This window comes from Sus scrofa, chromosome 8, assembly GCF_054392235.1.
Source record: "Sus scrofa isolate SSC_HxYL_T2T_F1_AM1 chromosome 8, Sscrofa_HxYL_maternal_Yorkshire_Landrace_v2.0, whole genome shotgun sequence".
In the NCBI taxonomy this organism is placed as follows: Eukaryota; Metazoa; Chordata; class Mammalia; order Artiodactyla; family Suidae; genus Sus; species Sus scrofa.
In genome coordinates, this window is record NC_139390.1 from 89675604 (window position 1) to 90714770 (window position 1039167).

Below are 1039167 nucleotides of genomic sequence, written 5' to 3' on the forward strand. Positions count from 1 at the left end.
GCAAAATCACCCATCCTACCTCTTGATGTGGCCTCCTCTTTTTCTTCTGGAGTAGGGTATCTTTTTTAAGATTTCCAGTCCATTTTGGTGAAGTGTGCTCAGTCTTTAGTTGTGAATTTTGTTGTTTTTAGGAGAGAAGTTGAGCTACAGTCCTTCTATTCCACCATCTTAATCCCGTCTCCTATCTGGGCTTTCTATCCTGTTCCATTGGTCTATATTTCTGTTTTTGTGCCATTACCATATTGTTTTGATGACTGTAGCTTTGTAGTATTGTCTAAAGTCAGGAAGCTTGATTCCTCCATTTTCATTTTTCTTTTTCAATATTGCTTTGGCTATTCTGGGTCTCTTGTGTTTCCATACAAATTTTAAAACATTCTGTTCTAGTTCTGTGAAGAATGTCTGGTAATTTGATAGGAATTGCATTTAATCTGTAGATTTCCTTGAGTAGTATAGTCATTTTGACAATATTGATTCTTCCAATCCAAGAGCATAGTATATCCTTCCATCTGTTTGTGTTGTCTTTGATTTCTTTCATCAACATTTTATAGTTTTCAGAGTATAGGTCTTTTGTCTCTTTACGTAGGTTTATTTGTTTCTGTTTTTTAAATAAGTTCTTTTGTATCATTTTACTAGAGTCCACATATTAGTATTATCATATGATATTTGTCTTTTTCTGTCTTACTTCACTCAATTTGATAATCTCTAGGTCCATCCAAGTGTCTGAAAATGGCATTATTTCATTCTTTTTTATGGCTGAGTAATATTCCATTGTATATATGTGCCACATCTTCATTATCTATTCCTCAGTTAATGGACATTTAGGTTGCTTCCATGTCTTGGCTATTGTAAAAATGTTACAATGAACATTGGGGTGCATGTACCTTTTTGAACTAGAGTTTTCTCTGGATATATCCAGGAGTGGGATTGCTGGATCATATGGTAGTTCTATATTTAGTTTTTAAGGAACCTCCATACTGTCCTCCATAGTGGTTTTACCAATTCACATTCACACCCACAGTGTAGGAGTGTTCATTTATTATTTGTAAACTTTTTGGGAATGGCCTTTCTGACTGGTGTAAGGTGAAACATCATTGTAGTTTTTACTTTCATTTCCCTAATAATTAGAGATGTTGAACTAATTATTTTTCATGTGTTTGTCAGCCATCTGTGTCTTCTGTAGAGAAATGTCTATTTAGGTCTTCTGTCCATTTTTTGATTGGTAAATGCATTTTACCAATGCATTTACCAATCAAAAATGCTCATTTGCCACTGTACATTTATATGGTTCAAATTTCAAATTTCAGAAGGTACTAAAAGGTGTACAGTGAAAGGACTCCCTCCCATCCCTGTACTCCAGTTGCTGGTTTCCACTCCTCATGAGGAAATAAATCTTAGCACTTTCTGGTAAATCCATCCAAAGATATGTTGTACATATACATACAACAAATATGAATGTTACCCCTCCCTTGCACACAAATAATAGTGTACTATACACTGTACTTGCTACTTTTGCTTTACAGTACAGCTTGTTTATCATTCCATATGAATGTGGTTGCATAGTATTCCATACTTTATTTTAACCAGTGCCCTATTAATAGAAATATACTGTTTCCAGCTATTTACAGATAATGTTACTATAAATAACCTCATGTATGCATTATTTAGCATATATGTATGTGCTATACATATCTGTAGGATAAATTCCCAGAAGAAGACTTGCTGGGTCAAAGAGTATGTGTACTTAAAATTTTGATGATGATTTACAAATTGTTCCCATAGATGCTATACCATTTTATAGTCTACTAACAATGTATCTGGACTTTTAAAAATCTATTTTTCTTATAAACCAATGTTACTTGAATAAATAAAATAAATTTCGTTAAATTTATTAAAGTAACATTGATTTTTGCTGTCGTGGCTCAGCAGAAAATGAATCTGACTAGCATCCATGAGGATGCAGGCTCGATCCCTAGCCTTGTCCAGTGAGTTAAGGATCCGGAGTTGCCGTGAGCTGTGGGGTAGGCTGCTGATGCAGCTTGGATCTGGCATTGCTGTGGCTGTGGTGTAGGCCGGCAGCTCTGATTCAACCTCTAGCCTGGGAACCTCTGTATGCCATGGGTACAGCCCTAAAAAGACAAAAAATAAAACAAATAAAATTGAAAAATAAATAAAAATTTTAAAACACATTTTCAGGGCTAGTAACTGACCAAAGGCTCACCTAGCTCCACAGTTCACAAATCCTTTTTTAGTGATAAGCTCCAGGCAAAAGCATATCTGGGAGATATTTCTTTTTGTCTCCATGGTGACACTTATATTCTTAGAAACTTCAAATTATTGTTCCTAGGTTACAACAGTGAAAACTCTGGATTAAAACATTCTGCCCACTCCACGTTTTAAATAGGAAAGAGATAAGAAAAATGCACATAGGGAAACGGGGTTATACACACAGCTTCGTGGGCCTGGGGATTGTTGAACGTAGGCATTTTCTTAGTGTCTTATTGGGAGGTGCAGTTTTCTGCTCTCTGAGGTGCTCTTCCATACTGCCCTCTAGCTTTTGAGAGACTAGTTTGTCTTTCTTACTGGCAGAACATGGAGAGAGGGTAGGATGGGAGGGGGGAAAGTTACGGATTGGCCCTTAATTTTCAGCCCCTGTGAGCAGAAAAGTTTTCTATTTTCTGGTGTGGCCCTTGATGACTTAAATGCATTTGAACTTCTTTCTTGCTTTTGGTGGTTAAAATTGTAATAAGGAGTATTTTCCAAAGACAAAAGTGTGTCTGCTTGTCTGAATTTCTTTTTCATTTCAGTAGCAATCAGAAAAAGAAGAATTCGGAGTTCTCATTGTGGTACAGTGGAAACGAATCCAACTAGCATCCATGAGGATGGAAGTTGGATCCCTGGCCTCACGCAGTGGATGAAGGATCTGGCGTTGCTGTGAGCTGTGGTGTAGGTTGCAGTTGTGCGCTCCGATCCATGTTGCTGTGACTGTGGTGTAGGCTGGCAGCTGCAGCTCTGATTGGACACCTAGCCTGGGAACTTCCTTATGCTGTGAGTGCAGCCCTGAAAAGCAAAAAAAAAAAAAAAAGAAAAGAAAAAAAAAGAACTCAACTGAGCTACTGAAAAATTTCGCAGGGCAGAAGTAAACACGTGTGCAATTCCTTGGTGTTATTAGGCACAGGAAAAAAAGTCCCTCTAAGATGTCCCTCAAAAACATCAGCGAAGTATGTAAGCGTATGCTCCTGCCACTTGGGGTCCATATGTGAAAATATGCCCATTTGCATAAAGATTTTGATTGAATGTGTTTGTTTGCAAGCCTGAGTAGCGAATGTGTGTCCGTCTTCTGCCTGTGGGCCAAACCATAGGAATATATTTAAAACAAAGGCTTCTAAGGGTTCACGCTTTCACGAGAATTTCCTTTCACAGTGTTGATTCTAAACTCAGATTCAACATTAAGGGAGGCCTGATTTAATCAGTCCAGCTTTCTGATGCTTTTCAGGGTGAAATTTTTATCCTTGCTGCTTCTTTATTGGTACAAAATTAGCCTTTGAATTCTACATGACTTGTAATTTCAGTTTAAAGAGAAGGAAAAAGAAAAGCAAAACACAATAGAAGTCTATTGTGTGATAATAACACAAAATCAGTTATTTGCCATGCTTGAGAACAAAAATATGACTGATATAATAAATGTTTTGCTTTGCTTCTCTCTGTTTTGACATAATAGAGCTGCCGAAACATTTTCTGACTGCATGTAGTCAATACAGCTCCACCAATCTTTTCGAGCTTCCCTCCAGTAACAGATGTAGAGCTGAAATATGAACTATAACAAATGAATTGCAATTATTTTATTTACATCAACTATAGTCATTTTTTAAAAACTAGCAATAAAAAAATGCTAGCAATCACTTTTGTATGGCTAATTGCTCCAAGTAGCTTAGGAAAAAGAGAGTTAGTTGGGTCAACTAACTAAAAATGCCCTTTTAAATTAAAAGTAATTTTGACTTACAAACAACTCTAATAACCTCGTATCCAAATATCTGGTGATTATTGAGAAAATGCTGTTCTGGGTATTTTTCTTAATCAATGCATAAACTCAATTTGATATAAAAATTGAAATGGCCTCCTATATCTCAAGGAAATTTTAAACAAAAATTAGAGAAGGCAATTTGATGAGGGGACATTCAGACTAGGCCAATGACAGGCCTATTTGTACATATCTATTTTATATTTTTCTCAGAAGAATAAAACTAGCTTTAAATGGTCACTAGTTTTATTTCAAGACTGTGATCAGGGCTTCTCTTTATAGCAAAACAGAGCTACATCCAAGGCAAATTGGGCTAATGAGCTCACATTCCTGACACTGCCCTGTTCCACAGTGTACACACCATCAAATAGGTGGGTAAAGAGGATCCTCGTCTTGAGTAGATTCAGATTCTTCCCATATTCTTCCTAAACCATTTCTTATAGCTTAAAGTAGAGATATATGCAATACACCTTCAGAGGAATTTCTTTTAAAATATAGTATATATACATTACAGGTGAAGCAGCATCTCAGAGTGGATGAAATTTGGAATCAGTTAAGCTTGGGTTCGAATTCTGTGCAGTTTACAATGGAATACTACTCAGCCATAAAAAAGAACAAAATAATGCCATTTGCAGCAACATGGATGGAACTAGAGACTCTCATACTGAGTGAAGTAAGTCAGAAGGAGAAAGACAAATACCATATGATATCATTTATATCTGGAATCTAATATATGGCACAAATGAACCTTTCCCAGAAAAGAAAATCATGGACATGGAGAGCAGACTTATGGTTGCCAAGGGAGAGGGGGAGGGAGTGGGATGGACTGGGAATTTGGTCTTAATAGATGCAAACTATTGCCTTTGGAATGGATAAGCAATTAGATCCTGCTGTGTGGCACTGGGAACTATATCTAGTCACTTATTGTGGAGCATGATAATGTGAGAAAAAAGATTGTATACGTGTATGTGTGACTCGGTCACCTTGCTGTACAGTAGAAAATTGACAGAACACTGTAAACCAGCTATAATGGAAAAAATAAAAATCATTGTTAAAAAAAAATCTGTGCAGTTTAATTTACCTTCAGGATTCTCAGAGTTAAAATGGAAATAATAATACTTCCTAGTGTTACAACTATACCAGATAATGTAACAAAATACAGTTTCTTAAACACAGCAGAGCCTTAATAGAGGCTAACATAATGCATTTGTCTTTCTCTGACTTATTTCACTAGGCATGATACCTTCTAGGTCTATCCATGTTGTTGTAAATGGAAAAATTTCATTTTCTGATGAATCCAAAAATAAAAGAAACTAGGCAATATAACAGGAAAGAAGCAGATTCACAAATATAGATAACAGATTAATGGTTACCAGTAGGGAGGAGGGTGGGGGAAGGAGCAAGATAGGGGTAGGGGATGAAGAGGTACAAACTATTATATATAAAATAGGTATGCTACAATGATAAACTGTACAGCACAGGGAATATAGCCAATGTTTTATAATTTGAAATGGAGTATATAAAAATTTTGCATCACTATGTTGTACACCTGAAACTAATAAATCAACTATATTTCAATAATGTAAATCTATAAATAGGAGTTCCCATTGTGGCTCAGAGGAAACAAACCCGACTAGTGTTCATGAGGACACAAGTTCAATTCCTGGCCTCGCTCAGTGGGTTAAGGATCTGGTGTTGCCATGAGCTGTGGTGTGGGTCACAGACGAGGCTTGAATCTGGCGTTGCTGTGGCTATGGCATAGGCCAGCGGCTACGACTCCAATTCGACCCCTAGCCTGGAAACCTCCATACGCCACAGGTGTGGCCCTAAAAAAAAAGTATGTACACACACACACACACAAATTTTAAAAATAGATACATAGAGGCTATTGTATTTTCTTTTTCAGCCACACTCAAGACATATGGAAGTTCCTGGGCCAGGGATCAAATCCGAGCTGGAGCTGTGACCTACACCACAGCTGCATCAACGCAGGATCCTTAACCCACTTTGTCACAGCAGGAACTCCTAGAGGCTATTGTTATCTATTTAAATATTTCCTAGGCACCATTTACTATAATAGGTAGTTAAATAAGATTCCAGAAGGGAAACAAATAACCACAGTCATAGCTGCAGGAAATTCCCATCCAGCTAATCAGCAGACCATGTGCAGAGCACTGTAGAAGGGGTGAAGATGACCTTCCCACTGGTAAGAGCAAAATGTGCAAACAGAAATATGGCTTTACGTACTATTAATGAAATGTTAAATTGTACCGTAGGCGCAGCTGGGGAAAAGGCACGTATAAAGTAGCAAACAGTACAGATAAAATGAGCTGAAGGAATTATGAATGGAAGTAAAACTGTAGTCAGGGATCTTCAGGGAAGATAGCATTTTAGAATTCTGAATTATAAGTGAGGAGACCCCAACTCAAAGTAGTTTAGTTCAAAAATGAATTGGTGGAGTTCCTATTGTGGCTCAGCAGAAACAAATCGACTAGTACCCATGAGGATGTGGGGTCAATCCCTAGCCATGCTCAGTGGGCTAAGGATCTGGCATTGCCATGAGCTGTGGTGTAGGTCGCAGATGTAGCTCAGATCTGGCGTTGTTGCGGCTGTGGTATAGGCTGGCAGCTGTAGCTCTGATTCAGACCCTAGCCTGGGAACTTCCATATGCTGCAAGTGCAGCCCTAAAAAGACAAAAAAAAAAAATTGTTTGTGTTTAGGTCAACTAATTAAACTGTGGGAAGGGAATGGGCACATTTGTGCCTCTGATAATACAAAAAACAAGTATTCTAACTCCAACATTTTTTTTTTCTCTTTCCTCCTATTGTTGCTTTCTTTCTACGTATCAACTTCATTTTCTCAGATTGAGTTTTTCCTCAAGGCTGGAACCATGGTTACCACATCTTCCCAGCTTGGCCAGAGAGGAAATGACTTGCTTCTTTAACTTCTAATTCAGAAAAACCTTAAGCAAAGTCTCTGACTTGTGTGCTGTGCCCAATCCTATAACAGTGTGATACTGGCAGCCTCCAGCGGAATCGCATTTTTAGAAGAGTGGGTGAGAATGGGAGAGGAGCTGGCCCGTCACAGAAATGACTGCGTTTTCCAAAATGAGAGGGCAGCCGCACAGGACAGACAGAACAATTGATGTGCAACACTAAAGCTGAGCTTTAAACGCTGGATAAGTCTATAATTGTCTAGCCCAAGCAGGAATAGGATAGGACAAGGGCTAAAAGATCTACACAGACATGAATCAAGCCTTGGAAAAACTTCGCTTCCCCCTCTAATACATATTTATGCTCGAATTCCTGAGTATCACTCATTGTGGGAGATTTGATATTTGCTTCATTTTGTATTGGTAACAAATGGAGTGAGGCAAAATACAGCAAATGAGTATGTGTCATCAGGGTCCATTCAGGAGAGAGATGAACCACTTAGTCATCTGAGCAGGGAAAGTTCAATAGAAAGAGTTATTCGCTATAACAGAATTGGAGAAATAAGGGATTGATGAGCATGAGGTAAAGAGAACGCGGAAGATACATGAGGAGCAGATTTAGGGAGCTCTCACTCTGCAAGACTGAAACAGAGCACCCAGCAAGGGGCGCTCATATCCAGACCTCTCAGAAATAGCCTTTGCTCGTGGGATGGCAAAGTTCTCGGAGGTGCCACATTGGTGAGAGTTACTGCAAATCTACCTCCAGGATGGCTGGGAGAACTTGGTCTTGGGGAAACACCTTGCCTCCATCATTCTGCTGTGAAGTCACCCAAGAGGTGCCACAAGAAGCTGCTCATATCAGAGGTGTCATAAGCTGATGGCCGTGGGTGCTGCTGGCCAGCACAGGAGCCTGGGGAGAAGAGCAACCAAGAAGAGGAGCTCCTTTCTCCTCCAAGGTTCTCCCAACCTCTACTGACAAAGCTTAGCACCAGGCCAGCTGACAAAGGAGGAAGGCCTGCCTCACTATCATCGAGTAGGCAAAGAAAGGGATTTGGAGCTGTGAGGTAAGAAGTCAGTAACCGGCACAGGGTATTTATGGGGCTTTCTTATATACTTGAGGAAATACCATCCACCAGCCTTACTCTGTATACTCAAATACACCTTAGCCAGACAAGGAGGAGGGCATATAGGGTCTCAGTGATAGGGATGGAGTAGGCACAGGTGGTTGTAGAAGTCCCATTAGGGGATCATAGATAAAGAGGGAAACCTGGGGGTGTTGGGAGACCACTGTAAGTTCGAGAAAGCCATCAGAACAAGGCAGCCTTGCTTGATTAGTAGAGGTTCAAGAACTACCTCAGGTCATAGGGTGGGGGATGGGATGAGGTCTGCATTCAGATTCAGACCAAGGGCAAGAGTTTGAAGACCGCCCTTCAGCTGATTTGAATATACACCAGATACTAAGGAGGAGCTACTACTCCCAGAAAGGAAGAGGCAGGCCTTTCCCACCCCCACTCCCCTTGGATGATAAAACTCTGGCTCACCAGATCCTTGGGCAGAGCTTCCTTGTCTGCCTGCTTGCATCTCTCACAAGCGTGCTATCCTAACAGATCTGTCTCTTTCCTATCACTTTGTCTCTTGCTGCATTCCTTCCACATGGAGGCATAAAGAACCTGAACCTCAGTGAGTCCAGACACAGGGTGAGTAATTCTAATTTAAAACCGTGGGTTTAAGTCCCAATCTGGCTTTAGGCTGGGTTCGAGTCCCGGCACGGGGGTTCAAGTCTGGGAATTTGCCAATTATCTGGGCTCGGCAAATTCTCCAGGTGAAAGGGGACTACTTAAAAATGTAAAAGGAAGAGTTAAAAGTCTTGCCTCAAGAAGAGCTTTTTTGGTTCAGAATAGATGACTGATGAAGGGAATTTGGTAGTCTCTTACTCTGATCTGAGGAATGACATGGAAATATATTACTAAGGGACTTTTAGCTCTGCAGAGGCAATGGAAATTATATACAGCTAAAGTAAATTTTATTTCTATGAAAATGTGTGATGTACTCTAAGGAAAAGGAACTCAAACGTTTACTTTACGTGGGAATCCATTCACTGGTGGAGGAAGCTGTAAAGGTGGTGTTTAGGCATGTGGAAAAACAAATATGACCTGTTCCAACTGAGATGCATTCAAATTTTAATTAGGAAAACGACATGGGTTGAGCTAAGTGGCAAAATTTACCAACTTTTCTTTTTCAGTTCCGTCTCTCCTTATCTTTACAAAGTAAGGGTTTGGTGTTCTGACATGTTACAGCTGGCAGAGCTTCGTATTGTATTAGTTCAGTCAGGGAAGGAAAAGACACAGGAGGAGTTCTCTTGTGACACAGCAGGTTAAGGATCCAGTGTTGTCACTGCAGTGGCTCAGGTCACTGCTGTGGTGCAGGTTCCCTCTTTGGCCCAGGAACTTCCACATGTCATGGGCACACTAAAACAAAACCAAAAACAACAACAAACCCCACCTCCCGCCAACTAGGTATTGCTACAGCGAAAGACCCAGAGCAGGCAGCAGAAGCAACAGCCACCTCGTGGTAAATGGAAGGGAGGTTATTGGGATTGTCGTTCACCTCCGAGGAGGAAGGGCCCCTCTGGAGCTGGGGACCCAGCATCTGAGACCTGTGAGAGGGAAGTAAAGGTGGGGGTGCTGAAACAAACTGGGTGGATACAGCTGGGAACAGGAAAAAAGTCAGGAAAGAATCCCTCACTCTTTCTCACATCTTCCAGTCTCCCTCTCGTGCCCCCTCATGGCAAAATTTGACGGCCAGCGGGCAAAAGGATCTGGGAAACGTGACTTGCAGAGTCCTAGTCCTGGCATCCATACTGGAAGCTATAAAAGGGTCAATTGGGGGTTGAGAGACTATAGGTAAATAATCAATTCAGTAAGCTAGCTAAATGCGTCATTTAAGACTTTTCTTCTTTGTTTTCTCTTTTCATGTTTTAGGAAGGGACATCATTGCATATCACAGTGGTACAGGGAATATGGCTTTTTCTTGGCTTAGCACCCTTGTCCCTCTGGTAGGTGCCTAAGGCCCTACTGGGACCTTGACAAGACTTAAGCCATTGGATGAAACCTCTGTACTCAGCTGAAGTCAGCTGTCAAGCTGGAGGCCTGCCAGCACGGCAGCCAAGAGAGCAGGCGTGTGCAGAGGCCTGGAGTTTACCTTTGTGAAGGCTGTGGCTACTGGCTGGCCAGTAAGCCCTCCCAGTAATCCTGGGAGCCCACTCATTGGGTGCTTCTTGGGCACTACGCTCCTACTTTCTACGACATTTTATTCCTATGTTGATATCCCATGCACCAGCCCCTATCTCACCTCTCCCTACATGGCTTCAGCTATTTTTTTTATTTAGTCACACAAATCAAATGTCCTTTTCTTAAATTTCTTTCATAGCATAACTCAATGGCCCATTAAAACCTATACTTACATCAATAGCCTATGGGCTAGTGATGCATCTTTACACAAGTTAGGGAAATAGCTTGTTCATTCTGTTCTCAAGAGAATGAGAAGGGCTTTCTTCCCTCGAATGTGTTTAATGCAAAGAAAGAAAACATATTAAAATAAATTGAGGAGTTCCTGCCATGGTGCATTGGGTTAAGAATCTGACTGCAGTGGCTCAGGTCACTGTGGCGGCATGGGTTCAATCCTTGGCCTGGTGGCACAGTGGGTTAAAAGGATCCAGCATTGCTGCAGCTGCCATTTAGGCCACAACTGCAGCTCAGATTCATAGACTGTGGGTGTGGCCATAAAATAAAATTAAATTAAAAAAAAAAACCCAAGTAGAAAGTTCATACCCTCGTATATTTTTCTCACTCTACTGGCGTTATGTTTTACTTTTCCCTGGCACTCTACATTTTCCACTTTTGTATCTTAGATTAACTATGGATAAGATCTTTATAAAGGTGGATAGTTAGAAGACTGAGTTATTAGAAAAATTACAGATATTTTTCCTAGAAGAATAATACCCAATAAGCTTATTCTATTACCAAATCAGTCTAAATATTTTAAATTTTGCTAATTGAGGAAACGGAGAGCAACACTGATTGTGTTGATTGAAAACATAGTAGATTATTTTTTTTTTCTTTTTTAATCTTTTTAGGGCAGCACCCGTGGCATATGGAGGCTCCCAGGCTAGAGGTCCAATTAGAGCTGTAGCTGCCAGTCTACACCACAGCCACAGCAATGCTAGATCCTTAACCCACTGAGCGAGGCCAGGGATCGAACCCACAACCTCATAGTTCCTAGTCAGATTCATTTTCGCTGAGCCACGATGGGAACTCCAAAAACTAGTAGATTTTGAACACAAGAAAATGTTAGTCACTTTATGAAACCAAACCTTGTAGTAGATTTGAAGGCAAGTTGTGAAATACATTCAATTTTAGCTTTTTGAGTTTATTTCAAATAATTAAACATTATTTTATTTATTATAACAACTCTATTGAAGTGTAATTCACATGCCATAAAATTCACCCTTTTAAAGTGCACAATTTCGGAGTTCCCGTCTTGGCTCAGTGGTTAACGAATCCAACTAGGAACCATGAGGTTGAAGGTTCGATCCCTGGCCTCACTCACTGGGTTAAGGATCCAGCATTGCCATGAGCTGTGGTGTAGGTTGCAGATGAGACTCGGATCTGGCATTGCTGTGGCAGTGGCGTAGGCCAGTGTCTATAGCTCTGATTAAACCCCTAGCCTGGGAACCTCCATATGCCGAGGGTGCGGCCCTAGAAAAGACAAAAATAAATAAATAATTAAAAAATTAATAAAGTGCACAATTTCATGGTTTTTAGTATAGTCAGAGAGTAGTGCAACCATTACCATGATCTAATTTTAGAACATCTCCATCTGCTCTCAAAAATTGTACCTATTAGCAGTTAGTCCCCATTTTCCTCACCTCTCAGCCTGTGGCAACCATAAATCTGCTTTCTGTCTCTATGGATTTTCTTGTTCTGGACATTTCATATAAATGGAATTATACCTGTGGACTTTTGTGATGGGCTTTCTTTTTTTTTTTTTTTTTTTTTTGTCTTTTTTGCTATTTCTTGGGCTGCTCCCGCAGCATATGGAGGTTCCCAGGCTAGGGGTCTAATCAGAGCTGTAGCCACTGGCCTACGCCAGAGCCACAGCAACGCGGGATCCGAGCCGCGTCTGCAACCTACACCACAGCTCACGGCAACGCCGGATCGTTAACCCACTGAGCAAGGGCGGGGACTGAACCCGCAACCTCATGGTTCCTAGTCGGATTCGTTAACCACTGCGCCACGACGGGAACTCCGTGATGGGCTTTCTTCATTTAGCATAGTTTTCAAGGTTCATTCATTTTGTAATATATATCAGTACTACTATTTTTATTGCTAAATGACATTCCATTAAAGGAATATACCATATTTTGTTTACCCATGCATCATTTGATGGACATTTGGGTTGTTTCTGCTTTTGGGCTTTTAGGAGTAATGTTGCTGTGAACATTAATATACACGTTTTTTGTGTGGACGTGTATTTTTAATTTTCTTGAACATATACCTTAGAGTAGAATTGCTAGATCACATGGTAACTGGAAAACTTTTTCTACAGGGGCTGCACCATTTTACAATCCCTTCAGCAATGTGTGAGTGTCCCAATTTCTTTGCATCCTTGTTATCTGTCTTGTTACATCTTTTTGATTGTAGCTGTCCTGGTGGGTTTGCAGTGGAATTGCACTGTAATTCATACTTTCGTTTTACATACTCGTGATTAATAAAGAGCATTTTTTCATGTGCTCATTGGTCATTTGTATATCTTTTTGGAGAAACAAATAGGGATTATGTTAAATCTGTAGCTCAGCTTGAGAAGTATGCTCATCTTAACAGTATTTAATCTTCTGATCCGTGAACATGTGATGCCTTTCCATGTATTTATGTCTTCTTTAATTTCTTTCAACAATGTTAGTTCTGCACAAGTTCTTGAACTTCTTCAGTTAATTCCTTACTAAGATTTTATTCTTTTTGATTCCATTGTAAGTAGAGATCTTTTCTTAATGTCATTTTCAATTTTCTTAATTTTTATCTTTTTCTTTGTTGGCTGCCCCATGGAATATGGAGTTTCTGGGCCAGGGATAGGATCTGAGCTGCAATTGCAACCTACGCCACAGCTTAGCCATGGCATAGGTCACCAGATGCTTAACGCACTGTGCCAGGCCAGGGATTGAACCTTCAACCCAGTGCTCCAGAGATGCTGCCAATTCCATTGTGTTACAGCTAGAACTCCTCTTAATGTCATTTTTAGACTGTCTATTGCTAGTATGTAGAAATACAATTGACTTTTTTTTATTGATCTTGTATCTTGCAACCTGGCTGAACTTGTTTATTAACTCTTAAAAAGTTTTCTGGTGAACTCAATTTTATTTTTTCAGTGAGAAAATACATCTTTCATATGCATCTCACATATGGACCTCCTTTACTTTTAGAAAAAATTTTTTTCTCCATTTACAATTCTGTGGTCAACTTTTGTTTAAACTCTTGCTCCTCTGATAGTACTGCCATATTGTGTAACTCCTAAATGTGTGCACTGCAAAAGTTTGCTGAACAAATCTTCAGATAACAGTATATTCACACAAGCAGGTGGACATAGATCAGTATATAAAAGTAATGTAACAAACTGTTTTCTCAAAATTAGAATGTTTATGAAGAATCATCTTCGTATGCCTTGATTTGTGGTTGTCCATTGCCCTACGGTGGGAAGAAGGTACAGGGCATTTTCTAAAAGATAGACTGAGTTCTCAACAAGACATGGGAGGTAAAGAATCAGAGGTGAGTGGGAGCAGAGACTCTCCAGTAGGAGTCAGAATAGTGCAGCCCTCTTGGAGTCAAAATCAGGGAGACCTGGACTTATTGCTATGGCCTTAATTAAAAAATATTTGTGTTGTTCTGTATTTGTTTTCAAATTGTTACTTTAGACTTCTGTTGTTCCAGTCAAAATGGAATAACTGGGAGTTTATTGACCTTCCCTCCTGAAATAACCAAACATTCAGGTGAAAGACATGAATCAATGATTTTCAAGACAATGGATATTAGAAAACAAAGGAGAGAGATCGCTGATAGAAGGGAAACAGGTGTGGTGAGTTCTTCGTGTACCCCAACTTAATGCCTGGACAGAGATTGTAGGCCGTGATACAGAGAGGGAATCCAGGCAAAGTCTGGCAAAGGGCAAGGTATGGGGAAAGGGGCATAGAACGTCCATGCCCTCTGAGAGCTCCACGCTCCACCAATCTCCATGCGTTAACCAATCCCGAAGCTCTCTAAACCTTGTCTTTTTGGAATTGTAGTCAGGCTTTGTCACATAGGCGTGGTTGATTAAATCACTGGCCCCCTGTGATTGAACTCAACCTTCAGCCCCTCTGTCCTCCCAGGAAGTTGGAGTAGGACTGAAAGTTCGACCTGTTATTCATCATTGGTTCCCCAGGCAACTAGCCTATCCTTAAGTTACCCAGGGGTTTTCCAAAAAAGTCACCTGTTAACAAAGGCACCTCTATCATTCTCTTCACTTAGGAAATTCCAAGAGTTTAGGAGCTCTGTGCCAGCAACTGAGAGGAACAAAGACCAAATACGTATTTCTGATTCTAAGTCCCAATATCCCAAGTAGTTTCTTGTAAAGTTATACACACGCCTACTAAATGACCCAGCCACTACACTCCTAGGAAATTTGCCTGAGAGAAATAGAGAGTTCACATCAGCTTTATTTTTAATAGACTCACACTAGGAATAACCCAAATGTCCATGAACAGGTGAACGGATGAACAATGTGTAGTGTGTCCAGAACAATGAAATATTACTCAGGAATGAAAGAAATGAACTATTGATACATGAATGGATCCATCTCTAAATATGCCAAGTGAATCAAGTCCAACAAAAAGGAGTTGATTTTGAAGGGGGTCCGTTCTTGTAAAACTCTGGAAAATGCAAACTCATCCATAGTTTCAGTTATGAACTGAATTGTATCCTCCCCTAATTATTTCCTAGCCATGAGAACCTCAGAATGTAACTGTTATGGGGACAGTGTTTTAAAAGGGTAATTAAGTCAAAATGAGGTCATTAGGGTGAACTCTAATGCAGTCAATCCTTTTAAAAGAACATTTCTGGGAGTTCCTGTCATTGCTCAGCAGAAACGAATCTGACTAGTATCCATGAGGATGCAGGTTCAATCCCCGGCCTTGCTCAGTGGGTTAAGGATCCGGCGTTGCCATGAGCCGTGGTGTGGGTCGCAGATGCAGCTCAGATCCTGCCTTGCTGTGGCTGTGTTGTGGGCTGGTAGCTTTAGCTCCAATTGGACCCCTAAACCGGGAACCTCCATATGCCACAGGTGTGGCCCTAAAAAAATAAAAGAACATTTCTGGAGTTCCTGTTGTGGCTCAGTGGGTTAAGGTCCAATATTGTCTCTGTGAGGATTCGGGTTCGATCCCTGGCCTCGAACAGTGGGTTAAGGAGACAGTGTTGCCGTGAGCTGTGATGTAGGTCGCAGATGCAGCTCGGATCCTATGCTGCTGTGGCTATGGCTCCAATTTGACCTCCAGCCTGGGAACTTCCATATGCCCCAGGTGTGGCCCTAAAAAAAAAAAAAAAAGAAAAGAAAAGAAAAGAATATTTCTACTCAGATGGCTACAGAGAGACTATGTGAAGTCATAGGGGAAAGATACCCATCTACAAACCAAGGAAAGAGGCCTCAAAAAAACAGCTCTCAGGACACCTTGATCTCAAACTTTTACCCTTTGGAATTGTGATAAAACACATTTCTGTTGGTTAAGCCCCCTGGTCTGTGGTATTTTGTTATAGCAGCCCCAGCAAACTAATACAGTGACAGAAAACAAATAAGTAGTTCCTTGGAGGGTCAGGGAGGTCTGGGTTAAAGAGATTACAAAGGAAAGCAGGAAACTCAGTACATGCTCATTACCTTGATTGTAGTAATGGGTTCATAGATACATAGGTCAAGACCTACCAAATTGTACACTTTAAACATGTGTATTTTATTGTGTGTCAATTGCATTCTCAATACAGCTATCAAAATTATTTCTCGTTTACACTGCTCTTCACAGAAGTATGTTCCATATCTACATTTTTTTGTTCTTATTAATTATCATAATAATTAACTGCAAGACTATTGGGATTTTATGTTGCAATTGTCTTAAGGAACAAAATTTCATCTTTGTCTTTGCCTAAAGGTATTTCAGGCACAACTTGTTTTTTGTTTTCTGCTTTTTGGGTTTGGGGTTTTTTTGCTGCACCCATGACATACGGAAGTTCCCAGGCCAAGGATCAAATCTGAGTTGCCACAGCTGTGACCTATGCCACAGCTGTGGCAATGCCAGATCCTTAACCTGATGCACCACAAGGGGAACTCCAATTTACTAAGCTTCTTTTTTTTGGGGGGAGGGTGCATCCCCAGTGTTGTTTTTGTATGTGTATGCTTTGCTTTATTGCGCTTCTCAGAAACTGTGCTTTTTATAAATTGAAAAATTTTGGCCACCCTACATTGAGCACATTTTTTGGCACCATTTTTCCAAGAGTATTTGCTCACTTCATGTCTCTGTGTCACATTTTCATAATTCTCACAATATTTCAGACATTTTTGAGGCATGACCCCCCACACACCAGCAAAAAAATTACAACTGGCTGAAGGCTCAGATGATGGTTAGCATTTTTTTAGCAATAAGTTGTTTTTTTGTTTGTTTTTTTAATGGCCACACCCATAGCACATGGAAGTTCCCAGGCTAGGGGTTGAATCCAAGCCACACCTGCGATATATGTTGCAGCTTGTGCAACACCGGATCCTTAACCCACCTAGTGAGGCCAGAGATCATGTTCGCATCCTCACAGACACTATGTTGGGCTCTTACCCTGCTGAGCCACAACAGGAACTCTGAAAGTATTATTATTTTTTTTACTAAGGAATGGACATTGCTTTTTTAGACATAATGCAATTGCACACTTGTTAAACTACAGTGTAGTGTCAACATAACGTTTATATGCACTGGGGAATCAAAAAGTTCCTGTGACTTGCTTTATGGCAATGGTCTGGAATGGAACACACAATTTCTTCCAGGTATGCCTATGTATATAAAACAATGAGTAGAGCATAAAGATTGGAATCTTTAAGAATTTTTCATGATGATCCAAAACAGGGATTATGGACTTGGGATACAAGTGAGCTGTCTGTTTCCACCTCTCACATTAATTTAAAAACCCACAATTTCCTTTTCTTGGCTGGTATGCACTGTCCCCCTGCTGCCATCCCAGTTTTCAGATGCTCCTAGATATGATGGTTGAGAAAACACAGATTTCTCTGCCTTATCCCTTGTTACTCTGATTCAAGAAACCTAGAGTGGGATTCAGAAATCTAACTTTTTTGGAGTTCCCGATGTGGCTCAGTGGTTAACGAATCCGACTAGGAATCATGAGGTTTGGGGTTCGATCCCTGGCCTTGCTCAGTGGGTTAAGGATCCGGCATTGCCGTGAGCTGTGGTATAGGTTGCAGATGCGGCTCGGATCCTGTGTTGCTGTGGCTCTGGCAAAGGCCAGGAGCTACAGCTCCGAATCAACCCCTGGCCTGGGAACCTCCATATGCTGAGGCTGCGGCCCTAGAAAATGCAAAAAAAAAAAAAAAAAAAAAAAAAAAAAATAGACGGAAATCTAACTTTTTCATTACAGAACATTTCAAATATGTACAAAGTAGAAGGAATAGTATAATAACACCCATATACACGTCACCTAATTTCAACAATAATTATCTCATGGCCCAATCTTTGATACCTCTGTCCCCATCCTTGTAGTTTTCAGAAGTTCTCTGGGTGGCTGTGATAAACACACTCACAAACACAGACATCATTAAGAAGCTCAATAGTGTTCAAATTGTATGTGCATATTAAAATGTATTAAATTTCTATTGTTGAACATTTAGATTATCTTCAATTCTTTGTTTATAAAGAAAAATATGTATAACCTCACCCACAGCCCTGGTCAAATATTTGGGCCTCAACTACTGTTTCCATAGTTATAAATTTTCATTCTAAATATTTATGTCATTGAGAGATTTATTGGAAATACGTGAAAATGTTTAGTGAGTCTTGATTGATTTGTTCATCTGAGTGAGCAAAAACAAATACAGTCTTGGACACTTGGGAAATTCAAAATAATCTTAAATTGTACAAGCTTACAAAGAGGTTACAATTCCACACTGTAGATCTAAAATAATTCCTTTTGGAGTTCCTGTTGTGGCTTAGCAGGTAACAAACCTGACTAGTATCCATGAGGACAAGGGCTCAATCCCTGACCTCGCTCAGTGGGCTAAGGATCCAGTGTTGCCATGAGCTGCTGCGTAGGTTGCAGACAAGCCTCGGATCCCGTGTTGCTGTGGCTGTGGTGGAGGCCAGCAGCTATAGCTCCGATTTGACCCCTAGCCTGGGAACTTCCATATGCCTTGGGTGCCGCCCTAAAAAGACAAACAAACAAACATCAGAAAAGCTTTTTGGAAGTCCTTTAATATTTGAGATTTGCAAATTTTCAACAAAAAAAAAATTTTCTTGAACGTTCCAGAAAAAAATATGTTCCGTGATACTCAGGAATTAACTTCTGTAAATTAATTTGGCCCCAAACACCACTACGTATTTAATACTGGAAGAAAGATATGCTATAATGCAGAGACTGAGTAGCTGTAATAAGAACAAACAACAAAAATGGTTGGTTATGTAAGTTTATTTTTCCTCTCACAAAAGGGGCTGGAGATGAGTGATTTAAGCCTTCAGGCTATAAAGCATTCAGGGACCGCAATTCCTTCATCTCCTTGCTCTATCAACTCTTAGGGTGTTGTCTTTGTAATCAATGCTGGCTTTGTTCCAACCATGTTTTCAAATGAGCCCAGGGGAGGCTCCTCTTCAAAGAGATGACCTGGAAGTTAAACTCAGCAATTCTGCTCATAAATCATTGGCCTAAAAGAGTCACATGGTCACATTTAGTTCCAGTGTAAGCTGGGAAATGTGTGCATGGTCACCCAGCTAATATTTAGGAGAAATAAAATGCAGAGAGGACAGTTAGTAGTCTCTAGCACACAGGATCTGAAAAAAATAGGTCTTTCTTCATAAAAATAGATTTTTTGGTAGGATTTAATTACTTGAATTTTTACAGAAAATAAATCAAAATGCTATGTAGCAATAAAGCCCAGATGTTCTTATGTTTTTCTATTTTTGTAAAGGATTTTATAAATTAAAGCAAATTCCACTTACTGGCAACTTTACTAGAGAACTAGTAAGACCAGTAGGAGCATTAAATTAGTGATTTATTTTCATGAATTATTGACATACATTCTATGTCTACTTAGTAAAGAGAAACAATGGAGTGTTATATCTGTATTATTGATTGATTGCTGTGTAACAACTTATTCCCAAATTTAGGAGCTTAATACAACAAACATTTATTATCTCAGTTTCTGAGGTACAAGAATCTCAGAATTAAGAATCTCAGAGCTTGAACTGTAATTAAAAAAATTTAAAAAACAAAACAACAAAAGCAGAAATTGGCAGACTATTGTAAATCGACTATATTTTAAAAATTAAAATCAAACAAACAAACAAAAGAATCTCAGAGCTTGGCTGGATAGTTCTGGCTCGGGGTTCCTCATGAAGTCGCAGTGAAAATTTCAGCCAGGGCTGCAGTCATCTAAAGCTTGAATGAGAGTGGAGACCGACTTCAAAGCTGACTCACAGGCTGAGGCTCCAGTTCCCTACCAAGAGAACCGCTCTGTAAGTCTGCCCAGGACCCATAGCAACCAACGTCTACTGCAGTCATGCACAAGAGTGTAAAAGGGCAATTAAAATGGCAAAAATGTCTCTTAGAACCTAATCTCAGGAGTGACATACCATCAGTTTTGCTTTTTCTGATCGATCATATAGACCAAGCTTGCTATAAGGTGGAGGCAGTTACACAGGAGTGTGAATACCAGGAGCCAGGGATCTTTGGGGACCATCTTAGAGGCTGGCTACCAATACACCTAACCTTTTATTGGGAAAAACTGCAGAAAACCTATCATTTTTTTAAAAAAACAAAATCACATCCAACGCAACGATTAGCTCCAAACTTTGTCAGAAAAAATAAATGGACTTGAGGTCTTAACTATGCACAAGAGGAAGAAGTTGACACATTTGCATGGGATGACTTTGATTAATTGCATTAGATTCTCAGGAGCATTTGAATCCTTCAGGATTTATTTGATTAAAACGTCTGTTCACTTTTGCTAGTCACAAATTGCTTCCCAGAGCGAACATTTTCCATCAGATGTGGTTTCTGGGAAAGTTTCAGAGGTTAATGTTAACAAGTGAAGGTCCTTTGAAAGCAAGTGAGTTCCTTTAAGTATTGGTCCCATTTACAGTCATAGGATCCTTTAACTTTGAGCTATGAACAGTGAGCTATATTTGGGGATTTGGCATACAGAGGGTCTGTCTTGGATTAGGTCTCAAAATACCTAAAGGATTTCCTTAAACAGACCCAGGGGCAGATACAACAGGTGTTCTACTTCTAATTTGGGAACCAGAAGCAGCCAATTTAGGTTGAGGCTACTCTGCACTCATTCAGCAGGAGTGTGGATAATACTTTTGCCGACACAGGAAGTGTAGAAAAGACTGAAATGCGTTATTCTTCTAATGCTTCCAATAACAAACTACATTTTTACAAGATAACATAAATTTGTGATGAATTCTGATAAAGGCCTCTGTATTCTTAGTATTTAATAATTCATTTAAGAAAATACCGAAAGTCAACACTAATGTCAAGTTCTATACTAGAATACTTGTTTCAGTGACTGTGTCCACTCTTATTTTGATCATACTATTGTCAGTGAATTAGATTTTTGCAATGGGAAATAAAGACGTTGTAGCATTAGTGATGTATTTGGTTTCCTTTTTAAAGTACTTCAAAGGAATTTGGGGGTTTTAGAAAATGGTGATATTATGGTATTAAAAATATGGAGTTCCTTTGTGGTGCAGCAGAAACAAATCTGACTAGCACCCATGAGGATGCAGGTGCGATCCCTGGCCTCGCTCAGTGGGTTAAGGATCTGGCGTTGCCATGAGCTGTGGTGTACGTCGAAGACGCGGCTCTGATCTGGTGTTGCTGTGGCTGTGGTGTAGGTGGGCAGCTGTAGCTGCCGTGGGTGTGGCCCTAAAAAAAAAAGGCAAAAAAAAAAACCAAAAAGCTTTGATAACTTTTTATATGTTTCATTTTGAGTAGCTAATAGTCTTTCAAGCATATTTTCTATTTTAAGCCTTATCCGTATTTTAATCTTATTTAAATGTGCTTATATATATATATATATAATCTTTTTAGGGCTGCACCTGTGGCATATGGAGGTTCCCATGCTAGGGGTCAAATCAGAGCTGTAGCCTCCAGCCTATACCACAGCTCACAGCAACGCCGGATCTTTAACCCACTGATCAAGGCCAGGGATCGAACCCCAAACCTCATGGTTCCTAGTCAGTTTCATTTCCACTGTGCCACAATGGGAACTCCCAAAATCAATCAAAGCGTTTTGAATGACTTCTAAAAAGAGAATTGAAGCAATGTAATCATGAATATTTCAATTACAAAATAAGGTTTTATAAATTTTCAAATGTAAAGCCCCTGAAAATGTTTGTAATATATCTTTAAGATAATTAGCAATGCAATCTTACCATGCTAGACACAGTAGATTTCCCATAAATACATATTGAACATGAGAATTTTTATTGAAGGGATATGAACATAAATGTTAGAAAGGGCGTGGTTTTCTTTTGGCATATCAGCAAGTCTGTTGCTTTTTAAATTAATGCTACCAAATCTACTCATTTTAAGGATTCAATATTTAGGAGTTCCTGCTGTGGTGTGGCAGGTTAAGATCTAGCATTGTCTCTGGTAGCTTGGGCATGGATTTAATCCCTGACCTTGAACAGTGTTAAGGATCCAGTATTGCCACAGGTGTGGTGTGGGTTGCAGCTGTAGCTCTGGTTTGATCCCATGGCCCAGAAACTTCCATATGTCAAAAAAAAAAGAAAAAAAAAAGAAAGAAAGAAAGAAAGAAAACAAAAAGAAAAAGAAAGAAAAAAAGAATTCAATATGTAAATATTTAAGCTCTAGAGTTTACGTATTACTTTCTTTTCAGTTCCTCTGTGGGTTTAAAAGGCAAGCCATGTTTGGAGTTCCCTGGTGGCCTAGTGGTTAAGGATCCAGCATTTGTTACTGCTGTGGTTTGGGCTATGGCCATGGTGTGGGTTCAAACTCTGGCCCAGAGAACTTCTGCATGCCCACATGGGTGTAAAAAAAAGAAAAGCAAGCCATGTTTTAAAAGAAGAAAAGCCAGACACTGTAAATAGTGACAACACTGGGTAGTTATTTTTGAGTGGAATGAGAAGTATAGGCAATGTATACATATTTTTAAGGAAAGAACACATTTGGCTTAAATCTAGATTTTTCTAAAAGTGATTCTGAGTGTTTATTTCTCTACAGAATGTACAAAATTAAATATTGGAAAAAAATTCATTTAGGTCAGAATACTTTTTTGTATTCTCTAAAAACGCAATTGGATATTGAATCTTTGAAACTTAACATTTAAAAATGTGAATACACAAATCATTAATTGCACCCAGTACTGAAAACAAATTTCTCAAATAGAGTTTTTAGTAATTTGCACTGGCTTCTCACCATCTGGCCTGCTTTGCCCCCATTGCAAAGAGTGTGACCACGTCTAAACCTACAATAATCCTTTAGTTCCTCCAGCCCCGCCCGGCTGCATCGTGGCTTTACCGCTGGTGTGGATTTTATGATTAACCACGTGCTTAAATGATTAGGACACCAGATGCTCTTCAGTAAATGAAATTCTGGTGTCACAAAAACATGCTGGATAAATTCTGGGTTCTAAAGCATAAATAGTCATTCAATTTCGGAGGGTAGGAAGTTGAGCGGGAAGATCCAACAAGCTTAAAACTTCCCCTGGGTTCCAGCAAGCACTGGAATCCAGGGCAGGTCCAGCACTTTATTAAACAATTACAAGATGAATTTTTAATAGAAAATCTCTTTTTCCGACCAGCGACATATCTTTGTGCTGGAGGGGGAGGGGGAACCACAAGGTCTGTGGCAAAGGCATCATTCTGCCACGGTGCTTGAGCAGTACTTCTACCCTCTAAGAGGAATCAGCAGTCTACGGTTGATTTATGGACAGTCTGTGTCGCCCCGCAAGGTGTCGGTTCCAGGAGCCTTCGCCAATTAGCTCTATTTTCTGCTTAAGCCCTTAAAGCCACCTCCATGGAAACGCCAGGAGCCGAGGCCAGGGGGAGGGGAGCAGACAGGTGCGCCCTCTGTTTGCAAATACACAAAGGGCCGACCCAGCGGCCTCGGTGTCCCAGGCAACTCCACGCACGCAGGGCGCGCGCACTTCCCGCGGCCCCGCGGCGCAGTGGGTGGATGGCGGGCGGGGCAGCGCGCGCAGGTCGCGGCGCGTCTGCTAGCTGAGACCCTCGGCCTGCTCGCGGACGCTGTGCGGGGAAAGCGCGAAGCCGGCTCCGGGCGGCGGCGGCTTGGGCCCCGCGCTGTAGGGACTTGTAGTCCGCGTGCCTCGCGGGCGCCTCCCAGGGGTAGGCCGGCCACGCGTCCCCGCCCGCCGCAGGCCGACTTCCTGCAGCCGCGTAAACTACACCTCCCACCGTCCTCTCCGCTGTCGGGCCGAAAGCGAAAACAAATTCTGGGCTGCGAGGGTGCTGCCCTCCACCCGGCGCCCCCGCCCGCTCCCCGCCCCTCCGGCGCCCTCCTGCGAGGTGGGGAGACGAAAGGCCGCGTCTTTCTCTTTCGGCTTCCTGGGCTCCTGGTGTGGGGGCTGTGCGGGGACCGCGGGCCTTGCTTCACCTGATCCGGCCCGCGCGCTCGGGGGGCGGAGGTTTCCTCCCGGAGGCCGGGCTGCGACCCCCGGCCCAGTAGCTGAATCGGGCGGCGAGGCCGCAGGGAAGTGACTCCTCGCTCTCGGGTGTTGGTGAATTCCCCCCGCTGGCCCCTGGGCGCGTGGTCGCTCGGGAGGCGGCCGCGTGCGCCCGGCCGTGCATTAGGCAGGGCTCCCTATGAGCGCGGACCGCAGCCCCCGGCCGCCGTCTGCCGCCGCCGCCCGACCAGCCGGAACCCGAGCCCGAGCCGGAGTGCGAGCCCGAGCCGCCGCCCGTCCCCGGCCCGGGCGTCGAGGAGCCGGCGGCGCTGCCATGTGGGGCTAGCCCGCGCCGCGCCGGGCCTGCAGCGCGACCGGCAACATGGAGGCGGCCGTCGGCGCCCCGGACGGCGGCGACCAGGGCGGCGCGGGGCCCCGCGAGGACGCGACGCCCATGGACGCCTATCTTCGGAAACTGGGCTTGTATCGGAAACTGGTCGCCAAGGACGGGTCGTGCCTGTTCCGGGCCGTGGCGGAGCAGGTAATGTGGCGGCCGCCGGGCGGGGAGGAGGAAGGCGGCGGGGCCGGGTGGGAGGCGGCAGGCCGGCCGGGCCCGGCTGCGCGTGGCCCAGCTGTCGTCATAGTGGCCCATTGTCACGCCGGAACGAGGCGCTGCCCTGGGTCTGGAACCTTTAAATCGAAACTTAAAAACCTGATTGTCGTCCTTCCTGGCGAAAGGATAATTAGTTGAGGCTAGCCGGTGAGGCCTGCTGAGAGCCCGTGTACTTGATTGATGGCTGGGGACTTGGCGAAATGCTGTTTCCCCCGTCGGTTCCGCATTCATCCGCTCTGGTTTTATATGCAGTGTTCACGCCAGTAAACCTAATGTTGACTAGAGGAGGTGGTGCACTAGCCTTGACTCCGGGAACGTGATTTTTTCCTGTTATTGGACTTTGGAACGCGGGGTAGCCAAGCCCGCCGAGGTCCATCCGAATCAGGAGGAGGAAATGTGCGGTTTGGGAAAAGCCTGACTTTGGAAAATAGAGAATGTTGGAAGAGAATTGTCTTTGAGTAGATTCCATACTTTATTATCCTTTGTAAGGCAATGTAGGTATACGAAAAATGACTGACTTAAGTGTTTCGCTCTTGGTGGTAGGAAGGTTGTATATACCTGTGGTTCTTTTAGGCCCTTAAACCGAATTTCTCCCCGTTGATGGTCGAAATCTCTTTCTAACACCGTTCTTGGGAGGGTATTTCTGATTTTTTGTGTTTCTGGAAAAGGGCTTATTCCGTGTTACATAACACTGTGTACTTGGTAGGTATGCAGTCACCAAAACCCATCCTATATTAAAAAAATAGCTGCTGAAATAGTTGGACAAAAGTTTCACATTACTGCCCTGGTTTGTATTTCCTCTCTCACAGTTTGCTTTTCTTTGGCTTAAGATCCACGCCTCCCTTCCCCTCTCCTCCCACCTTCGGAGTCTTTACAGTTCTCTTTCTCTCACCTTTTTTGAATGCTAAATAGTTTTCCAAATTTCTGTTCGTGAGCAAATGTTTTCCTTAACATCTGTAGACCACTCTATTCTCATTTTTTTCTACCTCCAAAGGCCAGTCATTTATTTTCCAAAGGCCCTTGTTTTCACATAGTAGCAAGAAATCTTTTTTTTAAAACAAGAAATTGATTTAACTGGTCCATACCTTTGCATTTGTTGCAGGCCTTATCATTCAGACATTCTGAACCAAGCTCCCCAAGTCGCACTCTGTCTTTTTCAGTTCAATAGTATTTTTAGAGTTTGAGGATGTTCTTACATTGCTTTGGGATGAGTTCCCACCAACACACCCCAGTCTTTACTTTGGGTAGATAAACTGTCCCATTCATGAATTTTCCTGATCTCCATCTGTTCTCTACCTCAGCCTTCCTGGATTCCTCAGCACCTCCAGAAGCAGAAGGAGGAGGTGAAAGTAAACTGTCTATTGACACATGTTGTTAACTCTAGCTAGAGTTGGCTAAGGAAGGAGGTGACAACCAATAGAAGTAAAGGAAGTGTGGTGCTTATTTGGAGTTGAAATATCCCACATCCTAGCTTATAACGTGAAAGTGTTTCTGGTTTCAGTACTACATGCCATAGATAATTGGCTAACTTGATTATACAGAATCTGTTTTTAAGTAGAAAGGAACAAGAGCTAGCTGGTTACACCAAGAACTCAGCTAAGCCATTTTACTGTGTCTTATTCGATGGGATTTAGGTTAGGTTTAAGAGAATAACCCTTCCAATTATGTGACTCTGGCTTTTAATGTACTGAGCTTTTAGAAAGTTGAATACCGTGAATCTTGGGGCAAAGCTCAGTTTTTCGGTAGTCAGGGACTAAAGGTGTAGCCTTGATGGCCAGAGGCAGTGTGTGTTGTAGGGGGCAGGGGAAGAAAGTAATAGCAACCTCAGGCTGCCCTTTAAAATATGTGCAAAGGATTTACTTTTTGTGCCAATGATTTCTCCAGTAAATTCAAAATAATTGTCATTTCTAAAAAGAAGTCCCTGTAAGTAATCTAAACGGCCGCCCGTGGGGGTGGAGGTTGGGGGGAAGACTTGAATTAGCAGGAGTCTTTCCCTCCAAATTACCTGATTTAGACTGGCCCTTCCCTTTTTACACTACTGGACTTGGGCCTGCAGGAGGCCTGACCTGAATCTTCTCTGTGGCCCTGGAGCTAAAAATAGGGTGCTCTTAGAGGACTTGGTGAAGCAGCGCATCTCTGCCTTTCTCGGTGTTTATCATTATCTATCCTCAGTAAAGATCGGAAAGCCTCCTGTTTCTAGCTTATTTTCATGTGTATGATAATGTGGCAAAAATATTTGTCACACAATTTGAATTTTTCCTGAGTGTCCTCGAACTTGCACAACTTTATGCTTTTTAAACAGTGGTCGTTGAATAACCTTGCTTCTGTTAACGGTACTTGGCTTTGTAAAGCCCCAGCATCCCACACTGGATGGACACTGTCAAGAGTTTTGCTTCTGATTAAAATGTTCAGATTTCATGTGCTAATAAAGCCTTTATTAAAACAGGAGAAAAAACAAGCGATGTGCCTGTCACTGTTTTTGATGGAAATTAAGTTCCTCACTATGTCTGCCACCTGTTGCTAGGTAAACTGTTTGAAGACTAGATTCGCTTTGCTAATGACAGGAAAGCCCTATCAGATGACACTGTGGTTTACTCAAACTAACACCTAGATTCATAATAGTGTCTAACACAGCTCCTGGAAAGAAGTGTTGCTGAATAATTTTGTTGAATTGGCTGAGAAATTGTATGGTGGTTATTTTTCTGCTTGGGTAGTCCTGGTAGTGCTTTTTATTCTTTTCTTTTATTTTATTTTATTGTCTTTTTGCCATTTTCTTGGGCTGCTCCTGCGGCATATGGAGGTTCCCAAGCTAGGGGTTGAATTGGAGCTGTAGCCACCAGCCTACGCCAGAGCCACAGCAACGCAGAATCCCCAACCCACCTGCAAGGCCAGGGATCCAACCTGCAACCTCATGATTCCTAGTCGGATTCGTTAACCACTAAACCATGACGGGAACTCCCTGGTAGTGCTTTTTAGTGGTTCTGGGCCAGCAATGTGGGCATACTCCACCAAGCTGAAAACTAGCTAGTGTTCCGAAGACAAACTCATGGCAGACCTCAGCTAGTGCATCTTCAGGGTAAAGGGACATGCTAGCTGTCCAGACAGTTTTGCCTCTGGATCTGTATGTGTACCTGAGCCTTGGCTGTTACCCACAGAGACCTGTAAATGTGCATCTGGAGCTTCCCTTTTCCTCAGTTCTTTCCTCACTCTGAACATAAGGGAGAATCACTCAGTTGGAGCTCTAACTTCTTAAAAGCTCCTTTCTAATGTTAGAAATTCTGAAGAGGCCTTGATAGTTGTTTGAAATGTGGTTATTTATTTATTTATTTTGTCTTTTGTCTTTTTAGGGCCCCACCCGCGGCATATGGAGGTTTCCAGGCTAGGGGTCCAGTCCGAGCTGCAGCTGCCAGGCTACACCAAGACCCGAGCCGCACGTCTGCGACCTACACCATGGCTTATGGCAACGCTAGATCCTTAACCCACTGAGCAAGGCCAAGAATCGAACCAGCAACCTCATGGTTCCCAGTCGGATTCTTTTCCACTGTGCCAAGATGGGAACTCCGCAATGTGGTTATTTTAAATGTCATTTTTTTCCCCTTATAGGAACACCTGTTGTGACACTTAGTAATAGGAAAAATTTTCAATCTCTTTTTAACATGGTGGTTAAAGTAATGGAGACTAGCCAAAGAGTTCCTAACTATTTGATAGTATTAGTTTGTTTCAAACCAGAGTTATAGAATTTTAGTAAGAGACAGAATGCCACTGAGTTATTTTGTTGAACTAGGTGTTGAACAGAAGAAAACACAGGCTGCAAAGTGAGAGGATTTGGATTATCTTTATGGGGTGGCTTATTTCAGGTGGTGCTTTTAGATTCTGGGCATAAGCAGGTTTCAAGGCTGTTGAAATGACAGCATGGGGGCACGTGTGCATTCTGTGTGCTGCTCACTGGGTATTTGAGAATCATGTAAGCCTGACAACCTAAGGATATAAGAATGAGTACCTTAGTTTTTCTGAAACCACGGTGGACTTAAACTTGTCAAAATTACTGGGAAAAAGAAGTTTATCTCTTATGGGCTTAACACCTCAAGAAGGGTTTTGTTGAAGTTGCCTGTTTGTTCGATTTTCCAGCAAGCATAGGAGGAAGCTAAGTACTGTGTAGCAGGAATTCTGTTAGCCCTGCTTTGTGAAGAGCAAAGTTATAGCTGAGGACCAGCCAGGAGAAGAAAGTATCTTAATTTGCAGACATCTGGCTTCAGAAGTACTGCTCTTTGAAATGTGTTGTGTCATCGGTTTGGTTTGTGGAAGAGGTAGGAATGAATAAAAAGCTAGACATTTTAGAAAGGGAAATGGAGACTGATGCCCATGGGCTGTGAGGTTATATTGGATGTGAAAGAGAACATTCTAGGTCATAATGTGGAGCATCTCTTGGCATAGTGCTTGATGGTGTGTTGCTCTTCCCTTGGCAGGTGCTGCACTCTCAGTCTCGCCATGTTGAAGTCAGAATGGCCTGTATTCATTATCTTCGAGAGAACCGAGAGAAATTTGAAGCGGTAACTTGTCATTTTAAACTCGTAATGCTATCTTGACTTAATATTTACATTTCAGCCTTTAGAATGGTCTAGTGGGAATTTCACAGGTTGGATCTTTTTTTCTTTTCTTTTTATGGCTGCACCCATGGCATGTTGGAAGTTCCCAGGCGAGGGGTTGAATCAGAGCTGCATCTGCAGGCCTATACCATAGCCACAGCAACACCTGATATGAGCTGCAGCTGCTGCGTACACCACAGCCACAGCAACAGTGGATCCTTAACCCACTGCGGGAGGCCAGGGATCGAACCCACATCCTCATGGACACTCTGTTGGGTTCTTAACCCGCTGAGCCACAATGGGAATTACACAGGTTAGATCTCAATACAGGTTATGAAAATAACCCTTATTAAAAACTACTTTATTGAATTCAAATCCAGTTATGGCCATCTGTGATTTTTTTTTTTTAAGACTATTTTGTGGTATTTATTCAGACATTTAGAAAGCTTCTGTGACAGGTCACTGAACTGTAGTGGCTGGAAGGATGCCTGGGGCAGGATCCTTGCATATTACCTGTGAGCTTTGTGGGATATAATGGGGAAATAGGATGTTGTGGTTAACAGTTTTCTGTGATTAGTAACCCCCCAGGAATTGTAAAAACTGCAGACTTGGAGGATAAGAAATATGTTGAGCATAGCTAATGTTGAGCTTTTGATTTTATCAAAAGGCATGTATAGATTTTTAATTTTCAGGGTTCGTTACTGTGAATCACATATCAGAACATTGTAATTATGTAAATAATGACGAGTCGTTAATAGATTGTAGCAGTTAACTAGTAGTTCCCGGAATATCAATTTACTGTAATTTTCTCCATAATTTGTAGTAGGCTGTGAAGTAAGATGCCACAGTGACCCATTTTCATTTTACACTGAAAGACTTATAAGAGTTTCTAGTTCTTGGTTTTATGATTTAGGATTATGACATCTGACAGCTTTAAATGGTATTTTCCCTCATGGACTGCCAAAGGATCATCAACAGTTTGTACAGAACTCAGTTCTAAGACTTAATGGGTAAATAGTTCTTAGTTTAGATGTACTCTTGGATTGGAGTTCCTGTAGTCAAGCAAAATATTATTTACTGGCAACATCTTTCTGGGTGCCGTGTCATAAGATGGATAGTAATATATTTCAGGAAGGAGAGTTACCTGCTTGATCAGGAGGTTTGAAAACTAGTCTTAATGTGGGAGTTAGCGAAGGGAGTTATTACATGGTGTGATGGAAACTAGTTTGGGGAAGTGGATTGGTCTTTAAGTATTTGAAGAAATTACAGGTGAATTAGTTATTATTGGCCATAGTGGGTAAAGCTTTGTTGATAATAATGGAAGTTGCTAGCTTTGGTTTAGCGTTTTCTGTGAGCCAGCAGGTATTGTTTTAAGTGCTTTCCATGTATTTATTGAGCTCTTAATAGTCTTGAGAAGGTATTATCAGAGGTTGAAAGTTCCAAGGGGGAAGGTTTCACTTTCCTTAAAATGAATACCTCCCAACAGTTTCTATTGGCTGGAATTGAAAAAGACTGTCATGGGAAGAGAGGGTGTGCCTTGTAACTGACAGTGTTTAGTTGGTGCCTAGCTGAATATTCTGTGATTAGAAAGGAGAATCTCAGATGAGATGCAGGCTTGTGTCAGAGTACCTCTGTTTCTCTTCCAACTTTGGTTTTGTGTGTTTTGGGTTTTTTTTTTAAGTCTATATAAATAATCACCTAATACAGAGTAGCCTCTTCTTGGTGGGATATTTAAAATATGTTGCTATTTTATTACAAGTATCTGTTAAACTTAGAATACTTTTTGAAAATTTGACAGTATACGATTTATAAAAGAATGAATCTCCATCCTAACAAAAACATCTACGGGTATTTGAAGGATTTTTTATAGACTGAGGAGTATACTTTAATGTTTTTAAGTGTATCACTTTGCTAAATTAACTGGGACTGTAATTTAAATAGAATTGATTTGAACACAGACAAATGTGTTTTAGAGCTTTCTCAAATAAATTAGTGCAATTACTTTTTTTTTTTTTTTGGTCTTTTTTTTTTTTTTTTTTTTTTTTTTTTTGTCTTTTTGTCTTTTTGTCTTTTCTAGGGCTCCCCCCACAGCATATGGAGCTTCCCAGGCTAGGGGTCTAATCCGAGCTGTAGCCACCAGCCTACGCCAGAGCCACAGCAGCATGGGATCGGAGCCAAGTCTGCAAACTATACCACAGCTCACGGCAATGCCAGATCCTTAACCCCTGAGCAAGGCCAGGGATTGAACCTGCAACTTCATGGTTCCTAGTTGGATTCCTTAACCACTGAACCACGATGGGAACTCCTTGTTTTGTTTTGTTTGTTTGTTTTTGTCTTTTTGCCATTTCTTGGGCCGCTCTCTCGGCATATGGAGGTTCCCAGGCTAGGGTTCTAATCAGAGCTGTAGCCGCTGTCCTACACCAGAGCCACAGCAACGCAGGATCCAAGCCACGTCTGCCACCTACACCGCAGCTCACAGCAACGCCAGATCCTTAATCCACTGAGCATCCTCAGGGATGCTAGTAAGGTTCGTTTCCATTGATAGAAAGTCCTAAATTAGTGCAACTGCTATGAAAAGCAAAAAAGTTATTATGTAGCCTGAATAAACTCAATTTTCTTTTTATGTTAAAGTAACAATGAAGCTAGCTGTATTAGAAAAACCTTGTTGATTCTTCAAAATATCTTTAGCGTTATTAATCCTTGTCCTTGTTTTAGTATAATGACCTAAAAGACAATGCATGTTCATACCCATTAGTAAACTAATATTTCTTTGCCAGTTCATCTGTCTTTAATTCGTTGGCCATTACTAAGGTAGTTTCTGAGTACCTGCTGTGACCTTGAATGGCCTTCTCCCTCTGATCAGCATGCCTGGGCTCAAGGCCCTCTGCAGACAGGTGTACAGTGGGGTTCCTCTCTGTGCCCTCCCCACCAGTGGCCCTGCTCCTGCTGGCCAGGGTACTCTTGTCTGCCCAGTAGAGTGCTCTCTGCTGCCCCTCAGGCTGCCTTGCCCCTGTGCCCATCTAGGTCCTGTCTAGGAAATGTTTTCTGATGGTTTTCCTTCTTTAAATTCTTTTGTGTGTTTACCATGTTTTCTTCATGATTTGTATATATTTTCATAATGAGATGTTTTCTGCATATATATGTATATATATTTACGATTACTGATGTATCCAAGGTTTGTATAAAAATTTAGCAATTTACAGTGAAGAGGTTAACTGTTGTTTTGATGTATTCATAATGGACCTTCTTTTTTTTTCCCCCCACAGTTTATAGAAGGGTCATTTGAAGAATATTTAAAACGTTTAGAAAATCCACAGGTATGCAGTAATCATCTAATGTATTCCTGTCTTTTATGTATTCGGGTAATGTATTCAAAAGTCATTAAACCATGAGATTATTACATTGTGTGGAGGGGTTTCCTTATAAACATTTCCTGTCTTAGGTACACATTTTCTTAAGCATTTAATTGGAAGGCAGTTGGATCTGTGTACTTGTACTGAGTGTGCCTGAGAATAGTTGTGCTTTTTATGTCTGTCGTAATGGCATGTGCATGTAGCATAGGGTAACACTGCTGATGATTTTCAGGGTGCTGTGCTGGTATGTATATGGGGCTCCTCAGGGCAGTATTTGACTGCTTCATCAAACAACTGAAAAGACAGCATTTTTTTTTTTTTTTTTTTTCTTTTTGCCTTTTCTAGGGCCACTCCTGCTGCATATGGAGGTTCCCAGGCTGGGGGTCGAATCAGAGCTGTAGCCGCCAGCCTATGCCAGAGCCACAGCAACGCAGGATCCACGCCACATCTGTGATCTACACCACAGCTCATGGCAATGCCGGATCCTTAACCCACTGAGCAAGGCCAGGGATCCAACCTGCAACCCCGTGGTTCCTAGTTGGATTCGTTTCCACTGCGCCACAATGGGAACTCCAAGACAGCATTTTTGTTTGTTTTCTTTTTTTCCTTTTTTTAAATTTATTTATTTATTGCTTTTTAGGGCCACACGTGCAGCATGTGGAATGTTCCCAGGCTAGGGGTTGAATTGAAGCTAAAGCCCTGGCCTATACCACAGCCACAGCAACCCAGGATCTGAACCATGACTGAGACCTACACCACAGCTCACGGCCATGCCAGATCCTTAACCCCTTGAGCGAGGCCAGGGATCAAACCTGTATCCTCATGGGTTCTAGCAGAGTTTGTTAACTGCTGAGCCACAAAGGGAACTCCCTTTTTTTTTTTTTTTTTTTTTTTAATGGAGGTTCTATTCCCTTTGGTCAGCGTGAGAAGTAGGAAAAGACTGTTAGAGTAAAAAGGACAGCACTTCTCTACCGAGTCCCACTGCCAGCACTTTCTCAGTCTCTTTGAAGTTAAAAGAAATTTTTTTTCCTGCTTACAAAACTAATGTTCCTTCTGTAAAAATTCAGATGTTAATGGAATGTCAAGTATAATGTTCCATCATCTGCAGAAGTAATCACTGTTAAGGTTTTTTTCTTTTTAGGGCTATACCTGCGGCATATGGAAGTTCCCAGGCTAGGGGTTGAATCAGAGCTACACCTGCCAGCCTATGCCACAGCAACAGCAATGCGGAATCCGAGTCATGTCGTTCACCTGTACCACAGCTTATGGCAACGACGGATCCTTAACCCACTGCGCAGGGCCAGGGATTGAACCTGCGTCCTCATGGATACTAGTCAGGTCCAATACTGCTGGGCCACAATGGAAACTCTCACGGTTGAGTTTAAAATGACATTAGCAAAGGAAAAAGCTAAGAGAAGGAGTAAGATAGAGAGGCAAGGGTATGATAACATAGGAATAGGGTGTCTGATTGATGTTTGCTGTCTCCATTCAATTCCCTAGCTCTAATGTGAGTGCTTGTTGTGGGCCAAGGGTGACCAGGCACCCAGGATGCAGAGGTAACTGGGATTTGGACACTGTTCTCAGGAGTTTCCCTGTAGTAGGGAAGACTCTCTTGATACAAGTGAGAAAGTACACGTGTAATAAGTCTAGGCATTAGGCTATAGGCACTCAGTTTTATTTCTATCTGGGAAGGCAAAGCAAGGGTTTGAGTTGTGAGTGGGCATTTGATATCAGAATAAATTCTGAATTAGAAATGCCTAGGATGAAGGGCATTTGTAGCTGGTGAAAATTGTGAGCAAGACAGGTTCAGAAAGCATTTGGGTTTGCTTTACGTGGAGCATGGAGCACACGAAGGTGGGAGGTAGTGAGAAATGTCAGAGGGCAGGCTGTGGTGAGCTCACGGGAGAGCTTCAGTGCCAGGCTCAGTAGTCGGGAACTTATGCTTTAGGTCAGCATTTCTCCAAGTGTGACCTGCAGGCTGTGTGTATCTGGAAAAGCGCAGATCCTTGTCCTATGTTCCATACTCAAATCAAAACCGCTCTGCCTGGAGTTCCTGTCGTGGCGCAGCGGAAATGAATCCGACTAGGAACCATGAAATGGTGGGTTCAATCCCTGGCCTCGCTTAGTGGGTTAAGGATCAGGCGTTGCTGTGGGCTATGGTAAAGGTTTTCCCAGAGAAGGCATCTTTATCCTTTTATTTAAAAATATCAGTGGAGCATTTTGAAAAGTGTCTCAAACTTTTTGCAAGATACTTTTTTGTCAGCTTTAAGGAGGTAAAATTGACATACAGTAAATTAAGTTTATAATTGAATGAAATTTGACAGATATATATACCGTTGCATAACCACCACCGATAAAAATCATAGGACATCCCCGTCACTCCAAAAAGTTCCTCATGCCCCTTTGCACTTAATTCCCCCTCTCTGCTCACCCCTGCTCTTTGTATCCACTGACATGCTGAGTTTGCCTTTTCTAGACGCATATAAATGGAATGATTTAGTTTGTAGTCTTAATGTGTCTGGCTTCTTTCACTTAGCCTAATGGAAACATTTTGAGGTTCATCCATGTTGTTGTGTGTATCTGTATTTCCTTTTTATTGCTGAGTGGCCATTCATTGTATGGATGTACTGCAATTTGTTTAGCCATATTCCAGTTGATGGATATTTGGGTTCTTTCCAGTTTGGGACTGTTATGATTAAAGCTGCTAAGAACATTTGCTTTTAAGTCTTTGTGTGGACATATGTTTTCTTTTCTCTTGGATTAATACTGCTGGGAGTGGAATTTCTAGGTCATATGGTAAATGTATATTTAACTTAATAAGAAATTGCCAATCTGTTTTCCAAAGTGGCTCTGCCATTTTGCTTTCTCATGAGCAGCGTATGAGATTCCAATTGCTCTGCTTCTTTGTCAACACTTAATATCTTCAGCCTTTTAAATTGTGGCTGGGTTAGAACATGTGTAGTGTCATCTCACTGTGATTTTAACTTGGATTGCTCTAGTAATGTTGAGCATCTTTTCATATCTTTATTTGTCATCCATACATCTTTGTTGGTGAAATATCTAGTCATAGATTTTGTCCTTTTTTTTTTATCGTATTGGTTTTGTTGAATTGTAAGATTATTTTATACTGAGTGTAAACTCCTGATCTATATTTTCTAGTATTTTTTTCCAATTTGTATCTTTAGTGTTCTTAATAGGATCTTTTGAAGAATAAAAGTTTGCTTTTAATGATTATTTAAGAACATTTAAGGCAGGTTTTTGATATGGTGTAGTTCTTTAAGTAAAATAGGTTTTGCAGAAATGCTATACTCTTGGCTCCAATAAGGAAGTAGATCAGACAGAGTGCTGAGTAAATAAAATTATAGCCTTAAGGTAGAAGACAATGATAGAACATAGATTTTTTTTCTTTAAAAAGTAATTTAAAATTGACCCCGATTAGAGAAGACAGGAAGATAATTATAATGGCCATTATGTACTTAGACTACAGTAGAATTTATTCTGAAGATTAAGTATATTTAGTGGTACATTATTTGAGAGGTAGTATTTTGTTGCCACTATGTTCAAGAAAAGTTGAATACTTTGCTGTTTTCTAATGTGATCCAGTGCATTCTGCATAAGGTGCATGTAGCTTGTGTTTGTGATTTAAGCAGACTGCAGACTGATTTCAGAGAAGGATTTCCTCTGTACCAGAGGGTGTCACTTATAGCAGTTTATGAGAAGCTGTGATTGTTAGGCAGAGGCCTATTTTAAGAAATCTATTTTAATTTATGGTACCCATTTCATTTTGAAAAATGGAGCCAACTTTTAAGAATTCTTACAGCGCAGAGTCTGGGGGAAAGAGTGTCCTTTTAGAGCAATCAAAACATAGTCTAAAATCTTTATCTCAGTTTCTGTAAAGGAAAAAGTGGTAGCCTTCATTCACTGTAGCTCTTTTTTTTTTTTATTTTATTTTTTTTTTTTTTAAGTCGTTTTAAGGCTGCATCCATGGCATATGGAAGTTCCCTGGCTTGGGGTCGTATCAGAGCTGCATCTGTAGACCTACACCACAGCCACAGCAACAAGGGATCCGAGCCACATCTGCAACCTACACCACAGCTCATGACAACACCGGATCCCGACCTACTGAGCAAGGCCAGGGGTTGAACCCAAATCCTCATGGATACTAGTGGGATTCATTACTGCTGATCCAGAATGGGAACTCCTATAGTTCTTTTGTGTGTGTGTGTGTGTGTGTGTGTGTGTGTGTGTGTGTGTGTGTGTGTGTGTGTGTGTGTTTGCTATTTTTTTGGGCCACTCCCGTGACATATGGAGGTTCCCAGGCTAGGGGTCTAATCAGAGCTGTAGCTGCCGGCCTACGCCAGGGCCATAGCAATGCGCCAGAGCCCCAGCAACTCGGAATCCAAGCCGCGTCTGCAACCTACACCACAGCTCACGGCAACGCCGGATCGTTAACCCACTGAGCAGGGGCAGGGATCGAACCCGCAACCTCATGGTTCCTAGTCGGATTCGTTAACCGCTGCGCGATTAAGTCTTTACTAATTTCACAAGTAGCTTAGGACTACATTCTCATGATAAAAGGTTTAATACACTGGGTCAGAGTGAAAATCTTTCATTTCCTGTCACCTTGAATTCCCTGTCTACATTGTCGATTTAGGATGTTTCTTTCCAGTCCTCTTTCTGTGCATATAGATCAATATTTATATCTGTGTATCTATATATTTTGTTTGTTTTCCATGATACTATTAGTTTACTATGACTTGCACACAATAGTCGGATCTTTCCAAGTCAGTTCACATGGGTTTACCTCATTCTTTTTGATCCTTGCCATGGTGTGCATACATAGTTTGGATGAACCATAAGTTATTTAATTATTTCTTATCTATTAGTGAAATCTTAGGGCTATTTAAAAAAAAATTTTTTAAACTACTGCAAATAGCTACAGTGAACAGTCCTTGCTGATATACTCTTGTAGACATATGAAGTATTTCTTTAGGATAGATTTGTAGAAGTTTCATTGCTAGGTCAAAGAGTATATGGATATTTTAGATTTTGATACATACTGGCCATTTCCTTCGAAAAAGCTTAAGGGCTTAAAGTGACCCTTGAGAACTCCTGCCACATATTAATATGATTGCTGGGTCAGGGTTTTCTTTGTACCTTTAGTCATCCTGAAGAGAAGAGACCTGTCCTTTTGCATCCTTTCTCATTCCTGAGTTCTCCTTCTACCCAGCATCCCATCTTGTGAGCACCTGTCATGTGCTAGGCTTAGTCTGGGAGCTAGATTGGTGGCAGAGTCTTTGCCATCAACAAGTTCTCAAGCTAGAGATACTACTCGGTTATCTTGCAATGTCAATGGGAACTCTACTCCAGCCTTGTCACTAAGGATTTCTGTAACAGTCTTGGGTTGTTTTTTTACTATGTATTATGGCCTGGCCTGTTTTATAGAAGCGTTTTTTAAAACATTCACAATACTAACAATATTAATGAGCTGTTCTGTCTCATTAGGTGTACTGTATAAAGATATTAATATGTAAAAAAGTGAGACACTTAATATACCAACTTTTTTTCTTCAATACAGGAATGGGTTGGACAAGTGGAAATAAGTGCCCTTTCTCTTATGTACAGGTAAACACTGTTAGAACATAGGTCAACAAAAAAAAAGTCAGTGGGAAATGAACATGTTCCATTACACTGAAATTTTAAAATAGCAAAGCAGCTTTATGCCTTGGTTGTGAAGCATCTTTTCTAACATTTGCTTTTTAAATTGCATCAGTTAGATTGGCATTTAAATATCAGTGTTTAGACATTTTAATTCTCAATATTTTTGGAGTGAAATCCAAAAATTTTCCAGGCTTATAAAGTATATCACTTATCAGACTTCTAGAGAAATGATTTTCTACTTTCTCAAGGCTGGTAGCATTAGATGGCTACTAGAACAGAAGCGCAATACCGTATTACCCGTTTTACTACTTTGCCCATTAACAGAGCAGGCAAATGCTTTACTTTTTCAAAATGTCTTTATAAATTTCATCTTCACAATTTCTGTAGTTTTGAAGTCCACCTTTAGAATTATATCTAGAGATAAATACGCAAGTTATATTTAATATTTTATTTTTTAAAAAAGACATTTTTATATAGGTATGTTAACAACTTCGTTATTCCATTACTGTCTTTGTTTACTGTTAGATTGGGGGCAGAATCCTTGTTAGATTGGGGGCAGAATCCTTGCTGTCAACAAGTTCTCAACTTTGAGATACTCCTCTCGTCTTGCTTTATCAGTAGTAACTCTACTACTCCAGCCCTGTTACTAAGGATTTTTGTAACAGAGTCTCCAGTGCCTAGAATATTGCTTGGTGCATACTTGGCTCTTGAGTGAATGAATGATTAAATTTCAGTTCACGAAACATTTCATCAGAGGTAATTTCTAAATATTTATTTTCAGGAAAGATTTTATAATTTACCGGGAACCAAATGTTTCTCCATCACAAGTAACTGAAAATAATTTTCCTGAAAAGGTAAGAATTTTTTTCTAAGTGTTTCTAAAGGATTTAAGTAAAAGAACCATTCACTTGCTGTCTTAACTGCCTAAGCTATAATTTTTAAATGACTTTTTTTTAATGATGTTTATATTTTTTCCATCATAGCTGGTTTACAGTGGTCTGTCAGTTTTCTACTGTATACAAGGTGACCCAGTCACACATACATATACACATTATTTTTCTCACATTATCATGCTCCATCATAAGTGAGTAGATATAGTTCCCAGTGCTATACTGCAGGATTAAATGACTTTCATAACATTTTACTAGAGCTAAAAATTTGAGATACTAGCGCATAATGTTTATATGAATGTACAACTAATATAAACATTAAATAGAATAATAACTGATGAGGAGTTTCCATTGTAGCTCAGTGGTAACAAACCTGACTAGTATCCATGAGGATGTGGGTTCCATCCCTGGCCTTGCTCAATGGGTTAAGGATCCAGTGTTGCTGTGTAGGTTGCAGATGCAGCTTGGATCCCATGTGGCTGTGGCTGTGGTGTAGGCCGGCAGTTGCAGCTCTGATTCAACTCCTAGGCTGGGACCTTCCACATGCGGCAGGTGCAGCCCTAAAAGGACCAAAAAAAAAAAAAAAAAAAAAAGGCTCTGCCATTGCATCAAAAAATATTTCAGTAATTGTCATACATTTCCCATTATAAAGATAATATACTAGCTAAGGTGTTATCTAGTCACAAAGCAGAAACTACTGAAAAGTGATATGAAGCCTAGACAAGGAAAAAAGAAACCTAATTCATTATTAGAGAACTTTGCTTTAATGAGCTGTTTTGGAATTGTCACTGTGATGATGGCACTAAGGGGGAGGGGAATTGAGTGAAATATGCCTTTGTGAGGACCTGTGGGTTTCCAGGGTGCCTGGTTCTGGATCTGACTTTTCCAGTGTAATTTTTAGAATATGACACAATCTAAGTAAAATCAGTGTGCATTTCTCTGCATAAGTAATTGACTATTTAAAGGGTACTTAAAATTGTAAAGCGGAAAAGATTTACCTTTAATTCTACTTAGAAGTGAGCATTATTAAGGTTTTAGAATATTTTTTACAGTCTTTTTACCCTCTTTAAATAGCTGAGATCATGTTGTTTTCATATATTGTGTGTGATTTTTGTGATCCCATAAGCATTTCCCCAAGTCATTGGGACTTTTTGATTCAGTGGCTGTGTAACATTTCAGCTTGTGAATGGATGTACTATGGTTGACCACATTGGAGCTTTAGGTTACGTCTAAAATTTCACTTTCTACTTGGAAAGTATTTACTAGTAACTCAGAGATATTATAGATGTAAGCTGTTGAGTAAATGTCATGTGTCATGGGCTGAAAGATGTACTTTGTTTTTCCCTTTCAGGTGTTACTGTGTTTTTCCAATGGAAATCATTATGATATTGTCTATCCCATAAAGTATAAAGAGAGCTCTGCTATGTGTCAATGTAAGTAGCAGCCTTGTGTTTGTATAGGGAATTTTTTTCCTCAGTAGCATGTCTTAATGCAAACAGTCAAGGCAGATATACTGTTTTGTTTTATAAAAATGTATTTCTGAGCACCTTAGTTTACCGAAAATGTTGATACTGTAATAAAAACTTGTTTCAGGAGGAAAAAAACACACTAGAAGATTAGCGTTTGGCTTGTAAATATAAAGTTATTTTTTTCTGGCAGTAATTTAATTTCAGTAAAATAAGAATTTGTGTGTTTTTAAAGCTGTTACTATTTAGCTTGATTTTTTTTTTTTTTTGTCTTTTTGCCATTTCTTGGGCCGCTTCCATGGCATATGGAGGTTCCCAGGCTAGGGGTCTAATCGGAACTGTAGCTGCCAGCTTAGGCCAGAGCCACAGCAACGCGGAATCCAAGCCGCGTCTGCAACCTATACCACAGCTCACGGCAACGCCGAATTGTTAACCCACTGAGCAGGGGCAGGGATCGAACCCGCAACCTCATGGTTCCTGGTCGGATTCATTAACCACTGCACCACAATGGGAACTCCTGTCTCTCATTTTGGTGATGGCCAAGACTGTCTCTAGATTTTGCCAAGTATTTCCTGGGAGGATAATCTCCCCTTCCTCCCCAGTTGAGAATTAACTGCTGTGGTAGCTGCTTCCTACCTTCTTACTTTATCTTCTTTCTCAACTATTCTGACAATATGCACATCATTCATACAAAGCGTACTGGGTGTGTGATTGCTTTTTCCTCTGTTCTTTAGCTGGGACTGACCAGTGAAGGTATATGTAATGTAAGATTTTTAAACTGATCTTTTTTGAGATAGGAAAGTCTACCTCTCTGCATCCTGGGCTGTGTCCTGCTCCTCTCCCAGCTTTGGGAAGGACAGCCCTGTACTTGTCAGTTCCTGTGTGTGCCTTAGATGATATTGGGATGGTCTGTGAGAGAGGGGGTCTCTTGGGGACTCGCCTAGGGGGTGGGCACCATTGTTGATAAATTCTTACTGCACTTGTGTTTGTAAAGATTACTGTGATTAAAACAAATGAGAATCCTAAATCCCATACATAGTGTATTTTTGAGTACTTGGTAATACATATTTCTTTGTTTTCTGGAGTTTGGTTTTTTTCTCTTTTACATAAAAAGTTGTCTAAATATGCCTCTGTGGTTGCTGAGAATACATTTTATAAGTTTCTTTTTAGTCCATTATGAAAATTTATCTTTTTTCTAGCAGTCTTAATGTTCCTAAAGTTTTCCAACCAGGCCTCTTAAGCACACTGCACTGTGCTGGGATTAGGTATGCAGGTGATGTGTAAAGGCTTAGCACAGTGTGTGGAGTGTTGTCATTGCTCAATGTGCCTGTTTAATTTTATCATACTTGTTTCACAGTTGTGGTACCTTTATGTGTTATTGAATGTCAGTGTCTTAGGTAATGATTTTGAAGTAATTAACTGCAAAGACAGAAGTTCTCATTGCTCTCTATCTAGGTAACTTGCTGATTGATTTGTATTGTAGACCAGAAGGTGTTGCAGGTATCTAGTTGGGATCTTAGAAGCCTGGGCAATCTCAATTTTACGGTAGAATGTAAAATGAGTTAATGTTGCCTAACATTTCTTGTTTGTTAATTACAGCTCTCCTTTATGAATTACTGTATGAGAAGGTGTTTAAAACTGATGTTAGTAAAATCTTGATGGGACTAGACACCTCTGAAGTAGCTGACGAAAACAACAGTGAAATCTCCGATTCAGAGGATGATAGTTGCAAGTAAGAATAAAATTCGGTCTTAAAATATCTTTGTAGTGCCATACAAAGAAACAGTTCAGTAAATGTTTCTGCACAGAGTTGCCTCACAAATTGAGGTATTTTGGTATTCCTAAAATACAGCAATCTGGGGCAGGAGTTTCTTTTTCCCTGCCATTAATTTTACCTCATTTCTATTACAGGACTGTTTCTTTTGAAAGTTGGGGTTTGGTTTGGTTTGGTTTGGTTTTTTGCTTAGCATCTATTTTTATCTATCATGATGTACCTATCTCTGGAATAGATTTGGTCCTACTTATCTGTGTGTGTATTACAAAATGTTAAGGGTAGTCTGTCAACTGCTTATATATCCAGAGATGAAAAAGTGGTCATTTTGATTTCCCTGACTTTTTCTTCTTTTCTTTCTTAGATAATACCTCCTTTTTATATGTATATAATAAAAATCCAAAGTTGGGGTATAGTGTATCAGCAGCTCTGGTTGATGCCCTTGTTTACGTTGTTTGTATTATCTTTGAGTCTGAAGCTTATTTTCTTTTCCGCCTAAGAGTATAGGGTAGTGTTTAAGAACGTGGGCTGCGGACATCACAACCTGGTTCAGTCCTGGCTTCCTGCCAGCTAACTGTACTTGGGGCAGGTTATTTAAATTCACTAAGAAGCCTCAATTCTCGAGCTATATAATGAGCATATATTAGTATTTCTCTTTATTTTATTTTTTTAGGGCTGCACCCGAGGCATATGGAAGTTCCTCAGCTAGGGGTTGAATTGGAGCTGTAGCCTCTGGCCTATGCCACAGCCACAGCAACACGGGGTCCAAGCCTTATCTGTAAGCTACACCACAGCTCAAGGCAATGCCAGATCTTTAACCCACTGAACGAGGCCAGGGATCAAACCTGTGTCCTCATGGATGCTAGTCATATTCATTTCCACTGAGCCATGATGGGAACTCCCATTAGTATTTATTTAAAATGGGGAATGTATAAGATTTAAATGAGGCAACATGTACAGTGCATAGCCTAGTTCCTAGAGAGCGTCTCCAGTGTATATTAGTTTTTATCAGTCTTGGTGCATATTAGTTTTTATCAGTGGTGTTAAGTTTACTGTATATTTTATAAGAATCAACCTGTTTCATTCTCTGTGAAGCTAAAAGTATATTATTCCTTTCTTTGAGAGCATGCAAGTATTCTTGGTGTTACATACTGTGAAACTAGAGAAGTATGAAAGGAAGCCTCAGTATATCTTAATTCTTTATTACCTACTTGGATATATCTCCTTATATCTGCAATTCCAGCCATCTGTTGAATTAAATTTTTCTGATCCTGACTGAAATTTTGATTGACTCCTATTTCTATGTAAGAAAGAAATGAGGCAGATTAAAATCTAGGTTTGCTGCTATAAATTTAATACTAGAGTAGACTAACTTTGCATAGGTAGAAATTCTGCTGCTTGTTTTTTTCCGAGTACCTAGTAAGATTAAGGCAAGTCCTTGAGTGTAGGGGAAGTTGGGAGAAAGAATGAATGATGAGCTCCTTAAAATTTTTTCCTTTAGTTGATATGGGGGGACTTCCGTTTGGTTGCTGCTGCTAGTGGTTTTAGCAACAGCTGGGGCTGGAATGTCAGCTGGTAGGTGCAGTGTTGGAGCAAAGGCTAGTGAGCTGGAGATGTTTACCGGGGATGGTGGGCTCATTGTAACGCTTAATTTTCCTTTTTTTTCTCCCTGGCCTTAACATGGGGAAGTTCCTGGGCCAGGTATTAAACCTGAACCACAGCAGTGACAATGAGAGATCCTTTAACTGCTAGGCCACAGGAAATTCCTCACATTTTCTTTTAATACTATATTATTGTAGTCCTTGGAATATGAAGCCTTTTTAATTAACTTTGGGTTGTGTTATTGAGATTTCTTTTTACTTATGTCATGTCTAGCTTAGGGAGGACAAAGCTTCACGTGGGGAACAATGCTGCATAATTGTGGCAAGATAGACAGCATGATAGTAATAAGGAAGAAAGACCAAGGATGTCTTGGATTCTTTTCACACTCATAATGATGAGCCCCTGAAGTCTTGGAAATTAGGGTGCTTTTTTAGTCCAGACACTAGATGCTTGGGGGTCTCTTAAATACTGCTGCATTTAAAGGTTTAGATTTAGAGATTGTCCTGAAGTCTGGAGATTGATTTATTAAGGAGAAGGAATTGGATGACAGAGTGCAGGTTGCCTCTCATCTCTTCACTCACTCAACCCGCCATCATTCTGTCCAGCCCACCAGCCTGTTGGCTACCCCAGAGTCTTTACTTGCTGCCCCGTCTGCTTACACTACTGAGTAGCCATATGGTTTGCTGTTTCATCATCTTTAATTTTTTATTCAGGAAGACAGCAAGTCCTTACCTTATGTCACTTTTATTATTTGAGTCTAGGTCTCAACACTCATTTTTTTACTATCCTTTTTCTCCCCAAAGGACTTATCAGCATTTAACATATTACTTACTTAGTTTGTATCTACTCTCAGTGGAATATATCATGTTGGAGTGGAATAATTTATTTAATGGAGGCTTGTCTGTATTTTGAAATGAAATTTTTAAATTAAACGTTACTCTACCAACCCAAATTTCAGTTTATTTCCTTTGTGTCTTGATTGAGTCAGTAAGAATTACTGATAAAGATCTTTCACATATGTGTACATCAACACATGCATACATGTACATATATATGCACACAACTAAAATTTGAGCTCATTGGAATATAGGTTTGGCTTTTTGGAATATAACTGAGATTTAAATGAGGTTAGAATAAGTTAAGTTAATTACATGCAAACATTTTTGTACTCCTCATGATGGCTCTGTTTCTTTCTTCGTAGGAGTAAAACCACCGCTGTTAATGATGTGTATGGATTTAAAGCTTTGTCAAGTGATCAGGTATTTTTTTTTTTTTTTTTAATGGTTTTAAACTAATTCTCCCATACCAGAAAGCATCTGAATTTATAGTCTTATTTTTTTTTCCCTTTTCTGGTACATTTTCAATAGAGTCAGGATCATCTATTAGTAAGACATTTTTGGTGACTTCCTAATTTTTAAAGTTTTCTTCTTTTAATTTTACTCTTATGCATATCTCAAACATGTTTTAAAAGCGTTTCTGTGTTGATTGGACTTCCTGACTTTGTTTATTTAGCACCCGAAAAGCAATGGGAACTCTCCCAGCCTTCCTTTGTCTAGAAAGGTTCTTAAGTCACTCAATCCAGCAGTCTATAGAAATGTGGAATATGAAATATGGCTGAAGTCTAAACAAGGTGAGTTTCAAAATCTGTGCATTTTCTGTAAATTTGTTTTGTGGCGTTTGAAAGTGAGTTAACTTGATATTTTATTGATACCGTTTACAGCTCAACAAAAACATGATTATTCCATTGCTGCTGGCTTACAGTATGAAGTTGGAGATAAATGCCAGGTAAGTGATTATCTAGAGGAAGAAAAGATTGTACTTGAAATGTATTTATTCTAATAGGAACCAAGAAAACAGCTGAAGTTTGGATATATTAATTTAGGATTTCAGAATATCTTTTATTGGATGTACTTTTTAAGAGTTACAGCAGCTATGTAGCTTTTCAGTACATGACCAAAATCATGTATCTAAATCATGGCATCCTATCACATGATCTTTAACTTAATTCAGCCTTTGATATTACTTGCTTCAAAGAAGTAACAGTAACATCTTAGATTTTCACATATTTTCATTACAGTTGACAAATTTACTGAAATTGATTCAAGCTTGACATTATAGGTCAGTTTGGTTTATGAAAGTCATCTGTAAGATTTTGATAGATCACATAATTTTGTGGTTGTTGGAATGAGAGAGGAAAATGAACAATAAGTTTTGCCACTTACTTTGAGTAAGCTACATCTCTGGGCTTAAACGGGTGGGTTTAGATCAGTGTTCTTTTTTTTTTTTTTTTTTTTTTTTTTTTTTTTTTTGTCTTTTTTTGCTATTTCTTGGGCCGCTCCCGCGGCATATGGAGGTTCCCAGGCTAGGGGTCCAATCGGAGCTGTAGCCACCGGCCTACGCCAGAGCCACAGCAACGCGGGATCCGAGCCACGTCTGCAACCTACACCACAGCTCACGGCAACGCCGGACCATTAACCCACTGAGCAAGGGCAGGGACCGAACCCGCAACCTCATGGTTCCTAGTCGGATTCGTTAACCACTGCGCCACGACGGGAACTCCAGATCAGTGTTCTTATTTGGAGTGATTTTGCACCCCTAACTCCCATGTAGCAGTGTCTGCAGACATGTTAGAGCTGTGAAGGTACTACTGGTATCTGGAAGGTAGAGCCCAGGCACAGTGCCAGACATCCTAGAACACACAGCACAGCTCTCCCTTCCAGCCAAAGTGTTAAAATGATAAGACTAGAGAAACTTTTATGAAAAAATTACTCTTTCTAAAACAAAAACAGCCCACACACTATAAAATAGTTGTATTTGGAAGATAAATTTCATCAAAAGTGATCTCCATCAAAAAGTGTTTCCTTTTAAAAACTAAAATAGCCATTGACAAATATTTCTTCTCGACTCATGGAAGAGACCCCATTTCCTTTGTGAAAAAGTGGTTTGTGAAAAGTATCTGGGGAATGGGATTGTATTTGGCTGTCAGTGACAGACTTGACCTTAGGAACTTAGCATAGTGTTCTGATTTAGGGTATTTGAAAGGAGCGAAGGAAGACGGTATGATTCATTTAGTTTTCCTTATAGGATTGTCAGAAATGTGTGCTAATTACAGAACAGAATTGGAGAATCTTTTACTGCAGTGATTGGGAAAACTTGGAAGAGACTAAAAGAGTAAATCCAGGTGCTCCCTCCCTCCTCGCCCCCACTTAGTGGAGGAGAGGAGATTGTTTATTTATTGCTACATCACTAAAATTGTGTTGTTAGTTTAAGTCAAGCATATTTCCTTTGAGGTTTCAGTTGCTTTTGTAAAGTCAATGGCTGTTGATAAGGTCAGTGGTAAAGCAGATACTTGTTTTAATGTTTTTCTTTTTAAGAGTATTCCGTTGCTGTTTATACCACTTGGCTATTTCACTTGGCTAAAATGTAATTGAAATTTTATTATGGAAAGTGCTATGACCCAAAGATGACTTTTATTTACTCAGATCAGCATAGTGTAAACATAGTTTAAACTTTTACTAAAAACTAACTTCAGAAAAATTCTTTTTTATTGTACACACTTGAAGAAAGGACAGCAGTGTTCTGCTGTGATTGAAGAATGAAGCCTCAGCTTGAGGACTTTGACTTGCTGTCAGGCCGTCCCTCTGCTCTGTGGCCATGGACTGTGCCCTCTGCACTGTGCCATTTTACGTAAGGGACTTGAGCATCTGAGGGAGATACTGGAACCAGTGCCGAGGGACACCTTTGCTGATAGGAGGAGGAGGTTGCTTGAAGCAGGGTGTGTACCTCCGGCTCCCGGGGCAGTGCCGGGCAGTGCCCTGTGCAGTGTGTACCGCTTGGCTGCAGGAGGGAGCCTAAAGGCTTACTCTTCTGTCACAATTTGCTCTTGTGTAATAACCACTAGTATATTAGAGAAGACATGATGGATCTATTTTCAGGGAGAAAAAAGGTCACATTTACATATTTTAATATTTTAAATATTGCAAGAGTGAGGAGATAATAGTAATTCTAATAATAGTTGCTCTTCTTTGTTGAGTGGTTGCTGTGTGCAAGCTGGTGCCTTTATATATATATCATAGGTGCCTTATTCCATCTCCGTGGGTCCTGTGATGGAGGTCCTGTAATTAGCCCCGTTGTGCATACAGGACACTGAAGCAAGAGATAAGTCACTTGCCCAGGGTCCTATTGCTGTTGAGTAGAAAAGCCGGACCTGGAATCCCACCCAGTGTGTGGTGCCATAGCCCTGTCTTCAGAACCAGGACAATTGAAAAACTTTGAGGACAAAGAAGAGTGTTTTATCTTGGATAGAGCAGTACAGAGGTCTTGGGCGGTCAGAGACAATACTGTGCACTCTTTTGAACTCATAGCATATGTTCATTTTCTCTTCACTCAGAAATGAAATAACGGTTTAAAAACTGATAATTAATGTGGGAGATTCAGGTGACTGATTTTTCTTTGTGGACTGTTTAACAGGTTAGGCTGGAGCACAACGGAAGATTTTCTAATGCCGACTTTCAAGGGGTTCACTCTCAGAACGGGCCGGTTTTGGTCGAGGAACTTGGAAAGAAGTATGTATTGCTCTTCCACTGGGGCATTCACTGTCTGTTCCATTCAGCCGAGTATAAACACCGAGCATTTCTGAATGGACCTGTGCATTTGCAAATTCAGTTAAATGCATTAATATCTTGGTTTAGATCTTTCAAAGAATAGTTTGAGTCCAAATTTAGTGTTTAATACTTATTTTGTTGCTTACTGTTTAAAATATGCCATTCTTCACTAAGGCAGCTCAGAAAACTGACGGTATTGTAACTCTACAGTGGGAGCTTCAGAGGACAGGGACCGTGTTCATTTCTAATGTCATTCATTGCTGCCGTGTCTGCAGTTTTCAGTAAATGTTGTGTGATGGAGGAGTGAAATACTTGTCATACAGTAGAGCAATTTTTGTTTGAGTTGCTGTCGCCTTTATTAGAGGAAAAGGTAGTAAATCACACCTAAACTTTACTGAGGAAAATTTCAAACATTCACAAATGTGAGGAGTATAGTACAGTGAACCCCAATATAACTGTCACCCTACTTTAGCAATCAACAGTGGTTTGGCATTCTTTCCTCATCTCTTGTTATCCTTTTAAGAAAAGATAGGAGTGGAATTGAAATATTTGAAAGCAGATCCCCAAATGTCACACCGTTTGTCTTAGACACACAGCTGCCTGTGTCACTAGTGCAGTAAGGGATCCTCCCTTCCTCCACATCAGCTGCAGTGTTACCACAGCCAACAGAAGAGTTGTCTTTCCCTCTTTTCCTCATATTTGCTTACATTGTAATTAAGGCCTTTTAGTCTTCTGTTCTTTGAGGATAGAAAAGAGGCTTTTTTAAGAAAATCAGCTTTATTGGAGTTTAGTTTACTTTAAAAGTTGTGTTTCAGGTGCGTAGCAAAGTAAATCAGTTATGCATATAGGTATATCCATTCCTTTTTCAGATTCTTTTCCATGTGGGTTAGTGATCTTGTTTGTCTTTCCCTGTCTGTCTTACTTCACGCCATGTGGCAATTTCTGGATCCATCCGTATTGCTGCAAATAGCATAGTTTTTTTTTTTTATGGCCAAGTAATAGTCCACTGTGTATATATATACCACATCTTTATTCAATCCTCTGTTGACGAATGTTTAGGTTGCTTCCATGTCTTGGCTATTGTAAATGGTGCTGCAGTGAACATTGGAGTGCATGTATCTTTTTGAATTAGAGTTTTCTTTGGGTAGATGCCCAGGAGTGGGATTGCTGGATCCTATGGTGGGTCTATATTTAGGGTGTTTTTTTAATGTGGTTTTTGTTTGCTTGTTTGTTTGCTTGCTTTTTAGGGCTGCACCCGAGGCATATGGAGGTTCCCAGGCTAGGGGTCTAATCGGAGCTATGGCTGCCGGCCTATACCACAGCCACAGCAACGCAAGGTCTGAGCCACATCTGTGACCTACACACAGCTCACAGCAACACTGGATCATCAACCCACTGAGTGAGGCCAGGGATCGAACCCGAAACCTCATGGTTCCTAGTCGGATTCGTTTCTTCTGTGCCACAATGGGAACACCTGTATTTAGTTTTATGCAACCTCCATAGTGGTTGCATCAATTTACATTGCTAGCAACATTGGAAAGGAGTTCCCTTTTCTCTGCACCATCTCTAGCGTTTATTGTTTGTAGACTTTTGGATGATGGCCGTTCTGACTGGTGTGAGGTAATACCTCATTGTAGTTTTGATTTGCATTTCTCTACTAATTAGTGATACTGAGCATCTTTTCATGTGCTCTTGGGCCATCTTGCCTCTCTTTGGAGAAATGTCTGTTTAGTTCTGAGCACTTTTTAATTGGGTTGTTTGTTTCTTTGGTATAAATCTGTATGAGATGTTTGTATATTTTGGAGAGTAATCCTTTGTTGATTGCTTCCTTTGCAAAGATTTTGCTCTGTTCTGCAGGTTATCTTTTTGCTTTGTTTATGATTTCCTTTGCTGTGCAAAAGCTTTTAAACTTAACTAGGTCCCATGTGTTTATTTTTGTTTTTATTTTCATTTATTTGTGGAGGTGGGTCAAAAATAATATTGCTACATTTTATATCACAGAGTGTTCTGCCTATGTTTTCCTTTAAGAATTTCATAGTATTCAGTCTTACGTTTAGGTCTTAAAGCCATTTTGAGTTTATCTTTGTGTATGGTGTTAGAAAGTGTTCTGATTTCATTCTTTTGCATGTAGCTATTGAGTTTTCCCAGCACCACTCAATTGAAGAGACTGTCTTTTCTCCCTTGTATGTTCTTGTCTCCTTTATCATAGGTGCATGGGTTTATTTCTGGGTTTTCTATGCTTTTCCAGTGATCCATATTTCTGTTTTTGTGCCAGTATTGTGCTGTTTTGATGACTGTAGCTTTGTAGTACAGTCTGAAGTTGGGGAACCTGATTTCTCCAGCTCTGTTCTTTCTCAGATTTGTTTTGGCTATTCAAGGGGAGATATGCTTTTGATTTATGGCATGTTATTTGATTTAATTGCATCCAGCTTGCTGAATGTTTTATACTTTAATGTGTTTTTAAGATAAGAACTGAAAATGGGATTTTTGTTGTTGTTGTTGCTGTCTCTTTAGGGCCGCACCCATGGCATATGGAGGTTCCTAGGCTAGGGGTCATATTGGAGCGGCAGCTGCTAGCCTCCATCATAGCCACGGCAATTTGGGATCCAAGCCACATCTGCCACCTTTACCACAGGTCACAGCAATGCTGGATCCTTAACCCACTGAGTGAAGCCAGGGATTGAACCTGAATCCTTATGGATACTAGTCAGATTCATTTCCGCTGAGCCACGACAGGCACTCCTGGGAATTCTTATGTAAATTGAAAATAAGATATTTCTATAGAATACATAAGTGGATATTCTTCCTGGGGTACTTTAAGTTACTACAAGTCTTTTTCTTCCTTTTAAAGACACTCACCGAAGAACCTCAAACCACCTCCCTCAGAAAGCTGGAACACAGTGTCAGGGAAGAAGATGAAAAAACCTCCTTCTGGGCAGAATTTCCATTCTGGTAAAAGCATGTCAATTTAGTCTTTCTTTGGTGGGAGGGTTAATGGGATGGTACTTGGGATTGCGTATAATAGGGAAATTACGAGAAATTTTTGGCTTCTTGTCACAGACGTGGATTTCAGAGGGCCAAAGAATCCAAGCAAGCCAATAAAAGCCCCGTCAGCACTACCTCCTCGATTCCAGCACCCTTCGGGAGTGAGACAGCATGCATTCTCCAGTCATTATGCAGGGTTGCAGTCTCAGAAACCCTCCAGTGAGCACAAAAATCTTAGCAGGACACCCTCACAGATGATAAGGTAACCTTCCTGAATGCAGGAGAAGTAGCAATCAAGGGAGAAGCACTTCTTTTACTTGCCATGTTATGTGAATTTAAATAGTTAACAGTTTTTTGTTCATCAGTAGCATTAATATCAAAAGTTTTACATTGCTCATAAAAAAAAGTGATTTCAGTTCTTTATAGTGCTCTTTAAACAATTCAAAGTTACTTTGTAGGATAAGTCATCTTTGTTTTTGAATCACTTTTTTTCAGATAATTTAGGAGATCTTATCTTAGAGAAGTCTTATCCTGGCATTTAATGATTTTCTGGTAGTTTGTAATGTGTTAAATATTGGATTCTACATTGCATTCCTAATTCTTTGCAGGATGGAGATGTTCCTTCTTTATATAGGAACTTAACCCAAAATGTCAGTTTATTTCGTTCTGATAAGTTGGGATTTTTTTTTTGTGGTAATGTGTCCAATACTAAATGGGTTGACGTAATCATGAATTATCAGCATTCTGACCAAATATCCAGAGAAGAGAACTTCAGAGCCAAGTTTCCTGTGTTATGGATTTTATTTTTTCCTTTATCTGCCTTTCCTTGGAGTGGATTATAGAGCTGTGGAGTAGTTTATATTCTTTGGAGAAACTTAATTTGAGAAGAGGTATCCTAAGTCAAGGCTGTTCTCTTTCTGGAAACTTGGCCATGTCTCCTGTGGGATCTGAGGCATATCTGTGACCTGCGCCGCAGCTTGTGGCAACGCCAGATTCTTAACCTCCTGAGCCAGGCCAGGGATCAAACCCGCATCCTCACAGATGTCAGGTGCTTAACTCCACTGAGCCACAATGAGAATGCTGAGGTTTTTTCCTTTAATAAAATTCTCAGAGTTCCTGTCATGGCTCAGTGGTTAACGAATCTGACTAGGAACCGTGAGGTTGCAGGTTCGATCCCTGGCCTTACTCAGTGGGTTAAGGATCCGATGCTGCTGTGAGCTGTGGTGTAGGTCACAGACTCGGCTTGGATCTGGCGTTGTTGTGGCTCTGGTGTAGGCTGGTGGCTACAGCTTTGATTAGACACTTAGCCTGGGGCTCCACATGCCATGGGTGTAGCCCTAGAAAAGACAAAGACAAAAAAAAAAACAAAAAACAAAAAAAACCTCATTTTTTAGTAGACTAGACAAGCATTTTTTTTCTCTTGAACACGCAAAGATACTCTTTTGTGTCTTAAAGGTTTAACAAAGAAAATACACAGACAAATCAGTGGCTAATTTAAATACATTTAGTTTACCACAAGCTGAAACAGTGTGATTCTAGTGTTCTGTCCAGAAGAATGATCAGACAGATGAATGAGAGGTCCTTTTCTGGTTTCCCTGTTGGCTCTGTATTACTTGGCATATAAAACAATGGACGACAGAAGGCAGTGGGTACATACACAGGGAGCGTTGGAGAATTTTTGACGTTGTGATTGATTACATAGGAACCTAGCTGTATTTGCAGTTAGCCTTTAGTGCTGTGGGTGTGAGAATGAATTTTACCAGTGTGTTAAAATGTATTTAGAGGAGTTCTTGTCGTGGCTCAGTGGTTAACGAATCCAACTAGGAACCATGGGGTTGCAGGTTCGATCCCTGGCCTCACTCAGTGGGTTAAGGATCCGGCATTGCCATGAGCTGTGGTATAAGTCGCAGACGCAGCTTGGATCCCGTGTTGCTGTGGCTCTGGCGTAGGCCGGTGGCTACAGCTCCGATTAAACTGCTAGCCTGGGAACCTCCATGTGCCTGGAGAGAGGCCCTAGAAAAGGCAAAAAGACCAAAAAAAAAGTTATTTAGAGACCGCTGCTGCTGATAGAATATTTAGAGTAAGCTTTTTAAAAAACTCTCATCAAAATTTAGAAATTTAGGAGTTCCCTTCTTGGCTCAGTGGAAACGAATCTAACTAGCATCCATGAGGACAAAGGTTCAATCCTTGGCCTTGCTTGGTGGGTTAAGGATCCGGTGTTGCTGTGGGCTGTGGTGTAGGCTGATTCAACCCCTAGTTTGGGAACCTCTCTATGCCATGGGTGCAGCCCTAAAAAAATTTTTTTTTAGAAATTTGTAGCTAAAATAGCTAACACTATTGATTTAATAAGCCCATTTGAATTTATCTTGACTTTATTTCTAATATTTAATACAGCAATTGACTTCTCGTAGAATATGAGAGCAGTAATGTTGAGCATGACCTCTCACGTTATTCTTTCTCCTTGATGTTGTTTTTTCCTTTGGAGAATACAAAAAAATATATATATATAACAAAACCCAGCTCGATTGTCATGTTTGTTTTCATTATGCAGGTGCTGAAAATGAGAGTAACACCTGTGCTGGGCATTTTCCTTCCAGCTAGGCATAGCCGAAGGCCTCAATGCCCTGTGCGGGTGAGGGGATGCGGCTGGCTGTGGGTGATAGGGCAGTGGTGAGGTAGCACTGGCTTTCCAGAGACTCCTTTGGAGTCTTTCACTACTGGGCTTTGAGAAGGACTGGTCTGAGATTGAGGGTCCAGATTTGCTCCATTGTTTTTTCCTAATACTCTGGGATTGACATCTGCCCTGTTGGCATTAGGATGTGACTTTAAGTGGTACTGAGGATGTGAAAAGGCTGTTCTTTGTTTCAGAGGTAAAAGAATCAGGTTATCAGTTGTGTCCTTTACACTCTTTTTAGCAAGATTATATCTCTTCATATTGTGACAGTATATTTTTCCTGTAGGTTATGAATTTTCTTTTCCCACTGTTGTGAAATTGTTAGACATGGTAGGAACGGTATTTATATTACCTGTAATAGTTTTTGTATGTGTCCCTAGAAGTGAAGTGGGTCTCTTGAAGACAGCATATATATGGGTCTTGTTTTTGTATCCATTCAGCCAGTCTGTGTCTTTTGGTTGGGGCGTTTAGTCCATTAACATTTAAGGTGATTATTGATATGTATGTTCTTATTGCCATTTTATTACTTGCTTTCGATTTGCTTTTGCTGCTCTTTTTTCTTTCCTTCTCTTTTTCTTTTATGCCTATAGAAGTTCCTTTAGTATTTGTTGTACGGCTGGTTTAGTGTTGCTGAATTCTCTCAGCTTTTGCTTATCTGTGAAGGTTTTGATTTCTCCTTCAGATCTAAATGAGATCCTTGCTAGGTAGAGTAATCTTGGTTGGAGGTTTTTTCCTTTCATCATGTTAAGTATATCATGCCACTCCCTTCTGGCCTGCAGAGTTTCTGCTGAAAAATTTGCGATAACCTTATTGGGGTTCCCTTGTATGTGATTTGTTTCTTTTCCCTAGCTGCTTTCAAGATTTTCTCTTTGTCTTTAATTTTGGTCAGTTTGATTAGTATGTGTCTCTAGGTGTTCCTCCTTGGGTTTATTTTGTATGGTACTCATTGTGCTTTCTGGATTTGAGTGAGTGGTTCCTTCCCCATGTGAGGGAAGTTTTTGGCTATTATCTCTTGGAATATTTTTTCTGTCTCCTTCTCTCTCTCTTCTCCTTCTGACACCCCTATAATATGGATGTTGGTGCGTTTCACGTTGTCCCAGAGTTCTCTGAGACTCTCTTCATTTGTTTTCAATCTTTTTTCTCTTTTCTGTTCCGCATCCATAATTTCCACTAATCTGTCCTCCACCTCACTTATTCGTTCTTCTGCCTCCGGTATTCTGCTGTTAGCTGCTTCTAGTGAATTTTTTATTTCAGTTATTGTATGTTGCATCTCTTCTTGTTTGCGTTTTATATCTTGTATCTCTTTGGTCAGTGTTTCCTGTAAGTTATCCATCTTTGCCTCCAGTTTATTTCCAATGTCTTGCATCATCTTCAGCATCAACAGTCTAAAGTCTTTTTCCTGGAGGCTGAGAATCTCCTCATGGCTTAGCTGATTTTCTGGGGTTTTTTCTTTCTCCCTTATCTGAGTTATAGTTCTCTGTCTTTTCATTTTTATAGGTTTTTGGTGTGGTGACCTTCTTACAGATAATAGAGTTGTAGCCTCTCTTACTTCTGATGTCTGCCCCCCTTGTGGCTGAAGTCAGTATGGGGGGCTTGCTGTAGGCTTCCTGATGGGAGGGACTGATGCCTGCCCACTGGGAGGAACTGATTCCTATCCTTCTGGTGGGTGGGGCTTAGTCTCTGGGTGGGATTAGAGGCAGTTGTGTGCCTGAGAGGTCTTTGGGTAGCCTGTTTACTGAGGGGCGGGGCTGTGATCCCACCTGGATTGGTGTTTGCTCTGCGGCTTCTCAGCAGCTGACTGACAGGTGGGGCCAGATTTTCCCCAAATGGCCACCTCCAGAAAAAGGCACACTGCTGAATATTCCCGGGAGCTTTGCCTTCAATGTCCTTCCCTCACAACAAGCCACGTTCACTCCTGTTTTCCCAGGATGTCCTCCAAGAACTGCAGTCAGGTTTGCCCTGGGACCCAGTGCACATGAAAGTCTGCATGTGCCTTTTAAGAATGGGGTCTCCGTTTCCCCCAGTCCCATGGAGCTCTGCGCACAAGCCCCACTGGCCTTCAATGCCAGATGCTCCGGGGCTCTTTCTCCCTCCCCCTGCCAGGTCCCCACACGTGGAGTTTGATGTGGGGCTCGGAACTCTCACTCCTGTAGGTGAGTCTCTGTGAACCAGTTAGTTTCCAGTCTGTGGGGCTTCCCACCCAGGAGGTATGGGGTTGTTTATATCACAAAATTGCTCCTCCTACCTCTTGAAGTGTCCTCTTCTTTTTCTTCTGGAGTAGTATGTCTTTTTTAAGGTTTCCAGTCCATTTGGGTGTAGAATGCTCGGTCTTTAGTTGTGAATTTTGTTGTTTTTAGAAGAGAAGTTGAGTTCCAGTCCTTCTATCCCAGCCATCTTAATCCCTTATTGCCTGTAATAGTTTTAACTCATGTGAAAATATCAGGGTTATGTTACAGGCTACTAAACACTATTCATGTACTTTTTGTCTCCTTCTGTGACCAAAATTATGTTGAAACAACAGCAGCTTTTCTGTGCAGTTAGTATGTAGCCTAGTGCAGTATAGCTTCTTTTCAGCTTTCCCCTTTCCTTGGCTGTGCCACTAAGGAACAGCAAGTTGGGGGCAGTGAGTTAAAGATCTGGCATTGCTGCCACTGGGGTGTGAGTCACAGCTGCATCTCGGATTTGATCCCTGGCCCAGTAGCTTCCATATGTCCATATGCCTCGGGCAGCTGGGGGGTAAAAGGGCAGGAAGGTGATCCTGGTGTCTCTTTAAACATTATCTTTTACTTAAAAAATTAGAAAGCTTTTGAGGCCTAGAAGCTAGTAACTTTCCTTTTTAAGATAATTCTTAGGATAATTAATAATTTGTCTACTTTTTGTTAGCATGGTTATATTAGATGTTATCACTATACCGTGTGAAGTGGACATTGGAAAAAATAAAATTTTAAAAAAGATAATTTTGAGAAAATATTGGAATATGGCATAAAGCATTGAAAAAAACACTGATTTTTGTGTCACTTGGCAGTAAGTTATATTTTTCTTTTCTTTTTTCTCCTCCCTCTTGTAAGCTTGTCTTCTTAACTCTGAAATGTAGCCCAATGCTCCAGGTACTTCCATTTGCTAAATGTTTACTAATCAGGCAGCCAGAAGTTCTCTACTGTCAGAGTGTAGCTAAACTAATCAAATATTTGTATTGCAGACAAGTTATTTTATACTGTTAGGTACTCAGTCACTCAGTACATTTTGTCGTTTTAGATGCTTACTTCATTTCTGGGTTGGTCTTTTTGTGTGTGTGTGACAAGAATGTTTTGTTTGACAGAAAACCTGATCGTGAGAGAGCTGAAGAGTTTGATCCCACGACTCGAGAATCTAACTATTTTGGCCTCTCTCCAGAAGAGCGCCGAGAGAAGCAAGCTATAGAAGAATCTCGTTTACTCTATGAGATTCAGAACAGAGATGAACAGGCTTTCCCAGCCCTTTCCGTATGTATATAAGAAAGGATTTTCAGATTTATCATTTAGAAGTCTCTCCTTGATATAAATTTTATATTAAATCGTAGTTTTTAATGATAGACTAGTAATTTTTAAACTGAAAGATACCTTGACAAGTATATAGCTCTCCCTTCTTTTCAACTTCATGAGGAAGATGAGGTCTAAAGATATTACTAGTTGGTGGCGGAGTTGAGATAAGTAAACTTTAGTTGGTGTTTTAAGCTGAAACTCATTTAATTTTGCTAGCAAAATAGCAAGCAGTAGAGGTCCATGATTCAGTTAACAAGATACATCTGTAAAATCAGGTAATTGCTGTCAGTGTTCCTTATTAAACATACCGGGACCTAAGAAGAATAGCCTAGTACATGTAGGTAAGAGCAGTCGTTCAGAATGGCACTGCTGGAGGTGGCAGCACAGGCAGGCCTGTGGCTGTGCTCCTGCTCCCTGGGCCTAACTCTGGCCTGTGATGGATACTTCTCTGATGAGACAAGTGGTCTCTGCCTTGAAGTTTGTTAATTTTGGAGAGGATGGTAGTCAGAAGAGAAAAGAGTTCTTGTGTAGAGAGAAGTGGTCTGTGAAGAGGGGGTCCTTGGGCACACGGGACAGGGGGTAGCCAGGTCAGTCTGGGGGTACTGGACTCCTGTGTCTGGAATATTGGTAAGTGGTACCAGGTGATCTGTGATGCAGAGTGGTGATTGGAACACTTTTCTCACAGTGAATTAAACAAACTGAAATGTTAAGGAGGCCACCCAGTATTCCACTATTAAAGCCCTGTCCTCTGGCCTCCATGGAATCCTTCAGAGGTACTTGGTGCTTGGTTGAAAACAGCTGACCTGGAATAGTGTAGTTCAGTCTGGCATGGGGCTTGGAACTTATTACTGGAAGAACCCAAATCCATATGTGAATTAGGCATGGTCTGTATTCCCAGTATATTTATCTCAGTGATGTGTTATTTATCTGTAAGATTTAGATAATAAAAAACTACAAATCTTTAAGCTTTTTGTCCTTTTTTCAGTTAGTTAATGGTGAGAAACAGCTACTGTAATGTGGGAATAGATTGTGAAAGTTTTTGATTGTCAGTGAGAATGGGGTCTTCATACTCAACAGGGATTTGAGCCAGTCGTAAGACATGATAGCGAACAGGTGTGTTTTCTAGAAGACACTTGCCACAGAGGGCTGAAATCGCCTCTCAGCCATGTGTAGCATTTACCCACAGGGTGCTAAGAGATGGAGAGGACCTTCAGTGATGACTTAGCTGAAGAGCTAGGCTTCCTCTAGTCCCTGTGTTTCACCAGCTAGAAGTTGGAACTTGCAGAGCTTGGGTGATTTGCTAACAGTCTGCATTTCAGTGATGGGAGTCCAAGTGCACGGTGCCTGCTAGTTGGTACTTGGGTGTTTTTCCCTGGTTGGGCTCTACCTTGGCTGCTTTTGAAGGCTGGTATGAAGGGTGCTATTCTTTGTGCAAAGAATGGAAGTGTAGGTAGCAAGGTGAAGGTTTGGTCAGGAGCTTCCTGAAGTGATGGGCATATGAAGAAGTCTTGTAGTCATTTAGGCCAAGTGTCTGGTTTGACTTATCCATAAGGCGACCACTATGGTGTATATAATATGAACCCTATGTCCTATTTTTTGTAGTTTGGAATCTAGGGATATGAATTTTGAGGTTCCCCCCCCCTTCACTGTACAGCATGGGGATCAAGTTATTCTTACATGTATACATTTTTGACCCCCACCCTTTGTTCTGTTGCAGTATGAGTATCTAGACATAGTTCTCAGTGCTATTCAGCAGGATCTCCTTGTAAATCTATTCTAAGTTGTGTCTGATAACTCCAAGCTCCTGATCCCTCCCACTCCCTCCCTCTCCCATCGGGCAGCCATAGTCTATTCTCCAAGTCCATGCTTTTCTTTTCTGTGGAGTTGTTCATTTGTGCTGGATATTAGATTCCAGTTATAAGTGATATCATATGGTATTTGTCTTTCTGGCTCATTTCACTCAGTATGAGAGTCTCTAGTTCCATCCATGTTGCTGCAAATGGCATTATGTCATTTTTTTTTTATGGCCGAGTAGTATTCCATTGTGTATATATACCACATTTTCCTAATCCAATCATCTGTTGATGGACATTTGGGTTGTTTCCATGTCCTGGCTATTGTGAATAGTGCTGCAGTGAACATGCAGGTGCATGTGTCTCTTTTAAGTAGAGTTTTGTCTGGATATATGCCCAAGAGTGGGATTGTGGGGTCATATGGAAGTTCTATGTTTAGATTTCTCAGATATCTCCAAACTGTTCTCCATAGTGGCTGTACCAGTTTACATTCCGACTAACAGTGCAGGAGGGTTTCCTTTTCTCCACAACCCCTCTAGCACTTATTTGTGGACTTATTAATGATGGCCATTCTGACTGGTGTGAGGTGGTATCTCGTGGTAGTTTTGATTTGCATTTCTCTTATAATCAGCGATGTTGAGCATTTTTTCATGTGTTTGCTGTCCATCTGTATATCTTCCTTGGAAAACAGTCTATTCAGGTCTTTTGCCCATTTTTCCATTGATTGATTGGCTTTTTTGCTGTTGAGTTGTACAAGTTGCTTATATATTCTAGAGATTAAGCCCTTGTCCATTGCATCATTTGAAACTATTTCCCAAATTTTGAGATTTTTTTAGTCAGATGTGTGAAGAATAAGATAGACAAAGACAACACACAAAAAAGAGGAGCTCCTGTCACAGCTGAGTGGAAACGAACCCGACTAGTATCCTTGGCCTTGATCAGTGGGTTAAGGATCTGGCACTGCTGTGAGCTGCAGTGTAGGTCGCAGATGCAGCTCGGATCCTGCATTGCTGTGGCTGTGGTGTAGAGCTGCAACTGCAGCTCCGATTCGACCACTAGTTTGGGAACCTCCCTATGCTACAGGTGCAGCCCTAAAAAGACAGAAGACCAAAAAAAAGAATAAGATTAATTAGAAGACTTATGTTCATATATTTATGGCCAGATCTTTAACACAAGTGTTCGGTTTTGTTCATTTTAAGAGCTCATCAGTCAGCCACTCAGCTTCTCAGAGTAGTAACCCAGGCGTCCAGAGAAAATCATCCCATGTAAGCGATAGAAAAGGAAGTAGGCGGAGAATGGATACTGAAGAACGGAAAGATAAAGGTATGTTATTTCATCATTTGAAAGCAGATGCTAGAGATCTGTTTCTGGTTTAAAGTCATAAATGGGGAAAAAAACTTTTTAAAATGCTTAAGCAATTTATTGTCACATCTCACTGTCACAGAGAACTGTGGACTCAAAGTATGTTGTGTTATTCTGAAGACAGTATTATTCACTGATTAAGAATGACTCAAATGATACTTTTGGCTTTCCCTGTGGTCACATTTTGTTCTGTCTTTACACCTGATTGGTGGCTGATGTTTTTGTTTTTTAAATTTTATTCTGTTGTAGACTCTGTCCATGGACATATTCCCTTGGATAAAAAATCTGAGCCAGGCACATTGGAGGTAAATGTTTTAAATACTTGTTGTGTCTTTTTCCTTAACACTGTGATGGTGTGGAAGAAGATGGAGATGATTTCATCATTTTATAATAAAGTGTTAGGAAAATAGAAAAGCAGAAAACAATTTGGAAAAAATTATAGTACTTAAGGATAAATCACTCACAAATTATAACCATTTCTTCTCGGGCACATCATGATGACCTATCTGAAATGGGTGGAAAGCAACTCTTACTTCATGTTGCTCTATAGTAGATTGAGATTTTTAAAGGAAAAGTGCTGTTTTTGTTTTTTTTTCTTATTCTCTTTACTTTTCAAGGATGCACCTGTGGCATATTGGAAGTTTCCAGGCTAGGGCTGCCGGCCTATGCCACAGCCATGGTAATGCCAGATCCAAGCTGTGTCTGTGACCTGCACCACAGCTTGCTGCAATGCCAGATCCTTAACCCACTGAGTGAGGCCAGGGATCAAACTCACATCCTCATGGAACACTATGTCAGGTTCTTAACCTGATGAGCCACAACAGGAACTCTGGAAGTGCTGTTTTGAAACGATGTCCCCAGTAAAAACTGCCCAGTAGTTTGGTGTGATAAAGATGTGGATGCAAAATTGCCTATGTGTTGAAGACCAGGTACAATCGAAAAGAATACTCAGTTGTGAGAGAGTTCAGTTAGGTTGCAGGTAGGGGAAACTATAAAAGCAACCATGGTTACCCAGGATATGGGTTTTTGAAATACAACATTAAACCATTAAACTTTTTTTTTTTTTTTTTTGCTTCTAAAGAATATTAACAATGAGAAATGTACAAGAATTTCATCACCATCAAAGTCAAAGAAATTAGAGTGCCCACCTCCTGCAGAACAAGTAAGTACATTCTTGCATTTGACATTGAATGCTCCATTGTTTGGATTTCTGAACTCTTACTGTGATCATTTAAAAACAAAATATGGGGAATTCCAGTCGTGGCTCAATGGTTAACGAATCCGACTAGGAACCATGAGGTTGTGGGTTCGATCCCTGGCCTTGCTCAGCGGGTTAAGGATCCCGCATTGCTGTGAGCTGTGGTGTAGGTCACAGATGCGGCTTGGACCCTGTGTTGCTGTGACTCTTGTGTAGACTGGCTACAGCTCTGACTAGACCCCTGTCCTGGGAATTCCATATGCCTAGGGTTGTGGCGTTAGAGAAGGCGAAAGGACAAAAAGAAAAAAAAAATATATATATATATAGGAAATAGAATTTATTCTATCATCATAATTTGGATGCAATTAGGATTTTTCTCTAATTCTGTGGGTTAGTCTAGAATATTTTCAAGTTTTAATGGAATGTTAATTTTGTGATCACCATTTTCTGGACACAGAAGCCATTCATCTGGATTGATTTATGTCTGATAACTTGTGTTACCTTTTTGGTGAGTTGGCTTGAAAATGAGATTTTTTTTTTAAAGGGAAATTAGGAATTTCTACTTTACTTTCAAAACTTTAAAAAAAGAGACAACTCTGTACATGTAACAATGTCATAGAAGGGTGGGAATGTAATGATTGAAGAGATTAGAAAAAGATACATCAAAAATGCAGTATTGTCAATTTACAGATTAAATGATGAACACCTGAATTCTAGCGGATTCATTTGGTTCTTGGTCTAATACAGGAGTAGAGGAAGTTCTTATTCCTTGTCTTTCATTTAACTTTCTTCATGTCAAGTAGAAAGCAGCAGTTTTATGTTAGCTCTTTGTGTGAGGAGCTATTCTAAAATCATGATTTTCAAGGTGATTTCAGTGATTTTTTTTTTTCCTTGCCTTAAAAGCATTGTGTTCATGGTGCATTATGATTTGCTTCTAACTCTGCCAGTGACTTCTGTGGCTTTTAGAAGGCATTTACTGGTTAGGATTAAATTAGTTTGTATGGAATTTTTAGCTACTATGTTTTTTCTTTCATTTCTAAGACTAGAAAGACCATTTATATAGAAACTACATTCGTGTATAAAGCCGGCAACTCAAGATACATCCGGTGGTTTAATTAGTGTTAAGCAAAATGAACTCTTGTCTTTTTCACCCCTTCTTCTTGAAGAAGCCAGCAGAACATGTGTCTTTGTCAAATCCAGCTCCTCTTCTAGTTTCTCCAGAGGTACATCTAACTCCTGCGGTGCCTTCTCTACCAGCCACTGTGCCAGCCTGGCCAAGTGAACCTACAACTTTTGGACCAACAGGTTAGATAAAAGTTTTTAAAGTTCAGTAGCAAGATTAGGAGTGGGGAGCTACACAGAGCTGTCAGTGGTGGAGGGCCAGGTTTATTTGCTATGTTCATTTGCAACATGCCCTTGCCATCTCAGAGCAAGATAGGTGTGTGTGAGCTGTGGTTGCTCAGCCCTGGCAGCACAGTTTTTGCCTGCTGACCCACAGCCAGCTCCTTATGGCCCCCTGAGCTCTTTTCCAGGCTCTGTGTCTTACACGCATTTGTATGAACTGTTTCTATTAGAAGATGTTGACTCAAAGCTTGTTTTCTGGGCTCATTGCCACCTGTGTCCAGGGGGGGATCCTTGGTTGATATAAGTACTTTAGATTGTTTTAAGTGTACTCACTTTTACCAGCTATGTAATTGTATACCATTCTTTACTTTTGAGCTTAATGTAAACTTGCAGAGGAGAAATATTTTTACTTCAGCAGTTTTTGATTCCTTTCCCTTTCTTTTGTAGGTGTCCCTGCTCAAATCCCTGTTTTGTCAGTGACACAGACTCTGACCACTGGACCTGATTCTGCTGTGTCCCAAGCTCATTTAACACCCTCTCCAGTTCCTGTGTCCATACAGGCCGTTAACCAGCCCTTGATGCCTTTGCCTCAGACATTGAGCCTTTACCAAGACCCACTCTATCCTGGGTTTCCTTGCAATGAAAAGGGAGATCGAGCCATCGCCCCACCTTACTCACTGTGTCACACTGGGGAGGACCTGCCTAAAGGTGAGAGCCTTCTCCAGGGTCAGGTTGATCTCATTTATCAAGAACTGATACAGGTTCAGGGAGAAATGTAAGCACAGGTCAGGTCATGCTGCTGAGTTAGCCAAAGGACTTCCTTGGAGAGGACAGCAGAGGTCTGGCTGGTAGTCCTTCACTCTCTCCTGTTCCAGCTTGGGTCTGTTTGGAGTGTGATTTTTATGTTTAATACCCCCCATGCTGCCCTGTGAAAAGATTTTGAATTAAATCTTAGTAGTGCTACTAACCAGGTAACTAAACATAACTGAGTTTTCACATCAGTGGTCTGGTTTTTGGAACTACTCATACTACTTCATCCATGAAGAAGTTAATTTAGTACTGCATGCAATAATATACATTTGTTTTTTTAAGGCATCCTTTTAAAATTTGTCTTTTTTTTTAACGAAATTTTAGTTTACGAGATTTCCTATCTAAGAAACTGAAAGAGTAATGCTGTCTTTGTGCTCTTTACTTATATTTTTATGGATCACTTTGTTTTATTAGTGGTTTGATGTTTGAGTCTGTGGATGACTGACTAATGTCACATGACTACCTGAGCTAGTATTATCCTGCTCATCTTAATAGTGAGTTAGGCTTATGTTGATTTTTACTCCTTCCCTTAATATTTTTATTTCATAATGTTTTAAACCCCACAGAGAAGTTGAAAAAGAAATAACAATGAAACACCTGAGTATCTGTCACACAGATTTAATCATATAAATAATCTCAATTGAAGCCATTTTGGGACTTGAATCTTAGTGTAGACAAAGCATATTGAACCTGGAATTACCCTATAGTAATGTTGCCTGATTTTGGTTATATTACAGCTTTCAATCTATATTATGTTTATTTACTTATTTATGTGGCTGCACCTGTGGCATATGGAAGCTTCCAGGCCAGGGATCAAACTCAAGGCACAGCAGTGACAGTGCCAGATCCTTAACCACTAAGTCACCAGGGAACTCCTATGTGACTGTTTAAATCACAGGCTAGAGAAAATAATTCAAGTAGGCAAGATTGTCTTTAGAACTGTGTATTATTTGAGGATAATGAGAAAAGGCTGTTTCCGAATGTATGTATAATTTTAGTGAGTGGTTGTTACTTATTTTCAGATAAGAACATTCTTCGATTCTTCTTCAATCTTGGTGTAAAGGTATTTACGTTTTTATCATTTTAAAGTTATTTTAAGTTATTTAAGTGAACACTTTTTAATTATTAGTATTTGAATACCCTTAACTCTTAAATCCTTGTTGGTCAGTAACCGAAGGCTTAGTAAATCTCCTTATTTTAAGAAATAGCATTTCCAGTGCCATACAGTTTAGTTGTGGTGAGTGAGGCTCCAGTTTTGCTTGCTTTTCCTTTTAATTGGTAGTAGTATTAACCCTGTGAATATATCTGATAAATAGCCTAGTGGGAACACCTCTGTGAGGAATTAAGTGAAAGGTCTGGGTTTCAAGTTTTGCCCCTGCACTTTTTTAGCTGTATGATCCTGGGCACGTCACTGAGTGTGTCTGAGCCTAGCTGTTTTCCTTTGTGGGTGGAGATGATGCCCTCCTGCCTGCCTCAGTTGCTGAAAGCCTGAGGGGAGGCCACTTGTGCACCTGCTCCTAGGGAAGGTGGGGCTCGCAGGCAGAGCACAGGCACCTCTGGGAGGTGGCCAGCCTAGTCTTTTTGTTTTGTTTTGTTTTTGCTTTTTAGGACCACACCTGCAGCATATGGAAGTTCCCAGGCTAGGGGTCCAATTGGAGCTGCAGCTGCTAACCTACACCACAGCCACAGCAATGCAGGATCTGAGCTGCATCTTGACCTATATATACCACAGTTCACGGCAGTGCCAGATTTTAACCCACTGAATGAGGCTGGGGATCGAACCTGTGTCCTCATGGATACTAGTTGGGTTTGTTACCGCTCAGCCATGACAGGAACTCTGGGTCAGTCTAATCTTAGAAAGAGCTGTCAGTGCTGTGTGGTCTCCTTTCTTGGATTCATTTCTGTGGGTTCTGGGCTGTTAAGTGAGGAAACAAATTGCCCTGCCTTCATTGGCCTTTTGACCAGTTCATAAAAGGAGACTTGATTATTTTCTCCATCTTCTGCATTCATTGCCTAGTTCCTGTTTATCTAGGTAGTACTGGCTGTAGCTTATTGGTTAATTAGCCAATTAGCTAGTACATTTTTCTTGGTGTTTTGTTGTTTAGCTGAACTTTTTGCCAGGGAGGGGTTTGGAGTATTTCATTTTTGGTGTTGATCCTTCTCTGACCAGAGGTCTAACTGTAAGCCTTACAGTTGGAGTGCTCTGGGGATCCTCCAGCTGCAGTCCAAATTCTGAGGCTCAGCTGTCTGTGTGGCAGTGTTTTTATGGTAGAACGCATCCAGACTGGGTAACTGGTTGGCATGGGGTCACAGTGGTAGAGCCAGGACATGAATGGAGCTCAAGCTGAGCAGCTGATGTTTGAGAGAGTGGAAGCTTGATTGCTGGTGGTGGTTTTGAGATAATGTATCAGCCCCCGTTATTTCTGTGCACTTCTATCTAAAGGACGGAATTAATCATCCTGATAAGCTGGGGGTGGGTTCCTTTCTTTGCATGCTGCGAAACCTCTCTATCAGGACTTGATCGGTTTTAGGAAAGGAACAGGCAGTGCAGTCCTAACAACGGTGACTTAATTTTGTAGTTCTTTTTCATGTTGTGTATTTTGGTGAGCTAGTATTTGGACTGGAGTTGATGGTCTTTGAGGCATGAGAAGCTTATCTGAGAGCCCACTCTAAGCTTCTTCCCCCTCCCATTTTGTTTATCTTCCTGTTTTTTGTCTCTTCTAGGCATACAGCTGTCCTATGTGGGCCCCCCATTCTTACCTGTACCCTTTGCATCAGGCCTACCTGGCAGCCTGCAGGATGTACCCAAAGGTCCCTGTCCCCATGTATCCTCAGAACCCCTGGTTCCCAGAAGCTCCTTCTGCTCAGAGTGAAAGCGATTGTACCTGTCCGGATGCACACTTTCCCATGCAGACTGAGGCCAGTGTTAACGGTCAGATGCCCCAGGCAGAGATTGGACCGCCGGCATTTTCTTCACCTTTGGTCATCTCTCCATCTCAGGTGTCTGAAAGTCACGGACAGTTGTCTTATCAGGCGGCAGACCTAGAATCTGAGAGCTCTGGGCAGCTTCTTCATGCAGAATATGAAGAGTCCCTGAGTGGCAAGAACATGTTCCCACAGCCATCCTTTGGCCCGAACCCATTCTTAGGCCCGGTTCCCATTGCACCTCCTTTCTTTCCTCACGTCTGGTATGGGTACCCTTTCCAGGGGTTCATAGAGAATCCAGTCATGAGGCAGAATATTGTTCTGCCTGCTGATGAGAAAGGAGACTTGGATCTGCCCCTGGAAAATCTGGATCTGTCTAAAGAATGCGCTCCAGTTTCAGCAGCAGATGAGTTTCCGGAGGCCAGAGGTGAAGACACACATTCTCTCCCTGAAGCGAGCGTGAGCGAGCACGAGGGCCGGGCGGAGCGGTCGTCCCAGACACCTACGGCGGATGTGGCATTGGCTCCCACCCCTCCCGAGGCAGAGGGAATGGCTCGTCTTCCCACTCCAGTTCTAAACAGAGAAAGGGAAACCCTGCCTGGTGAACTTGAGCCAAAGAGGACCATTCTAAGTCTGAAAGAAAAACCAGAAAAAGTGAAAGATGCTAAGACTGCTGCTGAAGTGGTCAGTGGGGCCAACTCTGTGGACAGCAGAGTGCAGAGACCAAAAGAAGAGAGTTCAGAGGACGAGAACGAAGTGTCTAACATTCTGAGGAGTGGTAGATCCAAGCAGTTCTATAACCAGACGTACGGAGGCAGGAAGTACAAAAGTGATTGGGGCTATGCCAGCAGGGGAGGCTATCAGCACGCCAGAGGGGAGGAGTCCTGGAAAGGGCAGCCCAGCAGGAGCCGAGACGAAGGCTTTCAGTACCACCGCAATGTCAGAGGCCGGCCCTACAGGGGGGACAGGAGGAGATCAGGGATGGGAGACGGCCACCGTGGACAACACACTTGATGGGATTTTAGAGCAGAAACACTTTCTGAGGTGGAGTGTTTCTGAAGGCTTTAAAAAATACATTACAAATAAAAACCCAAATCGGAACGCTCTCCTCTCCTCCCCCTTTACCCTTACTCTCATTCTGGACAAGAGATTTTGGATATGCGTTCAAGGGGGCAGGTGTTGGCATTTTTTCTTTGTTCAAATCTGTCTATTTATCGGGTGACTGTCCCCATAAAAAGTAGAGAATAAGTTTGTTAAAGTATTTTTTATAAACAGCTTAATATAAAACATTATAGATTTAGTGTTTGTTTTTTTCCTTATATAAGTTTAATTTCAAATGTTGGAAATGTGTGCTTTATAGTGTTTACTGAAGTGACAGAATATACCATTTGACACACTATAGATTCCAAAACATAACATTGCACCAAATAGAAATGTATATTTTATTATGCAATGCCTTAGTCATAAACTGGGCTCAAACAATTCTTAGCCTAAAACACTGTTGTCTTTTGAAATGCTTCCAACCCAAAGGCCTTTCATCTCAATATCTGTCAAACTTGAATAATGTCTTCTCTTTAATATTACACATAAGGCAGCCTATTAACCTGTGTCTTAGATATGTTGTATATAGTTCTTTTAATATTCATAGGGTATATTTTTGAATTTTGGTGAGTATTTGTTGGACTTGAGATTGCATACAAGAACAGGTGTTTAAGAAATAATAGAAAAATTAATGAAATGGCTGTTCCCACCAAGAATTCTTAGCACTGGTGTAAATATCATGGTGCCTACTCGAAAGAAATGTAGATGCTATGCATTTTGAAAATAATCTGCATCTGTTAAAACTGCAGAAGTTTTTTAATGCCACTTTAACACTAATGCACTGACAGATTTAAATATTTTGTGAGAAGAAATGTTAAAAATTTTTAAGCTTGACAGGTTTCTATGGAGTTACTTTGTTTTGTTTTTGCACCATTGGTTATGTGTACCACTTTACATTTGCATGTTCAGTTTGTCACAGCTGGAACTATTGTATGAAAAAGGATGATTGTGACTTGGAGTTCTTTTCTAGAGGATGCTGCTAGACAATGGATTTGCTTTGCATTTGATAGCTTGTTATCCCTTCAGTGACGTCTCTAATCCTGCTTCCTTCCAGTCTCTGCAGTATTCACTAGACTCTCCCTTTGCATGTTGCACTCTGTTCCTATTTGGAGATTTTTATCTCTGAATTAGCACAGTATTCATTCATCTGTGTTACTATGTAAAAATAACTGTAGCTTATATTTCTTATTTGTAAATACCAGTGTGAAAGTCTACCTTTTTTTTTTTTTTTATGTTCTCTTTCAATCAGGAAGTTTGAGTGCTATGCAAATAATGTAATTTCTCGTTGCATGCCATGTGTAATATACTTAGCCAAAAGTAAATTTTTTTTTAAGCAAATTACTTTAAAAGCAAATACAATTCACTTGAATTTGACAAACTGAAGCAGATGAGTTTTCTGGGTTCTCTGATAACCTGCAGGAATGTTTGGATGCCAGCTAGGCTTAGTGAATCTCCACTGTACTGTAATATTGGTTATTTACCTCTGTGTTGTTTTAATTACCTAATGTCTGTGTAACTGCTGATTTGAGTAGTGATTAGCATTTAGATGTCTTTGTAACAGGATTTTGGAGAGCACTTTGAAAGATAGCATTTTATTATGATGGTGCTAGGTAAAAATTTGTAAAGACTGGGATAGTTGCGTGGAAAAGAAAACTCTTGAGAGAGCCTGTTGAAAGGAATTTCTGTTGTCATCCTCAAAGCTAGAACAACTGGGGAAGATGCTGTTTAAGTGATTTTTTTTTTTTTTTTTTTTTGTAGTTAACAGTTGTTACGGAATGAGAAGATGAGAGGGTCCTATACTTTCAGCTCATGCTTTTTCATGTAGGATTAGCTTACTTGATAATTTATGAGAATTACAGTTAGATATAATGACCAGATTTGAAAGTTCAGTGTAAGTTTGATCTCAGGAGTCCAAAAGAAATTGCTCTTTCTTGTGTCCTTTGTTTTATTGGCTGGGATTTGATCTCCTTAGTTTCTTCTGGAAATGCTAAAAATTGGATAGGAAAGAGTGCTGTTTATTTCTTCACTGTCACTCTGTCTTACCTCAATTGAGTAACAGAATACTCGAGAACTCTATAGTTCCTGAAGGAAGTGCTGATTTGCTTCCTGTTTCCCATACTTGCCTCCCTGACAAGATGGAAACAGTGCTGAAAGAGAACTTCAGAAAAGTTGGTACTTTACTCAGTGACCTCTAGAATAAGAATAAAAGAACTCTGTCCTTGGCAATTGGTTTTAAAATTATCAGTCTTTGCATGAAGGTCAGTTTGTGTTTGTTGTTGTTGTTTTTTTTTTCCCTTTAGATTTGTTTTGAATATATTAGTCCAGGAGTTTTTGCCTTATGCAGAAGTCAAACTAGGGCCAAGCAACCTTTTCTCCCCCCCTTTATTTTTAACTGAGTCATCCATCATATGTAGTACATGAGATAAAATGTTTTAAGGAAAAGCAGAAACTTAGAAGTGAGAATCACTTGTATTTTGAGTTGGAAATTATGGAACTCCTATATTATGATCATACGCATTTTGAAGAACAGATGTTTAGAATGACCAAAGCTCACCTGTTCTTTTTGTTTCAGTTGCTTTGGCAAAACTTGATTCCAGCCCCTTTTCTTTCAGTATTGTGTCTATTTTTCTTCATTTCCTCTCACATAAATCTTTGATTCTGCCTCCACTAAATCTTTGATTCTTGTTCCACGTACCTGTTGGTAGCAGGATGCTAGTAGCATCTGTGTGGTCCTCGTTCTGTTTCCTCATAACGTCTATGTTCATTTTCATGGCTGACCTAAGCTCAAACCCTGCCTCGGCCTGGCAGGAGTGGGTGTTCCCTACTGATAACATCGTCGTATTTGATGCGAACTCTATTCTTGCAGTGTGTTTCCTTTGTGACTCAAGGTTGAATAATGCCTGTGAACTGCAAACTTGGCTTATGATTAACTTGGTGCAATAAAGTTCCTTTCTAGCCATTTCTGGTTTAGAAAACATTCAGCCATCCTAGAAACTAGCAATATTTATTTATGCCTCATTTATTTTACCTTTAGTTTTAGATGAGGTAACCATAGTCTTTCACTTATGGGTACTAAGCAAGGTCCATTGTAGTGTAGCTGAAGAGAATGCATATTTGGCTACACTATTTCTGTTTACTGTATTTTGCTTCCTATTTAATGTCTAAATGCTATTGTGTTTTTGTTTAAAATCTTAATAATGGTTCCGTTCCATGTCAATTTCAAAGAACTAAGGTTTTGCTACTAGTGTCAGCCACTTATTCTCCCACTAATTGGGATTTCCCACTAATTTTGTTTTGTTTTGTTTTTCCCCTGAAATACAAGTTTTTAGGAAATCCTAGAAGAGGGGTGGGTGCATGTCTTAATGCTGGGAAACAGCAACTCTGGGGTTGAATTTACTTGAATGGATTAAGAATTGCATTGTTACAGAGCTAGAAAAAATTTATGTATGAAAAATGATAATAGCCTTACACTGAGTACAAATAATACTTAAAAGCATGTGAAGATGTGATCATTTGTGATGTTACTTGTAAAAAAAGTATATATACATCTTTTGAAGTGTTGAAAGGAAAATAGTACTTTATATTCTTTATCATATCACTTTTTGTAAGTGTTGAATATATTCCTGTTTATTTTTCTATGTTCTGTTTTGTAGCCTTAAGAAGTGTTTCAAACATATCTGAATGTATAAAATAAGAGTAAATGCCCTACATGGTGTGATGCTGCATTATATATAAAACTGTGTGCATATATTAAATTTTGTCTCTTGATTCTGCTTGTGATTCTTTGGTTCTAGGGTTTTAACCAAGTAATAGAGCCTATAAATCTTAAGAGGAATTTAAGTAAACCTCTGAAATGAAGGGTTGGTTTCCATAGTTTTTATCCAGTCAGCAAATAATCTGGTTTGTGCCGTTAAATGCCACATGGGATTTATAGTCTATGGGATAGGAACTATTCTTGTACCTACTTACTTGAAACTAGTAAGTGGTAGAATTTGGATTTGAGCCTATCTCTCAGTGGTTTCAGAATTAGTCCTATCATTTTTCTCAGTGGTCATTAAATGAAATGGGAATGTGTAGAATATTCTAAGAATAATATCTAGATTACATGGCACTTTTATTTTTTTAAGCTAGATAAATTCTTTTTTTTTTTTTTTTTTTTTTGTCTTTTTAGGGCCACACCCATGGCATATGGAGGTTCCCAGGCTAGGGGTCTAACTGGAACAACAGCTGCCGGCATGCACCAGAGCCACAGCCACATCAAATCCAAGCCTCCTCTGCAACCTACATCACATCTCATGGCAATGCTGGATCGTTGACCCACTGAGCGAGGCCAGGGATTGAACCAGCGTCCTCATGGATGCTAGTCAGGTTTGTTAACCACTGAGCCACGACGGGAACTCCAATTTTAAAGTTTTATTTGAAAACAAAGGGTAGCAACTATTAACGTTTAAATACTCTGAACACCCAAGTTTCTCAAGACTATTTCTTCATTAAACCAAGTCACCTAAGAATATTGCTAGTCAAAACTCATTTACGTACTATTTGGACTTTATCATTTTAGAATGGCTTCCTCAGGAAGAGGAGCCCGAAACGAAGGCTTCGTTCAGTGCAGGGTTGATAGGTGACAAAAGTGTGCAGAGGCAGCATCCTGGGAAGGAAGATGTAAGTCATACAGCCCAGTGATTGGGGGCTGCCTGAGGAGGTGAGTAAATTATCACAGAATCTTGGAGGAATATGAGGGGTCAGAGGGAGAAAGGAAGCGGGGAGCATTTGTTAGCTGTCTGAGTGCCAGTGCCTCTTTCAAGGAGTCCATAGGGAGGAAAGCAAGAGAGGTGTCTGTTGGTGCTGGCTGAAGCCATTGCAGAATTCACTGGTCATTTGAAATGGATGAATAAAAAGACTTAGCAGTAGCCCACAAGAAGTGCCCTATTCAGGGTTTCTCTAATAAAAATTTTCTTTAATCAGAAGGGCCTGCCTTCCACTCTGTTTCACTTAATTTTTGTTCTTAAGTGCAGGCTTAGGGAATGATCTGAGAATGTAAATAAATGACAAAAGAGGAAGAAAACCAACTGCCTTTCACAGACCTAACTTCATTCATAAGCACCTCCCAAATGTGAATCATGTACTTATTCAGAATAGTGAAGCTACAGATGTTGGTATGAACATCAAGTTAAAGTTTTTTACCTTAATTTTGAATTCATTAGGGAAACCAGAGTTTAAAATTCGGCTTAAAAAAAAAAATTGGGAGTTCCGTCATGGCGCAGTGGAAACAAATCCGGCCAGGAACCATGAGGTTGCAGGTTCGATCCCTGGCCTTGCTCAGTGGGTTAAGGATCCTGCGTTACTGTGAGCTATGGTGTAGGCCGGCAGCTGTAGCTCTGATTCAACTCCTAGCCTGGGAACCTCCATATGTTGCAAGTGGAGCCCTAAAAAGAAAAAGAAAAAAAAAATTGATTTACAATATTATGTTTGCTTCATGTGTGTAGCAAAGTGATTAAGTTTATATACACACACATTCCTTTTATTTATTTTTTTGAGATTCTGTGCCCATGTAGGTTATTATTTTGAGTATAGTTTCCTGTGTTATACAGTAGGTCCTTGTTTATTTTATATATAGTAGTGTGTATATGTTAATCCCAAATTTCTAATTTGTTCTTCTCCCCAACTTTTCCCCTTTAGTAACCATAAATTTGTTTTCTCTCTGTAAGTCCACAAAGAGACTCTGTAAATGTCTGTCAGTGGATACTGTCTGTCAATGTTTCCAGGTCTTGGCTATTGTAAATAGTGCTGCAATGAACACTGAGGTGCATATATCTTTTCAAGTTAGGTTTTTGTCCAGATATATGCTCAGGAGTGGGGTTGCAAGATCATATGGTGGCTCTGTTTTTAGATTTTAGGGAACCTCCATGTTGTTCTTTATAGTGGCTGTACCAATTCGCATTCCCACCAACATGTAGGAAGTTTGCCTTCACACTCTCTTTAGCATTTATTTTATTTTATTTTTTTTCAGGGCTGCACCTGCAGCATACGGAGGTTCCCAGACTAGGGGTCAAATTGGAGCTGTAGCTGCTGATCTACACCACAGCCACAGCATTGTGGAATCTGAGCCACATTTGTGACCTACATCACAGCCCAGAGCAACCCTGGATCCTTAACCCACTGAGTGAGGCCAGGGATCAAACCTGCGTCCTCATGGATGCTAGTCAGATTCGTTTCCGCTGAGCCATGACAGGAAATCCTGTAGAATTTTTGATGATGGCCATTCTGACTGGTACCTCATTGTAGTTTTGATTTATATTTCTCTAATAGCAATATTGAACATCTTTTTTCATGTGCTTTGTTTTGCCCATCTGTATGTCTGGTGAAATAGATATTTAGTTCTGCACACTTTGTTGTTGAAAGCTGTACAAACTTTTTGTGTATTTTGGGGATTAATCCCCTCTTGGTTGCCTTGCTTGCAAATATTTTTTCCCATTCTGTAAGATGTCTTTTTGTTTTGTTTATGGTTTTCTTTGCAAAAGCTTTTAAGTATTAAACTTAGGTCCCATTTATTTTTGTTTTTATTTCCATTACTCTGGAGACAGACCAAAAATATATTACCGCGATTTATGTCAAAGATACCTACATACTCTTCTAGGAAGTTTATAGTATCTGGTCTTACATTTACGTCCTTAATCTGTTTTGGGTTTATTTTTGTGTATGGTGTTAGAGAATGTTCTAATTTCATTCTCTTACATGTAGCTGTCAGTTTATTTCTATTTTGTTCAGTTTATGCATGGGTTTATTTCTGGGCTTTCTATCCTGTTCCACTGGTGTGTGTTTCTGGTGTGTATTTTGGCCATAAGTATTATACAGCTTTGTAGTATAGTCTGAAGCCAGGGACACTGATTCTTCTGGCTCCATTTTTCTTTCTCAGGATTGCTGTTGTTCTTCAGGGTCTTTTGGGTTTCCATTACAAATTAAAAATTTTTTTGTTACAGTTCTGTGAAAAATGCCATTGATAATTTGATCAGGATTACACTGAATCTGTAGATTGCTTTGGGTGATATAGTCATTTTGACAATATTGATTCATCGAATCCAAGAACATAGTTTTCCATCTGTTTGTATCATGTTTGACTTCTTTTATCAGTGTCATAGTTTTCAGACTATGGGTCTTTTGTCTCCTGAGGGAGGTTTACTCAAGTATTTTATTGTTTATGACCCAGTGGTAAATAGGCTTATTTCCTTAATTTTTCTTTCTGATCTTTGGTTGTTAGCATATAGGAGTGAAAGAGATTTCTGTGTATTTATTTTTTATCCTGCAACTTTACCAAATTAATTGATGAGCTCTAGTAGTTTTCTGGTAGCATCTTTAGGATTTTCTATGTATACTGCAATGCCATATGCAAACAGTGACAGCTTTACTTTTTCTTTTCCAATTTGGATCCTCTTTATTACTTCTCTGATTCCAAAACTATGATGAATAAAAGGAGTGAAAGTGGACATCCTTCTTCCTGATTTTAGAGGAAATTATTTCAACTTTTCAGCTCATCAGACTCAATGGTGAAAAGTCTGACAGCAGGTTTGTCATATATGGCCTTTATGATGTTGGGGTAGGTTTCTCTATGCCCACCTTCTGGAGAGTTTGTTTTACCTTAAATGGATGTTGAATTTTGTCAGAAGCTTTTTCTGCAGCTACAGAGATTATCACATGGTTTTTATTCTTCAACTTGTTAATGTGGTATATATATCACACTGATTTGCAGATATTGATATATCCTTACATCCCTGGTATAGATCCCACTTGATTATGGTGTATAATCCTTCTAATGTATTGCTGGATTCAGTTTTCTAGTATTTTGTTAAGGATATTTTGTCTATGTGATATTGGCCTGTAGTGGTTTTTTTTGTTTGTTTGTTTTTGTTTTTGTTTTTGTGGTATCTTTGGTTTTGGTATCAGGGTGATATTGGCGTCATAGAATGAGTTTGGAAATGGTCCTTCCTCTGCAAGTATTTTATTCACAGATTCAATTTCAGTACCTGAATTGGTCTGTTTATATTTTATATATTTTCCTGGTTCAGTCTTGGGAAATTGTACCTAAGTATTTGTCCTTTTCTTCTATGTTGTCCATTTTATTGGCATATAGTAGTCCTTTGTATTTCCCTGGTGTCCCTTGTAACCTTTCCTTTTGCTTTTTTTTTTTTTTTTTTTTTTTTTTTTTTTTTGTCTTTTCTAGGGCCGCCCCTGTGGCATATGGAGGTTCCCAGACTAGGGGTCTAATCAGAGCTGCTGCTGCCGGCCTACACCACAGCCACAGCCACATCAGATCCGAGCTGAGTCTGCAACCCACACCACAGCTCATGGCAACACTGGATCCTTAACCCACTGAGTGAGGCCAGGGATCCAACCCCCAACCTCATGGTTCCTAGTCAGATTCAATAACCACTGTACCACAACAGGAACTCCTCCTTTTGCATTTCCAATTTTATTGATTTGGGCCATCTCTCTTCCTTGATGAATCTTGCTAGAGATTTACAATTTTTTTTTCTTTAGGGCTGCATCCGAGGCATCTGGAAGTTCCCAGGCGAGGGTCAAATTGGAGCTACAGCTGCTGGCCTACACCACAGCCACAGCAATGTGGGATCTGAGTCACATTTGTGACTTACACCGTAGCTCATGGCAACGCCAGATCCTTAACCCACTGAGTGAGGCCAGGGATCAAACCAGCATCCTAATGGATAATAACCTGGATTAGTTTCTGCTGCACCACAACAGAAGCTCCTCAATTTTGTTTTTTCAAAACAGCTTTTAGTTTCATTTCTCTTTTCTATTGTTTCCTTAGTATATTTTTGCTCTTGTCATTGTGATTTCTTCTACTAACTTTGGGCTTTATTTGTTCATATTTCTCTAGTTACTTTAGGTGTAAGTTTAGGTTGTTTGAAATTTTTCTTGTTTTCTGATGTGTGACTCTATCACTATAAACTTATTAGAACTGCTTTTACTACATCCCATAAATTTCCTCATTGATACATTCATTGTTTAGTAGCCTATTGCTTAGCTTCTGCATGTATGTGTTCTTTCCAATCTTGTAGGTGATTTCTAATCTTACAGTGTTTCTACTCTCACAGGTGTTTTGGTCAGACAAGATGCTTGATATAATTTCAGTTTTCTTAAATTTACTAAGACTTGCTTTGTGGCCCAGCTTGTGATCTATCCTGAAGAATGTTCCATGTGTACTTGAAAAGAATATGTATTCTGCTACTTTTGGATGGAATGCTCTATAGGTGTCAAGTCCATCTGGTCTAATATGTCATTTAAGGCATGTCTTAAGGATTTTCTGTCAGCATGATCTTTCCACTGATGTAAGTGGGGTGTTAAAATCCCCCATTATGGAGTTCCCGTCGTGGCGCAGTGGTTAACGAATCCGACTAGGAACCATGAGGTTGCGGGTTCGGTCCCTGCCCTTGCTCAGTGGGTTAACGATCCAGCATTGCCGTGAGCTGTGGTGTAGGTTGCAGACGTGGCTTGGATCCTGCATGGCTGTGGCTTTGGCATAGGCTGGCGGCTACAGTTCTTTTTTTTTTTTTTTTTGTTTTTTGTTTTTTGTTGTTGTTGTTGTTGTTGCTATTTCTTGGGCCGCTCCCGCGGCATATGGAGGTTCCCAGGCTAGGGGTTGAATCGGAGCTGTAGCCACCGGCCTACTCCAGAGCCACAGCAACGCGGGATCCGAGCCACGTCTGCAACCTACACCACAGCTCACGGCAACGCCGGATCGTTAACCCACTGAGCAAGGGCAGGGACCGAACCCGCAACCTCATGGTTCCTAGTCGGATTCGTTAACCACTGCGCCATGACGGGAACTCCCGGCTACAGTTCTGATTCGACCCCTAGCCTGGGAATCTCCACATGCCGCAGGAGCAGCCCAAAGAAATGGCAAAAAGACCAAAAAAAAAAAATCCCCCATTATTATTGTGTTACTGTAAATTTCTCCTTTTATATGTGTTAACATTTGCCTTACATATTGAGGTGCACTTGTGTTGGGTGCATATATATTTATAATTGTTATAGATTCTTGGATCAATCCCTTGATCATGATGCACTGTCCTTTGTCTCTTGTGTTTATTTATTTATTTATTTATTTTTTTAGGGCTGCTCCTACGGCATATGGAGGGAGGCTCCCAGGCCAGGGGTCCAATTGGAGCTACAGCTGCCCACCTGCACCACAGCCACAGCAATGCCAGATTTGAGCTGCGTCTGCAACTTACACCACAGCTCATGGCATCAACTGGATCGTTAACCCACTAAGTGAGGCTAGGATCATTAACCTCATGGCTCCTACTCGGATTCGTTTCTGCTGCCCCATGACAGGAACTCCTAAAAAATGTTTTTTATTATAGTTGATTTACAATGTTCTGTCAATTTCTGCAGTACAGCAAAGTGAGCCAGTTATGCATTTATATACATTCTTTTTTTCACATTATCCTCCATCATGTTCCATTACAAGTGATTTGATATGGTTCCCTGTACTATAAAGCTTGTGTTTATTTTAAAGTCTATTTTGTCTGATACAAATAGTGATGCTCCAACTTTCTTTTACATGGAATTTTTCTATTCGCATGGAAAATGCATGAAATACCTTTTTCCTTCCCCTCACTTTGAATCTGTATGAGTCTCAAGATCTTAAGTGGGTCTCTTGTAAATAGCATATATACAGGTCTTGTTTTTGTATCCAGTCTTTGTCTTTTGGTGGTAGCACTTAATCTGGTTACATTTAAGGTGATTATCAATATGTATGATCTTACTGCCATTTTGTTAATTTTTTTGGGTTTGTTTTTGTAGGTCTTTTTTTTATATTCTCTTTTGTTCTCTTATGATTTGCTAGCTATTATAGAGTTGTGTTTGGATTACTTTTTCTTTTTTGTGTATGTATCTATGATAGATTTTTTTGGTTTGCAGTTACAATGAGGCTTAAATATAGTAGTCTCTCTCTAGATGTAAAGTAGCTGATCTTTTAATTTCAAATACCTTTCATTTGTACTCACCTTGTAGGTTTTCCCCTTTCATCACTAAATATATTGTGCCACTCCCTGCTAGCCTGTAGTGTTTGCTGCAAAATCAGCTGATAACCTTATGGAGATTCCCTTGTATGTTATTTGTTGCCTTGCCCCTGTTGCTTTGAATATTTTGTCTTTGTCTTTAATATTTGTGAGTTTTATTACTGTGTGTCTCAGCATGTTCCTCCTTGGGTTTTCCCTGTGTGGGACCTTGGGCTTCTTTGACTTGGATGGCTGTTTCATTTCCCATGTTAGGTAAGTTTTCAGCTATTCTCTCTTCAAATATTTTCTCAGGCCCTTTCTGTTGTCTCCTGGGATCCCAGTAATGCAAATGTTAGTGTGTTTAATGTTGTCCCAGAGGTCTCTTAGATTGTCATTTCGTTCTTTTAAAATTTTGTTCCATGGAGGCCATTTCTAGCTATCTTTCCTGTCATCCACATCATTTATCCATTCTTCTTCCTCATTTACTCTGCTATTGATTCCTTCTAGTGTATATTTCATTTCAGTTATTGTTCTTCAATTCTGGTTGTTCTTTATATTTTCTAATTATTTGTTAAAATTTTCTTGTAACTTATCACATATCCATTCTTTTTCTGATATATTTTATTTTATTTTATTTTTTTTTTTTTATTTTTTTTTTTTTTGTCTTTTTGCCATTTCTTGGGCCGCTCCCGCGGCATATGGAGGTTCCCAGGCTAGGGGTCAAATCGGAGCTGTAGCTGCCAGCCTACGCCAGAGCCACAGCAACGCAGGATCCGAGCCGCGTCTGCGACCTACACCACAGCTCACGGCAACGCCGGAACCTTGACCCACTGAGCAAGGGCAGGGATCGAACCCGCAACCTCATGGTTCCTAGTCGGATTCGTTAACCACTGCGCCACGAAGGGAACTCCTCTGATATATTTTATTATCTTTCTGATCATTACTCTGAAGTCTCTCTTGCAGATTGTCTATCTCCACTTCATTTAGTTTTTCTTTTGGGGTTTTATCCTGTTCCTTCCTTTGGAATGTAATCCTGTTTCCTTTTGTCTAAAACTTGTTTGCAGACTCAGTTCCCCAGGCTGCAGGTATTTTTCTTGCTTCTGGTGTCTGTCCCCTGTTGAGTGAGGCTGGTCTAGAGGCTTGCGCAGGCTTCCTGGTGTGAGGGGATGTTGCCTACCCACTACTGGTGGATTGATCTGGGCCTGCTGGTGGCCAGGGCCATATCTAGAGATGGCTGTGGGCTTAGAAAGTCTTCAGCCTGTCTACTTATGGATAGGGATGTATTCTACCATTTTGGTTCTTTGGTCTGAAGTGTCCCAGCACTTAAGCCTACACTCTGTTGGGTGGGGCCAGGTCTTGGTGTTGTTAAATTCTTGCTGAACTCCTCCTCACTGAAATCTCTACCACCAGAGTCCATGTCCCCAGGAAGAGCAGCAGCTACCCCTCACCTCCCTCGGAGACTCTTTAAGACCAACAGGTAGGTCTGGCCCAGGCTCCTATTAAGTCACTGCCTTTGCCTTGGGTCCTAGTACACAGGACACATTTTGTGTACTCTGTAAGAGTGGAGTCTCCTTTTTTCTCAATCCTGCGGAGCTGCAATCAAACTTAGCTGGCCTTCAAAGCAAGATCTTTGGGGCTCCTTCCCCTGATGTCAGACCCTGAGGCTGAGGAATATGATGGGCTCAGAACTCTCACGACTGTGGGAGAGCTTCCTTGATATAATTATTCTCCAGTTTGTGCATCTTCCCCCTAGGGTGTGTAGGATTTGATTATACTGCACATGCACCCTTCATACTATCTTTTTCTTTTTTTTTGCTTTTTGGCTGTATATACACCATCTTACAGTTTCTTCTTCTTCTTTTTTTGCTTTTTAGGGCCACACCCTCGGCATATGGAGGTTCCCAGGCTAGTGGTCTAATTGGAGCTGCAGCTGCTGCCCTACATCACAGCTGTAGCAACACCAGATCCGACCTGCATCTGAGAACTACACTACAGCTCACAGCAACACCAAATCCTTAACCCACTGTGTGAGGCCAGGGATTGAACCCACAATTTAATCGTTCCTAGTTGGATTCATTTCCGCTGTGCCATGACAGGAATTCCCTGGTTTCTTCTTTATATCTCTGGATGTAGAGTACATGGATTATCCCTTTGGCAGGTTCCAGCCTTTTTTTCTGGTGGTTGTTCAGCAGTTAGTTATGATTTTGGTGTTCTCATGGGAGGTGATTGAAAATTTTTTTTTTTGTCTTTTTCCAGGGCCACACCTGTGACATATGGAGGTTCCCAGGCCAGGGGTCCAATTGGAGCTGTAGCCACCAGCCTACACCAGAGCCACAATGCCAGATCCTCAACACTTTGAGTGAGGCCAGGGATGGAACTCACAACCCCATGGTTCCTAGTCAGATTTGTTAACCGCTGAGCCATGACGGGAACTCCAGGAGATGAGTGAACTTAAGTTCTACTCTGCCATCTTCAAATGTCAACTCTTCTTAAATACATACCATTGCTGTGATTATCTTTTTCACAATTAGGAAAGAAAATCTTAGATGAGGGGGTAAATATATTAGGTGAACAGTGTGGGTCTTAGGGCCTTCTCTCTCTTTGAATATTATACTTAAATGTCAAATTATTAACTGATTTTTTTTTTTGTCTTTTGTCTTTTTTGTTGTTGTTGCTATTTCTTGGGCTGCTCCCTCGGCATATGGAGGTTCCCAGGCTAGGGGTTGAATCGGAGCTGTAGCCACCGGCCTACGCCAGAGCCACAGCAACGTGGGATCCGAGCCGCGTCTGCAACCTACACCACAGCTCACGGCAACGCCGGATCGTTAACCCACTGAGCAAGGGCAGGGACCGAACCCGCAACCTCATGGTTCCTAGTCGGATTCGTTAACCACTGCACCACGACGGGAACTCCTATTAACTGATTTTAACAAAAAATTCTGTGCAGTAAACTAGTTTCCTTTAAATGAAAACCTTTGCTTTGGACTGATCACCTCACATAGATTAAGAAACAAAGTAATGCTATACACCTATCTAGGGATATACCTGTTGCTGTTTAACTTATAGTCCTTTTCAATTTTACAAGATAACATAAATCAGGCACAGAAATCAGATCATACCAGAAACCAGAGGCACTAGGGCTGTGTTCCACGAGATGGGACAGATGGACACGGCTGTCTGTCTCAGTAGCTGAAAATGTGTAAATATGGGAGACAGACTTGGGCACAAGCAAAGTTGGGAGCTGGAATTAATACACTTGCATTAATGCTAGGAGCACCCCAGTAAAGGAGGCTGTAGGGATAAGAGTAAAAATTTTCCTATAGAGGAGTCTCTCCTGGCCTGGGTTCCAGAATCTTGAAGGAAAAAACAAACAAGGTCACTGAGAAAGTTCTCATAGCTGTTTAGGTTTGAGGTCCAGGAATCAGCAAGCTAAGATGAAAAGTGGTACCAGCTGGTCATATACTTGATCACCTGACAGAGGGAAATGGAAAGGCTTTAAGGAGACAGACCTTGCAGCAAAGGAGCCAAGGTCACCTCAGAAATCCAGTGGGTTTTTTTGTCTTGTCTTTTTGCCTTTTCTAGGGCTGCTCCTGCGGCATATGGAGGTTCCCAGGCTAGGGGTCTAATCGGAGCTGTAGCCGCTGGCCTACGCCAGAGCCACAGTAACAATAGATCTGAGCTGTATCTGTGACCTACAGCACAGTTCACGGCAATGCTGGTTCCTTAACCCACTGAGCAAGGCCAGGGATTGAACCCACAACCTCATGGTTTCTAGTCAGATTCGTTAACCACCGAGCCACGACGGGAACTCTGAAATCCAGTGTTTTATATCTAAATAAACAAATAGGGATTTATTTTCCTTTCACAGAAATCTGGAGGGCAAGTGACTGCTGGATATTAGGACTAACACCCTTATGGCTTTTCTTGGAATTTCCTTTAAAGAAATTTTTTTTTAAACTATAGTTGATTTACAATGTTCTGTCATTTTCTGCTGTACATCAAAGTGACCCAGTTATACATACATATTTTTTCTCACATTATCCTTTATCACGTTCCATGATTATAGTTCCCCTATACAGCAGGATTTCATTGCTTATCCACTCCAAATGCAAAAGTTTGCATCTACTAACTGCAAATTCCCACTCCATCTCACTCCCTCCACCCTCTCCCCTTGGCAACCACAAGTCTGTTCTCCATGTCCATGAGTTTCTTTTCTGTAGATAGGTTCATTTGTGCCATATATTAGATTCCAGATAAGTGATCATATGGTATTTGTCTTTCTTACTTCACTTAGTATGAGTCTCTAGTTCCATCCATGTTGCTTCAAATGGCATTATTTTGTTCTTTTTGTGGCTGATATTCTATTATGTACATACACATCTTAATCTAGTTATCTCTTGATATACATTTAGGTTGTTTCCATGTCTTGGCTGCTATGAATAGTGCTACAATGAACAAATGCAGGGGTGCATGTATCTTTTTCAGTGAAAATTTTGTCTGGATATATGCCTAGGAGTGGGATTGCTGAATCATATGGTAGTTCTATATTTAGTTTTCCAAATACAGTAACAGTATGGTAGCTCCATACTGTTTTCCATAGTGGTTGTACCAATTTACATTCCTACCAACAAATCAAGGAGGGTACCCTTTCCTTCACACCTCCCTAGAATTTATTTGTTGACTTGTTAATGATGACCCCTCTGACCTGTGAGAAGTGGTAACTCATTGTAGTTGATGTTGAACATTTTTTCATGTGTCTGTTGCCCATCTAATATGTCTTCTCTGGAGAAATGTTTACTTAGGTATTCTGCCCACTTTTCAGTTGGGTTTTTTTTTCTTTTGCTGTTGAGTTGTATGAGTTGTTTGTGTATTTTAGAGATTAAGCCCTTGTTGGTTTCATTGATTGAAATTATTCTCTCCCATTCTGCAGTTGTCTTTTCCGTTTCTTTTGCTATGCAAAAGCTTGTAAGTTTAATTAGGTCCCATTGGTTTATTTTTGTTTTTGTTTCTATTGCTATGGAAGACTGACCTAATGAAACAATTATACATTAATGCCAGAGAATGTCTTGCCTATGTTCTCTTCTAGTTTTATGGTGTCTTAGTTTAAGTCTTTTATCCATTTGTTTACTTTTGTGCATTGATTTACATGCAGCTCTCCAGTTTTCTCTTGCTGAAGAGAATCTTTTTCCCATTTTATATTCTTGCCTCCTTTGTCAAATATTGACCATAGATATTTGTTTTTTTCTGGGTTCTCTAGTCTGTTCCATTGGTCTGTATGTATTTTTGTACCATTACCACATTGTCTTGATTACCAATCCAGGAGCATGGAATATCTTTACATTTCTTTGAATCCTCTTTAATTTCCTTGATTAATGTTTTATAGTTCTCAGCATATGTCTTTCACTTCCTTGGTCAGGTTTATTCCTAGGTATTTAATTATTTTGGGGTGTGATTTTAAAAGGCACTGTATTTTTATATTCCTTTTCTAATATTTCACTGTTAGTATACAGAAATGCAACCAATTTCTAAATTTTTGGCATCTTCCTTTTGTCACCTCATAGGCACAAAACATCCACAGAAAGCAGTACCAGTTCCTTTTACTAGGAAAGCAAAAGGGCTTTCATAAACACCAAAAGACTTCTTTCAGCTTATTGTCTAGAACTCGGTCAACATGGCAAGCCAGGCTGCAAGAGAGACCAGGAAAACATGAAAATAAATGACATCATGGCCTTAGCCCAATTACGATCTGCCATCTAGAGGTGGGCACTCAGTCTACACCCTATCAAACTGGAAAGGAAGGAGGTGCTGGTGAGTAATAATGAACGATAAAAATATATAAGCTGCAGAGTGCTGCTACACTGATACTTGTTTCACTACCTTGTTTTACTGTCTTGTCAATCCCTACTTGGAGCATGTAAAAAACTCTACTTTAAATCTTGTCCACTACACTCTGCCTATAGTCAACCTTTCCTCTCACTAATCTCTCCAGTGCCCATGCTGACTTGTCTCTAACCCAGGATGTATTCTCAATTACGTGGATTATCTTACCATTTTTACTACAGTAGGTACTATTTTCCCCTGGACCTACCTCCTTCAGGTATCCCTTTGTGACTTCAACCCAGAACGATTATTTATTGAGCCCTTTGGTGCTCATCCTACACCAGGCACATGGTTAAGTTAAGGGCCTGACATACAAGTATCTAAAATGCTAATGAATATGAATGAAATTACAGAACCGAGTAGTTAGCCAGTCTTCCTACAGGAACACAAAACCTCATTCATTTGAATACAGTAGGCAAACCACATGTCAGACACTGAACTACACACTGAATTGTAAGCAAGAGAAAGAAAGTAATGGCTTTCAAGATGCTAAAGTATGAAACTAGGTTAACTTAAACTGCACAGATACACTACACTATACTGCTGTACACTAGGTTGTCTATAAACAGCTGATATGTTAAATACAAAATTCAAAAGATAATGGGTGTATGTCTCTTTTCTGCCCTCTTAACCATTAAGTTGTGCTTCCTAAAAACATTGTTTCTTGAATATCCTTTTATTTTATATTTTCATATAGGCAGTGGTGTATTATATCTCATTCTTTTTTAACAGCTAAATCTGCACTAATGTATTTGAGCTGGTAACAGATTTCATGTAAAAAACACTTTGATATGTGTGAAAAATACAGTTGACATATATTTTACCATCAATGTAAGCAGAACTACGCTCTTTATCACAAATATTTTTGAAGAACATAGGAATCAGAAAATAAAAGTTTTTGTCTTATTTTATTCAATATATTTGAAATAATCATTCACAAATTTAACCTATCATTAAAAATAGGCACTACTTACTTTAGTATAATCCCAATTATGTACAAAACAAACCCTTTACATATTCACACTTATTTAAGTGCACAGAAAAAAAGCATGAAAGAATATATATTATTAAACATAAACACCAGTAACCTTTGGGAGGGTAAAATGATGGGAGATCATAACTATTCCATATATTTCTATTATCTGAATTTTTCTGTACAATATGTATTTATGGATTACTCATATAAATTAATTTTTAAAAGGCCTAATGGGGTCCATTAAACCATATTTCCTATCCACTGTCTGCATATTAAAGCTTCTACTGTTTCAAGGAGCTCTAAAAGTCTGTTCAATTCTAATTTTCCTAAACTCTTTTCCTCTTTGTACTGTAAGTTCCAGTTCAGTGCATTAGTCAGATGTATAACTGAAAGTGGTTTGACACCATAGGTCTCCCACTGTTCAAACTTAGGAACTCAAAAAATTTGGATGACTTTTTAGAACTCCTGCTACAACACTATTTAAAACTAAAAATTTAGATAATATCCTCTATATCTAAACTTAGAAATGAACATATTTGGTACCAAGGGTTACTTTGTATTGCTATCTGGAAACACTACATTAATGTTGCCTTTAAAAGTGGCTCACAGTCCTTGGTTGCTCATCAGAAATCTGTGGAAGTTTACAAAGACAGAGATGCTTAGGGACCAACTCTGCAGATTTTGAGCTTGTACTGTACTGTAATTTTAAGGGAAACAAATCATCTTTAAAATGCTTTTTCCTAAATCTTGATAAGTGATTATGTAAAGGCATGTTTATAGAAAGACATTACCTTGAGGATAATTACAGAATATTACTTTAGGGAATTTATGGAGTAAAGTTAAGTTTTTTGGGAGGAGGGGAGAGAGGAGGGTGGGATAAAATGTTTTGATAAAGATATTCAAAAGCACCGAAAACACTGTAAACAATGCCTAAGATGGTTAATAAATAGTCTTTTTCCAAAAGTGGTGTTTTGGTAGATCATATTCCTTTGAAAGCCTAAACACACTAATAATTTAATGCAAAGAATAAAACAAATATATGTAATCCTGATGTTTATTTATCAAATTTCACCAGGGGAATCACCGACTGGCTTTTAAAATAAGGGCAGTTTCATTATACTGGCATATTTGGCAAACAAGGTAAGTACAGAAACCTCTTGCAAGATTTTTAAAAGGGGGCAACACTGGTCAGCATTTGGTACATGAATATATAATACACCTACTGAAAATCTTCTCATACATCATGAAAACTTGGAGGTAATTTGTATAGCCTGAAATGTCTTCATTTTAGAACGTTATGCACAAAAAGGGCCTTATCATCAAGAACAGAAAAGTGGCATTTTCTGTATTCAGAGTATAATTTACTGCACAACTGGTTTTTGATGTTACAATAAGTAATTATACTTCAAGCTCCAGAGCATGTGAGGCATAAAACCTGATTTAAGTTTTATATGACAAAAATCCCCCAAAATGTTTTTTTAATAAATGGCTTATTGATATCCTTAGATTCACTCTAATCATCCAAGAAAAAGTAGTTTCCACTCTTCTTTTGTTCTACATCCTAAAAAATAAAACAGAAGCAACAAAAATCAACACCATCCTCCTATATGTAGGGGTAGATTTTCGCCCACAGTATTATTTAGCTGTTTACACTGTCTGTTCAGTTTCCTCTGTACTCACTTGCTGTTTCTGGATATTCCTGGTTCCACTACTTAAAGGTAAGATAACTACCTCTGCTACCTGCTCCCTACAATCCCAACACCTTCCTTGGTCCATCTCACACAAAATTCCTTTACATAAAATAATACTACCCCCCAGAAAAACTATTAAATTCCATCATTTTAACTTTAGGCTCCTGATAAAAAAGTATCACTGTCAGCTTCTGCCTATTACACAAAAATGTATATGAAAATATTTTTTCCCCATACTGTTTATGGACTGGCTGGTAATGAATGATACATCTACCTACTGACCTAGCCTGCTCCCTTACTAGAATTAAAGTATGCCTGTCTAGGATCAGTGGTTATAGAGAAAATGATGAAAAGGTATACCTGGGGACTGAACAATGAGTCTCTACACAAGAAAACTACAACACAAAGTATTTGTAATGCTTCAGAAGAAATTCTTATGAAAAGTAAGCTGTGCGTACTAAGTGTTCTAGATCTCAGTCCTCTCTTCTGCTTCATATGCTTTTTCAAAACTGAGAAAACTCTTCAGTTTTAACACTTGCCATCTCATTATCCTGGCCAGAGAGTAACGTAAATCATTTATAAACAAAAGATATACTGATGACTCAGGGCATCCAGACATCGTGTTAGGTGCTTAAGAATACATGATGTCCACCATGACCTTGTCTCTGCCTTCCAAGAGCTCACAGTTTAGTAGCAAAGCTAGAGGAGTACAAATATGAAAACAATAAAATCTAGGAAATACTACAGGAATGTGTATACTTCCAAAGATTCTGAGTATTAAGGATGCTGGCCAGAGGGCCATGAAATATAAAGAGCATTTCGAAGCATCACAGGAATACTAGAAACGCAGAAATTTTTTTTAGGAGTTCATTTTTCTTCTTGTTTTGAGCAATGAAGAAATGAATGACTTCTAAAAACCGTACTTTACAGACTACATTAAGTGTTGGGTGCACAATTATTTTATATATCACAAAGAGTACATTATCAATTTAACTGACAAAACGTTTTTTCATTGTTCAGATTTTAATGCTCATTGAAGAAGCTTGTTTACTCTTAAGATAAACATTTTAATCAAGTGTTATTACTTTTGTTCATTCACAAAAAGAAAAATGTTTAAGGTGTGTATAATGAGTAAATGTGTAAGAAAAATCAGTTAAGGCATCTGTAAAAAATTGTTTCAGTGGCCAATCTTTCTAAAGACATTTTAAATGGCAATTAAACTCAACACAAGTAGTACAACAGTGGGTGCAAATCAAACAATGCAGTACAGCAGTTGCATCACAACTGCTGCCTACAAGACTGACATCAGATTCTAAAATGTGAATTAAATCTATGAATTAATGAAACGATCTAGATTTTAACAAAATGGCTTTCAATTTGAAACATGCTTTTCAGTTATTTACAGTAAGAAGTTATCCATGATTTAAGATAAAATTTTCTACATACCTTAATTGAATTGAGTTTGTTTATTCTTGGCCTATAGTTGTTTGGATCTCTTCTGAATGTAATTTCAAGCTGAGACAGAAATTTATTCATGCCAGCCAAAAGGGTTTGAGGACTAGGGGAAAAGTAAAACTTATTAATTGTGACTGAATTTTACCCCCACCTCCCAATTTACTACTTTTTGTGGGATGAAGAGTATTAAGAATCACTGCTCTGGAGTTCCTATTGTGGCTCAGCAGAAAAAACCCAACTAGTATCCATGAAGATGCAGGTTCGATCCCTGGCCCCACTCAGTGATATAAGGATCCAGCACTGCTGCAACTGCGGTGTAGATGGCAGCTACAGGTCTAATTTAACTGTATCCTGGGAACTTCCATGTGCCTCACCTGTGGCCCTTAAAAAAACAAACAACAAAAAAACACTGTTCCCTTAATTGCCCAATCATAAGTCATCAGGATACTAGTATAACACAGTATATTGTAAATTCTATTTTCAGAAATGTTTTTGCTTGGATTTTATAGTTTGGCTCAAATATTTTTGTGCAAAACACACACAGCTCAAAGTAAGTTTCTGATCTGGAAAAAGAAACATTTAGATGGAAGTACTACCTTATTTTTTATTTTATTTTTTGGCCACCCCTGCAGCACATGCAAGTTCCCAGGTCAAGGATCAAATCAGAGCCAGAACTGAGACCTATGCCACAGTTGTGGCACCTTATTATCACTGCCCAGGGCTGGGGATCAAACTGGTGCCTTCAACAGAGACAAGCCCAATCATTACTGCACCACACCACAGTGGGAACTCATTAAGTACTACTTTAGAAAAACAAATTATTGATTACAGAATGTCAAATCTAAGATTTCTAGGAGAAAAGAGAATTTAAAAGGTAATATTTATATTTGAAATCTGGCACTGAAGGGAATAGTTACAACTTTTTAGTAATAACTCCTTAAATCTGTATACTTTATTCATCTTTTCTCATTCAAATTAAGTTATCATGCTAAATCATATCATGTGGAACATTTTAGGCATTTTGTAAACATAAAGAGAGGATCATTATTTTAAAAAATAGCTTTATATATCCCTTTATATATCTGAGAAATTTCCCTCTCACAGAAGTATATTTTCAATAATTGATACAACAAATTTTAAATGGGGGGAGGGGATTCTGAGCTTAGTACTTTTATTTCTTGGATGAATTATTCATATACCTCCATTCCTTCCTGAGTCATGAGACATTATGTTTGAATCACATCAAACTGACTGAATATCAGTAATTTTATATGGTTTAACTCAATAAAGTTTTAGCACTAAAAGTATAAGAAATTTCTCATAAATAAACCTAGAAGTTAGGCTTCTTTATATTTTGAGTGTTCTCAATCAAGCCATAAGGAAATATAAGAAAAAAAAAGGGAGGGGAGAGATAAAATCATTTTTAACTCTGCTATATGTTAATATGAGATTATCTGGGGGTGTAGTAAGCTTTAATACTAGAACTATAAGTTGGGCAAATCATTTAACCTAATCCAAATAAAGCAGATAAAACCTAATCTGAAAGAAAAGGTGATGGGTGCAAAGCCCTGCATGCTTATTCCCCTGGATTAGGAGTTCTATATTATAGTCTAAAAACTGCTATTCTCCCCAGCGCCATCTGGTATTAGATACAAAGAATCTTGGGAGTTGTAAAATCATTTCTAAAATTTGGGGTTATCTCTTACTAAAAATCAAAATGGTATGACTAATGTTTATAGCTTATTGGAAAGTTTAAGATAATTTTCTAATTGCTGGAATTTATAATTAGGTTTGAATAAGCTTAGAATGTCGTTTTACCTGTTTGCAACTGTATTCTTGGATGGAATACCATCAAAAACAATGACTCGATCTGCTAGATAGGTGGCCATGATGAAGTCATGTTCTACAACAAAGGCTGTCTTCTTAGCATGGAGTATAAAACTAAAACACATAATTTTGAAATCTTTTAGTTTTGTATCATCAAATACTCAAATGCTATTATTAAACACAGATGTTTGCCAATATACACCACCAAAAGTAATACTTTTATATGTGGGTCATTACCGTTTGACAACTCGAGCAGCCATTAATCTCTGTTCAGAATCCAAATATGCAGATGGTTCATCAATTAAATAGACATCAGCAGGTTTGCCCAAACAGAGAGCTAAAGCTACTCGCTGCAGTTCACCACCAGATAATGTCTGTACCTATTTGAAGAAATTTAGTAAATCATGTATAGAAATATAAAGTTTAAAACAATAAAATGATAAAAATTTATTTTAGAGTACCTCTTGATCAATAATGTTTTCAATTTGCAGAGGCTTCATTACATCAGTCACAAATTGTGGATGAGTGTAAGCATCTCTTATCTTTTCATGTAGTAGCTGTCGAACACTGCCCTGTTTTTAATGGAAAAGTACTAAAATTTTACTTTGGTACAGAACTCTATGAATCCTGACCAAGTTAAGCTTCTATAGCAAAAGTATATCAATTTGCTATCAACAGATATTAAAATTAACACAAAATGCACAATAATGCAACAGGGATGAATTTAAGATGCCCTTGTTATTTGAGGAGGACTGAATTTGAGAATTGCCAGGCCATCTCTAATATTCCTAATATCATGAGTACCGAGTATAGATACTGTAGTGCATTATGACAGTTGCAGAAACTAAATGAGGTTAATCTCATGTTTTGTTTTTCTTTTAAATTTCCTTTAGGGCCACATCCACAACATGTGATGGTTCCCAGGCAAGGGGATGAATCAAAGCTATAGCTGCTGGCCTCCGCCACAGCCACAGCAATGCCAGATCCGAGCTGCGTCTGTGACCTACACCACAGCTCATGGCAATGCCAGATCTGTAACCCACTGAGTGAGGCTGGGGATCGAACCTGTGTCTTCATGGATATCACTTAGATTTGTTTCCATTGAGCAATGACAGGAACTCCTCTTTGTCCATTTTTAAATTAAGGTGTAAGAATTCTTTACATATTCTGAATATAAGTATGTTATTAGATACATGATTTGCAAGCAGTTTCTCCAATCCTGTGAGTAGCCTTTCATTTACTGGCAGCACCAAAACACATTAGTGTTTTTGAAGATTTATTTTGGAAAAGATGTCAAAGAGACCTTAAAAGAGTTTTCCTAGAGTGGAAATGAATTAATAAAGACTGTCATAATCTTAATATCCTCCTTAGCCATTTCATTACACCTGTACAGAGACTAATTTGGCAAAGAATTCTGATACAGCACAAGATTAATGCTCTAGGTATATATATGTATAAACTTTTCTTTAATAACAAAATAACAAAGTAATAACTCACAGTTGATTTGGGACTGATTTTCTGTGGCTTATAACTGACATTTAGAACTGGTACTTCCCCTGCAAAATAATGCAAATAAAAAAAGACACTGAAAACTGAGTTTACTATGTGGAACAGAGTAAAAACACTCAATATTAACAATAGTACCTCCTTCATCGGGTTTAAGTCTTCCAGCAAGCATTCTGATAAACGTCGTTTTACCAGTACCTGGCAACACAACATACAACAAATTTCCTTGTAAGATGCTTTACATTTATAGTAAATCACTATGTACTACTGGGTTTTAACTGAGAAATCAGTTTTAAAGATAAACACTAACATTACTGAATTCTGAAGGTTATACAGAAAAATACTTCAACTTCAGGACTCACCTCTCCAGTATTACTCTAAACTAATAGACTATTTAAAGCTTATACTGGCCATTTTAATAAATGATGGGTCTATAAAGTTTAAGGCTTGGGTTACTTCTTGAAAGGCTTACTTAGCTAAAATATCAATGCAAACAATTTATTGTTAAGACAATACAATACTGTTATGATTGATATCATCCTAAAAAATCCATTTTCATGAAACATTTAATTGCAACCCAGCTCAAAGTTCCAGTTAACTAAAAACTGATACTTGCAACAATTGTTATAAAACTTTTTTCTTTTATAATTTTGTTAAGCTAGAAGTACACAATTCAAATCTTCTAAAAATCATGAAAACACACCAGATATTTGATACTCAAATTCACTTCCTATCTATATTTATGACAAAAATCTAGTATTAAAAAATGCTGGTAATACAATTTTTTTTTGTCTTTTTTGTTGTTGTTGCTATTTCTTGGGCCGCTCCCACGGCATATCGAGGTTCCCAGGCTAGGGGTCGAATCGGAGCTGTAGCCACCGGCCTACGCCAAAGCCACAGCAACGCGGGATCCGAGCCGCGTCTGCAACCTACACCACAGCTCACGGCAACGCCAGATCGTTAACCCACTGAGCAAGGGCAGGGACCGAACCCGCAACCTCATGGTTCCTAGTCGGGTTCGTTAACCACTGCGCCACGACGGGAACTCCTTGGTAATACAATTTAATTACAAAGTAAGATTAGCCTGAATTTAAAATAAAAGCTCCAAGTGGAGGAATCCAAGAAAAACATTTTAAACTATTGCTTTAGAATTACCAATTTATCCTTTCCTTCCTATTCAGTTTCCAAGATGAATAAACGCCATTTGAAAAACAAGCTTAGGAAAAACATCTTGGAGTTCTGGTTGTGGCGCAGGGGAAATGAATCCAACTAGGAACCATGAGGCTGCAGGTTGGATCCCTGGCCTCGCTCAGTGGGTTAAGGATCTGGCGTTGCCATGAGCTGTGGTGTAGGCTGCAGACTCAGCTTGGATCTGGTGTTGCTGTGGCTGTGGCTGTAGTGTAGGCCAGTGGCTACAGCTCTGATTAGACCCCTAGCCTGGGAACTTCCATATGCCTTGGGTGCCGCCCTAAAAAAGCAAAAAGCAAAAAAAAAAAAAAAAAGCAAAAAAGAAAAAACATCTTATTTTCACTGACGGTTATAAAACATAAGAAATGTGATCCTGGAGTTCCCGTCATGGCTTAGTGGTTAATGAATCCGACTAGGAACCATGAAGTTGCGGGTTTGATCCCTGGCTTTGCTCAGTGGGTTAAGGATCTGGCGTTGCCATGAGCTGTGGTGTAGGATGCCGAGTTGCTGTGGTTCTGGCGTAGGCCAGTGGCTACAGCTCTGAATAGATCCCTAGCCTGGGAACCTCCATATGCCTCAGGAGCTGTCCTAGAAAAGGCAAAAAAAAAAAAAAAAAAAAAAAAAAAAAAAGGTGACCTTGATTGAATGACAGTGAGATTAAATCACATATTGTCCCAACATGTGACCTACACCGAAAATGTAGGAATTCAATCCAGCTCCTAGACTCAGTTTTTTACAGTAATTAAAACCCAGTAACTGGATAAATAGCACAGATTTTCAAATACCACAAAATAAGGGAAACTTACCATTTTCTCCCAACATGACCATGATTTCAGAATCTGTAAACTCTCCAGCTACAATGGCTAGCTCAAACTCTCCCATCTTTTTCTTCATTCCGGGATATTTATACATACACATCTTTTTAACTTCTTCTTCATTTGCTGTCTCAGCCACTTTAAAAACAAGTGATGCATCTCTGAATCTCAAGTTTTCTGTTGGAACGTAGCCATCCAAAAAAATGTTTATGCCTGTTTGAAAGTCATTAACAATAGATTAGTAAAGGTTAATTAAAGACTAAATTTGCTTTTTTTTTTCTTTTTTCTTTTTGCAGCATGTGGAAGTTTCCCAGCCAGGGAATGAACCTGTGCTACCACAGCAACCCAAGCCTCTGCAGTGTCAACACTGGATCATTAACCTGCTGTGCCACAAGGGAACTCCAACACTAAAAAGAAATTACATAAAAGCCAAAACTCTAGGCTCTCTTGGGAGCAATCTATGCATAGATTTAAATTTTTGTGCATTTATAGCATGCAGTGTGACAACATGGTGTTTCATGTACCTAATGCAAGTTTAAATAATTCATGCATACATACATGCCTTTATAAACATATATATACAAAGCACATCTTTTCATTATGTTTTTATAGAATTTTTCCATCAGATTTTATGTAAAAGCCTTTGACATCATTTCTTCTGTATTTTAAAATCAAAAACTGTAATTTTTCTCTAAAAAATGAAAAGTAGGTAAAATGGAATATTCCCATAGACTGATATTAAATAGAATAGTGTGGGGAATGATTTTTCATATGGATAATATGTTATGAGTATTCATTTTTATGTGAGATAGCACCATATGCTGAAGTTAGGATTTACTGCCTTTGTTTTCAGATTAATTTTGCAGGTTTTTAAGAAATTTATAATAACAAAACTACATTAAACTTTTTTGGCTTCACTGTACAAACACCATTCTCTAAGCGGATCTTAGTAACTGAAAGAAAAACTAACATATTTACACAAAAGTCCCTCCAAACTAGAGTTGTTAGATCCACAATGGCAGATGCACAGAAAAGGAAAAGAGGATTCCTTGGGAAACAACGAAAAGATCTGTTTTTCAGTGTTTACAATATATAAAAGAAGTAAGAGAAGGACAGTAACTAAAGTTTTGGCAGGTCTTGAAAGTCAGTCTAAGGATTTTTCATTTCATTTATAATGAAGAAGCACATCTAGGACTTCTCAGCCTAGAACATACATGCTCAATAAATATTTGCTGACAGGATAAACTGATGCATTTATTCTGCCCAAGTTCGCATGTTTTTAAATCCTGAACTACTTAAAAATTATGAGGTTAAAAAAAGTAAAACCAAAAATAACTGCCTTAATAGTTCATAAAGAGCTTTTATATACACTGTGTTAATTTCTGTATGTTAAAAGAAAGTAGAAATGAAGATAATTTGTTACTTACTTGAACTGTTTAACAGATGGGGTACATTAGAAAGCTTACCAGGAACCGTTTTTTGAACAGCATAGCCTTTAGACATGGCAGTTATAACTGGAACTGTGAAAAGCGATTGCTACGTACCCATGTCATTTTCAGTGTGATTCTAGAACTACTAAAGGCACAGAGTAGGTACTCAATAAATATTTGCTAAATGTGGAGAATGAAACATTAAGAACTCCTTCTGATAGCACTTCTTAAGACTAATGGAAAGAAAATTGGGCAGTCGTACAAAATTTTCCTTAAAATATGTATATATTTATCTGAAATGTACAAGTAATTCCTTCCCCACATCATAAACTTATATGCTTAGAAATTAAAAAAGCTACCACTGCCTTTTTATGCAGAATATGATGCAATATAATTTCTTTTTTCAAAAGTTTCTTAGGTAACTCAAAAATGATCACTTTGCAAAAACATCTTAAAAAAAAAAAAAAAAAAAAAAAAAAAGCCTGTCCAAACTATGGAGCTACAAGGCTACATGAAGTTTTTCTTCAATAATACCATTTTTTTTTTCAAGACATGGACTAAGTAGTCCTTTTAGGTGCTCTAGATTGTCAGCTTTAAGGCACAGCTGGAGAAAAGAAATATAAGAAGTAAAAGTAGGAGTAAGAAAGCAGTAGAAGGAAGCAGGAAAGAAATTAAAAGGAAGAAGGCATACCAGGTAGGGAGTGCACTGATTTTGTTTCAGGAGCCACTTAGTGGTAGGCTAGTTTTTACTTTTGTCTAACTTGCTTAGATAGGGAAGAGACATGGATGGAAAAGAGAGGCCAGAGAGTCCCTCTTTCCTGAAAGTAGAAGGAATAAATGAAAATACACTTACTAGGCTATTTTACTAGAATTTTAGTCACTTACTAGATAGACTACACAATACTTCTTGTAAGACTTTTAGATAGTCTTAACTCCCCAACTTAGGATACAGATTATAGGTTATTTGAAACATGAGAACAAGATAAGCACTAAATGAATTTTAAGAATTTTCCTACTGATATGGCAAAGATAAAACTGAAGACGACAAATATACAGTGATGCTGCAGAAGCCAAAATATAAAAGAAAATTTTAAAATAGTAAATAGTGAAATTGATAAAGCATTTTACCCACAAGAAAAACTTCTCCAAAACGAAATAGGTAATCTTTAAAAACTGGTATTTATAACCATACGTGTACATATATATATACACACACACATATTCTACTGCAAGATTAAATTCCATGAGGCCAGAGGTTTGGATATATATTACAGCAATACCTAACTACTTAGTACCAATAATAATACATTTTCTAAGCATTAGAGTGAAAGAGAATATAGCATTGTGAAAATAGTTTTTCAAGTTACCTTCTCTTACACTAAAAGGCATAGTGACAACACCATAAGCACTTGGTACGCCATATAAACAGCAGATGAAGTCAGAGAGATAGTCTAAAACACTTAGATCATGCTCCACCACAATGATATATCTGAAAATCAATATAGATTTTTATTTTAAAATGTAACATAATTATATATTTAAATTAAAATTTAATTATAATTACAACTTTTACATAACTTTTTTTAGTACAGTGAAAATTTCAGGAAAATACACTAAAAAGTTAACTATAAAGACCATGTTAAGAAAGTTATAAAACATCTTCTTTAAATAACTCATTATTAAAATACACATTTCTTAAATTGTTTTCCTTAATAAACTACAAGAAAAAAAGTTGACATGAAATAGTTTATGGGTATATGAAATAAATGTTTTGCTAATGAAAACATATAACAGAATTAAATCAGGCCTACTCTAAACTGTTTATTATGCTGTTCAACGTATGTCTTAAACTCTTCTACTTGTCCTGCCCCATATGCTAACTATAATAGGGGATATGTACAGAGTACAACAGAACCTTTTTAGCTGGGGAGACAGGAATAGATATGAAACAATACCACAACAGACTACAGAGCAAAAGATGTTCTACAGATTAATAAAATCCAGTGAAGGTCAGAAAAGAAGATGAGTGTGTGTATCTGAGCATTTTATAAATGGGATGGATGGAATATGACATTTCAAGTGGTAAGAAAAAAGTATTGTTAATGTAGAAACTATTAGACAGTCATAAAACTTTCACGAAACATATTATTCTTATCTGACTTAGTTCAAGATGTTCAAAAAACAATGTCCTGCAGATGGCTCAAATTCCAGGTAATTTATCAGCTTTCTGTATAGATGAAAACTCACCAACCATATTTTTACTGAAGGAATCATCACTCCCATAAAAAAACCCTCAATTTTCTTTGTAAATGATCTATCATTTAAATTGTCAAGTGTGTCTAATTTATTCTTTTCTTTCTCTATCTAGATTCTAATCCAGGCTGTCATTGTATTTTTTTCAGTATTACTATAGGTTTTTAACATATCTCATTTTCTCAGGTCCCCAGATGGGGCTCTTAGTTCCAAATGAAACAAATAACATCCTCAGACTTTAAGACCTTCCAAAACTTAAGCTACTACCGTTATCTTCCTCCATTAATGATGAGGTTATGTCCTGATAAACCATCGTAATTGGAAAATGCATTTAATGTGTCTAGTCTGCCTCAAATGTGCTCAGAACATTTATATTAGCCTACAGTTGGGCAAAATCAACTAACATAAAAGCCTATTTTATAATCACGTGTTGCATATCTCATGTAATGTATTGAAAGCAGTATGAAAGTGAAAAACAATAGCTGTAAAGGTATTGGTTGTCTACCCTCATGATCATGTAGCCAGCGTGGAACTGTGGCTTGCTATCACTAAAGAATATCATACTGGCTATCACTAGACCAGGAAAATATCAAAAATTCAAAATCTGAAATACGGTTTTTACTGAATATGTATTTCTTTCATAACATTGTAAAGCCCCCAAATCATTAAGTTGACCCATGGTAAACTGAGGCCATCTGTACTTCTCTTACTTCACTTATATATATATATAGGATATACTGACAAATGGACCTTGTTTCCCGAAAAATCTACTTTTCCATACCTGTGTTATCTAAGGGCTGGTCTATCATCTAAATGATCTCCTGCCTAAAATCCTCACCTGCTGAAACCCTTTCAAGTTCACATCAAATCCTACCTCCAGTAGTAACACCTTTCTTAATATGCTAGTAAACTTCATTTTCCCCCATTCCTGAACCCTCTGAACTGAGACTTTTATTATTTTTGAGTACTCCTACAACTTGCTGGGCACCAATTATTTAATAAAGTTGTTGAATGACAAGACAAAGAATTTGAACTTAAGCTAACTGGCAATGGAGAAAATGACAGGTTCTTAAAAGCACTATCCAGCAGAAATTTCTATCATTATGGAAATGTACTATCTCTACACTGTCCCAAAGGGTAACAAGTAGCTACTTGGAATGTGGAACACTTAAAATATGACTAGTTTGACTAAAGAAATGAATTTTTAATTTCAATTACAATTAAAGTAGCAACATATGGCTAGAGCTACAGCACAGTTCTAGAACAGGAGAATGACATGAATAAGCATCATTTTGGAAAGACTGATTCAGCAAAAACCAGATTTTTTTTTTTTTTTTTAAAGGACGCTATCATAGTAATCCAGATCTCAGGTAGTTAAAGGAATTAAAAAAAAAAAAGGGAGAACAAGTATAACATAAAAAGCTAATATTAAGAAGAAATATTTCTACTATGACAGTGGCATTGCATCAATAAAGATGGTGAAATCACCCAAGTGAGCCAATACTCATCCTGCCTTGATGTCTTTTGTTGGCAATGTTTCATTATTTGGAATAATTCTTTTTTTTACTATTAATATCTTCAAAGTGCGTTATGAGGTATCATAGTATTTTTAATGTGCTTTGAAAAGAAGAAAAAAATCAGTCATGCCTCCTGCCTTTCCTACTTTCTAATGGAGCTTTATAGAAGTCTGAATACAAGATTTAGGAGAGCCACTCAGTATTTTGAGGGTCTGGGGAGTTCCCATCGTGGCGCAAACAAACCTGGCTAGAAACCATGAGGTCGATCCCTGGCCTTGCTCAGTGGGCTTGAGATCCAGCACTGCTGTGAGCTGTGGTATAGGCCGCAGACGTGGCTCAGATCTGGCGTTGCTGTGGCTGTGGTGTAGGCGGCAGCTACAGCTCCGATTAGACCCCTAGCCTGGGAACCTCCATATGCTGCAGGTGTGGCCCTAAAAAGACAAAAAAATAAATAAATAAATTTTTTTTTTTGAGGATTTGGGAACAAACAGTATCTGCTGCAAAACGAAAAATCTATGCTGTAAAAATGTATACCCTACACTCTATTTTGGGTTACGTGTTGGTTTTTAATCTTACTGAAGATGTTCTCTGAGGTCAAATTCTAGAAAACCTCTTGCATTACTGTTCCTCCCTCCAATGTTTCTTGTTTATTCAAGGATATAATCCTCAAAATCTTTTACAGCACTAAAGACTCAATGTGTGCCTTAACGTGTCACAGGATTTCAGGATATAGACATACTTCCAATAACCTTTTATTATCAGCCTATTACTACAAAGAGATTATTTTGACCCTATACCTATAAAAGACCCAGCACATCTGAGAAAATGTCTAACTTAATCTTATCTTCACTTTGGTCAAACTAACTTGTTTTGGCATGTTTTCCCTTTTACAGTTAGTTACTGCCTTCTCACACTAGAGGACTATAGTGATTTGGCTGAATATTTATACAATGAGACATATGCTACCTGGTTGTAAACTATTATCCTTTCAGTTTTCCTTTTTATTATGTTTAGAAAATTACTTGGTATTAAAAATTATGTGTGAAGGTTGATTTTATCTACATATTCAATTCAATAAAATAATATAAAAATGTTTTATAAAGAGGAACTAGGGTTGAGAAGCTATTGACTTGACTGCTTGTGTAGTCTTTAACCAGACTGTGAAGTCCCTAATACTAGAACCACATTTTATACTCTTAAATTCTCCAAAGAGCCTATCACAATGCCTTGGCCTATGTATGAAGTAAAAATTAAGGCTACTACTTGGCTCAACTAAGACTGTCTCTCTATCACTGATACTCTGTTTCACTTCAAAGCACATACATGGATCATTTACTTCTTGAATCTAAGGAGTCAAGCTTTTCTTTTTTTATTACTCAATGAATTTAAAGTTTTTCAATTATGAAAAATTCTCTGCCATAATCTTTTTATGGCATTATTTTTCAGACTTCTATTAAGATATATAGATATATATATAGATATACATAAATAGCCTCTCCATGTGTCTGAACCTCCCTTCTATATTTCAATCCCATTCCTTCTCTGCTATATTCTGGTTACTTACTCAGATCTTTTCAAGCTTCTAATGTTCTTTTCTACAGTCCCTAACCTGTCTAATTTATTCAGTGAGTTTTTTTTTTTAAAATACTCTGTCAATTTCTGCTGTACAGCAAAGTGACCCAGTCTGTACAGTGCATTTTTAATGTCATGACAACACTTCTAATTTCTAAGTTTGTTTGGGTTTTAAAAACTTACCTCTTGATTTTTTGTAGTATCACATTCTTAGAGTTTTAAATATTTCATTTATGCTTTAAATTATTTTAAATATTATTATTTTATAGTCTCTGAGAATATCACTTGAAGTTATTGAAGGTCTAAATCCTGCAGTTTGTTTTGTCTACTGACTCATTTGTAGACAGTTTCCTCCTCTCATTTATAACCCTGGTTTAAAGCTAATCTGCCTTTACCTGTAAAAATCCTGTGTGACCAGTGTTAAGGCCATATGCCTCTATAGCAGTTTTGTATTTGTTTCTTCTAGGTACCATGATTCTAGGGCCCTCTTTTTATATTACTTTCTTACCATGGAGGGTCCTTAGATTCCCCTGATTACCTAAATTTCAATTTCACATCCATGTGAGCTGCCGGTCCCTAAATAGATCTGAAAGGGAGCCATCCCTCCATTCCCAATGGGCTTATTAGTGAGTGACAGGTATATGCTTCCTGGACATCTTCATGGGTTTGCTCTTTTGCTGAGAAGGCAGTTCTTTGAGAGCTCTGGCATTTTTATGTGATAATTCAATACAAGGCCGTGCTTCTTGCCCACAAGCGGTTGTTAAGACTTTTTATAGAGATGAGCAACATCCCTTAGGAAAAGCCATCCTTGTTTTCCCCCTTTAGAGTTCTTTCTTTGGTTTTTGATTCATAACGTTCTTTTTTTTTTTTTTTTTTTGGTCTTTTTGCCATCTCTTGGGCCGCTCCCGTGGCATATGGAGGTTCCTGGGCTAGGGGTCTAATCGAAGCTGTAGTTGCCAGCCTAAGCCAGAGTCACAGCAATGCAAGATCTGAGCCGCGTCTGCAACCTACACCACAGCTCACGACAACGCCGGATTGTCAACCCACTGAGCAAGGCCAGGGATTGAACCCGCAACCTCATGGTTCCTAGTCGGATTCGTTAACCACTGCGCCACAATGGGAACTCCCTGATTCATAATTTTCTTTTGCTCTCTTTTAAGATCAGCTATGAATTAAATCATTCATTAAGGAGAGAAACAGAAAATGCTTATACAAAAACTCCCTAGATTCTAGTCATAACTTTGCCATATGATAAATTTGAAACCTAGATCAAATAATTAGCTTTTCTGACCTTAAACTTCCTCATCTGCAAATCAGGGATACCACCTAAAGATTCTAACTTGCAAGATTACCGAGGCTCAAATGAGATAATGGGTTTAAAAACTCTGCAAACTACAAAAGCACCCTATAGACACAGGATGTTCTGCTTGCTTAATAGAAGTTATTAAGAGTATTCTTAGGATCCCTGGAAACAGCCATGGTAGTAAAGGAATTCTGCATCTAGATAGAGGAAGGTAAATTCAAGCAATAACCAAGACAGAAAACACACACATGTATATCACATTGATGGCCCAGAGTTTAATTTTTAGAAATCTATAAAACTCCTAAACAAAATAACACAGGCATATACCAAATCTGTACTTACCTATCTGGATTTATTAGAGATCGTATAGTAATAGCAGCCTTTAAACGCTGCTTGACATCTAGGTAACTAGAAGGTTCATCAAACATAAAACTATAAAAAATAAAAGCAAACATAGTAATTTAAAAGACAAAGATGATAAATCCTATCTTGCATGTCACTTTAAAACACTGAAAAATAGTTTCTGATTTAACAACAATAAAAATCCCCTTATAATAACAAGAAGCCCACCCCATAATAGTAAAAACTTTTATAATCTGTTCAGAAATACAAGAAAAGAAATCATGACAAGCAGGACTGCATATCAAATCTGGGAAGAGACTCTCAGATTGGGCTAACTTACAAATTGTTACCTCATGAAAATATTCTGATAATATCCCAAAGTAATTCAGAGTGCTTTCCCACTAGTGGCTAAAGTCAGCTGCATTAAAACAAGTAAGAGTGTTTGGAAAGGAGGGCACTACACAGAATTAGAGAATACTTTGTGGAGAACTGCTAGCCTGCACTGGATGCCAGAGAAGTGCGGGAAAAAATGAGAACAGGAAATATCTGGGAGAAGAGAGGCACTAGAAGGTAGTAACTCATCTTCTTCACTTCCTTCTTCTCTCTCACATGACAGCCACACTGACTAGGATAACCTAAAAAACCTCATGCGCCACTGAGCTATTAAAAACCTTGCTAGGCTGGTTGGAGAGCTTATATCTTAAAAACTGTCCTTCTTATGTATAGTAAGAATTTAAATAATAACTAACTTTGCATTAAAAAGCTCTGGAACCCATAAGTTGTACCTACCTAAATAACTCAATTTTTCCTCCTAAGAGACTAGTAGGGGAAACGGGGAATGGATGCACAATTTCTTCAACATCTTACCTCAAAGTAGACCTTAGATGCTTTATTAATTTCTCTAAAAACCACTGCTTTATTAGCAGTATTATAAATAAAAATTCTAAAGTAAGGATAAAATATACAAAAAGTGTAAATAACCTACATATCAGCTTTCTGTATGCAAACGACAGCACAAGCAAATCTCTGCAACTCTCCTCCTGAAAGATCTTCAACATTGCGTTCTTTTAGATGAGTTAAATCTACAAAAACAGAGGCATTGCATTCAATGTTATTTTACTTACCTCTTCAGGGTAAAATGTATGTTGCACATCATTCTGTGATTCAGTTGAATTTTGTGTAACATAAAAATAACTATGACAATTACTAGAGATTTTTTCCATTTATTTCAGTAATCCATATAAAGGCATCTGAGCTAAGTACAGGGCCTATTAAAACCCATACACAAAATAAATACTTACCAAGCTGTTGACATACAATTGCTTGTGTCTTTGTTTCATCTTTTCGGTCCAAAATAGACCCCACTGTCCCCTGCCAAAATATATCAGAAATAGTTACTACCGGTCTCCTTCAATATTAAAATCCCTCCAATATCAAAGAGTCACAAAATAAAACAAGTTTACTCTTTTACATCTCCACTGATATTTGTAATGATTAAATCTCTCTTAAAAAGCAACTGATGGAATCCCCATGTGACATGGTGGGTTAAGGATGTGGCACTGCTTGAGGCACTGCCTTGGTGCAGGTTCAATGCTAAGCCCAGGAATGTCTGCATGATGCAAGTGTGGCAAACAACAACATCTAAAAGAGCAACTGACCTTTGCAGCCTTGGGAATCTGGTCTACATACTGAGGTTTGATAATGGCTTTTAGGTCATCTTCTAAAATCTTGGTAAAGTAATTTTGCAATTCAGATCCACGAAAGTAAGTCAAAATTTCTTGCCAATCAGGTGGATCCTAGAAATATATGTATAATGATCCAAACTTAATAATCCAATTACAAAGAGAATGAATGTTATACAAAATAGAACTTAATACTTCTGGCTTCTAAATTAGTATCAGTGGTGAATTTAATTTCAAATCAAGGAACACTAATTCCTAACACTTTATGAAAGCTCAGAATTATCAATTAAGTAACATTAACAGATTTAAATACAATGGAAGGAGTTTGATTTACAGTTTCTCAGCATTAATCCCATGCATAATCTTGAAAACAAGATCATTAAAAAATTAAATCACACATATACTCCCCTTTACAGCCTCATAAAACTGACCCAAGATATTCATTTTTATTAGGTGGTAATACATACATCATACTTTCCAAGGTTTGGTTTTTGCTTTCCTGCTAAAATTTTTAAAGCAGTTGACTTTCCAATACCATTAGTTCCAACTAATCCCAAAACTTCACCTGGACGAGGAATAGGCAACCTGTCATAATTGTACAAAAACAATAAAACAACTAAGACTTAGGTAGAAAAAGCTACATAATGCCAGAATGATATATTTTAATGCACCTGCACTCCCCACATATCCATTAATAAGTCAAAAGCTATATGCCAGATATCACTGGCTGTAAGGAAAAAAAACCACAATAGCAGCTAAGATTAACAAATAATTGTTAGAAATGCATTCATGATTGATACTTTTCTAAATTTTATTTATTCAATTTTCATTCAAAATCTATTCTAAACTAACAATTTCTCTTTACATATAAGGCTTAGTTTTAATGTATAATAAAATGCTTCGCTACAAAATTACAAAGCAGGTGACATCACACTTTTTTTTTTTTGGCCTGACATTTACTTAAAAGGAGAGAAGTGCCACATCAACAAGAAACAATTTCACTTCATTCTCCCTGCTGCAGCAGGCCCCTTAAAGCTGAAAGGTTAGGAAATACCTTATTAGTTACATTTAGATTCCAAGATGCAAAACATTAGTGTTCATCAGATTAAAAACCACAAAAAGAACTTGTGAGACAATGCCCTGGTTCAGAGTAATGTTTTCTGTAGACCATGAGACCAATAGATAAATAAAATCAAGAAAGTTCCCTTAAAAGTTATTTTGGGGTAAGAATATTAACAGAAATGACTTTCACCCCCAGTTGTTTATCAGAATTACCCGGAAGCCTTTTAAACTTACTAAGGTCCAAACTGTACATCCAGAGAAAGGATATAATTCAATGGGGTTGAAACCTGGGTACTAGTAGTTTTACAAAGACCCTCGGATAATTTTAATATCAGCTAGATGAACCACTGATAATATGATTCTGCATGATGTTATAATATTTAATTACAACATCTGCTTGATGCAAAAGTTAATACAGTTTTTTTTTTCCTATTTTTGTATTTCTCAAAAAATTCCAAGTGTATTTTACACTGACTGAAGTAAAAATTTCATTGGAATTTAACTTGGAGATATACCTGTGAAGTTTGAAGGCATTGGCACAATATCGATGTGTCGTTTCTTTTTCCAAGTTGCTTGGTAAATTGACAATTGATAAGGCGCCAAAGGGGCATTTCTGTTATTTAAAGTAAAGAGTTTTGTGTTAATTTTTAGAAATGTACAAATGACTAAAGTGAACAGATTAAGAAACTTTTACATGTAATCTTCCAAATGTGAAAGTTTCACAAAGATGTAAAGTACTGTTCCTTTCCTTTCCTTAAAAAACACAAGTTCCTTGAAGGCAACAATCATTTCTAATAATTTTGTACTCTCCTTACTGACTGGCATAATCTTGGACATTCAATGTGTTTAATACTTACTGAAAAACCCTGAAGAACTGTAGAGGTTTTTTTTTTAAAGAATATTAGATAATTTTTTGGGGGGTTGTCTTTTTGTCTTTTCTACGGCTGCACTATGGGATACGGAGGTTCCCAGGCTATGGGTCCAAGTGGAGCTGTAGCTGCTGGCCCACACCACAGCCACAGACTCAGGATCCGAGCCATGTCTGTGACCTACACCACAGCTCAAGGCAATGCCTGATCCTTAACCCACTGAGCAAGGCCTGGGATTGAACCCGCAACCTCATGGTTTCTAGTCGGATTCGTTAACCACTGAGCCACAACAGAAACTCCTGGATACGAGAATGTTAAAAGGAAGATAAAATCTGGTTACGGAGCATACAATTCTATATTCAATGAATGAGAAATGCCTTCCCTTTATTTTCTTCTTCATGTCTTTGTATGTTTCCTTTTCTACCTCATAAAGTCCTTTAATGTTATGGATTATATCTTTCTTGGTCTAGTAATGTCCCAACAACAACTAACATAATATTTGCATAGAGCAAGGACTAATGTCCTTCTGTGGTGACTTTTATCTATCCCATACGAAAAAAATGCTTTATATTCCAAATGAATAAATTAAAACAAAATTTATTTACAGAAAAACTTAAAAATAATAGATAACTGTCAATCAGATAAATGTCTAAGCAACAAGAATGGCAAGAACTGGAAGGTCTTTTAAAAGTGGTAACGTGGGTAGAAAAACTTCTCAGAAGTATAACTATAAAGGTACAACCAAAGACAATAACCTCAAATTAGAGATCTGTTTGGAAGAACTGTTCAATGAGCTCAGAAAACTAATTCCACAGTCACTGTATATAGGGTAACCCCAAATCAAAAACACAAAACAGGAGTTCCCGTCGTGGCGCAGTGGTTAACGAATCCAACTAGGAACCATGAGGTTGCGGGTTTGGTCCCTGCCCTTGCTCAGTGGGTTAATGATCTGGTGTTGCCGTGAACTGTGGTGTAGGTTGCAGACGCGGCTCGGATCCCTCGTTGCTGTGGCTGTGGTATAGGCTGGTGGCTACAGCTCTGATTCGACCCCTCGCCTGGGAACCTCCATATGCCATGGGAGTGGCCCAAAGACAAAAAAAAACCAAAACAAAACACAAAACATTCACTAAAACCAAAAAGAAAACACAAACATAAAATAAAAAGAAATCATCAAATCACAACACACACACACACACACAAGCAACAAAGAAGAAACAGAATTAACTGGAAAAAATTGTTAAAATGGCAATAAATGCATATCTATTAATAATTACCTTAAATGTTAATGGAATAAATGCTCTAATGAGAGGACACAGAATGGCAGACTGGATTTAAAAACAAGAGCCTACAATATGATGACTACAAGAGACACACTTTAGGGCAAAGGACACACAGATTGAAAATGAGGGGATGGAAAAAGATATTTCATGCAAATGCAAACAGAAAGCAGTAATTGCAACATTCCTATCAGACAAAATAGACTTTAAATCAAAGGCCATAAAGGAAGATAAAGAAGGACATTGTTTAATGATAAAAGGATTGATTTAGGAAGAGAATATTACACTTGTCAACATACATGCACCTAATATAGGAGCACCCAAATACATACAACAAATACTAATAGACATAAAACGAGAAATTGATGGGAATAAGAGTAGGAGACATTAACACAATGGACAAATCCTCTAGACAAAAAACAAAAAGGCTACAAAGATTCTAAATGTAAAAAAAATAGAACAGTTAGACTTAAGTAGCATTTTCATGATGTTACATACAAAACCACCAGAATATACGTTTCTTTTCAAGCGCACATGGAACATTCTCCATGACTGACCACATTTCTTTTCAAGTACACATGGAACATTCCCCATGACTGACCACATACTAGGGCATAAAACAGCCTAAACACATTAATCTTTCTTAATTTTTTAATTTTTAGGGCCATAACTGCAGAACTTACAAGGCTAGGGGTTGAATTTGAGGTATAGCCACAGCCAGGCCAGATCCAAGCCATGTCTGTGACCTATGCCACAGCCCACAGCAACACCAGATCCTTAACCTACTGAGTGAGGCCAGGGACTGAACACGCATCCTCATGGACACTAGTCAGATTCGTTTCCACTGAGCCATGACGGCAACTCTCCTACACACATTTAATAGCATAGAAAACATCTCAAGATCTTTTTTGACCACAATGGCATTAAATGAGAAATCGACCATAAAAAACATTAGAAAAAAAAACGATAGAGACTGAACAATATGCTACTTAAAAAAGTCAATGATTAAATCAAGGAGGAAATTAAAAACTACATTGAGACAAATGATAATGGAAATATACAAAATCTATGGGATGCTGTGAAAGCAGTTCTTAGAGGGACGTTTATAGTGATACAGGCCTTCCTCACACAAAACAAAACAAAAAACACCAAGGAAAATCTCAAACACTTTAACTAGAGTTTCTATTGTGGCTCAGGGGTAATGAACCCGACTAGTATCCATGAGGATGCAGGTTTGGTCCCTGGCTTTGCTCAGCGGGTTAAGGATCTGCATTACCATGAGCTGTGGTGTAGGCTGGCAGCTACAGCTCTGATTTTGACCCATAGCCTCGGAACTTCCATGTGCTGCAGATTCTGCCCTAAAAAGTCAAAAACGAAAACAAAATAATCTAACCTACCACCTAAAAGAATTAGAATAAACAAGACCTAAAGTCAGCAGAAGGAAATAATAAAGAAAGGAAATAATTAAAATAGAGATTTGTATAACAATAGAAAAATTCAATAAAACCAAGAACTGGTTCTTTAAGAGGGTACACAACATTAACAAACCTCACCAAGACTTAAAGAGAGAAAACCCAAATAAATAAGAAATGAAGTGAGTCCTGGCTTGTTCCACTGGTCAAGTGCCAGCTCTCCCAGGGGCCTGTTCCAGAGGTCAAGGTTTTGACAGCAGGAGTATGAACAAAGACAGAGAGACATGGAGTTTAAGGAATGTTACTGATGGCCTACAACTTACATGACAGTCTCCTATCTTGAAAACAGAATTCTACCTGGAAAGAGCATTCTATTTGGAGGCAGCATTCTAGGATGCTACTTCACACCCATCTGTGGAAAGTTATATATTGTAAAGAAACTGTGTCATGAACTTTTACATCTAAAACATTACCTAAATTCTCAAATATATCTGGGCCCAAGATTTCAGTAAGACCTATACTAGCTACTTGTCAGCCCTGAAGCTTTGTTAAAGAAAACCTCAAAGAAGAAATGATATAAAAAGGTGGAGTAGGAATTCCTGCTGTGGCATAGCAGGAAAGAATCCGACTAATATCTATGACGATTTGGGTTTGATCCCTTGCCTTGCTCAGCTGGTTGGGTACCCGTATTGCCATGAGCTGTGGTGTGGGTCGCAGACGCAGCCTGGATGCTACGTTGCTGTGACTGTAGTATATAGGCCTGTAGCTGTAGCTCCAATATGACCCCCAGCCTGGGAACTTCCATATGTTGTGGGTGTGTCACCCTCCCGCCTCAAAAAACTGGCAAAAAAATGCAGAGTAAAAGGACTTGAGCTCAACCTCTTCACGAAAACACCAAAATCACAATTAACTCCTGAATAATCATTGACAAAAAAGACTGGAACTGGAGTTCCTATTGTGCCTTAGAGGTAATGAACCCAACTAGTATCCATGAGGATGCAGGTTTGATCCCTGGCCTCGCTCAGTGGGTTAAATATCCTGTGTTGCCATGAGCTGTGGTGTTAAGTTGCAGATGTGGCTCAGATCCTATGTTGCTTTGGAACCAAGACCTAGCCCCACCCAATAGGCTGCAGGCTCCAGAGCTGGAATGCCTCAGGCCAAACAATCAAGATGGTAGGAACATAGCTCCATTCTTCAGGAGACAGGCTGCCTAAAGTTGTCATAGGCTTGAAGCTGCCTCTAAACCCCTGTCCACAAAATAGACAAGTGCTAGCTGCACCCACCAGTTGTCGGGCAACAGTCCCTCCCACCAGGAGGCCTGCAAAAGCCCCTACACCAACATTACCCACCAAGGGGCAGACATTAGAACCAAGAAGGACTACAATCCTATAGCTTATGGAATGGAGACCACAAACACAGAAAGTTAGGCAAAATAAGAGGGCAGGGAAATATGGTCCCAATGAAGGAACAAGATAAAACCCCAAAAGAACTAACTGAAGCAGAAACAGGCAATCTGCTTAAAAAACAATTCAGAGAAATGATAATGAATGAAGATAACCCAAGATCTTGAGAAATGAATGGAGGCACAGAGCAAGAAGATATATAAACAATGTTTCATAAAGAGTTAGATCTAGGGAGTTCCCATCGTGGTGCAGCAGAAACGAATTCGACTAGGAACCATGAAGTTGCAGGTTCAATCCTTGGCCTCACTCAGGATTGGGTTAAGGATCCGGCGTTGCCTTGAGCTGTGGTATAGGTCACATATGTGACTCAGATCTGGCATGGCTGTGGCTGGCAGCTGTAGCTTCGATTAGATCCCTATCCTAGGAACCTCCATGTGCTGCAGGTGGCCCTAAAAAGCAAAAACAAACAAACAAACAAAACCCTTTAAATATAAAATCCTTCAATCAAAAGACAAAGACTGACTGAATGGATACAAAAATAAGACTTGTATATATATACACAGTCTACTTCAGATCTAGGGACATATTCAGAATGAAAGTGAGGGGAGTATTCCATGCAAATGGAAACCAATAAAAAGAAACCAGAATACCAATACTTGCATTAGATAAAACAGACTTTAGCAGCCATAGAAGGAGAAATTGACAGTAACACAGTAATAGTGAGGGACTTTTAACACCCCACTTACATCAATGGACAGATCATCCAGACAGAAAATAATAAGGAAACAAAAGCCTAAAATGACAACATTACACTAAATGGACCTAATTGATATTTATAGATTATTCCAGCGGAAAGCAGCAGAATACACATTCTTTTCAAGTGTACATGGAACATTCTCCAGGATATATCATGTGCTGGGCTACAAAGCAAGGCTCAGTAAATTTAAAAAAATTGAAATCATTATCAGGCATCTTTTCTGCCCACAACATTTTGAGATGAAGAATCCAAAAAACTGTAAAAAACACAACGTGGAAGCTAAAATATGTTACTGAACAACAAATGGATCCCTGAAGAATTAAAGAGGAAATAAAATCACCTAGAGACAAATGAAAACAAAAATATAACGAACCAAAACTTATGGGATGCAACAAAAGCAGTTTCTAAGAGTGAAGTTTATAGCAATACAATCTTACCTCAGAAACAAGAAAAATCTCAAACAAACAACCTAACTTCATACCTAAAGCAACCAGAGAGAAAAGAAAACAAAATCCAAAGATCGATGAAGGAAGGAAATCATAAAGATCAGAATACAGGGAGTTCCCGTTGTGGCGCAATGGTTAACAAATCCGGCTAGGAACCATGAGGTTGCGGGTTCGGTCCCTGGCCTTGCTCAGTGAATTAAGGATCTGGCATTGCTGTGACCTGTGGTGTAGGTCGCAGATGTGGCTCGGATCCTGCATTGCTGTGGCTGTGGCGGAGGCCAGCGGCTACAGCTCTGATTCGACTTCTAGCCTGGGAACCTCCATATGCTGAGGGAGCGGCCCTAAAAAAGGCAAAAAGACAAAAGATCAGAATACAAATATATGAAATATTTGAGACAAAGATCTATGAAACTAAAAGCTGTTACTTTTTTAACTTTTTCATATAATTTTTATTTTATATGTAGTAGGTTTTTAAAAAATCATAGTTTATTTACAATGTTCTGTCAATTTCTGCTGTACAGCAAAGTGACCCAGTTATGGAAACATATTTTTTCTCACATTATCTTCCATCATGTTCCATCATAAGCAATTAGATAAATTTCCCTGTGTAAAAAGCTGTTTCTTTGAAAAGATAAACAAAATTTAATAAATCTTTATTGAGACTCATCAAGAAAAGGGAGAGGAGTTCCCGTCGTGGCGCAGTGGTTAACGAACCCGACTAGGAACCATGAGGTTGCGGGTTCGGTCCCTGCCCTTGCGTAGTGGGTTAACGATCCGGCGTTGCCGTGGCTCTGGCGTAGGCCAGTGGCTACAGCTCTGATTCGACCCCTAGCCTGGGAACCTCCATATGCTGCGGGAGCGGCCCAAAGAAATAGCAAAAAGACAAAAAAAAAAAAAAAGAAAAGGGAGAAGACTCAAACCAATGAATGAAAAAGGAGATGTTAAAACTGATGCCACAAAAATACAAAGGATCATAAGAAACTACCACAAGCAATTATATGCCAATAAAAAGGTACAGCCTAGAAGAAACGGACAAATTCTTAGAAAGCTAACAATCTCCTAAGATTGAATCAGGAACAAAAAAAAAATACAAACAGACCAATCATAAGTGATGAAACAAACTGTGATTATAAACATCCTGCAAATTAGGTTGCAGATGTGGCTCGGATCTGGTGTTGCTGTGGTTCTGGCGTAGGCCGGCAGCAACAGCCTCTCTTAGACCCCTAGCCTGGGAACCTCCATATACCGCAGGTGCGGCCCTAAAAAGACAGAAGACAACCCCCTCCCCCCCAAAAAAACAAAAACAAAACCATCCTACAAATAAATGTTCAGGATCAGACGGTTTCACAGACAAAGTATGTCAAAGAATTAGAGAAGAGACAACATTCGTTTTTCTAAAACTATTCAAAAAAACTGCAGAGGGAGGAACACTGCCACACTCATTCTGAGGCCACCATCACCCTGATACCAAAACAAGAGAGATACCACACACAAAAAAAAGAAAATTACAGGCCAGTATCACTAATGATCATAGATGCAAAGTTTCTCAAAAAATACTAGCAAACTGAATCCAACAATACACCATGATCAAGTGGGATTTATATCAGGGTTGCAAGGATTCTTCAATATCTGCAAATAAGTGGGAGACACCACATTAATGAGTTAAAGAATAAAAACAATATGATCATCTCAGTAGCTAGAGAAAACACTTCTGACAAATTCAACACCCATTTATGATAAAACTCTCCAGAAAGTGGGCACAGAGGGAACCTACCTCAACATAATAAAGGCCATATATGAAAAACCTACAGTTAACATCAATCATACTCAAATCACGAAAGCTGAAAGCATTTTCTATAAGATCAGGATAAAATAAGGTGTCCATTCCTGTCACTTTTATTCAACACAGTTTTGGAAGTCCTAGCCACAGCAATCAAAGAAAAAGAAATAAAAGGGATCCAAATTGGAAAAGAAAAAATAAAACTGTCGCTCTTTGTATATATCACGACAGTATATGGAAAATCCTAAAGATACTACCAGAAAATTACTGAGCTCATCAATAAATCCAATTAAGCTGCAGAATAAAAAATTAATACACAGAAATCTCTTGAATTCCTATACACTAATAACAAAAGATCAAAGTAATTTCATCACATTAAAAGCAATAAAATACCTAAGGATAAACATTCCTAAGGAGGCAAAAAGACCTGTACTCTGAAAACTGTAGGCAGATGATGAAAGAAATCAAACACGACACAAACAGAGAGAAAGATATGGATTGGAAAAATCAAGATTGTAAAAATGACTATCACCCAAGGCAATCTACAGATTCAATGCAATCTTGATAAAATTACAATGGTATTTTTCACAGAACTGAAACAAAATATTTTAAACTTGTATGGAAACCTAAAAGACTGAAAAGCCAAAGCAATTACGAGGAAAAAAACCAGAGATGGAGGAGTCAGGCTCCCTGACTTCAGGCTATACTACAAAGCTACAGTCATCAAAACAGTATGGTACCGGCACAAAAACAGAAGTATATATATATATATATATATATATCAATGGAACAGGATAGAAAGCCCAGAAATAAAGCCACACACTTATGGTTCATGAATCTATGACAAAGGAGACAAGAATACAAAACAGAGAAAAGACAGTCTCTTTGATAGGTGGTGGTGGGAAAACTGGATAGCTACATGCATAAGAATGAAATCAGAACATTCTCTAACATCATACACAAAAATAAACTCAAAATGGATTAAGGGCCTAAATACTATAAAACACCTAGAAGAAAAAATACACAGGAGACTCTGACCTAAATTGCAGCAATATTTTTTTGGATCCATCTCCTAGATTAATGAAAATAAAAGCAAAAATAAACAAATGGGACACTTAAAAGCTTTTGCATAGCAAAGGAAACCGTAATAAAAAAAGAAAAGCCACATAATGGGAGAAAATATTTGCATATGATGCAACTGACAAGGAATTCATCTTCAAAGAAGACATACAAATGGCTAAAAAGCACATGAAAAGCTGCTCAACACTGCCACTTACCAGAAAATTGCAAATCAAAACTAATGAGTTATCACCTTGCACTGGTGAAAACGACCATCATCAAAAAGTCTACAAACAGGGAATTCCCATCATGGCTCAGATGAAACGAATCTGACTAGTATCCAGGAGGACAAAGGTCTGATCCCTGGCCTTGCTCAGTGGGTTAAGGATGTGGCATTGCCGTGAGCTGTGGTGTAGGTTGAAGACGTGGCTTGGATCTGGTGTTGCTGTTGCTGTGGCCAGCAGCTGCAGCTCCTATTCAACACCTAGCCAGGGAACTTCCACATGCTATAGGTGGAGCCATAAAAAAAGGACCAAAAAACCCCACAAAAAGTCTACGAAACAATAAATGCTGGAGAGAGTGTGGAGAAAAGGGAATGAAGTCTCATATACTTCTCATGGAAATAGAAGTTAGTGCAACATTTATGAGAAATATTATGAAGGCTGGTTAAAAAACTAAAAATAGAACTACCATATGATCCTGCAATCCCACTCCTGGGCACATATCCAGAAAAAAACCATAATTACAAAAGATATATGCACCCTAATGTCCACTGCAGCACCATTTAGAGCCAAGACATGGAAACAACCTAAATGACCATTGACAGATGAATGGATAAAGATGTGGTATACATATAAAGTGGAATATTACTCAGCAATAATAAAGAATGAAATAATGCCATCTGTAGCAACATAGATGGACCTAGAGATTATCACACTAAGTGAAATTTGTCAAACAGTGAAAGACAATATGTTATCACATATACGGAATTTCATGAAATGACACATACGAACTAATTTACAAAACAGAAACAGACCTACTGACTTTGAAAACAGAAAGTCTTTTTTTTTTTTTTTTGTCTTTTTGTCTTTTTGCTATTTCTTGGGCCGCTCACGCGGCATATGGAGGTTCCCAGGCTAGGGGTCGAATCAGAGCTGTAGCCACCGGCCTACACAAGAGCCACAGCAACGCAGGATCCGAGCTGCATCTGTGACCTACACCACAGCTCACGGCAACGCCGGATCCTTAACCCACTGAGCAAGGGCAGGGACTGAACCCGCAACCTCATGGTTCCCAGTCGGATTCGTTAACCACTGCGCCACGACAGGAACTCCTGAAAACAGAAAGTCTTGGTACTGGTACTGGGTACCAGTTTGGTACTTATGGTTACCAAAGGGGAAAGTTGGGGGAAGGGATTAACATATACACACTACTATATACAAAATAGTTAATTAGCAAGGACCCACTCTATAGCACAGAAACTCTACTCAGTACTTTGCAATAACCTATTTGGGAAAAGAATCTGAAAAAGAATAGATATGTGTATATGTATAATGGAGTCACTTTGCTGTATACCTCAAACAAAACACTTAAATCAACTATACTCCAATATAAAACAAAAATTAATTTTAAAATATAAAAAGAAGAGAAAACAACCATTACCAGAGAAATACAACAACTGTAAGGGAATACTATGAATAGTTCTGTCTCAACAAATTCAACAATACAGAAAAAAAATGGGAGACAGGATTAAGATGGTGGAATAGAAGGACTGGAGCTCAACTTCTCTTATAAAAAGCAACAAAATTATAACCAACTGCTGAACAACCTTCAACCAAATAGATTGCAAACTATCAAAAAAGACATCCTACTCCAAAAAACAAAGAGGAGGCCACATCAAGATGGTATGAGGGGCGATTATGTGACATAAGCAACACCATACCCACTGTGTGGGCATCCCAAAGACTGGAACGTAACTGTATCATAGAGACTGCCTACAGGAGTGGTAGCTCTGAGCCCCATGTCAGGTCCCCACACCTGGGGATCTTGCATTGGAAGAAGTTCCTGTGGCATTTGGCAATGAAGACCAGTAGGGCTCATGTGCAGGAACTCCATGGGACTGGGGGAAACGGAGACCCCATTCTTGAAAGAAGCACAAAGGCTTTCATGTGCACTGGGTCCCAGGGCAAAGCAGAAACTCCATAGGAATTTGGGTTGGACCTAACTGCAGTTCTTGGAGGATCTCTTGGGAAAACAGTGACAGTGACTTGTTATGGAGGAAAGACACTGGAGACAAAGGTCTTTGGAATAATCATCAGCATGTGTTCCCCTAGAGGTGGCCATTTTGGGAAAATCTGGCCCCACCTATCAGCTTTGAGAAGCCCCAGTGCAAATAATAATCCAGGTGGGATGACCCAGCAGCAAACAGGCTGCCTAAAGACTCCTCAGGCACACAGCTGCCTCAAATCTCACCCAGACAAAGCCCCGCCCACCAGAGGGATAAGAATCAGTTCCACCTGGAGTTCCCATTGTGATGCAGTGCAAATGAATCTACTATTAACCCTATGTTTGCAGGTTCAATCCTTGGCCTCACTCAGTGGGTTAAGGATCTGGCGTTCCGATGAGCTGTGGGGTGGGCTGGTAGCTGTAGTTCCGATTCAACCTCTAGCCTGGAAACCTCTACATGCAGTGGGTGTAGGCCTCAAAAAAAAAAAAAAAAAAAAAAAAAAAAAAAAAAAAAAAAAAAAAAAAAGGAATCTGCTCCACCTACCAATGGGTAGGCACCAGTCTCACCAATCAGGAAGCCTACAGCAAATCCCCACACCAACTTCAGCCACAAGGGGGGAGTACACCAGAAGCAACAGAAGCTACAATTCCATTGTCTGCAAAAAGGAGACCACACCAAAAATCTATACAAAATGAAAAGGCAGAGAATTATGACTCAGATAAGGGAGCAAGAAAAATCCCCAGAAAAAAAACAGCTAAGTGATCTGGAGATTACTGGCCTCCACGAAAAAGACTTTAGACTGATGATAGTGAAGATGATTCAAGACATTGGAAATAAACTGGAGCCAAAGATTGATAAATTACAAGAAACAGTGAGCAAAGAAATACAAAAGTTAAGGATTAAGCAAGCAGAGATGTAAAATACAGTAACTGGGAGTTCCTGTCAAGGCACCATGGAAACAAATCCAACTAGGAACCACAAGGTTGCAGGTTTGATCCCTGGCCTCGTTCAGTGGGTTAAGGATCCCGTGTTGATCTGAGCTGTGCTGTAGGTTGCAGATGTGGCTCAGATCCCGAGTTGCTGTGGCTGTGGTGTAGGCTGTCAGCTGTAGCTCTGATTAGACTGCTAGCCTGGGAACCTCCATATGCCATGGGTGTGGCCCTAAAAAGCCACACAAAAAAGTCAAAAAATATTACAATAACTGAAATAGAAAATTTATTAAAAGCAACCAACAGCAGAATACAGGAGGCAGAACAAATAAGCGAAGTGGAGGACAGACTATCAGAAATCACTGATGTGGAACAGAAATGAGAGAATTGAAAAGAATGAAGACTAAGAGAACTCTGGCACAATGTTAAACACACCAACATCCCTATTATAAGGGTGCCAGAAAGAGAAGAGAGAGAAAGGGCCAGAAAAAATATTTGAAGAGATAATAGCCAAAAACTTCCCTAACATGGGAAAGGAATCACTTGCTCAAATCCAGGAAGCACAAGTACCATATAAAATAAATCCAAGGAAGACCACCCTGAGATACATCAATCAAACTGACCAAAATTAAAGACAAAGAGAAAATATGTAAAGTGGCTACGGAAAAGAACCAAATAACATCAAGGGAACCCTGATAAGGTTATCAGCAGATTTTTCAACAGAAACGCTGCATGATATACTCAAAATGATGAAAAGAAAAAACCTCAACCAAGATTACTCTATCTACCAAGGCTCTCATTCAGATTTAAAGGAGAAAGCAAAAGCTTTAAAGACAAGCAAAAGCTAAGAGAATTCAGCACCATTTAACCAGCTTTACGACAAATACTAAAGGAACTTCTCCAGGCACAAAAGAAAAGGCCACAACCAGAAACGAAAATATTACAAATGACAAGGCTCACAAGTAAAGGCAGAAATATAGCAAAGGTAGGAAATCGTCCATACACAAACATGCCACCAAAATCACAAACTGTGAGAAGAGGAAGGTACAAATGCAGGACACTGAAGATGAACTTGCAATAAGAGACCAACAACTTCAAACAATCTTGTATGTATATAGACTCCTTTAGCAAAACTTCAGGGTAACTGCAAACCAAAAATCTACAAATGATACACACACAAATAAGAAGAATCAACTTAAATACAACACTAAAGGTAGTCATCAAACAAGAGAAGAAAACAAAGGGAAGAAGAAAAAGCAACAAAAACAAACCCAAAACAGTTAATAAAATGGCAATGAGAACATACATATCAATAATTACCTTCAATGTAAATGGACTAAATGCCCCAACCAAAAAACATAGACTGGCTGAATGGATACAAAAACAAGACCCATATATATCCTGTTTTCAAGAGACCCACTTCACTTCTAGGGACACATACAAAGTGAAAGGACAGAAGAAAATATTCCATGCACACGGGAATCGAAAGCTGGAGTAGCAATACCCCTATCAGACAAAACAGACTTTAAAATGAATATTTTAAGGGACAAGGAAGGTCACTACATAATGATCAAAAGATCAATCCAAGAAGATGTTATAACAATTTTAAATATCTACGCACCCAACATAGGCTCACCACAATATATAAGGCAACTGCTAACAACCTTAAAAGGAGAAATCGACAATAACACAATAATAGTGGGGGACTTTAACACCCCACTCACAGCAATGGACAGATCATCCAGACAGAAAATCAATAAGGAAACACAGGCCCTAAATGAAGCATTAGAACAGATGTACTTAATAGATATGCATTTCATCCAAAAGCAGCAGAATACACATTCTTCTCAAGTGCACACAGACCATTCTCTAGGACTGACCACATTCTGGGCCACAAATCAAGCCTTGGTAACTTTAAGAAAACTGAAATCATTTATCTTCTCTGACCATAAGGCTATACGACTGGAAATCAATAACAAGAAAAAAACCGCAAAAAACACAAACACGTGGAGACTAAACAACATGCTACTAAACAACCAATGGATCACTGAAGAAATCAAAGAGGAAACTAAAAAATACCTAGAGGCAAATGACAATAAAGATATGACACTCCAAAACCTATGGGATGCAGCAAAAGCTGTTCTAAGAGGGAAGTTTATAGCAATACAAGCCTACCTCAGGAAACCAAAAAAAAAAAAAAAAAGCTCAAATAAATGACTTAACTCTACATCTAAAGCAACTAGAGAGAAGAAGAGACAAGATCTAAAGTCAGCAGAAGGAAAGAAATTATAAAAAATCAGAGCAGAAATAAATGAAATAGAAATGAAGAAAACCATAGAAAAGATCGATGAAACGAAAAGCTGGTTCTTTGAAAAGATCAACAAAATTGATAAATCCTTAGCCAGACTTAACAAGAAAAAAAGAGAGGACTCAAATCAATAAAATTAGAAATAAAAAAGGAGAATTCCAAAGGATCGTAAGAGACTACTACATGCCAATAAAACGGAAAACCTAGAAGAAATGGACACGTTCTTAGAATAGTACAATCTTCCAAGACTAAACCAAGATGAAATAGAAAAAATGAACAGACCAATCACAAGTACTGAAATTGAAACTGTGATTAAAAAACTTCCAACAAACAAAAAAGTCCAGGACCAGATGGCTTCACAGGCGAATTCTATCAAACATTTAGAGAAGAGCTAACACCTTCCCTCTGAAACTATTCCAAAAAAAACTGCAGAAAAAGGAACACTGCCAAACTCATTCTATGGGGCCACCATGCCCCGATACCAAAATCAGATGAAGATACCACAAGAAAAAAATTTACAGGTCAATTTCACCGATGAACACAGATGCATAAATCCTCAACAAAATACTAGCAAACTGAATGCAACAATACATTAAAAAGACTGTACATCACGATCAAGTGGGATTTATCCCAGAGATGTAAGGATTCTTCAATATTTGTAAATCAATCAGTGTGATACACCACATTAACAAACTGAAGAATAAAAACCATATGATTGGTGTTCCCATTGTGGCGCAGTGGAAACAAATCTGACTAGGAACCATGAGGTTTTGGGTTCAATCCTTGGCCTCGCTCAGTGGGTTAAGGATGCAGCATTTCCATGACCTGCAGTGTAGGTTGCTGACATGGCTCGGATCCTGCACTGCTGTGGCTGTGGCGTAGTCCAGTGGTTGCCACTCTGATTAGACACCTAGCCTAGGAACCTCCACATGCCGTGGGTGTGGCCCTAAAAAGACAAAAAGACAAAAAACAAAACCAAAAAACCATGATTCTCTCAATAGATGCAGGAAAAGCCTGTGACAAAACCCAACACCCACTTCTGATAAAAACCCTTCAGAAAGTGGGCAGAGAGGGAACCTACCTCAACATAATAAAGGCCATATATGAGAAACCCAAAGCTAACATCATTCTCAATGGTAAAAAAAGCTGAAAGAATTCCCACTGAGATCAGGAACAAGACAAGTAGTTGAAAACTACTATTCAACATAGTTTTGGAAGTCCTAGCCATAGCAATCAGAGAAGTAAAAGAAATAAAAGGAATCCAAATTGGAAAGGAGGAAGTAAAACTATCACTGTTTGCAGATGACATGATACTACACCTAGAGAATCCTAAAGACTTTACCAGAAAACTGTTAAGAGCTCATCCATGAATTTGGCAAAGTTGTAGGACACAAAATCATTACAAAGAAATTGACGGCATTTCTATATACTAACAACGAAAGATCAGAAAGACAAATTAGGAAAACAATCCCATTTGCCATCACATCAAAAGAATAAAATATTTAGGAATAAACCTGCTTAAAGAGACAAAAGACCTGCACTCTGAAAAGTATAAGATGCTATGAAAGAAATCAAAGATGACATAAACAAATGGAAAGACATACTATGCTCTTGGATTAGAAGGCTCAATATTGGAGTTCCCGTCGTGGCGCAGTGGTTAACGAATCTGACTAGGAACCATGAGGTTGCGGGTTCGGTCCCTGCCCTTGCTCAGTGGGTTAATGATCCGGCGTTGCCGTGAGCTGTGGTGTAGGTTGCAGACACGGCTTGGATCCCGCGTTGCTGTGGCTCTGGTGTAGGCCAGTGGCTACAGCTCCGATTCAACCCCTAGCCTGGGGACCTCCATATGCCACGGGAGCGGCCCAAAGAAATAGCAAAAAGACAAAAAGAAAAAAAAAAAAAAAAAAGGCTCAATATTATCAAAATGACTATACTACCCAAGGCAATCCACACATCCAATGCAATCTATATCAAAATACCAAGGACATTTTTCATACAACTAGAACAAAATATCTTAAAAGTTTGTTTAGAAGCACAAAAGACCCAGAATAGCCAAAGACATTCTGAGAAAAAAAAAGGAGCTGGAGGAATCAGACTCTCTGACTTCAGACTATACTACAAAGCTACAGTCATCAAAACTGTATGGTACTGGCTCAAAAACAGAAATATAGATCAGTGGAACAGAATAGACAGCCCAGACTTAAACCTACACACCCACAGTCAACTAATCTATGACAAAGGAGGCAAGGATACACAATGGAGAAAAGACAGTCCCTTCAATAACTGGTGCTGGGAAAACTGGAGAGCTACATGCAAAAGAATGAAATTAGAATACTTCCTAACACCATTCACAAAAATAAACTCAAAATGGATTAAAGACCTAAATATAAGACTGGATACTATAAAACTCTTAGAGGAAAACATAGGCCAAATACGCTCAGCCATAAACCACAGCATTATCTTCTCAGATCCACCACCTAATGACAATAAAAACAAAAATAAACAAATGGGACCTAATTGAACTTAAAAGTTTCCACACAGTAAAGGAAACCCTAAACAAAATGAAAAGACAGCCCACAGAATGGGAGAAAATATTTGCAAATGAAACGACTGACAAGGGATTAATCTCCAAAATTTATAAACATCCCCTGCAGCTCCATACGGGGGGGGGGGGGGGGGGAAACACCCAAACAACCCCATCAAAAAATGGCCAGATCTAAACAGACAATTCTCCAAAGATGGCGAACAAACACATGAAAAGATGTTCGACATCACTAATTATTAGAGAAATGCAAATCAATACTACCATGAGGTATCACCTTACACAGGCCAGAATGGCCATCATCAGAAAGTCTACAAGCAATACATCCTGAAGTGTGTGTGGAGAAAAGGGAACCCTATTACACTGTTGTTGGGAATGTAAACTGGTGCAACCACTGTTCAAAATAGTATGGAGATTCCTCAGAAAACTAAAAACAGAATTACCATTTGATCCAGCAATCCCACTCCTGGGCATCTATCCAGAGAAAACGATGTTCACTGCAGCACTACATACAATAGATAAGACACGGAAAGAACCTAGGTGCCCACGGACAGAGGAGTGGATAAAGAAGATGTGGTACATATGTACAACAGAATATTACTCAGCCATTAAATGTAAAGAAATAACAGCATTTGCAGCAACATGGATGGACTTAGAAATTATCATGTTAAGTTAATCAGTGAGATACCAACGTCATATGCTATCACCGACATTTGGAATAGAAAAAAAAGATACAATGAACTTCTTTGCAGAATAGACACTGACTCAGACTTTGAAAAACTTATGTTTTCCAAAGGAGACAGGGTAGGGGTGAGGGATGGGCCCTGGGTTTGGGATGGAAATGCTACAGAATTAGATTGTGATGATCATACAACTATAAATGTAATAAAATTCACTGAGTTAAAAAAAAAGAAAAATGGACAAGCTTCTAGAAGCATACAGCCTACTGAAAGTGAATCAAGAAGAAATAAATCAAACATTCACTAGAAGTGCAAAAGAATCTGTAATTTAAAAACTCCCTACCAAAAAACTCCAGCACCAGATGTTTAGTAAATTCTACCAAATACAGAGCTTACACAGATCCTTCTCAAACTCAAGCTCTTCTCAAACAGTCTGAGAAGAGCTAACACTCTCGAAGACATTCTATGAAGTTACCATCACTGTAACCAGACAAAGACACCACAAAAAAGAAAATTACTGGCAAATATCTTCGATGTCTATAGACGCAAACATTCTCAACAGAACCTTAGCAAATCAAATCCAACAACACAGAGGATTATATACCAAGATCAAGTGGGATTCATCCCATGTCCACAAGGGTAGTTCAATATACACAAAGCAGCCAATGTGACACACTGTATAAACAAACCAAAAAAAGGGACAAAAAACACATGATCATCTCAGTAGATGTAAGAAAAGCATTTGACAAAAACCCACATCCATTCATGGTAACAGCTTTTACCAAAGTGGTCACAGAGAGAACATATCTCAATAACTCTTTATGACAAATACACAGCCAACATCATACTCAATGGTGAAAAGCTGAAAGCCTTCCTGCTAAAATCTGGAACAAGACAAGGATGCCCACTCTCACTTTTATTCAACAGTACTGCAAGTTCTAGCCACAGCAATCAGATAAGACAAAGAATAAGAGGTATCTAAATTGGACAAGGGAAAGTTGTCATTATATATAGAATACTATACATAACCCTAAAGACTCCACACAAAAACTACTAGAACTGATAAACTAACTCAGCAAGGTAGCAGGAAGCAATAAAAATTATCAAAAAAGGGAATGTAAAAAAAAACAATACCTTTTAAAATTGCACCTCCCAAAATACTTTGGAATAAAACTGTCCAAAGAGGTCAGACTTATATGCTGAGAACTATAAAACATTAATAAAGGAAAATGAAGACTATTCAAAGAAATGGGACGATAGCTCATGCTCTTGGATTGGAAGATTTATATTGTTAAAATGGCCATACTACCCAAAGCAATCTACAGATTTAATGTGATCACAATCAAATTGTCCATGACATTTTCCACAGAATTAAAACAAATAATACTATTGATATGGCACCATAAAATCCCAGAATTGCCAAAGCAATCTTAAAACTAAAAAGCTACAGTAATGAAAATGGTACAGTACTGGCACAAGAACAGACATATGGATCAATGGAATAAAACAGAATGCCCAGAAGTAAACCCACACATTTAGGGTCAATTAATCTATGATAAAGTGGACAAGAATATATGATGGGAAAAAACTGTCTTCAGTAAGTGGTGTTGGGAAAGTTGAATAGTAGCATGTAAATCAGAAAGTTAGAATACACCCTCACATCATACACAAAAATAAACTTAAAATGGCTTAATGACTTAAACATGACACCATAATACCCCTAGAAGAGATGAAAGGCAAAATATTTGCTGACATAACTGTACCAATGTTTTTGTAGGTCAGCCTCCCAAGGTGATAGAAATGAAAATAAATGGGACCTAATCAAACTTGTGAATTTCTGCACAGCAAAGGAAACCCTCGACAAAACAAAAGACAACCTACAGAACAGGAGAAAATATTTGCAAACAATTAGATCAACAAGTGCTTAATTTCCAAAATACACTGACAACTCATACAACTCAACACCAAAAAAAAAAAAAAAAAAAAAAAAAAAAAGAAATCCCACAAAAGATGGACAGAAAACCTAAATAGACATTTCCTCAAAGAAGAAATACAGATGGCCAACTGGCACATGAAAAGATGTCCCACATCACTAATTATTAGTGAAATGAAAATCAAAACTACAATGACATATCACTTCACACTGGACAGAATGATCATCAAGTCTACAAATAAAAAATGCTGGAGAGGGTGAGGAGAAAAGGGAACCTACTAACACTGTCAGTGGGAATGTAAAATTAGTACAACTACTATGGAAAACAGCATGGAGGTTCCTCAGAAAATTAAAAATAGAATTACCATATGACCTAGCAATCCCACTCCTGGGCATATATCCAGACAAAACTATCATTCAAAAAGACTCCAATGTTCATTGCAGCACTATTTACAATAGCCAAGACATGGAAACAACCTAAATGTCCATCGACAGAGGATGGATCCAGAAGATGTGGTACATAGACACAATGGAATATTACTCAGCCATTAAAAAGAACGAAATAGCAGCATTTTTAGCAACATGGATGGACCTAGAAATTATCATGCTAAGTGAAGTCAGCCATACAATGAGACACTAACATCAAATGCTTTCACTGACATGTGGAATCTGAAAAAAGGACAGACGGAACTTCTTTGCAGAACAGATGCTGACGCACAGACATTGAAAAACTTATGGTCTCCAGAGGAGACAGTTTGGGGGGTGGGGGGATGTGCCTGGGTTGTGGGATGGAAATCCTGTGAAATCAGATTGTTATGATCATTATACAACTACAGATGTGATAAATTAATTTGAGTAATAAAAAAAAAAAAAGACATATGCAAAAAGACAAAAAAAAAAAGGGTGGGGGGTGGGGGGGAGGGAGTTCCCGTCGTGGCACACGGGAAACGAATCTCACTAAGAACCATGAGGTTGTGGGTTCGATTCCTGGCCTTGCTCCGTGGGTTAGGGATCTGGCGTTGCTGTGAGCTGTGGCGTAGGTCACAGACGAGGCTCTGATCTCACGTTGCTGTGTCTGTGGCATAGGTTGGCAGCTATAGCTCCGATTAGACCTCTAGAATGGGAACCTCCATATGCTGTGGGTATGGCCCTAAAAAGACAAAAAAAAAAAAAAAGACATACACACCCATTCCTATGTTCAAAGCAGCACTATTCACAATAGCTAAGACATGAAAACAACCTAAATGTCCATCAACAGATGAAAGGATGAAGAAAATATAGTACATATATACATTAGAATACTACTCAGCCATAAAAAAGAACAAGACAATGCCATCTGCAGCAACCTGGATGTAACTAGAGCTAAGTGAAATAAGTTAGAGAAAGAAAACCATATCATATCACTTTTATGTGGAATCTAAAACACGGCACAAATTAACCTATGTATAAAACAGAAGCAGACTCATAGACATGGAAAACAAATTTGTGGTAGCCAAGAGAAAGGATGTTGGAGAGGGATGAGCTGGGGGTTAGTATAAGTAAGTTATTACATATAGAATGGATAAACAAGGTCCCCCTGTATAGCACAGAGGAACTATATTCAGTATCCTATGATAAACTATAATGGAAAAGAATATTAAGGAATGTGTGTGTGTAACTAAATTACTTTGCTCTGCAGCAGAAATCGACACATAAATTAACTATATACTCCAATAAGAAAAGTCTCTGCATATAAAGAATTTCATTTTTCCGTTATAAGAACATAACAAAAACAAAAGACGTTTTCTTAAATAATTATCATCCTCTAACAAAAACCATTAATTCTTTATACAGGGTGATTTTCTGCCAAAAGTTACCTTCATTTACAGAATTCTTTATTATTCTACCAATGTACATAAAATGCTTACAGGTTGTGAGCAATTTAAACTTCTCTACGTAAACAAAGAAAAAAAATTTTCTTTGTTCATACATGTGGTCCACTATAAGTATCTTAGTGTTCAGATGGTATATACCATCCCTACCTTCAAATAGATTCATCACATTAGTATCTTTTCAGCCCCTGAAGTGCATACCTCAAATTTTGGAATCTCATTTTTCTTTTTGTCTTTTTGCCTTTTCTAGGGCCACTCCCGCGGCATATGGAGGTTCCCAGGCTAGGGGTTGAATCGGAGCTGTAGGCACTGGCCTATGCCAGAGCCACAGCAATGCCAGATCCGAGCTGCGTCTACGACCTACACCACAGCTCACAGCAGCGCCGGATCCTTTACCCACTGAGCAAGGCAGGGACCGAACCTGCAACCTCACGGTTCCTAGTTGGATTCGTTAACCACTGCACGATGACGGGAACTCCCTGGAATCTCATTTTTCTAATGCAGTGAAAAAAGAAAATAAAGTAGAGGATAATATATTGTTCAAAATAAGATTTCCAGCACCCAAAACACTGGCAGGTGCATAATTAAAATCTGGTAAATATTTGCTGGAAAAACTGTCTCCTGCTTTTATTTTCAAAACACTGAAAAAAACACTTTCAGGCATCAAGCTTGGTACTTCTCAATACGTAACTGAGGATTCAGAAACCAATGCAAAATACACATGAGTGGTATTAGAAAAAATTAACAGGTGGTATCCATATTCTGGTAAAGCTTTCTAAAACATGTCATCTGTAAATAAAAATAATTTAAGAACTTTATATACTGGCTTTAAATACCTTTTATGAACTCAAGTTAGATATACATCATTCTTGAGTCAAAAGCCCTAATGAGGAGTTCCCGTCATGGCTCAGTGGTTAACAAATCTGACTAGGAACCATGAGGTTGTGGGTTCGATCCCTGGCCTTGCTCAGTGGGTTAAGGATCCGGCGTTGTCGTGAGCTATGGTGTAGGTCACAGATGCAGCTCGGATCCCACGTTGCTGTGGCGCTGGTATAGACTGGTGGCTACAGCTCTGATTAGACCCCTAGCCTGGGAACCTTCATATGCCACAGGAGTGGCCCAAGAAATGGCAAAAAGACAAAAAAAAATGTAAAATCAAAAGCCCTAATGAAACTATTCAATACAACAAAACCTGACTGAGGTATTTTGAAAAATTACGTTATTGGGATAAATCCAACAATAGAGAGAATGCGTAATATAGCAAAAGCATCACTTGAGGATTAGGTTTAGCTAATTTTTTGGCTCTGTCCATTTTTATTTAAAACAAACTTGAAAAATATATATGATATGACTCATTTTTTTGTATTTATATTTTGACAAGGTCTGGTAAAGACATGGGAAATGTCCTCATAAGAGGGTGAAAAAGAAATTCTGGTTGGAAATGGCTTTACAAAGTTGCATACAGCCAGTATAACTTTTAAAGGGGGTGGTTTATGAAACTAGAATACACCCTTACACCATGCAGAAAAATAAGCTCAAAATGGCTTACAGACTTAAACATAAAACAAGACATCATCAAACTCCTGGAAGAAATTAAAAACAAAAATAAACCAATGGGACCTAATCAAACTTACAAGCTTTTGCACAGCAAAGGAAACCATTAAAAAAAAAAAAAAAAAAGACAACCTATGGAATGGGAGAAGAGTTTCAAATGATGCAACCAACAAGGGCTTAATCTCTAAAATATACAAACTTACACATCTCAACAGCAAAAAAACCAACCCAACTGAAAAATGGGCAGAAGACCTAAATGGATCTTTACATAGAAGACAAACAGATGACCAATAGGCACATGAAAAAATGCTCAACATCACTAATTGTTAGAGAAATGCAAATCAAAACTACAATGAGGTACCACCTCACACCAGTCAGAATGACCATCATTAACAAATCAACAAATAAATACTGGAGAGGGTGTGGAGAAAAAGGTATCCTCCTTCACTGTTGGTGGGAATGTAAATTGGTACAACCACTAAAGAAAACAGTATGGAGGTAACTCAGAAAACTAAACAGAGAACTACCATATGACTCAGCAATCCCACTCCTAGGCATATATCCACACAAAACTTTCATTCAAAAAGATACATGCCCACCCATTCCCATCCTGTAGAAAAGAAAAAAAAAAAAAAAAAAAAAGATACATGCACCCTTATGTTCACTGCAGCACTATTCACAATAGCCAAGACATGGAAACAATCTAAATGTCCATCCACAGATGAATGGATTAAGAAGAAGTGGTACACATCAACAATGGAATACTACTCAGCCATAAAAAAGAACAAAATAATGCCATCTGTAGCAACATGGATGGAACTAGAGACTCTCACACTAAGTGAGGTCAGAAGTAGAAAGACAAATACCATATGATATCACTTTTATCTGGAATCTAATAAACGGCACAAATGAAGAAAAGAAACAAAACTCATGGCTTGAAGAACAGATGTGTGGTTGTCAAGGGGGAGGGGGAAGTAGTAGGATGGACTGGGAGTTTGGAGTTAGTAGATGCGAACTATTGCATTTGGAGTGGATAAGCAATGAGATCTGCTGTATAACACAGGGAACAATATTTAATCACTTATGAGAGAACATGTTGGAAGGTAATAAGAGAAAAAGAATGTGTGTGTGTGTATGTTTGACTGGGTCACTTTGCTGTACAGCAGAAATTGACAGGACAATGTAAATCAACTATAACAGCAAAAATAAAAATCTTACCAAAAAAAGGGGTGGTTTAATTACTTGAAAAAGCAACACTAGATTGTTGATATAAGAATACTATTTTCCTAAATTTCCTTATTCAATGTTTTACATTTTTCCTTTTAAAAAGTTATAATGTTATAATGTATTCAGAATTATTAGATTTCATTTTTAGATTATGAATTTTATCCAAAAAATAAAATATCACTTACCTTAATACAGATACCACAACCAATACAAAGAGTTTCAGAAATCCACGCTATTTTGCTCTGGGGGGTAACCTCTATGCATAATTTTCCTGGCAAAGGAAAAAATAAAGTCATTTCTCCCCATATTCCAATTTTCTGAAAGTTTCTATTTTGATTCTGATTCCAAATTTCCATAAAGAATCAAATTTTCAAAGACAAAGGCCACACAAAGAAATACATTTGATATAATGTCTTAAATCCGTGCTTTGTGGGGTATATTTCTGAACTTAATTACCTGTATAAATGCTCTTGTTAGGCAAGATGAAGATGACTCTAATATGCTTATTTTGCTTAATTTACTGTGAGAAGAAAACATGCTAGTAAAAATATGGCAGATCCTAAAACAGCTTTATTTTTAAACCAACTGATCTCAATATTTAAACATGCCTTGAAAATGGTGATGTGCACCAGAGAAGAGAATGAATTATGTTAGCTACATCAGGGAAGCTCCTGGAAAGTATCAGAGATTTAATACACATACAAAATTAATGTGGCATTAGGGATATTTAATAATGAAATTTCTGAATAGCATGATAGATTGTAACAGATGACATCCAAAGTTTAAGATTCAGTAAGCTTGTATCTCAGTAGTTTATTTACAGTAAAAATTACTGGCGTTCCCGTCATGGTGCAGCGGAAACGAATCTGACCAGGAACCATGAGATTATGAGCTAGATCCCTGGCCTGATTTAGTGGTTTAAGGATCCGGCGTTGCTGTGGCTGGCAGGTGTAGCTCTGATTTGACCCCTAGCCTGGGAACTTCCATATGCCTCGAGAGTGGCCATAAAAAGCCAAAAAAAAAAAAAAAAAATTAATATAGCCCTTAAAGACTACCAACAATTCAATTCTAAATGGTTGTAAATTTATTTGATCTGAAAATATAGCAAAACCTCATGAATATTGATTCATATGAAGCTTTTTTAAAAAAGGAGAATATTAATATGAATATTTTGGCAGTCCTTTCATGACTTTAACTATAGAATTTTGTAGTACAGTAAGAATCTCAGTATTTGAACTCTGGTTTGACTTTGTATTAAATGGACTTAAAACACGATCATTTAGTGACAAAGCAATAAAAGAAATTTAGGACAAAATCTGGTCTTATTTTCATATTTTAAAGAAACTAATGGGGGAAAAAGTATATACTAAAGCCTAGAAACCTATGAAGTCAATGTATTTCTTTTAAAATCTTCTCTTATTCTTAACCCACAGAATATCTTACCCATTCGAACCACAGGGCAACTCTTTTTGCACTCCTGCCGACATTTCTTAGGTTTACACTTGTCATGGTTGACAATAGCAATTCTTGTTAATTTATCCGCCATAATTCTAAGGAAGTAAGACTATCCAGATTCTCTATTAAAGAAAAATTAACAACATTATGGCCTGGTCAAGGCAATCAGTTAAGAGAAATAAGTCACAGGCAAAAAACGTTAGAAGTAGGACATAAATTATCACTACATTCAGATATCACCTGGCTAGTAAAAAACAGTAAAGGCAATAAAATAATTTAGTAAGGTTGAAAAAACAATTTTATATACACACACTCACACCATTAATCAGAAGACTTGTATAAAGAAAAAATACCACTTTCAAATAAAGAAAAGATCTAGATCAACTTAATATGATGTATACACACGTGAGGTAACTTTTAAAATACCAAACATAAAAGACCTGAACTAGAATGACATGTTGTCTCAGTTTTCACAATGGAAAACATCAACATCAGAGATTTCAACCATGCCTGAATTTATACATGCAATCCAACCTCAAGGGGGAAAAAACCTAAATTAGACAAATTAGACAAATCTAAAGCTCTTATGCAAAAAGAAAAGTAGTAATAGCTAGAAAATGGGAAAAGAGTAAGGAGGGTGGGGAAACCTATACTTTTTACATATGGAAAATAATTACATACAGCCTCAGTAATTAATGCTGATACTAGTGTATGAATACAGACCAATAACACAGAATCCAGAATAAGATCTGAGGTGAAAACATACATATGATAAAGATGTTTACTTCTTCCCTCAAACTAATCACCACTTTATGTCTTATCCATCTGACTATAATGACACTACTGATGGAAATGGCAAATAATTACTAAAGGTGTAACCAATCATGTTGTTCAACTGGAAAAAGTAAAACCTGGTTTCCCTGGGAATTTATAATATGGCCAAGATGAATTTTATACAAACAACATTGAAACAAAAATGATGTGGTAAACTATATGTATATGTATAGACCACTCATTTTTAAAGCTTTTGAAGTCTTGATAATAACAGTGCCATCAATTATGTAGCTGAGGTCAAAGTTAAAATATCCATTATAATGTTGAGCTTAATAATTTTCTTAGAAATGTGATTAAATAAGTCCAAAAAGTGCTTTACTACTCTAGCTTATTCCAATATGTAATGAAAGAATCTGGAGTTCCCGTCATGGTTCAGTGGAAACAAACCCAACTATGAACTATGAGGTTGTAGGTTCGACCCCTGGCCTCGCTCAGTGGGTTAAGGATCCGGCACTGCTGTGAGCTGTGGCATATATCATAGATGTGGCTCGGATCTAACGTTTCTGTGGTTCTGGCGTAGGCTGGCAGTAACAGCTCTGATTCGACCCATAGTCTGGGAACCTCCAGACGCCAAAGGTGCAGCCCTAAAAGACAAAAAAAAAGAATTTAAAGCCAAAAGACTATCAATAAACAAAGACATTCTGTTGGCTTTTTCTATCAATGACTGGGATCCTCTATCCCTCTATCTGGATTTTTTTTTCCCTTTTCTTTTTTCTTTTTTTGGTCTTAGGGCCACACCTGCAGCATATGGAAGTTCCCAAGCTAGAGGTCCAACTGAAGCTGGAGCTGCCAGCCTACACCACAGCACACAGCAATGCCAGATCTTGAACCTCATAAGCAAGGCCAGGGATCGAGCCCACCTCCTCATGGCAACTAGTCAGGTTCGTTACTGCTGGGCCACAACGGGAACTCCCTATCCAGATTTTTCCTGACAGACTGCTTCTTCTAACAGAGCTTCAAGTCTTTCTCACACCCTTCAATATCATTAGGCTTAGTGGGGATAAGGGATCTTGCTCCTCAGTGCTGCTCCCAGACTATTATTTCTCCGTCCTCACTAAAAACAGCCAGTTTTTGCCTCTCTTATCACTCAAATGACTGCTGCTGTAGTCATTTCACTAACAATCATTATCACTTCCTCTCATTTTTTTAAGATTTTGTTCACACTCCTACAACTTCGCTATTGTTCACACTCCTACAACTCCTGCCATAATTCTTGGTGATTTCAGTATGTTCCTAGATGATCCTATTAATAGCCTGTTCTCTTAGTTCATTAACTCTCCTCCAGTGATCTTGCTTTACCCTAGCTACTCATTCCTTTGGCGAAATCCTTGACCGTGTCATTATAAATAACTGTAATCTTTCCATAACCTACATTTTTTTTTTTTTGTCTTTTTTTTGTTGTTGTTGTTGTTGCTATTTCTTGGGCCGCTCCCGCGGCATATGGAGGTTCCCAGGCTAGGGGTCGAATCCAGCTGTAGCCACCGGCCTACGCCAGAGCCACAGCAACTCGGGATCCGAGCCGCGTCTGCAACCTACACCACAGCTCACGGCAACGCCGGATCGTTAACCCACTGAGCAAGGGCAGGGACCGAACCCGCAACCTCATGGTTCCTAGTCGGATTCGTTAACCACTGCGCCACGACGGGAACTCCATAACCTACATTTTAAACACCTATTCTCCAACCACCTATCTTTTCAGCTCAACTTCCACACACAACAATCCAACAATCCTCTAACTCCCTCATTCCTCATACCTATAAGTATTCTTTGATTCTACCATACTTCCACTGTCCCTCAGTCCTCTGTATTTACACTTCCCTCCAAAACCTACCAAAGGGAGTTCCCATTGTAGCTCAGTGGTAACGAACCCAACTAGCATCTATGACAATGCCAGTTCCATCCCTGGCCTTGTTCAGTGGATTAAGGATCTGGTGTTGCCATGAGCTGTAGTGTAGGTCATAGACTTAGCCTGGATCCCACACTGCTGTGGCTGCGGCAAAGGCCGGCAGTTATAGCTCTGATTGGACCCCCAGCTTGGGAACTTCCATATGCCACAAGTGCGGCCCTAAAAAAGCAAAACAAACAAACCAAAACCCACCTAAAATTTCACTGTCACTCACTCACACCCTTAACTATACTCTAGGTTAAATACAACTCTTCACATGTACATATGCAACAGAAAATGTGAAGAGAAAAAAACAAAGCCATGTTGACTAGTATCACCTCAAGCGAACCCTTATGCCAACCAGTAATCACACTACATATATTTTCATAGCTAAGTCCATTTGCAAACTGAAAGACATCTACTAAGGACAATATTCCAATAATTCTCTCTCCTGTCTTTCACATCATCAATTAATCTTTCCACTGGCTTATTCCCATCAGTATTCAAACACTATTATCTGACCCCATCTTCCTCCACTGCTCCATTTCTCTTTCCCTTTATAGCAAGACTACTTTGAGACTGCCTGTAGACAGTGTTTCAAATTTCTATGTATTCTCTCTGGAGTCCATTCTAAACTTTAGTGCCCATCATTCCATCAAAACAGCTTGTCAGATCATTACCATTTTTCACATGGATAAAGTTAAATATAGTTAAAAATAGTTAATTGCCAGTCATCAGGGTCTTGGCATTTTCTGCTCCCTGCGCCTATTACTCCTAGTGAATCATCACATGGCTCACTACTTCAAGTCTTTAATGTCTGTTCTCAGTGAGCCTTTTCTAGCTATACTATCGAAAAATAGTTTTTTGTCTTCTCCTTAGCTCTTTGTACTATATGACATATGTGCATACACGGTATATGCAGAAGTGTATATATATATGTATATATTTTCTCTTGCTCCACACACGATATTTTTCCTTCTCCAAGGAGAATGTACACCATCATAAGCACGGGAATTTTTGTCTGTTCATTACAGTGGATGGATCAGTGCCTACCACATAGTAGTTCAAACATTTCTGTTGAAGGAAATGAAGAAAATGAATTCAGATACAGTAAATAACTTTCCTACAGGTTATAACAACTTCAGAAATCTTGCAAGTTACCAATATGTTACAGTGACAGTTATTCACTAAAGCATGTATTGCTTGGGGGGGGGGGTGCAAGGGGGTGGGGGGAGTCTAATCCAAAACCAACTAAATTTTAAGTTTTATGTAACAGAGTTATCTGATAGGTTCACTCTACCCCTTTAAAACTTTTCCAAACTGGTCTAGGCCTCCTAAGGATTACAGGAAGAAACTAAATGACTTTCGAGTTGCTACAAAGAAGTTATCATTCTGGGAGTTCCCATCATGGCTCAGTGATAACGAATGGGACTAGGATCCATGAGGATGCGGCTTTGATCCCTGCCCTCACTCAGTGGGTTAAGGAGCTGATGTTGCCATGAGCTGTGGTGTAGGTCAGCAGTTGCAGCTCCAATTTGACCCCCTAGCCTGGGAACTTCCAAATGCGGCAGGTGTGGCCCTAAAAAGCAAAGAAAAAAAAAAAAAAAAAGCAACTATCATTCCGGAAGCGATAATTACCTAGAAACTGAAGATTCTTTAGTTAGCTATTAAAATCAAACTGGACTCCATACAAATTATGGTGAATCAGCACAATGAATTCTCCAGGAGGGGATAAATCATCATTGATTTAGCAATGAAACTGCTTAAAGTTTATTTTTGCCAAACTACATAATGTTTCATTGACTATTCCAAACCATTAAAAAAAAACAAGACTGTAGGAGATGATTTTTATAAAATAAAAGCATAGCAGAGATGGCTAATAACCTGACTTACATCAAAAAGTGATAAATTATAATGTATTTAAGTGGACAGATTCTTTGAAGAACTGTTAATTAACTGTGTCAACACTATTAATTAAATTTCCACGTCAGTTTAAAGAAATGGGCAGGATTCCCTCCTTTCTTTTTCAATGAGAAAGATACAGCACAGGAAGGATTGCAGGGAAAAACTCTATAATAAGAGACTCCTGGGAACAAACAGGGCTCTGAAGATATTCAAATCTCAAAGTACACTCTCTTCAAAGTAAGTATTTTCAGTAAAGACATCACCGGTAATCTCAAGGAGTTTAAGATCTAAAGAGGAAAACGGAACGTGCAGAGTACCATAAAAGCGCACCCAAAATGCTAATGGCGTTCACCTGGGAGATTACTTGGAACAACCTCGGTTACAGCTGAGAACACGCTGCTTTGAAAAAAGTGCTGACGTTTGGACATCATTTCTCTAAAGACTGGGAGTGGACAAGAAATATTCGACTTCATGGCGGCAAGATGCCATGACTCATTGCCAAATCTCCAAACAGTGGGGAAAAAAGGCGACGACGTCCCATAATCAAATACGCACGTGACATTACATCCCCTTCACCGGGCCGGGGGAGTGGGGGGAGTAGGGGATGCGGCTTTCTAAAAGATTCAGCTCCAGAGTAGGAGCGCGGTAAAGCGGGGAGTGGAGGCGGTGGAGACTGGAACGCTGAGGGGACAGCGGGCAACAGAGGCGGAAAGCCAGGTCAGCCTGGAGGCGCCCTCAGCACTCGGCTGCGCCCGCGCTCCGGCGTTACCAGCTGTCTCCCTCAAGCCGGCTGCTACGCGCCGCTGCCGTCTCCACCGCCGCCACCTGAGGCCTAACCAAAAGCTCTCCGAGAATGCCACTACCTGCGTTTAGACCATGCCAAACCGAAGCTAACGGCAAAACCCCTCCGGGCTATTCACGTACCTGGAGAAACAGATTCCCCTTGGGGAGGGGAACGCAGAAGCCAAATCTGCTCTTGCTTTCACTTTTCAGTCACACAGCGTGTTCCTACACACACCGGCCAAGATGGCGGTGCCCAGCCACCGCCTCGCGCATGCCACAGGGGCGATGTACGCGTGCGCGGCAGAGCACGCCGGGCAGAGCCCTGGAGGGAGGAGGGCGGGACGATGGGATGACATCATCGGACTGCGACCCCAATTGACGTCGTTGGGGAAGCTAGGCGGTTCTGGGAAGGCGAGGGGGAGTGGCGCGGAGCAGCAGTGGATTCCGAAAACCTGAGTGGAGGCAATCCGGGTCTGCAAGCTGTAAGTGCATGGGCTTTCCCCGACGTGGAGAATGATTCTAGCTTAAACAGATGCGATCTCTTCTCCACTGTCAGTCTCCTTTTACGCTTCCTATTTCAAGGCCGATGGGTCAGGAATGGATCCTTAGCGGTTGCCCATTCTAGCGCTTCTGGAAGGGATGTCAAACGGAACCAAGAGAGTCTGGTCCAGGCACTGCTTACTGTGGCGTTCTCTCCTTGGCCTCACCTTATGAATGATGTGGCCAGGAACCCATTCTTCTTCGAGCTCCGTGTTTTATCCTCTTGGTGGAGTCCAGTACCAAGTTCAGCAGCTGAATTCTCCGCAATGTAGAGATAGCTCTTCCCTTTTTGGACATTTTTGGACATTTGACAGTGTGGCCACAGGTTTTATTGTCTCAACCTAGACCTTACTTAGACCAACCTAGACCTTGAGAAATACTTTAGTTTATGATGGAACTTATTTATTTATTTATTTATTCATTCAGTAAATTGCTAATGGAGCATTTAAGCCTCAGGCCTTTCCGAAGTTTACAGTCCAGTGTGTACTATTATTTAAGCGGTATCAAGTGCTTGTGTAGAGATTAGGGAACAGCTGAGATGTCAAGGAGACGGTAAACAGACCTTTTAGGCCAAGTTTATAATATCATGTACGTGTAACCGCGTTCAGCAGCTGTAACTTTGCACTACTGAAGCAGTTTTACGTGTTGTTCACTAGACAAGAGGATAAACTAGTGATTTAGAATAGACCAGTTCTTCACTTCTATACCTTAAAGGCATTTTTCTGACTTTATATTCTACAGTAAAAGCACGTATAAATGGAACTTTTGACGACCAGTGAGAAGATGTGATTTTTCTCTGCATCACTTAATGGATTTTTTAAAATGTTGACCAATATTTACATATTTCTGGATTAAAGGTTTTTAAGTCTGACTTTTCGAGGGAGAAAACTTCATTAGGAATTTTTACTCACAGATGTATAGAACTTCATAGCATTACAGTTATAGATCCAGTCAACCCCTTTGACAGACAGGAAAGGAAGTAAAGCCCAGACCTGGCCAAATTCTAGGCTAAAGGAGTGACTAAATCTGACCCCTTGACCCTATACCCTTTGACTACTATATGCTGTTGCTTTGCACATCTCGTAAGTCATAATATGTTGTATTTTAGAAACAAAAACTGAATTCTCAAGAGTTTTTAATTACAGTGATTGAGTTATGTCGCCTTTTAAGAAATAGATGATTGATATTCAGGGCATATTTGTGATCCATTTGGCTATTTCATTTTATTTTTATTTTTTGTCTTTTTAGGGCCATACTCTGGGTATATGGAGGTTCCCAGGCTAGGGGGCAAATCAGAGCTATAGCTGCTGGCCTACACCACAGCAACATCAGATCCTAGCCGAGTCTTCGACCTACACGGCAGCTCATGGCAACACCGGATCCTCAACCCACTGAGCAAGGCCAGGAATCAAACTTGCGTCCTCATGGATGCTAGTCAGATTTGTTTCCTCTGAGCCATGATGGGAACTCCATTTGGCTATTTCATTTTAATTTTCACCCTTTTATAAAAGGTGCTGAGCCTTCCCCCCCCCCCCAGTATAATGTGGATATTCTTTTTCTCTACATAGAATATTTTAAATATGACCACACCAAACAAGACACCTCCTGGCGCTGACCCTAAGCAGTTGGAGAGGACTGGAACAGTACGGGAAATCGGTTCACAAGCTGTTTGGTCACTCTCATCTTGCAAACCAGGTATAGTGAGCTGTTTATAATAACTATTTATAGTTTCCTTGTACACTGGACTGACTTGAATGTTCTTAGTGTTTAGATGCTTTATTTTAATTCTAAAGCAGATTTAATTGGATTTTCACTTATGTCTCTTCTCAGTTGCTTTACTAGTATTCACTTCAGTTTAACTGCACATGTCATGAGGTCTCTCTTTTTTTTTTTTTTTTTGGCCTTTCTTAGGGCTGCACCTTCGGCATATGGAGGTTTCCCAGGCTAGGGGTCTAATTGGAGCTGTAGCTGCTGGCCTACACCATAGCCATAGCAACACGGGATTCCTAACTCACTGAGCAAGGCCAGGGATCAAACCCGAAACCTCATGGTTCCTAGTCGGATTCGTCAACCACTGCACTACGACGGGAACTCCAAGGTCTCTTTATCCAACCCTCTCTCTGCTATGATTCAGTTATTTGGTTAGCATTTTCTTTTTTTTTTTTTTTTTAGGCAAGAAATAGATTTATTAAGATAGGACTCTTGTGAGAGATGCAAGCGGGCAGGCATGGAAGCTCTGACCCCAGCATTTTTAAAAAGTTGAGCTATAGTTGATTTACAGTGTTGTCTTAGTTTCTGGTGAATAGCAAAGTGATTCAGTTATACATGCATATGTATCTATATATTACTTTTCAGATTTTTTTCATTATATTTTATTGTAAGATATTGAATATAGTTCTCTGTGCTATACAGCACAACCTTGTTATTTAGTTTATATATAGTAGTTTGTACAGCTTTTTGTTGCAGGGGTGCTATTTCTCTAGATGGGATAAGTGGGTGACAAATTTTTGAAGTGATTACATATCCCCAAATAATTTTATTTTACTTTTGGTTGGGATTGAATTCTTGGGAGGCAGTCTTATTCTCTCAAACATTTGTGGATACTACTTCACCATTTTCTTTTCTGTCATGTTGCAAGAAAGTCTATCACTATGCCTGTTTTTATGTGTATGGTGCTATGAATTTTAACAAACACATACAGTCATGAAAGTACTATCACAATCAAATATAGGATATTTCTAACATCCAAAGAAATTTCCTCATGCCCCTTTTTAATCGGTCTTCTGCCCACTCCCAAACCTCTGACAACCTCTGATCTGTTTTGTGTCCCTTTGGGTTCACCTTTCCCAGAATGCCGTATAAATGTAATCATACTGTATGTAGCCTTTGGGGTCTGGCTGCTTTCACTTAGCATGATGCATTTGTGATTTTTTCCATCAATAGTTTGTTCCTTTTTATTAATGATTACTATTCCAATGTATGAATATATCACAGTTTACCTATTCACTAGTTAATGGACATTTAAGTTTGTGGTAGTCAGCTTCCCAAATGGTCCCAGTGATCCTATTTCCTGATATTCACGCCCTTCTGATGGCCACAACCACGTTTGTCAAGGTTGGTCTCTGGGACCAGTAGAATATGGCAGAAGTGATGGTATTTGACTTCTGTGACTAGATCATAAAAGATAATTGTAGCTTTGCCTTGTTCTGGTTTGAATCACTCACTCTGGAGGAGCCAGCTGCTGTTTCGTGAGGCAGGACCTGGCCACAAGCGGACCTATGGAGAGGTTGGTATGGCAAGGAATTATGGCCTTCTGACAATAGCCAATGAGGAACTGAAGCCTCTTGTCAGCAGCCAGATAAGTAAGGCACCTTAGAACACATCCTCTAGCTCCAGTTAAGCTTTCAGAGAATTGCTTCAGCTTCAGATAATACGAGAACAAACTCATGAGAGGCCTGGGCCAAACTGCCCAATCAAGCTGGTCCCAAATTCCTATCATATAGAAAATTGTGAAATGATGCATGTTTGGTGTTTTAAGCTGCTAAGTTTTGGGGTAGTTTTTTATGCAGCAATAGTTAAATAGTTAAATATTGCTTCTAGTATTTGGTGACTGTAGATAAATCTGCTGTAAACATTCATGTACAGGTTTTTGTGTGGACATAGGTTTTCATTTTTTGGGGGGTAAATACTTAGGAGTGGACTTGCTGGTTTCTATCGTTTTGATTTTTCCTTTCCAGTGTATGTCTTTTATTTCCTTTTCTTGTTTTATTGCATTAGCTAAGGCTTCCAGTATGATGGTGCATGAGAGTGGTAAGAAAGGACATCCTTGCCTTATTCTTCGACTTAGAAGACTTGTAGTTTCTCACCATTAAATATGTTAATTGTTGTTTGTTTGTAAATATATAAATTTGAGAAAGTGCCCCTATATTCCTAGTTTGCTGATAGATTTTATCTTGAGTGAGTGTAGGATTTTGTCAATACTTTCTCTATAGCTATTGATATAATCATATGGTTTCCCTCCTTTAGTCTGTTTTTGTGATGGATTACAATAGTTAATTTAAGAATGGTGAAGCAGCTTTGCATACCTGGAATAAATCCCAGTTGATTGTCATGTATAATTATTTTTATAGATGAATTTTATTTGTGGGTATTTTTTTGAGGATTTTTGTATTTGTATTCATGAGAGATACTGTTCTTTAATTTTCCTTTCTTGTAATGTCTTTACTTGCTTTTGTTATTAGGGGAATGCTGCCCTTATAGAATCCATTAGGACATATTCCTTCTGCTTCTATTTTCTGGAAGAGATTGTAGAGAATTGTTATTATTTCTTTCTTGAATGTTTGACAGAAGTCACCAATGAAACCATCTAGGCCTGTTGGTGTCTTTTGGAAGGTTATTAATTTTTTATTCAACTTCTATAATAGATAGAGGCCTATTCAGATTATGTATTTCTCCATGTGTGAGTTTTGGTAGATTGTGTCTTTCAGTTGGTCTATTTTATTTAAGTTAGCAAATTTGTGGACAGGGAGTTGTTTATAATACTCCTTGTTTACCCTTTTTATTATTCATGGATCATTAATGATGGCCTCTCTTTCATCTCTGATATTAATAATTTGTGTCTTCTTCCTTTTTTTCTTGGTTAGCCTGGTTAGAGGTGTATTGATTTTATTGACCTTTTCAAAGAACCATCTTGTGGTCTTGGTGATTTTTCTTTATTAATTTCCTGACTTCAGTTTCATTGATTTCTTCTCTGATTTTTATTATTTCTTCCTTCTGCTTATTTATTTTGGATTTAATTTGCTCTTCTTTTTCTAGTTTTCTAAGATGAAAGCTTAGATTATAGATTTTAGATCTTTCTTCTTTTCTAATATCTACCATGCCAAAATTTCTCCCTAAGCACTGCTGCATTCTACCCTATATTATTTGATAATTTTTATTTTCATTTTCATTCAGTTCCCAATATTGAAAATTTTCTTTTAATACTTCTTGATTCATATGTTGTTTTATATCCAAATATTTTGGAATTTTACAGTTATCTTTCTGATAATGATTCCTAGTTTAATTCTGTTATGGTCTGAGAGCATAGTTTGTATGATTTCTCTTCCTTAAAAATTTTTTTGGAATTCCTGTCATGGTGTGGTAGAAATGAATCCAACTAGGAACTATGAGGACACAGGTTTGATCCCTGGCCTCACTCAGTGGGTTAAGGATCTGGCATTGCTGTGACTGTGGTGTAGGCTGGCAGCTGTAGCTCTGATTTGACCCCTAGCCTGGGAACCTCCATATGCTGCAGGTGCAGCCCTAAAAAGACAAAAAAAAAAAAAAAAAAAAAAAGTATATATATATATATATATATATATATATATATATATATATATATATTGGGCTGAAGTTACTACAGGTTAAGTTGCTGCTTCAACAGCATCAGAGTTGTAACACCCAGCACAGTAAATAAGAACCATCAGTGAACCATGAGAAGTCAAAGTTACCTAAAGGAATTACCTGTAGAGCATCACAAGGAGTCAGTGGGTGGTCCATCAGCAGTAAGTAGTTGTGAAGGACTTCATCAGTGGCTGGGGAGCAAAGAGTAGCTAGATTTAGGCTATTATAGTGTAAAAGAGTTCCATGAGGAATACTTAACAAAGGGCTTCATAGGAGATGAAGCAGCTGACTGAGAAATATTCAGTATGGTGAGAATTCAGGAGAATTCTACTGCATGAGGTACAAAAGTGGTTAAAGGGCATTCCACAATGATTTTTATGGTGACCTTAACCAAAAGGGTAGTGGCTGTAATGGCTCTAAGGCAAGGGGGACATCCCTGTGCAACAGGGTGCAGTTGCTGGCTGTAATACTCTAGGGGTCAGTGGTGGTCCCCAAGTTTGGGGGTGAGTAGCTAAAGAGCATTCTCCTCCCCTTTTCATGTACAAAATGGAAAAAGGGAATCAGGTAATTGGGATGCCGAAGGGCAGATGGGTTCATCAAATTCTCCCTGTAGGCCTTAGTGGTTGTGTTATCAAATTCTTCTTATAAATTTGAGGCAGGGCTGTTATTAATTGAGTAAAACATATAGAGGCTTTGTCCATAACAGGGAAATTTGGAATCTAGTTTCAGCAATAACCAACTAGCCTGAGAAAACTTTACAGTTGGCACTTAAGAGTTTTAGGAAACTGGGAGTTCCCGTCGTGGCTCAGTGGTTAACGAATCTGACTAGGAACCATGAGGTTGTGGGTTCGATCTCTGGCCTCGCTCAGTGGGTTAAGGATCCAGTGTTGCTGTGAGCTGTGGTGTAGGTCGCAGACATGGCTTGGATCCCGCGTTGCTGTGGCTGTGGCGTAGGCCAACAGCTATAGCTCCGATTGGACCCCTAGCCTGGGAACCTCCATATGCTGTGGTTGTGGCCCTAAAGAAAGAAAGAAAAAAAAGTTTTGGGAAACTTAGGTCACCATGGAGTCTTTTGAGATCTAGGTGTAACCCTTGTTCTGATATGCTCTAAATAGATGTCCTGGGTTTGGGCTAGCTGCAGCCTTTCTATGGCAATCTTATGTCCCTTTAAGGCTAAAAGCTTTAGTAAGGGGATGCTGTTTTCCGGTGAGGAGGCTTGAGAAGGAGAGCAAAGAAGTAAATCATTCACGTGTTACAACAAAACAGAGCTCCCGTGGAACTCTGTCATCCAGATCAGCCTTTAGGGTTTGCGAGAAAAAAGGATTCTCAGTAAAATACTGAGGCATTACTGTCTAGGTAAGTTAGCTGTATTTCAGTGAAGGCAAAGAGGTATTGGCTAGCTTCGACAACTAGAATACTAAAGAATACACTGTGTAAGTCAACTATAGTAAATAATTTACTCATAGTGGGAATGTACATTAACAGCATAAACGGGTTAGGAACAACAGGGTGTCCAGGGATAACAATGTTGTTTATTGCTGATAGGTCCTGGACAAACCTCCACCCTTAGGTTTTTTCACTAGTAGAATGAGGGTGTTACAGGGACTGGTACGAGGGATAATGAGGCCTTGACCCTTGTAATCTTAGATTATGGGCTTTGTGCCTAAGACTTTTTTATTAGGTATGGATTAATTCAGGGAAGAGGTTTTTTTGTTTGTTTGTTTGTTTGTTTTGTTTTTTTTTCATTACATTCACTTTTATTCATACAGTTTTTTGTTTTTTGTTTTTTTTCCATTACATTCACTTTTATTCATACAGTTTTTTGGTTTTTTTTTTTTTTGTTTTTTTTTTTTTTTCAGGGAAGAGGTTTTGAGGGGGTCATTTGAGTCTTGATGGGAGGTGCACTGTGAATTTTGTCAATGTCAGCAGAGATTTTACCCGTAAGGAAGGTGGTAGCTGATTTAATGGGGACAAATGATCACTGTTCCTGAATTCTGCTCCAGTACCACCAAGGATGGAACAGATAAATGTCAAAGCGTCATTTAATTTACCTAGTGGGATACTTTGATGATTCCTGTCAATTTCTAAGATTATTTCCCCCTTTGGGGAGAAAAAAATACTGGCATGATAATTTGCTACAAGTCTCAGCCTAACATATGGCTAGGGGTAGAGGACTCTAAGGAAAAAAATGTGTCTCGAAGGACCTAAACAAAAGGTACCAAATTCAGAGATAGGAACCTCTGGAGGATCAGTAGAGATCCCCACTATGTGAACCGTTTCAGACTGTTCTCTGAGACTGTTTTATAGTGTTGGGATATAGAGTATGGCTCCAGTGTCAGTTAGGACTGGAAGGGATTCATCACCAATCTGGAGAAATGTTTCTCCAGACTAGTTAAGGGAGAGGTTTGGGAAGAGCCTCTGCAGTTCCTCAGAGCCCTGTCATTGAGACTTGGGAGGATGTTGGGAGGGCTAGTGATAGGGCTGAAGACACCTAAAGTGCTTAAATTTGTAACAATCGCTTTTCAGTTGTCATGATTCTTTGCAGTAAGAGTAGAAACTAGGAGGGTTTTGATTCCATTTACAAGCCTTCATTTGCTGGAGTTGAAAGTTCAGGATTTTGGTGTTCTTCCTTTGAGGTGATTCATCTAGAGTGTAAGAGAACTGATTTACCAGATTAACTAAATCTGGAGTGGACATAGTTTTCCATTCAATCCTGGAAATTCCTCTTTGCTATAATGGAAAAGTCCCAGTTTAGCCCATTAATAAGGTTAAAAGCTACCTGGGTGGAGCCAACATCTGAAAAAAGACCAGAATTTTTTTCAAAACAGGTTGATTGTAATAATCACCAACAGGTTCATCAGATTTTTGTTTCCAAGTCTGAATTTCATTTCTATTAACAGGCCTTGGAAAAGCCCCAGGAATTGCTCGATGAAGTTTCCTAGCAATTGCTCTGAGCCTGGTTATGTAATAAATTGGTGGCTGTTCTCCCAGTTGTAATTCTAGAGACGTTTTGGCATTTTCCCAGTTAGTGGTTTTTATCCAATGCTGGGCCTAGCCTTCACTGACAAGCATATAAACTAGTTGATAGGAGTCAGAGAAACCAGGTTGATAAGTTTTAATAACTGTATTAAATTCCTCAGCAAATATGTGAGGATCTTCAGTTACTTTGGGATAATCTTTGACTATGGTTCGCAGTTCAGTTTTGGTCCAGGGAATACAAGAAATTAAGGGTTTAGCCTCTGGATGCTCAGAAGGCTTAATTTTTTTTCCTTTTCCATGCCTAGAGCATGCGGAAATTCCCTGGCCAGGGCTCAAACGCATACCATAGCAGTGACCTGAGCTACAGCAGTGACAGTGCCGTGGTTCTTAACCTGCTAGGCCACCAGGGAACTCCCCGAAGGCTTAATTTTCAAGAGAGGTTCTGACTAGTTCAGAGAAAAGGGGAGTTGAGAGAGTTTAAGAGAAAAGAAGGAAGTTGGTATGGGGGAGTTGAAAGAATGGAAGAGGTTTAGGAGGCGCAGAAGGGAAGGAGGAAGATGGCGCCAGAGGTGGGAGAGTCTGGCCACAAGGAACTGAGGGAGGGAGACAAGATGATGCTTGAGGTGGCAGCTAAGACAAGCCAGGAAAGAAGAGCCTGAAGCTTCAGGATCCATTGTATATTTCTTTAATCATTTATTTGCCTCAGTTAATCTTAAAATTTTATTTTGCAGAAAGGCAATTTTAGACTCTGATAATGTTGAGATTCTTCAAAATACCAATCAAAATAAGCATTAGACTCAATTCTGGAAATTTTTGAGCTAGTGTAATCCATTTCAGGACTTTAAGTTAGGGCTTATGTTAGGGATTTCAAAAGTTCTCTGTAAAGGCTGTTGATATTCTAAATTGCCTTTGGTCAGGTTGGTCCATTTAGTTAGAAATGTGCATGAGGAAGGACTTTGGCTTTTAAACATAAAATCATGTAGAGTTTAGGGGGTGAGCACACTCAAAATGTTTAGATAACTAAGATCTCATTTATCAGAGGTCTTTCTTTGGAGGAAAAGAACAATTTTCCAAACAGTTTACAACACAAACAGCTCAATTCAAACAGCTTGCAGGCTAATCCCAGCTGGTTTTAAGGAAGACAGCTTGCTCCTGGAGAAGCCGGGGCAAAGACTTTTTCAGCCAGTTTCCAGAGGACAGCCTCTTCCAGAGGAGTAGGATGAAGAAAACTGGAACATTTTCAGAGAAACAACCCTTAATCCCAAATGATTGTGCTAAAGGTGTTTTCAGCTTTGGTTGAAACAGTGTGATCTCTAAATCAGACTGACATGCTACATGAGTACTCACTTACAGAACAAGGCCTTAACCAAAAGGATGAAACTTTAAAGTAGATCCCAAATAAAGCCTGAAGAACTTCACATACAAAGAAGGTGTGTGCTTAGATCCAGGAGAAAGACTTACCTTCAAATTCTAGAGTCAGCAAGAAAGCGTTGAGTGATGGGGTGGGTACTGCACCTGTTTGCTCACCAGCCCCGGAACCATTGGAGATCTTCTCTGGTCCCTGTACAGGCTACCAGCATGTTAATCTGAAATAATCTCTCAGGTATTCCTCCAGCAAAGATGGGTTTACTTGGGATCAGCAGAGAATTGCAGTTTGGGGTCTGCAACTATGGCAAGTCATGTTCAAGTTCCTGCACTGAAGGGACGTGGCGCCCATTTATTGAGGGGATAAAGAAGTTGAGTGGGTTGCAGTAAACAAAGAGGCCACAGCGTTTCATTGTCTGAGGACTTGCCGGGAAAGAAGAGTCATTCTTCTTCCTCTTGGGCTCTGGTATGAGGGTGTGAGAGCTGCCCCTTCTGGTCTCCTAACACTATTTAATAGACATTTCTCTTCATTAACTTTTTATGCCCCTGAGAACTGAGGTCTGGTTAAAAGGATAGAAGAGTTTTGGTTAATTAAAAAATTTCGCAGTACTGACCATCTACTTTATCAAGCTTTCTGGACAAATATATATGGTAATTGAATATTTTGAATATTTGGCTCTTTTTTTTTTTTAATGCGAATTTATTACCACTTGTGTTTTTAGGATTTGGAGTGGATCAATTACGAGACGACAATCTGGAAACGTATTGGCAATCAGATGGCTCCCAGCCTCATTTAGTGAACATCCAATTCAGGTAATACCTTTTTGAATTTTTCAATTGGTATAGGTTATAATTGGGAAAGAAATCAATTTTATTTATGTAAGACTTGAAGAAATATAGAAAATATAGTGAAGTGCACTTAACTCTTTTTTTCTTTTTGTCTTTTTGCCTTTTTCTTGAGCTGCTCCCTTGGCATATGGAGGTTCCCAGGCTACGGGTCTAATTGGAGCTATAGCCACTGGCATACGCCAGAGCCACAGCAACGCCGGATCCGAGCCACATCTGCGACCTACACCACAGCTCACAGCAATTCCGGATCCTTAATCCTCTGAGCGAGGCTAGGGATTGAACCTGTGTCCTCATGGATACTAGTCAGATTTGTTTCCGCTGAGCCAATATGGGAACTCCTCAGATATGTGTGTGTGTGTGTATATACATGTGTATATATATATATATATATATGTATATATATATATATTTTTTTTTTGGTCTTTTTGCCATTTCTAGGGCCATTCTTGCAGCATATGGAGATTCCCAGGCTAGGGGTCTAGTCGGAGCTGTAGCTGCCGGCCTACACCAGAGCCACAGCAATGAGGGATCCAAGCCTTGTCTGTGACCTACACCACAGCTCAGGGCAACGCCGGATCCTTAACCCACTGAGCAAGGCCAGGGATTGAACCCGCAACCTCTTGGTTCCTAGTCGGATTCGTTAACCACTGAGCCACAACAGGAGCTCCTTCAGATATATTTTTCAGTGATTTATTTCAGAAAAATATGCTTTGCTTGTGACCCAACGCAATGCCTTAATGCATTAAGTATACCAAGGGTGATGACAGTAAGTTCTTTAGATATAGACCATTCATATAACTTCTCATGTTTGTACTTTCATTTGGGAAAAAAATGTCTATTCTAACTTATTACCTCTAAAGACATTTTCAGTTTTGAAATACTTTTGGGGGTAAATGGGAAACATCCACGTTTATCAATTGCTTTGTTGAATTTATCGACAGATGAAAGAACCCAATTAACAGATAGAAACCAATTAACTTGCTTATCTCACTTCATTTATACCATTTATTTTAATATTCTATAGCATTGTATTTTTAGTTTGTTTTTTATTGTTTTTCACATTTCTTGTGAAAAAGTCCAATAATAAATATTTTAGGCCTTGTGTGCTATCTGGCCTCTGTTACAACTACTCATTAATGCCATTATAGCATGAAAGCAGCTGTAGGTAATGCGTAAAGGTTGAATTTATCTGTTCTGATTAAAGTTTATCTTTATTAAATCAGGTACAGGTAGGTGGTAGGCTGTGAGCTGTAGTATGCTAACTCCTGTCCTAGGACATTAAATATGTATACAGCTAATATATTTTTAAGACTTTAAATACCAGATATTTTGCTAATGCCTTATTTATTTCATTTAAGCTTTACAGCTGTCTTAATCTGTATTTGCAGTCTTAGAAGCAGAAACATAAATTAAGTAACTTTCTCTAGGATTCTCATAGAAGAGGAATTATATAGTATTTGTCCTTTCCTGTCCTGCTTAACTTAGCATAATGGTTTCATTGCCCAGCCATGTTGTAGCATGTATCAGAATTTCATTCCTTTTTAAGCCTGAATAATATTCCATTGTATATACCACATTTTGTTTATTGATGGACATTTGGTTTCTTTCCACCATAATATGACTATTATGAATAATGCTGCAGTGAACATCAAGGACAAATGTCTATTTGAGTCATGGCTTTCAGCTCTTTTGTGTATGTTCCCAGAAGTGGAATTGCTAGATCAAATGGTGATTCTATGTTTAATTTTTTGAGTTACTGCCATATTATTTCCCATAGCGACTATACTTCATTTTACATTCCCCAGCAATATACAAAAGTTCTGATTTCTCCATATCCATACCAATATCTGTATACTATTTGTTTGATAATAGCCATTCTAATGGTGTGAACTGTTATCTCTTTAAGGTTTTGATTTGCATTTCTCTGATGATTAGTGATATTGAGCTTCTTTTCACGTGTTTATTGGTCATTTGATATATTTTTTGGAGAAATGTCTATTCAAGTCCTTTGCCTATTTTTGAATTGGGCTTTTGATTTTTTTGTTGTTGATTTTTAGGAGTTCTATATATATTTTGGATATTAGTCACTTCTCAGATATATGATTTCCAAATATTTTTTCCCATGCTATGGGTGCTTGTTTGTAAAAGTTTTTAATTTTGATGAAGTCCTTTTTTAATTTATTTAAAGATAATTTTTTTTTTTGTCTTTTAGATCCTCACCTATGGCATATGGAAGTTCCCAGGCACTGCTCCACAATGGGAATTCCTTTTTTTTTTTTTTTTTTACTGAGTCTGCCACTCTATGTTTTTTGATCAGAGCATTTAGTCCAATGATGTTTAAGGTAATTATCGGTACATATATATTTATTGTCATTTTATACCTTGTTTTCCAGTTTGTTTGTTTGTTTGTTTATTTATTTATTTGCTTTTTAGAGTCCACCCATGGCATATGGAGTTTCCCAGTCTAGGGGGCGAATCAAAGCTACAGCTGTTGGCCTACACCAGAGCCACAGCAACGCAGGATCTGAGCCACATCTGCGACCTGTACCACAGCTCATGGCAATGCCGGATTCTTAATTTACTTAATGAGGCCAGGGATCGAACTTGCAACGTCCTGGTTCCTAGTCATATTCATTTCCGATGTGCCATGACGGGAACTCCATGTTTTCCGATCTATTCTGTTTCTTTGTTCCTTTTTCTTTTTGCAGTTTGATGATTTCCGTTTATGCTTGTGTCCTCTTCATTTTGGTTTTTGTGAGTGTATTGTTTGGTTTTGATTTATGGTTGCCCTGTTTTTCAAATATGTTAATCCCTTCCTTTATCTGCTTGTCTTAGCCTGCTAGTCATATAGGCTCAAACACATTCTAAAGAATAGTCTCAATTTTCTAACTCTCCTTCCCCAAATTTTATGGCTTTGATATCCTTTTTTTCATCTTCATGTTTATCTTTTTGCTATTCCTGTGTTTCTCAATGCTTTCACAAATAGGTTTTTTTTTTTTTCTTTTTGATCTGTACACTGGTTTATTTTGGTAATTTCTTTCCAATTGTGATTTCCTCCATCCTGTATCTTATTTCTTTCCTATTTAGAGGAGACCTTTCAATATTTGTTTAAGAATGGTCTAGTATTGCTGAATTCTTTTCATTTTTGCCTTTTTAAGATATTATTTATTTCTCCTTCTATTTTAAATAATATTCTTGCTGAGTAGAGTATTCTAGATTGCAGATTTTTCCCCTTTTAGAACTTTGAACCTTTGCCACTGTCTTCTGGCCTGCAGCATTTCTGTAGAGAAATCAGCTGATAGCCTTGGGGGGGGTTCCCTTGTAATTAACTCTGTTTTTCTCTTGTTGCCTTTAGAATCCTCTCCTTATCTTTAACTGTTGCCATTGTATTATAAAATGTCTAGGTGTGGGTCTGTTTGGGTTCAACTTGCTTAGGGCCTTCTGTGCTTCCTGTATCTTGATATTTGTTTGCTTTAGATTTGGAAGGTTTTCAGCCATATTTCTTCAAATATACTTTCAATCCCCCCCCCCTTTTTTTTTCTTCTCCTTTGGAATCCCTATTATGTGTAGATTGGCCTGCTTTACATTATCCCATAGACCTCTTACATTGCTTTCATTTTTTTTTTTTTTTTTTCATTTGGCTTTCTGTCTGCTGTCCTGTTTGGGTGATTTCCACTACTCTGTCTTCCAAGTCATTTATTTATGCCTCTGCATTATTCATTCTGTTATTTATTGCCTTTAGCTCAGCTTTTTTTTTTTTTTTTTTTTTTTTTTTTTGGGCAAAGGAATTTCTGATTTTTCTTGGCTCCTCCTTATGGTTTCTAGTTCCTTTTTACAGTAATTTGTATTACTCTTGATAGCCATTCTTAATTCCTATTATTCTTATCTTTGTTTCTCTATGTATAATGTATTTCCCTTCATCACCCTGCCACTGCTATTTTTTTGGGCTATGCCACAGCGTGTGGAAGTTCCTGAGCCAGGGATCAGTGGGATTGAATCCATTGTGCCATAAGGAAACTCCCAACTCACCACTGCCTTTTTTTTTTTCTTTTTTGTCTTTACCTTTTCTAGGGCTGCTTCCCGGGGCATATGGAGGTTCCCAGGCTAGGGGTTTAATCAGCGCTGTAGCCACCGGCCTATGCCAGAGCCACAGCAACGCAGGATCTGAGCCGCGTCTGCAACCTACACCACAGCTCACGGCAATGCCGGATCCCAAATCCACTGAGCAAGGGCAGGGACCGAACCCACAACCTCATGGTTCCTAGTCGGATTCGTTAACCACTGCGCCACGACGGGAACTCCGACACTTTTTTTTTTAAGAAGCTTAATTATGATCTATCTTGGTGTGAATTTCTTTGTTCCCATCTTTCTTGTAGTTCATTGACCTTTTTGAATCTGTGGGTATATAATTTTTTTTGACCATGTTATTTCAGATGCTTTCTATCTACTACCCCCTTTTACCCTGGGACTCCAATTATATATTAGGTCTGCTTTATACTGTCTCACAGACTACTGATACTCCATTTATTTTAGTGAGGAATGAAAGCCTTTTCTTTTCTATACTCTGTTGTAGAGAGTTTCTATAGCTGTATCATTATGTTCACTGTCTTCTGCCATGTTTAAACTACTGTTCATCCCATACAGTAAATTTATTTCAGATTTCTTTTTAATGTCCAAAAATTTCATTTAAAATATCTTTTATTTCTCTTCATTGTGTTCATAATTTCTTTTCATTCGTTCAATACATTTATGACAAACTATTTTTTCTAGTATGTTTACATTGTTTCCTGTTGCATATGCTCTTCTTCAACTTTGTTACTACCTTATCAAGAGATGGAATCTACGTGTCCCTCTTGAAACCGGTCAGGCCTTTGTGGATTTCTTGTCTAATAGAGAAATGGATGTTACGATACTGTTATTTCTAAGGCTTGATTATGAAACGTGATTTCTGCCTTGTTGTCACTCTTTTATGTGATTGACTCCCTCAGTACCCATCTACCATGCTTATGAGAAAACCCACATCAAATGGAGAAACCTATTAAAAAATGAATCAAAAACAAAGTCCTTAGCTAGGCTCCCAGCTGACAACCAGCACCAAGTTGCCAGTTGTATTAGTGAGCCATCTTGGAAGCAGATCCTTCAGATCCTAGGTCAAATCATCACACCTGATGCTTCGTGGAGCCATCACTTTTGAGCTCTGTCCAAATTCCAGATTCATAAAATAATGATTATTTTTTAACCCAGTAAGTTTTGAGATGATTTGTTAAACATTATAGGTATATATTTATATTTTCTCTTTTGAAGTTATTATTTTTAATGCTATCATCTCTGTCTTTTCCATATCTGTTTTAATTGACTGATTTTTTTCCTCGTTTTGGGTCATGTTTTTCTGATTCTTTGTAGTAGTTTTTGATTAGATGCTGGCTGTAATAAATTTTACCATGTGGAGTATTAATTTTCATTGTTGTTAGAGGATTAGATTTTGTTCTGGTAGGCAGTTAAATTACTTAAGAATCAAGCTGATCTTTTTGAGGCTTTATTTTGAGGTTCTTTACTGTAGGTCTTGAGTATATTTTACTCGAGGGTGAAAGTCAACAAATTCTGAGTAATGGGGTAGATAGTAAACATTTCAGGCCTTATAAACTATGTTTTAGGCTGTTGCAACTGCTCAGCGTTGTTGTAGTACAAAAGCAGCTGTGGACAATATATAAGTGAATTGGTGTTGCTTTGTTTTTATATTACTTTTTGTACAAAAATTGGTGTTGCTTTGTTTTTATATTGCTTTTTGTACAAAAATAAGTGGTAGGTCGCATTTGGCCTTTGAGCTGTGGTTTGCTGATCCCTGCTCTAGGGTAGTACTTCTCCTAGTTTTTGGTTTTAGTACAACTTTGAAATTTTATTGAAGTCTGTAAAGACCTTTTGGGTTTTTTTTTTTATATCCTTTCAGTATTTGTGTGTATGTGTGTGTGTGTGTGTGTGTGTGTGTGTGTGGTGTGTGTGTGTGTGTCTTTTTGCCATTTCTTGGGCTGCTCCCACGGCATATGGAGGTTCTCAGGGTAGGGGTCGAATTGGAGCTGTAGCTGCCAACCTACGCCAGAGCCACAGCAATGTGGGATCCAAGCCGCGTCTGCAACCTACACCATAGCTCACAGCAATGCTGGATCCTTAACCACTGAGCAAGGCCAGGGATCGAACCCGCAATCTCATGGTTCCTAGTTGGATTCGTTAACCACTGAGCCATGACGGGAACTCCTATATCCTTTCAGTATTTATCATATTAGAAATTATAGCTGAGGAATTCAAAGTATCAATTTGTTCATCTAGAATTAAATAATAATTAACCTATTTTAATATAAATGACAATTTTAAATGAAAAATAACTCTTTCTTCCAAAACAAAAAAAATAGTAAGAAGGGTGTTACTGTTTTACTTTTTTTGTGAATCTCTTTAGTGTCTGGCTTATGGGAAAACAGCTGGGAGTTCCCTGGTGGCTCAGTGGGTTAAGGATCTGGCATTGTCACTGCAGCAGCTTGGGTCACTGACGTGGCATGGGTTTGATCCTTGGCCCACAGGAACTTCCACATGCCGTGGGAGTGGCCAAAAAAAATAAATTTAAGAAAATAAAGGAAAAGAGAAGATAGCCGGTCTCAATTATGGTTCTTCATTAAATCTTTTATAATATCCCATGTCAGATTGCAGCTGGAAAATGCCACTGTATACTCATAAGATAATGATGCTGAAAAAAGGTAAATAACAGCTTTACATTATTAGGAAAATAGTTGTAATGTTGCTGATCCCCTGAAAGAATCTTGAGATCGCCGCCCCCCCCCCCGCCCCCACTCCCAGATCCCCAGATCACTGTTCTCTTGGACAAGATTAGCCTCATGGAATACTAAGGCTTGATCCTTTGGGGATCTCAAATGAATGTCCTAGACATTTGAGGAGATATTTGGACTCTCCTCTTTGGTTTTTGGAAGCTCTAATGATTGCCTACTCTGTGTGACCTCTGGCAATTGTTTGGCTTACTGCTTCTCAGTAATTGCTTCTTCCCCCAGCAGCTGTTTTTTGCATGTCTTTGTGGAGTTTCACCCTGTGCCTGTGCAGAGTGGTATTCAAAGACTCAAGAAGACTGAGTCTGCAGATTGCTGTAGTTTTTTTCTCAGTATAACTCCTTCTTCAGTTCAGTGAGACTTTGAGATTCTGTTAAGCTCTTCCTTCCCTGCATTGCAGTGCAGAAATGGCCATCAGTTAGAAAGCCCAGTTGTTCATAGGACTCACCTCATTCATTTCCTTTCTCACAGGGGTAATAGATAAGGTTGTCCTGCCTGTAGTTCAGTGTCTGCAGTCAGATGTTTCATGTGTGTTGTTTGATACTCTAGTTTTTTCATTTTTGTTTTTTGTCTTTTTAGGGCTGCGCCTGTGGTGTTTAGAGATTCCCAGGCTAGGAGTCGAATTGGAGCTGTAGCTGCCCACCTATACAACAGCCACAGCAATTCCAGATCCGAGCCACATCTGTGATCTACACAATAGCTCACAGCAACGATGGATCCTTAACCCACTAAGTGAGGCCAGGGATTGAACCTCTGTCCTCATGGATACTAGTTGGGTTCGTTAACCACTGAGCCATGATGGGAACTCCATGTCTTCCTTTTAAAGAGGTTCTTTACAGGAGTTCCCATTGTGGCTTAGTGGGTTAAGAACCTGACGTTGTCTCTGTGAGGATGCGGGTTCGCTATCTGGCCTTGCTCAGTGGCTAAAGATTCAGTGTTGCCACAAGCTATGGTCTAGGTCACAGATGTGGCTCAGATCAGGCCTTGCTATGGCTGAGGTGTAGGTCTGCAACTGTGGCTTTGATTCAACCTCTAGCCCTGGAACTTCCATGTGCCTCAGGTGCAGCCAAGAAAAGGGAAAAAAAAAAAAAAATCTTACCATATCTTAGTCACATGTCATACCTAGCTTTAAGGGAAGCCAGAGGATACAGTCTTTTAGCTGGATGTTATGAAGAAAGAAGGGAAAAGAGGCTGTTAGGTTGGCAACTAGAATATTTGTCACTAATGTCTTCTATTGCAGTTTCATGAGTTACAAATCAGTTGAGAAATTATTTGAGTCAGCAGGAGGAGACCAAAATATCACTCCTATGAAATGGACAAAGCTGATGTTTTAGACATTGATCTATATCTGCAGTCAAGAGTGTCTTCTAATAGTAAACCCTAAAATTAAACAGACTTTCCCATCCAGTTATGAAAGTGCTAAACCTATTAAATGTGTGGCATGAAGGAACAAAGCAAATGTTTGCTTCCTGCCAGCAGTTCTTTCTCAACAGAAGAGTAGTGGATGAGGGATAGAAGAAGTCTGGGAGTGTTACTTATGTCATCAGAAATGGAAGTACCACCTTCCTCCTTCTCCCCTTCTCACAGTACTTTGTCTTAAGAGGTTAGCATGATGCCTGGCGTATGGTAAGTAGTCAGGTGTGGTGAGTACTATTATAATGATGATTTGACAATTTAAGTAGCTGCCATTATGTCTCATGACCCATGCCTGTACTCTTCCCATGTGCATTGCCATTTGACAGTGTGATTATCTATGCAATATTATTTTTTTATCTACCATGAGATAAATTGATAAATAATTTCTAAAGGCTTTATGGGTACCTTTTAGAGCAAGTTTTTAATTTCTGGTAAGGTCACAGTTTCTTTTGCTAATCTAATGAAACTGTGTATATAGCATAAATTATACATGTGATTCCTGAGGCTTTATAGGACTGAGGGTAAGAACCCATGATGTAGAACAAATTTGAAGAATTGCAAACATCTGCATATTACAGTAAAATGGTGTCATTGACAGTGTTGAATAAGCTTAGTAAGTAAGTAATAGGAAGATGATAGCAGTTAATGAGATCATGAGACCACAGACACATGAACTCTGACTGTGCCCACCTCCTAGTTTTGTGACCTTAAGCCAGTTATTAACCTGAGTGTCCCCCCCCCCTTTTTTTTTTAAATCACTAAACTGGAGGTGATAATAGTTCCTATACTACAAGACTGAGGACTAAATGAGATAAAACAGATAAAGCATTGCTTCTGGGCTAGACACAGAGAATTCACTTATTCACTTGCTACTTGCTGCTGTTGCTCTTGTGTTTGTAATCATTAGTGTTATTATTCTTTGCCTTTCCAACCTAACCTTGATTATCTTTTAGGTTCTAGTGACAAAGTTATCCTGAATTTAATTATTCAGAGAGAAAACGATTCTGAGCAAAAGGCTTGGTCCTTTAGATCTGCTTTTGGTTAAAAAAAAGAGAAAAAGTCCTTAAGAGTAATCTTTGTGATCTTTGATCTCTCCATGATAAGAAAGACCTTTCACTGCCAGTTTGTGGCTGGTGCATCAGGGAAAAGTCTTTTGTACACCCTTCAAAATTTCTCCTTCTTCCTGTACTTCCTCTGCTGTCTCCTTCCAGGCCCAGCAGAAAGAAAATGATGTCGGTTTGATACTGTTGACCTCTCTTGAAAACGTGGTAATGGTATTTATCCTGTCAGCAGTTCCTGAGTATTTAGCGTTTTACATCTTCATCTGTCTTTATTATTTGAGGGAAAAGTCTTTAACTTTCCCCATTCCTTTCTGATGAAAAGCTTGGGCTACAGAACTTTGGTTCCTTCACTAAGAACTACAGATCCCCTGCTGTTTTTATAGGCTGACTTTTGACACAGGCTACTTGTGTTCAGGGAGCTCATTGTTATTAAGTTAGTGCCAGTTTTTACCAGATCTTAACTTTTAAAGCGAGTTTAAATAGACTTCTTAATGGTTTTTTAGTTTGATGTTAAAATTTTCTAAATTCTTTCCCTGATGACCAAAGTAATACATGCTTATTTTAAAACATTAATTAGAAAATGTAGGAATCTTTATGAATAAGGATCTCAGGATCTCTCAGAGTCCCACTCCGTCACAATACTGTTTTAACATGATTCTATCTAGGTCTTTTTCTATACATATATATAGGTTTATATGACTTAAAAAAATTTTTGTTTTTCTCAAAATGTGATCTTTTTTATACTGTTTTATAATGTGTCCCCCCCCCCCACTACTGTAACTATAAATCTATGTGTATCTTAAGTAGTTGCATAGTGTCTCATTGAATGGGTATATTGTAATTTGTCTCACTGATTTCCTCACTGAGGTGGATATTTAGGTTGTTTATAATTTAACTGCAGGACAATAAACATTTTTCTTCATCTGGTTTTGGAGTGGTTTTGTTATTATTGTCTTTTAATGAATTCTTAGAAGTTGAATTTGAAAGTCAAAGGCTTTGTATCTACTAAATGGCTATGACAGTATCTTTTTGTAATCAAATTTGGGTATTAGCAGTTTTTTCATCATGTCCCAATAATGATAAGAAACTAATGTCTATGTGTTTTAATCCGTATTTTTTTGATTATTAGAAATTGAGCATATTTTCATGTATTTTCCCACTTGTTTTCTGAGATTAATTTTGGTTATGTAGGCTTTGCTTATTTTTCCAAGATAGGTGTATTTTAAAATATACATATTGCATTAAGTAATAAAATTATACTTTCTATTTTTTTAAAGCATTTTCCCTTTATTATATGTAATTTCTCACTTAGCTAGTTATTTTCAAGTATTAACATAGGAAATTAAGTAATTGGCTATTAACTAGTAAAGGAAACCAAGCTTGTTAGAATACTTAGTTTGTCTAAAATACAAATGAGGAGAAGTGAAACCCTTAATGTTTATACTCTAAGGTACCTGTTTTGGCTTAACTGTTCCTTCTTTGCTCATGTCTGGTTCTTGACCATGTTCTAGATAAGAGATGTCTGTAGTCGTATGTATATCTATTTTTCTCATATGTCCTTCATTTTCATTGTTAAAATGAAAGGAAATGGCAATTATTGATTCAAATAGTCATTGTAGCAAACTATGATTTTAAAATCAGAAGATAATATATTTTGGATACAATCTTTCCATATGATAAAAGGCATGTTGTTTTTACTTTATTGCTTTTAGAAGAAAAACAACAGTGAAGACATTGTGTATTTATGCGGACTACAAATCTGATGAAAGCTACACTCCAAGCAAGATCTCGGTCAGAGTAGGAAATAATTTTCACAATCTTCAAGAAATTCGGGTATGTCTTTAAAATTTTTTTAAGTGTTTGTCCATAGTGCTTGCTCTTTAGAAGATGGCCACTTTTGATACTAAGCAGATTAAAATGTTAATATATAAAAGGAAAATTATTAATATTTAAGAAACATTTTACATTTTTTATATTTTTAATTTTCTTTTGAATTCTGATTGTAATCTTTTATATTTTCCCAACATTTTATTATGGACATTTTTTAGACATATAGAAAAGCTGGAAGATTTGAGTAGTGAACCCCAGCATACTCACATCCTGGATCCTACAGTTATTAATGTTTTGCCCTATTTGCTGTGTTATAATCTGTCCATTTCAAAACAAGTTGCAGATATTTGTATATATCACCCCAAATTCTTTAGCATGGTCAATGATACTAGAGTTATTAATATTTGCTTAAGGTTCATTTTTTAAGGTAATATTTATATATATTTTGCACAAATCTTAAGTATATTTTTGGTGAGTTTTGACAAATGCATACATTTGTATAGCCCCAGCTCCGGTTGAGATATAGAACATTTCTGTTGCCCCAGAAAATTCTCTCAGACCCAGTCCCAATTTCCGTCTCTATCCTAGCCTTGGAGATAACAGTTATTGTGATTTTGTTTATTTATTCATTCATTCCATAGATCAGTTTTGCCTATTCTAGAATGGCATAAAAATGGAATCATACAGCATATACTTTTATGAAGGGCTTCTTTCACTTAGCCAGTTTTTTTGAGAATCATCTATGTTGATACATATGTCAGTACCACATTCTTTTTGATTTTGGAGTTGTAACCCATTGTCTGAATATGTCACAATTTGTTTATCCTCTCTAACTTTTTGAAGCCAATAGAACAGTGCTTTTGTGACTTGAATTTTATTAATTCCCAAATATTTGCATTTCCGAAATATCTTAAACGATTTTGAAATGTGTACTTGGAAAGTTCTGGCCCTTAGCGTTTTTTCTTTTCAGAAAATCATTACACTCGAATAGTCATTAAAAACTTTTAAATTAGGTGGTTCTGAGAGCTCTGGAAAGGACCTTTAATTTTTGAAAGACTTCCAATTACTTTGTGGCCTGGACTCTTCCTTGACTTAGTGTTTATATTTAGATCCCATATCTGTGTTTATATTTCTTCCATGAAATAGTAATAAAATACTTAATAAAAATCACACATACTTTCATCATTTACTCAATAAGTGCAGTGTTCTCATATGAAATTTGCTTATGTATTAACAAATAATAAGTAAGGAGATTGTCCACAGGTATTTCTTGTTGTTTGCTTGCTTTTTTGTCCTTCCAGTTAATTAAGTTTGTCACTTTTTGAGATGATTACCTGGTCTGCCTCCAGGCAATTATCTTTACTTTTAAAGAATAATGCTATAAATTTTCTTGATAAATAATTTAGTTTTGAAAAATTATCATAAATCACATGATCTTCTTTTAGTTTAAAAACATTTCTTATTATGTCTGACAGACCATACTGGTTAATATCTATTTTTTATATTTGAATAAATTTGAAAATAGATCAGCTCTTAATTTTCTTCATTTAATTTTTTTTCATTTTCCTCTTCTTTTATTCAGAATTTTTAAAGTTATTTTTATTATCATAATAATATTGGACTACTTGCTAGATCTTTTAGTCATTTATTTGATATATCTAATTAGTGCTTAGTGCTTTAAAGACTTGAGAGATTTATTTCTTATACTTTATTTGTTAAAAATTGTATATTTATCACATGATTGGGTCACTAATATTGAGAAGTCTTTTGGGAGCAGAATCATCTTGTTTTGATTTAAAACTAAAAATTTTCATATAATTCTTCAGACAGGTTGAAATATGTGACACACTAGAAATGAAATCTCTATCCAAGATATGTGTGTGGCATACATTTGTAATGTCCACCAGATGTCACTATTGTCCTTTAATTGCTGGTCTCATAGCCTGGTGATAAGTTGAAGACCTCAAGGAGTCTTAGTTGTATTAGTTTTAACTGGAGTAGTCAAAAATTTTTTAATGCATTTTGGGAACTGTGTATCTTCATACCTGATTTCTAGATTTATGTATTAAATATGCTTGTATTTTGTAAATATACAAACTTTACAAATGATATTTGGACCATTGTGGAATATTTTTAATCTAGTCTTTGCTTCTACTATATCATCTCAGTCCTGAAACATTAGCCATAGCATAAGGGCGCTTTTAAATAGTCTCTTAATTTTATTCTAAGTGTGTTTATATTTCTCTGTAGTGACCACATAGCCTCATGAGACCAGTAATACTAAATGTTACCAGGTGATAATGTGAGTTGTTTTCCTGAAAAACTTAATGAACATACTGCTTTTCTGCCACAGTTCTCACTAAGGAACCATAATTTTTAGATTTTGCTTTAAAATATTAGTGCTGCCTTTGCAGTTCATAGTATAAAGGATACTTTATCTTTAATTATGCATCTTTATATGTGATTTATTCTGTTTACTTTTTTCTTTTATAAGTTAAAGAAATTAAGAATCTGATGGCACATTGTTTTTTAAGGAAAGATGAGCAGATCATGAGTTTGTTTTCTTACATTACTCCTCTATAATATCTACATTATTAAAAAAAAAACTTTGCTGCTTCTAACTCAGATACTAAGATAAGTGATTAAAATAGTGTGAACTTTTATAAGGTTTTTAGAACCATCATTTCATTAGTTGTAGGACCGATTTAACTGAGTGGAAAATCCAACTAAATCTTTTTATATTCTTACATGGCTGCTTGCCCACTGGAGGGTGTAGTGTGTATTGAGTGTTTTTAATAGGTTTTCCTTTTTTACTAGAAATTATGGATTTGTTTACTTGAGACATTCTAAAACCTATTTTCTGTAACTTTATTATTGATTTGAAATAACAACTTTAAAAAAATTATAGTTCAAGGTGAGAAAAGCTAATAGGTTACCCTGTTTATCCCAAAATTATTGTTTTCCTATTGTATGTTTTCCTTCATCTCAGTTATGAAGCATGATATTATATATAGATTTTTGTTACCTCTGTCGAAAAATCTCTACAAAGAGATCAGGCCCTTCCTTTACTATTCTGGAAGGCGTATTTTAACCTTTATACCTGAGGAGGGACTTACAATTAAAATGGAAGTGAAGTTCAGACTTTCTGTATAATGGATGCGAGATTCTATCACTTGGTTTGACCGATTAAAACATTTTTGGTGCCACAGTTGAATTTATTTATGCTGCTTGTTCCACTTTCTTGTTTTCAAAATTATCTATCCTATACAAATCGGAAACCAATAAACTGAGACTATTTTATAAGATGTTTATAATTTAGCTCTTCTGCACAAAAGACTGTTTCTATATAGAAGTGAGAATTTAGCATTTCAGAGTTTTGTGTCATTATATTTTCAGAATATTTCATTTCTGTTGTGTTACTTTTACGCAGGAAATCATGTTTGTGTTGTTCAGGACGCTTTATTCCGGAGACATTTTCAAATAAAGACATAGTTTCTTTTTAAATGTTTAAATCCTTTGTATTTTAGCATCATGTTTTGGTTTAATGTTTTTTCTTTACCTTTGCTCTCAGAAAGGAAAATATGTGTGAAGGAAATTTTTTGTCATTTAGCATGAGGAACCAAAAGAATCCCATATATTAAGTGTGCCCATTTTAACATTTTAGACATCTCCAGATAAAACCCAAGACAACTTATAGTCTTTTTCAATTTTCTAACTAGTTATTTCTCTTTTAAAAAAAACTATTGTAGAAATTTTTGTTCTTAAATATAAAGTCATTTATTAGACATACAGTGACACTGTCAAAATTATTTCTATATAGGTTGTGAAAAAAACTTAAGATTAATAGATTTTTTCCTTCTAGCTTTTTTCTTTATTATTATTATTATTTAAATTTTATAATGATTTTTATTTTTTCCATTATAGCTGGTTTACATATTTTCATCATATGTGCAAGTTGTCCTTTGGTTTATTGTTAGCATTTTGCTTCTGAAATTTGTAGCCACAAAAGGATGAAATAATAGTAGAGCACAAGATTGAGCACTTAATTTTAAGCCTTGTTTTTATTTTCAGATAATAAAGCTGTTACCAAGTGATTTTTTTTTTTTTTAAGAGGAGGCTTGAAACAAGTCTTCAGTGTTAGCAGAGCTGTAATGATATTTTCCTTTTCTTCCATGTGGGCCAGCATTTTGGCTCTCTACTTTGTGTCTTAAATCAGTAGGATGACAATGGGAGTCCATATGTGGTACTTTGACAGAAGTGGTTAATAAGTCAGCTCTTCTGTTAAAATAACATTTACTATTATAATTTGAGTTCCATTAATGTGTGTGGTAAAGGATATGCAGACAAAGGCTCTGACTCTCTCCATTGATCTTAAAATCGACTTATATTTACTTTCTTATGAGGGGCCTATTTTAAACAACTTGATATAAAGTAGAACGATTTAGGCAGTATCTATAAACATAAATTGGTTTGATAAGACAGAGTGTTTAATTTATTTAGCCTTTGGAAAAATAGTTTTTTATTAAATTTAGCTATTTTAAAAGAAAATATTTTTAAAAATTAGTTTTTATAAGTAACTTTAGGACATCATTGAAATGAGCATAGAATGTTTTGGTGTGGTACACATGATTTTTAAACTAGAAATGTTGTCTTTTATCCCTCTCTAAAAGTAACATATGCAATTAAAAATACTCAATTATATACATTACTTATTTCTAGAATGGAGTTGAGGTTAGTATGCAAAAAATACGTTTCCTTTTGAAAATAAAATATATTACACAGTAGAATATCATAGATAGTTTTAAGGAGAAACATTATTTTATTTCTTGTTTTTTTGCTTGGTCACAAACTTAGACTATGGATTTTTTGAGTAGTCTGGCATTCCCATACACGACAGATTCATGCTTTCTTCAGTAAATATTTATTTAGGGCCTGGTGCATGGCAACACGTGGTAGGTCCTGGGGATACAGCAGAGATAGTCACTGTTCCTGCCTTTAAGCACTTCATAGCTGATGGAAGAGACAGGCAAATAAATCAAGTTACAATATAGTCCAGTAAAAACATAAATGGAGTATGGGAACACAATAGAATATTAGGAGCATAATAGTTTAAAATTCTTTTCTAAAAGAGATGATGGTTCAACTGAATCTGAAGGATAGATGTAAAGCTGACTCAGGTGGAAAATAAAGTGGAGGCATTCTAGAAGGGAGCATGGCATGGCATATGGAAAGGCATGGAAGTGTGCAGCTATGGCATAATGGCAGAACTGCTGATAATTTAGTGTGCCTGGAAACTGGGTAGGTGTGAGGAAGCAGCAAGAAATACTGGAGAAGTGCTTATTCATTCAGCACTGTACATAAGGAGTTGCATTCTTACAATAAATAAGTATGTAATTGTTCCAGTGAAAATAATAGGCAAAGAAAGTCAGATTGTGCTTGCTGTCAGACTTTGGGGGAGTTTAAGCTTTAAATAAAGAAACATTCATAAAGTTAAATCTTGGGAATGATGGTGAAGACCAGATGTGTAGTATCTGAGTAAAAATTATGAGGATTTAACTAAGGCTGTGGCAGTTGGGTTCAAGAAGAAAGGTTGTATTTGAAGTAGACTCAAAGGGACTTGTGACTGATTGCTACTTGGGGTTTACTGGGAGTGTGGACAGGGGTTCACGTAGGTAGAAGGGGGCATCTAGAATTCTTTTCATGTCTGGCAAATGATTGAATGTTGCGATGAATCAGAAATAGAATTCAGAGTTAAGGAACATTGGGGGTGGGGGTGGAGAGACAGCTTAAGCTCATGAGGTTGATTTCTGGTATCTTTTCAGGTGGAGGACTTTCCAGTGGGTAGTCAGGTGCGTGGATCTGAGCCTGAGGAAAGACATCTAGGTTAGGGGTTGAGATTTGGAAATCATTCATGTGTAAGTAGAAGCTTAGGTGTGAGTTTTGATTTCATTTAAGGGAGTATGTATAGTTGAAGTGTACCGGGGCAGCAACTGTGGAAATACCAGTATTCAAGGATTGGTTAGGAAAAGACCAGCCAATGAAAAAAGCTGAGAGGAACTGCCAGAGATGGGAAGAAAATCAGGAGAACGTGGTGTCGCAGAAGTTGGTAATGGTCAGGAATCCAGTTAGATAGGGACTGGAAAGTTTCCTTCCTAAGCCCGTGTTACATGTTGTAATAGGCAGTTTATTTAATGCAGTTCTGAACTGAGATAGTTCTTGCAAGCAATTTAGTCACTCTTTGGAGTGATAATTTCTAATTTATGGATTTGAGACTAATGAAGTTATTGGCTTTAATAGGAATTCCAACTTTTCCTATCATAGTATTTATATCAAGTTAGAAGATTCTGATGGATATTCTTATTTTGTCTCATAATGCTTGGAATTAGAAGGTCGTGTATTGCTGATGTATTCTTCAAGGAAACAGTGGAGTTAATGAGGTTTCTTTCAGGAGCTTGTGCTGTATGGTTGCTTTTTTCTTTTATTTTCTTTTGCTTTTTAGGGCTGCATCTGCAGCATATGGAGGTTCCCAGGCTAGGAGTCTAATCGAAGCTGTAGCTGCTGGCCTATGCCACAGCCATAGCAACTCAGGATCCAAGCCTCGTCTTCAACCTACACCACAGCTCACAGCAATGTCAGATCCTTAACCCACTGAGCAAGGCCAGGGATTTAATCCGCAACCTCATGGTTTCTAGTCAGATGCGTTTCCGCTGAACCATGACAGGAACTCCTAAGGTTCCTTTTTTTTTCAAGTGCTCTTTCACAGAGGTTATGGAAAAACTCTATTCTTTTTTTTTTTTTTTTTTTTTTTAGGCAGAGTGACTGAAGTAACAGCAAAGAATAAAAAGCAAAATTAGAAAAAGCCTTTATTTAGCACTATAGCAGGATGTAATACAATAGAAATACGCATTTACAAATGTGAAAATTTAGGTTATCAACCCCTGTTTTATAAGGAAAGCCCACCTAGCATGACTAGCCAAACAGGCCAGGAGTGGGCACCTGGCTGAGAACCTAGCACAGTGTTGGAAACAGTAGGCATTTAATAAAAAGTTGTCGAATAAATACACCAGCAATCAGTCCATAGGCTTGCCATTGACCTATACTTCTGTAGTTTGCTTCCAAAAGATTATCTGAACAAACAAAATTTCTTCTCTTAGAAAAAAAATTAATTGTGATTTTAAAAAGAACATAAAGTTTGCTATCTTAACATTTTTAAGTGTGGAGTTTAGTAGTGTTAAACATATTCACATTGTTGTATAATAGATCTCCAGAACATTTTCATCTTTCAAAACTGAAAATCTATGTCCATGAAACAACTCCTCGTTTCTCTCCCCACCAGCCTTGGTAACCACCGGTCTGCCTTCTCTCTCTGAATTTGACACCTTCAATACCTCATATAAGAGAACTCATACAGTATTCATCTTTTTGTGAGTAGCACATTTCATGCATCACAATGTCTTCAAGGTTCATCCAGGTCATAGCAGGTGACAGGATTTCCTTCCTGTCAGGATCTCTTTCCTTAAAAAGGCTAAATCATATTCCATTGTATGTGTATACCACATTATGTTCATCCATCCATCTGGCAGTGGACACTCAGGTTGCTTCTACCTCTCAACTATTGCAATGATGCTGCTATGAGCATGGTGGGCAGGTATCTCTCTGAGACCCTGCTTTTAGTTCTTTGGGGTATAAACCCAGAAGTAGGATTTTGGGATCACACAGTAGTTCTATTTTTAGTTTTTTTGCCTTTCACAGTAATATGACTCACAAGAAACAGGCAAGTTAGCAGCAAGACTTGATATAGAAGGGAAGCGATTTGGGGTGGGGGCTAAGGAGAAGGGCCATAGGCCAACCGAAGCTTTAAAGTTAGAAGAATATGAATTATGAGGCATGGGAGGAGGTAGGATGGGTAGAATGAGTGGAATGTATACAAGGACAGAGACAGACAACCAGTCTGGAACAAGTGTCTGGTGAACCAGCATGCTTCATTTCCTGGCCGCCCTGATACCTGGTTGTTTGCTTTCTCCTGGGGTCCCATGGATTATTAAACTTTTTGGTAAGCCGCCTCTTCTATATAAACTTAGAGTGAATTTTTATTCTTGGCAACTAAAATGACCCTAATTAGCATGGCAGTAGCCACAGAAAGAGCTGCAGCATAGCAAATCTTACTGGGAAATACCTGCTGGAAATTTTTATCATAATTTAAAAATGTATCTAATTGAGGTGCGCCCACTCAGGGACCTTCATTTTTTATCCTCAGTCTTATTTTACATGTGGCAAATGAAGAATTATTAATCTCCAGAAATTAGAGGCAAATAGTTGATTTTTTTGATGGGACCGATATTGCATTTGGAAGAGAAGAATTAGTATATCAATTAAAAAAAAAATACTGGAGTAGAGTTGACTTAAAATGTGGCATTCATTTCAGGTGTACAGCAAAGTGAATCCATTAGACATACAGCATGTCAATTTTGATTTAGATTGTATTGACCATCATAAAATCATTTTTGAGTCATGTGTTCACCATTATTTGTGCTTATTTAACAATAAATACTGCTATCTACTGCTGCTGTTTATTAAGTACTTTCCACATACATGTCACTGTGCCAGGCAGTCACCACTCACTATTTCATTTTGTCTCTCCAAATCTCACTTGGTAATCAGATGTTATTATCACCCCCATAATCAAATCAAGTTGAGACTTGGAGAGGTGAAATGGATCTTTTGCTATATGGCTCACTCTAAATGTGAGAATGTTAGAGCCGCAAGAAACTTTAGAGGCAATTTAATTCATCAGAAACTCAGATGCTGAGCATTCAGGCAGGTAATACAACAGCAAAAGGCCATGTCTTATCCAAAGGGGTGGTAGCTGCTATTCAACTGCAGTCTTACCTGCCACAGGTGATATAAGCCCAGTGTTGCCAATCATAATTTTTAAAGAGAAACCAGAAACCTGCATTTGAGTATGAAATCTCCCAATTTTTAAAACATGCAGGGTAAATAGGGTATTTGCATAGGCTGAATGTGGCTGAAGGGCGACCAGTTAGCAACTTCTGATCAAGTAAGATGCCAGCCAGTATTTTATAAATGAAGTGAAACTAGCTGTCCAGTGGCACACAGCAAGTCAGTGCTTTAGCTGGAAGTCGACATGCAATACGTATTCCTTCCACTTTTTCCAAAAAAAAAAAAAAGAAAGAAAAGAAAACAAAGAAACACATTAAATTACAAGTTACCAAAACATTTCTTCAGGTTTTTTAGAAAAATTGAAATTGTAGTTGAAATGAGGTAGAGACAGGTTAACTATTGATTTTTGAAATTATTTAAAAATTGTTTACTTCCTTGATATATCCTATTAAAAACTGATACTTGTAATGCTAGTCCTGATGGCATATGGGGTTTTTTTGTTTGTTTGTTTTTGTTTTGTCTTTTTGCCTTTTCTAGGGCCACTCCTGCGGCATATGGAGGTTCCTAGGCTAGGGGTCAAATTGGAGCTGTAGCTGCCGGCCTATGCCAAAGCCACAGCAACACGGGCTCCGAGCTGTGTTTGTGACTTATACCACAGCTCACGGCAACACCGGATACTTAACCCACTGAGCAAGGCCGGGGACTGAACCCACAACCTCATGGTTCCTAGTCGGATTCATTAACCACTGTGCCACGACTGGAACTCTGGCGTATGTTTTTTATAATTATTTGCTTTTCTTTCTGCTGATTGCTTTTGCTTAATTATTTTATAAGGAGCTTTAAACAGGGTAATTTGAAGAGTAAAATTTCTAAGCAAAGAAATAAAACCTCCAAGTTTCAGAATGAAAGATTGAGAATATTGGAGTAGATACTCTGGGAACAGAAGCCAGTTGATACTTTCTTCTGTGGCCACTTTATCTTTATAATGAAATTAAGAAAAATCACCATACAAAGGTGTGTAGGTTTTTGGGAGGAGGGCTTCCACTTGATGGGAATACAATAATAGTGGGAAATTTTAACACTCCACTCACATCATGGACAGATCCTTAGACAGAAAATCAGTAAGGCAACAGAGACCCTATATGACACAATAGAACAGTTAGACTTAATTGATATTTTTAGGACATTACATCCAAAAAAACCCAGAATATATATTCTTTTCAAGTGCACATGGAATGTTTCCAAGGATCGACCCCATAGTGGGGCATAAAACTAACCTCAGCAAATTTAAGAGTATAGAAATTGTAAGAATCTTCTGACCACAATAGCATGAAACTAGAAATCAATCACAGGTAAAGAAATGAGAAAAAACTGACTACGTGGAGACTAAACAACATGCTACTAAAAAACCAATGGGTCAGCGAGGAAATTAAAAAATACCTTGACAAATGATAATGAAAACACAACTGTTCAAAATCTATGAAATGCCACAAAAGCAGTTCTTGAAAGTTCATAGAGATACAGGCCTTCCTCAAAAAAGAAAAATCTCACATCAACAACTTAACCTACCACCTAAAAGAATTAGAAAAAAGAAGAAACAAAACCTAAAGTCAGCAAAAGAAAGAAAATCTTAAAGAGAGGAAATCTATAAAATAGTTTAAAAAAAATAGAAAAAAATCAATAAAACCAAGAGCTGTTTCTTTGAAAGGGTAAACAAAACTGACAAACCTCTGGCCAGACTCACCAAGAAGAAGAGAGGAAGAACCCAAATCAACAAAATAAGAAATGAAAAAAGACATTTTAGTGGATACTGCAAAAATACAAAAAACCGTAAGAGAATACAATGAATAATTATATGCCAAACAAATTTGACAACTTAGAAGAAATGGACAGCTTTTTAGAGACATAGCTTATCAAAACTGGTCAAGCAGAAATAGATCAGTTGAACAGACCAATCACTAGAAATGAAATTGAATGTGTAATAAAAACACTCTACAAACAAAAGTCCAGGACCAGATGGCTTCACAGGTGAATTATACCAAACACACAAAGAAGTTATACCCATCCTTCTTCAACTTTTCCAAAAGTTTGAAGAAGAAGGAATGCTCCCAAAGACACTCTCTGAAGCCACCATCACCCTAAAACCAAAACCAGATAGAGATACTCTAAAAAAGATAATTATGTAGGCCAATATCCTTGATAAATATAAACTGAAATTCTCAACAAAATTTTAGCCAACCAAATTCACCAACATATCGAAAAGATCATACACCATGACCAAGTGGAATTCATCTCAAGTTCACAAGGATGGTTCAACATACGCAAATTAATCGTTGTCATATACCACATTAAAAAAAAAAAGTAAAAAAACCACACGATCATCTCAATAGATGCAGACAAAGCATTTGACAAAATCCAACGTCCATTCATGTTAAAAACTTTTACCAAATTGGGTATAGAGGGAACATACTTTAATATAATCAAAGCCATTTATTACAAAGCCACACCCAATATAATACTCAACAGAGAAAAGCTGAAAGCCTTCCTGCTAAAATCTGGAGTAAGACAAGGATGCCCACTCTCACTGCTTTTATTCAACATAGTATTGGAAGTCCTAGCCATAGCAATCAAACAAAAGAAATAAAAGGTATCCAAATTGGAAGAGAGAGGTAAAATTGTCACTATATGCAAATGACATGATACTACATATAGAAGACCCTAAGGACTCCAAAAAAACTACTCGAACTGATCAATAAGTTCGGAATGTTAATCTTTCCACTATGGAAAACAGTATGGAGGTACTTCAGAAAACTAAATATAAAAATGCCATATGATCCAGCAATCCCACAACTGGGCCTATATGCAGACAAAACTTTCATGCAAAAAGATACATGCACCATTATGTTCATTGCAGCAGTATTCACAATAGCCAAGACATAGAAACAACCTAAATGTCCATTGACAGGTGACTGAATTAAGAAGATGTGGTACATATACACTCTGCCATAAAAATGAACAAAATAATGCCATTTGCAGCAACAGAGATACAACTAGAGATTGTCATACTAAGTGAAGTAAGTCAGAAAGAGAAAGACAAATACCGTATGTTATCACTTATATGTGGAATCTAAAATATGGCACAAATGAACCTATCTATAGAAAAGAAACAAACTCTTGGACTTGGAGAACAGACTTTGGTTGTCAAGCAGGTGGGGGAGTGAGTGGGATGGCCTGGGAGTTTGGGGTTGGTAGGTGCAAACTATTGGTATATGAAAACTATGAGATAAGATGAGATCCTGCTTATCCACTCCAAATCTATATTTAATCTCTTGAGATAGAACATGATGGAAGATACGAGAAAAAGAATGTGTATATATGTATAATTGGATCTCTTTACTGTATAGCAGAAATTGACAGAACATTGTAAATTAACTATAATAAAAATTAAAAGAACAAATTGTCTACTTTGTAATTAGCTTAACAATGATAATTAGCTAATTAAATGGCCCATAGATGGTTTTGATGTCTGGTGCTTCATTAAGTAGGACAGAGGCATTAGGCAGAGGAGACCATTAAGGTACTTCTGAGGAGAAAAGGAGATCTAGAATCAGACTGAGCGAAACTGTAACTTTGAGACAGTAGTAAGTAAATTGTTTAGATAATATGTTAGCTATCTAACAATTTTATTGTCTAAAGTCTTTTGTCTTATTCTAAATTAATATGGTGTTTCCTAAGTAGCTGTGTAAATTTACTGTTGTTCATTTTTGATAATGAAGATTGTTAAGTTCTTGTTCTGGGTCATCTGTAATCCATAGGTTCCCATTCTTTGCCACCAAATGAACAAAATTATCACCTAGTTACAGACATCTCTGATTGAAATAAGTAATATAAAGAGAATGAGAAGACAAGCCACAGACTGAGAGAAAATATTTGTGAAAGACACATCTCATAAAGGACTGTTATCCAGAATACACAAAGAACTTTTGAAACTTAATAAGAAAACAAACAACGCTATTTTAAAAAATAGACCAAAGACCTAACCAGACACCTCACCAAAGAAGATATACAGATGGCACATAAGTGTATGAAAAGATTTTCAACATTACATATCATAAGGGAAATGCAAACTAAAAGGAGATACCACTATACACCTTATTAAAATGGCCAAAATCCAGAATACTTATAGTTTCCAATGCTGTTGAGGAACCCTTATGGAGCAGAAGGAATCCTCGTTTATTGCTAGTGGGAATACAAAATAGTACAGCCACTTCGGAAGACAGTGTGGTGTTTTCTTACAAAACTGAGCATGTTCTTACCTTATGACCCAATAGCCATGTACTTTGATATTTACTCAAAGGAGTTTAAAACTTATATCCACACAAAATCTTGCACACTAATGGGTACTGCAGTTTTTTTCACAATTGCCAAAACTTGGAAGCAACTTAAAGACCTTGGTAGGTGAAAGGATGGCTAAATTGTGGTACGTCCAAAAAATGCAATTTATTCAGTGTTAAAGGAACTCTCAAGCCATGAAAAGACCTGGAAGAATTTAAATGCGTACTCCTAAGTGAAAGAAGTCAAATTGAAAAGGCTGAATAATTTTAACTATGTGACATTCTGGAAAAGGCAAAACTAAGGAGGCAATAAGAAGATTAGGGATTGCCAGGAGTTGAGGGTGGTAGGAATGGAGGAAAGAAGATTTTTAGGGCAGCGAAATTACTCTGTATGATACTGTGATGATGGGTACATGTCACCATACATTAGGTCAAATCCATAGAATGTACAGCATTAACAGTGAACCCTAATGTAAACTTTGGACCTCAGGTGATAACAGTGTGTCAAGGTAGGTTCACCCTTGGTAGCAAATGGAACAGTCTGGTGGAGGATGCTGATAATGGAGGAGGCCATGCATGGGTGGGGCAGAAGGCATGTGGGAAATCTCTATACCTACCTTCTTCATTTTGCTATGAGTCTAAAACTACTTTGAAAAATAAAGCTTTACAGAGTTCCCATCATGGCATAGCGGAAACAAATCTGACTAGGAACCATGAGATAGCAGGTCCTGGCTTTGCCCAGTGGGTTAAGGATTGGGCATTGCTGTTAGCTGTGGTGTAGGTCACAGACACAGCTTGGATCCTGCTTTGCTGTGGTTGTGGCATAGGCCAGCAGCTGTAGCTCCAATTTGATCCCTAGCCTGGGAATCTCCCATATGCCATGGGAATGGCCCTAAAAAGACAATAAAATAAAATAGCCTTAAAAAAGGAAAATATGTAATATACTACCTCCCCTCTACTCAGAGTGAGCAGTTTTCTTAGGGTTTAGCTGGCACATTGAGCTCATATAAAATAATAATTATAACACATTGACAGATTCTTTTTTTCCCAGTTAAAATACTTGTGTTTACTGAATTTCAGTTTAGTACCCGTTAAGCTAAGTATTCAGATTTGGTATATTCTGAAGTTGAGGAAAAGGTAATCTGTGATTATTTAATAGTAGATAGCATCCTGAAGTGTAAAGTAAGTTTTTCAGGCATAGCATATCGAGATCCTATTTTTGCTTTTTCTCTCATTTCACTTAATTGTAGTGAGTCTGGCCAATCAATATACGTTGTTTACTTAGTGTCTCTTTTTACACTAACCAAATACAATAAGTGTGGCCTTTGACTTATTTCTGTAATTGTACTTTCTTTGAGATTCTTGTAATTGTGCTTTCTTCTTAGATAATTGCTAAACCATCAAAGCTTAATCTGAAAGCTTTCTTTTTCTATATTTTAGAAATCATAGCAAAGAGGTGTTACCCAGAAAACTTGTATAAGAAATGACTGTGATGCCAGTAGTCTCAAAAGCTTATATTTAGGTCTTCAGACTAATCTTCCAAGAGTTGAATTTCCTTTTTTTTTTTTTTTTAATTGGGAATTACTTGCGGGTACACATGTTCTTTAGCTATTATAAATATTACTTTGGTTGTATCATTTTATAAAATTGTTTTTTAATAGAATTTGGTTGTATTATTTTAGAAAATTGTTTTTTTATAGAATTTCCCTTTAGTATTAATCCATAGGTATACTTTGAGACACATTAGAAATTATGAAATTTGTTGTAATTCTGTTAGGAATATTGTCGAGGATATAGTTTACTGTATCTCAAAGTGTCCTTTTTGTATAGATCCAGTGTAAAATTTGCCTTCAGATCTGAATTCAGGAAAAGCATTTTGGTTTTTATTATGCACACACACACACACACACACAATACACAAGTTCCTCTGCTCAAGAACTTTCCATTTAAGGACTTTAATACGTAATGAAAACCTACCTATTGTAAGGCGGCAGAAGGAGAAGCGTGCTAGCTCTTTGAGTTACCAAGAGGTGATATTAGCATCTGTAGTTAACTGTTTGCACATGTGGTTAAATGGACTTAATGATAGCTCTTTGGAATCTAACCTACTTCTAAATAGAAGAACCTCTGCTAAGTGTCAGAACCAGTAATGATACCTGCTTTGCTTTGACTGCTAGAAACTCTGGAGCCAAATTTGTGACTACTTAAGAATGATTCTGTGTATATATATATATGGGCCCTAATTTTACCCTTCTACCACTTATTTAATAATTTTATGCTGTATTTCTCATCAGCTCCACATATCTTCAAATTCCACTAGTATGGGAACAGTGTTTGTCTTAATCACCCTCACTCCCAAGTACCTGGCACATAGGTGCTCAGTTAATATTTGTGCAATTTTTTTTCTGTAATGGCCACTTTATTTATTTTAAAGATAATACAGGGGCATCTGTTTTAGCTTTATTTAAGAGTTCAAGGCAGGAGTTCCCGTTGTGGCTCAGTGGTTAACGAATCCGACTAGGAACCATGAGGTTGCTGGTTCGATCCCTGGCCTTGCCCAGTGGGTTGGGGATCTGGTGTTGCCGTGAGCTGTGGTGTAGGTCGCAGATGCAGCTCGGCTCCCGCGTCACTGTGGCTGTGGTGTAGGCCGGCGGCTATATCTCCGATTAGACTCCTAGCCTGGGAACCTCCATATGCCGCTAGTGCAGCCCTGAAAAGACAGGGAAAAAAAAAAAAAAAAAAGAGAAAGCAGATGAGTTCTTATATTGATTCTACCCTCACAGCCCCACTTCCTGCCCTAAGCAGGTGATGTTAGAGAAGACAATGCCCTAGGAGTGTAATTTACCTTGGGAGAATCTAGGAGACTCATCACTTGCCTCTTCTTCCTGGCCACAGGTGATAAGATCAGGTTAAGTATGATAAAGAAGGCACTTTAGGGAATAAAAACATGATGAATGAAAAGAAATCACTGCCTGCCTTCATTCTTCAGCCTTAGTATTTAGGTAGCTGTGCCATATGTAAGATAATAAAAAGCTAAAAATCAAGTCAAAATTATTCTTAGCTAGTTTGTAAAATCTAGTTGTTAAACATTAGCTTTATCCATTTCAAAATTTTTATCATGTCTCTGTGGAAGTATAGTGAAAGGCGTTGAGAGGTGTCCCTGGCTTTAAAATACTTATTTTGTATGAAGATTTACCTTATGTTGAGTGAGAATTGTTGAAGGCAAATATGGAATTCAAATTTGAAAATTTTCCGTTGACTCAGATTGAGATTATCAGTGGCAAGGAATTACCATGGCTCACTGAACTCCATTTAACCTGAAGTTGTAGTCATTTGAAACTTGCTGTTATTCTCCCAGAGTCATATTGTACTTGCCATTGAACGCAGAGTTCTCTAACCTTGGCTTACGGGGGCAAAAACCCAGTCTGTTTCATAATCTGCAGTCTGGGTTTTAAATATTGTATCTAAAGTGGGACAGAAGGATGATACTTAAGCCAGAGGAAGGAACATGTTTTCTAGATTGTCCTTGCCACATGCTGTTTTAGTCGTAGGTTTTGGAGTCTGTGAGATCAGAGTCGGAATCTTGGTACTATTACCTCTTTATTTTGTAATACAGGGCAATTTCTGTGTCCTTTTGGAGGCTCTGTTTATTTACTTAAAAAGATGAGAATCACAATACTTATCTTGTTTGGGTGGTTGTGAAGATTAAATGAGATAAGCTGTGTAAAAACATCTGCAGTATATCAAGCACTTAGTAAGTTTCTCAGTCAATATAAGTTTGTCCTTCCATACTTCTTCTTTTCCTTTAGGATCGCAAAAGGTTGGAAAGTGCTCGATAAATGTGTCTTTTCTTTATTAGGCATGCTCTAGTAATAGAGAGTAGATAGATTGTCTTAAATTCAGTTCCTCACTGCAAGATCTAAGCATGACAAATTTTTTTTAATTTAATGTTGATATTTGGCATTTCACTATCAATTGTCCAAAGTTGGATAGAGCAGTATATCCCATGCAGGTTTTCTAGTTGTTGTTTTAATCTTAATGAAATTTCCATTGACATTGGATTAAATGTATAGATTTAATCCTTTGAAACTACTGCATCAGTGGCATTATTTTGTGGCATTTCTAAAGGAATAGTTTAGCATTTTTAATCCTTCTGTTGGATCACATATTGACCCATTGTGTCAAAATATTGGATCTTTCATTACTAACCAAGGTAATAGCGTACTAATGTGGATTCTTCCTTTGATTTTGTACTCAGTAAATTTTTTGTGCTTGTGAGATTCATTTTGACTTATTTAAAAAATAAGCAAAGTTGACTTAATATTGATGACTGAATTCTGCTTCTAATCCTTATACTTTCTCTGGAAGATGTATTCTTTTAAATTAATACATTATTTATAGTAACACATTTATAAAATAGGAGGTTGTTAAAAAAATTAAGTGCATCTTAACAGCCATGACTTTTAGCTAGACCCATATTTTCAAAAAAGCTCTGTCTATCCTGATTGCACAAATATTTTTGTCTTTTTTTTTTTTTTTTTTTTTGCTGTTTCTTGGACCGCTCCTGCGGCATATGGAGGTTCCCAGGCTAGGGGTCTAATCGGAGCTGGAGTTGCCTGCCTACGCCAGAGCCACAGCAATGCTGGATCCGAGCCATGTCTGCAAGCTACACCACAGCTCACAGCAACGCCGGATCGTTAACCCACTGAGCAAGGCCAGGGATCAAACCCTCAACCTCATGGTTCCTAGTCAGATTCGTTAACCACTGGGCCACGACGGGAACTCCCTGCACAAATATTTTTTACAGACATTTCCATTAAGTAGTGAATGAATCCCTGAGAGTCACACTCTAGCCAGTCTGAAGGTTCCCATAGTAGAGAAGTCGACAGTAGTATTTGAGTTTTGGAAATGCACAGGGTATGCTCCTATTGGTAGGCTTTTTCTTTTAGTATAGTTTGGCCTAACAATTGAATAAATTGTTTCTATTTGAAATTTCAAACAGAAGCAATTTGTTCAATATAAGCAAAAACAAAGATACTCACAATACATTTTTTGTTGGAATATAAGTTGACTCACGAAATCAGGATAGTTTAAAAACTACTCTGTGAGGAGGTCCTGTTGTGGCCAGCAGTAACGAACCCGTCTAGTATCCAATGAAGACGTGGATTCAGTCCCGGCCTTGCTCAGTGGATTAAGGATTCAGTGCTGCTGCAAGCTTTGGTGTAGATCGTAGATGCAGCTCGGATTCTGTGTTGCTGTGGCTGTGGTGTAGGCCAGCAGCTATCGCTCCCATTTGATCCCTAGACTGGGAACTTCCATATGCTATAGCTGTGGCCCTAAAAAGACAAAAAAATAAAAATTAAAAAATTAAAAAAATTACTCTGAAAAAGTTACTTATTTTAAAAATCTTCTTTGCAAAGAAATGGATACCTTGATACCACAGGTATTAAGATAGCTTTTCACTTCTTTATGGCCTGACATAATAAACAAAATGGGAGTAGTGGGTGTGACAATTTGGTTGAGTTTGTGTATGTGAGCAGGTGATGTGTGGGTACAGGCCTGTGTGTGAAAGATCTCATATATGTGAGAGTGCATTTGGTTTGGAAGTAAAATGAACAAAGCTAGAGTATTGTCTTATTTTTTAGTAAGACGTTAGTGTTGATATAATCATATGGTTATCAAACACCTTCATTCATTCATTTTTTAAAATTGTTGCTCAGTAGTAATTGGGCATCATTCTTTCACAGAATAGTTTTGAAGCTTGGCAACATTTTATGGTCCAGTTATTACAGGATGATACTGTGAGATGTTGGGGAATTCACTCATATTTTTTAGGCCAAGTGGTGCTGAAAGACCACAGTTTAGCAAACTAGACATATCTGGTTTCACATCTCTATTTTGTCACTTATTACGTTTATGCGTAGGATGGGGTAATGGTGCTTTTTCATTGGATTCTTGGGACAATTAAATAAGACAAAATTTGCAAAGTAGTTATTCATATTGCCTGTCACATAGAAAACAATGCAAATTCTCTTTTGTGATTTTAGAAAATAAATAATGTTTGACAGCTTAAAGATTTTTTGAATATTTGAAGTAAAAGAGAAATTAATTTCTGTATAGCCTCTGGGGGAGTAGTAGCGCTTTCTGCACCTTGAGAGAAATCTTGACAAGAGTACTGGGTATTGCACATTAAGGGTTCTCATATTCTTTATTTAGTTGGATAAACCATTTAAGCAAATGTAGGCGTAATAGCTTATTATTATTTTAAAAATCTTCAATATTTTAATAATGAACCTCTACAAAATAGAAAAAAATTGCTCTATATAATTGCTATGTCATAACTTATAAATCAGTTCAATTTGGAGAAAATGTAAATTTTCTATCAGATAATATAGTACCAGTTTTGGGAAAATGACATCACTATAGCATGTTATTAAGATAGACTTAAAATCACATTAGATACCAGTATTGTCATGTTTCTGAGGTTAATTGGCTGCATTCAGTTTTAGGTTATGAACGGTCCCTCTTGAATAATACACCAAGCTATTAGGCAGAAAGAGCAATAGCTCACAGGACTAATTGACCTTGTCAGTATAATAGAAACACTTACAAATAAAGTTCTCTTTTCAACAACATCGCAAATGAAAACCCCAGAAGAAACTGTTATGTCCTGTAACTGTCCTGGAATGCTGTGATTCATTTAGCAGTCTGTGGGTGGAGGTGGGTCATGGTGGGCGGGAATTGGGGAGAGAAATGTAAAGGATAGGAGAAAGAATTGGGGAGGAAAATTAATCAGGCAAAAATGTTAGAGAGAAACACACAATTTTAGAAATGATTTTATCCGTCTTGAATTTCCAAAAGGAATGTCTTTGAATCTCTGTAAAAGTAGTGTCTTTGTTTTTTTTAACCCTTCTTGTTCTGTATCTCCAACCTTTTTTTTTTTTTTAAACAAATTTGGTAGTCATTATTGCAGTGAGTTCCTTTCTGAACAGTAAAAACACATCTTTGACAGCAGTGCTGTAATGAGGAGGAAACATGTTTGTCATCCTGCAGTCTTGGATTTATTTACATGTTTTACCAATAGAAGACAGATATAGTCTAGGACACCCATATATTGATTCTAGTATTCTAATATTGAAGCTAAAATAGCTTTTTCAGTTTTTCTTTTGTTTTTTGATACAGGTTTGGATTTGTGCCAGAATGGGGGAAGGGAGGAGTGTTGAGATGAGACACAGAACAAGAGAGAACACTCAGTCCATGACAAGTTTACAAGTTTTTACGATTTGGTGTTCTCTCTCACTCATTCTCTGTCTCTTTCTCTCATTCATTCTGTCTCTTTCTCTCTGTCTCGCTCTCTTTCTTGGAGGAGGGTGGTTAATGATGAAGACCATGTATTTTATTAAAGGACCCCTGAAGCAATGTATCAGTCTTTCTTAAAGAATGCAAGTGTTTTTAGATGCTTTAAGAAACTTAGTGAATTAATTGGCCTGGGTCTTTAAAGAAAGAAAAAAAAAAAAAAGAACTATAGATTAAAACTCATTTTGAGGAGTATGGATATCCAAAATCACTTCTGAGAAATTGTGCTGCAGATATCAGCCTTCATTGTAATACTGTAGGAGGGTGATAACATTCCCATTTCATTTTCTTTTTTAAAAAGACATCTTTCTCATTGTAAGAAAAAGACAGTGAAATTGGCAAAAGGGCTTTAAAAACAGTAATAAAAAAAGATTTATAATGGAAAGAATTGATGGTATATTTCACCTAGAGTAAGAAAGACAATGTGTAATAAGGGATTTTGTGGTTTTACAGCTCAGTGCATGTGTTTGAAAGCTGTTCTCTCAGCAACGTGGGTGGCAGGTTATGCTACCATATAATGTATTGTAGTTGGCTCTCCACACTTGTCAGGGTTAGTGTTCAACCACTCGGAAAATTTTCCCATTGTTCTATCATGTGAACCAAGACTAGTGTTGAATTCCCAATAACTTACAAAAAAAAAGGGTTTAATTAGAAAGTTTGAAATTTGATTACATTTTATTGTTTTAATACAGTGCTATGTATTTTAGTATTTTATCTGCTGTTTTTCAGGTAGCAAATACCAAAATCAAAACTTCATCTGATTATTGTTTAAAATAGATTTTACAGAAATTTGTATACTGAATCTTGCCCTTTTTTTCTGTATTAACACTCTGTTTCCATCTTAAGCATTTTGCTTCAGATGGACCATGGCTCTTGGCAGCCAGTGCATTTTTAGCAAATAATACTGTTTCTAGTAAGAGTTGCAGAGAAAAAAAAAACTTAGTGTGAGGTCCTTGTAAACTGAACCTTTGGAACATTACTTTATTTCTCTTTTTCCCCCCCTTTTGTACTTCTTCTCCATTTGTGTAATGGTTATAAATTACATCTCTTGAAAAGAATTAAAAACATTTTGTTTTGTTATTTTTGTAGTTGATTTTTTTTCTTTACCTGTTATTTTAAAGATAACCAGAGAAATAAGCAATTATGGTATTGAAATTCCATTGTGCCAGCACCTCCAGAGCGTAATCCAAAAAAAACAGAAAACCGCCTGCTGGGTTGTCTGCAGTATGCTTGTGTGAACATCAGTGTCTGCTGTTCACACATCATTTTTTTACTGAAAGTTCCTCTCGGAATAAAGACTCTGTGTTTTCTGAGTGTAGTGAAGCATTTGTTGGTCCTTACATTTAAATTTGTGAGGAATTCTGTTTATAGGATAAGTTGTCATAGATGTATATTACATGATTGTTACTGGCACATCAAGAAGTGGAGAAAAGGCTTGTATGTTTATGCACTACAAAATAATGAGGACCTTTAAATGAAATTACAAAGTATTAAAGGTGGGGAAATAATGAGCTTTTTTGTTGAAGATATATATGAAAGATTGATTTAAATATTGACTTTTGCCCTTTAAAATCTATTTTATTTATAAAGTGTGTATCTTGGCTAGATGAATATAAAAATATCATAAATTTACCCTATATTTCAGGACAGATTCAGATATTTGAAATTCAGATTCTTAAATATGGTGACTTCTAGACAGTATTGAATAAGTAAAATTTTTCAACTGACCTTATGTAATTAATCAAGCAGTGTATTAGAAAGTATATTTATGGATTCTTAGACTCATTTTTTCATTTTTAATCTTATTCACTTCGTTTTTATTTTTAATATGCTGCTGGGTATCTTAGTAGAGATAGCAAACTTGCAAAATGTAATCCAGTGTGTTGGCAGCCTCAGCCTTTCACTCAAACTCATAAAATACCAAAAAGAGAAGGCATTTGCTAGATAAAAGGGAACTTCAGGTTTAAATTTGGTGAAGTGGAAGTTGATGCCCACAGTCTCACTTAAGCTTTATCTGACTCATTCCATGTCATTTGTTGTTCTCTTAGGAACTTTCCATGTTAAAGTTCATAAAGGAGTAAATGTATACATGTTTTTGGTGAAACTGGATTTTTATTCACTTCAGCTATTTTTCAATGAGAGAGAATTTCAGGTTAGTTTGCCTCTGAATCTCACTCTGAGTTTCATCAATTAAAATGCACTTTTACATTTTATAGTTATTGTATGAACCTTTAGTTATTGTTTCTTCCGATTATTAGAATGAGATCACTATCTGAGACCAGTTCTTACATCTAGTCAATAGGTCCAGTAGACAGTGATGCCTGCTAATCTCTCAGATGCTCTCAATTTGCTTCTTATTAGTTGTCTTAACCTTTCTTTCAGTCCTGTAGATGGAAGAGATTGTCATCTAAACAAGATACATCTCACATATGCCTCTAGCAAAGGGGAGTAAAAGCACCAGGTCCTTAACATGCTCCTTTCTAAGGGCCTAAGATGCCCGAGTCTCCTGATTGCCACGAAGCCTAATTGCTCACAGGGCAGCCTGGCACACTGCCATTTCCCCACTGTGCTGTTTGTTGGTGCTGTGAATAGAACAGAAACGGCTTTGCTTTTTCTACTCAGTTGTCACTGATTGCAGTTTTAGGAAATAAGTTAACATTTTTCTTAAAATGATAGTAATTCTAGGTGAAGTCAAACTTCATAATATCTAAGCAATAAGCAGTGCTTTTAAAATTCATGTAAAATAAAATTCATTACTTCTTACTCCATACTATTCATTTTGTGTAATTCACCTTAACTAGACTAGACAGATGTTCCAGATTTGGATCAACACTTTTGAAAGTAAATTATAAGGTGGTTCTTTTTTGTACTTGTTGTACTGTTATAAACAGAATCTGTTATATACATGAATTATGGGACCAATGGAAATCACAGATCTTGCAAGCAATGTGTGTGGGGACTTTCTTCAGCTGTTTCGAAAACCTGTTATTGAGAACACTAGAGATGTTTGCATTTTAATTTTCAGTATAACTAGAGGTGTGTATTGAGTTTTCACCTCTGCATGGACCTATAACAAGAACTTCATTTGTTCTCATTGTCACTCTTCTAGGCACCATAACTAATAGGAAACAATGAGTATTGTGGGACTTTCACACACTTGAGTTACTTTTTTCTTTTCTTCTCAATCTCCTTCAGAGTTTTACATCTCTGTAAAACGCATATTGGGTTATACTTGAATTGCAAATATTCACTTGTACTCATCTCAAAATATATTCTTGTCTTATTTTCATTCCAGAGAGATATACCTTTTTTTTTTTTCTTTTCATTTTTGGCTGCCCCACGGCATATGGAGTCCGTGAGCCAGAAATCAGATCCAAGCCACAGTCATGACCTAAGCTGCAGCTGCAGCAATGCCGGATCCCCAACGCACTGTGCTGGGCAGGGGATTGAACCTGCTGTGACCCAGCACTCCCAAGATGCCACCAATCCCATTGTTCCACAGCGGGAACTTTCTTGTGTATAAAATGAAGATGAAAATAGTGTACCTCATGGGGCTATTGCAAGACTGGAATGACTCAGTACCTGTAAAACTCTTAAAATAATGCCTGGCTAAGAGTAAGTACACCAAAAATGTTAGTTGCTGTTAACTACTGTTATCGAAGAGGAAAAATCGTAAAGCCAGAAAATGTGAATGGAGTTGGCCTTAATTAATGGACGTCTTTTTCATCCACTCCTAAATAATTCCCGTTACCTTGCTTTCCAGTCCCCTTCAGAGAAATACACATCCCCTGAAAGTGTATTTAGGATTATATCACAGTCACAATTCCCCTTTTCATTCCTTACCTCCATAGAATTGTGATACTCTTGCAGTAAAAATCTTTACATGTCTCTTGGTCAAAAAGTATTTCTTGAGTTTGTCATCTGCTTCTTATGGGTCTTGACTTAGCTTTTGAACAGTCCTTTTGAAGGCAGCTTTGTTGTGAAAAGACCTTTAGAAGGCTTCATTGAAATGCTGAACATCTTTTTTCTTATTTATTTATGTATCTGTTACTTATTTCCAGCCTGATTGAGATAGTATTGACATATATGTAAGTTTAAGGTGTACAATGTGATGATTTGATATCCATATATATTGTGAAATGATTACCACAGTAATGTTGGTTCCTACTTCTACCTCCTCACATAATTACCATTTTGTGCATTGGTGATAACATTTCAGATCTATTCTCTTAACTTTCAAGTATATAATACAGTATTATTAATTATAGTCACCATGCTGTACTTTAGATTTCCAGAACATACTTGTTTGATAACTGAAAGTTTGTTCCTTTTAGCCAACGATTCCCTAGTTCCCCCACACTCAGCCCCTGGAAGGCCCCATTGTACTCCCTGTATTTATGAGTTTGGCATTTTTAGATTCCACATGAGAACATACCATATTTGTATTATTCTAAACTCTTTTTGAAAAGGTAATTGGGTCTTAAAAAGTATTTTTATTGTGATTCTTCTTTTTTTTTTTTAAAGAGTGATTACATTTTATTTTATTTTATTTATTTTTTTATTTTTTATTTTTTTGGTCTTTTTGTCTTTTCCAGGGCCGCACCCGTGAAATATGGAGGTTCCTGGGGTAGGGGTCCAATCGGAACTGTAGCCACCAACCTATGCCAGAGCCATAGCAACGTGGGATCCGAGCCTCGTCTGTGACCTACACCACGGCTCACGGCAATGCCGGATCCTTAACTCACTGAGCAAGAGCAGGGATCGAACCCACAACCTCATGGTTCCTAGTTGGATTTGTTAACCACTGAGCCATAATGGGAACTCCTATTGTGATTTTTTGTTTTCTTAAATTCCTGATTCCCCCATCTCTTTTCCAGTGGTTTGCAATCCAGTAGTAGGCCTTCAAACAGACTGTTTCCTTAGATGTAGTATTGCCAAGTGTGCTTAAAAGGCTATCTTTAACCTTTTCCTATTTTGAGTATTTATTTACTGTTAAGGTTTATGGTGATAGAGGAGTTCCCGTCTTGGCTCAGTGGTTAATGAACCCGACTACTGTACATGAGGATGCAGGTTCGATCTCTGGCCTTGCTTAGTGGGTTAAAGATCCGGCGTTGCCATGAGCTGTGGTGTAGGTTGCAGAGGCAGCTTGGATCCTGCATTACGCGTAGGTTGGCGGCTACAGCTCTGATTGAACCCCTAGCCTGGGAACCTCCATATGCTATGGGTGCGCCCATAAAGAGACAAAAAAAAAAAAAAGAGTGACCGTATATGTTTTAGCTTTGCTGTGTGTTAAAAATTACTCATATATTACCCATGTATGTCTAAATTTATATATATTTACATAAGGTTTTATCATATCTAACATACATACAAATTCTGTTTCATTTTTGTTCTAGGATAAAAGATAAGTTAGTGTAAAATGTAAATGAAATATGCATTCATTTATTTTAGAGCACATTTAGCAGCAAATCGTAATTTACCTGATACCTTAAAAGACTGGGAAAAAGCTAAGCCTCATGTGGCATGAGGAATTCTGCAAGTATGTGCTGGAGTTTCTGCAATTGTTTCTGTTGTATGCTTAGCATTCCCTCCTTTCCAAAGTCCATAAAACACAATATAGTTTATGTGTATATATAAACTATTTAATATAAGAAATAGAACTTTATGAGCATCCCAAAGCTGGAAGCATACCTCTTCCCTTCCCTATCACAGTCCTTTCTGGGGTTTTTTTTGTTGTTGTTGTTGTTTTTCTAATTAATTAATTTATTAATTTATTTATTTTTTGTCTTTTTGCCATTTCTTGGGCCGCTCCTGCGGCATATGGAGGTTCCCAGGCTAGGGGTCGAACTGGAGCTGTAGCCACCGGCCTACGTCAGAGCCACAGCAACTTGGGATCCGAGCCGCATCTGCGACCTACACCACAGCTCACGGCAACGCCGGATCGTTAACCCACTGAGCAAGGGCAGGGACCAAACCCGAAACCTCATGGTTCCTAGTCGGATTCGTTAACCACTGCGCCACGACGGGAACTCCTCTGTTTGTTTTTTTATGTATTGCTTTTTAGGGCCACACCTGTGGCATATGGAAGTTCTCAGGCTAAGGTCAAATTGGAGCTACAGCTGCCAGCCTATGCTACAGCCACAGCAACATCAGATCCGAGCTGCATCTGCAACCTACACCACAGCTCAAGGCAATGCTGAATCCTTAACCCACTGAGTGAGGCCAGGGATTGAACCTGCATCCGCATGGATACTAGTCGGGTTTGTTTCTGCTGTGCCACAGGTTGAACTCCAAGTATCTTTTAGAGGTAACCACTCTCCTAACCTTTTATGATAATTTCCTTAGTTTTATTTTTTATAGTTTTACCACCTTTATGCATCCCTAAGCAGTAGTTTAGTACCTCTTTTGAACTCTCACTGGTTTAGTCTTGGTATTGTCAGATTGCTCCCTTTCTCCTTTTTTTTTTTTTTTTGCCAACTTTAATTTTCAGTTATACTAACTTTAAATTTTGAGTTTAATTTTTAAAGTCGAAGTGTATTTTTGCTGCGGTAAATATTTGCATAGGTTAAAAGTCTGAAAGGACTGCAATATCACTTAAAACAACAACACTTCCCTCTCTATCCTGCGTCCCCATCCCACTCCTTGGGACCATTTCTCTTACTCTTAGTCAGTTTAGGCCTTATTTTGGGGGGTGGGGGGGTATTAGCGTTCATATTTCTAAATGACACATGCATGGATAACTGTAATAGATACGTGCGATTCTAAACAATGTGGGCTTATCTATTTAAAGACATGATCTTATGATGTCTTACTATGAAATAGCAGGATTTAGTCCTATAATCTATTTTTTCTCTCATATACTTCCCTTTTTATCTTCATAGTATAGTTTTTCACAGTATTTGCTATCATTGTACACATTTTCGCTGTCATGACCATGTAAGTATTGTTTTTATCCTAGAATTAGTGAGTGCCTCATTTTTTCCCTGAATTTTTAAAATGTTATCAGTTATTGATATATCCCCAAATTCTCTATAAAATACCTCAGGAAACAGTCATACATACTCTCCTGGTTTCACATTTTTTTCATGAAAAGATCCCTCCCAGACCTTCAGTCCAGCCACTGTGTCTGTGTGTCAGTGGAATTTCATTGACTGGAGAAGCAGACCACTAGTGTGCGGGGCGGGGGGGGGGGGGGAGAAGAGGTATATAATAAGAGGTTCTTTTTGGGTGTTTTATCTTACACAAATAGGAGTTGAATAAGTAAATTCTATAGGGCTCTTTTCACATCTGATGTGAAGCTTGAGGTCCACAGGGCAGAAAGTGAGAAGTGAAGATGGATGTGAAATGGTGAAGAGCAAAGACAACCTGGAATCCAGGAGCACCAACTTGAGGAATTGGTACCCATGTTAGTTTTACTTCCCCCGACCTAGTGTCCTGCAGAAGCAGCTGACATCCTTCGTCACAGGGCAGACACAAGCCTGGCCTGGGGGTCAGAGAAGCTACAGGAGGATCAGGGGAAGGTAGAGCAGTTGTTGGCCTGGCTGCTGCCCCATGACAATGGGGTTTGCCAGCAGATAGTGACAACATGTGTCATCACTACAAAACTTGTAGAATCACCTACCTCAACTTAAGTGTGAAAAACAAGAGTGGCTGCTATTTCACTTCCACCTTCTAAATCTTGCACAAAGATATCTCTTCTGGGAGTTTCCATCGTGGCTCAGCAGTAACGAACCCGACTAGTATCCATGAGGATGAGGGTTCAATCCCTGGCCTTGCTCAGTGGGTTAAGGATCCGGTGTTGCTGTGAGCTGTGGTGTAGGTCACAGCCGTGGCTCAGATCCCAGGTTGCTGTGGCTGTGATGTAGGCTGGCAGCTACAGCTCTATTTCAACCCCTAGCCTGGGAACTTCCATATGTCGTGGGTGCGGCTCTAAAAAGCAAAAAGAAAAAAAGAAAAAAAAGAAAGAAAACATCTCTTCTCTCCCACCTGACCAGAAACATGCCAGGAAGGAAATTCTGGGAAATGTAGTTTAGCCAAGTTGGCACATTACAGAAGCACCATAGGTGGCCTTGAGAATGTTCCTCTCAGATCTCTGAAGGCAGGGAGTAACTGACTGATGGCCCCAGCCGCTGCTCTCTGATATCCATCACACAGTCTGCCCCCAGCCAATGAGTGAGCACAGCAGGGGTACTAACCGAAGCCCATTCCTCGGGACTCTGGAGTCCTCTGACAGGCAGCTGGAGCTTAAGGACCCCTTGCCAGACCTTTATTAGAACTGTGCTGCAGTCTAACAGGCATCCACCCCACCCTTCTTCCTTCCCTGTCTCCTTCCCTGGGGCCAGACCTGCATTGCTGTCTGACAACTCTTCCAGCTCCCTCCCCATTTTCCTCTCACAGATGCTTCCCCTGATACATTCATTGTATATCTGTGATTTGGTGTCTGTTTGGAAGACTTGGACTGACAGCTGTCTTCTTAAGACATCCCTTCAATAGCATCTTGGGAATTTCCTTCACCTTTTTTTTTGGTTATTAGATTCCTTGTTTCCTGGATCCCACATCTTCATCTTTTTGATTTACTTCCTCCTTTGGTGAAATGCATCCTCCACATGGGAGGTAAAACTGTTGAAACCTTGCATGACTGAAGGCTTTATTTTAATCTCACCCTTGAGGGATGATTTGGCTGGGCAGGGAATCCTTGTTTGGAAATAATTCTTCATCAGAGTTTTAAGCACATCCTCCATTGCCTCATACATAGTTTTCTGTGTAAATGTTGAGGAATACAATGCCACTTGTGATGTCTGTTCCTTTGCATGTGACCTATTTTTCTCTGTAGAGGGTTTTAAAATCTCCTTGCCTTTGATGTTCAGAAATTTTATGATGGCTATGCCACGGCACACGTGCGTGTGTTTCTTCATTTTATTGAGTGCTCAGTGATTCCCACCATTGTGGAGACAGCTGTCGTTTAGTTCTAGGAGGTGCGTTTATGTTCTGTAGTATTTTTCCTCTCTATTTCTCCACTCTCTCTTTCTAAATTCTCATTTGTTAGCTGTGATACTTCCTGCATGAAGCCACTGATTTTCTCGGTTTTTAGCTCTTTGTTTTCTCATATCCCAATCAATTCATTTAAATTTGTATAATTTTATTTTATTTATTTATTTTTTTGTCTTTTGTCTTTTTTTGTTGTTGTTGTTGTTGTTGTTGCTGTTGTTGTTGTTGCTATTTCTTGGGCCGCTCCCGCGGCATATGGAGGTTCCCAGGCTAGGGGTCGAATTGGAGCTGTAGCCACCGGCCTACGCCAGAGCCACAGCAACTTGGGATCCGAGCCGCGTCTGCAACCTACACCACAGCTCACGGCAACGCCCGATCGTTAACCCACTGAGCAAGGGCAGGGATCGAACCCGCAACCTCATGGTTCCTAGTCAGATTCGTTAACCACTGCGCCACGACGGGAACTCCTAAATTTGTATAATTTTAAAATTTCTGCATATATATATATTTTTTTTCTAAGACCTCTTTTTATTCCTTGGTTTTTAAAACAATAGCATCCTGTTCTTGTTTTAAGGATACATTCTATTATGTCACAGATAATATTAATAATGCTTTGTTTTGTTTTTAAATTTCTTGTATTTCCTTCACTGTTTCTCTTGAGAGTTCCTTTTTTGTTTCTGCTTATTGGCCTGCTTGTTTCAATTTCTGTTTTTTGTTCTTCTCTGTTTCTTTTCTTTTCTTTTCTTTCTTTCTTTTACATTCCCAGAGATCCTTGGCTATTTTCTCATAGACTAGGAGTGAGGCATGGACAGAGTTTGATGCTTATTGGGTGTTACAGTAATGTGGTCAGTCTAGTACCCTCACCTCTTTGCACACATGTCACCTTCTCAATGAGGCCTATTTTGACCACTTTATTTAAAACTGCACACACCCGTCCCTTCTCTGCTCTGTTTTTTCCCCCATAGCTCTTTTTTTCCCTCATGGCAGTTTTATTACCTAACGTATTATGTAATACCTTTTTAATAATGTTTGTTGTTAATTTTCTGTCTTCCCCCAGTAGAATGTCAGCCCCACAAGAGCAGAGATTTGTTATTATTTTTATTTTCATTGATATGTTCCAACCCTCTGGAATAGCGCCCAGCACAAAGCAGGCATTCAATAAATATTTGTTAAATTGGGAACACTCACAAACTGTCTATAACTATTCTCTCATGGACTTACTCTCTTTCAGCTATTCTTTTTCTTATGGTCTTATTTTTTCCAGAAAATAGTAATTAATTCTCCAGCCTGGAGAAAGATGGCAGGGAACAGGAGGTGCGATGTGGAAGGAGCTTCAGGGTCATGTCCCTGGGAGTCAGTGTTCTTGCAGATGAGCAGGATGAAGGGAGGTTCACTGCTAAGTTTGCAGATGTTCACTTACCTTTTTTTTTAAAGTAAGGTGCTTCCATTTGGTCTTGTTTTGCCTGAATCTAGAGCCTCCCTTCTTTAACCTGTATAAATAATATAAGCTTTTAGTTCTCTCTATGAGTAGGAAAGGGAAGGTCACCTGCCTACTTAAACTGGGAGTGGGTGAGAATCTTGACATCAAACTAGTCCTTGCATGGACTTCAGCAATTTTCTTGATTGCTTTTTTGTTTATTTTTAGCCTAACTTGGCACTCCTACTTTTAGAACTACCTGGTGATTTCAATTTCAGAAATATTAGGATACAGTGTACCTTGCTTCTTCTTGACCTTTCCCATTGCCTTTGTGTTTGTGGATTTATACATTTTTCAAATTCTCCAGCTGTCATTTCAGTTGAACTTTAGGAGTCCATTATCTCCTAAACTATTTTTCACATCATTTTAAAATTCATCAAAATGGAATTTGCCTAAGAATTAATGGGTAATTAGATATATTCGCTGGACATAAAATACATTAATTTCCAATAACTCGATGATTTTCTCTTATTATACATGCCATGGTTTCTGGTATCCGGTACATAGTAAGTGCACAGTTTGTTAATGGATGAACAGATTTTACTACTGAATTCAAGCTGTAGGGTGATGGCATTTTAATATATTGCTTGGAAAGTTTGAGGGCAAAATTACTTTGTATGTGTTTATATACTTGTGTGTATTCTGGTGTCAAGACAGATTTGTATAAAGGTGTAAACCTGGGAGTTCTCTTGTGGTGCAGTGGGTTAAGGATCTGGTGTTGTCACTGCAGAGGCTTGGGTCAGTGGCTGCTGTGGTGTGGGTTTGATCCTGGCTTGGAAACTTCCACATGCTGTGGGCATGGCCAAAAAAAAAAAAAAAAAAAAAAAAAAAGAGGAAAAGAAAGAAAAAAAGGTAGAAACCTAATCGAAATCTGCAGTTAACATGTAAGGAGTAGGGTGTGGGGATTAGAAAGTGGGGGCAAAGGAATTGAGGCCAGTTGTTCTCATTAACTATGAGTAGTAGGTTTCTGAAAATGAAACGAACAAAATCTTGGTGAAAGAATGGGTAGTTCCTGAACTTTAGACTTAAAAAAAAATGAAAGTTAGGGGGACTGAGATCTTGTGTGACCAGAAGTTCTCTTAATATTCTTATATTTACAAATATGAAAATAATTCACTAAACTAGAGCATATCCAAGATACTCAACCCATTCTAAATGATATACAATAAGTATCTCTCTGCCTTCTCTTGATGTTTGGAATAATTTCAGAGTCAGTTTCCTGCCCAATGTAAATTTGCTTTTGCCTTACTGCCGATTATCTGGCTGGAATGTAGGTACATGACCATTTAGCACAAGGATGAGAATATTAAGCAGAGATTCTATTGTGCAGGGCCTTGTCAACCATGTTAGGGATCATAGATTTATTCTTACTATAATGAGAAACTAATGAAAGGCTTTTCAAATTAGCATTTTTGTCAAATGGCCCTGCCGCTAATCTTAGCTTAGTTTGGAGGAAGACAAAAGTGTCTACTGACAAGGTTAGTTAAGGGGTCTCTAATAATCATCCTGGACAGCAGATATTGTTGACTACCTGTGTCATATTCCTCCATCTCTCTTCCTTGCCCACAGAGACCATGCGTTCCACAGTAAAAACAAAAAATGCCTCTACTCCAGCTTCCCTTTCAGTTAGTGCAGAGGCATGTGACCCAGAAATGGCCAATAAGAAATCTGATAGCTTCTGGCAAATATTTTCCCCCATAATTAAAAGAGGAGAAAGCCCTTTTGGACATTTGTCATATGAGAACATGATGCTTGCAGCTGCTGCAGACATCACAGACACAACAGGGCATGACAGAGGAGAAAGGTCTGGGACTTCTTTTTCTTTCTTTTTTTATTTTTATGTTGATACAAAACGTCCACATAACGTAAGTGAACAACAGCTCACTGAATTTTCACAAACTAAACACACCCATATAATCAGCAACCAGTAAATGGTCCAGAATCTCTTGTTATGCTGCCTTATGTTCCCTCAAGGCTAACCAGTATTTTAACAGTATAGACTACTCTTACCTGGGTCTTGTGTATGTGTGTGTGTGTGTGATGTTTGAGTTTTGTTTTTATTTGTGATTTTTTACTTTAGGAGATGGCATCATATTTTGTACATACTCTTTTGTGTCTGGCTGTTTTAACTTACTATATTTATGAGAGTTATCTGTTTGGGTAGTTGTAGATTGTTCATTTTCATTACTGTGCAACATTACATTTTGTGAATATACTTCAATTTATTCATTTTCTGTGGGGTATATACCTCTTTGATTTGTGATAGTTCTTTAAATAGTCAAGATAGGTGTCTTTTGCTATAATATATGTATAATACTTCCCCATCTGTGACTTGGTTTCTCCACTCTTTTAATGGTATCTTTATGTATTTATTTTTGCTGTACCACCACACATGGAAGTTCCCAGGCTCAGGGTCGAATTGGAGCTACAGCTACCAGCCTATGCCACAGCCACAGCCACACCAGATCCAAGCCACGTCCCACATCTGAGACCTACACCACAACTCACGGCAATGCCAGATCCCTGACCACATGAGTGAGGCCAGAGATCGAACTTGCATCCTCATGAATACTAGTTGGATTTGTTTCCACTAAACCACAATGGGAACTCCCTTAATGGTATCTTTAGGTGAACAAAAGTTCTTAATTCTGAGTATTTGTTAATTGGTGCTTTTTGTGTTGTGTGTAAGAAAAACTTATCTACTCCAGAGTTCAAAGATGTTTTATTTTCTTCTAGAAGCTTTTTATTATTTTACCTTTGACATTTAGATCCAAAAACATCTGGAACTGATTTTTGTTTATGGTGAGAAGTGAAGAAATCAAGATTATTATTTTTCCTTCCAAATGGAAATTCAGATCATCCAGCATTATTACTCAAAGAGACCATCCTTTCCCTATTACACCAATGTTATCTGTGGTAAAAAAAAATCAGGGAGTTCCTTTTGTGGCTCAGTGGTAACGAACCCAACTAGTATCCACGAGGATGCAGGTTTGATCCCTGGCCTCACTCAGTGGCTTAAGGATCTGGCATTGCTGTGGCTGTAGTGTAGGCTAGCAGCTATAGCTCTGATTCGATCCCTAGCCTGGGAACTTCCATATGCCGTGGGTGTGGCCCTAAAAAGACAAACAAACAAACAAACAAACAAACCCCTCCCTTTTCAATTCTCTTAAGCGTTTCTGCAGAATTTATATCGTTTCTTCTTAAATACTTGGGAGAATTGACTGGTGATATCATCTGACCTGGAATTTTTATGATGGATTTTAAATTATAAAGCAGTTTTCTTAATAGCTATAGTTCTATGCAGATTTTGTTTCTTCTTTCTGTAGCTTTGATAAATTGTATTTTTCAAGGAACTTGTCCACATTGTCTTCTTTTTTTTAATTAAAGTATAGTTGATTTATAATTACAACAGTGTTGTGGCAATTTCTGCTGTACAGCATAGTGACCTAATCATACACAAATATATACACTCCTTGTCTTTTATTACCTTCCATCATGGTCTATCCCAAGAGACTGGATATAGTTCTCTGTGCCATGTGTAGGGCCTCATTGCTTATCCATTCTAAATGTAATAGTTTGCATCTACTAACCCCAAACTTCCCGTCCACCCCACTCCCTCCCCGCTCCCCCTTGAAAACCACAAGTCTATTCTCTATGTCTGTGAGTCTGTCTCTGTTTTATAGTTAGGATCATTTGTGCCATATTTTAGATTCCACGTGTAAGTGATATCATACGGCATTTGTCTTTCCCTTTCAGACTTACATCACTTAGTAGGATAATCTTTAGTTGCATCTGGGTTGCTGTGAATGGCATTATTTCATTCTTTTTTTTTTAATAGCTGAGTAGTATTCCATTGTGTGTGTGTGTGTGTGTGTGTGTGTGTGTGTGTCTTAATCCATTAATTTCCCAGTGAACATTTAGGTTGCTTCCATATCTTGGCTATTGTGAATAGTGCTGTTGTGAACATAAGGGTACATGAAGTTTTTGGATTATAGCTTTGTCTGGTTATATGCCCAGGAGTGGGATTGCTGGATCATATGGTAATTCTATATTTAGTTTTCTGAGGATTTTCCCTGCTGTTTTCCATAGTGATTGTACCAGTTTATATTCCCAACAGTGTTGGAGGGTTCCCTTTTCTCCACACCCTCTCCAGCATTTGTTATTTATAGACTTATTAATGATGGTCATTTTGACCATTGTAAGGTGGTACCTTATTATAGTTTTGATTTGCATTTCTCTAACAATTAGTGATGTTGAGCATCTTTTCATTTGCCTGTTGGCCATCCATATGTCTTCTTTGGAGAAATGTCTCTTAGGTCTTTGGCCCATTTTTTGATTGGGTGTTTTTTTTTTTTTTTTTTTTTTTTGTCTTTTTGCTATTTCTTGGTCTTGGGCCGCTCCTGCGGCATATGGAGATTCCCAGGCTAGGGGTTGAATCGGAGCTGTAGCCACCGGCCTACGCCAGAGCCACAGCAACGCGGGATCCGAGCCGCGTCTGCAACCTACACCACAGCTCACGGCAACGCCGGATCGTTAACCCACTGAGCAAGGGCAGGGACCGAACCCGCAACCTCATGGTTCCTAGTTGGATTTGTTAACCACTGCACCACGATGGGAACTCCGGGTTTTTTTTTTTTTTTTTTAATGTTGAGTTTATGAGATGTTTATATTTTGGAGATTAAGACCTTGTTGGTTGCATCATTTGCAACTGTTTTCTCCCATTCTGTAAATTGTCTTTTTTTTTTTTTTTTTTTTTTGTCGTTTCTTTTGCTACTGAAAAGCTTGTAAATTTGATTAGGTCCCATTTGTTTGTTTTGGTTTGTGTTTCACATTGTTTTCTGATATATATTAATTGTTGAGACAGTATGATAAATTCTTATTTGCAGATATTTTATTTTTTGCTCTACCATTTCTGTTAAAAAATATGTTCCAATTCTCAGATGAAATTATCACTTCTTTTATTTATCTTTCCCTTTTATTTCTTAACTATGTTAATAATTTTTGACCGATTGATAGACTAGATTCTAGATCTGTGCTATTCAGTAGTGTATCCACTGCAGATGGCTTTTGGCTAATCTTAAATGAGATGTGCTATAAGTGTAAAGTGTTGGATTTTGGAGATTTGGTTAAAAAATGCTCAGTAACTTTTTATGTTGATCACATATTGAGGTGATACTCTCAGTATACTAAATACAAAATTAATTTACCTTTTTCTTTTGACTTTAAAAAGTATAGCTATTAGGGACTTCCCCTTGTGGCTCAGCAGTAATGAACCCAGCTATTATCCAAGAGAATGCGGGTTCATTCCCTGGCCTCACTCAGTGGGTTAAGAATCCAATGTCGCTGTGAGCTGTGGTGTAGGTTGCAGACGCGGCTTGGATCCCAAGTTGCTGTGGCTGTGGTGCAGGCCAGCAGCTACACCTCAATTTGAACCCTAGCCTGCGAACTTCTATATGCCATGGGTGCAGCCCTAAAAAGAAAAAAAAAATAATATATAGCTGTTTGAAAATTTAAACCCATGTATATGACCCATACACTTTTTCTATAGGACAGTGCCACTCTAGACACTGTTTTCTTTCTCTAGAGAGTTCACTTTGTCTTGACCTGGGCAGATAAGTTGAGAAGCTTTACTGCTCTCAGTCTCTTAGTTGAGTTGAGTTGAGTTGATGCTGTATTCCAGCTTTGGTAAAGTTCCATCTATTTCTGTTCTTTAATGCTCCCCTATCATAGCCATTCAAGGCTGTCATTGAGGGGCCTGGTGTGTTCACTGGGTAAGTTCTAGACTCAGATTTGTTTCCCCAGCCTGAGAAATTGCCAGAAACTTATTCTTCAGAGAGACCCCTTACTTATCCTTTTAGCCTCCCATTCCAGACAGCTTCACCATGTGGCAATTATTTTGTGGGGGAAAAAGGCTGTGTGCTTAACGCTATTGAAGTCTCTAATTATGTCTTTTCTAAAAGACTGCCAGTCACATCTCTGTGTGTTTCTCTGACTTGAAGAAGCAATTTTATATCTGGGAAAAGCTACAATTTGCAGCATCTTACCCCATTCTAGAATCAGCTAATGCCCCCATGCTTAAAATGGGTACAGAAAGACCAGTAACCTCTCCGAGGTTCTCTCCTCCCCGAACCTGGCCTTCTCTAGTCCTCTTTGTTTTAGCTACTTTCTGATAACTCTAAAATAATGGTTTTAAAAAATGTAGTTATTCTCAGTAGAAACACTGCCTCAAATACTATATTATTTTGAATTTAAAAGAGATTTATTTAAAGTCTAGACCTCTCTGGTCTGTCTTCTATCATGGAATTGTTCTCTCTTGCTTTGCCTGCTATAGATAACCTTGTCCCTTGCTAGCACATTTAGAAGTTACCTCTTTAGAAAGAGAAATAAAATTTTGAATCATCAGCTTACAGCCATTTAAGTTTCCTGAAGTCATGGATCTGGATATCATCATATAGAATAGCTGTATAGAGTAAACTATATTGTGAGACTAGTCTTAGGACAGATTGTGAGGAATTCAACACTTAAGGAGTTGTGATGAATTTCAGGAGAGACAAAGAAGAGATGAAAAGGGTAGGAGGAGTATCTGACGAAGATGAATTCACGGAGGCCACAATAAGAGAACATTTCAATAAAGAGGGTGCATCAAATTATATAGAAAGGATAAGATGGTTTGAAGTGAAAAAGATTTGGTGATGATGAGATTTATGTTATCTTAATACCGTACAATATTTCTTTGAGGAAAGTGTAAAAACTATATGGAAATAAAATTATCATAATTTTATTTTTTATCTACAAAAATGATGATTTCATATGACTCACCCTAATAGATGGAGAAGTAAGGGTTTAGCAACAAGAAGTAATTTGCCTAAATTCAAGAATGGATGTGAAGGAGTTCCCTTGATGGCTCAGTGGTTAACGAATCTGACTAGGAACCATGAGGTTGCGGGTTCGATCCCTGGCCTTGCTCAGTGAGTTAAGGATCCATCGTTGCCGTGAGCTGTGGTCTAGGTCAAAGACGCAGCTCAGATCCTGAGTTGCTCTGGCTCTGGCGTAGGCTGGTGGCTACAGCTCCGATTAGACCCCTAGCCTGGGAACCTCCATGTGCCTGGAGAGAGGCCCTAGAAAAAGGCAAAAAGACAAAAAACAAACAAACAAACAAAACAGAATGGATGTGAAATTCACATCTTGGTCTTCTTTTGATATTTGGTTTGATGTCCTTTCCACTAAACTACAAATTTTTAGCTATTTCTTTCATTTCTTGATTATTCATTAGTTAGATAAGACTTTTCTCTCTCTTTTTACAAAACTAAAGCTTAATTTTATTATGTGTGTATGGGTTTGCTTATATTTACTGTTTTTATTTTTTTGTCTTAAAAGAACAGTATTTTTTCCAGTTTTGTTGAGAAATAATTGACATACATCACTGTATAAGTTTAAGGTGTACAGCATGATGGCTTGATTTACTTATATGCTGTGAAATGATTACTACAGTAGGTTTAGTTAACACCCATCATCTCCTGTAATACAGTAAAAGCGGAAAAAATTCTCCTTGTGATGAGAACGCTTAGATTCTACTCTGTTAACAACTTTCCTAGGTATCAGCCAGCAGTGTTAGCTGTGGTCATCAAGTTGTACATTACATCCTAGTACTTATTCATCTTATCTGGTTTTCTTTTTTAATGATACTTATACCTGGTTAACTTGGGAAGTAGTAATAGTAGTGGTCGTCGTCGTTGTCCTCGTCCTCGTCATTGTCTTCATCATCCAAAGATTTTCTGCAGTTTCTTCTTGACATTTCTTTACCTTTTTGGGCTTTTGATGAAATTGTTATTTTTAATTGGCACTGACTTCCAATTTATTCAGAATCGTTCATTAGATTAGTAGAAGACTCATTCTAATTCTTTTTTTTTTAAACAGGTAACTTTAAGACCAAACTATGTACTCTTAACTCTCCAGGCACTCTTTCTGGAGTAGATTTCTCTGTATAAAAACTTTTTCAGCCTTACAAGTCAGAATTAATGTCCTGACCCTCTAAAGCAAGGTGACTGATTTTGACCTCAAAGTGACCTTAGGTGGTCACCTTCTTCACTAGGGTAAAAGACCTTGCTTTCCATAGTGAGCTCTTTGAGTTGGATTTTTGTCCTTCTTGTTAAGCTGCCTTTGTGGTATCCTTACTTTTAATACTTTTGGAATTTCTAAGGTTTCTTTTGGATCATATTAGACTTTTCTCTACAAGTCGATCATCATTGCTGTTAACTGGTTCTGTTCCTTTCTAAATGAGAGGATGGTTAAAATGCCAGAATCTACTGCTTCATGTGTTAGAAGTGCTCATATTGAGCTTCTATAGAGTCGTCAGTCACAGCTCTGGCTAATGAAGGAGTAGAAGGCAGTGAGAGTGGCAGCTTTCTTGAATCAGCTATCCAGTAGCTGTTTCTTCTATTTATTTTCCAGGGACATGTGATTGGCAATAGGAAAGAATATGTAAACAGCATTGTATTTAATATTTGATGTGATTTTTGTTAACAAATGACTTCTTCTTTTTTTTTTTTTTTTTTTTTTTTGCTTTTTAGGGCTGCCCCCATGGCACGTGGAGTCCCAGACTAGGGATCTAATCAGAGCCGCAGCTACTGGCCTATGCCAAAGCCACAGCAACACCAGATCCATAACCCACTGAGGGAAGCCAGGAATCAAACCTGCAACCTCATGGTTCCTCATCAGATTCGTTACTGCTGCACCATGACGGGAACCCCAGTTTTTTTTGTTTTTTAGGGCTGCACCCATGGCATATGTAAGTTCCCAGGCCAAGGGTCCAATTGGAACTGCAGCTGCCAGCCTATGCCACAGCCACAGCAACGCCAGATCTGAGCCATGTCTGCAACCTACACCATAGCTCATGGCAACACCAGATCATTAACCCACTGAGCAGGGCCAGGGATTGAACCTGCATCCTCATGGATACCAGTTGGGTTCATTACTGCTGAGCCACAATAGGAGCTCCAGGTAGATGTATTTTTTAAGTACATAATTTCAACTATCCTATTTAGCTTAACATTAATAGTCTTTACCTTATCATCTTTAAATGTATCTATCTTTTTTTTTTTTTTGGTCTTTTGTCTTTTTAGGGCTGCACCTGCAGCATATGGAAGTTCCCAGGCTAGGAACTGAATCAGAGCCACAGTTGCCAGCCTATACCACAGCCACAGTAACGTGGGATCCAAGCCACATCTGCGACCTACACCACAGCTCACAACAATGCGGGATCCTTAACCCACTGAGCAAGGCCGGGGATCAAACCCATGGATACTAGTCAGGTTCGTTAACCACTGAGCCATGATGGGAACTCCTAAATGTATCTATCTTTACTGAACTACCAGTTATTTACTGAACTGCCAGGTGAATTTTAGAATACAATAATGAGCTATCAAAGAACTGTTCTGAGAGAGAATAGATTTGGCAAGGTGGGAGTCACTGGTGACTTTGACGATATTGGGTTCAGTGGTGGGGACAAAATTCAGATTGGAGTGGAGTAAAGATAACTAGTAGGTGAAAAAAAAAATTAAAAACTTTTCTCTTCTTCTTCTTTTTTTTTTAGTCTTTTTAGGGCCACACCCACAGCATATGGAGGTTCCTGGGCTAGGGGGTCGAATTGGAGCTACAGCTGCCAGCCTGCACCATAGCCACAGCAGCACCAGATCCAAGCAAGGTCTGCGACCTACGCCACAGCTTACAGCAACACCAGATCCTTAACCCATTCAGCGAGGCCAGGGATTGAACCTGCGTCCTCATGGATGCTAGTCAGATTCATTTCCACTGAGCCACGATGGGAACTCCAAAATTAAAAAACTTTTTAAGGAGTTTTGCTGTGAAAAGAAACAGAGCATTGGGCATGGCAGTGTAAATCACCCAAAAGAGAACATAAGCAAATATTCTCTGACATAATTGTAGCAATGTCAGTCTCCTAAGACAATAGAAATAAACACAAAAATAAATAAATGGGACCTAATCAAACTTACAAGCTTTTGCACAACAAAGGAAACCATAAACAAAATGAAAAGATAAAATATACAAATAGCTCATAACACTCAATAACAAAAACAAACAACTTAATCGAAAATGTCAGAAGACCTCAGTAGACATTTCTCCAAAGAAAACATCAGATGGCCAATAGGCACTTGAAAAGTCAACATTGCTGATTATTAGAAAAATGCAAATCTAAACTAAAATGAGGTACTACCTTATATCAGTCTGAATTGCCATCATTAAAAAGTTTATAGATAATAAATACTGGAGAGGGTGTGGGGAAAAGGGAATCTTCCAACAATGGTGGTGGGAATGTACATTGGTGCAGCCACTGTAGAAAGCAGTGTGGAATTTCCTTAAAAAACTGTAAGTATCAACCATATGATCCAGCAGTTCTACTCCTGGGCATATATCTGGAGAAAGCTATAATTCAAAAAGATGCACATACCCCAATGTTCATAGCAGCACTGTTTACAATAGCCATGACATAGGAACAACCTAAATGTCCATTGACAGATGAATGGATAAAGAAGATGTGGTGCATATGCACAATGGAATATTACTCAGCCATAAAAAAGAATGAAATAGCAACATGGATCGAGATTATCACACTAAATGAAGTAAGTCATACGAAGACAAATATCATATGATATATGTGGAATCTAAAATATGATACAAATGAACTTATTTACAAAACAGAAACAGACTTACAGACATAGAAAACAAATATGGTTACCAAAGGGGAAAAGGGTAGGGGAGTAATTACTTGGGAGTTTGAAATTAGTAGATACAAACTACTATATATAGAATAATCAGCAAGGACCTACTGTATAGCATAAGGAATTATATTTAATATCTTGTAATAAACCACAATGGGAAAGAATATGAAAAAGAATATATATATGTATATATACATCTGAATCATTTTTCTGTATACTTGAAACTAATGCAACATTGTAAATCAACTATACTTCAGTTAAAAATAAATAAAAATATAATTCCCATCGAGATACCTTAAAAAAAAAAAAAAGAAACAGAGAATTAGGGCAGTACATGAAAGGAGACATACGGTTGGAGAAAGGATTTTATTTTTATTTTTTAAGATGACAGATATGGTGTGTTTGTAATGATGATGACATTGATCCAGTGGAGAAGAGAAAATGATTGGCTAGATAATAATTATAGCGGGAGCAAAATCTTGGGCTGGCATGGAAAGGCTGGGATCTGCTGAGCAAATGGAAGAAGCCCCTCACAGTGGTTCAGGGGCAGTTTAACTGCAATATAACAGCTGATGGGATGATTGTAGTTTTTTCCTCTAATTGCTTCTGTTTTTTTAGTGAAATCAGATATCTCTCAGAGAGAAGTTAGAGCAGGTGTTAGAATTTGAGAAGCTCAAAAACAGCTATCCCGGAGACAGTGAAAGCAAATTTTCTAAAGGAGTGTAGTGAGAATTTTGCCTGGTGTTAAATATATATACTTGAATATATACTTTTTGTCCTGAATTTAAAATGAGAACCAGTTAGCATGTTGATTATTTTTCTTCAGTAGGTGTTGAATAGGAGGAGAGTTGGGTTTAACCAGGATTGTTGCTTTTTCCTCAGAAAAATATGAAACAGTGAGAGTGGAACATTGGATTTCAGTGTATAAAGGGATTGATTATCATAATGAATTATGAGAGATCCTTGAGGTAAAGTGGGAATGGAATATATCGAATGGGTTTTTGAACAGTAAAAAGGAGATGGAATCAATCATCTAGCTGTTTGGGTAGGCTTGACGCTAGCACAGTGGAGTCACTAGAGGAAGCTGGTGACCTAGGAGGCTATGAGATGGGGATGCTTAAAGTCAAGATTTCAGTGATCTTGCAGCTACTGCTCATAATCAAATATAAACATGATGCTGGGGGAGGGGTAACTGAAATGGGTTGGAGATAAATGTTGGAAGTGAAGAAGTTTGAAGAAAGGAGAATCCAGATCATTGAATGGATCGTCTCTGAGGAAGTTGAAATCACCAAGAAGGATGATTCTATCAATGGAGGAAAGGAATACAATCAATGAAATGTTAAAATCAGGTACTGAAACTTTTCCTGTTTTGAGTTCTTCGCCTAATCACCACCAAGTTAAAAATAGATTTTTTAATAAGAAAAATACGTGTTTATTGAGAAAAGCATAGATAATAATAAACATAACAAAATGAGAATGATCTATATATTCTCACCATTATTGATATTTCCTGTTTATATTTTCATGAGTATCCTTTCAGACTTTTGTGTACATAGAAATAATCTTAAAATATGTATATTTTATATATATAAGATCACACAACACATGTTATTTAATACTTTGCTTTTTAAAACTAACCAGAGGTGCTGCAAATAACTGCAGATGTATGTAGAGGCACATAATTTTGAATTGCTATAGGATATTCTAGGGTATGGACAGACCATAATTAGGTATTGTTTTACTGTTGCTGCATAACAGATCACACTAAAACTTAGTGGTATTAAACAGTGGTAATCACTTATTATCTCATGGTTTTTGTTCAGAAATATGGAAGAAGCTTGGCTGGCCATTTCTCTCTTGGAGTCTCTCATGCTTTTGCAGTCGTATGTCAGCTAGGCTGACTGGGACTGGAGGATCCACTTCTAAAGTGGTTCACTTTTCTGGCTGGCACATTGGTGCTAATGATTGTCTGGAGTCTTGGTTTCTTTCTACATGGCCCTCTCCGTGGGGCTTCTTCATGTCACAGTAGCTGGCTTCCACAGAAAGAATGATCTAACAGATGCAGGCAGAAACTGCAATGCCTTTTATGACCTATCTGCAGATGGTCACTTCTGACATATTTCTGTTTCTTGCCCAAAGCCAGCCCTAATTCATTGTAGGAAGGGACTACACAAGAGCATGAATTACCAAGGCTCATCTTGTGGCTGGTCACCACATTATCCTTCTCTTCATGTTCTTTTCATGTATTTCCAGTCAGGAATATTATTACACATAGAACCTATGTATGCATGTCTTAAGTATTGCCCAACGTCCCAGAAGTGGAGTTGCTTTGTTAGATTTTGTATTGTCTTGGCTGCATGTGGAAGTTCCCAGGCCAGGGATCAGACCCACGCCACAGCAGTGACAACGCCATATCCTTAACCTGCTGAGCCACCAGGGAACTCTGAGTTGCTCTGTTAAAGAATAGGTACATCGAAAAATTTAATAGGTATTACCAAATTACTTTTCAAATAGGCTACTATACCTATTTAATTCCCTTATCGGTCTTTGAGTGCATACATTCCCCTCACCTCACATAATTATTGTTTCTAATTATTTAATCTTTGTCAGTCTGATAGATGTTTTATTTCTGTATAAATATTTTTTGGTATCTGTTTTATTATTAGTGAGATTGAATAATTTCTTTATGTTTGTTGGTCAGTTACATTTTTCTTTTTGTGAATGGCCTGTGCGTGGTCAATGTTCACTTCTTTATTAGTGTTGATTTTTTTTCTTATGATTATTACTAAGATATTTGTCCTTCACTGTGAAACTTATAAATATTTTTTCTCCATTTGCTGTTTGTATTTTTATTTTGTTTTAGTCTTAAAGAAATTTTTGATGTTCATGTGGTTAAGTCTGTTCTGTTTTTTTTTTTCTTTTGTTGTATTTGGGTTTGTGAATTTCTTTGAAAGGTGATCCCTGCCAAAAGATTATAAATATGTTCCTGTATTTTTATAATACTCTTAGAGTTTTGCTATTGTGATTATTAATTTATTTATATTTAATTATTTAAGAATTTACTTTTGTGTTTGGAATGAAGTTAATATCTAAACTTTTTCTTTAGTCAGCCAGTGTTGCAGTGCTGTTTTTTGATCAATCCATCCTTTCTTCACTGTAGATGTTAGTTTTCTACTCAATAACAATTCTCCTCAACTGTCTTGATAGAACTCCAATTTTATTCACTTCCCTACCCCCCAGAAAGTAGCCATGTGCTGTCACCATCCCCAGCCTTAGGGATTGAGTCCTTATTGAACCACTTCCAATCATGGTGGTTCTACTCCTCTGCTGCTTGATTTATAGATAGGTATTTAATAAGAGCTTCTGGGAAACTGTGTTTGTTCTTAAAAAAGATATCCAAAAAGGAAACAGTACTCAATTTCTGTCTCTGGAAGACTACTGCAGCCAGCTAAGCTTGGGGACAGTGCTCATCCACCCACACTGCAAAGAATGATAGAACCTGAGTTTGTGACAGCATTTTTGAGCTTCTAAATTAACCTCTTCTGTGACTCTGTTAACTCAGGCACTCTTACTGTGTGAAGTGATGGATTTCCTCATCGTTTAAGTGTCATTGAGTTGGATTTTATGTTACTTGCAGCCAAATGCATTTTGATACACCTAAGCTATGAAATGTGGTACCATGCCATTTATTTAATATAGCTTTATACTAGGTTTTACTATCTAGGATTACCAGCCCTATACCTCCCCCTCATTTTTATTTTTCACATTTTAACTCTTCCTACCCCACCCTTTTTTTTCCAGAAAAACTTAAAACCTAATATTTCTGTCTCTGCTTTCTTTTTGGTTTCATCTGTCAAATGTATTTTTACCATCTACTTGTATTTAAGGTATTTCTTAATCACTGTGTTAAAACACAGATTTATCTCTCTCTCTCTCTTTTTTTTTTTTTTTTTTTTTTGCTCTTTTTGTCTTTTTCTAGAGCCGCACCTGTAGCATATGGAGGTTCCCAGGCTAGCGGTCTAATCGGAGCTGTAGCCACCGGCCTGAGCCAGAGCCACAGCAACGCGGGATCCAAGCTGCATCTGCAACCTGCGCCACAGCTCCGGCAATGCCGGATTCCCCAGCCCACCAGGCGAGGGCCAGGGATCAAACCCACAACCTATGGTTCCTAGTCAGAGTCATTAACCACTGAGCCATGACGAGAACTCCTAGATTTGTCTTTTTTAGATAATATATAGTTAGACGTTGAGTTTTAATGAGATAGAATTCACATACTGTACAATTCACTGATTTAAGATGACTACATTTCGGGGAGTTCCTGTCGTGGTGCAGTGGTTAACGAATCCGACTAGGAACCATGAGGTTGCGAATTCGATCCCTGGCCTTGCTCAGTGGGTTAAAGATCCTGCGTTGCCGTGAGCTGTGGTGTAGGTTGCAGATGCGGCTCGGATCCTGCATTGCTGTGGCTCTGGCGTAGGCCAGGAGCAACAGCTCCGATTAGACCCCTAGCCTGGGAATCTCCATGTGCCGCGGGTGCAGCCCTCAAAAGGCAAAAAAAGCCGGAAAAAAAAAAAAAGATGTATACATTTTATCACCCTCAAAAGAAACCCTGTGCTAATTAATAGTCACTGTCCATCCTACCCCCCAGTACCCAGCTCTAAGCAGCTTCTAATCTACTTTCTGTCTCTCTGAATTTGTTTACTCTAGGTGCCTCATGTGAGTGGAATCATACTGTATTTGTTCTTTTGCAGCTAGCTTATTTCACTAGCATGATATCCTCAAGAGAATCCGAGTTTTTTAGGTGATATTTGACATCTACATTTGTACCATCTTATTTTATACTGTCTACCATCCTACCATATCCTTATACAATCTTGTTTATTCTTTTTCTTGCTAGAGCTTTTGAAATCAATATCCCACTTTTAATTTTGTTATTATTCCCTTCTGTGTTCCGTTTATGTTATATGTGTAAATATATAGTTATAAACATGACACAAAGGGAGCTGTGCTATGGTGAAGAGATTAGAGGCCAATTTTCTCTTGCCTATATTTCTTTTACTTCATTTTTTGGTTATAATATAGGATCTTGGATATAATTATTATTACTAAATTATCATCTTTATATTATATAAACATTACATTATGTGTTTAAAAGCCTAGACTCCGGGGAGTTCCCATTGTGGCGCAGTGGAAACGAATCCCACTAGTAACCATGAGGTTGTGGATTTGATCCCTGATCTTGCTCAGTGAGTTGGAGATCCGCCATTGCCATGAGCTGTGGTGTAGGTCACAGACCTGGCTCGGATCCCAAGTTGCTGTGCTGTGGCACAGGCTGGCAGCGGTAGCTCCTATTCAGCCCCTAGCCTGGGAACCTCCATATGCTTGCTGCAGGTGTGGACCTAAAAAGCAAAAAGCAAAAAAAAACCCTAGACTCTGGAATCACACTGCTTGTTTGAATCACAGCTCTGCCACATACCAGTTGTGTGATCTTGGTAAAGTTATTTAAACTTTCTGTGTCTCAGTTGTTCTGTTTGTAACATCAGGATAATAATATTACCTGCTTCATTGTTAGGATTAAATAGATTAATTTACTTATTGTACCTAGAGCAATGTCTGGCACATAATACGTGCTATATGAGAGTTTGCTGTTATTATTATCATTAGCATTCTTTTTGAGGAATTATTATTGACATTTATGTTTTATTTTGTAAAAATTAATTTATTGTTTTTGGTTAACTGTGTGTAAGTTTTTTGGTTTGATTGGTTTTTGGTTTTTGATTTCTTCCTTACTGCTAGTATTTTTTATGTCATCTCTCTTGAAGTCTTATTGTTATGTTTATACCTCTTCAAATAGTTTTCCCAGATGTGATCTGCTGTCTTGTTCACTACAGTTGGTACCATTTTTCCAAGGTCTTTATACCAGCCCCACAGGGCTCTTCCTTCAGAGACACCACACCACCCAAACAGCTCCCTCTTCAGATATCTGAGTTTCAACCACTCTTATGAGCGTCTCTTAATAATTTCAGTCTCTTTCCTTTGTTCTATAGCCTTACAATTGCACTTCTGGTACTTGTTCTCTCTATGATACCTTAGGATTCTCCTTGGCCTCTTAATTTCTCTAGTTAAGAACTCAATTCCTACCTAGGGAATTCTCTCTTAAACAAGAAAAAGCAACAAAAAACACTGTGTGTTTCCTGACTTTACCCTGACGGAGACAGCTTATCTGTCTTTCTGAATCTCCATCAGTAACTATTCTCTATGTCAGTGATCAGCAGCTGCAGCCTGTGGGCCAAAATCTAAGCCTGTGTCCTGCTTTTGTAAATAAAGCTTTAGTGGAACATAGTCACAGCTATTCTCTTTCATATTGCCTTTAACTTACAATTTTCAAAGGCAGAGTTGAGTAATCATGATAGAAATCACATGGCCCACTTCGCCTATAATGTTTACTATCTGGTCCTTTATAGAAAAAGTTTGCCACCCCCTGCCCTACATCTATAATTAGCAGAATTTTTGGTATTTAGTAGACATGCCAATAAAAAATTTTAAGTAAGTGAATATCTGGAGAAAAGAGCCAAAAAGAGATATGGTAGAAAAAAAGAACAAGGAGGAATATAGAAAAATTTACATTTTAATGCTGATAAAATTTTCATTTATTGAGGCCCAAATCAGAAATGGGGGGAAAAAAGAAAATTAAATTGGCAAAAATTTCCCTTTTATTAATTTTCTACTTAAAAATATATAAAATAATGTTTTGTGAGTCACAGGAGAAGTCCAATATCACTAATTCTTAGAGAAATGCAAATCAAAACTACAATGAGGTGCCACCTGACACCAGTCACAATGACTGTCATTAACAAGTCAACAAATAACAAATGCTAGAGGGGGTGAGGAGAAAAGGGAACCCTCCTACACTGTTGGTGGCAATGTAAATTGGTACAACCACTATAGAAAACAGTATGGAGGTACTTCAGAAAACTAAATGTAGAACTACCATGTAGTCCAGCAGTCCCACTCCTGGGCATATATCCAGACAAAACATTCATTCACAAAGATACACACACCCCTATGTTCATTGCATTACTATTCACAATAGCTAAGACATGAAAACAACCTAAATACCCAGCAACAGATGAATGGATTAAGAAAATGTGGTGCATACATATATGGTGGAATACTACTCAGCCATAAAAAGGACAAAATAATGCCATGTACAGCAAAATGGATGCAACTAGAGATTCTCATACTAATTGAAGTAAGTCAGAAAGACAAACACCATATGAGATCACTTATTTGTAGAATCTAATATATGGCACAAATGATTCTATCTACAAAACAGAAATAGACGCACAGACATCCAGAGCAGACTTGTGGTTGCCAGGCAGTAGAGGGGAAGGAGTGGAATGGACAGACAGTTTAGGGTTAGTAGATGCAAACTGTTACAATTAGAATGGCTAAGCAATGAGGTCTTCCTCTATAGCATAGGAAACAGTGTCCAGTCTCTTGGGTTAGAACATGATGGAAGATAGTATGAAAAAGAGAATGTATATATGTGTGTGACTGGGTCACTTTGCTGTACAGCAGAAATTGAAGAAACATTGTAAATCAAGTATAATTTAAATATTTAAAAAATCAAGGTGTCAGCAAGGTGCATTCTTTTCTAGAGATTCTAAGGGAGAACTGTTCCTTGCCTTTTCCAGCTTTTAGAGGCTGTCCACATTCCTTGGCTTGTGGTTGCATCACTCAACCTTTGCTTCTATCACCACATCTTTTCTGTCTTACCCACTTTCCTCTTATGATGACTCTTGTGATTACATTGGGCCCACCCAGGTATCCAGGATAACTTCCCATCCCCAAATCTTTAAATTAATCACATCTGCAAAATCCCTTTGCCATTAAGTTAACATATTCAGAGGATTTGGGGAACGATGTGGACCTCTTTGGGGGCCCATTATTCTGCCTACCACGTCTTTCTTTAATTTAGAATCATTGACTGTCAGAGCTGAAAGGGACATTGGATGAAAACTTGTCCAATCACTTTACTTTATACACGAGGAACTGAATGAAACCAGAGAGGTTGTTTGTCTCCCTCCAAGCTTTTTTGAAGATTTGGAACAAGGCTTTATTTATGTTTTGTATGCTTAACTAAACTTACAATAATACCTTGAACATTTTAAGTACTCAGTAACTATTTATTGCCTGAATGATTAAAAGGTTTGTGATAGAAACCAGATATATCTGCTCTCTGACTCACTTATTTTAAGTTAGTGCTAATGGCAGTTTATGAAAAGCTACTGGCTGAAAATACTATGAGGAATAGAGATTCATTTATACTTACATTTTGTAATTTAAAGGAGGAAATTATTCTATCTTAAAAATAACTACCTTTTTAAAGATTCCAGTTCTCTGTCTTTCGCCCATCTCAACTTTTTTCTACCTGCCCTCCTTCCTCATTAAAAAAGAAAGAAAAAAAATAAAGAATAATGAAGGAAAGAAAAAAAAAAGAAGAAAGAGGAGTTCCCATCGTGGCGCAGTGGTTAACGAATCCGACTAGGAACCATGAGGTTGCGGGTTCGGTCCCTGCCCTTGCTCAGTGGGTTATCGATCCGGCGTTGCCGTGAGCTGTGGTGTAGGTTGCAGACGCGGCTCGGATCCTGCGTTGCTGTGGCTCTGGTGTAGGCCGGCGGCTACAGCTCCGATTCGACCCCTCGTCTGGGAACCTCCATATGCCGCGGAAGCGGTCCAAGAAATAGCAAAAAAAAAAAAGAAGAAGAAAGAAGGGAGAAAAGAAAGAAAAGAGAAAGAGGGCAGGTAAAGAAGAAACTGTGGTGTTCACTTGTTTTTCTAGAGTAACTTCTGGAATCCAGATTTATATTTAATACTCATTGCCGTTGGGCTCAGTTGATAAGATAAACCTGTATTTTCTGTAATTCATATCTTTCATATGTGTTCAATAATTGAGATAGTTTAAAAATTAGTATTTCTCTTTTAAAAACTGCTTCATAACCTCAGGAAAATGTTTAGAAATTTAGGTTTATTTCTTGACTTATGATTTTCCTTCCCTTGTTAAACAAAAGATAGTTTGGACTCTTGGTTAAAATAAAATGAAAAAATTTAAAAAATCTATCTGGCATTTCTTATAGGAAAACATTAAAATCTAGTTTTTAGGTTTTGATTATCATTCAGACTCAATAAGTCAGTTTCTATTTTTATTTAAAAAAAGATTTGATGCTTGTGCAATGACTGATTTTGTTTTGTTAATATTCTTATAATTTATATAGAATCTGATTTATTATGTGAGTTTGGCATTATGTTCTAAACATATCTAGTCTTTTCTTACTTGTATCAATGTAGTTTTCCATTGGCCCTATATATTTATTCATGTCTGAATCTAAACTTTTATTGGGTAAAAATGGGCAATAACTGGTAACGTTTATTATAGTGTCATGCTTGCAGTGAGCAAAATGTTAATTATAAGTCAACTTTAGAATGCATTCATTATAATAAATTATATTCATCTGGTGAAAACATAATCTGACTTTTCTTTTCTTGGCAGCAACTTGAATTGGTGGAACCAAGTGGCTGGATTCACGTTCCCTTAACTGATAATCATAAGAAGCCAACTCGCACATTCATGATACAGATCGCTGTTCTAGCCAATCACCAAAATGGAAGAGACACCCACATGAGACAAATTAAAATATATACACCAGTGGAAGAGAGCTCCATTGGTAAATTTCCTAGATGTACAACTATTGATTTCATGATGTATCGCTCGATAAGGTGACCTTGAAACAGAAGTCATTAAACATATCTTTATCTTGTGAATAAATATTAAATCTGGTGTCTTTATTGAAAAAAGCATCAATTATTTTGCAATTTTGTATGCATTGAAAAGTATTTTATTGTAACTTTAATAAACAAATTTGGGATTGTACTGTATTTTCTTTAATGTGTAATAAATCTCATGTATTTTATAAGTATTAGAAATGAATTTAAGCCAGTTATTAATTTTTTCCTTATATCAAAAGGAAACCAGTTGATCTGAAAATTTTTGAGATAGACACAATTTTTTACTAACCAGGTAATTATTGTAAATCGTGATCATCCATTAGAGTAATGATTTACCAAATGTTTGAGAACAGAATTATGTTTCATCAACATATATTATCTTTAATAGGCCAAAATTATCATCATTTTTCTCCTTTCCAGAGGGAGTGTCTTTTATGTCAAGCCTTTTTTTGTGTCAAAGTAAGCTTAGGTATCTGATGAAAACCATTCTGATTTGTGGAATATAATTAATTGTGTCATAGTTATTTCCATGAAATATTTTAGACCTAGGGTTGTCTGTATCCTGAAATTATGTCAGAGATTGCCATATAATCTGCTGTTTTTCCTAGTTCTAATACTGCTTTTAGAGTAGTTATTTTCACATTTGTGTCTGACACTGAAGCATTCCCTGAGGGATAATGTACATCATGAAAGTTTTAAGAATATATCAAATTGGGAGTTCCCATCGTGGCTCAGTGGTTAACAAATCCGACTAGGAACCATGAGGTTGCAGGTTCGATCCCTGCCCTTGCTCAGTGGGTTAAGGATCCGGCGTTGCCATGAGCTGTGGTGTGGGTCTCAGACGCGGCTCGGATCCCGAGTTGCTATGGCTCTGGCGTAGGCCGGCGGCTACAGCTCTGATTTGATCCCTAATCTGGGAACCTCCATATGCCACGGGAGCGGCCCTAGAAGTGGCGAAAAGACAAAATATATTGTTTTTTATGTATAAAAATACTTTAAAGGCACTTAAATGAGTTTTCTTTCCATGGTTTAAGACGAAGAGATCTGATTCTTCCTACTCCCACCTCACTGCCCACTGCCCCATATCTGACACTTTAGAGGAGGATGAATAATTTGCTACAGAACTCCCCCATATTGGCTCTTGTTTGGGAAAGATTCCTCAGAGGTTCTTGCATTACTGATTAGACTGAAGTCTTAAATTAACAGAAAATTTACAAAATAGTTATGTTTGCTTTATTCTGGCAGAATACTAATTTACATGGATACTGTAAAAAATGAAGGTTTCATTTTATCACTCAGCAGAATCTTAGCTCTTCTTTCTATGAGTTCCACAAAAAGTTTATTTTCATTTTGTTGTCTTTAAAGTAAGAAGCATGGTAGGTGACTATATGGTTACCAAAAAGCCTGTAACCAAAACTCATTGAGATCACATTATTTGTGGGGTGTCGGGAAGGGTGCTTGAAGAGAGGAGTGAAGAAAAGCACATGGACAGGAATTCAAAGAAAAGGAGAGAATTAAGGAATTAAGAAGAGCAATATATGCTTGGCACTGTATTAGATGTTCTGCCTTAGTCCGATAAGGAAAACATTCATGTAAACACCAGGGCCTTGGTCTAAGAGAAATCTAATAAAGAGTACAGGAGGTTTGATTAGTAATAATGTTACTACTTGCTAACTGCTTTTTAAAAATTTGCTTAAGAGAAAAGAGGAGGACTGATGATCGTTTGTATGATCCAGTCTATTATTTCTTACTAGTAATGATCTGCTAAGAAACTCCTAAAATTAGGAGTTTTTCCCAACATTAAGAAGAATGTTGGGAAAATCAGTATGTTTTGTACTTCTACTCCCTTTCCCTATTTTTCGTAAGCCAGGTGGCTGACCACCTCGTTAGGCATGGGAAAATTTAGTACCTGAGGATTATGGAGACAATGCTTCCCCTTATTTTGAAGATTATTTGAAGTACAGATAGACCATATATTACATTAACAAAGCATAGTTATCTGCGACAGTTTCATTTTCCTTTTGAAAGTGCAAAAAGACAAAAAAAAAAAAATGAAAGTGTAAATTATTTATCCAACAAAGGATTTGTATCTAGAATGCTTACTACTTAATAGGAAAAAGACAAACAATCCAATTAAAGTGAGCAAAGATTTAACCAATCACCTCACCAAAGAAGATGAGTGATTGGCAAATAAGAATATGAAAATATGCACAACTTCATGGGATGTTAGTGAAATGCAAGTTGAAATCACAACGAGATACCATTTTACAGCCACTGGAATAACTATGCTTTAAAAGACAATTGCTTCGGGTGTTAGCAAATCTGTGGAGGAACTGGATCTTATGTTAAACTGCTGATTAGAATATGATTGATGTAAACTACTTTGGAAAACAGTTTGATAATTTCTTAAAAGGTTAGGAGTTCCCATTTTGGCTCAGCAGGTTAAAGACCCAATGTTGTCTTTGTGAGTATTTGGGTTCGATCCCTGGCCTCACTCGTGTTGAGGATCAAGCATTGCTGTAAGCTGTGGTGTACGTCTGGCTTGGGTCTGGTGTTGCAGTGGCTGTGGCATAGGCTGCAGCTGCAGCTGCATTTCTACTCCTGGCCTGGGAACTTCCATATGCTGCATGTGTTTCTGTAAAAAGAAAAAAATAAAAATACACCTATTATGTGACCCAGCCATTCCACTTAACAGGTGTTTACCCAAGAGAGAATAAAGCATATGTCCATATAAAGACTTGGACAGGAATGCTCACAGCAGCTTTTTTTATAGTATCTAAAAATAGGACATAGTGTAAATGTTGATATGCAAATGTTGCAAAACAATCCAAATATTGATCCATGTCGTAGAGTCCTGCTCAGCAATAAAAATAAATGGTTAATGGATACATGCAACAATATGGATAAATTTCCAATACAATTATGCTGAAAGAAAGAAGCCACAAAAAAACAGTAAATACTGTATATCTTTTTAAATTAAATTTTAATTGAAATATAGTTGATGTACAATGTGCCAGTTTCTTCAAAGTGACTCAGTCTTATATATGTATGTAAGTATATATAACATTTTTAATATATCCTTTTAAATGTCCTTTTCCATTATGGTTTATCACAGAACAGTGAATATAGTTTCCTTTGCTATACCATAGGACCTTGTGGTTTATCCATTCATATAAATAGTTTGCATCCCTCTACCACTGCTTAGCAACCACAAGTCAAACTCCCATTACATCCCTCTACCACTGCTTAGCAACCACAAGTCAATTCTTTATTTCTGTGAGTCTGTTTCTGTTTCATAGGTAGGTTCATTTGTGTCATATTTTAGATTCCACATATGTGATATCATACGATATTCGTCTGACTTACTTCATTTAGTATGAGAATCTCTAGTTTCATCCATGTTGATGCAAATGGCATTATTTCATTCTTTGTTATGGCTGAGTGATATTCCATTGTGTATATGTAACACGTCTTTACCCACGCATCTGTTGATGGATAATTAGGTTGTTTCTATGTCCTGGCTGTTGTAAATAGTGCTGCTATGAACACGGGTACATGTGTCTTTTTGAATTGTAGTTTAATTCGTATATATGCCCAGGAGTAGGATTGCTGGATCATACGGCAACTCCATTTTTTTCTGAGGAAACTCCATACTGTTTTCGATAGTGGCTGCACCAACTTACAGCCCCACCAACAGTGTAGGAGGGTTCCCTTTTCTCCATATCCTCTCCAGCATTCGTTATTTGTAAACTTCTTAATGATGGCCATTCTGATTGGTGTGAGGTGGTAACTCATTGTAACTTTGATTTGCATTTCTCTAATGATTAGTAATGTTGGGCATCTTTTCATATGCCTGTTGGCCATCTGTATGTCATATGATTTTTTAATTCTAGAAAGTACAGACTCATCAAGTAATAGAAAGCATATCAGTGATTGCATAGGATGGGGAATAGAGAGAAGAAAAAAGGGATGGACTGTTTGGAAAGATGACAAAAATATTAATTATTCTGATTGTGTTACTGATTTCACAGATATATATATATAGATATATATATATATGCCAAAGTTTACCAAATTATACATTTTAAATACATGCAGTTTATTGCATCTCAATCATACCTTGATAAAGCTGATTTAAAAAGAGCTTATTCTACCTGTTTCACATAGGAATTATCCAAAGATACTAGATTTGACATACTTACATTTCTTACTTTGTCGGATCTGAGAATAAAAAATTAACATTGAAAAACCATTTTAACAGTTAATAGAACAATGAGCAAATTCATTGATTAATCTGTAATCAGTATATATTTTTGAGTATTGATCAAACCTTGCAGGTTATAAGATTTAAATTTTTTAATTTGACAAGTATTAAAAGTGTTAGAAAAAATCAGTTTATTACCTGAGGAAATGTTGTCAAAAGAAAGTCTGTATAAAACAATGGAATTGAAAATACAGCAGTTCATTGAAGACGAATAATATTCAACTCTAAAAGGACTAATAGATATTGAATGTTGAATTAGGAATGTAATAAGGAAATCAAGGTCAATTTGATGCAGACCTCGCTTTCCAACTATTTATAGTCTGGGAGGGGAAATAATAGGTCTCTGATAACCAAATCAGAAATTAGAGTGATGAGATGTCAAGCTGGTGGCTGGAAGTGAAGAAAAGAGAGAAATGACTTCCTGTTCAGGAAGTTGTAGGTGAAGCTAAAAGAAGGCATTGTGGAGGAGGTGGAATTTTGGGAGCGGGGGGTGGGGGGGAGACTATTTGTAATATCAACTAGTTAGTCACTTTTCAAGCCTATTCTTGAATCCAAATTATCATTGTTCTTATATGAATAACAACAATTTGAAAGATGATTTGTGTTAGGAATCCAGTAATGTTTTCTACATTTGCTCTTCTTTGAAAGGTGCCAGCAATTAAAACACAGACCAATCTTGAAAAGTAATTTTAGATACACGTGCCTTCTCTTCTTTGAGCCATTATAACTACTAGTTTGGGTTAACGCAGTGTAAGTTTTTATGAGTGTAAAAAATTTTATGAATCAAATAGAAATATTTGAATGTTTCCAGTGTTCTAGCAAATTTCACTGCTCTAAATTCTTAATAAAATCTTGGCTTATTATGTTTTTAATTGAATTCTTGCTTACTACCTTATTTCATCAATTACCTTTTAAAAATGATAAAATTTGCAAAATATGTTCAAGCATTAAGGAAAATAATACCTTGTGGTTATTTGGAGATGCTTTAGCTTTGTGGATCTTTTAAACCAATATTATCTTCTTTTGCCCACATTGTTCTATCTTTCCCTACTTCTTCTGTGACTCTCTGGAGGAGGTGTTTGCAAGTGTTTGCTGTAGAAAGCTGTTTACCAGCCATCTACAGGAAGCTCTCTATGCTTCATGCTCTGCTGTTTAGTTGGTCCTGCTTCTGTGCAATGGCATCTAGAATGTGTTAGAGAAAGGAAAATGACAAAGAAAAAAGCCGTGGGAATTAGTTTATTAATTATCCATAATAGTGATTTATTCCATTAACAGGATAAATCTTAAGGATAATTAATTAGAGCCGCCCCCCCCACTATAAATCTAAGAAAGTGCCTATGGCAATTTTATATGAAAAGTTAAAATTATTTTTAGTAATATTAACCAATCTATTTTTCAGTGTTATGTGAAAGTACCCTCCCCTTTTTTCTGTGACTGATCCTACCATTATTTTTTTGTCTTCTCTTGTCCTTTTTGATTAATGGAACCAATTTACTGTTTTGTCAACATAAGCAAAATTACAATTATGCCAATTTAGAAGTAGTCTACCTATTTATGCAGTCTTTTTCTGAGTGAACTGTTATTTCAGGTAATGGTATTTCACATCATGTATAATTGAAGCGCTAGTATTTACCATCTCAGTTGTTTTGTTTACTGCATTTGTGGCCGTAAGCATTCCGCTGATGCAGGTCCACAATCTCCATAAGATGTTTTTCCTCTGTGCATTTGTTTTTCCAGTGTTGAAGCAAATTATAGTTCTCTCCCTGTGGTCCTAGAAATGACTCCCCAACTGTGTTTATAGACTTTACTCTGAGACTAGCTCTCCTCTTTACCCTGGCATTCATTTATAGCTGGAGATCCAGATTTTAACAGATCATTTCCTGTTATTATTACAACAATATCAAAATACTGATCACTTACCAAGACTCAAAGTATCCAAAAGACTGAAGTAGAGAGTTCAGCCAGCTGTTTGTTTTTCAACTGTTAAAATTTATAAGAATCACATGTTAAATGGATATGGATATAAAATGAAATAGAGAGTAGGATCGGTAAGAGGAGAGTGATAACAAGCCATCCAGCTCTTAAGGTGGACATCCTCAGGTGTTTACCAAAGAGGAGATCTGAGCCGCATCTGCAACCTACACCACAACTCACAGCAATGCTGGATCCTTGACCCACTGAGTGAGGCCAGGGATCCAACCTGCATCCTCATGGATACTAGTCGGGTTCATTTCCACTGAGCCACAACGGGAACTCTTTATATTTTCTTAAATATTAAAAAGTCTGTAGGTGCACTGGTTCAGCAACTTAATGACAGTGGCTTTCTGAGAATTTTTTGGTCATTGGACAAAGTAAAGTTGCTGTAGTCCTAGGTCTTATGTTGGCATTTGAGATAGGAAATGAGTATCACGCCGCCCTCTTGCCCTGCTAACTAGTTCTACACCAGTCTTCTAGACCCACTCTTACTCCTGATTCTAGTTCGGAATCCCTTAGCTGCTGGTAGCTACTTTTTGTTTCTGTTCTTTCTTGGCCCTTGGAATTTCATGATGAGAACTGTTTTTCTAGCTCCAAACTTGTCTCCCCTCAATGTTGTTCTCTTAAGCCACTTTGGGTAGGTTTCTCTATTTTGACTGACTAAATGGTAGCCCCTCTGCTAGACTACTTTTTTTTCTTTTTTCTTTTCTTTTTTTTTTTTTTTTTTTTTTTTTTGTCTTTTTGCTATTTCTTGGGCTGCTTCCGCGGCATATGGAGTTTCCCAGGCTAGGGGTCTAATCGGAGCTGTAGCTGCCAGCCTACGCCAGAGCCACAGCAACGCAGGATCTGAGCCACGTCTGCGACCTACACCACAGCTCACGGCAACGCCGGATTGTTAATCCACTGAGCAAGGGCAGGGATCGAACCTGCAACCTCATGGTTCCTAGTCGGATTCGTTAACCACTGCGCCACAACGGGAACTCCTAGACTACTTCTAATAACATAATTGATCATGTTAGTAACACTGTGCCAATGAAGAAAGATAAATACAGTTTGGCATATGACTTTCACTGAGGCTAGAAAGCATGCAATACATTTTATAAAGATTACTTAGAGGGGAATAATCCACAATGTCATTTTTTTATTATTAAAGATACTTGATTGTTTGTCTCTATCAAACAATAAAGACGCTGACTTTACAATGATGTGATCAATTGTACCACACAGAGTTTTCAGGAGAAAAATATCGCATTTTTTCAAACAATCAATATTATGATTGATTGCCTTATATCCTGCATAGAATACAAATAAGTAGAAAACATGTTTCTTATATAGAAAGAATTTACAGTCTAGCTGATGATGGCTAGGGCCACACAGACACTCACACATACTTAATGAAAGGTAGTATTGAGTGAAACAGATAAGTACTATTTTGATAAGGACAAATACCACCGATGGCCAGGGTAGTCAGTAAGGTTCTCACAGAAAAGAGAGAAATTCACATACATAGGGGTATCTGAAGAGGCCCTCTTCCTAGGTTCCGTACGAGTTGAGAAATAATGAAGATGAAGGTCAAAGTATCACCTTCCTGATGGACAACCAATTGACAAATGTGTTTTTAAGGCTTAGCTGATTTGGGTTTTTCTAATAACAAATCCCTAAGGTTCAGGTCCTAGCTGGTTGCATTGAATGGGTCAAGAAGCTCCCTAGAAGGAGGATGGAACTGAGCCATGCATATAGCCTCTATTACTCTTCCTGTATTTACAAACAAATGTTTACCTTCTCAGAGATGGAGTAAAGGGGGGGAGAGTGGCTCAGAGAAAAGAACTGTTTCCTTTTTGTTGGGAATCATCGAGAGTGGGAAAGAATTGTTCCTAAATTTACACTCTGATTCCAGAACACTGTGTAGATTTACTTGGAGAGAGATGGAATGGAAGGGCATTTTAGGCATGGAAAACTGTATGAGTTTGTGGAGGAATGACTTAAGTTCTATTCAGACCACAGTAAGCAAGGTGTTAACTTTAATAACATATAACCTCATTAACTTACAAAATGCAAGAAAGGTAGGGCAGAGTGGGGTGAAAGTTTAATATATGTATAGGGTACTGTTATGTATACAGTAACTGCAGTTTTATACCCATGTTCTTATGCACTTCTTGTATTTAATGCTGTATTCAAACTTTGAAGGAGAAAAAATGCAATATGGGTATCCTAACACCTGCCACTATTGTAAGCTGTGAAGGAGACTATGGAATTAAAAACTATTTTTTGAAACTAATTTTATGTAATCAAAATATTTAGTTAATATTTGCCTTACATAATTTAAATTGGACCTTGGAGAAGGCTATCACAAGTTTGCCTGGGATAAACAGTTGGGTGGAAATCTGTGCTTTTCCAAAAGGCATTCCTCAGAGGATGATGCTTGTGGGATCATAGAAATGTCCACCCAGTTTGGATCCCTTGCTCCAGATTGTCTCCTTCCGTTCCAGAGATTTAGATAATAAAGGGAATTCTTAGAAAAATCCACTTGTAAGCAAGACTATCAGAAATCATACATGACTCCAAATAAGGGTCTCAAGTGGCCATTATAAAAATATTTGAGTTCTTGGAATGTGGCATGTTGTGTGTTTAGACAAAAATCATCATTAGTAGAAATACAACTTGATTCCTTTGGGTCCAATTTGTGTTTGTCTTACATCTAATTACTTTTGGATTCAAAATAAAACTTCCTTTTAGAAACAAAGAAGTCTTTAGAATGGTATTATTCATACTATAATCCCTTTTAAAGATATGTCAATTTAGGCATGAAATATACTAGTGATATGAAAAAACCACATAGTGTAAGCCCAGTTTCTTGTTTTAAGTAATAGTAACCATTTTGCAAATACTTTTTGTGAAGCTAGTGAATATAATAAGAGGAAATGTTTAAATAGATCCCGTGAGATTTTCTACCTATTATTTACAAGGTAAAAGAAAGAAACTTAGCAGTATAAGGATGACATGAGCTCATGAATCCTATCTATGTAATGTTTGGCCGATTTTGGCGGCCTTTTTCCTTTATAATTGTATTTATATGGGGAGGGCATAATGTACATACAGTGAAGTGCACCAAACACTAGCTCAATGAATTAGGTCAAAGTGGACACCCCTGTATGTGCCTAAGACAAGAATACCTCTCTCTTCATGTTCCTTCTCAACCACTATCCCCTTCCTCCTCTCCAAGATTAGCCTCCACCCCTAGTTAAATGATATAGCTAAGATTTGCCTGTGTTTAATATAATCTGCATTATATCCACATGTATATACAAATGTACAATATATTTTCTTTTGTGTTGGTTTTCTTTTACTCAGCATGATTTTTGTAATATGTATCCATGTTATTGCAGCATATCCTATAGTCTGTTCCTTTTTACTTCTATAGATCTAGTATTCCATTGGTGGAATACACCATAATTTATTTATTCATTCTATTGTTGTAGGTTATTGTAATTTCCAGTTTGAAGCCGTTGCAAATAATGCTGTTATGAAATTCTAGTTTCTGCCTTTTGACTTATATTGCATGTATGTTTCCATTAAATATGTATATAGGAGCCAAATACCTCATACAAAGGAAATAAATTGATTTCTGTATCTTGCCTTTATAGCTAACAACTTTCTAATTTATCTTTTTTTTTTTCCCTATGCCAGTGGCATATAAAAGTTCTTGGGCCAGGAATTGAACCTATGCCACAGCAGTGACCCAAGCCTTACAGTGACAACACTGGATCCTTTAACCTGCTGTGTCACAAGAGAACTCCTAATTTATCTCTTAATTAGAATTTCTGTAGATTCTTTTGGCTTTTCTTTGCATTTCTATGTGATGACTCTTTTATTTCTTTTTCTTTCCTTATACCTTTTATTTATTTTATTTCCTTATTGTATTAGCTACATCCCATGTAATGTCTGAATCTGTGATGTTAAATTGAAAATATTGAGTGCAATCATTATTTTCTTATTTCTAATCTTATCCCAATGGGAAAGCCTTCAAGATTTCATTGTTTTGCATGACGTTTGCTCAAGTTTTTTTTCTTTTCTTTTCTTTTCTTTTTTTTTTTTTTTGAGGAACTCTTAATAAAATTAATGCTGGTCCATTTTATTTCTAGTTTACCAATTTTTGTTTGTTTCTAAATCATGAATGAGTATTGAGTATATAAAATGCTTTTCTTACATCTGTTGAAATAACCACAAGTTTTTTTTTTTTATTTTATACTATGTTGAATTATATCAGGTGATTTTTGAATGTTAAATCAACCATCTTTCATGGAATAAATTCAACTTCAGTAGAGACATTATACTTTTTTGTATAAATCACTGGATTGGCTAAAAATTAGTTTAGGACTTTTTCATCATGAGTGAAATTGACCCGTGATATTCTTTTTTTGTGCTGCCCTTGTCATATATTTGTATTGAAATTATTTTGGCTTCATAAAATGAATGGGAAAGTTTTTAAAATTTTTCTATTTTTCCAAAAGAGTTTATGTGAGATTAGAATAACTCCTTAAATGATTTATAAATTTCATGGTGAAGACATATTATAGGTTTGATTTCTAGCTCTAAATAGATGAACTATTCAGATTTTTGTACTTCCTCCTGTGTAAGTTTTGGTAATTTGTATTTTCTTGGGAGTTTATCCATTTCATCTACATTTTCAAATTTTTTGGCATAAAGTTATTCATGGTGTGATCTTTATAATATCTGTAGGACCTGTAGTGCTAGATCCCTTGTCATTCTTGACTTTGGCTGTTTGTGATGTCTCATTTTTCTTCTTTGTCAGTCTCAGTAGAAACTTATCAATTCTGTTAGTCTTTTCTAATTAACTTTGGTTTTATTTATTCTTTCTATTGCATATATTCATTCAATTTTGTTCATTTCTGCTCTTTATTATTTTCTTCCATTTTCTTAATTTGCCTTTCTAAGTTTTTAAGGTATATACTTAATGATTTGCAGCTTTCTTCTCTAAAATATGCATTTATTTTTTTCTTTGTTTTATTGGGATATAATTGACATATAACATTGTGTAAGTTTAAGGCATACAATGCATTGGTTTGACACATTTATATATTGTAATATGATTACTTCAATAGCATTAGCTAACATCTTTATCAAGACATATATTTTTCCTTTCTTTTCTGTGTTAAGAGTTTAGTTTTAGTCTCTTGGCAACTTTAAAATTTCTGATACCATATTGCTGACTATAATCACTATGTTGTGCATTAGATCTCCAGAACTTCTGTATCAACTAGTCATAAGTTTTTACCCTTAAGTAACATCTCCCCAATCCTCCCAACCCCCAGACCCTAGTAACTACCATTCTATTTTGTTTTTACAAATTCAGATTTTTTAGATTCCACATATAAGTGAAATCATACAACATTTGTCTGTCTCTGCCTGATTTATCTCACTTAGCATAGTGCCTTCAAGGTGTATTCATGTTGTGGCAAATGGCAGGACTTCCTTCTTTCTCTTGGTTGCCTAGTCTTCCATTGTATATAAAATAAGCACTTAGAGCTGTAAGTTTCCCTCCAGGCTCAGCTCTGATTGGTTTAATACGTCTTAACACTTATTTATCGATGGTCATTCAGTTAGATATTTTCTAATTTCTCTGAGGAAGTTTCTCTTTGACCCATTAGTTTATTTAGAAGTACATTTCTTGGGGGAGTTCCTGTTGTGAGTGGCTTAGTGGTTAATGAATCCGACTGGGAACCATGAGGTTTCGGGTTTGGTCCCTGGCCTCGCTCAGTGGGTTAAAGGATCCGGTGTTGTTGTGAGCTGTGGTGTAGGTTGCAGATGCAGCTCAGATCTGGCATTACTGTGGCTGTGATGCAGGCCAGCAGCTGCAGCTCTGATTCGACCCCTAGCCTGGGAACCTCCATGTGCCGAGGGTGTGGCCCTCAAAAGACAAAATAATAAGTTAAAAAAAAAAAAAAGTACATTTCTTAATTTTCTATTTAAATATATGGGGATTTTCAAAGTATTCTTTTATCATTGATTTCTAGCACAATTACACTGTGGAAGGAGAACATTTGAAATTTGTTGAAACTTGCTTTTAATAGCCCAGCATGTACTTGGTTTTTATTAATGTTTCATTCAAATCATTTTTATTCTTTAATTTTTGGGTGTAGTGCTCCATATATGTCAGTTAGGTCAGGTCTACTAATTGTGTGGTCCTGCATTTTATGGTCTACTGGTTATTTTGTCTGCTTATTCTATCCATTAATAAGAAAGTTTTATGAAAGAGTTCCTGTTGTGGCTCAGCAGATTACAAACACTACTAGTATCCATGAGGATGCCTGTTCCATCCCTGACCCCACTCAGTGGATTAAGGATCTGGCACTGCCATGAGCTGTGGTGTAGGTTGCAGAGGCAGCTCCAATCTGGCATTGCTGTGGCTATGGCGTAGGCCAGCAGCTACAGTTCCTATTTGACCCCTAGTCTGGGAACTTCCATATGCGCAGGTGTGCCCTAAAAATAAAAAACAAAGTTGTATGAAAATCTTCCACATGACTGTGGATTTGTCTACTTTTTCTTATAATTCAATTTTTTCTTTATATATTTCGAGACTGTGTTATTAAGTACATATGTACTTAGAATTATTATATATTTCCATCAACCAACCCATTTATTATCAAATGTACCTCTTTGTCTCTAGTAATGTTTTTTTTTTTGGCATAAAATCTACTTGTCTGATTTAATAAAGCTATGCTACTTTTTTTTTCTTTTATTTGCTCTTTCATGCCACACTTGCAGTGTATGGAAGTTCCCAGGCTAGGGGTCAAATTGGAGCTACAGCTGCTAGCCTACACCACAGTAACAGCAATGCAGGATCCAAGCCGCATCTGTAACCTCCACCACAGCTCACGGCAATGCCAGATCCTTAACCCACTGAGCAAGGCCAGGGATTGAACCTGCAACCTTGTGTTTACTAGTCAGATTCCTTTCCGCTGTGCCACAATGGGAACTTCCTTTTTTTTTTTTTTTTTTAAGCTATGCTACTTTTGATTAGTATTTGAATGTTATGTCTTTTCCCATTCTTTTACTTTCCATCATGTCATATCCTTATATTTCTTATATGTTTTCCATAAACATAATTTTTTCCCACTCAGTTTGACTCTGCAAAGAAGAAATGTATATGGCTTATTTGGAAGATACTGCCCTCCCAAACTCATGCAAGTGAATATCTAGGAGAGAGATGAGAGAAAACTTTAGAAAAGTAGTTTAGGGCCAGCTTTTGGAGGGCTTTTTTTTTTTTTTTTTTTTTTTTTTTTGGTCCACCCATAACATGCAGAAGACCCTGGGCCAGGGATCGAACCTGCACCTCAGCAGCAACCCAAACCATTGCAGTGACAACGCCAGAACCTTAACCTGCTGCACTACAGGAGAACTCCCTTGGAGGGCTTTTTTTATATCAAGAAAAAAGTTTGGCATTTATCTTCCTTCAGGGAAACATGGATGGATTTTGAACAGATAGATGAGTAATATGTGTTTTAAGAAGAAGGAATTCCCGTGTTGGCACAGTGGAAAAGAGAACTTCCATATGCCATGGGTGTGGCCCCCCCACAAAAAAAAGGAAAAAAAAGGAAGATTAAATCAGTATGATTCAGCTGGAAGAGGAAACACTGGAGGCAATAAAGATAGATTGTGAAAACTTTAATCATGTAGCATCTAGCACAACAATACTTGATACATGGTAAGCTTGCAGTCAAATATTTGATGATTAACTGATAAACTCAGGTGTGATGTGATGAGGGGCAGATAGGAATGTGGAAGTGGCAAGAAATGGCTGGAAATACAGACAAGATTCATTGTCTGTTTACATAGGCAGAAAGTTTAAGTTTAGGTTAAATATAATCAAGAAATAGATATTGGTATCATACTGAGATATTTATATAGGTGTCTATTATGTGGGGGCCTCAGGAAAATAAATTAGGTAAGGAGACCATGGTGAATATATTAATCATTAATTTTTAAAGCATTATAAATAGCTATATACAGGAAAACATTTAAAGATGAGTATAACATTTTCATCACCACCACCTCTCCTGACTTTCAAATTGCCATGCTAGCTTTGATGTGTAGACTAACATCCTCTAAATCCTATATAGATAATTGCTTGTTTTACATCAGTGTTTTTTACAGGTACTTTGGAGGAGAGAGCCTCAATTTATGCATTTCCAAGAGAAAGCCATTTTTCCCTACAGTAGCTAACTGTTAAGTGGATTCACAACTTTCCATTATTACATTGTTTCAAAATAATTCAGTGGCAAATATTTTTTAATTAAAATTATAAAATTTTTAAAAATTTAATAATTATAAAATTACAAACTATTTAAAAATTAAAATTATAAATTTTTTAAAATTATAAAATTATAAATGATTTTAAAATTAAAATTGTATATATATTTTTTGGTATTTTTCTAGGGCTACATCCACGGCATATGGAGGTTCCCAGGCTAGGGATCTAATCAGAGCTGTAGCTGCCGGCCTACACCACAGCTTACGGTAACACGGAATCCTTAACCCACTGAGCAAGGCCAGGGATCAAACCTGCAACTTCATGGTTCCTAGTCTTATTGGTTAACCACTGAGCCATGACGGAAACTCCAAAGTTATAAAATTTTAAAAATTATAAAATTACAAACTTTTAAAATTAAAGTTATGCAATTTTAAAAATTATAAAATTATAAACTTTTAAAATTAAAATTGTAACATTTTTTAAATTATAAATTATAAACTTTTTAAATTAAAATTATAGAATTTTTAAAATTATAAATTATAAAATTCAGTGTTTTATATTTCTGGATTTGCTCTGATCTTTCCTCCAAATGTAGTTATTAATCTTTCTCTTAACAGCTGCTCACCCATTTTTCATGTACGTTAAGGAATGCAGAAGTTGTAGTAGTTGTCAGAGTTCTGGAGAATTTTAATCTAATTATTTATATGATATTTTCTTAATCATAATTATTTAGTGGTCTCAATCAGATATTTCTCTTGTGTTGATTTCTTAGGTTTTAATCTACTATTTTTTTGGCTACTGAATCTACCCAGAGTAAATATGCAGATTGTTTTCCCTTATTTTTAAATCTTGGATTGTGAGCTTATCTTCCCTTAAAAATTCCCATGCAGCCTGTGTTGAAAAGGTTATTCCAGCATAGTTTGGGGTTTACTTCTGTGTAGTTAAGGTATCTCTGGCTTAGGACTTGGTTTTGTAGTTTCTTGACTTATAGCTTCCTAGATGATGTGAGAAATTCAATCCTCTGTGTTGTGCAGGTGCATGTTACGAATTCTCAAGCAATTTATCTTCCCCATTCAGAACCCAAGCACAGATAAACTAGTTTCCCTATTTCATTATATTATTATGTTATTATATAGTAAATTATTATATATTATATTATTCCATATCTAATTTATTATTCATTTCCTTATCTATTTCATTCTTTTGCTAGTGGGAAGATATGTTCCCCCAACTGAGAGTTTAGCCTTTCCAATTTTGTGTGGGGATCTTAGTTTCAGTTTCAGTTCTCCATCATAACAAAGGCCATCCTTTGCTTTCCCTTGAAAACCAAAGTCCTAGATTGCCGCCGCTCCTCACCATCCACCACCAAGGCAAGACTACTCATTTGCCAGTTCAGTTTTTACTTGCTTCATTATTTCTGGCACCTCAATATTTTTTCTTTCTTTTTTTTTTAATTTGAAATACAAATTTATTCTGAGCCTAAAAGAAAAGGAATGGGAAAGACAGTAACAAACAAGATTTCACCACTGAATGTTGAGATGTGACTGTAGCAATCATATGTTTGAAACTCAAGAAGGAAATAACTGTGTTCCAAAACAATTAAGTGTGCAGGTCCAAAAAATGAAGATTTTTTTTTTCTTAAACTACCATATTCCCTCTGAGGTCCATTCATCTCCTTCAGCATCCCAAAGATTAAGCACATGTTCTGCTTGGTATGTAATAAACTGGCAAACACACTGCACCACTAATGTCACAGGACTGTTGCCTATAAAACTAGGTTCCTGACACCGGGCTCCAGCTTCATTTTCTCACAGGTCATCATCTTAATTGGGGATAGCAGGTGTCTGAGTAACCTTGAGATCATGCTCATACTGCGCTGCCAAGGCTGGGTCCATGACCACCTGGGGCGAGGGGACAGGCACAAGCAGGCATGACAACACGCTCCAAGTTAGGTCTCCTATCGGTTTCCTAGCAAGCCAGAGGAAGTGCTTTGCAAAGTTGTAGTTACATTTGGCAAGAAATGTCATAGTACTGAAGATACTTTTTTCACTATGAGGCAATTGACTTTGCTTTAACCTTTCTGTCCTTAAAATCCACTTTGTTGCCACACCACATAGTGGGGATCTTTTCACACACTCATCCCAGATCTCACTGCCAGTTGGGCACATTCTTATAAGTTACTCTTGATCTTGGATCAAACATTATAATGGCACACTGACCTTGTATAATATCTATCTCTTAGTTCACCAAATTTATCCTGACCAGCTATATCCCTCACATTGAACTTAACATTTACAAACTATTTTGAACTTAACAGGTCCTCTGTGGGTATGGACCCCAAGGAGATGGACCTCAACAGCCAAGATAGCTCAGACTCATCAGTCAGAAAATGTTTCATGAAGGTAGTTTTTCCAGGACCACCATCGCCAACCAGTACAAGGTTGAACTGAACTTGGGATTCTCCTTGGGCGGCCATCATGATGTTAATGTGGCTCGGGTCCTGTGGCTGGGGCTGGATATTTTTCTTTTATATGAGCTCAGCTCTGCATTTAAAAATTTTGTGTGTGTGTGTGTAATTTTCCACAGCATTTCCAGTTGATCTAGCAGGAGGGTTTTTAATGTATAATCTGCCATATTGCGGACTCAGATCCCGAATTCTTTCCGCACCTATAAAGTTTTTTCTAAATATCATTGACTTGACTTTTCCCAGTTGGAGTGGCCTCACAATGGCATATTTTACCTCTTTTGATTTAGTTAAAAAAATAGTACCTAATTCTGATATTATAGACCTTGCCACATCATAAATTATACTCATAAGCACAAAGGGAATAATTAACTGGATAATTAATGGATAGATGGATGGAAGATGGATGGATAGAAGACTAACCCTTTTATTTTGGCCAGAGAAAGTAACCTTAAGAATGCATCCCATGTGAATAAATAACACCAAATTCAGTGTGGTGATTACCTTGAGGACCACAGGAAAGAGGAATTGAGAAATGAGATTATTAAGGAGGCTGTAATTACATTTGTAATGCTTTATTTCTTAAGCTGAGTAGTGTGTACCCAGGGGTTTATGATATTCTTTCTGTTTTTAGAAGTACATATCTGAAATATTGCATAGTAAAAATGATTGTAAAAGGAATTATTTCCATGATGAAATTATACTGTATATTTAATTTCACTTAATGGAAGATGCACTAGGCATTTGTCATTGTCACGTGGATTTGTCAAGTGAAAAGATACTTTTTCATCCTAATGAGGTAAAGGAGTGAGTCATTTCAACTGCTGTTAGGATTTAGTTATTTCCATATTAGACTCTGTTTTCCCATGCCTGTTAAAAATGTCATACGACTGACCATAAATTTTAACTTATTCAGTAATCATGCTGTTTCCAACTTGGGGAGTAATTCTAGCATTATCCAGAATAGCAACAGGATGAATTTGAATCAGCTTCTGCGTGAAGAAGGTTTTTTAAAGTGTTTCTGCAGCGAAGTTCTCTGCGGATTTTCTTTGTTCATGTTGATTGCAAGTGTAATCTACCTAAGCGTACTGATTAGTGATTTCATTCACTCACATCTCTTAACCCTGAAATATGAAAGAGGAATGAAGGGTTGGCATATAGAGGGACCCAGTTTCTTTCAAGTGTTTACTTAGGCCAGATGCTCTACTTGATACCTTGTATAGACTCCCTCTTGTGCTCACAACAACATTAAAAAATCTTAACTTTACTGAGCACTTTCTTTGTGATAGTTGTTATGATAAAGCATTCTTTATGTGTCATCATTTTTAATCCTTACAATATTCCTAATAATTATCATAATCCCCTTTTTAGAATGAGGGAAACAGTTTGATTAATTTGACTAAATTGCACTGTTACTAAAACTAAGTTGACTATCTTCTAAGTAATTGTGAAATAGCTTTCTTCTTTCTGTTATATATATATGGAACTCACACACAGACATAGCGACCCTCTATTCTTCTACATTGCATAATCTAGTTTGAATATAACATAGCAATAACTTAGTATTACTTGTAGCTATTATGAAATGTAGGACTTAGCTGATTTCTATTTGCAACAATAGATGAGGAAAATACACAGAAAGGATGAGCAGGCAAAGCAAGCTGGTTCATCAGGATATAGGAGTGGTTGGAGGGCAGAATACTTGTGAGAATAAACTGCCTCCGGCTGTCGTGGAATATCCACTGATGCTGATGGTATGTGTGGATAAGATAGGTATGTGGCCTCTGGTTTTATGTTTTCTGTCATACCAGAGACTATTAAAAGGACATTATTGTTCTGGGATTCTCACCTTTGACCTAATCAAATAAAACCCTCCCCATGTCACTACCTTTAGGGGAAAGTGGGTGGTGCAGGATGGGGACACAAAGATAAAGAAGTGTAAAAAATCGCCCAGGCTATAGGAAACATCCTGTTTCTTTACAGGTTAAGCTCATTGCTTTTCAGAAAAAGAAAGAGGAAGGAGGAAGATTGGAGAGAGGGATGGAGGGACAGAGAGATGGAGAGGAGAAAAGACTGAGATGATCATTCACTTCTGTTGCTCTCTGCGACTTAGAGAGAAGAGGCCTGTATGACTATTTTGTAATGTTACAACTTCGAAAAGAAATCAACTGCTTTAATTTTAATGGAGCCTTGTAAAGAGCAAAGGATCTCTTCCCCTCAATCTTTCTTAGAGAAACTCATGCTTGAACTATTGTTTCTACTTCATATTGAGGCTCGTGTTTCATTATTTTGGCCTTGTTAAAGTAATGCTGGGCCCAGGGCACTTAGACTTTTAGGGACCTTTCATTGGATTAGCAATAAACCATAAACGAGTTAGTATAATCTCAATTAAATTAATACTTCCTCTATTCAGTTTACCACTGACATCTATGTGATCTAATCTAAATCTACTATGGTAGTAATATAATAATTATTAATAAACTAATAATAACATTGGCTCATAGGACCTAGAGGCATGAGTAGGGGTATGAACAGATGTTTTCCTTTGCCTTCAGAATTGCACAGGTGTCCAACAACATTGTAAAGATACAAGAAGGGGCCAGTTTAAGGACAAGTGCCCTGGGGTGACCAATAAATAGCTCTGCTTGCATAAATATTTTGCTGTTTTGTAGTTTTTTTAAAAAAATCAGTAATTGAAATTAGGTCTCGTGGAAAATTGTGCATCTTTTTTCTCCAGACTTTCTTAGAAAGACTCAAGTGTTTTCAGTGCTCTCCCCAAAGCCAGATTTTGAGCTCTCTCTTTTGAGTTGCTGCCTCACTACTCCCTTACCTAATGTTTCTAATAAGAACAGTGGAATATTGTATTAGGATTCTTTTGTAGTCCTTTTGAAGCTCTTTAATAAAAATTTCTTTTAAAAAGTATTCCATTTTCAGTACACATAACAAGATGAAGTATTCAGTATTTCATAAAGTACTTTATGATATGCAAAGAACATTCATGGCCATTGCCTCATTTAAATACTTAAAGCAAATTTGTCAGATAGACAAAGCAGGTCACCCCATAAGACAGATGAAGCTGAAACCACAGGTGGTAAATGACCCAGGTCTTCTGACTCCTAATCTAGTACTCTTTCCTTACTTCAACTTGCTCCTTGACCAAATGTCAATGAAAGGGTTCCATTTAAATATGAATTCTTGGGTTTTCGTATTTGATATTAACCATGTGAAACTTTGTAGGTCATTAGAACTTTCAGGGCTAATCAGGGGGACAGTCAGTAATTGATAACAGTCTACCTCCGGTAATTGACTTTACTTTCTCTTCCTGTGTATGTTCTGGGTCTCACAAGTACAAGATCAAGTGTAAATGAAGTAAGGGGAGGCTTTGTCACTAAACAAACACTTAACTGATTGCTGCTGGATGATAAGCATATGATAAGTGGCAGCTTCAAAGAACATTTCAACACGATATGAAAGGAGATTCTTGATTCAAGATTAGAAGATTTTGGAGTTCCCTGGTGGCTCAGTGGATTAAGGATCCAGCATTATCACTGCTGTGGCTTGGGTCACTGACAAGGCACAGGTTTGCTCTCTGGCCTGGGAACTTCCCCATGTTGTGGGAGTGGCCAAAAAAAAAAAAGGTTGTAGGATTTAAACACCTTCATTAATGGGAACTTCGTGGGACTACACACACTTGAGGTCACTTCTTCCTAGGACTTTGGTGCTCTGATGTTCATGTGTCATCCCACAAGAGCAGTGTTAGCTCCATATATTCCATGTATGCAACCGTGTTGCCCAAAGTTGTGAACTCTAACACCATTGTGTTTATTTTTATGAGAATTAGGTCAAGATTAGCCTAAGCAGAGGCAACAAATAACTTCAGATCACAAGCGAAATGGGAAATGAAATGTGTTTTATACTGAATCTTTACAGATGGATTTTGCAAAGAACAGTTCATTAACTGTATGCCCAACTGGGAATACATTTTTAATGATTTGCAGGTAGTCTAGAGAAAAGCTAAATTAAAAAATTGCAGCCCCAACTGCTCCTCTAAAATGGGCTAAGAACTATAGCTATGAATTAAAATAACTTGTGAATTTTTCTAACCAAAATAAAAATACCAGTTATGAAATATTTCTTTTACTCATTGCCAATTCTTTAATAGTCCATTAGGTATTTCTAGGAGGTGGAGCAGTTGAAATGAAAATTGGAGCTCAGAAATCTGAAAAGCCAAAATTTTGGATAAACTGGCTGAGGAGAGATAGAACTGGGTTGAAAGGAGGCTTTTTCTGTGGTAGATTTGCCTTCAAACTGGGCATATGTTTCATTTGGATAAGTCTTTGAAAGTTCCAGGAATCACTGAAAAAAAGAGACTTGAAGGAACTTAGAACTAGTTTAATTCTACTGCAGCCTAAGAGTAGGCCACTTAATGGGGAAGGCATTCAGTTGCTTCTATATGACTTAGCTAACTCCACTGTCCTTTGCAGATTAAAAGCTGAGCAGCTCAACTTGATTAAAGAATCTGCTCTTTTAACCCACTCCTCCACTTGAGACCCTTGTTACTTGAAACTGGGTTTCTTATATGCTACTTCTCTTTTTCCTAACCCAGAAGTTATTGATTGAATGTGTTGTTCTTTATGTCATTGTTTATAGGGAAAGCTAGTCTTTATCCTGTTTCATTTCCACTTCCTAGGCCAACATTTAAGAACATTTAAATCTTTCTGTTGCTTATGCTGGACATGCTGGTAATAACATGGTAAGTAGTTATATGATGAGTAATTGTGTGTCCAGCAGTAAAGCTGAATATAGTTTTATTTGTATATATTTTCCTCTAGGTGTTTCATAGGAGTGATTTTCAGTTCCCAGGTCCTTTTCAGAACTGGCCTTAAAAAAAAACCTCCAAAAACAAAACAATACAAAAATACCAAAAAACCCTTAACTACAATGAAAGCAGTTCATTTACAGGGACCCCTTCTTCTATGACTCCACTTATAACACAGATGCTGGCATGGTATTTATACCTACCTAAAAAGAAGATGCACTCATATGTGGCGTTACTTCATTAAGAACAACTCCCCCCAAATTATAACTTTTATTTTTTTATGACTGTTTCTTTAAATAGCAGCCATTCTTGGTTTCATTTTTTAAATATCAAAGGAGTAAACCTAAAACAGGCACCTTCAGCTTTTTTGTACCTAGAGATTTTATTTTAGGAAAAAGTAAAAAAGAAATCAAATTTCCTTGAGGCAAAAATTGGAAATTTGACTTTAATCAGGGTTCTTCAAACTACTAATTACCTGAAGAAAAAAATGAGATAGAATCATGGAATGTTAGTGCTAAACACTATTTAGTTTGGTCTCTTTACTCAAGAGTCAGAGAAACTTGGGGCCCTATTGGCCAGCCAGTTCTCTAGTAGGTTATACAGATGGGTAGCGGGAAGTCTGTGGGGATTTCTCTCAATTCAGAGTGATTCTGTTGAACCCTGTGTGTTTGGTTGGATTTGGCTTAGGAAGTGGTGAAAGAAGGGAGGCTAAGGAAAAACAACCCATGACAGGTTTATGGCCAGCTCGTTAAATTAAATCCTTTGCTTGACACTGTATTGCTTTCTTTGCTGGGTGTGGATTGACAGGTATTGATGAAATGCCTTAGGTTCTAATTCAAAATGCTGGGTGACAAAAATTGTAACTTTGACAGGTTGAGGTTATCAACAAGCCGCAGGGTGAGTGTAGGGACTCCAGGCTGTAGCAGCCATTATACTGTCTGTAGCGAGCCTCTGTGCTTTAATGGGGATGCACTTGATCTCTTCACCCCCAAAGAGTAGATTAAGTGCTTCAGTAAATATGCCATTAAGATACTTCATTGTACTAAGCCATTAATACACACCTCAGATAGGCCTTCAGCCACCCAAGAAGCATTTGAACGGCCTAGAAAAACACCTAATGCTGTATCTACTTTGACATTTCATTATTAAATACAATTTCAAAATTTTGGGAAGTAATTTTTCTACTGCTTTGAATAAAGTCAGAGTGGGGAAAATAGCAAATTCCTTTCCAATCTACTCTAAATGACTTCCTCTGCCACCACATCACTTTGTGGTGGTCCTAACTACATTAATTCCTTGACCATGGGCCTGAGTCAGGCTTAAGGTTTCAGAGTATCTTTTTAGAACCAGCTAAGCTTCTGTAACATTTCATTTTCTTATTGAAGAAGCTAAATGAGAAGCATTTTAGAGATGTTTGCTATGGTGTACTATTTGTGTTTGTTCTCTGCTATTTTATTTCTTATGTTTCTGGACATAATTCTTAACAATAGTAGAATAACATGGTAATAGAATTAATTTTAAACCACATTGGACCCGGGAGATCATTTAACTCTTCATTTTATTTGTTTTTTATTTTATTTTATTTTGTTTTTTGTTTTTTCTAGGACCGCACCTGTGGCATATGGAGGTTCCCAGACTAGGGGTTTAATCGGAGCTGTAGCCACCGGCCTATGACAGAGCCACAGTAATGCAGGATCTGAGCCACGTCTGCGACCTACACCACGGCTCACGGCAACGCTGAATCCTTAACCCACTGAGCAAGGCTAGGGATTGAACCCGAAACCTCATGGTTCCTAGTTGGATTTGTTAACCACTGAGCCATGATGGGAGCTCCCTAACTCTTTATTTTAGAGGTGAAGAAATTGTAGGTAAAAAATGTGAAGGTACTGTTATTTGTGTTGCCTTTGTGGTCTTAAAGAAATTTGGTAGCTACAGCTTAATTCTTTTCTTAAAACTATAAACTTATTTATCCTCTCTAATCCCTCGTCATGATTTGGTTTTCATCACCTCTTAGTGATTGATATGACATTTTGGTTAAGAAAACTTAGGTACAAAAAAATTATTTTCACAAAGTCAGAGATCAAGATTAGGTAGAGGAAAAACCTGGTGTTGAATTCTGGGGTGCTAGTCCTGAGGAAAAGCCCTTTAAAAAAAAAAAAAAAAGACTTGCATGCATTTCTTTTGATATTAAACAAAATAAAAAAATCTGCTTTTTCACATTGATCTTTACTGTTTTGTGTGGTTCAAGAAAGACTTCTGATATACCCTGAAAATTTTGTAAGACAGTCCTTCAAATGTTTTACGTGGAGTGATAACATTGACTTACTAAATTCAGATAATTTTGTAACTCCTTTGTCTTTTTTGGGGGGAAGAGGTGGTTATGACTGATTTCAGTGAAAGACTGACATTAGGCTGAATTGACAGGCAATCATGTATATCACGCATATCAGTATAGGAAAAGCGTTGTCCATGGAAGACTTCTTTGAAAGGGGCCTTGTGGTACCAGTCTCCAATAGTATAAGAAGTTGTCTACCTCAGCTCTAGAACCATGAGATGATCTTGTTGTATCCTATAGATTTGTCACTTACTAAGCTGGGATTTAGTAACTTTTTTTTATCATCACTTATAGCTTAAACAAAACAAATGCCCCTGCTCTTAGACAAACAAATCCTTTCTTCCTAATTAGCTTTCAGGATATACTTTACCTGAAGAATGAGCAGGTATTAGGTATTATTATTCAGAACAAAAATAGTTATGCACCAAGAAATCATGAGACTGTAGATGATTTTTTACAGTAAACAAAGTGTTACTTTTCAATTTTAAAAATATCAGACATAAAAACAAACAAAAAAGACTTCTTGTGGTGATTTTATTTTCTGATCAGATCCCTTTTTAGTGCTCGCATAAGACCATGTATCTTAATACTACCACTGAATTTCATTTCTCTTCAAGCTTATAAAATTTCAGGAATCCGAGACACCAGGATAGACAGCCACATCAACCTTTTGAAAACGTTGTAATACTTATTTTCCCTGTCTTTTCCACTATATCTTAAGTTCTCCCAGGTCAGAGACCATGTCTCCTTCATCATTGTATCTCTAGTTCCTAGAACAGTGGTGTACTCAGTATCTTTTGGATGAATCTGTGAATTAAATTCTGTAATCCTGTGTACCTTCTGAGTTTCTTCTGGGTAGGATAAAATTCCAGTTCTAAGTGTATACAACAGGGTAGTGTCCTAAAATGGCATCAAGCTTAGTCACATATAACTTGATCCAGCTGTTAAATAAACAGGCAGGAGGCTGTGAGGTATAGTAAACAGCAGAGTACGTGCCTTCTCCATGCTGATGACATGGTTTTATTAACACAAACCAGGATTTTCCTTTAGAAGCTGCAGAACCTGTTGCCTACTTACTGTCAGAACAGTTTAACATCAACTGTGCTACAACGAAAACCATTGTATTTGACAGACATTCTCCAGTATTTAAATGAACAATACTAAGTAACCCCATACAACAGGTCAACTCATTCAGCTATTGGAATGTATATTTTGCAGCCAACCTACCCGGGTGGGTCCATGGGGATACAATTCTACTTAAAAAAAAAAAAAAAAAAAAAAAAAATTCAGACATTCAGCAAAGGCTAGGCTGAACTGCTTTTATGGTCCCGGCAGCCAATTGGTGGTTTTTAAGAGTGCCTGGCCCAGCTGGAACCACCCCTCCTCCCCACTTAGCCAAGGGGAACTTAATCCCTCCTCCCAGCCTGCTGCCTACTCAAGATTACCAGAGTCTTTAGATGCTGAATAAAACTGCCAGCTGTCTTGACAGGAAAAATAGATAAGAGAAACATTCCTGTGAAGAGGGAGTGGCCTGGGGTAGCAGGGACCAAGTGGAGCTCCAGGAGGGGATAAAACCTAAAGAAGAGATACGGCCATAGAACAAGGTCAGATAACTGAACAAAGGCTGCTCAGCGCCTGCATGGAGATAGGATCACAGGGGGAGACCACCAGGGCGGTGCAGGAGGAGGATGGCCAAGGGGTGAGGTCAGTCACTGCGTGTGTCAGGGCAGGGGCACTTAGAGGGGGAAGCACTCAGCTACCTAAGCCGCTTCTCTGCCTCTGGATCAAGGTCTAACTCACAGGGGTAAACACTGCTTCTCCCAATTGGGCAACTCAAGGAGCTTCCATACCACTGAGACTGGCTCTAAAGCTATGGAAACACCAAACTCACATCAGGAAGATGCTGCTTCTGAAAGAATTACTGCAAAGTATGATCCTGGTAACAGGGAACACTGGCCTTCAGAACTTCTTAGGCCCAAGTTATCTTTCTTATTCATGGCACAGAACCCTACGGTCTCAACTAAATCCACACTGAGTATTTAAGCAGAGTCAACATTACTTTTTGAAAAGTAATTTGGCCTTGTCTCTAAGGAAAACCCCCGTGTCCCATTCCTGCACCAGGGTAGAGAATGTCTAGTACAGAATGTCAGGTTCTGAAGAATTTTTAAAACATAAGTTCAGCTCTGTCACACAGGGATCCCTGATGTCAAAAACATGGCTCTTTTTTAATGAGTGCTGTGAAATATCTCTGATACCAGCAGAGAATTCAGTGATGAAATGACAGCCCTTTACCTCCCAAAGCATGGCCGGAACATCTGTTAGGTTCAAGAGATCTCTTAGGGCCAAGGGTCAAGTAAATGCTGTAGAAAAAAAAATTGTGTGTTTAATGGGAAATTGTCTCATTTATAGCATACCCTTCCAGATAATCAGGTTCTAGTCTGGTTTCTTGTCATTGAGCTATTTTGCGACTCTCTGTAAGTTCTAGGTAACTGATAGATATCCATGTGATGTCTGATCTACTAGTAATTTTAATTTACTTCCTCTCCCACATGGAAAAACTAGTTTGGTCCCTGTAGTTTACTCCTCACAAATTTGTGCTTTGACTTTTCCTTTGAACTGTTATAATATATGCCCGGTTTCTTCATGTCATAAGAATTTTTTTAAAGTGTTTATTTATTTATTTATGTCGTTTTAGGGCCGTACCTGTGGTAAATGGAGGTTCCCAGGTTGGGGGTTGAATTGGAGCTGCAGCATATACCATAGCCACAGCAATGCAAAATCCAATCTTCATCTATGACTTACACCATAGCTCATTGCAATGCCAGATTCTTAGCCCACTAAGAGGCGCCAGGGATCGAACCCGCGTCCTCATGGATACTAGTCAGGGTTTTCACTGCTGAGCCACAACAGGAACTCCACAAAGTGTTTATTTTTATAGCTCTATGGTGTGTGTGGGGGATCATGATTTTACTCTTTTCTGAAAATTATCTTTTTTTTTTTTTTTTTTTGTCTTTGTTGTTGTTGTTATTGTTGTTGTTGTTTTGTTGTTGCTATTTCTTGGGCCGCTCCCACGGCATATGGAGGTTCCCAGGCTAGGGGTCTAATCAGAGCTGTAGCCACCGGCCTACGCCAGAACCACAGCAACGCGGGATCCGAGCTGCGTCTGCAACCTACACCACAGCTCACGGCAACGCCGGATCCTTAACCCGCTGAGCAAGGCCAGGGACAGAACCCGCAACCTCATGGTTCCTAGTTGGATTCGTTAACCACTGCGCCACGACGGGAACTCCCTGAAAATTATCTTTTAACAACTGTCTCTCCTGCTATACTCTCAAAGCACTGTTTCTCCACTAGGGATAATGAGGGACACTAACAGTTCATACTTTATAAAATGTTCAAGTGACCCAAGGAATCTCTGAAGCAAATTTGTCAGGAAGAAAATGACTCCAGCCTAGGTCAAGCTCCACCACTAGCCTGACACTTCTATTGGTTACCTGGATGTTCTGGTGCCTCTTTTCTTTCCTTATCTTGTGTGCTGTTCTCTCTGGAGACGTAGCTTCTGGGCTTCTGAACATCAATAAGGCAAAGCTTGCCAGTTCCTGCCTCTTATGGCACATTGTAAACTGCCCTAAGTCCTTTTTGAAGAAGGTGGATTATATTAATCCATAAAATAATTGCTTCCCCTACCCCCTCTCCATTTTCCAACTATCAAATAGCCAAAAGAACTGAAGGTTCTCCTGATGAAGTTGAACGTGACTAATTTTATCTACAAATGACATGTTCCGGATGTAAGAAACTGTTAAGAACTATAAAGAAAACGTATTTTGCAAATTTTGCTCAAGTGCGGAAGATCTGGGGTGTTGTGTAGTGACTTAGCCATTGATGTTTGCAGTTCAGTCGATGTTTACTGCAGCCCACTGTGAGCTATCCGTGCAAGAAACTCAGCCTCCAAGACCAAGTAAAACAAAATCTTTGTCTTCAAGAAACTTACAGGAGAAAAACACACATGTACAACTAACTGTAGAAACCATAAAATAACCATAAAACTGTAAAAAACCATGAGATCGCTGTCATACTTAGCATTATGAACACTGCAGGAGAAACAGAACGGGTCCAAACAGTGAATATAATTGCTTGATAAAGAAATGTATGTAGAATTCTAATTGAAGGGTTGTCCAATCACTTTACAGATGAGAAAACCAAGTCCCAAAGATGTGATAGGATCACATAATGTAAGCATAGATAAATATTAAAGTGTGTGATCGCACTGTGATTGCCTAGCAAGTGCATTTCACCTCTTAAGCTATAGCTGCTATTTGGTCAGTACAGTGAATTAAGCTGCAAATGTTGCCGTGTTTCTAGCCTACTTGTGAATGTAAAGGAGTCGTTTGTAAAAGGCTTTTGGCAGGCTAATATCTCAGGCCTGGGGGAGAAATTGCTGTTATCTGAGCTGTTATCTGAGCTGCAGTCTTGGGAGGTCTCCCTGGGCTAATTCGGACAATCTAGCAGCTGGGGAAGTCGGGATGGTAGTGGTGGTGGTACCCCTAGCAGTGTCTGTCTCCTGGGCTGGCAAGAATTAAGTGGAGTCAGGGCTACAGCTTTTTTGGCTGAGGTTCAGGGCTGGGCTCCTATCCCAGCAGGGAGCTAGGGTGAAAACCAGAAGCTGGGCAGAAGGCCAGTCAGATCAAATGGTAACTCATTCCCAGGAGTCTCAGTTCACCTCCAGGAACGCTGGACAAACTGCTTCCAGATTCTGCTCACTCATGAGAAGGAAGCTTGTAACATATGGACTGATCGAGCCATTTCCAGCTCAGGGCTGAGGTGGGGAGCAGCTGGGTAGGGTTGGGACACTGAGATAGGCAAGGATGAGCACTATCTGTCCAAGACATGGACTTGGGGTTTCTTATAAAATATATACCTATTGATAGGAGAAAATACAGAAAAGGATAAAGAGGAAAATTTAGAATTAACAATGAATTCAAACGCTTCTGGGCTTTTCTACGTGTGTGTGTGTGTGTGTGTGTGTGTGTGTGTGTGTGTGTGTATGTACATATAGGTATACATACACATACACGTATATAAATTAAAACAATATTGTAGGAGTTACCGTTGTGGCTCAGCGGTAACAAACCCGACTAGTATCCATGAGGATGCAGGTTCCAACCCTGGCCTTGCTCAGTGGGTTAAGGATCCAGCGTCGCCATGAGCTGTGGTATAGGCTCGGATCCCACATTATTGTGGCTGTGGCTCAGGCTGGCAGCTACAGCTCCAATTTGACCCCTAGCCTGGGAAACTCCAGGTGCCTTGGGTGCTACCTAAAAAGACTAAAAAAAAAAAAAAAATATATATATATATATATATATATATATATATATATATAGTAGATACTATTTTATTAAGCTGTTTTTTTCCCACCCAATATTTTGTGTACATTTTTAAAATTCTTCTTTTTTATTTGAAATGATTAAATGTATATTTTTTTTTATTAGAAATAACTTTCTTGGGAGTTCTCGTTGTGGCTCAGTGAGAACGAACCCAGCTAGTATCCATGAAGATGTGGGTTTGATCCCTGGCCTTGCTCAGTGGTTAAGGATCTGGAGTTGCCCTGAGCTGTGGTGTAGGTTGCAGACGTGGCTTGGAGCTGATGTTGCTGTGGCCGTGACATGGGCTGGCTGCTTCAGCTCCAATTTGACCCCTAGCCTGGGAATTTCCATATGCTGTAGGTGTGGCCCTAAAAGGCAAAAAAAAAAAAAAAAAAAAAAGAGAGAGAGAGAGAGAGAAAGAACTTTTTTCTTACGACACACATGTAATGGACTGTTGTCTAAGTTAATGTTCCTCCCTGTTTGTATAATTAATTTTAACCCTGATAATGGACAGAATTTAAGAGCTAAGAGGGACATGATAGTCAGCCTGTCACTCTTGTCTACAGATGCAAAAACTGAGGTCCCTTTAGATTTAGTGATTTGCAAGTTTAAACACAGCAGGTTTAAACAGAACCAAGGCTGAAGCCACTCCAGGGTGCTTTCTGCTGTATAGTGATACCCTGAATTATTTATTTCATGTGAGTATGGCTTGTCTGCCTTGTCAGACTACGAGTTCCTTGAGGACCGAGTTAGTGCTGCTCCATGCCTTGCATCTCCCGGTGTGTCTGCAGACTGGCCTAAGTGGCGTCACCTGGGAGCTGGTCAAGAATGCAAAATCCTGGGCTCCACTCCAGGCCTTATGAACCTCCATTTAACAAGATGCCCAGGCAATTCATAGCCACACTAATGCTTGAGTAGCACTGAGAGAACCGTCTTTAATATTTGTGGTTGTTGTGGTATTTATGTCCCCACCAAATTCACGTTGAAACCGAATCCCCAGTGGGACAGTGTTTGGAGGAGGGCCTCTGGGAGCCAGCTAGGTTGTCAGGGCCAAGCCTTCCATCTGTGAACCAGGAAGTGGGTCTTCACCAGACAGAGAATCTGCTGGCACCTTGATCTTACCCTTGCCAACCTCTAGCTCCATGAGAAATACACTTCTGTTGTTTATAAGCTACCCTGTCTCTGTATTTTGTTCTAGCATCCTGAACAGACTAAGACAGTGATATTATTTGAGTCCTTTTTTCACACAGTGGAAACTGATTCTAAGTACTTTAAAGCAGAAGCAGGAATGAAGGCATCTGGAAAGAGGCTGATGAATTGTGGAGATCGAAAGCCAAACCTTTAGGGATTAAGCTTCAGCAACCTTAGAAATGGAACTCGGCTCTACCATAAATGTGATGCCCAGTTGCTAACGTCTTTCCATTTGAAGTTTTAAATGTGCATATGTGAGAGAAAGGGGGGCCAGGAAGAGAGCGACATGGAGAGAAAGAGAATATTTTTGGTTGCTAAATGATCAAGGTCCAGAGTCATGTACCAGCATGGCCCCTGGACCCATCCGTATAGCTGTCAGACATCCTCAGAGAGAGAAGATCATTGAGGGGCAGGTACTGTTACCAATGTTGCCTGATGTAATTTTTAAACTAAACTGATCACATTCTCCACTAATAACTGGGCCTAGAAGTATGAGAAGCGTCTATGGCTAGTTTTTTCCCCTCTGAAGCCCCTGTTTCTCTGATTTTCATTGTTGCAATTTCACCATAGAAGGGAGAATACATTCTACTGATTTCAGCAAATAACATTTTGCTGATGACACCCAAATGTTCTTCCAGCTTGAATCTCTTTTCTGAGTTCCAGGCTCCTATCTCCAACTGTTCTGTCACTGCTTAAAGTTCAACATGGCCAAAATTGGGTTCATCATATGTCCCTCCCAATTTCTTTATTTTTATCAAGATGTGACTGTTTTCTATGATAACTAGCATCTGCGGCTCCTTCCTTGTTTTTCAAATGCCAAAGCCTGAACTTTAAAATGTGAACTTTTTTAATATCTCTCTTCTATCCATGCTGCCAACCACAGTTCGAAACCCCATCTCCTCTCATTTAGGTCATGGCCTCTTCCTTTACCCTAACCCTCCTCCTTTCCAATCTTTCTGACTCACCATTACTGTGTTAGATTTTCCTTAGACCCCACTTGTATCATCCCACTGCCCACCTCAGAAAACATCTAATATTTTTATATCTAGGTCTGAGGTTGTCACCACCAGATAAGGTCAGTAACTCAAAGATCCCCATTGTCAGTGATCTACTTAAAAATTATTTGAAAAACATATTTTCTAGAAATAGTCTGTGAGATAGATAGCCAACTGTATTAGAAATGAATGGAAGTGTTGACATAAAGAACCATGTTAGCATAACCATTAAACTTAACTAAAGGAAAAATTATTTCCTTTGCTCATACAGACACTCTGACACCAAATCTGTGGGTTTTCCACACCAAGCAATTCTCCAGCTCTCTGGACCCCCACCTGGGTGTCCTGTAACTCAGTTATGCCATTAACTAATTGGAGTTAATGCAGACCCCACAACTCTGGCCCACAAGACTGCCCCTTGCTTCAGATACCAGTCACAAGTCCAGGTTATTAGCCTGTGCCTCTGGCTGAATGGCAATGTCGACTTAAAGAAAAACACACAACGTAAGAGTTGTGAGTTTAACTTTTATTCAGGGTCTTTCTGAGGACTAGTAGCCAAGGAGATAGCCTCTCAGTAGCTCTGAGGAAACTGCTCCAAAAACATAGGGGGAAAACCAGCTTATATCTGATCTTTGGCTAGAAAATACTCAAAGTCAAACATACATCCCAGTAAAAGGTTACTGCTGGTCACAAGGAACAGACATCTCAATTAATGATTTTAGTGCTTTTCTATGTATGAGAAGATGCAGGAATCTGATTCCGTTAAAATTCTTCCTGGGATGTACATTGACCTATCAAAGGGGCCTGTTTTTCCAAAGCAGAGTGCCTGATCCTGTTTTTCATCTTTAATTCCTTCAGGAATTCCTGTCAGTCTGTGACTGCAGGGGCTAATGACTTAGAACTCAGTGGTGAGCAATGCCCTTTGTTTTACCTGGTTTTACAGCTATAAATGTAATGTTACCATGACTCCTTGCTCAGGTTTGATGATTTGCTGGAGCGGCTCACAGAATTCAGGAAAGTGCTTAATTTACTAGATTACCAGTTTATTATAAAAGGGTACAACTCAGGAACAGCCAGATGGAAGAGATGCACAAGGCAAAGTATGGAGAAGGGCACAGAGCTTCCTTGTCCTCTCCAGGTGCCCCACCCTCATTGCACCTACAGGTGTTCACCAAACTGAAGTTCTCTGAAACTCTATGGGTAGGGTTTTTAATGGAGGCTTTATTATGGAGGCATGGCTCTTAGTAGTTACATCATTGGCTATTAGTAGTTAACACAGGGAGTTCCTATCTTGGCACAGTGGAAACAATCTGACTAGGAACTGTGAGGTTGTGGGTTCGATCCCTGGCCTTGATTAGTGGGTTAAGGATCCAGCATTGCTGTGAGCTGTGGCGTAGGAGGTAGAGGTGGCTCGGATCTGGCATTGCTGTGGCTGTGGCTGTGGCCAGTAGCAACAGCTCTGATTAGACCCCTAGCCTGGGAACCTCCATATGCTGCAGTGTGGCCCTAAAAAGACAAAAGACAAAAGACAAAAAAAAAAAAAAAAGTAGTTAACACAACCTCCAGTCCTTCTCTCCCCCTAAGAGGTCTGGGGGGTGTGGCTAAAAGTTCCAAGCCTCTAGTTCCCTAGTCAACCAACCCATATACTGAGCCATCCAGGAGCTCCCAGCACAAAGACCCTTATTATTTTGGATACTCGAAAGGTTTTAGGAGCTGTCAGTTGGGATATAGGGGCAAAACCCCCAAAATACATATCCTTTTGTATCACAAGATCACACCTATTAATTTTTAAAACTTTTAATTCTGAAATAATTTCAGATTTTCAAAAGAGTTACAAAAGCAGTAGAGTTTCCTTATGCCCTGTCCTCAGCTTCTCTAATGTTATAACCATAGGACAATAATCAAAATGAGGAAACTAACAGTGAAACTGTATTATAAACTAATATACAGATTTCATTCAAATTTTGCCATTGGTCCCATGAAAGGGCTTTTTATGGTCAGGAATCCAGTCCAGGATTAAAGTGACCGCATTTAATTGATGTGTCACTTTCGTTTCCACTAATCTGGGACAGTTCTTCAGATTTTCTTTGTTGTCCACAGCCTTGACACTTTTGAAGAGTTCTGGCCAGTTATTTTTGTAGACCTTCAATTTGAAATAGTCTGATGTTTCCTCATGTTGAAACATGCATGTTGAATTGTGCATTTATGGCAAGAATACCGCCAAAGTGATATTAAATATCCTTTTCAGATAAGGAGGTACATGATGTGAATTCATCTAGTTACAGGTGATGCTAATTTTGATCACTTGGTTAAGAAAGTATCTGTAAGATTTCTATGCTTAAAGGTACCATTCTCCTTTATGATCAGTATTATTTTGTGGAGAGGTATGTTGAGACCATGGAACATGCTATTTCTTATCATATTTTTGCTCACTAATTTTTCAATCCATTGATGATTCTAGCCTCTAAGAGTTATTAACTCAGCTATTTGCCAAATGGTAATGTTATTTTTTCCATTATTCCTTCTATATTTATTAATTGTAATTCTGCTTTAAGAAAAAGCTGTCTCCTCTTCCTTATTTATTTCTTTATTTATATCAGTATGGACTCATGAATGTTTATTCTGTGGTTATAATCTATTGCTATCATTATTTCTTTTCTTTTTCAAATTTACCCATATTGGATTGTCCCCATATTTGGCCATTAGGTGGTACTTCAGGTTGGCTTCTGTGTCCTTCCAACTTCACTACATCATTGTTGCCGCTGTTGTTGTTGTTTTGTTGTTGTTAGCACTTCCTTATTTTTTGGCAGGAAAGCTCATCCAGCTCTAGCCCTGGAATCAGCCATTTCTTCCCCAAAGGACTGATTATTTCTATTGCCATAGGACTGTGGCATTTGTAAACCAAGTTCTGGGTACCCGGTGCATTCATTACTACTGTAGTGTCATTGCTTCAAGGACTTTCAGTGGACAGAGTAGGGAATATACATATATGTGTATACATACATATTCAGATACATATGTGGCTAACCTGCAACATTAAGTTCTAATATGCTCTCTGTGTCCTCAGCAAGGAATCACAAATAGGTGACTTGTAGACTAGATATAGACCACAGATTTTTTTTTTTTTTTTTTTTTTTTGTCTTTTTGCCTTTTCTAGGGCCGCTCCCATGGCATACGGAGGTTCCCAGGCTAGGGGTCGAATAAGAGCTGTAGCCACCAGTCTACACCACAGCCACAGCAACGTGGGATCTGAGCCGCATCTGCGACCTACACCACGGTTCATGGCAATGCTGGATCCTTAACCCACTGAGCAAGGCCAGGGATCGAACCCACAACCTCATGGTTCCTAGTCGGGTTCGTTAACCATTGAGCCACGAGGGGAACTCCCAACAGATATTTTTTTATTGGTCCACTTGGTGTTTAAACAGAAAATATGAAATAAATAGTTAAAGTTGGTTTAGCTGTATAAAACAAATGCTCCTCCCCTAAGCGATATATGAAACAAGGCCAAGGTTAAGTTTAAAATTTTTCTATTATCTAAAAGAAGTTTGGAAGTAGGCAGTCTGGGTGGTATGGAAGTGCCGTCGTCATCAAGGACCTAGGTACAAGGCATGTCTGTGCTCAACCATCTCTAACTCATAGCTCCCATCTTCAGAGTCATGCTGTGACCTCAGGTCATGGTCCAGTACATCTGCTAGAGCTCCTGTGGTTGGGTCCACATTCCAGGCTAGAAGAAGGTGAAAAGGGAGAAGGGCGATAGGAACATTCCTTCTAACTGACTCAGTCTTCTAGAAGTCACCTAACAGCTCTGCTGACATCTCATTGGCCACCCCACCTACAGATGAGCCTAGGAAATGTCATCTTTTAATTGGGACATTGTAGCAAGAATAAAATTGGAATTTTATTAGTTAAGAAAGGAGGGGAGAAATGGATGGTGAGGTGGCAATACACAGTCTCTTTCATAGCACCAATATTTAAAAACCAGAAGTCTGCACATAAAGTCTGGATTTATTACTTTTCTTGAGAAGTTGCAAAAGCACGCAATGCTGCACCCACACTGAGGTTGCGCACCTGTTAGCTGAAGCTGCCCTCTTTGAATAGAATGTACCATCTCATAGAGTAACAATTGTTTACCAACTCTTGAGCCTTTTTTGTTGTTGTTATTTCCAGTAATACTAAATACTTTATTATTATTTTTTTAATTTTTGTCTTTTTCTAGGGCCGCACCTGCGGCATATGGAAATTTCCAGGCTAGGGGTCTGATTGGAGCTATAGCTGCTGGCCTACGCCAGGGCTACAGCAATGCCAGATCTGAGCTGCTTCTGTGACCTACACCACAGCTCATGGCAACTCCAGATCCTTAACCCACTGAGAAAGGCCAGGGATCGAACCTGCAACTCATGGTTTATAGTTGGATTCGTTAACCACTGAGCCACGAGGGGAACTCCAAATACTTTACTTTTAAACATATAGATTGTAGCAAAGCATTTTTTAAAAATTGAGAAGCTTAATTTTCTTATAGGCTTCAGTTATTTTATATTCCTTAGAGAAATCCTCCAGATCAGACATTCTTGACTTGTGCTTTCATAATATTACTTACAATATTGTTGTGAACATATATGGTGGCATGTTTAATGTGTGTACATTTTCCTAGAGAGAGGAGTCATAATTTTATTCAGATCCTCAAAAGAGTTTTTGTTTTTTTTCCCCGCTTTTAAGGCCATACCCCTGGCATATGGAGGTTCCTAGGCTAGGGGTCCAATCGGAGCTATAGCTGCTAGCCTACACCACAGCCACAGCAATGCTGGATCCTTAACCCACTGAGCGAGGCCAGGGATCAAACCGGCAACCTCATGGTTTCTAGTTGGATTCATTTCTGCTGTGCCACGAAGGGAACTCCAGATCCTCAAAAGAGTTTTTGACTAAGAAAGGGATGCTTTTTTCACGTCTAGGTTCCCAGCATCTAGGCACAGAGCCTATTCCCATAATAGGTATGCAATAAAAATTTCTTAGATAAATAAAGTTGATTTGTTTGTTTCTGAATTCCATTACATGTAAATCCAAACCACATGAGATACCACTTTATATCCACTAGGATGGCTATAATCAAAATGTCATGTAATAACAGTTGTTGATGAGGATGTGGGGAAATTGGAACACTCATACACTGCTGATAGGAATGCAAAATAATTCTGCTGCTGTGGAAAACCATATAGTCTTTCTTCAAAAAGTTAAGAGTTAAGCTACAGAGTTAACATATGAATTGCAATTTTATGCCTAGATAGAAACTAAAAACAGGTATTCAAACAAGTGCATGTACAAGTACGTTGATAGGAGCATTATTCACAACATCCAAAAGATGGAAATAGCCCAGATGTCCATCAACAAATGAAGAGACAAATAAATCGTGGTGTAGACGTACAGTAAAATATTATTCAGTCACAAAAAAGGAGTGAAGAACTGATTCTTGCTACCACATGAACGATCCCCTAAAACATTATGTTAAATGAGAGAAGCTGGACACGAAAGGCCACATATTGTATGGTTCATTTACTTGAAGTGTATAGAATATGAAAGTCCACAGAGAGAGAGAGCAGTCTGTTGGATGCTGGGACCTGAGAAGATGGGGGAAGAGGGAGAAACTGCTTACTGGGGAAAGAGTTTTCCTTTGGAATGATGGAAATGTCTTAGAACAATATAGAGATAGGGGCTGTACAACACTGTGAATGTACTAACTGCCACTAAATTGTTCACTTTAAAACGGTTAATTTTATTCTATGTGGAATTTCACCTCAATGAATTACATAAAAAATTCTGTATCAGTAGTCTGTAAAGTCTAGAGCAGTAGAAATAGTCTGTGTGAAAACAGAAAGGGAGTTTGAAGAATTGAAATAAGATAATTATAGCCAAAACGCAATAAACTCAATAGAAGCACTAAAAAGTAGGCTGGAAGGGTAGGTGGAGACCAATATTGAGGTGTTAATAATAAGGAATTTGTTGAGGGGGTACTAAGGGGAAGAAATGATACAAATCATTTCTTTTAAAAGATTACTCTGCTGTGTAGAGAGTGGATTTTAGGGGGTCATGGAGCACTCAGGAAATCTGTTTAAGAGCTTATTTTAAAGATCTAAGCAAGAGACAATGGTGGTCAGGTCTAGAATGAACACAGTGGGAAATAAAGGAACATGAAAAGATTTGAGCTTGATGTTTGATTAAATGTAGGGCTGGGATTGCCAAATAAAATAGAGTTACATTTCAATATTTGGGAAGTATTAATATACGAAGTTATTCATTTTTGTTGAACTTAAAATTTAATTGAGGGTCCTGTATTTTTAATTGCTAAATCTGGTAATCCAGCATGGTGGGTAGAGGAAAGAGAGAATTTGGACATCCAGGTTTCTTGCGCCAGCACCTGGTAGGTGATCTTTGTCCTTACTGAGACTAGGAACACTGGAGGAGAAACAAATTTTTTTTGGAGGAGGGGGACATCACATATTCAATTTGAATTGTAACCATATAGTCAGTAGACAGAAACTGATAGAATCACTCAGGGAGTGTTTTCAGAGTGAAAAGAGAAGAATGTCCAGGATGTTATAGGATCATTGGTAATTAAAAGATGCTCAGAGAAAAAAAAACCAGAGGAGGAGACTGAGAAGGGGCTCTAAGGCTGTAAGTTGGTCTCCAGGATGGTAATGGTATGGAAACCCAAGTTAGAGAGGGTTTCGTGGAAGAAGAAGTGCTCTATAAGGTAGAAGTTACAGAGCAGTCAAATCAACTGGGACAGAAAAGAGATTAGCAAATTGGGCAATTAGGAGATTTTGGGGGGGAGTTACTGCTGTGGTTCAATGGGATAAGCAGCATCTCTGCAGCATCAGGACACAGGTTTGATCACCAAACTGGCACAGTGGGTTAAAGGATCTGGCGTTGCTGCAGCTGCATCATAGGCTGCAATTGCAGCTCAAATCTGATCCCTGGCGCAGGAACGCCGTATGCCACAGGTTGGCCAAAAAAGAAAGAAAGAAAGAAAAAAAAAAGGAGATTTATGAGAACTTAAATAAGAACTCCTGCAGTGTGGGCCCCAGAACTTCCACATGCTGCAGGTGCAGCCTAACAACAACAGCAAAAATGGAAACTTTGGGAGTTCCCACTGTGGCACTGTGGGTTAAGGATGTGGCATTGCTCCAGCTGTGGCATAGGTCACAGCTCCAGCTTGAATTTAATCCCTGGCCTGGGGACTTCCATATGCCCTAGGAGCAGCTGGAAAAGAAAACAAACAGAAAGGAAAAAAAAAAAAAAAGAACTCCTTCACAAGATGCAGGGGCAGGAGTGCAGATTTAAATTTAATGGGTTATGGAATACCAGGTAAGGAAATAGAAGAAGCCACAAATTGGTAATTAAGGGAGTTATGCTGGAATATCTAGTCAGACAATGTTGGCAGTAAAGAATATCAATTCTAAATTCTGTATACTGTCTTCATATTTCCCCTTCCCCCTCCCCCGTGGAGCACTGAGGCAAAACATTAAGAATCCACTTTCTAGACTAGACAAATATAACATGAAGGAGTTTAGTTTTTCAAGATGTTTTCTTTTGTTCTGTAGAGGAATACCACAACTTTTTGTATCTGAATCAACTTTGATATAAATAGTAGCACTACAGCTAGACTCTAGACAAATACAAAATGAAACTTCTCCCCCTTTATTTTTTCTTTTTCTTTTTTTTGGGGGAGGGTCTTTTGGCATTTCTTGGGCCGCTCCCGTGGCATATGGAAGTTCCCAGGCTAGGGGTCTAATCGGAGCCGCCCCTTTTCTTAAAAGAAAAGATTTGTTTGCTTTTCAGCTCCAGTGATTTAAAAAACTTTTTATTTAAAAATTTTTTATTGACATTTTTCCCCCAATGATTTTTATAGTCATTCTTTTGACTCTCTGGAGGGTTGATTAACTGTATTTATCTCTTTATAATAGGCAGGCAAGTGTGTCTGTGTGTGAATGAGCTAGAGATAGGAGAGTGTGTCTATATGCTAAATCAGTTAACATTGACTTGGTACATACCATGTTATAAGAAAAATAAATATAACTTAAAGGCGAAGAAACACTAAACACCCAGTTAATTTATGGTGAAGCATACTTAATTTATGATTTTGGTTAATACATACTTTAACTAGAACAGTGTTCTGCGCTCATTTTTATTAAATACTGTAGGTGTTTGCTGGAGCATGAGGTAATAACCCAAATACAATTAAAATGACCATAAAATTAGGGTCTCCATATAGGCTCCCAAGGATGGGCCTGTTTGAGGCTTCTCGTCATCAGCATTGGGTGGTCCGCTATTCGTGCATTATACTTAAATAGAGCTTTTTCCCCCTTAGGTCTGTAAGGTGTTAAGGTGTTTTTATAAAACCCCATAAACCCTCGTTAAACACTTTTTTTTTTAATAAAGAAAACTTAAATCTTTATTTGACGTGTTTTCTGTGGCGCTGTTTTGGCATTTTAACAACTCTTTAAAGAATCGCTCTAATAATTGCGTACACCTCTGGGGTGGGGGTGAAGGGGTATTTATTCAGGTTTTTGTACATCGCACTGCCTGACCCACTAAGCAACAAGCACAGCATTTTGGTACACTTTAATTTAATAAGGAAAAAAGATCAAAAGAATCTCCAGGTGGAGAAAGTTAGGCTAATTTGGGTATTGCATGTTAACTGACTGAAAGGAAGGTTTGACTTCTGACTGAATTAACTGTGATTCAAATATATTAGATTATTTACTACAGTGAGAGCTTCCCTAAAAACTACCAAATAAATAGCAGCCTTTCCCCCATCCTGACACTCTTCATTCCCTTTTCCTGCTTTATATTTTCTCTAGAGCACTGCCTTTGAAAATAGTGTATAATTGATTTGTTGTGTGTACAGTTTTTGTGTCTGTCAGAATGTAAAATCTATGAGAAAGAGAGTTTGGTTTTTTCATTCACTGTTGTATATGTAATGTCTAGGACAGTGATTGAGACATGGTGGTACACAATAAATATTTGTTGAATGAATGAATAAAGGAGTGAATGAATAAATTACACTCCATTTGTGTTCCAAGATATAGCATGAACTTTAGTGTCTCAGAGTCCAGATTTCACAAGCATGTAAGTTTCTCTTAAAGATCTCATTTCTCTCCCCTTTCGCTCCACATTCTGAATCAAAAAAACATTGGCATCATTAGGAATAATATTTGTATGTTTATAGGAATCATGTGAAGTCAGGCCACGGTTTTTTGATGATGTCATGAAGCAGTATTCCATATAAATGCATTTGCACTCTAGAATTTCTTCCAAGTAAAAACAGGTGGTCATGTTAGCTTTCTTTCTTTTTCCTCTTTTTTTTACTTTAAAAGAAAGAAAACACCTTAGTTCACAACAATGTTGATATTTGCAAATTCTGTACTTCTTAAAAATATTTAACTGGGCTGTTCCCTTGTGGCACAGCAGGTTAAGGATCCAGCATTGTCACTGCTGTGGCATGGGTGCAATTCCTGGCTCAGGAACTTTTATGTGCCGTGGGTGTGCCCAAAAAATTTAACTGGAGAGGAGGGACTTGGGAAGGTGGCAGAGTGGGAAGCATGAGAAATCTGTCCTCTCACCCAGACAACAAATTGCCCTGGCAGATGTAACTATTTTGGAATCTGGAGTCTATTGAAGGCTTGTAGCTTCCAGGAAATGCTTGATGGTAAAGGCTGATTGGTAATTTTAATCAGTTTCAATTCTTAGCACAGTTACAGCTCCCCCCATCTCCCACTCCCCAGGCAAGGCAGACTGCTGTGCACTTGTTCTTGGAGCAGCTTGCATGTAGTTTGCAGAAGCCAGAGTATGCATTAAGGACTCTGGCCTCTAAATATTGAAATCTATCTTCTGATTTTGGAAGTGCAGACACAGAGGTGGCCAGCTATTATTTGCATTGCCCACCTCCTCCATTGTTGCAAGCCTGTTCCCTTCTTGTTCAAGTGACTTCCAGGGGATATAATGAGTTGGCGCCCCTCCCCACCTTTTTCTATCCTCCTTCATTTTTCTCTTTTTCCCCTTTTGGAAGTCAGACATTGAACATTAGAATATTCAAAAGCAGCTGCATATCCAGAGGAAATTAGAAAGTTATTTCACATGCACAAAAGAAAAGGCACAGACTCAGAAAAGACCCCCTTAAATTTATACCTTAAGCAGATTCGCAGCAAGTAGATAACCTATAACAATCAAAACAAAAACAAAAATCAGGAAACCCTTAAAAAAAAGGAGAATCTGATTTCAAGAGATACTATATTATTACATTGAAACATCCAGTTTTTCAACAGAAGAATATGTCAAGGAATACCAAGAAATAGGAAGTATTGCCCACTCAAAGGAAAGAAATAAACAAACAGAATCTATCCTTGAGAAACACAAGAAGGCAGACCTACTAGATAAAGATTTTAAAACAACCGTTGTAAAAATGCTCAAAGAACTAAAGGAAAATGTGAAACAATCATAAAAACTATATAAACATAATGTAAATGTCAAGAGAGAGTAGAAATTTTTAAAAGATGCCAAAAAGAAATTCTAGGAGTGAAAGTTACAATAACTGAAATGAAAACTTCATTGGAGGGATTCAAAGGCATATTTGAACAGGCAGAGAAAGAGTCAGCAAACTTGAAGATAGGACAATTGAAATGACGATGTCTGAAGAAGAGAAAAAAAATAAGATTGAAGAAAAGTGGACAGAACTTAAAGGACTGAACAAATACAATAAACCAACTAGATCTAATAGATCTGATATGTGACCTCGAACAACAAAACCCGTATTCTTCTCAAGTGAACGTGGAATTAATATTTTCTAGGACAGATGTATGTTAGGTCACAAATGAAATTTCAATAGATCTAAAGATATAGATATCATACAAAGTATCCTCTCTAGGAGTTCCCGTCATGGCGCAGTGGTTAACGAATTTGACTAGGAACCACGAGGTTGCGGGTTTGATCCCTGGCCTTGCTCAGTGGGTTAAGGATCCGGCGTTGCCGTGAGCTGTGGTGTAGGTTGCAGATGTGGCTCGGATCCCGCTTTGCTGTGGCTCTGGCGTAGGCTGGCGGCTACAGCTCCGATTCGACCCCTAGCCTGGGAACCTCCATATGCCACGGGAGCGGCCCAAGAAATGGCAAAAGGACAAAAAACAAAAACAAAAACAAAAAAACAAAAAAAACAATCTTCTCTAGCCACAGCAGATTGAAGTTAGAAATCAATAACAGAAGAAAAAGTGGAAATTTCACAAAGTTGTGGAAATTAAACAACTAATGGATGAAAGAAAAATATCACAGGAGAAATTAGAAAGTACAGAGATTATTATAGACTGAATATTTTTGCCCCTGTCGAATTCATATGTTAAAAATCTAACCCTCACCTGCCTGTATTTGGAGATGAGACCCTTAGGAAGTAATTAAATTTAAATGAGTTAGGAAGTGTAGGGCCTTGATCTGATGGGATCAATGTCTTTTTTTTTTTTTTTTTTTTTTTTTTTTAGGGCCACACCTGTGGCATTTAGAAGTTTCCAGGCCAGGGGTACCAGAGCCACAACAACGGCGGATCTGATGTCTGCAGCCTAAACCACAGCTCTGAGCAACACCAGATCCTTAATCCTGAGGAGCCCAGGGATGGAACCTGCATCCTCATGGATACTAGTTGGGTTAATTACTACTATGCTATGACGGGAGCTCTGGGAATTAGTGTTCTTAAAATAAGAGACAGCAGAGAGTTTTCTCCCCACCCCATCCCTCTCACCAAGGAAAGGCTATTTGAAGACACTCCAAGAAGGTGACCTTCTGCAAGCCAGGAAGAGAGCTCTTATCTGATCTTCCCAGCCTCCAGAACTGTGAGAAAATAAACTTATGTTTTTGAACTGCACAGTCTGTAGTATTTTTTTGTTTTGTTTTTTAGGGTATAGTTATTTTACGGTGTTGCGTCAATTTCTGCCTGTACAGCATAGTGACCCAGTCATATGTGTATATATATAGATATATATATATTTATATCTATATATATACATTCTTTTTCTCATACCATCTTTCATCATGTTCTAACCCAAGATATTGGATCTAGTTCCCTGGGCTGAGCAGTAGGACCCCATTGTTTATCCATTCCAAATGTAACAGTTTGCATCTATCAACCCCAAGCTCCTGGTCCATCCCACTTCCTCTCTCCTCCCCCCTGACAACCACAAGTCTTCTCTCCCTGTTTGTGATCTGTCTTTGTTTTATAGATAGGATCATTTGTGCCATGTTTTAGATTCCACATGTAAGTGATATCATATCATGTTTGTCTTTCTCTTTCTGACTCGTCTGTGCTATTTTGTTACAGCAGCCCTAGCAGATAGATTTTGGTACTGTGAAGTAGGTTGCTGCTATAACTAATACCTAAAAATGTGGAAATGACATTGGAACTGGACAATGGGTAGAGGCTAAAGGATTTGGGGAGTACATGCTAAAAAAAAAGCCTCAGTTGCCAAGAAAGGACTATGAGAAATATGGATGTTAAAGGTGATTCTGGTGAGGTTATCTTAAAAACAAAGAGGAGCCCTAGAGAGAAAACCTCCATCTTCTTAGGGAGTACATAAATAATCACAAAGAGAATGTTGGTAGAAATATAGATGCTAAAGGCTATTCTGGTGAGGTCTCAGATGGAAATCAATAACAGGTTATTGGAAACGGAAAGAAAGGCAATCCTAGTTATAAGGTGGGAGAGAAGTTGGCTGACTTGTGCTCTGGTATTTTGTGGAAGATCAAAGTTGTGAACAGTGAAATTGGATATTTAGCTGAGGAGATTTCTAAGCATAATGTTGAAGGTGAAACCAGAGCCTCTTGACTGCTTACAATAAAATGCAAGAAGAGAGATATGAATTAAAGAAGGAATTGTTAAATAAAAAGGAACCAGAACTTAAAGATTTGGAAAATTCTCAGGCTCTTAATATTGCAAAAAATGAGAAAGCATGTTATAAGAATGTGGTTGGACTATGACTCAATGGAAAGATTATGGGATTATAGGAGCAGAAATACTACCAGTTTGAACTGAAGGGGACAGAGGTGGACTAAATGTAGGAAGGCCATTGGGCTTCTTGGATTCTATAGGAAAGGACAATAGGGCTATTTGGCTGTGAACATGTGCTATTCTTCAAGAAAACAGAAGAATGATCCCGAAGACAATTCAGAGATCATCAGGGTTAGGGCCTGAGTTTTCATAGGCCAGATATCCTCTGGCCAGTAGAACTGTGGGGACAAGATTCCGCCTGGGAGAACTGCAGGGGCATGCCCCTTGCCCAATGGAACTGTGGAGGTGGGGCCACTTCCCCAATGAGCACAGAAGGTGGGACAGCCATCACAGTGGGTCCAGAAGGCAGAGCATCAAACAAGATAGGATCCCACTTGGGCCTTAAAATCTAATGGAATTTGTCTTGCTAGATTTTGGACTTGATTGGGACCCATCATCCTTTTCTTTCTTTTCTTTCTTTCTTTCTTTCTTTCTTTCTTTCTTTCTTTCTTTCTTTCTTTCTTTCTTTCTTTCTTTCTTCTTCTTTTTTAAATTTTTTTCTAATTTCTCTCTTTTGGAGTGGGAATGTCTATTCTATGCCTATCTCACCGTTATATTTTGGAAGCACATAACTTGTCTGGCTTACAGGAAAGGAACTTTGCCTCAGTATGAATCATACGTTGAGTCTCACCCATATATTATTTAGATAATTTTTAGATGAGGCTTTGGACTTTAGACTTTGGAGTTAAGACTTTTGAGGCTGTTGAAATGTGATGAATGTATCTTGCATGTGAGAATGAATTTTAGGGGCCAGACAGCAGAATGTTATGGGACTGAATGTTTGTGTCCCCTCAAAATTCATACATTGAAGCCCTAACCCCGGTGTGGCTGCATTGGGAGGTGGAGCCTCTAAAGAAGCAACTTAGGTTAAATGAAGTAATAAGGGTAGGGCCATGATCCATAGGATTAGTGTCCTTATAAGAAAAGACATCAGAGAGCTCTGCCTGCACCACCTGCTGCCACGCCCCCAAACCCTGCCCCCATGTATGCAAGAAGAGTTCATGTGAGTACCCAGTAAGAAAGCAACAGTGTGCAACTCAGGGGGAGAGTTCTTAGATACCAACTCTGCTGGCACTTGATCTTTGACTTCTAGTCTTCAAAACTGAGAAAAATAAATTCTTGTTGTTTAAGCCACCCAATCCATGATATTCTGTTACAGCATCCCAAGCAGACTAAGACAGAGATAAATGTCTTACCAATATTTATAGGATACGAAAAATTGTAAGGGTTCCTACTGTGGCTCAATGACTTAAGAACCTGACACTGTCTATGAAGATGCAGGTTCAGTCCCTGGCCTCACTCAGTGGGTTAAGGATCCAGCATTGCCACAAGCTGTGGTATAGATTGCAGATATGGCTTGGATCTTGTGTTGCTGTGGCTGTGGCATAGGCTTGCAGCTGCAGCTCTGATTCAACTCCTAGGCTGGGAACTTACATATGCTGCAGGTGCAGCCATTAAAAAAAAAACCATGTAGACCAATATCTTAGGAACATTGATACAAAAATTGTTAACAAAATACTAATAATCTGAATTCAACAGTATTTTTTTTTTGGTCTTTTTTGCCATTTCTTGGGCTGCTGCCATGGCATATGGAGGTTCCCAGGCTAGGGGTCTAACAGGAGCTGTAGCCACCAGCCTATGCCAGAGCCACAGCAACACGGGATCCGAGCCGCATCTGCGACCTAGACCACAGCTCACGGCAACGCCAGATCCTTAACCCACTGAGCAAGGGCAGGGATCGAACCTGCAACCTCACGGTTCCTAGTCGGATTTGTTAATCACTGTGCCGCAACGGGAACTCCTGAATTCAACAGTATATTAAAAAAATTAATATATTATTAAAAAATAATTCCATCACCAAGTGGGATTATTTCTGTGATGCAAAGATGATTTAACATATGAAAGGCAATCAACATAATATGCCACATTAACAGAGTGAAGGAAAAAAATCCATATGATTATCTCAGTGCAGAAGAAGAATTTCACAGGATCCAACACCCTTTTAAACCACTCGACAAACTAGGAACATAAGGAAACTACCCCAGAACAAAATAAAAATAATATATGAAAAACCCACAGCAAACATCATTCTCAGCAGTGGAAGATCAAGAAAAAATCAAGTATGCTTGGTTTGCCACTTCTCTTTAACATAGTAATGAAAGTTCTAGCCAGAGCAATTAGTCAAGAAAAAGAAATAAAATGCATCCAAATATGACAGGAAGAATTAAGATTATCTCTGTTCATAGATGATAAGATCTTATACCTAGACTCTTTTTCTGCCCAGGGCTCTAGGAAGATATGCTTTTTAATTTCTCTAGCTAAGTAGAATTTCTCTAGTCTTTATTTACTTAAAAGGAACACTCTCGGATCCCTGACCTTATGCATGTAGCTCAGTTTTATCTCCCTGCATAAAGGTCTATCTTTGAATTTCCTTTCTTTCCCCGGCTTGAAACTCCAGGTAGTAGACAGGAAGGCCCATCACTGGTCCTAATTACCCAGTGAGCTCCATGTTTTTGGCTTCAGCTTACCACTTGTATTAGTTTGATAGGACTGCTATAACAAGGTGCCACAGGCTGAGTGGCTTAAACAACAAACATTTATTGTCTCACAGTTCTGGAAGTTAGGAGCCTGAGATCAAGTTGTCAGCAGAGCTGGTTGCTCTGATAGCTAGATAGAAAAATTTATTTCATGCCTCTCACCCAGCTTCTGGTGCTGCTAACAGTCTTTAGTGTTCGTTCGTGTGTAGAGTATCACCCCAGTCTGTGCCTTCTTCTTCACATGATGTTTCTCTACATATATGTGTCTGTGTCCAAACTTCTTCTTATAACAATGACAGTCATATTACATTAGGGACTTACTCTACTCCAGTTACAACATTATCACAACTTAAACCATTACATTTTTAATGAAACTATTTCCAAATAAAATCTCATTCTAAGGTACTATGGGTTAGGACTTCAATGTATGCATTTGGGGGAGGACACAATTCAACCCATAACACCACTCTTCAAGTGCTTCTTCATTTCTAGCACTTGTGTCTTTTTCTTTTTTAAATTTATAACTCTGCTATTTAATTTTGTTTGATTGTACTATTTTATTCAACATAGGTTTGTATTTGAAGCAAGGGAACAATGTCCCACATCAGTACAATCCATCCATTGTCTAGAATTTTGTTCTTCCATGATTTAAATGCTAGGGAAATTCAAAAAGAATCATCAATTAATATTTTTTTAAAAATTAAATAATTAAGGACATAAAAGAAGGAATTTAAAAGTTTTAAAAAATAACATCAATAAAGAAAGGGTAGATTTGAAAAATAATTGAAGAGCTAGAAGTGAAAAATATAGTCATTGGAAATACAAAAAGCAATGGACAGGTTAAACTCTATGTTAGACACAACGGAAGAAAGAACTGGTGAACTAAAAGATTGATCTGAGAAGGTAACAATAATGTAGCACAGATGGGGAAAAGGAGGGAAAAGATAAGGAAAGAGTAAGAAAGAGAATTTAAAACATTAATTTAACTTAAAATTTAATTTAAAAGTTAAAATGAGGAGATTTAACATTTGCTTCATGAGGGACTCCAGAAGATAACAGAGGGATAGAGAGAACTAGCAATTCCCATATATGAAGAGATGAAAACAGAGAATTTTTCAGAATTGAGAAAGGCATTGATTTAGAAAATGCTGACTGTGGTTAATTCCAAATTATTCAAGAGCTGACACTTGCTCCATGCCTAGGTAAAGAAGCTCTAAGGAAGATTCTTAATTTTGTGCTGGTATTTCTGGTAAAAGATTTTGTTGGGAAAGAAGTTGAAACTACTGGCTATGAGGCAAAAAGACTTACCTAAAGCCTTTCATTTTTCTCCATTTCCAACTTGCATTACATTACAATAACACAAGTTATTCCCTTTTAGTTGTTGAAATAGTATCAAAGTAGAATTTAGTGCATTTGTGACGATGGAGCAGGTTAATGAGTTAAATACTATTATAAATTCAACTTTCTCCTTCAAAGAAAATTTAGAAAATGTTTAGACTGAAGCTATAGCCATACATTCTTAAGGTGTTTTATAATGCTTAACTAGTGTGTGGTTCTTATTCTGAATGTAATACTTGTTTTGGAATTTAAATAATAAACAATATTTTATACATATTTTTGCTTAAAGTCACATTTTGTCATATTTGGCTGCAAAGCATATGGTAGAATCAGCACAGTGCCTATCCAACGGAAATATGAACAGGACCACACAAAACGGTTCCACTGTGTCATTTTATTCAATGTGGCTTCACGAAAATAAACTCTTCTCACCACAAAAACTTGCTTGTCATTTCCCACTTTTTAAAATGATCACTTTTAACTTCATTTCCAGCACCTTATCCCTTTTCTAACCGTTGTCTACTCTAAAGTGATCCGAAAATGTGTTTATTTTGCTTTGGAATCCCTTCTTCTTCATTTTTACCACATTTCTAACTATAAAATGCATATTATTAAAACATGTTAAGCCTTTGGGATAGTTTGATGTTGGTAATGTAAGATTTTTGGCTCCTCCATTTCAACTTTTGTGGTATTTGTATTTTCAGTATATTTGATATTTTTCTATGTGTTTTCTTTTAGCACATAATTGAGAACTGGCTTAATTCTCCAGAACATTCAACTTAAACTTTTTTCAGCTTTCTTTTTCAGTGTGTTTATCAGACAGTGTATTTATGGGCATTTTAAAATCCAGGAATCTTAGATTTTCTTGATGCTAACCCAAGACACAAAACTCAGCTTCAAAAAACAGGCATGAATTATTTCCAGATACTCTAATAGGTAGGAGACAAGAATAGTAGCATAATGTTTCTTCCATAAGCAGAAGAGCAAGGCTTGGGCAATTCTAATACTGTTCATTTCCCATCATTCAAAACCTATACTTTCTAAAGGATAATTTTCTAAATAGAACTCAACATTCTAATAAGGATTTTTTACAGAATATTGTTGAGGGGAAAATTTAAATGCCTATTGTTATTCATTTGAATACATTGTTGTATCACACAATTTTGTCATTTGTTTGTTTTTCAGTTGCAGCACCACTGAAAATTTGGAGCAGTTAATTCTTTGCTATAGGGAGCTTCTGCTATGCATAGGCTGTAGAGTAGTATACCTGGCTTCTATCCACTAGATGCCAGTAGCACTCTCCCCAGTCCTGACAATCAAAAATGTCCTCACACAAATTACCAAATGTGCCATGTGTGGTAAAATCACCCCTGGTTGAGAACAACGGGCTCATGGCATTATATTGCCAACTCATTCCACCCACACTCAAATCTAGTTTTGACCCTTATCTCTCAGTTGCGTTTTTTTTTTTTTGTCTTTTTTTTGTACTTAGGGTTTACCTGTCAGCTGTACTTTATTCTGCATATGAATGATTCATTTTGCTTTCTATGTATACACATTTTTGTCTTCATTTTTACCTCATTTTATAAGAAATTTACCCATTTCATCAAAGCCATTTGAAATTTATTTTTAACAGAACACAGACAACTGCATGTTTTCAATCCCTTTATTCTGAATGCTAGTAAAGATAAGAAATGTAGGGCAAATTCCTGTGAAACACAACTTGGAGGTATTCTCCAAATTGATAATATGTCACTAGTAATTGCCCTTTGAATGCAACCCCAGTCAGTCATTCACTTCTTTAATATACACATGGCCCCAAACCTACTTTTCTAAATGTCTTTAACTTTGCCTTATGATACAATCAAAATGCCTTATCAAAATCAGGAGAGATTACATCTCTACTTACTCCATACCTCTCCTTACTCCCTATCTATTTACTCCATGTCTCTTTTGTTCCAGACGCCTTACCATTTTTCCTTCATTTATGTATTGTCCATTGACCTGTTTAGTTAACTAACAATTCTTGATTACTCACTATGTGTCAAACCTTAAGAACATAGTGATGAAAACAGTAGGGACCTTGCCTTCAAATAGGAGAAAGGCTGATTTGGGGAGTGAGGTGGAGGAAGACAAGTTAATAGTTATTTATACTATAATGTTTCAGATATAGTCGTAGAAGGGAGCACAGCATTATAGGAGAGATGGTGCCAGGGAGTGCTTCTCGGATAGAATGATGTCTAAATTCAGAATTAAAAGTGAGGTAGGAATTATTCTGGGGAAAAAGTGGGAAAGATATTCCATGTTAAGGAGTAGAATGAAAGAAGGTGTAATTGGGGAAACTCAAATGATTCAGTCTACTTGGAAAGTTCTCTTTGATCAGGACTAAATTGAGGAGGAGATACTGAATAGAAACCACCCATGATTTATATAAACATAGTTAGTGCCCACAGCTCATGACTATTTGTTTTTTTCCTCCCAAGTTTCTACTGGTAATGGGAATATCTAAAAATTAACACATCATTTTTCAGTGAACTTTTCTTAATGGAGACATAGATAATTTTTCTAATGGAATATCAGCAAAAACACTGTTGCCTGAACTAATGACCTTACTTTCAAGTTGGCTTAAATTTATTCTATTTCCCTACAAGAATAATACCATAATGCCATATTAGGGTATTTTATACCAATATTTTAAATTAAGTCACACCTAGTGAAAAAAATAGTACTATATAACCTTTGCTTAAATCCCAAGGAAATTAATGTTCTCTCTTGTTTATGCATAACAGCTATGCTCTCTTTTCTTCCTATGTCTTTTTTCTTTTCTCATTTCTTATTTTCTGATTCGTTCTTTATCTCTGGCTTTAGAACACCTGCCTTTATCATACCACATCTTGTTAAATACTGGATTAGGCCATGCTTGCTGTTCTCTAAGAGGCTAAAGGATTAGATCACAGATGATAACTAATCTTCATGTTTGCTTGCAGATTGGACAGAATTACTTTTGTACCACTTTATTATGTGTTGAGAGAAAAGAAAAATCTTGCCATATTTATTTAGTAATTTGAAAAAATTAAACCAAGACATTGATCACTACTTCAAAATAGGCAGCAATTGTTATCTTGCACTTTGCAGATAAGGAAAGGCATCAAAAACAAGTGGCGGACCTGCAAAGGGTTTGTAGTAAATTGAGGTATCTATCAGTAATCAAGCATGATGCAAGTGACTTGACTCTGGGTACAATTTATCAATAATATGTAACATGTTCCAACTATATTCTTTCAAATAACACTTCTTAAAGTGGAAAAACCACGGTATCTTTTGCCTTTCAATGATGATTGATATTTCAGTGATAGTTGGCATTTCTAGAATTCTCATTGGGAAGATGCAATTTGCTGTCATAAAGAAACTCTCTTTAGATTCCTTGTTGGCTCAGTGGGCTAAGGATCTGGTGTTGTCACTGCTACAGCTCAGGTTGCTGCTGTGATGTGGGTTTGATCCTTGCCTTAGGAACTTCTGAATGCTGTAGGTGTGGCTAAAACTAAACAAAACCAAACCTCTCCTTGAAATCAAAACATGTGCTGCAAAGCTTCTCTCGGGAAAAGCTGGCTCATACGATTAGGCATTAGTATCTAAGGCAGTCTGAGAAAAAAGTAGGATAGCCTTGGTTGCATGGTAGGCAGAATTATGGCCCCCAAATATGTCCATACCCTAATGTCTAGAACCTGTGAATATGTTATGTTACATGGCAGAGAGGAATTGAGGTAGAAGAGAGATTCAAGTTTCCTATTAAGCTGATAAAATAGGTGGTTTTGATATAATCCCAAGGGTTCTTAAGGGTGCAAGTGAGAGGTAGAAGTCAGAGTAGTGGGATATGAGAAAAACTCAAACAGCCTTTGCTGGATTTGAAGATGGAAGGAGGCCACAAACCAAGGAATGTAGGCAGCTTCTAGAAGCTCAAAAAGGCAAGGAAATCTCGCTTGGAACCTCCAGAAAGAATTGGAGCCTGTCAGCATCCAGGGAGACTCATTTCAGATGTCTGACCTTTAGAACTGTAAAATAGTACATCTGTGTTGTTTTAAACCACTACATTTGTGGTAATTTGTTCCTATAGCAGCAGGAAACTGATAAATATTTATAGAGAGGGAGTTGGAATTAGATTGAAGATTCATCCAAGTGGATTCTGCCATAATACCAATTCTCTTATAATTTAGAAAAAAAATGTAAGAAGAATTAGAGCACTGGAGTATCAAAGAAGAGCTTTTCTAAGTAGGTATACATAGTCTTTGGTAATGGCAAAGTCTGATGTAAATTAAATGCATCTGAATAAAGGGCTTACGTTTTGCTAAATTCAATCAATTATTGCCATTTATATACTGGATTTCCTATAGTCAGTTATTTATTTATTTATTTTTTTATTGCTCTTCTTTTCAGAGAATAGGAATATGATCACACTCAACATATTGGCAGCTGATTTTTGATGATGCTACAGAAATCACTGGATCAATAATCACACAGAGTACATTATGAGTTCAGTATTTCTTGTTTGGAATTTTCATTGCCCTAAAGTTTTTCTGTGCTTTATGGAAATTCTGCTTTCAAGGATTCTGGTTTAGTGGTAAAGGATATTGTTATTTACCATAGGATCCCCAAGAAAGGACACCCATGGAAAAACATGAATTCTTAGACCACTTCAGTAGAACTGAGTATAAAAACTGACACAGACATTGTCATATCCAATGTCACTTTCCTCATCTAATCCATTAATATTGCTAACATTCACCTCACTAAATATATGTGAAATCCATGGTAGTCTGTTGTAATACCAAAGTGAAAACTTTAAGCTATGTGGAACACATTTATTTTCTTTCTTTCTTTTTCTTTTTTTTTTTTTTTTTTTTTTTTTTAGGGCCACACCTGTGGCATATGGAGGTTCCCAGGCTAGGGGTTGAATTGGAGCTGTAGCCGCAGGCGTACATCATGGCCACAGCAATGCTGGATCCGAGCCTCGTCTGCAAGCTACACCACAGCTCACAGCAACGCCAGATCCTTAACCCACTGAGCAAAGCCAGGAATTGAACCCACAACCTTATGGTTTCTAGTTGGGTTTGTTGACTGCTGAGCCACAATGGGAAGTCCCTATGTTCTAACATAATATCTTTCAGAAAAGAAAAGCATTGATGGTTTCTTGCTTGCCACTAAGAGAAAAGATATTCTCTTGGCTCTGTATTTCACATGAGGTCACTTTCTGGAATGTCCAATAGTTATTACTTTCTACCCTGTGTATCATAGTAAAAATAAGCTCCTGCTTTTTCTTTTAACCCCTATTACTTCATTTTTTGCTGCAGAAAATTAGTAACCTACATTCATGATAGGTATGGTAAATTGGTTGAAAAATTGGTCCCACTTCTCTATCTGTATAATTAAACACTTTGCAATGTGATTTTATAACATCTTACATCAAAAGATAGAGTCAATTTCCCAGCCCCTTGAATCTGGGCTGACCCGTTGACTTACTTTGGTCCAAAGAATGAACCAGTAGCACCGATTATGAAATGAACCTTTAAGAGGCATTTCAGCTCTCTCATGGACACCTGTCACTATGAGAATAAGTCCAGGCAACTCGCTTGAGGATGATAAACCACATGGATCTGTGCCCTTGCCTCTAGGAACCAGCACCTGGAAGCATAAGCAAAACCCATAATTGACCTAAGACCTGCCAGAGAGGCAGGGAGGGAATCTAGATAGGACCAGAAGAACCACTCAGCTGAGTCCAGCCTAAATCACTGTCAAAGAATTTTCAAGTGAATTGTGTTGTTTTAAGCTATCGCATTTGGGTTGGTTTACTACACCGTCAAAAATAGCTAAATGATGCTATGTTTTATGGAAGTCTATGAACTCTGAATTTTTTTATAACATTTGGTGTGTATTTATGCCTTTTTGGGAAGAACTTCTAGGGTTTAGCAGTTTTCAGACAGTTGTGGTCCAGAGAAGTTTTATAAGTTCTTGTCTTCCTTATTGGTTCAGTGATAGGCTTAATTACATGCCAGATGTCAGACACATTCACTTGTTGTTTGAAACTACTTGGATTCTGATGAAGACAACTTTTTGTTAGAATGGGAATAAAAACAAACAAAACCAAAAAACGATTTCATGGGTATATGTGTGCTTGCCCGTGCACACTTTTTTGTATTTGTACTGGAAATCTGGGAATCTCTTTTCTACGAATATGCTTAACATATCTTGATATCATTGATTATGTAGTACTTAGATCTTTTATGCATTGCTTATAATTAAATGCTAGAGTATTTGATTAAAAGGTGAATTTCAAATGCTAATACCCTACCTAATCAGGTTGCCACTACAGATAATATATACATTCCTCTTTGAAGAATTTGCTGTTAAAATACCTTTATGATCCACAGTTTAGGGTAATCTCTTTCAACCCTTGCCACTTCCATCCTCACTCTGAGTTGATTGCCTCCCCTCCTAGTTCATGGGAAAAAGACAAACCATCAGAGGGAATCTTTATCAACTCTTGCATAGGACAGCAATTTTGTGAACCCAGTAAAACCAATAACATGACCTATTGCTTAGTTAATAAAGCTAATGGAGGCTCTAGAAATTGTTTAACATTGAAAAGCTTTTTTTTTTTTTTTTTACTGGATTCTTGTCCCTAAGATTGTGGGACAAGAATCCTTTTCCATCTGGTGTCTGTGTTGCCCTTGGTGAACTGATGAGGACAACACAGAAGGCTCTGCTAGAACGCACTTATCTACCAAGTGCCAAGCCTTGAGAGCCGTGCATTTTCCCCAAACTTACATCTTCTGGCTCATTGTCAGTCCAGTCATGCCAGAGCTGCTAGCCAACAAAAGCATATAGGGAAAATAAATTTGTCATAGGAAAAGTACAGAAAAGTGATCACTTTTGGGCAGGACTACAGTAAGAACACTGTTAGGCTGCATTGCACTAATGTTAAAAACAAAATGCCTTGCCAAGTAGCTTAAATTTTTTTTTTTTTTTTTTTTTTTGGTGTGTGTCAATTAAAGCACAAATGTTTGGATACTTTTACCATATAGTTAGACCCAAATTCAATTATACACAGAAAACCATAGACACTGGAAGAAATTATTTACCCAGGAACCCAGATGGTTCTCTTTTAACCCTTCCTCCACCCCCAACCCAATCCTGTTTTCACTAGCCAGCTCCCAGATGTGAGGGCTGGAGAGGTGGGGGTGGGATGGGTGAGGGTGGTTTGAATTTCAGTAAAGCATAGCAGGTGTAATGGTGGTCTCAGAGAAACACCTCCTTTCTTTTTACAGAATAACAGGTAATTTCACTAAGAAAAGAGCTGGGTTTTCTCCAGTGCCTGCACCTTGTAGCTTCAAATACATGCCACACGGAGAGGATTTCCAGAAGACTACAGAAGGGCTGTTATAAATACCTAGTGGCTGGGAATGGCGGTTACTATCAGTACTTTTTCTTTCCTCTAAGGTAGAGCACAGTAGTAATAATATTCCCTTCTTTTGACTCTGAATACTTGGAAGTGCATTTAAAAGGATAAAAAGAAGGTAAAGCAATCTACAAAGGGTTATTATTCTAGTTATTTAAATACTCTTTTTTCAAAGACAACGTTGTCTACTCCATGTGCATCTGTCAGATTCTAATAGATTTTGTCACTCAAAGATGTAAGAATGGAATAGGAAGAGAAACCTGAGGGGTCCTTCCCATGCCATATTTGTCACAAAAATAGTTTCTGCTGTTGCTATTATAGGTACTTGGTATTTGGTGGATTCATAGACTGATGCTGTGAGGACTAGGCACCAGAATTTTCTCAGTAAGCTAATGATAGTGGACAAAGGAGGTGGTACTTATCACCCAGTGAAAAAGAGAAGGAGCCACACATAAAGTCTACAGTTTGCAGGCAGTTGTAGAGGGTCCCTTTACTCCTTCCACATTTCCTAAGCCACATGTTCCTTGGTTACATCTGCATCCTTTCTTTCCCCTGGCAAGGTGGCTGTCAGTGCTCATTTCCACCAGATATTATCTGTATAAACATTCTGGATCTGCAGGATGGGAGATACACACTGTGTTTTGCCCTGACCCACATGTCTCCTTAAGGAAAGCTATGTTTATTACATATTATCCCCCAAAGATGAACATGATTTAGAGATTGCTGTTGTGCTTGTCCTGGGAGGTACGTGTTGGAATGAAAAAGTCCCACACAAAGAGATTAGGCACAAGTTGAGCCCTGAAGTTGCATGCTCTGCTTCCTTTTATTTTTTTCTTTTTTAAGAAAGTATTATCCCAAGTTTCCTCTTGCATTGACCCAAAATAGTCTTTTGAGCAACTTTTTAAAGTTTTCATCTGCCTCCACCTTCCGTTTGGGGATTGCTTTTGTTTTCTAACTCCTCTCGCTACTTAGTTATTTACTAAGAGTTGAAGAAGTGTCAAAAAGCAGCAACATTACTTGCTAGATATGTAATATATACACACATCCACTCACATGTAAATTTATCTCTGAATGGATTCTAAGGTGACAGGAAGAGAATCTGCAATTGGTCTAATGGAGCTAAACTTATTTTGACAATTTTTTTCTTGCAGCAAAAAGAACTTTAAAGAATTTAGTAGGTGAACTTAAATTTTTTTTTCCTTAAGGAGTTTTGTACTATATAGTCAACATTTTAAATACGGTCAACTATTTTAAAAATTTACCTGATCTCTAGTTCATCTCAGGATTTTCCAAAACTTTAGGGCTCAACTTCTTCCCCAGTTTGAATGATAATTATTTACAACTTAGAAGCAAGTATGCTGGCAAAGCCTGAGCCCCAGGACAAACTTAGATCTCTGAATTGTCATCACTGACTTTCTAAACTTGATTTGAAATCCAGAGATATAAAAATCTTAGTATTTAGGAAAAGCTGGAGGATCATATGGTTATGATTTGAGCTGTATTTTATTTTATATTTTTGATCACTCCCACGGCATGCTGACTTTGCAGGGCCAGGGATCAAACCCATGCCACAGCAGCAACCTGAGCTGCTGCAATGTCAACACAGGCTTCCTAACCCACTATGTCACAAGGGAACTCCTTGAGCTGTATTTTAAATGCCCTAGAATTTGATATTTAAAATAATTCTATGGTGAATTTTTTTTTGGGGGGTGGGGTGTAAAGAATTGTCTCAGCATCTATTCTGGATATAGATTCAGACCTTCCTATCTCAATGGCTTAGGTGATGCCTCCCTTCCCCAGCCCCTTTCTGCACACCCCCTGCTTCCCAGCTAGTATTATCTGTATTGTGAGCTCCATTTTATTACTCACAATACACGTAATCTTCTAACATGACTCCTGAAAAATTTACACTGAAGTACGCTTAATAGTCGGGAACATGAACTCTAAATTCGTCTGCCCTAGGGAACTCTAGCCCAAAGTGATCTAAATCATATTCAAACTTTCTTTAAACACTTTCCCTTCAATATCAATGCATCATTTATACTACGATTCATAACAAGCCCTTGTTTACTTTAAAATGTTTTAAATGACTTACCAGTGTGTAAATTTGGTGTGATAGAAAGAGGTTCCATGTTCCTTCTGTTCCAGTCTGGCACACAGCATGGCTTTAAGGCAACAAAGAGGATTCATGTTTTTATCCACTCATTCGTTAACATAATTAGCAAGAGTTTTTTTGAGTGCTTCCTCTGTGTTCAACACTGTGCAACGTATTGCAAAAAGACAGGTTCTTTCTTTAATTTTCTAGCGGGGGTGGGGGTGGTAAACATGGAAGCTCATAAATATAATAAAGACTACCAATGCTATGATTGAATTGTGCACAGTACACAGTCAAGGCCCTAACACATGGGGGAAAGGGGGTCAAGAAAACTTCACAGAGGAGGTCACACTTGCAGAATTTCCTGAAGCTGAGTGAAATGTTCACCAGGAAGAGAAAGGGAGTTCTGGACAGAGGAAGCAGCACAAGGAAAGATGTGGAGGTGTGAAAGGACTTGGGTGTTTGGAGATGTTTCAAGACGGCCTTTGGGGGTGCAGTGGGAGCAGAGAGAGATAAGGTTAGAGATATAGGTGAAGGCAGATTGTGTTGGGCTTTGTATACTATTTTTCAGCACAGAGTTTATCTTGTAGACAGTCAGGACCTCCCCAAAGAGTTTTTGGCAGGGGACTGATGCAAACGGTTTAGCAGCAGGGCAGATAATGAATTGAAGAAAGCCAGACTTGAGGCAGAGAGAGAGGTTAGGTGACTATAACAAGAGTCCTGGTATGAAGTGATGACAGCATGAACTAAAGCCATAGATGGAGGATGGAGATGAAGGGACATAAATGAGAAGTGTTAGAGAGAGAGCATTAACAGGACTCGGTCAATCAATGTGACGCTGGAGGTGAGGAGAGAAGATAAAAGGAAGAGAAGGGTTTTAATTGGTTCTGGGGTTTTGATGGGAGATGGCAAATAGTGCCTTCCTTACCTTAGTGCAAGAAGAAGTTCATTTTTGTCTATTAGTTGGTTGACCCTGTGCCCAACACAAGTGATACCCCTTGTTGGATAAATGAAAGCCTCCACTGTGGCAGCAGGAAGTCAGTCTGATGCATGTGAGTCAGGCCTTTGTGGTTCACAGACTTCTGCTGTGCCTTTTGAGATGGAGAAGTAGTGCCTTCCTCAGTGATTGAAGTACCCAAAGATCTGTAGGCTCTGCCACCCTTGCTCTCAGCCAGTCTCCAACTGATGACCTTAGACCCCAAACATTTCCAGCTCCAGCCTCTACTAACCCACTGCCAAACTTTATTCATTATCTTGGCCATTTCCTCTCCTCCTCCCTGCCTAGGAATATAGCTATCCTGTGGCCAAGTGGTCTCTAGGTGATGGTGACTATGGGCTAGCCAGAAATAAGCTGGCTGGCTGCACTTCCATAAATGCAGTCGCTATATATACAAAGGAAGCCCCCAATCTTTTTTTTTAAATTACTCAATGAATTTTATTACATTTATAGATGTACAAAAATCATCACAACCAAATTTTACAGCATGTCCAATCTGGAAGGTGCTGCTAGTGAAGCTGCATAATCTTTGCCCAAGTCTTCCCTGTTTGGGAAGCCTAGCTGCCCTCTGACCCAGATAGAGACACTGCCTTTATCTTCTAAGGTTACTTGCTATACTAATACTCTTGAAAAGATATTCCGAGATATGTAGCTAAAAATGCTGTGGAGAATTGCCTCCCAACAATAACTTATATTTCTACCAATTTCTGATAGTGGAATCAAGGAGTTTAATTTGGGGAATATTAAATTTGAGGTGTTAATGGGCTGTTAAGATAGATACCCCAACACAAAGCCAGTAAGCAGTTGCCTATATGTTCTTTGAGCTCCAGGAAAGGAACTGTATTGAAGAAATTGGTTAAATGTTCATCCCTATGGGTGTCAGTTGCAACTATAGGAGAAGACAAGGTTATCCAGAGAGCATATAAATGAGAAGATGGCCATGAGTTGAAAGCACTCTGGGAATTAGCAATGTTTACATGTTAGGAAAACAGGAGCAGCAGAGAAGTTTAAGAAGGAATGGTCAGATGAGAGAAAGAGAATTAAGAGAGAGCTACACCTTTTAATTCTTAATATCAAGAAGGGAGGAGGCAGTGGTATCAAATACAACAAGAAGGTCAAGTATGAAGAAAGTGGGAAAGAGTCCATTGGCTTGAGAATTTTCAGGACACAGGTTATTTTTGCAAGAACATTTCAGTGGAGTGGTAGGTAGAGAAATTTGATTGTAGCAGCATGAAATGTGAGAGGAAGCTGATGGAGAGGGAACAAAGCAATGCAGACTATTTTTTGAAGTGCTTACCTGAAAAGAAAAGAGAAAGGGGTACAGAGTAAAACATAAATTGAAAAAAAAAAAAAGGTTATTTAAGATGGAGGAAAATTGCAAGGATATATGACTAAGAAGGGGAAAGAAGCAGTGGAAGGATTGAAAGTGTAGGAGATGGAAGAGCTAATTGGTACAGCAAGATCTTCCTCTGGCAAAGAAAGTACACTAGGTTCCTATGGTTGTTATAATAGATTACTAACAGCTTCGTGGCTGAAAACAACAGAAATGTATTCTTTCATAGTTCTGGAGGCCGGGAGTTTGGAATTAAGGTGTCGGCAGGCCCGCCTCTCTCTGGAGCCTGGGGAGAGCCCTGCCCCCTGGCTTCTAGCTTTTGGTGGTTCCTGGCTTTCCTTGGCATTCCTTGACTGTGGCATCATCACTCCAGTCTTTGCCACCACTTTCACATCGCTTTCTCCTCTATGCCTTTGTGTCTTCTCCTCTTCTGTTTGTTTCGCATCTCCCTCTGCCTTTCTCTACAGTCGTTATTGAATTTGGGACCCACCTGGACAATCCAGGATGATCCCCTTGTCTCAAGAACCTTAACTTAATCATATATTTGAAGACTGTTTTTCCAAATAAGATAACAGTCACATCTCCAGAAGTTAGGACATGGACATATCTTTTCAGGGACTATCATTCCACCTACTGCAGAAGTGATCAAGGGTAGAGGTAAAAGGATGAGTCTGAATATGAGATATGAATAGCTTGGAGAAAGGAAGTTAAGATAGGGATGTACAAAAATTGGAGTTGGTGGGTCAGAGCCAAAAGAATTCTTACCTGGAAGCCTCAAATACCTCTATGAAGCAGGAGACAGAGTCGTCTGTTCAGAAGAGAGGCAGGAATAGGACAGAGGGTAGGAGAACAATGAAATATCACAAAAAGCTGTGGGTGTTGGGGGAAAAGTTGACAAAGAACAGGTAAAGGGCAAAGTGAGGGAGGTAAGGAGTTGGGGGCTGTATGTTTATAGATCTTACACTTGTGGATTTAACCATTCCTTAATGCTTCTTTGGTTACATTTTTTTGTTTTTTTTGTCAGGAGAAAGCAGTAAAATGAAAATAACTACAACAACAAACAAAGAAAAGCAAAACAAATGCCCATGAGATGAAGCAGCAGCCTATTAACTTAGTCTAGACTAGCCCAGCAAATTCACTGCTTTCTCACCATGAAACCTGGGGAAACACTGATGGTGGCTAACACACAGCCGGGATTAATGTGGGAGAGAAGGGAATGAAAGCCTTCAGTCATTGGGAACTCCATGGGGAGCAGGGCAAATTGAGCTGAATTTTCTTTGGCTTCTGATCTAAAGTTTCTCCAGAAAAGGCTTTTCGAGGAAATGAAAGAAATGCCAAGAAGGGGAGTGTGCTAACTGTGGGGTAGATAAGCCTCTGAACATACTGTACTTGTCCAAGTGATCAAACCATAGGAACAAACTTCAGTCTGTAACCTTAGCCTTATTATCTCTTAAAAAAATTAACACGGGGGTATTTATTGGATACCAGCCATGTGTTGGCCTCCATAGTGCCCTGCATCCATATTTGGTGGAAATGGTGCCAGCATTTATAGAAAGGACTCCAGGCAAGTTCTGCTCTTTAGTTTTCCCACTGTGTATCATTAAATCCATGTCCAAATGTCCAGACTTTTATGTGATCAGACATTTTTCTGGCAACTTCATGTATAAGTCAGTGAGTTTAAATGGAATCTTGATACTTGGATTAATGGAACAAAGATAAGAGATAAGCAAGAATTTTGTTTTCTGAGTCCATGCTATTCATTTCTTGGTTCCTCAAGCTCAAAGCTAACATGATATGGGTTATAGTACACTGTGGTTGCTAGATTTCATATTTTATATATATGTGTCCTCTAGACACAAGGAGCCAAGGGAGTAGTCACTTATAAAGTATGTATTATATACTTTATAAGTAGGGCTTCTCAAACTTTAATGTGTCTATAAATCTTCTGGGAATTTTGTTATAATGTAGATTCTGTAGATTTGAGAGGACCCTGAGATTGTACATTTCAGACAATCTCCCAGATGACACTGATGCTGCTGGTCCAAGGAAGATGTTTGAGCAGCAAAACATTAGACTATTTAAAAAACTTGTAGAATAATTACATGGGATCCAAACATATGCGGGTCAGTAGATGTAACATTAGAAAAAAAATCGTAGATGACAGAAGCTTACCTTATCTTTGTGGAAGATCCATCATTTTTTAGACTCTCAGTTAAGTCTTCATATTGACCATAAATCCACTTAGCTTTCTCTGTGGTGAGTATCCAGCATTTCCAAGGAGCCAAAATATCTACTCTAAAGATAGTGAGGGAAAAATTTCTTAGGATTGAGGTTGAATGGGCTCAATGAGTACATCCCTAGGAATATATAAGGATTCTCTTTTTTATTTTAATATTAAACCTCAGGAAAAAAATAGGACAATCTCTTGAGAAGAAAGAGCTTTTTGTTTTTATAATCAAGATGTCCATAGAAGTTTTGGAGGTATTTTTTACTAAGATTAATTAAGCTACTGGCAGATTTAGCTATCATAGAGGATTGTATAGGTTCCTCATTTAGTCTCTATTTTCTTCCGTCTTTTCTATCAGAACCAAATTTTGTGAAAATATTGCCCCTGACTCCACCGAGCCATGAGGCAAGGGGTAACTGATGCTGCCCCAGCTCCAACGGTGCATCTGATCTCTTAAAAGGTAATCCCATTTTTTTTTGCCAGTAGGGGCTTTGAAATGCGATGTAGGAACTGGGGGGCCTTGAGGACACATTCTCTCTCTCTCTCTTTTTTTTTTTTTTTTTTTTTGCCTTTTTTTTTCTCTTTTTAGGGCAGCACCTGCAGCATATGGAGAGTCCCAGGCTAGGGGTCCAATCAGAGCTGTAGACGCAGGCCTATGCCAGAGCCACAGCATCGCCAGATCCAGCTGCGTCTGCGACCTACACCACAGCTCACGGCAACGCTGGATCTTTAACCCACTGAGCAATGCCAGGGACCAAACCCGCATCCTCATGGATACTGGTTGGGATCATTTCCCCTGAGCCACAGCTGGAACTCCTGAGGACACATTTTCTTGCTCCTAAGAAAGATACACAGAAGAGAAAAATCCATTATCTGCATTTTGCGAGGACTCAAGCTCTGGAACTGGTGAAGTCATCTTCTAACCAGCCTGAGAATAAAAGCAGTAACAGTGGAGATAAGGAGAGAAATGATAATGTCAGTAGTCACTGACTTAGCCAATCATATAGCCCTCCTGACTTCTGGACGTTTAAAAAATTTTTTTAATTGAAATATTGTTGACTTAACAATGTTGTATTACTTTCAGGTGTACAGAAAAATGATTCTCATATATATATATATATGAAAAGTGAAACATATAAAAATATGTTTGTATGTATATATTCTTTCTAGGATTCTTTTCCATTATAGATTATTACAAGATACTGAGTATAGTCCCTGTGCTATACAGTAGGTCCTTGTTGGTTATCTAGTCTATATAAAATGGTATGTATATTTTACTCTCTGTTACTTGTAACTGAGAACATCCTTCTTGTTATCTCCACACTAAATAAAGTTGAGAAGGAGGACACCTGGAGGATGCTCATCCCTGCCTGAGGTGCTCTTAGAATCCTCAAGAGGATTACAGTGCAGTGGGAATTTATAACCCTCTTATTAAAGCCATATAAACTCAACTGGGTTACACTGAAATAACCAACCACATTGATTCCCATCTGCTAGATGAATAGATGAATTTCTTTCATTGTAACAAAGTTTCACCCCCCTCAAAAGTATTATTTAAAGCCAAATTTTCACATGATACTGATAATTTGAGAACTGAGCAGGTTTTTCAAACATTGATTTATTTATTTTTATTTTCCATTTTACGTACTTTGTGTGGCTTCTGATGAGTGACCCTAGATTACCCATGACTGCTTCTACTGTGCAGAGGTATATTTTAAGAAAAACAAGTCACCAGCCACTCTTTCTGCACTTTGAACACACACGTCGCCAGAGTGGATACTGTTCAAATGTGAAAAATTAGAACTCACATTGCAGTCCAGGCTGCTGCTATGCTTTGACACTGGCTTCTCCCAAAAGTAAATAGTCTGAGTTTGTTGATCATTTTTTGTTAAAACTCCATTTGTGAGTGTTGCGAAACATGAAATAATCTGTACATTTGCACCACTGAGTATGATGCTGTGTGAAGCAAAGGGGTTGAAGAATGACTTCTTTATAATAGCATGTGGCAAATCTCCCTAATGAGAGGTGGTTTACTGCGTAAGTCTCCTACACATGGTCCTTGACAGCAGGTGTCTGGAGAAAATCCTGTGAACATTTTCAAGTACACTGTTACTGGCAATTGGCAAGAAAGGGTAAAGGTCTGAATGTGGAGGATGGAACCAGAAAGGAGAAGAAAATGCAAAAATGATAATAAAAGAGAGAGAGTGAGTAGAACCCTAAACCCCCCAGCTCACCAGCTTATTTCTGCATTAAGGACGTGTATAAATAACTCCATTAGAGGGCACTAAACATGACATATTACCTCCACGGAAGAGAAAGGTCTTATTGTGCTCACACCACTGAGTTACCTAAGGCTCCTTTCTCAATAGAGAATGGATACAAGTGACCAGCTCATGTCAGTGGGGAGTTTAATTAAACCACTCAACGCTGGTCTGCAGAAGCTGAGAATGAAATTTATTGGGGAAAAATATTCATTTGGACAAGTTTTACATGAGATTTTTGCATCCCATGCTTAATGTCAAATGCAGGGCTGTCACTCATAATTGTGTTTTGGTGCACTGAACAAAGGCGCCTGGTCCAGAAGGTGAGTGGGGGGTGCAATCAAAGCCACGTTGCACTTGCCAAGCTGGAACCCTGGCTGTGGCTGCATTTGCTGGGAGCCAGGGGTGCATTTTTTTCATCCCACAAAGGTACTTTCTTCAGCTAAGCCATGTGCTCTCCCAAAGGGACATCTATTTCACCAAATGGAAAGTAGTGGCATTTTTTTTAATGGTGCTTTTTCTAATTTGTCCACCTTGAGAAGACACCTTTTTTCCCCTCTTTGGCACAAAGGTGCATATAAGCTAACAGCTGCCCTGTTATGAAGATTGAGTCTGCACGCAACATTGAATCATAGGAAAAGACTCACATAGAGGGCAATTGGGTATTTAACTACTCATCTGTAGGCAGACTATGCTTCTGCTTTGAGAACTTTTGTTATTGAAAAGTAGACATGGCCTTATTGTTTGCACGCTATTCCAGGAAATTACGTGGTCTGCTGGGGAAAATTAGTAAGTTGTAGGAGGAAGGAACAGACTTATGTCCCTGAAATGTGGACTCTATAATCTTCTACTGCCACCCAATGCCCCCCTCAACCCCATATTGGTGCTTTTAGGAATGCAACGTGAACAGAGTCAATGGGGAGCATGTTTTCTTTTATTCCAAATGACATAGTATACTTTTTTTTCCATTTTTAAAAATTTTGTTGAAGTGTGGTTGATATACAAGGTTGTGATAATCTTTGCTGTACAACAAAGTGATTCAGTGATACATATACACATATCCATTCTTCTTCAGATTCTTTTCCCATGCAGGTTATCATAGAATAATGAGCAGAGTTCCCTGTGCTATACAGAAGGTCCCCACTGACCACCCATTCCATGACATATTACATTTTATGTCTGAAAGCAATCAAGAGCAAAAGGAAATCACAGTCTGTTTTATTCCCTTCTTCTCCTTATCAAAGTTTTAGTGGTGATTTATTGTTTATTTTTGCTTTATTTTTAAATTAAAAAATGTTTTATTTTAAATAAATTTTTTTTTTTTTTTTTGCTTTTTAGGGCCACGCCCATGGCATATGGAGTTTCCTAGGCCAGGGGTCGAATCGGAGCTGTAGCTGCACCACAGCCACAGAAATGCGGGATCCAAGCTGCATCTGTGACCTACGCCATAGCTCACAGCAACGCTAGATCCTTAACCCACCGAGCAAGGCCAAGGTTTGAACCCTCAACCTCATGGTTCCTAGTTGGGTTCGTTTCTGCTGTGCCACAACAGGAACTCCTTAGTGGTGATTTTTAACTTTATTAATTGCTTTGTCAATTAAGCGAGAAAAACACTATTTCTCAAAAATTCTATTCTTTACCAAGGTGGTCATTTATTATTTCCTCAATTATTTGCTCTCCTTTTCTTGCGTTAAAACAGAATATCACTGAAGTGCCACGGTTGCCATTAGATGCATTTGAAGAGAAACTGTAAAAAAGAAATGAGCTCAGGAAAGAATTAGCCAAGCAGGGATGAGAGGAAAAAGAGGATTTAGAAGTGTTGAGACTTGCAGGATTGGAATATGTAGCCATTTCTTCCATCTACCAGTAAAAGAAAAAATTTAGAAATTCTTTGAGCAACCGTGTCCAATTAAAACTTAGTCTTGGGTCAAAGAATAAATCAAGGGGCATGGCTACCATACCACTTGTTAAAACCTCTGAACCTATCACAGTGTTCCCTCTTGGCTGGACAGAATGGTTCAGAGAAAAGAGATGAGGACATGTCTATCCTATTAGAAACCAATAAACTCAAACTTCTTGTGATGGGAGATGGGTGGGGCCTTGAAAACTATAGGTGTGGCTACTGGCACATGGATCTACCTGGAATCAAATGGATACAAAGCCAGCGGTATTTTGTGTATGTGCGTATGAGAGACAGAGAAAAAGAGAGATTGTCAAAAGAGCTGTCAGCTTAAATTGAAAAAAAAAAAAAAAAAGTCCCCATTGTGGCTCAGTGAGTTAAGAACGCAACTTTATCTCTGTGAGATTGTGGGTTTGATCCCTGGCCTGGCTCAATGGGTTAAGGATCTGGCATTGCTGCAGATGTTGCTCATATGTTGGTTGCTGTGACTGTGGTGTAGCCTGGCAGCTGCAGCTCTGATTTGACCCCTGGCCACAGGTTCGGCGATAAAAAGATATAAAAGCAAACCTTTGGGCCCCTAAACATCTACAGGCAGAAAGCAGTTTGAGAAGGATGCTGGCAAAGACCCTTAGGAACTCTCTTTTTAAGTAGTTTCCTTACTCACCCGCCCAATTCTAACAAGGATCCATCCCATGCTTGATATTTGGTCACCCTCAGTATCTAGATCAAATAATTCCTCATCTCCCACTCTTGATATCTGGCCACCATGGCTTGCCTTCAGCAAGAATCCTGTTAAGTCAGTTTAACAAGAATCACCCCACCCTTGGTGTCTTTCTCTTGTAATTTGTCACCCACTGATCCCTTCATTCTGCTCATTGACTATAAATCCCTACTTGTCCTTGCCGTAGTCAAGCTGAGCCCAATTTCTCTCCTATTCCAATAGTCCTGAATAAAGTCTTCCTCCTCATTTTCACAAGTGTCAGAATAATTTTTTCTTTAACTATGCTCAGCTGCAGATGTAGTCAAGGAGAATAATGACAAAGGAAGCGCCTCTTATGGAGCAGAGGCAAGACCCATGGAGAAAATGGACTGGAGAATAACATCCAGGAAGTAGAACTAGAGTCAAATCCAGGAGCACTTCCTCATCACAGAGTAAGAGACCTTTGCAGCATTTGGCCCGGGATGTCAGCTTTGCTGTTGGTAAGTGGCTGCTGTGTATCTCTCTTTCTGAAGAAGGCTTCTTACTGTGATCTTATTTCCAAGCTACTACTAGGTCTTGTGTATATAACTTGTATTTTAGTCCATACATTTCTCAACAAAGACAAGATATACCTAGAGTGGGATAGAGAGTATTAAGTGATCCTGGACTTCAAGTGTGCTTCATAGTTGGATGGAACTGTACATGTGGAGGGGAGGAAAGCAACTCTCTGTGATCCCAAGGGTAAACTGCAGCAGACTGTGCCATTGTCCCCCTGCTATTTAGTCTCCCTTTTCCTCAAAGAAGATGATTCATTCCTCCTCATTCATTGCCATGTGATTTTCGGGAACCCTCCCCACCCTACTCTGCCATCCTAGGAGGAGTGTATTTTGTGGAAATAAGCAAAGGCCACCCAAATGAGAACAAACAGAGGCTATTTATTTGGCGTTTGCTACATAGCAAAGCAGTCAGCCTTCATCACTTGCATTTGGCAGAGAGTCAAAGACAAGTGGGGGGAGTAGGAGAGCCTTTTCTAGTGAAGAAAGGGGAGGCTTCAGGTGGGCTGATTGAGATTGTTGGCATGGAGAAGGTGGAAGCAAGCTCACTGCAAATGGGGAATGTTATGTGAGTGGTTTGGGAGTATATTTGGCTTCTCTGGTTAAACCTGAGATGGAAGCAGGGGCAAAAAAAGGGCAAAAAATATCTGACAGTCATTGACCAAATGTTGACCATTTGGAACCCATTGCTACAGATGTTGTGGTTTGGCTTCCCAGGCTGGTTGTTGCTGAGTTTGTAGGTCAGAATTTTATTGCATTGTCTGGCAACTGTGCACTTGTGTATTCAGTCTCTCCACTTTGTCTCAATGACATTGAACTTAGCAATGGGACTTCTTAAGTCAGTAGGATGTGAGTAGGCACCATATATGTCATGTTCAAGCAGAACACTTGAGAGCCATTGCGTATCACTTTGAACTTCTTTCCCCTCTGCTGAGAGATTGGCGTGTCCAACATAGGGGTTTTTCTTTAGCCTGAGTTCCAGAACGTGAAGACTCACAGAGCAGAGCCACAGCCCAACCCCTGCCAAAAATACAGCTGCAACGGTCCTGGAATGCCTGTGAAATGTCAATGAAAAAATAAACCTTTGTTTTTTTAAGCCATTATCAATGGAGGTTCCTTGTTTGGGCAACAAAGCTAAGGCAGTCATTCTCTCGTTTGGACCAGAGAGACTCTGGTAAGACGATAGTTCCAAAACCTAAATAAAGAGTTAAAGGCATGTTTTTCTATGTATTAAGAAACAACATCTGCACCAATGAATAATAATAATACTGATAATAATAGCTACTCTCTATAGTGAATGATTTTGAAATTTTCATGTAGTGGAATGCAAAAAATAGAATTCACCAGAATTTCTCTTAAAAATCTGTCTTTCTGGAAAAATAGTTCAGTGACTAGTCAGGTGAGATAGTTAGAGATATAGGTGAGGCATAACTACCCTTAGTAAGTGGAGGGAGGGTTTTTTGGTCGCCATTATTGAGCCAGAGAGAAAGGGGGACTAGGAAAAGAAGGAGATGGGAGGTGGATCTGGTGAGATGGTGGGACACCATGGGGCTCTGGTGAGCCCTTCCTCCAAACCTCAAGTACATTTGTGAAGTTTATAAAACGTCTGGATCAGGAAACTTGATTCACCTGCAAAGGGGCTGAGCTTCCCTCCAGACTGATATGCTGAGGTTGTCTGGTGGGTGCAGAAATATCAATGTAGAGATAATTATGGCCATGAGACACTGGATGTTACAAGTTGTGGGAAGCGCTTTTAGCAGTCACAGGCTGAAGGGTTGGGCCAAATTCAACCAGATTTCTAAGTCTTAGAGGGTTCCCATTGGTAGAAAAATTGTATTAACCAAAGCCCAACAAGTAAATATTATTCCCATTTGACTGATGAGGAAATTGAGGCTCATAGCAATGGCCCAACTTGCTTTGAATCATATGGTGAGTGAGTTGAACAGCTGGGTTGAAAGTCTGATATGAATTCTCCTAAGGCTTTGCTCTTTAGTCTCTGTTATTGTGGTTCCATGGAAGTTTAAAATTTGATGATAAATTTAGAGCTTCTCAGAAAAATTTTAATAAAGGCAATTACTTAGAGAAATCTTTACTAAACATTTTCCTTTATTAATTTCATTTTAGCATCGTTCCTTCTTTAATGTATTTAGTACACCTTTTTAAAACCGCAAATTGTTCCTGTTGCTTTTGACCTAAAAGCCCATGGGGATGAAGGATCAAATCCAAGTTCCTTGCCAGGGCTCCCATGCCCACCACCAGGCCCACCACTCCCACCACTCCAACCTCAGCTCACACCACAGTCTGATTCTGTCTGAGTTCTAGATGCACTGGCTTCCTTAAAGGCACCATAGTAGCCTTGCATTTACCCTTTTCCTAGAAGCTTCTTTTCACTATCCCCACACTCTTGTCAAAAACAAATGAACAAAAAATCTTTCATGGAACTAAATCCTCCTCACCTTTCAGATTTTAATTTGCATATTTCTCTCTCTAAAATGTTTTTAAAATTTTTATTTTTTTATTCTTTTGTCTTTTTAGGGCCGCACCTGTGACATATGGAAGTTCCCAGGCTAGGGGTCAAATTGGTACTGCAGCTGCCGACTTATGTCACAGCCACAGCAACCCCAGATCTGAGTCTCCTTTTTTTTTTTTTTTTTTAAATTTTGAGTCAATTCTCTCTCTCTCTCTCTCTCTTTTTTTCTTTTTTTTTCTTTTTTTTTTTTTTTTGGCATTTCTTGGGCCGCTCTCACAGCATATAGAGGTTCCCAGGCTAGGGGTCTAATCGGAGCTGTGGTCACCAGCCTATGCCAGAGCCACAGCAACGCAGGATCCGAGCTGCGTCTGCAACCTGCACCACAGCTCACGGCAACGCCGGATCCTTAACCCAATGAGCAAGGCCAGGGATTGAACCCACAACCTCATGGTTCCTAGTCGGATTCGTTAACCACTGCACCACGATGGGAACTCCTGAGCCTCATTCTTGACCTACACCACAGCTCCTGGCAACTGCCGGATTCTTAACCCACTGAGTGAGGCCAGGGAGTGAACCTCATCGTCATGGATACTAGTTGGGTTCATTACCACTGAGCCTCATTGGAAACTCCCAGGTTATATATTCCTCTTTAGTGCAACCTTCCCTATCTGACCACTCCCTTCAGATTAGATCAAGTCCTCTTCTTTTTTTTGTTTGTTTTTCAGCTGAAACTATGTCCTCTTGTTACATAGTCTTAAGAGCTCTTTTTTCTTCTCCTTCATAAGTATTTGTCTTCAGTTGTAACTCTAAACCCCTGCGATCATTCGTTTAATGAGAGACAAAAGGAGTTACAGTGGTTACAAGGGAAGTGAACCCACATTGCCTGGGTTCAAGCCTTGTTTCTGTTACTTATTAACAGGGAAGACCTTTGCCCTGATACTTAAGATCTGTGTCTTCTTTTCCTCTTCTATATAATGGGCATGAAATACTAGTACCTATTTCTGGAAAATCACTGTTTCTCTACCCTCTCACACAGATCACTTCTGGTGCTAGATGTGTGGAGTTTTTTTCCTGCCATAACAATGCAGCTTAGTTCTCTGGTGGACGTGTACTTAATGTCCTAAAAGTTAACTTGGTTATGATACGAACAGCCTGGAGTTTGCACAGACTACACAGGTTAAAAGGTCAGTCCCTGAAAACCACCCCCCACTTCAGATACCAATCACTAATGGTGGATCTCCAAGTTACCCACAACTTCTGTCTGATTTGGCTATAAATCGGGGGTTCCCACAATCCCCTCCTCAGGTTTGATAATATACTAAAATGGCTCCCAAAACTCTAGTAAACATTTACTTATGTTTCCCAGTTTATTATAAAGGAAACAAAGGAATGGCCCAATGAAGGGGTCCATAGGTGAGCTCTGGAAGTGTCCTGAGTGCAGGAGCTTCTATCCCTATGGAATTGAGCTCGCTATCCTGGAAGCTCATCACAGCTCTTCATTTAAGAATTTTTACAGGGCCTTAACTTCCAGCCCCACCTCACCCCCAACCCCCTGACCCTGCTTCCAAAAGATTCATGGCAGGGGCTGACAGCTATCACTTTATGGTGGCCCAGCCCCAACCTGACGCTTTGTAGCATAAGCTCAGGTGTGATCAAAAGACTTGTTATGAACAACAAAGATACTCCAATCACTTAGGAAATACCAAGAGTTTTAGGAACTCTGTACAAAGCGTAAATATTATAACAAAAGATGCTCTTATCACTCAGGAAATTACAAAGGTTTTAAGAGCTCTGTAACGGGAACCAAGGATAAAAACCAAATCTATATACACCTATTTCATATGGATATTACAAGCATTAAATGAGTCAGTTCTATGAAGGGCTTTGTGTAAAGGTGGAATCACTCTTAAATTTAAATGAAAAACAGACTTTCTCTTAAAATTGTTTCCTCAGAGCTAAAGTGAATTGAAAGATGAACTGGATATGCATAGGTCCATACATGTACACTTTTTGGGACTGAAGGAAATTAGTAAACTCAGAGAGAAACAGACTGAAAATGTCACTTTGTAATATGGTTTCTTCTTTGTGCTGGAATGGTATGGTCATGAAAACATGAGTTTAAAAAATTCATCTCCTTGATGAGTTATGTGTCATTACTTGTTAACCAGTATGAATGAAAAGTTATTTAAGTTGAAAGTCAAACACTTAAAATAAAAAGTTTAGTCAAAGGAGAACATATTGACAGAATCTAGAAGGTAGTATTTTATTTGTTTAATAGTGAGTCATGTGATACCTTCTAACCTGTCCCATTTTCTGTAGTCTGCAATTATAGCCTCTTTCATGCCTAGAATAGCCAAGAAAATTTTTGAGAATAATGTTGTGACTTACCCTACCAAATATCAAAACATAAAAACTGAGACCGTTTGATACTGCTGCAAGTATAGAAAATAAGGAATCAAAGATTAGGGAACCCAGAAAAAGACCTGTGAGTATGTAGAACCCTGGAAGAGGACAGAAGTAGCATTAAAATTAGTTGAGATAAGGACAAACTATTTACAAACACTAATGAAATAATAGGTTATTCATATGCAAAACATAAAATCACATTTCTGTCTCATAGATCTCCAGAAATAAATTCCAGATTTATTAGAGACAAAAATGAAAAAGTTCAAGACTTTTAAAACAGGAAAATATCTTTATGACATTTAAAAAGGATTTCTTAGCTAAGACACAAAAAGCATGAACAGTGAAGGAAAGCTTGATAAATTTAATGTGAACATTTTTTTGTATAGCAAATATAATATTAGTAAAATGAAAATGCATGCCACTAAATAGAAGATATTTGCCATAGCCAAGATTTAGTAACCATAATATATAAAGAGTTCACATTGATCAATAAAGAAATAAGCAGTTCAACAGAAAATGAACAAATTATATTACCAGGCAATTTACTAAAAAAGGAAACTGAAGAAGCAATCAACATATGAAAAACTGGTTATCAGGGAATTGCAAATTAAAACAAGATCCTTTTTTGTACCCATCAATTTAACAAAAATTAAAAGTGTTGCAATGACAAATATTGGTGAAATGCAAATTGGCACAACAGTTTGGAGTACATTTTGGTAATATCTAGTAAAGTTTAAAATGTATACAGTTCTGGGGAAGATTGATTCCAAGACCTCAGCAGATACCCTAAACCATAGACACTCAAGTGTCACATAAAATGGCTTAGTATTAGCATGTAACCTATGCATATCCTCCTGTATTCTTTAAATCATCTCTAGATTCCTTATAGTACCTGACACAATGTGAATAATTGTTAAGAGAATATAAAAGCTTTGTAAATAGTTGATGGTGTGTGACAAATTCAAGTTTTGCTTTTTGGAACTTTCTGGAATTGGGTGTTTTTTTGATCTAGGCTTAGTTGAATCCACAGATGTGGAACCCATGGATACAGAGGGCCAACTGTCTCTACCATGACCCAACAGTTACACTCCTAGAGAAACTTTCATGCATGTTCTGCATATCAATCAGGGTTCATTTTGAATATTAGAATCTTTTCTGACCATGAAGCAGATAGGCATTTATCAGAAGTTTTTTAGTGGCTTTAGAGTTATTGAGAAGGCTGAAAACTCTAGGTTGTGCTTTCAGAAATGACTCCCCCAGGTCACAAAACTGGGCCAGCAGAGAAGCTGCTGCCACCTTTATGATCAGGAAGCTGCTGGCTCCAGAATCATAAGGCTGCTGCCAGAGTCAGTAAGTTGTCACAGCAGGTAACTGTCATAATCAGGAAACTGCCATGATTAGAAAGCTACTGCTGTTGCTGCTGGATCCAGATCAATGCCATGTCTGCTATGATCCACACCAACAAAACAGATACCTTGCTCTGGCTCTTAACACCTGCAAAGCTCATGACTGGTCACTGGGTCTCAGCCAGCACACTCTCCATGATCACTCTTGTCAGCAGAGAGTAGAAAGGAGCACAGAAATGCAGGCTCTGCTTCACTTCTGCCTTCCAAATCTTGTTGAGTTCTTCTGATGGGCAGAATATAAATTACTAATATGTAATCACTAATACATAATCACTAATCTCTGTGATCCCTCTCAGAAATGTGGTATACCTTTGGTTTGCTAATATAGAAAGGACTGGTAGTTCCAGAAACTTCCTTTTGGCTTCTTACCATATGTAACAGCCATCATTCAGGAAGCTATGTGAGGATTCTTCTAGTTGTCTCTTTGTTTGTTTGTTTTTTCAAACCTGCATGCAGGAATAGGGAAATAACCACACGATGTGTTCAAGATTACACTCTATCCATTGTGAGATGGACTTGGATCAAAATTCCATTTATCACTTGACCACAGTAGGTCTCCCTTCTTAATAGTTGACCACGGTGGCAATATAGGACCCCAGGGATTAGTATTTACTCAGACCCAGATGCAGTAATTCTTTAGATAAAGATCTGAGTAATTCCCTTTTCTCAGGGCACAATTATACTAGTAAATACCAACAGATCCCTAGGTGGAATATTTATATTGAGGTCTTGTGGCAGTGTCTCAGCTTTCTCCTTCAGGTGATCCTGGCTTCCACATTCATGGGACTCTGGTACTCAGATCTGAAGATTGGGCCAGTACCCTCGGTTCCCTATTATTTTGACTAAAGTCAGGCCTCCATTTGTCAGGCAAAGAGGTATTTTGGTCCTTGTGGGATATGGAGAACTTATGAAACTGTTCTGTCACTGAAGCCTTACTTTCTACTTAGAGGGTCTACTCCTTTATCTCTAGCTGTTACTTGCTTCTGCATGATCTTTGATACTCTGGGATGGCCTCATCCTTATTTAACTCAGGAGTCTATTTCTGGGGAAACATCTACTGTCTTGATCCCTAGCCTGCAAAACAGTGATGCTGCAGTGATTTATTTATCTGATAGAAGTGGGAGGGGCTACACTTGCTAGAATGGAAAGCTCAGTGGACTTGGATCTTCAAGTACTCAGAGTCATCTAAAACCATTCAGATATCCTTATTCCAACTTGTAGTGTCCCTTTCTTTCCTAATTAATGTGCTTTCATATAAGAGGCCAAGTGAGGCTGTGAATTTAATTTAGGTTGTATTTAGGCAACTTGTTGCATCTGATAAGAATGTGGAATAGATATTGCTCACCTAGGTCATGAATGCAAAACAAGATGTGCAATAATAGCTAACATTTATTGAATACTTACCATGCTCTCATCCAAAGAAGTAGAAAGAAGAAAAACTCTAAGTGTTCCTTAAAAGGAGAATGTCTAAATAAGTAAACTAGTTTATTTATTAATCATACTAGTTTATTTATTTAATCTTACTATTCAAACGTTAAAATGAATGAACTGGAACCATAGAGATCAATAGGAAGATATCTTAGAAGGATAATGTTGAGCTCATAAAAAGCAAGTTGCAGAAGGATTCATAAAGAATGAGCATTTCATATAAAGTATAAAAGAGAGGAAATCTATACTAATAGATACATAGGTAATAAAAGTAGAAAAAATGGGTTTATGAAGAATCAACAGCAGATTCAAGACAGTGGCTTCTGAGTGATATAAGGAAAGTGGTTACTGGAGTTCTTTGATTGTGTCCAGGTGTGCTGCTGCATCGCCCAGTCCTAGGGAAGGCCCTTCACAGAGATTATAATGTGTTACCATCCAAGGGAGTCAGTCACATTCCATGCTTAGAAGAACAATACCTCCTGCAGTTGCTCAACATGCCGGCCCTGAGTGTGCTCAGATGCATTTTTTTTTTAAGCTGGATGAGATGGGTATACCAGTGTTCATTATAATATTTTCTACGAATTTCTATAGGTAAGAAAGGTTTTATAACAAAATATTCTATGAATCATAATACAAGTTCAGTTTTACCTGTGAAATTCTCTGTATCCTGATCTGGGAAACATCATCTTTCAATCCTCTAAGTTTGATAGCCATGCTCCATTTTGTAGCTCTTGTTCCTAGGACTTCAGACCAGAAGATGAGGCACACTTTTTTTTCAGTGATAGTCCTCATTTGAGCAGTTCTTTGGCATTGATTGGTCAAAAGAGGCCGAGGGAGCAAACCATAAGTGTGTGATAAATGATCCAGCGGCTAATGAAAATTTTTAAGAACTGACTCATGGCACATTTCCTAAGCACTTTGAGGTCATTAATTTTCACTGGCATTACTGCTTAGACTCAGGATTCTCATAGTTGAACAATGATTTTTTTAGTTGACTTTTTTTTCACCTTGGTCTGAAATACAACCACAATAATCATTACGAACATTTATTGAGTTACAATATGCTTTATATATAGTAATTCATTTAAATCTCAGCAATTTTAGGAGGTAGATACTACTATTACCTCCATGTTTCAGATGAGAACATTGAGTAATAAAGATCAAAGAACTTGTTCTAGGTCACATGGCCTAAAACATGGTAGAGCTAAATCTGGGTATAGCTGTCCCTAAAGCTTGTCTAAATGTTTCATCTCTAAGACACACTTTTCTAAGTTCTCTTTGAAAGCTTTTCACTCAGATGCTGTAGAAGTAGAGTCCCCGCTGCCCTTTAGCCCCCACCTTCCAGATTTATGCACCTTAAACTTTTAATACTGTAAGAGATATAACTTCCATCCAGGGAAGAAAGTCCTTCTAGAATATCAAGTTGAAGATTAGTCAGTAGACAGAAAGAGGAAATTCTAATGTTACTAGGGAATTTAGTAAAATTTACACACACCACACCCACACATATATTAAGTTCTCTTTAAAGTGAGGGATTTCTGAGTATTCATTTCATGTTCTTCACACAGTCCAGTGCATATAGCCTTTTTAGAATTCCAAACCTATCTCTCATTCCATTTTGTGGTTTGTATAACTGATTGTTTGACCAACTTCTGCAATTACTCTCCCAAGCTACATGAACGAGCCCACCTCAAAACTTCCCATCTAGTGCATTTATGAGGGAGAAAAACGTCTGACAAGTTGCAGAGTGTATTCATGGAAATATTATGTTTTCAAAAAACAAACAAATACAAGCAGTGAAATCTTGGGTCCTGGGTCAAAGATTTGGGGCATCTTGTACATCATTTTCATGGGTGTGAGTCAAAGGCTTTCTATGTTAATAGTTCATTTTAGAAAGAGTAAAAATGATTTCTTTGAATGTTGACAGAGAAAGAAAACTCACAGAGGCCCTTTACACTCAACCTTGGCCTAGCAGCAGTAGCCGGGGGCGGGGGGAGGGCGGGGAGGGTTAGAGGTTGCTGAAGCAATGACCTGTATTACATAATGCCTCCCATCTGCCCACAGATGTGTGAGTTTGCTCACATGTTTTATTAGACTTTTATTACACTTTCAAACAGCTCTAGCCCATCTGCATTTGCCAGCCTGGATGCAATTTCTAAAATACCTAATCCATGAGCTAGCTATTCAGTAGAGGCAAATATATATTGAAATTTATTCTTTGATCAAGTCCCTGGTGCTGTTTGGATGATACTAACACATTTCATGGATATAAGAAATAAAATTGATAGGGCAGGCATGGCAGGCTTTCTGGTGATGATAATGATCTGAAGATGATCACGACAGCAATGTCCTTGTCTGGATCAGCTTGGAGCCAAAGGCTCTAAATGAGAGTTAGTGTTCTGTGGTTAACATCAACTCTGCTCCCATCCATTCATAATTTGATCTACATGGAGAGAAGTCAAGAAAAACAATAACAAAACAAAGCAAAAGCTGTTCACATCAACTCTGCCATAGGCTGCCATCACAAAAATATCACAGACTAGATGGCTTATCCATGGTGGACATTTATCTCTCTGTTCTGGAGATAACTGCTCTCCAGACAGTCCTGGAGGCTAGAAGTCCAAGATCGAGGTGCCCAAATGGGTGGGTTCTGGTGAGAGCCCTCTTCAGGGTTAGTGACTGATGACTTCTTCTTGTCCTCACATGGTGAAGAGCACAGAGAGGGAGAAAGCTCTCTTGAGACTCTTTTAAGGGCACTGGTCTATTCACAAAGGACTCACCTAATGAACTCATATAAGCCTAATTATCTGTTGACAGCTTCACTTCCTAATACAATCACATTGGGAGGTAAGTTGTTTGTTTGTTTTTTTTTAATATCCACCATTGTGGTTTATTCATTTAGTAGAACACTTTACAGTGTGAAAATAAACTATAGCATTATGCATAAACATGAATGGATTTTTTCAAATACAGTACTGTGCAAAAAAGAAAGTTGTAGAAAAATACGTATAGTATCCTACTTGAAAACATTGCATCACAATACCTTTTTTAACTTGTACAGTTGATTTGTTTCAGGGGTACAGCAAAGTGACTCAGATCAGATATATATCCGAACATGAATATGTATTATTTTTCAGATTCTTTTCCATGATAGATTATTATAAGATATTGAGTATAATTCCCTCTGCTATCTAGTAGGTCTTTGTTGTTTACCTATTTTATATATAGTAGTTTGTATCTGTTACTCTCAAACTCCTAATTTATGCCCCCTCCTTTTCCCTTTGGTAACCCTAAATTTATTTTCTATGTCTGTGAGTCTATTTCTGTTTTGTAAATAAGTTCATTTGTATCATTTTTTAAGATTCTACATATAAGTGATATCATATGATATTTGTTTCTATCTGACTTAGTTCACTTAGTATGATAATCTCTAGGTCCATTCATGTTGCTGCAGGAGGCATTATTGCATTCTTTGTCATGGCTGAGTATTATTCCATTTCATACAGATACACCACATCTTCTTTATGGGAGGTGGAGTTTTAACATATACATTTGGTGTGGAAAAGGGGGACACAAACATTCAGTCTATAGCAAACTCATTGTAAATTTTTTTTTTTACTAATAAAAATGATTTGAGCAAATTTTTTCTCTTTAGCCCATCAATCGTTTGGCCTTGAGTTAGTCATAACCACCATTTGTCATAAAAAGTGCAATCTTGGAACTCCTCTGAGAGCCTAAGAAAACTTTCAATGGCATATTAGAGATTCCATGCCTGGATAATAGCGGCTTTCTTAGGCTGAATTATTCATATGGTTAGTTGGAAAGGTCTGCAGAGTAAAGCTGGATGATTTTCATCTTTTGATTTAGGGGTAGGATTTGTAGGAGACTAATTTTATTCCTTAACTTAAACTGAGAAAGCTTTTGAGTTTTTTAATATCCATTTCTGGCAGCCCTCTATCAACGGATGGAATTTCTCTTTTCACAGTCGCATAAGCAACTGTTCCATTCAGATGCCATTTGTGAATGTAATACATTTTCAAATTGTTTGTTCCAGTTCAAAATGTGTTTCACATATACTAGGAAGTTAAGAAACAATGTTCTCTCTTTTATATTTTAGCATGTGCAAAATTTATTGTGATGTTACCATGTGATTCATTATTTCATTTTTATTTCAAAGGAATACATCCTGAAGTAGCATTCATTTAGCAGATAGGTCCCTGGCTTCCTAGTTCTGTTTTGCTGTGCTACATCCAGTCCAAAGAGGAGGAATATTTGCAGGTGCCATGGAATTCCTGCATTTCACTTCCATTGGGTAACCCTAGAAAGGAGAATTTCTGTACACGAAGCCAATGTAGATTTGTCCAAAGAAAGCATCCTTGAGTCTCAGGCTGAAAATAAGGTATTGGGTTGTGTGAGGGGATGAGGCCAGCAATTGGTAACCCAGTGAGATTCTTCCCTGACAAATTGTAATTATTTTCACATGCAAGCAAAGAGACAAATGAATATCACTTTCAAGCCTCTCTCTGACTAAACACACCAACCAGAAATGCCTCTACCTACATCATTTTAAAAGAAATCCAGAGGGGCTTTGACAGCATGTGAGCTATTTCCACTGACCTTCGTTCACTGAATGTTTCTCACACTTATTTGCTCTTTATTTTCATGTTTATAAAATGTGTTCCCAAGCCCTTTAGGATAAAATCAACAATAGTACCCAGAGCTCCAGCTAAAGATTCCCAGTGGGAGGGTCTGGGCCTTTTGTTCCGGAGGATCTAATAGAGTGTGAAGCTGACACAGAAATGGGAGGACTATTCAGCTAAAATTAAAGTCTTTGTCCCTTCATTAGTTGAACTTGAACCTCACGTTTCTGAAGTTCTTCTAGGTTACTTTTCCCTATAATTCTGATTTAATCAAGATGAACAGGGAAGCTTGTTAAAATCTCTCTCTCTTTTAAAAAGAACGCAAAAGATCCCGTTTGTTTGGGGCAGCTAACATTCTTGATTTTTTTAAAAACGAGATTCTGGAGAAATTGGCTTGAATCTCAAGAATACATTATTCTTAATCATTGAGGAAGATTTTGGTTTTTTTTAAAATTCCGACAGAGACATTGTTTTATCTTATTAGTTTATTGACTTTCTCAGCCCTATTGGGAAAGGTGAAGGGTCAACAGCCAGGCCTTCATGTGATTAATGAGCTAATGTGATTAAATACAATTTATTTTTATTATTTTTTGGTTTGAGGGAAACTGCTGAAAGTGAGAGAAAACTTTCGACTGTAACTTTTATTATTGATCTTCTAATTTCCATATCAGACTTGCCGTATCATTTCTAATGTGAGCTCATTTCTTGCTTTCTTCAGTTAATAGGAAAAAAGGCGAGAAAATTAAAAGACATGGTTGAGGATGTGCAGATAAGTGGCTGTGGCATTTCTGTGATCGCCATTATACAATTCTTTTGTATTTCCAAATTGCAACAAGAACTTATTGCCAAAGCCAGTTAAATTGTCAGGTTCTGATACAATAGATTCTATGAGGTAGCAGTTTTCTTCCTCTTTGAGAATGAAAATTTCTCCTCTTTCTACTCGCTGCTCTATTCATCAAAACATTCCCTATTATCTTTCCAAGAAGGGGATGGTAGGGAAAATGAAAGAAAAGCCCAACCAACTGAAAAGGAAATTTCTTTACATGTTTTTTGAGGTTTTATTATATTCTTTGCTTGACACTAAACTCCCTATATTACTTAACTCTGGGAATGTAAATTCTTGCTACTCACAGCAGGAGGTAATAAAGATTCCATAAGACCTTCCGATTTTAAGTAAATTAGACATGTAAGAGGCCATTACTGTTTTATTACTCTGCTCAGAGCAGATGTTTAAGGTGATGACAGTGAATAGGAGGAATGAGCTATGAATGTGCTATTGGGTAATTTAACATCAAATTCAGGTTTTAAAAACTGCAATTATATGCAAGCGCTAACTTAAATGAAGCAAAAAAACAAACACCCAAACCCAAACAAACAAGCAGAAAACTTCAGAAAATGCTTAGGGAATACCCATTATGGACAGAACCCAGGGACACAGAGTATACTGTGGGAATGAAAAGATGAGTAAAGCTTTAATCCGTGGGGAAATGATACTGGCCTTGTAAGCAGCTGTAGTAGGAGACAAATTCTTCGGTTTCCTAGACCCCATCTCTGAATCTACCCAGAGGGTCATAAATTCAGATGCCTATAGGGAGCAGGTAGGTAAATAAAACTGGCGAAACCAGTAAAAGGTGAGAGCAGTGGCTGATAGAAGGACCTGTAGTTATTGGAAAGGTAGCCATTGCTAATCAGTTCCCTCTCATTACTGCCAAGTGGTGACTTGAGTCCAGAGTTGTGATATCTTCTAATTTTTCAAGAGGAGCTGGAACTTGATTTTGTTGGATGGAGTCTCCCAAGGTTTAAATGTTGTTATATAACATTGTTTTAAAAACTGCTGTACATGGCAAACAAAATTCATTTATTGGCTCAGCCAAAAACGGGCTGCTGTTTGTGATCTCTGCTTTTCTCCCTGCTGTCAGATTGACCTCATCCATTCCTATGGGCTGTAGCTTATATGCCTATAACTTTAGCTTATATACCTATAGCTTACAAATTAGATATGCCTTAAGAGCCATTGGTACTAGCTGATCCTGCTTGGGTAGCTTTTGAGAGTATCTCTTGGGCTTTCCACTGTTTCCTTTCTGCTTTGGAGGAGGTGTTGATTCAAGTAGCATTGACCTATTCAGAGCTGGTGTACAAGAAGCGTGTGCAGGATGTCGATGGCATGGAACAGAGACTCCCCTGTATCTCCCCTGTAGTTCTGGTGGCAGAGTACTGACCTCAACTCCAGCTTGGGCTCACAGAACTTGGCTGGCAAGGACACCACTCTTGCTCCAAGTACTGAGCAAGGGATGACGATTTTTCAAGCATTCTTTGGCCAAGGTATGAATTCTTAAGATAACCCCTGCATTTTACGGTTAGAACATATATATACACATACATAAAACCCTCAATTTTCTCTTAAATGCTGCACTCCCCCCGCCCCCAGACTTCTCAAATTCCTCATAAGTTATAGTCACTAAATTCCAAGTCTTCACCACTTTTGTGAGCTCTAGGCTCCCTAAATTTCTCAAAATGTTTACACCTTGTTGCCAGATTGTTATACATATGTTATTTTGGTCTAATGTTATTGCACCCCAGCCTCCCTGAACTGAGGCAGCCCTTGACACACCCTCAGTCCTGTTGAACCCTCAGACATCCCTCAGGAAGACTCAGAGCTCATGGGTGATGTGAGGCCATTTGTCTATATCTGCATCGAGTGATGGTGCCTGGTGTCATTCTAATTTTAAATATTAGAGGGGCTTACTTTCTTATTGTTTAGTTAAAAAGTCAGTAGAGATAGAAGTTCTAAAACTTCTTCCTGCATCCTGAGATATGTTGCATTTCACTTAGCAAACTATTCCATGAAGAAACTTGACTCTGTGGGTTTCACGTTTCTTCGCTGGATCAATGTTGTAATTGCTATAAAATGACAATGTAAGTAAGAGTTTGGCATTGTCAGGAATGCATTATTCTGTAAGAGGAGGGAAAGAGATCTGATTCTCACTCTGTTGTCCTGGCAGTAGACAGAAAAGCAGCATGAAATATGACTTTCATTTGTTTTTCATCGTTTATATGCCCTATATGGGATTTTGTGACTGACCCTCCTAATTCCATAGGGCCATCAGTTGTCAGTTTGCCATGTGCAGAGAGTTTCAATGTTGCGACCATTTTATGTCTGTTTTGCCCTTTTTTTAAAGCAAGTGATGGGAAATAGAACTATGCTTGAGTTCCAATCCCACTTGGTGTGAGACTGGGCAACCTGATCCAACCCAGATCTGACTCTCTCTCACTGGGGTTAGTTTTTATTCTTCAGTGAGCCCTATCCCCTGCCCTCCCACCTATTTGTGGAATAAATCACAAATGCAGAAGAGAGCTGCAATCCAGTTGATACCCTGCCACTAAATAGCTTCATCCTATTTTCCTGGCCCCTTCCCTACCTGCCCATCTTCATTTTATATGAATTGATATTAAGCAAATCTATAACCACCCAAAGTAGACGGCACTTTTAAAAATGTGTAGGGCAGGCTGAGTCTCTACGTTCTGGTTGACAGAATTAAACCTGATGAGAAAGTAAAACATTACTTCAAATGTTTGCTTAAGGATGGGGAAGTTGGGCTCAACCCCTTTGTATTGCCAAATGTTACATGGAGCATCGTAAAATCAAATTCTCACATCTTGTTGTCCTCCCATTAGATCACATTAAACTCTGGCGGCAAGGCCAGCCCGCCTTGGTGGTTTTCTGATTTGTGGTTTGCCCTTGGCTCTCCTCACAGGCTTTAAAAATGATTTTATTTTGTGAGCAGTCAGTGATAGTCAGACTCTAGAGTAAACTTGCCTGGGCCAACATTTGCAGTAATAACATTTCACATTATCAAGAGTTTCCTGAAGGACTGCAAAGAATGAAAACAAAGAAGAGCTTTTCTGGTAGTGGTTGTTTTTCTTCAGATGCTGGTAACCTCCCGCGTGGAGAGGCTGTGAATTTAGGCTTTGAAGGGCTCTTCACAGGCATCTACAGTTCTGCGCCTTTAAGGTGAAACTGGAGAACTGGAACAGATTTGCATTTTCTTGTTCCCTTCCTGGATGAATATGTAACTGATTCTCCCTTCTTCTTTTCTTGGGTGGTTTTTCTGAGGATCTCCTGCGGTCATCTTCTGGCTGAAAGGTGGAGGGTGCTGGGCTGGGGAGAAGTTTTCCCCAGGGGCAAGGGAGGGTTGTTTAGGTAAGCCCATGTAAGGATCCCCATAAGGACTTTCTCAATGGTCTTCTAGTGTTTTTCACCAAAAATTATGTCTGCTGCTTGAATGATGCAATGAAACCATCTTTAGAGTAGAGCATACAACTGGTTTCATATATGATGATAGTGATGATGAAAATGATGATTATGATTATAATAATGCATTAATTAAAAATAAATGTGGTTAAGAAATTAAAAATGAATTTTAGATAGGTATACACTACCTTGGAATGTTTGGAGATTGAATTTCTTTTATGTTTGGGTTTTTTTATTGTTTATTTAGAAAATTGTGGTAAAATATACATGGCATAAAATTTTCCATTTTACCATTTTTAAGTATATGGTTTAGTAGGATTAAGTACATTCACTAAACAATAACTCTTTTTTATTTTTATTTTTTGCTGCAGCATATGGAAGTTCTTGGTCCAGGGATTGAATCCAAGAAGCAGCTGCGACGTACACAACATTCGTGGCAGTGCCAGATCCTTAACCCATTGTTTTGGGCCAGGGATGGAACCCTCACCTCAGCAGCAGCTGCAGCCACTGCAGAGACAATGCTGGATCCTTAACCCATGGTGCCACAGCAGGAACTCAAAAAATACCTCTTCATTTACCCCTTTCCTCAGTCCCTTCTGTTCCTATGAATTTGACTGCTCTAAGTACCTTCTTTTTTTTTTTTTTTGTCTTTTGTCTTTTGTCTTTTTTTGTTGTTGTTGCTATTTCTTGGGCCGCTCCCGCGACATATGGAGGTTCCCAGGCTAGGGGTTGAATCGGAGCTGTAGCCACCGGCCTATGCCAGAGCCACAGCAACGCGGGATCCGAGCCGCGTCTGCAACCTACACCACAGCTCACGGCAACGCCGGATCGTTAACCCACTGAGCAAGGGCAGGGACCGAACCCGCAACCTCATGGTTCCTAGTCGGATTCGTTAACCACTGCGCCACGACGGGAACTCCTCTAAGTACCTTCTGTGAGTAGAATCATACAGTATTTTGTCCTTTTCTGACAGGCTTATTTCACTTAAAGTGTCTTCAAGGCTCATCCATGTCATAGTATGTGTCGAATTTCCTTCTTTGTAAAGGCTGAATAATACTTGATTGTATAGAAATACCATATGTTGTTTATCTATTCAACCATAAATAGACACATAGGTTTGCAGACTCAAATCTTTAACTGGGTTTAAATTCAAGGACTGACATTTTGGAGAGAACTGAATAGCCATCCTAATTATCTTGGTTTGAAATTCTTGTAAGCCAAGCCATGTGGATAAAACTATATAAATCAGTGTATCAACATGTATTTACCAAATGTCATAAGTGACCTTTTTCTCTCTTAAAAATAGTTCTAATATTTTATTATTACAAAGATATGTCAAAATATTAGATATACAGAAAAGTATGAAGACAAATATAAAGGACATTTGTAAATTGTAGCCTGTTAGCACTGTATTCACAGTCGTGTATATTATATCAAAAATGACATAGACCTTAAATACGTACTGTAGATGTGAATATAGATAAGGATTTTTGTATTTTTACAGAACTAGGAACATGTTCCAATGCTTGAAAACTGGCTTCCTCAATTAACAATATATTGAGGACATAAATAAATATAGTTTCATTTTGGTAGCTTTTAAGTATTTTAAAGTAGTGGACCCTTCCTTCCTAGGAACTCTTAGAATACGTATTTATAAAAAATGGAAAATTTCCAGTTGAAGTGGGCAAGAGAATTCCAGAACCCACAGCATCAGGACCAACAGTTCTTCCGTAGGGGTCTTTGAGGCACTCCTCGGAAACCCTAAGATTCTGTTGTGGATTGATTGTATTCCCCCAAAGATGCTGGAGTCCTAATCCCCAGCACCTGGTGACGTGACCTTATTTGGAAATAGACTTTACATATGATCCAGTTAAGATGAAGTCATTAAGGGGGTTCCCGTTGTGGCATAGTGGAAGTGGATCTAACTAGGAACCAAGAAGTTTCAGGTTCGATCCCTGGCCTTGCTCAGTGGGTTAAGGATCTGGCATTGCTGTGAGCTGTGGTGTAGATCACAGACGTGGCTTGGATCTGGTGTGGCTGTGGCTGTGGTGTAGGCCGGCAGCTGTAGCTCCAATTAGACCCCTAGCCTGGGAACCTCCATATGCTTCGGTTGCGGCCCTAAAAAGACAAAAAGACACCCTCCCCCCAAAAAAAGGTGAGGTCATTAGGGAGTTCCCTTCATGGATCAGTAGTTAACGAACCCAACTAGGATCCATGAGATTGTAGGTTCAATCCCTGGCCTTGCTCAGTGGGTTAAAGATCTGGCATTGCCGTGAGGTGTAGTGGGGGTCCCAGACGTGGTTCAGATCACACATTGATGTGGCTATGGTGTAGGCCAGCAGCTGTAGCTCCAATTCAATGCCTAGCCTGGAAACGTCCATATGTTTTGGGCGCAGACCTAAAAAGCAAGAAAAGAAAAAAAAATGAGTTCATTAGAGAGGGCTCTAATCCAATGTGACAAGTGTCCTTATAAAAGAGGAAAGTTTGGACACAGACACAGACAGACAGTTTGGACGCAGAGATAGAAAGACAGACATACACATAAACATCACATGAAGATGAGGGCAGGTATCAGGGTGATGCATCTACAAGCCAAGGAACTCTAAAGATTGCCAGCAACACAGGAAGCTAGGAGAGAAACATGGAGAAGATTCTCCCCCACAATCCTCAGAAGGAATGAACCCTGCAAACACCTTGATCTAAGATGTCTAGTCTACAGAGCTGTGAGACAATACATCTTTGTTGTTCTAAGCCACCCAGTTTTCAGTACTTTGCTGTGGCAGCCCTGGAAAACTAATGCAGACTCTCCAAAGCATGATTTGAAAGCTACTACTTTATTCTGTTATTTTAAAACAGAATAACACTGACACTGTGAACATAATTTTAGGTAAATCTTTGCATATCTGCCCTGTTGTTTTGGTCAAAATAATTTTCCAGAGGATGAATTGTTGGGCTAAGTGTTGGGAGCATTTGAAATGTTGGCATTTACTGTCAATATGCTCTCTAGAAAGCTCATAATAATTTATTCTCTCCTTGTAGTGTAAGCGTATACACTGACAGACTGTACACAGTACACATTTCTCCACATCCTTACTGGGTATTGTCATTCTTCCTTTTTAAAGATCTGAATTTAATGTTAATTTTTAAAATCAAAATAATACATGCAGGTATTTAAATAAGTGAATGAGTTTTACAAGACTTAGAACAAAACCTTGTAGTCCTGGCCACATCCCTATCCACTCCTGTCAAGCCGAGTGGCACCGCTATCAATCCTTAGAGTGTCCTCTGGTTTTCACATTTATATTTGTAAATATGAACCTTTCTAAATAACATGCTTATGCTACTATTTTTTTTTCAATTTTAGATATTATCTACTAACTTCCTATTATGGAAGATAAGGAATTAATAGCCCTATCCCATTCTCCCAAACAAGTTATATCACAATTTTGGTTAAATCAATATTCAGGATTACATTATTGTGGCTATACATAGTATTTGCAGCTGAGTCATATAGTGTACTATGATTCAATTATTTTTCTTAAATAACTCTCTCTCCAGAGTTAATAGTTAACTAATTTTCCCTTTGTTTAATTTTCTAGATAACTATTACTAATTCACATGAAAACTCTGCCTTAAGTTTATGTCTCTTCTTGATACATTCTAACACTGTTATATCAGTTTCTTTCTTTCTTTTTTTTTTTTTTCTCTTAGAATTATCCTTCCTGTCTCCATTCAGCCTCCTGAACATCTGTCAGCCTGGATTTTTTTTTTTTTTCACCATATATCTGGGGCACTTGAGCCATAAGAAAGAGTTAATAAAAGAGTCACAAGTTTGCTTTACTTTTAGCCAGCCCTAGCTTAAAGATGGTGAAAAATATGCTTTTTGGCTATATTAGTTATGATAGGACCGGATACACTCTGTCTTCTCGGTTTCTGCAGTACATGCAACTTCCTGGCGTGTGTTATTCTCAAGTTCCACAAGTAACTGGTGACATCCCCCCCACCCCCACCCCGCCAGCTCCCCTTCCTCCTTCTGATGGTGGAGACTCTTGATTGATTTTGACTCCACTTGGGCCATCTTCAGTTGAGTTAGCTGTTGACTTGACAGTCACAGGGTTTTTCTTCTGCCATGTTCTATTAAGAAGGGATAATGGGTGGAGAAGAAACCTCTAGTGCCACATTCTATTCAGCTCCTGGTTATGCTTTGGGAAATGGAAGAAGCCAAGAAGGAAAGGGAGAGGTACAGACTTTGAATTCATCAGACTGTGGGTTTATAAATTTCTCCAGTCTCTGCCTGAGTGAGACTGATGTTTTGCAGGCACACCGAAGATGATCTTCTGTATATGAAATCATGGATGTCAAGTGTTATATTCAGACATGAGAGATGGCTGCCCTCTGTTGTTCCTGAACTGGGAAAATGGGTACCAGTGGAAAAATTAACGAGTAGAGCTGTCACTGAGGAAAGCAGTTCAGCAAGATTTTGTTCTACCCTTTGCCAACCTCAACTCACCAATGTGCAAGCTACAAAGATTTAGAATTAGCAAGTAATGTTTTATCCTTCATTTCCCCATTTCCTATCCTCTGCTCTTGAGTTTGCTGGTCCAAAATGAAGCTAAGCTTCCAGGCTCCTTAGAGGTCACACATCTCTTAATACAGGTGCAGTGGAAACAGTTCCCCCTCTCCCCCAGTTTAGCTCTTCCAATGGACTGCCTTGCTTACTGGGCTCTCGTTAGGTCCAGAGCTGTTTTATTTTCATAGCTCTCTGGAGGTTTAAAGAGCTTTCAAGAAACACCTGCAGCATGTCCAGATTCTACACAGCCACCTAAGTTTTCAGAGAATGTTTTCAAGAGTACAGTGTGTGTATGCATGGCAGGAGTAGTGGGGGGTAGAATTCCTTGCCCAGATAAATGGAATCACAACTATGAGAGAAGTTAATCCAATATCCACATTCATTTTTTTTTAAATTGATATACCCAAGCTCTAATGCCTTCATTTCCCCTTCATTTGTAACAGCAAAATCTCCTTAACCAGAAAAATAAATGTGCAGTTGGCAAGAGCTGCATAGGGGTCTGCTTAAATGGTTTTTAATTTACGTTAAAATGCTAAGAGCAGAGTTTTCCAGGTCTCCATTGAATACCTCACAAAATGAAGTTTTTCAAAGCCTACCTTTAAGAAAGAAACTAAAAGATTTAAAAACATTCCCTTTAATTTTAGCTGCCCCAACTCTTTTATTCTTGCCATACTGGGATCCAGCAGCCAGGTTAGGACTTTATACTTAGTTGGTCCTAGAGCCCTGGTCTGGAAGTCAGAGACCTGGCTTCTAGTCTTGCCTCCAAAACAAAAAATGGTGTTAGTTTGAGCTTATCAAACTGCACCTTTGCTTGTCTTCTTATAAACTGGACAGTGACTTAAAGTATGTAAAGAATCATAATCAGGAGTTCCCATTGTGGAGCAGTGGTTAACAAATCCGATTAGGCACCATGAGGTTGTGGGTTCAATCCCTGCCCTTGCTCAGTCGGTTGGTGATCCGGCGTTGCCGTGAGCTGTGGTGTAGGTTGCAGACGCGGCTCGGATCCCGAGTTGCTGTGGCTCTGGCATAGGCTGGCAGCTACAGCTCCGATTCGACCCCTAGCCTGGGAAACTTCCATATGCCGCGGGAGTGGCCCTAGAGAAGGCAAAAAAGACAAAAAAAAAAAAAAAAAAAAAAAAAAAAAAAAAAAAAAAAGAATCATAATCATGTCATTGGAAAATGGATAGCATTTCTTAGTGTTTTTACATCTGTAACATGTATTCTTGTTTTGTTTTGTTTTTTGATATGTGTCTTCTTGGAAAGAAGCCATGAAATAATTGACCATCTAAATGGCGAACTCTTTACACCCTGGATTGTTATAGCGTAATTTTCAAACCAGGTTGACTTTTGTCAGCCACTTGACGTACATCTAGCTTAAGAATTTTTAAAAAAATTATTTTATTGGCATGTTGTTGCTTTACAATGTTCTGTTAGTTTCAGGTGTACAGCAGAGTGTTTCAGTTATAAATATATATATAATCATTCTTTTCACCTTCTTTTCCCATATAAGTTATTATAGAACATTGAATAGGGCTCCCTGTGCTATACAATAGGTTTTATTGGTTATCTATTTTATAAATAGTGGTGTGTATATGTTAACCCAAATTCCTACTTTATTTCTTTCCCCTACAATTCCCCTTTGGTAACTATATGTCTGTTTTCAAAGTCTGTTTCTGTTTTGTAGATAAGTTCATTTGTATCATTTTTTTTTAAGATTCCACATATAAGTGACATCATATGATGTTTGTCTAATTTACTCCACTGATTACGATAATCTCTACATCCATCTATGATGCCTCAAATGGCATTATTTCATTCTTTTTATGGCTGAGTAATATTCCATTGTATCTATGTACCACATCTTCTTTATCCATTCCTCTGTCAATGGACATTTAGGTTGCTTCCATGCCTCAGCTATTGTAAATAGTACTGTAATGAACATTAGGGTGCATATATCTTTTCAAATTATGATTTTCTCTGGATATATGCACAGGAGTGGGACTACTGGATAGTTCTATTTTTAGTTTTTTTGAATAACCTTCATACTCTTCACCATAGTGATTTTTACCAATTTACATTCCTACCAACAGTGTAGGAGGGTTCCTTTTTCTCTACACCCTCTCTATCATTTCTCTAATAATTAGTGATGTTGAGTATCTTTTCATGTATCTACTGGTCATCTGTATGTCTTCTTTGGAGAAACATCTCTTTAGATCTTCTGCCTGCTTTTTGATTGGGTTATTTGTTGTTTGTTATGATATAGAACTACATGGGCTGTTTGTATATTTGGGAGATTAATCCCTTGTCGGTCACTTCCTTTGCAAATATCTTCTCCCATTCGGTGGCTTGTCTTTTTGTTTTGTTTATGGTTTCCTTTGTTGCGCAAAATCTTTTAAGTTTAATTAGGTCCCATTTGTTATTTTTATTTTCATTACTCTAGGAGGTGGATCCAAAAGGATATTGCTGCAGTTTATGTCAAAGAATGTTCTGCCTATGTTTTCCTCTAAGAGTTTTGTAGTATCTGGTCTTACATTTAGGACTTTAATTGATTTTGAGTTTATTTTTGTGTATAGTGTTAGGGAGAATGTTCTAATTTCATTCTTTTACATGTAACTGTCCAGTTTTCCCAGCACCACTTATTGAAAAAACTGTCTTTTCTCCATTGTATATTCTTGCCTCCTTTATTATAGATTAACTGACCATAGATGTGTGAATTTATTTCTGGTCTTTCTACCCTGTTCCACTGATACATATTTTTAGTTTTGTGCCAGTACAATACTTTTTTGATGACTATAACTTTGTAGTATAGTCTGAAGTCAGGGATCCTGATTCCTCTAGCTCCATTTTTCTTTCTCATGATTGCTTTGGCTATTTGGGAGTCTTTGTGTTTCCATTCAAATTTAAAAATTTTTTGTTCTAGTTGTGTGAAAAATGCCATTGGCAAATTGATAGGGATCATTGGGTAATATGGTCATTTTGACAATATTGTTTGTTCCAATCCAAGAACATGGTATATCTTTCCATCTGTTTGTGTCATGTTTGATTTCTTTCATCAGCATATTACGCTTTTCAGAGTACAGGTCTTTTGCCTCCTGAGGTAGGTTTATTCCTAGGTCTATTATTCTTTTTGATGCAATGGTAAATGGGATTGTTTCCTTAAATTGTCTTTCTGAACTTTTGTTGCTGGTATACAGGAATGCCAGCAATTTGTGTGTATTAATTTTGTATTCTGAAACTTTACTGAAGTTATTGATGAACTCTAGTAGTTTTCCGGTAACATCTTCAGGATTTTCTATGTGTAGTACCATATCAGCTGCTTCTTCTTTTCCAATTTGGATCCCTTTTACTTCTTTTTCTTCTCTTATTTCCATGGCTAAGACTTCTAAAACTATGTTAAATAAAAGTAGTGAGAGTAGATATCCTTGTCTTGTTCCTGATCTTAGAGGAAATGCTTTCAGCTTTTCACCATTGTGAATGTTAGCTGTGGGCATCTAGTTTAAAATTTTAATGGTGTTTTTTGAGTAAAGATATAGTCATGGTGATATACACAAGAAGACAAGTGCTTAAAAAATAAGAATTATCTTAAATGTTGAAACTGATAAGGCAAATATATAAGAGATGCTCTCCAAATAAATAGAAATATCTTTTAAATGATCTTTACAATGATGCCACTTCATTACTTGGGATAATAGTCATTAACTATTATTATTCACTGAGGTGATTAATCATCCAATGTATTTTAAAAATCATTTTAAATGTCTAAAATTTAGGATTTTGCCTATTGGTATTGGTTTGCAATATTCACATTGCCATATGAGACTATGCTAAGTTTCATAGGCAATATTAAAGACATATAAGATCTTGTCCTCACGCAATTTATAGTTAGTATAGGGTGGGAGAGTAATGATGTGTGTGTGTGTGTGTGTGGCAGGGTATAACAAATTATTAGTGTTAAATGAGGCATGCTGATTCTAAATGCAAGCGGCTCGGAGAAGAAAGACAACATGAAATTGTAAATGATCATAAGAATATAAGACTTAAACTAGGTAAGAGAGAAGAGATGGAGCAGTTTTGGATGTGAAAACAATATAAAAGGCAAAAGGGAGGCACTCTATATTTGATATTCAATTCTCTGCTAGGTCTGTCCACCTAGATGGCTCCAATCTAAAAGACAAACCAAACTGAACTTGTTTTCTTCTGTCTAAAACTCCCTCTCCTTTTGTATTGAGAGTCCAACAGATGACATCAGTATCCACTCAGTTTCTTAGACTAGAAAACCAGGAAGGATCCTAAATTCTCCCCTCCCCCTTTCCTCCTACTTCAACTCTGTTTTTATCTGTCTATTCTGGGGCTGCCTTTGGAGGAGACTCATCACCACAGACCTGCGATCAGCTCCACGTGATCACTGACCTCACACCTTCCCCTTCATTTCAATTCTTTTCCCTTTGAGAGATTTGTCCTTGAATTTCTAATATTAGCCAAATGTTTTCAAGTCAGTGAATTGATTTAGATTGACTACCCAACTCTATCAGGCCCTTCCTTGAGTTAAAGCTTCTGGTTTAGTTTCCTAGTGTCCTCAGATGGCAGTCCATCTCTGCCCAGCCCAGCCAGCTGGGACACCAGACTCCAGCTGTAGTCCCAGCTTTCCTGATCCTCTCTTGTCTATTCCTACTCTGTCTACCTTGGTTTGGATGTTCATTGTCTTTAGCCTGGTGTGGTAGATTGAGTTAATATGTTCAAGAAATATTTACTCTTCCCTTCCTCACCCCGTGGGTGGAGAATTCTACTGTGCTCTACAGACTTTTTTTTTTTTTTTTAATATGCTCTACAGACACTGAGCTTGGCCATCAACTGTGGCCAATGTGTTGTTGGCAGACAGGATAATGTGCTAGCTTTGAGCTTCAGGAGACATTGCGTTTTTCTGCCTACCTGCCCTGCACTCCTGCCATCCACCAATAGGAGAGTGTGGCACAGAAAAGCCATTGCACCTTCATCCTAGGTCCTGAAATGAAAGACCCACAGAGCACATATGAATCTGCCTAAAGGCTGGAGCTGAGCCCAGCTGAGTTAAAAACCAACCCACAGCTGACCCACAGACCCATGAATAAAAAATAAATGTTTGTTGTTATAAGACACCAAGGTTTTGGAGGAAATGAATGTTTGTTGTTGTAAGCCACTAAGATTTTGGATTGTTTATTGCTGTGGCAAAACCTGACAAATATATCTGAATTTCTGCAAAACCTCCTACCTAGTTTTACAGTCTCTGGACATACTTTTCTCCCATTGATCCTTCACACTGAATTAAATAAAAATCCTTCAAAAGCCCCCATGTCCCACAGTATAAAAGTCCAAGATTGAATAAAAGACTTGCCTGCCCAGCCTCACCTCCCACTCTTCTCTATCTTGCATTTTAAAGTCTAGCCATACCTAGCTACCTAATGTTTCTATGAGTCACAGTATTTGAATTATATTTCCCTCTGTGTGTTCTCTTTCACAAATGCTGTCACTTCTGAGCCAAATACCTCCCTGACCCCCTCTTTCTACTATCCTCCAACCCCAAATCCAGCTCTTTCACCTGCAAAACCCTTATAACATTTCAGTGTTGTCACTTTTGGAAATCTTCCCTGGTTTTTCCCTAATCTCTCAAAAACAATTTGTTAATTCCACGATAGCACTGTTTGTTTTGAAATAGATTATTGTGATACCTCCCTTTTGGTTAGATTGTATACAATTTGCTGATAGGGAGTTTCTCTTTTCATCTTTTTACTCTCATGACTTAGCATTGTCCTGGGCATATTTTGATATTAAATGAAGCAATGCTTGTTTAGTTGATTTTAAAGTTGATTCTGCAGCATATCTCTCATTTAGTCAAACCACTTACATTTAATCTATAACATGAATTTGAATTATCCCATCTCTCTCACCAAACTAGGCTTGAAACATCAAATGAACACTCATGTACCCCATGGGTCAGGTTAAGAAATAAAGTTTTCCTAACACCCTCCTTCTTCTCTTACCAGTCACTACAACCTCTTGACAGAGATAAGTACTTTACTGACTTCTAATACCATAGATTCGTTTTGACTATTTTGGAACAATATGATGAATGGAATCACGTGTGTACTTTTACGTTGGCTTCTTTTGCTCAATGTTATAGTTTGTGAGATCTATTTATGCTATTGTGAACAGCAAATAGTTCGTTTTCACTGCTGTATAGCACTCCATGGCATAAATATGGCATAGTTTTTTATTCATTCCACCATTAATAGATATTTAGGTTATTTCTAGTTTTTGACTCTTATGCATAAAGGTATTATGAATATGTTTATTTGTGTCTTTTTAGTGTGCACATGTGAATTTCTGTTGCATATAAACCTAAGAGTGGGAGTTCCCGTCGTGGCGCAGTGGTTAACAAATCCAACTAGGAACCATGAGGTTGTGGGTTCGATCCCTGCCCTTGCTCAGTGGGTTAAGGATCCGGCATTGTGGTGAGCTGTGGTGTAGGTCGCAGACGAGGCTCGGATCTGACGTTGCTGTGGCTCTGACGTAGGCCGGCAGCTACAGCTCCGATTCAACCCCTAGCCTGGGAACCTCCATATGCCACAGAAGCAGCCCAAGAAATGGCAAAAAGACAAAAAGACCAAAAAAACAAAAACCAAAAAAAAAGCTAAGAGTGGAATTTCAGGGCCCACAGAGTTCACTTTTGGCAGATAATTTTAGACTCTTCTTCAAAGCAATGTTACCAATTTATATCCTCATCAGTGGTGAATGAGAGTTCTTTTTACTGTACATCCTCACCACTCCTGATATTGTCACTCTTTAATTTTAGTAATTCTGGTGAACATGCTATGGCTTTAATTTGCCTTTCCCTGATGACTAATGACATTGAACACTTAAAAATATGTTTATTTACCATTTGAATATCTTTTATGAAATTCCCTTTTTTTTATCAGATCATCAGATCACTTTTTTTCTTTCCTTTTTTTTTTTTTTTTTTTCAGCTGCCCCCTCAGTGTATGAAAGTTCCTGGGCCAGGGATTGAATCCAAGCTGGAGCTGTAACCTAAGCCAAGCTGTGGCAATACTAGATCCTTAACCCTCTGTGCTCAGCCAGGGATCAAACAGGTGCCGCCACAGAGACAAACCGGATCGTTAACCCACTGCACCACAGCAGGAACTCCAGATTGTCTTTTTATTATCTATTTATAATGATTCTTTTAAATCAATTTGCTAATATATTTTTAATTCAATTTTTATTTTATATTGGAGTATACTTGATTTACAGTGATTTGTTTCAGATAGACAGCAAAATGATTCAGTTCTACATATACATACGTCCATTCTTTTTCAGATTCTTTTCCTATATATTGAATAGAATATTGAGTTCCTTGTGCTCTACAGTGGGTCCTTGTTGAATATATTTTATATCATCAGTTTACTTATATTTTGTATACTGTGTTTTCCTTATATCTTCCCAAGAAAGACTGGCTTATAATTTTCTTTTCTGTTGTTATGTCTTTGTCAGGTTTTGAGTAAAGGTTATTCTGGTTTTATAAAATTAGTTGAAAAATGTCTTTTTGTGGGATGAAATCCATATTTTATGGAAAGACAAGAAAACTTTAAACAAAAAATCTTTTCTGCCCCTTGGCCTCTTCTCTCCTCTCACTCTGTAATGTGTATCTGCAATATGCATTGACCAAACTTTCCCCATGGATAGAAATAGCTGCTCAACCAAAAAGAGTAACATTTTCCCATCATCACCAAGACCACTCCTTAAAAGATAATATTCCTTCTTGATCTTATAAGGGGTCACATGACCTACCAGTATGATGCTTAGATCTGGATTACCTAAATTGTCAATAATATTATCATTTCATGTACAGCCCTCTGTCTCAAAAAAATTTATATGACAGTGCCTTGATTTCTAATGGGTGGAACAGTTCTCAGCTTTCTGAGATGCTCTTCCCAGGATATAACTCTCAACATTGGCTCAAATAAAATTTTCCATTTCTTTCTTAGATTGACTGACTAATTTTTTGTCAATATTTCTCTATTCTCTGGAAAAGTTTAATGTAAGAGTGGTGTTTTTTTTCTAATTTCTTCTCTAATAGTCAGTATAAATAATGCTTAAGCTTATGGGCCCTGGAATTAGACTGCTGAGATTGAATCTTAACTTTGCCACTTTCTTTTCTTTAAAATTTTTTTTTGTCTTTTTAGGGCCACACCCACAGCATATGGAGGTTTCCAAGCTAGGGGTCTAATCTGAGCTGTAGCTGCTGGCCTACACCACAGCCACAGCAACAGCAACACCAGATCCTTAACCCACTGAGCGAGGGCAGGGATCGAACCCTCATCCTCATGGGCCCTAGTCAGATTCATTTCCGCTGTGCCAAGATGGGAACTCCGGCTTTGCCACTTTCTTACCATGTTAATCTTGGGGAAGTTCCTTGTTCCTTGAGGTAGTTCTTTGTTCCTCAGCGTTCTCATCTATAAAATGGGAATAATAAAATTTTATAAAATTATTGTCAGGACCTTAGGAGTTTTACATGCAAAATTCTTAATACTATGCTTGGCATATAGAAGGAATTTAATAATTATTAGCTATTATTATTACTCACCCATCAAATCAATGATTTTGCTTATGGTGTAGCCTTTTATAGACACTGAATCTGTATTCTCTTTATGGTGTTGGTTCAACAATCAGCCTTACATGGGTTGAGCATATAAGTAGAACCTTCTAAATGGGATGCCAAAAATCAAATTCTTTTTCACACTTGGTTTTTTCTCTGGCTTTTTTTTTTTTTTTTTCCTCTATTTTGTGAAATGTCAGGGAAGAGACATCAGAAGCTTTCCATTGAAATAGTAGCTAGAGAAAGATGTGAATCTTTGTCATGGTACTTTTGGCCATGTTGTAGGTGGGTGTGGATCAACATGGCAAATAATCCAGTGATTGGATTTCTGACTTTCACTGCTTGGGTAACTGACCTCAGAGATGCTCAGTTTTTCTTTTTAACAAAAGGAAGCCCAGCCTTCCCAGGGTGTAGTTTGAATTCCTGATTTGGAGGTTGTTAGGGGCTCTGAAAATACCGTGGGGCTTTAAAGCAGTGATAGAGTCGTTACTATGCAAATCTTTTTTTTTCCCCTCCTTTCAGTCTTTGTGCCACTAAAACACCACTTAAGTGGGATGTCTGTTTTTATCTGGCTTAGAGCTGTGATTTAAGACATGGCTCTCTGATTAACTCTGAAACCATTAACACCACGTCTTCATCAGAAGAAAACCATAGGAATTAGGGTTAAATGGGTCCCCCTGTGATTTTTCTCTTATCTTTTCCCAGCTTTACTGTTTTTTTCTGCTTCCACTATGTCTTCTCTCTGTCTGCCTTTTACTTAGGAATAAATTATCTATCCCTACCCACAGTCTTCCTTTGCTACAGTTCCTGAGTACTTCACATAGGCAGTCTTCGTCTCATTTCCTTCTGAGCAATGAAGAAACAGAAAGAGAATAACAGAAACCACAGATTCCTGTTGTTTACAAGTGTCTAGTCTCCCGAAGCAAATCTCTCCCCTCTGTACACTTAATGCAGCTGCAGAAACCTCTGCCATTTCAAAAAATAATTTTTATAATTTTGTGCATTCACTTAACCTTTAATTGTCTGAGATTCTACTTGTCTTTTATATTTTATAGCACAGATCAAATATCATCTCATTTGTGATGTGATTCTGATATCAGAATGAGATGATAGATTTCCTTTGTAGTTTGTGTTATTTCCCGAGTGTAATATTTCTAATTGTTGCAGATATGAATCTCAATTCAAAATCCTAGTTGTGCAAGCAATGTGATATTATTTTTATCACTAATTTTTATCTTCTTGCAATCAAATCATGTTTTTCTTCTCTTTCTTCCAGGGTTTTGTCTAAGTTTGGCCTTGATGGAGACAGAATTGGTGGCCCTTATTCTCCTTTCCCTTGCCATGTAACTTTGTGTTGCTGCCCCCACTGTGGACAGGGTTGTTCCCAGCCCTCAACTCTGGGACTTGCTTGATGTGATCAATAGCTTGAAATATGTATGTGGAGTGGGGTTTACCCACCCTTGGATCTTACCTGTCCCCATGAGGAGAAAAAGCCTGAACTAGCCCATTGTCCCAGGAAAAGGATAAGAGACATATAAAGCAGAATTTACCTTCAGTCACACCAGCCTAGATCAGCAAACTCCCAGCTGACTTGTAAACACATAAGCTAAACACATAACCAGTGGTTACTGGTTTAAGCTGCCAGCCTACACCACAGCCATAGCAACATGGGATCTGAGCTATATCTGCAGCCTATGCTGCAGCTTGAAGCAATACCAGATCCTTTAACCCACTGAGCAAGGACAGGGATGGAACCTCATTCTCATGGATACTAGTCAGGCTCTTAACCTGCTGAGCCACAATGGGAACTCTCCATTTCTGTGGCTCTCAGGATGGAATTCAAAACTCTTCATATGACCTAGAATGCCCTGCCTGATCTGGACTCTGTCTACTTCTCCAGCTGCACTTCTTGCCTCTTCTGCCATAGGTCTCTTTGCTCCCATAAGTCTTCTCTTGGTATTTGAATGAGCTGTGTTCTTTCATGCTTCCAGGCTTCTACTCAGATTTTTCCTTCCTTGGAGCAGTCTCCTCATTTTCACCCTCCTCTTTCACATCACACACATTCTTCCCTGAATAATTCCTATAGTTCAGTTTCAGTATTATGTCTTTGAAAACTTGCTCTGACTTCATCTATTCCCCATGATGTACTTGTGTGTCATCATCAGACTTCCAAATACTTTTTATTTAAGTAAACTTTTTTTTTTTTTTGTCATACCCATGGCATATGGACGTTCCCAAGCTAGGAATCTAATCTGAGCCACAGCTGTGACCTACACTGCAGCTGTGGCAATATTCCTTAACTCATTGCACCAGGCAGGGAATCGAACCCATGACTCAGTAGTGACCCAAGCTGCTGTAGATACAATGCTGGATCCTTAACCCATTGCACCACAATGGGAGCTCATTTTTTGTTGTTGTTGTTTTTTTAGGGCTGCACTTGTGGCATAGGTGGTTCCCAGGCTTGGGGTTAAATTGGAGCTCTAGTCACAGGCCTACACCACAGCCACAGCAATGCCAGATCCACGTGGCTTCTTCGACCTACACTATAGCTCATGGCAATACCGGATCCTTAACCCACTGAGTGAGGCCAGGGATGGAACCTGCGTCCTCATGATGCTAGTCTGATTTCGTTTCTGCTGACCCACGATGGGAACTCCCCCGGAGCTCCCTATTTATAAACTTTTACTTGAAGTATGTCGTTACAGAAAAATGTATACAAATCACAGATATATATCTTGATGACTTTTTACAAAATGAACATGCTCATCCAGATCAAGAAATAACACATTATCAGCACTCCAGAAACTCACTTGTGTCCCCTTCTAATAAGAACCCCCTTCATGGTAACCATTATCTTAACTTCTGTTATTGGAGATTAATTTTGTACTTTCTTGACCCTCACATAAATAGTCCATATTCTTTTTTTATTACTTAATGAATTTTATTGCATTAATAGGTGTACAACAATCATCAAAACAAAATTCTTTTGGGTCTTCTTTTGTTCAATATTATGTTTTCGAAGTTCATGGTGAATATAGGCAAGAATCTTTCCCATTCCTTTAAATGAATACACCACAATTTGTCTATACATTCTCTGGTTGATTGGTATTTGAGTGTTTCCAATGTTTGCTAATTACGAACACTGCTTCTATGATGAGCATTCTTGTTTCCTTGTATCTGTTTTTTTATCCCCCCAGAAGCATTTATGCATTTCTCTTCTGTATATATGTAGGAGAAGATTGATTGCAGGGTCATGGGGTAACATACGTTCAGCTTTAGTTGATACCATGAAACAGTTTTCCAAAGAGGTTGTCTCAATTTAAACTCTCAAGAGAAATGTGGTTTACAGTCTTGCTGACATTTGGTATGGTCAGGTTTTCTTGTTTAGCCATTCTGGTAGGTGCATAGTGGTATCTTTATTGTATTTTACGATTTGCATCCTTCTGATGATAACTAGTGAAGTTCAATATCCTTTTTATTGGCCATTTGTATATCCTCTTTTGTGAAATCCTTGTCCTTTTCCACTTTACCACTTTGTCACTGAGCTTTTTTTTTTTTTCTCATTAATATGTTAACATTTTTGTGTGTTTTGGGTAATGCATTCTGCATACTTCTCTGTTGTTGGTTATATATGTATTGCAAATACCTTCTTATAATCTTTGGCTTGTCTTTTACATTTTTGAGAGTGTCTTCTGAAAAACATAAGTTCTTTAATGGAGTCTAACTTATCAATATTGTTCTTTGTGTCTTTTTGTATCTTATTAAGAAATTGTTGCCTACATCCTCAAAGTCATGACTATATGCAACTGTTTTTCTCATCCTAGCAGAGTATTGTTTTGCATTCAGGTCCACAATGTAAAAGTGATTTTTTTTTTTTGGTGTGATGTGAAACATATATTTCATATCCAGTTTATTGAAAAGACCATCTTTGCCATTTGTTAATTGTAAAATAAATCAAGTGTGGGTTTGTTTCTGAGCTTTCTCTTCTTTTCCATTTATCTGTGTGCCCAATGACTACATTAAAAGTTCCTTCTTCTGACTTGGACTACAAATTCCATGAAGGCAAGAGCTGTGTGTATTTCTTAGTAAATACTAGGTTTCTATTTCTTATCATATTGTCTGGTACTTTGGCTGGTGCTCACTACAGATTTGCCTAATAATGAATGGCCATCCTTCATAAACTGTAAATGATAGAATATATTCACAAACTCATAACAATTTGTGGAATAATATATAAATGCTAGTTACTGGAGTTCCCGTCGTGGCTCAGTGATTAACAGATCTGACTAGTATCCATGAAGAAGTGGGTCGATCTCTTGTCTTGCTCATTGGGTGAAGGATCCAGCATTGCTGTAGCTATGATGTAGGCCAGCAGCTGCAGCTCCAATTCGACCCCTAGCCTGGGACCCTCCATATGCTGTGGGACCCTCCATATGCTGTGGGTATGCTAAAAAGACAAAAAAAAGACAAAAAAAGAAAGAAAATACTAGTTACTGTTATCTGTTCTTTGCTCTAGATTTATTTATAAGAACAGTAGTCTCTTCCAAAATTCTCCTCCTAGGTGACACATACAAAATATTTTCATTATTCGTACATGATTATGTGTACTTAAAATAGATAAGATCATCCCTTTTGGCTACTGTTACCAAGCTAATAATTTGTCATGAATACCAATCTTTTTCTTATATTATGTTCTTTCTATATGTGTACTCTAGTACATTTTAAAAATATTTTAACTACATAAGCATTACATGAGTACATTCTCCTTTTAAAAACTTTAAGCCAGGAGTTCCCATCGTGGCTCAGTGTAAATGAATCTGACTAGCATCCATGAGGATGCAGGTTCGATCCCTGGCCTTGCTCAGTGGGTTAAGGATCTCGTGTTGCCATGAGCTGTGGTGTAGGTTACAGATGCAGGTCTGATATGATGTTGCTGTGGCCTGTGGTATAGGCCAGTGGCTACAGCTCTGATTAGATCCCTAGACTTGGAACCTCCAAATGCCATGGGGGTGGCCCTAAAAAGCAAAACGAACAAACAAAAACAAATAAAATCCTTTAAGCCATTATAGAAAAAACTAAGATCCCCTTTGATCAGCACTTTCAATTTAGAAAGGATCTTTTTCAGATTTTTAAACTTATTTTTTATAAATGTGTATGCCCTTGTGAAATTCATAATACTGTTTTGTATGATTGTATGTATTTTAATTATAAATGGTATCATATGTATCTTTCTGTAACCTGATAGTTTTACTCAACATATGAATTCAATTTCCATTCATATTAATACATGAAGATCATGTTTATTTCAAGTAGCCTGTAATATTTCATTATGTATATATTTGATATTTTATTTATTGCGTAATGTAGAGACCAAACATGCACGTTCAAATACAAAGCTCTACCACTTTTATGACCTTGGGAAAAGTACTTAACCACTGTGTGCTTCAGTTTCCTCAGCTAGATAATGGACATAATATTTCCTGTATCATTGTTACCATATGTAAGCAGTCAATGATCTCTTAAAGAAGTGAAACATCAAGAAGGTACATTTCATATTCACCTACATATTTACTACTTTTTTTTTTTTTGGCCACACCTGCAGTGTGTGGAAATTTCTGGGCCAGGGGTCAAACTAGAACCACAGTTACAAACTGCGCCACGGCTGCAGCAATGCCAGATTCTTAACCCATGGTGCTGGACCAGGGATCAAACACTGCTGCAGAGACATCACTGGATCCTTAACCCACTGGCCCAGGAACTCCTAGAATACTACTTCTGATGCTGATTACTCCTTTGTTTTGTTACAACTTTTTATTAGGAATCACTTTCTTCCCATTTGAAGAACATCTTTTTTTCTAGTGCAAGTGTCTTGGTGAAGTATTTTCTAAGCTGTTGTTTGCTTGAAAAGTCTTTATCTTGCCTTCATTTTTGAAATATATTTTTGGTAAGTATAGAAATCTAGATTGACCTTTTTTTTACATATATATATATTTTATATATGTCATTTCTCTGTTTTCCAACTTTGTATTTTCCGGCCAAAGTCTGTTAAAATTCTTATCTTTGTACCTTTGTCTATAATATTTTTTTTTCTGGCTTCATTTCAAATTTTCTTTTTTTTAAAAAAAATTTATTGTCAGATTTTATCACTGTTTTTCAATAATACTATTATGATGTGCTTTGGTATGGTTTTCTTCATGCTTATTTTGTTTGATGTTTGTGGAGCTTCTAGGATTTTTGCATTTATAATTGTCATCAAATTTGGAAAATATTCATCCAATAGTTCTTCAAATATTTTCTCTGACTTTTGATGCCTTCACATCCACTCCTACTAGGACTACAGTGATTGTATGTTGGTCTGCTTGATAGTGTCCTACTGGTCACAGAAGCTCTGTTCATTAAAATTTGTTTTCTCTTTGTGAATTATTTTGAGTAGTTTCTCTTTTTTTGTTCACTAATATTTTTTTTCTGTTAATCTCATCCTTTATGTTTTTTTACCTTCTTCTCTAACAGTTCCATTTGGATTACTTTTATATCTTTTACTCTTCTCATTATGTTTATTTTTCCTTTAAATCTTTGAGTATGTTTGTAATATTAATATTGGTGTTTAAAAGTCAGAGTATGGTAATTATGTCATATTCATCATCTCTTGTTCTATTTTTATCTATGGGCTTTTCTCCTGGATATATAGTGACATCTGCATGCTTCACTGCATGCCTGATCATTTCTTTATTGGATTCCACACTGGATTTTACAGTGTTGAGCTGATTTTTTGTCTTCTTTTAAAGTGTTGTGCTTTTTTCTGACAAGCAGTGATATTATGCTGTTTAGATTGTTCTTTTTGATTCTTTGAGTTTTGCTAGGGTGAGTTTAGAACAGTCTTTACGGTAGTTCTAGTTTAGCCCCAGTGTAAAGTCTGATTTTTCTGAGGTGTCTAATGAATGCCCTTCATATTATGAAGTTTCTCAGCTCTGACAGTTGGGCTGTTCCTAGCCTCATTCTGGGAATGCTTCAGCCTACTGCTTTTCTACTTCCAGGCTCAAGGAGTTTTATTCCATGGATGTGATTACTGGTACTTTCCCAAACACTCCAGAGGACTCTCTGCAGATCTTTAGAACTGTCTCTTTACAGTTTCCTCATCTCTGGTACTCTGCTCCATAAATTCTAGTCACCTTGACCTTCCAGAACTCTAATACCTGTCCTCTTAACTCTGTTAAGATACTGAAGATGCTTCAGTGTATATAATCTCCTCCTTGAGCTGCCTAGAAACTGCCACCTGGCAGAAAGCCAAAAAAACCATAGGACTTATTTTGTTTGCTCCCCTCTTCCCAAGGGTGACAGGCCAATGGTGCCTGTAGCCCAATGTCTGAAAAGAGTTGTTTTATATATTGTCCAGTTTTCTTGTTATTTTCAGTGGGAGGGTAATTTTCATAGCCCTTCCATGATATTTTTGTTTTCTGTTAACCACATTTAAAATTTATTTTATTCTTTTCTTCTTTTAGAGCAATTAAGTTTTCTTTGCTCCAAAATGTTATTATATTCATTTAGAAAATCTTCTATTCTTCTAGTGGTTACTCTTGAATTTAAGGTTCTTTCAACAAGGATCTTGGATCAGGGTTACCATATACACTGCACAGGCTGGACACTGAATGACTCTAGGGAAAACTATTTACATGTACTTGGAGTTGTGCAACATTAGAGCTGGTATACATTGAAATCTTTATATATCTGATTATATTTTTATTTTTTCCTTACTGTTGAATGATAGTGTGTCTGGGTATAGAATTTTATGTTCAAAGTTATTTCACTTTAGATTTTTTGTGTGTGTGTTTTTGTCTTTTTTTTTAGGGCCGTGCCTGTGGCATATGGAGGTTCCCAGGCTAGGGGTCTAATCGGAGCTATTGCTGCCGGCCTACACCACAGCCACAGCAATGCCATATCCGAACCACGTCTGTGACCTACACCACAGCTCATGGCAATGCCGGATCCTTAACCCACTGAGCGAAGCCAGGGATTGAACCCCACAGCCTCATGGTTCCTAGTTGGATCCGTTTCCGCTGAGCCAAGATGGGAACTCCTCACTTTAGATATTTAAAGATACCACTCCATTAAGAAAATAGTCACCTATGTTACCTTTAAGATGTTGGATATAAATCTGATTCTCCTTCCTTTTGAGATGATCTTTCTAGTATCTTTTACGATTTTCTATTTATCCTTGCTGTTCTAGAACCTCAGTGCCAATAGTCAAAGGACAGATTTTTTTAAAAATTAAAGTACAGGAGTTCCCGTCGTGGCGCAGTGGTTAACGAATCCGACTAGAAACCATGAGGTTGCGGGTTCGGTCCCTGCCCTTGCTCAGTGGGTTAACGATCTGGCGTTGCCGTGAGCTGTGGTGTAGGTTGCAGACGTGGCTCGGATCCCGCATTGCTGTGGCTCTGGCGTAGGCTGGTGGCTACAGCTCCGATTCGACCCCTAGCCTGGGAACCTCCATATGCCGTGGGAGCGGCCCAAAGAAATAGCAAAAAGACCAAAAAAAAAAAAAAAATTAAAGTACAATGTTGTGCTGATTTCTGCTGTACAGCAAAGTGATTCAGTTATATACCTACATGCTTTCTTTTTTATGTTCTTTTCCATTATGGTTTATCCCAGGAGATTGGATATAATTTCCTGAGCTATACAGTAGAACCTTGTTATTTGTCCATTCCAAATGTGTAATAATTTGCATCCACTGACCCCAAACTCCAAGTCCATCCCTCTCCCTCCCCCCTCCTCCTTGGCAACTACAAGTCTATTCTCTATATCTGTGAGTCTGTCTGTTTTGTAGATAGGTTCATTCTTGCCATATTTTAGATTCCACATATAAGTGACATCATATGGTATTTGTCTCTTGCTTTCTGACTTATCAAAATATAGATTCTAAAACATTTGTTTCTACTTAACAATCTGCTGTTTTTTTCTATTTGAGGACTCATGATGTTCCTAAGTTCTGAGAAAAAAAAATATTACTTTAGTTATTGCCGCTCCTACAACATCTCTATTGTCTCCTTTTAAAAGTACTACTAAACAAATTTTGGTACTTTTATAATCTATTCTTGTCATTCAACTTCTTTCTCATTTAAGAAAAAGTTTTGTTTTTTTTTTTGGTGGTTGTTGTGTGCTAGAATTCTTCATTCACACTTTCCAGTTCAGTAGTTTTTAAACTTGGTCTTGTTTGGAGTTAGCCCATCTAAAGATTTTTTAAACAAATATTCTTATTTTGAAATAATTTTAGGTTTATATAAATGTAAAAATGGAGTTCCCATACACTTTCACCCAGCTTCCCTTAATGTTAACATCTTACATAATAGTACAATCACCAAACTAAGAAATTAACATTGGTACAACAGTTTTAATTAAATATAGTCTTTATGTGTATATTACCAGTTTTTCCACCGATGTCCTTATTTGTGTTGTGTTTCAGGGTCCAGTCAGGATCTCACCTTGCATTTGGTTATCATGTCTCCTTATTCTCTTCAAAACTGTGACAGTTCTTCAGTTTCTCCTTATCTTTCTTGACTTTGACACTAAAAAATAGCTTTGTTGAGGTATAATTCACCTACAGTAAATTACACATATTTTTCCTCTTTTATTTTATTTATTTGTTTATTTTGTCTTTTTAAGGCTGCACCTGAGGTATATGGAGGTGCCCAGGCTAGGGGTCAAATTGGAGCTATAGCTGCTGGCCTATGCCACAGCCACAGCAATGCCATATCTGAGCCACATCTGTGACCTACACCACAACTCATGGCAATGCTGGATCCTTAATCCACTGAGCAAGGCCAGGGATCAAATCTATGTCCTCATGTATACTAGATTCATTTCCACTGAGCCATGATGAGAACTCCAAATTACACCTATTTAAAATGTATCCGTGATCATTTTATTTTTTGCACGATATTTTTGCATATATATGCTCTTGTGAAACCATCACCACAATCAAAATAATGAACCCATTCATTATTTTTGAATTCTAAAACTTCCTTATGCCTATTAGAATCTCTCCCTATTGCCTCCCTTTACCTGCTGTGACCTAGCAACCACTGATCAGCTTTCTATCACTTTAAATTAACTTAAAATTTTTTTATTTAAAATTTTTATACAATTTGTAAAGGTTGTACTCCATTTACAGTTATAACAAAATATTGGCTATACTCCTCCTGTTGTACAATATATCCTTGAGCCTATCTTATACCCAATAGTACTTCTCACTCCTCCACCCCTATATTGCCCCCTCCCCCCTTCCTTCTCCCCACTGGTAACCACTAGTTTGTTTTCTATATCTGTGAGTCTGCTTCTTTTTTGTTACATTTTTCAGATCCCACATATAAGCAATATCATATGGTATTGTTGACTTATTTAGCGTAATGCCCTCCAAGCCCATCCATGTTGCTGTAAATGGCAAAACTTCATTCTTTTTTATGTCTGAGTAGTATTCCACTGTGTGTGTATATACATATATTCATATATATCTCCTTCATTCATCTGTTGATGGATACTTTAGGTTTCTTCCATATCTTGGCAATTGTAAATAATGTTGCTGTGATCATTGGGGTGCATTTATCTTTTCAAATTAGTGGGGTTTTTTTTTTCTTTTTGAGATATATACCCAGGATTGGATTATGTGGTAGTTCTATTTTTAGCTTTTTGAGAAACCTCCATACACAATTTTCCATTGTGCTGCACCAATTCACATTCCCACCAACAGTGTGGAGGATTCCCTTCTCTCCACATCCTTGCCAACATTTGTTATTTGTGTTCTTTTTAATGATAACCATTCTGACAGATGTGAAGGTGATAGCTCATTGTGACTATTTGTTCTTTTGGCCACACCTGCAGCATGCAGAAGTTCCTGAGCCAGGGATTGAATCTGAGCCACAGTAGCGACCTGAGCCACCACAGTGACAATGCTGGATTCTTAAAACCCACTGAGCCACGGAACTCCCTCATTGTGACTTTGATTTGCATTTCCCTGATGATTAGCAATGTTGAGTATCTTTTCATATGCCCATTGGCCTTCTGCATTTCCTCTTTGGAATAATATGTATTTAATTCTGCCCATTTTTAATTGAGTTATTTGGGGAGGGGTTGATGTTGAGTTGTATAAGCTGTTTATATATATTAGACATAAATTCCTTATTGATCATATCGCTTGAAAGTATTTTCTCCCATTAGTAGGTTGTCTTTTCATTTTGTTGATTGTTTTATTTACTGTGTAAAATCTCTTTTAAGTTTAGTTAGGCCCTCTTTGCTTATTTTTGCTTTTATTTCCTTTACTTTAGCAGATAGATCTAAAAAATATTGCTCTGATTTATGTCAAAGAGTGTTTGGCCTTTATTTTCCTCTAGGATTTTTATAGTATCTAGTCTTACATTTAGATCTTTAATACATTTTGAATTTATTTTTGTGTATAGTGTTAAAGAATGTTCTAATTTCATGTAGCTGTCCAGTTTTCCCAGCACCACTTATTAAACAGACTGTGTTTTCTCCAATGTATATTCTTGCCTCCTTTGTTATAGATTAATTGACCAGATTAACTAATAATTAATTGAGCAAATTAAAATTAGTTTTAATTTTATAGAAATTTATATAAATGGAATAATACAGTATGGTATATATTCTTTTTTTCTTTTGTCTAGCTTCTTTCTCTTAGCATTATTATTTTGAAGTTCATCTATGTTGTACTATGTATCAATAGTTCATTCCTTTTCATAACTAAAGAACATTTCACTGTATTGATACATCATAGCTATATATTTACCTGTAGATGAATATTTGGGAATGTTTTCCATTTTTGGTTATTAAAAACAAATTTGCTATGGACATTCCAGTAAAAATTTTTGTACTAGTGTATGTTTACATTTCTATTTCATCATGGAACATCTTGATTTTATGACAGATGTGTGTTTATCTATTTAAGAAAACTGCCAAATTATTTTCAAAGTGGTTTACCATTTTAGATTCTCTCCAGCAGTTTATGAGATTTTCCCTTTTACCACATCTTCACCAACAAGTGGTATGAACAACCTTTCTAATTTTAGTCCTTGTTATAGATGCACAGTGGTTTTAATTTACATTTTCCATATGACTAATGACGTTGAGCATCTTTTAAGGTGTTTATTGGCCATCTGCATATCTTCTTTAGTGAAATGTCTATTTAAATATTCTGTCCATATGTTGTGTTTGTTTTTCTATTATTGAGTTTTGAGAGTTCATTATTTATTCTGTATTCAAGACTATTCTTAGTTATTATTTTGTAAATATTTTATCCCAGTTTCAGACTTGTTTTTTCTTTTTTTCATTCTCTTAACAGTGTCTTTCAAAGGGCAGAAATTTTAAACTGTGATGAAATCCAACTTATCAATTTTTTTTTTTTTTGTCTTTTTGCCATTTCTTGGGCTGCTCCTGCAGCATATGGAGGTTCCCAGGCTAGTGGTCTAATCGGAGCTGTAGCTGCCAGCCTAGCCAGAGCCACAGCAACGCGGGATCCGAGCCTCATCCGCAACCTACGCCACAGCTCACAGCAATGCCGGATCCTTAACCCCCTGAGCAAGGGTAGGGATCGAACCCGCAGGCTCATGGTTCCTAGTCGGGTTTGTTAACCACTGCACCACGACGGGAACTCCCCCGACCTATCAATTTATTTATTTATGAATTGTGCTTTTGATGTCATGTATTAAAAAAAAACTTTACCTAACCCGAGGTTATAGAATTTCATCAAGAAGTTTTATAGTGTTAGGTTTTATTTTGGGGGTCAGTGATCCATTTGGGCTTAATTTTTGCCTGTGGTGCAAGGCATAGATCAAAGTTTAATTTGTTTTTCATCTGAATGTCCAGTTGTTGTACCAGCACTTATCAAGAAGTCTAACTTTTCTCCAGTCAATGGCTTTTGTACTTTTGTTGAAAATTAGTTGTCCGTCTATGTGGGGACATTTATAGAGTTTTTTATTTTAATAATTATATATTTGATTTCCAAGATTTCTAATTTTTTTATGCCTACCTCATATTCTGTATCTGCCCAGTACTTTTTCAAATCTTTTTACCACTTTTTAAAAACATTTCCATCAAAATTATACATTTAGGTAGTTTAAAGAATCAAATAATTCCACAAAGACGGTTATGGACACAGTAGTAGATCTTGCCTTCTGGTTCACATTCCTCCTACCCAAAGGAAATTAATTTCTTCTGGCTATTTGTCTTGTTTAATTTTTTACCAGTCTAAATAACATGCTGTATTGCTACTGCTTGATCCCCAATTGTAGGGATTACTATTCTCCTTCCTTAACTGAAGATGAGGCTTTGACTATCTTTTCCCTGTATCAAACATACATGCAGACTTTCTTTTTTTTTGTTTGTTTTTGTTTCATTTTTATTTTTTTGTCTTTTGTCATTTCAGGCCCACACCCGCAGCATATGGAGGTTCCCAAGCCAGGGGTCGAATCGGAGCTGTAGCCGCCGGCGTACACAACAGCCACAGCAACAGCAACACCAGATCCGAGCTGCGTCTGCGACCCACACCACAGCTCACGGCAATGCCGGATCCTTAACCCACTGAGCGAGGCCAGGGATCGAACCTGCAACCTCATGGTTCCTCGTCGGATTTGTTTCCACTGCGCCACCATGGGAACTCCCATGCAGACTTTCTATCCTCAGCATAATATCTCAGAATGGCTTTATAGTTATTTGTTGACAACATATTTATTGCTTTTGTCTTTTTTTTTTTTTTTTTGCCACACCCACAGCATGTGGAAGTTCATGGGCCAGGGATTGAACTCATGCCACAGCAGTGACCCTAGCTAGTCACAGCAGTGACAATGCAGGATCCTTAACCCCTAGGCTACAAGGGAACTCCTATTGCTTTTGTCTTTATGAATTCATAAAGTCTACGAAATAACCTATGACAGATAATGACTTTTGTCTTATGTTTCCTGGAGTTAGTCATTTATTTTTTTAGGAGGTGGGGGTCATTTGCTTAATTTTCTAGGTATATTTCCAGCTCCAAACACTGCCAACTGAACGTCTCCTGATGTTCAGACATAACAGGCACTTATGGTACAATTTCACCTTTTTGAAAGAATTTCTCTCAATCCTTTTACAGGTTCTGATGTGGACAGATTGTCCTCTGTTACTACTGAAGAGTGGTCATTCTAGGATCACAAGCACCATCAGTTCAAAATTCCCTTCGGCTCTGAATTTCCTATTTTCAGAATCCTATGTATTACTCTTTCTTCATGTAATTCTTCAGTTTGGTGGAATTTAGCCTCTGATAACTTCCTGAGAAAGGATCTGTGGGAGAGAGATTTATGAGATCTTGCTTGTCTAAAATATTTTTTCTTCCACCTTCACACTTTATTGATAATCTCTTTAGGCATATATGCCTAGGTTGTAAATCCTTCTCTTAATAATTAAAAAAAAAATTCTCAATTGTCCTCTAAGTTCCAGTGCCACTTATAGGAACTCGAGGGCATTCTGATTCCTTCCTCTTTGGCATCTGTCCGTTGACCTTCCTTCGTTTAGCACCATTCCCCTGCCTTTGTTTTCAGTAGTAACTTCTGCATTAATTCATGAGCTTCTTGGAGATTCTGTGGTATAAACTTGGTTGCTGTTGGCTTTTTCTACTGGTAGCTTAGGATTTAGTCTTCTCAGGACGGTTACTGAATTCTTGTTCAGCGGCTTTCCAGCTTCAGATAGTTTATAGTGTCCTTTCCTATTCCCCCAGTCCTATGGATCATTGCCTTAAAAAAAGTTGTTCCTTTAACTACATTTCAAAATTAACTCCAGAAATGTACATGCTCAGTGTACATGCCATGCTCAATGTACTTTGCCATGTTTACCCATCAGTGTCGTGTTTTAATTTTTTTTCATGGATGTATAATATATATAAAGTGAGTAAAACACACTAATGTTAAATTTACAGCTTGATGAATTTTTACATCTATATATCCATCCATCCATCCATCCATCTGATCTTTCTCTCTATGTTATCCATCCATCCATCCACCTATTTACCTTCCTACCTGCCTATCTACTTACCTCGTTATCTGTCTATACATCTATCTAATTACTAGAAAAATCAAGGTATAGAATATTTCTAGCACCTCAGAAAGTATTTTTGTGTTCCTTCCCTGTCAATACCAATTCCCTACAGTTATTCATTTTCTGACTTCATCATCATCAAATGATTTTGCTTGTTCTTTTGATTAATAGAAATATAATTATTATTTACTCTTTTGTTTCTGGCTTATTTCACTCAGTATAACCTCTGAGGGCTTCATCCTCTTTGTTATGTGTATCAGTAAAGCAGTGGTGTGCTGAAGCTGGCTCAAACCAACTTGCAATTGTGTGCCTTTCTTTACAATTCTGTATTCTGTGACTTCATGCTTATAACTCAAACTTGTATATGTACTGCAAAAATCAGAAAACACTACCAATCAGGACTTTTTTCCTCCAGCCAGTTGTTAAATTTTTTTTTAATGAGGCTAACACAACATTTTAAGTCAACCATACTCCAATAAAATTTAAAAAAATAAATATTTTTGAGCATATCACTGTGGTAAGTTTGCTCCTTTTTATTGTTGTGTAGTATTCCATTATATGACTATACCATAAGTTTCTTATTCACTAACTTGTTAATGGACATTTTTGTTATTTCCAGTTTTTAACTATTATTAATAAAGCTCCTGTGAGCATTCTTGTACATGTCTTTTTAATAACATATTTATTTCTTTTGGGCATGTACTTGGAAATGTAGTCGCTGGGTCATGGGGTAGGTAGATATTTTGCTTAGGAGGTACTTCCAAACAGTTTTCCAAAGGGATTTTACCAGTTTATTCTTCCACAAGCAATGCAGTTGTCCCACATTCTTGTTAACTCTTGGTTTGCCAATCTTTTCAATTTTGCCATTTTGCTGGATGTGTGATGCTCTCTTTTGGTGGTTTAAGTTTGTTTGCTCTGATGAGTAATGAATTTGGGCCCTGTTTCATATATTAATTGGCCATTTGTATGTCTTCTTTTATAACCTATCTGGTAACTTCTTTTTTTTTTAATTTAATTTAATTTTATTTTCCCACTGTACAGCAAGGGGATCAAATTATCCTTACGTGTATACATTTCCCCCCCACCCTTTGTTCTGTTGCAACATGAGTTTCTAGACATAGTTCTCAATGCTACTCAGCAGGATCTCCTTGTAAATCTATTCTAAGTTGTGTCTGATGACCCCAAGCTTCCGATCCCTCCCGCTCCCTCCCTCTCCCATCAGACAGCCACAAGTCTATTTTCCAAGTCCATGATTTTCTTTTCTGAGGAGATGTTCATTTGTGCTGGATGTTAGATTCCAGTTATAAGTGTATCATATGGTATTTGTCTTTGTCTTTCTGGCTCATTTCACTCAATATGAGATTCTCTAGTTCCATCCCTATCTGGTAACTTCTTTTGCTCAATTTTAAATTGCTTCTTAAAAGTACATCCTGTATAAAAGTCCACTGTTGAATGTTTGTATTGTAGAACTCCTCCCCCTCTCTGTGATCTGTCTTTTTCACTCTCTTATTAATGTCTTTTGATGAACACAAATGCTTAAGATTAATTAAATATGGTTTAACAATTTTTTCTTTGATGGTTAGTGCGTTTTGCATCTTGCTTAGTAAATCTTTGCTTGCTCCAAAGTCATGAAGATTTCCTCCTGTCTTCAAAAATCTTCAAAATATTTTTTGTATTTTTACCTTTTATATATTTGTCTATGATAAACTCTAATTAATTTTTGTATATAGTATGAAATAGCCATCAGGGTTGATTTTTTTTTTCCCATATGAATGTCTAATTGCTCCAGCACTATTTACTGAAAATTTCATCTTTTCCTTACAGAATTTCAGTGCCACTTTGGGGGTAAATCATTTGATTGTATAGAGTAGATTTAAATACAATTTTGTTTTTTGTTCTGTTAGTCCAGTGTTACACAGTCTCATTTACTATAGCTTTATAATACCCAAATTTGCTCTATTTCGAGATTCTCTAAGTCCTTTTTAAATTTCCATACAAATTTTAGATTCACTCATCAATTAAAAAAAAAAGACCCTCCTGGGATTTGGCTTTGTATTTCATTGAATTTATAGATAAATCTGGGGGGAATTGAAATGTCAGTGATCTTGAATTCTTCCGATCTATTGACATGTTGTATCTCTCAATTTATTTAGGTCTTTAATTTCTCTTTAATATTTTGTAGTTCTCAGTGTAGTGGTCATACACATTTTTTTTGGTGGATACATTTCTAATTATTTCATTTTTGAATATTGTATGGAGTACTTTAAAAAATTCATTTATCAGTTGTTTTTTGTTAGGTCGCAGAGATACAATTAATTTGTATATCGATACCGTTTTTAGTGACTTATAAATTCACTTATTAATTCTCGCAGTTTGCAGATTATTTTGGCTTTTCCATGTATATAGTCATGTTTTCTGCAAATAAAAACAGAGGGTCCCCCCCTTCTTTTCCAATCCTTATACATTTTCCTTCCTTTCCTTTCCCATTGCACTTGACTAGGGCCTCCAGAACAATGTTGAAAATACTTGATGATGATGCTTATTTTTGTCCTTAAGACATTATTGGTTTATATCACTGAGGGAGGTGGGGCAATTGGCATCTAGAGGCCAGTGCCACTGGCCAGAGATGCTGCTAAACACCCTACAATGTACGCGCCATATTCCCACAACAAAGGATTTTCCTCCTCCAAAAGTCAACAATGCTGCGTTGAGAAACCCTGGTATGAGGGAAAGTAGATTAACATCTCATAAACCTTAGGGCATGGGTGCTGATCTTCATAACCTGACCTTGAATCATTAGGAAAACATTAGATTATCACCCTCACACTCTAAAATATAATGCATTCTTGAAAGATTTATGTAAAAATGGTTAACATTTGCTATGACTTGGGGCTTAAAAGCATGTTTCAATTGTCTAAAAATTAATTTATGTGGAAGATCTCATTTCCAAATAGTGCCAAATGCAAGAAATATTACAGAAAGGCAGGACCTCTTTACAATTTTTATATTGTTCAACAATAATTTTAAAAACATTTCTGGCTTACTGGTTTGATATTTGCACAGAGAGAGTATTTTTTTAAAAAAGTTCTAAAACAAACTGTGGTTTGGACTTCAGAGCCCCAGTGAACATTCTTCCTCTCTATAGAGACTTTTACACAGTCGTGGGCCTGGACCTCAGCAGCATCTGGCTGTCAGCTGGGAGCTCATTCAGAAGAGGCTTGTACTGCAGACCTGTCATCCCTGTCACCTTCAGGGCTGGGGCACTCTCAGTGGAGGCGTGGAAGAGCCATCTAAACTTGGTGTAATTGGAGCAGGTTTCTAGCATTCATTTTGATGGGGTGGAGTCAGGGAGGGAAGGTGATAAGGAAGGAAATTATGCAGAAGTTCAGGAAAGGATAAATTATGCTGAAAATCAAATGAATACGTGACAACATCTGGAAATTGACTGAAAAAAGGCAACCACTAAAAGTGCATCTGGGGAAGAGAAAACAGGACCCAGATTGCCATGGACCTGGAAAGGTCAAGAGACCAGAGAGAAAGTTCTATTTTAAAAAAAGACCCTGTGGTCATGCACCAGGAAGCAAACAAACTTGGCTTGGTTTCCTGACCAAGAAATCTCTCTTTGTGTTTCAGTATGTTTTCTGGGTTATGAAATATGTACAGGAAGGAAGCCCCAAAGAGCCAGAAATTCCAGTGGTAAGGAAAGATGGCACTGCTGTGGCAGGATCCAGAAGGTGCAGAGTTGAGTGGCGATCATCTCTGTAGCTAACATCTGTTAGGCAGAAATAAGCAACCATCTGTTAGGCAGAAATATGCAAATTTCATTGCTTCTTTGATCACTGCATTCCATTCATCTCCTCGATGAAATATTTTCTAGAATCCTGGATCGTAATATCACCAAATGGCCAATGACACTGGCTTGTGATGTGGCATGTGTTTATTCCTCTGTGTGTTTATAACATAACACTGTATGATAGCCGCATCAGCATCACTGGTTATATAAATCACACTATCATCACTGTCTCCAATCAGCAGAGCCAATTATAGTTCTCCCTGTCCCTCTGAAGAATGAAGTCTCTTAACATTATTCTTGGACCTCAGTATCCTCATCTAAGTCAGGGAGGAATGAATATGTAAGTCAATCTTAAGATCCAAAGTGAGCCTATCATGTCCCATCTCCAGGGGCGAAGGAGTGAAGGCCATCAGAGTTGTTGGCTGGAGTTGCTTGTGGAGACTCAAAAAGAGGACAGAAGGCCCTTCTCTGTTAGGACCATGGTAGGACTATTTGTCCAGAACCTGACCATGTTCCTCAGGAAGGTCACAGATTTCTTCCTCTTAAAATATTTTCGTTCTTCTTTGTTTGCCATCGCTTTCCTTTAGTTATTTTGGGAGAGGAAGCTTGACCCACTCTAGAATGCTGAGCCTTGAAGTTTAAAGAAAGGATGCTATTTTGTAGTCCTTATTATACTCTTCGGGCAGCAGGGGGAACATTTTGCCTCTAAAGACCAAAAAAAAAAAAAAAAAAAAAGAAGACACAGCATACAAACACCCACTGTTATCGGCTGAATCCCTCCACCCCAAATTCCTAACCCCCAGTATAGCAGAGTGTGGTTGTATTTGGAGTAAGACCTTTAAAGAAGTAAGTAAATTAAAATGGGCCATTAAGGTGGGCCCTAATATAACACGATGTCCTCGTAAGAAGAGAAAATTAGGACACCAAGGGGCAAACCTGTGAAGGTGCACAGAGATGGCCACCTGCAAGCCCAGGAGCCAGACCTCAGAAGAAACCAATGCTGCGACACTTTGATCTCAGACTTCCAGATGCCAAAACTGTGAGATAATACCTTTCTGTTGTTTAAGCCACTGCAGTTGGTGGTACTTTGTTATGGCAGCCTTAGCAAACAAATACATCCATATAGACTGATGTGTTTTTCTGGATAAATTATTTTCACCAAGTTTAAAAGGAGTATTTACAAGCACTGAGTATTATAAAGAAAACATGGAGATAATACCAAATATCCCCCACAAACCTCCTTCCTCTTAAAAATGGACAGACTAACAGTGTGAATTCGCCCACCATGATACATTGTGCTGTTTTGAGTTCCCATAAAATCAGACCCACAGACGGATCATGTAGGTTATTCGGGAAGGTGGGGGAGTAGAGAAGTGATAAGAAGTGATAACTCTGGGGGAGAGGACAAGATGGCGGAGGAGTAGGGGGACACGCTCACCCTCTCCCACAAACACAACAAAAAAAGCACATCTACAGAATAAATGACTCGCACAGAACAGCAACCAATCGCTGGCAGAGGAACCTAAACTCCAATAATGGCAAGAAGTTCGTGACATTACTGGGCAGAACGGGAGAAAAGAGGAGAGTGAGAGAAGGTGAATCCGAGCGGGATGGGCGCTCCCGAAAGGGAACTGCGGAGGAGAAAGGGATCCTGCACCCTGGAAAGTCACCTACCGGGGGAAAGATCAAACAAACCGGAGGAATCTCCAGATGCAGAGAAGAGTGTAGCAGTAAGTTGGAGTACGGAAAAGCCGATCAAGAACCCAACGGACCATCTGAACTACTGACACAGTCACCCAAAATTGAGACGCCTGGGTGGGGGCTGGGCACCGAATCCTCGGCTCCAGAGGTTAGTCCCCAGGAAAGGGCCGGGGGACGCCTGGGTGGGGGCTGGGCACCGAGACCTCGCCTCCGATGGTTGGTCCCTGAGAAAGGGCCGAGCGACGCCTGGGTGGGGGCTGGGCACCGAGACCTCGCCTCCGAAGGTTAGTACCCGAGAAAGGGCCGGGTGATGCCTGGATGGGGGCTGGGCCCTGAGATCTCGGCTCCAGAGGTTAGACCCTGAGAACGGGCTGGGGGGGCGGGGCGGAGCGGAAACTGCTTGGGAGGTCTAGAAACCATTTGACGGGGCAGAGACTGCCTGGGAGACTAGAAAACAAAGCTGTCGCAGAGGAAGGGAACAATACTCTAGGGGTGGGGAAGTGGAAAGCCGCACCAGAGGGAACCTGGGAGAAGAGCCTGGTCTGCGCCCATGCTGGGGAGGGGAGAGAAGAAGGGGTGGGTCCCCATAGAATACCCCCCACGCCACAGCAAGCTTACAGGCCCGCTAGCTAGCAGAAAGCTGTGCTTCCCAGTGCATCCCCTCCCCCCACCCCTGCCACCCTCTACGCTCTCACCGGACCTGGGGCTGCCTGCCATCCAGGAGGGCTGGCCTCAACAATTGCCTGAAGCCTACCACTTCAGGGGCTGTCCCTGCACAGGCCTGCTTGCCCTTTGGAGGGGCTACACTTCCGCAGAGCAGCACCAAACACCACCAGCCCCCGAGAAAAGGCCTGCAGCCCAGAAAAGCTAGAACAAGCCTAGCCAGGCCGTGAATAGATCGGCCTAATTCTCGGACGGTTCTTCTGAGTCGGGCTGCCCCGGGGAGGAGCCTCTTGGGTTTCCAATGGCCCTGCTACCCGCCCAAGCCCCCAGGGGGTGCCCTAGTGGATCAGCTGCATAGGACTGCCAGCTCCAGGCAGGACCCCCTGCAGCCCAGAAAACCTGCAACAAGCCTGGCCGAGTCGGGAAAAGATCTCAGACGGTTTTTCTGAGTCAGGCTGCCCTGGGGAGGAGCCTCTTGGGTCTCCAACGGCCCTGCTACCCGGCCAAGCCCCCAGGGGGTGCCCTAGTGGATCAGCTGCATAGGACTGCCAGCTCCAGGCAGGACCCCCTGCAGCCCAGAAAACCTGCAACAAGCCTGGCCGAGTCGGGAAAAGATCTCGGATGGTCTTTTTGAGTCAGGCTGCCCTGGGGAGGAGCCTCTTGGGTTTCCAGTGGCCCTGCTACCCTCCAAAGCCCCCAGGGGGTGCCCCACTCCTGCGGAATAGCTGCTCAGCACCACCAGCCCCCTGGAAGAGCCCCTGAAGCCCAGAAAAGCTGCAACAAGCTCGGCCAGACTGTGAAAAGATCCGCCTACATTCTCAGGCTGTCCTTCTGAGTTGGGCTGCCCTAGGGAAGAGCCTCTTAGGTTCTTAGTGACCCAGATAGCTGCTCCAGCCCCCAGGGGGTGCTGCACTCCTGAGGAACAGTTGCCCAACACCGCCAACTCCCTGCAAGAACCCCACAGCCTAAAAACACCAGAGCAAGCTCTGCATGACCAAGTGAAATCTGCTACCATCGTGGTGTGGACCTCCCAGTCCTGTCTGCCCTCAGGAAGCCCTCCTTCGCTTCAAAGAAACACTGTTAGCCCCATCAACACTCCAGAAAAGCCACACTGCCTCAAAAAAGATTGACCAACAACGCCAGCCCTCAGGAAATATTCAAGGCAGTGACAAGGCAAACGGAGAGTACAACTGCCCTCAGGAGAAAGAAAACAACAAGCAAGATGAAGAAGCTGAGAAACCACCCCCACTCAAACCAACAGGAGAACTCACCTAAAACAGTCAGCAATGAAACAGATCTCTGCAGTCAGACAGACCTGGAGTTCAAAAGAGAAATAGTGAAAATACTGAAGGAATTAAGAGAAGATATGTACAGTAATGCAGATACCCTCAGAAAGGAACTAGAAAATATAAGGAGGAGCCAAGAAAAACTAGAACATTCATTTGCAGAGATGCAAACTGAACTAAGGGCAGTAAAAACCAGAATGAATAATGCAGAAGAACGAATCAGTGATATGGAAGATAGAATAATGGAAATCACTCAATCCAGTCAACAGACAGAAAACCGAATCAAAAAACTGGAAAGCAATATAAGAGACCTATGGGATAATATAAAGCGGGCCAATCTACGCATAATAGGAATTCCAGAAGGAGTAGAAAAAGATAAGGGGATGGAAAATATATTTGAAGAAATTATCGATGGAAACTTCCCAAATCTAAAGGATACTGGGTTCAAGATACAAGAAGCACAGAGGGCCCCAAACAAACTGAACCCAAACAGACCCACACCAAGACACATCATAATAAAAATGGCAAAAGTTAGTGATAAAGAGAGGATCCTAAAGGCAGCAAGAAAAAAACAGAATGTTACCTACAAGGGAACCCCCATAAGAATATCAGCTGATTTCTCTACAGAAACACTACAGGCCAGGAGGGAATGGCAAGAGATATTTAAAGTGCTCAAAGGAAAAAAATATGCAACCTAGAATACTCTATCCAGCAAGAATATCATTTAAAATAGAAGGGGAAATAAAAATTTTTCCCAACAAACAAAAACTTAAAGAATACAGCAACACAAAACCCAGGTTAAAGGAAATATTGAAAGGGCTTCTCTAAACCAAAAAGAAAGGAAGGAAAGGGAAGAAAAAAGAAAAGAAAAAAAAAAAAAAGAAGAAGAAGAGGAAGAACTAGGACTGAGGAAACCGCAATCAGAGAGCAGTCACTCAAATAAGCCAGCATACAGATTTAATCATGAACATGCTTCAAACAAAATAAAATTAAAAAGAAAAAAATAAAAAAGAGTCATCAAAACCATAAAATGTGGGCAAGGGATGTTAGGAAGTAAATAACCCTTCTTGTTTGTTTGTATGTTTCTCCTCTTAATTTTAATATAGTAATGAAGTGTTTAAACTTACAGGACCATCAGGCTAAAACACACAATTATGGGAAGGGGTTAGCATACTTAAAAAACAGGGCAACCACAAGCCAAAACCAAATATTGCAGTTGCAAAAAATGTAAAAAAAAATACACTCAAGCAGATAACAACAGACCATCCAACCAAAAAAAAAAAAAAAAAAAAAAAAAGAAAGGAAGAATGGAGAACCATAGAATCAACTGGAACACGAGGTTCAAATGGCAATAAATAATCATCTATCAATTATCACCTTAAATGTCAATGGACTGAATGCCCCAATCAAAAGACACAGAGTGGCTGAGTGGATAAAAAGGCAAAAACCTTCAATATGCTGCCTACAAGAAACTCACCTTAGGACAAAAGATACATATAGATTGAAAGCGAAAGGGTGGGGAAAAATATTTCACGCCAATAGACATGACAGAAAAGCAGGAGTCGCAACACTCATATCAGACAAAATAGACTTTAAAACAAAAGACATAAAGAAAGACAAAGAAGGACACTACTTAATGATTAAGGGATCCATCCAAGAAGAGGATGTTACTATCATCAACATATATGCCCCAAATATAGGAGCACCCAGATACATACGACAAATATTAACAGACATAAAGGGAGATATTGATGAGAATACAATCATAGTAGGAGACCTTAATACCCCCCTCACATCAATGGACAGATCCTCTAGACAGAAAACCAATAAAGCAACAGAGATCCTAAAGGAAACAATAGAAAAGTTAGACTTCATTGATATCTTCAGGACACTACATCCAAAAAAAGCAGAATACACATTCTTCTCAAATGCTCATGGAACATTCTCAAGAATCGACCACATATTGGGACACAAAGTAAATCTCAATAAATTTAGGAGCATAGAAATTATCTCAAGCATCTTCTCTGACCACAATGCCATGAAATTAGAAATCAACCATGGGAAAAGGAAAGAGAAAAAACCTACTCCATGGAGACTAAACAACATGCTACTAAAAAACCAATGGGTCAATGAGGAAATCAAGAAGGAAATTAAAAACTACCTTGAAACAAATGATAATGAAGACACAACCTCTCAAAATCTATGGGATGCTGCGAAAGCAGTGCTCAGAGCGAAATTTATAGCAATCCAGGCCTTTCTCCAAAAAGAAGAAAGATCCCAAATTGACAACTTAACCCTCCACCTAAACGAATTAGAAAAAGAAGAACAAAAAAGTCCTAAAGTCAGCAGAAGGAAGGAAATTATAAAGATCAAAGAAGAAATCAATAAAATAGAGACTCAAAAAACAATAGAGAAAATTAATAAAACCAAGAGCTGGTTCTTCGAAAAGGTGAACAAAATTGACAAACCCCTGGCCAGACTCACTAAAAAGAGGAGAGAAAGAACCCAAATAACCAAAATTAGAAATGAAAAAGGAGAAATCACAACAGATACAGCAGAAATACAAAAAACCATAAGAGAATACTATGAACAACTATACGGCAACAAGTTTGACAATCTGGAAGAAATGGACAATTTTCTAGAATCTTACAGCCTGCCAAAACTGAATCAAGTAGAGACAGACCAACTGAACAGACCAATCACTAGAAATGAAATTGAAGAGGTCATAAAATCACTCCCTACAAATAAAAGTCCAGGACCAGATGGCTTCACAGGTGAATTCTATCAAACATATAAAGAGGAATTGGTGCCCATCCTCCTTAAACTCTTTCAAAAGGCTGAAGAAGAAGGAATACTCCCAAAGACATTCTATGATGCCACCATCACCCTCATTCCAAAACCAGGCAGAGATACCACCAAAAAAGAAAACTATCGGCCAATATCATTGATGAATATAGATGCAAAAATTCTCAACAAAATCTTAGCCAACCGAATCCAACAACATACCAAAAAAATTATACACCATGACCAGGTTGAGTTCATCCCAGGTTCACAAGGATGGTTCTAGCTACCTCACATAAGTAGAATCATACAATATTTGTCCTTTGGCATGTGGCTTATTTCACTTGGTGTAGTGTTTTCAAAGTCATCTGTGTGGTAGCATGTGTCAGAATTGTATCCTTTTATCAGACTGAGTAATATTCCATTGCATGTATATACCCCATTTTGTTTATCCAGGTAAATGTTTCCACATTTTGGTTATTGTGAATGATGCTGCTGTGGACATTGATGTACATGTATACTAACTCTTAATCTAACTAATAGAAACATGCTGCCCACAGGAGCTCAGATTTGTCCTGAGGCTTCATTTAGCAGTTTGAGGCTCCAGGCTCTGTAGATAGGGCCTGGTTTCCAGAGCTTCAACATTGGCCAATAACCCTACTGTCTCACCCTCCCTTATTCCCATGCACTGCCACCTTCAAAGTGAATTATATAAATCAATCCTGAAGCCAGAGTGCTGTGTATGATTCCTACCTTTGCCACTGTCTTTTGACCTCTGGCTAGTTAATTTAACAATCGTAGTTATACCTATTAACAATAATTATAATGCCTAGTGCTATGATGGCCATGAATAGGACTCCTCATTGTGAGAATAAAGCATTTGAGCCGTGTATATATTCCATGCAGTGTTATTATATTAAAGGGTGATGTGCCAATTAGGATTTTTGCAAGCATCAAAATCCACCTGTCACTAAGGTAAATGAAACAAGATAAAAGAACATTTATTTGAATGCTGTCCACACTGGTTGGGGAAACCAGTTTGGAAAAAGAAATACACAACCATTAGAGAGCAGCTCCTGGAATGACAGAACCCCAACTGTATCATCTCTCCTTGAGTCGTTCCACTCGAGAGTCCTCATTTCAGGAGGGTGGGTCCGACAGTCAGAGCTGATCCTGTACTGACCCATCCCTTGGCTGGAGGGAGGATGAGGGCAGTTGGGGAAAGGACTGGGCACGGAGGAGGGGGGGGCCAGCAGTCAGGGAAAGGATGTTCTAGAATCCCTTTTGACTTCTGGGGGCCAATCCACGGCATCTGAGGTTACCATCCCACTAAGATGGCCATGGAGGGTGTGGTCCCCCAGTGGCAATTAAAGTGTTGTTAGGAAGGTGGCCCATGGACTCACTACTTCATTTTCCCTGCATATACCCTGAAATGGAAGAATGACAACTCTTGCATTAGACCAGTGTGTTTCAAATTCTAATGTGCGCATGAATCACCTGAGGGAATCTTATGAAAACACAGAGTCTGATTCAGTGGATCTGGGGCAAGTCTGAGATTTTGCATTTAACAAACTCATGGGCAATACCTTTGCTGCTAACCTGTGAACCCTGTGGTGAACAAGGCATTAGAAAATTGTGTGTGGAGTTCCCACTGTGGCTCAACAGTTAACAAATCTGACAAGTATCCATGAGGACGCAGGTTCGATCCCTGGCCTTGCTCAGTGGGTTAAGGATCTGGCATTGCCGTGAACTCTGGGGTAGAACACAGCTGTGGCTCAGATCCATTTGCTGTGGCTGTGGTGTAGGACAGCAGCTATAGCTCCGATTCAACCCCTAGGCTGGGAACCTCCATATGCCATAGATGTGGCCTTAAAAAGACAAATAATAATAATAATAATAAATAAAAGTCCCCTTCTGTTTAAAAAAAAAAGAATTGTGTGTGAGCAGTGGTTTGATGCTCATCATGATCATCTTTTCATTTTTTTAATGTTAAAGGTGATTTAAATTGTAAAATTTCTTTTATTGATATGACTTACTGTGCTCACTTCAGCAGCACATATATTAAAAAATTGGAATGAGATATGACTCGCATAGTATAAAAATAACCTGTTTAAAGTATATGGTTCAGTGGCTTAGAGTATTTTCACAAGGTTGAGAAAGCATTACCACCCTCTTATTTCAGAACAGTTTTCATCATCCTGAAAAGAATTCCCACATCCGTTAGTCATTCATTGTTTCTTCTTTCTTCAGCCCCTGGCATCCACCAAACTAGTCTCCGTCTCTGTAAAATTGCCTGTTTTTGGTATTTCTTATAAATGAAATCAAAATATGATAATGAGGATATGGAGTGTTAAAACCTTCAAACATTTGCAAGTAGGTGTTTAAAATGATGCACCCTCTGTAGAAAACAATTTGGCACTTCCTGAAAAATCTGGCTGCTTTAACTGAGCATATTGTTTTCAGGGTTCATACATTTGCTACAGGTCTGAGACTTCATGTCTTTTTATGGCTGAATTGTGTGGATGCACCACATTCTGTTTATCCTTTCCTCAGTCCATGGGCATTTGGGGTTATTTCCATTTTTTTCAGCTATTATGAATAGTAGTACTATTAACATTTGTGTTTTTGCATGAATATATTTCAAATATCTTAGATATATATATGTATATCTATACATAGGTATATATAGATATAGATATATACACACACATATATATAAAATGCTGGGTCACGTGTTAACTCTTTAACATTTTGAGGACGTGCCAAACTATTTTCCATAGAGGCTGTGTCATTTTAAACACCCACTTGAAATGTTTATGGATTTTAATACTTTACATCCTGGTCAATATTTGCTACTATCAGTGTCTTGTTATAGTCATCCTAGTGGTTGTAAAGTGGTATCTTGTGCTGTTTATTTACATTTCTCTGAAGACTAACGATGTTGAACACATTTCCATGTGCTTATTGGCCATTTATATATTTTCTTTGGAGAAATATCTATTCAAATCCTTTGTTAATTTTTAATGGGCTTATTTGTCTTTTTTGTTTAACTGTAAGAATTATTTAAGTATTCTGGATACCATTTGTTGAAAAGACTATTCTTTTCCCTGTAGAATGTTCTTGATACCCTTGTCTAAATCAACTGACCATAGATGTGTGGGCTTACTTCTAGACTCTCAATTCTATACCATCGATCCATATGTCTATCCTTATGCAAGCACCACATAGTCTTGATTATTGTAGCTATCTAGTAAGTTTGAAATTGGGAAATGTGAGTCTTCCAACTTTGTTCTTTTAAGATTATTTTGGCTATTTCCAGTTCCTTGAATTTTCATGTGAATTTTAGGATCAACATGTTAATTTCAACTAAAGGAAAACTTTCTTTGCATTTTAGTTTGTTCCTCTAAAGGTGGAAGGATAGGTTATTGATTTAAGATCTTTATTTTTTCTTAATATAGACATTTATGGCTATCCATTTTCCTCTAACAACTGCCTTGACTACATCCATAAGTGTAGGTATGCTGAGTTTTAGGTTCATTCAACTCAAAGCATTTTCTAATTTCCCTGTGATTTCTTCTCTGCAACATTGTTTTTTAAAGAATACATTGTTTAGTTTCCACATGTTTGTGACTTTTTCTAATTTTCTTCTGTTATTGATTTCTTATTTCATTCTGTTGTGATAAGAGAACATATTTTGTATGATTTCAATCCTTTTAAATTTATCAGTATTTATTTTGTGTCCTAACATATGGTCTCACTTGGAGAATGAGAATGTTTTGTGTACAATTAAGAAGAATGTGCATTGTCTTGTTTTTCAGTGGAATGTTCAGTAGATCTCTATTTGGTGCAGTTGGTTTATAATGCTATTCAAGTCTTCGGTTTACTTGTGTATCTTTAATTGTTCTATCTTATTGTAAGTGGAGTGTTGAAATTTGTAACTGTCGTTGAGTTGTCTATCTCCCTTCAATCTTGCTTTTTGTTGCTTCATGTAGTTTGGTGTGCTGTTTTTTAGGTGCAGTTTTCTTTTAAGTCAGATAGGAGGAAAGAATGAGTTATAAACAAATTTTTATTTATTCTGCCCTTTATTTTTACCTATGTTACCTTTACCAGCACTTATTTTTTTTCATATTGATTTGAGTTACTGTCTGGTGTCCTTTAATTTCACTTTGGTATACTCCCTTTAGTATTATTGTAGGGTAAGTCTCAAGTTCACTTATTGGTCTCATTTACTTCTCTCAGAAAGAAGACCATGTAACCATATGAATGGCTATGAAAATCATTAGAAATCACTGATAAAATGATAAAACAATAATGAGTCTTCATTACAAAAATATTTTATGTTCTTTGGAAATACCGTAGTTCTTTTATTTTAAGCTAGTTAAAAAAGTTATCTTGTTTTTAAATCAGAAAAAAACTTTTCTTTAAGAATGATGAAAAAATCCTTCCTGAATGTAGCAATACTAATAATTAAATTATTAAAAGCACTTCAATTTAAATTATGAAATAAACTCTTTGTGAAATAAAATCTGGATTTATAAAAAATGTTGTTTGTTTTAAAAATGAATAAATAATGGAAAGTTTAGATAAAGGCACAGAACATAATTCTTGAATGTTGAGTGGTAGGATTGTCTTCTTTTTTTTTGTCTTTTTGTCTTTTTGGGCCACACCCCTTGGGATATGGAAGTTCCCAGGCTAGGGGTTAAATCAGAGGTGCAGCTGCCAGCCTTAAACACAGCTGCAGCTGTGCCAGATCCGAGCCACATCTGTGCCCTACACCACAGCTCACAGCAATGCCAGATCCTTAACCCAATGATCAAGGCCAGGGATTGAACCTGTGTCCTCATGGATACTAGTCAGGTTTGTTACCACTGAGCTACCACAGGAACTCCCAGGATTGTCTTTTATATCTCCTTTCAAAGTGCTTTATACATATTAATTTAAACCCCACAAGTGTTCAGTGATAGATCATTTTTCCATAAGTGTTTCCACAAGTAGATTATTTATCCCAGAGATAGGAGATGGAATTGAAGATACAACTCATGGAGCTTGGAGTCATAATTTCTTACTGGAAGCAAATGCTGCTTCCCTCTGAGTAGCCCTGGACTTTTAGAAAGAACTAGGAGGCATTTTCCTAATAGCATTTGCATTTAATCACAGACAAAGTAGAATCTATAATAGGCGTTGGCATATGGAGAATGTGGTTAGTGGCCTTACATCATAGAAACACGTCCATTTGTTAGTAGGCAGTAATCACACACTGTTTCTGATCTTGTCTGTCACAAACCCTGTTTCCTCAGCCAGGTAGGCAGAGGCCAAGTTCACTTCTTCAAGTCACTGAGGAATTGATTGCTGTCCTAACACATCTGTTGCTATCACTTGGACCAAGCATGCATTGTAGATCTTACTCAAGAATAGTGCTTTGCTCAAAGCCTTTCTGGAGAGTTCCTTCTCAGCATGACTCATCAGGAAGTTTTCTCAGAAACTTAGGGGCTATCTGGGAGGTCTGGCCACTAATGACCTACCTTCCTGTTCAGACAGGATATTTTCCCTTAGCCAACTAAAGAAATCCCTTTTATAAAGAGTCCTCCTGCTGAGCTTTTGCAGGATTAAGTGCCTAGTTGAGTGCCCTCTACCAGGGAAAGCTGGAATGGATTTGGTTTATTTCTTAGCTCTGTGGAATCCATTTTGAAAACTGTCAACCAAAGCAGATTAACAGAGTGATTACCATAAGCTAATTTGTGGATTTCACCCATAGCTCTGAGGGCTTGAACTCAAGTCTTTCTTATCTTGAATGTCATGCATTTGAACAGGGAGGAGTAAAACAACCCATTTTGGTCAATCTTGATCTTTATTAAAATCCAGGTCTAAGGCTAACTGAGTATGATTTCCCCCCACCAAGGGAAGTCTTATTCACAGAGGAGGTTTTTGTTTTTTTGTTTTTGTTTTTTTTCCCTTCCCCCCAGGGTCTCTCCATTTAGCAGGTTGCTTGAGGTCTAGTTTCTGCCAACTTCTTCCACTAAGTGGCAGGACTTTTTAGCAATATTGCAAAGGTGTCCCAGAAAGTTCTCTTGGAAGAGAGAAATTAGAATCGTCAACATATGATGCAGGTCGAAGAGTTTAACTGGTTTATGCCTCTGGGCTTCTGTGATTACTTTGTTTTACATTTCTCCCTGTAATGCAAACAGCTTATTTTTCCAGGCGAAAAATGCATTAAGAATGTGTTTTTGCTTTTGGCATCACGTCTCAATTGCAGAAATGATTTTAGTCACAGATCATTGACTGAAACATCTGTGATTTCGTGTTTGGGGGAAGAGAGGGGAGTGCACTTTGAACTTGTTGAAGTGATAAAAGATAGAATCTTCCGTTTCCATCTAAAATGGCAAGGGAGGTGGATGGAATGCTAGGCTGGTGGAAGAAGTTTGGTGTTTGAATCTGAATAGAACAAAAATTCATTAAAAAGAAGTAAGAATGATACTGGGATGTGGCAAACACTATAATTGTAAGCAAAAGTCCATTGCTTCTATGAATTAAGATCTTGTGGAATATCAGGTTCAAATTATGTTTTGCTTCAAAAATTTTATCACTGATTAAGGGCCTTTTGGGCCCATGATTCAATGTAAGTGGCATTTGGGGTGATCTTGGCTAATTGAGAAATTAGTCAAGATGATTTAGAAATCATGTCATCAAATAGAAGTGGAAAATATTTTCCCAGCTATCTGAAAAATAAACTGGTAAAAAAATGAAAAGGTCAAATTGCTTTAAACCCTTTGGCTTTTGTTATGGGGAGTTGCGAATAGCATCACTCACTCTCAGATAACTGGAGCTTGAATTACATGAAATAAGCTTTTGGAATTAAGTTGATGGGTGGTCTTTACTTAAGTTTGTTACTCTGGCACTTGGGTACCAATACTTAATATTCATGATTAAATCCAAGGAGAAAAATTCTTGAAATTACAACCTCCTTTTGTGTTTGGAGAAGAATCTAGTTTCAGCCAAACTTCATAAATGAACATGTTTTAACCTTCCTTAACAGAGAAGGGGTAGAGTTCCAAGTACTATTAAATGTTTACCTTTGGTTCACTTGCTGTAGAATGTGACAAGTTTGCAGATGTGTTTCCAGTAAAAAGATAAGGAACTGGTTTCTCTCTCCTGCAACACAAAAACCTATGTAGTGCAGATCTAGAAGTTAGGAAAGTTCAGGCAGAAACTCCCCAAACATGTCATCTGTTGTCTCCTTGGTGCTCCGATGAATGTCAGGCTTTCACAGACAGGTGCCCTTATTTATAAACACCTCTCATGAAGACAGACAAAGGTGTGAGATGTGCCTGTCCACGTGAGTGATGGGTGCAGTGTGGAGGAGAAAATGGGTGGGATGGTCCTGAAACCTGAGCTCTTCTAATCCCTTGGGGCAGGACACCTGGAAGCTCCTCCTGCCAGGTTTCCAGAACTGCCTCTGGTTTTGTCAGATACAGAAGGCAGTGAGAAGTAAATACATAGAGTGTGGATGTGGATGTGGAGCGGGAATGGGATGAAGGCTGTTCGGGGGAGTTTAATCCCAGCCAGTGAACTTCAAAATGCCTCTCATGACTCAGAACAAAGCTCTCAGGGCTGGTTCTTTGATTTTCACTCTGATGGCCCTTCCTTGCTACAAGGCGTGCCTTTAGACCCACCCCCACCCCCACCCTACCAATCATACTCTCCTTCCTGCTTCTTTTGCCTCTTGAAACTCTCTGGGTTAAAGCCAGAGTGAGGCAGGGAAATACTTGAAGAGAATGACCAGTGTGAAGTCTCCTCAGTCTGCTGGGTAATCCCTTTGGTGGCTTTTGAAACACTGGTTGGATCTTTCACAAGGTTCATGATCATACATTGGTTTTCACACTTGTAAAATACAAAATATTCTTCTCTCCTTTATTTTGAATTTATGTTAATACTCATCAAATCCAAGAGTTGGTGCCTGATAGTTTAAATAAAGCATTATAATAACATGACTCTGAAATGCAGGTTGTCTTAAGAAAGGAAACTTAACTTAGGTACCCTGAATAAGGTAGTCTTTAAAAATTTTTTTTTACTTAAAAAAATTTTTTATTGAAGTATAGTGATTTACAATGTTCAGGTTTACAGCAAAGTGATTGAATTTTACATATATACATATACTTATATATTTATTCTTTTTTGGGGGGCAGGGGCTACAGCTGCTGCATACAGAAGTTCCCAAGCCAGGGAGAGAACCCACGCCACAGCAACGACCCAAGACATTGCAGTGATAATGCCACTGTAGGAAACTCCTATATTTATATTTTTCATATTCTTTTCCATTATAGGTTATTACAAGATACTGAATATAGTTCCCTGTGCTATACAGTAGGACGTTGCAAGCTAATCTTTTCTACGTAGCAAAGCACTGTATAAACAAGCATATGTTGTAGAGGAAAGGTTTTGTAATTAGACACATTTGGTTTAAATTTCTCTTCTAGCATCTATTACATATAAATAACCTGGACAAGTTATTATACTCCTTTGTGCCTTGGTTTCCCGCCTCTGTAAGGTGGGGTATTGCTCTCTCTCTTTCCGTGCTGTGACTGATGAGTCAGTAGCTGTTTCCTGTGGGCACTCATTCTGATGCAGTGTGCCTCAGTGCATGCTAGCTTCTCCCTCTAACAATTCCCCTGATAGAAACTGTTTTAAAACAAGGATTAACCATGAAGCAATGACTCCAAAATATTATCCTCTTGGTTGATTTTTAATCACTGTAGAAAAAATTTCCCTGGATGCATCTGAGTTTTCTACTGTGTCCACTCTCTTTGTAGAAGAAATACTGGGTGCAGAAAGCAACAGCTCAACAAAATGTTTGTTGGATGAGAAATGGATAGAAACATGAGAGGTCCTGATCAAGAAGACTTTTTTTTCTATTCTTAGAATTTTGGTTTTCCCTCGTTAATACCCACCACTAGAGATAAAAGCATGGCCTTTCTCCACCCATGTGACAGAACATTTTGAATATAATGATTCCTGCTTGATAGAAATACAATTTCAGGAATAATAATGGGTATATAAGAGCTAGAAGAAATTATCTCTGTTATTAGAACAAAATATTGGGGACACAGAAATAATTTGAGAACCTGGAGATACCACATGGTGACTTCATGGCAGAGAAAGTATTAAAATTATTGGATTTTAATCCACAACCCTATAGTTCAGAATGGGTGTTTCATCAGAAGTTGTTGTTGTTTTCCTCAGTTGCTTTTCTTGGTTAACTGGAAAGAAGCAAGCCAACATTAAGAAGGTGGCCTTTTTTATTCACCTTCAAATGATCCTTGAGGTGATTTGAAAGAGAAGAGGCAGGTGGGCTCAAGTTGGGAAAAAAATGAAAGAATCAAAAATGGCATTTCTGTGTTGCAATCTCCATGGCAGTTCCAGTTTGGGGCAAATATTGGAATGTGCAACCTTGAGTTTATTATTTATTCTACCCATTAATGATCAGCACATACTTATTGATTCAAGGAGTGATTAATTCATATGACTTGTGGGAAATCAAAAAGAATATTTCTTAAAGCTCTGTAAGGAATGATCTCATACAGATTTGTTTTGATTATTATATGAAACTAAATCATAGTGAGATTTCTCAGGCTTTACAACTATGAATTAAAAATTAACAGCCAGTCTCTGGCCAAAGTCTTCTCCCTAACCTGTGTTCCGCATCTTGTTCCAAGAGCAGCACGCCCCGCCAAGCATACCGGATGGGGCAGCTGCAACGAGAATTGGAAAGGAGAAATTTGCCCTGAGTCTGAAGGTGTTATTTTTCCCATGGTTTGATTTGCCTGGCATTCTTTGCCTGGCATTTTTTCCCCTTTTCCTTTGCAAGGAAAGGGAGAAATGAGCATTCGTTGCTGACGAAGTTGAGAGGGCGCTGAGGCTGCTGAGTTTATTGCTGTTGGCAGATGACTTGTGTGATGTGGTTTGACTTCCTATTTGCAATGCCTTTCTAGAAACCTGGGCTCTGTTCTCTGATGAGTCCTACTTGTCGGCTTGTATATAGTGAAAAAGAGAGAATGAAAATCCAAAAGGAGGAATTTTGAAAAGCAGGTTCTTAAAGAGAACAAAGGAGCCGATGAGCAAGCCGTGGCATCTGAAGGAAGCAGACCGTTGTCAGTGTGTAAAAACTGCCTTTCTTTCCAGCACGGAATATATAGAACAGGCGTGTGTCCAGCATTGTGTATAGCTGCTTGTAGATGATGATGATAATGACAGTAACAACAGCATCAATTACAAAGGACACGTGTGGTATATCCCAGCTTATAAATGACCTTTTGTACATATTATTTCATTTTTTAAAAAGTATGGAATACAGAGCAAACTTTTTGCAGATTCCTAGTAAAGTGCCCAGAGCCTATGCCCCAAGATGATAGGCCAGCAAGGCGCAGAGGAGGAGATGGTGGGCTTGGCATCTGGTGGATGGTTTTGGCTTAACTCAGTCATTAAAGCCTTGGATAAGGGACAAGCCCCCAGGCCTATTTTTCTCCTCTTTAATACAGTAAAATTATATTAGATGATCTCTAGAAATACTCCCAGTATTAATATTCTCATTCTATGATCCATTTTTCTGGATGGGGAGAAATTTTCATCTTCAGCAAGGCACCATGGGAGTGTTGCAAGGCTCAGTCTATTCCTTGAGGAAGTCCCTTACGAAGCCAACAGAGGTTTATACTTGGTTTACAAACCATTATCTTTTCAAGAAAGTAGCTAGCTAAAAAAAAAAAAGGTTTTCAATACCTCCATTTCTATCCTGAAATGAAAAATTCTTCCTGAAAAGATGTAAATGGGAGTGTGTCCTGCACTTACTTATGTAACTACCCCACAGTGTCACGAGTCTAACAAAAACAAGAATCCCTGTGGGAGGCCATAAGCCAATTCTTCTTGAATGTAATTCTAAGCTGGGAAGATCTTCAATCTGCACACATAACATCTTTGTTGTGTTACTTAAGAAATGTTTGGAGTTCTGTTGTGGCACAGTGGGTTAAGGATGCAGTGTGGTCACTGCAGCAACTTGGGTCACTGCTGTGGCACAGCTTCAGTCCCTGGCCTGGGAACTTCCACATGCTCTGGGTGTGGCCGAAAAAGAAGTATCTACACAGCCAGGCAAATATAGGAAAATGAAGGGTAAGTGTGCAGATGAGGAAAGGAAAGGACAAGCTAGCTGTATTTCATCAGTGATCTTGAGTATGTGTGTGTATGTGTGTATGTGAATTAGGGAAGGTGGCAATGATGAAAGAATGAGTGTTGTAAATTCAGAGACATAAATAAAATTATAGGAATATTGCCTCTATAACTTGGAACACATGATTCTTCTTAACACTTTACATATACATGAAAAGGAGATCTTAAAATCAGTGAGAGCACACTCACTATAGCAGAAGAGAAAGAAAAAACCCTTTAATGAGAATATTGTCTTCAGGAGAATACCAGTTTCTGGGTTTGGGGTTTCTAGATCTATATCTCCTTAGTTTGAAGAAAAATTTGTAGCTTGTCATTGGGAGCTGTATCTTTTTTTCTATACCTATTATGTTCTTTTTCAAAAGTAGCTTTTTATGTTCATTTTTTAAAAATATACATTCCTTTTCTTATATTATCTTCCATCATGGTCTATCCCAAGAGACTGGATATAGTTCCCTGAGCTATACAGCAGGACCTCATTGCTTATCCATTCTAAATGTAATAGTTTACATATACTAAATCCCAGTCCATCCTACTCTTTCCCTCTCCCCGTTGGCAACAACTCTGTTCTCTATGTCTGTGAGTCTGACTCTGTTTTGTAGATAGGTTCATTTGTGCCATATTTTAGACTCCACATATAAGTGTGCCATATGGTATTTGCTTTTCTATTTCTGACTTTCTTCACTTGGTATGAGAATCTCTAGTTCATCCATGTTACTGCAAGTGGCATTATTTCATTCTTTTTAGTGGGTAAATAGTATTCCAATGTGTACCACATCTTCTTAATCCATTCATCTGTCAATGGACATTTAGGTTGTTACCATGTGTTGACTCTTATCAGCAGTGCTGCAATGAGCATATGGATGCATGTATCTTTTTGAATAATAGTTTTTGTCTGGATATATGCCCAGGAGTGGGATTGCTGAATCCTATGGTAGTTCTATTTTTAGTTTTCTGAGGAACTTCCATACTGTTTTCCATAGTGGTTTTACAAATTTACATTCCACCAACAGTGTAGGAAGGTTCCCTTTTTTTCACACCCTCTCCAGCACTTGTTATTTGTAGACTTATTAATGATGGCCATTCTGACTGGTGTGAGATGGTACCTCATTGTAGTTTTGATTTCCATTTCTCTAATTATTAGTAATGTTGAGCATCTTTTCATGTGCCTACTGGCCATGTGTATGTCTTCTTTGGAGAATGTCTATTTAGGTCTTCTGTCCATTTTCTGATTGCATTGCTTTTTTTTGTTCTTGTTGAGTTGTATGTGTTGTTTGTATGTTTGGACATTAAGACCTTGTTGGTTGCATCACTTGAAATGATTTTCTCCCATTCTATAGGTTGTCTTTTTTAAAATGGTTCATTTTAAGGATTCCATTTCGTAAGCAAACATTTTTTAAGTAAGTAAATATTTTTCAGGTAAACTTTTTATTTTGGAGTAGTTTTAGCATTATAGAAAAGTTGCTCAAATAGGACAAACAGTTCCTAAATATCCCTCACTCTGTTTCCATAGTGTTAACGTCTACATGGACACGGCATATCACACAAAACGAAGAAGTCAATGTTGATATATTTCTATTAACCAAACCTGTTTTTCCTCTCATGTCCTTTTTGTTTGTTTGTTTCAGAATGCAATCCAAAATCCCACATGGCATTTATCCTGCCATGTTTTACAGAGGCAAATATAAGGGTCTGGGGAAGACCCACAATAACTTTTTAATTTTTAAAAAAATTTAATTTGATTGTACAGTGCCTTTAAGAGGTACTGTATCTGGATTTCTCCCTATTGTTCTAGAGGTAGTATTGCATGGTGATTAGCTAGACTCTGCTTTTTTTTTTAAATTTATTTTGTTGAAGTATAGTTGATTTACATTGTTGTGTTAATTTCTGCTGCACAGCAAAGAGATCTAGTCATACACAACACACACACACTTTGTTTTATATGTTCTTTTCCATTATGGTTTATTACAGATTATTTAATGTAGTTCTCTGTGCTATATAGAACCTTGTTGTTGATCCATTCTATATATAATAATTTGCACCTGCTAATTCCAAATTCCAATTCCATCCCTTGCCCACCCCCTGCCCCCACTAACCCCTTCTCCCCTCTGCAAGCACGTCTCTTTATATCTACCTAGACTCTGCTTTTCTGACCAAGCACTGCTTGCCCCCAGGGTGGCTTTGGTGTTCCTCTTTGACAGTGTCATTTGCAAACCTCTGTTACACCACTCATCAGGCTGGACTGCATTCTCACTTACAGATAATGAGATTACTTAGCATCGAAGTTACACCTGGAACTCAGAAAAAAATGCTGCCCCTTCAGGCACTGTAGTTTGTTCCACATGACTGTGTGGCATTGAGTAAAGGAGTCTTGAGGCCCTCACCTATGGCTAGATCCTCAAACTATAAGCTCCATGAAGCGAGGGATTGTTTCTGTTTTGGTTACTACAGGCTTTCCAGGTCCAGCTGGTGCCTGACCCAAAGCATGCTCTTAATAAATATGTATTGAATGAACAAATGCATGAGAAGGTGAGAAGCTGCAGAGCTGTAGGAACACCAGCAGAGACAAGGAACACCGCAGCTGGCAAAGGAAAGACATTTGGCCCTCTCGGTCCCCACCCAGGCAGCCTTGGCAGAGAGGAGGAAGGAATCCTCCCAGCGGGGGGCAGCTCAGATCTCTTCAGCTGTTCTGAGCTGGAAGGCTCACTTCACGACATCACACCTGGCTGTATTTCAAAGATTAATGAACAGCATCTTGTCAGGTTTAATATATTGCACTTGGGGAGTTTACTTTGACGATGTAATCATAAATTCCCTGAGCTGCGAATTACACCTTAAGGACTTAAATGAAGTTCTAGTGGAGAACCAAAGAAACAGGAATCACCATAAAAATGTAAAAAGTGCCAGTTTTGAGAGAAAACTGTAAATTTTCTAGGACATTAGGTTTCAAAAGAAGGATTACACACAGACTAAACAAAGTAGAAGTCATAAAAATTTAAAGACACCACAAAACATAACAAAAATAAGATCCTTTTTAGTTATGACAGAATTCTAAAAGGAAACTTACACCAAATTATGCCACCCAAGCAGAGCCATTAATTAACCTAATGAGAAAATATGTTCCATTTCCATGGCCAAAGCATGTCAGGAAGCCTTTGACATTTTAAAATAGGAAAAAAGGAAGAGAGGAAGAAAGAAAAAAGAAAGAGAAAGAAAGGAATAAAGAAAGCGAGAAAAAGAGAGAAAGAGAGAAAGGCAATCGTACCATTCTAAAAAGTTTTAAATATTCCACTTATCAGTTCAGGAAATCTGAGGTATTTTTGATAATATCCTCAAAGACCCCTCAGGGAAAATTTTGCAATTGTTGCATAAATAAAATGTGGGTTACAGAAACAGTATTGGGGAAAAGAAGTTGGGAGTCAAGGGAACAATCAGGAAGCTAAGGATCAGCATCTTAAGCGGAAGCTTAGCCACTGACCTTTGGCCGAAACTTCAGAAGGTGAACTTGAGCAATGTGGAGAGATAAAGCAATGACCTCCCTTCAACCCTATCCCCCCAAACTGACACTGACCCGAAGAAAGACTCAAGCAAAGCATGGAGATATAAAAGTATGTATTCTAAAACAAAACAATGACAGCAAAAATTCCCAAAGCCAACCACCCCCCCTTTCTGTTTCTTAGTAATTCTATTGGTTCTGTGATTAATGTTGCTTTGGATGACAACCAAAGTTGCTTTCTCTTGGATTACCATATTCTATCTTCCTTCTCGAGCTCCTCAATACCCCAAATCTCTCAGCCCAGTTATGTGCTCAGAGTGAGACCTGAGTAATTCAGTGATGCTCTCTTTTTTCCCGCCTGAAAATTAAAGATAGTAATATTTCCCATCTACTTCTCAGAAGTTGTTTTAAGGATTAGCAAAGCCATATGGTTAGTGCTCTGAGGTGTTCAGATGAAAAGGGCTATAGGAGGCTCACGTATTATTAGTCAGCGTTATTCAATTGCTGAACAGTTTTGTACTAGCATAGTTATAGTTGAGAAGGTCTTAGTCAGGGGTTTATGTATTTCTCCCCAAGATTACTCTTAAAACTGAAATTGCAAAGTGGTCCCAGTTGTGAAAGTTGAAACCAGAGTAGGTAATGAAGGCTCTAGGCCTGGTTCACAGGCATCCCGGGCAGTGTAATGTGGCCTGGACAGGCTCCAGATTCTACCTTCTCTGGTAACCTGGGGAGAAACTTACCCTCTTGCCCTTTCAGAGGTGATAGACAGTTAACAGAGTCCTGGCAGCCCTGGAAATTTTGCCTCAAGGTCTGAGGTCAGAGGTGTTTTTCCAGCCCATGCTGGGAAGGTATTCTCCTTCTTACTAGCCTATTGATGCCGCCAATCATTTTAGGAGGTGTTCCATTTGAATAGAAGAAATGACACTTGAGTCCACCCTTTTCCAGGCTGAGGTATCTCTGAGTTATCCAGCCACCTCCCTTCAGGGGTAACTGAAAGGCCACTGGAAATGTTCAAAGATGTGTCTAGACTTCAGAAACTCTGATGCTCCTTGGCCTGGTGTCCATACCAGGGTATTAAGAGCCTGGCTTTCAGGATTTTGAACTTGGCTAGAAATTATCTTATTGAACCATAAGATCTTTCCTTTTTCTTTTTTTCTTTTTTTTCCTTTTTATGGCTGCACCTGTGGCATATGGAAGTTCCCAGGCTAGGGGTCAAATCAGAGCTGCAGCTGCTGGCCTGCACCACAGCCATGGCAACAATGGATCTGAGCCACATCTGTGACCTATGCCACAGTTCACAGCAATGCCAGACCCTTAATCCACTGAGTGAGGCCAGGGATCAAACCAGCATCCTCAAGGACAAAATGTCGGGTTCTTAACCTGCTGAGCCACAATGGGAACTCCAAACCAGAAGATATTTCAGTGAATGTTGAAAGGATTAATCTTTTGAAGTATGAAAAAATGCTGAAGATTTTTATATGGTAGTTGCAACTCGATGAGAGTGAAACATTTTTGAAGTGAATATAAACTGTAAACTCTAGATTTGTGGCAAATATATCAAACTCCTTGATCCTTAAGTTGCTGCTTATTAGATTGAAGTTTGAAGACAGTAGTTGAAATCCTTTAGCTCCCCAGAGTCAATCTTGAGAATGCTTTCCTTCTCAAACTTCAGGATGCATCAGAATTTCCTGGAGGGCCCATGAAGACATCGAGCACTGAGCACGACTGCAGAAATTTCTGATCCAGTAGGTCTAAAACTGAAAATTTGCATTATTCATGAGTTCCCAGTTGATGCTGGATGCTGCTGGTCTGGAGACCATGCTTTGGGAACCACTGTGCTAAGGGCATGGGCTGTAGAATCTGGAGTCTATATTAGACTTTTACTATACTACTCATGGTTCTGGACCAGGGTGTTGACATCACACAGAAGCTTTTTAGAAATGCAGAGTCTCTGGCCTCACTCCGGACCTATTGTTTTTGGATCTGCATTTGATAAGATGTCCAGATAATTAGTATGGACAGGAAATATTGAGAAGGGCCACTGTCGAGCTCTCTATGTATGTTTGTCATTATTCAGTAACCTGTGAATTATCCTGGATTCACAGGACAGAAAGCTCTCTGAGTCATGCCTAACTTTCCATTTGAATCCAGCTCTGACTGAATAAAGACCAAGGACTTCTGGAGAATCAGCCTAGCACAATATGGTATAGAGTTTTACTCATCTCTCATGCATGTCTCATCAAAGAGTGGACTGGGACCTATAAAAATGGCCAGCGAACAGATTGAAATGGCTTCAGCACACAAATAAGCTTGCTTTTGTCACAGGAAGCAAAAGCCCAAGGAGAGACTCTTGTTTTTCTGAAATCATCCATGTGGTGATTCCTTTTGGGCCAGAATCTCATGAACCAGGCGGGAGCACCTGGGTGTCTACCTTTTAGCTCCGGCGAACAATTCTATGGAGCAGGACTGTCAAGGCTTCTCTTGGCAGGGCTAGCCGCTGCTCTCCCTGTGTGGAGGCAGGTGTTCAACATCAAATAACACTGCCCCGGACCTGAGCAACCCCGAGAAAAATGTAAATGAAACTAAACAGTTATGATAAGACCCAGTGGACCACCCGGTCCTCCCTGCCCCAATTCATCCGCCCCCCTCCACCTCCCTTCTTTGCTCACAGAGCTGAAAGCCTGGAAGTGTCTTTAGAATTTCAAATGCTGTTTAAAAAACCAGACTCCACAAACTTCAGAAATCAGGTCAGGGACTTCCCATTGTGGCTCAGCAGTAACGAATCTGACTAGTATCCATGAGGATGTGGGTTCAATCCCTGGCCTTGCTCAGTGCATTAAGGATCCAGCATTGCCATGAGCTGTGGTACAGGTCACAGACGTGGCTTGGATCCGGCATTACTGTGGCTGCGGCCGGCAGCTACAGCTCCGATTCTACCCCTATCCTGGGAACTTCCATGTGCTGCAGGTGTGGCCCTAAAAAGAAAAAAAGAAAAAAAAAAAAAAAGAAAGAGAAAAGAAAAGAAAGAAATCAGGACAAATTTATCAAAGGCCCTGGGCACAAAGGACTTTGCCCAGAAGAACCCATCAGGAGATCTAGTGAAGGAACCAGGTGGCAGATTACAGTTGACTAAATGTGCAGATTTGGTTACTGAGTCCAACACTTAGTGCTTCTTTCACAGGTTTGCATTGTTCTAGCAAAGCATCCATTCAACAAGTATATACTCAGTGGTAAGATCTATGGGAAAATATGAAAATGAAGCCTCTTGTAGGGGAAATAAATATGAAGATAAAAAATAGCACGCAGGGTCGAGAGTGTTCAGGACCAGATGGCTGGGTCACCCAGGAAACCTTGCAGAGATAAGGGTGCAGATCTCTGAGATAAAGGGCCGTGGCAGTGTAAGCAGAAACTGGGAACTGGGGTTGTTGTGGATGTACTATCTCTCAGTGTCCCTTGATTTTGATTTCCAGCCATCACATAAGCAGTTGGACTACCCTGAGGCCACCAAGCTAAAACTAATCTACCTGGAGAGACCATGAGACTACATGAAGGGGGCTGCTGCCTAGCCAGGCCTGCTGTGACAGCTCCAGTCACCTCCTGACTGCTATTGCAGGAGAGCCTCTGAGCAGATGTCACCCAGCCAAGCCTTTCCTCAATTCCTGTCCTAAAGAAACTTCGAGATATAATCAAATGATTGCTCTTGCTTTAAACCACTAAGTTTTGGAGTGACTCGTTACACAGTCATTGATCAATAGAACAGTTAAGAAAGGAATGAACAGGTCGATGGCATAGAGATCTAGGATCTAGGGCTACTTTAAACAGGGAGACCGCAGAAATCCCATCTCAGGAGGAAGATGTGAAGAGTTTGGAAATGGGCATCCCAGACAAAAGAAAGAAGCCAAGACCTGAAGGGGGGAAAGGACTAGTCACGGTCATGGAAGCCAGCCTGACTGGAATATTGGAAGTAAAGGGAAGAATGAGGGTGGAGATGTAGGCAGGAGACAGCTTTGCAAGGCCTTAGAGACACTGATAGGGGTTTGGGTTTTAGTTAAAGCGTATTAGAAAGTCCTTGGGTGACTTAAAGCTCCTAGCTAACCTTAGTCCATACCTATTATTCCAGCTGCCTTGGTTCCAAAGCTGTCCCTTCACAGGCCACAACTCCCTTAATGCATAAGCATTAATGCAAATAATAGGCTTCCACGTTCACTGGAAACCAAAATCAAGTGACATCAAGAGACAGGACATCTACAACCCAATCACCACTTTCTCTTTATCCTGCCATGGCCCACATCTCCTTCATTCCAGAGACTGGCACCCTCTTTATAAATCCTATACCACTGCCCCAAAGCGGGTGTGCATTCATTGTTTAGCTGACTGTTGAATGAATGCCCAAATGTCAGGATAAATGGATGCCTCAACTCAATTCTTCCATGGAAACTAAAACACATCCTTTGCAAAATGGTCTTCCCCCTTTGACAGCTCCCCCACCACCCCACTTTCTAAAGGATGGAGCCATGACTACCTAGCAGCAGGAAGAAGTCTCCCCTACCCTCTTCTTCCTTTTAAGCAGACATTCCTCCAATGCTGTTTAGTTCTCATTCGAAACATACAGACGTCCTGAGCTCTGCCTGTGTTCCCAATAGGGCCTGGCTAGTCTTCAACAATTATTTATCAATGGATTGGTGGATTGTTGTAAGTGTTCTTAATACTATATCCCTGATGAGTCAGGACTTCCTGGTCCTAATGTCAGGCTTTAGTGTGTAAATGAAAAGAAAGTGTATAGGAAGGAACCCTCTCCCACCCCTTCATCTTCATTCTTTGATTATAGAAATTATGATTCATTAATTATAGAAATTAATGAGAATTCTCTCATAGAAATGTAGGGCTGGGTTTATTTTGGTTTTGTTGTTTCTCAAACTCTGGTACTCAAACTTCCCTTTTAAGTCGATATCTCTTTACATTTGTGTTTAGTGTAGTACATGGATATGAATCTTTTTTTGAAATCTATCGTAGGGGAATCAATTCGGGAAGCACTTTACCGTGGTCTCCTAAAGCAAAACAAGCAGAGGTATAGAGTTCCCTTGTGCCTCTGTGGATTAAGGATCCAGTGTTGTCACTGCAGTCACTCAGGTTGCTGCTGTGGTACAGGTTCGATCTGGGGCCAGGGAGTTTTCATGTGCCCCAGGTGCGGCCAAAAATAAAAGAAAAAACAAACAAAAAAACCAAGCAGAGGTTAAATATTGTTTTAAAACAGACTTCTAAGAGACAAAGCAAGTCCTTCTGCGCAGTGAAACAAGGGAGTACAGAGGCCAGTGTTCACATATATCCATGGAGGGATGGGGTAGAAAGTAGGTAAAAAATGTGAGTTCCCATTTAGGATGATATCACAATGCTTTATGAGATAAATGCACAGACCTTCCAGGGTCTCTGTGTTTGATATTCAGCATGCCTTTGAAAAACCCCATGGACTTTGTTTTTACCAAAGTTGGTAACATGGTGAGTGCAGATAGATAACGAGCAAACTTACCAACAAAGCATGATTGCATTGTCGTGTATTAAACTCATCATCAGAAATAAATGTTTGAAAACAAAATGAAAATAAATATTATCATGAACTTGGTTGTCACGTTGTGGGAGGCAACCCAAATACCTAGAAATTCAGAGTGATTAAGTCATTGTAATTTTAATCAGTTTTTTTTTTTTTTAAAAAAAAGAATAGACAAATTGCAGTGAACTCCAAGTTCTCCTTCTTCTTTTCCCTTGACCAGAAACAACCAATATGGTCTATTATGCCCCAGAGAGCCTGGGCCAGTTTGGGTTGTTAGACTGCTAACGAATGGTATTTCCATCCATGAAACACCATTTTCAAAGCACTTTCAGTACCTCCTTTCATCTGACGTTTGAAAAATGTGGCAATTATCCGTATGTCCATTTCCTCAAACATGAAATGTGTGTGGAGGATGAGTTCTTCCAAATATTAGTCCTCCAGTGTCTGTTGAATGTGACATTGGAAAGACCACTGGGCAGGGACTGCTGAGATTCTGACTCAGTTTTCACTGTTGGCCCAGCAACTCCATCTCCATGTCATTTTCCAGTCCCAGTTTATCTTGGGCCTCGACTTACGAACACAGATTAATTTACATAGTCATCAATTTATAGTTGTCTAGTTGGAATAGCACATGCCCTTGAGTTACATTCTGAGGTCAAACAGATATAAGAATGGACTTATCGGCCCATCTACCACATACTCTCTGGCTGAGTCACTTTTTTTTTTTAGGCTGAGTCACTCTTCCTAGAAGAATGCTGTTGCTCGCTTTTCGGCTATCCTTCAAATTCAGGTGTATTTCAGCTTCAGTATCTATTTAGGGCTTTTCCTCTTGCTCATGTCCACAAAAGAAGACAGCATTTAGCTGAATCCTGTAATTCCTTATTCTAACAATTTGGAAGTTACCTTTGAAGGAGTTGGAATGTTGCTACTCAAAGGGGGGTCTGTGGGCAGCAACATGGAATGACCTGGGACCTAATTAGAAATGCAGGCTCGCAGGCTCCACTTCATACTTAGGGTATCAAAATTGATGTACCCAAGGTTCCTCAGGTAAGTGGTAAGAAAGGACATTCAGGTTTAAGAAGCACTGGCCTAAAAGACAGGGTACTACTTAATAGGGCTGAAAGTTGGCAATCTGGGTCAGGCACAGGATCTGAAGTTGAAGAAATGAACAGCCTTTTAGAGGTTTGGTGATGCCCGCTGTTCAAGGTTTTGGGCACTAGGGGGTGACCTTGGGTTGCACAGCTAAGTGAGCATAGATGGCCCCCACCCACTCTCCAGGAACCAAATGGGCATCTTGAAATGGTGTAGAATTAAACTTTTTTGGGGGGTGGGACTCTTGTATTAAGTTTAGTCCAGTTATCACATAATGACTGACATTTATTTAGCATGAACTATGTGCCAAGCATTGTGCTAAGCCTTTTACATGAATGGCTTCATTTAATCCTCAGAGGTACAATTATTGCCCTACTTTAAAGATGAAGAAATTGGGGTCTGGGGAGGTTGGGAAATACATTTACGGTCACACAGCTTCTCCTTCCCTCTATCAACAACCCTCCAGGGCAGGCCTAATAGAGCAACCAACTGTAGTCCCTTTAAACAATTAGAATAGAAGAACAGAGAATTACATTAAAATTTGGTGCATTTTTGATGTGCTTTCTTTGTGAGGCAGGAAAGCAGAGAGGTCATTGCACGGGCTCTAAAATTATTCTGTCCAGCACAGGAGCCATTGCTAAGGATGATTATTGAGCATTTGAAATGTGGCTGCTGTGACTGAAGACACAAGTGTTTAATTTGCTTAATTCTAATTAGTTTACCTTTAAAATCTGCCACTTGGTTGTGTTACTGAAAAGCTTTTAAGTATGTTTGGAACAGCTTAGGTACATGAATCTACTTTTTCAACTATCAAGTATTTTTGATAAAATTTTGTGTCTCAGATAAATGAGGAGTTTGGGATTAACAGATACACACTACTGTATATAAAATAGATAGACAGCAAGAACCTACTGTATAGTGTAGGGAGCCGTATTCAATATCCTGTAATGAACCATAATGGAAAATTATGAAAAAGAATCCGAAAAATATACATACAATGTAGAATCACTGAATAACTTCGCTCTATACCTGAAACCAACACAACATGGTAAATTAACCATACTTTAATTTAAAAATGGTTTAAAAAAATTTTATGTCTGAATGAAGTTACAAGTGTAGCATACACACTGGTGTTCAAAGATTCAGTATAAAAAAGAATGTATGATATTTCCTGAATAATTTATATATTGATTACACATTGAAATGATCATATTCTGGGTACCTGGAGTTATTGAAAATGTACTATGAAAATTAGTTTCACCTGTTTCTTTTTACTTTTCAAATGTGGGCTGCTAGAAAACTGAGCGATGCATGTGGTTCACCTAATGTTTGTGTTGGACACTGCTGCTCCAGAGCCAGATGGTTGGGTTCAAATCCTCACTGTACCGCTTAATAGTTGTGGGAACTCTGTGGGCTTCCATTTCATTTGCAAAATGGCATAAAAGTACCTCCCTCACACAGTTGTTGAGAAGGTTAATGAGTTAACATACATAAAGTACTCATTGGGTGACAGTTGCCTGTAGGCCTTTTGTGTCTCTGCAAGACTGGCAAGCAGAAGCACCGAATCCCTTTGTTCTAAACTGTCTTATCAGGGGTGCTTGCATAGCAGACAGCCTTGGAAAAATAGTTGTAGCTTGTGTCTCTAATGCAAAGATCAGGTGGGTTTGCCTACTGTCTATTATAAAATATATGGTCACCCTAAGCTCAAACTTCCTCTTCTGAAACTCAACCCACTACATGTGCGAGTATGATTTGGCCTTTTTTGCATCACCCTATGGGATCTGGGGCTCAGAGAACCAGCTACTGATCATGGCATTGCTGTGAGTAGTAAGCAGTCCTTTGTCTCTGACCCAGGCATCTGGTGTCTTCTGCCAGCATCCATGAAATTGTGGCCGGCTAACCTGTCTGCTTCACTAAGTAGTGTGGAATCTCAGCCTCTTCACAGTTTTTGATGGTTCTTAGAATAGGTGCCTGGCACATAGCACTGTGTGTTAGCTATTATTACTACTGCCTCCTGACTTCCATTTAATTTAGCTGAATCACTACTGTCTTGTGCCTTTTATGTCCACTTCCACTTAGAGCGAGAGCTTTTTCTTATTGTCTCTTGGGTTTTTTTTTTTATTATTAATTTTTTTAAAAAAATTGAATTGTAGTTGATTTACATTGTGCTAGTTTCAGAAGTACAGCAAGTTGATTCAGTTATATGTATTACATATATATCTTTTCTTTGTCAGATTCTTTTCCCTTATAGGTTTTACAAGATATTGAGTATAGTTCCCTGTGCTACACAGCAGGGCCTTGTTGTTTATGTATTTTATATGTAATGGTGTGTGTATGTTAGTCCCAGTCTCCTAATTTCCCCCTCCTCCCTTTCTCCATTAGCAACCATGTTTGTTCTCTGTCTTCAGTATGCTCTCTTTGGACCTCTGGCATTCCCACTGGCTGTGCCTTATTGCTTACCTATCATGGTGGCTTCAGGTTGCATGAAGTGAAATTGTTAGAGCTGAATCTTATGGCTCAGGCTAATGGATTTTGTTTTCTCTCTCTAAATATTGTTTCGTACTGCACCGAAATTCTTCACCTCCAGGAGAATTTTCTGGAACTAAATACTGAGTCACATCATGCACTTTACGCCCCTAGTTCCTCTGACTATACTTTCTCTAATACAGATGACAGTTTGACACAAGACAAGTGTCAGCCATCCACCTTCTCTCCACCAACAATTCTGTGCATCTAATGCTACTTCTTCACCTGTGTACACTCAGAGATGAGCTTACACATGATCACTGTACATATGCATAATAGATTGTGACTTTACTATAAAACGATACCCAGAGTTAAGCATTTTATTGGTTTTGGTCAAAGGCCAATGTAAAATATTTTAGAGCAAAGAGTATGTACAATTACTACGTGGAATAAGCTACAGGATCAAAACAGAACAAAGTTGAAGGGAATGTGAAACATTTCATTGTGAATGAAAGGGATAATCACACAAACACATCATCAGAATGTTTTAACTGAATTCTCTGAGTTGCCTTTAGCTCTGGTTTTAAAAGTAGCCAATATAAAAAGATATCTTATTTTTATTTATTTATTTTATTTTTTGTCTTTTCAGGGCCATACCTATGGCATATGAAGGTTCCCAGGCTAGGGTTGAATCGGAGCTGTAGCTGTTAGCTTGCACCAGAGCCACAGCAACACAGGATCCAAGCTGCATCCGCGACCTACACCACAGCTCACTGCAACGCCAGATTCTTAACCTACTGAGTGAGGCCAGGGATCAAACCCTCATCCTCATGGAAACTAGTTGAGTTCATTACTGCTGAGCCACAATGGGAACTCCAGACACCTTATTTTTATATTGGCAACTTAAACTTAATTAAAATTAAGTAAAATTAAACATTCGGTTCCTCCAGCTGCTCCAGCCACAGTTCAAGTGCTTGATGGCCTATGGGGCTCATGGCTACCATATTGGACTGTGCATATATAGTACATTTCCATCATCACAGAAAATTCCATTGAAGAGCCCTGTTCTCACATTGCATAGATGTTTGAATCAGAGAGTAAGTATTGTTCTCTAGCAAACAGCACTGAAATTTGCTTCCAAGGTATTTTGGACATAATTCTAAATATGTTTACAATTCTGAGGAATCTGATTATACCTTGGTTTTAAGATAAAGATATAAAACTTTATCTCTAAAAGTTCAGCACAACACAGAACTCATTTTCTATTTTGTAAAGGGTTGTATCTTCAGTTAAATCTATTTGCTCATTGTGGGAGTTCCTGTAGTAGTTCAGTGGTTAACAAATCTGCCTAGCATCCACTAGAAGACAGGTTCTATCCCTGACATTGCTCAGTGGGTTAAAGATCTGGCGTTGCCATGAGGTGTGGTGTAGGTTGTAGACACGGCTTGGATCTTGCATTGCTGTGACTATGGTGCCAGCCAACAGCTACAACTCCGAGTCAACCCCTAGCCTGGGAACCAACATATGCCATGGGTGCAGCCCTAAAAGAAAAAAAAAAAAAGAAAAAGAAAAATTCTATCAGCTTGTTGTGATATTTTCCTTTTTAAATATCTTCTCTTGATAGAAATCCAGTTTATTGTTGCATACATATATTTTTTTATGGTGCCTATTGCTTTAACAACCCAGTTGAAGTTTATTTTGAACAGATAGAGGAACTGCAACATACGTAAAAATATTGTATTTGTTTGTGTGATTATGATGCTCTTGCAGCTGTAGTAACAACAGCAAGCAGGTCCAGTATCATAAGGGTAAGTGACTGCCAGGTACAAATATTTACTGTGCTGTTCTGCATTCTACTCAACTGAATGCAAGCCTGGAAGGAAGATATAGGACATACCATTGTTTCCTTTTTGGTGACAGAAAGCCCTGTTCCCATCAATAGTCTTTTCCAGTATGACTGTCCTGTCCTCGAAATGAGAACAGTCTATAAACTGTCCTTTAGATCTTTGCTCTTCAAACTGTGGCCCAGGAACCAGCATTAGCATCACTTGGGAATTTGCACAGAGACACTGAATCTCAGGCAGCCCCACCCCCAACATACTGAATTAGATTCTGTATTTTGACAAAGTCCCCAGGTGACTGGGAGCACACTGAAGTTTGAGAAACCCTTCTTTAGACACTGAAAATGAGACCTCAGTGTGTCTGATGTCATTTCCGGGGCACGATGTTTGTGGGTTGAATTGTATCTCCCCTCAAAGTGCCTGTGTTGGGGTTCTAACCCTCAGTACCTCAGCATGTGTTCTTACTTAAAGACAAAGTCTTTACAAAGGTAATTGAGCTAAAAGGAGATAATTAGGGTGAGTCCTCATCCACTGTGACTGGTGTTCTTATAAAAAGAGGAAACCTGGACACAGAACCGTGTATGAAAGGAAGAATAAGTGAAGACACAAGGAGAAGATGCCGTCTACAAGCCAAGGAGAGGAGCCTGGACCGGATCCTTCCCTCGTAGCCCTCAGAAGAAACCAATTCTGCCAATACCCTGATTTGAGACTTCCAGCCTCCACAATTATGACGCAAAACATTTCTGTTGTTTAAGCCACCCAGCCTGAGGTAATTTGTTAGGGCAACCCCAGGACATGTGGTTATGCTTCTGTCTGTATTAGGACTTGTCTGCCTTTTAGATGGTGTCTACCGCCAAGCATTTATGCCTTTGAATCTCCCCAGAATGTGGTGTCTGTCAGTCAGGTGGGGTGCCTGTAGCACCCCTCTTGGGACCACAGCTCATGGAAAAGACAATTATGTTTCTAACAGTTAGGAAACTAGATATTAAGGATCCTGGAGAGAGGGGCAGCCTCCTTGTTACAGTGAGAGTCTTCAGAGAGTTCCCATTTTGGCTCAGTAGGTTTCAGTAATATCCATGAGGATGCAGGTTGAATCCCCAGCCTCGCTCATTGGGTTAAGGATCCAGCATTGCCACAAGCTGTGGGTAGGTCATAGGCTCGGATCTGGCATTCTTATGGCTGTGGTGTAGGCCAGCAGCTGTAGCCCTGATTCAACCCCTAGCCTGGGAACTTCCATATGCCTCGGGTGCAGCCCTAGAAAGCAAACGAAAACAAAAACAAAACAAGCAAACAAACAAAACAGTGAGCTTCTTCAGCACAGAGAAAATCATGGCCATAGATCAGAGAATGGTTTAGAAATTTAAAGCGAGAACTGCAAGAGACACCAAAAGATTTGAGAATGAACCAGACTGAGGTGGGAGGAACAGAAGAAGGAAGTTCAGAGGGACACATTCAAGAAAGCAACAAAGAACCACAGGGTGGGAGGGGAGGAGGCTGGGCAAGTGGAGAAAAATGAGTAAGAGTCTTTTCGAATTATTTTGCCATCACAGATGAATGATACAGAGCAGTTAATGGACTCCTTCTTATCCCAGAGGTGCAATTTCTAATCTGTAGTTCCCACAGATCCTGGGATTCAGGATAGCTAACAAGACCTGTCAGAGCTGGAAGGAACCTAAGCCTCTTGTTTTACACATCGGGAAACTGAGTTTCCAGTGCACTGAGCGCCTAGCGCAGAATCACCCTGCTCAGCAGTTGGAGAAACAAGCCCAGGGCCCACATCTCGCAGCCCTAGCCCAGGGCTCCTGCCAGCGCACCTGGCACACATGACTTTGGGTAGCTGTCGATCACAGAACAGAGTGTCTGTGATTATCTAACTTGCTTTACATGAAGCACATGGATTTTGCACCAAGTAGTTGTAAGGCTATAAATATGTCAGAGGGATCTGATGACATCTTATTAAATTACAAGAGTGAGCTCAAGTAGTTTCTGATGTGGGCATAGTCCCAAGAGGAATGAGTTTTATAGTCAAGTTCCACCCAGGCTTCTCCCTCCCTCTCCTGGCCCCCTCCTTTCCCCTTTTAAATTGTTTGTTTTAATCAGAGAAAATGTAAATTATGAAAATACAGAAGAAATATTGCATTCAAATTCCTTTTTCCCCCCTTTGATGCTTTTGTTTCTTTGACTGATGGTAGAATTTAATCTTCAGAGAGACCTTTTTAGGTCTGTTCTCCAAATAGAAAAAAAAACAAGACGTATTCTTTTCTGAGGAGATAATCAGCATGACTGCTATTGTATGTTGTACACTCAGTGGAGACACTTCATTAGTCTATAAAATTCTGAAACAAAAATGAGTGTAAAAAAGTAACTTCATAGAACTTGCTCTCACATTAGCTGTCAGACTCCTGAACTCACTGGAGACTGACAGGTTTAATAGTACAAATGTGAGCTATGAAAATTCTTAGTGACAACTGTGGGAATGGCCTTTTCCATTGGCAGCTGCCTGAGTAGTTGAAGGGTTCTGTATCGGGTTTGGAGGTAAGAGCCCTCTGACCACATCTTGCTGTGATCACATTGGGATTCCAGGTGATGGTTTTTTAAGGCGACCTCCTAAAGGAGACCTCATCCTGTCCCTTTGTAAATGCCATCCTGCACTCTCTCTTCTCGCCTGAGTCTGTCACTCTCATTAATATATGATCAATTAGGATCTTAAAGAGGGAAACAGAAAGTACTTCCAGTGTTTACCTCAAAGGGAATTTAATTTGGGAGATTGATTGCATTGGTGACAGAAGAGCTGAGAAGCCAATCAAGGGACAGTGAAGGTACCCAGAGAGATTACTACTATCAGGAAAAAAAAATTTCCATCTCTAGGCTGTCATATACATATTATTATTTTTTACTTTTTAGGGATGCACCTGTGGCATATGGAAGTTCCCAGGCTAGGGGTCGAATGGGAGCTGTATCTGTGACCTACACCACAGCTCGTGGCAATGCCAGATCCTTAATCCACTGAGCTAGGCCAGAGATCAGACACGCATCCACATGGATACTAGTTGGGTTCCTAGCCTGCTGAGCCACAGTGGGAACTCCTATATACTTATTATTATTATTTTCCTTATGGCAGATATGCAGGAGCTGCTCTACGTATGTCAGGGATTCTAGAAGTAGAAGGCAGACTTAGTCTGGATGGAGAGACCAGGCATGCATAGGAAACAGATTGTGATTAAGGGCTAAGCTGTTAGGACAGATTCTGGAAGGGCTGTCCTTGAGGGAGAGAGACCTCTAGTGCTTTCTGGACCATTGAGAAGTGAGCCAAGGGACACTTTTCATGGTGTCACTTTCCCTAATTTAAAACCTCTCTAGAGTTTAGGATTCAGTCTGTGAATAAGCACCTGTAACATTTTTTATACTCTTGGCAACAATCACCTCTTAGAGAGAAAGAGCATCTCCTTTCAATGAGTCAGAGATATGTTTGTTCAGGAAGAAAGAAGATAGAGATGAAAGCATTTTGCTCTTCTTAAGAATGTTGGCAGATTTAAAATTCGTGTTCAAAATATCATGGCTGACCTTACACAAATAACCTTGATGGGGGTAACTGAAAGCAAAATGGCAAGATCAACCAAGTTATAAGGTATCTGCAGTCACCTTTTTCTTGTCTCTCTCTTTCCACATGCTTCTTCCCTTCAATTTGGACACTCATTACTCTTAATTGCTCTTTTACATTCTTCACTTATTAATTCTTACTTGGAAGGATCAGATTTAAGTCATTTGCAGCTAGAATAAATTGAAGCCAGTATAACATCTTATGGCTGCCTACTATTTGTATGTGATGAAACTGCCTTATGCCTTAACATTGGCATATATTTGGGGGAGTAAAATTTTAAAATTAGAATGTGAAAAATGACAAAAGGCAAGAATATTTTGAACACATAGTTTGGGTATAGAATATTTAAAAATAGTGTTTATATGGCCAGTATAGATACTTAGGAAGAACTTTTTAAAATGCTAAAATAAAAAAAGAATTTTAAAATAGCACATGTACATCGGGTCATAAGATAAAGTTTAATACATTTGATCATGTTAAAGGACACAAAACACAGCCAATCTAACCAAATTTCAGGCATGCATTTACATAAATATATTAAATTAAGAAAAGAAATTATACACTTAAACATCCTTTTCACCTAAAATCAGTAAATCCACAGATCAACAATAAAAACCAATTCTCTCCATTTATCACTTCAAGATACAATTGTTCTATTTTAAAGATAACACAAATACACTTGTTAGAATTTATATGCATTATACATATATTATATATTACATAGATAGTGTGTATACATATGTCGTGTTTGTACAGATAGATAAATATATATACATGGGTGTGTGCACACATACAGATACACACAGATGTACTTTAGGCCATCTGTACTAGTATTGCTGGATTTTGATATTGAGCTGAATTGGAGCTAGTTGGATGTGATTATTGTCTTTTGCTTCAAACACGTTCATCATATCCATTGGGCTCACAATCCCCCATTGTAAACATCCTTGCCTTTTCCATAGCACATAATCACGCTGGGCACTTCAATAAATATTTGTTGAATTAATGGATGGATGGATGGTTGAATAATAGAAGACCAATCAAAGAGACCTGAATATTATAGTAACTTGGTTAAGTAAATCAGATTAATTCAAATTTAGAAGGATTATCTGAGCCAGCGACTTTGCATGTTACTTTTCCAGAAGAACACTTATAGAGATTCCAACTAGTACATATATTAACTCTGCTCCCTCAAATGTGTACCCACTTTCATTAATTGTTCCCACAGCCTTCTGCCTCTTATTAACAGAAATTCCAGCAAAGTATCTTCTGTGAGTAAAGTTATGGACAAATTACCCTAATTGTCAACAATCGAAAGGAAAACGAACAACTAGGAAAACCAAAATGTGTTAGAAGAATGATGAAGTTAACCATTCTTTAAAACTGGACAAAATTACTCACGAATAAAGGCAGGAAAGATAAGGGGTGTTCTTTACAGATTTATTTTATGCTTATTAATTATAATGACTTGCTGTTGTTTCATTTTAGAGGGGTTTCTTTTAAATAAATAGTCTTCTTTAGCATGTCCTAGGGAATCAAGCTCCAAAAATTCCACGGTACCTCAGTATCATTTATCTCGTTACTACATTGTTCTTGGTAAATTGCATGTCCAAAAAGTGTCCTATGAATATAATGATATATGGGAAATACCTGATATCTTATAAGGTTGTCAATTTGATTTCTCAGTAATAGTATTATGAAGAGAACGCATTAATAATGTGTTAATAGATTAGGTTCTACTATACATAAACTCTTAATTTACTCTATGAAAGTCATTGTTTCTGGTTTTAAGAATGTAAGGTAAAGAAATATCCAGCATATCTTTTGGGCATAGACTGCACCAATCTGATCCCATGTTGTTCTATGTGAATGAAAACTCTTGGCTAGTTATTTTTAAGTGCAAAGGGAAATGTACAAGAATTAGTTTCTAACTGTGAAGACAGAGCTTATTTTCTATTTAGCCATTATGACTTTTCTGTTGCTGTTAATGTTCTGTTCTTTCTATCCTGTGTGCTAAAATTTTTTTTTTTACTTGAAAGATTATAGTCAGTTGAGATAACTCACCAAACATGTGTTTTAATTTGCTTGTATATGTATACACATATTTTGGTTTTAGGTAATACATGATCTATATATGTGAAAAAACATGCTGACTGAAATGTGATGTCTGACTTTGTGACATACATAAGGTGTAACTTTAGAATTCATGTTGAATTGATATCTTTTCTTTTTTATATCTCTGTGTATTCTGGCTTTAAAAAAGCAGTGACAAATTTTATGCCTGAAGTTTTATGTCAATACAAGGGATCATTATTTTTTACTTCTTTCAACCAACTTAGAGATGACCTATAAAAAAGAAAGCAAGGTAAATAATAGGCATATCTTGGGCTCACATTTAAGGGAGAATTTAGGAAAAGAGCTAATCTGATAAATGAGTAAATCCCTTCATAGCCACTAGGAAACAACGACAATGATCAAGAAGAAAATGGCACATTTTTTCATGCTCTCATGAGGACACTGTACTCTCCTAATCAGTTATTTTAAGGTAGTTTTCAAAACTCAGGAGTAGTAGAGAGAGAAGTAATGGAAATGCTTCTATTCTTAGGTTTCCCACCTTCTTTGCTACCATACTGATAACTGGAGGCAAGACTGATTTGTGTTGATGTGATGAAGAGAAAGAAAGGTAAGAGAACAAACCTATGTTTCTTTAGGATATTCTAAAGAGGCGCTTTCTAAAGGTATTGCCAGTAGTCACAGTAACAGGCCCACTAACTTCCTAAGGGTAATAAAGAAATAGGTACATTTTCTGGGCATGGAACTTCGGTATGAGTTCTCTGTAAGTTCAAGTCTCATCCCAGGAGTGGTGAAAAAATATTCTGAAATCTCCATTGAGAAACTGCTTATTTTTCCCTCAGATATTTGGAATAATTGTCTTTAAAATAGACTCTGTAGAGATGGTTGTTGCTTGAATAGGAGATGGCAACTAATTTTCCCTGCTGTTCGCTTGTGTTCTTGACTGGGATAGTCTTTGCTGTAGCCAAGATGAAACCCCAGCAGAACTGGAACAACCAGGCTGGTTGTCTTTTATGGTTTTTGTTATTTCTGATTGAAATAAGTCAGTCTAGTATGTTCACATTTGTCTACTGTTCTTTATGATATAGAATTTGAGCAATTGTGGTACTAGGAGGGGATCTTTTTCAAGAGAATAAAGAAAAGATCATAGCCAGCAAAATCAATAGCAGCCTGCCCCCAGACATCTTTATTATGGGTGTACTGAGGACATATCTGTTTAGTCAAACCAATGGAAATATAGGAGGAGAGAGGTTAAGAGGAAGAAGGAGATATGGGGTCAGTGGGGAGGGGAGAAGAAAAGAGATAGTATTAAAGACAAAGAGACAAAGATAGATAATACTATCGTGGATAATATTCTATAGAGACACTCAGAAACTTTAATTTATTAATCAAATGCCTATGATATACCTCATTTTTCCTCTTAAAAATGTATGTTTAGGTCCTCTTTTGTGTTACAAACCCCCAAAGTTAGACTAATAAAAGTTTAAAGCCTACTTCAAAGATGCTAGATATAGCATCTAACCATAGCTCCTACACCTCATGTAGTTTGTTTAGTTTATGATTTGGAGATAAAAACAATATCCAAAAAATGTTAAAAATTGTTAGTACATTATCATGTAATTATTTTCAAAGAAATAAGTAGTGAAGAAGTACCTGCTCTGAAGTATGTAAATGAAAAAGAGAATGGTTTTCTATTTAGGTTGTATGTCCACATTGTATGAAATAGTCCATTAATTAGAAAACTTCTGAGTGTTCTTTGTGATAAAATAAAAGATATTTTTTACAACAGCCACATTGAAACAAAATTCCAAAAAGAAAAGGTATGGATGGAAGTACTTTTTACTATCACTCAAGTTTCTTAAGTCTTCCTTTCTTTCCACTTTTATGGTGTGCCAATTCAGTTTTCTTCTTATTACCTTAAATAATTGGCAAGAAAAATGAAGTTCTACTAACGAGAACAAGAGTTTGACAAAAGTGGTGGCAGAAAGTTTTTTTCTCAACTCTATATAAACCACCATAACGGCATTTCACATTAAATTGACACCCAAAACTTAAGCTCTAGAATGGACAAAGGGTAATAACCCACATTTTTCTGTTTACTTTATCTCATACATCAGCATTCTTAGCAAGGACATTTTTCTTCCATTCTGATTGTGTGCTTTTTGAACCCAGTAGATGTTGCCATTCATGTGATAAAACAAAATTTCCCTAGCTCATACTTTTTAACCAATTCCTACTTGCCTCTCAGTATAAATCATTTAAGATAATTCTCCAGTCATATATTTTAAAAATCTGCTTGAAAAGAAAGGTCAAAAAAATTTTTTTTGAAATGAGTACTGAGTTTAGAATATGCAGCTATTAATTAGCCATTGCTATTTACTTCTCTCCTAAGAATAGAAAGAAATGACTCTAATGACTTTCTTTGCTGGGGTTTAATATTCTGGATCTTGTTATTTTAGTGACTCACACAAGAAAGGCAATGATACCTGGGGTACATATGTTTTTCTAAGTAGTCTGAAACTCTTTCACTTGGGAAAGAATTGTATAAAAAATTGTGTCTGGTTAATTTAATATGGATATTTTTAAGTAGAAGAACAAATGGCAATAGAACACCTTTTCTTTTGGAAAGATTCTTTTGGGAAAGATGGAAAGATTAAAGATGTAAGAAGAAACGCTGTGTCTTTCAGATTTTGCTGATTATATAGCAGTATCCTTATTGTTTTCAGTGAAACTATGAACAGGAGAATGTGTAATAAAACTGCACAATTTGACAGATTTAGACAGCTGGCTCCCTCACAAGAAGTTCACATTTTGTTAATGTCACCCACGTTGAATAAGAGACGATTAGATGGTAAGGTCCATTTACAAAAATGGTTGTCAGGACATTTTTTTTTTTTAATTGTAAAACTTTCTGTGATGGAATTCAGTAAAAGGGCTATGAAGAGAAAGCAACGGGAACAAAAGACCGCTATTAACCTACAGATGCAGGCTACTGCAGGGTTCACTGCAAGATTTGTCACTCTGTTGGGCCAATGAAGTGTTAGTGTGACTAGAAGGGACCACCCCTTTTCTGGGGTAAGAGGGCAATTTGGTCTCCATGCTCATTTAATCCTGAGACTTCTTTGAATAGACTGTCAATTGAATCTAAATTGTGCAAAATTATGCATGCACTTTTTAATGCAGGCTATTGTTCACTAAGCACTGCACCAAGATTTGTCAACCCATTTCCATTTGGCATGAGGTCACTTGAAACTTAAGTAATCATATATGGAAGACAAGAGCAGTGTACTTAACCAACCTTGCCACATTGTGGTTTCTCACTGTGCTTCAATTGCAAAAGCTTTAAAACAATAGAGAAACACTAGCTACAAGATTTTATTTTAGCCTTTTAATTGAGGCTCCTATTCCCAAAGGTAAGGAGCACGTTTGGGAAGTCAGTGTGTGTGCATAATGTGGCCTGCGCTCAACTATTTAGATTCCGGAGGAACAGATGTTTAGAGAACGACAACCTATAGTGGGTGCCCACGTGTCATGAGCCGATGTTTTTTCAGTAGTGCAAAGAGGCCTTATAATTTTGTTATAGTCCAAATGTGGCAGACTGGCCTCAAAAACCAGGAAGAAAAACATCTACCAGACTTTTTGCAGTTTTAAGTTAGAACATGACATTTCTTGAAAAACCTGAACAGAGCATTTACAGAAAATTTATTCATACATGAACCAAAGAGGATTTTCATTGAGTTCCAAAGGAACGTATACATTAAAAGTCATATCTGGCAAGAATGATCATATGAAAAATTTGTACAAGTGACAGCTTACATAGCCAAGGTTTGTTAAAAACGAGTGAACTCTTCTCCAGTGAGGTTCGATTCAGTGTGAAACCTGAAACATTTGAATCACAGATACTCTGACAGTCTTGCTATGGTGAAAAGCACTTTACAAATGTTTAATGCTGGAATTTTATAAAGATTGGTTGTTTTCTTGCTTTTTCATCCGTCATTAATGATTACATGTTGGCACAAGGATGCATTGCTAGATTAGATCCACAGCACATTAAAGACTGTTTGCTTTCTCACTCCCCTTCTTTCCAATTAGGTTGGTGAAAAAGGTAACTTTAGTATTTTACAGGACAGGGTAAAGGTGTTTCATCTAGGTGATGTCTATATTATAAAAATAAAATAAAAAATATAAATACGTAACACAAACCCAGTGCCTACTGTTAAATAATTATACAATAAAAGCAGACTTTTTAGGAAGACTGGTTTTAGAATATGCTGTTATGATTTAATTATAAAACACTTGAAAACAATCTTGAAGTTAAGCTAGAGTAACCAGATTGCTCCACCAATAAAAAAGGCAAGTGGGTAACATTCTGCAATTGAATACATTGGTAAGAATGAAGATTACAATTTTACATCAAGTTGCCCACTGAGAAATTCATCAGGGAGTTCTGAAATATTCTCTCATATTATAATTCTTTAATATAAAAATATGGCCTTTTTAATTAAATTCATCAGATTGCACAGTAATGTTTTAAAACTCCATTGAAGTTGACTTTAGTGACTACAGACAGAAAATTCCTGGGACGTCAAATAACATCTTCTGGTGACATAAAAATTCCGTTATCAATTTACAATGGAATTTCCGGGGAAATTACTCTGCACAAGGAAATGTATATTTTAAAAACCCATCTGTTATGCAACCACACGCATAGGGGTTGTGAGTATGTGTGTGTGTGTACGTGCATATGTGAACAAACGTGCCAATATACACACACAGGACCTGTACAACTTGGGAAATGACTTTCAAATTAATCAAAGAAAATGAAATCACAGGAGTGTGTAGCAGGATAACAGTCGTTCTTTTTAATGACGGGATAAAAAATAAATGCCCATTGGAAAAGAATAGTCAAACAGTCCCAGAAACTATACAATGTAACTTGTTAGATCCAGCAAATAAGATGTCATGTCAATGATCTGATCAAGAATACCTGCCCTGGTCACTCTGCGGAGGTTTCTATCCACTTGTTCACATTGAGGACCAAGATATCCTTTCTTACAGAGGCACTTGTTGGGTCTAACACAGACACCGCCATGGCGACATGCTGGCTCACATTTTGCTGGGAGGAAAAAGAGCAGTAAAATCACACTCCATTCAGTAAGTCAGAATCACTGAATATGAGGCTGCTGAGTAAGCGAAGGGAGAGGAAGAAGGAGGAAGCCAGTCCCACCATGATCCAAAAGACAACATACACAAGGAAAGAAGGTTTTCAGACTTCCAGCTCTCTGGGGTCCAGAACACAGCAGACAATGGGAAGCATTTCTAGAGAAGCAGGTCAACCAGAGATGCAGAAAGCATGGGAAACAACCTCAATCCCTTGCACAACTATTTGAAATAAGGATGTCAGTTCTTTTAAACCTCTGCTTCCCTAGGGCATCCCCAACAGAGGGCCTTCTGGGTAGCTCTGTTTCCATCCCTCCAGAGCAGGACCTCATGGTGGGTAGGGCGTGGCCAGAGAGAAAAGTCAGTGTTCCAGCATCACCAGAGCAACATTAGGAAATGGTCAGTTCTTGATTTTGGTTGGAGGGAGGATCCACCACGTGGATTCCCTTGGATTCTGCCCCTTCTCTGCCACAAGGGGTGCATGGCATATGCCTCACCTCTGATCACTCCCTGAATGAAGCCCCTTCTTGGGGGTCCAGGCGGTTGGCCAGCAAAAAATGTTCTGAGTGATCCTTTTCAGGGCTATTCTACAGCACAGCGTCTTTTCATTAAAGAATGTGTAACACTACAATAGAGGTAGGGAATGTGAAGATTTATAGCTAAAATGAGATGAAGACATAAAATTGGGTATATAACTTAATTGTATCTTACTGACAGGATGAATCTAGGGTGTGCAGCCACTTAGACTCAAATTCCTTGAATATATGTCCTTATACTTTTAGAGGACAGGGTTATTTTAATTTTAACCTTTTCCTACACATTATTCAAAATCGAGGGGTCTGTGGTTCATATATGGGAAAGAAAGAACAAGGAGGAAGAAAATATACTAAAATAGTTTTTTAAATCTATGGGAGATGAGTAAACTTTGTGAGTATATGAATAAAGTTCTTGCTTGAGTCAAAAATACCACAAATATGTTACTTTTATAAAATGGTCCTTGTTTGTCTTATATATCCAAAGTATTTAAATTGATTTAGTGGAAAGATTGAAGTACTTTATTGAAATATAACTTCATATGAATTGGAAGAATGTCTATTTTCATCTATAGCACATATTAATGTCTATTATGGTATGTATCATGCCACCTAAATTCAAAATTATCTGCTTATCCTCAATTTAACATACTGCTACTAGAAAGCACTCAATAAATACTTATCTGATGAGGTGACTTAAGAGATTAGGCAAAATATAAGTAAGGAATAAAATAGAATGGACACTATATAAAAGAAGCAGAGAGAATAGATATTGTCAGGCATCAAAGGAGGCAGAGGGAAGATATATCATCTGGAATTAGAATATTACTGCATTTAAACACTGATTTTCATTTTTTGGCCAACTAATGAAAAGGGAGACAGACTAGGTCAACAGAATGTAAGCATTTTTTTTTTTTCTTTTTACGGCTGCACCTGTGGCATATGGAAGTTCTCAGGCCAGGGGTCGAATTGAAGCTCCAGCTGCAGGCTTACACTACAGCCACAGCAATGCCAGATCCAAGCTGTATCTGTGACCTATAGGTTAGGGATCAAACATGCACCCTCATGGAAATGGACACTATGTCAGTTGGGTTCTTAACCTCCAAGCCACAAGGGGAACTCCAGCATTGTTTTAAATACTGTAATTAATTTCTGTTGAATTTTAATTATGATGGTGCTTTCCTAGACATGTAACTACAGTATCAATCATGTAATATTATTAGTGTTGAAGCAATTTAAACTTAAAATGTATACTGTTTGTATGACTTTAAATGTTGTCTACTTTTTGTTAGACAATATATAAAGTAGACAAGTTATGGCTATAATTTTTGGAAATAAATACATGTTCAGAATAATGAAAGATGGGCTTTATGAATTAAGGATATCATTAAATATTATTACAGGACTTTAATTTTCATTGGCAAGAGATACTTTAATATTTGAAATGGCAGAGATCCAAATCTTTTTGTAAGTAATACGTATATGCTGGTTGTTGAAAATGTACTTTCAATATGCACGTCTTCAACTCTAGGTATCTAAATTTATGTAGTTTTCTTATGTCACACCCAATAGAATTTAAACGGGATTGCAGTAATTGCCGGAAGTCTCAAGTTAAAGGATGGAATAGCCCTGGAATAAATCTCCTTTGCCCTCACTGAACAGCTGCACACCTAGTTGATGATTCATAAGGGAGTGGCAAAAAGAATTTAAAAATATCATAACATGCCTCTAGATAACTGCATTTTCCCCTTTTCTATTAAAAAAAAAAAACCACTGAAAACTCCTGTTTTTAGTGCACTGCAGCAAGAAAGCAAGCAGTAAATTTAGGGAGGGCATTTATGGAGTGTCTGGAACACGCTGGCACTTGGAAGGGGGCTTTGCAAACACCAGGTCATGGGCTGGTGTGCAGTCTCAAACCCAAGCCTGAGAGCCCACAGCGATGATCTGGGTGGGCTGTTTTCATTTTTGATTTTGAGAAAGAACTCAATTATGTTTATGATTCACTTAGATAAATGAATTGTTTACATCAGGAAGAGGGGAAAGATTTTATGTCCAAGTTCAGAAACAGACTAAGCATTACTGTAAATGGCTACAAATTTGAATACTAGATCATTCTAGAAGAAATAACTGGTGTTACATTCTTGAGCTCCTAGGGGTTATCCTATGTCTAATCTTTCTCAAGGACAACAGAAATACTAACCGATTCGACAGAAGTTCCCTTCCCATCCTGGGCTGCAGCAGCATTTGCCCGTGGGGGTACAGTAGCCATTCCGACAGAGGCGGGAGCACTCCGACGTCAGCGTCTGGGCAGGGTGGACTGTGGCCCTACATTCCTCAGGCATCAGAGGTCTGCATCAGAAGACAGCGATTGAGAGGGCATTTGGCTTCAATGTCAATACTGGAAAGACATCTAGTGATTTTGTGCTTACAAAGTATGCTTACAAAGCATGTCTCTTGCTTTCTAAAGAGACCTTTCTGTTTTATTTTCGGCCATACCCACAACAGGCAGAAGTTCCCACCCAGGCCAGAGATGAACCCACACCATAGCAGTGACAACTGCTGAGTCCTTAACCCACTGAGCCACCAGGGAACTCCCAGAGACCTTTAAGTGACATAGTCAGAAAGGCTGACTGCTTTCTCAGAAGAGAAAACAGACACCCATGAGGAAACAGACTAACCAGATATGAACCAAAGGGAACAAATTCAACATGGTGAGAAACTTTATCATGATTACAATTCATTGATTAAAAATGTATATGTAACATTGATATTTTGGTTGCTAAGTATTCCTAGCAATTACAATAAAAAAGATGTATAGATATTAAAATTTTTTTTCCAGAACGCCAACAAAAATTTTTAGGAATAGTCTCTGAGCTATGTGTCACTTGTTATTGGCATATTTGGCACAGGGCTGAAGTCAATCATCAAAATGAACACTTGCAGCTTAAAAAGCTTGGGGATCAATTTTTAATTCATTTTTACATTTCTTTTGAGATACTTTTCCCAGAATGATTGTTTTTGAAAGGACGTGATAATATGTTATGTTTTTACTATCGAGTCAAAGTTTAAACTCTTTGTGCAAAGAATGGTCTATAGAGAGAGATTTTTATATACATACACATATATATCTCATAATTTGATTTTGTCCCACTACAAAGGAAAAGAATGCTAATAGTAGCAAACAATACATCTCATCTGTCACATAAAAAGTCACAGAGTTTGTTTTAATTGTTTTAAAATGGCATCTTGGTCCTTGGGAAGGACCAAGATGCCTTCAGGAGATTTTTTTTTTTTAATATCTTATTGTTTCTGAGTAGGAGGCTGTCTTTCAAGTTGGTTCAGGCTGGAGTCATGATCACAACTGCTCATTACCTAATCTTCGGGAAAAAATGTGGTTTTCTATCAGTCACTGCTACCTGTGCCACAATGTGGTTGAGAAAGCCCTTTTCAGTGAAGGAATGTAAACAAATGTTTCACCTCCAGTCAAATCCCCACCATCAGGGATGGCCAAAGTGGTTGGAGTTCTTAAGCACCATAACAAAGAAGGCGATAATTATAGGTCAGAACCACCACAGAGGTAAATGATATAGCTTTCTAAGAGGAGCAAATAATTAAGCCCTGCAGACTCCGATTTCTTGAGACAGGTTATCTTGTTAGGCCCCTGCGGCAATATGAACAGTGATGATAATTTGAGGCCTGACCTCAGGCTGTTTCTTCAATGACTCAAAACCGTATTTAAAATGTATAATGACTTCTTTAGCTCCTCTCGCCAATAAAACCCCACTCTCTGTTGAAATGTTGTGTTTTGCAACTAATGTGATTGTTCAGGAAACTTCCTTCAATCTATTCAACCTCTTGTCTAAATCTAGAAATGGTCAATGTATGTGAAAGGCATTCATTATGTGATGTTATTATGTAATAATGCATTCCATATATTCACTCAGAATGCACTATCAAATATTTCCCATGTGTCCCCAAGAGCAAGGGCAGAGTGTGACTCGGTGGAGAAACTGTGAAATGTTGATGCAAGGAAAGTGAGGGTATTGCCCTGAATTATTCAGTCTCCTTATTGCTGAATAGCCCAAATCTGCTTTGTTTCTTCCTCATATAAAATTCTGACTTTGCTTATGTGATGGTGGTGGCATTTTTGACCATCAGAAGAGCAGTTTTTCTGTAGCTGGTTCTTCTGGGTCACGGGCCACCATCATTCACCGAGTCGTATTAGGTAAACGGATATTGTTCACATTTTACTGGTAACTGAGAGTCTGTTTATCCAGATTCTCTTTGTTACTCAAAGAGAATTAGACTCTCTTTCTGATTCATTCAAGAAAAGAGACCCAGAAGTAGAGCGTGTCAGGAGTATGTTACATATTATATGTGATGCAAAACATGCAGGCACATAGCTCACATGCTGTTTAATGATCTCGTTCATGCCTGAGCAGATGAATCTAAAGAGAAGAAGACACTACATACATCAGGAAGATAGGTGACTCGGATTAAACAACAACCAGAAGATGTTGCTTGTTTGAGGCAAAGCATCCACACATGGACTCATGTGTGCTGGGAAGAGATAAGGGGATGTGACAAATAGGGATTCCTCTCTAAAGTGTGGTTCCTCAGGGCAGGGTTGTTTCCTGGCTGATCCTCTAATTAGACACTGACTGTTTTTCACCAAACATTCAAAAGCATGGAAACTCAGATTATGGACAGAATTCTAAACTGTATTTTGCTCAAGATTGAGCAAGTGCTTATCTATCTGTGGATGTGATTGCTTCTTATTTGGGCCTGTTTAGCTTATATGACTGTGGCTGTCATATATAAACATGATTCCTCAAATTTTTATTTGATTACTCAGGCAAGCAATTTTTTTTCTTTTATGAAGTTGGCGACTAACATCTCTCACTTACTAGCATGTTAAATAAATCCTCTTCTCTCTTTTGAACTGTTATTCTGTGGGAGAATCCTTTAACATGAAAAGATACCTAAAACATAACCCTTCACTTATAGGACTTCACTTCTTTTAAGGAATGAGTTACCCTGTTTCCCTTTTCTCTTCCCCATAGGGATGAAAATGTTCTGAGCACATGGCCACTCCAAACAGCACTGACTGGCTTTAACATGGCAGTTTGGGATTGAGTGTGTGTTAAACTCAGAGAGGACCGAGGCAGTGGCAATTTAGCAGAGATGTGGGTTAGGCTGCCTAGTGCTCATAAGATTCTGACAACTTTAACAAATACCGGCTCAGTTTTGTCCTATGGTTAAAGATACAACCATAATGAAAGCAAATGAGAAAGCCACTCCAATTTTCCAGTAATTTCTCAGTCAATTTTATCCTCTTAAGACAGGGCCAATCTTGTTATTCCCAAATTTAGAAGATTAGAACATGGTAGAAGAGATTGCATAGCTTGTACGCAGCTAATTACAGATAATCTGGAACACTTTCCTAGCACAGCTTTCAGAAACAGGGAACCTCTTTAGGAAACAGGGGACCAGGCACCTGTGCTTCAGGCCCTGTTAATCTCCCTATCCAAACACCACCACCATGATAGACAAGAATCTAAAAGGGTGTGTGGATTACCTTCATTCAACTTTATCAGCTTAACTCAATGTATATATTTCCAAGGGAAAATTAGGAAATGAAAAGTTATGTATTTCCTTAAAAGGAAAACCTAGGAGAAATGACTAATGAAACTAGATGATAAGGTCACCTGCTTTTAGGGGAAAAAAGAGACAAAGTCCAATTTTATTAAATTGCCTTAGGTATTGTGTTTGCAATGTCCTAAATTCAGAAACTGGTCTACTATAATTATTTCTGCTGAATACAGAAAAACAGGCACTTCAGTAATTCAGTAGATTTGTTGCAGGAAAATCTTGTTGTTGACAAAATTGAATACTACAAATAAGGCTGGTGGGAAAAACAGAGTTGGGGCAGACTCCTCAAGATCTATGCAACTTGGCAACTCAAGCACTAACAAAAAACAAAGGTTGGTACCTTGGGAGAGGGCAGCCCAGGAAGCAGGTGAGCAGTGGGTGGAGGACAGATTTGCTTAGGGGAGATTAGAAACACACAAACCAAAATGGCACTAGAAGTGAGGCTGTGAACTCAGGAGGAAGTGAAACCTGCGGGGAGCTCTGCAAAGCTGTAGGAATGAATGCCGGCTGGGGGAGGAAAACCCACTGCAGGCAATTGTTTCTCATGTTAATGCCTCACTGAGACGGTTCCTTCTGCAAGTGCAACAACCAGGCTGAGGCCCCACTCTTGTCAGTCTGGCTCTACTTGCTTGAAAACCTACATAATGTCCATGTTCTGCAGTCATTATTCTCTTTTACAGGTGACCTAATTAGTGTGCAGAACAGACTGGACCAGGAAGCCAAATCATGGTGAGTTTGACCCAACTCAGTACCCATCGCCTTCTGGACCATGAATTTGCCAATCTATAACATACAATGTTTTGGCATAATTGTGTTGTCCTGAGGTGTCCATTTTTATCTCCGATAATATTATTTATATCCTAGATAATGGGTGGAAGTCTCCAAATTTAAGGTAAAAATAAGCTTCCTCAGAGGAAGGAACTAAATTCTCATTTATATTCTCGCTCCATAGCACGCAATAAAGTATCTTGAACACAGGAGGCCAGCAAAAGATACCTGCACATTGATTAAATCTCTTGATTTAATCTTAGAATTATACTCTGATATGATTTTTAAAAACCAAAAATTAGGGTACAATAAAAAGTCAATGACTTTGCTTCCTAATATAAAGGAACCATATTCTCTTTAGAACTTTACATCAAAATCAATTTTTTTCTACTTCAAAACTTATTTCATAAGCCATAAATTGATAAAAATGTTAAACACTAAATGAGAAATATCTGTATTGGGAAAACAGACATTATTTCTTTTCTATTCTATTCTATTCTGTTCTATTCTATTCTATTCTGTTCTATTCTATTCTATTCTGTTCTATTCTATTTCCAGTCCAGTCCAGTCCACTCCACTCCACTCTATTGTCTTTTTAGGGCTGCACCCACAGCATATGGAGGTTTCCAGGCTAGGGGTCGAATCAGAGCTGTAGCCGCTGGCCTATACCACAGCCACAGCAATGTCAGATTCAAGCTGTATCTGTGACCTGCACCATAGCTCACGGCAGTGCCGGATCCTTAACCCACTGAGCGAGGCCAGGGATTGAACCTGTGTCCTCATGGATACTAGTCAGAATCGTTTCTGCTGAGCCACGACGGGAACTCCAACAAAACAGACATTTTAAATAACACTTTGATTACAATATAATTTAAAAGCCTTGAACCCTATAGTATTTTTCTTTTAGAAATCATCTAAAAAACAAGTATTTTCCCACTTTAAAAGCTGTAGATGTGTTAGTGTTTTAATTTTATATTATATGAAGGCAGAAATTTTAAATATCACTAAATGCTTTAAACAGGAAGTGAACATTAGAAACAGAGTTTCTGTCCATTAAAATAGCACAAAAATGTCAGCTTAAAATCTTTTTGAAGAGTATTAGGATGACAGATTCCCAAATTTTGATGTTATATGTTTTGATTCATTGACATTGACAAAAACTAAGCTATTTAAGCAGCAGATTTTTTTAAGCGCAACTAAAATAAGTTAGATTAAAAAAAAATAAGGCTGAGGTACAATTTTTTCTTTAAAAAGTTCATCTTCCTCTAGAAAATCTTTTTACAAATTTATGCTGCTGTTTTATGCAAGATTAAAGCTGCCTTTATCTCAAATACTGCAATATATGATGCTACCTTGTCTTACAATAAAAGTATAAGATATTCAGAAGGTCTAATAATACCAGTTCCCACCATTGTTCCAGGTGGGGAAGAAACATGGGTAATAAAAAGAAATGCTGTTAAGAGTTTTTTTACTTTTAACAAATGAATCTCTTTTTTGAAGAATATATTTTATTTTGTTTTATTTTATTTTTTGTCTTTTTGCCTTTTCTAGGGCTGCTCCCGAGGCATATGGAGGTTCCCAGGCTAGGGGTCGAATCGGAGCTGTAGCCACTGGCCTACGCCAGAACCACAGCAACGCAGGATCCGAGCCACGTCTGCAACCTACACCACAGCTCACGGCAACGCCGGATCGTTAACCCACTGAGCAAGGCCAGTTATCGAACCTGCAACCTCATGGTTTCTAGTCGGATTCGTTAACCACTGCGCCACGGCGGGAACCCCTGAAGAATATATTTTAATTATTGATATTCTCTATTTCATGTGTTAACAAATGCCATTTATAAGTGGGAATTCAACCATGTTTTCATAGCAATCTGTACAAATACTCTAGTAACTGATATTCCAGCATTCAGAATTAATAGTTTAAGAAAGAAAGACTATACTTAGTAGAAAGCAGAAAATTCCCTTGAATGCTGTGGTCATGTCCTTATCTCCAGAAAAGAGGACAGACATATAAGAAGCATTATATCAGCATTTTAAAATATCATGGTCATTTAAATAAAAATGTTTCCATAAATTATTGCATAATATTTTCTATATATTTTGAAATAGGGGGTGGTTCGACATAGCATTATATGGATTACCTGGGTATGTTTAAGTGTATTTGTGTGCATATATACACATAGACAAATCTTAGTAGACTATAAATAAAATTCAATTCCAGTTACACTAAGGTCATTACCATATATGAGGTTTGCATGCTCATCCCTTCATTAGAAGTTTTGACTTGGATCTTATCCTGTTCTTTTGTGATACATCTTTGAAATTTCAGATGCTCTGTGGCAGCGTAGGAAGGATTTGTTAGCTAAAAGTATTGTGCCCCACAATTTAAACTATAGCACATTGAGTATAAAACATAAGCCAGCACGTAAGTGCATACCATTTTTCATTATTGGAAATGTAGAAAAGTCATAATAGCAACAATGTGGGCCACGCTCGTCTTTTAGGCTTCAAATCCACCATGCTGAATGGATTTTTATAGGGCATATACTTGTTCATGACCTCTAGTGTTAAGAAATTCTGTCATGTTTGAAAACTAGTCCCTTGTCGAGCCTGTGTCCCTGTTAATAGCTGAAAGGTCAATGGAGCTGCTAAACAGTTTGTATTACTGTCAGGGTGGCCATGAAAACACCGCCTGCAGCAAGAGGACTTGGCAGCTGGGTCAACAGGCACTGTGGGGATTTTATCAACCTAGGGAGGCCACTTGCATAAAACTTTGACTGATGAATTGGGACTAGACTGGCTTATTGGGCTAAACCCTCTCCATTATGCATGGCTTTCTTTAGGATGGCAGAGCAGCCTGCTGGCTCCCTGAGACACATGTGAAGGATAAACAGACCGATTTCCCCTCATGCAGTGATTTTTGTGAAGAAAGCACACTTCAGCATCCAGTATAATAAGGAGTAGGATGAAGATATTAAGAACAAAATAAACAAAAAGCAGTAAGTGGGACCATTGTGGGGAAGGAGGCAGGAGGAGCAGTTTTTGGTATTGGTCACCCAGGAGTCCGATATGAAATTTCTGGAAAATGGTCTCCAAAGCTGGGAATTTGCATCGCTAATTTATAGACCTCTTGAGGGAATGGGCTGTGTGACTTGGGTGAGTAACAGATAAGCAACATGTTAAAACATAGCAAGAAGACTGGGTCCACAGTCATTAAATCAGCATGTTTAAGAATAATTTTTGTTTTACAAATTCCTGGAGAAAGAACCCTGGCAACGTTTCCAAGTCAAAAAAGGTCATTTAGCTGAAGCTCAACTGAAAGAAAAAAATTAAAGCATCTTTATCAGTAGTGTGAAAAAATGTGTGCTCGATGAAAATAAAGCTTGGGAAGTTCATAACTCTGTTAGAATTCTTTCATTTCCATCCCCCTGGAGCATTTGTTCAATTCTGAAAAGATTTAACAGAGGGCAAGCATCCAAGATGTGACTTGGACATTTGAAAACTAGATAGTCAGAGCTCTTTAAAACTCCATGGACACCTTGGACCCAGTTTTGGAACTAAGACCACCTCAAAAGTTGAGAGATCACCTGAAGATCATTCTTGAATGCACGGAGTGAACTCCAACGGTGCTAAAGAATTGGATATGCCCTAAACATACTATTTAATTACCTTCCCAGCACTCTGCAGAAAGGATGCCGGAGCAGAATGCTCTTCCAAACTTTACTGAGAGGCCAAGGAACACAACATGGTGACATAACTTAATGCCGTGTCCCACACTGCTGTCCTGCCAGGATATACTTCCCCTGTCTTTCTAGTCTCGAATGGCTCTACTAAGTGAAACTAGTGCTCCGTGCATGGACTTCTGCTGGCAGGAGGAGTTTTCCAGACCAGGCCAAACCTGGTACTTTGGGGGACCCTGTAAAGAGGCCTCACCAGCTGGGTGATCAAATGGTATTGACGTGACCCTGCTTCCACTCTGCCCTGAGATGTGACTCTTCTACCCCTGAAAGTTTCCTTATTCTCACATGGATGCAACATTCACCCCTTTTCTGCTTCTTCCTCAATAACTCCTGAGTTCTAGTTAAGCCTCAGTGAAAGCTGGTGTATTCTCACTGACTTTTTTTTTCATTAAAAACAATGACATTTGTTTATAACAGGTAATACCGCCTTCTGAGAAGGATGAGCATCTGAGAAAGATGCTCACTGAAAATGATCTTAAACTTGTGTAAGTGATTATGTAACATACATCTTTAGACCAAATTGTCCTTACAGATGAGGTGGTGATGCTGGAAACTCGTCTGTTTTTGCCAAAGTGACTCAAGAACACTGTATATGATTTCTAAACTCCCTCATCTTTATTCTGTGTGTGTGTGCATGTGTGCATATATGTGTGTATAGGGGAAAGAGAAAAATATATATAAATCCTATGGTGAGTAAGAATGTTTCCATGACACATAATACAGAATACAAAAGTTTTATAATTTGTAGTTAATCCCTTCGAGAGCCATGAGTCAATTGATGTTTGAAATTTATTCTGAAAACATTATTCTATCAAGTCTGAGTCTTTTCCATAAGAATACAGTTAATCTCAGATTTCAATTTTAGTTAGATTTTTGATGTAACAAGAACTGTCTATGTATTTTTTTTTCCCCCAGTTGATGAGGCTCTTTCTTTAAATTCTCCCTCAAAGGTTTTAGAAAAACTGTTTTGCTCTGAAGCAGACATCCTGAACCCTGCTAGGCTAGTAATGAGCTCGTGTTTCCAAAATAATCCTGTTCACATACACTAAAGTGTCTGCTTATATAGAACTTCAACTCATCTAGGGAGAACTACTAGAATAACAAACGTTGGCATCCAAATCGAAACAGCATGAGGCTCCCAACAAATGTTTATGAAAACATTTGATTTCTTATAGTCAGTTTAATTTTGAAATGTATGCCCATGCCTGTATCCAAGGACGGTGTCCCTGGGACTCTGTTACTCCCCCCACTTTCTGAAAACCAAACACACATCTTAACCCTGGCCCCACACATGACACGACTCACCAGAAACAGGCACCATAATGAGAAGTCAGGTATGTCACTCTGAGACCACCCTACGAGAGGGGGCCCAAAGATCACGAAGCCAAGGTCCCTCACGGCAACCCTGGTAATTAGACACTAATAATGGACTGAAGGTGTAAAATTCACCTCAATTCACCACCAACAGACTAAACAATCCAGATGAGGAGAGAAGTGTTTTTGTGAGGCACAGAGAGAATTAATACCACCACCAGAAAGCTTGCAAAAGCCTATCAACTTTGACCAATGTAATGGAATAATAACGACTATTTTGAAACAAATGGCATTAGATCAGAAGGAAATCCTGAGACCTCCTTTGGAATCATTAGAATGCTGATATTTTATGAATGAACATCAGTTGGACGTTTGTTCTTAATATTAGCAACTTCAACAATCACTAATGTGTCTGCTTTTTTTTTTTTTTTAATTCACTACTCTGCTTCTCACAGGACACTGGTTTCATGGAAGAAAAGAACCCCTATGGCATGTGAATGGTCCTTCTCTTATTGTGAAAGAAAATATATACTGTTAAATAGAGAAGGAAAACTATCATTTTCATCGTGTGATGGATGGGTATATGTGATGTTCTCTGACACAGAGAAACCATTTGACATTGATTTTTTTCTTTTCATTCCGCAGTACCCATGTCAGCCTATATTCTTCTCAGGAAAGATTGTGTTTTATGGTATGGAAAAAGGACAGGAATCTCCACTACTAGTGATTTTTTTCAGAAAAAACACGACTTACAACTTACAAATATTTTTAAAGGGGAATTAAATGAAGGCTTTTAGTAAACTTTTCAGATTATTGGAATTTATTCTTCCTAAAAGGGATTTAAAATTTATTCATTTATTTATTTATTTGTTTGTTTTTATTATTATTTTTGGCCATGCCCACGGCATGCAGATGTTCCTGGGCCAGAGATCGAACCTGAGGTATAGCAGTGACAACTCCTTAACCACTAGGCCACCAGGGAACTCTGACATTTGGGAAGTTAAAGGTTAGCAGATGGACAGGGGAGAAATGCTCACCTTTGCTGATTGCTAATAGCAATTCCATTACTAATCAATGCACTCTAATAACTTGGAGAAAAATATTACTTAAAGGACTATTAAAAAAAACTTACCTTTTGGGATCTACGATTTTGTAGAGTTTTCCATTGTGAGTCTGGGTCATACTTTTACTACTTGATAGAATGTAAACTTCACCTAGGAAGAGAGAAATATAGGAAGTCAATTCACAGTATTATAAAGCCTTACTTTCTATTGCCTAGCAGGTTATATATATATATATATATATATATAGAGAGAGAGAGAGACACACACACATATATATACACATACACACATATATATGTTTGTATATACATATATGATACATTCCTAAATCCTCAGGAAGATGTTGCCTGAAGATCATGAGAGTTTCACAGGTCCACCTTGACATCCAGATTCTGATCACTGCTTCTCAAGTGCAAGCAGATATTAATCTGTCTCCCAAGTGATGGGAACAGCCTCCTAACTGATCTCCCTGATACTACTCTCAACATAAGAGCCACAGAGATTCCTTAAGAGGCAGGTGAGATTACAGAAACGGAGTCACACTCCTCTGGTTCAGTACACTCCAACGGTTTCTAATCTCTCTCTGAGCAAAGATGGGTCCTGATGTGACCTAGGATGTTCCCTCCTTACTGCTCTGACTCCATCTGCACTGTTTTGCCCCCTTGTTCACTCCTTTCAAGCCTCACTGGCCTCCTGACTTTGGACATAAGCTCCTATCCCAGGCTCCTCCAGTCTCAGCATCTGTCGTGTCCTAGGTGCTTTTTTCTGTCTCTCAAATCTGTGCTTAAATATTACCTCTCTTGATTGTACTATTCAAAAGTACACCTGTCCAAACCCCTAGCAATCTCTATCCCTCTTTACAATCCAATTTTCCTCTTAAGCACTTATGACCAACTAACATTCCATGTACATTTATTTACTTATGTATATATGTATTTCCTTTTTAGGGCCGCGCCCACACATATGGAAGTTCCCAGGCTAGAGGTCAAATCAGAGCTGCAGCTGCCAGCCTACGTCACAGCCATTGCAACACTGGATCCGAGCTGCGTCTGTGAGCCACACCACAGCTCAAGGCAACGCCAGACCCTTAACCCACTAAGTGAGGCCAGGGGTCAAACCCACATCCTCATGGAAACTAGTTGGGTTCATTTCTGCAGAGCTACAACAGGAACTCCAAATGCATTTTAAAACAGTTATTGTACTGTCCTCCTTTAGCATATATATTTCATGACAACAGTTTTGATTGTTGGCTCTTTATCTGCTCCTGTACCACCAACTCCTAGAACAGAATTTTGTACTGAATAGGTGCTCAATAAATATTTGTAGAATGCATATAGAACAGCGAGTTTTATCTTGGTTGATCCTTCCCAAGACTGAAAAGTTTGGTTACCAAGTTGTTACTGTACATTGATAATTTGAGGCCAGTTGGAATTGGGTACTCCTGTTTAATTTTTAACAATTTTTTTTGTTTGTTTAAAAAGTTTTTTTAAAAAAATATTAAAATAAAAATATTTTATTTTTTCACTCCCAACTCCACATCTCTAGTTTTGGGAGTTAGGCTCTGTGCCCAATGATGACGTACAACAGACAAGTGCCCTCCTGGGAAAGAACCTCTCTCATTTATTACCAATTCTTTGACATCCATATAATTCAAGACATAAAACGGATCACATGCATAGGGAATTAGAAGCTGTATTTATGATTCTATGTTGTGAAGGCTTTCAAATTTATATTTGGTTGTCATTCATGAACTACTCTCTGATTTAGTCTATATTTCTCTATTCTCCTCTATTACCATGCTATTGTTATGTATTAAGCACACTCTATTGCTTTCTTACTTCTGTAAAGGATGTTACAGAATTTACATTAAAAAATAAAAATGAACAGAATAGGAAAAATAAAAATGAAGTTAAAAAGCCAAGGAATGTAAGAAAAAAAGTCTCATTATTCATCAAGTACTTTATGTAGTTTACCGCATTTAATCCTTACAATGAACCCATCCTGATTCCACATTAAAAACAAACACACACATACGTAGCAAAAAGAGTGTCAACACTTTATTTCAAAAAACGAAAAATCAGGAGTTCCCATCATGGCTCAGCAGAAATGAATCTCACTAGTATCCATGAGGACGCAGGTTCAATCCCTGGCCTTGCTCAGTAGGTTAAGGATCCAGTGTTGTGATGTGCTGTGGCATAGGTCTCAGATGTGGCTCAGATCTGAACAGTGCTATGGCTGTGGTGTAGGCCAGCGGCTACAGCTCCAATTCGACCCCTAGCTTGGGAACCTCCATGTGCTGCCAGCGTGGCCCTAAAAAGACAAAAAACAAAAACAAACCAAAAAATAAAAAATCGAACTCATTTTCTTATATGGTTCTTAATTAAAGCCCAAGAGTTTTCCATTAAAAAATAAGCCAGTGAAAGTATGTTTATTTATTTTTGTTTTGGTTTTTTGTCTTTTTGCCTTTTCTAGGACCGCTTCCCGTGGCATATGGAGGTTCCCAGCCTAGGGGTCGAATCGGAGCTGTAGCCGCCGGCCTACGCCAGAGCCACAGCAACGCGGGATCCAAGCCGCATCTGCAACCCACACCACAGCTCATGGCAATGCCAGATCCTTAACCCACTGAGCAAGGGCAGGGATCGAACCCACAACCTCATGGTTCCTAGTCGGATTCATTAACCTCTGTACCACGACGGGAACTCCTATTTTTAATTATGCAATACACATGATGTTGCTTTGCGGCAGTAAGGACTGTGTATGCTTCATTTCTTGGGTTCTCTTCCCCATATTGTTTTAAATTCGGATAGATATTTGGATATTTGCACCAATGCAGGTGACGCTAACAGGATGAATGGTGGAGTCATTTGTAGTAAGGGCTGGGGAAATCAAAATTATTCAGTCCCAACAGCTAAATACTCATCTCTGACTCTGCCACAAACAATCTGATCCTCTTTTATAGTTTAAAATCAGTTTGCCAATGACATTACAGTGGTTTTAAGTGAAAATGGCTCTCTTTCTGGTTCTTTTGAATGGGATAGGAGAATTTCAAGGGGAAATTAATTGTAAGATGCTTTCAATGCTAGAACAAGAAAAAAAAGACAGATTGGATTTCTTTCATTCATTATATTCCTGTGGTTCTGAAGTCTGTTTTGTGTTTCAGGAATTTTGTCTGAATCCCTTGATAACCTACATAATTGGCATGGAGCTATTTCTGATGAATTCTCTATTTGATGTAGGAAAACCAAATCTACACGTTGACAGAAAGTATTCTGATTTAGTGGAAAACACAAATTTTCTTTCTTAATACCTAGAAATTCATTTCTGAGGCTAAAGGAACATGGTAGCCATAGTTTGTTTGGATATTGTTCTCTAAAGGGAATCATTATGAAAGCTAAATTTATCAAATTGAAAATTGGTGGCATTTCACTCTTTGACTGATATCATTCCAATATCAACTCCTTTTTTGCTGGTTAAGCTACATACGTTTTGATAACATACTGATAAATAAATTGTATGTTATCCAGTGGATCATCAATGAGAAGATAATTTCTATTCTGTTGGAAAGCAGATCTACAAACTCAGATAATCTTGCACAAATTTCATGCCCCGATGGGCAAAAAAAAAAAAAAAAAAGAAAGAAAAGAAAATTAGGAAATAAAGGATTAAGTGCAATTCGGGTTGCAACAAATTTTCTATTTATTCCAAGAGACATGGATAAGTGCAAAAGTTTTCAGATAGAGAATATAAACAAGTGGCTCAATGGCATCAAAAAATATCAGTAGACATTTAAGATTTTCTCTTTTCAGGACTTAGAAATTCTCCTTTATTCCTGCCTCCCATTGTCCTGCTTTGTAACTCATATTGCTTGAGGTGAAACAAGATTAAAGACCCCCCCCCAGAGAAAGTTCATTGGAAGAGAACACTGAACTGGACCATCTCGAATCTCTACAGGAGATCATATTTGCTAGAGGTTACATTTCCAGCAAATGAAGGATGAGACTGTTATACTATTTTTCAGAGCAGAACAAAGTCTCTTGGGCAAGGGTTGGGAATGGAACTTGACAGAAATAGTTTGTACAGTACCTAATTCGTCTTCTCCAAATCCCAATATGTGACCTGAAAAGTAACCTCTACAGGAACCACCGTTGCCGAGACAGAGTGGTTTTTCTTGCCATTGCTTGCTCACAGGACTTTGCTGGAGAGTTAAGAAATTCCTATGACAAAAACATACCGGAAACCTATGATGAAAATATGCTTTTGCCTAAAAGACAGAATAAGGTGTTTAAAATAAAACTCATTAATACATAATTGTTGTTGTCATAGGCATAGCTTCTAAAGGGAAAAATAATATAGCCCATAATGTGTGTAACTACTCTGAAGATCCCACGTGAGGAAAAAGTACTTAAAAATAATGTTTTGTTTGGGGAGGGGTGGTACTAAAAGTATCTGAATGTGGGAAAAACCCTCCCCTTCATCTAGAGAATGATACTTCCCGTCTAGGACCAGACTTCCTTTTCTAGTGCCTTTTAGCAACCAATCGTATCAGCTCTGCCATATGCCTGAATGCCAGCAACTTGGGAAATAAGATTCTTAACTTGGATTTCATCACAGTTTTTTATAATTTTTCTCAATGTGAGTTCTCAACTGTAGGCTAAAATCTAATTGTGTAGTATTTCTATCAGTAGAGACAAATGAAGGTCTGTTGCCAAAAGTCCTGAAAATCTGGCAAAAAAGAAATTCTTAGCCTTCCAAGATAATTTTTAAAATATCTACACAGCTCAGGTAAAACCGTGGTTTTCAAATTCCTCACGATCATGGTAAATGTACGAGAAGGATGAAGGAAAGAACTTAAATAACACAAACCCTTCATCTGAAGACTTCGCTGCTCTTAATTATTTTATGAATTTTATCAAGTCTGTTTAAAAAGCATCTTGTAGGAAGTTCTTTAATTACACCACCCTACATGGTGAAACTAAAAGCGAATACTAATATTCATGTGTGCCCAACACCTGACTTCCGAAAGGAGGCAATCGTTTGAGTATTTTACCAATATTTTATGATTTGCTCCATAATCAATGGATATGTCATTTGCTCTATCAAATTGTAGTATCAGGAAACCTACCCATTACGGTCTCCAAACACGTAGCTTCCATAGAGTCTTTCAGACTGGCAGCCTCGGTAAACAAATCCTCCAACCAAAGGACCATTACTGAAAGGCTTGAATTCTAAAAGTGATGGCTCACTTTCTGGAAATAAATAAACATAACATTAGATGAAATCAAACACATTTTCATAAAGGAAACGTAATGCAGGCCACGCCACAATTATTATACAGTAATTTACTTTAACTCTGAAATGTGTTCCGTGATGCATAAACTGGACCCTTGCTATAAACAGTGAAAATAAACACTCCTTTTGCTTAAATATTATAAAATGTAAAGGGCTTCCATGTATAGTATGTATAGTGGAATAAATAGGAATGCTCTGCAAATGCTTGTTCTAATGGCCAAGACTTCAAATTTTCAATGAAACCAGAATCTGGAGATTTTGGAAATCATGGACTTTAGAACCAAAATACTTAAAAAATAAAACTTTTTATTATTTTTTTTTTTTTTGGCACCCCATGGCATATGGAGTTCCTGGGCGAGGGATCAGAGTTGCTACCTAAACCACACCTGCAGCAACACCAGATCCCTAACCCACTGTACCGGGATCAAACCTGTATCCCAGAGCTCCCAAGATGCTGCAGATTCCACTGTGACACAGTGGGAACTCCAAAACCTAATTTTTCTTTTTTCTTTTTCTTTTTAGGGCCACACGTGTGGCATATGGAAGTTCCCAGACTAGGGGTCAAATTGAAGCTGCAGCTGCCAGCCTCCACCACAGCCAAAACAATGTGGGATCCGAGCTGTGTGTCTGTGACCTACACCATAGCTCATGGCAATGCTGGATCCTTAACCCATTGAACGAGGCCAGGGATTGAACCCACTTCCTCATGGATACTAGTCAGATTCATTTCCACTGAGCAGCAAAGGGAACTCCCCAAAACTTAATTTTTTAATACTGAATTTTTTTTATAGAAATGCTTCTGCATATATCTAGTAACCTGAGCCAGACCTCTGTCAAGTTATATAAAATGTTTAAAAGTTCACACTTTCATGAAAGTGAAGGTACGATACATAAAAGGTCTTCAAGACCACACTTGATGCATATTTTAGAACACTAGCACTTAGTCAAGAAATGTCTTCATTTGAAATGTTTTAAGAGTTTTGTTTACAGAGTCATGTGGTGAACAAAGTCTATTTCGGTCATTCCTTCTGAATTACATGTGTAGAGTCACGGCTCTCAATCTTTCCATGCACATCATTATGAATTATGCCAATCGCAATGGAAAAGATGTAAAACCAGCTGCAAGTTAATCAGTAAATTATTCATTATATACTTTAATAAGTCACTATCAATAGGAAGTACTTTAGGCAAAAGCTTTTGTGGAAAGACAGTAATTCTGAAGTCTTTCCCCATCTCCATGTGATCATGAGGCATATGATATAATAAAAAGTAGAAAAGGTAGGTTTTAAATAACCAGGACACTGAGAGGCAGCATAAGGTCATGAACTCTGGAGTCAGGCTGTCGGGGTTCAAATCCGAGTCCTGTCATTTATGTTGTGTGACAACATTTCTGTGTCTCAATTTCCTTATCGGTACAGTGGGGCCAAGAAGTATCACATAGGGTTTTTCTGCAAATGAAATGAGTGAAGTTTATAAAGTGCTTATTTCAGGGGCTGGCATGTAGTAAGCGCTGTGGATGTGGTTATTTGGGGTTTTTTTTTCAGATGTATTGAGGTATAATTAACAAAATTGTACATCATGGCAATTTGATATATGTATACATTGTAAAAGGATTCTGTGGCTGTGTTTTTAATACATAAATGTCGGGCTATCAGTAAGTAACCAGTTTCAGCTGAACCCCAATTAATGTGATTGTAGAATTTAGTTTCATCTACAAATAGAGCCAAACTTCCCACAAGGTAGTGACTCATTAGATTTTTTTCCCTAACCACATTATTCCTTGGTTTGGCTTTAATAAGACGCACACACACATACACGAATACCTGAAAAAAAAAAATAACTGAATACCACATGAACTAACACAGCTGCTTCATTCCCGGTACTAAGTAAATACCTGTATTGAATGAATAAATAGAAGAAGCAATCAATTTTATAATCTTAATCTACTATGTTCCCTGAATCATAATAATATTTGATATATTGTTTCCTCCAAAAGGAGTAAATACGAAAACACTGAAAAATATTAGCCTTATAGTTTTATATGTATCTCCAAATAGAGTAATCATGTTATTAAAAATAAGGTCTAAACATTCCATCTTCATGACTTGGGTAAATGACATGTTTTTACAAGTCTACTACTTTGTTTTCTCTAAAATAAACACCTTTTAAAAATTACATTCTTATTTGAAACACTTGTAATTTTCCTAATTGCTGAGATGAGCTTGTTGGATATTGAGAAACTTACCTTTAATACTCGTTTTTTCCTCTGTGTATAAGATGTTAAGACAAGTTCTCCCTTATATCTTAAATACATAGAAGGTATTCATCTCGATTCTCAGATGAGCAAAATATAAACTGCTAACTTTTGAAGGTCCATTAAATTTTTTGGACCTACAGAGCACCATTCAATCCAGGGGAAAGGTAATTACCCAAATGGAACCCCTAGGGCTTGTAAGAGTCACTGGACCTTTAAGACGTGAGCAGCTGACTGCCTTACCACTCTTGGGCCGGTGTTTTGATGCTTTCCTAATTGCTCGTTCTGCAGAAATCCTCTTCCCTTCAATGAATATACTAAAATAAAACAAAGTCCAGGCTAAAGCCAAATCAATAAATTAGGCTCTACTTACCATAATCTTTCCCCTTTATTATCTGTAGGATTCTGGCTGATGATCTGTTCTTTCCATTGGAGTCTGAACAAAGAATTGTTAAATTGATGTTGATATCAGTGGGGTGTCGATCCACAGCACATCTGCAACAAAAGGGGAGACACTCATGAACTCCCATCAGGGTATCTTCCAAGCTCAGACTAGAGATTCCTGACATAGGAGCCCTTTGTGGGCTGGTGAGGATCCTTGGGCCACTTGGTTTAGAACTTCTAGAAACCACCAAAGGAAACAGCCTGATATATTTGGTTACTCTGCTGAAGTTTTATGATCTCTGGACTGTATTTCTGAATTTCTCTTGGTATCTCCCTCCATGATGAATGTACACACTGCCTTGACACATTTCTCAGTCTGTTGTGAAGGAATAGCAGGTGTGTAATACACTGGCAAAGAGCAACAACAGTGGTATCATCAACTCATATCACCTGTAGGACATGCGGTCCCCAACTTAAGATGATTGATTCAACTTTACAATGGCGTGAAAGTATTACGCATTCAGATGTACTTCCCACTTTGAATTTTGATCTTTTCCTGGGCTGGTGACATGCGGTACATTAGTCTCTTGAGATGCTGGGCAGCAGAAGCAGAGCACCCAGTCAGCGTGTGATCACACAGGTGAGCATACACTGACACCATCCTGTATCCCTACAACCACTCTGTTTTCCACTTCTGGTGCAGTACTCAATACATGACAGGAGATGTTCAGCCTCAGACAGGCCCTGTGTTAGAAGCTTTGCCCAAATGGTAGGCTCACATACGTGATTTTATTTTATTGTCTCTTTAGGGCCACACCCATGGCATATGGATGTTCCCAGGCTAAGGGCTGAATCTGAGCTGCAGCTGCCGGCCTACACCACAGCCACAGCACTGGGTGGGGGTGGGGGGGGGAATCCGAGCAATGTTTGCAACCTACACTGCTGCTGACGGCAACACTGGATCCTTAACCCACTGATCAAGGCCAGGAATACGAACCCGCATCCTCTTGGATACTAGTTGGTTTCTGAATCCTCTAAGCCACAACAGGAATTCCTTACCTAAGAGTTCTGAGCATGTTTAAGGTGGGCGAGGCTGGGCGATGGTGTTTGGTAGGTGAGGACCATTAGGTGCCTTCTCCATTTATGGTAGTTTCACGGGGCCTTAACCCCAACCCCATTGCGGGTCAAGGAAGATCTGTATTAGCTATAGCATTAGCTTTGTGTTTCTTACACAGAATCACTACATTCTAAAGCCTGGGTTGCTCTAACAAGGGAAAGCATGCACTCCAATTTAAGGAATAAAATACGGCTGGTCCCTTCAGCCACTGAGGTTTTTCTTGTGAACTCTGACTTCGTGCTCACCCCTACTCTGGGACCAGATTATTTCTGTGACTTAAGCCACTGACTGTAAACTCTATGAGGACAGGAACCACTTCCAATCTCTTTATCACTGTATTTCTGTTCCCTAGTTCAAATCCAGGAATATAAGAGGGGCCCAATATTTGTTGAATGTTTAAATCATTGAGGAACTAGGCATGGGGGCTTGGGGTTGAGGGAAGAATGAAGTTGAATAATATTTTTAAAGCTCTCTGTGATCACACAGGTGAACATACACTGACATCATCCCATATCCCTACAACCACTCTGTTTTCCACTTCCGGTGCAGTACTCAATACATGACAGGAGATGTTCAGCTTCAGCTCTCACAAATGTGGAAAACTGACTTGCCTTGTTTTTAGGTTTCTAAAATTTGGCATTCCTGACACTTGGGGCCAGATATTTCTTTGTTTGGGGGTAGAATGGGGTGTTCTGAGAATTGTACCATGTTTGGCAGCTTCTCCGGCCTCCGCCCACTAGATCGGTGCCGTGACCTCCTCCTTCCAACCCGTGAAACCAAAAAATGCTTCTACTCATTGCCAAATGTCCTCTGGGGGCAAAATCATCCCCCCTGAGAATCACTGCTTTAGGCCAACAAAATACATCAGTGACAAAAACAAAATTGTGGGTGTTATTAATAAATTAAAAAAATTAAAATCTGAGAGTAGGTTCTGGGGCTTAAGCAACATGACTCACCTGCAGCAATTATTTCAACAACGATTACAACAAAACAAAGCCTATCGGCGCCAGGTGATTCCACTCATCTTAAAGAAACTCTAAGCCTGATCTTCGAAACGTGGGTTAGCTGTTCTGGGGCCACAGTCCCCTTCTTGTCCTCATTAATTCAATGATTCTCAGCACGCAATGTCTGGCAGGGATCATGCCACAGACCTGCTGTGACTTAAGGTGGATCTAAGTCCATACAGAGTGGGAAAATTTTCCTGTGTTGCCTTTTATTTTTTTTGCTTTTTTGCTTTTTAAGGGCTGCAGGCAGCATATGGACATTCCCAGGCTAGGGGTCAAATCAGAGCTACAGCCACAGCAATGCTGGATCTAAGCCGCACCTGCGACCTGCACCACAGCTCACAGCAATGCCGGATCCTTAAGCCACTGAGTGAGGTCAGTTATCAAACCCACATCCTCATGGATACCAGTTGGATTTGTTTCCACTGCACCACAACGGGAACTCCCCTGTATTGCCTTCCTTTTGAAGATGGAGAAACTATGACCGAAAAAAAAAAAAAAAGAAAAAAAAAAAAAAAGATGTGACCTCTTTCTAACAAGAAAGAGCAAATCTGGAAGAAAAGGCCAGGTCTCCCAAAGGTGTTGGAGGCCACGAGGTCTAGCTCTGGCTGAACAGCACATCCATTAAGAAGCACTTGGGCCTTTTAAGCTCTAGTTTTTTTTATACAAAAAAGAGCCCAGACAGGGAAACTTCTCTGTATGATACTGTAAGCATCCATGTAATGGTAATGGTAGGTCTGCGTCACGGGGCCACGGTCCCCTTCTTGTCCTCATTAATTCAGTGGTAATGGTAGATCCATGTCATGCACATGTGTCCAAACCCTGAGGCTGTACAACCCTAAGAGTGAACATAAGGTAAACGATGGTCTTTGGTGGGAGTAAATGAACTATGGGTACATAATGTAATGAGGTGTTCGTGTAGGGTCACTGATTATAACAAATCTCTCCCTGAGGTGGGGGATGTTGATAGTGGGGGAGGCTATGCATGTGTGGTGGCAGGGGTCTACAGGAAATGTCTGTACTTTCTGCTCAATTTTGCTGTCAACTTAAAAGTGATCTAAAAATTAAAGTCTTTTTCAAAAAGGAGGCGGTGCACTATGCCTGCTTCCTTGGAGTGCCAGCTGAGAGTTATCATTAAGATGATGGGCACAAGAGACTCGGTTTGCTGCTCTGCACCAAGGTGCTTAATAAAAGCCAGCTTTACTTTTTAGCCAATAATGATTTTCGTTTCCTTTCTGCTTTATTAAATCCTCGTTCGCCTGCAACACTCTCGGAGGGAGGCAGACTGTTCCGTCAGTCCTCTACCGCCGGAGGAGCTAAGACTCCACAGCTCAGGCATTCTGCCACACGTAAGGTCTGGAAAGCACCTCGCCCTGTGTTTTTACACTGAGGGTCCGGGACCCCCCGGGAAGGTTGCATGAAGGCTCCAGTGGGATTGTGGTGACTCAGGCTGCTCGACTTCAAAGTGTGCTGCTTTGTGGTGGTGTCTGCGCGTTCTGAGCTATAGGAATGGAATGTGACAGTTTCCTCCACATCCTGAACCCACCTTAAGTATTCCCTGTCGCACAGATTTTAAGATCTGCTGAGATGCCAGAAAGGAAATGAACTGTACACTTGGACTTTGATGGAGGGGAGATGAAGGGCAGCAGGGATTATAAAAATAAAAAGTTTGAGAAATACTCACCTTGCACATAGTGAACACTCAATAAACATTAAATGGCAATAATAACTTAACTAGTAAATGAATAAATGTGGCCAGATACCCCTCAGTATGAATAACAGACCACAGATCGGATGAAGTTTTCATGAAAGAATTGCTCTAGTATGCTTCCTAGCACCTTCAAGGACACCCCAATTTCTCACTCTACATACGTCTTCATGGTCCTTTCCTTATGGTTCAGTGTAGTAAACAGTCAATCTGAATTTATTTAGAATATGTGATTTTTAAGTCCAAAAATGTTGACATTTAGCTCAACTCCTTCCACATGATGCTGCGTCATCGCATGTTCAATGAAGCTATGATAAGAACCATAATTTATTTAAAACCTATCAGGTGTGTCAGACACTCTGGCGCTCCATTTATAGATTGGTATGTAACCATTACAGCCTCCTTGCAAGGTGGCCGGTACCATCCTCTTTTCATGTATAAGGAAGTTAGGATTTTGAGGAGGTATAGGGAGACAATGAAAGGCTAAAAGTCTTATTGTCTCTCTGAATTGTTCAGATTGAAGTTTCTTTTATTTATTTATTTATTTTTAAGGGCCACACCTGCAGCATATAGAAATTCCCAGGCCAGGGGTGGATCAGAGCTGCAGGTGCTGGCCTTCACCACAGCCACACTGGATCCGATGTGACCTGCACCACAGTTCACGGCAACATTTAACCCACCAAGTGAGCAAGGCCAGGGATCGAACCCACATCCTCACAGACACTATGTCGGGTTCTTAACCCACTGAGCCACAATGGGAACTCCCAGACTGAAGTCTTAATTGTGTCGCTCGTCCAACAGTGTGTAATGATTACTCTCCAAAATGTTAAGGTGATTTTTCTCTGTGAAGGTTCCTGTGCCTTGTCTGATTTGTCTTTTCCATCTCTGCTTCACACATTAGAAGAAAGAGGACAAAATACTGGGTGAGATAATGAACTGGTGAGGCTTTAGAGGCACACACTGGATACCACTTATGACAGCTCTGTGCCCGGAAACACTCTCCTTCCCCACTTTCCAAATCCTGACCTGACTGTAAGACAGAAGAGAGGACAGGCTTGTGTTCTCACCTGCCTGGATCATGCAGGCCATGGGCAAACACCTCCGGGGGCTGGTTGGTGCTGTTGAAGTGCGGGTTGCTCCTGGGTATGGAATACGGCACCTGACACATGTCAGTGTCCACGTCCAGCCGGAGCACCGAACCTGTGAAGTCGCTGAGGGATCGGAGGACAGCATAAATGCCTTTTCTTTTTGTATTTCACCTAACCACATGGGGGCAGGTTGCTCTACAGATAAAAGAATGGGGCCCATAACTGAAACAATATTATAAAATTCCAAATTCCATATCAGGGGGCAGGTTGGTTTCAGACAAGTGGCAGCACCAAGACACAGCTTGATGGTGGCCAAAGGCTGCAGCATCGGGGGGTGGGGGGCGCTGCTTTTTGCATCTGCCCTCTAAAATTTTTTTGCCAATCTTAATGTCCCCCAAGAAGCTCCCCTGGATGACGTTAGTCCATTCCACAGAGTGATGTCAGGGCAGCCAAACAGTAGCTGGGGCACAAACCACACAGCGGGAACTGGTTTTAGGACATCTCAGTATAGAGACTTTCAAAAATGTTACATCAGCATATTTATTCAATTCCTCTTCATTTTATAAATACAGGCACATAATAAAAGTTGGATATTTAACCAAAGTGATGGAATTCAAAGACCGTTCTTAACTCACTGAAAACATTCTAACATCTTGGGGAACCTGTATTTGTGTGTGTGTGTGTTTACCTTAACCCGTCCATTTCTTCCATATCATCCAGTGTGATCATCCCGTCACCGAGGATGATGTACAAAAAGCCATCAGGACCAAAGAGCAGCTGTCCCCCCAGATGTTTTCTGTGGAGTTCTGCGACTTCTAGGAATACTCTGGCTGTTCTCAAATCAACTTGATGGGGATTTTTTCTGCATGGTGGGGAGGAAACAAACCAGGCTTGTGAAAGACATGCAGTGACTCCCCAAAGTAAGTACTAGACACAGAGTGAAGCAAACACGTGGCATATAAATAAGCATGTAGCTAATACAAATTACTGCTAAATGATGTTATTTTCCGGGTTGCAGAGACGGCATTTAAGTCGGAAGATGAGTGCGGAAAAGGGCCAAAGCTACCATTTTTCGCAGTTTTCTTGAAAGGCACGGGTGGGATTTTAAGCAAGACAGAGACTGTGGGTTAATTCTTGCCCCCTCCTGGTGAATCTAACTTCTCAACAAAAAATTATGAAGCGACAATGAGAAAAATATGAAATGTCTTGGTGATACCTGGAGACTGTGTATTCCACAACCCTGAGAATATGGTCATGAGGCCCCATGGCCCACCGTTCCTGGTTGGTGGTATAAGACACATACAGCTTTCCATTTTTCTTATAATTGGGATGGAATGCAAGGCTTAGCAGTCCCCTTTCATCTCCTCCCTGCAGTCAAATGAAAAACACAAAGAATTGTGAAGTTAATTATGTTCTTTATTGTGTTTCAACTGGAGCCCCCCAAAAGAGTCTCTTTCTTTCTCCTGGATAATCTTTGCCCAAACTCTTTTCTTTGCTTCCTTGCCTCCTGCACAAAAAGGATTATAAAACATTTCACTTTGCAGACCTCTTTAAGGGTTAGAACAAGACAATTGTCTTGGGGGGTTATCTATGCGCGAGACCCTCGCGCCACTTTTGTCAAGTGATTTGTGTGTGTAATCTGGGAGAGCTAGGAAGACAAGTTTAAGGGCTGAGAAGAATTCTTTGCTGGGTTACTAGGTTGCTTGTAGTTCGCTGAAGACAAATAAAAAGGTTCATAATCAGGAGTCACTTCTAATCCAAGTCTCCAAAACCTAAAACACAGTGTGGGCTGCCAGCTCCCACTGTCTTGGCAATCTGTTTAGAAAACAGTTAAATTGCTTGTGTAATACGTAAACCTTTGTTTCACCCTGGAGGCATCTACATCAGTTGTCACAAGCATGGTGGTCTGTTGTCATCGCTAGGTAATAAGCAGCCTTGGCCTATCTGCAGAGAAATGAGGTATTTTTACATGTATCCTTTCCCCGCATGAGTTTTTTTCTTTATAGAAAGATGGAGAAATGAGAGGAGAGCTAAAAGCCGGGGCTGGGATTGGAGGGGGCAGGGAGAGAAACCCTAGAGAGGAAAGGGGACACTAGGAAATAAAAGAAAAATCCCAAACAACTTTCTTCTGTTATTATATGAATGTCAAGAATTGTATACGTTAGGCATGCCAAATGCTGTAACAATTAAAACATCATCGTGTTCTTAAATAGAAAGGCATTTTATCTTTATTTTCTGCTAATTCAGCTCGAGGAAACTCAATATGGTCTTAGCATTTGTTGTAGCCCACAAGTAGTCAAGGAATTTCTATAATGAAGTTAAGGTATCTAAAATTATCTAGATCAGAGACGTCAAGTTCATATTCTGGGAAGCCGGCGAACACTTCCCCTGTAGTCTGAGTTATATACAAAGATGAAAAATGTGAGGGAAACGGAATGTTTGCAAGTGCTGCTAGGACGTGACCTTTTCTATTTTTTTAATAATTTTTTATTATAATCGATTTACATTGTTCTGTCAAATCCTGCTGTAGAGCAAAGTGACTCAGATATATCTATCTATCTATATATATATATATAGATATATATACATATTCTTTTTCTCATATTATCTTCTATCACGTTCTGTCACAAGTGATTGGATCTGGTTCCCTGTGCTGTACAGCAGGACCCCATTGCTTACCCATTCTAAATGGGACAGTTTGCGTCTACTAAGCCCAAACTCCCCATCCATCCCACTCTCTCCCTGCCTCCTGGCATTACCTTATATACACTATTTTATCAAACAGCACACCATCTCCCATGGAGAAAAGCTGTAAATTACTCCTTAGAAGTGTTAGAGGAGGGAAAAGAATCTCTCATTCTGCAATTTCTTCACAAGGCTATGCTCCATCTTGGAAGCACTCTCCTGCTTTTGTCCCAGGGAATAGCATGGGTTACTAGCAAAGCCTAGAACAGTTTGTAGTTTGTATGCTACATGGATTTGTGAATATAAAGTTTCATGCATAAAATTTCACTTTTAATAAGCATTGTTTCTTTTATCTCCTGGATTAGAGAAAAGCTACTTTCAGATATAGGCCATCCAAAGAGGAAACATCCAAAGTTCGTGCAGACATAATACGGTGGCTGCAAATAGCCCACAAGGATCCATTGCTCAAATGTCAAAAAAGCCAACCTCTTCATTTGCATACCGCATTATGCTTAATTTCAATGTTAAGCCAAAGAATAATCTCACTGACAAGTAAGGTTCCCTGACTATGATTTATGAATGAGTTTCCGTTTTTTGGATTATCTTGTTACGACGATTTTACTATTGTTGCTGTTTTTCTTTCTATATCTTCATTAAACAAATATCTCTTGCCTTTCTTATGAGATCTTGAAAGCGGGCATGCGTAACTAAGATTCGATTGTAGAAAAGCCACTGTGCATCTAAACCTCCTTGATGGATGTATAAGGAAGGAAGCCTAGGGGGTGGGATTTAGTTTGCAAGAAATTCCTCTTCTGCATGTGTTTCCCTCTAAAGCTGTGAATGCAGTATGAATATTGCATGCCCACTTCACAAATGTTTGTGTTCCACTATAAGAAGCTTTTGTTGAAAGCAGCTCTTTTGTAGTTTTTAATCAAATCATCTGAAAGACAATTTGAGCTGGAGAGCAACATGGTTTAAAACTGCGTAGGCTGCTTTTTGGGAATTAGGAATGTGAAATTTCTGCACTGTCGGAAGACAGAAGGGAAAAGAGATTTAAACCAAACCACAAGTGAGAGAAGGCGGCCGTTTATCTGGAAGATTCACCTATTGCAGGATCGCATTTGAGGGGGCATCACTGGCTTTTATTAAAGTGCCAAATATGGAAATAGAACGAGACATTTGAATGGCAAGAAACACATTTGAAAAGCGCCCTGAATTTTTCAGGTTATAGGATTTACATTTGTTTAATCATTACATACGATTTCATTTTTTAAAGTCAATTTCCAGGTGCAAAGTAGTGTTCTGGGTGACCTAGAGACATGACTAATTACTCAAGTCATTTCAGAGAAATACTCACTTTCATAACTATATTGATGAAAAATGCTGCATACTATGTGACCACCCCAGAATCTCTCTTGAAACTAGCTTTTTAAATTATATGATATAACTTGACTCCTAAATGTTCAGAGATTGGGAGGGAGGGTGCTATGACTGCTGTCAGGAGACTGAAGTATTGGTAGGCTCACACTGAGCTTGAATTGGCCTTCAGAGTTATGCTGTCCATTTAAAGTACGTTCCTGACCAATCTTAAGGATGGAGAAGTCTGTTGATGGCGCATTGCAGGTTTAGTTTTGGACCAAGGTCAGAGGCCATGATGCCAGAACCACCACTGGACATTTGGGGCTTCCAGACCTTCTGTGGTTGCCTCAATCACAGTCTTCCCCAGCACCCTGGCCCAGCCCGAGAACGTGAGTGCCGGCCCCAGGTCTCCCAAGCTGAGCGGAAAGCCCTTGTGTCAGTGTTCCTGACACTCTTGATACTCCTTCCCGTCCTTTCCCCTCATTACGTGTAGCTTTACAGAATTAAATCCATGCACTCCTTCCAGAAATGTCAAATTATTGAACTGTTTATTGAGCAGCTGGGGAGAAGGAACCTCTAGTGATTAATCAGTACAGCCAAGCTGTCTGAAAAGGGAGAAAGACACATTTATAGAACAGCAAATGGAAGATCCCTGGTGTGGGGAGCCACACCCTGCAAAAAAGCACTGACTTCCACCATCAGCCTTTTGAAAACTCGTAACCCAACGCCTAAAAGGTTTTCCTTGGCCATGTGAAATGCAGCAATGCGTCAGATGTTCACCTTATACCTAGTACTTCATTACTAACACCGATGGCTGTGTGTGGACGTTGAGCTTCTGGGAGTGCACATCACGGGCTAGAACCAAACCAGCAACATATAATTTATGAACAGTACAGTAGGGTGTCCTTTGTTTGGGTAGTACTTTTTTTTTTCCAAGCTCACTGACGGAGCCTCAACCAGGCATCATCGCGGGCTGCCACAAGCCCCTCCCTTCCCCTTGCTCAGCCCTCCCAATACCACATCATCTTCTGGGCAGCCCGGCACCAAGCATCAGTGACTCCTCCAAGTCAGAGAGTTGAATGATTTGAAAATGATGTGCCCATACACTCTGCAAGCTGGCTGTTAACCCAGCTGTGTTTCAGAGCGAATCAAAAAATCCTCCTTAGGGACTTTTCATGAACAGTTAACTGCCATTCTAGTGATCATTCAGCTCTCAGGAACAATTTCAAAGGGTCAGCAGAAAAGAGACAGGGACCCCCCCCCTCCAAATAGAGAGTATTGATGACTTTTCATGTCAATACAAGATCAGATCTAGCCCTAGGGTTTTAAGATAAATTCTTTTCTGATGAACACGTCAAAGTTCCAACTAATTGGCTAAGAATAGTCTTCCTAGAAGAAAATGAAGCATCTATGAAAAAGATGGGTAATCATAAACTGATTATAACAAGAAGAGTTTGTTCCCTTTTAAAGAGAAATTGTGGGGTGTGGCCTTTCATTGCGAATATTTTATTTTATTTATTTATTTTTTGTCTTTTTGCTATTTCTTGGGCCGCTCCTGCGGCATATGGAGGTTCCCAGGCTGGGGTCAAATCAGAGCCGTAGCCACTGGCCTACACCAGAGCCACAGCAACACGGGATCCGAGCCGCTTCTGCAACCTACACCACAGCTCACGGCAACGCCGGATCGTTAACCCACTGAGCAAGGCCATGGATCGAACCCGCAACCTCATGGTTCCTAGTCGGATTCGTTAACCACTGCGCCACGACAGGAACTCCGATTGCGAATATTTTAAAGAAAACATTCCCTTCATTCTTTCAATGTGGCTACAGTTAATTTTTTCTGATTTCCAACTTCTTTAAAATTTGCCTTTATATTTGGCAGGTAACTTGTGCATTTTAGGGAACAGGACTGGGCTTCATTGAACTGCAAATACCGGTTCTCATTTTGGCATAGCTTCTTTAGCGACACTCTGGCAAATGATTAGCTTCAAGTTCAGTGGTCTATACAGCAGACTATATGGTATTGAGAAAGGAAGGAGAGAGAGATTAAAATAAATAATGCACTGCTAAGTTCAAGATATTCCTTGCTACCACCTTGTCAAAAAAATTACATTTAGTGTCCATTTAACAAATATTTATTGAATACCTACTATGTGTTAGGTACTTGGCACCAGGAATAAGATAATCAAGAACCAACTCCTGGGAGTTCCCATCATGGCTCAGCAGTAACAAACCCAACTAGCATCCATGAGGATGAAGGTTCGATCCCTAACTTCACTCAGTGGGTTAAGGATCTGACATTGACAAGAGCTGTCATTGCTGTGGCTGTGGTATAGGCTGGCAGCGAAAGCTCCCATTTGACCCCTGGCCTGGGAACCTCCATATGCCACAGGTGCGGCCCTAAAAAGACAAAAAACAAAAACAAAAAACAAACAAACAAAAAAACCAATTCCTGCACTCCAGGAGCTTATCTGTGGAAACAGATAACGAAATAAGATTTCAGTTGTTTCCCCCCTCCCCCATACTTCCTTATGCTGTTGATGGGGCAGGGGCAGTCGAACAGTGCTACACTGGTAGAAATATGCCTGGCCCCAAAAACACATATTAAAGAGAGTAAATATCTTTTCTGGGTACTCAGAAAATTAACCTTTTCTGACACAAAGGTTAATCAGTATATTAGCACTGAGGTTTCTCATCTCTAAAACTGGATAAGAAAAAAGGAAAAAAGCTTGGTTTTTTTCCCTTCAAGTTAATTACATGAAGATTTCAGTGTCTGCTAACAGTGAAAGCCATCTTCTAACTTATCTTACTCATGTGACCGAAGCACATAGGTAGGAAGGAAGACCTCTGGTAGAACTCTTGTTTTCTAAATGATGGAGTTGCTAGGGATTAACATAGTAATGGAGTGGTGGTATATTTAATTCTCTATAAAATATATACTTTAGCATAAGGTAGGTCTTCACATTTCCTGCATTAATTGTCATTAGAATGGCTGTGTTCTGCTGGCACGTATCAGGAAAAAACCAAGGGGACTTGGAGACCAACCTGGGCCCCTTGTGCAAACCTGTGTTTCTTAGATTGGAACCTCTGGCTGTTCAGAAATGAGAAATAGGTTTGTTTGAAGAATTATTAGCTCAAACACAATACAAGTGTATTGGTGTTCTGCTGCTGTAAAAATCCCTGCAAATTTAAGTGGCTTGAAACAATACAAATCTATGATCTTAAAATCTGTAGGTTAGAGTCTCACTGGTCTAAAATAAGTGTGTTTGCGGGGCTGTGTTCCGTTTCTGGAGGCTCTAGGGTATAATCCATTTCCTGTCCCTTCTAGCTTCTAGAAGCCATCTGGCATTTTCTGGTTCATGCCCTAGAATCAACACAGCGGGGTGAATTCTTCTCATATTTCATCATCTGACCCACTCTGCTCCCCCTTCCACTTTTAAGAATGTGTGATGACACTGAACCCACCCAGATAATTCAGTGTAAGTTTAATTCTATTGCCACCTCAACTCCTCTTTACCCTGTAAAGTAACATATTCACAGACTCTGGAGATTAGGACGAGGACATCTTTCAGGGAGGGGCATTGTCTGCCTACCTGCATGGCTATTTTAATCTGTTTTTTAAAAAAAGATCCAAAGCCCCGATGACTTGAGCCATCCTGGCCATGAACTGCTGTGAGTGACCTGAGAGGAGACCTGGGGAGTTCCCCTATAAATCCACCAGGAGACACCTAAGGAAAGTGCTTTCAGGGCAGGCACTCCCTCAGCTGTCAGTATTTCGAGAAAAGCAACAGCCTCCGGAGTGAGGTGAAAGTAGTTTTCAGAATTGAGGAGGAGAAGGGAGAGAACATGTGGGCATCTATGAATTCAGTCAAGCGCAAAACTACATTAATCACAGGATGCAAGGAAGGTAAAATTCAGTGTGGGCAAATCATTTTTACAAATTGGAGGATTTTAGTCTCCCTGAAACTGTATTATTTTGCTTTGTTCTTAAGTTTCAAAATACACTGTAGCATATTAATTTCTTCACAACTTCTGGGAAAGGGGGGGAAGATTGCTTTTTCAATAGTTCCAAAAGTCTCATTTGGTCTCAGAAGGGAATCAATCCCGGAGGACCCTATGAGAGGGGCTGCATGATGTGGTTATGTGCTCTAATGAAAACTACATTTGGTCTTTGTCCCAGGTTTCTGGCACGGAGCTCCTAAAACCATTGGAATTTCCTGAGTGATAAGGGTGTCTTTTGTTCTTCAAAAGGAGCCCTGTCAACCTTACCTGAGTTTAAGCTAAGAAGGGACTCTTGGTGGGCCCCCAGACAACTTCAGGATGGGGGGTGGCAGCCAGAGGAACCAAAAATGTAATTCAAAGATTGGAACTTTCAGTCGCATATTCCAAGTTCCAGAGGGGGGAGAAGGACTGGAGGTTGGGTTCAATCACCAACGGCCATGATTTACTCAATCATGCCTCTTTAAAACCTTAAGCAGTGGGGTCTGGAGAGCCTCCAGGATGGTCAATACATTGAGGTGCTGGAGGGTGGCAGGCCCAGAGACGGCCTGGAGGCTCTATGACCCGCAGCCCCTAGTACCTTGCCCTGTCCATCTCCTCCATCTGACTGCTCCCGAATTACAGCTTTTATAGGAAACCTGTAATAGTAAGTAAAGCAGTTTCCTGAGTTCTCTGAGTCATTCTATCCGTTATTGAACCTGAGGGGAATCGTGTGGGAAGCCCTGAATTTGTAATCAGCGGGGCAGAAATGTGGGTCACTTAGGCACCCCAGTTGTAGCTGGTGCCTGTAGGGGAGACAGCCTCGTGGGACTGGGCGGTTAATTTGTGGGGTCTGGGCTAACTCCAGATACAGTCAGAATTGAACTGGATGGTTGGACATCCAGCTGATGTTGGAGAAGTGGTTGATGTGAAAAAAACAAAAAAACAAACCCCAAACCTTTGTCCTTTGGTGTCAGAAAACACTCCAGAAGAAATGTGGGAGTTTCTTTAGCCCGTCCTTCTTTCTAGGGAGGAGGTCATGATCAAGTCTATCAAATTAACATTATACTTGGAATAATTTGGTAGTCTTCCTGTCACACAAATTTTACTTTGGAAATTAACATTTTTAGAAAATATCATGTGCCATTTTATTACCTCATCTCTTATCTCACCTTCTCTGTTCTTGAAGCAGGAAACCAGCCACAATACGCTGTCAACCTATCATTTAGAGTACTAATTCTCCCTCTTTCTTTAAAATTTCCTCTATTTTTCCAGATTTGGCTTTTCTTTATTTTTTTATTTTTTTATTTTTTTGCTTTTTAGGGCTGGCCCTGTGGCATATGGAGGTTCCCAGGAAAGGGGTTGAATCAGAGCTGTAGCTGTAGCTGCCAGCCTATATCACAGCCATGGCAACACAGTATCTGAGCTGCCTCTGCAACCTACACCACAGCCACAGCAACTCCGGATCCGAGCAGTGTCTCCTACCTACACCGAAGCTCACTGCAACACTGGATCCTTAATCCACTGAGCCAGGCCAGGGATTGAACCCGCATCCTCATGGATACTAGTCAGGTTCGCTACCACTGAGCCAGGCCAGGGATTAAACCCGCATCCTCATGGATACTAGTCAGGTTCGCTACCACTGAGCCACAATGGGAACTCCCTTTTTTTGATAACAGTGCTCTTCATGGCATTGTCTTGTCTCTTCAAGGCCTCTTCACTTTACCTACTGCTCTGGTTCACTAAGTATTTACAGTTTCCACATGCTGTCAGGACCCATGCTTATCTCTACCACACTCCCCTGACAAAGAAGTATGTCCTGCTTCAAAGGAAGGTGGAGAGTTGCTAGAAGATACCTAGCAATTCAGAGCTTTTAGGAGGTGTCTTATGGCGTATAATCATTTTTGGTAGGCAGCAATTGGTCCCTGTCAATTCTGCCTTTAGGAGTGTACATTTTACCTTCTGAAGGTAGCAAACACAAAAACAACTAGAAAAGTACAAATGAGAGGATAAAAGACATTCTAGATGGAGCCCGGCTATCTCATAGTCACAGAACCCTCTTCGACAATTCTCTTCCCCACTCTTTTCAAGCATAAACAAAATAAATCAGTCACACTGGGTTTAAGTTCCAACCTACACAGAAGGAAGATACCAGAAGTGGTTATGTTCTAGGATTTACAGCTTCCCAGCTGCTTCTCAGTCCATGTACTGATGTTCTTTTGACACCCCATGCCTACGGGGAAAAGAGAATAGACGTATTCGGATATATACATAAGAACGGTTATGGTCACATTATTTTATGGATGGATGTACATGATTTATTTTATTCGAGCTTTATATTTGTCAAACGGAATCAACTCTCGTATTTCCATTTTCCCCTTGGCTTTTTTACCTATTTGAACTGTGGTATTTGATACAGCATGCCTATTAGGTAGTGGATTGACTCTGTCCCAAGTTTATCACAAGTTGCCCAAGAAATCCAATATGGCATCAGGGAATGGCTTGAACACTAGGGACGATGTGGTTCACTCTGTGTCAAGTGTTAATGATGTCTGTGGTATTCTAAAATTCAGGTCTCCAAAACTATCTTCTCTAAAAGAAAACAGTTTCAATAAAATTAAACTGTGTGAAACATCTATTTGAAATAATAACAAAATACTCAAGCTACGGAAAGTGTAAACTCTTCTTAGAAACAAAATCCTAGCACCAAACACTTTTCCAAAGAAGGAACTATATAGAAATGCTGGCAACACTTAAAGAAAGCAAAGCTCTTATGCTGTATGTTTAAGGTACCTGAAAATAAATTAACAAAAGTTTGACCCAAACTGCAAGAATATTTTTGGAATTTAAAATGAATACAAATAATAATTTAAAAAGACTCTAACTACACTAAACTCTTCTGTTACAGCCTATAGGTTTAATACTTGTTGGACCTTAGATTTTTTTTTTTCTTTTTGTCTTTTTAGGGCCACACATGAGGCATATGGAAGTTCCTAGGTTAGGGATTGAAACGGAGCTGCAGCTGCTGGCCTACACCACAGCCACAGCAATGCTAGATCTGAGCCAAGTATGCGACCTACACCACAGCTCATGGCAATGCCGGATCCTTAACCCACTTAGTGAAGCCAGGGATAGAACCCACAACTTCATGGCTACTAGTCGGGTTCATTACTGCTGAGCTATGACAGGAACTCTGGGCCTTAGATATTCACAGGATATTCAAGGGAGTTCCTGTTGTTAGACACAGCAAAATGTAAGATATGTAAATTAGGACCTAGACCAATTCTCCACTAGACTAAAAGCACCTTAAAGGCAAGGACCTCATTTTGGTATTTCCAGGGTCTTACAAATTATCTCCTCTCCAGCGGAAGCTTTGTCATAAAAGATGATCATGTACTGAGCTCTTACTATGTGCCAGAGACCATGCTATGTAATCTGCAAGCATTAAACTTTATAGCAGCTCTAAAGTTTAATACTATCTCATTGTTATCCTTATTTTCTGGATAGGGACACAGAGGCATAGACGATTTGAGTAACTTGCCCAGAATATAAAGCTAGAAGTGGCAACGCCGAGATGATCTGATTGCAGGAGAAACAATGTAAGCTATTATGTTCCACCACCCCACCAAATATTTCCTAAAAGAAGACCTGAACAAACAAAATAGATTGTATTCCCTCATCAGCACCCATTGTTCATGGGCTGAGGTCGTATTGAAACAGTCTTCCTTAAATTTACAAAGCTCTGCAGGAGAATAAAATGAAGCTTATACACCAGTTATTTTAATACAAAGGTTAATTAAGGCTTTAGGGCAATGTGCTGATAAACTGACAATCTGGGAGGGAAAAAAAAAAATCCTGATTTGCATGTATTTCCGTGGTGTAAATATCTCACCATGGCCAATTCAAACTGGCAACTTGATGTCTCTGTTTTGTGTGACAAGGTGAGCACAACTAGCTCTGGCAAACCCCGGACCACCATTGTAGGACAGTTCTACTCTCCCTTCACACCTCTTTCATTCTTTCCCGCCGCTAGTATTGTGCCTTATCTTTTATCTCCTGCTTTATAATTTTATCAGATCTGTTCCTTTCAAGGCGAAGTACCCAAGTCTTTTTGTGAATTAAACAGGGGTTCAAAATAATTAAATACATCATCCATTAAACATGAGAGGATGAGGTGGTTTTTTGTTTGTTTTGTTTTGTTTGTTTTGTTTCTTTACTGGATTTTAGACGAAGCAATGCAGGACAACAAGTATTACACCAAATAACACAGAAGTAGAATGCTCAACAATCCTTTCCAGGAGTTTATCTGGTTATTTAATGGAGAGAAAGGCAAATGCGATTTCCTTGGGAAAGCTCTCTCCACTCTCATAAAAAGGCTCAGATAATCAAAGAAGACAATGAATGTAAAATCATTTTATAAATGTCAACTTTGCCATCTGAATGGAAGGGCCATTCTTAAACACAACTGATCTATAACACAAATTTTGGAAGGGCGTGTGATTTTGAGGTAAAGAATGTGTAGCCATATATTTGAATCCGACAGGAATGCATTTAAATTATGGAGAGGAAGTATTATCTTGCCGGCTACCATCCAAAGAACTTTTGGACTTCAGAAAATTGCAAGCATGGAAAGGCACATTTATACTTATATTTAGCACTAGTCTTACCACATAGTTTTGATAAAGATCTGTCTATATCTCTTCAGAAGATTTAGATGGTATGTGTTCCCAGTGGCTTATTAATGAATGATTTGTAAGACTTGAGGTAATCTGAATTTTTATTCTAGGGTTGAAACATACCTACTTGGCTACTTGTAGGAATCTTTTTTTTTTTTTTTGGTAAAATATATGTATACGTATATAGTGTTTGTATACTCTAAAGTTAAATGTAAATGATTTCTTTTGTAATCAAAGGAAAGGAATAGGAGAAACGAATTAACCCCAACATTTGTGTGTTCTCTAATAATACCGATGGCAAATCACAATATTTTCTCCCCTCCAAAAACAAGCTCTATGTAAAAATGCACTCTCAAGATTTATGATAAAAAAAATACCCATTTTGATATTGGCAAACAGCTGTGAAAATTACTTCAGAGCAATATTGACTGATAAAACAGGTATTTATATAAAATTTAAAAAGACAGTGAATTTAGATTTCAATTTGAATATCCAATTATGAGCTAAGGAAGAATATTAGATTATCCAAAAAGGGTGTGAGACTATGTTCATCCATTAAAAAAACACACATATAAAAATATTAAAAGTATACATATCCCCAAAGATTAGATAATGCTACAGAATAAAGGAAATACTTGCTTATGTGTACTACACACGCTCTCAAGAACTTCCTTCTTAGAATCATTCTTCAAGTATAAATAGTTTTAAAAAAAATATTAAACTGACAAATATCAGCAAACTTTGTTAGAAAAGCAACTAATTCCTCTGGAACAAGGAAGACAATTTAGACGATGCCCTCACCCCTCAACCCCCCCAAAATGTATTTTACTTAAAGGGTAAGAAGAAGGATCCTTTTTACCATCTTGCAGCTTGGAAATATCTTTCTTAGAAAGCCTTGGTCCGTCCTAAAAATTTTTCTTTCATAGTCTGTTAATAAAAGCCTAACAGAGTTAAGGACGATTAACTTTTATAAGAATAAAAGTTAAAAATGTTAACGAAATTATTAGAAATATTAAACTTTCATGTTAAAACTAAAGAAATAAAATGGACTCATATGATTTCAGTTACCATCTTTAAAGCTAAAATCTTTGAGGCAGAGAGTCTGACCATTTTATTTTAAACATTTAACCCAGGGAAATAAAGTATGTTTGCCTGATAGTTTCATCTGATTTATACCTTTGTAGTCTGAAGCATCTTTTTTCTCCTGTCAGAAAATGGAAGATTCAGAGTCCTTTCATAGAAAGAAAAATCACAATATTAAGGATTAATGCTTAACTGTAGCTAAGGGTAAAAATCATTTTAAATGAATTTGACCTCTTGCTATTATAAAGTTTGTTTTTTATGACATGTGATCATGCAGCTAAAAGCATTATCTTCACATCATTATATAGAAATACAACACTAGGATACTTGAGTTTCTTCATCATGTTTTATTGCTCTTTGTCATTATATATTTCCTATTGTTACTCTAAAGAAGAACTCAAATTGACTTATATGAGAACAAACATTAAACAATTAAGTAAGATTATTGCTTTGAAAAGAAACCTTGAAAAAAACCCCAACGGTTTGGACCACCAAGGAGCACTAATAAATTTGAGAAAATATGAGGTTTCCTCTATGTGACTTCTCTTGAAAAGTTATGCAATAGATTGCTTGAACTTCAAGGTCATGTAAAAATTATGGTACTTTTGAAATTATTTTCTGAGTAGAGTTTGTATTTACATGATTTAAATGCCAATTAAACTTGCAATTTTTCAAGATAGGAGAATCAAATTCTTTGAATCTCTGATATTTTCATCAGTCACTATTTTAAAAAATGATCAAATGCAGAATTCTGGCAACACAGCAGCACTAAAAAAAGATCAGTCTAAAAAATTCATTTTTACATTAAAAATCATTCTTATTCTAAAATATCATTAGTTATAAATCAACAATTAGCAAACAAACATTTGCTATGCCCCAGATAACCCAAATTAAGCAACTTTTTTTGAAATTTGATATATATTTATACGAGTTCTGAATAAAAGCAATTAATATATATTTCTGGAAAATGCATCTTGGAATATTAAATTATTTAACAGGAGTTCCCATCGTGGCTCAGTGGTTAACGAATCCAACTGGGAACCATGAGGTTGCAGGTTCAATCCATGGCCTTGCTCAGTGGGTCAAGGATCTGGTGTTGCCCTGAGCTGTGGCGTAAGTTGCAGATGCAGCTCGGATATGGCGTAGGCTGGCGGCTACAGCTCTGATTGGACCCCTAGCCTGGGAACCCCCATATGTTGTTGAGTATGGCCCTAAAAAGACAAAAATTTAACAATTTAAGCTATAAGTTTTTGCTGTTCTATGTTTTCTATAATCATGCAATTATGACATTAAGATAGAGTAAGTGTGGAAACTATACATATATTACAGATATCTGAAAAAATCTGAAGTCCAGATTAAAGATATGAAAATAATTATAAAATAAAAATAGGATTTATGAAGAAAGATTAAAGGGAGGACTTGGATTTCTTAAGTTCAAAAAAGAAAAAAAAATCTAAGCTTACATAACTTGCTTCAAATACATGAAGATTTATTTTAAGGACAATGTCTGCCTGTTCACCTTTTCCATGAAAGTTTCACCAGTAGGTCCATTTTCAGGGCAAAGGAAGCTCTGTTCCCTATAATTCTTAATATAATGGAAAAAATACTTTATATATTTAGGGATAATATAATTTGGGACTAAAAGGCAGAATTTGAGGAAACTTCTAATATTCAAATCTCCTGAGATTGTGTTCTTAGTTAACTGAGGGACAAGCCAAACAGGGCAAGACAGAGTCGAGTTTTCTAATGTTTATAATTTAATATTTGTAGCAACGTGGGCAAAAGTGATGGCACATTAATTGTCCCATTTTCATTCACAGAATTACCAGGCAGAGACAAACTCCTGATTCTAAACCATAGGGCAAAAGAAGTGTTTCTACAATTGCACTTTCCCCACTGCCAGCACCCACTCTTCTCATCACCTCTACCCTTTATCCTCACTCATTGCACAGCTCTGCTCTCAGATGACAGTGCTCCACTCAACCATCAGGGGGCAAACAGGGTGAGCCCATTGCTCCCAGGTCATGAAGCATCGTATTTCTCTTGGTTTGCGTCAAGAAGATGGGCTCAGGGATTGTGACTTTAGATGGTTTGCAACTTGGCTCCTCTACTTGTTAGCTTTTTGACAGAAGGTACGTAGCTTGTCTCAGTTTAATCACCTTCAAAACAGGGACATTTTCTACCTCAAAGGTTGTCGGGGAGAGGGCAGTTAATGGAAAGAGTGTAGAGTGAGCTCTGACCCACAACAGATGCCCAGCAAAAGTTAGCCACTGTTACTACACGACACGGCCAGACCATTGTATTCGACTTGGAGAGAGGCTTTAGACAAGTAAGCCTGCAAACAAACATATAATTCAATTTTGGAGAGGACTAAAAAGAAAAGAATAGGGTGTTATGGAACACACATCAGGGGGAATCTAATTTAGATGAAGGGGTCAGGGAAGGCCTCTCTGAAGACGTACATTCAAGCCAAGACTTTGGGGGCCAGACAATTAAGGAAGAAAATTCCAAGGAAGAAAGCATAGTATCTCCCAGAGAGACACTTTATTAACATTGGTATGATTCTTCAGGAAAGGAGAAAAGGAAAGAGTGAAAAGCCCACACACTCTCCCATTCTTATCTTTTTTTTTTTTTTTTTTTTTTTTGGCCGCATCCACATCACATGGAAGTTCCCAGGTCAGGGATCAAACCCTGTTGCAATGACTACACTGGATCCTTAACCCGCTGAGCCACAAGGGAACTCTCCCACTCTCCCATGCTTGTTCTTTGCTCTCTCTGTGGAGAGTTTTGAGGATCTGAGGGCACAGGTTAGTAAGCAGTCTTTAATAGGGTGGGTCTTTAATGCAAGAGCTGGGTTTGAATCAGTACCTGGTGACTTACAGGCTGTTTGACTTTGGGGAAGTAATTTAACGCACTTGAACTTCAGTTGCTATTTTTACCTTTTTCTTTTCTATTGTATATGAATTATAACGTCTACTTCATAATTTCTTTTTAAATGAAAAATACACAAAATAAAAATTTTAAGTTACTGACACTCAGCTGGTCCATATTAGCTACTCACTAATCAGCTTTTGTCCTCCTCATGGTGCTGGGGCGGGGAAGGATGGGTTTGTCGTTCATGTACCTGAGAGTAGGTAACAGAGGTGCTCTCCTTAAATGTATGGCAGGATGGAGAGTTTAGTATTATACCCAGGAGTGAATAATCATTTATTCATTCATCAATTATTCTAACAGAGCTATAATCTCCAACCAAAATGTCACTCTTGAAATGTAGGTCAGCTTTAAAAGAAGTGGTATTTGATTATTCTTCCAAAGCACTTATCATTTTTTCACTTTGACAGGGAAAACTATTTTTTTCGGTTTTGATGGTTTCAAGTGGAAAACTATAGTTGGATAAAGTGTTTGATTTGTTTCTCATTTAATGGCTTGTGTGACAAAGTGACTTCCAGGGTGAGGGCCTTGGAAGGGGCACTGTCGATGGCATTTGGTTTTCTCATGTGCGGCATTTGCAGTAAAGCTGTTTGTTGTACTGTATATTTGTAATTATTTGAAATCAAATAAAGTGACCAATTTGAAAAGGTCATCTTACATAGGAAATGTAAATCTACATACCTATTTAGTTACATAAAGATACTTATCTTTGTATTTATATATAATGTGTAACTAAAAAAAATTAAACACAAACACATTAGCAAAAATTACACAGATAACTTTACGAATCATCATATGGTTAAAAATCAAAGCTCTAGAAAGCAGCAGTTCATTAGCCAAAGTATGGACACAAATATCAATGATATTAACAAACTGCTCTGTTCTGCTCTTCCTTAAATATATCCAGACACAAAATATATTGCCTTTTACATTAACACCTATAAACCTGGATAATGGGAATCAAGAAATGTGAAATTACCTATTGAAATTAACATGTATAATATAAAAACTTCTTAAGGATTTTTTTTCTTACACTTATAGCCAAAATGTAAGAACATGTTGATGTGAATATTAGAAATCTGGATATCTGGAAACCCACATTTTATCACTGTAAAACAAGTGGTAAAGGAAGTCATTTCTTGTATTGGAAAATGAGTATTCATTGTGTGATAAAGAGCAGATCATACAGACACAGGTGAGACTGTCTGGAGAACTCTCAAATATACAAGGAACACTACTTTATGTAATACCACACATCATCCTAGAACAGTCTAGTAGCAAGAAATGGCCCAAGACATTAGAGCTCTTACTGATGTGTAAGTGACTCTGGCACCCCATCCCTTGCTGTTCAGCTGGCTGAAACATGGATAAAGCTAAGTTTTCATTGAATCAAATAATTTCCTGATAGAAATCTAAATGGAGGCAAGAAAACCATGGACAAGATAAAGGACAGCTTGTTTTTCTTCTTTGGGTTTTTCTTCTTGTGTTTCTATTGGCCATGTCTGATGAGAAGACCACTTCATGCCTGACGCCACTTCCTTCACACAGGTTTGTAAAAAAAACCCAAATCTCATCATTTTACTTTGCCTCCTTAAAACAAAAACAAAACAAAACTTTCTGACTCTCATTACTCTCAACAAGTTCAAGTGATTTAACAGGGGACACAAGATCCTTCACAAGATAGCCCTAAACTCTGTCTCCAGTCTCACCCTCTGCCTTGTTAGCTCACGTTCTTGTAGTTTCAGCCAGTCAACTTCGAGGCTCCCTAGGTTTTCACATCCTGATGCCCTGGCAGTTGGTTATTTCCTCTGCTTGGAAGATCACTCCCCATCTAGTTTCTGTGTAAGAACTGACTGATTGTTTAAGCCCCAGCTCTGGTTCTTCTGTAGTCTTCTCTAACCCCAGAGCATGCCTCTTTCTCTCTCTTTTTTTTTCCCTAGCGCTTTTGACACGTTGCCAGGACATCATACTCCTATCCTATCATTTTGTTTTTTATTTTTATTTTTTGTCTTTTTAGGGCTGTACCCGTGGCATGTGGAGGTTCCCAGGCTAGGGGTTGAATCACAGCTATAGCTGCTGGCCTACACCACAGCCACAGCAACATCAGATCCGAGCTACATATGTAACCTGCACCACAGCTCAAGGCAATGCCAGATCCTTAACCCACTAAGTAAGGCCAGGGATCGAACTGCATCCTCATGGATACCAATCAGATTCATTTCCACTAAGCCACGATGGGAACTCCTATCCTATCATTCTGTATTGACTGTATCTACCAGCCTCCCTATCCCATAAAGAAGAAATCTTGAAGGCAAATCAAGTCTAATTATTCTTTGACTCTACACCAGCACTCAGCCCAATGGCTGACACCTAATAGGCAGTCAAATATTTGAGTGTATAAATAAATGGCCAGAAGACTTATAGCTCCATTTCATGCATCATATATAGCTTTACCCCATGATCTTCTAAGGCTCAATTTTACCAAGTCATTTGAAAGGATTTATCTAGAAAAGGTACTAAAGCCTCCGTAAAAATAAAAAACGAACAACTTTCATTTGGTATAGAACAAAGGAGCATATTGCTAAAATATACATTGAACAGTTGTGAAAAGCCTTTCTCAGATTGCAACAATTAATGGTCTGTAAAATGTTCCTCTAAAATTGATCTTTGAGTTTAGACTAATCCGAGCAGTAACTCAAACAAAAATACAAGGTCCTTATTTCCTATTCTGAGTTTTAAGAAAGTGTATGCTTTACTATCATGTTTTTCAGGATGCATATGTAAAGGCGAACTAATGATAATAGAGTGGTCCTAGAATTGCTTCCTAGGATTAATGTCACTAGAAAACATCAGGTAAGGTATTAAGGGAGAACACTAGACAATTTGTTTTTCTTTCTAACTATTGGTCTAGAGCTTCAGAGCCAAAACACTAATAAAAGTCAGTCATCATTATGATGTCATCCTCATAATTTCCTTAGAAATAAACCAGCAAGTACAAAAAATATTTATAATGTACGACATCATCTATGTGCCTTTCCATTGCTTAAACTTTGGGTTATATTTAGTAAGGTTTCCTGTTTGTTATAAAGAACACCTTCTGGATGAAAGAAAATACCTTAATAAAAGCCTCCTGAAGTCAAACTATGCGAACCACATGCATGCCGGAGTAGCTTCAAGGCTACAGAGACAATTGTGTGACCTAAACCAACAATTTATGAAAAGATTTTTTTTTTTCAGTTTAGAGCCCCAAACTCTTTGGAAGGTACTTATATGTCACTGAAATGGTTTCAGTATCAAAAGCTGCTCCCAAATGACAGCTGCCTTCTGGTATGGCATGGCCCTAGATGACAATCCTAATATACCAAACTTGGTGGAGAAACGAGTGCTCCAATGGCATTTACCGTTGGAGGTTTTGGTGCCTTTACTTGAAACTCATAATAAAATGTCTATGGCTTTTATCCACATCCAGTTTACACGTAACAACGACTTATACAGAATAGGACACACAGGAGAATTGAGAAATTTCATGTATATGAGAAAGAATTCTCAACTCTCCCACTCTTGCATATAACCTCCTAGATGATGTATTTCCTCGTTATCCCATTCTACAACTGTTTCATCTGGCAGAGTTAATTAATGTCTATTACTGGACACCGTCTCTGACATTTCACATGCTCCCCATGGCATGTGTCTTTTGGAGTATGAAACGGACTTGAGAAAACAAAAGAACAAAAGAGCCTTAGGTTTCTTCAAAGGCATCAGAAGGGCATACCCTTATTCCATGAGTTCTAATATTTAGATTCCCAATTTTTTTTTTGGCAGAAAAATCAAACTTCCCATTCATTTGAGATAGGGAAAGCCTTATCTCACCACAGGTGAGCCTTTTCCCCAAGACTTGTATCAATAATGCGTTGTCACCTGTTGGCTGCTTGGGACTTGAAAAAAAGCATCTCCAATTAATTCTGCAGAAGGACATTCTGTCAACCAACATCAAACTGGGGCTCTTTTAGCAAGCCACACTTAACTTCCTTTACAATCATATTGCTCCAGGCCAAATCAAGCTTAGCCTTTTTTTTTTTTTTTTTTTTTTTTTTCTGCTTCAACAAGCTGTTCCAAAGTTGACCCATACTTGGGAACCACAGCTGATGGGAGCAGGAACACGATCTGAGTCTAGCTTGTGTTAGTTTATTATGGAACACTCATGAGAGCGAAGCCAAATTTCTTCAGATATTTACAGGTTAGTTTTTGGATGGTTACTATACAATTACTAGGGTCAGATAGACAGGAATTTGAATCCCAGTTCTGCCAGTTCTTAAATATATGTATAGGGAAGATGACATAACTTTCCTGAAAATGTGTTTTCTTATCCATAAAATGGGACTAAAAACGCCCAGATTATAGGATTATTAGTAATGACACCCAGAATTAAAGGGGGTGTATCTTAAAACATCTCTGAAATAGAGTGAAACTTCAAGTTTAAAGAAGTGTAAAGAGAGTGTAAGCTATCAAATTTAACTTTGATAATACTGAAATGGCCTCTAGGCCAATAACAAAAAGATTCCAAAACGTTTTTAGGCTCCCGGAACACCTAAAACACTCACTAGATCAAATGACTTTTATAGCTTTGTGGTGGAGGATGATACAATGGATTGTGTGAGGAAGTAAGACACCAGAGCATCAGTTTAATCTAGGGTGACTCCACAAAGAACCAAAGAACTGGAAGATGCTGGGCACATATCCTTTACTGCATAAGGATATGTGATTCTTGAGCATATCTAAAAAATTTTTCCTGGTTCCTACATGCAGGAGACTCAAATATCCTCCTTGGGGTTGGTTGAAATTAAGCATTAAGTTTATTTTATTTTACTTTACTATTTTATTTTATTTTATTTGCTTTTTAGGGCCACACCTGCAGCATATGGAAGTTCCCAGACTAGGGGCTGAATTGGAGCCGCAGCTTCCAGCCTATGCCACAGCAACAGCAGCACAGGGTCCTGATCTGAGCCGTGTCTTTGATCTACATCACGGCTCCTGGCAACACTGGATCCTAAACCCACTAAGCGAGGCTAAGGATCAAACCCGCATCCTCACAGATACTAGTTGGATTCGTTACCGCTGAGCCACAATGGGAACTCCTAAGAATTAAGTTTATACAGTCAAGGCATTAACGTCTACTCTAAACCAAAGCTAGTAGAAGACTGAGTGTTTAAAAGATGGATCTGCCAGACACTACAGTCAGCCCTTTGATTTGTTTGACCGGCACCATCTGTTGGGTCATACTTTTGGGTGAATGGTAGCCCTTCTCCTCCACCCTAACACACTCTACGTATATGAAAGCAATGTTTATTGCACAGTAGCTTTCCTGGGCAGGACACATCCTATATTATTAGGATATCCAAGGAGTGACCACACCGATGGCAGATGCCTCCACAGACAGACCTAAGCAGGATTACTCCCTATGGTATTCAGTCAGAACCGATGAATGGGAAGAGGACTGGCTGAATGTGACAAGCCACAGAGTGACAAAGCTGTGGTATATTACCAAAGAATAAATCACCCTTGCCCTGAAGACTTGATCGTTTATCTTAAGCCAATCTGTCATGGAGCCTAAGAGATAAAGAGTGACGCCTTGAACAGGAATGATTTGCAAAGAAATCCAGGCTAAGCATCTCTCTTTTCAGTGTTTATGCTTTCATGCGTATGCTGAGAAACTTTTTGTCCCTGTGACTGTTGAGGCTAGACTAAAGTCTCACTGGAAAGCTCTGGCAACTACACAAGCTGCTGTGGCCTTAGGGCGAGCCAGCAAATAGCTCCATGTTCTCATTTCTCTGTCCCCTTCTTTCTACTCAGAGTCACTCACATCTTAAGTAACCTTTAAATACTCTATAATAAGTCTATACCTTAATAGTCTAAGTTGTGATTAAAAATTTTATTTCTAAGTACAAGTGAATATGGATAAGCAGAGAGCATACATTTTCCTGATAATTCTTTTTAGGAACATTTCCTATTCTCCTGATGTTTTCAATATTTCAAACACTTCTTTAATCCTCCATTTCTCCCCCCATTCTAACTTCAAGAGTCTCTTCACTACTCTTTGAAAGATAACGACTTCATATACTCAGGATCACAAGGTACGAAATATTGTATTTTAAGCAGCCCTTTTCCTTGAATCACTTTTCTGCTGTTTCTACTGATTCTTTTTCTTTTCTTTCTTTTTTTTTTTTTTTTTTTTTTTTGACTTCGCAACATTTCCCCAAAGACTGCTACTCACTAATTTCTTGGCTCTGAAAAAATTCCTTTTCTTTAAGCTTGGTGTCATAATAATACTTCTCAGAGCCTCCAGGGAGGATACGGAGCTTAATTATATTATGGCCACTGTAATTTGGTGGGTCAGCCACACTTACTTCCTTAACCAATTCATATGCTACTGAAGGCGAAACCAAGAGTAACCTCTCTTTATGCTTCAGCAACAAGCTGTTCCAAGAAAGCCGTTGTTTATAGTATTGAGAAACTGTTCCTCCAAGCCACATCCCAGTGTAATGTTCAGTTGGCAAAAAGAAGGTTGTATGTGGTCCAACAGGGAAATCTGCCTCATTCGACCACCCAAGAGGGCAGCAAAAATAAGTCACCTAGTAAAGGTGGTCTTTTATACAAAGGTCAAACAGAACTTTACTGGAAACTTTGGGTGGACTGGAAAGTCCTGGCTTAATATAGTGAACTGCATAATTTACCATGTGCTCGAATTTTACTGTATAAGTAAAGCTTATTGTAAGATCAATGCATGCTCCACCACACGTTTTCTTCAACAACACCGACAGTGATTAAGAAGGAATCAAAGGAAACAAGATGTCTCATACAAGACCTTACTTCCTAATCCTGGACACAACCCTTGATCAGGCCCCTTCTTACTCCTGGTTTGTTTGTTTTTCCTTCTTCTTTTATTGGCCATTGTCTATCACGACAGCGACCTACTTTTCTTAATGACTGAAGGAGGAGAAGATCCAATGGAAATAGGAGAGAAAAAGGAGGCTTGGTCATCCTGCTGTTTATATCAGACACAAAATACCAAGTTCAGATTAACCGATAGTCTCTCAATTTTTTTAATATGTTTTATTTATTTTTATTTTTTTTGTCTTTTGTCTTTTTGGGGCCGCACTTGCAGCATATGGAGGTTCCCAGGCTAGGGGTCGAATTGGAGCTACAGCTGCCAGCCTACACCAGAGTCACACAGGGTCAGAGCTGCATCTGTAGCAACGCCAGGTCCTTAACCCACTGAGCAAGGCCAGGGATTGAACTCGCATCCTCATGGATACTAGTCAGGTTTGTTAACCACCGAGCCATAACGGGAACTCCGAAATTCCCTCAATTTTTAAAACATTTTTGTTTTTAGTCATTTTTTCCCATTGTCAAGGTCATTCTTCTATTTTATGATAAACAGGTAGTTAATGACCAGATGTGGTATAAGTCAATTTTGTGATTTTAAAAAATTTATAAAACTTAGGGTGACTCTATGTTCCAGTTTGCTTGGACATGGCTTTGGTCTACATTCTAATAAAACTCTCTTACTTGCAAAGGTATCCCAGTTGGATGATAAATCAAATGGTCACTTTTAATTTAATACATACTTCAACTCCTGAGCATGAGCAGAAGAAGAAAATTTTGAAAGTATACTTTTAGATGGAAATATCAGTTCTATACTGCAAATGGTGCTCAAGTCTGGCATGTGGGAAGATGACATCAGCTTGGTCTCTGTCTGGCAGGAGCTTTTGGACCATATGGAGAGACAATGTCAGTGGAAGGTAGTTAGTGCTCCAGGAAAGGATGTAGCTTAGGAAGACTGTCCTTGGGCTGCCCTTCTGTACGCTGCAGAAGGCAGACCTTGGAGATTTGGTTCCAGAACACCAGAATAAAGCAAAAAACAACAATAAAGTGAGTTACACAAACTTTTTGGTTTCCCAGTACATATAAAAGTTATGCTGTAGTCTATTAAGTGTGCAGCAATATTCTGTCTAAAATAGACATATCTTAATTTAAAACGATTTTATTGCTTAAGGGCCTACTGTACAGCACAGGGAACTATATCCAATCTCTTGGGATAGACTGTGATGGAAGATAATACAAGAAAAGGAATGTGTATACATTGTACACATTATATTGCTACAATGTGTACAGCAGAAATGGGCACAATATTGTAAGTCAACTAAACTTTAATAAAAATAATAAAAAAGATTTTATTGCTAAAAAATGCTAACCATCATCGGAGGCTTCAGCAAGTTGTAGTAGTAACATCAAAGATCACGGATCACAGGAGTTCTTGTTGTGGCTCAGTGGTTAACGAATCTGACTAGGAACCATGAGGTTGCTGGTTAGATCCCTGGCCTTGCTCAGTGGGTTAAGGATCCGGCGTTGCCGTGAGCTGTGGTGTAGGTTGCAGACACGGCTTGGATCCTGTATTGCTGTGGCTCTGGCATAGGCTGGCGGCTACAGCTCCGATTAGACACCTACCCTGGGAACCTCCATATGCCGCGGGAGCGGCCCTAGAAATGGCAGAAAGAAAAAAAAAATTCACAGATCACAGACCCCCATAACAAATATGATCATAACGAAAAATATGGAAATATTTCAAGATGAGCAAAAGGTGACAAAGAGACACAAAGTGAGCAGGGCTGCAACAACCTCCAATCTGTAAAAACTCGCGGGTATCTGGGAAACGCAGTAATAAGTGAAGTGTAGTGAGGTCTGCCTGTGCAGCAAGGGTAATGGGAGAAAGCGGAAGTCTATCCAGGGAGTCAAGACCACAGGTTGGGATTTGAGATACGTACACAAGCCCCAGGTGTGCCAGTGACTAATGGAAATCATACATAAGTCATTCAGAGTAGGTCACAGAACACATGCAGAAGCACCTGTACCACTTTCTTTTCACTAGTTCCAAATACAGAACTCTCAAAAATAGTTCTTTGTAATGATGTCCTAAAAAATTCAAAGCCCTAGAACTATAAACCACCAAATAATTAAGACTAAAATATGCATCTTAGAGAAATACGCTAACTTTTTCAAGCTATCACTAATTTTGTTAAAATATCATTGTGGAAATGATAGTCTAGTGTCCTCAGAGAGGACTGTATTGAGAACAATGAACTGACCACCTAAGTCTGGAGTCAGCCAACTTTTTCCTAAAGGTGCTATTTCCAGATAGTAAATATTTAAGGCCTTGAGGGCCATATAGTCTGTCTATTGACAATTACTCCAGTCCCCTGTTGTAGCACAAAGGTAGCCATGGGTGACATGTAAAGAAATGGTGTAGCTTTGTTCCATAAAACTTTATTTAGAAAAACAGGCTGTGGGCCAGATTCGGTCTGCAGTTCGCCAACCCCAATCTAAGTCATTACCGCACAGTGTGTCTAAAGTATACTTTACTCTGGCCCACCAGCTAGATAACGTCTGCATAAGTAGAAAGAGTTGGTTTAATTTATTGCATGCTTTAAATTTAATTATGCAGCTATAATCTTAAATTTCATTTCCAAGAACCAAACATTATAACCACAGTGATCTTTTGTTAATTCTTGAACATTACTAAAACAAGAAGAAAATGATGCAATTAGCTCCTGTTTTTTAACCATGGATCAACTTTTATACTCAAACTCTTAAATCTATCCTACTTGCTCTTTATTTCTTCTATAGAAATGAAGAATAAAGTAAATGGAACTTGCTCTGGTCTTTACACTAAGTGAGCAGAGATTGAGAAAATATTTTATCTCTGTTTTATCTGATCCAAGGTTCTTTATTTTAAAAAGAAAGCAAGGAACATCAGATTGCCTTGCAGTAGTCTGAGCAAACTAATAGGTTTGAAAAGTCGTGGACGAGAACACAAAATCCTGCAATCTGACAATGGAGTTTGACTCTGGAAGTTACTACATTGACGTGGGCCAAATGATAAACCCAGAGATTTCGCTGCCTAAACTCTCTTAGGTTCTGCCTTTTATTTTCTGTCTAAAACTATTTCTTCTTTTCTGAACCCAAAGATTCTCAAACATTCTCACTACCAAAATCTGCGTTCAAGGAAAGAGCCAAAATTTGTTCCCAGTAAACCAAAAAGACAGATAAGGATAAAAGTCAGCTTTCTCAGGGACGTGGGAATTTTAACAGAAATCAAGCTACTAAAAATGTGACTGATAATCTTTAAAAAATATATATTTTATACATCCTTTTGTAAATACAATTTTAATTCTCTCTTTCTTCCTTTCTTTCTTCCTTCCTTTGTTTCTTACTTCTTTCCTTTCTTTCTTTCTCTTTCCTTCCTTCTTTTTTAACCTGCACCTGTGGCATATGGAAGTTCCCAGGCTAGGGGCCAAATCGGAGCTGCAGCTGCTGGCCTACACCACAGGCCACAGCAACACCATATCCTTAACCCACTGAGCGAGGCCAGGGATCTAACCTGCATCCTCACAGAGAATACGATCTGGTCCTTAACCTGCTGAGCCACAATGGGAACTCCCAATTTTAACTTTTTCTTATTGCCTTAGGGTTCTCCTTTATAACAATGACCTCATCTATATTTTGTTTTCACATTGTTTTTCTGAAGATCAACCCTTATCATCAATTAATACTAACACTGCCATTTCATGTCTCTTTCCTTACAAAATTCCATTTAATTGGAATATCATTGAGATATTCCAAAGTATGTTTTTATACCTTGATACTGGGGGGACGTTTTGAAAGAAGTAAACGTAACCTAAGGTGAATAGGTTGGAAACAAGTAGTAGCATGTAGAATTTCATTTGTGTTCATGGAAAAGCATTGCATTTCCTTGGATTAATAGTACCTGAACAAGCGACAGGTATTGTCACCCAGCCATGAATCCGATAGTCGTGCTATCTAGCCTTTAGGGAATGTATGAAGTTCTTCCTGCCCCGCAGATCTGCTGCTTTCCACCCTGCTGTCAGTTTCCACTTCTTGGTAAATCAATCTCTGGAGAACCCTCTGTGTCCTCCATATTTCTAATCCACTGTTCACTGTCACTAAGAAACTTGGAACATGCTGGGAAAACTAACAGCAAAACATCAGACTTTTTAAATACCGAAGATTAATTTTGTATATAATTCAGTGTCCGCCTGGCTCTGTGTGACTAACCAACCTCGAACAAATGATTTCGTTTCTCCAGGCTCTAGTTTCCTCAACTGCAGAATGGAAGCGAGAGGTTGAATGACTCCAAGGGTTCCTTCAACTTCTACAAGTTTGTGATTTTATGATGAAAGCACATGGCACTCGGTGACAGCTATTTTCTTAAAGGAAGCTCAGAAGGCATTTTTGCTTAATTTTGCTTTCCTAGCTCTGTCCCTAAAAGTTCATGATGAACTCACTGCCAGACAAATGAGATGCTAAATCACACTGCTGTGCTCTGAGAGGTCCATAATTTCTTCTAGGCGATTTTGAAATCCAAAAAAATTTTAAAGAGCAAAAGCTTTCTTTTTCTTTCTTTTTTTTTTTTTTTTGTCTTTTTTCGGCCTTTTTTCTTTTAGGGCACACCTGAGGCATATGAATTGGTCAGTGAATGGAATGCAGACCTACAGCCATCTCCCCCATGTGAAGCAGAGCCATATTTTTGCAGATCCATAAAACACAGGGAAATCATTCAGTAAGCTCCTACACAGAGACCTTCAGAAAACAGACAACTGCTCTGAGCTCGATTCCACAGTTCTGTTGTCTTTAGGATCAAACTGAAAGTAGCTTCATTACCATCTCTGGTTCATAGTCTTGTGGCTGGATCTCACCTGAACCTGCCATGGGTGAAAAGCCAGTTTCTAAGCAAAAATACCATTCCATCATTTGACATAATCAAGTGGCAGAATGAAAAAGTCTGACAAGGGGCCAGGGTGGTAAAATCAAGCAGAAGAATCAAGTTATTGCTTTCTAAAGCAAATTAAACACCACCTTTAGAAAGAAAGAATGGATGTGATAGACAATGGTGTAATATATGCTAAGGAAAACAAGCTAATTTTTTTTAGTGAGGTATAATGAGTACATAGCATGTCTTTAGGCAGAGAGAACAAAAAAGAAAGTTTGTCATATATTTATGTAATATTATCCCTATTTAAAACTAGACACATAAGACATAAACTAGCTTTTTTCATCAAAAAATTAACTTTTTTTTTTGGTCTTTTTTCCTTTTCTAGGGCCGCACCTGTGGCATACTGGAGGTTCCCAGGCTAGGGGTCCAATCAGAGCAGTAGCCGCTGGCCTACGTCAGAGCCACATCAACGTGGGATCCGAGCCACAGCCACATCTGCGACTTACACCATAGCTCACGGCAACACCGGATCCTTAACCCACCGAGCGAGGTCAGGGATGGAACTCACAACCTCATGGTTCTTAGTCGGATTCATTATCCACTGAGCCACGACGGGAACTCCGAAATTAACTTATTTTTGAATGCTTATTGCATTCACTTAGCATTAATTTGAAGACCATGTTTAAATGTGACAAAGGCTTTCAATAAGAAAACAAATAACTAATTGGTAGATTTTCCTAATGTTAGAGATGAAAGTACACACATTCTTGGGTAGAGTCAGGATTTGTGCTTTTCAAACTTTCCCTTGCTTTCATTTAAGTGGATAAACAAGAACAGAGTTTAATGTGTTTATTAAACACCTAGCAAAGACTCATGAGGATATTCAAAGCATAAAAAAGAATGACAATATTACTCTTTTGGTAGTCTATAGCGCATTAATCACACCACTACAACTAAAGACAAATTAAAACATGTCTTACTTGTTTACCAAAGTTAATTAGATTTTGTACAAAATGAGCTCAACATCATTGGAAAGAAATGTGAACTTTAGAGCCACAGGGTGCAAAATATCCCAAAATTATATGTTACAAAAATATAAAACTTTACCATCAAATATTTCATATTCTCAATTTTAGCATTTTGAAGGCAGTTTCCTACACGCTTCTGGGATTCTTGCAGTGCAGGCTTGGATGCAAACCCTACAGTGGCTCACTAAAGAATATGATAATGGATGGAACTGAAATAGAAATTTCACCAAAGCCTTTCAAATTAGGACAGGACCGTGGGTTGTGCAGATGTGTTTCTTATAGAGCCTCAGCTATCCTGTTGTGGAGACAGGTCATTTTCTGTGATTTAAAAGTGGGGGGGCTTGGGATGGACTGGGAGTTTGGGGTTAGTAGATGTGAACGGCTACATTTGTAATGAATAAGCAATGAGGTCCTACTATACAGAACAGGGAACTATGCCCAATCTCTTGGGTTAGAACATGATGAAAGATAGTATTAAAAAAAAAAGAATGTACATTTATGTGCGACTGGATCACTCTTCTGTACAATAGAAATTGAAGGAACATTATAAATCAACCATACTTTAATAAAACATTAAAAAGCTATTGAGTCAGTCTTTTTGGCCCCATTGTTTCTGGGAACTTAGCAATGCTTCCTGATGCATAATTTATTGGAATATCAAATCAAGGTAGCTTGTTCTACATGTCTTAAAAATAAACGTAGACATAAGCAAGGAACTAGTGCTATGTGAACATTCAGAAAACACCACCTAATTAGGTATATTTTGCCAACAGAAAGCTTTAGTTGGGTTGCTTTACAACACTTGAATGTCCTTGAAATATGACCCAGAGGAAAGCCCAGTAATAAGAAGCATGGGGAGGAAGGAAGGTAAGATTGAATATGAAGAGCCTTGGATTCTGATTCAAAGTAGCCTTCTTTGGCCAGAGAGGAGCAGATGTCTGTTTTTTGATAGCCCAGAATCCACTCCCTACTCCTCTAGTGACAACACTATTTCCCTTGGGGGATTGCTCCCTCCACACTTGGAGTTTAATAGTTGGACTATGCCCCTGGCTCCAGAGAAGGGCACCTGGCTCAGGCCAACCAACCACGGGAGCACATGACTGGCCCCAATGTGGTTGTGGGGCCCAAAACGGGAGCCTCAGTTAGAAGACACCTGCTGGAAGTCCTACAGAAAAGCAGCACTGTGCCCTGGATCTGCTGAACTGGTAGGACACGCGTCTGGAACTGCTCCAATCTCTGCCACAAGAAGAAAGAAAGCCTGGGAGTTCCCATCGTGGCTCAGTGGCTAATGAATCCATCTGGGAGCCATGAGGTTGCAGGTTCCATCCCTGGCCTCGCTCATCAGGTTAAGGATCCAGCGTTGCCGTGAGCTGTGGAGTGGATCGCAGATGTGGCTTGGGTCCTGAGTTACTGTGGCTGTGGTGTAGGCTGGTGGCTATAGCTCTGATTCGACCTCTAGCCTGGGAACCTCCATATGCTGCAGGTCAGGCCATAGAAAAGACAAAAAGACAAAGAAAAAAAAAAAAAAGAAGAAGAAAGCCTGGCTAAGAATGAAGCCAACACAGGGGAAAGCCAAGCTGGGGGTTGTTACCTTTTGTTTTTTGAAGCCCATTTGAATTGCGTTTCTGTTTTCCCTAGGATCTTCTCCCTTTGCAATAATTTTTCAGTTCTTTCTAGATCCAGTTCTTAAGCTGCCTTGCCCTCCAGTTAAGAGGAAACTTCCAGATCCCCTGTAAGGGGAAGTAGGGCCATCACAGCTGCCTGAAGAAGTAGGTGGTTACATGGGAGCGGAGTACATCCCTGGGGGCTGGCCAGGACTGTCCTCAATGCCTACTAGAGAAAGGGACTCAGAGTCCCCAACTAAGAACAGAGACCCTTTAATGGAGCTGCCTCTTGCCTCAGTGTATATGTCTAGCCGCATGTCAATTCTTTCATGATGTTTCCTGCCTGAAAGGCTCTTCCCTCTTTCCTGCCCACAGCCTTTAAGAGAAAATCCCTACGTCAGGTGCTACCATCCTCACAGGGTGCTAGTTTGCTGCTCTTTCCTCCGGGCTCTCCCAGACTTGGTTCGTACTTTGATTATAGCCTGTACTGCATCATTCATTCTGCTTCCTCTCCCTCATTAACTTGAGTTTCTTGGATCTCTGCTGCTTTTCCTGCCCACCTTCCATTCCTTTCCCTCAGAGCACTCTGATTTTCCTTTGGGGAACTAGCTTTCACACTCCAGGTCCTGTGTTTTTTTGGTTAGGTTCCAGAGATGGCTCCAGGAATGGGCCCTGTTCAGTAACTAAATCATGTGACTGTGTCTCCTAGTCCACGTTCAATGGTAATTGCACAGCAAGCCTCCAGGCAATAATAAAGTAGAAGAGAATGTAATGGTTAAAACCACCAAGACACTTGCATGCAGAATGTGTGACAAAACAAACACACGCACACACACACAAGAAAATACCTAGCCATATTGCCATGGAAGCACATGTGATGACCAACGAATGCTTTTGGTAGGATTAAAACAAGCAGCCTAAGATAGGTTGAATATTAATGTCTTAATGTGGTATTTCTTGTATGTTAATGATTGCTTCCAAATTCATTTCAAAATTGTGAATTCGATGGCTATTTTCTCTAGTAAACTCTTCTTCGGGTTATCAGTGAGTTACGTCTCTATCCTGTTTTACTGTTACTACACATCCCACATCCAAAGCTAAACAGTGGGATAGGGTGGGGGGAGAGGACCTTCTGGGCTAAAGTTTCTGGGCGCACATGTTTGTGTATTCATAACGTTACTGTCCCCAGTTTAATATTTTCTTCATCATTTAAAGATTGCTCCCTGTCTGTTGACAACTTCTTTACCATTGAGTTTTTCTCCTGGGTGGCATTTAAACTCTATTTAAAACTTACATCTTGTTTATATAGCTCTTGAGCCAGAACCTTTGGTTTATAGGAAAGAATTTGCTGATCTCTTTCCTTCCCCACTAAAAAATTACTGAATTTACACTAATTGCTTCTATGACTGCATATTGTTGAACTCTTCAAAGGGTTGGTATCACATGCAAAGCTTAGACTGCTTGGCTTTGCTTACGTTACAATCTGACATATAAATCAGAGAGATTATAGAAATATTCTACATTTAGTCTATGTATTTACATATCTAAACACTGTCTGATTACAAATTAGGTGTGTAATCTGGGAGGGGAAAGCTTATCTTTAGTAATATTTCACTCAGCCATACAATGTTTTATTATATAACATGTATATATATGTACATGTATTTACATGTATATATAATACATTTATAAACAATAAAACTGAGCAATGAAATACTTTTCTTTAGGAAAAAATTAAACATCCTAGCCCTTCCTCTGTCATCCAAAATGGATGGGAAAAGAAGGAAAATTAGAAATATATGGAACTAAAATGTATACATCTGGGTCTACCTGTTATCCCCTGATCATTAACAAGAAATTACTTTGTATTTTATATCCTGTAAAAAGAGCACTATTTCCCAATGTTTTCAGTATAAGACAGCCGAATAAAAGTATATTCTTTCCATCCCAAACTGAATCTAAATTCCTGCATTCAATAATTTCAATGCAATTATCCCCCCAAAGCACATTAAAAGCTTTCTCATAATGAAGACAGCACAAAAGTCGACAAGACGTGTGTTCTCAGTAACTATTTTGTAAAAAAATAAATAAATAAATAAATAAAGTACTCTGATGCAATATCTTCATTTATTTTTAATGGCTCTTAAAAATTTTCAAATGCCACAGTAAATTCAAATCGGCAAAACTACAGGGATTACATTTTCTCTAGTGTTCCCCAAATGTCACCCAAGGCAGTCATAACTGAACTATGAATCTGTTTTGAACTCACTTATATTGCAACTCATTAACCGTTTGGTATTTAAAAGTAAACCATAGAAATAAAAAACCTTCCTGGCATGCCTCACTGAGAAGTTTAGCCACAAATGTGCGCTTAATACTATCTTATGGGCACAGGAGAGGTCTCCCTTTTTTTGATGATATCCAACAATGTGACTAAATGCCTCCCAGAAATTTAGAATTAGAAATGCAAAGGTTAGATAAAGTTAAAGGTCATCCCCCTACAGGCAAGAGGGGGTCAGCTCCCTACCAAGTTTCTAGCAGACTTACTTCCCTAGGGCACATCATAAAAGTAATTTACTGACAACTCACCTTACCAGGGGTCATTTGGGGCCTCAAGTCTTCTGGAATTCACTTTTAAGAAGCATGATTAAGTGGGGACAACTATTGGCCCTAAAGTATTTATGCTGAGAACAAATGTCTGTCAGAATTAAATCCTTTGTGTGTGGTGGTTTCAGCCTTAAAAAAGATGTGTGCCCTGATGAAAAGCACATATATTCTATTCACCAAATTACATCTTAGAATGAATATTGGTTAAATGATTTATTGGGTTTTAAAAAAATAGACTCCAGAAACCCAGAGAGAGGACACAGCCTAATAAAATGGAGAATGCATTCCCCAAGTTAGGGAAACCTTTCAGTCCTCTCTAGTCCCATTTTGCCTCACACTGGAGGACAAATAACATCGTCACATTATTGCAAAGAAAAATGAAGATGCTATTTCAACCCAGCCAGGAAAGTGGACTTCTTTTAAAATTTCTTGCAAGAAAAGCGATTTCTTGATTAAAGCACATCTCCTGCTTTTAGTGTTTTTGATAATTCTGACGTGAAATATTTGGTTTCACATTAGGCAGAGATGGCTTGTCCACATTCAAAAAAAAAAAATCTTCCTGAAAGTTCAAATATGTGAGCGCTGGACAAAATTAAAACAGGTTATCTGACACTGTGTGTGGGATGCAGCTCTAATCTATAGAGTGCGTGGAAACGAGGCTGGTACTTTGAATTGCATAGCACACATCTCAGTAATAACAGGGGATGAGGCATACGATTTCAAGGAACACCCACAATGAAAATTATTCTTTCCAAACAGAGAATTGTTTTGGAATACGTTCGGTTAATTGGCACTGTGGGATTTCTCTCAAGGAAACACAGCTCTGGAATCCTTACATGTGCAAGTCAAATGATCAAGCACACCCTCTCTCGCTTTTTAAGTCTCACATCTTGTTTCCTCTTGCCACCGTCAGATTAACTTTTGTAGATTCACAGGCAGGTAGAAAGGAGACAGGATTTTTTTCTTTTTTCTTTTCCTCTGCCAGCTTCATGTAAAGCCTGAAAAACTAATTAAATGCCGTTCCACTGGCAGAAACAAGGAACAAACTCACTGAGGCTATCTGGGAATATTCTACTTGGAGAATGAATTATGGGCACTTGAGAAGTAAGGTCATTATTTTATAATTTAAATAGTGAGGAATTCCCTATGACACCATTTGCATATCTTCCTTATTTGGGGTCCTTACCTTTGTATTTTGTCGTTATTTTAAGCCTCTCTGACTTAAGGATACTTGGATTTTGGTCTCTTATATACTAAATTCAACTGTAATTATCCTTTTAAAAAATAATCACCTGGCTTCCTTCCTCCCAAGGAAAAAGTGTGTGTGTGTGTGTGTGTGTGTGTGTGTGTGTGTGTGCGCGCGCACGCACAGTCTTTTGTTGTGGTTACCGTTTTCATGAATTATCATTTACAGCTGGAATAGGGTGAGCCCCCTTTTATTACCACAATTTATATTTTCCTGTAATTTATAACCTTTCTCCAGAGCCAATGAAACATCCTATGTTGCTAATGTACTGAGTTTCAAAATCTGCATTTTAAAACCACAGGAAAGAATGTAAATACCATGTGTGAAACTGCTTATATTTAAAAGGAGAAATTTCTAAATATCCCTCCAAGTACTGAGGCCTTGAAAATTGGAAATGAAAGGAACCTCAGCTATTATCGTCCTCTTGTTTCACAGGAGAAAAACGGAGGCTGGGGTGGTCAATGCCAGGCCGATGGGCATCAAGCACTTAAGAGAGCCAGGATTCAGCCCTATGTGCCTGCTTCTGCTCCTGCCCTGCCCAGCCTGCTAGCTCTATGTGGCTGCTATTGATCTTGTTTAAAAAGAAGAAATTGTTGGGGAGTTCCCATCGTGGCGCAGTGGTTAACAAATCCGACTAGGAACCATGAGGTTGCGGGTTAGATTCCTGGCCTTGCTCAGTGGGTTAAGGATCTGGCGTTGCCATGAGCTGTGGTGTAGGTCGCAGATGTGGCTCGGATCCCGAGTTGCTGTGGCTCTGGCATAGGCTGGCAGCTACAGCTCGGATTAGACCCCTAGCCTGGGAACCTCCCATATGCCGCGGGAGCGGCCCAAGAAATGGCAAAAAGACCAAAAAAAAAAAAGAATAAGAAATTGTCACAACATTGTAAATCAACTACACCCCCAATAAAGCCTTAAAAAGATGAAGACAAATAATTAAATTAAAAATGTAAAAATATGAAAAAATAGAAAACTCAAGTCAGACCATGTCACTCTTCTGTTCAAAATCCTCCAACAATTCTCCATTTCATTCATAGTAAAAGCCAAAGTCCCTCAGAGAGCATGGATGCCCCTCCCTTAGCCAATGCACACCTCCCACCCTGCCAACACCACATAGACGCTCTGAAAGCTGCTCTCTTATGATGACTCTCCTTCACCACCACCCAGCTCCACACCACTTCCCAGCACACCAGTCCCTACCCATTTCAAGGTCATGGGATAGCTTTACCTTCAAACCCAGGTATGAAAATATAACCACTGAGTTATTCCTACACCTTAAAGACATGATGCCCCCATTAACTGAAACCCCAAGTCCCATGTCGAGTTACGCAGCTTTGAAAACTTTGACTGGTGCGATGCTGTCCTTACTTAGCGGTGAGCATCCCTTATAGAAAGGTCAGTGTGGCAGGATGCCCCATGGGCTCTGCATTGGGAGACACTGCCTGTGTTTCTGCATCAGCACAAAGGGTAAAAAAAAAAAAAATCAGAATACAGCCAAGTAAGCCCCAAACTCTCTGAGCTGGGCCAGCACGGAGTCAACTGCCAACGCCTGAGTCAAACTGACCGCTTCTCTTTACCACATCTTTCTTGGAAAGTGGTGGAGACTTGCACTGCTTTCTAGTTCACAGAATTTTGGAGCTAGACAAGACCTAAGGTATCAATTAGTCTGGTCCTCTGATTTCAAAGATGAGGAGGCAAAGACCCCAGAAGGTTAAGCACCAAATCACACAACCGCTGGGCAAACTCAGTGGATGAGTGCCTTAGCCACTCAGAGAATAGTTCTCACATATACCCGACTGAGCTGGGACATTACAGTAAAGTGACACAGGAGGGATCAAAGGCGTTGACAGTTGATGTGGTTGTCAAAAGTTTTAATAATTATTCACAAGGGAAGAAGTTCACCTAGTTAGTTGTGCCCATAAGACTTTTATTTTATTTAAAAAATTTTGTCTTTTTAGGGGTGCACCCACCGCATATGGAGGTTCCCAGGCTAGGAGTTTAATTGAAGCTGTAGCCACCGGCCTACACCACAGCCACAGCAACACCAGATCCAAACCACGTCTACACCACAGCTCATGGCAACTCAGATCCTTAACCCACTGAGCGAGGCCAGGGATCAAACCTGCCACCTCATGGTTCCTAGTCAGATTCGTTTCCATTGTGCCATAATAGGAACTCCCCATAAGACTTTTAAAATTGTTTTTCTTTCTTTGTTTCATTTGCTTTTATGCAAATGCTTTATATGTGCTTATATTTGATCGAAACCAAAATCTTAAAACACACACACACACACTCAAACCTTCCTTGGGAAAGGAAGCTTTGTCTTTATGTTACAATCAAGGAACTTATACAATTAAGGAACTATGCCAATTACTGGGTAGATCTTTTTGGAGCTAGCTGCATTACTGCAAGTTGCAAAATCCTAACTAAGATCAGCCCCAGGGTGGTGCGTATGGAAACCCTGGACGTAAATACGTTTTTAATGTCACGGGGTCAATCTGATCTTCCAAACCCCTGGAGATTTAAACAGAAGCTTTAATGGTGGTACAGGGCAAAACCACAGACTGGGTGAGAGACAGAATGAGCTATGCGGCTTTTTCAACCTCAGGTCACAGCCTTGGGTCCAGGCTAGGCTAGTAATTGATAACTTATGACAGATGTTTGGTGACCTGTGTGTGGAGGGAAGTCAGTTCAAGTTTTGTTTCACTTTTCCTGAACAGGTGTGTTCACATCCACCCACAAAGATGTTTGCACTGAGGGAATCTCATTATCAATTCTTTCATAGAAAGGCTGATAATTTAATGGGAATTAAACACAGTTCTCTTTTTATCCTCTTAAGGGTTAGTGCTCTCAATTTTTTTCCAACCTCTAGCATCTTCCCTTTTCACTGTGTACACAGTACTTTCTTTTCTTTCTTTTTTTTCTTTAAAAGGAATTCTTCTGAACAGTTTCCAACCATTGGCTAAGGGTTCTTAGAACAGATGTGTTTTCTCTATCTAGAAATGGCCTGAGGACAGATGTCATTTTATTCAAGTGTGTGATCCATTTGGATCAAAGGTGCTTTAGGATAAGAGCCTGGTTTAGAAATAGCTTATTGGAATTTTTTTTAAAGAAGAAGTAAAGAATTTAGGTATTCTCAGAGAGAAAGCCAGAATATTCAATATTGAATATTTGTAAGGAATATTCTTCTCTCAAGAATTTTGAGGCAATAATATCAACCTTTAAGATCCTTTGTCACCATGTTTTATTTTTATATAATAGCTCCAGTTTATTGGCTTCAGTTTTGCAATCAGATTAAATAATCTTAATTGCCTCAATGATGATGTTACTTTATATCAAATTCATTGATGTTCTCTTTTTCTGTTCTTATTCTACTATGATTATGTATGATAGAGTAATTAGCACATATTTTATCTTAAACAAATAGTTTTTTTGTATAGAGTTTCTGTGACTTGAAGTTTATGCCTGTGGAATTGCACATTTTAAAATGAGCAAATGAATTAATTTAAAATTAATTTATAAGGCATGCTCAGAATAAAACAGAATAAAATTTTGAATAAAATTTTATCTCCTTTTTGATAGTAATTCCTGAAAGTCACTGTGACCATACTTACTGTTACCTAGTATTACAAAGTCAAGCTGGGATAGAAAATGACATGATTTGGAAAAAGACTTTATTTATTTATTTTGTCTTTTTAGGGCCCTACCTGAGGCATATGGAGATTCCCAGGCTAGGGGTCAAACCAGAGCTGTAGCCATGGCAATGCCAGATCTGAGCCTTATCTGCTACCTACACCACAGCTCACAGCAGTGCCAGATTAAGCCACTGAATGAGACCAGGGATGGAACCTGCATCCTCATGGATGCTAGTTAGATTCGTTTCCACTGAGCCACTACAGGAACTCTGAAAAAGACTTTGTCAAGCTTTTCTCATTATAACACATTACGGTCTCAATAAAGAGCCTCTCTGAAGATGGTTTTAATTTCTGGGCAGTGACCCAGTTTTTTAAAATGTCCTCAGTTCTGGCCACTATGACAGTTCAACATAATCACAGACGTTCAGACTTTAAAAGAGTCAAAACTAAATGTCAATTGATGAATACTACCAAAGAATATATTAAAATATATTATAGTAAATGGTAATTTATTTATTGCACATAAAGTTATATATTTTATAAGTAAATCTCTCTATATTTAGTATATAAATGCAAAGATGAAAGAAATCTGTTAGAAGCAAAATGCTACATAAATAAATCCCCAAACTGGTCTTAGATAGGAAGACACAAACCAAGGAGCAAACATGCTTACAGATTTAGGAAGCTTTCTATAAAATATTCAATTAATGAGATGGGAAAAGCATCCACTGTAACCTGGGGTCTGAGAGGGAGGTATTTGTGGTCATTCCATTTATATATTCTTGCACCTAAACTCCAGCACATTTCATGATAAATTAACTGATGTGTGATGTGTTGTTTACCTTTGAAACCTTCCTTTAAACTTCTCTCTTCCCTGACTTTATAGTACATTTTACTGATCTACTTTTGTGTGTGTGTGTGTGTGTGTGTGTGTGTGTGTGTGTGTGTGTTTTTAGCACAGTACTGAGGCATATGGAGGTTTCCAAGCTAGGGGTTGAATTGGAGCTGTAGCCACTGGCCTACACCAGCCACAGCCACAGCAACTCAGAATTGGACCTCGTCTGTCTGCAACCTACACCACAGGTCACAGCAACCCTGGATCCTTAACCCACTGAATGAGGCCAGGGATGGAACCTGCATCCTCATGGATACTAGTCAGATTTCGTTTCTGCTGAGCTACAACAGAACTCCCCGATCTACTTTTTTTTTTTTTTTTTAATTATGTTGAGTAATACTCTTCGAATCATGACATTACATGTTAATTTCACAGTAACTTTGCCCAACTGCTCCACTCCCAAATCCTGAGATTCTAAATCTGTGCTTTGAGCAATAGCTGCTAGTGGGCAAAAATATGAGCCTTCTTAGTTTTCAGCCTCAGTATATTTCCTTTGCAAATCCTACAATTTATTAACTCTATGGCAGAGTGACACAAACCATGTTCCAAAATAAACACACAAAAAGACCTACATTACTATAATATCCAGGTTGAGAAAAACTACTCTGAAAGCAAGGAAATGCTGATGAAAGCTTGTTGCCATGCTCCTGTGTTAGCTGCTTTGTGCTTAATTGCTGTTAGGCATGTGCCCTGAGAAACTCAGAACTGGGGGGTTCTGCTTGATGAGGTAGGGAGCAAGGCCATATGCCTAAATGCCAAAAGGTGATGGTGTAAAAATGAAGACGTTTTCTTCCTCTAGTTTTACATTTAAATAAAAATATATTCGGGGTTTATCTTTGCCAATGGAAGAAAACCCACACACATTCACCAATAACTTTGTTTCCATAGAACTGCCATGTAATTTTGGTGCAAATGCTAATACCATCATAGAGTTTCCAGCAATTATCAACCAATCCCAGATAAAGGGGGGGGGGAACTGTTCAATCCCGGGGAGAATAGTTAACAGTGGTCGCTGGAGCTTGTGAGTCATTCTGAGGGCTGGGCACTTTTTCCTTTCCTTCCAATTCTTTTCATGTTCATATGATAGATGATGAACAGCTAATGCTTCATTAGTACTTCAAAGTACTTCAGATTCATATGAGATTGTGCATGTAAAGTGGTAGGTACAACCTTGTACTATCTCCATTCTGCAGATGAAGAACCAAGCCTACAGTTTTAAACAACAAGCCTGGAGTCAAACAGCCAGCACAGGGTCTGAACGCAGTGACAAGCATGAGTCTGCATGCTTGACAGCCTCCTCACTGTCTAGCCAGCCAGGATGAGTAGCACGAGCGGGCCTACACCAACCATCACCTAGCTCTGCTTCTTGAACGTGCTCCCCAATCTTCCCTCCCAGGAGGCGCTGCTGTTTAAAAGCACAGAGCAGCAGAGCCCTGCGGTCTGACAACTGCCTTGCAAATCCAGCTCTGCTACTGGCTGGCGGTGTTCTCGTGCGCAGTTTCCTTAACTTCTGGACCTCAGTCTCTTCGTCTGTGAAGTGGGATATTCATGCCTGCCTCTCGGGGCTCCTGGGAGGATTACAGAGGTACTCTGGTAATAGGGTAGCAAAGTAAGTGCTTTAAAAAATGGCTGTCAGGATTAGTAAGAAACACGAGAGCGTCCTTGCTAACAACGTGGCTGGCTTGAAGACCATCTATACCACTGGGCAAGAAAAGCTACTGAAGGTCTCCCAAAGGGAGGGCTGTACTCCCTCTACTATTGAGAGGTAGCTTTGTGATTTCCTTTTCATGAGATAATAGAGCCACTGGAAAACCCGGCCACTGGACATTATCAGCAGCCCTTCTCTCTTCTCTTTCTAGTCATTTACAGTGAGGTGGTGGCTGCTGTATCCAGACAGATGCTCTTTAAAGATGGCAGCGACCTTTCCTAGAGTAAAGATTTCTTAGTTTTTCATTAGTTTTAAATGATTACATAGGACTTCTAAGATTTACAGGCTCTATTTCCTTTGCCTTTCAAGTCTTAGATAAATAAAAAGACTTTCCTCACCTCAGCTGTGACTTATGGGACTAAAAATGCAGGAGAAGGCGGGTCTTTCTCTACTCAACCGGAGGGACCCTGCATACTCCAATTTCTGCTTCCATGAAAAAAACATCATGCATGCTGGAGAATAACTTATGGATTAAACTGGCTCATACTGGCATCTATGTCCATTTCTATTTATTAAAATGTTTTATCACTAGAATTGCAAATGCCAAAATAAAAAAGAGTGCCGGAAATGCAACTAATTTAACTAAAGAGAAAATTAGACTAGATTATTTCACATGACCAAGGGACCTTTTGCTTCACAGAAAAATGATCTCTCTGTGGACATTCACAGTGATTGAAAATGAGATAGACTTATTCAAAAACTGAAAACAACATTTTTCAAGGTATAGGCCAGTTTGATATAGTGTCAGCCACACTCAATAAAATAAAGATAGTTGGGTTTAATATATCACTATTATCTTAATATAAAAAATAAATTCAGTAAAAAAATTTACATGTGGATCTACATTTTTATGGTTCAGAATCAGATTTTTACCCCAAAATGAAGGCATTTAAAAGTTTTTGAAGACCATTCATTAACTTTCTACTACTTTTATTTTATTTTATTTTTTTATTTTCCCACTGTACAGCAAGGGGGTCAGGTTATCCTTAGATGTATACATTGCAGTTACAATTTTTTCCCCCACCCTTTCTTCTGTTGCAACATGAGTATCTAGACATAGTTCTCAATGCTATTCAGCAGGATCTCCTTGTAAATCTATTCAAGGTTGTGTCTGATAAGCCCAAGCCCGATCTCGTCTACTACTTTTAGAATGAAGGTATCTAATGGTTATTTCCACCACTAAAGCAATTCTCTTTCAGATGAGATTTAATAACTTCTGATGCAATAATTTGATAGGTCACAAACATAAAAAAAAAAAGAACATTCCAGAATGGTGATGTTTCTATTGCAATATTTACCAAATATGTTAAATATATTTTGCTGCTTTCTTTCAACCAAACACACACTTTCTCCCAACCTAAAAAGTATGCTTAAAAGCAGAGTTCTAACAACTTTCCTGAGAAAGCATTTGCTATGAGACCCAAGCATCATCATATGTGTGTGTGTCTGTGTGTGTGTTATATTTCCAATACAAGTTTTGAAAAGAACATTGCTTCTCATTTATGCTCTGACTCACTTCACTTGAACAAAAGCACACAAACATTTCATGGGCTACTATAGATCACCAGTTAAAGACAGAGGAAGATGTGAAAGGTAAGGTCTCTGATAAGCTTCAGAAAAGTAGGACATCAAATCCAGTGGGCCAATGAGCTCTTGGATTTCACTAACTTGCGCTGCTCATAACTATGCGGGTGATTTGCAAGCATGTGAAATCAGAGGCTGCCCGTGGGCTCCTGCCCCAGGGCACCTTGCATCCTCCTCCATGCTGTCTCTCAAGAGCCCCATGTCAATGGGCTCACTCACCCGGACAATCTGCAGCTTTCAGCCTTACGTCCTCTCCTCCCCTGGTAGAAGGACTGCCTTGAAAAGCATCTTTTGAAATGAGGATCCAAGCAGATAGAGAGGGACAGGAGTCTAGGCACACTTGTCCCAGTGACAGACAAGTCTTTAGCTCTGTCTGCTGCACGCTGCAGGCCAAAAGGGCTGCCGTGGATGTGAGTCCTCTGATCGCCCAGGAAAACTGGGTGTCAGTTTCTCGGGGGGATGGGGGGGACGATGTCACCCTGTAGGTGACAGACTCAAGATCATCTTGAGTGTGGCAGGCACACCTGCAAAGCTAAGGCTGGCTTTTAGATTCTTGACAGTCGGGACGTCTGGTGAGATGACACTTAAGTAACTTCCGGTATCCCTGTCATTTTTTTAACAAGGGTTTTCAGATATAATAGCAAACTACATATTTTAGGAACAAGAATGAGAACAATGTTGTCAACCAACTGAATACCAGATTCCCAAAAGGAACAAAAAGAGGAAAAATGGGTAAAGCCATGTCCCATTAGAATGAACTGTGGAGATTTTTAAACATCATTTTTCAAACTTTGGTATCAAGAATCTTTCATGCTGCCTAAATTAACTCTTCTTTTCACTCAAAGTGGACAAGTAATATGTGGAGGTCAAGTAAATGACAGGTAGAGGACAATGACAGCTGGTGTCCAACAATTTGCTACCAGTAGTCACTTTAGTAATATGGTGTGGCCACAGCCAGAGAAAATGGGTCTCATTCCCAATTCAGCTGACCCATGGGTGAGGCTCAGTCTAGACCAGTGGTTCTCAAATTGGCTACACATTGAAATTACCTGGAAATGCTTTAAAAATGAACTGATGCTTGAGTTCCAGCTCCAAATATTCTGATTTAATTTGGAAAATAGGATTGTCTAAAGCTCCCAGACAATTCAACAGTGCAGCCATTCTCGAGAACCACAGGCCGACCATTCTCAAGCATTTCGCATAGATGAGACTAGTTCTTGTACTTGCCAGAAGGACTGACTCTGAATTCAGAGATAAGCTCACTATAAAGATCTCGGATCACCAGGATCATGGAATTTCCCTCTTTGGGATAAAACAACATCGACAAACAAGGTCTATGCCCCCTACTCGCACACCACACACACACACACAAAATGAAGATTTTAGTCTGATCACCAGTTGGACACTTGAACCATTCTTGATAAGGTCAGCATTAGGGGTCAGCTTGTCCCATGCACTATCACTAAAGATCTAGCACACCATTAGCTAGTTTTAAAACATATATCTGACTCACGCTTGGCAATTTCAAAAAGCTCAGTTTTCAAGGATTTGAGCTGTTGTGATTGGAATCACCTATTCCTCAATGAAATGGAAATTTACATTCATATGGCATAGAATGTATTCCCTTAATTCAACTCTACAATTTATCTCCTATAGCAAAAAAAATGGTCGGTTCTGTAGCTGGTGCTTTGCATTTTTGCACATAAATTTTGCTCCATGAAATGTAGACCGCTATGCTCACAGGGTGTTGAAATCTCCTACAATATAGGCAGCATAATCAGAGTGTTTAAAGACAAGACACCATATTTTTAGCTTCAGTCAAGACCCAATTAGGAAGGAGCTGTCCAAATTCCCTGAATGACTTGTCCTTCTCTGGTGGTGTAAGAATCAGGGCTGGTAGAGATTTAAGGAGATCAACCAAACGCAGCTCCTTGCCACAAAAAGGTCAGTCCTTTACCAAGTGACAGAAATCATTGTTATTTCTTAATTTATAATTAGCAGAAAAGAAATTCAAGATTCCCTTATACCCAGCACTGGCTTTCAGAAACTCTTATAATCAAGAATTCTTCTTTATGTCTGATTTAATATACTCATCTTGGACATTAATTACTGTCATGGGGGGATCACCACTGTGGTTTGTTCTGCAGTTATTTCAAACATACGAAGCTTGGGCTTATTATACATGATTAATTTTGTGATTTGAATACTGTGATCAACCCTTTAGTCTGTTAAAATAACTAGATTCCTTCTCAGGATTTTTAAAACTGTAAGAATAGAGAAGTGATATGCATAATAATTTATGAAAATTCCTACTTGCATTATTTATGCAAAATGATCCTTGACAAACACAGAATACTGCCATGAACACACTAACTATTCACATACCAAGAAGCCTGAAGAATTGCACTGAAATAGTTGTGATAAGCTTTTTACTTCCACATTTCCGAGGGGCAGACCACAAAAATCACTGGAGTAAGCAGCTCATGAATGTGTTGGCATTTGCCTCATCAAACCAACAGTAGCCACTTCTAACACTTCCCATCTGTGACTTGTGACAGGAGTTCCTTAGAGACTGAGATAAAGACCAGTTGTAGAATAACCCACTTAAGGTGATAAGGATATGATATTATTACTTGCTATACAATATATACTCAAATATGCATGTAATAGATTCCTATTTTATTGATACTACTAACTGGCAAATACTAGGGAGTCCAAAATATGAACTTTAAAAGACACCACATTTTGTCATCGACATGTAGAAATATGTATATCTACATAGAAATATGTAGAAGAATGGATTCTAAAGTTTATTTTAGGTACAGGAGCCTTGCAGCTCTCCTAGGAAAAGAGGGCCAAATAGGGTTCTGCAGCGTTCCCAGACGCCTGTGGAACCAACATACTGCAGAATCACGGCACTGTCGTAACTTGGCTTGTGCAATTTTATTGCATGATGAGATGTCTCAACATCAGAGAAGACAAACTTTCATTCATATCCCAATGAATGGGCGTAAATGAAAAGAGAGGGACGCTGAAGTAACTCTAATTAGAAGGAAGGCATTCTTTAGGCAGTTAAATTGAAGTAAAGACAAGAACATCAAGTTTTCACTTCTTACAACAAAATTTTCAAGTATTCTGAGTCTGTTTCTTTCACTTATATTTGATCACACACATATTTTTAGCACCAACATCTTAAGTAAAATAGTACCAGAAAACTATGTATTATTCTTTCAAATACCTAAAGATACATTATATTTTAGAGCAAACAGGCAACATGTATCACAGCATAGGTCCTTCAACTCAGTAATGCTCCTTCTATCAGTAAATTTCAAAATAATCATCCATGATCAGATTACATAATACATACAAGAATGATAAATAACATTATCTACAATGATAAGAAAATACTGGGGTCACCCTAAATACTTCATAGTAAGGAAGTGGAACGTGCAAAAAAGATAAAAAATTAAGTTTTTTCTTTTTTCTTTTTTTTTTTTTTTTGTCTTTTTGCTGTTTCTTGGGCCGCTCCCGCGGCATATGGAGGTTCCCAGGCTAGGGGTCCAACTGGAGCTGTAGCCGCCCGCCTATGCCAGAGCCACAGCAACAGCGGGATCCGAGCCGCATCTGCAAGCTACACCACAGCTCACGGCAACGCCGGATCATCAACCCACTGAGCAAGGGCAGGGACCGAACCCGCAACCTCATGGTTCCTAGTCGGATTCGTTAACCACTTCGCCACGACGGGAACTCCAAAAATTAAGTTTTTGAGAACAGTTTCCAAGCCCGGTAACACACTCATGATATATTGTTAGGTGAAAAAAGAAGGCTAAAAAGATGTAAATATGGTTGGATTTCAATTTTATTTTATTTTATTTTTTTTTTTTTCAATTTTATTTTAAAGCTTCTTAGGAAAAAAAGCTACAAGAAAATATGATCTTTATTTTTACATTTATGAATATGGACTTCTGTTACTTTTGTAGTCATGAAAAATTCATTTAATTTTAATATGAAAACTGGAAGAAAGTATATAAAAATGTTAATAGTGGTATTCCTGTTTGGTGGGATTATAGGTGATGATTTTTAAAATATTTTCCCCAATTTTTTATTTTATAGATAACATGCTTAACTTTCATGGTAAGAAAAACCCTTCTAGTGAGTAATGGCCTTTGCTGCTGAATCTTTATTGTTTGCTCATTAGCTACCACTGGCAGTGAGTTATCAGAACCCATTTCAGAGTGTATTTATTGAACTCTGATGTGCAAAGCATTAATGCTTCATTTTAAAAGACTTTTGATTATTTGCTGGGAACTGTAATGAACATTTTTATTGGGAGAAAGCTAAAACGCCTGTTTTATACGGCTTCTCCACACCATCTGTGCCTTGGTGCCAAAGCCCCTTTCCTTACAGGACCACAAGTACCATAAGGTACTTCTCTTCACAGTACGCCTTGGTGATGCTGTCACAACATGACCTTGAGGCTGGGTGGTCCCAACAATAGGCATTCTCTGTACTCTAATTGAGTCATCCTAATTATTTCACATGGTAGGTACTGAATAGATAGATATCAGGAATATATTTATATTTTTTGGATTTGTTTCTTCTGGTCTTGATGTTCTTACCTTTGCATAGAGCTCAACAAAGCAAAGAGGAGCTTATTCCTATATGAGTAGAAATCCTCCTTTAATTTTGTTTCCAGTTTAGAAATGAAAAAGATAACCACTTCTTTCTAAATCATACAGTTAATTTGTCTCACTCTGAAACAGTCATGAGCTGTTAAGTCTTAATTTTCAAATGCTAGTTTGGCGGACACCTTAGTACTGCTAATACTGCTAATATAGTACTGTGTTACCCTTTTGTGAAACAAACTTTGACAATTTTATTTACACACCTACTAGATTATTTAATGTGAGAATTCAAAGTGGAGAAGTGGGAAAGAAGGCAAATAGATGTGCTTAGATATTATAAAGGTGGCCAACTATAAATAAAATATCTGACTTACCTGTAAAAACATTGCACAAGGAAATCACAATATAAGGAGCATTTTTTATGACAGAGACTCAAACACAGATGCAGCAAAAGAATGATTTGCGATTGCCAAAATGATCAAAAGACCTCTTTGGTTCTGCTAGCAAATGCTGCTATACAATTCTAAGTATTATGCCTGTTAAACGATATTTAAACAAATACTTTATAAAACCAAGAGTTAAGTCTGTAAATTACATATGGAAACCATGTCAAAATATCAATCTGATTGCACTGCTCAACAGTTCCCGAATAACATTCAAAATGTAATGTCAGTGTCCTGATTTAGTTGCCATAATTACTGTTCCCTTATGTTGTTCTCCTTATTTTCTCCTATATTCTTTCTTTTATTACAAAGAAATACTTCTAGTTAGGATAACACTAAAATAAAATTAACATAGCCAGAGCAAAGATAAATAAAATTTAAAAAGCCAACCTTTATTCCACTTTGAACAAGTTTGTGAATGTCCAAATAAGGCTCCTTGAAAATTTCTCCTTCAGGGGTAAGTATCTTCACGTAACCTTCTTTTTCCAGAATGAAGAGACGGTGTGAGCCGTCCCCACTATGCAGGGCGCTGACAGGCTGGCGCAGCCCACTCACAACCTCCTGGATACAGAAGCAGTTGTGCTTATGCTTTCTAAACAAATTAAAGAAAACCAGTAAGCTTTGCTTGCGATGAAGGAGGTACGGGATGCCCTTAGCATCCTTTTCAAGATATATTTCCTCTAGGAATCAATGGTTTCCATAATCATGAAGGGCTGCTAATCCCACGTCACAATATGGCCTTTCAAAGTCTTTTCAGTGGGGGAAAAAAAACCAAAAACCCTCAAAAAGCCTTCAATCTGAACGTAAAGGAGAGAATCAAAATAACATACATATTTTAAAATTTCACAAGCTCACAATCTCATCTTTCAGTGACAATAATTCAAATTCGCTTTACTCACCATGATTAAACCTTATGAAAAGGCACACAGAGAGAAAGCTCTAAGATCTATTTATAAAACTCTGATTTGCTAATAATCACGGTGCTGAATGTTTCCACAGCGCCATAAGCTAACAATAACCATACAATTCAGGTTTAAAATTATTCTCATAAAATTCCTATGAATCATAGGGAAGCCAAGCTCATAACAGAAGATTAATGGTCTCAGCATTAAAAGCATTTAAGGGAATATGATTTTAGAGAAGCAAACTACCAAAAAGAAAAAAAAAAAAAAAACAGCTGGAAGATACAGCTGTTGGATGTGAGCACAGCCAGTCCTCAAGATTTGCTACTTTTTTCTTTTTTAAGATTAAAGAACATTTAGCTTTATGAACCTGCTAATGTCTTCCACTTTGTCGTATTCTTCCATCTGGTCCAAGTAATTAGATGCTGGTCCTCTGACTTGTTTTCTTGGAAAATCTGGAAAGCACAAGCCACCATCTTTTCTTGCATAATAAAAGCAAAACTCATCAGCAGTAGTTTGAAGGAAACCTTTAAAAAAATGTAAAAAGACTCAGTAGAAATATTTAGGGTCATGGTAAAAACACTGCACTTGAAGGACAAAGGACAGGGAAAGAATTTTTAGGAAAAATATGTAGATTCTAAGAAAAATCTATAGACAAAAACAAAAGGAAAGAATAACATTGGGGATTTATGATCTCCATTGATTTTCTTTTTTTTTTTTTGTCTTTTTTTTTTTTGTTGTTGTTGTTGTTGCTATTTCTTGGGCCGCTCCCGCCGCATATGGAGGTTCCCAGGCTAGGGGTTGAATCAGAGCTGTAGCCACCGGCCTACGCCAGAGCCACAGCAATGCGGGATTCGAGCCTCGTCTGCAACCTACACCACAGCTCACGGCAACGCCGGATCGTTAACCCACTGAGCAAGGGCAGGGACCGAACCCGCAACCTCATGGTTCCTAGTCGGATTCGTTAACCACTGCACCACGACGGGAACTCCTCCATTGATTTTCTTTTTTGGCTGCCCCACAGTTTATGGAGTTCCCGGGCCGTCTATGCCACAGGTGCAGCAACACTGGATCCTTTAACCCACTGTCCTGGGCCAGGACTCAAACCTGTGTCCTGGTGCTGCAGAGACACCACCCATCCCATTGCACCACAGTGGGAATTCCCATTTCTTTTTCAACCAAGAGTAAAGAATTGCAGTAAAAGTGAAATACTATTGTGTTGGATATCTTAAAAGGCTCAGAAGAAATAGACCTAATACGAACCCAGCATTAATCTATAATAAGATTAATTGTTAATTAAGATTAATTAATTTATAACAAGCACTGACACTATTTTCAAGCCTCCTCAATCACCTTATATTGCACTGGCAAGATCATCTGATGTCTACTCAGCACTTTTTCCCTACAGTACTAAACACTTTCTAAGGAGAAAAATAATGATCAAGAAAGACATTTTGATTTTTACCTAACAAATTAAATTATTTTACTCCCAATCAGTTTTGTGATAAAGACACCTGGTAACTTAGTTGAAGTTTAAAAGTAGTATAATGGATGCAAGTCTGTAAGAACAAGAATTTGGGGACAAACAAGTGAGGCTTATCAATGGAACATGAAAAATACTAAAAAGTTTACTTTCTATGAGCTAGTTCTAGGCCTTCAATTCTTTTTTTTTTTTAAATTTGTTTTTATTGTTCTTCAATTCTAATCTTGAAATCCAAGGGTCCTAAATGGTTAAAAACTAATATACATTTTGACCTAACGTTTGGGTGAAATGTATCACCCCTAAATTTCTGAGACAGACTCTTCAAGACCAATATCTGACTAAGCTATAGAGAAACATCTTGTTTTTGCAATCAGGCAAGTAACAGCAGGTGTCTCTGTGTGTCTGTGTGTGTGTGTGTGTGTGTGTTGGGGGTGGGCAGAACAAGGAGGCATGGCAGCTGGCAAGGGTGCTCCCTGGGAGGGGCAAGGCAGCTGGAAGGAGGTTATCTTTGAAAAAAATCCAGGGATTAGAATTAAGGAGAGGAATGAAGGCTGCGATAGCATTGACTCATCTTCAGCAATTCACTTTTTGCAAAAGGTAAATTTTCTCCTCCATTCTTTAATGGCCAAGCATCAGATGAAAACTGCCCAGTAGTGTTAAATAATTCTGTTCGAGGTAAAAAGAAGGAAAGTTACTAAATCACATTTTTCACAGTTTGGGGCTAGACAGATCCTGTGGGGGGATATATATGGCAGTTCTCAATGTCAATATTACACATGCAGGAAGACCATCCTACTATGGATATGTTAACAACTGAATGTGTGAAGGAGAAGTTTTGTTTTAATGTGATGTTTGCGGGGGTGGGGTGGGGGGGGAGGTCACAGAAAAACTTCAAAGTGCAATTTCAAAGAATTTTTTTTTTTTAAATTCTGTTTATCAGCATTACAGTCTGCAAACCTATATACTATCTTAAGAGGAAATGAATGAACAATGCTGGTGACTAATTCCATTCTATAAGGAATTCTTAGCTAGGGCAAACCTGAGGAAATGGAAATGATTTTCAAATGGAACATCTGAAGATGAATGAGGGTAGATTCATAAACTCTGTCACTCCAAGAGTACTATGTACTCTTAGCAAATTAAACCACACCGAACCAATATGTTAACAATGAATTACTCCAAGCTTTGTATACTATCTAGACAAACTGAATCATCCAAATGAGAAGAAGGAAGCCAACGCAGAACACTTTTACATAAAAACGTGGGCGTTTTTCCGACAATTATGACATTTGCATTGAAATGTCTAATACTTTCAGGATTAGTACTTTACCTTAAATGATTCAATTTTTCAGAGAGTGATAAGATATATTTTTCTCTGAAGAGCCAAAAGGGATCTGATTTCAGGACATGGGGCTAACATTTATTGTTAGAGAAGATAAAATTTACCAAAGGGTCCTCTTCTGTTTGGAAGGAACCACTGAAGACAGCGTTTTACTGAACGTGATTCGCTCACCCTAGATCGTCATCACATAACCAAATCCACTAACGGTGGCAGTCGCTGGTGCTTCCAGCAGCTGTAATTTTCTTACAACTCCTGATAATTTATCAAATGTTTTGGAACTGTAACTCTTCTCCTGGACCATAAACCCAGTCCTACCATGCCACAAAGCACCCTATAAAATGCTGACATGTAAATAAATAGTCCCTGTGCAATTTTCTAAGCTCTAGCTCTTCTCTGAATATGTATGCTAGAGAAAAGTTATTTTTCCTCATTATATATGCTGTCCATCATGACAAGGAAAAAATGAAAAACAATCCCACCCTGCCCTAAGGTCCGCACCAGAAAGCATTTTCTAGCAGAGGGGGTGGATTTGGGTGTTTTCAGAGCCGCTCTGGCTTGCTGTCTTGGGGACTAATGAGACACATGTGTAAGCTATCTGACTGGGGTCAGGAGTGGCTGTGGACTCGAGAAACTCAATGGAATCAAATCCTTGACCTTGGCCTCTTTAGCAACAGGATTAAACCAATTGAACTAATTGTGTACAGACATTTCACACTACCATAACCTACAGCTGAGAGATGACAGTCTGGTCCAAGAATGATACAAATCATTATGATAATGAGTGTGAAGGAAGAAGCAAGGCCCAGAGATGTCCTTTCATATGCTTTCCAGAGTGTATTATGCCCTCGCTTAGTGAACAGCAAAGTATCTCCTCTGTTCATCGTAATTCAGGAAGAAGACGAGACCTGGAGTGATGAGAAGGGAGCCCTTGTGGGTTTTTTTAAACATAATTTTGGATTTTTAGAAGTGTTAAGAGTATCTCCCTGAGTAAATTCACAACTGGAGAATATTATGAGGAATAAAACTCTATCCTCACTGTAGTAACTTTTTAACTTCTTTTTTTCCTTTTTGTGAAAATAAGTAGTTATCTTTCAGATATACTTGTATCTCGAAGTGAGTGGTACTTTCTTAAAGCCATGAGGGTGAAGCAAAGGGATAGGTTGTTTATGTATTTAATTCTTTATGTATTGAGATGGGGGGATAAATGAAGATGTCACTGGAATTACTATTATTATTATTATTATTGGCTGAACTCGTGGCATATGGAAGTTCCTGGGCCAGGGATCTAATCTGAACAGGTAGCTGCAACCTACATCAGAGCTATGGCGATGCCAGGATTCTTAACCCACTGTCCCACAGCAGGAACTACAACCTTTAAAGTCCCTTCCTCTTCGTGTTTTTGATTGGCAGAAAACTGAGGCTAATAATGAGAATTACAAATAAAAATTTGTGAAGAATTACAAAGTAGCTGTTTTTCACAATTTTGAACTTTGAAGAAAAGCAAATCATGTCATTAAATAGACTTCAGAAGGTAAAAATATTACAGATTTGCTTTTTGAGCAATTTCTGAAAATGAGTGTTCTAGAATCCTAAAGGGCCGTCTGTGTTGGGGGTCAGGGCTGAGGGGAGGATTATCATCTTATTCATCATACTTTAAGAAATGGTAACCTACATGCCAAGGATCAGTCTGGCTAACAAATTGATCAACAGAAGTAACACAAAGAGTGTGTTATTCCAGCTCACTTTGGGGACAAGTATTTAGAGCAATTATTAGCATTTGATGGATGCAGAGGCAGCCCCTGCTGTTCGCTGCCAAAGCCTGCTGGCCTGGCCCTGAGAAGCACCCTTGCTGCTCCATCCACCACTGGAGTGGAGCTTTCATCTGGTTATCTTTCAAGGCAGCCTGGGTGGCCACAAAAAGCACTTGACATCTTGATGCACTTCAGCAGTTTTACATATATACAAACTTTGTAGAAAAATAAATTTGTCATTCGTCACCACATATGTTGATCTGGGGAGCAAGGAGTTTGCAGTTCTGGCTCCTGAGCTGTTTGCTGTGCTCTCTCTTTCAGGGGATATTGCTTTTTGTTGTTTGTTTTGGAAGCTAAAATAACTTCAAACATAGGAAGTCCCCCACAGATGAGTCCCCAAACCCAGCCTAGTGGTATTTATCCACTAGTGGTATTTATAGATAAAGGTTGATAAAAATGCTGAGTGTCAATATCATTGTCAACGTCTAGTGGTAAAGGTAAACCTTCCAGTCTGGAAATTTGCAGCAAACCTTCATGGGACCTAATCTGTTATCACTTCTCGGCAGGCCATCTAGGCAACCGTGACCTATTCTACTTTGCTTCAGGGGAATGTGATAAAGAGGAAGAAACAGCTGGTTTAAGGAAAGCCTTAGAAACATGGCTGTAGTTTATAAAGACAATAATAATATTTTCACATTGAATGGATTTAGATATATGTTATGGTACACTAAAGGAAGCAAGCAACCCGAGTCAAAATGTTTTCTTAGGCTATTAGGGGAGTTCTATTAAAAAAAATACAAAACTCTACACTTTTCTGGGTCACAGAAAAAAGTAAAATGTGCATAGCAGTGAAAAAAAACTCCCCAAGTGCATCCTACAGTTCTTAAAGCTTGTCTTTTTCACATCAGTGCCATTGAGTTTTATAAACTGGTGGCTTCAGTAATTTGTTTGTGTGTGACTGTCTAACTAACACAATCTGCCTCGTTAAATTCTTTTCTACCTCTGTGTTGATTCTTCCAACTGAAGCAACAACCACCAGGGTTTATAAACTTCTGATGGTAAAATTAATCAACACCCAAGAACCTGTATGTTTATTAGAGTCCAAAATATGATAGTGACCATGTATCTTTGGGACTCTATAAGCATAAGAACTTGAACTTCGTCTAGCTTCTCACTTTCTCATTGTGCAACTCTGGTTAAAGCATCTCACTTCTCCTGAGGCTCAGTTTGCCTCATCTGTCAAATGGAAATAACTCCATCTCTCCTATCTATCTCACAGGGTATTTGAGGAGCAACTGAGTTATTATATGTTAGAGTGCTTTGTCAGGGGTTACTTTTGGGGGGATTTCAAATTCTATTTTATTTAAGGAAATACCTTAAAAGTCAATGGACAATTTTCACTTACACATCAGCTGCGTAGAAGAGGAGCTGGCTGTCTTGATATCGACACTGATGGGTAAAGACACCAACAAGAAATTTGTACCGATAATCCAGCTTAGGTAAAGACGACCAACCATAAGATGACCAACCAAGTTATGGGTTTAACAAGAAATGTCAACTATTTCAACAAAACGACGTACGGTTCGTAGGCTGACATGACAGTAATCCTTTTGGCAGCAATAAAAGATTACACATTTGAGGTAAAAATAGGTATTTTGAAAGTCGAGATAAAGTCTACCATCTCCTAAGCATGCAATTGGGAACAGGGATCTTGGAAGAATACTGTGCAGTAGCTGATTTAATTTTTTTTTTTTTTTTTTTTTTTTTTTTTTTTTTTTTTTTTTGGTAATACCTGGAATATGGCCTCGGCAAGTATAAAAGAATTCTTTGCAATAGTCTTTGCAGAGCAGGGGAAGCACTGGGTCTCTTCCCAAGGCTTCTCTCTCAGGTGAGTGGAAAAGGCTCTGGGAGTGTGGAGAGCAGAGCGCACATCTGATTTCCTCCAGTAACTTCCCGCATTCTGTGTTGTTGGTCACAGAGAATATCTGAAAGCCATAAATCAGAAACAAACTTCTTTTTAGTGGCACGAAGTGAGGTTTGGTTATGATTTCCAGTAATCACACAAGGAGAAAAAGTGTCATCTCGCCCATGCAATTGTCTGCGAAGAATCACCATTCACGATGCCAAATGCCTTTATGAGGATACACGTGCAGCCTCTGGGGTTGAGACAGGAGAGCAAAGGGTAGGAATGCAGGCCTGCGCTTCTTATTCTTACTCTTACGAATCAGTCTGCTTATCCATCTTTCAGGTGTCAAAATTAAATGATAATTGTACTTAGACTCTTTAACCCTTCATTATTTTTCTCTGCCTCAAAGTGTATACTGACTGATATTTCACTTTAAAGCACTGAATACCTTTACCCAAAGGTATGTGAAGCAGAACTTTTTAAGACATGGCTTATTTGTGTCTCGGGTGAAAATCTACTTCACTTCTGAAATTCCTAATGACATTCTCAGAGATGATACCTGAATGACATTGTTCTAATTTTAATGACTTTTCGGTCTACAGATTACATAGGGAAAGTTTTCCAAAGTTGGGGAAATATCTCCTTCTCATGTTCTATACAAGTAATGGCTGAAGTTGAGTCACAGAGGTGTAAGATCAATTTTTATTATTCATCATATCTTAGCTAAGAAAAATTTTCTAACTCCGCAGGTATGTTATATGCAGAAATAAACACAAGAGTTTAATAAAAGTGTCTCTGATAGTGTTTAGTGAGTTTTAAGGGAAAAAGGCACAGTTATTCTTGTTTATACAATATTATGTTGGTTATATCAAAAGGACCAATTGGAGAGTTACTGATTTATTGAGGTTAGTAATTTGTAGATAAAACAGGTCTCAGTATCCAGTACTAACTTCAAAAAACTGACTTTAGAACCTCTTCTAATAAATGAAGACAATATCAGCATAATATTTGAGATGTAAAATGTAGTGCTATCTAAATCAAGCATTGATTTGTCATAATAAAAAAACACCATCGTGGGACTGAATTTTGTTTTCTCAGCTTCTATAACTATGTTTATATTTATTTCCTGAGAACTATGAACTGAAATTAACATTCTAAACTTTAGATCATTACTTGAAGCAAGTATTTCATTTGCAAGTTGAGGTTCTAATTTGATTAAATCCTAAGGCTTCTATTTTTGGAATGAAGATATTCTAGGTGATCACAAAACTTGGATCTGAAAGAGGAAAGCAACTTAAAAACAAAAAAATCATTGAATTCAAGGCATGCTGAAATTTTAGCACGCAGTAATTAAAAGTCCAATAGAAGCTACCTTGTTTGGGGAAAAAAATATACATGCATAGGATGAGTTGTAACTACAATATTCAGAAAAGTTATTATTAAGCACAGTTACATTTGCATTTTGGTTTTCATCAATTGATTTAAATGACAATTGCTTAAATGGTTAAAGTTTTCTAAAAGGAAACACACCCCAGACACTTAGAATTTGCATTCCAAGAATGTTTTAAATGTCTTTTATTGTCCATACTCTGGCAGACCTCACCAGATCTATTCAATATTAATACTGTTCAAGTTTGTCCTGTTTGTTTATCATAGGGCAGTCCACCAGGAACAAAACAACTGCAGGGTGCTGAAGCCACCTTTTTTGCTGACTGAAAAACTGGAATGCAATTACCTTTGGTTTTATGGCAAATATGCATGCTTCCATTTTTTATAGCTGAAACCCAATGATCCCCATATACTCTCCCAGCTGCTATCCAGGAAGAACTCGATTTTAGTGCCTAAAGAATTTTGTCTTTTACAATTTTTGGAATGTGGTGCTGGCTACAGGATCTCTCATCAAAAGTTTCAGAAATAGGATTCAATAAATTATCTGAAATCAAGTATAATATTATTCTTTGTCAAGTTGCATGCTGTTCCAGCCCAGCAGGATGGTAACATTTTGCTCTGTGTGAGGTCTGCAGTGTAAATACCTATTTGAAGATAGATAGAGCCATCATTCTGGCTTTGGTTTCAATGAACCAATAGTCTTACTGAAGTCAATTAAACTGACTCAGCCCAGGCTGCGACGCTGTTTTAGACAGATGAGTACTGGTGTGTGGAGGGTATTTTTCTTCTTCTTCTTCTTCTTTTTTTTTTTTTTTTTTTTTGCCTATGTGTCTCTGTCTATACAGGTTCTTAACTTTATGTCTGACAATGTCATCAATCTTAAGAAGAAATTTCAGCTAATTTCCTGTTTCGATTTTTAAAAGCCATATATGTGAAACCATCAAATTATAGTGGTTTAAACTAAATATACTTTGGAAATCATGTAAAACTTAGAAACATTATTACGGCATGCCTAGTAATGATTGTGGCTGTGGCTGACTAATTTATAACATCTGGCAAGTCATCCTTTAATCTTTAGCCCCATGAAAGCAAAATCCATAGAAGAAAGGTAAGATAAATGCTGGAATACATAGTGAAGCGTGGCCTACAATGATAGCTTATCAACAAATAGTAAAACGGATGACAGAGACCTTCTGTATTTCTCTTTATTTACCAAGTAACTAAACAAAGGGGATAAAAAGGCCCCCACATGGGTTTGATGAGGGGACAAAAGGAGAAAACACATGACAGTATATTAAGATGACGCCTAAAGATCACTCAGCACACAAAAAGTTACTTCTAAAAATCATATGCCTACAAGGTTGTTCAGCTGTTGGTTAGAAGACATGCGTCTCTGGACTATAGTGCTGGATTATGTCATTAAAGAGTTCAGTTTCAATTTTAGGCTAATATGTAAATAGATCATTGTACTAAGGCAGCTGTTAAAGGGACCCCAGGATGAGTTATTTGTTTAGTTGGATGTGTTCAACAATAGCCTTTGTCCCTGAAAGAGCCAGAGCAAACAAATGATTGTAAAAGAGCACACTTGAAAACAATTACTTTTCACCCATTCCTTGACAGCTTTGGCTGTGAAACCACCCAAGGTAGAGAGAGCTTCTATGCCTCTGTGGCTACAAGTTAAGTTTTAGAATTGGGGGTATTTCAGTTGGTTGCAGATTCAATTTGGTTAATGGGAATTAGATCCTTTAAGCATCTTGTATTTAGGAGCTGCAAAAATATTGCTAAGACAATATAACTTCCTAAATTTGGGCAGTGCTTATTTGTAATGGTAGTTAACCATCTCGTTACAGTGCACAAAACTATTAAAACATACAAAGAGATGAAAATACAAGAGAATAATACCATGGCTAAAGAATTGAACTCAATTACATTCAATGGTTCATTACATTAAAGAAAATGGTTAGTCTGGAAACGGGACTTAATGGCACAGCTAAGCATGATCAATATTCTTATGTAGTTTGCTGCTATCTGTCTATGAGGTTTCTTCCCTTAGGAAAAAGCTACTCCTGTAGTTTCTTGAAAAGTTGCAGGAATCTTACTGGGAAAAAAATTCTTTTTGTAAACAAAAAAGGGCCCTTTCAAATAGCCATCATCTCTTCTGTACACACATTAGGAAATAAGACCCTAACATATATTATAAGCCAGGAAGGCTTAGGGGAAAAAAGGGAAACACTGAAGTTTATTATAACATAACATGTTTTAAAAACTATTAAAACTTGAGAACTAACATGGGTTAAGAATGCATATGCATAACTATATCAAATCCCTGATTTGAACAATTTGAGTACTGTTGGTTTATAAACCACTTGTAATGGACCCAGCAAAGTCTAGTGTACCAAATTTAATTCAGACACATTTTCCAAATGAGTAGGGGTTTGTTGGAGATTGGAAGCACGTAAAACAGAAAGGAATGTGGATAGCTAACGTGGCAGAATGCTTCCTAAAGAATGATTTCTTTAAAAAATCTTTTTCTATAACTTCTCTTAAGGGTTATAACTCCCCTCAGTCCCAGCCCCCCAGCTACCCCCCCACCAGCTCCCCAATATAATTAGTTAAGAAAAAGTTTTCATTCCTCATGTTCCTGGAAGAGTTCAGTAATGCAGGGGTCTGCAGATCGTTGGTGTATTCATAGTGCATATTGCACATGGGGAAGCTTAATGGCAAATATTTCTAAACCTTTCTCTGAATTTCCCGGTTCTGTCCGGCTCCTGGTTAAAAAACCCTGGAGCTGACAGGAATGTAGCGATTTTGTACTTTAATTCAATTACAACACAGGAGCTTAATGACATTGTTTTGAATAAAATGCTGGAATATCTGTTCCCTGAATCTCAGACTACTGCTGCATATGGTAAGAATAAAGAGAGAGTTACAGCTGAAAACCTGCAGCAAGACAGTTCTCACTCAGCTGGGAACAGAGGGAGTTGGACAAATGCTGCCTCAAAAGGCATGAACATTTGGACAGAGCTGGGGACTGAAAGAGAATGATGTTCTCTAGTTTCACCCATTAGTGAACCAACTAACAAACACAATGGTGTTGTTGTTATTCTTTTGCCATAAGCAACAGGACTCTGTGTGTGGGCAGCAGTTTAGTGGGGAGGAGGATAAGTCGACCCCTTTTTGTCCTATTGATTTTTTCCTATTTGCATGACTTGAGCAAATTAAATGATGCAATATGGCTTTTTGTTACAAAACAAAGTGAGAGATACCACCCAGACACATATGTTGATTCGTAAGAGCTGTTTACATGAGAATAGAGTGAAATCTACCGTGAACTGAGCATAAAAATTAGATTCAGCCTGGGTATTTTTTTTTTTTTTTTTTTAATGCCTGGGCCAGCAAGACTGGAGCACAAGTTTTCCAAGAGTCTCTCAGACCTTGACAACTGCAGTGTTGTAACAGAAGAATTCTTAATTAAACCTAAAATGGGGAAAGGGTGAGGGGGAGTAAAAACACCTGATTGTTTATTTCACACGCAGGGAGTGTTAATGACGTGATGCCCCGTCTCTCCTTGGAGTACAGTACAGGGCACACATGACTGCATCCCAAGACAAGAAAGATGGTGCAAACTCAAAGATAAGCATGTCTTTACACCCAACCGGCACAATTTTCTTATTTGTTTAAACTTATTAATACCGGGAAAATGTTAAATGCCATTAATCCTGAAACAAATGTCTAGAGAAGATCTTCCCAAACAACCACCTACCATTGGAAGCCCGAATTTATAATGTTATAAAACATGACAAACAGACGGAGAATCGCCGCGGGCTTATATGATAAACACGCCCCGGCAAAATCTTTCTCCCATTTTGGGGTTCTTAACTGGAACACCAGGAGTTCCTTTCTGCTGTTTAACTATTGTAATGCAAGACCCTCCCCCCCCGCCCCATTCTGACGGGGCTGAGGATCATAAACTAACCGTGCTTTAACATCCTTTACGATTCAATCCTCTCCCTAACCGAGCACGTGGAGAAAACTGCACAAATCTTTTTACCCTAGCAAAATAAACCGGAAACCACAGCCACCTTAATTTACAGTTTCGCCGCAGCCAATGCCGGATTCGATCCAGAAGACACTGTTAATCGCGATTCTTTTAAGATATTTACCCAGCCTAGAATGCGGGTACCACAGAAGTCTCTTCCCTGAGAAAGGCAGTTTTGCACTGCATCCCGACCTCGGACTCTTGGGGGCGGGAGAGGTATATGCGCACCCCAGAGGAACACACAAATGAATCAGGCTAGCGCTTTAGAAAAGTTATCAAAAAGAACTCACCAAGCAAGTTCCACCCCTCTTCCAGCCACCAGCATTGCCAGAACCACACGGAATCCCACCCAGCCAGAATGCCATTCTCGCAGCTGTGAGGCGGGTGCGTGCCTACCTTGCTATCCAGGCGTCCCAGCCCCGGGCTGTCACTCCGCAGGCAGCAGGACAGCCGAGGGTAGAAGCCACCGCAGAGCATCTCTCCCCCACTCAGCAGCTCCAGCTGGGACATCATCCGCCTATCCCTCCTTTTCAGGCGCTTCGGGGGGTTCCCATTCAGGCACCTTCTCCTCCTCGCTCCGCTCCCTTCGCTTCTTTCCCCAAACTTAGCATCTCCTTCAAAGAAACCCAGAGCCACGGCCAGCAGCAGCAGCTTAAAGGAGAGCATCTTCAGCATCGTCTGCCCCGCGCGGCAGGGGCTGGGCGCGGGAGGATGGGGGTGGGGGGGGACGCCACTGCCCAGCAGGGGCACTAGGGCGCAGCTCCAGGAGGAGGCTGAGGGGCGGCAGGACGCTTAAGAGGCAGAGAGAGGTGGCGGGGGCGAAAAGATGTAGAGCGATGCAACTTTGCAAAAAAATAAAAGACGAGGCGATGGGCCCAATACCTTGGCGGAGCCCGAGGAACGAGATAAAGTTGTGCGGTTGACACCGTTTGCGGTTGTGCCAGTGTCAGTTGGGTGGGGGGCTTTCTTCTGCGCCTGGGAAGTGGGAGGAGGAGAAGAAGTTGGAAGAGGAGGAGGAAGAAGAGGAGGAGAAGACGGTCACAGAGGTTCACTTGTCGGTGTAACGGGAGTTGTTTAGGTGACACAGTAGCAGGAACAGAAACGGCGACGGTGGCGGCGGGGCAGGCGGAGGCAGGGCCAGCGCTGGGCTCTAGATGATGCTGAGGTCTCCTCTGCCGGCGGCTGTAGCTTTTCACACAGCCTCTCATGTTTCGTTCCCTCTTTTCTTCTTCTTTTTAACTAGCGCGCGGGGAGGTGCTGCCACCGCGCGCCCCTTGACGTCACCGCTTCTCGCGCGCCCCCGCCCGGGCAGGGGGGAGGGGCGGGGGCGGCCCCGGCGCGAGCGCGTCCCTGGGCCCCGCGGGCCTCGGGAGTGCGGCGGGGAGGGGCCACGGGCCGCGGTGGCGGGCAGAGGGGGAGGGCCCGGCGGAGCCCTCGGAGCCAGCCTCGAGGGCGCGGAACCCAGCGCGCCCGCCTGGCCGTACCGCCCGGGTGGGGGCGTGCACCGCCTTGGTGCCCCGGCCCGCCCGCCCGGGACTGGGGCGCCGCCCGGAGGTTCCCCGCCCGTCCTCTCTCCTCCCGCGGCCCCTCCGCACGACCCCAGGCGTGAGGCGGCCGAGCTGAGGCTCCAAAAGAAAGTGAGTAAGAGAGGGCTGCGGGAGGTGAGAAGGGAGGGAACCCTTCCAGGGCCTCCCCTACCCGGGCCCCGGCCCGCCCCTCGCCCGGGAGGGAGGATAAACCGGGTGGGCTGGAGTTGGCGGGAGGGAACTTTCCGGCCCCTTTCCCGCCCCTGACCCGTGACGACTCCCCCCTTCCCGCGGTGATTTCCAGTGTGAAGCTTGATCCGGTAAAAATCTCCCTGGGACTCTGATTCAGAAGCCGGGGGACAGCCCAGGTGCTGCAAAGCATTGAGAATGCTAAGATGGTTTGAAGCTTGGGCGGAGATGTACCCACATCCTTGCCAAAGGTTCTGCGCGCGCCTGAAGTGGCACAGGCGCGTGTGCTTGGGGTGGGATGTGGAGACCTCCCGGAAGGATAGCTCCCGCCTGAGTCCTGGGCGGGCTGGCCCCGGACGCTCCTTTCAAAGGTCGCACCTGTGCCCTGGAACTCAGCCGGGCCCCGCTGGCGCTTCCCCCAGCACGCAGGTTCCCCTACCCCAGGTGGAGGAGCAGAGAAGAAGCTGGCCTTGGAATCACCGTACATTTTAAATAGGGGAGAGAAAAAATTTCTGGGAAGATTTCCTCAGGGATGTAAACACAGGCGTCAGCTCGGGAGGAAGAATTAGTGGTAGATTTGCGGGCGGCGAGAAGTGGGATGCGCTGTGTAGCCCATGTATCTAAATAAGTTAACCTTTTCCTCCAGCTAGACAAAGTCTGCCTAAAGAAAGTGTTTCTAAAGTGATCTGTGCGTTATCCAGCATAGTGACTTGACCTTTACTGAATCCCTGAAAATTGGCCTCAGGAGGAGTCTCTACAGGGTTGCATCCCAAAACGTGCTTTCTGCCCCCTTGAGTAGTTAATAGGGGAGCTAATTTTCTGGGATATGGGTTTTGAGGAGATAAGGCAGTTTCCTCTTTTTGCCAGTGGAGGAACCTTCACCATATTTGGATTTGCTTCACTTCTTAGACACAGATTTTGCCTAGCTAATGGGAAGGTTGGGGACTGCGGGGGTGGATAGCTGATTAAACCAATTATTGTTAAAGTGGTCGCAGTGGCTGGATAAGACTTCTATGCCTTTCACTTCCTGGACCCGGATTTACTAGAGGAGCTAGGTTTTTCCCAAAAGAGGTGACAGATTAGAGTAACTGAAAAAGGATGTGCTGGGAATATTTAGTCCAGTCTTGAGCTCAGTGTAGGGCCCAGATGATGTACTTAACATTTTTCTCTCAGGGGCTGTTGTATGCCTGTGATTGCAAATGCTGCTTCTGATCCCACAGACTGCTGTATCTGACATTCTTCCTGCTTTGAAGACTTTTAATATAAAATAAATCATAGAGCTATAAAGACTTTAAGACTTTAAACTCTCGTTTAATAAACAAATCTGGAAACGAATCCCATCAAGATTAAATCACTTGCACAATCTCATCTAATTAGGTAGTTTAAAAACCAGGGCCTCAAACTAGGTTGCTTTCCACTATCTAAGACTTTATTCCCAAATGCCAGTTTTATGTTGTTTTCCCAAAATAAAAATCCTTTAAAAATTATATTTCAGTGGCTTAAGCTCACACCCCAAGTGATGAATTCATCTTAGTTTTGGAACAGGCCTTCCTATGGTTTGTACTTAAAGTCTAAGGACACTTAAAATAAGTTAACTTTGGTTTTAAAAAATTATGCAGATGTTATAACCTGTGCCCCTAAGTTAAAGCTATAGAGCATTTATAAATGATTACTGAAATGAGACAGTTGTTCTTTCTTGATCCATGGGAATTGATCCCATCTGCTGTTAGTCATGGCAGTCCATAAATTGGGGCTCTGATGAGTTAGCTGCATTTATTTTTGGTGCTACTTCTAGAATTTCTAACTAGCCATCAAGTAGTGTTACACAAATGAACTAACTTCTATGTCTTTTGTTTGTTTGTTTGTTTTTTTGTAGAGGGAAATTGCAAAGCCCATCTAGAGCCAGAGTGACAGCATATTTTTTTATGAATCAAGAATCAACATCGGGCTATTTCCTAAGATTAGACCATGAAAGCCCACTTGGAGGCTGCACAGCTATCTGCACACTTGAACCTGAAAAATGGTCTTTTGCCATCAGGGAGCTGAATCATCAGAAGTGGTGAGAAGAAGAGACCCCACCCCCACCCCACCCGACCAAACTCATCCAGACAGATTAGGCAAGGAATGGAGCTGTACGAGGGTGGCAGATCACCATCTTCTGCTTAGACACCACAGAGCGGTCCATCTAGGACTGCCACCTACATGCTGATTGTACCCTGTGCAAGGCATCCGGCTGAGGCAGCAAATGGGAGCTGAAATCCTGCTCGTGCTCCACTCGCCAAGTCATGTCTGCCCAGATGATGTGTGGCTCTTTTTTCTAATTTGTACCAAAGCACCCTGTACGGGCAGGTGGCAAGTCTGACCATCCCACTCCTATTTCCCAGTCCTACCCAGGATTATATTCCTTACCTTGTGTGACCTCATGAACAAGTTAGGTTTTTAGTCAAAAGAGGAAATTTTTGACCCAAATTGAAATTAATTTCATAGTTAAATTTCAAAATATTGCCATAGATAGGAGTTACGTGTGTATGCAATTACACATGCATGTTTATACAGTTATGTGGGCACACATGTCTGTGTATCAGAACTTGGCACAACTTAAATTTGGTAAATGTTTAAAATAAAGCTTTTGGGTATGAGAATCAGTTTTTTATATGGATTTCTGGACTTTACAGAAATATGTACTATTTAATTCCATTTCAGCAAATATACATGAAGTATCAGGCATGGTGCTAAGCAATGTGTATCCAGTGATGAAAAATAATACAATCACCCTGTCTGTAGGTAATTAAGCTAGTTAAGGAAGATAAATGATAAAATCCCAAACTTAAGATTCTAAACTATGGTAAAGGTTATGAAAGAACTGCTAAGATGGAGAATAACAAGGCACATTTATTTCAGATTAGGTGACTGGATAGAGATTCTCTGTGAAAATGACATTTCGACTGGGACCTGAGGATGAGTCAGAAGGAGTTTATGAAGTGGCTCCTCCCTGCCATTCAAAGTCAGAGAAAAGGATAAAGTAATGCCATTTGCAGCAACATGGATGGACCTAGAGATTATCATACTAAGTAAAGTAAGTCAGGTAGAGAAAGACAAATATATGACATTACTTATATGTGGAATCTTAAAAAATAATGCAAATGAACATTACAGAAATAGACTCACAGACCCAGAAAACAAATATATGGTTACCAAAGGGGAAAAGGAGGGGGAGGGGTAAATGAGGAATTTGGGGTTAATACATATAACTACTACAGATAAAATAGATAAACAACAAGGACCTAGTGTACAGCACAGGGAACTATATTTAATACCTTGTAATAACCTATAATGGAAAAGAATCTGAAAAACAATATACATGTATATAACTGAATCACTTTGCTGAACACCTGAAACATTGTAAATCAGCTATACGTCTACAAAAATTAAACTGCAGAAGCTTATGATTTCAGAAGAGAATGTGATACATTGAAGGGAAAGCACAGAATAAAGTAGGTAACTAAGAAAGCAGAAGCCATTGGCCAAATTCATAGTGTAGTTTATAGACTCTAGATAACTAATGAAGTTATATTCATGCATTCGTCATTTCCTTTGCAAGTACCTTATCCTCATTGACCTTTTTCTTTAAATCCTTTTGCCCAACTTCCAGGAATTTTAGTTCCAGTGGCCTTTCAGTTTCAGCCTTTGCTTCTCATTTAACCAGCTCTAATTTTCTTTGTATTCATTTGGGCATTGTTAATATCTGCATGAGGTTTTTCCATACATGGTAGTTAAATATCCATGCAATTGTAAACTCCATGAGGGCAGCAGTTACACTTCTTTCTTCTCAGTCACCCCAGCATGGTCTCCTTCACTCATTGTACAGGGCCAGCCTCTCAATAGTTGCTGCCAATGGTCCAATCTTGTATGAATTAATACGCTTTTTAAAAGGTTTAGGTGGAAGAAATATTTGCATGATAAAAAATTTTAAATTGTTTAACAGAAGGGAAGGTACAACCTGAAGTGCACCCTCACCAAGGAATTTCAGGAGACATTGTTGTGAAAGTATGAGTCCACCAAGGAAGGGTGGCTAATAAAGCCAAAGAATAAATGCACATCTTTTAAAAACTAAAGACTGGTTATAGTTCAAGTACACTGACACAATGGTCAGGCTGCTGGTAGGGCGTTTTCTATAATTATTCAGTCTTTCTTTCAAAAGTTGGCACCTGCTGTGTGCCAGATCCTGCCCTGGGCACTGGGACCCAGCAACACAGCGAGAGCAAAACTTCTTCCATGGAGCTCAAGTTCACTGGGAGAGACAGACAACAAGTAGCTTTAGAGCATGGCAGAAGATGATGAGTGCTCTAGAGAAAGGGTTCATGGAGAAAGAGTGCTGGGGTTGAGAGAAATAATAATAATAAATAATTTTGTATACAGTTGGCCCTCTATATCTGCAGGTTCTGCATGGGGGGGGGGGATTCAACTAATTCTCACTGGAAACACTAAAAAAAAATTTTCGGAAACCTCCAAAAAGCAAAACTTGAATTTGCCATGAGCTGGCCACTATTGATACAGCATTTACATTGTAGTTACAACTATTTACATAACATTTGCATATTATTGATTATAAGGCACCTACAGATGATTTTACATGTACAGGAGGATGTGCATGGGTTACATGCAAATATGACAGCATTTTATATAAGGGATTTGAACATCTGTGGATTTTGGTATTGGGTGACCTGGAACCAATCCCCTAGATATACCAGGGGCTATTCTACGTTGTCAGGAAAGGTATTTCCTGAGGTATAGGCAGAGACTGGGGCATAGATATTTGGGCAGAGGCTTGAAACAGGGCTACATGCATGGGGATGCCTGTAAGCACAGGGAACAGCAAGTCAAATGCCATAAGGCAAGCATGCTTGGTATATTTAAGGATTATCAGAGAGACCAATACAGCTGGAGCAGAGTGGGTGACAGGAAATGGCAAGAAACGAGGGCAGACAAACCCAGGGCCCAGACAGCACAGGATGTTATAAACTGTGTTATGGACTTTAGCTTTTCCTCTGAATGAGATGGTTATCGCTCAGAGGTCTTGTCAGAAATAAACTCTATTAATTTATTATTAAATAATAGTGGAGTTCCTGCTGTGGTACAGTAGGTTAAGAACCTGACTCCAGAGGCTTAGGTCGCTGCGAAGGCATGGGTTCATATCCAGCCCAGTGCAGTGAGAACTTTCATATGCTCTGAGTGCAGCAATAAAAAAATTTAAAAAATAGACAAATAAATAAACACTCTTTCATATTTCCACAGAACAAATTAAATATAAGGAATGAGTTAAGTGGGTGTTGGGAAACTGAAAAAGCCAGAAAGATCATTGAAGATTAAACACCTGGCATTGCTGTGAGCTGTGGTGTAGGTCAAAGACATAGCTCAGATATCTGGTGTTGCTGTGGTTGTGATGTAGGCCAGCAGCTACAGCTCTGATTCTATCGCTAGCTTGGGAACCTCCATGTGCCGCGGGCAAGACCCTAAAAAAATACAAAAAAAAAAAAAAGATCATTGAAGTAAAATAATGACTGCAGGAAGCAGCTTCCATCCTCAGGGAAGTCAGGGTTACCAAAACCTAGAAGCTGACTAAAGAGCCCTAGTGGAATTGTGGAGATGTGGTTGTTGCCCAGCAAAGGGCTGCAGATACCCCAGAATGGTGACATGAAGTTGATTATAGGCATGCTGGAAGAAAACTGGAGACTGGAGCCAACTGCCATTGAGTGGATGCATTAGCTTCATAAGGCTGCCGTAGCAAAGTACCACAGACCAGGTGGCTTAAAGCAAAAGAAGTGTATTTGCTCACAGATCTGGCAGCTTAAAGTCTGAACTAGGCATGTGGGCAGGGTTGATTTCTTCAGACAGAGAAACTGCTCTGCTTGGGGCCCATCTCCATTCTAGTAGGCTCAGGAGTTCCTTTTCTTGGCTCATAGATGGCATTCTCGCTGTGTCTTCATGTTATCTTCCTTCTACGTATGTTTGTCTTTGTCTCCATATTTCCCCTTTAATAAGGACGCCAGTCATGTTGGATTGAGGTCGACCTCATTTTAACCTGCTCGTCTGTCAACACCTTATTTTCAGTCAAGGCCACATTCACAGGTACTGGTGATGCACAGTTTAATCCACAACACAAGATAAGGGGTCATGGCTAGGGTGATGCAAACAGAAACAGCAAGGAAAAAGGAGCAAGTTGCTTTGCATCATTTTGCTTCTGGCCTCCTCTCTTGTGTCTGTCTTGGGTCAGGTTGCCAATAAGCAGAACTCCTGACAGGGATCCTTGGGCAAGTGATTCATTGAAGGAGTACTCTTAGGAAAAAGATGAGGGGAACAAAGCTAAGTAAGGGTGGAGCTAAAGATACATACTGGAGGCTAGCTGCAGTCTGACCCCACAGGGACCTCTAGAGAGTGAATTGAACCACAAAACTGGTCCCAAGTTGAGGCAAGGGTGAGGTCCGGTGAACTCATGTATCAGTTATTATTTGCAGGTTGCCCCCTGGGGGACATAAGGTAAATAGATCCCATTCTGCCAAGAACAGTGCTCTGAAGAAGGGGCAGCTCTGAACTCTAAGGAGCCTATAGTTTTCAAGGCATTTGTCCATTTCATCAATTGACATGAAGTTGTTCATACTATTGCCTTGTTATGCTTTTATTCTATGAGATCTGTAGTAATGTCACATCTTTCATACTTAATATTAACAATTTGTGTCTTATTTCCTGCTCAATGTGGCTGGAGGTTTATTAGTTTTATTGGCTTTCTAAAAACAAAAAGCAAACAAACAAAACCAGTTTTTTATTTCATTCATTTTCTCTATTGTTTTTTTGTTTTTTATTCTATCGATTTCCCTTCTGATCTTTACTGTTTACTTTTTTTTCTGCTTACTTTGGGTTTAATTTCCTCTTGTTTAGCTAGTTTCTCATGATGGAGACTAAGGTCATTAATTTGGGACCTCTCTCTTTTTCTAATGTAGGCATTTAGCAATATACATTTTCCCCATAGGACTGTTCTTAGCCATATCCCACAAAATTTGAAATGTGCTTGGAGTTTCATTTAAACTCCAAGTTCAAAGTACTTTCTTATTTCTTCTTTGATTTCTTCCTTGATCAGTAGGTTATTTAGAAGTGTCCAAACTTGGGGATTTTGGGGAAGCCTTTCTGTTGTTGATTCTAACTCAATCCCATTGTAGTAAGAGATCATCTATATGAATTTATTCTTTTAAAATTTTTTTGAGAATTTTTTACGGATAGGAAAATGGTCTATCTTGGTAAACATTCTGTATACAACGGAAAAGAATGCAGATTTTGTTGTTGGGTGGGGTGTTCTGTAAGTGTGGATTAGGTTGATTTGTTTGATAGTGTTCTTTAGTCTTCTGTCTTTATTGATTTTCTGTCACTTGTTCTATCAGTTATTGAGAGAGGAGTAAATGTTGATGGCTCTGAATGTGTTAGGGACTTTTCTGTTTCTTGCAGTTCTTTCAGTCGTTGTTTCACACATTTTGAAGCTCTGTTAATTGAGCACATCAGCATTTAGGACTGTTAAGTCTTCCTCATGATTTGTTCCTTTTGTCATTATAAAAGGTCGTTCCTTATCCTTGGTAATAGTCTTTGCTCTAAAAATCTACTTCATTATTAGTATAACCACTCTCTTTTGTTTGACTAGTGTTAACAGATTTCCCCCCATTCTTTTATTTTTTATTTATTTCTGATTTTATATTTAAAGTGCATCTATTATAGGCAGTATATAGTTAAGTTTTGCTTATTCTTGTCACTGTGACAACTCATGATAAAAACTTTTTTTAATTGAGGTATTTAGACTTTTTACATTTGATGTGATTACGATCCAGCTGGGTTTAAAGTTCATCACCTTACTATTTGTTTTTTATTTGTCCCATCTATTTTTTTCTCTTTTTATTCTCTTGCTCTTCTTTTGGATTGAGTATTTTAATTTATTTCAATTTTTCTGTAAGTGGATTAGTAATTTTAGAATTTGGAGTATTTTTAGCTTATTATAGTGTATCTTTAGTTAATATTATACAACTTCTTTATAGAGGATAAAAACTTTCACAGTACACTTTTATTGTTCCCTCCCAGCCTTTCTCCATATGCTTCATCTATGTTATAAATATCAGTATATAGTACTATTTTTAGACAGGTATTTATTTTTTAGATTTAAAAATAGAAATAAAAATCTTATATTTATCCACCTAATTACCATTTCTGGTGCTCCTCATTCCTTAGTGTAGCTCTGTCTGATACGATTTTCCTTCTAACTGAATAATATGTGTTAATAGTTCTTGTAGTCATGTAATAGGAATCTTAGCATGATGATTCAGTTTTGGATTGTCTTACAGTCTTTATTTTGCCTTTGTTTTTTTGAGAAACATTTTTGCTGGGTATAGAATTTTAGGTTGACACAGTCCCCCCACCAGGACTTTAAAGATGTTGCTCTACTGTTTTTGTATTTTTTCAAAGAGAAATTGGTCTCATTCTTATTTTGTTCCTTTATATATAATGAATCTTTTCTCTGGTTGTTTGTCACATTTTCCTTTTATCTGTGGGTGTAAGCTTTTTAATTAATTCTATTATGTCTTGCTATAATTTTCTTCATATTTCTTGTGGTTGGGGTTTGTTGAGCTTCTTGGATTTGTGGGTTTATAGATTTCATCAAATATGAAACATTTCTGCTTGTTATGTTGTTAATATTTCCTTCTTGTCGCCTCCTTTGGGGACTCTAATTATATATCCATTAGGCAACTTGAAAATCTCCCACAGCTCACTAAAGGTCTCTTGATTTTTTTTTTTTTTTTTTTAGTTTTTATTCTTTCTGTACTTCATTTAGTTTTCTGTATTGCCAAGTTCACTAATCCTTTTTTTTTCTTTTCTTTTCTTTTTATGATTGCACCTGTGGCATATGGAAGTTCCTGAACTAGAGTTCAAATCAGAGCTGCAGCTGAGGCCTGTGCCACAGCTCGAGGCAATATCAGATCCTTAACCCATTGAGCAAGGCCAGGGAATCAAACCTGAATTCTCATGGAGACTGTGTCAAATCCTTAGACCGCTAAGCCACAACAGGAACTCTGAGTTCACTAATCTTTAATTTGCAATATTTAATCTGGTATTATCTTATTTCAGATATTTTCTATTTCAAGCATTGCATTTTTCATTGTGAAAAGTTCAATTTGGTCTTTTGAAAAATCTTTCATGTCTGTATTTTTCTTGCTCAATCTTTCCTCTATATTCTTGAACATGTAGAATATTGTTACAGTAACTATTTTAATGTCCTTGTCTGATGATTCTATCATCCATGCTAATTCTGGAACTGTATTTATTCATTGATTTTTCTCCTTATTACGGTTTATGTTATCTTACTTTTTTAAGCCTGATAATTTTGTATTAAATTCTAAACCTTATGATTTTTACCTTGTCAGATGCTTAATGTTACATTCTTATAAATATTCTTGAGCTTTGCTCTGACATTTGGTTAGATGACTTGGTGATAGTTTGATCTTTTCAAGCTTCTTGTTAACCCTTGTTAGGTGAAACCAGAACCACTTTTCATTTAAGGCTAATTTCTTCCACTACTAAGGTAATACCATTGTAATTGCTCTGTCTGATTTTCCTTGAATTCTGATGTTTTTCCCTCTGGCTGTTTAGAACATGAACTATTCTTGGATCTGTCTGAGCTCTGAGTATCTGCCCCTTTCAAGTGGTTCTTTCCTTTTTCTCGGGTGATTTCTCCACAGGCACCATGCTACTAAATATGAAAACTCAAGGGGTATCCCCCATGGGTATCCAGAGCTCTTTCTCTGTAGGGCTGCCTTCTCTCCAGTACTCTGCTTTTTGAACTCCAGCTCTTGGCCTCTCTAGACACCATGTGTCTCTCCTTAGTTCCAGGTTACTGCCTGGTTCTGTTTGGATTCCCCCTCCCCTCCACTGCAGCCTGGAAAATCTGCCTGGGCAGTAAGCTGGGACAGTAATGGACAGTCATTGTTTGTTTTCCCTTTCTCAGGGACCAAGGTCCTCTGCTTACTTAGTTGATGTGCAGTGTCTGAAAACTTTGTCTAGTTTTTAAGTACTTACTGCATACAATAATGTAATAGTAACTGTTTAGTAGGGTGGTAAACCTGGTCTCTCTTACTCCATCTTGAATAGAAGCAGAAGTCTTACTTTTTTTTTTTTTTTTGGTGAGATTTTTGATAACCAAATCCATTTCTTGAAAATATTAGGACAGTCATTAAGTGTAGGTGACTGTTTTCATTGCATTTCAGTTTCTTGTTGTCAGCCCATGTTCATGTTGTTCTGCTTCCTTAGACCTATAGCTTCATAAATCTATACCCTCTCAAAATCATTGGCAGGAGTTTATTTTTCCATTTTGCCCTTTGTTATGAGTAGTGATCCCAATTAATTACATTCACACTTCCCCTTCTTATGTCAAGCCTTTCAGCTCTGTCCACCCCCTTTGGTTTCTAAAATCATATTCAGGCCTTCTTCCCTTCTCTGCCGTTACTGCTGGGAACACTGATTTTCAAAATGTTTTTCTCCTCCTGCTCTAACAGCAACAGTCACTTCTTTTGTTTATGCTAGACTGTGTGTTAAATGTATTTAGAAAACACACAAAAAACCTCTCTCTCTCTCTCTCTTTTTTTTTTTTGCCTAGAGGGTAACACCTGGCTGCTGTGTATTCTGAATTCGAGGATGGGGAAATGGGCTGCAGGCTTTCAATAAATGCTTCTGTTTTCAGCCCTATATTGTAGGGCATCCTGGGTCTTTAACCCCTCCCAACTCTGAAAGGCAGAGTGGCTTACTCCTTGACTGCAGCCCCCTCCCCTCCCTATATTTCTTCTGGGCTGTGTCTTTTCCTCACCTTCGTTATTGAACTCTATTCTTCCCCTCACTTCCTCCTTTTTAGAGCAGTGTTGAAATAGTTCACCCATTGATGAACTCCCTCCTGTTCTTTTCACTGCTCTGTGTTTACCCCTCCCCTTTAAACTGATATATTTTTCTTTTAATGGGATCAGAGGAATGAAAGGAGATAAATTCATAGGCTCCATTTGTATCTCAACCTGGCACCAAGTTACTAAAGCTAGTGGGTTTGTTTTTTTTTTTTTTTCTGTAACTTATATTCAATTTTTCCCCCATTTTTAAAGTTTTATGGAAATGTAGTTGAATTACAATGTTGTGATAATTTCTGCTATACAACAAAGTGATTCAGTTGTGCATATATCCATTCTTTTTCAGATTCTTTTCCCATAGAGGTTATCACAGAATATTGGGTCAGAGTTCTCTGTCCTATATAGCAGGTCCCCATGTGTGCATATGTCAATCCCAGACCTTTAATTCATACTATTGACCAATTCCTTTCCCTGAAACCATGTCTTTCCTTGTTTCAATAACTCCAATCTCAACTGATTTTTCTGTTATTTATCTGGATGTTACCCCTCAGTCTGCACTTTCTTTTGCATCTCTTTATATGTTTTTGTACTTCAGACTTGATTCCTTGGGCTTCTTCTCTGCTTACTCTACCTACTGAACATTTGTATGTGGATATCTACTTGGTCTATCAGAACTCTGCACACCTCAAACCGAACCTGCCATCTTTACTCCTAAATCTGCAACTCTACCCGCCTGTATCTCCTGTTGTATTCTTGATGAATACAACTTCTGGACCTCTAATCACCATCCCTGCTCCCCTCTCAGATATAATTGGCTGTGATATGTTTAATAGACTGTAATATCCTAAATATGGCTTGCACCTACTCACTTTTTCCCATTCTCTCAACTACTGCTTATTTTATTCCTATTACTTTTAATTTTTAATATAGAAAAATTAAAACATAGTAAGATGCACCTGTCACTCAGCATCAAGAATTACCATGTGGCTCATTTTATTTTATCATCACCCCTCCCCCAATTTTGCTCCTCTATTATTTTAAAGACACATTCCAGATGTCATATCATTTTATCAGTAAAAATTTCTGTATAGTTTTCTAAAGGAAAAGATATTTAAATACACAGGCACAAAACCTTTATTATGATAAATAGTAAAATTCCTTAAAATATATTTATAGATCCAGTTAGTATTTCTCTTTCCTTGGTTATCTCATAATTTTTTTATCTTTACAATAGATTGGTTCAAATCTGGAACTGAGCAGGAACCACACATTATATTTGGTTTATATGATTTTTTTTTTTTTCTTTTTAGGACTGAACCCGAGGGATACGGAGGTTCCCAAGCTAGGGGTCAAATCGGAGCTACAGCTGCCAGCCTAAGCCACAGCCACAGCAACGCAGGATCCGAGGCATATCTGCAACCTACACCACAGCTCACGGCAATGCCGGATCCTTAACCTACTGAGTGAGGCCAGGGATCCAACCTGCAACCTCATGGTCACCAGTTGGATTCACTTCCATTGCACCACAGTGGGAACTCCCTGGTTTATATGACTTAACAGAGTCTTCTTTAGTTTTGAGTTTCCCCTCCGCATTCGGTTGTTCCTTTCCCTTTATTTGTTGGATAAATCAGGTCGTTTGTTCTGTGGAATTTCCCACATTGTGGATTTTTTGGATTACATCCTCATGGCATCATTAACAATGTTTCTCTATTTCTGCATTTTCCGCAAACTCATGTTAGGTATAGAAGCATTATTAGAATTTTTCTAAGAATGATCTGCAGATGGCTTCTACTTCATCATATCAGGGAACATATAACATGTGGTTGTTTCTCTTTTCGTAATAAGATTTTTCAGTGGCTTAGTGTGTTATTATACTAACCAAGCTATCCATTAAAAAAAAAAAATTCCTTTTGAGTTCCCACTGTGGAACAGCGAGTTAAGGATCTGGTATTGTCGCAGCTGTAGCATAGGTTGGACTTGATCCCTGGCTTGGGAACTTCTATATGTCTCAAGTGTGGCCATAAAAAAGATAAAATCCCTATAACTTCTCACCTAGTCTTTTTAACAGCTACCGACGTTCGTTGCCTAAGTCCCTTACTTATTAGGGGCTTATATTTCTGACCAGCTTTATTGCAACTTCTTAATGTTGCCACAACTATAATTTTCTTCCCCTAACTTGCACTGCTGCTCGATGGATTTTTGTATATAACAAATCATTTTATATGATTTCCCTGCATAAAATTCTTCAGTGGATTCCTAGTGAATTCAGAAAAAAATCCAAATTCTATAGCAAAGATATACAAGAGCCCTTAGTACCTGGTCCCTGCTTACCTGGCTGTTCTTTGCTTTACATTCATAAATAGTTGAAACTTCCTAAAATAGAATTCTTCTTGAGGTAGAAATGTTATAAGATATTGGTTTAACACTAATGGGAATGAGGGGTGAGCTGATGCACTGCTGACATGCAGGCAGATGGCAGGGTTATTTTCATAGCATTGATACCTAAGCTCTTAGGAACCAGAGTCTCTTAACATTTCACAGTACATGTAAATCAAATCATTACTGTATATTTTAAATGTATACAGTATTGCATATCAGTTATATCTCAATAAAACTGGGAAAAGTATTTATATGTGAAGAAAAGAAAAATAAAAAAAACCCTGGATCTTTGACCACATCAACAAGGGCAACATGGCATCTCAAGGCCATGCCCAAGAGTGTTGACTCTAGGGCAAGAGATCCAGGGAAAGAATATAGGATAACTGGGGAATGACTTTTGGAAGAAAGCAAAGTTACATTTTCTTTCCCCAGCTTTATTGAGGTAAAAATGAACAAAAATTCTACATATATTAAGGTATACAATGTAATGTTTGATACATGTCTGCACTGTGAAATGATTACCACAATCATTTTAACATATTCATCACCTCATAAAGTTACCATTTTTTACCTTTTTCTTAGGTGTGGGGAGCAAAGTTATGTTTCAAAATATATTGTTTATAGGGAGTTCCCATTGTGGCACAGCAGAAACAAATCCAGCTAGTATCCATGAGGATGCGGGTTTGATCCCTAACCTTGCTCAGTGGGTCTGGCATTGCCATGAGGCTTGAGTCCTGCGTTGCTGTGACTATGGTGTGGGCCGGCAGCTGCAGCTCCGATTTGATGACTATCCTGGGAACTTCCAAATGATGCAGGTGCTGCCCTAAAAAGCGAAATAAATATGTAATAGAAAAAGAAAATGTATTGTTTATAAATTTGCCCCCAAAAGGTATATTGTTGCCATTTCAAGCTTCCTCCCCATGATATTTTCTCTTGAAGTTATCATGTAGACGCAAATAATTATGGTTTAATTTACTCACTCATATAAAATAGAAGGGTGGAGTTCCCATCGTGGCTCAGTGGTTAACAAATCCAACTAGGAACCATGAGGTTGCGGGTTCGATCTCTGGCCTTGCTCAGTGGGTTGGGGATCCAGCGTTGCCGTGAGCTGTGGTGTAGGTCGAAGACGCGGCTCGGATCCCGCGTTGCTGTGGCTGTGGTATAGGCCGGCTGCTACAGTTCCGATTAGACCCCTAGCCTGGGAACCTCCACATGCCAAGGGTGCGGCCCTAGAAAAGATGAAAAAGACTAAAAAAAAAAAAAAAAAAAAGAATGGTAATTTTATAATTAATTTCAATTCTATTCCATTTATATTTAATTTATTCAAAATTCATCATAATTATTTTGCTAGGTATAATTCATTATAAAACAAATATTAAAGACTACATCCTAATTATACCTTATTCCTTATACTTTACACTTTATATTTATGTATTCACTTCCACTGAGTAAATTTTTACTGCTGGATATAAATTCCCTGCATGAAGCAGCATTAATTAGCAGGTGGCGTTTACATGAGTCTCCTTACAGATATTTGGCCTTTACTTAATATCTGCAGTTGGTGCTTAATCACGTCTGCATCATACATGGAATGATGAAATCATGTCTGAATTAGATGGATTCTATCTGCAATCTTCACTGTACCAGCCACAGTTGCAGGGCTTCTGACTTGCCACTATCACCTGTCCTCTTTTGTGGGGTCAGCCCCGTATCTCATGCATATGGGGAATGATGCACCGTGGAATGTTCCTGACAAGGACGTGCTCTCTGCACAGTGACTGGAGTTGGTATCAGAGAGAGGGGCTGGTTGGGCATGGAGATCCCTAGGGCACTAAATTCAGGAATCATGTAGATTTCTTATGATGGCTGGGAGTTGTGTCTCATGAAATTGAGTCTTGTCATTTCAAATTTATTTTTTAAAAATAACCTTACTTGATGGTAGTGATTTAAACTGATTTTTATGGTCCATCCTAGGTTTTTTCCCTAGTAAATGTCAATTTCTTATAGTACCTGAATCAGCAGCAGTGGAGTAATTTGCTAATACATTTTCCTTTGATGGAATTGGAAGGGTGAGCTAATGGGACCAGAGGGTGTGCAGAAAATGGTACTTAATTATAAAATAATGGAAAACAGTCTACATCATGAAATGACCTCACAAACAGAACGATCACAACCAAGATGATTCAGTAATTAATGGTTACATCAAGTAAATTAACTCATTTGTATCTCAACCCTATGTAAATGATGTGAGCAAGTATAATACCTTAACTGTGTAAACAATTAATAAAATATGGAAGACATTATAAATTTGCAGAATTGAAAGCCCATACAGCTATAGAATTAATTACTTTTGTATGCATTAGGTGTTTTGGAAACTAAGCATTAATTTTCTGGCTTTGACTCAAATCAAGACCACCCTGTAGGAAAGTTTAATTCCTCAGTAAGTAACTATTTATCATTTAGCTAAATGTTTGGCAACTCAGCCACAAAACAACATATGCAAATGAATGTTTACTAATGATTGAATGAAAACATGCTCTATTTCTGACTGTGCTTAATTCAAGCATAATGTAAAAATACGAAGACATATTTACTCAAAACAGGCTACCATAATCAAGATGCAGGATTAATCTTCAAAGATACTAAGCTGTGTGCAATTTTGGCAGCTTGACAATCTGGCAAGCATTTCTTTGAAAATGTAAGCGATAGTACAATATCAAGTACAGTAGTTAGATCAAACCTAAATATATGATTATTTAAAAATTTCAAATACTAAGAACATTATTTACTTTATAAATAATTGTGGAGAAAATGTTACATTATAAAACCTTTATGGTGTAGTTTAAAATGTAAATTTGCAGTAGTCTTATGGTCATTTGGTCTGGAAGGGGACAGATATTTGTGAAAGAATGTTCTGACAGACTAAAAAACTTCACATTTAAGTTTTAGGACGAAAGAAATCATTACATCTAAGGCAACAGTATATCTGATTGATAGAATGTGATATGGTTAAAAAATTATTTGTGTGGTATAGTTTGAGATTATAAATTCTGCCTTATTCAAAAATTCATGAATTGCATATGTTCTTTTATTTTCAAAATGGTTGGTTTACTTGTAAAGAAATTCCTCAGAGCTTTATTAGAAATATGTTGAAATTTTATGTCCTGCCCAAGGGCATGAAATTCTGCAAACATTTTAATTTATTAATAGTTGTAAACACCTGGACATTTATAGACATAAAGGTATTTTTGCGTGGATAAATTTGGAAAAAATGTTGGATATGAGAAAGATTTCTGTTTCTATTTTGTAAGATCATAGGTTCCACAAGATTCAACCTTTTGAAGTTTTAGTTTGTTTACTTTAAATAAAATATGTTTTTTTAATTTAAAATATCTGAAAAATATATTCCGAAATATCAATTAGTTCTTAAAGTACCTTGGAATAGTTATGAGTGTAAATGAATCCTAACAAATGTTAGGATTCCATATCCTTTAAGATAGATGATTTTTTTTTTTTTCCTTTTTGGTAAAGGGATGGAGAATTGTGGGTTTATTCTTGGGAGCATGAATACAAAACATACTGAGCCAGATTTATTTTCCTTTGAAAAATAATTCTGTCCTAATTACCACTTGTGCATTGTTTATTGCTTATAAAGATTGACTTAATATGATTAATAAGTAAGTACTTGAAAAAGAATGGTTTTATTTTTATCCTGAAAATTGAGAGGCTCTATGTATGAGATTAACTCGAAGGCCAGCACTACGTGGAACTATAGTTTTATAGTCTTCACTCACAGGAAAAGAAACCTTCAAAAATATATTGACCTTCTAAGGTATGGATATTGATTTAGTATCTCTGCGGGGGGGGGATATGAGATCATGTTTCAGAAATTCAGTGTTAGTTACATCCTACAAGTTTGTAATTCGGTCTTATCTCTTTTCTTTTAAAAGTAGGATTTTCTTCTTTCTTCATCTCTGCTGGAACATAGTGGATTTCTCAATTCCTTTTGTGCTCTTCTATTCATAGAGATGAATGGCTATTTTTATTTTTTGTATTAAGCTCTTCTAAGAACTTTTTCTCTTTGATTGCCTATGTGACATTTCCGTCTAGTCTTTGAATCCATTTGATCAATTATTTTTGTGAAACAGAAGTTTCTTCTGTGAAACACAAGAGCTATATTTGAGCCCTTACTTTATGCCACAGGCAGCGGTAAGTGTTTTGCATCTACCATCTCATTTAATCATTGTAGCATCTCTACAATGAAATAGATACATTTTACATATCAGAAACGAAAAGAGTTGAGGTGAAGAAAATTCTCTGTGGCCCTATAGCTAGTCAGTCAGAGCTGTGGTACAAACACAGATGCATCTAGAGACCAGTTCACTGTGGTGCTTCCTGAAGAGCTGGGCTCTGATTATTGTTTTATCTTGAACACACTCTCTCAGCACAGTTTTCATCCTCTCACTAACAGTCTGAGACCATGTCTTTCTGTACACGCATTGTTAAGCCTTCCTGGTATCGGCTGGTGTCATGTTTCTTTAAAGTCTGAGTTTCAGTGTATATGTAACTTGTTGGTCCTTGTGGAAGAGAAAATACAACCTGTTTCTCTAAATTGTTCTCATTTCCACTGACCCCTTCTTTCACGCCTCCTTCTTCACCTCCTCCTGAGTTAACTCCCTATGCTTGTCTTTCATCACTTCAGATTTAACATTCCTCTCTGTGACCATATCTTATTAATTATATATGCTTTGTAATGATAGCATTGCAAACTTCACAGATTAAAACCAAACACATTTATCACCTCATAGTTTCTGTGAGTTAGGGGTATAGGCTCAACTTCAATCTCTCAGTGCTGCTATAAAAGTGTTGACTGGGGTTCCACTCTCAACTATGGCAAAATTGGGGAAGGATCCACTTTCTAGCCTGTGTGGTTGCTGGCAGCTTTCAGTTTCTTACAGGCTATTGGACTGAAAGCCTCAGTTTCTTGTTGACTGCCAGCCAGAGGCCCTCTTTAGTTGTTTATCATATGACCCTTGACATAGGTCAGCTTATAGCAAGGCGGCTATTTCTTCAAAGGGAGAGAAATATCCTTTCAAGATGGCCGTCACCATCTTGGGTATTGTAACCACACACACGTAATCAGGTACATGATTACAGTACATAAGTGCATCCCATCACCTTTGCTGTATTCTGTTGGTTAGAAGCAAGTCACAGGTCCTGCCCACACCATCCTGGGGAGCACCCTCATGTCTATCACCTCCTCCTACCCTTCAAGGCTTCCTGCTTCACCGTCTGGGCCAAACCTGTTCTTCTACCTCATTTGATCTCTAGGCCATTCATTGATCACTCTTCTTTGTCCTGATACATTGGTCTCCTCTTGTTTTCATGTCTCCCACTGTCCTCCTTAGATTAGATTCCTTGCTTCCCTATTTCAGTTACTGTCCTGCTAACATCCTGACTCCCTTGATCCTTTGCCTGTTGGCTGCATTCACCTGGAAAGCCTCCAGCTCTAGACAAACCCAAGGACCCTTTTCTCCCAAGTCTCAACTCAGATGGCGCTTCTGTAAATTCAGGCATGTGTGTTCCACTTGGCTCTCCACAGTGCTCAGCAACCTTACCATGTTTTCTAACTCTGTTTGTTTTTCCACTTTGCACAAAAGCTATTCTAAACTATCTTCACTCTTCTCAAATCTTCAGCCCCTCCTCCCCTGCCTCTTTATTATCAGCATATGAACTTGCACCCTGTATTATACACATAAAAAGAGAAACCATCATATGGGATTTCCCCCAACTTTCCTTCCTCCTCCGTTTTGTCACCAGACAAAACATCTGACTCCTTAGAATGTCATGTCCTCCACCTGAATTTCATCTCTCCTTTATTTAACCTGTATTTCAACCTCTTCATCTTTACCGCTCCTTCTTATCAAAACGTTAAGTGTGTAAATATTTAAGCCATTCTTTAGCCCCATATTTCCCTGTGTAGTCATGTGCCTTCTTTCTCCTCTTCTTCACAGCTGACTTCTTGACCTTATTTTCTGCTGGCTTCTCAACCCATTCCATTCTGGCTTCCAACTCCAGTGCACCTCCATAGTGGTTCTGCTCATCTCGCCAGTGGTCTTCCAGTTACTATATCCAAATAATGCTTTTCTGTCCTCAACTGCATTCCATAGAGCTGACCTTTTTTTTTTTTTTTCTTAAAATATTCTTTTCTCAGGGAACCCTCCTAATGTAGGAGGTTGGCAGGAATGTAAGTTGGTATAGCCACTATGAAGAACAGTGTAGAGGTTCCTTAAAAAACTAAAAATAGAGTTAACTATATGATCCAGCAATCCCACTCCTGGGCATACATATGGAGAAAACTCTAATTTGAAAAGATATATGCACCCCAGTATTCTTAGCAGCACTGTTTACAATAGCCAAGACATGGAAGCAACCTAAATGTCCATTTGCAGATGAATGGATAAAGAAGATATAGTATAAATATACAATAGAATACTACTCAGTCACAAAAAGGATAAAGGTTGATAGTGTTATTTAGTCCTAGTAGTGCCATTTGCAGCACCATGAAAGGATCTGGAGATTATCATACTAGGTGAAATACGTCAGACAATAAAAGACAAATATATGATATCATTTGTATGTGGAATCTAAAAAAAGATGCACATGAACTTACAAAACAAATAGACTAACAGATTTTGAAAACTTGTGGTTACCAAAAAAAAGTGACAGAGGTTTAAATTAGGAGTTTGGGATTAGCAGATACAAACTGTGTACATATAATGGATAAACAACAAGGTCCTATTGCACAGCACCAGGAACTATATTCAATATCTTGTAATTGCCTATAATGGAAAAGAATATAAAAAAGAATATCTATCTATCTAAGCATAACTGAATTATTGTATATCTGAAATTAACACAACATTGTAAATCAGCTATACTACAATTAAAAACTATTCTTTTCCCCTTTTTTCCGTGTGAAGACACATCCCAAGTTTCCATTTTTCTTGCTGTTTCTTCTTAAATCCTTTTAGCTAGATTCTCCTCTGATAAGCCATTAAGTATTGTCACTCCTTTAAATTCTGTCCAAGCTCCTCCTTTCTCTTCATGTATAGTGTCCCCTCTCTAGCCAATCTTACCTATTTCTGTGTGGCTTTAATTTTCACCACTATGACAAAATTCCAAATTTATGTATGTAGACCAAATGTCTTGTAGCAGGAACTCCAAAAGCAAGTTCTTAACATCATAGACATTCTCAGTAAAGTGATTACTGTACCACTCACTCTATTATAGATTTCTTCAATATTTAAAAATGCTTTTTGATGGTTTCAATACTTTTTTTAAAAAAAAGTATATTCTTATTTGAGGAATGAAGAGACATGAATCCATTTCTTCCTTTTTGTTGTACATACATGATAGTCATATAATAATAATTACTTTTTTTGCCTGCACTCACTGCTTTTGAAAGTTCTCCAGCCAGGAATTGAACCTGAGCTACAGCAATAACCCAAACCACGGCAGTGACAAGGCCTAGTCCTTAACCGCTAGGCTATCAGGGAATTCCAGTGATCAATTACTTTTAAAATCTATCGTATGATATCACTTATAATGTGGCATCTAAAATGTGACACAGATGAACTTATTTGTGAAACTGAAACAGATTCACAGACATGGAAAACAAACTATGGTTACCAAGGGGGAAAGGGATGCGGGGAGAGAGAAATTTAGGAGTCTGGGATTAGTAGATATACATTACTATGTATAAAATAGAGAAACAACAAGGACATACTGTATAGCACAGGGAACTTTAATGTCCTATAATAACCCCTAATGGAAAAGAATCTGAAAAAGATTATGTATATAAATATTATTTTATTATATATAAATATATGTATATTTTTAGATTCTTTTCCATTATAGGTTGTTATATATAACCACTTTGCTGTACACGAGAAACTAACATATTTTAAATCAACTGTACTTCAATTTAAAAAAAAAGAAAAAGTCAACAATGCTGTGAGTTATAAACACAAAAACAAAACCATCAGAACTTTGAGCACTCCAACTAAGCCAAAAGAATGCTTTCTAGGAATTCTGTCTTAACTTTTATCAATGCTTTCGTGAGGAAATGGTACCACAGAGGATATGTATTTCTTATATTCACTTATTTGCATACATATGTTTATATCTAGATAACAATATGAATAGAAATCTAGTGAAGTGAGATGAGCTTGAAATTTTCACGTAATGAAAGATGCTCCAGGCTGATAGTACTTTCTTATTTGATATCATTGCACACTTGCTGTTTATATGGAGGTTAATGTCCATGTACAGAACAAAAATAAAATGGAGATGAGTTACTTTTACAACATATGGTCAGATAAACTCAGCAGCTATCGTCTAATCAAGAACCACACAGAAAAATGTGTGTTTTACTTTTGCTTCCTCACTAAATTAATATCCACTGGCAAAATCAGATTTCCATGTCTAGCCTACAGTCCTGCTGATAATACAACCTATGGTAGAGGGCAAACATTGACTCATATATTTAGAAAAATAGTCCCAGTCGATTCCCTAATAATAGATCTTTATGAAGCAGGAGGAAAACTATGAAAACCAGAAGAATCCTAACTTTCTTTTTTTGGCTGCACCTGCAGCATGTGGAAGTTCCCAGATCAGGGATTGGACCTGGGCCACATCAGTGACCCAAGCCGTAGCAGTGACAAAACTGGATCCTTAGCCACTAGGCCACCAGGAAACTCTGAATCTAACTTTTAACTTTCATTATTCAATATCTGACAGTCAAATCAGGTTTTATATTGTTACCAGAGCCAATGTCAAGAGGAATAAAGAGGAAAGTCTTCAAGGCAGTAAGAAAGTTGAGTTTGTCATCACATTACAAACATGTAGAATAATTTTTAATGGATACCCATTTGAAAAGAGCCTTAAGAAAAACAAAGAAAAGCCTTGCTCATGTTTCAAGTTGAACAAGTAACATTACTCTGAATGAGAGAAGTAAAGGGATGTATAAAACTTTTTTGACTCTTTTCTCAAATGCTTTGTGTTATGAAAACCCCCTGCATGCTTTTTCTCGAAATGAGATCCTCCTCAATTTAAACCCACGGGCTTTTAAGGAAAATTTAATAAACAAGTGCTTTCCTGGCCAAAAAGAGTTCTGTGCTATGCAAACGATGAAGGGAATCATGACACAAATGCTGAGTCCTGCTGGGCCAGGTTTAATTCCAATCCCTGGATAGCCTGTCCGCACACAGCACAGAACCCTTTGGAAGTCAATGAGAGGAAATTAATGTGCCACCCAGAGCAGAGAAAATTGAAATATGCTGAATTAATGTTTTGAATCATAAAAGTCACTCAAAGAAAATTCTTTCAATGGGGTGCCAACCCAAGTCTGGTTTTATAATTTTTATAGAAACCTTATTTTTTTTCCTTCTGAGAGGAAATTTTGGTTTTTCTCAGAAAGAATGATGGTACTACTTTATACCCCCAGAATACAATGTGAACAAGCTTATTTCAGAAACAAATCATTTTTTTTTTCTTATTACAAATGAAATACATTCTCAGTGTAGAAAATGTAGAAAATACAAAAAGGCACAGAGGAAACAAAAATCACAATAATCTCATTCTATCCTGTATGCCAAGATAAAAGCTGATAACCTTTTGGTATACTTTAAAAAATTGTATTGCTTTGAAGTCCTAAAGCAGGTACCTGAAAAATTTGAGTGTGTTCTCTTCAAACAATTGATCTGTATAACTTTAAAATCAATTTTTAAAACAGACACTTCAAAACGTATAAAAACAAGTTGGCAAGTAGTCACTTTAGAAAACTATGCTAATGCTTCCTCGGCTCACAGAATTTAGTCACTTTCTTGGAATTTCCCTCAGAACCAGTTTATGAAGCACAAGAAAAAAAAATCATTTTGTCGTTTTATAACCTAAATACTTCTTTTAAAATAGGTCATTTTCTTCTATTTTTTCTTTTGTTTTTTGTTTTATTTTTCAGGTCATCTTTATCTGGAGAAGCCAAGCAGAGCTTACTTATTGATCAGTTGTGGGAAACAAAATTTTTGAGAAACTATTGTGGTTTTTATTAGTGTATTTAAGCTAGGTTCAACCACAAACATTTCTGCTAATGTGAAATGACATCTTGCATTAATACTCCCAAATTTCATACTAGTCGTTGGTTTCAAACTGTGCGATATATCCGTTCTGTCACATTTGTTGAAGAGCAACTCAGCAGTTACAACAGGGACAAATTTTAAATTGAGTTTTCAGTGCTACACTGATGGAGGCAAACTTTTTTCTTCTTTTCTCCTTTAGAGATTTGTCATTTCAAGCACAGAAGTTCCAAGACTTCTTGAAAAGTCTGAGGACTCAGGGAATTGCACAAGTATGTCTTAGTTGAAAAACAGTGAGTGGCATGCCGTTGTGGCTGTGAAGGAAAGACTGGATGTGTGCTCTCACACATCTCTATTTATAATCACTCTGTGTACTGACTGACTAGTTAGTGGATGTGGTGGTTGGGTAATGAGTTTTTGTTTTCTTTTTTTTTTCATGCTCGTAAACGCCAACCCGTGCCCTCATCTGGTCTTCAGTGTCAGTATCTGGTTTTCAGCATTTTAGCATGACAACCTTTTGAGAACAAAAATATCAAGGAAGACTGCCTTTTTACTGTGACTGTGAGAAAGCGACATTTGAACTTCTGAGCTGTTGGACGCTCATCTGTAAAGAGAAATAACAAGAGCAGTTTTTCAGATTGATTGTCAGGATTAAATGAACTGCGTAAGCAAAAAAAGTCTGTATACTGATGTTATCCTACTGATTTAAATCTCTATTATCCCTTCAATAAATTCTTTTGTTACCACCCATTGGTGAACTTAACCAAGGTTTAATTTTTTAAAATTTTTGTGTGACCATGCCTTGGCTCTGGAGCTGGTTTGCCAATACCTTAAAGATGAGAAGATAATTTGTAACCCCCTACTGCGTATCACATATAATAAATACTTGGTACAAAGCTGTCCATTGATTTTCTTGGTTTAACCTTGCCATTGCTATAAAGAAAGAGCCTGCACATCTAATTTATTACCGCTGCTACTTTAACTGTGTTGTGGCATCTGGAGAAATGATAATCAGCTGCAGCTTTTTTCCCCTCTTGACTGTGTGATTCAACACTGTGCTGTCATCATCTCCATTAGTAGCCATCCCACATGACTCAAAGAGAAGGATGGAAATGGGTCTCACCCAAGACAATATAAAAGCAAAGATAATACAATAAATTAAGACTTAAGCTAAAACTACAAAAGAAAAGTGGTGATTCTGAGAAATACAGATGTTCAGTTTTTGACAATTTATTCCAACTATCCCCTCAACCCCATCACACATTCTTTTTTCCTTCCAGAGACTATTTTCTGAATGAAAGGGTGGAGGTACCAGCATCGTCTTGGTGAGTGATGGCCCTTAATGATAGTGTCACTACTCCGTGTGTGTCTTCTGAACTATCCTGTGGAAATTATGATGCTATTAGCCAAGAATCTCCTTGTAATGCAAGAATGTCATGTACAAAGTAGGGCATCTGGTTTAAATTAGTAGCACCCTGACAAAACTAAATCACTTTATGAACGAAATTATTGCCAAACATGAGTATTTCTGGTTAATTTACACCTAACTCATTCAAAAGATGTATCCTTAAACTTCTTTGTGAAGTAAACTAAAAATCATCTATCAATTTAAATTTGGAAAGGATACTAACACTTATGTGCTTTACCAAGGCTAAATCTTAATTGTTTTCTTTTCCATGGGGTTCTTTAATATGCAAAGAGAAAATTCAATCTTGAGTCAGAAGTCACATTCTAAAGAAGTCATTTCATTTAATTACACTTACTTTTGCTGCTTTGAACTTTTTAATATTTTATCCGCAAAATATCAACAACTGATGCTTTCCTTTGCTGCTTTCTAAAGATAATGGCTTTTTAAAATAAATGTTTTAGCATAATTTAGTACTTTCCTCTTTTGTGTTGTCACTTTTCCCATCATGATTGTGCTTCTTACATGGTTCTGCAATTTTTTGTTCTTGCTGTTTTCCCTTCTGCTCATGAAGCGGAGTGATCATATCCAATTCTTTTTTGTATCCTCAGTGGCTGGTATATTTCCTGTCTCTTTTTATCTGAAATTTTCCCTACAAACTAGAGGGGAGGGAAATAGTGCCAGCCTCCTTCATGCCAGAACATGAGGCAAGAGGTTCAGGATATGATTAAGACCCAGATATAAGTTGGGCAGAGTGTAGCTAAGAAATTGGAACAAGGGGCTGTGGGAATTGTAGTCAGGACTTGAAAACAGTTATCCTTCCATCCCATGATGAGGTATTCAGAGAGCTCCTGGGGAAAGAGGTCAAAGGACCTCAGAGTCGTGCAGGTTTTGGTTGAGGATGGAGGCCTAGAAAGCTTCTGGATAATTGTACAGCTTCCAGTCAGAGTCAGTACCATGACACACCCATGGAAGTGCGCTGCCAGCTTCCTCAAGTCAGCCCTGTCTGATCGGCCACAGAGGGTTGGAGGAGGCAGGTGAAGGGGGGGGGGGGAAGGAGGAGACACCTAACCCAAGCTGGACCAATTCAGTTCTCTCTCCCAGGAGTGTGACCTTTAGATTCAGAGGCAGCGTGTTAGTCCCTGCCGTGGCCGAGAGTGAGATGATGTAAACCAGGAAGCTCAGGAGCAGCAATCTTTTGCATACTGAGCAATCTTTTGCATACTGAGCAGCGGGGAGACCTGGAGGAAAATGAGGAGTCTGTGAAGAAAAGTGAGACACTGAGAGAACGAACACTTTCTTGGCTTCTGAAAGCTTTCCAGTTACTGGCTTTAGCCCTTTAAGAGCCCCATTACTCTTGGTTTCCATAAAATATGTCTGTCTCATTTCAGTAAGTTGTGTCTTTCAATTAACCCATCTTAGTGTCCTGACTAAAAATGGGGGTGGGCATTCAAGACCCCTGCAACTGCCTTTGCAGAACTGAAGGACTAGGGCTTAATCCTTCCTTGTAGTTCATGTTTTCTTTGGATTCTTTATTCTGCATTCCTTTAGTGTTCCTACAGTCAGTTCAGAGCATGGCATTTTTGCATTTCTGGTTTCCAGACTATTTTCAAATTATGTTCTATTGCATTAGTATTTTCTAGAGCACTGCGTGTCTCAGGTTCTTAGAGTGTTCTTAGAGTGTATATAAGCTCATTAACTACCCCATTGGGGCTGAAGTCTAATCGTGTGCCACTCTGAGGTCTTCTCTTATCCAAAGGAGGCCCAGGCTGTGAATGGCGAAGCAGAGTTGAGTTAGGGATCTTGTCCCTAACCTGCCTCTTTCCCTTTTTAGGCCAGTTGAGGGACAGTCCTTGACAGGATTGAATTCCAAGTTTGTCTGTCTGTGAATTGAATAAGAAATAATAAATGATAACTTTTCTGTAGGGATAAGTGTAAAATAATCAGATCCTAGGAATTAGTGCTGGGATGTCTTATTAAAGATTTTTTTTCTTTTAATGATCTGGAAAAAAAAATAAGTGAATGATTAGATCTCTAAGTTCCTAGATAACACAAAATTCTTTTAGAGAAGTAGCAAGTTGGGACATTGTCAAATTCAGGTTTACAAATTGTAGCATGGTAATACAATTGGGAAAAAATACCTCTCACAATTTGGAGGCTCTGAGCCCTCAGAACTCAGAAGAGAGATCTGGAAATGCTTTGCTACCAGTGGAATTTGGCACTCATTAGACTTCAAATTTGTTCATGCTTTTCATGTTAGTAGCTAATGGTGCATTTTTATTCTATGCCTGACAGTGTGTTAGATGCCTTTGATACATAATCCCATTTTATTCAGAAAGGCAATTCACTTGTGTGGTTTCCTACAGCTCATATGCATAGGGAGACAGACACGGAGGGTAAAGCTAAGTGAATCATCTCTTCATTCAGTAAATGTGTGTCCATTATGTGGTAAACATAATCTAGATGCTGGAAGAATACTGATGGACAAAACAAAAGAGAAAAAAAATCCCTGTCTTTATATAGCTTATATCTTAATGGGAAGAGACAGAAAACCAGCAATAGGTGATAGTGCTATGGAAAAAGAAAAAAAACATACAGCAGGTAAAGAGGAATAAGAGTGTGGAGGTGGTAGGAACATGAGTAGCGATTCTTAAGCTGAGTGGTCAGAGTGGGTCTCAAGAAGAAAGTAACATTTACTCAAAGATTTACAGAAGTGGGGGTTGCCCATGTGAGATCTGAGGGAATAGTAATTCAGGTATATGTAAAAAGAATGTCAAGGCTCTAAGGCAAGAACGTGCCTTGTGTTTTCAAGGAAAAGCAAAAATGTCAGTGTGATGGACCTGGAATGAAGCCAGAGAGGTAGGGGTTGAATAAATGCATATCATGGAGCTCTCTGAAAGCCATTGTAAGACTTTCTGGTTATACTTCTAGTGAAATGGAGAGGTCACCACAAAGCGTGACAACTATGCTTTTCTGCTTTAACCATTTTTTTCCAATATTCTGGTGATGTAAGCAGAGAGAGAAGACCATGTTAAAAGAAAGACTGTGACTCAGAGCAATAGAAATTCTCCCTCCTATCCTCACCCATCCTCATCCATCCCTCTGCCTCTACCTTAGAAACATTTTATTTCCTCACAGTTTCAACAGGTGGACATTTATTTGGATTTATAAATCATTTTGTTATGCAAATAGTGTTTTGGCACTTTTGGAATCACCTCACCTACATATAAAATTGGTCTCTTTTCTACATCCAGTTGAGATATATTCTTCTTTTTTTTTTTTTTTTTTTTTTTTTTTGACAGTGAAGGTGGGAACCAGGGAACTCAAGGTCTCAGGGACCAAGAGCACTGCCTCAAGAAACCACACGCTTTTATTGTGCTCTTTAGATGAGATCAAGTGAGGAGGGGTTATGGGTGGAGGATATATGGTTTGTTTACTATTTTATAAGTTCTTTTACTATTTTAAAGAGATATATTCTTTAAAAAAAATTCACCCTCATTATCAGTGAATCTGTTTTAGGAGTGATATGTCCCTGAAGGACAAGATTCCATTTGTTCCCTGGTAATAGAAGTGCTCACGATCATGTGAACTCTGCTCTTGAATATTCAATCTTAAAAATGCTGTATCAGCCATCCCCTATTTTACAATAGCTCTAAATATTGAGGACACAATAAATTTAGAAGGGCAATAAAATAGTCTTTATGGTAGGCAAAACATAGCTACTCAGTAAATATTTGACTACTTTCTCTACTGATTACTGAGCTGCAATTCTCCATGAGTGTCTTGCATTTCTGCAGGTCTTTGGAGCAGAGGCACTGAGTACCTTTATTTCAGAGTATCTTGTCAAGGATATTTGTAGTGAACTGCTTTGGAAGATATAGTATCTTCTTCTGGAGCAAAAGGTGGTTTTGTTTCCTATCTGGTAATGTAAAGATGCTGTCTCTTTCTGGAGCAAAAGGTCTGGGAGACTTAACTGCCCATTATAAAAGATTTGGGTTCCGTCGCTCCTGTGACACACTCAGTGTATGTGTCAGTGTCAGTTTACTCCGTGGGAACTGGAGCCTGGGAAACTAAAAAAAAAAAAAAAAAAAAAAAGATGCTGTTATTCCAGCTACTGTTATGGATGTGAGTAACAAACTGTCTTTTGTTTCTGATCCAGGAGTGGCATATCTCTGCCAGAAACCCTGGCAGGATAACTTGTTAGCTTGCAGGTTTGGTAAAATCTCAGACCCTTCACATTTCTTGACATACTCTTCATTTTCCATGAAGATTATAACAACATAAACCTTACTTCATTTCTGATGCATTATGCATGTGCTTCATTTATTATATTCTCAAAAGAAGGTCAAAATGTCTACCTACGAGGGCTGGCAGTTCCTTTTTTAGACCAGTTGCTCCCTCGTACCAGATGAATTAGCTGAAACTCTTGGTTTCAAGTTTGCAGAAACTAATCAAAGAAAAACGTCCTTATTTATATATGTAGGAAATATACACCTAGAAAGGTGTTGGGATAGCGCCTGTAGGAACCAGCAGTTGAAGAACGAGGACTGAACGCTCAGCATGTGTCTGTCCTCTGCTTTTTTCTGGTTCTCCTTCTATATTGATGCAGTGTTCTCCTCCTTTCCATGGCAGGAGGGACATTGCAATGGCAACCTTAGCTTAGCAACTTGAGAAGAAAGGAGAATTTGCCCATATTGATTTTGGGATGTGTTGTAATATGTACTCCTATAGCTATTAGAAATACATGCTGAGACTGAGGTCCATTGAAGGAGGAGAGGCTGAATAGACAGAATAACCTATTCAAACTCAAGAGTGGGTTTACTCCTGGTGAGTTAGTGCCAGCTGAGCTTTGCCTGGAAATAGCTATGTAGAGCCTATTGGACGGATGGATGTAGCAGCAATTGCAAGTCACCTAGAAATGATAAAGGACCTTAGGGCACTGGGATGTCACATTAGCATTAAATAATATAGTGATGTACTATGTGAAATTTTTTTTTTTTTGACTGGCCTGCAGCATACAGCAGTTCCCAGACCAGAGATGGAATCTGAGTCACAGCAGTGATAGCACCAAATCTTTAATTGCTAGGCCACCAGGGAACTCCTGAAAGATTTTATTTTAGCTTTCAACATATAGTGTTTAGTTGTTTAGCATCTTCCTAAGGGCATCAGATGATATTACTATGCTTATTTTACTTTTTGGATAAATTATCCACATTATAAAGAATTTAGTAACCTGGAAAAAGACCACAGAGCAAGTCAAGGGAAAGCAAAGGATGAGTATCCATAATTTCTAGTTTCTGATGCTGTACTTGTTCAATTAAGCCAAATGGCTTTGGCATTAGAATCCTAAAGCTTAAGGACTGAGTGTCAGAAAAGTATACACCACCTCTTCTTTCCTGGGATGGTGATTTTTTCTCCTTCTTCTTCTTCTTTTGCTTCCTCTTCTTCCTCTTCCTCTTCCTTCTTCTTCTTCGAAATAGTATTGGTACCTGGTAAATATAATAAAAAAAAAAGAATCCAATTATTTCATCTATCATTTTGCTCTCAAGATAGATGACCTCAAAATTCAGAAACTACGTGAAAGTGGTGATAGATGAGCTTTTGAATTTTGTGCCCATATTTATAGAATTTTGTTGTTATTCTGTGATACATTTGCATTAATATATGCTAAGGGTGGATGAAATGCTGTAAATTAATCTTTTCAGGTGATTTTTAATATCAGTGTGAGAACTGACACACAAGACAATTCGGATTGTTATAGCTTGTTTTTAATTTTCAGCTGTGCATATGACTTGGCTTTTTTTTTTTTTTTTTTTTTTTGGCCACTTGGCTTTGTGCAAATATTTACATCTCAATGACTACATACTTCATAGCTGAGTCAAAAAGAGAAAACCGATCAAGTTACTGTGTGATGTATCTTAAAAATATGGCAACACAGAGGAATTTAGTGTTGTTCTGGAGCTAGTGCTCACTGACTCATGAGAACCAACCTTAACATCTCCTTCAGTATTGGCAAAAGAATGGACCTCCAATGATGTTCACATCCTAATCCCTGGGACCTGTGAATACCTTATGCAGTAATAAGCAAAAGAAGTTCTGCAGGAGCAATTAATGTAAAGGATCTTGAAGTGGAGAAATTATCCTGGATTATCCAGTGGGTCCAGTCTAGTCACATGAATTCTTAAAAACAGAGAACCAATCCTAGCTTAAGGTCAGAGAGAGCGATGATGGAAAGAAGGTCAGGAGATGTGGTTGTGAAAATGACTTGACCCTCCATTGCTGGCTTTGATGGTAGAGAAGGGGGGGGCAAGGAAAGTGGGTGGCCCCAAGAAGCTGGGAAGGGCAAAGGAACAGATTCTCCCCTTGGGATTCCAGAAAAGTATGAAACCCTTTTGACACCTTGATTTAACCTGGTGAGCTGTATGTAGGTCAGACTCCCAGCACACAGAACCATAAGGTAATATACTTGTGTTGTTTTGAACCACTAAGTTTGTACTATGGCAGCACAACACTAAGTTTTAATGGCAGCAATGGAAAACTAACGGCAATACCTCCCAACTCTACATTTGGTTACATCACCCTGCTATCTTAAAATCAGCCATGGTGGGGTTATTTACATTGCTGAAATACTACAAAATAGCAATTTATTTTTTTCCTGAGAGCTAGTTGTTCAGAATTTTACAGCACACCACTGGAAATAATTCCTCTTCGTTAAGGTTACTCGAGCAAAGTGAGTTGAATAAGTGTCTAACTCAATTACTTTGGGAAATCAACTTGTAATTTGAGGAGGAAAATGCCGTTCATTAATATAAGGCGGTGGTGAGGGTTACACCTTGTAGCCTGGGGGAGGGAGGTGGTAGGAGAGTGGTGATGGGTCAGGAAAGGGACACTAACTAAAACCTTACTTCATTTTACTTCTGTTAACAAGCTTGAAAGGTCTAAATTCATTTTCAGGAATTTGTTAACTTTTGTTAATAACACAGGAATTTTGGAAAAGCCAAGATAATGTGGGACTTAGGCAACTCCCAGGAAGTTGCCCTGATCATGTTACATACCTGATGTTTGAATTTCTTGCCAAATGGCTTCCTGTTCTTTACGTGAACACCATAAGTGAATGGAAATCAAAGTTGTTTTACAGCTTTGAATAGCTGTGATTAGTCGATAGTTTTGTTTTATACTGAGCTATCATCTGATTCAGTTTAACTTTAGAAATAGGCTCAGTCTTGCCCTCTGAGACTATGTACATCCAATCTAAAGCCAATCCATAGTCACAGAATATAGTAGAATGATTATTTGTTCAGTACATCATACTTTAGTTAATGAAGACCCAGGTTCAAGGAGCTTTTCTTGGAATGTTCCATCACACTGTCAACTAGGTAGCTAGAAAAAGTGCAAGATAAGGAATCAAGAGACCTGAAATCAAAGGGGTCAGCCACAGTGCTATCTAGTGACCTAAGACACTTCAATAGCCAATATATACTGAATGTAGGCTGGGTTCTAGGTACTATACTAAGCTCTCTGGATACAGTGAGGAGCAAACAACGATCCCACCTTATGAAGAGCTTACATTCTAATGGGAGGGAGACAGACATTAAGGGGTAAGCCTGATGAATTACATGCCTTGAAGGTAATAGAGCCCTGAAACAAAAGGAGTAATGGCAGAGGATAAAGAGTGATTCAGAGTGCTGAAAGGAAGGGTGATTTGAGTGGCAATCTGAAATAGGAAGGTCTGGGTAGGCTTCATTGAGATGATGATATTTGAGTGATAATGTGAAGAAGGTGAGGGAGTCAGACCTGTGGATATGGTGGAGAAAGTGCTCCAGGGGGAGGGACCATTCAGTGTAAAGGCTCTAAGGTGGGAGTATTCCATTTTCTTATGTTAATTTTGGATGTATATAGCTTTCCCATTCTTTTACTTTTAACCTATTTGTATCATTACATTTATTTATTTTAAATTTTTAAATTAAAATATAGTTGGTTTACGATGTTGTGCCAATTTTTGCTATACAGCAAAGTGACCCAGTCATACATATATATTATGTATGACTTTCTTATATTATCTTCCATCATGGTCTATCCCAAGAGACTGGATATAGCTCCCTGTGCTATATGCAGGACCTCACTGTTTATCCATTCTGAATGTAATAGTTTACATCTACTAACCCCAAACTCCCAGTCCATCCCTCTCTCTCTGCCCTCCCCCCTTGGCAACCATGAGTCTGTTCTCTATGTCTATGAGTCTGTTTCTGTTTTGTAGATAAGTTCATTTGTGCCATTTAAAAAAAAATTCTTTTTAGGGCCGCACCTGTGGCACATGGAAGTTCCCTGGATAAGGGTGGAATTAGAATTGCAGCTGCAGGCCTACACCACAGCCACAGCAACACGGGATCTGAGCCACACCTGTGACCTATGCCATAGCCCATGACAATGTTGGATTCTTTAACCCACTGAGCAAGGCCAGGAATCGAACCCACATCCTCATGGATGCTTGTTGGGTTCTTAACCTGCTGAGCCACAACTGGAACTCCTGTGCCATATTTTAGATTCCACATATAAATGATGTCATATGGCATTTGTCTTCCTCTTTCTGACTTACTTCACTTAGTATGTTCTAGTTGCATCCATGTTGCTGTAAATGGCATTATTTAATTCTTTTTTATGGCTGAGTAGTATTCCATTGGATATATTATTTTTACCATATTTAAAAGGGAATTTTGGTGTAGACGGTCTTATTTTGTTATCTAATCTAACAATACCTGCATTGCATTTTAATTGGAGTTTTAAGATTATTTATATTTAAATAATTAGCAGTATGGCTGAATTTAAATTTATCATCCTTTTATTTGCTCCTCTTATCTTCTTTAAACATTTCATTTCCTGAAGTCTTTTGGATTGAGCATTTTAAAATATAGTATATTTTACATTTACTATTAACTTATTTTCACTACTTTAATTTTATTATAATTGCTAGAGTTTACCATATGGATCTTTATTTTTCTTTTAAGTAATTTTAAAATAAGGGAAACTATTTTGTATTTCTCTATGTTTTTATTTTTTATTTTTGGCATTTTTCATTCCTCTGTATAGGTTCAAGTTTCATCAGAAATCTTTTTTTTTCCCTTGAAGAACTTTCTTTAACATTCTTTATAGTGTAGTTTTTCTGATGTAAATTCCTTCAGCTTTTAGTTTTCTGAGAAAGTTTATTTCATCTTTAGTTTTGAGTGCTATTTTGGTAGATATAATAGGCTAAATTGACAGTATTTTCCTTCAGCACTTTAAAGATCTTATTTCACTTTTTTCTGGCCAGCATAGTTTCAGACAAGAAGTCTATATCATCTTTATTTTTGTTTTCTCTGAATGTAATACAGCTTTTTTCTTTGGCTTTCTTTAAAGTTCTGAATCATCACTGGTTTTTAGAAATTTTATTGTTTTATTTCTTGGTATGTTTTTTATTTATGTTTATTCTGCTTGAGTTTTATTGAGGCTAGTGGATCTTTGGGCTTATAATTGTACAAAAACCTTAAAACATTTGCTATGATTTCTTTAAACATTTTAATACATATATTATATTGCTTGATATTATCCACAAGTCTCTAAGGCTGTCATTTTTTTGTCTTTTTTTTTTTTGCTTTTTGTGATTTATTATAGTTTCAATTGCTAAGTCTTTAAGATCACTGATGTTTTCTTCTACAGTATCAATTATGCTATTAATTAAAGTCAGTGAAAAACATTTTTCTATATATGTATATTTTACACCTTCAAAATTTCCATTTGGTTCTATTTTATACTTTCATATATCTCATCATTATGCTTATATTTTTGTTTAAGTCTTTGGGTAAATTCAGCATACTTACAAAATCTTTTTTTGAAATCTTTGTTAATTCTATTCATCTGTAATTTCTAGATCTATTTCTATAGTGTGATATTTTTCTTATCATTATAGGTCACATTTTCTTGCCTCCTCATCTATCTAATAATCATGTGTTTACTTTGAGTGCTGGATTTTGTTATCTTCCTTTAAAGACTCTTGGATTTTGTTATGGGTGGTGGTGAAGTGACTTTCAGATTAGACTGATTCCTTTGAGGCTTTTTTAAAAAGCCCTTTAAGACACAAATCTAGAGTAACCATTATTCTAGGAAAAAAATTTAGCCCTGCTGCTGGGTTGTGATCCTTCTATAGTCTGTGTTCAGTGAGGTTTTTCCATTCTAACTGGAGGGAACTTGAACAATTCCAAGCCATGTGTGAACTCTGGGAATGGTTTGGCTTACAATTCTCCAACAGTTTGTTCTTTACCTAGAACTTGTTTTTGCCTGGCCTTGTGGAGTTTCACCTTCCATGTGCACATATTTTAAAAAGACTCAAGGAGGTCCCTGTACAGATCTGTGGAGCTCTTTCCCTATGAAGTCTTTTCTCTCTGGTACCCCTTGCCTCCCCCCAAATTCTGGCTGACTCTGCTGTTCTAAATTCCCATCTCTGCCATCTCAACTCAGCGATACTGCCAATTTGGGTTGTCCTCCTTGTGCCATGGTCTAGACATTGTCTTCAACTGGAAGGAAAGATTATGAAAGAGGAGACAGTCCTTAGGGAGTTTATTTTTACCCCTCCTTTATTGAGATATTATTGACATATAACATATGTAAGTTTAAAGTGTACACCATGATCATTCAATGCGTGTATCTATTGTGAAATATTTACCACAGTAAGGTGAGTTAATACCTCTACCCTCCAATATAATTACCACTTTTTTGATGATAACATTTCAGATCTCTCTCTTAATAACTTTCAGTTATATAATAACATATTGTTAATGATAGTCACCATGCTATACATTAGATCCCCAGAACTTATTCATCTTAGAGCTAGAAGTTTTCCTCATTTCCCATTTTCCTCACCCCCATGTCCCTGGTGACCACCATTCTACTCTTAATTTCTGAATGAAATGATTTTAGATTCTCTGTATAAGTAACAACATAGAGTATGTGTCTTCTCTGTCTGACTTATTTCACCTGGTGTAATGCCCTCAAGTCTTGTCCACGTTCTTCATGTTCCTTCTTTTTTTATGGCTGAATGATACTCTGTTCTACCAACATAAGGAAGTTCACGTCTATGGTTAGTTTTGTAACAGTAAAGAAAAACACAAAACAAGCAGTATTGAAATGTATAAAGCTTTTTAAGCACCCTAACCTTAACCTTTACTACTTTGTTCAAGATGGGTGGTAGAGGAGTTCCCGTCGTGGCGCAGTGGTTAACGAATCCGACTAGGAACCATGAGGTTGCGGGTTCGGTTCCTGCCCTTGCTCAGTGGGTTAACGATCCGGCGTTGCCGTGAGCTGTGGTGTAGGTTGCAGACGCGGCTCGGATCCCGCGTTGCTGTGGCTCTGGCGTAGGCCAGTGGCTACAGCTCCGATTCAACCCCTAGCCTGGGAACCTCCATATGCCGCGGAAGCGGCCCAAGAGATAGCAACAACAACAACAAAAAGACAAAAGACAAAAAAAAAATAAAAAAATAAAAAAAAAAAAAAAAAAAAAAAAAGATGGGTGGTAGAGAGCAGTAAAAAGAAGCTTGTCAGGAATCAGAAGCACCAAGAAGCTGTCCTGACCTTTGCATGAAACATTATGCCACTAATTTCCCCCATGTCTCTCAATAGTCTGTAAAAGTAATTTTTAATACAATTTTATATTAAAATTGTATTTCAATACAATTGTGCAACATATCAAAAAAAGCTAGAGTGTATACACATCTCTTATATTTGATAATTCTAAATGTTTCTTTGTATTAAAAAACTATTAATGACTTTATAATTTAGAGCATTTTAGTAAGTGTGCCCCCCAAATCCTGCCTTTGTTATATTGAAAAATTCTAATAATAGGGCCATAATTATTATTATAAAAATAGTATCTCAAAATTAAGGATTATATGTATTTTAGGACTATAAACTGGTATGGAAATATATTAAGGGAGAGAGTAAAAGCTGGGCCTCCGTAAGGCTTTAACCTGGAAAATAATTGCTGTGAAATGTTCAAAATTCAATTCAATAAAAAAATTCACCTATTAAGATCATTTGTCTGCACTTAATTTTCAAATTCAATTAAAAAATATTTAAGGGGGCATTGATATCAGACTAAATCCAGCCCAAGAGAAGGTTTTTTTTTTTTTGTTTTTTTTTAAGATGTTGTGGTCAAAGTAATAAATGTTCTAAAAAATAACTTCATTTTTGAAAAAATTTAAAGCAGACAGATCTAAGAATTTTCTGGATTTTCACAGGCTTAATTTTTCAGCTCTGTGGGTAGAAAAGGAAGGCTGTAAGACCATAATCAAAAAAGGTCACAGGCAGGTTAACTTTAAGATTTCAGGCACAGTAAAACTGCAATTCTGCTATTTTCATGCTGCTTTGCAATTTTCTGGTTTGAGTATTGGGTGCCTGTGAACTCCTGACAGGATATATTTTTTGCTTCCACCTGCTCACATGAAATGTTTGCTCAACTGCCACTTCTCCACAGGAGATTTTTAATTTTTTTTTGTAAGAAATTATTTTCAAAAGTACCTCAAGAAATACTTCTTTATTTAAGAATGGCAACCTTACAACTATAAGATGTATCTTATGTTGTGTGCACATTTCCTGTTATAAAATGGTTGACTAAAGAGATTGCAAGACTAAGACAAAGTTTAAAGTAATTCTAACTGTTCTCTTCAAGGGTAGCCATTTGTTCTCGCTTCCAGACACTTGACTGTGGGGCAAGGACATCATGGTTGGGAGTGGAGAGAGTCTGCAAATTAGAAAAAGATTTTAAGATAATCAGAAGATGGAAAATAGATAAGTAATATTAACTCCCTCTTGGGGTGAGAATGAGAATTAAGCCATAAATGAAAAACAAAGCATTGATGACCAGGAGCTAGAACTTCCTCATACATCATTAGGTATGTTTCAACTTGAAACACATTTTAGGACCATACTTTTCTTCCCACACTTCCAAACTTCGAGCCTGCCCCCAAACTTCCACTTCCTCCCCTCACCACTAGAGGGTAGTGGGGAGAAGAAGGAGAATCACCAATAGGGGGATACAGTGGGAAGGTCATTGTTCTGGATGTCCCAACACCTGGACTGGTACCAGCTCAGCTCTGAGCTCATTCTGGAATAAAGTTTAAGTCACTCTGCTTCTCTGAACCTCACCTCAGGTGAGAACTAGATGGTTTCTTTTAGTTCAGGAGTTTGGTGACTCTGTGTCTGAACCACTCATTTCCCAGTTAATTTTGGCCATGGTTACTGTTTGGCTCTGACTCTCTTTCATCTAAATGATTTCCCTCCACACTCACTGTTGGGCCTTGACATCACCGGTGGCTCCTTTCTGAGCCTATCATTGTGGATGTAGCAGGCAGCAAAGACACCACCAATGACAGAAGAGATGTTGTGAACCTAGAATCATTGGGAGGGACTTCAGAAAGTTTCCCTAAGTATTATCAGAGGGAAGGGAAGACCAACTACCAGCCTTCCCCCTTTCTCTTTTCTCTGCTAATTGGATGATTTAGTGGAGATTCTTGACCCCTTTCAGTCTTGGTTTTCCCATCTGTGAAACTGAATAATCACCCTCCACATCCTCACAGCGTATTTTTACATTGCATAATTAAGGCTTGTAAGCTTTGGGGTTTTGACTAGAGACATTGTAGAAGTGTAATATGTCACTATAAATAATTAGAGCATCTGTGTGCAAAATACCCTCAAAATAACAATATCCTTTCCTGGACACAGAGAAAGAGGAGTGTGGAGATGCATAGGGGGAAAATGAATAAGGAATAAGAAATAAAGGGGATGAGTTCCCGTCATGGCGCAGTGGTTAACGAATCCGACTAGGAACCATGAGGTTGCGGGTTCGGTCCCTGCCCTTGCTCAGTGGGTTAACAATCCGGCGTTGCTGTGAGCTGTGGTATAGGTTGCAGAAGCGGCTCGGATCCCGTGTTGCTGTGGCTCTGGCGTAGGCCGGTGGCTCCAGCTCCGATTCGACCCCTAGCCTGGGAACCTCCATATGCCACAGGAGCAGCCCAAGAAATATCAAAAAACACAAAAAAATAAAATAAAATAAAAAGAAATGAAGGGGAAAGCAACAACAAAGACATGTAACAGAATGGAATAAGGCAAAAAGAAAACAATATTTCAAGGTCAAGTAGAAGAAAAAGAGATGAGCGTGGTATCTGCAGAGAATAACTAAAGGGACAATTTGTTCAGAATTTCTTAGGATTTATAACAGCTGTGATAGTTATTACAAACAAAATTAAAAATAATAGATAAAATATAACAGCATGTGTAGCAGGTAGAATCCTATCATGGCCCCATGATCTAATTATGTTATGTGGCAAAGGGATTTTGAAGATGTAATTAAGGTTACTTATCAGTTGATGTTAAGGTAAGAGATGATCTGATCGAGCCTATCCTAATCACAACAGTTCTTTAAAAGCAAAGGGTTTTCTCTGGCTGGTAGGAAAAGAGAGAGCCCTAGAGATGCTCACTGGCTGGGAAGAAAGCAAAGGTCATATGAACTGCCTATGGGGGCTCTGTGGGAAGCCCCTAATAATGGCCTATAGCCAATAGCCAGTGAGGAAGTGGAAATTTCAGTCCCACAACTATAAGGAGCTGAATTCTACCAACGGCAATGTGACCTTGGAGGTGGATTTTTCTTGGAATTTCCAAACTCTGATGACTGACAACTTGATTTCCGCCTTGTGAAATTCTGAGCAGAGAACCCATTTACCCAAGCTGGATTTATGACTTAGAGAACTCAGAGTCCATAAGTGGGTATCTTTTTAAGCTGCCATTAGAACATCAGGATAGTATCCATGGTAATACAAAGTAGAAATAACTGCATTATAACATCACTTGTTTAGCTAAGACACTTATAATTCATGTCCAGGCCTCAGTTAAGGTGGAAATTTGAGAGTCACAGAAGTAAGATTGTGGGTGTTCTAACATTGATCACAATAGTCAATTAGAACAAGGATAGATGAAATCTTAACATAACCCCAACAGAGATCTTATTTGACACAATTTTAACATTAAAAAGTAAGAAAACTGTTGCTGTACATGTACAGATAACATTTTTGGATGTGTATTTGTAAATTCATACATGTTGAGGAAGTGTTCAAAAGAGCTTTTGGGGCCAACTGTTTTGAAAGGAGGAAATTTTTTTGCTTAATCATACGACATGCACAGATTTATTTTTGTGAATTTCAGTTTTCTTTAATTAGATTTCTTTATAGCAAACTCTTCCCATCGTCGAAACTTTTGTTGACAAGTAGCAAAATGGGCTTATTTGAATTATACTGTCTCCGTATGTTTTATTCTGTCCTTGTAATGGAGCAATTGCCAAACAGTGAAGGGACTAAGGAAAGGAAATCAAAGACAGATTTAAAGAGGTGAGATCCTGCTGAATAGCATTGAGAACTTTGTCTAGATACTCATGTTGCAACAGAACAAAGGGTGGGGGAAAAAATGTAATTGTAATATATACATGTAAGGAAAACCTGACCCCCTTGCTGTACAGTGGGAAAATAATAATAATAAAAAAAAAAGAGGTGGAAAAACTAATTACTGTGTTCCTTCTCTTACAATCTCTAGCACTGATCTTCCTGTTTTGTTGTCTCATCTTGTACTAAATATCAAGGGTCTGGTTAAGCACCATTTTAAGAATTGAGTAGTAAATTTTCTTGGTGTCCCTTCTAATGTGAATAATGCCACCATTCCCTCAGTTTCCAAAACTTCAAACCTCTGAATCATCTTTCGCTCTTCTCCATCTTCCTCTCCTCCTTCATCTTCTCCTTCCCTCATATCCTATAATTTGTTATCAAATTCCTACAGAATTCTCGCCCCCCCGCTCTCCCTCCCCCCTTCCCCTCCTCCCCCTCCTCCTTTCTAAGATTTGCCAGATTATCACCATCACCTTTTAGGTCATTCAGTTGTCTGATTTCCTATCATAATCCACTCTTTTTTTTTTTTTTTCTTTTTGGGGCTGCACCTGAAACATCTGGAAGTTCCCAGGCTAGGGGTCAAATTGGAGCTGCAGCTGTGACCTATGCTACAGCCACAGCTACACTGGATCCGAATCACATCTTCCACCTACGCCACAGCTTGTGGCAATACCACATCCTTAACGCACTGAGTGAGGCCAGGGATTGAACCTGCATCTTCAAGCACACTGTGTCCGGGCTCTTAACCTGCTGAGCCACCATGAGAACTCCTCATAATCCATTCTACAAATAACAGGCAGGATATTCCTTCTGAAATATAGTTCTAATCTTCTTTTTTTACTCAAAGATTTGCAATATTTCCTTTCACTCACAGAATAAAATACGAACTCCTTATTTTGGTATTAAATTCTTCCACAATACAGACCCAATTATTTTCTAGCCTTTTTTTCAGTACCATCTATACATATTCCCCATTCTTTAGCTAAATTAGATTCCAGTGTCCCCTGCAAATATGAATTTTGGAACCAAGTGGGTCTGTAATTAAATCTTGATTCCACCACTTACTGGCTATGTGAACTTGGACAGTCTTTGAAATCTCAATTTTGGCATCTGAAAAATGGAGTGATAATATCCCTTACAAAACAAGCATTGTGAAAATTAAATGTGATATGTATATAGATTACCAGGCATAATGTCTGGCACATAAGTGCCTAACAAATGACACTTTTCACTGTGATTTTTTTCCTTCTCTTCTTCCCTCTCATCCCCTTGCCATATTTTCTGTATCTTATTCACACTTATATTCTTATTCTCATACCCGATATTTTCTGTGGTTGTTTGAGATGTTTTCTCCACAAGGAGTGCCCAACACTCCATTTCTGCCTATTTCACTATGTACCATCCATTGTAATGACTTCCCAAATATGTTCCAGTGTCAAGGATGGGCAGTCTAGTCCAACCATGGCACCTCTCTGTCCTTTGCAGCGATTGGCTTAGGAAACTTTATGTGGTCCAATCCTGGCCAATGAGATATAAAGGGAATCTGCTGATAAAGGTGTTATCTTTCCAGTGAAGGAAACGGCTCCCCCACTTCATTTGAACATGGCCATATCTGGATGTGATATTTGAACCACTGCCACCCAACCAGAGATGAAAGCAAAGATGAAGGATGAAAGGTGGAGAAGGCGGTGGAGAGAATTTGACCCACACTATGAAGTTACTCATGCTGAGCCTAGAGCACGCTCTACCTCTGGTCTTCTTGTTAAGTAGAACAAAAATCTTTTGTTATTGAAGCCAGTCAAGCTGTAGCTCTCTTCTTGCAATCAAAAAGAAAAAACATTTTTTTTTTTTTTGTAACTATGTTTGGGACTGGGGGATGTTAACTAGACTTGTTGTGCTGATTGCTTCAAAATATATATTCAAATATCAAATCATTATGTTGTACATCCAGAACTAATATAAGGTCACATGTCAATAATACCTAAATTTAAAAAAGAATGTCTTTAGTTGTTGGCATTTTCTATTATTCAGGAATGCATTCTCTCACAAACAGGAAATCTGACTGAGGTGGCATAAATAAATGAAAATTTATTTTGTAAAAAGATACTAAAGGAGTTCCTGCTATGTGCCACAGGTTAAGGATTTGGCATTGTCTCTGCAGCAGCTCGGTCGCTGCTGAGGCATGGGTTCGATCCCCCACCTGGGAACTTCCATATGCCATGGGTGCTCCCCCCCCAGAAAAAAAAGCAAAACTAAAATATTCACTAGCCTTCAAGGCTAAGTTCTGATGCCACTTTCTTCATGAAACTGTCTGTGGTTTCTCTGGCAGATGTAAGAACGATCTCTCCTGTACTCTTATTTGTACATTACCAGGTCTTTCCCTTGTACCTGTCACATGCTGCCATGTCTGCAGGTATCTTTGTCACACCAGAGTGGTGTTTTGCTGAAGGTAGTCACTGCATCTTAATCCTCTTTGCATCCTCTACAGGGGGTACCATGATGCTTTGTATATACCATAGTAATTTGCTCAATCACACTTGTTCAAATAGATTATTTGTTCTTTGTTGAAGCTTTGTGTATTTTTTTTGGCCATGCCGAGATATGTTTAAGTTCTGGGGCCAGGGATGGAACCACACCACAACAGTGACAACACCAGATCCTCAACCAGAGCCACCAGGGAACTCTTGTATATTGATTTTTATAGTTTGGATATCATTAAGCATTTTTTAAAATGATAGTGGTCTTGGTATATGAGAGTATAGATCCTTTCCAAATTGTCCTATTTAAGGATATTTTTTAAAAATTAGCTCATTAAAAGAGAAACTCAAATACGCTATAATCAACAGCTCTCTGATAGAAGAGAACCTGAGAGCTGAAGAATTTAGAAAAAGAAGCAAGATGAAATCGAGGTTCTCTGCTTAATGGAACCTGTTAGCAATGTCAGCAGATACCACTAAGCAACCTTCTGGGCACTGTTTTCCAGATGGACTGATGACCTATTTGGTGTTAGAGAAGAATGGTTGTTCTTTTGCAGATACAGTTTCAGGGCAGGAGGATAGAAAATTCACTGTTTTTTCTGAAACCAAAACAGTAAATAAACTCTGTGCTTTCCACTATTTGAACCATCTCTTAATTTTGTTTTCAGTCTCCAGACACCAATCATCTTGATATTTACATTCAGGAACACAATATATTGACAGATTTTGACTTTACTTACATTTAGCATTTGTTACTTAAGCCTCTGATAAGTTTTCAACTTTTAATGTTATTAGACCTAATCAAAGACCATGTCTTGGTGTTCAGTAGGGTGATGAGTAAATCCCACAGTCAGTTACTTGAGTTCTTATAAAAGATCATGGAATTTCTGCCTCCTGGGTTTGAAATAATATAGGTGGTAGATTCTTTTCTTCTGATTGACTGATTTCACTTAGCATGATAATTTCTAGGTCCATCCATGTTGCTGCAAATGCTGTTACTTCTTTCCTTTTAATGGCTGACAGTAATATTCTATTGTGTATATGTACCACATCTTCTTGATCCACTCCTCTGTTGATGGGCATTTAGGTTGTTTCTATGTCTTGGCTATTGTATATAGTGATGCAATGAACATTGGAGTACATGTATCTTTTCAAGTCATGGTTTTCTCTGGATAGATGCCCAGGAGTGGGATTGCTGGATCAAATGGTAAGAACAATAACTGCTGGAGAGGGTGTGGGGAAAAGGGAACCCTATTACACTGTTGGTGGGAATGTAAATTGGTGCAACCACTGTGGAAAACAGTATAGATTCCTCAGAAAACTAAAAATAGAATTGCCATTTGACCTAACACTTCAATAACTAGCTACTTAATTTTATTTTGTTAATCAATTATTTTTGTTACTAAGTCCAAGCACACACTGTCTGCCACATGACAGGCCAATTAATTGAAAGACAAGTTGTTGGGGCAAGGAATAGCAACTTCATTTGCAAAGACAGTAGACCAAGGAGATGAAGGACTAGTGTCCCAAAGAACTGTCTTGCCTGAGTTAGAATTCAGGCTTGTTTTATACTAAAAGGGGAAGGCGTAAAAGTCAAGCATTTCCTGGTTCTGGTAGGCCTCTGGAGGAGATGTGCTAATTTCTTGCCTCCTGCAGTCATTCACGGGTGGGCCTGGCAGAATGTTTCCTGTGAGCTAAACAAAGATATTTTAGCTTAATGTTCATTGCCTGGAAGGGTTCCCAGAGATGGGTTACTATGCATTCTTTAAGCTTATGGAAATATCCCTTTAGTGATTAACATGTGATAGAATACAAAAGTTTTTTCCTAGTGCATTTTCATTGCTTTGACAAATATTTTGTTGAGCCCCTCAGTCCACACTGGGAACACAGTGCCACAGTGGACCAGAAAACCATCATCTCCACAGTTAGTGAGTTTATGACTGAGGGTAGGAGACCAAAAAAAATAAAGAATGAATTAAGCGATAAGTTTCTGCCTTTGGGTCATTGCCTGAAGGATTCCTCCAGTTTGGGATGCTTTTCCCTCCAACTTTTATTTTTCAGGCTTCTACATACCTTTCCCGTCTCAGCATCAATGGCACCTCCCAGGAGAGGGCTTGAATCCCCCAGTCTCAAGACCTTCTCCCCTCCCAAGCCTCTCCCCATCCCATCCTCCTCATCCAAAGTTCTTAGATACAAACACCTCTTTTAACAAAAAGAAATTTCCTCTTAATTTGAGTGCAAACTAGTTAGTACTACAATCTTTATTTACTTTATTATGAACATGTATATATTTTATGACAGTCACATGAATGTGTTTGATTGTGGGGAGCTGACTCAGCCCCTGTTGGCTTAACAAGTGTTATGGGCACTGTGTTACCTTTCTAAATTGAATAATATTGAATTTTGAAATACTTGTAGTCCCAGTGGTTTAGGATAAAGGATTATGAACCTGTCCTACCTAAATTTCTCCTGGATACTGATTAGCTGAGTTCTTTATTTGCTTGTTTCCTTGACAAGAATGATAGCAGAGATCTTGTCCCTCTTGTTCACTCTGTTCTGAATATAGAGCCGTAAGTGTGTGCTTAACAATAAATATTTAAGTGAGTGAGTGATCACTTTCCCACGCAAAGTACCTAGTGGTCTAGTGGAGATTTGGCTGGGGGAGGGGAGAGGCGATGTCCGAGAAAGCTTGTGGGAGGAACTGATGGCAGATCTAAGACCTAATTACCTAGGCAGTGCTCAGGACAGGGAGGAGGGAGAGAAAGAGCGTGTGCAGAGGAGAGTGGCCCATTTAAGGAAGGGAAAGAAGTTCATTGTGGCCGATGCACAGACTTGGCGGGAGGTGGGGGGGTTGGCCAGTGAGACTGGAGAGCAACTGAAGGAGGGTTTTCAACCATACTAAGGGATTTTATCCTTCAGGCAAAGGGGAGTGATGATGGTGTAAAGGTATCAACTCATTTAATCCTACCAGCGACAGGGAAGCAGTGGAAAGCAGGCACCGATCGTCCATTTTACACATAAGAAATGTGAGAGTCAGGGAAGTTTAAAGGACTTTCCTGGCATGGTCTGTTTAATTTGTGGCAGAGCTGTGACAAACCCAGGTTGTCTGGCTCAGGCCTCCATGCTTCCTTTTAGAGAAATGGTGAAAACTCTATGAGAAGTGGAAGATCTTGATGATGAAAAGTGACCAATACCAGCATAAAATAACAACCCCCAAGTGTCCTGGTGGCTGGAACAGACAGCTGACAATTCCAACATCATGGCTTGGTCTTTGAGAGTGCTAACTAGGTTTGACGGGGAAGGGGGGGTACAGACAGGGACTGTGCTGCAATTTCCATCAGCCGTTGCTGATGGGTACAGGTGCACTGGTGACAGAAGGGACAGCTGTGTGAGGCAGAGCAAGGGAATGTAGGGCAGGTATCATGACATGAGCTGCAAATCAAAAGCACAATGAGATATCACTGCACACCTGTCAGAATGGCTATCATCAAAAAAAACCACAAATAACAAATGCTGTTGAGGATGTGGAGAAAGTGGAACCCTCGTATGCTGTTGGTGAGCATGTGAATTGGTGCACCCACTGTGGAAAGCAGTATGGAAGTTTCTCAAAAAACTAAAAATAGAATTACCATACAAGCCAGCAATTCCACTCCAGGGTATTTATCTGAAAAAAACAAAAACACTAATTAAAAAAGATACGTGCACCCCAGTGTTCGTAGCAGCATTATCTACAGTAGCCAAGATATGGAAGCAACTCAAGTGTCTATCAACAGATGAATGGATAAAGAAGATGTGGGATATATAGATACATATATATGAAATGGAATACTATTCAGCTATAAAAAGAATGAAAGCTTGTCATTTGCAACAACATGGATGGGTGGGCCTGGAGGGCATTATGACTAGTGAAATAGATCACAGACAGAAAGACAAATAATGTTATGATATCACTTGTATATGAAATCTTTTTTTTTCTTTTGGTCTTTTCTAGGGCTGGACCCACGGTATATGGAGGTTCCCAGGCTAGGGGTCTAATGGGAGCTGTAGCTGCCAGCCTACACCAGAGCCACAGCAATGCCAGATCCAAGCCACATCTGTGACCTACACCACAGCTCACGGCAATGCCGGATCCTTAACCCACTGAGTGAGGCCAGGGATCAAACCTGCCACCTCATGGTTCCTAGTCCGATCCATTAACCACTGAGCCATGATGGGAACGCCTACATATGAAATCTTAAAAAATACAGCAAACTAGTGAATACAACAAAAAAGAAGCAGACTCACAGATATAGAGAACAAACTCGTGGTTACCAGTAGGCAGAGGGGAGAGGGGCAATACAGGGGCAGGGGATTAAGAGGTACAAGCTATTAGGTATAAAATAAGCTACAAGGATGTATTGTATAACATAGGGAATATAGCCAATATTTTACAATAACTATAAATGGAATAGAACCTTTGAAAATGTGTCGCTATATTGTACACCTGTCACTTATACTGTACAGCAGCTATGCTTCAGTGAATGAAGAAGTATCATCACATTAGAAAAAGCACAGAAGCCCAGCCTACTGTGTCAGCGGCACCACTTGAATGCCTAGAGGACAGTGCATGCTAACTTCTGTGCTCAGGTGTAATGAAAGGTGTGGGACACTTGCTGGCCACTCCTGGAGGTGGTACCTAACTAGGTAACTAGGAAACCGTAAGAAGAGTTTAAAAATCATGTCCAGACCCTTGTATTCTTTCTTCTTTATCAGAAACTCTTGGCCTTTACTTTCCATCTTTGAAGCTTTAAGACTCCATCCTGAAGAATATTATTTAAGACGTGACTCGTGTGCGTGGAAACACGTTATGTCAAACCACCAAATAGCTAAGGCATACGTATTTCTCATAGTTTACCATGTCTGTTGTTGCTAGAAACTTGAAATTTTCAGATTAGCCTCTATGAGTAGCACATTTCCTGGAGCACTAGCTCCAACAAAAGCCCAGACTTGAACTTGATAAGTGATTGGATCAGCAGAATCACCGCCCACAAAAAGAAAGAAAGACCCCACAAATTGGTAATAGCTCATCTTTGTAATGTTTTCTAAGACATTTGGTGTGCCTTTAAATTTTCTTTGTCTCTTTTTGTTCATCCTAGGAGTTCTTCCTTCAGGGAAAAAAGAAAGGACATATTTTGACATGCATTAGAGGTCCTTATAAAGATCTAGAGAGGAAATATCTGCCAGTTAGGCACAGGGAGTGTGGTATAGTAATAGTGGCATTGGCTTTGGAGACGGATGACCTGGGCCTGATTACCAATCTTATCAATTTATCTAATCTCTCTGAGCCTCGGTTTTCCCATCTGTAAAATGATACAATTATATCCACTTCTTGAGAAGTTGTAAGAATTAAGTGAGATGATTCATGTGAAATGTGCTTATAAATGTTCAAATGTCTACTGTTAATACTAATAATACTAATAGGAATAGGAAAATTCAGTCTTTTAAATATATGGGTAGATTCAAATATGTTTGAATGTTTTATGCCTGGAAATTGACTGAGCGGGCTCTCTGGAATGACAGGGGAGTCTCATTTGGACAGTTTTATGAAACTTGTTTCCTCAGAAGTTTGGTTGCATTAATAAGGAATTTGAGCAAAAGCTAAAGTGTCTTAGAAAGAAAAAAAAAAAAAAACCCTAGAGCAATACCTTGGTTAACATTCAGCATGTCAGGTAACATGTTTGAAATATTTTTGTGATATATTTGAGAGAGTTTCTCAACTGTCAGGCTGTTGGTCTGCTGTCATAGGAAAGGTCGTGGCACTGCTACATGACAAGCCATGGGAATCAATAGATGACCTGAATTCAGCACGTAGACCTTACATAGTTAAGGAGGGGCAGAAACACGTTCAATTATCCTGGGGATCAATAGTCCTGAAATTTTTTTTTTTTTTTAAAGGTAGAGGGATAGCAAAAAAAAAAAAAAAAAAAAAATTGCTGGCAGCTATGGTACCTTAAACTCTAAATGATCATTGGGACAGCTTGGACAATAATGTAAATTTGCCTGTAAAGGAGGCTCCTTGTCAGGGAAGCTAGAAACACAGGTTATGAATTCACTAAAACCTGTACTTGTACTTCTGCTTTGTTATGTTCTCATTTGAGACTTTCATCAACCTATTTAGTCTGAGTCTATTTATAAATCTGTAAAATGGATATAAGTGATAGTACCTTCATAACATTAGTGAATTCATTAACCAAGTCAGTGGATGTAAGCCTATAGCCCAGAGCCTGAAGCGAGCGCTCAGTAAATGATGATTGAATTTATAGATTATTTCAAAACTTAAAAAAAAAAAAAACCCTGATCTTTCAATCTCTTTCTGCAACAACCTCTCCCCAAAGAAGAGACTTAGCCCACCAGGAGCAAAATCTAATGCTATAATTTTGATCCCATGTTCAGGTCTTTCCTAATGAAAGAGTAAATAAAAGAAAAGGACTTAAGTAGGCAATGTCTGAATTACTGGGTCCCTAGCCCAGTGGGAATGCAGGCAGGTGATGGGGCTTCTGTGCCTGAGGTTTTACAAGTGCTTGTACTCAAAATGATATTTTAAAAATATCTTGACATTGTATGCCATCCAGTAGTGCTTGTGGTGTAGTGCTTTTTGGAAAGAGTTCGTAGGTGGGGAAAAGAAATATGAAAGCAGTGGAGTCTTACCAAACCTACAAGAGTGCAAAGGAAATCCTTTATTTGTTGAAGAAACGACGCTCTTAACTTTTGCAGAAATGGGCCAGAGGCCAGAGGAAAAGAAGAAGAAACAAACCAGGTGAGATAGGCCGTGATAATAAGCAGAGCCTGATGTGAACCACACACAGGAACCTGCTTGCCACCTGCAGCAGCAAGAAGCAAAAGCAACAACTGGAACTTTCTGGTCACAATCGACCTACTTACAGCTCAGAGGGCTCAGCCAGAGACAACGGCAGTGTTGACTGAGTGGAGAGACGTCTCAGCGGGGCCCGTAAAAGGGAAGAAATCCAAAAGGACTCCGGGATGGGGGGTGTTGGCCTTAGAAGGACAGTGAAACACTTATGTTCGGAGGTGGATCAACTCTAGTTCTAGGCTCTGTTCCCTGGGGAGGCCTGGAGGAGAGACCACAGGCTTAGCTGCTGTGGGGAGCGGTCCCTCTGCTCCCTCACTTGGCTCTGCACACGGGGCATGGTTTATGGATGGGCAGAAGGAGAACACCGTTTTGTACTTCCTGGCTCTGCTCTGTAGTGCCCCCTGATCCAAAAGAGACACATGCTCCCTCTAGAGATGAATGCGTGTGAAACTGTCAAGGTAAATAGGACTTTCCCTACCCCTCTCTATTTCAAATACCCAATTGAAAAAACAATCTTTATAAAGAGAGCTTTATTGTATAACAACACTGAAAATAAAAACTGAGTGCCTCCAGGATCAAATATGCACAGACCTTATTTTGATGGGCGTGAAAGCAAGGCTGTTATTAAGCACCTAGAGAATAAGCAGCTTTTCTCTAAGAGAGGTTAACTAAAGCAATCAAAGCAGCAACCCGCAATGAAGAGGTGGATAAAAATGAAAAGGCATTTGGATCTTGAGGGACTCCAGGCAGGTTCAAAAGCACTTCTGAAATGGGCCAAAAAAAAAAAAAAAAAAAAAAAAAGGCAGAGTGATGTTGGGAATCTAGGTCTTGAAATTATGGGGGCGACCACCATTGGAACTAGGGCTGTACAGGCCCCTATGTGCGAGCAAGGCGGCTGGGGAGTCGGGGTGGGGGTGGGGGTGGGGGGTAGACAAAGGAGCTGGCAAGCAGGTGCAGGAGGATGAATGCGCTGTCTTTTTTTCTCTGCCACCATCGTCCACAATTTAGCCCATGTCCCCACCTTTAGACATGCTGCGTAGTGGGCTCTAGAGACGGAGCCTTGAGGCGATAAGGGAAGTTGAAAATGAAGGTCAGATGGAGGAGAGTTAAGAAGAGTCACGGAAATCCTTCCAATGCAGCGGTGGTAACAGCCCAGGAACCGCCACGTTGTTCTTCCTCTCTTCACCGCTTCAAGATGTATTAGTGCTGCTCTGTTGTGCAACTTGAAGTCATCTGACCGCTTAGGGAGTGAATGATTGACAGCGTGGGGCCCGCACCCAAATACTGCCCACAGTGGAGCGCAGTGGCCGTCTTGGGGGCATTTCCAGACTGTTGTCCAGGGGCTATTTTCTGTCTTTTCTCTCTTCCCTTCATCTTCCTCTTCTAACTTTCTCCTCTCCCTGTTTCGGGCTCTCTTCTTTCCTTTTGTTGGTGTTGGTTTTCCATTTAAGTTTACTTTGACCCACCACCCAGGGTGGCAGTTATTTATTTTCAAAATTGTTACATTAGGGCGGAGAAGTGGGAACTCTGGCGTCTGGAAGATGGTGCAGCCACTCTGGGGAGAGAATTTACCTGATCTAACCCCCTGGACCACTTGCTCCATAGCCTCAGTGAAAGTAAAGGCATCATTTAACACATACTTGTGAGAAACACGTAGGGGCCAAATACGAAACTTTTTGGCATATGCTGTACTCAGGAACAACCCCATTTTTCTTCACTTACCGTCATGACTGCTAAAGAAAGGGATACAGAGCACTTGAAGTGCAGGCAGGGCATCAGGGAGAGGAAGGCAGTTAAGCAAATATTAGTTCGTATGTGGTGATCCTCTCCTTTGTGTACACTTTGAAGTAAAACAACAGCCTCTTAGGAGAGTGGTTGAAGTTAAAGAGTCTGACACATTAAAAAAAAGAGAGAGAACATTTTAAACAGCAGTTTGCCTCTGTGCTATACAAAGCCTCCCAGAGGTTCAGAAGGATAAAATTAATGTGCTCTTAAGGTGTCTGCTTCTTGCATGGGTACAAAAGTTAGGAGAGTCTAATTAGTTATCCGGTGACACTGGAATTCTAAAGGTGATAAAAGAAAAGGAAATATGCTGGAGTCAGAGTGCTGTGTTTGACTACTGCCAGAGAGTTAATACATTAACGAGGAAATTCTGAACCTAAATGGACTAAATTCATTATTTTTTCTGCTGCTAAAATTTTGTTTGGATAACTGAAAGCGATGTAGTGGAAAAAGGAGACATTCATGTCTCATATGGAAGGAAAGGCTTGGTTGTGTCTGATATTGGAGAACAGATTTTTCTAGGACTATTCAGTCTAGTGAAAATATTACCTTTGTGTCTCTGCCAATGGGAGCGTTTTAATTTGTGATTCAGGATTATTTATCCTGTTGTGGTTGTTTCATTCTCCTTTAAAATTCTTCCCTTTTTCTTTACTACTTGTTTTTCTTTTAAACTCCAGCTGATGTACATGGCTGAATAGTTTTCCAGGAGATGAAGCTAAAATTTGTTGACCTTCGTTTATAGGACCATAGAACTTATTCCAGGGTTACACACCACCTCCCATCTGGAAAGAGACTCGTGCACTTCTAACTTGGAATTAGGAAGGGAGTTAAGGTCTTTTTCTTGTACTTGAGCCATGACCCTAAGCCTTTTGTTGCACATCAAGCTGAGATGTGAAAATGACATCTAACAGTACAGAAGGGACATTTTACTCATGAGTTAATCAGTGGACCTGCCCCACGGCCTGAAGGTCAGAGGCTGTGCCACTGGGTTGTCTGTGTAGTGGGTCCAAATTGCTCAGCTCTGTGACACTTAAAGACTCTCCATGGAGATCCAGGGATGTACAGCTACTTTGGAGGCTTTGTTTTGACCTTGGCCTTCTTTTCTGCCAAAAGAATACCTTTTCCAGGTGTTTTGAAATGCACAGGAGAAGATACAGTGGCCTAGAGGGTTGAAGTCATTCAGAGGGTCACAAAGGACACTGATCATAATTTAGTTTTATGTTATTCTGAAGGTGTTCATGCTGCTCAGGTGGGTTCCTACATCTTTAGAATTTCTCCCCTCTGAATTTCCAGAAGCTTCTCTGATTCAAAGTTATATCTTCCAGAGATTCCCCCCAAATTCTCAGAGCCTCAGTTCACCCATGTATTAAAAAACAGTATTGATTTGGTTCACACCTATCTGTGCCTGGCTTTTGGCTCATATTCGGAGGCTCTCAGTATGTTCCCATCACTCCATCTGCTCCAGAATCTTAATTTGGAGGCAATAGTGATTCAGAAAGCTAAAGGCAATTTATATCTGAGAAGGAAAGGGTGCATCACCAAAGTACCTTTTCCTGAAAATAATAAGCCACTCACTTTTTATTATCCCCGAAGATAGCATAGCTCAGTGGATTGTTAGTTTCACTCTGTTATTAACAAGGAATTCAAGATTCACTCTTGCAATCAAGTCAAATCCTGTGTTTATGGGTCTACACTGCTTATATTCCCTTGATAATAATCTGTAAATTCACCCAATTAAGAATCTAGATACAGATCTGACATCTGAAGTGAGAACTCTTGTTCCGTTGATTCACATTGGATGTTAAGACTATTACTGCTATTATATTTCTCTAACATGTAGTTTTGAATTTCTGTATTAAGTAGCTACAATATTTTGGTATATGATATATATATATATGTCATAGCTCCCAAAACTTTTGGAATTTCCTAAGTGTTGAGAGTGATAAAGGGGTCCTTTGTTACATAACGAGATGACTTTTGGAAAGCACCTAAGGATGGGGGCTGGTTGCCCAGAGAATCAACCATGGTATTAGTCCTTTTAGTCCCAGCCCTTGACCTGAGGGAGTGGAGGGTGATTCAATCACCAGTGACCAGTGGCTTAATTAATTATGCCTATGCAGTGACCCCTCAATGACCCCCAAAAGATAGAGTTCTGAGAACTTCTGGATGGGGAGCACATGGAGATTCTGGGAGAGTGGCGTGCCTCAAGGAGCATAGAAACTCATGGTGCCCTTTCCCTGTAACCACACTTCTCTTCCACCTGGTGTTCCTGAGTTACATCCTTTCGTAATAAACTTGAAATCTAGTAAGTAAAGTGTTTCTCTGAGTTCTGTGAGCCACTCTAGCAAAATAATTGAATGTAAGGAGGAGATCTTGGGAACTTCCAATCTGTAGCCCATCACTCAGAGGCACAGGTAACATCTTGGGTTTGCTATTGGCATCAGAAGTAGGGGTGGAGAGAGTTCCCATCTTGGCTCAGCAGTTAACAAACCCTACTAGTATCCAGGAGGATGACGGTTCAATCCCTAGCCTTGCTCACTGGGTTCAGTGGGTTAAGAATCCGGCGTTGCTGTGATCTGTGGTGTAGGTCGCAGACATGGCTTAAATCCCATGTTGCTGTGGCTGTGGTGTAGGCTGGCAGCTGTAGCTCTGATTTGACCCCTAGCCTGGGAACCTTGATATGCCTCAGGTGCAGCCCTAAAAAGACTAAATGAATAAATGAATAAATAAATAAATAAATAAATAAATAAATAAAAGCTGCCAGAAATAATAAATGGAAAAGAATTCACAATTATCAATTAAAAAAAAAAAAAAGAAGAAAGAAGAAGAAGTTGGGGGGGGGGGCGTTGTAGGACTAAACTCTTAACTTGCGGGATCCGATACTATCTCCAGGTAGATAATGTTAGAATTGAGTTGAACTGTAGGACAACTCATCTGGTGTCCAAAGAATTGCCTGTTGGTGTGAGGAACACCCCCTCTGCCCACACTGGAATTGTTACCAGAACTCATTTAATAGCTTTTTATGTTCCTAAGGAATATTCGATTAGTATATGGAATTTAAAAAACTATGTAAGATTTGGTTGTGGGAATAGAAATAATTCAAAATCAGATTTATGGATCTATTTTTTTTTGCTGGTGAGTTTGAAAACTCAGGGTCACCTCAGGAGGGCAAGTCATATCTTTATGAATTAGGGATAAGTGGGATAGAACCTCTTTCTTTCTTTCTTTTTTTTTTTCCTTCCTTTCTTTCTTTCTAAGGCCTTTATGAAGGAGAATACATGAGAGAGAAGAAAAGGATATATCAAAGTGGTATTTTCCTTCTTTCTTTCTTTTTTGCTTTTTAGGGCTGCACCCGAGGCATATGGAAGGTCCCAGGCTAGGGCCTAATCGGAGCTACAGCTGCCTGCCTATGCCACAGCCACAGCCACAGCAATGTGGGATCAGAGCTGAGTCTTTGACCTACACCACAGTTCACCATAAAACCAAATTCTTAATTCACTAAGCAAGGCCAAGAATTGAACACACATCCTCATGGATCCTTTGTTAACCACTGATCCATGAAGGGAACGCCTAAAAAATTATTTATTTATTTATTTTTAAGATGCTTTTCCATTATAGATTGTTACAAGATATTGAATATAGTTCCCTGTGCTATACAGTATGTCCTTATTGTTTATCTCTTTCATATACAGTAGTGTATACACTGCATACAGCAATGCGAATCTGTTAATCCCAGATTCCTAATTTATCCCCCCCAACACAAAGTGGTATTTTCATTTTTATTAGGATCAGATATGGATTATACCTAGTAAATTACTTTGAGTTGACGGATTGAAAAGAGATAATACAGACCCTGTGACACAATGATTTGCTTTTCTAAACTGATAGCAATTTAGATTTTCTCATCCTCTAAAGACTGATGGTAAAAAATCCCACAAATAGGGTTCTTCACATTTCTGAGTCTCAATTTCTATCTCTAATAGGATAACAGTATTTACCACACATACTGGTTGTGAGCAGTAAAATAGTATCATATATAAAGCAGGTAAGTAGTTTCTGCTCAGCATATAATAGGATGCAACAAAAAAATAGTAATTGCTCTTACTGTTTCCATAGTCATTATTATTTAAATCTAGATGATTGACCCAAGCATTCCACCCTAGCTATTTTTCTAAGTGTTTATTCTCCTACATTCTTATCTCCTGGGTTCTAAACTCTTGCTTCTGTAACCCAGCCTCCTAAGTTCCCCATCCACAATGCTTTCACATAGGAATTCTCTTCGAAATCTCTTATGGACTTTTCTTCAGGTATTTGGATATTTGCTTTCCTGAGGCTTTCTAGAGACTCTAAGTCTCCTGAAATACCAGTTGTCCAGGGCGAGGCCCACAATGTGAATGACTCTTGGGTTTGCATATATTTAATAAGAACCAAGGAATTCAGGATCGTAAGTCAGAATTGGTTAAAAATTTTTAAAAACAGCCTTTATTGGATCTTTGTGTGTATTTGACACTGTGAAAATTTTCCAACCCTCTCTCTTCCTGAAAGGTGTGAGAGGAGAATTTATTTGCAAATAATTGGTGGCTCTATCTCTGACTTACTTCTCAAAAGTGGCCTCATCTGCTGGTGTTTTACTTTAGTGCTCAAGGACTGTTCCAACAGCCTGTTGGTCTCTGAATCACTGTCCTCTCCCGTCTCCAATCCACCCCCTCCACTGTTTGCATGTATCCAGTGACACCAAGGCCTTTGATGGGTCAAACAGTGGACTGAAGATTAGTGGTGAATTCGTTTGTGGAGGCGCCAGAGGCTGGGGCCGTGTGCTGGGAGTGTGTAAGGCTGTCCTCCCTCCCACTCTCCATCTGCGACTCCATGTGGATGAAGGCTTTGTGGGACAGGGTGGGAATTTTATGTGTATAAGAACTTTGAGGAGGGTGGGGGAGATGGACTGTCTTACCATTTAGATCCTACCCTGTCCCCTGAAATAAATATAAATGCCCATCATTAAAGGGGAAGCAACTGAAGGAATTATTTTTAAAAATCTCACTTTGTGTGTTGTTGGCCACAAGCAGTTGGTTTTAGGGCTCAGGAAACAAGAGTTGGCTGTGAGTTCCCTTCTAAGTCCCTCTGCATGGTACTCAGCAGCCTGCAGAGCTCTGCAAACCAGTGGTTCCTCTTCTGTGTAAGTGGATCAGCATTGTTATTAGTGAGGTTTCTATTAATAACTCCTTAGACAGTGGAGATGGACACAGAGAAGCCAGAGCAGAGGAGGAGAACATGGCTGATGCCAACCCATCACTACAGCTGATAGTCTGGTTTTCAGTGTCGGGACCTCAGAAAACACTGGAGAGTCTTTGAAGCATATGTATATGTGGAAGACAGAAGCGATGGAGAGAGTGATGTACAAGGCAGGGGCCACTGTAATTCGGTTATGCATGTGTATACGTATTATGTATATACATGAATATGTATGTATATGTATTTATTAAATAAATTTAATCAAATATTAAATAATAGTAAATTAAATATTAAAATATTTATATATTTAAACCACTTATTGGGATAAGATTGACATTCAAAAAGTTGTACTTATTTAATATATACAATTTGATGAATTTCGAGGTAAGTATATACCTACAAAACTATCACCACAATCTATGCCACAAACATATCCACAACTTCCATAAGTTTCTCCCTGTCCTATTTATTTATTGATTTATTGTGATAAGAATATTACTCATAAGATCTACTCTCAGCAGATTTTTAAGTATAACTTTAGTATTATTAACTATAGACACTGCGCTGTATAGTAGTTCTCTAAGACATTCATTTTGCATGACTGAAACTTGTGCCCTTTGACTTTTTGTTTCCCCCTCCCCCCAAGACCTTAGCAATGATTATTCTACTCTCCTCTGTGAATTTGACTATTTTACATTCATCATGTAAGTGGTGTTTTATAATACTTGTGCTTCTGTGTCTGGTATATCACTTAGCATAATGTCCTCTAAGTTCATTTATGTTGTTGCAAATGATAAGAGTTCTTTCTTAAAAAATAACATTCCAGAGTTTCCATCGTAGCTCAGTGGAAATGAATCTGACTAGCATCCATGAGGATGTGGGTTTGATCCCTGGCCTCGCTCAGTGGGTTATGGATCTGGCAATGCCATGAGCTGTGGTGCAGATTGTAGATGCGACTCGGATTTCATGTTGCTGTGGTTGTGGTGTAGGCTGGGAGCTACAGCTCCAATTTGACCCTTATCCTGGAAACCTCCATATGCCACAGGTATGGCACTTAAAAAAAAAAGACAAAAAAAATAATATTCAGTTACATATGTATATGTGTATGTGTGTGTGTGTATCTATATGTATCACATTTATAATCCACTTACCCATGACAAACACCTAAGTTGATAACATATCTTGGCTATTGTGAATAATACTGTGATGAACATGGAAGTGCAGATATCTTTTTGAGGTACTAATTTCAGTTCCTTTGGATATATACTGAGAGGAGTGGGATTTTTGGACCATATGGTAGTTCTATTTTTAATTTTTTAAGGAATTGCCATACTGCTTTCCATAATGGGTGCACCATTGCTTAGTCTCATCAACAGTATACAAATGTTCCCATTTTTGAGCAGCCTGTAGAACACTTACCTTTGGTTTTTTGAATAATATCCATCATAACTGGTGTAAGATGAGATCTCATTGTGGTTTTGATTTGTATTTTCCTGATGTTAAGTCCCTTTTCATATATCTATTGGCTATGTGTATGTCTTCTTTGGAAAAATATCTATTCAGTTTCTTTGTCTTTTTAATCTTTTTTGTTGTTGTTATTGAGTTGTAGGCATAACATGTATTTTGAGTATTCACTCTATCAGATATATTGTTTGTAAATATTTTTTCCAAAGTTTTCTACATATTCAGGGCAATTCAATGGCATTTTGGGAAAAAATAGAAAAATAATCCTAAAAGTCATATGGAACCGCTAAAGATCCCAGATAGCCTAAGCAATGTTGAGCAAGAAGAGCAAAGCTGGAGGCATCATATTTCCTGAATTCAAAATATATCACAAAGCTACAGTAGTCAAAACATTATGGTACTGGCATAAAAACAAACATATAGACCAACGAAACAGAGTAGAGAGCCTAGAAATAAAGCCGCATATACAGTCAACCAATTTTTTTTTTCAGTTTCATGCATTGTGACTCCTCATTTTTATTTTTATTTTTCCAGTTGTATTGATAGTGCATGATGACTTGATTTACATATATTGTGAAATGATTACCACGTAGATTCAACTAACATCTGCCTTTTCATATAGACACTATAAAAATAAAGAGGAAAGTTTTCTCCATTTGATGAGAACTGATAGGATTTAATCTCTTAAGAGCATCCCTATAAACAATATAGCAGTGTTAACTATGTTCATCATCTTGTCCATTATGGCCCTAGTACTTATTTATCGTATAACTAGAAGTTTATATCTTTTGACCACCTTCCTTCAATTCTTCTCCATCCACTCTCCACCTCTGCTAACTAAAAGTCTTATCTCTTTTTTTATGAGTTGGTGTTTTTTAAATTTCACATATAGGAGTTCCTATTGTGGCTCAGCAGGTTAGGAACCTGACTAGTACCCATGAGGATATGTGTTTGATCCCTGGCCTTGCTCAGTGGGTTAAGGATCCTGTGCTACTGCAAGCTGTGGTGTAAGTCACAGATACGATTGGGATCCTGTGTTGTTGTGGCTGTGGTTTAGACCGGTAGCTGCAGATCCGATTCAACCCCTAGCCTGGGAACTTCCAAAAGCCACAGGTGCGGCCCTAAAAAGAATAAAAAAATTCTACATGTAAATGATATCATACGTATCTGCCTTTCTCTATCTGACTTATTTCACTAAGCATAATACTGTCTAGGTACATCTAAGTTGTTGCAAAGGGAATAATTTCATTCTTTTTGGGACTGAGTAATAGTTCATTTTATATATATATATATATAAAATCTTTAATTTATTTTAAGTTAATTTTTGTGAGTGGCCTAAGATAAGGGTTTAGGTTCATTCTTTCACATGTGAATATCCAATATTCCAACACTATTTATTGAGGAGAACTGTCTTTGCCTTCCTTGTCAAAGATTAGCAGTCAGCTATTCTTATGTATTTCCCCATTTTCACAATGTGTAAGAATTTCCCCATTTAGTATTCTTGTATTGTGCCAAGAATACACATGGGGAAAGGATAGTCTCTTCAATAAATGGTATTGAGAAAACTGGATAGCCATAGGCAAAAGAATGAAATTGGACATTTATCTTATACCATATTAAAAAATCAACTCAAGAGTTCCCATTGTGGCTTAGTGGATTAAGGACCCAACATAGTCTCTGTACAGGTTTAATCCTTGGCCTCACTCTTTGGGTTAAGGACCCAGCATTGCCACAAGCTGTGGTGTAGGTCAAAGATGCGGCTTGGATCTGGTGTTGCTATGGCTGCAGCTCCAATTTGATCCCTAACCTAGGTGTGGCAGTAAAAAAAAAAAAAAAAAAAAAAAAAAAAATCAACTCAAAATGGATTAAAAGACTTAAAGCATAGCCTGAAACCATAAAACTTCTGGAAGAAACCATGGGGAAAAGCATTTTTATATTAGTCTTAACAATGATTTCTTGGATAAGAAGGCAACAAAGCAAAGAAAAAAAAGGCAGGAGGGGAACTACATCAAAGTAAAAAGCTCCTGCACAGTAAAGGAAACAATCAGCAAAGTGAGTTGGCAGCCTGTATTATTTTAACTAAATAATATGTTCAGTCTTTTGAGAATTATAATCACGTGTTCCAGTGTTCCACTTCCCCCAATAAATCTGAATATATTTGTATTTGAGTCCCACAGACCAAGTCCAGGCTCCCCAGACCAGTACACAAAGGGTCTTCTAAATCTGACCTCTACAGTCTTCTGCATGTTATTTTCTGCCGTCTTTTCCCATTCAGCCTGGTCTTTAACCATTTCTGTCTGCATGTGCCTCAGATTGCTGCTTTACACCTCCCCCTCATTTCCTACACTGTACCTCCCCCACACCCATTGTGCTCCTGATTTATTTATTTTCATACACTCTCTCCTTTGGTTATTGAAATGACTGTTTCTCTTACCTCTGTCTCTAACCAGGCTGTAATCTCCTTGGGAGTAGATAAGGAACCATGACTCAGATTCCAAATAAAAGCTTGTTAAATAAATGAATAAACTTAGTGAAGTGCAAGGAATTCAGGATAGTAGGTCAAAATTCATTAAAAAACAAACAAACAAACAAAACCCTGCACAAACCTATACTACTTATTGGTTTCCTACATACAATTCATTTTTCTCCTAGTCCCCCTCTAATAAATGTCATATTTTAGGGGGCAGTCACATTTCTTCCACACAGGTGAGGCCTTTCTGTGGTAGCAGACCCTACCTGTCTAATTGGAGTAAAAAAACAAGGATTTTGCTTTAAATGTAAGGCAAAACATTGTCTCTGATACTGGCAGCCATCTGGTGACCAGGCTAAGGATGGACAGGCCAAGGACGAAGCTGCCTCTTCGTGGAGAGAATCAGAGATGGAGAGAATCAGGTCCCCAGCGACATCACCATTCTGAACTCTCCTATACTCCCCACCACCTAAGAGATTTCTTTTACTTTAAGCTCATCTGAGCCAAGTTTTTTTTGTCCTTGCAGCTTAAACTATTCTAACTAATGCAAGACATTAAGAGTCTTCCCCTCCTGATCTGAGAACAGGAAACTGAGGACACATATAAATATGCATATGTATGTATGTGTATACATATATATATATACAGATTCATTTATCATATGTAATATATATTTATAAATGCAAATATATGTGATACATGTTTGGCTATAAAACATTTTTACATTTTCTCTAGAGTTTATGCATCCCGTTCATTTTATGTTATTGATCACAGCATATTTGTGACTAAGTGGAGACTAGAAGCCAGGTCTGTGCATCTAGTCCAAACCTCATTTTAATAAATCACACTTTACCCTATACTTTCCATGCTGCCACTTTCACTTCTAATCAGAGATGTGATCATTTTTTAAAAAAACTCTTCATTAATTCATGGGTTTACTATTTAATAAGTTTAGGTATGTAGGCCTGATGGCCAAACAACCACTTAAATTTATATCGATGAACCTCATGAAGATAACATGCAACCTTATGCAATATAATTTTATTTTTTAATTTATTTTTGTTAACTATAATTAATTTACAGTATGTCAATTTCTACTGTACAAATGCAATATAATTTTCAAATGAGGCATTTGAGACAACATTTTTTTTTCCTTAAAGCAGAATTAGCATCTCTGGCTTTATTCCCCATCCCCCACCACCCAAATTACTGACATCAATTATAGGAATATTGTAGTAATTTCAAAATTCTAGTTAAGAAATGTCTAGTTCTGTAATATCTGATGGGAACAAAATATTAGCTGTTATATCAATAGTCATGTATATAAGATGAAACACTTATCATTGAGAGTTTATAGAACGTGCTTCACATAATTTGTCATTAAAGCTGTCATGTAGTCAGCTTTAATCAAAATGTTGACAGACGTGCAAAGCCATGTTATCAGAAGACTGTAGAAATGCTTAGGCATGTAAATATGTGTGTATACTTATATATATATGTGTGTATACAGATTCATTGATGATGTGTAATATATATTTATAAATGCAAATGTACATGATACATGTTTGGCTATAAAACTCAACAGCATTTTTACATTTTCTCTAGAGTTGCAGCATCCCACTCATATTACATTATTGAGCAACATAACCACTCAGTGGCCAGCAATCCTCTGATGAAGTGTGTATGGCAGGCCATGCATCCCATGGTAAAACTCTATTAAGCGTCTCACAGTCTAAATAAACTCCCCACAATGATTTGGGAGCCAGTATGAGGCAAAGTTTATCATTTTTGATTCCTTATGAAGAATCAGCACGAACATTCTGTTTCTTGGCGCAAAGAAGTGCTCTTGATGGGTCCAGGTTCGGAAAGGCAGTGGGAAGACCCAACTGCTTAATATTAAGAGATTCTGACTGTCTTTCTCTTACTTAGGCTTTCTTTCAAAGAATCTATTCTTTCCTGTTCCTCAGCTCTCTGTGAACAACAGCTGCATATACACCACTTACGCTGACACTTGGAAAACAGACAAGTAGCGTTTTCTTCCTGCCATAAATGCCACTCAATGAACCAGCCACTAGGTCATGCTCATGTGCAGTGAGTGCTATGTTTCCTCCTGCCTGGGCTCCAGCCTCACCTTCGTAAAGACTGGAGCCGGAGCGTCCCTCGGGGAGTCTGTTGTTCTACACTTAGACTTTTGGCAGCTGGTAAACACAAATCCATTATTTTCCAAGTAAGCAGGTTATGTAAACATGAAATTTCCAAGTTGGAAAATTTTGTCAGCTAGGATCTAATTCAATCAATGGAACTAACTTCTCTATTCTTTTAAAGAGAATATTTAATGATAGGACATATCCCGATGTTTTTATTTACTTGTATAGAGTACAGTGCTTTTAAGAACATCTCCACCCCATATTCTCCTTCTCTTCCACATGTTCTTAAAGAAAACCCATGCTCTCTTCCCAGGCTCTAGAGAGGACATGTTACAATAATCCCAAGGTCAACATCATGAGAGAGAGGATGGAGAAACTTGAAGATAAAGATTAAGGGGCATTGCTTATATAAAATAAGTCAGAGGAAAGGAACCAGCTCTAAAATCGTTTGGTTGGCCACTGGAAATAAAGGAATAAATATATAATGAATCTCAGCAGATTTTACATTTAAAATGCAGGCTCCTCTCACCACTCCAGAATTATGACCTACTGCTGTTTAAGTGTGTAGAAATTCATACCCATAATCCAAATGCTTCACCTCTTGAGATGTACATGGGTTAAATTTAGACAGAAGGATGCAGTTCAGATTTGTGATTTATTGAGGTTGTAATGCCAGTGCAAGTGAAGGCTTTTCTTTTTCAAGCAGGCTAGTCCTTCATGGGTTCAATTGAAAAAAGCTGAGCAGGTCCACCCCAGGCATTCCTTTCTGCCCTTGGAAATCAATTCTGCATTTACCCTTCAGTGCCTGGCACAATGCCTAGAGCACAGTAGGGCCTCAATGACTATTTGCTGGAAAGATGAGGAAATGGATAAAGAACTCCCTGTTTGACTATGTTGTGTTTCACCCTGCTCTGCCTCTCAAGGATGGGAATTCCATTGATGCTGCCTTGGATCAGAGTTTTCCTCTTTGAAATGTCAAGTCCATGTTGAAAAGACAAATCCACGTTGCTTGCTTTCATCGCCTAAAGATGCTGACACCTAAGAGCCTGTGTTCTGGAGTCAGGCCTACTTTGAGGTCCCTGCTCTGCTCTTCTCAGCTACATGGTCTCAAGCTCAGAGACTTATTTCCTCCCTTGTAACATGGGGGGTGACTCTGCCCTCCTCCTAGGAGCTTGGGAGGATGGAATGGGATAACATATTGAAAGAATTTAACATACTGCCTGGCTCACAGTAAACACATAGGGTATTATTATTTTAATTTTGCTCCAGTGAGAAAGAATCCTGCTTCTAAAGTTTATTTTCGTAAGCCCTGCAATCCCTCTGATTGTTCTACTTTCCTTTCTTTCTAGACAGTCAGTGACCATCAGGACTTCATGTAGTATTTCAGGGACAGCCCACTCTTGTTTCAGATGGCATGTGCACCTTTTCCATCTTTGGTCTTTTATTGCTCCTTCTGACCATAGCAATGTATTGGAATCTTATACCTAGGGAACAGCAGACAGTGATTCTTAGAATCCTTTCTTAGTTTTAATTGGTGGCTCTGGGTCCTTCACGTATACGTACTACTTGCACATTTCTTCCTCAATGCAATTCTTCCAGTATATCTAAGCTCCAGCTCACCCAGCAGTTGATCGAATATTCTATGATCTCAACATTTAATCAACCATTTCAGTTTTGCACTTCAAAGCTGCCTTCTGTCTGGAGACAGTGAGTGGCGTTTTCAATGCTAAAGATTTTAAGAAACTATTAATCCAGAGTAGCACCTGTATTGGTTACAGGAAGAAACAGTATTAGCACAACCCCACCGGGCTTCCCTTTCTTTTTTTTTTTTTTTTTGTCTTTTGTCTTTTGTTGTTGTTGCTATTTCTTGGGCCGCTCCCGCGGCATATGGAGGTTCCCAGGCTAGGGGTCCAATCGGAGCTGTAGCCACCGGCCTGCGCCAGAGCCACAGCAACACGGGATCCAAGCCGCGTCTGCAACCTACACCACAGCTCACGGCAACGCCAGATCGTTAACCCACTGAGCAAGGGCAGGGACCGAACCCGCAACCTCATGGTTCCTAGTCGGATTCGTTAACCACTGCGCCACGACGGGAACTCCTTTTTTTTTTTTTTTTTTTTTCGTCTTTTGTTTTTGTTTCAAAGTCTTTGAGTCTGTTTCTGTTTTGTGAATAAGTTCCTTTGTATCATTTGTATTAAGATTCCACATATTAATGATCTCACATGGTATTTGTGTTTGTCTGACTTACTTCACCTAGTATGATAATCTCTAGGTCTATCCAGGTTGTTGTGAATGGCATTATTTTGTTCTTTTTCTGGCTGAGTAATATTCCAGTGTATATATGTACCATATCTTCTTTATCCAGTCCTCTGTTGATGGATATTTAGGTTGCTTCCATGTCTTAGCTGCTGTATATAGTGCTGGTGTTGTATATTTCTCTCAGTCAACATAAGGCCCTGAAGGGCAGCAAAGCTAGTGAAAATCATCAGGTCCCTATAGCCTGGGACTGTTCTTTCACATATTAAACCAATAGCATTCGTGAAACCGTACTTCCAGCAAATATGGCCACAGAGTTCCCCATCTCTGTTCAGCTAGGAAGCAATGTGCAACTACCAGTACCTCTTTACTGCTCCTTTATTTTCTGGGATATATAGCCTTAAAACGAATATGAAAAATGTGGTTGTAGACATAGTACTCTGCTTGTCTCAGAAGACATCATCTGACCAGGAGAAGGGTAAATGGCCTCTTTTTTAATCCGTAAAGGCCTCTGGGTCACTAACCTTGATGTCCTTAGAAGGGTCTTCTCCCCTTCTTATAGGTATAGGGCTGCTCAGTTTCAACAGCTAAAAACATGGATAGGCGCTGAATTTTTTTTCCGTTTATGAAAATTTGTCCCTAACTCTAGCAGTAGACAATTGCCTTTGCTTTCATTTTGCACATGTCCCTGGGAATTGAATGGGAGCTTGGGATGAGCTGTTAGGAGCAGTTTCCTTGATGCATCATTTTAAACTTCAAAAATCTCTGTGATTGTAATTTATACATCAGTGTTTCCATATTGTCCAGCCTCAGAAAAACTTTTCTCAGAATTTGCATGCCATTTTAGGTCTCCATATTTTTTTAGACTAAACATGTTTCCTGTATTTTTTCAGCCTCAAACTGCAATTTACATTATCTGAATTGTTTGCCTACTTAGATCACATTCTCTAGACAGTGCTCAACACTTACTAGACTGCAGATAAATAGGCTTATACACAAAATCTTCTATTTATACAATCTCTCTTTGGGAAAATAGTGTGCCTTTTGCAATTCATAGATCTTTTTAGTTTTGGGTGCCTAATTTTGAATATTCTTATGAAAATGAATGTTCCCCTAAAGAAATATCTAATTTACAGTGATGACCAACATATATATTGGACATCATAGAAATGGTGTATATATGTTACACAAGAGGTTTTATTTTTATTTGTTTCATTTAAGAGAAATTTGCTCTCGTCTGTTCATAAATGTGATACCAGAAAAGTGTTTTATGCTATTAAGTGTCCACCATAATATCTGCAAATCCTCCCAATTGTTCAGTTCATCTCTGAGTGTATGAAAAGGAGGGAGAATAAAAAATATGTTGTTTTAACCAGTGGAATTGAAAGCAGGCAAATGTGGTGCACTCAAGTTTTTAGCCCTTTACAAAGAAACAACAGTTTCCATTAGCAAAAAGGTGACAAAATGAGGGAAAATTGCAGCCCAGAGCAGAAGGTATGGAGCAAAGAAGGAAAACTCTGGAGAGGAGTTTCTCTTACTCTGAGCACAGACCCTAGGTTGGCCCAACTCAGCTGCCTTCCTCCTGTTACCACCCCACCTCATACCCCCATGTTATTAAAAACATGCACATTGCTTGCTTTTCAAAAAGGGAGTTTATTTAGAAAATATACATATGAGGCCAGGAAATTATTTTTCTTGTTTCAAAAGTTGTTACTTTTCAAAAGTGCCTTCATTGATCCTTTTGATGCCTTTAAAGCATATATATATATATAAAATTTATTTTTTAAAAGACAAATATTTTGGTGTCTTTATGTCAATTTTGACTTCTTATCTTTCATTCATTCTTTCCTGCAACAAACACTTATCTACCCTACTGTCTGTAAGTTCTAGATGTGTCCTTGACCCTGGAAGTTCTGCAGTGATGAGGCATTGTTATGGAAATTAAGAGCATAAATTATATATATATGTATATATATATAAATTTTATAAAATATATATATTTTTTAGGGACGCAGGTATGGCATATGGAATTCCCAGGCTAGGGGTCAAATTGGAGCTATAGCCTCCAGCTTATACCACAGCCACAGCAACGTCAGATCCGAGCCATGTCTGCAACCTACACCACAGCTAATGGCAACACTGGATCATCAACCCACTGAGAGAGGCCAGGGATCAAACCTGCATCCTCATGGATCCTAGTCAGGTTCATTTCCACTAAGCCAAAATGGGAATAAATAAATTATATTTTCAAATGGAAGGCAAGCATGGACTAAACCATCACAATGATCTATACAATATAATGGTATAAGAATTATAACAATATAATTGAACCATAGACACAGATATTGGGTACCACGCGACACAAGGGAAGATGGTCAATAGAGTTAAAATGGGGGCAGAAGATGGTTTTGAAATGTTGTAAGGGAATTCAGACCCCAGTTGTGGCTTTTTACATATAGCACTTTCATGGATGGGTGTGAGAGTTAAATTCTAGTGACTCCCTAGTTTGACAAAAACAGCCTGGACACTTTTCATACTGCTTATTGAAGAAGACCGCTCACCTCTGAATACTCTAGATGCAAACACTAACAGATTCACGCCTCCCCCTTCAGCGTGTTTTTAGTGCTTTGGGGGAACACTCTAAATAGCTGAGATTCTTAAAAAGCTGGGCGAGGAAGTCGATCCATAGTTTTCTGTAACTGTGACGAAGCACAAAACACAGTGTCTATTCTGAAGAAGAAACAGGAAAGTGTGTGATCACTTTGTGCAGCACCGAGGATACGGTGACCCTGAGCTATGTAGAATCTATTTCCCTTTCCTCACTTAACACGACTACCAACATTTTGAGAGGTCCTGGGAGGTAGAAACATTTTCTTTCAGATTTTTTTTTTTTTTTTTTTTTTAGGTAAAAAGCAAACAAACAAATAAACCCAGAAACCCACCAATCACCCTTTCAACCTTGTTGAAAATTTCTCCTGAAAATAGACCCTTGAACACTGATTACATCTTCGTCACACTGGAAAATAACATGATTTCACTCCCTCTCGCCTGTGGGTTGCTAGTGTAGACACAGGAATTAACTCTGCGGCCAACACCATGGAGAGAAAATGGCTCCTCTTGAGCGGGAGGACACAGGCCTGCATCGTTGCTGCTGTCTCACCCTTGTTTAAGTATAGTTCAGGAGCCCCTGCGAGGTGGAGTTTTTGCTAAATGGCAAGCCCTCTTTCCACAGAGAGCTTGTGGGCTCCCAAGGAGGCCACCAGGGTGTTGAGGAGAACCAGAAAAACAAAGGTCTGAGGCCTCTTCTGCCTCTCCGCCCTCCAACGGCAGGGGTATCAAACCAGGGCCCTGAACAAACCAGTGGCTGAAGGATTTGGGGTTTAGATGAGAGGAGGAGCAGGAGGGCAGGAAGCAACATTACAGAGAAGGGATCCAATGAAATACCCACAGCAAGTTCAAGACATTCCAAAAGATCTCCTGGTGAAAGAAGAAGAAAAAAAAAATCCTGTTTTGCTTTCCATGAAAAATTCATGAAACAAAACCTAGGAATTTCTCACCAGGCACGCAAGGGGATGGGTGTTTCCACTTCAGAGCCAGCTGAGTGTGAGACAAAGGATGTGGAATACTGTTTCTGCGGATGAGGATATAGGCTGTGCTCAGTTGCCCAGGAGCTCTTTGTCATCCCTCCCAAGTTTTTACTTTTTCTTTGTACAAGCTCTCCCAAGACCAGGGCGGTTCTCATAAGCTCAACTTGGAAACTGAAGAGAGAACATCAAGGGGCAGATTAAAACGTGTCCTTGACTGCAGAGCACAGCATCTGGCCCTCAACTGCTCAGAAAAATAATCACTCCAGTTTAATCAACACATTTGGGAGTTCCCGTCATGGCTCAGCCGAAACGAATCTGACTAGCATCCATGAGGACGCATGTTGGATCCCTGGCCTTGCTCAGTGGGTTAAGGATCCGGCGTTGCTGTGGCTGTGGTGTAGGCTGGCAGCTACAGCTCAAATTCAACCCCTAGCCTGGGAACCTCCATATGCTGCGGGTGCGACCCAAAAAAGAAGAGAAAAGAAAACAAAGACAAAAACAAAAAACACATATGGCTGCAGAATTGCCTTGAAGGAATTCCCTGGGTGTTCCTGGGTGTGCGCAGAGTTGCTGAGTTAGAGCCCCTTCCTTAGGTACAGGGAGCAGCGTCCTCTTGGGCTGGCTGCTCTCGCCACCAGCATCCCTGAGGGAGACTAAGTAGATTGTTTCAAACACACTGGAAAGAAGAAGCAGTACCATGGAGTTGTTACATGAGGGCTGATGCTAAGGGCACAGGTGAGAAATCAAATGTGCACAGGAGGGGACATTTTCAAAACCCCCAGACAAGCTCCAAACCCCTTCATTCCTTAGCCGGGTTCCCACTAAGCGTGAGTGAGCACAGAAGTTTAAGATAACCAAGACGACCCTTGGTCGGAACAAGAAGTTATGAAAACAGTTTCTGCCTTTCATGTTCCAGTCTGATTCCTCTCATTCTTAAGTTAAGGGTCATTCTGCACTTTTTTTCCCCTCCCTTTTGTGCTTCTCTGCCCAACCACTTTTCACCCATTCAACTTCCTGTTCCTCTCTTGCATGCAGTTCTTTGTATGACTTGGCACCTCAGGCCTTCACATGTCCGGAATACTTTCTGAGCAAATATTTTATTGAACTTCCTAAAAATACACAGGTAGAATGAAGATCGGGCCATGTAAATAAAGGCAGTGGAGTGCTTATATTTACTAGAAAACGTGCAGAAATGTGCTGGTGCAGGATTCTCTGATTCTGTCTCTACTGGGATTCTTTCCAGTGTTAAAAATGCCACTTGGACAGAAATAAACTCATGGCAACTTCTACTTGACTTTCCAAACACCAGCTTCCATTGTAATATGTTCTTGAGGTTCATACTGGTCTGCTCTTCTATACCGTCATGGTTATATTCCTTAAAGAATTTCCTGTTATCAAAAAAAAAAATCACACGATGAAAGAATTGCTTCGAAGGAAAAGATATGGTTCAGAGCTAGAGAGATCAAGTTTTCTAGTGGGAATGTAAATAAGTAGGTACATGCTTTAAAGAATATCTATAGTTGCTCAGGCATACAATCTAAAGTTTATTGAGCAAATTCTGCATTTGATTACATGTAACTTTTCCTATTGCTACCAATCCTATCCTTAACCCAGCGTCTTATACATTTAATCATCATTATTGCTTTTGTCAATCATCAGTAGGATAAACCAAGTGAAAAGCCACTAACCAAAATATCTGTGTCATTAGGGTAATGATGTTCTTCTTACCCAGGTGCTAATTCCTGTTCACAATTGCCCTGTTCCTTAAAGCAGTCTGGTAGAAGCAAATCATGCTTTCTTATTTGTCAATTTCATTATCTCTCCTTGGTTTTATGGAAAGTTGGACTGCATCTGTAGTTGCAAAATACAAGTTATGAGTTAAAATTAAATATAAGCTGATTTTGGATCAAAACAAGCAGCCTTTTTGAGGTCGAAATATTATCTAACTGTTGACATTTGCTGAGGATTCCTTTGCGTGCTATAAACTATTGGGACAGGAGCCAAAAATGGGTCCTTTCAAAGGAACGCTCCATCTTTCTCCTGGGGCATTTATTTCTGTTTTATCTTTGCCTTTTCTTTTTAATGGAATTCAAATGCTGACTTTGTATTCGCCTGTTTGTAATTGTTTAGAACAGCACATTAAAAAAATGGGGACTTAAGTTTCAAATTCTGATGATTGAGATACACTTTTTAAGTGTATTTGCAAGTAAGTTAGTCGTACTAGGCAGAAGCTGCACAGATTTCAGGTATTACTAAACAGCCTCTCCAAAGAAGGGAACTCTGAGTGAAAGGCAAGCAAGCAAAATTCCTTTTTTCCCCTCCTAACTCAGGAGACAAGTTAACTTGCCAAGTGAATACTCTAAGTCCCAAGAAATACCCTAAACACAGAAAAATAAGCACATCGATGAATGCCTCTCCTTTTCCTTGTTGGTTTGAGGCCGACTGACAGCACCAGGTGGCAGCCCTCTGGAGCTGCCCGCTGCAGATACTCTACCTGACAGCCAAACGCTGGCAGGAATTAAGCAGAAACATGTGCTTCCTGCGGAGGGCAACGGTCAGCAGGTGGGGTCGGCAGGCAGGCTGCGTTCCCCAGCCCCGATCCTCCTGTGTGGTCATCTGGGCCGCCTTCCTCGCAGGCACCCTGGGCCAGAACAGGACATGTGCTCAGTGCTCTGCTGGAAGCTGTTCAAATGCAATTATGCTGTATGTCGTTGCGGAATAGATGACTTAGAGGTTCCACACAAATTGAATTTTGAGGCCAGCTTGAAATTACATTAGATGTGGGAGCTTTGACCAAAGCCTGTCTGAATCCCTCCTGCATGCCCCTTAGGGTCATCTTTCTTCAATCATTCCCTAATGCTTTTCCGGTGAGGTCACTGATGAATAGATGACGTAACTCTCCTTCCCCTCCCCCAGTCCCCTTTTTGGTGTCATACATAATGTTTTATTAATTTGTCTGTTTGGGCTGCTGTTAAGATAGCAAATATGAAATTAATTCCCGAACCTCAAGAAACTGACTTTTCTCATTCTCCTTTGTATCCTAAGTCTCAAAGGCGAAGAGTCGGGACCAGAATGTGATAAAAACCGAGGTGTCTGTAAGCCCATTTTTATCAACAGAGAGACACCAAGGGAACTGAACCGATTTGACTCATGAGAAGAAGACCTTGCCCTCAGGGTGGCAAACACGAATGCCCCTTCTATGAACAGCATCCTGTATCTCTGATGACTTCCTTTTCTTGATATCCTGTTAAGGCAATAAACCGTGAATCTCAGAAAACGGTTAAAGATAGGGCAAAGCTGGAAAGCGTCTTCCATCCTTACTTTGTCTCTGCAAACTTAGCAGGCCATGTAAGTAGGTAACCAATACATCTATTACGTTATAAACTTTCTCTGATAAGTTATGCACAATAGCTTTCTTTCATCATTCATTCACTGACTCTGTTAGGAAACTTTAATAAGGAAGGTACAGCTCATGATGTCTTCTGCTTCCTCTCATCAGAAGGTATTGGTTAATAGTATTCTAAAGCCGGGAAAAGGAGACAAATGGTTTGGGGAGAATTAGGGGGAGAGAACTCAGAAAATACTTGACAAAAACTACTGGGTAGCCCACTTGATTAAAAACTCATATTTCAGCAAATTTGGCATCAATGCCTGTTTCTATAAAATATAAAGTAAAATTCTTATCCTTTCCCATTTTTTTAAGCTTCTTTCTTTAATTAAAAAAAGTTATTAAAGTATCATTGATTTACAATGTTTCTGGAGTATAGCAAATGATTCAGTCTTATATATATATAAATATATATTATATGTAATATAATATATAAATGTACTATATAAATATAAATTTATATTAATATATAATATATGTGTGTCTATATGTGTGTATATATATATATACATTCTTTTTCAAACTCTTTTCCATTATTGGTTATTGTCCCATTAGCTTTATATTATATTCATTCAAGAAACAATTATTGGAAGCCTCCTATGTGCCAGGCTCTGTGTTGGACATGATAAATGAGGACACAGTCTCTGGCCTTAAGCAGATGATGGCTGAATAGGGAAGACAGATGAATGAAGAAGTGGTTTCATGACACTGCATGAGGCATCGCGGTACAGGGTTAGCTGGTGGCATAAAGGAGAGAGTTCGAAGCAGTGCCTGGGGAGGTGACTCCTTCAAAAGTCTTAACTTGTTTCCATTACAGTAGTTAAAATGATCAAGATTCCTATTGCACTGAAATATTTTGGAAGTTTAACATCCACACAGGTACACACATTGTATGCGTGTGTTGTACCTAGCGGCAAATTTTCACGAGGTGAACACTCACTCATGTAATCCACAAGTAGAGCAAGAGAGCATTCTGGAAGCCCCCTTGTTCCTTCTCCCGGTGTCACTCACTCCAAAGATAAGGACTTTTCTGACTTCTACCTGGTTTGGTCTTGCCTACTGTTAAATGTTATGTAAATGGAATCATGCGGTAGGTAGGCTGCTTTCGATGTATGGCTATTTTGCTCAATATTGTGTTTGTGAAATCCACCCCTGCTGTGTAACAGCAGCTTGTCTGTTCTCTGTAATATATAGCATTGTATTTTTTGAATATACCACAATTTGTTTACCCATGCTGGTGTGATGGAATTTGGGTTGTTTCCTGTTTGGGTTGTTATAAATATTGTCTCTGTGAACATCTGCATATGTCTTGTGGTGAACATATGTGTTCATTTCTGTTGGGTCTATACCTGTGAGTGGAATTTCTGGATTGCGGGGAATGCATATGTTCAGCTCTCCTAGATCCTGCCAACCAGTTCTCCAAAGCGGTTTTTAGGAGTTTATGTGACCATCGTCTGTTATACTTGAGTTCCATTTGCTCCACACCTTCCCCAACACTTGGCATTGTCTTTTTTTTCCACTTTAGCCTTTCTCTTGGATATATAGTGGTCTTTCATTGTGGTTTTAGTTATGAAACCTGGGAGTTTTTAAATTATAAAATCACAGATGTGTTCCATGGACAATTGCTCTGAATAGGGAGCTGGAAATTTTTGGAAAGGAAGAGATTCAGTGATTTAATCTGCTGTCTGTGGGACTTCAAGTGTTGTGGTGCTGCTGCAACACTCCGAATTTTGAAACCTCTCCTCAGTTCATGCCTCTTCCATAGTTCCTTTTATTCCATCATCCTGCTTTTTACCTCTCCCGCAGCTTCCTCAAACTTTGGGAATAAGAATAAAAGTAATGGTGGAGTTCCCATTGTGGCTCAGTGGTAAGGAATCCGACTAGGATCCATGAGGATTCGAGTTCCATCTGTGGCCTTGTTCAGTGGGTTAAGGATCCGGATTTGCCTTGAGCTACAGTGTAGGTGGCAGATGTGGCTTGGATTCTGAGTTGCTGTGGCTGTGGTATAGGCCGGCAGCTACAACTCTGACTCAACCCCTAGCCTGAGGCCTTCCATATGCCACAGGTGCAGCCCTAAAAAGACAAAAAAAAAAAAAAAAAAAAGAGAGAGAGAATAAAAGTAATGGTAACAGCTGATAATTATTGTGGACTGCTGTTTGACAGGCGCTATTCCAGAGCAGTTTATAGGTCCAGATTCTATTAACTCTTACAACACTTCCATGAGTTAGATGGTGTTATTCCCTAAATTTTATGGGTAGAAAGAGTAAGGCACAGAGAGGGTGAGTAACTAGCCAGGTTACACAGGAAGTCTTGGAGCCTGGATATGAACTGGGGTGGAGAGAACTCAAGTTCTTGACCCATTTACCATCCTGTGCCAGTGGGACATGAAGCCTGCCTCTTAGAAAAGTGTGTGTGTTTGTATTTTTTTAGTTGAAATAGGTTAGAGAATCATAGTTTCTTGATAGTTATTCTCATCTAAAACAAATGCTCCATCAGTTAGAGGTGACATTGAATCTGTGTCCTGAGCTATGGTACGTGCAAGGTAAGGAGTTTAAAAAGATTCTGCCCTTGCATAGAACCTGTAGATTTCCAAGTTTTTTTCCATCTGTCATCTCATTTGATCTTTATGAAAGTCCACAGAGGGGGATAATTTAGGACTAAGATGTTAAGTGAGTTGCCAAAGGGGAAATGGTGCATGAATGGCAGAAGCAGGATCTGAGCCTGGATTTGGATCCTGGGATTTCCTGATGAACCTTAGAATGTGATGCACAGAGAATTTGAATACAAGCTGAAAAAAATGCATAGGCAGAATTCTATATGATGGAGGTCAAAAGTTCCTCCAGGTTCTACGCATGAATCTGTTAATTCTGTGAGTGAAAACCACCTATGCTGATTTTAATTTGCATTTGCATATTGGTTTTCTTCTCAAGTTTCTTGTCTATTTTTTAGAGGGTGGGGATAGTGTTTATAGCAGTACCGATATCCAAATGGCTTCCTAAGGACTAAACTAAATCAATGCTTGAGTTACTAATGAACTGAAAAAATATATATATACAAATTTGACTTAATACTGGATAATAGCCAATAACCAGAAAAAAATAGTACAGTCCTTTTGTGGTTTTTGAGTCATAAAAGTCTACTCTTTTAGATTAATTACCTCAGAAATCTAAAGAAGAATCTGTTATTAGTGACTTTTATGCCATCCAGTGGACAACACTGTAATTTTCCTAACACTTATTCACTAAAGAAAACAAACTTAATTTCCATGTGCCACTATGTTGATAAATGTTGACTCTAAAAAGGGCATTAAGTATTTCAGTGCCACCCACCATGTAAACACCTATGTCATATGTTACTTCCACTCTTAACATCTGTAATGTTGACGGAGAAGGCAGGGTCAAAATTAAAATGTGAATCTTGTGGACTCCACCACGATGCTATTCCCTGTTTCCTTGCAAAGCCTTCTCTGAAATCAGAAAAACAAATCTTCCCATCCTTTCGCCACATTTTCCAAATGGTTCATAGAATTTTGTCACAATTTGATAGAATTCCTTCTCAACCACATGCACTTTAAGCTCCTGAAACCCCAGGCATCCACCCATTTCTTTTTCAGATTTGAGACCCTTCTGGGACATTAGTGAAATTATTTAGGGATGGTGGAGCACCTAAAAAATAAAATGGAATAGAATAGAAAAGAAAATACAGGGCATTCCATTGCTGTATGAAGCTCCTTTCAGTTGGATGTGCATGGAAGTGTTATAATACTGAGTTGTGATGTGAATATATTTCTCTTCGTGGTTGTGTCTGTGCTAGTTATTTACCTTTTGTCTCTCAACTCCATATCCACCCATGCTACTCTGCTCTGTGATGCTGGCACTGGGATTCTCCTGGGCCCGCTGGTTCTCCTTAGGTTCTGCAAGTAGGAGGCGCTAGACAGGGAGGAGAGGTGGAAAGGGAGGAAGAGGCTTCTTTTCCATTTTTCTGTTTCCCCCAGCATTGCTCTAGCAGCAGCAGCAGCAGCAGCAGCAGCAGCAGCAGCAGCAGCAGCAGTGGCAGCAGCAGTGGCAGTGGTGGCTCTAGCCCCATGCTCCTCTCAGCTGCTTTCAAGTCTGTCCCAGCCAAAATCAGATGGTGCACCTTCTCAAAGGTATGTGAGCTCCTCAGAACCATTTCTTCAAACTCTAACCACCCCACCTCTTATTTTCTGTTCCCCCTCCCGAGACAAGGTAGTAATTGCTGCAGCTGTTATCTCTAGACATTTTTTTTAGTCTTCCCTTTCTGTTTTTTCTGCCTTTCAACTTTGTTGACCAATTCCTTGTTTTAAATCCCTCCATTTGAAATACCCACAGTGATTTTCGTTTTCTTAACTAAACTCTGAATGGATACATAGTCCAAAAAGAAAGTTGAAAAGCCATTGCTTTGGGCCTTGACTTTCCATCATACGTCACTTATAGAGTGTATATCACAGCATCTTGGGCACCTTGTTAATACTAAACACCATCAAGCATTGATGATAGAAAGATCCTTGGCTCATTTTGCTTTTTCCCAAAAGGAAAAAAAAGGCATAAAAGAAAATACATAAAACATAGCTCATTTAAGTTTTGAGTTGAAGCCATTTCAACATCTATCTTGGTATTATAGGCAAGGAATATAAGATTATATCTAGGAAGGGGCTAAGCAAGTCCTTGGTCCCAGGTTTTCTGACACGTAGGTTATCCTAGCTGCAAGATGCATGCTCTGTTGTTAAGTATGGGTTTCTGTAACTGTATTACTCCCCAGCTCCACACACAAATTAATTGATGAGTCATGTGCATTCAGCCTGGGCAGTGGCTAATGTTTGGTTATACAAATTGAGGACAGCAAGAGAAGGCTGCCATCTTTCACTTAGGAAGAAAAGCAGAGAGTCCAGAGAACCAGTTACAAACTGGTAGCCCATGGGTTTCATCTGGCTGGCGAGTACATTTTGTTTGGCCCACAAAGTATTTTTCTAAAAGTGTGAATTAGTTGCCAAGAGGTGACAAAGATCATATTTCCAGAATCTCCAGGAACTCAGCAAATACTGGGTCCTCATTCCCACAGAGTATCAAGTACTTGATGGGGCATTTTTCTGTCTGGTCCTTTATACCTGGACCTCTATTCTTTCCTTTATGTTGTCTGCCTGGCTTCTGGCTCTTGTGGGCATTTGTGTTTTGACTCTTGACTTAGAAGAAGGAAACTAGGCTGATGGGGGCTGGAGGCAATGAGGCTCCGGGAAGGAAGAGGAAGAGGAAAGTTAAAAAACATGAAATGGATGCAGACTTTTTGGCTGAGTGAGCTAGGAGGTATCAGCTGCCAAGGGAAAGGGCACTTTGAGAATGTGTGAAGAAGAATAAATGTACTGTTTAAAAAATTGTGGTGCATGATAGACCCTGACTCCATCTGCCCACAAGAATATTGACTGGAGTGTGTGTGTGTGTGTGTGTGTGTGTGTGTGTGTGTGTGTGTGTGTGTGTGTGTGTGTCTTTCTTTCTTTTGTGGCCAGATCATTGACAATGAGCTAAGACTGACATAGAAACAGGTGGGATTCGAGGAAAATTGGCTCAGGAAAGCCCAGGCAAAGGCCAGTTACATGGCATTTTATGGACGATTTGAAAAAAATAAAACAAGGTTTTTGAAGTCTGTAGTTATGGCTATCTAAGCTTTTGGTAATAGAAAATTAACTTTAATTTTAATTGATGAGACCTGTTAACTTTAACCAGTCAAAAATATTACTGCAAAAGTAACCTTTCTCAATTGTTGCTTGATGATGTCCTTGCCTTATTACTTAACTCTCCCATGGTTTTAAACACTTAATAGAACCATTCACCACTAGGAGTCAACCTTTTAAAAGTACATTAATATATGAATAAATTAACTACATGTATAGTCTATCTAGGTACATATAAAAAAATGTGGCTTTGAAATGCACAGGTCCACTTACATACAGATGCTTTTCCATGGTAAATACTGTAGTTCTGGACGATCCATAGTTGATTGAATCCTCAGATATGGAGGAACTGCAGGTGGGGGGGAGTGGCTATAAATTATATTAACCTCACCTTGTTCAAGGGTCCTCTGTCTATAGGGAGCTATAAAACTATATGTATAAAACAGTACAGACCTATATATAATTATATATAACTATAAAAACTATTGATCTATAAATAATCTGACTTTAGTGATACAGTTGGGAAGGTGCACCTTTGCCCTCATGAAGCTTTGTCTTGTCTTTTTTTTTTTTAATTTCCCCAATACATTATTTTTTTTTCTGCTGCACAGCATGGTGACCCAGTTACACACACATGTATACATTCTTCTTTCTCACATTATCATGCTCCATCGTAAGTGACTAGACATAGTTCCTTGTGCTACACAGCAGGATCTCATTGCTAATCCATTCCAAAGGCAATAGTCTGCATCTCTTCACCTCAAGCTCCCAATCCATCCCACTCCCTCCCCTTTCCCCTTGGCAACCACAAGTCTCTTCTCCAAGTCCATGAATTTCTTTTTTGTGGAAAGGTTCATTTGTGCCATATAGTAGATTCCAGATATAAGTGATATCGTATGGTATTTGTCTTTCTCTTTCTGACTTACTTCACTCAGTATGAGAGTCTCTAGTTCCACCCATGTTGCTGCAAATGGCATTATTTGTTCTTTTTTATGGCTGAGTAGTATTCCACTGTCTGTCTATACAACATCTTCCTAATCCAATCATCTGTTGATGGACATTTGGGTTGTTTCCATGTCTTGGCTATTGTGACTAGTGCTGCAATGAACATGAGGGTGCATGTGTCTTTTTTAAGGAAAGTTTTATCCAGATATATGCACAAGAGTGGGATTGCTGAGTCATATAGACCAATATCTTTAATGAATATAGATGTTTCTCTATGCTGTTATGAGTCTTAGGCTTTTTCAAAAGCCTAATAGAAGCTATCATGTTCTATCCATCATGTAATCCTTTCTCGTTTGCTTAAAATTTTCTTCAAGTGGCACTGTCTTCAATAAGCCTAATCTTTAAAACATGACTCAGAACTGCTCATTATAGCATCACTGACAGATGATCAATCTTTGCCAAATCATCCAAAGAAAGTTTGGGCTTAATAGATGCAAACTATTACATTTGGAGTGGATAAGCAATGAGATCCTCCTGTATAGCACAGGGAACTCTATCTAGTTACTTGTGATGGAACATGATGGAGGATAATGTGAGAAAAAAAAGACTGGTTCACTTTGCTGTACAGTAGAAATTGACAGAACACTGTAAATCAACTATATGGAAAAAATAAAAATAATTTTAAAAGGAGAGCAGTTTCTTGCTTAAAAGGAAGAAAAGTATACACATCCAGTGAAAACATACTTCTTGTGTTTCCTCACAGTGCTGGTAGCTAGTATGTATTTCATCAATATAAGACAGCAGCAGGTCTGTGATTACTTATGATAACTTCTAGGTTGATGGCTTCTTCCTTTGAGACGCTCACCATTAGTCCATTTCTCAGGATCCTTTATGAATTCCAGAGGCAGTTTATTGAAAGTAACAAAGGACAATGGTTTCAATCCATTCTCTTTGCAGAGCAGACATAGAATACCCCAGAAACCAACTCAGAGGCCTGGAATGTTGCAAATGGGTGCTGTTTCCTTTGTGACCAGAGGTTAGAACTGAAAGATTTGCCACATTATGTAGAGTGGGTTTCTTTATTTTGGCAGGCAGCTCTACGGCGTTTGGAGGTGGTGAAGGTGATCACTCGGGCTGCTCTTTCTTGCCTTTTACCTTAGAAGTTTAGCTCCAGAGGAAGGGAGCTGATGCCGTTGGTCTCCAGGAAGCCCTTTTCCTCACCTCATCAAGTTCTTAATTTTCCTGTAGACTGCGAAATCACTTTGTGTGTCTCATTTCTGATCTGTAAAGTGGAGGTGAGATGCTTCACAGAATGTGAAAACTCAAAGGACACCACACATGTGTAATGCTTAGAATTGATGAACCATCAAAATTTTGAGAGTTAACTTAAGAGACTAGAAATCTATAAAGTTCTGAAGGGTTTTTAAGATGTGTGCTTTGAGACAAAATGATCTAGAATGGGCAAATTCAAAATATGGAGTGAAAACTATATTCGATAATTAATTAAAGATTAATTATACACACAGCAAAGTACAAATATTCTTCAATGTAAATGTGATTCCACCTTGTTATTCCTCTTATTCAGATTGACTAAATGAAATCTCTGTATGGAGTCAAGCCCATTCTTGATTTATCAAATGGGTGAAATAATCCTCTTCATAGAGCCTATTTTTGTTGCGGTGGTTTAAATATCATTTACCTATACTAGCACCTTAAGAAAAAAACGAAAACTAATATGGAGACTTCTCAACTCCTTTGTCCACTGTTGCTCACCATTCCTCACCTGTATTTCTGAAGAGGTTTACTTTCTTAGATAATATATTCATAGGGTGCGTACAGCTGGTGTCAGCATCTTCCTGCCCCTTGTTCTAGAACTGATTATGTTCCCCTGAAGGGTAAGCTCTGTGAAGGCAGAGCCCTTGCTAGTTTGTTTCTTGTGGGATCCCAGTACTTTGAATAGTGTCTGATACCGAGTAGCCCCTCAGGGAATATTTTGAAAGATTGGATTGAGGATCACATGTGTAGCAGTTGCATCAGTGGATATATTCGTTTTGATTGTCTGTTGCTGCTATAGCAAGTTACCACAAACTGGATGACTCAAAACAGTACACATTTATTATCTCATAGTTTTTCAGATCAAAAGTCCAAAAAGGGTCTCCCTAGGCTAAAGCCAAGGTGCTAGCAGACTGCATTCCTTTCTGGAGGCTTTGGGGAAGAGTCTATTTTCTTGTTCAACCCAAGTTTCAGCAGAATTCTGTCCCTGGCATTTGTAGAACTGAGGTCCCTGTTTCTTTGCTGGCTTTCAGCTGAGGGAACTTCTCGGATTCTAGAGGCTGCTAGTAATTGTGGGCTCATGGCCCCTTCCTCCGTCTTCAGCTAATTTGAGTCTATCTCAGGTTGCAAATCTTTCCCTTTCTCTCTCTTTTTTTTCTGTTATTATATCTCTCTCTGACCTACTCTTCTGTCTTCCTTTTCTGCTATTAAGGGCTTGTGTGATTGTGTTGGCCCATCCAGATAACCCAGGACTATGTTCTTATCTTCAGATTAGCTATTTTATCACCTTGATTCCCCCTGCAACTTTTTATTGCCTTTTGTCATGTAGCATAACATATTCATAGGTTCTGGGGATTAGGATGTGGACATTTTTGGAAGTCATTATTCTTCCTACCCAACAGGATTAAGAACTTTTTACTATTATATTATTTAATATTCATAACTAGCCTATGATGAAAATTATTACTTTTATTGATGTATGACAAAATAGAGGCCCACAGAAGTTAAATAACTTGTCCAGGATTAGAGCGCTATTAGAAAACAGGCTAGGATTCTAAAATAGTCTGAGTCAATAGCATGCGTATGACTCACTACCTGGTCATCTGATATTCATGTGATTATGATAGGGATGATTCCCTTAAAAGTTGTTCAGTGCACAGGATGGTTAACTGCACATGGCAGTTCTGACTACTAATATACACTGCCTTTGATTTTCCCACTATTGTGGTGGTAGAAGTGATGATATTCCTCTTTATCTTCTGGAGGAGATAAGGAACTCCAGGCTGAGATTAACTTGAAAAGTGCTCCCCATTTCCTAAAAGAATTAAACTTCATCACTGACAAACATTCCTTTTAACTGACCTTATACTTTACTGTTTTACCAAATCATAGCCACTACTATTCAGGCTATACTTGCTGGTGGTTTAGCCCAGTACTCTAGTCAATGATTCAGTCAAAACTTGGGTACATTTTTCCCATAGGACCTGGCTAATTGATCTGTAAAACAGTTCTGACTATAGTAGGGGTATCTTCAACTTATTTTAAACATGGGTTTTTTCCACTGTAAAATAAGTGGTGATTAACCGAGTAGATATAAAACTAAAATGCAAGCAGACTCTTGTAGCATACTTACAGATGGACGTCTCTTCTATAAACCTGCTGAATTAGCTAGGTAGCAATAGGCTACCATGGAGAAACCCCATCCCCTTTTACTGTCCCTCTTACATGCTCCTTCCCTCCTATTTGAATTGTGTTTAGGAATTCCTCCTTGAGTTTCCTATGACCAGAACTGGCCATCAATGGAAAATTGAATGAAATTTCAGAAGCGTGGCAGTGGTGGTTAGTGCCAACAGGATTATTCCAGGGCACAATGTAGACACCCACCCCAAAGAAGTTAGTACAGTCCTCTGTTCCAGCCATGAGGGTATCAAGGCTGCTTTTCTTTCCTTGCAGCCAAGCCCCCGTTGGGCTAGCTCCTTAAAGTCAGCTATGCTGTAGTTATGAGGAATCAGTGGACCCGGCAATGCAACAGTGAGGAAGAGAAGAGGCATGGGAAACAAAGGAGGTCACCTATTACTCTAGAGGGTGAATTAAACAGGCATTTGCTGAAAGCATGATCTGCAAGTTGGGGGTTCTTGTCTTCCGAGGAATGTGGGAGGTAGTCCAGTGGGATGTGGGAAGAAAGGATAAGAAGTTCTAACTGCATTTATGTCAAGAGATATCATATCTTGAAAATCCAGCCGAATTTTTGTGCATTTACTTATATTAGGGGTATATTATTATAGAAGGGAGAAATCATGAAAATTTTGGAAATGAGTGTAGTGTGCTCAAGCTCAGTACTGAGTTTGCCTAAACCAGTTTCTAATGTATAGTTCAAAGCTGCAAAATGTTTCCTTAAATCCTAGCAGCACTGGGATCATCACAAGAGCAGAGAGGGTGGTTCATCCTTGTTCATTTAGACAGCTTCTCTTTTATTTCTTTTGTATATTGTTTTATGGAAGATTTACTTTAAAAGATGAGTGACATTGATTTTTTTTTAAAGTTTATTTAAAACTATGAACAGGATAGAGTGCTAAATTTTCTGCAAATATAGCCTAAATAGAATTATCTTCATATTTTCTATGTGACAATGACAGAGTGCAGCCGTTAAAAAGAATGAGACGAGTTTGAATTGTGCCTTAGTGGTAATGAATCCGACTAGTAACCATGAGGACGCAGGTTCGATCCCTGGCCTCTCTCAGTGGGTTAAGTATCTGACGTTCCTGTGAGCTGCAGTGTAAGTCACAGATGCAGCTGGGATCTGGCATTGCTGTGGCTGTGGCGTAGGCAGGCAGCTACAGCTCCAGTTTGACCCCTAGTCTGGGAACTTCCATATGCCACAGGTGCGGCCCCAAAACAAACAAACAAACAAAAGAATGAGGCATAAATTTGCTTTTCTAGGATAGAGGAAGCTGGAAAGGATACCACTACCACTGTCACAATGAGAAAAACCATATTAAACTATAAAACTACAACTTTTCATGAAGTCATCAGTGTACTGAGATTGTGGACTAATCAAGAAAGGAAGGATGCCAGGATTGACTTCCCTGTGGCTGGCAAAGCATGGAAAGAAGATAGAGAGGGTGGTTATTTTTAATGCCTGTACTTAAACATTTGGTTAAATGTTGACCATTGTATGTAAATTCCAATGGAAAAGAGAATTGTTCTTGAAGTAGAATTGCTCATATAGTGATTAAAAGCTCAGTTTTATTACTTAATTATCAAGAAAAGGCCAGCATAGTGAAGTCAGTGATATATATAAGCAATCTCTGCTTCGTCCAGGGCTATAAGGAACAGCTGAAACTATGCAAAGCATTGCTAATCATCAGTGAGAAAAATTAGGTTGTTCTGTGAAAAATTTTTTGTCAGACGTTTAAAAAAATCTGTTATATAGGGAAGTAAAAAATACGGTACAAATAATCTTTCTTTAGTATACGGAAATTTAAAGCATTAGAAACATTGAGAAATAGCTGTACCTTTGCAAAAACTTAAAAAACAAAAAAGCAACTAAAATTCTTTGGTCAGAAAACCTTTCTTCTTGTCCTGACAGCCACTTATTACTTAAGTGACATTGTGTCTCAATTAAACAACTTCAACTTTTGTCTTAAACTGAGAATGATAGAAATAAATAGAGAATGATAAAAGTATTTAGAATATCACTTTGGTTCAAAAATAGGAAGAAGCAGTGTTGTTTATTTCTGGAAACATTTTTGTGTGAGACCAAAAGCTTCTTAAGGACAAGAGTCCTATCTGTTCATCATTACATTATCAGCACTTCCTAAGTTGCTATGTATATATATGGTCATTTCTTCTTCTTCTTCTTCTTCTTCTCCTTTTTTTTTTTTTGTCATTTTGTCTTTTTAGGGCCGCACCTGCAGCATATGGAGGTTCCCAGGATAGGGGTTGAATTGGAGCTGTAGGCACAAGCCTACACCACAGCCAAAGCAATGCGGGATCTGAGCTGCGTCTGCGACCTACACCACAGCTCACTGCAACACCAGATCCTTAACCCACTGAGGGAGGCCAGGGATCAAACCCGAAACCTCATGGTTCCTAGTCGAATTCGTTGCCACTGCACCATGGTGGGAATGCCCCCATTTCTTCTTTTAACTTTAACATTTGCTTCATGTATCTTGAAGCTATGTAATGAAGATCTACACATTTTTTTTTGTTTGCATCTAAAGTTTTTTTAATTTTACTGAAGAGTAATTGATTTACAATGTTGTGTTAATTTCTGCTGCACAGTGAAGTGATTCAGCCATACATATACACATATCCATTTCCATAGAGGTTATCACAGAACATTGAGTAGATTTCTCTGTGCTGGACAGTAGGTTCCCCTTGGTCATCTAGTTCATATACAAAAATGTGTGTTTACCAATCCCAAACCCTCAATCCATCCCTTCCCCAACCCTTCCTCTTTGTTAACCATAAGTTTGTTTTCAGAGTATGTAAGTATCTACACAAATATAAGATTGTTATAATCTCCTGTTCAATGGACCTTTTAATCATTATGAAATGCCCACCTTTTTTTTTTGTTTTTTGGTTTTTTTTTTTGTCTTTTTGCCATTTCTTTGGGCCGCTCCCGAGGCATATGGAGGTTCCCAGGCTAGGGGTCGAATCGGAGCTGGAGCCGCCGGCCTACGCCAGAGCCACAGCAACACGGGATCCGAGCCGCACCTGCAACCTACACCACAGCTCACGGCAACACCAGATCCTTAACCCACTGAGCAAGGGCAGGGACCGAACCCACAACCTCATGGTTCCTAGTCGGATTCGTTAACCACTGTGCCACGACGGGAACCCCCCACCTTTTTCCTTAATAGTGCAACTTGTCTCAAAGTCTATTGTGTCATATAATAGCATAGCTACCTGAGATTTTTTTTGTGTGCTAGATATTGCATGGCATATTTTTCTTCCATCCTTTTACCAGCAAATTTTCTTTCTTTTTTTCTTTGGCATTCTTTTTTTTTTTTTTTTTGGCTGACCCTTGGTGTATGGAGTTCCTGCGTCAGGGATGAGATCCAAGCCACTGTTATGACCTGTGCTGCAGCTGCAGCAACTCTGGATCCTTAACCCACTGTTTCAGGCCAGTGATCTATCCTGTACACTGTGCCAGGCCAGCTATCAAACCTGTGCCCCAGCAACCCACAGATGCCGCCGATCCTGATGCACCACAGCAGGAACTCCTTTACCTGCAAACTTTCTGTATCCTTAAGGTAAAAGTATGCCTTCTGTTAATAGTGTATGATTAGGGCTTACTTTTTATACAATCTTTTGTCAAACTTGTTTAGTTAGCGTGATTATTAATACAGTGGAGTTTCTACTTTACAATTAATTTTGTTTGTCCCATCTCTTATTTATGCCTTCATTCCTCTTCTTATCCACTGTTACATTAATACAATTTTCCATTATTCCATTTTTATGTCTCCATTTGCCATTTAGTTATAGATTCTTTAAATTTTTTTTTCATTATAAAAAAAAGAATATGTACATGTATGTGTTACTGGGTCACCTTGCTGTGCAGTAGAAGATCGATGGAACACTGTAAACCAACTATAATGGAAAAAAATCCTTTAGAAAATAATTTAAAAATGAAATATACATTCGTGACTTATTAGAGTCTATCTTAAATTAGTAACTTTAGCATTTCCTGAAGAACATAAGGTCATTCCTATACTTTGACTCCACTTACTGCTATCTAGCCCATTGTGTTGTCACATATTTTACTTTTATCATACATTAGAGCCTGTACATTACATTATTGTTTTTATTTTAAACTGATTGCTTGTATGTGTGTATATATGTTAGAAATACTCATATACTCTTTCTAGGGTTCTTTATTCCTTCCTGAAATTCCATTTTTTCAATTGGAATCATTTTCCTCTAACCTGAAAAACTTCCTGTAGTGTTTCTTCTAGTGAGGGTTTGCTGCAAATACATCCTCTCAGCTTTTGTTTATCCAACAGCATTTTTATTTTGCCTTAATTTTTTGACCTTTTTTTTTTTTTTTGGTAGGGCTTCATGTGCTACATATGGAAGTTCCCAGGCTAGGGGTCAAATCAGAGCTGCAGCTTCAGGCCACAGCCACAGTAATGTGGGATCTGAGCCATGTCTGCAACCTACACCACAGCTCACAGCAATGCCAGATCCTTAACCCACTAAGCAAGGCCAGGGATCGAACCCATTTCCACACAGATGCTAGTTGGGTTGGTTACTGCCAAGCCACAATGGGAGCTCCTCGAATGATATTTTCACTGGCTATGGAATTCTAGAATTCTAAGTTGGTAGCTGTTCCTCCCCACCCCCCCCCCCTTTCAGCAGCTTCAGGATGTCATTCTCTTTTCTTCTGTGCTCTCTCGTTTGCATTGAAAAGTCAGCTGTCAGTCTTATTGTCATTCTTTTAAAGCTTGTGTGCTTTTTTCCTTTGGCTGTTTTTAAAATTTTCTCCTTCTTGGTTTTCAGTAGTTTGACCACAATGTGGCAAGGTGTGGTTTTCTGATTTTTGCCTGATGGAGGCTTGATAAAACTCTTAAATCTGTGGGTCAATGTTTTTAGCAACTTTGGAAAATTTTTGGATATTATCTTTTCAAACATTGCTTCTGGCCTATTTTCTCCTCCATTTTTGTATCCTTCTTAGATTCCAATTACATGTGACTTCAACATTTTTTTACTAATAACATGTTTTCTTTTTATGCTTAGCCCTATTTTCTTTGATCTTTTTTCTTTCTGTGTTTCAGTCTGAATATCTTCCATTGATCTTTTTTTTTAATGCAATTATGACATTTTCTGTAGGTCAGCCTACTGTTATTCGAAGACTTTTTAATCTTCACATATTGTATTTTGTGGTTCTAGAGTGTCATTCTGAGTCTTTGTGATAAATGACAGTTTTCTGTTGAAATTCTACCTCTTTTCATCAGTGTTGTCCCTTTTTTCCCTTTCATGTATTTGATATATTATGACTGGTGATTTCAGAGCCTTTTGTGTTAACTCCAATACATGAATCATTTAAAGATATACCATTATGTTTTATTTCCTTAATTATTAGTCACATTTACTAGACTCTCCAAAAATCTAGTAATTTTTCATTGTATGACAAACATTGTGTGTATTGATCTTCAGAAGCTCCAGGTGATATCTCCTACAAATGAGCTATCACATGTCTTTCCATTTTACAAAGACAGTTTTAGGGACTGCTCATCACACTCCAACCTGCATTATGCTGAGCTGGGACAGGTGGCAGATCAGTATGACTCAGTTTATTCACTTGTTTCTCAGGCATGTTCTTGCAAGTCTTTTTATTGAAAGCCTGGCAGGTTTCTATTATCTTGGCCTTGAGACTGTGGGAGATTCAGTCTGCCCTTTAGAGGCTTGGGACATTGGTCTTTCACCTCCTTGCTTCTGCTTCCAACTTTGGCAAATACATTGAGGAGGAGTCCAGCCCATGTGTTTGAGGCAGGCCCCATCCTCAGTTGGGACTGTGTCTCTCAAATACCATGGTACTACAGAAGATTTTGGGTTGCTTTACAAAAGCTTCCTAGTCCCAGAATTCAAGAAATACACTGTGGGAAAAAACCAACCATGTATTAAGACGTCTGAAATTTCCAATTGTCCCGCCAACCGCACACAACCGCTAAGGGCTTTGCTGATTTCTTATTCTCCCAGTGAAGATCTGTCCAGGCCAAACCCAGTCATTAGCCCACATCTACAATTGGCAAATCTTCCACAGAGAATTGTCAGGGACAGACTGCTCATCTCAGAAGAGCTTTCCCTTGTATGGATTGTTTGATTCTCCTGATACCTCAACTTTCCAAGGCCTTTTAAAATAAGATATATTTTTGCAATGTAACTTTTAAAGAAAAGTTATTATGGTAGAAATATTTTCACCTACTATTTCCTACTTGGAAGCAGAAGACTCAGGAAATATATTTGAATAAATGAATACATTTCTCAAAAAGATGTGAGAATGCAAGGCTATGATACATGTAAATTATGTAGCATAATAACATTTATTGATAGGTTAAATTTATAGAGGTTTTTGCTATAACTGGCTTATCATCTTCAACATTTCAGTCTGTTGGTCCTAATTTTCATTTTGACTACAGCCATGTTTTCTCCTGAGGCCTATACAAACATCTAACTCTCCTTATATTGCCTGTTTCTTTGAATCCAAGGAATTTTGTACTCTTGTTTAACCTTTTCATAATTTGGAAATGTCTTGCTTCCTTAAATGACCTTTTTTCTTTTTCTCTTTTCATCTTGTCGTAGAGTTAAGATCCTATCTGCCAAGATGTGGTCTCTGCATAAGATGGCGGTGGGTCATGTGTCACAGTGATCATGACGTTGTTTTCTGCCTGGCCATCTTCAGCAAAGTGGGTAAATGAAAGGATCTGCTGTGTGGCTTTATTCTTTTTTCAGGAATGAATGTAGTTTAGAAACATTGAAACTACTGCAGCCCTAGATGCAATTTGAGAGAACAGAAGGGCTCACACTCTTGACTTAGCCAAACTAGCAGTCAAGGGAACAGTAACTAATGTCAGCATTTACACAGAATTAAAATATTCTTGGTGTGCTATCTATTCTAATTATCTTTTTGTTCTGTGATTAGTTTGCTATAGTCATAGAAGGTTCTTATTGTCTTGGTAACATTACTGATTCATTTCTTCCCCCAATCATTAAGAAAAAGACAAACAGCAACAGCCAGGAGATCAACGACTATATTACTCCTACTCTCAGAGTAGTAGCTATATTTTTCAAACACTTTTCAGTAGCATACAGAAGTTGCAGGCAGCTTTAGATAGGAATTAACTACCTAGGATAATTCTTTCAAGTTATTTAGTATTATATTAGGATTCTTCCCCCCTTTGGTTGTCAATAAAGTAGAGAAACAGCAACATTAGAAAAGTAAGCCAGGGTTTGCTTTCTATTTTCTTAGACATTGGATGTGATATGAAAATCTCTCTACACTTTAATTTCTTTCTACATGAAAGTGGCCTAGTATGGCCTTCCTACTCTGTAACAAGGCACTCTATTTATAAGCCTTTACCTGGTACACTGTACTTTTAATGTACTTTATAGTCACCAGTTGGCTATTCAATACAACAGCCCTATGAACCAGGTCAGCTGAATTCTCTCCACCTTATAGGTGTGTAAACTGAGACACTAAGAGATTTAGAGACATGCCTAAGGGTATACAGCAAGCCAGAATAGAGAAGCAAGTCAGAACTCATGAGCTCTGGATGCTCAGCCCCTGCATGACACTAAATATGTTATGTCCATATTAAGATTTTGAAACAAAAAGAATTTCTTATTAAGGCAATGCCAGAGCAATGCCAGAAAGGTGAGAGGTGGTGGCATCATATTTGCACTTGGATTTGAAGTCTGCCTGCAATTTAGGGCAAACGCAATCTGCAAGTTTCTTTTTAAGTATGATTTGGAGAGATTTCATTGATTTTTAAAATGTAAATTGAGCAGCTTCTGAATTTTCATGTTATCATCTGTAGGTCCAGTAGCCCAACCAGGTAAGAGAACAGTAAAACAGAGGGCGCTCACAACTTCAAGTTCAGTGATGAGCGTAGAACTTCTGCAACTCCAGACTCTCATTTTGATTTGCCCAAGCAAAAGCCTGTATTGCTTTGGTCAGCCTTTCAGGGGAAAAGTCAGAAACCCACTTTCTCATTAATAAATGTGCCAGGTCCAGTGCTGGGTCCTAGAGAAACAACTTTTAAGTAAAAGACAGTTAAAAACAAAGTAATATGTTCAAAGTGTTTTAAACAATTCATGTTGTGTAAGCACATTAGCTTCTTGGCCTTTAATCAGTGGTTTCCTTACTTGTTGCATGGGCTGTGCCCATTCTGGTCTCAATGTGGCAAAGAATCCTGTGATTAACTGGCTACAGGAACAGCAGCAACAGCAACCAACCTAATTTTAAACCTTTTAAATGGCAGCTCCACATTGAAACACAACAAATACCACCAATCAGAGGGTTTTTCATTAACCACATTTGATGGGAGGAAATGGTAGCTCTTAAGAAAGAATAGAAACCCTCTGGACCTCAAGCGTCTATTTTGCTGTAGATCTCCAGGCCGGAGGGATGACCACACAGGAGGAGGATGAGCAGTTCAAAACGGGTGTTTCTATGAAGTGAATCATGCTCAGAGTAACAAGTATTTTCTCTGAATTATTAGATGGGTGCTCTTGAGCCAAATAGCACAGGGGAACGAGTGAGCAAAGAGACTGGGGTGGGAGTCAAGGCAGCTGTCCAAGATGGTGCCAGTGGGGACTTGGGGGAATGTCAGAAAGGGTAATATTAGGACTGGCTTTTCTAAGTGCCTCAACTCAATTTTGCTAGAAGATGTTATTGACAATTTTGTGCTTGCCTCCAAAAAATGTGAAAAGCAATTACAAAACAAGCCAGTTGCCCCATTTCCTTTCCTTTTCTGAGTAATAATAGCTTCCTATATTTTAATGTACTGATTTTTAAAACACGCTTTTTTTTAATAACATGTTGCTGCTGGTGGGAATTGATTGCTTGAAAAGCCAGATCCATTCAGACATACACACACAGGTTCAAATACAGCAGTTTTAAAACATTTGGTCATTCTGTTGTTAATTTTTCATATTATGGAGAATTTTCCCTACTTCTTCTCCACCATATTCAACACTCAAATGGTTTTTCTTGAAATAATCTGTAAGGAAATACAGTTTATGTAATTCAGTAAATAGGGTTAAACTTTATTTCTTGCCACCTTATGCTATTTAGTCCCTGCTCTGAAACTAACACCAACCCAGAGGATGACATTAAATATCTAATCACCTCAGGTCTCCTCATTTGTTTCTTTTTGTTTCTTTGTTTTTCTTTTTGCTTTTTAGGGCTGCACCTGCAGCACATGGAAGTTCCTAGGCTAGGGGTCAAATTGGAGCCATAGCTGCCAGTCTACACCATAGCCACAGCAGTACGGGATCTGAACCACATCTGCAGCCTACACCATAGGTCACAGCAACTCACTGAGTGAGGCCAGGGATCTAACCTGTGTCTTCATGGATACTAGTCAGGTTCATTACCACTGAACCACGATGGGAACTCTGGTCTCCTCATCTCTTTCAGAAACACAGAAAAAAAAAAAAAAAAAAAAAGAGAGAGAGAGAAGATAAAGGGTCAAATAAGCTTTATGCTTTCGGTCTGTTCAAGCTGACCTTTCATCTTTGGGCAGAGCTATTAAACATTTTCTTTCCCAAGATGGGGGTGATGGAACTAAGACCCGCTTTTAGTCCTTTTCTCAAAGAGTCTCATGGGAAATGTCTGTCCTATCCGAGTATCTATAGCCTAGTGGGCCATCTCATACTCTTCTTCTCTGCCTTTTTGAGATCAAGTATTCAACACTCATCACTTTCCACTTGACTTCTAGTGAAAACACTGTCTGGCCAACCTCCTCCCCATAAGGCACCCAGGAAAGGGATTCCTGATATTTGTCTAAAAGCTGCAGTCAGTTATCACAGCCATGTTTGGACTTTCTCTCTGATATTTGGTGTGACAACCATAAATAAGAATGCATTGTGGATGTTAAAAATTTGTTGTATAATTCTATCTACAACGTAATAGAGCTTTGTGGTATATTAAGTGGAAAGGGTAGATATGAAACAGTATATATACTGTATATAGCTTGATTTCATTTTATAACTATATATGCATTTTTTAAAGCCTGAAATCATATATACTATTGTTGCAATGAATTATCTTTGAGTAATTGGTTTTGTTTTCCCCTTTATTAGTTTTTTAAAAAATGCTTTTTAAAAGTTAGTTAATTAAACTCAAAAGCATTTCCATATCAAAAAAAAAAAACATTGAAAAACCCAAAAGACAACCTACAGAATGGGAAAAAATCTTTACAAACAATGCAACCAAGGACCTAATCTTCAAAATATACAAACAGCTCATACAACTCAACAACAAAAAACAAACTACTCCATTGAAAAATGGGCAGAAGACCTAAATAGACATTTCTCCAAAGATATATATTTGGCCAGTAGGCATGTGAAAAAATGCTCAACATCACTAATTTTAGAGAAATGCAAATCAAAATTACAATGAGGTACCACCTCATACCAGTCAGAATGGCCATCATTAATAAGTCAACAAATAATAAGTGCTGGATAGGGTGTGGAGAAAAGGGGACCCTTCTTCACTGTTGGTGGGAACATAAAGTGGTACAACCACTATGGACAACAGTATGGAGGTTCCTCAGAAAATTAAATATAAAATTACCATATGATCTAGCAATCCCACTCCTGGGCATGTATCTGGACAAAACTTTTATTGAAAAAGATCCATGCGCCCCTATGTTCATAGCAGCACTACTCACAATAGCCCAGACATGGAAACAATCTAAATGTCCACTGACAGAAGAATGGATTAAGAAGAAGTGGTACATATACACAATGAAATACTACTCAGCCATAAAAATGACAAAAGAATGCCATTTTCTGTGACATGGATGCAACCAGAGAGTCTCATACTGAGGCAAGTAAGTCAGAAAGAGAAAGACAAATGCCACATGATATCCCTTATATGTGGAATCTAAAATACGGCACAAATGAATCTATCTACAAAACAAAAATAGATCATGGACATGGAGAACTGACTTGTAGTTGCTGGGGGGAGGGTGGAGGAAGTGGGTTGGATGGGGAGTTTGGGGTTGGTAAATGCAAACTATTACATTTACATTTAGAAAGGATAGGCAATGGGATCCTACTCTACAGCACAGGGAACTATATCCAATCTCTTGGGGTAGAACATGATGGAAGATGGTATGAGGAAAAGAATGTATGTATAGGTATGGCTATGTCACTATGCGATACAGCAGAAATTGACCCAACACTGTAAGTCAACTATACTCTAATAAAAAAATACAGAGATTTCACAAAATTTTTTTTTAATTTTAAATTGAAGTACAGTTGATTTATAATGTGTTACTTTCAGGCAATGGGATTCAGTTTCATATATATATAAATATATATAATAGATATATATACATATACTGAACTAGGTACTTTATTAATATATCACTAATTTTACAATAGTTAGCAAAATCGTTATTACTCTTATGCCCCCCTATTAGGTTTATTGCTGTATTAGAGCCAATCATTTATGATTTGTATTACAGTCTCTTCCCTGCAAGAAATTTCTTAAATGAGGAAGATGACAAGATGTGGATGCCTAGAAAAAATAAATCAAATAGAAGTACATCTTTCATTCACTTGGAATTTTCCAAATATTTTATAGATACTGGCTATATGCACAAAAGCTAAAAGGACTTGAAATATGCTTCTATTTGGATATTTGGGTATTTGACTGCAATAGTTTTCAGGGAAACACTCAGAGAGTAGGAGAGCATGCACAGATAATAATGCATAGAATGGAGAAAGGGAGGTAATTATGACAGTTTGAGAAAAAATAGAAAATAAAAGAGAAGAAGAAAGATGGAAGATTTATGGAATGAAAAAATGAGGCAATTTGTTTCTAGACTGACTTTTTGAGCTCAATAAATTTACGAAATATAAATCTTCAAGTTGTTTTGGTAAGGAACAAAAGACTTGGAAATAGCTGTGGAAGGTGGAATTGTGGACATAGAAGAATCAAATGATTAAATAGGAGGAGAGTCATAAAACAGTGATGTGCTGGTAAATGTTTAATAACTAGCTTTCAAGGAGTTAAAAAAAAAAAAAGCCTGATATATTACTTTGCCCATTTCTATGGTGTAAATACTCCCACTAAGACTAATTTTAAATGATCAATGTTGATGAAAGTAGAATTGAGAAGATATGCTCAAAATTGGCCCTTGTGAGTCTGTGCTAGCTGGCTCAAGCACACCACTGACTGATGCTATTGAAGAATGAGGTTAACCCAACAAGGCTGCTAATTTCATGCTGCAGGTTAAGAATTTCTTACTTCATGAGACAGGTGATAAACTTAAAATTTCCCTTACCATATCCTTTCTTCATAGAAAGTATACAACTTAAATCAGATTGTTGGGGGCACATGTAGAAAATATGTTGAAAAACAGTGTTTTGAAAGTAACATCAAGAATTATCAATCAAGTTAGACGTGTGCTTTTATATCGAGCTACTTGTTTGAGAAATTTAGATCATTTTCTCGATTCTGAATGGCTTCTTTGATTGATCTGTGTCTGAGGTTTTATTGAAGAGGAATTCTGCACAGGGGACAGAGATAGGATTCAGTTAATGAGCAGGATTAGTTGTCAGAGAGTATATTCACATTGGATAATTGTAACGTGGAGTAAGTGCTCAATAAATGACAGTGCCTCTCCTCATTCTCCCAGTTTGTGTATGCACGAGAACACACTCAGAGCTTCTTCTCCCCATTTGATTTATGTCTTCTTTGAACAGCTCTGCCTTCTTTATGCTTGCTTGGTAGCTGCTGCCCTTGCCCTTCTTCTAAGGACATGCTTTAATTATCAGGTTCATAACTTTTGGTAGAGGCTTATAGTGTTCCAGCTCTTTTGCATATCTTTTCTCCTCATACTCTCTTATCTCGGACTGTTAAGGTATATAGTTAATGCAAGGCCGAGTTTTGTCCACTTCACAAATGAGAAAAAACAAGACTGACAGAAATAATGTGATTGATCTGGTGGGTGTAACTGATAACTGAGTCCTTAAGTATCTAACTCTAGGGGTCCTTATACCACAATGAAGTTGAAAAGTGGAGTATTCATGGCTACGCAGGTAACTGCCTTTAGGAGAGTAGCTGGGCGCTGAAAATGGTGCTCTCCAAAAAAGTGGCAGAGAAAAGTTTCTTTCTTTATGGTTGTTTAAGGTTTTGGGGGTTTTTTGCTTGGTTTGGTTTGGCTTTTTTCTTGTTAAAGCCATGCCTGTGGCATGTGGAAGTTCCCAGGCTAGGGGGTGAATTGGAGCTGCAGCTGGGAACTCCTCTGGTGGTTTTAAGTTTGCCTCACTTTTATTTTTGAAATAAGAAGAGTAAGGAATAGGAATTCTTCCACAGAATTTTAGAAAGCCTTATTGTTGGTCTTTTGCCATGTTGAGGGGTGGTACTGGTTATGTATTCATTTTGTTGGTGCCAAACTCCGAACTAGGAACTGGGATGCAAGTTTGTACAGGAAGGACCTAGTTCCTGCTGTCATGGAGCAAACTTGGGGGTGACTGAATATACTACCCATGTGGATCCACTAACTTTTGAAGAGTTAGAGAAACTAAATTCTCAAGCAGTTAGAGCATTAGTTATGGAAGTGATAAATGTGCTAAAGGAGGTGACTGGGAGGATTCTTGGGCAAAGCGTTCCTAAGCTAGGAGGTGATCTTTTTAGATTTCTTAATAGGATGTCTAGTAAGTGGAGGGAGAGACAAACATCTGTTGAATACCTACCAAGTGCCACTGTCCTACTCAGTCCCTACAAAGACACAGGAAGTCCGTGCCATCGTCTCTATACTCAGGAAGAGGAAACGTGTTGCTCAGTGCAACAAATTGATTTGCTTACATCTATACATTTATTAAGTGGTAAAGGCAAAGCCGAGTATGCCTGCCTTTTCCACTGTACCATGTTGTCTTCTTGGCCCAATTCTTTGTCTTCAGGATTTTATTCTTCTGATATTTCATTAATACGGAGCATTTAGCATTCTTCAACCAGGCAGATCTCAGCATGTGCACCATCTCTCATGCTCTCCTCTCCTGCCCCCCGCCCCGCATCCACACACATACCAAATTAATGGGCGGGATACACAAAAGTAAAACAATCCTGCTGCTTGGAGGTTCCAGGAGAAGCTTGCCCATTCTTTCTATTTTAATCATCAAAACAGGTGGCAACTGCACCCCCTCCACACACAGTTATGAACACCAAAGTCTCCATTGTTTATACCACGTTACTTAAGTGTTTCTGGCTTGAGATGGCATCTGCGGCAAGATACACTTTGTCAGAAACAAGAAAGGAGGATTGACTTCAGAATAAAATAAACAAGACATAAAGCCTCTTTACTCAGGGTAGTAGGGAGCAGAATTAAAACTTTCTTTCTCCTCTCCCTCTGCTCTCATTGGAGACTTGAGGAAATTATAGTTCTGACCATTTTATGATGCTCTTTTCCATAGAGCCCCTATCTTATTTCTTTTGGCTATGGTTCACCCAAGTAGCATTACCACCCTGTCGCAGAGGGAACGGTTCCCAGCAGTCCTGCCCAGTAGTCCATAAATACCATGTTAACCCCACCTGAAAGTGTACACAAAGGTTATCCATGAATGCTAAGTGTAGGGAATGCCTCTGTAATTGGTGATATTTAAATATATGTTTTGGACACTCATGGGTGTTCTCTCTGCCTCTCTGTCAAGTAGATACACAGGCACGCACACACATGCCCCTGCTTCTTAGATTCACAAGGCTTCTTTCAAAAAATAGTGTAAGAAAGAATATCTGTTTTCTGAGTAAAACTTTACGCTTTTTTATTAAGAAATCTTTCACAGATTGTTGATGAGTTTCAGTTTTTAATCAGTATTCTCAAAAATTCGAGGCAACTCTAAAGAGTAGAATCGTTTCTTGTTACTTACAGGTACAATTAAAATACAGGTTGACTTGAAAAACTTTCCAGACTCAACTTGGAATGGGCTATTTGTCTAAAGAGTTAGATTTTGGGTTGTTATGGAAAGGTTTTTTTTTTTAATTTTTTAATTTAATTTTAATTTTAAATTAAAGGACTGTCCCTCAGAGTATAGCCACATAAGTGAGCTATGTAACCTAAAAAAAACCAGAAAAGTTCCCATCTTGGCTCATCGGAAATGAATCCAACTAGTTTCCATGAGGATGCGGGTTTGATCCCTGGCCTCACTCAGTGGGTTAAGGATCTGGCATTGCTGTGAGCTGTGGTGTAGGTTGCAGACTCGGCTTGGATCCCGCGTTGCTGTGGCTCTGGCGTAGGCCGGCAGCTGTAGCTCCTATTAGACCCCTAGGCTGGGAATTTCCATATGCCTTGGGTACGGCCCTAAAAAGCAAAAACAAACAAACAAACAAAAAAAAAACATGTCTAAAGCCAATCATTTAACTAGGGGATTGTAAACATCACCATCCAGACTGAATTAAGGAGTGCCAAGCCCAAATCATCTTAAATTCTACAAAACTGCCAGCTCAGCAATTGCTAAGTCCCAGGGGGAGAAAGTATGTGTGGGCTCAAAGTTTGAACTTAAAAAAATTACGTGTCTGATAAAAATGGTTTACTGGAATAATTTGTTAATTAAAATTATTTCATTATTTATCTAAAATAGCTTGGGCAGTTGCATGAAGCACAGTTTATGTTCATTTTTCTCTTTTCAAAATAAGAGAATGTTTTGCTTCTTGTGCTTGATGTCTCAGCGTTAGGATATCGGGGTTACATAAATTAATTGTATCTTTACAGCACTGACAAGAATGGACTCTTTAGGAATGAGATGTTGAAGTAGAGATTTTTTTTTTTTCTTTTACCACCCACATTATGTTATAAGTAGCACGGGGTATTTAAATGCTTTGGCACAGAACATGAATAAAGAGCTGATCTTGAAAATACCATTATCATTATTTATTTTGAAATTGACACTCTGCTCTATTTTAAGGCTTACACCCAATTTGATCTGTGTATTGCAGATAATCCAACACACACATTAGAACTAACCCCACATGTCTTTCTTTCTTCACCCCGTCCATGGGTCTTCCCATTTAATTTTTGGAGGAAAAAATAAAAGGTGAAGAAAACATGGGTCCAGAAAAAGACATCAACTGAGGAATTTTGTTTGTTATGATTGGACAGCTGCTGTTGGCCTAGTAAGGATCATTTTATGTTTTATTTTGATTGAAGAGATATCACTTTGCCAACCATAATTTTTACAATTCAGCCTTTCGGTTGAAATGAGATGACCTTTAGCTTTTCTTTTTCTGTTGTTTTTTTTTTCCCTCAGCAGATGGTTATTCCCTACAAGTATCATTGTCTGGCATATGATTATGCTATTACCTCAAAAGGGACTAATTTAATGTTATATTTAATAGATTCTTCTTTTTAGTCTGCCCTGGCTGAAACCCAGATATTGGCTAAATATGTTTAGTAGTATGAAAAAGTCCCACATGGGTTCTGCAGGAAGGAATCTGGCTCTCAGTCTTGGAGGGGATAGTACCAATGTCTTTATTTGACAAAGGTTTTGCTTATAAGTTAGGGCTGTACTTCAGAAATATGCTCTGCAAAGTGATGAATATGAAGCAGGACTATTGACCTACTTCAAACTTCGTTTTTGGGCTAATGTGGGCTGGGCTCATGACAGTCCCGGTTGTGTTCTTATTGCCTGGCCTGTTATAAAAACTCATCACATTTTGCCTTAAATTGAAATGTTTATGCTTTCACCTGTGTCTGTGACTATTGACTTCTTTGGAGAATCAATATCAATATTTAGATATTGTGGAATGGGTTTGCTATGGACTGAATATGACTGTCCCCCCTCAAATTGGTATGTTGAAATCCTGACCCCCAACGTGATAGTGTTAGGAGGTGAAGCCTTGAAGAGCTGATAAGGTCATGAGGATGGAGTTGATGTGAAGAATGAATGTCCCTATAAAAGAGACCACAGAGAGCTCCTTTGTCCCTTCTGTCATGTGAGGACATGGAGAGAAGATGGCCATCTATAAGCCAGGAACCCCAGACACAGCATCTACCACCAGTACCTTGATCTTGGACTTCACTAGCTCCAGAACTGTGAGAAATCAACTTGTGTTACTTACAAGCCACCCAATCGTGGCATTTTGTTATAGCAGCCTGAATGGACTGAGTCAGAGTTAATATGTTGAGCTTTTAGAAGTTCTGAGTTGTACAGGTGAGTTTTTGGCTTGATACACCTAATTGAACTTAGAACAAAAGCTGATTCTGAGAAAGAACTCATAACTGCATCAGGATGGATGTCCTTCCAGGGTAACTTAGTCTGAAGTCATGGGGATTCCATTTTTATTGCCCATATGCTCTTAATTCCTGAAGTGCTAGAGGACACATGTGGCATCTTATGCAGTACTATTTTGGGACGGGGTCTGGTATAAGGATAATAAATAGAAATAGCGCAGCAAGTGAATTTTGCCCATAACATGCCAACATTTTTGCAAAATGAATATTTGTATCTATTCAAATACAGTGGAGGAACGTGAAAATAGAGATTCCATTTATTGGCAGGATTTCTAAAAAGGTAAGGGCAGAGTTGTAAAAGTCAATTGGTCGCTCTTCTAGAGCTATGTAAATTAGGGGCTAAAGGTAAAGAGCTTGCTCAGTGGACAGCTTCATTTCGTTAAATAAAACGCTGCCATATTTTCTCCCAGGATCATAAAGTGTCTCTTAAGAAGGTAAAGTATTAAATGGTATCTTAGTCTCCTGAAATGAGGGAAGTTCTAAAACAGCAGTTTCATACACTTGAAAGATTAGAACTCATCAGTTTATATCATTTTAATTTAGAAGGGTGAAGAAAGTACTTCATTTAGTCATATATTTTGCTAATATAGAGTTCCAAAAAGTAGAATAAATTCTATCCAACTGTCCCCCCATACACATTTCCATGATATTTGTGAACTCAACCTTAATACTTGTGGTTTTTCTCTATTCATCCCTGCATTCATGCCCCCTTAGCATTGCCTTGCATTTTAATCTTTTTTTTTTTTTTTCCACTTCTGTTTTCCCCACCAGAATGTGTCCTTTATTTTTTTTTTAGCCTTGTTTGTAGGGTGACGAGCAGGGCTCCGAAGCCAGACTACCTATGTTCAGATCTCAGCTTCTTCAGGAACAGTCTGTGAGCTTATATGAGTGACTTCATTTTTGTGTCGAATTCTGTAAAATCTGAAAGACAATGAGCCCAACTCATAGGGTTGTTATGAGAATTAAAGGAGTTCTTTAATGACAGTGGAACAGTGCCTGGGACATTGTAAGTGCTAAATCAATATTAGCTGTTCCTGGCACATAGCGCTTCTTCAACAAATGTTGATTGAATGAATAATTATTAGAAATGTTTGAAAAAGCGTCTGTGACGATTGGGGTGATCTAAACTTTTTACATGGATTAAGTGCTTGTGGGGATGAAAAGGTTCACTTGCAGATGTTGTGAAACTGTGACTATTTTCTTATTTGATAGTGGGGGCCCCTCTTTTTACACATGAAGCAAAAATACTTTCTTGGGTGGTCGGTTTGGTTCTTCTTTTGGAATCACCTGTAAAGATCCCGTTTAAGAGCTAGAGTATCAGCATTGTTAATTAAGTAGCCATAATATAATTCTGAGCCAAGCATATCAACTGAACTCATAATTTTATCTTCTGCTGTGTCATTATGACACCTCTAGTTGGGCCAAGTGTGTTCATTTTGGGCCTGCCTTTCAGACCCATTCAGATTCCTTTTATATTGAAGTGCTGTTATCAGTGGCAGAAGTTATTCCTAGATTTAACTCAAGACAAGGCAGTTAATCTCACAGATAATGGAACAAGTGTGTTGGGATTAAAACAGAGAACAATTAACACATATATTAGCTTGGATTATGTTTATATTTTGTTCTCAACTGTCATCATTCACCTACATTTATTTGGCTCACAGAGCCTGGCAGAGAGTGATAGGTGTTTGGTTTTTCCCATTATGTTTAAATTTTGGTCTCATAGTTCACAGCAGGAATCTACTTTCCAGTCAGGGTTTTACAAAATGAGTCTTACAATCATCATGGATCATAAACCACTCCTCTTTGCTACTGAATCTATAAACTTCAATGAATGGAAGGTCTTCATTTTATGTCTTAGTTTCTGATTCTTCAAGAAATCACATGTGCTTTGAGAATAAATGAGGTCCAACCTAGAGCTAAATTAACATGACTTAAAAAAAAAATCGTTAGAGATACTAAGTGCTTGCTAAAATCAAATCAAATATTTATAAAGGGAAAAAAGAATGAGTCTTTCCTCATGCTAATTTTACTCCTTAGAAACTGTTACCATTTGCAACCTCATTATGTGCTCATCCTGACTCTCATGTAAGCATACATAGAAATAGGGTGTTTTTTGGAGTTGCTGTAGTGGTTCAGTGGGTTAAGAACCGACATAGTGTACATGAGGATTCAGGTTCAATCCCTGGCCTTGCTCAATGGGTTAAGGATCCAGTGTTGCTACAAGCTGTGGAGTAGGTCACAGAAGCAGCTCAGATCTGACATTGCTGTGGCTGTGACGCAGGCCACAGCTTCAGTTCCAATTTGACCCCTTACCCAGGAACTTTCATATGCAATTAAAAAAAAAAAAATAGGGTTGTTTTTTTTTTTAAACAAAGGAGACATCTTGGAGTTCCCGTCGTGGCGCAGTGGTTAACAAATCCGACTAGGAACCATGAGGTTGTGGGTTCGGTCCCTGCCCTTGCTCAGTGGGTTAAGGATCCAGTGTTGCTGTGAGCTGTGGTGTAGGTTGCAGACGCAGCTCGGATCCCAAGTTGCTGTGGCTCTGGCGTAGGCCGGTGGCTACAGCTCCGATTCGACCCCTAGCCTGGGAACCTCCATATGCCGCGGAAGCGGCCCAAAGAAATAGCAAAAAGACAAAAAAAAAAAAAAAAAAAAAAGGGACATCTTGCATACCATTCTGAATTTTGCCCTTTTCACATCAAGAAAGTCATAGGATCTTTCCAAATCAGCCATGAAGATGTACATATTCTGTTTACATAGAATTTTATGCACTTTACCAAGTTTTCCCCCCATTTTTTCAGTTTACTGTGATTTATTTAACCATCCCCTATTTTGGGGGAAATTGAAATTATCTCTAATTTTTCACTGCTACAAAAAATGCTATGGTAATCATATCTGTCTATTTTTACCTATTTCTATGATTCCGTATCTATAGGAAAGTAGTGGGTTGCTAGGTTATAAATTCAACATTTTGGAAATATTACCAATAATTTTTCTTTCCCCTTTCTGCTCCTACCATATCTAAGTGGCTAGGGTCTTCACTGTTCATTGTCACTGAGGGAGGATGTCCCAGTTCTGAAATCAGATGGGAAAAAGTCTTCAAGGGCTCTGGTTTCCAAATGCTCAAATCCTTAGGGGAATGAAGAAACCTGGCAAAGACAAAATGTGTGGGAGACACATCATAAAAGACCACAGAACTTCTGTTTTAGGTTAGAGGAAGCTTCTCTGGCATGGTGGGGAGGGAGGAAGGATGGAGGAGAAGTGAGGACAGCGGACGCATTTGTAGGTCCCAGTGGCAGGCCAGGTGCTACATTTCCCAGGTTATAATCTCAGTGAGGAAGCCACCCCTGGGGATCGAAGGCAGCAGGGGCCCAGAGAAGCAATGCTGTGTGTTATACCAAAACACATCTTCTCAGAAGCCACCTGGCCATGATTCCCAGCTTCTAGTTGAGCCAGGGAGCTGCAGGATTGTTCCCAAGCTCTCAAGCACGAAGGAGAGGAGCAGACAATGTTGCTGGACATCAAAGGACCTTGCCACCAGAACAAGAGCCATCTCATCAGGAACCTGTCTGGGATAACGGCTGAGGACTGAGTGAGCCAGTGACTTCCTTAGATGAGGGCAGTGTGGAAACAATGACTTCCAAGATGCTACCTCTCTCCCTCCTCCCCAGCAGCTTGACATGACCTCAAGACTTAGAAGTGCTCCAGGGGAAAGAGAGGAACTCTGAACCAGTTGAGACTGAGTTTCTGTGATTCAGCAAAATATCTGAGTTTTGTTGCTGAGGCTCTTATCTATTCTGTGGGATTTTTGCCTTTAAAAATGTTTGATAGCCACTACATTTTTTTTCCTTCTCCTCCCAAAAGGTGATTCTCATTGACACCTGCACCAATAATGTTCGAGGGTGCCTCTTTCTTGGATCCTTATCAAGACTTGATGCCATGGCTCTTTGGGATTTTTTTGGTTAATGTATTAGGAGAAAAATACACTGTCCCTCTTGTTGTTTTAACTTCTGTGCCCCTGGCCCCTAGTGGGCATGTTTTTGTGTTTATTGATTACTTATAGTTTATCTTATGCAAAATGCTAGTGTAGTTTACTTTATTCTTTTGTATTGACTGACGACATATTTTATCTTCTACTTAAAGACTAACTGCTGGTTAATGGACATGTAAGCAATGTTTAATCTTTCGGCATAATCCCTCAACCACCCAAAATATCATGTTCTCCAAAGATTTTTTTTATTGTTCCATTATAGAATCAGTCTTTTGTAGCAATTTCCATCTCATTAGTCTTGATTGTTTTAATGTCTCAATGAAAGACATTACGGGAGTTCCATGGTGGCTCAGTGGGTTACAAACCCAACTAGTATCCATGAAGATGTGGGTTTGATGGTTTGATCCCTGGCCTTGCTCACTGGGTTAAGATCCAGCGTTGCCATGAGCCGTGGTGTAGGTCACAGACATGGCTGGAATCCCTCATTGCTGTGAGCTGTGGTGTAGGCTAGCAGCTGCAGCTCTGATTCAACTCCTAGCTTGGGAACTTCCATGTGCTGCAAGTGCGGCCATTAAAAAAAAAAAAAAAAAAAAGACATTTTCATACAGGAAGAAATTTTCGTGAGGAGGAGGTGGAAGGGACATTTGGAAATGATTTCAGTTATTTTTCAATGGTTTTTGTGTCACTAATGAAAAATAATGTTTTAAAAATCTATTATTGGTTTCTTAGGTCAGAAGAGCAAGATTATAAAGGACTATGGCGATTCGCTGAATTATTTTTCTATAAGCTCCTTTCCGGTGGATTTTAAATTTGATTTCAAAACATATTTACTTATGTTATTTCAATTTTTCTCCGGGGCCATTCTTTTTCCTCATTTTCTGACAAATCTCTGCTTGATATTTTGGTGAATCTTTTAATGTTTAATGCACATGCTTGGTCAAATCATGATCCTCTCGAATTATGTACTCCCGTGGTGTAACACTTAGTGATGGTTTATTTTAAAGGTCAGGAATCTGATGTTTAGATGATGCTGGCTAGCGGCAGAAGCACCCACCCCCACCCCCACCCCCACCCCCATCCGGCTGGCTTATTCTCCCTTTGCTTCTGTCCAGGACTCAACATAACTCTCTATTTCTTAGCTCTCTTTCTGTTTAATAGGCTCTGAGAATTAGACAGTTTGAAGAGCTGCTAGCTGTTCAAATAGAAGCCAGGTTGTTAGTCTTTAGCATCTGAAAGCGGCTTTGATGGTCTCTGTAAAATGAACTCGTGGACACCCACCACACCGTTGGCACCCCCGAGCAGTCTCAGCAGAGATCAAAGCCTGCCAGTTGTGTGGAGGCAGTTCCCTGAGGACAGTGTTGAAGCTTCCTGGCAGGCGCTCTTTGCTGGCTTTATTGTGCCGCTACCTGTGCCCTGCTTGCTGGAGAACACCACTACCTGTCCGGGGTCCACGGATTAAAGAGGGCTTTCAGTGTTCAAGCCCATTCTCTGGCAGCTGGAATTCCAAGTGTGCTTAGGAACTATAACTGACTCTATTAATTTTAAAATGAAGCAAGAATACCACTGCTTTTCTTTCTCCAACACTGTCCCTTTGTCTCTTTGGGCCAAAGCAGTTCCTCTGGCCATCATTTACCATGCCTTAAATGATTTAAAATGTTATCCCCTGAGGCGCTGGGATGCATAGCCAAGAACAGAGGGCTCTCTGGTTATCAGACTTGACGGCAGCCAAACTCCCCACCTAATGCTCAGCAGGAGGGTTGAGGACATGTGTGTATTGTCCTAAAACCACTTTTATTCCTCTGGTCAGCAAGATCCCACATCCTTACCTAACCTGGTAAATAAATAAATGCCTGGCATTTGGCATGGGAAAAAAAAAAAAAAAAAAAGACTTTTTTGTTGAACTGGGTATAGACTGGGTCCCAAGCACTTAATGAAAGTGCTTTTCATATTTTTAAAAATATCCAGCATAAAGTAAGAATTATTAGACATTGGGCTTATCATTCTTAGCTTAAAGGACAGGGAGCCCAGAAGGTTCCAACAAGGCAGATATCCCACTTGGTGACTTGGTTTGTCGTTTTCCAGTGGGAAGAAGACTCTTCTTGGGCCATCAACAGCATCCTCCTTTCCAGCTACCTGAGAAAAACTTGTTTCCCTCATGTAAGTCCAAGTTCTTTTCTGCAGGCTTGAAGGCCAAGAAACGTGACTCCAAAACTAACAGTGTGGGCCCCCATGGCTTGGGCAACGAAATCTTCAGACATAACAAACTCCGTCTTAGACTTTCATTTTTTATCAGTCTGGGGACAGGAACTAGATAAGCAGGAGGAAATCTGAAGATAAAGGGGCTCTCCCACGTGGAGCCTGTGGGAGGAAATTTTCTGGAGTGGCGACTCAGGGTATTGTGGATTTGTGAAACAAGACACTCCTTCATGTGGCTCTCGTGACATTCTTGCGGAAAAAAGAAAACAGAGCCCACTGTGTCTAGGAGGGCATATTTAACATCCACAAGGAAAGGCTTCAAAGTGCAGGAATTGTCGGAGGCAATACAGCCTGCAGGTGTGTAGTTTGCAGCAAGCTAACTGGGTTACTGGAAATGAAGGCTGGAAAACACAGAGCTGGCCCCATGGCTCTGTGCACATCTACTGGGGCTGAATTCATGGATGGAAATGGACAAGCAGGCTGCATTGTCCATATGTAACCATCTGAAGGTCAGGACGGTGATATGATTACGATGATGCCTCAGCTAGTTCTGTCCACCTGACCTGCTATTTTGCGCTATCTGCTGATACTCACTGGCCATGCCTGTGATCCTGGGAGACGATGTTGTCCTATGGAGGAAGAGTGCTGTGCTCAGCTAAGGATGTGCTGATTCGCACTGAGACTGTGTGGGCAGAGCTGAGCCTCCATTTCAGGCCTGAAGCCAAGTTCAAAATTCCTTCTATGACCTTTCTCCCTACACATGTAGGTGAGCTCTACCAGTCCACTGACTTTCAAGCTTCATTTGACTTCATTTACTTGAGAAACAAAATAAAACAATGCCCCCCCCAAAAAAAACCCAAACCTAAAATATTCTTATTACTAGACAAGTATATATTGTTGCAGTCAAAAAATTAGAAAATATAAATAAGACAGAGGAAGAAAATAAGTATCACCCATAGTCTGCCACAAAACTATTCATATTTTAGAGATATCCTGCTCTTTTGTGCGAAGGCACATACTTAGTCAACTTTTTTTTTTTTCCAAAAATGAGATCATTTAGTATAGAATGGGACTGTTTTTTTTTAAATTCACCAACACATTGAGATAATCTGTCAAAGTCAATATTACAGACACTTTAAGAATTCTATATAGAGTTCTATGGCTGCCTACTTTTCCATTCTGTAGTTGTATGGATACATTTCATTTTGTCCTTGTGTGTTTTCAAGTTTGCTGTACCATAAACAATGCTGCCATGACTATCCTAGTGATTCAGTTTTTGCACACATCCTAATTATTTCCTTTGGACGAATTTCTAGAATTGGAGTTTCCAGGACAAAGAGCATATATGATTTTATAGTTCTCACCAGGAAGCTAAGTAGAGGGATAATTTCTCCACCCTTTGGCAGCACTGAGTTTTGTTTGTTTGTTTGTTTTTGGTTGCACCCTTAGCAGATGGAAGTTCCCAGGTCAGGGACTGAACCCACACCACAGCAGCTACCAGACCCTCTGCAGTGAAAATGCTGGATCCTTAGTCTATTGAGCCATAAGGGAACTCCAGCCCTGGGTTTTAAAATTAAAAACAGGGCTCCAGAACCTTTATATAGTTGCAGAAGAGAAGGTCCCCAGAACATTAGGAAGGAAACATCTCTTCTCCTTGCAAAGGTGTACCATTTAGAAGCAAAGTAAGTGCAGCACATTCTTTCCCCATTTTCCCAACCCCAGAAGATCAGCTATTGTAACAAGACAAGATCTGTAAGAGGGAACATTAAGTGAGATTGCACTCAATCCACAGTTCAAAGGCTCTAAGAAAACACAACCAAGGGAAAGTGTAATCCATCAATGGCCCATGGCCATATACCTTCTCCTGTAATCCCTTCATTTTTTACAAGTTAAGTAGGGTTAAGCCAGGTCAGCGCTTGGATAAAAGTTCTCGAAAGAAATCCCAAGTAGCACATAAAGTATTGTTCACGATTGTGTAAATGTCAGTCCTGTGCAAACAAGGTTACAGAACTTTCCAAAATTCCTATTTCATAGTGGAAAATATCTTTTGGAGTATTGCCGATGAAGAGAGAGTAGGAAGTAATTGGCCACGAGCTCTGTTCGATTTGTTAGATTTCTTGGAGAGCTTCTGAGGCAATTGGTAGGGCTGCACTTGGTGGCTCAGATGCTGAATTAACCACCAGAGTTTCTGATCCACAGAGAAGACCACCCATTTTTACTGTCACAAGACGGTTCAAGAAAGAACCAGAGACGTCCAGCTGGGATGATCACATTATGCTTTCAGGCTGTCAGCACAAGCAAAATGAAGAGCTGATGCAATTATCTAAGTATTTTAAGGGAAAAAAAAGCCCAAAAACCCTAGAAAAAGAGACATGTTTAGCATGGGTTGAAATCTTCAGTGAGCTCTCTGTTTATAAACTCTAGCAATTAATACTCAGTTTTTTCCTGCACCCCTCAGGCTTCTATGAAATAACTGCAAAGAGAAAGAGGGGGGCTAGAAAACGTCAAGGAAACCAACCTTTTGTATCTAAAGGGTCAGTCATGATGGAGTATAGTAGGAGGGCTGTTTAGAGGTCTGAGGTATGACATGTGGATCTTTTGTGTCTTAAATGTGCTGGTGTGTTTTACAGCACTGTTATGTTGTGCAAATCCAATTTGCAGTCGCACTGCTGTCGATAAGAACTGTCATTCCCCAAAGCACTGTGAATCAAAACTAAAGTAAAATTTTAAGAAATCCACTTCAAGGAATAAGTTAAGATATTCTAATAGTTTCTTTCCATTCTTTAGTGGGAAAGTTTCAGGGGCTCTTAACACCAGTAGATGAATTATAGCAGTTTGTTGATAAAGTGATGGATTCAAAAAGTACTTGAAAACAAAATGCAGAAAAGGCATGGAAAGCTAGTATATATAGAAAGAGGTTTTTTGTTTTTTTTTTTTCCCACTTTCGAAGGCCACTATTACTCATTTAATAATTCTGTTGACCTTATACCTACTACAACTTCTCTGACTTCTGAATTAATAGTCAAAGCAAGTAAAATCTATGTTTACTATATGTGGTACTTAAAAATATGGACGATTGCTTTTGTTGTCGTTTGTTTGTTTCGTTTTAGGGCCGCACTTGAGGCTTATGGAAGTTCCCAGTTTCCCAGGCTAGGGGTCGAATCAGAGCTACAGCTCCTGGCCTACACCACAGCCACAGCAACACCGGATCCTTAACCCACTGAGCAAGGCCAGGGATCAAACCCGTAACCTCATGGTTCCTAGTTGGATTTGTTTCTGCTGTGCCAGGATGGGAACTCCCTGGACGATTGTTTTATAGCACTTAATTTACACCATGGTGTATAATCTTGTTTAATAAGTTCCCATTGAATTAATTAATTGAGGAATGAATGACAGGTATGAAAAAAACTCCTGACTTTGGAAACATGTGGGCTAACAATGAAATACTCACAATACATATTTAGCTTACAATAGACAAAAGAAATGTTTGAAAGACCGGACGCTTTGGCAAAATTGCCATCAATGCATTAATTTGTTCATTCAATATTTCTTGAACACCTACTGTGTGTCGCATCCTGTGCTAGGTAGATACAGGAAACAAGTTGAATAGATAGATGTCTGTGTCCTCGACGGCTTGGCTGATTGTCCTCAAGAAGTGTTGTAGCTTTGACAAACCTCTTCCCTGAAAGAGAATTTCTCTGACTTCTGAGTGATTTCACATTTTCTAATTGAATCTTTTTTGCTCTTGTATTAAATGAGTGCCAGAAAACTAAGGAATTTGCCTTTAAAGTTTGAAAGTCCGAAATACCTCTAATGGGTGGATGGCATTCTAGTCCCAAACTCCTTGTCCAAGGGCTTTAGGAAGAGCTATACGAGAAGTAGACAGTCAGCCAGCATTCAGTAACTTCTCAGAGACAAGTTTTGAGGTGCACCATCTAACCTCAAGCTAGTGTTATTTGGAGCCCGTCTAAAATAACTCAGCAACACTAATCAAACAATCTGGTAGTGTCTCTTAGAGATGCTAATCCTTGTTTCCCAGCAAAATTGCAAAATGGCTCTGCTGGCTCTCTCAACTCCTCTTAGGAGGATTAGCAGGAAAAAGTCTTATTTTCTTTACTTCCTGTCCTCAACAGCTGGGGAGGGGGCTGAGTGGGCTTTTAAGGCATGTTAGAAATACAAAGTCTGTGACTTATATAGAATTTCAAAGTCTGCAACATTTCTAAGCTGGAAAGCCATTAAATAAATGGGATATATTTTATGACACCATGATTTATCTTGCTTGACGTCACCATTTCTATTCCCTAGGAGGCAAAAAATGTTGTGGAGAAATAAACTGACAATAAAGGAAAGACTACTAGCCTAATGTAAATTGCCCTCATGGCAGCAGCCCTCTATTTGGCCATGGATAAGGTGTCCTGGAATTTGACACCAGTGAGCAGGCCTGGCTTGTCCAGGTCACCTTCACCGTATATTCAGGTGTGGGTGGCTCCACAGACTGGTGACTTGTGAGCCAGTGCCCTGATGGAAGGTCCCACTGACTCTATTACATTTTGGGTGTCTTGCTGGAATGGTGGATGAGGCACATGAAACTTTGGCCTGTTTTCTTTTTGAAAAATATATATTTTTTTAATGCTGCAAATATCGAATTTATTTTCACAAGCAAAATCCTAGGGGAAATGAGGAAATGGGCCATAAATTCCTTTTTTAAGTATCCACTAGTGCCTCTGTTCTGTTTATTTTAGGTTTGAGCTTGCAGTAGGCCCTCCGTCCCTTGCTGTCCCCCCTGAAGTTGTCACTGTGCACTCTGCAAAGCAGACGTGCCAGTTCTTCAGGACTAAGGGTGAACATTCAGCTGTCCAGCCTGAAAGACGAGTCTAAGATAACAGGAAGAGGCTGGTCAGACAGTGAAATAAGTCAGGTTCATTTCAGTTGAGAGAGAGTTTTAATGCGTTAAAGAGAATCTAAATGGCTTTATTAGACCACTAATGTATGAAAACTTCTTTTTCCTTCTCTAATGCTCTTCTCTCCTTATTCTCACTGAGGGTCTACAACTCGATTTATTTCTCTCTGTACACAATTAACTTTAAATCGGAAGTCTTTATTTTCTATGACATGTTGTTGCCTCTTGATTTTCATTTTTACTCTATATCTTTTTCTTCTTCACTGAAAAAACTTTAATTTTACTTTTTAGATCAGTTCCCTAACTTCACATAGACTTAATTCCCTTTCTTGAAAAATATAATCATACTTCCTTCTGTATTTTTTTCCTTCCCTCTTCTCTACTTAAAAACGTTATCAACTGCCTTAAGAGGACTGCTTTAAGGATTGATAGTGGAAACTCTGGGGAAGACTTTACATTTTATGATGATAGCACATTTGTCCCTTAAGTCCCTATGGAACAAATAGAGCCCATTTTATATAGAAACCTCATACTGTGGACATTGAATAAAAGTTCCCTAAAAAGACTGACTTTATGACTATCTCAGAATACTCTTTACAAGTTTTTTGTGTAATGCAAAAAAATGCAAAAAAAAGGCAGAACTGGGATGCATTTAATTTGATATCAATCCCCCCCTAAACATTCCTAATGTTCGCAAATGTGCTTTGCCCATTGCTCCACCTGCTTTCCTCACACTGCTCACTGTGAGCAAGAATGAACCTTCGCATCCTTTGAACAGAACCCTGCGTTTCATCTGTAAGATGAAACTTAGCAGATGCTCAGGATATTGACAGCTCTTCTTGGTTATTAGATCACACTGGAGTTTCTACCTTGGTTCATCAGAAAGAGATGCTGTTATGGTAGATATTTGCTGACTGACTTTTTTTTTTTTTTTCCTTATCTTCTTTTCCATAACAACACCTGATATCTATATAATTCTGAGAAAAATGATTATACATCTGGGTCTAAGGTGAAGCATATGACTTAGGCTAATTAATCAGTGCAATCTATTCACTGATTATAATAATTTGTTAAGGTTCGGATATATATTTTAGGCCCTCTAATTTAAGCCATCCGAACAGATTAAATATCTGTTCTTTTCCTAGAAATGTTAGAACATTGATGCTGTTGTCAAAGAAATTAATAAGGGAGTAAGTTACGGTTGGTGCAGTTGCAATTATTTTGGGACCACAAGGTAAGCCAGGCTTAAGATGAATCCTATGAAGAAAAACAGAAAGAAAAAAGATCTTGAATACATATTTGAGTAGCTCAGTCAAGGTTTACTTGTAGTCTACCCTCCCTCTGTTATTTTTAAACACCTGAGTCAGTGAATTCTCCTTTATAGTTTAAACACATTGAGGCAAGTTTTCTGCTACTTTTTACTGAAAGTATTCTCACTAGCAAAGACGTAAAGTACAGACCAACATCCTTAATAGCATTCTTAACACAATGTAAAGGCATTCTACTCTGTTAAACAGATGAGGAAAATTTCCATTATACCATGGAATTATACAAAATTGATAAAGGTGACTGGCCTTGCTCTCTAGAAGGGACCATAACTATAGAAAATCACACAGGCCATCTTCATTTGTATTTGAGGCTACTCCATTCCAAACTCCAAGCAATGAGAGAGTGGAGACATCCTACTTATTTTGCTTTAAGTCATGCAGAGAGTATTATTTCTAAATAAACATTTAATGGTGTTGGTGACATTGAATAGTTTAATTTACTTTGCTAACAATAATAAGGTGACTGTAATTAGCATAATACCAATCTTCTAGGAAAATAAAATGCGGAAAGGAAGTCACTTAGTATAGGAAGCTCTTAGAATTAACAGCAGGGCCCGATAGTTCAGTGGCATTCAATAAATGTTTTCTGAGGCCGACTGTGTTCCAGGTACTGAGATCGGTGCCAAAGAGACAGAATGAATAACTGTAGCTCCTATTCTGAGAAAGCCAATGAGTTTTGGTGTGCAATGTGCTAACTGTGATAAATCCATCATGGTTACCTGCAGACTGGTGTTGAGAAAAAGGCTCAGCTTGTGTTTTGAGTCAATCAGAAAGGACTCCTGGGTCAAGGTTCACCTAAGGCTTGTACTACTTCTATAACCTATTAATAATACCTGCTATTGGCACAGGAATGGCAGTGATGGAATAAGCTTTTATATTTGCTACCCCCTGGCTAAGGGCACAGGATTTCTGTGTATTTCCAGTATATCTTCTACTGAGTCACTCCAATAATATACATTCAGGTCTCAGGTGTTAATGGTACAATGCTCAAAAGCATATGAGGATTAACAACAGGTCCTGCTGTATAGCACAGGGAACTATGTCCAATCTCCTGAGATAGACCATGATGGAAAAGAATACATACATACATATATATGTGTGTGTGTGTGTGTGTGTATGCATATATATATGAGTCACTTAGCTGTACAGCAGCAATTGGTACAACATTGTAAATCAACTATACTAAAATTTTTTTAAAAAACAAAAATCAATAATATGTTTACACTGAAGACTTGAAGATTCCAAGAAGGATTTTGAAGAAAATCTTGAAACAAATGGAAAGAATATAATAAAATTCTCCTGAAAATAAAATAAAAACAATTGTAGACCTGGTTTTCCTCTATGCTTAGTTTTATAGGGAAACTATTGGGATGAATGAGTCAGGTATCTGTGTTTTCTAATGACCCCTGACTGTGATGGGCCCCGGGCAGATATGATAAATGTGAGCCAAGCAAACACAGAATTTGGTGGCCCTGACGATTTTGTCCACTGCAGTTTCTGCAAGGCAGTTGACCAAATCCAAATTTCCTGAAGAAGATCACATTTTCTCTTGTGGTATCGCGGCCCAGGAAAGCAGTGCAGAATGGTTAGCGTGGATCCAGAAAAGAAGGGGTATTTTAGTATTCTCATGTCTCTAATTTAATTTCAAAATGTGAGTCTCCAACCCCCCAGCACTGTTAAATGCTTTTGGTAGCATGCTGAAGGGGAGGAGGAGGGAATTCAACCTGCCAGAGCCACACAGATTTATACCTCATAATAGCTACCAATGCGCCGCAGTAAAATTTTACGTTTCAGCTAAATTCCTAATGACTTTCAGGCCCGTGCCAGAAATGTTAGGGTAGGCTTAGAAAGGGAGAGAATGGAAGGTACAGTCACGCATTCTCAGGCGTGGGGCGTGTGGGTGTCCGTGTGTGTGTGTGTGTTTCATTTGGGATTATGGGACACGTGCTCATCATTCTTTGCCATCTTGATTCAATGTAATTAAGTCCTGGCAAGCTACCCTTTCCCTCACTTGGACGCCAGGGCTCTTCTGCTTTTTCGCATGGGTTATCCGCAGGAGGTTATTTTGTGGTCTTATGCCTTTACTCCAGGGGTGGCCACTGTTTCTTTCTTTCTTTTTTTTTTTGACATTTTGGGCTTCACCATGATTTACAGATTAAGTCTCTGGCCTGTCCCAGGGCCAGCAAGGCTGTTGTTCTCTTGCGCGGACACATCTCACTGCTGGGAAGCACGGCTCTTTGCTTACCCTCTCATTAGAGTTCTTAGCCCACATTTCCTTTTGGCACAGAACGCTAGGTTATTTTGACCATGTGCTGGATTCGCCTCCCTCCCTCTCCCCCTGCTGACTTGTGAAAATGACCACAGAAGGGGGAAGTAGGTGATGGGCGGGGGTCGGTAGATGGCAGACCCCTGTCCCCCAACCCCGGGACCCCCGACTTTTCTCCTTAAGCAGGAGGGTTGCTTTGGAAGAAGCCTCAGAGAGGCAGGTTTGCTTTGCTTGTGTTCATCTAATCCCCCACGGCGGCCCCTGATTCTGTCTTCATTTTTCATTTTTCCTTTTTTTACTGCAGGGTTTTTGGGGCGACACAAGTGTCTTGCAGAGGGAAGGGAGAAGGAAAGGAACCCTGGAGAGGGAAGGGAGACCTTGTTGGCTTATTCTGCTGCAAGGAAACTGGACCGCTTCCTTCACAATCGCAGGACTCTTCGTCAGAGTGTCAGTGTGGGTGATTTTTAGAAATGTGCGAAAGGCAAAAATGAAAATATAGCTAAAAAGGTCCATCCTAAGATTAAGAGCAAAAGCCATCAAGGCCTCTCTATAATGGATAAACAGCCATAAATCCCATGTTCATAGATAGGGATGTACCCTTTGATCTTTCTTCTCTGGTTTTTACTCAGAGTTGCCAACATGTAAAGTTATTTTGATTTTTATTCTTTCCTATTTTTCTTACAATGTGAATTTTTTATATTAGCCTTTTACATGACTACTTTTTTATATGAGTAAGAAGCCCGTTTTGAGTCTTTCAGATGCTCATCCTTTGTGCTTTATATGTTTGTTTCTTTTGCAGAATCATGGTCACTTATTTCCATTGCATCTTCCTCCTATGAAAACTGAGTCCTTCTTTAAGTGTTACTGTGCAAAACTTTACCACAGTAATGAACACATTTCTAGTGCGTATGAGAGCCCAATGAGATAAGCTTCCATGGGACTGATTTCTATGGGAGTTTGCATTATTGGCAGTGGATTTGAAAGTTGTTAAAACCTGAATTATTTATTAATGTAGTTGAGTAATCATTATTCTCAAATGATTTCTTTAAATAGGTGTGTTCTCTAAATATGTGTTTAAGAAGGGGCTCCAGGAGTTGCCTGGTGGCTCAGTGGGTTAAGGACCTGGCATGGTCCTGCTGTGGCATGGGTTCAACCCCTGCCCTGGGAACTTCCACATGCCGGGGCTGTGGCCAGAAAAAGAAGGAACACAGTATCCTAACTATGCTCCCACATTTTACAAATGAGCAAACTGAGGCTTGGGCAGGACCATGTGCCTCTTAACCAGCTGAGTTCCCCAGTGACCGTGTCTAGGACTGGAACCCAGTCCTAGGTAAGTTCAGTATTCTTTCCACTTCGCTGTAATTGGCCATCATCAAGTCCTGCAGCTGGCGTGACAAGTCACATAAATCACGAATGTAATTTGGTTGTGATGATCATTGTATAACTATAAATATAATAAAATTCATTGAGTAATAATAAAAAATAATTTAAGAAAATATTTTTAAACAGAAGATATTTTCATTAAAAATATAATTTAATTTTGATAGGCAAGAAGAATCAACCCCTCCCTAAACACACTTTGGGCTCGTGTTAAAGCATTTATTTGGAAACTTGGGTCCATCTCAAGCCTATGTATGTTCTCCTTTCTTTTGCGCTCCCTTCGTAACACCTTTTCTGTCTGTTCTGGGCCTGGAGGCACTAGAGGACTGTAGCATCTTCCACCAGGTGTGTTGAACTAGCTCTGTGTTTACTCCACTGAAATGGAAGTGAAACCGGGGCCCTCTCTTGTCAAGGCTGATGTCTTTTTGGGGCTAGTCAGCTGAGCTGTGGGTCTGCTCATGAAGTTTACCCAGCTGGTTTCGTTTTGGCAGGGGGATCCTCTGAGACCTTCCTCAAAACTGCCACCTCGGCTGCTCTGGGTTTCTTTTGGAACATCCACAGGCTTGGCCCACAGAGTAGGACTGGGTGGAATTCAGGGTGTTCAGATGTCTTCCAAAGACTCCCAGAAAGTACCAACTTACAGACATGATGGCCAGGAATGGTGTTTAATTCTGAGTTTGGCATTTGCAACAAAGCTGTTACCTCTGAATATTAAATCCCCCCCAAAGGTAGCCAAGCATGACCTGTACTTTTCACATCACTTCTCTGTGAGGAAGAAGGAACGGTGGTGGACCTGTGACTTTTGGAAATTCCTCCGAGTGACTTGGCAGCGTTGGAAACTGTGGGCTCTGAAGAGGTCACCCAGGCCCCTTTGGAGTGAGGGTTCTCCTTCCTTATTCAGGTGCCTGGATGTCTGCAGGATGGCAGTTGGTACAAATCTTCCTTCTTTTCCTCTCTTCTCTAATAACATGAGTTTCCACCACCACCCCTGCCCCCGCCATGGAGCATTATTACCCATCTCGTTTTGCAGCTATTATGTTATTATTTCATTTTTACCATTTTAAGATCTCTCCACCATGAAGTGCATAGACAGAAACTCAAGACCCAGAGTCCACAGGGACGGTAATCACCTCAGCTTCTGATTCCCATTTCAGCTGTCCTTCCATTCTTTCATGCCACCATCCATCGAGTGGAGCACAGGGGCCAGCTGGGTCTCAGATGCACCTGTGCTCTAAGAACACAGTCTTGGAGCTGGGGTGGAGCTTGCCTGTTGGGGATACTCTGTGCAACATGCAATGTAAGCTTGTTAAGCTAGTTCATCTCTTGTCAATTGCTCTTCTTTTCTTTTTCTTTTTTTGTTTGTTTGTTTGTTTGTTCATTTTTTTAGGGCCACATCCATGGCATATGGAAGTTCCCAGGCTAGGGGTCAAATCAGAGCTGCAGCTGCTGGCCACAGCCACAGCAACACCAGATCTGAGCCTTGTCTATGACCTACACTACAGCCTGTGGAAACTCCGATCCTTAACCCATTGAGCAAGACCAGAGATCGAACCTCATGGATACTAGTTGGGTTCATTACTGCTGAGCCACCACAGGAACTCCTGCTTTTTTTTTTTTTTTCCTTTCATTAAAATAAAATAAGAGTTCCCATCATGGCTCAGCAGTAATGAACCCAGCTCAGCGATAGGATCCTTGAGGATGCGGGTTCAATCCCTGGCCTTGCTCAGTGGGTTAAGGATCCAGCATTGCCATGAGCCATGGTGTAAGTCACAGTCACAGTTCAGATCTAGTGTTGCTGTGGCTGTAATGTAGGCCAGCAGCTGCAGCTCTGATTCGACCACTACCCTGGGAACTTCCACATGCAGCAGGTGAGGTCCTAAAAAGACCAAAGAGAAAAAAAAAAGTAAAAATAAACTGAAGTAAAGGCCAACTTTAATTTTATTAACCTTTAAAAATCAGCTAGTCTTCAGATGATGTCTTCATTTTCTACAGCCACCTACAAAAGACCACAAATTCGATGGCTTGGAAAAAGAGAAATGTTTCTCTCAAAGTTCTGGAGGCCAGAAATATGATTCGAGGTGTTGGCAGGGCCATGATTCTTCCTAAGGCTCTAGGGGAGAATCCTTCTTTGCCTCTTCCAGCTTCTGCCCCCCGCCACACTCCTTGGCTCATGGCAGCATCACTCCATTCTCTGTCTCTGCCCTCATGTGGCTTCCTGTGTGTCTGTGACTCTTCCCTCTTCTCTTCTCCTGTAGGACTTGGCAGTGGATTTAGGGTCCACCCTAATCCAGTATGATTTCATCCTGAGATCCTCAGCTTAATTACACCAGCAAGTACCCCTTTCCCAAATAATGTCACATTTACAGGTTTTGTGAGTGAGGACATGTACATATATCATTTGGGGGTTCACCATTCAACCCACTACAGATGGGTGAAGAACAATGCTTTGTATGTCTATGATGTGGGGATGAAAAGTTTTGAGTCAGTATAACTAAACGCAGATAGTAGAATACAGTAAGATTAAGCAGTTCCAATTGCACTGATGCTTTAGTGAGGCAATTTCTTTTTAAGGAAAAGAGTCTGACCTTCTGGAGCACGAGCAGATAGAATGAGGATATGAAGGAAGTACAGAAAAGGGGGAGGGAGATCAGACCAACATGCTTGGGTGTGTGTCATCCTGGAAGATTTCTACCAGGAAGGATCCTTTACTCCTTGGAGTTTCTTGGAGATTCTGTTCCAATAGAGAAATCATTTCACACATTTTATGTTTGAGGCCCAGAGTTGGAAGAGAAAACGCTTCCCCCCTGTGGTTCTGCTCAGTTTGTCAGAGGGAACCACGAAGACAATGAAGATTCTTCCAGCTGAAAGCACACTGAATATGAATTTTGGAAAACTAGAGACTAGAGTCAGGGTTTTGGAGACAATCTTAACTACACTGTTCCAATGGCTGGCTTCTCATCCCTTCATAGCTCACCTACTCACTGATGCCTTCCCTAGCCAATCGTTGCCAAGGAAAAAATAGCCAATTTTCCTCTCTGCTCCCCAGTTGGTTTCCTTTATGACACTTAGAACAACTTGTAATAGTTTTCGTTTGTTTTTTTTTGTTTTGTTTTTTTGTTTTTTGTTTTTTCCTTGTTTTGGATCTGTCTCCTGTGAAGTACTGGTGGTTCCATGATGACAGGGCTTGGGTCTGCCTTGTTCATCACTGAATCCCCCAGGGCCTTGTAAATGTCTGGTTCATGGTACCTTATGAAGAAATGTTTGTGGCATAATGAGCAAGTGAGCCAGTAAATGAATTAGCCTGTCTATGCGTGTGCTGAGGGAGAGGCAGGAACGTACCCTGGGCTGAAATCGAGACAATGTTCAATGTAAGGAAGTTGGTAGCTTCGATGATCTAGGAAGAGAAGAGTGACAAAAATCTTTCATCGGTTTCTCTCTTCTTACTACTACAGCTATCCCTGCTACAAATTCCCATAAATAGTAGTAGAATATTAAAATTAAAAGACTCTTGGAGAGTTTTAAATTTAAGAGAAATACCAGAAGCACAATAAATAAAACCAAAAGTAATTAATGGGTTATGAGTTAAAGCTACTGAAAATATTATATATATTCACTGGAGTCAAATTTCCTGTTAGGAATGATAATAGGAGAAAGCACAGACTTTGATGTCCTGCCAAAAGCCACCAGTATGGTGATCCTAGTTACTGTGATGTGGGCACCTGGCCTACAGATTTCAGAATTCTGTGTGGTTTCCTTCAACCAAATTTCTGAAGGAGCCAGCAGAAAGGGGTAGGGGTGGGAAATGTGTTATCTATAAAACTCAACCACAAAAATAATTTCCAAGTGCCGCTAAAGGCCTCAATTTAGGCTGTAAAAGCCAAGACATTTAGAATAAACTATTGTAACTTCTTGCAAGCGTGGTAACACACATGGCCAACAGCATGCTGGATTGGGGGCGGAGGTGGGGTGGTTGCAGAATATGTCAACATGGGTGAGGAAGTGTGTGAGGCAGTGGGAGCTGGGGGTGGGGTTGGGGGGTGGAAATGGGTGGCGGGGGGAGTGAGCTTCAGGGATTTTAAGTTTTGCTTTGCCCTTTTGGGAATTTTACTTCCGACTTTTAAAAATTAATCTCCCTCAAGAATTTAGCATTTATGCGATCTGCCCATTGTTTTTGTTTTATTTTTTGGTTTTTAGCCATGCCTGGCATGTGGAAGTTCCTGGGCCAGATCTGGAACCCAAGCCATAGCAGCGATTTGAGCTGCTGCAGTGACAATGCCAGATTGGAGCAGCAGAATTGCCACAAGGGAAACTTGGTCTGCCAGTTGTATTATTCAGAAGTATCTATGGATGAAAGGATACGTATGTCTTTGAGTAATGTTTAGAAACTTTGATCAATGATGTCAAAATCTAGTTTCCTTCTGGACACAACAGAAACCATCCACTTACTAATAGTTAAGAAGATTCTGTCTTCTTTCTTGAAGACCATTCTTCTAAATCAAGGATTAGTCTGCGTTTCCCGCTGTTCCCTTGCCCAGGAACTTCTATATACTGCAAGTGTAGCCATAAAATAAATTAAAAAAAAAAGAATTAGTGGTACAAGCTACATCCAGAGATGAAGTTAACCTAGATTAAAAGTGGTTGTGTCTTAAGGGATAAATTAATAAATCGCCCCATTTCATTAGGCCAAGATCAGCATTTCAGTTTTCCTTTTTGTGCTCTATTGTGCAAAGATAATGGTAGCCAAGATGTTTCTCCTAAAAGCTGTTGCCTATACAGACTGTATTGGAATGCTTCGGGACTGAAAGAGGTGGGACAGGGTCAAAAAAAGCAACTAAATTTGGTTCCACAACAGAGAAATTGCATTACCTTACATACTAAATTTCCAGGTAGATAGCTTGTGAGATATTTTGCTGTTGGGATTTTTGGTTTATTTGTTTGTTTGTTGTCACCAATTTTCTAGTCTTCCCACATTCCTCTGCCTGTGGGTTACAAGACAGCAACAGTAATTCTGGACATCATGTCTTCACTCAGTCATGTCCAAAGGTGGCAGGGGAAGAAAAAGACATGTTCTTTCCTTGGCTTCTCTTTTCAAAGAAAAGAAGCCATTTTCATGCATCCCACAGCTGACTTACCCTTATGTTTTATTGGCCAGATGTACAAATTGTGCCAAGTCCCAAAAACCATCACTGTCAAAGGGGATGAAATGACATTGCTTAGATTCTTCCAAACTTGCTTCCCTGAGGATGTGAAGGACCAGCTCCCCTGAAGCATGTGGCTCCCTGATTTTTGATCAGAATTGAGAGAGGATGTCTGCTGGGAAGGCAACCAGCAATGGTTGCTGCAAGAGGGAAAATATTTATAAAAGGCTTCATTCAAGAGTTCCTTTGTCTCAAGGTCAGATTTGGCCAAGTTTTTCTTTTTGCAATTTCCTCATGTCTTTGATCTAAATGATCTAAAAAAAAAAAGAAATCACATGCTATGGCAAGAGAACCGTCTTTCTAGACCGGGGGTCTGTAGAATTTTCCTGGAAAGTATTTTACATGTTATAAGCCACCTATGGCCTCTGGCCCTGAGGCCGTTGCTACCTTCTCCTTCTCCGTCTCCTTCCTCCTTCTCCTTTTCTTATTCTTCTTCTTCCTCCAACCCTTTAAAAGTATCAACAAAATTCTTAGCTTATGGCCTGTGCAAAAAAAAGGCTGGGACCAGCTGACCCAAGAGCTTTACTTTGTAGACCTCCACTCTAGACAGAAGATGCAAAACAACATGGAATACAGCTGACATATTAACAACTAGCGTTTGGACACCGTTGAATGAAATCTGTAAAATCGCCAAGACCCAATTATTTAAACTTGGAAAGAGAAAAGAGTGGAGGAAGATGCCACACAATAGCAGTTTGGTTTGCTTCAGAGTGTGCAGAGGACTTGAAAGCCGAGGCAGAGCAGTAGTGGAAGAAAAAGGCAGATGCCATGTTGAGACCAAGGGACATTTTGACTTCGATGACTATGTGACCCACAGGTTGTCTTATGTCAGAAAAGCCTGGGAAACCTGAGGTATACATTAGCTTTGTAAATCTCCAATTTCCACCCCCTAAGTTGCTAACAGTAACTGTAACAGAGAATTTAAGTTCTCCATTCCTGATTGAAGCATCTTTAACCCATGTCTTTGCTTTCAATTTCACGTTAAGCTTCTCGCTACTTTCTAAGAAAGATGAATCACTTACCTATTTTTTTTCAATTTCATTTTGATTTTTTTTGAAAAGGAAAAAAAATACAAAAACCTGTTTTAATAAAGAATATATGGAGTTCCCGTCGTGGCCCAGTGGTTAACGAATCCGACTAGGAACCATGAGGTTATGGGTTCGATCCTTGGCCTTGCTCAGTGGGTTAAGGATCCGGTGCTGCCGTGAGCTGTAGTGTGGGTCACAGACGCGGCTCGGATCTGATGTTGCTGTGGCTGTGGTGTAGGTCGGCGGCTCCAGCTCCGATTCGACCCCTAGCCTGGGAACCTCCATATGCCATGGGTGTGGCTCTAGAAAAGGCAAAAAGACAAAAAAAAAAAAAAAAGAATATATGAGATTACAAGTATATATGATCTAAATCTAGCAGTTGAAAGTAATAGGCGTATTTCAATAAAGCACTAAATTATAAGGCTCAGAATTAAGTCTTAAATAAATGACAGTCACCTTTAGCTTTTGAATACTATCTCTTAAGTGTAGCCTTTTTCTCATAATTAAAAAGAGTAAGATGCTAATTCTAATAACACTGGCAATCCACTTTCAATTTTAATTTAACCTAATTTCTTTTCTTATCTAGTATTATGCTGGGCAAGTAGGGAGGAGAATTAGTCTTAAAAAATGGACCCAGGTCCTGCTTATTAAATTGTGATTAAAGATCTGAAGTGCACCATGAAACGTAGCTTCCAGAAGAGACGTGGGAACTGGAAAGAAGCTGGCCCATAATGTGGCAGGTGGGAGGAGCAGGATGGAGAGATCCAAAGGAAAATCTTAGAGACTGCCAGTGAGAGCCCTGCAGGGGGATCTGGAATTCTCTACTCATGCTGCTTCTTCAGTTGTGATGGGGAAGAAAACTGAGAAATGCCCTTGAAATGTCCTTATTTGGGTGGCAAAAATGATACCTCATGGGTTGTGGTAAATTCCGGATATTGAGAAGTGAACTTTCAAATTACAGCCTCTTAAATGAGGGCAGCTTGTTTTAGGTTTTGTAACCATTTTTACAGGCATCTCTTTTGTGATAACGACAATGATGATGAGGGTAGTGATTTTTGTCTGGCCTGATTTCCACCTGCTCATAACTAACTCCATGTCAACCTGGAGAGGGTCTGAAGGGCTAAGGATTTTGCTCACTCTTTTTTTTAGGTTTGGTAAGAATTTAGATGAAGGAAGAAAAATCATTATAAATTCTGCTACTAATACATTATACAGTATACAGAGAATTAATGAGCTCAGACATGCTAGCAAGCCTGTTAGGGAACATGTTCCAAAGTTAATTATGTAGAATATGAAGAGCAACAGCCTTCTTGAAAAGATGAAAATAAGGGAAATTGGGGGATCTAAGGTCAGTCTATGTGATGTACTAAATTCTGCATTAAACAGGTCGCATGGCAACCTGTGATGTCTCCAGTGTTCCGGGTCACCACTTCTGCAGCTGTGTAGATACCGGCCGAATTCAAATGGTTGGCAGATAATGCACTGGACTTAGGTACTGTTTACACATGAGGACGCCTTTCTGGTTTGAGACTGTTGCCTCACTTTGAGTCACTGTCTATGGTGCTAGGTCTTTGCTTTTGTTTAGGCTCCATGTCCTGCCCCTCCCCCCCACACCATCTGATTGACAGGCTCTTTGTCCTATGTTTTGGTCCACACTACCAAATGTGCAGGGCTCGCGAAAGGCTTGGTCTTCCTGTCTCTCTTGCCTGTCCACTTTAGAATGATGCTCTGTCTTGGGCTTTCTCCTGGATCTCTCATGGCTGGGCAGAAGTTCCAGAGCAGGCTCAGGGTCCCCTTTGTTGGTACCCAGAAAGAATGGGGAGGGACCAAGCTTCCTGCTGTTCTCGCCTTTCAGACTCCCAAAGACTAGCTCATAGACTGTTAAAGTATATGCAATTATATTTCATCCTAAATGGTCAGGGCAATAAAGGAAAAAAGAAATTAAAGCTGTGGTTCACTTGAACTTCAAATCCACTTGAATTTCAAAAAGAACAAATTCCTCAAGATTGAGACCCATGGAAGGAGGGGATCCTTTGGATAATATTCCCACCTACTTGGCCTTAGATTCCCTTCCCCCCTTCTCCATCGCCTTTGTTTCCTCCATCCTAAAATCTCTATTCTCTGTGTGAAACACCCAGGAAGAGCTCCTGGGGTGGAGACGAGCAGTCTCGTAGCATCCTAGGCTTCAGTGGTGGTGACAAGAAACAGTGATGCTTACTGCCACTCAGACTTGCTGGCAGCAGTGGAGAGAATTAGCTTCTGTCCCATGGGTGCTGACAGGCTAGGGTTCTCGAATCTGTTCCCTCTTTTCTAGTCCTGCCAGAGTGAGCTGTGGGACTTCTGATTCTTTGTCAAGGGATATTTCACTGGAAAATGCAGAAATGAGGCCCAGAGAGGCTTAGTAACTTGCCCAGGGTCACATAGCTGTGCTGTATGCTGACCCAGGAGACAGGTTCCAGAAGCACAGCCCCTCCAGCTTTGTACTGGCTGCTTGTCATTGTACCATAGCGTCACTGGTTCATGCCATTTACCTAAGGAATAACTGGTTCAGGGTAGACTTTTCTTCTCTGTTTTGATAGAGGAAAGGATTGCAGGCAAAATACTAGTAACAAACGTGTGTTATCTTGCATTATCACATGAGACTACAGCAGAGGATATACTAAAACTGTCAACATAATGCAGTATTCGGTCAGTGAAAAGAAGCAGTGTCTTTTTATTTCTGAAATGTTTATTTTCACAATGTTTGGATTTTTTTTTTTAAGAAAAGGTAAATTTGCCACATTATCTTGGACTTATCTATCAACCAAAGATAACTATTTATAATAAACAATTACACATAAATGTTGACATTCTGCAGGGTCCTTAGGTTATCTACACCCTCATTTCTAGAGCAAGCAGTTCCAACACAGCCAGAAGATAATGCACAGGAGAAATGGCCTGTTTCCAAGGAGTCACATGGGCTTTTTGGCCTTCCCACAGTCTGCAGGGAAAGCTCCTCCCAGCAATCAGGATTTCGTGTGCCAGCCGTGCTCTTTGTACAGATATATTGTCACTCAATATTTTGTAGGAAGCATGTTTCCTGGGTTAAAACCTAGAGTTCTGGAGTTCCCGTCGTGGAACCCGACTAGCATCCATGAGGATGTGGGTTCAATCCCTGGCCTTGCTCAGTGGGTTAAGGATCTGGCGTTGCCGTGAGCTGTGGTATAGGTCACAGTGCAGCTCAGATCCAAAAAAAAAAAAAAGACAGAGCGAGAGAAAGTTGCTAAGTGACTTGTCCAAGGCCACACAGTAAGTGGGTGGCCAAGCCAGCTTTAGAAATGAGGAATTCCTAATTCTTGGTGAGGTATATTACCAGGCCACAAATGAGTAGAAGAGCTAAGTGATATTTATGTCTGGTGATGATGGAAACCTCAAGAGGGCTGGATGTGCATTCAGAAGAGTGGCTATTTCCCTGTACTTATTTATACCTCCTGGGACTGAAAAATTGGGATGGCTCTTCCACAGTGACCATCCTCTGCCTTCACTTTTGCAAAAAGCACTTTTTCCAATGTCACTAAACAGCTCTGTGAAAGCCCTGTCAGAAAGCGCTGAAGTGTGTGACATTTTCAAAACTTAAGAAAATGTTTACCTTATTTCCAGCTTGTAATTATAGCAGGAGAGTCTGGGAAGATCTGAAACACCAACTCAGAAAGAGCCCAGGTGGAGTTCCTGTCGTGGCACAGTGGATTGAGGACCTGGGGTAGTCACTGCAGTGACTTGGGTCGCTGCTATAGCACGGGTTCAATCCCTGGCCCTGGAACTTCCACTTACCACAGGAGTGGCCAAAAAAAAAGAGCCCAGGGCTTTGAGATGAGACCTAGGTTTATGTCCTGACTCAGATGCTCAGAAACTGCAGGCCATCTACCTGCCAGAGAGCCTCAGTTACTTCTTCTATAAAATGTAGGGATTAGATCACAAAGTATCTGATGTCACTGTTATAATTTCTTCACATTTCTTTATTGGATCACTACGGATCCCTTCTAGACAAGGTGTAGGTAGTTCCCCTCAGCCTGGACACAACCACTAGAACTTGCTTATGTCAATGTTATAATGTTAATCTAGAGAGCTGTTCTCTGCTACTCCTTGATTAGAAATCACTGTCTGCCTGACTACTCTTACTATTGGGAAATGATTCCTTAAATTGTAGGCACATATTATAGTGGTAATTAGTGTGCTTCATGTTCATCTTCATTATATTACTTTGATATCATGCTTTGATCAGGGTGCACTAATTCAGGGCATAAAGCACAAGTAGAAATTAAGGTAGAGTCAGTCACTGTGACTTTGCCAGAGAAGTACTTGTCAATTGAAACTGGGAAAAAAAATAGCAATTACAAGGCCCACTCCCACATCAGACAATGATATAAGATAAAGGCAGTGGTGTAAGATCCAGTCAATACTGAAGCCAGAAATTGTCCGAGCATGGTACCTGGTAAGATAAAATTGCTCTGTATCATAGGTACAATAAAAAGGTGTAGCATCTTTTGCCCTGCTCTTCTTTTAAAGGAATAGGTGAAGAGGGAACCAGGGTGAGCCAGGCATGGTGCTGTTTCTCTTTGAGGCTCTCCCACTTAACCCTGACAAAAACTCCTGATAGGTACGGAGGCCCTCACGTAATGCTTAAAACAATGCTGAGAGGTGTGTATTATTATACCCATTCAACAGAGAGGAGGCCGAGACAAAGAGACTAAGAGATAGGGGAGGCTAAGAGATTTCCCAGGATCATCCAGTTAGTGGGTAAGGAGGAAAGGATTCAAATGTGGCTCTGTCTGATTCCCAAGCTCTAGCCCTTTCTATGAACTCCCTTACCTCCCTCCGGGTCCCCCGCCCATCACCTTTAGGAGGCTGTGGTGAATGCAAGTTAAAATCCAGATAGGTCATCAAAGCCCATTTTCTCCCCCTGTTTCTTTTCTTATTAAAAAAAAAAAAATGTATTATAGCTGATTCACAATGCTGTCAATTTCTGCTGTACAGCAAAATGACCCAGTCATACATATATACACATTCTTTTTCTAATATTATCTTCCATCATGGTCTATCCCAAGAGACTGGATATAGGTCCCTGTGCTGTACAGCAGGACCTCATTGCTTATCCATTCGAAATGGAATCGTTTGCATCGACTAACTCCAGCCTCCCAGCCCATCCCACTCCTCCCCCTGCCCCCTATTTTGAAGCCAGCCTTTTCTGCTTCTTCTGGGGTCAAGGCTCAGTGTCGCTGAGACTGCTAGGCTGCGAAAGGACCACCCCTGATATGTTGACAAGAAATAAGCTTCTAATCTGCAACACTTCTTTATATGGCCTGTCAGCTCAGAGCTCCTACCACAGAAGTATTTCACAACAGGCCTGGCCACCTGATCACATTCCAGGCAGAGTTCAGCTTTCGTGGGCTGCAATCCTTGGAAACCCTTAGGGTGACAAGTTATTTGCTCTTTGTTTCAATGCCACCAGTACTTAGTCCATGGCCCTTTTTTTCCTCTCTGCTTCAAAGAAGTCATATTATCTTCTGTCATACAGCAGAGGTCATTTCGCTTTGGGTCACGATACAAAATAAATCACAATACGGGGCAGCTAACTGTTCTAGTTCACTGTGGGCACACAAACACCACAGGGCACGAACTTGGTCATTTTAGGTGGCATGCCATTGGGCCAACTATGAAAAGAATTTTTCATTTGGTTTCTGTCCAGAGACCATTTTGTGAAATTTGGGTGAATTTTGTCTCTCAGCTTGAGGGAAAGTCCACCCGTTTTGTTCTTCTTTCTGTCCCGCAGAGCAGGGCTGCTTCTCCTGTAAACCATCTAGGGTGTGCCTGAAAAAGATTAAGATGGTCTGCAGGGGTGGGAGACCTTTCATCAGAATTTATTACTGTTCAAAGCCTCCATAAAGGCTCTCATTCAACCCTGGCCTTTATACTTCCACCCATGAAAATCGTTCATACCGTGTCCAATCTGATGCATTGTCTGTTCTTCATGGAATATTCCAAACAAGACCACGGTGAACCAACTCCTTGCTGGGAGAAAAAGGGGAAGATACAGGGACAGTCAAAAAACTAAAGTTTACTTTAATACTTTCTGGCATTTTTCCTCCAGATCTTAGCTTCCTTAGGCAAGAGCTGATGGAAACTCTGTTTGGACAGTGAAAAGAATACCTTGGGTTGATGCTCTCTCACAATGTGGATTTTAAGTTGGACCCAAGGAAAGAGTGTCTAAAATGTCTAGTCTTTTGTTTCCACCAAACACCCAACACCTGCCCATTGTAAGAGCCAATCTAATTTGTTCTATTTGTATTTTTCTTGTATTTTACGAGCAAAAAAATCTTTCTTAGCATTCACCAGAGCTGTGTTCTACAAACAGAGATTAAATGCACTAGCGCTCCCTCGATAATTCTTTGATTTAAAACACCTCCATGTACATTAATCATATACAGGCATATCTCACAAATAGTGTCAATAGGATTCATATAAACTCCAAATACAGAAAGGTCGAAGGCAGAAAGGAAAAAAATGTTCTTAAAAGTGGATAATAAATCTAAAGAATGAGTTGTACTAGTGTACAGCTTAAAACACAGTCTCTGTAAGCTAGTGCTACACCAGCAAAAGCTTTAAAGGGCAGACTCTGCAGTTGGGTCCTGTGTAGACCAACCCTTGAGATATGGAGTCAGTGTCCTTTAAGTATCCTGAAGCCACAGTTCTCTTGACTTAAATGCTAACAATAAAATCCTGGGAAAAAAAAATCTGCATTTTAAAAGCTCCTGCTGTAAATCAAACGCTATGGGGGGGGGGGGGGTGGCGGTGAACAGCAGGGGGCGTGTGGGGGCAGGGAGGACCTAGGCGGGATTTGCTTCAGGTTTGGCAAATATCACCCTTAGCAGGAGGCTCCAAAGAATGTGCCCTTCCAGTGTGCAGCTTGTGCCCTGACCCCATGTTTATAAGATCCTTGGGGGATCACTTTTGATCTAACCTCCCAGCACCCAAAGAGAAATGTGTTTCTCTTACCTCAGCTGCACTGGGAGTTGGTGAGTAACTTAAGTTACATCCCTTCTGATAAAGAGCTTTGGCAGCTTTTAGTGATTAACTCTGTAAAAACCTTCCCTGCCCCTCACCACCTCCAGTCAGCTTGCTAACTTTTTACCCATTAAAAAAAAAAAAAAAAAAGAAGTGGCGTTTCCTAGGGGCTTAGCAGTTGAGGATCCAGCGTTGTCTCGGCTGTGGTTCAGGTCACTGCTGTGGTCTGGGTTGGATCCCTGGCCTGGAATTTCTGCATGCTGTGCGGAGTCCCCACTGCCCCCCCAAAAAAGTGAAAAAAAAAAAAAAAGAAAAAGAGCCAAACGGTCTGAGTTACCATAGCAGCTCCCTTTCCCATTATAACGGCATTTTTCTGGCCTTCAGGGGTGTCTGTATGTTTCCTTGGATCTGGACTGGGCCTTTTTTGACATTTTTTTACCCAGTGCCTCATACAGGGTCTGACCCAGAATGCAGAATTTTCCAATTTATGAATTGCCAAACTGCTTTCTGGCAAGGTAATGAAGAATGGCAACAAAACTTCATATTACCTTCAAAAGAAACCCCCAAACTTGCTCATCTAAAGCAAGTAGGAGAAAGGAGTAGGAGAAAAATAACATCTTATTATTTCTATATATCAGGGTTGCAAATTTTTCTAACATATTTGTTGGCAGTCTACTTTTTTTGTGAATTCCCTATCCTTGCCCTTGGTTCCTTTTTCTATTGGGTTGTCTGTCTTTTTGATTCATAAGACCTCTTACTATACTAAGAATTTTAAACTTTACAGCCTAAAATATTGAAAATATATTTTCCACTTTGTATTTGGTTTTTCTGTTTGTTTTTGTAGGGGTTTTTGCTTTTGTTTTTGTTTTTTGTCTTTGCTACTTGACTCTCAGATACTCATTCACACTAAATAGATTAGATGATTACTTGTAACCATGTCTCTTGCTTTATGGAAAATGGTCAATGTGGCTGCCTCACAGCCTCAGTGAATTAAGTGGATCTAATCCTATGAGTGCTTGGAACAGCAATTACAGCATCATATAACTCAAAAGTTCAAAGGGAAAGCTTGCCTTGGACTTCCCTTGTGGCTAAGCAGGTTAAGGATCCAGTGTTGTCACTGCTGTGGCATGGGTTTAATCCCTGGCCCAGGAGCTTCTGCATGCTGCAAACACAGTCCCCCCCCTCCAAAAAAAAGCTTGCATTATCTCCCCATCCTTAATAGATTTTTCAATAAAACTTTCATTGACAAAAATACTCTATATAAATGTGCCTTATGAAGAAAACATTCAATAATTGTGGCTTATAATTATTATAATATTATATATGTAACATGCATAACATATATCACACTATCAGAATTATTACTTTTTCCTGCCTGGCATTATTTATTTATTTATTTATGGCTATACCTATGGCACATGGAAGTTCCCAGGCCAGGGGTCAAACCCAAGATGCAGCTACGCCACAGCCACAGCAATATCAGATCTGAGCTGCATTTGCAACCTGTGCCATAGCTGGGCAATAACGCCAGGTTCTTAACCCCCCACTGAGTGAGGCCAGGGATCAAACCCATGTTCTCTCAGACACTATGTTGGGTTCTTAACCCTCTGAGCCACAACAGCAACTCTTATTTTTTTTCCTGGCATTATACCAGCTTACAAAACCCAAATCTACCTTGATTTGGGGACGTGAATTTCTCCATGTTCAACATTTTAAAGGTCTTTTCATTGAGGTAATATCAGAGCTATGTAGTATAGATAATGAAGATGTATCTCTCCCGATCCAGCATCCTGACTCAGCTGCCAGGTCAAATGCCTCAGGGGTCTAGAACTATCTGACAACTTCCTGAAGGTTATTTACTTTGACCAACTCAGAAGTCATGACTATCAAAAATTGCTAATGGTTCTGCCAAAACCTCATTCATAGAATTCAAGGCAGAAAATGATACTTTCCTCTAGGTTATTTCTCAAATGGAAAGGAAAATGTCTGTATCTTAGAGTTCCCATTGTGGCTCAGTGGTTAACGAACCCAACTAGGAACCATGAGGTTGCAGGTTCGATCCCTGGCCTTGCTCAGTGGGTTAAGGATCCGGCGTTGCCGTGAGCTGTGGTGCAGGTTGAAGACGTGGTTCGGATCCCGCGTTGCTGTGGCTCTGGCATAGGCCAGTGGCTACAGCTCCAATTAGACCCGTAGCCTGGGAACCCCCATATGCCGCGGGAGTGGCCCTAGAAAAGGCAAAAAGGCAAAAAGCCAAAAAAAAAAAAAAAAAGAAAATGTCTATATCTAATATTTATTACCATAATCTATAATTTTTACTGTCATTGTATAGGTGAACTCTGTGGACCATTTCATTGTGAATACCAATCATGAATCCAGTATTATTCCTGTCCTAGGAGACTTTTGATCTTCAACATTGATATAGTAATATTATTCCTTTGATATTGCTGTCCATGAATCTTAACATATATACAATGAAAACATCACAATTAGAAGGGCAGAGAAGTGTGATGCTGGCTTCTTTTCAATTGCAATACTTAATTGTATGAGATTAAAAAATGTTTGTAGTGTTCTTCTCAAGTTCTTTTTCAGATACCATTATCTTTGTTATATTTGTAGAAGAAAGAACCTATTTCTTTTTCTTTTTTTAAAATCGATTGATTTACAATGTTGAGTTTGTCTCAGGTGTTTAGAAAAGTGGTGGTTCAGTTTTATATATATTATATATATATATATATAATATAAGGTCTATTTTTTTTTCCAGATCCTTTTCTTTTCTTTTTCTTTTTAAGGCCACACTCAAAGCATATGGAAGTTCCCAGGCTAGGGGTTGAATCGGAGCTATAGCAGCCGGCCTATGCCAAGCCACAGCAAAATCAGATCCAAGCCATGTCTGCAGCCTACACCACAGCTCATGGTAATGTCCCCTCCTTAGCCCACTGAGCAGAGCCAAGGATTGAGGTTCTAATGAATACTAGCCAGTATACCTCTGAGCCACAATGGGAACCCCAATTTTTTTCCATTAAAGGTTATTAAAAGATATTGAATATGGTTGCCTGTGCTATACAGTAGGTCCTTGTTAGTTATCTATTTTATATATAGTAACATGAATCTGTTAATCTCAAATTCCTAATTTATCCCTCCTCTTATTTTTCCCATTGATAATCATCAATTCGTTTTCAATGTCTTTGAGTCTATTTCTGTTTTATAAATAAAAACACATTCCTTTATTGGGTTGTTTTTGTTTGTTTGCTTGTGTTTTTTTGGTCTTTTTAGGGCTGCACCCATGGCATATGGAAGTTCCCGGGTTAGGGGTCGAATATGCTGCAGGCCTATACCACAGCCACAGCAATGCCAAATCCGAGCCACGTCTGCGAACTACACCACAGCTTGGATCATTAAGCCACTGAGCGAGGCCAGGGATCAAACCAGCATCCTCATGGATACTAGTCAGATTCTTAACCTGGAGCCACAGTGGGGACTCCTCCTTTATTGTTCTGAATCAAATTGAATCTGGAACGGTATCCCTCTACTAGGTTGAAGAAAATCAACTCTCACACGTTCAAGTGAGTCCCTCTGAAGTATCTCGGCAGGGGAACTAAGATAGGACACCATCTGGGGACATGGGATAGGCTTTTGTTTTCAATGGACTGGAACTGGTCGTATCTGTGCCCCTTGCACGTGGCTTGCTGGCACGATCCATCAAAGTCATATGGCCTCTTGCCTTAAAGTTGAGCGCGGGCCTTGAGAGTCACAAGCTGAACATTGAGGGATGTGATGTCCTTTCTTTAAAAGCAGCACAAGATGGAAGTGGCAAAGGTTAGGGGGCAAGGGAAGTGATTGTATATGGGGTGAGCCTCTTTGACGAGGTGCCTTTTCTTATCTTGGCTGTCTGTTTGCTGCCTTGAGCCTGTAGCGCTGTCTCTCACATAACAGGCACCCAATTAATGTGTGAATTGAAGGAATGAGTAGCAGCAAGTTAATCACTGTGGACAGACAATGTTGAGCCAGGAGCATAGCAGACCATATGTACGAGGTGGTTTAATTTTTCTTTTCCTTGAAAATATGAAAGCAGCTCTTTTTCCCCTTTCCTGATTGCCCATTTCTGTTCCCCTTTAACAAACCTAATTATAGGAATGAGATCACTCAGCAATTTAACCCAACTCCTGATTTAGGCTGTTCTGAATGCACACCATGCCTTGCCTAACCTGTTGAATCTTTTCCTGGATAAAAAGAGGAATGAAGAATTAAGCAGTTTTAAAAAATGACTCACTCTCTACCCTCAAGAGCCCACCTAAGTAATCCTGCAGGCAGGTCACCTAGGCAAGATAACACCTGAAGAGAGAGCAATGACTCTGCGCTCAGTGGAGAAGGATGCAGAGCCCAACCTCCTGCCTTGATGATCTACTGAGATACTTGCCTCCTTCCACCGTTTTTCCCTTTAAAAACTGTTGTGGCTGAGGAGGGTCTTCAGGATTGGTCTCTGGACACCATCTCCCCTGGTTGCTGGCTTTTCTGATCAAAGCACCTTCCCTTTCTGCCGACCTTTGCCTCTCAAATTATTGCCTTTTGAGTGAGAAGCAGCCAAACCTGTGTTTGGTCACAAACGTACGTGTTAGGCATTCAGTTATGGCCACAGCATGTTCAGGAATAACGGAAGGAGAGAGTTCATTTAACTGCATTAGTGAGACTGGGTTCCTATTCAGTTAAAATGACTTCCCTTACTTATTTCTCAATTGTTTAAAAGAGTTTTTAATAAACACTTTTCTGTTTCAGCTCCCAAAGATTGTCAGAAAGAAGAAATTGAATGATTTCTTTATGGACTTTGCAAGAGAATGCCTTTTATTATTTTATAACGGGGAATAGGCAGGAATTATGCTTTAATATCTTGAAAAATACAAGAGAGAACTTATAAAATGCATGAAAATAAAACACTTGGAATCATTTTATCCACTCTGGTTTTTTTTCTCAATTAAATAAAATTATCTAAGTACTTTTTAGAGTTACGATAACTCTAAGAAATATGTTTCCTGTTAATCCCCTTACCCTTTTTCATAAATCACTAAGAATTATAAATTATCTAAGTTTCTTAAAAGGCAGAAATAATTTCAGAAGTCATCTAATCGTAATTCTAAATTTAAAGCCGTTAACATAATTAACAGCATATCCTATACATAAGGCAATTAAATACAAAAAAAAAAAACTTGCTAAATTTTCACATGATCGAAATTAAGTTTTGAAAGCTTGGATTGATGATGTGTAATGTTAACTAAAGCATTGTGAGCCTCAGCACATGCTAAGGCATAGGGATGTTAACCACATATATTTGTACAGCCAACAGTGTGTTGAGGTGTTTTACCAGAGAAAATTACTATAGTTAGGCTGTGTTCCAAGGAGCTATACAAGGTAGCATTTATGACATTAGAAAAATGTATCAGAATCTAGCATCCAGCTCTTAGGTGGGCAGGCTTTGACAGTTAATTTTATGTACACTCTGAGAGCTGACCCTCCTCTTTAGAGAAGATTCATGAGACTCATTTTAAAACCAGGAGGCTATTTAATTAATTGGCAGTGACAGTGATCGTCCTAGGAATCACAGTTCTGCTAGTCCATTTTCTTCCTGTGGTCAAATTTTATTAGAAACCAAATTATAACCCCAAACCGCTTTACTCTGAGAAATTACTCTTACGTGGACGAGAAATACTATAAATCAGACCAGAATTTCTGGTAATCTGACAGATTGAGCTGGTATGAAGACTCCCTCTCATTCCATTTATTTGATAAAATAAAACTGAGCAACAACAGCAGAATAAAACCCGGCACGAAAGAAAGAGAGACCCCCAGCTTCCAGAAATAAATAAGGAATTCAGTGCCAGAACAGAAAATGTGGGAGCAGACACTGTGAAGACTCAAGCTATTCTGCTGAAATATTTATATAAAACATGGTCGAGACCAGTGGGGTCCAGCAGATACAGAGACAAAACTACTCCGCAAGAACACTTGCACAACCTTTGGCACAAGGACCTCCCACCTGAAAATAAGAACAACCTTCAGTGAAGATAAGCTCACAGTAAAAATTCACAAAATACTCTGTGAAACAAACCTTTATGAAAAATGTTAATGGGAAAAGAGAAAGCAACCACTAAATTGTTGCACTTAAAACAATTAAAGAGATAATGTAAGGAATGGAAGAAAGGTAAGAACTATTCCACAGATACTGATGGGCAAAAAGTAAATGGTTGGAAAATACCAAGTCTTTGTGAGGATAGCAAATGCTGGGAACGTTCATACTCTGCTGTTGAGAGTTTAAAACTGTACAGCTACTTTGGAAGCAATTCAGTACCACCTAATCAAGTTGACAGATACATGCCTGCAATTCAGGAATCAATGTCTAGGGGGATACTCTAGATTAACTTGTATGTGGTTTTATAAGAAGGCAAAAATGCAAGAATGCGGCTAGTAGTGTTGCTCAGCAGAACAATCAATATATCTACACTATTAAGTGTAGAAATATCAAATAAACTGTGAAAATACAACAGAAAACGCCATAGCGAAAACAATGAATGAGCAACATATATGAATTTTAGAAACCTAATTGAAGGGAGAATAAGCAAATCAAAGGATACCTAAAGATTCCACAGATACGTTTTAAAGTAGACAAAACAACACTCTATTTGCACCTCCTGTGCCAAGTCTTGCTACAATGCTTGGCTGAACTTAGCCATGGTCCCCATGTACACACAATAGAACATAATAGTTATCCAGGACTTGGGAAGTTCAAGATTGTGAACTGGAGTTGGGCACTTGCTAGCTACCTCTACATGGATTAAATCATTAGCCACTGCAGCTGCCAACCCACAGCACCCCCTCAGCTCTGCTCAGGGGGAAAATCAGGAGTGAGACACTCTATGCTCTGGGAAAACTGGAAGAACAGGTCTTCAGAGAGTGAGATATTTTTAGGAGAAGATTTTTATGAACCCAATTCTTGCATCTTCTCATATCTAGAAAAACACTAAAATCCTTCATGGTGATGTCTGCTCCTTGGGACTTGTAGTAACCTTCACGAGACCAGAAGCAAACTTTTGCAAAATGTGTGCATGGCTGCATACCCCTCCCTCTTCACATATATCCTGATGTTTCCCCTTTCCTCAATGGAGCAGTTTCCTTAGGGCTATCTGAGATTCTGTCTCCTGAGCTTAAGGCCTAATTTGTCCCAAATAAAACTTAACTCTCAACTTTTAGATTGTGCATTTTTTTAAGTCACAAGATCAAGGGCAACCAGAATAGAATGACTGAAGTCACAGTTGTAGACATAATCACTTATTCAAGATACTAAGGGGATTCTAGACCTGATTTTGGAAGTAAATGTCCAGTAACTGATATACGTAACATCAGCAGATAGCAGTCAAACTTTGACTTTTCTGCTACTCATTCTTTCAAAAAAAACCAAAATCCAGCCTCCAATCTGAGCAATTTCACAGTATTTGGTTAATGTGAAATGAGTGGTTAGTGAAATTAAGCTGCTGGAGGAAAATTCTGTTTAGTATAAAAAACAAAGGCTATTTATCCTTGTTTTATAAGCTCACAATTTTGTACTTTTTGTCTTAACAATGAAATAAAATTGTGTTAATTATTTTGTATGTTTGTAACTTTTGATTTAGGAATTTAGCTTATGGGATGAATGAATCTGAACAGCTTGTCAATCAATCAATAATATTGAATGCTTTCTTTTTGCTTAACATGTAACAAGACTCACACTTTTTAAACAATTAGGAGGCAATCATCACATTTCCTCATTTTTAAGACACTGTTAAAGTGTGAAGTGTGACATTAACTTAATGACAGCTTTTTAAAAATAACAACTTTTATATTAAATTTCTCATCTATTGTAGAAGAATCTTCATTTCCAGAACGATTAAATGTGGAAAAATGTACTTTTCATTTTTCCCTGACCCATTTTACCCACTCCCTCACTCCCTACCTCTGGCGAGCAAAAATGTGCATTAGAGAATTGAGCTCTATCAGTTTTTGTTTCATACATTTTGAAATTCTGTCTTTTAGCATGAACAAATTTAGGATCCTCTCTTCCTGGTGGAATGATTCTTTTATCATTCTTTGATGTCTCTCTTTTGTGTCTAGTAATTTTCTTTGCTCTGCCATCTATTGATATTAATATAGCCAGTCATTTAATTTTAAAAAAATACTGTTTTCATGGTACATTTTCTTCATTTTTTAACTTTTAAGCTATCTATGTTATTGAATTTGAAGTGAGTTTCTTGCAAGCATCATATAGTTGGATCATCTTATTTAATCTGCTTGACAATCTGTGTTCTTTTATTAATGTATTAGACCATTTACATTTAAGGTAATTATTAATATGTTAGCATTTAAGTAGGGCATTTTACTATTTAATTCTCTTTGTTTTTTATGATTTTTGTCTTTTCTCTTTCTCCCTTATTTTCCTGTGAGTTACTTGAACATTTTTAAAAATTCCATTTTGACGTAATTTCCATTTTGATTGTAATGTTTTTATGTGTATCTCTGCATAGTTTTTATAGTGCCTACTCTAGGTATTTAAGACTTATTACAGTCTAGTGATATCAACCTTTTACCAGTTCAAGTGAGGTGTGGAAATCTTCCATTTTGGTCCCTTTATCTCCCTTTTAAATATCATTGTCTTAAGTATGAGATTGCATTATAATTTTAATTGAAATATCAGCTATGACTTATAAAATTCATGAAGAAAAGGATAACCTATTGTATACAGATTCCTGCATTTTCCCTTGTTTCTTCTTTCCTGATGCTCTAAGAGTGTTTTATCATTTCCTTTTTGTCTGAAGAAAGTCTGTTAGCTGATCTTTAATGGTAGGTTGGCTGGCAATAAATTCCTTTCATTTTCCTTTGTATGAGAAGGTACTTATTTCTCTATTCCGAAAGATAGTTTCACTGGATGTAGTTTTTGCAGTGGACGATTCTTTTATTATAGCTATTGAAAAATATTGTACCACTTCTCTCTAGCCTTCATAGTTTAAGGAAAGAAATATTTAAATTGTTGTCACCTTATGTTGATTCTCTGTAGATTTTTTAAAGATTTTTTTTTTTTTTGGCTTTTTGCCTTTTCTAGGGCCGCTCCTGCGGCATATGGAGGTTCCCAGGCTAGGGGTCTAATCAGAGCTGTAGCCGACGGCCTATGCCACAGCCACAGCAACACGGGATCCAAGCCGCGTTTGCAACCTACACCACAGCTCACGGCAACGCAGGATCCTTAACCCCCTGAGCGAGGCCAGGGATCGAACCTGCAACCTCATGGTTCCTAGTCAGATTTATTAACCACTGAGCCATGACGGGAACGCCCTAAAGATTTTTTTAAATTTGTCCTTAGTTTTCAAAAGTTTAATTATGAAATCTTGGCATGGATATCTTTGGGTTTATTCTGTTTGGGATTTACTTGGCTTCTTGGATATGTAGGTTTGTGTCTTTTGGTAAATTGGGGGAGTTCCCCATAATTATTTAAATAGTCTTTCAACACCACTCTTTTGTTGTTGTCTTACAGGTCCCTAAAGCTCTGTATATATATTTTTCAGTATGTTTTCTCTGTGTTGGTAAGATTGGGTAATTTCTATAGTTTTGTCTTCAGATTTACTGATTCTGTCTTCTGTTATCTCCATTCTACTGTTTAGTCCAAACAGTGAGTTTTTTATTTCTATTATTGTATGTTTTCCAATCTGTAGTTTCCCCTTGGTTCTATATATATATAGATATAACTCTCTCTATATATAGATATAACTCTCTCTCTCTCTCTCCCTCTCTCTCTCTCTCTATATATATATATATATATATATATATATAAAACTCCCTTTTTTTGGCTAAGATTTTGCTATTTTTTCATTTGTTTTAGGAGAATTTTTAATTAATGATTGGAGGATTTTTATGATTACTTCTTTAAAATCTTTGTCAAATAATTCCAACATGTGACTTATGTCAATGTTGGTATCAGCTGCTTGTCATTTCTCATTCAGGTTGTGATTGTCGTCATTCTTATTATAACAGATAATTTTCTACTTTATGCTGAATATTTGTATCTATTATGTTAGGAAACTCTGGGTTCCATTTAAATCTTTTCTTTTAGCTGGCAGTCATGCTGTTTAAGGTTAACTTGTGAGTTTTACCCTACTCTTGTGGGATTTTATTTCAATGGAAGTTTAATTTTCAGATTTTTTTTACAATGTTATTTTGGTCTTATTGGTTTATTTGGTGCCATTGAAGAGCGCACTATTTTCTGCTGATGCTACCTGAGAGGAAGAAGGGATTTGTCCAGGCCTGGCCTCCAGATTTCTCTCTGTGGATGAGAATGTGTTGGGGTCCCCCCATCAGTGCCTTTGAGCTACTCTAGTGTCTCTGGGTTGGGGAGGAGAAGCTTCCTGGACTGGGCTATTCTTACTGGTTTTCCCTTCCTAGCAGGGAAAGGTGTCTCTAGCAGGGAAAGGAGACTCTCAGGCTTGGTGGAAAAGGGGAAGACTTTTCCTCACCTCTCAATCAATTCCCTTACAGGTTTTGTTGGGCTCACCTGATCTCATAAGAGAGAGTCTCATTCAGTCCAGGGAAGTAATGTGCCTAAATGGGTAACCTTCTGTTTCTAGATCAAGTATTGGAAAATTCTGGTCTGGGTAGCCATCTTCTGTTGGGTGAGGAGCTATATAACATCTCATTTTGCTGTGTTATTTTTCCAGTTCTGTGGTTCTAAAGAAGCTCTCCTTCCTACCACCTTTCAGAGTCCTTCTTTAGAGTTTTGTGTGCATGAGTGTTTTGTGTGTGTGCATGTGTGCCATTTCTAGGGTTTAGAGTTGTGCCTAGCAAGGAGGAAAAATGGGTCTACACTATTTTTGTCTGGATCAGAAGTCAACTGTACTCTGAAATAATATGTATATATATTTTTTTCATTATTAATGTTTGACTCTTTCTAGAACTTGCTTACATTATGAATATTTAAATGTACTTTTCTATGAACCATTCAGAAATAAACAGTTTGATGTCTTCAGGACACAAGTTTCTATATATTGTGTCAGAAATATTTAAAACATTCTGAGAGTTAAGTAATTGGCCTTGGAGCCTACCTGGAATTTTCATGGAAATTTCTCTATTCTTTTACTTGATTTCTTTGTTATAGTTTCTTATTTGTCTTTGGTATGTTTAATAGCAAAACATTTCATGTTTACCTGTCTTCCTGTTTCTACTGTGCTCATGCTTTATAATGTGCGCAGTCTATTTTGATGATACAGTTTTTTGTTGAATACTAGTCCACACTCAGTTTCCCAATTCCTGTCATATGAGGCTATATGGTTACAAGAAGTGAAGGGTCAAAGTAGGCAGTAGAGATGGGAGGGATGAAAGCTGCTTGATGAACACTGATTGATTCTAGTAACTTCAACAATATTTTTTTCCTACCAGGGCGTTAAGACATGTTAGTTCATTACAAAAATATCTCTTTATATTCCTTTATTATAAATAATAATGATAAAGCATGTTTTATCATTTGACTACAAATTTGACAATAAAAATAGAAAGTCATGAAATAGAGAAGAAATAGTTTGGGAAATCATGTAGAGAATAAGGAATATAGATAGATAGAAAACTTAATATGGATGTGAAGGGATTAGAAGGATAGAAATTATATCCTGGCAAATTGAAAATATGAGTGGGGCATGCTGCTGTCCCCTACTAAAACTTTACAAACCATGGAATTATATCATTAGCTCTTCTGCCATTTTTGCTTTTGTTTGGTTTTTGTTTTTTTAATTTTTTTTAATTAAAGGATGGTTGATTTGTAATGTTCTGTCAATTTCTTCTGTACAGCAAAGTGACTCAGTCATATATATATATATGTGTGTGTATATATATATACATATATATATATTCTTTTTCTCATATTATCTTCTATCACAAGTGATTGTATATATTTCCCTGTGATATACAGCAAGACCTCATTGCCTATCCATTTTATTTTATGTATTTATTTATTTTTGTCTTTTTGCTCTTTCTTTGGGCCGCTCCCATGGCATATGAAGGTTCCCAGGCTAGGGGTCGAATCGGAGCTGTAGCTGCCAGCCTACGCCAGAGCCGCAGCAACGCGGGATCCGAGCCGCGTCTGTGACCTACATCACAGCTCACAGCAACGCTGGATCCTTAACCCACTGAGCAAGGCCAGGGATCGAACCCGCAATCTCATGGTTCCTAGTCGGATTCGTTAACCACTGCGCCACGACGGGAACTCCCTGCCTATCTGTTTTAAACGTAAAAGTTTGCGGAGTTCCCGTCGTGGCGCAGTGGTTAACGAATCCGACTAGGAACCATGAGATTGCGGGTTCGATCCCTGGCCTTGCTCAGTGGGTTAAGGATCCAGCGTTGCTGTGAGCTGTGATGTAGGTCACAGACGCGGCTCGGATCCCGTGTTGCTGTGGCTCTGGCGTAGGCTGGCGGCTACAGCTCCGATTCGAACCCTATCTTGGGAACCTCCATATGCCGTGGGTGCGGCCCAAGAAAATACAAAAAGACGAAAATAAATAAATAAAATAAATGTAAAAGTTTGCATCTACTAACCCCAAATTCCCAGTCCATCCCACTCCCTCTCCCTCCCCCCTAGCAACCACAAGTCTGTTTTTTTTGGTAATACATTCCTCTCCCTGACCCTGGAAAAATATTATGCCAATTTATATATGCTTTACAACTTTTTTGTGTGTCCTGAGGAGTAAAAGAGTATTAATAACACAAGTGCTCTTTTACAATTTGATCTGTTAAGTCTTATTGCCAAACATTGCTCTCCAGGGTAGATATTTCTATAGAAAACGTTCAAAATATAAGGCAGTGTACTAAGATGAAATTATGACCTCGCATCTATTAAAAAAAATGCTGCGTGCCAACATGTATGGGCTATGGTACCGAATTGTTTTAAAATCCATTTGTATCATTAACTGTTTCCTTCATGGAAAGAATTGGTAGTTGATTTGCAGTTACATTAAATAGAATGGAGTAAAGAGAACCCTTTGTAAGCCAAGTGCATGCATTCACTTCAACAAATGCCACCATCTTCAAATAACACCTATTAAGTACACAAGTGTTTGAGGTCTGGACTCTGTTTATTAATAGAAAAATAAGACATATGTTCGAAAGAAGATGTGAGGTGTTCCCGAGCTTTTGTCATTTAAGTGATATGCATGTGAGGTGCAAATGAAATTTTACTGCTAAAACACTTCTTCATCCATTTACTTCATATGAGATTTTATACATGTCTGATTCTTTTCCTATATAGGTCAGAATACAGTGAGAATCACAGACGTGTATGAAAACTCTGTGGCTGGGCCTCTGCTGTGTCCCAGGCGCACTGAACAGGCTGTTTATGGCCATTTGGGAAGCAAATCAGAGCCTCTCACTATATCTCACAGATTGGCCCCAGTTGCCCCAAGCCATGCCTGTGTGGCTCACACAGTACCCTCTTTATAAGCCCAGAGACGGAATTTCAATGAGGAGCACTGAGGTATGTTTTTCCAAAAGTGGCATCTGGCTCAAGGCTTGGTTACGTGAATGGCCCAGCAGCTGGTTATACCTGTGGTTTCTGCTAATTAGGCTGAGGTTGTGCTGGCTGCCTCCTTGAGCTTTCAGAATACATCCAACCTTTCGTCATCATCACAACTCTAAAGATGGCCTAAATGTGTGTGTGGTCAAGTCCGGGGGGCCTTTGAACTTGGTGCGGATACCTGTCTTATTGTGGACACAGTGGATATTTATTCCCTGGCCTACACTTATCCACTAATGATGGGTCAAGTCATTTGGATTTCAAATACAGTAATAATTAATCCTGAGGAAGTTTAGCCTAAGTACAGGTTTCCTTTTCCTTGGAAGTGACCGTTTCTCCCAAAAGCAGGCAAATGTTTTCTTAAAAAATTAAAAATACTTCTATATCCATCTGTCTCTGTCATGCTTCTTCTTTGTGTATTTATCTCTGTGGATACAGAACTGCTCTGGACATTTGAGGGATGTATATGTTTGCACATGGGTGCACATATATTTATAAACAGGGGTTTACTATAAAGGAAAAGGATTCCTGGTAGAATTGTGGCCGGAAGGGCCCACTTCCTGTAGTAAAGACCTGGACCACACAGAGAACAGCCCCATCCACTTCTCCTCCCCACTCCTCTCCTCTCTTCCAAAGGTGACCAGTAAAAATCATCTCTCAAGCAATGGGCAAACTATCCCCAAGGTATAACCATACCCCCTTTCCCTGTTTCTGGTGGCCTGGTGCCCCCAAGAGCTCGCTGCAGAGCTGGATTAATATTGTCTGGAAGGAAGAGCACAGAATCGCAAGTCCGAAGACCTGTTTCTGTTTCCAGGTCCATCCTCTGACAGAAAAGATGCTTAGGGTTAAATCCCATCAATTATGCTGCTCCCCATGTTTCTGGTTTATGTAAAACAGTGATAAGGAAATCAGATTTGACGGCATCTTGTCTCCCAGAGTCCGTTTGACTTTACTATGTAACTGTCCCAGGTTGAAAAAATTGAGAAAGTGTGAATAATTATAAAGTTCTATCCAGAAGAGATTCTTAAATACTTAACATGGAGGGGACACTTGTGATTAGAAGGTATCAAGGTATTATATGTATTCATGTAATAACATATATATATCTAAATCATTTTGCTGAACACCTGAAACTAACACAACATTATAAATCAGCTATACTTCAATTTAAAGAAAAAATTTGTTTAAAAAACTGGATCAATTTTTGCATCACAGGAATTTGGCTTATGATATCCTAATGTTATTGGCTTAGCCATATAGTCCCCAAAGTCAATGATAACTCATGCATTTTATATAATCACTTCCTCTGCCATTTCCCTATTATCCTATGTGGTCAGCCATATAAACTGAAACTCCCTAGAAAAACAAACAAACAAACAATCCAAAAAACTCTCTACTTCTTTCTTGGAAAGCTTCCATCTATTCCAGCTTCAACTTTTTGTCCTCTTAAGCTACTGTTAAAATGCAAGTTGGCTACATCCACAGTCAACCTCACGTCTGGCCCTGCACCAGTCTTGAAGCAGGACTCTGTACTTTTTTGCAATTTGCACTCCCCCAACCCCCCACCCCATCAAAATTCATCCCAAAGCATTAGTGAGCAAGGTAGAATGTATAAAGGCTTCATAGATAAAATAGATGAGAGTGTTTACAGATACACAATAAATAATTTAAAAAACCAGTTAGACATTTTTTTTCCCTATTAAAATCTGTTTAACCTCCAACTCAGGTAATTATTCCTTGCCACCCAAATTTCTGTTCTTGCATCTCCTTCAGAAAGTCTGGGTACCAGCCTGAGGCTTCCTTCAATTGTGCAGTAAGTAGCTTATCATGTCTTTTCTCCAGATATTCAGTTCTAGTTGGTGCTAGAATCTACTAGAATAGCTTGTGTGCATCTCTTCCCAACTCTGTGTTCAGTGATGTTGCTAGCTCAAAATTGGCTGTGGTAGGAAACCAGGGAAATTAGAAATGCTACACATCAAGTCTTCTCCTCCGCAACTCCCATTTTCCCCCAGAGAGCCAGTTGTTAAACATCCACCAACTCACAACTGGGCGAGTACAAAATGTGTAATGACAGATGCATCATTGCACTCAGTCATCAAAATGAACATGGTCATTTTTGCCCCATAAGTGTATCAGCTGAATAGCAGCCTGGTTATTTTCAACAAAGCAGGTGTCTCCTTGCAAAAGAATGTTCTTCCGAACTTCTGAGTAGTTCAAAGTTAAAGCAACTTCCAGAATTGCTTTTATAAAAATGCCAGGGGAAAACAATTATAATATACATCTTCAAAATTTAGAGGGATTATAAAATCTAAATAATGAGGGAAATTTAATATCTTACTAAGATTTTTTTAAAATGTTCTAAACTTTTTTTCTGCAGGGGAAAGATTTATCCTTTGAGAAATTTAGATTTTTATTAAATGTGCTTTGTATTTTACAAGTTTTATATTGAATCCGAATTATTATCTTTATTAAAAAGACTGATGCATTGCAATTAAGATAATGAGTCAAAGGTAATGAGGAAACTTTGGAGAATTCAATTAAAACTCTAATTTTAGAAATATTAAAACATGAAAAGGAAATTGTTTCTTAGAATTCAGGAAATACAGCCTAATGGGGTTGAAGTAGGAACATAAAGAGAAACGGGCAAATTGAGACAGACCTTGAGATTTCAAAAAAAGCAGCTAAGTCCATACTGCTGACATGGAGAAGTTCCACCTAATCTCCTTGTGGATTTCTTTGAACTTCCAGGAAAAGAGCTGGACAGAGGTAATCTTTTACTTAATTAAGTGAGAAGGCATATATAGGAAACATTTGATAAGAGTGTTAGCATTTATAATTAGAGTGGAAGAAAAGAGGATTTGATATAAAGGAAAGCTCAGGTGTTCCTGAGTCAGGCAACTCAGGAAGCCAATTTGAGTTAAAATAAGGGGAGGAGGGTGACACAAGTGGCACTCTCAAATAAGATCAACAAAGGAACTGAAAGTTGTACCAACCTGGGGGGAAGGGAGGGCTGGCGAAGAAAGGTTGAATTGAGCTGCTTTTTAAATCTTTACTAAACACATCTCATCTTTAAAATATAGATTTTTTTTCTGTCAAATTGAATTTACTTTTTAAAAAAAGATTTTATTATAGTTGACTTACAGTGTTTTGCCAATTTCTGTATACAGCAAAGTGATCCTGTCCTACATATATATATGCACATATATATATATATATATATATACACATTCTCTCTCATATTCTCTTCCATCGTGTTCGGTGTCATTACGTTTGGTTATTTTAGTAAAATCTTTCTTTACATTTAAAAATGATAAAAATCCAATGTTTCTCAGATTGTGTAAATATGGCTGTATGTCTATCTTGGTCTATTCAGGCTGCAAAATGTTACAGACAAAATAGCTTATAAACAATGAGAATTTATTTCTCACAGTTCTAGAGTCTGGGAAGGTCAAGATCAAGGCACTAGCACGGTTGGTTCTGTTCTCTGGTGGGCCCTGTCTTCCTGGTTCCTGGTCCAGGCCCTCTCTCTGTGTCCCCTCACATATGGTACAAGAGACCAGGGATCTCTTTTATAAGGGTACCAGTCCCATTCATGAGGGCTTTGCCCTCATGACTTAAGTACTTCCTCATACCATCATCTTTGGGGGGGTCGGGATTCCAAGGGAGTTTGGGGCAATACAAACATTCGGACTATAGCAGCGTCAGATCACATCTTTTGAATTTATCAAGCCAGTGCCTGCTTCATAATCAGAATATACATGTTTGGTGAAAACATTATTTCTATTTGCTTTTCATTTTCTTAACTGTTAGTATCAACTTTTAGGTTAACTATTTGCTTAGATTTTCTCCTTTTTTCTCTTTTTAATTTAGAAGCTTGGACAAGCTATTATTTAAAACTTTAATGTGTTTGAATCTGTCCATACTTTGTTTATTTCTTCTGTTTATTTTTATCCCATGAAAGATGTTCCCCATTCAGATTAGAAATGAATCAGACCAGGACTTTTATTTGTTTGTTCGTTTGTTTTTGACCAAGCCCTCAGCATACATAAGTTCCCAGGCCAGGGATCAAACATGCACCACAGCAGTCACAATGTCAGATCCTTAACCTGTTGAGCCACCAGGGAATTCCCCAAGCTTTTATTTTAGAAAAATTTTTATCTTCACAACATTATCTAGAGACATGGTGCCCTTTCCATTTTCAGATGATGGGGAATTTATCTCGTTGACTACTCTATGCCCAGTGCCATGTAGATTCCCAACAAATGCTTATAGAATAAAGTAATCTTACCCAGTAAACACAGCTTAAGGATATTTGTGAGAAGTCTCTTATCTTCACATAAAGTAACAGAAAATTGAGGAAACGGAGGGGAACAATAGATTTTTATCATCACTTGCCCCAGCACTATTTTTCCTCTTTTGGTTCTTGTGGTCTCTTTTCTTTCTGAACCTTTCTGTGCCTAGGTTTAAATTTCTCTGCCTAGAATGGAAGATTCTGAATAACCAGTTTGTCCTCTCCTTTGCATTCTCCCTCAATTTCCACTTTAATTAGATCCTACCCCCCTCCCCAACCCCAACTTCCCCACTGCTTTTTGCCTTTGCTCCCTTTCCTTCTTCCCGGGGCTTGGGGGGTGGGTGGGTGCCAGTCATTGTCTACCTCTCTAACCAATAATCACCAGTCACCAATGCCCACTTCCATTCCCATGCAGCTAATTCTCTAAATAATCCCCTCACTGATGTAATGCTTTTGTTTTTTCATTTTGTTTTTTTGTTGTTGTTGTTTTGTTTTTTTAGGGCCGCAACCACGGCACATGGAGGTTCCCAGGCTAGGGGTCAAATTGGAGCTACAGCTGCTGCTCTGCAATGCAGCTGACCTTGTATTTTTTTTTTTTTTAAAATGTTCACTCTCCTTTGCTAAAATTCTTTCATTAGTTTTAATTGTTTGCCAATTGCTTACATTAACCTTTTGAAGATGCCATATTTTCTGCAGATTTGAATTTCACAAAACAGCAAGATAATTTTAAAAGTGAGCAATAAATGTGAGAGACAAAGAAAGGAGGAGGGGGAGAGGAGAAAGGGAAGAAGGAAGGAAGAAAAGGAATAACATGATTTTCATCTTTATATTTAGCAATGTCAAGAGATTAAGGAAAACTGGCAATCAATCACCATCCTTTTTCAGAGGAAAAGAACACCCAAGAGTAGAAAGGTAAGAAGCACATAAAATTAGGCTGTGGCTTGCTTTTACAGAGTATATGTTTAACTTTAGGGAAAAAACAAGTCACTCTCTTACCCTTTGTTTCCCTCCGAATTTTTGCTATAGATGGGCAGATAGTCTATGGAGATTGATGCTCATCACTGGACAGGCTTTTAGAAATCTCAAGGCAACCTTGACCTTGAAGGATGGTGACCCTTAGGAATCAGAAGAACCAAAGGAATGTTCTTAGGGCATTAAGTCCAAAGGGTCTTTAAGTGCAAGAAGGGAACATGGAGGGAAATGGCTTCAGATATAATGCCAGGCATTGTGCATATGCCCGAGGGGCAGAGTCCTTGAACAGTGAAGCTGTTGGCAGCATCATTACACTTGCAGCAAATGTGTGGGCAGACATGTGGCTCTGTCCCTGGTAACTGGCTGAGCCAGTGCATGGACCAGGATGAAGATTACTGGTGTTGTGAAAGGGGCTTCATGAGAAATCAGGATTGACCCCAGGTCTTTCCAGGAGGGACATGTGAGCCACAATCCTATAACATATGCATCGTGTCAGTGTCAATAGATTTTAACATGCACTTCCTCATGTAATTATCTTCATTGAATATGCTGATTTTCCATAAGCTCCTCTTTGCTAACACTCCTGGGAACGTCTGAAATAAGACAGTAACAATTTCTACAGAGTTAGCTTAATACAGTCACTAGCATAAGACAACATTCGGGGAATTAGTTATATGGATCTAGCAAATTCATTTAGCTTTCTCAACTTATGAGTGTCCACTAATTTGAATGCTTGGTGATGGACCATTTTTCTTTTTGGATAGTAGGTGATTTCACCCTAATACCTGGGTAGGTCATTCTACCTACTCATTAGAACCTTTTGTCACAGTGCTAGATGCTGATTGTCCCGTTTGGACAGGGATTGCCTTCCTTGAGCTCAGGTCATTTTATTGTCAGCAATCACGATTGATTTCTCTGAGCAGAACAGAAGTTATCCACTATGACATATGCCTGACAACTCTTTTAGTTAAACCTTCATAGAGTGTATGCAGTGCTATTTTAGTGGTTCTCAATTCATGTTTTAAAATTGTTTTCTAGTGCCTGGTTTTAACTAAACTTTGACTAGTCCAAAAACAAAAATAGAATCTATAGAAGAACCCCTAGGTACATTGGAGCCTTTCATGTAATGGGTACACTGACTTCTGTTTCTGATTTCATAGCAAGTGTTTTATAAAATCAAACTTTCAGAAATTAGGCATTTAAGGACAGTGACATTTTGCCTCACTGTTTTAAAAAAAAAAAAAAGTTGTATCCTCATAGTCAACAGACCTGGGATGCTGGTAATCTTGTATTTCACTGAAGACCAGAGGAAGCAGAATCAAGCATGTGTATTCTCTGATGAAAGTTGCTCTTTCATCCCCATTTTCTTCAAAATTTTAATTAGTTACCACGATGGTATAGGAGCCGGTAGGGAGACCATCTTTGCCACAGAATCTGTAGCCTCCAGCAGATAAGCAGACACATTCCGTGGCATCCTTTCAGAGAGAATCCTACTTCCTTTACAGCCAACTTCTTGCCTAATTCACTAATTCACTGCACAAAGCTGAGGGAACTCACCAACATCTCCTTTAATATCTATCCACTCTCATGAATGTATTCCACTTTTTACTTATATTCAATTCATCTTCTTGCCAAGAAATGGCGTACTTCCATGGAGATTCAGAAGTTGCAAAATATCAACGAGCCCAATATGCTTCTTGAAAAACTCAGTGACTCAGGCTGATGAAAGGGCTTGGGGCCACCAGCCGAAGCCAGATGGGCCCTGGGGATTCAGAGACACTCCAGTCACGTCAGCCTATGACCGTCAGCATCTAGACAACTGATGCATTCTGTACCAACAGCTGGAGCTTCTGGGAGGTCTTTAACCAGAGCCCTGAGCAAAGGGCATTGAGGTAATCCAGGATGGAGGTCACCAACGGATGGAAAACTGTGGTGGGATTCTCACTGGTGAGGAGAAAGAAGAGGTTACAGCCTTTTTGCCAAATCCTCTGTGGCTGGAGTCGGTGCCCGAGTGATGATTTCCATTGCGAATGCAGTCTAACATTGGTGGTATCCTGTCTTGAGGAGAAAAACAAGTCCAGATACTGAGTACCACTCTTTCGTCAAGAGACGCTGCCAAAATGTGTTCTCTGGGTCTGATTTCACCTAGTTGTGATGGGACATTTTCTTATCTGGAAAAAGTATTTCAAGAGGAAAAATGCCTTTGTGAAATTAAATGAGTGGCAAAACTTGATGCATGGAAATCATCCGGGAAGTAGAAGGTCCCTGTATTATTCTCTTTCGCATTTTCTGTGTTGAAAGAGAAGATGGGCAGCTTCTTAGTCTAATGAACAAATATCATATAAAATATAAACAGGAGTTCCCATCGTGGCTCAGTGATTAACGAACCCAGGCCGTATCCATGAGGACTCAGGTTCGATCCCTGGCCTCGCTCAGTGGGTTAAGGATCCAGCAATGCCATGGGCTGTGGTGTAGGTCGAAGACACGGCTCAGATCCCAAGTTTCTGTGTCTGTGGAGTAGGCCAGCAGCCGTAGCTCCGATTGGACCCCTAGCTTGGGAACCTCCATATGCCAAGGGTGCAGTCCTAAAAGACTAAAATAAAGTAAATAGAATAGAAATAGTGTTTGCCTCTCTCCTCTCCTCCCACCTGCATGTTTTTCTTCAAGGTTTTAGCACTAGATGACTATTTGATCACTCAACTCACACAAAGCCTGGTTCAGAATGCATGTCAGAGCTCCACTCTCAACAGTAATCTGCAGCAAAAGGCCATGACAATACATGCTTTCAACATTGTTCCAGCACTAACCAAAATAGATTAGTGTCATCCTCTTCAGGGTCTACTTCCCCAAACAAGGGAGGACAGACATGTGAAAGAACAGACATGCCCAACTATGCCCAACATGGTAAAAATGCACACAATAAAACACGTATAGCTTATATAAGTGAGTTTTGTTTTGTGGTTTGGAAATATTTGTGGCTCTGTTTGTGATGAAGGGAGAACATGAGTTACAGAATAGGCAACCATCTCATCTACTCATCTCTGTGCCTGCAACATAGCCTTTGCTATTGATTGCCAAGAACAGGACATATTTAAGCCATAGGCCAGTGCCTACAAGACCTGGCCATACAAGAGCTGTCCTGGATTGAGCTTCATGGCAGTCTGCTTTGTAAGCACCAGAAAATGGGAATTCATTTTGTCAAGGCTCACCTCCCATGTGGACACGGATCACTTCGAGGATGTACTGAAATCAAAAGTTTCAGCCACATCTTCCTTGTCCTCCTCCCTTTTAAGATGATGTCAAAACAATAAGGTCTTGCTGTATAGGGCAGGGAGCCTATATTCAATATCCTGTGATAAACCGTAACGGAAAAGAATTTTTTAAAAAATGCGTATATATGTATAAATGAATCACTTTGCTGTATAGCAGAAATTTATACAACATTGTAAATCAACTGTACTTCAATAAAATAAATTTTTTAAAAAAGATGATGCCAGTGAGATGGGTATCTTTTTGCCTGTTCAGATTATTGCTCTTCAAGCCTATACTAATATTTGTTGATTTTCCCACTTCTCACATTGCCAAGCACACATGTCCTTGTACACATATATTTTGATTGTACTAGAATTAATAGTTTAGAGTGTAGCAAATAATGAAACATCATACATGCCTTTTCATTATAAAAATGGGTAGTCACTATAGTATATTTCCTACAGTGGTTAAATGCGCAACCAGATTTTGCCAATGGATGAACTGCGTTTGCTGAGCCCCAAGTATGCTCTTTTTTTCTTCCTGGTCCGTCATACTGAGTCTCCCATCAATTCCTGATAATGGTTATGAAGTGATATGGTTGTGACAGCTATAGCACAAACTGAGAAATAGACTGGTTACTGCTTTACCTCATTCCTGACTCATCTCTCATTGACTATTCTTCACAGCAACTGTGATCCTCAGGACTTGTTTAGACTGTCATTTACCTTCTTAGAGCATAAAAGTGGTTCTAAGGTACCTTTCCGATCAAATATAAACTGTGGACTTCTGGATATAAAAGCTTTTCTAATTGCCTTCTCCCCAGCTGGTCCCAAAGGTTCATTTCACCACCTGTGCCGTTGTTTCTGTTACTCCTAGTAGAGATCCTCACTTCCTGTCTACTCTGCAGAGATCTCATGTCTAGCCTCTGATCTAATTTTATTCAATAAACAAGTAAGTACTTGTTTTTCAGGCCCGGTGCCAGGCTCTATCCCCTCATTTAGAACTGAATTACATACTGTTTCTATTTATTTATGTATGTTAATGTTTCTCTAGGTATGCCATCTTGCCAACCAAAAAGCTTGCTTCCTGAGCGTACAGACCTGGTCACAGACCTCTAGCCGCAAGCCTCATGCACACACGACACTTTTAGTTGGTCTGTTTACACTGTCTTTCCAGGCAAGTATCCTGTGTGCTCTATTTTTTTTATTACTCAAATGAATTTATCACATCTGTAGTTGCATAATAATCATAACAATCCAATTTCACAGGATTTCCATCCCATAACCCAAGCACATCCCCTCACCCCCCAAACTGTCTCCTCCGGAGACCATAAGTTTTTCAATGTCTGTGAGTCAGCATCTGTTCTGCAAAGAAGTTCAGTCTGTCCTTTTTTCAGATTCCACAGTGAAAGCACTTGATGTTGGTGTCTCATTGTATGGCTGACTTCACTTAGCATGGTAATTTCTAGGTCTATCCATGTTGCTAAAAATGCTGGTATTTCGTTCCTTTTAATGGCTGAGTACTATTCCATGGTGTATATGTACCACAGTTTCTTGATCCACTCCTCTGTCAATGGACATTTAGGTTGTTTCCATGTCTTGGCTATTGCAAATAGTGCTGCAATGAACATTGGAGTACATGTGTCTTTGTGAGTCATGGTTTCTTGTGTGCTCTATTATTCTCCAGCTCTCTAGCCCTTCCCACTTCCCTAACCACTTGAAAACTTAGAGTTGCATCCCAGTAGAGCCAAAACGTCTGTCTCCATTACTTACGTTTCTCCTGCTCTATGCACATAATTATCAGCTCCTTCGAGATGGAAGCTATATATCCCCTGCCTTCTTCACTAATCCCCTCAGCCCTTTCTCTGCTATACCAAAGTTTCCATACAGTATATTTCCTGTGTGGTACACTTCTCTGCTATAGCAAACTTTCTGTAATTTCTGGTGTCTTTCATGTGGAGTGAAGGACCATGCAGCTTTTCTGTCTCGCATCATCCATCTGCCCCTGGCTGGGCTAAGAGGATTTCTTGCTCAACAATCCTTGGCCCACCTGCCAAAGGGAGGGAGAACCCCACCCCTTGTGATCACTCAAAGAGGAAAGAGACATTTAGGTAAAATTGAGCAGTATTTTGTCAGGTGCCTAAAGTTGGTGTTTGGGGGGAAAGCATGGGAATACTTCGTCTTTACATTTGGCCTCCTTGTTCTCTATGATACTAATTGTGCAGGCTATTCAAAGCTCAGTTTAATGGATATTTTTCAGGTGCACCAATTAGAAGTAGAAATAAGAGCCTGGGGGAACTTCCCAGGACATTAAATATTCAACAGTCAACACCCAGCTTAGCAAGACAGGGCTGTCACTCAGTGAAGGTGTTTAGGTCCAGTTATAATCCTAAAAAGAGAGTGAAATGCTTGGAAACTTTAGAAAATGGGTCTATACGCTAGGTAACTTTCTCCCATGCCAAATACAACAATATTAAGTGTTTAGAAAACGTTATCCATAACATTTTAGAAAAATAGGAAAAACAAATACATATGTAATTTTCTTATAAAGATAGGATCATAGTGGACACATTGTTTTGTGACTTCTGTTTTGGTTTTTAAACTTTTGTTTGTGCTTTGAAATTTAATTTCTGTCATTAAATATTTTTCTACACCAGGATATTCCAAAGTGAGTTCTGTATTATATGAGTTATTAATAATTATTATATATTAAGAAGAGGGTTTCATGATGAGATAAATTTGGCAATGCTGGGTTAAATAGGGTTTTGCTGCTGTGGGACTTTGTAGAGCTTTTGATGAGCAAATGTACTTTGCGATTCTTAAAAATAAGGGCTATATTATAGAAATTCTCTTAATTATTTAACCAATACATTATTTATATATTATGTATGTGTACATATTTGTACTTTCTGTGGAACAAGTGTTCTTGAACACACATTGGGAATAGAAGTAGGAGTAGGTCGAAGACGTAGTATGACAAATCTTGGGCCATAACCTAGAAAACTATTAAAATGGGTTGTTAAAAATTCCTGCTTTGAAAATCAAAGCCACAATGAGGTATCACCGCATAGTGGTCAGAATGGCCATCATCAATAAGTTTACAAACAACAAATACTGAAGAGGGTGTTGGTGGGAATGTAAATTAGTGTGCAACCTCTATGGAAAATAGTATGGAGGTTCCTTAAAAAACTAAAAATAGAACTACCATGTGATCCAGCAATCCCACTCCTAGGTATATAGCTAGAAAAAATGAAAACACTAATTCCAAAAGACACATGCACCCCAATGTTCATAACAGTACTATTTACAATAGCCAAGACAGAGAAACAACCCATGTGCCCATCAACAGATGATTGGATTAAGAGGATGTGGTTATAGGACTTCCCTTATGGCTCACAGAATAGCCCAGCTGGCTTCTGCAGTGGCTGTGGCTCAATCCCTGACTCAGGAACTGCCATATGCCACAGGTGTGGCCACTGGTTTTTAAGACAACCCATAGAATGGGAGAAAATCTTTGCAAACAATGGAACAGACCAGGGCCTAATCTCCAAAATATACCAATAACACATACAATTCAACAACAAAAAATCCAACGACCCAATTGAAACATGGGCAGAAGACCTAAATAGACAATTCTCCAAAGAAGACATACAGATGGCCAACAGGCACATGAAAAAATGCTGAACATCACTAATTCTTAGAGAAATTTGAAGCAAAACTACAATGAGATACTACCTCGCACCAGTCAGAATCGCCATCGTTAGCAAGTCAACAAATAACAAATGCTGGAGAGGGTGTGGAGAAAAGGGTATCCTCCTTCACTGTTGGTGGGAATGTAAATTGGTACAACCACTATGGAAAACAGTATGGAGGTACCTCAGAAAACTAAATATAGAGCTACTATGTGATCCAGCAATCCCATTCCTGAGCATATATCTGGACAAAAGTTTCATTGAAAAATATACACACACCCCTGTGTTCATCGCAGAACAGTTCATGATAGCCAAGACATGGAAACAACCTAAATGTCCATCGACAGATTTTTGGATTAAGATGTGGTACGTATGTACAATGGAATGCTACTCAGCAATAAAAAGATAAACTAATGCCACGTACAGCAACATAGATGGAATTAGATGTTCTCATACTGAAGTAAGCCAGAAAGAAAAAGACAAATACTATATGATATAACATTTGTGGAATCTAAAATATGACACAGATGATCTTATCTGTAAAATAGAAACAGATCATGGCCAAGGAGAGCAGACCTGTGGTTACGGGGTTGGAGGCAGCAAGGAGTGGAATGGATGGGCACTTCGGGGGTTCTGGATGCAAATTTTTATATTTGGAATGGATGGGTGATGGGGCCCTACTCTACAGCACAGGGAACTGTGTGTGATTGGGTCACTTTGCTATACAACAGAAATTGAAGAAACATTGTAAACCCACTATACTGTAATAAAAAAAAAAGATGTGAAAGGTATATATATGCAATGGAATATTACTCAGCCCCAAAAGATAATGAAATACTGCCATTTGCAGCATTATGAATATTATGTATGTCCGCATTTTATATATGCTTAGTGAAATAAGTCAAATAGAGAAAGACAGATATTGTATGATATCACTTATATATGGAATCTAAAAAACAATACAAATGAATGTATATATGCAAAACAGAAGCAGACTCAGATATAGAAAATAAACCTGTGGTTATCACAGGGGAGAGGGAAGGGGGAGGGACAGTTTAGGAGTATGGGATTAAGCGATAAGAACTATGGTGTATAAAAAAGATAACCAACAAGGTTTTAGTGTACAGAACAGGAAATTATGCCCATTATCTTGTAAACCCTATAAGGAGTGTAATCCACAAAAATACTGAATCACTATGCTGTACACCTGAAACTAACACAATATTGTTTTGTTTTGTTTTTGTTTTTGTTTTTCTTCTTCATATTCTTTTCCATTATGGTTTTTTTTTTAATTTTTAATTTTTAATTTTTTTATTTTCCCACTGTACAGCAAGGGGGTCAGGTTATCCTTACATGTATACATTACAATTACATTTTTTCCCCCACCCTTTGTTCTGTTGCAACGTGAGTATCTAGACAAAGTTCTCAATGCTATTCAGCAGGATCTCCTTGTATATCTATTCTAAGTTGTTTCTGATAAGTCCAAGCTCCCGATCCCTCCCACTCCCTCCTCCTCCCACCAGGCAGCCACAAGTCTTTTCTCCAAGTCCATGATTTTCTTTTCTGAGGAGATGTTCATTTGTGCTGGATATTAGATTCCAGTTATAAGTGATATCATATGGTATTTGTCTTTGTCTTTCTGTCTCATTTCACTCAGGATGAGATTCTCTAGTTCCATCCATATTGCTGCAAATGGCATTATGTCATTCTTTTTTATGGCTGAGTAGTATTCCATTGCTAACACAATATTGTAAATCAACTATACGTCAACTAAAGAAAAAGTATGCTTAGAGAAAATTCCAGCTTTGAGTTTGTTTCTTATGTTTGTATATATGACCTTTTTTATTAGCAAAGGTGTGAGAAATTTGACTATAGAACATTAATTTGACATAAAACATGCTAACATCCAATGGAACTGATATTCTGTGCAACATAATTTGAGAAATGCAGCTCTGCAGTGTTCCCCAATATGACACGTGATGATTTAGGGCTCTACGTTCCTTACTCATCTCAATACTTGATGCTTCTATACCGAACTATGTATTAAGAATCCGGCATCGCTCTTTGTTTTATTAAAGACACAATATGATCCACCTCAGTTAACTTACTTTCCCAATTCTATTTTCTTTCCCGATTCTATTTTCAGGCTTCCTAAAAATGCATTAGCCAGAAAGGAAGCTATTAAATCAGTATTTCCTAAAATTTCAGTTTAGAAATTCTTAGGAAATTTAAGCAGAAATGCTCCTTTGTTAGAGAAAAATAGCAACAGCTTGAGTTGGGGGGCGGTTTCCACCTCTAGGGACAGTGGTCCTTTTTTCTTTAACTCTGTGCCCTGTCCAGCTGCCATCTTTGTTTGCCTTCTCATAAGCATAGTTGTCCCTTGCTCCCACAGGTCTGTCTATTCTGTGATTTCCCATTTCGTTCTGTGTTTAAGTGAAAAATGTATGTAGTTTCTCTCTCAAGTGAGGTTGGGCTTATCAGCCTTTGGCAAAAAAGCAGTTTGAGGACGAATCTGCCACAAGTGAGCTGCGTGGTGCTGCTGATATGGTTTCTTTAAAAAGCAGAGATTTCAGGAACAGCTTATCCATCAATAGCTCTGATGGCACTTTGCAGTTGCTTTGCACAAACATATCCCCTTTCTCTCCCAACCCTATCACCACAGAAGATAATTTACTTACCATGTTGGCTATTTTCCTTTTGATTTTAAGAATCTTCCCTTTTCTATTTTGTTGAGCAGAGGGAGTGCTGGGAAACTTCTATAAATGTACAGTTCAAGTATAGGCGATGTATTCACTTTAGGACCATAAGAGGAAAACTAATGGAACCATGGATTGGACTTTGTTCTCTGGCAGAATGAAAGGGTGGCTAATTCTTTCAACATAAACTTTGGTCTTCTGATGAAAATATATTGTTCCAGTGAGTTTTTGGTACACATATCACAAATGTTTGAAAACTGTAATATTCATGTGAAATAAATGCTGAGAAGGTTAGTTACATCCTCCGTATGATGATCTTTTTAAACAGAATAAATCACAAGAATACTTCCTTGTGATCTTACCTAATTTATCCATGTGTTGCTATAGAACTTTCTCATAGCAACCCAATTTTTAAAATCTTTATTCACCGTTTGCTCATGAAACATTTATATGTTGGATGCTGTGCTGTACAGAGGGGATGGTGTGTTATATAGATTTACCCAGAAGAAGTTCATTATACATAGAAATACACCTCGACGATTATCATTATCGGTGGTGTACAGCTGGTATTAGTAACCATCGCAAAGGATTGTCCTGGGCATCAAGGGAAGGCTTAGTATTGGAGCCTTGCTTTCCAGCAGTTGGGATGAACTTGGAGAAATGGGACCAATGGGTGAAGAGGGAACTCTGTGAGTGTCAGCTGAGTGGTCCAGTCAGATATTCAGCAAGGGAATAGCGGACCTGAATTTTAGAGGAAAGAGGTTATTTAGATAAGTGAAGGAGGAGTTCTTATTGTGGCTCAGTGGGTTAAGAACCTGACTAGTAGTATTCATGAGGATGCAGGTTCGATCCCTGGCCTCACTCAGTGGGTTAAGGATCCGGTGTTGCTGTGAGCTGTGGCGTAGGTCAAGGATGAGGCTTAGATCCACATTTGCTGTGGCTATGGTGTAGCTGGCAGCTGCAGCTCCATTTCAACCCCTGGCTCAGGAACCTGCCGCCGGTGTGGTTCTAAAAAGAAAAAAGAAAAGAAAAATAAGGGAAGGAAGGCAAGGAGTACATTTTAGTCGAGGATAACAATTTAGTAATTATTATCTTTGTAACTTTGGAAACATCAGTTTGTCTGGAACGACTGCCTTTTATTTCAGTGATGCTCAATGTTTTTAGGCTGCTTTCCATTATTTCAGAAGTTGTTAATATTTGGAGAACTCATGATGAAGTTTATGGACCCTTTTTCCCAGAAAGTTACTAATGGCACTGAACTTCCAAGGTTTCAGCAACCCCCTCAAAGGACAGTGTTGTCACCATAATTCTTAATATTTCCTGGGCATAAATCTAGATGCATTCTATATTTGTATACACAACTATCTCATTTAATCATCATGACATTCCTGTGAAGCAGACACCATTGCCATCCCTGTTGCACAGGAAACTAAAGACTAGATAAAGTAGGTTGCCTGGTCATGCAACTAGTAAGAGTCAGGCTTGGGATTCAAACATCTTGGTAAATTGCCTTCCATGTGTCTCCTTTCCTTCTTTCTGTGACTTGCCAATGTACTTCCCCAACCAACCTCAGGGTCAACCTGTTACATACAGTCTCTTTATCTGGAGTCTGGCTACTGTTGACTTTAAGTAATAGCAAACAAACCCTCGACCTCCTTGGAGGTACTTATCAACCAGGCAGTTGCAACCCCCTGCTTGTTTACAGACATCAGATAATGGGCTTGTGTTGGCACCTGAGTGACAGTGTGTGAGAATTTAAGGACCTCTTCTGGGGTGGCAGTAAATAGAACAAGACTGCTCTTGTAACTTCAGTGATAGGGAACATAAGATAGGCTGTTGAAAGGAAGCTCTAGCCTTTTTGAACCAGAGCAAAGACCTAAGACACAAAGTTGGGAAGTTTGCTCCAGGCTTGGATCCTATTGTCCAAAGCACAGTGAGGAGCAGTTATTTTTTATTTTTACTTTTTTTAATTTATTAAAAAAACTTTTAAAATTGTTATTTCCCCAATACAATTTTTTCTTCTCCTGTACAGCATGGTGACCCAGTTACACATACATGTATACATTCTTTTTTCTCACATTATCATGCTCCATCATAAGTGACCAGACAAAGATATGTATCAGCTAGCAGGATGCAAGGACATGAACTTGTTGGAGAAGCTATTGTGGGGAAAAGGGAAGTTGTAGAGAAAAAAATATATTTTCCAAGCTCCCTCACATGTCATCCTAAGGCACCAGTGAGCAGCAAGTTGGAGGAGATTTTAATTTTACTGCCCCTGTCAGCACCTCTGTGGGGCCTCTTCCTTATCCCGCTCTTCCATTTCTCCTTGGGGCAGCTGATTTTAGGTTGAAAATTACCATGGTGGAAGTTCAGCCAAGTAGGAGTTGCATCCAAGTCATGCCAGTCCCACCCTGACAGGACTGTGGGTGAGTCAGGCTTTCCCTGGTACTCAGGGAACCTTCTGTGAATCCAGAGAAAATCCCTCAGGAAGTCACGCCTAACCATCAAGGCTGCCGGGCCAGCATGGATCTCTCACAGGGGAGGAAAAACACTATCTTCCCCATGATGAATAAGGGTCTGTTCCCTTACCGCAGTGTCTCTGAAGTGCCACCCAGCGCCATTCCTCAGTGGTGAAGTGACCCACTTTCGGCTGGGCTGCAGGCTGCCTGGAGACCTGCTTCTCTGCAGAAGACTCAGGCAGCATGGCCCAGCTCCCCTGTTCCTTGACTGCAGTCCCTCCCATGAGCTCCTGCCACATGAGGCATTGGAAACTTCTTTGATGGGTCTGACATAACACATAGTCAGTGCCTCTGCCATCTCTAACCGCTTCTATCTTCCACCTCTTAGATGTGGCAACCTGCTCCTTATCTGAGGGAACCCTTGGCTTTTCAGGCCAAAGGTATGAATAAAGCCCTGGAAATACTCTCAGAATACACAGAACAGAGGAGCAATTTTGATGCTTTGCCAGTAGTTATTAAGCAAAAGAAAAAAGTCGAATGAAACTTGGGAAAACACTGAGTTAAACAGATTTCTTTACTGCACAATTTCTTTATGTCTCTCTCTTTTATGTCCTTATGTTTGTTGTGAGTCTCTAAGAGGAGGGTAGAATAGGCGGTCTTTCCTAAATGTTCCTGGTCATGGAATACTTTTTAGGTGAAACATACCACAATATTTAAGTGCAAATGTCCAGAGGGCACCATGGTATCACAATGTAGCAAGACATTTGATGTGCACAATAAGAACTGTGAATACATGGAAAAGATTCTGTTTTGCCCATGAAATTGGCTTTATGATGGTGAACTAAACTGTTGGAAATAACTCAGAATTATTAGTTTTTTGAAGAATAATAATAAGGCAGAGCATTGGGTGTATGGTTGGCTAATATGCCTATTGGATATGTAAACACCCTATAAAGCTCTGGTAATTAAATCTGTGTTGAACTGGCTCAAGAATGTTTAAAATAAATAACAGTAAAACTAGATACATCTTATAAGTAGTTAATACCTGTTTTTTTTTTTGTTTTTGTTTTTTTTTTTGGAGTTCCCATCATGGCACATTGGTTAACGAATCCAACTGGGAACCATGAGGTTGCAAGTTCGATCCCTGGCCTCGCTCAGTGGGTTAAGGATCCAGCGTTGCCGTGAGCTGTGGTGTAGGTCGCAGACATGGCTCGGATCTGGCTTTGTTGTGGATCTGGCATAGGCTGGCAGCTACAGCTCCAATTAGACCCCTAGCCTGGGAACTTCATATGTCTCGGGTGCAGCCCTAGAAAAGACAAAAAGACTAATAATAATAATAATAAAATAAAAAATAAAAGCATGATTGTAAAAAAAAAACACCTGTTTTTTAAAGGAGCTTATCAAATTCATTGAGAATAAGTGGATTATGCAAGAATATTAATGTTGCAGAAGACTGATTACCTATTTAGAAAATGATGAAATCAGTTTACATTCTTACTGTATCTAAATGTTAAAATAAATTCCAGATCAATAGGAGTGACAATTAATATCAACAAAGAGAACTGTGGAAACTAAAAGAAAGTTGAAACAATATCTGTTTAGTTATAGCTGAGAGAGGAATTAAAAACATTCAAAATATTATAAAAATGAGAATAAATAGGTCTGATCTAAAAATTAGAAAATTTTATGCGTTCAAAAGCCCCCAAATCAAAAACGAACAATTAACTGAGAAGTATTGGAACCCATAATAAAATATTATTGTATAAAACACTTAGAAATAAATCACACTCAAGTAAATATATGGAAAATGAATAGAGACAAGTATTTCACAATAGAAGAAATACCAATGCTATTGAACATTTTAAAAGTTGTTAAACCTCACTACACATTATAATTTTAGAGATTAAAAATCAAATTTGCTAATCATATCAGCAAAGAAACCACATTCAATGTCTATGAGTCTGTGGTAAAATATTCAAATTTCTAAAAAAGTAGTTTAATAATAGAGATTTATTTGGAGAATGCTCATATCTCATGTGGTTTAGTGTGTGTTGCTCTACTATTTACAATAGCAAAAGTATATTGATTTGAGGAGTTTGGTATTATTCTTAAGTTTATAGGTATATTTTCTTTGTTCTTGATGCTAATGGACAGTAACTCTCCTTTATATCTATTTTAACCATGAATTTAGCTGAGCAGAGGACTCTTACAGGAGAAAAATAAAATGAGATTCTGATGACTCCCTATTTTGGTTCAAAGATAGAAAAGTGTTTATAGAGCCAAAGTGGTTCCATTGAGACTATCTTACTTGAAAATATCAAAAAAGCCGTGAGTGCTCGGAACCTCAGAGATTACAAAGGGGAGTCTGGATTGGTGACTATCCCTTGTAAAAACTATAATAATATAAAAAGAAGAAAGCAACATTTCTACTCAAATTATTAAAATTCCATATGTGAAAGGTTAATCTGGAAATTTGCATAATTTATTTAGGGGGACAGATAATTCCTTAGCATGAAGAAGAAACATAAGGTTATTATATCTTTACTTCCTTCAAAATTCAGTTTGTAAAACTTACATTTTTACCATAATAAATTTTCCAAGTGACTTTAAATGCAGAAATGACATTTGGTTGACAAACTATAAATACATTTATACAAAAGCTAACAATTTATAAAAACTATGAATGTTTTGTTATACTAAAAGTTCTTAAAATAGAAAAAAGACATGCATATATGAAAACTCTTTTACTCAGAGTTCCTCAGAGCTCAGCAATAAGGAACCCAACCAGTATCCATGAGAATGCAAATTCAATCCCTGGCCCCACTCAGTGGGTTAAGGATCAGGCATTGCTATAAGCTGTGGTGTAGGTCGCAGATGTACCCCAATGTTCATATCAGTACTATTTACAATAGCTGAGACAGAGAAGCAACCCATGTGCCCATCAACAGATGATTGGATTAAGAGGATGTGGTTATAGAACTTCCCTTGTGGCTCACAGAATAGCTCAGCTGGCTTCTGCAGTGGCTGTGGCTCAATCCCTGGCTCAGGAACTGCCATATGCCACAGGTGTGGCCACTGGTTTTTAAGACAACCCACAGAATGGGAGAAAATCTTTGCAAACAATGGAACAGACCAGGGCCTAATCTCCAAAATATACAAATAACACATACAACTCAACAACAAAAAAATCCAACGACCCAATTGAAACATGGACAGAAGACCTAAATAGACAATTCTCCAAAGAAGACATACAGATGGCCAACAGGCACATGAAAAAATGCTCAACATCACTAATTCTTAGAGAGATGCAAAGCAAAACTACAATGAGGTACCATCTCATACCAGTCTGGTGTGGATGTGGCTGTGGCTGTGGTGTAGGCCCCTGGCCTGAGAACTTCCATATGCTGTGGGTGGGGCCCTAAACAACAACAACAACTCTTTTTCTCATATGGGGAAGCTGTATGGTGTGACAATTAAAAACATTTCCATTGATTCAGATAAATTTGAGTTTCCCTGTTCTGTCACATTAAGTCAGTTTCCCAAGCCCTCAAATTCTGTTTTCTTACCTATAAAATGGGCATAATAACAGTATTACTTAGAATGTTATTACTGAGATAATGCATGCAAGGTGACATAGTTCCTTATTCTGTGGGTTCAATGAATGGTGACTATTATAACTATTTGCATGTGAAGTGCCTTTGCACATGTTTTGTGTGTGTGTGTCTAGTCAAGTAATAGTTATATTCAAAATGAATACTTACTATGTTTTCTAGCACAGTATGTATCAATCTACTTTATCTGTGAGAAACAAAGAAGGGATTGAAAACCAAAATATAAGCAAGCTAGCTACGCCCGGGGTTAAAGAGAGGTAGTTGGTCCAAGTGATATGAGTTCATTTATCTCAAGCCCTGGTGAAGCTAGGACTTGCAACTTAGACTTCTCATATAAAAATATAGATACTCAAAGTCTGAACCCTCAGTTTAAAAAAAAACAAAAAAAAAAAACGGGGCTATAAAAATCCTTTCATGGCAGAAGGACATTACAAAGCAACTTGTTTGTTTCTGACTGTATCATTGCCAGGGATAAGTCTCTCTTGAGAATCCATTCCCATGGGCTTACATCACACTTGGGTTTGATGTTCAAATTACATTACTTGCATAATTTGAGCTCCTAAAACAAAATAATTAACATTAAAATTAGTCCCGAGCTAGAGATGTCCTTGGGTTGCCTGGAGGCAGAAAACGCAGAATAACTCTGGAGGGACAATGGCCTCAGCCCAAGCCACAGGGGATTCCACTGGGAAGAGCTCCTCTGAAGATGAGTTCACAATCCCAAATCATAAAATATATGAAAAAAGCCCGTGACTATAAGCAAGAATTGGAAGGCATATCCAGCTGTAGGATTAAATTCTCAAAAGCTTCAGAAAATTCATTTAGTTAATACAGTTTTCTAAAATAAACATGTTTAATATAAAGTCATAAAAGTAGGAGGCAAAAAGATCGTTAAAATAAAAAGGAACATGGGGTAAAGAACCAAAAAGATGTCTAGAGATGAAAAACATAAGAATTGTTATCAAAATACTAAATATTTGGGTTTAAAGTCATACTAACATGACTGGAGAAAAATTTTATAAACTGGAAGATAATTGTAAACTCCTAAGAAGAAATGGAAAATAAGAATGAGAGATGATGGATTTGGGAAATTGAATTTCAACATATATCCAATATAAATACCATCAAGTCAGAGTAGGAAAAAAATGCATAATGGGAAAAATATTCAAACAGATAAAGTTAAGAACTTTCCACTCAAAAATAAAGTTTAGGAGTTCCCTTCATGGCTCAGTGGTTAACAAACCCAACTAGGATCCATGAGGATGCAGGTTCAATCCCTGGCCTCACTCAGTGGGTTAAGGATCCGGCATTGCTGTGGCTGTGGTGTAGGCCGGCAGCTGTAATTCCAATTCAGCCCCTAGCCTGGCAACTTCCATATGCCTTGGGTGTGGTCAAAAAATTTAAAAAATAATAGAAAAAAATAGAATTTAATAGTGAATGTCATTCTATAAATGCATGTCTGAATCTATTCTCCTTCAATCTGGAACTCCCTGTGTGGCCTAATTTAGGTTTCTTTGGTTTGCTTAGATTAGGCAGTAGAAAAAGAGCTAGATTGAGTGTCAAGAGATTTAGGCATTTGGCTCTTTACTCTTCCTAAGTTACAGTGGTACATTAATATTTAGTCTTTACAAACCTCAATTCCTTTATCTGAAGCGTGGGGATTAAATAAGTGTGATAGGCTGGCTACTGCTGATAAGGTATTTTGTAGCTGTGGTTAGCATATGCAATCAGTTGACTTTCACTATTAAAGATTACCCTTGATAATGTGAATGGGCCTCATCCAATCATTTGAAAGCCTTCAGAGCAACCATTGAGGTTTCCTAGGGAAGAAGAAATTCTGCCTCAAAACTGCAGGATCAATTCTTACTTAAGTTTCCACCTTCCCCTATAGATTTTAAACTTTCTAGCCCCCACAATTGCATAACTGCAATAGCTAGTCCTTTAAAAATCTTTTTATATATGCATAATATTTTTATATACACATGTATTATTGGTTCTCCTTCTCTGGAGAAGCCTGACTGATTCAATGAGATAAAGATTACAGAAATTTTATTTATTTATTTGAAAAAATTGGGGGGCCATACCCACAGCATGTGGAAACTCCTGGGCCAGGGATCGAACCCACACCAAAGCAGTGATCTAAGCCACAGCAGTAACAATGCCAGATTCTTTACTGAATGAGCATTGTTCAGGGAACTCCAAGAATACAAAAATTTTAAAACACGATGCACATGTGTCTTCAATAGACCAGGATATTCATGCCAGATAGTCATTGCCAGATACCTAAATCATGCTCTTACTTTTTTCAAGTCTTTGGTCAAAAGTCACCTTTTCAATGAGATCTTCTCCAAATCATTTATTTACAATTGAACCCACCATCAACCCCTTCTATTCTCCTCCCTTTCTTTGTTTTCGTTTCCTTTTTTGTCTTTTTAGGGCCACACTTGCGGCACATGGAGGTTCCCAGGCTAGGGGTCCAATCGGAGCTGAAGCCTCCAGCCTATGCCAGCAACACAGGATCAGAGCTGTGTCTGCAACCTACACCACAGCTCACGGCAATGCTGAATCCTTAACCCACTGAGCAAGGCTGGGGATTGAACCCATGTCCTCATGGACACCAGTCGGTTTCACTAATTGCTGAGCCGGGACGGGAACTCCTATTTTTGTTTCTAATGCTTGTCACTCTCTGACATTCTATGTATTTTGCTTTCTGTTTGTTGCTTTTTGTCTGTTTCACCACTAGCATGGAAGGTCCATGGACCATTAAACATTCACTCTAAAGGTGTTCCTGTCTCCATCTTGCCTTTTCAGATGTGTCCTCCGGAGTCCCTGGTGTGAATCTAAGACCTAAATTGAACTTCTCTGTATAAAATGCTTCACAGATTCAGGACAGTCTATATCAGCACTGCCCAAAAGAACTTTCTGCGCTGATAGAAATATTCTATAATCTGTACTTTCCATGGTAGCCACTAACTGCCCATGGCTATTGAGTACACGAAATATCACTAGTGCATCTAAGGAATTCAGTTTTTGTTTTCTGAAATATTACTTAATTTTCATTTCAGTAGTCACCTGTGACTTAGTGGTAGAAGTATTGGAAGCAACTAAATGTCAAGCTCTCTGTATTGATCACTGCCTGATCTCTTCAGCACGTTTCTTTGCCCACACCTCACAGTTTATAAAACAGAAACTGCATTGCATGAAGTTCTCCAAACACGTTATGTGAGTTGTCATCTTGGTGCGTTTGCTTACATGGTCCTCATAGGCTTCTGTGCTCCAATTTCACCTAGCCACAGCCTAACCATTACTAACAATTTCAAGTCAGGAATCAATCCCCCCAGGTCATCTTAGCTGGATTAGGTGCTCTTCCTTCACACTCTCATAATTACTAGTGTACAGGTCTATGATTTTATTTTTAATATTGGACTCTATTCATCTGTTTATGACTCTGTCTCCCCACCTAGATCTTCACCTCCATGAGGTTAGGACCTATTTCTATCTTTATATTTTTCATTCCTAGCTCCATACTTGGCTCGTGGTTAGTGTCCAATAAACTTTCATCGAACAAATGAAAGAAGGAATGCGTTGGTCTAGTGCTATATGTTAGACCAATGCCTTTGTCTAAGGTCTATGTCAATGCCTACATCCCTTCTCACGACCTGAACTTGGAAAAACCCAATGTGGAGCAGAGGCCAGGTAGCTCCCCTGTAAGATGGGGTGCTGTTAAACACCATGGCCTACCTTCTTCTTTTTGCGTCTTCCATCAGTAAGAAGATGGCTTCCAACAGAATTGAAGCCAACTCAATACCAGGAGAGTTTGACGCTTGTCAGGCCCTTGTTATCATTGGCTATCCAAAAGGCAGTTTTGGAAGAAACTTTATAATCATTTAAAATTATTTTCTAATTTATTCTCTATTCCTTTCCTTGCTTGAAGTTCTTGTTTGGGCAAGAAGAAATTTGAGTAGTGGCTACAAGTGGAATCACTCTGCCAGATTTATCCTTGCCGAGGGTTCACACACCCCCGAAGAGCCGTCTATGAACTTGGGAGGATTCTGAGAATGGCGTTACTCTGGTGAAGAAAACAAATATCTCTGCCACAAACAAGCTCTTTTTGATTCTTCGCATTACACAGTAGAGTGCAAATTCATCATGTAAGAATTTTGGTGGCCAGTTCTTATTTTGTACTAGGTATTCATTTACTGTGAATAGTCACAATGTACCTAAAAACACACCCATCATGTACTGAGTCAAAGAGTTAAAAAACAAAAACAAAAACAAAAGAGGTGGAGGGAAGGGTCTGTGGAGAGGTGGATAAGAGGAAAAGGCAATAAATCTCAGGCCCATGTGTTCTGGGCAACAAACTGTACTGGCACATCTAACAACTGCCAGCTCTGGAATGTGTCGGCATAATATCATAGTAACTGTTACCGGCTAGGTTGTCAGAATTCTAAGAAATGTGAAGATCAAAAATGTTGCAACCAGGCGGTATTCCAAATGCCTTTCAATGTATATCTGCCGAAACAGGGAGTCTATTAAAATGCCCTTTAAAAAGCCCCATTAAGGTAATAATCCAATAAGAGGAGTGTATAATCTAAGAGCTTTGGGGTCAATGGTAAGTGAAGGTCAACAGAGATTACCAACCTTAGGGGAGGTTTCTCATCCTCTGCTTTCCTCTTTGTGTGCTGAGCAGTGACTTAGTTTTACTTCTTGAGTAAACAGTGCAACACAACCATCTTGACCATGACAAAACTATAACATGCTTTTATATCTGCACACATAACTACCAAGGTATGACAGTTATAGACTTTGTAGAAAAGGAAATTATCTGGCACCGTAGTAGTTTCCAAAGAAAAGAGAAATCTTGATTCATTGTTCTACTAGATATTGATAACTGTGCCTTAGAAAACAATCCAATAGATGTCAAGTTTCAGCAGAAATGCTACAGGCACGCTGAACAAAAATCATATAAACGTTTCACTCTAAAACTAAGAATTGAATAGCATGTTCCATGAGGAGCTGAGAGGAAAATCACAGCCACTTGATTTTTTTAGAACTTTAAAAAATCTTATCCAAGTTTTGCTTAATCTCATTAATCAACCAGGTTCTCTGTTGAAGTCACTGTTTTGGTAGAAATCACCTGTGATATTTTAAAACTTGAGTACATTTGGATAGGCTGAACTTGTATTTCCTGTCTACTTTTGTCTTCTTACCATGCTGGGCAATATAATAAGGCATCTTTATTTCTTTTTCTTCACCAATGTATTACACAAAGGCTTTATCCCCTTCTCTGAAAACCTAGATGTTGGAAATAGGGGGCCCTTCATTGCTTTTTTCATTCATAGTTCTATCATTGTGCAAACACACTTAGCTTTACAATCATTTGCTTACTGTCCATTCATTCATTCAATAAATTGACCACTTTCTCCATGCCAGACTCTGTGTTAAGACCTGGGGATAGGAGGTCCCATTGTGGCTCAGTGGGTCAAGGATCCAGTGTTGTCTCTGTGAGGATGTGGGTACGATCCCTGGCCTCGCTCAGTGGATTAAGTACATGGCACTGCCACAAGCTGCAGCCAGGTCACAGACGTGGCTTGGATCCAGCTTTACTGTGTCTGTGACGTAGGCCTCAAGTGCAGCTCTGATTCAACCTCTAGCCTAGGAACTTTCTTAGGCTGCAGGTGTGGCTGTAAAAAAATGGGGGGATAAAAAAAGAACTGGGATCAAACAGAGACCAAGTCAGAATTGAAATTTATCCTAGCTCCTACACTAAAATTGACCGTGACCCCATGATTTTTAGAGGAAGAACTCACACTTGTTTTCCTGGAGATCCCTATAAACTAGCCCTACTTTACAGTTCTAATTTTACCCCTTACTTTACTTCAACATCAGTTTCCCATTCACTCACTTCCAACCACATTTCATGCTCATTCTCACTTTTACATCTTTTTCTAATTTTCTTTGCTCTGCAAGAATGCCAAAAATTCCTCCAATATCCATTTGAATCCAAGTCACTTTTCAAGGGCAAGTCGTCTTTCTCCTGTGAGTTCTTTCTGGACAATGCCAGCCCAGACTTAATCTTGCTCTCCTATTGAACATATCCACTTGGCCATTGAAAAGACATCACAAACTGAACAAGTCCCAGAGTAAAGCTTTTGGTTATCTGATTTCCCTTCTCAGTAAATGGTACTGTCATCCTCCAGGTGCTTAAGTCAAAACCCTAGGAAGCACTCTTAATTTCCACCTTGTCATCAGCAAGTCTGATCAGCTTGGCCTCCAAAGTCCATCTCTGCTCTAACCTCTATCTCCATCTTCATTGCAGCTTGAGACAAACCACTACTGTCTTGGCTGCTTTGGGTTATATCCTCCCCATTCCCTTTTCTGTTTCTGCTCTTCCTTGGTTATCGTGTAAGACAATTCTCTGTCTTCACAGTAGCTATGACGATTTCTTTTAAAACATAATTCAGATCCTATCACTCTCTTGCTTAAAACCTTTCAAGGTCTCTTAGAAAGAAACTTTGAACATTGGGGGAAAAAACTCTAAATGGCCCTGCTGCATGTCCCCTTTGCTGACTCAGCCCCTGGACCCTTCTCTCTGTTGCTCAGCCACAGCAAGCTTGTTCCTGCCTTGGCCACTTCACACTCTGCTCCCCACTGGAATGCAGCTTCTCCTCAATCTTCCTGTAAGCTGTTTCCTTCTTGTTGCACAGCCGAAATGTCACCTCCTTAGAGACAACCTTGCTTGCTGCAAACCTAAATTCACTCCCGACTTCCCTTTTTAATAGTCGTCCTAGAAATTATTGCTACCAGACATTTCTGTATGGATTCATTTCTTTATTAACTCTATCCTCAACTACAATGGAAGCTCTCTTTTAAAAGGGACTTTGCCTGATTAATTCACAGTTTTTTCACCACCACTGGAACAGGATCTGACCATGGATCTCTCTGCTACATGAATAAATGAAGGAGTCTATAGAGCACACATTTGAGCCTGAATGCCAATGCATTTAGTAATGTAAGTTGCTGGTCCTCATTCTTTCCCAGTTGTACTCCATGAATCTTTATAATTTCCTTAGACCAAGCTTAAGCTCCTCTACCCAGGAGTCTACACTTTCGGTCTTTTATTTACATGGCATGTATCAATGTTAGATTATACTAAGTTCTTCATAAATGCATCTTTTATGTCTACTTAAAAATAATCTGATTAAATGTGACTAAAGTTAGGTATGTGTGATACCTACCATACACTTCTGTACTGTTTTGACCTCTCTTGTTAACACTAGTTATTACTAGAACTTTACCTTTGGTTCAGGGCAATGTACACAGACCAGTGGAGAAAATTGATTAGGAAATGATTTTTCTCTGCTGTTCTTTTCTTTCCAGGTAACATGCAAGCTACTGACTTCAACAATAAAATGTTCAGTCTGGGAATTTCAGAGTGACTACATCTTACTGTCTTTTGCAGGGTTGTAGATTTATCAAATAAAATTCAAGATGCCCTATTAAAACTGAACTTTAGATAAACAATAAATAATTTCTAATATATATTGATGAAATGTTGGGGTATACTTATACTAAAAATTATTTATTATTTACCTGAGATTTAAATGTGACTGGGTGTCCTATATTTTATCTGGCAACCCTATTTTGAAGTTTTTGATAGACTTTGAGGTCCTTGCCATGTGTTAGTCATATGACAGTGGAAACTTAAACACCTTTGGAGCTAGTATTTACTCTTTCAGGCCACTTATATGCTCTTTTTAAATTCAAATATAACTGATACATGACCTTGTGTAAATTTAAGGTATATGGTGTGTCAACTTGATGCATTTCTGTATTGCAGTATGGATACCACCGTAGTGTGAGCTAACACTTGCATTGCTCTTGACAAATGATTGTTTTATAGAGGAAGAGTATCCGTGTTCAGTCAAAGAATAACTGTGACTTCTAGCAGTTATAGACTGAAAATGAGGGCAATCAGACCTAACAGGGGACGTGTGTCTGCTTTGATGGGTAAGCCATTATTGAGCACTCTTTTCCTGGATTGCTACCCTTATAGTGACCTTAGACCTGGGGCCCAGGGTACTCTATTGAGTCCAGTTTGGGACTTCACCTGTGGACTTCCATATACTGGAGTCCCAAACTGGTGTCAATAACATCCCAGAAGACTATCTTTGGGATGACATTTGGTCCTTCCCTCTACTTTGGCCCTTTAATTACTGTACTCACACTTGAATAGTATTCTTGTTGATCACGTTTTTCTAAAATTAAGAAGAAATCACATGAGAATTCAGTATGTTTCCCCCACATAAAAATTTTTGCAGAGGCAAAAGAAAAATGTGTTGCAAAAATCAGCTCCAAAAAGTGTATAGTTTTAATATCTCTCAGTCCATAGAAATCATACTTAAGAAATACATAAAGCCTCCAAAATTCCCACTGAGAAAGAGCGACTCCTTGAATTTGTATGATTCATGCAGCCATGTTCCACTAGCTGATCTGTCTTTGCTGCTGCTGCCCTGACATGCTTGCATCTCACATGAGCTGATAGATCTGAACTCACTCAGTTATGAGCTTCTGGCAGCTAGAGAATCCTTGGGAGCAAAATGCATAATTAATCCCCATTTCACATAGAACCATTATACCTGACCCAGAGGATACAGAGTTGGAAGACTAGAGATTTTCTTCAAGGAACCTCAGGTTTCCTGGTTATTGTCACAATGAAGCAACAAGGGGCTTCAGAAAACTGTAGAGTTCAGTCAGTGACCATACCTTGTTAAAGAAAGAACTGAGTATTTCAGAGTTTAGTCTAGGGTTCTAGTTCTTTCCAATGTAGAGTATTATTATTTTAATAGTCACACCCACGGCATATGGAAGTTCCAGGGCCAAAGATCAAATCCTAGCCACAACTGCAACTCACACCTCAGCTACAGCAAAGCCAGATCCTTAACCCACTGTGCTGGGCAGGGGATGGAACCTCTGCCTCTGAAGTGACCCAAGCCACCATAGTCACGTTCTTAACCTACTGCACCATAGCAAGAGCTCCCAATGTAGGGTATTCTTGAAGTTCCCTTGGAAGAGATGTTAGGTTGACCTGAGGTTGGGGAAGACTTTTTTTTTCACAATGACCTACTTATTAAGGTCTCAGTCCTTACAGTGACAGTGATGTGTGAGGCAAAAATAGAGATTATTACTTTGCCAAAGTGTTAGATAAAATCATAGTCCTATAATTCTATTTCATTAATTTTTTGTATTTCATTAATGATTATTTTATTGGGAGATTTGGTTTGAATATGTCACAGTGTCTTAAGTATTTCATCAATATATATTGCAAGTGTTTCATTAGAAACAATTTTTCCTTAAAATTTTGGTTTAAAACCTTTCTGCTTTCTTAATTGCCTGTTCCCACTTCTCCACCCCATTATAATTTGCAAACATCTTAATATTTCTAATTACCTCTCCCATCTATCCAGCCAGTTCATCCTCATTAAAGTCTTTCCTTAATTCACAAAATATAAATACTCATCAGTTACGGCTTACTCTGCTGATAGAATACTATGGGAAACAAAAGTTCTAGTATAGTTATAGTGGATTGTATTGGGTGTTATGGGAAATAGGAAAATTGACAATAAATAGCAGTGCTGACATAACTCCGAAGTGGGAGGGATTGGTTACATTATAATTAAACCAAAAGTAAATTTTAATCCAATTAAACTACCATTGTGGAAAGAATGCTGGAATAGGTCTCAATTTTTTCCTACTTATTAGCTGTGTAAATTCAAACTAGTCCATTATTCTGAACTTCAGTTCCTCATCTATAAAATAGGAAGGACAGGTACATCTAGATTTCAGTATGAATAGTCCAAAGATGAAATGAATTTGTCTTTGTGATTGTGAATCATGAGTAATACTAAATTGTGACCATTCAGGGCAGTGAACAAAAGGCTGAGGACTCGCAGGAAATTAATCAGCTAACACTTTACAGTGCATTTGGGGTTAGCAGATGCAAACTATTACATATAAAATGGATAAACAACAAGGTCCTATTTTATAGCACAGGCAACTATATTCAATATCCTGTGATAAACCTTAATGAAAAAGAATACTACAAAGAATGTGTGCATATATATAACTGAGTCACTTTACTGTATAGCAGAAATTAACACATTGTAATCAACTATGTTCCATAAATAAATAAATAAGGAAAAAAAAAAAACTTCACAACGCCCATGAGTGGATTCACATCCTCTATGTATTAATTCTCTATTGCTCCTTAACAGATTACCCCACATTTAGTGACTTAAAGCAACACAAGTTTATTATCTCACAGTTTCCATAGGTCAGGAGTCCAAGAACAAGGTAGCTGGGTCCTGTGCTCAGGGTCTCACCAGGTTGAAATCGAGGTGTTGGCCTGGGCTGTGATTTCCTCTGAGGCTCAGCCTCCTCTTCCAAGCTCATCCAGGGTTCAGAAGATTTCAGTTCCTTGCAGCTATGGGACTCAGTCCCTATTTTCTTGCAGGCTGTAATACAACAGTCAGTCTTAGCTCCTAACCACCCACCATTCCATGTGGCCCCCTTCAGCACACAGCGCTTTGCTCCTTCAAGACCAGCAGGAGAGAGCCTTGCACTTTGAATCTCTCCTTCTCCCATCATTGGGCTACCTTATGTTTCAAAGGTGAAAAGGTTTTGCAGATGTAATTAAGGTCCCAAATCAGACAACTTTCAGTAAACAAAAGCTGGGCAAGTCTGATCTAATCAGGTGAGCCTTGAAAAGGAACTGGGAGTGGACTCCATCATGTTCCCAGTCTTGTTCACACTCATGGGAAGGGGAGTATACGGTGCATATACACCCAGGGGAGGGAATCTCAGCATTCTGTCCACCATGCCCTGCATAAGAATTGGTGCTGGGAAGAACAATTCCCATAGAAAATGGAGAATTCTAAGGTGAAATGGATCAGGTTGTTTTCAGCACATGTGAATGAGGAATCAACTTCCTGTCCTAAATCAAGTAAGTAGGGAGGTCAGTTTTTTACTTGAGTTAGAGTGGAATAGATGGAAAGGGTAAAGTCAGAGAAGGAAATGAATTCAAGGAGATATCCTTAATCTTGTACATTAATGAGCTTTACAATCAACTGTCCTGTTATATCAAAATCAGGAGTTCCGTCATGGCTCAGTGGAAATTAATCTGACCGACATCCATGAGGATGCAGGTTCTGTCATTGGCCTCTCTCAGTGGGTTATGGATCCAGCATTGCCGTGAGCTGTGCTATAGGTCACTGACGCAGCTCAGATCTGGTGTTGCTGTGGCTGTGGTGTAGGCCATCAGCTACAGCTCCGATTTGACCCCTAGCCTAGGAACCTCCATATACCACGGGTGTGGTCCTAAAAAAAGACCAAAAAAAAAAAAGGCGAAAACAAAACAAAACGAAATCACTCAGTCCATTAGACACAAAAATAAAAATGGATTAGGGGAGACTCAGACCCCTCCCATGCAATCTGCTAAGTCTCCTAGTTTCTAACACTGTGTATTTCATTTATCCTGAAATATTATAAAACATTTTTCATAAGCAAGAAATTAAATCCAGTGCTTCAGAGAATAGTGTTGTCTAAATAAATTTAAAGAATGTAAACTAATTAGGAGTTTTTTAAGGAAAGTGTTGAGTTTCAGGAGAGGAATATACAAAGACCCAGTTGGTCAATAACTGAATTGGCCAATAACAGTTAGCAAAACTGATTTGTAATTTAATGAGGAATCCTGATTGGTGATGAAAACAGTGACAATGTACTTTTCTTTCAGATGCATCCAAATCTCACGTCTTTCTCCTTTACTTACATCTCTCTGTGACTTCTCTACCTTTTTCATTCTTCTTTAGAGGTCAAGGCCAGGAAGGGAGAAACAGGATAGGGTAGCAGTCTGGGAGTTTACAATGAACACAAAGATAAATGAGGCTACTCTTTCCCCCCGGGCACTGAACTAAAAACTAGTAGCTTCACAGGAAAACAGTAGCTGCCTTGCATCTTGGGTGGCTTTGCCTTGGTGATACATCACATTTATGATGGGATGTGTCGTAGTTCATTAACTTGCCTATCCTATTGTATTTGGTTACAAGGGGACGCTACTCAAAAACAACATGCCTGAAATTGAAGACAGATGGCCAAGTAAAGGGCTAGAGTTTAATATAATCATTTACTATTTCCTTTTTTATTGCGCTTTTCTCTCCATTTATTTCAAATGCCATGTCAGGACATTTGTACTTTTTAAAAATAGTGTCATTTCTTTAGAAAGTAAGCATCACGAGTCATGTGGCACAGCATGGACAAATTGATATTCTGTTAATACCATTCCCTGAAAGGGATATTTGCCTTTGCAATTCCTGTTTCTCTCTATATTTGCACAGGTTTAAGATTGTAAAAAAATAAAATGAAAGTAATTTATTTTAGTTCTATCTCTGCAAGGAGTCTGTGTGGCTAAAATATCTGACTCTGAAAGTTCCTGAAATGGTTCTTTCAGCATAATGAACATTGTAAGAGTTGTAGGAAATCAGTCCAAAAATAATGTCCATTAAAAGTAAAAGTATACGAGGCTAGAATGTTCTGACTCTTAACAGCATATCCTCAATGACTTTGATCTAACAGCTTGGGATTTATGAAAGGCGTCAAGGTTTGTACTCATTTTAATTCTTTAGACCCAGTGCAAAGGCATAAACTGATTCTTTGTGAAATCTCTTCTTCTAGACACACACACATACATACCTCCACACGTTTTAGATTATTTCTATAACTTTTTATCAGCACCATAACTTCTATCATTCAACAGCTCTTGGGACATAATTCTAAAGACTGGTGTGCAAGTGAGTATACCCGAGTTTTGAAAAGCTATTTGTATGGTATTTGAGAGGCAAAATGATTTGGAACTGTGAGTGGAAGGAGTGCAAATAGCATCATGGAGGTATTTTGGATGCCTGGTTGTGAAACAAAGTCTTCTGTTTCCTATATAGTTCTAATACTGGGTTTTGTTTAGGGGAAAGCCATTTATTTGCATACATAGGTACACAATAATATTCGTTTTGCTTTCTAAATAAGAAAGTGCAAACTTTTAAAATTGTACCAGGAACTTTCTACCGTTGATAGGACGTATGTAGATGTGTTGTTGCTTGCTGGAAAGGAAAAGCCACATAGGGTAAGGGCAAACAGCGAGTGTTCTTTCTGTTTACATTTCAATTCCCAAAGATAATTGTTTAGCCAAGATGTTTAGCCTTGATTGTGGGTCATTAGGGGTCACTAATAAAAGACTCTGTTTGGATTTTTCAAGTTTGTTTGAATCTATGCACATTTTTCCCCCGGGAATTCAAGCTACATCAATACTAGTATGGTGACTCTAGTAATGATGGCATGAAATGGCATTTAAATTATTGGTCACCTTTGGAGTTTGTGTAAAGACAAAGACAGCTGATAAACTGATTAACATGGATAGCAGATATTTGCTGTATGCATTTCAAAGTAGGAACTGCTGTATTTTGCCATGATAACCTGTCAGCTGTCGGTGAGGGATGTGTATGTGGTATGTTGACCTGCCAGCGTATCTGATGTGGTACAATGAATATAGGGTTTGCTTGTTTGATCCACTTGTTTTGTTGTTTTATTAAGCAAGTAATATATGTTTTTGAGAAAGCACATAATACAGGTTAAAAATGTTTTTAGTCATTCATAATCTCACTACACTGAGATACTGATTATTAGAAAAATGTAATGTGTAATCTCCATAGTGTGTCCAAACTTTTCTTTAGGAAATCAAGTCTGTGTTCTTTAGCTTGTTTATAATAGGAAAAAATAAAAAGAAATATCCTTAATTTCCAGCTATATGAAATCCAAATAAGGATACAAGTTCTTATAGATAATAACATATGCATTTTTTTGCATGAGACTTATTTTTATGGTATCAGACTATATGTATTATCTTGAACTTGTCATTTTCAATCAATAATCTGTTATCAACTGCTCTTCATATTAACAATACAAAATGCATTAATATTATTTAGGATGGATAGTATCACTTTATATATAAAATTGTACAAAATGTAAATATATGTATATAAGATATGTTAAGTAACAGGGTACTGCACGCTTTAGAGACACTTTCGGTGGATCCTCTTTTGTAAAGTAAGTATCCTTTTAGAGTGTAAAGAATTCATTCCTTTCTATTTTTCAAAGCATTCTGTCTTGGCAGTGATGAGTTTGTTTTAAATCCTCGCACATTTGTTGGCCTTACTCCATTGTTAAGAATCTCTGTGTTTCAGATCATTAGGGGTTTTTTTGGTTTTTGTTTTTGTCTTTTGTCCTTTTTTTTAGGGCCGTACCCGTGGCATATGGAGGTTCCCAGACTAGGGGTCTAATCGGAGCTATAGCTGCCGGCCTACACCACAGCTCACAGCAACGCTGGGTCCTTAACCCACTGAGCGAGGCCAGGGATTGAACCCACAACCTCATAGTTCCTAGTCAGATTTGTTTCTGCTGTGCCACGGTGGGAACTCCTCAGATCATTGTTAAAGCTGGACGTCTCTTTGGAGTTTGGAGAAATGAAATTTCATGGTGTCAAATAAGGTTTGGAAGCAGAGAGGTGAAAGGGACAAATGTAGCGCCTGTGCCTAAAGAGAGGAGAGCTGCTTCCTGGACCTGATGTAGTCACTGATCTGCCCTGAAAGCTGGGAAAATTGAATTGATGTCTCGGTGGTACATTGAAGGTTCTGTCTGTGAAATGAAGAACCTCACAGTGTTATCCTGGGCAAAGAGAAAGTGTACATGTAGAGAACTGATATATAAAGAACTATTAAGTGCCAGGCATTACACTGGGTGCTTGATAACTTTGGTATCAAATTGAATATTTCCCAAGACTTATGATACTGGTTATGAATGTGGTTTGGGTATAATGGAACCAGAAACATGGTGTGGAATCAATGACCAGTTAGAGACAAGAAGTGGACAAAATGTGGAAAAAGCAGTCAGGGTCAGCTGTCAGAAGCTGAAAAGAAAAGAGTGGATAGGGTCCATCATCAGAATTGAGGGAGATTTAGTTGACCTTGGACTTGACTCTCAAATTGACTCGTTAGGTTTTTCGGGACTACTTCAAGTAATTCTCAGCTTGGAGGGAATTAGGGCACTGCTCCCACAGGTTTAGATATGATGAACAGTAGGCACGTCTGGAGTGGCAGTGAGACAAGTGCATGGAATCCAGTGATAACTGTGTGAGGAAAAAAGGGACCCATGTGTGTCTAAATGTGGCCTGAAAAGAACTTGCAGAGGAGGACAGGGATAAGAAGTTAAAGACAAAGAACACCGTGGAGCGGTGGATACAAGGGCAGGCGACACTCAGTGAGGACTTTGTGTGAAAAGCAAAAGCCAATATGCTTGAGCAAAACTGAGAATGATCCTGGGGAAGGGGGTGGGATGGAAGTAGATTAATGAAGAGAGAGTATAAATAAGAGGAGGAGTGAGTTGGAGGCCAAGGTTATCAGTAACTGAGAAGAGATGGGGTCATGGTAAGTGGAAGGGTTGTGCTTTTGGAGGGTTAGGGAAAGGAAAAGAGAATTAGAATTGTCATCGGGTTCAGAAGTGATGGAGAAGGGAAGTTGGGGCTTTTAGGAAATTGAAAGTGATGACACATCTACAGGGCTTGTAGGTGAGTGAGAATCTCTGGCAGCAGTTGTCAGAAGTGGGAGGATGGTATTTAGTTTCTGAAACTTTCAGTTGAATGTTCAGGGGTAGTTCTTTTGAGAGTTTAAAGGTCTAAGAGAATCAAGACTGTGAAGGGAAAACGTTGGAAGGAGAACTCACTCCTAGAGATTTTGCTGATAAAGGACAGGAGAAGTTTTAGGGTAGAATAATTAATCCTACACACCAATACTACTCGAATCCTTGTTTCTTTTCATTCATTTTTTTCATTCATTCATTCACTCATCTATTCAGCAAGGTTTTTTTAAGCCACACCCGCAGCATGGGGAAATTCTGGGGCCAGGGATCGAAACGTGCCACAGCAGTGACAATGCCAGATCCTTAACCCGCTGAGCCACCAGGCAACTCCAGAAAGTTTTTATTAGATTCTTATTTATGTTCTAGGCATTATGTTATGTGCTAGAGATACAATATCAATAAGAAATCATTTCTGTCCTTAAGGAACAGACTGGCAGAAACATACAGACAGATATGGGTAAAGGACAAAAAAAAAAAGGTATTTTCTGTAGAATTACAGAAGTTTGTAGAGAGTGCATGAGGGGACAAAGGAGAGTGTGCACCACGCATCACTGGACCAGTGTTATCAGCTGGACCGTGTAGAGATCACACAGGAGCTGAGTTGCAGGATGAGTGGTGCTCGGCAGGTAGTAGGGGATGGGACAGCTGTTCACAGCAAAGGAATCCGCTTAGAACCAGTTGGATATGGAGGCACAAATAGCTCTGCCTTCTCGGAGACCTCAGCTGGCTCAGTGTGACAGAGATATTGAGACAGAGCCAAGCCTAAGTGCAGTCCCATCACCTGAAACCATACACTGCTACACTGCCGTGGCCACCATGCTGCTGTTTGGGCACAACACTGCCTTATCTTTCTAGTCCCTAGTGAGATCCAATTTCCACGTGTGGAGAAAACACACACGCATGTGCTTACATCATCTTTGAAAGGAAGAGGCTTACACGTTCATATGATAAGCTTTCCCAAGGAACACAAAACAAAGCTTCCGTGATTTAGCCACCTACCAAAGCATAGGCAATAGAGATTCACTTATATTACTTCTGAGCAAAGACTGTCTCCGAAGAGGCAGAAAGCCTAGTTTCCTCACCCAGACAAGAGATCCTGCCACACCTTTCAATCCCAGTCATCTCAGACCCCTGTAGACAGTAGGAATTTAATAAACATTTATTGAGTAAATGAGGGAAACCATAGTACCAGTATTGAATTTCTGAGGGGAAGAGGGGAAAACCAGAATGCCACCTAGTCACACTAATAATAGTCATCATGTTAATAACAGTAAAAAGACTGTTAATAGTTAGTCATAATCGCTGCAATTTACTGAGTGCTTACTCAAAATTATCAGACAGTCAACACTGGTCATATTTTCTTTTATTTAATCCTTCCCCAAGCATAATGAAGTCAGAAATAGCTCCACTTCACAAATGAAGCTGCAGGCTTAGACATGTTCAGGAAATTATTCAGGATCTCCTAGGCTGTAAGGTGTGGGGCCAGGCTTGGGTTCAACGTCCGTCTGGCTCCACACGCTCTACTCTTCACTCCTGTGCTCTGCTGGCTCTGGCACCACCGTGGGGTGGAAAGAGGCCACCACAGATCAGGGACCCTCACCCAACAGGGCTCACGTTACTGGTGAGATGCAGAGTTGGTCTGGTCTGCAGTTTTCCTAACCACGAGAGCCCTGCCCTTCACCCCATGGAGCCTGTGGGACGCGCTAAGGTCAGCTGATCCCGCCTGTCTGCAGATCGCCCACCCGTGCTGATTTGGCGGCAGTGACCTAGACCATGAGTGCCTCTCCTATTCCGCCTTTCTCCTCCCACCCACCCGGCACCCCAGCATAGGTCTTGACTGTGTTCTAGGGGTTATTGTGCTTGGGCCCCTGCCCATTTCCTGGCATAAGGGTCATTGCATAAAAACAGACAGGCTGTAAAGGAGCTCACTCATGAGAACTAGGTCTGCTTCAGGAACACAGACCCCTCCAGCCTGTTGGCCAACAGGGATCCTCTTGTCCTTCCTCCTTCCTTCTCCCTCTCTCCCTCCCTTTCCTTCCCTCTTTCTCTCTCTTCCTTCTTTCCTGCCCTTTTCTCGCTTGATGAATACAGATTTCTAAAAGAGTTGTGCTTTTCTCATCTGTACATATCTCCTCGAAAATAAAAAAAAAAAAAAAAAAAAAAAGGATTGTTCAGACCACGATAGGAAAGCTTGAAACCCGATGATCTAGCCCAGCTTCTTTCCTGATCCAGATGTGGCATCCCGCATCAGGCTCCTTCCATCTTGTTCCTTCCAGTTTCTTAGGACAGGATGCTTACTGCTTTGTGTTGCAGCCTAATCTCGTTCTCATAAACCACTAAACGTGGGATGACCACATTTCATCACCATACTTGCTGATTAAAGATTTTAATTTAAAAAGCTTTAACCAAAATTTAGAGGACTGCCTTACAAAAGTCCCCTGCTTTTAAGGATATTTAGGTAATTTACAAAGTAGTTCTTTTGAGGCTTGACAATTTTAGTACTGGGTTGATGATGGGCAGCAAAGAGAAAATTGCATGGACTGTGTCAAATGAATCTCTTTTATTCAACCTAAGCATCATCACAGCATCTTTTTACTATTATTACCTTATGTATATAGAAAAGTATTTATGAATTTTAGCAAGTAGATGTTTTCCTCTTATAGACTACTCCAGTTTATTTGGATGCAATTATGAATTATTTTTATGGCATAACCAATTCCAGCCATATTTCTGCTTCACATGTTTCTTAATTTGGAAAGAGTATTGTTTACCATAATGATTTGCTCCTCCAAAATTCATATTCAGATTACTATTGCATTTTGCCATTTGTGATTTGGGTATTTCAGGTAAGAATTCACTTAACTAATTTTCCACTTGAAGCATTTGATATGTACTGATAATCATATCATTTAAATGTTTGCAAATTGTTCTGTTGCTAATTAAGCCAATTAGCTTGACTTTTGGTAATGCATTAAAAATTTAGAATGGAAAATGGGTGATACTCATTTATAAAAGCAACCGTTTGACTAAATGAAACTCTAGCATTCAAAGAATGATATATAAATGAACCTTCTGCCAGTGTTCGTGATAAATTATCATCTTAAAATGACGATTAACTTAGGAAGCTTTAGGGTTGAATTATATGCTGCTGAAACTCTCTGTTTTTGAGATACAAAACTGCAATTTCATGTAGTTCAACCTAAGTAGACATTAGTGCATTTTCAGCAGATTCATAACTTCTAGATTTCTTATGACCAATGATGTCACATGACCCTTATGTGGATAGTAACTGTTGACGGATTTTGTGAAATAAAAATTCAGAACTTCAGTTTTCATTAAACACACAGTTAATGTTCATTTCTGTTTGCAGAATATTGCTGCTGAAAGGGTTTATTGGAAAACAAAATAGAATTAACAAACAGTAAAATAACTAAACAGCTGGAGACAAACACCATTCAAAGTTCAGACAAAACCACAGTAATTAGAGTATTCCAATTACTTGCTCCATGTTCTTGTCAGAACAGCTCAGCCTCGGTTTACTGCCCATACTTATGCACACCTAGCTTATAATTTTCCACATGGTCCTCTGGCCTTGTTAATTGGTAGCCAGGCAGCTTTGTACACCTTGCCAGCCAAACAGAGGTGATGGCATGGCCGGTGGGTATACCACACAGCCTGCAGGAATAGTCAGCTTACCTCTTCACCGTCTGAGGCTGGATCAAATTAGCTGTCCTCCACTGGGTCCCAAGGTATTCTGTTTTATCAGCGAGCTTTCTGCATGCTGCTCTATAAAGGAAGGGTTCACTATGTAACAGCTAGAAAGAACAGGGCAAAGAGAGAGGGTCACTGTTGGTCATCTTTCAGATTTCACCAAATGTTAGAGGTGACAACTCTGTTCACTTACATTCACCTCGCAGGTTGCAGAGGAGACCACGGCAGAACCTGAAAATAGACAGTGGATGTAGGCTACACCTAGCCTGTCTTATGTTTATGCCACTAGGAATAATAATAATACTTTGCTTAAAAAATGAGAAATTTAGGACAAATGCTAAACTGGAAAAGACATTGGCTTAACAGGTATAAAGTAAGACCTGCCTTATCAAACCCAAATATCCGGGCATCCTAATCAAAGAGTTACTCCATTCATCCATTCCAAAATATTTACTTCGCCATGAAGTGAAGGCACTTTTTGTTGTCATTTGTTAAGAAATGAGGGCATACAGGAGAAAGTAAAACCATCTCCAATGAAAAAGTCCTCATGATTTCGAGGGGTTGGTTCATTGTACCGAACTCTGTCTCTGCAGCTTTAGCTCCATCCTTGGACCCACAGCATATGCCTTAGCCCCATGTCTGCAGTATGAGTGCCCATCAATTCCTACGAGATTTCTCTCGGCTTCTCTCTGTTCCTGTAGTTTCTAAATGCTTGTGTGCGTAAACACTATCTGGAAACTTTTTGAAGAAGTGTATCCATCTTCTGCCAACTAGCCCCCAAGATTCTAATTCTCTAATTCACACATGGAGCCAGGAAATCTATATTTTGAAAAGCACCTCAAGTGATTCTGACTCAGTTGTCAGTCCAAAACACTTTCAGAAATGCCATCTAATCCTTCTTGGGTCTGAGATAACTATGTTGACTTTCTTTCACTCTTTCTCAAATATCACGTCTCTTGTGCTAGGGCTCCTTGGTGGCCATGTTCAGATTATGTTCTAGTTTGTCACAATCCTCTTTAGATTGAAGTCACTGGATTAAATACAATGCCTTCAACCAGCATGAAAGTAGTAGCATCAAGAGGGACCTCTGCACCCTGTGATTCAGGCACTATGTTTCTCCATCGGTGCAGCCTAATATGGGGCTCTTTTTCTGCATCAGGTCACATTGTGGGCTAAGAACTGCACTCATAGCCATCCATGAATAACCATCAAGCTATATCTTTCTCATCTTGTACCAAAACACTTGAGTCTGATTATCTAGGCAATGGAATATTTATTTAAGTGAATTCCACACAGTGTAAGTCCTGCTTTCTTTTTCAAAACTTTGAAATACAAAAACCAGTCGGATACGCTCTATTTCTCCCTTATTCCTCCTTGCCTCCCTCCCTTCTCCTTTCCTTCCAACAGAGGTTATTTCTGGCAAAGTCTCTGCAAGGGAGTCTGATACCACCTGAGAAGCAAAACAGACTCAGATACAAATCATTCTCCTCAAGTCTTGGAGTGGACTTCAAAGGAAAACAAATTCCATACCAGCCAGCATCTGAATGGAGGCCAAGAACTGCCAACATATTTGGAAAACCAAACCCCTACAGAAATATGGTCCCTAACCACCTTGGTAGATAGACCATCAGTTGAGGATGAAAGTGAGTTGGAATTTTGTTGCTTCCAAGCCCATCACTAAATTCAGTGTTCAGGAGTTTATACCAATAGCAGACCTAACTCCATATGAAAATAACATCAAATAAGACTCATAATGCTTTAAAAAGAAAAGAAAGGCTAACTCAGAACTCTACAGAATTCCTGGGTGTTTAATGCTGCCACAAATTCTTCAATTCCCATTCACAAACATACATGATAAGGTTTAAAACATGCAGTGAATTTGAATAGAGTAGTGCTATCAAGTGAAACAGATTAGTTTTGTGGGCTATTGCATTTTTCTTGTATATTTGTGAATATGTGACTTTATTGTAAAGCCTAAGTCAGCCCATTGCACTTATGTCTTAGATTTAAATTGAGAACATCAGCAAGTCCCATGAGGAGAAGAAGCAAGACCATAAATGAGACCCTGGTTTTCTTGTATATACAGCTGTATGAACAGGGGCAGGGAAATGGTATCTTGATGGTCATAGAGGGAGCAATGCCAAAGGCATGCCCTTGAGCCTTAACATTTAAAAAAAAAAAAAAAATCACAGGGAGTTCCTGTCGTGGTGCAGCGGAAACGAATCCGACTGGGAACCATGAGGTTGCAGGTTTGATCGCTGGCCTTGCTAGGTGGGTTAAGGATCCAATGTTGCCATGAGCTGTGATGTAGGTCGCAGATGCAGGTTGGATCCCATGTTGCTGTGACTGTGGTGTAGGCAGCTATAGCTGCAATTTGACCCTTAGCCTGGGAAGTTCCATATGCCACATGTGTGGCCCTAAAAAAGCAAAAAGAAAAAAAAAAAAGTCACAGTTACACTATTTTCCTTTAAACCCACATTGCTTCTGTGAAGATAACCTTAAAAATATCCAGGACAACATTGCCAAATGTTCAAAACTTGCTTTCAGTTTTTGCCTGGTCCTTTTCATAAGGAAAGATAGGTGGTTTTTGAGCACTTGGGCAAAGCCCAAAATTAGGTTTAGAAAAGGAAAAGATGTTTTATTTTTTTTTATCTTACTGAAAGAATGAATAGTAAATAGGTAGCCTTGATTATTTGATTTCTGCTTTTAGACTATCTTATCCATAAATTTAATATTTGGCACTCTGGAGGTAATAGCTCCTAAAAGTAAAAGATATCCTTGTGTTAAAATGCTGGAAAGGGAGTTCCTGTTGTGGCGCAGCAGAAACGAATCCAACTAGTATTCATGAGGATGTGCGTTCAACTCCTGGCTTCACTCAGTGGGTCGGGGATCCAGCTTTGTGGTGAGCTGTGGTGTAGGTCGCAGACATGGCTCAGATCCCACGTTTCTGTGGCTGTGGTGCAGGCCGGCAGCTGTAGCTCCAATTTGACCCCTAGCCTGGGAACTTCCATATGCTGAGAGTGCAGCCCTAAAAAGCAAAAATAAAATAATAAAATAAAATAAAAAATAAAATAAATAAAATAAAATGCTGGAAGGTGCAGCAGCATGGAGGGACCTAGAGATCATCACACTAAATGAAGTAATCAGACAGAGAAAGAGAAATATGTGATTATCACTTATATGTGGGATCTTTAGAAAATGATACAAATGAACTTATTTACAAAATAGAAGCAGATTTACTGATATAGAAAACAAACTTATGGTTACCAAAGGGAGAAGGTTTGGGGGAGGGATAAATTCAGAGCTTGGTATTAACAGATATAAACTACTATATATTATAAAATAGACTTACCACAAGGTCCTACTGTATAGCATAGGGAGCTATTTTCAATATCTTGTAATAATCTATAATGGAAAACAAACTGAAAAAGAATATATATATATATATATATATATATATATACACACACACACACACACACATGTATATATATATTTGTATTTATATACAATATATATGAATCATTTTGCTGTATATCAGAAATTAACATAGCAATGTAAATCAATTCTTCCTCCACAAAAAATAAATTTTTTTTTTTCTTTTTGATTTTTAGGACCACTCTCATGGCATGTGGAGGTTCCCAAGCTAGGGGTCTCACCGGGAGCTATAGCTGCCAGCCTATGCCACAGCCACAGTTACGCAGAATCTGAGCTGCGTCTGTGACCTACACCACAGCTCAAGGCAATGCCAGATCCTTAGCCTTCTGAACAAGGCCAGGGATCGAACCCGCAACCTCATGGTTCCTAGGCAAATTAGTTTCTGCTGCACCACAATGGGAGCTCCAAAAAAATAAAATTTTTAAAAATTTGCTGGAAAAATGTCTGTGCTAGCTATAAAAAGGACTCCTTCAACTAACAAAGCCCCCTATAATATTTTGGAAGAAACGGAGTACCCATTTTTCACATAGGCATACCCACTCACTCTTCTATGACTTAATAATGAGGTCTCTTTCTTTTGTCCAACACAGTACAGATTTGGTTGTTAAAAGAGCCAGACAGGAAACATAAGAACCATCTAGCTGAGAATTCTCACAGAAGTGAGGATCAGAGACTTGCTTAAGAACACGAGGTCCTTAGTCCTTAGAATAATGAGACTGCAAAGAACTTTTTGAGTATCTGGGGTAGACTATCCACTGAATTAGAATTCATGATGTCAATATTTTCTCATCCACAAGAGAAAGAAGATCATGGAGCATTATCTGAGCTGGGTCCATGAGACACCAGCTTGGCCCGTAGCTAGAATCAGGGACACAAGATACAGGTGAAACACTCTCCTTGGATATCCCAGAGGACCACCTCAACCCCGTGTTCTATTTTGATGATAAATAGGTATCAATGTCACTATCTGCTAGCCTCATCAATTTCTGAAATCACTGGAAGCTTGCTTGCCTGTTTCTTATTGTGCCTAGTGAGACCACTCTTCACTCAGTTAAGGGCCCAGGTCCAAACATGGAGTCCTCCTGGCCAGTTCCTCTTCTGTCACCAGTCACATTTCAACAGGACCAAGTCTGACTGCTCAGCAGATATGCCCCTCCCTCCCTGCCACTGAGATGGCCTTAGGCCTTTGCCTTCTCTTACACTTCTCTGTGATAGTTTTTGGTTGTTGTTGTTGTTGTTCCTTTTTAGGGCCATACCTGTGGCACAGGGAAGTTCCCACGCTAGGGGTAGACTTGGAGCTGCAATTGCCACCCTATACCACAGCCGCAGCCAAGCCAGATCCAAGCCATGTCTATGACTCGAAGCTCATAGCAACGCTGGATCCTTTAACCCATTGAGTGAGGGCAGGGATCGAACCCACATCCTCATGGATACTAGCTGGATTCTTAACCCGATGAGACACAATGGGAACTCCTCTCTGTAATAGTTTTGTTGTCGTTTTGTTTGCTTTTGGTTGCACCTGTGGCATGTGGAGGTTCCCGGCCTGGGGATTGAACCCAAGCCACAGCAGTGAGAGTGCCAAATCCTTAACCGCTAGGCCACCACAGAACTCTCCAGTTTTGTTTTTTAGCTGGGTCTTGCTTATTTCCATACCTTCCTTCACTGTCCAAAATACCACTAGAGACACCTTTGTAAAATGCAAATCTAATTCTCACTGGTATTTACCCGCTCAGAATGGCTCAGTAGTTTTCCTATTACTTCACAAAAATAAGTCCAAATTCAGCACAGTATGGCATGCGAATTCTCTACCATCTGATCTCAATAACTAGGATCTTGTTGCAACTACCTCTCCTCTCCTCCCCCTCCAAGCCCCATTCTGTACTCATCTCCACGCCAAACACTGTGTCCTTCATTTTATGTCTTTGGTAATATTGCTTCCCATGCCTATAATAATACTCCCTCCCTCTCTTACATCTTGTCCAACACCCATTTGCCTCCCACATCAAGAATGATCTTCTCTGCAAAGCCTTTGCTTTGGCCTCTCACTACCGTACTGCGTCCTCCTGTCCATACCAGTTTATTCACACATGTATCTTCCTTTGCCACACAAGTTTTTGGTCTTATTTCTGTGGCAAAATACAATATTGAGGCACTTGGCATGTGTGACATTTTATGGGCACATCTAGAATTTTACCCAGGGGCTCTTAGCTTAATTCATTCTGTCCTGCCTAAAACAGTATGTAAAAATATAACTGATGGGTAAGTTTCTCTATTAAGAGAATCCCTTTAAACAAATAATTTATGCATGTTAGTGCTTTACTAACAAAAGTGCAATGCATCCCACTGATAATCTCTATTTTTGTAATGGTCCCTAAAAACCCGTATTTTGAAATGATGTCTTTGTCTTTTCCATCATTGTGACTTCAGTCTAGTATAGGACCCAGCACATAGTGGGTGATGAATATATGTTTGCTGAATGGATAAATGAATGAGCTACAGGTGGGGGTTGCCATGTGAACATCTGGAAGTTTCAACTTCTGACAGGAGACATTCCAAATAAGATGACATTAACCCTCAATGTCAGAAACTCTTCTAATGAAAATGGCTTTTCAAATTTTACTTTCCTTGGGTAAGTGCATCAAATATATCAATTATTTAACTATTTAGTGTGCCTTCTTTATTGCCAGCCACAAGGCACTGCATTGAAAATAAATCTAATGCATACACACTATTATATACAAAATCAAAAGGTAAAAAGGACACGCTGTACAGCTGGGGGGAATCTACCTAATACTCTGCAATAGCCTATATAAGGAAAGAATCTCAAAAAGAATGGTTATATATGTATATGTATGGCAGATTCACTTTGCCATATAACTGACGCTAACACAACATTGTAAGTCACCTATACTTCAATAAAATGTATTAAAAATGAATAAGTCTAATGTAGAAATCAAGGTGAAGATAAAGGTAAAGAGAAGTGTGTCAATTTCTAATTAGATAATTTTTTTAGGCTCATGGCAGTTTTCCCTTTTTAGTTCAATCCCACTAAGTACACACACACACACACACACACACACACACACGTCATATAGCAAGGCAAAACTGAGAGAAGTTGAAACTTTGAGAGAGTTCTAATAGGTTATAGGACATAGAACTCCCACTTGTACAAGTAAAAAGGACAGATTCAAAAGTTGGAGATATGGGTGTTCCCATTGTGGCTCAGCTGTAATGAACCCAATTATATTCATGAGGATGTAGGCAAGATCAACCCCTGGCTCCTCTCAGTAGGTTTAGGACCTGGGGTTGCTGTAAGCTGTGGTGTAGATGGCAGACATTGCTCAGATCTGGCACTGCTGTAGCTGTGGTATAGGCTGGCAGCTGTAGCTCCGATTTGATCCTATATGCCGCGGGTATGCTCCTAAAAAGAAAAAAAAAAGTGGAGATATGGCTTTTTTTTAAATTAGAGTGTCATGTCAATTTCTGCTGTACAGATAGTGACCCAGTCATAAACACAAACTTATATACACACTTATATAAAAAGAATGTGTATACACACACACACACACACACACACACACACTTTTTTTTCTCTACTATATTCCATCATGTTCTACCCCAAGAGATTGGCTATAGTTTCCTGTGCTGTATGGTAGGACCTCATTGCTTAACCATTCGAAATGTAATAGTTTTCACCTACCATCCCCACTTCTCTTGACAGGTTGAGTTGTAACATTGCAAAGGAGTATGCCCTCAGGGATGGAAGTAATGGGTGGTCATTTTTGCATTTTAGCAGAGGTCCAAAGTTTGATTTTGATGGATTTGAGAAGAACAGTTCCAACCTGAAGCTAAGCAGAAGACATCAATTCCAGGCAGAAAGGGAGTTTGTTCTTTCACAGACCAAGAGCTAAAATAATATTCATAGCTTTGAACTGGAACCTAGAAGGTAAAATAAAAAAGAAAAGAAAGAAATTGTTACAAATGATTTACTTAGAAAAAGAAAACTGGTTAGAGAGCTTTGCTTCTTAATTTCTGAACTGTACGTCTTTTACTGTTTTTTTTTTGTTCCTTGGCTTCACTAGCTTTCATGACTTTAGCACAGCACTGAATAGAAGTGCAAAGAGCAGTTAATCTTGTATTATTCTTGATCTTAGAGGAAAGCATTTAGTCTTTTATCATTAAGTATAATATTAGCTATAAGTATTTCATAGATGCACTGTATTAAGTTAGAAGTTCCCATCTATTGCTACTTTGCCAATAATATTTTCGTTCTGACTATCATATTATCCAACAATCCCTTTCCTGGTCATTTATCTGACAAAACTTTCATTCAAAAAGATACATGCACCCCTATGTTCATTTCAACACTATTCACAGTAGCCAAGACATGGAAACAACCTAAATGTCCATCAACAGATGAGTGGATTAAGAAAATATGGTACGTATATACAATGGAATACCACTCAGCCATAAAAAAGAACAAAATAATGCTAACAATATGGATGCAACTAGAGATTCTCATGCTAAGTGAAGTAAGTCAGGAAGAGAAAGACAACATATGATATCACTTATATGTAGAATGTAAAATATGGCACAAATGAACCTACCTACAGAACAGAAACAAACTCATGGACATAGAGAACAGACTTGTGGTTGCCAAGGGGAGGGGGAGGGAATGGGATGGACTGGGAGTTTGGGGTTAGTAGATGCAAACTCTTACATTTAGAATGGATAAGCAATGAGGTCCTGCTGTATAGCACAGGGAACTATATCCAGGAACTTGTGATAGAATGTGCTAGAAGATAATATGAGAAAAAGAATGTATATATATGTGTAACTGGATCACTTTGCTGTACAACAGAGATTGACTGAACATTGTAAATCAACTATAATAAATTTAAAATATAAAATAAAAAATAAAATTTTTTAAAGTTTTTTTTTTTTTTATCCTAAATGGGTATTGAATTGTTTGTTTGTTTGTTTTTGGCTGTGCTCACAACATTTGAAAGTTCCTGGGCCAGGGCTCAAACCTGCACCATAGCGGTGACCTAAGTGGATCAGTGACAATGCTGGATCCTTAACTCACTGTGCCCAAAGAGAATTCTGGGAATTGAATATTGTACATTTTTTTTTCTATATTAATTGAGACAATCTTATGGGTTTTTTTCTTTAATTTGTTAATGTGGTGAATGTTACTAATCAACTCATCCAAGCTTGCCTTATGGAATAAACCACTCTCTGTTACAATGTATTATGAGGTTTCCACAGGTTACTGAGGTTCTGTTTATTTCACTTCAGTCATTTAGTTTGTGCTTTAGTTTGAGTAGTTTCCATTGCTATGTGTTCAAGCTCACTGCTGTTTTCTTCTAAGTGTCTAATCTGCTATTAATCCCATTCTGTTAAATTACTATTTTATTTATTTATTTACTTATTTATTTGTCTTTTTAGAACTGTACCCATGGCATATGGAAGTTTCCAGGCTAGGGGTTGAATTGGAGCTGTAGCTGCTGGCCTATACCACAGCCACAGCAATTCAGGATCTGAGCTGTGTCTGCAGCCTATACCACAGTTCATGGCAACGCTGGATCCTTAATCCACTGAGCGAGGCCAGGGATCGAAGACGTGTCTTCATGGATGCTAGTTGGGTTCTTTACCATTGAGCCATGACAGGAGCTCCTAAATTACTATTTTAGCTATTATGTTTTTAAGTCCTTATCTGTTAATTCCTTCATCCTTGGTTATTTCTGAGTGTTTCTTTTTACTGATTTTTCTCCTGAATGCGGATCCTGTTTCCTTGTTGTTTTCTCCTCACTGCCACATCTAGAAATTTTTAATTTTCTTCTAGACATTGCCAGTGTTACATCAGTGAGTATATGTATTGTGTCTGTCTTCTTCTAAAGAGTGTTGGATTTTGTTCTGGCTAGCAGTTTAGTGGAGGCTGACCAGTCCTAAGATCTGTAGTCAGCAAACTAGAGACATTAGAGAGCCAAAAGTGTAGTTCTGTTGAAAATATTGGCAGGCTGGAGACCTAGGAAGAGCCAGAAGTCAGAAAGCAGAAAAAAAGAGATGTCCCAGCTAGAAGGCAGTCAGGGAAGAGGAACTTTGCTCTATTCAGGCTTTCAACTGCTTGGATGGGACCCAGCCAGTTAAGGAGGGCAATCTGCTTTATTCATTTAGTGACCAATTCACATGTTAATCTCATCCAGAAATACTCCCACAGACACATTCAGAATAATTTTTAACCAAATATCTAGGAAGCCCATGGCCCAGTCAAATAGTCATCTAAAATTAACCATCATGCCATCTATGACCTACAAAATTTAAAAAGTCTTACTGTGCTCTGTTTATTTTCTTCATTGTACATACTACGAGTTATTTCTTTGTTTATTCATGTGTTTATTTTTATTTATTTATTTATTTTTATTTTTATTTTTTGTCTTTCCAGGCCACACCCACGGCATATGGAGGTTCCCAGGCTAGGGGTCTAATCGGAGCTACAGCTGCCAGCCTACACCAGAGCCACAGCAATGCCAGATCCGAGCCATGTCTGCAAGCTGCACCACAGCTCACGGCAACACCAGATCCTTAACCCACTGAGCAAGGGAAGGGATGGAACCCACAAGCTCATGGTTCCTAGTTGGATTCGTTTCTGCTGCACCGTGACAGGAACTCCCGTTCATGTGTTTATTAATGTTTGTGTTTGTTTAATGTATGGCTGTGAGCTCTGTGAGGACAGAGCTCCTGACTGCTTTGTTTATCACTGCACATTTAGTGCCTAACACAGCACTTAACCTACCTCTAAGATTAAAATTCTAGTGTTTATATCACATTTAAAATAGACAATCATATTTAATATACAAGTAGCACGCAATTATGCTATGTGGCCCCGTAAACTATATCAGAATATTAACACTTAGTTGGTATTTTGATAATTTCTTTGCCAATAAGTGAATTTATGAAGTCAAGAATTTTTTAAAAAATTTGATTATCTCTTTGAGATTCCATAGCAGCAGTAAATTTTAAAAGCCTTAAATCAGTACTCAAGTGAAATTTTGTCTAACATATCCTTGCCATTATTCTCATTTTCTAAGAGGAAAAGAAAGACTTTTATGTAGACTAGTCAAATATAGCTGAAGAAAATAGTATATGGTTAGAATTTTGGATGCCCAAGGGGAGGGCATCTAAGCAAATCAATGACCTCAATATTCTTTTGAGACTATCAGCGTATGACATGGTCCCATCTCTACCAACACATTGGTACTACCTGAGGAGGTCTAACCTGTGGTCTGCCCCATGCACTCAAGACTGTGGGATTGACACCACCAGAGCTCTTGATTGCTGACTGCACATCTCCATCATATGGACACACTGTGGCCAACAGAGCCAACTAGAGTTTGAAGGACTGATTTGTTCAGTGTCAGAAGTTTTCAAAGGAACCAAATCTGGAAGTTTGGCTTCTCTCCTGGCCTAACGTTTAGCAGACCTTAGCAAAAACATGCATGTGGGGTGTGTGTGTGTGTGTGTTGCACATGTATGTGAAATTTCTTGAACAAGTAATTTTTTGACTTAAAAAATTAAAGAGAAAACCATGGTTTGGTGACCTTGATGTTTTTGTTTGTTTGTTTCAAAGGCATTTATGGACTTTGACTCATGTCAACCTTGGTGACTATGACCTGCTCACAGGCATAGGCCATTTTTACAAAAATGTTTTGGATCTTTCAAACTTGATATTGATAACTGAAACTGAGCAGAGAGACATTAGCATCTGGTTTTGATGAATGTGGTCTGCTTGTACTTTAAAGGAAAAGCATTCAGGAAAAGACTGGAAATTCTTGCTCAGAAAAATCAAAGCCCAATACAGTTTTCAATACCTGATATTGTATGTTACAAGTGACCTTGGCGACTTTATTTCACCAGCTCCACATATTTTTTAGATTACAATATTATGGCACTATGCTTTATTTTAAGGCATTTTAGATTTTTGTTCTAGGATTTTTTTAGGGGGGAGGGTATACTTGTTTTCTTTTCTGCAATATATACAAAAATAACCTCTTGCTTAGAGAAAAATCTGATACTCTCATTTTTATAAGATGAATTGGTTCTCTGTGTCACAGGAAAGTATCTGCTACCAAAATCAAAATGATTTCTACCTTTTCTTATTAAACTGACAGAAAGACATCATATCCCAGCACAACATAGCAAAGGATTGACCAAGTTGTAATATCCTCTAGTAAACGATAATTGTGTAAGTATGGTAAAAATGTCTTTTTATTATTATACATCCAAAGTATATCTAACCCAGGGTGTTGCAAATTACATATCCTAAAACCAAATCAGAAAAATTAATGAGTGAATGCTTCTTGAAATGCCTAATTTTAGAAATTTAATTACAAATATATTGCATAAGCAATTGAATGAAATAATTATTTTCATTTCTGAGGGCTTAATTCCAAAGACCTTCAAGTCCTTGGTTTTATTTCCCTCTGTGTTATCCTGCCTAAAGATCTATACTGTCAGAAAAGAAAGGGAGGATTGGGAATAAAAGGTAATGTTTAATCTTATATGTATTTTTCCTTCTGAAACAGTCTGGTGAAGGGCCCGTCGTGAGAAAGTAATTAAGGCCAGTGGCTACAATGAGGTTTGGGGATTATCAATAGACATCATTTATCAGGGTTGTCCCTGTTCTACATCAAAAGAGATAATCAAGAGAGCATTTACCAGAGTCTGTGTGCATTGGCTGTGCTAAAAAAAATGACTAAAATGAGGAAAAGTAAAATCATTTGTGCATGCAAAATATCTACCTACTTTATGGATTGAAGTATTTATCTTTCTATTTTTCTAATGAAAGGCATGGGATAATGTGAATCTGTGTAAAATATTATGGTTCCAAGGTTGAGTGTGGTAATAAAATGACCTTTTCTCTGTATTTCCAACTAATTGGCTTTTAAGATGCTTTTGATGTGGCTGAAAAGGTCAAAGATCAATGAGTGCCTTGTTAGTCTAAGTCGTTAATTTTATCAGAAAAAAAAAAAAAAAACCACCACAAGCTATTGAAAAAATAGAATTTTGAAAGAATACACAGACTATTTGCCTTTGGCAGACTCCACAATTTTTCTTTGGCTCCTCCAAGCATGGGATGGTCTAATCAGGAGATTATCAAGTAGACTCAAGAAGTATAACAAAGTTTTGTGCTGTAGTAAATATTTATAAAACAAAACTCTGGAAAGTTCCATGATACATTTTCTGTTACTAATTTAGGAACCTAAGGTATTTATGAAATCATATGGTATCAAATTGCCTGAAGAAGCATGGGTCACACTGTCATTAGATAATTGTTATATATTTTGAGAAACTAATCAAATCTGTGCTAAGAGAAAGAACATGAATAGAGAGTAACATGGCAAAACATTGAAATAAAATGTGATCTACTTTGTAACTTTAAAAATATTTAATCTTAAATATAACAATGTTGATCCATGGAGGAAACAAGAAAGATGATCTGACCTCTTTGGATATTATGCTTAAATTTTTTAAAAGTGAAGGACACCATTTCTGTTATTGCTGAGAACTAACTTGTATGTAAACAACTGATTAAATTCACTGAAATATGTACTCATTATGCTTAATGGACAGAGATAGTCACTGTTCTGCCTGCATATTAGTTTGTGCTTAAATTAAGCAATAATCAGAGCTTCAGGCCAAGTAGGGGGAGACTAATGACTGATTAGAAATAGTTTTTGGCCTAAAGCAAGGCAATGGGTCATTAACCCTTAATGATGGTTTATCCAAAAGAAATGCTCTAGGCCAAGGTCCTTAGTTCTCTTAAATAACACAGAGACTGAAAGGTATGTTTGACTGCAGGTGATGTTTTAATGGTTGCAGCTAACCAAGTAGCATTCACCTGGCCACATGGAGCTTGAAGTGCTAGGTTATTGCACAAAAAGAACTGGCAAAAGTGCCATATAGTGTCACTCTAACGGCAATATCCCCGTTAGGTAAAATTTGATTCCCTTTTCTATTCATTGATTCCACTTATTTCTGTATGTATCATTTGTTTATTAATTTACTTAATGATTATTTTTGAGTTCCTACTCAATGATTAGGATGCCACTGGATGCTAAGAAAAATGATGTTCTCAGCTATTTAAAATTGTGTAGGTGAGGAAAGATATGTAAAAAGACAATTTTTATACACTGTTAAGATAAAGGATTTACAGGCAGCTTTCTGAGTAAATGGGAGGAGGCGTTAGGTGACGATAGGGAGGGTTTAAAGTCTAAAACTAAACTAAACTAATATGATCATTAGAAGGTAACCATGGTTTCCATGGCAAGGTGGAGGATATTCCAGTTAGGGAAAAAAAGCTGAGAGAGAGAGAGAGAAAGCTCAAAGAAGACAGAAAATAAATAGTTGAACCTACTAGATTATGAGTACCACTCGGCAGACTGTTTTAATTCTTTAAATTTGCTCGTCGGGACAGATTGTATCTTATGCCAAGGTGTTTAATACTTGTAGTAGGTGTGAACTTCAGATAGATCTAATGATTCTTTAGTACTTAATCTAAAATATATTTGGAGAAAATCTTAGTGGATGAAAGACTTAAGCATTGTGTCAATCTACCCATCCCCCAAACTCATTTCCTCTGGCCTTTGGTTGGGAAATCTTGCCTTTTTTTAGCTTGCAGACAGACCAGATAATCTTTTGCTTAATATATGCAATAGTCATTAATTTGTCACAAGCTGTGGGCATTTCATTTTAGTTTATATCAGGAAATCTAATTTAGGCTTAGCAGTTCATTAAGACAATTCTTTTCAAACTGATTATTTGGCTTTTCTTCTCACAATGGAAATTGCCTTTTATTTATTTTATAACTATTTTCTTTATGAGATAATGGAAAAAATTAGGAAAGCAAAGGGTAGACCAATAGGGAAAATATCCCTCAGAGAGACTAGATCAAATTTCCAGAGGCCTAGGACCACTGAAGCTCCCACCTCCAGGAAAATATTAGCTTCAAGGCAAATACTGCTTGTCACCAGCTGGCAGTTGTTCAGAGAGAAAAGTGAACGAATTTGTAAAGAGCTGAGGTCCATTTGCCACACTTCTTAAAATTTTTGGCTAGTGTATGTATACATTGAAGATCACCATAAGACTTCATCTGACAAAAGATTCTCAAAGAAAGAAACATTACAAAATACACATTCTAGATGGATGTGTTACCAGGAGAATAGACCAACAACAACTTGCTTCAATTCTGCCTCTGCCATTTCTTCCTTCATTAAAGATTTTTTTAAGCATGAGAAACTACACATGACAATGTTAAATTAGATACAAAGGCCACAAAAGTGTATTTAATATGATATCAATTACCCTATCATTCCTATATTCACAGAAAAACTAACAGTGGGTCTACAGATGATTTGATGTTGCCTTAAAAATACTTCTCTGTGTATGAAAATATGTTACATTTATAGCCTAAAAAGTAATTATTTTTGCATTAATGCACTTCTCTCCTTAGCTATTTTCACATAAAATCCTTGCTACAGTGCTTATTTCTTATCTTCCTCTTTGAGGTAAAATTGATTCATAGTCCCATAATGAATACTAAAGTCTGTTCAAATTCCAGGAAAATTCTGGTGGTCTTCATAGGTTTTTATTGGGAAAAAAATATTCTCTTGCTAAAAACAACTACCCTGGATTTCTGCCATTCTCCTGTAACACATTCATCTAGAATGTGTATTTTGTAATATTTCTTTCTTTCTTTGAGAATCTCGTCAGATGAAGTCTTATGGTGCTCTTCAGTGTATACATACACTAGCCAAAACGTACAGTCATACAATCAAAGAGGCAGACTTTTCTCTCCTGACCTCTCTCCTCCCTCCACTCCAGCCCCAGCTCCTACTGAGGCTCTCAGGAACATTGTTTGAAAGCCCCCATTACTGAATATGCCATGAGTTTGTTGAAGATAGAAATTTTAACCTGCATCATGCCAATCCAGAGTTTTTGAAAATTTCAAAATTTAAATATACTCAGGTATCTTGTTTTTTGTTTGCTTTTTCTGATTTCTTTTTTTTTTTCTTTTTTTTTTTCTTTTTTTTTTTTTAGGGCCTCACCCGAGGCATATGGAGGTTCTCAGGCTAGGGGTCCAATCGGAGCTGTAGCCACCGGCCTACACCACAGCCACAGCAACGCCAGATCCAAGCCACATCTGTGATCTACACCACTGCTCACGCAACACAGGATCCTCAACCCACTGAGCAAGGCCAGGGATCGAACCCGGGTCCTCATGTATGCTAGTCAGGTTCCACCGAAACATGACGGGAACTCTTCTTTCTCTGATTTATTGTAAACAATTTTGGGAAACAGGTCTCCTGCAATTGGACAGGTTTGCAACAGACAATTACAGATTTTATCCACTACTGCTCGAGATTGAAAGGATAGCTTTTCAGGAGCTTCCATTGTGGCTCTAGACATGGTGTTCATGAAGCTGTGGCCTCACTCAGTGGCTCAAGGATCCGGCATGGCCATGAGCTGTGGTGTAGGTCGCAGATGCAGCTTGGATCTGGTGTTGCTGTGGCTGTTGTATAGGCTGGCTGGCAGCTACAGCTCTAATTCGACCCCTAGCCTGGGAATTTCCATATGCCACAGGTGCAGCCGTAAAAAATAAAACAAAAATTAAAAAAAAATTAAAGAATATCTTTTCAAATACCCTCAGAAAAATTATGTGAGTCTACAAGTCTTGTATGTACTTCTGGATGAAAGCCAGGAATGGGAAAGCTTTAGTTCAGCCAAGTTTCCCTCTTGACAGCATTTGCCTTTGCCACTATCTCTCTGCCTTGCAGAATCAGCTGTGAGAAGGTAATAGTGAGTCACTTCTGAATGACAGTATGCAACCCCGTACTCTTCAGTATCCAACAGAAGAAAATTTGACTTAAGTTAATTTCACTCATGGGCACACTGGGTGAAGCCCTCTGTAAGCATCTGAGTGCATTTTCAGCAAGAAGCCTACCAGAATTCCAGATCTCCTTGGGGTAAGAAGTGATCCTTATGAACCTCTGTAATTCTGGTACAAGCAACTAAAAATGGTCTTTGAATCCGCAAGTGGATTAATGTGCACAAAGAGGACAATGCATTCATCTATTGATATAAATAAAATAGCACCTGCTTTTTTTTTTACCAACGTCAAGGAAACCATATAGCTAATCTTGGTTTGGAAATGCCGGTCTCCAAAACTTGAGGTGGAAGGTTATACTTGCCTACCCCTAAAATAAATACCTATTTATTGTAATAAATACCTATCTATTAGAAATGATCATGACCTCTAAGGCTCCCTGGCTCTCTGTTAAAATAACTCAAACTTAATGAATTACAAGTTATAGAACACAAAGCATAAGGAAACTTTTGCACAATACTGTGTTTCCTAGAAAAGTAACATTGTTAGACTAGGTTAGACTTATATGGCATCTTCAGGAATCCAGAAGGGAGGAAAACCAAAGGGCTTTCATTGAAGTAAAAAATAAATTGAACTGGTATCTTAAAATAAAATATTTGGAAATCTGCATCCTAACTAGATTATGACTCGCAGGTAACATGCTGTGTTATGTTGGTTATATGTTCCTGTTGCTAGACAGTAATGCTGCATAAGTTGCCTGGCATCTTTTGCTGTAAAGAGTTGCTTGATAGAAAAGTAATTACTGCAAATATTTTTTAAAAGGATATTCTTAGCAATTCAGGAAAATCTAACCGATTAACCCTTCAATTTGTCCGTACGTAGGAATGAGCTCTCCTTCAGACAAGCGTGGTGTCATTGGTTTTATTCATTGCTATGTTAAGCTAGACCAAGTGGAGCCATGAAGGAGTTAATGCTTAAGCAAAAGTGCCTTTATTCCCAGGGAGGAAATAACCAATGGGGGAAAATCTAGCTGCCTGAGTAATGGGAAAAATACCCAGGGCCACAAAATCTTGAAGATCAGACATTGTAGCATCTGTTAACTAATGCTGGATGACAGGGAACTTCTGTGGAAGTGTACGTTGAGAATATAAATAGTGGAATGCTGTAATTCATTACAATTACATTGCCTAGAATAAAAATGAAAGGAATTCTTCTTGACTGAAAGCCTGGGACGTTCCTATATCCATTTTAGTAAGAAGAAAATCTGACTGTTTCGAGATCTACCCATAAACCAAAAAAAAAAAAAAAAAAAAGGCGCTGATACCAGACTGGTTGTATAGGCTCTAAAATATAACACACACATCTGCCTTCTAGGTTAACAGAAGCAAGCCAGCAGCTCCAAAAGAGCAAAACAGTCCAGTTTGCTGATGTGTAAATGGTGGCAAAACTTTAACACTGAATCATGGCCTCCCACCCCAGCAGACTGTCACTCAAGACAATACAGATATCTTTACAATGTCCTTCTGTCAGAGATTACAATGTGGAGAACCTTAGTGTGTTAGGGTAGTCACTGGCCAGATCTGATTTTAAAAGGTAGTCATTATAAGAAATTAAAGAAAGAAAGCCCTTTCAGTAGGCTGTAATGACTTTGTGTTCTTATTCTGCAGGCACTGGGAGGTCAAAGGCATACCTTTCCCTATAGCCATATATGGCGTGAGGGCCATTAGACCCTTTTTTTTTTTTTTTAAGATGAATGTTCTGGTCTGAGCATGCTCCTAGAATCCAGTGACGTTCTTACTCAGGGTGGTCTGTAAATATTCTAAATCTTTGCTTACTATATAAAATTACAAGAAAGTGTTATCTTGCATCACTCACAAGCACTAGATTCCTTTAGCTGTGCAAACCCTACTAAGAAATTCTTTTTAAGAAAAATAAAAATGGCTCTTTTTCCTCCCCTGCTTTTAGCTAGGAAGTGCCTTTTGGCTCCATATATTCAGGCTTTTAAAACAGGCATAAAATGTTATGCTTGTGTGTCAAGTATGTTACTCAGCTTTTGCTTTAAAAAAACATGGAAAGATCAGTTTTCTCCAGGCAGTTTTGTCTGTCTCTCTCTGTCTGTTTCTTCCCCTTTCTTTCTGGCTTCATGCTGTGTTTGCCTTACTTTGAAAGGGAGATTTCTCTCACTTTACCTACTTTCTGATCTTTCATCTAAACCACCCTGAGTGCATGAGCAGAATCCCAGATGAAGATGGCAAAGATGAAAAGACAGTTAAAATATATCCCAGTTATCCAGGAAAAGAAGACAGCAGAGTTGGGGGAGAAATGGATCCATTTTCAAGTAAATGTACTAAAGAGCAAAAACAAATTTTGTCAGAGCTTTACTACTGCTATGTTGGTCTTTTGTTTTTGTTTTGGCTTTTTTCTTGCTGGTGGTATAATGAATTGTATTACTTTTAATTTGGTGATGAGATACAGACCACAGTGTTGAATTAATACTGGCACACGTCCCAGCTGGATGACACTGTTAATGTCATGTGGCCGTCTATTCGAATTCCCTCTCAAATGAGTCTTATCTGGTGGCCAAATGCTGAGAACTAGACCAATAGCTGTACCCTCTTTCAGCTTCTAAGGAATTAAAATGATTTTCCTGCTTATGGCTCTGATTTGGGGGAAGGCAGAGTTGTGCGCTTTGCTTCAACAGATGCAATGTTTTGCCAAATCAGACGTCTTTCCTCATGGGATGAGATTATTGTAATGGGCGTTGCAAAGTAGTTCTCTTGCAATCTTCTAAAACAGATTATGTTCTTAAAAAACTTGATTCTTGACTTTGCATGTTTTAGCACTGCATTCCATTAAACCTGTGTTTGAAGTTACTAGGATTTGCTAAAATATTTGATAATGCTTAAGCAGATAAGAGATTCTATGCTTTAGTACAGAGTGGAAGGATTTGTTCCAGCTTGGATAGAGGGTATTAATTGGCCACCTACAGTGAGCAGTGTTTCATATTTTGCCCCTACCCCTAGGGCCTCACTCCTTTCTTGCTGCTTTTCAGGCAGAAGAGCACGTAAGTATTCTCTGAACAAAATTTGCTAACTTTCTGGAACACATTTAAACAATGTGTGCTACTTGTGTCATATTACATTAACTTCACTTCTAATGACAAGTTGTATATATCTGTAATAAATAGCCCCTCGGGGATCAGATCAAGATTAAGGGAGAGAAAGTACACTGCTGTAGTTAAGTAATTTACAATATCTCAGTAAATGCTTGCAAAGAAATGTTTGTATCAGTAGAGCTGGTTAACTGCACTCGTGGACCCTGATGACTGTAGGATGTTAAACTCTCCAGTGGAAAGTTACAATCGCTTGGGTTCAATTTTTAAAAGGCAGGGGAGGAATAAATCAGGGAGTTTGGGAGTAACATATATGCACCACTAAGTATAAAATAGATTAATAGGAATTCCCAGCCATGACTCAGCAGTAACAAACCCACTAGTATCCGTGAGGTCACAGGTTCAATCCCAGGCCTCGCTCAATGGGTTAAGGATCCAGCATTGCCATGACCTGTGTTGTATAGGTCTCAGAGTCAGCTCAGACCTGGCGTTGCTGTGGCTGTGGTATAGGCTGGCGGCTACAGCTCCTATTTGGCCCCTAGCCTAGGAACCTCCATAGGCCATGGGAGTGGCCATAAAAAGAAAAAAATTTTCTTTAAAAATTTTTTTAAGTTACCTTTAAACTCGATAGTGTTTGATACTATATTGTCCACCACATCATAGAATGTTTACACAGAGAATCACCAGTTTTAAAAGAGACCAATCTGGGTGCAGGACAATGGTGGTGGCTGGAGGAAGGACGTTCTTAGAAGAAATAATCTTATAAATGGTCATGAGGTTGAGAAGAAAATCTTATTTAAATTGAAAACTATCCCTGATATGTTCATTTCAAATCAAAGTATTTTGAATATTAGAATGACACACAGAAGAAAAAAATATATACATATTTATGGGTAGAGCACAGTTAAGTTGAGCCACTGGGGTGTAATTAACCCAGGCGTATGTAGGGTTATAGTAACAGACCAGACAGAGGAGCCTGCAAGACTGGCCTCTTCACTAATGTGAGTTTCAACTAGTCCACACTGAGCAAGCAAGTACTAAGTTTAGGGCCTGGTCAGATTCATCTGCTGACAAGGAAACGTGGCATCCCAAGATTTAAAATTTGGTCCTTTCCCCCTTCAGGAAATGTGTTCAGACCTGTTTCAGATTTGAACTTAAACACTGAGTCACTTCTAAGTGATTACTATTTGAATAGCATTCAGCAAATCTTGTTTAGGGGGTTGGACAATTTTCATCCATTTCTATGTTAAGTGGTTGGCAGCGATGGCCTGTGAAACCAGAGTGCTTAACTTGTCTTGTCTTTCAGGAAAGTTCTGGGAGAAGTGATTTTCATCCATCTACTTTGGAATTTAGTCGATTTCTGGAAGGAGTTGAACAGAGGAAGCAAGCAGAAGGTAAGCAGCTCCCTGCCTTTGCTGGGGTTTCTCTTCGTTGTGAGTTCATGCCTAGTTTGAAGTGAGTTGAACATCAAATGCATTCTTATACAACAACTCAAACATGAAATTTAATGCCTTTATAATCCCTCCAAAGGTGATCATGGTGGAAGTCCCTCTCTCATCATGACCCTGTCTCAATCTTTTATTATTTAGCCCCATCGCACACAGAGATGGGCTTCCCTGGTTTACTACAATACCACAGGGAGCCCAAGGAGACCTGGCATCTTTGGGTGGGCTTTTGAGTATTTTGAAGATGTCCATAAGAGAAAGTCAGATACCTCAAGGAAAGTCTTAAGGCTTTGCAGGAGGGCAATCCCTAGTCAAGCTGCTGCTGATTGAGGCAGGACAGTTCTCACCTATTGCTGGCTGGGTGATGTGTGCTTCTGCTCCCATCAAGATGTTGGGAGAATGGGCCAGCCCAGCAAAGGAGCCCCATGGTGCTCCTCTGCCAAGAGGCTCCACATATCTATCCACCCCAGCCTTGCAATCTTGCTCTCACTGTATCACGTGATAGGCTGCCAGGAAGCAGCCTTTTAAAACCCATCTGATATCTCTCTGGCTCGAGGGTTCTCTCTCTGGCTCAAGGGAAATCTCTGAGAAACGACAACCACAAAACCCTTAGTTTTGAGGGACTGTCTTTCTTTTGCCTGATATTTCCCATGCCTAAGAGGCAGCTAAAATAAATCCATTTGATCTTAATGGATTTAAGTTCTGGGAAAATAAAGCCAGGAAAGTCAGTGGGCTTTTCCCTCTGCTTCTCACTCGTTCCTAAAGTAACCATCCCTGATGCAATGAACCACAGCCCACAATCTGCTGGAAGGATTTAGGGGGAGAGTGGAAAGGATTCATGGAGTACAGACAAGATAAGAGTTACTGCTCCGAAAAAGACTATCTCCTTACATTCTTCAGATTGTCCAGAACTTTGTTCACCCCCTTAAACTAGATAACGGACAGCTCTTTGGACAAATGAGAGTGTCCCTTCCTTCCTGAAGTCTAGATGTCAAAAAAATCTGAGGTTGTTTTCACTGAAGTTTTGGTTGGTTCAACAGACCTATAAATCCATAGTGCTGCTTAATGCATACCTTGTACCTGAAAGGCAGTTATTGCTTCTAATAGATGTACTTCCAATTTACTTCTTTCTAAAAGTTTAATTCTGATCATCCTATTTTCTTCGTATTTTTTTAATAAATAGAAAACAAAGTTATTTTCATTTGCCATTATTTATGAACTTCATTTTTAAAAAGCAATAAAATAACGTTTATACAAAGTAGGAAAGCCCATCGTGGGGTTTGACACCTGTTTAGAGTAGATTTGGTAGATCTTTAATAACTTCAAGACATGCCATAAAATGACCTTTTAAAATAGTACCTCCACTTACAAAAAGACATGAAAGTGTACTTACCTCTATATATCACTTCAATCTTTAAGATAAATTTATACCAAGTGAAATTTTACAAGGCAAAATAGTTTATGTAAAATCAATTACAAAACGATAAAATGTGACAATTTCAAAGATTCTGAGGATAATTGGTCAGAAGAATATAAACACCCATTTTATTAATTTTTTTTAGTTTTTCCAATTAAGCTGCACTGTTATCATTCTTATTTTATATTTAAGAAAAATGAGGCACAGAACTATAATGTGAATTCCAAAGTTCTCAAAAAATGCATCCACTTTTGGCAAAGCAAACCTCAAGGCTCCCAATTCTATACATTTCTGTCTCGTAATTTCTGGTTTTGGTTTGGCTTCATGTCAAAATCATATTTTCCTAAGAGAATAGATCGTTTCCATACAGAGACATTATTTATTAACTAATTCACTTTTAACAAGTAAATTGAGTTCTGTGATTTTTCAGGATTGATTGACAGATCATGTGTTTACTATGCCATGTAGGGAGGCTTGGACAGTTCCTCACTGGGTAAAAATACTCTCCAGTAGTAGCTGAAGTACTTGATATGGTCCTATAGTTCACAGTGAATCTCCTTCAAGGTCTGAACAAATGAATCCTCCCTGAAAGTACTGACCTAGTTTATTCCCAGTTAATGATATGAGGAGAATAACAGTGATTGTCTGGACTCTTTTCTTCATCCTCCTAAATCAGCAGGCACTTCATAAGCTGAGCCTGGTTTGCAGAACAAGTGTTACAGTGCAGTCTAATCTTATTTCTAACCCTAATGCTTTCTCTTGCCTTGAGTAAAACACTTAACTAATAGCTCTTCTTTCAGTCATCTTGCTGTGAGAAGAAGATATGATAATAATCTTTTTCTTTCCTACAGTGGAGTTAGGAGCAATATTTAGTTAAAGCTTGAAAAGTATGTTGACAGTAATAAGATAACATTTCATAGCAGATTATTCATGCTCTTACGGGCTAAATACCCACTGAAATATCTCAATAGAACATGCCCGAAGTAATTTTAATATGTGAGCAAAGGATTCTGGTGATAACATTATTATTTGGGGGGTAGAGGGCAGAAATTTTAACTTCCCAGGAGGACAAGAAAGGAGAAAATATAATTGACTTAACACATTGATTTGTAAATATGCCAAAACGGGAGGTAGATTTTTCTCATTGAAGTCCTCAGTGCCTCAAAGTCTGTTTCAATAGGGACAAAATAATTTTATAATAATAATTTTATGAGTTTCTAAGTGATATAGTTTACAAATTGGTATAAGTCTCTATGATATTTTAATGTGATTGTATCACTTTAACTTTGGGACTGTAATCTTCATTCAAACCGGGTTTTTCCATGTTCTCAGAAGCTTCATTCCTTTCTTTTCATCTCCACCCTGTGATGCCTGTACAAACAGGGAGTCCCCTTGACCTCAAAGGGAGCTTTGTGCTTAGATTTGCTATTCTGGACATGAAACAAATTGGGAGAAAAAAAAAAAAAAAAAGGGACACAAAGTTCTAAATTCCACCTGATTTAGTTGGCCTGGTGTCTACTGATATGTCTCCATAATGTTATATTTTTTCTTAATTAGTTTGTTTTCATTTTAAAAGCAAAAAAAAAAAAAAACAAAAAAAAAAAATGGATTTCGCATTATAGACCCAAGGCACATGACTTTCTGCCAATGCAGGAACAAGTTCAAGTTGCTATGGTACCGACCTTATCCACCAGGCCCGATTGTCACGTACATTTCAGAGACCTGTCCAATCTTAGTTGTTTTCTTTTGGAAATTTCAATGAAAATAGCCTTAGAGCTGTATCAAGTGCAACCAAAATAAAACCAAATAAATTGCAAACCTACCACGAATTCAAGAATTATGTGGACACCATCTAAGTTACTTTAACGTAAGATATAAATCCAGAGATTTCTCATGCCATCATTTTGTAAATAATTACAGTTCTGCTGAATCTGTTGTATAAAGTTTACATGGGAGGTTCAGCGCACCCTTGCTCTTGTTTAGAACATTCGGAACCACCAGAGAGCTGTTGATATATGGCTGTACTGTTTCAGTGCCTAAGACATCGACTACATGGGAGCATAATAAACAGGGGCATAAAGACAGGTTTGTGCAAGCAGTTTGGAGTGACCTTTTTGGCAGCTGAAATCCATCTTGAGTACATGGTGCTGATGTGGACAGACATGTAAACTTAGTCTTGTTACCACAACTACTAGTTCTACAAATATACTCAGATGCCCCAAATGTACATCACTCTCAGGAAAGTGATTTTAAATGGAGAGCTGTAGTTGAGGAACAGCAATCCAGATAAGATCAAAAACCATATATTACCAAGAAATCTCCATGACTGAGTTAACAAAAGTGTTGAAAGCATGGAGTTGGAAAGATTTAATCCAAAAGGCTATAAAGTTAAGATCTTCTTGATAGCTTATTTAGATAAAAAGGTAGAGCTTGAAGTTTTTTTTTTTTTAACAGAAGAAATGCTTGAGTTGCTTGCTTCTCAAAATTAAACTTAGCATAAGAATGGCAGAATCCATGCATCTATAACAATATGTGTAAGTATAAGTGCAGAGTGACTTACCTAATCATTTGGGAAAGAAAAGGGACATTTGTGTGTTGGATTTGGACAACGGGGTGGCTGTAAACTTTAATCCAATGTTGAAATATCTCTTAACCAATGAGGTCAGCTTGGTCTCTTCTCTGCAACCCTGCTCTCCTGGCTTGCCTGATACTCTAGAGCAGCAGCCATGGGGAAGCCCCCAGTTTAGCAAAATTGCTTTGGCCGGTTTCCCTCTAGCAGTAGACACACCAAGGACATCAATTTCAGTCTCCCGATGTGGTTGAGGCTTCAGAGCTCTTGGGTTTCCTCACTGTTGATTCAGACAAGACTCTTGATAAATCCACCCTCTGTTCCTTTGAGAAAAATTCACACCTTTTCAGGAAATGTTTCAAGCTCATCTTTAATTATTATTTGTTAAAAAGCTTTGAGCATTGTTAAACAAGCATTGTTGTCCCATCAGTGAGTATAAAACCTGAAATCACTAGAAACTTTCAATGGAAACACTTTCACCAGCCACCTTGAAAAATGCTAGTGTAAAAACAAATGGACTGACAGACATAGGAAATAAACTTACAGTTACCAAAGGGGAAAGGCAGGGTGGGAGTAAGGGGAGGATAATTAGGAGTTTGGGGGTAACATACACACACTGCTATGTATAAAATAGATAAACTATAAGGACCAATTGTATAGCACAGGGAACTATATTTATTATCCTGTAATTACCTGTAATGGAAAAGAATCTGAAAAAGAATATATACATACACACATATATATGTGTGTATGTATATATGTATGTAAATATATACAATCATTTTGCTGTACATTTGGAATGTTGTAAATCAACTGTACCTCAATTAAAAGAAAAAAAAAAGAATGAGGGTGTTCCCACTGTGGTGCAGTGGAAACGAATCCGACTAGTATCCATGAGGATGCAGGTTCGATCTCTGGCCTCACTCAGTGGGTTAAGGATCCAACATTGCTGTGAGCTGTGGTGTAGGCCAGCAGCTGCAGCTCTGATTCAACCCCTAGCCTGGGAATGTCCATATGCTGCAAGTGCAGCCCTAAATTAAAAAAAAAAAAAAAAAAAAAGAATGACAGTTTAGGAATAACGTAGGGTGTTGTGTGGGATGGAACCAGCCTCCATGGCGGTGACCTCTGGCCGAGACATTGAGTCTGTGCTTACCTGGATTGGTCAGTATTAAATACTGGCTCAGTATTTAAAAACTATTCTTCATCTTGGACTTTATTAAGAAAAAAGAGGCATTTTTGATCTGTATCTGACTTAGTTCTTGTTCTTTATCTTCGTTGAGGAACCGGGGAAGAAAAAGACGTCCTAAGAGGATAGGGTATTTATTTCTAAGCAGACTCAAAACCAAAGTGAATTGAAGTGTTATTTTGCTTTTTTAGTAGATGTGTTTGCTAATATACTTTAAATAAATTATAAAACAGTCCATATCTATAATGTATGAGAATCTATTCCTAGAATTGTCCCATTTGCATTTGTAAATCTTCTTGTAGGTGAGATATGGTTAAACTTGATTCAGAAAACCATTCTTAAGCCGGCCATAAAAGAAATGAGTTGAACTAACCAACCAGACAAGAGTCTTCTGTATACTGGTCCATTCAGGAAAAATCTTTGTAAAATTTATCCCTCTGACTACTATTGTTAGATATAAGAACTGAGTACAAGCCATGTTCGGAACATGTGGGAAAAGGCTAGTTCTTTTTGTACTTGGATATGCAATAAAAAAGGATTGGATGAGTGTCCCCGTTCAAAATAGGTGAATCCTTAAAATAATTTTGCCAACTTGATATTCTTTCCTAATTAGTTTTCCTTTTTATATCTATTCCTATGGAAGTTTTTCTGGTTAGAAAGCAATACTGATTGTGATGACCATTGTACAACTATAAATGTAATAAATTCATTGAGTAATTTTTAAAAAGCTTAAAAAAAAAGAAAGCAATACTTTAAAGAAACACAGAGATGAGAATTAAGGCAGATGGTAGACACTTGAGAATGGCATTTCTATACAGATAGAGACAGAGATCTACCTGCATATGTATGTGTCTATATGTCTACCTACCTGCCTGTCTATGTATCTATCTAACAGGCATGTGATTCTGATCAGGAAACTCCAATCTGTAGGGCCACAAATGGATATAACAACAACAAAGATAATGTATCAACATCCTCGTATTGCATGTGATGCTCTTTAGGTACCAAAGAGTGAGAACAATGGCATAAACCCAATTCCCAACTTTTAAGGAATTTCTAATCCTCAGGCAGGGCCAAAAACCTTTAAGGGAAAAAAAAAAATTACTCTGAAACATCCCAATAGGCAAAAAGACTGGACACGGTGTTGATTAGAAATTACCATAAGCCCTTAGAAATTGAGATGGAAGATAAGGGGGCCTAAACTAATGCATGGGTTTATTTCTTTCTCACTCAAATTCAAATCCAAGGAAAGGCAGTTCCCAGACTCCACAATATCATCAGCATTCCAGGCTCCTTCTGTGTTTCTGTTGTATCTTTCTTCATGCCCATCCTCAAGGCCACCTCGTGTTGACAAGATGGTCCCTATAGCCACAGCTCTCACATCCACCTTCCAGGCAAGAAGAAGGATAAAGGAGGAGCAAAAAAGCTGTCTTAACTAACTGAAGAACTTTTCTGGAAGCGCTGCTCATCCCCTTTCTCTTACATGCCATTGTCTTCTGTCTGTAAAGGAGGAAAGGGAATGCTTGTATCTGGTTCTATTGCTTTAATAGAAGTATTAGGGTATTAGGTATTAATATCCAGTACAGTTGTTTCTGCCCAGGGACCTGAGATGGTTTCATCAAATAATACTAAATGAGGAGGAAAAAAGTCCCTTATGATAGGAAAACATGAATTTCAGAATCTTAAAGTTATTTCACCAGCAAAGCAAAATAAACATCCTAAAAACCTGCAAGGTGACATCAAGTTAAGAAGTATATATGGTAGAATGCCAAGAGCAGAGAGGTTAAGGTTAAGACTTCTGTCAAACCTCCTGCCCATGTTTATCATCGAGGAGCAGGTACGGTCAGAACTCGTAATGAAGACGGAAACACTCATTTTGGACAAAAAAGGAAATATTCTTTCAAAACCTCAGAGATTTCCTAAATATATATGCTAATTTTGCAGATAAAACCTTCCAGGGTTTAAAGAAATGGCCAGGTTTAAAACAGATTTTAAGAAATTCATCTCCTAAGGCAGATCCGCAAAAAACGATAAAGTTCCTGAACCCTAAGGCATACATATGTGCCGAGACATTTTATGATAAATGATACTCATAATAATTATAATAGCAAATACTCCTAAAGCACTACTATGTGCTTGGCTTTAAAAGCTTTCCATACATTAAGTCGTTTGTGGGAGAGTTACGTAGATGTCTGCAGAAGCTTTTCCACAGTCCAGGAGAATGAGACGATGACATCAAATTTCTGATGGCAAACTCTTGATTACCACGGGTGGCGTTCTGATCTGAAACCCACGGCACAACTTCTAAAAGCACAAGACAGATGTGCCTGTAACACAACATAGGCATAATTTTGGTTGACACGGGAGTGCAGAGGCTGCCAGTACTGGTTTCAGTGTTCATGAAGCTTTTGTTCTCATGGACCTTGGCAACTTTCAAAAAAGCCTGGCTTCCCAAGAAGTGTTCATGGAGATCTCCAAGCTACTCGGTGAAGGTTTATTCAGTTTTGTCACCACTGACATCATCACGGCCAAGCCATTCCTCATTACTAATGGACTAAAACAGAGAATTGTGTAATAGGTCAATTTTTATTAAATCCATATTCCACAGCCGTGTTCAAAGACTCAACAAAGGAAGTTAGACTTAGCCGATGTAAGATTTTCATTGGCAACATGGCTAAAAATCATCACTGAATTTTCTTTCCTTGGCAACACTGCATCTAACAGTGTGCTGATTGACCGAGATGCATAAAATTAAATCCATAAGGCCAGGATGTCTTTCAAGAGACTGGTGCACAGAATGAGAAACGATTCTATCTGGCATCACTCTCCAAAACCAAGACTTTCCAAAGCAGTGTTCGTGCTAATCTTTCTTGCTGTGCCAAGACTTGAAGCCGCTACAGAAATCGATGCAGGCCCTCTTGTAATTCATCAAAATTACTTATGCCATTAGTTAACATTAACTAGCAGGAGTGAATTAACAAGTCTGTAATGAAGCCAATCTCACAGCGTCAAAATGGAGATTATTCTCTGGGCGAGACCTACATTGAGAAGGGATAACAGCTGGAACCACAGTGGCCGTTGTCTGTACCATAAACCACAATGAAACAGCTTAGAAGCAGAAGAAAATATTCTACAACAGAATTTTGTGCGAGGCAGCAGATAAACCAATAATAGGAAGTGCAACCACGAGGAAAATGATTACTACAAAAGCTGTGAACTTTCTAAAACTCAATGAAAGAGGTACTAGCTATGATGGCTTGGGCTGATAATGGCTGTGGTTTCAAAACACAAGCCAGCCTTCAGGGAGGCCACTCTTGAAGTGGCAATCTTTTAAAATCATATTCTGAAGAGATGTCAACTGTTCTGTGTTCAAAATAGAAAATATATATTATGTGTGCATCCGTGTACACATAAGTGGTTCAATTGTAGTTGTTTGTGAACAGATATGTCAGTTTGGGTCCAAACTCCCAGTCTTGGTGTTCCAGACCTGCCATAACCTTAATCGACCTACTTATTCAATCTTAACTTTTTTGTAATTTTTTTTTTTTTTTTTTTTTTTTTGGCCATACCTGCAGCATGTGGAGGTTCCCAAGCCAGGGACTGAACCCGCACCCCAGCAACAGTCCAAGCTGCTGCAATGACAACACTGGATCCTTAATCCCCTGTGCCATAAGGGAACTCTAGGCTTATCTTTTATGCATTATTATTTCATGTTATGTGCCAATCTTTTATGCATTATTCCCAGCAGGAATTTCTTTATTAGAGTATAGTTGATTACAGTGTTGTGTTAATTTCTGCTGTACAATATAGTGACCCAGTCATATATATATATATATATATATACACACACACATACTATATATATATATACATATATATGTATATATATGTATATATATATATATATATACCCACATTCTTTTCCTCATACCATCTTCCATCATGTTCTATCCCAAGGGATTGGACATAGTTCCCTGTACTGTACAGTAGGACTCATTGCTTATCCATTCCAAATATAATTGTTTTCTAGCAGGAATTTCCAGCCAAACCACACTTGTTACTGTCTTCAAGGTCATTGCCTCCCCACCCCGCTCCCACCCCCGGAGAGAATGCCCTTCCTCCTTCTCTTCATTTCTTCAAGTCCCTCTCTAACCTTCCTAAAGACTAACTCTGTACAATAACTTCCCTACATTGACCATGTTCTGCTGTAATCTCTAAGGGAAACCAACTGTCATCACCATTCACTGGGCACTAAATCATGAACTATCTTGCATTTTTATGTAGCAATGAGCATGTCATCTTTTTCCCTCCTCCAAATGGACTGTAATCTTCACGTGGGTGGGGACCATGTCTTACCCTCCTTTTGTACTTTAGAGAACATGTGACAGAGCTATGCACGTTCTAGTCTCATGTCAAAACCAAAGCCTTTTTTTTCCGTTTTGGTTTGGTTTTTTTTGTTTTTTAGGGCCGCACCTGTGGCATGTGGAAGTTCCCAGGCTAGGGGTCAAATCCGAGCTACAGCTGCCAGCCTATACCCCAGCCACAGCAACGCAGGATCTGAGCTATGTCTGTGACCTATACCACAGCTCGTCAGACCCTTAACCCACTGATCGAGGCAGGGATGGAACCCGCATTCTCATGGTTCCTAGTCAGGTTCATTAACTTTACATTGAGCCACGAAGGGAACACCAAACCAAAGCTTTTTATGAAATAATATTTTTGCCAATCTTTTTGGCTACTCTGACACTTTGACTTAAACCAGGAGCTAATTCAGGGTCATCTTTAGCAATGCTTCCAAAGCACTTGTGTGTGTTTGTGCCCTTAGTTAAAGTAGCCGGAATGAATTCCTTTTCATAGTACTTGATGCTACTGTCACAGCGTTGCTCATAATATGCCATGAAGATGGCAGAATGCATGTTATTATTTGCATTTTAAAGATGAAGAATATAAACCCCAGAGATAATTAAGTGCCTTTTCTAAGGGTAGATAACTAATGGCAAGTCTGGAGATAGTGCCTATATTTCCCATTGTTGACATTACTGAAGAAAACAATTTGTTATAAAATTTCTAAGAGCCAGCAATAGCAATCTGGATTTTCTGTACTCAGATTTTGTGATGAATCTGCAAAGGAAACCTGACCACAGCGAGGATTTTATGGCAATTGCAGTGCTTTTGCTATTTTGTGCTATTTTTAGTTGGGCCGCTCTTATTCACCAATTGTGCAATTGTTCAGTTTCCTACTCTTTTTAGCTTCTTCCCCCAGATTTACAAATGCAACTCAGTCGGTGAGCTTTCCAAGGGAAGCTTCTTGCATAGTTGAGCTATCTGGTGGCATCGAATAGCATTAAAACTGTCACTGATGATTTCTTTTTCTATTCATTTCCACCATACAAACAATGTTATTAAAAGTAAACTGTCAGCGATATGCTTACAAGTTGAGTCTCTCAAATCTTGCCCCACTTCCCTTAATACACAGGCATGAGAAGTAAGTGAGCAGAGGACGGGGCAGCTGGCTGACTCCTTAATGGCACTTAATACCATTATCTGTTACCTCCATGAAAGCCTCTTCTATTTGTCCTGTCAAAGCCTCCTTTTTACCCTCATCCATATGCCCTCTCATTCTTTGGGGATCCCTTCACTTTCACCCCTTATAACACAACCAACAGATCCACTCAAGGCATCCACATGGCTCATTTTCTGCATCCTTGGTGGGGGTGGTGCTTGGGGCTCTAAGATATAACAGAGAAACTAGGATGTGCTTAGCACTGCCAGAGTAAGTGGACACCCTGTTACATTTGAATTTCCAATAACAAAGAAGTGGTCTTTTGGTATAAGCATATCCCATGCAATATTTGGGATATACTTACACACCAAATTCTTCATTATTTATCTGACCTCCTAATTTAGCTGGCCATCCTGTATTTGTATTTGCTAAATCTGGCAGCCCCACGTGCACTGTTTGAGATCAAGCATGCCTAGTTCTTTCACAAGGGTCCCAGAACTGTGACTCTCTTACACAGGGGGTCCCATTGCAGGGGCATGTTCCTCTGACCTGGAAGTAGCTGCTCTAGCCAGGAATACATCAAAGCAAACCTAAGAGCTGCTTTGCTCTCTTTATCTCTGAGGGCTGCCTCAACTGCTGCTCCATGGTACAAGCAGAAGCATGGCCCATGTTTCAAGGCAGTATCACCGAAGTTGAATTTCTTATGTGATAGTTGAATCACCACTAAAAAGAAATTAGATGTTACAGCACTGCATCTGATACTAATTGGCTTTGATACTAAGTATCACTTAGTTTGTAAGTAAATGAAGATTTTTTTTTCCCCAACTTAAAAGGTATTTTAGCCAATCTCTTAAAAAAAAAAAAAAAAAAAAAAAACTCACAAGAAAAGAAGGAGCTTGGTATTTAGATTCGTTTAAAGACCAGGCTTGAATTCTAAGGAAATTACTGGAAGTGCCGTTGAAGAAATCAGCACCTTAGAGAAGTGATTCATGAACAGTTGGCTTTCAAGTTCATATGGACGTATTAAATCTGTGTGTTGATGAGAGGGGTAGCTGCTCATTATGCTTACAATTTATAACCAAGATACATTACAGACAAGTGTCCATATGTTGCACACAGATATTACAGGGCTTAGAATCTAATAATCACTTTTCAGAAAGGTTTGCTTTATATCATTTACTGAAAACAAAACAAAACAAATCCTAGATCTTTCATAGACACAGTAGTAATGTTTCTAAAATAGCTTTAGAGATGATTTGAAAATTAAGCTACATCTTGTTCACCAAGTCTCATTGAACTAGTCTGGGTGAAATGGAATTCAGTCATTTAAGAAAAGTTCAGAGTGCCCACATTGCATCTGGCCCCATTTAGGTACTGAGGATACAGCAAGGCACAAAGCAGATTAAAATTGCTCTTTCATGGAGCTTGCCACTACTGAGAGACAGACACTGTGGAAGGCTTTGGAAATGCAGTTTTTAATTTAATTATTATTAACCATTTGTTAACCATAAAATGCCACTTAGTTAAGGACCTTGTTAAAACCTTTCTAAATTATACATATGCTCTGTACTTTCAACAAATACTCAGAGCCATCACAGTGATACTGTGCTAATTCCCCCAGCAGGCTAGTCCTGCTCCAATAAGCTGGAAATCATGATGATGGTCACTTATGTCCTACTTTTTTTTTTTTTTTTTTTTTTTTTTTTTTTTTTTTTTTTGCTTTTTAGGGCCGTACCCAAGGCATATGGAAGTTCCCAGGCTAGGGGTCGAATCCAAGCTACAGCTGCCGGCCTACGCCACAGCCATAGCAATGCAGGATCCGAGTCATGTCTGTGACCTACACCACAGCTCACAGCATTGCCGGATCCTTAACTCACTGAGCAAGGCCAGGGATCCAACCCAAATCCTCATGGGTCCTAGTCGGGTTTGTTAACTGCTGAGCCCTGGAAGGAACTCCCCATCTCCTTCTTCTCTTGAATTGCCATCCATATTGCTTTTCCACCCACTTTTCCTTGGGTATGTTATCTACTGATTTTTCCATCATTCTCCATTATTCACTAAAGCTTTTAGACCCTAGATTTTTATGCCCCTTTCCAAGCACAGTGGCACCAATATTTTGAGTGCTTTCAAAAGTCACTTGGACAAATAAAGCATCTATCCCACCAGCCTTCCAGGTCCTTGACATTCCCAGCTCCAAAGCCCATTGCCCACCTTTGAGCAATCCTCTCCTCTTGGCATCTTGAGGAATGTTTTTGTGAAAAACCTCTCCAACTCTGTATTCTAAATCTCCAACCTCCCCCCATCAGCTGCCCCTGCTCCCTCTCTGACCTTGTAGCCTTGTGAGTGCCTTTTAGGAGCTCATCTAGTCACTCTCTCAACAAATGTCCACTGAGTATCTGCTGCAAGCAGCGCACCATGAAAGGCACAGGTTGTGATAGTACATGTGGGAAACATGCTCCATGAACTCACAATATATAGAGGGAAGAAAATAGTGGGCAAGTATGAGCATGATAAACATTAGGGAACAGAGTGAAGGTGCAGACAGAGCTATCCTAGCCAGGGAACCTAAGAAGGTTTCTCTGAGAAGCTTTGAGATGATTTCCTCATTTAAGTAGCAGTGAAAGAATGAAGAGAAGCTAGCCAGGCAGAGGATGGAGGAGGGTATTCCTGCAGAGGGATGGCATGCATGTTTAAAAACTCTGAGGTATGAGATATTTGCACTTTCAAGGTATGCCAAGGAACTGGTGAGACCCCTGTGAGTCTGGGGGCATAGGAGCTATGCCAAAGTATAAAGGTTAAAAAGCAGGTGCCAAATCATGTGGATTATTGGGTTAATGTTTAAGGATTTCGCCCTTTATCCTACCAGCCCAATAAGAAGCCCAAACTAGACCTCCCAGTCAATCACATAATTTACTCTTACTAGTATCTATGACATCTTTGAAACCAAGCCAGGATCAAATGAAAATCTACCTCCTCTAACCTTTTTCCTTGATAGCTCAGTGCTGGAGAGATAAATTGCACAGCCAAGATGACTGGCATCATGGGAATCTCTCACCTTTCCAGCTGACTTGGGATTTGGGGGCCATTCATCCCTCTCTTCCCTTCTCATTGGCAGCTCTTGCATTCTTTTCAATGGATAGTCCTAACCTTGTCTATCCTTTGTAACCTCTGTAGTTACCTGTCCCCACTCCCTCCCCTTCATACACAGATGGCTTTGTTTCCCATACTTGCTGGACCATTGAGCAGGAATTACTCAGTGCCAGACCCCCCTCTACCTAAACTTCCATGATTAGCTCCTTGCCTCCATTTCATGGGCTAAGGGTCATTTTCCTTACTTAGCACCTATTTCTCCACTTTTGTTATTCTATTTTGACTCTTTTCTTACATCTTACTCCTTTATTTATCTCTTCACCTTCTCAATCTTTAGCCTGCCTACCACCCTCAATTTTGTTCCTGTAGGGTGTAGGTAATTTCTTTGTATCTCATATCACACTGTCATGAAATAGTCTGTTTATACGTCAGTCTTGCCTTTGGACCGTATGTTCCTCGAGGGTGGGGGCCATGTGTTCCACCTTATCCTGTCCACAGACATCACCTCTTTCTCAGAGGGGAAAGTTCCTGTCGTGGCGCAGTGGTTAACAAATCTGACTAGGAACCATGAGGTTGTGGGTTCGATCCCTGGCCTCACTCAGTGGGTTAAGAATTTGGCGTTGCCATGAGCTGTGGTGTAGATCGCAGATGCAGCTCGGATCCCGAGTTGCTGTGGCTCTGGCATAGGCCGGCGGCTAAGGCTCGGATTTGACCCCTAGCCTGGGAACCTCTATATGCCGTGGGAGCAGCCCTAGAAAAGGCAAAAAGATGGGGGGGGGGAAGAACTTCCTTCCCTTAGGACTTTCTGAACCAGAACACAAGGTGACAGTTTCTTCCACACTCCATATATATTTTGGAGGTTTTACATATACTAATAAAACAAGAAACAGAGGGTAAAAAGACCCCCAGGTCCAGCAGGGAAGGTATGTTTAGAGTTAGGATAGCCTTGGAGCACTTGGATAGTCAGGGAGTCCCCTGAGGTTTTGTTCCAGGCAGGAGGCTGGGCTGAGGAGCCTTTGGGAGGAAAGTGAAAATACTGGTAAGAAATGAGGATGCTGGGATGCTGCCTATAGGACCTGGCTATGAACCCAAAGGTCCTGGATTCAAAAACTGAGTGTCAGAGTTCCCCTTGTGGCTCAGTGGTTAACGAATCCGACTAGGAACCATGAGGTTGCAGGTTCGATCCCTGGCCTCACTCAGTGGGTTAAGGATCTGGCGTTGCCGTGAGCTGTAGGTCGCAGATGCTGCTCGGATCCTGAGTTGCTGTGGCTGTGGCGTAGGCCAGAGTCTACAGCCCCGATTAGACCCCTAGCCTGGGAACCTCCATATGCCAAGGGTGCAGCCCTAGAAAAAAAAAGGCAAAAAGACAAAAAAAAAAAAAAGTGAGTGTCCAAGGCCAAAACAGAGACAATGGAGGATCAGAAACTTGATTGGAAGGTGTGGGGATACTAAGAAACCACAAGTCTCTAGTGCTGGGAGGGAAAGAGGCACAGGGAAAAAAGCCATGTTTCCCACTGCCAGAGGGGCCTCTCATAATTAACACCCAAAAGTCAAGGATTTTCTAACTTCAATGATCTGGCTTTAATGGCACTTATTTGCTTATATTCTGAATCTGGAGTGTTGCAAAAACGTCTAGTTTTACATAAAGGGAACCCTCCCATTGGGCGGGTTGCCCATCTGCTGTGCGGTCAGAGCTCCCTGTGCTGCCTCCATCTCAGCTCTCGTTGGGAGTGCTGCAGAGGATTGTGGCAGGGTGTGCACTGCAAGGAAGATCCCTGCGCTAGGGACAAGCTTGTCCATTGAGGGATGTATCCTTTGCTAATGAGTCCAAGTCGCCATGTAAGCTAGTCCCGGACTCACCATATCATATATCTTCACAAGACTGTGAGGCTCACCAAGGCAGGGTCCATGTCTTATCTTTCTGCTTCTGGACATCATAATAATACCTATGGATCTATTTCTGTTTTGCATATGTTAATTTGTATCTTTTATTAAAGTTTTTTTTAATACCATGCCTATTACTTCTGATAGCACCAGGCATCTAGTAGGCTCCCCCCCGCCCCCCGTATGAGGATAAGTCATATGTAGACCAAAAACAGTTGAATGTGGGCAATTTCATATGGTTCAACTTTCTAAGTGCTTGGTGGTGGTGCTTGTGGTGGTGGTGGTGGTTCCATTTAATAAAGGTATTATTGGTCATTAACCTAGACTTTGGACTAGGGAAGAAATGGATGCTGATTTTGTAGTAAATTTGGATCTTTCACATAGTCTGTATCTAGTGTTATAAGAGCTGCTTTTTTCATGACAGAGTTCAGCCATGCTGAAGGGGGCAGGTGAACGTTGGGGAGAAGGCAAAGGAAAAATGGAAGGAGACAATCTGGGCAGAGAGTAGAACCTAAGGCAAGAATAGAGAGAAGGGGAGTTCCTGTAGTGGCGCAATGGTTAACGAATCCGACTAGGAACCATGAGGTTGCAGGTTCGGTCCCTGCCCTTGCTCAGTGGGTTAAGGATCCGGCGTTGCCGTGAGCCGTGGTGTGGGTTGCAAATGCGGCTCGGATCCCGCGTTGCTGTGGCTCTGGTGTAGGCCGGTGGCTATGGCTCTGATTGGACCCCTAGCCTGGGAACCTCCATATGCCGCAGGAGCGGCCCAAGAAATAGCAAAAAGACCAAAAAAAAAAAAAAAAAAAAAGAATAGAGAGAAGGGAGAGTTCCCTTGTGGCACAGCAGGTTAAGGAGCTAACTTCATCATTGCAAAAAAAAAAAAAAAAAAAAGGAATAGAGAGGGGATGGTGGCCCCCAAATCCTATCCTGAGAAGTGTGGTCACTTCTTAGGCCAGATGTGGGGACTTCTTTTTAAAACAGCATTGTTTATGAAGTAAAGCCATCTACTTCAATGCTGCTGTCTTTAACTGCCATGACTCAAAGGTCCAGCTTCTCAATGTTTTATCTCACAACCTATGGAGATAAGAATTTCCAACCTGTGTGTATCTGAATAGTATAGTCTATCTACATGACCTCTGTATGCTCACTCACAGCTTTAGCAACGTACATACAAAATTAATTCTGGCAGAGGTTACTACATGAGAGAAAGTTGCCAATTATACGACATAAGAGCTCATCTCCCAAGGGACTGATAGCTATTAATAATGAAAGGAGTTTCCAAATTTTAAAAAAAATTTCTTCTGGATTATTTTCTTTGGAATGGTTTACCTTCTCCTGCAATACAGAGAGCCCTGCAGATAGAGATGTTTGTCTATGTTGTGCGATTTAGAGAGACATGGCTCTGTTGCTGAGAGGAGTTGGGTGGGTCACTGATAAGCAGCCAGACACCGTGTGACAGTTGGCCTAATTCTTGAGGCACTCTGACTCAGGAAGGGGGTTTTAGAACATCTGCTCCAGAATGTTTTATTTCTCACTGATGTGGAAAAGAAGTGCATGAAAAAAGACAAATGAAGAGAAATGAAACTCATTCCACAAGGATAAGTGATCTTTTGCAAGTGAAGAGTTTTGTTGACAATAATTGTGGTTTACTGTGGAAGGCGATTTTTGTCATCTAGTGAAAGCTATATGTAATCTAGCAAATGAAGATTTTAATTGTCAACATTTTAAAGGTCACTAAGTCATCACTGGGTGGATTCACTGACCTTCATGCTGTGATTTCAAGGATGCGGACTGTTGGGGCAATGCCAGATCCTTAACCCACTGAGTGGGTCCAGGGATCGAACCTGCATCCTCAAGGATACTAGTCAGGTTCTTAACCCATTGAGATACATCAGGAATTCTGACAACTCACCTATGAAGTCACAAGTGGTCTAAGTGAACTTGCCCTTCTCCCTGGTGGGCATGAGTCACCATGTAAGGTGACTAGTGTAGACAGGCTGGCTGTCCTTTCCTGAGCAGTGAAAGTGCTATTGAAGCCCAGGGCTTTGGGGAGCTTTAGGTTTTAGGCAGCTTTGTGTGATTTCTCCTGGAGAAATTACCTACATTCTCCTGATCTGAGGCAAAGATTAAACACTGTCACTTTAGGAACTTCATTCTCTTAAATAACAAATGAAAACTTACAAACAAGTCTCAAGATCACGAACTGAAATTTGTCAGACACCAAGGAGGTGGTTTACGGACTACAAGTGACTGAAAACTCCCTTAACTTCAAATTCTTTAAGGATCCCAAAGGTTACCTGTGGGAGAGTCTTCAAGAAATCTGTAGAATCCACCTTGAATATACGTCCCTTTTGGCCATACTTTACTTGAGGGAGGAGTCATAATTGGGGCGGGGGCGGGGGGGGGGGGAAGATGGTCGCAATTTGATTTACCTGTTAGACTTAGATCAAGTGGTTTAAAGTTCAGCGCACTTTTTCAAAAGGCAAGTAAAACCTCCAGTGCCTCTTCCTTTTCCTCCTCCTCTTCTCCATCCTCTCCCAACTCCTCCTCTCCATCCTCCCCTCCTCCCCCGCAGAGACCGCTTAACCTAATGAGCTGCGGTTTGTTGATGCAATGGGAGTCGCCTGCTAATAGTTGTGTTTAAAATTCCTGCTTCTTATCGTATTTACTGATTGATGGGAACGTGACTTCGCAGACCTTCCTCTCGACCCGGCAGAGTGAATCACTGGACGCAGGCAACATTACACAACACGTTTGCTTCCTCGTTAAAATCCCCATCGGCCGCACCATCCCTCCGGATGCGTAGCCCCCCGGGGAGCGTCTGCATTGTGTCTTATCAGAACCACCTGAAGAGCCCGGCCACACAGAGCGACCGGCCTTAATTTAAAATCCACAGGGGGAAAAAAAATTGTCAGCCCACTCCAGCATAGGACAAAAGGCATGCCTATGTCTTTATTTTTTCTACTACTTTTCTTCTTAAATCAGGCTCCCCCGGGTTGGAACAAAATAAATAAACAAATAAACAAGTCTCAGGGTGATTCTCCAAAAGATCACATTTCTGAAAAAAAAAAAAAAAATCCAAAGATTTCCTATGGCCCGTCTGTTTTGCGGTGTTTTTTTTGTTTTGTTTTGTTTTTTTCTTGTTTTTCTTTTTCGGCTCCTTCCCCCCCCCCTTTTTCCTCCCCCTGAGATTCTGAAAAGAAATAAGCGGCTGTAGGCATCGCCTGTGGCTCTCTGGTCGCGCTCCTTGGGTGGTCTGAGCCGACTTTATGATTTATTCAGCTAATGGGAAGGGAGCATGACCCCCAGTGGCCACAGAAAGAGAGCTGCATGTGGGTTTAATGCTTTCACCACAAAAATGTCTGCTATGACTAAGCTCTGCGGCTGAAGTCACTGTCTGAATGGTGCTAAAAAGGAACTTAGGCATTAAGTGTGCACTATTTACTATAGATCGGCTCTTGGGATTATAGGCCAAGGGGTTCGTACTCAGTTTCAAAGAATAGCATGGAAGCTGCTAGGAAAATTAGAGCTGTGCAATTTATTTTTACCAGTCTCCCTGGTGAGTTACCCGGTGAAGGATTTACCTCATATGCTTTTTTTTTTTTTCCTTCCCTCTGTGACTCAGTCATTTAAAACGTGCCAGTTGGTGCATTTTATTGAGTTATTGTGGAGGTATCCCTATTTTTTGGTTGTCGATCACAGCCGAGAACCACTAGGTGATTGTTCTTTAATGTCAATCTGAAACTATCAAAGAATGCTGAATATTGAAAGAGAGCCACAGGGAGAGGGAGTGAGAGGGAGAGAGCGAGGCGGGGAGAAAGTTCCCTTTGCCACACGCTGCCGGCTAGAGGGGCCTCTTTGATCCAGGGAGGGGCCCCCTCCCTGACAGCAGCCTTAGTGGTGCAAAGAAATGAACACGTTTTGCTCCGCACTGATTCTTTGTACCCTGAGAGGAGGAGAGGGAGGGCGTGGGGAGGAGGGAGACAGGAGACCCGTTTGTAATTGTGACTAAGATGGATGATCTTTACCGTCTGTGTAATACCTGCTGCGGAAGTTCCAACACGTTTGCTTCTGCGGCACTGATGAACGGGCGTCGTTGAGGAGAAGTGAATCCCTCTGATGTCTGTAGCTCAGATTCCTGGATCCAAAAAGGCAAGGAGCCTTTTCAAAATGTGCCTTGATAGTAATTCGTTCTTCAAGGTCCATGGAACACCCGGGCGGGTTCAAGTCACTGGCTTGCAAACATCATACTGTAAAAGTCCCACATGACTTTGCTGCCTGGCAATTGCAGCTTAAACCAATGCAGTTACTAGACTTAGCTCTGTGCCAGCCGGAGTTCATTACTACAGGAATAGGGAACCCTCCATTCCCTCCTCCTCCCAGCCCAAACAAGCTTAGGGACTCCATCTTCAGTTTCTGCTCCAGATTTTTCCCTGTAAAAGCATCTTCCTTGTATCCCTGCAAATTGATGTCATTTTGTGTAATAAGTGTTAGCAACTGAGAGTTCAGGGCTGAGATCACACCCCATAAAGCCTTAGTGTATGTTCCATGGGCCTTTGTGACTCTAAGCTCATCATTCACTGAGGCAGGCCTTTATTTTCCGCATCTGTGAAATGCCCCTTTTGCGGGGGGCCCGGGGGGGGGGGGGGGCTGCAACCAAGGCATATGGAAGTATGGAGCTATAGCTGCCAGCCTACACCATAGCTCACAGCAACACCGATCCTTCACCTACTGAGCAAGGCTGAGGATCGAACCTTCACCCTCATGGATACTAGTTGGGTTTGTTCCCACTGAGCGACTGGGAACTTCCCCACCTGTGAAATGGAAAGAATACTCAGGGTTGTGTCAGACTGGTTGGCCCTTGGGCCTCTAGAGATTAACAAGGTTATCAAAAGAGTGTACTTGACCTTTCATTATTCTCAGGCCTGAGAAGACAGTCAGGGTCAGGAAAATTACTTTCTGAAGGCATTCTGTTTTCCCTGCAGTTAGATTACAAAATAAGAAAATCTCAGAATCCCATCTTTTCAGTTTGTCTCCTTTCCTGCATTTTACAAATCCAGAGGGGCAGAATTCCTTCTCCCAAAAGCCAAGAGTGTACAAAGACACCTACTGAGAACAGATAACTACTTCATTTAAAACCAAACTAAACCTAAGCGCAATGTGATATCCTGGCTTAGATCCTAGAGCAGGAAGAGGACATTCATGAAATCCCAATCAAGTCTGCACAGAGTTCATGGTATTGTACCAATGTTCATTTCTTAGTGGGGATGCATGGACCATGGTTATGGAAGGTGGTCATATTAGGGGGAGCTGGGTGTAGGGTCTGCAGGCACTCTCTGTACAATCTCTACATCTCTTCTGTAAATCTAATATAATCTCAAAATAAAAAGTATATTTAAAAAAACAGCCACAACAAACTATTATTATCCAAAGACTGACTTGTTGTAGGCTCTGATGGATACCCCCACACACAAACTCCCCGCACCCCAGTTCATTTGCATCAACTCTGAATGTCTTATTATTCTCACAGAATTATTGGTTGCCTGCACAGGTTAGAAATTGCACGAAGCAATTTGGGCCTATTGTATGTCCTCTAAGGACATTGCCCTATGTGAGAGAAAAAGAAAGCCGGGTATAAATAAAAGCACGGGAATAAACATGGCGACACCATTCTGTGTATTAAATGTGACATTGTTTTCGCAGTACAGGGCAGTTGTTTTTACTGCATTCATCCTCGAGTTCTGCCAAGGCCATTTTGCCAGATGTCACACCTCCGGTACTCAGTCCTACGCCAGGCATATTGGTGCTCAGTAAATCTTTTCAGGTTGAATGAAGCTCAGCCCACATTTCACGTGACATTTCAGACGTCACACCAAAGACAGATTTTTTTTTTTTTTTTTTTTTTTTACGGCAGAGGTCCCGTGAGCCCTGCGTATGGTATTGCTTTGTCCGGGTGTCCTTCCAGCCCAGATCAAAAAAGGCCGGGTCAGTGATGAACAGAGATGCCACCTGAAATATAACTGCCTTTCGGGCCTTTTAAAATCACCAGGTTGTTTTTGGCACTGTACGTTCACCCCTGGGTAGAGAGCCTGAGAGCGAGGGCGAGGAATGTGAGGAGAAGAATTGCAAGCAAATGGGAAGAATGAGGATCAGGGGAGCCTTTTGCTCGCGTGTGGGTTTCCCACCCCAAGCTCCGAGGGAAGCGCGCTGAGCGGATGGATCTGTCTCCGTCTGCCGGCCTCTGGCACACAGGTGTTTCAGCTTTATTCAGCCAGGAAGCAGCTTGCCCCCCGCCCCCCGCCTTTTTTTTTTTTTTTTTTCCAGGGGAGGGAGTTTTGGGGAGGTGGGAACACCCACGATTGTTTCTCAGAATAAGAAAGAGGCAGGGGTTGGGGGGAGGGAACCCAGCCCACCCACCGCTTATAGATTCGCTGGCTTTCCTGTGGGTCAGCCTTACTCTGCAAGGTGTAAATCAGAGGGCAGATGCATGATCTGGGAACTTTTCCAGATGCACGTCGCACAAAGGCGCATGTGTTCTCATGGTGCGGAAATCACATGCCATCGGAGCAGGTCTGGGACAGCAGACCTGTGTTGGGACATGTCATCCTGTCTGCAGGTCTTCCACTTGGCAGAGAATGATGTTGCAGGCGCGGTGCAAGCGCTCGGAAGCCCCGGGAGTGACGGTTAAGAAAAGCCGCCTTGTCCCCCGGTCCCCCCGCAGCGGAGGCTGCAGACCGGCTGACGGGCCCGCTCCACGGAGTTCAGTGCCAGACAGAGCCTGCCAGATGTGCTTGCGAGGGCGGGACCCACGAAAAATCAAGGGGAAGCAGCTCCAAGCAGGCCAGCACAGCTCCGGGAGCCTCTGTGGTCCTGCTCCCCGACCATTAACTTGGCAGCAGCACCAGATCGACAGAAAATGTTCAGTTCTCGCTCCTTCCATCTGTAATTGGCCCTGACTCTGTAGGACCTGGGCCGTTAAGCTGCTTAGGCACATATGCATTTTTTAACTCCCTCTTCCACTTTTTGAAGTGAATTTTCCAGGCAGAATCTGAGAGTAAATTGTTTTCTTGAAAGTAAATCATATGCTAGGAGGTTACATTAACTTCCAGATCATTTGGGTGACATTTGGTTATTTCCTGCCCCAGTCTGGAATTAATATTGCATCCAGAAAGCTCTGAAGGGTGGGCTTATTCATAGGGAACAAACACTTCCAGTTGTGTTAACGTCTGTCTTATTAGGATCCGTTCGTTTCCTTTTAACGGGATTCTTTTCCTCTTGTTAGGAGTGACAGTTATGTCTTATCACCTCCATCTGACTTTCTACTTTCTCAAAGCAGTTGCTCTTCTAGAGCTGGTTTAGATGTTTTACTCTTATTTATCCTCACTACGTGGGATAAACACGTTTTCCGTGAGTGACAGCCAGGAATGTGAAACCTTACATCTCTGCTCAATTGTCATAATTATTCTTAGGCTGGTATCACAGTACAACTATTTCTTCCTTTCTGGACATAGCTCTTTTCCCTTTTGTTCCCCTTGAGTTAATGATGCCATTTCTCTGGCATTTGTAACAAGCCACCTCAATTCCTTTTAGGAAGTTGTTAGCATATAAAATACAATTAATTAGTGAAATGGGGAATGCAGAGTAAAGACTAACAGGGCAGGAAATAGGTTGGGGATTCTACAGAGGATATTGCCCTCAGCCTCCTAGGCTCCAGAAATAACCAATAATAGGATTGTGAATTATGGAAATTCCATTCTCCGGAATCCATTTAAGGTCATAATTCAACTGGAAATTATCTTGGTTTTTCTGGCTGATTTTCCCACCCTATTTGCAATCCTGTTTTCTAGTCTCCCTCAAAACCACTAAATAAATTCCAGACATATAACTCTATTAAGAAAAATAAATTTCTTATCCACCTGTTAATTGGACTCAAATGCTTGCAAAGTTGAGACTTGAATATACTTCACCTCACCCAGCTTTCTGAGCCCAGCATTAAAATGGTAATGGACTAATGGATTTAATTGGAACTGCTTTTTTTTTTTTTAAAAACTTTAAGCAATTTTTAACCTAATAATCTTTAGGTTTGTTTTATTCTTTCCTACAAAGAAAAAAAAACTTTTTTTTCCTAAGCAAAATGAACTCCACAACCTGGCACCAAAATCAGGAACTAACTTTAAAGTTATAGATTAAGTTTTTATCTTAGCCAAAGTCAAAGATAGCATGATACAGTGAATAGTTTTTATTCAAAGCCACAGTGACATGAAAAGTATTGCAGTTGAATTGGTAGATAGAGACCAAAGAGGAAATAACTTTTCAGTGAGATGATCTTTAGGAGAGTCAAAAAAATCAGTTAGGAGCAAATTTTTTAAAGCCATTTTTAATTTTAATTTTTTAATTAACTAATTTTTTTTTTTATTTAAAAAAATTTGTTGGCCTTGCCTGCAGCATGAAGTTCCCAGGCCAGAGACTGAACTGTACCACAGCAGTGACCTGAGCCACAGCAGTGACAATGCCAGATACTCAACTCGATAAGCCACCAGGGAACTCCTTAAAGGTCATTTTGAATACTTATAACTTATAGACAAGTCCAGTGATTTTTGTTGTTGTTGTTGTTGTTGTTGTCTTTTTGCCTTTTCTAGGGCCACTCCCGAGGCATATGGAGGTTCCCAGGCTAGGGGTCTAATCAGAGCTGTAGCAACTAGCCCGCGCCATGGCCACAGCAACACGGGGATCCGAGCCATGTCTGTGACCTACACCACAGCTCACAGCAACGCCGGATCGTTAACCCACTGAGCAAGGCCAGGGATCAAACCCGCAACCTCATGGTTCCTAGCCGGATTCATTAACTACTGCGCCAAGACGGGAACTCCAAGTCCAGTGATATTTTAATCTGTAATTTTGCAAGGGAATGATTATAAATAATTTTTGCACTTACTTAGTAGGCACTAACATTTTGGGGTACATATAGTGTACACATGACTTTTTCATATGTCATTGTTCTCAGGTCCAGCTGCATACTTATCACCACCTGTAACATCATTTCCAATGGGAAGAAGAGTGTTGCACACTTAGGTATTTGTGAATATAGTTTTGCAATATCAGTGATTTGAAAGTGATTCCCAAAGTGTCTGACATTTAGCAATCTCTAATTTTGCTAAAGAGCTTATTTCAGAGAGGCTTTGGAGTTAGAGCCAAAGTCAGGCTTGGCTCTGTTACCAGTGACGAGTGACCTTGAATTAGTTACTGAACCTTTCTGAACCCCACCTTGGGGTCATAATAACACCTACCTCATAAGGTTATCGTGAGAATTGAGTTTAATGAAATGCAAGCTGAAATGCTTGGTGTTTGGTGAGCAGTCAAAAAAAAAAAAATGCTCAAAACTTAAAATGAATGAATTGCAGAACCCCTGAAGTTTGTGTCAGCTGTAGGTCACTCAGTTTGTGAGCAAGCAAGTATCGTGCATCATCGGAATATGTAATGCAAGTATATAATTTACATATTTAAAAATTTATAATCAGGAGTTCCTGTTGTGACTCAGAGGGTTAAGAACTTCACATAGTATCCATAGGATGTGGGTTTGAACCCTGACCTCACTCAGTGGATTAAGGATCTGGAATTGCTGCAAGCTGTGGTGTAGGTCACAGATGCATCTCGGATCTGGCTTTGCTGTGGCTGTGGTGTAAGCTGGCAGCTACAGCTCTGATTCGACCCCTCACTGGGGAATTTCCACATGCCACAGGTACGGCCATAAAAATGAAACAAAATAACTAAAAAATAAAATTTTATAATTGTAACGTGTTCTAGTCCGCATATAGATTAACTTTCATGAATTAATATGAATTTATTTTCTTTTTGAAAAAACGGCCCAGAAGAGAAAACCAGGAGCTTGTCCTCTAGATAGATGCTGAGAAAACATGGAGAAGCTTAAGTAAGTGACGGTTCTGAGCCAGCAAGTAGAAGTGTTAGATGAGTTATAGCAGGTCCATCTTGTGAACCAGAGCCATGATCCAAATACACCCACCTTATGTCCCATTTTTGAATAAAAAGAAATTTGTGAAATTCTTTCAGTACCCATTCCAACCAAGACAAAAGCTCTCAGGGTGAGATAAAACTTTAGTGACAGTGAAAAGAGTAATTAATTTGTGGTCTGAGGCTCAGCACAGCAGATATGTAAATGTCAGCAGGAATACAATTTAGGAGAATGTATGAAGCCTGCACAGTGTTAATAAGGTACAAATTCAGGAATGTTGACCACCTTATTTATATCTACTGTGGAGCCGTCAGTTACATAAGTGTGCCTGGGTCCACATGTCTTGGCAGCTGTTTGTCACACTGCTGGATACCAAAGAATTGCATATATGATAAGGGTGTAAATGCAACTTCTAAGGGGTGAGTATTCAACAAAGTAGCTTTTACGATGCAGTGCAGCCTGTTATTACTCTCTCCCTTCTTAAGAACATCTCTCATCTCATGTCTGCACAGACATGAAGGACATGAAGATGTCAATGAAAGATGCATCAAAAAGAATAATATGGGCAACAAAAGGAGCAGCCAGTGGTTAAGGATTCAGTGTTGTCACTGCTATGTTGAGGATTCAGTCCCTGACCTGGGAACTTCCGCGTGCCATGGACGAAGCCAAAAAAAACCCCCAAAAAACACAGAATGATAGGCTTGGAAGGGACCTGAGAAATTATTAGTCTGACCTCCTGGTTTGGCATATCAGAAAGTCTTGCTTCTGAGAGACAAAGTGACTTTCGAAACCACCAAAGTTAATGTGATATCTGACATTATTCCACCCAACCTCCCCTCGTCTCCTTAATATCTAACTGGCCCCAGTTCTCTCTCTGTTGCACCTGTCACCCTTCTCTTGTTCTGACCTGGTTGTATTTTTCCATTGCATAGCTGGAGCATGACCAGAAAGGCAAGTGAGAAACCAGACAATTTATATAACCTCACACATGAGATCAAATTAGTGAGTGAGGGACCAACGTGGATGCGCTCTTATCCTTAGTTCGTTGAGGAAAATAAGTTAGCTTTGAATAGATGATTGTTCTGGACTGGGGAATTTTTATTTATAGTTGAATTCTGTACCACTTTGTATGCTTTTAGTCATTTCAATGGGGTAAATTCTGAGATTGAGATTAACACATACACACTACTATGTAGAAAATAGATCATCAACAAGGACCTACTGTATAGCACAGGAAACTCTACTGAACATTCTGTAATAACCTATATGGGAAAAGAATCTGAAAAAGGATGGATATGAATAACTGGATCACTTTGCTATACACCTGAAATTAACACAGCACTGTAAATCAACTCTACTCCAATATAAAATAAGGACTAAATTAAAAATAAATGTTAGCATTAATTTAAAATATAAAGACTAATGACCAAAAACCAAGGGAAGTAAAATTATATACATGATCGTTTTCAGTTCTTTGAAGAAGATATTAGCATTCTGACATAGCCTACGCTTCAAGTCATCTAGCAGTCCTTAGAACTAAATTACTAAAATAGTACGCACACTTCTAAAAGACTTCCACAAGTTACTGGAAACCGTGTTGATGTGGAATGATTTACAGTTATGTCCTCATTTGTTGTCCTACAAGCTTTCTGGTGTAATACTGTCATCAGTCATGGCTAGAAGGTTTATTATTTCTTTGGACTCCTCCTCTTGCCATTAACCAATATTTGTCACACTTCCATGTGACAGGTCTCCCTCAGACAGGCCTTTCAGACGTCTGCATCTTTTTACCCTGTGTCTTTTCTTTATTATCTTGTTAAGCTCTCCCAAGGGACATGTTTCTAGTCCTGGATGAAGATTGCATTCTTCTGATTTTTCTTTCTTTTTTTCACAATGACGTCTGTCATGTCAACACCATGACATCAACAGGCAGCAGTTTTTATTTTAAAACCATCAGTAGTCTGTGGGAGTCCCTCAGAAGATATTTGCCGCTGCTTTCTTTTTTCTGCTTGAGAACTTTTCCTTCTTTACTCATCTGAATCACTGGGAGATTGGAAAGCATATTATGACTAAGAAAATGAGTGAAAATGTATTGAGCATTTACCATGTGCTGTTCAACACTCGTTTAATCTTTATAACCACCTAAGAGAGAGAGAGAGATGCTATGCTAGTCTTCTTTTTTTGTTGTTTGTTTGATTGTTTGTTTTTGTTTGTTTTTTGCCTTTTCTAGGGCCGATCCTGCGGCATATGGAGGTTCCCAGGCTAGGGGTCTAATCGGAGCTGGAGCTGCCTGCCTACACCAGAGCCACAGCAACTCAGGATTGAGCCGCGTCTGTGACCTACACCACAGCTCACGGCAATGCTGGATCCTTAACCCACTGAGCAAGGCCAGGGATCAAGCCTGCAACCACATGATTCCTAGTCAGATTCGTTAACCACTGCGCCACGACCGGGAACTCCTATGCTAGTCTTCTTATAGATGAAAATCATCTAGGCTTCACCAAGTCACATTGCTCAGGGTCCTCCAACAGGAGTAAGTGGCAGGGAAGGACCAGAAATCAAGTCTATCTAACTCCATCATTAGTGCTTTGAACCACCTGCTGGTTCATCTTCTCTCTCTTGGTGGGGGCGGTGCAGCGGGGGGCAGCTCACACTTAACATCATCATGATGGTGATTTTTTCAGGGCAAGTGTTATTGATGACAGCTGTGTTCTACTAAGGCTTATCTTTGCACGCTATTCAAAAGGAATATGAACTTCAGCAGTTTTTTTAAGTGTTACATTTCAAGTGGCCCATGATGAGTTCAACACATATTTTTAACTTAATTATATGAATGGATAAATAAATTATAGGTATGCACTTCCTTATTCTTTGAGAAAATGTACGTAAACCTCCTGTGTCAGATCACGCCATCCTCCTACCAACCTTGCAAGCTCACTTTTAAACAAAAGGCATCTTTTCATGCCAAAAACTCCAAATAATGGATCCCAACATTTTTCTTACCATTTCATTGCATTTATTCTTAAGAACCCCTCATACTGAAGGTTTCTATACTACCAAATTTTAGTTGTTAAAAGACAAGGCATTAATTTCATCTGTTTAAGGAGTTGGACAACTGTGAGTCAGAATCAATGCTTTGCGTGATGGAGAGCTGCCAAGTTTGGTCTGAATGGTTTGTAGCGCTTAGAGACTTATTAACGAATGCAATAATGAAACAGAACATTTTCATTTAATGACTGCCTACAGTGTCATTTAACTTTTCCCCCCCAAATCTGTGTGGAATGAAGGGCCCCACTGGAAGACAACTTCCCTAATTGCCTCATTGTCCGGGATGCACAGCCGGTGAGGGCTGAGACCCTTTCAGGCTTGGCTCTGAGTGCTAAACTAAAAAGTTCAGTAACTCATTCAAATGATACAAAATGATTCAACTTAAATTAGCCCTCCTAAGGCTATAGGTTGGCTTGGCACTAACACACAGACAGGAGCTGTGGGCAGAAAACCAGCATTAAATCACCACCTTTATGACTCTTTATAACCCAGGACTCGGAGGATCTAGGACCAGAATTTTCCTTTTTTCCTTGACGTGGTTCCTTTTCTGAAAAGCATCGAGAAAAGGGCTGGGCAATGTGCCTGAATACATTATTCTACCACTACTCTGTTCCTCCTTACTTCTTCCACCAGAAACAAGGCCACCTTTTTTTTTTTTTTTTTCCAAAACTAGAACCAAAATTCCCTCTTCTCTTCCTTGGGAGGAAGCAAGAACCCCACAGCAATGCACTTTATGAAAGCAGGTGCAGGAAGAGCTGGGGGCTGGAGACACGTTTCTCTTGAGAGTCTGTAGAAGCTGTTCCTTAGACATGGAGCAGTTTGCTCTTATGAACAAAACCGCATTGTTCCTTTCTTCAGATCTGAATGGAGTTAGTTAAGCTTTCAGTGGAAGTGTGAAAATGGCAAGACAAAGAAGAGCATATCCTTGTTAAGCAACTCAAAATGAAAGAGGTGGAGGAAGATGGTGGTACCAGTTATAAAATGTTTTGGACTCCTTAATGAGACTTTGTGGTTTTCATTAATTTCAGGACTGTCATCTAACAGGAATTCCACCAAAGGGATACTTTTATAGCAACTTCAATGTGCAACCTCTCAGCATCAGGGAAAATCAGAGCAACAGCCTCATCTCTCTTCAATGCCCAGAAAAAAAGTATTCAAAAGCATCAGCATTCATCAGTCATTTTCAACAGTGTTCTAGTTAGTGCCTTCCATGTCTGTCCTGAAAGATGAAAGAGAAGGTCAGGACCCTAATTATCTAATCTTTGAAAGCTGGACTTTTAATGAAAATTTCAATGTTAGAAAAATTATTTTTATATTCTACTTTGCTCATTAACTTTCAAAGTTAAGTATAGTCTAAATATTTCTGATTGTAGATATAGTGAGAAAGTAGATTTCCTACAGTGTGAGTATATGAGTTTGAGTTTATTGGAAGCTCAACAGATAGTAATAGGACTTCCTGGGGGATGGGGGTGGGGGGAGCATGGAAGGAGAAGCTATATCTGGGTTTTTTTCTGTTTGTTTGTTCTTTTTTATGGCTGCACTCAGGGCATATGGAAGTTCCCAGACCAGGGATTGAATCCAAGCCACAGCTGTAGCCTACGTTGCAGCTATGGCAATCCCGAATCCTTTAATCCACTGTGCCAGGCTGGGGATTGAACCCCTTCCTCTGCAGAGACCCAGGCTGCTGCAGTCAGATTCTTAACCCACTGTACCACAGCAGGAACTCCTATGCTATCAGTTTTTAATATGAAATTACATATATGAAGGAGGAAACTCTTTGGTAATAGGGTGTGGGGAAAGATCATTAAATTTGACCTTTGGTGGTTTTAACTGTTAGATGCTGCTAGAGGGCATTAAAAAAAAAAAAAAAAAACCTGATATAATAAATACCCTGTTACTCTCTGAGCAGAAATTTCCTCATTTGCAAAATGGAGCTAATAGTAATGTCTACTTCAGGAGTGATGAGGATTGAATGAATTAATAATAAGAATGTCTTAGCACAGTGCCTAACATACAGTACTTGCTGAATTTATGCATCATTGTTACTGTTATTCTTTTCAATACTATTATTAGAGAGGAAGTAGGATGATATACTGAAGCAGAGATTAAATTTTTGTTAGAACTAAATCTTAGGAAGTTCCCTTCATGGCACAACAGAAATGAACCTGATCAGGATCATGAGGACTCAGGTTCGATCCCTGGCCTCGCTCAGTGGGTTAAGGATCCGGCCTTGCCATGAGCTGTGGTGTAGGTCACAGATGCAGCTTGGTTCTGGCATTATCGTGGCTGTGGTGTAGGCTGGCAGCCACAGCTTGGATTTGACCCCTTGCCTGGGAACCTCCATATGCTGTGGGTGCGGCCCTAAAGAAAAAAAAATAAACCTTAGAGGTAAAGATGTTCCAGTAAAGTTAGGAAGGTTAACCAGGAACCAGGACAGAATCTGCCATGGGAAAATAACCCCACCAAATGTGCTGATAGAGTTTGGTGAATCACACCAGGGAAACAGAGTAAGTATATCCATAATTAGCTGAAAAATCAGTCAGCTGTTTCCTGTGGGCAAGAACAGGGGCACAGGTGCTCACATGAGCCCAGGACTGGGGGCAGTTGTGGGAACCTAAGAAAAAGAGGTCTCTGGTGAGAATGAAACCATTTGACTTTTTCAGGGAATTTTTCAGAGAGCCAGGGCTAAGGGAGAGAGAACCAGGTCTGAGCCAGGGACATTGAGCCCGGGAAACCATTCGACTTTTTCAGGGAATTTTTCAGAGAGCCAGGGCTAAGGGAGAGAGAACCAGGTCTGAGCCAGGGACATTGAGTCCGTTTCTACCTAGTAAATTGCAGACATGAAAAATGATCACCATACAGACCACTGTCCAAGGGAGGGAATGGCTGTCTCCTTGAAAAAAAGAGATAACCTGGATGAGGAAGACTTACTGTTTCCAGAAAATGCCTGGCACATAGTAGCTAACTAAATAATATTTGTTGCTTGACTGACTGACTGATGAGTGAATGAACTGCCGTCAGCTCAAGAGCATGGCTTTTAGAGGTGATCTTACCTTCCTTCTTGCTCCACATTGAGTCAATAGGAAAGATGGTCACAGAGAATCTAGATGAGGGACTTGTGTGTTTCCATGCAGGTACACTCTGAGAGGATGTTCTTCCTTGCCACCACCCTGAAGCTACACACCATTTAGAATATCGACTCTATGTTAATATATGTGAAGATTCCACGTAGAGAGCAACTTCCTCAGGCATTTCATGGCATCGTTTATTGATTCTTTGGCAGGCTTTTAATGAGCATTGTGTACAGTGGCTATTGAAAAGGACATACCAAATTTTTTTTCGATTAGACTATAAGCTGTGTGGATATCGGACAGGATTTTATTAGACATCCACACAGAACAGTGAAGAAACTAGCAAAGCAATAGGATATATACTCAGGGACTCAGAGGAGTAGAAAAGACACCGGAGCAGAATAACCAAAGGTGTTTATCTTTCTTTTTATCTTGTTTGTTTTTTCTGGGCTTTGAAGAACAGGTAGAATTTCAATACATGAAAGAGAGGAGAAAAGCATTTCTATTGGGGGAGGTTGTAAGTAGTATGTGTAAGTTTATGTGTGGAAGGTTTGTGTGTAGTTTATTTTTGAAACAGTATGGGGATGGGAGGTGCTAGAGGCTCGAATTGGTAAGTAATGGCAGTTACTCACTGGATAAGGAAGATATGATTAAATGGTGGAGATTTGGGGATGAAGCTCTTAGACTTGCTCTGCTGAGGATGAAGAAAAATATTACAGATTTTTGGAAACAAAAAATGACGTGATATTTTTGCCAGTGTTTAAGGTTGATAAGAGAAAGGAAAGATGGGAAACAGACAAAATAGGTAGGTAAAAGACCACTGATGTAATAAGGTAGATTTAAACATTGAGGGCTTATTTGCTTTGACTGTAGCGAGGGAAGGAAAGACTCAAATGAATGGAAAAAAAAAATAGTCAAGGTTTTGAATCACCGAAGATACTGGTAAAGTGTGACAGCATTGATGAAAATATGGTCAAGCGTAAGGTTTAAGAGGATGTGGTAGCGGAGAAAATGGTCAAATAGGTGTGATTATTTAGGATTCAAACTTAGAATAGATCTTAAAGAAACAGAGGTTTCTCTTATTAATTCTGTGCCAGAGGTATTAAGCTGTCTGAAAGGCAGACTGAGGTTTGAATTGGGAGATAAATCTGACACTAACGGTGTGTGGCATGGAGCAAGTCACTCCATTTCTTGTGACCTGGGTTTCCTGATACATCGAATGTGGGAATTGGATGGGTTACCCCTGGGTCGCCTCCAGTTCTGACATGCTAGGACTCCATGAAAGAGGCCTGGCACCTGTTTTCAATTTAATCTCTAACATGAGTTTCCTTATTCTTTAAACTTGCCTTTCTAGTAAGCTGCCACATTTATTACTGGGCTTGTAGTCATTTCCTTTTATTCTAAAGAGAATATATATTCAGTTTTTCAGCCCTAGCTTTTCTGTATTATAACCTCATTGTGTTGAAACCATTTGGGGAGAACAGCTGCGAAAGTCATCTTTCGGTTTTGAACGTGGTCATGGTTGTGAGGCTACGGTGGTCAGGCTACCTCTGGAACGCTAATCCTGAGACAGTGGTTTGCCTTCTCTGATGAGAATTCAAAGTGATGTTTTATACCACTGGAAGCTGTTTTAACTTATCTGGAGCGAGAAGGGGAGCCTCATGACGGCCCCTTATCCTGGACTTCATTATTTCCGCCTTGGGCATCCTAACTCTGACTCCCTCTATTCAACATCTCACTGTGGGACCCAAGTGATCTGTTTTTCATTACTCACTTGCTTCTTTTTTTCCTTCCTTTCTCTATGTTTCGTTACCACGGTGTTGACTGTCATCATTATCAGTCATCCAAATGAGTCTGTGCTTTCAGCCAGGCACCTAAGAAAGATGAGGACAGACTTAGAGGAAAAATACCAGCAGGTCTAAAGATGTTACTCTAGTAGGACTGGGGGGATGGGGGAATGTGGGGTAGACTGGCCTTCTCTTCACATGGCAAAGAGGTACTTCTTGGTGGGTCAGGCAGAAGGACAATAGGACCCCTGAGGCACCCCCAGCTCTTGGCTGACCTGTTACAGATGGAATCTGCATTGTGAGAGTCACTGTGGAAGTTTTCTCTTTGTAGAGTCTCGATGCACTTGACTCTCTCATGGATTGAAATATCAAAAAGACTTCATGAGAAGGCCATCCTGTCCATAGGATGGCTGTCTTACAGGCCCTTTTCATGGCCCTTTAAGCTACCTGATCCATCAACACATCATGCTACAGAAAGACATGAAAGCATCTGAAGAGAATGGTTCTCATCTTCCACGTCTACCCAGACCACCCACTCACTCATCCCCTCAACCCATGACTCCGTCTTCTTTGATGCCTCTTACTGCATTCCAGATCCCAGAGTCTGCCCCTGGGCTGCCGGCTGGCTTTGGCAACCCTTTGAGATCCCAGCTCTGGTTTCGGGAGTTGGGGCCCTTCTAGAGGTTAATATTCAAAATACTGACCGGCCTATAGGCAGGGTCATGACTGGTCAGGATGCTGGATGTAAACAACCAGAACAGCAATTCAGGGGTTCCCAGTAAATATAACTTCATCACTTCTACTGCATCCTGACTCAGGCTTCTCCTTCAGTTCCTGCTGAAAAATGCCAGATGATGGAGGGTTTGCAGTTCTCTTGCAAAGACTGAGAGGATGGAGAGACTTGGAGGGCTTTGAGCAGAGCCGTGACAGGGTCTGACTTACTTTTAACAGGGTGATGCAGACCGATGTTGGAAAGGTGTAAGCAGGGCTGCTGTGTACAGTGTCCGGTGTGGGTACATTCAGTCTGTTTGCCATGAACCCTGGCATGAGATTGTGTCTGCCTTGGAGAAAAGGGGAACCTTTCTCTGATTCTCACAAAGGTGCTATATAAGCCAGCAGGGGTGGAGTTCCTGTTGTGGCTCAGCGGGTTAAGAACCCAACTAGTATCCATGAGTATGTGGGTTTGATCCCTGGCCTTGCTCAGTGAGTTAAGGATCCTGCATTGCTACAAGCTGTGGTGAAGTTTGCAAATGCGGCTTAGATCCGCCGTCGCCGTGGCTATAGTGTAGGCTGCAGGTGCAGCTCTGATTCAACCCCTAGCCTGGGAACTTCCATATGTCACAGGTGTGGCCCTAAAAGGAAAGAAAGAAGAAAAAAAAGCCAGCAGGGGCTGGTTGGAGGCCAGAATCTGGGGCAGGAGAATGGAGAACAGTGGACCAGAGCAGTCTATTGAAATCATCCAGAGCAGAGATGATGAAGCTAGAGCTGGGTGGTAGCAGGAGTGCTGAAAGTGGTTCCATTCTGGACATATTGAAAATAGAGTTAACAAGATGTCACCCCCAATGGGACATGGGTCCATGAGTTCTTTATTGCAGCTCTAGCAAATCACCGAAAACTCTGTGGCTTCAAACAACATAAACTGCATCAGTTAGCTGTACACCAGAAATTAAGACAATGTCGAAAATTAACTATGCTTCAATAAAAAACAAAATTAAAAAAATTAGAAAAAGAAACATCTGAGGGCTTGCTTTTAAAGTAAACCGAGTGGGGGAGTTCCCGTCGTGGCTCAGCAGTAACGAGCCTGACTAGTAGCCATGAGGATGCCGGTTCAATCCCTGGCCTTGCTCATTGGGTTAAGGATCCAACATTGCTCAGGCTGTGGTGTAGGCCAGCAGCTACAGCTGTGACTCAACCCCTAACCTAGGAACTGCCATGTGCCACAGGAACAGGCTTTAAAAAGACGAAAAAAAAAAAAAATTAATGAAAAATAAAGTAAACTGAGTGGGACCGCACACACGTAAGGCAGCAGAGCAGAGGAGAAACTGGGTGTGTACTGTTGGCTGAGAGGGAGGCTAGCAGGCTCCACTGGCCGGGCAGCCAGTATGAGCTGCACTGTGCCCTCTGCATGGGGCTCTCCGCCGAGTAAGGGCAAACTTGGCAGGCCAGGTTCACATGCATGAGCCAAAGGAAACAGGCTGCCTGGAGGGGGACAATGGGTTTAGTTATACATGCATTCTATTTGAGAGTACCCAGGTACTATCTGGCAGGGACGCAGAAATCTGGGGGATTCAAGATCGAGTGTGGGCATCTTAGCGCCCCAGTTTCCACAAGGCAATGAATAACTTTTCAGGATCGTTTTCATTGAATATATGTAATTTCTACAGCATTGATAACAAATCAAAACCTTATGGGAGTTCCCTGATGGCCTGGCAGATTAAGGACCCGGTATTGTCACTGCTGTGACATGGATTCAGTCCCTGACCCGGGAGCTCCCACATCTCAGAGGGGAAAAAACAAACCTTATGTAACTAATGTCATAAAAAAAGCAGGAACTCGGGAGATGGAAAACCTATAGCATCATCCTGACTCTGTCACGAATAAGCTGCATGAACTTGAACTCCACATGTGTGTTTGGAGGCCAAGTTTCCTCATTTATCTTCCCTTCCACAGAAGGGTATAGTTGGGATCAAAGGAAAAAAGGTAAAAGTTGGAAAATGGAGAGCAAACGTAAAGGGTGATTATTGTTACTCTTTCTCTGCCTGTTTTTGCCCCATTATGTCGGGGGCAGGGGCGGGGGGGGGGGGGAGCCACATTTTATAAACAAAACAAAAAACAAGGAAAGTTGTGTTGGACTGAATTTTCAAATTCAGTCCCTCACTGAATAAAAGTATTGAATAATTACTCTGAGCCCCTACTTGGCAAGCACTGTTTAGAAAAGAAAATCCCAGGTTTGACACAGTGGTAACAACTCTGGATAGTCCATCCTCTTTTTTATTTTAGCTTTCCTCCTAGTTGGTGGGTGGGCTAGCTAAACAGAGGCCTTTTACATGCTACTTTGCTATTTTCTAAACAGAGCCGCTATGCATGCTCTCTGGTTTATATACAATGTATTGTTGTTTTTGAAAGCTAAGCACCCTTATAAATACCGTATTTCAAAAGATGAAGCATTGCAGGAAATAATTATATAAGTTATTTTACATTTGCATTACATTTTCTAGTATTGCTCATTTGTATTTCCACATTTTTTTTAAATAGCTATGTTCAGTCTCTAAAATTGTAATGTCCTTAACAGATTTATTTATCTTGTTCTCTTATAGATGAAAAGTTTAAAAACAGGAGAATCTGCTTTGTGTGCATTAAATACCTCCGCAGGCCTTATTGTTTTAGAAAGTTTTGATGAATTCGAAGAGCAGAAAAACAAATTTATTCTGGAATAAATAAGACAACTCTCCTATTGAGATCATAAAACAAGAAAGATTCATTTGCTGCCTGGGACCTGCATTTCTTAAGGTGAGAATTTTTTATTTCTTGTTTACTGCCATTATGAACCACAAATAGAGGAAGAAGATAGTAACATTCAAAGATCCTAATCCTTTTTAAAATTCTGTAGTTGAACACCAAATCAATAAGAAAAATTCAGTGTCATGCAAAAATACATTCATGCACTCAAAGATCCTTAATCCTTGACCATTGCCTTATTATAGGACAGTTTTAGAACTCTTTTCCCTAAAAATCCTGATATGGTTCAGAGTTTGGCTAAGACTGGAAGGTGTCGCATAGGAAAGGTTAAAATCCTGGAATCTCAGAACTGGAAAGAATGTGGTTCATACAGCAACCTAGTCTGGAAAGTTCTACGTGAAACTGAAAACCTTTGGAAAGGAGCTTGGTTCAACTCTGTGAGAAGAAAATGTTTTTAATAAGCAATTATGGTTTAGATTATAGCCTAATTGGAGAGGGTTTCCTTTTTACAGTCTAAATCATTTTTCTTTTCCCTTAGCAATATGAATATTAAAGCAACTTAATTCCATGACACTCTGATGTCCTGGAGTTTGAATCCAGGTTCACGAATTAAACATGTGGTACAGAAAGAGACCTGGCTTGACAGTATTGCCAGCATCAATGTAGGTGCTTACAACAAAGCAGCACTCCGAAGAGTCTCTGTTAAAAGGCAAAAGGGGAGTTTGGTGTGCACTAGAGAAATGTAGTGTCTAGAACTCCGCAGATGACCAGAATTCAACCACACACTGAATGCACTTGAAGTGCCCCCTCTATTTCTTGAGGCTACATTTGTGAGAAATTCAGAAAAACTGAGATGTCTTTAGAAGGAAACAGTGTAGATCCATGGGAAGAGTTCTGTATCTGCTGGAGGTCAAGTTCATTATGGTCTTACCTCTGCTGTTCAGAATCTATATAGTCTTAAAGGAAACTCATTTCATCTGTCTGGGACTCACTTTACACAGGACATCCATAAAACAAAAGGGTGGACTTGATGAATAATTTATAAGGATTTTGTTCAGTCCTAAAATTCCAACATTTTTGGCAGGACATTTTGAAGTAATAATTAAGGTTTGTCTTTCCAGCATTCTTGTTGTTGCCTCCCCTGTGGAGCCACTAGTTTTCATTATTTAGGACAAGGTTAGAGCCAGTAAACAATGAGGTCATTTCCATTTTTATTGTTGTTTTTAAACTCGTGTTAGCCACCATAACCTTGAAACCTAAGGCATTAACTGCAAGTGTGAAGTTATTTGATAGAGGGTTCCAAAAACATTTTTTAAACTGGGAGAGCCAAATTTTAAACTATGTCTTTGTAACTAATGTGGAATGGTTTAAGAGCCAGTTCTTTAGTAAAAACGAGAGAAAATCAACTTTCTGGGAAGGAGAAATAAGAGGGAATGTGATTGGTCACCTTAAATGGTGATGAATCCCTAACAGGAGCCCAGTGGCTGTCTCTTTGGGCAAGTGCTAGGAGTGGAGAGAAACAATAAAAACCTCAAGTTATTCTGAGGGTAACCCGGACCACAGAGAACCATTGACTTGCTTCCCAAGCAAGTTGCAAGCCTCACAGAGGTACCCAGCATTCATCATGGCATCTGAGCTGTGGAGTAGCAACTGGTAGAATGAGCCTGTCTAGGCGAAATGCCTGAATGCCGCCTCAGAGACTCCCACATCCCCTACAAAGGTGAAAACGAGGGACTATAGTTCTAAGGGGGACACAGAAGTGGCTAAGAGAGAGATGGAAGAGTAGAGGGCGTCCAGGGACAGGGAGAAGAGGAGAAAAAATGCTTGGCAAACAGACTAAAGGGAAACATATTCATTCTGATTTGGATGCACTGGAGCCAGACATACACAACCAAAACCAGGCAAGGACCATGCATCAGGAATCCAACAATGGACCAGACCTTTGTTACTGCATGATGATAAGAATCGTGATAATTTTGCCCCTAAATTTATTGTCCAGGTGGTATAGACTGAATTGCATCTCCCTCCAGATTCATATGTTGAAGTCCTAATCTCTAGATTACATGGTATTGGGACCCTGGGACCTTTGAGAGGCTAGTATATATTTAGAAGAGGTCATGAAGGTGGGGCCTCATGACAGGATTAGTGATCTTACCAGAAGAGGCACCAGAGAGCATGTGCGCTCGCTCTCTCTAGCTCTCTCTCCATCGTGTGAGGACAGAATGACTTTCTGCAGCCCAGAAAGAGAACACCCACCAAAACCTCAAACCTGACTGGGCTGGCACCTTGATCCCAAACTTTTATGCTCCAGAAATGTCTGTTGTGTAAACCACCCAGTCTATGGTATTTCGTCATAGCATCCTGAGCAGAATAAGACACGAAGCCAAGATATTTCTGAGAGTGAAAAGGGACATTAAAATTAATTAGACCCTGGCTTGTTTCGTGTGTTTCTGTTTTCACATTCTCCTTATCAGAGAGATTCACAATGATCAACTAAGTTATCTTGAATTTAAACTGATTACAAATAATCTCTCTAGTAGTATTTTCAATTTTTCTCTAGCTTCCTTTCTTTAGATATAAAGAAATGCAGCCATTATAACCCGGATTATCAGAAATATAGCCACTGTTTTGTAATAACTTTAAATGAAGTATAATCTATAAAAATATGCAATTACAATATTGTACACCTGAAACTAATATAATATTGTAAGTCAACTATACCTCAATAAGAAAATAAATAAAACCTCAAAAAAAATTTATTTAGACCCACTGTAGGGCACAGAGAACTCTACCCAATATTCTCTGATAATCTATGTGGACAAAGAATCTGAAAGAGAATGGATGTGTGTACATGTTTAATTGAATTATTTTTTTGGACAGCAGAAATTATCATAACATTGTATATCAAGTATACTTCAATAAAACTTTAAAAAGTGAAAACTTTTTAAAAAGTGAAAAATATTAATTAGAAATATATTTTGAAATACGTATTCACTGACCACCAATTGACTCTATTATTTATTTTGGTTGATGTATAAAATAATTCTTTGCAAAAATTATTTTCAAAAATAAAATCATTTCTAAAAATAAAATGTCCTTTCAGATTAAAGCAACATATAAAATTACTTATATTGATTGCCTAAATTTTAAAAAATAGTACAAAATGTATCTTTCTCTAATACTGATTCCCAACTAATGTTTTTTCTGGTGAATGTATTATTGTTTCAAAAAAGTCTCTTTTTTTAGGTTTTATTTATTTTCTTATTGAAGTATAATTGACTTACAATATTATATTAGTTTCAGGTGTACAATATTGTAATTCCATGTTTTTATAGATTATACCTCATTTAGAGTTTTAGTCTTCTCCTTTTTCAAAAATTACCCATACTCTTCAGTTACATTTAATATGAATTATCTGAAAAGGAGACATACTGACTTTTCTCTTTATACATCATTTTAACTGAGAAAATATTAAGAGGTACTGACACATATAGTAAGTTCAGAGAAAATTTTACTAAGTAGAGGATATTCTCAATTCTAAGTTTTATGAAATGTGTAGCTCTATCAGCGCAAGTATTTTTTATAGATACTGTCTATTTGTCTCAACTTAGCATTTCTCTTTTCTACAAATATTTTATAAGGCAAAGCTCATAAAATAAATTCTCTAGTCATAATTCTTTTTAATGTTTTGCCAAATAGATGCTGCAAAAATCACAGGCCTTTTCAATGTCATTCCATTCCAGTAAAAAATCTAATCCAATTACAAAAATGAAATTTGATCAAAAGATTTTTCTGCAAGTCATTTCAAAGGCGTTTACAGAATTTTAAAATTAAATCTTGTACACTGTTTGAGGTCTCATTTAATTTGTTCATCTCCCTGCTTTTGTAAAGATAAATTTGCTTTTGTTTGAGGTTATTGCAAAACCTAAAGTTTTCTTGCTTCCAAATCACTGGATATTTTGATAAAAGATTTCCAAAAGTGTTTTAAAATGCAGAGTTGTTTGAGAGAGTGTTCAAGGCACATTAAAGGACTAGTGAGTTGATTTGCAAACTAGTTCTCTTGAAGGCTGAAACATTTCTAAAATTTGATTGAAGATATACAGCAAGAGAGAAAGCATACATGACCTTGCAAATGTATTTTGGGGGGTACTTAACATAAGCTTCATCAGAAAATTTTTGTAGTTTGGTTGCCTTAGTGTTTATAAATTTTGACATCTACAGTTTCTACTTCAAATGATAGGCTATCGTAGTTTGTTGAATGAAGTTATTACAATTTATTCGTCTACTGTCTACCGTGGCAATTCTAGGAATATTTTTCTAAGTTTCTTAATTTAGTGAAGCCATTATTTTATCCATGATGTCCTCTGCCAAGTTTATATCCATATCAATACACAAAACACAGACATACATTCACTGTTGAACTTTTTTTTTTTTTTTTTTTTTTTTTTTTGGCTTTCTAGGGCAGCACCCATGGCATATGGAGGTTCCCAGGTTTGGGGTCTAATCGGAGCTATAGCCGCCAGCCTATACCACAGCCACAGCAGAGCCAGATTCGAGTCATGTCTGTGACCTACACCGCAGCTCAGGGCGACCCCGGATCCTTAGCCCATTGAGCAAGACCAGGGATTGTTCCTGTGTCCTCACAGCTACTAGTCAGATTCATTTCCGCTAAGCCAGGATGGTAACTCCCACTGTTGAACTTTTTAACTGAACATGCAATAGATTCATCTTCAAAGACTGACCTCCCTAAAGTGTTACTTTATTATGTGAACTTGGTGAAAGAAATCCAATCAATAATAGAAATAACTGTTTTCCATGTGAAGCAAGTGATTCAGCTTTTACAAAATGGCATCCTTTAATTGTTTACAGATGGTTTCCTTCGCCAATAAAACCAACATATTATAACTATCATTTCATTTCTCTGTGGGTGAGCAGGAAATTTTTGGATCTAAAACCGAATGAAATCAGTTTAGGAGGAAAGTTAATTTGATCTCAATGAAAAGTCATGTTTCAAAGAGATCTATAAACTCACTTTCTGCAGATGCACCTGTGAAGTTGATATATTTTGACAACGTTTTCTAAAATTAATCCAGTACTTTAAAGTGGATGCTGCTATCTTCGGAATATTTGTTTCTTCCAGCTTTTATTTGACTCATGGTTTCTCTACAGCCTCCATGAAGTCAATATTATCTCATGCAGTTTGCATGTTTCCATTAACTTTCTTGAGAAATGGAAATTTAGTATCTGTTCATTAAACAGTATTAGCATGTTGGTGCTAAAAGAGCTTATTGCAAAAGAAAAAAAGTCTTTACTGAATGTGCCAATTTTCACAGAATTTTATTTTCAATTCCAAATCCCACCTTCTAGATTCTGTTTTGTGATGCTGAAGCGAATTTTGTAAATTTGATTTTTGACAGCTGACTCCTTGTTAGGCTCTGATAACAAGGGGAGGAAGAGGAAGGCTGCCGGGTTGGAGGATAAAAAAGGAAATTGCCCTTTTCTATTTATTTCCTATGGGTCCCTGTGTGATTTTGGGGGGTGCTTTATTGAGTTGTAATTGACCTTTAAAATGGTAAAACATTTAAAGTGTATACTGTGGTGATTTGATATATGTATACAATGTGAAAGGATTGCCCCATCTAGTTAATTAACAGATCCATCACTTACATGTTAATATAGTTATTTATTTTTTATTTGTTTTGTGACAACTCTACTCTCTCAGAAATTTTCTATTATGTAATACAGTGTTGTCAACTCTAATCACCATGTTTTATGTTAGATCCTCAGATCTCATTTATCTTTTTTTTTTCTCGGCCGTGCTCACAGCATTCAGAAGTTCCTGGGCAAGGGGTTGAACCCGCACCACAGCAGCAACCCACAGCAGTGATAACTCTAGGTCCTAAACCCACTGGGCCACCAGGGAACTCCAGATCTCATTCATCTTGTAACTGAAAGTTTGTGTCTGTTTGCTTTTGATTTCTGTGCACATTCCTCCAGCAAGGCATCCTAACCCCATCTAGACAGAGCCTTCCTGCAGCCACAGGTCAATCTAGTTTTTCCCACATTTTTAGAACTACATTCATTTCTCATCCCTAAGGATAGCAGCTGCTTCCTTTAGGTGCTATTTCCATGATGCTTGAGTGTTCCTTTCGCCTCTTACCTTAGGGTTTTCTTTTTACCTATTCAATGATTCATTTAATATCCTTATACCTAGTTACAGATTCTTTATGTTGAATTCACTCTGTTGTTCAAATAATTGGTGTGGTTTTTGCCTCTTTCCTGGATCCTGACTGGTATAATAATTACAATGAGGAGTAGAATCTGGAAGCAAACACTTGAAGTTGGGATTTGGTAAATGGTCTGTCTGTGTTTGAGGGCTAAATGAACTGTTGAGCCCCTGCCAATGTGAAATGAAATTATATTAATTCATTACATGCTGTGGTATAACAATTAATCAAATTAATTGACCTGTGGTTGGTTATAATAACATTCTTACTGAAGTAGGTATTTTGGGAGAAAAATGACTACTTTACTTGACCATTATGGCGATAATGATGACTCTAAGGTCTTTGGCATCAGATCGAGTCTTCTGATTGCAGAGGAACATGTGTACGACGAAAAGCTCAGGTCTTTAAGTCCTCACCTCAAAGTTAAAAGACACACACACACACACACACACACACACACACACACACCCCAGATTTTTTTCCTGAAAGCCCTAAAACCTCTATGTTATCGTAAATGTCACTTTTTTTTTATAGCAACATAGCCAGTACAGCTGATAAATTAAATCCCATGTTTAATCACGTGAGCTGCATAATTACAATGTCTATTGAAATCAGAGCTTTTCCAAGTGTGTCATAGGAAAGTTAAGGCACTGCTTGGGCGGAAGTAGGAGCCTAAAACTGGGAATAAGAACTTTGTATTGGACGCAGATGAAGCTGAGAAATTGCGGCCCTGAGTCATGCTGCACCTCTTTTAGTGGAAATAGCTTTTCCCCCGTGTTTGAGATAATATTCTTCTCTTTGTTTGAAAAGCCTGTAATGACTTCACCTGAGGAAGCTGTCATGCAGACAGAAGTTTAATTTTCTTAAGACCCATCCAAATATCCCAGTGGCCACTATACACATGTTTACAGTCAGATCACATTGTGCTCCTGGGAAGAAATTACATTTTTTTTGCCACACTCACAGTACATGGGCATGTGGAAGTTCCCAGGCCAGGGATCGAACCCGTGCTGCAGTTGCAGTCTGTGCTATAGTTGTGGCAACACCAGATCCTTAATCTGCCGGCTGCACCACAAGGGAACGTCCTACAAATTGCAACCTAGGAAGAAATAGCTTATATTCCAAGAAAATTGGAAGATTAAAATTTACGTAAAACTAGGAATATGGTTGGCCAATCTGCTGGTTCTCCATCCATGTTTTCAACCAACCTCTGATTGAAAATATTCTAAAAAATTTTCCAGAAAATTCCAAAAAGCAAAACTTGAATTTCCCACAAGCTAGCAACTATTTACATAGCATTTATATTGTCTAGGTATTCTAAATAATCTGAGGTAATCAAAAGTATACAGGAGGATATGCGTAGGTTATGTGAAAAGTCTGTGCCATTTTGTATGAAGGAATTTAGCATCCATGGATTTTGGTATTTGGGGACTCCTAGAACCAATTCCCCAATAAATACTGAGGGATGATGTGTGGGAATAAATTCTCAAGGTGTTAGACCAAGCAGGAAAAACTATAACACTAAATCAGGCAAAATGTATTGATATAGGTTTACTTACTGATGATTTCAGGTTGAATACATTAGCTCTTTCTGGAAGATTTATACTATATTAACTTAACTAAGCTGGAGCAACATTTATCAGAATTCCTTTCCATGAATAGAGCTGGATTACCTGAGATTTGTAAAGTGGATGTGGAATAGCAGCCATGTTCTTTTTATGCTGGGAAGCTTACAGATCCCTGGGTGCTATAGAAGCCCCTTCATACTGTCCCTGACCTGCTGGGTCCCCTGACTGACAATGGGGCAGCAGCCTGGCCACAGCTCCTCTGCCTTCAACTTCTTCATCTTCTCTGAATTCTTTGCCATAGCAAAGGGTACCTGCTTTTTCTGCAGGCTGCATGATTAAAGTTGGAAGCTTGGAAGTGGCGAGAGATTGGCTTACTTTTGTATTATTGCATTAACAAATTGCCACAAACATAGTGACTTAACACCAATGTAGAATCTTACAGTTCTGTAGGTCAGACTGCTGACATAGTGTAGGCTGGATGGTCTTCCTTTCTGAAAGCTCTAGAGAGAATCCACTTCCTTATTTATTCATGTTGTTGGCATAGTTCATTTCCTAGCTGTGCCATATGGAGGTCCTGTTGTTTTTTTTTTGCAGCTCCTGGCTGAGAGGCATTCCCAGCTTCGAAAGGTTGCCTTCATCCCCTGGCTTTCGGTTCCCTCCCTCAGTCCTCAAAGCTAAACACTGTGAGTCAAGTTACAATCATGCCTCATACCTCCTGCCTTCCCCCCCTCACACCCTCCTATCTTAATATCAGCTGGTTAACAACATGATATCCATCTACAAACTTAATTCTCTTTTTGTCATGTGATGTAACATCGTCACAGGCTCTGGGTATTAGAATGTGGACATCTTGGGGGTGCCATTTTATGCCTACAATGGAAACCAACACGGATTCCAGCTTATTCTCACAGATTCCATATTTTCTGTGATCCCTTGCTTCAGTCTTAGTCTTTCCTGTCCACTTCCTGCCCTATTGACCTCAGGCCCAGTACCAGATGCAAAAGCAACATTCACATATAAACAGTTTAATTAGCTCCCACAAGTGTGTAAGGTCAAAGTTCTGTAATAAATCTCTTATTCTGTATCATCAGTGCTGGTTCTGTTTCTCTTGTTGAAGCCTGACTGTTACACTGATGCATATGGCAGTAACTCTAGCTATTTATCGGACTAGTTGCTAATGCCAGAACTTCCCTGGCATGGTGCATACAAATATTTCAAAGGCTTAGGGAGATGAAAATATTAGAGTGCAAAATATTATGTGAAATCTATACTCCCATTCCTCAATTCCATGCTATGAGAAGGCACACAGTTAGCCCCTTGCCCTAAAACTTGGAGAAATGAATTAGTGAGGGGAGCATCTGCACCTTTGAAAAAAATGTCTAGTTTTGGTCCTCTGTTGACAAGATATAGTGGTGAGAGGTATGACAGTGGAGTGCTGCCTTTGAGATGGCAGCCCTCATCTCAATCCCACAGTAGCAGAGGTCAAGGTCTCTTAAAAGCCAAAGACAAGGTGGATATATTCACAATAAAGAGAAGCTGGAGTATAGGGTCATCAAAATGTTTTGACCTACAAGAATCTTTAGAAGGAGCTAATATGTCAGAGTTTCCCTAGAAATGATAAGGATGGGTAACTTTCTAAAATATGTCTTCATGTATGTAACAGGGAAGACTCCACATTTAGTGACCCAAATCTGTCTTGAGCCACTACAGTGAACCTCATTAGGTCTAAGCCAGCTCACGGACCTCGAGCTCTCTCTTTGGCGGGAAAAATCCTTACTTTTGAGGAAAGAATCTTCAACACTGCCACAAATGTGTATTATAATCATCTTCCAAGGAAACTGCAGTTATTTACTAGAATGACTGTAAAACAATACATATGCATATATATATATATATGTATGCACACATAGATATATAAATATATATATATATACACACAGTTTGTTGATTACTGTACAACTCTGAAATAATGATAATATCTTAAAACACCAACACCGCTCCAATCCATTCGTCACAATAGAGGCTTATGGTTGTCAAGTAACTAAATGAAGTTTTAGTCCAGGTGTGAGTCACACTAGGTTCAGTAGGACTTCATAACCACTTTGTGGCTATTTCTCTACCCTCTGGATTTATAATTGGAACTGGCAGAACTCCCATATGAGCTCTCTGACACAGGAAGGGCCAAATAGAACCTTGAACTCCCCCTCCCTACCAGAACAGTTAAAAAAAAAATCCAGTCCTTGGTGAAATGTAAAGATTAGAACTGCCATCTAAGACTCAAAAGATGCAGCATAGCATAGCCATGTCCATTATAACCTCATTTTACTTGTGTATCTGTTTCAGGAAGAAAGCAAATGAAACTTAGATAATATCTGTGAATTATTGTGAACATAATTAGATAGTAGCTGCAGGTACAGTTATGCTGCAGATCTAATGTCTTTACTGGAAGAAATTAGTACAGTTATGCTGCATATGCTAATGTCTTTACTGCAGCATATGCAGATCTAATGTCTTTACTGGAAGAAATTAGGTCAGTTTCTGAGACCTGCTATGAAGCTATTTCTTGAGAAATACCCTTTTCTCTATACTGGCGAGCAAGAACCTCAAGAGACAGTTGTTGTTTTTTTTTTTAATTAGAGTATGTTGATTTACAGTGTTGTGTCAATTTCTGCTGTACAACACAGTGACCAAGTCATACATACATACATATTTATATATACATATATATACACACACTCTCTTTCTCATACTATCTTCCATCATGGTTTATCCCAAGAGACTGGATATAGGTCCCTGTGCTGTACAGTAGGACCTCATTGCTTATCCATTCTAAATGTGATAATTTGCATCTACCAACCCCAAATTCCACATCCATGCCACTCCCTCCCTCCTTCCCTCTGGCAACCACGGAACTGCTCTCCATGTCCGTGATCTGTTGCTTTTTTTGTAGATAGGGTCATTTGTGCCATATTTTAGATTCCAAGTGTAAGTGATATCAAGAGACAGGTTTTTGTTTCTTTTCTTTTCTTTTTTTTTTAACTTGGCATGACCGACAGTATACCTTCCTAGTCTTGCCCCCAGGGCTGTATCAACTGTTATCACAATGAAGTAAAATGGGGTCTTGACCATTTTACCTTCCACACAGCATCCCATGGGCCCAGTTCAGTGATGACATTCTTCTGATTGCCTATACTGAGAAGACATTGGGTGCCTTTGTAAGACATATTTAATACAGAGCAAGGTAGTTTCCATTGTGGCTCAGCAGTCATGAACCAGACTAGCATCCATGAGGATGTAGGTTCAATCCCTGGCTTCGCTCAGTAGGGTAAGGATCTGGCGTGGCCATGAGCTCTGGTATAGGTTGCAGATGCGGCACAGATCCTGCATTGCTGTGGCTGTGGTGTAGGCCAACAGCTGCAGCTCCAATTTGACCCCGAGCCTGAGAACTTCCATATGCTGTAGTTCTCACCCTTAAAAAAAACAAACAAACAAACAGAAAAAAAATCCTACAGAGTATGGGAATCAACTCTGTGAAAATTAAGCAGCTCTCAAGCTCTCAACGTCAGTGAAGTTAACGGGAGTCTGGGAGTCTGGACCATAGTGAGACATCCTCTCCAAGGTGAAAAACAGTTTGTTGTACCTTACGCATCTACCACTAAAAATGAGGCTTTACATTTGGTTGGATTTTTTAAAAAATATTTTGAGCCTACTTATGCAATAGTCAAGCATGTTATTTTGACAAACATATGAAGTACTCCATGATGGTGATGGTGTTGAATGGAGAGGAGCTGTAACAGTGCAGACTGAAGTGGGAGGTGTTCTTCCACCCTGGCCTTACACTTCAGTGCCTCCAAAATCTGCAGTGTCTGAGGAGCATCTGAGGCAATGAAGAATGCAGGATCCTCTATTATACAAGGGAAAACCACATCACAAATATTAGGCTTTGGAAGCCAGTCCAGGCTCTCTCTGTGGATAATTCCTTTTGCAGCTTCTGGCTTATAACAAGGACCCTGTGAGTCTATCCATACAATCACAGGACTTCAAGTGATCCTGTGGCCTGAGTGTCTCATTATGAATTGGGTATTTGTTTTTACTAGGATCAGTCAAAAAGAGCCTCCTGCTCAGATATTTGAGTTACATCTTTAAGGGGACTCTTCCTCTAAGTTTCTAAGTTTTCATAATTCCAATCATTTCCCTTTGTTCCTTCAACTTTAGGGAAGATAACTACTTTCTGACGTAGCCGTCTCCGTGTTACCTTATAGTTTGTTTTTGTTTGTTTGCTTTACTCTTTTTGAAACCTAGTTAGCAATTTATATCTATTTAAAATTCTTTATATTAAAATACCTCTCTAGATAGCTGGTGTTGTTTCTGTCTCTTGATTGACGCATCAAAGAATACATTGCAAAATTATCTTTAGATTTACCACATGCAGTAAATAGCACAAGCACCTTACACAAGAGCATTCAGAGCACTGTTCCTATGTATTCGGTGTGAATAACACTCAACCTCTGCTTTTTGTACATGTTTCATGGTCTCTAATGTCTGTTTTTCATAGTGTCCATTATATTCCCAATGGGTAGGTTTTGTATATGTCATGGCTGTTGCCCAACTGGCTGTTCCACAAAGTGACCAGCAGGGCAGAGTGTCAAATTCTTTCCCTACCACCACTTAGGATACAAATGAATTCACCTTTCCTAGTTGCTCATGACCCAATGCATTTCATGGTTATGATAAGTGCTTCACGTGTTGACATTGAGAGGAAAATGATGACTCCCTAGAGTCTAGAAAAAGTCATCACTGGTCATCTTCAGCTTTGCCACAAGTAAAGTGAAATCTGTGTTTACCATGCGCATGGCTTACAAACTACTAGAGGAGGATATAGGTACAAAGGGCAAGTCTAGCAAAGCTTTGCACAATATTTCAATCAAATTTTATTAATAAGACCTTATAAATTTAAAACATTGGAGTAATTGCTAAACAACATAGAACCCTAAGACAAATAAATAAGCCGAGACTATAGCAGGCAAATTATGCTATATAATTAATTCTCTGTCTCTCCTCTCTCATTCTTACACCTACCTATTCAATAATCTAGATCATTACCAGAGAAAAGGGAATTAGAATGATGAAGAGATAACAATAAACTGACTGACTTTTACCCAAAAGAAGTTAAGAAAAATCCAAATTGACCAAGTTTGGCCCAAGTTTTCAAGATTAAATTTTGTACCGTCCGTGGCAATGAAGCCTTGAGGATGAATGTAAAATCAGCAATAGAGAAAATAAAAAAGTTCCAGTTTTGCACACTTTATTTTTATGATTGTGACATTTATTTCTGCTATAAACATTAGAATGATGAGGCATCTGTGAATCTTCTTACAAGATCATATGTTGACCTACTTCACCATTGTTTTACGCCTGCGTTTTCGAGGCTGACTGGACTTCCAGTATTCCCTAGACTGCATCACTCTTTTTTCCTTCCTCAAAGTGTTCATTTTTGCTGTTCCCTCTGCCAGGAATGTCCTGGAATTTTGCATGGCCTTTTCTCATTTTTCAGGTATCATTTTTCTGTTAGTTTTTTGTCTTTATTTTGTTTTGTCTTTTTAGGGAGACACCCGTGGCATATGGAGGTTCCCAAGCTAGGGGTGGAATCAGGTATCATTTTTAGTGGAACTTCCAAAGACAGGGCTTTCATAACTACTCTATCTAAATTAGCCCTTACACTATATTCCTTCATAAATAATTCCCTGTTTCTTAGTCTAAGCCTTTATCTTAATGTGTAATTATTTTATTTACTTCCTGTCCACTCCTTTGTTATTTTTCCACCGTTTGTACATAAGCTTCCCGGGGGGGTGGGGGAGGGTGGGGGAGGGTGGAGTGCAGGAACCATGTTTTTCTGGTACACTACAAGATCTCCAGTACAAACTGAGGTGTCCATCACAGAGCAGGTTCTAAATAACTACTGGCTGATTGCATGAATGAAGAATAAATGCTCTCTAAGAAAACATCAAAAGAGCCAATTTCTTCCCTTTCTCTTGTTCAGCAAAAGCTACAAGAGGTATATTAGCCCAACAAAGAACTTTCTGATTCTATCACAAGCTATATATCTAGGCTAGATAAATGTCCTAGGATCTCCAATGTCCTATGTTCCACAGTTGCCTGAAAAATCAATGTATCTAAATGTACTTTTTATCATGTCTTCAAATCTGTTTCTGTATTTCAAGTCATGTGGAGGGCATCGTTTAAACATGACTAAATCGGATTAATTCTTGCTCATTAATATCTGTTTTGTTTGTTGGTTTCCTTTTCATTCCCTATTATTATTTGCATATTTTGGCTTCTCCTAATCTGCAGTAAGGATGCAGGATCATTTCCTACTTCCAGCTTCATTCCTTTTCTGTTTATTCCCCACAGTGTTCTTTAGAACAAATCTTCCTAAAGCACAAAGCTGATAAGCTTGAAACTGTTTATTCTTTCCCATAGGAACTAAGTTCGAATTCCTCAGCCTGATATAAAGAAACACCACAATTTGATCTTTGCTCACCTCTCTGTCTGCAGTTCTCAATGCTCCCACCTCTATCTACCTCAAACCTATCTTATGCTTTTGTCTACAGAGCTACTTGCAGTTCTCTGATCGTGCTACACTCTTTCATTCAGTTCAGGCCTTCATTCATCCTCCTCACCAAGCCAAGAATACTACTTTCTGTCCAGTGAGAGCATCTATTTACCTTTCAAGGTCTGTCTCAAATAAAGACTTTACAAAGTTTTCGATCCTCCATGGAGAAACAGACTACAGTTAAACCCGGAATGTGCTATTTTCTAAGATGTGTTATTGGTATTGTTTAGGAATTAATGTTGAAAGAACTGAAGAGATGATTGAGTCAGTTATTAATTTCAGCCTCTTCATTTTCTTAGATTCTGGGAAATTGAATATTAGCACATTCTCTCAATCACAATTGAAATAGATGAGAAAAGCATGGACAAGATCTGTAGAAAATCTTTTTTAAATGCTTAGGATGTTTGACAACACTAATATAGATGACCACTTTATTGCTCAATTCTATAAAACACGGAATAAACCTTAATAAAACATAAAAGTAAAATAAATTTGGAATTAAAAAAAAAAAAAACGAAATCTTTGGGTGCCTGAGAAATTAGTAAATCCAAATGAAGGTTTCAGCCACAGATATGAGCCCTAGACACTGGATACTAGGATTTTGTAAACAACATTCAGGAAACATGGATGGGATCTTGAGTCTAAAAAAGTATGGAGCTGGAACTAAGCCCTCTGCACAAAACTAAATCTGTTCAGGCTTTGAAAAGGGAAATAGAAAGCCTTTTCACATCCCAGGAATTCAGGAATAAAGTCATCCTTCTGGGATTGTGGAAATAAATGTTACCTACAAGAAAGCAAAGGGCAGCACACAACAAAGCTTGGGGATTTGGGATACTACGCTAATTGTATGGAATTCCTAGATAAGAAATTAATATAGATGTATTTTTAAAGAAATAATATAGGAGTTCCTACTGTGGCACAATGGGTTTGGGATCTGGCATTGCCTCTGGCGGCATGGGTTTGCTCCCCAGCCTAGAACAATGGGTTAAGAATCTGGCTTTGTTGCAGCTGTGGTGTAAGTCACAGCTATGGCTCAAATTCGATCCCTGGCCTAGGAACTTCCATATGCTGTGGATGTGGCCAAAAAAAACTATATGTCTTATATATATATATGTAGCTACATAGATATAAGATATATAAGATACATTGGTATAAGATATATAGATATACAGATATAAGATATATAGATATTCAGATATAAGATATATAGACATAGATTTCCGGGGGAATTCACGCAACCCAAAATGTGAGTCTCACAGATCAATGAGAGTGAAAGAGAGATAGAGCAAGACAGACAGATAGATAGAGAGATAGAGAGCAAGCTCACAATAAAAATATATAAACTACAGGAAAACATTAAGTACTGAGGGATAATTAGCATATTCAGTAGACAAGAAAATCAGTTCCCTAAGAACTAGGGGTAATAGAGTAATCTGAAAAAAAAGTATAAAAGAATAATTTTAAGGATGATCAAGGTAAAAAAAAAAAGGAGAGAGAGAGCCCATGATAAAAGAGTAAGTCTATCTGAGAAAGGAAGAGGTGGATTTGAAAGAAATACAAACTGAGCATTATAAAAAAATTTTCTCTCTTTTGGCCACACCTGCAGCATATAGAAGTTCCCCAGGCTGTGGGAGCTATGGTGGCAAGGAAAGAGCACGTGTATTTTGCACAGAACCTCTGCTCAAGGATGGGCTGTCCTACTCGTGGGAAGAGAGAACCCAATGGATCTTCCCAAGGTTAACTTCCCCATACATTTTCAAACATTAATCATATTCCAAGAGAATTGCTTCATACTCTTGTTGAACCAATCCGGATTTTTTTCTAAGTCTTCTCACAAACTAGAAGAATCATGAATAATTTTAATAAAATTATAAAAATTTGTTGAAGTTATTAAAACCGTTGTTCTCTCCTGTGATCTCACAGTCATTTGATCAGGTATTTGTGAGCACTGCCTCTAAATAGGAAACCCAATTGGCTGTGTTGGAGGACAGAATTGGGTTTAAATCTATCATTTTCCTCTAATCATGAAATTATTCTTTTTAACACATTCACCTATCTTGAATTGAAATGATGAGTTTCATTTCAGAGCTAAGTTTGCCAAAGACAATTAAGAATCTTCTAATAGCGAGGAAAATAGCAGCATGTCCTCTGTAAAAGAAATTTATTCAAGGACAGATAGTTATTCAGGAGCAAACTCAAGTAAAGATATAAACAACAAACATACCAAAAAAAAAAAAAAACCCGCAAAGAAACACTGATTTATTTTCTCAAAATTATTCTGTTAGAAGACCTATGAACTAATTTAAATATGGATTTGGCTTGCTATGGAATTACAAATTTTAACTTGTTCTTGACTAAATCAGTGATATAAAATGTCTAAATAAAAGGCTTTGATGTATTTTCAAAAGAAACCAACCTTGAAAATTTCTTGTAAACTTGGTAAAATCCTGGTGGTTTGGTTGTGAGCTTGTAACCCGAGTGACCACAGGCTGCCTAAAATATGCATAGCCTATTTTTTTCTAATCCAGTTTTCGTACTGAAGAATACTGGTGGTTTGAAATTTCAAAGTTCTTTTACCTACACTTGTCTGCAAATGAACAATGAAGAGTATCTATTTATCAATACTTCGAGGTTTGTTCCACTGTTTTTCTTTGATTGGCTAAAATCCAGTTGGTCACATCTAGCCAATCTTCAAAACTGAGTTAGCCAACCTACATCTCATTACGATTTTACTCACCCTCAGACATACCCTACTCCCTGCTTAACTTACAACTGGAAAAGAATACTGATCCCAGGAAAGCCTGTCCTTTTAATCTCCTTTCCTACTGTATTGCAATAAATGGAAATTGACTTAAGGAGACAAGAGAAGCATTAACACTTTAAGATACAGTCCTTGTAACCATAAGAAATGTGTAACATCAACAAAATGAAGTGCAAGTTCGTTGTCAATGCCATTAAAATAATCATCAGTTATAGCTAACAATACGCAGCGTATCAAATAAGAAGAGATGTCAAATTTCTCCTCATCTGCCGACATAATGTGAGAAAGACTTGTGACATAAACTTTTGGGAAATGTTTCACATTTGGGAGAATTCTTTCCAGAACTTTTAAAGCTGGGATGAAGATTGAAAGGAGTTTTAAATACCATTCTTTGCAGCCATTCACCTAAAAGTGTCATTGCTTTGGAAAAGGGACGGAGAAGTGCATTTCTTAGATGTTTTCCCTTCCATCTGCTTTCTCCTTAAATCTTAGTCTCTTATGGGAGGAAGAATGATAGCCCTTTAGTCACAGCATCATTTTTTCAACCCCTGGATAAAGTGATATCCAGTCAAAGTTTGGGCGGTGGATTCTTTTTCCTAAGACATGATATAAAAATATATGGAGAATGATATCGATTTTATTTTTGCAGGTGGAAGGAGATATTTTTTTCCCCACTAGCTGAAAAATGATGCCATGACTAATATGACATCATTGGCTTCCCCACAAATCAGCTCTTCTACAAATTTAGGAGGAGGCAGCTGCAAGAGAAACAAAAATCTTTCTAACCATTCATACGAGGCATATTACTGTCTGTGAGAAGTAGCTGCAATTAAGAGAACTGGGAGAGGGTAGGTAGGTCTGGTAATATCTGACTGAGGACCTCACACTGTGGCAATAGCTGAGGACTCTATAAATCAAATACAAAAGCAAAAAGCTTTTGAGCGAGCAATTTCATGCACCAATGCCAACAGCTGATGGGGGACTTTGGACGCCTCTGCTTCACCCCAGCCCTGGCAAACACCACAGCCCATGATACAGCATAGATGCCATTTAATCATGGGGCTCAGCTCAAACACTCTTTATTATGCTCAGTTTTTTTCCTGACTTTAATTTCTATTAATGAACACTTTCACTCCTTTACTACCAGCAACACTAGTTCTATCTGAAGAAGAAATATAACTGTGAATTAGGAGTCAGGAAAGGGTACTTCGGCCCATTAGCAAATTGTTGCCCTCCCTCCCCCGCATTGTCCACCCCTATGCCAGGATACTCAAGGGCTAAACTAGAACTTGTACTTAAATCCTCACTTGAGGTGATAGGTTTCTGGCAAGCACAGCTCCCCCTACTGTCAGTTATCATAGCTTTTCCCAGGAGTCTGTTTACTTTGAGGAGATGCTGGGTGTTTCTTTTGTTAATTTGCTGTGGTCCTTGAACCTGAGCAGGACCCCTATGCCAGTTGAGTGAGCACCTTTCCTGAGGGCGGGATGGGGATGGTGACTCTAACCTGGCTGCTTAGCAGCTCTGGTAAAAGGTTTAGTGGGGAGGAAGGATGAAATTAATGACTAAAACAAGGCTTGAGAATTCACCAAGGACCCCCATTAGCCATGCTCCTGCTGCCCTAGTCACTGGATAAGCGACTGTTGACCGAGTCCTTCACTGAGTCCGAGGGAGACCAGAACATCAGGGGTCAGAGGGGCTATGTAAGTGCTTTCTCATGCCTATCAAATTTCCCTAATGATCCACTTTCAGCCCCTCAACAGGAATGTCTTCATATGCATATTTTCTAAAAGAGGCATGAGGGCTCAAGTTTCACTTTTCCCTGCATAGTCAAGTTCACCTGGTCTCAGGATAGGTCTGGTCCTGCCAGTCCTAGCTGAGCTGCAGACAGTTTGTGTTTCCCACTGAATTCAAAGAATTTCTGTCACTAGATTTTAGCCTGGGAGGGGGCTGGGGCTGGCAGGGGAATAAATGGATCGGAGCTGAGGGCACCACTGAGGCACGCTCTGCAAGGGCAAGGTCCGGACTATGTGCTCAGAAGCACCAAGGAGGTAGAGGAAAAGACAGGTCAGGTGGTGAGAGTGGCGCAGGCCAGCTGGGAAAGTTGCAACCCCATTCTCTCTGAAAGGCTGTCATTGTCTTGCAAATGAGCTTTCAAAGTCTCAAACTTGTCCCTACTAGTGAGGTTAAATTCAGTATGGATCTGTCCCAGAAAGTCTGATAAGCAGATCATGTCAATTCTTTTGCCAGTGGACCACCACACACCATGGAGTTTCCAAAGGCCACAGAGAGACCTTGATGTTCAGAGGCCGCTTGGGTTGACTGCCCCTTGGAACCTCAGAGAGCAGTGGGGGCCACCTTAGAGTCAGGGGGTTTTGCCTGCCCTCTCCGTGCTTGTGTGGCATTCAGATCACAACTGTAAGGTGGGAAAGTAACCACAGCCAGAACTCTGGAGGGAGAAAGGAAATCCCAGGAGAATTCAACTCATTGTAGCCCTTATCTTGTTACTTTAAGACTTGCTTTGCAACTGAGAAAGTTTCCTAAGGACCGGATGAAACTTGCCATTGTAGACAACCCTTTTATTGTGCTCCCACGGTGAATGAGCTGCTCCAGACACTGATAGGTCAAAGATGGTCACAGCCCTCAAGAAAGTCACGATTCATTTCTTATCCACCTGAAACTAATACAACGTTGTAAGTCAACCATACTCCAATAAAATTAAATTAAAAATATATATGTATTAAATATAAAAAATAGTTTTGTAAATTAAAAATGTCTCAAATACCAGAAGAGAAATACTTATATAACATATATAATATATACATAATTGATATATAATATATGTACATGGCAGAGTGTATATATATGTGTGTATACATATGTACCTAGACATACATATGTGTATATATGAATATATATAGACTACCACTTTGTCAGTCTTGTATATGAGCTGGTATGAATTTCCTAGTAGCTTCTCCCCTAAGGTCTCATTTCCTAGTTACTTTTAAAAGGTTTCTAATACCCTTGGATACCACGGCCATAGTAGATAGTTCCTTAACTCCTAAAACTAGTCGCTCGAATGTGATTACTTCCTATGGCTAACCCTTTATGTGGTGGCTGATTGCTGGTTTTGGCCCCTGTCCTTTCAGCCACATCTCAGATGTAGGCTCCCGTTTCTCTGTACATCAAAACTCCGTACATAAGGCTGGTGCCTTATTCTTCAATGTCGAGACCCCAGCTGTGGAAGAGCAGACAGAGCCTCAGATCCCCCTAGGTTCATAGGGAGGGAGGTTGGGTCCTTGCAAAAGATACTCAGACTCTCTAGACCTCAATCACTTGTATAAAAGGGGAAACAGCTATATTATCTGAGGTCCCTTCTAACTATAAAATATTGGAATAATGTAGATGAAATGTGATAGCAGTCAAATCAGTGTAGAAAAGGAAAGTACTAAATAAATTAAAGAGAGGGATGAATCTTAGAGTGGAGTCACTTGGGGGGCAGGTTCCATGGGAGATGTGACTTGAGTTTGATTTTGTAGGGTGAAGCCAGTGGGGGAGATTTAAGGGAGGGGATGCTACACAGGCAAAGAGACTGTGAGCAAAATAGACTTGAGGCAAGGTCTTAAGAGAAATGAATAAACCAGTGCATCTATTTGCCTAAGACAGTACTTAGTAAGAATGGAGCTCAAGGTGGACACTGCACACCTAACAAGTGTTTTGAGATGCTCCCTTGCTTTGGAAAGTGGCTGGAAGGACAGCTGTGAACTGCTGTGGGTCCTGCAGGCCCGGGAGACCCCAGGATTGCACAAAGTTGTTTCCTTACTGGTGGCACACCATCTCTCTAGATGATAGCATTCCTGGGACTTACTCTGCCCACAAACAGAGCCATGTGGTAGGGCTAGCATCTCAGAACAATTATATCACCCTGTAGAAAGCATGAATTTATCGGGGTGTAATAATTGCGGTAGACAATGGATATGATATAAGCTAAGTATTGCCCAACAGCTTTTGCCTATCTGCAGCAGGTCAGAAAGGAAGACAGATGTCTCAAGGGTGACCTTCTTGAATGAGTGTGTTTGGGAACTTAGGAATTCCCTTGGGGGGTAATGACATGCCATTGCTTGGCAACCAGTGAACAGTGAACAGTGTAGCATTACAAACCCTAGGTGCAAACAAACCATAAAACTGTGACAGGATGGCTGAGGAAACTAGAGCAACCAGGTTGAGGAGGGTGGTGAATAGAAATTGATTTTATGGAAAAAATAGGGGGATGGTGAGAAATGGAGAAGGAAAGCAAGGAGACTAAAATTACCTTTGGAATCATCATTAAACACAAAACTGCAGACTGCAATAGAACAAGAAATAGGAGAAAAACTGAATGCAAAACAGGAATTCCATGTCAACCGAAGACTGAGACAGAGTTGTGAAGACCTCATTTGAAGTTAGAACATTCACCTAAATGAAATGGGATCATCTCAAGAGGGAGCTATTGGCAGTCTGTCTATTGTACATAAAAAGGCATATAATATATTTAGTCCCAAATGCCACAGGCCACATTAAGCAATGCCATGTCAGACCTTGACCTTAGCATTGGCCAAAGCCTGGGAGAGCATCTGTTTCTCATGTGGCATGTCCAAAAGCTTTAAAAACCACAAAGAGAAGGGTTACTGATTCTCCTAATCATGTAGAGATGTCAGTGCACCTGGAGACTACAGGTTAACCTCCACTGATGCAAATATTTCTTGATTTTGTTTTCAATTTAAATAGTCAAAAAAAATATGGATTTTTTTATTGTTTTTTTTTTCCCACTGTACAGCATGGGGACCAAGTTACCCATACATGTATACATAATTTTTCCTCCCATTGTCGTGTTTTGACCTAAGTATCTAGTCATAGTTCTCAGTGCTACACAGCAGGATCTCATTGTAAATCCATTCCAAGAGCAATAGTTTGCATCTGTTAACCCCAAGCTCCCAATCCTTCCCACTCCCTCCCCCTGCCCCCAGGCAAACATAAGTCTATTTTCCAAGTCCATGATTTTTCTTTTCTGTGGAAAGGTTCATTTGTGCCATATATTAGATTCCAGATATAAGTGATATCATATGGTATTTGTCATTCTCTTTCTGAGTTACTTCACTCAGTATGAGAGTCTCTAGTTCCATCCATGTTGTTGCAAATGGCATTACTTTTTATGGCTGAGTAGTATTCCATTGTGTTTATATACCACAACTTCCTAATCCAATCATTTGTCTATGGACATTTGGGTTGTTTCCATGTCTTGGCTATTGTGAATAGAGCTGCTATGAACATGCAGGTGCATGTGTCTATTTTAAGGAAAGTTTTGTCCAGATATATGCCCAAGAGTGGGATTGTGGGGTCATATGGTAGTTCTAAGTATAGGTTTCTAAGGTACCTCCATATTGTTCTCCATAGTGGCTGTACCAGCTTACATTCCCACCAACAGTGAAGGAGGGTTCCCTTTTCTCCACACCCCCTCTAGCATTTGTTATTTGTGGACTTATTAATGATGGCCATTCTGACTGGTGTGAGGTGGTTATCTCGTGGTAGTTTTGATTTGCACTTTTCTAATAATCAGGGATGTTGAGCATTTTTTCATGTGCTTGTTGGCCATCTGTATATCTTCCTTGGAGAAATGTCTATTCAGGTCTTTTGCCCACTTTTCCATTGGGTGGTTGGCTTTTTTGCTGTTGAGTTGTATAAGTTGCTTGTATATTCTACAGATTAAGCCCTTGTTCGTTGCATCATTTGAAACTATTTTCTCCCATTCTGCAAGTTGTCTTTTTTCTTTTTGGTTTCCTTTGCTATGCAAAAGCTTGTCAGTTTGATGAGGTCCCATTGGTTTATTTTTGTTTTTATTTCTGAGACTGACCTGAGAAAATATTCATAAGGTTGACGTCAGAGAATGTTTTGCCTATGTTCTCTTCCAGGAGTTTAATGGTGTCTTGTCTTTAAGCCATTTTGAGTTTATTTTTGTGCATGGTGTGAGGGTGTATTCTAGTTTCATTGATTTGCATGCAGCTGTCCAGGTTTCCCAGCAATGCTTGCTGAAAAGTCTTTTTCCCATTTTATGTTCTTGCCTTCTTTGTCAAAGATTAGTTGAATAAGTGTCAGGATTTATTTCTGGGTTCTCTATTCTGTTCCATTGGTCTGTATGTCTGTTTTGGTACCAGTACCACACTGTTTTGATGGCTGCGGCTTGTAATATTGCTTGAAGTCTGGAAGAGTTATGCCTCCTGCTTGGTTTTTGTTTCTCAAGATTGCTTTGGCGATTGTGGGTCTTTTGTGCTTCCATATAAATTTTTTGATTGTTTGTTCTGGTTCTGTGAAAAATGTCATGGGTAATTTGATAAGGATTGCATTGAATCTGTAGATTGCTTTGGGTAGTATGGCCATTTTTACAATATTAATTTTTCCAATCCAGGAACATGGAATATCTTTCCATTTCTTTACATATTCTTTAATTTCCTTGATTAATGTTTTATAGTTCTCAGCATATAAGTCTTTCACCTCCTTGGTTAGGATTATTTCCAGGTATTTGATTTTTTGGGGTGCAAATTTAAAAGGTATTGTATTTCTGTATTCCTTTTCTAATATTTCACTGTTGGTATACAGAACTGTGACTGATTTCTGAATGTTAATCTTATATCCTGCTACTTTGCTGAACTTGATCAGTTCAAGTAGTTTTGGGGTTGAGTCCTTAGGGTTTTCTATGTATAGTATCATGTCGTCTGCATACAGTGACAGTTTTATCTCTTCTCTTCCTATTTGGATGCCTTTTATTTCTTTTGTTTGTCTAATTGCTGTGATTAGGACTTCCAGTACTATGTTGAATAGCAGTGGTGAGAGTGGGCATCCCTGTCTTGTTCCAGATTTGAGTGAGAAGGCTTTCAATTTTTCTCCATTGAGTATTATATTTGCTGTGGGTTTGTCATAAATGGCTTTGATTATGTTAAGGACTGTTCCCTCTATACCTACTTTAGTGAGAGTTTTTATCGTAAATCGATGTTAGACTTTGTCAAATGCTTTTTCTGCATCTATCAAGATGATCATACGGTTTTCGACTTTTCTTTTGTTAATGTGGTGTATGACGTTGATTGATTTGCATATGTTGAACCATCCTTGTGAACCTGGGATAAATCCCACCTGGTCATGATGTATGATCTTTTTAATATGTTGTTGGATTCAGTTGGCTCAAATTTTGTTGAGTATTCAAAATATTATTTTATTTAAATGTTAAACAACTATGTGTGTGTATATATATGCATGTGTGTATGTATATATATGTGTATATATATACACACATACACATATATATGTATATATATGTATATATATACACATATGTATATATATACACACATACACATATACATATACACACATACACATATATACATGCATACACACAAATTAAATTAGCAAGGTAATTCACATTATAGAAAGGATTTATTTATTTATTTATTTTTTGTCTTTTTGCCATTTCATGGGCCTCTACCGAGGCATATGGAGGTTCCCAAGCTAGGGGTTGAATCGGAGCTGTAGCCTCCGGTCTACGCCAGAGCCACGGCAATGCGGGATCCAAGCCATGTCTGCAGCTTAACACCACAGCTCATGGTAACGCCGGATCCTTAACCCTCTGAGCAAGGCCAGGGATCGAACCCACAACCTCATGGTTCCTAGTTGGATTCGTTAACCGCTGAGCCATGACAGGAACTCTTTTTTTTTTTTTTTTTTTTTTATTTTCCCACTGTACAGCAAGGAACTCTTACAGAAAGAATTTAAAACTTCACAAAAAGGACCATCAATACACAACAATACTATTAAATGTTCAAATTCCCTGCATGTACTTAGCTTTTCAGTAGCACATATATTATGAAATAATGTAAATTTGACTTTCTCTGTTCCATTTTTCTAAGTAAAAACTGTTTTATAAAAACATAGTCCTTTATATGTAAAATTTTCAAAGCAGTGTGTATTTACTAGTTTTATAATTACAGCTTTACTTTTCATTTTGAAGGATTTTAACTACTTTTTACTCTTTTCAGAAGTGCTGATTTCACCATGAATCAAGAACACCATGTAATTAGCACTTTGAATACTTCATTAAACATCATATTTGATTTCTTACTACCTATCATCGAATAACATTGAAACTACCTTATACACTCACCTTATAACGAAAGTCAGATGAACTCATATTTTAAGCTTTGAATGACACCCTACTTTTTTCAGTTTGAATTGAAAAAGATGTATAAGAAAAGAAAATAAGAGATATTGTAACAGCAAACACCTACAGTGCACTTAATAAGGACCTAGTAATGTATTAATAAGTGCTCTCCAAATAATGACCCATTTGATCTTTACTACAAATCTATGAGGCCCTTACGATGGTCACTCCTTTTATAGAGGAGGCCACAGAGGCTGAGGGCATTTCAAGTCCTTGCCCAAGTTCACAGAGCTGGTAGTCAGATCTGGAAATTACACTCAAGGAGTCTGGCACTGGTGTCGTTTTCTTAACCACTTCTCTTCTGCCTCCTGTAGTTTAGGTTCGTTTGTTTGTTTGACCTTTTATTTTTTTAAATAGCTAGGTAAAGTATATTAAATAGTCACATGGCTCTTGAAGACATCTACCTTTGGAGAGCAACTTCCATTGTCTTTCCTCTCTTGTTTAACTCGTTATTTTTTGCTACTGAACCAACATGTTTCTTCTGCTATAGTTTTGACCCAATGACATTTTCTAGTATATTTATCCTCTTTGTATCACACTATTAAATAAAGTGACTAGAAATTTAGGCAGGACTGAAACAAATGAAGTCTAGCTCCCCATTTTTTCCTAAGGGGTTTCTCCCAATGTTTCTATATCAGAATAGATCTGATTTGAGAGAAATATATAGACATTGCTCCTGCTGCATTTCCTTTAGCTTGATTTTTTTTTAGGCCTCCTACATTCCCTAGGCAGAAATCCTTAAGGCTGACCACAAGTACAGCTAAATACCTAAAGCTGGTATAGGAGCCTCAATGAAGCCAGCACATGCAAATGCTATTTTTGACTGTGAAGAGTTTTCTCTGCATTCCTTCCTGAGTACAACATGTGCATTGCATCAAGATTGGTAATGTTCCGTGAGTCCTCCTTCTCAGGACACTGGCTACCATTGACTGCATGTAGAATTCTGCCAATAATTCGTTCCTTTCTCCTGCTCTTTAATTGAGTCCACTGCCAGGTGAATAACAAAGATGTGTTTTGTGGCAGCAAAATCAATTCCAGGGATGTAGCCTATGACACAATCTACTATCCATTCTGATATAGCCCCTGCTCCAACTCCTGCCTTAGCACTTTTTGCAGTGTTTCATATCCATCTTCTTTCTTTCTTTGGCAAAAATGGGCTGCTATCAACAGTGAGTTTGCATTATCTTATACTCAACCAATGAAAAGTCAAATTCAGTTCTTATGATTTCGAGGGCTCTTCTTCCTGTCGTCCATTATTTAGTTTAACCTGTGCCTCACTTTACATTTTTTAGTTTAATGTCTGCCTTGTTTTATTTTATTTTCTTTAGAAGAAAAAGTAATGGTAGATTACCCATGTGAGCGGAACATGCTCCCTCACATGCATGGCCATTAAAGAGTAAGCAACTTGCAAGGATGGGCAAAGGAACAGAATTGAGAGTCTGTAAATAAACCCTTATATTTATAATCAATTGTTTTTCAACACAGGTGCCAAAGCATTTTCAGTTGGGAAGGGACAGTCCTCTTTTTGACAAATGGCATTTAGACCATTTGGATAGTCGCACCCAGAAAGATGAATTTAGACTCTTATCCTACACCATACACAGAAATTAACCAAAATGGGCTAGATTTAGAAATAAATCTGTACATTTATGGTCAATTAATTTTAGATAAGGCAAGACAATTTAACAGAGAAAGAACCATCTTTTTAGCAAGTAGTGATAAGACAACTAACTGAATATCCACCTACAAAAGAATGAAGTTGGACCCCAGCCTCAATTTAATACATGAAAAGTAACTCAAAAAGGAATCAAAGACCGAAATGTAATAGTTAAAATCATAAAACTTCTACAAGAAAACATATGTGTAAATCTTTGATTAGGCACTGGTTTCATAGATAGGATACCTAAAAAAATAGATAAAGTAGGCTTTTTCAAAATTAAAAATGTGCTTCAAAGGATACTATCAAGAAAATTAAAAGACAACCCTTACAATGAGAGGAAATATTTCCAAATAATATATCTGCTATAGATCTAGTATATAGATTACATAAAGCAAGCTTACAACTCAATAATAAAAAGGCTTATTTGCAGTTTTTTTAAACTGTGAAGGATTTGAATAGACATTTTTCCAAAGGTACACAAATGGCCAGTAAGTTCATGACGGGATGCTCAATGCCATAGTTGAAATTTAAATCAAAACCACAAGATACTATTTCTCATTCACTAAGATGGTTGTAATTTTTCAAAAAGGACCATAGCAAGTATTGGTAAGGATATGGAGAAACTGGAATGCTTCCACACTGCTGGTAGAAATGTGAAACCGTGCACCCACTTTGGAAAACAGCTTGGCATTTTCTAAAAACATTCAGAATAAAATACTTAGGAATAAACCTACCTGAAGAGACAAAAGACCTGTACTCTGAAAACTATAAGATGCTGATGAAAGAAATCAAAGATGATGCAAACAGATGGAAAGACATACCATGCTCTTGGATTGGAAGAGTCAATATTATCAAAATGACTGTACTACACAAGGCAATCTACAGATTCAATAAAAATATTCAGAACAGACTTATGATATGACTCAGCAATGCTATACATAGGTACATACCCAAGAGAACTGAGAATACATATTTACACACAAAAACTTGGACATGAATTTTCACAGCTCCATTATTCATCATAGCCGAAGAGTGAAAACCATCCAAACATCCACCAACTGAGGAGTGATTAAATAAAATGTGGTCTCTCCATACATTCAGCCATGAAAATGAAGTGCTAAAACCTGCTGCGTTGTGGATGACCTTGAAAACATTATTCAAAGTGGAAGAAGCCAGGCACACAAGGCCCCAGGTAGCACGATCACCTTGATAGGAAACATCCGGAATAGGCCCATCCTTTTGGAGACAGAAAATAAAGCAGGCTTTGCCTGGGGTTCGTACAAGAACAGTGATCCGGATGTGGTTAAGTTCTGTCACATACAGAACCTTGCCTGTGCCTCCCCAAATCCTCCCCAATAAGGGCTCCTGTTATAATGCCCTTATTAAATCTTTTACATGGATTACTTCATTTAACCTCACAGAAATACTGCAAAGTTAGCATTCTTTCTCTCATTCCCATTTTTCAGAAGAGGAAACTAAAGAAAGGGAGATTGAATCATTTACCTCCAACTACTCACTTAGCAAGCAGCCTGTCTGAGGTTCTAATACAAGGCACTTTGATCCTAGAACCACCCCCTTAACCTTTCTGAGATGAGAGAGTGCTGCGGTTATTCAGAAAACTGTGCTTTGAATTTATCAGGCAAAACATAGTTCATGGCCTAAATAATTATAATATGATGGATTCACCATGCTTTCCTTGAGGAAATTAAACAGTCCTCTAAATCATTAAAAGATAATCATAAATATTATTTCCAAAAAAATTAAATATTTTGTACAACAGAACCATCAGCTTAGCAAAAGCCAGTTAGGCTGGACAAGGCACAGCATCAAGATGTAGGCTTTCCATTCTGATCTGTTCACACTCTTTCTCTATTTCATGTTATATGTTTTAGACAGACACCCCTGACCTCACCAGTGTCTGTATCTCTCTGGCTAGGTTCTAAGCACCCTCTCCAAGCTTAAACTGCTTCCATTGTCCTCGCTCTATCCCATGTTAAGCTTTGGGCCAAAGACTGCAAACAGTACAGGCCAGGTGGCGGGACTTTAACCCCTACGGGCCTCCAAATGACTAAAGTGGGCCAGAGAGCTGACTTGGTGTCACAGAGGGCCGATGCCTCCTGTTCACACCCCAAACACTCAACTACAGGCCACTGGACTCCAAGAAGGGATCTGAGAAAACAGAGAAAAGCCACGGAGATGCTTTGAACTAGTTAATTCATTTGTAAGGTAGAGATGAAAATCACTTTCTCAGATACAACAAATTTCTGAGCATTAAAAATAATAATAATAATAATAATAATAATAATAATAATAACTAGGGGAGTTCCTGTCATGGCTCAGTGGTAACAAACCCGACTAGTATCCATGAGGATGTAGATTTGATCCCTGGCTTTGCTCAGTGGGTTAAGGATCCAGCGTTGCCGTGAGCTGTGGTGTAGGTCGAAGACGCGGCTCGGATCCCGCGTTGCTGTGGCTCTGGCGTAGGCAGGCAGCTCCAGCTCCGATTTGACTCCTAGCCTGGGAATCTCCATATGCCGTGGGAGCGGCCCAAGAAGTGGCAAAAAAGACAAAAAAAAAAAAAAAGGTAACTAATGGGACGTCTTTTTCTGTTTGTTTGTTTTGTCTTTTGAGGGCCGCACCCGCAGCATATGGAGGTTCCCAGGCTAGGGGTCGAATCGGAGCTATAGCAACAGCCTACGCCATAGCCACAGCAACTCGGATTCAAGTCACGTGTGCGACCAACACCACAGCTCACAGCAACACCGGATCCTTAACCCACTGAGCAAGGCCATGGATCGAACCCACAACATCATGGTTCCTAGTCGGATTTGTTTCCACTGTGCGGAGATGGCTACTCCTAATGGGACATAAAGCACTGTAACAACCAAGATATGATTATGAATGTGCAACGCCATGCATTTTGTGAATCTAATTTGATTTTGCTCTCGAACTCTACTAAACACAGATTTCCCTTTTAAGTTAAGCTTAAATTCTGCCATCATCTAAACATCAACTTTACAAAATCAGACCTGACCCCAAATGTTAGAATCATAACTGAATGACTGATGGCATGGGAAAAAGTAAACACTAGTTTACCCACCAAAGTTTTATCATTTGTCTACCTACCACATGATGAAATTGCCTACAAAGTAGTCCTTAACCAGACATTTGTTTTTCTTTAAAGTAAATATAAAGAAATGAACATTCCAATATCAAAGGGAAAGTTGAATATCCCTTAAATCTTAACATCTCAGGTAAACTTTCGGTTGGTTTTTCTTGTCTTTTTAGGATATACCTCTGTTTTTAGTTGGCTGTGTTTTGCAAGGCTTTTATTCATAAGATTGAAATGACTTTAGGAGTTCTCACTGTGGCTCATCCGGTTAAGAACCTGACTAGTATCCATGAGTATGTGGATTTGATCCCTGACCTTGCTCAGTGGGTTAAGGATCCTGCGTGACTGCAAGTTGCAGTGAAGGTTGCAGATGCCGCTCGAATCTGGTGTTGCCATGGCTGTGGTGCAGGTGGGGCCCTAAAAAGAAAAAAAGACTGAGATGACTTTATTTGGCTTTTGTTCCTTGATTTTTTAAAAAAATATGAAGCTCACATGCTGGTATCAGGAGAATTTCAAATCTCATTAAATTTTTTTTTTCTTCTTCCGTAAAGACCAGTCTATCCTCCTGCACCTTCTTAACCCCCTTTCCGTGGAATCCCGGTGTGAGCCCACAAGTGCTAGAACCTGTGTGGCTGCCCCTGCTTCAGATTATTTAGTGCATATTGCAGAACCAGAGAGTGTATTTTTCTTGTCCATGGGTCATTTCCTTGCCACAGACCTAAACAGCTGGAAAGAACTGACACTCCGTGTTGGGAATTCACTCTACGTGATGTTTGCATTTGTGTCTCTTTAGTAATTCAAAAGCTGGTTTGAGGGTGAATGTCAATTTTATAAACTTCTCTCCAGCCAAATTTAACTTGATTTATCTGCTGCTTAGTACACGGAGCTTATCTTTACTTTTCCAGCATTCATTACGAAGAAAGTCTCATGAAAATAAATATAGGTTATTATGCATGTTTTAGCTGAGAAATTCTAAGAAGCTTGTAGTACAGCGATAGATCAGAAGACAAAGATACATATAAGAAAAAAAGATGAATTTATTTTCATAATCTTTAAATATTTTATTAGTTTAACATATTTTGCAATTGAATTTTTAATGTCCAATATTCTCTTCTTATTTCCTACTCTTTCTTTTGATATACGGTTGATTTACATTGTTGTGCTTATTTCTGCTGTATAGCAAAGTGATCCAGTTATATATATATAAGTATGTATATATATATATATAAATTTTTTATATATTATTTTCCATTATGAGTCATCACAGCACACTGATTATAATTCCCTGTAAGAGGACCTTGTTGCCCATCCATTCCATACATAATAGTCTGCATCTGCTAACCCCCAACTCCCAGTCCACCCCATCCCAATGCTACTCCTCCCCCAATGCTACCCACAAAGCCTTAATTTCCAAAATATCCAAACAGCTTACACAATTCAACAACTACAACAACAACAAACCCAGTCAAAAAATGGGCAGAAAACCTAAATAGACATTTCTCCAAAGGAGACATACAGATGGCCAATGAAAAGATGCTCACCATCATTAATTATTAGAGAAATATAAATCTGTACAGTGAGGTACCACCTCAGAACGGTCAGAAGGGCCATCATTAAAAAGTCTATAAATAAGGAGTTCCCGTTGTGGCACAGGGGAGACGAATCCAACTAGGAACCATGAGGTTATGGGTTTGATCCCTGGCCTGGATCAGTGGGTTAAGAAACCAGAGTTGCCATGAACTGTGGTGTAGATCACAGACATGGCTCAGATCCTGCGTTGCTGTGGCTGTGGTGCATGCCAGCAGCTGTAGCTCCTATTCAATCCCTAACCTGGGAATCTCCATGTGCTCAGGTGAGGCCCTAAAAAGAAAAAAAAGAAAGAAAAGAAAAGTCTATAAATAACAAACGCTAGAGAGGGTGTGGAGAAAAAGGAACCCTCCTACACTGCTGTGGGAATGTAAGTTGGTGCAGCCACTATGGAAAACAGTATGGAGGTTCCACAGAAAACTAAAAATAGAGTTGCCATATGATCCAGTAACCCCTCTCTTGAGGATTTATGTGGACAAAACTAAAATTCAAAAAGGTGCATGCACCCCTATGTTCATAGCAGCACTATTCACAATAGCCAAGACAAAAAAACCTAAATGTCCATTGACAGATGAATTGTTCAAGAAGTGTGGTACATATATACAATGGAATACTACTCAGCCATACAAAAGAAGGAAATAATGCCATGTGCACCAACAAAGGTGGAACTATAGATTATCTTATTAAGTGAAGTAAGGCAAAAAGAGACAATTACCATATAATATTACTTATGTGTGAAATATAAAATGTGACACAGTTGAACCTACCTGTGAAACAGAAAAAGGTCAATATCTGTTAGATAAATAAAATTTTTTGATACTGTGAATTGATCTCTATGGACAGTTACAGGTAGAGAAGTCCATCTCCTTAAAAGTTTCAGAGCAAAGAGAAAAGCACGTTGAATTAAATTTTGAACCAGATTTTAAGGTGAAGATTATTTATGAAAAAGCAAAATAAACCAAGAAAAATGTCTTTATTATTGCTCTTGGAATGGATTTACAATGAGATCCTGCTGTGTAGCACTGAGAACTATGTCTAGATACTTACATCGCAACACAACAATGGGAAAAATTATGTATACAGGTATGTGTAACTTGGTCCCCATGCTGTACGGTGGAAATAGATAAATAAATAAATAAAAATTTAAAAAATATATGTTTTTAAAGCTTTCTCCCGAATAAGTCTTCTTTTTTTTCTTTTTTGGCCATGCCCATGACATATGGAATTTCCCAAGCTAGAGATCAAATCTGAACCAGAGCTGCAACCTGCACCACAACTGTGGCAAAACCAGATCCTTAGCCCACCACAGCACAGCAGGAACCTCTGCATGAGTCTTTTCTTAGCACATAAAAATCACCATTAACATTTTGTTTTTTGCTTTAATTGGTGGACCCTCCTTTGATCTGACTCCTGTCATAAATTACACTGGGCAATGTCTGTAATATGAAGCCATTGCTAGAGAGTCGAGAAAGTCATTTGGGAATCCCCTCAGTTACTCTCTGGCTCTATCTCTCTAGCCAATAATTCAGGTGCTTTTTGCCTAAGTGAAGGGCAATTCAATCAAATCATTTGACTTCTCCTCTAAATTGGTAAGCTTACATTTATTTCTGGTCTTGAAAGACAGCTAACTCATTCAACTAAACTGACCCAGTGGATCACACAAACTAGAGCGCAGCCTATAGCATTTAAATATTTTGGGAGGGAGCTTCTCACCAGGTTTAGGTTTGAGGGGGATGTTCCCTCTTCGGAGAAGGGCTCTGGGTTTCTGGCCCTCCCAGTCTCTATTCCTGTTCCAGTTCCAGCTTCTGGGAGGCAGAGACTCTAGAGGACCTTATTTGGGTAATATACCCTATTATTAGATTGGGCAAGCATGATTTCACTTGTACACATATCTAGTTCTTCAACTCTACCCTCAATTAGAATAGCTCCTGTTTAAAGTTTCCAGTCAACCTAAAAAGTCTGGCTGAATTATTTACCAACCCTACACAAATTTTCTTCAGCAAGTTGTCTTTGATTCTTTGGCTTGCAACATTATTCTGTGCCAAATCTGAAAAGCATTCTGCAAAGTTTATTCACAGGCCAAACAATCAAAGATGTGCCTTTTTAGTTTTGAGTGGTTTTTTTTGTTGTTGTTTTGTTTTTTTCTTTTTGGGAACTGCCACAATTTCATCATAAAAACAATTTCAAACAGAGCTGTCTGCCGTAGTAAAATTGCCTGTTTGCCCACATACATGTACAGGTAATTACCAGGGTTAACCGGTAATGTTACTTAAGTAATCATTTTTATATTGTATAATTATGTAATTGTGATTCCATGTGGCGTATCATTATAGAGGTTTCCAGAAGCACATGACTTTTTTAGTATAGATAGATAAATTCAGGCATGGCAACGTAATTGGAATCATCCAGACTCATGTGACCTAGACTCCCAGAGAACTTACATTCTTTTTTTTTTTTGGCTTTTTACCTTTTCTAGGGCCACACCTATGGCATATGGAGGTTCCCAGCCTAGGGGTCTAATCAGAGCTGTAGCCGCCAGCCTACACCAGAGCCACAGCAATGCAGGATACGAGCTGTGTCTGTGACCTACACCACAGCTCACAGCAACACCAGATCCCTAACCCACTGAGCAAGGTCAGGGATCAAACCTGCAACCTCATGATTCCTAGTCGGATTCGTTAACCACTGAGCCACGACGGGAACTCCATGTTCTCTTTTCTTTCCTTCAGTTTTGAATGTCCCTGTGATCCAGAATAAACATGTCTGCAAAATGCACCCTTAACTCAAAAGGAGAAGGAAGACTCTGTATTTGTGTGCTTCTATTGACACAAATATGAAAATGGGCAGAAATACATATCCTTTGAAAAATGCCTTTGGGAGTTCCTGTTGTGTCTCAGTGGTAACGAACCCAACTAGCATCATGAGAATGAGGGTTTGATCCCTGCCCTCACTCAGTGGGTTAAGGACCTAGGGTTTTGGAGAGCTGTGGTGTAGGTCACAGATGCTGCTCGGGTTCCACATTGCTGTGGCTGTGACTGTGGCTGGTGGCTACAGCTCTGATTCAAACCCTATTCTGAGACTTCCATATGCCATGGGTGTGGCCCTAAAAAGACAACAACAACAACAACAACAACAACAACAAGATTTTGGCACAAAAAGCTTTTCTTTTTCTTTTCCATGCTGTAAATTTAATCAAAACTTTAGACAATATCAGTGAAGTCAGAATAGACTAATGAAGGTAGAAAAACCATATCATAGATGCTTAAGCTAAATGGCTCTTCTGTCTTTTCCCTCGAGGTCTTTGGACAGAACATTGCATATCACACTCCCCCAGTCCTTAAAAACTTCATATCCTAATAAGACTTCTTGTCATCCTGGGGTTATTTTCCCACTAAACCTACGTGGAATTAGGTTTGCTGTAAAATACAGTAAGATTCCTTCAAAGTCCTTTAGGAAAATAGAGAATTTTACTAAGCATATAAGTTTCCCTTGTGAAGCATTTGGAAAAGAGAGATTGATTTGAAAAATTGTTGGCGTGCATCATTTAGTCATTATTTTCCTGTGTGATTTTGGTAATTTGTTGTGTATTTTCAGAGAAAACATGGTCTTTGAAAGTTTTTTAGGAGTGTGCTGAAAACGGCACCTTGTGCCAGTGTTTTTGTTCATTTATCAGCTTAAAGCAACTAATTTTTCACTAAACCGTAAACATTTGCAGTTTTAATACATGTTTCATAAAACACAAATTTCTAGTCATTGCAACACCTCGGATTCTCTAAATTCCTATTGTGTGGCTCTCATAACCTGTAGGCTCTTTTCCAAACTTCTGCGCCAACATATTTTTATTGTATCAACTTTAATGAGAAAAAATTAACTCTTGCAAAACAGAAATTTCAGGGTCCAGGAAGTGGATTAATGAGGCCCCTTGAATTCTTTTCCCTCTGAAGCTGGCTTCACGTCTGCTTTGCCTATGGAAAATATTTATAACACTCACAGTATAGCCTAAGAATTAAAGTCTGTGTTTAAATCTTAGCCTTAATTCCTACCAGTCTCGGAAAAACCCTTGACATCTCTCAGCTTCCCTTTCTTCCCTAGCATATGAGGGCATGTGTTCATCCCTGCTTCTGGAATGTGCTGGGGGCTTACATATCAGAGGGCAGAAGGTGTTCAGCATTGTACCTTACGTCGTCTTTAATACCTGTTAGCTTTAAAGTAATGACATTTTAACATGGTAATATTTTTTCCTAATTAATTCTTGAACCAAATTTAAAATCTAGGTCATGGATTTTATGGCAGGGTGCCGAGCAACAAATGCCTGCTGTTTGGCTGCTCTTTTTCTCCCCGTTTTCCTTCAGTGTATCCTTTCATGCACGAGCTTGTATTACCCCAAGTCTATCCTCTTACCTGAAGTCCCTTCTCCTATCTTTCACCAAATCTGTTTTACCCTTTTTCCAAAGACAACTTATTTCTTACTTGCTCTGTGAAGTCTTTCCAATAGGTAAGAAACTAAAATTTTCCCCTATTTATTGTTCTACTCAAGTTGGAAGGCTGCAGTTGGGTTATGTTTTTATTTGTTTGTGTGTGGCTGTGTGCATGCAGAGATGATATGGACTTGCACAGGATTCTTTGTTCAGCTTCTTTTTTAATCTAGAAGAGTGATATTTCCAGAGGGGGTGGTGCGCCGAAGTGCCATTCCAGAGGTCAAGCCAGGTCTGATGTGGTCAGCTGATTGCCAGAGCAGCCTTAGACAGTGAGGGGGCAGTCAGATACCCTTTCTAAACTAAACTAAAAAAAAAAAAAATACACATTTGCATAGGATTTTGTATATGACAACACCTAGAGACCTACACTTAAAGGAGAACAATGCTTTTGTTAACTGTATGTGTTCTTTTATAAGGGAAATTGTTTTAGGAAGTTTCTTCCACTTGAAAGAAATAGAGAAACACAGGAGTTCCCTTTGTGGCACAGCAGAAACAAATCCCAATAGTATCTATGAGGATGTGTGTTCAATCCCTGACCTCACTCAGTGGGTTAAGGATCCAGGTTTGCCGTGAGCTGTCGTGTAGGTCACAGCTGGAGCTCTGATTCGACCCCTAGCCTGGGAACCTCCAGGTGTGGCCCTCAAAAGACAAAAAAAAAAAAAAAAAAAAAAAAAATTAGAGAAACCCATTCATATTCACAGGTATTGAGGAAAAAGTAATCATTTAGATCCTTTGGTGTAAAAATCAAGGAAAGTGGAACAAAGGAAGAATAGTTCTAGGAACCCTGATCAGCAGGGGCTTTGTCCCCTGGGTCATCATGAATGTGACTTGGAGACCCTCATCTTCTTAGCTCCTTTCTCTTCTTACAGGTGACTGGCTCAGAATTTGCCAAATCCCATTCCTCTGTATTCCACCATCACATTTTTCCCATATCAAATTACCACTGTATATTTTTGATTATATAAAATATCAGCTCATTTTTACTTTGACAAAGAGATTTCAAAAAGAGACTATATTTTTGTCATAAGACAAAAAAAAAAAAAAAAAAAAAGGTAGTGCATTGGCCTTACAACATGGGAAGAATGAATCCAAGGACATCCTCAACCCATGGTTCGCTTTCATTTTCATCTTGATGGGGCAGAGGGAATCTACATACATCCCTCTCCTTGCCTCCTCTCCCGCCAGCAGCAGGTTCCAACTGTGGTTGCATTTTAGAATCACCTGGGTCATTAAGAAATACTTATGCCTGGAAAGTACCTCCAAAGATTAATTATTTTACAGTTAGGCTTGGGCATCAGTATTTTTTTTAAAGCCCTTGGGTGATGCCGATGTGTATCCAAAGCTAAGAACCACCATCTGAGAGGTGTCCCCCTCCCAGTACCACTATCTTGAATGAACTTCAGAGACATGAAGCTCTGCAGACCATAAATAAAAGTGAGGCAGGCTGCATGTGCCTTTCATGGAGTGCATCACCAGTGTTATCTGACTTGGTATCAAAAAGTGCATATACTACAGTTTCAGAAATGCTGAGATGGTTTAGTGTCTCCATGTAGTCTGTTTACTGTTTTTTGTTTGTTTGTTTGTTTGTTTTTTCTTCTTACCTCATATCTTCTGCCTCTTTTTAACTTCAAAAACCATCATGGTTCCAGTTTGTCTCCTAAATTTTCCCTATGCATCTTCAACATCAGTTACCTTGACTCAGTGACTCCATTATCTCTATATTTTCTAGTGCAAAATGCTAAGAGAGTCCCTGACATTTGTAGCTTATTTTTGCAGAACGAGTTTCATCACTGTCAGTGTTACTGTTGCTAGTATGTGGGTCCAGGGCACTTCTCTGACACAGAGGGGAGAGGAGAGGGAAGTAGTCAATTGCTATTGAATATTGGTGCCTGGGCAATGAGGCTTACAGAATCTTTGAAAGGGTGTCACCCTTGCTTGGCCATTGATTGGCTGGCCTGGATAGTGTTTTTCAATCTGGCTCACCATCAGAATCAACATAGAACCTTAAGAGTTTGGGTTCTATCCACCCAAATTCTAAGTAAGTTTGAGAGAGGGCTAGATTTTGAGTATTTGTATTCTCAGTGGCTTCCAAGGAAAACTTAATAGTCACTTTGACTTGGGTACCACTGGGTTAAAGAATCTCTGACATTTCATACTCTAAAAATGTTGGTTCTATAATCATCTCTACAATAAAGAAATCATCTTCCCTTTCTGAAATCAGTGATCACAGCTCCTATTTATTGAGATGTGCAGAATAGTCTTTCCAGAAAATAGTAATTGGTGCTTGGATAACAAAGGAAAGTGTTGAACACTAAATCCTCCTCTTTTACATTAACGCACAAGAACTTTAGCTTCTCTGAGAAGGCTTGTTGTAAAAACAAAAACAAACAAAAACTCCATAACGTTTCTTAACCATTGAACTTAAGAAAAGTGACAACTTTGTCTCAAGAAGCATATTAATACTCCTTTAAGTAGTTTTTCCTTAACAGGGTTTAGAGGCTCCAAGTCTGCAAAACATTCTGTATATTCTGAATTTCAGTAAATGCAACTGATTGACAAGTGACCAGTAGAAGAAAGGCAAAAGGCTAAAGCTCAGATTCATCAATTTTTTTAATTGTTAGCAGCTTGGGTAAAAGTTTTGATAAAGAGGTCAGAACTAACAGTTCCAATGAGGTTTTTAGTATTAAATAAGGTTTCAGTCATGCTAGTTGCCAGCATATTTGATTACTCTACCCTGGGACCTCCTCCCACTCAAAGGGAATTATAATTTTGTTCCTATACCATATGGTGGCAGAACAAGAACAGGACTTATAAATGTGGACTGTAAGCCATTTGTCATCCTTTTAAACCTCATTTGCATTTCTGACTTTCAAGTACAGTAAAATTAATATCCATTAATTACAAAGACTACCTACCCGGTGCCTGTACATAAATGGTACCCAACACGTGTTTATTAGATGAATTGCTGTTAATTCTCTTGTCTTTGCTCCCTGGATTTTCTTTTCAGTGACACCTAGGGCACATACTGCAAATAAGAAGGTGAATTTGCTTTATGGATATAAGGGAGAAGGAATCAGTGTTGGCCAGAAGTTGATCTTTGTCTCGGGTGGTTAATCACAGCTGAGGTCAAGATGAATAAATCTATGTCCCAGAATGTCCTGGTTACAGTTCATGACTAAAAGAAAACAAAGGAAGTTAGAGGCTAGAAAGAGGAAGGAAGTGAAAGACTCTCCAAAAGAAAATACAGATGTTCTAAGAGACTCATTATTGTTATAATTTGACTTTGTAAAAAGTCCAGTTGAACTTAGTGATGTTTGATCTTAATCAACAACATGCTCTATCGTGTCAATTCCATCATGGGACAGGGAAAAGGGGTCGATCTTATTAAAAGCTATATTTATATACAAAAAATGAGATGTCCTTTTAATGCTTTTTAATTAAAAGTAGTATAAGTAATATATGTGTGTACATATATATATATATATATATATATATATATGTACACACACATACACACAACCTGTACACACACAGAATCACTGTAACCCTTTTTCTCTCCTACAGAAAAAAAATAGCTAAATATTTTCCTTTGAAATTTTCCATGCTATTACTCTTCAAAATAAATTAGGGCTGTGAATAGCTATATTTTTAGAAAAGTCACTGGTTTAGGTAAAAACAGTTCAAATAGCTAGATGCCTGCAAATGCACTTAGAATATGTTTATAATACAGAACACTCATTTCTAGTGGTATTCCACTGAAGCAGTTGCTTACATTATTGGAAATGGGGAAATTGTTGCCACTTGGATCAATCCATTTTGTTTCTGACTCCCCAGGAGCATGTGTGTGTGTATTAACCCTTCCAGAGCCTGCACAGACTCCTTGTCCACTGATTTCAATTGAATGGAGGAGAAAATTTTACTTGTCGTAAAGCTTCTAGCCTGGGTGTCTTGATAGCTTGGTGATAAGCATCATATAAACAGAGAAGGATGGAATTCAAGTTACTTTTATCTATGCCTGCTTTCATATACAGTATGTGTCATAGACAGACACCAGTGTCTCATTACACGGCCACCCACAGAACTTACCCAATGTGACATTCTTCAGGGGAAATAACAGAAATGTTTTACCACATTGATTTAATAATAGTACTTAAAAAGTGACCAGATTTCCCTGGAAGCTTCTCTCTTCCACTGTTTTGACTGGAGGAGGGGGGACATCATAAATACCTCAAATTCTAAAATGTCTTAAAGCAGAATGATACAGAAGGAAACACACACACACACAAACTCATAGATACACATACACATATGTCTGGATGGCAGTTTATCATCTAGTTGGTATTTTTGCATTTCCAGGGTTCTCTCACTACAGGCATGCCGCCATTCCTTCTGTTAGTTTCCAAATTTTCCTACTGATGGTTATACATCGTCGTAGTAAACACATCGAGAATGATTTTCTCTCCTTTAAAAACATTTTTTCAAAGGCACAAGGCTCATTGGGGTTCAGCAAGTGATGATTACAAATGAAGTCCCAGACTGGAAATAAGTAAGCATATAATTAGTATTAGAAAGCTTAGAATTCTGCCTATTTAGTACCTAGTATTTCTCTGAGTCGCATTATATGAAATATATCTCTGTATTTCATGCTAGTATTTTTTTTTTAAATAAAGAGAACCTGGCATAGATTTGAATGCATACTGCTTTTCCAGAGAAGCAGAACTGATTTGAGGGTTGACCTGTTAACTGGAATGTCCATGGCAGAAGTGGAAAACCACACTAGCAACCTCATTTCGTTTTTACATAGATAGTATATTTTTGTGATCCAAGAAGGAAACTATAGGACTACATTTTTCAATAGCGGGTATGGAATTTGGTGATTTGGGTGGATTAGATAGGGATAAAGGATAAGCAATAACAAGGCCTGTCCTGGAAAGATGGTGGGTCTGGTGGAGAAGAGGAATGTGGAGGAGGCAGAAATGCAGAACCACCATTTATTTGGACATGAGTTAGGTGCAGACCATAAAGGTGTGTTGTGTTGCTATCACAGAGGATGGCAACAAATTGTGCACACGGATAACTGAATGACTTTGTTGTACCACAAAAATTATCACAACATTGCAAATCAAATAGACTTCACTAAAACTTAAAAAAAATAAATAAATAAGATGGCAACAATTACAGCACTTCATGTTTTCCAGCCTCATGAGATACTTAGCTGTCTTAATTTGTAAGACTTGGTAAAACAAACTAAACTATCCAATACTGAGGTGAGTTAAGTTGACATGAACTATGGAAGAATCTTGAAAGCCCATTTGGGTAAAGAGTTTCAGTGCAATCTCTTCTCCAAATAAACTGTAATTACAGCCTCAGCTTTAGGACTATAATTTGTGTGTGTTGTCAATTATTTTTTCACTTAACATGAAATGCAAGGGCAAAGAGGAATTATAAAGACCATTTTTATTTTTATTTTTGGCTTGGTGTTATCAGTTGGTTTAAAAATAATCCATGATCCCATAGAATCTAGTGTGTAATTATTTCTAATTCCTCAACGCTGAAGATTCCTCAGGGTTGGGTTTTTTGTTTGGGGGGGGGAGTGGGCGAGGTCTTAAAACTCACTACTTTGGGGGTAAGAATATGCTAGAAAGAAACTATTTTGGCTGTTTGTTTGGAGGCGTTCCATACATGTAAGTTAAGTAATCTTTAGAAGAACAGGAGGTGCTGATAGAGTAATTGTGTTTACTCTTCCCACTTCATGATTTCTCTCTTATAAACATTGTTTTGCATTATTGGGCTCCACGTTCCTTTTTCTCATCTGATGTTTTACAAATATTTTTCTAATTGCCTGAGACAGTGTGGTCCAATAAAGTTAAATTGACTTTGGGTTGAACTTGTTTGTCTGATCTTTTGCCAGAGGTTATAGTCACTCACTTGAACTGACTTTCACTCCATTTCTTGTTCTCCGCCTCTCTCCTTTTTACGTTCTTTTGTCCTTGTTATCCTTTTCCCCATTCTATCCTAATATAGAACCCCAGAATTAATTCTCAAGACTTCATAAACAAATGATTTCAAAAATAAGATCATTTGTATGTATGTATGTATGTATGTATGTATCTATCTATCTATCTATCTATCTATCTATCTATTCCTCTAATTTATCTACCCATCCATCCATCTTCCATCTAAATACTTCAGCCACCTAAATCAACAGATCCAAGTTTTAACCCAAGTCATGGGAAGAGGTGCTCTCAATGCTTAGAAAACAAGAGTACTTGGAATAACCCATTTGTTTGACGTCTGGAAACACTTTACAAACAACCTCCAGGAAAATAACAAAGCAAATACTGCTGGTCTACCGCAATGGAATAGATATGGTGTGTGATCAGTTAGCTGCAACCCACAAATAAACACAGACAGGCAATCTAGCGAGCAAAAACAGAAACCACATTATTGTCCATCACAGATTGGAGAGTTTAGAATAAACTTAAAGCCTCATATGTGTGACTTCTAGACTCTGAAAAGAAGGTTAAACGCTTTAAGGACTCTTCCTGGTTTTGTATAGTAAGCTCCCGAGTTTCCCTTTAACCCCCAAAGATCAACATTTATTTTAACATCTACCCACTTTGACCAAAGCCTAAGTCTTGGGAGTTCTCATTCCTTTTGCTCTCTCTGACTGCTTCAGGAGAACGGAGCTGAATGGCACTGTGGGCCTCAGCCTCTCGTGGGGCAGTGATAGTTCACTTGCTGTATTTCAGGCAGTGAGACCTATGATGAGCCCACCAAAATGTACCATGAGCATGAGCCTTTTCCATGCATTCAATCTACTTTTATATGAAGTTAGAGTGAGTATCTTTGGGCAGCAACTCTACTTTAACAAAGATTAATGAACAGTCTCTGCTTGTTTGGAAATGTGAAACAACTTTTCTTCTTTAAGATATGCTTATTAGACCTATCATAACCTTCTCTCACTCAGGATCTAAGGACAGATGACCATCTTCATTTCTGCATCACATTCCAATGAGGAAGGTAAGTTGCTCACCTTGATCCCTCCTTCCAATTCCTAATTGTAGACTCACTTTCATGTGAACCTCTTTGCAAACTGAGATTGACAATAATTTAGGGAGAAAATGTCAAATTGTTGTTTTTGTTTCTCCTGAGACTGAAGCAAGAGTGATAGGCTTGATCTTTCAAAGTTTCATTCCCCCCACTTGTAAAACTTTAGGCCTTTTTATTTCTCCTGAGTGGTTTACTTCGTTGCTGTACTTCGGTTCCCTTTTCCTATTCTTATGACCTAAGGTGGGACCACATTAATAAATTAGTTTTATGAAGATTAGTTTAATGTTAATTAAACACTAAGCAGAGATTCCGGGGAAGAGAGAACATACTTTGTCTAGTATGTTGAGATGAGACAGAGCTGTGATGAGGGGTAGGAAAGAGGATTCTAAATAACTAGCTCACTTGCCCAATTGACATTTGATGCAGCTATGAGGCTGGTCATCAGTTTTACTTCTCTTATTGTTTCTTGTACAGAAAACTGCAGAATAAACATAGTCCCAGGGGCTAAGGGACCAATGGCCACCAATAGTCTGCAGAGGACAAACTCTAGATAAACTACCTCCTGACCTCTCTTCTTGCTGTTCTGATAAGAAATGACCAGCACTCCATTCCTCCTATCCACACAATTTTACCATCTCCGCAAATTGACCAGAATGTATTAAAAGAATTCAGTCAGAACTATCATCATGCCCTGGTAAACAAAGAAGCCAGTGTAATTCTTGGTTGATGTCACTAGTCTTCCAAGAGAGGAAGAAAGAGCCTGCTACCCTTCAGTCCAAATATGAGGAATGATGGAGTCTATTGGGGAGGGCCAGGGTTCTTTAAGTAGAGGAATATTCTTTCTTCAAGATGTTGTAAACCAAGAGGATAAGTTATGCTTATGTGTAAAAGATTACTATTACTAACTACAGCTTAGTAAGGATCCAGAATGCCCACACCTCCAATTGGTGGGAAGACTGGAGCAGAAATGGGAGTGCCATATGCACTTTTGTTCTTGAACTGGAATCAATCCCTCCAACCTTGATCTTCTCCCACACATAACTTGAAAATGGAATACAGGTGAAATGTTGGTCGATATCCAGTGAATGCCTTGGATGCTACCATGTTCTCAAAGACTTCCACCAAAGAGTGAGAGAATCCTTTTGAAAGAGGAAGGGATGTAGATGCTGGTGAAATTGTAAATGCAGAAGTTCTTACAGGCTGGGGCTACACCTGAGGGCAGGTGGCATCTATGAGGACACCCTCCCTCAGAGCATCTGTATCATGAAATGACTATTATTTTTTAAATGACATTTATTTATTTATTTAACCTTTTCTCATTCTAAAAATATTTGTTGATGTTACCATGTGCCAGCCACCATTCTAAGTGCTTTAATGAAAAGGCAATTTCCTCCATTCATGGGCAGGTTTTTTGTTTGTTTGTTTTTTGTTTTTGTTTTTGTTTTTTTAACAATATAATGAAAGGAAATGAAAAAAATTTTTTTGAAGTGTAGTTAATTTACAATGTTTCTTCAATTTCTGTTGTACAGCAAAGTGACCCAATCACACACAGTTTCCTGTGTTGTACAGTATTAGTAGGGCCCCATTGCCTTCCAAATATAACAGTTTGCACCCCAAAACCCCAAACCGCCCATCCATCCCACTCTTTCCTCCCTCTCCCCTGGTAACCATAAGTCTGCTCTCCTTGGCTGTGATGTGTTTCTGTTTTGTAGATAGGATCTTCTGTGCCAAATTTTAGATTCAACAAATAAGTGATAGCGTATGGTATTCGTCTTTTTCTTTCTGGTTTATTTCCCTTAGTATGAGACTCTCTAGTTCCATCCATATTGCTGCAAATGGCATTAGTTCGTCTTTTTATGGCTGAGTAGTATTCCGTTGTATACATGTTCCACAGCTTCTTAATCCATTCATCTGTCGAGACTGTTTCCATGTCTTGGCTCTTATGAATAGCACCGAGATGAACATAGGGGTGCATGTACTTTTTCACTGAAAGTTTGGTCCAGATATATGCCCAGGAGTGAGATTGCTGGATCATATGGTAGTTCTATATTTAGTTTCCTGAGGTACCTCCATACTGTTTTCCATAGTGGTTGTACCGATTTACATACCCACCAAGAGTGAAGGGAGTTACCCTTTTCTCCACAACCTCAGAAAATGGAAAATTTTATGCACACACACGCATGCATGTGTTTTTAAATTGTGATACATTTCATGGAAGAATTAATAGGAAGTATTAGGAGGTAAGAGAAGTTCACTAAGGAGGATGACACATGTGGCAGATTGACCTACTCGATATCTATTTCAATTTCCAGTGTGTCCTCTAGCTACAAAGACCAAAAATTTTTAATTGTATTTTAGGATCCCTTGAACTAGATTTCCAAATGTGACACAGATTCCACCAATCATAGGTACTTGCAACAGTCTTGAATTCAGACATGAGTTAAGTGGGAGGCAGTGGCCATTGTTCTGGCAAGGATTTTTGTTTCAATTATGTTTTCATCTCCTTCTGAGATTTCACTTGCCATGGAGGTCAAAACTGTTTTACGGCCTAGAGTCTTGTGCTGGTGGAAGCAGTAGGGGCTGAAGGGCAAGAGCAGTGGTGTAGAGTTGACTGAAGGAGCTTTAGTCCATCTCCCTATCATCTCTGAAAGCCCCCATAAGCCACTACAAAAAGCACACAATAAAAAATATGGTTCCTGCTCAGCAATTGTCACTTAGAAGCACATTTTCTAGGTGCCCTTCCCATTTCCTTTTTCTTAACAGATTTCTAACTCTAAGCCTCTTCTGTACGGACATTCCTGAGTGAGCTGCTTGTGGGTCAGAGGGGTAGGGGATGTGTTCCATGTTCTTCCTGGGCTCCAGCAGAGAAAAGACTTTGGCTGTTCACAGCAAGTCACTGGAGGTGATGAGCATCAGTGGAGACACCTACTTTCTTGCAAGAATCCAAAATGATATAAGAGAAAGCCAATAAGACCAGCTGTCTGATGGTCCATTATTTAATATCTGCACCACATATACACCTAGCATTAGGCTGGATGCTAAAGATCTAAAACTTCTATCCTCAGAGAGCTTCTACAACCAGATAGAGAGCCCCAAGTGCATGAAATGGTATAAACACTATGATGGTATTGCTGCAGTAAAAGACTGCAGGAGTAGGATGGTCAAAGCATTTCATAGATAAGATTGCATCTGAGTTATTCTTGAACAAGAGTCAAGGGCCATCAGGCAGAAGTAGCAAGAGGATGAAACATGGGAGGAACGGACACAACTTCAAATGGTATGGTGGGTATCAAAAACTTTGGAATCAGATAGGATTGGCTTCTTAGTAACTGCCACTTTCAGGATTCAGCCAGAGATGAAGAAGAAGGAATGACATTCATTAGATGGTTATCTACAGGGGGAAGGACCAGTTTCACTTATTCCAATGGTTCCTTTTGGGGCAAACTGATTTAGACCAAAGGTATGAATACTCATCAAGGTAGTTATCTTTGAGATGCTTTCCCAGGACTTTTTAAGAGAAGAAAGGGAACAGCCCATTATGTATCACCTATTCCTTGAAACCTCTAGCATGTATATGCCTGATTTAGGTACAATAAACATTGTCACTGAGATTCCTCTTATTCCTAATAATGAGTAACACTTACACTTAAGTAAAATGGATTTAGGAAAAAATTTACTATCATGTTTAATCACAGCAGATGTACTATGAATCAAATCCTTAAAACATGATGCATAAATATTCAAAAAGATATATGTACCCCTAAGTTCACTGGAGCACTATTCACAATAGCCAAGACGTGGATACAATCTAAATGTCCACCGACAGATGAAAGGACTAAGAAGATGTGGAATACTACTCAGCCATAAAAAAGGAACACAATAATGTCATTTGCAGGAAGGTGCACGCAACTAGAGATTCTCATACTAAGTGAAGTAAGTCAGAAAGAAAAAGACAAATGCCATATGATATCACTTGTGTGTGAAATCTAAAATATAGTGCAAATGAACCTACCTACAGAACAGAAACAGACTCATGGACATGGAGAACAGACTTGTGGTTGCCAGGGGGGAAGGGGAGGAAGTGGAATGGACTGGGATTTTGGGGTTTGTGGATACAAACTATCACATTTGGAATGGATAAGCAATGAGGTTCTGCTGTACAGCACAGGGAACTATATCCGGTTTCTTGAAGTAGCCCATGATGGAAGATAGTATGAGAAAAAGAATATAAATATACTTGAATATCAGAGTCCATAAATAAGAATGAGCCTAGTTGCATTCATTTATTAATGTATTTTCTGTGAATGCTTTCATGCTCTGAGAGTAGAGCCAGGTAGTTTCAAAAGAGCATGTATGGTCCATAAAGCCATAGATTTACCATCTGGCTCTGTAGAAAGTTTGATCCTTACTTTATATGATAGGCTGAAATGTATTTCCACACTATTGCACTGTATAGCCCTTGCACTTAATATTTTTTAAGCTATTAGAATTAAATGTTGAAAAGCTTAAGAAAAGGGAGAACTGGAAATATGAGAAATGAAGTTTCTTGGATCAAACCTTTGAACTTTCACTATCTGATGATACAGTATCCACTGGAGTTGCATTAGAAAGTTCTAATCTGGGCCTATGGAGAGCATTTTCAATGATTCTAACCCAAGTGTTGACAGTGTGTGCTTATACAGGATGCCATGGGGCCGCTCCCAAGACCATTTAAATATAAATATAGAGGCTTACAGTGTTTTGCACACTTTTGTATTCTGGAATCCTAGAATGCAGCAGATGAGGTATAATATGAATTGTTTTGGCATCACTGGCCTCATTGAAAGCCTCCATGCATTTGCACATCTGTGTCTGCAACAAGAAGGGATAATTGTTCAGCTCTGCTATGGCTGTTTATGAATCAGAAGAACAAAAAGGCAACAGAATAAACAACATGTCATGTTCATACAAATCTTGATCAGGGTAAAATCATCTGGCTGGCATTGCCTATGTACAACATCACCAACAGGGCTGCCAACTCATGAGGGGAGCCTCACAGGTCCCCTGTCTTGCATCTTCAAAGCTTGGAACAGCTTATTTGAAGGTTTACACAAAGGCTAAATCTACCCAAAGTAGTTAAGATCTGAGTCCTTGCTATTATTAACCAACTTGTTTGTGAGAATCCCTGAAGTCCAAGAAGATGTCTGAATAATGGCAGTATCTATTATACGGTGCTTACCAATAAATGCTTGATTAATATCTTCCTTGGAGTTCCCTTTGTGGCTTAGCTGGTTAAGAACCAGACGTAATGACTGTGAGGATGCAGGTTTGATCCCTGGCCTCCCTAGGTGGGTTAAGGATCCGGCGTTGCCACAAGCTGCAGCGTAGGTTGTGAATGTAGCTCGGATCCAGTGCTACCCAGGCTATAGTGCAGGCCTGCAGCTGCAGCTCTGATTCAACCCCCAGCCTGGGAACTTCCGCATGCTGCAGGTATGGTTGTAAAAGAAAAATATACATATATATTTCAAGCAGGTGTCTCATCCTCAGCACTGTTGACATTTTGAGCCAGTTCATTCTTTTTGTGAGTCCTATGCACTTTAAGATGTTCAGCAGCAGCCTTGGCCTCATCCCACTAGATGCCAAAAGCACTGTCCCAGTTGAGATGACACAAAATATCTCCAGACATTGCCAAAGTTACCCTCAGAGGCAAAATTACCCCCAATAGAGAAACACTGTTTCAGTGGATTATGAAAATTCTCTTCATTCATGGTGTAATTAAAGGAGCTCTAAGGAGTATTAGGCCCCAATAACAGAACTAGATTAAAAAGATTCAGATGGCACAGATTTGATTCCTAGCCCAGGAACTCCTGCATGCCATGGGCATGGCGAAATAAATAAATAAATAATTTTTTTTTTTTTAATTTTAAAGACTCAGAATCTGAGTTTATTGACATAAAATAATTATCCCAAAAATGAAAAACTGATTATGTATCCAGATTTCCAAAATAATCTTACATTTTTGCTTATAATGGTGATAAACCAAAAAATCTGGTGGCTCTTTCACGTGTGCTAATATTTCACATGCTCTGTGGATGCAAAGGCTGAACCTTCACACTGAAGTCCTGGTTTCCATCACCCTCTGTCCATTCACCCATCCAACAGATGTTGACTGAGCCCTTCCTAAAGACCTAGGCAGGCTCTTTGCCAGGTAGTGAGGTCCAGACCTCACAGCGTTACTTTTTGATAACACTGTCAGGAGACATGTTTCTACAATATTTCCTTAGCCTCTCTATTTCTATTTTCTATGCTAAAAATTCCATCTTGTCCTGCTTTACTTTACTCTATATTCCTGCTTGAAAAACAGTCGCAGTGCTGGCAAATGACTTAAGCTTAAGAGCAAAGACCTAAAGGCATAAGTTATTCATGTGGTCAGCTGAATGAAGACATGATGCATTGGTCTAGGCATGTCGGACCTGTGCAGATAGGCACGTCATTTGCGCAGCATTATATGTTCTCTTAAGAATAAGAGGAAGATGAGCCTCATGGCCCCAAGGGGTTTACGAGGGGGTCATTAGCAGGATATGCATCAGCAAGGAGACCTGAGGTGCAAACCTAGGCACTCGGGGTTGCTGCAGATAGGCAAGCCACTGTCTGCAGAAGCACAATGGTGATTCTCTAGATGCTATGCATAGATAGCTGATGCCAAGCTTCCTCAATGCTAATAATGGTTAAATGCCTAAAGGTCAGAATAAAATCTTAACCAGCTACCGGCTATGTGACTTTTAAAATAATAAAAAAACTATATCCTGCACCTATAGCCCCCTCCTCAAGTGTAGGGTATAACTTGATGTTTTGAGGGCAGACTAAGCTTTTATGCAAATAAATTTAAAATGTATAACTGTTGGAGCTCCTGTCATGGCTCAGTGGTTAACAAATCCAACTAGGAACCATGAAGTTGCAGGTGCGATCCCTGGCCTCACTCAGTGGGTTAAGGATCCGGCGTTGCTGTGAGCTGTGGTGTAGGTCACAGACACGGCTCAGATCCCACATTGCTGTGGCTGTGGCATAGGCCAGCAGCTACAGCTCCGATTGGACCCCTAGCCTGGGAACCTCCATATGCCACAGGTGTGGCCCTAGAAAAGATAATAAAATAAAATAAAATGTATAATTGCTAAAACTCCATAGAAGTTAACTTCCCAAGGTATGTCTCTGATGATATAAATCAGGAAACCAAACTTCTTCCATCTTGGCAGTCCACCGTTCTTAGAGTCTTGGTATTTCCACTTGCTTGCAGCCTGCAGAAGGATAGAGAGAGTGCTCAAAGAGAGAAAATACCCACTTCTGAAAAGCCATGGCTTAGAAACAACACACATTAGTGTGGTTCATATTCCATGGAGAAAAATTAGTCTTTTGGCCACAGGTAATGGCAATGGAAGCTGTGAGCCATGGAAAAAAGGAAGCATGGGTTTTGTGAACAGCCAGTGGTCTCAGCCACAAAAATTGATGTCAAAGCCCAGCTTTCCCATCACTCAGTGAGACAGGACCTTTCTATCCATGGTTCTATGCACTCTGGGATAGCATTTAGTTGTGCTGGAACCATGAGGGACTGTTCCACTTAGTTAGCATTTTTCTCCAGCTAGATGCTAAGTTCTTTGAGAATAGCCACCATTTTTTATGGTCTCCCTGTGCCTTGGCTTAAAGTCCTTATCAGGATCACCAGTGTTTATTACAGGGCAGGTTGCTAGGCCCCAGTCCCAGAGTTCCTGACTCAGTTGGTCTAGGAGGGGCCTACAAATGTGCATTTCTCAGAAGATCCTAGATGAATGGGGGTGATGTTGGAAAACATAGACTATACCAATTCTGAGTTGATTTTGTAGTTAACAAATAGTGAAGGGCGTACTTCTGAATTTTTGGTAGTAGGAGGGAGGCCTAGAGTTAGGCTTACACAAACTTTTTGACCCTCTTCATGCTCTCTCTCTCTCATGTCCCTCTTATTTTGGCCAAGACTGCAGCATGCAGAAATTCCAGGGCCATGGATAGACCCACATCAGGGACACTACCAGATCCTTAACCACTAGGCTGCCAGGGAACTCCTGCACTTGTTTCTAAACCATTTCATCAGAGCAGAGAAACCTGAGAAGATAACTTTGGGCCTTTTTCTTTTTTAAAAAGCATAGTTGGATTTTTTTTTTTTAATAGGAGGGATGTTAAACTCCATTTTGAAAAATTACTTCAGTTAAAAGGTGTTCATCTAATTTTAAAAATCCTCAAATTTGTCCTAAAGAAAGGAAGAGAAAATACCAACAAATTTATGAGAAAAGTGATTCTTTTGGCTCATTATTTGTCATGGTAACTATAAAATTTCCAATGAGAAAAGCATGCCCTTTAAAATGATAGAAATTTTGGTTATATTTTTAAAATTAATGTTTTTTAAGTATAAACCCATCGCAGTTTTCTTCCATACATATTCTCTTTGGAAAGGTAACTGCATAACTGGATGCATAATTTCCTATTTAAAACAATAAAGACATTTTTGGCCCGACCAAATATTTCTGAAATTCTAACAAATTAATTACCTTCCTTATAATTTTCTGAAAGACACTGAGTGAAATAATAAAAGATCGATGGGTCAGATGAGTTGCTATGTCACAGGGGATTGTAATAGGAGCCTGTTCAGTTAAGTCGTTTAAAACGGACCCAAACTCTAGAAGAAAGGGTGCTATAGCACCTTGGTGGAAAGGAGCACAAATAAAGACATGCTATTCGACTTCTTCTAGAATTTGAGGCGCACTTCCCTCTAAGCCCTTAGATTTACCAAGTTTCAACCCCATATTTGCTTATGACATTCACAAGATTATGATAAGCCTAAAATGGAAGGATCTCCAAGGAAGTAATCCGATTGGAGGAGAGGAAAAGTAGCCTCCTTCCCTAAAAGTGAAAATTGGTTCATGACGTTTTAGTTTTAGGTGCAGAAAACCCAGAATTGCTGAAAACTGGAGACAAGTCCAAAGCAGCTCCCACGTCCAAATAGATTCAGGCCAGTGTTGAGACCATGCGAAGTGTGGAGAAGGAGATAGGCCGACCCAGCTGCTGGGGAAGAGGGCTGGGTGGGGCACGCGGCGATGCTGGCGAGGAAAGCACCTGTCACTGTGGCTTCCGCCTAAGGCCAGTTCTGCTCCGCGTCTCCTCTAAACCACGCCCGTCACAACACATTCAAAAAAGAAATGGATGCCAAAGCAAGGCTTCGTTAAACGCTTAAGAAAAGAAAATGCGACCTTGGCGCTACGTCCCTCTTCTCATTGCCGAGTGTCGGTCCCTGATTGTCAACAGGAAAATGAGATTCCGAAATAGAGTTTTCCCCTGCATTTCTGAGTCATGCCCCAGTGCAGTAAGAGTCTGCTTATATGTGCAAATTACACTTCTTATTTTAAAGACCTTTTTAGCCTATTGTTTTTAAAGTTCTGAGGCAGACCTGGGTTTGAACTCTCCAGTCACTACCTGACCTTGGGCAAGACATTTAACCTTTTAAATTTCCATTTCTGAAGCAGCTAAAAATGAAGAAAGACACCTATCTTATAGGGTTGTTGAAATAATTAAATGAGATAATGAAAGAAAGATTCTTTAGAATAGTGAGCCCTATAAATTCATAATAATAATACAAATACTTTGGACCTTAATAAATCAAGCGTTAGAAAACATATTTTTATCAGTAAAAACAAGTCCACTATCACTTCTAATCAAGAATGTGGTCACTACCCGACTTTCCCTTCAAGGTGTTAGGCTACAAGCTTTGTTTTGCACTGAATTCCTATTGACTAGTCCGGTGCTCAGAATACACTAGTTGCTCAATAAATTATTACTGAAGAATTAATGAGTGAAACATCCAGGTCTTGTTTTGTCACAAGGCAGCGTCCAGCCGTGTAGCAAACTACTGCTCAGCAAGCAGAGCACAAAAGAAGTAGAAAACCAGTAATCAGAGGCTATAATATTTCTTTAAAGGAAAATGTGATCATATTTAACTTAGAAGTGGAAGAAGGGCTGATCAATAATTTATAACTTTAAACCACTGTTCTAACAGGTATCATTTCTTTGGTACATTAAATGTGAATAAAATTCCTCTGATGTGTTTATGTCTCCAGGTCAAAAGTTCAGTGATATTAGAATCATAAGAGAAAAAAACCACAACAAAAAATCTGTTTTCCACTTTGAGATTGTTGTACTTACCTACAGCAGCTGACGGCTCTTTTTGTGTCTGTAACACACTGTCCTTCAAGCCTCACCTGCATGCCGAGTCGTCTGTACAGCAGTTAGAATGTGTCTGGTCCTTCAGTGAAGGTTATCATGCTTCCATGGGGGACACCAGGGCTCCGTTCCACCTTCACCCTCATCTTGCTTCAACATGGAGGGTCCAATTAACTTCAAAGACCTTTCCTTGTGTAGAAAAACTCTGATGAAGCGGAACAGAGTCTTACTGTATGTTTGATGTTTGTAAGAATGTTAATGAGAAGAGATCATGATTATCATTATGTTAAAAAAAAAAAAAAGGATCTCGCTTTAGTCAAATATCTAATTTTCTGTTATCTGTCACAGACAAATTCACCCAAGATATGCAGGGCAAAACAAACACAGCACAGTCAGGTATCTTCTGGATTTATTTACAATGAAAAACCGCACATCTTTGATAACCATTCTTTAATTAGGGGAAGAGTTTGGAACTTCCCCTTTGCTCCCTATTTAAAACACATTTGTTTTCCATTATGAATTAGTTTGTAAAAAGCGCTGAACCAGAAATTTAACTGTAAGCAAAATATGCTTTCACCTTAGTCCAGCGCTGTTTGATAAAGTATGTTTCACAGGCGATTGTACCTATTCTTTCCAAGAAGTATGGAAAAGTACCCCTCCCCTCTCATTTACTCTAAGAATGTCTGCTTTTTGTGGAGGGGGATATTCAGAGGAATATAAACTCTTTGAGAGTCTGTGAAATGCTGAGACACATACCGAATATATCCTTTAAGTAGAAAATAATAGTAGGCAGGACATATATACTGAACACACTTATTGACCCCACACTTTGGTGCTCTTTGGAGCCGTGAAAAGCACAGAACATACACTGATTATGTTTTTGTCAACAAAAGAAGATGGAGATGAACAATGGCATGAGTAAGTTCATTTCTCATTTAAAAATGGGTCTTTATCTCTGGGCTCTGAGGTGATTCAGAGAAGACAAATCAACGTATCCGACATGAGCCTCGGTAGCAAGGCCACTGGGCACAGAAATGATGATGATGCCCTGAACAGAACTAGAAACAAGGACACATGTAGGAACACCCGAGGTCCACTCTTGGGTCTGTTACTCTCCCTAAGGAGGGTTCTTGGCCTTCTTAGTAGAAATTGATGAGAGGCCAAGCAAGAAATTCAGCCAAGTCTTTATTCATGGCCCCTGCTGCAGTGGGGTAGGGGGTGGGGAAAGGGGGTGGTGGAAACAAGCAATAGAGTCCCTTGCTTGCTCACTTGGGGGGGACAAGTTGGTTTCTAATGTGGGGTGAGGGTAGGGGCAAGTCCAAGAGTTAGCCCACAGGGGTAGCTTAGGTGTTTTGCCCACTCTTTTTTGTGGTATTGTGTGCAGGGGTATTACTTTGCTCCCAACACCCTGCATTTGCTGTAAGCTTTTCAGAAGTGGCCATTGATCCTTTTTTTTTTTTTTTTTTTTTTCCTATCTCATTGTCCATAATTTGCCCCAACTGTGCATGCACACAGTTATTTTTAGTCCCCTAGGGTTTTTTAATTTCTGTCACTTGAGAGATGTTTGTCCAGGTGTAAACAACTGCAGCCATGTCAGCTAAGGGCCCCAGGCCCCAGGCCCCAGCCTGTCTCAGGTCTCTCATGAACTACTCCATGCTCCTGGACAGGTTGTTTAATTAATCTCTAATTATTACACAGTCTGGCTGTAAGAGAAGAGAGACTATCAATGAAAAGTGTATCTGAACAGTAGGAATAGTGTTTTAACCAAGAAACTTTACCCTAAGAACAACCCATAAGCTTTTTCATAGATGTGTAATTTTAGCCTAGAGAGTTAAGTCCTATTCCTTAAAGAACTGGAAAGATAATGTAGGGTATAACTTGATGTTTTGTTAGCATGACCATTCACAAATGTGTTAATTTGAAATTTTGTTAGGTACACATGCTTCTTGAAATAAAATTTGCCCAGGAAGAAAACACTCAATTGAAAAGTATGTTAACATATTACCTACATTTTAAACTAAAATAGAACTTAAATGATAAAGAAAAAGTTGTGACAGTAAAAAGAAACAAAATAATTATTAAACATATTCTATATTCAAGGCTCTGGAGCCAAAAAGATTGAGATTCAACTCTTGCCCTACCATTATTGTCTCTATAACTTGAGGCAAGTCATTTAAACCTTCTTAGTTTCTTAGGTCATAGGTGAAGAACTTTTGTGAGAATTCAATCAGATGTCACACATGAAGTGCTTAGTGCAGTAGCTATTACATGGTAAACATTCAATAAATAAAATTGATATTATTGCCATTCTTATTACTGCTGGGCTGTGCAGTTCTAAACAGTAGGTGCTCAATGAGTGATGACTGACCATGATGGATCAATGTCATATGATAGGATCTACATAAAAAGAGAGTTGAATGAAGGTATTACCAAATGGCAAGCTGAGCTATCAGAAAGGAAAGAACTGAAAGGTCAAATAACTGGAATATGTTGATTAAAAGTCATGAAAGAAGACACTAGAAAAATTAAACTGAGGGTAGATTGACCCTCATTTAGTTTTATCTTATTTAGCCTTTATGGGAATAGGAGCTTAAATTCTCATCATCATTAGTATAAAAAAAAACTTTTAGATTTTAGACAGGTAAAGTAAGAAGTCAGATACTTCAAGTCTTGGCTCATTCAACAGTCCATCAAGCAGTCATGTACTAGGCCTTCTGCTGGGTGTTAAGGATATAGCAATAAATGGTATCTAGGGACATAATTTAGAACAACAAGGCTGGGGTAACTGGTTTATAAGCTGTGAATGTGGGACTGGTAATGTCTCTAAGCCTAGAGAATAATGGAGGTAGAGTTTCAAGGAATAAGATAAAATATATAAATTGAAATGAATCCCAGAAGATTATGAAAGAACTGGTTTTTCCTCCTCTTATTTTTTCTTTCTTGCTTTCATTAATTCTCATATTTTCCCTCCACTCCAGGGCACCACTATCCACCACTGCACATTCCACAGACAACTAACACTGCATTGCAACGAGTCAGGATTGAAGTTCTGATGGCAGTTTAGGTATTTTGATGCAGAAAGAGGAGTATTAAGGGCCAGACTGACAAGTTGATCAACAGGATGAAGGGAAGAAATTATAACAATAGATAGTGGCCTGAGATTTCTCCTTTCCTCTTGTTATTTCCCATATTGCCAATATTTTCCCCAAAGCTTTCAGAGTAAGGCCCAATAGGGACTGGACACAAAGGAGCAATAGTATGAGTCCAGGGCAAAAACTTGAGAGTTGCATTAATGAGGCCAACCCTGACCACGGGCCTATTTCTGGTTCAGGGCTGACAGCGACCAACAGAGTTGGCAGGATTGACAGCAAGAGGCAGAGGAGGTATGAAAGGAAGGAATGGGAGGTAGAGAGGAAATATCACAGAAGTCACCACTGGGACACCATCGGGAAAGTAAGCACTGAGCTGGGGTAGAGCATGGCAATACCTGAATGGGTCTGCCGCATATATTCATGGTGATTCTAACACAGTGTTCATCAGCCAGGTTATGGGCAGGCAGCAATACAGGCTTAGATTATTTCATTTTTCTCTTTTTAAATACAATAGAACAGCTTTCAGACACTGATTGGCATTAGGTTCCATGGCTTGGTATCTTTTTTTATTTTTTTTTATTTTATTTTTTGCTTTCTAGGGCCGCACCCATGGCATATGGAGGTTCCCAGGCTAGGGGTCAAATCAGAGTCACAGCTGCCAGCCTACACCGCAGCCACAGCAATGCCAGATCCAAGCCACATCTGCAGCCTATACCACAGCTCATGGCAATGCCAGATCCGTAACCCACTGAGCAAGGCCAGGGATTGAACCCACAACCTTGTAGTCCCTAGTGGGATTTGTTTCCACTGTACCGCAATGGGAACTCCATGGCTTGGTATCTTTTAAAGTGAGTCTATTTCTTTTGGGCTTAAGACTAAGCCAATTTTAATGGTTGAGGTTTTATATTCAATAGAGTTTTACCTAAAATTATTTGCAAATAATTTTTAACCTAATGAAAATAAAATTAAATAATTTCCATGTGCATTTTAAAGTTGGGAAAGAATTCTCTCCCTTTCTCTTTCTCTAGCCATCTCTCTCCCCAACTCCCTCTGTTCATCATTTTCAACTATCAGCAAATAATAATAATTACACATATATGTGGAAAAGAGAGAGAAGAATCAACATTTTTTAACTTTATAGGAAAAATTTTGGAGTTGTGTAGTCATCTTTTAATAAGTTTGCTTTTAACTTACATTGTATATATATCCGTGTGCCATCTCGATCGGCATTTGTACCCACCACCATGTTGTGAGTTTCCTGAGGGCAAGAACTGTATCCTAGTCCTCCTTCTGTGCCCAGTACATCGCTCATTCTTGAATGATATAACCTGAAATGGCAATGCAAGATTTGCAAAGAAAGATGTATTCAAAAGTAATACAGAAGCAAACGTACAGACTAGGAAAATGCAGACTAAACTAGTGATGATACCCCTATATACCTATTAAAGTGGGTAAAATAAAGAATGCTGATAATACTAGAGCTGACAAGGGGAATACAGAAGTCTTGTACATTAAGGGTGAAAATGCAAAATGGTGCAACTGTTCTGGCAAACAATTTGGCAATATCTTATAAATTTAATCACATGCTTCGAATAGGACCTAGCCTCCTATTCCCAGGTATTTCCCTAAAAGAAATGAAAACTTTCATTTAAACAAAAACCTACACATGAACTCTATTCATCACAGATAAATGTGGAAATGACCCAAATGTCATTTATAGATGAATGGATACACTGTAGTATTCCATAATGGAATACTATTTAGCAGTAAAAAAGCAAACCACTTATCCCTTCAAAAGCTTGGATAGATCTCAGAGGCATTATGCTGAGTGAAAAAACCAGTCTCAAAAGAGTCCATTCTGTATCATTCCATTTCAATGGTATTTTCAAAAAGACAAAACTCTGTAATAAAAACTAGATCAGTGGTGCCTAGGGTTGGGTTGGGAGGAGGGTGTGACTACATAGGTACAGCGTGAGGTAGGTCTTTGGGGTGATGGAACTGCCCTGTGTCCTAATTGTGCTGATAATTACACAGATTTATACATGTTAAAATTCATAGAGCACTAGGCTGAAAATAGAGGTCAATATTACTTCACGTTGATATTAAAATATGTTAAGATAACAAAATAATGAAAATTAAGACACTAAAGAAATGTAAAGTGTTTATAACTAGCACTGGATGTATAAACTAAACGCCTCTAACTAGACTTCAACCCCTGAGGGTCTGCTTTCTATAAGATCACAAATCTTCATCTTGCACCTCTTTCACTCACAGCAAACCCAGAAATGTGCCCTGAAGTATAAACTGGATCTGTATGTTAGTCTCTGTGAGCAGATGGCTGGTAATGAGCACCATTTCTTACATACTTCCAATGCTAATCATCCCTAATAAAGCCTAATCAAAGAAAGGATTGGCGCTACCCAATCGGCAATACCCCACGTGTCGATTTCATTGTGGACGCTTCATTTGTGGATGATTTCATTGTCGATTTCATCTTGTGCAGGTCATATTTCTTATGGAATTTTTTTCCCATCCTTTGGAACTAGAGCCTAGACTGTAATGTTTATATAAATTGACATCTTTACCTTCGTGAGCTATGTGTGTGCTTGAGCCTGTGTGGTGTCTGTGGTTTGTACGAATAACTGCGTGGAATAACTAGACAAATTCATCATCCTCTACCTAAAATTGCTCTGGGACATTTTTTGTCTTTTTAGGGCTGCACCTGTGGCATACAGAAGTTCCCAGGCTAGGGGTCAAATTGGAGCTACAGATGCCAGCCTACACCACAATCACAGCAACACCAGATCCGAGTCGCATCTGTGACCTTACACCACAGCTCACAGCAACCCCAAATCCTTAAACCACTGAGTGAGGCCAGGGATCCATCCCGCATTCTCATGGATATTAGTCGGGCTCGTTACCACTGAGCCATAAAAAGAACTCCAGCTTTGGGACATTTTTAAGTAGCCAAGACCTGAAATATCAAAGCTGACATGCACCGTCTCACTGTAGGAAGCCCCTATTCCCCCTCACCCATCCCCTCCCAAGGAGGCTCACCTGCTGTGCTCCAATTTCAGAAATTAAAAATGTTCTTCTGGGGACACTGTGTCTTTAGGAGTTCTAGATAAAGGGAGAGGATTGAATCATTGGGCAACAAAATCCCCATGGGACAGATGTAGATGTTCCCTACAAAAGAGTCCTGGGACATCTGGGGAAGTCTGTCCACAAGGGTACCCTGGAAAGAAGGTTAATTTTGATGGTTGTTCTCTTCTCTTGGAAAAGAGTTACTGGGTGTCTTATACACCATATGGCTTTGTTTTTACATCCTATCTATTAGCTTCCCTTAGCAGACCCCAGGCTTTAATTGAAGTCTGAGAGCACACGTACCTTAGCATCTTGTGACAAGAGAGTAAAGGCACAAGAGTGGGCAGCAAGGGAATTGACAGCTCCACACCCACCCTTACATGGTTGCCTCATAGGGAAAGATAGCAAGGTACGGATGGGTCCGCAGCTACAAGGTGAGCAGAGCCTGAACCATAGACAGCTGTCAGTGACTGCCTCTGAGAGCTGGCCAAAGACACGCTCTGCATTCCTAAAACATAGAGTGGCATTTCTCGAGGGGCTGTCTACAGACCCGGGGACTTACATGTTTACTGCAGATTCCTAGGTCCTACTTCAGACATGCTGAGTCAGAATATCTGGGGGAGGAACCCAGACGTCTGCATTTAGAAAATATAGGTCCAAGGCAATTTCCATGCAGCATACATTTTGAGATTTTAATCCTCAAGGTGACCCTTGAAAGTGAGTGGGTAGACTGACCCTTGGCCACCCCTTCCTCCTTCTCCTCTTCCTTTTTCCCTTCTCAGGATTATTATGCTTATTATTACATCATTCATGTACTGGAGGAATGAGAAGGGTGGGGTTTTTTCTTCCACAGGCCAATATACTTACAAGTCAAAGATCTTAAACGAATTAAGAAAAGTGGTATTGTCCAGCACCCTCCCTCCATACTGATTAGGGATGAAAAATTGCAGGGTTGCACGCCCCAAATGAGGAAATAACATCTCTATCATTGGAGATGCTGCCACTAGGGAAGAATCCTTAGATACAAGGTCACGAAGAATAGTCCTCTGCTGGTGAAGAAGGTGCCTGTTGATTAATGTGTATCTGTCAGGAGGAAGAGCAGTAAGGATTCAGTTTACACGCATTTTTGTGTGCAATTTCAAAAATTAAGTTTCATGCCTGAAGTATATTGTTATAATACATGAATAGTTCATAATCTGGAATATTTTGGATTGGTAATACCAATTTTTTTTCTTTTCAGGGCCACACCCATGGCATATGGAGGTTCCCAGGCTAGGGGTCAAATCAGAGCTACAGCTGCCAGCCTCCACCACAGCCACAGCAACTCAAGATCCGAGCCGCATCTGCGACCTACACCACGGCTCACGGCAATGCCGGATCCTTAACCCACTGAGCAAGGCCAAGGATCGAACCCACAACCTCATGGATGCTAGTCCGGTTTGTTAACCGCTGAGCCACAACGGGAGCTCCTGGTAATACTACTTTTTCACATTATAAAACCAAACCTCACTCCTCTGAGTGACTCAAGTTATAAACTTTAATACTATTCAGGGTTGTTTTACTATAGTTTTCTAATTTGATGTTTTATGATTTTTAATGGTTAAAATGTACTCTTGGTCTTGACAGGAAAAAGGTAATAAAATATGAAACAGTTGACCTCAGACAAGAAGGAAAGGTGTATCTCTCCTAAATGTACAGGAGTTTCCTAAATCAATTTCCAAATTCCTCATTACTACAATATGCTACATTTATAAGAATATGAGTCACCCATTGTGTTCATTTCTCTTAGAAATCTAGTGTATTAGAGAAAGCTTTTCAAAATCACTCTGGAAGAAATTTTTTTTTACCTTAAAATAATATCCTTATATGTTTAAAAGCTATTGGGTTAGAGACTATTAGCTTTAGAGACATTTGTTTTACTTTAAAATTACATCCTTATGTGTTAGAATTTTGACAGATTTATTGACTACCTCTTATGGACTCCATAACAAAGTGGATGATATTTTTTTCGGCAATTAAAAAAACACCCCTGCATTACAGCAGAAATTGGCACCACTGTAAATCAACTATACTTAAAAAAAAACACAAAACCCTGTGTATATCAAAAGATAGGTGCTGACTATATCTTTTCTCATAAAATCCCAACATTCTGCTTATTCCCATGTTACAGATAGAAATAGTGATGTTCAAAGCCAGTATCTGAATTTAAGCTACTAGCCCAGGCTTCCATAAGCAGAGAGGGAAGGAACCGGTACACAAGCTCAGGTCTGCATGACCCCAAATCCTTTATTCTTCCCAATGTGCTAGTGACCACTCCACAGCAGGTAAAATAATGTTGAAGCAAATCGCCCTATTGCTGCAAATTTGCCTCAATCCATCGTTTTGAAGCAAACGTCCTAAGTTTTGAAATAATTTTAAAAACTGATAAGTATAACTATCAGTGTAATTAATGATAGAAATACCACTTACCGTATTTTTAAGGATACCAGTCTGGAAAAAAAAGTAAAGAATAAAAAAGTCCAGGTAGTCTATCCCTCAGCCTTTCTTCAGTTCTTTTTAAAACTGTCCTCTAGTTTCAGAGTTCCCACTGTGGTGCAGTGAGATAAGTGGCGCCTCTTGGAGCACTGCGCTACAGCGGGTTATGGATCTGGCTGTTCTGCAGCTATAGCATAGGATGCGACTGCAGCTTGGATTTGCCCCCCTTCCATATGCTGCAGGGCGGCCAAAAGAGAAAAAAATAAGGTCCTCTAGTTTCCATAATATTTTATATGTGTTGAAAATGTAAGAACATGTTTTTCATAAATACTTTATAAATTTAAGAATTTCACCCTTAAAATTATACCTCAGAGCAGAAAAACCAATTTGGAAGAGTATGGCCTGTTCAAACATGGACAGTTACCTCCACTGTGGCTCTTTGACCTTTCAAAATTGTTTTATCAGTAATTATTGCAATGCTACTTCTAGTAACAAAAATGATAGGTCTGGGGACAGGTTGATTTTAACATAGTTCTATCAGAGGCTTTATCATATGTTTTTAAATTGTAAGATTCAGAAGATAAAGCACACACAGTGGATCTCTTCCTCTGTAAGGTATCTTACCATTGACCCTCAGGACAGAGGAGCCCACCTGGATGGAGCTCTTTTTTTTTTTTTTTTTTTTTTTTTTGCCACCCAGTGGCATATGGTGTTCCCCAGCCAGGGATCATATCTGAGTCACAATAGTGACCTATACCACAGCTGCAGCGATGCTGGATCCTTAACTCACTGCGTCCCAGTGCTCCAGAGATGCCACTGACCCTGTTGTGACATAAACTCAACAACTGCCTTTTTTTTTCTTTCTTTTTTTTTTTTTTTGGCTGCACTCATAGCATGCCTAAATTCCCAGGGGGCCAGTGATCAAACCTGTGCCATGGCAATGACGACATTGGATACTTAGCCCACTGAGCCACCAGGGAACTCCAAACACTGACTGCTTTTATTTCAACCCAGAAAAGTGGTTTTTTTCTTCTTCTTCTTTTTTTTTTTTTTCATCTTTTGTCTTTTTAGGGACATACCTGCAGCATATGGAGGTTCCCAGGCTAGGGGTTGAATCAGAGCTGTAGCTGCCAGCCTACACCACAGCCACAGCAATAAGGAATCCAAACTGTGTCTGGGACCTGCACCACAGCCCATGGCAACACCAGATCCTTAACCCACTGAGCGAGGCCAAGGATCGAACCCACATCCTCATGGATATTGGTCGGGTTCATTAGCTGCTGAGCCACAACAGGAACTCCTAGAAAAGTTGTGTTTTAAATCATGGTACAACTCTTCCATCCATTTAGGCTTTTCTTGGTTAGTTTTTCTAAATTTTTATTTTATTGATTTTTTTTTTTTTTGCAAAAAATCAGATTGATAAGTTATGTCCAGAGATAGACTCTTGCCATAAGACCATGTAAAAAGAATTTCCTTATTTTTTTAAAACTTGTTTTGTGTCTGTTCATTTCCTTAGAGTCTATAGTTTAAAAGATCCAAATGCAAAATTATTTATTTCCACATGGCGGATGAATTCTTGCAATAGAAAAAAATATGCCATTGAGCTATATAACACAGGACAGAGAGAGGTTATGGGGCTGGCTCAGACTGAGTTGACACATTGCGGACAATAGTTGGAAACAAACTTTCCTTTTTTTTTCTCTTTCTTTTTTTCTTTTTTTTGTCTTTTTGTCTTTTCTAGGGCCGCTCCCACAGCACATGGAGGTTCCCAGGCTAGGGGTCGAATCGGAGCTGTAGCCACAGGCCTACGCCAGAGCCACAGCAACGTGGGATCCGAGCCGCATCTTCGACCTACACCACACCTCATGGCAACGCCGGATCCTTAACCCACTGAGTGAGGCCAGGGATCGAACCCGCAATCTCATGGTTCCTAGTGAGATTTGTTAACCACCGAGACACGACGGGAACTCCCGGAAACAAACTTTCAAAATGGCACCAGTAAACCAAGTTGCCTCTGGCTGAACCAGTCCAACATTCCTTTTTAACTAGAAAAGTCTAGTCATCCCAAACAACACAACAATAGACCTATGAATGTCACCAGTTTCATAACTTTTTTTCAAACACTGTGTTCTGGTGTTCATTTCTCTTTTACTATCTGTGTTTATGTCTCATTAGGCCATACAGGAAATCTGCTACTTGTTTATATTGCAGTGCCTTGGGAAAAGACAGAGACAAGTCTTTTCTAAAACAATTTCACATTTTCCAGTCTCATAACTCCCTAAAAATGATCTTTGTAAAGCTTTTTTTTTAAGTTCCGTCCCTTCAAAAGAATAGTCATTAGCATGATTTGAATCTTTCTTTTAAAAATCTAATTGAAAGAACCAAAGCCATATTGGAGAGCTTCACTTAATTTTGTAATGACTTTGGGAAGTATTTTCATTCTACACTTCTTTCAGGAAAAAACTACAGCAGAATTTCAGCAGAAATAGAGTAAAATCAAGGATATATCATTTTTCTGATTGATTAGATACTTTTTAAAGCATCTTTCATCTAAGATATTGCTCTCTCTTTCAGTACTACAGATATTTCTTTTTTTCTGATAACTTCCTGTTTTTGTCCCTAGTTTGCTTTGCTTCTAGTTGGCTTCAGTCATTTTAGCCCATCACCAAACCTAGTAAACAGCTGTATTCAGCATGTGTATACATGTTTTTTCTGTGTTTATGCATTTACATCCTTCTTTTCACTTTTCTTTATTTACTTCTGCATTTGTCCTCCTTTCATGTATTTTATACTGTGTGAAGAGAGGGATTGCATCTTTCCTTGACCTTAAAAACTTTAGCTTAAAAACTTGTCTATATATGGTATTCTCTACATCCCTTACTGATTGATTTAAAAAGAAAGAAAAAATACTCCATAATCTTCAACCAGCAGAAGTCAGGCAAGGACATGGCCACCCACCTTATCAAGAGAGACTTGACTGTCACCTTTAATCACTTGATAAATCCTTATTTTTTTCTTCCTAGGTTAATGTTGGGGTAGTCTTCCAACCAAGAAGTCATAATAACTATTATAGGTATAAGCCACTTAAAGCAAATATAAATTAAAAGAATTATGTTTAACATCCATAAGAATTCTAATTTCATACACACACACAATGTGTAGTCAGTCATGAGAGCTTATATAGTATAAATCCTGCTAAAACTCTGCTAGTTTTGTTCTCCTTAAGATGGATAATGTGTTAGCAATATAATAGAGGGATTTTGTGCCACGTAAACCAAGAATTCAGAATGCAAACCATTGGACCCACAGGATAGGTTTGTTTTATCTGAGCTTGGAAGAAAAGGACCTATGAAAACAAACCAATTTGCTTCCAATCCAAATTATCAACTGGAAAGATTCTTCAACAGAATACCAGAAACAGATGTGAATGCCTTTTCTCCATGACTGCAAGCCAGTAAATGATTTCTTGCCATTTTATCCCTTTATGATAAAACCCCAAGTGCCCATCCACACCAGGAGAGAGGAAAACCCCAGAAGAAATATGATACCATCTGGCTCAACTTTTTTTTTCATCTTCCCTTTAGATACTGGATGGGTTACCAGGTCTCTCAACTGTGGACTGTACACTGACAACGTTTTTAAGATATTGTCTCATTAGAGTATATTTTCTTCAGTCTGCAAAAGGAGCTTGCTTTCTGAGTTTTGAAGATTGGATACATTAAGCATCCTTCCACTTTTAAAAAGGAGTGGGCTCATGTAGTCATGATGGGGTGTACAAAAATGACTGAATTTTCTTTTGAGGATGATTTGTTATTTTGAAGTCTGCATTTTCCAGGAAAAGCAAATATGCTAGCTTTTGAATCTTTGGAAGCATGAGTTCAAATTTGGCCCATAGTAAGTAACAAGCAACAATACTTGGCTCGGTCTCAAACTATTCTCTGAGTTTCTACATCATCATACCCCACACACAACTGAAAACCAGTAACACAACTGGAAACATCTGCTGGACAGAAATCCTAGTTTTGGGAAAAGAGGACAGCCAAAAACTCTCAGAACTTCATTATTAGAAAACCAAAAGGCACTGCTGATATTCAAAAGCAAAGTCAGGAATCTATTTGAGCATCACATAGATTATAAGAAGCTGACCAAGGAGTTCTAGAATTCTTTAGAGAAATCTGGATTTTTTTTTTTAACTGCACTGTGTACTTATATTTACAACTATTTTGCTCACTTGGGTGGGCCTCCCTCTGAAGCTAAATTTGTGGAGCCATATCTCCTCAAAAAGCACCTAGGTTGTAGGTTTCAAATTGGTACAAAACGTCCTGGGTCTTTATGAATTTGAACACAACCACAGATGTTCTGGAACATGGAGAAGGGCTGTGCTTTAAAACACCAGAGGATAGAATGCTCACAGTTTAAATCTACATGGAATCATTTTCAGCTACTTTCTTGTCTTGTATTTAGAAACCCATTTCCCCCCCTCATGCTCATTCTTTAGAAAGGGTGGCAGAGGAGGGGATTTAAAATCTCTCAGTAACAGATGGAAGACATTTAATTTAATATTAAACCTAAAATCCTTTCCTAAGAGTGTTTTTTAAAGTCCTTAGGTATGGAGTTCATCATCTTACAGCACTGTAACTCTCAGCTAAGCTGCTCATAATCATCCCATTTTACAGATTAATATTCTACTTTGGATTGTTTTGAAATCCTCTAACAGATACATATTCTAGTGTATGTGATTGAGAGCATTTCAAAGAAAGAAATGGTCGTCTTTTAAGAAATTCTTGAGAAATAAGATTATATCTAAATGCAGAAGAGCGCGTGTACGTGGATGCCTGTATAGGACCAAAGGTGAAATAGAAAAGAACTTGTCAGTTTCACACAAAGGAATATATCCAAACCAAACCAAACCAAACAACCCAGCTTTAATAAGCTATAAAAGGAATCAGCCATTGTACTTGAGAGGGAAACTACAGAGGTGAGAGAGATCAAAGGGAAGAATGGCAGGCAAGGTGGCCCCCCTGGTACCCACAGTCACATGTCCTCCTGCTTAAGCTGACTGCACAGTCAGATGGCAGCATCTTCTTTTCCACAGTCAGATGGCAGCATCTTCCAAGGATCCGATTGGAAGCACAAAGCAAAGTCACACTCTATCATCATCTCTCCCCCAGTGTGGACAAGTAGAGAGAAACACAGATACAGAGTAATTGCAGCCATTTAGTTCGTCAAAAGCCTCCCACCAAAGTCCCACTGCTCCGTGGAAAGCCCAAGGACAAGGACTGAGCCAGGCCCCAAACGGACTTGTGCAGAACCTGAGACAGCAAGGGTAGGGACAAAGCAGGGCAGTGATCCCAAACTGATACTGAACAGCAGACACATGGTTCCTAGCATCCTGGCAAAATCTAATCATAAAAATCCAAGGAATTTCAGAGCCAAAGGAATAGAAATTCCCTAGTCTTGTCTTCTAAGTCTTTTCTCAAGGAGGCGCACTGGAGGAAAGGGACAGAGCCAGCTCCAGAATCTAGTCCCCAACTCTCTGCTCCCTGTGTGAGTAACAGACACTAAATGGGTCAGGCCAGTGGCAGTCCTGGCAAAGCCTCTGGCTAGCACAAGATTGGCCCTCCATGGCTCTGTGCCTTGAAGTTTCAAGTAAATGTGGGGCCCACAGCCCGACACTCTACACATCTCATCTGCTTATTTCACTCTCCTTTGTGCAGTACTAGATTGTGCCAAGGTTGTTTTTGGTTTTTTGTTTTTTGCTTTTTTTTTTAGGGCATATGAAGGTTCCCAGACTAAGAGGGTCAAATCAGAGCTATGGTGGCTGGTGTACGCCACAGCCACAGCAACGCCAGAACCAAGCCTTGTCTGCTACCTACACACAGTTCACAGCAATGCCGGATCCTTAAACTGCTGAGCGAGGCCAGGGATCAAACCCTCATCCTCATGGATACTAGTTGGGTTCGTTAACTGCTGAGCCATGATGGGAACTGCTGCTGGTTTTCCATAGCTTTTGGAAGCTGATAAAAAAATTATAGTTTAAGAAAGAAAAAACATGCATAAAGAATGCTGAGCAATGGAAAAACCATTTCACATACACACACAAAAATGGTTTCTCAAAAAATTAACTTGCTGGTTGTGTGTTTGCTAAATAATCTTTAAATAGTGTAGGTTGGGCTTGAGGCAGCCTCAGATGATTACACAGTGATGGCAGAATGCAACATCATTTTCCAAGTGCTCCATGAGAATCCCCATCTATTCCATGTGGACGGTCAGGGCAAACGACTCTGGGGTCACTGTGTGCCCCCAAGGTGCAAGGAAAGTCAAAAGAAGCTTAAATTATCTGTCTCCTTAATTGGAGACATCCAAGAATGATGAGTGTAGAAGGATCCTAAAATTCTTCCGTGACGTTTTCACTAGAATGAGGCAAAGGGAGAAAATGTAATGGGTTTTTGCAAAAGGCGAACATTTTCCTGATTTCAGACATCTTATTCCCAGGCAACAAAGTGTGATTTCATTTAGGAAACATGGATAGTAGGCTTATTTTTAATGTTATACTCAGTAAAATACAATATTAACCTTTCCATTTAATAGTAATACAGCTTCTCTGATTTGGCTTATCCATAAGGGCAATGATAATAATATTCCTATCCTTTTCAGAGGTTTTGTGAGGATCTATTAAAATCATGATGATAAGAGTAATTTAAATAAATTTATGTATTGAAGTATTTAATATATAGTTGTCAATCATCATCATTATTATGGCAACCAATTAACTGTGTTACTCTAAGCAAGGGGAAGCAATGGAAACTTTCTGATTGACACAATGAATAGAGATTAATTCTATGGCATAGAATAGATTTATCAGCATGGGTGGGTAAATGCTGTTGGGCCTTTTTGTTCAAGTTCATCCTGAAAAAGTTTCATAAAGCCTATGTAACCTGGGAATGTTCTGCATTTGCCTCTAGAGGTAGGAGGCGGTGTGCTTTTCCACTGAGAGAAACTCAAGTGCAAACACAGATAGTAATAAGCAAATTTATGGTGAGGGTTCATGAAGCACTGGTCCAGCTGAAGGGGGAAGTTTAATTTCAGTAGAGAGACGAGAGATCATTTTTAGTACATTTATGGAAGCCAACTGATGAGGATCAATGAAAGCCAAACTCAGACATTGGTACCTGCCCTGGAAAACAATAAGGAGTCAGCAACCATCCTCAGGTTGGAGGGAAAGTAGTGGCATGTAAAAAGTCACGCCAAGGGACATAGTTCGTGGAGTCTCCTAAAACATGAATGTAAATGAAGAGCCTGTGGAGAGTTCAGTCTCTTTAGGAGATAGGATGGGAAATGTACACAGCAAAAATGTCTACTAAAGATCTACGAATTAACTGACCCAGGAATACAAAGGGAGGAGAGAATTCAAAAAGACCCTAAGAATTTTTTTTAAAGGTCCCTAGAACATCCACAGCTTTTGCAAGATACAAATTCTATGCCCCGGTCCTCATACACAAACTTAACCAACAAACTCTGGATATGTGACTTCTTTAGTGTATTTTTCCAATAAATATATTCTCCAAAAGACCATTTATTTATTCAGATAAATGAATATATAAATACCACTAGTATCTTTCTCACTAGAAGAGTGTTTAGAAAAGACACAATGAAAAACCAAATTATTAGTTTCCTGTATTTTCATCTCATTTAATCCTGTAACTTTCAAGTTATGAGAAATAGCAGGTACACTAGTAAAAGCACTAAGTTGGAAGGCAGAATACTTAAGTTCCTGTCCTAGTTCTGCCACTAATTAGCTGCAAGGGAAAATCACTTAATCTTTCCATGTTGATTTCCTCCTTTTCAAAATTATGAAGTTAAGCAAGTTAATCTGTAAGGTTTATCTTTAAATTATGGGGTTAAACAAGTTAACCTCTAAGATTTTTTTTCTAGCTTTCACATTCCCTAATTGTGATTCCTTAGTCCTGTGACATTGGAGAATGCCCAGTTACCCGGTCTAGGCAGTCATAGATAAAAGTACTTTGGGAAAAAAGAAGTGAAGCTGTGGCTAAAACTTTTATAAAACTATATTTATACATTGGTTTCAAGACTATTCAGATGATGAAACCCATGGAATTGTCTATTCTCAATGAAATAATGTACTAAATCTTATTTGAATCTATGGAGTGAAATGCTAAAGGAAAGGAAGAATATTTAAAATAAGAATGAAACAATGCCATTTGCAGTAACTTGGATGGACCTAGAGATTATCACACAAAGTGAAGACAGAGAAAGACAAATATTATATGATGTCACTTATGTGAAATCTAAAGAAATGATAGGAATGCATTTATTTACAAAATAGAAATAGACTCCCGGACATACAAAACCAATTTATGGTTACAAAAGGAGAAAGGGGGTGTGGGGGAATAAATTAGGAATATGGGATTAACATATACACACTACTATACATAAAATAGCCAGAGTTTCCATCATGGCTCAGCAGTAAAGAACCTGACTAGTATCCATGAGGACACAGGTTTGATCCTTGACCTCACTCAATTGGTTAAGGAGCCGGCATTGCCATGAGCTGTGGTGTAGGTCGCAGATGCGGCTTGGATCCTGCATTGCTGTTGCTGTGGCTGTGGTGTAGGCTGACAACTGCTGTTCTGATTCGATCCCTAGCCTGGGAACTTCCATATGCTGAGAGTGCAGTTCTAAAAAGACAAAAATAAAATAAAATAAAATGAAACAAAACGAAATAAAATAAAATAGGTAACCAACAAGGACCTACTAAATAGCAGCACAACTATCATGTAATAACCCATAGTAGAAAAGAATCTGAAAAATAGTAGATATATGTGTATAACTGAGTCACTTTGCTTTACACCTGAAACATTGGAAAATAAAAATTTTCAAAATAAGATGAAGTACAATTTATAACCCCTCACCTCTGTGAAACCTACAGACTCTTTGGTTCCATAAATGCTGTTTAAAGAATATTTTTCCATTAAGTATATATACATATAAGCATGTGTGTATGCACATATACATAAGGGCAGACACAGCACACATACCCATTGTGTGTATGTGTGTGTGTGTGAGAGAGAGAGAATGTGATATGCATATATACTAGAAAATAAAGTTAAATGGAATACTCTTTTTGTCTTTTTGTTGTTGTTTTTGTTGTTGTTGTTGTTGTTGTTATTGTTGCTATTTCTTGGGCCGCTCCCGTGGCATATGGAGGTTCCCAGGCTAGGGGTTGAATCGGAGCTGTAGCCACCGGCCTACGCCAGAGCCACAGCAACGCGGGATCCAAGCCGCGTCTGCAACCTACACCACAACGCCAGATCATTAACTCACTGAGCAAGGGCAGGGATCGAACCCGCAACCTCATGGTTCCTAGTCAGATTCGTTAACCACTGCACCACGACGGGAACTCCAAATGGAATACTCTTTATTCTTTGGAGATATGAGGCTCAACTAACTCCTAAATAAAGAGACAACTATGGTCACTTACAGGCTTCATTCTACTCAGAAACATAAAGTCAGCTGTTTGCATATTAAAGGTATTAATGTTTTGGGGTCAAGCATCTAACTGATGGTTTACCTTACTTTTAAAGAGAACTTAATGTAGCTCCCAAATTTAGATTTAAGAATGCGTCTAATGCTTCTTGGCCCTTGGAAAATTGTTCTCAGGGTATGACTTAATCTGAGTCAGAGAGTATAGCTGATAACAAATTGAATTAAAAGATGTGCTTCTGCTGTTATTTGGCCGGCTCTTGCGGTTGTTATCTTAAAAAATAAACATGACACTAAAATCCTTAACCTAGAGCCATAGTTGGTAGGAGAGAAAAGAGAATATCTAAATAAATTTACCACATTACTTTCAGAACATTGGAGGCAGTTCTGGGCTGTGAAATTTAAATGAGTATCAGTGATTTGTTGGATTCAGAGGAAATAGCTGCAGGCATCTGTGGGAAAGATTGAGAAAGATTGGTGAGCCAGAGCGTCTCATTCTTCAGCCACAGCACACTCAGATGTGGCACCCAGGTGGGTGTTCTGGGATATGGATCAGCTCAGTGCCACCCACAGGTGGTTGTACTTGGAGTCTTTGGTAGGTCACCTCTAGCCTCCATCAACTCCATCCACCCACCCCAACGTGTTGTACAGGTATGATCATTTTCTGTGTGTTCCACCTTACTTAGGATTGTAAGTACTGGTTTAGTTGAGAAATACTGGTTTTCTCTGTGTTCCACCTTACTTAGGATTGTAAGTACTGGGTTAGTTGATTGTCTTTTAGATGACAATCTAGAAGACCACATTCATCAGATAAGCCAAAAATATTCGAATAAACATCCATCCTACCTCCTTCCTAACATCTGAACATTCTGAGCATCTATTGACATCAGGTAAATGCACATATGAACTAGCTCTTTGGTACCCAGTCACCATATTTTCCATAGTAAATAGGGAGACCGGCTGCTTTTACCACTCCACTGGACCAAAACAACAGGCTCATCTCCCAAACGCTTTTTGCAAATCCACACAACGACATCTAATAAAGCAAGATCGTACAGACTCTACCATAAAGTATCCTAGGAGAAAGGATTTTCTGAAGAGATGAGCACTGAAATCTTGCCCTCATGGGCATCCTTGCTCCAAGAAAGCCATGATCCAGAATCCATCCAAATTCGCTCTATGTGAGGGCTGCACCCCTCACCAGCTAATAACTGGAACTCTGATAAGGATGTGTTGGAGTTGTACTTAGAAGAGGGAAGCTCTGAGTTGTTTTCTAGTTACCAACCAGTATCCTGAGAATGTAGGACACTTGTTAATAATGATGACATTACAAGAGCACATTTTTCCACTTCTAAATCATAAAGATTTATGAAGCTGTGTGGTCATGCCTTGTAGCTGATGTTTCCAATGAAGAATAATCTAATTTCCCAGTGCAAATCACACTGATGTGACCTAGAGACATTTCTGTTTTGTCACAACAGCATTTCATTTGAACTGAAATTAGCCAGAATTACACCATGTTCCTGGCGAAGAGTGTGATCCAAAAATATCACCATAGTAACATGTGTATTCTATCAACAAGTCCCCTTTCATATTTTTTAAGGTCTCCTTCTATCAATAATTCTAAAATGCATTAGAACTTTGTTTAGGAACACCAACCTGTGGCTCTACAGTATTTGTAACTCCACATAAATGGCATATACTGGACTTAAAATAGATGTATGCTTCCCTTTGCTTAAGGAAACATTGGCTTGCTCATTAGGCCAGATCAACTTTGCAGATGTAGTGAGAGCTTCTAGAGATGTTTTATATGACCAAGTGCTGAAATTCATTTTCTTTTTACTGTTGCTTTCATCACCTTCTAAGAAGTTATATGTTCATTCCAAGGAGTAAGGTCTCAACTGACCATGGAAAGGTAAGTTTTAAAGGTTTGCTTCTTTAAGCTGCGAGAAATCATAGGGGAAACCGAAAGTTCATGTTCTCAAAGCGGGTTTAGTTCTCACTTCAGCAATTGAAAGAGAAATGTCTTTTGATGATATACATATATGAAATGGTTATAATTGGCCCTTCATAGGTTTAAAGCAGTTCATTTCCTCCCTTCATCAGCTAGGTTTGTTAAATGTTTATAGAAGTAACGATTCGTACAGGGATGAATTTGAAAAATGATACATTTATTAAGATGCCCCAGACTGATATGTGGATGGTTAAAAGGGACAGGAAGAGGGGAGGAAGAGGAATGGATGGAGGAAGAAGAGAAAAGACATTCCAATGCCTTTGATTGTGACACAAGGATATTGTATAAATAACAATTGAAGTTTAAAGGGAAAAAAAGCACGGATTTTCCTGAAAAAGGAATAAGAGGTATATATACCAGTGCTTGTGAGTGAAAGACAAATAATGATAGCAGTCAATGGGAAATAATTCCAACAAGCTCTAAGTTGGTAAAAATTTGAAACACTCTCATCTGAAATAGTGGCTTGTGGTGTGAAGGTCATGTGTGAATACTTCAGTTTTTCTGTGTATAAGAAACTTCAGCTTGATACCATTAGGAATGAAAAAAAGATTGCTTTGTATAAAAAGATTGCCTTTGATTAATCATGCTCAGGGTCCAGCATATGAAGCCATGAACTTTTCAAAGACGTTAGCTTTATCTTTATGTTTTGTCACTGTGGGTAGATTAATGATCTAGAAAGCAAAACATTACATGTAAAGTCATTTGTTTTTCAGTTTGACTCGAACTCCTTAACTGTATTGCAACTCTATGTTGGCATTTTCACTTAGGACAACATACTTCGTGAGCTCAGTGGCCTCATTTGAAATTACTTTTTTTGTTTGTTTCTCTGTGTTTGTGTTTGTTATCTTTGTGGTTGCTTGTATCTTGTTCCCTTAAGTTTATAGCAAGGAGGACAGTGACCCATATTTTATTTCCTTTAGCAGAATTCTTCTTTATTCTTTGATAAACAGTCATTCATATCTTGTGGGAAATTTTGACATAGGGAGACTGGACCACTTTTTTGTTTAAACGATGACCACAGGAAGATTTTCTTTGGTAAAGCCTTCACGTACTCAACACTGTTTAGTTAATAACTATACTCTGCTAAGGATTGTGCTTGTCAGTGGATGGACATGAGCAGAGCTCACAGGTTTGTGCCCATTGAGACAGACACCAAACAAGCACATAACATTTCTAATGCTAAAGATCAGTAAGGGTCTTAAACTGGGGACAGGTCTAGAGAATAAGAGGATGGGACATAACTGGGGAACTAGGAAAAGTCTCTGTAAAATTTAATCTGATGATTAATGATTAGTCAAAGTCAAGCAAAAGGAGCAGGTGTGATGCTGGCTGGCGAAGAGGGCATGTAAGGAGAGGGAGGCAGAAATTGTATCATAAGGGGGTACACTGATGGCTCAGCGGTTAAGGATCTGGGGTTGTCACTGCTGTGGCACAGGGTTGATCCATGGCCCAGGAACTTCTGAGCGCCAAAGGCACAGCCATAAACAAAATACAAAAAGCTATATCATGAGGAATTAAAGGGAGAGTCATGAGAAATGAGGTCAAAGAGATGGACGGGGTCAGAACCAGAGGGCCCAACAGCCCTTGATAAAAGGTTTGTACTTTATTCTAAGAGTGATGTGGCACGATTGGAGAATCAGGAAAGTGACATAATGTGACGTACTTTCCAAAAAAGTCACTCACTCCAGCTCCTCTAAGGAATAGATTAGAAGGAGGCATGAGCAGAGACAAGAAAACCCAGTTAGAAGAGCAGAGCGCATGCAGGATGTTACAGTGGGGGTGACATGGCAGTGAAGATAGAGAGTGGTGAACAGATTGGAGATATTTCCAAGGTAAGTCAACCGGACTTGAGATGATAAATCTGGGAAGAAAAACGGAAGATCAAAGATCATACTCAGGTTTCTTGCAGTAGGAGGGAGCCTTCTTCTAGGCCCCGGATTTTCTGTCTCCAGGCATTCACACCCTTGTGTATCACCTTAAACATTGTAATGGTGTTGGGCTAGGTGAACAGTAGGACATGGCAGAAGTGATGGCATGTGACTTCCAAGGCAAGGTCATAAAAGACACTGTGGCTTCTACTTTGTGCTCTTTCTCTTGGATCACTTGCTGTGGGATAAGCAACCCTACAAAGAGGCCCATGGGGCAGGAAACACTGAAGCTTCCTGCCAACAGCCATCGAGGAACTAAGGCTTCTTGCTTGCTTCAATCCATATGTGGACAGCTTGGAAACAAATCTTCCAGGCCTGGTCAAGTCTTCAAATGACTGTAGCCCCAGCCAACATCTCAACTGTAATTTCGTGGCCCCAAGCCAGAACCACCCAGCTAAGCTGCTTCTGAACTCCTTACCCCCAGAAACTGTGAGATAAATCATTCTTTTAAACCATTAAATTTTGTGGTAATATGTTACACAGCAAATGATAAGTAATGCACTTGCTTACTAAGCTGCTAAAGACCAGGGAAGGAATAGATTTATAGGGAAAGATCAAGAGTTGGTTTTATACATACAGGACTGTGTATTCCTTGAAATGTTTTAGATTTGATGCCATCTAGAGAAAAGATTAACTGAATGTGGAATTTAGAGATGCTATTTGAGATAATGATATACATTATAGATGATCATTTCAACCATAAGAATAGGCGGTCCCGCTGCAGTGCAGTGGGTTTAGAATCTGATTGCCAAGGCTCAGGTCCCCAAGGAGGCTCAAGTTCAATCCCCAGCTGAGCACAGTAGGTTAAAGGATCCAGCATTGCAGCAGTTGCAGCATAGGTCATGGCTGAGGCTCAGATTCAACCCCTGGTCTGAGAACTTCCATATGCCATGGGCACGGCCATTAAAAAAAAACAAAAACAATGTAAGAATAGATGTGATCACTTAGTAGGATATATTAAGAAAGAAAGGTGTCTAGGAACCCAAATATCTAGACATTTGCATTGCATATTTACATTTGTTTTGCACCACTTTAGTTCATTTTACCTCTCTTGTATTCCAGCCACTGTCTTGGTGATTGGTTCCACACTCCCCACTGCAATCTTTGCACAGGTACACACTGACACGACCTCTTAACAGCCCTACAGCTTCCCTGCTTCGCTGCCTGGAACACTCTTAGGAACCATTCAGCACTCATGCAATATAATCTGGATGTCCAGAGCATCTATTGTCCGTGAGATCCCCAATGGGAAATGAAGAGATGATGGATACATGCTTCTCAATTGCATTCCCAGGCAGACAGTTCTGAGGTGCATTTGATAAGTTTCCTCAAAAGCTCCTGTAGGATCTTGGACTAATTTCCTGAAGTGGTAGTCAACTCTTTTTGGCATCAGTTTTCCCTCTTTTCTTTCTGCACTCTGCTATCTCTCGACCTCGCTTCTTGGGATCACTGCCAAATAAACTATCTGCCTGCAAGCTTTTATCTCCTTTCCAGGAAGTGCAGGCTAGGATGGTCTGGTAGAAAAGGACCAGCCGAGTCAGCTCAGTAGATGTTAAAGGAGAAACCAAAGTGATAGAAGAAAACCAGAAAATGAGCATCACCAACACTAAGAGAAAAACGAGAGGTCAGTGGCGGGAATGGTACTTAGAGAACTGATCAAGTGAAGGAGATTCCACAACACTTTACTTTTCATCAAATGTTCACAACGTCAGGCTTTCCAAGCAGTCCTATGAGGTGGGCAAGACACACTTTTTTTGTTTGTTTGTTTGTTTGTTTGTTTTTGTCTTTTTGTCTTTTGCCTTTTCTAGGGCCGCTCCCACGGCATATGGAGGTTCCCAGCCTAGGGGTTGAATCGGAGCCGTAGCCACCAGCCTACACCAGAGCAACAGCAACGCGGAATCCAAGCTGCGTCTTCGACCTACACCACAGCTCGTGGCAACGCCAGATCCTTAACCCACTGAGCAAGGCCAGGGATCAAACCCGCAAACCCCACAGTCGGATTCGTTAACCACTGTGCCATGACAGGAACTCCAGGACACATGTTCTTTTTCTCAAGGTCCAGGTAAGCTGAAGTGAAGTGATGGGTCCAAGCCCACGTAGTTAAGGGTCCGTATGTTTTGACCCTAGTTTGTTTACTTCACAAACCATCGTTTATAACCATGTTCGTAGGAAGTCAACTTCGCTGAATATGAGTAAAGCCGATCATTTATAAGAATTTAATTGCAGGCACATGTTGGCCATCTATAAATAGTTTAAATTCTAGAAGTTCTCTGAGAAATTTTATATTGTAGAAAATTGGAGACTTTTTTTTAAAAGGGCCTAATTCTGACAAAATAATCTTAAGGTGTTATAAACGGCAACTATTTTATAGCTACTAAAAAGCCTCCTAATAAAAGTTGTAGGAAAGCAAAAGGAAACACTTCCAGATTCTTACTAAAAACTGAGGCCCTGTCAACCTGAGAGTTATTGTAACACTCCATTATTTGAGAAAGTTTCTAGGCCAAGGAAATCAGTGGGTAACTTGAAAATTTAAATCATAACTGTTCACGTCATGGTTAGGATTTGGGGGTGCCTGGTAAACAACACCCCTTTTCCTTGCCTGAGTTCTGAATATTTGAAAGAGGAGTCAGAGAAGAAAATGCCAATTGGTAATAGCTAGGGTAGAGGACATGGCTTAGATATGTTTCTAAAGGTCGATTTATTTGATTGTTTGCTTCACCATTCATGCCCCAACCCTGAATCCAGGCTTTGTGAAAATATCGCCCCACAGCACCTGGTGTTGCTGCATTGGGCGGTTTAGATAGGGAAGAAAAGAAAGGACATCCCCAGTACGTACATCTTTTTAGTAGACTTGACTTTCGCGTTGAGACACATTGACTAATAGATGGCATACGCTAATCAAAAGGAGAAAGAGTATGTAAAGGGGAAACTGAATGGCAGTAGAGCTATTGAATGACAAGAGAGCTCTTCTCCTGACTACCCTAATGACAACCTCGCCCAGGCTGGCCCTGGTCACCTAGAGCTCTGTTCTGCAATGAGAGAGTTAGTTTAGGAGGAAACATGGGGACATATAAAGATGAGCTGAAGAGTACAGCTCTGAAGGAGACATGGTTGGGACGCACAGTCAGAAACTCATACACAGTGATCTGGGAGCCTCCTGGGGACTGCATATTTCACCTCCTACCAGATGGCTAGCCAACAAGCTAAATGTCCTGGCCCCTGCTTCCTTCGTGTCCATAAACATTGCCTTGACATTCTTATACCCAATATTTTTCTTTTCTCTCTTTTTTTTTTTTTTGTGCTTTTTAGGGCTGCACCCTCAGCATATGGAAGTTCTCAGGCTAGAAGTCCAATCAGACCTACAGCTGCCAGCCTACACCACAGCCACAGCAATGATGGACCCAAGCTGAGCCTGCGACTTACACCACAGCACACAGCAATACCGGATCACCAACCCACTGAGCGAGGCCAGGGATCAAACCTGCATCCTCATGGACTGTGCCACAACGAGAACACCAATCCAATATTTTTCAATATCACAAAACACATCAGCTTGAAAGAACAATGTTTGTAAAACTCTTCTTTTAGGTAACCAGTTCTGATGTCCAAAACAGAAACTGATTTAATCCATGCTAAACCTTTGTTTATTAGAACAAAAGCTTTCTTTTTAACAAAACTTTTTTAAAAGTTTTTTTTTAATGGTCTTTTACCTGATTTTTTAAAATGCATGGAGTTCCTTGCAACGAATGCAATATAAAATTGTAAGACAATGAAAATAACTGGGAAATATCAGAACAAATAATTTAACTAAAGAAAACCATGTGAAAAAATTCACTGTTTACCTTTCCTAGTGAACAATAAAGCCAATGATAATCGAAGATACTCTATTGCTTTATCCCTGCAATGAAACACAAACCAAGCAAAAGATTTCCTCCTATAGAATTTATGGTGTTGACCCTTAAATTTCATGAGCAAGGATTTCCCTGGTGGCTCATCAGGTTGAGGATCCAGCATTGTCACTGCTGTGGCTCTGGTTACTGCTGTGGTGTGATTTTGCTCCCAGGCCTGGGAAATTCTGCATGATGTGAGCATGGCTAAAGAAACCAAAAAACAAACAAACGAACCAAAATTTCATGAGCAAAACTTCAGTTCCAGAGGACACATACTTTCGATTATCTTTTTTTTTTTTTTTTTTTTTTTTTGGTCTTTTTAGGGCCGCACCACAGCATATGGAAGTTCCCAGGCTAGGGGTCCAATCGGAGCTGTAGCCACCAGCCTATGCCACAGCCACAGCCACGCCAGATCCAAGACACTTCTGTGACCTTCACCACAGCTCACAGCAATGCCGGATCCTTAACCCACTGAGCGAGGCCAGGGATCAAATCTGCATCCTCATGGATGCTAGTCACATCTGTTTCCGCTGCACCACAATGGGAACTCCTTGATTATCATTTTTGAAGCAAACAACATGCTCAACACATTCAACCCAAATGACTAATAACAACATTTAGCTTATGCTTGATAGTTTTCCCTTTTCTTTCTCTGGCCACATCCCAAGGCAACATATATAGGTTGTGCAGATTATTTTAGTTAAAAGACTAGAAGAAAACATACACTTGCATGCCTAAATACACTTGATAAAAAATGTCCGGGTAATTCTCCAAACCAGTCAGAATGGTGATTATGGTTAAGAACCCATTCCTGGGATTTTTCCAGCCTTTTGAATGTCAACACTCGGAAATATAATCCATGGATTTCTAACCGGCCACAGTTCATTGATGAAAAAAAGGATTTCATAAATCTGTGTTTATTAACCGCATCATGTTGAAACCAAAAACTTTCCATACGGAGTTGTTTTTTGCTAGTGGTAGTTGATGTGTGGCGCCCTCCTTACCCGCTTTTGAACCCCGATGGCTGTTTTCTAGTGAGGATCTGATAGAGAGGTGATGCCTGCTGAGGTTTCACCATCGCCAGATAGTCTAATGAATAATTAGGAGTCGAAGATAATGAGCAAGGATGTTTTACTAATTTGTTTTGAAGAATATTTTGTGTGTAAACTGAGCAACTCTTTCTGAGTACTTTACCTGCCAGTTTGCACTTGATTTCAATGCCGGGTCCTGCAGAGGCTTTAGTAGCCGAGGGCCAGCTGGAGACCTAGTTCTGTCATGTGTGGTCCACATGCCCCGGGCTCATGATATGATGCAGGTAACAACACCTGTGTTAGAGGGGCCTACAGTTCCTGCTCTCTGAAGACTATTTATTCTGCATTTCTTACCAGGCAGGTACAAATTTCCATCTGAGCTCTAGTCAAAGCTATTATTTTATACCTTGCTCTGGTTCCAAAAAATCTACAGTTGGGAGGAGAAGATACTTTTTTGTTTTAATCCAGCACTATTTTTAATTACTTCATAAAATATTTGTTTTTTGACCTATGAATTAAGGAAAATCTTAACCTTTGGAGAAATATGCAAATTTCTACCCAGGAGAAAAAGACTTTTATTTTTTAATTATTTATTTATTTGCTTTTTCAGGTCATACCTGTGGTATATGAAAGTTCCCAGGCTAGGAGTAGAATCAGAGCTGCACCTGCTGGCCTACACCACCGCCACAGCAACACCAGATCTGAGCTGCATCTACAACCTACACTATAGCTCACGGCAATGCTGGATCCTTAACCCACTGAGCAAGGCCAGGAATGGCGCCTGCATCCTGTGGATACTAGTCAGGTTTGTAACCCACTGAGCCAAAACGGTAACACCCAAGATAAAGACTTTTAAATAAAGCAGAGAGCAGTAGACTTGCTACACTTCTGTATGTACTGTATTGATATTAACAGTAATTGTTTAAGCTTGTTGAGCAGTTTTTATGGACTCTGTGCTAAGGCACTTTACATACCGTATCTCATTTAATCTTCACACCAAGTCTCTGAGATAGGAAGAAACCGATACTTGCAGGAACAAGTCTGCCTGAAGTCATTCCCCTGATAAACACATAACAGAGACCAGAATCTAAGCTTCTCTGGCTTCTTGGCCCACACCCGCAGCTACTGTGGAAGGAGACCACAGGGGTCAAGGCAGAAGGCGCTGGGGTCCTAGGTAAGCAAAGTCAGGTGTCCGAGACTCAGAAGTTAAAACTCATACTGACTGTGGCTCAGGTCGCTGCGGTGGCACAGGTTCTATCTCTGGCCCAGGAATGTCCATGTGCTTTGGGCCTGGCCAAAAACAACAACAACGAAAACCACTGTTGGGCTGGAAGAGGTAAGGGCAGGGCCAGACCGGTGCAAATTAAGGCTCTGTTCTGGAGTTCCCGTTGTGGCGCAGTGGTTAACGAATCCGACTAGGAACCATGAGGTTGCAGGTTCGATCCCTGCCCTTGCTCAGTGGGTTAACGATCTGGCGTTGCCGTGAGCTGTGGTGTAGGTTGCAGACGTGGCTCGGATCCCGCGTTGCTGTGGCTCTGGCGTAGGCCGGTGGCTACAGCACCGATTGGACCCCTAGCCTGGGAACCTCCATATGCCACAGGAGCGGCCCGAGAAATAGCAAAAAGACAAAAAAAAAAAAAAAAAAAAAAAAAAGGCTCTGTTCTGAGCCGTTGGTTCAAAGGACTTAACTCCCGAGGAGGCAAAACTGAGCCCATCGGAGGATTCAGTTGGTCCCTGCATGTGGGGAGAGAAAGGAGAGAGGCAGAGTCTGACCCACTTAGCCATCTTCTCCAGATCCTCAGGCTGTGGAATCAATAGGCCAGTGCAATCTGGGTATCATCTCCACGAGAACCTAACAGACTGAGTATTCGCTCAATGAAATAAGAGACTTGTAATCTGGATGATGCCCATTTGAAGACAGATCTCTTTCTCAGCTGTGCAGTGGGTCTGAAACATATTCTACAAGGAAAAAAAAAAATGAAAAGAAGCCTTTTCACAGGTGGTGTGAGCTCCTTTTTATAATGGAAGGTTGCCTAGGACAGGAGGTAGGCTTTGCAGGGCCCCATGAAAGCAGACCATCGCTGTCAAGTGCTCTGAAGGGAATTACACTGGGAAACATAGGTCTGTGAGTCCTTCTTTCTTTATCACCACTGGCCTGAGTACATCAGAAATGTGCCTTGCTATCTCTTATACTGCACTGAGGCACTCCAATAGCTAAAGGAGTAAACGCTATTTTTTTTTTTTTTTTCTGTTGCCATCTCCTATCTTATCTCTGAACTTTCTTGCAGAAAGCCTAGCTGGATTTGCAAAGCAACATTTCTATCACTGCTGAGGTTTTCCCTTATTACTTAATGAAAATCAGTCAGATCATTTAGGCTAAGGCATTTAATCCACTAATCCAAGTGATGCTCCTCTGAGCATGTTCAGGGTTTGAGGAGATATTTGTTCATCGTAAGGGATTACGCTTTGTGTCCTATGCTTGCTTGTAGACTGTGCTTCAGAGCCGCCGAGACAGGTGGGGTCTGTCGGATAAGCCTTCCTGGATGCTGGGATTATCTGATGGGAGCTACAGATTCAAACGCACTCATCTGTGGGTGGCATGGACAGTTGAGGGCCTTTTCATCAGACGCAGCCAGATTTACCACTGCATTCTGGAAAACACAAGAGGAGAAAGACAGAGTCCCAGCCTAGGAGGCCAGGGACAGGCAAGCCATTCCTGGCCTACTGACTCAGTATTTGACAAATGATTTAACTGTACTCAGATTCCTCAACCCTAAAGTCAGATGAAGACAACAATTATCCTGGTTTGTGCCTTAGGCATCCCGTCTTCTCCTTCCGACCTAGAGAACTGAAGTGACTTGTCCAAGGCCAAAAGTTCCTTAATGCCTACACAGGGAGGGCTTCAGAGGGTTGCTTTCTTGTAGCCTGGTGCTCTGTTTACTGGATGGTCACCATGGCACTGCTGCCAGCCCTGTTTGGAGGTCAAGTTTTAAAGCAGTTTAAGTTTGCTTTTGCTGAGTATTCAACTCAGCATTTTACAAAGTTATAGACCAATGTTTCTTTTTAGGGCCAATGTTAAAAATATATAAATAAGCTGCTTCAGGCTTGCAAGTAAGCTTTGTAAACTTGAATTTCATCCTTGTTTAGAAGCTGACTCAGGCTGGATCTTATTCAAACTCCTGTTCTAGCTCCAAAGAAAAATGGCTCCCAAATGTTAGCCTCTCAACACTGGTGCTTCACATTTGCCAAAAGGTCTAGGGATTTCAAAGATCCATTCAGCTCTTGGGCAGAGAACACTGCCCCAGATCGTTAAATGCTCAAAGACCATTTGTCTATTTGTTTGTAAATCTATTTGTAAGCCCAAGTTGTCTAAGATAGGTTTAAGTGTGTAGCCATTAGTGCATATGTATTTCCATCAAATAAGAGCAGGAAGCTATTTTTAGTGTCTTTAAGACCAAGTACAGTTTTCTCCTCTTTGCTGACAGAGTATCCAGCAGGCATCATTTTCCAAGAGTCTAGTATTGTCTACACTGACAATTGGGAAATTCACTCCTCCTCTTAGTAATCTCTACAAGCTGGCAGGCAACCCTTTGACACTTTCATGTCTACACTGACTGCCTTGCCCTTTACCCTGATGTTGTTCAGCATCCAATCAACAGCACTTTCAACATGCTCATTTCTTCTGTCTTTGAATCAATGCTCAGACATCTCTTGAATTAATATCAGGCTTATAGGCACATGCCTTTGATCCATTGACTACACGCTTCAAACTTTCCATTTTTTTCTCTACAGTGAATACAGTTGGTTGTATCTACTCCCCACTTCTTCCTCCATGCAGGGTCCTAATTGCCTTCACGTATTCACCTCTATGTCATGCAGCCAAGTATCTTCCAGGAAGCTAACCCCCTTGCCTTACCCCTACCATCCCGGTTTCAAAAGTGAGATGAATTAATATATTCAAACTCTCTAGTCGCAGTGATTGATTCATAAATAGATCAGGCATAAAGCAGACATCACAGGCCAGCGAGGAGCGCGGAAATCAGGAATGAACACCTGCACAACTGCAAACAACATCTACATCGATAGATATTAACATCCTATTTCTCTGAAGAGGTTTTTCTCCCTGACTTGAAAGATCCTAAGAAGAGGTCTTGACGTGGTATTCTTAGTCTGTCAATGAGCTTTGATGGGGAATTCAAAGAATTTTTATCCTTGGATAACTCATTTTTCCCAAATAGGCTTAGAGCTCTTACTTGTGTAGGGAAGAGAATGAAAAGCCTAACTATTTGATTATACACGGTGTGAGATTAGCAGGAGAGATGGCCCTCTAGGTTCCGATACATCTATTTTCAAAGGTAGGGGTTCCTATGCCTTAAAATTGCTGAAATGTTCCCAGGGTATTGGGTCCATTAAATTGGACATTTAAATTTTTTAATATTTAAAAAAAATTAATTGTAGAAAAACTAAAAATAATGATAATAATAATAATAATAGAGAGAGAGAGAGAGAATTTAGTACCCCTAGAAAGAGGCCATTCCAAATAAGAATAGCTATATTGTTTAGCGAAATTATTCGAGAAGAGCAAAACCTTTTTGTGTATTTGTTTTAGTTTGCTGCATATTTGGTAGCATAACGTTCAAATACTAAATATATAAAAGAAAGTTCATGTACTAATATTAACTGGTTTTTCCCTTCACAGTATTTCCTTTATCCCTCTGGTCCTCCACCCGCTCTGGTATTTAGGTTTATCTATAGAACTTTCTACCTTGGGGAAGGACTGTGACAACAAAAGGCAGAGTGTTCTTTCTGCCTCTTTCTGGTTTTGAGTTTCAAAACATTCAGGCTCTTAGTGAATGGAAAGGACTCATGGCGTGGATCAAATATTTTGGAGAAGACATTATGAGTCAGAGCAAATATTCCTCATCCCTTACTTCCCACCCCACCCTTGGGCTCAGACTAATGACAAACAAAATGCTCAGGTTGGAAGGGAAATGAACATTGTAGATAAGCTCTAAGAAAAAGTTGGATTGCTTTAAAACATGGCTCCAAAATCCTTTGACACTCCCTGCCCATTGAAAGGTAAAGGTCTAGGACCCCTCGCCTCTCATCACTATGGCCTTTGGATCTCTTTAACTCATAGGGTTTGGCAAGAGTGACCAATGTGACTTCAAAGACTGGGCCATAAAGGCGATGCAGCTTCTGCCTCATTTTCTAGAACAGTGGCTCTTGGTGCCAGGAACTGCCATGTAAGAATTCTGACTGCCCTGAGGCAGCCATGCTCAGAGGAAGCCAAGCCACAGACAGAGGCCATGGTAGAAGCTCCCGTCAGCAGTTCTCATCTTCAAGTCATTCCCCCCCACCCCCAGGCTCCAGACATGAGGGATGATGATGATTCCAGTCCACAGCCACTAAGACTCCCCAGCTGAGGACCAGACATCATGATGCAGAGCCAGCACACCTGCTGTGCCCTGTCTGAACTCTTGACCCACCAAATTCCGGAAGATAATAAAAAGCTGTTTAAGCAGCTATATTTTAAGCTTATTTATTTATTTATTTATTTTAAATTTTGTAAAAATTTTTTTCTTTTTTTTACAGCCACACCTGCAGCATATGGAAGTTCCCGAGCTAGGGGTCAAATAGGAACTGCAGCTGCAGGCCCATGCTCCAGCCACCGAAACACCAGATCCAAGCCTCATGTGTGACCTACACCACAGCTTGTGGCAATGCCGTATCCTTAACCCACTCAGCCAGGCCAAGGATCGAACCTGCATCCTCATGGACACCATGTCAGATTCTTAATCCACTGAACCACAACAGAAACTCCTAAGCTATTTGATTATGAAGCAACAGTAAATGGAACAGAGGAGATGGCTTCCCTAACTCTGAGCAAATCCTCATGGAAGATAAGCCCCTCAAATCCGTGTGAAGAATCTGGGAGATGTGTCCATCTCCAGGGTAAAGCCTCAGGGAGATAAAAATCCCCAGTGACAATACACTATGGTATGTCTCGGCACGAAGGGCCAGTCCTCTGCGGCACAGGTTGCCTGGAGTGACCCCAAACAGCGTGGGCATAAGTGATGGAACAGCTATAACAGAGCCTGTGAACATGCCCCAGAGCGGGTCTGGGTACTTTTTGTACTAGGTCAGCCCTGCAAACTCTCTGTACAATTCCAAAGTAAAGAGGTAATCTTAAAATCGCCGATCAACCTTTTGTCATCCTTGTAGAATGGAAGTGTATGACACAAATTGACAAATTATAGTAAAATTAAGAAAACAGGAGTTCCCGTCGTGGTGCAGTGGTTAACGAATCCGACTGGGAACCATGAGGTTGCGGGTTCGGTCCCTGCCCTTGCTCAGTGGGTTAACGATCCGGCGTTGCCGTGAGCTGTGGTGTAGGTTGCAGACGCGGCTCGGATCCCGCGTTGCTGTGGCTCTGGCGTAGGCCGGTGGCTACAGCTCCGATTGGACCCCTAGCCTGGGAACCTCCATATGCCTCGGGAGCGGCCCAAGAAATAGCAACAACAACAAAAGACAAAAAAGACAAAAAAAAAAAAAAAATTAAGAAAACAACCTTTCTTGCCCACTCAGGTGTGTGCACTGAAATTCACCTTCACGCCTTGTGCCAGCAGGCATCACCTATCGTCCCACTGACAGTATTCTTCAGGTTAATCTTCCACTGTCACCAATTGTTTGAACATTAATATTATAAGTTCCCTGATCAAGTGTAATCAATGAGGCAGTGTGGCCAGTGTTGCTTAAATTCCTATTCTTGGGCATCAGCTTTTATCACACCACCCTACATACATGAGCAACCCATCTCATAACTCTTTGTCATCTATCAAGACCTAACACCAAAATGACCTTATTTGTGAAAGCTTTGCCATAATGCCCAGCCCAGGCAGAGTTAGCTCTTCACTATTTAGTGACCCTATAGCATTGTGTTCATGCTTCAGTTTTAACACGTCTCATAAAGTGTTATAATTATTTATTGATATGACACTCTCTTAGCATTCTGAGTTCCTTAAGAATTCCCTACCAGCTATAAAATTCTAAAATTCTTTAATTCTTGGAGTTCCCATCATGGCTCAGTGGATAGTCGATTCTTAACGAATCTAAGAACCATGAGGTTGTGGGTTCGATCCCTGGCCTCGCTCAGTGGGTTAAGGATCCAGCGTTGCCGTGAGCTGTGGTGTAGGTCGCAGACGCGGCTCGGATCCCAAGCTGCTGTGGCTCTGGCGTAGGTCGGCAGCTACAGCTCCAGTTAGACCCCTAGCCTGGGAACCTCCATATGCCGCGGGAGTGGCCCTAGAAAAGGCAAAAAGACAAAAAATAAAAAATAAAAATAAAAAAATAAAATTCTTTAATTCTCTATCATAACACATATTTTAGAGGCACCCTTCCTTTGCTCTACTCGCTGCTCCAATCAAACAAATATAGATCAAGCTTCTTGAATCTAATTTCAAAGAATAGTCCCTTTTTAAAAAATTTAACCGGAGAAATGGGAATGTGAGTAAACAGACTCTAAGGTATAATCTCTGACTGGCAAGAGTTCGGGTAGAGAAGATGAAATGGGCTCCAGGCAGCATTTAGTGGGTAATTAGGGCAGTTACTCAGCCATGGGGCAGGACATGAGGGGATAAGTCGGCATCCTTCCTTTGTTCCTTGATAACATCTTCACAGTTTGCCAATTATGACGTGTGTTTTAAGGCACAGTATTTCCAAGCACTCTATTTTGAAACACACATCCTGAGAGGGTTTGAGTTAATCACTACCTCCTTGGTCTGAGTATGTTTAGATGATCAAGTTCACCAGCAGGGGCTTGAGAGAAAGCCAGAGCAAGTAGGAAGGTTTTGGTGAGGAAGTGTGATGGAAGAGTCTGCTTTGCAAGTCAGGGTCCAAAAGGGCCACCTGAAAACAGGAGGAAGATCCTGAGCATCCAAACAATGGTGCCAGGACCTCCTCATGCTCCTGCCCATGCCATCCTCCAGCGAAAATTCAACAGTAAGGACCACCACAGCAAGTAGAAAGACCACAGAGATCACAGGCAAGCTAACTGAGCAAGTGGAAGGCAAAACATGGAGCAGATGCTCTTGGTTGGGAATAAAGCATCATGGAATAGAGACCGGAAAAGAAACCAAGAATGGTACAATGTGTGAGTGGGATAGGTCAGACTTATGCCCATCAGTGCATATCCTAGATATTTTTTCTTCAATTTGCCCTTAAATTATTTTTGAGTACAGTCATTCGGCTTAATTTTTGGCCTTATTAATTCATTGGAGGGAAAGCAACTCAGGGAAAAGGATAATTTATAGCATGGATATGTGGTTTTGAAAGCGAGCAGAACCCTATGGGGCCATCCTAGGTGTCAAAGACTTTCTGTGTCCCCTGTTCCTCGTTTCTAAGAAATAGTCTTCCTTCAGCCTCCTTGATCTTCCCTGAGTTCCAAAGGGCAGATTCAAACAGTTGCTCATCAAGGAAGGAAGGGGATGCCAAAACTAGGGAGGAGCAGGAAAGAAAAAATAGTACAGGAGTCCCACTGTGGCTCAGTGGGTGAAGAACCCAACTAATATCCGTGAGAATGCAGGTTCCACCCCAACGTTGGGTTAAGAATCCGGGATTGCCATGAGCTGCAGTATAGGTTGAAGATGTGGCTTGGATCCAGTGTTGCTGTGGCTGTGGTGTAGGCAGGCAGCTGCAGCTGCAATTCAACCCCTAGCCCAGGAACTTTCACATGCCACAGGTGAGGCAGAAGGAAAGAAAGAAAGAAAGGAAGGAAGGAAGGAAGAAAGAAAGAAAGAAAGAAAGAAAGAAAGAAAGAAAGAAAGAAAGAAAGAAAGAAAGAAAGAAAGAAAGAGGAAGGAAGGAAGGATAGTGCAGCCCAAAAGCAGAGTCCTAGCCCCTCCTTGAGGGATACACATATAATAATATACTTTTGAGTTCTTCAGGAACCAAGGCCCCCACCCAGGTGGAAGACAGAAAGATGATGTTGACCTTCCTGACTTTCATCAACTAAAGCTGGGACTCTGTGGACCTTTACTCCAATTCTATGCTGAATCTCCTCTGCTCAAGCCCCTTCATGCATTTGCATGTACCTTTAGCATGAAACTTCCTCGATTTTGCCCTTCAGGGAGACACTGCTTTGGAAAAAGATGCTTGGTGTTTTCCTTACTTGCTGCAACTAATAATAATAAATCCTTCTCCCCATCTTTGGCTTGATTGTGTCTCTCAGCTCAACATCCACCAAGAGACAAGAACACAGTTTGGAGGTGACAGTTTGTATCATGCTTTTGCCTTTGACCGGCTACTTTGATGTTGTAGACAGTGATAATTCACCCCAGAGGCATCTGACATTAGGAACTCTGGAGGACACTAGAATCTCTGACATTAGAATCCTCCCCTCATTTCCTCATTGCTGAATTCCTTTTCAAAAGAACACTAGAGAAGAGATTAACAGAACATTGTTCTTCTGTAATTCTCTGGTTACTCTAACCAAGTCAGAGTAAATTTGAAGGGAAGAAATGCAAACCAGCTTGAGGCAACATGGCCCAATTTGATCAAAACGAAATGCAACCATCGTGGGTTCGAGTTTGGTGGTCCAAAACATTGGAATGTTTCAAAGACATCTAAAATGCAATGCCAGTGTTGTTTTATTTGGTTTGGGGTTTGCTATTCCTTCATGTCAAATAGGAGTTTGGAAAAATGACACAAAAGGCTCACTGTCTATTTTCACGGATGCCTCCATACTAAGTAGCCAGTGTTACTGATAAAGGAAAACATCAAATACACTGAACAAAGTCTCCACTCACCTACCTCATGAACTTAGAGGAAGCTGAGTCAGATCTGATCTCTGTTTAGCATCCTACCTCACAGCAACAATTCTCCCTGAGCAGCTAGATTCTGAGCCTTAGAACTGCACATAAAACAGATATTCACCTTGAAACCCCCTGCAGTGACCCATGTAACACCTGAGTCCTTTGTGCATCAAGGAAATTCTCTTTGAGACCACACCAAGGCTTGAATCACACCAGTCAGATCTTTTTAAGGGAGATACAGGAATTATATGCTGTCTTTGAACCCGGGAGGCATGTTACGCTCTCATCCAGGCTACAAGGAACGGAAGTGAGGTTCAGGATCCAGAACAGCACATTATTTCTTTGTGTTGCACCAACACATATTCTTCTAATCTACTCCTTTCAAAAGTTTTATTTTGTTTGTTTAGCCCAGATAGCAAAATACGGGGTTGTCAGTCAAGACCAACTTCAAACTGCCTGTGCCCGTTAGAAATGTTTCATTAATAACATGTGTTTACCATTGCGAGGAGTAGGCTTTGTGTGCTAAGGTTTTGTTTGTCAGTCATTCATTGGAACCCCACTGTTAATAGCATACAATGGTTTGTGGTTATGCCACAATTTAACCCAGGTTTAAAAATACAAACTAGAGCCCTGGTGGTCTAGGAGGAACAGGGAAGGTATTGGCTCAACCTGCTCTGTGGGCTGGTGGCTTGGAATGCTTTACAAACTAATCAAATTTATTGACTATGATGGGGGGGTGGATCTCAAGCTGGGGGTGTGCATCTTGGTTTGACTGCAGTTTGGTGGGGTTCTGAGTGTCTGAAGGGGGAAACCAGGCAACTATTTGGCATTCCTTTCTCCAATGACAAATTAGAAACAGATATCATAGAATATGAGAGGGTGGTTTTTTTTTGTTGTTGTTTTGTTTTTCAGCAGTCTAATAAGAAAAAAAGATTTTCCTCTATAGTTTTAATTCCACTGTATGTTAAGGATAAGTCAACAGAATTAATATTGTACGAGGCCGAAGAGGCAATGAAATGTCTGCTAATTCAGTAGAGGGAGAGGAAGTCTTCTAAAGGTAGCATGAGAAAAATAATTGATTTTGCTTGTGCTCTCAGTTTGTCTCCCTAGGGCTTGGCTGCAGGTTAGCTGGGATTAAACATTGCTGGCTCCATAGGCACCAATAGCAGATATGTACCCTAAGAGGAACATTTCACATTTTGCCTGTGTGTAAAACCTTCATTTAAACCACAACAGAACATAGCTATCTAGAGTCATGGAGAGAAAAAAAATGCCTTTGTGTTTTATGAGCCACCTCAGTTATGCAGAAGCATCCTGAACAATGAAGAGTTGCTATTCGAAGTGTTTATGAAATCTCATAGTCATGGAAATAACACCATGATCCTAAACATTTGCGAAATCTTATATCACATGTGCTTAAAACCAATTTTCCAGTTGCTTACCATGTATCCTTTTAAAAAATATTTGCATTTCAAAATAAAACAAGATTCCATTTAGAGAGAATTTAACCCATTAAAAAAAAAATTAGAGGAGGCTGGCTTTAAGTTATCTGTTTACACATTCCTAGAGGAGAGATTTGGTGCTTTAAACTTGTTAATGTTTTGAGTTCGTTTTCCTTCCTTTTTGCCACTTGTTTTTAAAGGAAAAGAACGTATCTGGAGAGAAAAGGCTACTACTAAAAGATCCATTTTTCCAAGTTCCAAATACAAAGAAAATGAAAAACAAGAGACAACATCTGTGAACACACACTTTACACTTCTGAAAATCAAAGTCCACAGGTATAAACTCTTCGTGTGCTACACGTGCAGTAATATGCTAGGAAGCATGAAGGCCAATAAAGATGAATAAAACTGGATCTACGCTTGGGTCGCTGATGATGTAGCCAAATATACAAACACCTAATGGTTCATAAAACACATCGTTCCACATCTGGAAGTGTAACGTTGCGATCTCTTGTTTTTCACTCCTGTGTGATTCTTGGGGGTATTTCCTGTGACAATTTTGTTTATCTGTTTTTCGCAGCCCTTTATGTATAACAACATTTTACTGTCACTAACTGTGACATAAAAAGGGCACAAAGAGTATTTAGGGTATTTGGCCCTCTCTTCAGGGACGAGAGGAGGCAGCATCCTTGGAGGATGGACCTGGGGACTTTCAAAGTGAAGATCACTCCAGCCACTTGATCCTTGACGTCAGACAAAGGCTTTTAGAAACCACGTCCTCTGCTTAAACACTGCCCAGACCGTGAAAGAGTCAGCATTCATCCTAAAGCTGGTCCACCAGGAAACAGCATCTTGAGGTTATAAAATATTTAATAATATGACAATAATTTATTCCTACACCTTAATATAAAAAAAAAAAAACCGAACGACCCAATCGAAAAATGGGCAGAACATCTGAATAGATACAGATGGCCAACAGGCACATGAAAAGGTGCTCAACAATGCTAATTATTAGAGAAATGCAAATCAAAACCACAATGAGGTCATCACCTGACACCTGTCAGAATAGCTATCATCAGAAAGTCCACACATAACAAATGCTGGCAAGGGTGTGGAGAAAAGAAGCTGCTCATACACTGTTGGTGGAAGGTAAACTGGTGTAGCCACCACTGAAAGCAGTATGGAGGGTCCTCAAAAACTCAAAATAGAACAACCCTATGATCCAGCAATTCCATGCCTGGGTATATATCTAGAAAAATAAAAACACTTATTCCAAAAAATACAAGAACCCCAATGTTCACAGCAGCATTATTTATGCTAGTCAAGATATGGAAGCATTGACAGATAAATGGATAAATAAGGAGTGAGATATATATATATATATATATATATTTTATATATATATATAAAATGAGATACTACTTAGCCATAGAAAGAATGAAATTCTGCCATTTGCAGTGACATGGATGGACCTAGAAAATATTATTCTTAGTGAAATAAGTCGGAAAAGACAAATACTGTATGTTATCACTTATAAGTGGAATTTTAAAAATAAAACAAATGAATCTCCCTAGAAAAGCAGAAACAGACTCACAGGTACAGAAAACAAACTAGTAGTTACCAGTGGGGAAAGGGGAGGAGGAGGGGTAAAATAGGGAAATGCGATTAAGAGGTACCATGCATATGACAAGCAATAAGGATATATCATAAAATACAGGGAATTACAGCTATAATTGTGTAATAATTTTTTAATGGAAAATCTATAAAAATACTGAATGACTATACATTTGAAATTAATATAATATTGTAAATCAACTACACTTCAATAAAAATGTTTTAATAAAATAAAATTAAGAACTTTTGTTCATCAGAGGACAACATTAAGAGAATAAAATGGCAATCCATAGGGTAGGAAAAGATAATTATCTAAAGCGCATAAAGAACTCTTACAAATCAACAAGAAAGATGCAGACAACTCGGTGGCGATGTGGGTTAAAAGACTCTAACGGGTATTTCATAAAGAGGATATCGAAGTGGTCATTCAATACAGAAAATACACTCAAATATACTTGGTTCATTCATAACCAAGAAAATACAAATTATTATAATACCATTAAACACACAACAGACTGACTAAAATAATAAAGACATAAAATTCCAAACATTGGCAAAAATAGAAGCAACTCAAATCTTTAAATACCACCTTGTAAAATTGTTTAGCAGCTCCTCTCTCTCTCTCTCTCTCTCTGCATATATATATATATATATATATATATATATCAAAAATACATACTTGAATTTGCCAAAAGTCTTAACTGGAATGTTCATAGCAATGCTATGTGCAATAGCCTCAAACCAAACTGGATATTATCCAGATGTCTATCAGCAGCAGAATGTATAAATAAATTGTGACATATTTACTCAATGGAATTTTATACAGCATTGAGAATGAATGATCTACAGGTATAGGCAACAATAGAGTAACTCTTGCCAAAAAAAAAAAAAAAAATTCAGCAGAGATGTCACATACAAAAAAGTACCCACTGTATGATTCCATCTGCATGAGTTGCAAAAAGAAGGAAAAGTAACCTATGCTGTTAGAATTCAGGATAGTGATTAATCTTACAACTAGAAGGGAACGTGAGAGGGTTTATAGGGTGCTGGGTATGTTTGTTTTTGGTCTGGGTGCTAGTTTCACAAGTCTGTTCAGTTTGTGAAAAATTCATCAAGGTGTATGCTTAAGATAAATACACACTGTAGTGTATGTATTTTATGTCAATTAGACGTTTTAAAAATAGCTTTGTCTCTTCCACTCATATTGTTAGAAAAACAGTTGTGATATGTCTTCTGTATTGTCAAAGTAATAATCACGACGGATGAACCCCATGGCTGACAAAATCAGTGTACTTCTGGTTCAATTCTTCTCTAACCTGCTTCTTTCCATCCTTTCTTCCTTCCTTTATTTTGTTTACTTACTTAATAAAAGAACAGCATTAAAGAAATTTTGCCCAGTTCTGGGAAACAATGTTATACCAGATATCCTCTGTAGATAAGTGTAATTATTTACTAGCTGCTGCTTCAAGTCAGGGAGGAAGTGAAGGTTAAGCCTCGTGTGAGCGATATGACAGAGAGGAAGCAGGGTTGCATTACAAATATTTCTGCCTTCCTCTACAGCTTGATAAGGAGACAAGAACACCGCTGTCCTGTAAAAAGCCCTCCACACCTGAACACAGAGAATCTCAATGGACATACTTAATCGGGCACAAAATTAAGTAAAAATTCCTTTCCATGAAAGGCAAGGCATGACTATCAGTAAATTAAAACACTCCTTTTCAAGGTTTATAACAGAAGTAGAGGCGAAACAAATTGTGCAGAGCAATGACTACGCTATATCTCTATTTAACCTGACAGCCCAGTTTCAGGGGGCATCGCAAACAGCTGAGTCCAGTGAATTCAATCACATTTCTGGGAAAGCCACTCATAAGTTCTTTGATCCCTGAGAGCACAAGATGTAATATCATGGAGACAAGACTCAGTTTGGCCTGATTAGAGATTTCTTACTACCTGTAAAAGTCTTTCCCACAAATCTTTTCTCACTTGGCTTTTTTGAGCAGACTACTAGGGACCAGTTTCACATAGCACAAAGACAAAAGAGTCATATTGATTTCTTTTAGGAGATTCCTCTTTTAAGAGCACTGTGAAACTAGACATTAACAATTAGAAAAACAAAAAGTATCTTTGACATTTCTTCTAGTCCAAAATGCAAGATTGTGTCAAGATCTCCACCGAATTCTTGTCACCTGAAATGTTACTCGGCCATTTACAAATAGAAGGAACACAGATATTGAAGCCCACCCTAAACTGGCAGTGGCTTAATCTAACAGAGGTTTCTTTTCATTCATTTGAAATGTTGGGGTTCTACCTGGGGTAGTGGGTGATTTCCTCCACATGGTGATTCCGAGGTCCCGACTCCTTCCACCTTTTGGGTCCTCCACCCTAAGAACTTCTAGCCACCCTGAGCTGGAGGAAAGGGAAGCATGTAGAAGGCATAGGTGCTACTTAAAAAGCCAACTCTGAAACAAATTCTGTTCAGATTCCATCACTGAACACTAATTGGCTCTCCTTGCTGCATCTACTGAGAGAATGAAGACCATTCTCAGAAATCAGACTGTTGACATTTCAGAAAATTGTCAACATCCCTCTAAAAGGATGCACAGCTATTGTGAAGCCCCAGAGGCACTCTGAGGAGGGACTTTGACCACATCAATGTAGAACTCAATCTCCTTGGAAAGAAAAAGAAGAAGCTCTGGGTCGACAAATGATGGGGAAATAGAAAGGAACTGACTGCTGTTCACACTATTTGTAGTCATATACAGAACACGATCAAGGATGTAACACTGGGCTTCGGCTTCTGTTACAGATGAGGTCTGTGTATGCTCACTTCCCCATCAGCGTCCTTATTCAGAAGGATGGTTCTCTTGTTGAAATCCAATATTTTGGGGGTGAAAAATACATTCACAGCATTCAGATGAGGCCAGGGGTTGCTTGTTCAATATCTCCAGCCCAGAAAGATGAGTTGATTCTTGAAGGAAATGACATTGAACTTGTATCAAATTCGGCTGCTTTGATTCAGCAAGCCACAACAGCTGAGAACAAGGATATTGGAAAATTTTTGGATGGTATCTATGTTTCTGAAAAAGGAACAGTTCATCAGGCTGATGAGTGAGATCTGAGTTGTTTGTCTCCAGAATCAACAAGATGCCAGATGATTCCTCAGACTCATTTGTGATATTTTAAGATACGATAAAAAGCTATTGATTAAAAAAAACTAATTATAAGGATGCTCTAAGATGCAAGGAGGTTTTGGGAAGGGTAGCTCTCTGCTGAGCCACCTCCTCTGAGCAATGATGCCTCATTCAGAAGAGGAAACATGGACTTTGGAGGACACGACGCCATCTGTACCACAGCTGTCTACACCTACACTGGTAGTCTACACCTACTACTGGTAGTAAATTTTACGATCAGGCAGGTGAAGCATAAACTAAGACTTGGTTTTCATTTAAATATGGAAGGAAAAGTGGATTAGGGAAGGATAGAGGTTAGAATAAGATTTGTGGTTGATCCTGATTTTTTTCTCCTGTAAAGAAATATTCATGACAATACACTTATTAATTCATTGCCAAGTATGTATAGAACTTCTCTTAAATTCCAGATCTAGGTTCTATGGATATAGCAGTAAACAAAACAAATGTATGCCTTCATGAAGCGTACACTCTAATCTAAGAGTCAAAATGTAAAGCTGGTATTATGTTTTTGCAAATCATTAACATAATTGATCTTCTGATTTTTTTTCATTAGCAAAATGAGGAGACCCCTCTATCTCATTGCATTATTATGAGGTATATATGATATAATGCACCTAAGTTATTCCTGCTGCAGTACACATTGAAAGCATGCATTAAAAATTTTTTTTTCCTCTTTACAGCTGCACCTGTGGCATATGAAGTTCTGGGCTAGGGGTCGAATCTGAGCTGCAATTGCAGGCCTACACCATAGCCACAGCAACACCAGACTTGAGCTGCATCTGCCACCTATGACGCAGCTTGTGGCAATGCTGCATCCTTAATCCACTGAGCAAGGACAGGGATTGAACCCAAATCTTCAGGGACTCTATGCCGGTGTCTTCTTTATTTTATTTTATTTTATTTTTATTTTAGGGCCCCACTTGCGGCATATGGAAGTTCCCAGGCTAGGGGTCAAATTGGACCCACAGCTACCGGCCTGTACCACGGCCATAGCAATGCGGTATCTGAACCACATTTGCAAATTACGTCACAGCTCACAGCAACACAGATCCTTAACCCACTGAGTGAGGTAGGGATCGAACCTGCATCCTCATGGATACTAGTTGGGCTCCTTGCCACTGAGCCACAATGGGAACTTCCATCTATGTCGGGTTCTTAACCCACTGAGCCAGAGCAGGAACTCCAATGCATTAAAAATTAATTACTCCTCTTTTTATACCTAGTCCTGGGGTGATATGTGGGAGATAATTTCTTTTCCCTTTTTCATTTCTTCCTCAAGCTGGGCAACTTTCATGCCTTATCTATTTCATCAGTTCTGAAATTCTTTTCTTATCTCAGAGAGCTGGACTTGCTTCACAGTGATGAAGATGAAAAGGAAACGGAGTTCCCGTCGTGGTGCAATGGTTAAAAAATCTGACTAGGAACCGTGAGGTTGCGGGTTCCATCCCTGGCCTTAACCCACTCAGGTGGGTTAAGGATCCGGTGTTGCCATGAGCTGTGGTGTAGGTCGCAGAGGTGGCTTGGATCCCATATTGCTGTGGCTCTGGCGTAGGCCAGCGGCTATAGCTCTGATTAGACCTCTAGCCTGGGAACCTCCATATGCCACGGGAGTGGCCCTAGAAAAGGCAAAAAGACAAAAAAAAAAAAAATGAGAAGGGAAGAATAGCCGTCACTCTAAAAGGAGATGGACATTAGGATAGGTATCCATCCATCTGTGGACCCTGCCTTTACAATCCATGCCATGTTCACATATATGGATTTGGTTGAGAGAAGCCAGAAGTTGATGGCCATGCCCCACAGTGTGAGTTCAAACTTCTAAGTGGGTTTCCTCCCCATCATATTCTACCTGTGTTCATTATTCATTCATTTCATTTCAGCTCTGGGGCAGGCTGTTGGCCTTTGGAAAAGTGTTGGGGAAAGATCAGACCAGTGTTGCTGATTTTTTTTCTCAAAGACTCGTCTTTATGGATTCTCTGTCTGCCTTGTGACTTGACCTTGGCCAAGAAGTGTCTGCATTCATTGTCACACTGATTTGGTCTGGTTTAGCACAAACACATCCATATCTAGAAGCCCTACTATGCTTCCACTGGAACAGAGGTGGATTAGCCCACAAACTACAGTCTGAATTACTTTGCATGCTTTGCTTTAAATGCTAATTTGAGAGTATCCCTTTCTATTAGAATGTGTTTATAATCACAGGTACACACTCTAAATTTGTCTCATTGACGCAGTCATTTGAGAGCAATATCTTTAATATATTTTCCCCCAACCAGCAAGTCCGAAGCTCCCTGGGGCAGATCTCAGTGCTTTCCATCTTTAAGCAAGAACCTTGTTAGTTTCACAATACACCACAGATTATTAAACATTTAACTATTTATTTCTACTTGTGGTCACCTGAGGTCACCTATACCCTAGAGTCCTGGCTGTGAATCTCTTTTTCTCAGGGGCAGGAGCTTTATCATATGAGTAGCCCTTTAAGATGCATTCATAGAGTTCTTTTGACTAGATTTTGTAACCACTCATTCATTGGACTTGCTGGGAGTCAAATCAGATCTTCCTTTTTGCTAGGACTTGCCTGTTCTGTCTCCAGGACTCCTGTGTCTCAGACATAGAAACGTTTTAGTAATTTTTTAGAACACTCACCAATGGAAACACATTGACTTGAAATCTCAGGACCTCAGTGAGACAAACAGAACATCTAAGAGGGTCACCATAATGGGGATACTTGGATTTGGAAAATTTGTACTAGGACATCTCTGGCCCTCTGGCCTCTATAACAGCAAGAGACTATCCCCATGAAAGAGAAGTGCAGTCATTTCCTAGAGAAAAGCTTCTGTGACTGTAGCCTTGAAAGCTCTGCCCAGCTGCCTTCCTCTCTAGCCCCAACACCTCCCTCTGAGCTTTGCCCCTTCTCTCAGCATCTTGCTTCAAGTAAATCCATGCAAAGATGCTTTCAGGAACATCTGCACTCTCTCATGCGGGAAGACAAGCAGAGCGGATATCCTGCAGAAGGAAATACCAGTAAATACTAAAACACCAGGAAAGACATTTGTTTGGGCATCCATAGCACTTCTCAGGACTAAATAAGTCCACGTAGAAAGCTAATGAAACTCTGTAAATCCTGCAGAAAACTTCTGTATTTCTTTACATCTCCTAATGCCAACCTCTGGTGTGTTGGGGCAAAGCCTAGATTTCATGGTGCAAGTAAAAAAAATAATAATAAAAATAAAAATAAAAAAAAAATTTGCATCAACTTTTCTTTCCAAAAAATACCTTCAAATTCCTCCTGAATCTTGGACTGCAGTACAGTTGGGTAAGAAATGTTTGTGGCTTGTACTTAACAAGTTTTTAACAAATAGCTGCTAAAAATCAATAAATTTTAGAATTAGAAGTTGCCTTAGAGATTTTATAGCTTAGGCATATAATGCGTTTGAAAAAATGGGAAAACTGAAAAGCAAAATCATATTAAAAAAATTTATTGGGGAGTTCCCATCATGTTACAGCGGAAACGAATCCAACTAGGAACCAGGAAATTGCGAGTTTGATCCCTGGCCTCGCTCAGTGGGTTGGGGATCTGGCGTTGCCATGAGCTGTGGTGTAGGTCGCAGATGTGGCTCGGATCCCACGTTGCTGTGGCTCTGGTGTAGGCTGGCGGCTACAGCTCTGCATAGACCCCTAGCCTGGGAACCTCCATATGCCATGGGTGCGGCCATAAAAAGACAAAAAAAAATTAAAAAGTAAAAATAAATTTTAAAAAATGTATTGGAGTACAGTTGACTTCCAAGATTGTGTTAGTTTCAGGTATACAGCAAAGTGAATCAGTTATACATAACATGCAAAAATGTCTTAATGGCCATCAACCTGGGAGCCAGATATTACGTTTGAATTTCTACAAAACGCTTACTTTAGGAAATATATGGAGATGTTCAAAAAGAAATCAAAGTATAATCTCTTGATCTTAAGCTTAACTAATTGTATTAATTTAATAGAATACATGAATTTTTTTTAGTAAATGACTTGAGTTTCATTGGAACAACTTTGAGTCAGCATAAAAATAATCCACATTAAAAGCTCAATACATTTTCTGAGGTTCTTTGGCCTTTATGAAGATTATAATGAATAGAACACATGCTAATTATAAAGATGTCATGATAGACTCTAAAGAAAATTTTAAAAACTATTGTAGTCTTGCAACACAGATATACATAGTTAATATTCTAATATCGTCACATTATTGACTTGCTCTCATTTTTTGAATACTTAAGGTCTCTCTAACATTCTTTTTTTTTTTTTTTTTTTTTTTTTTTGTCTTTTTGTCTTTTGTTGTTGTTGTTTGTTGTTGTTGCTATCTCTTAGGCCGCTTCCACGGCATATGGAGGTTCCCAGGCTAGGGGTTGAATCGGAGCTGTAGCCACCGGCCTACGCCAGAGCCACAGCAACGCGGGATCCGAGCTGCGTCTGCAACCTACACCACAGCTCACGGCAACGCCGGATTGTTAACCCACTGGCAAGGGCAGGGACCGAACCCGCGACCTCATGGTTCCTAGTCGGATTCGTTAACCACTGCGCCACGACGGGAACTCCTCTCTAACATTCTTTATTTTGCTCATCATTAGCATGTCCAACTGTGGTAGCCAGTTTCCAAAATGTTCCTCACTGATCCTAACCTCCTTCTACACACACCCTTATGTAATCCCCTCTCACCGCCCCCAGATAGGCCTGTGTCAACAGCATGGGGCAGAAGCGAAGGAGTGTCACTTCAGCTTTCATACTGGGTGGGCTGTCTCTCGCCATCTCTCTCCCTTTCTCTCTCTCCCCTCTTACTCTGAGGCGTCAAGCTGCCACATTGTGAACACCTACAGACAGGTGAGGAACTGGAGCCTCCAGCCAACTGTCAGAAAGCCTCCTAATAACCAGCCACATTGATGAGCTGGGAAATGGCTTCTCCCGCCCCAGTCAAGCCTTGCGAAAATGGCAGCTCTGCTCAACAGCCCAACTGAAATTTCAGGAGGCACCCTGAGCCAGAACCAGCAGTTAAGCCACTTCCCAGCCCATCCTGGGAAAGTGGGTGAGGTAATACAAGTTCGCTGTTATAAGCTAATAAGTTTTGGTGAGATTTGTTGTGTTGCAAGAGAAAACAAACATCCAGTTTTAGAGTCCTCAAGAAAACTTTTTTTTTTTTTTTTTTTTGACTGTGCCTGCTGCATATGGAAGTTCTAAGGCCAGGGATCAAACCCATGGCACAGCAGTAACCACAGCCACAGCAGTAACAAAACCGGATCCTTAACCCTGCTAAGCCACCAGGGAACTCCAAGAAAACTATTTGTAATGGCTAACTAATATTCTTCCTTATAGATGTATCGTGTCTTAATTTACTACTCTATTTTCGAATTTTCAGGTTAATCTCAATTTTTGGTTCCTTTAATTATTGCAACTTTTTCTTTTTTTCTTTCTTTTTTTTTTTAATTTCACAGCCACGGCATACAGAAATTCCTTGGCCAGGGATTGAATCCAAGCCATAGCTGTGACTCACCAAATTCTTATCCCAGTGCACCAGCCCAGGGATCAAACCCATGCCTCCACAGAGATGTGAGCCACTGCAGTCGGATTCTTAACCTACTGCACCACAGCAGACACTCTGCAGGATATATCTTTTTGCATGTTGTATCTGGGATTAGTTTCTTAGGACATACTCTTAGAAATAAAATTATTAATAAAAATATCCATATTTTCAAGGCTTTTGGTATTTTTATATTATTTTCCAAATTTATTGTACTAGTCAGTAGACTCATCAATTTATTTATTTTTTTAAATTGTTATTTCCCCAATACAATTTTTTTTCCTACTGCATAGCACGGTGATCCAGTTACACATACATGTATACATTCTTTTTTTCTCACATTATCATGCTCCATCATAAGTGACTAGACATAGTTCCCTGTGCTACACAGCAGGATCTCATTGCTAATCCATTCCAAAGGCAATAGTTTGCATCTATTAATCCCAAGCTCCCAATCTACCCCACTCCATCTCCCTTCCCCTTGGCAACCACAGTCTATTCTCCAAGTCCATGATTTTCTTTTCTGTGGAAAGGTTCATTTGCGCCATATATTAGATTCCAGATATAGGTGATATGGTATTTGTCTTTCTCTTTCTGATTTACTTCACTCAGTATGAGAATCTCTAGTTCCATTCATGTTGCTGCAAATGGCATTATTTTGTTCTTTTTAATGTCTGAGTAGTATTCCATTATGTATATATACCACATCTTCCTAATCCAATCATCTGTAATGATCATTTGGGTTGTTTCCATGTCTTGGCTATTGTGAATAGTGCTGCCATGAACATGCAGGTGCATGTGTCTTTTTTAAGGAAAGTTTTGTCCAGATATATGCCCAAGAGTGGGACTGCTGGGTCATATGGTAGTTCCATGTATAGATTTCTAAGGTACCTCCATACTGTTCTCCATAGTGGTTGTACCAGTTTACATTCCCACCAACAGTGCAGGAGGGTTCCCTTTTCTCCACACCCCCTCTAGTATTTGTTATTTGTGGACTTATTAATGATGGCCATTCTGAGTAATCTCATCAATTTAAGTTCTATTGACTCACAGAAGGCAGATCTGTGATGTGACTGAAATGTACCTGATGGTAGCACCAAATGTTCTTGATATATAACTTAGCTTTATATGGGATTGCCTTTTATTTTAAGTGTTATTCTAGAAAATTAGATTTTAATATCCATTTGCACTTTGGTTGTATCCAGTGATTCAACTTTCCAATGCAAACACCTTATCTTTCCCATCATACCTGTTTTTTTCTCATCTCTGGGCACAGCTCCACCATCCTCACAGTCCACCAATCCAGAAACTGGAGAGTCATCTTATACTGTTCCCTCTACCTCACATACAATCTACCTCTTATCTTTACACCTCCCTCTCCTTTCTAGCCCCCTATTACAGCCTTAGTGTAAATCTTCTTCAACTCTCTCTCAGATTCTTCTTCCCATTTTGATTTTCAATCTCCTCTTGGCCATGGCTCCAGGTTGTGATAATGAATTTTTGACTCTTGGAAGCTCTGATGATAATTTCATTTTATTCAGTTACAATCACTTATCCTTATCTTCTACTTTTATGACTGTATTTTTGAACACTATAATGATAATATTTTATGTACCAAAGGCTGTACTAATTTCCATGCAAAAAAACACCTGGACAAATTATACCTGCTGACGGTAGCAAGGCATGGCCTTTAATGACCACGTCAATGGATAATCCAAGAGGATTGTGGGATTGCAGATGCAAAGCTCATCAGTGTAAAGACAAAATCTGCCCCAAGTGAGAATCATTTCTTTTCCTACCTCCCTCAGACCATTCACTCTAGTTGGGGTTGTGTTTTGCCTTCCTTTAGGAAATCTCCCCCAGGCCTCCAGGTAGATTTCACAACCAATTTGGGCACAGACTGGAGGCAGTGCCAACGAATACACAATGAAGAAAGGTAACACATTGAAATGATGCATCATTTTCCCCCTGCCTTTCAACACTTATCTACACTGAAGCATTTTGATGTTCAGACAAAGAATAATGGTAGTTGTTCCAAATAATATAGTTAATATTAGTTAAAGATTATAAAATTTTTCATGCAGCAAAAAATGAATGCAGTATTAAATTTGGCTTTGAATTATCTGGTAGAAACCGCATGTCAATTCTGGGCCATTTATTTTGTTGGCCAAAGTGACCAGAAAGAACTAAATGCAGATCAAGTGCAAGTTTGAATTATTTTATGGATATTTACTAGACGCTAGCATTTTTATTGTAGCTCCTTTAACTGACCAGTGTATAATAATAATATTTTAAATGATGCCTTCTCCAGAGCTAAAAACAAATACATGCATTAATTTCTTTGGGCACAAAGACATTTCCATGGTTTAAGAGATGCATCTTCTAGGATGAGGCTGTTTCTACTTAGTCTAATGTTAACTCTTATTTGAAGAGACATTCAAAGGACATATTAGAATAAGATCCCTATTTTGTTTGGTTCTTGTTATCTAAGCAGTCATTTTTCACTTTCAGTTAAAATTAGCACAGAACATTCTTTAAGACAGCCCCTGCATTCCTCAGATAATTCCACAAAGGGCCCTTGATTGGAGGCTCCTAGCCCCATGATAGAGTATTTTTGTCTCTCTTTTATTAATAATATTATTGAGAGCCAGAGCTACTTATTATTTGCTGGACACAGGGCTAAAATCTGTATACACATTGTCTCGTTTCATCCTCACACCAGTGTCCCAAGGCATTTGTTATTATTATTATTATTTCCATATTCGAAATGCAAAGCTTGAAGCTTGTACTTGAGAAAGTCGACCAAACTCACAAAGTAAGGGGCAGTCACAGGCTGCCTTAACGCAAATCAAGTTCTCTCTGCTTTGATGCTGTCTCTTCTCCTGTGACTTGTTGCTTGATAATTCCGTATCAAGTTGACTCATGCCCTTGATTCTTCTATGATATCTTCTAAAACTTTGAACAAGGCACTGAACTTGATGACCCTGATTTATGAAGAAACATCCCCACAGAGTATTAACTTATATTTAACGAATTCCAATTGCTTCCTGCTCACAGCGACTTACACTCAATGGCTATTTTTAGTGCCCCCTCAGGGGTATTCGGCAATATTTCTCACAGGGCACTGCACCCTCAGAGTCTCAAGTGGCGTCAGCTTTTGCCAGGATGGACTCATGACTTAGTCTGCACAACGTAAGCTTTTTCTACACACAGGGACTTCCAGAATAACCTCCTATTCCTAGAAAGTCTCTCTTGAACACAAGTCAACCTTTTCCAGACCTATTTAGTGATATCTGCCTAATTGTAGATGTCAAATAAATGTCTTTCAAAATAAACTACATTTTATTGTACTTTATCTTTTTGGCCACACTCACGGCATACGGAGTTCCCAGGCCAGGGATCAGATCACAGCAGCATTTCAATCTGTGCTGCCTCTGTGACAACACTGAGTGCTCAACCCATGTGCCTGCCGGGGATCAAACCTGCATCCCAGCACAGCAGAGATGCCACCAATCCCATTGAGTCACAGTGGGAACTCCTATACTACATTTTTTCCCTTCATTTTTTAAGTTTTACTGAAGTATAGTTGATTTACAAGTTGTGATAATCTCTGTTGTACAACAAAGTGATTCAGTTATACATTTACACACATCCATTCTTTCAGATTCTTTTCCATACAGATTATCCCAGAAAATTGGGAAGAGTTTTCTGTGCTATACAGCAGGTCCCTGTTGGCCCATAATTCCATATGCTTTAGTGTGCATATGCCAATCCCAAGCCCCCAGTCCATCCCTCCCACCCCACAACGTGTCCCCTTTGATAATCATACATTTTTCAAAGTCTGTGAGTCTGTTTCTGTTCTGCAAATAAGTTCATTTCTATCCTTTTTTAAAATTCCATACAAAAGTGATATCATATGATGTTTGTCTTTCACTGTGTGACTAATTTCACTTAGTATGATAATCTCTAGGTCCATCCATGTTGGTGCAAATGGCATTACTTCATTCTTTTTAATGGCTAAGTAATATTCCATTTTTTATATGTACCACCTCTTTATCAATTCCTGAGTCTACGGACATTTAGATTGCTTCCATGTCATGGCTATTGTAAATAGTGCTGCAGTGAATATTGGGATGTTGTTTCTTTTTGAATTATGGTTTTCTCCAGATAGATGCCCAGGAGTGGGATTGCTGGATCATATGGTAGTTCTGTTTTTAGTTTCTTGAGAACCTCCATACTGTTTTCTATAGTGGTTGTACCAATTTACATTCCCGCCAACAGTTTAAGAAGGTTCCCAGTTCTCTGCACCCTCTTCAGCATTTATTGTTTATAGACTTTTTGAGGATGGCCATTCTGGCTGGTGTAGGTGGTACCTCATTGATTTACATTTTGATTTACATTTTTCTAATAATTACAGATATTGAGCATTTTTGTGTGAATTTTGGTCATCTGTAAGTCTTTTTGGGAGAAATGTCTATTTAGATCTTTTGCCCATTTTTTGATTGGGTTGTCTGTTTATTTGATATTGAACTGCAGGAGGTATATTTATATTTTGTCAGTTGCTTCATTTGCAAATATTTTCTCCCTTTCTGTAGGTTGTCTTTTCATGTTGATGGTTTCTTTGCTGTGCAAAACTCCTAAATTGCATTTTAAAATGGTTTTCGGAGTTCCCATTGTGGCTCAGCAGGTTACGAACTTGACTAGTATCCCAGAAAATTTGGGTTCAAGCCCTGGCCTCACTCAGTGGGTTAAGAATCCAGCATTGCCATGAGCTGTGGTGTAGGTCGAAGATGCGGCTCAAATCCTGTGTTTCTGTGACAGCAGTCACAGTTCTGATTCAACCCCTAGCCTGGGAACTTTCACATGTCACAGATGCAGCATTAAAAAAGAAAAAAAAAAAAAATGTTTTCCATTCCTTAAAGTAATTAGCATCATAGGCCATATTCAGTTACCCTATGGGAGAATGTTCCACTGTCCCAGTTTTCTTCATCCTCTTACTCCCACTTTACGCATTTTCTTACCTACATTTGAAGAATTTTGGTGTTCAGAAGACAAGTGATGGCAGTTATTCCAAATAATAAAGTTCGTTCCTTGTTACATCATTCTATGATCCTTCCTGGGAGGAAATGAATACTCTCTGAAATCTGGCTTTGGATTATCTGGTAGAATTCCTATATCAATACACACACACACACACACACACACACACACACACATTTGTTGAAGTTCACCCAAAGAATGAAGTGCATATTAAATACAGGTTAAAAGTAGCAATCATGGGAGTTCCTGTCGTTGGGCAGTGGTTAACGAATCCGACTAGGAACCATGAGGTTGCGGGTTTGGTCCCTGCCCTTGCTCAGTGGGGTAACGATCCGGTGTTGCCGTAAGCTGTGGTGTAGGTCGCAGACGCGGCTCGGATCCCCTGTTGCTGTGGCTCTGGCGTAAGCCAGTGGCTCCAGCTCCGATTCGACCCCTAGCCTGGGAAACTCCCTATGCCGCGGGAGCGGCCCAAAGAAATAGCAAAAAAAAGACAGAAAAAAAAAAAAAAAAGTAACAATCATGACGGATAGGTGATTAGCACGTTGTAGTTTACAAAACACTTTTACAAATATTCAGCCATTTAACCCTACAACAACTTTCAGTGGAAGGAAACAAAACTTTTCTTTAGCATCTATCACAGCCAGGCATCATGTTAGTGTTTTATATTTAGATTCCCCATTAATCTGCAAGGCACGTATTATCTCCACTTTAGAGATGATGCAACTGAGGTTCAGGGAGGTTAAATAGCTTATCTAGCATCACACAGCTTTAGGAAGCGAGCTGAGAGTCTTGAAACCCAAAATTCAGTGCCTGCCCCTGCGCTGTTTTTGACAGCCCAGCCCACTGAGGTGGTCCCCAGCTTCATCCCAAAGAACAGAATCAAAGCCACGGGGGCCTTAGTATCTACCATACATCTTATTCCATAAACAATTTTTATCTAGAAGAATGAGTGAGAGGCTTAGGCATCTTTAGGCACATCACCATTATACCTCTAAATTCTCTTCTTTGGAATTTTTTCCCCTTAAACTTGAACTTCTCAATTATAGACAAGTACATTAATCCCCTCTTGGCTTTCCTTCCTATGTCCAGGAATGAGGCCTCTTGCCTCTAGGTATATGACGTTTTCATTTCACTTCCAAACGTGTCTTGAGCACATGGATAACTCAATTGTACCAAGTTCTTATGTACACCCTTCAGCTTATACGTCCAATAACTACATCAGAGTTGTACCCTGACAAGATCAGACCAAAAGAGAAGGGTGCCCTGCTAGATGACCAAAAGGTAACTCATCCTTTTTTGCTACTTGCTGGAATAAGACTGAACTAGTAACATGAACTGTCCCCCATATACTCTGCTAATGACCTGGTATAACGTAAATTTTTTGTTTTCTTTAACAGACCGAAGGCCCCTTTGTAATTTAGACCAAGGAGGATGACTAGGTGAGTGAGGTATCACAGAAGGGATAAAGGGAACTTGGGTGGGCTGAGTTTTTAAATCTCTCAAAAAGAAATTTTCTCGCTTAATACCCTCTAAGACAAATTTTATAAACAACACATAACTGATTTTGTGCCAAAGGATGAGTTTATACACACACACACACAAATGCACGTATAAGTGTGATTGTGTATATATACTTCATTATTAAATGAAATTTACCTGATGATAATAAGGAAAATTGTCTCATAAATCCAAAGCATAATAAGAGAGAAATAAAATGAATGAGTATTTTGAGGTATGAGGGTCTGGATCACTTCATAAATACAAATGTAAACCCAAGTTTCTAGTAGCCTTTAGAACACGTGGTGTGTGAAAGTCCATAAAAGACGAGCTTTCAGATATAAGAGCTCCGATATTAGAATTTCTATATAAATATTTCCTTTAAGTCCACAGCTATTTCATGGTAATAGTTTCTATGGCATCATGAACTGCTGTCTGTAGTTTTGCATTTAACTAAACTTCTCACACAGATCATACAACAGGTTCCAAACAACCTGTTTTTAAACGTGTCTCCTAAAATACAGTGGAAAATGTGACTTTTATTTACAGCTTAATAAATAACTCAATGATGTGAAGTCTTTTAAGTACAGCAACACGCTATTTTAAACAAAGTAGTGAAAATATATAACTGACTGTGTCTCGTTGTTTTCACTTCTTTTAAGCTTTAGATTTCCTTTGCCCGTCTGTCTGATTTAACTTAAAAAAAAAAAAAAAAACTTTTGGAAAGTGGGAACCTTGGATACTTCAAAGTTAACCAAGATCAAAGTCCAATGAGGTCCACTACATAAGGAACCAGCTTGCCTGCAAAATGTGTCACGTTGATATTGGCTTGAAGTCTCTTAGTTTATGGCTTGTACCAAAGCCTTGACCTTGGATTTGTCAGGTAGCTAAGCAATAGACGTTCTAACGGAAAAAAAAAAATGATTTGCTTAGTTTTTCCAGGGGGATGGATTTCAACACAGACTCATCTGCATGATCAGGTAACTAATTTTCTCTCTTGGTAATTGCAACATTAGAAATGAGAGACTTATTGCATCTTTGTCTACGGTATACAACTCCTAACAAACACACACCTTCCACACACTACATCTTGTTTAATTACGGAAACCTCATCTTTTAGTATGAATTATGCCTTTCTGAAATGGGAACATGCTAAGACCATTGACTTTCTTATCATATCTTCCTTTCTCTGCTTGATGAACCCCTTGGCATGAGACAGGTTCCTTGAGAGTTGGTAGGATTCCCGTGTAGTTTCCGAATCTTCCCCGCCCTTCCGTCATTTTAGGGTCTGGGGACTGGGGCTTCTCTTGAACTCAAAAAAATGCAGAATTGTTAACATGCGAAAAGGTGGTCAGGTCTGTTATTCAAAAGATGCCATGGGTGTTCTTGAGTGTTCCGCTTCATCGAAGCCCACCGACACCACACATGTTACCAGTAAAGGCACAACGTTTTTTCCTTGAAATGGTCCATGGTGTTTCATTTGAAACGATGTGTGCTGCCTCTGGGTGTTCTGTGGTCCTGTCTCAACAACATGGCTCAGAACTCACATTCAGCAGGTATCAGCCAATAAGCCCTTTGGTATCAGAGAAGAAAATAAATCACATTCTCCAGAAACACCCATCTGTTTTGAATAGTCCCATAGATAGATGGCTGTCTGTTGCAGGGAATATTTAATGTTAGGGAAAAAAACCTAGTCTAAACAGTTTACTCTCCTTAAGTCTAAGCAGCAAGAGGTCTTCCAGTAAATGCTTCAAAACTGCTAAACAGGAGAGGCCAGAAACTTCCCTCTGTGACAGAATGAAAACGGAAAGAAAAAAAATGACTAATAATCTTTATGACTTTGGTGCCCTCTAGTGATCAAAACAGAGAACAAACGAACCAGTCTTGTTTTCCTTTTAGAAAAAAGGGATCTTCCAAAGTCAAGAATTGCCTATTTGTTTTACAATTTTTCTACTCATTCTTTTTTTTTTTTTTTTTGTCTTTTTGTCTTTTTTGTTGTTGTTGCTATTTCTTGGGCCGCTCCCGCGGCATATGGAGGTTCCCAGGCTAGGGGTTGAATCGGAGCTGTAGCCACCGGCCTACGCCAGAGCCACAGCAACGCGGGATCCGAGCCGCGTCTGTGACCTACACCACAGCTCACGGCAACGCCGGATCGTTAACCCACTGAGCAAGGGCAGGGACCGAACCCGCAACCTCATGGTTCCTAGTCGGATTCGTTAACCACTGCGCCACGACGGGAACTCCCTCTACTCATTCTTTAGGTGAAATAACTAACTCTTTATTAGTACAGGGAAATGTTTTTTCTCATGGTAGCAAAAGGAGGAGAAGAAAATCTCAGTACGTGAAGTGTATTCTTCTCAGTCTTATTTCTATTCACAGATATACAGATTCCCAGCAACACACAAAAGTAGGTAATTCTTCACAAAAATATCATACAGGACAACTATTTTATAATTTGTTTTTTTTACAGTACACTAAACTGTTAATATACTCTTTCACAACACATATTTTTTTTAACAGTACATTATGAACATCTTTCCATGGCATTCAATATCCCTCCACACATTATTTTTGGTGATCACAGTATTTCATCATATTTTCTTTAGGCATTTGTCTATTACTGGCTATTTAGGTTGTTTTATTTTTTTTCTATTATCCCTGGAGCTAAGTCTTTGAACTCTTGCAGCGTTAGGATAAAGTTTTAGAGAAGTTGCCATATGGCACCGTGGGTTAAGGATCTAGCATTGCTGCAGCTGTGGTGCAGGTTGCAACTACAGCATGGGTTCAGTCTCTGGCCCGGAAAATTCCTTGTGTCCTGCCAAATCGGAAAAAAAAAAAAAAAAAAAAAAAAAGAGTTCCCATGTGGCTCACTGGGTTAAGGACCTGACATTGTCTCTGTGAGGATGTGAGTTCAATTCCTGGCCTTGCTAAATGGGTTAAGGATCAAGCATTGCTGTGAGTTGTGGTGTAGGTCACAGACGCAGCTCGGATCTGCCTTTGCTGTGGCTGTGGCCTCAGCTGCAGCTCCGATTCAAACCCTAGCCTGGGAACTTCCCTCTGTCACAGATGTGGCCCTGAAAATAAAAATTTATAAAAAGTCTCAAGATGAAATTTCTTGTCTTTTTTTTTTTTTTTTTTTGTCTTTATGCCATTTCTTGGGCCGCTTTCACGGCATATGGAGGTTCCCAGGCTAGGGGTCTAATCGGAGCTGTAGCCACCAGCCTACACCACAACCATAGCAACACAGGATCTGAGCCGCGTCTGCAACCTACACCACAGCTCACGGCAACGCCGGATCCTTACCCCACTGAGTGGGGCCAGGGATCGAATCCTCAACCCCATGGTTCCTAGTCGGATTCGTTTCCACTGTGCCATGACGGGAATTCGGAGAATGGTTTTCAATACCTAGTATCCAACGGCCAGATGATTCTAAGAAGGAAACGGTCACCCAGACACAGCAGCCGTGCCATCCAAGAGGAGTATGTGGTGAACTTGGCAGGAGGTCTGTGTGGAGAGACGCCCACTCAGCACTCCCCCAAGGGCCGCCTGTGGCTGACAATAGGACCAAGAATTACCCAAACCGCCCTCTGTGAGCTGTATGGTCACCCTGGTCCATCCGGACAAGGTTATGCCCCTTGGAGAAAAGAAAGAAGCAGAGTGTTATCAGATTCTGAGGAACCATGTTTTGTAAACACCCACATCATCAAAACCCTCAAATGTTACACAAGGAATCCATACGCCATCTATCTGCTGAAAGCTATGCCTGGAAAATGTTTCCTGAGGCTTCATTTGTCTTAACGGCTTTTGCAATCATAGGGTAAAATACAAGTTCTCTTTTTTGTCTCTGTATCAAATACTATTCGGTAAATTTTGCAATCGAGGGACAAGCAGAAAGAAGAGACTTTCCAGGCATCTTTGTCACAATTATTGGAGGAAAGGTAGCACCTTGGGAAATACTTTCTAAACGTATGAATTAAGTTTCCTGCTTTGAGTTTAGCCTGGCAGAGACAGGTCCTTCCTGTTGGCAGCGAGCCCTTCACACATCCAGTCGGTCCCAGGACCATGTGGTAGGCGGTCATGGGGCTGGGTCGTTCTTAAGACATATATTCATGTTCTTTTTCTTTCTTTCCTTCTCCCTTCCTCCCTTCCTTCCTTCCTTGCTTTCTTTTCGTTCTTTTTTGCCTTGCCATGGCATGCAGAATTTCTACAACCAGGGACTGAACCTGACGACACTGAGTCCTTAACTGCCAGGCCACCAAGGAACTCCCCCTTTGCATCTTAATACCAATTAGTGGAAAGTAAAAGTCACGTAGGTCTTCTGGGTTGACTAAAACTGAGGAAAGCTGGACAGGATGAGTAGAATGAGCTAGAAGGACTGAAAGGCACTTCCCCAGAGCAATGGCTGTGTACCAAGTCCTTGTGGGAGAAGCTGAAGGATTTGTTACAGCCAACTTGCCCTTGCTCTCAAGCCACGCTCTCAAGGCACTGCTGGCCTCCCACTAGCGGCAAATAGCCCCTCAGGCTTTTCCTCAAGATGAAATGACAAGAGCAGAAGCCCAGCTTCTACAGAGAAGAGTGGTGTCTCAGGCTGGGTCCTCAGCCTTCTCCCAACACGAAGGTACAGATGCCACAAAGATACTGATACTGTGCTTGGAAAATTCAGGCTGGGGAGTTCCCGTCGTGGCTCAGCGGTAACGAACCTGATTAGTGTCCATGAGGACTCGGGTTCGATCCCTGGCCTCCATCAGTGAGTTCAGGATCCAGCGTTGCTGTGAGCTGTGGTGTAGGTCACAGACAAGGCTCAGATCTGGTATTGCTATGGCTGTGGTATAGGCCGGCAGCTATAGCTCTGATTTAACCCCTAGCTTGGGAACTTCCACATGCCTCACTCACAGAACTAAAAATAAAAAATTAAAAAAAAAGAGAGAGAGAGAGAGCGAGAGAGCAAGAGAGCTCTGGGCTGACTCTGTGGATCCTAGGTTCCAGACATGGCATCTCCTTTAATTCTGAATGTCAGGCTATTTTCCTCTCTGATAATGTGTGCCTTCTTCCATTCCAATAGCGTTATATGATCTCAAGCAAAATGAATCCATGCTTGCTAACGTAAGTAAAAAATAAAAATAAATAAATAAATAAATAAATAAGCGGCTCAGGGGATCCAGAAAAAAGGGCACCAAAAGTAGACTCTTCGGGGCCTGGATGGAAAGAACCAGCTCAAACCAGGTTCTGTATTTGAGGGGTGGGGCGGGGGGGGGGGAGAATCTGGCATTGCCCCTGCTTGGCTCAGGTCGCTGCTGTTCCACAGGGTCTACCAGCCATGGTCAAAATAAAATATCATCTACTATGAGTCCAGCTCTGAAGGGGAGGAAGGTACTCCAGGAAAAGGGGTGAATTCTGGGCAGATGGTATCTTTTCTACAGCTCCAGCTGGATGCTACATAAACCGGGAACATAGCTGAGATGCCAGGGCCTAGGTCTCGACCAAGTCTCCAGTTCCCAAGGCCAGGCTCAGAGACATTCTGGGAACTGTCCATCCAGCCCAAAGACATTACACACTTGTCCTCGTCCTCTGTATTGAGACCACCATTCTCTCCGTGCACAGGCTGCTGATGACATTAGGTTGTAAACAGTGGGAGAAAAGACCATCAGAGCTTTGGAGGGTTCGTCAGAGCTGGCATAGCAGATTCGGACCTAGAGGAGCCCAACCACAAAGCCCCTTTTCTCCCACAAGGCATTTTCTGAGTGCTAGAATGGCACACAGGTCTATGGAGCTAAATTAGAAAAACAGAACAAAATCCTCCTGGAGGGAAGGGGCCTGCAATTAACCAAGATGCCTCTCCTCCTCATGGAGTTCCCATCGTGGAGAAGCAGAAACGAATCCGACCAGGAACGGTGAGGTTGCGGGTTCGATCCCTGACCTTGCTCAGTGAGTTAAGGATCCGGCATTGCCGTGAGCTCTGGCGTATGTTGCAGATGCAGCTCAGATCTGGCATTGCTGTGGCTGTGGCGGAGGCCAGTGACAACAGCTCCAATTCTACCCCTAGCCTGGGACCCTCCATATGCCTCAGGTGCAGCCCTAAGAAGAAAAAGACAAAAAAAAAAAAACAAAAAAAAAAACCCATCTCCATCAAAGCTGTGTGGCTGGGAAGCTTCAACGTTAAGGCCACGGAGTTCCTTGAAGGCCTCATAGTTAGGATTCAGAGCTTTCATCGCTGCAGCCTGAGTTCAACCCCTCATCTGGGAACTGAGCTCCCCCATCAAGCCACTACCTCCATGGTCAAAAAAAAAGGATCCTGCACAAAAGGAAAAAAGTTATTAGGCATGCAAAGAGGCAGGAAAATGTGGCAAATATCATGATTTTAGGAAATAAGAGCTAATGGCTGTATAACAATGCGAATGTACCTAATTATGCCATTCAGATGTTAGACTTAAAAATTATTAAAATGGTACTTTTTATGCTTTGCATATTTTGTCATCGTAAAAATAAATAAAGAAAATAAAGGCTGAACTAGAGATGGCCAGATACTGCAGTCAGCAGATAAGGACATTGGAATAACTATGACTAGGGGGTCTGAGAAATCAGAGTAAAAGGTACATAGGACAAATGAAAATAAGTAGGATTACAACTGTGAATCAGAACCTATAAAAGCGAATTAAATGTGCATTCTGAATTAAAAATGCAAAATCAGCATCAAAGAAGTCATGAGGACTATATACAACATGAAATTTAATTTAAAAGCAGAATAGACATAGTACATGAAGGATTGCGAAAGGTCAGTGGAATTGAAAATGAAGCACAGAAGGAAAGACGAAGGGGGGGAAAGCCCAGATGTGTGAGTAATAGTTTAAAAGTCCAATGCATACATAATCGAAATCCCATAGGAGAGAGAAAGAGACAACATTCGAAAGATAATGGTCAAGGTTTTCCAAAACGGATACAAAGATCAACTCACGAATTTAAGAAGCTTGGATCCTTAACAGGTCTCCCAACTCTTTGCAAACCCACATGCAGAAAGGAGCTCAGCAAAGAGGATAAATGAATGCGGGTGATTGCACCACGGTTCTCAGTCATTCACTGCCCTGCCTGGAAGTGCTTTTTATATCCTCGCCATTGCCTCACGACTTACAGATTTTTCCTTTGGAGGAAGTGTACATCCCTGCCCCACTGATGTCAGCTTGGCCCGTGATTTGGTTTGGCCAATAGATTGTGAGCAAAAATGGCATATGCCCTGTCAGAGCTGAAACATGAAAAGCCATTGCCCCATTTGGTCATTTTTCTTTTCCATCAGCAACAAGAATTCCCGTGGGGGCTGCTCCTTCACCGTGGGTCTCAGAATCTGCTCCTTCACCATGGGTCCTGCAACCACCACAGACAAAAAGGACTGCGAGCAGGAAATGAGCCAATGTAAGACACTGAGCTTTTGAGGGTTTTATCAGAGGACAGAGTAGTCTAAGCTGACTGTGGCAAGCAACAGGCAGAGGGCTTGGCTAACTCAAGAAAGCCGACCTGTCCCAAGGAACAGCCAATTCCCAGCTCCTATAGGTCATTACCATGTGGGAAGGCAAACCCACTCTTGATAGATCTTCTTATGCTTTCAGAGGGGCCAGATTTTTAATTAACCCCCCTCACGATGTTTAATTAAAATATACCCTCCTTTGTTCCCATCGTGGCTGAGTGGGTTAAGGATCCGACTAGTATCCATGAGGCAGCAGGTTCAATTCCTGGCCTCACTCCGTGGGATAAAGATCCAGAATTACGAAAAGCTGCAGTGAAGCTCGCAGAAGCAGCTCGGATCCAGTGTTTCTGTGGCTATGGTGCAGGCCGGCAGCTGTAGCTCTGATTCTACCCTTAGCCTGGAACTTCCACAGGCTGCGAGGGTGGCTGTGAAAAAGAAAATAAATAAATCAAATAAAACATACCTCCTTTTAAATATTGGCAACCTAAAGCAATATATTTTTAAAAAAAAAAAAAACTCTTAGGGTCAAATCAAATCAAGGAATACATGGGCAATTTCCTATTCACCGCTAAGCTTTCTCATATATAAGAATGATAATATCTGCTCTGCCTCTCTAACAGGGTTCTCTGCAGTGTCAGATTTGCCTAGAGTGGGCTTTCTTTTATTTCAGTTTTGAAAGAGCGAGGTAACAAAAGAAGGTCAAGGAAAGAAATGAAACCATCCTGGCAAAGCAGGCTGGAGATGCCCAAGGTGACAAGATCCCAAGGGGGCCAAGACCACAAGCACTGTGTCTCAACACTCCTACGCCTCCAGACAAGACATAAAAAGCCTATTTCTCCACAGGCAGATCCGACTCTCCTGCAACCATCTTCAGGGGTGAAGATGGCTCTGAAAGAGTTGAGATGTAAGTCATTGACACAAAGTAATGATTCCTTCCCCAGAAAAAAGGTGGACCTGGGATGAGAGATCCAAGTTGGCTGTCCTAGTTTGCAACATGGTAATTCACTCTTCTCCTTGACTAATGACAATAAGGAAAAAATAGTCCCAGGACACATAGTACCAAGAAGTGGGATGAGGTTTCCACATTTGAAGGTGTAAACTCAAAATTCTCAAAAGATGCCTAGCTTTATCTGACACATTTGCAATGATATGTCTCCCTGGTGGGATGTTATGGTGTTCCTGAACATGCGTTTCAGTCAGAATGCAAGCATGACTGGGGAAGTGCCTGAAAGGGAAAAGTATAACTTCATGTCCTGCGCTGTTTGTTTCTCCCCCAGGTTTCACATTTTTCCTTCCATTGTGTGGACCCACCACTAGAGGGCACCATACAGTTCTGCTTTCACACAGCCGGTGCCTCATGCTGGGTCTGACCTGTTTCTACACTGAGAGCCTTACAGGTTTTGTCTGTCTTTAATGAGGTCACGGAGTGGCAACATATCTGCAGACGCGTCCTGGATCTGCCATTGCTGGGGCTGTGGCTGTGGTGTAGGCCAGCAGCTGCAGCTCTGATTCGACCCCTAGCCTGGGAACTTCCATATAGCACAGGTGTGACCCTAACAAGAAGACAGTAAGAACGATGATAGTAAAGCGCAGCTTCTTTTCACCAAGAGAGAAGTTGCTTTCCTCTGCAATATTCATTTGTGATTTATTAATTTAACAAATATTTACTGTCAACTCTACTCCTAACACTCGGTGGTAAGTAAGATAGCCCTAGGCAGGGCCTGCCTGCATAAGCTTAGAGTCTGCTGGGGACACAAAAATCATTGCAATGCACTATGATGTCCTAGACACAGGGAGGAACTGGTATGAGCACAGAGCAGGGACCCCTGATGCAGATGTAGGAAAGCAGGGCCAACTTCCTGGAGGAAGCAGTATTAAATTGAGCTCCTAAGCAGAACAGAAGTAGGGCCTGTAAGGGGAGAATGAGCATGTCCCAGGCAGACGGGACATAACAGAGGAAAAAAGAATCGAACGGGATTTTGATGTTTGTCCACACAGTTTTTGAGCCTGTTTTTTTCCACTTACCTATTTTATCCCCAGTCTCCATACCAACTACTTTTGAAAACATGATTTTAATAGCTAACTAATAGTCCCTTGTGAGGAGAATACCTAATTTATTCACCTGTTTTCAAAGGGAAGTAGCATTTTTAAAGCTAATGCTAACTGTTCTCCCCTTAAAAATAGGAAGTCATGGGGTGGGGGGAATAAAGTAAAAAAATTAAACAACTTCTTGCGTCGCCTGTATTCTTACATGGCTGTATGACCTGCCTTGAGTTGGAGTTATTTGAAACCTCAGAGCACGCCAGTGGGAATCACCATTCTCAAAGACACTCAATTCTCGCTTAAGAAGTCACTTCCACCCTGGCCCACAGGGTCTCCGCCTTAAAAAGGAGGAGGCGCCCTGCTCCCCAAAGCGAAAGCGACCAGCGCCTGGCTCAGGCCCTTGCAGTCTGTCTCAGGCCCTTGCAGTCTGTCTCTTGTCTCTGGTTTGTCCAATCAGGCAGCTCCTGCTGCTCCTACCTTGCCACGCCCACCGAGTTCATGCTGGGATATTTCACACGCAGCCACCAGTTCCCTGGAGTGAGGGAAGAGCTGGCTAAATACATTCATAATCCTGGGTAAGGAGATAGCCCCATATCTATATGGACACGCTGTTCACAACTTTGCACAGTTTAAAAATGCCACCCGGCCTATCTTCTGGTGCCAGAGAGGGTGGGTCTGAAAGATAAGAGCACGGAGGCTGAGGCCACAGACGACACTTCAGGTGTCTCTGGCAATTTTCTTGCACTGACCTTGGCCAGCCAGCTCATGATCTCAGGATGCACGGGAAAATGATCTTTGTATTACTCTTGGCAGGTGAGTGGAATTTTTTTCAGTCCGATGCTGATATAGGGGATATAGGATTATAGATCAAAAGATTAACTGTCCCCTTCGTCCTAGTGTACTTAGGGGCACAAATGAAGGAGTGGTATCACGGATCCCAGTCTGGTGGGGGGACTGGGATTGGGATTTGTCTGGTAAGGCAGATGAAATGGCCCCAGGGGCCCAGGAACTGTGGCTAGATTATGATTTCCCATCTCAGCAATTCTCAGCCCAGTTAGCAAGAAAAGAACTTTATTAACTACTATGAGCTACTATGAGAAACATTTCTGTGTGAAGGCCTGGGCTGCTTTATTGCTGTTTTCATGAGATTAACGTCTAAATTGAGGAATCATTCATGAAGGTGATGGTGGATATATGGCCCCCAGTTTTCAAAGAGTTTTCCGAAAAATTGTAATTTCCTCTTTCTCTTGCCAAAAGTCAGTCCAAGCTGCAAGCATGAGCTCTGAATCCATGAGGGAGTTGTTTCTCACTTTGTGGTCTATTACTGAGGGATGAGGCAGGAAAACAAACAAACAAACAAACAAACAAAACCAATTCTTATTGGCTTAGGTGTTATGTGGTTTGGAAGAACTCAAAATCAATTCATTAAAATAAAGATATAACACATGCGTATTATGAAGTGGTATCCAGTTAACATTATTTCTGGCCTTTTCCTGAGAGCGTTATGGTTCACATCTTCTCAGAGGCAGTGTTTATGTGTCAGAAATTCTAGGGCCCAGCACAGAGATAAGGAGCAGGCAATTACTCGAAATGTGTTGAGCCCCTCAGATGTGACTCTAACTCAAGCTAGAGCACGTTTCAAGGATTTCCTGGCCGTTCTGTATGAGATGGGGAAGGGAATGGAGCATTTTCTAAGATACACGAAGGGGTGAAAGAGGGTGAGGGTTCAAGCACAGACATCAAAGACAGACAGAACGAGGTTCAAATCTGGCTCCACATCGGAAAGCCTGGGGACCATGAAAGCAAGTGCCTTACTGGCTCTTTGCCTCAGTGTCTCCGTCTGTGGAAGGCAGTGTTGCTACCTGCCTGCCAGGAATCGCGTAAGGATGAAACAAAGCAATGGCTGTAATGTCCTCACTCTGGGGCCTGGCACACAGGAAAATCATAAATAAGTATTTAGCTGTGATAATGATGATAAACGAGGAAACGAACCTGGGTATGGGATGGCGATTTCTGAGAAGGGAGGGAAAATGGGAAAGTTACAGGAAAACAGATGACGAAGAAGACACTAGAAGACTAAGGGGCTCTCTCTCATCTTTTGTAAGTGGCCAAGGATGAAAACATTCAGTTGGGAGAAGGGAAAACACCTGGAAGGAATGTGGCGTAATATTTAAACATATCTAAATATGTGTAGAGCTCTGACACTGAAGGGACAAGGGGTGTTCTTATGTGGCTCCAGAGGGCAAGGTGTGGCGAGTCAATGGAATGAGACCCATTAGCCACTGGGAGCAGGGAGGGGCACAGGATTTGGAAAGAATTCCTGGAGAGGAAATCAGTTCCTGCTACAAGTGCTCAAGTAGCTAGCGGCCCACGACCTTTAAGGAGACTTCATGAGGTCAGCAAGGCCAGGTGACCAACACCAAAAGCAGTCAGCACATTTTTGCGTCTCCTGGATGCCATGAAAGGAACGCTCTGGATGGGACTCCTTTGTAGACAAAGAAAGACAAGATGTGGGAAAGAAAAGAAAAAAGACCAGAAAGAGAAGAAAGATGTGGGAAAAGATTTTCCCCCCTTACCCACCAGTTGAAGTGGAGAACCTGAAAAGTGTGAGTGAGGCAAGTTCAACATCCTTGATTCTGGAAAGGAAAAGAAAGACAGAGAGAGCATTTGCTTTCTCTCGTAATCCTAAAGCTAAAGCCAATATTTCTAAAAGTGTTTCGGGTGTCATCCTCCAAATAGAGAGTGCGTTTTTTCGAAATGATCTGGGTCCCAATCCCTGAGGTCAGTCACTCAGTTGTGCACTTGGTGTCAGGTGCCCAACAGCAAGGCCACACAGTGAGACAGAGCAGCTGCCCAGGGGATTGATGGTTCAGGGCGGGCGGGGCAGCCTCTGGGAGGGAACCCAGGCACTCGACAGAACAGTAAATGATTAAGGTAAGAAGAGACAGTGGGCAGTTCCCATCGTGGTGCAGCGGAAACAAATCCAACTAGGAACCATGGGGTTGTGGGTTCGATGCCTGGCCTCACTGAGTGGGTTAAGGATCTGGCATTGCCCTGAGCTGTGGTGTAGGTCGCAGATGTGGCTCAGATCCTGAGTTGCTGTGGCTGTGGTGTAGGCCCGCGGCCATAGCTCCGATTGCTCCCCTAGCCTGGGAACCTCCATATGCCGTGAGTGCAGCCCTAAAAAGAAAAAAAAAAAAAAAATAGAAGAAGAGAGAGTGAACAATAGCACAAAGCGAATTAAACCAGGGAAGATGATGAACATAGTGCAGAAGGCTGACACAAAGAAGGGAGGCAGGAAATTTTTCACCTTTTTGAGAGTTGAATAATGAGATGAGGGCAACCTTGCAAAATTTGGCAAGAGGGAGAGGGGAGAGGAAGGGAGAAAGTTCTGAGCCAGAAGAGGTCGTGTGGTTAAGGAACAGCCAAAGCTTTGACTTGAAAACGGGATTCTGATGCGAAGACGCCCTTAGAGCGAGCTCTGGGAATACAGACCACAATGACCCTCTTTGCTTTGTGCCTGCAGGCACACCAGTTTGAAGAGCACATGCTCAGAATAAGCAAAGAAATTAGGTGTCTCCTTTCCCTTCAGTGATCAAGAAGAGAACCTTCCTATCCATGTCCGTGTTACAGGAATGAGTTGAGCTTGGTTTCAGGGACCACAGCACCCTAAACTTCTTAACAGTCAAATCTGCATTGTCACGGGTGCATGCCTCACACTGCTAGACAGCTAGAAGGCACCTAGTAGCTGCAGAAATGGAAATGACCAGAATTTTGCTGCAATGACTTTAACTATGGAGCATCAGGTTTCTCCAGCCTATCAAATAAAACACAGACCAGCTGGCGTCTAAAATCCCTTTCATCTCTCGGCTGCATGGAATTGCTGCCTCATGTACGAGCTCTAGTTCAGTGATGCCGCAAAGGTCAGCCTGAGATGCTCTGTAGGCTAGTTTCCTATCCTATCAATCTTTAGCTTGATGTGAAATTAGGTCTTTAGAAAGAAATGAACACTCCCCTAGGACCTCCTAGAGAAGGATTTCTAAGACAGCAAGGAGGGACAGTATCTCAAAATTGACTTACACAGATTTCATTTTTTTTTTCTTCATCTTTTTGGCTTTTATAGGGCCACTCCCATGGCACATGGAGGTTCCCAGGCTAGGGGTCTAATTGAAGCTGCAGCCACCAGCCACCACAGCCACAGCAACACGGGATTCGAGCCGCATCTGCGACCTACACCACAGCTCAGGGCAATGCCAGATCCTTAACCCACTGAGCGAAGCCAGGGATCAAACCCGCAACCTCATGGTTCCTAATCAGATTTGTTTCCACTGCGCCATGACGGGAACTCCGACTTACACAGATTTCTAATCAGGAAGTTGAATTTAGCATTCTTGGGATCAATTTCCGTTTACTTCAGCCTCTAGAGGATGACTAAAAATAATCTATAAACCTATTGGGGACGCATTTTTGAAATAATTTCCCCAAATGTCTTTATAGTTTATATTTCTACACAAGCTGTCACCACCACTGAAACACCAGTCACTGGAGAACAAGGCTCTGCAACACCAGGGAATGTATCAAGTAAGTTACCAACAAAAAGAGATGGGTAATAGCTTTTCAGCCATTATTAAAATATGCGTATATCTAGTAAGGACCCAAATGTGTGATTTTTCTGTGAACTAAATTGAAACTAAAGCAAAAAGGAGTTCCCTTTGTGGCTCAGTGGTTAATGAACCCATCTAGCATCCATGAGGACTCAGGTGCGATCCCTGGCCTCGCTCAGTGGGTTAAGGATCAGGCGTTGTGGTGAGCTGTGGGGTAGGTCACAGACATGGCTCGGATCTTGCATTGCTGTGGCTGTGGCACAGGCCGGCGGCTATAGCTCCCATTGGACCCCCAGCCTGGGAACCTCCATATGCTGTGGGTACAGCCCTAAAAAGACCAAAAGTCTAAAAACCAAAACAAAAGCTAAAGCAAAAATACTGAAAGGAAACATCCCAGGATTATCCCTGAAGTTGGACTTGGGGATGATTTTTTTTTTTTTTTTTTTTTTTGCTTGCTAATACTTTCTAAATTCTCTGTAAAAAGAATGATAAACTATAATTAGGACAAGTTTTAAATTTTTTTAAATTAAAGTGAGCACCTGCTATCTCTGCTTTCTAAGATGTCTCTATCGTTAAGCAATAGCTGTTAGGTCGGTCCATGTTGCTGCCAATGGCATTATTTCCTTCCTCTTTATGGCTGAGAAATACTTGTGTGTGTGTGTGTGTGTGTACCATGTCTTCTTTATCTATTCATCTGTTAATGGACACTTAGGTTGCTCCCATATCTTGGCAAGTGTAAATAATGCTGCTCTGAACACTGGGGTTCTTGTCGCTTTGGAATTAGCATTTTTATTTTCTTTGCATATGCACCCAGGAGTGGAATTGCTGGCTCATGTACGAGCTCTAGCTTTAGTTTTGGAGGAACCCCCATACCACTTTCCATAGCAGCCACATCGGTTTACATTCCCACCAACGGTGTCGAATGGTTCCCTTTTCTCCACATCCTCGCCAACACTGTTATTTGCAGATTTTTGGAGGATAACGGTGCTGACCGATTTGAGGTGCTATCTCGTTTTGTGGTTTCGATTTGCATTTCTCTGATGATCAGCGATACTGAGCATCTCCATACGTGCCTATTGGTCGTGTGCATATCTTCTTTGGAAGAGGCCCATTTTCTGTTTTTTATAGGGCTTGATTCTGTTATGATGCCATAACATCCCCATGCCCCCAGCCACCACCCTCTAGTAACTGAGAGAACTGCAACAGTGGAAGCAGATAGACCTTTAGGACGCTTTACTCACTGAGACACTTCTACCACATCTCGGGAGTCAGGCAGTGTTCTGGCCCAGGACTGTCACAGAAGAGTCCATGACTCCAAAATGTTGCAAGTCCCAAATCACGCATTCTTCTCTCAGTCCCCAGGCAGCATACCACCCCCCAGTGCAAAGTGTAGGAGGAGCGTTCCGGTCTCATCTTGTCCAGAACCCCGTCTTGCTAGTGTGTTTTCGATCAGGCTCTTCTTTCCTCACGCCATGGTCTTGGCACCCTTGCTGAAAATCAATTCCTGTAGATACACATGGGCTTTTTTCTAGCCTCACCGTTCGAGTCCACTGATCCTTAGCGCAGCATCGCCCTACTTGGACTTCCAGGGCTGCCTGTGTAGTCCGTTTTGAAATTGTGAAATCGAAGTCATTCATCTTTGTGTCCTTTTTCAAGATGATTTGGCTCTTTGAGGTCCCGAGCGAGTCCATGTGAATTTTGACCTAAAGTTCTCTGTTTGTGTGAACACTTTCATAAATGTGTATGTATGCATACATACAGATTGAAGTCATTTAACAGTCACTAACTCTATACAATAGGCAATCACTCTCCCCACTTTATCAATAAGGAAACAAAGCTACGGAGAGCTGAAGGCAGCACCCAAGGTCTCAGCTGTAGTTCGTGAACAAATTGACAGGCAGTCTGGCTCTAGAGTCTTTGCATTTAGTCGATGCCTGATGTCGCCTCCCTTGTCATACACACCGATGTTCTGAGCTTGGCCCTCCCTTACTCTTGCAACACTGTCCCTCAGCACCCTCTTGGTTTTGCCGATGCAAAAGCCTGTAGTGAAGGCTGGCGGTCCGTCTTCTCCTTTTGGTGCAGTTAATGAACCCTCCTTTTGTGGCTATGATGCTACCCTTTTTATCTGGGCTAAATAACCTTTTTCTCTCGGTCGGGCTCTCCTTTTTTATTTCATTTTTTTTTAACAGCCACAGCTGCCGCATGTGGAGGTTCCCAGGCCAGGGGTCGAATCAGAGCTGCCGCTGGGGCCTATGCCACAGCCACGGCAGTGTGGGATCCAAGCCACATCTGCGACCTGAGCCCTAGCCTGGGGCACTACTGGATCCTTAACCTGCTGAGCAAGGCCAGAGAGCTCACCACATCCTCACAGAGACAGTGTCAGGTCCTTAACCCACCAAGCTGCAGGGGGAACTCCCCAGGACTCTCCTTTTGATACTGCCACTTATTGCTCAGTCATGATGCTACTTACAAATTAAAATCAAAGAAAATAAGCCCAAAGCACAGAATGCGAGCATCGTGCTTCTCCTGAAGACAATTGGGAAGATGGATCCAGGCAATGGTACCATGTCTTGTCAGGACAAACACCACAAATTTGCCCCCTGGTGTCCTCCCTGTTCTGTCAGGTACAGATCTCAAAACACCCTGTCAAGAAATTCAACAATGTCACTTGAAAATGAGTGTATGGGGACATGGGCACACGTGATAAGGCTGGTCCCCTTAGATTTATTACCAAATGAAGCATACATCAATCACTTGTGATTGCAAGGCAGATAATCTTCAGATTCCCTCAATGGTTGTTTTTCTTCTTTGATTTATCACAGTTGGAGAAAAGGGTGAAACTTTCTCATGGCTATTGTGATTCTGCCAATTTCTTTTGCTTTTTTTTTTTTTTTTTCTAGGGCTGCACTCGGGGCATATGGAGGTTTCCAGGCTAGGGGTCTAATCGGCTCTGCAGCTGCTGGCCTACACCACAGCCACAGCAATGCGGGATCCGAGCCACACCTGTGACCTACACCACAGCTCAGGGCAATGCTGGATCCTTAACCCACTGAGCAAGGCCAGGGATCAAATTGCAACCTCATGGTTCCTAGTCAGATCTGTTAACCACCGCCCCACGACGGGAACTCCTTCTTTTGCTTTATAGTTCATGTTGCTCTGTTACTGGATATAATAGTTTGACCGGTTCCTATTTATCTAAGAGTCATTGTGTAATGTATCCTTTAGCAACACGAATTTATTCTCCAGATTTTTTTTATTGTCTTTGCCTGTAATTCTACTTTGTTTAATATTAAAGTGGTGATTTCTGCTTTTATTTATTTTTATTTTTCTAATATATTTTTGTACTTTTAAAACAAATATATAATATACATGTGTGTGTGTGTATATATGTATATATACACATACATACAAGTATATATAGTCTTTTTAGGGCTTAATCCATGGCATATGGAGTTTCCCAGGCTAGGAGGCAACTCAGTGTTGTAGCTGCCAGCCAGCACCCAGCCACCGCAACACAGGATGTAAGCTTCATCTGTGATCTACACCACAGCTCACAGCAATACCAGATCCTTACCGCACTGAGCAAGGCCAGGGGTCCAACCCTAGTCCTCATGGATACTAGTCATGATGGGAACTCCTATTTGTTACCACTGAGCCATGATGGGAACTCCTATTTTGTTTTATTTTTATTCCTTGTGATATATCTGTTGGGTTTTTTCCCCCTGTTTTGACTCAATATAAATTTGTCTTTTAATACAGAAATTTAATCCATATGCATTTATAGATTCACAACTAACATTATCTTTTTTGTTGTTTTTATTCCATACTTTATTTTTTATTTCCATTTTATTTTTTAAACATTTTACTACTATATAGTTGACCTAAAAAGTTGTGCTCATTTCAGGAGTACAGAAAGTAAGTCAGTTATACATATACATACATCCATTCCTTAGCAGACTCTTTTCCCATATAGGTTATTACAAGGTATTGAGTATATTTCCCTGTGTTATACAGTAGGTCCTTATAGCCATCTATTTTATATATAGTAGTGTGTATTTATCAACTCCAACCCTCTAATTTATCCCTCCACCCCCCATTTAAACATAAGTTTGGTAAACTTCATTGTGGTTTCAATATCTTTTGAGTTTGTTCCTGTTTTGTAAGTTCTATTGTATCATTTTTATTAGATTTCACATATTAGTGATCTCGTAGGATATTGGTCTTTCTGTCTGACTTACTTCACTTAGTCCATACTTTATTAAATGATATTCTTATTTCTGATCTTTTATATACATGCAGTGGTTTATTTGTCCGTATCCTCTCAGAGATCTACCTGTAATTATCCCATTGGCCAACTTTATGCTTTTGAAAGCATTTGCTCCCAGAACTCCCAAACTGTTTTAACAACACAGCATGCATAAAAACTCCGGCTGCTTTTATAGACTCTATACAAGCTGGGTAAGGATGTTAGAGTGTGAAGCTAACTGGCCATCTAGGTTCCTTGAATGGATGTCAGTTGTGTCATGGGCTATTGATTCCCTCAGCCCCCCTGGAGGACAGGAATTCAGATAGGGTAGGTAGAGCCAGGTATATCAACCATCAGGACCTATTCAAGGATGGATAAGACATAGCGAATATACAATGCAACTCATTGTACATAGAGACAAACACACACACACACATAAAGCAAAATTACACAAAATAATTACCGTTCTTACTATGTGTGAGGACACTTGGATGTACTCTCTTCTATTTTATACAATTTAATTTTTTAGGGCCAGAGACAACTGAGTGAACTCATTTTATGGCCCATTAATGCAGGAATTCATTGTCTTGACTACATGTTGGAATCTTCTGAGGGACTCTAAAAAGTACTGATGACTGAGTTTCATCGTTTAATATGGAAAATTGTGTTATTCTTTCTCAAGCAAATCGGGCTAATACCCAGTTGTTCTACGAATCTGTTCCAACTCAAAGTATGGATGATGTAAGAACCTTTGAAAATGTAAGGAAAACCTTTAAAACTAGAAAAATGAAGTGTATACATGTTTATCTAGTCTTGAGCAATGATTGTTGCTGCTGGCAGCCCATTAGACTCCAATGCCTGGGTACAACAGATGATTCTAATACATAGTCAACAGTGAGGATGCAGATCTAGTTTCTATTGCTCTTCTCCATCACTGTCCAGCCAGCAATGGGGAATTTCAGTGGTCTGAGAACTTTGGGATAAAGTTTTCATTTTTAATTAGAATTTTTCTTATCCAGTCTAGCTTCCTTTAACCCTAAACTTAATATGTATAGGGAGTTTAGCTACAGAAATGCCAGTATCTTAAAATAAAGCTGGCACATCTAAAAAATGTGAAATCTCCTTTTGCTCTGAGGATTTTTGATAAGAAGAAGTAACAGGACTGGAAGATGCTTGGCTAGAAAGGTGAGACTTTGGAGTCACCATTGTGGCTGAGTGGGTTAAGAATCCTACTAGTATCCATGAGGAGGTGGGTTCCATCCCTGGCCTTGCTCAGTGGGCTAAAGGATCCGACATTGCCCCAAGCTACAGTGTAGGTCATAGATGAGGCTCAGATCCTGCGTTGCTGTGGCTGTGGCGTAGGCTAGCAGCTGCAGTTCCCATTCAACTGCTAGCCTGGAAACTTCCATACGCCATAAGTGTGGCCCTAAAAAAAAAAGAAAAAAAGAAAAGAAAAAGGAGATTTCTGTTAACAAATTGTTACTAACCAGAATTATCTGTCCTTCCCCATCTGGAGTTCACAATGCAGGTCACTCAAGCCACTGCATACTAGAGGAATAACCCTCTTACCCCCAGGCTATACCCAAGGTGAAGTATTTGTGCATCTTTTCAGTTAGCCCTGATTTGCTGTAAGTGAAGTCTTGCTTAAGAGTTAGTTGCATAATTTGGTGAAAATTTCAACTTCTCTTAATGAAACACATTTGGTGCTCTCATTCTTTTTTATTTTGCAGATTAGGGTAGACCTTGGCAGGCAGTTTTGCAGTTAAATAGATGGGAATTCAAACTCCAGCTCTGCTGTTTATCAGCTGCATGATTGTAGGCAAGTTGGGCAATGTTTCCTATCCTTGTTTGTCTCCTAATATAACATATAATAATATGTAAAAATATGCTCTTAGATAATTATTTTGAAGAATGTCTAGAATATTAAGTAATACACAATATGTTAACTATGAATCTTATCTCAGACATAAGAATCTCTATGATTTTAGAATAATAAAGTAGCTTAAAGCACATCTGTTCCTTTACTGTCATATTAGAAGTGAGAAACCAGAGTTCCCATTGTGGCAAAGTGTAAACAAATCCAACTAGTAACCATGAGGTTGCAGGTTCGATCCCCAGCCTCCCTTAGCAGGTTAGGGATTCAGCGTTACCATGAGCTGTGGTGTAGGTCACAGATGCGGCTTGGATCCTGCGTTGCTGTGGCTGTGGCATAGGCCGGCAGCTGTAGTGCCAATTCAGCCCCTAGCCTGGGAACCTCCATATGCCAGAAGTTCAGCCCTAAAAAGCAAAAAAAAAAAAAAAAAAAAAAAAAAAAAGAAGTGAGAATGAGAAACCGAGGCCCCAGAAAAGTTCAATGACTCATTCAGATCCCTACCAATTAGTGGCCAAGCCAGGACTCAGATTCCAATCTCCTTTCTCACTGGAACAATGGACAGAAATATCCCTTGCTTTCTATCAGTCTATACTGAGGAAAGCACATGGCGGAGATTATGGGCTGCTTTTCTCTCTCGTACTCATGGGGAGCAATGAGGCTGACTAGAAGCTGGGCGGAACAGAGCCGGGTGGTAAAGTTCAGGGTTCCGTGAGGAAAGCCACTGTCCTTCTAGGCCATAGCAGCTTCAGGTCGGACTCAGTAAGAAGCAGTTCTCTACCAGGTTAAGGAAGGCAGAGGTATGTGTGACCAGTTGGTTGCTGGGAATTGTCAAAGCATTGGCATTGGTGGATGAGCAGAAACTGGGTCATTGCATTTGACATCTGGCCCACTAATTGCTCCAGGTCACATGCTGTGTCCTTCCTTAACCCCTCCCGAGTGGAGTTCACACAAAGTGTTGAGACCTGTTCGAAACATTCAGCTCCAATGTTAATCCCATTGACCACTTTATCCTTTAGAAAGTTCAATTCTTCTAAAGTGTAAACTGGCTATTTTGGCTTACTAAAACCTTTCCACTAAAGAAGAATGAATGACAACACACGACGTGGATGTCTGACTTTATGATTACAACTTGACCCAGATTGAGTTTGTCAAGCCTTTGGTTCAAGAGCAAATCTGAATATTTCTTTTACAATATGGTTTCATGGCAATAGCCTTCTCCAAACATCTTACAGAATAGGCAAAAGCCCTGTTTGTACATGCATTCTGTACAAAACAATAAGGTCTGGCAGAAAAGACACTGAGTTGGAGGTCAGTGGATGTGAGTTTTGGGGTTTTTTTTCCCCAGTTTTACCACAAATTAGTGGTGCAAAACTTCCACAAATACATTTATCGATCAGTCATCATGGTCATCACAAGGCCAAAAAAACTAGAACACTGAGAAAATTTAGTGTTCTGACTTGGAAACTATTGAAGGCATTTCATACATGGGGTGCATCCTTGTAAGGGTTTGCTTTTGCGAGATAAGACTTTTATCAGCTGCACGGAGGGAGGGAACCAAGCTAAAACCAACAGTTATGTGAGCTGACTTTATCACATCATGACAGCAGCTCAGCTACTGGAATTTTTGGCGCAGAGCAAAACTGCAGGGTATTTGCCCAACGCTGCATTTTAATCCATTCTAGGGACACCCTATGTTAGAAATGTCAACCTTTGGGAGAGTTGTGTGGTTTAGAGGTTAGAACATAGAGCAGAGCACTGGGACACTGAACCTCCATCCCCAGTTGTGTCCCTAGCGTGTCGTCACCCACAAGTCAGCGCACCTTCTCCATACACAGTGTCAGTCAGGCTCCCTCCCACAACACCCACCCAGACATCTCAGGCTGGTAGAGTTTTTGTGAGCAACTGTGCAGTCAGAATAGTCAGGATAAAAGACAAAAGAGGTGAATGTTCTTGAACAATTCCTGTGTTACGCAACTCTGTGATGTGACCACTAATATAATATTCTGGGTGGTATACTCATTCATTCATTCATTCCCACCTTCCCAAATCTAAAATTAAGTGATTTGGAGTTCCCATAATGGCACAGCAGAAATGAATCTGACTAGTATCCATGAGGATGTGGGTTCCATCCCTGGCCTCTCTCAGTGGGTTAAGGGTCTGGTGTAGGTCTCAGACGTGGCTTGGATCCCAAGTTGCCATGGCTGGTGTGTGGGCCAGCACCTGCAGCTCCGATTCGACCCCTCGCCTGAGAACTTACATGTGCCGCAGGTTGGCCCTAAAAAGCAAAAAATAAAATAAAGTAATTCAGCTTAAGTTTGTGTAAAATGAGTGATTCAGTTAAGTGTATGTGTATAATGTGCCCCAATGTTCACCAAATAATATGCTAAAACATCAAAGAAATCTTGCTGACAAGACCTCAACCAGGCAGAGATCTGGGAGGTGGGATATTTTGGGGACGCAGCAGAATTAGGTCTCCGTTCTGTTCCTAACTAGCTGCATTCAATTGAGTTAATAATTTAATGTTCATGATATCAACTTTCCCCTCTGTAAAGTAAAGAAGTTGGGTTAGATGTTCCAAGAAGCTTGGTAAGGTAAAATGTAAACAGTACATTCTGAATTAATTGGGACGGTATTTAAATTGACCTTTACCCAGCTCACGAGGCAGACAGGCTGGTGGAGAGCTGAGTTAGCAACAGAAAGGGAAGGGCTTAGAGCCCAAGAGAAAAGAAAACAGGAGAGAGACCCTGCCTCTAATTCTGTCCCCAAAAGGTTCAGGCAAACCACCTCTGGTGCTTAATGGTTACAGATTTGCTTGGATTCTGCCCACCTCATTGGCCCAACCTTTGATCTCTTCTTGTAAAAAGCCCCGTTTGAAATGGGTTTATTCACAGTAAGTTTGCAACTGTGTGTAACTAAATATATCCCCAGACATCCATTAGGACCCCAGGAACCTGGGAGCGTCAGATAGACCTGTCAACTAACACTAGAGCCTTCCTGGTAGTTGCTGGACATACATTCTGTGGGATTTGGGCTTCCTTACCTCGAACTTTGAAAGTAGCTGAAGCATCTGAGGTTGTATAAAGCGATTCTGCTTTGGTTTCTTCCAAGCGACATTGTACAACCAGGGGCTGGTTTATCCATGTGAGGTAATGGATAAAATTCTTTAAGTTGTTCCCTGTGAATCTGTTTTAGAATAACCAACAAGTTCTATATTTTAAAATTTAATTAAATGCTAGAAAGTATAAAGGCTTAGCTGTGGGATCAGAGCCCATGTTCTTTCGAGCTGACACTAATGGCGAACACTGGACTTTGAGGTATCTCAACCCTTCTCGAACCAGTAATCAAGCGTATAGATTAATACCTATTGGAATACTTATAAAGTTACCCAACTATGATGAAGGTCATTTCACAGATCAGCTATGGAAAAATGGTTTTGAAATATTTTTCTTATCAAGTTGTTCTTAGAGCATCTATTTACGTACTCTAGGTAAATATTTATTTACTTACCATGCTGGTGGCTTTAGGTGACCGCAGTAAGAGATTGTCTCAGAGAGAATAAGCCTGGAGAATTAAAGCAGATATTTCTAAGAACATAAGTGGAAGATTTCAACCTCAAATAAATTTGGCCCCCAATCAGTTTTTATAGAACATGGTGTTTACCAGGTGGACTTGAGAAAGTATGTGCAATTTTTGGAAATTGCCTCAATGACTTTCTTCCTCTAACCAACATGTGGCCTTCAATGTTTGATATTCTTGAGTTCTGACTACAATGTAGGGCCATGGAATTTCAGGCTCTGCTTCTTCAGAACAAAATTTCCACTACATGCTCCTTTCTCCTGAAGAATAACTGCTGGAAAAGAAAGAAGTCTATCTCTTTGCTAGAGGTTAAAATAGTTTTGCTAATGTTCAAAACTCATGTTAATGAGCTCTCTTTCCCTAAAGTTACGCAGACTTTGCTTATCCTTTGCAAATATTGCTTTCCCCTTCTCTGACTTTGTTGAAAATTAAGAGCATTAAAATACCAGTTTTAAGAAATGTGAGAGCCTACCCTCCAATTGAGTCTTTACCATATTCTTTATACAGCTTGGTGTCACTTTCTGTTCCTTTAGGCCCTTAACCTTCAGGCCTTCTCTACCAAAGGCAATGCAGACAAGTGATAAGGTCCTTCTCTAAGGAGGAGTGTCTGGTTTGCAAAAGGACTGCTTATCTTGGCCACTACTGAACACAAGATGCACTCCTCTTATGAAGAGTTCTGGGCATGTGTTTCCCCCTCACCCCCACATCATCCTTCATCACTTCATTTGACAGTGACCATCTCAAAATGAAAATCTGATTCAAACCCTTTACAGTCTTTCCACTGCCTTAGCGTCCAAATCCCAAGCCATGGCCCACAACACATGACGTGTCACTGCTTCCTCTGCTTCTCACACCATAGGCTGCAGCCACAGCAATACAGTTTCCCCAACTTGCCAAGATGTCTCAAGTTCCAGGGCACTGCTGACACTGCTCTTTCAGTACGTAAATGTCCACATAGTCGGACAGGTGAAATCCTCTTCTTTCAAGATGAGTTCAGAGAACCCCTCCATGAGGTCTTTCCACCTCCTCCCTTTTCAGATAGAATTGACCACTGTCTCCTGTGCCCCCAGTTTCACCATCCCCCCAAATCACTTTATTACACTTAGATTAAATATTTGTCTCTCTTTACTAAGCTGGAATTTCCTTGATGGAAAGACCATAAATTATTAATTCACTGTATTCCTAGTACAAAGTAGACATGCCAAAACACTCTTGTAAATGAATGATCAAGACACTGTTGACAAACAAACAAACAAAAAAAACCCACAGCCTAAAAGTTGATAATTATTCAGCGGAATTTCAAGGAATTAAGCCAAGAAGACAGCCTCTCAGATCACTCTGAGGGACTGCTCCAAAGAAGTAAGGGAGGAGCCAGGATACACAGGAGTTTTACAACAAAAGCTAGGTTGTTAGAACATCAAAAGATTACTGTTGATTAAAGGAAACCGGCTATCTCAAGTTTATGAATTTAGCACTTATTCATATATGGGACGATGCAAGAGTCTTCGATTACTAAAACCATTCCTTTGATCTGTACCTCAATTATCCAGGGCCAGTAGCCTGCTTTTCTCCATCCTGAATCCCCTCAGGTTGCACCGTCTGGAGAGCTGCAGTGGCTGATGGCTTGGTGGCTGCAATATCCTTTGTTTACTGACATGGCAGGCAACATTTTTCATTGACATCATCAAGGCCTACAGAACATATCTGGATTCTAAACAGTTGATCATAAGATTTCATCGTGTCTTTACTACACCATGCCAAGCCCTGGGAACTTCATGGAGTTTTCATTCTAAATCTAAGTAGGGAAGGTCAGAGGCCTTGAGGAGTTCCCACTGTGGCTCAGTGGTTAACGAACCCAACTAGCATCCACGAGGATATGGGTTTGACCCCTGGCCTTGCTCAGTGGGTTAAGGATCTGGCATTGCCATGAGCTGTGGTGTAGGTCACAGATGCGGCTCAGATACTGCGTTGCTGTGGCTCTGGTGTAGGCTGCCAGCTACAGCTCCAACTGGACCCCTAGCCTGGGAACCTCCATATGCTGTGAGTCCTAAAAGGACAAAAGACAAAACAAAATAAAAAAATAAAAACACCAATACACACTGCTATGTATAAAATAAACAACCAGATCTACTGGATCAGAAGCTATCTATATTCAGCATCTTAAAATAGCCCATAATGGAAAACACCTGAAAAAGAATATCTATCTATGTATGCATAAGTGCATTACTGTGCTATACACCTGAAACAATGTATATCAACTACACTTTGATCAAAAAAAAAAGACACTTGTTCTTATCTTTTATACCATTACACCTGAGTACTGAAGAACAACTTAAGAGATTCAAATACAGGTTGTTTGTCACACTGTTTGCCTAATTTGTGTGGCAAGTGTTTACATACTTGTAATGAACCAGGCGGTAAGACAAGTCAAGGAACAAAGGGAAACAGGATTTATGAAAGGGGAGAAATATTCCAGACAATTTAGAGACTGAAAAAATTGAGGGTCAACTGAAAAACTTGAGGGTCAACTGAGTAGCTGACAGCCAGTAGAAAGACACAAGTCTTGGTACTCTTGTGTAGACTAATCCGAAGTGTCAAAGACATTTTCAGGTCTTTGTGTATTCTCCAGGAAACCTTGAACATTTAGCTGAGGAGCCAAGGTGATACTGTCTCTGAGAAGTGTCTGCAGGTGCCCTTCCATCCCCATGCCATCATTTTTGGGTATACCAATTCCTTCACTGTAATGTCTCAAAGAAATGAGCAAAGATACATCTACAGAGTTTGGTGCACTGATGTTTATCCCAGGAGATTTATAATTCTAAGAGTAAAAATAACACGAATGCTCAGAGATTGACAAATAAACTGGTATTTATACAATGGAATTTTTGCAGCCATTAAAATTCCTGTAATACAAGAGTATTCAAAATATAGGGTACATGTTCATGGCATATATTTTTAAAACATTGTTTACATGTTTATACATATTTAAACACAGTGATTCCACATTTAGATGCAATAGCTAAAAGTTCAAAATGCTATTGTAACAAAAACAAAATGTTTAAGGTATCTGTTGCTGGGTGGTAAAATGACAGATAATTTTTGTATTTTTCTTTGCCCTTTCTTGTATTTCCCAACTTTAATTTATTGACTCTGTATTGCTTTTGCAATAAAAAACTTAATTTATGAAACTCCATAAATTATCAATTTTAAATTTATAAAAATTATTTTAAAATAAATGTATGATGATTGTTCAATTATAAAAATCAATTTATATGTATTTACTGATGTTTTAAAAGATATGTGAGAAGACACATCCTGTATTCATATTTGTGTGCATATGTGTTTGAGGTAAAGAGTTACCATGATCAAGAATTGTTTTTAGGAGTTCCCGTCGTTGCCCAGTGGTTAACGAATCTGACTAGGAACTATGAGGTTGCAGGTTCGGTCCCTGGCCTTGCTCAGTGGGTTAACAATCCGGTGTTGCCGTGAGCTGTGGTGTAGGTTGCAGACGCGGCTCGGATCCTGCATTGCTGTGGCTCTGGCGTAGGCCGGCAGCTATGGCTCCGATTGGACCCCTAGCCTGGGAACCTCCATATGCCTTGGGAGCGGCCCAAGAAATGGCAAAAAGACAAAAAAAAAAAATTTGTTTTTATCCCATTTATCTGGATCCTCAGCCAGTAATTTTAAACCAGAGCTAGCATTTCCTAACATTCTCTTACAACTCTGAAATTCTACTTTCGAAAGAGAGAAATGAAATATGGGTGGGGAAGCTTGGAATTGACCCATCCTCTCTCAAGCTAGAAGAAAATGGAATTTAATAGTGTCATTGTTTTAATTTTTACTGGGGAAGCAGGGTGGTACTAGGAGGTGGAGCCAGGGAGGCACAGGGCGGTACTTCAGTCTTTGCATAATTGCCTTAAGTCTCCATCTCTCTTTAACAGGGACGATTTTCCAAAGTTATGTAAGGTGCTATGCAAACGTAGCTTCAAGTCTCCCCCTTTGTAAGAACAATAGTCATAGCCAACGTGAATGTTAACACTCATTACGTGCCAAGTACTGTACTAAATGATGTGAGTGTGTAGGATACAGACCCAAGTGTATATATTAAACCGAGGCCTCACCGTGACATTTTGAGGCAGGTATTATCATTTTCCAGATGAGGAAATCAAGACTCACCTTCCTCATCTGCAAGGCCCTGCAAGATAGAAATTCTGTTACTGTCCCTGGGAGAGATGTGGGTAACTGTGTCCTTTGTGATGTGCTCTATTGTCCACTCATCGCCTCCTTCTCGATCTCTTTCTCATCTTCTCTTTTCTACAGATGCCACTGTCACTGCTGGCAAACCTTCAGCCACTTCCCCTGGCGTGATGACCATCAAAAATACTACTGCCGTCGTCCAAAAGGAAACTGGTTTGTTCCTATCTTAAGACAGTTGCTCCAGGGTCATCGTTATGATGCAACTCTATTTAATGGGTCCTGCCACTGTGAGGAGAATGTGACAAGGACTGAGAAATGGAAGCAAAATAGACACAGTCCTTTCTCTAGGGGAATTCTCATTTTTTGGAATGTCTCATATAAATAATATTGTAGGTTACAGAAATTAAAACAATCCAGCAAAGCACATAAACAATAAATGTGATTGAAATGGGGGTCAAGTTCAAAGGGATCTAGTAGTTGAGGGGTGAGGAGGCCCTGTGGTCCAGCCCAGTTGGATTTAGCCCAGAGCGTGGTCCTGTCCAGATGCTGACCCTGAGTGAGTTGAACCCTGTATTCCTCAAAGGGCCTGTGTCTTCTGAATTTTAAAACAAGGCTCATTAGGGAGTTCTCATTGTGTCTTAAAGGTAATGAACCTGACGAGTATCCATGAGGATGCAGGTTTGATCCCTGGCCTCGCTCAGTGAGTTAAGGATCCAGCATTGTCTTTCGACACCAGCTGCAGCTCCGATTTGACCCCTAGCCTGAGAACTTCCATATGCCATGGGTTCAGCACCACTCCCCCCCCCCCGCCAAAAAAAATAAGTTTTCCAAAACCACACACCCTCTAAGAGGCATAAAGGTGGCTGAAACCCTATCTGTTTTATTCCAGAGGTCATACACTCCAGCAACTATCAACTGCCACAAAGACAGAGAAGACAAGCCTCAATTAGCCTTTATGCATAACTGCTAAAGAATAACCAATATAACCAAGCCCTTGTCTGTGTCATACAATATAAGTGTAATACGTTATTTGTAATTATTAAATTCCAGAAAATTGTATGGCTATAGTTAAGGGACTTCCTGACATAAGGTGGTACTTAGAGACAGCAGCAGAAGAAATGGTGGCTGTAGACCAATAAGGGGGAGGTTAATTCTAGCAAAGCATTAAGACAACCATACTAGAAACTTCTGCAGAAGAGGATTCCAGGGAGACTGCTGGAAAAAACTCAGCTGAGATGCAGCAAGGGTTTGGATTGTGAGAGTGGCTGTGGCATAAACCTGGAAAACTGACAACAACATGGCTTCTTTGGGGGTTGGACTGATATCCATAGGGGGTGACGGCTCAATGTATCTCCTCTCTGCTCTCACCATTTTTACATTTTTTTTTTTTTAAAGAATGCTCTGCATCTTGTGGAAGCCAATAGGTGGTTCTTCCAGCACTTTCTCACACCTTTCCCTTCAGTTCATGAGGTGGTTTGCTAATTTCTGATCCATGAAAACTTGCTGGATCTTGAAAGGCAATACTGGAAAGTAGATATTCACGTTAAGACTGACCCATTACCGCATACGTTTTACTAGCTCTCTGTTGAAAGTTGAACAGCTCTCCCAAGTTAAGAAACAGAAACCTACTTGACAGCCTAATTCCAAAATGGTATTTTTTAACATGCTTTATGTTTTCTGACTTTATTTTGAAATATTGCCTTTATTTTGAAATATTGTCTTTTTAGGAGTACCAGAAAGCTATCACCAGGATTTCTCACATGCAGGTATGTTAATATTCAATATGGAATGGTCATTTCATTTTAAACTATGTTTGCTAGTTTCAAATGCCTATAGAAATACAGTCATCAATTTTATTTTTACGTTTATTTTCTTTTTTGCTGTTTTTGTTAGTATTATTTTTATTGAATTATATTTTCTGTACAATATTATATAAGTTACAGGTGTACCACACAGTGATTCATAATTTTTAAGTTACGCTCCATTTATAATTATTGTAAAATATTGGTTATATCCTTCATGTTGTGCAGTAGATCCTCGTAGCTTATCCTATGTGATAGTTTGTGCCTCTTACTCCCCTTCCCCTCAACACTCCCCACTGATAATCAATCATTTATTTTAGAACCAGAAGAGTATAGGTTATTGACTTTAATCTCACAGAATTGTACAGGTAAACAAAATATGTTCTTTTACAAATTAAAATAGGCACTTCTAGTTTCCTTCAACGTTTGGGAAACATAACTTGATCCTCACTTTTCTTAAGTTAGATATGTTTCAGCTTTTTAACCCACCAAGGGTACTTGAAAAAAGTCTAAGAGTTTATAAAACCATTGAACTTCTTCTCCCTTTCCTACTGTAAAGAAAAATGAAGAACTTAAAAGCACCTAATTAATTGGCACCATGTCAAGAATAAGTATGAGCCATTTGTGTCTCAACCCTGATTCTTTTTTGGTCCTATGCTACCACTTGGGGCTATTTTTCCAACCCTCTCCATCTGGGAACTGTTGCTTCCCCGCTTTGGTGCTGCTGTAAATCTCACTCTGGTTCATGTATGTGTTTCTTTACTCTTCTGTGTTTCTAAGCCTCCCTTCACACTGTGTCTGTCCTTCACAACAGAAAAATTGATTGTATAGCTGAATTACTATCTCATAAATTAAAGCTAAATGGAAAAGAAGGCTGAGCAATAACAGTGAAAGGAAAAGCTACATTTATTTTTTTTAATCAATAATAAGGCTTTTAAATACAAATTAGCCCAATAAATATACTCTTTTCCCTGTAGGTCTTGCCTTCAGCTCTGTTTACTTCATTTGGAAGCAAATATGCTATGAATATGTGAGAGTGCCTTGAATTTAAATTCTGTTTCACTCTCAACATGTAAAAGTTCGAAAAAGAGTTTTAGTGATCTTATTATAGACTACACATAAGGATAATGGAGAGGGAACAGAGCCTTCAAATATAGGTGATCTGGATAGGTCACAGTCTACTTCTAACTAGTTATCTTACCTGGTATAAGTAACTCAAACTCATTTGTCTTCTTTTCCTCATTTATAAACTGCTTATACCAGTTTCCTTGCAAATTTCAGATTCTATGATCAGTCCAATATTCTTTTAACATATCAAAGCACTATGTTCATATGGGATAAAGAACCATATGGAGCCTATGGTTTTTTTCCCGTTTGGGGGTAGAAGGTCCACATATAGCTCTTATCCACAGTTACACCTGTGAGACCATGTAAAGAACACTGGACTTAGGAGTTCCCTTGTGGTGCTGTGGGTTAAGGATTTGGCATTGTCATTTCAGCAGTTGAGTCATTGCTGTGGCGTGGGTTCAGTCCCTGGCCAGGGAACTTCCATATGCCACAGATATGACCAAAAAACAAAAACACTGGACTTGGAGTTGAAACCTATGGGTCTTGGTTCTGTCATTAGTTGTGTGACCTTGGACAAAAGATTTTACCAATCAAAGTCCCAGTTCCCACAAGGTTACTGTGAAGAATCTAATTTTTGAAAGGATAACAATATCTGTAAAAGTTTATTAGTGTACTTTCTGTAAAAAAGCAAAGGGACATTACCCTGATTTTCCCTGCTTTATTTTTCAATTGCTATGTGGTCATTTACTTCACACTTTTGTAATTTGATGCTTTCTTTTTCTCCCATAGAAATAACAGGCATTATTTTTGCAGTGATGGCTGGCATCCTTCTAATTATCTTCTTAATTGCTTATCTTATTGGCCGAATGATAAAGGTGAGGATTCAGTGTTTAATTTTGCTGTAAGTGCTGGTGTGAATAGCTCTAGGAGAGTTTATTCCCCTGGGTTCAACTAGACTCATAAAATGCCATCTTTATCTATGCACACACAGAAGTCACTGAGTTACTCTAGTAGTTTTTTTTTTTTTGCATTTGCCATATAAAGAAATTCCAAATATAAATCTATCCCCATTTTCCAATGAAAGAGCCTCCAAAGTTTTGCCTCACTTGATCTAAGATATTTTGAAAGATATGGATAAAATAGTTGAATTTCTAACTATAGTATCTAGTTTAATATGTGTATGAAAAACATTTAAAGTAACATGACGTATTTATACATTTAAAATGTTTTGCTTTTTTTCATTCTCATATTTCCTGAGGCAGATGTTTTTAAACCCCACCTGTGAATTTTCCTGGATGAGTGATTTTTTTTCATCACGAAAGCTAATTTTAAGTCTGTATGACACAACATTCCAAAGCACATAGCCTTTACTATAACCTTTTATGTAAGACAGTTCAGACACATTTGTGCGTGTGTTTATTTATTTATTTACTTATTTAGTCTTTTTGCCTTTTCTTGAGCCGCTCCCACGGCATATGGAGGTTCCCAGCCTAGAGGTTTAATCGAAGCTGTAGCCACCAGCCTACCCCAGAGCCACAGCAACGTGGGATCCGAGCCATGTCTGCGACCCACACCACGGCTCACGGCAAGGCTGGATCCCCAACCCACTGAGCAAGGGCAGGGATCGAACCCACAACCTCATGGTTCTCAGTCGGATTCGTTAACCACTGCAGCACGACGGGAACCCCATGTGCGTGTGTTTAAGATGTTAGCAACTGGAACTGTAATCACAGATCCTTAAGTGCCTGGTCACAAAAGAATAGTGCAGTTATGTTCTCATTTGCCCTCTGTTCTTGATCTCTCTTTATGACCTTCCTACCATAGCCACTGTATATATTCTCTTTAAAAAGCTTGTTTAGAGGGAGAGCAATACTGCAATGGCAGGGCGGTAACAAGATTGATAGTAAATCTACATAAATTTCCTTTGTCCTTTCCTTTTTTAACTATTTCTATGAGGTGACTTTTATAATCATCCGAACCTGTGGTTGACTAACATTACTCCATGTACATGGATCTTCTAGAAATAATACTTCCGTAGTAAAAGTAAAGTAATTAAGAATATCTGCTTTATTAGGAGAGATTTTTGTAAGGACTCAAACGGAAGATGATGGGTCTGCAGGTTAAATGTTGGGAAGAAAGTCATCTCCATGTGCTTGGGCATATATGCCAGACTTAGTTGTCTGCTCTTTTGGTTGATCTGAAAAAAATCTCAAAATGCCGATGATATCCTTAGTTGGCAAAATTCAGAGAAAATCTTCAATATGGACACAGAAGAGTTGTGTCCAATATGGCTAAGAGAACTTGTCTCTTTTTTAAAAATTAAAAAAAAATTTTCCATTTCAGCTTTTCATTACAGTGGGGAAATATGATTTCCAGGTTTGGGGTAATCATTCCCCTCGGAAATCGCAAATACTCATTTAAATCAAAGTTTGTAAATATCTATGAAATAGGCGACTTATCCCACCAAAGAACTCCACAAAGTGAATTTTCATCAGAAGAAAACAGACTTTAGCCAAAAAATTTTTTTTTTAATCTGAAGGGTTTTTCTTTATTGTGTCTAAGTTTAGAAAACTGTGGCATTAACATTTTTTCTGGTTTTTATTTGTAGAAACCTTTGCCTGTGCCAAAACCTCAAGACTCACCTGACATTGGCACACAAGACACAGCAGATCCTTCTGATGCACAAAACACAGCAGATCCTTCTGAACTACAAGACACAGAGGATCCTCCTTTAACTTCTGTAGAAATAGAAACACCAGGTTGGTGATAATACTTTTATTGCCATCTGCCTTTTTAGATGGGAGATAAAGTAATGACTGACTTCTGCTTTGGGAAGTGCGCTCAATTAGGATTCATTTATAATCTGCTGCATCGATGTCTTCTTTGTAAGATTTTTTTTAAATGTGAATGTTTATCTGCAGCATAATGAAATTCTAGGCATAAACTATCTTTAAAAAAAGAAGTAAAACAAATACTATTATGTAAAACAAAGACAAGTTCTTGTGTGTACTTCTTACTTTCCAAACTGCAAAGTGGTGTGTAAGAGACCCTGCAGTGGCTTTAGGTGAATAGCCCCAGATCTGGAGCCAGACCCGGATTTGAATCCATACTCCCACACACACACACACACACACACACACACACGCATACACACACATATATTTCATTACTCAAATGAATTTATCACATCTGTAGTTGTATAATGATCATAACAATCCAATTTCACAGGATTTCCATCCCATAACCCAAGCACATCCCCCCACCCCACAATCCATACTCCAACTTATCAGCTGTGTAACACTGAGCCAGCTCTTCATATGGAGATAATGACAGCCAATGTGGAGACAGTTTAATATGGCCATAATTATGGTTTCACTTCTTAGAATTTCATGAGGATTAAATGAACTACCACAAGTAAACCATCTAGAATTCTGGCCCGTAGTAAGTGTCTGTGCCTGATAGCTATTATAAATATTGCAGGCTGCATTCCCAAATGACCTCTGCACAAATGGCTGGTCACTTGGTTCCATTTTCATTTCCACCCCCAGGTGCTAAGTGTCAGGTGTATTTTGTTCATCCAGATTAGTACTGACTCATAATGTTTTTCAAAAAGAGCACTCTTTGCCAACCTTAAAGAGTGAGAGATTTTTTTACATCTAAAAACATCCAGATAGAGAGCCTACTCTCTAGCACAGGGACTTATACTCAATATTCTTTAATAACTTATAAGGGAAAAGAATCTGAAAAAGAATAGAAATATATGTATAACTGAATCACTATACTGTACACCTGAAGCCAACACAGCATTATAAATCAACTATATGTCAAAAAAATTTGCAAATCAAAAACCAAACCAAAACAAACAAAAAACCCAATCAGATATTAGTACCCTCCTGCAAAAAAAAAAAAAAAAAAAAAAGGTAAACTCTAGAGTTTTGTGGCACAGCAGGTTAAGTTCTATTAAAATTTGCCTGAAGCCTATGCCCAGGTGATGTCTAGTCTAGGAGATTTCCACTAAAAACAAGACTCTATGGAATGGGCTTTAAATGTTCAAGCAAAAGGGAATTCCTTCTGCCTTCTACAAAATTGATGGAAGTAAAAATTAGTAAAAAATCATGACAGATAAATTTCCAGATTCCAGTTTTAAGCCTACACCTATCTTCAAAGGGCTGCTAGGGTTTTCCAGGCTTTGGGATCATAAAAATAGAGTTTGAAAGATCCATCCCAGTTACATAACCTATGTGCAGAGCTAAGCACATCATATTTTCTTGTAGGTTCTTAAAGCTTACAATGATTGTTATGTAGTTGTTTAGTCCTAGGAAGTTCATGCTCTATAGAGTAAATGGCATATCTGTAATTCTTAGGTCAAAGAATTAAAAACAAAAACAATCTGCAGATACTTAAAACAATAAAAGTTTTGAGTTATGTATAAGATTCACCTCATTTACTAAGGTTACTTTGTTATAGGACTTGCAGCTTGAACAAATATCCTTATTTATTTTACCTACATTCTGCACTGTTTAAAAAAAAAGTGTTTGGAAGGTTTTTTTATCGATTGATTTTTGCTTTTTAGGGCTGCACCCGTGGCATATGGAGGTTCCCAGGCTAGGGGTCGAATCAGAGCTGTAGCCACTGGCCTGCACCACAGCCACAGGAATGCCGGATCTGAGCCACATCTTCAACCTACACCACAGCTCACGGCAATACCGGATCCTTAACCCACTGAGTGAGGCCAGGGATAGAACCTGCATCCTCATGGATACTAGTCGGATTCGTTTCCACTGCGCCACACCAGGAACTCCCTGAAGTTGTTTTTAAGGTGGAGCAATTACCAGCCAAAGCCTTTTTTTTTTTTTTTTTTTTTTAATTTTATGGCTGTACCCACAGCATATGGAAGTTCCTGGGCCAGAGACCGAATCTGAGCCACAGCTGCATCCTGCGCTACAGCTGTGGCAATGCCAGCTCCTTTAACCCACTGTGCCAGGCCAGGGATTGAACCTTCACTTTCACAGTAACCCAAGACGCTGCAGTCAGATTCTTAACCCACTGTGCCACAGCAGGAACTCCCTAAAGCCTAATTATTTTAAACTTAAATTTCTATATGCTTATAACTATTGATTTATTTTGGTGACATATTTAGTGTTTTGTCTGCTTCTTTTTTTATTCTTCATACAATCTTGAGCCTCTCTGTGGAAAAGCCCACAAAAGTTGAAAACAATATCCATCAAAGTGCATAAAAATATCCTCATTAATTTAAGTGCGACCAACATTTACCAAATGCTTACCGTGGGCTGGGCACTGCAGTGACGTTAAATGTAGTAATAGGAATCTCTGTACTTTAGAAGCTGAGAGTCTTGTTGGGGCAACAGACAGACTGTGGCCATTGCAGGGACAGGTTTTAAGTTAGCAGAGGCATTAGCATCTAGAAAGGACTGGGGTCAGTAGCAAAGGCTTCCAGAGATAAAATCACCTAAGGTCAGTCTTAAAGGACAGACGGACATTTCTGGGGGAAAGTCAGTTCCAAGCAAAAGGGCAGGCTTTCATGCAAAATCGTAAAAGACAGGGAGTTCCCATCATGGCTCAGTGGTTAACGAATCCGACTAAGAACCATGAGGTTGCAGGTTCGGTCCCTGGCCTTGCTCAATGGGTTAAGGATCGGGCATTGCTGTGAGCTGTGGTGTAGGTTGCAGACGCGGCTCGGATCCCGCGTTGCTGTGGCTCCGGTGTAGGTCGGCGGCTACAGCGCCAATTGGACCCCTAGCCTGGGAACCTCCATATGCCTTGGGAGCAGCCCAAGAAATGGCAAAATGACCAAAAAAAAAAAAAAAAAAAAGCATAAAAGACAGAGTATGGTGTACTCAAGGAGTTGGGTGCATTTTCATGTTGGCAAGATTAATGCTTCCATTCTCAAATTCATTTCTCATTCACTTCTAATACACATAAAGGCAGTGGAAAGGCAGATGAACCCGATTTGAGGCTCTTTTTAGTCCCCATATTTGTGCATATGAAGTTATTAAATATGGCTTGGTAAGTTAGCGACATTGTAACTGGAGAGAAGGTTCTTGTCGCAGAAAGAATCTAGAGAGGAGACACAGAGGTCAAGAAATTAAGGCAAGGATTTTTTAAGCAATAGGTACGCGGTCAAGGGGTGAGGGGGTAGACTCAGGTGAGTAGCTGCCCTGAGTTTCTTTGTGACATTCAGAAACCACAGTGTCCCACCTTTCGTTGTCTGCCTCTAAGACCTTGTCACCCTAAAATATGTGGTTTCTTGTTAGTCCAGAGCTTCCTGCTTTTCTTTGCCTGCCCAAGGACCTCCATTGTTTCCAAAATGTATGGTTTTCCTGCCCTTTGGCCCATGCCCTCTCTCTCTGTTCACATCTAGCACTCTGCCTGCTCTAACAAAATGAATTATAAAATCTGACTTCACTTCACAGGAAAATTTGAGAAACACATCAGCGTCCTAAAAAATGCTTGAGACCTATTTTTGTAGAATACTGCTCTAAAGTAATTTACAAGTCAAAAGGCAGTGATAAATTTGAGTGATCCTGCCATCTCAACGAGAACTAAAGATGTTAGGCGATAAAGAACTAATTGCTTTAGCATCCTGGAACTTGCACATGGTTGATTATTGGTGGGAAATGAGAGTAAGTGAATCTGAGTTAGCTGCCCACAGTGGCAGCCACATGTGAGCCCTGCCAGCGCACTTCTGGGGGAATTTTAGAATGCACAGTTCCTATAATGCCCCAGCGGAAGAAAATTGTGGAAAACATCTGCTTCTATAACAGAAACGTTCTTCCCATCCCTTTCCCATACTCTCCGAAAATAACATAAATCCAAACTACCAGCAAAGAAAGGTGGAACATCGGATTTGGTGGTGGTGGTGCCGGTGGGGGTGAGGGGGTGGGGGGAACCAACCTTTTCTACCACATGCTAGAATCAGAGAGGAATTTAGCAGAGTTTCTATACAGACTTGCCTTTGCTCATGTCTAAGGAAAAAAAGTTACTTCTAAAAGAGACTACAGATGACGAAGCTTGTCTTAAATTCAAACACACATATATAATTCAGCTCACTTATCATTCACTGACTTCCTGCTATATTCCACCCCTACATAATTTCTCTCTTAGTTTCTCATCTCTGCAGAAACTAGGAACAGAGAAATTATGTTTATTCCTTACCAAAGTCTTTTAGGATAGATTGTCTAAGAAATTCTGTTTCACTTACACATACCTCTAATAGAGCTAATTTGAAAATAAATGTTTTTCATTTCCTAACAATTGTATTCAAGAACAACTCCATAAGAATGTAGAATACTGAATTTATTTTATGCATTAGTTTTCTGTTGTATTTAACTATAACTATGCTTTACACTACTTTTTTTCCCTTTACAATCCTTCTGCAGCATCCTGATTGATGAGAATCTGCTCACCAAAACAAGTTATGGAAGAATTCGAAGACACAAGACTTCAGTTAAGTGAAAAATAAACATCCAAATTTCAGTCAAGTGAAAAAGGAACATGTAAAAAATCCAGTATGCTTATGATGAAACATGATGGAAGATATTATGAGGAAAAGAATGTATATATATATAGGTATAACTGGGTCACTTTGTACAGCAGAAATCGACAGGACATTGTAAATCAACTATAGTAAACAATGAAAAAAATTAAATAACCAATAGATTGTGTATCTTCCAAAGTTGTCCAATATCAGGATGAAAATTTCATCATAATAAGTCCAGTGGCAAATCGTTTCTTTCATGCTTTTATTTGTGAGCCTGATTTTTGTAATCAAATGACTTGGAATTCTTATTCAAAGCCTTAGTTGGCGAGTTCTCTAAGACTGACTTACTCTCTTCTTTTGTGTTTTAATGATTGTGCTCTCAAATGAAAAGCTTGTAACAGCTAGATAAAAATCGAATTCTCTTCTCATTCTTAACTTCTGAGTCTATTTTCATCGTTTTGAATAAATTAAGGGGACAGCAAAATGCTAATATTTCCTTCATGGCTGAAAAGGCAAGGTATGGTCATATTAATGATGATGTTTCAGTCACACTAATCGAGCTTGTGCTTGGCAATGCCTTGCATACATACATACAAATACATATGTACATATATGCAGATAAAGCTGTGGACATATAGATGTATAAAATGACACCCACATTCAACCTTTAACGCATAAATCAACACAAAGGGTTTTTCCCATTTAAAAAGTGAGATGTTACATATGTATAACTGGCTCATTTAAAATAACTCATCTGATAGTCTAGAGCATCAACTTGTTCAGGGCACAGATAGATGAATTGTGCTCCACCAGAAGAGTTATTTATGTCAGTGCGCAAAGTATCCTGAGAAACAATCAGTGACTTTTCCTTGCAAAAGAAACTTCTTAACTCTGTAAGTGCAAAAGCTGTGCAAATTTGACATCAGGTGAATCTATTAAAAGGTTACTTTATATTCCCAATTAAATTTCTTAACCTGTCCAGTCCTAGTTTCTCTTATTAATAAAATTTTGGAAATTGGTTTAAATGATCTAAAAGAAATTTCTGGACACAGGAGACTAAGGTTTTGTGACTATACAGTCATCATTCACTTGTAATAAAAGTTGAAAAGCAGTATAAAAACAAAGTACCTTCTTGTGCTATTTCCAAGTGAATAAAAATCCATATGGCTTTTCATTGTTGTGTGATAATTAAGTTAAAAATATTACGTACACATATTTGAGCTTGAAAACTTCGATTTATTTTTTAATAACTTTTTAAAAATTTAAATCTTAACCTACTTGTATGTTCAGAGAGTATTCTTGTATTAAATTGATTATATAAAAATAAAGACTAAAAACATATTTCTCTTGGTATGTATTTTTTAAAAAGCGTTTTAATAGTATTATTGGGTTAAATTAATCAAATGGAGTGGAGTTCCCTCATGGCTGAGTGGGTTGAGGATCCAGTGTTGTCACTGCTGTGGCTCTGGTTACAGCTGTGGCATGGGTTCAGTCCCTGGCCCGGGAACTTCCACAGGCAGCTGGCATGGCCGAAAAGAGAAGATAATTAGTCAAAGGATGACCTAAACATCAAGGCAATTTTAAATACACCATCTTCAATAAAAACAAAACATGGAACCAAGAGAGAACATGAAACTAGTCATATCTCTAAGGTAATCACAAGTCAAAGACAGTAAGAGATCAGAGTTGACTGTCCCATTTCTACCAGAGCAAAAAAGCCCACGAAATAATTAAAACAGGAATTGCTTTAACCTCCTTGAACTTTTCCTTCATTTCTCTGTCCTTCTATCGATGAACCTTTCACATGTAAACTTAATGTTTGTGAGAAGACACGGCCTTTATTCTTCAAATGTTATAATTAAATCATCATAGGATGATAATAAAGACGTCTCACCTATGAGGCCAACATGACCCCATGGTTCACTTGGAATTTCTCCAACTTTAGGACTGGAATGGGGGTTGGGAATGAAACATTAGAAAATGTTATTCTTCAGGCCTAGGGGGTTGCTTGTATAGGTGTGAGCAAAGGATTTACATACACGAGGGGGAAAATGAACGGAGAAGGGGAAGAGATGCTTGATGGTAGAATGTGGGGAGGAGAGGACTGACATGGTGAAAGGGGTATTGCAGTGATATCTGGAATAGTAACTGAGGAAGAGCCTTCCGATTTATTCTAAGCATTTGTCCTATCGAATGTTGCAAATTTCACAGAAGCAACGCCTAAGAGCCAGTGTCATTTAAACAAAAATCAGTACATCATTCCACCTGATATCATGCAGAAGCCTCTTATTATGCCCACCCAGTTCTAATGCGTTTGTGCCCTCGGCTCTGTTCAGCTGGAATGTGTCCCCTGGCAACTGATAAACAACTTTCAGGCTCTAGCTTTAAACAATCCTGTTGCTTGTAACTATGATCTGAGTTCCATTTCCTGCTTCACTGTGATTCATAAAGGGAAGGGAATTTCATTCATTTTTGTAATTCCTGTGAGGCTTCACAAAACTTGCTTCTTATTTCATGAAGCTTTTCTTAATATGTAAAATGCCATCACACATAGTTGATATAAAGGTTTCACACAGCGTGATGTGGAAAGAATCAGTCTTGGAGCTCGAGTCTGAACCCTTGCTTATTTATCCACATAATTTCTATTTCCCTCTCTGTAACGTGAGGATGAGAATAACTACCTTTCAAAAGTATCTTGAGATGTTTTCAAAATGACGTATACAAATGGCCAACATCAAGGGGGTGTTTGCATCCTCTGAAACTTACTGATGTCTGACTCTCACTTGGGAAACCTAAACGACAGATGTCGCAGTCCAGCCAGGAGATGTGGTAACAAACATGCCTAAGGTTGGGAGGGACGGTGGGAAAAAGCCTTTCCTGTGGGCTTTATATGGGCTATGAGGGTTTGATGTTGGGCATATCAGAGATGACTTCCTAGAGGAGGAAATAGCTTTTAATAGAAAGTAAAAATGCTGGAGTTCCCATTGTGGCTCAGCAGGTTAAGAACCGGACTAGTATCCATAAGGACATAGGTTCGATCCCTGGCTTCAGTGGGTTAAGGATCTGGTGTTGCCACAAGCTGCAGTATAGGTCACAGCTTTGGCTCAGATCTGGCATTGCTGTGGCTGTGGTGTAGGGCAGTAACTGCAGCTCTGATTGGACCCCTAGCCTGGGAACTTCCATGTGCCATAGATGCGGCTGTAAAAATTAAAAAAAAAAAAAAAAATTAAAGGAAAAAAAAAAGTAAAAGTGCTTCCAGACACCTAAGGACTGAAGAAAATCCAGGCAACCGAGACAGGATTTCCAGAAGCCGAGAGGATGGTAGGTGAGAGGTCCCCAATGATGGAAAGATTTTTTTTTTCTTGTCTTTTTAGGGCTGCACCCAAGGCATATGGAGGTTCCCAGGGTAGGGGTTGAAGTGGAGTTGTAGCCACGGGCCTATCACAGAGCCACAGCAATGCCAGATCCAAGCTGCGTCTGCGACCTACACCACAGCTCATGGCAACACTGGATCCTTAACCCACTGAGCGAGGCCAGGGATCAAACCTGCGTTCTCATGGATCCTAATCAGATTCGTTTCTGCTGAGCCAAGACAGGAACTCCAGTGATGGGAAGATTTTGCAGAACCCACAGAAGCACCCAAGAAAGATTCCAGTGGAAATCTCTGCCGGGAGTGGGGTTCCGGGCCACTGTGAAGATATTGGTCTAGTCAGGACTTGCCTACTCCCTTACGTCATTTTTCCCTTCCTGTTGTTCCAGAGCGAGAGGGGGCAGATGCTTTGGGGAGCAAGATGGAGAAAGAGGAGTGAAAGATTTAGGTGGGGTGGGGGAAGGCATAAAGACAACAATTTAAAAACAGAATGGAAATTTTGATTATGGCATTGGTAAAAATAATTTTTAAATTTTTGTAATTTTTGTACAAGTTTTACAGTTATTTACAGTTATTACAAAGTATTGGCTGTATTCCTCATGTACAATCCATTCTTGCAGTCTGTCTCACACCCAATTGTTAGTATCTCCCCTTTCCTACCTTTATATTGCCCCTCCCCCTTCCCTCTCCCCACTGGGAGCCACTAGTTCCTTCTCTATATCTGTGAGTCTGCTTCTTTTTGTTATATTAACTAACTTGTATTTTTTAGATTCCACATGTTATATGATATATACATATATGCCTTCAAAGTCCATCCATGTTGCTGGAAATGGCAAAATTTCATTCTTTTTTTACGGCTGAGTAGTATTCCATTGTATGTGTATATGTATATGTGTGTATATATATATGTACACATATATCACATCTTTTTTTAATCCCGTCATCTGGATTGATGGACACTTAGGTTGCTTCCTTATCTTAGCTATTGTAAGCAATGCTGCTATGAACACTGAGGTGCATGTATCTTCTCAAGTTAGTGGTTTGCTTGTTTGTTTGTTTGTTTGATATATACCAAGGAGTGGAATTAAGGGGTTGTACGTGGCAGATATTTTAATTACTAACTGGAGGACTATTTGTAGTACTTAAAAGTGAGCAGAAGAGTAATGGAGTCTATCCAGGTTTTGACAGAGGAACAAAGGAAGAACCAGTCCATAGAACACATTTTAAAGAACACAGGAGACATAACTAAATTTGTTTTTAATTGTATCCTGTGAGTCTTATTCATTCAATAAAATCATTATACTGCCAGAATTATTAGTATAGCAAAACCATTTGTCAGTGAAAAAAAAAAACCAGATTAGGCATAATGAAAAGAAAGCTTATACATTGTCAGTGTATCTCTGTAAATTAACTTAGAAACAGCAGAAAAATGTATGGCCAAATTTACAAATTTGCCCCTATATTTTGGCTCAGTATTTCCATTTTGAGGAATTTACTCCAATAAAAAACAAGAGTAGTTTGTAATTTATCTTCTAATTCATCTTGTACATTCATAGCAGTAGCTAATAACAAAATGAAAAAAGAAAATAGCTCGTGTCCATCTGTCTCTACATTAGTCATAAATTACTTGTTAGTATATTAACAAAATAAACTGTTACACAGTCATGAAAAATTACAAGTATGGTGACCCTGTTTCCAAGTGGAAATGTGTGTATAAATTACTTTTAAATGAAAAGATGGGAAACATAGCATGTTTACTCTGAACTAAACAGAAGTACAGGTACATAAGTTAATAAGTTCAGGGAAAAAAATGGGCAGCAATATTCAATAGTTTCTTTCTACCTGTTATTGCTTATGAACCAGTGCCACCAATTTAAAGTGAAATGGGGAGTTCCCATTGTGGCACAGTGGAAATGAATCTGACTAGGAATCATGAGGTTGTGGGTTCAATCCCTGGCCTTGCTCAGTGGGTTAAGGATCCAGCCTTGTGGTTAGCTGTGGTGTAGTTTGCAGATGCAGCTCGGATCTGGCATTGCTGTGGCTGTGGGGTAGCTCTGATTATTCAACCTCTAGCCTGGGAACCTCCACATGCCACAAGTGCGAGCCTAAAAAGAAAAAAAAAGTGAAATGGTACCATTGCAGGTTTCTGCTAAACACCTCTAAGCTAGAGCTCTATTTCAAACTGAACACCAGCGATATTTTGGTATATCATTATCCATATCCCCTAAAACATGTTTTTTGGGTGTGATCGAAATGTGCTATGACTCTGCAAAAAGAGTCCTGGAAAGTTGACAAAGAAATGCCTCAGAGAAAGGGTGGAACAGAAAGATTCCTGTTTTCTAACTCAGCAATAGAATAACTTAGTCTGTACACCTTAGGAAGAATGTGGTCTTATTTTTTTTTAATGCAATGTAGCACTAATTTTTTTCATATTAAGACATGTATCAGTTTGTTGTAATGTTAGGAGCAGGTATGTATATGATCGTCCACCAGCTCAAAAAATTTTACATCATGCAAATCCTGGTTGAAAAGAATCAGGCTCCGTTTCCCTCAACCCAAGGAAATAACAGCAGTGTCATCCCAGCAACAGAAGGCCGAACATTGTGATCCCTCTCCCTTGTGGGAACATGTCTGCTCCAGAACAGTGTTTACTTCTAGATACTTCATGGCCACTGCAATTGGCACTGACCATGGTTTCCACAGAGGCTTGTAAAGAAAACCCAAAAGGAAAGCAAATGAAGCCCTTGTCTCTCTCACTGGGACCCTTTGAGCAAAAGGTGTAGCAGTTTGTGTCCCCCATGTCTCCTGACATGTAATATTTGTTGTTCATGTCTTAAGCTAAACACAATCCCTAAGAAATGATAACCGTGCTACATTTAAAAAAAGAAACAAACTTTTAATAAATTGCTGTGATCTGCTTACCTTGAGATTTTCACAAAACTCCCAATATACTGAATTTACAAGTTCCCAGGGTTTTTCCTTTATTCTTGTTTAGCTTTATTTCTTCTTTTTCTTTCTTTTTTTTTTTTTTTTTTTTTTTTTTTTTTTTTTTTTAGGAATGTACCTGCAGCATATGGAAATTCCCAGGCTAGGGGTCGAATCAGAGCTACTGCTCCAGGCCTACACCACAGCCACAGCAATGCAGGATCTGAGCCACGTCTTCGACCTACATACACCACAGCTCTTGGCCAGATCCTTAACCCACTGAGCGAGGCCAGGGATTGAACCCTCATCCTCAAGGATACTAGTCGGATTCGTTTCCACTGCGCCACAGTGGGAACTCCATTCTTGTTTAGTACAGCTTAGAGCAGGAGCCTCTGGCATCCCGTGATTTGTCTACACTTCTCTTCCTTCCAGGGGACATGAGAGACTCAAGGCAATGACAGAGCATCTTCACATCCTAGCTCCCTCACTGTGTCTGGGCTAGAGCCCACCAAAATGGTACAGTATTACCCAGACGACTGGTAACTCTTCTTGAAATCACAGCTAGGACAGATCAGGGGTCTGCATTTCTTTCTCAAATATTCTATAGGTGGATAAGGAATTGAAAATAGCATTATGTTTCCCTGTAGTTTAAAAACTTTTCTTAAAGCAAAATGATCAATATTTTTTCATATTCTTTTTCATTACGGTCTTTTACAAGATATTGAATAGAGTTCCCTGTACTATACAGTAGGACTTTGTTGTTTATTTTATATATAGTGGTTTGTATTTGCTAATCACAACCTCCTAATTTATCCCTCCCCCATTTCCCTTTTGATAACCATAAGTTTGTTTCTATGTCTGTGGGTCTGTTTCTATTTTGTGAATAATTTCATTTGTATCATATTTTAAATTCCACATATACGTAATAGCATATATTTGTGTTTGTCTGCCTGACTTCAAAAAGTGATCAATATTGATTAATAAAAATGGCTTTTCCCACCATTCCTCAAGGTAAATGAACTTGAATCCTAACTCTTCTGTCTGGTTTCTGACCACGTGGATAGCCCTCTTCCTGTGTGGCTGGTACTTCTCTGTATCCTTAGATCCTGATATCTTGGCAATTCCTAAGCTACCTAGACTGTGTGCTGCCACCCATTGGGGTTTTTTAGTATTGTTGTATTGTCACTGCTTGAGATTATTGCTACTTTATCTCATCCCCTTGATTGTATGTGTTATTAATTAGGGCAGCTTAAGATCCAACCTACAATGATGCTAACAGGTTTTCTGGACGAGACTGGCAGATGGAACAAGAGGTATCTTCCCTCACATGCCATTAGCCATACTTAGCTCCATGGTCACAACTAAATGTTATGGAGGCAAAGGCATGCTGTTTTAGCCACTATGTCCAGTAATGCATTATCTAATAGCAGTGATAACTGGCATCCTTCTTGCTCCTTTTCTTAAAGGAAATAAGTCAGAACTAAAGTTTCTTCACTAAGAATACTGTTCTCTGTAAGTTTTTAGTCTATAATCATTATTGTTTTAGAAATCTCTTCTCTAGTTGTTCAGGGATTTTTTTTTTTTCACATATAACATATCAAGTGATTTTTTTTTTTTTCCGCAGCTCTTGAAAATTTAAGTTTAAATCTTCCTTTGTCTTGTAACTATAATTTGAACCCAAATGTACCTGACTTCAAGCCCAGGCTTCTTCCACTACAAGCATCTGCCAACTACTAATGAGACGCTTCTGTGCAACATAGAAACAAAGATGATGAATAGGCATGATTATAATAAAAGAGGAAATGTGATGCTCATCTCTAGTGAAGTACCACAGGTGTTCTGGGAACTGAGATGGGGGAGGGAGATCATGGTCACTTGTGGACTTTCAAGAAAGACTGAAAGGGTCAGAGATGAGAGGTAGACATCAGCACAGGAAACTATGAGTCATACACAAGAAACGACTAAGTTAAAACATATGGGGCATGAAGAGTAGGAGTCTTACAATATACAGAGGATGAGAGGAGAAGGGGTGAGAGCACAGACTTCTCAGTGACCTCCAGGAAGCACAGTGGATCCTGCTCAGAACACTAGGTCAGAATTCTCCCAGGGACCCCAGAGGCCCACGTGCCCCTGAAAGAAAGTTAAAACCACAGGATCTCGGTTTACCATGTGTGGTACTCCCTGCACCCTCCCACACACCAGACACACCGTGACCACCGTACTGGGGAGTAGGGGCGAGGAATGTCTGAGGCTTCTTCTCTCTTGTCCTAAAAGACGGGGGATGGCAGACCCTGGCCACAAGCCCATGTCTTCCCTTGACAAACAGAAGACTGTCACAAATCTGCGTCGCTCAGGATAGGCTTTTGAATGAATACAGACTATGACCTCCCAAAGTTGCCACCTCAAATATATAAAATATAGAGTAATTTAAAAACATCAGGACATTACCGAACAATCACACTATGCTATAGCCTTAGGTTTTGTGACAAGGAATTGTATTTGTTGTATGTTTGAAAGATCACAGCAGAGTTACCTGGTGGTCCAGCAGTTAAGGATCCAGTATTGTCACTGCTATGGGGCAGGTTTGATCCTTGGCCCAGCAACTTCCGTATGCCATAGCCAAAGAGAAAAAGGCCGAAAAGACTACTGATGGGTCCTACAGGAAGAATTCATTGGTGTGTGTTGGTCTGTCCAACTAGGTAAGGTATCATAACTAATTTTACTTTTCTCCTTTTCACATTTTTCTAGCTTCTAAATTTTCTATAGTAAGCCTTGTTACATTTTTATGGAGTTCCTCTCGTGCCTCAGCGGAAACGAACCTGACTAGTATTCATGAGGATGTGATTCAATCCCTGGCCTCACTCAGTAGGTTAAGGATCTGGCGCTGCCAGGAGCTGTGGTGTATGTTGCAGATGCAGCTTGGATCTGGCATTGCTGTGGCTGCGGTGTAGGCCAGCAGCTGTAGCTCCGATTTGACCCCTAGCCTGGGAACTTCCATATGCCGCAGGTGCAGCCCTAAAAAAAAAATTTGTTTTAATTAAAAAAAAAAAAAGCCTTATTGTATTTTTAAAGAAAAAAGTACAATAAAAGCCATTAACTTTTTCAAAGTTAAAAAAAAAAAAACATTTCTCTAAAGGAGAGACTGCATTAATCTACATGGGGTTTTACTTGTAATAAAAGTAATGATAAAAACGGTCATCCCAAGTAGATGAGTTCTTTGACTCTATTGCATTTCTAACATATTTCAGAGACTGTTTAGTTGTGCTTACTAAGAACCGTGCATGTCAGTTCAAATTAGAGATAAGAACTTCACTGCCGCTTTGGGAATCCAAAAATGTTCTTCAGTACAGATGGGTCTGGAAGATGATGAACCTGTGTTGAGTGGTTCCTATTTTTTTGAGCTTGGCCTTGAACTTATCTACCCCATAGAGGCATGCTTAGCATTGATCTCACACTCAGGTCAATCATTTTGCAATAAAAAAGATACAATTTCTCAAACTCCCCCTTTTCCAAGTTTTATGACTAGAGTTCAACCTGAGTTCACATTATCAGTTGTTGAACATCATTCGATGGAGCTTATTAACTGGGATTGTTGCCTCAGTATGGGACTCTTCCAAATGGTTTTGCCAAATGTTAGCAGTGGATCATATATTAGAATATGTTATTTCAGCCTCTACTGAAGTTACTCATAGGATGTCCTTGACCCATCTCATGGCTCTTCTCTCTCATGGGTGGTATTATTTGTAAAAAGATGTACTCTGAGGAAAATTAATAAAATAATTTTTAGACCTTTATTTCAACTGGGGTTGAGTAATTATTTCAAATATTGCCAACCATATGAAAGTTATTTCCATCCTCAGCTGGAAGATATTATATTTTAATCAAAAGCAATCAGTTTAATGTAAGTCTTACTTAACCTGAATCAATTAAGTTCTTTCTAGGCCCATTAAAGCATAAAAGTGCTGAATATTTTAATTTCCTCAGGTCAAAGAACCCCCATCCTTGGGTATTTTTTAGAAATTAAGAGGGGCACTGGGAGTTCCCGTCGTGGCGCAGTGGTTAACGAATCCGACTAGGAACCATGAGGTTGCGGGTTCGATCCCTGCCCTTGCTCAGTGGGTTAACGATCCAGCGTTGCCGTGAGCTGTGGTGTAGGTTGCAGACGCGGCTCGGATCCTGTGTTGCTGTGGCTCTGGCGTAGGCCGGTGGCTACAGCTCCGATTTGACCCCTAGCCTGGGAACCTCCATATGCCACGGGAGCGGCCCAAGAAATAGCAACAATAACAACAACAACAAAAAAAAAGACAAAAGACAAAAAAAAAAAAAAAAAAAAAGAGGGGCACTGAAGAGTGTCCAACATCCCTTATTCTTACTAAAAAGAAAAGGTAAAGTTATCTGTATCAGCCCCACATTTTGTCTTCCAGCTTCTATTCGTATTTCTTACACTTTCTCCATCACAAAGCAGTGAGAGTAATTTTTCTAAAACATTAAGTTATATCATGTACTTCCCCTATGTAAGATCTCCAGTGGCTTTCCCATTGCCCAGAGTAATCCCCTCATCCTTAGCATGCTCTTCAAGGATCTGACCTGTCTACATACCCAGGCTTCTGTCCCCTATTCACCACCCTCTCCTTGTTCACGGGGCTCCAGCCAATCCCTTTTCCTGAAACTGCAACATATTTCACTTACTCCTTTGTCAGGAACTTTATTCCATTTTTTTCTTCCCTTTTTGTTTAGTCCTTTGCTGGGCTACCTCCTTCACATCATTCCTAACACCTTCAAAAGAGAGTGTTGATTTTATTTTTTGTCTGCGTTGTTTGCTACTGTATCCCCAAACCTGGGGACAGCGAGTGGGAGACAGAAAAACTCAATACAATGTTGTTGAATAAAATAGGTCTCCCCAGCTTAGCCAAGGCAAAACTGAGTCTTATTAACTGTATATAAGGTACCCCAAGGAAAGGACCAACCTGGAAAAGACCAACTTAGAAAAACAATCATGCACAGGTTATGAGGAGAATTTTGAGGGAATACAAACAGGACAGAAATTGCTAAGAGGGAAACTAAAACTGTTTTCATATCCTTACTCCCTCAAGCTAGAAAAAGATTCTCAAATTAAAGACATGGCTTCAAGGTGAAGATGAAATTAAGGCTGTGGCCCTGAAACTGACTTTTTATTAACCCCTTTTAAAGAATTGAGTCAGTGCTGAGTAGATGCTTTCAGCAGTACAAAATAACTTTCAAAACATTTGAAGGCATTGTCCCTCAATACACACAAAGCAGCAGAGGTTAAGTGGTAAGAGGCATGACAGCCATCTGACTACAGGAGATCAGGGATAAGTGTGAGTCGGGACTCTCTGTCTTTATCTCTCTAAATTTGCCTCCCCCGAGGGTTTGCAAATATCCCAAATCATGGCCTAGAATCAGACTTGGTAGAAATCAGGCGTTTCATCCCTTTTATGAAACCACTGTTGCAACCTCTTAGAACAAAAACCAAGGATATATTGGCAGATGGCCATTGTCATAGTTAGTTGGAGGCGTCATTTCTGAATCTTTATGTTCTTTCAAATGAACATAAATTAATGTCTAACAGTCAACAAACCAACAATAGCAAGGGCAAGCTGCAGGATATATCTAAGAGGAGCTCCTGATGTGGCTCAGGAGTTAAGAAACTGACATAATATCTACGACGATGCAGGTTCAATCGCTGGCCTCGTTCAGTCAGTTGAGGATCTGGTGTTGCCCTGAGCTGTGGTGTAGGTTGCAGACATGGCTCGGATCTGGTGTTGCTGTGGCTGTGGCACAGGCTGACAGCTGCAGCTCCGATTTGACCGCTAGCCTGGGAACCTCCATAGGCTGCAGGTGCAGCCCTAAAATAAATAAATAAATATACACACACACACACACACACACACACACACACACATATATAATCTAACAATGAAGATTAAAATAGTCAAGACATTCCAAATTCAAAAGTGGACAGTTGTTGAAGGAGAGCCTGGGACAAGCCACTTTTCAGAAATATACCTTGGGAGACTGAAGGATGGAACCTAAATATTTTAATTTGCTAATGACTCCTGACCTGAGATGTTACCCTTCATGCATGCAAAGAGCTCCATGCTCTGCTGTTGGCCCTTCACATACCACGCACTATTTTTTTTTTTTTTTTTTTTAGCAATCACACATCTTCACCTCCCAAGTGTAACCTCTGGCTCACAAGTGCTGGTAATACCACACATCAGAAAGACAGACTGCTCATCTGAGCTCAACTTGAAACACTCCTTTTTGATCTGTAGAGCTAGAGGCAATAGAATTAATAAGGTTCAAACTCTCCAAGCTCCAGAGACTCTAGTTTTTCTCTTTCTGATTGGGAAAAACAAATATGAAATAAATATAAAAAGCCTACCATGGAATGGTTACTTTCCTGACTCAGACTATTTTAAAATAGTTCACATTAATAATAACTTAATGGAAAAGAATATAGAAGAGGAATATACATACACATATATATCTGAATCACTTGACACCTGAAAATTAACATACTATAAATCAACTATATTTCAATAAAAATGAAAAATAACAATAATAATAATACTTAAAACCAAAGAATCAGAGTAGCTGGCAAAACAAACCAGGTCTATGTCTTCTGATGTCTAATCCAGTGCTCTTTCCACTGCTGCCTCACTTGACTGAACGTTTTTAGATACTACAAAGATCACTACTATTCTAAATAATTTCTGCAAAAAAAATTAATAAAAGAAACCTCAATTCAATAAAATCAAAGGACCAGAAGAGAGAGGTCTCACACTGTGATGATGGCAGAGCCCAGCAGGAAAAAAAGACTCTTCTTTCTCAGCAATAAGTCAGCAAATGAAAAACTATGATCTCTTTATTTGTGCTAGCTCCACCAACTTCCTTTTCCCCTTGTATAGAGTTCCTCTTTCTTTGCTGCAGGGACTTGCACAGGACTCATCACATAACAATCACAATTCTCTGCTGATCTCCAATAAACCCATTTTTGCTGGAGAAATAATGGGCCATCTCTTTATTTTAGGTCAGTGTTTCAAAGTAATTTTCTTCAAAATTGACATCCTGTAAATTATTATTTAAAATAAAAATTCTGGGGGAAAAAAGCATGTTCCAAACAGCTCATGATAGATGCTCATATTTGGAATTAATGTTTTTTAAAAGTCTACAGAGTTGACAATTGAGCCAATTATATTCCTATTAAGTTGAAGAAACGTCACCAATTAATTGATTGGAAACATGATTAAATCCAAACAAAAGAGAACAAAAGAGAAGCCAAACAAAAGAGAAGCCAATATTCTATTATTATCTTTGAAGAATACAGATGAAGAGAATTAATTGGTTTTTTTTATCAAATATTTTAAATCAACGTATGTCAGACTGGTCATTTTAAAAGTACTACTGAGTAAGAATCACCAAATAAATATTTTGAAATGAAACAAGTGAGATTATGGGCTGACAATTTATTATTTAAGTTAATACAACATTTATGTGTAAAGTAAGAAATGCTAGAAGGCTTGAAATAAAAAGGTTTTGAAAGAACTTTCAATGTTCAAATAAAACCATACCTAAACCAAGCTAATGGTATGTTGTTTATTAATTTAGGGTGGGGATAATACCAAAAATATTTAATCACTTGGGCCACAGGGTACCAGTCAATCAGAATGAATGCTGGCAGACATACTTAACAGCGTAGTCTGGCTTAATATCAGCTCTGGTTTTAGGTAAAATTAACAAAGTGAGTTACACAATAAGGGGTTATAGGCCAAACACACACATACACACACACACACACACACACACACACACACACACGTGTGTGTGTGTGTGTGTATGTATATATATGTATATATATATGCATATGTGTGTATATATATATATATATGGGTCACAGTGTGCAGCAGCTTGATGTGAGCCCTCAGTTCCCAGACCAGGGCTTGAACCGGGGCTGCAATGGTAACAGCACCAAACCCTAACCACTAGACCACCATGGAACTCCTGGCTGTGTGCCATCTTTTTCCTCCTAAACTTTTAATATAAATGTTTGAAAAGATAAGAATGCATGTTCTTTAACTGGGCCTACTGAGAAATGTTTAACATAGATGCTGCAAACCAGTGGGGGCCTTTCTGGTTTGAGGGCAAGCTTTGCTTGGATTGTACAGCATGTGTTTAATGTGAATGAATTGACATTTTGTAATAAGTAGACTTCACATGAGATATTTTTGTTTCTCTTGCAATATCAAGGATCTATGAATAAGGACCCCGCAACCCCTCATGACAACAGTGACTAGCAGCAGCTCCCTCCAGAAAGGGCATGCTTCCATGTGGCTGCAGTTGCCACCAGCCTGGCTTGACACTTTTAAGGAAGTTGTTTTGTGCTTAAGTGTGGACACTTAAGCTTGGAAGCTATTTAGGTTTCAATGAGTCAAGAACAGAGAGCAGCCTCAAGCTTTCTGGGGGTTTAAGTTACCTAACCCACATTCTCTACCCTGCGTTTCCTTCCACAAAGCAAACAAATGATTGGCATCGGTAAGAACAGTTTCAAAGACAAATGAGTGGCTTGGAAATGATATAAATAGCATGAACAGCCTGTCCACAAAAAGGATAGAGAATATAGTATGATTTTACAAAAGAATAGCATTTCCTGTGTCATTTTCTTATAATTTATCATAATTCTTCTTCGCAAGGAGGTATTATTCCAAACACGGTGCCCTTAAATTGCAATGAGATTTAGATTTCAGATGAGCAATTTCATAACTCCTCAAATTTCAATAAAAATTCAGACCTCTTTTATCTTGCTAATAAAGACCTTGGTTTAGCTGTGGTTGACTAAACAGTTAGACACAAAGCAACTAGTGTGCTTTGAATCTTTTTGTGTCTCAGAGACACACATCTGTAAAATCTTCAAACATAATCCAAATGATTTCACTTGACTAGAAGTATAAAACATTTGCAACTGCAAGTACTTAATAACAGTTGATTGATATTGATCAAAGATGATACAGAAAAGGAATGCAAAGCCCAGTCAATATCCAGTCATGTGAAATAAAACTCATTCCCCTTTTCCAAAAGGATCGCTAGGTTGGTAGATCAGGGTAATGTGACTACACGGTCTATCTATACATAATAGCTCTTTGTTCCTTTATATTCTTATAGACAGATGGAAGAATACGGGCTCAATAAAATCACAGAAGGATTTTTATCTTTTTCTTAAAACTGACTCTTTCTGTAGGGATATCTTTCTTATTTTGTGAAATCATCAACACACCACCAAATATCCAAGCTAGAAATCTTGGCGTCATCCCAATTCCTGTTTCTCCTTCTTCGCCCACATTCAATATTGTATAATTTCTAAAATCCAACCTTTACTTCATCATCACTGTTTTCCTCTTATCCAAGTCCACCTGTAGCAGTATCTTCTGTCTTGCCCTCCAATCTCTTCCCTTTAAATCCATCCCTACAAGGCCGCCAGACTGATTACTTAAAATAATGCTCACCCCAGGGCAGTAGTCCACACAGAACTCATCCACGATTCCCCATCTGAAGCCCTCACATCCTAGGTGGCATCAATGAAATTCAGCATCTAGGAAGTAGGCAGTACAAGTGCCATTCTGCTCTCCCTTCTAGGAAAGGTCACACCCAGATCTGGGGAAACGAGAAAGAAACCAGAATCACCAAGAACCACATAACCTGTTCATATGATTCTGGAGATGTTTTGTGTGGAAGTGAAAAATCTCTGAACATGTTCATCAATCTGGAAACAGTTGTAAGACTGTAGATTTGTTCTGCAAGGCTGAAGAAATACTTCGGAACTAAGATCTATATATACTAGAGAATCAAAATTTGGGTATTACAAGAAACAACTTTTAATGCTCCAAAGTAAACAACATTATGCAAAGTGATGCATTCCCCACCACTGAAAGTATTGCAACAGAGGCTGGGCAATTTACTTGCCTGATCACAGTATGTAAAAACTATCAAAGTCTCTAGTAATTCAAATATGGGAACTTTAAAATCCTTCAAAGCTCAATAAGCTGTGATCAATTTCCCAAAATTATAAGGTATAAAACTTTTATCTTATAAGATTTAATCAATCAAAATACTGGCAACCCCTGCCTTCCCTGTAATAACACATTTTCTCTCTGATTCCTTTTGGCCAATCACTCCCATCTCCCAATTACCACCTCAACACTTTTAACAATCTTCCTTTTCCCTTTTTTTTTTTGTTGAAGTATAGTTGACATACAATATTATATTAGTAATCCATGTGTACAACATAGTGATTTGACATTTAGACACAGTCTAGTAACTATCGGTCACTATAAAAAGTTATTACAATATTATTGACTGCATTCCCTCCGATGGTATATTACATTCCCATGACTTCATTTCATGACTGGAAGTTTTTACCTCATCATCACCTTCACCTATTTTGCCTAACCCCTAATTATCCTCCCTCTGCCTACCACCAGCTTATGCTTTGTATCTTTAAGTCTATTTCTATTTTGCTTGTTCATTTGATTTGTTTTTTAGATTCCACATGTAAATTAAATCTTACAGTATCTGTCTTTGTCTGACTTATTTCTTACTTCACTTAGGTAACACTATCTAGGTCTATCCATATGATCGCAAATGCAAGACTTCATTGTTTTTAATGGCTGAATTACCTAGAATTGCATATTCCACATCTTCTTTATCCATTCATCTCTCAATGGACACTTAGGTTGTTTCTATATCTTGACTGTTGTAAGTAATGTGCTGCAATGAGGATAGGTGTGCATGTTATCTTTTTGAACTACTGGTTTCATTTTCTTCAGATAAATTCCCAGAGAGACATGGACTTGGAGAACAGACTTGTGGTTGCCAAGGGGGAAGGGGAGGGAGTGGGATGGACTGGGAGTTTGGGGTTAGTAGATGCAAACTATAGCATTTGGAGTGGATAAGCAATGAGATCTGCTGTGTAGCACAAGGAACTGTATCTAATCATTTGTGACGGAATATGATGGAGGATAATGTGAGAAAAAGAATGTATATATATATATGTAGGAGTTCCCATCATGATGCAGTGGAAATGAATCTGACTAGGAATCATCAGGTTGCGGGTTCGGTCCCTGGCCTCACTCATTGAGTCGGGGATCAGTCATTGCCATGAGCTGTGGTGTGGGTTGCAGATGCAGCTTGGATCCCGTGTTGCTATGGCTGTGGTATAGGCCGGCAGCTACAGCTCTGATTAGACTCCTAGCCTGGGAAGCTCCATATGCCACGGGTGCGACCCTAAAAAGACAAAAAGACAAAAAAAAAAAAAAGGAAAAGAAAAAAGAATGTTATATATGTATAACTATATATGTAAAAGAATGTTATATATGTATACATATTTACTGTATAGCAGAAATTGACAGAACATTGTGAATCAACTATAATTTTAAAAGTTTAATTAAAAAATACCCAGAGTAAGATGATTGGATCATATATTAATTCTAAGTTTAATTTTTTGAGAAATCGCCACATCATTTTCCATCATAGCTGCATCAACAGGGCTTGAGGGTTTACATTCCCATCAACAGTGTTTGAAGCTTCCTTTTTCTCCACATCCTCACCAACACTTATCTGTTTTTTTGATAACAGCCATTCAGACAGATGAGATGGGATCTCATTGTAGTTTTGATTTGCATTTCCCTGATGATTAGTGATGTTGAACACCTTTTCATGTGCGTCTTGGCCATCTGTATGTCTTCCTTGGGAAAACATCTTATCAGTTCCTTTGCCTATATTATAATTGGATTGTTTTTTGATATTGAGTTGTATGAATTCTTTATATATTGGCTATTAACTTGTCAGATATGCCATTTGTAAATATCTGTTCTCATTCAGTAGGCTGACTTTTCATCTTGCTGATAGTTTCCTTTACTGTGCAAAAGCTTTTCAGTTTGATGTAGTACAATTTGTTTATTTTTGCTTTTGTCACCCTTCCCTGAGGAGACAGATACTACCAAAAATATGGCAAAGGCTGATGTGAGTGTAGTGACTATATTTTCTTCTATGAGTTCTATGGTTTCAAGTTTCACATTTAAGCCTTAATCTATTTTGAGTTTATTTTTGTATATGGTGCAAGAAAACGGCCCAGTTTTCAAAACACTATTTATTGAAAAGACTGTCTTTTCTCCATTGTACAGTCTTGGCTCTTTTGTTGTAAATTAATTATCTATATAAGCCTGACTTTATTTCTGCATTCTCTATTCTGTTCCATTGATCTGTGTGTCTGTTTTTTGTGCTAGTACCATGCTGTTTTGATTTCCACAGTTCTGTCATTTAGTCTGAAATCAGGGAGTGTGATACTTCTATCTTTGGAGATATTCCTTTACTTTCTCATTTTGCCTAACTCTCTGTGTTTGTCTCTAGTATTGGGTAGATCACTGATGTCTCCTGGTCATGAAAGAGTGACTTTGTGTAGGTCTCCTGTAGGGCCCAGGGGCACAGTGCCTCCCGCCCAGCAGGGCTAGGTCTCTGAGGGATTCTCTCTGTGTAAGTTGTATGCACCCTCCTGTTGTGGTTGGCCCACAATTTCTACAGGCTCACTGAAGGGCAGAGCTGGCCCCCAGCCCAGATAACTCATGCTTGGCTGTGACTACAGGGGACATCCTGGAGGGCAAGGGGCCATCCTACTTTGGAGCAGAACCAATGACAAGAGTTTGGCCCATCAGGTGAGGCAAGGCAAGTCCTTAAGGGAGAACTGGGGGAAGGTGCACAGTGTTAGCTAGATTGATGGAGAGTTACAGAAATAGCAGCTACCAGTGCTGAGTCAGCTAGAAGAAAGGAATTTTTTTTTTTTTTGTTTTGTTTTTTTTTTGGTTTTTTTTTTTTTTTTTTGCTATTTCTTGGGCCGCTCCCGTGGCACATGGAGGTTTCCAGGCTAGGGGTCGAATCGGAGCTGTAGCCACCGGCCTACGCCAGAGCCACAGCAAGGCGGGATCCGAGCCGCATTTGCAAACTACACCACAGCTCACGGCAACGCCAGACTGTTAACCCACTGAGCAAGGGCAGGGACTGAACCCGCAACCTCATGGTTCCTGGTTGGATTCGTTAACCACTGCGCCATGATGGGAACTCCAGAATTTTTTTTTTTTTTAATGGCACATATCAGGGCTTCATCCCCCAGAGAAAGCTCTGCCAGATCACTGCCCCTTCAGCACACACTTCAAATTAGTCAATGACTCTCTTTCCCAGATGACCCAGGTACTTTTCAAGCCATTGCATCTGGGCTGGGGCTCTAACCAAGTGAGTTTGTGGGTAGGTCCTTTAATCATAGTCTGTTTTCCATAGCCCTTTGGGGGAGGAAGCCCCACTGATTTTCAAAGCCAACCGTTATGTGGGCTCATCTTCTCAATGCAGGTCCCCTGGGTGGGGGGCCCAAAGTGGGGCTCAGACCACTCACTTCTCAGGGGATCTTCCACTATCAAGACATCCCTCCTGCATGTGGGCGGCTGCGCCAGGGGAAGCAGGTTCTCACTGGACCACGTCTCTCTGCCCTTCCTGCTCATCTCCGTTGGCCTTTCCTTTATATCCTTAGTTCTCAAAAATCTGTTCTTAAAAAGAAAAAAAAATCCATTCTGCTGGTATTTAGGTTATTCTCAGAGATAGTTTTTTTCCAGGTCACTGTTGCTTTGGTGTAGCTGTGGGAGGAGGTGGGCTCAGGATCTTCCTACTCCTCCATCTTGATCCAGACTCCTCAGTTTTAGCATCCTTAGCTAGAATAAATAAGACCTCCTTGGTTTACGGAAAGAAAAAAAAAAAAAAACTTCAATGATACAACCACAACCCACCTATTTCTCAAAGAATGGACAATATTGTTACCTAAGAAATGCTGATCTCAAAACATTTGCCACTTCAAATCCTTCAGAAGGATCCTTGAACACTCATAAGTAATAACATTTTTAAAAGATTCTAATTTTAAATTCAGGTTTAAAGAAGACACAGAAGTAGCAAACCCAAGAGTTTGTCCAATGAGTGAAACAGTGGACAGCTATTGCAATTCTGGTCTCAACCGTTTAAATTCTGAAGGACTACACTGCATCCTCTTTCATCAACATGGCACATATCTGTCCTAGACAGATGGCCACAGCTCCAGAAGGCTGGCCAAAGCTTCTTAAATTCTGAGACCTCTGACACAACAGTAACCAGATAATATTTTTTAGCTTCAACCTGTGTTTCTTTTTCTCCCTTCCATTCAAGAAGATATGCAGTCATGTATTTCTTCCCTCAGAGGATTAAACCAAAAGAAGAAAAAAAACGAGCAGTATTTAACCTAAGTTTCTCTAGCCTTTGGATTCCAAACGCGCTAGTTCCAGGGAAGAAAGACTACATCATGTCAACCAGGAGTTTTAAGAAGCAGGAGACAGAGAGATAACAGCGTCACTAGAAAAGTCCTCCAGGGCTGCGGGAAGTGCAAAGATGTAGTGAAGTGAAAAATGTAGAACCACCTCTGTTCTTGGAGGAGATGGGGAGAATGAGCTGCTACAACAGATTTGCAGATGGGGAGCAAAGAGGTTCTTAAAAACTTCAGAACCTACAGCCTGGCATGGCTACGTGCTGAAAACTTGAAATCATGAATCCCTATCTGCCCTGGTTGGGGGAACACTGCAGGTGAGGAAGAACTTCTTTACTTTTCTGTAACTCATCCCAAGTCTAATTTGGGATGTTGTTGCTTGTCTCCTGTGCAGACAAGGAAGTGGCAAGATCCTGGGGGGGTGGGGGGGACATGGAGATTGTGCATCTTGGAAACACACCAGTCATAGGGGTAGCAGAAGCCAGTGGACCTCGAGGGCTGTGTGGAAACACAGAAGGGGTGTCTCATTGCTCACCTGTGTGGGTAAGTGACTCAAGGAGTGGATGCCATGCCCTGAATTCTTAGTACTGGGTAAATGTTTACCACACAAATATTCTCGGGAGATAAAAAAAAAAAAAAAAAAAAAAAAAAAAAAAAAAAAAAACCCTTCAAAAGGCCAGAGTTAAAATTCGTGCCTTTCTGAAGGTACAGAGGTCCAAAATTAGACTTGGGATGAGTTACAGAAAAGTAAAGAAGTTCTTCCTCACCTGCAGTGTTCCCCCAACCAGGGCAGATAGGGATTCATGATTTCAAGTTTTCAGCACGTAGCCATGCCAGGCTGTAGGTTCTGAAGTTTTTAAGAACCTCTTTGCTCCCCATCTGCAAATCCGTTGTAGCAGCTCATGGTTCTCCCCATCTCCTCCAAGAACAGAGGCGGTTCTACATTTTTCAGCATGTTTAATCAAGAAGCACCTATCCCATTTGGGATTTGCAAACACTTCACCCATTTTAAGGAGTGCTTTGGGACTCCAATCCCCATCTCAGCTGTGGGGTCTTAATTCTTCCTTAGGATGTGGTCCCTGAAAAACGCACAGCAAGCTTCCTTACATTATCTTCTGTAATTCCCTCCACACTCCTACATGCTGTACAAATCCCTGCCTGAACCACCTCTGCAACCTTAAAAAGGTTAGGAAAAAGTCTTCTACGGCGCTTCCCCACAGACATTTTTGTACAACAACCAGAGATTAACTCCTGCACGTGACTCCGCCACACGAGTGATTGACAACAGCACAAAGAGAATTCATCTCAGTCTGTTTCTATTGTTTGAGAGCAAGACTGGTCGATACTGCAGACTGTCATGGGTTCAATCAATGTCTCCATTTCTTCCTCCCCCTCTACAATGGGACTTGGTGTTTTATTTTTTTCAATAAATGAGCAAATGCTGGTGACAAGGAATTTTATTCCCACTTGGAGAATTCATTTTTTCCCCACTTGGAGAATCAGAACAAGTACAGATCATTGTCTCTTGTGTACATTGTTGCCTTTTTGATGGCATCTTCACAATGGAAAGTCATCTTCTTGCCTCCATAAATGCTGATTAATAATAGTGGCCTATATGGGTATGATAGTAATGAAAAAGTCAAACCAGGGAGAGAAGGGTTGAGTCCAGAGTCTGGGTCAGGAAATAAGATTGCCTCCAAGCAGCCAAAAGATGAGATAAGAAGGCACAGATTCTATAGAAGCAAACGGCAGGATGGAAAGAAAAAGCTGGAGAGAGAAAGGGAAGAGAGTCAGAAAACAAAGAAGAAAGAGGCAGATACACAAGGACAGTAAAGTTACATCTAGAAAAAAAAAGCTTGAGAGGAATAAGGATCCCCTGCATATAGACAATATGTAGAAAGAGAGGAATCCAAAAAGAAGAAATGGGAGCTATGAAATTAAATGAGAAGCAGAGGAGAGAAGGGCTCAATAAGCTCAGAATTACTTTAGATGGTTTATGGGTCTCAGAAGAAATTATCATCTATTATTTTTGTCCTTTGAAATGCTAATCTATTAACCCTCATTTAAGATTTTTATTTTTGTGAAGTCTTAAGTGGATCCACACTGAAGGAATAACAGCTTCCCATTGATGGAGAGAGGAACAAAAAATCATTAGTTCCTAACTGTCAGAAGTGGCCAAAGCAATACAATTTCCAAGACCAGTTGTTGTAGCTGAAAATTGCATCTGGTAGCCAAATAGTTCCTCACCCTCTGTGCTAATCTTTTGAACAAGTTCAACTTAAAGACTGAATTATGCTACCTCCAGGAGTGTTAAAAAGATTAATGACTTTAATATCTATAAAGTTCTTTGAAGGTTAAAAAGTACAAGGACTAAGCATCTTAAAGCCAGCATTTAATTTGTGTAACTAAAGTATATTGTAATGTTTCATTTAGACAAGTCTTTGAGGAAGAAAAAAATATGCACAAATGACATTGATTTATGTCCCTGTGCTGCTCCTGATTGGGAAAGTGATTTGTTACATGACCTTGAAAAGATACAAGATGCCAGAAAGTGGATGGTGAGGAGAGAGAGTGAGCAAGTAATAAAGAGCACAGCCAGGGACTGGTTGTAAGACTGGGAAATGGACAGTTTGCCTTTGTGAGCACCTTCACCACTTCATATGTCATCACATCCTCACTTATCCCATGCCCTGGCTCCCTAGAGACACTACATTTTCTGTACCCCAGACCCTGGGCCAACTATCTAGAACTGCTCCAGCTCCAACTCTTAAATTCAAAAATCCCAATTTCTTAGCAATACTTCCTGTCTTTCCATTCTTCTATCTCTTCCTGCCATCATATCTGTTCTCCTACCACGGAGATATGTCTTTCCACTGTCAGCACATCTAAGTATGTGGTGACACCCCTTCCCTCCTGCCTGGTTGGTCAATAGCTTCAACTACCCCACAGGCTCCCTCCCCATTTCTTCTCTTGCTCTGCTCCCAGGCAGTCAACCCGGTCCTAGACAAATCACTTCTTCCTTTACACCCACAAGACACTTAACTTTGCTTCTACCAGTTAAATTAAATGGGAGAAAGTAAAATAACATAAACAAGATGGCATAAGATAAAACACACTGGGATAGAGGAAAATATAATAATACTTTTCGTTAACCTCAGCTGCGAAATGATGGCTTCAATTGGACTCTTGGTCTCACTGGACTAAGAACTCTTTCCAGTTGGCTGCTGCTTGTATTCTTTGGGTTAGCAGTTCCAATTCTATGCCTCTGCAGTTCTCTATTTTATTCCCACTTTTAATTTTCTACCAGTGATCTTGTCTCCCACCTCATACAGAAAAGAGTGGCCAGGAGAAAAGAGTTTCTCCGACTTCTTTTTTCTTCCCCTCTAGATTTAATCTATATAGATGAAGGGCAAAGTGGGCTTCCCCACTTCCTAAACTATCTACATCATTTAACCCTATGGTTCCCTTTATGACTTCACTCTACTACAAACTCTCTTTTCCCTGGATAACACTGACTCTCCACTCTTTTGAGAAAAAATGGCATAGAAGAACCCCTGAATAAATCATATTACCAAGAAGGGAAATCATATCAGGGAGAATATTTTTTTTTTTAAATATGACCTCTTGCTGTACTTTAACAGCCAGCATTTACTGAGCAGTTGCTATGTTTCAGGCAGTCAAGTAAATGCTTTTTATTCATATCTCAATTGACACACCCCATAACCCTTTCCAGAAAATTTATTAATACTATTATTGAAAGCTGATTTAGTAATGAACAAAATACAGCCCACAGAGGACTGTTGCTGCAAAGGGCTGATGTCAAGTCGATATTGTTGACAGTACCTCCAAAACATGCATAATCATTCTTAATATTTTCATCTAGTCATTGGCAAAAGTTCAAGACTCAGAAATAAAAGTTAACACAGTTAAAATGTTCATTTTCACTGTTTTTAAAGCATTAAATATATTACTAATCCTGATATTGTCTGTTCAGATCTATATTAGAACTCTGAAAATACTTATAGGCATAAGGAGTTTTCTGAAAGCTATATGGTAAGTCCTTGGAGCTTGTAATAGAGAAGCTTCCTGTCTTTCTGGTTCCTATGGGGCAGGGTCTTGCATCTTGGTGTCCTTTTGATAGCTAGAGCGCAAATCTAGAGGTTATTTGAAATATCTCTCTTATCCACACAGAAGTAATCCATTTTCGGTGACAGAATGAGGAGACTGGAAGATTTCGGCAAATCTCTGGCTCTAATAAGACTGAAATTTTCTAGGAGTTCTCTTGTGGTACAATGGGTTAAGAATCTGGGATTGCCACTACAGCAGCTGGGATCACTGCTCTGGTGTGGGTTCAGTCACTGGCCCGGGAACTTCCACATGCCATGGGCATGGCCAAAAAAACAAAAATCAGAAACACAAAACACTGAAAGGACTTCCCTGTGGCTCACACCAAAAAAGACTGAAAAATGCTAAAAATAACCACGTCATATTTGGGTGTTGTTATGGATTGAAGTGCGTCTCCCCAAATTCTTATGTTAAAAGACCTAACCCCTAGTATCTTTGAATGTGATCTTATTTGGGAATAAGGTTATTGCAGATGTAATTAGTTAAAACAAGGTCATCCTGGAGTAGGGTGGGCCCTGATCCAGTATGACTTGTGTCTTTCTAAGATCTGGACACCCACACAGAGAACACCAGGTGCCCACACAGAGAATACCACGTGAAGATGAAAGGAGAGATGGGGGTGATTCAGCAGAAGCAGCCAAGGAATTCCAAAGGTGGCCAGCAAAACACCAGAAGCTAAGAGAGAGGCCTGGAGAAGTTTCTCCCTCACAGGCCTCAGAGTAACCAAACTTCTTCACCTCAGACTTCTCACCTTCAGAACTGAGACAATAACTGTCTGTTGTCTGAGCCACTGTGGGAATTGAGGCCTTCGCAAACCAACTCAAACCTGACATACAGGGACATGCACCATCTGTGTTAGCCTTGCCTTCTTCTGTCAGACAAGGCATCTAGAAAAGCCTGGAGAACCATTCAGTTCATTCCAGCCTTTCTCTAGCTCCCACTGCCCGAGCTAGTCTGTGGGTAATGAAAAAGCTGAGGAGCCTGGCATCAAAGCTACATGTCCCTTATCTAAGATGCGGAGGTAAGATACGTACAGGGGGAGATTTTTCTTGACGCAATTGCCTAACTGCAGCCCCCATCCCTCCCCGCCCCATTCATCACTGATGGCTCACCCCAACAGCCTTTCCTGTGGTTGCAGGTTTCATCCAGGGCACCGACACAGCAGCCCTTCCACTAGTACTTTTGCAGTAAACCTCTATCAGCATCTTCCCTGAGAAGAAAAGCTGAAATTTCTTTTCTGTTTGCTTTGTTACTAGGAAGTGTTTGAAGTAAGATTAAAGGTGCTGAAGAGCTAGTAGGACTTAGTCAATGCTTTCAAGAAAATACCAGGGAAAATTTTTTTTTTCTTGATGGGGTGACCTTTACCCAGAGAAGACTGTAGCCTCTGAAGTTGTCCCAGGTATATGTGACATCGATAGCTGGAACCAGGCCACGTGTCAACAATCTGGTAGAAGAAATGAACATTGTTTCCCATCACTGAAGGTAGTCTTGACTTGTTAGATTTGAAAGGAAGAGACTATAAAATAAACCTACCAAAAAAACTCATGATATTAAACCAAATATGCAAATTCTGTAATTAAAAACATGAGACTCTTAACCCTCATAAAATTGTGTAATTGTAAAGAGATAGCCACCAACTGGAACATCAAAAAATATTCTTGGAGATCCTTGGTGGCAAGGTGGGTTAAGCATTCGGTGTTGTCACTGCAGGGACTTGGGTTGCTGCTGTGCCATGGGTTCGATCCCTGGCCCAGGAACTTCCACATGCAGCAGGCAGGAAAGGAAGGAAGGAAGGAAGGAAGGAGAGAAGGAGAGAAAGAGAGAGAGAGAGAGAGAGAGAGAGAAAGAGAAAGAAAGAAAGAAAGAAAGAAAGAAAGAAAGAAAGAAAGAAAGAAAGAAAGAAAGAAAGAAAAGAAAGAAAGAAAAGAAAAGAAAAGAAAAGAAAAGAAAAGAAAAATATTCCTTACCGAGAAAATTTTGAATTTTTAGTAAGAAAATATGAAGAAGGAATCATATACATATGGGTGACTACTCTATGACTCATTTTATAATGCTGTTTAACACGCTGGGGTTGGAGGAAAGCATTATTTCTCTTTTAGTATTCAGATTAAACATCATCTTACAGAATTACAAAATCAGGTATAATAAAATCAACCAAAGATGTCTTATGTATGAAGTCTGTTGGTTTTTTACTTCAACTAGGGTTTGGAGGGCACTTTTTTTTTTTTTTTTTTTTTAAGGGAACAAGCCTCCCAGAGCTCCGTTGTGGCTCAGCGGAAATGAATCTGACCAGCATCCATGAGACTCAGGTTCAATCTCTGGCCTCACTCAATGGGTTAAGGATCCAGCATTCCCATGAGCTGTGGTATAGGCTGCAGACAAGGCTTGGATCCCATGTTGCTGTGGCTGTGGTGCAGGCCGGCAGTGCTGCTCAGATTTGACCCCTAGCCTGAGAATTTTCATATGCTGCAGCTGCAGCCCTAAAAAGCAAAACATAAATAAATTATTTATTTATAAAACAAAAACAAATTCACAGATTTCAAAATCAAACTTACCATTACCAAAGGAGAAATTGGGTGAGGGAGGAATAAATTAGGAGTTTGGAATTAACATATACACATTACTAAAGATAGAATAGGTGACCAATAATGACCTACTGTATAGCACAGGGAACTCTATAGTCAATCTTCTATAATAACCTCTATGGGAAAAGAATCTGAAAAAAATGGACATATGCATACATATAGCTGATTTGCTTTGCTGTACACCTGAAAGTAACACAACATTCTAAGTCAACTATACTCCTACAAAATTTTTTAAAAGAATCTGACCATATGATAAACAATCATAATTATTTGGCTGGTTTACACACCTACATACATGCATACACACACACACACACACACACACACACACAGATAAAATAGAGCCTTTTTACCCAAGGTAAAATTTTTCTATAAGTTTCATATCTCCTGTCAATATCACTTATCTGATTAGAGCCCAGAGTTTTAAGTCATAATTTGATCATGCCTTATAAATACAGAGACATGTCTTGACATGCTCAGGAGTTTTACATCTTTCATAAATGCCTATGCAACAATCTTATACACCATGTTAGAAGGCATAAATCTCTCTCTCCCCTGTAGGGCACTAGTTTTTTCTTACGCCCCCTCCCCATTAGTCTTCCTTTATCTTTTGTTGAATTCTGAAATAACATGTCTTCTAACTTATGGTGAGAGAATAAACCCAGATTTGATCTCTCATGACTCTGGGAAGAATCAGGTTTTGCTTTTTTGCTTAATGCCAAAGTAAAACTCCCGTGTTGAGCAGCAGTCCTTTATTTTTCTCATCTCTCTTCTGGGAAACTTGGAAATTAAGTGTATCCTAGTTGAGCAACCTGGTATTGATGAGCTAGCACTTTGTCCCATTAAGAGGTCGCTTGGGGCTCACTGGATATTTCTCGGGGACTGAAGGAGAAAATGTCCTGAGATGAAGAGTAGGGAGAACACCCTGTTCATGATGACTAATCAAGGTCCAGCCAACTGACCCTAACCACCCCCGGCCATCTGTCTGCTTCTGAAAGCTTGCTTCTGCATCAGCAATCCTGCCTGTACCCACTCCAGTCCATTCCACCGAGCACAGACCCCAGAAAATCCACCCATAAAGGCCTTGTAAGACCCTTCCTGGGGGCTCTGATTCCAGAGAGCGATCTCCTCTGGGCCCGCCGGCGTAATAAGCCTGAGTTCAGCTCTCCACGGGCTCACTTGGTTTCTCTCCGGGTGGCAGAGCTGCTGGAGCTGATACACTGCAGCCGCGGAGCTGCTGCGAAACGTCCGTAATAGGACCACAGATGATGACAGAAGTAAATATGCTGGCACTTCTGCAGGCTACTGTTTGATTCAAATGACCCAGACACCCCACTGCTTCTCAGATGCCTAAAGGAGATGAACCACAGGCCTGCAATGCACTTCATCATTTATGCTGAGACTGTGTCAAGTCCTGCCTGCAGCTGACAGCCTGTTTTCTTGTTTTAAATCAAGCGCTCACCTTGGAGAAGACACTTAACCTTGAAATACCTGGCCTGAAGGATTGCCACTTCCATTTTAACAGCCAGATCACTTTTCGTAGTATTTATTTGGAAAGACCGAGTCTGTGTGTATTCTCTGCTTTCAGAAAAAAAAAAAAAAAAAAAGAGAAAATGGATCTATTTTTAAGGGAAAAACAAATATAGTTCAGTTGAGTCTGAATGTTGTTTTAGAAACAGCTGCCCTTGCCACACAATTCTACCAAACTGCCCAAAACACTGCATTTGCTCCCAGAAAGGAAGCATGTCCTGCTGATCTGTCACAGGTAAACAAGTAGATAAAGAAACTCCTCTCAGCTTCAGATTTGCACATAAAACCTGCCTGTGGACTCTGTGCCTGCCCTGATTCTACAATCAGCCTGAGAGCAGAAGGCGGCAACAGAACGCAGGAGCATTTTTAAGGGAAGCCTGCAATTTGGGCTTCACAATAGGAAAAGCGAAGCATAAAGAACCAAGTCAGAGGAATCAGGAGCAAAGTTGCAACACTGACTATACTGGAGGTGAGCCCTCAGTCCCCTTCAAATTCCCGCCTCTTCCTGAAACAAATGCTTCCACTATGATTTAAAAATATTTATTCAGTTGCTTTAAACTCCAATTTCACTGCCCATAGAATCTACCCTGTCATACTGTAAACATGGCTTAACTAGAGCAAGGTTTCTGAGCTCTGTCCAGCTCCCCCATTTCTAATTCCTTCCCTACGTCTCTCCTTTCCACACCCCCATCCCTGTTGGTCAGGTGGGCTTAGAAAAATTCAGCATAGGCTCCCAGGGTCATAGAAGAGAGTGACTAGTATAACTCACTTATTATTTTCATTTATTCATTCTTTTCTCCTATCCAATGTATTTTCTTTTTGATTTTTGTTTTTTGCTTTTAATTTCATTGGAGTACAGTTGTGTTGGTTCCAAGTGTACAGCAAAGTGATTCAGATATACACATAAATATATCCATTCTTTTTCAAATTATTTTTTCATAGAAGTTATTACAGAATATTGAATACAATTTCCTCTGCTATATAGTAGGTCATAGTTAGTCACCTATTTTATACATAGTACAATGTATTTTCTATTTTCTTGGTTATCACTGTGGCATAAACATCAAACAACTTCACCTGGCCTGACTGTAGTATTTCCAGATTCAGTCAATTATATACCTCACGAAACTCCAGGAATCTGGTTTCCAACACCTCACCCCCGAAGTATATTATATTTCACTGTGAGAAATGACACCAACATATGAATAGTGAAATGCAGTGTATGATTCATTTTCTCGCATCTTTTCTGAGCCTACTTTCTATAAAGAGGGCAATAAATAGGGGAGTTCTCACTGTGGGTCAGTAGTAACAAACCCAACTAGTATCCACAAGGATGTAGGTTCAATCCCTGGCCTCACTCACTGGGTTAAGGATCCAGCGTTGCCGCAAGCTGTGGTGTAGGTTGCAGATGCAGCTGAGATCCTGCGTCTCTGTGGCGGTGGTGTAAGCCAGCAGCTGCAGCTCCAATTTGACCCCTAGTCTGGGAAGTTCCATCTGCTGCAGATGCAGCCCTAAAAGGTGTATCGGGGGCAATAAATAAAAACAAGATGACTCATCAAGCTGACTCATTATTTAATAAACTATTGTGGCATTTCAGCTTAAATGCCAAGTGTGAAAGGACTGAAACTGTCATTTTCTTCAAGCCAGAGCTTGTGACTCTAAGACAAACAAGTCATACTAGGAAATTTGTTAACAAAATACCCAGGCCTGATTCCTGTCCCCGTTGAAAGCAAGAATGTTTTGAGGAGACAAAAACTGTAAAAACAGGTACAAATTTCATCGTTAAGAGTCACAATACAGCATGAGAGAGAGAGAGCACACAGAAAAGCAGTTTATTTATGTAAGTCAGAATCAAAGAGAAATACACCCCTAAAGTACGAGTGTGGGCGTCCTGAGTGAAGAGCATGCCAGAGAGGTGATTTAGTTACATAGGACAGTTCTTCTGGGTCTTTGTTTACCTTTAGCCAACTATCTTGTTTTAATTCTCACACCTAACTGGACATAGGACCCTCCCCAAATGCATGCACATCTTTTGACAAAGATGGATTCCAGAGCAAAGGATACCGGGAAGCTGTCAGGACTTACTATGGCCTGGCGCCCCCTCCCTTTTTTGACCCCTAGGAGCCTTACTGCCCATGTGTAACTGAGGAAATCTCCTTGACTCCAAGAGTGATTGAAGTGGTCATCTTATCTTTCTACTCCAGCTGAGTTCAGCTCCTTCAACTAACTTTTTCTTTGAGGTGTCAAAGAGAAATTATTTACATGGCCTAACAAGCCCCCCACTTCTCTCAGCCCAGGGGCCCAGCTATCTCCTACCTCAAAGCCAGCTCCTGGGAAAGCCCACTGCTAAACAGTCCAGAATGGTAGGCTTATTTAAGGCCACAGAAGTATTTCCACCAAAAAAATTGTCAACACTGCAAACCAGGGCTTTATTTTCCAGGAAGACAGTTTACCAGCACCCCATGCACTGTGACTTAAGTGGTGCTAAAATGCCAAGTATAATTGGAGTCATTTTACATATAATTTCACATGAGTCCTCAAATCCATCCTAAGAGATGAGTTCTGTTATTCCCCTTAACTATGAGGAAACTGAATCCCAAAAAATATTGAGTGGCTTCCCAAAGTCATGCAGCTAATCAGTGTCAAAGCCAAGAGTTGAGCCCAGACAGTCTAACTTCAGAGACCTGAAACACAAGGGGAGAGCATGTCTTAGATGCCAAGAGAAGACAGTGCTTTCAGAAAAGGGTAATCATCAGTAGTGCCAAATGCTGTTGCAAGGTCAAATAATTAAATAAAAACTCACAGGGGTTCACTGGATTTAGCAAAAAATGAGTCATGGGGGAACTTGGCAAGAGCACTTTCAATGGAATGAAAAGATATATACTTCTGTGAAACGAGAAAGGACAAAGGATTGAAAAACTGTGATGCCTCTTCAATGACTTCCTGTAGCAGTCTCGGGAGCTGTCAGTACTCACAACTGGCGTGAAGGCACAGTCAAGACAGGCGAGAAAAGCAGGAAACCCATAGTGACACCAAGAAAGTCACCATTAATGGAAAAATCCTGAAATGAGTGGAAACAAAAAGAGTCTACAAACTTAAGTCTCCATGAGCATCACACTTATAATGAGGAACCAGCAAGCATTAAAGACAAAAGATAAACAATTTGAACCCACATTTAAAGCCATGAGCACCACATATTTAAAGTCAGACTGGGAGTTCCTATTGTGGCTCAGGGGGTTAAGCCTTCCATCTCCAAACTTTCCTCACAGACTTATCCCCGCCTAATAATTCCTGGTATATAAAAAAGGCAAATTCTCTTTACAAGCCAGCAGAGAGACGTGCATTAGTGTTCTCATTTGGCATGTAAAGAGTAACTTGGCTGAATCAGAGATCGCAAGAGCTGACAAAATCTTAGCATGCGTTCTGCTTTCCATGTCCATAGAGATCCTTGATGGCTCTCTGTCCTTGGAAAAGAAAGTTCTTGGTGTCTTTGTTGTTATTGTTGTCAGTTTCCTCAGTGTTAGAAACAGTGAGGGAAGGAGGCTGTAAAATAAAACGAGCAATGAGATCTCAAGCAGGTTTTTCCACCAACGGAGGAGTTGGGAGCACTGAGCAGAGAGAACTCAAGCTCAGGGCAGCTAAAAGAGCAGCTAGTTAGATAGAGAAAGGGGTAGTTTCTATTTGTAGCACAGGTTCCTGATGAAATAAGAAACAGGGAAGATACATGTTGTTACCTTTAACAGTTTCTCCAGTAGCTTTGTGTTTCATTTTGTACAATTACCACCTAACACACAGGCGCCTAAGTTTCTTTGCTGATAAATAGTGGTAATAGTAACCATAACTACCTCACTGTGTTGCAGAAAAAAAATTTTTAAATAGTCCCCAAAATATAGAAAATACTTAATAAATGTGAATTATTATTATCTTTGACACAAAGTCATACTGAAAAGAAAAACCTATAACCTTAAATACCTATACTGATAAGCAAAAAAAAAATGTAAAATAAACAAATTAAAAATTAAACTCAAAAGATTAGAAAAGCTAAAAAATGAATTTGAGAAAAGGATAGGAATTAGAAAATCAAAGGGAGTAAATAGGAAAAGGTAGAGCTAATAAATATATCCAAGAACTGATGTGAGGAGGGAGCTAATAAAAAATACATAAATTAGATAATCTAATCAAGAAAAGGGAGCATATAAAAGCACAAAAGACAAAGATATCAAAGACAATAGATATAAACAAAATTACAGTATCACTGCAAAATAATTCTCTCAATTCTAAGAAAATAAATTTGAAAATCTGCATACATGACTATTTTCTGGGAAAATATAAATTATTAAAATTAATTCCTGGAGTTCCCATTGTGGCTCAGTCCTAACAAACCCAACTAGGATTCATGAGGATGTGGGTTCAATCTTTAGCTTTGCTCAGTGGGTTAAGGATCTGGTGTTGCCATTAGCTGTGGTGTAGGTCACAGACATGACTTGGATCCTGCATTGCTGTGGCTGTAGCATAGGCTAGTTCCAGAAAAATAAAAAAAAATCTAAATAGGGGAGTTCCCACTGTAGCACCGTGGGTTAAAGATCCAGCATTGCCTCAGCTGTGGTGTAGGTCTCAGCTGTGGTTTAGTTCACAGCTACGGCTCATATTTAATTCCTGGCCCAGGAAATTTCCACATACCACAGGTGCGACTGAAAAAGAAAAAAAAAAAAAAACCTGAAACAGGTGAATTACCATTAAAAAGTAACAATAATTGTCAAAGAGCAAACTTGCCCCAAATAAAGCAATGTAATTAAATAATTTCATAGTAGCATTTTACCAAATATTTAAAAAATTAAAATCTCAATCTTTTTTTTTTTTTTTTTGTCTTTTTGCCATTTCTTGGGCTGCTCCCGCAGCATATGGAGGTTCCCAGGCTAGGGGTCAAAGCGGAGCTGTAGCCACCAGCCTACGCCAGAGCCACAGCAGCACAGGATCCAAGCCTCGTCCGCCAGATCCTTAACCCACTGAGCAAGGCCAGGGGTAGAACCCGCAACCTTGTGGTTCCTAGTCAGATTCGTTAACCACTGAGCCATGATGGGAACTCCCAAAATCTCAATCTTCTTGAACAGTTCTAGATCATAGAAAAAGGACAGCTTTAAGATTATTGTTATAAAACTATAATACGAAAAACTATGATACTAAAAACCATCATGATCACATAAAGAATTATAAAGTACACACACTTATGACTATAGAGGCAAAACTCTAAATAAAATATTAGCAGATACATTCCATCAGGAATTCAATTCGATCCACTATAAAAAAATCTTATAACTCATAGTAGTTGACTGAAAGAGAAATATCTTGTTATTGTCTCCATAAATGCTGAAAAATAACTTAATAAATTCCACATCCAGTCTTAATAAAAAATGAAAGTTCAGATTTTAAAATAGGGATAAATGGATTCTTCCTAAACATGGTAACGTTGGTCAGGACACTGATCAAAAGGAAAATGTTTAAAAATATTTATTTAGGAATAAGACAAAGACCCTTCACTATCACTAATAGTACATGACAACAGAATGAACAAAAAAAAATATGTAATCAGCATAAATACTGGGCAGGAAACAGAAAAAAATGATCACTTTTTAGATAATATATACATGTAGAAAATTCCAGAGATACACCTAAGAAAACTATTCTAACTAATAAGACAAGTTGGTGTAGTCACAGGGGAAAAATTAATATACATAAATTAATTGCCTGCATGTACATAAACAACCACCAGTTACAAGATATAAAATAGAGTAAAATACCCCATATTTAATAATAGCATAACAATAATAATAACACCTGGGAGAATAATTAATGAAGAAAACACAAAATCTTTATGAGAGTACTTCATCATATAAAAGATAAAAATAAGGAAAACAAAACAAACGGAAAGAAGGATTCAAGAAAAGTTAAATCATGTACTTGTAAAACAAACAAATTAGTGAATATAATATAAAAGAAACAGACTTGTAACAGAGAAAAACAAATGACTCCCTTTTGAATTTATTCTTTTAGCTCTAACCTTTGTGCTCTGTTGTTTGTGTTCAGTCATGCTGACTTACACCTCTGTAAAGAAATAAATGTTTCCTATATCCTGAAATATACAGGGGAGCCCATTCTCAAGCCTCAGATCTTTAAAGGTGTAACACCTTCCCATTCATATAGAGGTAAAAAGTTGCAGAACAGAAAATAACAATTGTCTTGGAAGTTTACAAGAAATGTGTGACTAGACCCATGTGGACAGCTGCAAGAACAAAGGACAAAGGATTCCAGTACCAAGAAGTTTGCAATAATAAGCCACACCCCCTCCTCTTTTACTGTAAAAGAAGCCTGAATTCCAACTTAAGTAAGATGGTGCTTTAGGACAATAGTCCACCATCTTTTTGGTCTTCTTGTTTTCCAAATAAAGTTGCTATTCCTTGCCCCATTACCTCATCTCTTGATTTACTGGCCTGTTGTGCCGCTCCTGGGTGGTATAAGCTTGGGTAACAGATTCACAGATAGAGAACAAACAAGTAGTTACCTTTGGGGGGGAAGGAAGTGAGGAGGGGCAAAGTAGGGGATTAAGAGGTAAAAACTAGTATGTATATAATAGTCTATAAGGATATACTGTACAACACAGGCCATATGACCAGTATTTTATAATAACTAAATGGAATGTAGCCTTAAAAATTGTGAATCACTATGTTGTACACCTAAAACTTATTTAATATTGTACAGTGACTATATCCAATTTAAAAAAATCATAAGCTTGTGTCAGAAGATCTCTCATCACATATATGAAGCCTCCCTAAATTAATAATTCAACACCATCTCAATAACAAATGGCACCATGATTCTTTTGGAAAGTGAACACAGTGTTTACGATGTGCATTTAAAAATAAAAAAGTAAGACTAGCCAAATGCTGAAATGTATTATGACCCTACCAGGTATCAAAACACACTATAAAGATGCTATAATTAACACAGTGCAGTGATGTAGGATGGCAATGCAGGTGCAGACAGAACAATGGAAGAGGGCTAACAGTCCAGATGTAGATACAGAGGTACAGGGTAGTGTAGGAGATGCTGAAAGTGGCCTCTTAAATCAGTGAACTATTCAACAAATGGTATTTGAAAAACTGAATGACCGTCTAGAAAAAAATATGAACTCTTATTTCTATTTCATATAGATCACAAAAATAAATGCCAGGCTGATGACAGATTTAAGTGAATAAAAGATTATCAAGTCATAAAAACAGGAGAAACAAATGGGAGAATTTTTTAAATGTCAGAGTGGAGTACTTTTTTTTTTTTCTGTCTTTTTTCTTTTTAGGGCCATACCCTCGAAATATGGAGGCTCCCAGGATAGGGGTCGAATTGGAGCTGTAGCTGCCGGCCTACATCATGGCCACAGCAACACGCAATCTTTAACCCACTGAGCAAGGTGGGGGATTGAACCCACAACCTCATGGTTCCTAGTCAGATTCATTCTGACGGGAGCTCCCAAGAGTGGAGTACTTTAAATTCAACCTTTAGATCAAATTGTATCAGCAGATGTCATGTTCCATACTTAGAGCAAGTCGCTTAGTCCTGCCAGAGTCCATATTAATGTAGCTGTAAAATGTTGTTATGGAGACTGTCTACTGCAACCCTTGCTGGATCCCCTCATGTGACATGTCCTTCTAGGCTTTTCCTTCTAAGAGGAGTTCTGCTTCCCCTGAAGAACCTGTGCATCAATCTTTCCACATAAAAAACATCAATTTGGTGTCACTTTTTCTTTTGACTACCTTGAAGCACCCAGTTAAATCTGAAGCCCAACTCAATAATAATTGCCTCTTATGATTAAGATTTTTACTACCTTTTCCTTTGTCCCAATTTTCCATTTATATTTCATTATAATAATACATCCCTGAGTCATTACTATGAGCCCTCTCATATCCACTATCCATATTCCAAACGGCAAGGTATTAATAAATGCAAATAGCACATTGAATTATCTACCCCACCTCAGAAATGCCCTGGGTGGGATAGATGGGATTGCCATTATCTGACCCATTTTATGGAGGAAAATGTTTAGAGAAGCTCAGGGAAAAATGACTACAGCCTCAGACCCTTATCAGAGTCTATCTTTTATTAATTGACCACTGGGTATAGATAGGTAGATTCCTCAGATACAATGGGAAAAAAATCCCATCTCACACACACACACACACACACACACACGCACTTCTTTATGCAATTATATGCATAATGGGAACATGGGTAACTTATTTTTGGCAGAAAAAAAATTTGCTTAAATATCTTTGCATTAAATTGGCTAATTTATGAAATTTGCATATTTCTTTGTACAAACTCTTCTTTTTCTCAAAGCAAGTTTCCTCTCCTCACCAGGCAAAAGTCTACAGATGCTTTCAAACCTTTCATTACACCCCCAGGCAGAACCAGAGCTCTTCTTATGGGCCCCAGTGGTACAGTGGTCGTCCCTCAGTTGCAACTCTCATCCCTCTGGGTTATGTTTGTTTCTTCCATGGTGATGCATTAATGACAGATCGATAAAGTTAAGAGCTTCCACTTAACACATTTTTATAAGATATATTTATTCTTTGTCCATAATGTTTGTCCTTCTAGTAGGGAGCTAGGCTCAATTATCATGTGTTCTCAAAGTTACTGTTGAGTTCAGCAGTTTTGGATGTTGAACTCTTGACTATCCAGCAGTATTAAAGCCAGACAACACTAGTTTTATCACTGAAGGAAGATAAAAACAGTGCTTACTTCTATAATGTAAGTACTATGTGAGCATGGATCTTCAAATTAGTTGGCATTGTTCTTCATTTTCTCATTTCTCACTGATATATCTCACACATAAAGAACCACAGAGTAAGCACTCAATGAATATTTGCTGAATTAACTATTATGAGAATGTGGATTATACCCAACTTTTAAGATAATACAAATAAGAGAATAGATATTAAGGCGATTGTTTTTGGCTTTTCCAAATCAATGTCTAGATTTAGCTTTTGGGTAAAGCATTATAATGGATACCTCTCATGTAAGGATAGATTGTACCATGCAAAAATAAGACTGAGAACTTGGTTAATGACATTCAAAGAATGGATGTTGTAATGTTTAAAGGTCATTGTTCTTAACCTCCTAATGGCTCAGTCCTTCACTTCATTTGCCTCTCATCTGATCAGAGCGGCCTGTCCTGTTCACTCCACCTAAAAAAGCAATCACGGAGTTCCCGCTGTGGCTCAGCAGAAATGAACGTGACTAGCATCCATGAGGATGCAGGTTCAGTCCCCGGCCTTGTTCAGTGGGTTAAGGATCCAGCATTTCCATGAGCTGTGGTGTAGGTTGCAGATTTGGTGGTGTAGGCTGGCAGCTACAGCTCAGATTCAACCCCTAGCCTGGGAACCTCCATATGCCACAGGTGTGGCCCTAAAAATAAAAATAAAATAAAATAAATTAAAAATAAAAAAGTAATCCCAAGCCCACCATATCACTCTCCCCCCACTTAATTTTATTACATAGCATTTATATCACTGGGCTAAATAATATATATTTATTTGCTTAATCATTTATTTTCTTTTTCTGTCATTTCATTCCCACTATGATGGAGAAGCTATTATTATAGCAGGGGTTTTGATTTTTAAAATTGTATTTAATATGCATTCATATAGTACTTACTATTTGCCAAGGATTGTTATACAGATTCTGTAAAGATGAGCTAATTTTTAACTTATAACAATTCTAAGATGTCTATTCTGTTTTTCTCATTTTTTAGATAAGGGAACTGAAGGAACTTAATTAACTTGTTCCAGTTTACACAGCTAGTTTAATGCAGAGCTGGTATTACAATCACACCTTCTCAATCCAAAATCTGCACTCATAACCCTTATGCTTGCCATCATGACATCTTGGCTGTCAGGGAACCAAACCCTTAGCTTCGTTTTGGGAGGTTATTTTCTTTTGAGCTCTTGAAAAAAAAAAAAAAAAAAAAGAACAAATTTTTTCCATCATTGCAGATTCCTTTTGTTTCTGAAAAAAAAAGCAGAAATAGACTTCTTTCCTAAACAACACCCACGAGTAGTCTCGTATCCACTAAAGTCTTACAGATAGAACATCAGCTCACAGTAAATAGGTACTGTCTCCATCATGCTGATTGAATCAGGATCCCAGGGCTCCCTTGGGGTTCAAAGAACCATTTGGGGAAGAGAGCATATGCTGCCTAGTTTCCTACCAGAAAACAAGTTAGTCTCCAGGAAAACAGAACCCACCTTCTTTTCCATTTTCTGTTTTTGTTTTGCATGTTAATACTTGGGAATTCTAGTCCTGGGATTAAGGAGAGTGGTGGAATTGAAAGGGGAAGGAAGTTGAGAAAAATAAATAGAAAATTCTGTTTCATATCAGCTAAATGTTTATACCCTAAACCAAGGTTTCTCAACCTCAGCACTATTGACATTTTGAGCTTGGTAATCCTTTGTTGTGGGGGCTGTCCTGTGCATGGCAGGATGTTTAGCAACATCCTGGACCTTTACAGTAGATGCCAATAGCATCCTCCCTCACCACCAAGTGACAACCAGAAATGTCCCCAGACACTGCCAGATGTCCCACTGGAGGAAATTTGTCCCTCTTGAGGACCACTGCTCTAAATTTACCCTAATAGCACTTATTAATAAATTATAAATAATTTAAATATAATTATGTATACGTCCAATGTATGTATGCACGTATATATTAGAATTATCTCAGCGAACATTAGGCCAGTAGATCTTTTTTAACTGAACCGGTAGATTTCAAATTTTTCTCTCAGGTTATGTTTTGTTTATCTTTCCATCTCTCCCTTCTGCAATTTGATTCCCAAATCCCTGTGTCCCATAGTAAGTCAATGACATTACAACCAATAAACAGCTAGACTCTCACCATGGCTCTTGTTTTGATCAATTCTAATGTGAAAGTAAAAGAAATTATGCACAAAGTAAGCACACAGAATATTCCAACCAATTTTAGTCAATAGCATCAACTTCTACTAGCACCTGAATAAAAGCGTTTTTTAAAGTACTAAGTGGAAAGATTTTCACATTGTGTACTGTGAAACTGATTGCAGTTTGCTTCTGGTAGTGAATCGAGAGCTAAAGTGTAAGTGGGGAGCCAAGGGCATGTATAATCAGCTGCTGAATCGTACATACAAGCTTCTTTTTTCCAGGAAAACTCAATATATAAAAGCTAGAGAAACATAACAATACATCTGTTCTGTTCTCTTCCCTGTGAATCATAAAATTTGTTTTCAGGAAGCCAGATTGTACAACTATAATCACACCCTTTAGACTTAGAGACCTGTGAGGACACAGAAAAGTAGTTCAGCAGTTCTGGAGAAAAAAATCCAGAAGTCTGGGGCTCTGTTCCCCACCCAGGAAGCTGGCAAACCTCACACAAAAGAAAGGCAGCAAATAGCCAAAAGCAATTCTGCTTTTCTAAAATCTGTGCTTGAGTGGACCCTGCTTCATATCTCCCCTGCACCTCTGTCCACTCTGTGTTTAATCCCAGCTTCTGATTGAATCCTGCTGTTTATTTTAGTTTGGAAATCTCCACATTGATTTCTTGGTTGGCCTGCTTCTCCATTCTTCAGTCCACGACTTTGCCTTTTAGCTCATGGTCCTTCTTTTAAGAAGTGCTCTATTATTTCAAACAATGGAGGTCCAATGAAAAAGAGAATGGTCTACCTGGGAAGGTAGACACTGAATAATTACAGTACAGGATAATGAGTATGATGAAAAGGAAATTACAGAGGTCTTCTGGGTTGAACTGTTCCCTCAAAACAATACATTGAAGTTCTCACCCCAGTACCCGTGAATACCACCTTATTTGGCAATAGCCCTTACAGATGTAATCAAGTTAGGCTGAGGTCATTGAGGTGGGCTCTGATCCAATGCGATTAGTGTCCTTATAAGAAAAGGAAAATACTATATGAATCCAGAGCCACAGAGAGGAGGTCTGTGATGACAGAGGCAGAGACTGGAATGATTCGACTTCCAGCCAAAGAATGTCAATGATGTGGTCACTTCTAGAAACTAGGACGAAGCCAGGAAGGATTCTACTCAGGGTCTCAGAGAGAACGTGGCTCTGCTGATACCTTGATTTTGGACTTCTGGTCTCCAGAACTGTGAGAAAATAAAGTTCTGCTGTTTTAAGTCACCTAGTTTATGATACATTGTTATGGCAGCGCTCAGAAATCAATACAGGGCGTTATAGAAGCATCGAGCAGTGAGGGGGAACCTAATCTGAAATTCAGGCAAAATTCCCAAAGAATTTGTTTTTAAGCTGACATCTGAAGGATGAGTGAGAATCTACTAGAAGAGGAGAGGAGGGAGAAACACTTCACACAAAGGTAATAATGGTGTGTGGAAAGGCCTGCAGGCAAAAAAAACAAGATCTCGTTCAACAACTGAAAAAATTCAGCATGGCTAGCAGCCAACTGTGGCTGGAAGGATGGACAAAGATGAGTGAGAAATATGCACCAGACCCAAGTCAGGGAAGGATCTGAATGACATAGTCAGGAGGGAATTTTCACTCTATCCTGAAGAAGATGGAAAATTGTAGAAAATACTTGAGTAGAGAAGCAGTATCCTCCGGAATCATGTTTGATTTAATAAAAACACCCCAGCTGGAGATGGAAAATGGACTCGATGGAAGCAAGACTACAGGAGAGGAGGACAGTCTGAGAGCTACTGCAGTAGCTTATGTGAGATGGTGGTAGCTACAGGCTAGAAACAAATGGACAAGCTGAAAGAATGGAGATGTTGAGAGGAGTTGACGTCAATGGGCATTGATGACTGACTGGATAGGCAATGAAGAAAAGGGAAGAGGACATATTGGTGAGTTTAAACTTCCCACTTGGTAAAATGAGATCATGGTGCCATTTACAGAGAGGGAAGGAAAGAACACAAAGGGCGTGATGGGATAATGTCCTTACTGACTTTGATGTGGCCATAGGCATTTAGGAAAGAGGGTTAGAATGGAAATATAGATTTGGGACTCATTAACATATAGCTAAGAACTGAAGCTATGAAAAAGGATCAAGTTGACTAGAGAGAAGATATCAAATGAGAAGAAAAGCAAGAATAGACACAGGAAACACCACCTTTTAATGTCATGCAAATAAAGACAAAACTGTGAAAAAATAACTAATAGTGGGTAGTCACAGGGTAAGGAGAGAAGAGGTTAAAAAATGATGTCCTAGAAGGCAAAGGAGCATTTCTAGAATGATTCACGGTGTCAGATAAGTAAGATCAAGATCATCAAAGTCACTAAGATGGTCCATATGGAGGCAGCGAGTTTCCAGAGGCAGAGTGGAGGCTAAAATTTCAGTGGATTAAAGAAAGAATCAGGAAGGAAATGTGAAATGCACTAATTATTTTAAAAGACTTGGGTGGAAAAAGAAGGCTACAGATGGAGCTCAGCTCACAAGAGGTGCAGAATTGATACGCATTTTTAATACAAAAGAGACTGTAGAATCTCTGCTGGTAGGAAAGAGAGAACAATACTGAGGGAGCATTGGTGATGTAGAAGTAGAAGAGAGAAGTGATGGTTTGGGGGGGAAAGTTTCAGAGAAGAGAGAGTTCAGAATTTTGGCCAATACAGGAGAATGATCTCAACCTCTGAGATGAGAGAAAAGGAGATGAGAGAGGGAAGGGAGGTTTTAGGTGAAGGTTCCCTGTTTACTATATATAATCAAAGGTATCAGAAGGGATGAGCATTAAGTCAGATGTTAGCCACCCCAGAGGGTTTTCATAAATGAGCTGGTTCTTAGACACAAAGCTCATGGAATGAGCTGTTGGATCCTCTTGAGGAAGGACTCGGCAATAGCACAGCAAATGTGTAGAGGAGTAGTTCCCCAGTCTTTCCTATGGCCACTTACCCAATGACTGGGCACTAGATATTTTGAGGGTAGTTGGATACAGTTTCTGAGCTGACACTGATACCGAGGGACCTAAGCTGTCATCATGACCCTCTTGTCACTATATATAGTAAGTAACACCCTTTTCAGATATCCCTGTGAATATGATCTATTAGTCATTAATATGCATCTCCACAGGTCCCTCGCTGCTATTCTGACACTGCCGCCCACTACTTATCTCCATTTTGCCTCTGATGATTCAGTTCCATCTCCTGACCTCTTTTGTTCTAAAATCCTATCATTTCCATTACACTAGCAAGTCACAGTCCATCATAGAAATCTTACCAAAAGCCATCAGTCCAACAACAATCATTATTGAGTTTCTAAATAACGCCAGTCATCTAAATGATACCCACACATTTCTTAACAACTTGGTGAAGGGAGTGTCCTCTGGACCCGCCTAAAGAACACCATCATCTGGAGATTCTCAGATGGGATCTTACATAATAGATCCATTCAAAAGGCCTATTTCTCTGAGACTTTGAGTCTTTTCTCAACACTCTACCAAGGCAACTGTGGCATTTCCACCTGATTTAATGTGGGTTGTTGTTTCCTCCAAGCTCAGGACCCATCCTAGCAGTATAGGAATGGCTCTGGGAGCCCTTGCCAGAGCATTATTATATAAGTCATTAGAGCATGACATGTAGCTATAAATTCATCCTTAGCCAGCCTTCCATATCCCAGTCCAGCCCGTCACTATCCATTTCCACACATTTGCCTAGGGATGACTGTTCTCCAGCACGCCTACACTGGGGTTTCTGTCCCAAGTCTCAGAGTCCCATCACTTCCCCATCAGTGTCTGGCTTTGGCTCAGGAGACTCATCAAAGCTAAATTCAGTTCTTCCTTTCTGATATTCTCACTTCTTCATTTTTGATATTCAGGTCCCAGGTAGAGTTTATTAAGAGACTTGTGAGAACTAAGAACCAAATTCAATGAGTAGTCCTCCATGGGATTCTGAGGGAAACCCTTGTAAAAGACATTTTAGAAACATTACAAAAATATAAATAAGGGGTGTGCGTTATACAGTGTATATTATGGAGTCCTTGGGGGCAGGGGTTGTCTGGTGTGCTGATGGCAGTGGTGGTCTGATTGTGCAAGGAGTCTTTTTCTTTTGTGTAAGATCCCATATGAGAATCTCCAGAGGATGGTGTTCTTTAGGAGGGTCCCAAGGACTCTCCCTTCAAAACAAAGAGGTAGAGCATCATAATGTATGTGATTTTCTTTGAAATATATTATTAAGGAGTTCCCGTTGTGGCAAAACAGAAACAAATCTGACTAGGAACCATGAGGTTGCGGGTTTGATCTCTGGCCTTGCTCAGTGGGTTAAGGATCCGGCGTTGCCGTGAGTTGTGGTGAAGCTTGCATACGTGGCTTGGATCTGGTGTTGCTGTGGCAGCTGTATCTCCGATTAGACCCCTAGCCTGGGAACCTCCATATGCTGTGGGTATGGACCTAAAAAGACAAAAGACAAAAGAAATGAAGAGAAGAGAAGAGAAGAGAAGAGAAGAGAAGAGAAGAGAAGAGAAGAGAAAAGAAATACATTATTAAAAAACAATGAAGCAAGTAGGGCAGAACATTAATAATTGTTATATTTAAGTGTTGTAAATTTGGGTGTTCATTATGGTATTCTCTCTACTTTTCTGCATGTTTGAAATTTTTATAATAATAAGTAGAAAAGGTATTTATAGAGGAAGGAAAGGTTTAGATAGGTATGAGGAGTCAAGATGAGGAAACAACCAGGAATCTAACAGAAGAAACCTTAGGATGGAACGGTCCAAGAATTCCAGAGAGGCTAAATGATGCTAAAACTGTCTCTCGGGTTCTTGCAGAATGAAATACTGGACAGCCTGCAAAGGGATCACTTCAATTACATGCAAAAGGAGGAACAATTCCTTACAAGAGTCAATGCTCTAAAACTCTGTTTCAAAAGGAAATCAAGCAAAATTTTAAAAAATAATATATCTGCTTCTAAAATATAACACTTGCTCTTTGCCCTCCCCCCAAATTATTTCATTTTAAATGAGCCATTAACTCTACAAACTACCAAATACCACGCATTCTTTCTATAACTGTGCCTCATATCTTAGAATGCCTTTAATCCTTGGAATGAATCCAAAAGAGAATTGCTTTAAACTAAACTCAACTTTAGTATTGTGATACTGCCATACAGAGAAAAAAACATTGCTCACACAGCTCTTAAGAAACATAATTTTCCAGGAGTTCCTGTTGTGCCTCAGTGGTTAATGAATCCGACTAGGAACCATGAGGTTGCAGGTTCGATCCCTGGCCTCGCTCAGTGGGTTAAGGATCTGGTGTTACCGTGAGCTGTGGTGTAGGTCACAGACACGGCTCAGATCCCGTGTTGCTGTGGCTCTGGCTTAGGCCAGTGGCTATAGCTCCAATTAGACCTTTAGCCTGGGAACCTCCATATGCCACAGGTACGGCCCTAGAAAAAAAGAAAAGAAACATAATTTTCCCAGCAACCCCACTTTGGGTATATTTTCAAAGGAAAAAAAAATCATTATCCTGAAGAGATGTCTGTACTTCAGGTTGACTCCAGGCAGCACTATAAGTCAAAGAATGGAAACAACCTAAATGTCCATCGATAGGCAGAAAATACAATAGATAGATAGATAGATAGATAGATAGATAGATAGATAGATAGATAGATAGATAGATGATAGAGATATATAGCATAGTGTGTGTATATGTGTGTATACATATATATATAATAAAATATTTTTCAGCCTTTAAAAAAGGAATGAAATCCTGTTATTTGTGACAGCATGGAATAACCTGGAGGGGATTATGCTAAAGGAAATAAGCCAAACTGAGAAAGACAAATACTGTATGTTATCACTTATATGTGGAATCTAGGGGGAAAAAAAGGAAAGAAAAAAATCGAACTCATAGAAACAGAGTAGAAGGCTGGCTACCAGGGGCTTGGGGGTGAGGGGTGAAAAAGGGAGAGGCTGGTAAACGGGTACAAACGTTCAGGTATAAGATGAATAAGGTCGGAAGATCTAATACGTAACTTAGCGACTATAGTTGTTACTAGTGTGTTGTGTAATGGAAATTTGTTAAGAGCATGGAACTTAAAAGTCCCTGTCCACCCCAAGGCAAATATGTGAGGTGAGGCATATGTTAATTACCTCCATGGTGGGAAACCTTTCACCATGTATACATATCAAATCATCATGTAGTACACTTTAAATATATTCCCATTTTATTTGTAAATGTTATCTCAGTAAAGCTGAAGGGGAAAAAAGGAACATTGTTGATCAGATTATATCAATCGGGTAGATTATCTTTCCTTCCACAAATTACCTCTTTCTTTGAACTTGAGACTTTCGGAGACTCCGATTCTACTTCTAGCTGCACCTTTATTACTGCAAGTGGATTTCCAGGGGCTTAGACCATAAAGTCACAGAATTCCTAAAATATTGGGTAGTGATCTGTCTGATGTGATGTATGCTTAACATCTTCATCTTATAACAGTTTAAGCATCCATGTGAATATTCTATATTCTCCATCATTTCTCATCTCACAGTGATTAAGCCCATTTAAGCATACTTGGGATTTATTCATTCGTTCTCTCAGTGAAGTGTTGGAGCCTGTGTTTCACAATTTCAGTCAGTAGGTAAGATCCTGCTGTGCAGCACCGTGTGCAGCCAGACCCTGTACTTGACACCAGAAGTCCCGTGTACACAAAGCATAGCAGGTCCCTGTCCTCAGGACGCTTAGCTGTGCAGAGAAAAGAAAGATTAAACTAGACCTGCAAAGTTATTAATCAAATCATTACAAAGGTCTCAAAGTGTTTAAAAAGAGAACAAGAAACAAGGAATGTCCTGCATGTAAACTACAGAGATAATAGTATCTCTGTGGTATTTTCAAGGTGAATAATACCAGCAAGTCAAACATGGCTGGGAAGAAAAAGAAATTGCACATTTTGGGCAAAACGTAGGTTGTGAAAGCCATGGGGAAATGCTTTGAAAGATAAAGAAACTGTAAAACCCTTCCCACCAGTAGCCAAATGGAGGTTTAACTAATATGGCATATGATAGTAAAAAGTAGACATTTTCTTCAGTACATTTTGTCTGTGATGTTTGCCAAGCTAACTGGTGTTACTCTGGTGAAATTATTCCATTTTTATCAGTAAACCTACATCACATAAAATAATGCTTCGCAAATACACTGAAGATTACATTACTCACAAATGTAACACATATTATCAAACACCACGTAAAAGGTCTACTGACAACTACAAATACCTAATTTTGTTCCATAGTTCCATGTCTTCTTGCAGAAAGATCAAAGATAGTCTTTCTACCTGCTCCCAAAATTTAAACGATTTTCCACAGCACACTGAGGAAATAATCATGACACAATTGCTCACCCAGCAAACACTTAACATACCATTTCTCTCACTTGCTTCAGATTTTGGAAAACGTAGTTTTCTTTCTTTTTAAGAAATAAGTACAAGGCTCCTCTCCAAACAAACAGTGAAAAATTTAACTCATTTCTATTTTTTCAAATATAGGAACTGAGGCAAAGACCTTACCACCTTCTTAAGTATTAAAACTATCATTACCTTTAAATGAACTGAAATTCTTTAGCTCCACTGAAGAATCAGAAATTTTCAGTTGCTTAAAAAAAGAAAAGTTTATGAATTTAAAAATCAGATAGGATGGACTTTCTGGAGCTGGGTAAAATTTCGGTGCCAGACTGTGGTGACCCAGAGACAAATAAATTCTCCTTAAATTCCACGTTCAGAGGCTAATACACATTAAACTGGATCTTCTGTTTTCTATGAAAGGGTAAAGAAGGCAATACAGTAAGGGCAACTTTCATAGTCTCATCTCCGGAATATAACACATCTCATACCAAAAATCCACATTCAACATTAAAAACCTAGCACAGATGTTATCTGTTGGGGAGAGGGGTAGGGGTGGGGCCAGGGTGTCAGGAGGAGTCAGAACCCAAGGGCACCAAGGGTAAGAGAAATTCCCAACAGCGAGATCAAGTCAAAGGACAGAGCACAGACCCAGAGGGCAGGGGGCAGTGTGCGACAGAGAGCATGGGAAGGGCTGCAGAAAACAGAATTCCAGATCTGGCTGTTATTTACGCCAGAGACGACTTCATGTATTAGAAAGAGCTTTCACATAGATGACTTTATTCAGACCTCAATGTGTGGAGACAGGCATTATTAACCACAAACTGTGGTCAGTAGGATAGAGACTCAGAAGGGGACTGTGAGCTGTGGCACTTGCCTCAGAGAACATCACTAATAAGCGGAGTCCAAACCTTTCCACCACAAGCCCAGGGCTCTTACAGAAGCTCAGATTGGCCTCCACTGTCCTAACCAGAGGCTACACTTTACTGTTGACAACTCCTCTTACTCTAGATGTATCATCAGCCTAGGATCCCCTTTGTTTCTTTATTCTGCTTTGAAGGAAATCTTATTCAAACAGATACACAGTTGTAAATGAGAACAGTTTCTGAATAGCTCCACTTGTAATTTCGGGAAAACTCCGATTAAACAAAGAGAGCAGGGAAAGCACTTTTCCAATAACTGCACAAAAATGAGACAAGTTGGCTGCACAAATAATAGCTTTGATTGTCTCCAATAGTGATGGTACAGAGTTCAATTTAATGCACTTGTTGGATTTTTAAAATTTTTCATTATAGTTGATTTACAATGTTGTGCGAATTTCTGCTGTACAGCAAAGTGACCCAGTCATACATATATATGCATTATTTTTATAGTGTTTTACATCATGCTCTATCCCAGGAGACTGGATATATTTTGCTGTGCTATACAGTGGGACCTCACTGCCTATCCATTCTAAATTTAAGTGTTTTCATCTGCTAACCCCAAACTCGAGTCCATTCCATTCCCTCCCCTCCCCTCTCCCCCTTGGCAACCATAAGTCTGCTCTCTATGTCTGTGAGTCAGTTTCTGTTTTGTAGATAGGTTCATTTGAGCCATATTTTAGATTTCTCATATTACTGATACCATATGGTATCTGTCTTTCTCCCCTGACTTACTTAGTATGAAAATCGCTATTTGCATGCTTGTTTCTGCAATGGCATTATTTCATTCTTCCATGGCTGAGTAATATTCCATTGTATACATATACCACACTTTCTTAATCCAGTCATCTCTCAATGGACATTTAGGTTTTTTCCAAGTCTTGGCAATTGTGAATAGTGCTGCAATGAACATAGGGGTGCATGTATATTTTTGAATTACAGTTTCGTCTGGATATACACCCAGGAGTGGGGTTGCTGGATCATATGGTAGTTCTATTGTAAGTTTTCTGAGGAACCGCCATACTGTTTTCCATAGTGGTTGTACTAATTTACATTCCTACCAACAGTGTAGGAAGGTCCCCTTTTCTCCCCACCCTTTCCAGCACTCGTTATTTATAGGCTTATTAATGATGGCCATTCTGACCAGTGTGAGGTGGTACCTCATTGTAGTTTTGATTTGCATTTCTCTAATAATTAGTGACACTGAGCATCTTTTTGTGGCCATCTGTATGTCTAGTTTGGAGAAATGTCTATTTAGGTCTTCTCCCCATTTTTCAATTGGGTTGTTTTTTGTTGTTGAGTTGTATGCGTTGTTTGCATATTTTGGAGATTAAGCTCTTGTTGGTTGCATTATTTGCAAATATTTTCTCCCATTCCATAGGTGGTCTTTTTGGTTTTTTTTATGGTTTCCTTTTTGGGGCAAAAGCTTCTAAGTTTGACTAGGTCCCATTTGCTTATTTTTGTTTTTACTTCTATTGTTTTGGGAGACTGACTTACAAAAATATTTGTGGGAGTTCCCGTCGTGGCGCAGTGGTTAACGAATCCGACTAGGAACCTTGAGGTTGCGGGGTCGGTCCCTGCCCTTGCTCAGTGGGTTAAGGATCCAGCATTGCCGTGAGCTGTGGTGTAGGTTGCAGACGCGGCTCGGATCCCGCGTTGCTGTGGCTCTGGCGTAGGCCGGTGGCTACAGCTCCAATTAGACCCCTAGCCTGGGAACCTCCACATGCCACAGTTGTGGCCCCCAAAAAGACAAAAAACAAAAACAAAAGCAAAAAAGACAAGAAACAGTTTTCTCAGCGTTATCTGAGAGGCTGTCTCCAAGGGCTTGAAGTCCTAAGAATGTATGCCAAATAAAATATAACTTCCCTCAAAAATAATAATAACAATAATAATAAAATGGGAAGATCGGTGGTGAGAAAAATCCAATTAAAAAAAAAAAACTATAATGAGTAGTTCCTGTTGTGGCTCACTGGTACTGAACTTACTAATATCCATCCATGAGGATGTGGGTTCAAAACCTGGCCCTGCTCAGTGGGTTAAGGATCTGGTATTGCTGTGAGCTGTGGTATAGGTCGCAGACACGGCTCAGATCTGGCATTGCTGTGGCTGTGGCACAGGCCAGCAGCTATAGCTCCGATTTGACCCCTAGCCTAGGAACTTCCATATGGCATAGGATGTGGAAAAAAACTATAATGAAACTTGGTGATGATACAGACTTGGAGATTTCTGCTATCTTCTCCCCCCTTAAACACACATAATCTGTAATTCACCTACAAAATTATTATAAGGTCCTGTTAGCATTTCTGCAAAAATGAGTCATTCCTTTCTTCGTGATCACTGTCTTCTTTCCTAAGTTCCTAGCACCCATTAAAAACTCCTGGGATTCTATTAAGTCATTAAGAAGATGAAGGGAAAAAAGTACTAATGGTACTCTTGCCGGAAACTACAAAATCAAAATAGCCCAAAAGGTGGAAGTGCCAACTGGCCATGCTAACCATCCAAGGAGATAAAAGACAACCCTGGCAGAGGTTTGACAGACCTCAGATTTCAAGGACCTGCAATTATGCCAAGCATGAAATAATTGCCTGGCATGCCTTGGACTGCACCACAGGTACAGAGAATTGGTTAAACTGTTACTGAGTCCTACTCATGGATTTAGCTCTTTGAAAAGCAAAACACGATTTTTTATTCCAAAGAAAAACAGATTATTTGGTTGGAATCATTCTCGCAGCTGTTCATCCTTTTTTATTAATGCTTCTGTGGGCCTTTTTATATAAAAGGACATTCTCTATTTCTGCCAAGTCTGAAAATGTTATCCAACTCTTTCTCATAAAGACCACAGTTTGCAAACTTAGCTTACAAATTCAAAGAACTATGTAATTACCAACCACAGTTTTAATTCAGAGCATCTGACATTATAAGGCACACAAGTGAAAGTAATGGTATTGAACACCGTAAATGTCTTAAGAACAAATACACCAATAAAAAGCATTACTCAAGACAATGTGCACAGAACGAAAACTCGTAGAGAATTTATATGCATGCTCCAAGTATCTATTCAAGATTTGCTTTTACAATCACTTTAAATGAATAATAAACATGCTATGTTACTAAAAATAAACCCATTGTACAACAGTAAGGACAGAAGCTGGTATGGTGCACGCCACTTGCAGGGCAGCTGCTTTGTATTATTAAAATTTTACCTTTTGCAACTTAGGCGAAAGCAATCTAGACTTTTTAAAATGCTAAATTCATCTGGACTACTTTAACAATTTTCCCTCATAACTCAAAAATATAACTTTTTAGACTCGAAAACAACTATTTTAATTGCCATATTGCAACGTCAGTGTGTTCAAATATATGAAATGGGTATGGTCAAAACTTGGTAAACTTCATACACTATCTCTTTTCTGACTTTTGTTTCAAGAAGTCCTAAAGAGGAAAAGAGACACAATCTTCAAAATATAAACCACATTTATCCTTCTGCATTTTATATAGAGAAGAAAGCCACGCCTAGAGAAATCTGTACATAAAATACCACATAATTATGTGAACTATGACAGCTGAACATAAACCTTAGAATGATTCTATTTTTAAAAATCTTATTGAAATCAGTATGTCATGCATCTGTAACGTAATATTGCACATCAATTATACTTTGGTTTCAAAAATCCAAAAAAATCATTTTATTGGACTCATTACATGTTGGTCCCAGCAAACATACATAAATGGAACACCACTTCTTGCTCCCAAATGGAAGGAATGAGCACGGAAGCCAAGATGTTGGGAGTCCTGGATGCCTAGATGCCAGGAAGTTTCCATATGTCATTTAATTCAAGTCTCACTCTGGATTGTTTGTCCTGATGCCTTTATTCTTTCTCTCTCCATGAGTCTTCTCTACTTCTGTTGTGTCTTCCCCTAAAATTATGCATCTCTCTCTCCCTTTCCTCTCTCTTTTCCTTCTCCCTAAAACATCCTAATTTCCTCCCTATATATCCTCCAGAATAGAATGAGGCACTGGATGGTTAGTGGTTGAAACAGAGGGTCTGTATACAAAATTAAAGATCAACCCAGAGTGTACCACCACCCCAGAGCCCACTCCTGGCTTCAACATGCCTGCTGCATCACAGCCCACCAAGGTCAATACCTGGGCCCATGGAGGAGCTTCTTTGCCATTCCTGCTACAGGGTCAAAGGACACAATGGGGTACTATTCAGCCATAAAAAAATCATGAAATACTGCCATTTGCAGCAACAAGAATGGACCTAGATATTGTCACACTAAGTAAGTCAGAGAGAAAAAGACCAAAACTCTATGATGTCATTTATATGTGGAATCTAAATGAACTTACAAAACAGAAAGAGACTCACAGACATAGAAAACAAACTTAAGGTTATGAAAGGGGAAAGGGGGGCATGAGTTAGGAATTTGGGGTTAACAGATACACACTACTATATATAAAATTGATAAAGTCCTACTGTATAGCACAGGGAACTATATTCAATATCCTGCAGTAACCATGATGGAAAAGAAGATAGGTAGATGAGAGATAGATAGATAGCTCTGAATTACTTTGCTATACACCAAAAATTAATACAATGTTGTAAATCAACTATACTCCAATTACAATTTTTAAAATATAAAACAAAAATTGTTTTGATATGCCAATTATAAATTCATCTTTAACAAATGACTAAGTTGATTTCCTTTGGAATCTCTAATAGAAAATGTCTAATAAACCTCGTTCAAGCTTAGTGAATGTACTGGAAGTATCCTTAAAAGTCAAAAATAAATAAATAAATTCATCACCCTAGAATATTCTGAATATCATAATTAAAACATCCTTGCAGTTATTCTGAATATTTCAAAACCAACAGGTCAATCAGAGAAGCAACATTCACGTGAAGCCCTCTCCATTGTCATCCATGGGTCGGTTGAAATGGGAACGTCTCACTAGTTTTTAGTCCAGCCTGAGGAAAATACACATTGCTATAACCTGAGGATTTTCCATATGTCAGTTTGGTGTTGCTTAAAAATTTGGTTCTGTGGAAAAAGAAATTACGATGAGAATGAGCCTGGCTACATTCTGTATTATTAACCATTTTTACCATTATTATTTCAGGGAAAAAAAAAAACTAATAATAAGGTGATGATTTGCTCTCATATATAAGGATTTCCAGAACTGATTTCCTATCTCACCATCCACATCTGAATTTACCCTGAGCATGGCCTTAATTCAAAAAGATGAACAAGTTGTCTCCTATGAATCAGGGAAAATTCAGATTACGTTGTTTTCCCTCCTTCACCATGCCTGGAAAGCCTTTTTCTACCATGTTAGCATTCTTTAGAGGTCACAACTATTCCAGAATATTGCTATTGCTCTTGCTCTGGGCCATAATCACTAGGTATCAGGAGTGAGCACCACACACTCCCTGTTCTCATGGAACTTTAAGTCTGGTGGAGAAAGCAGACCTTAATCAAGTGGCCCATGAACATATAATTGTGGAGATTTAACACAGCTGAGGAAGCACAGGAAGAAGGCTTTCTGATGAAGTAGGACTTGAATTGAAAAGAAAGAGGAAAACCAGAAAAGTTTGGAAAATGGACAATACCAAACATAGAGGAGTTTTCCACTTAGAGATTACTCACGGCCTTAGCAAGAGTTTTGTTGGAGGGTCTAAAATGGAAGCCAGGCAGGAGTGTTGGAAGAGGGAGTTGGTGGGAGGTTAAGAAATAGAGACAGAAAGCAAAAACAAAGTACAAGAACACAAAATAGCACTTTCAAAAAGCTTCATAGTGAAGAAGAAGAAAGGGAATGTTAGCTGGCAGGACGGGGAAGAGAACAAAAATGTAAACATAATTTAGCTTTCTGTTATCTCAGCTGCCCACCCCATCTCTGCCTACAATGAAAATAGCACATCTCCAAGATAGTTGCCCAGAGTGAATGATGCTTGGACGGAAACCAAAATTACACTCAACATGAGACTAACCACTTTGTAAAATTTAATATATGCAGACCAATAAAAGTTTTATTATTAAATATCCTTTGGACAAGACAGGGGTATTATGGAATAGAATGCCTCTTTCATTCAGATAAAATGGAATTTTACCGGTTTCAATTAAAAATAATTTTTCATAGTACTTCTCAGACACACCAGAGTAGCACTGTCTAACTAGGCTAAACATATATTGTTTCAAATTTACTATCTCAATATTCTGTTATGTGAACAAATCTGTGTGACAAGGAAGTGTACTCGTATTCTACTTTAGTGGATAACATACACCCCTAGCATTTCACTGGCAGGTTAAATTAAATATTTAGGGAGAAAATTAATTATTTCAAGCCACTAGCAGACAGTTCCTGCTCCGGGAGTCAGTTGCTCCTGCTGAAGTGAATAAAACAGGCATCTGCAACACTATAAAAAATTAAAAGATAGGGAGTTCCCGTCGTGGCACAGTGGTTAACGAATCCGACTAGGAACCATGAGGTTGCGGGTTCGGTCCCTGCCCTTGCTCAGTGGGTTAAGGATCCGGCGTTGCCGTGAGCTGTGGTGTAGGTGAGCTGTGGTGTAGGCTGCAGACGCGGCTCGGATCCCGCGTTGCTGTGGCTCTGGCGTAGGCCGGTGGCTACAGCTCCGATTCAACCCCTAGCCTGGGAACCTCCATATGCCGCGGGAGCGGCCCAAGAAATAGCAACAACAACAACAAAAAAGACAAAAGACAAAAAAAAAAAAAAAAAAAAAGATAATTTAAGGATGACATTTTATAGCTTAATTTTGCCCTTGGAGATATTTTTGGATGCACTATTTTTACTGTCATCAATAAGTCCCTCATTCACATTAATTGCGTAAGAAAGAACATTAGCATTTTATTTATGAAAAAAGATTGCTTTGCACTGTGGCTAAATGGACACCTCTAGTGCTTAAAAATGAGTAGGAGGCTAAGAACCTAACACCACACGGCGGAGGGTAGTCATGCTCATCCCAAAGCCAATTCCATTCCTAGTGTTAAGTACATTAATTCACGGAAATTAATCCAAGTATCTGTGGTATATATTTTCTCTGCTACTGTTTCTCCTGACAGCCTCCCCTCTGGTTAAGACATATTTTTCTACAAAACAATTAGGAAATAGCATATCTAATAAACTCCCAGGCAGTTCCCCCATTGCACAGATATGGAAACCACATTCTAAGAAAATAAAAAGGAAACCAATCTGCCTGTCCGGTTGTGTGGTATGTGAGATCCACTGACTAGAACCAAATTCAAAGCTATTTAAGTTTGCCAGTTAGTGTTTTCCCCAAAAACTGAGCAGAAGAGAAATGTCAGGGTAGTTTTGGCAGCACCAAATTACAGGACTCGAACAAGCTGCTTAATCAGGCAGACAGCTAGAAAATCCTGTTTGCAAAATAGCTCCCACTAGCTTCTTTTATGTCCGAAGTAAGACCAAATATTGGCTGGAAAATGCACTCTTGTCAGCGGTAAGGAAGAAGAATGGTGTTTCTAGCCCTTTCAGAAGCACCATCGCCTGGATGAATGGACCGCCGGGAGCACAGTGTCTCACGCGCAGAACTCACCCCGGGTACAGTCACAGTCTCCCAGCCCTAAGGGACAATCCTGTTGAGCTGCCCGGGTAGAGGGGTATCCATACCAACCTATCCCCAGGTAGGCAGCCCAGGGCTGCGCAGTGGCCGGCCCACCCCTCCAGGCGCAAAGGTCAGTAAGAGAGCCAGGCTAGAGGCACCAAGGAGGCAAGGGGAGAGCTCCTGCACCCTCCCAGTCTCCGAGCGGTCTCTGCCTCCTGCAGAAGAGAGACTTGGGAGGGGGAAGGGCAGAAGGTGGCTGGGCCCCTTCCTCACCACCCCCATTCTCCCCCTCGCGGCTCCCCCCAACTCCCCTGCTTTTACCTGTCGCAACCGAAGCGCAGCTACCGGGTCTTGTTGAGTCCTCTCTTCTGCTCCAGAGTGGACAGCAGCCACCTCCTCCAGCGGCTGCACAGGTCTGAAGACAGGGTACCTAGGCATCCCAGCGCCGAGGTCCCATGGCTGGAATATCTGTGCGCCCTGCTGGGATGCCCCCGCAGCTCGTTACGACGGTCGCCTACCTGCTGCTGAGCTGCCATGCCCTACAGGGACAGGTACCCTCGCCTGGAGCAGAGCCCCACCCTGCGCTCTACCTGCCCACCTGGGGCGCCCTCGGCAGCAGCAACCCCGACAGCCCCAGCGTCCTGATCGCTAACCCCGGGCTCCAGGTGCCCGAGGGCCGCTCGCGTTGGCTCGACCCGCTCCGGGACCTGGTGATTCGAGTGCAGCCGGGGGACCGGTGCGAGGTGACGGTGCTAGACGCCCTGCCGCCGCGCCACGGCGCGCTCTCCCCGCGCCGCTTCCCCTGCGCCTTCCGGCCCCACCAGGTCCGGTACACTCACTTCGGCGCCCGCAGCCCCGGACGCGCCCGAGGGCGGCTGCAGCTACGCTACGACGCCCCGACTTCCACGCTGGTTCTGCCTTTCACCCTGGCGGTGGACGTGGTCTTCCCCCAGCTGCAGCTGGTGACGCGCAACAGGCCTCTGACGGTGGAGAAGCTGCGCGGCTGGAGCCACACCATCGACAGGAGAGTGCTGGACTTAACCTTCCCCAAGTCTCCGGCCGCGGCCCTTTGCAGGTGCTGGCTCACCCCTTTTCCGCCCGAGGGCGGCCCACTGCCCAGGTATGGGCGTTTGGTGGACTCCGTGGGGGCCCCTCTCCCCAGGGCCAAGGGCTTAGACTGTGAGGCTTTTGTCCGGGCCGGGGTGCGTTACCAGCACACCGCCACCACCTCGTCGCCCAGCCGGGACTATGTGCCCATGGTGGCGGAGCTGCTAGAGCCAGGGGCCCGAGGCGCCGCTGGGTCAGGGGAGGTGCTGCTCCGAGAGCACTTCCAGCTGCTGGTGAGGATCCGCGAGGGAGCCGAGAACATGGCGCCCAGGCCCAGCTTCCGGGCCCTGATGATGATGGAGGTCCGTCAGTTCGCACTGACGGCCCTGACGCTGGACGCACTGGCTGCCGAGGACATGGAGTCTGATGCTGATGACCTAGTCTTCAACATTCTCAATGCCCCCACCTCCACGCCAGGCCACCAGGGCTATGTGGGCCTGGGCCTTCCAGTCTCCTACTTCACTCAGCGGGAGCTTCGGGAACTGAAAATTGCCTATCAGCCCCCGACAGAGAAATTGGATGGGGAGCGTGTCTTCCAGTTGGAGCTGGAGGTGGTCGACGGAGATGGCGCCTCCTCAGACCCCTTTGCCTTCCTGGTAGTAGTGAAGCCCATGAACACTTTGGCCCCAATGGCGAGCTGTAACCGGGGACTGCTGCTTTTTGAAGGTCAGTCAAGGCCCCTGTCCAGTGCCCACAGCCTTCAGATCAGTGACAAGGATGACCTGGGAGAGGTGAAAATAGCTGCAGTCAGGGGCTTGAAACACGGGCAGCTGGTGGTGCTTGAGGGACCTGCTGGGTGCAAGCATTTCACACCAGTGGACCTGGAAGCAGGACGAGTGGTGTACCAGCATGATGGCAGCAACACCTACAGTGACAACATCATCTTCCGGATGGAGGATGGGCACCATCAGGTGGAATTTCTCTTCCCTGTCATCATCATACCTGTTGATGATGAACCACCACTGATCACTGCCAACAGTGGGCTCTCAGTGACTGAAGGGCAGGTGGTCCAGATCTCCCCCTTTGTCCTGAGTGCTACAGATATTGACTCTGAGGACTCAACCATCCACTTCGTACTGGAAGACCAACCTCTGGAAGGAAAAGAGGAAGAAGAAGGGTGGGACCTGGCCCCTGGTGCCTCCCATTCAAGTCAGCATCTAGGGGAGATGCTGCTGCAGCAGGCTGAAGCACCTCTGTCCCCTGAAGATGAAAACTGGTATTACGTGGAAAAGGAAGGACTTTATGAGAAGGTGGTGACTGCGTGGCTTCAGCGAGACATAATGGAAGGGAGACTCTTCTTCCGCCATCTTGGACCCCTTGGCCCTCAATCTGTAATAATCCAGATGACTTTCCATGTGCATGATGATCATGACCCACCAAATCTATCCAACCAGCACTTCCTGACCATTAAGATCCAACCAGTGGATCTGCAGAATCCAATGCTATTTCCAGGAACTACCCTAGAAATGACTGTGCAACAGTACCAACTCACTCACTTCCAGAAGAAATTCCTCCGATACATTGACCAAGACTCAGATGACCAGCACCTGTGGTACACCTTACTGATGCCCCCAACTGACACAGATGGCAGCCACCAAATCCAAGGTGGAGAAATTGTACTCACTGATTCAGCAGACACACCCATTGTACACTTCACCCAGGCTCAAGTAAATCACCACAGAGTTGCCTACCAGCCCCCACAGAAGCTGGGTATTGTACCTCGGGTTGTGCAGTTCGCCTATCAGGTGGAGGATTCCGTAGGCAATAGTGTACCTGGTATCTTCACATTATTCCTAAAGCCTATAGACAACCAGCCTCCCCAAGTCACCAACAGAGGCTTTACTGTCTTAGAGGGAGAGAGCTTCATCCTCAGCAGTAATGAACTGGATATTACTGACCCTGACACAGACATTGACCAGATTGTCTTCATTTTAGTTTGGGGTCCCCAACATGGACGCTTGCAGTACTTAAAAAAAATGTATGGTCCCAGGGGAATTTTTTTATGCAAGCTGATATTGTTAATGGGAGTATCTCTTACCAGCACAGCAAAGACCAGACCACCAGTGACACCTTTCATCTGGAGGTAAGTGACAGGATTCATCACATACCCATCACTGTCCAGATTTCTGTGCATCTCACTACAGCCGACAAAACTCCCAGGATCTCTGTTATAGGTAGTTCATTATTAAAAGTTTCCATAGATGTGCTAGAGAATAAAGCCACTGAGATCACCATGGGCATCACCCATGGCCAAAAGGATTCAGGTGACTTGATGCTGTCTTTCATTGTGGAGGACAGCCCCAAACTGGGCACTATTCTGTTGAATGGTTTACCCTCAGAATGATTCACCCAAGAGGACCTCATCAGCAGGGCAGTAGTCTATGTCCACACAGGAGGTGAAATTGGATTCCAGAAACAGCATGATGCCTTCAGCCTTGCCCTCTCCAAGGATTCTTATCAGTGGCCAGTGGGGGGCAGCATAGTGGAGAGAGTAGCTGGTAGCTAATCAGGTTCTCCTTCAGGTCCTGCTGAGTGAAGGTAGACACAAGCTGGCTGCCATTATACAAAATCCTGCCATGAAGGGGGCCCTGGGTGATGGTAAAGAGGAGACCCATGGCATCTAGAGTTTCCTAGGCTAGAGGTCGAGTTGGAGCTGTAGCTGCCAGCCTACAACACAGCCACTGCAATGTGGGATATGAGCCACATATGCAACCTACACCACAGCTCACGGCAATGCTGGATCCTTAACCCCCTGAACAAGGCCAGGAATTGAACCTGTGTCCTCATGGATCACTGTTGTTGACCACTGATCCATGATGGGAAAATCTGAGGATATGTTTAATGATCATTTTTCTTTTATATATGTTGTCACTACTAATAGTGAACTAGAGACAGGTCCCTCTGCTTTTCCTGGTGTTGTGACACTTGGTGTCTTTGGCTGCTTTTCACGTAGTCATAGATGAAACTTGTCCATGTAGCTCTATGTATGAGATGTGAAGAGAGAAATGAAATTTTACACATCCAATACATATAAAGCTAGATGCAATCTTAGAGTAAAACTTCTGAAGGTTGTTTTTAAAAAGTGGTTTATTTACATTTTCAGAGTTGTTTCTAAGGCAAATGAAACCCTATGAGTTTCTATTCTATAAGATTATTCTTATGAATTAATTCCCCCAAATGCCAATTGTCTTTAAAATACAAGACAATTCAAGTGACAAATTTTCAGGTATCCAAAAGGAGAATGAGCAGTCGAAAAAGTCATAATTTTATTCTCATTTCATTTGTCTTAGGATGCAGTTTAAATTAATTTCAACGACTGGTTAGTGAGTATCCACCCTTATCCAAACTCCACACTTGTACAGAAGACCCAACACCAGGTGGACTCAGCTGTCTGTAGAGGGCCAGGATATTGTGAAGCAGCCATAGCTGGAATGTACTCTTTCTTGGATGTCATCCCAAAGTTCATACACATATTAGCACAGCAACAGAATGTTACTATATAGTTCTATTTCTTTTTTTTACTATTGTAACTTTAAGAAAAAGTTAGATTCTTATTCATATCATTATTTTTTAAAAGTTAGATTCATGTTCATTTCATCACTTGTAAATTTATTTTAGTATTTTCTTGCCCTATGAAAAACACTGAGGTTCTTTAACACACTCATTTTCTGTTTTGCCAATGTGATGTGTGATGCTTGCTCTTTTGGTTGCTGGTCTCTTAATTTCAAATGCATTTTCAATGTTCTGCATTTGTCCTTCTCTTCTCATGCTTGCTAGTTTTGATATCATATTTGTCAATGGAGGATTTTCTATCTTTATTTTGTCCTTGCCTTTACCAGTGAGTTTTCTCATTTGTGACTTTCTTGTTTCTAGTTGTGACTTTTTCTTATCTGCCTAGAGAAAGAAGTTCCTTTAGTAGTGGTAGAGCTGGTTTGGTGGTGCTTAGCTTTTGCTTGTCTGAAAAGCTTTTGATCTTCTGTCAAATGTGAATGAGAGCTTTGCTGGGTAGAGTATTTTTTGGTTCTAGGTTCCTTCCCTTCCTCACCTTAAATATGTCTTGCCACTACCTTCTAGCTTGCAGAATTTCTGCTGAAAAATTAGCTGTTATCCTTATGGGGGGGGGGGATTCCCTTGTATGTTATCTGTTGTTTTTCCCTTGTAGCTTTTAATATTTTTTCTTTGTATTTAATTTTTCTCAGTTCGATTAGTATGCGTCTCACTGTATTCTCCTTGGGTTTATCCTGTATGGGATTCTCTGCTTCTTCAACTTGAGGGGGTGTTTCCTTTCCCATATTATGGAAGTTTTCAGCTATAATCTCTTAATTATTTTTTTTGGCCCTTTCTCTCTCCGTTCTCCTTCTGGACCCTCTATGATGTGAATGTTGATACATTTACTGTTGTCCCAGAGGCCTCTTAGACTCTCCTCAGTTCTTTTCACTCTGTTTTCTTAATGCTTGCTCTCTTACCAGCTGATGTGGTTGAGATGAGGATCTACTACATCTTGAAGGAAGGCAGCAAGGCAACAAAGGATATCGTCTATTTCTCTGTTGAGGACAATGGTAAGTCAATATTGAAACCATAAGAAGGAGTCTTGGTTAATGAAAATCAATATGAAATTGAAAGGAATTAAATAATTGACATGGTAGTCATAATCAGTAATGTCTTTTTGTTTTCTTTGTGCTCATATGCCAAATGAGCCCTGACAGATCACTTTTTAGGAAGGGAAAGCAATGCAGAATTTCAGTAGTGAGGTAGGAAGTATTTTATCTGATTGGATTGCATGTGCCATCCTATAGGCAAGTAAATCTCCTCTTTGGGAGGATCTGAGAATCTAGCTGGTAATCTCTCTCTCTTTTTTCTTTTTACAGCCACACCTGTGACATATAGAAGTTCCTCGGCTAGGGGTCAGATCAGAAGTGCAGCTGCTGGCCTACATACAGCACAGCCACAGCAGCACCAGATCCGAGCCGCATCTGAGACCTATGCCACAGCTCATGGCAATGTCAGATCCTTAACCCACTGAACAAGGCCAGGGATCAAACCCACATCTTCAGAGAGACAGCATCATGTTCTTAACCTACTGAGCCATGACAGGAACTCCTAGCTGAAAATTTCTATCACTCTGAAACAAATCTAAAAATCTAGTGTTATATTTTGTTAGGATTTTTAGCTCCAGAACCAAATCTTAGTGGCTCCTTGATCTTAGAATTGTAGTCGTCCTAGATGGGGTGAAAAATATATTGACTGGCACAGAAGAAAGCTTGCTAAAAAAAAGAATGCCTATTTATGCTACACTTCTGTGTGTTCATGGTGTTTTCAAAGTGGTATACCGGGCGGCAACTAGTTAACAGAAGGCATTTTCTTTACACAGCCAGGGACATGCTGATCATGGGATCAAAGAAAAATCATTTTGCAGGATGACAGAATAATAGCAAAAATTATGTCCATGTACTTACTGTCTGCCACTCCATAACCTCTTTCGGTACAAATCATTATTCATTATCAGTAAGTACCATGTGTTTTCCGTCTAAATATGCAATCAGCCAGGACTGTATTACTGAAAAACAGTCCTATATGAGAGGCAATGTGGTATACTGAGTTTGAATCCCAACTTGTCCATGTGACCTTGAGCAAGGTACTTTGTCTTCTCTGTGATTCATTTCCCCCACCTATAAAATGATGATCTTCATATTTAATTCAGAGGGTCAGTAAGAATTAAATGGGATAATATATGTAAAGCACTTGGCTCATGGCAGGTGTTCAGTAGGAGTTACCTTCTTTCTGCTTGACTAAATACATTGTAACCATTGATCCCTCCTCCCCATCTTCTCACTTTAACAGATCTTTTCTTCTTTCCCCATTTTCTAAAGAATAAAAGTTACTAGAAAGATGGAGATGAATTTAAGCCTTCTGAACTGATTCACTAATGGAAAGCAAATGTAAGACTCAAGTGGTTTAGAGTGGCTCTTTGTCTTTCTGTTTTTGAGGATGATACCTAAAAGATGTACATCTGACTTGGACACTGTGTTTTCTAGGCAACATCAGAAATAAGTCAGTCTGTGCTGATAAATAATGTGGATTTTATATAGCTACCATTTTTAAAATAATATTGATCATAATTATGGATGATTTGGAAGGAGACTTTTTGTAAATAAAGAAATGTATTGTGGACTTTAAAATCCACAATCAAGGGATTCAAAGGAAACGAGTTTTGCTCTCTTTACCTGTGAAAATTGCATGAAAGTATTTTTGTTCAAAGTTTTTCCCAGTAAAATAAGACACAAGTTTATTTTTTCACCATTACTTATTTTTTTAAGCTGTGCAATTCCATGTATAAAAATAGAAAAACAATTTGAGCATGCAGTAACCTAAGAGGGTTCTGGTACAAGAAAATAATCACACTTCACAAAGATGATTAACAAAAGGAAAAAATATTTTTGAAAGAAAAGAAATTCTATGAAAGGTGTTCTTTTAATATTCTCTATGGTAAATCAGTACGTACTATACTCAGGGAGTGTGTCATTCAGATCACATTGTGTATCCCTGGCTTTTTGTTTTCCGGTTGCCGAATATCCTGATTACCACACATCAATTTAAGCAACATATTATTGCTTGAAGAGAAAAGGTATTGCTTGAAAGAGTCAAGGCTGTTCTTGTCTTACATTATGTAAGCAAGCTCTTAAACAGTCACTTTAGGAATAAACATAAACCAAAACTTTATGGGAGTTCTCATCGGGTTAAGGATCCAGCATTGTCACTGCATTGGCTTGGGTAGCTGCTGTGGCGCAGGTTCAATCCCTGGCCTTGAGACTTCCACCTGCCACGAGCACAGCCAAAAAAATAAAAATAAAAATGAAAAAACTTTACAACCTCAGATTAAATCTTAACCTTCCATGTGTGCCTAATAAATAGATAATTATAAATAAATACTTATGTGTGTCAACACACACACTAGCATGTAAGGTATGTACATACCTGTAGAGCTCTATAAAAAGAGAAATATATTTTTATTAATTTGGAAATGGCTAGTTACCATGTATCTATCTTCTTAATGCTGAGATAAAATACTTCAGTTTCAAATTCAGGTTCTGCACTTATTGAAATCTCTTGTCCTGGATATCAGGCTAGACATTTATTTATTTATTTATTTATTTATTTATTTTGTCTTTTGTCTTTTTTGTTGTTGTTGTTGTTGTTATTGTTGCTATTTCTTGGGCCGCTCCCGCGGCATATGGAGGTTCCCAGGCTAGGGGTTGAATCGGAGCTGTAGCCACCAGCCTACGCCAGAGCCACAGCAACGCAGGATCCGAGCCGCGTCTGCAACCTACACCACAGCTCACGGCAACGCCGGATCGTCAACCCACTGAGCAAGGGCAGGGACCGAACCCGCAACCTCATGGTTCCTAGTCGGATTCGTTAACCACTGCGCCACGGGAACTCTAGGCTAGACATTTAAATACCTTACTTGTCATTTCACCTCCACAATAACATCATGATTAGTTACTATTCCCCTTTTTATGGATAAAGAAGGTAGACTTTGATATTGATTGAAATGGTTATTATTACTGAAGGTATTAGCACCTAAACATTCTAGGGAGTCACATGGAAAGATAAGAAAACCATAAAATCCTAATCCTTCTTAAAATCAAGTCTCTGTTAAAGTTATCCTTAAATGTATCGATCTATTGTTTGCTCCAAAATTACAGGTTTCTCTGGAAGACATTTAATTTATAAGAAAAATTACAGGCTAATGTCTGGAGGCTGATGTTTATATACAATACATGCATAAAACAGATCCTTTAGTGAGAGAGCAGCAGGGAGCGTGAATGCCTTAATGTTGTCATTGCCACTTTTGGGAACCAGAAATCAGAATGTCACCTTGGGTTGAATGACCCATCTATAGTCTTGAATAACTGGAGCCACTGAGGACAGTATTTTTAATAGAAACATTATCTAAAGATTACCTTCTGTCTGAGCTTCACATTAATCAAGCTGGAGTTCCCATCGTGGCTCAGTTGTTAGCGAACCCAACTGGCATCCATGAGGACGAGGGTTCGACCCCTGGCCTTGCTCAGTGGGTTAAGGATCCAGTGTTGCTGTGAGCTGTGGTGTAGGTCACAGACACGGCTCGGATCCTGCATTGCTGTGGCTCTGGCGTAGGCCGGTGGCTTCAGCTCTGATTCGACCCCTAGTGTGGGAACCTCTATATGCCACTGGTGCGACCCTAAAAAGACAAAAGACAAAAGAAAAAAAAAATTAATCAAGCTACTGGGTCTTTTGTTTGTCACTCTTCATCAGGACCCAGACATACTGTATTGTCTCCATGTACGACGATGACTCAGGCTTTTCTAAAGTGAATTCTAAGAAGTAGGAATGAATATGTGTATATCCATCTGCACAGTTTCTCAGCCTAAATTGATGAGAAACTGGCAGAGGAATAAAACATATGTAAGAAGCACAGAATGGATATCAAACCCTGGCTTCCTTGACAGGAGGCCATATTGTAAAATATGTGAAATAGACCTGGGGCTTAACTTAACCTGGTTAGGTTTCCAGAGGCCAGCACCCTAGCAATAACACAAAACTAGAAAGTCAAGGGCCACATGACTACGGCTCGAGCCAGCATTAAGGGCAAGAGATAACTGAATAAGTGATGGAGCATCACAGTGTTTTGACATTCAGTGTGTTACTAGAAGTAGGACCTTCGAGTAGAAAGTTCTGCTTTTGCTTTTATTTCTTGACAATCGTGTGAGAAAGTGAATACAGGAAGTCATCCTTACGCAGTGTGGCATAAGCAGAGAGAGCCTTGGGGCTCCAGATCACTGACGCCATCAGCATCCCGGTTCTTGGCTTTTACTTTCTTCTGTTTTCTACCTCTCCTTCTGTTCTCTGTTCTCATTTCCTCCCTCATCTGCTTTTACGTTCTTCAGCCCAGCCCGTGGAATGAGCTCTGGATGTGCATCACATTCATTCTGTGTCCTGGTTCTGGGTCCTCTTTCCAGGCCCACCTGTGCTCTACCTGTGACTTTGTTTACCTTACCCCATCCTACCTATGCCTGGCTTTTCCATTGGGCAAAATAGTTTTTAGGAAATATAACATTCTTTGGTGTATTTATTTAGAAGTGTTGGGGAGTTCCCAGGTGGCCTAGCAGTTAAGGATCCAGCATTGTCACTGCTGTGGGGTGGGTTCAGTCCCTGGCCCAAGAACCTCTGCATGCTGCGGGCACAGCCTAAATAAATAAATATGTTGGTATAAAGCTAACCATTCTATTATTAAAGGAATCTGTACATCTTATAATAAGCAATTATCTGACCTTAGCCATAGCTAATGAATGTGCTGAGGAAAGGGTGCCATTTGTTCTTTTTAGAAGTAAAAAATTCTCTGAAACAGGAGTTCCTGTCGTGGCTCAGCAGTTAACAAACCCAACTAGCATCCGTGAGGATGTGAGTTCGATCCCTGGCCTCACTCAGTAGGTTAAGGATCCAGCATTGTCATGAGCTGTGGTGTGGGTCAAAGATGTGGCTTGGATCCTGCGTTGCTGTGGCTGCAGTGTAGGCCAGTGGCTATAGCTCCGATTCAACCCCTATCCTGGGAACCTCCATATGCCACAGTGCAGCCCTAAAAGAGACCAAAAAAAAAAAAAAAAAAAGAGAGAGAGAGAGAAAGAAAAAAAAAGAAAAATATGCTCTGAAACAGAAACACGTTGTCATGAGGTTTACCGCCCAAAAGCCAAGAACGGTAGAAAACAGTGCTGGAACATATAGTCCTAGGAAAGAGAGAGAAATTGAATTCCCTTGGAGACTGATGTGTAAACGGTTTCCTTCACTGGTGCAGTGCTCCTCCAGGAGCTGGACACCCTCCAGTTAGGGACCAGGGAAGACACTGGGCTGCACTTGGGGCAGGGCCTCGGGGGAGCTGGCAGTATTGCAGCTGGAAGGCTCTCGGCTGGGGACAGCTCTCTGAGGTACTCCATTGAAAAAGACTAAAAATGGCCTTTGGTCTCTGCTTCCTGTGATGAGAGAAAAATGGAATATGCACTAGTTGGCAAGGAAAGAGGGGAAAAGAAAATGGGTTTCTCGAGACAATGGCTTTCTAGGTTGTTTTTTTTTTAATGACTGGAGGAAGACTTGTAACAGACAATCCATTGCTATCCATTGTGTGTATATACAACATAGTCTATCCAACCCAGTGATGGATACTTGGGTTGTTGCCTCCTTGTAGTTGTTGTGAATCATGCTGAATGCAAGGAACACTGATATACAAATGTCTATTCAAATCCTTGCTTTCGATTCTTTGGGGGATGTACTTAAAAGTGAAATTGCTGCGTCTCATATGCTTATTTTATGTTTCTCTTCTTTTTATTAACTGCCAAACTTAGCAGCTGCATAAATTTCTCTTTTAATAGTCAGATAAATGTGTGTATTTGCTTGTATAGACATTTCTCTAAAAAGAGGGCTAGAGGTTTTCCTAGACTGCCAAAGGGCTTCTAAGGCCAAAAAATGTCCAGAACCTAGGCACACCGTCTTCTCTTTCACCTAAGGCAAAATAATTTAAATCTATGCTATCCTGGCAGATGTTTGATGTCAGGGACCAAAATGAGTAATCATTACAAAAAAAAGTGATTTTGTAATATCTTGGAAGTTTAGAACAGATGAGCTTGACTAATAACATTTAAAAATGCTTTCAGAACCAAATTTTCCTGGTTGTAACAAAATAAGCATCTTTACCAGCAGACGTATGCTGAGAAAACATAATATGCAGTTTAGTGGGGAAATATAAGTTCAGGTCTTTAATATACCAGAACATAAGAGCTAATTAGAAGAGAACACTTTGAAAAGCTAGAATGTTCCTGAAATGGGGTTGATTTAATCAGTCAGTTCTATTGGAGTTCTGAAAAGAGAGCGAAAATCAACAATTTGCATCACTTGTGTAGAACTGTAGTCGATGTAAAATACTATGAAACACATTCATTCACAATGTGCAACCGCACCCAGTAACCATTAGACAGTATCTTATTGTTAGCAATGCTGTATCATCTCTATAGGTTTCATCTGAAGTCTGTGCTTTGAATGAGAAAAATTCTTTAACCACTAGCTCAACTTCAGTGTTCACAATTCAGAATGTGATTGTTATCAAGTCTGGGAAGAAACACATAGCTAGAAGATGGACTCAAATTTCAGAAAAGACATGGTTCTGTTCTTACTTGACTGTAGTAGCATCCATTCAATTAACAAATATTTATTCGTTCCCACTGTGGTTCAACAAATGAAGAACCCAACTAGTATCCATGAAGATATGGGTTTAATCCCTGGGCTCGCTCAGTGGGTTAAGGATCCCTGTGTTGCCACAGGCTACAGTGTAGGTCACAGATGTGGCTCAGATCTGGCATTGATGTGGTTGTGGTGCAGGCCTGCACGCATGGCTCCGATTCAACCCCTAGCCCAGGAACTTCATATGCCGGAAGAGCAGCCCTTAAAAAAAAGAAAAAAGAAAAAGTACTTTAAGTATAACCTCTAAAAATTGTGAATCACTTTAGTGTACACCTGTAACATAATATTGTAGAGCAATTATACTTCAATTTAGAATTTTTTTTTTGAAAATTTAAAAATTTTTCAAAAGGAGTGATGCCCAGGTTTGTGGCATAGTTATCTGGGTGACAAGGTGGCAAGAAATACTGAGTTCTTTTTGGAAAATGTTGAGTATGAAGTTCACATTCCAGACCCGGTTCTTGCCAGCCCTACGGCTTTGGGAAAATTCTATACCTTTTTTTTTTTTTTTTTTTTTTTGGTCTTTTTTTGCGTTTTCTTGAGCAGCTCCCACGGCATATGGAAATTCCCAGGCTAGGAGTCTAATCAGAGCTGTAGCCACTGGCCTATGCCAGAGCCACAGCATCGCGGGATCTGAGTCGCATCTGTGACCCACACCACAGCTCACGGCAACACCGGATCCTTAACCCACTGAGCAAGGCCAGGGATTGAACCCACAACCTCATGGTTCCTAGTCGGATTTGTTAACCACTGCGCCACGATAGGAACTCCAGCACTTTTTGAATCTCATTCTAAATAGAGATGTTGGTTCCTGCCTAGTTCACAGGGTGGTGAGTCTCTAATAAAATTGTGTGGAAACACTTTACAAACTGTCAACCAGTGTACACTGAAAAGTGTTACCATATTGGTGTTCTAGTAACCAATTAAAACTCGATATATTCTCATCATTACCAGGGTGAATTGCCTTTTGGAGTCAGGCTTAGTGGGAAAGTACAAGCCTAGAAATCAGGAGACCTGAGTTTGAATCCTGCTGTGCTGCCTGCTAGCTCTGTGTGGTGTAGGGCTGGTCCTCCCCTAATGTAAGACGAGCTTGAATAGTTCATCTGCAAAGGCCCAAGAATGCTGTTGACTATTCTATCGAATTTTTGTAAATATTTAGCATGAGCCCACTAAGTCTAAATGAATTTTTTTTTCGGCTGCACCTGCAGCATGCAAAAGTTCCTGGACCGGGAATCGAACCCATGCCACAGCAGTGACCCAAGCCACTTTAGTCACAACACTGGATACTTAATCTACTGAGCCACACAGGAAGTCCCTAAGTGGAATATTTTTATAAAAACATTTCCAGAAGAATTTTCTATCACCATAAACCTACTTTATGGAGAAAAGGCTTAGACTGTTGAAGAAACCATTATTATACAAACAAGTACAAATGAGATTAATGTGTCATTTGGTACATGCAAGTGTATTGCTGAAACAGTATAATCAAGTATGACTAAGGGATGGTAAAATGTGATTCATTTGCTGCAATGAACAGTCAAGAAAGGTATGAAATATTCTAGCATCTGTTGTTGAATTTCATTTGGTGGGTGTGAATACATAAGGCTTGATTTTTCCTTGCACTTTCAATTGCAAATAGCAGAAAGTTTGTAAAGCCTTACACAGTTCTCTTCTAGATTAGTTTATTTTCTCTATTGTGGAATATAAATAATCAGCCACTCCTACTTTTTTTTGTTGTTGTTGTTTGTCTTTTACAAAATCTATTTATTTACAATTACAAGCACAATTGCATGTAATATGTAAAATGGAATGTATGAAAATACACACTATTTTAAATACTATTATATTGAATTATTAATAGCTTATATATTAAACATATAATTGTATATAATTTATAAGTATTTTATAGACTATTATATATAAAACAATAATAATAGAATAGAATAATGTATAATAAACTAATTTATTAGTAGTATTATAGTGAATAGTTATAATAAATATGACTTATATAATTAAAATATACACTTCTGTGGTTTTTAGTATATTCACAGTATGTACAACCATCACCACAATCTGTTTTTACAACATTTTCATCTCCCCGAAAGAAACTCATACCTGTTAGCAGTCACTCTCGTTTCCCCTTACCTCACATCCCTCACTCTAGGCCCGGGAAACCACTAATCTACTTTCTTTTTAAAAAAATTTTTTAAATTATGGTTGATTTCAGTGTTCTATCAATTTCTGCTATACGGCAAATGACCCGGACATATATATATGTATATATTCTTTTTCTCACATTATCCTCCATCATGTTCCTTCACAAGTGATTTGCTATAGATCCCTGTGCTATACAGCAGGATTTCATTACTGATTAAGATCCCTTCATATAAAAGGAATCACGTAATAAGTGGTCTTTTGTCTGGTTTCTGTCACTTAGCACAGTGTTTTCAAGGTTCATCCACATTGTAGCATGTGTCAGTATTTCATTCCCTTTAGGGATGAATAATATTCTATTGCATGGATATGCCTCATTTTATTTACCTACTTCTTAGTTGATGGACATTTGGATTGCCTCCACTTTGGGGCTATTATGAATAAAAAGTGTTAGAAACATTCATGAAATGTGGATGTATGCTTTCATTTCTCCTGGGTCTACACCTAGGAGTGGAAGCCTTTCCCTGGGCTTTGAGGACTCAGGGCTTCTTGCTGTCTGCTCTCACTGATCTCTTGGGGAGCTCTTTTTATTCAGTAAGAAGAATAAAAATGATCGTCAACTGATAGGAAAGAAGTTGCATTCATTTGAAAACACCTTCGGCCTGGGCATTTTCTGAGTGTGCACAGATCAGTTATTTTCAAGAAGTGCGAAATTTGTCATGTGATGAAATGTGTAGATGCGTTAAGGAGGTTCAGTCACCTAAGAGTATGATCTTTTCCCTAAGATAACGTCATAGCTTCCATAACACTTGTTGCAAGTGATATTGGTCATTAATACAAGGGTTGTGCCTGTGGGGGCGGGGGGTGGGGGGGGAGACTCAGTAAATTTGACACAGATCTGCTGAGCAGAGTTTTTTTTTTAATACAGATGCCTATAGTGTGAAGCAAAATACCAAATTCATAGGGAATTGTTAAAGATATCTCTGAGACTTCAAAGCTTATAGCCTGTAGCTATGCCCCAGGTCCTGTACTTGCTCCTCCTCAGGATGGGTTCACTCTCATATGCCCTGAGGGTTATCTTGGTTTTGATAGAATGAATGTATTTTCTCCAGGTAGTTTTGACATGTCCAAATAATTTAAATGTTATTTCCTAAATGGAGTCCTGTAGAACTAGTTGTTAAAAGGGGGTGCATTAAAAAACAAAAAAATTCCAGCATTTAAATACGCTTAAGAAATAATGGGTTTATCAAATAAATTGTTTAGTTAATTTAAAAGTTTTCTGGAGTTCCCTTCGTGGCTCACTGGAAACGAATCTGACTAATATCCATGAGGATGCAGATTCGATCCCTGGCCCGGTTCAGTGGGTTAAGGATCTGGTGTTGCCGTGAGCTGTGGTGTAGGTCAAGATGTGACTCAGATCCCTCATGGCTGTGTCTGTGGCTGTGGTGTAGGCTGGCAGCTGCAGCTCCAATTCAACCCCTAGTCTGGGAACTTCCATATGCCTCAGATGTGGCTCTAAAAAAAAAAAAAAAAAACAAAAAAAAATGTTTTCTAATCTCTTAGTTCTTGCTGGAAACAAAAGATCTAGAACTACCTGGTATAACCTGGGAACTGTTGGTGGCCCACAAGCCTGTAGAGCATTTCACCAAAGTGACACCTTTGCTTTTTTTTTTTTTTTGGTTTTTCACATTATACATAACATGATATAAGTTTTAAGAAGTGATTCATGGAAAATCACTCTTTAGATGTAAAACACTCCAGTGTTTTGGACCTCTGAACACAGCTTTGTTTGTCTGCAATGTTTCTCTTCTCTCCTTTGTCATGTGTGATAGAATTGGACTTGGCAATGCCCTTTCCTTTAACTGTTTCACCTGGACTCTTTTCTGATAAAATGGCTTGTTGCTGGAGGCACATTTTCTTTGACTCATTGGGCATGAAAGGGTGCTATTTTTCTACATAATTTCACCTTTCATACTTTAAATCGATTTTTCTTTGAAGCTCCAATTTTTCTCTTCCACGAATTCATTTGTGAGAAAAAAATGAGTGCTAAGGGGGGGAAGACTGCTGGTGCATAATGTAAGGCGGGTGTCTGGAAGGGCTCTCTGACAGATTTCTACAGAGACTGTAGGTCCCACCACAGCCCTAAGGCCCCAGGACTCACTCACCTGCCTGAACCACCAGATGTGGAAATGGAGAGAACAGCTCCTCTACAACTCTTCTCTGGGCTGGCTCCGATTCCCTCCACATGTTACTACCGTTTAATTCTAACCTGTTCCCTTACTCAGCCCAACATACTTGCTTGCTGCACAGTTCACTGCCAAGCAGCACAGCATCCTAGCAAGAACACAGGTTTCGAAATAATGTTTCCAGAGTTATTGTTTGGCAAGTTCAGGAAGGTTGGGTCTTCCTTTTCTTTGGGCAGGAGTGGCACCTTCCAGGGAAAATAGTCTGGTCCAGATGAGTGGATGGCATTGCTTTATCCACAGTTGCTTAGGAAGAACCCGGTCTGGACATCATATGGCAAAATCTGTAAACCACTCTCAATGGGAGGGTAGCTAGAAGATCGAAAGGAATTGGATTCACTTAAACTTACCGCTTTCTTTTATATTTACCAACAATCATTTTATTAGTTTTTCCATTACACTTGAAGTTCCTATTGTTAATTTATAGACAAAATTTGTTGTACTAAGTCTCTTTAAACCAGTAGCCCTCCTAAAGGAATAAGCCCAGCTGCTAGACATGGTTTAGCTTGTTTAAAAATTCCTCCTTTATGTACCTCCTACTGAAAAGAGCTTAATTAAAAAAAAAAAAAAACTTGATGTTTCAGTCATTCTGGTAAGCAAAAGAACAAGGTCTGTCCCTTACTTCCAGGATTACTTAAAAGGCACGCATAACCCTTGTGACAATATTTGTTGTATAAATAAATTTCCTGGGAAGTTTTATTCAAGCTCAAGTCTGTTCCCAGCCCTCAAAACGCTCTGATTTAATTTGCCTGGGACAAATCCTGCACATCAATGTTTTTTAGTAACTCCCCAGGCAATTCTAATGTGCAGTCAAGTTGGGAACTGTGGTAGGCCAAATTCTGAAATAGCCTTTGTGTATACATCCTGTACAACATTTTTCCCTTGATTGTAGGTGGGACCTGTGACTTGATTGTAATCAGTAGAATATATCAAAGTTGATGGGATGTTATCTCTATGTTTAGGTTTACACACACACATACACACACACATAATCTTCATCTTCCTAGCAGCTGCTAGTGAGATTCTCCATTGGCCTTGAAAAAGAAAACTGCCATGTTACAAGCAACCTACATACTGCAAGGTCCACATGGCAGCAAACTTTCAGAAGCCTCTAGGAACTGAAGGCAGCCTCCAGCCAATTGCAAAGAAGAAGCTGGGACCCTCAGTCTCAGCCACAAGAAAAGGCATTCTGCCAATAATATCTAGAGCTTGGTAGCAGATTCGTCCTAGTCAACCTCTTGGATGAGAATGCAGTCAGCTACCATTTTGATTGCTCTTTTGTGGGACCCTGAGTAGGGGACCCAGCTAAGCTGTGTCTGGACCCCTGACCCACTGAAGCTATGAGATAAGAAATATGTGTTTGATTGAACTTCTAGGTTTGCGGCAAATTTTACATGGTGGGGGAGAGCCAACCATGTGATGAGAGGGTTCGGACTTTCAGTGCTACCCTCCTGGCTTCCAGGAAGGGAGAGGGGCTGAATCAATCATCAGTGGCCCGTGATGTCATTAATCCTGCCTGTGTAATGAAGCTTCCATAAAACCCTGAAAGGACTGGGTTTGGATAGCTTCTAGGTTGGTGAACACGTCGAGATGGGAGGAGAGTGGTGCCCAGAGAGCATGGAGCTCCTGCCCCTTCCTATATACGTTGCCCTAAACATCTCTTCCATTTGGCTGGCCTGAGTTATATCCTCCTGTAATAAACTGGTAATCTAGTAAAATGTTTCTCTGAGTTCCGTGGGCTGCTCTAAGTTAATCGAAACTGAGGAAGGGAGTCCTTTGAAACCTTCCATCTATCGTCGGTTGATCAGAAACACAGGTGACAACCTGGACTTGTGTTTGGCTTTTGAAGGTGGCGGCAGAGGTGGAGGTGAGGAGGGAAGAAGCAGTGTTGTAGAACTTGAGCCCTCAACCTGAGGGATCTGATGCCATTTCCAGGTAGACAGTGTCAGAACTGAGTTGAATGGTTAGACACCCACCTAGGGTTGAAGAATTGTTTGGTGGCGTTGGGCTCACATTGGAATTGGTGTCTAAGTCATTACAAGCATGCATGGTCTTTATGTCAATCTCTCCAACTCCCAAGCTCCAAAGGGACGAAATGGGCTTTATTTCTATATTTTATTTCATCTGCCGGCTTCATTTTCTATTGTTCATTAGGGCCTTTGGAACCCTTATGTTTCATTCTTTTATTCTGTCAGGAAAAAACATTTTTGAGTGAATAGCTTAGCTATTTTTAAAATTATGTCTTAGGGGAGTTCCCGTCATGGCGCAGTGGTTAACGAATCCGACTAGGAACCATGAGGTTTCGGGTTTGGTCCTTGCCCTTGCTCAGTGGGTTAACGATCCGGCGTTGCCATGAGCTGTGGTGTAGGCTGCAGATGCGGCTCGGATCCCGCGTTGCTGTGGCTCTGGCGTAGGCCGGTGGCTACAGCTCCGATTCAACCCCTAGCCTGGGAACCTCCATATGCCGTGGGAGCGGCCCAAGAAATAGCAACAACAACAACAATAACAACAAAAAGACAAAAGACAAAAGACAAAAAAAAAAAAATTATGTCTTAGGGCACACCAGAAAAACCAAATAAACAGGGAGGAAATTGGCAACATTTAAAAGTAAGCACAAAATGGTGAGATGCTATACACAGATGGGGACTTACACAGAAATGTAAACCACAGAAAAAATTTAAATTGTTTTTCCTCAGAGACTTAAAAAAAAAAGCAACAGTAGCTCCAAGAGCTGGTCTATTGAAATGCACATATTAATACCATGAAATTACACAATTTCATTCAGCACACAACTGATTCTTCTGTATAAAAGCAACCAATGTTATCATTACCTCTCTCCCCTTTCATCCTTTAACAGATATAGAGAGCAATACTTTCTCACAGGTCAAAATATTCCTTTTTTTTTTTTTTTTTTTTTTGTCTTTTTTTTCTTTAGGGCCGAAGTAGCGGCATATGGAGGTTCCCAGGCTAGGGGTCTAATCAGAGCTGTAGCTGCCAGCCTACACCACAGCCACAGCAGCTCAGGATCTGAGCTTCGTCTGCAACCCACACCACAGCTCATGGCAATGCTGGATCCTTAACCCACTGAGCGAGGCCAGGGATGGAACCTGCATCCTCATGGATCCTAGTCAGAGTCGTTTCCACTGAGACACGATAGGAAGTTCCCAAAATATTTTCTGATGTTCTCCTTAGGTGCACATAGTTCTCATTAATGTAGATGCTAGGGCCTTTCTAGGGTCTGATCAACTCATTAGTAAAAGAAACAGATTTATAGCAACTCTATTTGGTTGCTTTACTAATCAGTGCCCAGTGAAATAAAAGCCAAATTACCCTCTGTTAGCAAGTGAATTCCCCCCTCCTCACCCCCTTGCTCCCCTGTGCCCCACAAGCTGCAGCATCCTGTTCTGTGCTTCTGAGTTTCCACAACCCCCATCAGGGGCATTGGGGTTGCTTACCAGTGAAACTTTGGACCATTTTATCTGGAGTCACTGAGTATTTGAAAATTTGGTTGTGGGTCTTTTGTAATGTATTTCCACCCATCTTCCGAGCTCTTACCGAATTTGTAGGAAATCAAAAGTCTTTATCTTGTTTGATTCGTGTGCAGCAAGCCAAATGCTTGAAAAGATTTCGTGAACAATAATTATAAACACTGTCTAATAGAAGAACATTAACTATTTGCTTGTAGAGTCTGGGACAAAGTAAAACTAGCAACAGTTTTAAAAAGGAAAATTAGATGTGTTTTAAAAACTACTCAAGGAATCCGTTGTTTCTTTCTTTTTTTTTTTTTTTTTTTTTGTCTTTGCTATTTCTTTGGGCCGCTCCCTCAGCATATGGAGGTTCCCAGGCTAGGGGTCGAATTGGAGCTGTAGCCACCGGCCTACACCAGAGCCACAGCAACTCGGGATCCGAGCCGAGTCTGCAACCTACACCACAGCTCATGGCAACACCGGATCCTTAACCCACTGAGCAAGGGCAGGGACCGAACCCGCAACCTCATGGTTCCTAGTCGGATTTGTTAACCACTGCGCCACGACGGGAACTCCAGGAATCCGTTGTTTCTTAAGTCCTGGTTTAACACCTTGCATCTAGCAAAAACCAGAGAGGATTATCTCCTATGTAAATAGTAATATAGAAGCATATTATTAAAGAAATGCTCAGACCACTGCAGCGATAGGAAAAAAAAAGAAAAAGCAATGAGTTTATTGACTTGCCAGGAAAGAAAATACACACCAGTGAAGAAATTTAGAGACTCATAGACATAGAAAACAAATATAGAGTCAGCAAACGGGAAAGGAGGGAGGAGGGATAAATTAGGAATTTGAGATTACCAGATGCACACTGCTATATACAAGGTAGATAAACCACAAGGACACACTGTACAGCACAGGGAAGTATTATTATACCCAGTATTTTATAATAACCTGTAATGGAACAGAACCTGAAGAAGAATACATACATAACTGAGTCACTTTTCTGTACACCTGAAACATTGTAAATCAACTATATTTAATAAACACAAAATTGAAAAACAAAAGTCACCTGATGTAGGTGTTAATCACATTTATAAAATCACAGCAACGTCTAGACTAGTGTTTGACCAAACAACTGGGTACCCCATGTTAGCCAAGTTGAAACAAACTTAACCATCACAGTGATGGTTCTGTCCAAAAGTTTCAACCATCTCTGAAGCAAATAGAAGTACCCTCACTTGGTGAAAAGACAGTTAGGGCAAGTAAGTGTCTCTTGCTCAGGTTTAACTCTTAATGGGAGTTGAGAAGACCTGGAATGCGGCTGCAGACACCACAGAGCTCTTCTTCACTCGGGGTGTCCTAGCAAGAGCCTTGTGCCTCTGCCCGTGATCTCTCCACCCTCCCAAAGCACTGAGTTTCCTTCCTCTTGAGGCAAACTACATATCCACTGTCAGCCCTTCTGAAATCTCAAGGCGTCTTGAGAAAATCAACTTTATTAGGTCTCAAGAAGTATTTCTCCTCTTTTCTCCAATGATGCTTATTCCCCGTTTGTCATGTCACTCATTATTGATATGTAGAGAAAGGGCTAGTATCTGGGAAATTGTGAAAATGATAATTATAGGAAGGGTAGTCTTGACAGAAATGGAATATGGAAACACCATTCTGAGCAAAAGACCTTGGCTTAAGAGGCAGTCATATTTTTGTTCTGTAACTCAGACCATACAGTTAATACAATCCTAGTGGGTAAATGTTTTTCCTTACAAACTCCAAGAAGAACTTTTAAAAAAGAAGTTTCTGTGCTTTCAAGAATGAACCTTGATTTTGTTATTTTTAAGAAAAGCAAAATTATGGAAATTGTTATTGTTGTTGACATTATTATACTCACTTAGAATCACAGACCTAAAGACTAGAAACAACTTTGAAGGTCATGCCCATTTTTTGTTCTTTGTTCAGTGAAAGATGTGGGAGATTTACCTTGAGATTTTATCACAATCAACAAGGAAACTCCTAGGTTTGAATCCAGTGGGAGGATAAAGGCCAATAATAAATTAAGAAACCTTTTGTAGATGCTGCTTATTAAATAATCATTCTTTATGTTTAAATTTTTTTAAAAAGAGTGTATGCAGATACTGACTAGTCTTCTAGAAGCTGGAAAGAGCTCACATATGCAGGAAGATGAAGAAAACAGAAATACAGACGGAGAAAGAGATACATGGGAGGGGGCAAGATGAAAGAAACAGAGGAGGAGGGGCTTTGGCAAAGGAAATGAGTTACAGAACAAAAATGTGACTGCCTCTTAAGCCACACACACACACAGCAGGAAGCGAATAAAAGAAAAAGGAAAAGACAGGAAGCTTGGACTATTCTGTGTGTTTGGCCACTGTTAACGTTTCTTATCACTTTTTTCCTCCCTCCCTCCTTTCCTTCCTTTCTTTCTTTCTTTCTTTCTTTCTTTCTTTCTTTCTTTCTTTCTTTCTTTCTTCCTCTTTCCTCTCTTTCTTTTCTTTCTCTTTCCACTTTAAACAGCTCCTGCTCATATACGAGTATCCTGTGTAAAATACAACATAATTCATAAAATAATACACACAACCCAAAATCTTCAAAACAATTTTTGTTTTATTAAAATATATCATTAGTGATTTTTAAACTGAATGTTCCTTTACCGTTAATACAGGCATTGTTTGGCATTCAGTCCAAATTGAATGGCCTATTCTACCATTTTTTCTTCTTGCCAATCTATAGCATCATTCAATTTCCATTTTCCTTAATGGTCCGTAAGATTTATGGATTTGACATTTGATCGCTTTAGTCGAACCCACTGGGACCGTTTGTAGTTTGGGCTATGAAAAAGGCATTTTCCTTTCTAGGAAATGAGTATTCTACCCAAGAGTTTGTAAGTGGAGTGGAAGCTTTTCATTTATCTAGCACTTGCTGAGTTGTGGTCTGGCAGAAAAGAATTGCTGACAAATGGAATGCTTCCCCTGGAAAGAAAAGCTCAGCTCATATTCTTTGCCGGATAAGTGCTTGCCAAGAACTAGACTAATGACATCTGCTGGCTCTCTGGCTTGACCATTTTTGTAAAGCACTAACAATGGAAATGATTACTACAGAGTTGGGTTGTGGTTTATTTAACTCCCAATCTCTCCTTCCTAACTATTGTTTTGTCAAACCTCAAGAAGAATTGTCAATCAGAAGTCACCTTCCATTCATTTAGAGGTTTGTTGGATGGCTCCAAGTTTTGGCCCAATCCACTTAACAATATTTGTGTCAATATTTGACTCTAAAATCTGGCCTGTGATCAGTAGGACTTTACTTTTATGCCTCCACAAGGCTTCCTTTCAATCTCCTTTTTTTTCCTGTGGACCTTCCTGTGGCTCTTCCTTTCTTAATATTTAAGATCAAATTGCTCTTGGAATCATCTTTATGTCTCTGGAGCATACTACGTATATAAGCAGGGATTACACATGGCATTTCTCTTTCTTCTTAAGAGACTAGGTGATTCTGGATGTTATGCCCACTATTTCAGAGCCACTTATCACTGACATTAGCATAGTCACACTGGGGGCTGTGCCTGTTGTTGGACATCTCTAAGGAACTTCAGGAGATTGGTTTGGAAAGGGATCACATCTTCCTAAGGCATACAGTGCATTAGAGGTTTTCCGGAATATTTCTTTTTTCCTTCCTTCCTTCTCTCCTTCCTTTTTTTCTGTTAGGTTTACCACGGGAGGAAGGTGCGAGGCCAAGTCTATAAAGAAAGACTTACTAAGTCATCCTAATTAGAAGGGCTGAGCTCAAGATGGTGCCAGTGCTGACTGCTAGAAGATATTAGGGCTTATAAAGGATCTATGGTGGGAGTTTATGGCAGGAACTTGTGGTGGGAACAATGAAGGAGGAGGTGAAGGTCAGGGGAGGCATAGGGGATTGAATCCCAAGACAGAGGGCCCTTAATCTTTGTAGGTGTTAATCTATGCAAGCAGTTGTTTTCTATAGGCCATTGTTTTTTATGGCCCAACTTGAGCCTCCACATTCTGGGAGAGGCTGTAAATCTTGCACAGGGTGCTACCCATGTCCCCAGCAGGTGTCCAAGGTGAACAGCCACATTGGGGGAGGGGTGCCCTGTCTCCATCCTCCTGGGAACCTATCACTTTCCCTTTCTTTTTTGTCTTCCTTTTGTTCTTTCTTATGCTCTCATTTCTGTTGCCAGTCAAACACAAACTTCTATGATCTATGTTATGGGATCAATTTCTAGAACATGAGAAGAATGCTGGACCTTGGGGGAAAAAACCAAAGTAAAGCCTTGTGGGTTTTTTGTTTGTTTTTAATCATTAAAAAAAATATATTTCTTTAGAGCAGGCCCTTCAAACCTCAAGATTGTTTCACAGCCTATACTAGTAGTATTTTGTAGAAGAAAAAGCTCTGAGATAAGTATCTAAAACCCTGGCATAGAGGTCCTGGCTTTGCCTCTAACTAGAATTAAATTACAGCTGTGCTGCCTTAGTATCTGATGTCTACTGTATTGGCTTCAGTCTAAACAGTCTGCTATTCTGACAACATCATTTTACAAAAGGTTACCACTCCCCAGTTGAGGGGCACCTGCTTTTTCTTCCAATCCATATACACTACCCATCCTCAATAAGGATGACCATAGTGTTAGAAACAGTGGGGAAGAAGGAGGCAGAGACTTGAAGCAATGAGATGGAAAGCAGGTTTATCAACCAACAGAAGGGCGGGGAGCACTGAGTAGGGGGAACTCAGGCTCCCCCAAGCTTAGAGAGGAGTTAGTTACATAGGAAAAGGGGTAGTTTCTATTTTTAGCACAGGTTTGTGATGGAGTAAGAAACAGGGAAGATACAAGCTATGTTGTCACAATTTAACAGTTTCTCCAGCTATTTTTGTCTTGAAACTTTGTGTTGCATGGGGATATTTTTGTTCCAAGGCCATCTGGCTTTTGCCACATTTTAGCCCTTTTGCAATCTACAGTTACCACCTAACTCATAGCAGAGGCCTGGGACCTAGGGTGGATGAGAGGAAATCAGATAGATCCTGTTTACTGCCCTCTGCTGGTATAATTTTTAAACATTAAGCACCTGCATTTAAGACACCATACCAGGTCTTCAGAGCAATAAAATAATAAAATATAATGTGGGCACTGTCTTCAAGGAACTTCTTGAATAATGTGAGAGCAAATGGATACACAAATAATACAAAGGAGTAAATCAGAGAGCAGAGGAAAAAATCAAGGGGAGGAGGCAGGGAGAGAGGAAGCAAACAAAGGAGGCAGCAAGGAATGGATGGAGGTGTTGAATGAGTTGAACTTAAACCACCAAGCTTTGGCTCTTTGGATTTCTAGCGCTTTAGGCGTCTCAGAAGAAGGTCCACAGTAATAATCCCACATTAAGGGAGTTCTCATTCTGGCTCAATGGAAATGAATCCGACTTGTATCCATGAGGATGCTGGTTCGATCCTGGCCTTGCTCAGTGGGTCAGGGATCCAGTGTTGCCATGCGCTGTGATGTAGGTTGCAGATGTGGCTTGGATCCAGAATTGCTGTGGCTGTAGCATAGGCAGTAGCTGTGGCTCCAATTTGACCCCTAGCCTGGGAAATTCCATATGCCGAGAGTGCAGCCCTACAAAGCAAATAATAATAATAATCCTACATTAAGCAGGGGGAACAGGGCTTTACGTGGTGCTCATAGCATTCTAGAAAAGCGATAAAGCAATTTTCCTTTCTCTATAAAAAAAGGAGCACTTATTTTAAAAACTCATGGCTTCAGAAACAAAATGCAAACCTTGATCACTCTTTTTTTTTTTTTTTCCATCCAGTAGTCTGTCTAATGTCTGTTTACCCTTGTCAATTACAGGAGGAAAGAAGCTAACAAATCAACCTCTCCATCTCTTCTGGGCTTGGGTCGCTTTGGAGAAAGAGTATTACATAGTGGATGAAGAGTCTCCATTCTTGGAAGTGACCCTCACACTCAGAGGATATCTTGGTGAAACATCTTTCATCAGTAAGTAACTTTGGATTGGTCATTGGGGAAAGGTAACGGGAACATGAAATGTAGGCTTAAAAATAATTAGGGGAGAATGGATTGGGAGAGAATCATTAACAGATTTGGGGGAACTTCTAAAATATATGTGTGAAATTATGCCATGGTTTTCACTCCATGTGAGTCACAGGCTTATATCCAGCAATATTTTTTCTCCCTTTTCTATTTTCCCCTTTGTTTTCTTTTTCAACTTAAAGGACTCTGGGAGAATTGAGACATTTCATAGCTGTATACCACCATCCCCAAGTCACTCAGTTTCACTTAAAATTGTTTTTAAGCATGAAATGCATTATTATGCTTAGCTCTAGTTATTTCTTTTGAAAAATTATTTATGAGTGCATGTTGCATTATTGTGTTTGGTTATAGTTATTTCTTTTGAGTATGTATAATTGTTTTCACCTTGATAATAGTTTGTAAATTCCTCCGAGATATGTAGAGTATGAAATTTCTCTATGTTCTACAAAGAACATAGTCTTTAGGGTAAATAGCTATGTAGTACCTACCTAATGCATCTCATTATCCTCATTAGTAATCAATAATAATTGCTCTAATAATACATTACATTTTTAGAAGATCTTTATCTGCCAGAATTTTCAGAGATCATTTTGCCTTTCTTTTCGTAAGCTATTGTGAAGAAGATAGAGATGTTTTGTCTTCATTCTACCAATGGGCATTTTAAGTATCTCAAACATCTGGGGCCCAATCAGAGTCCTGCCAACATATCAAAACTGTTGGAGCAAAGCCAGGAAGGAGATGGCTGGGAACAGGCAATCGTGGAAAAGCAAGCTAGTTCCCCCAGTCTCCTTTCTAGGCTCCTCGGGGCTTCTAAGTTAGGACTGTTCTCCTAGGGTAAAAGGTCAGCCAAAGAGCACCCTGATTTCTGCGTGGCGCTCAGCCTCCATCAACCCCCAGGTCCTTTGTCACCGCATAGTGGAACTTGCTGCCAAGAACTTCAGCTGAAACGTGCCTCCTTTCTCTTGGGGGATTCTGTCCCTGCAATTCTTTATCTTGGGAATTTCTCGTGGGCAAAGATTTGGGTTATTGTGTCAAGAAGTATTTTCATATCCTGCCTGGCTCAGGGAAGGAACCATTTGGATGTTTGTAGAGTTCACTCAGCTCCTCAGGGAGGTTGGCTGTAGCCTCCCCATCTGCACCAGCACCTCAGGGGCCCTATCCCCATGCCCTACTTTATTGTTCTTCATAACACTAATCATCCCTGACATGTGTCTCTGTCCATCTGTCTGCCGTGTGTATTCCTTGGCTGATTTCTAGCTCCATAAGGGTGGCAACTACATCTTAGCCTATGGCCAACCCCACAAAACAGTGTGGGGCATATGGTCACCCCAGATCTGTTGTTCAGTGAACTACAGTCAGCTCTGTCCTGTAAAATACCACTTAAAACCACCTCAGGAATTTCCAACTAGTATTGATGAGGATGCAGGTTCGATCCCTGGCCCTGCTCAATGGGCTAAGGATCACAGGTTACCTCAAGCTGTGCTGTAGGTCTGGTGATGCTATGGCTGTGGCGTAGGCCAGCAGCTGCAGTTCCAGTTTGATCCCAGCCTGGAAATTTCCATATGCTGCAAGAGCAGATCTAATAATAATAATAATGATAATTTTTAAAAACACCATAAACACATCAACATCACAGAAGAGAATCTACAAAATACCTTACTCAGGGCTCCTATCCCCTCACCTTACTCCATGCTGGAGTTAATAGTCTAAGCACAGAATCTAGAAGAAAATAAGACAAAAACAAAAACAACAACAACAAAAAACTTGTGAGGTTTGAATTCCTTCTGAGATATGTGCTCTTTTTTGTGACATGCTAATGACCTTCAATTTCCTTATCCATAAAGTCCCCATCTCAAGATTTGTTTGTGAATTAAATGCGATAATGAGTATAAATCAACCTAGCATGGTCCCCAGCACACATGAAGTACTCAATAAATGTTAACTACCATTATTCTTTCATGGCTCTCATGCAACAGAATTGAAATCACCTGTTTACCTCTCCCACAGACTTGTAAACCCCTCAAGGGCAGTGGTGGCTGGAGCTAATTCAGCATCACATCCTTAGTAACTCGTCCAGAGCCAATATTCACCAAAAATTAATAGCCACATGAGTGCACAATTTACATAGCAGTGCCACCCAGCTGTTTAAATGTTGCCTGAGCACTATGGGAAACAGTATGGAGGTTTCTCAAAGAACTAAAAATGGAAATACTCTAGGACCCTGCAATCCCAGTCCTGGGTATGTTTATGGGGTAAAAACCACTAATTTAAGAAGATACATGCATCCCAGTGTTCACGGCATTACTATTTACAGTTGCCAAGAAATAGATGCAACCTAAGTGTCCATTAACAAAGGAATGGATAAAAATGTGATACACACACACACACACACACACCAGAATACTACTCAGCCATAAAAAAGAATGAACTTCTGCCATTCACAGCAACATGGATGGATTTAGAGAGTGTGGTGCTAAGTGAAATAAGTCAGACAGAGGAAGAAAAATACTGATATCACTTATATGTGGAATCCAAAAAATACAACGAACTAGTGAATAGAATAGAAAAGAAGCAGACTCACAGATATAGAGAAGGAACTAGTGGTTATCCATGGGGATAGGGAAGGAAGAAGGGGCCATAGAGGCGCAAGGGGGTAAGAGGTATAAACTATGAGGTATGAGATAAACTACAAGAATATATTGTACAACACAGGGAATGTAGCCAATATTTTACAATAACTGTAACTGGATCATAACCTTTAAAAACTGTGAATCACAACCCAAGCACATCATAAATTCAAGTAATTTTAGAAAATGTAAAAAATAAATAAATAGATAAAACAGTAAAATAAATAAATAAAACTAAAAACTGAATCACTATATTGTACACTTGTAACTTACATAATATTATACAGGAACTATACTTCAATTAAAAAAATAAATAAATAAAAGAAACTGTGGCTGAGGACACACACCCCTCTCCTTTATTTTCTCCACTTCAGCAGGTGAGCAAGGGAGGCTCTTCAAAATTGGACATCCATTCTCAGTCACCAACTAGTGTTGACGCGGGCTTTCTTCAACAGTTTTGAAAAGCTAACACTGGGTCTTCTTTCCTGGAAATTATTTTCACACACTTTAGAGGGTGTCTTCTACAGGACATCAGATTCTCTGAGAATGAGACAGAGCAAATGGCACAAGAGGCTACAAATCTCATTTTGGATAAAGCTTTTTACAAGAGCTGGGGTCAGGTCATGATTTGATTTCACACATTCAAACAGCTGCCGAATCTAAACCTCACAATGAAAACTACAGTGATGAGACACGGGTATCTGTGCTCCATTAGGTGTTCACTGGGCTGTTAAATCAAAACCAACAGATACAAACTACTATATATAAAATAGAGAAGCGACAAGGATTTACTGTAGGACACAGGGAACTACATTCAATATTTTGTAATAACCTCTAATGGAAATAATCTGTGTGTGTATATATATCTGAATCACTTTGCTATACATGTGAAACTAACACAGTACTGTAAATTAACTATACTTCAATTTTAAAAAACACAAAAGTATAGTTGGCAAGTGTCTTGTGGGAACATTAAAAGAACCAATTTCTGTGCTACGGCTTTTCAACCCACTGTGAAAGAACATCCTTTCAGTCACCTGGGTTTCTATTTATGAGTTCCTGATTTTTATTTAGGCGTCGTAACTAAAGAGGAAACTGCAGGAAAAGATAAAGATTTTAAAGGAAAGTCCTCAATACAGGTCCAGTTCAATCCTGGACAGACCACAGCTATGTGGAGAGTGAGAATTCTACCTGACAATGAATATGAGGCTTCTGAGACCTTCCAGATCATTCTGACAAACCCTGTCATGGCTGCCCTGGAGTTTCCAGAAAGGGCAACTGTTGAAATTGTGGATCCTGAAGATGGTATGTGCTTCCTATTAGCATGGCCTATTCACCAGCATGGCTCCCTGCGTCTTTTCAGGCATGTATAGCTCTCCCAGGCTCCATAAGCCACTGGACATGTCCATACCATTTAGGATTTAAAATTAAGTAAATCATCTCAAGGCAGTGATTTTTCCTTTGTTCTCAGGATTTTTGAAAAATGATATAGGTGATCAAAATAAGACTTTACCAAACTTCCTTTAACCAGTGTCCAAGCCCTCATTCTTAGTTCTCTGCACCCTCAATGTGACACAGCTTTGCCTCCAAATGACTAATCTTCAGGGCTCATTCCAGCCTACCATCTTCTCACAATTTCCTGGGAGCTCCCCACCAGATTAGATGGGGACATCACAGAGCCCTTGCCCTAGATATGGCAACTGGGAGCCAGACAACTCAATCATTTTTGCATGTGTTTCACAAAGTTCTCTCTTATAACTGTATCACAGTCTTGAATTCATCAGTTCCTTCCCATTTATTGGTTTGTTCATTCAACAAGTATCTCCCCAGAGAAATTAAAAAGAAAAAACAACTAGGAGTTCCCACTGTGGCACAGTGGGTTAAGGATCTACAGTCACTGTAGAGGTGCATGTTCAATTTCCGGCCTGGGAAATTCTATATGCTGTGGGTGCAACCATAAAAAATAAAAAAGGAAAAAAAGAAAAGAAAAAAATTAGCTAGTGATTGTTCTGTTTGCTACCACTTTTTGTGAAAGTAGAAGAATAGTTTCTAAAATATTTTAGTTTTCATATTTAAATGCTAATTAGGCACACTGATTATCATGAGAGTTGAAATAATTCCAGTATTGCCAAGAAGTGCATGACTGAACTCTTGAGGAAAAAGTCCTAGTTAAATGTCACAAGAATCAGAGTTCCCTGGTGGCTGAGCAGGTTAAGAATCCAGCATTGTCACTGCTATGACTCAGGTTGCTGCTGTGGCACAGGTTCGATTCCTGACCCAGGAACTTCCACATGCCCAGGGTGTGGACAAAAAATTAAATGAAATAAATGCCATTTTTCCTTCTTGGGTCCATCGCCAAGAGGAGGAATCTTTGTGAATATATGCCAAAGAGAAGAAATCTGATCTAAATGTGATTTGATCCAGTTACTTCAGTTTTCCATGACTCTGTGAGTAGGAACAGCCCACTTCAAATTTTAATTTTTTTAAAAAAACACATTTATTTTAAATATGCAACTCACGCTTAATGAAAAGGCTTGGAAAACATTGGAAAGCCCAAAGGAAAATAGTACACGTGATTCCATCGTATTTTAGTGACTGTTCTGATGATGCATATATGCGTATTTATATGTCTCAAACTGCATAACAGAGGCCAGAAATATAACAGAAGTGCATGCAGACACAGCCAGCTCAGTAACTTTCAGTGGGAATATTTTAAGACTTAAGGGTAGGACGTGTAGCTAGTTGTTTTTTTTTTTTACATATTAAATGGCCAGCCCTGTGTCTTACTCATGGTATCTACTCAATAAAGGTTGAAGCAAATGATTGTTGAATAAAGCAAGAAAAGATTTTTTTCATTAATGAACTAGATTTCCAATTATTAAAAGCATTTAAAAAATAAGTAAACACGAGTAAAGCAAGGGGGAAAATCTGTGATCTTTATTTAGAAGACCTAAAATGTGACCTCAAAGAAAAGACCCCAAATTGCTGCAATTTTCCTTTCCATTTTGCTGTAGATCACATTTTTAACCTTTTGAAAGGGGTCTCCTCAACTCAATGATAAATGTAGGAAATGTTCTTACTGTATTTCATACGCTTAATCATGTTGGAAAATGCAGGGGTCAAAGATTAGGTACATCTCCACTCAGGTTAAAATACCATCCGTATCACCAATCAAATTTAAGTCTTGGTGAAAACACTTCTATCTTTTCTAGAATCAACAGTTTCTATTCCAGAGGCAGAGTACAGAATAGAGGAAGACATTGGGGAACTTTTGATTCCTGTAAGACGGTCTGGAGATGCAAGCCAGGAACTCACCGTTATTTGCTCTACACATCAAGGTATGAGGCTTTGCCGGGACTGATAACCAGGAACAAGGTCCTTAGTACAGGACTGTGGTGATGCTAGGGGTGGCTGGGTGGTGCTTGGGGAGGACAGGGGATCCTGGACCCTTCATGGTGGCACCTGTGCAGCCTTCTGCAGGCGCCCTAACTCCTCTGAGCTGGTCTCCTCATCTGGAGAAAATGTTGTAGTCCAAACTGGGATAAAAACCTCTGTTGTGACTACCCACAAAATTTGAGGGTACAGACCTAGAAAACTAACTTACAGTTGCCAGAGGGGAGAGGGAGGAGGGATGCATTTGGACTCTGGGATTAACAGATGCATACTACTAAATGTAAAATAGATAAACAACAAGGAACTACTGTATAGCACAGGGAACTGTTTTCAATATCTTGTAATAACCTATAAGGGGGAAGAATCTGCAAAGGATTAGAGATACATATGTCTGTATAACTGAATCACTTTGCTGTACACTTGAAACTAACACAACATTGTAAATCAACTATACTTCAATTTTAAAAATATTTTTAATTCCTGAGGGTCAAATGAGACATCTTATATGAAATACTTTAATACGCTGGCAGACAATATAAATAAGTGTTCTCAATTTTAATAGTCATATGGCCTATAGTAAACAATGTGAAATAGTTTATATATACCACTCAGTCTCTCTTCTCCTCCCGCCCCCCCCCCAACAGCTAAAAATGCCCCCCAATCATGGGCCCAGGTGTCCTCACACCACAAAACAATGTCCCATTCTTTCTGACCTCACCACTTCTGTAGAGTCAATATTTAGCTATCCTGTGTCCTTTCCCTCAAGGCTGTATTTTCTAACTCATTAGAACTATGTAATAGACAAAAGATGATGGACCTACATGAAATCCATCCAAATGAGAATTTTTCTACACCCACAGTGACATTTCACTTCTTTTTTTATTTGTTTGGTTTTTGTTTTTTAACTGAATGAATTTTACTGCATCTATAGTTGTATAATGATCATCATAACCCAATTTTACAGCATTTCCGTCCCAAACCCCCAGCACATTTTGCTTCTGACAACAGATGTGTGCAGGCTTTTCTCCCACCAAGCAATTCTCCAATTTCTGCAGTCACCAACTGGGCCTCCTAAAATTATTTTCAATCCTGACACTCTCTACCTGGAAATAATAGAGACTCCAAGGTTATGGGCTCTGGCCCCAAAGACTACACCCACTTCAGATGCCAATAGCAAATCCAGGTGGTCACCTGTGCTTCTGACCGACAGGGTAAGAATCAGAGGTTCTCCCCACCTCCTCTTTGGGTTTGATCATTTTCTACAACAGCTGACTCAGCTCTGGAAAATAGTTTACTTATTACATTAAGATTTCTTATAAAGCATACAACTCAGGAATGGCCAGATGGAAGCCATGCATAAGCTAAGGTAGATGGGAAGGACACAGAATGTCCATTCTCCCTCTGGGCACATCAACCTCTCAGCTTTTCGGCATGTGCAGAAAGCTGGAAGCTCTCCACACTCCTTTGGCTAGGGGTTTTTATGGAGGCCATTGTGTAGGCCATTAGTAATTCATTTAACCTCTAGCCCCTTGCTCCTCCCTGGAGGTTAGGGGGTAGGACTGGAAGTTTCAACTGTCTAATCACCCAGTTGGTTGCTTTGGCAACCAGTCCCCATCAGAGGCTCTGAGACTTTCTGGGAGCCCCAGCCACCAGCCATGTCATCAGCATACAAAAAGATACCCCTTCAAGACTCCAAGAGGTTTAGGAGCTGTGTGCCAGGGGACAGGAACAAAGACCAAATGCCCGTTACTTATTATGTCACAGGCTCATTTATTCTGAGCTCACTGTAGTATAAAGGTCCGCCACCTGTATTTGGCAGAGACTCAAAGGCAGGCAAAGAAGTGGCAGGCTTTCTGGTGGAAAAAAGAGAGAAGGCTTCAAAATATGCCCTGATTGGAGGCTCTTGGCTTGGGGAAGCTGGAGGCAGCCTATGCGATTGATATATTTGTCTTTCTCAGATCGAACCTAAACTGGAAGCTGGGACAAAAATTAGAGAAGCTGGAAGTTATTAAGTCCTGATCATTTGGGGCCAATTGTTAACAGAGGTTTTGGCTTGACTTCTTACACTTGTGCAGATTGTGAGTTGGAGTTCTGTTTTTAGATATGCTCTGACCATCCTCTTTCCCTATATCTGGTCTGTCAAAATCTATGCTCACACTTGGTGAACTTCTGACAATGCACATTGTAGCCCCTGCCGTATAGAATTATCTATCCAAGACATCAGCAGTACCAAGGTTGAGACAAGGAATAAGAATAAATTCCCTTTGGCCCTAGAGGACAGAGGGGTTGGCACTAAACAAGCAATTTATTTAGAGATATTCAGAACCAGCTACAGGCTTCAAGATCTTCATGTATATGTTTGGCTGTGTGTTTAGAGTTGTCTATAGTCCATCCTTTGACTAAGGCTCCCCTTTTGAAGGCACCAGTTGCCAGCTATGTGTAACACTGGCAGTGCTTCCGTTTTACCTGAGTACCCATATGGGAAAAGCAGCAAGAGGAAATAACAAGATGAGGTAGTCCTTGAGGTCGTCTTTGCCAGTTGTTCCCTGGGAGGATGTGCCAGCTCTCTCTCTTCCAAGTCTATGCGGGGCTCCAGTTGGAGTCTTATAAGGAACGGGGGTCTAGGCATACAGGGGAGTGGCTGCAGGTGGGCAGAGCAGCTGATGGAGAAAATGCCCTCATCCTCTGCCCTAGGCTTCCAGCTGGGCTACTTCTGGTACTAGCGCCACACTCCCTGTCCACAAGCAGAGGGTCTGGAAGATGATGATTCTGTGAATGGTAGAAATGAAGTGATAAACGGCCCAGTGTGGAAGATGATGTGTAATTGCTAAAATGGAAGGGACCATCCCTCTGCCTCTGGAAAGAGCTACACTGTGGAAGGACAAACCAGAAGGAACCAGAAAACTCTGGCAGTGAACCAGCCAGAATACAAGGATGCCTCCTCCTCAGGTGGGAGAAGCTACCCCCCAATGGACCTGCCCTAAGGTCTTCAGGTTCAAGAGCTGGTGCACAGCTCAGAGTGCTTGGCACCTGAGCTTTTACCTTTGATTCCTCACAAAGGATTCTTCTCAAGCTTGTTTATCAGAACACGCAGTCCTGAAACTCTAAAGTGATAGTTATTTCCCAGCATTTTGAAGTTATTATTCCATTGTCCTCCAGCTTGAAGCCCAATTGCTAAAGCACCTTTATGACAACAACCTGCAAATCCCACCTCAATACACCTTGGAGACCCTTCACTATTAAACAAGGGATTTGCACAGATCATCACCTAAGATCTCAGCTTGTATTTCAAGTTATATTTGATGTTTTCGGAACAGAATTTTCTAATTTGTAGGGATCCTTGCTTTCATTAAAATCAAGCTTTTTTCATATACCATGTTCTTTTTTTCTTTTTTTTTTTTTTTTTGTCTTTTGTATTTTGAGGGCCGCCCCTGCAGCATATGGAGGTTCCCAGGCTAGGGGTCTCATCGGAGCTGTAGCCACTGACCTATGCCACAGCCATAGCAACGCCAGATCCAAGCTGCATCTGCAGCCTACACCACAGCTCACGGCAATGCCGGATCCTTAACCTGCTGAGTGAGGCCAGGGATCAAACCCACAACCTCATGGTTCCTAGTCAGATTCATTTCCACTGCGCCACGACAGGAGTTCCACATATACCTTGTCCTTGATTGTTGCATGTAACTTACCAAATGATTTCCCAAAGTAAAATTTCCAAAATCCTAGGAGTTCCTTTGGTTAATAGGTTAAGAATCTGACTGCAGCAGCTCAGGTCACTGCAGATATGTGGGTTTGATCCCCTGCCTGGTGTAGTGGGTTGAAGTATCCATCATTGCCACATCTGCAGTGCTGAGACTCAGATTCAGTTCCTAGCCTGTGAACTTCCATATGCCATAAGTGCATCCATTTAAAAAAAATTTTTTTTGAATCCTAGGAGAAATGAGCCATTTAAGTAAACTGAATTTTTTGATTAAGTGAGAGGTAATTAAACTTTTTCCCCCATCTATTCTCATTGTTAATAAAAGCCTGCTAAAAATACATTGTTTTACTTTCTGTTTTAGTGGAGTTCCACAGCCAAATGATTTTCAGAAAGAGTTACAGTTCAGTCTTTTATTTAACCCAGAAATCTCCCTATTTAAATGCGTGTCTATTTCAAATAGTGGATCAGTCAGCTGAAAAAAAAATTAAACAGAAAAAGGGAAAATACCAATCACTTTTGTTTCATGAACTGTGATAAATCAGTTTGACTATTTACTAGGTGACATATATTGAGGAAGATAGTTAATAACTACTTAATAAAGATAGTATTAGATATTTACTATACACATCTAGTGTGTATCTGCTTTTGTATTTATTCTGAGGGGTTAAATATGCAGTTTATGATAAGGATTTTTTTTTTTTTACACTGCCTGTCCTACCAGTATTCTGCATTCTAGATGTAGGGGAATATTAAAAAGTGTATTCTCCAATGTATACTTCTTTTTTAACTTCAGGTTCTTTTTTTTTTAAGTCATTCATTCCAATGCTTATTAATTAATCAAAATTTTTGCAAGAATTTATGACTTTTTTTCCTTTGTGTCTGGATATCCTGGAGCATAAAAGTTCTTGCTGACAGTTTCTTTTCTCTTCTGTGGGCTTTCTAGATGGCTAGTCATTTAACCTCATTTAGTTGGGCACTGCCTGTCTCTAGCCCTTGGTGGCTCTTGACTCGGACATCCTAAGAACCAGCCTCTCCTTCCTGACTTTCAAGCTTTCCGGGGGGCGGGGGGGGACGTCATGGACGCACAGGCTGGCACTGGAACGTGGCTGGCTTCCCCAGCAAGTGATAGTCCCTCTTATAGCCTGTCCATTTCTAGCGGTTTCTGCTCTCTTCCCTAGTCAACAGCTTTTATACTCATCAATTTCTCCGGCTCTAACCTTTTCCAGGTTCCCCGAATAACGAAACAGTCCATTTGCTGTTCCCTAATAATTCTAACACTGTTCTATCGAAAAATCATCCTGAAACATTTGGTGAGTCGGGGCCTTTCTGAACAAATCCTCTGAAGTCAATTTGGAAACAATGCTCATTTTTCAGCAAGTTATATTAATAGATGCTGCACACACGCATAGACGTCAATTTGTGTTTATGACGCGATTAGGAAGAAGGTGGACGTTGGTGTCTCCGTGCGTGTATGTACGTGCCTTAGCTATAAGCAGGAGGGACCTTTGCTGGACCTAGAGTGTGTCCTGTCCAGAAGCTCATTGTCATATCCCCAGTGCTCCTTACTAAGGAAAAGTGTGCTGGGAAATACCCTTTACAAAAATTACATATTTGGTGTATAGAGTTATATATTTTTTACGTCGTCTTTGTCTCCTAAAACTGGTCTTGGTCATTTCATACTGTGAATACCTTTTACTCTTTTAGCTCTAAACCTGCACGCTGCTATATTTTTAAAACTGCCCCTCCCCAAATCACCTGAATTGCATTGTTGGTGGGATTGTGAGATGGTACAACCATTATGGAAGACGGTATGGAGGCTCCTAAAAGATTTAAAATAGAACTACCACATGGTCCAGCCATCTCACCTCTGGGTATATCTCTGAAAGAATTGAAAGCAAGGTCTTTTTTTTTCTCTCTTTAAATGATTTTTATTTTTTCCATTATAGTTGGTTGACAGTGTTCTGTCGGTTTTCTACCGTACAGCAAAGTGACCCAGTCACACACATACATATACCTTCCCTCTCTCATACCGTCCTATGTCATGCTCCATCATCGGTGACTAGATACAGTTCTCAGTGCCGTACAGCAGGATAAAGAGATATTTGCACACCCATATGCATAGCAACACTATTCGCATTAGCGATGAAACAACCAGAGTATCTGTGGCTGGATGAATGGAGAAACAAAATATTGTATATCCATACAATGAAATATTATTCAGCCTTAAGAAAGAAGGAAATTCTGACACAGGCTACAATGTGGATGGAACTTAAGGACATTATGCTTAGTGAAGTAAGCCCATCACAAAAAGACAAATACTGTACAGTTCCACTTACACAAAGTACCTGGAGTAGTCAGATTCACAGAGACAGAAAGTAAAATGGTGGTTGTCGGGGGCTGGCATTGGGGGGTGGTGGTGGCAGGGAGGAAATAGGAAGTTGTTTAATGGATGCAGAGTTTGTTTTGCAATATGGAGAATTTCTGGATATTTCTTTTATAATGTGAATAGACAATTCTAGTTAACTACATACACTTAACTGTATAGTTAAGATGATAAATTTTAGGTTATGTTTATATTACCACAATAAAAGCAGTGCACTAGATCTCAGAAACCCCAATCCTAAGTATTTATTCACAACAAAAAATTATATGCCAACTCAAAGATCTGTACTGGAGTGTTCATAGCAGCATTATTCAAAATAGCTAAAAACTGGAAATAACCCACATTATTAATTGGTACGTGGAAAAACAAACTGGTGCTGCCAACACAATGGGGAACACTATTCAGAAATGACAAGGAGTAAAATCCTGGAGTTCCTGTTGTGTCTCAGTGGGTTAGTATCCTTGAGGCTGTGGGTTAGATCCCAGGCCTCGCTCAGTGGGTTAAGAATCCCGAGGTGCCGTGAACTGTGGCCTAGGCTGGCAGTTGCAGCTCCAATTTGACCCCGAGCCTGGGAGCTTCCACATGCCACAGGCGCAGCCCTAGAAAGAAAAGAAAGGAATAAGATCCTGATACACTGATGAATCTCCAACATACTGTCCTAAATGAAAGAAATCAGACACAGTGGATCATGTCAGAACACCAGGTTGGTTTTATTTTTTTGTTTGTTTCTTTGTTTTGTCCCAGGCTAGGGGTCAAATCGGAGCTACAGCTGCCAGCCACAGTCACACCAGATCCGAGCCTCATCTATAACCTACACCACAGCTCACAGCAACGCTGGATCCTTAACCCACTGAGTGAGGCCAGGGATTGAACCTGCATCCTCATGGATGCTAGTCAGATTCTTTTCCACTGAGCAACAACGGGAACCTCCCCAGGGTCAGTTTTAAAAGCCTTCTAATGACAGTATTAACATTTGTGATGGTAAGAGATAACCATGCTTCATAATTCAAATAGCATCATCTAAAAAGTGTTTGAAAGAAGACCCAGTGAGGAACAGATTTCCTGTTCAGAAGCCTATTCCTTCTCACCGTCTGGTTCCCTCTCCTGTTGCCGTAGGCTCTGCTGCAGGCACCGTTTCTTCCACAGTGTTATCTTTCTCTGACTACATCTCACGTCCTAAAGACCACACCAGCCTCCTCCACTTTGACAAGCATGAGGCTGAGAATACCTGCCGGGTCCTCATCATCAACGACTCCCTTTATGAAGAGGAGGAATCTTTCAGCGTTTCACTGAGCCTGCCCACGGGAGGGCAACTGGGGGCTGAAGTCCCCACCACCAGGGTGATTATCCTGCCGATCGTCATGATGGTGAGTCCCATTGCCTGCTTTCCACTCTTGGAAATCAGTCTTCTCTTATTTTCTCTTGCCAGTTGAAAGACAAATCGAGCTTAAATGAGCTACTAAAGGAATTTTTGATGTTGCTCCTTTTCCAAAGGCTCTGCGTGGCTTTCACATACAAAGTTACCACCAACACCAAAGACAGTGCAGCAGTACACAAAAATTAAATATTTGTATATGAGTTTATTAAAACTTTTAAAAAGCACATCCCAAGGGAGTTCTCTGTGTCATGGGTTAAGGATCTTGAGTTGCTGCAGCTGCAGCCTAGGTCACAGCTGGAGCTCGGATTCAATCCTTGGCCCAGGAACTTCCATATGCCTCAGGGGCAGTAGACAAAGAAAAGAAGAAGAAGGAAAAAAAGCACATCCTAGGGAAGTGACCTAAGATTTATAAGGAAGCAAGAAGAGGACGTAGATTAAGTATCTGATCACCCAACCAAGACTGCCCATAAGGACACTCAGCAGCCCTAACAACAAGTACGTAAGTCTTCAAGTGGTCCAAGTACCACGGAGCCATGGGCAGACCACTCTTCCTAGCCCCACCTGGCCGGGAGTTTGGCTTCAGTCCCTACTGAAACTCACAGCCAGAGAAGAAGAGGGGGCCCCTCACCCCTCAAAGCAAACCCTCCCACCCCCCAGACCCCTCCCTAAGTACCAAGCCCGGTGTTACTTTCTTAGGTCTCAATTTCCCTTTCTACAGGAGGCACTTTTAAGAGAAAATGTTGATAAAGACGGAGCCAAGATCAGATTATTTTATGGGGTCTCCAGTGACGTTGAGCGTATCATTTTTCAAACATGTCTCTACCAGGGAGAGCCTGCTGTGGCACAACAGGTCCGGTGGCATCTCTGCAGCACCAGGCCGCAGATTCGATCCCTGGCACAGTGGGTTAAAGGATCCATTGTTGCCACAGCTGCAGAATAGGTCACAACTGCAGCTGGGATCTGATCCCTAGCCCAGGAACTCTATATGCTGCGGAGCAGCCAAAAAAGAAAAAAAGCAAAACAAAACAAAACATGTCTCTGTCGGGATTTGAGAGGCTGTGAGTTGCTATGTTCAGATATGGGCAGGATTAAACTGGGCTGCTATTACACACCCAAAATGCGTGTGAATTTATACATACAGAACAGCTCTTCCATGAAACTGAGCTATGTCGAGAGAGAAACCAGATGAAGCCGAGGTTGGAGAGTGTGTATACTCTCTTCTAAGGATGGCAAATTGATCATGTATTATATTGTTCTAGAAAATACAAAGGAAAATATGAGTGAGGTTAAAGTTGGTTTGCTTTTTGTCAAGTTAGTTAGCTTGTTCTCCTCAATGGGTTTGCCTGTTAATATCACACCTTGTGGACAAGATGTCAGAATGGTACAATAGACCACTTTTGCGCCACTAAAAACAAACAAATCATCAAGGATTAAATTCAGCTCCCAATATATTTTTATAAGTATCAAGGGCTAAGACCTGAAGTCTAGGCATTTTTCATTGTGTACTTTCTTTTCAAAAATCACCCCGTTGGAATTAAGATTACAATTGTTTTTCTTAAAATGATGTGCATGAAATTTCAGTATGCGCCATAGAAATTTAGAATTTGTATTATATTCTCAGTTAAACCACAGAGATAGTAGGGAGTGTCTACTAACAATCTTACCTAATTTTTTTGGAAAGAAAAAGGTTACAGTACAATCTTGGTTGGTTGGTTGGTTTTGGCCTCATCCACAGCATATGGAATTCCCCAGGGTAGGATTGAATTCAAGCTGCAGCTGAGACCTATGCCATCGCTGCAGCAATGCTGGATCCTTAACCCACTGCACCACAGCAGGAACTCCGTCACAGTCTTATATATAAATTATGTTGTTTTCCCCACAGAAGAGGAGGATCTGAGTAAATTTAGCTGTTTGAGACTGTGAAAAATCACTGCATTGTCTAGTCTGTTGAATAAACATGAGAAGCAAATAGAGGAATAGAAACACTGAAAGGAAGAGTTCCTGTTGTGGTGCAGTGGTTAACGAATCCAACCAGGAACCATAAGGCTGCGGATTCTGTCCCTGGCCTTGCTCAGTGAGTTAAGGATCCGGCATGCCGTGACCTGTGGTGTAGGTTGCAGACGTGGCTGGGATCCCGCGTTGCTGTGGCTCTGGCGTAGGCCAGAGTAGTGGTGTGGGCCGGTGGCTCTGATTCGACCCCTAGCCTGGGAATCTCCATATGCTGCGGGAGCAGCCCAAGAAACGGCCAAAAAAAAAAAAAAAAAGAAAAAGAAACACTGAAAGGAAAGGAGGACAACATGGGGTTATGTAATTTTTAAAGCCTAATTGAGGAGTTCCCTGGTGCCTAGCGTTTAAGGATCCAGCATCACTGTGGCTCAGGTCACTCCTGTGGCCCAGGTTTGATCCCTGGCCTGGGAACCTCTGCATGCTGCGAGTGCAGCCCCCCAAATGAGTCTAATTGAAAGATCTTTTTTAAATACCAGAGTTATAATTAGGATTATAGCTAGAGCACCTGTCTCTTTCTGAGCAAGGCTAGGAAAGGTTTGCCTGGACCAAATTCTAGAAACCGAGAGGTTGTTAACCAGACAAAATGGAAAGAGAAAGAAGCAAAGTTAAGGAGACAGGGATATTTTTTACATTATTCTACATGCTCTTCCTCATAATGACTCTTTCCCTTTATGACCAATTCTCAGTTTTCTATGGTGATGAGGAGTTAACATGAAAAAGTTGAAATCTGTATATGGGTTGAAATCCCTTTCCCCTTCACTGCCTTACTTTTCCTAAAGCCCAAGAGTGATGCCACTGTAATATCCTTTCTCATTCTCTGCTGGACCTAGTTATTGGTCCAAGTACACAAAGGAAAAAATGGGGGAGAAAAGGAGGAAAATAGGAAAGGGGAATGATTGCGTAAGCACAGCCTGGACACCCTCGCCTCCCCAGGTAACCGTGGGCAGGCAGAGCTATTGGGCTCAGTTTCCCAATCCATAAAATGAGGAGGTTAAAAGCCAGGAACACCTAAAGTGTGTTATCCCAGGGATATAGCACTCCATGAACTACAAAGTCATGTGAACAGCAAAGTAAGATGGGATAAACTGGACTCACCTGCAGAAATAGCTAAAGTCAGGAATGTACAGAAATAAATGGAAGTCTTTTGGGGAGCCACGCCCATGGCATGCAGAAGTTCCTGAGCCAGGGATCAAACCGAAACTGTAACCAGAGCCACAGCAGTGACAATGCCAGATCCTTAACCGCCTGCACTCCAAGAGAACTCCTAAATAAAAGTTTTAATGTCTGTTTCTTGAGGACATATTTTCTCCTTGAGCCCTGACATTTTTTTTTTTTTTTTTTTACTTTAAAACCTTAATTGTTTTAGGAGTTCCTGCTGTGGCACACTGGGCTGAAAACCTGACTTCGATGGCTCGGGTCACTACAGAGGCACGGGTTCCATCCCCAGCGTAGCTGCAGTGGGTTAAAGGATCTAGTGTTGCTGCATGCATGGGTTGAACCTGTGGCTTGGTTTCAGTCCCTGGCCCAGGAACTTCAATTTAAAAAAATAAAAAATAAAAATACACCTTAGTGTTAAATATTTTTTTATTCAGAAATTGTTAAAATCTCCGGTGTCATATATAAAATGAAGGAAAACAATACAGCCAATAAAGGAGGAAAATTAACACTAAATTCAGTACACAGAATTTTTTGCTTCCAATATTGTTTTAAATGGTTTTAGTAGATTCTTATCAAGTAATTAATTCTTTCAAGAAACATTCATAGTGGCCTGCCTTGTGCTTAGTATAAGACCCAAAAGTCAAATAAGCTCTTTCCCTTGCCTTCTATTTTATTTGACTTGATCTTTAATTAGATTATTCTCAAATTCAGGAAGGCTTTTTGTTTTTTAGGGCCTCAGGTGCAGCATGTGAAAGTTCCCAGGCTAGGGGTTGAATCAGAGCTGCAGCTGCTGGTGTATGCCACAGCCACAGCAAAGCCAGATCTGAGACCCACTGAGCAAGGCCAGGGATCGAACCCAAATGCTCATGGATACTAGTCAGATTCATTTCTGCTGCACCGCAATGGGAACTCCCATGAAGACTTTTTAATGGAAGAAAAAATCACATACAGAAATAGTGATAGAAGAGTCTTTGTTCAGTGCAAACTGGCTTATTAATTGCCACATGCATTTCTGAGCAAGTCACTGATGGTAGTTATTGGATCCAGGGAATTTGCACTCAGAGTCTGTAACATTTATCGAGGATCTAGTACTTTTCTAAGCTTTGAAAGAAAAAAACAAAAACAAAAAAAATCCAAAAACCAGCATGCTCTGGTTGTTATCCTCGCCTTAAAAGAGAATCCACAAGGACTTTGACTTCATAACCAGGATATTATTTGATGAGCGTGGGACCCTAGCAGCACTATCAAGCTAATAGAACCACCTCTATCTTGAGGGTCCTAGGCCCCCAAGGTCCATAGTCAAAAGAGTCTTTTTCTTATCGTGGCTGAAAACAGTCCATTTTTTAAGTTCACTTGGATGCGTTCTCTTTCCATGCAGAGTGAACTTGAGCTGAAAAATTTGGTTATGCTACAGATGTGATCATACGAACCTAGCCCCACTTTCTTGGACCTCCAAGGTCACATTCCATTGAGCCCAGTTTGGCTCTCCTGAGGGATCACCCTGTAACATTTCAGTCTCCCTGGTTGGAATTAATGCTATTTCAGGCCAGGTATTAGTTCTGTAAACTAGAAAGATGTGATGTCCTCCATTCTCCATCCTCCAGTTCAAGAACCCTGAAGAGGTGCTCATTTAGCTGCTGGCCTTGAATGACTTCTGTGGGTGCTACTTCGGCTTTAATCTCTAAAGATGTGCCCAGAGTTTGCCATTCATGATGCTGATGGTTCCTTGGAATGGTGCCATGTTATTCTTGCCTTGAGGAAACAACCATATATGATGAGAATCTTTTGAGATACTGATGTGAAATGACAGCTTCCCTAACTCAGAGTAAGCATTAAACATTGATCAAATCCTAACACATGGTGTATCTCAGAAATTAGGCGTCCTTGGAAGTTCCCATCATGGCTCAGTAGTTAATAAATCCAACTCGGAACCATGAGGTTGCAAGTTCGCTCCCTGGCCTCACTCAGTGGGTTGAGGATCCAGCATTGCTGTGAGCTGTGGTGTAAGTTGCAGATGCAGCTTGGATCCCACATTGCTGTGGCTCTGGCGTAGGTCGGCAGCTGCAGCTCTGATTGGACCCCTAGCCTGGAAATCTCCATATGCCGTGGGTGCGGCCCTAGAAAAGACAAATAAAAAATAAAAATAAAAGAAATTAGGCATCCTTTCAGCCAAGAATAAAAAATGTGTCCTATGAAATGGACTACTTGAAAAAAATTGGGGGAAGCACACACTCATTCTCCAGGGTTGGTATTTTATGTATAATTTGCCACAGTCTGAGCACTTGTTAAATACCAATAATACTTTGTTCTGAAGTGTCAAGTCCATCATCTTGCAGTAAAAGCATGTTTTCCTTTAGGCCAAGTGGTGACACCATATCCAGCAACTTAAAGATATAGCCCAGCCTGAGAGTTTCCTGACTCAGCAGGTTAAGGATCGGGTGATATCACTACAGTGGCTCCGGTTGCTGCAGTAGCACGTGTTCCATCCCTGGCCTGGGAACTTCTGCTTCTGCATGGTGCAGGTACAGCCAAGCAGCTCAAGGGTTAGAACTGGGATGAAATGATTTCTTTCTATTAGCTAGACTCTGGGAAATGTTCTGTTCCCTTAAACAGAGATCAGATATTCCCTTGTCAAATGGGTCACCTGCAGGAATATCTCTGTAAAGGCAGCTATCATGGAGCAGTGCTAAGAAAAGGTATCACACAGGGGCAGAAGCAACCTAACAACCCAAGGCCCCTGGCCCTGCACTGCCATGAAAACCAGGGAAAACACACATCAACTCCATGAGGGCAGAGGCCACAGGATATGGCCAATAAATGTTAACTGAATGAATATGCATGGCGGGCTTTATGTGCATTCATCTGGCCTGAGACCCTAGCTAGCACCCACTCACCCTGTGACAGGGGCAAGGTTGAAATTAAGGTCACTTGTTAATTAGCGTTATGTATTTGGCCTGTATGTAAACACTATAGCAGTTCTCTGCTTATCTGCTGAAGACGTTCCTTTCCATTTCCAATATGTGATTTGAAAACTCTTATCTGCCCCCCAAAAAACTGATAATTCAGTTTCACAGAGGGCTGTTAGTTTTGTCCTGAGGCAGTAAGATTTGTATAACATGCATGAAATTTACCTATAAAGATTATCATTGTCATTAAATAGGCATGTCACAGAATGATGATAGATTTCAGAAGACATTGTAAGGAAAAATTGCACAGAAGCAAAGTGTCATTTTGGTGAAATCAGCACATCCAACTTTTTAAAAATTGTGGTTAATAATGTTGCTGTGGGAGTCCTCATTGTGGCTTAGCGGTAATGAAACCAACTAGTATTCGTGAGGACATGGGTTCAATCCCAGGCCTTGCTCAGTGGGTTAAGGATCCAGTGTTGCTATGAGCTATGATGTAGTCTTGGACTTGGCTTGGAGCCCAAGTTGCTGTTGGTGTGGCATAGGCTGGCAACTATAGCTCTGATTGGACCACTAACCTGGGACTCTCCGCAAGTCATGGGTGTGGCCCTAAAAAAAAGAAAGAAAAAACCGAAGAGATTAATTAACTGTGTTAAATGCTGTCAATAGGCCAAGTAAGATGAAGATTAAGAATTGGCCAAAATGAGAGTTCTCTGGTGGTCTATTGGTTAGGGTTTGGTGCTTTCACATCAAGCCGCCACATGCCATGGCCAAAAAAAAGAAAAAAGAAAGCAGGCGTAGAAAATGCTCATTAGATGTCTGTTTAACCAAACTAAAAAAAATTTAATTTCAGGAAATCAGATGGTAAAGAACTGATACTGTTTAAATTACTTCTTTCTTTTATAAAAATTCTGAAACTGTTTAAATAATCTCTTCTAGAATTTTTCTAGAGATTAAGCTTACCAATTTGTTTCTAGAATCTATTTTCTCTTCTGAGGAAACTGAAAAAAAAATTTCTAATCTTCCATCTTTTGACAACAGTATTTTTGTCACTTCACCAGCAAGTCCGTTTTGGATCTTGGCATGAAACTGGACATCGAGCTCATTTTTAAACGATGGTCATATCAATTGTGAAAACTTCACTTCCCACCTTGTCATATTTCTTTTCCTTATTTCTATTTAAAGAACATTCTTCCTTAACCCACTGAGTGAGGTCATGGATCGAACCTGTGTCCTCATGGATACTAGTCAGATTCATTTCCACTGAGCCACAATGGGAACTCCCAAAAACATTCTCTTTTAAAGGAGATAGAAACCCATCAATGGCTGTGGAATCCATTTCTTGTGAGAATGAGGTGGTCAGAACACCATGCTCTCGTAATTGCCGCTCTTAAGAATTATTGCCCGTATCTCATTTTTTTAGACAGAACTGGAGTGAGGAGACTTGGAGATACTGCTGGGCTGCAGAGCAGCTCTTTTCTCTAGGTCAACAGAGTCCCTGATGCTCAACATTCAGAGCATCTCAGAAGAGTCTCAATTTTTCTTCTACGTGACACCTTCCTTCTCTTACCTCTTGTATCTTGCTATATTCAGAGGGGTTTGATTCTTACATTTTTTTCCTATGAACGACATAACTCAAGTATTTTCTCTTTTATCTTTCTTACTTCTCTCCCTTCCTCAATACTACACAGAGTAATTTCTCGCTAAAAAAAAAAAAAAAAAAGCAGATCACTTTGTCCCAACTTTAAAAAAAAAAAAAAGCTTTTGTAATAAGTTCAATATATATCAGAAGGCCTGAGTTAAAATTATGGAAGAGTTACCTAGTGGGGACCTGCTGTATAGCACAGGGAACCCTACCCAATATGCTGTGATAATCTATATGGGAAAAGAATATGAAAAAGAATGGATATGTGTGTATATATACAGCTGGATCACTTTGTCGTGTGGTAGAAATTATAACATTTTGAATTAACTATAGTTCAATAAAACTTTTTTTTTTTTTTTTTTTTGTCTTTTGAGGGCCACACCCGTGGCATATGAAAGTTCCCAGGCTAGCGGTCTAATCGGAGCTGTGGCTGCCGGCCTACACCACAGCCACAGCAACACGGGATCTGAGCCATGTCTGCGACCTACACCACAGCTTAAGGCAACGCCAGATGTTTAACCCACTAAGTGAGGCCAGGGATCGAACCCGCAACCTCAGGGTCCCTATTCGGATTTGTTAACCACTGCGCCATGACGGGAACTCCCAATAAAACTTTTTTAGAAAAAAATTTTAAAGCTTTTATTGGAGTTCCCCCTGTGGCACAATGGGATTGGCAGTGTGTCTGCAGCGCCAGAACCCAGGTTCAACCCCCTGGCCTGGAAAAGTGCATTGAGGGATCTGGCGTTGCTGCAGCTGTGGTGTAGGTTGAAACTATGGCTCAGATCTGATCTCTGTCCTGGGAAAAACTTCCATGTGCTGTGGGGTGGTAGAAAAAGAAAAAAGGGAAAAGCTTTTGTAATAAGTTTGATGTGTATCAGAAGTGATTTAAAAGTAGCCACTGGACGAACTCTGGAATGCTTATAATACACCAGCAGTGTCTTTCTAAGGATATAAAGACATGTGGAATGTGGTCTCTGTCTGCTAAAAACACAGAACAGTGTGTTAGAATGCTGGCCTTAATATTTTAGCTTTGCAAGGTGGTGCTAAATCATGAGAGGGGCTTCTAAGGAGACCGTGTGGAAAGTGTAATGTGTGTCACCTACAGTGTGGAGGATACAGTGAACTGAGAACTGGCTCCACCTGGAAAATCTCAGTGTGGGAGATAAGTTGATTGGCTGCTTTGATGGATGCGTAAGAAAAGGAGAGACTGCACTGGGATTGGGCAGTATGCCTAGGGTTTATCAAGGCAAAGGATGCAGAAGGGTTGCCGGGACCTGGACCGGATGAGAGCCATGCACGCAGGGGAGAGCCAGGATGCACCTGTATAAGGTCCTGTCCAAGTGCCATCTAGAGGGACGAACAGACCCCAGAAGAAGCACTGCCAAGTGCTCATGGTTGAGAAAGGACTAGGTGACCAGCTGGAATAGAGCTGCCGTTAAGGGACTTGTGACGAGAAACACCCAACTCTGGGAGTGACAGATCTTCAGAGAACACAGAAAAGTGCCCAATGAGGAACAGAATCTGCTTTCTTCCATCTACTAGGACCTGGGAGTGTAAGCACCATGACCAAGCCCACCTAGAAAGACCTTTCCTGCTCCTCCCTCTTTCCTGTCCCAAGCTTGCTGGTATCAGAATCTTCCACCAGCAATAACTCGGAGATGGAGTGAAACCCCTGGGTCAGAAAGAGGAGAACCACCACCCTTCTCTGAGAGCAGGCCCCCAGCCACAGTGCACCTGAAGAGGGCCAGTAGCAAGGGGACCTGTCAGGGCAGGTACAGAGCTATGCAAAGTGTCAGGGGAGCACGGGACAGAGAGTGGCCTCCCAGAGGGGGTAGCTCTTAATCAAGGCCTTACAGAATGAGGAGGAGAAGTGTGTGACACTGGCACAGAGGGGAAGGGGGTTCCAGCTCAGAGAACACCCCCGGCAAAGATGGGGGCCACAGCTGAGCTGGAGGCGTAGTGGGCTGTTTAGTGTCACTAAGACTAGGCACAGGGTGAGGTGTAGTACGGGGTGACTCCTGAAATAACCAATTCAGTTCAGAGTGTGAGAGCTCTTGGTACCACAGTCAGACTTTTAGTAAACCTTTCCGCAGCATGAAGAGATCTACTAAGAGATATCCTGAAAAATAGTACTGAGTAAATTGGGTTTCTACCTTCCAAAATTTATAACTCATTCCTGTGTGTTTCTATGTCGCATTGTGCTTGCAAAGTATTAGCTCTGTAATGTTGGTTTTCTGTTCACTCTCTCTGGGGTCCTTCCCCTCATGGTGAAGCTGCTGCTGTCTGGTGATGACCTGTCTTTGCCTCCATATTTCATAATTCAAAGAAAAACATTCATTTCAAAACCTTTTTCTCTCCTCCTTCCTTCCTTCCCTCCCTCCCTCTTTCTTTCTTTCTTTCTTTCTTTCTTTCTTTCTTTCTTTCTTTCTTTCTTTCTTTCTTTCTTTCTTTCTTTCTTTTCTTTTTCTCTCTCTTTTTCTCTCTCTTTCTTTCTTTCTTTTTGGCTTTGCCCTAGACATAAGAAAATTCCCAGGCCAGGGATCAAACCTGCACCACAGCAGTGACACCAGATCGTCAACCACTAGACCACGAGGAACTCCTCAAAACCTTTTTCATGATGGTACAGCTAGTGTAACAGCTAAAGCTTGTGTAAGCTTTGGAGAGTCAGCTAAGTGCCTAGGCTGCCTTTTGGAATGGGGAGAACGGGATATGATGAGGATGTCTGCTTGGCCAAATCTTGATGTCCTCACTGTCAAATGTTTCCTCCCATTCAAGTGTTCTTCCTGTCCAGCTGCCCTTAGAGCCTGGCACCCACCCTGGCTGCCTGCAGCCTTCTTTCTAGGGGGCGCATTCTCTGCCTCTGAGGGCAGCATCTCTGCCATCTCAGCTGCTGTGATGCTGGGGATTTCTGTCTGTCTTCGTGAGAAGCGAATATTATGGGAAAAGGCACAGCAACAGTCCCCGAATTCAGACCCCCGGCTGGACTGTCCCACAACATGAACAGCAATTCTCTCTTGAGAAAAAGCCTCCTCAATTCCCACCATCTTTCCCCAAACAAGAGCTGACTTGCCTGAGTTACAGCTAGTTGGCCAGTTTTCCCCAAATAGAAAATTTCTTTATGCAACAGATATTTCTTAAAATAGAAAAATGCATGCAATTCTGATTTGCTCTCACTGCGCTTCTTGGAGTCACAGCCATGTCATGGGACTCCTTGATGTGGTTTGTGTGTGTGTGTGTTTGTGGTTTGTTTCTCCTCAAGCCTGTGGGATCTGCCAAGTCTGATGATTAAAGCCAACACTCAGGCTCATGCAGGGCCAGAGGAGATGGCGGCCTGGGAGGCTGATGCCTTCTTAGTTTGTCCTTTCGTGCCTCCCTAGAGCCTGCCCTGTGCTTTGAGGATGCTGAGTATCACATCAACGAAAGTGCTGGCTCCGTGGAGGTTTGTGTACGAAGGACAGGCACCGACCTTTCCCAAGCGTCCTCGGTCACCGTGCGCTCCAGGAGGACAGAGCCAGCCTCAGCAGAAGGTGAGTGGGCCATTTAAATAAAACAAGCTACAGGGATATATTGTACAACATGGGGAAATAGCCAATAGTTTATAATAAATGTAAATGGAGTATAACCTTTAAAAAAAGAAAAAGATTTAAGAGCTCTTAAGGAAGAACAGCACAGGTCTCATTTTGTGAAGGGCACATAAGCAATTGGAAGGGAATATGAAACAAAAGCAGCTGATTGTTTTGTTTTGTTTTCTTGTTTTTTGGTTTTTTTGTCTTAGGGCCGCACCTGTGGCCTATGGAAGTTCCCAGGCTAGGGGCTGAATCAGAGCTGCAGCTTGTAGGCCGACACCACAGTTCATCACGGCAATGCTGGATCTTTAACACTGAGTGAGGCCCTGGATCAAACCCACATCTTCAGGGATTCTGGTCGGGTTCTTAAGCTGTTGAGCTATGACAGGAACTCCAAAAGCAGCTGATTTGAAAACATAACAGAAAAAGTATTGTTATGATGGTATGTGTTTAGGGCAATGTCTAGTCTGTAAGTGCAGCATGTCTAGTCTTTGTTGATGGGCTCTGATTTAACGTTTCTCCCACCTGGGCACATAGAGTGACTTCTGCTGGTCTACAGAATGTTCGAATAGCAGCCGTATGATTCATTCATTTAACCGCTTGCTTTGACCTAAATTAATTTTTCAAAGTTGAGAGTATTTGCAGATGCTTAAGTTGCTTATCAACACTATTTCAGATCAAGGTATACCTGTGGTGGCTGAGCAGGTCAACTCCTGGGAGAATCCAGGCACCTGTTAACCCCTGGGAGGGCGGGAGTGTTTCAGGTCTGATTCTCTGGCATTTTCCTTGGCTTCAACTGGCATGTCCTCAGTGTTCCACTCCCCTTTGCCTTTCTTTTTATCTTTTTCTTTCCTCCTTTTTTTTCTTTCTTTGCAACATCCACGGCATACAGAAGTTCCTGGGTCAAGATCAAATTCCAGCCACATCCGCAACCTATGCCACAGCTGCAGCAACCCCAAATCCTTTAACACACTATGCCAGACTGGGGATCAAACCCACACCTCCATGGAGACAAGCCAGATCATTAGCCCACTGCATCACAGCAGGCACTGCATCACAGCAGGCACTCCCCCTTTCCCTTTCTTGATGTGGTCGATCAAGGCCTGGCTGGCAGTGGGGCAAAAAATGGTTCTGAACACCATTTCCTCTGGTGAGCCTATCAGCTGCTTTAACAGGAAAAAAAGAAAAAAAACAGTAAGATTCAAGAAAAGAAAGGGAAATGTCCGTCTACATTGATACCCATATTTTCTCATTTGCCAATAGGGACCTTTCCTTCTGGGAGTGGACGGTCAGCATAGTTCAGGACCAGCATCATAGACATCCAAGTTGCGTGAGGATGTTTTAAGATCAAACTAAGTAGGAGTTCCCATCCTAGTGCAGCAGAAATGAGTCCGACTAGGAACCATGAGGTTGCGGGTTTGATCCCTGGCCCCACTCCATGGGTTAAGGATCCAGCTTGCCCTGAGCTGTGGTATAGGTTGCAGATGTGGCTCAGATCTAGCGTTGCTGTGGCTGTGACTTAGGTCGGCAGCTGTATCTCCCATTAGACCCCTAGCCTGGGAACCTCCATATCCCATGGATGTGGCCCTAAAAAAAAAAAAAAAAAAAAAGTCAAACTAAGTAAAAGCACAAATCCTACAAATAAAACTCAGCAATTACATGAACTAGCAAGGCATAAAGAGAAAATTTATCTATGAAAATGTGAACCCCGTTTCAGCATGTACCCCAGATATAGTTAATAAATACAGTTAAATATAAATAATTATAATGTACCCCAGAAACAGTTAAGGAAACTAAAGACCGCTAGTTAGATTTACAGCCAGAGCTTGCTCTTGGGAGAATTAACATAACACTTTAAATATATCACATCATACTGTATCTGACACCAGAAGTGAGCTTTAAGAGTTCATTTGTTGTTCTTTTGCTTTTTTTTTGGCCTGCCTTCCTCCCTCTTTTCTTAATTTCCGACAGAGCTATTTCTCATTCTGTATATATTTTGGAACCAACAGTGAATAGACCAGTTGGCTCATTGGACTTTTTTATTAATGGTTGTAAAAAAATTAAAATTCATTTAGATAAATCCCTTTGCATACAAATAATGACCCTTTTGCTAGCTCTCAGATAGGAAAGGCCTAATAGAAGTAAGCCATGTTTGAGGTAGTTTGAGCATGAACTGTACAGAGGCAGCAGTTTAGACTTGATGATCTCTAGAATCTAGTAAATACTTGACAGCTACCCAGGTTGGTTCATTAACAATAATAAATTATGCATATATATAGCCTATCATTATTGTTACATAAATAATTATAATTTCTATTACTAGATGCCTACTACTTGCCAGCTTGTGCTAGTAGTACCTTTGCTGTATTATCTCCAATCTTCAAAACAATTTTGTAAAGTAGCAATAATTATCCCCATTTTGAAATTAAAGAAATTGAGACTCAAACAGATGCAATAGTTTGCACAAATAAGTAGTGGAATGAAGATCTGAACCAACATGAGAAAAAGAATGTATATATATTCTACACAGCAGAAACTGACAGAACATTGTAAATCAACCATAATAAAAAAATTTTTTAAAAAGATATGAACCAAAGTGCATAAGATCCCAAATCCCATCTTCCTTACATCTCCTGCCTTGGTACTTTTCACCATGATTTCATTTTGTTTTACTTCTTAATGTAATTCCTTAATGGCTTAAAAATATTTTATACAATCTTACAGAAAACTGACAAGTACAGTAAAAGCACATTTCCCCCCTGAACCAATGAGTAGGTTGTCAGTGAATCTGGAAACATTTCTTCAAAAAACTTAAAATGCAATTCCCATAGACATTCTCCTCTCTAACCGCACAATACAAGCATAAAATCAGGAAATTACCCGATACCTTATTGCAGTCTCGTTTTCAGACCTCATTCACGTTCTACCCGTTGTCCCCCAAGTCATTCTTTATAGCAAAAGAATCAAGTTCAGTGTCACACACTTCTGTTTAGTCATCACATTGTTTACTTTCCTTCCATCTGGACAGTTCCTTGTCTTTCCTTGACTTTTGTGACTTAGATGTTTTTCAAGATTACAAACCAGTTTTGAAAAATAGGCCCCAGTTTGGGCCTGTCGGATGTTTCCTCATGATTAGATTCAGGCTCTGCATCTTAAGCAGAAATGTCACAGAGATAGTGACATTCTAGCCAATGGCATTCTAGCCAATGGCACATAAGTTCAATTTATTCCACTATTGGTGGTGTTAAATTTAATCACACAGTTAAAGAGATATCTTCCAGGTTTCTTTATTATAAAGTTATTTTTCTTCCTTTGCAATTAAAAACTTTTATGGAGTGAGATTTTGAGACAATGTAAATATTCTATTCCTTCACTTCTTAACATTTATCACTCAGGGTTTCCTATTTTATTGTCTTGTTTATAATTTGTCATGACATTGGATGACTTTTTAAATAAGTAACAAAGATGCTCTAAGATCAGGTGAGCCATTTTGCAAAATGATTAATAACCCAGAAAATGGCAGAAACTTCATGGCTGAGTCCAAGAGGAATGTTGTAAGGGTAGACCAGACGTCTGGCACAGGCGAATGGGTGAAACCTAGTCAAAATAAAAGTCATGATCATCATCTTAACAGTTCCAAATAGAAAAGGAAATCCTTTCATTACAAATTGAAGTTGCCTTCAGGGAGCCTGTGGTCCACCAGTGGGACTTTTGTGAACCAGCTTGGAAGGTGATGAGAGCACTACACTGGTGGGGATGAGACTTGGTCGAAGATGATGAGTGGCTATGATGGCATTTGGTAGAGTCTGGAAATTTCCCCTTTGTGGGGACCAAGCCCACAAAATGTGAGTCCAAAAGTGCTGTGGACATAGGAGGATGCTACAGACCTCCCGTTTTTACCCGAAGGAAAACTTATGACAGTGAATGCTACCGTCTGTCTCACTCTTGGCTTTACCTTTCCCACCAGCTGGAATAGATTATGTTGGCATCAGCCGAAAACTGGACTTCGCTCCAGGAGTGCACGTTCAAATGATCCGAGTGACAATCCTTGATGACCTGGGACAGCCAGTCTTGGAGGGTCTAGAGACATTTGAATTACTTCTCCAGATGCCCATGGGTGTAGTGCTTGGAGCACCCAATAAAACCACCGTTTTCATCAATGACATCGTCACTGACTGCAAGCAGAATGCTTGTCGTTCCTTTGATTGAACGATTTAAGGGAGAAGCAGTCAAAACGTGTTTTCTGACAACACAGTTTCTAGAACTTAGCAACTCTGGGATATCAGTGGTATTGTGCTATCATTGATGTTGTATATATTCAACACGGTATCATGGCAAACGAGTTTATGTAAGTGTATGTATAGGTACAGAGAAAGGATTGCACCCACAAAGACTCATTATTAAAATGTGCTATTGGTTTGTTTGGTTTTTTTTTCATTTTCTTTTACTTTGTTACTAAGGCCAGTGAAACCCATTGTCATCAATTAAATCAACAGTTAAGAGGGGGGAGTTCCTGTTGTGGCTCAGCAGTGACGAACCCGACTGCTATCTATGAGGATGCGGGTTCGATCCCTGGCTTTGCTGTGGGTTAAGTATCCAGTGTTTCTGTGAGCTATGGTGTAGGTCGCAGACACAACTCTGATCCCTCGTCACTGTGGCTGTGCTGTAGGCCGGCAGTTGCAGCTCCAGTTTGACCCCTAGCCTGCGAACCTCCATGTGCAGTGATAAAAAAGACTGAAAAAAAGAAAAGAAAAACCAGTTAAGAACAAAAGTGTCGACAAAAGTGTCAGTGTTTCTTTGCTGATTGATGCTACTACACAGGAAGCACTTCTCAGCTATAGATACGCCACCATCCTCTTTCAACATTTCCGGTGATAGTGCTGAGAGGGCCCTCACTGAAATTTGCAGATAAACCTAAATCTCCTCTTTGTCAATTGCTCAGTTTTCCTCCACAGGTCTATCAGAGCCACTTAGGAGGGACATCCTTTTGTCAGCTCTTTTTGTAGACTCCTTTATAAAAGAGGATAATATACAATAAAGTGATAAAAATGAAAGTATCACAGTGGAGAAGAGAAGTTGAAGAGCCATATAATCCCCAAACTGCTCAATTAGTTCTCATTAATCGTAAATGGACAATATAAATCACTATTAGTGTGCCTCAGCCAATACTACATAAGTCAGTTTCCAAATTATTTTGAAAACCCCATCTTTATTCATTATTTCATCATTTCTTATAAAAACCTTTCCTAAGTTTGTATTTCAGATATGACTTAACCTTTTTTTTTTTTTTTGTCTTTTTGCTATTTCTTTGGGCCGCTCCCGCGGCATATGGAGGTTCCCAGGCAAGGGGTCTAATCGGAGCTGTAGCCACTGGCCTACGCCAGAGCCACAGCAACACGGGATCTGAGCCGCGTCTGCAACCTACACCACAGCTCACGGCAACGGCGGATCGTTAACCCACTGAGCAAGGCCAAGGACCGAACCCTCAACCTCATGGTTCCTAGTCGGATTCGTTAACCACTGCGCCACGACGGGAACTCCAGACTTAACCTGTTCTTAAGCCAACATAGTACATGATAGAAACCATTAAAAAAAAAAAAATTTCTCCTGGTAACACCTCACGCTAGTCAGAATGACTATCATTAAAAAGTCTATAAAGACAACTAGAGATTCTCACACTAAGCGCAGTTAAGTCAGAAGGAGAAAGACAAATACCATATGATATCACTTAATTTGTGGAATGTAAAACATGGTAGAGGGAGTTGCCCTCGTGTCTCAGCGGAAACAAACCTATTATCCATGAAAACGCAGTTTTGATCCCTGGCCTCACTCAGTGGGTTAAGGATCTGGCATTGCTGTGAGCTGTGATGTAAGTGGCAGATGTGGCTCGAATCCCACGTGGCTGTGGCTGTGGCATAGGCCAGCAGCTACAGATCTGATTTGACCCCTAGACTGGGAACATCCATGTGGTGTTGGTGCGGCCCTAAAAAGCAAAAAAAAATAAAAGGCACAGATAAACCTATCCAGAGAAAGAAACAGACTCACAGACATGGACAACAGACTTGTGCTTGCCGAGAAGGGAGGAAGGAGGGAGTGGGATGTGTTGGGAGTTTGTGGTTAGTGGATGCCAACTCCTTCATGTGGAATGGATGGGTAGTGGGGTCCGACTGTACAGCACAGGGAACTGTGTATGATTGGGTCACTTTGCTGTACAACAGAAATTGAAGAAACATTGTAAATAAACTATAATATTTTTAAAAAGTCTACAAATAAGAAATGCTTGAGAGGGTGTGGAGAAAAGGGGACCCTCTTACACTATTGGTGGGAATACAGGTTGGTGCAGTTACTATGGAAAACAGTATTGTGGTTCCTCAAAAAAACTAAAATAGTTACCGTATGATCCTGCAGTCACACTCTTAGGCATATATCCAGAAAAAACTCTTAATTTGAAAAGATGCACGAACCCTAATATTTATAGCTTCACTATTTACAATAGCCAAGACATGGAAGCAACCTAAATGTCCATCAACAGATGAATGGATGAAGAAGATGTAGTACATATTAAAATGGAACACTACTCAGCCATAAAAAATAATGAAATGATGTATTTATGGCAACGTGGGTGAAACTAGAGATTACCATAAGTACAAAAACAAATTATACCACTTACATGTGGGATCTCAAATATGACACAAATAACCTCATTTGTGAAACAGAAACAGACTCATAGACATAGAGAACAGACATGATTATCAAGGGGGAGAGGGTTATTTGGGATGAATTGGGAATTTGGGGTTAGCAGATGCAAACTATTATATATAAAATGGATAAACAATGAGGTCCTACTGTATAGCACAGGGAACTATCTATAAATTTGAATAGAAAAAAGCAAGTCATGGAATTCCCACTGTGGCTCAGCAGAAACAAATCTGACTAGAAATCCATGAGGGCGCAGGTTTGATCCCCGGCCTCACTCGGTGGGTTAAGGATCCGGCATTGCTGTGAGCTGTGGTTAAGTGGCAGATGTGGCTCAAATCCCAGGTTGCTGTGGCTGTGGTGTAGGCCAGTGGCTACAGCTTCAATTTGACCCCTAGCCTGGGAACCTCCACATGCCATGGGTGTGGCCCTAAAAAGACAAAAAAAAAGTCACAATCGAAAGTTACGTAACATTTATTCTGTTTAAAGGAAAGGGATACAATAACTAACAGGTATAGTGAGAAGTACTAATACACTGCATCTTCAGTAAGAGTCACCTGGGAAGCCTAAGACTTAAACTGCCAGCCATCGATTCTGTTTTAGTAGAATGGCTTGTCATCAGAACATTTGTAACTTTAACAAGCTCCCAGGTGCTGTCACTGCTGCTGGTCCTTGGACCACACACATGCCACTCCAACATAATCAAGAGGTAGTGACTTAAATGCTAGTATCATACAACTCACAGAGAAACCCCTGCTAAAACTATCTGCATATCCAAAAGTCACCTTAAAAGCAATTTCTCTAAAATAGTATTGATCTTCTTCATCTGAACTAAAAAATCTGTTTCCCTGATGTTATGGTAACAGGAAGGTATGTGTTAAACAACTAAGGTCTCATTTTGCTTTGGGAAAACATGTTTAAAGCAATGCTTGTTAAATTTTCCTGCACATTATTAAACACCTTTGAAAGTTTTATTAAACATAACAGGAGTTCCCTAGTGGCTCAGTGGGTTAAGGACCTGGCATTTTCACTGCTGTGGTATGGGTTCCATCTCTGACCTACATGCCGCAAGAGCAGTCAAAAAAATCAATCAATCAAAATAAAGATTCTAATTCAGCAGGTCTGGCATGAGGCTGGAGAGTCTACATTTCTAACAAGCTCCCAGGTAAAGGTTTTAGAGCACATCACTAAATTCAACAATTACCAAGATCTCAATTTTCAAAACACATTAAACTCAGGGTGACCCTTTTATTCAGGTGAAACTTGCAGTGCTGAGTAATGCCCGAGACATTAAGCAGAAAAGTGGTCTGAGAGAGGTGTACATGGTGAGAACATTGGAATGCTATCCCGGCTGCCTCTGCTGTCAAGGTCCACAGTGTTCATCGAGTGACCACCTAAATGTACGCAGTAATCCTAAAACTTGGCTGCACAAATCTGAGTATGAGACCTAAACACTAGCATTCTGGCTCCAGATACACTGAAGTAAGTTGCACTATTACTTTTACAAAGAGCTGCTCCTCCCTTTAAAGTGGTTACTGGGGAGAAGGCTTGCTGAGCACAGGGCCCTGCCACGGCTCCCAGTGGGGTTTGGTGTGAACCCTGTGAGCTCCAGACAACACGGGAGATTGGCTTCAGGGCGTCTACTGCTTTACCAGAATTTTCTCCAGAATGACCTCTGGAGAAAATTGATCCTCAGTTTGGGACTCTTTGCTGCAGGGGTATGGCTTTGGCTGGCTGGGAATTTGAGTGACACTGAGCTATGGTACATCAGCCAGTGATGTAGCCATAAAGACACATGGAACCCTGTGCTATAGTTGAAACTTCCAAAAACAGAGCCTCCTATCCGTGACCATCACAAGATGGTTCTGATGACAGTTGACATCACAAGACTTGACTCAGATGGGCACTTTACCTTCCCTGCCTGATTTCCTTTTCCTTGTTGATTCCACTCAGAATACCCTTCTCTGGTCAGCAGGCAGGCTTCAGCTAAAGTTTTGTCCTCTGTTCTCTAAGTACTGTACATCGTTGGTAAGTTTCTGCGGAAGATGATCTTTGCCCTTGTCCTGAGGAATAATCTAATGGTATTTTAACAAATAATATCTGAAGTAAAGGCTGTAGACACACACACACACACACACACACACACACACACACACACACAAATTGTCACTGGAATCGGGCCAACTGTGTTCTATGCCTAAAATACGTGCAATTTTGCACTTGATTCAACCTCTTCACACTTTTTCAACTTGAGCCGACAGAGAAACACTAAAAGGAAACAAACGTTCAATGTTAAGGACTGGTGGCTTCTCAGAAATGGAAAAACATAAGGCTTTTTTATTTTTATAAATGTTCCTTAAAATGTTACTACACCTGAACTTATCTACCATACTTAAGGATGTATAGATTTTTTTAAAATAGTAAAAATATTTTTAAAATATGTGAACACAATCAAATCTTATAAAGCATAATCCTATTTGAGAAAAATAGTTGAAACCACTAACAAATTGGTAAATTGGCTGAAATGTTAACATATTGAATTGACCCATTTTTACTATCTATAATGTATCTGTCACTTAGCTAGACACTGACTATCCTATAAAGACCAACACTTAGAGGTCCATAAATGCCACTACTCTGAGAGCTCTTTAGTTCAGATATCCTAAGTAAATGAATAAACTTGAACATATTATAATGAGCATATGAAGACTGCTACAAAATTAAGCACACACTTTTAAGACTACAGAATTGTTTTTAAAGCTTGCTATTGGAAATATTTCCATTATCTTTTTTCTCCAAGGTTACATTAATATTTAAAATAATACTGAGGTGGAGAGTAATGATTACATTTTATTAGTTTTACCTGGCCATCTTTCCAATAGAATATAATCTTCCTAACAAAAATAACACAGAAAGCCTTACTCAAGTATGTATTAAATGAAGTACTTGGGGTAACAGATGATTCTCACCCTGGTCACCTACAGTCAACACCTGGCCTCTTCTAGGCTGGCTTCAGGGACCATTTATTCCACCTATTTATGGCGTCTTATTCCACAATCAGAAATTGAGGAAATCAATCAGAAACTGGGTTCCAATTTTGAGTATACTCCATCACCAATTTCTCTTTTAAAACAGTTGATGTGAGCTTATTCTTTTTCCTTCCCCTTAATTGGCAGTATAAATAAAAACTTGGCTTTACTTTATTCTAAACATTCAGTAATCATATCCTAATTGGCCTGTCAAACATAAATGCCTCTTACTTTGGTGTTCAACTGCAATGCTAAATTTGGATATTATTTCTTTCATGCTTTTTTCAGGTGTTTCCCTTTACATGTCCCCGTGCCCTGTGCTCTGAAGGGCTGGCACTAGGTTCCTTTCATATTTCCCCTCTCTCCCTCCTCCCATCCCCTGCACTCACCCCAACCACACATGCACAGTAACTTCTTCCTCTTTAAAATACTGCTTCTTCTTTTGTGACCTCTGTAAAGTTTTCTTCAGCCTTATGTTGTTCCAACTATTTCTTTCAAAATAAGGCAACTGCTCTAAGACAGTTCTTTTCATGGAAAAAGTAACCACTCCTCAAATTTTGCTACAATAGATCATAATTGTTATTTTAAGAATCTAAGATTATACAGAAATCAATTTAAGGGGAACACAAAACAATTTACTCCACAAATTGCCATAACCATAACCATTGTATTTTGCTTGATATTTATGGCAACAACCCCTCTTTTAAAAAGCAGTATTAGTTAATACTACAGAAAAAGTATTATAAATAAAAATCTCAATTATGTGTCAGCAGATGAACGCAACTGATAGAAATCTGAGAGGAAGGAATCTAATTAAGGAAAAAACAGATAGCAAATGAGAAAAGAAAATTAAAAGAAATGGAAAGAAAAGACCACTTAAGGATTATAAAAGTTATATTTATTCACGATGCTACATTTATTGCATTCCCTTAGAAAAATGGAGAACTGTTTATGTACCCAATTTGCACATATAAAACTTTATACAAATTATGTGTAGCACATAAAGGCCTCTGGTACAGCTAAAATCCTGACACTACAATTTGGGTCATCCTGCTTCAGGGTCTCCAGTTTATCAAGTCTGTCCATAGAAAATAAAAACTGGAATTATAGTCAGTCTTGCTGCTTACACTTAGAAATTATTTTAAATATAATAAAATAAAATTTTCAATTACCCTACAACCCAAAAAAGGTAAACTGGAATGGGATACATTTTGTTACCAATTTCAATTTAACAGTATGACAAATTCACACCTTATTTTGGCTGGGTCTTTTTAAAAAAGAAAAAATCACCTTAGTCTTGACATTATCTTTCTAAGTAGTGGCTGCTTCAGAAGGTAATTTGTCAAAATATTTACCAAACAATTAAAAAAAATAATAATAATATTCCTTTTACAAAATGGTACAGTAACACCTTAAGGAACCAGAAAATACTAAATGTCTTTGGCTATACAACTAAAAGGCCATTCTTCCAAACAGAACAGAGCGTATTCACCTCAGAACCAACTACAGAAACAAAGCATAACACAAATATGCACAGAATTTAATGAGAAGTTGTCTTGCCTTTTTTTTTTCCCATTCTACCCATATAATAAGCAAGGAGAATGCAATTTACATAATCTTCCCAGATGAGACTCAACAGCACTACAAAGGAGATACCCAAATTTCTGCAAAGGCAAAGTGAATTAAAACAATTACACAGCTAAGTGAAGACTGAAGGGACAAATGTTATTTGCAATTTTTTAAACTTGTTTGCTTCTTTTTTAAGCCTTACAAGTGTAGAAATTATAGCTGATAAACAAAAAGTCACAATCTTCACAAATGGAACTATAATAGAAAAATAAATCAAATGAAACATTTATTAATAAATGAAGCCTATTTTATTACTTCAAGTGTTAATGATAAAAAAATTTCAGCACAGCTGTTGCATTTAAAAAAGTGAAACTACATACTATGTTTCTAGCTCGGTAAACAGATGAACCTGATGTCTTTGAATGACATAACGACTGAGCATTGTACAGTACATCTTATGAAGACCCGTAAATTAAAGAACTACTAGTTTAAAGTTAGTGATTATGAAACAAATATGTATTCATAGTTTCAGCTTCTTTTTTCTTCCTCTGCCATCAGGTGCTCCATCCATTTTACGTTTCTGTGTCTATAAACAAACACAAGGAATATCTTCATCACAAGGGTACTCTTAAAAGACACATGACAGCGCTAGACTAATAGCTGCAACTGAGTAACAGCTATCAGATTTTCTTACCCAGAATAACCTTAATTCTCCAAGTAATCGTATTTGTCTACTCATTTTACTGACACAATAAAAAAATTAATGCTGATAACAAAGTAAATGAACCATTCACAATTAGCAATGTAAACCAGTACACCAAACAAATGTATAACATATGTCCTCTATCAAAACAAAGCAGTAATGAGAAATATTTTGTAAGGCTACATAAATACCAGACTTACCTAGAGATGTTTATTTAACAATGACTTATAAACTATTATTAAATAAAAAAAGAGGGTTTTTTTGTTCTCAAACTTTTGCTTTAGCACTGCTAAAATACCACTGGGACAACAAATCAAAGCTTCGAAGTCAACAGTAAAGGCTGTAAAGATCACTGCTTTCCTACTATTTCTTTACATATTCTAAAAATCAGGTGTAGGCTCTTAGCATTCACCAGACAGACCTTCCCAGGTTCTCAAAATCCTCATACTATGAACTACCACCATGACATGATTCTCCCCACACAAGGTAATCAAGATTAATTTATACTTTTTAAGCAAGTTCAGGCCATACTATTTACCAAAAACAGACTAACACATCACTGATAGCCAAATAATATTCAAATTCTTGGAAAAAGTTAAGTTCTCCAAGAAAATATTTATATTTTTCATGAGTACTCACTGAAGGTTTTGGTCCTCTTTTCTTTTTCTCTGCCTTCTCCTTTTCTTCTAGTTCCATGTTTTCTCTTTCAATCAAGGTAATTAAGGTGTTACACCTCCGCTGGAGCTCCTGAGTTATAAATTTACATGGTAAGCCTGTATTCTCCATCTCCAAGTTTTCATTATTACAATTTCAAAACCAAGGTATATTGTAACAGGATTAGAACATCACTTACACATCCCCAACAGGTGGAATTTTAAAAAGCAAAAGGAACAACAATTTTCATACACAATCCATGCTAGGAGGGGAAAAAAAGATAACTGTGCATTTTCCACTTCATTATTTAAGACTATACTGTTGTGTATTCCTCATGTGTCTATACCTGAGAACTGCCATGTAAACCCAAACTTAAAGATTATAAATAGTGCACATATTGAGGGTCAAAATTGACTAAAACTTAAATAAGAGATATATATATACTCTTTCCCTTAAAAGTATTATTACCACCAGAATTATGGCAGTCTACGTACCACATGCCACTTTTCTCCAGTTCTGGATAAACAGTCATGGAAACCTATGATGGGTTTCCCCTCATCTCTCACTAGTAATCTACACAGGCTCTAGAAAGGATTTAGAGTAGTATAGAAATAGTAAATAACCCTTAAGAAAATTGGTTCATTTGTATCACTGCTGGCTACTTACTAAGTAGAATTGTGTTTTTTCCTTGTGATATTACTATATAATCACCACAAAATCATTTTCAAATATTATTGTATAAGACACAACCATATAAGGCTTGGAAATATTTGCAACAGTACATACACAGAGAAGGTAGTACACTACATCAAAGTTCTCTAGCTCCTTAACAGGTATACTGAGTCACACAGGCCAAAATGTGTTATAGGTGTGCTAAGGTATGAATCTTCTTGGCTCTTAGGCAAGGATTATGCCTTAACTGTTTATCACAGGGGCCATACGCATCATCACTTTTTATGTGCACCTTAATGTGAAACATGTTAGAAAATAACAGTTTTAGACTATGGTCTTATACTGGTAAATCATGCGACACTACATCTTGTTTCTTTTACTCACTACAAAATCACTCCTATTAACTATATAAACTGTTCCTTTAAAAGACTTAAGATAGTGCTTATAGCAACTGACTCTGTCTCACCTAACTATATATTATAATGTGTTTACAGTGCAACACTTCCCAAACTAGGGTTTCATAAACAGTAGCCTCTGTTGATGTTTCCTGGGGGGAAAAAAAAAACCCTTCAGTTATTAAACATTTAAAGACTGTACATTATCCTCTATCTTGAAGCGTGACAATGTCATGGGTGTGGCCCTAAAAAGGAAAAAAGAAAAGAAATGGAACCTGTTGATCAGAAAAAGCTTGAGATTGGGAATAAAAATAAAACCTAACATTATATCAGTACCGTGTTGTACTATATTAAGCTCTTTTTAAACAACTCAGACTCAGGATTCTGATGGACAGATGCCAGAATACAAGTCCTTTCTTTAAAGAAATATGTTTCTTTACAAAGCCAAAAGTCAAATTTAAAGTTGTGGTCATCACATTCAAAAGTACCATATTATTATAACAAAAATCTACTTCGAAGGCACAGGTGAACCACAATCTTCTCTTCATACAATTTTAAAAGTTACCTTAAAGAGGAGTTCCCATCGTGACTCAGTGGTTAACGAATCTGCCTAAGAACCATGAGGCTGCTGAGTTCAATCCCTGGCCTTGCTCAGTGGGTTAAGGATCCAGCATTGCCGTGAGCTGTGGTGTAGGTCGCAGACACGGCTTGGATCCTGCGTTGCCGTGGCTCTGGTGTAGGCTGGCGGCTACAGCTCCAATTCGACCCCTAGCATGGGAACCTCCATATGCCGCGGAAGCGGCCCAAGAAATGGCAAAAAGACCAAAAAAAAAAAAAAGTTACCTTAAAGAATATTACATAATCCACTTAGTCTGAACTGTTTACTACATTACGCAACAAGGCCCTCAGGACTCACCATTGCAGTTCTGGACTTTAGAAACCAGTCAAATCTGAACTGAGGAGAGTTGCGGATACACTGCCGCAATTCATCATAAACATTTTCTTTGTCGAATCCAAGCTTATGAAGCATACAGATCAGAAAACGATCCTCTTCTTCAGTATAGTTTTTCCCTTTGTTAGTACCGTAAGATATTCTCAGCTGATGAAAAGGTGCTTTGTACCGTCCAATCTATGAAAATCAGATATATAAAATACAAATCCTATATATATAAACTGTATTTCAAACTTAGCTTTAGTAAAAGTTAGCTAAAAATATATTTCAAATCAATTTTCTATCCAAAACACCTCAATTAAATCATAACCTTTGTCCTGAAACAATTTGTCTTCATTTTTCTAAAAAGAAATAGACTCAAACTTTCTGATACTGTGCAGCAAAGTTAGTCAAACTGGCTCTGACCCAGATATATTAAATGAAATACCAAGGTAAATTCTGTTGAGAATACCTATGTTTGAATGTTGTTCTTGGAAGGAAATTTTAATTTTAAATCATTTCTTTTCTTTTTTAAAAGTTGTTTTAACTCTCACATTTATAGATAGGAGTTATTTTACTAACTACCATTATTTATTAGTACTCATAAATTATTAAGTACCTTCGTGTCAAGTGCTTTTTTGATACTAATTCTTCTTTGAATTCTTGCCTCTCCCCTTTCAATTTGAGCCATAATCTTCTCTATGTCTTGTAGCTCATTGCATCTTTCCCAGAACACAGCTGTAAAAGTAAAAGGTGGGCAGATGGGATATGTAACTTGTTATTATAAATACTCTACTTTATTTGCTAAGGATTAAGAAATGTTTCCATTTACCCCATATCTAATACCACTAAGTCACATAATTATTTCTCAACTTGCTTAACTAAAAAAAGTAAGACGAACTGGATGATTTAAGTGAGTATCCCCCAACTCTTAATTTTCTGCTATTCTGAAATTCTCAATAGACTCATCATAACACAGCTACACATATATATTTGACAATTCAACTGACTTCAGGAAACACAGAAGCACATAATACTTGAAAAGTTATGAAGAAAAATGAAATAAAAATTACAACGATTATTCAGTGACCTATTCTTATTTTCTTGGCTATAGCTAGTGACCTAGAGTAAAAAGAAAAATCAAATAACAATGCTTTTTTTTTTTTTTGGTTTTTTAGGGCTGCACCTGCAGCATATGGAAGTTCCCAGGCCAGGGGTCTAGACAGAGCTGCAGCTGCCAGCCTTCGCCACAGCCAGAGCAACACCAGATCCAAGCCATGTCTGAGACCTACACCACAACTCACGGCAATGCCAGATCCTCAACCCACTGAGTGAGGCCAGGGATAGAACTCACATCCTCATGGATGCCATTCAGGTTCATTACCACTGAGCCACAATGAGAACTCCTATGGCATCATTTTCTTTAAAGATTTTTAAAGAAGAGATTTTCCAACTCCATTTTTAAATAACACAAAATTAAACAAGGCACTAAATTAGCTAAGCAAAATTTAGCTTATCAAAACCTATTCAGAATAACAAAATCTGAATTTTCCAACAGTTCTCCAAAAGCCTGAGAACATTCTTATACCTATTAAAATAATAGGGAATTACCTGAATATTCAATGACTTCTTCTGGAGTTTTTCCTTCTACTTCTCTTGCTATATTTTCAATATCATCGCGACCCCACTTCTCATTAGCTTTAATAAACTGGTTAAAATCTCTCTTATTCCAATTGGTAAATCCCTTCAAAGCAATAGAAACAAAACATATAATCACAGCACACTGAACTTGGGAATAAAACCTATTCAACTTTAGCAATACTGCTAATAAGTATTACAGAGAATTTTCAATTACTCCCAGTTTTTTAAAGTTCTTTTACAGTGTTGACTTTTCATATACACAAATGTACACTTTTAGCAATACATCATATATTGCTTATATAGCCAAGCAATTAAATCTGAGTGGAAGAGAAAAGAATCTACATGAAAAGGTAACATTTTCATTGAGCTCTGAAGGAAAAGAAATTTGCCAGGAGGAGTGAACATAGATTAAAGGGCAAAGATATAATCCAAGTGGGAAAACAGAAAGAAAGTAAGACTTTATGGGTAGGTTAAGGCCAGATTCTAAAAAGCCTTGATTGAACTCTCAAGGATGTTAAAATAAGTACCAAGAAAAGACTTATAATTGAGAATAAGTTACTAGTAATGTATAAGCTTCACGGGAAAGGAGTTCCCTTGTGGTGTAGCAAGTTAAGGATCTGGCATTGTCACTGCTATGGCTTGGGTTCAATCCCTGGCCTGGAAACTTCCACATGCCATGGGGGTGGCCAAAAAAAAAAAAAAAAAAAAAGATTCCCAGAAAAGGGAAGATGGGAATGCTGGGAGAAAAGTGATCAAAAGGATACCCATTCTGCCAAGGATGGTGCAAATGTATAATCTCAACTATCTCAACAACTAATGACAATGGAACATATACCCATGCTTTATCATCTCCAAGTATTCCATTTTTGAAAGTAAAAACTCATACTTCCTTGTATATCCCAAAACAACCTAACACAGTACCTTACAAAAAAAGTCACTAAATTTTGTGTTGACTAGAGGCTATACCTGTGTTAGAAGTTTCTCTTTTTCCTCTAACTCTTCATCGTTAAGGGGTTCAGCCTCATCAATTTTGAGCTGTTCTTCTTTTTGCGCCTGTGCTGCATTTGGTAGGTCAGGATTTCGAGGCACCTAAAGAACAAGTATTTCTCTGTGTTATCTATCAATCAATATATTTTAGGAAGCATGTGATGAACCAAACTATCAACCAGCTACATGACATTTCATGAGTTTTAATGAAACCATGAAAGAAAACAAACTGATATCCTACATTTATTTCAGTTAAAAACAAACTAGATTTAGTTATGAACAAAGTGCTACTTTTATTACCTTGTACCCAATTGTTTTTCTGTAATATAGAATTTCTTTTTCTAATAATTCAAATAGACGTGGAGGAAAGAACTGGAAATCCTGAACATTGGGTTGTTTTGGAGGTCGAGGAGCCTAAAGGGAAAAAAAAATTATATTGTCCGTAAAAACCAAACTACTTTGCTTTAAATCTATCTATCATCTTTCCTTCATTCTATCAACCATGACAGTCAATTCTGCAAGCAATTGAATAAATTTTCCACTAAAATTGAACAAACATTAATCAAATTTTAAATGCACACATTCAAAATTAATTTTTGGAAAACTTAACAAAAGTTGAAGGAAGTATTGTAAGAAATCACACAAAATCTAATTCTTAGTCTGATTTTATCACAAGAATATAGGAAGAAAAATAATTTATATTTCCAATATTTTTAGATAAGTGTGCTCTGTCAACTCACTTTGGGTGCTTTAGGTTCACTGACGCGAAGAGCTTCCCTGAAATAGGCATCAACAGCATAGTTGGCTTTTCTTTCTCGTTTAGGTGGTTCAATCCACTCTGTGAATGCAATCTGGCACATGGGAAACAATTCAAATCACCAACTTTATTATACAGTCGCAAATCTTACATGAATGCAACTCCTGTGTGCAATACAACAACTGTTATTTACAACTGCGAAGATACTCATGAAATCCTATGTGCTCTATGAGGCTAGAGACTATGTTATTAACACATAAGATGCTGTCTAGTGAATAAGCAAGACATTCTCTAAATATTTGACCAAATTAATGACAACGGAATGAAAAAAAAATATTATAAAAGGTATGCTACAACCCAAATTAGGAACGAAACGTAGATATATATTTAGCCTAGAAAAAAACCCTAAAGAATAAATACATCAAAATGTTAAAAGAGAAAGCATCAGAATTTTTTTTCTAATTTTCCTTTATAATAGCAAGTATTACTTATGAAATTAGGAAGTTCTTCCCTTTAATTATTATCAGCCAATTCTGCTGGTTTTTTTTAAAAAAGAAAATCTAGTAAAGTTGCAAAAAAATTTTTTGGCAATAGTTTTAATGTTTGAATGTTTAATGTTTAAATATTATAACCACCCCACACAATATATTTCACTTTAACAGAATACATAAACTTTAAAGCATTCAAGAGTTTACCACATGAAAACCTGGCATTAAATTTAACACAAAAATGAAAATAATTTAGACATGAGTAAACAGAAATGACTGCTGTTCATGACAAGCATCATACTTAACACTTTAAATTCCAACTTTCAAGTAACCATAACCTCGTCCTAAATTACCTTTTGTTTTTCTCTATAATCTTCTCCTTCAAAGTTATAAACACTTGACTCTGTATCCATTGTAAAGTTTCTAAGTGAGCTTTCACCCATCTTGGAGAGCTTTTCATTCATCTCTGCAGTCTAGCAAACAAAAGAAATGTCATATTAGATTGAGAATTTAAAAAGCATAAGAACTGTAGTCCAAATGAATTAGGCTTTACAGTATATAAAAACTTCCGTGGAAATAACATTATCTATGACCCATGTAACAGTTTCCTCAAACAGGTCTGGTTTGATATATGTTATGTATTAAAAACATAATGTAATCTGCATCTCACCTTCTTGGCACCTCTTTCCAAAATACCATCAATATCCTCATCAGTAATCTCACTTTCCTTTGAAGCAAATACATGTGTTGCCCCATGCCTTATCATTTGAAGCATTTCATCTTTCCCGATTTTGTTAAGATTCTGATCCACAAGTCTTCCTGAAAAAAAATTTTGTTGTCTAATGTTAATCAAACAAATCTTAGTTTAGTGGAAACTTGAATTTTTTATTGAATTTTTTAAATGTCAGCTATAATACCATGCAATTTACTCCCAAACATCAATCATTTGTTTATTCACATCTGATAATTTTCACTTTTATATAAAATGCCAGATTCTTTTTTTTGGCTGCCCCATGGAATATGGAAGTTCCCGAGCAAGGAATCATATCCAAGCCACAGTTGTGATGCCACAGTGACAGCAATGCTGGATCGTTAACCCCTCTGCCGGCCAGGGATCAAACCTCTGTCCCAGAGCTCCAAAAACACTGCTGATCCTATTGCACCAACTCCAAAATGCCAAATTCTAAGTCATAAGTTTTGAAATATTTCTAAAGCATACATATTATATAATAAGGCCTATTGAATACTGTATCTCAATAAAATATACCCTTTTGTGTGGGGAGAATAAGAGATATTTGGGATATTTGAAAACCAAAGTTATTATCAATTTTTTTAAGTATCAACAGATGAAAGCATTATAAATACAAGAAGTTTCTGATATGCAGAAAACTGGTCAGTATTATCACTAATACTCCCAAATCAGCCTTTTCTACTTAGAAAAGTAAAGCACAAAAACCTTCTTATTGTCAAACTTCAATAACCATTCACACATCACTTATGATTGCAATTTTCCTACTTCAACCAACTTGTAATGAGTGGATAAGCTACAAGTGTATATCTCATATTTTTAACTATGTCCCTTAGTTCAAGAAACAGTTAACACAGAGATATAAAACTAAGACTTGCTGTTAGACTAATATGTCTATAAATAGGATTAATAAAACTACTAACACAAAATTTTGCTCCAAAATTTGCTCCAGTAAATATTAAAAAAAAAAACCCTAAAAGATTCAGCTTCTCTAAGCTGACTGCAAATGAATCAATTTTTTTCAATCTTAAAAAAGTGCTTCATAGACAAAAATAAGTGAGAACAAGAATCATGAGGCAAATGATTTTCTAAAAAGCATGTATGAATCTGAGGGGAAAAACCAGCCAGTATATCACTCAAGAAAAATAACATTTGGCAGACCCCAGAAGTTCCCAGAGAATTTCCTAATTAAATATTTTACTATAATAGTTAATATAGTTAGTGCTTGATCCCCCAGATGAGTCACTTCCCATATATATAAATATATATAAATGTAGACAAGTGACACTGTACCACCTCTGATGCCAACCTCAAGTTGGTAGGAAGACTAAAAAAGATAATATGCAGTATTTAAATATTTAGCACACTGCTTGGTACAAAGTAAGCCCTCTACGTTAAGTAATTAATAACGGAAATAACTGATGATGAGCAATCATTTATTGTCATTAAGGATATATGCATGTATGTGACTAACTCTATGGCTAGCATTATGGGATATCAAAGAAAGGTAACATTCCCTTCCTTACAAGGGAAATGAGAGACTGGTTGACAAAATCAAAACACAAAAATGGAATAATCGCAGTATATGTAACTTTGTGGTCACATAAAATGCATAGGTCATAAGAAAAGAAAGGAAAGGAACAATGTGTTTTTTCATTTTTATATTTTACATATCCCATCACAAACTTCATTTTAAGCTTCAGAAACATAAATGTCTTCCTTGAAAGCTGATCTCGTGTGAAAACTTGGAAGTTCCCTTCAATTAATTCAAAATGAAGTCCCACTCTCACCACCTAGTCCTATTTACATAAATGTTTATTCTGTGCCTTGCTCTCTCACTAAATTATAAACTCCTTGAAAAGTAACACTGGTTGGTTTCAGTCACCATTATATTCTCAGCACTAAGAACAATGCCTGGCATCTGGCAGGTGCTCAAAAGTTATAAACTAGAAAAAAGAACTATGAGTTTTTTTCCCTCCTCTTCTATATGCCCCTGAGTAATCAAGTGTTAGTACATGAATATCATACTCACCACAGCTGTATTTAATATGTACCACACTGAATTACTGGGTATTTTATAAATATTATCCCCTTTAATCCTTAAAAATCCTAAAAAGTAGTTCTTTTTATCCCCACATAACAGATAAACAGGCTCGGATAGTGTAAAAGAATTGATGACTAGCAGAGTCAATATTCAAACTTCAAAGTTCCTGAGCCCAAACCCATGCACTTGACACAAAGCTTACTTTGGTCTGGAATATAAATATTATTGACTGGTAGCTTGATTCAACACATGTTTAACAATAAGATAAATAAAAAATTCAGGAAAAAAATGGTATCAATCCAACTTGGAAAATTTTTAAAGCCTTAAGGCTCACCTTGTTGGATGACTATGGAATCCAGTCTGAGTTTCATCTCAGCACGTTCCACTATTCTTTCTTCTACTGTGTTATCAGTTATGAAGCGGAACACTCTGACTGTCTTGGTTTGTCCAATTCTATGGGCTCGGTCCTAGGAAAATAACCATGTGACTTTGAATACAGTTAAAAATTCACATAAATAACATTTGAAAGTATACACTGAAAAACAAAATTAAAATTTCTCATGTAAAATGCATTTTAAAAATACTTAACAAGACAACAACTCCCCTGAAATCAATAAAGTTATGCTACTTGATCGAGTGCGGGCCAATGAATGTGGGGACACTTTCAGTTCTGACCCACAAAACAATTTCCTGGGCAATCCCCAGCTTTCTCTCCTCCCCCCCTTCCTGCTAACAGGATGAAGAGGATATAACTGAGACCGTAAGGTCCTAAGACATGGCAAAGCTCTAAAATGGAAATAGCCGATTTAGATAGAAGATCACCTGCAAAAAATCCTCACTGAACTATTAAGTCAGAGCAAATAAAATTCTACTGGATCAAGTCACGGACATTTGTAGACCGTTTACTAGCTTACTCAAACTAAAACATCTATCAAGCTCAGAATATATTTGTTATTTCTTACCATAGCCTGAAGATCTACTTGGGGATTCCAATCTGAGTCATACAAAATTACTACATCAGCGGTAGCAAGATTGATGCCAAGACCACCAGCACGTGTGCTTAACATGAAAACAAACTTTGTGCTATTTGGTTCATTGTATGCATTGATGGACTCCTACAGACATAAAATACAACAGATGTCAGAAAATTATTTTATCTGGTAATTTTTCTAATCTCCCCTCCCCAGATTTTACTCACTTGTCTCTCATCATGGGGTGTCTGCCCATCCAACCTACAATACTCATAATTTCTCCACATGCAATAATCTTCCAAAATATCCAACACCCTTGTCATCTGACTGAAGATTAGTACTCGTGAACCTGTTGGTGAATACAACAGCACTTTAATAGACACTTCAAAAGCTGAAACATTTATTTGAAATTTAAGGCCAACCAAGACCAGCTCCCCCCTTAATTCCAGGTTACCTAGTTGGTTACAAGGAAAAAACTGCACATTACTTATTCCCCAAGTCAGCCACTCCCCACATTTTTCCCATCAAGGCATATATAGAAAAGGGTAGTATTTATATACAACACACTAAGGTACACAGAAAAGATTATTTGCCTCTGGTCTGGGAGGTCTTGCCATCCCCAAAGCTGAGAGAATCATTACCTTTTTGTCTCACACACTTAAAAATAAACTTCTACCACAATTCTTCCCTCTGCATGGCCCCACAGACGCCAACACACAGCCAATACCCTGGGTCTCATTCTAGTGCTAAAGACCCATTCCAGATGGGAGAACCATACATGTGTGGCTCACATCTACAGTGATCTTCCTTCTCTTAGCCATGACTCAAATTATTCAACTCCCTTCCATTTCTTCAGCCAGCTGGACAATGCCTTCAGTAGGAATATGAAGACAAAGGGATCATTTTGAAAAATGATTATGAAAGTGTCTTAGAAATTGAGGCTGGTAAATCTGCTCTCGTCCCAACTTCTCATACCCTAAATGTCCAAGGGGGTCAGTAGTCTCCTACCAAGTTCTTGCCATATTCAATTTCTTTAATTACTTAACTTTTAAGGAGAGCATATTAGAAAACACATTTCACAAAAAGGTATGAAATGGAAAAAAATTCACTGACAACTCTTAGAATTTTCATCATATCCTAGAGGAAATTCACCTACTGGTACAATTTTCATTCTTATCAAAATATACAGGGAAACACAAATGGAAAAATATAAAATCTGACTGTATACTTCATATTACAGAATGAGTAATTTCAGTATGAAATGCCTTGGTGTATGGGATTTGGTTCAAAATAATCTGGGAGGAAGAAAGCAAGGATGATATAGATGAAAACAAATTTTGCAGTGAGTTTATAATCACTGAAGCTGCAAATTCTACCTTCATATAATTTAAATAATATCTGTACACATACTCACTTTCACATAAAATGCCAATGTGTTAAAAACAAAAGTGCTTTGGGTCAATGCACATAACATTTAATTAAAAATCCACATGAAGAGATGAGAAACAATGTAACAAAAAGGCTCTGGAAACTTTGAATGGGTGGGAAGAGTATTCTTCGCATGTTATAACAAAAAGTTAGTATTTCTAGGAAATACTTAAAATGAAAATGCCCCCCTCAAATCCAGGAAGTGTGGCTGCCCTAACTACTGCTTACTTTATAAAAGATTTAAGGCTTAAAACTGGGGTGGGGGTGGGGGGAATCTGGAGTTCAGACAACCAATAGAAGTTTTTAAAATTCCACTCTTGGAACTTGAGAGAGTGCCAGGGTAGTCATATCATAGTATAGTGCTCTTTCATTTTAACACAGAATCTTAGAACAGTTCCCATTACTTCTCCATTTAATACCAGTAACATAGGTACCTTTTTTTTTTTTTTTTTTTTTTTTTGTCTTTTGTCTTTTTGTTGTTGTTGTTGTTGCTATTTCTTGGGCCGCTCCCATGGCATATGGAGGTTCCCAGGCTAGGGGTTGAATCGGAGCTGTAGCCACCAGCCTACGCCAGAGCCACAGCAACACGGGATCCGAGCCGCGTCTGTCTGCAACCTACACCACAGCTCACGGCAACGGCGGATCGTTAACCCACTGAGCAAGGGCAGGGACCGAACCCGCAACCTCATGGTTCCCAGTCGGATTCGTTAACCACTGCGCCACGACGGGAACTCCCCTTTTTTTTTTTTTAATAAATATAAATGATTTAAAAATGTTGTGCTAATTTCTGCTGTAGAGTAGAGTGACTGGTACCTTGCTCTTTTAATTTAGGGAGCAGTTTGTCTAACACCACCATTTTGCCACTGTTGGTAACTAGATGCATGTCCGTTGTATAAGGTGGACCAGGTTCAGCTCCATCAAATAGATATGGATGATTACAGCACTTCCTCAACTGCATCAAGATGTTCAACAGCCTCATTTTGTCCATCTTCCCTGCAGAGTTTAGTATATCTATATCCTTCATTAATATCCGAGTATACCTATCAAGAAGAAAAACATCTTAAGAAGGTTCAAACGTTTCTGGACCCATCCCTGCCACTTTAAATACAGAACCCCCTTCCCTATTCTCAACCTCAAAATACCTTTAAGAAACAATGCAACAACTTCTAAGGTGTAGTTAGGAGTCTATCACCTATAACCTCTTTCTTTCTTCTTGTTTCTCTTATAACCCCTCTGCCCAGTGTTCTAATGTCCATGTTTAATGCTTTGGGCCTTTAGGCGCAAAGAGTAGATTCGTCTCTTGAGATGAATTTAAACAAAATGGTGTGACACAAAATTTTTCCGGAATAAAACCAAATTTAAAAACTAAGTTTTAAACATAATTTTAATCCATAGTCTTTTCTGACAGAAGAGTGCCACTATTCCATTATAATTCAATGTAGCTAGTATAACATTTGAATAAGAACATTAAGATCTAAGAAGAGAGAAAGAATCATGAGAACATGAGACATGGTGATGAAAAGAAGAAGAATACAATGAGATTTAAATATAAGTAAAAGTACATGGGGTAGAGGGGAAGGAGGGGACAGTTAAGGCTGGCTTATGAAAAGCCTTCAATGTATACTAAGAAGTTAGATATTATCCTAAAGAAAAGAGCAATCTGTCTAAGCTGCAAAGTTTTAGGACCTTGAATTCTCTGAGCAAAATAACTTAAATAACTGAAGCAATCTATGCTTAACTCCAATTATGGGGCACAAAATATTCAGGGCAGACCTTTCCAACACAATTGTGACTGAGAGAAAGTTCACCAACATGTTTATAATCACTAAAAAAGATGTCTTTCCTCAGCAGTGACTCGTATCTTAACTCTGTATTTTAGAGCCATACAAGACAGGTCTAACATCTCTGCTACCCTATGAAAACGTTTCAAAAGTTTTGAGGACATTTAGAATGGCTATCTTCTACCATGATCATCTCTCCCCCAGACAACACGCCCATTTGCCTTGTAGCTTTTCTGTCCTTTTACCAACAACTCCAGCCTCCTGCAAATACTGATCAAGATTAAGTATGGAACTGAATATATCTGAGATGTGATACAATCAATAAAGAACAGGGTGGCTATTTATTACCCTCCGCTGAACACTACACTAAGTCAGTCGCTTCTAGACCTCACAATTTCTTTTTTTTTTTTGCCTTTTTTTTTGCTATTTCTTGGGCCGCTCCCACAGCATATGGAGGTTCCCAGGCTAGGGGTCCAATCCGAGCTGTAGCCACCGGCCTACGCCAGAGCCACAGCAACGCGGGATCCGAGCAGCATCTGCGACCTACACCACAGCTCACGGCAACGCCGGATCGTTAACCCACTGAGCAAGGGCAGGGACCGAACCCGCAACCTCATGGTTCCTGGTCGGATTCGTTAACCACTGCGCCATGATGGGAACTCCAGACCTCACAATTTCATACTCTCATAAACTTTAAAAAACAGAAAAAAAAAGAAGAAGAAAAAAACTTACGAAGTTTTCAACTTTTTTAGTATGCCCTATGCTGCTGTTTAAAAATAGCAACACATATGTCATCACCATAATTTCAGAAAAGGACATTTTATGCTGCCTAAAATAAAAAAATCAACTCAGAATGGAGTCTTTTAAATTAAATAAATGTAGAGAAAAGAGAAAACACTTAAATTTTCTCCTATCTCTACAACCTCCAGCTTCATTAGGAGCTAGCACTAGTACATAATCCAGGATTTATAAACCACCAAGTTAACCACATGTCTCCTGTCTGGGCCATAAGCGCTTCTTTTTAAAAAAACTTGAGTAGAGGGCTTTAAATGTATCCCTATTTAATGCCAAGTTTAACCTCTGAATTCCTAAACTGCCCAACCTGATTCTGTTATCTAGTAAGACTGTATCACAAATTTGATTAGCAAGTCCTAGGTTACATGATTGGAAAACCCCTCAGGCAGAATTCTATCCAGTAAGCAGAATTCCTTGACCATACAAATTAGTAAAACAAAACACAAATGAAGTTAGTGAAGAATCAAGAATCATTTCAAAAATGTCTCAGAATACATACCATTCTCTTTGCATTTTACTGAGACCCACATAGATTTTTACTTCCTTCTTTGGAGGCAAACTCTTCTCAACATCAGCCTTAATTCGACGAAGGAGGAATGGACGCAAAACCTTAAAAAAGCAAAAAGAAATGGAGATGAACTTATCTGTAAGGCAAGTATTATTTCAGAATCTCCAAAGTGTCTTTTAAATATAGAGAAGGAGTTCCATCGTGGCTCAGTGGTTAACGAATCCGACTAGGAACCATGAGGTTGCAGGTTCGATCCCTGCCCTTGCTCAGTGGGTTAACGATCCGGCGTTGCCGTGAGCTGTGGTGTAGGTCGCAGACGTGGCTCGGATCCTGCGTTGCTGTGGCTCTGGTGTAGACTGGTGGCTATAGCTCTGATTAGACCCCTAGCCTGGGAACCTCCATATGCCGCGGAAGCATCCCAAGAAATGGCAAAAAGACAAAAATAAATAAATACATAAATAAATAAATATAGAGAAATTTATGATTATCAAATGATTCTCAGGACTTCTCCCTTCCAAATACATAATTTATTATTACTGATTTTCTGAGGGGTAATAATGTTAAGATGATTATCCAATATATATAATGAGGCATACTTGATATACTGTCATAAAATATTTAAAAAGTAGTAAAATAGTAAATTTTAAAGACATTAACTGTCTTTCAGGTTTAAAACTAGCTGCATGCACACAGACTAATATTACTTCAGAAACGGCTAAATCCACATTAAGATATATTCATGGTTACAGCTTTAAAATTTACTACACCCTTTTGTTACAGAAGTAGACCAAATGTAAAGTATACAAACCATGAATATACAATTCAATGTTCATCAACTACACATACCTATATATCCATCTCCTAGACAAATCGACCATCCCATACATTCTTCTGTGAAGTTCCCAGTCACTGTTCCCTTTACTCCCCAAAGATAAGCAATACTCTCACTTCTTATCATCATAAATTAGTTTTGCCTGTTTTTAACTTTACATAGACTCATACAGTATATGCCCATTTATATCTTGTTTTTTATTACACAACATTACATTTGTAAGACATACCCATGTTGTATGTAGTTCATTTTCATAAAATAATTATAAATATCTATAAAACTAAAGATAGCCTTTTTATCTTCATTCTATTTACACTAGCTTATAAAAATACAATCATCATGAAAAATAAAAACTGGTGAGAACAGTAATAAGCAACATTTCTCTAACATCATCATATAAGGAAGCTAGCGCAGCACTAGCTGAAGGCCAGCACCAACTGCACACACGTGAGTGAAGACCTCCAACCCCACTGGCCCTCTCTCAGAACTGCTTGGGTAAATCCAGGTAAAACCAACAAAAACTCAGTCAACTCATAAATTCTGAGGTTATTAAAATATACACAATTTAGGTTTTGGTGTGGGGATTTTTTTCAGGGAGGTGGGTGTTTACAACAATAGAAAATTCATACATCAAGTGAGAATTATCTCATTCCTAAGTCTACCCATGGGACTCTGAATACATTATTTCATTACAAGACCACAGGAGCCCAGCTGGGAATTTTAAGACAGAGCAAAAAGGCAGCTAGCTACCAGACCTGTTCTCCCTGGTTTGATAAGCATCTTCATACTACTCTGAACCAAATAAACAAAGCCAAACTAGCTGATTCTGTTGTGTGGGTTATTCAGAATGCTTTACCTGCACGTACCTATGTATTTATTAAAGCAGAGGTTACATATACACTCCATGATCCTTCAAATAAATTTAAATTGAGTGCATACATGCTTGAATTCCATCTAAACTGCAACAAGGTATCTAGGAGAGTACCTTAGAATACTTAACAAAATAAAATTTCAGTACATAGAAACTTAAAATACCTTAAAATTAATTTATAAAAAGAAATACCTGAACATTCATAAATTTTTAATTTTTCCCTACATAGCCATTTTGAGCTAGGCATTTTACTAAGTATACAAAGACAAATATAAGACATACTCTGCCTTTGTGTTTATACTGCAGTAGGAAAAATATCTGTAAATTAATTGTTTCTATACCCTGTGCAAAGTCCTATTATGTTAGAATGCTAAGAAAGTTAAAGACAGGATACACCAGAGCCGTTAGGCCAGCCTCAGCCTAGATGCAGTGGAAGTGACACCATCACTGATTCTAGGTATTATTAGTAAAGAGAGCAGGAAAGGGGATACTAGATGTGGCCAAAAAGGTAAGCAAAGAGACTGAAATTAGCAGAATGTTTACATAAAACTGACAGTGGTGTCAGCAATTCTAGAAAATTAAAGCTTGTATAAAAAGTGAAACAGAAGTTGGAAAATACCCGAAAGGCTATGATCTTGGAGTGGGAGGCAATTTTACCCTCCAGGGCATGTTTATAATGCCTAGAAACATTTATGATTGTCACAAATGAGGGCATACTACTGGCATCCGGTGTGTACAAGTGTCAGGAATGCTGTTAAACAAGAAAACCACCTTACCCATCCTGCAAAAAATTAACCCAGTCCAAAACGTCAACACCAACTGGGAAACCCTGAAGTAGGGCATAAAAGGCCTTACATGCCATGCTTACATGATTTATCCTGCTGGACAGGGTATCATAATATGAGGTCTGTTAGAGAAATTTCTACCTTTCTACCAACTTTCACTTGCAAATCTTCCTAAGAAGGAACAGAGCCATACTTCACAGCAAAAACATACCAACTCTGCGCACAATGAACTATTAGCAATTGGTTACACACAGTCACTGGATTTAAGAACACATGAACCTTCATTCTAGGTTTTTTTTTTGTCTTTTTGTCTTTTCTAGGGCCGCTCCCACGGCACATGGAGGTTCCCACATGGAGGTTCCCACGCTAGGAGTCTAATTGGAGCTGTAGCCGCCAGCCTACACCACAGCCACAGCAACTCGGGATCCAAGCTGCGTCTGTGACCTACACCACAGCTCATGGCAATGCCAGATCCTCAACCCACTGAGCAAGGCCAGGAATTGAACCTGCAACCTCATGGTTCCTAGTCAGATTTGTTAACCACTGCACCACGACGGGAACTCCTCATTCTAGGTTCTAAGGCTAAAACTGCCAAACATTATTACCCCTTCTCCTCATCATACAATTATGCAATTAGGTGGACAGGATTCAAACAGATCTGATTCTAAAGCCACTGTGCTTTTTTTGTCAACAGGAAAATAATCCACTAATTTAAATCTGTCTCATTTTCCCCAATTTTAGAAATATACTTTTAAATCCCACTCCAAAATACTTACCATATGAAGCCTCTCAACTAGCTTTTGATCCCCAAGGCAATTGTTTGTATCAAACCAGGAATCAAAGTCCTAAATTAAAAAACAAAAGGATACAATAAGATTGGAGATAACATTAACTACAAATACCAATTATCTAATTATAAAGCATATACCATGATTTCTAAAATTAATATTTGAGTTGTGAACCACAAAAATCATTTAGTTCAATTTCCTTTTTCATGTGCACTACTGAACTAATTTTAAATTAGTTTAAGAATCCTATTACTTCCTAAACATTTTTCTCAAAAACATTTAAGTTTCATAGTAAAAAGAAAACAGTTGGAAACTAAGTTACAAAGAATTAGAAAATCATATCTTGAATAAATATTCTTTTTCAGTTTCAGAAAAGCTTAAAAATTAAAACTACCTCACAGTTTGTTCTCTAAGACCACTCAGACTAAAAGTGAAATTCAGATTACCAGGATTTTGTTAGTATCTGGGTAGGATTTGAACAAGGACAGTTCCTCTATATCCTTACCTCTTTAGCATGTTTATTATATACAGCTGACCCTTGAAAAATGCAGAGGTTAGACAGACATACCAACACTCCATACAGGTAAAGATCCATATATACAGTAAGCCCTCCAACTGCACATCATGTAGTACTGTAGTATTTACTACTGAAAAAAACTATGTATAAGTGGACTCACTCAGTTCAAACTGAGTGTTGTTCAAGAGTCAACTGAATTTTAGTAAACACAATTTGCTTTGTTAGTAAACATAATTTTAGAATTCACTGTGTTAACTAAAACAAAGCTTTAAGAGATGATTAAATCAAACTGTCAATGAGGTAAAAAAATTCTCAAAAACAAAATCAAAATACATAAAAGCAAAACTAAAGTAGCTTGTTGACACTATCTATTAAGAACAATTTTCTTTAACCTTAAGATGATCCTTAACACAACAACAACAAAAAAAATCAATACCTTCTTTGAATAGGCTTTTCAAAATCACACATACACCCTTTAGCAACGAGAACAAAGGTTCAAAAATGAAATCTAGCCCAACAAAAAAATGAAATTACTAACAGCATAGATTCTGGACATAATACATACTATGCTCCTAAGAATAACAGTTCAAGTAGTTAATATTAATAAACAATTTCTTTCATGGAAAATATTTTATCAAATGCAAAGATTAAGTTCTATGTTTGTCAGACCATAAAAAAGAATGACTTGACAGATTTCACCAAATTTGAAGACCACCTTGGGGAGAGGCCATCCTGGGGACTTAACAGCACAAGCAACATGAAGTGCACAAATTCACTTGGGGAATACTCTTGAGTACCACACCTTAAAAACATCAGCAGTGCACCTACAGCCACTGAGACAATGTCAGATTAACATGACCGCCAAATAAGAATGCAAATCTGGGGAGTTCCCGTCATGGTTCAGTGGTAACAAACCCAATCAGGATCCATGAGGATGTGAATTCCACCCCCGGCCTTGCTTAGTGGGTTGAGGATCTGGTGTTGCCGTGAGCTGTGGTGTAAGTGACAGACACAGCTCAGATCCCATGTTGCTTCAGCTATGGCGGAGGCTGGCAGCTGCAGCTCCGATTCGACTCCTAGCCTGGGAACTCCCATATACCACGGGTGCAGCCCTAAAAAGCAAAAAAAAGAAAAAAAAAAGAATGCAAATCTCTGACACTTCAGAGAAAACAAACCATGATTTATAAAAAGAGACTGAAATCAAAGGCACAAAAGTAAACTCTCAGGATGCATACACAACTTGGTAGGCTACACTAGGGTAACTAAAAACATGAAAAAGAAATGATTATCTCAAGCAGTGCTGAAAGGCAGGACAATTTTTTAAATTTTTCTGGTTTTGAGATAAAATGACATACAGCACTGTGTAAGTTTAAGGTGGACAGCACAATGGTTTGACTTACACACATCATGCAATGATTATCACAATGTTTAGTAAACATCCATCATCTCATAGAAATATTAGGAAACAAGAAAGTTTTTTTCTTGTGACGAAAGCTCTCAGGATTTATTCTTTTATATGTAACATACAGCAGTGTTAATTATATTTATCATGCTGTATATGACATTTATGGTACTTATAACTGAAAGATAAGTATGTACAAGAAACTTTGTACCTTTAGATGCCTTCATCCAATCCCCCCATCCCCCACCTCCAGTGACCACAAATCTGACCTCTTTTTCTATATGTTCATTTGTTTGTATTCTGAAGTAGGCCAATTCTACTACAAAAATACATAGTATTTAAAACATTACTATTTCAACAATAATACTTACATCAGCTGAATTAAAGACATCTGGCAACAGAAAATTCAGAAGTGACCAAAGCTCATGCAAGTTGTTTTGAAGAGGTGTTCCAGTTAATAATAGTCGATTTGTAGTCTTGAATTCCCTCACTATTTCTGACAACTGAAACAAATTCATCATTAGAATGAGTATCCTGCATAATGATCAAATTCTAAAACAAAGGCACAAATGAGTTTCACTTCTAAGTATCAAATTACCTTGGATTTTTCATTTTTGATCCGGTGAGCTTCATCTATAACTAAGTACCTCCAATTAAATTTTTTGAAAACAGACTTCTCTTTAATAAGCATTTCATAAGACGTTACGCATACATCCCATTCTCCTGGTAGTAAAACATCTCTAACAAAAGCAGCCTATAGGAAAAGAAAAAAATTACATCATGCAAAAATAAACTATATGTTAAAATTTACTGATGACAACGACATAATCTACTATGCAAAAGAAGAGTGGGAATATTAAAAAGTTATCTATAGTATGCAAGCAGCCAGAACCAGCTCAAAGTAACTTCATTAAAAGTATGTGTCAGAGCAATTCAGTAAAAAATAACTGACAAAATTCTTCAGTGCAAAACTCAGTATATGAATCCTCAGGTCTTCTTTCCTTGATTCCATTCACTAGATGCTGAAAATCTTAAGACACAGGTTTAGGCAAAGGATAGGGAGTTTTCTGACATAAAGATAAATAAGGGCTAAGATAGATAAGGCTTGTTTGCAGTTAAGTATTATCATTCCCATCATTTTTATAGGTCTATTAAGACACTATTCCCATTTTTTTGTTCTTTCCTTTTTTTTTTCTTACAGTCACACATGCAAGTTTCCGGGTTGGGGTCAAATTGGAGCTGTAGCTGCTACCCTATGCCACAGCCACAGCAACATGGAATCTAAGCCACATCTGCAACCCACACCACAGCTCACAGCAATGTGGGATCCTTAACCCACTGAGCGAGGTCAGGGATTGAACCCACATCCTCATAGATACTAGTTGGGTTCAAAACCACTGAGCCACAACAGGAACTCCAAGACATTATTGCCATTTTAAAGCTGAGGAAAAAAAGCAAAGACTGCTTAAATAATTGGGTTGCAAAGCATAAAAAGAACAAAATACCCCAAGTATCTATAAAGGGAAAAAAGAAATTCAGAGTCATCACTGATATTTGAGTGAAAGGAAAACAAAATTAAGTACATAGTCTTTCAATATCTTAAGAGTACATTTTAAAATCTGAACTCGGAGTTCCCATAGTGGCTCAGTGGTTAAAGAAACCAACTAGGAACCATGAGGTTGCAGGTTCGATCCCTGGCCTCACTCAGTGGGTTAAGAATCCGGCATTGCCGTGAGCTGTGGTGTAGGTCGCAGATGTGGGTTCAGATCCCAAGTTGCTGTGCCTGTGGCGTAGGCTGGCGGCTACAACTCTGATTCAACTCCTAGCCTGTGAACCTTCATATGCCACGGGTGCAGCCCTAGAAAAGAAAAAAAGACAAAAAAACACACAAATCCTCAACTCTATTGTCTTAGTAGTGTTATTTCTGTGTCTTCTTCCAAAAAGGATGTGCCAACTGACCAATATTATACCAACTTGCAAGTTACTACTTACATGTTTAGCACCTATTTACCATTACAAATTACTATTCTGTGACTATTACCATCATATACATTAATCTAAACTTCGGGTTGCTTAAATTTCTTTTTTTTTTCTTTTTTTTTTTTTTTCCTGTCTTTTGTCTTTTTGTTGTTGTTGTTGTTATTGTTGTTGTTGCTATTTCTTGGGCCGCTCCCGCGGCATATGGAGGTTCCCAGGCTAGGGGTTGAATCGGAGCTGTAGCCACCGGCCTACGCCAGAGCCACAGCAACGCAGGATCCGAGCCGCGTCTGCAACCTACACCACAGCTCATGGCAACGCCGGATCATTAACCCACTGAGCAAGGGTAGGGACCGAACCCGCAACCTCATGGTTCCTAGTCGGATTCGTTAACCACTGCGCCACGACGGGAACTCCGGGTTGCTTAAATTTCTAACCACCTCACATACTCAAAATTTCTTTTAAAAGTAAGAAAATGCTTCTGGAATGAGAACACAGCCCTTGATTTTATAACCAACCCCCCAAAAACAGGAGAGGTAAACTATATTCTTAGTCTTCTACAGTCTGCAACTCGTTTTTCCCAGTGTGAATTGTAATCATGAAGACAACATTCCATTTATAAATTACTAGTATCTGTAGAGACCAAGTTAACCTTTGTCTTTTTCCATCCCTCCTCTAGTTATCTCCCCAAACCTAAATTCAAATTCTTTTAATATCAAAAATGTCATGAAATACAAAACTTACTCTTTGTTCTTTATCTCCTATTAAACAAACAGATCTAAGTGTTGGGACCCATCTCTTGAATTCACTCATCCAGTTGTGTAATGTAGATTTAGGAACCAAGACCATATGAGGACCAGGAATGTTTCTATAGTGTTTCATGTACCCAAGAAGAGAAATCGTTTGAAGAGTCTTTCCCAGGCCCTGAAAGATACAATAACCATAAGCAATGAAATACAAAAACAAGATACACTTCCATATTCGTACTTCCTGACACGTACAGAAATATTTAAAAGCTATGTGTAGCTAACAAATGATAAGAACTTGCTATGTATCAGGTTTATAAGTGTTATTACATCATTTAATCTTTACAAATCTTTGAAGGATGTACTATTACCATCTCCATAAGGCCCAGATATTTAAGTGACTTTCCCAAGGTCATTCAACAGAGCTAGAATTGAGACCTGTTTCTCTTGACTCCATACTTTCTCCAAGCAATTGTTTTGGCACTACAGCAATAGGAAAACTTAAAAAAGTCACTATATAACTAGTAAATCCTAAAGAAAATATGTTTCATGAGATAGAACTGTGCAAGCTGCCATTACGAAGAAAATATGTATTGATGACATTCAATTGACCCCACCTGTGTTTTATAGAAGGGGCAGGGGGGATAAGATGGAATGGCCATATCATTATATTACAGAAGTCAACCAAAGGCATACTTCTCAAAATGTATTATATTTTTAAATTTATTACACTTTCATAAATAAAAATTTCTTGCAATTGAAGTTTAGACACAGATCCCACTTAGGCAATAAAGTGAACTTCTATAGTCTGACAGAGGATTAGTTTCCTAATAGTTCTAGAGTCTATTCAACAAAAATAGATATTACAAGCCTTAACTTTTATAAATCTGACGTACATTTTAAGTCATAAAATGTGGACTTCTGAAATGTTACCAAACACATACCATTTCATCTGCAAGGATACCATTGATACCATTCTCATACAAAGAAATGAGCCAATTTAATCCTCGGACCTGATAATCTCTCAGTTTACCCCATTTTACATCTAAAAACAAAAGAAAAATCATATCACATTTTAAAGACAAGGAATAGAGATGGGCACCCCCCTTCATCTAATACTCAGAGGTTTCACGTGGGCCTACGCATTTATTCTGACTGTGGAGTTACCATCGTGGGTCAGCAGAAACAAATCTGACTAGTATCCAAGAGGACACAGGTAAGATCCCTGGCCTCGCTCAGTGGGTTAAGGATCCGGCATTGCTGTAAGCTGTGATGTAGGTCGCAGACTCGGCTCAGACCCTGTGTCATTGTGGCTGTGGTGTAGGCCAGCAGCTATAGTTCTGATTGGACCCCTAGCCTGGGAACCTCCATATGCCATGGGTGGGACCCTAAAAACACCAAAAAAAAAAAGTTTAAACTAGGTTTTAAGAAAGGGTATTTTGCAAGTTCCAAGTCACTAGAAGTAGCTGCTGTGGTCTGGAGTGAAGGAGCAGATGGATATGGAAGAAAACCAAGGACAAGAAACATGACTGGAGGCAGCAGAGTACCTCAATCACTCAGCCGCTATGTTACCCACAAACTGTTTGGACTCATTTCCTTTTTTAATGTTATTACAAGTGTTTCTAAGAATTTTTGCGTTTCCTGATGATCTAAAATAGATGTTCTCTGGGGATTGTTTTCCTCCTAACAAATGGGAAATAGGAATTAAAAGACTGTTTTCTCTTTACCCTTCCAATTAAGTTATTTTTCCAATAGATCCTATAAAGAGAAACATTATCACTTTCAGGATTTACTATATATTGCCTATCCCAGAATAATTATTATTAAGTATACAGATTACAAATAACTCAATCTTAAAAATTTGATACATATTTTCTATACTCCATACCTTTTGAAGAACACTGCTTTGAAATGAAAAGCCAATCAATTGACGGAAAATGGGCACAATGTAGGAATGTGAGAAAAAGATAACTCAAATAGTTCAAATTTCCTTTCCTCCTTGTACCTCCATGAAAAGAAATGGAAACTAGGTACTATGTAGCCAAAAAAAAAAAAAAAAATCTGGAGGCAGACATTTTAAACAGACTGCTGAATTTCTAACCAGATCTTGTCCTCCCTGAAGTTCAATTTGCTAACAGTTCAAGGTTATAGTTAATTATTAAAATAACAAATCCTAATTACATGTCCCACACTGACCATTATCAATTTTTTTTACAATCATTATGATCACATAAATTTGTAATCAAGTGACACGGGGAAAGGAGGTCAGGAAAAAAAATGCTGGGCTTCAGTAAAGACAACTAGACCACTGGAAAATCAAGATTAAATATAGGTAGAACTTCAACCTGGTTAACCATGTTTCCTTTTGGAAAATCATTACTAACAAGTGTATCTGGGGGAAAAAAATGGTTTTTTCTTTTTACAGCTGCACCTGCAGCATGGAAGTTCCCGGTATAGGGTCAAATTGGAGCTGCAGCTGAGGCCTACACAACAGCCAATAGCAACACCAGATCCAAGCCACATCTGCAACCTATGCTGCAGCATGTGACAACACCAGATCCTTAACGCACTGATCAAGGCCAGGAATCAAACCCACATCCTCATGGACATTGTTGTGTCAAGTTCTTAACCTGAGCCACAGCAAGAACTCTTTACTTTGGAAAAAAATTTTTAGACAATTACAAAATCAGGAAATGAGTAAACAAGTCTCTACAAAGAGTCCTTTTTTTTTTTTTTTTTTTAACACAATTATCTTATCTGGGGCAAATACAAGGCAAAAACCTTTCCTAGCTTTACATATACATTCAGGCAACAATAAGCATGATGGCACTGTATACCCCTCTGAAATACAGCACCACTATCATATTAATGTACTATCATTTCCATCCTCAAAAACTCTTAAGTTCATTTCACAATCGATAAATTTCAAAAGATTACTAAAAACTCCCTTTACAAGTTACAGCCAAGACAAATCCAAAACATTAACCAAAAGATGTCACAAAAGGGAATTAAAGATTAAGTAGTTAAATATGTATAACATACATGATGGAGAGTCTTCAAATCGAGTGCAAACATTGGTTGCTTTGGAGCTTTCTGTTAATAATTCTTCATCCTCCTCTTGCTCTGTTCTTCGGTGTCGATAGCTGTCAAGTTTAAAATAAAAATCAAAAGATTTGAGTTTTGGCTTTAATTCTAACTACCAGGCACTATTTTAATATAGTAGTCAAGAGGTTAACCAAGGTTACACAACAATTTTTTTATAGGCACGTAAATTAAGACTGAAAAGGTGAAGAGTACAAGTTATTAGTAAATTTAAATCTGAAATGTTTTACATGGTTTTCTAAAATATACAGTTATAAAATAGAATAATACCTTAGGTTAACCAGAACCTGATAAACAAATGTAGTAATCTAATTTCAAGAAAATATGCAGTCCAAAAAAACCTTACAATTTGCATTTTAAAGTTTTTTAAGTAATCTACCTCCCCCAGTTTCAGAAATCACATTTTATTTATTTTTTGTCTTTTTAGAACCGCACCCACAGCATATGGAGGTTCCCAGGCCAAGGGTCTAATTGGAGCTGTAGCCGCCAGCCTACACCACAGCCATGGCAACACCAGATCCAAGCCATTTCTGTGACCTACACCACAGTTCCCGGCAATGCTGCATCCTTAACCCACTGAGTGAGGCCAGGGATCCAACCTACAGCCTCATGGGTCCTAGTCGGATTTGCTTCCGCTGTGCCACAACAGGAACTGCAGAAATCATATTTTAAAAACTACAACTTTCCCAAGAGCTGTAGAATATGCAGAATAGAGGACAATTAAGGCTTAAGCAATGACTCTTAACTAGATACATCAGAATTACTCAAAGCTTATTACATACACATGCCCAGATTCTAACATGCCAAGAGAGTCAGATACATCCTCTCAGAAACTAATTTTCTGAAGTCATAATATTGCCAAATTTCTGATCTCTAAAGGACTCAGGTTAATAAAACTACTTCCTCCCCAATTCTCAATTTTCCAATTATATCTTCATACTTTCAACAAATATTTTCATTTAAATTAGAAACCAGTAGATTATTTCACTCTTGTGACCTCTAAATCTAACGAATTGCTTGATTTCTACCAAAATGATACACATGGTGGAAGAGATAATCAGCCTTCCCAGAGAAACAAGGCAATAAATAAGCAAGGATGTTCTTGCCTATTTTATTTGCTTCTAATCCAAATGTCTTCGTCTAAGTGTAATTTCTTGTGCTTCTCTGCATTCCAACCCTAAGAAACATAGTGAAAGATCTACCCCTACCCCAAGTTATTCTCCATAAACTGAGAACTTTTCTTTTTAAAATAAAATGTCCTTCGTAATATATTGTCAATATGGTTGATTATTATGGTTGTTAAAACCGAAGCTAAACATTGGAATACCCTTTATTGCTTCAAATCGAGGCATAATTGAATGTAACTGGATGATGGAATGGGGTTAAAAAAAGCATCTATGTCCTTATACCAAAGAACAGAATAGTGTCACCTTAATTACTCTGCCTAAGCTAACTTCCATGTAAGATGGTTTGAAGGGTAAAGATACCTATTAACCAAGACTTCAATAACACTAATAAGATCAAAGCTGAACAACTTTTTATTTACTACATAATTATTTTTATCTTATAGGCGCTTAATAGACCCGTTCCTTTTCATGATACCATACTGACTACCCCATAACAATACCCATTACAGTAGTTTGCATTTCTGAGACTGATACCATTTAAATAGCTGCAAACTTCAAGTCTAAACAATTTAAATATATCTGAAATGCTAAGTTCTCTTATGAAGTTTCATACGTATTAAAATAAAAGCACTCTGGTTACACACAATGGATAAACAGTAAAGTATATTAGATGAATAGAATGCCCCAAATAAAATTAAGGTAATATGCTTTTTTTTTTTTTTTTGTCTTTTGTCTTTTTTGTTGTTGTTTTGTTGTTGTTGTTGCTATTTCTTGGGCCGCTCCCACGGCATATGGAGGTTCCCAGGCTAGGGGTTGAATCGGAGCTGTAGCCACCGGCCTACGCCAGAGCCACAGCAACGCAGGATCCGAGCCGCGTCTGCAACCTACACCACAGCTCACGGCAATGCCGGATCGTTAACCCACTGAGCAAGGGCAGGGACCGATCCCGCAACCTCATGGTTCCCAGTCGGATTCGTTAACCACGACGGGAACTCCCAATATGCTTTTTTGATATTCACTTCAAGATAGAACTCATACTTCCATATTTTCTGTATACTATGTAGTAAATTTAACAATATTGATAAGTTTGTAGTTTCCTCTTTTAGATAACCTAGCATATTTTAATTATTGATCACATTTTATTTTTCACTTTGGGAACTACATATAGCCTTTCCAGGGAGCTGAGACTGCCCTAAATTTATTAATTATTACTACCTACACACCTTAGTTATCCAATCAGCACAGATTCTAAAAAAGAATTTATAATTAAGTTCAAGATATAAGAGTTACTTTATACATTCTGAACCACCACCTAAGAGTGGTATATAACTTGATGCTTCAATTTATGTATTTTTTAATTTCTTTTTTTTTTTTCTTTTAGGGCACCCACAGGCATATGGAAGTTCCCAGGCTAGGGATTGAATCGGAGCCTGCACCACAGTCACAATGCTTCAATCTGACAACTAAGTATGTGACAAAAATTTTAAATCAAGAATCATCCCAATATGCACACACCAACAGACTTCAGATAAAACCAATACCCCTAATGTATGTATGAGATATAGGAGACCAGAGCACATCCCAAGTCAGATCTAAACTGAAACTCAGATCAGTCTAATTCCTTCTAGGTGATGTTAAAAAAGTCACTTAACCCCTGCATTTGTCTCCACTCCAAGTCATGGATAATATCTGAATTCCCTATTCTATCTATAAAAAAATAAAGCATTATGCATTTTTATTTATTTATACATGTATGGCTACATCCTCCCAAGCCACCTGGGGCCAAATAAATAACAGTACTAATATAATTTTTTAATAAAGTGATTTTATGCTTCTAATGAAAATTACCAAAAACAAGTTTGGTTCAACTATTAAATATCAACTACCACTCACTCGCCAACTGATAACAAGTTCTGTTTCTCATCCTTTTTTATTCGTGGACGCCCTGGTTTCATCTTCAAAGGGGAGGTTGGAGTCTTCTGAGCAGCAGGCTGAATGAAATGTGCAAACAGCTCCGTCTGCTTTAATAAATACTCAAATCTATTTGCCCGGTCAGTTTGCTGCAAAAAATTTTAAAATACATTTTATCAGAATATTGATAAAACTTCAGAAATCAACGTTTCAACATACCTCCATACAACAAACTCAGGAGTAAAATACATGGAACAACATAGATGAGTTTGAAAAGCATTATACTAAGTGAAAGAAGCCAAACAAAAAAGACTAGAGACTGTACAATCCAACTTATGCGAAATTCTGAGTAGTGATCTTTTAGAAAGCAGATCTCAAGTCACAAGGGGATGAAGGTAGGAACGAACATTGTAGCGAGAGAACTGCTCTACATCATGATTGTAAGGTGGTTAAATGACTGCATGTATTTGTCAAAATTCACTGAATTAATTAAATTTAAAACTACCATGTCAATTTTATTTTGATATACAAAAAATATCAAATAAAAAATTAAAAGAAGTAAATTTATTCAGAAGAGGGGAAAATGCATTGGTCATTCATCAGTTAGGCTGTGTCAAATTTTAAAAAGGTATCATGCTTGAAAAACATCTATTATGCTCATGAACTATTCATTAACTCAATGCAATTCTTAATATCATTGCTTCCTTTCATATCTAACATCTGCTGCTTTAAACATTCCCTATTACTGCACCAAGAGAATGGAAGAATTTATACCAAAAAACATTTAAGGTGCTTGAAATCAAGCTTTTATCAAAATAAACAAAGGAAATCTAGAGCCTTCAGGCAACAGACTTTTTCAGACACACTAACAGTTTGGTTAAAAAAAAAGGAGAAACAAGACATGAGCTCAATAAACAAAGAAACCAGTTACTCAACATCTCTACCTATAAATGTTTAAAATGTCAGTTTTAGAATGGATTACCAAACTGCATTTTACCGAGCAAAAGCAAGTACCAGTGGTTGTCAAACATCACAATGCAATAAAAACTACATATTTTTGAAAGAAAAAACGTAACTTTAAAAAAAAAAAAATCACACCAATGTAAAAACTGAAGCCCAATCTATCAGGAAGGCACATGGTGACAGTGTTTCACTGAGTCACAAACGTAGCCCAATCCATACAACTAACAACGAGCTGTCAATAGGCTTCTTCCTAGTTATGTCCTACAGATGACAAGCTTCAGTTGTTTGAACTGAGGTGCATATATCTACACATATTTTGAACAATTTCGTTTCTTAGTACATATTAATAAAAGCCAAAAACATGCAATGAGAAGCTATTGGGGCTTAAAAAAAGACTGTTCTTTTATTGTGATTATGTTTGGATCATGACAAATAAGCTCTGGAAATAAATTCAGGCAGGTCAGTCTAAGTAAAAGCTATTCTACAGTACTCAGATCACTAAACATTTATCTTCACTTCTTTCAAATGAACATTTTCTTCTTAAATACCTATTCAACAAAACTTCCATGTGTCTACCAGAAAAAGTATTGTTTCTTTACAAAATTATAGTCTAGTATTGAAAATAAACATGATAGGTAAATTATTTAAGATTGTCAGAAGATGATAATCAGAAGCAAAATAAAGCAGAGTATAGAAAAATGGGAAGTGGGAGCGGCACTAAAATTTTAACCAGGATGATCAGGAAAATCCTAACAGAGGTGATGTTTCAACAAAGGGAGAGGTCCCCGCAATTCTTAGACCTTATCACACCTCTCTAATGCTCAAAAATCTTTTAATGGCTCTAGCTGTCTTAAGATAGTATTTTTTCAAAGTGAGATTCATGATCTACCAGATCAAACATATCCAAGATCTTCGTTATCTTCTCCAAGGTCAAGTTTGAGTACTACTGTCTTAATGAATTAAGTATAAATTTCACCAGGTCTCTACAAAAAAGTCCATAATTTCCAAAATTCTCTCCCATTGATTCAAATGGTGGTGGGATTACCAACTAGATGCAAAGAGCCAAGGAGCTCACAACATTTACAGAATAAGCTTTCAGTAGGATGATGGCATAAATTTAAGGGGAATAAGGTTCAAGGCAAAGACTTTTGCCAGCAGTTGAAAAAATTAGGTTAAAATAGAAATTACTTGAGATCTTAAAAAAGTGTAAGGAGTTTTTAAAAATTGCTTCTTAAAAAGCACAAACAATAGAATAAAGTCAGGAACCTGAAAGAAATGAAACATAAGATCAAATGGAAGATTAAAATCAATAGCCTTGGAAAGTTTCTTTCCCTAAGAAGGAAATGAGCAGGACAGTAGAAGACATAAACGTTTAGAAATACAAAGGAAATAAACTGATGATGGCCCTGTAATTCTTTGTGGAGGAAGACTGAAAATGAGGGTCTGGCAAAAAAGGAGGACAACAATCAGAGTGGCAAAATTTTTGAATGGCTAAGTGGGATTATGAGCAAGAAACACAAAGCCCAAAAGAGTAAAAACCATAAATTTAATCTGGTACCAATCGGCCCTATTACTTTAGTTTTCTCAAGCAGTACTCAACAACCTGGGTTCAAGAATGAAGAGGGATATCAAGACTTACCTATGAATAGGAACTAGCAGATGATAAGGAGGTTGCATAGAAGAAAACTGCTTGTTAAGAACATGATGCTGAAAAGGGAAATTAAACTAAGAGACTGAAAAATCTGTAGGAAGTGAGAAAAAAATTGCAAGGGAACTGTGAAGATGAAAAGTATTGTAAAGAACAACTGAAAACCTCCATAATACAACAAGATTTGTGCCATAAATATACTCCGCAAAAACAAGAAGAGATTTGGAAGAAGACAGATCATAAGGATCCAAATAAAGACGCCAATGACGTAATTGATGAAACAGAAGAATACTGAACTGGGGTGACAAGGAAAAGATAAAAGAAATATTTATGAGGTTAAGTTTGCCAAGACTATTAAAACTATGAGGTACTGTCATAAACAGCTTGGGTATCTATTAAAAGATACTTTTATTCATTGAGATAACACTAAATAGAAGTACAGAGCTAATGAATTCATTTTGGAAATTCCTAAATAAGAGATATCAAAGGGACTTAAATGTCCAACCAGCAAATGAAAATATAATGGTTGGAGGCATCTGGCCTAGAAATAAATGTTTGGAAGTTATTTATTTAAAGATGGCAGATGAAAACGAGTGACAGGGATCAAACTGTCAAAAAACAAATGTTCAGAATGTAATGAAGAAGGACAAAGGAATGATCAAGTCAACAGGATATCATTAAGGGAAAAAAGATCTCTCAAGCCAAGTAAAAATTTTGTGGAGTGGTTGACAAGGTCAAACATAAGTAAGATCAAGGAGAATGAAACTAAAATTAAGCCAAAGAATTGGCAATTAGAATCATTAGGACAGTGTTAATGATAGAATCTAAATTGTAAAGGTTAAAGGAATGAATGGGAAAAGGAGAGCTGAAAAAGATATCCTTTTCTTTAAGTTTGACAGTAAAGAAAGGAAACAGGACAGTTATAGATATAAACATATATAAAATGTAATCAGAAATCATACAGAGTTAATACATCACTTCTATTTTATATATTGCTACATGTACTACACACATTATATATGTGTACATACATGCATAGATAAAATATATATCACATTTTTAGGATTCTGAAGCTATTTAAGAGATTTAAAAACATTTACTCATATTGAAGAGAACGTAAAAAAATAAGGGGAAAGTAAGATCTGTTAAAATCTACCATGTGCCAGAGATTGTTCTGGGTGCTAAAGACAGTTTCCACTCTTAAGGAGCACACTGTGTCATGCAGTGGTATTATTATTACACATGCTATTTTAACTTTTTAGGATTCTAAAACAAATAAATGAGTTTAACACATATAAAGCACATACAACAGAACCTGGTACATAGTAATCATTCACTGTTACTCATTAATATGGAATCGGAATTTAAATTTAAAGCTCAGGAGTTCCCATTGCAGCACATTGGAAAGGAATCCAACTAGAATCCATGAGGATGAGGGTTTGACCTCTGGTTTTAAAAGGTTAAGTATCCGGCATTGCCATGAGCTGTGGTGTAGGTCCAAGATATGTTTTGGATCCTTTGTTGCTGTGGCTGTGGCAAAGGCCAGCCGCTGCAGCCCCGATTCGACCGCTAGCCTGGGCACGTTCATATGCTGTGGATGCAGCCCTAAAAAGCAAATAAAATAAATAAATTTAAAGCTCTTTGTTAAGTACTGGTTAACACATGGTTAAAAAATAAATTTCAACTCTGTCTAGTCACTTATGACGGAGCATGATAATGTGCAAAAATAGAATGTATACATGTTTGTGTAACTGGGTCACCATGCTGTACAGCAGAAAAAAATTGTATTGGAGAAATAACTATTAAAAAAAATTTAAAAATTAAAAAAATAAATTTCCTCAGAGGATATGAAACATGAGCAGGGTCTTTAAGAATTCAAGTATAAAATTTATATTGTCTTTTGTAAAGATCCTACCCATATCATAAGACTATAGGCAAGGAACATGTATTACTCCCCTTATTACCAGCAGAGTACAATGCTAGACAGATGCAGAATAAACACACCTTGAATAATTACTACTCTAGTCTAATTCACCTGCTTCCCAATGATAAATATTAAAGGGGGTGTTAACATAACCCGTGTATTTTCAAAATGTGAATTCATGTAATACTTAGTCGAGTAGGTAAGACACAAAAGTAATAGTACTCCATGTTCTACATATTTAAGTGGGATATTGGGGCCTTAATTTTGGTACATATAATCTCCTAATAAAAAGTTATATGGAGTTCCCGTCGTGGCTCAGTGGTTAACGAATCCGACGAGGAACCATGAGGTTGCCGGTTCGATCCCTGGCCTTGCCCAGTGGGTTAAGGATCCAGCGTTGCCGTGAGCTGTGCTGTGGGTCGCAGACATGGCTTGGATCCTGCATTGCTCTGGCTCTGGTGTAGGCTGGTGGGTACAGCTCTGACTCAACGCCTAGCCTGGGAACCTCCATATGCCAAGGGTGCGACCCTAGAAAAGGCAAAAAGACAAAAAGACAAAAAGACAAAAAAAAAAAAAAAAAAAGTTAATATAAGACTATTCATATACCTAAAACATACCATTTTCTCTTCATAGGTAGGATCTGGTTCTTGGATTTCTTTTTGCTTCCCAGGAGACGCATCATCAAATACTTCCTGGTAGGAGGGAAAAAAAAAATCACTGATTGTTCTTTAAGAACAATTATTAGACTGATTTCTGCCCAAAATACATTCTAAGTAAAACAATCCTGTCCCAAATTTCCTAGATACTTTAAATGGCTGTTATCTAACCTGACAGGAAACCTTGGTGAAAAATACCATGATGGTAACAACCTATTTAATCCAAATATCTAAGCTGCATGGCTATTGCCAAGATTAAAACATAAGATTATTATCTACAACATCCTAGAATAAAATTACTTTTAGCAAATCTGTTTCTTTTTCTAATGAAAAACTATAAAGCCAAATTGAACAGTATAAAATGTGAAAATATGTTCCCTTTTATTCATACAACTGCAGTATCTATTACACAAATGTTCACCTGAAAAGTAAGCATTAGTCACTCCGATTCCTATCCTCTAGAACATTAAAAAAAATTTATCATGCAGCCTAAAATGAATACCCTTTAACTACAATCTGATTCTTTAATTGGTAAAAAATGGCTATCCTTGCAAATTTATTCACCCTGACATTCAAAACACCACAAATGGCTCCCATAATGGCTCAGGAGTTAACAAACCCAACTGGCATTCATGAGGATGCGGGTTCAATCCCTGGCCTCACTCAGTGGGTTAGGGATCCGGCATTACTGTGATCCCATAATAGACACGGCTAGGATCTAGCACTGCTGTGGCTGTGGTGTAGGCTAGCAGCTGCAGCTCTGATTCAGCCCCTAGCATGGGAACTTCCATAGGCTGCATGTGTGGCCCTAAAAAGGAGGAAAAAAAAAAAAAAAAAAGCCACAAACAACCAAAACTGCAACAACTCTACTGTAAAGTTCCACTCATCCATTAAAAGAACCTAAGAACTGGTTAAAGTATTATTTTCATAAATGATGCACTAATCTATATTTGGCAATACATACATACTATTATAAAGCTATCTGGTATAGCACTAGATTTAAGAGGTCAAATAACCCAAAGTCAAGTCTAACTTTATTATTAAGACCATGATGCACCTGTGTAACCTTAAGCTCATCACAAATCTCTGGTCTCCACAAATAAAAATGACAAAGCCATCTACCTGGGCTGTTTCATGAAACTCAAATTGGGGTACCATGAAAGGCCAAATATATCCTACAAAAATAAGATGTGCTTTCCAAAAGAAGTTACTAGTGGTAGTTCCCGTCGTGGCGCAGTGGTTAACGAATCCAACTAGGAACCATGAGGTTGCGGGTTCGATCCCTGGCCTTGCTCAGTGGGTTAACGATCCGGCGTTGCCGTGAGCTGTGGTGTAGGTTGCAGACGCGGCTCGGATCCCGCGTTGCTGTGGCCCTGGCGTAGGCCGGTGGCTACAGCTCCGATTCAACCCCTAGCCTGGGAACCTCCATATGCCGCGGGAGCAGCCCAAGAAATAGCAACAATAATAACAACAACAACAACAAAAAAGACAAAAAAGAAAAAAAAAAAAAAAAGAAGTTACTAGTTATTTCACTGTTTTAATTTTAAAAAGGTTTGGATTTCGGGACTCTTACAGTCATATGATTATCGGCATATAGTGCAGCTACCTATCAGTCTAGTTTATAGTAAGAAAAGAGGATGAACAAAAACAGTCACCATCCACACTGCCAAAAAGATATTAAATGAAAAATGAGATGCTACCTTGACCTATCAGTACCAAGCAAAAAAGAAAAACTAAACTTAATACATAGAAAAGCTAGCTAATATTTCTAGGACAGTGCGCTTTGTCAGAAAATAAATGATTTTGGTAAAACTCACCTTAAATTCTACTTTCAAACAAGAAAAAGACATTTGAAAGTACTTTTTATTTCTTTAATTTTTTTATTTTTTATTGTCTTTTTTGTCTCTTTAGGGCTGCACTCGTGGCACATGGAGGTTCCCAGGCTAGGGGTCTAATTGGAGCTGTTGCCGCCAGCCTACACCACAGCCATAGTTAACTCCAGATCTGAGACGTGTCTGCAACCTACACAACAACTCCTGGCATTGCCGGATCCTTAACCCACTGAGCAAGGCCAGGGGGATCGAACCTGCAACCTCATGATTCCTAGTCAGATTCGTTTCCACTACGCAATGACGGGAACTCCTAAAATATTTTTTTAAGTTGTGAAACAGATTGTCAGATACGTTACACATGTATGCAGAAATCTAGTTTTTAACCAGTGAACTTCAATGATTTCTAAATTCAGTTAAGGAAAAAGAAGAGACTGAAGGTATTTTTTTTTTTAAGACCCCCCCCCCCAAAATGAAAAAAAGAAAAACCACCCTATAATGTAAGGGAAAAAACAAAAACTAAAACTATTCAGTGAAAAGGTGGATAAAACTACTGATATTCCTATACTGAGAAGGTAAAAGATAACTAAATCATTCTTTAATAAATAAAAATTGTCAAACATCTTTTTTTAAGACTATGACAGGGCAAGATACGTGGGGAAATGGTCAGCTTCAGAGCCAGACCTGGGTTCTATCACAGGTTCTACTTACCAGAAGACTCAATTTTCTCATTTGGCAAATAAAAATACCACTGACTTCATATGGTCCTTGTTATATCCTTAATAATCATAGTTAAACTTTTATTCCACTTTAACTTTAAAAATAGCAACTGAAGCCAAAATATTCAGTTTAGGCTTTAAATTATTCTGCTTTCTGATTCTGTAACACCCCTAGTGAGACTGTGCTTGTTATTCCAAAATTTGAATGACAGCCCCCTTTGAGAAGCTGAGAACAGCAAAACATCAATTTGTTCAGAACGGTATATTTACATACAATTGCTTTCAATGTCAGACTTTCAAACCCCCTTAGGCCAGGAAGCAGGAATCCACGTTAACCCTGATAATTCAAAAAACGATTTAAAACCTAAAGAGAAAAATAGGCAACACCAGACAGGAATTTGAAACAAATCTCAAGACACCGAAAACTACAGAATACCAGAAGTCCTATTCTATCGAGGTCCACCTTCACCTAAAAGTTCTTCCAAAAACTAACGTGTTACTTCATCCTAGACTAGACCGCTGGGGCCCAAATAAAACTACTGCGCCAAATGCTTCAATGGTAAACCGCGCTACCATTTCCTTATTGCGTTAATTCTGCAGCAATGTTCATTTTTAAAGCAGTATTACCTTAGCTCAATCTATCTAAGGATGGAAAAGTCCCAGAAATCTCTGGCCTGCGACTATAACATATATCAAAACAGATCGAAAGCCAAGAATAAAATTTGGAAGGAGCAAGCAATCACTTTGTTCCCAGACATCGCAAAGCCTTGGAGCACACCCAAGAGACCCGCCTGGCTGTTCCCCAATCTTTCCACCCCCGCAGTATTGTCACCATCCCCTGGCCGGCCAACCCCAGCCCAGAAGGCAGGCTCCGCGGCAGGGAGGGGTACCAATTCTCAAATACAGGCCAATGCCCTACAGGAGTGCTGGTCTGAAAACCCCCCAACCCCCCCCCAACCCCTGACTCACTAAATCATTCATCCTTCCATCCATCACCCCACCCCCAAATTAGATGGGGGTTCCAGACAGCTGCCGCTGCCTTGGTCGCTTCCCTCCCAATGGAACAGCGCCTGGGAGGAGCCTCCTCTCCCTTCACAGGAGCAGCTGCGCCCCGCTTATCCCCACTGCGCCCTCAGCCATCCAGCTCTCGCCATTGTTTCTGCCCAGAACAGATACCGCCCCCGCAAGGACCGGGATGAAGAAAAGGAGGCCCAAATCCTCGGATGCGCTGCTTTTAAATGCCTTCCCCACCCCGTCCGTCTACCCTCGTTCCTAAAGGGAAATCTCCCTCCCCCTCCCCCCAGGTTTAGTGGAAACTAAAATCGAGATTCAGAGATGGGCGAGGGAATTATGGGAGCCTCACTTAAAAAAAAAAGTCGGCAGATCCGTCTCGGCCTCAGTAATCAAGAACATGTGTCTAATAAGAGCGTTTGAGGATTTGGCAAGGTTCGCGAAAGAGACAAATAACGCAAATATGAGGTGCCAGAGACCCAGCTGAGTCTACTTGCATAGGTAAGCAGAAGGGCGCAAGGGAGAGCATCATTTCGGATCATCCAAGGGTCTGAGGCCGAGTTTGGGTGCAGAGGAGTGAAGTTCGGCTTCGCGTTTTATCACCAATACACAGCAGAGGGAACCAGTTCCTCCTCCCTATCCCGCCCTCTCCCCATGCCACAGGCCGTCCTTACCTCCATCTCGGAGTCCGTGGGGCCGGCGCCGGCCGCGGAGGGAGCCGCCGGGACGCCGAAGCCCTCGGGGCCGCCTTTGTTGCTGTTGTTGCTCCCGCTACAGGCGGCGGAGGATGCGGGCTTGGAAGGCGCGCTCTCGGGAGGCGGGGGTGGCGGAGGGTCGGCCGCGGACGACATGATGTTCCGTCTGCGTCACCCGCTGCTGCCAGAGGCCCGGCCCAGCAGGGATGAGGAGGAGGCCTAGGCCTGGGTGGCTACGTCGCAGTGAGCCGATGGAGGAGCGGAAGGACCACCCGAATGCTTCCTCTCCGCAGCTCGGCGACGAGCCCAAGCCAGGCCCAGGAGCCTCCCCCTCTAGCTGTCCTCCTCTTCCTCCCGGCTCTGGGTTCGACCGGCGCTTTACCTCACGGCGGGAATCACGTCGACGAGGGTGGGCGGGGCCACCCGGGTCACTGAGGTCAGAGAAGGCAGGCCGATTTACAGGAGGGCGGAGAGTTGGGGGAAAAAGAAAGGAAAGCAAGAAGGACCAAGACCAGGAACTAGCCTAGCCGCCTCCTCTTCTTCCTCTGGTAGATATCAGGTATCTCGCCAGCATCCAGGTCTACTACCTACGCCACCGACTTTCAACACTCGCGAGATTGATAGTTAGCTAAGAGACCGGGGTTTCAAAGTACGCATGCGCATTCTCTACTCCAAGCTCTTGGCCACGCCCCCTGTGCCCCTACGGGCTCTAGGGCGATGAGTGGGCGGGGCCTCAAAGGAGGGCTCGGAGACGTAAGTTTGTGCGTCGGTTTCCGGGCGTGACGCCACCGCAGTCTTACAGTCGTTCTTAACGGCTCGCTGTGCCGGGTCGCTGTGCTTCCCCAGCTTGGCAGTAATCCCAGCGCTGCTCGAAAAATTGCCCGGGTCTTGCGCCGCCTGCTGCAGCGTAGAGGCTTCTGCAGGCCTCTCTTTTACCGCCTCCGCTTATTGGCGTGACGCCACAGAGTTGACAATGATACGGTTTTCCCAGTTGACGTCTCACTGTTTTGTTGTCTAAGAAGAGTGCCTGTTAGTGTGATTTTTGTTTGTTTTGTCATCCTTATGTTAGCTATATGATTGATCATTTCTAAATTCCTTCTTCGGTAGAGTTAGACGATATTTCCTCTAAGTTTACATGCTAAAAGTAAGCAAACTGCGCCAACCACCATGTGAGAAACAAGAGTAATTAGCAGATAAGAAAGAGAGGTAATAGGTTATATCTTTTCCTCAACCACCAAATATTAAATAAAAACAGACATTCTTCTAAAAAAGTGTTACAAGTAATCACTGGTTTGTACATTGCTTTACGCTATGTTCAACACAGCCTTTTGCATCCACCTACTGCAGAATTTAAGCACATGGTGTTCTATTTGACAGCAAATCTGCATACTGCACTAAATTGTTATTTGCCCTGCATAGGCTCTTACTCATCTTTATATCCCCATATCCAATATTCTATTAGTACGTATTGAATAAAGGAGACAAACTTGTCAAGAGTCAAGGTTTGACCAAACCATTGACTATGCTGAATTACAAACAGAAGGGATTTCCTTTGAATATTTAACCTGCAAACTTTTAACCAATTCAATGATAATTCTTTGAGATCTGGAAGAATGTTCCCCAGCCTATTAGAAATGCCCTGTCTGAGACTCTAGGGAACCCCCAAGGATAGATAAAAAGAAAACTATATAAATGATGATCATCATCGTCTTTATATGTACTTGAGAAATGCTAGCACAATATAGTCCAACATTGAAAGTTTGATTTTAAAACTGTTGTATACCACAAAGTGAATTATTATTAACTTGTAACAACCAGACTGTAGAAAAAAGTTTATTATATAGTAGTAACTAAAAAATTTTAACAGTTCAAAAATATAGATAAAACTTTGGAAGGATAGTCCTAAAATTATTGAAAGTGATTGTTGTTGATGTATATTACCTAATTCATTTTTGTTTCTCTTTTTTTATTTTTCTAAAATGAGTTTGTGTATTATTATTTATTTTATTTTATTTTTTTGCTTTTTAGGGCTGCACCCTGGGTATGTGGAGTTCCCAGGCTAGGGGTCCAATTGGAGCTACAGCTGCCAGCCTACACCATAGCAATGCAGAATCAGAGCCATGTCTGTGACCTACCCAACAGTTCACAGCAAGGCCAGATCCTTAACCTGCTGAGCAAGGCCAGATATTGAACCCGCAGCCTCATGGTTACTAGTCAGATTCATTTCTGGTGCACCGCAACGGGAACTCCGAGTTTGTATATATTGAACAAACTTATTTTTTAATATTTAAAAAATCATTTTACCAAAAAGATTATATGGGAGGGTAAAAAGGTAGTGTCTAGGGTGGTAGCCGACATATAGACACTCAATAAATAGTTGAGTAAATATTTATTTAATATTGACATTGTTAAGTAAAAAGAATAAAGCATTTATTTAACATTCAGAATATTTCTTCATTCTTTAATGATAGGTAAATATCTTGAGTCCTGGTTTGAAAACCCTAAAAATATGCTGAATATAAGTGGATGACTCTTAAGCCTGATAACAATGTAAGGAAAGCAAATAGCAAGAAAATAAATAAAACTGTCTCCAAAGTGGCAACTGTCTTTTTTTATTTTTTATTTTATTATTATTATTATTATTTTGTTTTTTGTCTTTTTAGGGCTGCACCCGAGGCACATGAAGGTTCCCAGGCTAGGGGTCTAATTGGAGCTGTTGCCGCCAGCCTATGCCAGAGCCACAGCAACGCCAGATCCAAACCTCGTCCGTGTCTGCAAACTATACCATAGCTCACGGCAATGCCGGATTCTTGACCCACTGAGCGAGGCCAGGGATCGAACCCTAAATCTCATGGTTCCTAGTCAGATTCATTTCCACTGTGCCAGGATGGGAACGCCTGTCTTTTTTTAATATAAACATTTGTGTTGGGAGTTTCTCATATGAGCATATGAAAGCTGTATGAGAATCTTGTGGGGAAAATTAAAGAGGAAAGATACTTAGAAGAAAGGAGGAAGAGAAAATAGAATGTTTAAATCCATGAGTCTAACAACAGGAACAGAGAAACAGACTTTGACTAGAGTCTAGACACAGAGAGGAAGAAGAGAGAGGACCTACAGAAATACAGATGCCTAGAAATTGAGCTATTGGGACATTAGCTGAGTTAGGCAGATAGTTGTACTCATATTGTGGCCAAATGACAAAGACCTATTATTCTTCAAATACGAACAGGCTAGAACTAACAGCAGTTCTGGAATTGATAACGTAATATGGGATTAGCGTAGGGTAAGAAAGTAGGCTGGAGAGTCAGGCAAGGCTAGATTCCAGTGCAGGCTTAAGAACTTAGTAGTTGTGTGAATGCAGACAAATGATCTAACTTCTTTGAGGTCAATTTTCTCACTTTATTGGATAACATTCCTGTAATAATGTCATAAGAATTAAATGAGATAGTGCAGGTAGGGTGTTTAATACCTGACATTATAGTGAGCTCTGAGTACAAGTGTTAGGTATTCTAATCCTGAAGAATCATAAGCCTAAGGTCAGAGTCTAGTTGGAGGAAGGATAATCTAATTTTTTTTAATGAGGAGGGTAAAGGAAATAGTGTCAAAAAACAAACTAAAAACCTAGAAGAAATGACTGCTTTGACCAAGTTCCCAGAACTAGAATGCTACAATATAAAACCATGTTAATGTTCTATCTCACATATGCAAATACATATCGTTTACACTTAAAATTCCCTCTATCATCTTTAGTGTGCTAAAACAGTATGTGCTATGCTAAATAGAGAGGGAAGCAAAGAGATGTTGCCAGAGGACAAAAGATGCCAAAGAACCAGGACTCTCTGGACATATTGGCCTTGAGGAAACAAAGGATTTTTATTAAGTTTATCAAAGACAAAATAGAAATGCTGAGCCTATCATACTCATTTTATTTTGTGAAAGCCTTGGAAAATAAATTCTGGTTGCTACGTGACAACAATAAAACAGTATTGAGTTTGTATCTTTTTTTTTTTTTTTTTGCCTTTTAGGGCCACCTCTGAGGCATATCGAGGTTCCCAGGCTAAGGGTCGAATCAGAGCTACAGCTGCTGGCCTACACCACAACCACAGCAATGCCAAATCCGAGCCGCCTCTGTACCCTACACCACAGCTCATGGCAACGCTGGATCCCTAACCCACTGAGCAAGGCCAGGGATCGAGCCCGCAACCTCATGGTTCCTAGTCGGATTTGCTTCCACTGTGTCACAAAGGGAACTCCCAAGTTTGTGAGTATCTTAAGAATGAGGATTTCCAACACTAGATACCAACGATCACATCTTATATGTATTTTCAGAATTCTCCTACATAGGCCATTTGCCACATCAGGGGATTTGAACTAAATGAAAACATTAACTATGCTCTTAATAAAAAAAAAAAAAAAAAGAGTAAGTTTCCAATGCATTCTTTTCATATTTAGTCACAAACTCACATCAGTGGGTGACTTTCTGTTTGCTGTGTGCTTATGCATGTATTTACGTAGTCATTTAAAGTTTTTTTTTTTCCTATTTACAAGCTAAAAATTCAAGTTCTCTGTGCATTTCTTTCCTTGCAAAAAAAAATTTACTTTTCTCTTGAATTGTTTCTAGGTAAAATACTCCTAGGAACCAAAATATTATTATTCAAAGTTCAATTTCAGCCACCACCACTCCTGAAATATTTTCAAAAGAATCAACTGTAGCCAAAGCTATGGTTAAGAAATTGGGGGAGTTCCCGTCATGGCGCAGTGGTTAACGAATCCGACTAGGAACAATGAGGTTGAGGGTTCGATCCCTGCCCTTGCTCAGCGGGTTAAGAATCCGGCATTGCCGTGAACTGTGGTGTAGGTTGCAGATGCGGCTCGGATCCCGCATTGCTGTGGCTCTGGCGTAGGCCGGTGGCTACAGCTCGGATGAGACCCCTAGCCTGGGAACCTCCATATGCCGTGGGAGCGGCCCCAAAGAAATAGCAAAAAAAAAAAGAAATTGGGGAGTTCCTTTGCTGAAAAGATTAAAAAGAAGAAAATGGAAAAAGGTATACTTCAAATGCTATTCAAAAGAAAGCAAGAGTGACTATATCATTATTAGGTAAAGTAGACTTCAGAGCAAAGAAAATTATGAAGAGCAAAGAACATTGCATAATGATGAAGGTGTCATTTAACCAAGAAGACATAGCAAATGTAAATGTGTATGCACCAAACAAGAGAAATGCAAAATATAGGAAGCAAATTTTTTTTTTTGTAGAAAGAAATGAAGGTTATGTTTATTTCCTTCAGCCATTACAATAATTGGACAGCATGATCTGAAGGGATTCATGACTGGAATAAAATGTTATAAACATCTTGGAACATGAAGAATGACTAATACATGAAAACACATAAAAGCATATTTTGTTGAATCACATGAAATTGCTTTTTTTTTCTTTAGGGCCACACCCGAGGCATATGGACGTTCCCAGGCTAGAGGCTGAATTGGAGCTGTAGCCGCTGGCCTACACGAGAGCCGCAGCAATGCCAGATCCAAGCCACATCTGCAGGAAGCAAAAATTGACAACTGAGCAACCTAAATGTTCATGAATGGATAAAGAAGATGTGCGCGCGCGCACGCACACACACACACACACACACACACACACACACACACACACACACACACACGAATATTTGCCATAAAGGAGAATGAAATAATGCCATTTACAGCAACATGGATGGACTTAGAGATTATAATACTAGGTAAAGTAAGTCAGAGAAAGACAAATACCATATGATATCGCTTACGTGTGGAATCTAAAAAAAAATGATGCGGAGTTCCTGTCGTGGCTCAGTGGTTAATGAATCTGACTAGGAACCATGAGGTTTCAGGTTCGATCCCTGGCCTTGCTCAGTGGATCCAGCGTTGCCATGAGCTGTGGTGTAGGTCGCAGATGTGGCTCGGATCTGGTGTTGCTGTGGTTATGCTGTAGGCTGGCAGCTACAGCTCTGATTAGACCCGTAGCCTGGAAACGTTCATATGCCGTGGGAGTGGCCCTAGAAAAGGCAAAAAGCCAAAAAAAAAAAAAAGATGCAAATGAACTTATTTGCAAAACAGAAATAGATGCACAGGCATAGAAAACAAACTTATGATTAGCAAAGGGGAAAAGCAGGGAGGGATAAATTAGGAGTGGGATTAATAGATACACAGTGCTATACATTTATAAAATAGATAAACAAGGACCTACCTGCTGAATGGTGCACAGAACTATATTCAATGTCTTATAATAACCTATAAGGGAAAAGAATCTGAAAAAATACACACACACACACACACACACACACACACACACACACGCATGTATGTATATATAACTGAATCATTTTGCTGTAAACACTGTAAATCAACTATACTTCAATTTTAAAGAAAAATGACAATTGAAATGAGAAATAACAAATCCACAAATCCGCAATTATAGGCGAAGACTGCAATATTTCTTAATAATTAATAGAACAACTAGGCATGAAACCAGGGAAGATGTAGAGGAACTCAACAACTCCATCAATCAAGAGAATCTAGTTAACATTCATAGGACAGACAATACAAAGATAGAGGAATACACATTTTTTTCCAAGAACATACAGAATATACAGCAAGATAAACCATAAAATAAATCTCAACAAATTTAAAAGAATTGAAATCATACAGTGTATGTTCTTCAACCACAGTGGAATCAAACTAGAAATCAATAACAAAAGTTACATCTCCAGACTTCTGAATACCCATAAATAACTTCAAAGGGGAGGTCTCAAGAAAAAAAGTACTTTGAACTGAATGAAAAATACAACATATCTAAATTTGTGAAACTCAGCTAAAGCAGTGCTAAGAAGAAAGTTATAGTATTAAATGTTTACATTCAAAAAAGGGAAATAGTCTCAAATCTAAGCTTCCATTTCAGAAGCCTAAAAAAAGGAGAGCAAAAGAAATCCAAACTAAGCAGAAGAAAGGAAATAATAAAAGAGCAGAAATCAATAAAATTAAAGTTAGAAAAACTTAGGTAAAATAAAACAAGAACTGGTTCTTTGATAAGATTTAAAAAATTGACAAACCTTTAGGAAAACTGACAAAGAAAGAAGACACAAATCACCAATATTAAGGATGAAAAAGGGCCTATGGCTAAAACCCTTAGAACAGCAAGGGATAATAAGGGAATCTATAAACATAAATTTGAAAACTTAAATGAATAGACCACTTTTTTGAAAAATGCAAACTACTATTACTCAGAAAATATGAAATAGATAATTTGAATAGTGCTATTTAGGAAATTAAATTCATAACTTAAAAACTTCCTAAATGAAATCTCCAAGCCCTGGAATTTCTGCTGTGGCACATTGGCTTAAGAAACTGACTCAGCAGCTCAGGTTGCTACAGGAGCACAGGTTCAATCCCCAGACCGGCACAGTAGGTTAAATGACCCAGCAATGCCACAGCTGTCGCTCAGACTCAGTCCCTGGCCTGGGAACTTCCATTATGCCACGGGTACAGCCATTAAAAAAAAAGAAAAGAAATCTCCAAGCTTGTATGGTTTCACTGGAGATGTCTACTGTATATTTCTACACAATTCAACAGAAATTCTAAAATTTTCAAAAAATAGAGGAAGAGAATGTACTTCCCGATTCGTTTTAAGAAGCTACTATAAGCCTGGAGTTCCCGTCGTGGCGCAGTGGTTAACGATTCTGACTAGGAACCATGAGGTTGTGGGTTCGGTCCCTGCCCTTGTTCAGTGGGTTAACGATCCGGCATTGCCGTGAGCTGTGGTGTAGGTTGCAGACGCGGCTCGGATCCGTCATTGCTGTGGCTCTGGCGTAGGCCAGTGGCTACAGCTCCGATTCAACCCCTAGCCTGGGAACCTCCATATGCCGTGGGAGTGGCCCAAAGAAATAGCAAAAAGACAAAAAAAAAAAAAAAAAAAAAAAAAAAAGAAGCTACTATAAGCCTGATACCAAACCAAAGACACTGTATAAAAGCAAAAGAAAGACCAATCTCCCTGACGAATATAGATGCAAAAACCCTTAACAAAATATTAACAATTACAGTTATGCAGTATACGAAAAGAATTGTGCACGCTGATCAAACAGGATTTATTCCAGGGATGGAAGACTAGTTCAATATGTGAAAATTAATTGATGCTATCTGCCATATTAATAGGTTAGAAAAGAAAACCTACATGATTATATCCAGCAATGCGAAAAAAGTATTTGACAAAATTTCAACATCCTTTCATGATAAAAATTCTCAAAAAAAAAAAAAGAGGGAAACTTCCTCCACTTGATAAAGAACATCTACAATACCCACAGCTAACATGATGCTTAATGAGACTGAATATTTTTCCTCTGAGATCAGAAACAAGCAAGGGTTCAGCTCACACCACTGGTATTTAATATGGTGTTGGAAAGGAAAAATGAAATTATCCTTATTTGCCCATGACATGGAAAAATCCCAAGAAATCTATAAAAAAAAATCCAAAAATCTCATAAGTGAGTTCTACAAGTTTTCAGGATATAAAAAAAAATTCAAAAATCAACTGTACTTCTATAAACTAACAATAAACATATGGACTCAATGCAAAGAGGATTTTCAAAAAATCATCCTGGAGAAACATCCACAGGCAAAAAAAAAAAAAAAAAAAAAAAAAGGGAATCTTAACCCAAGTCTCACACTGTACAGAAATTAACTCAAAATGGATAGACTTAATGTAAAACAGAAAACTATAAAATTTTAGAAAATATAGGAGAAAATGCCAAGGATCTACAGCTGGGCATAGAGTTCTTGAGCTTTGACACCACAGCATGATCAATGAAAGGAAAAATTGATAAACTGAGTCACAAAATAAAAACTTTGCTCTATAAGAGACTGTCACAAAGATGATAGAACAGCTACAGAGTGGGAGAAAATATTTACAAAGCATATCTGATGAAGGACGAGTATCTAGAATATATAGAGAACCTTCAAAATTTGACAGGATAAAAAAAGCAAACAGTCTATTTAGCACATAGGGAAAATGAAATGACACTTCACTAAGATCTACAGATGGTAAATTAGTACATCAAAAGATGTTCAAAAGCCGTAGCCACTAGAGAAATGCAAATTAAAACTGAAATGAGGTATCACTTCATACATAACAGAATGGATAAAATAAAAAATAAGGACAACACCACCAAATGTCGATGAGGATACTGAGAAAATGAATCACTCATACATTGCTGGTGGAAATGTGCAAAGGAGAATGGCTGCTTTAGGAAAAAACTATTTTCCTTGAAAAACAAAAGCATGTGCACTGTTGGCTCCCTAGTACATGGTCTCCATTACTTGCATTAATAAGTAACTTTTAACCAAATTAACTTTTATTTCTCAAAAAATTAGAGGGTAAATAATTGTGAACTTTATGATATATACTGACATTTTAGCAGCCTAGGAACGCTTATGAATATATGTAACAGAACTTTCTACAGCCACACACTTCTTTTATAAGGCTCATCAAAATGGCAAAAATAAGCACATTCATTAACAGACCCAAAGAAACAACCTCTTTGAAGCATTTAAAATACAAAACAAAAGCATATAAACTGAAAATGATGCTTACTAAACAATGTTGTAGGGTCGTATCTTAGAAATGATTTTAGGCATGCAGCGAATATCTGGGAATTAATTTAATATATGTCTAAGGTTTTAAGTTACCTAGATAAATTATCTTCAAGCTAACATAATATAAAATGTAACTATTATTGAAAATCAGAATAATAATTCAATTTGGCTATAACAAATTTATATTTTTCACAGTCTTAAACATTAAGTGGAAATAATGCTAGCTTATTTGATCAATAAGCCAGTATAAATTTAAGAAAGACATTCCGGAGTTCCAGTCGTGGCGCAGTGGTTAACGAATCTGACTAGGAACCATGAGGTTGCGGGTTCGGTCCCTGCCCTTGCTCAGTGGGTTCACGATCCGGCGTTGCCATGAGCTGTGGTGTAGGTCACAGATGTGGCTCTGATCCCACGTTGCTGTGGCTCTGGCGTAGGCCGGGGGCTACAGCTCCAATTCGACTCCTAGCCTGGGAACCTCCATATGCCGCGGGAGCGGCCCAAGAAATGGCAAAAAGACAAAAAAAAAAAAAAAAAGAAAGAAAGAAAGACATTCCCAGAGTTCCTGTTGTGGCTCAGCAGTAACAAACCCGACTATATCCATGAGAATGTAGGTTCTATCCCTGACCTCACTCAGTGGATTAAGTATCTGGCATTGCCATGAGCTGAGGTGTAGTTCACAGACATGGCTTGGATACTGCATTACTGTGGCTCTGGCATAAGCCGGTGGCTACAGCTTCAATTTGACCCCTAGCCTGGGAACCTCCATAGGCTGCAGGTTCAGCCCTAAAAAAAAGACAGAAAAACAAAAGTATTAGAAGTTTGCTATTTTCTGTCAGTTTTAGGAATATTTAATTCCTGCGAGTGCTTATTTACCTGCATTACCCAATCAGAACAACACCCTGTAAGAGTTTAATCTCATCAGTCAATAACATCCTAAGATGGGCAAACATTACACACACAATGAAAAGTAAAGTTCTTTCTGAATTACAGGCCTAAATAGAGATCACTTACAACTTCCATACTAAATTTCAGCCACAAGTCAAGCAAAAGTAAACACAACATCACAGCAAGTCTCTGGTCCACATATTTTAATATGTGGATGCAGTTCTGCATCCTGATGCATATGGAGGTTCCCAGACTAGGGGTCTAAATTGGAGCTGTAGCCGCCGGCCTACGCCAGAGCCACAGCAACTCAGGATCCGAGCCGCATCTGCGACCTACACCACAGCTCACGGCAATGCCAGATCCTTAACCCACTGAGCAAGGACAGGGATCGAACCGCAACCTCATGGTTCCTAGTCGGATTCATTAACCACTGTGCCATGACGGGAACTCCCAGGAAATTCTTAATTGATTTGAGGTCTAAATAGATAAAGAGACAAACAGAAGACTAACCCAATGCTCTGTTGTCTCTCACCTAGCAGAAAATAAATCTCTATAAATACTAATTCTTTTAGAGAAGTCATCAAATGGTCAGCTATAAGACCAAATCACCAATCATTGCTGCCACTAGTAGAAAACAATTTATCAGATGCATAAGAACCAAAACCAAAACACAAAATTAATAGAGAGGGAAATTAAAAATAGAAAAACAGCATCAGCAAATTTGCTGCTTTGGATTCACATCTGGGAACCAAGAAAAGACAGACATGGATGTCAACTACCCATGAGGTACTCTTCTCTCATGGCAGTTTAACTGGTCCTGTTAGGGAGTCCATTGGGCATCTTGGTGGAAGACTTCCAAAACTGTCTAAAAAAAAATTCAATAAAGTAAAATCACGATTCGCATTTGCTTGTGAAAAAAAATGCATGTTAAATGTATGTTTTTATTTAATTCATTAATGAAGAAATTGATGAGATGTTATAACCAGTTCAAAGGAAAAGTCAAAAAAGCACAAATAGATAAATCAACTATATTTCAAAAAAAGAAATTTTTAATTTTTATTTTATCTATTTATTTATTTATGTATTTATTTATTGCTTTTTAGGGCTGTCTCCTTGGCATATGGAAGTTCCCAGGCTAGGGGTGAAATTGAGGCTGGAGCTGCTGACCTGCGCCACAGTTGCAGCAACTCCAGATCCGAGCTACATCTGCAACTTACACCACAGCTCACGGCAACACCAGATCCCTAACCTACTCAGAAGGGCCAGGGATTGAACCCACATCCTCATGGATATTAGTCTAATTTGTTTCTGCTGAGCCACTATGGGAACTTCCTAAAATAATTTTTTTTTTTTTTTGTCTTTTTAGGGCCCCACTCACAGCATATGGAGGTTCCCAGGCTAGGGGTCGAATGGGAGCTGCAGCTGCCAGCCTGCGCCACAGCCACGGCAACTCAGGATCTGTGACCTACACCACAGCTCACAGCAACACCAGAACCTTAACCCACTGAGCGAGGCCAGGGATGGAACCCTCGTCCTCATGGATACTAGTCAGGTTCGTTAACCACTGAACCATGATGGGAACTCCCAAATAATTTTTAAAACCAAAAATTTATATGGAGTAAAGGCTTATTGAAATGAATGTGCAAAGGGAGGTAAAACCAGTTTCACAATGGAGAAGGAAAGTCAATTTATTTTCTACTGAACAAGACAGCATTTGCATTGCTATGGTCAAGAATGATTTTGCATTATATTAGCCATGTGTAATTTAGACTTATAAAATAGCTGCCATAGAATCAGAAAACCCAGAGGGTTATCCTCTAGACAATTCATAGTTTTCATCAAAGTACATTTTACCCTACACACCATTGCCCCCAATTGTTATAAATAATCCTCATTTGGACTAAGATGTAGCTTCCTAACTGGTTATTTTTTCTTTATTCTACACTAAGTGGAAGACCTGGAATTCAACCCCAGTCCATGCTGTAGTATAAATTTTTGTCTTTCTCCTGCATCTCTCTCTAGAATGCATTTCTCTACTTTCTCTTGGTTTTTCTGCTCTCAATTAAGTACACTGTGTGTGGTATATCCCAATTCCAGTTGCCTATGCATTGTAGCATCTCATAGATTACTATCAGTATTTCAATTTCAAATTCCTAGGGTTGGGAGATGGCTTAGCCAAGTTTAGATCAGGTGCTCATCCCAGATTTATTAGGTGTTATTAGAGGTGGGAGGAGTTCCCTGGTGGCTCAGTGTGTTAAGGATCTGGCGTTGTCACTGCAGTGGCATGGGTTCAGTCCCTGGCCCAAGAACTTCTGCATGCCATGGCCATGGCCAAAAAATAAAAAGTGAAATAAAATAAGTAAAACAAATAAGAAATAAAAAAAAATTTCTCCAAAGAAGATATACAGATGGCCAACAAACACATGAAAAAATGCTCAACATCGCTGATTATAAGAGAAATGCAAATCAAAACTACCATGAGATACCACCTCACACCAGTCAGAATGGCCATCATTAATAAATCCACAAATAACAAGTGCTGGAGGGGCTGTGGAGAAAAGGGAACCCTCCTGCACTGCTGGTGGGAATGTAAACTGGTACAGCCACTATGGAGAACAGTTTGGAGATACCTTAGAAATCTATACATAGAACTTCCATATGACCCCGCAATCCCACTCTTGGGCATCTATCCGGACAAAGCTCTACTTCAAAGAGACACATGCACCCGCATGTTCATTGCAGCACTATTCACAATAGCCAGGACATGGAAACAACCCAAATGTCCATGACAGATGATTGGATTCGGAAGATTTGGTATATATACACAATGGAATACTACTCAGCCATAAAAAAGGATGACATCATGCCATTTGCAGCAACATGGATGGAACTAGAGAATCTCATACTGAGTGAAATGAGCCAGAAATACAAAGACAAATACCACATGATATCACTCATAACTGGAATCTAATATCCAGCACAAATGAACATCTCCTCAGAAAAGAAAATCATGGACTTGGAGAAGAGACTTGTGGTTGCCTGATGGGAGGGAGAGGGAGTGGGAGGGATCGGGAGCTTGGGCTTATCAGACACAACCTAGAATAGATTTACAAGGAGATCCTGCTGAATAGCATTGAGAACTATGTCTAGATACTCATGTTGCAACAGAAGAAAGGGTGGGGGAAAAAACTGTAACTGCAATGTATACATGTAAGGATAACCTGACCCCCTTGCTGTACAGTGGGAAAATAAAAAAAATAAAAAAAAATAGAGGTTGGGATCACTTGTTACAAATGTAGTTACCTAGGTCTACCTCTTGAGCAGGAGATAGGATGGGAGGCAGGTTCTCTTAAAAAAGAAAGAGTAGGAGATGCAAAACATTGACTGGCATCTACAGTATATATCTATGGTCTATTTATACCACAGAAAATAAAATTTTTCCTAGAAAAATCTATTAATGTTTCCATTCAAGCACTATGATCCTTTCAATTTTCATTCATGGGTTTAAATTCCATTAAAACTGTCAATTCTGGGGTTCCTTTGTTGTGCAGTGGGCTAAGGATCTGGCAGTGTCACTGCAGCAGCTTGGGCTGCTGCTGTGGCTCGGGTTCGATCCTTGACCTGGGAATTTCCACATGCAGTGGGGTGCAGCCAGGAAAAAAAAAAAAGTGTGAATTCTAGGCTCAGTTGTACTTGCAATACATTTAGCATTTAGCTAAATCGTATTTGAAGTACGTTTTTGTGAGAGCTAGCGATTAATTTCACCCTTTTGAAAACTACATTCTTTACCTTTTTAGGTAGGTAGGTATTATTTTACAATAGCTCATCATGAAAGAAGAAATGAACTTAGTATCTTATAAATTTTAAAACTGTCTTTTAGGTTTTGACTTCTCTCACAATAGACGCTCTTCACAAGTGTTGAACTTCATCTTCTGTGTATAGTAAATCCCCAGATGGCACGTAAAGTGAAGAATCCTGTGACTCTGTTACCCACTAAGTTACATACTTAAAATAGCACAACTTTTGGTTCTGCCTTGGGAAGATAGGCTAGTTCAGAGCCTAGCTACAGGAGGGAAGTGGAGATTTTCTAAGTCTCACATTTAGACATAAAAAGAGAAGGATGGAAGTCAAAAGAAGCATCCATTTGCTTACTGTTTCATAAGAGAATCGGGAATGAAAGAACAGGAACCTTGACAATAAGAACTTTGTAAGATTTTGTAACTTTTGCAAGCCACTCCTGCTGGTCACTTTTGTCACTCCTTTTGGTGAGCACTTAAAATCTAAATTCTTTTACTATTGAATTTTCTTCTTCTACAGTTCTTTCCGTGCTTTGAATTGATGAACTGTGATATGTGGAAATAGACCAATTCTAGAGTTATAAACTCTCAGTGAAGTAGTTATTTTCATGACGCTGTCATTTTCTTTATGAAACTGATAAATCTTACACAATTTTGATTCCAACTCTGAACCTTAAGCAATTGTGAAATTGTATGTTCTAGCTGGTTTGCAATTTTTTTGTTTTTGCTTTTTGGAGCCACACTCGTGGCATATGGAGGTTTCCAGGCCAGAGGTTGAATTGAAGCTGTAGCTGCCAGCCTATACCACAGCCACAGCCACATCAGATCTGAGCCTCGTCTGCCACCTACACCACAGCTCATGTCAATGCCAGATTCTTAACCCACTGAGTGAGGCCAGGGATGGAACCCGTGTCCTCATGGATGCTAGTCAGATTCGTTTTAGCAGAGCCACGATGAGAATTCCTTATTTACATTTGCGTTGGCATCCTCGCAGAAGCAGACAGCATGACAGGATCATACATACAAGAGATTTGTGGGGGGGCAGCATTACAGGATCAGACATACAAGAGATTTATGGGGGGGGACACATGTTAAAGATAAAGGGGGGAAGCAGGATAGGGGATGCAGTATGGTCAGAGATGCAGGGCTAGCACTAGGAAAGAAGAAGGAAGAATGGAGGACTGGGAGGGAAGAATTTCAGCTTTCAGTGGAGCTCCAAGAAAGCTGTGGCCAAGCTGATGTCCTTGAGCTATCATCTCCTGTTAGATAAGTGCTACGTTCCATGTTAATGGTCCTATTCTGGTACCACTGCCTGCTGGGACGGCCTGGAAGAAGAGTGTCCTCAGCAGAACACAGGAATGAGTTGTTTTGGGATTTTTGGAGATAAGGGGTGGTAATAAGAGGCAGGGAGTTGGAGGTGCGTCCAGGGGGGCAGCTGCTGAAGCTACCAGGGGAAGCTGAGTGTCTGAGCGTCCTAGTTCCATGGTGCTGTTGGAGAAGAAGCCATTCCACCATGTGCCACTTTGACCTGAGGATCATTTGGAGCTGGAGGCACATGAGAATCAGCAGATGCAGAGAGAATCCTTCCTGGAACTTCTCTTATCCAACTCAAAGCAGGAACTTCTGAAAAATGAAGACTGCATCAGTCTCCTCTCCCGGGATATTTTTTGAAAAACACAAAAACAGGAGTTCCCGTCGTGGCGCAGTGGTTCACGAATCCGACTAGGAACCATGAGGTTGGAGGTTCGATCCCTGGCCTTGATCAGTGGGTTAAGGATCCGGCGCTGCCTTGAGCTGTGGTGTAGGTCGCAGACTCTGCTCGGATCTTGAGTTGCTGTGGCTCTGGCGTAGGCCGGCGGCTGCAGCTCCAATTAGACTCCTAGCCTGGGAACCTCCATATGCTGCAGGAAGCGGCCCTAGAAAAGGCAAAAAGACAAAAAAAAAAAAAAAAGAAGAAGAAGAAGAAGAAAAACACAAAAGCAAAGAACAGAACATATCTTGCGTGACTGTGTTGAAATCCTTAAGATGAACTGGATGCCACAGCTGCTGCCCTCTTGGGTTTAGGTGTTGTTCCTTCACGAAATCCATGCCTGAATCTGCCACACACAATTTTTAGGTGCCGCATTCAACCAGTCCAGCGGTATTTCATCTTTTAGCTTCAGCACTCTGGTGATATTTTCTCTTTCGCCTGGCGGGGTAGCCGCATGTGCCACAGGTTGACTTCTGAAGATGGCAGGGCTTAGAGCAGCTCAACGTGTGCATCTTATTCTGAAGCTTTCTACATGACCTTCCTTACTTCCCTCGCCTCTGCCGCTGAGACCAAGGAACTCCCAGGAAGTTTCATAGCTACAGGGAAGACAGAAAGTTGGCACCCAGATGGGTCTGTACAAACAAACCTTACTCCATTTCTATCTCCCATATACTTATCTTCCCACAGTTTGTAGCCCTTGAAAGCCTAAAACTTCATCCTTTGTCTTGTCACTTCTACAAAAGTATTGTTCTTTTGTTAGGATGCTATAGAAGCTCAAGTTCTATCCATCTCTTTGAATTACTCTTGGATTATTCAGAGCTTTTAAACAACTTGCTCTAGGCCGTGTGGAAAGGGGAGTGGAAAAGCTTTACCGTGGGCTCTGATTGGAGAGTGTTGGCATGGAAGGGCTAGAGGTAGACGAGCTAGAGCCAGGGCATCTTATAGGTATATGATTGATTTGAAGAGCACATTTGGTTTTCTCTGGCTGGTCCTGAGTTTAGGGCAAAAAATGGAGATGCTGGCAGTCATTGATCAAGTCCCGATCATTTTGGGCAGATTGCCGTAGAAGTTGTGGTGTAGCTTCTCAGGCTGGTTGCTACTGAGGTTGTGGGTCGGAGTTCCAGGATCAGTTGTTATATTCAGTCCCACAAGAAGGAAAAGAATTCGGAGTTCCCGTCGTGGCTCAGTGGTTAATGAACCTGACTAGCATCCATGAGGACATGGGTTTGATCCCTGGCCTTGCTCAGTGGGTTAAGGATCTGGCATTGCTGTGAGCTGTGGTGTAGGTCGCAGACGCAGCTGGGATCCCATGTTGCTGTGGCTGTGGTGTAGGCCGTTGGCTACAGCTCCTATTGGACCCCTGGCCTGGGAACTTCCATATGCCGAGGCAGCGGCCCTAGAAAAGGCAAAAAGACCAAAAAAAAAAAAAAAAAAAAAGAAGGAAAAGAATTCGCCCAGTTTGTCCTAATTCTGCTATTAATAGTTTGTTTCTGTAAGGATAATGCTGATCAAATACTATCCAGGTTATCGCATATATAGGCATGCGATGAGATTCTCTGCAGCAGAAAGTTAAAGAAGCAGCACTCACAAGATATACATATACACATATATAAGTACAATTGGGAAAGAAGCTCAATTCTAAAGAAAACCCAAAACGTTAGTGCCTCCCCTGGTTCCTATATTGCTCTTACTTGAGAAAGTCGATTTTTAAATGTGTGCTTATGACAGACTGAGCTGTTCTTTAACAGCTCTTCTCCAGTGCTTTCATTTTAGCTGGACAGGAGGCCGTGCTGAGGAAAGATGGTATTTCCCATCTTCCCTTGCAGCTAAGTATTGCCATCGAAGTGAATGATGAGTGCAACTTACACGAGGGAGAAATGAACTTCCACCTCGTGCAAGCCACTGTTATTTTGAGCCCCTGCTACACACCATTGAACTACCTTCAAAAATACAGTGTTTAATTTTTCTCTTGTGCACAATTCTGGCTTTGAGAATGTGATATTTTGGAAACTAATTGAGATCAAAGACAAAAAAGTTATTTGGAGATGGAGATTGAAAAAATGGTTTCCTGAATAGAGCAAGTGCCCTTCAATGAAAAGCAAAAGGACATCATCATTATTTCCCAAGGGTCCCCAAATAAATTTCTTTTTTAAACTTCTGCTCTCTCATATAAACATGTGCAGGATATATATGTCCAGAAAAAGGTAAATACAGTCATTATTATAAGTTTTATCCATTCCCAGGGTGAGGCAGAGTTTGTAAGTACACTGAAATTAAGTTTCATTAAGATATTTGTATATCAAAATATTAAATTATTTACTTTCTATTTCATACATGATTTTGTTAAAGTAAGGATTACTTTCCCAGGCTAAGCAGGAGCCAAGCGCATGCCTGGGAACCACCATGTCCTAGAGGAGATTAAAAAAAAAAAAAAACAACTTACAGTGGCTTGTGAGCTTGCCCCATGTCTATGGCTTCTGTGGTCTGGAGATGGGCAAAAATGTGGGCTGGAGGGGGGGCGGTGCTTGGAATTTGGAACCCTACCTTGCCACTTATTCAGTGAAAGACAGGAGGATGTTAAATGACTAGTACTGAAGAGAACATTTTCTTTACAGTTCCTCAGCAACGTACTAGGAGGTCTATTGCCAGGAACCTGGCCATGGAATGGGCATCTGGAGCAAGCCTGTGCCACCTCCCTGGGAAGCAGAGCTCCCAGCAAGCTGTAGGGCCCATTATCGCAGCTCCACACCATGTAGTTAGAAAGAGCTAATGAAATTGCCTCTGTGTTCCCAGCTCTTTAGTGAGGGAAGAATTCAAGTGCAGGAATGAGGAGAGGGAATACACAAGCTCGGAAGAGTCATTCTCAAAGCCAAGCGTATCACCAGGGGTATGTCAGCCCAGCTCTAAGGCAGATATTAATAAAGGGACTAAAGGGACAAATTAGAAATTTGGGACTAACATATACATACTACTAGGTACCCAATAGGTTATCAACAAGGACCTACTCTATAGCACAGAGAATTCTACTCAATATCCTGTTATAACCGATATGAGAAAAGAATCTAAAAAAGAATGGATATTGTATATGTATAAATGAATCACTTTGCTGTACACCTGAAATGAACACAACATTGTAAATAAACTATACTCCAACATAAAATAAAAATTTAAAAAGGGACTAAATATTTCAAATGGAAAAAAATTGTCAGGCTGGATGAAATAAAACTAGTCTATATGACACTTATAAGAGACGCCTTAAATAGAAGGCTACACAAAAGGTTGAAAATAAAGCGGTAGAAAAAGATAGTCTTTGCAAATACTAACCAAAAGAAGACTGGTATAGTTATAATAACAAGAAGCATTACAAGAAATAAAATGGGACACCTCATAATGATAAAAGGGTGGATTTACCAGGAAAATATAACAATTCTAAGTTCGTATGCATCTAATAACAAAGCCCCCAAATATATATAGAAATAATATAGAAAATATATATAGAAAAAATTCACTGAGTTATAAGAGAAAATTCACTGAGCTATAAGAAAAACTAGAAAAAGTTACAATCATGTGGGAAATTTCATATTGCTTTCTTAGAAATGCATACAACAAGCAGCTTAAAAAATATCAGTATGGATAGATGTAAGATTAATATGATTAACAAACTTGACCTAATCAATATATGTAGAAAATTTTACCTGCCAACTACAGATATCCATTCTTTTCAAGAACACATGGAACATCTGTCAAATTTGAGGTTATGCTGAGTCATAAAGCAAGTGTTAACAAATTTCACACACTTGAAATCAGGGTATTTTCTCCAATCACAGGGGAGTTGAGCTAGAATTCAGTAACTAAAAAATTACTATAAGTTTGTCATATTTGAAATTAATCAAGATAATTCTGAAAAAAATCAAAATGGAAATTGAAACTATCTTGAACTAAATGGTAATAAAAATATGTCATTCCAAAATTGTGGGTTCTTGGAGTTCCCATTGTGGCACAGTGGAAAGAAGTCCAACTAGTATCCATGAGGACACGTGTTCAATCGCTGGCCTCGTTCAGTGGTGAAAGATCTGGTGTTTCTGTGAGCTGTGGTGTAGGTCGCAGATGCAGCTTGGATCCCGAGTTGCTGTGGCTGTGGCCTAGGCTGGTGGCTACAGCTCCGATTCAACCCCAGCCTGGGAACTTCCATGTGCTGTGGGTGCAGCCCTAAAAACAAAACAAACAAAACAAAGCAAAACAAAATTGTGGGATCTATCTAATCCAAGTACTTATCTTTATAAAAATTATTTTTTTTTATTAAACAACAAGTTAAACTCAAACCAAAAGGAAGGATATTATGAAAGTAATAATAGAAATTAGGGATGGAGTTCCTGTTGTAGCTCGGCAGGTTAAGGACCCATGTTGTCTCTGTGAGGATACAGGTTGGATCCTTGACCTCACTCAGTGGGTTAAGGATCCGGTGTTGCTGCAAGCAGCAGTGTAGGTCACAGATGTGGCTTGGATCTGGTGTTGCTGTGGCTGTTGCTGTGGCATAGGCCTCAGCTGCAGCTCCAATTCATCCCCTAGCCTGGAAACTTCCATATGCCTCAGGTGCCCCCCAAAAAGAAAAAAAAAATTAATGAAAGAGAAGAGAGATGTACACTAAATATCAGCAATGTCAAGAGTTAGTTCTTTGAAAAGGTGAATAAAATGGATAAATTCCTGGTAAAGACAATTAAGAAAAGACAACGCACAATAAAATATCAGGAACCCAAAGAAGCATCTCTATAGAGCCACCTGGCATTTAAAATATGATAAAAGCACATTATGAACATTTTGCCAATGATTTGAACATTTTATTTGAAATGGACAAATTTCTAGAAAAATATGAAATCCAAAACTGACAAAAGGAGTAGTAGGAGTAAAAATTTTGAATAGTTTTATGTCTACATGAAGTACCCCTGCTTCTGTCAAAGTCTTTGTGGAATTCAATCTGTAGCCATTTCAAGGAGATCCCTCTTACAGTCAGTCCTTATTTTTCCTGTATCACAGGGTTTTTTTTCTTTCTCTGCTGGATCTTTGCCATGAGCATGTAAACATGGGCTCATGTCTAATACTCTAACCCGCCCCCCCCCAGAAAACCCCCAAACTAAAACACTTCCATATCTTTAGATACCACACCTTTTCTCAATTTTTTTTTTTTTTTGTCTTTTTGTCTTTTTAGGGCCACACCCGTGGCATATGGAGGTTCCCAGGCTAGGAGTCGAATCGGAGCTGTTGCTGCTGGCCTGCACCAGAGCCACAGCAACACCAGATCCAAGCTGCGTCTGCAAACTACACCACAGCTCACAGCAAGGCTGGATCCTTGACCCACTGAGCAAGGCCAGGAATCCAACCCGCAACCCCACGGTTCCTAGTCGGCTTCGTTTCCCCTGAGCCAAGACGGGAACTCCTCCTCAATATTTTAAAAAAATCTTTTCATAGAAAAGCTTCTAGAAAAGTCTATTTCTACTTCTGCACCATCTGGACCACCCTAATCATACTCTGTCTCCAGCATTGTATTAAAGATTCTGTGTCAGTCAATGATTTTCAGGGGCTCAAATCAAATGGCTGCATCTAATAAGATTTCACACTTTGACCACTCCCTTTTTTTCCTGAAATACTCATTCATTAGACCACATGCTCCTGGTTTCCATCCTGCTTTATTACCTATTCTTCCTCAGTTTCCTTGGCTGACTCCTTATCCTCTGCTTGACCCCTATCTGTTGGACTCAGTTATGTGACCCGTCTCTTTCTTCTGACTGCAGTTTCCATGGGTGCCCTCATCCATTTCCAGGACTCTATATACGTCTATATTGTGAGGACTCTCAAATATATATCTTGATTCTTGCTCTCTCCCTGCAATTTTATCAGATCAAAGCTACACTTTGAAGGGCTCTCATGTACAAAATAATGACTAAACCCCCCGGGCTCACCAGGAAGTCTCATTTGCTGTAGCCACGATGGTATAAAGTGTTATACTGAAGTGATAAACTGACTGTTGTGTGCTCTAGTCCCTTGGGGATTATCTGTTTGCTTTTTTTTTTTTTTTTTATTCATGAGCGTCCTCATGGATACTAGTCGGGTTACTGCTGAGCCATGAGGGGAACTCCATGTTTGCATTTTTATTTTTTATTTTTTTGTCTTTTGTCTTTTAGGGCCGCACCCGTGCCATGTGGAGGTTCCCAGAATAGGGGTCGAATCACAGCTGTTGCTGCCGACCTACCCCACAGCCACAGCAACAGCACCAGATCCAAGCTGAGTCTGCAATCTACACCACAGCTCATGGCAATGCTGGATCCTTAACCCCCTGAGAGAGGCCAGGGATCAAACCTGAAACCTCATGGTTCCTTGTCTGATTCGTTTCCGCTGCGCCATGACGGGAACTCTCATGTTTGCACTTTTAAATGAAAATTTTATCTGGAATGCTCTGGCTGCCTCAAAATGAATATTAGACGTGTCTTGTGTCTTCCTCCATGTCAGCTAAACCCCAGGCTCTGGGGCAGGGCTCGGATGGCCACAGTCTTCCCAGGACAGCCTGAAATCTCTATAATTGCTCATATTCTCTGTGTTATACACAGAGGTCCTAATAGACCTGGAGAACCAGAAAAGCCAGGGTCATGTGGGTGAATCAAAGTAGAGGAAGAAAGACGGGGAAGAGCCTTCAAAGACAGCTCCTACACCTCAACAGCAAAAAACAACCCAATGGAAAAAGGGACAGAAGATCTGAATAGACATTTCCCCCAAGGAGACATACAGATGGCCAAAAGGCACAGGAAGAGATGCTCAACATCATTAATGATCAGAGAAATGCACTTTAAAACTACAAGGAGATATCACCTCATACCAGATTAAGAGGCAAAAACTACTATGTATAAAATACAGAGAATATAGGTAATATTTTATTGTAACTATAACGGAACACAATCTTTAAAAATTGTGAATCACTGTGTTGTACACTTACACTTATCTAATACTGTGCATCAATTATACCTCAATAAAAAAAGCCACCTGGGAGGCTGAGTGGAGCCCTAACTAGAGCCAAGGGGAGCCAGGGGATCCCCGGAAGAGATCCAGGTGAGAAAAGACCTAGGAGTAAACAAAGGCAGGGACGGAAGAGAAGAGAATGGTCTTTAAAAAGAGGAACATTTATTATATGAGTAAAGGTAAAAGGGTAAGAGCTATAAAAATGTATTCATGAGGATTCCTCACAATCAAATACATCACGAAATGTGTGGACAGTGATGAGCGTTGCAGTGACATCCTCTTCCTGGGTACATTCCCGGTCTCCTCCACCTTCCTGGCCATCAGTCTGACCTCTCCATAGCTGCCCAGCCCCCTCTCCAACTTCTCTCCATCTTCTCTCTGCTCCCTGTTCCTCCAGCTACAAAAAACAGGGTGCCAGAACAGATGTGAATTGCACATTCCTTAAAAGCGGCGCAAAACCATCTAAGATGTCACAGGAAATCCTCAAAAGCTGTTAATAGACTGTAAGCTTTATTCATAGTAACAAGGCTTATGTCAATGCTGCCAATTTTTCCTTTGGTGAATTGGTCTGATTCCACAAGATCTTGGGTGGAAGCGGTGGCGGATGGCTGAAGCAGATGGAGGAAAAGGTCACTGGAGGTGAAGAAACTGAGAGAAACCAGTGTTCTGTATGCACTGCTCAGGAGGATATGAAAGTCACCCAGAGCCTTGAAAGGGACAGAGAAGAGGAGAAGGCAGCGATTTACAGGTTGACGAGAGGGCAAGAGGGAGTGAGCACTGAATGACAAGGGGTAACCAGGAGTCACTAGGTCTTAGCAACAGGAACAGTGATGTCTTAAGCTAAAGTGCTAGGGATTTGGGCAGAGGAGGGAGGCTTGTTCGAAGCAGTGTTGGAGAGGAAGGGAACTCCCTTCCTGCTCCCAGGTCCTGGGGTAGGACAGGAAATAGTTCTACTTGAAAGAGTTGGGGAAGTGGTATCCTCAGGGGAGCCTACCTTCCATCAAGGAAAACTGAGTATCAAGGGAAGATAAAGTTTTTCAGAGAATCAGAGGGAAGGTTGCAAAGGGAAAGGGGTGCGAGACTGGGGTAGCTGATGGGATGATGCTTTTAGGGTTGAAGAACCGGAGATGACAGCAACAGGAATTCCAGGAAGGCTGAGGAGACTAGGGGTGTGAGGAGCTCTCAGGGGCAGGGGCTGACCCCATGGCCGGAGTGGTGTTGTGAGTGGCAAAGTGAAGTCCTGAGAGGACAATTCCTTCCTCCTGTTGCACGCCTTTGAATGATCATCTCAGCTGAGAAGATTTCCATTTTATAGCTGCAAAAGGAAGACCGCTGAACGTTTGTAACAGCTTTAGCTTTAACAGCCAAAGAGCAGAAAAAATTCACGTAACGAATGGATAATTAAATGTGAGGCATCCCTGAAATGGACTATCACTCAGCTATGAAAAGGCATCAAGTACTGATTCAGGCTACAACATGGATGACTCCTGTACACACCAAGCCAAGTGAAAGAAGAAAGTCGCAGGAGACCACACATTGTATTATATATATGCCGTTTATATTAAATGTCCAGGAAAGGGAAATCTACAGAGACAAGATAGATTGGCAGTTGTCAAGGGTTTCAGGTAGGGTTGGGGAAATGGGTAGTGTTTGCTAATAGGTACAAAGTTCCTCTTTGAATTGATGAAATTGTTCTAAAATAAACTGCGGTGATGATGGCACAACTTTGAATATACTAAAAACCATTGAATTGAACACCTTAAGTGGGTAGAAAATGGAATGTAAATTATATCTCAATAGAAAAGGAGGGCAATAATTCCTGTTCTAATTAAACAAAATATGGATGTGAGAATACTTTGGAGACAAAAAAGCACAAAATGCACATGAGATCACTAAGGCAAGTGTGGGGAAATCTTCACTGAGGACTTAAAGAAAAGGACTAATATTTGGGGCTGTCATAACTGAGTCACTGAAGGTATGGCGACAGAACATACGGCGTCAAGAAACTTACAATTGTACTTTTTGTGAAAGAATATACAAGTTGATTCCACTTTTCGTCAGGATTTACCTTGCAGATTCAGTTTTATGCACAAGGGGGCGATGTCCACCAAATAACAAACATGCATAGCTGCTGGAACTGCAAATACAAGCCCAGGGAGAAAGAACAACTGAAATTTATGAGATCGTTTGTAAACACAACTTTGAAAGTGGACATCTAGAAAAACAAATACTGTGAAAGAGATACTTATTGATGCATAATGCTTTATGCTTTTTTTTTTGTATTTTGAACTGCATTGGATTATTCAAAAATATATGAAAATACATCTTAAGGAAAATTATTTTGTGCTCTTATTTAGGTTAACATATAAATTTGTTTCTTTGCTTTTTTGGCTTCACCCGCGGCATGTGGAAGTTCCTGGGCCAGGGATCTAACCCATTCTGCAGTTGCAACCTGCGCCACAGCTGGGGCAACACTGGATCCTTAACCAGCTGTGCCACAAGAGAAACTTCCAATTAACATTTAAACTTGATAAAAAAGATGTGAAGAATATATGCAAATATATAGACATCATTAAATTTTTTTTTTTGGTCTTTTTTGTTGTTGTTGTTGTTGTTGTTGCTATTTCTTGGGCCGCTCCCGCGGCATATGGAGGTTCCCAGGCTAGGGGTTGAATCGGAGCTGCAGCCACCGGCCTACGCCAGAGCCACAGCAACGCGGGATCCGAGCCGCGTCTGCAACCTACACCACAGCTCACGGCAACGCGGGATCCTTAACCCACTGAGCAAGGGCAGGGACCGAACCTGCAACCTCATGGTTCCTAGTCGGATTCGTTAACCACTGCGCCACGACGGGAACTCCCATTAAAATTTTTTAAAAGATGATTGCCAATTCATCCTAATAGCTTTTAAAAAATATTCTAATGAACTCAAGGATTTTCCTATATATTTTCTATTCTTACCATTCTGTTTTCTTTCTCCTTCCTTCTTCCCTCCCTACTTTTCTCTCTTTATTTTTTTCTTTCCTTTTTTCTCTTTTTTCCATATGAAAGATCAATTACCTGTTCAATTGTTTTTCTTTTTCTTTTTTTTAAGGCTGCACCCGAGGCATATGGAGGTTCCTGGGCTAGGGGTTCAATCAGAGCTACAGCTGCCAGCCTACACCAGAGCCACAGCAACACAGGATCCGAGCTGCGTCTGCCACCTACACCACAGCTCACTGCAATTCCAGATCCTTAATCTACTGAGCAAGGACAGGGATCAAACCCGCAACCTCATGGTTCCTAGTTGGATTCGTTAACCACTGTGCCACAACGGGAACACCATCTGTTCAATTATTTTTTCAATTTTCTTCTATCAAACTCTTCAAAAGAAAGGTTGAAAGAATATTACAATAAGTACTCACACTGCCTTTACAACAATTATTAATGCTTTGCTTTATTTAAATGTTTCCCTACATATACATATATTATGAGCAATTTTCCAGATTTTCTTTAAGTTTTTTTTTTAGATGCTTTAACCCTAAATATTTCAGCATGTATCTACTTGATGAAGGATATTCAGTTACTTTGCCATAATCCTATTACTACACGTGAAAAAACTGAGTAAAGTTTTAAGGTCATTTTTTATCCAGTCCATTTAAAATTTTCTATTTGTGCCTAGAATGTCTTATACAGCCTTCTCTCTCCCCCCGTCAAGATTTACGCATGGTATTGTAGTTGTTATATGTTGGAGGACAGAGGGAGCAAAGAGTGCCCACTGAACTAAGGCAGCTGGAGACTGAAAAATGAGGTGGCATCTCCATATAATTCATGGATCCGTTCATTATATAGGGTAACTTACAGGGTGGGATTAGACAGACATTGATCCCGAAGCATTGGCAGCTGCACTGGGCACTGCTGAGGGGCCATTGTGATAATTTTCTAGTTAACGCAGGGTTTAGGAGTAAGCGTTTGGCAACAGGACGTGCATTCCTAAGTTGAGTAACTAGTCTTGGGGGTGCCAGGAATCCATTAGCAAAGGTCTTCATCATTGAGGACTCACAGAGCACAGAGGCCACCTCATCCTAATGATTATTAAACACTATCTATTAACTACAATGCCCTTGATAACAGAGAAGTGGTTTGGCATACAATACAGTCCAGAGTAAGATCAGTGAAAGAACAGGAGGATCCATATGGGCTCAAGATGGCATCAGCTATGATAATAGCCATACATTCTGTCTCTCCAGTCTCTTTTGTTCTGGAGCATTCCTTGTTTTTTTAAATGACTTCTATTTTTGTGTGTGTGCGTGCAGACCAGGCAAGTAGTTTTATATGCAATGCTCTATATTAGTTCTGATTGTTTCCTAGTGCTGTCATTTACATTTTCCCTCCTATACATGGCTGACTCACTTTGCTGTGCACCTGAAACAAATACAACATTGTAAGTTTACACTCCAATAATTTTTTTTTAAAGTCTATAATATAATTGGTTCATCCTTTCCATTGTTAATGGGCATTTGGGCTATTTTCCAATTTTTTTTTCAATCTCCCTCACCTATTTCATTTATCCACGTGCCTCTGGTAATCATCCTTTGAATCTATGACTCTGTTTCTGTTTTGCTATGTTTGTTCATTTTTCGGGTTTGTTTTTTAGATTCCACATAGAAGTGAAATCATACACTATTTACCTTTCTCTGTAGAACTAATTTCACTTAGTCTAATGCCTGCCAGGTCCATCCATGTTGTCACAAAGGGCAAGATTTCATTCTTTTTTATGGTTATTATTCCATTATATCTATATACCACAGCTTCTTTATCCATTTACCTATGATGGGTACATAGGTTACTTCCGTGTCTAGGCTACTGTAAATAATACTGCAATGAACATAGGGATGCATATTTATTTTCTAATTTATGTTTTTTTTTTCCTTTGGAAAAATACCAAGTGGAATTGCTGGATCTTATGGTAGGTAGTCTTAGTTTTTTTGAGGAACCTCCATACTGTTTTCTACAATGGTTGTACCAACTGACATTCCCACCAACCGTGCACAGTCTTCCTTTGCTCCACAACCTGGCCAACAATTATTTGTTGTCTTTTGACAATAGACATTCTGACAGGTGTGAGATGACATTTCGCTGTTTTTTTTTTCCCTTTTTTTTGGCCACACCCACAGCATATGAAAGTTCTCAGGTCAGGGATTGAATCCAAGCTGCAGCTGTGACCTATGCCACAACTGTGGCAATACCAGATCCTTAACCCACTGCACCAGGGCCAGGGATTGGGTTTATTTCTGGGTTTTCTATCCTGTTTCATTGATCTGTGTGTCTGTTATTGTGCCAGTGCCACACTAGTTTGATGACTATAGCTTTGTAATAGGATTTGAAGGCAGGGATGGTGATATCTCCAGCTTTGTTCTTCTTTCTCAAGATTGTTTTGGCTATCTGGAGTCTTTTGTGTTTTCATACAAATCTTAGAATTATTTGTTCTAGTTCTGTAAACAATGTCATACCTATTTTGATAGGGGTTGCAGCAAATCTTTAGATTGCCTTGAGTAGTATGGTTGTCTTAACAATATTATTTCTTCTAGTCTATGAAATGCTCTTTCTACCTGTTTCATGGTCTTCAGTTTCTTTCATCAGTGTCTTAGAGTTTTCTAAGTACTGATTTTTTGCCTTCTTAGGTAGGTTCATTCCTAGATATTTTATCCTTTCTGATGTGATGGTAAAGGGGATTTTTCCCTTAATTAATTTTTCTGATACTTGATTGATGGCGTATAGAAATACAAAGAGATTTTTCTTTTCTTCCTTCCTTCCTTTCTCTTTTGCTGCCTGTTTGCTGCCCCCAGGCATATGTAATTCCTGAGCCAGGGATCAGATCTGATCTGCAGTTGCAGACCTAAGCTACAGCTGTGGCAATGCTGAATCATTAACCCATTGTGCCAAGATGAGGATCAAACCTGAGTCCCACCACTCCCAAAATGCTGCCAATCCCATTGGACCACAGTGGGAACTCCCCAAACTGATTTCTGTCTATTAATTTTGTATCCTACAATGTTACTGAATTCATTGATGAGCTCTTTTCTGGTGGTATCTTTAGGATTTTCTATATATCGTATCATGCTAACTGCAAACAGTGACAGTTTTAATTCTTCCTTTCCAATTTGGATTCCTTTTTTTTTTTTAATTGTTTAGTTGCTGAGGCTAGGAATTCCAATACTATGTTGAATAAAAGTGGCAAGAGTGGTCATCCTTGTCTTTTTCCTCATCTAAGAGGAAATGCTTTCAGCTTTTCACCACTATGTTAGCTGTGAGTTTGTCATATATGGCATCTATTATGTTGAGGTAGTTTCCCCCTAAACTCTCACTTGGTTGAGAGTTTTCATAAATGGATGCTGAATTTTGTCAAAAGCTCTTTCTGCATCTATTGAGATATCATGATTTTTGTCTTTCATATTTTTAATTTGGTGTATCACATTGACTCATTTGCAGACATTGAACCATTCTTCCATCCCTGGGATAAATCCCACTTGAGGATGATATATGCTTCTTTTAATGTACTGTTGAATTTGGTTTGCTTATGTTTTGTTGAGGGTCATCAGTGATATTGGCCTGTAATTTTTTTTTGGAGGTGTCTTTGTCTTATTTTGGTATCAGGATGAATGCTGGCTTCATAGAATGTGTTCATAAGTGTTACTTCCTCTTGAATTTTTTGGAATATTTTGACAATAGGTGTTAACTCTAAATGTTTGGTAGAATTCACCTGTGAAGCCATCTGGTCATCTGGTGGAGAGAATAAGATTACCTACTTCATAATATTATGAGGAATAAGTAAATGTAAGACACAGTGACTCAATAACTGTTGGATAGCTTTGTAATTTATAAAGACACATAGCTAAACTCATAGAAACAGGTTCATAACTACCTCCTGACTTCCTGTGGTCTGCACTTTCCATGCTTTGTCTTATTCTGACATTTTAAAGTCCTTAATTCTCAGTGTACTTGAGTTCCTTGGTTATTACTGTCCTCCATCTTTGGCCTCATTTCTTAACACTCAACTCTGCCTTTGTGATAACTCACCTCTAAGATGCTGCCAGCAATCCTGGCTTCCTGCTATTCATGTCCTTGTATGTCTCCTCCCAACAGTGAACTGGGAGTAGACTGGATGACCCATGAGAGCACAGCAGAGATGACAGTGTGTGGATTCCAAGCCTAGGTCACCAACGGCAGTGAAACCTCTGCTTGGTCTCTGGGATCACTAGCTTTGGGGGAAGCCTGCTGACATGCCATGAGGATACTCAAGCAGCTCTGGAAGAAGCCCACATGAAAGGAACACAGGTCTCCTGCCAACTTACCAGCCATATGGATGAACTGCCTTGGGAGTGGATCTTTCATCCCAAGAAAGACTGCAGTCTCTATTGACTGATTTGACTTCATTAGAGACTGAGCCAGAACTGTCCAGCCAAGACACTTCTGAAATCATGACCCTGTAAACTGTGAGCATAAATAATGTTTTAAGGCACATTTTGGTTTGTTACGTAGCATGAGATAATTAATACAATATTTATAACTTTCCATCTAATACAAAGTTCTTCACATTCTGCCTCTTTTCTTTTATATCCTTCTCTCAAAAAACTAAACAGTAAATGAATAAATAAATAGAAGTAATTATATACAGACCTGTATTATTTTTTATTTCACAATATTAATTTATAAAGATGACATAGACTTCTTCTGTGTTTCCCACATCACTGAGTGTAATGCTATATATGCAGTGTACTCTAGTGAATTGACTTTATTTTTGGACAAAATTACTTTCTTCTTAATCTGAATTCCAAAGTTATTACTTTAAGGATTGGAGTAAGCCACTTTCAGACTCATTGTTTTTACAAAGTTGAATGAAAAAATCAGTCTTGGAGGTATATAGAGTTTATCAGAGCATGAGACAAGGGTCAAACTACAACCCAAGTGCAGCAAACAATATTCTGTTCTTAATAGGATCCTGTATACCATCCAGCAAGAACCCAGTATCTTTCCATTCCTCTTAATGTACTGTTTTCCTTCCCTGGAGATGTTAATTTAATGGTTCCTGAAAGACAAAAAGTATGGCCTGCCAAAGTGGGAAATCTGTTTCATTGTAAGTAAATGGCTTCAAAAATTCATCAACACTTTAACTTTCGAAAACATTTTTGGGGAGTTCCTGTCGTGGCGCAGTGGTTAACGAATCCGACTAGGAACCATGAGGTTGCGGGTTCGGTCCCTGCCGTTGCTCAGTGGGTTAAGGATCCCGCGTTGCCGTGAGCTGTGGTGTAGGTTGCAGACGCGGCTCGGATCCTGCGTTGCTGTGGCTCTGGCGTAGGCCAGTGGCCACAGCTCCGATTCAACCCCTAGCCTGGGAACCTCCATATGCCGCGGGAGCGGCCCAAGAAATAGCAACAACAACAACAACAACAAAAGACAAAAGACAAAAAGACAAAAAAAAAAAAAAAAAAAAAAAACCCTACCATTTTTGGAATAAAGAGGGCCAATGTAGGAGTTTCCATTGTGGCTCAGTGGTACAACCAAGTAGGATCCATGAGGACACGGGTTTGATCCCTGGCCTTGCTCAGTGGGTTAAGGATCCGGTGTTGCAAGTGGACTGTGGTGTAGGTCACAGACATGGCTTGGATCTGGCATGGTTATGGCTGTGGCATAGGCTGGCAGCTGTAGTTCTGATTCAACCCCTAGCCTGGGAACTTTCATATGCCATGGGTATGGCCCTAAAAAAGCCAAAAAGAAAAAAAAAAGGGGGGGGGACTGCCAATGTATTCAAATTGTATTTATAATCTGTGTTTCATATTAAACCTCAAAATGACTTTTTGCTCTGTGTGTAATATATATATGCATGCATCTTCATATCTGAGAATAATAAATTAACACTTGTATCAGGGTTCTCCAGAGAATCTATCCATTTATCCATCTATGTATCTATCTACTGAAATAGAACCAACAAATCTACCTATTTGTCAGTCTATACATCTGTTCATCCATCCATTCCTCCATCTATTGGAGAGATTCATTGTAAGGAACTGGTTCATGCAATTGTGGGCGCTGGCAAGTTTGCAGTTTGTAAGACAGGTTGGCAGGCTGGACATTCACACAGGATTTCTACGTTACAGTTTTCAGGAAAAACTCCTTCTGTGGGAAACTTCAGTTTTTGGTTTGAAGGCCTTCAACTGATTGAAGCCCCATCCACAAGATGGAGGGTGACTGGCTTGACCTAAACTGACTGTAACGTCAATGACAACTACAAAGTATATTGACAACATCTCTACTAGCGTTTGAACAAATGTGTGAGCATCACAGCCTAGCCAAGTTGACACATTAACCATCATGGTATCATATTTGAGAAAGAGACCTTTTCAAACATTGGATTTTCCTTTTCTGTTCCACCATATGTCGTCCCACACACCAAGTACTCCAAATGTGCTGGACGCCACAAAGATCACAAAATCAGGGACCTGTTGAGCTACGAGTGAATCATCAACATGACCACGATTTACAGTAATAAAATCCTGTCTAATGAATTATAGGAACAATTTTTTTTTAGGCCCACACCCCCTACAGGATATGGAAGTTCCCAGGGTAGGGGTCAAATCAGAGCTGCAGCTGCTGGCCTACATCACAGCCACAGCAACGCAGGATCCAAGCTGCATCTGCAACCTCCACCACAGCTCACGGCACCGCCGGATCCTTAACCCACTGAGCGAGGCCAGGGATTGAACTCGCATCCTCCCGGATACTAGTTGGGTTCCTTTCCGCTGAGCCACAACAGGAACTCCAGAACTTTAGAAACGTGTTCATTTATTACATAATTCTGTGTAATATTAAAACAGGGAACCTAAGAGAATGTTATCACAACAGTTAATAAAATGCCTTTACCATTACTGATTCAACTTGTAAATATGCAATACCATACATTCACAGAATTGCCAAGTTATTCTCCATAAAACGAACAACAAATCTGTAATTCAAAAAAGTGTGCTGGTATGAGTCAGAGAAAGCAGCTTTTCCCCCAAAGAAGTTCTGTGCAACTATCCAGAGTCCCACCCCTTACAAGGTGACAAAAAGACAGACGAGGGGGAGAATGATCTCAAAGATGATCATGTCACCCTCCCCAAATGTCTCAAAAATGATCTAATGACAGAGTCAGAGCTGCAACAGGCTGCAACTTACGGCAATGCTTGGGGCTTTACAAAGCACTGGAGAGGTCTGAAAACTTTTATAGAAATGAAAAAGCCCTGCCAGTTATCAGTTGCCAAGTCATGTTGGGAATGTACTTCCTGATGGTAAAGGCGGCACACAGGCCCTTACTTACTGTCTTTATGCCCAATGAAGCACTGGAAGCATTGGTTAGATGCAGGGGTAATGGGCAGACACTTGGGGCAAGGGTCTCAGCTTTTCCTACTTATTCAGAGCATGATGAAGTGGGATCTTGACTGCAGCAAATGAGTGACATGCTATAGAAGTACAACTGGCAAGTTTAGTTAATGACAGAATCAGGTGTTTGGTTTAGATAAAGACTCTAAGGAGGAGTTGAAAATAAAAATTTATACACCCTTACTGGTTCACAGTTTCTGTATCCAGATGGACTATTTAAGGTCTTGAAACCACATTGTTTGAAAAGTTTTATTGGGTAGCAGAAAATATCTACAATTGGATTTTTACAAAAGAAGTTGGGCAAGGGGGAAAAATAAATTTATACATAAGATTATGCTGTTGAAATCTGGGATGATTATCAACAATTGATTAGGTTACAAGAACTCACACGAAGCCATGTCTTTTTATGGAAAGGAAGCAATAAGCTGCTTTCATTCCTTGACGAAACAGTCTGCTGAAATTCATAATATACATTATACTGAACCTAAAGAAAGATGAATCTATGGAGGACAAACTAAATTATTTCAAGCTGTAGTAAGAAAACACAGATTAAAAATCAATTGCCTGAACAACCTGACAAGTGATTTTTAATCATAAAAAGTCTGTGATGTCTATGATATTCATTTACATCATGGCTTTTCATCTCCTAGTATTTATTTAAAATTATATATAAATTTACATATAGCAGATGTTATTAATGATAACTGTTATCCTGGGCCACGTCCTTCTCTCTCTGTGTCCACTTGATTTGGTTGTATTATGTCAATCCTGTAACGGACTCGATTTATTATCTAACAATAGAGGCTAAGACCTACTGCAGTGACCCAAAGACAGGAATAAAAAGAACTGGCTCATCTCCTTGTTTCTAAAATTTTGAAGGCTAATACATTTTTAAAGGATAATTCATGCAAAATACTAACACCAATACTTTCAGTGGGCCAATTATAGAGGCACTAAGAGTCTTTGGGAATATCTAAGAATGATGTCTGTGGTTTGGGGTATAGGCATAGAGTAGTTAACAGTTTAACAAAATATAAAAAAAAATACTGTTTTTGCTGAAGGGGCAAGTGTCAAACTTCCTACTAGGAGAAAAAGAGAAAATGGTGTTCAATTTCCATTTTGAATGCATTTACGACCTGCCATTAATTAAATATAAAAAGTCCAGAGGGAATTATGACTTACGACATTCATGTACAAGTATGGCAGCATTTCCATATCCAATTAAATTTAATCTATGATTAAATAGAATGCTATATATACATACATACCCTCATAGTACCTTTATGGAATTCTCTAAAATGCTCACAGTAGCTTATATGAGACTGATAAAAATAAAGATGAAAAAGTATAAACTAGAGTATAGATAAAAACCGCTTTCATAGCTTACTAAGTGATAACCTTCTGTGGGTTAAATAGCTTAAATTATTCAAGTTTGAATTTTGAAAGCAGAACTGGGCTTTGGCAATCAAACTTGCATAATATTGTATAGGTTTTTAAATAAGGAATAAAAGGATCCTCAAATGGGGGAGAAAAGGACTTTTGATTTGTGACATAACTATCACATGGTTACTTAAGTGGTGGTTTTCAACCCATGCCTGGCTAAAACTCTGCTTCTTGGAGGTGGTGAAGGGTATTAAAAACAGGTAGATTCAAATGTTGTTCCTAGGAAAGTGCATAGTTTAAAACTTTAATAAAAATGCACATTTTAATATGTTATACACCCCATTTTCCCCACATTGGAGACCGGTTATGTATAAACTTCCCCTAGCAGGATAATTTATTTTTGTACAAACCTGGGAATACAACTTCAGGTTGTCTCTAAAGAATTTCCTGAAATGTGTGTTTGAAGCCTGTTATTACTTACACTTCCTTACACTTGTGTCAACATTCTCTCGATGGTACGCAAATAAAACAAGGCATAGAAACAGACCAGCAGCTGAGGTTTCACCAACTACAACCCCATTTCACATTTGTCTTACTTAGAAATCTTATTCTTAGTAATGGACTAAGACAAGTAAACATAAATGTAGACTCAAAATACAATGACACTGATAAAGTGGCATTTTCATGCTTTACGTATTGGGATTACACAAAAGTTTACTTTAAAAAAGATTCTAACGCTAAAAGATGTTTGGAAAATACTGCTCTATGAGAGACTGTTCTTTTTTAAATTTCATTTTTATTTTATATTGGCGTATAGTTGATTTACAATGTTGTGTTCATTTTAGGTGTACAGCAAAGTGAAGAGACCATCTTTTTAATTTAAGATGTTAATAAAATGTTTAACGTGATTTAACAAACTGCCTGAAACTTTCAATTCTTAAATT

At 39.2% G+C, this 1039167-nt stretch overlaps 10 protein-coding genes, 4 long non-coding RNA genes and 3 pseudogenes across 44 annotated transcripts; 9 read left to right on the forward strand and 8 right to left on the reverse strand.

The window, feature by feature from the left end:
* Positions 1 to 23703: 23703 nt before the first annotated feature.
* OTUD4 (OTU deubiquitinase 4) lies at positions 23704 to 71912 on the forward strand. Of its 3 annotated transcripts, none has more exons than XM_021100662.2 (21): positions 23704 to 24426; positions 28965 to 29048; positions 32351 to 32401; positions 38016 to 38062; positions 38880 to 38952; positions 40340 to 40421; positions 42054 to 42186; positions 45029 to 45086; positions 45340 to 45457; positions 45548 to 45612; positions 48298 to 48392; positions 51283 to 51383; positions 51492 to 51678; positions 57410 to 57572; positions 60604 to 60727; positions 61016 to 61071; positions 61848 to 61928; positions 63131 to 63269; positions 63756 to 64016; positions 65141 to 65181; positions 66843 to 71912. In XM_021100662.2, the coding sequence occupies exons 1-21, from the start codon at positions 24268 to 24270 to the stop codon at positions 68055 to 68057; spliced, it is 3333 nt and encodes a 1110-aa protein (XP_020956321.2). In that variant the 5' UTR covers positions 23704 to 24267; the 3' UTR covers positions 68058 to 71912. The 3 variants fall into 3 exon arrangements, with proteins under 3 accessions (XP_020956321.2, XP_084828900.1, XP_084828901.1); XM_084972774.1 differs by lacking the exon at positions 23704 to 24426 and adding an exon at positions 24539 to 24645; XM_084972775.1 differs by lacking the exons at positions 23704 to 24426; positions 28965 to 29048; positions 32351 to 32401; ... (4 more) ...; positions 45029 to 45086; positions 45340 to 45457 and having other exon boundaries at positions 45548 to 46095; positions 46395 to 48392.
* A 14019-nt stretch (positions 71913 to 85931) lies between these two features.
* ABCE1 (ATP binding cassette subfamily E member 1) lies at positions 85932 to 137059 on the reverse strand. The gene is made up of 18 exons (XM_003129170.7): positions 136939 to 137059; positions 131379 to 131512; positions 130121 to 130206; positions 106177 to 106274; positions 105067 to 105184; positions 104576 to 104713; positions 104219 to 104288; positions 103903 to 103999; positions 102918 to 103007; positions 97298 to 97419; positions 94492 to 94713; positions 92636 to 92695; positions 92489 to 92547; positions 91453 to 91563; positions 91229 to 91371; positions 90983 to 91105; positions 89156 to 89267; positions 85932 to 87579 (listed from the first exon to the last, which is right to left on the reverse strand). The coding sequence occupies exons 2-18, from the start codon at positions 131479 to 131481 to the stop codon at positions 87532 to 87534; spliced, it is 1800 nt and encodes a 599-aa protein (XP_003129218.4). The 5' UTR covers positions 131482 to 131512; positions 136939 to 137059; the 3' UTR covers positions 85932 to 87531.
* Positions 137060 to 137177: 118 nt separating this feature from the next.
* Positions 137178 to 385362, forward strand: ANAPC10 (anaphase promoting complex subunit 10). 13 transcript variants are annotated; one of them, XR_014811848.1, is made up of 9 exons: positions 137178 to 137279; positions 138906 to 139032; positions 147786 to 147876; positions 158932 to 159052; positions 273730 to 273831; positions 278543 to 278732; positions 365741 to 365818; positions 377234 to 377282; positions 380167 to 385362. XR_014811848.1 is itself a non-coding variant. In XM_084970691.1 (5 exons), the coding sequence occupies exons 2-5, from the start codon at positions 138918 to 138920 to the stop codon at positions 181719 to 181721; spliced, it is 360 nt and encodes a 119-aa protein (XP_084826817.1). In that variant the 5' UTR covers positions 137178 to 137279; positions 138906 to 138917; the 3' UTR covers positions 181722 to 182635.
* Positions 226952 to 232829, reverse strand: LOC100625345 (GTP-binding nuclear protein Ran-like; annotated as a pseudogene). The gene is made up of 2 exons (XR_014812891.1): positions 227459 to 232829; positions 226952 to 227427 (listed from the first exon to the last, which is right to left on the reverse strand). The product of XR_014812891.1 is annotated as a GTP-binding nuclear protein Ran-like (transcript).
* On the reverse strand, positions 363575 to 458182 carry HHIP (hedgehog interacting protein). Of its 3 annotated transcripts, none has more exons than XM_021100665.2 (14): positions 457366 to 458182; positions 451428 to 451620; positions 445430 to 445586; positions 444548 to 444749; positions 397502 to 397653; positions 396974 to 397147; positions 396265 to 396408; positions 391358 to 391479; positions 388564 to 388687; positions 387525 to 387655; positions 383510 to 383591; positions 373102 to 373250; positions 370200 to 370324; positions 363575 to 369365 (listed from the first exon to the last, which is right to left on the reverse strand). In XM_021100665.2, the coding sequence occupies exons 1-14, from the start codon at positions 457642 to 457644 to the stop codon at positions 369351 to 369353; spliced, it is 2049 nt and encodes a 682-aa protein (XP_020956324.1). In that variant the 5' UTR covers positions 457645 to 458182; the 3' UTR covers positions 363575 to 369350. The 3 variants fall into 3 exon arrangements, with proteins under 3 accessions (XP_020956324.1, XP_020956323.1, XP_003129219.4); XM_021100664.2 differs by having other exon boundaries at positions 370196 to 370324; XM_003129171.7 differs by having other exon boundaries at positions 363575 to 370324.
* Positions 424459 to 431448, forward strand: LOC146400929 (uncharacterized). The gene is made up of 2 exons (XR_014812899.1): positions 424459 to 425194; positions 427297 to 431448. It is a non-coding gene; the product is annotated as an uncharacterized LOC146400929 (long non-coding RNA).
* On the forward strand, positions 458062 to 609655 carry LOC100525237 (uncharacterized). 11 transcript variants are annotated; one of them, XR_014812882.1, is made up of 6 exons: positions 458062 to 458606; positions 460561 to 460743; positions 461586 to 461760; positions 483399 to 483443; positions 606030 to 606107; positions 607804 to 609655. XR_014812882.1 is itself a non-coding variant. In XM_013978865.3 (2 exons), the coding sequence occupies exons 1-2, from the start codon at positions 458124 to 458126 to the stop codon at positions 460582 to 460584; spliced, it is 507 nt and encodes a 168-aa protein (XP_013834319.3). In that variant the 5' UTR covers positions 458062 to 458123; the 3' UTR covers positions 460585 to 461326. The 11 variants fall into 11 exon arrangements, 1 of the variants encoding a protein (XP_013834319.3); XR_014812884.1 differs by lacking the exons at positions 606030 to 606107; positions 607804 to 609655 and adding exons at positions 482596 to 482782; positions 581683 to 581788; XR_014812886.1 differs by lacking the exon at positions 483399 to 483443.
* Positions 609656 to 659900: 50245 nt separating this feature from the next.
* Positions 659901 to 769547, forward strand: LOC146400930 (uncharacterized). The gene is made up of 6 exons (XM_084971127.1): positions 659901 to 659990; positions 660676 to 660716; positions 662071 to 662158; positions 699049 to 699241; positions 742412 to 742464; positions 764951 to 769547. The coding sequence occupies exons 1-4, from the start codon at positions 659901 to 659903 to the stop codon at positions 699166 to 699168; spliced, it is 339 nt and encodes a 112-aa protein (XP_084827253.1). The 3' UTR covers positions 699169 to 699241; positions 742412 to 742464; positions 764951 to 769547.
* On the reverse strand, positions 737650 to 902960 carry LOC146400931 (uncharacterized). 2 transcript variants are annotated; one of them, XR_014812890.1, is made up of 5 exons: positions 902334 to 902960; positions 757002 to 757135; positions 752754 to 752920; positions 747229 to 749768; positions 737650 to 738616 (listed from the first exon to the last, which is right to left on the reverse strand). XR_014812890.1 is itself a non-coding variant. In XM_084972835.1 (3 exons), the coding sequence occupies exons 1-3, from the start codon at positions 902448 to 902450 to the stop codon at positions 752800 to 752802; spliced, it is 372 nt and encodes a 123-aa protein (XP_084828961.1). In that variant the 5' UTR covers positions 902451 to 902960; the 3' UTR covers positions 750343 to 752799. The 2 variants fall into 2 exon arrangements, 1 of the variants encoding a protein (XP_084828961.1); XM_084972835.1 differs by lacking the exons at positions 737650 to 738616; positions 747229 to 749768 and having other exon boundaries at positions 750343 to 752920.
* Positions 795009 to 795719, forward strand: LOC146400932 (large ribosomal subunit protein uL6 pseudogene; annotated as a pseudogene).
* Positions 806918 to 811441, reverse strand: LOC146400933 (uncharacterized). Its single transcript, XR_014812902.1, has 2 exons — positions 811295 to 811441; positions 806918 to 809676 (listed from the first exon to the last, which is right to left on the reverse strand). It is a non-coding gene; the product is annotated as an uncharacterized LOC146400933 (long non-coding RNA).
* On the forward strand, positions 818099 to 847596 carry GYPA (glycophorin A (MNS blood group)). 2 transcript variants are annotated; one of them, NM_001444704.1, is made up of 7 exons: positions 818099 to 818201; positions 821886 to 821969; positions 836008 to 836097; positions 837612 to 837650; positions 839544 to 839629; positions 841363 to 841513; positions 846155 to 847596. In NM_001444704.1, the coding sequence occupies exons 1-7, from the start codon at positions 818165 to 818167 to the stop codon at positions 846160 to 846162; spliced, it is 495 nt and encodes a 164-aa protein (NP_001431633.1). In that variant the 5' UTR covers positions 818099 to 818164; the 3' UTR covers positions 846163 to 847596. The 2 variants fall into 2 exon arrangements, with proteins under 2 accessions (NP_001431633.1, XP_005656583.1); XM_005656526.4 differs by lacking the exon at positions 821886 to 821969 and having other exon boundaries at positions 818121 to 818201.
* On the reverse strand, positions 822779 to 831707 carry LOC146400934 (uncharacterized). Its single transcript, XR_014812898.1, has 3 exons — positions 831619 to 831707; positions 831152 to 831294; positions 822779 to 824635 (listed from the first exon to the last, which is right to left on the reverse strand). It is a non-coding gene; the product is annotated as an uncharacterized LOC146400934 (long non-coding RNA).
* Positions 824873 to 832146, forward strand: LOC146400935 (uncharacterized). The gene is made up of 2 exons (XR_014812903.1): positions 824873 to 827423; positions 828275 to 832146. It is a non-coding gene; the product is annotated as an uncharacterized LOC146400935 (long non-coding RNA).
* FREM3 (FRAS1 related extracellular matrix 3) lies at positions 902468 to 957498 on the forward strand. The gene is given in 12 exon segments (XM_084971128.1): positions 902468 to 905107; positions 905110 to 905461; positions 907589 to 907678; positions 912955 to 913084; positions 920515 to 920651; positions 928115 to 928261; positions 932017 to 932247; positions 934155 to 934280; positions 941535 to 941765; positions 941768 to 941785; positions 952890 to 953039; positions 957046 to 957498. Coding segments are annotated over 12 exon segments (4494 nt in total). The 3' UTR covers positions 957288 to 957498.
* A 6181-nt stretch (positions 957499 to 963679) lies between these two features.
* SMARCA5 (SWI/SNF related, matrix associated, actin dependent regulator of chromatin, subfamily a, member 5) lies at positions 963680 to 1003753 on the reverse strand. 2 transcript variants are annotated; one of them, XR_014812873.1, is made up of 24 exons: positions 1003358 to 1003753; positions 999086 to 999160; positions 993916 to 994082; positions 990836 to 990936; positions 988738 to 988838; positions 987792 to 987971; positions 985669 to 985824; positions 985442 to 985573; positions 983140 to 983208; positions 979867 to 979976; positions 977605 to 977831; positions 975591 to 975712; positions 975355 to 975507; positions 974727 to 974859; positions 972271 to 972419; positions 971954 to 972073; positions 971096 to 971276; positions 970656 to 970769; positions 970335 to 970457; positions 969339 to 969471; positions 968347 to 968465; positions 967713 to 967925; positions 965715 to 965822; positions 963680 to 964958 (listed from the first exon to the last, which is right to left on the reverse strand). XR_014812873.1 is itself a non-coding variant. In XM_003129174.6 (24 exons), the coding sequence occupies exons 1-24, from the start codon at positions 1003532 to 1003534 to the stop codon at positions 964893 to 964895; spliced, it is 3159 nt and encodes a 1052-aa protein (XP_003129222.2). In that variant the 5' UTR covers positions 1003535 to 1003753; the 3' UTR covers positions 963680 to 964892. The 2 variants fall into 2 exon arrangements, 1 of the variants encoding a protein (XP_003129222.2); XM_003129174.6 differs by having other exon boundaries at positions 971096 to 971206.
* Positions 1003754 to 1019703: 15950 nt separating this feature from the next.
* Positions 1019704 to 1019947, reverse strand: LOC146400936 (large ribosomal subunit protein eL37-like; annotated as a pseudogene).
* Between the last annotated feature and the right edge of the window lie 19220 nt (positions 1019948 to 1039167).

Excerpts from the sequence above, each read along its gene's own strand:
- OTUD4 (XM_021100662.2), top strand. The coding sequence starts at position 24,268 with ATGGAGGCGGCCGTCGGCGCCCCGGACGGCGGCGACCAGGGCGGCGCG. Across the intron at positions 40,422-42,053 it reads GAGCTCTGCTATGTGTCAAT|CTCTCCTTTATGAATTACTG; the intron begins GTAAGTAGCAGC and ends TGTTAATTACAG. Across the intron at positions 45,087-45,339 it reads AAGCTTTGTCAAGTGATCAG|CACCCGAAAAGCAATGGGAA; the intron begins GTATTTTTTTTT and ends TTGTTTATTTAG.
- ABCE1 (XM_003129170.7), bottom strand. The coding sequence starts at position 131,481 with ATGGCGGATAAATTAACAAGAATTGCTATTGTCAACCATGACAAGTGT. Across the intron at positions 104,289-104,575 it reads AGATTCCCAAGGCTGCAAAG|GGGACAGTGGGGTCTATTTT; the intron begins GTCAGTTGCTCT and ends ATATTTTGGCAG. Across the intron at positions 91,106-91,228 it reads GCTGCTCGAGTTGTCAAACG|TTTTATACTCCATGCTAAGA; the intron begins GTAATGACCCAC and ends TATGTGTTTTAG.
- ANAPC10 (XM_013978864.3), top strand. The coding sequence starts at position 138,918 with ATGACCACACCAAACAAGACACCTCCTGGCGCTGACCCTAAGCAGTTG. Across the intron at positions 147,877-158,931 it reads TTAGTGAACATCCAATTCAG|AAGAAAAACAACAGTGAAGA; the intron begins GTAATACCTTTT and ends TATTGCTTTTAG. Across the intron at positions 159,053-179,466 it reads ACAATCTTCAAGAAATTCGG|GTTTGGATTTGTGCCAGAAT; the intron begins GTATGTCTTTAA and ends TTTTTGATACAG.
- HHIP (XM_003129171.7), bottom strand. The coding sequence starts at position 457,644 with ATGCTGAAGATGCTCTCCTTTAAGCTGCTGCTGCTGGCCGTGGCTCTG. Across the intron at positions 388,688-391,357 it reads AATAAAGGGGAAAGATTATG|AAAGTGAGCCATCACTTTTA; the intron begins GTAAGTAGAGCC and ends ATTTATTTCCAG. Across the intron at positions 387,656-388,563 it reads GTGTTTGGAGACCGTAATGG|GAATTTCTTAACTCTCCAGC; the intron begins GTAGGTTTCCTG and ends TTTTTGTCATAG.
- LOC100525237 (XM_013978865.3), top strand. The coding sequence starts at position 458,124 with ATGATGCTGAGGTCTCCTCTGCCGGCGGCTGTAGCTTTTCACACAGCC. Across the intron at positions 458,607-460,560 it reads AGCTGAGGCTCCAAAAGAAA|AGGGAAATTGCAAAGCCCAT; the intron begins GTGAGTAAGAGA and ends GTTTTTTTGTAG.
- LOC146400930 (XM_084971127.1), top strand. The coding sequence starts at position 659,901 with ATGGCAAAGATGAAAAGACAGTTAAAATATATCCCAGTTATCCAGGAA. Across the intron at positions 659,991-660,675 it reads AGAAATGGATCCATTTTCAA|GGCCTCACTCCTTTCTTGCT; the intron begins GTAAATGTACTA and ends CCCTACCCCTAG. Across the intron at positions 660,717-662,070 it reads CTTTTCAGGCAGAAGAGCAC|GAAAGTTCTGGGAGAAGTGA; the intron begins GTAAGTATTCTC and ends CTTGTCTTTCAG.
- GYPA (NM_001444704.1), top strand. The coding sequence starts at position 818,165 with ATGCACGGGAAAATGATCTTTGTATTACTCTTGGCAG. Across the intron at positions 837,651-839,543 it reads CCAGGATTTCTCACATGCAG|AAATAACAGGCATTATTTTT; the intron begins GTATGTTAATAT and ends TTTCTCCCATAG. Across the intron at positions 839,630-841,362 it reads TTATTGGCCGAATGATAAAG|AAACCTTTGCCTGTGCCAAA; the intron begins GTGAGGATTCAG and ends TTTTATTTGTAG.
- LOC146400931 (XM_084972835.1), bottom strand. The coding sequence starts at position 902,450 with ATGCCTAGGTACCCTGTCTTCAGACCTGTGCAGCCGCTGGAGGAGGTG. Across the intron at positions 757,136-902,333 it reads CTGCGCTTCGGTTGCGACAG|GTTATATCATTCAAGAATGA; the intron begins GTAAAAGCAGGG and ends TTGCCATTTCAG. Across the intron at positions 752,921-757,001 it reads CACACGGATATATATACAAT|AGTTTTTCTACACAAGGAAA; the intron begins GTAAGTTAAAAG and ends CCGCTTCATCAG.
- SMARCA5 (XM_003129174.6), bottom strand. The coding sequence starts at position 1,003,534 with ATGTCGTCCGCGGCCGACCCTCCGCCACCCCCGCCTCCCGAGAGCGCG. Across the intron at positions 977,832-979,866 it reads AGTAAAATGCAAAGAGAATG|GTATACTCGGATATTAATGA; the intron begins GTATGTATTCTG and ends TCTTCTTGATAG. Across the intron at positions 965,823-967,712 it reads TAAAGTCCAGAACTGCAATG|GAGCTCCAGCGGAGGTGTAA; the intron begins GTGAGTCCTGAG and ends TTTATAACTCAG.